The sequence below is a fragment of the Mastigoproctus giganteus genome, chromosome 6 (assembly GCF_048544385.1).
Source record: "Mastigoproctus giganteus isolate SK-2022 chromosome 6, ASM4854438v1, whole genome shotgun sequence".
Classification (NCBI taxonomy): domain Eukaryota; kingdom Metazoa; phylum Arthropoda; class Arachnida; order Uropygi; family Thelyphonidae; genus Mastigoproctus; species Mastigoproctus giganteus.
The window spans coordinates 213,297,997-214,412,149 of NC_143580.1; the positions used below are offsets into that span (position 1 = coordinate 213,297,997).

At 37.2% G+C, this 1,114,153-nt stretch overlaps 4 protein-coding genes across 12 annotated transcripts; 3 read left to right on the top strand and 1 right to left on the bottom strand.

Moving 5' to 3' along the window:
* The first annotated feature begins 11,228 nt into the window (after positions 1–11,228).
* On the top strand, positions 11,229–740,703 carry Ufd4 (ubiquitin fusion-degradation 4-like). Of its 8 annotated transcripts, none has more exons than XM_090376711.1 (45): positions 11,229–12,003; positions 73,550–73,784; positions 82,930–83,157; positions 97,288–97,557; positions 105,189–105,247; positions 109,286–109,500; positions 162,387–162,562; positions 167,638–167,761; positions 171,111–171,279; positions 203,893–204,034; positions 213,105–213,302; positions 262,536–262,764; positions 286,870–287,060; positions 295,519–295,686; positions 310,001–310,141; positions 315,854–315,991; positions 317,102–317,205; positions 323,012–323,123; positions 355,131–355,265; positions 358,389–358,531; positions 362,922–363,065; positions 381,691–381,771; positions 409,029–409,291; positions 409,866–410,039; positions 436,836–437,103; positions 457,810–457,930; positions 463,045–463,567; positions 494,002–494,085; positions 531,345–531,652; positions 541,521–541,677; positions 551,274–551,362; positions 554,818–554,948; positions 559,456–559,498; positions 561,611–561,812; positions 568,558–568,640; positions 573,236–573,363; positions 590,745–590,943; positions 599,578–599,718; positions 610,412–610,650; positions 644,587–644,761; positions 660,437–660,618; positions 688,905–688,983; positions 714,093–714,186; positions 716,377–716,527; positions 739,680–740,703. In XM_090376711.1, exons 1-45 carry the CDS (start codon positions 11,864–11,866, stop codon positions 739,960–739,962), a joined length of 7,659 nt encoding a protein of 2,552 aa, XP_090232837.1. In that variant the 5' UTR covers positions 11,229–11,863; the 3' UTR covers positions 739,963–740,703. The 8 variants fall into 8 exon arrangements, with proteins under 8 accessions (XP_090232837.1, XP_090232840.1, XP_090232838.1 ...); XM_090376714.1 differs by having other exon boundaries at positions 409,866–410,012; XM_090376712.1 differs by having other exon boundaries at positions 286,885–287,060.
* A 189-nt stretch (positions 740,704–740,892) lies between these two features.
* On the bottom strand, positions 740,893–910,516 carry tw (Protein O-mannosyl-transferase 2). Its single transcript, XM_090376720.1, has 20 exons — positions 910,093–910,516; positions 894,045–894,129; positions 882,856–882,960; positions 877,152–877,260; positions 871,991–872,099; positions 860,557–860,622; positions 857,659–857,752; positions 846,324–846,430; positions 837,527–837,609; positions 829,621–829,730; positions 827,098–827,234; positions 825,863–825,941; positions 823,168–823,319; positions 820,953–821,041; positions 790,073–790,149; positions 789,642–789,713; positions 775,595–775,751; positions 767,473–767,613; positions 754,979–755,090; positions 740,893–741,037 (listed from the first exon to the last, which is right to left on the bottom strand). The coding sequence occupies exons 1-20, from the start codon at positions 910,329–910,331 to the stop codon at positions 740,932–740,934; spliced, it is 2,229 nt and encodes a 742-aa protein (XP_090232846.1). The 5' UTR covers positions 910,332–910,516; the 3' UTR covers positions 740,893–740,931.
* A 217-nt stretch (positions 910,517–910,733) lies between these two features.
* On the top strand, positions 910,734–968,190 carry LOC150084936 (maleylacetoacetate isomerase-like). 2 transcript variants are annotated; one of them, XM_090376722.1, is made up of 7 exons: positions 910,734–910,947; positions 926,393–926,444; positions 930,420–930,487; positions 937,753–937,833; positions 942,377–942,454; positions 945,723–945,855; positions 968,081–968,190. In XM_090376722.1, exons 1-7 carry the CDS (start codon positions 910,855–910,857, stop codon positions 968,152–968,154), a joined length of 579 nt encoding a protein of 192 aa, XP_090232848.1. In that variant the 5' UTR covers positions 910,734–910,854; the 3' UTR covers positions 968,155–968,190. The 2 variants fall into 2 exon arrangements, with proteins under 2 accessions (XP_090232848.1, XP_090232847.1); XM_090376721.1 differs by lacking the exon at positions 968,081–968,190 and adding an exon at positions 954,663–954,896.
* A 79,744-nt stretch (positions 968,191–1,047,934) lies between these two features.
* On the top strand, positions 1,047,935–1,101,430 carry LOC150084937 (uncharacterized). The gene is made up of 8 exons (XM_090375658.1): positions 1,047,935–1,048,011; positions 1,068,592–1,068,636; positions 1,068,983–1,069,126; positions 1,084,561–1,084,657; positions 1,087,295–1,087,386; positions 1,091,201–1,091,268; positions 1,097,178–1,097,267; positions 1,101,330–1,101,430. The coding sequence occupies exons 1-8, from the start codon at positions 1,047,984–1,047,986 to the stop codon at positions 1,101,399–1,101,401; spliced, it is 636 nt and encodes a 211-aa protein (XP_090231784.1). The 5' UTR covers positions 1,047,935–1,047,983; the 3' UTR covers positions 1,101,402–1,101,430.
* Positions 1,101,431–1,114,153: the final 12,723 nt, after the last annotated feature.

Sequence of the window (1,114,153 nt, forward strand, 5' to 3'; positions counted from 1 at the left end):
GGCAGAGTGGAGGTAGCAAGATTATACACTAGCTGATCCAGAAGCCTCCTAGAGTGTTACCAATATGTTCGGTCCTGTGTACTAACTAGCGGCCGGCCTGCGAACATCGACTACTGGCTCGTTGGAGTCGTTCCCATGTTCCTCCGTTTTCGTGCAAAAGCTTTTTTGGCAAAGGTCTGGAGTTCCTTGAAGTTGTCCAAATTTGATACAAACATTGGAGGTTGTTTTCAACTAGTTGTCTGCTGTTGACCAGGTTGGTCCTGAAGTCTGTGTGGATCGCGCAGTCCAGGAGAACGTGTTTCCACTCTCTAGCACCGCAAAAGCACCGTTCTGTATGATGGGGCCCAAGTTGGTGCAGCTTATTGTTAAGGGACCCGTGGCCAGTCAGTATAAAGGTTGTTTGCAGTGCAGGGGAAAACCATTGCTCTTGCCGCCATGTAGGTTACATCCGGTAGGAACTGTTTGGTAGCTTCCCCGAGGGAGATCTCATCCCAGCCTGTCTTCCACTGCTTTATCAGCTCATTATAGCAGCAGGTAGTTTCTGTTTTATTGTCGATAATCGGGTTTTTTGTGACGCTGAGAAATGTAGTTGGAATGCTTTTCTTATCCGGAATTTCAAGCCTCGATAGGCAACATGAAGGGCGAGTGGCAGCGCACCGGACCTGCAAGTGCTTGAGCCGAGCTTGTTCCTCATCTTTACCAGTCCCACACGGTGAAACCAGCCAGCCGCATAATCACGGATTGGAAGGAAAACTGCTTTATAATAAAGTGATAGCGATCGTCTGGATAATCCCCATTCATTTAATAATGATGCCCAGGCCCTTAGTCTGGGTGACGATCGGCAGCTGCGTACTTGCAATTTTTACCTGTGGTGGGCGCCTGAGTTCCAGTTTACCTTTGACCTTGGTCTTCTTTGGGTTTATGAGTTTTTTTGTGACTGCCCTGGACTAAATGTCAGCTAGGACCTAGTTAGCTCTCACTTCAAGGACTTTTCGGAAGTGGCCGGAAAAAACAATTATAACATCGTCGGCAAAGGCTATAACTTTTGTATTTGGGAAGGTGCGAGAGAGCCAGTTCTGTATAACCATATTCCATACAAGGGGCTCCAGTACAGAGCCCTGTGGGTACCCTCGACTCATACTTCTCTTGACCTGTTGGAACTTGGATTGCCGGAGTAAATTTCAAATTATTATTTTAGGGCCACCCGTAATCTCTTACATATACCCATATATGTATTATGACTGTAAATTACGTGTGTCCTCTGGTCGAGTTGCTCGTTTCGCTGGACGAAAAAACCCCAGTTTCTGGGAGAAAAAACCTTGCTATCTACGCCTGAGACCGACTAATTCAGCCACAGAGTGAAAAAAGCCCATTAAAGGTCCTCGCATCATCGACAGGATTCGAACCCGGGCCTTTTCCACCCGGTATGGAGAGGATGGTGACGGTATCACTGTGCTACCAGCGGAGACCACACGCCTCCCTACCAAAACTTCTCTACGCACTATGTCTATACACGACCGCACTTTTCCATACCGCACACGAGTCCATCAAACCTCTAAAAGCCCCATACCAAAATCGCCAAGTTCTAACCGAAAAAAACGCCAAATATCTGGCCATTCACTCTTTACATGCCAAATTACGCTCCCATTTCTCCTCCCCTTATTTTTCTCTAGTCGCTGTTAATCTATCTAAAAGCCCTTGACTATCTATTAGCCTTCCTGTCCGCTTCGCATTATAATTCCCCTGGCTCGAAATTTTCGAGGAAATTTGTCTTGACCTTCTCTAGCAACTAAGGCCATATTGCTTCGGGATATGCGGTGGTCATTCCCTGACCTTTCCGCATCAGCCGTATTTGGTGGTGACGGGCTCGAACCCCGGTCTAATCAAGAAGCGTGTGCTACGCACTGCTGCTCCTTCCCACCTGGCTACGGAGGCGCCTATGTCCAGAATAGAAGAAGGTCCTGGAAGAATTCAAGGGCATGGACTCCACAAAGACAAAGGTAGGAACATGATCACAGCTATAAAAACTTATCAGATATACCAGAATAATGATGACGAAGAGTTGTCACCACCACCCGAAGTAGGCTATAGAGAGAGAGAGAGAGAGAGAGAGACTGACCATAGCCTGGAAAGAAGGAGAACGCGGAGACAAGGTCAAGGTGTGTTTGTTGAGGTCTCCTGGATTTGCCCTATGTGCCGCTGTAGGCTCTGAAAAGGCATAATGCCAAAGCCGGCATTGTATTTATATAGGTGTGTAAGTATATGTATTGTTATATTGAGAGAGGGAAGACTGACTGACCACATTAAACAAGAGAAGAAGAAGGAAATTACTTAACTGCAGGATTACTTCTAGGAAACCACAAAACCACAGCATCAATCTACTAAGCCATAAGAAAGATAGCCAAACGGCACACAACACTCAATCTTAACAAGCAGAGCCTACTCACACTGAAAGAAGAAACAAAGGCAGAAATATGGGCACAATTACAATGGAGCACCACCAGCAAGATTATATAGGTAAGATGGCTTCCAACGCATGGCTCACGAGTGGGACGCTCTTTACCCAGACCGAAGGATTCATGGTCGCATCCAGACGAGGTAATCAACACCAGGAACTAGTACAAGGACCCCGTAGTGACAGATGATAGCTGTCGACGATGCTACCAGGCCCAGAAGCAATCCGGCACATCACCGCAGGATGCAGTGTCGTTACCCAAACGCAGTACATTCAGAGGCGGATTTCACGGCGGGTACCCCGGGCGCGCGCCCTGGGCCCCGACTTCAGAAGGGCCCCTCAAAACCCCAACTTTACACTTTTTTCTAATGACACCAAGTTTGGTTTCATATGTGCAATTTTAATTACGTACAAGTTTACAATCGGCGGTAAAACCTGATAGTATGTTTATATTCGCTTATTTTCATTATTCCATTACTATGCTGCATAGGCCCCGCGCGGCTGCCCTACTCATCGGAGCAATAGAATCGTATTTGCTCCTTTGTACTTACAAAGGTCCTCCTGCAGTGCGGACTTACGATATACTCAAATATCGTATATTGTTTAAATTATATTAAGATAAAATTAATTCCTGTTGTTACATCAGCTCCTGGATTTTCGTAGTTTATGAATAATTTTTGAATTTTAATTAATCATTAATTTATTGCACTATAACGAAAAATCTTTTCTGTAGTATTCTAATCATTCAGACTATTAAATTTTATATTTTTCTTTTCATTGGTAGGCTAACAATGGTAGCTAGAAAAATGAAACGACATCTATCAGGGGCTGAAAAAAGACAAATTAAAAAAAAGACCCGAATATAATATAATACATATACGGTATTATATTCAAATTTTATTGGAAATAAAACATTAATAGTACATAATATTTTTTATTTATTTAAAAAAATGGTTAACATGTATTTTTATTTTCCCAGTCTCTCACTTTTTTTTAAGGGGCCCAATATTTTCTTCTGCGCCCGGGGCCTCAACCGACCTTAATCCGCTTCTGAGTACATTTATAGACACAAACAGATCTCTACATTAGAAGCTAGCGCAAAAATGCCAATTGATTAAAGAAAGCGTACCGTAATACAAGTATGAACCATAGGCTGTACTAGAGACCCTACTCACAAACTATAAAGGGACTGTATCGTAAGTATGATCAAGATCATCCCGCACGACAGACGAGACAGAACCGTAATCGACAAGAAGGAAAGGGGAACCTACCTGATCGACATAGCGACGTCCGACAACAGCAACCTCTAACAAATCTACGAGTGAAGATCAGGAAGTATACAGAACTAGGATAGGACAAAAAGTGAAAGAAATATGGCATATGGAAGAAGTAATGACCATCTCGATCACTGTGATAACCACCGGCACAATGTCAAAGAGTCTTCATAAGAACCTAACAGAAATAGGCCTCCCAAACAACACTTACATGGAACTCCAAAAGATGCAATTCTGAACATCTATGGGACAATAAAAGAGTTCCTCGAGCGACAGTAATAACAACAATAATATTAACTGGACACAGCCAACTACCCCATGCAACTTGGTACCAGTACCAGTCATGGGGTAGAAACAATCCCATAAACGAAAAAAAATAATAATATGCATTTTAGTATGTATCTGTGTGTACTTACTACAGCATAGACTCATGCAGTATCATACCGCCTCATAAGTATAAACTACTTTGCTATCAAGTTACTAAGGGAATTAAGCATGCTATCAGATTATCTGATGTCTTCGGATAAGAATGTGAAGAAAAGTAGAAATAAAATCTTTGCACATGTTAATCCTAGAAGAAAAGGGATGTCCATTTGATATGGCTAGTAGAAAGCTATATTCTCTCTTTTATGTTCTTCGGTACGTTTGCTGTGAATTAGACGAAAGACTCAAATTTGCTGGTTTTTTACAGCAAATCAAACAAACAAACAAACAAACAAACAAAAAAAAAAAAATCCTGCAACTGTCGGCTGCTCCCGAATAATATCAAGTGGACATCCCTTTTCTTCTAGGATTAACACGTGCAAAGATTTTGTTTCTACTTTTCTTCACATTCTTATCCGAAGACATCAGATAATCTGACAGCACGCTTAATTCCCTTAGTAACTTGATCGCAAAGTAGTTTATACTTATGAGGCGGTATGATACTGCATGAGTCTGTGCTGCAGTAAGTATACACAGTTTAGTCATGAAAAAAGCCCGTAAAAGACGGGAGTAAAATTCAGGCCTTTTCCCCATTTGGGAGGAGAGTGATTTAACCACTATGTTTCTCTGATCCTGGATGAAGTGGTTAAGCAGGTTTTAAATGGATTAAGTAGGATTAAAAATGCGAAAGATTAAAGATAGCATCAGAATTTAATATTGTTCTAATGTTATCTTTAATCTTTATAGGACGATGTACACAAGGTCACATAGTTGCAAGCCAGATGCATGAAAATTTGCCTTTAGCCAGAAAGTAATTTATTTGGAGCATCCTTTCATCTGGTATTTTTTAAGTGGGCAGTTTAGATAAATTTAAAGAATTAGAAATTTATTAGAAAAAATAGACACTAGTATTATCATCGTTCCTCCCGACACCGCGTGGAAAATTCCCGGGTTCGAATCCCGTCAATGACGCGAAGTACTTTCATGAGCTTTTTCTCACTCCATGCCTAGTCAGGTATTACTCAAAACATCAAAGGCAGATATTGTTGGGATATCAGAGACGTGGTGTCACACAGATATAAGTAATGCGGAACTGGAATTTGGGGAATACAATGTGTATAGAAAGGATAGACAGGACAGGAGGGGAGGAGGGGTTATGCTATTAATTAAGAAACACATAAAGTCCAAGGAAGGGAAGCCAGTCGACATCGATGGACAGGGCAGTGTCGAGTCAGTTTGGTGTGACATAAGCATAGGGAAATCAAAATTGAGAGTAGGAGTGTGCTATAGGCCTAATGACTCTGATGAGTATAATAAGATATTGTACAGGGAAATAGAGTGGGCCAGTAAACAGAGAGTCTTATAATGGGGGACTTTAATTTCCCAGATATTGACTGGAATTTGTGGGTTGGTCACTCACACACTAGCAAGGCTTTTGTGGATTTATTGGATGATTGTTTTCTACATCAGCATGTTCGTGAGGCAACAAGAGGGAGCAATACTCTTGATCTGATTATCAGTAGTGATTCTTCATGCATTAAGAACCTGCAGATAAATGAACCACTAGGTGGCAGTGATCACAGTGTGTTGAAGTGGGATTTACTCAAGGAGGTAACTACCATCAGAGGTAAAGGGAAGGGTTTTTGTTTTCGTAAAGGCGACTATGATGGTCTCAGACAGTATTTAAATTCTATACAGTGGGACCAACTGATGATGTTACCAACAGCAAACTCAAAATGGGAAGCATTCAAGGAACTAATCTTGGAGGGTACCAGGCTTTACATACCAACTAAGAAATATTGTTCAAGGTTTAGGCCTAAATGGTTGTCAGATGAACTAATGAGACATGTGGCAGAGAAGAAAAATGCATGGGATACATACAAATTAATGGGTGACATGGAAGCCTATGATAGATATAAGTTGGTCTGTAACCAAGTCACAAAGGAGATTAGGCAGGCAAAGGCAGACTATGAAAAATCCTTGGCAAAGGATGCAAAGAAAAACAGAAAAGAGTTTTTACATACTTGAACTCGAAAAGGAAAGGGATGAATCAGATTGGTCCACTGGATATTGATGGTTCAACAGTTGAGGATCCTGCTCAGGTGGCTAACAATCTAAACGAGTATTTTGCATCTACATTCACGCATGAGGAGTTATTCAGGAAGGAGAATGATGTAGGTAAAGTAAACATTGGCAGTGAGCTGGATGATTTTGTAATAACTGAGAGGAAAGTGGAGGAGAGATTGTTGAGGATAAACATAAAAAAGGCACCTGGGGTGGATGGGATCTATCCAGTTATATTAAAGGAGGCAGCAAAGGAAGTATGCAAACCCCTAGCCATAATTATGAGAGCTTCTTTGGACTCAGGGGAGGTACCCATAGACTGGAGATGTGCAAATGTAACCCCAATTCACAAAGGAGGATCAAAGGCTGACACAAGTAATTATAGACCTGTTAGTTTAACTTCTGTTCCAGGTAAATTAAAAATTAATGGAGGCACTGGTTAAAGAAGCACTGCAGGATCATCTAGACAAGAATTCAGTTATAGCTCAGACGCAGCATGGTTTTGTTAAGGGCAGGTCTTGCCTGACCAATTTGATTGGATACTATGATGTAGTCACAAAAGAACTGGATGCAGGGAATAACTTTGATATTATATATTTGGATCTTAGAAAGGCTTTTGATACTGTTGCACATGGAAGACTGCTGCACAAATTGGAGCAGTGTGGCATTGGAGGCAAATTGCTGCTATGGATAAGGGGATGGTTGAGTGGCAGAAGACAGAGAGTGGTAATCAATGGACACTGCTCAACGTGGACTAATGTTATTAGTGGAGTTCCTCAAGGTTCAGTGTTGGGTCCGTTGTTGTTTTCGGTGTTTATGAATGATATTGATGATGGGATATCAAGTTTAATGTCCAAGTTTGCAGATGATACAAAGGTTGGCAGGGTCGTTAAGGACAATACTGACGCTATGCTGCTGCAACAGGATCTGGAAAGGTTGAACAGATGGGCTGAGAGGTGGCAAATGAGGTTTAACATCGACAAATGTAAAGTGCTGCATATGGGAAACAGTAACCCCAGAGCAACGTATCAACTCTGCGGTACTACACTGACAGTGGTGGAGAATGAAAAGGACCTGGGGGTAATTGTGCAGGCAGATATGAAGTTCTCTGAGCAGTGCAGACGAGCTGCAAGAGTAGCTCATGGTGTCTTGTCAATGATATACAGGAATTTTTCTAGCAGGGATAAGGAGGTGATTATTCCCTTGTATAAGGCAATGGTAAGGCCACATCTTGAGTACTGTATACAGGTCTGGAGGCCTCATTTCAAGAAGGATGTAGAGCTGCTGGAACGGGTACAGAGAAGGGCAACAAGATTAGTAAATGGAACAAAGGGTTGCTCTTACGAAGAAAGGCTTAAGTTTTGCAAATTACAGAGTTTGGAGACTAGGCACCGGCGAGGTGATCTGATAGAGGTGTATAAGGCTTTGAATGGTTTGAGCATGCTCAATGCCAATGGGATTCTTCATCTTTCTCAGAATAATCACCTCAGAGGGCATAAATTCAAATTGAGGAAGGACGGATGTCGGATAGATGTGCGGAAATTTGCCTTTGGCCAGCGGGTGGTTGGTTGGTGGAACCGACTTCCATCACTTGTTGTTGAAGTTGATAGCCTAAACAAATTTAAAGCTCAACTGGACAGGTATTTCGAACGAACGGAGGGGTGAAATGGGAGTGGGTTTTTTTTTTTTTTTTTGGCTGATGCTGAATAGGCTTGCTTTCTTGCATCATATGCCTCTGCTAATGCTAATGCTAATGCTAATGCTAGTCAGGGCAATTTCTTATTTTGGAAAGAATTTGCGGAACATTGATGTTCTGTTCCATGTTGGTCTTCCATGGTTGAATTATATTCATCATTTTCTGAAGGAGAAAGACGTTTTATTCAGCGAAGTATAATTTTCACTATAGTATCTTTAATGAGTCTGGGAGAGAGCAAAGAGTGGGGATAAGGAATAAAGAGATCAAAGAGTGCAGTTAAGGAATTCTTCACATATATAAATGCAAAGAACAGAGGGACAAATCAGATCGGACACATATGTAATTGTGTGGGATAGTATTAGATACCCCAACTGATATTGCAGATGAACTCAACAGTTACTTTGCATCTATATTTACAGAAGAAAAACCTTTTGTGTCAATGAGAAATTATGGGAGTGAAGTTGAAAAAATTGTAATTAATGATGTTGAAATTTCGTTGATTTAATGAGAAAACTTTCGACCACCGGCGAGTAAGGCTCCTGTGGTTGATGCATATACCCTATAATCTTAAAGGAGGCGGCAAGTGAGTGCATTGAACCATTAAGGTTAGTTATGGGAGAATCACTGGACTCAGGAGAGATTCCGTTGGATTGGTGTAAATTGGAACATAAAGGCGGTTCTAAGAGTGTAACGGGAAATTACCGACCGGCCTGTCTAACTTCAGTACTAAGGAAAATCGTGGAGGCAATGATCAAGGGTGGAATTCAGGATCATTTAGATGGAAATGGTATTCTGTAGGGTACACAGCATGGTTTTGTAAAGGAAAAATCATGTTTAATTAATCTGGTTAGCTATTTTGACAGAGTCACCCAAACTGGACTTTGGGAATAATTTCGACATTGTTTATTTGGATTTCAGCAAAGCATTGGACTCAGTCCCACATGACCGGTTACTTTATAAGTTGGAGCAAGCTGTAATCATTGGGAAAATTCTTAGATGGATAGCACGATGGCCTGAGGGCACCAGGAAGAGGGTTGTGATAAATGGTTATTCCTCAGATTGAGTTAATGTAAGAAGCGGGATTCCCCAAGGATCAGTATTGGGACCACTGTTGTTTTTGATTATCTTAAATGACAACTATGAAGGGATGGAGGGCGTGAGCTCTTGCGACTTGCAGATGATGTAAAGATCAGTAGAGTAGTTAATGATCGCCGCAGCAGAGCTTCTCCAGAGTGATCTAGATAGGCTTCCGGGGTGGTCAGAAAAGTGGCAGCTATGCTTTAATTCAGCAAAATGCAAGGTCTTACACCTGGGGAATAGCAACCCCAAAATTACTTGTACTTGTGGAGTTGAACTAAAGTCAGTAGTGGATAAAAGGGACTTTGGAATTACGATACGGTCAGACTTGAAGTTGTCCGAGAATTGTGGACAGGTTGCAATGTTGCACGGTGTCCTATCGATGATTTATCGAACATTTGCTATTAGAGATAACGACGTCATAATCACATAAAGGTGATTTTATAACCTTTATGTGAGACTATGTATAAGTATAGTGGAAAAGCATCAATAATACATAGCCAAATCTGAATGTACAGAATATTAGCAAAGCGGCATCGTTTTAAGTTATATCTCATATTGTGAATACCTTCACACGAGTTGCCATGATATTGCACTACTTCGAATAAGTAACGCTTCACCTGAGGAGGAGACTAATGTTACTAATTCTCAGATGGATACCACCACCCAGACGGCACCGTTTCAGGACTATTTTGTATTTATGTGGGATAATAACTCGACTGTCCAGTTGTCCCTATTAGACTTAGAAAAGCAAAAATTAGAGGGAAAGTAATAGTAGGAGTGGAAGAGGAAAAGAAACGGTGTAGAACAATGAAAGGGACAGTAACTCCTTCAACTCGCACCACTCAAAAACTCATCGAATAGGCAACGCTTCCCCAGTGGAGAAGGCTGTTGTTACCTATTCTTGGAAACTCCAGACATCATCAGGCCCCCCCCTGTGCAGTTTCAGGGCTATTTTGTATTTGTGTGGGATAATAACGCGACTATCCACTTGTCCCTATTAGACTTAGAAAAGCAAAAATGTGGAGGGAAAGTAATAGTAGGAGTGGTAGAGAAAAAGAAACGGTGTAGAAGAATGAAAGGAACAGTAACTCCTTCAACTCACACCACTCAAAAACTCAAACTCCTCGAATAGGCAACGCTTCCCCATTGGAGAAGGCTGTTACTACCTATTCTTGGAAACTCCGGACATCATCAGGCTCCCCTGGTGCCGTTTCAGGGCTATTTGGCCCTTCTTCGGTAGGTAGGTAGGTAGGTAGGTACCCAAGTGAGCTATTTGGCGGTTATGTTTTCCCATCATTGGGTGGGCAATGATGGGAAAACAGTTATGAAGTATAACTCCATGATGTGAGAGATGCCTAATGGTGTATGATGTATTTAGACTATAAAGCGTTTAGGACCAAAGCCTCAAGCTATGGAAAAGTCTAGACTATGTATAAGTATAGTGCAAAAGCATCAATAATACATAGCCAAATCTGAATGAACAGAATATTAGCAAAGCGGCATCGTTGTATAACCTTTATGTGATTAAATTATAAGCAATTATTTTTTTTAATTAGTACCGAAAAACCGGTATTTTTTGTATCAATACCGATATTTCAATACCGGAAAAAATGACCGGGATCCCGGTATTGCAAGCCCTACTCATCCAGAATTGTTCGTCTAGAAAAGGGAGAGAAAAATAACGAAAAGGTTCAAGGTATAGGGCCACTGATTATCAGAGAAATTAAACGACTATGATAATTGGTGATAAAAGTAATGAAGAGAAAGGAGAAACAGAAGAATAAGAGAGATAGAAGAGGAATAAAAGAGTAAAGAAATGAAATAAATCAACATATGAAAATATTCAAAGTATGCAAAAAAAAACCAAACAATAAATATATATATTTATTGTATGAAGCAATTAATGATTTTTCATTACGATACTTGTATATTAGGGGAAAAACAAATTTCCCTCTTCCCCGATACAGTTGCTGTTTCCGCATTATGATTTATTTTGATTCATCATGTGATACAGTATTACAATTTTGATTAGTTTTGAGAAATACAGTGTATTTATTCATTCATGAATAATGCGAATTGTAAAATTTGCTTCCATTCCTTTTGTTATGGAAGGTTCTTGGCTTATTTCTTAGAGTAAATATATTTCAGAAATGGTCACCATGATGTTCCATTTAGCTTCGACATTGCATATAAGAAAGCGAGAAGCCATTTAATACACTCTCGTTATCATATGGCTATTTGGTAGGATACCCTCACTTGGTTGAGTTTAGGCTTACGTATTGAAAGAGGGGGTCTTATGCAGCTGTAGAGGAGGAGGATTGTAGAAAACTGTGATTTTTTGTTAATCATCACGAGATTCATTGTCATATTTATGAGAAATTAATCATTTTCATGTTGTCTATAGAAGTTTACCTCATTTTTTGTATATTTTCGTAATGGTGAAAGTCTAAACAAATATTACGAGAGATGTGATACGTACTATGTGATCTAGTAATGAAGTTGTTGGAGTGTAACAAGTAAAAGCTTTATTTTCCGTAAAAGTGATGTATACGTGTTTGTGTAGTACCTCGTCGATGACATTTTTTAACTTATTTAAGATAACAATTTACAGTATGACTTTTATATATTCTGAATGTGAGAATTATTGCTGATTACTGCTTTTATGCCAAGTAGTTTTCGGGCTGGCATACACTTGGATGCTATAAATGCATCAGTTTTCTAAGTATGACGGATATGTAATTTTTGCAGCAATTTGTGAATTACCTCTAGTTCCAAGCCAGCGAACAGCTATATAATGCAAGCTACTTTAGTGGTCTAATTTCTAATGTGACGAACTTTTTCTATCTTCGATTTCTGTAATCATTAATAAATATGGCGGAAGTTGACCCTGAGACTCTTTTAGAATGGTTAAACATGGGTCAAGGAGATGAGAGAGATATGCAGTTGATTGCTTTGGAACAACTTTGCATGCTACTTTTAATGTCTGATAATGTAGATAGATGTTTTGAAAGGTAAGTTTACATGCTTTTATTTTTCGATAGTGTAGTCATAGACAACCCAGTTTGTGTTTCTGTTTTGGTTATAAATAAAATTTTCCCCATTTGAATGATATTTTGAGGTGTTTTAGATGGTAATGGCATTCCGCAATTTTTTAATCCATGTGCTGTTACTAATCTTGTGCCTTCGTGTTCTTCGATATCTGACGCTACTTTTTTTTTTTTTTTTTTGGTTTCCCTAAACCTAGTTGGCATGATGACAATCTGGAATACCCGATTTCGTCAACACCTGATGCTAATTCTGAATTAAGGAAAATTTGTGACTGTTAGTGGTCCATTAATGATACAATTTAGCACTTGAATTAAGCACATGCTCTTAAGCATGCAAATATTTAAGATTTAATGAGTGTAATGACTATTTCAGGAAGCTCATGCTTCCTGAAATAGTCATCACACTATTTCATGCCATATATATCTTGAATGGCCACAGTTGTGAAAATCATTTATTCCAGATTATAGGAAACTAAACTTATTTATTTACCAAAGTTATACATGATAATGACATAGTTATTAATACTGAATCCATCTTCACTGGTAACTACTCATCCAAAAACTAACTACAGGAATCTCTCATTAATTATGAAATCTATATATTGTGCGTGAATTTTATACTCTAGTAAGGTTAAATTGATGCAGTTAATAATTCTGATAACCTTATCATATAGGTACGATCAGTTATACATAATCTATGGGATATACATTTAGGTTATGAATACCACATGTAAACAAAAGGGCAGTTGATATTTTTAATTTCAGATGTGTAATTGTTTTCAAATGTCAAAATGTAAATCTTCATGTTTTGTCAATTTCTGCATTCTCCCTCTGTCTTTTCATCCCTTTTAAAGATGACAAAATTTTGCCTGCTGTCTGGTTCCGCTATTGATTTCTGGTCAGGCTGTATTCTTTGCATTATGGTATTTCAGCAACATCCATCGATCTGTATCTAATTTTATTATTTTTTAAGCTTGGAAGGAAAAACAGGTAATCTCAGCTCTGTTAAAATTGTTGAAGACTTAATTTTATGTCAGTGGTCAGTTGTTTTGGTTACTATCCTTTTTATTATTGGAGAGAACTTTTAGTTTTTCATTTCACTTATGAATTAAAATAATATTACTATATGGTTTACTTCAGGGTAGTTCCTTGTCTGCATTTATATTTTTTGTGATTTTATTTCCTTTCTTTCAGTCAAACCAAAAGTTTTTTTCTTGTGGCAATGAAATCTGTTTTTATTTGACTTCATTGAGCAAAAAAAGGAATTCAAAATGAAATCAAATTTTACTGGATACGTCATGTTTGTTAATTACTTTTCACCTCTGTATATTTTTGCCGTCTAATTATTATTATTTTTCTACTTTACAAGTTATTAGATTACTGAAGGGTAATACTATTTTTATACTTATATATCTTGCCCTTTTTTTTTTTTTTTTTTTTTTGCTTTATTGGCTTTTACATTCCACCCTGTTTGCAGAATCAGCTATTGGAATATCAATGCAAAATACACAAACACATGTATAAAAAGCATTAATGTGTATTATTGATGAACTAATGACATTATTCTTATTTCATGCTTTTAATTTCAGTAGTCTACACTCTGATATTTTATGCTTTTATACAAATTCTAATTCATATTTATCTATGAGAGCCCAGATGATATGGAGTATTAAGCCAGCTCTCTTGCAAAAATATGAATATTCAGCTACCAATACTAATATAAAATGTTTTTATTCATTCATATGAACATTACTCCTTAGAGACTTTGAATGGATTAATGTTTAACCTTGTATATTCGTATGTATATATATTTAAGTATATATACATTTCTGTTAACCTTATTCAGTTTTAGTCAGTTATTTAATACAGCTTCAGTGTATACATACACACAGGGTGTTTCATAACATGGTCAAGATTTATTCACTTGCAAATTCACCAAATTTCTGTGAAATTTGACAATATGTATGTTTTGAGGGCGCCTCCGTAGCCGGGTGGGAAGGAGCAGCAGTGCGTAGAACACGCTTCTTGATTAGACCGGGGTTCGAATCCGTCACCACCAAATACGGAGGATGCGGAAAGGTCAGGGAATGACCACCGCATATTCCCAGAGCAATATGGCCTTAGTTGCTAATGCTCCTAAAAACCAAATAACAAAACAAACAAAAAACATGTATATTTTGTAATAGCATTACCATATTGCATCATACATCACTAATAAGCACTTGTGTGGCTCTCATTATGTCATGTGACATCATAAACTTTACTATAAATACAGTGAATATGCCATGAGCCCAGTATTCTGCTGTTGCAATGGCTTAGTTTTCACAATTAACACCATGTAGGAAAATTATTGCTGCTGCATTGAATGCAGAGGTATATTCTATGCATGATATAGCTAAAAGGATTTACTGTAATCAGTCAGAGTACAATGTTTATTATGAAAATTATCAAAAACTGGCACTCTAAACAGAAAGAAAGGAAGTGGACATCCACAAATATCTTCTGCAGTGCAGGACATATTTCTGGTCTGTCTGTGTGCTGTCTGAAACAGAAGATCCCTGTCAACAAATCTCAAATCAACATGGAAGGAGGATACAGGAGTAAAGGCAAGTACTGCTACAGTATGTAGACTTCTCTTTTCTCATCGGGATTATTAGCATGTCACCCAATGGAAAAAACCACTTTTGATGCAAAAAAAGAAAGCCCATCATCTGAAGTGGGCAAAAAGAGCATGCTAATTGGTCTGACGATCAGCGGAAATGTTTTATTTTCTATGATGAATTAGAACTCAACATGAATGGTTCGGATAGCCAGCAGACTGTTAGACAAAGGAGAGTGAATTTCATCCCAACTGTATTGTCTCCGCAGTGAAGCATTCTGCATCTCAAATGATACAAGGTTTTGTTTCAGAGGAGTTAGTTGTCTTGAATTCGTCAAGGAATGCTGAGGTGTACAAGGACCTTCTTGAGACAAAATCACTTCCCACAATTAAAGATCACCATGGGGATGTTGCCAGTTGCATTTTTCAGGATGTCTCTGCTCATGTCATAGAGCGAAAACCATAAGTATAACTTTGCAACAGTGTAACGTTTCATAAAAGTACAATGACATGGCCTGGGAATAGTCCAGACCTCAATCTAGTTGAAAATCGTTGGAACAAAATGGGTGTTTCAGTAATGCAAAATAAACCAGAACAATTGGTACCATTAGATTTCCCAGGAATACATTCAGAACCATATCCAGTTGATGCCATGACGATGCACAGCAGTCATCAAAGCATGGCAATGAAATATTAGTGTACATTTTGTTGTTTTTTTTTTTGTTATAAAACTACTTATCATCCTAGTAGGAGCAAAGTAATAAAAAAAAAAAATCAGTTTTCAAAGTATTTTTGTTATTATATGAACCATAAGTAACATGCTGTTGTTTTGGAGAAAAGTACTTATTGCATTGTATAAGGCATAAAAGTAAATTTTTTGGCTTTATAATTAATTAATAGTTTAATATGTGTATTGTTATTACATATGTTCTTTCAGCTATTTCTAAAAGATTAGCTACCATTATAAGGACAAACAACCTGAAAAATGAGATGATGCAGTTTTTTTGAGCACCACTGTATGACGTCAATTATTTTTTTCATCCATTTCCTTTGTTACTGCATCATGGATTTTAGAAACAGATGTAATGTACATAATGTTTCTTTATTTTGAAAAACTTTTTCTTCAAAAACGACATGCCTGCCTGAGAAAAATAGTATAAAAATTTACTTCAGCAGAATGATGAACAAATTTGTTCCAAATCTAAATGCTACCTATGAAATTTTGTTCAAGTTCAAGATCATTATGTTCATATTATCAAGGAAGAAATGACTTCAAGTTGGCCTAATGATGATAAAGCTTGCTTGAATCATTTTTTTAGACAGTTATAAATTACATATGACTATCGAAAAACTTACTTTAGTATTTGAAGCAGTTTTTCCAACATTAGTTAAGAGTTTAAGTGGAATGGGTCACTTTTCCTTGCATTCAAACTGTGTATCAGGTGATATATGATGATAAAGCTTGCTTGAATCATTTTTTTAGACAGTTATAAATTACATATGACTATCGAAAAACTTACTTTAGTATTTGAAGCAGTTTTTCCAACATTAGTTAAGAGTTTAAGTGGAATGGGTCACTTTTCCTTGCATTCAAACTGTGTATCAGGTTTAGTGCTTTTGAAGTGACTTTTGCTATAGATTTAATATGGTTTCAAAAAGTATGAATCTGAAGGAAAATTTGATTTTTTTTTCATATAAAGATTATAATTGTCAAAGATTCAAACTGATGCATCGAGCCATTTATAGTACTTGTAAATATCAAACAAACATAAATGAATTTCTTCAAAAAAAGGTTTTATCTGCCATATTTAATAAGTTTCTGAAAGCTTTATCAGCAATGTGCAAGCCGCATTGCTGGGGTTGGAGGAATTCATTACAACTCTGGCGTATAATATATACTCTTAATAGCAAATAACAGTTTTTAGTAAACCTTTGCATGATCATGTGTGAGGTATCACTTTGCCCTATTAACAAAGTCTGCTAAATGCTGCATGGGAAATTATGATCAGTGGCCCAAGAGGATATCCTGCATACAGACTTGCTCACTATTTAGGATTTTTTTTTTTTTTTTTTTATTTAATGTAACTATATTTCACTTACAGGTTTAGTATTTTTTATGCCCCAATCCTGGTGACAGTGTTTCTTAGTTTAATTACTTTGCCAAGTTTTGTGTGCCAGACTGTTGGATAGTTTTATTGCCATCGGGAAATATGCTGCTCTGGCGAGTTCCCCATTCCAGTTTTTTTACAACCCCCCAGTGTAATTTCAACTCTTCAGAAGCACTGGTTATTTATTTATTTAGCATATGGTACAATACAACACATCACAATCAGTAAAAAAGGATCACAACTGTATGTCTACATTATCAATATATTCAATTAAGGCTGGTGTCAGTAGAAAGAAATCTCTTGAGAAATCTCTGTAGGCCCTCAAGACACATTCTGCTTAGGGTAGCAGAGGTGAGTTTGAAGGACTTCAAAGAATGGATGTTTATTCATATTTTGAGAATGACATTTTGGAAAATTACTATCATTATTTAGATGCACATTGAAGGTAAAAAATTAAAGTATTATGATCATTCTTTTTTTGAAGAGCTCTTTTATTTTTTAAATAAAAGTAAGAATAAAAGTAATTTGAAATAAAGGCAGTTGTCTACTTTGTAATGCTATTCTTTATTTTATTGTTCATCATCATCATTCTACTCTTCTGTTTAGCATGGGTTGAGACCCTGTTTGGATACTGAGACACTGACAACCTCCATTGTTGTCAGTGTCTTGAATCTCGTTTGTTGATAGCTCTGAAAGCCTGTGTTCTCCTTTAGTCATTGGAGTCATTCTCTTTTGGGTCTTCCTGGTGGTTTTATCTCCAATTCTTCCTGTCAATACTACATTTGGGAGCTGTTGTTTCATCTGATTCATATGTCCACCTTCACTGAAGTTGTTTTTTGTAGATTAGTTCTATTATGCTGCATTCAAAATTTAGATCTTTTCTTTCTTGTTCATTAGTTTTGTGTTCTTTCCAATTTGTTTTATTAATTTTCCTTAGGCATTTCATTTCAAATGCCATTATCTTTTGCCTTTCTTTCTTATTTATTCTCCATGCCTCTGATCCATAAGTTGCTATGGATATAATGACCATTTCATATAGTTTGATTTTTAGACTATTTGAGATTTTGTGCCTCTTCCATAAGTTTTTGAGTCTGTTCATATTTGTCCATTCGATGTTCAGTCTGTGATTAATTTGGTCAATATTACTTAAGTTTCCAGTTAAAGAGTCCAGGTATACAAATTTTTGTACTTGTTATATGTGTTGGTTTTGGATGTTTATATCTTCTGTGGTCCTTGCGATTTGCATTACTTTGGTTTTATTTATATTGATATTTATTCCATAATTGTTGCTTATGTTAAAATTCCTTTGAGTTGTTCTTTGGTTTCTGTTAATATCACAACATCATCTGCATATTTTATGTGGTTTATATTTTTACCATTTATTATTGTTCCTCTTTTTTTCTTCAGTTGATTTCTTTAGTTCATCTAGGTAGATATTAAATAGATATGGGGATAAAGGGCCTCCCTGCATAACTCCTTTCTCTATTTCAAATTTCTCTGTTTTAAGTTTTTGAATTTTATAATTGCTTTTGTATTTTTGTATTAATTATTTACAAACGTGAATATTTCTTGATCCAGTAGCATTTTTTGTAGTTGTTTCATTAAATATTCTCTGTTTACAGAATCAAATGCCTGCTTAAAATCAATGAAGCACAGATGAAGCGGTTTCTTCCGATTCCAATATTTTTCTGCAGTAATGTTTAGCAGGAATATTTGTTCTATTGTTGATCTGTCTTTTCTAAATCCTGCTTGTTCTTCCCCTATTGTTTCTTCATATATTTTAAGTATCCTGTTTTGTAAGATCCTTATGAATATTTTATGTATATGGTTTAAAAGGGTAATGGGTCTATAATTTTCTATATCTTTTTTTATGTATAGGTAATATTATTCCACTTTTCCAGTATTCTGGTATATCCTCTGTAAATAGAATTAAATTAAATTTCATCAATGTCTATCTGGTAATGGTTGAGATCCATAGGATTTAAGGCAAATAATGGAGTTGGCTTGCCATTCCTCTGCTGCATATTCCACAATTTAAATGGAACCAGTATTTTGGAAGATTGGCAGACTTCCACTGTGGCTGAAGACAGATCCTCCATCTTTGCCTGTAACCCAGTCAGGGGCCCATCCCAGTTTAAAAAACACTGGGCTTGGCTGGCCCTGGCTGACAGTACCTGTCAGCCAGGGCCAGCCGAGCCCAGTGTTTTTTAAATGAGGTATGCTCCTCCTCCTTTCTCATCAGGCTTGGGACCGGTAATGGCAGAGTTTTTATTGTTAGTTTCTTAAAAATATTTTTTTCACAAGCCAGCATATTCAAATATTTTATGTTATAAGAAAAAAAAAAAAAAAAAAACTTTTCCACCTGATCTGTCTTTCCTTTCTAATAATTTGTCTAATTCTTCCTTAAATTTATTCAAAATTCCTGACTTCCACAAGTCAAGAATTTGAATAAATTTGACACTCTTTGTCTGAAAACCAATTTTCACAGATCTGTCCCACAACTATTCTTTTTATCAGTTTTGTCTCTTTATGTATGTTGTCTGCGAAAGAGTATAGATGCCATCAGCATTTAGTTTATGCAATTCATTTAAAGTCTTAAACACTACAATAAAATGTCTTCACAGGTTCCTAGTTTCCAGTTGTCGCAGTTTGCAGAATTGAAGTCTTTCATGTTAAACGTACCCTTCTGTGTCTTTGATTAACTGTTTTGCTCTTTTCTACACCCATTACATTAGATGTACATACTTCTCAACATGTTTGCTGCTTCCAGCTATATTTGCGAGGGTGTTTTCAATGTGCTGTAATTTTCAGAATGTTGAAAATCAACTCTGAAAAGTAAAAGTCTGGAAAATTATAGTTAAAAGCAAACTTTTACTTTTGGTTGTGCTGTTAATCAGGACACCCCAAAATTTTATAAAAGTTTATTCCATGTACAAACTAACCTTAGCATAATAAAAGAACAAATATTGCTACAAAAAGTACTGTGTTCAAACACCACATTGATATTGAGCAGTTGTCAATTTCCTGTGCTTCATAAAAAAAATACCCTGTTTTATAGGTGCCTATGAAAAGAGGGAAATAATTCATCTATAATTCTTCACCCATAGTTTAAATTAGAGGTGCCACCTTTTCAAAATCTGCCAACCCAGAGATGGTTTAGGGTGGGTGGGGGTATAGTGAAAAGCAATCGTGGAATTTTTTCACGTAAAATAATCTAAATTTTTTTTGTAATAACTGAAAAATTAATTTATTAAATGTTATTAGAAAAAAATCCATAGTTTAAAAAATTAGTGATACCTGATACAAGTATTAAATAGTTCATGAGTAGGGAATCACCTAGGGCTGGCTGAAGGGCTAATGTCAGGGAATAGTATAACATTTAATTAAAAAATACAATTTATTCACATTTTTTATATTGGTGTGTGTTTGTGTGGTCGGACCTCTATATAATGAAATCAATCATTCACTTGAAAAAATTCATTAAACAAATTTCATTATAAAATGTTTTCAACAGTGAAAAATATGGCAGTATTTTTCATTGTTGAAAAGGTTATTTTATAATGAAATAATTAAAATGAAATGAAAGGTGGGAATGAAGCAATTTTATGACATTTTAAAACAATTAATTTATTAATATATACATATTAAGAAATAACTACTTACACGGTGCACACAATATATTAATACACTTTTAAGCATTATTTCGTAAAATATTTCGTTATTTTTTGTTTGACACTGGATTTTACTGTACATTGTTCATAAAAATGTTTGCATTTGTTTAAACAGTCAAATATATTTTCTTCACACTGAATGCCTCAACCCAAAATTTCAAATGCTGCCAGTGTTTCATGCTTGGAAGATTTAATATTGCCCTCTTTTTCATCCAATTCATTATTGATATTGTCACTAGTTTGAATACTTTCCAAAATGTTGGAGTCACTCAGATATTCAGGTACTATGACATCATTATTAACTCCTAAAAATTCGTCAAGAACAGTTTCTCCCCTAATCAAACCTCTCACTTGGAGTTCTTCCCAAGATTACTCGATATCTTGTAGTAGTTCATCCCTTTCATTGCTGTTAATTGGCATTTTAGCAAAACCTGCTTTTGTGAAACAATTCTTATGTTGTTTCCTTCACATCTTGATTCCACACTTTTGCAAACTCTGATATGCACATCTGCAAATCTATAACAGAATCTATAGGTTGGTTGGTTGGTTTCTGTGCTCAGTATAATTTTTTTCGGATGTGCCTTTGGTGGTGCATTTTCAAATTCTTGATAATATTTTGGTCCATTGGCTGCAGTTTAGATGAGGTATTCAAAGGGAAGAAAACAAGCTTCACACTTGTAAGTTTCGAAATTACCAAGTTAAAGTGGGTAGGGCAGTTGCCGACAGTCATCATGATTTTTCTGTTTTCTTCCATCATCTTTCTATCGAAATTTAAAATCCTTTATTCAAAAATTTCACTTGTTATCCAAGATTTTTTTTGTTGTAGTTGCATAATGACTTTACTCCTTTGAAACATTGGGGTTGTTTTTTTTTTGCCTATTAAAAGCTTCAGTTTTTCATTACCAGCCATAAATGCACCAACCAAGACTAATTCTCTCCTTATTATTTTTACCACTTAAACATTTATCACCTTTGAAAGTCAGTGTCGTGTTCTGCACACATTTAGACCTGTTTCGTTATGTCTTTGGCTTTGTCCTCCATAATTTTTTTTTTTTTTTTAAAACCCTTTTACTCCACTTTCACCAGAAATACTTTGTCGAGTAAGCCAGGCACTTTTTAAATTTTTCCAGCAAACCAGAATTGGCTTGGAATGTTTTATGCCAGAAAAGATGCATACTCCATAGCCTTTTTTTTTTTTTTTTTTATTAATGGCCCTGATACAGGCATGTTTTGCTCTCGAATCAACTTCACCCACTTAAAAACAGCTTCGCCTGCATCTTCATACAGGCATAATTTCACATGCTTCTGACTGGGTCCTGTTTCCTCAATCGAAACACGGTTTTTCAGAATGGTTGTCACACTAATGGCAGGGATACCAAACTTTAAAGCAATTTCTTTACGGCCCAATCTACACTATTAAGCACTTGCATTTTTTCCATTACACTCGAGGATTTCCTCTTAGACATTGTGAGGTTATTTGCACTACAGCTAAAACAAAACTGATTTAAGGACTACTTGTACCCACCATATAAACAGAGACAGGTGAAATTTAGTCAGAGTATGGATGACTCATTTCTGCGAAACAACAGATGAATTTCCCAGGTAAAGGAAAATCAATCTCCTAATTCTCTAATAGGGTGCTTACAGTAGCATTAGCATTAGTAGAGGCATTTGATGCAAGAAAGCAAGCTTATGCAGCATCAGCCAAAAAAAAAAAAAAAAAAAAAAAAGTAACATAAATAAATAAAAATAACCATTTCCACTTCACCCCTCTGTTCGTTCGAAATACCTGTCCAGCTGAGCCTTAAACTTATTTAGGCTATCAACTTCCACGACAAGGGATGGAAGTCTGTTCCACCCACCAACCACCCGCTGGCTAAAGGCAAATTTCCGCAAATCTATCCTACATCTGTCTTTCCTCAATTTGAATTTATGCCCTCTCAGGTGATTTTTCTGAGCTAGAGGAAGAATCCCATCAGCATTGAGCATGCTCAAACCATTCAAGGCTTTGTACACCTCTATCAGATCACCCCGCTGGTGCCTAGTTTCCAGACACTGTAATTTGCAAAACTTAAGCCTTTCTTCGTAAGAGAACCCCTTTGTCCCATTCACCAATCTAGTTGCCCTTCTCTGTACTCGTTCCAGCAGCTCTACATCCTTCCTGAAATGAGGCCTCCAGGCCTGTATACAGTACTCTAGGTGTGGCCTGACCATTGCCTTATACAAGGGAATAATCACCTCCTTATCCCTGCTAGAAAAATTCCTATATATCATTGACAATACACCATGAGCTACTCTTGCAGCTCGTCTGCACTGCTCAGAGAACTTCATATCTGCCTGCACCACCACCCCCAGGTCCCTTTCATTCTCTACCACTGTCAGTGTAGTACCACAGAGTTGATACGTTGCTCTGGGGTTGCTGTTTCCCATATGTAGTACTTTACATTTGTCAATGTTAAACTTCATTTGCCACCTCGAAGCCCATCTGCTCAACCTTTCCAAATCCTGTTGCAGCAGCATAGTGTCAGTAGTGTCCTTGACAACCCTGCCAACCTTCGTATCGTCTGCAAACTTGGACATTAAGCCTGATATACCATCATCAATATCATTTATAAATACAGAAAACAATAAAGGCCCCAATACTGAACCCTGAGGGACTCCACTAATAACATTAGTCCACGATGAGCAGTGTCCATTGATTACCACTCTCTGTCTTCTCCCCCTCAACCACCCCTTTATCCATAGCAGCAACTTGCCTCCAATGCCACACTGCTCCAATTTGTGCAGCAGTCTTCCATGTGCAACAGTATCAAAAGCCTTTCTAAGATCCAAGTATATAATATCAAAGTTATTCCCTGCATCCAGTTCTTTTGTGACTGCATCATAGTATCCAATCAAATTGGTCAGGCAAGACTTCCCCTTAACAAAACCATGCTGTGTCCTAGCTATAACTGAAGTCTTGTCTAGATGATCCTGCAGTGCTTCTTTCACCAGTGCCTCCATTAATTTTCCGGGAACAGAAGTTAAACTCACAGGTCTATAATTACTTGTGTCAGCCTTTGATCCCCCTTTGTGAATTGGGGTCACATTTGCACATCTCCAGTCAATGGGTACCTCCCCTGAGTCCAAGGAAGCTCTCATAATTATGGCTAAGGGTTTGCTTACCTCCTTTGCTGCCTCCTTTAATATAACTGGATAGATCCCATCCACCCCAGGTGCCTTTCTTGTGTTTATCTTCAACAATTTCTCCTCCACTTTGCTCTCAGTTATTACAAGATTCTCTAGCTTACTGCTAGAGTTGAATACACCTCTGGCATTCCCCTCGCTGAATAACTCCTCATGTGTGAATGTCGATGCAAAATATTCATTTAGTTTGTTAGCTACCCGAGCAGGGTCATCAACAGTGGACCAATCTGATTCATCCCCTTCCTTCTAGAGTTTACATAAGTAAAGAACTCTTTGCTGTTTTTCTTCGCATCCCTTGCCAAGGATCTCTCGTAATCTGCCTTCGCCTGCCTAACCTCCTTTGTAACTTGGTTACAGATCAACTTGTATCTATCATAGGCGTCCGTGTCACGTGTTAATTTGTATGTATCCCATGCATTTTTCTTCTCTGCCATATGCCTCATTAGTTCATCTGACAACCATTTAGGCCTAAACCTTGAACAATATTTCTTAGTTGGTATGTAAAGCCTAGTAGCTTCCACGATAAGTTCTTTGAATGCTTCCCATTTTGAATTTGCTGTTGGCAATATCATCAGTTGATCCCACTGTATAGAATTTAAATACTGTCTCAGTCCATTGTAGTCGCCTTTACGAAAGCAATACCCCTTCCCTTTACCCCTAATGGTAGTTACCTCTTTGAGTAACTCCCACTTCAGCACACTGTGATCACTACCACCAAGTGGTTCATTTATCTGCAGATTCTTAATGCATGAAGAATCACTACTGATAATCAAATCAAGAGTATTACTCCCTCTAGTTGCCTCCCGAACATGCTGATGTAGAAAACAATCATCCAATAAATCCACAAAAGCCTTGCTACTGTGTGAGTGACCAGCCCCCAAATTCCAGTCAATATCTGGGAAATTAAAATCCCCCATTATAAGACTCTCTGATTTACTGGCCCACTCTATTTCTCCGAACAGTTTCTTATTATACTCATCAGAGTCATTAGGCCTATAGCACACTCCTACTCTCAATTTTGATCTCCCAATGCTTATGTCACACCAAACTGACTCGACACTGCACTGTCCAGCGATGTCGACTGGCTTCACTTCCTTGGATTTTATGTGTTTTTTAACTAATAGCATAACCCCTCCTCCCTTCCTATCCTGTCTATCCTTTCTGTAGACATTGTACTCCCCAAATTCCAGTTCTGCATTTCTTATATCTGTGTGACACCACGTCTCTGAAATCCCCACAATATCTGCCTTTGATGTTTTGAGCAATACCTCAAATTCATCAAATTTATTTACTAAACTCCTAGCATTGGTGTACACACAAGTATACATGCACCTGTTCTTTTTCTTAGCTACCCTAACACAACCCATGTGTTTACTTGTACCCCAATGATTCCCAGCAGTCTCTGAAATATCCTGCATCTTATTTTCCAGGCTGCGGCTCATTCCAATAGAAGCAGTGCAAGAATCACTTTCACCTCTGCCAGTGGCTACTGTTAATCTATTAGTTCTTGTATCCCCCCAATCTAGCAGTTTTTCGACCCACCTAACATTGCCTCGATAGCATCAGCAAACATTCTTGCACCCTTTCTATTTAAGTGTATCCCATCCCTGTAGAAGCAGTCTCTCCTGTTAACAAGTACAGACCAGGCTGAAAAAAATTCTACCCCTTGAGCCCTGCACAATCTTTCCAGGGCCGAATTGATTGACAGGGCTCTCATCATATACTCCCTCCTATCGTGTCTGGGCAGAATTGCAGACACTTTCAATTTCAACCCTAATTCACGGCTTTTTTTCATCAGTGACCTGTACTTGTCAAGTAATTCCGCCGGTCTCCTACTCTTAATGTCATTAGTGCCAACGTGTACAACTATATCACCTTTTGTGCCCTTAAAAGATGATATCCGCTCTACAACGTCATCAACTTTTGCCCCTGGCAGACACAGTAGAAAACAAGTTGACCAGAACCAATGTCCATGTTGGGAATATGCCTTAATCTTTGCCAATGGCTGTGAACACATAGATAGTATTTGACCAGTGTGACCTCTCAGTATAGTAGTGGCAGTTGTATAGGTTTTATGGGCACTGCTAAATTATGGAATGTTTTAGCTCTTAATCCATGCTTTCTACCGCATCAACTCTATTGCCTAAAGGCCAGAGGTGTGAACAATGCATAACCAGGTCTCTCGAAATCAGTTTGTTATATGGAAATTTTTTTTAATATAAGGAAACTATTTTCAATGTAATGACCAATGGAAATAAAAAAAAATTCACTATATAGAAGTTTGTTAAAGAGAGGTCTGATTGTATATATGTGTTTGTTTAGGGATTTATTAGGCACATCGGCAACTATGGCCAGTGTGTGTGTGTGTGTGTGTGTGTGTGTGTGTGTGTGTGTGTGTGTGTGTGTGTGTGTGTGTGTGTGTGTGTGTGTGTATTTCATCAATTACATAAAGAAATTTCTTAAAGAAATTATTAATTTTCTATATCACATTTGTATGTATAGTACTATATACTCACTTAGCATTAGCAGAAGCATATGCTGCAAGAAAGCAAGATTATAAAGCATCAGCCGGAAAAAAAAAAAAAAAAACCTTCCCATTTCACCTATCCATTCACTCCAAGTTTGAAGTTTGTCCACTTCTTCCTTTAATTTATTTAAGCTATCAACTTTCACAGCGACAGATGGAAGTCTGGTCCAGCAATCAACTACCCGCTCAACAAAGGCAAATTTCTGCACATCTATTCTACAACTTTCTTTTCTCAATTTGAGTTGATGTCCACTCAGGTTTGTAATCTGAGCAAGTGGACGTATCCCATCATCATTGAGCCTGCTCAATCCATTCAAGGCCTTATACACCTCAATCAGATCAGATCACCTTGCAGGTACCTAGTCTCCAGATGCTGCAAATTGCAGAGCTTAAGTCTTTCTTGGTTCCCCTCACCAGTCTTGTTGGCCATCTCTGTACTCGTTCCAGCAACTCTACGCCCTTTCTAAAATGAGACGCCAGACCTGTATGCTGTACTCAAGGTGTGGCCTGACCATTGCACTTACCTATAAAAGAAATTTATTGATATACATTCCTGCCAAAAAGTTTGGAATCACAGTGTATGACAACAGTTTTTGTTAATTTTTTTTGAAATTAGCTATGAAAATTAAGGTTTAATATAAAAAAAAAAAAAGCAACACACTGTGAATAGGGCTTACAATACTGAGATTCCTGGATCTCAAATACTGGGATCCCGGTCATTTTTTTTGGTATTCAAATCCCCGTATTGATACAAAAATACCGGTTTTTCAGTACTAATTTAAAAAATAATTATCCATGATTTATTCACATAAAGGTTATAAAATTGACAACAGTAAATCATTAATACTGCTGAATTTGCAAATGAGGGATTGTTATACACATTACAAATGCAACAGAAACCTGAAAACGTCACGAAACTGTAAGACAAAATCTTACAAATATATTTTTCTTAGTAAGTATAGTGTGTGTGGAAGTAAAGCACTTAAGCAATAACAAAAACATCATTACGGAAATATTTCCATTAGTGGGAGTAAGCCTGGTAGTGCAATTAAGGAATATGGTGAACAATGGTATGGCAGGTACAGAAGGGTTAAAATTAAAAGCTTCTGAACAATAGTTTAATCCCCCTCTTACACCGCTACTTGAGGATGTGACACTTAGTGCATTTCGGGAAAGAGTGTCGGTATGGAGCAGTTCAAAGGTATTGTGAACAGGTGATCTCGAGGTAAAAGATGAAAGTGTTTCATTGTGTGGGAAAAATATTCTGTTTTTCCCACCAAAGGAAGAAGAGTGAGTTTAAAGAATAACACTGTGATTGGGTCAGGTTTAAATTAGATAGGGGAGATAGGTAAATGGGTGCAAACCCCTCTGGGTTTGCACATAAGCTTGCTTATAAAAAAGTAGTACAAGGTGCGATTGTAACTTGCATTCAATAAATAAATAAATGAGAAGGAAATAAATAAGGTGCTCGCACCAAAAGAGGGGTTTGTAGTTGTTCAGAGGGTTTGCAGACTTCAGTTTGGGTCCAGTTCTGGGAGTGTCCAGCTATATAGTGAAGGGTTCAGCCGAGCATGTTCCTGTGCTAGAAGTTAATCCGGAAGTTGAATAACAAGCCAGTCAAATAGTGTCTTGGCTTCTACTACTGCTGTGGTAATTTCCTTCAGTATTAACAGAGAACTGTTCTCGAAATCCCGAAATAAGACAGTACTGGAAGGGCTATACAGCAGAGATGCAGAGTTCAACTAAGGAGAGAGAGAGAGAGAGAGAGAGAGAATTACTGCACTCCGTGGAAGGAACCCGAACAAAGGAATCCTACCGTGAAAGAGAAGGAAGGCAAGTCCTCCGAACTTTGTTATATTGAAAAGGGTGCTTAGCTAAAACTGTACTTATTTTAAAGTAATGATGGAGTTGAAGAAATTAGGAGAAATTTATAGAAATGCTTTGTATTGAGTTGGTTTATTGATTGAAGTTGTAACGAAAATTGATATTGCTAAATTAAGAGAGATTACATGGAATTGTTAGCATTAAATTAGTGACTTATGGATTGCTGTTGTGAAGATAATTGATATTGGTGATTAAGAGAAATATGAGGAAGTGATTAAGATTGAATTAGTTTAGTGTTTGAAGCTGTAGAGAGAGAGTTGAGATTGTTAATTGAGAGAAATTTTATGGAAATGATAGCATGTACAGTAAACCCCCGCTATTCGCAGTATCTGTATTCGCGGTTTCGCGTATTCGCGAAATGAAACCTAAAGAAATGTGAATTTTAAAGCGCCATGAATATTTTCCGCAATAAAAAAACATGGGCGTGGCTAAAATTATCTTTCCCGGTCAAAACAGCGCTCAGTGGGTGGGGGGGAGAGGGGTGACAAAATCACGAGCGTGGATGTTTCTCGCTAATCCTTGTTCAGTATGTGTTATGCATTTGTCATGGAAGGTTTCGTCGTTTGCTTTTAATTTATATGCTTATAAATCGAATAAATTTATAAATTGATATGCTTACAAAAATGATAAATCTACCGTTTTGCAGTGTAAAATAGACTTTTTCGAGTGTGTTAACAGAAGAAAGTGACTTTATTGTGGACAAGTTCTTTCTAACCCGTACAAAAATATGGCTACGAATAACAAGAGAAATGTGAAAATATCAAAGAAGGTGATGACATTAGCGAATAAAATTGAGTTATTAGATAAAATTTCTAATGGTGAAAGTGTCTCCTCAGTGGCAAAACATTATAAAATCAATGAGTCAATGGTACGATCAATCAAAAAATCGGAAGAAAAAATCTGCCGTAGTGTCCGTGAAAACGCGCTAATTGCTTCAAACATTTGCTCTGTAACTCGTGATGTTCAATTTGAAAAAATGGAAAAAGCTTTAAATCTGTGGATAGAAGACCGAACTCAAAATAAGATTCCTTTAAGTTCACTCATTATTCGTGAAAAGGCAAAACTCCTTTATCAACACTTTAGCGAAACTCGTGATAGCACTGGCGGGATAAGTTTTTTGTTAGCAAAGGCGCTGGTTTGAAAGATTTGTTTGAAATTTCTAATAAATATTACATTTAATATTAAATTGTTTCTTATTTTCATTTCGATGCCATATGCTTGCATTTCACTATGTAGACAAAATTTTAGACTAGTTTTTCTTATATATTTCATACTGTGGAACGGAACCCCTTATTACTATGGGAGCCATAACTCAGTATTCGCATTTTTGGTATTCGCGACATTTCTCAGGCACGTAACCCCGCTAAACCCCCGCTATTTGCGGGTTTACTGTATTAACAGATTAAATGAGAAAAATGAATAGATTAGATGTAAATGAACACCAGTTATGTATTGTAAATAGATTTCCTAATGATAAATAACTTGTTTTATATTTGTGTCATTGCTCTTGAGAAACCGACAGCTCACATATAATATATATATGATATATAATATATATACTCATGTGTAGGGGTTGGGAATATCCCTCAGCTCCTGTAAAGTCTAATTTTTTAACGCAGTCAGGTAGCTCGTGGGGCTCAGTACTTGAGGGGAGGCTCCTCCATAGCCAGGTGGGAAGGAGCAGTAGTGCGTAGCACACGCTTCTTGATTAGACCGAGGTTCGAGCCCGTCACCACCAAATATGGATGATGCGGAAAGGTCAGGGAATGACCACCGCATATCCTGGAGCAATATGGCCTTAGTTGCTAATGCTCCTAAAAACCAAACAACAACTTGAGGGGAACTGCTCTACAAAAATCATAACAATGGTGCTGATACTAAGGTACAGGGAAATAAAAATTAACAAATAAATACACCCCCCCCCACAACTTAGATTTGGTTTCCTCACGAAGCTTAACAGTCAGTCCCTTTCATTAATACAGATAGAGCCATAAAATGACAAAAAGGAAATATTTTTTTATTTTTGATAAAAAAGTAAATAATATTTTTTGAAGATGAGGGAATAGGGGGGGTTAAACTGCAACTCGTCTACAACTTTCAGTACAAAGCACCAACGAGCACAGAATACATAAGGATGTTTTCTGCCACTAGTTAAATATGTACCAAAATTAGATCCAGTTTAAATCATAACACTGTCAAGTTTCTTAAGAGCTCACTTTATTCGGAGAGGTAGTGTGGATGCGTACTTTTTTATTTTTAGAATAACTGTATGTTTAATAATTTTTGCTAGAATATTTATTATTGTAATAAAAGTTTCATTTAAAACATGAATTCAAGTAATTGTTTTTTCCTTTCTTTATTGCATCTAATTGTCATCAAAATTTATTGCGAAAAATGTTTTTTTTTGGAATAGCGGTATCCTGGTTTCATAAATTAAAAATACTGAAATACCGGTATTAAGATTTTGACTGGTATTGTGAGCCCTAACTGTGAAGTATTTTAAGATTTTTTTTTTTTTTTTTTTTTATTAAGCATTGAAAACATGACAGCAAAAAGTATTGAAATGATTAATATTAACAACTCTAATGATTTTTCATCAAATTATTTTCCACAAGATTTTATCACTGCCTTACAGAGATGTGATATTCTGGTAATTAATTTTATAATAGTGTCTTGACTAATATTATTTCCCATAAATTATTATTTCCCACATTTTCCCATAAATTTTGTGAAGATGGCAGACTTCATGGACTTGAAGGTCTCTCTCTAATCCCATAAAAGCTCTATGGGTTTAAGTCAGGCAGTTGGGTTGGCCACATCATAAATTGCAATACCACTTCCTGTTTAGTTGCTAGAAAGTCTATAGGAAATTGTGATCAGTGGGATCAGTCCCTGCACAGCTTAGAGCTGTGCTTTGAGCCCACAAAGTCGAAGTCCAGAGGATGATATTGCGTTATGTTTAAGAATGTTTTTATAGCCTTTTTTTTCTTAAAATTCCTTCAATTCTGATGATGTCATCCACTTTAGATAAATAGAAGCAACCCCAGATCATGATGGACTCACCACTATGCTTGACTAGGCACTAAACAATGTGGCACCATATTTTCTACATTTCATCGTCTCACATAAACTCTACATGTGAATCCAAAATTTTTAAATTTTTATTTAATTCATCAGTCCACAGTACATTTTTCCACCCTTCAATTGTCCAATTTTGATAGCTGTTAGTACTAGCCAACTGTTTATTTTGATTTTCCTGTTTTAATAAGGGTTTTGTACTGCTGCATGACCATGAAGTAATGGTTCTTTAAGATGAAGTTTTATATTAAACGTAGACATGAGAGTTTCTCTGTTCTGATTGAACTCTGCTCTGATTTCAGTGCAGTAAGTCATAGTTGCATTTAGAAATCAGTGTTACGGTCTTAGTGTGCTTCTGTTTTTGCATGTAGTTGTTCCGATCTTGGTTTGTTCTTTAAACTGCCAGTTTTCTTGAATCGTTGAATGGTAGTTTGTACTCCTTTAAATGAAAGACAGTTTTTTGCCAATACTTCTCATGGAATAACTTCCTTTATACAGGGTTTTAATTACTACTTTCTTTTTTTTTTTCATCACTCCTTGTTTCTAGCCATGTTTATCATAAACCACACAAAGCGTACATCATATATTCTTTCTAAATGATGGGTGTTCAATTTTATAAGTTACAGCTCTTACTCAATTTATATGCCTCAAAATACTCTAGAATCATCTACAATCTTCTATAATCGCAGAGAGTTTTTAAATTCTATACAGCGGGATCAACTGATGATGTTACCAATGTTGAATTCTAAATGGAAAGGCTTCACGGACTTAATCTTGGAAGGTACTAGGCTTTTCATACTAACTAAGAAGTACTGTTCAAGATTTAGGCCTAAATGGATATCAGATGAATTAATGCCTTTAACAAGTACAGGTCAATGTTGAAAAAAAGCCATGATTATGATTGAATTTGAAAGTGGCTGCAATTCTCCCAGACACGATAGAAGGGAGTATACGATGAGAGCCTTGTTGATCAATTTGGCCCTGGAGAGATTGTGAAAGGCTCAAGGGGTAGAATTTTTTTCAGCCTGGTCTGTACTTGTTAACAGGAGAGACTGCTTCTACAGGGATGGGATACACTTAAATAGAAAGGGTGCAAGAATATTTGCTGATGCTATCAAGGCAGTGTTAGGTGGGTTGGAAAACTGCTAGCTTGGGGGGATACAAGGACTGATAGATTAACAGTAGCCACTGGCAGAGGTGAAAGTGATTCTTGCACTGCTATTGGAATGAGCAGCAGCCTGGAAAACAAGATGCAGGATATTTCAGAGACTGCTGGGAGTCATTGCATTACAAGTGTATTAGGGTAGCTAAGAATAGGAACAGGTGCATGTATACTTGCGTGTACACCAATGCTAGGAGTTTGGTAAATAAATTTGATGAATATGAGGTACTGCTCAGAACATCAAAGGCAGATATTGTTGGGATATCAGAGACGTTGTGTCACATAGATATAAGGAATGTCATTGCGTTACAAGTGTGTTAGGGTAGCTAAGAATAGGAACAGGTGCATGTATACTTGCGTGTACACCAATGTAGGAGTTTGGTAAATAAATTTGATAAATTTGAGGTACTGCTCAGAACATCAAAGGCTGATATTGTTGGGCTATCAGAGACGTTGTGTCACACAGATATAAGGGCACCTCCGTAGCCAGGTGGGAAGGAGCAGCAGTGCGTAGCACACACTTCTTGATTAGACCGGGATTCGAGCCCGTCACCACCAAATACCGAGGATGTGGAAAGGTCAGGGAATGACCACCGCATATCCCGGAGCAATATGGCCTTAGTTGCTAATGCTCCTAAAAAACAACAACAACAGATATAAGGAATGCAGAACTGGAATTTGGGGAGTACAATGTGTACAGGAAGGCTAGATAAGATAGGAAGGGAGGAGGGGTTATATTATTAGTTAAGAAACACACAAAATCGAAGGAAGGGAAGCCAATCAACATCGCTGGACAGTGCAGTGTCGGGTCAGTTTGTTGTGACATAAGCATTGGAGATCAAAATTAAGAGTAGGAGTGTATTATAGGCCTGATGACTCTGAGTATAGTAAGCAACTGTACAGGGAAATAGTGGGCCAGTGAATCAGAGAATCTTATAATGGGGGATTTTAATTTCCCAGACATTGACTGGAATTTGTGAGTTGGTCAGTCACACACTAGCAAGGCTTTTGTGGATTTATTGGATGATTGTTTTCTATATCAGCATGTTCAGGAGGCAGCTAGAGGAAGTAATACTCTTGATCTGAATATCAGTAGTGAATCTTCATGAATTAAGAATCTGCAGTAAAGGAACCACTAGTTGGCAGTAATCACAGTGTGCTGAAGTGGGACTTACTCAAAAAGGTATCTACCATCAGGGGTAAAGGGAAAGGTTTTTGCTTTCGTAAAGGTGACTACGGTGGTCTGAGACAGTATTTAAATTCTATATGGTGGGACAAAAAGCAAATTCAAAATGGGAAGCATTCAAAGAATTTATCTTGAAAGCTACTAGGCTCTACATACCAACTAAGAAATATTGTTCAAGGTTTAGGCCTAAATGGATGTCAGATGAACTAATGAGACATGTGGCAGAGAAGAAATATGCATGGGATACATATAAATTAATGGGTGGCATGGAAGCCCTTGATAGATATAAGCTGGTCTGTAAACAAGTCACAAAGGAGATTAGGCTGGCAAAAGCAGATTATGAGAAATCCTTGGCAAAGGATGCAAAGAAAAACAACAAAGAGTTCTTTACCTATGTAAACTCTAGAAGGAAAGGGATGAATCAGATTAGTCCACTGGACGTTGTTGTTTCAACAGTTGAGGATCCTGCTCAGGTGGCTAACAAACTAAACGAGTATTTCGCATCTGCATTCACACATGAGTAGTTATTCAGGAAGGGGAATGCCAGAGGTGAAGTAAACTCTGGCAGTGAGTTAGATGATTTTGTAATAACTGAGCGGAAAGTGGAGTAGAAATTGTTGAGGATAAACATAAAAAAGGCACCCGGGGTGGATGGATCTATCCAGTTATATTAAAGGAGGCAGCAAAGGAAGTAAGCAAACCCCTAGCCATAATTATGAGAGCTTCTTTGGACTCAGGGGAGGTACCCATAGACTGGAGATGTGCAAATGTGACCCCAATTCACAAAGGAGGATCAAAGGCTGACATAATTATAGACCTGTGAGTTTAACTTCTGTTCCAGTAAAATTAATGAAGGCCCTGGTTAAAGAGGCACTGCAGGATTATCTAGACAAGACTTGAGTTATAGCTCTGACACAACATGGTTTTGTTAAGGGAAAGTCTTGCCTGACCAATTTGATTGGATACTGTGATGCTGTCACAAAAGAACTGGATGCAGGGAATAACTTTGATATTATATATTTGGATCTTAGAAAGGCTTTTGATACTGCTGCACATGGAAGACTGCTGCAGAAATTGGAACAGTGTGGCATTGGAGGCAAATTGCTGCTATGGATAAAGGGATGGTTGAGGGGGAGAAGACAGAGTGGTAATCAATGGACACTGCTCATCGTGGACTAATGTTATTAGTGGAGTCCCTCTGGGTTCAGTGTTGGGTCCATTATTGTTTTCTGTATTTATAAATGATATTGATGATTGATATCAAGCTTAATATCCAAGTTTACAGATGATACAAAGGTTGGCAGGATTGTTAAGGACCCTACTGATGCTATGCTGCTGCAACAGGATCTGGAAAGGTTGAGCAGATGGGCTGAGAGGTGGCAAATGAACTTTAACATTGACAAATGTAAAGTACTACATATGGAAACAGTAACCCCAGAGCAACGTATCAACTCTGTGGTACCACACTGACAATGGTAGAGAATGAAAAGGACCTGGTGGTAATTGTGCAGGCAGATATGAAATTCTCTGAGTAGTGCAAACGGGCTGCAAGAGTAGCTCATGGTGTCTTGTCAATAATATACAGGAATTTTTCCAGCAGGGATAAGGTGGTGATAAGGCAATGGTCAGGTCACACCTTGAGGTACTGTATACAGGCTTCTAGGCCTCATTTCAAGAATTATGTAGAGCTGCTGGAACGGGTACAGAGAAGGACAATATTAGTGAATGGAACAAAAGGTTGCTCTTAACGAAGAAAGGCTTAAATTTTGCAAATTACAGTGTCTGGAGACTAGGCACCGGCGAGGTGATCTGATAGAGGTGTATAAAGCCTTGAATGGTTTTAGCATGCGCAATGCCGATGGGATTCTTTCTTTTGCTCAGAATAATCACTTGAGAGGGCATAAATTCAGATTGAGGAAAGACAGATGTAGGGTAGATGTGCAGAAATTTGCCTTTAGCCAGCGTGTGGTTGGTTGGTGGAACAGACTTCCATCCCTTGTTGTGGAAGTTGATTGCCTAAATAAATATAAGGCTCAGCTGGACAGATATTTCGAATGAACGGTGTGAAATGGGAGTGTTTTTTTTTTTTTTTGGCTGACGCAGCATAAGCTTGCTTTCTTGTATCATATGCCTCTACTATTACTAATGCTAATTTGGATCTTAGAAAGGCTTTAGATTCTGTTGCACATGGAAGACTACTGCACAAATTGGTGCAGTGTAGCACTGGAGGAAAATTACTGCTATGGATAAAGGGATGGTTGAGTGGGAGAAGACAGAGTAGTAATTAATTTACACTGCTCTTCGTGGACTAATGTTATTAGTGAGTTCCCCAGTGTTCGGCCCATTGTTGTTTTCTGTATTAATTAATGATATTGATGATGGTATATCAGGTTTAATGTCCAAGTTTGCAGACGATAAGAAGGTCGGCAGGGTTGTGAATGACACTAGTGACAGTACGGTACAACAGGATCTGGAAAAGTTGAGTTGATGGGTAGTGACAGTACGCTACAACAGGATCTGGAAAAGTTGAGTTGATGGGTTGAGAGGTAGGAACTGAAGTTTAACATGTTAAGTACTGCATATGGGTAGCAGTAATCTCAGAGTAACGTATCAACTGGGTGGTACTACACTGAGGGTAGTGGAGAATGAAAAGAATCTGAGTGTAATTTTGTAGTCAGATATGAAGTTTTTTGAGCAATGAAAAACGGCTGTAACAGTAGCTCAAGATGTCTTGTCAATGTTATTCAGGAATTTTGCTAGCAGGGATAAGGACGTGATTGACCCCTTGTATAAGGAATTGGTCGTGCCACACCTTGAGTTCTGTATACAGGTCTGGATACCTCATTTTAGGAAACATGTAGAGCTGCTGGAACGAGATTGGTGAGTAGAAAAAAGGGTTGGCCTTACCAACCCTTACCAAGAAAGGCTTAAGTTCTACAAATTTCAGCTTCTGGAGACTACGCACCTGCCAGGTGATCTAATTGAGGTTTGTAAGGCATTGATTGGATTGAGCAAGCTCAGTGCTAATGGTATTCTTCCTCTTGCTCAGATTACTCACCCGAGGTGGCATAGATTCAATTTGAGGAAAGGCAATTGTAGAAAAGATGTGCGGAAATTCACCTTTATCAAGCGGGTGGTTGATAATTGGAACAAACTTCTATCCATTGTAGTGGAGGGCAGCAACTTAAATAAGTTCAAGGCAGAACTAGACAAACATTTGGAGTGATTGGATGGGAAGGGTGGTTTTTTTTTTTTTTTTTGGCTGATGCTATATAAGCTTGCTTTCTTACATCATATGCACTACTAATGCTAATAATATTGGAATAACATCAGAATATTCTAGAATCAACTACAGTTTTCTACCACTTTCAGGATTCTTCCACATCTTTCTGTAATATTCTAAAATTTTATTAAATATTTCTTAAATATTATTTGAGTTTCTTTGATTTTTATACATAATCGAAAATTGGTAAACAAGTTGGTTGTATAAAAATAACTCTGAAAATTAATAAAAATGAAATGTGATTCCAAACTTTTAGGCAGGAGTGTATGTAACTTAATTTTACAGTTTTTAAAACAAGAAGAGAAGTTATGGCACCTCCGTAGCCAGGTGGGCAGGAGCAGTAGTGCATAGCACATGCTTCTTGATTAGACCGGGGTTCGAGCCTGAACCCACCAAATACGGAGGATGCGGCAGGTCAGGGAATGACCACCACATATTCCCAGCCCGCATAGAGGGTGAGGGTTGGCGTCAGGAAGGGCATCCGGCCGTAAAAAAAATTGCATGCCAAAACAATGAAAACATTGACCCCCATATAATAATGGGAAAAAGGCGAGGATAAAAAAAAAAAAAAAAAAAAAAACAAGAAGAGAAGTTAAAATTAACTTACTTTAAATAAGTAGTATTAGTCTATGGTACAAGGAAGCCAGATGCTTTTGCTGTATCAGCCTAAAAAATAAATAAATAAAATAAACTATTTAACTCTTGCGCCTCTTGTAGGTATCTATCCACTGACCTTTGAATCTCTCCAAGCTGTCAGCCTAAACTTATATCAGTAACGAATGACTCGCTGGCTAAAATAAAACTTTCTGCAGTCCTATCTCAACCTCTTCCCACTTAATTTGAATATATGAACCCTAGTTCTGGAATCATTTATTACAGTGAAAATTTCACTCTCATACATTTTGCTTTCTTTCTCTTTTCAGAGCCTTACATGTCTCAATTAGGTCTCCTTTAATGTGTCTAGTTACCAAGCTGCATAGCCCATATATTTGAAGTCTTTCCTCATATGGACATCCTTTTGTCAATCCCACAAGGCTTATCCTTGAACTCTTTCAAGAAGCCCCCCCCCCTTTATTTACATTTCCATACTAGAACAGAGTATTACAAGTGTAGTCTTACAATTGCCTTATACAGTGGGGATATGACTGCCTTATCCCTTTGAGGAAACATTTGATAAATGATCAATAGGATGTCATGGCCTTCATTACTGCCTCTGTACACTGCTTGGAAAACTTTGAAACTTTGCATTGAGTAATATGGTATTCCTTTATATTTTGGTGTTGTAACTGTTTTCAAATATACTGGTTCTGATTTTTTATAAATATAAATTGACACATTTACATTTAGCTGACATTTTATAATGAAAAAAAACAACAAATTATATAGTAAGAAACACCTTAACACTTTATTGCAGTTTCAACAAAAATAATTGCTTGATTATTTTTTTTATTTTATTTAATTTTCATTCATTCATGGGCTCTCCTTTCAGCATCTCTGAACTGTAAGCTAGCCATGCTTTGTGGATCCATGGTATATTTAATTTATAAATATAATAATCTCTATTATTTTGTCCTCTACAGAAAGAACAAACAGTCAACTATTTTCTAGCTTATAAGAAAATAATAACAAAATAAATAATGACACTGTCAAGGCAAAAAAAATGTAATGTATTTAATATATATTAAAAAAGGGTGGGTGCATAGATAATCAAATGCACTGTTGATCAAGATATGGGTAATCACTTTTCCACTATATTACATAGTTTCAAAAGTTACATTTAAAATAAGCATATAATAACATACAGTCATATCATATTTGTCTCAAAATGGAATGAATTTTTTTTTTTTATGTTCCTTGGGTCTAGTACCAATTAATACCTTGAAAATTTCACCTTCAATTTTACCTTGCCCTTATCAGAGTCCTATTAAGCTAAATCAGTTACCTTCTGAATTATAGAGCTCATTAACCAGGTTCTGCATTTCAGATATTTGAATATTTGAACCTCACCAGACATGTTAATCTTGTTTGGACCCTTTCTGGGCTGACCAGGCTAGCCAGGTGGGTAAAGTGCCTGCCCGGCAACCCAAAGGTCGCGGGTTCAAATCCCGCCTCGGGCTTGGATCAAAGGCCTGACGTAGCCCAGTGGTCAGGAGTGTGAGTGCATAGCATGCATTCCTTGAGTAGACCGGGGTTCAAGCCCGTGACTACTAAATTACGATAAATATTTGTATTGACGATTTACTGTAAACTCTACTGACTTGGTTGTCATGCCGGAGTATAAACAGAAAATTTACTGCAAAAACCTTGGTAGGTGCATTATGGCCATAGAAGCCGATGTGCCAACAACTACTGAAAAAAAAAAAAAAAAAACCCCTTTCTGGAAGCTCAATGTCTTTTTTTAATTTTTTTTAGGTGTGATCTCCATAGCTAGCAAAACACAGTTTTCCACTGCTGTGTCACAATTATCTTATATGATAGAATTATAAATTCTCTATCACTATGAAAAGTTGTTTGATAAATCATTAATGAGACCTTTGCTTGATATTTATCAACAGGACCATGCAGACTTCTTGCAGTTTGCAAGAAGTCTGCATGGTCCTGTTGCTGTAATTGCATAGTGAATTTCATGCCTGCCTGCCTGTCTGTATTGTGACGCCCCCCACTCCTCCAATTCCTTTTCATCTCTGTTGTTTTTAATTAAATTCCTTCAATTTATAAGTTATTTCTGGTTGTTAATTCCCTAGTGTAAATCTTTACATTTTGCAGCATTAAAAAAAATCGTTGCCACTAGGCCTAATGTAGCTCAGTGGTCAGGTGCAAGAGTGCATGGCACAGGCATTCGAGTGGACTAGATTCAAGTACAATTTGAAGTCCTGCTAAATATTAAATTATTGTATTGAAATGATTAATTTTAAACGCTTCGGTCCAAGTGATTGTGCTAGAGCAGTGGTCCCCAAACGTTTTGGAGTCTCAGATATATAACAGTATTTTAAAGACTGTTTCTGAGTTTAACCACAGTGAAGAGGATGTGTTTTTTTAATTTATATCGAAAAATGCAGGAAACATTTAATGAAGTTCTAAATGGGGATCTGATTTGATGTATATATAATTTAAAATTAAAATATTTCAAATATTTTTTATTTATTTTAATGTAAAAATCTGTTTTTGAACAGATTTTTACATTAAAAATCTGTTCAAAAACTTGTTTTTTTTTCTGAATTCCTCTGTAAAAATAAAACATTAAAAATAAATTAACTTATTCTTTATTGAATTTCATATATTACATTAAATATTATATTTATTGAACATCATTAATGCGAAGGATATGGTTGGTCATTTTTAATAAGCTCTTTAATATTTGGTTTGAGATTTGTGAGTTTTAATCTTAACTCACCACACTCTTCCAAGTTTAGTCAGTTCCTCTGTTTTGTTAAAATGTCATGATATATGATTAAATCTGGCTTCGACCATGCTTGGAAACGCAAGTAAAAATGGCTCAATGACTGCATAAAGTTTGGGATATTTTGTTGTAATGTTTATATTCTTCCATTAATTGCTGATACTTTTGTTATTAAATAAAGATTTAGCTTTTGTGTCAACATACATATCAATAAATTCATTGTTAAAGAACCTGGTTCAACTCCATTTTCGATATTTATGTCAAATGGCTTAATGATCCAATCAGGTACATTCATTTCCTCCAGGTCCTTGAAACGTATTTTAAAGCTTCGCTTAATTTTTCAAGATGCTCTATGTATATCTCCAAATGATCATCTGAAAGTGTTTTACCTTCTCCTAATTGTTTTAAGTTTGAGAAATACTGAAAATCTCTGCATGCCAGTGAATATCTATATAGGCCTATCTTGACCTGGAACCCTAATAGAATTGTGCAGGCTTGAATGGTGGTAACATCTTTACCTTGGAATTGGTTCTGTACTTCATTAAATTTTGAATGCAGGTCTGCCAAATAGAACAGTGGGTCTTACACTTTTTCAACTCATCAATAGTGATGGATCTGTTCTCTTAAGAAGCTCCACATTTGAGTCATACAAATTGACAAGTCTTTGCGAACTATCACCTCTTGATAGCCACCTTAATTCGTTATGCAAAAGTAATTGGTTGAACGTTTTATCATTTTTTTCACATAACATGGTAAAAAGAATGAATTAGCATTAGTAGAGGCACATGATGCAAGAAAGCAAGCTTATATAGCATAAGCCAAAAGAAAAAAAAAAAACCATTTCACTCTGCCTTGAATTTATTTAAGCTAACTTCCACAAAAACAGATGGAAGTTTGTTCCAGCAATCACAGCAAATTAAGTGGATGCGCTTTGATTTTATTGATTAATCTGATACACACTTTTAGAGCATCATGCAGCTTACTACTGTGTTTCTTTGCTACAAGATGGTGTTACACACAATGAACAGAGCGTACATTCCAGAACCTTTTCTTTCAGAAGGGCGGTAAATCCTCTGTAACGGCCAACCATAGCTGGTGCACCATCAGTAGCCTCTTCAGTTATATTGCTGAGGGAAACATTGTTTTTCTTAAAGTACTCTTCCAAACATTATAAAATTCTCTCACCTTTTCTATCTGCTTTCATATACCTGACAAATAAAAACTCAACAATACAGCTTTGGCTATTATAACTCATAAGACATTTTAGAATATTTGAACTGCTGAACATTACTCTCAGAGTTGGATGGAGAATTTGCAATTTTGAAGCTCAGACATGGTTTTCTCCACATCATTTGCCATCATGGGTAGCAGTAACCCCAGAGAAATGTACCAACTGGGTGGTGTTACATTCAGAGTAGTGGGGAATGAAAGAGAACTGGGGGTAATTGTGCAGTCAGATATGAAGTTTTCTGAGCAGTGCAGACAGGCTGCCATAGTAAGTGACGGGGTCTTGTCAATGATATACAGGAATTTTGTGAGCAGGGATAAGGAGGTGATTATCCTCTTGTATAAGGCAATGGTCGTGCGACACCTTGAGTACTGCGTACAGGTCTGGAAGCCTCATTTTAGGAAGGTGGTTGTTATTGTTATTTGGTTTTTAGGAGCATTAGCAACTAAGGCCATATTGCTCCGGGATATGTGGTGGTCATTCCCTGACCTTTCCGCATCCTCCGTATTTGGTGGTGACAGGCTCGAACCCCGGTCTAATCAAGAAGTGTGTGCTACGCACTGCTGTTCCTTCCCACCTGGCTACAGAGGTGCCTATTTTAGGAAGGATGTAGAGTTGCTAGAATGAGTGCAGAGAAGGGCAACAAGACTGGTGAAGGTAAGAAAGGGGTGCTCTCAGTGGTGTATTTGGGCCAGAACAACGTTCCGGTACTTTTTACTAAATGTCATAATAGAAAATCATTAAATTTATACACCTAATATTATGAAACAATGGCATAATCAAAGGGGAGGGAGAAATATCTATTTTACCCATTGCTACTAAAAATATATATTATAGTAATCTTTAAAATTAGTAGATTTCTTTAAAAATTTATTTAAAAACAAAAATATAAATTTTGCAATGAAACTTTAGGAAGGATGTAGAGTACAGAGAACTTCATATCAGACTGCACAATTACCCCCAGGTCTTTTTCATTTTCCACTACCCTTAGTGTAGAACCACTGTTGATATGCTAGTCTGGGATTATTACTGCTTCCAATATGTATTTGTCAATGTTAAACTTCAATTACCATTTCTCAGTCCATCTGTCAAATTTTTCAGCAGCATACCTTCCTTACTCTCATTAACCATCTTGTCATCATCCTTTGTATCATCTGCAAACTTAGACAATAAGCATGATATACCTTCATCAATATCATTGATAAATACAAAAAACAACAATGGGCCCAGTACTAAACCCTGTGGGACTCCACTAATAGCAGTAGTCCTCAAAGAGCAGGGTCCATTAATAACCCCTCTGTCTTCTCCCACTCTACCATCCCTTTATCCATAGTAGTAACCTGCTCTTAATACCACACTGCTAAAATTTATACAGCAATCTTTTATGTGCAATAGTATCAAAAACTTTCTTGAAATACTAGAATTATGATATCAAGATTATTTTTGCATTCAGTTCTGTTGTTACTACTTCTTGGTATCCAATTAGATTGGTCAGACAAGATTGTCCCTTAACACATTCATGCTGGAACTGCAATATAATCGCATTACTGATTGCAGAAACGGTTCTTCTGGCAAATAGTTCCTGTGTGAATCTGGTTAGATTCTTATATTCTTTGCTTGTGTCCAAGAGATGATGCTCCTGGCCCTGCGGAAAGTTGGTCAATCTTGTTATTAGGTTTCCACGTAGGTCCTCATAGTTTGTACATTCGTGCTTAAGGTGGGTCCAGTTTTCCAGTTTGCCACACGAACAGTTGGGGTCTTGGAGGAGTCCCACAGATGTTAGTTTCTCGTTAAAGGGGCCCATGACCTGTCAATAAATAGGTGGCATATAGGCCTGGGTGGAACCATTCAGGTAGTTTCGGGAAAACCCTGTCTACATCAGGTATGAAGCATAGTGTTTCTTCCTCTTTGGTTGGGTCTGTGCACCTGTTTTGCCATTCCTGTTTTGGGTGTGTCAAGAGCTGAGCCTTTTCCATTTTTATAGTGTTTGTGGATTCAATCGTGAAACCTGAGTAGGTCACAGAAATTCCTTTTTGACAGATAGTATAGTAGTCCTCATATGACCACTTCTAGATCTAGTGGTAAGGATCCAGTAAGAATCTGGATCGCCTCTGTGCTCACAGTATTACGGGCTTGGGAGATTTTGAGCAATATTGCTCATTGTGTCGAGTCCAGTATTCTTTTATTGGTGGCCAGTTTGGTTCTATGGTACCATATTGGTGTGGCATATGTGATCGCCGGGAGAAGAGTGGTCTTGTAGTACAGGGACATGGTTCATTTATTCAGTCCCCCAGTCCTTGTGTTGAGACTCACGCAGTCAGGGCCGAGTAGTTCCTAATCTTGGTCCTGAGTTGCCTGAGATGTGGTGGGAATGTCAGCTTGCTGTCGAAAACGGTCCTGAGGTATTTCATTTGTTGGGCGAATTTGATTGCAGTGCAATTTATTTTAATTTGCAGCGGCCTTCTTATGTCCAAAACAATTCCATTTCCCTTATGCAAGATGGAAGTTGTTTTGGCAGGTGAGATCTGTAGAAAGTGCTCTGTAGAGTATGTAGTGCTTGATTTTCTCGAGTCTCAAGTTGCGCCCTATTATCTGCCATCACAGTGAGAATTAAATTGTCTGCAAAGGCCTGGGTTGCCTCCTCCCCAAGGCCGGTGTTCAGAAAGTCATCAAATGCTATATTCCACAGCAGTGGTCCGAGCACAGAATCCTGGGGGCATCCCCTGTGGATGTTCCTGCTGATTTGTTGGTATGGTACTTTCACTTCTATTTTTTGGTGTGAGAGGTAGGTTTTGATATTATTATAAAGGTTGCTTGGGACCTGTGCCATTCTGAGCCTGCCCAGGACACTCGGCCACCAAAGTGAGTCGAACGCCCCGGCAAATTCCACTGCAATAGTGAGAAAGTACTTCTGTTGGCAATCATTCACTGATATGAGTATGTTTCTCATCGCATTGACAGTCGAGTTGACCCAGCTTCAATCCGAATTGGTTTTTTTCCTCAAGGTTGGCAGTGGAGTAGTAGTGTTGGAAGAAGCCGAAGGAGCTGTTCATATAGTGTACTCAAAACTGTTATGAGTGCTATGGGTCGATATGATTCTGGGAAAGCCAGATTTTTGCTTAGGGCTTTGAGAATTAATTTGACATTTGCCGTTCTCCATTCCATATGGAAGTAGCCAACCTCCAGGCAGCAATTGTAAAATCTTAGGAAACGTTGGGGTGCTAGCTCAGCAACCTTCTTTGTTATTCAGGTTCAAGCATCTCTCTTCTGGGGCATCTTTTGGACCTTATCCGGGAAGCTGTTTCTTGGAGTTCCTCCATTGTAAATGGTTGTTCCCTCTGTTCTGTGAGGTATTCCTTGTTTTCTTTGCATAGCTTGAGTTGTTTACTGGTGGGCTGTGCTGGTTCCTTCAGTATTGCGCTTAGGAGGTTGTTGACTGATTCCTTCCACATTGTTGTTAGAGTGCGTTGTGCCTTTCAGGTTGTGAGGACTCCTCCTCTGGGGAGTTTGTTCGTGGTTACTTTGTATACAAACCGAATTCCACGTTTCCGGCAGTGGAGACAAGCAGCTCCCAGGATTTTCTTTTACTCTTTTGGATTTTCTGTTTATAAGTTTCTTACCTCCCTATAGCACTGTCTTAAGGCCTCCACCTCAGCCTGTGGCCAAGACCTGCAGGCTCTTTGAAATTGTTTCCTTCTATTTGCAACCTCCTTCCTAAGGGTCTGCAGCTCCCAGCTCCACCACAGGACCATTCCCGGGGAGGGTCTCTTCTTCTTTATGGTTGCAGTGCTGGACTCTGTGATTATGTTAGTCACTGTTCTTTGCAGGACATCTGGATCAGTTTCCTCTATTTGGTGTTGATAGCTGTGGCTAGGTGGTCAGTGAACTGATTCCAGTCCACTCTGTGGATTTCAAATCTGTTGGTAATTGGGGTTCTGCCGACCGGGCTAGCCGGGTGGGTAAAGTGCCTGCCTCGCAACCCAAAGGTCATGGGTTCGTATCCCGCCTCAGGCTTGGATCAAAGTGCTGCAAAAACCTTGGGAGGTGCACTATGGCCACAGAAGCCGATGCGCCAACAACTACAAAAAAAAAAAAAAAGATTAATCAATGTTCTTGAGATTTGGTAGGTGATCACCCGGTGATTGGATGTTGTCCAGGAGTTTTCTACCATCCATCCATTGATGTGTGCGGTCATATTGGCTATCGTATTGTCTAATTTTGCTTCCCAAAGCAGGTTGCAGAAGGTGGGCAGATTGTGTGGCTGGTTAAGGATCACGAACAACGAGGGGTGGCTAGGAAGTCTTCAAGTAGCTGACCATTGTGCTGTGCCGTGCGGGCAACTGACAGTTCACATCTGTCCCCACAATGATCCCCTGGTTTGGTAGGACATCGAGTAGTTGTTGCAAGTAATTAATGGCAGTTGTGACATACTGTTCCGGTCTAGAGTAGAGGGATATGGCGTAGAAGGCTCCTATTGGTGTGATGACATGGATGCAGGCTGCCCAGGGTGTGCACATGCTGTGCGATCTTCATTGCCGTGATATCTGGGTTTCGGACCAGGACCGCAGCCCAAGGAGTGTCCTCATCACATTGGATTAGTTTATAGGCAAGTGGGTAACCCCTAACTTGTTTGGAATGTGCATATGGTTCTTGAAGTAGCAGGATATCAGCGCTCTCTTGGTCAGCCTTAAGGCGTAGCTGGTCAGCCACGACCCTCTGTGTGTGTGTGTTATGCTGGAATATTTTCATCTCTGTGGTATTGAATTTCTTATTTATGGTCCCCATAATCAGTTCTAGTTTGGTACATACTCTTGGCTTTGATGTATGAGGGACAGTTGGGGTCCTTTATCGAGTGTTTGTAATCCATTTTTACTGACTTGCAATTAGCACAGATAGGGTCTTTGTCCTTATTTGGACAGTTTTTAAACTCTTGTCCCTGCTTCATGCAATGGCCGCAGGTGGGCTGAGTCTGAGCACAGGTGTGGGTAGTGTGCCTGAATTTACAACACCGGAAGCATTTTGCGACAGGCACGTACTCCCTGAAGCGGTGGCTGCCCCAGTTGATAAAGTCTCTGTTTTGCTGGCATATAGTCTTCCAGGCCGCTGGTGAGAGCTCTACCGCCCTGTTGGTGGTATTTCTTGCTCTAGCTTTAGTCTGAAATCTCGGAGTCACGATGGTTGATGGTTCCTCCTCTGGATGGTCTTGCTGTAGGTTTCTTATGCACAACTCTGTTTGGATCTCAGTCAGGGTTATGTCCTTATTCAAGTCGTATATAATTACACTAGGTTCCTTTCTTTTTGGTGGTAGGGCCTCTAATCCAAGTGTCTGGATTCCTTGTGTTTTCAGGTTTGCATCCTCCTTTGTCTGAGTTTCAATGGTAACACCCACATTTCGGGTTTTGTAGACCGATTTGATTTTTGCTGCTCTTAGCTCTTCGGTAAGGTTGTTTACTACTATGCTCTTTACCTGTTCGCTGGTGTGGGTTTCATCCTTGGAGGTCGATCTTACAATGACTAGGTGTGGGGTTGGCAAGAGGGTCTTGCATTTAGTGTTAGGTTCCTTAGTTGCTGCTTGGTTGCTGTGTCCTCAGCGCTTAAGCAAAAGTGGGGACACACTGTTGCATTTTGTTTGCCCCACTTTCAAGGTAAACATCAAGCCTGGCAGTTATTTTTTTCATTTTCCAGGTGCGTTTGGTCCAAGATTGTTTCCAATTTGGTCCACAGGGAAACTGTTTCAGCTCTTAGTCCCTGTAGTCATTCTGCTGCTCTGCTTCTTGAATAAGTTTTCAAGGGCGGTTCGCAGGATCAGTTTCTGTTCAGGAATGGGTGCCCTCGGGGAAGGTTGGATCCAGTGGTGGATCCTTTTGTTTCTCTTTGGTAGAATTCTGTTGGGAGGCACGGGTCTCTTGTGATTCTCTCATGTCGGTTTGTGAGCGGGTTTCCTGCTCTGACTTGAGAATAGCTGGCTCAGTAGTTTTCCTTTTAGCGGAGGGGGCTCCAGCGCGTGGGTCCACCAGCCCTTCAGGATGTTCGATGACTGTAATGTCATCCTTGTTGGTCTGCTGTGACGCAGTTTGGGCTTTATTGGTTTTTCCCTCCATGTTGCGATAAATTTAAATAATTGAAGTAGCTTCAGATTTCAGAGTCGGTAGGATGTTGATTCAGTAGGGCTTGGTTCTTGGTGCAGGAACCACTACCGGTTCGTAGCACAATTCGGTGAATTTCTGTGCGCTAGAGAAGATTTGGGCTGTCCTCCACAAAAATGTGAGGGGGCGGGGAAACAGCTATTCACAAAAATACCCCTAAAGGACTGGAACAACTTTCTTCTTGGCATTTTTAGGGGTGGTGAGCTCAAAGGTGATATTTATTTTTTCTATAGGAGTAGTATTTGTGGAGTTCATCTTCCATCATAGAATATTTATGGAAGTGGGGGGGAGAAACACAAAAGTCATGTTCTCTTTGTTGTATCCACACAGAATCTTTGGGAATTGTGGAACACAGTCTTTGCCCAAAATTACACTGTTTTAGATCACCTCCCCAGTCAAGAGCTGAATCCAAGCCAGAAATAATTGACGCACTCTCTATTTCCCTGTTGCCAGCGGCATGGTCCTCAGTGGGCAAACTGTTTGCAGCCTCTATCAGTGAAGCACATTCTGATTGAATGTACCTTGTTCAACACTGCCCGACAGTACTTTCAGCTCAATCTAAAACCCCTTATCACTCAACTGCATCATAGGTAATGACGCAAAACTCTCTGAATTTTTCGCCTACTTAAAAAAAAATTAAAATGTACGATCAACTCTAATTGCTCCCAGAGCAGTTATCGCATGTATACTTACTTAATTTGATAAGCGCAATATGGCCTATGTAGCCCTTGCGCCAGAAATCCAACAACAACAGTGGCATGGTGACCAGTACCGTCTGGCAAACAAAGGAAACAGATAAAAATGCTTGTATTCAACTCTTAGCCCAGTCAAACACAAAAGTTTCTCACCTGGAGAATCCACTGGAGTTTAAAAAATTCATTTATATACTTTGCCTGAAAGGAAACACACTTAATCCACACATGTTATTAACTAAAATTGAGGAGCGATGAACAAAGTGTCCGACATGGTTGCATGGCAGCCATATTGGCGATGTGTGTGTAAAGTGTGTTTAGGGTCAAGCAGTACCAGGGCTTCTCATTATCTCCACATTGTTTACATTGTGGGTGTACCAGTTGACTGGAAATGCCAGAGATTTAAAAGTGTATGACCATTGTATGTGTTGTCATGTACCATTGTTCTTCTGGTCCTTTAGCTGCTGGACCACTGCCGAGGCTCCACTTTCACCCCGTGGAGGCAGACCAGGTACCCAGTAGTCAATAGTTCACTCTGGCAGGTCCTGCCACCTAATTTCCTGAGATTTCAGTGGCTAGGACCTGAAAAGGGGGGAGGCATGTAGATACATACAAACATGCATATGCATACATGTACGTGCGTGTGTGTTTGTGTCAGAGCCAACAGAAAATTTGGGTTATTGACTAATAGTTTGACATAAATGATTCAAAGGGAGCCAATATTGTTGGGAGCCACCACTATCCCTCCCTATATATGGCTGATCTGGAAAAAAGAGAGGTTGATGTTTCTGCATCAAAGACACAGAGAATGAATGAATCTTATCACTGCAGCTGTGTTCTTATTCATCCATTACATCATTGAACAATCTTTTAGAAATTGCCATTCTTCTTTATTCAGAAAAGTCAGAAAATAACAAGCACCAAAAATGCTCGAAAGCAGGATACATAATAGTTGAAATAATAAATGTACAACATTCAGAATGGCTGCTGGAAGCAACCACCTTTAGAGGGATTCTAATAAAAATAACCTACACATTACATTGAATACATACTATTATAGAGTGGGAACTAATCAGTAACACAGAAAAAGAAATATAAAATGAGATGCAATAATAAGGCATTATAGGAGTAAGAATAATTACAATTTTAAAATAAGGGATAATCACATCAACTCTTATCCTAATTTTAACCTTCAAAACCAAGATCAGTAAAAGTAGGTGCCTGATCTGTCATACCAAACTGTACATCTTCCCACTCTTAGTTGCTTTAGATGTCAAGCGTATGGATATTAAACATTATACCAAAGAACAGTACTGCATTAAACTCACTAGGACTGTACAGTTTAGAAAATGAAATTTTTTACTGTCAAGATGATTACTTTGCATACTCGAGAGACTGCAACCACTGGAGGGGTCGGAAATGAAGAAAGATATATAAAGTGGAATGTGGTGGCCTGCAGAGAAGCTAGGAGGTGAACCTGTATTATCCCAGGGGCTCACATCTGGTGAGTATGGGCTTGGCACACCCAGGGTCCTGAGCTGGATATCATCATTCTTCTCTTTCTTGGTGATTCCCTTCTCTCTCTCTCTCTCTCTCTTAGGGTAACTCGGGAATTTTTTTATTTTTTGGGCTGGTGCAGCATAAGCCTCAGGCTTCCTTGCACCATATAGCGAATAATAATAATAACTAGCTCACCTCCTCGTACTCCTCCTCATCACGAGGAGGTGGGCCAGTTAATACAGGCCCACCTCATGTTGAGGATGAGTACTGCTTTGCTGCTGCCTGGTTAAGATGGCACATACAAACTACATGTGATCTACATTTAGTCAAACTGCAGTACTCTGTAAACAATACGATGTTAACTGGCGGAGTTCAACTGTGTTCCAGGTGCTTTTTGCTACACTGAACAGTTGCATCTATATACAGTAAACCCCCGCTATTTGCGGGCGGGGGGGGGGGGTACGTTCCTGAGAAATGCTGCGAATACTGAGTTATGGCTCCCGTAGTAATAAAGGGGTTCCGTTCCAAAGTATGAAATATATAAGAAAAACTAGTCTAAAATTTTGTCTATGTATGTATTATATATACCTTCATAATGACTATGTACATAGACAGTACATAGTGAAATGCAAGCATATGGCATTGAAAAGAAAATAAGAAACAATTTAATATTAAATGTAATATTTATTAGAAATTTCAAACAAATCTTTCAAACCAGCGCCTTTGCTAACTAAAAAAACTTATCCCGCCAGTGCTATCACCAGTTTTGCTAGTGTTGATAAAGGAGTTTTGTCTTTTCACGAATGATGAGTGAACTTAACGGAATTTTATTTGAGTTCGGTCTTCTATCTACAGATTTAAAGCTCTTTCCATTTTTTCTAATTTAACATCACGAGTTACAGAGCGAATTTTTGAAGCAATTAGCATGTTTTCATGGACCCTACGGCGGATTTTTTCTTCCGATTTTTGGATTGATCGTACTGTTGACTCAGCGATTTTATAATGTTTTGCCACTTTCACCATTAGAAATTTTTTCTAATAACTCAATTTTATTCGCTAATGTCATCACCTTCTTTGATATTTTCACATTTCCCTTGTTATTCGTACGGGTTAGAAAGACCTTGTTCACAATAAAGTCACTTTCTTCCGTTAACACGCTCGAAAACGGTAGATTTATCATTTTTGTAAGCATATCAATTTATAAATTTATTCAATTTATAAGCATATAAATTAAAAGCAAACGACAAAACCTTCCATGACAAGCGCATAACACATACTGAACAAGGATTAGCGAGAAACATTCACGCTCGCGATTTTGTCACCCCTCTCCCTCCACCTACTGAGCGCTGTTTTGATCGGGAAAGATAATTTTAGCCACACCCATGTTTTTTTATGGCGGAAAATGTTCACGGCACTTTAAAATTCACATTTTTTAAGGTTTCATTTTATATTAAATCAGCTACCGCGAATACAGATACCGCAAATAGCGGTGGTTTACTGTATTTGTATATATGTAAATAAAAAAATTGAAAATTGAAATTGGTCACCCAATAATAGAAACCATCCTTTTTGTCTAATAGTTCTGAAACAGCACACTATGGAAACACAAACAGAGATAACATTACCACTGAAAAAAAAATTTCACACACTGATTCTGCAGTTGGGGTTTCCCTTATGGTCTCTGCCTTAAAAGTAGAAATATCTTAGGCTCTTCTGATGTGGCCAGAAGTTTTCCAATAACCAGTCTTGCCCTCTGGTTTTCCAATAAGCATAATTTTCTTTCAGTTTTTTGTCTAGTTTGTTTTTTTCAGATAAATACAAGTTACTTTTTTCACTTATGGATCCACCAAATTTAGTGATATGTACCTAAAAACTGATGTTAGGCATGCTTAATACCTCCAGGTATGTCATCCACGTGTTTACAACATTAGGTGGGAGGAAAAAACAAAGCAACCCTTTACTTGATTTTCAATAGTTTCATTTTTATTGATTGTTTTCTTGAAGAAATAGTGGACAGTCAAATTGTTGAAAAAAAGCCGTGAGTTAGAGATTAGCATTAGTAGAGGCATTTGATGCAAGAAAGCAAGCTTATGCAGCATCAGCCAAAAAAAAAAAAAAAAAAATAAATAAATAAAAAATAACCACTTCCACTTCACCCCTCTGTTCATTCGAAATACCTGTCCAGCTGAGCCTTAAACTTATTTAGGCTATCAACTTCCATGACAAGGGATGGAAGTCTGTTCCACCAATCAACCACCCGCTGGCTAAAGGCAAATTTCCGCACGTCTGTCCTACATCTGTCTTTCCTCAATATGAATTTATGCTCTCTCAGCTGATTATTCTGAGCAAGAGGAAAGTTTATTTGAAAGTGTCTGCAATTCTGCCCAGACACGATAAGAGCGAGTATATGATTAGAACCTTTTCGATCAATTCGGCCCTGGAGAGATTGTGCAAGGTTCAAGGGGCAGAATTTTTCTCAGCCTGGTCTGTGCTTGTTAACAGGAGAGACTGCTTCTACAGAGATGAGATACAGTTAAATAGAAAGCGTGCAAGAATATTTGCTGATGCTATCGTGGCAGAGTTAGGTGGGTCGGAAAACTGCTATCTTGGGGGGGGGATACATGGGCTAATATATCAACAGTAGCCGCTAGCAGAGGTGAAAGTGATTCTTGCACTGCTTGAAATGCAATTGAGCAGCAGCCTGGTAAGTAAGGCAGTGGGGATTTCCAAGACTGTTGGCAGTCATAGTGGAAAAGTAAATACATGGGATCTGTTAGGGTAACTAAGAGTAGTAACAGGTGTATGTATACTTGCATGCACACCAATGCTAGGAGTATAATTAATAAATTCGATGAGCTTGAAGTGCTAGTCAAAACGTCAAATGCAGATATTGTTAGGATATCAGAGACGTGGTGTCACACAGACATAAGCAGTGCAGAGTACAATGTGTGCAGGGAGGATAGACAGGACAAGAAGGGAGGAGGGGTTATGCTGTTAGTTAAGAAACACAAAATCTAAGGAAGTGCATCCAATTGATGTTGGTGGACAATGCAATGTTGAGTCTGTTTGGTGTGACATAAGCACTAGGAAAGGAAAAATGAGAGCAGGTGAATCTGATGTGTACAATGAGCAATTGTGCAGAGAACTAGAGTGGGCCAGTAAATCAGACTGTCTTATAATGGAGGATTTTAATTTCCCAGAGATTGGCTGAAATTTGTAGGTTGGTCACTCGAACACTAGCAAGGCTTTTGTGGATTTATTGGATGATTGTTTTCTACTGCAGCATGTTCGGGAGCCAACTAGAGGAAGTAATACTCTTGATCTGATTATCAGTAGTGATTCTTCATGCATTAAGAATCTGCAGATAAAGGAACCACTAGGTGGCAGTGATCACAGTGTGCTGAAGTGGGATTTACTCAAAGAGGTAACTACCATCAAAGGTAAAGGGAAGGGGTTTTGTTTTCGTAAAGGTGACTACGGTGCTCTGAGACAGTATTTAAATTCTATACGGTGGGACCAACTGATAATGTTACCAACAGCAAATTCAAAATGGGAAGCATTCAAAGAATTAATCTTAGAAGCTACTAGGCTTTTCATACCAATTAAGAAATATTGTTCAAGATTTAGGCCTAAATGGATGTCAGATGAATTAATTAAACATGTGACAGAAAAAAAATGCATGGGATACATATACAATAATAGGTGACACAGATTCCTATGATAGATATAAGCTGTAACCAAGTCACAAAGGAGGTTAGGCAGGAGAAGGCAGATTACGAGAAATCTTTGGCAAAGGATGCAAAGAAAAACAGCAAAGAGTTCTTTACTTATATAAACTCTAAAAGGAAGAGGAGGAATCAGATTGGTCCACTTGATATCGATGGTTGAACTGTTGACGATCCTGCTCAGGTAGCTAACAAACTAAATGTGAATATTCTGCATCTACATTCACACACGAGGAGTTATTCAGCGAGGGGAATGCCAGAGGTGTATTAAACTCTGGCAGTAAACTAGATGATTTTGTAATAACTGAGAGTAAAGTGGAGGAGAAATTGTTGAAGATAAGCATAAGAAAGGCACCTGGGGTGGATGGAATCTATCCAGATATATTAAAGGAGGTGGCAAAGGAAGTAAGTAAACCCTTAGCCATAATCATGAGAGCTTTCTTGGACTCAGGATAGGTACCCATGGACTGGAGATGTGCAATTGGGACCCCAATCCACAAAGGAGGATCAAAAGGAGACACAGGTAATTACAGACCTGTTAGTTTAACTTCTGTTCCAGGGAAATTAATGGAGGCACTGGTTAAAGAAGCATTGCAGGATGATTTAGACAAGATTTCAGTTATAGTTCGGACACAGCATTGCTTTGCTAAGGGGAAGTCTTGTCTGACCAATTTGATTGGATACTATGATTTAGCCACAAAGGAACTGGATGCAAAGATTAATTTTGATATCATATATTTGGATCTTAGAAAGGCCTTTGATACTGTTGCACATGGAAGTCTTCTGCAGAAATTTGAGCAGTGTGGCATTGGAGGGAAATTGCTGATATGGATAAAGGGATGGTTGAGTGGGAGAAGACTTTCGTGAACCAATGTTATTAGTGGAGTCCCTCAAGGTTCATTGCTGGGTCCATTGTTGTTTTCTGTTTTTTCTAGAAAAGTTGAGCAGATGGGCTGGGAGGTGGCAAATGAAGTTTAACATTGACAAATGTAAAGTACAGTCAGTCCTTGTACAGCACGATAGTTGTGTTCCCAGAAACTCTCGTGCAATATAAACAACAGGCCCTATGGGGAAAAATAGGGTTAGGTGCCGGCCACCCAAGATTGAACATACATTTGTAACCAAAACATTATAATCGTAATAAAATACGTATTTTATTACGACTATTACGTAATAAAATATTGCTAATGCTTTTGCTTCTATCGTAAGCAAACTTGTTTTTTGTTTGATTTTCTATCCAAACAGATGACAGCCGTTCCATCTCTTCCAATTCTTTGTGTCTTAATCTAATGGATTTTAATTACACATTGAGTTGTTCCTGCTATGAAAGTTGTTTTTATTTTCTCTGCATTCTTTGTAATTCTCGGCATTGCCTCATTTAGGTCTGTAGCACATGCAATATCACATGGTCTTTCATTTCGCTCAAAGCGTTTCACAATTTCATATTTTTTCTCTATCGACAGAGGCCAACTGGCCATGAGCCTTACCGGGGAAACCCCGGTGGGCCAGAGGCCGGTGTGATTTTGGCCATAAACCATAGTATGAGGCCGCTATAAATTTTCTTGGGTAAGAATTTTTGATCAGTCTGCCTCTGTTTATCGATATTGCTTTTCTTTTTCTCTCTGAATCTGCAGTGTCTTCACCAGGACGCTTCCTTTTCACACCTTTTAAGTAAAAATTATTTTACTCATTTTTAGGGAATAAAGCACAATTACAAAACGAGGAGGCATGCTTGATACACATAAACAAAGCTGTGGGCATGTAGCAACTGAATAAACAACACTGTAAAGGCAAAGATACACTATTAACACCTCACATTTTACTAAATCACATTTTTAGGGGTTACTACCATAAAACAATTTCCAGTTGCCTTTCTGCTAGTGGAATCTGTTATAGTAAACTCGATCTAATTGCATTTGCGATTATACCGATAGCTGGAATTGTGTTGGTTTTTACGTTATTATGGTGAAATGTGTTTCCCCTTCACTGATATAAAAAACATAAAATACACCTTCAGAATCTTCTCTTCATTCCTATCGGGTTGCGTTCAGTTGGGGTGATTCTGCGTTCTACTGCCATTTCTTGTAAACACAAAGGTGAATCGTGCATAAGCGAATTCGGTTTGTGTTATATAAGATATCGTTTTCCCTATTTATAAATCGTGTATGGTCAAATTCATGTAGTGTAAACACGTGTTATATGAGGACTGACTGTACTACATATGGGAAGCAGTAACCTTAGAGTAACGTATCAATTTTGGGGTACTACACTGACAGTGGTAGAGAATGAAAGGGACCTGGGTGTAATTGTGCAGGCAGATATAAAGTTTTCTGAGCAGTTTAGACGGTCTGCAAGTGTAGCTCATGGTGTTTTGTCAATGATATATAGGAATTACCCACAGGGACCTGGGGGTAATTCCTGTATATCATTATTAAAGGCTTAAGTTTTGCAAATTACAATGTTTGGAGACTAGGCACCTGCGAGGTGATCTGATTGAGGTGTATAAAGCCTTGAATGGTTTGAGCATGCTCAGTGCCGATGGGATCCTTCCTCTTGCTCAGAATAATCACCTGAGAGGGCATAAATTCAAATTGAGGAAAGACAGATGTAGGATAGATGTGTGTAAGTTTGCCTTTAGCCAGCGGGTAGTTGGTCAATGGAACAGATTTCCATCCTTTGTTGTGGAAGTTGATAGCCTAAATAAATTTAAGGCTGAGCTGTACAGGTATTTGGAACGAATGAACAGAGAGGTGAAATGGGAGCGTTTTTTTTTTTTTTTGGCTGATGCTGCATAAGCTTGCTTTCTTCCATCATATGCCTCTAATAATGCTAATGCTACCAGTGGCTCCATTATTTTCCATTGAACAGAAGTTAAACTAACAGGTCTCTACCTATTTGTGTCACCCTTTGAACCCCCTTTCTGAATTGGGAATACATTTGCATATCTCCAGTTCATGAAAACCTCCTCTGAATCTAAGGATGCTCTCATAATTATGGCTATGAGTTTGCTAACCTCCCTCGCTACCTCCTTTAATATAACTGGATAGATTCCATCCACCCCAGGTGACATTTTTTGTTTAACTTCAACAATTTCTCCTCCACTTTGCTCTCCATTATTACAAAATCATTTCATTCTCTGTTAAAGTTTCTTAAACTTCTGTCCTACCCTTCCTTACAGAATTCTTCATGAGTGAATGTAGATGCAAAATACTCATTCAGTTTGTCAGCTATCTGAGCAGTTTCATCAACAGTCGAACCACCAACATTAAGTGGACCAATTTGATTTCTCCCCTTCCTTCCAGAGTTTACACAAGTAAAGAAATCTTTGTTGTTTTTCTTTTCAGTCTTTGCCAAGGATTTCTCGTAATCAGCCTTCCCTTGCCTAACTTCCCTTGTGACTTGATTACAGGCTAGTTTATATCTGCTATAGGCTTCTGTTGATACCTGTTAATTTATATGCATCCTACACATTTTTTCTTCTCTGCCACGAGCTTAATTAGTTCATCTGACATCCATTTAGATCTAAATCTTGAACAGTATTTCTTATTGGTATGAAAAGCCTAGTAGTTTCCAAGGTTAATTCCTTGAAGGCTTCCCATTTAGAATTCACCTTTGGTAACATTATCAGTTGATCCCACTGTATAGAATTTAAAAACTGTCTGATACTACTGTAGTCACCTTTATGAAAACAAAAATCATTCCCTTTACCCTTGATGGTAGTTACATCTTTTAAGTTAATCCCACATCAGTACACTGTGATCACTGTCACGTAGTGGTTCCTTTTTCTGCAAATTCTTAATGCATGAAGAATAACTGCTGATAATCAGATCAAGGGTATTACTCCCTCTGATTTCCCCTTGAACATGTTGCTGTAGAAAACAATCCTCCAATAAATCCACAAAAGTCTTGCTAGCATGCGAGTGACCAACTCACAAGTTCCAGTCAATATCTGGAAAGTTAAAATCTCCCATTACAAGACATTCTGATTTACTGGCCCACTCTATTTCTCTGCACAATTGTTCGTTGTAATCATCAGAGTCATTTCGCCTATAACACACTTCTACTGTCATTTTCACTTTCCCAGTGCTTATGTCACACTAGACTGACTCAACATTGCACTGTCCACTCATATCAACTGGATGCACTTCCTTAGATTTTATTTCTTAACTAACATCATAACCCCTCCTCACTTCCTACCCTGTCTATCTTTTCTGTACACATTGTTCCAAAATTCCAATTCTGCACTGTTTATATCTGCTTATATCTCTGATATCCCAAAAATATCTCATTTGATGTCTTGATCAGCACTTTAAATTCATCAAATTTATTTACTATACTTCTTGCATTGGTGTACTGCAAGTATATATGCACCTGTTCTTACTCTTAGTTACCCTAACACAGCCTATGTATTCACTTTTTCCACGATGACTCTCAGCAGCTCTTGAAATCCCCAGCAACTTGCTCTCAAGGCTACTGCTGATTACAGTAGAAGCAGTGCAAGGATCAATTTTGCCTCTGCCTGCTGTTACTGTTAATTTTTTAGTCTGTGTATCCCCTCAAGATAGCAGTTTTCCAACCCACCTAATACTGCCTCGATTGCATCAGCAAATATTCTTGTACTCTTTCTATTTAAATGTATCCCATCCCTGTAGAAGCAGTTTCTCCTGTTAGCATGCATAGGCCACACTGAAAAAAATTCTACCCCACGAGCCTTGCACAATCTTTCCAGGGCCGAATCGATTGACAAGTCTCTCATCATATATTTCCTCCTATCGTGTCTGGGCAGAATTGCAGACACTTTCAAATTTAACCCTAACTCGTGACTTTTTTTCCGCAGTGACTTGTACTTACTCTAAAAAGTCATTAGTGCCTATGTGTACAACATGATCACCTTTTATGCTGTTAAAAGATATTTGTTCTACATCATCAACTTTTGCCCCTGGCAAACATACCCTGATCCTGGTCCACCTATCCTTTTGGATAATATATTCACCCTCTCCCTGACAATAAAGAATAACTAATTCCTGTGGGACCAGTGCATTCTGCCTTGGAGATTTCTTCTGTGTTGCCCGATGCACAGGAGTGAGCTCTGGCGTTGAGTTGGACAGCTGAGAGCTTGATGGGTCCTCAACTTTAATACCTTCGAGGCCATCTACCGTACTCTTAAAACTCTCATAGACTGCCATCAGAACGCTGAGTTGGCACCTAATTTCTTCACAGTCTTTGCACCTAGCCCACACAAAGATGTCCTACTTGGCTATATCATGTCCTGTTCTCGATAGGTCTGCAAACATTTCACATTTCGCACATTTTTTTAGACTGTGACAATGTGTTGGAAAATTGCACCCTTTGGTTCTCTCCCAAGCCACAGTACTACAGCCACTTTGTGCTCATTGCTTTTCTGCTTTAGTCATGAATCCGTTTAAGTAAAATTTAATTAACAGTGATTTTTGTTTTTTTTAATAAGATTAATACATTTTTAATTTCTAAATTGTTAATACTAAACTAAGCTAACAGATTTTTAGTACAATGCTATGTATTTTGCTATCTAGTTTTACGTTAAACCTTACACTATCAAGTTCAGGATATACGTTACACTATTCCTTATCGTATAACAATGGTGGCAAGTTATGAACCGTAAAGCTACAGACACTAAGTATTAACTTTCAAAATCGCTATCTAAATTCAAAATAAACCAGGGAGTTTGATTAGTATTATAAAGCGTGACTTGGACTATATGGGAAATAATTATTTTCTAAATTATTTTAAATTTAATAATTTAAAATAATTTGGGCTAAATATAAATAAAAACTTAAGCATTTGCTGGAACTGCAAAATCTTGTCCAACTCTTGGATACCCTCATTCATGGATGCAGTTTTTGAGAGATATAAGACAGAACCGAGTTTTAGAAGATTTGAAATCAACTAAGTTATCTTTACACCACTGAAGAATTATCTGGAGATTAGCGTTTAAGGAATTGGTAGTGGATATTCCATTCGAGAAGTTGAAGCTGTTTGGGCAGGGCAAGGTTTCTCAAAACTGGAAAGTTTTTTTTTTTTTTTTTTTTTTTTTAGGAGCATTAGCAACTAAGGCCATATTGCTCCGGGGATATGCAGTGGTCATTCTCTGACCTTTCTGCATCCTCCGTATTTGGTGGGCACTGGCTCGAACCCCAGTCTACATCAAGAAGCGTGTGCTACGCACTGCTGCTCTTGCCCACCTGGCTACGGAGGCACCTAACTGGAAAGTGGAATGCAATGTGCTATCATTGGAAAAACTATGGATAGGATTTCCAGTCAGTATAAGGTCATTAATATACAAGAGGAAAAGAGTGGGAGAAAGAACTGAACCTTGGGGAACACCAACATTAGTGGAGAATTTAGAAGACAGAGCCATCTACCATTTCCTCAATGAGCTGTCAGAGAGAAAATTGGATCATCATCAGTTGTTTTCTGCAGAATGAAGGCCTCTCCAGCAACTGGATACTGAAAATTTGGCAAACCATAAGGTGAAAGCTTGTTTAGAAGACATTTATGCCAAACACGATCAAAAGTCTTTGAAATATCAAGAGCAACTGTTTGAGTTTCACCAAACATTTCCATTGAATTTGTTGATAGATGGGTGACATAAGCCAGAATATCAACATTGGATTGACACTGATGAAATCCATTCTGGCAATTGTTGATCAGATGGAAGGTTTCTAGACAGTTTAAGAGTTAATTGATTCCTCTATTACTTTAGGAAGGGTAAAAGTAAGTGCAATGGGACAATAATTGGATGGTAGTGATTTGTCATCCTTTTTTTTTAAGAACTGGCCGGATATGTGCACATTTCCAAGCAGGAGGGAAAACATCTTTGGAATAAGAAAGTGAAAAAAGGTGACACAGAACAGGAGTAAGTTCAGGAACACAGGATTTGAGAAAGAGTGCAGAAATACCATCAGAATCTGGAGTTATCGTGGCATGAAGATGTTCAAAATCCTTCTGACATCCTTTTGAGAGAAGACCACAGGAGAAATTGAATGCAGTTTACTGGGAATGGTAGGAAGTGGTTCACCACGATCATCAGAGGTGGCAACAGAAAGGGGCAAAAGTTGTGGTTAATAGCTATGGGGGGGGGAGAGAGAGAGAGAGAGAGAGAGAGAGAGAGAGAGAGAGAGAGAGAGAGAGAGAGAGAGAGAGAGAGAGAGAGAGAGTGAGTGAGTGTTTCTACTCTTAGCCTGTTCGGACTAGTGTGAACTGTTTGGAGGCTTTTCCAGTTACTAGTGATCTTGCACAGATTGTTCATTTATCTTTCATAGTGGCGCACTTTGCCGATGCGCCTAATAAATCCCGAAACAAGCAAACAAACAAACAATATCTTTCATAATACCTGACAATCCTGATGATGAAGCCAACACGCTTGATCTTTTTCTCCCAAACAACCTTCTAAACACATGATCGAGGTGATTGGTTCTCTAGGCCAGCGATGCCCAAACTGTGTTGCAGGATAATTTAAATTTTCGATGGAAACGCAGATACTTGACATCTGTCAAACGCCGTGTGAACTATTAGCTCGAGGTAGTTCACAGTTTCAACATTACTTAAGTTGTTTGGACCTAACTACTTAATATACGGAACTGTTAGATATTTATTTTGACTTAGGGGCACCATGAAAAAATGACTGAGACACTGAGGGTGCCGTGAACCAGGAAAGTTTGGGCACCTGTGCTCTAGGCACCTGAAATCAGAACTTGCATGGTCTCATTTAAAACAGAACCTCATGGCCATTCTCAATCTTGTGTTGCTGTGTGGATCCTGTTGATTAAAACACCACATGGGTCTTCATAAAGCCGGCAGTCGTACATGAGGTGCTGCCAGCTTTTCAGCCCTCCGCAAGTGCAAGTCGGATCGTCCTGGAACCCAAGTAGAGATAGTTTGGTATTAATCACTCTATGTCCAGTTAAGAGGTAAGTTACTTATAGGCCTGGGAAGAACCAGTTTCGCGAGGTTGGGTAGTTTCGTTCAATATTGGGTTGAAACTTCTTTGTGATGTCTCCCTTTTGAGAGATACTCCACCTTTCTGCCATGCGCCTGCTGTAGGTGAGTTTGTATCCTCTTTTCCACATTTCTGTTGCTGATTAGGTCAATAGCAAACTCTAGAAAAGTCTTGGGGGGGTACCTTTGTCTAGGTAGTACAGTAGGCTGCGTTGTATGATTTCTAAGTCCAACGGGAGAGTGAGCACCTGCAGAGCATGGGTGCTCACCATGCAGCAGGTGTGGGAGATGGTTAGGAGGATGCATCTATGAATTTGGTCTGCGATACATGCCAGACCAAATTCATAGATGCCAGATGCATAGGTGACGATTGGAGTAAAGGTAGTTTTATAGAACAGTTGGAGGATTCGCTTTTTCAAGCCCCATTCTTTATGTGTGACCCTGGCGACCATGGCTGCATAGTGTCTTATTTTTTCACAGAGATATTTCAGATGGTCCTGAAATTACAGGTTTTGGTCCAATATCATGCCTAGGTATTTCAGTTGGTTAGAGAATTTGATTCCTGCTCAATTTTTATTTGCAGAGGCCATCTAAGATCAAGGTGCCCCTTTAGTAGGATGGAGTTTTTTTTTTTTTTTTTTTTGTGGGGTATATTTTCAGTTGGTTTCGGTTTACCCATTCTTGGAGAGTGGTTAGGGCCCGATTTGCGAGGACCTCCAATGCGGCTCTTGAGTTTGCCTGTATCGTCAGAATGAAATTGTCTGCGAATTGTCTGAGGGCAGCCCCAATGGACATGCCTGGAGAGTGTGCTTTAGGGGGCGGTGAATTTGATGGTTCTGCTGGTTAGGTAACTTTTTATGGTGTTATAAAGGTTTTCTGGCATGTTTGTTTCATGCAGCCTCACCAGGATTCTCAGCCACCAAAGTGAGTCGAATGCCCCAGCGAAGTCCATGGCTACCACTAGAAAGTACTTGGTATTACAGTTAGTTCTTCTATAATGCGATACATGTGTTCCTAAAATTCTCTGCGTTATGGTATTTTGCACATTAAAAACAACAGGGCTTATGGGGAAAATTCGGGGCAGATCACTCAAAAAAGAAAAAAAAAAGTTCAGTCTGGTAAGTAAAACACTAAAAAAAGTTAGAAACCCAATAAAATTGCTAACACAGGTTTAAGCATCTTCAATTTTTAATAAATAAATATTACAGCAAAATAGCACTTTACCTTGACAAGATATGAAGTTTGTTTGATTGATATTTCTGTTCACTGACTTTTTTTTTTTTCCCATTGCAAAATTTAAAACAGTAAAAAAGATGATCAATCAGTAATGACAAAAATGGCACGCACGAAAGACAAGATCTGAAAATTTATTTATGTTTTTTTATATGATTGAAGAAGAAGGGGGGAACACGTCTCACCACAACATAAAAACCCACAGAATTCCAGCTGTCAGTATTATTGCAAATGCAGTAAGATTGAGTTTACTACCATTTATAATTAGACTGCACTGACAGAAAACCCAATAAACCGGGAACTGCAAATTGTTTTATGGTAGTGGCCTCCAGAAACGTGCTCCTCTGCTCGCGCTATCATGCCTCACGAAATTTCTGTTTGAACAGAAAACCTTGCGAATACAGCGAATGACAAGTTTGATAACAGTGTCTCCGACCAATACAATTGCAGTAAATGGGAAATATAGCTCTCACACTTATGACGTTTGATATTTTTTAAGCTTCATAAACTTGAATGTATTGCTGCATAGGTCGCTATGTTCAGCTTGGTGCTGGGTTTTGCACTCACCTGGTGTTACTTGCAGACGAAATCGCGCATGAGCCAACATGAAAATTGTGTTATAGTCACATTGTTCCTTAATATTTCAATCACATTGGGGCAAATTTGCATTGCGAAAATGCGCATTATAGCAGAACTGACTGTACATCTGTCGACCTTGGTCAGGTGGTGAGTTAGGGCGTCCACAGCAGAGGTGATCCCGCCCGAAGCCAAACTGGTTTGCTGAGGCCATGTAAGCCTCATCATAGTAATGTTGGATTCGTGTGTAGAGTAGTTCAAATAGCTTACTGATGACTGTCAAAAGTGCAATGGGCCGGTAGGAGTCCGGAAGATGTGGTGGCTTTGTTGGATTCTTTACAATGAGTTTAATGTGTGCCATCTTCCAGGAAGTTGGGAAGATGCCTTTACTGAGACAGTTTATATAGGTTTAATAGTAAGTTCGGGGCGTACTCTACTTTTTTTTGATAATTTCGGGTTCCAGAGCATCTGTTCCCCTTTATTAGGGGTGCTGCACTGCTGAGCTCTTCCACGGTGAAAGGGTGCTCTTTTGTTGCCGTTTGGTGAGTCTCGTTGGCCTGGCAAACTCGCGTCTGTTCTGTCATTGTTTGTATCTCTGGATGAAAGGCATCAAGGACATTGTTGATAGTTTGTTCCCAAGTCATAGTCATGTATCCTTGGGGTGTTTTAGTGGCTTCAACTACTTCCTTTCTGTCGACTTTGTTGGTGACAAGCTTGTATACAAGTCCCCAAGGGTCCTTGTTTCCAGTTGTGGAGATCAAGCGGTTCCAGGATTGGGTTTTTTTCTTTCTCTAATTTGTGTTGTATAGGCATTTCTTGCCTCTTTGTAGCTCTGACATAGGGTTTCAATTTCTGCCGCCGGCCTGGAGCGTCAGGCTTGCTGGAAGGCCTTTCTTCTTTCCTGCACCTCCTTCCTGAGTCGCTGGAGGTTTTGATTCCACCAGGGCACTGCCCTCGGTGTCAGAGGATTTTTCTTCCTGATGGCAGTGTCGCTGGTTTGTTTTATGATTTCCATCATTTTAATTTGGAGGATTCTTGAGTCCTTGATACGTTGGAGTTCACTCTGTCATTGCTATATACTATTCCATAGGGTGGTTTGGATGAGTTCCCAGTCTGCCTTTGCTATGGTATATCAATGGGCAGTTTGTCTGTTCACAGGTGCTGTGGCCAGTGATTTGTTTAGACTGGATGTAATGGCACGATGATCAGACGTTGTCCAGGCTTTACGGACAAGGAGTGCAGCCAACAGCATTTCCAATTGGAAATGCTGTTGGCTGCACTCCTCGTTGCCATGGTGATGTCTATGGTGGCTTCCCATAATGTGTTGCAGAATGTAGGCAGATTGTTGGGTAAGTTTAGTACAGCTAATTATTATTATTAGCCATATGGTGCAAGGAAGCCTGAGGCTTATGTTGCACCAGCCGAAAAAATTTCTGAATTACCCTGAGAGAGAGAAGTAGAAGGGAATCGCCAAGAAAGAGACGAATGATGATATCCAGCTCAGGACCCTGGGTGTGACAAGCCCGTACTCACCAGATGTTGAGCCCCTGGAGTTAATGTTGAGGTTGTCAGGAACTCCTTTTTTGGTACCCTGTCTATCTGGGGTATGGCTGTGCCACATTGGGGACCGGCAGTTAGCATCTGCTTCCACAGTGATTTTTTTTTTTGCATTTGGGAGCATATTAACCTCAGGGGCTCACATCTGGTGAGTATGGGCTTGGTACACCTAGAGTCTTGAGCTGGATATCATCATTCTTCTTTTTCTTGGTGATTCCCTTTTACTTCTCTCTCTCTCTCTCTCTCTCTCTCTCTCTCTCTCTCTCTCTCTCTCTCTCTCTCTCTCTCTCTCTCTACAGCATAAGCCTCAGGCTTCCTTGTACCTATATGGCTAATAATATCACAAGCCAGGGTACCTTACTGCAAAGTTAATATCCTCACCCAGATGGCAGTAAAGGGCTATGAACTACTGCAAAGTTAATATCCTCACCCAGATGGCAGTAAAGGGCTATGACATAAAACGCTCCCAAGGCCATGGTGAGCTGGGCACATGCAGCCCAGGATGTGCATAGCTGAGCGATTTTTGTCACCATTTATTTCGGGTTTCTTACCAAGATTGCTGCCTATGGGGTGTTGTCTCCCATTTGGACACACTTTGTATGTTTTGGGATAGCCCCTGACAGCATTCATATGTACGTATGGTTCTTGTAGTATTACTACGTCAATGTTTTCTTCTTCCACCTTCTTGCGGATTTGGTCGGTGACTGCCTTGACTCTGTGCATTATCTGTGTGAATTTAACTTCTGTGATGTTATTTTTTAGGACATGTTCCCATTGGCCATCTGTATAGGTCATTGACCATCTCTGATTGAGTGTGTGCCATCTAACTTTAAACTCTTGCAGTTTGGGTAGGCACGGAAGGCGTGACCTTTTGCCGAACAATGCCCACATGTGGGAATTGTCTGGGTGCATGCGTGGGTTGTATGCCCAAATTTGCAGCACCTGTAATATTTGGGCAAGTCCCATGCTCCCAAAAGCAGTGGCTGCCCCAGTTAACATAGATTCTGTTCTAGGTACTTAAAGCCCTCCACACCTTGGCCATGAACTCAACAACCCTGTTTTGGTGGCTTCCGTCCCTTGACTTGGTTACATACTTGGACGTCATTAGTTCCTGTCCGGAAATATGGCCTGTAGATTTCTTTGGAATAGCTCCTCTGATAGTTGGTCTTGGGTAAGGTCTTTGGCCAGGTTGCATGTTACGATCGAAGGGCCTTGTTTTTTGGGTGCAGCAGGGGTTAGTCCTAGTTCAGGTATTTTCGGATTTTCTATTATTCTTTGTGCTGCTTTCTCTCTTGTTTTCATTTCTATCAGTACTGCGACATCCCTTGTTTTCCTTATGGCTTTTATTCTTGCTGTCTTAAATTCTTCGTTTAAGTTAGTCATTATTTGAGTTGTTCACTGGACTGGTTGTCATCAGGTTTTGTTGGTCATAGGACCACTAAGTGTGGTGGCTTAGGTAGGGTCTTTCTTTCGGGTTTGGGTGTTTTGCCCGCCACTATCGAGTTGCTTTGCTGGTGTCCTAAGCGCTTGTGTATACAATGGAGTGCACTGTAGTATTTGTTTGTCTCCATCCACATTTCATACTTCCAATATTACCTCTGCTTTCTGTAGCTGGCCGAATGTGTTCATTAAGATGGCTTCAAGTTTATTCCATTGGTGTATGATTTCTGCTCATAGTAGGGATTAGGGCTTGCATAAAACCAAGTTTAACCGAAGTTTACCAGTTTTAAAACCGATTTTCTCAGACTTACGGAAAATAATTAAAAGCTTATAACACAGGTATTTATTTTATCTTGGGTAGATTGTACAAATCGTAATCAAATCTTTTAAACAAAATCTATCACCTCTTATAGTTAAAAAAATTAAAATGCTCCAAAAAATAACCAGCTTGAGATTATACAAAATTACAAATTGTATTCAAATCCTTTGAATAAAACTATCTTCTCGTATAGTAAACAAAAAAATAATAAGCCCTATAATAATAATAATAAATAAATAAATAAAAATAATGTGAAATAAAAACAGCTTGGGGAAATTACTTTACTATTTATTGCTCAACTTTTTTCTGAAAATGATCCTTTAAAAAACACAGTATATTAAACATTTTTCCTGATAGACTTGACCTTATTTTTGTGTTAAAGAGACCAGTGATCGAAAGCACTCTGAGAGAGTGTTTTCGACCAGTGATTGAAAACACTCTCTCAGATTGGACACTTGTTGGTTTAATGGTCAGCAGTGGTCTATAAACTTTCTACTGCTAGTTGCCTCCAAAATTTTAAATTCTTTGCTGATTTCCAATTCACTCGGATATTTTGAAGGCCTTTCAGATAATCTCTTTATTACACTATCATACTCTCGCATGATATCTCCAACATCGGAACTAGGCGAGTCTTTGTTTTCTTCTAAAAGAATAGTTCGTTTATTTTCAGTTTCTTCATTCAACGCTAAGATTCCTTCTGAATGTTTTGCAAATAATCTCTGAAAAATCTCTTCAGCATGCTTTTTCAAAACTTGCTTACTTGGAAAATCAAAAGTTCTTGAACCTGAATCTTCTTTCCTAAACTTTTTGGGGTTTTGTAGATACCTCAACAAAGCCACAGTTTGGCAATTTCTTGCATTGTCTTGCATTGTAACGCTGCAAAAGGCTTTGGTGAAACTTTAAAGCAAATGGGTTTTCTGCTGTATCAAGCTTAGCAAGTAGAAATTCTTTCGAAGACTCTGCTTTAAATAAGTCTGTATCTTCTGAGGTTATAGCCTTCAGAATCATTTCAACTGGTCGCAAAGTTTCACATAGCAATTCAAGTGTTTTCCAGTCATCGTCAGACACAGCTTCAGTTGACAGTACTGCACATAGAGCATTTGGAATGCAATTTTTCAATTTCAAAAATCCCTCAATCATATAGAATGTTCTATCCCATCTAGTCTTGCAATCTAATATAAGTTTATATTCTTTCCCATTAAATTTTGCCTTAACAAAATTTTGTAATATGTCATTTTTGGTAGGCGTTTTTCGAAAAAGCTTGCAAATTTTTCTGACTTTGTTAATAGTTTGTGCAATATTGTACCATTGGTTTGAAGAAATAAAAGACCTCATCAGTAAAGTCGGTTTGATAAAGCATGCTTTGCTGTCTTTCTTCAACTTCATCATCACTACTTTCTTCATTATTTTCATTTTCTTCATTGTCTTTGCGAGACTCAGAGATTGTGGCACCATAATTGATTGCTTTTTCATAAAGTACATCTATAACTGACAGATGTATACAATGGGCTATACATTGTTGATGATTAGGCGTAATTTGCTTGCCAAATTTAATCATCATTGCTGCTCCATCGGTGGTGCAGGCAACAATATCCTCATCCAAGTTCAAACCAGATTCCTTCAAGTGTCCATTCACAATTTGCTCAGCTCTTCTGCTATCAAGTGAACCATTAATCTCAATAAGACCTAACGACCAGTGATTGTCTTTTGAATGCACATTTATATTCATATACCTTTTTATTTTGTATAGACGTATATTCGTCTAGAGTCAATGAATACCATACACCCAAAACCAATGAATTTTTGAAATGCTGAATGAGCTCTTCTTTCTTAGTTTTATAATAATTCAGAACCATATTTTTAATTCCATTCACCGAGGCTGGTGGTAATTTATCGTATTTATTTATCTGAAGGTGAAGGCTTGATTGTATAAACTCACTCTTGGCAATTGAATTAAAAGAAAATCCATCTAAAGCAGTTAATTTCGAAATCTCTTCTTGCATAGATTTTTTAACGATAAAGTTTTCTAGTGTTCTTACCATTTTTATGGGAGGTTCACTGTTATCTTGTTTAATGTCAATGTGATGCATTTTCTTTAAATGCAACATCAAAGATGATGTAGATCCTCCAGACGACTTCATTATCTTCTGACATTTCGAACATTGTGCTTCATCTTTGCTTTTTCAAGCAAAATAATTCCGTACATTCGATTTCATCTTAGACATATTAAGAGTAATAAATATTAATTAGTAGGAATTTATATCACTGACAATTTAAATAAAAATATTGAAGATAACAAAGGCACAATACTATGCATCACTCCCGCAAGCACTGAATGAAGAGTCTAAACGAGGCAAGTTTCAAAATTTTCACGTAAGAAATTTTTTATTTATTTACTTGCATTTTTTTTCCCCCAGTTAAATCTATTGTATTTTCAAAATTACATAAAAGCTAAATTTGGTGAAGCTGATTTTTGGAGAACATTTGATCGCAAATTTAATAGGAATAAAGAAGTAAAAAACTTTCTATGATTTAAATTTGATGCAATATTCAGCAAATCTGTTTCTAGTGGGTAATCATCAATAAGGCGCATTCCATAACTTGCTTGGCGAACAAGATAGATGGAACGGAGAAATGTTGAGCATTTTCTTTTACGCTATCGCTGCAACTCACTCGGTCGTAAATGAGTACACCTGCATCATGCCCTGATACATTCAGGGGTTAATGGGATACAAACCACTGATTTCCTTGCGTAGTGACCACTTGAACTGAGCCTTCTTAACACAGTTGGGTTGGAAATGTCTTCACCTGTAGCCGCAGAAACTTCAAGAGATGGTTGATGACAGGATATTTTTAAAGATAAAAGGTACCCCTCCTAGATTTGGGCCACTTGCCCATGAGATTCGTACCTTAAAATAAAATAAAATAAAAAAACATGTTTAATACATAAAGCAGTTGAACGATCCAAACAAACGAACGAAAAACTATATTCGAGGGCTAACTAAGAAAATATTCAAATCCGGTTTTAGAAGCTCTGTTTCGGTTTTAACAACTCAATATGGGAACTGATTTAACCGGTTTTATTAAACTGGCTTGCAAGCCCTAGTAGGGATGTTATTCTGCTGCTGTTTTCCTTCATCAGATTTTCTAAGGCCGTTCGCAGCAGTAATGTCTGCCTTGGAACGGTTCTCTTTGGTAATGTTGAGTTCATGCTGATCCTTTATTTCACTGGCACTCCAGGTTTCCTGGTCAATTTTGGTACCGTTTATTTTTTATTTTGGCAATTGATCAGTGATCCTTGGCCTCTTCCTGTCTCCCTTCGGTTTTTTTTTTTTTAAATTTATTGTCAAGTTTGTTTGTGTGTTGCCTACGTGATGTTTGATTGATGTTCTACTTTTAATATTGCTGTTGATTTTTTAATTTTTATTTTTAGGACCTCCTGGGTTGGGCCACTAGAAGGTGGGGGAAGATGACGCCCATTGGAATTGACTACATCCAATGGGTGTGGAGAAGGTACTTATACTGATAGAGCTGATCCAGGTTTGGCTACAGGTGCCAAGGGATGGGCACCAGGGGCATTCACGCTTCTGTGTATACCTCCTGTTGGCGATGAGGCCTTTTTTTTTAACATTATTTTACACAAACAATACTACACTTGCACTATTGGTGTATTAGTGGTGGTTCTTTTTGACACAATGATATTGGGTGAAGATGGGCACTTGCCCAGGTGTCACCATATATACATTAACATATGATGATGTCTCTCTCTTCAGTTTGGCTGAGGATGCTGATCTCAATGACTTCTGTATCGTTTTCATGCATTTTATTTATTTTTTCCGGATAATTGGAGTTGTCCAGATTATTGAGCTGCTGAGTGTTTTCCTACACAGGTCTCCTCGGGAGTCACTGAATGATGCCTCACACGAGTCCGTATGCTAATTTGGAGAGGTACACTACTGTCTGTGTTTTTCCTTCCCCCACCGACACATGGGGGGGACAGCTGAAGGTAGAAATTCCCCTAGAACGATGGGGCAACTTTCCTTAGCGATTTCTGGGGATGCTAAAGGCGATGGTCACACCAAAAAAGTTGGGAAATGCGCAAGAGAGAAGTTCCACTTCACCCCCAAAAGTTTATGGCAGAGAGGGGGGGAGGAAAGGTCACTGAACACAGTTTGCAATTAAGGTTAACTTAGTCACAAGAAAGTTGGGGCTCTTGTTCAGCCCAAGGTACACACTAGCGGGAGATGGGTGTCCTTCCCCAGTCAAGAGCCAGATCCTGGCGCGGCAGTCGCGTTATACTGGAGCACTTCTCTATATTTTCCATCTGCGAGCTGCATGGTGACGATACAGTCTTGCAAACAAAGGAAAACAGAGAATAACTCTAGTATCTGGTGTAAATCCCAATAGAATAGCAAAAGTTTCTCACCAAGGCACTCCAATAAGGTTAGTCTTCTTGTGGGAATACATTGTAGCACTTAAACTGTTGATTAAACACATTTTTTAAACAAATTTCTACAGAGCGTTGAAAAACACGTCTGCACTAAACGGCAGCCATATTGGCATCTGGAGGTGAGATATTAAGATCAGTGAGCAGTACCACGAGAATCTTAAATTTTAGCTGGGCGGTCAGTTAAATTCACCAGGCATTGCGCCCATTCCATAGATCCTGGGAAGAACACTGAAGCCAGTTGCAATATGCAGCATTCTTATTTTGAGCATCCTTAGTGCATTTATTGGAAAACTAAAGTTTAAATTAAGGGTGAGATGTTAAGGTGGACTGTGGAATAAAAGATTTCATCCCTACAAAATTAATTCCATTGACTTGATCTGAGCAAATGTCACGGAAGAATTGAAACAGTAATCCAACCAAAGAAAAGAAATCTCACAGATCATCCCATTTTGCATTCCTCGGTACGAGAGAAAGGTTCCATTTTAGATGATACTATCACCAACTTGTGATCTGAGATGTCTAGAGGGCCACTCACCTCGATCGTGTGCATAGAAAGGCTGTTTTGGAGAAAAATATCAAGTATGTTGGCTGCATGGTTAAGGTTGTCTGGTATTGTGATAGATAAATGAACAATCTGTGCGAGGTTATTAGTAGTTGCAAAAGCCTCACCATCTCAAACAGCTGGGTGTGTGTGACTAGAAAACGGAAGCCAGTTGGAGTTGTGAACATTAAAATCACCAAGGAAAATTATCTCACTGTTAGGAAAGATGGACTGCAGAAAGTCAAAGAGATCCAAGTGGTTAGTGAAGTTGGAAGAATGTTAGAGGCAACAGATGAATTTGAGAGAATGTGGTAGAGAGATTTTAAGCCAGAGAAGATTGAAAGTAGATTGAAGATTGAAAAGAGGAGATTCCAAATTTCTAAGTGTGACAGGGAATATCAGTGCCGACAAATGCACAAGCACCATCTTTGAAGTGAGAGAAATCATACAGGGAATAATTCGGACAACTGACATGGGCAGTAGTTGACTCAATTGATAACTTGGATTCTGTCAGAAAAAATACATGGGGTTTGGCAGATTGCAAGTGAAAATGGACATCATTGAGATTAGAAATAACGTATATATTTGAAATGGAGGAAGTGTTTGGGGTGGTTTTCATCTTTCACAGATAACTGTTTTATCAGTTTGGCAATTCATGATGTATTCAGTAGTAAGTAAAGATGGAGAGGACATGCTATATGAAGTAATGAAAATTTTGAATGTAGCATACAAGAATATTATAGGCAAGAATATATATCCAGCTCCTTGACATGACATTGCCTCGACAGTGCACCATGTTATGAATGAATATTAGCTACTTGCAAACCAAGTTACTGAGGTTGTTAAAGAGAAATACCAAGAGGAGTTCAGTGTTATTGAAAAAAAATTGAAAGTATTTACTTTATATGTAGTGGAGCATACATATGAAGAAGAGCAAAAACTTCTTTTTTGGAACAAGTAATGGCATAGTAAGGCAACACATGGAAGTGTTATTGAACCCGGGATTAGAATTTTTTTGTTTAGCAGTGCTGTAATAAAACTGCAGCCATTATCAACCCACTGTAGAATGGAGGCCTCCTCAACAATTCATGTTGAGGGAAATGGACCATAATCTGCAACACTGATCCAGTGTGGGTTGGCAGATTGACCGTATTTAGCAGTCAGGGGCTTGAATCCCGGTCTATTCAAAGAGCTATACTATACTCCCGCTCCTGACCACTCGGCTATGGAGGCACTACTACTGAAAAAAATATAAGCCAGAAAAACATACTTTTCTTTGGCTTGTAGTAGGTTTACCTCAGTAGAAAACTACAACTTTTACTCCTTACAAAAAAAGAAAAAAAAAAAAAAGTAAAATTGACCTCCAGAGTACATGCTGTTCACATAGTCAATTTTCTTGATTAATTGAGTTGGAATTGAAGTAATTTGGCCATAAAAAAAAAAAAATTAAAAAAAAAAGTTGAATTTCATATTCAGGATGCATGCAGATGCATACAAGGCAGGAATCTGCTTGTGTAACACTGATTTTCTTGTAAATAACTTGTGAATGTATTTGCAGTTTTCAGAATTCATAGAGAACATTATCTGTTTGTGTGCAACTTTTTATTTGAAATGTGGAATGAGATTTCACTCATTCACAAATGTATTCCATTTTGTAAATATGCATGTTTATATATAAAGTCATGCCAATTAGTGTTTATCTGTTTAGGTTAAAAAATGGCATAATTTTTACAAGGATGTGTCTGCTTGCAGTTATAAAATTGGCCTGCTCATCAATGGGTTAACAATGAACTGTGCATGTTTTGTGGCAGCATAAAACTTGCTCGTATTGATAAATGGCAACCCTTTATTTTGTATATGATACAAGGACATCTCATTAAAAAAAAAAATGGAACTGAAGTAATGCAAACTTTATATCTTAAGAATTACTGGTTAAGTAGGAGGTTCAGGTTTTTTTTTTTTTTTTGTTATAGTATAATTCTGAAATATTTTATAGAGTGGTTTTTAATCTTTGTGTAAATTGCATTTTTATTTCTTTGCAGTTGTCCACCTCGCACATTTTTACCTGCACTTTGTCGAATATTTCTTGATGAGTGTGCCCCTGATAATGTGTTAGAAGTTACTGCACGTGCCATTACGTACTACTTAGATGTGTCAGCTGAATGCACCCGCCGTATTGTGGCTGTAGATGGTGCAATCAAGGCTATGTGCAATAGATTAGTTGTAGCTGATGTATCTTCACGAACTAGCAAAGATCTTGCAGAACAGTGCATCAAAGTAGGTTTTTTTGTAATAATATTTTTTTAATGATTTTCTAATTAAGTTTTTAAGTGTTAATTGTAGCACATTGATGTTGGTAGATGATTAATGCAGAGCAATAAAAGAATATACAAGGGCTGAAATAAACCTAATGAATGTTATACTTTTCATTTTTGTTTTAAAAAGATTATGCTGTTAAAAGATTTTTTTTTCTCTTCCACCTTTAAAATTTACAAATTTGGAAAATTTTTGTTTTTTATCCAGGGATCAAAGCAAGTTACTTAAATTTTGAGTAACCTTGTCTCTTTATTGAAAGCACCAACACATTAAATTAGTGGCATAGTAATGCCATAGTGAAGGGATTTATGATTGTGAAAACACATTTTGAGCTTTTTTAGAAGTACAAAGTACACATGGGTGGGCAGTACAAATCATGACGATGCCAAGTAAATGCCTATTTCTGTCATAGGTTACCTATTTGAAGTTTGTTTGCTGTGATTTTGCTAAGTGGTTTTATATGAAAAACATTTTAATTCAGTTTGTGTGTGTGAGAGAGAGAATACAAATTACAAAACCTAGGAGTAGTGTATGGAATTATCTGTGAAGACAAATGATAAGTCATCTGTTGGTGATGTAAATATTGTGAGGTAGATTATATTAGAAATGTTACGATGATAAAGAACCATTTTTAAAAAAGAAAGTCTCAGAACTCCTACTTTTGTAGAAAAACAGATGGATTTTGTTCCAGCTTTATTTTCATCCAAAAGTATGTGGGCTGTATCAAGATCAACTTTGTTGTGTGATGGCTCTGACTGCTCTTATAGAACAAAAAATAAACTGCTGCAAAAACGAGCACCACTACTGGCTAAGCTAGCAGTGGACTCCACAGAGGAGCTGTGTCCTCTTATTCTCTGATGGCTGTTGACAGCCTTTGCAAGAAATGTACAAAATCAGCAGACTTTTTATTTTATTATTATTATTTTTTTTATTTACTTTTTGAATAAATTTAAAAGTGAAGCTCTGGATGAACTTTCATTCAGAGCTAAATCTCTTCAGGAACTTCTCTCTGCCTTTAGTTGAAAACAGTGATGGTATTACATTATTCCAAAGAATTAGACTAGGCTGTAAAATGCACTCTAGCTTTTTACTTTAAAACAAATTGCTGGATGATGAATATAAGCTTGTTGTGAAGATGAAACTGGCTGAAACAACTTATCTTGAATTGCAGTGTATTGCTCAGAGTAATTAAAGAAATGAGTTATGTTATTAAGATATCTCAACCAGTACTTTATAAGACCTTGGCCACAAAGTCCAACATTCATGTGGCAGAATATATAGCTTACATGATGGAAAGGCCATGACTTAAATAGATATTTCAAAATTTCATGCAATTGTAAAAGCAACGTCATTATTTCGAGAGAAATATCGGCACTTCACTGTACGTGACACATCTGCCCTGAATTTATCGATTGGTAACATTGTTTAAAGACCACAGAAGATTTACAACAACTTAGAGCCGAGCCATTTGTTAAGGAAATTATCAACACATCAGTATTATAGGCCATTCACTGTGATCCATATGAAAAAAAGAAGCAACATTCACTTTTCAGTTACCAGGAAATACCAGGTGAGGTTCAAACTCTTTTTTATAAAGAGCTTATTGGGTTTGACACAAGATCTTAAACTTTTTTTGCTGTGAAAGAGGATTTAGATTTCCTTAATTCTCCATTAGGCTAGTGGGGATTGAGCTGATTCCCACTGTTAAAACACACCAATTTAAAATGTAAACATTTTTTTGGCCAGTTCAGCTGAAATCCCAAGTGCCTTCAATGAAGTTCTAAACTTTGTGCTGGCAGCAGTGACATCTGGCTTTCAGTCACATGGGTGGTAGTGAATTTCAAATTCTTGGTGGCTTCGTATTTCAAGGTGATCTCTCTCTCTCTTCTGCGTTTGCTCTGTAGGGAAGCTAAGTGGGAATGAAGAGTGCACATCACTTTATAGCTGGTAAATGGCAACAAAATGATGTTGTAAACTGTTGGCATAAAAATGTTTATTTATCTTTATCCTTCACCACTGAATGCATTAGGTAAATTTATTTTTGTGGCAAAGATAATATTTTTTTCCCTTGTTCATTGCAGGCGTCAATTTTTGCTAGGTTGTAATCTGCAGTTTTCATATTGCACAATAGCTCATCATGGCTCTAGGGGGTGGGGTGTTGGCTTTGATGGATTACTGTGTAAGAGTTAGACAGATACAAAGGGAGTTGTTTGGAATGAAACGTTTGCATGTGTTGACAAACTGTTCTGGGAGCTCTTCTATTATGATGGTGGGGAGAAAGGAGTTGCTGCATGACACTTACTGGTGAAACCCATTATAATGCGATGCTCGGGGTCCAAAGAATCACATCGCAATATAAGTGGGATCTCATTAGAAAATTCTAGCCATGCAAACTTCATATGTACTATCAATTTTAGTTGCCTTTTTTTTTTTTTTTTTTTTTTGCGCGATAATTGCAATACTGCATCTAAGAAAAATCACGCAAAGAATAATAAGAAAATAATATGCAATTGCATTGTTTCAGTCTTTTATTGATGCACTGTGCAATAAAGTATTTAAAAAACTAATATTCATGTTGTTAAATATACATAAGCACATACCTTTTGTCACAAAAACAAATCAGTACTCACAAAAACTGCTTTTCCATGTGGTTGTTTTGAAATTAATGAATGGTCTTAAATTTGGGAGAAAAAGGAAAATATAATGCACTCTGTGTTCTTTACTAAGTAGACATTAGCGAACAAATTCCTGCTCTGCACATTTTAGTTTTTACTTTCAAGGCGTTCATATTTTAAAAAAACTGTATCAAGGGTTGACTGTTTCATTGCATCTCTTTGTTTCTTTTTAACAATTTCAATAACACATTTTAACTGTAAAATTGAAAGGGAATCTACCTTTTCTGTTTCAAGAAATTTAAGCCCAGTTTGTAAACCAGCAAGTGCCTCTGCAATACAAGTCAACAAGTAAAGATAAAAGTCGTTTATTATTGTTCTTATGGAAATCAAAGGATAATGCAAAACGTGGATTCGCAATACACTGAAAATATCGGCATTTGTTCACTAGGAATCCAAAATGTTGATCTTCAGCAACTAAAAACACATTTCAACTGATGAAAAATGGGAGCCATGCTTTCATTGTGTTATAAGAGGAATCACGTTTTAATGGGTTTTAGCTGTAATTGTTCTTAGGTAGGAGCACTCCTTCTGAGGTTCATCTTTATGTTCACTGGGGAAGAGCGATGGGAATAATTTCTCTGTAACATATTGCATCTGTTGACTTTGATTGTTTTCCTTTGCAACTTAGCAATGTTTTTAAGCAGCAAAATGCAAGGTTCTGTTCACTTGGGGTTACTATTCACTTCGGGAATAGTAACCCCAAAATAACTTGCCCGTTTGGTGGAGTTGAATTGAAAACAGTAGAGGAAGAAAGGGATCTGGGAGTTACAATATGGGCAGATATGAAGTTTTCTGAGCAAAGAAATGACACCTGTAGAGTTTTCACATGGTTTCAGTGAGATCTTGCTTGTAGAGTTCCCCTTCATGGATGATCACTTGTAGTGATGCTAATTGGGAAGAAATAATAACACTTCTTTATTTTATTTCTGGCAAGCCTTAGAACTTTCTACATTGAAAAGAAATTTTTATATTTATCTTTTGCTTTCACCACCAAAAGCAGTTGCCTTTACGAATCTCACCCTTATATTGCTGCCAAATGCTGGGGGGGGGAGGAGGTCTCACCAGTAAATCAATTTTAAAGTGAGCCATTGAAAAGGAAGTAATAGGGAAGGGTGGAGGAGATCTCACCAGTAAATCAATTTTAAAGTGAGCCATTGAAAAGGAAGTAATAGCTGTTTATATGTGTTGACATAAGATACACAAAGCTTTCCATCTCTGCACCAGGGTGAGGAGGTAGTAAATGCTGTTTGATAGTATAGCAACCTGGAAAGGTGTTCTTATAAGTTATCTCAAAGTAACGACACCTGTACAGTTTTCATGTCTTAATGAGATTACACATGTCTTTCTTCCTCATCGTGCTTCCTTAAAAATTCTTGATTAAAATGCTCCCCTTGATTGCATTACAAAAGTTGTTGCACCCTCTGACCGGTAGTTAAAGGTAAAGGCACAGGTTTTAATTTCAGAAAAGGGACTATGACAGTTTTAGATGCTACATGGCATCTTTCAGTTGTACAGATTCCAGAGGGAGGCAAATACATTAAAATTATGGAATACCTTTAAAGCAATAATCACAGAAGCCATGAACAACATAAAAAAAAAAAAAAATAGCATGAGGATGATGCTACAATGGATGAATACATATCAGTAGGGAAAGATAGAGTGATCAAAGTATTGAAGCCTACAGCAGCTACAAGTTGATCTGTAATAGTACCATGGAAAAGGTTACTCATGACCATGGCTGAGTATGAGAAAACACTAAGAGAGCAAAGAATGGGTTAAAGAAGTTTTTCATTTATATGAAAAAGAAAACAGATCAGATTGGACCATTGCACTAGTTGTGGGAAAGTCTTTAACCATTAAGAAATATAAATTTTTCTTATTTATAATGTTTGCTTATATGTAAACTTTTCTTTCTGATGAATTGAATAGGTACTTCACATCAATCTTTACTGATGAAAGACCCTTCATGGTGAGGAGAGGCTGTGTGAGTAAGGCTGAGATATGGAATTAGTGATTTCAAAATTACATGACTGTATATTAAAAAACTTTGAGTTTAAAGGAAAGTAAGGACTTCTGGAGTTGTTAGCATACATATATATATACCTAGAAATTTTGAGGAATGTGGCAAATTGCCAGAGCATGCATTGAACCATTGTGGTTAATTATGAGGGCATCATTGTATGCCATAGTGATTCCTTTGGATTGGAGAATTGCCAACTATCACCAGTATATAAAGTTGGTTCTGAAAGTAAGTAACTACAGACTGGTTCACTGGTAGGGAAAATCTTGAGGGCAGTGATTAAGAGTGCAATCCAGGGACATTTAGATAGAAATGACCTTCTTCTGAAGGATGCACAACATGATTTTGTTTAAAATCATGTTGTGCATCTTTACATACAGTTACTTTGACAGTTTATTTAGATTTTAGCAAAGCATTTGACTCAGTCCTTTCATAAGAGTTTACTGTATAAGCTGGAACATGCTGGGATTACCAGATGGATTGCAGGGTGGCTGTGGGGCAGAAGGTTGTGATTAATGGATATTTTTCAGAATGGTGTAATGTCAGAAGTGGAGGTTCTTCAAGGATTGGTTCTTGGACCACTGTTCAGGATGACTTGAACAGGCTTCAAGAATGCCGAAAAGTGGCAGCAATGTTTTTATGCAGCCAAATGCAAGGTCTTACACTTCAGGAATAGCAACCCCAAAATAACACCCATTATCCCAGATCCCTTTCTTCCAGTAGAGGAAGAAAGGAATCTGGGAGTTACAATATGGGCAGATATGAAGTTTTCTGAGCAGTGCATCCAGAAAAGCCCATGGTGTCCTACCAATAATTTATTGAACAATATCCTATAGAGATAGGGAAGTCATAATCCTATTGGATAAGGCAGTTGTAAGACTGCATTTGGAATACTGTATCCAAGTATGGAGTCTTCTAAGAAAAGATATTGAGCTTCTTGAAAGGGTTCGAAGATAGATTCAAATTAGAAACACTGAAGTTCAATACACTACATTTCAACATTTTATTTTTTGATTTTAATAATTTTCCATATTTTATGTATTTTTTTTTAACAGAGTAGTTGTTTTAAATAATTCTCAAGATTTTCTTCCTCCATTATTCTTTTTTTTTTTTTTTTGTCATATTCATAGATCTTCTTTCACCTTCCCTATTCTGCATATGAAAGATTTTAAATGTATCGAGATGCATTAAGGGGGAACATGTTTGAGGCATATCTTTGAATATGATTACAATTTGTAGACAAATAAATCTATTAGTGGGGAATAAAACATCTAAAGCAACCTCCATGTGTTACTGTGGAAATCATTATTTAAAGAATAAAAAATCCATGAAATAGTATTTGTAGCCTGTTTCATTATATAAATTAGCTATTAAATTATCAGTGTTGTGAATATCCTCAACAGAATTATTCACTAGAATTTTATATTGCTACTGTCTCAGTAGTGCAGTCCATATGTAGAAGTTTATTGTTTTGGAGTATTAGAGTGAAAATAATGGCTCTCTCCCAGAGCATCTAACATCTTCTTAGATGTTAGGCTCCACCACAACCCATACAACATCATATGTACTACAGTCTACCACAAATCCACAGACACCAGTATCCTATTGAAGTTTAGATGCCACCATCCACGTAACACAAAAGCAGCCATACTAAAAAGCTTAACCTGCAAGAGTTTGGCTTTTTATAAAGTCTGGACCTTTGCAAGTCCTCACAGTCCATTCAGGCTCTGAGGACTTTTCAAGGATCAGACTTAGAACAGGAAAATTGGCTATGTTCAAGAGCATATTTCCACAGAATGATTATTCTAGGTATTTCATCGGCCCACAAAACCAAGCAAAATACATCAAAATGTTATTCATACCAGATATCAGCAAGTCTTTAGTCAATGCTGCCAGAAGATACAACATTAACACTTAGTTCACAGACAAAAAGAAGACCCTAAAACAGCTTTTCATATACCACAATAAGGATACAGACATGGTCAGGACGTATATCACATGGATTGCTAGTGTGGGGTGCCATCCATTGAGCTCAATTAGAAGATGGAGGAAAAGAAAAGCACACCACCAAAAGAGCATCTGACCTTAGATAGCCAACTGTTATGTATAGGATTGTGGAGAAATTTAATGCCAAACTTAAATAAACAAACATAGGCAGATGCTAAATGCATTACTGCATTAGCCAGTTGCAGGGTATGTTCTGATCCCACAAAGGATCATTTAAGCTTGATCTTATTATCCATAGTTCATCCTAAGTTGCCAACATCTTTTTAAATCACATGGCATAGTGATTCTCAGACATTGTAGGGATATCTGAGATGTGTCACTCAAACATGCGAGTGTGGAATTTGAAAAAGGTGAATAGTGTGTAACCCCCCCCCAAAAAAAAACCTGTTATAATATTAGTGTTGCATAAGAATTGCCTCATCTACCCCCATATGTTATGTGTGTTAAATTTATGTTCTCTGATCAGTTTGCCCATTTTGCTGGATGGAAAATCCAAGTTTGTGGAAGGGTGGGGAGAACTTTGATGTCCTTGTCTGAGACCAACTAATTCAGCCACAGAGTGAAAAAAAAAAACAAAAAAACCCATAAGTTCCTTACTTCATTAACTGAATTCCATCTGCTGTGGGAAGGGTGGTAATGTGCTACATTCAAAGGCTGCATAGAAAATGAGAGTAGAATGTGTTAAAGGACAAATGACTGTTATGAGCATATTGAACAAGTATACAGACAAATAGGAGGGGGGAAAGAAAATTACAATATCATATAATGGGGGATTTAAACTTTCCAGATATTGACTGGAATTGTGGGTTGGTCACTCATGTAGTAGCAAGGCTTTTCTGTATTTACTGAATGACTGTTTGCTACACTAGTATATTACAGAGGCAATGAGAGAAAGCAATACAGGAACTCCCCGGCTTATGTAAGGGTTGTGTTCCACAGAATGCTATATAAGTCGGAATTTCCCCTATGCTTGTGCAGCATTCGCAACTGTGCTCGTTGAATTGATTGAATCAAAAAAGAAATGTTCGACGAACATGTAAATAGAATTATTTATTATATTTATTCAATTTTTTATCTCATGTGCAGGAAAAATTATAAAAAATTATAAAAAGCGCACAATTTAAATAAAAAAATTTCAAAATTATAAAATTACAAAAAAAGAGAGTGGACAGACATAACATCAGTAAGATTATGGCAACGATGCTCGATACCTCTCGAGCATCGTTGCCATAATCGACGTCTTCAGCTCATAACTATGCCTCTGTGGAGGTTGAGGGCTGTGGAGATTTACAAGGGGTCAGCCGCTGAACATTATGAAAGAACATATTAATGGATGACTGGACGGTGGCTTTTTATTTTCGTCGTAGATTTCTTTGTAGCAAGCAAGATTTCTTTGTAGCAAGCAAGCAAGCAAGCATATATCATTCACCCCTCTGTAAACTTTTAAGAATTGTTCGCTGTCAGGATCCATCTTCTCAAACCTCGGCATTTGCTGATGCAATTTTACGAAATGCCATTGCCATCTCTCTGGTGATGAAATGTCTCGGCTCCTCATTTGGTTCATCCTGAGCTTTGTCAGCATTTTCTTCTTTCACTATCACTGCCTACAAGTCAGTAAGTTCTTCGTTAGATAATTCTTCTTCTTCCTCTGTTAACTCCTCCATGTCTTTGGCATCAACCTCCAATTGAAGTAGCTCTGCAACCTTTACAATCCTATCTGTAACCTCTTCATATGATTTGTCTTTTTCAAATCCTTCAAAGCCTTTTATGTGTTATGGGCATATTTTCTTCCATGTGCCATTTCAACATAGTCTCTGTTTTTAAATTCTGTTCAGTGAACCAACTGATGTTACCAACTGCAAATTCCTGAATTGAAGCATTCAGGGAAGTAATTATAGAAGCTAGTAGGATTTTTATACTAACTAAGAGATACTGTTTAAGGCTTAGTCCTAAGTAGATGTTGGATGAACTGATGAAACAAGTGGCAGAGAAGAAATATATGTGGGATACTTATAAATCATCATGAGATACAGAAACCTACAATAAGTGTAAACTAATCTGTAATCAAGTCATGAAGCGGGGAGGGGTTAGGCAAGCTAAGACTGATTACAGGAAGTCTCTGACTAGGAATGCAAAGAAAAGTATATTTCATTATTATTTTTTTACCATTCAAAACTGACTCCATAGTCAGTTTTTAAAATTCAAACAGCCATAGCCCCACAAGTATTCAGAATTGGGCATATTTATGGGAACTTTTTTTTACTTGTTTTGGCATTATAGAACTATACCTATAATTTTGGTGATGTAATTTAGAAATGCTACATATATGAACATTTAGATAGATAAATTTTAATATATGGTCTTTGAAGTCACAAAATGTTTATAGGCTATTTTCTGTTTTTAGGTTCTTGAATTAATCTGCACTCGAGAAGCTGGAGCAGTATTTGAAGCTGGTGGATTAAACTGTGTTTTATCATTCATTCGTGATAATGGTTCCTTAGTTCATAAAGACACACTTCATTCTGCAATGGCTGTTGTATCAAGGCTCTGTGGAAAGATGGAACCACAGGATGCTTCTTTGCCAAGTTGTGTGGAAGCACTTTCGCTCTTGCTGAAACATGAAGATAATCATGTAACTATTTACTTAATTCTGTTGAAAAGTAATGAATTTATTTTGTGCATTGATTTAGAGATTTGCAGATTAACCCTTTTGCAAGTGGATTTCTAGACATTATGCATGCAACCTGGAGTAAATTTTTTTAGAGGAATTTGGAAGTTTGTAAAAATCGAAAAATTGTGTGTACATAAATGCTTTTAAATATTTTTTTTTCCATTTTGACTTGAACCAAATGGTGGAGCAGGATTACTGTCAAAAATAAAATCCAATTTCTTTAAAAATTGGAGAAAAAAAAAAAGTGGTGGGGACAACAATTCTTTCCCCCCCCCGCAGTTTCATATGATTTAGCTTGTATAAGCCTATGTCTTGCGCGTATTTTTATTGTCATACATTTCAACAGAGTGAACTAATTAGTTAGGTCACCGAAAATTTAACTGTTCTTTTTATATGACTTGGTTTTGGCACATTATAGCCCTAGTTTCTGATGTGCCAATAAAACCCAAAACAACAACAACCCTGTAATTGTGTATAGTAGTCATCCCTAATGCATTATAATACAATTAAACATTATAAGCATTGTGATTAATATACATATTTTAATGTAAATGCATAATTACATTATGAAGCCTGTAGTTATCATCGAGAAATCGGAATAGCACCTGCTAGTTTATAGTAATTTGGTGGTGGTTGATATTTGATAATAATATTCATATTTCTTGAAATATAAAACAAGAACATGCAATGCAGAAATCTATATGGACTGAATAAGCTAGGATAACACAACTTTTTTTTTTTAAATAACTTTAAAACCAGTTTTAAAATTAATGCTAATTGCTGCCTTCATATATTGTCAAAACCCAATGACAGAATCATTGATAAATAGTAAGTAATTAGTATTAGGTAGAAAATTATCAAGAAAGCAAGTTTATAGAGCATCAGCCAAATCCCCTCCAAGAATTTTAGTTCGCTTTGAATTAATTCAAGGAAGAACTAAATATTTTTTTTCTTGCTGGGGATATTTTTTTACTCAGCATTCAACTACCCATTGGCTGAAGGCAAACCTTTGCACATCTATTCTGCAACCATCCTTCCTCAGTTTGAATCTATGCCCCCCTCATGTGCATAATCTGAGCATGAGAAAGAATCCCATCAGCATTAAGCTTGCTCAATCCATTCAAAGCCTTAAACACCTCAATTAGATTTCCTTGCAGGTGATTAGTGTCCAGATACTGCAATTTGCAGAACTGAAGCCTTTCTTGGTTATAGCATCCTTTTGTTCCCTTCACCATTCTCATTGCCCTTTTCTACACCCATTCCAGCAATCTACATACTTCCTAAAATGAGGCTTCCAAACCTGTATGCAGTACTCAAGATGTTGCCTAACAATCATGGCTTTGTACAAAGAGATAGTCACCTACTTTAGCATTAGTAGATATATATGATGCAAGAAAGCAAGCTTATGCAGCATCAGCCAAAAAAAAAACGCACTTCCACTTCAACCTCCGTTTGTTCGAAATACCTGTCCAGCTGAGCCTTAAATTTATTTAGGCTATCAACTTCCACAACAAGGGATGGAAGTCTTTTCCACCAACCAACTACCTGCTGGCTAAAGGCAAATTTCTGCACATCTATCATACATCTGTCTTTCCTCAATCTGAATTTATGCCCTCTCAGATGATTATTCTGAGCAAGAGAAAGAATCCCATCGGCATTGAGCATGCTCAAGCCATTCAAGGCTTTATACACCTCTATCAGATCACCTCGCCGGTGCCTAGACTCTAGACACTGTAATTTGCAAAACTTAAGCCTTTCTTCGTAAGAGCAACCCTTTGTTCCATTCACTAATCTTGTTGCCCTTCTCTGTACTCGTTCCAGCAGCTCTACATCCTTCTTGAAATGTGGCCTCCAGACCTGTATACAGTACTCAAGGTGTGGCCTGACCATTGCCTTATACAAGGGAATAATCACCTCCTTATCCCTGCTAGTAAATTCCTGTATATCATTGACAAGACACCGTGAGCTACTCTTGCAGCCCGCCTGCACTGATCAGAAAACTTCATATCTGCCTGCACAATTACCCCCAGGTCCTTTTCATTCTCTACCACTGTCAGTGTAACCCCAGAGCAATGTATCAACCACAGAGTTGATACATTGCTCTGGGGTTACTGTTTCCCATATGTAGTACTTTCCATTTGTCAAAGTTAAACTTCATTTGCTGCCTCTCAGCCTATCTGCTCAACCTTTCCAGATCCTGTTGCATCAACGTAGTGTCAGTAGTGTCCTTAACAACCCTTCCAACTTTTGTATCATCAGCAAACTTGGACATTAAGCTTGATATACCATCATCAATATTATTTATAAATACAGAAAACAATAATGGACCCAACACTGAACCCTGAGGGACTCCACTAATAACATTAGTCCACGATGAGCAGTGTTCGTTGATTACCATTCTCTGTCTTCTCCCCCACCCCCCTCAACCACCCCCTTTATCCATAGCAGCAATTTGCCTCCAATGCCACACTGCTCCAATATGTGCAGCAGTTTTCCATGTGCAACAGTATCCAAAGCCTTTCTTAAGATCCAAGTATATAATATCAAAGTCATTCCCTGCATCCAGTTCTTTTGTGACTGCATCATAGTATCCAATCAAATTGGTCAGGCAAGACTTTCCCTTAACAAAACCGTGCTGTGTCCGAGCTATAACTGAAGCCTTGTCTAGATGATCCTGCAGTGCCCCTTTAACCAGTGCCTCCATTAATTTTCCTGGAATGGAAGTTAAACTCACAGGTCTATAAATACTTGTCATGAATTTATAGACGTTTGATCCTCCTTTGTGAATCGGGGTCACATTTGCACATCTCCAGTCTATGGGTACCTCCCCTGAGTCCAAGGAAGCTCTCATAATTATGGTTAAGGGTTTGCTTACTTCCTTTGCTGCTTCCTTTAATATAATTGGATAGATCCCATCCACCCCAGGTGCCTTTCTTGTGCTTATCTTCAACAGTTTCTCCTCCACTTTACTCTCAATTATTACAAGATTATCTAGCTTACTGCCAGAGTTGAATACACCTCTGGCATTCCCCTCGCTGAATAACTCCTCATGTGTGAATGTCGATGCAAAATATTCATTTAGTTTGTTAGCTACCTGAGCAGGATCATCAACAGTTGAACCATCGATATATCAAGTGGACCCATCTGATTCATCCCCTTCCTTCTGGAGTTTACATAAGTAAAGAAATCTTTGCTGTTTTTCTTTGCATCCTTTGACAAAGATTTCTTATAATCTCCCTTCGCCTGCCTAACCTCCTTTGTAACTTTGTTACAGATCAACTTATATCTGTCATAGGCTTCTGTGTTACATGTTAATTTATGTATCCCATGCATTTTTCTTCTCTGCCATATGTCTCATTAGTTCATCTGACATCCATCCATTCCTAAACCTTGAACAATATTTCTTAGTTGGTATGTAGAGCCTAGTAGCTTCCAAGATAAGTTCTTTGAATGCTTCTCATTTTGAATTTGCTGTTGGTAACATCATCAGTTGGTCCCACTGTATAGAATTTAAATACTGTCTCAGACCATCGTAGTCACCTTTACGAAAGCAGAAACCCTTCCCTTTACCCCTGATGGTAGTTATTTCTTTGAGTAAATCCCACTTCAGCACACTGTGATCACTGCCACCTAGTGGTTCCTTTATCTGCAGATTCTTAATGCATGAAGAATCACTACTGATAATCAAATCAAGAGTATTACTCCCTTTAGTTGCCTCCCGAATATGCTGATGTAGAGAACAATCATCCAATAAATCCACAAAAGCCTTGCTAGTGTGTGAGTGACCAACCCATAAATTCCACTCAATATCTGGGTAATTAAAATTCCCCATTATAAGACTCTCTGATTTACTGGCCCACTCTATTTCCCTGTACAGTTTCTTATTATACTCATCAGAGTCATTAGGCCTATAACACACTCCTACTCTCAGTTTTGATCTCCTTATGTCACACCAAACTGACTCGACACTGCACTGTCCAGTGATGTCGACTGGCTTCACTTCCTTGGATTTTATGTGTTTCTTAACTAATAGCATAACCCCTCCTCCCTCCCTATCCTATCTATCCTTTCTGTACACATTGTACTCCCAAAATTCCAGTTCTGCATTCCTTATATCTGTGTGACACCACGTCTCTGATATCCCAACAATATCTGCCTTTGATGTTCTGAGCAATACCTCAAATTCATCAAATTTATTTATGAAACTACTAGCATTGGTGTGCATGCAAGTATACATGCACCTGTTCCTATTCCTAGCTACCCTAACACAAACTGTGTGTTTACTTGTACAACAATGACTCGCAGCAGTCTTTGAAATATCCTGCATCTTGTTTTCCAGGCTTCTGCTCATTCCAATAGAAGCAGTGCAAGAATCACTTTCACCTCTGCCAGTGTTAGAGGTGAAATCTGTTAGAGGTTAATATATTAGTCCCTACTTATACCTGTGAGAAAAGTTCCTGTATATTATTGACAAAACCCAATGAGCTGCTCTGACAGCAGCCTGTCTGCACTCTCAGAGAACTTCATATCTGACTGCACAATTACTCCAATTTTTCACTACAATGAATGTAGTACCACACAGTTGATATGTTAATCTGGAATTACTGCTACCCATATGCAGTGCAAGAGTTGCTCATAATGTGTTGTCAGTGATATACAGGAATTTTTCTAGCAGGGATAAGGAGAAGATTATCCCCTTGTATAAGACAATAGTCAGGCCACACCTTGAGTACTGTATACAAGTCTGGGGGCCTCATTTCAAGAAGGATGTAGAGCTGCTGGAACGAGTACAGAGAAGGGCAAAAAGATTAGTGAATGGAACACAGGGTAGCTCTTACGAAGAAAGGCTTAAGTTTTACAAATTACAGTGTCTGGAGACTAGGCACCGGCGAGGTGATTTGATAGAGATGTCTAAAGCCTTGAGTGGTTTGAGCATGCTCAATGCCGATGGGATTCTTTCTTTTGCTCAGAATAATCACCTGAGAGGGCATAAATTCAAATTGAGGAAAGACAGATGTAGGGTAGATGTGCGGAAATTTGCCTTTAGCCAGCAGGTAGTTGGTTGGTGGAACAGACTTCCATCCCTTGTTGTGGAAGTTGATAGCCTAAATAAATTTAAGGCTCAGCTGGACAGGTATTTCGAACGAACAGAGGGATAAAGTTGAAGTGTTGGTTTTTTTTGGCTGATGCTGCATAAGCTTGCTTTCTTGCATCACATGCCTCTACTAATGCTAATACTGATCGTTGGGGAACTGTCATTCTTAACTGTCAGTTTAAGTGAGGAAGGTTGACAAAACAACTGAAAGCTTTTTGTTTGTATGTATCTAATCTAATATATGTATATTTCCTATTATTAAACTTGTCACAATCTATTATTGTATCCGTTTTCACTCCGTGTTACAGTAATTTTAGTTTTGATAATAATGAATCCTGAGCGCACAGACCTCTTTAATCATGATTCTTGCACTGCTTCTATTGAAATGCAGTTGAGCAGCAGCCTGGAAAGCAAGGCAATGGAGATTTCCAGGACTGCTGGGAGTAATAGTGGAACAAGTAAATACATGGACTGTGTTACGGTAACTAAGAGTAGAAACTGGTGCATGTATACTTGCATGTACACCATTGCTAGGAGTATAGTTAATAAATTTGATGAGCTTGAAGTGCTAGTCAAGACATCAAAGGCAAATATTGTTGGGATATCAGAGACGTGGTGTCATACAGACATAACCAGTGCAGAATTGGAATTTGGGAAGTACAGTGTGTACAGGAAGAATAGACAGGACAGGAAGGAGGAGGGGTTATGCTGTTAGTTAAGAAACACAAAATCTAAGGAAGTGCATCCAATTCATGTTGATGGACAATGCAGCGTTGGGTCTGTTTGGTGTTACATAAGCACTGGGAAAGAAAAAATGAGAGTAGGTGTGTGTTATAAGCCTAATGAGCAGTTGTGCAGAGAAATAGTGGACCATTAAATCAGAGTGTCTTATAATGGGGGATTTTAATTTCCCAGAGATTGACTGGAATTTGTGGGTTGGTCACTCAAACAATAGCGTGGCTTTTTTGGATTTATTGGATGATTGTTTTCTACAGCAGCATGTTCGGGAGGCAGCTAGAGGGAATAACATTCTTGATCTGTACACAAGGTTGTGGACAAGTCCCACCATTACCTAAGGCGCACCTGGTTGGAATCGTTAAGTATAAAATGCTCGGATACCTCGTTGAACAGGAACAGTGGTTGTCAACTTAACCCCATCACAGAAGCAGTAATTCTGTCCATAGACAAACGCTGGCCACGTCAAAACCATACGTCACAGCCACAAACATCAACAAACAATTAGCCACGTGCCTCACGCACCATCCTGGCAGTGCATCTCTATTCCGACTGCCATTCAAAGTATTTTAATCTGATGAAGGCTGCCACCCAGCCGAAAGCTAATTCATTTATCGTAGTTTTAATGCTCTGTGTAACAAAATAAAAATAAATTTTCGCATTCTTGATCTGATTATCAGTTGTGATTCTTCATGCATTAAGAATCTGCAGGAACAACTAAGTGGCAGTGAACACAGTGTGCTGAAGTGGGATTTACTCAAAGGGATAACTACCATCAGGGGTAAAGGGAAGGGTTTTTGCTTTCGTAAAGGTGACTTCAATGGTCTGAGACAGTATTTAAATTCTATATGGTGGGACCAACTGATGTTACCAATAGGAAATTCAAAATGGAAAGCATTCAAAGAATTAATCTTGGAAGCTACTAGGCTTTTCATACCAACTAAGAAATATTGTTCAAGATTTAGCCTAAATAGATGTCAGATGAACTAATTAGACATGTGGCAGAGAAGAAAAATGCATGGGATACATATAAATTAACAGGTGACACAGAAGCCTATGATAGATATTAACTGGTCTGTATCCCAGTCGCAAAGGAGATTAGGCAGGCAAAGGCAGATTACGAGAAATCTTTAGCAAAGGATGCAAAGAAAAACAGCAAAGAGTTCTTTACTTATGTAAACTCTATAAAGAAAGGGATGAATCAGATTGGTCTTGATATCGATGGTTTAAATGTTTATGATCCTGCCCAGGTAGCTAACAAATTAAATTAATATTTTGCATCTACATTCACACATGAGGAGTTGTTCAGAGAGGTGAATGTCAGAGGTGAATTAAACTCTGGCAGTGAGCTAGATGATTTTGTAATACTAAGAGGAATGTGGAGGAGAAATTGTTGAAGATAAACATAAAAAAGTCACCTGGGGTGGATGCGATGTATCCAGTTATATTAAAGGAGGCAGCAGAGGAAGTAAGCAAACCCTTAGTCATAATTATGAGAGCTTCCTTGGACTCAGCGAGGTACCCATGGACTGGAGATGTGCAAATGTGACCCCAATTCACAAAGAAGGATCACAGGGAGACACAGGTAATTACAGATCTGTTAGTTTAGCTTCTGTTCCAGGGAATATAATGGAGGCACTGGTTAAAGAAGCATTGCAGGATCACCTAGACAATACTTCAGTTATAGCTTGGGCACAGCATGGTTTTGTTAAGGGAAAGTCTTGCCTGACCAATTTGATTGGATACTATGATGCAGTCATAAAATAACTGGATGCAAAGAATAATTTTGATATCATATATTTGGATCTTAGAATGGCTTTTGATACTGTTGCACTAGGAAGACTGCTGCACAAAATTGGAGCAGTGTGGCATTGGAGCCAAATTGCTGCTATGGATAAAGGGATGGTTGAGTGGGAGAAGACAGAGAGTGGTAATGAATGGACACTGCTCTTTTTGGACTAATGTTAGTGTTGGGTTCAGTGTTGGATCCATTGTTGTTTTCTGTATTGATCAATGATATTGATGATGGTATATCAGGCTTAATGTCCAAGTTTGCAAAAGATACAAAGGTCGGCAGAGTTGTGAATGACACTAATGACAGTATGGTGCTGCAACGGGATCTAGAAAAGTTGAGCAGATGGGCTGAGAGGTGGCACCTGAAGTTTAACATTGACAAATGTAAAGTACTGCATATGGGAAGCAGTAACCTCAGAGTAACGTATCAACTGTGTGTAACTACACTGACAGTGCTAGAGAGTGAAAAGGACCTGGGGGCAATTGTGCAGGCAGATATGAAGTTTTCTGAGCAGTGCAGCCAGTCTGCAAGAGTAGCCCATGGTGTCTTGTCAATGATACACATGAATATTTCTAGCAGGGATAAGGAGGTGATTATACCTCTTGTATAAGGCAATGGTCAGGCCACACATTGAGTACTGTATACAGATCTGGAGGCCTTATTTTAAGAAGGATGTAGAGCTGTTGGAATGAGTACAGAGAAGGTCAACAAGATTAGTGAAGGGAACAAAGGGGTTGCTCTTACGAAGAGAGACTTAAGTTTTGCAAATTACAGTGTGTGGAGACTAGGCACCTGCTAGCTGATTTGATTGAGATGTATAAAAGCTTGAATGGTTTGAGCATGCTCAATGCGGATGGGATTCTTCCTCTTGCTCAGAATAATCGCCTGAGAGGGCATAAATTCAAATTGAGGAAAGACAGTTGTAGGATAGCTGTGCGGAAGTTTGCCTTTAGCCAGTGTGAGGTTGATTGCTTCCATCTTTCATTGTAGAAGTTGATAGCTTCGGAGCAAGTGGATGGGTGAAATGAGAAGGGTGTTTTTTTTTTTTTTTTGGCTGATGATATATAAGCTTGCTTTCTTGCATCATGTGCCCTTGCTAATGCTAATACAAATAGCAATCATCTAGTTGATTTAAAAATGTAGTTCTCCCGTGTGGAGTTTCCTTTCCATTTGTCCAATTAATTAGAGACAAATTAAAATCGCCCACATTAAGACATTCACGCCTACTTGCCTATTCCATTTGCACACAGAGGCCCCTTAAAGGGGTGGTTGAGGGGGAGAAGACAGAGTGGTAATCAATGGACACTGCTCATCGTGGACTAATGTTATTAGTGGAGTCCCTCAGGGCTCAGTGTTGGGTCCATTATTGTTTTCTGTATTTATAAATGATATTGATGATGGTATATCAAGCTTAATGTCCAAGTTTGAAGATGATACAAAGGTTGGCAGGGTTGTCAAGGACACTACGCTGCTGCAACAGGATCTGGAAAGGTTGAGCAGATGGGCTGAGAGGTGGCAAATGAAGTTTAACATTGACAAATGTAAAGTACTACACATGGGAAACAGCAACCCCAGAGCAACGTATCAACTCTGTGGTACTACACTGACAGTGGTAGAGAATGAAAGGGACCGGGGGTGGTTGTGCAGGCAGATATGAAGTTCTCTGACAGTGCAGACGGGCTGCAAGAGTAGCTCATGGAGTATTGTCAATGATATACAGGAATTTTTCCAGCAGGGATAAGGAGGTGATTATTCCCTTGTATAAGGCAATGGTCAGGCCACACCTAGAGTACTGTATACAGGTCTGGAGGCCTCATTTCAAGAAGGATGTAGAGCTGCTGGAACGAGTACAGAGAAGGGCAACAAGATTAGTGAATGGAACAAAGGGGTGTTCTTACGAAGAAAGGCTTAAGTTTTGCAAATTACAGTGTCTGGAGACTAGGCACCCGGCGAGGTGATCTGATAGAGGCGTATAAAGCCTTGAATGGTTTGAGCATGCTCAATGCTGATGGGATTCTTCCTCTTGCTCAGAATAATCACCTGAGAGGGCATAAATTCAGATTGAGGAAAGACAGATGTAGGATAGACGTGCGGAAATTTGCCTTTAGCCAGCAGGTGGTTGGTTGGTGGAACAGACTTCCATCCCTTGTCGTGGAGGTTGATAGCCTAAATAAGTTTAAGGCTCAGCTGGACAGGTATCTTGAACGAACAGAGGGGGGAAGTGGAAGTGGGTTTTTTTTTTTTTTTTTTTGGCTGATGCTGCATAAGCTTGCTTTCTTGCATCAAATGCCTCTACTAATGCTAATCTTTACAATCGCCTGTCTTGTAGATTACTCCGACTCTCATTGTACATTTGCTTCTAGTTATCTCACACCATACAGATTCTATACTAACATGTGCAACGTTTGAATCTAGGAAAGCTTTTTTGTGCTTGGCCATCCATCTCTTCCCTTCTCTATCTGCCCTATCCTTCCTAAATACATTGCACATATAGTACTGAAACTCATCACCCCGCCCCATTTGCAAGTGGCATCACGTTCCCGTAAGCCCTGTTACGTCGGTGTTACTTGTCCTAACCAACAGTTCGAATTCACTCATTTTATTGATAACACTTCTGTCATTGCTGTATAAACAATTAAGACTTAATGTTCTTGTAAAGTTAACTACCCTGATACACCCCTTAAAGTTATTTCAGCTTGCTTCCCTGGCATTAGCTGCCCTCTCATTTGAAACGTTTCTGCCCTCAGAACATCTTGCTAATATGTTCTGTTGTGGTAACAAACAAGAACTGTTGAGGTATGTGCAAGTGTTACTTTGACCAATATAATAAGTAATAGCTCAAAGAGATACAGAGAAAGAGCAAGAAAAATGCAAACTGAGCAATGCAATGCTTGTATCCTCCCATGTATATATTCCCTTTTGGCCTCAACCTCATAAATTTATTAAATTCACTCTGAATTATTTTCTTTTTTTAATGCTTTGTTTTACCTTAATTTCTTGGCCTGTGCTTTGCATCAGAAATAGACTTTATATTGCCATCTTTTCATGCATTCTTGGTAGTTGAATCTTAATAATGACACCAGAGTTGTGCGTTATATGACAATATACTTTTCTATTTTTATTTGTCTGTGTGTGTGTGTGTGTGTGTGTGTGTGTGTGTGTGTGTGTGTGTGTGTGTGTGTGTGTGTGTGTGTGTGTGTGTGTGTGTGTGTGTGTGTGTGTGTCGTGATTTCTTTCTTTCCTTTTCTTTTTTTGTTTACATTTCTTTGCTCTCTCTGTATCTCTTCACTCTATTATTTATATTTCTTACCTTATATTTATAATGACCATTGGGTTCTCTCTGTCTTTGTGGCCGTGGTTCACGAAACATTTATCTTTGTTACTTTTTTCCTTTTATATACTATATATTTTCTATATACTGTATATAGGAGATGCGGATGTATTCACACTTATATGTATAAATATTCTGTACTTTATATGTAAAGTACTGATATGTGCACCCCTATATATATATATATTTAACCCCGGGGGCTCACATCTGGTGAGTATGGGCTTGGCACACCCAGGGTCCTGAGCTGGATATCATCATTCTTCTCTTTCTTGGTGATTCCCTTCTAATTTTGACACACACACACACACTCTCTCTCTCTCTCTCTCTCTCTCTCTCTCTCTCTCTCTCTCTCTCTCTCTCTCTCTCAGGGTTACTCGGGAACTGTTTTTTTTTTTTTTTTTTTCCTGGTGCAGCATAAGCCTCAGGCTTCCTTGCATCATATGGATATTAATAATAATAATAATAATAATAATAATATATATATATATATATGGGGCTTGGACATATACACATCAGGCATTACACATGCGCGCGCGCGCACACACACACGCACACAAATATTTGCATTATGAATATGGAAGAAAGAAAGCTTATCACTGGGAATAATGCTTAAAGGATTAAACTGATAAGAAAAATTAAGTTAAACAGATAATAAAAGCAATAATAATGAAGAAAAATAACAGTAAATAAAAAAGAAGATAGTAAGGCAAATATCAGTAGCTGCAAAGCTTTGCCTACAGCATGCTGCTGAAACTGAATTAGAATATGTAAATTAAGAATATACCTGCAGTCCATAGCCGAGTAGTCATGAGCAGGAGTGCAGTTGCACACGCTCTTTGAGTAGACCAGGATTCAAGCCCCTGACTGCTAAATACCGTTGATCTACCAACCTGCACTGGACCAGCGTGACAGATTATGGTCTATTTCCCTCAACATGAATCGTTGAGAAGGCTTCCATCCTTCAGTAGGATGATAGTGGTTGCAGTTTATGGCAAGCCAAGCAAGAAACAGTATATTAACTACAGTAAAAAATAGAATGGGGGCGAATAAGTTAAACACATCGGTGTTGTAGAAGGAGTTCATTATGAACTTGGTCCGGCTTAGGTCTTTTAAGACCTGTTCCATTGTAGCTCTTGGAGGTGGTCTTATTCTCGCCATCGTTGTCTTGGTCGACCAACATCTCTCTTGCCTGTAGGTTTGTAGTTAAAGGCTAATTTTGGGTTCATTCTTTCTACATGGCTGATCCATTTTTCCCGATACCGTTTTATGTCATTTACTATGTTATCTACTTTTAATTTCTCGTGGATATCTATATTTCTTTGGTGGTCTAGTCTTGTAAAGCCTAATAATGGTCTTAAAAATTTCATTTGTGCTGCTTCTAGTTTGTGTGCATCTTTCTTATTTATGACCCAAGTCTCACAGCTGTAGAAGAGGGCTGGTTTTGAAGTGATGTTGTGCAGTCGTAATTTTGTTTCAGTTGTCATTTGTTTTCCGAAGTGGCGTTTAATTGTTCCATTCATTTTATTATATTTTTGTAGTTTAATGTGAATGTCTTTCCCTTCATTTGATATTAAATTTCCCAAATAGGTGAAGTCATATATTTGTTCTATTATTTTATCATCAATAACAATTTTGACTCTTTGTATGTTTTTTCCACATAATCCCATTGATTTTGTTTTTGAGGTGGAGAGTTTCATCTCGTACTTTTTATCTATTTTATTAAGTTCATTTGCTGCTATCTGTAGTTCATCTTTGGATTTTGCCATTATAACTTGATCATCAGCATATAATATAGTTTGGATTTTATTCCTGTTGTTCAACTGTATTCCATTGTTAATTGTTTGTTTCCATTCTTTAAGAATTTTATTGATGTAGATATTAAATAAATTTGACATCCTTGTTTCACTCCTTTATTGGTGTTAATTGGGTCTGATAGTTGGCCATTAGAATATTTTATACAGACTTTTGAGTTTTTATATAGGCTTTGGATCGCTTTCCGGAGTTGAGTTGGAATATTTTCTTCACGTAGAATCTGCCAAAGTCCCCCACCCATTGAGGGGGGAATTGAGGGGGATAATATAGTTGAAATTAAGTTTTTTTTTTTTTCTTAGCGTTTTTATTATAATTTCATACTGCATAAGGGTTTTTCACTTCAAGTAAGATAATAAGTAATTAGCTAATTAGTTATTATTTTACTTGGATTACCATACTGCTAGCATATTTTTAATTTGCATATTCTAATTATTGTGCATGTATATATCTATCTATAGAGGATGCTGATGTATCCTTACTACTCGTGCACAGGAGGTGCCGACATATCCACATAATGGACATTTTGAATTTAACATGGCATTTATTTGGCATACTCCAATTGCTAAGCACATATTATGATCTTTGTTTAAATTCTACTTACCTTATCAATGCTTACTGCCTGCTTCTCGCTCACATGGATATAAGATTTCTTTATGGGTATTGGATTTTGTAAAACACCCTATTCTACTCGAAGGGGTATAGTTTTTAGAATTAGCAGAGAAGATTTTCTATATATTGATCATTTTATTTGTGTTTACTGTCTGTTGGGCCAACCATCTCTTTATACAAGAGTGCATCAAAATCAATCCCTACCTAATGCTAAAAAAAATTTAGATAATTATTTAGTAAATCATATTCTGAGTATTTCCATGCCAAATAAAATGATTATTTAAAGTTTTCAAAATCAGGCCTAACTGATACTGCTATAATGCCTATAATACACAGAAATGGATGCTAATTACTTATTATTTTCATCGATAGGTATTAGCCCAAGATCAAGTGCAAATCAATGTGTAAAGATGGTAATTAACATTAGTTTGGTAATTAGTTTTAAATTTATTTAAAATAACAGTTTTATTCTAGCGTATTTAGTGCACATTGTTTTACATTTCAGTTTTAGGTATTATTGTCAAATATCAACTATCTTTGTTTTTCTGTAAAACTAACTACTGGTATTCTGATTTATGGGTGATAAATATAGGCTTTATAACATAATTTTGCATTTACATTAGTGTGTATGTGTGTTTATATAGATAGATAATCCTCTGTTAGTTTTAATTTCTTAAAGCTATTGATAAAGTTAGTCTCTCTTCTGTTTTGCAGGTAGCAGATGGTGCTCTTCGTTGTTTTGCATCACTTGCAGACCGGTTTACAAGGCGTGGTATTGATCCTGCCCCTCTAGCAGAGCATGGTCTTGTAAATCAGCTTTTAGCCAGGTTAAACAGTGTAGCCTCTCCAAACTATAATGTTTCAGTCACAAGTACACCTGGAGCCGGGGCTGCAGCAACTCCTGAGACTAAAACCTCTCCAAGTATATCAACTACTATAAGTTTACTTTCAACTCTGTGTAGGGGTTCTCCTAGTATTACTCATGTAAGTGTTATAGAATATGACTTTTAAGCTTAACATTAAAAAGTATTATTCCAAGACAACAATTAATGTGGGAACTATTTATTTATTTATTTTTTCGTTTATAATGGTAACTGAAAATGTTAAAGGTATTAGGACCCATAGCACTATAGTATTTTTTGTGGGTTGATATTATTATTTCAGTCTGCAGTAAATGCTTAAAAGGCATTAAAATAAGGAAGAGGAAATGTTTCATTGGTAAGGTTTGTAGTTGAATTGTGAATGGATGTTGGTTAGTTGATGCATGTGTTTGTTAGTAATATATGATGGTTTGTATGACATCATGTAAGTAGTAGTAATGGAGGCATGTGATTTAGGAAAGCAAGCATATGAGCTTATGTAGCATCAGCCAAAAAAAAAAAAAAAAACCACAATTTCACACATCCATTCCCTCTAAAATTTTATCCAATTCCTCATTGAATTTATTTAAGCTATCAACTTCCACAACAACAGATGGAAGTTTGTTCCAGCAATTAACCACCTGCTGGCTATTGGCAAATTTCCGCATATCTATTCTACAACTATCCTTCCTCAATTTGAATTTATGCCTCCTCAGGTTCGTAATCTGAGCAAATGGAAGAATCTCATCAAAATTCAGTGTGCTCAACCCATTCAAAGCTTTATACACCTCAATCAGATCAACGCGCAGGTGCCTAGTCTGCAGCCGCTGCAATTTGCAGAACTTAAACATTTCTTGGTAAGAGGACCCTTCGTTCCCCTCACCAATCTTTTTGTCCTTCTGTACACACTCAAGCAACTCTACATCCTTCCTAAAATGAGGCCTCCAGACTTGTACACAGTACTCAAGGTGTGGCCTGACCATTGCCTTATACAAAGGGATAATCACCTCCTTTACCCTGCTAGCAAAATTGCTGTATATCATTGACAATACCTCATGACCTGCTCTGGCAGCTTGTCTGCATTGCTCAGAAAACTTCATATCTGACTGCACAATTACTCCCAGATCTTTTTCATTTTCTACCACCTAAGTATAGCACCAGTTGGTATGTTTCACTGGGGTTACTTCTACCCATATGCAGTACTTTGCATTTGTAAATGTTAAACTTCAGTTGCCAATTTTCAGCCCATCTGCCCAAATTTTCTAAATCCTGTTGCAGTACCAGATGCTCTGATTTTGAAGGACTTGGGTCTTCTTTCCAATCTCATTGCTCTGCACCTGTTACAACAGATTAACATCCTTCCTAAAGGATAACGGGCATGGAGGGATGATCACTTCCTTATCCTTGCTGGAAAAATTCCTGTATATTATTGACAAAATGAGCTGTCCTAGAAGCCCGTTTGCACCACTCAGAGGTTGTCACTATTGCACCAGGTACCTACCCACCCACCCACCCATGGAAGAGAGGCCTGAAATCCTTGAAACTGTGCCATTTGGGGGGTGGTGGGTATCCGCCAAGAATAAGCAACAATAATCTTCTCAATATGTGAAGCATTATTTATTTGAAGTAGTGTAGTGGAACTTGTTTGGAAGGTATTCACAATGTGAGATATAATTAAAACGATGCATTAAAACTACCTTGGTAGTATAAATGTGTGTGCATTAACCCATGCATAAGTAAACTCTTCATTACTCTGAGGCTTTAGCCAAGAAATGTCTTTTACAGAGAACTTCATATCTGAGTGCACTATTACCCCCAAGTCTTTTTTATTCTCCAACCCCTGAAGTGTGGTGCCACACAGTTGATATTCTGGGATTACTGCTACCCATTTGGGGAGTACCTTGCATCTTCTCAGCCCACCTGCCTAATTTTTCTAGATTTTGTTGCAGTAGCATACCTGATTACTATCATTAACTTACCTTGCCAATTTTTGTATCATCTACACACTTTGAACTGCTTGTTTACTATAATTTAAAAGTGCAAATACTACTACTACAATATACTAAACTACTGGTTATGAGGTACCAAAATCATTGATAACAAGTCTCTATAAATATCAAGTTGTAACTTGTTAAATCCTTAGTTAATTCAAAAATAAAATAACATACATGATTAGAACAATTAAAAATAATTATTAAACACAATTTAATATTTTAATTAAGTAAAAATAAAGTCAAATTATTTCCAAAATCTTGTCTGTTTTTCAGGAGCACAATTTTCAGCCATCACACATTGCATCCTTGAATCAAATCCAATTCCAGATATAGAATGTTTGAACCTTTAGTGTAATATGAGGCTCTGTTTTATTTTTTCAGTGCAATAGCTAAATATAAAGAAACAAATAAATGGATGCTAACAGGATATGGTATGATTAGTTGGAAACAATCTCTATGTATATTTGTTTATTCTTTAAGGAGGCCTAATTTTCAGGTCTTGTAGTGTGGTAAAAAATTTTGTTACAGCTAAACATTGCATATTGAAACTAATAAAGGTGGTATTTTACAGCAGTTGTTTTGAATGAATTTAAAAGATTTGTTTCTATCATCATTAACTGTTTTAAGCAGTGAGGTTTATCTTAAATTCAGAAATTTATTTGATAATGTTTGACTTCCATCCCTCAGGCCATAGCCGAGTGGTCAGGAGTGGGAGTGCAGTAGTACACGCTCTTTGAGTAGACCGGGGTTCAAGCCCCTGATTGCTAAATACGGTCGATCTGCCAACCCGCACTGGACCAGCATGGTAGATTATAGTCCATGTCCCTCAGCATGAATTGTTGAGGAGGCTTCCATCCTGCAGTGGGTTGATCATGGCTGTAGTTTACTTTTTTTTTTTACCCTCAGGCCATCCTATTGACTTTTCCTATGTCGAGATATGAGAATATGAAGTAATTTATATTAGAGGTATCATTCTTGATTTGCACTTATTTGTTTCAAGTGACATTGCTGAAAATAAGTTATAGCTTGTTTGAAGAATTAACATTAGATGCTGTCTTTGTCTTGTTTTGCTATAATACATGGTTATACAATGTTCAATGCATGACAGATTAACATAGTATCTAAACTCTTTTGCAGTAGTCTGTTTAAATTTGCACGTTGCTACATGATACTAACTTTGATTTGATCTTTGACCTGAATCAGTTCATCATTAAGAAAGGAGATGCATGGTATTTCAGAGACTGCTGGGAGCCATTGCAGTACAAGTAAACACATGGGTTGTGTTAGGGTAGCTAAGAATAGAAACAGGTGCAGGTATACTTGCGTGTACACCAATGCTAGGAGTTTAGTAAATAAATTTGATGAATTTGAGGTATTGCTCAAAACATCAAAGGCAGATATTGTTGGGATATCAGAGACGTGGTGTCACACAGATATAAGGGATGCAGAACTGCAATTTGGGGAGCACAACGTCTACAGAAAGGATAGGAAGGGGGGAGGGGTTATGCTATTAGTTAAGAAACACATAAAAACCAAGGAAGTGAAGCCAGTCGACATCGCCGGACAGTGCAGTGTTGAGTCAGTTTGGTGTGACATAAGCATTGGGAGATCAAAATTGAGAGTAGGAGTGTGCTATAGGCCTAATGACTCTGATGAGTATAATAAGGAACTGTACAGGGAAATAGAGTGGGCCAGTAAATCAGAGAGTCTTATAATGGGAGATTTTAATTTCCCAGATATTGACTGGAATTTGGGGGCTGGTTACTCACACACTAGCAGGGCTTTTGTGGATTTATTGGATGATTGTTTTCTACATCAGCATGTTCGGGAGGCAACTAGAGGGAGTAATACTCTTGATTTGATTATCAGCAGTGATTCTTCATGCATTAAGAATCTGCAGATAAATGAACCACTAGGTGGCAGTGATCACAGTGTGCTGAAGTGGGATTTACTCAAAGAGGTAACTACCATTAGGGGTAAAGGGAAGGGTTATTGCTTCCGTAAAGGCGACTACGATGGACTGAGACAGTATTTAAATTCTATACAGTGGGACCAACTGATGATGTTACCAACAGCAAATTCAAAATGGGAAGCATTCAAAGAACTTATCTTGGAAGCTACTAGGCTCTACATACCAACTAAGAAATATTGTTCAAGGTTTAGGCCAAAATGGATGTCAGATGAACTAATGAGGCATATGGCAGAGAAGAAAAATGCATGGGATACTTACAAATTAACACATGACACAGAAGCCTATGATAGATACAAGTTGATATGCAACCAAGTTACAAAGGAGGTTAGGCAGGCGAAGGCAGATTACGAGAAATCCTTGGCAAGGGATGCAAAGAAAAACAGCAAAGAGTTCTTTACTTATGTAAACTCTAGAAGGAAGGGGATGAATCAGATTGGTCCACTTGATATTGATGGGTCAACTGTTGATGATCCTGCTCAGGTAGCTAACAAACTAAATGAATATTTTGCATCGACATTCACACATGAGGAGTTATTCAGCAAGGGGAATGCCAGAGGTGTATTCAACTCTAGCAGTAAGCTACAGAATCTTGAAATAACTGGGAGTAAAGTGGAGGAGAAACTCTTGAAGATAAACACAAGAAAGGCACCCGGGGTGGATGGGATCTAGCCAGTTATATTAAGGAGGCAGCAAAGGAAGTAAGCAAACCACCCTTAGCCATAATTATGAGAGCTTCCTTGGACTCAGGGGGAGGTACCCATAGACTGGAAATGTGCAAATGTGACCCCAATTCACAAAGGAGGATCAAAGGCTGAGACAAGTAATTATAGACCTGTGAGCTTAACTTCTGTTCCAGGAAAATTAATGGAGGCACTGGTTAAAGAAGCACTGCAGGATCATTTAGACAAGACTTCAGTTATAGCTCAGACACAGCATGGTTTTGTTAAGGGGAAGTCTTGCCTGACCAACTTGATTGGATACTATGATGCAGTCACAAAAGAACTGGATGCAGGGTAACTTTGATATTATATACTTGGATCTTAGAAAGGCTTTTGATACTGTTGCACATGGAAGACTGCTACACAAATTGGAGCAGTGTGACATTGGAGGCAAATTGCTGCTAATGGATAAAGGGGTGGTTGAGGGGGAGAAGACAGAGTGGTAATCAATGGACACTGCTCATCGTAGACTAATGTTATTAGTGGAGTCCCTCAGGGCTCAGTGTTGGGTCCATTATTGTTTTCTGTATTTATAAATGATATTGATGATGGTATATCAAGCTTAATGTCCAAGTTTGCAGATGATACAAAGGTTGGCAGGGTTGTCAAGGACACTACTGACACTATGCTGCTGCAACAGGATCTGGAAAGGTTGAGCAGATGGGCTGAGAGGTGGCAAATGAAGTTTAACATTGACAAATGTAAAGTACTACACATGGGAAACAGCAACCCCAGAGCAACGTATCAACTCTGTGGTACTACACTGACAGTGGTAGAGAATGAAAGGGACTTGGGGGTGGTTGTGCAGGCAGATATGAAGTTCTCTGAGCAGTGCAGACGGGCTGCAAGAGTAGCTCATGGAGTATTGTCAATGATATACAGGAATTTTTCCAGCAGGGATAAGGAGGTGATTATTCCATTCTATAAGGCAATGGTCAGGCCACACCTAGAGTACTGTATACAGGTCTGGAGGCCTCATTTCAAGAAGGATGTAGAGCTGCTGGAACAAGTACAGAGAAGGGCAACAAGATTAGTGAATGGAACAAAGGGGTGCTCTTACGAAGAAAGGCTTAAGTTTTGCAAATTACAGTGTCTGGAGACTAGGCACCAGCGAGGTGATCTGATAGAGGTGTACAAAGCGTTGAATGGTTTAAGCATGCTGAATGCTGATGGGATTCTTCCTCTAGCTCAGAAAAATCACCTGAGAGGGCATAAATTCAAATTGAGGAAAGACAGATGTAGGATAGACGTGCGGAAATTTGCCTTTAGCCAGTGGGTGGTTGGTTGGTGGAACAGACTTCCATCCCTTGTGGTGGAGGTTGATAGCCTAAATAAGTTTAAGGCTCAGCTGGACAGGTATTTTGAACGAACAGAGGGGTGAAGTGGAAGTGGTTTTTTTTTTTTTTGGCTGATGCTGCATAAGCTTGCTTTCTTGCATCAAATGCCTCTACTAATGCTAATGTTATACAATGTTCAATGCATGACAGATTAACATAGTATCTAAACTCTTTTGCAGTAATCTGTTTAAATTTGCATGTTGCTACATGATACTAACTTTGATTTGATCTTTGACCTGAATCAGTTCATCATTAAGAAAGGAGAAACCCAACCAATATCAATTTATGGACTTAGGTCATTTGCTAACACACACACACACACACACACACACACACACACACACACACACACACACACACTCACTCACTCACTCACTCACTCACTCACTCACTCACTCACTCACTCACTCACTCACTCACTCACTCACTCACTCACTCACTCACTCACTCACTCACTCACTCACTCACTCACTCACTCACTCACTCACTCACTCACTCACTCACTCACTCACTCACTCACTCACTCACTCACTCACTCACTCACTCACTCACTCACTCACTCACTCACTCACTCACTCACTCACTCACTCACTCACTCACTCACTCACTCACTCACTCACTCACTCACTCACTCACTCACTCACTCACTCACTCACTCACTCACTCACTCACTCACTCACTCACTCACTCACTCACTCACTCACTCACTCACTCACTCACTCACTCACTCACTCACTCACTCACTCACTCACTCACTCACTCACTCACTCACTCACTCACTCACTCACTCACTCACTCACTCACTCACTCACTCACTCACTCACTCACTCACTCACTCACTCACTCACTCACTCACTCACTCACTCACTCACTCACTCACTCACTCACTCACTCACTCACTCACTCACTCACTCACTCACTCACTCACTCACTCACTCACTCACTCACTCACTCACTCACTCACTCACTCACTCACTCACTCACTCACTCACTCACTCACTCACTCACTCACTCACTCACTCACTCACTCACTCACTCACTCACTCACTCACTCACTCACTCACTCACTCACTCACTCACTCACTCACTCACTCACTCACTCACTCACTCACTCACTCACTCACTCACTCACTCACTCACTCACTCACTCACTCACTCACTCACTCACTCACTCACTCACTCACTCACTCACTCACTCACTCACTCACTCACTCACTCACTCACTCACTCACTCACTCACTCACTCACTCACTCACTCACTCACTCACTCACTCACTCACTCACTCACTCACTCACTCACTCACTCACTCACTCACTCACTCACTCACTCACTCACTCACTCACTCACTCACTCACTCACTCACTCACTCACTCACTCACTCACTCACTCACTCACTCACTCACTCACTCACTCACTCACTCACTCACTCACTCACTCACTCACTCACTCACTCACTCACTCACTCACTCACTCACTCACTCACTCACTCACTCACTCACTCACTCACTCACTCACTCACTCACTCACTCACAGCATATGTGAGATAAGGGAATTTCACATGAAGTAAACAGTACAAATTGAGAATGAATGTTTTTCAATGACCTTGCATGTATCTTATTTTCCAAAAATATAGGATGACCCAAATATTTTTGCAATTTGTGTTATTGTAAACTAGAAGCTCTTCATCAATTCAAACCGCTATGCTGAATTTTATGTATATATTTATTTTTAGGAATTATTAAGATCAGAACTTCCTGAGGCTATTGAAGCTGCTTTGCAAGGTGATGAAAGGTATGTATAGATTTTGTAAAGTTTTACCAGCTGTTTTGATTAGTATAACTGAATGGAATAAATGTTTTCATCTGTTGTTACTGTTTATGTATGTATTTGAGGAGCTTATATTAGGCTGAAACTTATTTTCCATCACTTTCTACTAAGGATACAAAAAAGTAGATTTCCATACAAAAAAAAAGCTGCCTGCTGTTAATAGTTGTATATAAACATCAGTTTGGTTTCTAAGATTGTTTATATCAACTATAAAAGGATGGATGGCAGTATAATAATTGCATCAACACAGCAGAAAAACAACTGTCATAATCAGAAATGCTGACAGCTGCAACATCTGTGACTTTGGACTAGAAGAGGGCTGGGAAAAAAAAAAAAAAAACAATGCTGCCTCTCACTAATAATTTAATACAAACATCAGTAAGCTTCAATTTAGTTTTTCAGATTGTTTATAAGAAGTATCTCCTAAAGGGGTATAGGATTTCTATATATATATATATATATATAGAAATCCTATATATAGAGTTTATGTAGAAATCCTATACCCATTTAAGGGAGTCGGTATGTTAGTTTAAAGTGCTTAGAGGAGCTTTAAATCAATTAAGAGCACTAGAGTTGGCTGATTATGGGGAAATCTGTTCTGGCTGAGCACTTTTGGCTGGAAAAATCACCAAATTTTTCTGGGATATGCAATTGTCATTAATCGTTTGCACTGGAAAAGGCATGAGCACTTAGAGCTTGACAGAGGAGGTGACCACTTTTGAAAATTTCAGGGTATTTATTTTATCTCTTTTTAGCTTCATTATTTTAATTTTATCAGTGTATTGTATTTTATATTAAATATACACTTTTATTCTATATTTAGTTTTATATTTTATAGACATTTTTGCCTTGTCTTATCCTTTCTACATGCTTATACCATTTAAGTTTGCTTTGTTTACCTTTGATTCAATATTTGTTATGTCACGATTTTTCTTATTTTCTCGTTACAGCTCTCAATTTTGAAAAATCTAATTTTTGATCAGTTTCTTTTTTGTCATTGCTACCAGCTCTCCAGCTTTTTGACAAATTATGTCTTTTTGACTTGATTTGATCCCTTCTTCATCACACTGTGCTTGAGTTGGTACCATAGTTTTTCCATCTCTGTTTTTCAAAAACTATTTTTCTTCATCTTTTACTTTCCAAAAAAGTAAAACTTTTGTAAAAAACTTTTTTGTAAACATTTTTTTAAAAAAAAATTTACAAAAAACTTTATAAAAAAGTAAAAACTTTACAATAATAAAGGACCAGTGAGAAACAAATGCAGAGTCAATATGTGTTGAATAAAATAGACTGGTGCAGTAAGAACTTTAACATAAGGTGTTTTTATATATATGGTAAAAAAAAAGGAAAAAACGTTTACCCATTGTATCAAGGTAATTGATATGCTGATATAATCCACTGAAAATAAAGAAATAGATATTTTGAAGATCCACCTGTCATTTTCAGTTTTTGAGAATACCAGACTATTATGAATGATGAAAGAATTGATATACAGTAATACCTCGACTTACGCTACCCCGACTTATGCGAACTCTGAGTTACGCGGTTCTTGATTTTTTTCGTTTGGCAACGCTGCTGCCCACTATCTTCAAGGTCATTTTTCATATGTTATCGATATACGGTGCGACGGCGGAGAATGAGAGCGAAAGATGAACAAAATTCAACTTTGCTGCTTTTATGTTTTTTATATCAGTGAAGGGGAAACACATTTCACCATAATAACGTAAAAACCAACACAATTCCAGCTATTGGTATGCAATGAGATCGAGTTTACTACCAGTTTATAACAGATTCCACTAGCAGAAACACAACTGGATTTTTATTGTTTTATGGTAGTAACCCATAGAAATGTGAGGTGTTAATAGTGTATCTCTGCCTTTATGGTGTTGTTTATTCAGTTGCTACATGCGCGCAGCTTTGTTTATGCGTATCAAGCGTGCCTCCTCATTTTGTAATTGTGCTTTATTCCCTAAAAATGAGTAAAATACTTAAAAGGTGTGAAAAGGAAGCGTACTGATGAAGATACTGCAGATTCAGAGAGAAAAAGAAAAGCAATTATCGATAAACAGAAGCGGACTGGATCAAAAATTCTTACCCGGGAAAATTTAAAGTGGCCTCATACTATGGTTTATGGCCAAAATCACACCGGCCCACCGGGGTTTCCCCAGTAAGGCTTATGGCCAGTCCGCCTCTGTCGATAGAGAAAAAATATGAAATTGTGAAACGCTTTGAGGGAAATGAAAGACCATGTGATATTGCACATGCTACAGGCCTAAATGAAGCAATGGCGAAAAGCACATGACAATTGCAAACTTGACAGGTTGAAAATTGAAAAGGGCTCAATTGTAAATGGCTTAAAATTTTTAGAAAACAGACTCCAACGAAGAACGCGTTATAGCTACAAAGCAAGGAATAAAAAAATTATTAGCTTGCTACGAAGAAATTCTGCGTGAAAAAAAGAAGGCGCTGTGTCGTCACACGAATTTGTTAGATTTTATGAAGCCATCGACATCGAAATAACTTTTTTACGTAAGTCATTTGTTTTTTAATACATATTTTGTATTAATATGTATAAAGAACTGCAATTTTATTAATATTTTTCTTCTAAACTAGTGTTTTTGTTAGTCCTTGGTCCCAATTAAGCAAAATTTATATGTATTTATATGCAAAGTTGTACCCCGACTTACGCGATTTTCGTCGGACCCACCTATCGCGTAACTTCGGGGTATTACTGTACAATGGTCCTTGGTCGGGTACTGACAAGTACACAAGGAAGCATCATTAAGGTTGTAACAGTCTATCCCAAGTCATTTTTGGCATTTTAATTATTTCTCATAGTGATGCTGAGTGTCAGAGAATATTCAACTAGCTGGAAAAAAATTAATTCAGATCTTCTCTTTCTGCTGCAGTTTTGGAAATGCTCTTGACAGCCAAGTCTTGAACAGCAATACCATTGTTATAAATGAAATATTCCCTCAACATTTCTGAAGAGGTAGATAGAAAGTCTGTTATAGTATCTTTCTTGAAGCAGCGATAATCAGTTGATGTCTAAAAGACAATCCAAACAAAAATCTACGGACAGAAAAGGATTGGGTAAGCCAATGTTTAAAAGCATATTGTGGCTGCATTTTACCAATAAAAACTTTTGCTTTTTTTCAGAAACCTATTTGTTTTGCTTGGTTTGGTTAAAAAAAAAAAAAAAAAAAAAAAAAAACAACCCTGTTTCCTCCTTACAAAAGCTTTTTGAAAGTCAAAAATGTTCATTTCTCACCAACAAACTGAGATCTGTATGTTAAAGTAAGCTGGAAAAATGGTATAAATAAAACTGGAAAATATTATAAAAGACAAAATTTATAATATTATAAATATTATAAATTTTGTCTTTTGTTCATTGCTAATTTATTTTTTTGTTCTAAAAATTTGTTTAACATCTTGAACTTCTTACTTTACTTATTCAATTGTTATTTACAGCTAATCTTCCATTTTCATTAAAACTTGTACCTAACATTATACAGTTATTAAACTGTTCCAGTTTTTGTCTGTTTTAGTTACACTTATTTTTATTACATTTTAAATTTTCCTTTGTTTTTTCAGCTTTCATAACTTTTGTTTCTGTGTAATTAATTTTCATTCCAAATTGTCTACAACTTTTCTCTAATTTATTCAGATTTCTGAAGTCAAATGTCACCATTCTTTCTAGCCTGCCCATGCAACTTGGTGATAACAGTAAGATGCAAAACCTCCTATTCCAAGTGATAATATATGATATCTGTCAGCCAGCCAAAAGCCTAACTCATCACAAGAGACTTCTTTCATTTTTCAATTTTAACTTTTGGCAGCATAATTTTCTATATCTGTTAATGCTGCTTCTTTCTGATCTGTCTCTCAGCATTCTCAGTTTTAATCATAAATATTTGCTAAGCCAGCTTATTTATTAAATTTTTAGGTGTAAAATTTTTCTTTTGAACTAATCGCTTTTTTATGTATATATTTTCATTATAGATGTGTTCTTGACACAATGAGATTAGTAGATCTCTTGTTAGTATTATTGTTTGAAGGAAGAAAGGCACTTCCAAAATCTGGAGTTACATCTGTATCTACTAGGCTCCCTTCCCTTAGACGTGTAGATAGTGCAGGAGAACGTACCCATCGGCAACTTATAGATTGCATTCGTAGTAAAGATACTGATGCTCTGATAGATGCCATTGATTCAGGAGGTAAATATTATTTCAGTATGTTTTATATGTTAGATTGTATTAGAGACTAGGTTATAACTTTGCAAATAATTAGGATGTATACATTGCTGTTGAAGATAATTGAAAAAATAAATACTCCTAAAAAATATTAGCTGATTATCTTTAAAAGGTAAAATAAAGTATCTTTCACCTATTAGAGCATTCTGTATAAGCTTTCAGTGCTAAAGTAGTAGCATCTTATTCAGGCATGGCCACTATGCTGTTGCAGGTTTATAGGCAATATTATGGCAGTTTGTATTTTCAGAATAAGCCATTCTTCTCCATATAGCAAATCCAATTAACCACTTGCCTGGCATTGGGTTAAACCTGCAGATTGCCAAGGCAAGTGGGTGATTAAGTTTTCTTTTGTCATTTTATTATTGCCAAATACAGTAAAATCCTGTTATAACAAACTTCTTGGAGGCACATATCATTTCATTGTACCAAAACTTCATTCTAATATCTCTGAAAATTATTTCGAGAGAATCATGGTTTGCATAAAAAAATTCTGCATACTTTTATGGTATGCAATATAGAAGTTATAATTTATGGTTTATTTATTTAAATATCAACTTTAAAATCAATAATAAATAAAATGACTAAATAAATTACTCTACATGAGTAAAATGAAAGCGTATTTTATTTATAGTTTTATTTACAGTATTCAGAAATTGTTTGGTAAATATAATTTATTGTTAATTTTCACATGTTAATATATCTAGTCATTTTATTGATTTGTTATTATTAGTCGTTTTATTGATTTAATTGTTATACTAAATTATTTTCTATAGGTAGCTTTATAGTCCTAGTCAAGCTCCTTGGTTTATTTGAATTGAGATAGTGATTTTGAAATTTAATATTTAGTGTCTGCAGATCTTGCTCTTCGTAACTTGCTGCCATTGTTATACCCTATGGAATAGCGTAAGGTTTAACGTAAAACTAAATAGCGAAATACGTAGCACTGTATTAAAAATCTGTTAGATTAGTATAGTATTATCAATTAATCAGTAAAATTTATTAATCTTATTAAATTTCATTGTTAATTAAATTATTTTTCAATGGAATCATGACCCAGAGTAGAGCAGCAAAGCAGCAAGCACAAAGTAGTACTGTGGCTCGCGGGAGAACCAACGGGGACGATTTTCCAGCACATCAGATTCTAAAAAAATGTGCGAAATATGAAATGTTTGCAGACCTGTCTAGAATATGACATGATTTAGCCACGTAGGACGTCTTTGTGTGTGTGTGTGTGTGTGCAGGTGAAGAAATTAGGTGCCAACTCTGCATTCTGATGGGCGTCTATGAGAGTTTGAAGTGTAAGGTATATGCCTCTGAAGAAATTAATATGAAGGGCCCCATCAAGCTTTCAGCTGCCCAACTCAACACCAGAGCTCACTCCTGTGCATCAGGAAACACAGTGGCAATCTCCAAGGCAGAATGCACTGGTCCCACAGGAACTAGTTATTGTGGTGACTCTATTTTCAGGGAGACGGGAATATATTATGCAAAAAGGATAGGTGGAACAGGACCAGGGTATGTCTGCCAGGGGTGAAAGTTGATGACATTGTAGGGCAGATATTATCTTTTAAGGGAAACAAAATGTGATATTGTTGTACACGTTGGCACTAGTAAGAGATCTGCAGAGTTACTTAACAAGTACAGGTGGCCCCGGGTGCCAAGCGAATCTTGAGGCCAAGTGATCTTCCCTGCGAATTCTACTGCGATTATATTAGAGAGATAAGCTTTTCACTTTGAGTTCACACGTTTTTCCTTCCGTTATTCAAATATATAATAAGAACTCTCTTTCTTAAAGCATAAGGAAGAAGTTTCAGAAAGGAAAATAACCTTTCTTAATTTTTTTGTGTACTAACCTTCTATTTTACTTGCTTGGTCACTTGGTGGCACTACTCCTGCCTCCCCATGGCGGGGCTGGACCTGGGTGAAAAGACATCACCCAGGACTAAAAGGAGTTGAAAATGGACCAAAAAACTAACACAAGATTGGAGAAAGTTAACTCCAATAAATGTGTGATGACTTACAGCTGAACATGTCTCAGGCTAAGAGAATGAAAATAAACAGCTCTCAGCCTACTGTCCCTTTTTTTTTGGTGATACATTCGTTATCATCACAACCCGTTGGGAAATTATCCCCTTTCTTAGTTCAGAAGACTATAGAGTCCATGGTTAGATCACCAAAAATGATAAAACGATTACAATCAGGTGATCTCTTAGTAGAAACTTCATTAAGTCCCCACATAATTCCCTGGATACATCAAAAGGTATTATTACCGAATGGGATCTTTTGACTGTTTCAGAGGAAGAACTACTGAGCGAGCTAACAGAACAACAAGTGATACATGTTAGGAGGATAATGATGAAGAAAGACGGAATTCTCATTCCAACCTGATCAGTAATTCTCACCTTTAACAATCCTTCTCTTCCCCATTCAGTTAAAGCAGGATATTTAAATTGCAAAATCCGACCATATATACCAAATCCAACAAGGTGTTACAACTGTCAGCGATATGGACACTCTCAGGCGACATGTCGCAGTGATCCCATCTGTCCACTCTGTGGATCAAAAGACCACAATTGAGCAAACTGCACATCCGCTACACCACTCTGTCCCAATTGTCACGAAAATCATCCTGCTTTTTCGAAGACATGCGAAATGTGGGTATTGGGAAAGCAAATTCAAAAAAACAAAGTAGAAAATAAAGTGGCTTATCCGGAAGCAAGGAAACAGATACTTGCAACCAAACCTTCACATTCCTATACTTCAGCAGTGAAACAACAGAAAACTATAGCCACTCAAACGGAGGTAGCAATACCTCTAAATCAAATTATAGACTGGAGTAAAGTAATATTGATGACAAAAACAGTTTCACAAGAAACATCCAGTACTAAAGAGCAGGATACTTCCGTGCCTAGAAAGCAGAAATCAGAAGTAACATCTTCAAAAACAAAGCAAACATTATCTAGTAAACTGTGTGAACAGAAACAAACAAACAAACAGACCAAATGGATACTGATGAACAGAGAGAGAACTTACTAGAACTACACCCTGCAGAAGATATTGATACACCTTGTCCTAATTTTCCGAAGAAAGATAGACCCAAATATGATAAATGGAAAAACTCAAAAGTGCAGTCAGATTCAGCAAATCGTCCCGAGACCTAAATAATGCAACATATTATTATACAATGGAACTGTTGTGGTTTATGTGGAAAATTGGATGAAATAAAAGATATTATTCAGCAGTATAAACCGGCCTGCATTTGCCTTCAGGAGACCCATCTAACACCTCAATCTTCACCCACATTTCAAAATTATACACTTTTCTGGAGAGACAGGAATGATAACAGAACTGCCAAAGGAGGAGTGGCAGTTTTGGTGAATACTCATATACCAGCTAAGCAAACAACATTAAGAACCAACTTAGAAGCAGTAGCAGTAAGAATAGCCAGTGGAATTTCTATCACAATCTCGTCCATTTATCTTCCACCAAATATCCCTCTCTCCAGATCGGAATTAAACAATCTTACTATGCAGCTCCAACCTCCCTACTGCCTTATGGGAGATATGAATGCCCATCATCATTTGTGGGGATCTACTCACACAGACAGTAGAGGTAATATAATCGAAACTTTCATAGATGATCAACAACTGAATTTACTGAATACCGGATCTCACACTTATATCAGTTTGGGTACAGGTATCACCTCTGCAATAGACTTAACAGTATGTTCTCCATTAATTTATCCTAGTTTAGAATGGTTCGTCTTGAATGATCCTTAAACAGTGAACATTTTCCAATAGTATGTTCCATACAGACACAATCAACTCTTACAGAAGGAACCAGAACAGTATTAAAAAGCTAATTGGAATTTTAAAAAAGCTAATTGGAGTAAATATATGCAATTAATCAAACTGGATAAGCAATTAATAGAAACCCTGCCAATAGATGATGCTGTCTTATATATCAACGATCAACTGCTAGAAGCTTCCAAAGCTACAATACCTCAAATAAGTAAGGCAAGGCAGGCACAGTACAACTCTTGGTGGAATGCAGAATGTGCAACAGCAAAAACAAAACAAAATCGTGCATGGAATAGATTCCGTCAATATCCAACTACTGCCAATTTAATTGCATATAAAAAAGCCAAAGCTGAAGTGAGGAGAATTCAGAAAAAAGCAAAGAAAAAGTCTTGGATCATGTGTTCGCTTCCTCACTTACTAAGAACTCGAATCCGAAAAAAATTTGGATTTTAAGCGGAAGATATCCAATCATACAATCTCCAATCTTCCATTGGAAAGGGCAGGAAGTTTTTCAAACAGACCAGATATCAGAAATTTTGGCTGACTCTTTTGCTTCCATATCAGCAGTTACAAGCTACAGCACTGACTTTCAAAAATATAAAGAGCAAGCTGAATGGAGTAAATTGAATTTCTCTACCAAGATATCTCATTCCTATAATCTACCATTTCTAAAAGAGGAATTACTTACAACCATTACAAAATTACCTAATAGCGCACCAGGTCCCGATGGCATTTATTATACTATGATACAACACCTAAACTCTGATTGTCTGGACATCCTGCTAGCTCTATATAATAGAATTTTTCTGAACAACCTGTATCCATCCATATGGCGGCATGCAATTGTCCTTGCATTTCCCAAACCCGGAAAAGATCCTTCCTATACATATAATTATCGTCCGATTTCACTGACCAGCTGCTTAGGAAAAATCCTTGAACGAATGGTGCATAATAGACTTACGTGGTTGCTGGAAAAAGAGAATGTTTTATTACCCCACCAATTTGGATTTAGGAAAAATAGATCAACACTTGACCTACATGTCAAAGTGGAATCAAATATTAGAAACTAATTTATAAGAAAGCAGCATATGGTGATGGTAAATCTAGATCTTGAAAAATCCTTTGACACAACATGTAGATTCGGAATTCTACGAGATCTATTTCAATTAGGATACAGAGGACAACTTCCACAATTTATAGAAAAATTTCTTGCCGACAGAACATTTCAGGTATGATATAAAGGCTGTTTATCTACAATCTATATACAACAGGAAGTGGTTCTCCAGGGCTCAGTATTAAGTGCAACCCTGTTTACACTGCGGGTGAACAATATCACAAAGGTTATACCCCCACCATTGGAAATATATATGTATGCAGATGATCTTTCCATTTCATTTCAATCACAAAGCATGAACACAATTGAACGACAGCTGCAATTATCCATAAACAAAATAGAAGTATGGACTCAAAATAATGGATATAGAATATCTGAGAAAAAAATCAGTTGTTATACACTTCTGTAAAATGCGTGGTCTTCATCCTGAACCAGTCTTATACTTAAATAAAATTGCTCTACCTATTGTTCAAAATTTCTCCTTTTTGGGCTTAACAATAGATAGAAAACTAAACTTTCATGAACATATACTAAGATTTCGAACTAGTTGCCTCTTAAAACTTAACATCTTGCGCACAGTATCTTCAATGGCCTGGGGAGCCGACAGGTCCACATTATTACTATTATATAAAACTTTGATTAGATCTCGTTTAGATTATGGATCTGCTGTATACGCTTCAGCAAGAAGGAGCATCTTATGTCACCTAGATACCATTCATCATAATGCTCTCCGCATAGCTCTAGGAGCATTTAGAACTTCACCAATTAAGCCTGTATGTAGATGCTTCGGAACCCCTGCTGCATCTTCGACGAGATTATCTACTGTGCATGTATGCGGCAAAAATATACAGTCAACCATCACATCCAAATTGGCCCATTATTTACAATCCACCATGGATGAGTAATTATGATTGCAAGCCAAATGAAAATAAACCAGTAGGACTGCGCCTCAAACACTTAGCTCAAGTTTGGGAAATACATTTCCAGCACATTTCTGCAGTAGATATAAACTCAGAACCTCCTTGGATTCTGACTGTGCCTTTATCCATATCACATCTTACAAACAGGAATAAAAAAGAGATCTCTCCAATCGTTATACAGAAGCTTCATGCACTGCACAGTTTCGAAAATAGAAACAGTCATCAGATTTACACGGATGGTTCAAAATCGAACAACTCAGTAGGTGCCACAGTAGTCTTACCGGAATATATTATATCTGTCTCCTTGCCTCATGTTTGCAGTATTTTCACAGCAGAATTATATGCTATTAAACTAGCACTGGATGATATCACCCAGCATCAACTTCTACCTGCTCTAATCTATACTGACTCCCTTAGTGCAATAGCAGCTTTACAGAACAGCAAACATTCCTCAAATTCCTTGATTCAGCATATCAAAAAAACAACTCGGAGTTTTGCATAAAGCAAGAAAACAAGTGTCTATCTGTTGGATTCCCAGCCATGCTGGAATTCTAGGAAATAATCATGCAGACCAAGCCGCAAAAAATCCAGATCTTAATATACAAGATAACTTTCAGTTCGTACCATTTTACAGATTATAGGGATGTATTTCGTACCAAATATACTTCCATCTAGAAACAACTTTGGAGGGACCAATCGTGCAATAAACTTCGCAGAATAAAAAAAGACCTATGTTTGTGGCGATCTAGCCCATGTACAAATAGACAGGAGGAAGTTATATTAACAAGACTGCGCATTGGACATACCTTCCTCACTCACAAACATTTACTTTTAAGAGAAGATCCACCGCTCTGCTCTGTCTGTCAGATACAACTTGCGGTAAGGCACATCCTGATTGATTGTCCATCCTATTCAGCCGTTCGAACCATATCCTTCCAATCATTAGCAAACTTGCAAGCTCCTCTAACCCTCACTCATGTACTAGGTGACAAAGCAAACCTAAGTGAGCTCTTTATATATATTAAACATCTAGGAATAATAAATACACTGATATATCCATCCTAAATCATTAAAATGAACGTAATGACGCTGACAGACACATATTGGCCACAGTTGCCCTTGTGTCGTGAAACTTTCATGCTAACAACAACAACAAATACAGGTCAATGCTGAAAGGTCTATGCTTGCTAACAGGAGAGACTGCTTCTATAGAGATGGAATACATTTAAATAGAAAGGGTGCAAGAATATTTGCTGATACTATTGAGGCAGTGTTAGGTGGGCCGCAAACTACTAGCTTGGGGGGGATTCACAAACTAAAAGATTAACAGTAGCTGCAGGCAAAGGCAAAAGTGATTCTTGCAATGCTTCTATTATAATGAGCAGCAGCCTAGAGAGCAAGTTGCTGGGGATTCCAAGAGCTGCTGGGAGTCATCATGGAACAAGTAAATACATGGGCTGTGTTAGGGTAATTAACAGTAAGAACAGGTGTATGTATACTTGCATGTACACCAATGCTAGAAGTATAGTAAATAAATTTGATGAATTTATTCATCAATATGAAGATATTGTTGAATGAAAGATATTATCAACAATATGAAGATATTGTTGGGATATATGAGACATGGTGTGACACAGATATAAGAAGTGCAGAATTGGAATTTGGGGAGTACAATGTGTACAGAAAAGATAGACAGGCTAGGAAGGGTTATTCTGTTAATTAAGAAACACAAAATATAAGGAAGTGCATCCAGTTGACATGGGTGGACAGTGCAATGTTGAGTCTGTTTGGTGTGACATAAATGCTGGGAAAGGGAAAATGAGAGTACGAATGTGTTATAGGCTTAATGACTGATGAGTGCAATGAACAGTTGTGCAGAGAAATAGAATGGGCCAGTAAATCAGAATGACTTGTAATGGGGGATTTTAACTTTCCATATATTGACTGGAACTTGTGGATTGGTCACTCGCATGCTAGCAAAACTTTTTGGATTTATTGGAGGATTGTTTTCTACAGCAACATGTTCAAGGGTAAACCAGAGGGAGTAATACTCTTAATCTGATCATTGGCAGTGATTTTTCATATAAAATGAACCACTATGTGACAGTGATCACAATGTACTCATGTGAGAGTTACATCTTTAAGTAAATCCCACATCGAACCAATAAAGTTTGTTCGATGTAGAACACGTAAATACAAGCAAAACGAGTACAGGGAAGGGTTTTTGCTTTCATAAAGGTGACAACAGTGGTCTCAAAGAATTCTTAAATTCTATACAATGGGATCAACTGATGATGTTACCAACGGCGAATTCTAAATAGGAAGCCTTCGGGGATTTAATCTTGGAGGCTACTTAGCTTTTCATACTAACTAAGAAACATTGTTCAAGGTTCAGGCCTAAATGGATGTCAGATGAATTAATGAGGCTCATGGCAGAGAAGAAAAATGTATGGGATGCATATAAATTATCAGACTACACTGAAGCCTACGGCAGATATAAGCTAGTCTCTAATCAAGTCAAAAAGGAGGTGAGGCAGGCAAAGGCAGATTATGAGAAATCTTTGGCAAGGGAGGCAAAGAAAAACAGCAAAGTGTTCTTTACTTATTTAAACTCTAGAAGGAAGGGGATGAATCAGATTGGTCCACTTAACATAGATGGTTCGACTATTGATGATCCTGCTCAAGTAGCTGATAAACTCAATGAATGTTTTGCATCTACATTCACATATGAGGAGGTATTCAAGGAGGGGGAATGAAATTTATCAAACTCTAACAGGGAACTAAGTGATTTTGTAATAACTGAGTGTAAAGTGGAGGAGAAATTGTCGAAGTTAAACATAAAAAAGACATCTGGGGTAGATGTAATCTATCCAGTTATATTGAAGGAGGCAGCGAGGGATGTTAGTATACCGTTAGCCATAATTATGAGAGTATCCATAGATTCATGGGAGGTTCCCATTGACTGGAGATGTGCAAATGTATCCCCAATTCACAAAGGGGGTGCAAAGGGTGACAGAAATAATTATAGACCTGTTAATTTAACTTCTGTTCCTAGGAATATAATGGAGTTGCTGGTTAAAGAAGCATTGCAGGATCATCTAGACATCTAGACACTGCAGTAATAGTTCAGACACAGCATGGGTCTTGTCTGACAAATTTGATTGGATACCAGGATGTGGTCACAAAGGAACTGGATGCAAAATATTATTTTGATATCATATACTTGGATTTCAGTTAAACTTTTGATACACTTGCACATGGAATACCGCTGTACGAACTGGAGCGGTATGGCATCAAGGACTGCAGTGGATAAAGGGATGGTTGAGTGCGAAATGGCAGAGAGTGGCAATAAATGGACACTACATGGACTAATGTTATTAGTGAAGTCCTCCAGGGTTCGGTGCTGGGTCCATTGTTGTTTGTGTATTTATCAATGATATCGATGAAGGTATATCAAGCTTAATGTCCAAGTTTGCAGATGATACAAAGGTTGGCAGGGTTGTTAATGACAGTAAAGACAATATGCCACTGCAACAGGATTAGGCAGCTGGGCTGAGAAGTGGCAACTGAAGTTTAACATTGACAAATGCAGAGTACTGCATATGGGTAGCAGTAACCCAAGAGAAATGTACCATGTGGCTCTATACCCAGGGAGGTGGAGAATGAAAAAGACCTTGGGGATAATTGTGAAGTCAGATATGCAGTTCTCTGAACAGTGCAGACGGGCTGCCAGAGCAGGGCATGGAGTTTTGTCAATGATATATGGGAATTTTGCTAGCAGAGACAAGGAGGTGATTATCCCTTTGTATAAGGCAATGGTCAGGCCACACCTTGAGTACTGTGTACAGGTCTGGATGCCTAATTTTAGGAAGGATGTTGAGTTGCTAAAACAAGTACAGACAAGGGCAACAAGATTGGTGAGAGGAATAAAGGGTTGTGCTTATGAAGATAGGCTTAAATTCTGCAAGTTGCAGCATCTGGAGACTAAGCATCTGCAAGGTGATCTGATTTTGAGGTGTATAAGATCTTGAATGTTTTGAGTAGGCTCAATGCTGATGGGATACTTCTGCTTGCTCAGATATTGGGGGCATAGATTCAAATCGAGGAAAAACAGTTGTAGAATGGATGTGCGGAAGTTTGCCTTTAGCCAGCGGGTAGTTGATTGCTGGAACAGACTTCCTTTCCATCTGTTGTTGTGGAAGTTGATAGCTTAAAGCCGACCGAGCTAGTCGGGTGGGTAAAGTGCCTGCCTGGCAACCCGAAGGTCGCGGGTTCAAATTCTGCCTCGGGCTTGGATCAGAGTAGAAAATGCAAAAACTTTGGGAGGTGCATTATGGCCACAGAAGCCAATGCACCAACAACTAACACACACACACACACACACACACACACACACACACACACACACACACACACACACACACACACACACACACACACAAAAAAAAAGATAGCTTAAATAAGTTTAAGGTTGAACTAGACAAACATTTGGAATGACCAGATGGGCGAAATGGGAAGGTTTTTTTTTTTTTTTTTTTTTTTTCTGATGCTGTAAAAGATTGCTTTCTTGCATCATATGCCTCAACTAATTGTTTTTGATGTTTAACTTCCCCTCCCCTACCCATTAATAAGAAAATTCAAATTTTGTGCAGTCAAAAATACATGGGTTTAGATTGCATTAGTTTAAATTTGATTACAAATTATGACACTTTTTATGCTGATTGAGTGTGACCTAGCTTATGGGAATATTTCTAGAACAAAATATATGAAGACTTAGGTCTCGTTTGTTATGGTGTTATGTCTGCTTTTGGGAGATTCACGATGTCAAATTTGACATCATGCATCTTGTGTATAATGATGTGATAATGAATTATTTTGATGCATCTTTAAAACTTTCATTTTTTTTTTCACATTCTTCAAGTGAATGCTCTCCTAGTTGTACTCATAACAAGGGCTATGCAGTGCCATTCATAATTTTCACATATAAAGTTTTTCTTTTGCTGTAAACTGATACATTTTCTGCCCAGGTGGGATTTGAAAATAATTCATTCCATTGAATTTTTTTCCAAAACCATTTTGTTAAAATTAGACTGGTAAAGAACTGATAATGAGGGTAGATTAGCCAGAACCTTTGCTGTTTCAACATAAGATGGCACCACAAAAACACCTATTTTAACCAGTTTACAACTGTTTTTTTATGATTATGACATGCAAAAAATTGTTCGATAATCTGTAGTTTCTTTATGGAAGAACTACCACAATAAACAGTAGACTTTTTTTTTTTTTTCTGTTAATTTCATTTTATATATGCACATATATAAAAGTGACATCACTCCAATGATCAGTATTTTTCTCTTCAATCCCTTGGGACAAAATGTCAGATTCACTGCCAGCATTGAAATCTGAAAAGTGTGTGAGAAATCTTGAAGGGTAGTGTTAGGCAAAATATTATGAATGTATATTAAAAACTTTGAGAATAAATGCTCAAGTCCACCATTAATTCCATTTCTAATAAAATTAACAAAATTTCATACTGGTCAAAAATTACAATTACACATACACGGTGTTCGTTTTAAAATGCAACCAAATTTTCATTTTATAATATTTATTTTAATAACAACCAAATATCTAAAATACAGTGAAATAATTACAGTGGAACTTCTCTATTATGAACTTCTATTGAACAAATTTCTCTACGTTATGAATTTTTTTTGCAAAACATTGCACCTTGAAACAAAAATTACATGTAAAATTATCCTCATATAATGCAAAGTGTTAGTCTCTCTCTCTATAACGAATTTTTAAAAAAATGAGTAAAAGCATTTTTGAAGATTTTCAAGCATTTACTGCTAAACAGCCACTCAAATATATGGCCCCATTCCCTCCGAATTGCGCATTAGCATGTGGAGTTAATCATCCTTTTAGCGAATACTTGTGGCCATTGATGCCCGTAGGACGGTCTTTGTTTCATTTTTGTTACAGTTATAAAACCAAATGGGTTTATTAAAAGTGGTCATAAACTTTACAATAAATAGGGTAGATTTGTAAATTGATGTTGGCTCAGGGGAAAATGAAATTCTCTGTGGCAATACACAGAATGTTACCATAGTCTGATTTTAGTAACGCCTACTGAGTGACATTCACTTCTCACCTCAACCGTACCACGTGACCTTCCTGTCAATCATTATATGATATGTCCGTTCTCATCTAACTGGACTTCCAGTAAATGGTTTTCATGAATTTTTTTTAATTTCGTTCTTTTAGAACAATTTGTCATCAATCACATAGGCTATATGCTCTTGTATTTTTTTTTTTTTTTTTTTCTTTCTGAAAAGTAACATACAGCATACATTAACCATAAATTTTCTTTCGTGTATATATGAATGAAAGAAGAATAAAAGAAATTCAAAGTCGTATGTTTCTTCAAAGTGATTGGTAGGAAAGGTTACGTGATACTTTTGAATTGGCAAGTTGAACGTCATTGAGTAGGCGGTACTAACAATTCACTATATGGCCAGTGCACGAAGTTTGTGGTGTGTGTATCAGCAAGAGCTGCAGTCGAGTAATTTTTACAATTGCGGAAACAATGTCGAAGAGAAAGTGTTTAAGTATTAATGATAAAGTAAAGATTCTTCATGATATTGACCAGGGTTTTAAGAAAAAAGATGTTGCGGAGAAATATGACATACCTGCAAGCAGCTTATCTACGATTTTAAAAAATCGAGAATCAATTTTAAATGCAATTGAAGGAGGAGCAGACAAGAAGCGAATTAAATTGTGTATACCCGAAGATGTTGATAAAGCTGTTATAAAATGGGTGCAAATGATACATGGAAAGAATATACCACTATCGGGGCCAATAATTAAGCAAAAAGCTCTGAAATTTGCACAGTCCCTTGGACATACAGAATTTAATGTGAGCACTGGGTGGCTAGATAAATTTAAGAAGCGCCACAGAATTGCACCACAGTTTTTTGAAAATGTTCCTGATAATGTTTTTAATGCTCTGAACAAATGTGAGATTTCTTTGAGAATCAGACATTTTTTAATTGTACTGTGCAAACGAAAATTACAGATTTTTTTTAAAATTTGTGATACTGGCGAAAATTGTATAAACATAATTTAAATAAGTGTTTTTGAAATAAAATACATTAAAAATAAATGTAGATTCATTTTCTAATTAAATAACAATTTTTAAAAAAAGATATTCTCTGTATAACGAAATTTCTCTAACGAATTTTTTCACTGGATTTATCAAATTCTTTATAGGGAAGTTCGTCTGTACTTAAATATAGTTAAATACAAAAGATGCTTGAAGTGCTCACATTCTGCTGAATACAGGAATTCATGTGTTTCGCCATATTCTGTGCCACTTTATGAAGAGTTTGATTTATTCTTGCATGTAGAATGGGCCAGTAAATCAGAATGTCTTATAATAGGGGATTTTAACTTCCCAATTGACTGAAACTTGTGGATTGGTCACTTGCACAGTAGCAAGACTTTTGTGGATTTATTGGATGATTGTGTTCTACAGCAGCATGTTTGAGAGGCAACCAGAGGGAGTAATTCTCTTGATCTGATTATCTGCAGTGATTATTTGTGCATTTAGAATTCTAAATGGAAAGCATTCAAAAAATTAACTTTGAAAGCTACTAGGCTTTTCATACCATCTAAGAAATGCTGTTCAAGGTTTAGGCCTAAATGGAAGCCAGATGAATTAATGAAACTTGTGGCAGAGAAGAAAAATGCATGGGATGCATATCAATTATCAAGAACCACAGAAGCCAATGGTAGATATAAGCTAGTCTGACATCAAGTCACAAAGGAGGTTAGGCAAGTGATGGCAGATTACGAAAATTCTTTGGCAAAGGATGCAAAGAAAAATAGCAAAGACTTCATTATTTGTATAAACTCTAGAAGGAAGGGATGAATCAGGTTGCTCCATTTGATATCAATGATTTGATTACAATTAAAGACGTTTTTGCTGTTTTTCTTTGCATCCTTTGCCAAAGATTTCTCATAATCTGCCTTTGCTTGCCTAACCTCCTTTGTGACTTGATGTCAGACTAGCTTATATCTTCCATTGGCTTCAGTTTTGCCTGATAATTTATATGCATCCCATGCATTTTTCTTCTCTGCCACGAGTCTTATTAGTTCATCTGACATCCATTTAGGCCTAGTAGCTTCCAAGATTAATTCCTTGAATGCTTCCCAATTAGAATTTGCTCTTGATAATGTCATCGGTTGTCCCAATGTATAGAATTTAAAAAATCTCTGAGACCACCGTAGTCATCTTTATGAAAGCAAAAACCCTCCCCTTTACCCCTGATGGTGGTTAAATCTTAAAGTAAATCCCACATCAGTATGATCACTGCCACCTAGTGTTCCTTTATCTCTAAATTCTTAATTATAATAAATATGAGAGTTACCTCAATATCCAAATAGATCTCCTATTTGGATATCCAAGTGTAAATTCTTAATGCATCAATACTTACTGCTGATAACCAGATTATACTCTCTGGTTGCCTCTCTAACGTGTTGCTGTTGGTAACAATCATCCAGTAATTGCACAAAAGTCTTGCTGGTGTGTGAGTGACCAACCCACAAATTCCACTCAATATCTGGGAAGTTAAAATCCCCCATTATAAGGCATTCTGATTTACTGGCCCATTCTATTTCTCTATATATAATTGTATAATTGTTCATTATACTCATCAGAGTCATTAGGCCTATAACAAACTCCTACTCTCATTTTTGCTTTCCTAGTGCTTATGTCACATCAAACTGACTCAACACTGCACTCTCCATCTATGTCAACTGGATGCACTTCCTTAGATTCTATGTTTCTTAGCTAACAGCATAACCCCCTCCTCCCTTCCTATCCTGTCCATCTTTTCTGTGCACATTGTAATCCTCAAATTCCAATTCTGCATTCCTTATATCTGTGTGACACCACATCTCTGATATCCCAATAGTACCTGGCTTTGATGTCTTGACCAGCACTTCAAATTCATTAAATTTATTTACTATTCATCTAGCATGCAAGTATACATGCACCTGTTCTTACTCTTAGTTACTCTATCTAACGGCCCATGTATTTACTTGTTTCGTGACTCCCTGCAGTTCCTGAAATCCACAGTAAATTGCTTTCCAGGCTTTTGCACATTCCAGTAGAAGCAGTGCAAGAATCTTTTCCACCTCTGCCCGCAGCTATTGGTAATCTGTTCGTCTGTTAATCCCCCCCCCAAGCTAGCAGTTTTCTGACCCACCTAACATTGTGTTGATTGCATCAGCAATTCTTGCACCTTTTCTATTTGTGTATTGCATCCCTGTAGAAGCAGTCTCTCCTGTTAACAGGCACAGACCACTCTGAGAAAAATTCCACCCCATGAACCTTTGACAGTCACTCTAGGGCCGAATTGATGACAAGGCTCTCATCATATACTTCCTCCTATCGTGTCTGAGCAGAATTGCAGACACTTTCAAAATTAACCCTAACTTTTTTTTTTTTTTTTCCAGCATTGATCTGTACTTAAGTAAATACAGGTCAATACTAAGTAAATCTGCAGATTTGCTACACTTAATGTCATTAGTGCCAACATGTACAATGATGTCACCTTTTGTGCCCTTAAAAGATGATATCTGCTCTACAGCTTGTTTGCCAGGGGCATCAACTTTTGACTTTGGCAAACATATCCTGGTCCTATTCCACCTATCCTTTTTGTACAATATATTTCCCATTTTCTTGACAGTAGAGTCACCGACAATACCTAGCCCCTGTGTGACCAACGCATTCTACCCTGAAGATTGATGCTGTGTTGCCTGGTGCACAAGAGTGAGCTCTGGCATTGAGTTGACATTGAGACATTTCTACTGTTCCAGAAATGGCTGCAAACATTTCACATTTTTTTGGACTGTAATGCATTGGACAATTGCCCCCTTCGGTTCTCCTCCGAGCCACAGCACTTCTACTATTTTTGGTGCATTGTTTTACTGCTCTAGCCTGGAGCATGATTTCCATTTAAATACAATATAATTAACAATAAAAATTAATAAGATTTATAAAATTAATTGATTAATTGACAATACTATACCAAGCTAACAGATTTCTAATACAGTGCTATGTATTACGCTATCTAGTTTTATGTTTTACTATTCCGTATTGATCTAATTTACTGCACCAATGGCGGCAAGTTTTGAATGGTACAAGGTTCTACTGATACTGAGTAATAACCTACAAAATCTATCTAAATTCAAAATTAACTAAGTAGTATAACTAGGAATATAAAGCTGTTTCTAGAAAATAAAGTAATATACCAATTAGGTTAATAAAACGGCAAAAATTTAAGAAAAACTTTTCTGTTAGCTAGAGTCATAAAATCTTCACCCACATGTAGATACTCTCATTCCCTCATTCATTTTTGCAGTATGGCAAGTGGCTTCATCCTGTTGAAACTTGAAATACCACTCATTGTCCTCAAGCAAGGTGATAAATTGTATTAAAATGTTTTGATAATGTTCTGATGTCAGTTTTTCTCAAAGAATATTGGACTGATAATCCCACTGTGAGAGCACAGTCCAAATGCCAGTTTTAATCAAATGCAGTGGACGTTCATGATATGCATAGAAATTGTCCAAAACTTCATGATTCTGACTATTAACATAGCCACTCAGATGAAACCATGCTTCATTGGGGGGGAAAAAAAAAATTTTGCATAACACTCGAGCGTTATGAACAAAGGCTTTAAACCAATTACAATAACGAAGCTTAGCAACATGATCGGTAGGCCCCAATTCATGCATGGCATGGATGCAGTATGCTTTCAAACACAACAGATGTGTAACTTTATGTGCACTGCCTAAAGACATATTCTTCTGTATTTCTATTCAGCAAAAGAATACAGTTCTGAAGAACTGTATTCTCCTGTTAGGCAAGTTTTGTAATGATTTAGAGGAGGGACTGCAAAAATTGAGCCTCACATCTTCCAGCACTTTGTTGTTAGGACTGTTTGCATGTGATTATGCTTTTGATTCAAACACTGGCCATCTCTTCAAACTTTCTAAGTCTGCAAATTGTGTTTTTTTTTTTTTTTTTTTTGGCTCCTCCACTTCTGGGAACTTTGTGGAAAGCTTCTTGGTACAGTACAGCACATACGATTTCTTACCAAAATAATGCTTTACTATGAAAATGCTTTGTTGGAGAATCAGAGCCATCTTTCTTGATCAAAAATTCACATTTTTCTTTGGCACAGTACACCAACATGTCAGTTTTCTGCTTTCCTAACAGCTCATTTGTTTAAAGTTATATCTCAGTAGTAGTTAAACTCAATTAGCTCCTCTATCCAACAGCAATAAAATTCTGTCAAACAACGTGTGGAAACTGACAGTTATGGGTTGTTTTTAACGTTCTTGTGTTTACTTTCAAAATATGTCAATACATATTTTTATATATTTTGTTATGGTAAAAAGAAAAAGACTGATATGCTATGGATGGGAGCGAGATACTAATACATTATGCCATTTGCTGTGTGAGGAGACTCTGTGCCATTCACATTGGTCTCAACTTGGTCGAAACAGAAATGGAAATATTTTCATTAAAGTAATGAGATCTTAACATATAATGGGGAAAAAAAAAAAAAAACAGTTTTGTTCTGTTGAAGTTTTGTTCACTAGTGTTGGTGTTTTCTGAGGAGGTGGTGACTTTTGGTTCTCTGGCTTGATTTTAAATTTTATTTATTGTCGAAGTGGCACTCTTCTTTTGGTGAATGTAAGTGCACCTCTTTAGGCAGTGAGTCATACATTTGCACTGCTGGGGGTGAGTCTCCAAGAAGTTTGTAACTTTGTTTCTCTCTTATTTTTATGATTTTATTTTATACTGAATGTTAAGAGTATCTTGGTACTCAATTTTCTGCAGTAGTCTTGGAGATAACCACATTTTCTTTGTAAGAAGGTTATTTTTATATTATATTTATTTTTCTAATGAAAACTTGAATAACAGGAGTTCAGGAATTGAATTTCTTCTAGTAAATCAAGTTTTGGGTCACAGATAATATTAGTTATATTATTAGATAATACTAGTTCAAAAGATATTTGTGATGATGAAGATGGTTTTAATGCAACTAATTTTGTATTGTACATCAGTTATTGTAAATTTTGTTTAACTCAGACTGTACGTACACCCATGTGACTTATGATTTTTAACCACAAATAAATATATTCACCTTATAAACTTTTTACCTAACTGACATTTAAACTTATGCTTTGAAATAAATTGTACTGAAAGGAAAAAGAAAAGATTTGTAGAAATATGCTGAAGAATATCTGAATATGAAATATCACTTCTTAATATATGTATATACATAGTACATACATTCAGAAAGTCCTCAGAATTGCATGCTAGTATTTAAATGGTTTGCACTACAGCTGTAAGGTTTTGCAGGCCCTTGGTATGCATGCATGCTAAGTGGCTTGTGTGTGTCACAGCTGATTGATTGCAGAATGTCACAGTTTGAATAATGTTCTAACATCAGATCCTTCTTTAAACTTGGAAAAAGTGCTACAGAGATGCTGCAAGCATTACAGAAAATTTATGGAGATGATTGAAGAAAACAGTGGTTTATGAGTGGTTTAATTGGTTTAAAAACAGACAGGAAACACTGGAAGATGAACCTCAGAGTGGATGCTCTCTGACTTCATGGAATTACAAAAATATCATGAAAGAGAAGGAACCTGCATAAGTGGTAATAGTTTTGCCATATAATGCAAGGAAGCCACAGGCTTATGTTCCATTGGCAAAAAAAACCAAATAGATAAAAAAAAATTCAAATGATATGCTTCCCTCTTCACATAGGTAACCATCCAGTTAACCTTTGAATTCATTCAGATTGTCAGCCTCAACTGCCTGCAAGGACAACATGTTCCAGCAACCAGTGACTTGCCTCTTATGAATTGTAAGCAAGTTTTAAGAAAGGAAATCCACATTTCTTTTTTTTTTCCCTTTAAACTAACATATTATCCCTTATACCGCTTGGTCACTCTAGCGACATTGCTCCTGCCTCCCCGTGGTGGGGCTGGTAACCTGGGAGAAGAAATCCACTCTCCTGGGGCTGAAAGGAGCAAAGATGGAAAACAGTTCATTTCCACCTTTAGAGCCATAGAGCTCAAGAACAATGACAAAGGACAATGAAAATGACTTTTCCCAACCTAAGAGGTTGAAAACAACCCCTCAAGAGCAGATACCAGCTTTCCTCATCTTACATTCACTCTCTGAACAGCCTCTGAGCAAATTATCACCTTTTCTTGTGCAGAAATGCATTGAGACTGCTCCAAGCCCACCTAAATCAGTAAGGCAACTCCAATCCGGTGATCTTCTGGTTGAGATTACACAACCTCAACATTCTACAAAGCTATTAAAGCTCACAACATTTGGAGGACACCCAATAAAAGTCACTTCCCATGCCACACTGAACTCTTCTAAGGGAGTAATAACAGAATGGGATTTATTATCAGTAACATAGGAGGAAATTGTCAAAGAGCTACACAAACAACGTCATCCAAGCAAGGAGAATTATGACTCGAAAAGATGGCATTCTTGTTCCAACAAGGAGCATAATTCTCACTTTTAGCACTCCTAGCTTACCATCATCTGTGAAAGCAAGCTATCTGCATTGCTGTGTCCGACCGTACATCCCAAATCCCATTAGGTGCTATAAATGTGAAAAATACGGACACTCCCAGACTGCATGTCGAGGTGAGGCAATATGTCCAAATTGTGGATCAAAAGAGCATAATCAATCTGGTTGCGAATTACCACTCCGCATTGCCCAAATTGTAAGGGTAACCATCCCGCTTTCTCAAAAATATGTGAACTATGGAAGCAAAGGAAAAAAATTCAAAAATATAAAGTAGAAAACAAAGTGATGTACTCAGAGGCAAGAAGAGAAATAATGAAAACAGAAACAAAGCATACTTAAGCCACAGCCACTTAACATTTCCAATCAGTCGGGATTCAAACTGACATATCAGTTCCAAGTATATCCATTGCTGATTGGGCACATTCTTTGCTCTCTACCTCGAAACAGTCTCCTTCTCAATAAACAACTGAACAAGCCAGTAACACCCCAATTACCATACCAACCGATGTTTCCTCAACAAAAGCAAAAGTGTCAGAAACCATGAAATCACAATCATCACTCTCCACCGGAATGGACATTGATGAACGCCATGACTCAGATGATGGAATCCTAGAATTACAATGCAACCAATGAGATGGATGTCACCCGCCCTTTCTTTTCTAAGAAAGACAAAACAAAAATAGATAGATACAAGCAAACTACAACTAAAAGTCAGAACCAAAAACATGCCATGAAACCACATAATGGAAAGAATCCTTCAATGGAATTGTAGAGGCTTTCGGAATACAAAAGATGATTTGCAGGATCTTATCGATTGGTACAAGCCAGCTGCCATAGCTTTACAGGAAACTCTTAAATTCTCGAGTGTGTCCTACCATTAAGAACTATGCTATCTTTAGACACGGCAGCTCATGGAGGAGTGAAGATTGTCAGAAACAACATTCCATCCAAACAGGTTTCTCTTCAGACTCCTTTTGAGGTAGTGGCGGTGTGCATTGTAATTTTTATTACTCTCACAATAGCTTCTATATATCTCCCTCCTAATTTCTCTTTCTCCTTGGACGACTTAGAAAACTTAATAGATCAGCTGCCATCTCCCTTCTGCTTATTCGGAGACTTCAGTGCTCATCATCTGCTATGGGGATCTCCAAAAGTTGACAAAAGAGGTAAACTAATAGAAGCCCTGCTGGATAGTCATCATCTTACCCTATTAAACACTGATGAGCCCACATATATCCATTTTTCTACGGGATCCATGGCTACAATAGACCTTACAATCTGTTTTCCATCCATATATGCCAATATGGAGTGGTCAGTTCTAGATAACCCACTAAACAGTGATCATCTACTGATCCTCTGCAAGATACAAACACGAGTAAACTTATCCCCATCGCAGTGCTCCAACTGGAAATTCCATAGGGCACGTTGGCATGAATACTCCTGTCTAATTCAGTTTGATGATGATATGATCCAGTCCCAGCCCATAGATAATGTCACCGATCATATAACCAACCAGATATTACATGCTGCTACTTCTTCATACCTAAATCTCAACCTGGGAAACATAAAAACAGCAGTTAATTGGTGGAATCAGGAATGCACACATATGCTAAACAAGAAAAAAATAGAGCTTGGAATTTGTTTCGAAAATTTCCTATATCTGGTAATCTTATTAACTTTAAAAGACTCAAGGCAAAATTCTGCCAAATAAGAAGAAAAGCCAAGAAAGATGCCTGAATAAGTTTTACTTCCACTATTTAAAAGGACACGGAAAACAGACTCATCTGGAAGAAAACCCAAGCACTTAACAGTAAATACAAGCAATACCCATCCTCAATCCTAAACTGGAAAGGACAGGAGTTGTCTGCACCATCAGAAATAGCTAATGCATTAGCATTAGCATTAATAGAGGCATTTGATGCAAGAAAGCAAGCTTATGCAACATCAGCCAAAAAAAAAATAAAAAATAAAAAAAATAAAAAATAACCACTTCCACTTCACCCCTCTGTTTGTTCGAAATACCTGTCCAGCTGAGCCTTAAACTTATTTAGGCTATCAACTTCCACGACAAGGGATGGAAGTCTGTTCCACCAACCAACCACCCGCTGGCTAAAGGCAAATTTCCCCACGTCTCTCCTACATCTGTCTTTCCTCAGTTTGAATTTATGCCCTCTCAGGGGATTATTCTGAGCAAGAGGAAGAATCCCATCAGCATTGAGCATGCTCAAACCATTCAAGGCTTTATACACCTCTGTCAGATCACCTCGCTGGTACCTAGTCCCCAGACACTGTAATTTGCAAAACTTAAGCCTTTCTTCGTAAGAGCACCCCTTTGTTCCATTCACTAATCTTGTTGCCCTTCTCTGTACTCGTTCCAGCATCTCTACATCCTTCTTGAAATGAGGCCTCCAGACCTGTATACAGTACTCTAGGTGTGACCTGACCATTGCCTTATACAAGGGAATAATCACCTCCTTATCCCTGCTAGAAAAATTCCTATATATCATCGACAATACACCATGAGCTACTAGGCGAATCATTTGCCAGTATATCAGCAGTGTCTACATACATACATACAACCAAACCTTTCAAAAAATTAAGGCATCTGCAGAAAAACAAAAGATAAATTTCTCTACTAAGGTATCACATCTGTACAGTCAGCCGTACTAAACTAAACTCTAAAGGAACTTTTGGAGTCTTTCAATAAAACATCCAGTACTGCTGCTTGTCCAGATAGTCTGCTATATAATGTTAAAAAAACTAAATAACAATGCACTAAGCTCCCTGTTGAAATTCTACAATAGAATATTTTTAGAAAATATTTACCCGCAATCCTGACGTCACTCAATTGTCTTTCTTTTCTGAAACCAGGGAAAGATCACACCATCCTGCACAAATACAGGCCGATTTCACTGACTAGCTGTTTAGGAAAAGTCTTAGAAAAAATGGTACACAAGTGGCTAACGTGGTTTCTGGAAACCAACAATCATCTAAACAGAAATCAGTATGGGTTTCGAAGAATCGCTCAACCTTAGATGTGATGATCAAAGCAGAAGCAAACATCCACAATCCTTTCATAAGGAGACAGCATCTGGTCATAGTTAATGTAGATATTGAGAAAGCTTTTGACAGTACGTGGCGATATGGTGTCCTTCAGGAACTTCATTATTTTGGATTGAAGGGGCAGTTACCCCAATTTATATAGAACTTTCTACACCACAGAACATTTCAGGTCAGATATATGAACAGTTTATCCAAACCATTTGAATAAGAAGAAGGTGTACCACAAGGTTCCATCTTAAGTGCAACATTATTCACAATAAGAATTACTAATATGACACAAAACATACCAAAAACAGTTGAATCATACATGTTTGCCGATGACCTGATTATTTCTTGTCAGTCAGAAACTATGAACGCCATTGAAAGGCAACTTCAAATATCCATAACCAGAATAGAATCGTGGGTGCAACGGAATGGCTATTCCTTAGCAGATAATAAATCAACAGCAGTGCATTTCTGCAAAATACGCAAACTACATCCAGATCCTGAAATATATTTAAAAAATAACCTAATCCTCTTACCAATAACTTTCATTTATTGGGTTTGTATCTAGACAATAAACTTAATTTTTCCTATCATATGAAGCTCCGCTAACTCCTGGGGTGCTGATAGACACTCACTATCACATCTCTGTAGAACTTTAATTCGGTCCCGCTTAGATTATGGATCACCTGTGTAAGACTCCGCAAGGAACAGTTCCTTGTTGCAGCTAAATACAATTCAGCATAGTGCCCTAAGGATAGCCATGGGAGCCTTTAGAACATCTACAGTACACAGCCTATATATTGAGGCAAATGAACCCCCATTGCACCTCAGGCGAAAAACCTTACTTTGTAATTATGCTGCAAAAATTAAAAGTATTCTATCTCACCCCAGCTGGGAATACCTGTTTGATCCTCAAAATGTAATATATGCCGTAATAAACCTAATGAAAACCGTCCTGCGGGTCTTCGATTGCAAGAGATCATGAGCAGTTGGAACATTAACTTGCAGCATACCCTTGATGACTGTACTTCTCCTGAACTTCCCTGGATTCAATTTTAATCTCGTTGTGATATTTTCTTTCTGAGATGGGGAAAACACTACCTGCAAAACAACAACCTACAGCAGTTACGTGAAGTCCACACCTTAGAAAACTCAGAAAAACTACTATCTACACTGATGGCTCCAAAACAGATGAAGCCGTAGGTGCTGCAGCAATTTCTTCTACCTTCTCAATATCTGTATCTCTTTCTACCGAATGCAATATCTATACCGCAGAATTATATGCAATAAAACTGGCCCTAGATAATGTAAGTAAGCAGCATTTCAAGCAAGCATTGATATACACCAACTCCTTAAATGCAGTCACCGCCATTCAGTCTGCTACTTCTTCCCACCATCCCATTCTGAAACAGATCCGATACAGATTATATCAATATCAAACCAGATGGTTACCTTCTGCTGGATCCCTGGTCATTTCGTCATCCCAGGTAATGAACATGCAGATCATGCTGCTAAACATCCTGACAGTACATCATTCTGCCATCTGAAAGTCCCATACACTGATTATAAATCCACTATTAAAACAGCATGTAGGACTCAATGGTCAGAACTGTGGCAAACACAAGTCAATAATAAACTATTCTAGATTAAAAAAGAACCTCAGCTGTGGATTTCTAGTTTCACGAGAAGCAGGCGAGAAGAAACCATTTTGGCAAGACTTCGAATTGGTCATTCTTATACAACGCATCTGTTTTTGCTTATGGGAGAGAATCCTCCTCAGTGTCTCATCTGTCAGACCCAGCTAACAATTAAACATATTCTAATAGAATGCCCTCAGTACGCAACTATCCGAAAATACAGTTTCTATTCTCTATCTAATTTGCAGGAACCTTTAACTTTATTACACATACTTGGCAAAAATGCAAATTTTGAAGAACTATTTCAATACTTGAAACGCATAAAGTTATATAACCATCTCTGAGAGACATAATATACAATTTTTGGTCATAAGAAATTCATGAACAGGCACAATATGCTCCAGGAGGCCCTTGTGCCAAAAATCCTCAATTACAACAACAACAACAATGACTCGCCAGCTAAAAGAGAAATTTCTACATTCTAATCTAAACCTCTTCCCCTGTAATTTGAATTTATGGCTCTTAGTTCTGGAATTCTTATATAACAGTGAAAATTCCACCTTCATTTATTTTACTAACCCCTCTCAGAGCCTTATAAATCTCAGTTGGGTCACCTCTGAGGTGTGTGGTTGCCAAGCTTTCTACCTCACATAATTGGAGTCTTTCCTTTGTATGATCATCCTTTTGCTGATCTCACAATGTGAGTTGCTCATCTTTGTACCCTTTCAAGAAGTTCAATGTGTTTTTTTTTTCTTTTTTTTTCCAGATGAAGTTTCCATACTTGAACACAGTATTCCAAAATGTGGTCTTACAATTGTCTTATTACAATTACAATATCAGTGGAGGAAGAAAGGGATCCTTCTTCCTCCATGCTTTTAATTCAACCCTACAAACTGTCGAAATTATTTTGGGGTTGTTATTCCCCAAGTGTAATATCTTGCATTTTGCTGCATTAAAAATACCCACTACTTCTGACCATTTTTGAAGTCTGTTCAAGTTATCCTGAAGGAGTGCTGCTTTGCACTGATCATTAAAGACTCTTTGTCTTCTCAAAGTTTTGGCATAAAGCCTTCTATTCTCTTGTCGATGTCATTTATGAAAATCAAAAACAAGAGTGGTCCAAGAACTGATCCTGGAGGGACCCACTCCTGACACTTCACCCCAGCAATCCATCTTAGAATTTTTCCGGTAATCCCAAACTGTTCCAGCTTATACAGTAACCTCTCATGAGGGACTGAGTCAAATGCTTTGCTAAAATCCAAATAAATTATGTCAGGATTGTTCTCTACATCCAGCTCATCTGTAACTGCATCAAAAGAGCCTACTAAGTCAGTTAAACATGATTTACCCTTAACAAAACCATGTTATATATTCTTCAGAATGCCATATCTATCTAAATGTCCCTGGATTGCACTCTTAATCATTGCCTTTAAGATTTTCCCTATCTCTAAAGTCAGACTAACTGTGATATGTAGTTACCAACTTCACTCTTAGAACCACCTTTTTGTATTGGCGATATGTTGGCATTCCAATCCAAAGGAATCATCCTTGAGTTCAAAGATACCCCCATAATTAACCTCAGTCGTTTAATACATCCCCTGGTGGTCTCCCTCAAAATTACTAGTTAGATAGATGCCATCAACTCCGGGAGCCTTACTTGCCTTTGTGCAGGAAAGTATTTATAATCAACAGTCATCTGTAATTTCAAAATCACTAATTTCATATGACTCAGCCTTGCTGGCACAGCCTCTTCTCAGCAGAAAAGTCTTTCTTCAGTAAAGAAATGCAATGTATCTGTTCAGTTCATCTGCAACAACAGCTGGGTTGTCTAAGACTTTCCCACACCCAGTGCACAAGGATCCTGTCTGATTAGCTTTCTTCTTCATTGTGTTCACATACACAAAAAAATTCCTTGTCTCCATTTCTTTTTCTCTTAGCCAATGCTTTCCCATATGCAGCCTTGGGTTCCCTAACCTTATTTGTTGTATTACTATTACAAATCAACTTGTAGCTGTTGTAGGCTTCAGTACTACTTTTTATCACTCTGTAACTATCTCAAGCTATCTTTTCTGCTCTATTTAACTGGCCAGATCTGCAGTCATCTATTTTGGCATCCTCCTACTGATATAGTTACTTAATGGTATGTATGCATTCATGGCTTCTGTGGGGTTTGCTTTAAAAGTATCCCATAATTCAAATGTATTTGCCCTCACTCTGCTATCCACCTAATTAGATGCCATATACCACCTTAAACTCTGAGTGCCCTCTTCTGGAGTTAAAGCTCATGCTTTACCTTTAGCTACTGCAGCATCTTTCTTCATCTTCCAACTGACAATTGTGTGATCACTACTTGACAATGTTCCTGTATTTTAAGCTCTGTGATGCCATCTGATTCGTGAGTAAGGATGAAGTCAAGAATATTCTTGCCCCTAGTACTTTCTCTAACATGCTGTTACGAATAATAATCATCTAGTTTATTTAAATTTTTTTTTTTTACCCTTGGTTTGTTTCTGTACCACTTATTCCAGTCAATGTGGGCAGATTGAAGTCATCCACAATAAGACATTCCTCCTTGCTTGCCAATTCCATCTGCCTGCAGAGACTTTCATCATACTTTTCACAATATTCTGGTCTGTAAATTACCACCACTCTCATTATACCTTTGCTTCTGGCTAACTCACACTACACAGATTCTATGTTAGCAGACATAACTTCAGACTCACCAAAAGCTCTTTTTGCACTCAGGCTGCTTTTGATAAGAAGCCTGACCCTTCCACCCCTTCTGTCTTCCCTATCTTTCCTAAATACATTATACGTACCATAGTGGAACTAGTCATCCCCTAATTTCTAGGTGGCACTGCGATTCTGTTTGCCCTGTTATGCCAAAATTAGTTGTCCTAACCAGGAGTTCAAATTCAGCCATTTTATTGACAACATTCCTGACATTACTGTACACACAGTAATGTCAGGAGTGTATCAGACTAAGTAATCTTCTATAGTTTACTACTCTGACACATCCCTTGAAATTATTTAGATTTGTTTCCCTAGCTTTATCTTCCCCTTATTTTAAATGTTGCCACCCTCAGAGCATTTTACCAACATCGGCTGTTGTGGCAAACAAACAAGGATTCACAAAGTGAGTGAAAGCATTACTTTGACCCATAACATTAAATAAACACAGATCTAAATTACCCCCCCCCAACTAGCAGTTTCCCTGAACTCTTCAGGTATCTTCAATGATACTGGCAAAAATCCTTGCACAACCTTTGTTCATTGAATATCATCTATACAAATAGATTCCTTCCACCTACAAAAGCAGGCCATGGTGATAAAAATTTCCCCGCCCCGGAGCTTTAGTTGCCCTAATCAAATTCAATTCAAAGTTTCAAGTTCAGCCAAATGACAGATGGTGTGGTCGCATATGTTTAACATCGTTAGTCCCTACAGGAATAATAATGCTCTCTTTACCTCCCTTAAAATCTGATGATCTGTTGGCAATGTCATTAGTTGTTGCTCTTGGAAAGCACACTCTTGTTCTGGTCCACCTATCTTTATTACAAAAGATTTTACCCATTTTCCTGACAATAGAGTCTCCCAATAAAACTAGATCACCTTTGACCAGAGTGGTATGCACTTGACTGAATAGTCAAGTGTATACTACACTAGTTGAAGGTGATCTAGCTTTATTTATCTAGGACCTGCATTGGGGATGCATTACTTGGCTGGTCACAAGTTACTTGAGTCCCTCGTTAGTCCCTACAGGAATAATAATGCTCTCTTTACCTCCCTTAAAATCTGATGATCTGTTGGCAATGTCATTAGTTGTTGCTCTTGGAAAGCACACTCTTGTTCTGGTCCACCTATCTTTATTACAAAAGATTTTACCCATTTTCCTGACAATAGAGTCTCCCAATAAAACTAGATCACCTTTGACCAGAGTGGTATGCACTTGACTGAATAGTCAAGTGTATACTACACTAGTTGAAGGTGATCTAGCTTTATTTATCTAGGACCTGCATTGGGGATGCATTACTTGGCTGGTCACAAGTTACTTGAGTCCCTGACAAGCTCCCATTTACATTTGTTTCTAGGACAAGCGCTCATTTCTTTAGTGATTCAAATTCTTGTAACTCACAAAGTTCTAATTTGATATCAGTACACTCGTTACATTGAGTGTAATGAAAAAAAAAAAAAAATCATTTTAGCTAGGTCTGTCTACTAGACCAGCTTTAGAATACGTGCCACAGGCTGTACAAATGACTAAGTCGCAATGCACACCAGAAATGCTCCTAGCATTTCCATCTGAGTCATGATGTCCCTGGACTTTGTAATGTAAGTGGATCCTCATAGATCCTTATTTAAGTTAAATCTGAACTTTAGAAATATTGTTAAATTTAAATTTACAATATATTACAGAATTTAAATTAACAAAATATTACAGAAATTAAACTATTGACAAACTTTAACCACTAGAGAAGTTAAATTTAAGCTTCCAAATGAATGTTACGAAGTTCTCTTCAAAACATCAATAACAAAGGCCATCTAAATATTAAGCTGTAGCTTTCCAAATACTTATCTAAATACAAAAATAAACTAACCTATGAGACTAGGAATTCAAACTATATATTAACTACTGTTTAATATATTAAATTGGAAAAAAAATATATATATATTTCAAAAACTAACCTACTATGAAGGGCTTCAGAAATCATCAAAATGGCACACAAAAATGTTCCCCACAGCCCAGGAAGTCTTGTGCAACAAAATCCAATGTTAAAGTGATTTTGATAATTATATATATATATATATATTTTTTTTTTTTTTTTTTTTTTGACAATGTGGGCATAGTACACCATGGATTTGTGACTAGGGGGAAGAAGTATTACTGCTGTTTACTACATTGAAGTTTTGACATGTTTATCTGAGAATGTGAGGTGAGGATGATATCAGAAATAGAAGGATGGCTTGATCCTGCACCATGTGACTGGGGGTATTGTCATAGTGCAGGATCCAGCCATCCTTCCATTTCTGAGATCATCCTCACCTCACATTCTCAGATAAACATGTCAAAACTTCAATGTAGTAAGCACGTTTGTTGACTTCTGATTTAGTTGGAAGTTCCCCATTAATTGGGTGTGGCTTCTGATTTTCTGATAAGTTTAGTTTTTTCCAATTTTTGGCTTTGAAAAATTGCAGTCATGCAGGAGCCTCCCTACTCCTACCTTGCACTGTCTTCTGACTGTTCCCTAAACTGAAAATGGGGTTTCAGGGCCATTGTTTTGTTGCAGTGGATAGCATCAAAGAAAACAGCAAAGTTGTCTTACATATGCTAAAAAAAAAAAACTGATTTTAAAGAATGTTTAAAAAACATTGGGAAGCTTGGGAAGACCGATGGAGCGTGTGTGCTTGCAGAAGCAAGGTACTTTGAAGGTAATAATCAGGTTAGTAATTATTAGTAAGTAAGCCCAACTGTTTACTCAAACTTTTATAGTAAAATTCGGGAAACTTTTTGAATGCACCTCATATATATAGCTGTAATTTTTTGAAATGATGATAACATACCATTTACACTATACTCACAATAATATCTCTTCAGCCTATATTGGAACAGTTGATCAAATCCATGTGTCTGGATGGAATTCTGTTATTTGCTATCTGTGAACTAATGGGAGTTTGTTTCATATGCATTGTGTGATCCATCTTTAATGACATATTTTTTCAGATAACCTTGAAACTTATGCACGTGTGTTGACTTCTGATTTAGTTGGAATTTCCCCATTAATTGGGCGTGGCTTCTGATTTTCTGATAAGCTTAGTTTTTTCCAATTTTTGGTCAAACTTGTGTTAGATTTTTTAAACAATCAGATGTGTTTTCCCCCTCCTCCCCCAATTATGGACCTATGACACTTAATATTAAAAGATGACATTAGGTGGCTCTGCTCATGTTTAGCTTTTCAGTTTCATGTTTTGGATTGTTTTACACCAATATTCAGTTGTTCTGAGGAATTAAAAAAAAAAAAAATCATTTTAATATGTGCAAAGTGTTCTTTATTTTTCATTTCAAGATTCATTTCATTTGGATTATTCAGTCATTGACCTGGCAATAAAATAATCTTTATTTTAACGTGTAGAGATGTTTTTGTAAGTAGTATTAATGACCCAGGTGGAGATTAGTGCACTATAGTTGTTATTGATTGTCAGGTAATATCGTCTGCACTGTAGTTGTTAGTGATTGTCAAGTAATATTGTCTGCACTGTAGTTGTTTGCTCTCAAAATATAGTTAGGTTATTCTAAATATGGAGGCATTTCAGTTTTTTTTTATTTGTTTGTGAAAGAAGATTAGGTTATTTTGTATTTGAGTGTTGTATGACAGCATCTTTGGTTGTTAATTTGTGTTAGTTAGCATGGTGAGCTTGTAGCCATCGCAAAACTAGGTCGTGGAACTTAGAAAGATTTTGAATAGATAATACTATGTAACTGAACAAAATTGTTGGAAGGAGAGAACTGTCTTTTAATTACATAAATACATAATTCACATAAGTTAATTACATAATTTACCCACTGTAACATATTACATGCATTAATTAGTTAATTTGGAAGAAAAGTATGGTAATACTGTTTGAAACATGCTGGAATGCAGATCTGCAGCTGAAATCAGATTTAAAGGGGGGGGGGGGGGGGAAGTACACTGATTTCTAAATGTTGGCAGATATTGCTGCCTTGGCTTCCCATGAAGACCTGAATAATTACCATAAACAAGGAAAAAACTTTTTATTTATTTATTTATTTACAAATGTAGTCCAGCATACAAAAGAATTTCTGTGGGATTCTGATAAATGTGTTTTTCTAAAAAAATAAAAATTTGATTTTATGAAAAGAAATTCTTAATTTCTCTTGTGCTCAGAACTGGACATTTTATATTTGTAAAGCTGATGATACTGGGGATTTCTCAGGGGGGGGGGGGAAATTATGAAAAGCATTAATAATGCAGCTGTGTCATAAATGTTTGAAAAGTTGCATGTTTGAAGATTTATTTAAAAAAAAAAACTACTATAATTATGAATAAAACCTTTTATTTCCAGTAAGGCAGGTTATTAACAAAAAAAAAAAAAAAAAAAAATCCAGGTTATTAAAAAAAAAAAAAAAACACACACTAGAGTTAATAATTTTGGCATTGCTTATAACATGTTAAGTTTTGATTAAAGCTATACCTAAGTTCATGAATTATTTTTAAAAAAATAATTACTAATGGTATGAATATCTTATTCATTTTTATATAATGTTATTGACTACTAGAGTTGAAAAACATTTGTGAAATTTGTTAATTGGTGGTTGGCACTATTACTTTTAAAAGGTTTTGATATGAAAATGACTGGGTAAAATAACTGGGTTAACTTTTTTTATATAAAATTTTTATATAAAAAAAGTTAAAAAGAATTATGAATGCAAAATTTTATTTTTATGGCAAATTATTAACTAAGAAAAAAAAGTGAATGAAAATGAAACGTTACTTCCATTTTCACTGTTTGGTATATGCTTTTCTAAATTTTTTTCACCCAGATTCAGCTTTAAGTTGGGAAAAATATCTTCAATGCGGATAGTGTTCTTTAATTAATTGCATGCAGGATGATTCAAAATTATTTACAAACACTTTAAATTGCTGTACATAGGTATTGTAATTATTCTTTATAAAAATGCATATCTGCTGTCGTCTCCGTAGCCAGTTGGGCAGGAGCAGCAGTGCGTAGCACATGCTTCTTGATTAGACCGGGGTTTGAGCCCATGACCACCAAATACAGAGGATGCAGAAAGGTCAGGGAATGACCACCGCATATCCCCGGAGCAATATGGCCTTAGTTGCTAATGCTCCTAAAACCAAATAACATTTATAGTTAAAGCAGATACGTTACCTCAGACACTTGAAAGTGTGAGTTAATCAAATTACTGATTGATGTGGAGAATAAACAACTGACATTTTGAACAGCAAAAAATTATTTTAAAGTGGTTCTGGAAGTATGAAAATGTTAGAGAAGTCCAGCATGAATGGAAACATACACTGATTTGGCTTTGCATTAGCAACACCTACTTAATACTGTGTGGGGCACCTTTTGCCCATAATACAGCCCATGCATGTCTTGACATGGACTCCACAAGGTATTGAAGGGTGTCCTGTGCTGGTGCCCTTGTATTACATGTGTCCAGTAATGCCTGCACATTGTTGAGTGGATGGTCATAGAATCAAATGTCCTTTTCCAGTAGGATATTCAATTGAGAAATACTTTTCCAGTATTTTTAATTGGATTAAGATCATGTGAGTTGGGTGTCCATGAGAGGGCAGAGAATTCCTTGTCATGTTCCTGAAACCAGTTAGCAACCCGTCGGGCCTTGTGGCATGGCATTGTCTGGAAACACTGTCATCCGGAATATTTGTACTTGGTAGGCAACGATAGAAAGGTGTATCCATTGAGCCATTGATTACCAGTGATTAGAGGACTTAAGGCATACCACAAAAACACTCCCCAAACCATAACACCACTAATCCCAGCCTGCCAAGCATTACACTGTATCTAGGTGCCATGTCCTCGTGTTGCATTTCCCCAAATGTGGATATGTCCATCAGCATGATCGAGTGCAAGCTGTAGTATCTTGCAGTCAGCATGGGTACTCATGATAGTCTATACAAACAAATGTCCAGCACATAGTCTATCGGGATATTGGTCTTGCTGGTCCTGTGTTGTACTGGATGGTTAGCTAGGCCACTGTGCTGCATTGCTGCTGGGTTACATGATGAGACATGATGCTCGCGACAGATGTCAACTGCATGAGGCTGTCCCACTTGTAACATTTGGCTGGTTGTTCAGTCACTTGTGAGCCAGTCATGACAGACTCAAGATACTGACAACACCTGCACAATCATTCACATTTGAAGTCAGAAAGATCTCAATGCTAATCCATTCTTCCTTGCAAACACTCAACAACTGATTGGCACACATGTGCCAATCAGTAATATAATCTTACATCAGCCATTTCCAATTTTGAGCTTTCACCAGACCAGTCCATTCCTACAGAATGGGGGGGGGGGTGCTAATGCAAACTGACTCAGTGTATGTATGTGTGTATCATCTTATCTAATGCAAACTGACTCAGTGTATGTATGTGTGTATCATCTTATGTATGGTGGCTCCTGAACTCAAGTTCATCTTTACCATATGCATGCATAAGAATGCTAATGTGGGTGAGAGAGAGGTGCTGACATCTGTAAATACATGAAAGAAAGAGGATGTCAGGAAGTGACAATGATGTCTAAGCCATCAGTGATGCTTATGAATAGTCACCTGAAGAAAAGTCAACAGGTGAGTGTTATTGAGAATTGTACACAAGTCAAAATGATCTTAGAATTTTAAAGGATGGCTAAATGGTGCAAGAAGAAAGCAGACATTTTTCTGCATCTACCAAAAAAAAAAAAAAAAAAAAAAATATTCTCTGACTACATACCTTCCTCTTCGTCAAAAAGTGGCTATCCAATTCCATTTTTAATTGAATTGCCACTTTTGAAATATAAATTGGGAGTCCTTCATACACTAGTTGTTGCATGTACTTCAGAAAGATGACTCAGGTCAGTGTGTGCAATTTGGCAAATGATACTGTCAAAGATTTTCAGAATGTAATTTCGAGTCTAAAGAAACACTTCTCTTCAGAAAGCTGTTAAACTGCCAGAGATAATCATTTATTATTATTTATTTATATTTTATCATTTATATTTTATTTATATTTTATTTATTTTTTTTTTTCAAGTTTCGATAATCAGACCTCTTTTTGATCATCTTTTGAAATTTGAATGAATAATGCAATTCCTACAATTAAGAGGCATGTTTCTGGATATAGAGGTATATTTTCATCAGATTGGTGCACCTGCACACATTTCATGTGAATGTCCATGCCTGTTGGAATACTAAATGGTGAGAATGTCATTGGGAAAGTGTTTTTGAATACCCTCAAGATCTCTAGACCTAGTACATCTGGACTTTTTCTTGTGGGAGATATCATAAAGATAAATTGTATAGTTATATACAGAATAAAACACTTCCAGATTTGTGGGAAAAGACATAACAGGAATTATCTAAAATTATGTTGAACTGTTGAGAAACAGTCTTGTTTGTGTATACTTATAAATGACAGACATTTTCATCTGCCCTAACCTCATGTATCACATGTCCACATTATGTGGAAAATTTTAGTTTATGTTCATGTAATAAACCTTTAGAGATGTACCTCCTCTAAGTGTTTATACATAATTTTAAATCATGGTTTATGAACTGTGCACTTGGATCATGTCTTATTGTTTCTTTTTTCTTCTTTTTTTTTATTTGGATGGATTTTCTAAGAGTTACTATTTTGGATCCCTTCCCTTTTACCTGCTTGTTTATCTTGTATTGTTAATTATTAAAATTTTTGTGAACAAATTTTGCATTTGAATTTACCCATGCATTGTTGGACTATTTTTTTCACAGCTAATTGATGCTAGAAATAGTCTGATATTAGTAGTAATTTTGAATGATTGATAGAGAAATTTGGTCTGTATTGCTTGTCATTTTCTGATTCATGTGCCTTTATAGTTATAATTTAAAATTCAAACTTATTTCAGCAAGTGATTTTTGTGAGCTTGTTAATTTAGCAGAATTTCTTTTTATTCCTTTGGAAATGAAAATAATCTGATTTTTTGCAAGGTATTCCCTAAATTATTTGTTTTGCTTGTTTTACTCTTAATCCTATTCAGAAATATTTTAGAAACAAGACAATTTTTTTTTGCTGTTGGAATGGATACATAATTTACAGCAAGTCCCCGACTTATGCAGGAATGAGGTCGTGGAAAACATTTTATAAGTAGGACTGTTGTAAGCTGGAGCATGAGTTTCTATTCCCACGATGTTATAAATTAGGATTATGTAACAGAGGTTCAGAAAATTTATATATCCACTTCAGTGTAACATTTGGCAGAAGTTGAATGGAAATGTCATTGCATTTGATGTAATATTTTACTTTATCCATGCTGTTAAAAAAGGTATTATTTCATTGCATACTTTCATAATTGTTCTTATACCTGGAAATAAACTACAGTAGGCATTTGGTGCCCCGTATAGCAGCCATGTTATTGTAAAAAGTAAGCAAAAAAATATTAAAAACATCTATTAAAGTGATATCAGTATAAATTTTATTGTGATTCCATATGGTTTTGACCTGCTTCATTAATATGTTAAAATGAGAGACATCTGGTAATATAAAAATTTTTTAACTATTTTTTTATCACTGGCTCTGCACTGAATATCTGCTGCTTGTATAACATTTTTTGGTGTGTCTACTCAAGTGTACAATGCCCATTATCTGCCAGTAAACACATTTTGTGTGCTATTATTCTCATCAAAAAGTTTTTTTTTTTTTTTTTTTGACAGAAAGATATAGCTTACCAATATATCAATGCTAGATATGGTATGATAGAAATAGTTTCTGAACTGGTAATTTTAGACTTTTAGAAGAACAGAAAGGAAACCTGTTGATTTAAGTAAACTGTTTCCAAAAAGCTTTAGAGATTATCAGACATTGTGGAGGCAGAGAAAGTTCTCAGTTAACTTGATTAATAGGGTAAAAAAGTTCTTCGCTAACTTGAACTTTTTCAGTGAGTCGCAGTTTTGTTTCTAGGAGAGATGACAAATTGTTGCAGTCAAGTTACTTGCAGTCATTTTTGAAATATGATTTACTCTTAATGATCATTAATAAAAAAGTATTTTAGCTAAAATGGCAAATTATTTATTATGTTGATTAAAAATTAATTCAAGTGAAGAAAGTTACTCAGGCTGTTCAAACTTTTTTTTTTTTTGAACTAACTCCAAATTTCCAGTCACTGTGTTTTTTAAACACAATGTATGCAGTTGTAGACTGGTCTCCTGGTTATCTAGTCTTAGTTATCCACAAGAGTGAGTGGGATAAAGCTAGGTCATGCTTTTACTCCTCTCCTAAATTTATGGTTAGTGACCCTCATGCTGGGATCAAAAAGGCATTCCTAGAGGAACGTGCCAGAAGGGAACTTTAATATGGCCTACATTCTTAAATACATCTCAGAAACACAATGAAAGTGCACTTCACTTTGCCCATATACTCACTTCACTTCATTGAAACATTGCAGCCATATTTAAATTAGACAAATACTTTTTAGATTGGCTGGTGTATCATATTTTTGGCTTGGAAACCACAAGATGATATAAAGTTGGCTATTTTCAAGAATAGCATTAAGGAATTAGAACCTGCATTGGTCGAGGCAATTCAAAATTTGAAGATATTTTTTAAATTCCAAAATAGTTAATGTCTCAATAGGGGATCTGGACTTGGTTCATTTAATATGGATCTGTTAGGCAATTAGAGATCTAATTGCCTAACACTGTTTGCCTAACCTCTTTTTGCAAGCAGGCTCATCTGCAGTGAAATGACAGAATTACTGTTTACTTAAAATATCTCCAGAACATGGAACAGATACTATTAATGACTTTGTTGCAGCAACAACTAATTATTCAATGCTATACAGCAACTGCTATCTCAGTGAATACAACCTCTTTTTGCAACTGTGCTACCTGGAAAGGAAATTCTGTTGAGAAATCAACCTTCTAAGCTTAGGCCAATAACTTGTTTTAACTGCTGTCAGTGTTTAATTTTTTTACTCTTGTCATATATCAGAAATTTATTCTCTTGTATGTAACATACAAGACCAGGCTCAGATTGGTTCAAGAGCTTACTGGTTTGTAAGGCAAAGCTCAACCCATTGCAGTGTCTGTTGTAGCTTGGATAAGGATTGATGAGCGATAATAAGAACTCCAGTTAGTTTATAATTTATAGATACCGTGGTGACACTACTGCATCAGACATGGCTACCCAATAGTATTGTCAAACAGGTTGATGGAAATATTATAGTATTGTCAAACAGGTTGATGGAAATATTTCCATTTTCCCTATAGATCTATATCAGTTATGATCAGTTTAACAGCACTTCAGGTAGAAGTGATATTTAAGTATTGGCTATTGGCCATAGTTGATGCTTTTATAGGTTATAAAGACAGCTGTTCAAAACTGTTGTGGCCATGGCATACTATAGCTGAGTTGCTTTTGTGCCAGAAAAACAGAAACCAACCAACCAACCAATCAATCAAAACTGTCTTGGGTAGCCTCATTACTGAAACTGAATTTGCTTGTAAAATCTCAACTCTCTGGACTTGCATAATAGTTCCTTCTAATTTTTTTCCTTCTGTGTACAGAATGAATATCACTTTGTATGCCTACCTTATGCTGTTGTGTGGCTAGTTGCCTTACAGAAATAATTAATGATCATAAACAATTCGAAAATTGTAGATCTCTTAAAGTACCATTTATAACTGACACAATATAATAGCGTAGCTTAATTTAATTTATTAAATTATCCAGATAAATGACGAATTATACACCAAAGTAATTCAATTCTTAACTCCAGATTGAAACCCCAACCCAACATAAACAAACAACAGTTAATTAACTTACAAAAAATACGTAACAATGCAAATATTATAGTCCAGAAAGCTGACAAAGGTGATTCCACAGTAATTATAAACAAAAGCACATATATAGAAAAAATGGAATCTATACTCTGATTCAGATACATACAAACGGGATAACACATACTATTTCCAAACATAAAAATAAGCTTGACATTATTTTAAAGAAATCAAGATCGAACAATGAAATTAATTTATACACCCTTCAATAGATTGGCATCTGAAACAATATTCTACCGCATATGTTTGATATTACCAAACTCCATAAACCCAACCACCCACTAAGACCCATAATATCAGCTTCCAGCAAATCAGCTTTCACTAATTTATCTTCCTTCCTGGTCAAAATTATCTCCCCCCCCACCAGATTTTTGAAATTTAAAGTAAACAATACCTCCCAAACCTTTGAAAAAATAAATTCTATCACAATAACCAATGATGACATCCTAGCATCTTTTGATGTAGTCTCATTGTACACTAACGTACATTTGCCGCCAACATTACAAACCTTACGTAATTTCTTAACAGACGACAAAACCTTATCCAATCGCACTTCCCTCTCAATTAATAGCACACTAGAGCTCACAACCTTTCTGTTAGATGCCAGATACTTCTGATTTCTTAATCATATTTACCAGCAAACCTATGGCCTACCTATGGGATTAGGGATCTCAGCCCCCCATCTGAAATTTACATAGCCTTCGTAGAAAATCATATATTACAACCATACCCCCCTCCCCCCCCAGATATCAAATTATTTATACAATACGCTGATGATATCCTCTTAATAGGGCACAAATCCACAATAAATGATCTTTTCATTAAATTTAATTCCATGCATAATAGATTAAAATATACCCTGGAATTAGAAGAAAATGGACAAATTAATTTTCTAAACCTGACAGAAGCGATACAAAACTAGGAAAAAGAATTTTCAGAAAAAATACTCACACGGGCAAATACTTACACTTTGAATCGCATCACTCCCTTAACACAAAAAAAGCAGTCCTTTATAATCAAATTTACAATGCTATAAAATACAGTTCCACACATTACGACCTTAATAATGAACTACAATATCTTACAAGCATATTCATATCTAGGAAATATCCTATTCAATTAATCAAACAAACTATTATCACAGTCCAAAATAATATTAACAACCCACCCAAACACATTTCCAATAATAATTCACATATTATCCTCCCTTACCATAGTAATTTTGCCAACCAATTCCTCCGTTTATTCAAAGGTACTGATATCACCCTTACATTCTCATCTTATAATAAACTAGGTTCATTATTCAACTCATATAAAGATACACAAAATTACCACATTAGTGACATGAATAATACATCTACTTAATAAAATGTCAAGATAACTGTAATTCTTGCTACATTGGTAGTACCACCACAAAATACGGATCTACCAAAACATCAAACACACGTGCGTACTACCACTACAATAGCTTTAGGACGAGACAGTCCAATACCGAATTAGCAACACATGTTCAATCCCACAACCAACACCCCCTTAGTAGATTCAGCCATTCCTATTATCAAATTAAAATCCAGTTTTAAAATTTTCCAATATGAAGCCCTAGTTATAGAATGGTTTCGCTGCCATTCCACTCTCCAAGTATTAAATTCCAAACTACCCTATAACATAGTACTGGTCTGGAATCTCACACACCTGAGATTCCCACGTGTATCCAGGAGCATCACGGGAACTTAGTCTTCTTAAATACACACGTTTACTCTCATTCTACCAGTGCTAATGAAAGCCACTTGTTATGGCTGTTGGCCTTCTGTTTCCAACTATATAACTTCAATTGTTTTAAATTTCAACATTGACAACCAAGGACGAAGATGTGCACTTCTACTTCCTTGCACATATTTTAAATCCTAACTTATTCACGCTAACTTAAATTTAAAATTATCATCCATTTTATTCCAACATCAACACAGATTATAAAAAGGTGAGTACCATAATAAATTAAATTAAGCTATGCTATTATATTGTGATCATAAACATTAATTATAATAATTGTGTGATTTTTACATGTGAATGTTTCTAAAGTGAGCACATGCTCAAGCCATTCACTGGAGGGAACAGTGCTTTCCCATGGCAGCAAGAAATATAGCACAGTTTTTTTTTTTTTTTTTTTAAATTTATAACATGCCTTTGAATTTTGGACAGAGATATTGAAGTCTTAATAATTCCAGCATTTTATTTCTGGAGCAGTGTCTGTAGTCTGCCCTTATAAATTAGAGTCTTAATAGTGTTTTGGTGAAAACTTATCTTTGACTGTTGATATCTACCCTGCATACTACTCCAGTGGCTTCTTTCAATGTCACAGTCCCTTTATAAAATGTCCCCCCCCCCCATATAATTCCAGCTGAAATCTTTTAAGATTTTAAGATAAATGGACTTATTGAGTTGGTTAAATCCAACTAAATAAGTCCACTCTCTAAGGTGTTATCTAACTCAGGTTCATATCGTCAACTGTTCTCTGTAAGGAAGCTTCAAACAAGTTTGACACTTCATTTGCTGAAATCCCATCTATTATCAGTTCCTTGACCTGTAAAATCAACCTTCAAAAGAAAAGCTTGTACACACTTTTTCCTCTAAGGTGCCATAGATAGTCAGGTAAGCCAGGATTCCCTCTCTAAGCTGCATATCCATGCAATGGTTTTGGAAGTGCTGGGCACTAAACTTTTTGAGTCTGCACTATATTCTGGAGTGTAGCTAAACATGGCTGTGTCTGACAGGAACTCCTTATGAAAGTTCACTTATTTCTCTTATCAGTATACAAATTGTGCTTTATGTCTATTAGGAACCATATGTGCAAGAGAACTGACAATAACCACAACATATGCAATTAAATTTTTCAGGGAAAATGTATGTTCTAACCCTCATAAATAACAGATTGCATTAGCATTAGTAGAGGGATATGATGCAAGAAAGTGAGCTTATGCAGCATCAGCAAAATTAAAAAAAAGGGGAAAAAAACTCCCACTTCACCCTTCCATTTGTTCCAAATGCCTGTCCAGCTCAGCCTTAAATTTATTTAGGCTATTAGCTTCCACAACAAAAGATGGAAGCCTGTTCCACAATCAACTACCCGCTGGCTAAAGGCAAATTTTCGCACATCTATTCTACAACTATCTTTCCTCAGTTTGAAACTTTGCCCCCCCTCAGGTTCTAGGCCTTATACACCTCAATCAGATTGCAGTGCCTGGAGAGTAGACACCTCGCAGGTGCCTACTCTCCAGGCACTGCAATTTGCAGAACTTAGCCTTTCTTGGTAAGAGCACCCCTTTGTTCCCCTCACCAATCTTGTTGCCCTTCTTTGTACTCATTCTAGCAACTCTACATTCTTCCTAAAATGAGGCCTCCAGACCTGTACACAGTACTCTAGGTGTGGCCTGACCATTGCCTTGTATAATGGGATAATCACCTCCCTGTCCCTGCTAGCAAAATTCCTATATATCATTGACAAGACTCCATGATCTGCCCTGGCAGCCCATCTGCACTGCTCAGCGAACTTCATATTTGACTGCATAATTACCCTCAGGTATTTTTCACCTTCCACTTCCCTGAGTGTAGTACCACACAGTTGGTACATTTCTCTTCGGTTATTGCTACCCTTATGCAGTACTTTGCATTTGTCAATGTTAAACTTCAGTTGCCACTTCTCAGCCCGTCTGTCCAACTTATCTACATCCAGTTGGAGTAGCATACTGTCTTTACTGTGGTTAACAACCCTGCCAACCTTTGTATCATCTACAGACTTGGACATTAAACCTGATATACCTTCATCAATATCATTGATAAATGCTGAAAACAACGATGGGCCCAACACCGAACCCTGGGGCCACTAATAACATTTGTCCATGAAAAGCAGTGACCATTGATTACCACTCTCTGTTGTCTCCCACTCAACCATCCCTTTATCCATTGTAACAACTTACCCTTAATGCAATACCTCTTCGATTTGTACAGCAGTCTTCCTTGTGCAACAGTATAAAAAGCTTTCCTGAAATCCAAATATATGATATCAAAATTATTTTTGGCATTCAGTTCCTTTGTGACCACATCACAAAGTATCCAATCAAATTGGTCAGACAAGACCACCCTTTAGCAAACCCATGCTGTGTCTTAACTATTACTGCAGTCTTGTCTAGATGATCCTGCAATGCTTCTTTAACCAGTGATTCCATTATTTTTCCCGGAACACAAGTTAAACTAACAGGTCTGTAGTTACTTGTGTCATCTTTTAAACCCCCTTTGTGAAATGGTGATACATTTGCACACCTCCAGTAAATGGGGACCTCCCCTGAGTCCAAGGAAGCTCTCATAAGGGTTTGCTTACTTCCTTTGCTGCCTCCTTTAATATAACTGGATAGATCCCATCCACCTCCAGATGCCTTCCTTATGTTTAACTTCAACAGTTTCTCCTCCACTTTGCTCTCAGTTATTACAAAATCACTTAGCTCCCTGTTAGCGTTTGATAAACTTCTGGCACTCCCCTCATTGAATAACTCCTCATGTGTGAATGTAGATGCAAAATACTCATTCAGTTTATCAGCTACCTGAGCATGATCATCAATAGTCAACCCATCTATGTTAAGTGGTCCAATCTGATTCATCCCTTTCCTTCTAGAGTTTACATAAGTAAAGAACTCTCTGCTGTTTTTCTTTGCATCCTTTGCCAAATATTTCTCGTAATCTGCCTTTGCCTGCCTAACCTCCTTTGACTTGATTACAGACTAGTTTATACCTGCCATAGGCTTCTGTATCACCTGATACTTTATATGCATCCCATACATTCTTCTCTGTCACGAGCCTCATTAGTTCATCTGACATCCATTTAGGCCTAAACCTTTGAACCAGTGGTTTTCAACTGGGGTGTCGCAACAACGTTCTTGGGGTGCCGTGTAATTTCGGTTTAAGTTATTTAAAGTTATTATATATATATATATATATATTTTTTTTTTTTTTTTTTTGAAATTTATACATTTATTTCATTATAAAAAGGTGTACGGTATCCATTGTACCGGATCTTTTTAATTTTGTGGTGATCTATAATTGATCTTTATTTAGTACCTCTATATAAAGAATAAAATTTTTATATAGGTATATATTTAAAGGTCGAAAACCACTGTGTTAGGTATTTGTTTTGGCCTAGGGGTGCCGTGAAAAAATTACTGAGACATTAAGGGTGCCGTGAACTGAGAAAGTTTGGGACACTCTGCCTTGAACAGTATTTCTTAATTGGAATGAAAAGCCTAGTAGCCTCCAAAATTATAAGTCCCTGAAGGCTTCCCATTTAGAATTCAATGTTGGTAACATCATCAGTTGATGCCACTGTACAGAATTTAAAAACTTTCTGAGACCTCTGTAGTCACCTTTACGAAAGCAAAAGCCCCTTCCTTTAGCCTTGATGGTAGTTACAGCTTTAAGTAATTCCCACCTCAGTACATTGTGATCACTGTCACCCAGTGGTTCCTTTATCTGCATTCTCTTACTGTCAATAAAGGATATATGGGAAGCGCATAAGGATTATTTTCTGAAGTTTACTGTGTAGTTTATAAAATTTGTTAACTGTCAAGAATGGTTTCATAAAGCTAATTTTATCTTTCTATACATTAAAATAATTTTCCTCCTAGTGATATTTATTCAGCCAATGGGAGAATAGAGAGATGTGAGTTAAGTGGTAATATGTAACTGTTTGTGTGGTCACGCGCTATGTTTATCTAATGTGACCATGAGGTACCATTCTTGATTTCCATATGTAACGTATTTATGTATTCATAGTAGAGGAAGAGAGACAGTGTCAAAATCTTCTGTAAGTATTTTATTTTACTTTATCAAAAGAAGCGAGCAGGGGGTGAAGCCCCCTAGTATTTGCAAATTACAGAGTCTGGAGACTAGGCACCGGCGAGGTGATCTGATAGAGGTGTATAAGGCTTTGAATGGTTTGAGCATGCTCAATGCCAATGGGATTCTTCATCTTGCTCAGAATAATCACCTCAGAGGGCATAAATTCAAATTGAGGAAGGACAGATGTCGGATAGATGTGCGGAAATTTGCCTTTGGCCAGCAGGTGGTTGGTTGGTGGAACTGACTTCCATCACTTGTTGTTGAAGTTGATAGCCTAAACAAATTTAAGGCTCAACTGGACAGGTATTTCGAACGAACGGAGGGGTGAGATGGGAGTGGGGTTTTTTTTTTTTTTTTTGGCTGATGCTGAATAAGCTTGCTTTCTTGCATCATATGCCTCTACTAATGCTAATGCTAAAGAGTTTAATATGAGATAATTATAACTATTAAATTAAAGAGATTTCACAAATATCAAAAAATCAAAAGCGGCTTTCTCTCTGTGCCAGAATCGGAAGTTGAGTCTAGAGGGTACAACATTGGACAACTTCTGAACAACCTGAAAGCATATATGGAATTCATTCAAACTGTCTGGCACTTAGTGTTGATAATATGCATGTTATGGTAGGCCTAAAAACTGGAGTAGCAAGGATATTAAGAAGAGATTGAGCACTTGGTAGTAATAGGCCATCCTTGTTATCTTATTAATTTGTGAGTTGAAAAGGGAGCTATATTTCTGTGAAATACTTGATAGACATTTACTACTATCCAGAGAGAAGTGCTAAAAGTAAGGATTTAAACAATTTCAACTGATACATGCTAATGGGGGGGGAAGCGTGTGTACATGTGCTTCAAAATTTTTGGTTAAGTGTATAAAATATGTAAATAGACTGATAGAACAGTAGCAGATGTTGACAAGTCTATTTTAAGGGCCATGTGAGCACTTTCAGAGTTACTAAATTAATGTACAAGAGATTATCAGAGAGTGCCACTGAGTCCTATATAAACCCAATTTATGATCTATCTGAAAGAAGAGAAATTAATGAATTCCGAAGAAATAGAATGTTTCTCTCTTCTGGCTTGAATAAATAAAGCAATTTGCTTGTTTATTTTAATTGTTACTTTATGCCAATATTTGAAAATCTGAACATAGCATTTTCAATGCACCGTACCTTATATCCATATACTTAGATCATTACTCCTGGATATGTTATTTGCAAATATATTTTACCAACAGTTTTTAAATCACTTCCATTTTGGAAGTTGATTACCATAGCAGACTTAAACCAGAAGGATGATTCCGATTTAATCATAAGCATTTCTACTGCCAATGTTATGGAGTGTCTAAAACAAAAGGGAGAAGATGATTCTTTTGCTCAGTGAAGAAGTATTTTTTTGTTGCAAGTGACTGTGGTGCTGAAATTCTCATTGAAAAATTATCTTTTTATAAATGCTGAGGTAGCATAAATTTCATCACTTGGCAGTGCATCACTTTTAAGTTTGAAATTTTTTGTGAACATGTTTCCAGTATTTCATGATGCCATTAAAGATAAAGAAATAGATGAATCAAGAGATACTTTGTACTATCAATTCCTGTCAGTTTCAGTGATAACTTACCAGACACTTATGAAAGAGGAAATGTAATGTACAGTGATCTTTTCATTGGGGAACTGAAAAATGCACAAGGAATCATGAAATATAACAAATTATTCTGCCATTCTTGGAATTTTAATAATTCCTCATTGGAGTTCTTAGTGTCATAATATTTAACCAATTAACGGGGGGGGGGGGGGATGAATTTAGAAATTCTTTCTAGTGAAGCTTTGGAAATTCTTTTGATAGCCAAGTGTTGAATGGCAGTGTCATTGTTATATAAACATTTACTCAGAATTTCTAAAGAGGTGCAAATTCTGCATCAGTATCTTTCTTGAAGCAATTAAGTCAGTTGATGACTAGTAGTAGTAGACAGAAAAACTCATAGTTAAGATGTTAAGAAAAATCATAGTTATTTGAAAGCATGCTCTACTAATATTTATTTAGTCAGTGAAATTTAATTTCTGGCGCAGTGTGTACTTTACATAAACCTAAGGTGCACAAGACAGTGAGATGGATATTGATATACATTGTTAAACAGCATTTGCTTTATATTTGTGACAGCTAAAAATTGGCTTATTACTCCACAATAGAGATATACAACTTCAGGAGCAGTGTTCAGTTAAGAGGAGATGGTGTTATTGTGAGCTGTAGGTTAAGTTTGCATGTCTTGAAATTCAGTTATAATTCTGATGCTTATAGTAATATTTATGATAACTGTTTGCTTGTTTGTATTGCTTGTATCAAGTTTATATGCTAAGTGTATTTGCAAGTTTGTTTTCTTATATTTGAGGGGGGAAAAAAGTGGAATTTTTTGTGATAGAACTAGTATCTGAATTGGCAGTTTGCATAACTTTCAAAAAATCTGAAAGGAAACTGATAATTAAGATAGACTGCTGTGAAAATAAATTTCAGAGACTTCTGAGAAATCAGTTTGTTCTTAAGCATTGTACTAAGCTCTAACTGCTCTAGTCCTACCTGTATATATTCTCTACTTTCAGTGAAATTCAGAAATTTGTTATAATAGTGAAAACAGTTTCTTTGGTCATACGCATAGTTATTTAATACAATACAGACAAATGCTTCAGGATACAAGTTAAAATGTTGACAATTAGACTTGAACTGATTTGGAAAGAAAAACTAGCTAAATTTTCAAACCAGGAGAGGAATCGCTTGGTCAAGGAGAGAGCACAGGGAAATGCTCTATTTGTAAAACTTGGTTTCATTGTGTGTGTGTGTGTGTGTGTGAGAGAGAGAGAGAGAGAGAGAGAGAGAGAGAGAGAGAGAGAGAGAGAGAGAGAGAGAGAGAGAGAGAGAGAGAGGTATACATTTAAAAATAATTATGGTGAAGTATGTATTACCTGTTGTTTTCAGCAGGGTGCAAATGTTATTTATGCAAGTAAAAGTTTGTATTTAAAGTGTCATAAAGGCTCAATTTGATTTGTAGAAAGAATCTCCAAGGAGAGAATTCTGAAATGGAATTTACAAATATAACAGTATAAAAAAAGTATAAAATATTCATTAAGGGGAGACCTATTATTGATGGCTGGTAATATTAAAGATAATCAATTCCAATTTTCCATTTTTTTGGAAATGGGAAAATAAGAAAATTGAAAGTTGTAAATGATGGAGGCAGATCAATCAAAAACTGGTTTGCCAGTGCCAGGAATTTCATTTAGCTTGAGTGACTGATTACAGTTTGGAATAACCATCTCTAATTACAGTCGTCTCTGCTATTACACATTTCGTCAGTGTGAATTAGCTGTAACGTAATTGATGAATACATCAACACTGTAAAACGCGAACTTTTGCATACACATGTTGAATTTTATGCAATTTCATCCACAACACGAAGTTCCATGGTACACAGAGGAATACAAATTTATGCCACTCTCTGCATTGACACCACATTCTTGCTTCACTCGTATGCTTTGTTGAGAGGGAGCTGTGTTACGCATATATATGAGAGGACAAATTGGTTGTGAATATCAAAGAAAGGCTATAACACTTGAAGAAAAGCTAGATGTTATAAAGCATTTTGAACATAGTGAAAAGATATGTGACAGGAATAAAGGAGTTTGTTATTCAACATTAGAGACAATGCCAAAATAATTAAAGCAAGCTTTATTTCTGGAACAAGTCTGAGTGCTGGCAAATCTGTGAAATCACAGCCAAAGGAAGCTGAGTAGATGTGGAGTGGCTTCTAATTGTGTGTATAGAAGATCAAATGAAAAAGCAATGTGGGACAAGGTTTTTCTCCATAAAAGAGAAAGCCTTATTAATTTATGAAGGCCTTAAGAAAAAAGCTGAAAATAATGCAATGTGCCTTCCTTTAGTGCTAGTAGTGTGATTTTCTGGTTTTAAGAATCACTATGTTTTCAATAATGCAAAGTTATGTGGCAAAGCTGCTAGTGCAAATGTGAAGTCATTTTCCTCTATAGTAAAAAAAGATTCAGGAAGAAGGCTACGCTTTAGATAAAATTTTCAGTTTTGATGAAATAGGTTTTTACTAGAAGCAAATGCCATCAAGAACCTACATTTCTAAGAATGAAGCATCAGCTCCATGCTTTAAGGCTGCAAAGGATTATATGACTGTGATTTTAGATGACAATCAGTGGAGACTTAAAGCTTAAGCCTGTGGCGGTGTACCACTCTGCTTACCCACAAGCCTTGAAAGGATATCTTAAGACTTTCCTAGGTGTCTACTTTAGGTCAAGCAAAAGAGGTTGAATGGCAGGGCAAATATTTTCTGACCTTATTGATTGTTGATGTTTTCAAAGGTATTTTTAAAAATTATTGTAAGAAAAAAAAAAAAATTGCATTTCAAGATTCTCCTCATTTTGGATAATGCACCAAGCCATCCTTGTACCATTGCTGAGCTTTCTGAAAACATCCAAGTCCTATTTCTACCTCCAAATGCAACCTCTCTCCTTCACCCCCCATGGACCAAAGCATGATAGCAGCTTTTAAAGCTTATTATTTAAGGTGCACATTTAAGAAGTTGATTGCAGATACTGAGGGAGATAATAAAGAAAGTATTCTTGAATTTTGGAAGAGATTTAACATCAAGAATGCTATTGACATCATTGTGGAGGCCTGGGGTGATGCCAGTAATGACTGCTTGCGTGCAGTTCAGCGAAGCTTCTCCCAGATTTTATCCTTGATTTCAAAGGCTTAAAACTGTCAAAGGAGCTCTCAAGAATCAAGGAACATTGTGCTGCTCTTTCAAAGCAAGTTGGATTTGAAGAAGTGGAGAATGAAAATACTGAAGAACTGTTTGAGCCCTATTGTGAAGACCTCTCTATAGCTGATTTATAACAGTTTGTTGCTGAGGAGGAAATGTAAGTTGGAGATGAAGATGATTAAGTCCAGGATGCAGCATCATTAAAGCTTTCACTTCTCCTCTTTTTGTCTTCTATCCTGAGGAAAGTTGAGAAGCATTTGCAGCTCTTAGAAGGCAATGATTACAATGTTGAATGCAGTAGGAGAGCTGTTCATAGAATAAGGTCTTATTTGGCATCCTATGAGCAATTTTTTTTTATGAAAGAAGAAAAATGGCAAAGCAGCAAGAACTAATGTTTTTTTTTTTTTTCAAGCCAACCCCCCCCCCCTCGCAAATACAGTCAGAAGACAATGAACCGCAGCCATCCACTCCTTGATTAACTGTTTTTTGTCCTAAACCTGCAAACATCTACACCTTAAAGTGATGATAACCCCCTGCCCCTGTATTCATAACTCAGAAACCTCAAAACCTTCCTCCTTCCCCATTGTTATCTTTAAATATTTTCAAGGTAAGTATTAAATTTACTATATTATTTCATTATTAAAAATTAATTTAACATGAATTTAAACTTTATTATCCTTTGTTATTAGACAAACTACTAAATTTGTTTAGATTTTGAGTAATATTTTTTTGTGATCTGCCCCTAACCCTATTTTTTCCAAATCTCTGTTATTTTTATTGCACGATTTTCCATGGCACGAGCTCTCATAAGAATGCAATTATTGCGTTATAGCAGAAACGACTGTAGAAGCCTATTGTAAAAACTGATTGTTCTAACTGCAAGTACTAAATTATATCTCCTCAAATAGGCCTCTGAGGTTGGGTATATTCATATTACGTTCTTAGCGTTTTTTCACCAACCTTTCATGGAGTAAAATAAAATTAAAATAAAATAAAACAAAACAAATCTTGATAACTATATTTACAATAACCTGTATTTACAAAATTAATATACGTATTACAATATTAAAAGTATTAAAACACAAGATTAAAATGCATTAAAATATACTAAGTTAAAAGCGATAAAATCCCGTAGCTTTCAAAGGCTCCAGCCTTCTTCTTCAGCAGTACTCTCTATTATTCAGTACACCTTTAAATATCAGCAGGGTAATGGTAGGCATCACATGTTTCCATTCTCACGTGTTCCGCTCTCTTGCATTGTGGAACCGGAAGTGGCTCGAACGGAAGTCGTACGGAACCGTTCATCCTTTTTTAGGATAATAGTCTCTAAAAGGGGGTGAATCCGTACACCCCTATCCCTATTAATGTTGGTTGTAGAGCTGATCCGCAAACTCTCGAGCCACTTACGGTCCCAGAACCTATGCGCCCGATCGGTGATAGTGGCATCGGACACGCTGTGTGCAGCTTCCGGGACGAAGACTGCGCACAGTTGTGTCCCAAGTTAAGGACCCCATTCAAAAAGAGGATGCTAGTGGGGTCGTATATAATATTAGATGCCCGGATTGTGGGGAATGTTATGTAGGGGAGACAAAACGTCGTCTCAAAGATCGTCTGGGGGAACACAAAAAAGCAATAAAAAAAAGCAATAAAAAAAAAAAAAAAAAGCAATAAGAAATGCAGAATATGACAAGTCCGCCGTGGCCGAACATTTTTGGGAGAAGCAGCACCAGATCTCCCCAGACGATGCCACTATCATCGATCGGGCGCATAGGTTCTGGGACCGTAAGTGGCTCGAGAGTTTGCGGATCAGCTCTACAACCAACATTAATAGGGATAGGGGTGTACGGATTCACCCCCTTTTAGAGACTATTATCCTAAAAAAGGATGAACGGTTCCGTACGACTTCCGTTCGAGCCACTTCCGGTTCCACAATGCAAGAGAGCGGAACACGTGAGAATGGAAACATGTGATGCCTACCATTACCCTGCTGATATTTAAAGGTGTACTGAATAATAGAGAGTACTGCTGAAGAAGGCTGGAGCCTTTGAAAGCTACGGGATTTTATCGCTTTTAACTTAGTATATTTTAATGCATTTTAATCTTGTGTTTTAATACTTTTAATATTGTAATACGTATATTAATTTTGTAAATACAGGTTATTGTAAATATAGTTATCAAGATTTGTTTTGTTTTATTTTAATTTTATTTTACTCCATGAAAGGTTGGTGAAAAAAACGCTAAGAACGTAATACATAAATTATATGTTGAATTACACACACACACACACACACACACACACACACACACACACACACACACACACACACACACACACACACACACACACACAGGGTAAGTCAAAAGTAATTTCTCAACTTTTAAAACTTTGTAAATGTGTTCACTAAATGTCGTCTTGTGCCGACAGTAGTAAGCACAGTTAGTTCAGATTATAGTTTTTATGTTTATTTGTTATTGATTGCTGAAACAGCCACCTATGGGTGCTCTATTAGTAGACAGAAATGCCAGCATGTAGGTACAGAAAGAGTATATTGCATTATTTGTGCATAAGAAACAGTCTATAATGTAAGCTAAGTGTAAATTTTGTACAAGATTATAGATTTGAATGCATACCAAGCAGACAATGTGCGGAAATTTGCCTTTAGCCAGTGGGTGGTTGATTGCCGGAACAAATTTCCATCTGTTGTAGAAGTTGATAGCTTGAATAAATTTAAGGAAGAACTGGATAAACTTTTGGAGTGAATAGATGGGTGAAATGGGAAGCATTTTTTTTGCTAATGCTGTATAAGCTCGCCTTCTTGCATCATATGCCTCTGCTGGTGCTAAAATGCTCTAACATTATTTTGGCTTTGAAGCTGATAAGGAACTTTCGATATCCTTAAAATTTTCGCATTCTTTTTTTAATTGAGATATTTTATTGTTTACTTTTGACTATGTTATAATCTGATGTTGCAAGATCTGGTAAATGCAGCAGATGTGTAATACTCCCCCAGCCATGCTCCTTGATTTTGTCACATGATCCAATTAGTGTGGATGTGCTTTAACCTGATGAAACATAATACTCTTTTGACTGGTGAAAGGAGGTTATTTTTCATGTAGTATGAAACTTTGAAATAGCTATAGCAAAATTTGGTTGTTTCATTGTTATTGAGTTGTTTTGTTCAAAATAAACCATGCCTGAATATCCCATCCAGTATGAAACAAAACTTTCCTGAGGTTCTACCTTCTCTGTGGCATAGAAGATTCTTTGGCACTTAGAATGAAGTACCCATGAAGTTCATGAGAACATATAAAAATGCAGATATTTGTCTGATTTCATATGGGTGCTAACGACAATATGCAAATTACGTTTTGACATTTTTGCAAGTGATGATGAATGGGTGAATTGGTCAAATTGACTTTCTTGATAAGTTCAGCAGTTACATAGGGTCTTCAAGTATTGCTGTTATCAGATTGTCAGCTAACTGAACAGGCTTGCTTGAATGTGCTTCATTGGATAGGCTATAATTGCTAGTTCTGAACTTCTGAAACTACTTTTTTGCATGTATTTCCATTTAGACCTTTCTCACTATGTGCATCATGAATGTTTTTCATAGCTGTAGTTTCATTATGCCATTTCCTTAATTTTTAAAGTATCATGCTCTAATATCTGAGGCCTCTATTTTGTTTTTTTATCATCTGCAAAAAAAAAAAAAAAAAACTAACAGCTACCTAAGTTAGCACAAAAATATTCTGTGATATACACAGATGTATGCATAAATGATACACAAATTGGTAATTCAAAAAAAAAAAAAAAAAAACCAACAACATTACTTATGGGATGATTTGTTAATACGACAAATACAGTCAGACTGTGCATGGTAAAAATTAGAAATTCTGAGCTTAAATAAATGAAGAAAAACATTAGTGTCATCTCAATACTTTGTTTACAGTTTCATCAGTACTCAGTACTTTTCACTCCCATATTTGTTTAATGCTGATACTATAGGAATTAATTCTCACTTACCTTAATAATGAACATTATTGTCATTTATGGGACCTCCAAAGTGATGATGAATGAAGTGAGCATATCTGATAGAAGTGCATTCACTTGAGTTAGAATATTTTGTTAAATCCAATTTTAGATCTAGTGTATTGGTTCTGCATTTTTTAAAACCAGAAATTTTGCTGACTTTTTTTTTTCCCTAATCACATTGGTAAAGGATGGTTACAACATAAATGCAAAAATAAAATACTTCACACACAATTTTGGCAACCAAAATAGTGATGGAAAGTAAATTGACCCTTGCTGGAGCAGCATCAGCACTAGTTGGTGTCTTAAGTCGGGGACTTACTGTACTCTAATATTAAATTTGATTTCACACGCACTATACATAAGACACGTGTGCGCACACACCCACACACATATAATATGTATAAGATTTAAAACTTGTATACATTTCAGGAATTGAAGTTAATTTCATGGATGATGTAGGACAAACTCTTTTAAATTGGGCTTCAGCTTTTGGTACCCAAGAAATGGTTGAATTCCTTTGTGATCGTGGAGCAGATGTGAACAAAGGTCAGAGATCTTCTTCCCTACATTATGCTGCTTGTTTTGGTAGACCTGGTGTTGCCAAGGTAGGAAGAATATATCTTTTTTCTCTTTAATTTATTTTTTCAATCATTACTTACATATAAATAAACTCAGTTGATATTTTGTAGACTGTTACTAATTACAATTAGATTTTGTGAAATTTAATTGTCTGAGCAAGCATAGTTAGGATAATTGAATTTAATAACATCCTAACTTCTCATAAATACCACGTTGTTAAACAAATGCCATAATTATTGTAATGGTTATTGGGCATGACAGAACTTCCTCCACTGTGCAGACTTTAACAGTGGATCCTGCGTAACAACCATGTATATGAAATCAGATGTTTGGTTCCATACAATGTACAGCCGACCAGGCTAGCCGAGTGGGTAAAGTACCTGCCCGGCAACCCAAGGTCGCGGGTTCGATTCCCGCCTCGGGCTTGGATCAAAGTACTGCAAAAACCTTGGGAGGTGCAATATGGCCATAGAAGCCGATGCGCCAACAACTACCAAAAAAAAAAAAAAAAAAAAATACAATGTACAGCCGCCCATAGGCCCCATGTGTTTGTATGACAACAACCTTGCATAGTGACTGACAAGTAGACACACAGCTGCCAATTTTGGTTGGTTGTAGCAGTTAAAAGTGGTCTTAAGGGCCACCAGCCAATCAGTGAATTTGTTTTCGTTGTTTATTGCATTTTGATAGTGATCAAGCTCTCTGCCAGACATTGTTATTATCATAACTTCTTAAATGCTTTCAGACTATTACAGTGGCCCCTAAAAGTGAAAAGAAAGTAGAAAAAGGAATTATAGAATTGAAAACTAAGTTAGAAATTATCAAAAAGCCTGACAAGGGCAGTAAAGCAAATGAACTTGTGGAGTATTGCTTGGCCCATTCCATTATGTCTACTCTATTGCAGAATAAGACCAAACTCAAAGGCCTGCAAGTAACAGATCCTCCAAGATTGGAAGGATTGACAGACAGCATTTTTTCTTGATTCAGTGAGAAGGCAAGCATGGCCATCCTTATTCAGTGGAGAAATTTGTCTGTTTAATTCTAATAATGTTCTACCTTTTAAATATTCTCAGGAAACAACTACCAATTGAGAGGAGGAAACATAGCACCAGGAATGCTAAGTTACACAAAGCTGTGCAATGATAACTTTCTGAAGCAATCTATTGTAGTATAGTATCCTGCTTGCATACCAAGAGATTACACAGAACTTTTAAGAAATCTATGGAAAATCTATATATACAAGAAGACTTACATTACACTCCAGTTATCCTTGCAGTACAAAAAAAAAAAAAGTATTCTGAAACCTCACACTAATGGACTGTATTGGGTAAAGACCTGTCTACTAATTCCAACAATGCATATAGTTGCCAGAACATCATTGAAAAGTGCCTATACTGTACTCAGAAATGCAAAACCTCAAAACCCTGGAGTGGCAGCACTACCTGAAGTAACTAAGATTAAACTTTTTGGAAAAAAATTTTGTGTTTTTTTTTTGAATTCTGCTTCAAGTATGCCAATATGTTCTCTTTCTTAATGGATTGCAATACTTATTGTGTGTAATTTTTAGTTTTTAATATAAAAATTAAATATTTAAAAAATATTGGTTTCTACAGGTTTTATTAAAAAAAAAAATATCAAAAAAATTAATTCTGCTGTAAATTAAAAATTTATAGGCATTAAATATAAAAATGGAACTATTTAATGGTTTACAAAACTATTAAATGCACTAAATTTAAAATATGTGCATGTGCTTATATTTCTTATGTTTATAAATTATTTCAAAAAAAAATTTAAAAATGTATTATTATTAACTTCTGTGTTCCAAATTTTTTTCAAAATTTATTTCAAATTTGGCATGCTGTGATGAAGTTCATATAATTTGAATATTATGCATATTGCTAACTCTCTTATTGCCTTCGTATTTTTGTGTTCATTATTCATAAAGATGATTTAACCTGTTAATATCTGTAGATTACATGGGAGAGTTTTATAAATAACTACAATCTAGAAACAAACATAATTCCAAGCTTTATAGCATCGGTACTAGTTAGGTTCTCATGCTAGTGTTATATGAACAAACATGGCGGCATATGATTAAATTGGTTCTCATATGAAATACCACCACTTTGCTTATTGGAGGCTTGAAGTGTAAAACCCATGTTTAGTCTCTAGAGCAAAGTTTCCGGCACCCCCCTTCCCCCCATACTTCTCCTTCAACCAATGCACAGTATTAAGTGTACTATAGGTTTTGATACCTTTTCGTGTTTGGGGGTTTCATAAAAAAAAAAAAAAAAAAAAAAAAAAATGCAATAAATCTGAGAAAATGATAAAAAAAAAAAAAAAAAAACATATAAAGTAAAAATTTGCCTATACTGTATTTAGGAAGGTACATTTTTTTTTTAAATATTTTATCTTCAATCAACAGTTAATGTGGTCTTGTTATTTTTGAGAGGAATCTTGCACATTACTCTGCAGAGCTACTGCTAGAGAGTTCAAAAACATTTACTGACAAATATTTATGCAGCAAAAGCCTAGGGTTTCCTTGCACTATATGGCTGATAGATAAAAAAAATGTTTTTAGGTAAATCAAGCTGATCTAAAATGAGTGAAATTTACTGGATTTTCCCTAGCTGCAAGGCATCTACCTAGGCTCTCTTCATAGTTTATTGATCCCTCATACTATTGCTCAGATGTAAATCTTTTTGAAGAAGTTGGCATTGATTATAATCCTGCATTATTGTTTCTGTTCATGAATGAACGATGCCGATGAACCAGCGAAAAATACAATAAATTGAAAGTTACTTGCTAAGCTGGAGCAGACCTTCCCAGACCCAATCAGATTGCACCCAACCTAACTTAACTATGTTATCTGTGTCTTTTATATAATCTGCAACCTTATATGCATATTTGGAGTAGAGATTTTCCTAGTATATACTTGTATAATTATGGAAATATGAGGCCTGTTGAAGATTACACTGGATAAGGATTACATTATCCTTATCTTTTCTTGTTATGGAAGAGTGTAGAGGCCAGCAGTATCACAGAGAATGTTTTTCAGAGAGGAATTAAAACTTAAAACACAATGTAATTAACAGTGTGCTGATTCTGAAGAATCAGAGCATTCTTGCTATTGCTAGTTTTCTGCACATCTATTCTGCAACTATTGTTTTTTTTTTTTTTTTTTATAATTTAAATTAATGTTCCATTTTGTGTGTTTGTCATTGGAAAGAGTAAAGTTGCCATCAACATTTAATTTACTTAGCCTTTTAAAGCCTTTTATACTATAATTAAATTACCACACAAATGCACAGTTTCCAGATGCTCAAAATTTACAGAACCCTTTGGGACTTATAAAAAGCAATTTGTTTTATAGAAAAAAATTTACCTGTCTTATTCTCAAAATGAATAAAAATAAATATAATAAAAAAAATAATAAAAAAACACTTGGTTGGCTTAGTAATTCAGCTGCTCAGTAATATTTTTGATGACCATATTATTTCCTGTCACTTTAGGAATATTTAGCTACATTCTGCTTCTTGTTGAGGAATATTTGGGCACATTCTTGCTTCCCATCGAGGAATATTTGGATCCTGATCTCAGGGCCTGACACCTTTTGACTTTTGGTTATGGAGATATTTCAAGGACAGTCTAATTTCTGCTAATTAGATGGAAAGCATCACAAGACAGCTCATGGGGAATGTTAGTGACATTGTGTTTCCATGTAGTGAACAAGATTGTCATTGTGTTGAGCATTTTATTCTTCCTAACTAGCATTTCATCCAAACAGTACTTTATCAATTGCTCCTTGGTGGCAGTTTTGGAATTTTATATTTCTGCCATTAACAGTTTCCCACCTACAGCCATCTGAAGTGATGCACTTTAATTATAATCTCCCTGTATATTCAAGACCAAAATTACAGAGGAATGAATGATGCCAATGAACCAGTAAAAAATACAGTAAATTGAAAGTTACTTGCTAATCTGGGGCAGTGACCTTCCCAGACCCAATCAGATTGCACCCTACCTAACTTAACTATGTTATCTGTGCTTTTATATAACTGCAACCTTATATGCATATTTAGAGTAGAGATTTTCCTAGTATATACTTGTATAATGAAATTCAAGAATTATTTCAAGCATTTTGTTCTTTGAGTGATGACTGTGAAGTTGCAATAGTAAAGGCAGCAAGTCAGTAGTTATACAATATTTTTCAATATTTTAACTTTGGATTAATTCAAAATTATCTTTAATATTATAATTTTGGAATGTTTCAAAAATTATTTTCATTCAATTTATCTTTGGGAAAAGTAACTATTTGCTGTCATTATATGAAGGACAGAAGAAAGTTCTGTGAATGTGTGTATGAGGTCAATGGTGTTTTATTAAAAACACCAAAAATAGATTACTGATTGACCACGTACTGCTGAACTGTTTTTTTTTTTTTTTTTCTTTTCTTTTTCTTTTTTTTAGTTATTAAGAATTTCTTGAACCCATACATCATGCAGTAGAAAGATTTCATTTGACCAACTGTGCACCTACATCTTATATTTAAGTACAGATAATTTTTTAACTCCCTTTGCTGTTTCCTATATTTTCTTTTGTTGAAACAGTTTGCTGATTGACACAGTGTAAGATTTGACAGTCATTATCCTATTAGGGCTCAGTTTATTTCCAATGTGGCTATTTCATAATAACTTCGGTGACGTGGTTACTTAGAGGACTAGTGACATCATTCACAGAACCTTTTATACTAGAGAAGCTAATCCCATTCAGTCATTCTGTTGATGAGAATTTGATTTTTAATTCTTGAAATATCAGTGCATTAAATTTTATTTATGTTTGGCTTGGTGGGTAGTATGTTGATTGTCAAGTTTAGTTCTTTTATTTTGTGTTCTGCTACATCTGAAAAATGCCAAAAATATAGTAACATTATTTAGAAATGAATACTTTTACTATATTTTTCATTAACTTATGATTTTTTGAAGTTGCATTTGTAATCCAAAATAAATTTAGTAGAGAAATTGTAAAGTTATTTTTAATCAGCATTATTAAATTAATAATATGATTACCAAATCAGTTATAATTATTGAATTTTCTCAAGGTATTATTAAGGCATGGAGCCAATCCTGACTTAAGAGATGAAGATGGAAAAACACCTCTTGACAAAGCAAGAGAAAGAAATGATGAAGGTCATCGAGAAGTTGCAGCTATCCTCCAGTCACCAGGTATAAGATTTTTCACCTTTGGCTGTTAAGATTTGATTTAAATGATTAATTACTTTTCTGCACAAGGGATTTAAGAGAGCTTTGATTTATTTTCAAAAGCAAGTTCATTAATTTTGTTTTTTATATAATTTTGTGCTTTCAAGGTTGATATGCTGGAATGTACTGTAAACTGAAGTAAATTTAGGATAAAACCCTTGTACTGTGAAAGCTATAAAACATTGTACAAGTCAGGCATAGCATTAGCAAAGGCAATGATGCAAGAAAGCAAGCTTATATAGCATCAGACAAAAAAAAACAAAAAAACAAACCACTCCTCATTTCACCCATCCACTTGCTCCAAATGTTGTCTAGTTCTGCCTTGAATCTATTTAAGCTATCAACTTCTACAATGACAGATGGAAGTTTGTTCCAGCTGCTAGCTAAAGGCAAACTTCTGCACATCTGTCCTACAACTGTCTTTCCTCAATTTGAATTTATGCCCTCTCAGGCGATTATTCTGAGAAAGAGGAAGAATACCATCAGATTTTAGCATGCTCAAACCATTCAAGGCTTTATGCACCTCAGACAGATCACCTTGCAGGTGCCTAGTCTGCAGACACTGTAATTTGCAAAACTTAAAGCCTTTCTTCGTAAGAGAAACCTTTTGTTCCATTCACTAATTTTGTTGCCCTTCTCTGTACTCATTCCAGCAGCTCTATATCCTTCTTAAAATGAAGCCTCCAGTACTACAGTACTCAAGGTGTGGCCTGACCATTGCCTTATACAAAGGGATAATCACCTCCTTATCCCTGCTAGAAAAGTTCCTGTATATCATTGACAAGACACCATGAGCTACTCTTACAGACTGTTTGCACTACTCAGAAAACTTTATATCTGCCTACCAATTACCCCCAGGTCCTTTTCATTCTCTGCCACTGTCAGTGTAGTGCCACACAGTTGATACGTTACTCTGGGGTTACTGCTTCCCATATGCAGTACTTTACATTTGTCAATGTTAAACTTCATTTGCCACCTCTCAGACCATCTGCTCAACTTTTCTAGATCCTGTTGCAGCAGTGTACTGTCATTAGTGTCATTAACAACCCTGCCGACCGTCGTATCATCTGTAAACTTGGACATTAAGTCTGATATACTATCATCACTATCATTAATGAATACAGAAAACAACAATGGACACAACACTGAACCCTTAGCGACTCCACTAATAACATTAGTCCATGAGGAGTAAGAATAATGTCATTTGATTTACCACTCTCTGTCTTCTCCCACTCAACCATCCCTTTATCCATAGCAACAGTTTGCCTCCCATGCCACTCTGCTCCAATTTGTGCAGCAGTCTTCCATGTTCAACAGTATCAAAAGACTTTCTAAGATCTAAATATATGATATCAAAGTTATTCTTTGCATCCAGTTCCATTGTGACCACATCATAGTATCCAATTGGTCAGACAAGACTTCAACTTAACAAAGCCATGCTGTGTCTGAGCTATAACTGAAGTCTTGTCTAGATGATCCTGCAGTGCTTCTTTAACCAGTGCCTCCTTTAATTTCCTTGGAACAGAAGTTAAACTGACAGGTCTGTAATTACTTGTCTCCCTTTGATCCTCCTTTGTGAGTTGGGGTCACATTTGCACATCTCCAGTCCATGGGTACCTCCCCTGAGTCCAAGGAAGCTCTCATAATTATGGCTAAGGGTTTCCTTACTTCCATAGCGTCATTCATAACAATATACCTCTCCATTTGATCAGTGCTTTTTGTTTGGAATCTACTACTTAAGCAACTTATGGTGAGAGATTGAAGCACTAAGTAGCAAACCCAGTTTGTTCATTATTATGTAGAGCAGCGTTTCCCAAACTGGGGTCTGTGGACCAGTTCCAGGGGATCTGTGAAAAGAACCTTCTACAACTGATCAAATTATTCATTCTATGTATAGCAAATTGATGATAAATAAAGTTATTATATATTTATGTAAAAATAAGAATTCATAAAACTTTGTATTTTCTTTTCAGAAAACCCTATTCATAAAACTTTGTATTTTCTTTTCAGAAAACCCTAATGTGGATCCCTATATATCCGGTCTAATAATATATATGGGGGTCCGCAAACTTTTTTTGATTTTTGAAAGGGTCCATAGATCTCAGTAGTTTGGGAACCACTGATGTAGAGAATAAGGCTATGTTCTACTTATGTAATGTTTGAGTGGTTTTTCACACAGGTTGTCTTGATCTAAATACTTGGGGGTTCGTGTATAATTTAACAATCATAGGTTTTCTCCTCTGTTTCTTCAGTGATTGTGATCTTGATGTGTCTGTAACAATGTAACTGCAATTCACAATCAGTGAAGAAGAGGAGAAACAACTATGAAACATATAATTGTTAATTTTATTAGTAATAAATAGATCTAAACACATTACATGTGAATTCTTTTATTTCAAGTATTTATGCTTTACTTTTTTAATAAAGTACATTTCTAGTTTAATTACATGCCATTGAGGTGTGCCAGTTCTAAATTGATGCGTTGCAAAAGCTGAGTGGGCTGCTGAAAATTTCTAATAGTTTTATAATCATTGGATAATCATTTATTGTTGTTATGATGATGTATGTAATTTACAATAAACATCAGGAAAAGAATTTTTTTATACTAGATTAACAAGAAAGAAAATAATAAAATACTGTAGTATACAAGTAGATAAAATATTTATTTTATCATAGTAGCAATATAATTTGCAAACAACAACAAAAAAAAAAAAGAAGAAAAAGTGGAGTTTATGTTAAATACATAAATACTGAGTGTATTTTTTTTTTCTCATTCAGTTTCTTGCAGTGTTTCTAAAGTTGAGAAAAAACTTCTAAGATTGAGATTTGAGTTCATAAATTTTGAGGTTCAAAAATTCTTTTTCATGAATTGAAAAATTACTCTATTTAAATTGGAGTGTCTGAACTGTTTTAAAGACTGTATTGTACTTTTATTTGTTATTTTTTTTTTTTTTTTTTTTTTTTTAGGAGCACTAGCAACTAAGGCTATATTACTCTGGGGATATGCGGTGGTCATTCCCTGACCTTTCTGCATCCTCCATATTCGGTGGGCACGGGCTCGAACTCCGGTCTAATCAAGAAGTGTGTGTGCTACACACTGCTGCTCCTGCCCACCTGGCTATGGAGGCACAGACTTTTATTTCTATGGTGTCTTAGAATTTCTGTTTCGTGTGAACCAGTAATGTTAAATCCAACATGCTAATCCTTTTATTTTAAACTGATATGTTCCATGTTAAGATTAGTCTTTTTATATACGTGTATATATATATATATTTAAAAGCTTGTATATATATTAAAATTCCATTTCTTTAAGGAGAATGGATGTGCCCTGTTGAAAGTTCCAGAGCTGGTGAAAAAAAAGTTCAAGAAGTAGATGATGATAGTGAACCCAAGGGTGATCCTGAAATGGCTCCTTTATATCTCCAAAGACTCTTGCCAGTGTTTTGTCAAACATTTCAGCATACCATGATTCGTTCAGTCAGGTAAAAGTTGGTTGCATGTTGAATCATTCAGTGTCTTATTTCTCACAAATAGTGGTAGATTTAGATGGATTATTTTCCGAATACAACATATTAATGTTGGGACACCCCACTGGTTGGCTGTTTTGAAATATTAGCACATTGGAGTAGCACTTATAGGTGAACTAGCATGCAGGCCTGGAGGAAGGGCAGGTATATTTTGTTTACTAGTGCCAGAGCAGAAACTTATTTATTATATATCATGCATATGCAGTGAATTCTTATAAGGTAAAGACATTTAAAACATTTACCAGTTAGGCTTATTTATATTTTGCATAGATTTTTTAATTGGAAATGGCTCATGAACTTCAAAAATTTTTTTAAGATGATCCAAAGTGAAAAAAAAGCACTGGTTGAGAGTGTGGAAGTAGACATCCTTTGATGATGTAAGGCATGAAAGGCCACAATTAATGTGAGCAGAAAAGAAAGGCAATTATATTCTGATCTGTCAGGATGCCATTTGGAGGAACATTTATCCGTGACCTTAGTGCAAATGGAACCTCAAGGTTTCCATGACTGAGTTTCAAAGCTTCACCTTGGAAGTGCAACGTTATATGCATCCCTTGCAATACTTTATTTTTAGCAAGCTAAGGAAACAGTTGCTTGATGCTCACACTATAAGTTTTCATTCGTGGAAAGAAAGTTTGCCTGCTGCTGAGATATCCTGTGCTTTTCCAGTGCTATTATATTGCAGATTGCATCCATTATAACCATGGTTGAGACTTACAAGAATATTTTATCAAAGAATGCTGTTTACATGATCTGAATTGTGGGTTTTGTCCTGTTTGCAACATGGGCACCTGTACATGGTGAGGAGACCTTCTAGTGATGCTGCTGGCCTTCCAGAATAGCATCACAGAGATTCAACGCCCACAGCTTAGGTTTCAGGCTAACATCATTGGACTCTGGCATGTTAACTGTGTGCTGCGACCCGTGGAATTCAGAAAGGGGATCCTCTTGGTTGAGGACCCCTGCTTCAACGAAAGGGGTGGCTCTGGAAGGCTTGGCCAGGATCAGTCGGCTAGTGAGTTTGCCTGTGATCAACCATGTCAATCCCATCCCCCTACCCCCATGGTCCGAGGGACAGGATTCAGGTTGGCAGCGGTGCAGGTATAGCATCTGGGTAGCTGTTGTTCCACTCTCGAGCACATGTATTGCTTGCTGGGTAGTGTCCATCCCTTTGGGCCCTGTTGTGGGTGGGAAGCCCAGTGCTGAACAAAAATAAAACATTTATGAATCCTGATAAAGTTATTTCTTCTGGAGCCCCAACCCAGTCTGTCTGAAAATAGGGACGGGTTGGGGCCCCAGTCCCTATTTTCCCAGATAATGTTACTTCTGCTAAAAGACAGAAAACGAAAGTTATATCAGGCCCAACATTGTTGATACCTGATAATTCACTTCTCTAGTGAGAAGCCCTTAGGAAAAATGTCACCCTTCTTTATCCAGAAGGGTTGGCAGGCTCTCCTAAATCTGTCAAACAGCTTTGTTCAGACAACATACTTGTACAGACCAGAAGTGGTGTAAACATTTAAAACAGCTCCTCCGATCTACATCTATGGGGGGAATGCCTATTACAGTTTTTTTTTTTTTTTTTTTTTTTAATTATGAAAACCCCAAACACGAGAGGTATTAGAACCTATAGTACTTAGTACCATGCTTGGGTTGGAAGTTGAGAAGACGAAAGAAGATATTTGTTGACATTAGACTTGAACTTCTGTAGGCTGAAATTTTCAGGAAATATTTATGAAGGAAGGTTGTTCCAGAAAATGGCAGTTGAATGAATAAATGAGGAAGATGAAAAGTTGGTTCTGTGAGTTTGAAGTTGGATAGAAAATGGATATTGGCTGGTGGCGGCACATGTTTGGACTGTTTTGAAAGAGAGAGTAGGAATTATAGAAGCCAATTCAGAAGAACAGTGCCCATGGAAGTATCTGTAAAAAAGGCATGCAGCAGAAACAGTATGTCTATGGAGAGACTCTGTTAAAGGTGAGTCATTAATTAACCTAACTGCCCTCTTCTGAATGGAAATCTCTAGAAGCCTGTATTAGATGCAGAGGAAGCAATACTTTTAATGTGCTTGTGCCAAGACATTAGAAGTCAGGGTAATCCCCAAAAGAGATATATCACCTTGCTTAGAAATTGGAGTATCACCAAAGATAAGCATAGGAGCAGAAGAATCCTTTTTGTGAGATATAAGACAAGACTGAGTTTTAGAAGTACTGAAATCAACTAAGTTTTCTTTACCCCATTGGAGAATTACGTGGAGATCAGCATTTAAAGAACTGGTAGTGGATATTTGAGAAGTTGAAGCTGATTGAGCAGGGCAAGGTTTCTCAAAATGGAAAGAGGAATGCAATGTGCTATCATCGGCATAACTATGGATAGGATTTCCAGTCACTGGAAGAAGGTCATTAATATACAAGAGTAAAAGAGTGGGGGGGGGAACTGAACCTTGGGGGACACCAGCATTAACGGAGAAGTTAGAAGACAGAGAGCCATCTGTCATCACCCTCAGTGAGCAGTCAGAGAGAAAACTGGATAACCAATTACAAAAAACAGTTGGCAAACCATAAGATGGAAGCTTGTTTAGAAGACTTTTATGCCAAACACGATCGAAAGCTTTCGAGATGTTGAGAGCAACTGCTTGTGTTTCACTAAACTTTTCCATTGAATTTGTCCATAAATGGGTAACATAAGCCAGAATATCTCCAGTGGATCGACACTGATAGAATCCATACTGGCAATCATGGTCAGATTGAAGGTTTCTGGTAGTTTAAGAGTTAGCAGTTAATTGATTTCTCCATTATTTTAGAAAGAGTGTAATGGGACGATAATTGGATGGGAGGGATTTGTCACCCTTTTTAGGAATTGGCTGGATATGAGCAAATTTCCAAGCAGAAGGAAAAACACCTTTGGAATAAGAAAGTGAAAAAAGGTGACAAAGAACAGGAGTAAGTTCAGGAGCACAGGTTTTGAGAACAAGTGGAGAAATATTATCAGGACCTGGAGCTTTCTTAGCATCAAGATTTGTCAAAATCCTTCTGACATCCTTTTGACGGAAGACCACAGCAGGCATTCAGCGAGCATGCTGAGAATGGTGGGAGGTGTTTTACCGAGATCATTAATACATGTGTGAAGAAAAATGGGATGCTAGCAGGTCGGCTTTATCCTTGGCTTTTGTGACAACAGAACCATCTGGTTTTGAGAGAAGTTGGAGCAGAGATGGGCAAAAGTTGCAGCCAATAGCTTTGGCAAGAGACCTGAATGCTCGGCTACCTTTAGGGCAAGAAGCAAGTTTTCTACTCTTAGTCTGTTCAAAATCTAGTTTGGACTGATTAATAACTGCTTTACAATTGTTGTGAGCTTTGGTGTAGGCAGAAAATGAAAATGAAGAATTAGAAACAAGCCAATTACAATATGCAACATTCTTCTCTTGAACAGCCTTAGCACATTTATTGGAAAACCAAGGTTTAGATAAAGGATGAGATTTTAAAGTGGAGTGTGGGATAAAGAATTCCATTCCTACAAGAATAATTTCACTCACATGATCTGAGCAAAGGTTGGCATCAGAAATTTTGAAACAGTGACATGAACCAAGGAAAAGAAATCTCACAGATCATCCCATTTTGTATTCTTGTAATGCCAAACAACACGAGGTTGGGAATAGCCACGAGATAAAGGCTCCATTGGAGAAGAGGCAATCACTAAGTTGTGATCTGAGGTGCCTAAAGGACCATTCATTTCGACCGTGCACTTAGAAGGGTTGTTTGTGAGAAAAAGATCAAGCATATGTTGGCTGTTTGATTAGGATTATCCGGTATTCTTGTAGGTAAACAAATAATCTGTGCAAGGTCATTAGTAATTGCAAAAGCCTCAGCATCTCGACCAGCTGTGTCGGTGTGACTAGAAAACGGAAGCCAACTGTAGTTGTGAATATCAAAATCACTGAGGAAAATTACCTCACTGTTAGGAAAGTTGGACTGGAGAAAGTCAAGTTGCAAAGAGAGGAAGTCAAAGAGCTCCAAGTGATTAGTGGAGTTGGGAGAACGGTAGAGACAACAGATGAATTTTACACAATGAGGTAAAGAGATTTTAAGCCAGAGAAGATCAAAGAGAGGAGATTCCAATTTGCCAAGTCTCTGACAGGGAATATCAGAACGGACATATACACAAGTACCACCTTTGAGACGAAAGGAATCATACAGTGAATAATTTGGGCATCTGAGATGAGCAGTAGTTGAATCAACCGATAACTGAGAACTGTCAGGAAAAAGTACATGGGGTTTGGCATACTGCAAGTGGAAATGGACATCGTTGAGATTAGAATTGAGACCACGTATATTTGTGAAATGAAATAGGAAGTGCTTGGGAGGATTAGATCTTTTCGCAGATAAGCTTGCTCTATTAGTTTGACAATTCATGGTGACAATTTCTTGCGTTCCATTCAATAGTAAGAAAAAGTGGGTGGGACATGTCTGTATGAAGTGATGAAATTTTGGATATGGCATACATATGGTAAGAATATACCCAGATTCTTGACATAACGTGGCCTCGACAATGCTCCCCGCATACACACTACTCGAACTCCCTCCAGTCACTATCTGGCAGAGTAGAGGTAGCAAGATTATACACTAGCTGATTTGGAAGCCTCCTAGAGAGTTACCAATAGATTTGGTCCGGTGTACTAACTAGTGGCCAGCCTGCGAACACTGTTTTAGAGCTATACCCTCAAAATGTAAGAAGATTGGATCTCGCCATGATGTCCATCATAACCTCAAAAGTCATCAGTCATACTGCGTGATGGAAGAGATGGGGAAGGGTTGACCAGAACTTAGCTCTGGAGACTAAACATGGGTTCCACCACTTCAAGCCTCCAATAAGCAAAGTGGTGGTATTTCACCAATTGATGAGAGTCATCTACCACCTAGTAACATAGAAGGACAGCATTCCTCCATGTGGTGTGGGTGCCACACCTCGACCCCTGCTTACGCTGTTTCACACCTGGATGGTCACCCACAGTGTGCTTGTGCATGGGGGTTATACCCAGGATTACTAACAGTCCCACCATCGTGAAGATGCAAGCAGAGGATTTGGCTGACACAGACTATCCGGACTTCGCCGAAATTGGCGTGAGTGTTACCTGAATATCAGTTCCATCAACGTTTGATTCCTAGGTAGCAAGTACAGCTTGTCTGGCCTATCTGAGAGAATGTCTCTGACAACCTCAAGGATCAAAGTTATCCCCACACGACACTGAACTCATCCCACGGTGCCATCGCTGAATGGGATCGCATGGAAGTGCCTGAAGAGGAAATGTGTTCTGAATTAAATAAGTCGTTGATAGCTGTGAAACCAATATCCATGCATAGGGATGGAAAACTTGTTCCAGCCAGAAACATCCTCACATTTAATTCACCAACAATGTCTTCTAATGAAATCTAAGTTCATCATCATGAACTTGGTCCGGCTTAGGTCTTTTAAGACCTGTTCCATTGTAGCTCTTGGAGGTGGTCTTGATCTCGCCATCGTTGTCATGGTCGACCAACATCTCTCTTGCCTGTAGGTTTGTAGTTAAAGGCTAATTTTGGGATCCGGTCTGGGTTCATTCTTTCTACGTGGCTGATCCATTTTTCCTGATACCGTTTTATGTCATTTACTATGTTATCTACTTTTAATTTCTTGCGGATATCTATATTTCTTTGGTGGTCTAGTCTTGTAAAGCCTAATAATGGTCTTAAAAATTTCATTTGTGCTGCCTTCTAGTGTGTGTGCATCTTTCTTATTTATGACCCAAGTCTCACAGCTGTAGAAGAGGGCTGGTTTTGAAGTGATGTTGTGCAGTCGTAATTTTGTTTCAGTTGTCATTTGTTTTCCGAAGTGGCGCTTAATCGTTCCATTCATTTTATTATATTTTTGTAGTTTAATGTGGATGTCTTTCCCTTCATTTGATATTAAACTTCATTATTAAACTTCATTTAAATAAGTGAAGTCAGATATTTGTTCTATTATTTTATCATCAATAACAATTTTGACTCTTTGTATGTATTTTCCACATAATCCCATTGATTTTATTTTTGAGGTGGAGATTTTCATCTCCTACTTTTTACCTATTTTATTAAGTTCATGTGCTGCTATCTGTAGTTCATCTTCGGATTTTGCCATTATAACTTGATCATCAGCATATAATATAGTTTGGATTTTATTCCTGTTGTTCAACTGTATTCCATTGTTAATTGTTTGTTTCCATTCTTTAAGAATTTTATTGATGTATTAGCATTAGCATTAGTAGAGGCATATGATGCAAGAAAGCAAGCTTATTCAGCATCAGCCAAAAAAAAAAAAAAAAAAACCCTCTCCCATTTCACTCCTCCGTTCGTTCGAAATACCTGTCCAGTTGAGCTTTAAATTTGTTTAGGCTATCAACTTCAACAACAAGTGATGGAAGTCGGTTCCACCAACCAACCACCCGCTGGCCAAAGGCAAATTTCCGCACATCTATCCGACATCCGTCCTTCCTCAATTTGAATTTATGCCCTCTGAGGTGATTATTCTGAGAAAGATGAAGAATCCCATTGGCATTGAGCATGCTCAAACCATTCAAAGCCTTATACACCTCTATCAGATCACCTCGCCGGTGCCTAGTCTCCAGACTCTGTAATTTGCAAAATTTAAGCCTTTCTTCGTAAGAGCAACCCTTTGTTCCATTTACTAATCTTGTTGCCCTTCTCTGTACCCGTTCCAGCAGCTCTACATCCTTCTTGAAATGAGGCCTCCAGACCTGTATACAGTACTCAAGATGTGGCCTAACCATTGCCTTATACAAGGGAATAATCACCTCCTTATCCCTGCTAGAAAAATTCCTGTATATCATTGACAAGACACCATGAGCTACTCTTGTAGCTCGTCTGCACTGCTCAGAGAACTTCATATCTGCCTGCACAATTACCCCCAGGTCCTTTTCATTCTCCACCACTGTCAGTGTAGTACCGCAGAGTTGATACATTGCTCTGGGGTTACTGTTTCCCATATGTAGTACTTTACATTTGTCAATGTTAAACTTCATTTGCCACCTCTCAGCCCATCTGTTCAACCTTTCCAGATCCTGTTGCAGCAGCATAGCGTCAGTAGTGTCCTTAACGACCCTGCCAACCTTTGTATCATCTGCAAACTTAGACATTAAACTTGATATCCCATCATCAATATCATTCATAAACACCGAAAACAACAATGGACCCAACACTGAACCTTGAGGAACTCCACTAATAACATTAGTCCACGTTGAGCAGTGTCCATTGATTACCACTCTCTGTCTTCTGCCACTCAACCATCCCCTTATCCATAGCAGCAATTTGCCTCCAATGCCACACTGCTCCAATTTGTGCAGCAGTCTTCCATGTGCAACAGTATCAAAAGCCTTTCTAAGATCCAAATATATAATATCAAAGTTATTCCCTGCATCCAGTTCTTTTGTGACTACATCATAGTATCCAATCAAATTGGTCAGTCAAGACCTACCCTTAACAAAACCATGCTGCGTCTGAGCTATAACTGAATTCTTGTCTAGATGATCCTGCAGTGCTTCTTTAACCAGTGCCTCCATTAATTTACCTGGAACAGAAGTTAAACTAACAGGTCTATAATTACTTCTGTCAGCCTTTGATCCTCCTTTGTGAATTGGGGTTACATTTGCACATCTCCAGTCTATGGGTACCTCCCCCGAGTCCAAAGAAGCTCTCATAATTATGGCTAGGGGTTTGCATACTTCCTTTGCTGCCTCCTTTAATATAACTGGATAGATCCCATCCACCCCAGGTGCCTTTTTTATGTTTATCCTCAACAATCTCTCCTCCACTTTCCTCTCAGTTATTACAAAATCATCCAGCTCACTGCCAATGTTTACTTTACCTACATCATTCTCCTTCCTGAATAACTCCTCATGCGTGAATGTAGATGCAAAATACTCGTTTAGATTGTTAGCCACCTGAGCAGGATCCTCAACTGTTGAACCATCAATATCCAGTGGACCAATCTGATTCATCCCTTCTCGAGTTCAAGTATGTAAAGAACTCTTTTCTGTTTTTCTTTGCATCCTTTGCCAAGGATTTTTCGTAGTCTGCCTTTGCCTGCCTAATCTCCTTTGTGACTTGGTTACAGACCAACTTATATCTATCATAGGCTTCCATGTCACCCATTAATTTGTATGTATCCCATGCATTTTTCCTCTCTGCCACATGTCTCATTAGTTCATCTGACAACCATTTAGGCCTAAACCTTGAACAATATTTCTTAGTTGGTATGTAAAGCCTGGTAGCCTCCAAGATTAGTTCCTTGAATGCTTCCCATTTTGAGTTTGCTGTTGGTAACATCATCAGTTGGTCCCACTGTATAGAATTTAAATACTGTCTCAGACCATCGTAGTCGCCTTTACGAAAACAAAAACCCTTCCCTTTACCTCTGCTGGTAGTTACCTCCTTGAATAAATCCCACTTCAACACACTGTGATCACTGCCACCTAGTGGTTCATTTATCTGCAGGTTCTTAATGCATGAAGAATCACTACTGATAATCAGATCAAGAGTACTGCTCCCTCTTGTTGCCTCACGAACATGCTGATGTAGAAAACAATCATCCAATAAATCCACAAAAGCCTTGCTAGTGTGCGAGTGACCAACCCACAAATTCCAGTCAATATCTGGGAAATTAAAATCCCCCATTATAAGACTCTGATTTACTGGCCCACTCTATTTCCCTGTACAATATATTATTATACTCATCAGAGTCATTAGGCCTATAGCACACTCCTACTCTCAATTTTGATTTCCCTATGCTTATGTCACACCATACTGACTCGACACTGCCCTGTCCATCGATGTCGACTGGCTTCACTTCCTTGGACTTTATGTGTTTCTTAATTAATAGCATAACCCCTCCTCCCCTGCTGTCCTGTCTATCCTTTCTATACACATTGTATTCCCCAAATTCCAGTTCCGCATTACTTATATCTGTGTGACACCACGTCTCTGATATCCCAACAATATCTGCCTTTGATGTTTTGAGCAATACCTCAAATTCATCAAATTTATTTACCAAACTCCTAGCATTGGTGTACACGCAGGTATACATGCACCTGTTTCTATTCTTAGCTACCCTAACACAACCCATGTGTTTACTTGTAACGCAATGACTACCAGCAGTCTCTGAAATATCCTGCATCTTGTTTTTCAGACTTCTGCTCATTTGAATAGAAGCAGTGCAAGAATCACTTCCACCTCTGCCAGTGGCTACTGTTAATCTATTAGACCTTGTACCCCCCCAACTAGCAGTTTTCCGACCCACCTAACACTGCCTCGACAGCATCAGCAAAAATTCTTGCACCCTTTCTATTTAAGTGTATCCCATCCCTGTAGAAGCAATCTCTCGTGTTAACAAGTACAGTCCAGGCTGAAAAAAATTCTACCCCTTGAGCCTTGCACAATCCCTCCAGGGCCGAATTGATCGACAATGCTCTCATCATATACTCCCTCCTATCGTGTCTGGGCAGAATTGCAGACACTTTCAAGTTCAACCCTAATTCACGGCTTTTTTTCAACAGTGACCTGTACTTGCTAAGTAATTCCGCCGGTCTCCTACTCTTAATATCATTAGTGCCAACGTGTACAACTATATCACCTTTTGTGCCCTTAAAAGATGATATCCGCTCTACAACGTCATCAACCTTTGCCCCTGGCAGACATACCCTGGTCCTATTCCACCTATCCTTTTTACAAAGCATGTTACCCGTTTCCCTGACAATAGAGTCACCAACAACTACTAGTTCCTGTGGGACCAGCGCATTCTGCCTAGGGGGCTGCTTCTGTGTTGCCTGATGACCAAGTGCAAGCTCTGGCGTTGATGTGGGCAGCTGAGAGCTTGATGGACCCCTCAATTTATTTCCTTCGAGGGCATCCACCCTGTCTTTCAAGGTCTCATAAAGGCCCATAACAACGCTGAGTTGTCGCCTGATTTCCTTGCACTCCTTACATCGTGCACACACAAAGACATCCCCCTTGGCAGTATCATGTCCCGTACCCGACTGCTCCGCAAACATCAAGCAAACAGTGCATTTTAATAGACTGTGATTCAGAGGGCAACTGCCCCCCTCAGTTCTCCCCTGAACCACAGCACTCCCATTAGCTTGAGCCTTTTGCTTTGCTGCTCTGGTCAGAGTCATGATTCCAATTTAATTCAATAAAATTTAAAACAAAAATTAAATCCTTAAGTTATATCCCAAACAGTTATGTTATATATATATTATGTAGATATTAAATAAATTTGGTGATAGTCCACATCCTTGTTTCACTCCTTTATTGGTGTTAATTGGGTCTGATAGTTGGCCATTAGAATATTTTATACAGACTTTTGAGTTTTTATATAGGCTTTGGATTGCTTTCCGGAGTTGGGTTGGGATATTTTCTTCACGTAGAATCTGCCAAAGTTTTTCCTGGTTTACATTGTCATATGCTTTTTCATAATCAATGAAGAGCAGAAATGTTGGTAGATTGAATTCTCTTTTCTCCAAAATTTTCTGTAGTGAGAAAATGGCATCTATTGTTCTTCTCCCTTTTCTGAACCCACATTGTTCTTCTTCTAAGAATTGTTCACTGTATTTATTAAGTTTATTCTTTAGTATATTAGAGTATAGCTTTGCAGCAGTTGACAGCAGTGTTATCCCTCTGTAGTTGTTAGTTTTATTTCTGGAGCCTTTTTTGTGTAAATTGATTACTATTCCTGTTTCCCAATCTTTGGGTATCTGTTGCTTATGCCATATGATGTTAAATAATTTTAGTAGTGCCTTTTTTAGTAAGGTGCCCCCATATTTAAATAGTTCTACATTCAAATGGTCTATGCCTGGGCCTTTTCAGTTTTTTGATTTTTGTAATATTAATTCTAGTTCTTCCATTGTTATATTTTCGTCATCTTTGGTTATCACAGATTCATCTTCCAATTCCCTAGTGCCTGGGTTATACCATAGTTTGGAATAGTGTTGCTTCCATTCTGCTTGGGAGATGGAGTTGGTTTTTATTTGATCATTTGTGTCTAGTTGTAATTTCTTAAATTTTAAAACCTCTTCTCTGTGGGCCCGTGATATCACGCTCTAAAGATTTAACATATTTATCCCAGTCATCTCGTCGGATTCTTCTCGTTAGTTTTCTGACTTCTGCCCGAAGCTTTTTATATTTTGTGTGTAGATTTAGGTCTTTAGTTTGTAGGAACAGTTTATAGATCTTTTTTTCCCTCATTGATTGTTTGTTTCAATTCTTCGTTCAAAGTTCTTAGCCAGTTTTTATTTTTTACAAGTTTATATCCAAGAATTTCTTCAGCAGCTCCCAGAATTGATTTTTTCATGTTTGACCAGATTTCCTCAACATTATCACTTTCATCTGATTTGAGTTTATCTTTCAATCGACTTTCATACAGGAATTTAGTGCTTTCGTCTTCCAACAAATGTATTTTTAATTTCTTAGTAGTTTTTGTTGGTATTTTCTTCTTTTTATTAAGATAATTTTTTTTTTTTTTTTTTTTAATGAGAACCCCAAACACGAGAGGTATTAGAACCTATAGTACTTAGTACCGTGCTTGGGTTGGAGGTTGAGAAGACAAAAGAAGATATTTGTTGATATTGGACTTGAACTTCTGTAGATTGTAATTTTCAGGAAATACGTATGAAGGAAGGTTTTTCCAGAAAACGGCAGTTGAATGAATAAATGAGGAAGATGAAAAGTTGGTTCTGTGGGTTTGAAGTTGGACAGTAAATGGATGTTGGCTGGTGGCGGCACGTGTTCGGACTGTTTTGAAAGAGAGAGGGGGAATTATAGAAGCCAATTCAGAAGAATAGTGCCCATGGAAGTATATGTAGAAGAGGCATGCAGCAGAAACAGTGTGTCTATGAGAAAGCGAGTGGAGAGACTCTGTTAGAGATGAATCATTAATTAACCTAACTGCCCTCTTCTGAATGGAATCAAGAAGCCTGAGAGAGGTTTTGGGGGCACCAACCCAGATGTGGGAACAATATTCCATGGCAGGGCGGATTTGCGATTTATACAGAGTGAGCAGCTCTTTGGAAGAAAAGTAACGCCGAGAGCGAAAGAGAAAACCAAGTTTTTTAGATGCAGAGGAAGCAATATTTGTAATGTGCTTGTGCCAAGAGAGATTAAAAGTCAGGGTAATTCCCAAAAGAGATATATCATTTTGCCTAGAAATCGGAGTGTCACTAAAGATAAGCATAGGAGCAGAAGAATCCTTTTTGCGAGATATAAGACAAGATTGAGTTTTAGAAGGGTTGAAATCAACTAAGTTGTCTTTGCCCCACTGGAGAATTACCTGAGGATCGGCATTTAAGGAATTGGCAGCAGATTTTCGAGAACTTGAAGCTGATTGAGCTGGACAAGGTTTCTCAAAATGGAAAGTTGAATGCAATGTGCTATCATCGGCAAAACTATGGATAGGATTTCCAGTCAATGGAAGAAAATCATTGATATTCAAGAGGAAAAGAGTGGGGGAAAGAACTGAACCTTGGGGACACCGGCATTAGTGGAGAAGTTAGAAGACAGAGAGCCATCTACCATCACCCTCAGTGAGCGAACAGAGAGAAAACTGGAAATCAGAGAGAAAACTGGATAACCAGTTACTAAAAACAGTTGGCAAACCATAAGATGGAAGATTGTTTAGAAGACCTTTATGCCAAACACGATCAAAAGCCTTTGAGATGATGTCAAGAGCAACTACTTGTGTTTCACCGAACCTTTCCATTGAATTAGTCCATAAATGGGTAACATATGCCAGAATATCACCAGTGGATCGACACTGACGGAATCCATACTGGCGATTGTTGATCAGACGGAAGGTTTCTAAGAGTTGGCGGTTAATTGATTTCTCCATTACTTTAGAAAGAGTAGAAGTAATTGCAATGGGACGATAATTGGATGGGAGGGATTTGTCACCCTTTTTAGGAATTGGCTGGATATGAGCAAATTTCCAAGCAGAAGGAAAAACACCTTTGGAATAAGAAAGTGAAAAAAGGTGGCAAAGAATAGGAGTAAGTTCAGGAGCACAGGTTTTGAGAACAAGTGGAGAAATACCATCAGGACCTGGAGCTTTCTTAGCACCAAGATTCATCAAAATCCTTCTGATATCCTTTTGACGGAAGACCACAGGAGGCATTGAATGGAGCGTGTTAGGAATGGTGGGAGGTGTTTTACCAAGATCATTAATACATGAGCTCGAAGAAAAATGGGATGCTAGCAGGTCAGCTTTATCCTTGGCTGAAGTGACAACAGAACCATCTGGTTTGGACAGAGGTGGGAGCAGAGATGGACAAAAGTTGCGGCCAATAGCTTTGGCAAGAGACCAGAATGCTCGGCTACCATTAGGGCAAGAAGCAAGTTTTCTAATCTTAGCCTGTTCAAACTCTAGTTTGGACTGATTAATAACTGCTTTACAATTGTTGCGAGCTTTAGTGTAGGCAGAAAATGAAACTGAAGAATTAGAAACAAGCCAATTACGATATGCAACATTCTTCTCTTGGACAGCCTTAGCACATTTATTGGAAAACCAAGGTTTAGATAAAGGACGAGATTTTAAAGTGGAGTGTGGGATAAAGGATTCCATTCCTGCAAGAATAATTTTACTGACACGATCTGAGCAAACGTTGACATCAGAAGTTTTGAAACAGTAATCAGACCAAGGAAAAGAAGAAAAGAAGTCTCGCAGGTCATCCCATTTTGCATTCTTGTAATGCCAAACAGCACGAGGTTGGGAATAGCCATGAGATAAAGGTTCCATTGGAGAAGAGACAATCACCAAGTTGTGATCTGAAGTGCCTAAAGGACCTCTCACTTCAACCTTGTACTTAGAAGGGTTGTTTGTGAGAAAAAGATCAAACGTATTGGCCGTATGATTAGGATTGTCTGGTATTGTTGTAGGTAAATGAACAATCTGTGCTAGGTCATTAGTAATTGCAAAAGCCTCAGCATCTCGACCTGCTGGGTCGGTGTGACTAGAAAACGGAAGCCAGCTGGAGTTGTGAACATTAAAATCACCAAGGAAAATTACCTCACTGTTAGAAAAGCTGGACTGGAGAAAGTCAAGTTGCAAAGAGAGGAAGTCAAAGAGCTCCAAGTGATTAGTGGAGTTGGGAGAACGGTAGAGACAACAGATGAATTTTACACAGTGAGGTAAAGAGATTTTAAGCCAGAGAAGATCAAAGAGAGGAGATTCCAAATTGCCAAGTCTCTGACAGGGAATATCAGAACGGACATATGCACAAGTACCACCTTTGAGGCGAAAGGAATCATACAGCAAATAATTGTAAATCTGAGATGAGCAGTAGTTGAATCAACTGATAACTGAGATTCAGTCAGAAAAAGTACATGGTGTTTGGAAGACTGCAAGTGGAAATGGACATTGTTGAGATTGGAATTGAGACCACGTATATTTGTGAAATGAATTAGGAAGTCCTTGGGAGGTTTAGATCTTTTCGCAGATAAGCTTGCTCTATTATTTTGACAATTCATGGTGTATTCAATAGTAAGAAAAAGTGGGTGGGACATGCTGTATGAAGTAATGAAATTTTTGGATATGGCGTACATGTGGTAAGAATATACCCAGATTCTTGACATAACGTGTCCTCGACAATTCTCCCTGCATACACACTACTCGGACTCCCTCCAGTCACTATCTGGCAGATTAGAGGTAGCAAGATTATACACTAGCTGATCCGGAAGTCTCCTAGAGAGTTACCAATAGGTTTGGTCCGGTGTACTATCTAGTGGCCGTCCTGCGAACACCGTTTTAAAGCTGTACCCTCGAAATGTAAGGAATATTGGATCTCGCCACGACATTCATCATAACCTCAAAAATCATCAATCATACTGCGTGATGGAAGAGATAGGAAAGGGTTGGCCGGAACTTAGCTCTAGAGACTAAACATGGGTTCCACCACTTCAAGCCTCCAATAAGCAAAGTGGTGGTATTTCACCGGTTGATGAGAGTCATCTACCACCTAGTACTGCCTGGTAACATAGAGGGGCGGCGTTCCTCCATGTGGTGTGGGCGCCACACCTCGATCCATGCTTACGTTGGTTCACACCTGGGTGGTCACCCACCATGTACTTGTGCATGAAGGTTATACCCAGGATTACTAACAGTCCCACCATCGTGAAGGTGCAAGCAGAGGATTTGGCTGTCATAGACCGGACTTCGCCGAAATTGGGTCCACTTGACTTGAGTGTCACCCGAATATCAGTTCCTTCAGCGTTTTAGACTCCCAGGTAGCAAGAACAGCTTGTCTGGCATATCTGAGAGAATGTCTGTGACAACCTCAAGGACCAAGCTTTCTACTAGGTAGTGATCACTGTCAATTTCACTGCCTCTGAATACTCTAGTGTCTCTAATTTTGTCATTTAAATTTTCATTAATGATAATATAATCTATTATAGACCTTGTGTTTCTTGCTTCCCATGTGAATTTATGGATATTCTTGTGTCTGAAAAAAGTATTTGTAATTTTAAGTTTATTAAAAATTCCAAAGTCTATCAGGCATCTTCCATTTTTGTTGACCATGGGTTCACCTTCTGATCTTATACATTTGTCTGCTGATTGAGCACCAACCCTTGCATTATAATCTCCTGCTAGTATGAGATACTCGTTTTTGTTAGTTTGGTCTATGATCTGTTGTAATTTGTCATAAAATTCTGTGGTTTCATCAATGTTGGTGCGTAGATGCCAATGATTGTTATTGTATAAGATAGAATTTTTAGTCTTAATTTCAATATTCTGGGTGATAACCAAGAGTAGTCTAGTATTTTGTTTTCCCATTCTTTATTATAACAGCAACTCTTGACGATGCCCACCTTTCACTTGGTACGCCGGAGTATATCATTATGAAGTTACCTATTTCTTTGGATCCTTTGTTCTTCTTTTTTGTTTTGGTAATGACTGCTATGTCAATATTTCTATTTTTTAGTTCCACGGTCACTTCATCTAATTTGTGATTTATTCCCCTAACGTTCTAAGTTGCTACTTTAAATTCCTTAATTGTATTGCTATATCCATTGCCTAGGTCGTTACCCTTGAGCTCCGTCCAGTTTTTTCCCTTGAGCTTATTTCGAGTATTTAGAACGTCCCCCGGATAGGTTACAAGCTTTTCGCGGGCTAAGTCTAGTGGTGGGGCTGCCACCTTATAGCCTCTAGACAGACTTCAGGTACAGCATTTCCTCTGTATGTGATGGGACAGTTATACCGCTGTGACTCGGTTTTACTGAGTCACAGCGGTATAATTTCAGTTATACCGCTGAAATCAAAGTTGGCTATATTAATTGTCCAACACGTCCTTATATTCCAAATATTCTAAGCTGCTTTAAGTGCCAGAAATATGGACACTCACAAATGGCATGTTGTGTAGCCCTTGCATGCGCTTGGTATAGTGCAAAGGATAATAAGCATCATGTTCAGCTGCAAAACGCACCTGCATTAACTGGCAAAGAGAACACCCAGCTTACTCACGAGCATGCTAGAGGTGGAAAGGGGGAAAAAAAAAAAAATCAGACTGAAGGCAGAGCTGAACATATCCTATCAGGAGGCAAGAAAAACAGTGTAACTTATAAACATATACAAACCCACCTATGCCCAGAAGGTAAACAGAAATGACTATACCACCAAAAGAGTCATTCACTCCCATCGCATGTTACCTCTTAAGCTCAAAATAACCATGCACAGAAAAATCAATCAGCTGCCACTCCCATATTGATACCTCCTAATGCTCCACCAGTAAAAAAAAAAAAGTATAGAATAAGAAGCCAGAAGTAGAAAAGAACAAGAAGCCTGAAGTATTCCCTAGTGCCCAATAAAATATGGAGGTTGAGGAGGAAGTATCAGATGATTCACTTTTGGAACTCTTTGCAAAGGAGGAAATGGACACAGGACAGTCAGTTTACCTTCATTGGATCGAAGACTTGAATTTTGGGACCCCATCTAAAGAAAAAACTAATAAAGAACATTTTCAATTTCATTTTATTGTGAAACAAAACAAACAAATTATATGACATAAGAACTAAATATAAAATTTCACCAAAATTGGTAAAACCATTTTCTTAAAAAAAAAAAAAAAACTTTTCAAATTAATCTTCAAGTAAAGTTCATTGACCTTGGCAGGTAGAAAGTTCAGTTTCCGATAAAAATCGCTTAAAAATATTAATAAAACAGCAATGAGTTTTTGAAAGAGTGATTTTGCTCCCCCTCTTATCGTGGCCTTAGGTAGATGTATTTTTTGCCTATAGGATAACATCCCACTAAGGACATCCTCCATAATCCCCAAAAAGAGACGAATCCAAGACTGACAAAAGTAAGTCCTCAGAAATTTGGAAGCCAGCAGCCAACATAATGACTAATATCTTACAATGGAACTGTCAAGGATTCTGACAAAACTACAATGATATCAAGCCCCTCCTGTAAAAGCCTGAGTCAGTTTTCTTTTGCTTACAGGAGACATACTTGAAGGCAAACGAAAACCCTTTCTTCCATAATACTACTATTGCTTGTAATGACAGAACTGGTGATGGACCTGCTCATCCTGTTGTTATCCTTGTGGGCAACCACACCCCATTTCAATCTATTCCGTTCTCCACCAACATAGAATCGGTAGCAGTTCTTCTTATGGTAGGGTTTTTACTAAGTCTGTTTGGTTTATTTACCACCTGGGGCTGACATCTCCCAGAAAGATCTTGATGATCTTATTGTGCAGCTGCCTACTCCTGGGTGACTTTAATGGACATAACTACCTTGTGTGGTTACTGCTGATGTTAATGGAAGGGGATGTGTCATAGAGTATATACTCACTGACCATGACCTTTTCCTTTTAAATGTGGGAACTAATACCTATTTCTAACATCCCAGATCTCATTCGTACATTTTCTACCATTGATCTTCCTATCTGCTCCCCTTCTCTACTCCCTTCACTCACTTGGGAAGTGGCGGAGAACCCATACGTAATTGATCACTTCCCCATGGTAACCTGCAGTAGCTTACACATTGGGAACCCGTGGTAACTTACACAGTGGGAGATCGCATCTTCCTTTTAGGTTACCACAGTGGAAGATTGATCAGGCTGACTGGAATGCCCTTCAGCATCTTGCAGACTTTAACATCAGTACAGTCAGTCTGTCAGGAGCCTATCAGTGATGCAGTGGCATACACCACAGAAAAGATCGTTGATGCAGCTGCAATTACAATTCTGAAGACATCTACATGGTTTCCACCATTTACAAAACCTTGGTGGAATGCTGAATGCACAGCAGCAAAAAGGCACAAACAAAGCTTGGGGGATATTCCAACAATCCTACCACAGCCAGTTTTTTAACCTTAAAATGTGCACGCTACATTCGCCATCAGAGCCAAAAGGAATTGTGGATGCACTTTACTTCCACTATTACTAGGCTTACCAGCACTAAAGTTGTTTGAGACAAAATCAAGAAAATGAAAGGGAAATATACATTGCACCTTTGTCAGTCCTGGAATATAATGGATGTGTCATTGCAGACATAACTGCAATAGTTAATGCTCTTGGGGAGATTTTTGCTACCATCTCTTCAACATCTTCCTATTCCCTAGAGCTCCTGGTCCAGAAAGACAAACATGAAAAGCAGCTTATTGACTTCAGATGTAAGGATTCTCATCCTTATAATTTGCCCTTCACTATAGAAGAGTTAAAAACAGCTCTAACTCTTACCAAGATAAGTGCTGCTGACCAAATCTCATCCATTGTGAAATGATCAAACACCTGTCAGATAAATCCATGGACCATTTGCTCTTTCTGTACAATAGGATCTTTCTAGAAGAACAGTTTCTGGATTCCTGGTATAATGCAATCATGCTTGCCTTTCCCAAGGCAGGAAAATATCCAAAAATCACAACAAACTACTGGCCTAGCTCTGACTAGCTGTCTGTGTAAAATCATGTAGAGCATGGTCAATGCCTGTCTTATATGGTATTTGGAGGTAAATGGTTGTTGTTGTTATTTGGTTTTTAGGAGCATTAGCAACTAAGGCCATATTGCTCCGGGAATATGCGGTGGTCATTCCCTGACTTTTCCGCATCCTCCGTATTTGGTGGGCACGGGCTCGAACCCCGGTCTAATCAAGAAGCGTGTGCTACGCACTGCTGCTCATGCCCACCTGGCTACGGAGGCGCCGCAAGGTAAATGGACTCCTCTCTAGAGTGCATTGTGGCTTCTGAAGGAATAGGTCCACTTTAGACCCTTTAATTAGGTCGAAACATCCATTTGAGATGCCTTTTTAAAACGAGAACTCTTGGTGTCCATGTTCTTCGATATGGAAAAAATGTAGGACACAACTTGGACATTTGGAATTTTAAAAGACCTTTATAGCATCGGACTTAGAGGTCATCTCCCAGTTTTTTTGAAAAACTTTTTATTCAATTGTTCCTTTCAAGTTCGTGTAGGTCTACTCTCACTTGGCCTTTTAGCCCAGAGGAGGGAGTATGTCAAGGATTAGTTTTAAGTGTTAAGCTTTTTTGCCATCAAAGTTAATTCCATCACAGAACAATTTTCTCCAGCTGTAAACTGCGCTCTCTATTTATGATTTTAATATATTCTCTGTCTTGCAACATGAAGGTAATGGAGAGACAGCTGCAACATGCGATTGACCCCCTGAGCTCATGGGCAATGAATAATGCCCCCCCCCCCAAAGACCATTAGCTTCCACTTTTTCCGCAAGTGTAATCTTTACCCTGAACCTGAACTGAGATTAGGGAAAAACACTGTTCCAGTAGTATTTGAGACTAGATTTTTAGGGATCGTATTTGATAGAGGCTTGAATATCCTCTGTGCAATCTCAAACTCTTGGCACTGACTGGTCCACTGTATTGTGCCTCTTTCGTGCACTTGTGCGATCTAAGTTAGACTATGGGTCCCAGGTATACCCCATCCACCATCAGGTGATTCATATTGCATACTGGACATGTTCGAAATGGAGCATTTCGAACATGTCCAGTCCAAAGTCTATGTCAAAGCATATGAGTCATCGTTATCAGTTCACAGGAAACATTTGTCTCTGCAGTATGCTTTCAAACTAAAATTCCTGCCAGACCATCCCATATGGACATCCATTTTTGAGTCATAATGGGAAAATTTTTATAACACCCATCAGACTGCCAACCATCCCTTTGGTATTTGTGTCCAAGAGCTTAACATAACCATAGATAATGTTGCCCTACCAACGAGGTAATCAGTTCCACCTTGGCATACTCTAACACTACTGTGTAATTTTTACTCTATTAATAAGTAGGATAAAACCACCACTCTGAACTCTATCTACCAACAACACCATACTGCCCATTGAGCCAAATACTCTTGACTTCTTGTCTGTCTTCTAATGGTTTGAGGTCAAAGTTATCTGTTGGGTCTGATTATATTCCTGAAGATACTTGACGAATGCAGCATATCATATACACAGCAGAGTTGTATGCTATTGAATTATCCTTGGGCCACATTAAAACCCACAATTACCAAAGATATATGGTGTATACAGGCTCTTTAAGTATACTCCAGGCTTTATCAGTGATGAGATATAATCCTCATCCATTCCTTACCTGGGTCCAGCAGATGTTACATTCTCTTTTTGAGTATTCCTTTGACATCCATTTCTGCTGGATCCCAATCCACACTGGGATCAAGGGTAATGAACTGGCTGATGTCAGGTCTCCATAATCACAGAGCAACTGTAGTCTGTTAGTCCCCTATACAGACTACAGGCAATTAATACACAGACTACTGCACCAGTGGCAACAATCTTTGCATGGGTGGGTCATGAACAAGCTCTATCAGATAAAGCCTGTTATTAAACTGGCAGTCGAGTGTGAGGAACTGCAGAGAGGAGGTTGTTCTCTGCATAGGACACAGTCATCTTACTCATTCATTTCTGCTGAGGGCAAATGACTCTCCTATGTGTGAGAACTGATACCTTTTTAACCTTAAGACATTTTATCCGAGTGTTGACTTTATAGGCACGAACATTGTTTATATTTTCTGCTTTTAGCCATCTGACTGAACCTTATACATGCAGTCAGATTTTATCTGATGATGTTAATTTATCAGCTGTTTGTAGTTATTTAAAATGTTTAAATATTTTTACACATATTTCAAAGTTACTGTTTTATAAACCTTTTACATACTTTTAATACTATTGATCTTGATGTAGTGACCTAATTCCTTAGGTCACTGAAATATTAATTTGCTTTTTTGTATAACCTGGTTTTGGCACATTATAGCCTTAGTCGCTGATGTGCCAATAAAACCCAAAACAATCGTGGATGCTACTAAAAGTTTCATTTCTATTAAGAAATATTGTTCAAGGTTTAGGCCTAAATGGTTATCAAACCATTGAGACTCGTAACAGAAGAAAAATGCATGGGATGCATATAAATTATCAAGCGACTTAGAAGCCTATAGCAGATATAAGCTAGTCTGTAATCAGGTCACAAAGGAGGTTAGGCAGGCGAAGGCAGATTACGAGAAACCTTTGGCAAAAGATGCTAAGAAAAACAGCAAGAATTTCTTTACTTATATAAACTCTAAAAGGAAGGGGTTGAATCTGATTGGTCCACTTGACATCGATGGTTTGACTGTTGATGATCCTGCTCAGATAGCAAACAAACTGAATGAGTATTTTGCATCTACATTCACATGTGAGGAATTATTAAGGTTTGAAAATGGCAGAAGGTTATCAAATTGTAGCAGGGTGCTTAATGATTTTGTAATAACTGAGAGCAAAGTAGAGGAGAAATTGTTGAAGTTAAACATAAGAAAAGCACCTGAGGTGGACGGGATCTATCCAATTATATTAAAGGAGGTGGCAAAGCAACTAAGAAAACCCTTAGCCATAATTATGAGAGCATCCTTGGACTCGGGAGGTTCCCACGGACTGGAGATGTGCAAATGTATCCCCAATTCACAAAGGGGGATCGAAGGGTGACACGAGTAATTACAGACCAGTTAGTAATTTTACACAGGACTTCTGTTCCGGGTAAAATAATGGAGTCACTGCTTAAAGATGCATTTCAGGATTCTAGACAAGACTGCAGCAATAATTCAGACACAGCACAGGTTTGTTAAGGGAAAGTCTTTTCTGACAAATTTTATTGGTTATTATGATGTGGTTACAAAGGAACTGGATGCAAAAAATAATTTTGATATCATATATTTGGATTTCAGGAAAGCTTTTGACACTGTTGCACATGGAAGACTATTGTACAAATTGGAGCAGAATGGTACTAAGGGTAAGTTGCTACAATGGATAAAAAGGATGGTTGAGTGGAAGAAGACAGAGGGTGGTAATTAATGGGTGCTGCTCTTCGTGGACTAATGTTATTAGTGGAGTCCCACAGGGTTCGGCGTTGGGTCCACTGTTGTTTTGTATATTTATCAATGATATTGATGAAGGTATATCAGGCTTAGTGTTGAAGTTTGCAGATGATACAAATATTGGCAGTGTTGTTAATCACAGTAATGGCAGTGTGCTTCTGCAACAGGATCTAGATAATTTGGGCAGATGGGCTAAGAAGTGGCAACTGAAGTTTAACCTTGACAAATGCAAAGTACTGCATATGGGTAGAAGTAACCCGAGAGAAAAGTACCAACTGTGTGGTACTACACTTAAGGTGGTAGAAAATGAAAAGACCTGGGAGTAATTGTGCAGTCAGATATGAAGTTTTCTGAGCAATGCAGACAGGCTGCCACAGCAGGTCATGGGGTTTTGTCAGTGATATATAGGAATTTTGCTAGCAGGAAAAAGGAGGTAATTGTCCCTCTGTATAAGGTAATGGTCAGGCCATGCCTTGAGTACTGTGTACAGGTCTGGAGGCCTCATTTTAGGAAGGATGTCGATTTGCTTGAACGTGTGCAGAGAAGGGCAACAAGATTGGTGAGGGGAATGAAGGGATCCTCTTACCAAGAGAGGCTTAAGTTCTGCAAATTGCAGTGGCTGGAGACTAGGCACCTGCACGGTGATCTGATTGAGGTGTATAAGGCCTTGAATGGGTTGAGCACACTGAATTCTGATGGGATCCTTCTACTTGTTCAGATTACGAACCTAAGGGGGCATAAATTCAAATTAAGAAAAGACAGATGTAGAATAGATGTGCAGAAATTTGCCTTTAGCCAGCGGGTGGTTAATTGCTGGAACAAACTTCCATCTGTCGTTGAAGTTGATAGGATGAATGAATTTAAGGGGGAACTGGACAGGCATTTGGAGGGAATGGTGTGATTTTTTTTTTTTTTTTTTTTTTGGCTGATGCTGCATAAGCTCATACACTTGCTTTCTTGCATCACATGCCACTACTACTACAACAACAACAACCTGTTTGTAACAGTGTTCCTCTCTACCCTAAACTGCAGTCACAATGAGTTCCATTGAGCGGAATTCTGATGTTTGTGGCTGATTTACAGTGCACTGATTTATGGTTGATACAAAAAATCGTGATGTCTTCTAAATGATGGAAGATTACCCAAGAAAGGTATACATCTTCATAGTATATATGCCTTTCTTGAGTTTGGTGCTTGTGAGGCATGGATGGGAGTAATGGATATCTCGTTTCTTAAGAAATCTGTTGTCATTTCTAGGATATCCTTGGTTTAATTATTAAAATTTCAGTTAATGTTTTAACTGAAATTTTAGTTAACTGAAATCTATACTTTGAATGGATCAGTCTCATTTGCCAAAGAAATAATGAAAAGCAACCATTAAATGTCTTCCCCTTCAGTGGAAACAGGGAGCACCTTTTCTGTTGACCTCTCCATTTAAGTAGTGCTTTTTATTTGGAGGTGTATACTACTTAAGTAATTAGTGGTGAGCAATTGAAGCACTAAGTAGCAAACCCAGTTTGTTCATTGTTACATAGAGAATAAGGCCATGTCCCACTTATGTAATGTTTGAGTGGCATGTTGCACAGGTTATCTTGATCTAAATACTTGAACTAAAAGCACTTTACATCTGTAAAGTTAAGAATATATTTTTTACTAATCAAATTTAACAATCATGTTTTCTCCTCTACTTCTTCAGTGGAAACATGGAACACCTTTTCTGCTGATCTCTCCACTGGGGCACTGTTTTTTATTTAAAGTAGTAGCTTCTTAAGCAACTTACGTTGAGAGACCTGTTATAATTGGTAACACAAGTTACCTATTTGGTTATGATGGCATTCATAATATCAGATATGTAATACTTCATTATAATAACTTCAATTAATTACTGCATGTAGACATGATGCATATTTGTGATTTTTTTTTTTTTTTTTTTTGGCTGATGCTGCATAAGCTCATACACTTGCTTTCTTGCATCGCATGCCGCTGCTGCTGCTACCACTGCTACTGCTACTGCTACTATATGAACTAACTTATATGTCTGCAAATTTTTTTGCAGTCTGAAGATTTTGCCCTATTTTATTAAAGTATTAAACTGATAAATACCATCTCCGTAGCCGAGTGGGCAGGAGCGGGAGTGCAGTAGCACACGCTCTTTGAGTAGACCGGGGTTCAAGCCCCTGACTGCTGAATACGGTTGATCTGCCAACCCACACTGGACGAGCGTGGCAGATTATGGTCCATTTCCCTCAACATGAATTGTTGAGGAGACTTCCATCCTGCAGTGGGTTGATAATAGCTGCACTTTACTTTTTTACTTTTACTTATTGTGATGATGAGATTTCACAACTGGATTGTCAGCTGTTTACCATCACAGTACTTACCGACCCACCCACTGATGAAGGGCCAAATAGTCCTGAACGATAATCTTCCCTATTGGAGAATCATTATGTCATTGAAGTATAACTGAATAGGTTATACTTCACTTTCATTGTGAAGGCATTCACAATATGAGATGCAAAAAAAAAAAGCCATTATAATAACTTTAGTTAATTTACTGCATATAGACATGATGTATTTGTGCTAACTTATGTCTCTAAATTTTTCTGCAGTCTGAGGCTTTTGTTCTGAATATTTATGACAGCAGTTTAATAAAAACTATCATGAATAGGCATAATTTGACCTAGGAGATCCCTGTATCAGTATACTTCTAAAATGGTAATAGCAACTGGTGCTAAAGAAATGGTAATCTCTTCAGTACTGAATGGGGTAAGCCATTCTGCACCAACAGGATCACTATTCTTCAAGTTATCTTGAAACTGACTTCCTTAAAATAAACATACCTTTCCCTTTACACGAAAAAGTAGTATTTTTTGTAATTGAGTTGCATTGGCATTTTACTGCTAAAGATATTCAGCACTTCTCTGTTGAGATGGAGAAGCTATAAAGGCTTTTCCTGAATCAGATTAAAAAAAAAAAAGTCCATCCACTGTAATAATTTGTCCAACCTTCACTTCTTCCACTATCCACTTCCAAAACACTTTCTCTGGCTGAAGGCAAATTTTTGCATGCCTTTCTTACAACCTTCCTTTTTCAATTTAAGTTTGTCATCTTGTGTATAAGATGAAAAAGAGTAAAGATGCTGTCAGCATCCTTACTCTTTCTTTCATTTATATTTTAGCATTTTTAGCATTAGCATTAGTAGAGGCATTTGATGCAAGAAAGCAAGCTTATGCAGCATCAGCCAAAAAAAAAAAAAAAAAAACCCACTTCCACTTCACCCCTCTGTTCGTTCAAAATACCTGTCCAGCTGAGCCTTAAACTTATTTAGGCTATCAACCTCCACCACAAGGGATGGCAGTCTGTTCCACCAACCAACCACCCGCTGGCTAAAGGCAAATTTCCGCACGTCTATCCTACATCTGTCTTTCCTCAATTTGAATTTATGCCCTCTCAGGTGATTTTTCTGAGCTAGAGGAAGAATCCCATCAGCATTGAGCATGCTCAAACCATTCAAGGCTTTATACACCTCTATCAGATCACCTCGCTGGTGCCTAGTCTCCAGACACTGTAATTTGCAAAACTTAAGCCTTTCCTCGTAAGAGCACCCCTTTGTTCCATTCACTAATCTTGTTGCCCTTCTCTGTACTCGTTCCAGCAGCTCTACATCCTTCTTGAAATGAGGCCTCCAGACCTGTATACAGTACTCTAGGTGTGGCCTGACCATTGCCTTGTACAATGGAATAATCACCTCCTTATCCCTGCTGGAAAAATTCCTGTATATCATTGACAATACTCCATGAGCTACTCTTGCAGCCCGTCTGCACTGCTCAGAGAACTTCATATCTGCCTGCACAATCACCCCCAAGTCCCTTTCATTCTCTACCACTGTCAGTGTAGTACCACAGAGTTGATACGTTGCCCTGGGGTTGCTGTTTCCCATGTGTAGTACTTTACATATGTCAATGTTAAACTTCATTTGCCACCTCTCAGCCCATCTGCTCAACCTTTCCAGATCCTGTTGCAGCAGTGTAGTGTCAGTAGTGTCCTTGACAACCCTGCCAACCTTTGTATCATCTGCAAACTTGGACATTAAGCTTGATATACCATCATCAATATCATTTATAAATACAGAAAACAATCATGGACCCAACACTGAGCCCTGAGGGACTCCACTAATAACATTAGTCCACGATGAGCAGTGTCCATTGATTACCACTCTCTGTCTTCTCCCACTCAACCACCCCTTTATCCATAGCAGCAATTTGCCTCCAATGTCACACTGCTCCAATTTGTGTAGCAGTCTTCCATGTGCAACAGTATCAAAAGCCTTTCTAAGATCCAAGTATATAATATCAAAGTTATTCCCTGCATCCAGTTCTTTTGTGACTGCATCATAGTATCCAATCAAGTTGGTCAGGCAAGACTTCCCCTTAACAAAACCATGCTGTGTCTGAGCTATAACTGAAGTCTTGTCTAAATGATCCTGCAGTGCTTCTTTAACCAGTGCCTTTTAGTTTAGTTTTTGATTTAGTTTACTCAATCTATTTAATGCCTTAAATGCTTTAATCAGGTCTGTTCACAGGTGGCCCTGGTTTCCAGATGTGATTGGCAGAACTGAAATATTCCTTGATAACAGTATCCTTTTGTGCCTCTGACTAATCTTTTTGCTTTTCTCTACGCCTGTTCCAAACAGATTTGCATCCCTCCTAAAATGAGGCTAATAGACCTGTATACAGACTCAAGGTGTAGCTTAACTATTACCTTATACAATGGAATAATTACTTCCTTGTCCCTTCTGGCAAAATTCCTGTATATCATTGACAGGGCCCTATATGCTGTCTTAGCAGCCTGTGTGCACTACTCAAGAACTCAATGTTTGACTGCAATTACCCCTATGTTTCTTTTGTTTTCCGCCACCTTGAGTGTGGTACCACACAATTTTATGTTAATGTGGTATTACTGCTGCCCTTCAGTGATGATAGGCAGCACCCTGTATTTATCATTGTTAAATTTCAATTGCCACATCTCAGTCCATCAGCTTAATTTTTCTAGGTCTTGTTGTTGCAATAGTATACAATAGTGATTCCTGTCATTAACCACCCTGCCATCCTTTGTATCATCTGCACATTTAGACAAGTGTGATATACCTTCATTAGTATCATTAATAAATATTGAAAATAAGGGTGCAAAGCAAGGTGAATCTTAAACAGAATTAACAGAATTGGACTGCCCAGGAAGACAAGTTTATTAGCATTAGTAGAGGCATATGATCATATGATGCAAGAAAGCAAGCTTATGCAGCATCAGCCAGGAAAAAAAAAAAAAAAAAAAAACTTCCACTTCACCCCTCCGTTCGTTCGAAATACCTGTCCAGCTGAGCCTTAAATTTATTTAGGCTATCAACTTCCACAACAAGGGATGGAAGTCTGTTCCACCAACTACCTGCTGGCTAAAGAAAAATTTCTGGACATCTAGCCTACATCTGGCTTTCCTCAATTTGAATTTATGCCTTCTCAGGTGATTATTCTGAGCAAGAGGCAGAATCCCATCAGCATTAAACATGCTCAAACCATTCAAGGCTTTATACACCTATATCAGATCACCTCGCTGGTGCCTAGTTTCTAGACACTGTAATTTGCAAAACTTAAGCCTTTCTTCGTAAGAGCAACCCTTTGTTCCATTCACTAATCTTGTTGCCTTCTCTGTACTTTCCAGCAGTTCTACATCCTTCTTAAAATGAGGCCTCCAGACCTGTATGCAGTACTCAAGGTGTGGCCTGACCATCGCCTTATTAGCATTAGTAGAGGCATTTGATGCAAGAAAGCAAGCTTATGCAGCATCAGCCAAAAAAAAAAAAAAAAAAACCCCACTTCCACTTCACCCCACTGTTCGTTCAAAATACCTGTCCAGCTGAGCCTTAAAGTTATTTAGGCTATCAACCTCCACGACAAGGGATGGAAGTCTGTTCCACCAACCAACCACCTGCTGGCTAAAGGCAAATTTCCGCACGTCTATCCTACATCTGTCTTTCCTCAGTTTGAATTTATGCCCTCTCAGGTGATTATTCTGAGCTAGAGGAAGAATCCCATCAGCATTGAGCATGCTCAAACCATTCAAGGCTTTATACACCTCTATCAGATCACCTCGCTGGTGCCTAGTCTCCAGACACTGTAATTAGCAAAACTTAAGCCTTTCTTCGTAAGAACACCCCTTTGTTCCATTCACTAATCTTGTTGCCCTTCTCTGTACTCGTTCCAGCCGCTCTACATCCTTCTTGAAATGAGGCCTCCAGACCTGTATACAGTACTCTAGGTGTGGCCTGACCATTGCCTTATACAAGGGAATAATCACCTCCTTATCCCTGCTGGAAAAATTCCTGTATATCATTGACAATACTCCATGAGCTACTCTTGCAGCCCGTCTGCACTGCTCAGAGAACTTCATATCTGCCTGCACATATCTGCCTGTGAATTGGGGTCACATTTGCACATTTCCAGTCTATGCGTACCGCCCCTGAGTCCAAGGAAGCTCTCATAATTATGGCTAAGGGTTTGCTTACTTCCTTTGCTGCCTCCTTTAATATAACTGGATAGATCCCATCCACCCCGGGTGCCTTTCTTGTGTTTATCTTCAACAATTTCTCCTCCACTTTACTCCCAGTTATTTCAAGATTCTGTAGCTTACTGCTAGGGTTGAATACACCTATGGCATTCCCCTCGCTGAATAACTCCTCATGTGTGAATATCGATGCAAAATATTCATTTAGTTTGTTAGCTACCTGAGCAGGATCATCAACAGTTGACCCATCAATATCAAGTGGACCAATCTGATTCATCCCCTTCCTTCTAGAGTTTTCATTAGTAAAGAACTCTTTGCTGTTTTGCTTTGCATCCCTTGCCAAGGATATCTTGTAATCTGTCTTCGCCTGCCTAACCTCCTTTGTAACTTGGTTGCATATCAACTTGTATCTATCATAGGCTTCTGTGTCATGTGTTAACTTGTAAGTATCCCATGCATTTTTCTTCTCTGCCATATGCCTCATTAATTCATCTGACATCCATTTTGGCCTAAACCTTGGTAGTTGGTATGTAAAGCCTAGTAGCTTCCAAGATAAGTTCTTTGAATGCTTCCCATTTTGAATTTGCTGTTGGTAACATCATCAATTGGTCCCACTGTATAGAATTTAAATACTGTCTCAGTCCATCGTAGTCGCCTTTACGGAAGCAATAACCCTTCCCTTTACCCCTAATGGTAGTTACCTCTTTGAGTAAATCCCACTTCAGCACACTGTGATCACTGCCACCTAGTGGTTCATTTATATGCAGATTCTTAATGCATGAAGAATCACTGCTGATAATCAAATCAAGAGTATTACTCCCTCTAGTTGCCTCCCGAACGTGCTGATGTAGAAAACAGTCATCCAATAAATCCACAAAAGCCCTGCTAGTGTGTGAGTGACCAGCCCCCAAATTCCAGTCAATATCTGGGAAATTAAAATCTCCCATTATAAGACTCTCTGATTTACTGGCCCACTCTATTTCCCTGTACAGTTTCTTATTATACTCATCAGAGTCATTAGGCCTATAGCACACTCCTACTCTCAATTTTGGTCTCCCAATGCTTATGTCACACCAAATTGACTCAACACTGCACTGCACAGCGATGTCGACTGGCTTCACTTCCTTGGTTTTTATGTGTTTCTTAACTAATAGCATAACCCCTCCCCCCTTCCTATCCTGTCTATCCTTTCTGTAGACGTTGTACTCCCCAAATTCCAGTTCTGCATCCCTTTTATCTGTGTGACACCACGTCTCTGATATCTCAACAGTATCTGCCTTTGATGTTTTGAGCAATACCTCAAATTCATCAAATTTATTTACTAAACTCCTAGCATTGGTATACACGCAAGTATACCTGCACCTGTTTCTATTCTTAGTTACCCTAACACAACCCATGTGTTTACTTGTACCGCAATGGCTCCCAGCAGTCTCTGAAATATGTCATGCATCTTGTTTTTCAGGCTTCTGCTCATTCTAATAGAAGCAGTGCAAGAATCTCTTTCACCTCTGCCAGTGGCTACTGTCAATCTATTGGTCTTTGTCTCTCCCCCCAAGCTAGCAGTTTTCCGACCCACCTAACACTGCCTCGATAGCATCAGCAAATATTCTTGCACCCTTTCTATTTAAGTGTATCCCATCCCTGTAGAAGCAATCTCTCCTGTTAACAAGTACAGTCCAGGCTGAAAAAAATTCTACCCCTTGAGCCTTGCACAATCTTTCCAGGGCCGAATTGATCGACAAGGCTCTCATCATATACTCCCTCCTATCGTGTCTGGGCAGAATTGCAGACACTTTCAAATTCAACCCTAATTCTCGGCTTTTGTTCAACAGTGACCTGTAATCACCTCCTTATCCCTGCTAGAAAAATTCCTGTATATCATTGATAAGACACCATGACCTACTCTTGCAGCCTGTCTGCACTGCTCAGAGAACTTCATATCTGCCTGCAGAACCACCCCCAGGTCCCTTTCATTCTCTACCACTGTCAGTGTAGTACCACAGATTTGATACGTTGCTCTGGGGTTGCTGTTTCCCATGTGTAGTACTTTACATATGTCAATGTTAAACTTCATTTGCCGCCTCTCAGCCCATCGGCTCAACCTTTCCAGATCCTGTTGCAACAGCATAGTGTCAGTAGTGTCCTTGACAATCCTGCCTACCTTTGTATCGTCTGCAAACTTCGACATTAAGCTTGATATACCATCATCAATATCATTTATGAATACAGAAAACAATAATGTACCCAACACTGAGCCCTGAGGGACTCCACTAATAACATTAGTCCACAATGAGCAGTGTCCATTGATTACCACTCTCTGTCTTCTCTCCCTCAGCCACCCCTTTATCCATAGCAGCAATTTGCCTCCAGTGCCACATTGCTCCGATTTGTGCAGCAGTCTTCCATGTGCAACAGTATCAAAAGCCGTTCTAAGATCCAAGTATATAATATCAGTTATTCCCTGTATCCAGTTCTTTTGTGACTGCATCATAGTATCCAATCAAATTGGTCAGGCAAGACTTCCCCTTAACAAAACCATGCTGTGTCCGAGCTGTAACTGAAGTCTTGTCCAGATGATCCTGCAGTGCTTCCTTAACCAGTGCCTCCATTAATTTTCCTGGAACAGAAGTTAAACTCACAGGTCTATAATTACTTGTCAGCCTTTGATCCTCCTTTGTGAATTGGGGTCACATTTGCACATCTCCAGTCTATGGGTACCTCCCCTGAGTCCAAAAGCTCTCATAATTATGGCTAAGGGTTTGCTTACTTCCTTTGCTACTTCCTTTAATATAACTGGATAGATCCCATCCACCCCGGGTGTCTTTTTTATGTTTATCCTCGACAATTTCTCCTCCACTTTCCTCTCAGTTATTACAAAATCATCTAGCTCACTGCCAGAGTTTACTTCACCTGTGGCATTCCCCTTCCTGAATAACTCCTCATATGTGAATGTAGATGCAAAATACTTGTTTAGTTTGTTAGCCACCTGAGCAGGATCCTCAACTGTTGAACCATCAATATCCAGTGGACCAATCTGGTTCATCCATTTCCTTCTAGAGTTTACATAAGTAAAGAACTCTTTTCTGTTTTTCTTTGCATCCTTTGCCAAGGATTTCTCATAATCTGCCTTTTGTTTAAGGCTGTACAGTGAAACTTATTTATCATGTTTTGTTGTATATAGATTAATATGCTTATGCCAAAATATTTACACATTTTTGCATTGTTACTTTGACTACTTTGTTTAAAAACATTGGTAATTTCCATCATAAATTTGAACCACATTGTGTACCTGCTGATCAAATGGAGAAAATTTTGGATAATAAATGTACTACTTTATGTTGTTTAAACATTTTTGATGAGATATAATGATAAAAAATAAAATTGATCTGCTTCTGGAACATACATGGTATGCCCATAATCTGTACAAAAGTAAAATGCATTTCATATTTTGCTATATGTTATTATTTTGAAATTCTTTATTTTTTTTGTGTTTTAGTTGCAAAGTTAATCTTGCTGTGGCTATTCTATAATAAATTGTAAAAGTCAAGTATTTTTGTTTATATAAAATTAAATAGTTTTGTAACTGTACTTTTTATATTTTATAGGAAGTCTAGTCTGAGTTTAATTAGAAAAATGACACATTATATCCAGTCTTCACATTTAGCAGATTTGAGTAGTACTGACATTGGTGTGCCAAATTTTGCATCACAGTTAGTTGAAGTAACAGCAAGTGTTCTAGACAGTGAGGTAAGCATTGAATTTATTATGAGTAGTTATTGCTTCATAGTTTGGATGCTGTTTTTTGCTGAGCGAAAGCTTTTATTTTTGCCACTTTTCTTACAGTAGTTTCTTATGGTTGATGATAAAAGCTATGTTCTTATTTCTGTGATATTACGCATAGACTCCCCACCAATGAAAGTTGTTACATAACATATTGTTATCATGAATGGCAAATTTCTTTTTCATTCATTGCCAAAGCTGTTATAAAATTTAATAAATCCATTTTAGTTCAAACAAGTAAAGACCAAGTAATCATATTTAGACAGTTAGTTTTCTGTTGCTCTATAACCACCCCATGATATCTCCCCCCCCCCTCTGTTAAACTAGCCAGTTCCTTATTTTTTCAACTCAGTGTCCACCTTATGCATTGGCTGTATTAACCAAAAAAAGCACAGTAGATACACTGCCTGGGGCCTACAAATTTTGATCATGTTTATTTCTTGTAAAAACTAACAATCACTTGAATAAATTTTTACAAGGATTATCTGAAAAGTAATGCTCACTGTGTATGTGCTCACCACTCCACATGCCTGTGTGACACATTTATCAGGACAGTAATTTGAAGTTTAACCTCAATGTTAGTGAGCTTGAAGCAGAGCTCTTGCACTGAAAGTTTGTGTAGAGGCTTTTAAAAATGGATACTGATATTGCTCAAGGTCAGTTATGGTTTGTGATCAAAGATCTTTTATTGAAATCGAAACTTTACTTAGTAAAACACTGACACAAATTTATGAATTGTTGAGGGCGGTGCATGTGGAGAGTCAGCAGTAGGTCATAGGACAAGAAATGCCCAGGTAGATTGAGAACATCTACAGACAACATATCTGCAGTAATTATTACCACCCCTTTGGAGAAAGAAAGATGTGACTTGTAAAGAAAAGCCAACAAATCTGGAATACCGAAATCATTCATTCACCAAATTTTTACTGAGTTGTTACAAAAATGAATGGTTGCAGTCCAATGGAACCTACGTTTGGTGTCAGATGAACAACAAGCAAAGTTTAAAGAAATTGCAATGCAGGTACTTGCATTTTACTGTCAAGGTAGAAAGTTTTTAAAACATTATTCCCATTGATGAGAAAAGAACATGTGACTGGATTTTAATCGAAATCACAGTCAGCTCGGTGTTCACCACATGTGGTGAACACTGATCCATAATAAATGTAAGTGGTGAATCCATATGTTCACCACACTCTTCTAAATGTCATCGGCAACAATAATCTAAGGTAAAAAAAAAAAAAGTCATTGTTGCCTACAGTTATTAGGGCATTACTGCTGCTGATCATTTGCCACTTGGAATATCAGTAAATGATGACTGCTATGCAACATTTCTTCATCAGAAATTATGCACAAAAAATTTTAGAAAAAAAATGCTCTTGTACCCCATGATTTTTCAAGGCCCCATATCACAGTTTATACAACTTGTTTTCACTGATTACAAATGGGAAGTATTTTGAACCTCTCAGATTATTCAGTAACAAGTTAGATGATGTACAGGTGATGTTTGGCTAATTTTAGAAAATTATCCAAACATTGTAGTTAAGAAAATTGATTTACTGGGCTTTAATCCAGTTTGAAAGTGAACAGTGCTGTGGTAAAGGTACTGCAACATAACAAACCGTCAGCTTTCTTAACACAATGATGTGAAATTTCAGTTTTGACACACTAAATATTTCATTCACACACATCTAATATATCTAATTCATCACAAGACGAATTAGATATAGTTATATTAGATGAAAATATTTTCCCTTTCCAAGAATGGATATGTGCCATTTATTTTATGATAACATAAAAATTATTTAGCGCATGAGGCTTCAAACTACAGAAAAAAGTTTGTGCTTGTGCATCACCTCATGTAATGTAACCCAGCTGATCAGAACCTATTGTTGCATTTCATGACCTGTCAGAAAATAACAAGTCACCTATAGATATTAATAAATCTGAATAATTTAGGCCAACAGGTGTTGCAAGTCTTCAGGAAATGGAATTCTCAAATGAAGTAACAATTAATTTACAACTCCCCCAGAGGAATATTTTGAAGACATTTTTGTAATTATGGAGGTAAAAGTGCATTAAAAAAACTATAACTTTAATAAAAAAAAAGTTGTTTAATAGTGCTATCATTTAAATAATAAGTGCAGAAAAATATTTTTGTAAATTTTAAGAGATATCAGTAAATCATAATAAAATGTCATCATACATGTCACCATATGAATGTCAGAAATTTTCCCATTATCAAGTCAGTTTCAAATTACTGAGGAGTTTAATTCCATGTTTTCTTCAAAACTTTGACCATATGGAATATGATAGCTGTACTGTGACCTTGTTTGAAGATAGTTTCACAGAAAATTTATGTAACATGAGATTTGCAAGTAAAATTGTACAGAATGTATAGTATTAATATTAAATGTGCCTGTTTTAATTCATAAATGTAACATTACTATGCAGTATTTCATTATATTTAATAATAAGATATTATTATTAATGAAATATAATGGGGGGGGGAATGAGCCATTTGATTGCTACAGATGGCAGTAATGAAAGTGATTCTAAGTTGTATCTTATTATGATGACTTTTATAGCCGAATGGGTAAAGTACCTGCCCGGCAACCCAAAGGTCGCAGGTTCGATTCCCGCCTCGGGCTTGGATCAAAGTACTGCAAAAACCTTGGGAGGTGCAATATGGCCACAGAAGCCGATGCGCCAACAACTACCAAAATCAATCAATCAATGATGACTTTTATAATAATAATAATAAATCATCAAATTGAACAGCTGCTCTCATTGCTGGCATTGGAAGGTGAAAGTGTATCACTGGACATCTCTGAATAAGCTGAAAACTTGCAGGTCCTTCCAAAATAACTCTCTGTCATGTAATGCTGATAATGTGCCTGTTATGGTAGGACTGGAAACTGAAGTGGCAAGGGTATTAAAAAAGAAGATAGAGCACTTGGTGGTAATAGGTTATCCTTGTCATCTTATTAGTTTGTATGCTGAAAAGGTTGCTCCATGCTTTCCTGTGAAAATGGATGAACACTTGATAAACATTTATTATATTTAGGAAGATGTTCTAAAAGGAAAGATCAATTTAAACAATTTCAATTGATATATACCACTGAAGTAAAGAAGGTTTTGAAGCATGTGTGTATACCCTGGTTGTCTTTTGTTGAATGGATATCTGAGTAGGACATTGTAAATAGACTGGTAGAACAATGGCAACCCTTTGACAAGGTCTGAGTAAAGAAGAGGTAAGAAAAAAAAAAAGCCATGTACTTTTCAGAGTTACTCAATTGAAAAGTACATATGAATCAGTGCCACTCACCGGTGAGTGGCACTGATTCATATGTAAATCCGGTGTATGAACCAAAAGAAGTTTTGAAAGAAGACATTTTGCTTTTATATTTTAAATGTTATGCCAACATTTGAAATCTGAACATAGCCCTTCAAGCCAGCAGACCTCACATTGGAATATTTAGGTCATTACTCTTAGATACGTTGAAGAATGATGTGTGCAAATTTATTTTACCAACAGTTTTTAAATCTTTCACTTCTACGTCAGAAGTTGACCCTAGCAGACTAAACCAGAAGAATGATTCTGACTTAATATTAGGCATTTCTTCTGCCAAGGTCATGGACAGTAAAACAGGAAGAAAAGATTCTGTTTTTTTCTTCAATGAGGAAGTAATTATTGCATCATGCAACTACATAGTACATGAGATCCCATTGAAAAATGTTCTTTTAAATTCCAAGGTAGCAAAAATTTCATCAGTTGGGAGTAGTATATTTACAAATTTGAAGATTTTTTGTGGACAAGTTTCCAGTACTTCTTGGCCTTACTAAAGAATGGATGAAACAATAGATGTTTTTCAGCATCTGTTACAGTATGGGAACCTACCAGATGCTATTATGAAAGAAGAAAGAATTGATGTACAGTGGTTCTTGGTACTGACAACTAACTTGAAATATAACAAATTATCCCAAGTTATGTCTAGCATTTTAATAGTCCTTTTAGCACTGTTGAGTGATTGAGAATATTTTGCCAAGTTAGAAAAACAAAAACTAAATTCAGATCTCCTTCTCGTGAAGTGTTGAAAATGCTCTTTGCAGCCATTTCTAGACAGCAGTGTCATTGTTATAAACAAAACTTTGACTCAACATTTCTGAAGATATGCAAAGTCTACTACAGGAATTTTCTTGAAGCAGTCATTTTCAGTTCATTTCTTATAGAATATCCAAACGGAAATTCAGGGACAGAAAAATGTTAGGTAAGTTAATTTTTAAGCACATACTGTACTGGTAAACAATAATATGGCTGTATTTTAATATAAAATGTGATTCCCCCCCCCCCCCCCCAGTGAAATTCGATTTCTAGTGCAGAATAGACTTAACAAAAACTTGCTTTTTTTTTTTTTCTTATTATATACCTATTTTTCTTCAGCTTTCCTCCAAAAATGTCTTGTTTTCCTCCTGCTCGCAAATAACTGATCTCCAGCTGCTTGAAAATCAAAAAGTTGCAGATCAGGCATTTGTGAGAAGGGACTATATACAAGGGGAGATTGAAAAGTTTCTAGCCTCTCATGGAAGGCATGTTGGAAAGATGTGAAACCCATTTATTTTGCAATATAGTCATCTGCACCTAGTCAGTGCACTTTCTGGCGTGATCCATTATCTTTCATAACCTTCTCAAATAAAATTCAGAAGATTTTGACTCATATCAGTTGTTGGCTGCATCCATTGGCATTGTTGCTGTTGAATTTTTGTCCTTTCAAGTCCTTTTTGAGATTTGGAAATGGAAAATAGTTTGATGGAGACAAATCTGGTGAGTAGGGTTGTCTTGAGGAGAATTGTCTTGATGCAAAATGACTTTGGCCAATTTCCCACACCTTTTGAGCTTCATTTTCTTGCAGAAATATTCAGCATTCAGTATGCTTAGAATAATACTTGGCATTGATATTGGCATCTCATTCCAGGAAATCAACTATGATCACTCTTGCATCCCAGATGATGGATGCCATGACTTTCCCAGCCAACTTCTGTGCTGGGTACACCAGTTCGACTGATCTTTTGTTCCAGGGTCGAACTGGTGTACCCACATTTTGTCCGTAGTGACACATCATCCCCCAATACTGAGCTTCGTTAGCTTCAAAATGCTGCACAATCTCATGACACCTCACTCTTTCCTGCTTCTGATCTGCATTCAGTGCTTTAGGGACCTACCTCGAAGAAACCTTCATTCCTAAAACATTCACCACAGTATCATGAGCTCACCCATTGAATGTTATCTCAGTGTGCTTCAATGTTATTCTGTGGTCTTGCATGATTAAGTCATGAATGGCATCCACATATACAGGTGATGACGTGGTAACAGGCCTCCTATTGCAGGGTGCATCTTCAACACTGTCTTATCCTCGCTTAAATTCTGCAACCCAGTTTTGTGGCGTATGAAGGACAAGATTCCCCTAATGTTTGCTGCATGTCTTCATGAATTTCTTTCAGCAACATTCCATTTAAATGAAGGTTCAGTAATATCCCGAAGTTACGCGATAGGTGGGTCCGACGAAAATCTCTTAAGTCTGATTCGCGTAAGTCTGGGGTACAACTTTGCATATAAATACATATAAATTTTGTTTAATTGGGACCAAGGAGTAACAAAAACACTAGTTTAGAAGAAAAATATTTAATAAAATTGCAGTTCTTTATACATATTAATACAAAATATGTATTAAAAAAATAAATGAGTTATGTAAAAAAGTTATTTCGATGTCGATGGCTTCATAAAATCTAACAAATTCGTCTGACGACACTGTGCCTTCTTTTTTTCATGCAGAATTTCTTCGTAGCAAGCTAATAATTTTTATTATTCCTTGCTTTGTAGCTATAACGTGTTCTTTGTTGGAGTCTGTTTTCTAAAAATTTTTAAGCCCTTTTCAATTGAGCTGAGACCTTCTGTCAAGCTTGCAATTGTCATGTGCTTTTCTGGTGGAACTGGGTCTGAAGTGTCGGATACTTCAGTGATGTTTTGCTCACGCATATCTATGAACTCATTCGTTGTCAGCTCCTGACTATGTGAATCCAACAGCTCGTTGACAACATCACCATTGACTTCCAAATCTAATTACCTGGCAAGATTAACAACTTCTTCTATCACATGAGCGACATGATCAGTTTCTGGCGTTGTTTTCGTCTCGTTTTTGAACAAAAAAAATGGACAAAGTTTCTTCCAGACACCATTCAATGTTTTTTTGTGAATTTCATTCCAAGATTCTTCAGTGATTCTTACGGCATCTAAAACATTGAATTGTTTCCAAAAGTCTTTAACAGATATCTCACTATTTTGTTTCGTGGCTTCATTCAGACGGGCAAACGAACGCCTTGTGTAGTAAGCCTTGAATGTTTTGATGATTCCCTGGTCTATCGGTTGTTGTTGTTTGTTATTTGGTTTTTAGGATCATTAGCACTAGGCCATATTGCTCTGGGGATATGCGGTGATCATTCCCTGACCTTTCCACAACCTCTGTATTTGGTGGGCACGGTCTCGAACCCCGGTCTAATCAAGAAGCGTGTGCTACGCACTGCTGCTGCTCCTGCCCACCTGGCTATGGAGGCACCGGTCCATCGTTTGAAGCAAGCTGGTTGTGTTTGGAGGCAAAAACACAACTTTCACATGTGGGTCGAAATTAGTTAGGGTGGCAGAAGGGTGACTGGGTGCATTGTCAGTAAGAAGCGTCACTTTAAATGGAATCTGTTTAGACTTGCAATAACGTTCGACTTCGGGTATGAAGTGCTGACCAAACCAGTCCTCAAAAACGGAAACTGTCACCCAAGCTTTATGATTTGACTTCCAAATCACTGGTAAGCTAATTTTAGATATACACCAAACGAAAAAATCAAGAACCGCGTAACTTCGAGTTTGCGCAAGTCATCATCATCATCATCATCATCAGCCATTTTCAATCCACTGCAGGATGAAGGCCTCTCCAGCAACTTTCCAGTTGCTTCTGTTTTGAGCACTGGACATCCATTTATTACCCACAAACTCATGAATTTCATCTATCCATCTCCGCCTTTGTCTTCCAGGTTTTCTTCTAGCTCCTCTTGGATACCATTCTGTTATTTTCTTAGTCCATCTGTCATCATGTCTTCGAGCTATGTGTCCTGCCCAAGACCATTTTAGTTCTTTAGTTTTGATAAGAATGTCCTTTACTTGAGTTTGTTGCCTAATCCATGTGTTTCTCTTCTTATCTAACAGTCTTATTCCCAATATGATTCGTTCCATTCTTCGCTGTGTGGTTCTCAGCTTCTCTTCCATTCTTTTGGTGAGTGCCCAAGTTTCACTTCCATAAGTCATGGTGGGGAGTATACATTGGTCCATTATTTTACGTTTCAGACAAACTGGGATATTGCTCTTCAGTATGTGACTATATTTCCTGAATACTATCCATCCAAAATTTATTCTTCTCTTGACTTCCAGCCATTTATCATTATTACAGCTAATAACTTGTCCCAGATAAGTATATGACTCCACCTTTTCAATTACTGCTCCTTCAATCATTATGTCTCTTTCTGTGGCATACTTGTTCATCATTACTTTTGTTTTAGCCATATTCATCTTTAGTCCAAAATCCTTACTAGCTGTGCATAACTGATTAAGATTTTCCTCTAATTCTTTGGGATCATGGCTTATGACCACAATGTCATCTGCAAATCGCAAATGGTTTAGGTACTCTCCGTTCACATTGACTCCTTTCTGCGACCAGTCTAATCTTCTGAAAGCTTCCTCAAGGGCAGCAGTAAACAGCTTAGGAGATATTGTGTCTCCTTGTCGAACTCCTTTCTCAATTTTAAATTTCCAACTGTCTTTGTCTAGTCTAATAAAGGAGGTAGCACTCTCGTATATTTTCTTCAAAATCATAATATATGGGGTATCAATGCCTTGTCTTTCCAGTGCCCGAAACATTGCCTTATGCTGTATGGAGTCAAATGCCTTTTCATAATCCACAAATGCCAGGCATAATGGTGTTTTATATTCATTTACTTTCTCCATTAGCTGTGATATTACATGAAGGTGATCCTTAGTTGAGAATCCTGTCCTAAAGCCAGCTTGCTCTTTCGGTTGATTCTCATCCAGTATTCTTTCTAATCTGTTAGTAATGACCCTTGTGAACAACTTGTAGATGTGGGATAACAAGCTAATTGGTCTATATGCGCAAGTCAGGGTAGTGTAAGTCGGGGTATTATTGTACTCAGTGACTGCATGGTGCTTGATTCTCATAACGTTTACCATCTTCATTCACCTTTCACACTTCAATGCCCTCTGAAAAGGAGACGAATATAATTACATACCTGAAATTTTCTGTGAATACACAAGAAGAGTTCCAACACTGATTGACAATATTGACTTTCACAAAAACTTTTGCAATCTATATTGGGCTAAACTCTTTTCAGTAGTCATTGATATCTGAATCTATTTCAGAGAGTCCTTATAGTGTTGTCTGTTATTTTGTAATGTGTTTTAAATCTCCATGTCCCTGATGAATATGTGATAATGAAGCATTGGATTTTTGTTCCCTTTTGTGTTATGCAGTATTTCATACGTATTTAGTTTTTCTGCAGATACATTTTTCTTGGTTATATTAACCATAATGTTTAGAAAAGTTATTATGATTTAGTTGTCTTTCTGTGTATATTCTTTTTTAAAGTTCATGAATCACTACTGTTATATCCTATTTTTAATTTTAGAATTAAAACATTCTGCTGACTTTACAGCACTTGCTAGCAGTATGATTATTATAATTCTAATTATTTCTTTAACTTAATATAGGTTTTGAATCCAATTTAATTCTAGCTGCTGCTTAGTTAATCTGTGTAATGCCCCATATAAGCAATATACATTCAGTGCAATATATATATATATATATATATTTTTTTTTTTATTAAGAATTTTGCTTGTTTATTTTTAAACATCATGCTTTTTCCTTTTTTATAGTGTATATTTACAGAAATAACTTCATATTTATGTGTTTATATATTTCAGGAAGATGATGATGGCTATTTGGTAGCTTTAAATATGATCCAGGATTTAATGACAAAAGGAGCTGATATATTTTTAGAACATTTTGCCAGATTAGGCGTATTTAGTAAAGTATTAGCTCTGGCTGGACCACCAGAAAGCAATGAAGAAAAGGCAAAGAATAAAGAAGAAGGGGTGAGAAGCTCTGCAAATAAACTAATAGTAATAAAAATATTTTAACTATTTTTCTTAATTCAAAATGAATTTTTAGTTTTAATATCTTTTAAATTGAATTTTTTAAATTTTAGTTTTATATCATTATTTTATTGTATTTGTATTTCAATGACACTTTTACAAAAAGAATAGGTTGAACAACTTTAATATTCAAGCATTTCAACAATTTTTCATTTAAAACCTGCTTCTAAAATATAGCTTACATGTGCAGCCTCATGATATGGAGATTTCTAATTTTTTTGGATTTTTTTTCAGTTTTTGGACAATAAATCTAACAAAGCATGAAAAATCAAAATTCAGGCATGGATAAAGAGAGGATGCATCAGCAATGTGGCTGTCTACTTTTTTATAATTTTTATATAACGTGGAACAACTTTAGATCCCAGTGACAAAATTCTTTGCCGGTGCAGCATGACTGAAGTAAGGTTGTGCATTGTTATTTTGATGTAACGTTCCTGTATTGTTAGGCCTTACTTTTTTGTTTATCTCAGTGGACTGGACTGAATTGGTTTAACCCCCTTTTCCAAAAATTCAGTGTAGAAAACACTCGCAGAGTCCCTCAAAAGAATTGTCCTAATCATTTTACTGGCTTGATTCATGCGCTGTCTCTTGTTTTCCAGTTCATAGTGGTAAATCGTGAACCCTAATTAAATAAAGGATTCATTCAAGAGTCAACAGTTCTAACATTTTCAGCAGTCAGAAACTAATGTTGTTTGAACTGCATGTTCAAAGATGCTTTCATTTCAAATGCTCTAACTTATAAATGAAGAACTACACCAAAATGCCATCATGCATGAGCTAACTAGAAATTTTAGTTACCTGGAGAACCTAGAACCTTGTTTGAACTTGCTGCACTGCCTATGCTTTTCTGTTTGCCCTCATACTAATGCTACATGTTCTGAGCTGCATCAACACTCATTCTGAAAAACCACACAGATACTGTGGAAAAAACATAGCAAACATAGCATTTATTCTTCAGTGAATTGTTAATAACTGGACAAATGCTTTAAAAAAACATTTTAAAGGTGTTGTTCTTGTAAAAAATGTGGATTTTAGAGGTGTGGTTTTTGTATTCACTTTACATGTCTTTTTTGTTGCATAAAGAGTTGGATCCTTTATCTGTGGATGACCAACTTTCATATAAGTTATTTTTAATTCTGTTTTATTCCACTCAAAGTTTCCATGTTGGTGCTTTGTAACTTACTTATGTGTGTATAGGAATTTGTCGCTATTTTCTCAGTTGATGCTCCTCGTGATTTTAAGATTAGATTATGATTTTTGCTCAATTTCAAATTACATGGAAGACTGAAAAGCGGCCTGTTGTAGTTTAGTAATATGTTAGTAGTTCTGAGAGCTTGATAATCGGAAATGATAATACAAAGGTCAATCAAATTAAAATCTCAAACCAACATAAATGCCTATTATGTAAAAGTTGATGATAATCTTGTCTAAGATTATTAACCGAATTCTGTTGGCAATACTGAGCACCCATATAACATCATCTGTGGATGTTATTTGAAGACAGTTTTCAAGATGGTAGCACACTTAGTCATGCACCAAGGTAGAGATTTGATCTTTAATTTGATTTTTGAATGCAGAGGGAATAAAACCTAAAACTTATTGCAGAATGTTGGCTTAGTATGGGAAGTGTTCATGAGTCACTAGTAGGTTTGCATATGGGTGAATAAGTTTAAGAATGGTATTGCAAGTGTTGAGGATTCTGCTTGACCTGGGCATGTACTTTTGTTGTGACACCAGAAGTAATAGCAATGGCTAAGGAGCTCATACAAGGAAACAGTTACATTGGTTATTGAAAAAATTGCCACAGTGCGCAAGATTAGCATTGATTCAATGTATACTATCATTAGTGAGGAGTTGTACATTTTGAAATGTATGTGCTCTTTGGATTTATTCCTCATCATTTAACACCAGAACTGAAGGAAAATGATTTAATATGTGTTCATGCTTCCAGTGAACAAAACCCCATCTTTTACCCTTGAAAGTTATTTCTTTGAATAAAATAATACCTTAAGCCTTGGAAAACTAGTTTGCACATCTAAGAGACAAGAGGCTGAAATGATATAGGATAATTTATGTGAACTTGGAAGGTTATTCCAACAGTTGGCTAACCTTTGGTTGTTTGGTTCAACTGAGAAAAGGTAAAAATGTCATCAGCATTTAGTTTGTGTAACCTTTTTAAAGTCTTATACATTTCAGTTAGGTCACCACGCAGATGCCTAGTTTCTAGAGACTATAATTTACAATGCTCCAGTCTTCCCTGGTAAGAATAGCCTCCCCACACAATTAATCGCATTGCTCTTCTCTGCATCCTTTCCAACAGGTCTGTGTCCTTCTTGAAATGAGGTTTCTAAACCTATGTGCTGTTTTCAAGATGTGGCATAACCATTGTCTTATCCGATGGATTTATCATCTCTTGGGTCCTGCTGGCAAAGTTTTCCTGTATATCATTGACAGAAGCTTGTGAGCTGTTCTATCAGCCCATTTCCACAGAGGATTTCATATCAGACTATATAATTACTCCCGGGTCTCATTCCTTATCAACTGCCTTCATTGTGGTGCTACCCAAATGGTATTCTGTTCATATATTACTGCTACCCTAATGCATTTATCACTTTTTAACCTCAGTTTCCATTTTCCAGCCCATTGGCTTACTTTATCTACAACCTCTTGTAGTAGCCTCTCTTGATACTGTCATCAATCCCTGTGCTCACCTTTGTGTCATCCACAAACTTAGACATTAAACTTGAAAGAAACATGTACATCAATATCGTTAATAAATGTTAAAAACAGTGAGGGGCCCCAATACCAATCCTTGTGGAACTCCACTCATCACATTAGTCTATTAGCAGTGGCTGTTTATAATCACTCCTTGTCTCCTATCACTTAACCTTCCCTTTAGTCATAGTAATAACTTGCTCCTAATCAAAGTATACAATGTCAGAATTATTCTTTGCATCTGGTTTCCTTCTGATAACTTCATAGTAGCTAATCACATTGGTGGGGCATGCTCTCCCTTTAACAAACCCATGCTGTTTTCTTTATGGCTATACTCGTATCAAAATGATCTTGCATTACTTCTTTAACTAGTGACTTTTTTATTTTCCCTGTCACAGAGGTTAAACTTAATGGTTTGTATTGTCCACTTCACTCTTTGAATCAATCTTGTGAATAGGAGACACATCTCCAATCAGCAGGTACTTCTGAATCTGAGGATGCTGTCATTATTATGGCTAAAGGTTTAGCCACCTCTTTTGTGGCTTCTTAATTGGATAGATTCCATCAGCTCTAGGTGCTTTGTTCGCTTTTAGCTGTAGCAGTTTATCTTCCAGTTTACTTTCTGTTATAAAATCATTTAATTACCAGTTAGCATTAGTTTTGCTAACCCCATCTCTAAAACCTTTTTCTTGTATGAAATTTGGTGCAAAATATTTATTCAGTTTATCAGCAATCTGTACAGGGTCACCAATAGTTACACTATTCATATCCATTGGACACTCTTGACCAAAGACCTCTCATAATCACTGAGAGCCTCTCTAACCCTTGAGTAACTTGATTACACGCTAGATTGTACTTATTATAATACTGTATATCCCACTAAAAAATGAATAGCAAATGCTTAAAAAACTTTCTGTTATAAAATTCCCACAGCTAAAGTTCCCATGTGTCAAAAAGAGCATCACGAGAGTATAAATAAACTTTAAATACAACACGCGCTCACTTCTCTCCCATTTGCCAACTGATGACGGTTTATTCAACGAAAGTCCCTCGTAACGACTATTGGCACCACCAGTCTTCTTTTTTTTTTTTTTTTTTTCATTTTTTCATTCGCGTCCTTTAACCTCTTTATGACAACCAAGGATTGGAGATCTGCACTTCTACTTCCTTGCGCTCATTTTAAAATCTGTTTAAAATATTTTCACCTCATTCTCCGCCTTAGTTCTTTTAATGCTTCTTCCAACCTAAATTTAGCCACCATCTACCAATAAATTTATTGCAGATTTATACAAGGTGAGTACCGTGTTTTAAGCATTCGCTATTCATTTTTTAGTCAGATTTATCACGGTATTATAAGATTACTATAATTTCACTATTGTCAATACTGTATCCCTTGATAAATTATAATCATTCCATGCATTTTTCTTTTGTCACTAAGCTCATCACTTCATCTAACATCCATTTTGGTCTATATCTTGAGCAATACCTCTTAGTTTGTGAAGCACTTAGTGGCCTCCATGATTACCTCTTTGAACACTCACCATTTGGCATTTATATTTTTTAACACCAGTTGGTCCAAGTGAAAAGAGTTTGCAGAATGTTTCAGCCCATCATAATGACCTTATGCAAAACAAAACCCCATCTTTTACCCTTGAAAGTTATTTCTTTGAATAAAATAATACCTTAAGCCTTGGAAAACTAGTTTGCACATCTAAGAGACAAGAGGCTGAAATGATATAGGATAATTTATGTGAACTTGCTTCCTCACAGTTTCTGATCCATCTCAATTCCTTAGTTGCTGCACCCACCCAACATTATTTCAGATGTCCTTTGTATAATAGGACATGACAGATGATCCTATTATCTAGATTGAAGGCTATAGTTCTTGATACTCTACAACAACTATTAGCATACAAACCAGAAGTCATTTGAATTAACCCTCATCTTAGTTGCCTCCTGGGCTTTCTCAGACTGTGAATTGATTCTTAACCCTTCAAAGATTAGTATATCACTTAACAAAACACAAACATCAACTCAAATAACAATAACAGTTTTGACAGAAATGACCATTTGACCTCGTGGCAGGGAGCTCTCCACCACCACCACCATAGGGTGTTGGTCGCCCTATCCAGCGATCTGTACTCTTTTTTTTTTTTCTAAAAATAATTTTACTAAACTTGACAAACATGCCAAAGTTTTCTCTGGTGTTACGGAGGTCCGCCAATGTGGAGTGGTTGAGAGCAAGCGCCCCTTGCTTGGAGGTCCAGATATTATGGACATTTTCAGCACAATGTGAAGGCCAGTTTCTGGCTTTCCACAAGAGCAGAGATCTAAGATCACAAACCAGAAGTGGCAGAAATTTTTACTTACTTAAAACAGTCTTACAATAAAATTGTAAGCATGGTAAGTAAATTGACTGTGAATAACTTCATTGCCAGCCAAATGCTCGTTTCAACGTAGCATTTACACTCTTCACCACAAAATAACAACAGCATATATACAGTGGGACCTATTACCAACATCCAATGGTAATTTGTTCCACAAAACCCATTGTATGTTGAAAATATTGTAAGTTGAAACCAATAATACATTGATTTCCTGTAATTTGTTCCCATAACACATGAAATAGGTATTTCTTACATGTTATACTTCACATTAAAATTTGTGCTTTATAAAGATTATTTAATAAATGGTCACAAAATATTTAAAAAAAAAAAAATAAAATAAAAATAAATTAGCATTTAACTTAGACTTGAAGTGCAGAGCTGATGAAATCAGTGGTGGTGGGACTATATCAAGTGTCAGGTGTCTTTTCAGTCTTTTGTTGCTACTGGCAAAGAAACTGTCCAAAGTGGACTGTTTTTCATGACCTTTTTGTAGCTTCCTGAAGTAAGAAATGACTTTTTCCTTTTTATACATCATGAGTTCAGTGTTTTCAATGTCGGGGTGTTTTTTTTTACCACTTTGCTTAAACGCTCCCAACAAGAAATAACAGTCTTCAGCTGACGCTTTTTGGGTGTCTTTTTCTTCCTCTCCAGTTTCACTCTCCGTAATTTTCTCCAACGCTTGTAGCTGCTTTGTTGTTAGCTCATGCCCATGAGCATCAATAAGGTCCGCCACAACTTCTTTGCTAACCTCCAGACCCATTGATTTACCAAGAGTGACAATATCATTTGTAAAAGCACCATCACTTTCAAATCCATCAATGTTATGGGTAATTAACGGCCAGATATTTTTTTAAGGCTGAATTTAAGCACCTGGTGGAAATGTCATTCCAAGAACTTATAGCCTCTCACAATCCAGAATGTTGAACTTTGACCTCCAAAAATCTTTGAGGGCGACAGCATTTTCACCAGCGGTCACTGCAAAGCAACTTGCGAATATTTTCATGGTGTAGATTTTCTTGAAATCTACACCACGAAAATATTGGGTGGCAAAAATTTGACTTGAACAAAGTCAAATTGTGCCTTGAGGGATTGAACAAGGTTGGGATCATGACCTGGCACATCCAGCAGGAGCAGTGCCTTCATAGGAAGCTTATTTTTCTCAAGATAACTCTTCACTGAAGGACAGAAAACTTAAAGCTCCCATTCATTGAAGACATATCCTGTAACCCAGGCCTTCTTGTTACTGCAACAAAACACTCCCAGCATGCTTTTGTCGACCTTTTGTTGTTTAAATATTCTGGGGGTGTTAAAGTGATATACAAGCAAAGCTTAAAATCTCAAGAGGCATTGGCACCCAACAGAGAGTGAGCCTACCTTTCATAGGCTTATGCCCAGGTAAACTAGCCTCATCCTTAGTGATGCCCCAGGGGCTATTCTGGGGTGCTTAGCAAAGCGAGTTATCCAAGAGATATAAAATTTGATTGTGAGTTTTGAGTTAAAATTTTGCTTTCTTGTTTTTTGCTTTGTTATAATTAATTGGTGCCAGAACCAGTTTAGCTAGCCCTACTTCCTCGTAGTCTGGTGTGGGCAGGCAGGGAGATTTCCCCAGCTGGCTAGATGGGCTATACTGTTTGATTCTGGGTTAGAGAGAAAATTGTTAAGAGTATTTCCATGCCCTTGAGTTTTGCTCCTGGGACCACAACCCATTAAACTTGGGTCGTGGACAGTTTTTATTGACTGCTGATAGATTTCAGTCTTTTTGTATTTCGTTCAAAAAAGATGTGAGCCAGGACTCTTGAGCCTTGTATATAGTGTAAATAGTTGTTACTTCTCTAAATTGAGATTTAACTTTTAATTGTACATAATTTGGTTTTATTGTATACATGGCGAGTGCTCTTGAATCAGATGAGGCCTTAAGTGAAGAAGAATTGGTTGCTGAAACATTGGAGGTGATGGATGATGAAAGAGAGGAAATAACAGGAGAAATCTTGTCGCAAGTTCAACAGTTAACAGAGATGGAAGTGTTTTCTGGGTGGACCCTGACAAGGACTCCTCCTAGTCTTAGGTCCCCCCCCCCCCCCCTCTCTCTCTCTCTCGTCTTCAGCGTAATTCGCAAGGTCCAAGTGATACAAAGAAGAGAAAAACCAGAGCAGGCAGTAGTGCTGAGAAGAAGGATCAAAATAGTGCAAAGAAAACAGGTTCTTATAAGAAAAGGAAAACTGATGCAAGTAAAGATCTAATTATGAAGGGTTTGAGCACATCAAAGAAATTAGAGGCAGGTTGAGAGCTTATTAAGATATCCACAGTAAAGTTCCAACTGCTGCTATGAGAACAATTTTAGATCTATGGGATGTTCTTGAAACAAAAGCTTTGGATGTCCATGGAAAACTTGTTATTAAAAGGAAAATTAGAAAGCAAGAAAAAGGGAAAAAAAAGTTATGCTAGTGCAGTTCAAGAACCATTGAAGAAAACCAAGAAGCCATCAAAAGTTGTGCTGATTAAAGCTGCTAGTGAGAGATTCAAGACAAGTGAGGACATTAAACAAGAAGTCTTGAAAGAATTAAGACCTGCTCTGAAAGAAGTAAAAGTTAAGAATATAAGAACAATCAGGGACTGTGGAATTTTGCTGGAGGCAGAGGGGGAGGATGATATTAAGAAAATTAGAGGGTGTCCACGGATTCAGGAAATTGGTTTGAAGTACGTGATTCCAAAGATTGTTCACCCTAGAATAGTACTGTTTGACATTGAGAAGGATATGTAGAAGGAAAAGCTTTTAGAACAGATTTGTATAAAGAATTGTAGACTGTGGGGTGTCCCGGAATGAGTTCTATGAAAATGTTGACGTTGTTTCGATAAATAATACTAAAAATGGAAATGTGTCTAATTGGATTTTGGAAGTCAGATTGAGACTTTGGAATCTAAGTTGGAAAGAGGATATATGTCAATTGGATGGCATATAAATATAAAGAAATATTCTCCGTGGCTCATTGCTACAAATGCCTAGGATTTGGTCATGTATCTAAATACTGTAGAAGAGATGCAGTACGTGGACATTGTGCCCAGATGGGGCATGCATATAAGGACTGCAGTAAAAAGGCTGAGAGACCGATCTGCTGTAATTGTAAGAATAGAAGCAGGAAGTGTGATCACACTGCTATTGATAAGGATTGTACTGAGTACAACAGAGCTTTGGAACTATATAAAAATAAAATAAGTTATGGCTGAGAATCTAAGCATATTACAGATGAATGCACAAAGAGTGAAAGCTGTGGCTGCACAGGTACATTTGGAAATGGAAAAGAAAAGCATTGATGCAAGTCTATTGCAGGAACCATATGAAGTAAGGGGCAATGTACATGGCTATCCAAGGAATTATAGAGTTCTGTCAGATGGTGATAGCCGAAAGTTACAATAGTGGTGAGGAGGCATGATTTGGTGATTACCAAGATTTCTAGTGTATCCATGAAAACATAATTTGTGCTGAAGTTATTGGTGCTATTGGTAGAATATATCTTGTTTCCCTCTACTGTCGGCACTCTGACAGTATAATTCCATATATTAATTACTTGAAGAAAGTACAAGATGTACTTCAAGGTTCAATTAATTGCGATGGACTCCAAATCTGTTCTGTGGGGCATTGAGCAATCTGATGATAGAGGCGAGATTTTTGAGTCAGGAATGGTTGTTAATATACAGACCATTGTCCAACATATAGCTCAGTACATGGGCAGTCCTATATTGATGTTACAGTGTGTACTGTGTCTATGCTGGATAAGATACATTACTGGAAGGTTGTGAATCAACTAACCACAAGTGATCATAATGGTATTTTGTTTGGGCTGAGCTGCATTGAGAGAATAAGAGAAGTAAAAGAGGCAGATATATTCTCTGTTGGGACTGCTAATTGGGAATGTTTTGATCTGATTTTCAGTTCAATAGTGAATGAAATTAATTGGGATTCACTTAGTGTTGAAGATTATGTAAATAATTTCCAGGACGCTGTCTATAAGGCTTCAAATTCTAGTATGTGAGAAAGAAAAAGATGAGAACAAGACCTGTGAAAAGGCTCAAGAGATCCCTGGAATTCTATTTTTAAGTTAATAACTGAAAAATATGTTTTCAATTCTATAAATTTTACTGTGAGAAATAGGAATTTTGAAACTTTAAGTTGGAGCGAGTCCATGGGCATTATCCTGGATGAATTGTTCCCTGATATAGATAATCAGGAATTGGGTCAAGAACAAAATAATATGGTCCAGGGCAATGCTGCATATTGTTCAAATATACATGAGCAAAATTTTGCTATGGAAGAAATATGATGCTGTTGCATGGGCGGTGGATGGCCAGTCGCCTGGTCCTGATATAATCAAGGTGAAGATAATAAAGCGAGTATTCCAGATAAGGTCTGATTTGATAATGAAAATGTTTGGAGTCTGGTTCCGTCCCTGAAGCGTGGAGAGTGGCTGTTTTGAAATTAATAATGAAAAGTCATGATAGACTTACTAGTGAACTAGGTTCATATTGTCCCATAACCTTAATATCTGTGATAGCTAAGACTTGTGAATGGCTATGTATTAGTCGGTTTATGATTAAATATGATGAGAATCATATGTCCTCTTGTAATCAGTTTGGTTACAAAAAAGGAAAGTCAACAGAGGACACTATCTATCAGATGGTAACTTATGTGCATGGCTATGAGGGGCGTTATGTCCTTGGAATATTTGTTGATTTCCACGGTGCATTTCATATGCTTTGGTGGGAGGGAATCCTCCATAGGATAAGAAGTACTGGCTGTTCAGATAATTTGTATTCAGTTTTTAGAGAGTATTTCTCTAAGCGAAAGATTATTGTGAGAACTGGATTTACGGAAATAAGGCAATGTAATTCGAGGTTGTTCTCAGGGCTCGGTGGTTGGCCCCCATGCCTGGGCGATTGTGATGGATGATTTTTTGAATAGAAATCACCTTGGTGTGAACATAGTGGCATATGCCGACGACGTGTTAATACTGGTGTATGGTAATGCAAGATCCCAACTAGAGATGCGTGCATCCCAAGTTATGGAAGAATTGATAGAATAGTCCAATCTATATAAGTTACAGATCTCAAGGACAAAGACTGTACAACTGCTGCTTAATGGATGATTAAGTAGGAATAGACATCCAGTTGTGAGGTCGTTTGATATATCTATATGGTATGTTACTGTCATTAAGTACCTTGGGCTGTGTGGGGGGGAGAATGAGCCTTGTTGAACTTATGAAGTATTTGAAAAACAAAATATGTGTTCTTTATGCTAAGTTTTTTTTTTTTTTTTTTTTTAGGAGCATTAGCAACTAAGGCCATATTGCTCCGGTTATGCTAAGCTAAAAAGGATGATAAGAACTGATTGGGGGATAAAGGGAAGGGCTTTGAACCTTCTCTACGAATGTTTATTTGTTCCCATTATTACTTATTCCTCAGTGGCTTGGCTGCATAGAATAACGAATTCTGCAATAAAGAAATACTTGCTCCAAGTGCAGAGGTTCGCTCTCCTGTGCACAACTCGTGCTTGTAGAACAGTATCGACAGATGCCTTACAGGTTATATAGGGTCGCTTACTGGCTAATTTGCAGACTGTTTTGTCAGCATTATTATACTGCACCAAGAATAATATTAGAAAATCAGTGTTGGACTTACATGGTTTCTTGTCCAGACCCTGAAAGGATATATATGAGGTCTAATGTGAAGGATGAAAAGATTAGGTAAAAGGTGAGTTAATGGCTGTATGGCAACAAAGATGGGATTCGAGTGAGAAAGGCCGAGTTACCCATATGTATCTGCTACGAGTAGACATACTGAATGTACAAAAAAATTCTTGGCAGCAGTTTGGACTCTGTGCTACATTTTTAATCACAGGACACAAATTAGCAAGAAGGTTGCACGAGTTGGGGCTTGCAGTAAGTGATTTATGTTCCTGTGGACAGCAAGAAACCAGTGTACATATCATGTTGCACTTTAATTGTTATCTTGATCTTAGGAATGAGTTGGAGATCTGCTTGGGCGGACTTGAGCAAAGAAATCTATGGATCATGTTCATGGATAGAAGCTTTTTTGGAAGTTTTAATACATTTGTGAGTGGTTTTTAAATGGAGAGCAAGATTACGATAGTAGTACCCACCTCCCCGTGGCTGGGGACGGTAACATAGTTCATTAGGATAAGTGGTACTGAGGTAGCCAATACTATATTCTTCTTAGCTATGGCTAAGAGGTATAGTGCTCTCTTTAAGTTGAATTTAGTTTTGTATTTTTAAGAGTTGATGTTTATAAAATAATAACATTTTAATTACGGCAATAGAATAATACTGAAGTAACATTATCCACATATAAGCTATGGCTTAGGAGGTGGATGTCCTGAAGGTGTTTCTGAATATCATCCTTAGTGATGTACTTTCTCCTGGGCACTAACACTGACAAAACCGGCCAGAAGAGGCCGGTTTTGTCAGTGTTAAAAACCTGCTGGGGAAGATAACCCTCCTGATCAACAAACTCTTGGAATTCAATTTTAAAGGTCTCAGCTGCTTTTTTTTTATCACTGGATGCCTCCCCAAGACTTTCAACACTTGATATTAGCCCATTCTTTTTGAAGCACTTGAACCAGCCTGTCTTTTAAGTCTTCAAAGTGCACAGTACCTTCACTGGTTGATGGAGCTTTTAAGTTTCAGATCATCATAGATCTGAAACAATCATACAAGAGATGTTTCATGTGGCTTGTGTTGAACAATAAAAAAGACACTAATTGGTTGAGAATAATTGTACAAGTGATGTTCCGCATCTGAAAATTTCCACCCGTGTATCGTTCCAGCTATATCGGAAAGCCATCGGTACCTGCAAATATCATTGGTCCTTAAAATAAACGATCGTATGGAAGGTATATTGCTTCCTGAGAATATCAGATGTCGATGTCATCGTAAGTTGAGGACACACTGTATTTAATTTATCACTTCTGCAGTTTACTAGCATCTGGTTTTGATCACTTAAAATAAGTTTCAACTGTATTACCTATATTGTTTAGCCTTCTGAATCAATAATGCCAAATGCTGTTTCTGTACAGCTTTGTCTGATTTCCAAGGGTACAAACGATGTAGGTCACTGTTTATGATATTGGTTTTTGCCCCCCCCCCCCTGCACTGGCCAAAAATTCGCTTCTTTTCAGTTTATAAGCTTATTATTTTTTTAAAAAATCTGCTGTATCAGTTACATAGAACTAAATAGAGAATAAATTTTTCTTTCTAATGGGCTCTTTACTGTTACCACATATGCTTAAAACAGAAACACTTAGAAATTTAAATGTGATGAACCCTTTGTTTTTTTTTTTTTTTTTTGATTTGGTAGTTGTTGGCGCATCGGCTTCTATGGCCATATTGCACCTCCCAAGGTTTTTGCAGTACTTTGATCCAAGCCCGAGGCGGGAATCGAACCCGCGACCTTGGGTTGCCGGGCAGGTACTTTACCCACTCGGCTAGCCCGGTCGGCTGAACCCTTTGTTAACTGCTTCCTTAAAAGTGCAGCAGAAAAGGAAATGGTGGATACAGAAAATAATGTGCATGCTATAATGATAATAGGTTCTGGGAAGACAAACTTGAGCACTAAACTATCATTTTGTGTGATAAATAAATACAAATACAATTAGTTTAAGGATAATTTCATTGATTTAAACATGCAATGTACATATCCGTTTACCTCTTGAAGAGTGACCCTTTATCTACTTACTAGAACTTGAAATCCAGAAATTGAGGGATGTGCATTCCTGGAAGAGTAATCCACTTCCTTTTATAAAAGGGATTTAGAGAGCGAGTCTTCATAGCAACAAGAAAGATTGCTTTTTGTATTCAGGAACTCATCTGAAAGATCCTTCACTGCTATTCAGTGCTTGAAGAAATTCATCAGTGTTGAAGTTCTTAGTTTCATATTCTCCACTTCTACCAGATAATTCAGTTTTACTCAATGGAACCAGATTTTGAGAGTGTGCTACCAACCAGACTTTCCCATCTCAACAATTCTTTCTTGCATTTTTTTAGGTCTCTTCTCCTTAAAATTCAGGGAAATGAGCAACACATTCAGCCATAATTTCCTTCATTCATTCATGAAATTCATGCAATAGAAACTGACTTCATCAGAAGCAGTGTTGTGTACATAGTGCATTATCGACAATGAGGCTTTTCCAAAATTCCCTTAAAGAGCTTTTTTTACATCAGTTGCTTCCAAGCACTTAGTGATGTAATCATATGGTAGTATCCTTTGATATTAGCAATTATGTTCTGGTTCATGGGTTGTATGATCAATTTCAAATTGCAGGAAAAAAGATGGTCTTCATCATTACATTTTCACCATCCCATCACTGATTCATCTCAAGTTTGCTTGGTGACCCAGAGTATTGTTGACAACATGCTGTCTGTGCAATGTCGTTCTTGATGAGGGAAATGATGACAGGATAACTCTTGGATCAAGACCCTGCTAACCCAAGCTTCTTTGTTTAACTTGCAAACTACAGGAAGCCAAAGTTTTTCAGAATTCTGGAGTTCTTGTAGTGGTAAACAAGTGTTGGATTGAACTTCAAATCCCGTACAGCATTCTCTTAGAATACATGAGTTGATTCTTAGCTGACTTATGATCTAGAAAACATTGATGAAGCAATGTGCATCCTTCCAGACCAGATGCACAACTAAATTAATTAGTATTTATAAAAAAAACAAAAAAATAAAAAAAAAAAAACGCCCCTACTTTGTCTATATGTCCTATATTCAACTTATCATACCATCTCACCTTCAGAAGGTGTATATCTGGCTGCTGCTGAAATTTCACCAGACTTTCAACCTTGATCACTCAGGGATGCACTTTATTTCATGTTTAACAAATTGGCCTAAATATAAACTTTCTGACATTCATTATAGTTTCCCCTCAAAAGATTGTATTTATGTCATTCTTGGTAGACTGATGTTGCTGGGCGATTGGAATTTACATATGTGAATGCGTGATAAGCAGCATAATGATATGGATAAGAAAATCAATGATGGATAGAGAATGACATGTTAAATCTTGGGACTTGGGAACGACAGTAGCTTTGTGCAGGCGAAGTTTTTACGGCTCCGGAAAATAAAGAAGTTTTTCTGCTTTATTAACTTAAATTGCCATATTAACTTATTTTCTAGAGTAGCTTTATATTCCTAGTTACGATACTTAGTTTAAATTTTAACTTAGATAGAGATTTTGTAGGTTATTACTTGGTATCGGTAAGGGTATCCAATCCACGTGTTTTACAAGTGTTGCAGCTCCAGCGAACAGAAAGTTTTTTAGCTATATTTAGCCACTTTATTGACTAATTGTTATATTAAATTATTTTCTATAAGTAGCTTATAGACCTAGTCAAGATCCTTAGTTTATTCCAAATTGAGACAGCGAAATTTTGGAAGTTAATTAATAATCAAGTGTCCGTAGATTTAGCGTTCGTAACTTGCCGCCATTGTTATACGATACAACATTATAGTAGTAGTAGTAGTAGTAGTAGCAGCATGAGATGCAAGAAAGCATAAGTGCTGATGCTTATGCGGCATCAGCCAAAAAAAAAAAAAAATCACACCATTCCCTCCAAATGCCTGTCCAGTTCCTCCAGGTTAGGTGGGTCGGAAAACTGCTAGCTTGAGGGGGGGGGGATACAAGGACTAATAGATTAACAGTAGTCACTAGCAGAGGTGAAAGTGATTCTTGCACTGCTTCTATTGGGATGAGCAGCAACCTGGAATACAAGATGTAGGGTATTTCAGAGACTGCTGGGAGTCATTGTGGTACAAGTAAACACATGGGTTGTGTTAGGGTAGCTAAGAATAGGAACAGATGCATATACACTTGCGTACACACACCAATGCTAGGAGTTTGGTAAACAAATTTGATGAATTTGAGGTATTGCTGAAAACGTCAAAGGCAGATATTGTTGGCATATCAGAGACATGGTGTTACAAAGATATAAAGAATGCAGAACTGGAATTTGGGGAGTACAATGTGTACAGAAAGGATAGACAGATAGGAAGGGAGGAGGGGCTATGCTATTAGTTAAGACTGTTGCGCAGGCCTTTTCTCCGTTGTAGTATAACTTGCTAGGGTTCCAGCAATTCTCAGTTATGGTGTGATGTGTCAGTTAGGTATCAAATGTTCTTTGCGAGAGTTACACTAATATTTATATCCGGAGAAACCTGGCTTTCATGTAATCGTCTAGTAGTTAGTTAGGACAAATCCCGTGTTCTAAAAACTTACTCAGATGGACGTTGAGCAAATCTGCAACATCAAGATCGCGTTGTGATTATTCACCTTTGACTCCTTTCTATTTGATCAGAATCAAAAGCGCCGCCTTAACAGTTCTTTATCAGTAATCATTCAAAGAAATCATGTGTCATCAGAGAGTAATCAATAGGCAAAGGTTGTTAAACAAAACATGGTTTATTACACAAGACAAATAAGATGTACACTCAGTAAACAAGTACGGTTTTTTAGAATAGGGCATGTAACATTTGGCTTACTCCTCGTTACGTTAATATATAATTAGCTTCTTAGTGTAAATTACTAGCTGAATGGTAGTGGTAGTGTTGTTCTTCGTGTAGTTTCGTGCTTGCTATCTGTTATAGAAAAACTCCAAGTACATCCCGTCGAGGTAATAACATTTTAGTGGTTCATGTAAGACACTAATGACATTTGTAGCATAACAATTATAAAGAGATCATAATGTTAAACTTATAATGTGATGTGTGTTCCTTAAGTTCAAAATATCGCTTATTCTCTATACTTAACAAGATAAGTTATTATGAGGAGAGAAGTCTATGTAAGGGTAAATAGGATCGCCCTTTTACGCTATCTAGTTCAGTTGTTTAATGGGACATGGAAAGTTGACTTACCAGACTCAATCTGCATATCTTCAGGAGTTGATACTCTGGGAAGATCGTCAATCTCGGTCATTTCTGTTACTCTTTTATCCGTGGTTGGATCTGCTTTCTCTCGAACAGGATTCTGTATTTTCTCTCGTTCACCCGTTCTCTCCTACTTTCAGACTTCGCTTCAACAAAACCAAACTCAGAACTCCGAACTGTTAACTCCCAACTGCCAACTCTAAACTCGTCACGACCTGAACTCCCTGTGCTTTTCCCTAGGTTCGTATATATATCTCCCCCTTATCTTTTGCTTTCCCCTGCGTATTTGTTCTGGTTAATTTCAACGGTTCAACAACAACTTTGGGACTGTCGATTTTGGAGCTCTGCTCCCATAAAATATTGGATTTATGGAGGTGGTGTGGAGGAGACTTTATTTTGGTAGGGTTTGTGCCTTCAGACTGGACAAAGGCCTGATGGCCACAAATTCGTTCACTTCCTCACACCAGACTTTCAAAAACACAAACCTCCAGTGGATGTCTTATTCTGTTTATCTCAAAAGTGTCATTTGGAAGATGTAGCCTCGCATCTCCACACGAGAATCACGTTCCTTTGCTGTTTTGTCAACAAATGCGCCCGGACGCCTGTCCACTCCGCTCGGACAAATGACCTCCGGCTGTTAGATAACAGGCGACCGGCAGAGGGCTGACGCTCCACGGGGTGACTTTCACTGCACGTGCGGGGACCAGAAATATTTCCGCCTTCTCCCCGCGAGCAGGTGTTGCTCTAAATATACAGCATAGTCACAAAAGTATGGGGCGCTTGTTCTCTTCATAAACGTCCCGTCATAAGTGAAAATGGTTGCATTTTCACAAGACCCACATAAAATCCGAGGAAGTGAAGCCAGTCGACATGGCTGGACAGTGCAATGTTGAGTCAGTTTGGTGTGACATAAGCAGTGGGAAAGAAAAATTGAGAGTAGGAGTGTGTTATATGCCTGATGAGTATGATAAACAACTGTACAGAGAAATAGTGGGCCAGTAAATCAGTGTTTTATAATGGGGGATTTTAATTTCCCAGATATTGACTGGAATTTGTGGGTTGGTCATTCACACACTAGCAAGGCTTTTGTGGATTTATTGGATGATTGTTTTCTGCAGCAGCATGTTCGGGTGGCAACTAGAGGGAGTAATACTCTTGATTTGGTTATCAGTAGTGATTCTTCATGCATTAAGAATCTGCAGATAAAGGAACCACTAGGTGGCAGTGATCACAGTGTGCTGAAGTGGGATTTACTCAAAGAGGTAACTACCATCAGGGGTAAAGGGAAGGGTTTATGATTTCCTAAAGGTGACTATGGAGGTCTGAGACAGACAGTATTTTAATTCTATATGGTGGGACCAACTGATGATGGTACCAACAGCAAATTCAAAATGGGAAACATTCAAATCTTGGAAGCTACTAGGCTTTACATACGAACTAAGAAATATTTTCAAGGTTTAGGTCTAAATGGATGTCAGATGAACTAATGAGACATATGGCAGAGAAGAAAAATGCATGGGATACATATAAATTAATGGGTGATATGAAAGCCTATGATAAAAATGTATATATAAACCCCACACACGAAAAGTGTCAGCACCTATAGTACTTAGTACTGTTCATGGGTTAGCATTAGTACAGGCATATGATGCAAGGAAGCAAGCTTTGTACAGCATCAGAAAAAAAAAAAAAAAATATATATATATATATCCCATTTCACACATCCATTCACTCTAAAAGTTTGTCCAGTTCTTCCTTAGAGCGCCTCCTTAGCCAGGTGGGCAGGAGCAGCAGTGCATAACACACGCTTCTTGATTATACCGGGGTTCGAGCCCGTGACCACCAAATATGGAGGATGCGGAAAGGTCAGTGGCGCCTCCATAGCCAGGTGGGAAGGAGCAGCGGTGCGTTAGCACACGCTTCTTGATTAGACCGGGGTGCGAGCCCGTCACCACCAAATATGGAGTATGCAGAAAGGTCAGGGAATGACCACCGCATATCCCCGAGCAATATGTCCTTAGTTGCTAATGTTCTTAAAAACCAAATAACAACAACAACAGTTCTTCCTTGAATTTATTTAAGCTATCAACTTCCACAATTAAAGGTGGAAGTTTGTTCCAGTAATCAACTACCTGCTGCCTAAAGGAAAATTTCTATGCATCTATTCTACAACTGACTTTCCTCAATTTGGTCTTATGGCCCCTTAGGTTCATTATCTGAGCAAGAGGAAGAATTTCATCAGCATTGAGCATGCTCAACCCATTCAAGGCCTTATATACCTCAATCAGATCACCTCGCAGGTGCCTAGTCTCCAGATGCTGCAATTTGCAAAACTTAGCCTTTCTTGGCAAGAGGACTCCTTTGTTCCCCTCACCAATCTTATTACCCTTCTCTGTACTCATTCTTGCAACTCCACATCCTTCCTGAAATGAGACCTCCAGACCTGTATGCAGTATTCAAGGCAGCATGGCCTTACCATTGCCTTATACACAGGGATAATCACTCTTTATCCCTACTAGCAAAATTCCTGTATATCATTGACAATACCCCATGACCTGCTCTGTCAGCATGTCTGCACTGCTTAGAAAACTTCATACCCAACTGCACAATTAACCCCCCCCAGGTCTTTTTCATTTCCACCTCCCTGAGTGTAGTACCACACAGTTGGTACATTTCTCTCGGGTTACTTCTACCCATATGCAGTACTTTGCATTTGTTAATGTTAAACTTCATTTGCCACTTCTCAGTCCTTCTGCCCAACTTTTCTAGATCCTGTCGCAGTTGAATACTGTCATAAACAACCCTGCCAACCTTTGTATCATTTGCAAACTTGGATATTAAGTCTAATATACCTTCATCAATATCATTGATAAATATAGAAAACAACAATGGGCCCAACACCGAACCCTCAGGGCACTCCAATAATAACATTAGTCTGTGAAGGGCAGTGTCTATTGATTACTGGGGCCTCCGTAGCCAGGTGGGAAGGAGCAGTAGTGTGTAGCACACGCTTCTTGATTAGACCGGGGTTCGAGCCTGTGCCCACCAAATACGGAGGATGCGGAAAGGTCAGGCAATGACCACCGCATATTCCCGGAGCAATATGGCCTTAGTTGCTAATGCTCCTAAAAACCAAACAATAACCACTCTGTCTTCTTCCACTCAACCACTCTTTTATCCATCGTAGCTACTTGTCCTTAATGCCATACTGCTCCAGTTGGTACAGTAGTCTTCTGTGTACAATGGTATCAAAAGCTTTCCTGAAATCCAAGTATATGATATCAAAATTATTTTTTTTTGCATCCAGTTCCTTTGTGACCACATTGTAGTATCCAATCAAATTGGTCAGACAAGACTTCCCCTCAACAAACTCATTCTGTGTCTTAATTATTACTACAGTCTTGTCTAGGTGATCCTGCATCATTCTCTAACCAGTGACTCCAATATTTTCCATGGAACAGAAGTTCAGCTACCGTTAAATCTTTTACTCTGTGAATCCCACCAGCTGGCAGTTTTCCAACCCACCTAACACTACCTCAATAGCATCAACAAATATTCTTGTACCCGTTCTATTTAAGTGTATCCCATTCCTGTAGAAGCAGCCTCTCTCATTAACAAGGTCACTCCTATTGATAATTGAGAAGACAGAAGATATATATGGAGATTAGATATGAATTTCTGTAGATGGTAATTTTTGGAAAATACAGCTGAAGGAAGTTTATTTCAAAGAACAGAAGTAGAAGGAATAAACAAAGAAAGTTAGTTCTGTGAGTTTAGAGTTGGACAGTGAATGGATGTTGACTGTTTGATGCATACATTTGGACTGGTTTATAAGAGAGCAGTGGAATTATTGATGCCAGTTCACAAGAAAGGGATAGAAAGGGATCCAGCAGTGTGTGTGAGAGAGAGAGAGAGAGAGAGAGAGAGAGAGAGAGAGAGAGAGAGGGAGAGAGGGAGGTTGGAAGAGTTGGATCATTAATTAACCAGACTGCCCTTTGAATAGAGTCTAGAAGTTGAGAGATTCTGTACAAATCCTGAAACCTTTGGAGTTTTTTCCGTCAGTAACACTTTAGAAGGAAACATGAATATTTGTGAAGTTTATGGTACAGTGCTGTTTCATCACAGTTGTATAGCTGTTCATCTGTGAATTCCCCATCTTCAATACATTATGCAGAAATTAAGGAAATGTTTCTGCTGCTGTTGTGATACCACGAAATGCAGATGTGTCCACGAGATATCTCATGATGAGTCTCCCATCTCCCTGTACTTTCAAAATTGTGCCATTTATCGGTACACCTTCACTAATCCATTTGTATAACCATTGGCCCACATCACTGCTTTCAGAAAGTCTAGTTTTCTTTCTTTGAAGGCCTAATTCATCTTCTTTTGAGTCTGAACATATGCAATTTTTCTTCCTCTCTCACCAACTGCAGAAACTGGAATTCTACACTCGTAAAGTATACCTCATTTTCTTTTGCCACTCTCAACTCTTTCAATAATCTTTTAACATTTATTCAACTATATAGTTTTTTTCTTTTGGTGGCCATTACGTCAGTCCTACTGATTTACTAATTTTGCCATGCATTTATTTCTGATTCCGTCGAATTTACTGTATTTTGAGAAAACAGATAAAACCAAACTGTCCGGCCTATCATAATGCTGGAGTGAAATTACCTGATTTCTCCATAAATCAGTTGCCAGTTCATGTATTTTTTTGTGTAGCCCTCTGCAGTTTTTGCTATCATAAGTGTAACTTCTAGTCAAAGATAGTAGAATATACAATAGATATGAGTCAACAGCACATGATCAAATGTCATGTGCGGTTGTTTGCAAAAATTTACTTTGTAACTAATGTAATGCTCTTGACAAATGAAAGCTGTATTACCCTCCAGAGGTAGCTGTTTGTAATTAGTGTTCCAGTAATATACTCTTTTATTGCATCTCTAGCTGAGAGGAAAAATTGAGTGTCTACAGTAATTAGCCTCTGATGAGTCCATTGTTTACAAAAATTACTTTGCAACTGAATACTGAATATTTCAGTGCGAATATACATCCAATTTTAGTTAATTTTCCCCTCTTGGAAATACGATAGTAGGATGTACAATAGATATGAGTAGCACAGTTGAATACTGTAAATATGAAAACTGTAATTTCATAATTGCAGTTTTCATATTTACAGTATTCACGTTTTCCAGTTTTCAGTATGAAATTGCTAGTTCTTTGAACACACTTTTTTTTTTTTTTTTTTTGTTTTGTTTTGTTTTGTTTTGCAGGACATGATCATACCTGTGGTATATTTGAAAGCACAGTATGAAGAGGCACGTTATATCAAGGTTGTACTGTAACCGTTTTTGATTAAAAATAAATTTCATCTGACATAAATTTTTGCACAACGAACCGTTAGAAGGTAGTGGCCATAACATTAATGTGGAATATATCTAAAAAGATAACTGTTGTCAACGGTAAAGGGAAGTGTTTTAATTTTTGCATTTTGAGTTCTGTTCATTGATAAGAGCAAATCTCACAAGTACTAAGTGAGAAGTACTGAAAAAGTAATTAAAAACCACTCAATTTTCTGTCCTTAGTCTTATTTAGGCCTAGACCAAAGTGTATTACCACTGAACTGTTGAAATTACTAACAAGAAATTTGCCTGGGATGAATATAAATTAATGTGTATATAAAGTTACTCAGAGTCAAAAAGTGCTAAAGCAGACTTTGAGAAGGCATTAACGAAGAGAGTATAAGGGCAATAATGAAGAATTATTTTTCTTATGTGGCCAGTAGAAGAAAAGGATTGAACTGTACTGGTGTACTCTATGGACAAGATAGTTTTAGCAACATCAGTGATGACCCTAAATTAAATTTTTTACCATCAATATTTACATGGAAGCATTCTTTTAGGCTTGATAATGCACTATTGGCCCACATAATAGATATTGGGAACTAGACAATTGTGCATTCACTGAAAGTGGAATGTTAGAGAAATTCCATGTAAAAGGCATGATTAGCTGATGGAATTTATTCACTGATATTAAGAGGACCTGTATTATTATAATGCATGTATCTCGGGACCTCCAGTAGATTGGAGATGTGTAAATCTCTAGTTTGCAGAGACAATTCAAAGGGTAAAGTGGATAATTGCAAGCATATAAATTTATACTCTGTGCAGGGAAAATTATGGAATTAGATGAAACTTTTTTTTTTTTTTTTTTTGTTAAATGAAAATTGCATCTAACTAATCTGATAAGCCATTATGATATCACAAAAGAAATCCATATAAAGAATAATTTTTACACACATATTGGGCTTTATTAAGGCTTTTGATGACTTCCTTTTGCGTAAATTGGAGTATTGTGTGCCATTGGCGGAAGGTATTCAGTGATGAGAAGTTGCTTGAATAATAGGAATCAGGATGATTTTATAAATGGCTTTAAGCGGACCAGGGTCTAGGGTGCAATTTTGGATGGTTCTGCATACTGGATTCTGGTTGTTGTTCTGCAACAACAACCAATGATGTTGGTTTGTTAATGACATAACAGGTTTGATATCAAATTTTGTTGCTGATACAAAGGTTAGGAAGACAGTAAATAATAGTAAGCAAGGTATGCTATGTCAACAAGATCAGCATATTTGGTTACTATCATCTAACCGAGGTAAAGGAAAGGGTTTTTGCTTCCGTAAAGGTGAGTACAGTGGTCTCAGACACTTTTTAAATTCTGTACAGTGGGATCAACTGACGATGTTACCAACAGTAAATTCTAAGTGGGAAGCATTTAAGGAATTAATCGTGGAAGCTACTAAAAGTTTCATACCTATTAAGAAATATTGTTCAAGGTTTAGGCCTAAATGATTATCAAATGAACTAATGAGACTCATGACAGAGAAGAAAAATGCATGGGATGCATATAAATTATCAAGCGACTCAGAAGCCTATGGCAGATATAAGCTAGTCTGTAATCAGGTCACAAAGGAGGTTAGGCAGGCGAAGGCAGATTACGAGAAATCTTTGGCAAAGGATGCTAAGAAAAACAGCAAGGATTTCTTTACTTATATAAACTCTAAAAGGAAGGGGATGAATCTGATGGTCCACTTGATATCGATGGTTCGACTGTTGATGATCCTGCTCAGATAGCAAACAAACTGAATGAGTATTTTGCATCTACATTCACACGTGAGGAATTATTAAGGTTTGAAAATGGCAGAAGGTTATCAAATTGTAGCAAGGTGCTTAATGATTTTGTAATAACTGAGAGCAAAGTGGAGGAGAAATTGTTGAAGTTAAACATAAGAAAGGCACCCGGGGTGGATGGGATCTATCCAGTTATATTAAAGGAGAAAACTTAAAAAAGTTGCAAGAGCTACAAAACTTATAAAACTTGCAAAATTAGATTTGCAAAGCAACTAAGCAAACCCTTAGCCATAATTATGAGAGCATCCTTGGACTCAGGGGAGGTCCCCACAGACTGGAGATGTGCAAATGTATCCCCAATTCACAAAGGGGGATTGAAGGGGGGGACACGAGTAATTACAGACCAGTTAGTTTAACTTCTGTTCCAGGTAAAATAATGGACTCACTGGTTAAAGATGCACTGCAGGATCATCTACACAAGACTGCATCAATAATTCAGACACAGCATGGATTTTTTAAGGGAAAGTCTTGTCTGACAAATTTGATAGGATATTATGATGTTGATTACAAAGGAACTGGATGTAAAAAGTAATTTTGATATCATATATTTGGATTTCAGGAATGCTTTTGACACTGTTGTGCATGGAAGACTATTGTACAAATTGGAGCAGAATAGTATTAAGGGTAACTTAAGTTGCTACAATGGATAAAAGGATGGCTGAGTGGTAGAAGACAGAGGGTGGTAATCAATGGGTGCTGCTCTTTGTGGCCCAATGTTATTAGTGGGGTCCCACAGGTTTCGGTGTTGGGTCCACTGTTGTTTTGTATATTTATCAATGATATCGATGAGTATATCAGGCTTAGTGTCGAAGTTTGCAGATGACACAAAGTTTGGCTGGGTTGTTAATGACAGTAATGGCAGTGTGCTACTGCAACAGGATCTAGAAAATTTGGGAAGATGGGCTGAGAAGTCTCAACTGAAGTTTAACATTGACAAATGCAAAGTACTGCATATGGGTAGAAGTAACTCCAGAGGAATGTACCAACTGTATGGTACTACACCTAGGGTGGTAGAAAATTAAAAAGACCTGGGAGTAATTGTGCAGTCAGATATGAAGTTTTCAGAACAATGAAGACAGGCTGCAAGAGCAGTTCATGGGGTTTTGTCAATAATATACAGGAATTTTGCTAGCAGGGAAAAGCAGGTGATTGTCCCTCTGTATAAGGCAATGGTCAGGCCATGCCTTGAGTACTGCGTACAGGTCTGGAGGCCTCATTTTAGGACGGATGTAGATTTGCTTGAGTGTGTACAGAGAAGAGCAACAAGATTGGTGAGGTGAATGAAGGGATCTTCTTACCAAGAGAGGCTTAAGTTCTGCAAATTGCAGTGGCTGGAGACTAGGCACCTGCACGGTGATCTGATTGAGGTGTATAAGGCCTTGAATGGTCGAGCACGCTGAATTCTGATGGGATCCTTCCACTTGTTCAGATTACGAACCTAAGGGGGCATAAATTCAAATTAAGAAAAGACAGATGTAGAATAGATGTGCAAAAATTTGCCTTTAGCCAGCGGGTGGTTATTTGTTGGAACAAACTTCCATCTGTTGTTGAAGTTGATAGGTTAAATAAATTTATGGAGGAACTGGACAGGCATTTGGAGGGAATGGTGTGGTTTTTTTTTTTTTGGCTGATGCTGCATAAGCTCATACACTTGCTTTCTTGTATCACATGCCACTACTAGTACCTTGGTTTGGACCAAGATAAATTCAGTTGGTCTCAAAAGTGGTAATTGAAGTAGTGCTGGAAAATCTGAATTTTTTAAAAGAAGAATGAACATCACATGATTGTAGTACAAATGAACGGCATAGGTTGGAAAAATTACTTCTAGTGAGATGTAGATTGCTAACATTATTTTCGATTACAAATCTTACATATCACTGTTTCAGTTTGAATTGAGTTAATTGTATTGTAATTTTATGATGGATAACATAATTTGGATTACTGAATATTATCAACTGCCTTCTGTATAGCTGATTGTGTAAGTGGAATTCTTAGTTTAATTTTTATAACTTTTCTTACCATATTTTTAGTACTAGTGTTCATTGCTAGCAAAGCTTGGCATGCCAAATACAGTAATCACTAGTAGGCTGATATGACACGAAATTTCTGACTGCATCAGCACTTCAAATACCCATGTGGCCATTGTTATTGTCCACATTACTAAAAAAAAAATAGTAATCTTTTATAATTACCTCAGCATACAATGTTATTGATTTCATTTATGAATTTATCGTTGACTTTTTGTGTGATCTGTTTCACATATATTATGTAATTGGTTTCCAGAAATTCAGTCAAAAGGGGGAAAGTGGCAGAAACAAATCTGGCTGGTTCTCAAATTTTTTAAAATATATTTTTAAAACAAAGTGCACATTGAAAAACCTAAGACTTTTATTTAAAAGTTTTTTTTCTTTTACTTTTAAAACTTAAAAATACATATTTTTGCCATATATATATCCAATATTTTAAATTAAATAAAATAAAACATAAGCCAGTAGTATGGCAAAAACTGTAGAGCGAAAATTAACATAAAAATAACCCAAATAAACAAAAGAACGAAAAAAAAGAATAGACATAATAGTAGCCCGATAACCCTTGTATAGTTTCGAGTTTTAAATCCGATTAATAAAAACTATACAAATTTTATGGTAATGCCAATTATATAATAATTTAGCGGTATCCCCCCCGAGAGGTACCAGTTCCAAAAGACGTGAAATATCACCAAAAGAGGGTTAAAGGAACTACCAAACGATAACAAAATCAAAATAAATTAAAATAAATATAGACTGACCATCATTAGCATTAGTAGAGGCATTTGATGCAAGAAAGCAAGCTTATGCAGCATCAGCCAAAAAAAAAAAAAACCCACTTCCACTTCACCCCTCTGTTCGTTCAAAATACCTGTCCAGCTGAGCCTTAAACTTATTTAGGCTATCAACCTCCACCACAAGGGATGGCAGTCTGTTCCACCAACCAACCACCCGCTGGCTAAAGGCAAATTTCCGCACGTCTATCCTACATCTGTCTTTCCTCAATTTGAATTTATGCCCTCTCAGGTGATTTTTCTGAGCTAGAGGAAGAATCCCATCAGCATTGAGCATGCTTAAACCATTCAAGGCTTTATACACCTCTATCAGATCACCTCGCTGGTGCCTAGTCTCCAGACACTGTAATTTGCAAAACTTAAGCCTTTCTTCGTAAGAGCACCTTTTTGTTCCATTCACTAATCTTGTTGCCCTTCTCTGTACTCGTTCCAGCAGCTCTACATCCTTCTTGAAATGAGGCCTCCAGACCTGTATACAGTACTCTAGGTGTGGCCTGACCATTGCCTTATACAATGGAATAATCACCTCCTTATCCCTGCTGGAAAAATTCCTGTATATCATTGACAATACTCCATGAGCTACTCTTGCAGCCCGTCTGCACTGCTCAGAGAACTTCATATCTGCCTGCACAATCACCCCCAAGTCCCTTTCATTCTCTACCACTGTCAGTGTAGTACCACAGAGTTGATACGTTGCTCTGGGGTTGCTTTTTCCCATGTGTAGTACTTTACATTTGTCAATGTTAAACTTCATTTGCCACCTCTCAGCCCATCTGCTCAACCTTTCCAGATCCTGTTGCAGCAGCATAGTGTCAGTAGTGTCCTTGACAACCCTGCCAACCTTTGTATCATCTGCAAACTTGGACATTAAGCTTGATATACCATCATCAATATCATTTATAAATACAGAAAACAATAATGGACCCAACACTGAGCCCTGAGGGACTCCACTAATAACATTAGTCCACGATGAGCAGTGTCCATTGATTACCACTCTCTGGCTTCTCCCCCTCAACCACCCCTTTATCCATAGCAGCAATTTGCCTCCAATGTCACACTGCTCCAATTTGTGTAGCAGTCTTCCATGTGCAACAGTATCAAAAGCCTTTCTAAGATCCAAGTATATAATATCAAAGTTATTCCCTGCATCCAGTTCTTTTGTGACTGCATCATAGTATCCAGTCAAGTTGGTCAGGCAAGACTTCCCCTTAACAAAACCATGCTGTGTCTGAGCTATAACTGAAGTCTTGTCTAAATGATCCTGCAGTGCTTCTTTAACCAGTGCCTCCATTAATTTTCCTGGAACAGAAGTTAAGCTCACAGGTCTATAATTACTTGTCTCAGCCTTTGATCCTCCTTTGTGAATTGGGGTCACATTTGCACATTTCCAGTCTATGGGTACCTCCCCTGAGTCCAAGGAAGCTCTCATAATTATGGCTAAGGGTTTGCTTACTTCCTTTGCTGCCTCCTTTAATATAACTGGATAGATCCCATCCACCCCGGGTGCCTTGCTTGTGTTTATCTTCAACAGTTTCTCCTCCACTTTACTCGCAGTTATTTCAAGATTCTGTAGCTTACTGCTAGAGTTGAATACACCTCTGGCATTCCCCTTGCTGAATAACTCCTCATGTGTGAATGTCGATGCAAAATATTCATTTAGTTTGTTAGCTACCTGAGCAGGATCATCAACAGTTGACCCATCAATATCAAGTGGACCAATCTGATTCATCCCCTTCCTTCTAGAGTTTACATAAGTAAAGAACTCTTTGCTGTTTTTATTTGCATCCCTTGCCAAGGATTTCTCGTAATCTGCCTTCGCCTGCCTAACCTCCTTTGTAACTTGGTTGCATATCAACTTGTATCTATCATAGGCTTCTGTGTCATGTGTTAATTTGTAAGTATCCCATGCATTTTTCTTCTCTGCCATATGCCTCATTAGTTCATCTGACATCCATTTTGGCCTAAACCTTGAACAATATTTCTTAGTTGGTATGTAAAGCCTAGTAGCTTCCAAGATAAGTTCTTTGAATGCTTCCCATTTTGAATTTGCTGTTGGTAACATCATCAGTTGGTCCCACTGTATAGAATTTAAATACTGTCTCAGTCCATCGTAGTCGCCTTTACGGAAGCAATAACCCTTCCCTTTACCCCTAATGGTAGTTACCTCTTTGAGTAAATCCCACTTCAGCACACTGTGATCACTGCCACCTAGTGGTTCATTTATCTGCAGATTCTTAATGCATGAAGAATCACTGCTGATAATCAAATCAAGAGTATTACTCCCTCTAGTTGCCTCCCGAACATGCTGATGTAGAAAACAATCATCCAATAAATCCACAAAAGCCCTGCTAGTGTGTGAGTAACCAGCCCCCAAATTCCAGTCAATATCTGGGAAATTAAAATCTCCCATTATAAGACTCTCTGATTTACTGGCCCACTCTATTTCCCTGTACAGTTCCTTATTATACTCATCAGAGTCATTAGGCCTATAGCACACTCCTACTCTCAATTTTGATCTCCCAATGCTTATGTCACACAAAACTGACTCAACACTGCACTGTCCGGCGATGTCGACTTTCTTCACTTCCTTGGTTTTTATGTGTTTCTTAACTAATAGCATAACCCCTCCCCCCTTCCTATCCTGTCTATCCTTTCTATAGACGTTGTACTCCCCAAATTGCATTTCTGCATCCCTTATATCTGTGTGACACCACGTCTCTGATATCCCAACAATATCTGCCTTTGATGTTTTCAGCAATACCTCAAATTCATCAAATTTATTTACTAAACTCCTAGCATTGGTGTACACGCAAGTATACCTGCACCTGTTTCTATTCTTAGCTACCCTAACACAACCCATGTGTTTACTTGTACTGCAATGGCTCCCAGCAGTCTCTGAAATACCATGCATCTTGTTTTTCAGGCTTCTGCTCATTCTAATAGAAGCAGTGCAAGAATCTCTTTCACCTCTGCCAGTGGCTACTGTCAATCTATTGGTCTTTGTCTCCCCCCAAGCTAGCAGTTTTCCGACCCACCTAACACTGCCTCGATAGCATCAGCAAATATTCTTGCACCCTTTCTATTTAAGTGTATCCCATCCCTGTAGAAGCAATCTCTCCTGTTAACAAGTACAGTCCAGGCTGAAAAAAATTCTACCCCTTGAGCCTTGCACAATCTTTCCAGGGCCGAATTGATCGACAAGGCTCTCATCATATACTTCCTCCTATCGTGTCTGGGCAGAATTGCAGACACTTTCAAATTCAACCCTAATTCTCGGCTTTTGTTCAACAGTGACCTGTACTTGTTAAGTAATTCTGCTGGTCTCCTACTCTTAATATTATTAGTGCCAACCCATATCGACAGAGGACCACGAGGTCCTAAAATTTGTATAGTTTTTATTAATCGGATTTAAAACTCGAAATTATACAAGGGTTATCGGGCTACTATTATGTCTATTCTTTTTTTTTTCGTTCGTTTGTTTATTTAGGTTATTTTTATGTTAATTTTCGCTCTACAGTTTTTGCCATACTACTGGCTTATGTTTTATTTTATTTAATTTAAAATATTGGATATATTTCAGCTTCATATGGAGGAATTGCATGTCGCTGCCTCTAATGAATGCCTAATCATTTATTTATTCACTTTATTATAATTTAATTAATGTTAATATTTAATAAAATTCAATGATAGTATATATATATATATATATATATATATGCATGCATGCATACATACATACACACACACTGGTGTTCAAAGAAAGTGCATCACTCCTTAATTGCTGTCTGAATAACGTAAGTATATGGCAATATTTCTTACAGATTGCATCAGCTGTTACTTTCAGCTATATAAGCACGCTCTGCAAGAGTTGGAGTCTCCTTGCTTATGTCAGAATGGCTAATTACGTGCAGTTGATGCCACGAAGAAAGAGTGCGGAAGGATGTTCTTCCTGTTATATTGCTTATAGAGTGTCTTGTAATCAGTCGACAGTGAGTAGATTTCTTTCCAAACTCAAGAATACTGATTCTGCTGATAGGAAAAAATGAACTGGATGCAAATGAGTCTCTATGCCAAAACAAGACCAGGTTTTGAAGTGCTTATGCCTTAAAAACCGTAATTCGTGTGAGCTGTAAAGAGAATGGGAAGAACATACAGGAGTGGTAGCAAGTGCAGTAACAGTCAGAAGATGCCTCTTCAAAAATGGACTTGTAGCCCGTCGTCCTAAGAAGCCCCTCCTCACGCAAAAAATGAAAAAGGCTTAATTAATTTTGTGTAAGGAGCATGTCAAATGGACCCCCGAGCAGTGGAAGTCAGTTATTTTCTCGGATGAGATGAAATTCAACTGCATGGCTCTAATGGGAGACAAATGATTTGCCATAGACGTGGTGAAGAATACCATCCAGACTGTATAGTATCTACAGTGAAATTCCCTACCAGCCAAATGATATGGGGGTGCATTTTGTATTGCGGAGTAAGTCACCTGCAGTTTATAAAAGGTTCTGTAAATGCCAATGGATACCTGGCTATATTGGAAGGCAAATTGCTGCCAACCATTAGAGACCATTTCGACCTACCATGTAACTGCATCTTTCAGGATGACTCTTTTCCTTGTCATCTGGGGAAAGTGTAAGTAGGTACTTCTGTAGTTACTTTAGCTTCATTTCTGCATTTAGAGGATCAACAATAATGTGTTTACATTTGCTATAGGTGAAAAAATGGTTGGAAGAATGGTCCATTACGACTCGTAGCTGGCCAGGAAACAGCCCGAACCTGAATTCTATAGAGAACTGTTTGCATCGCATGGAATCTCCAGTTGCCAGAAAGAAACCAAAGACCCTTCATTGAACTTTTCAGGAAGCCATAATTTGTGTTTGGAACCACCAACTATCAGTTGATTATCTTCAGAACTTGATCTTGTCAATGCCTCGACAGTATGCCGCTGCTGTCATCGGGGGCCAGAGACAGTTCAATTAAATATTAATTTGCACCTCAAAACTGAAGCAAATTGAGGGCTTCTTTAACATTTCAGCCATAAATGTCGTGTTTACCAAAACTGTCGAATAAAGGTTGAAATGCTCATTTTGGAATATTTTTAGAGCACTTGTGAAATATTACTTAGTTTTGCCTTAACTATTAATAAATATCTTTTGTTTATATTTCTATTTGTGATGCTAGTCATTAATGTAACATACCATCATGAAAAAGGGATAAAAATGTGAAATTCTTAGGTGATGCACTTTCCTTGAACACCAGTGTGTGTCTATATATATATATATATATATATATATATATATATATATATATATAGACACACACACTGGTGTTCAAGGCATATATATATATATATATATATATATATATGCTTAAAAGGTGTGCTTTAAAATGTGTGCTTAAAAGATATTCCACCAGCTATGTGGCTGTTGTGATGATTTTTAATTCTAGTTTAATGTTAATTCATAAATAAAGAAATTAATTAAAATTATATTTAAAGTATATATTCTGCCTGGCAACCCAAAGGTCGCGGGTTCGAATCCCACCTCGGGCTTGGATCAGAGTAAAATGAAAAAACTTTGGGAGGTGCATTATGGCCACAGAAGCCAAAAAAAGATAATGAATAGATTAAGAAGTACCCAATTTTAAATTATTAATTACCTTTATTCCAGGTATCATGGAGGACTCAGTTGCCAGGTAGTGTTAGGGATGCATGGACTCCTTGCATTAAAAAAATTTTTAATGTTATGCAGCGTCATTAGGAAAACATGCAACTGTTTCTGAGCATGTTCTAGCATTAGCATTAGTAGAGGATATGATGCAAGAAAGTAAGCTTATTCAGCATCAGCCAAAAAAAAAAAAAAAAAAAAAAAAAAAAACACACCACTCCCATTTCACCCCTCCGTTCGCTCCGAATACCTTTCCAGTTGAGCCTGAAATTTGTTTAGGCTATTAACTTCAACAACAAGTGATGGAAGTCGGTTCCACCAACCAACCACCCGCTGGCCAAAGGCAAATTTCCGCACATTTATCCGACATCCGTCCTTCCTCAATTTGAATTTATGCCCTCTGAGCTGATTATTCTGAGCAAGATGAAGAATCCCATTGGCATTGAGCATGCTCAAACCATTCAAAGCCTTATACACCTCTATCAGATCACCTCGCCGGTGCCTAGTCCCTAGACTCTGTAATTTGCAAAACTTAAGCCTTTCTTCGTAAGAGCAACCCTTTGTTCCATTTACTAATCTTGTTGCCCTTCTCTGTACCCGTTCCAGCAGCTCTACATCCTTCTTGAAATGAGGCTTCCAGACACAAGATGTGGCCTAACCATTGCCTTATACAAGGAAATAATCACCTCCTTATCCCAGCTAAAAAATTCCTGTATATCATTGACAAGACACCATGAGCTACTCTTGCAGCTCGTCTGCACTGCTCAGAGAACTTCATATCTGCCTGCACAATTACCCCCAGGTCCTTTTCATTCTCCACCACTGTCAGTGTAGTACCGCAGAGTTGATACGTTGCTCTGGGGTTACTGTTTCCCATATGTAGTACTTTACATTTGTCAATGTTAAACTTCATTTGCCACCTCTCAGCCCATCTGTTCAACCTTTCCAGATCCTGTTGCAGCAGCATAGCGTCAGTGGTGTCCTTAATAACCCTGCCAACCTTTGTATCATCTGCAAACTTGGACATTAAACTTGATATCCCATCATCAATATCATTCATAAACACCGAAAACAACAACGGACCCAACATTGAACCCTGAGGAACTCCACTAATAACATTAGTCCACGTTGAGCAGTGTCCATTGATTACCACTGCTTCTTCTGCCACTCAACCATCCCCTTATCCATAGCAGCAATTTGCCTCCAATGCCACACTGCTCCATTTTGTGCGGCAGTCTTCCATGTGCAACAGTATCAAAAGCCTTTCTAAGATCCAAATATATAATATCAAAGTTATTCCCTGCATCTTTTGTGACTACATCATAGTATCCAATCAAATTGGTCAGGCAAGACCTGCCCTTAACAAAACCATGCTGCGTCTGAGCTATAACTGAATTCTTGTCTAGATGATCCTGCAGTGCTTCTTTAACCAGTGCCTCCATTAATTTACCTGGAACAGAAGTTAAACTAACAGGTCTATAATTACTTCTGTCAGCCTTTGATCCTCCTTTGTGAATTTGGGTTACATTTGCACATCTCCAGTCTATGGGTACCTCCCCTGAGTCCAAAGAAGCTCTCATAATTATGGCTAGGGGTTTGCTTACTTCCTTTGCTGCCTCCTTTAATATAACTGGATAGATCCCATCCACCCCAGGTGTCTTTTTTATGTTTATCCTCAACAATCTCTCCTCCACTTTCCTCTCAGTTATTACAAAATCATCCAGCTCACTGCCAATGTTTACTTTACCTACATCATTCTCCTTCCTGAATAACTCCTCACGAGTCAATCTAGATGCAAAATACTCGTTTAGATTGTTAGCCACCTGAGCAGGATCCTCAACTGTTGAACCATCAATATCCAGTGGACCAGTCTGATTCATCCCTTTCCTTCTTGAGTTTAAATATGTAAAGAACTCTTTTCTGTTTTTCTTTGCATCCTTTGCCAAGGATTTTTCGTAGTCTGCCTTTGCCTGCCTAATCTCCTTTGTGACTTGGTTACAGACCAACTTATATCTATCATAGGCTTCCATGTCACCCATTAATTTGTATGTCATCTACCACCCATTACTAGGTGGTAGATGACTCTCATCAACCGGTGAAAAACCACCACTTTGCTTATTGGAGGCTTGAAGTGGTGGAACCCATGTTTAGTCTCTAGAGCTAAGTTCCGGCCAACCCTTCCCTATCTCTTCCATCATGCAGTATGATTGATGATTTTTGAGGTTATGATGAATGTCGTGGCGAGATCCAATATTCCTTACATTTCGAGGGTACAGCTCTAAAACGGTGTTCGCAGGCCGGCCGCTAGTTAGTACACCGGACTGAACCTATTGGTAACTCTCTAGGAAGCTTCCGGATCAGCTAGTGTATAATCTTGCTACCTCTGCTCTGCCAGATAGTGACTGGAGGGAGTCCGAGTAGTGTGTATGCGGGGAGCATTGTCGAGGCCACGTTATGTCAAAGATCTGGGTATATTCTTACCACATGTACGCCATATCCAAAAATTTCATTACATCATACAGCATGTCCCACCCACTTTTTCTTACTATTGAATACACCATGAATTGTCAAAATAATAGAGCAAGCTTATCTGCGAAAAGATCTAAACCTCCCAAGGACTTCCTAATTCATCTCACAAATATACGTGGTCTCAATTCTAATCTCAACGATGTCCATTTCCACTTGCAGTCTTCCAAACCCCATGTACTTTTTCTGACTGAATCTCAGTTATCAGTTGATTCAACTACTGCTCATCTCAGATGTCCAAATTATTTGCTGTATGATTCCTTTCGCCTCAAAGGTGGTACTTGTGCATATGTCCGTTCTGATATTCCCTGTCAGAGACTTGGCAATTTGGAATCTCCTCTCTTTGATCTTCTCTGGCTCAAAATCTCTCTGCCTCATTGTGTAAAATTCATCTGTTGTCTCTACCGTTCTCCCAACTCCACTAATCACTTGGAGCTCTTTGACTTCCTCTCTTTGCAACTTGACTTTCTCCAGTCCAACTTTCCTAACAGTGAGGTAATTTTCCTTGGTGATTTTAACGTTCACAACTCCAGCTGGCTTCCGTTTTCTAGTCACACCGACCCAGCAGGTCGAGATGCTGAGGCTTTTGCAATTACTAATGACCTAGCACAGATTGTTCATTTACCTACAAGATTACCGGACAATCCTAATCATACAGCCAATACGCTTGATCTTTTTCTCACAAACAACCCTTCTAAGTACAAGGTTGAAGTGAGAGGTCCTTTAGGCAATTCAGATCACAACTTGGTGATTGCCTCTTCTCCAATGGAACCTCTATCTCATGGCTATTCCCAACCTCGTATTGTTTGGCATTACAAGAATGCAAAATGGGATGACCTGCGAGACTTCTTTTCTTCTTTTCCTTGGTCTGATTACTGTTTCCAAACTTCTGATGTCAACGTTTGCTCAGATCGTGTCAGTGAAATTATTCTTGCAGGAATGGAATCCTTTATCCCACACTCCACTTTAAAATCTCGTCCTTTATCTAAACCTTGGTTTTCCAATAAATGTGCTAAGGCTGTCCAAGAGAAGAACGTTGCATATCGTAATTGGCTTGTTTCTAATTCTTCAGTTTCATTTTCTGCCTACACCAAAGCTCGCAACAATTGTAAAGCAGTTATTAATCAATCCAAACTAGAGTTTGAACAGGCTAAGAGTAGAAAACTTGCTTCTTGCCCTAATGGCAGCCGAGCATTCTGGTCTCTTGCCAAAGCTATTGGCCGCAACTTTTGCCCATCTCTGCTCCCACCTCTGTCCAAACCAGATGGTTCAGTTGTCACTTCAGCCAAGGATAAAGCTGACCTGCTAGCATCCCATTTTTCTTCGAGCTCATGTATTAATGATCTTGGTAAAACACCTCCCACCATTCCTAACACGCTCCATTCAATGCCTCCTGTGGTCTTCCTTCAAAAGGATATCAGAAGGATTTTGATGAATCTTGATGCTAAGAAAGCTCCAGGTCCTGATGGTATTTCTCCACTTGTTCTCAAAACCTGTGCTCCTGAACTTACTCCTATTCTTTGCCGCTTTTTTTCACTTTCTTATTCCAAAGGTGTTTTTCCTTCTGCTTGGAAATTTGCTCATATCCAGCCAATTCCTAAAAAGGGTGACAAATCCCTCCCATCCAATTATCGTCCCATTGCAATTACTTCTACTCTTTCTAAAGTAATGGAGAAATCAATTAACCGCCAACTCTTAAACTACCTAGAAACCTTCCGTCTGATCAACGATCGCCAGTATGGATTCCGTCAGTGTCGATCCACTGGTGATATTCTGGCTTATGTTACCCATTTATGGACTAATTCAATGGAAAGGTTCGGTGAAACACAAGTAGTTGCTCTTGACATCTCAAAGGCTTTTGATCGTGTTTGGCATAAAGGTCTTCTAAACAAGCTTCCATCTTATGGTTTGCCAACTGTTTTTAGTAATTGGTTATCCAGTTTTCTCTCTGATCGCTCACTGAGGGTGATGGTAGATGGCTCTCTGTCTTCTAACTTCTCCACTAATGCCGGTGTCCCCCAAGGTTCAGTTCTTTCCCCCACTCTTCTCCTCTTGTATATCAATGACCTTCTTCCATTGACTGGAAATCCTATCCATAGTTTTGCCGATGATAGCACATTGCATTCAACTTTCCATTTTGAGAAACCTTGTCCAGCTCAATCAGCTTCAAGTTTTCGAAAATCTGCTGCCAATTCCTTAAATGCCGATCTTCAGGTAATTCTCCAGTGGGGCAAAGACAACTTAGTTGATTTCAACCCTTCTAAAACTCAATCTTGTCTTATATCTCGCAAAAAGGATTCTTCTGCTCCTATGCTTATCTTTAGTGACACTCCAATTTCTAGGCAAAATGATATATCTCTTTTGGGGGTTACCCTGACTCTCTTGGCACAAGCACATTACAAATATTGCTTCCTCTGCATCTAAAAAACTTGGTTTTCTCTTTCGCTCTCGGCGTTACTTTTCTTCCAAACAGCTGCTCACTCTGTATAAATCGCAAATCCGCCCTGCCATGGAATATTGTTCCCACATCTGGGGTGGTGCCCCCAAAACCTCTCTCAGGCTTCTTGATTCCATTCAGAAGAGGGCAGTTAGGTTAATTAATGATTCATCTCTAACAGAGTCTCTCCACTCGCTGTCTCATAGATGCACTGTTTCTGCTGCATGCCTCTTCTACAGATACTTCCATGGGCACTGTTCTTCTGAATTGGCTTCTATAATTCCCGCTCTCTCTTTCAAAACAGTCCGAACACGTGCCGCCACCAGCCAACATCCATTTACTGTCCAACTTCAAACCCACAGAACCAACTTTTCATCTTCCTCATTTATTCATTCAACTGCCGTTTTCTGGAACAACCTTCCTTCATACGTATTTCCTGAAAATTACAATCTACAGAAGTTCAAGTCCAATATCAACAAATATCTTCTTTCGTCTTCTCAACCTCCAACCCAAGCACGGTACTAAGTACTATAGGTTATAATACCTCTCGTGTTTGGGGTTCTCATAAAAAAAAAAAAAAAAAAAAAAAAAATGTATCCCATGCATTTTTCTTCTCTGCCACATGTCTCATTAGTTCATCTGACAACCATTTAGGCCTAAACCTTGAACACTATTTCTTAGTTGGTATGTAAAGCCTGGTAGCCTCCAAGATTAGTTCCTTGAATGCTACCCATTTTGAGTTTGCTGTTGGTAACATCATCAGTTGGTCCCAATGTATAGAATTTAAATACTGTCTCAGACCATCCTAGTCGCCTTTACGAAAACAAAAACCCTTCCCTTTACCTCTGATGGTAGTTACCTCCTTGAGTAAATCCCACTTCAACACAGTGATCACTGCCACATAGTGGTTCATTTATCTGCAGATTCTTAATGCATGAAGAATCACTACTGATAATCAGATCAAGAGTATTGCTCCCTCTTGTTGCCTCACGAACATGCTGATGTAGAAAACAATCATCCAATAAATCCACAAAAGCCTTGCTAGTGTGCGAGTGACCAACCCACAAATTTCAGTCAATATCTGGGAAATTAAAATCCCCCATTATAAGACTCTGATTTACTGGCCCACTCTATTTCCCTGTACAATATCTTATTATACTCATCAGAGTCATTAGGCCTATAGCACACTCCTACTCTCAATTTTGATTTCCCTATGCTTATGTCACACCAAACTGACTCGACACTGCCCTGTCCATCGATGTCGACTGGCTTCACTTCCTTGGACTTTGTGTTTCTTAACTAATAGCATAACCCCTCCTCCCCTCCCCTCCCCTCCTGTCCTGTCTGTCCTTTCTATACACATTGTGTTCCCCAAATTCCAGTTCCGCATTCCTTATATCTGTGTGACACCACGTCTCTGATATCCCAACAATATCTGCCTTTGATGTTTTGAGCAATACCTCAAATTCATCAAATTTATTTACCAAACTCCTGGCATTGGTGTACACGCAGGTATACATGCACCTGGCTACCCTAACACAATTCTTGGCTACCCTAACACAACCCATGTGTTTACTTGTACCGCAATGACTTCCACCTCTGCCAGTGGCTACTGTTAATCTATTAGTCCTTGTATCCCCCCAACTAGCAGTTTTCCGACCCACCTAACTCTGCGGCAACAGCATCAGCAAAAATTCTTGCACCCAATACATGTTCTTTTGATGTATTGGGCTTTCGTTGGTGAGTTGCACCAGTAAAATAACTGCCTTGTCTTGCATTAAAGATGTAAGATGTGGGAGGCTCTGTTGGTTAGTAAGCTCTGTTGGTGCTTCATGGGAAAATTCTGTAAGCAGGATAAAGTATATTGCTAAGCAGCATGTTTTTGTTGTGAATAGTTTTTATTCAACTGCAAGTTTTTATTGAAGCATAGTGTTAAAGTAAGATTTTCTTGCCGAACAGGTCCGGATAGACTGGTTCTGTGATAAGAAATGATAAGAAGAATGTTGTTGGTGCAATTCAAATTGGCGTCTCCATAGCCAGGTGGGCAGGAGCAACAGTGCGTAGCACATGCTTCTTGATTAGACCAGGGGTTTGAGCCTGTGACCACCAAATACGGAGGATGCGGAAAGGTCAGGGAATGACCACGGCATATCCCCGGAGCAATATGGCCTTAGTTGCTAATACTCCTAAAAACCAAATAACAAACAAACAAGCAATTCAAATTCAGCATTGATCTTTAACATTGCTTCATAATCTTACTATTTTGCTATTTTGCTTCATAATCTTACTGTATCCGTCTATCTGGCACACAAATCACACTGTTGCCTTAGCAACAATCATACTCTCTCTGAATTTAACTTGGTGCCAAAAAACAATTTCATTGGGAATTATTGTTACAATGAGAGCATATTTTTTTTTTTACAGTAAGTGTGTATTTTTGAAGGTTAAAAACTATATTGAAAAGGGATTAAGCATATCTCTCTAAGCATGTGTACAGAGGGTGATTATTTGTAGCCAGGGAAATTTGAAATGACCATTGAACCAGCTGGGTTTAAAACAAATCCCTAAAAGCATTGTTTGATAAGATTTAAAGCTGTTTTCTTACAAAATGCAGATGTATCAATTTCTGATCAGTGTTGAAAATGAAAGGCTATTCATTAATTCCATCAATATTTGGAAAACAACACAACAATTATCCACTGCATATGGTTCACTAATAAAGTGAACTTCCACCTTAGTGTCTACATCAGTAAATAGAATATAAAGTGTAAAGTGTGTTTGGTGTCAACCGGTACCAGGGGTTTCCCCCATCTCCGCATTGCTTGCATTGTGATGGGTGTGCCAGTTTACTGGAAATGCCAGAGATTCAAAAGTGTATTACATGTGTAGTGTCGTGTACCGTTGTTCATCTGGTCATTTAGCCGCTGGACCCCTACTGAGGCCTAACGTTGCCCCACTTTAGCCCCGTGGAGGCAGACCAGGAAACACTAGTCGACTAAGATTTACTCTGGCAGGTCCTGCCACCTAATTTCCTGAGATTTCAGTGGCTAGGACCTTAAAAAAAAAAAAAAAAAAAAAAAAAAATATGTATATATACACAAATATATATATATATACATACATAATACACGCAAGTGTGTGTGTATATATATATATATATACACACATGCTACACGCAAATATATATACACATATATACACCCTCTATGCGCTTGCGTGGCAGGGAGGCGCTAGGAATGAGAGGCCGAAAGTAGTGGGCGAAGGTGATTTTAGATTGTGTGGGGCATTGCGTGCAGGTAGAGTGGGGGAGTAGATTGAAGACTGGGGAGGAAGGCAGAGACATGGAGCCGATAGAGAAGACAGCTCCAGTTTACAGTGGGGCAAGCCGATGCCCCACCAGAGAGTAAGAATGGGGGTGTGCGTGGGGGGATACGGTGGAACCGTCACTTCCCCCACCCGCCGGGGAGGGGTGGAATAGTTGAGCCAGGCAAGGGAGCTGGCTCGGGTCGCCAATACGGCGTGCATGCAGAGACTGCGATTTGTTCATGTGGCATTTGGTATAGACTAGTAGAATTGAGCTGCTTGTAGGATTTAACTCCTCTTCTCTGATGTCCGTGTGAGCGAAGTTTGGCCGCTTATTTGGAGGTCGCTCATTGGAAATGGGACCCGTCCAGTTAAATCAGATTTTAGCATCCATAGGATAATAGATTTTAGCGTCCACACGTAGAGGAATTCTCGCCGCTTTTGGTGTATACTCCGTCTGTAGGTCAAGTTGGAGTATTCAAGAAGCAAATCCTGGCCCATTTGATGCTGGAGATGTAGGATCAATAAGTTGAAGTCAATTCAGTACAGTTAATGCAGCATTTGTTGAGTAGTCGCTCGTGGGCCCATGTCCCGTCCATGGATATTTGGAAGAGTAGAATTTATTGTCCATTAGGGCGGATTCCGTTGTTGTTTGGGAGAATGGATCTGTCAACAAGGATGCAAGTCCGGGTCATATATTGTGCACAGAGGCTGTGTTTGCTCTTTTGTTTGGAGGTTGCCCTTGGGAGCTATGTCCTGTCGGTGAGTCAATTTGCAGAGAAAAGGAAGTGAGTATGGTTGAGGTGAGTTTCAGTTCTGCCATGATGTCCAGTGTTATCCACTGGGGTAGAATTGGGAGGTTCTCCCCCCCATACTCCTCCTGTGATACATGTTCGTTTGGTTATAGTTGGTGATGAGTTGGGATATTTAATGGTCCTACCCCAATAATCTGGTATGGATGGAGTTATAAAAGTTTCCACTTGATCATAGAGCTTTCAGATTTGGGGTGCATGGAGTTACTAAATTTGTCCTTGTTGTTCGTGATTTGGAGGCAGTGGAAGGGTTAGTCGTCTAGTGTATAGGCTCTGAGCAAATTCAGTTAAGGCTTTGTAGGTTGTCCCATCCTCTAGCAGGTGGTGCTCCTGGTCTTTAGGGTTGCAGCGCACTTGTGTGATCAGCTGGGCACGTAGATCATCATACAGTTCACACTCATGCATCTGGTGATCCCAGGTCTCGAGGGAGCCACAGGCACATGCAAGATTGTTTGTGATTCCAAGGAGATGAAACGTGTGACTGATCGCTCTGTGTCCTGTAAGGGGGTAGGTGACATGCAGTCCGGGGCAAAACCATGTCGGAAATATAGGGTACACTTGCTCCAGATTTGGAAGGAACTTTCGTGTGACTTCTCCCTTATCAGAGTCTATCCAGCGCTGTTGCCAGATTGATCGGAGGTAGATTTGAAGCTTGTTCATCTGGGCTTTCCAATTGCTTGTCAGATCTGTTGTATGGTCCAGATATGTTGTAACCTTTCCCCGTCCAAGCTGCTACAGCATGCCTGTTCGGGCAGCCTTGAGGTCGAGGGCAGAGCCCCTGTAATCACTTGCAGTGCGTGGGTCGACACTGTTTTGCATGCACGGGTGAGGGTCAATAAGATTGGTCTATGTATAATTTCAAGCCGTCGGCGATTTATCACGGTTGAGGCCTTGTGGTACCATGTGCCAGAGGCATATGGGATTGCCGGGATGATTGCTGCTTTATAGAGGGTCGCCAGAGTACGCCTTTTCAGCCCCCAGTCTCGGCGTGTAACTCTGGCGAGCATGGCTGCATAATTTTTTATCTTATTCTGCACGTACTTTAGGTGTGGAGTGAACTACCGGTTCCTATCCAGGATAACTCCCAAGTATTTCAGTTCAGTAACTAGCTTGATAGTTCTGTCTTGTATTCTAATCTGTGGTGGTCTGGTTGGGGTTAGGTAACCCTTCAGTAGGATGGATTGAGTTTTGGTGGGCGAGATTGTGAGACGGTGCCTTTCCGTCCATTCTTGGAGTTTGGTTAGCGCTGTGTTTGCAAGAATTTCCATTTGGGCTCTTGAGTCTGCGGCTAGCACCAGGGAAAGGTCATCGGCATACGCCAGTGCTTGTACGTCTCCTAGGTCGAGGTGGAGAAATTCGTCCAAGACAAAGTTCCACAGGAGGGGACCCAATACAGAGCCCTGCGGGCATCCCTGGTGTACTTGGCGCTCGACCCTGCAGTATGGCGCCTGAACCAAGACCCTTCTTCCGCTCAGGTAGCTTTTTATGCAGCTGTACAGATTTGTCGGCAGATGAGCTGCCCTGAGTCTTGCTAGGACGCTCGGCCACCAAAGGGCATCGAATGCCCCTGCAAAGTCGATAGAGATGAGAAGTAGATATTTCTGTGAACAGTTTTCTGCCGTGTTCAGGATGTGCTCCAGTGGGTCCAGGATGGATTTTCCTGACTTGAAGCCATATTGTCCGTTTGCAGGGAGATTTGCTGTAGAGTAGTGTATTTCAATTCTCTGAGCAGTTGTTTTAGCACTTTACTGAGCACAGAGAGGAGTGCAATTGATCGGTAGGATTCTGGTAAATGTGGCTGTTTAGTTGGATTTTTGAGAATTAGTTTCATGCTAGCAACTTTCGAATCTGATGGGAATGCGCCAGAGTGAAGACAGTGGTTGTACAGTTCCAAGAGCAGGTCCGGAGTAAATTCGGCCACCTTCTTGACCAGTTCTGGCTTAAGCATGTCGAGTCCAGGGGTTCTTTTGTTTCTAATTTTGTTTACGGCAATTTGGAGTTCTAGGTGAGTAAAGGGATCCTCTACCTGGGGCGACTGGTAGGCCTCATTGGCCTGGCATATCTGTTGTTGTTCATGGGTGTTGTCTCCTTCTACAGGTTTGAAATTGGCATTTTATATATTATTGATGGTGTCCTGCCAGTTGTTGGTCATGGTGCCTTGGGGGTGATGGTGGAGGGTATCACCTCTCCCCTGGGCAGCTTATTTGTAGTTATTCGGTAAATGATGCTCCATGGGCTCGAGTTGCCCACAGTGGAGACTAGATGCTCCCAGGAGTGCTTTTTCCGTTGCCTGATCATTGCAGTGTATGTGTTTCTGGCCTCCCTGTACTGTTGCCTGAAGAACTCTACCTCATGGGGGGGGCCATGTTCGTCTGGCTCTTTGGAAGGCGTGCCTCTTCTGATTCGTGGGTCTCCTGAGCAGGTCGAGTTCCCGCGACCACCATGGGACAGCGCCGGGCATCGGGATCCTCTTCTTGATTGTTTGATTAGCTGCACTCACAATGGCATTGGTGACCGCACGTTGGTGTTGATCCAGGGTTTGGTTGTAGTTGGTCGGTTGTCAGATTGTATACATTGTTGATGATGGCAACTTTGAACGCATCCCAGTTGGCTTTGTTAACTGTGTACCTGTTCTGTTTGAAGCTGTTTATTGGAGCTCGGTAGAGTGATCTTTGCATGGTGAAGGTGATGGCCCTGTGGTCTGAGCTGGTCCAGTCCTCCTGCACCGTCCAGTCTGTCAAGTGGCCGGCAAGGGTTCTGGTAGTCATGGTGGCATTGATAGTGGCCTCCCATAGGGTTGAGGTGAATGTGGGAAGGTTGTTAGGACGATTAATAACAACAAGCTGCTGTTTGCCAGGAACTCCTTCATATGCTGGCCGTTTCTAGAGCCTCTGCGCTCCGGAGTCTCGCTATGCCACAGGGGCGAGCGGCAGTTGAGGTCAGCAGAGACAAGAATTTTTGCTCCTGAGAGTTCAGTTTGGACTTGTAAGTACTGAATTGCTGGAAGCATATCCTCCCCTGGATGGCAGTATAGTGAGATCGCATAGAATTCCCCTAGGGAGGAGACGATGTGTGCACAGGAGGCCCACTCAGAGCACAGGTGCAAGATCTTAGTGACCGTTATATCCGGATTCCTGACCACCACTGCAACCCAGGGGGTTGCGCCATCCACCTGGACGATCTTGTCGTTAGGTGCATATCCCCGGACAGTGCCCGCACAGGTGTAGGGTTCCTGTAGCAGGAGGATGTTGAGGTTTTCCTCCTCAGCCTTCTGTCTGATATGTCCAGCTACAGCCATTGCTCGCTGTGCGTTAAGTTGGAGGAATTTCAGGCAACTGGTTATGTCTTTTAGGCAGAGTCCCCATAATGGATTTTTAGTTGTTGGGCACTTCTTGCTTTAATATAGACAGGGCATTTGTTATCTCAGGTTGAATGTGCGTCGGGAAGCTTTTGCCACTTGCAATTTGCACAGACTGGATCATTTTCTCTGTTGGGCCGATTTCCAAAGTTGTGCCCTTTCTCAGCACAGTGTCCACAGGTTGCCTCCCGTAGAGCACATGTGTGAGTGGTGTGGCCGAACTGGCAACACCAGAAGCACTTTGGCACGGCAATGTGCTCCCTGAAGCGATGTGAGCTCCATTTGATGTATAGTCTCTTGTTTTGTTATGAGTTTCCATGCATCAGGGGCCAGCCTGACCACCCAGTTTGTCCGGTTATCATTCCTACTCTTGGTTTGGTGCTTGGGCATTAGTAGGGTAGTATGGTTTCTATCGGGTAAGTCTTGCTGGAGATTGTGTATATATATCTCCTCACATAAGGCAGTAGGAGTCAGGTCTTTGTCGATATCAAATATGACAATGGAGGGGCCTTTTTCTCTGGGCAGCTCAGCAGAGTCCAAGCGTCAGAATCTTTGAGTTATTGATAATGAGATCTGCATCAATTTTGGTTTCAGTCTCAATTATCACCCCTGTGTTTCGGGTCTTCCTAATGGCTCTGATTTTAGCCGTTCTAAACTCTTGAGTTAGGGAGTCAATGACCTTTTTCTTGACTTCTTCGCTAGTTTTAAGAGTGTCTGTGGTTGTAGGTTTGAGAATCACGAGGTGTGGAGTAGGGAGCAATGTCTTCCTGGGTGCAGGTTTGGTGGTGTTGACAATAGTAGTGGCAGGTTTGGTCCTCAGCGCTTCAGAATATGTCGGGCCGCGCTGTGGCATTTGTCTTGCCCTGCATTCGATGTAGACGTGTAACCGTGTGATGGCTCTCTCATTTTCTACATGTGTGTCATGCAGAATTGTCTCCATCTTGTGAAAGATGGTGACAATCTGTGATCTCAGGCCAGACGATATCCTAATGGGATTCTCCTTAAAAATGGTTTCGAGGGCCGTTTTCAGAAAGAGAGTTTTCTCGTATACGGAGCCCTCTGGTATGGTATGGTCCAGACATAGTTCTTGTTGTTTTTCATCATTTCTTTCTTTTTGTGATGCATTGGCTTCTGGCTGTTCCTTTGTTTCAACCCGAAATCATGTTTCGCATTCCGGTTCGGGAACCACTCGCTTGCAGGTTTTCCCCTTGGTTGGGGGTCCCAGGTCGAGTGTCCTCTATATCCTCCAGTTGATCAATAATGACGGGGTCATCATTTTGTGTCTCTCTGTCAGGGAGTGTTTGTGCTTGTCTTTCCCCTCCATATCCGTGGATTCCCATTACCGGGACTGTTTGGTTAATTGGGTTCACAATGTTGGGGTTAGATGGTTTGTTAAAAATTATGGCGATTGATGCCAACCACAAGTTCGTGGGTGTATTTGAAGGCACACACTGGACTGTGAAAGTTTTGAAGCCTCCCCACAGCGCTTGGAGTGGGGAAGGGGGGGGGGGTGCCAGATATAGAAATGCTCCTAAAAGGATGGGACTACTTTCCCAGCGGGATATCTAGTAGCGACGAAGACGTTCATGGCATTCAGATTTCTGGTAGAAGCACAGGTGCGAAGATAGCCTCTCTCTCTCTCTCTCTCTCTCTCTCTCTCTCTCTCTCTCTCTCCATGGAGAGTTTATTTGGGGGGGGGGGAACATTAAAGTCATATTTCTTTGGTGATATTATTCGGTAAAGGCACAGATTGATAGAGCACAACAACTGCTCAGTTTGCACTAGTTGGGGGCACCTCCCCAGTCAAGGTGTCAGGTGGAAACGCGGCCGCCGTGTTATATCGGCAGCCTCTCTATAGCCCTATTGTCATCGACATGGTGACCATGCGGTCTGGCAACAAAGGATACAGATAAATAACGCTTCAACCTGACCAAATTCCCAATATATAGGCAAAAGTTTCTCACCAGTGGAATCCAGTCCAGTTTGTCTTCAAGTGAGGATACATTTCATGGCACTGACGGAAGTAAAACACATTTTTTAAACTGAAATTTCACGGAGCGATGAAACACACGTCTGTTCACAACGGCAGCCATATTGGCGATCAGTAAATAGAATATAAAGTGTAAAGTGTGTTTAGGGTCAAGCGGCACCAGGGGTTCCCCCCATCTCTGCGTAGTTTACATTGTGGGTGAACCAGTTGACTGGAAAAGCCAGAGATCCAAAGTGTATGGACTTTGTATATGTGTGATGCCTTGTACCGTTGTTCATCTGGTCATTTAGCTGCCAGACCCCTACTGAGGCCCGTTGTCCCACTTTCACCCCATGGAGGCAGACCAGGTACTCACTAGTATATAATTCACTCTGGCAGGTCCTGCCACCTAATTTCCTGAGATTTCAGTGGCTAGGACCTTAAAAAAAAAAAAAAATTGCGTACACATTGCGGGGAGCGCTAGAAGTCCAAAATGTTGGGCAAAATTAATTTAGATTGGTGATTTTAGATTGTCTGGGGCATGTTCACGTTGCTGTCAGATAGAGTGGGGTGAAGGCTGAAGACTGGGGGGGGGGGCAGATAGACAGAAATATGGAGCCGAAAGGAAGGCAACTCCAGTTTACAGTGGGGCATGTCCATGCCCCACCAGAGGGAAGAAATAGGGTGGCAGGGGGGAAGGGGACAGCAAACTGTCCCCTCCCCACTTTGCCAGGAATAGGTAAGACAGTGAGCCAAACAGGGGAGCTGGCTCAAGTTGCCAATGTGGCATGTGTGCATGAGTGGGAGCAAACCAGACCGTAGGGTCAGGTCCACACCATCCAGGAAAACTTGAGGCCAAGTTTTTCTGGATGGCGGTCCAATGTTGGTTTGGCTGAATAGGTTGTGCAAAATGTCACAGTTGGGAGTTCATGGGACTGTTGTCCCGTCCGGTAGGCAATGTTCTGGGTGGGACCCCCCCCCCCCCAATGCAGACATGAGGAGATGCCTTTGCCTGCTGAAAAAGGTATAGTGCAGTGCACAGTTTCATTAGCCAAAATCATTGAATCAATTTACCTTGGTGACAGAGTTAATACAGAAAGCTACCTGAAACTCTTCAGCTGTGGGAGTGAACATGGAAGAAACATTTTTCCAACAAGAAGAGCAAGGCCACATGTGATAAATGTAGTTAATTTCCTGTAAGAAAATTTTAACAATAGGATCATCCCTGAGCAATTGTGGTTAGTGTTGGCTACTGTGCTCATCAAAGCAGAATTTCTGTTATTTCTTTTGTGTATAACATAAGAAGGACAGTGCATAACATAATAACTGCATAACATTGAAGAATTGAAAGGCGAAATCATAGCTGCTATGGGACACATCTGTGAAGAACCACTGGTTGCAGGTAGTTCTCGACTTTACGAGTTAATTTGTTCCTAGCGAGTGCTCGTAAAGCAAACTCCTAAAGTGGGAATTTATTTCCCATAGACATAAGGTTAAAAATAGGGGTTACATTCTCAACAATGAAATTAGTTAGCTAATTAGTTTGTTTAAACAAAGATTGATTTATCGAAAGAAATGAAAACGTATCCTGTAAAATCAAGCAAATTATAATAATAGAGAAATTATTTACGACTTAAAAATATTAAAGAATATTTATTCTTCATCATCATCGACTAAATGCACACTCGTTGATCACTCATTATTGGCTCAGCACTCGTTGGTTTGTTGCACAAGGAGTTGTCTTCAGAAATTTTCAAGGGGCATTTGTTTCCAAGATAATCTTCTCTTTTAATTTTGCATGCATACGCATTTTTAACGGCACACACAAATTGCAAATAACACAATTCGCGTGGAGTAACAAGTTTACAAAGCTTAAAAAAAAAAAAAAAAAAAAATGAAGAGAAGATTCTGAAAATTTATTTTTGTTCTTTATACGATTGAAGTAGAGGGGAAACACATTTCACCATAATAACCTAAAAAAACCACACAATTCCCGCTATTGGTATTTTCGAAATGCAATAACATTGAGTTTACTATAATTGCTTTATAATTGCTTGCAGTAACAGAAAAGCCCAATAAACTGGAAAGTGCAAATTGTTTTTATTGTTTTATGGTCGTGGCCTCCAGAAATGTGCTTTAGAAAAATATCACAAAGGCATTTAAAATTGATTCTTATAAGGGAACATGTGATAACGATAAAAGCGTAGTGCATTTTAATGATTTGAATTGGGAACTAATACAATTTACAAACCACGCTCATGACCTTTTATATGGCCTTAAGGTCACACTCGTGACCTTAAAAATGACATTTTAGAGAGATAAATAGCTTAGTTATACAGTGAAATTTTCAACTTCCGAGATCTTGAAACAAATTACCAAAAAACAGTGTGTTATTGGGTTCACATTACGATATTTTAACGATACGATGGTGTCTCTGGAACTGATTAATATCATAAAGCAGGGTACACTGTATTGTATAGCTATGCATGTGGTTTGTAATGCGGTATTTATGAATGTTTAACATTCATTTTTTTGCAATTAATGTTCATATTTTCGATTTTGTGGAAACTTGATACTTGGCAGGAAAAAACCCTGTAAACCCGGGAACTCGTAAAGCAAGAACTGCCTGTATAAGGTTCACAAATTGAATGAATATATTGTTGTTTGAATAATAAATAATTCCCACATCTTACCTGTTTAATGATACCAAACTCTGATGTCATTACGTAAAAAAAAAAACAAAAAAAAAACCCCACATTCAAAATTGTTGTCTTTCCTTAATGACCTTGTGTGAGTGTACTAATCACTTTCATTATGAAATTTTAGAAAAGTTAAGTAACTTAAGTTGGAAAACAATTCTGACCCATTTCTCTGAAAATCACTATTGCAATATAAATTATGAAATCCATTGATTACTCTAGAAACATGAGTGGCAACCTATTTTTAAGTATGCCCCATTGTATTGTAGCATTCTGGAATCACAGTTTTGATTGTCTGTTATTTTTAATCTCAGCAATGTGTTTAGCAGAAACCAGGTATATTGAATGAATTTTATAAACATGATTTTTTTCCCATTTTTTTAATTTTTAAGGAGGAAGAAGAAATTGCAATGGAAGATGCCAAAGAAATTCTACCTGGACGGCCTTATCACTGGAGAGATTGGAGTATAGTTAGAGGACGTGATTGTCTCTATTTATGGAGTGATGCTGCTGCTTTAGAACTTTCTAATGGGAGTAATGGATGGTTCCGGTTCATTTTAGATGGTAAATTAGCTACTATGTATTCAAGTGGTAGTCCAGAAGGAGGATCTGATAGTTCAGGTAGTTTTTTTTTGTTTTTTTTAAATTAATTTTTCAGTCTTTCAAGGATTAAGCAGATATTTAATATTATATACTAGGAATTTAATGACAATGTAGGGCTTTGTAATGATTCAATAGTCAATTCTCCAAAGTCCACTTTTCCACCCACTTTTTTCCTAATAGTGTTGCACAATTGCCATAGAACTACTTTGTAATATTCTTGTTTCTTTGTTTGATCATGAATCATATACTTCGATTTTAGGAAAGCTTTTGATACTGTTGCACATGGAAGACTGCTGTACAAATTGGAGCAGTATGGCATTAAGGGCAAATTGCCACTATGGATAAAGAGATGCTTGAGCAGGAGAAGACAGAGTGGTAATCAATGGACACTGCTCTTCATGGACTAATGTTATTAATCCAACACTTCATGGACTAATAACATTAGTCCATGAAGTGTTGGACCCATTGTTGTTTTCTGTATTTATTAATGATATTGATGAAGGTATATCAGGTTTCATGTCCAATTTTGCAGACGATATGAAGATTGGCAGGATTGTTAATGACACTAATGACAGTACACTGCTGCAACAGGAGCTAGAAAAATTGACCATATAGGCTGAGAGGTGGCAAATGAAGTTTAACATTGACAAATGTAAAGTACTGAATATGGGTAGCAATAACCCCAGAGTAACATATCAACTGTGATACGCTCAGGATAGTAGAGAATGAAAAAGACGTGGGGTAATTGTGCAGTCAAATATGAAGTTTTCTAAGCAGAGCAGACAGTTTTCAAGAGTAGCTCATGGTGACTTGTCAATAATATACAGGAATTTTTCTGGCAGGGATAAGGAAGTGATTATCTCCTTGTATAAGGCAATGGTCAGGCCTCACCTTGAGTACTGTATACAGGTCTGGAGGCCTAATTTCAGGAAGGATGTAGAGCTGCTGGAACGAGTACAGAGAAGGGCAACGAGATTGGTGAATGGAACAAAGGGTTGCCCTTATGGAGAAAGGCTTAAGTTCTGCAATTTGCAGTGTCTGGAGACTTAGGCACTTGCGAGGGGATCTGATTGAAGTGTATAAGATCTTGAATGGTAAGATCTTGAAGCTCAATGCTGATGGGATTGCCCTTCCTCTTGCCCAGATTAATCACCTGAGGGGACAAATTCAAATTGAGGAAAGGCAGTTGTTAAATAGATGTGCAGGAATTTGCCTTTAGCCAGCGTGTGGTTTATTGCTGGAACAAACTTCCAACTGTTGTTGTGGAAGTTGACAGCTTAAATAAATTTTAGGCAGAACTAGACAAACATTTGGAGTGAATGGATGGGTGAAATGGAAAATTTTTTTTTTTTTTTTTTGGCTGATGCTGTATAAGCTTATTTTCTAGCATCATATTCCTCTGAGCAATTGCTACTAGTGCTAATGAAGAATAAATTCATAACGAACAATACCTTGTGATTCAAAAAATACAATAAGTGTGGTCTTCACATTTGATCAAGATTAGCTTTCGTTTTTGGGCCTTGGAGAAGATGGAGTGATCCCTTGAGAGAATTAAGCCTTTGTTTCTGGGTCAATAGCCATATATCGATGATGAAAGAAACAAAATACAGGTCAGCAGCACTTTGAAGAAGATCCTGACATGTGAGAACTCCCCTCTTTCTGTGATCATCAGTGAGGATGTGAGACACAAACTTTGCCAAAACACATGACATTCCTAAATTTTGTGTTAAAATTGATTGACGTGTGGCATAAAAAATACCAATTTTGTTGGAAATTTTTCCCTGATCAGGTTACAAATGTGGGCAAATAAAGTGCCAAGGAACTCACTCACAAAATGTGAGTACCATCTTCTAAAAACAGATGTTTTTAGAAGATGGTAGGAATCTGTTTGCTTCAGCAAAGGTGAATCATTCACAAACGTCCAGACTTTGTAAGCATGCCTTAATAAGGACTGCCAAATCATCTGACTGTTTTTCTTGTTTCTGGAAATGTTCAGCATCTAAAAAATGTATTTTGTGAGTTCCTTGGCACTTTTTAAAAGCACAACTAGTGATAAGTAGAAACTTGCTATAACACTAAAATTTCAAGATACACCCTTCAGTTTCTGAACTTTTTGAACACATCTTGTATGGGTTGTAATTCCCATACCCTCTGGAACTGTAAATTTTTTGGCATATTATTTGTTTAGTATTTAATTTAAAATAATAAGTTATAAGTTTCCTCTGTTCCTATAAACAGTACCTTGCTGTTACTGATTGCCATCATTAACACAAAATATTATCTTTCCTTCTTTGATTTAAGAGGTAGGTAATGAATTCATTGAATATCTAAAAAGAAATACTGACATTGATTTTAGGAAAAATATTTCAGCATAAACCATATATAAAATAGAACTGTAGTTTTATGCATTTCATGTAAAAAGATAACACAAAAATGTTCAATTAAAACAAAGGTTAAATGCGATGGCTGATCTCGTAATATGAGACTCAGGAGTCACAGTGTGAGTCTCCTGACCTGCTTCATTATTGACTAATTTAATGAACTGTTGCTTGTTTTGTTTATGAATTTTTGATGTGAAAACATCTTTGGCAGCACCTACTAAAACTTTTTGGACTGAAGTAAAACCGAATGGTAACAAAAATGTGAGATGGAAATGATGCATATGATGTCACTTCCAAAATTACCCTAATGATGCTAACTCAGTCACTACTGTTGATTTGGTAGAGTAAGTAGCAGGCGTGAGCATAAAATGTTACATTGTTCATAATAAATATTTTGAATTGAAGTAAAATCAATTGGTAACGAAAATGCAAGATGGAAATGACTCAAATGACATCACTTCCTAAGTAACGCTAACTCGGTCACTAATGTTGATTCAGTAGAGTAAGTAGCAGACACGAGCATAAAACGTTACATCATTCATAACTTCTGTTCTAGCTGTTTGATTTTAAAAATTTAAACGGTTTTGACTTTTGTCAAAGATGTTTTCACAAAATAAAACCGCTTTCATGTGTACAGGGTACACACACGGCGTTTTTTTAAGATGAAATGATCAAAATGCAAATATACAGGTATGTTAAATTAGGGACCTACAACCTTTTCTACCATGCAACATGTTTTAAAAACTGCCTTAAATAAAATGTGCTGTTTATAATTAATAATTAATTATATCAATGATTATTTATTATTATAAGTAATTAATTATTAAACTTTATTATTAATTAATTTTTTATGAATCACTGTAAAGTAATTAATAACATTTCTCACATTGAAATATTTGGTTGTAAATGTTTTACAAACAAAAAATATTAAGTACTTAACTTTTAAGAATGCAATTTATTATAATGCTAATTAGCATTTTTTAAAATGCATGTGACACCATATCACAACTAGCCTGCGAAACATACATTTGAGATGTTTCGCATTAGTTGGCTCTCTGGCCAATCTAATGCATGAATTGTCAATAAAATTAGTAATTCACAAATTGTTTCCAAAGTTAGGTGTTAATGATGGTGCATGATCATCAACATGTGCATGATATTTAGTATTAATATTACAATGTAAGTTTGTAATACTTATAATAAAAATACATTAATACTTTGATATTAATTTTTTGTGGAATGTTTGACTTTTTTTTTTTTTTTTTTTTTAAATGTATAGGTATATTTTTTATTTCTGTGTACTGTAAATGATTGTTATATGCTTTGCAATCAAACAGTCGATCATGATTGGCCTTTTTTTGGTCCCCAGTTTAAATAATACATAAAAATCTGTTCATAATGCATATTGGATTATTAGCATTTTGTTCAATGTTATGGAAGCTGAGTAAAATAGCAAAAATTTATATTAAATCATGAATGACAAATTTTTGCTTTGGCACCAACCCAATTCAACGGAAAGGCTTATGGGCTACCATTGACATTACTCTCAATGAGTTCTCGTTGTTCCTGACTAGAAAAGGTCCCAACTAATGAACTTGTTGTTCATTAGTTGGGAATCATCCTATGTTTTAATATAAGAATCACAACTTACACAAAGTGGCAAGTCTTCATCTGTGACAAATCTGCAATGAGTATTGCAGAAGCAATGGAAAATAGCTATCTCACTTAGTGAGGTAGGACTACACCTTATTGCCAATAATTAATCACTAATTTTCATGGACGATTTAATAAATAATGTAAGTCACTGACAAGGTTTAGTGCAGAAGATATCAAAATTATATTATTTGATGATAATACAATATCATATTATATAAATAAATTATAGTAGTATTGTAAGATAATTAAGAATCGCTAAATAAATTATAGACATACATTACAGAGAATTTTGCCATGAAAATTAGTTACAAAAAAACAAAAATTAGGAGAGACAAGGAAAATTTAGTGTATATAGCCTAAATCTTCAGAAATTGAAACAACATTAGACTTGACGTAGCCAAGTGGTCAGGAGCGTGAGTGCAGTAGTATGCACTCTTTGAGTGGACTGGGGTTTAAGCCCATGACCGCTAAATATGATTAACGATTTGTATCGATGATTTATTGTAAACTCTACTGACTGAGTGGTCGTGCCAGAGTATAAACAAGAACATTTTTAATTTTGTATATCTGGGGACAGTTTTAATGAAGATGAATGATTATACATCTAAATAAATAATAGAATAAATAAAGAAATCAATGGAATAAATAAATAGAATAAATAAAGAAATCAATGGATCTTTTGTTCCAAAATTTATTTGGAACAAAAGAGAAATTAGCCAAAAGACAAGATTAGCTGTTTATAATACTGTTTTAAACCTATTTTAACCTATGTTTGAATGCTGGGTAGAAATAAAAGCATTGATAAAATTATTCAGAAATGAGAATTTTAAGGAAAATAAATGGAACTGATAGATGGAAGCAGAAAAAAATCTTTGGTAGCAAAATTTGTGTCCCAAAGTAGCTGATGTGTGAAAGTGCAGCTGCACATGTTTGAGTGGACTAGGTTCAAGCTCATGTATCAGACAAGTGTTATTATTTTTGCAGCACCAACATCTTAACCAGTGTGTACAGAAAATGAAAGTTTCCACTCACATTGCATCCTACCTTTTGAAACTAGTAAATAGGTTTTTGACAATCTTTTTAAGCATTTATACTCAATGGCAGAAGTCCTTTGAGTTATAAATACTTTGAAAGTTTCTCACAACAATCTTGAATGCCAGCTATACCTACATTCCTTTCTGATACATGCAATTTGTGAAATTATCCTCTTTTAACAGCTTTCCAATTTGTAGTCATCAAAAACACTAGCCTGGGATTTAGCATCACTTATTTCAGAAATTTTGAAACTGTGTATTGAAAACGGTCCACCTCTTTATTTAATGGCCTTGGCAAACTGTTCCATTAGTTGCAATTTTATATATAGTGGTGGCAGAAGCACTTTGCTTAAATTGACAAATGGGTTTTTTTTTTGCTTCCAGGTGAGATCTTTGACACTTCTTTCTAAACAAATGATCAGATTGAGTTCTGCTGTTTCATTTGCACAGAAAGAAGGGGAATTTTTTGTAACCTGACTGTTGTTCAAGAAATATAGTTAACATTTTCAAATCACCATAGTATTTTATATTTTATAACAATTTCAAAATGTTGTAAGTTTTCTTTGTATAGAATAAGTGACAGAAATTGAGAGCTATACTATAATAGCAGAACTCCTACATGTCATAGAGCTCAGTGAAAAATCTCTATTCTAATGGATCATGTGTAATACCCAGTGCGTTGATTATTCATCTTGATAATATGCATCTATATTTATGTTTTGTGCCTGGGTTCGAGAGAGAGAGAGAGAGAGAGAGAGAGAGAGATTCAAGGTCATTTCAATAATGTAGCTGTCAGCATGTGAATAGTATTAATCTTCTAGTACTCAATGCCATTTTTTATCTTATCTTATTAGAGATTTGATCTTTGCCATTTTTGTCTGATATAAACAGAAAAATTTAAGAAATTCTCTTGAGCTCAGATCCAGAAATTCAGTCAAGTGCTAAATGAATAGCTGTAGAGAATATTATTGAATGAAAAAGTAGATTTTTAAATGATTTTTTATTTTGTTTGCTTTTTTTTTAACTTCTGATCTGATATTTGACAGTTTCTTCTGTAATATTGAGCAGTCAAGTCAAAAGATCATTTATGTTCAAAGTTTTCCTTTTTAAAAATAAAATTATAAATTCCATGACAAAATCACTTCACAGCCTACTGCTAGCAGTAAACTCAATGCAATGAGGACACAGTTTATCACACTCATGGCTGAAAGATTGAACTGTTTATGTCAATATAGAACATAAGAAATCCCTCCTTGGAGTAGAAGGAAATTGATTTTCCTCCCTTCCGTACCTATATCAAATGAAGTGCCAGATTATTTTTTCTGGAGCTTAATGCTTCTTTAGAAGTTCCTGTCCCACATCAAATCATTCAGTTTAGTTTTTGTATACTGTTGTCTTCTTTGATATGGCATGAACTTCACCAGTATCATTAAATGCACTATACTTGTAAGAGAAAAAGAGAATGAATTAATGAATATCTTATTGCAATGTAGATAAATGGTATACAGCAAACTGCCGTTGCAGCTGCCCATTATGGCACATTGGCCCCAGTTTAGCATTAAAAAAAAAAAAATATATATATATATATATATATATACACCACTCCTGCATAATGTTTTCAAAGGGACTGACACTATAGAGCATTATAAATGGGAAATTGTTATAAGCAAGAATCCCATATTTTTCAATTTTAATCAATATTTGATAAATAACTTTTTTTTTTTTTTTTTTTTTTTTAGTTTTTAGTTTTTTGCTGTGTTTACGAAGCAGTGGTTTATATGTAAATTGAAATCCTGTATGCTTAATGTAATGCACTTGCTTTTTTTTTTATTTTTTTGGCACTTCTAACCTTTTTCTCCCTCCCCTAAAAAGAAAAATTTTTCAAAAATTTCATTAAATTAAATTAAATATAGTAGTAATAGGTATTTTGTGGAATAGGGTATTCAATGAAATGACTAACCAAAAACCCAGCCACCAAAACTCCTGAGCCATTTCAGACCAATTTGCAGCCACTCTACTTAAGCCATCAGAGAGACTGTTACTCCCAGTTCTAAGAAACCAACTTCTCCCACATAAGCTTGCAAATTTCACACTCCAGAACTATTCACTCCTCAACTTTTCAGCATTTACAAACCTGCTGTTAGTAACCAATTCTATTGTGAAAATTTAAATAACTGCAAAAATAACAAAATGTTGAACTGGGGGCAGGTATTTGATAGTATCGGTGTTCCATCACTTGTCTTGGCGTGATGAGTGCTGAAATACTTCTGTGACATTGAGGGAGATATGTTGAGATATTTGCAACACTGAAGGAGATATGCCAAGATTCCTCACTTCATATCTGATAGGATCATTCAGCTCAGGACAGGCACATACACATATGCCAAATTGTGCAGAGGTGCCACATTGCCTTTCCTGTGTGACACCTCTCAGGTTTCCTTCTTGCCATCATTATGCCCATAGCTAATAACCAATGAACTGATAATATCTGGAGCAACTACGCTGTCTGCAAGTCTTCTATTTATGTTGCTCCAGTCATGCAAGGCGCCTCCGTAGCCAGGTGGGAAGAAGCAGCAGTGCGTAGCACACGCTTCTTGATTAGACCGGGGTTCGAGCCCGTCACCACCAAATACAGAGGATGCGGAAAGGTCAGGGAATGACCACCGCATATCCCGGAGCAATATGGCCTTAGTTGCTAATGCTCCTAAAAACCAAATAACAAACAAACCAGTCGTGCATCACACCAACATCATCATCTACATAGAATAAGCTCTCGTTCAAGTATAGCCTGTATGTATGGATCTTCTTCCTTCTGGCTGTCACCTGTATTTGCATATTTCAAGAAGCTAAATTTTCACTGAGATGGGTGCAATGCTAGTCGCCTTTTCAAAACACTTAGTTTTTAGTATGTCATGGCCACATGAATGCTGTGAGGCTATTCTAAGATCAGGGATATCATTTCTTATGATTATTGAAAATCAATCAGATATGTTTAACTTGTCATTAAAAATTGAGATGAACTTTTCCTTAAAGTCCCGATCTATGGAGAAATTTTCTAGGATGTCCTTGCTCAGAATCAAATCAAAACAAACTTGAACAGGTGCAATATTGCAATATAGCCGAAGCAGCTTTTGCGCCACAAAACTACAAACAACAATGTATCATAACCAGTAGAAGAGGTCTCGTTAGTTATCTTGAGAGTCATATCGAACCCAATTTTTTTTAGTTTGATGGACTTGTATATCACTGTAGTAAATCCACATGACTAATAACTTCCACAGAATTATGCGAAGTCCTTCTATAGCTACTAACAAAATCTTTTTTTTGCCTAGAGAGAAAATGTTCTGTTTGAATGAGACATATGAACCAGAGTCGAAGAGGGCTATGCCTTCTCTACCTTCAACTAAGATCTTTGAAGGTGTCAAAGCAGAGGTAACACTTTTGCCATCTGAAATCGAGGAGGCTTACTTAAGAATAGCAGCAAGATGTACTGTTTCACTGGATTTGGAATCAACACTTTTCTCATGGTAATAGTAGGCTTCTCTTTCAACTCAACTGCCTTTAAAATTATCGACCTTTCAAGTTTGCTGACTTCCCTAGCATTCTTAGTTCGTACTCACTACTCTGATTATAGTGTCTATATTTCCCATAAGAGTAATAGAGAACTTGCTTGTCTCCTCCTGATCGAACCTTTTAAGATGAATTTTGTGCTGACTTGGTCTCCTGAATGTATGTCAGAATTTCCATCTGATTTTGAACCTTCATTTTCCATATAGAGTGCCATAAGTGTCTCCTGTACTCTTATGACCCTAAAATAAACTGATAAAACAATAATTGTTGAATAAATTTCTCATCTCTCTCTGTATAACATCCAAGCAGTACTTTTCAGCAAGCAAATGCTTGTAAAAATTCTCTCCAGTTTTACCGTGTCTCTGTAATTCCCAAAATGTTTTGAAAGTGAGTTATTACTCTTAATTTTTTAAAGAATGTTTCATTACAGATGTTTTTGGAAGATGGTAGGAATCTGTTTGCTTCAGCAAAGGTGAATCATTCACAAACGTCCAGACTTTGTAAGCATGCCTTAATAAGGACTGCCAAATCATCTGACTCTGTTTCTTGTTTCTGGAAATGTTCAGCATCTAAAAAATGTATTTGATATGTATTCTTTCCTATGAATGAGTTCAACAAGGACTCAGGATTAAACAGAAGCATGTGTTACATCGTTTTAGAGGACATCATCTCTGAACTATCTCCTGTAGATTCATTATTAGTCATTTTTCAGTAAAAGTGGAACAGTTTCAAAAGAAATCTGACATGCCATATAACAGAAATTTTGTCTAGACTTATGCAGCAAAACAAAACAAAGCTCATCAACTTTAACAATAAGATAAAATGCCAAAATAGAGTTGTGTCCTGTTCACTTAGGCACCAAAGTAATGTAGGCTCTTACCTTAAGAATTAAATGTCTTTTAGGCAAAAATTCTTATCTGTAGTAGCTTATTGATAAAACTATTGTTGTTCTTTGTTCCTGAAATAAATCTACCACATTAGAAGAGAACTGTTAAGAAAGACAAACAGGTTCTGTGTAATGACTGCCTTAAATTCCAATTTAAAAATTTAAATCTATTTAAATGAGGAACACAACTGTTCTGGTGACTATACGTGCTTTCTGCAAACACAAATTTGAAATGTTTTGGTTTCAAAGGAAGATATTGCAAAATCTAATTGAGAAATTACTAACAGTAAAATAATGAGACAGATGCATTGTCACTTTTTTTTTTTTTTTTTTTTAAAGCTAGGTTCAGCATAATTATTTTACAATTTAGATATCTGAACAAATATTCGGTAATTTTCATTCCTGTGATCACGACATACGGTCGAAAAGCGTTTTCAGCTTCAGGAAGGAAAATCGTTTTGAATATTTTCGTTAGATTCTTTTAATTGCGTTAATTTGATTTTCAATTGTTTTAAATTTATTTGAATTGTGTTAAATTGATTTTTTTTTTAATTACTTATATTTTACTCTAATGTACCGGTAAGTTGTCGATTTTTCGTTTTTTCCGTTTTAATTTCTGGGGGGGGTATCATACGGAAGTGTTCTACGCACTATATTGAGGTAAACTCCTTATTATTTTACTAATATTATTATCAACGTAGAACATTGAGTAGTACAGCTCTGATTCATACTATCTAATTATTGTGCCATATATTAATGGCAATAAAAGTTGCTTTGTGAAGATGTTTAACGATAAAGTTAGCTGGAAATCCATTATTAATAAACTTAGACCTCAAGTCTATAAGCAATTTTATGATATTATTAGCATTATTACATATTTTTATCAGTCTAAAGTTTTGCGGAACAATGATATTTCTGTGAATTCTCTTTGAAACATTAGAATGCCAGTGTGTTAGGCTAATTGATTTAAATCAAAATTCTTTGTGCTTGTCATATACTTTAGTGTATAATATTTTATCTTCTATGTAAATTTCTATATCTAGATAGGTAGCTGTACTGTTACTGTGCTTATTAGTACATTCTAGCTCTAATTCAGGTGGGTAGTGCTTAGCTATATCTTTAAGAAAGTTGGGTTCATTTATTACTATTAGATCATCTATGTAGCGGTAAAGTATTAAGTTTATATTTAAGTTTCTTTCAAAATTATGCAAATAAAGGTTAGCAACTAAGCATGTGCTGCAGGTCCCCATTGCTATACCTGTATGTTGTTTCTGTGTACTGTCATTATTAAATATGTATCTATCGAATAAACATAAGTTAATTAAACAGTCCCAATAATTCTGTTGGTATGGTAATATATTTTGATACTCCTTGTAATAATTACTAAATTCAGATTTTAAGTTATGGGAAATACTAGTAAATAATTTTTAAAACCGAATGTACTTATATGTTCTATAGTATTGTAGTTGTTATTTAAACATTCTAATATTGGAATGTTATTAAGAATTATTCTAGATACACCTATATTACTTAATATGATGTTTAGTAGAAATTCCAGTTTTTGATGTAGGAGCTTGGCATAGCTGTTCCTACATGATGTGATAAATCCGGATCCTATCGGGAATTTGTGGAACTTAGGTATCCAATGTACATAAGGAAATTTGGTGTTTGGATTACTTAATTTTAACCTTTTGTGCATGGCCAGTAATTTCTTAATGATGATGTTAGTGTTAGACGTTACCATTTTGTGAGTTGTGCTATTATTGAGCTCATTTAATAATGTGAAGGTATAGAATTTTTTACATATACTTTTTATTTTCGTCTTTGCTTTTTACTTCTTTGCTTTTCACTTTCTTCTGTCTAACTCTAAATTTTATACCTCTTAGAGAAATTCAAGGGAAATTGAAGTACTGTTACTCTACTTATTCTTACCTCCTTTCACCTTATTTCAGCATAAGCTTTGTTTTCCACATGTATAAAATAAATAAAAAAACACTACAACTGAAGTGAAAATTATGGTTGGCACTCTTTTTTTGTATTGTATTCTGTATATTCATTTCAAAGCTATCTGTCGGGCTAGCTGTTTGCTGTTTGCTGTTAAATTTAAAGTTTAGCATAGATTGCCTTTATATTTATTATTTGGACTTAGTTGAACAGGCAGATAACAATCAGAAACAGATAGCCTTGCTAATTATTGGTAGGATATATTAGCCCTAGAAAAAGTGCCATTTAATGCATCCAATTATCAATAATTTTTATTTTATTGCTAATTATATGTTTAATTCTAGGGTATAGAAATGTACATGAACACAGGCTATCTTAGTCTTTATAGGTTCTTTTGGCCTTATGGCCCGCTGAGTACTTTTATGCCAATGTTTTAATATACTTTCAGTACGTATATAGTACCATCATTTTAACGTAGCCATCTACCAAAGTAGTTAAATTAATTAATTAAATTGGCATCGTTTTGGTTATATCTCATTGTGAATGCCTTCACAATGAGTTACCATGGTATTGTACTACCTCGAATAAGTAACACTTCACCAGTGGAGAAGACTACTGTTGCTTTTTCTCAGCGGATACCACCACCCAGAGGGCACCGTTTCAAAGCTTGTTGGCTTCTCCTCAGTTTGGGTAGGTACCCTGGTGTTGCAGACAACCCAGTTATGAAGTATAACTTCATATGAGAGATGTCTGATGGTGTGCATTGATATAGACTATAAAATATTTAAGGGCAAAGCCTCATGCTACGAGGTAGAATGACTAATATATAGATTAGTGCAAAAGCATCATTTTGACATAGCCATCTACCAAAGTAGTTAAATTAATTAATTAAATTGGCATCATTTTGGTTATATCTCATATTGTGAATGCCTTCACTGCAGTCTGTATCACTTCACACCATCAGACATCTCTCATATTGTGAAGTTATACTTCCTAACTGGGTTGTCACTATTGCAACACCAGGGTATCTGCCCACCCACTGAGGCGAAACAAACAAGCTTTGAAATGGTGCCGTCTGGGCGGTGGTATCCGCTGAGAATAAGTAACAGTCTTCTCCACTAGTGAAGTGTTACTTATTCGAGGTAGTACAATACCATGGCAACTCATTGTGGAGGCATTCACAATATGAGGTATAACCAAAATGTTTCCAATTTAATTAATTAATTTAACTACTTTAGTAGATGGTTACGTTAAAATGATGCTTTTGCACTAACCTATATGTTAGTAATTCTACCTCATAGCACGAGGCCTTTGCTCTTAAATATTTTATAGTCTGTATTACATACTGATGTAAAATCTACAATTGATGGCATTAATATGATCTGACATTTATATATATAAATGGGTTTTTCAATGTAACTCTTTAAAAGAAAAGTTGAGAGTCACATAGAAAGGTGGTAAACAGTATATGAAATGGTTTTGGCGAAAGCAAGCTTAATAAATTAGGTATGACAGATGCACCTAAAAGTGCATGGCAGCATTAAAATTTAATTTACTATTAATAACTAATTTAATTTAATATTAATACAAATTATATATATATATACTATCATTGAATTATATTAAATATTAACATAAATTAAATTATAATAAAGTGAATAAATAAATAAATAATTAGGCGTTCATTAGAGGCAGCAACATGCAATTCCTCCATATGAAGCTGAAATACATCCAATATTATAAATTAAATAAAATACAACATAAGCCAGTAGTATGGCAAAAACTGTAGAGCGAAAATTAACATAAAAATAACCCAAATAAACAAACAAACGAAAAAAAGAATAGACATAATAGTAGCCCGATAACCTTTGTATAATTTCGAGTTTTAAATCTGATTAATAAAAACTATACAAATTTTAGGATAATGCCAATTATATAATAATTTAGCTGTATCTCCCCCCCCCCCCCGAGAGGTACCAGTTCCGAAAGACGTGAAATATCACCAAAAGAGGGTTAAAGGAACTACTAAACGATAACAAAATCAAAATAAATTAAAATAAATATAGACTTGACCATCATGCCCCATATCGACAGAGGACCACGAGGCCAATAATGGTCATGGAATCGTCGCATTTCAATCGCTATACAAATCGTCGCCATGGTGAAAAGATCGAAGTACCAATTCACCCTCCCTCCTCCGATCTATCCACCAGTGCAGAGGATTTGCACGGCGGTGGTCCTTATGCAGCGAAAAATAAACTATAGAACAGACAGCACTCTAGAGCAGAGCCACACCACTGACATACTGTAAACTGAATCAGCTTATATAGAAGAAAAAAGGAAAATAGATGGCGACACAGGCGTTGCTAAATTAGCATATCGACCCATTACTATTGAATTATATTAAATGTTGACGAAAGTTAAATTATAATAAAATAAATAAATATATTTTTTAGGTAAATTAGAGAGGGGGATGCTTCTCATTACACTGTAATTAAATAAGAAAGAAACATTAAATATATTACTTAATAAAAAAATTAAAAAGTGGGAAAGCTTAAAATAAGAAAATACAATAAAATAGTAAGTAAAGAAAAGAAAAAAAAGTTAATGACAACTGTCATGGTTGACAAGTGCTCAGTTATTTGTGCATATCGGACCTCAATTTATCAGGCCTACAGAAACTATCCAGTCAAACTTAAATCCAAGTATAAGATGGATTTTTCAGCTGCACTGCAATGAAACCAGGTATTTAGATCATTGGGTTATGAGTGATAACTGTGGTAGCCTCAGCTAACAGTCATGGAGTATCCTTTTTCTGTATTTTTTCTGTGTACTTGTTCTTGGTTATACTTCACGAGGTCAACATTCATATTTTGGACACATGTAGCATTGTTGAACAGGTGAAAGGAATGCTTGATGAGGGATCCTTCTGGCAATGCTGGACAGTCTTGGGGAACAATTATAATTAGCGTGTGCGCCAGAAGTATCAGTGTTCTGAGATTTAGCTAGAACTTGTACATTTTCACCATGGGGAACAGGATGAATAATTGATAGAGATTTGGATATTATACTCTTCTTGGTTCTTGATCCTGTATCCTGAAATGTTGCTCGTGCAAAACTAACAGTCCATATGTGGTCTCTGGTTTCATGCCACACCAAGGTTACACTGAATGTGCAAGGAATTTTAGTCTTTCTTTAACTCATTGTCTCACATTTTTAACAAATGGGTTGTAGATGTAATGTTGGGACCCACAATTGGGTCAACAACCATAGTGCATGAACACATGCACTATGGAAACTGTTTTTATGCAGTTTTCTGAAACTAACATAGGAAAAAACTGACAATGGTTTTTAGCAATTCTATCAAGTTGTGAATAAAATTAGCTTATAGTTTTCAGTCAGCAATGATGAATACCAGCATTACCTTTGTTATGTTTATTGGCTGCTACTTGACACCATTACCGTTTTAGCACAAATTATTTTTCTAGTGTCCTATCATTATTGTATTCACTAATGCACAGTCATAAAGGCCAAATTAAATTGTGAATTAACCATTAATAATGAATATATGAAGCTACAGGTGTTTTAATTTCATAGCAGTCATATTTGCCATTATGTTCCTTTATTCACCTATTAAAAGTTTTTCTACTTTTACACATCTGTCACTTCATTTATTCTGATGTGGAACTATTTGTGATGATGAGATTTTCCTTGCAAACAGTACATGAAAGTTCTTTTCTGTACCTGCTAAGTAAATATAGAATCTCTTAAATTAGTGGCTTTTGTATGTTAAGGAGGACAGTTTTAATAAATACACTTAAATTGTTATATAGTAAAACCAGGTTAATTCGAAGTTTAAGGAATCAAAATAAGTGTTTCAATTTGAGCAGGTTCTAAGTAGGTTCTAAGTATTGAATGAGTTCAGAAAACATTGATGTTAATTAACCTCACAGATAACTAAATTTTTTTCACAAAGCAGTCACGCTTGGAAAAAGAGATTCCCTTTTATAATCTTTAAAATCTACAAGAAATAATTCAAGATTGTTCAATTTTTTGATGCCACCTTTATTTTCAATGTATCATGAACATCTGTTTGTGAAAATTATTTTTTATATTAAAAACATATTTTTAATTATTTTTTTAAAAACTTCCCTATACATACCTATATCTCCCCAGCAATGTTTACGTGCTCTCTCCGTGGTATATATCCTGCCTGCATTTGAGCAGTAACTTCAATGTGTTTGTTTGGAGAAGGGTGTGTTGCTAACTGTAAGAGTAATTTGTTGAAACAAAAAAACCAATGCACGTAAACAGTTGGAGATAGCTATAGAACACGAAGGCAGGCATTTCATTAGTGGGATACAACAGTTGCTAGTAATTTAAAATTTTTGTTTTACACTAATTAACAAAAATAGGCTTAAGAAAGCACATTATTTTATTTTTTTTTTATGGAAAAACCTCTTCAATTAGCTCAAAAGTCAAACTAATAATGAAGGAAAACTAAAACTTACACTGACATCACTTTAATAGATATGTATAAGAAGCACTCTTTTTCTAAAAAATTGGTGTTTAAAAACTGGGTGCGTCTTATACAGTGGTTGTAGATTTTTTTTTACTTGCATTTCCCGCTTTTTCGCGCTTGTTGTCTTTGCGCTCATTGTTTCACACTTGTTACCGGTATATTAGGTTACGTTTTGCCACGTTCTGTCCAGAAATGGCTCAGAAAAGATTTTCGTGCAGTGCTGAATTCAAGTTAAAAGTGATCCAGTTTGCAAAAGTGAATGGAAATCGTGCTGCTGAATGTAAGTTTGGTCCTCCTCCAACTGAGAAAACAATCAGAGATTGGCTACGGGAAGAAGAAACCCTACTAAAAACGCCACGGCAGAAGAAGGCCACGAGAGGCAAGTCAGCAAAATGGCCTGATTTAGAGAGGGAATTGAAGATATGGATTGAAGAGTAAAGGGCAATTGGAATTCCTATGTCCACAAAGATGGTTCAGCATGAGGCAAGAAGAATTGCTGATGAAAAAGAAGTTACTGATTTCAAAGGAGGACATAATTGGTGCTTCAGATTCATGAAACGGAATGGACTAAGTATGTGTACATGCACCAGACTTGCCCAAAAGATGCCTGAAAGCTATGAGCAGAAGGTCCTTCAATTTCATCGTTTTGTCATTCAATGACGGAAGACGCATCAGTTTGAGTTGGGACAGATTGCAAATATGGACGAAGTCCCCCTTCCATTTGAGTCCCAAGTAACAGAACTGTTGATAAGAAGAGGGATAATTGTGAAGAAAGTGGACATGAAAAGAGTCATTACAGGAGACCCCCGCTTAATGCTGATAATTCGTTCTGGAAAAACAGAGCGATAAGTGAATCCGCGCTAAGTGAGCGCCGCATTCTCATAAGGTAACACGTATTTGTGAGTTGCTGTCGGTGCCATAGGATATTTCCTAATCAATAATAAACGGTAGTGAAAAGATGTACAAATGTCGGTCAAAATATTTAATATTCAAATATTTGTATATATAAAATATTCTGCATTACATACGTATATGATTATGTGGTAACTACTTACATATCAAAATTAAACTTAAAATTCCAATTAAAATCATGAATTTAATTGATCTAAATTGATTTTATTTAATTGATGAATTTAATCATGAAAAATGTGTCGATTTTGGATTGAACTTTGGCCCTCTTCCAAATAAATGAAAAGGGATATTAATTTTAAATCCCCCGCAGCGTTACCACCCAACAATAAAGTCACCCAATCCTTCGCCGCTTTGAAACCTGGCATGTTTTTTTTCTTCTTTCAATATGAAACTTCTTTTAGGCATTCGTTTCCACAAAAGTCCTGCTTCATCTATGTTAAAAACTTGTTGAGAAGTATAACATAATATCTCTCTTCAATAATTTTAACAAGTTCTTTTTTGAAAGTTTCTGCTCCTTGATCTGCACTTGCGGCTTCTTCCTAGATTTTAAATCTATTCAACTAGCCCTTACCAGTTTTAAATGGTTCCACTTTTTTTTCTTTTTTTGTAGGTGAGTTTTCTTCACATAATCATATTGGCTAATCTCTCTCTCTCTCTCTCTCTCTCTCTCTTTTTTTTATAATATTTAACTTAACTGAATTCTGCATTGGATATTATCTTCAATAAAATTAGTTAAAAGTCTTTCCATTTCAATCCTAATAGCCCGTTGCTCGCAGTGGTGGAACAGCTATCTTTCCCGCTGCTAAAATTAATTCTTTATTTTTTTATAATTGTCCTTACGGTTAAAGTTGCAAGTCCTAAATTATGGCACACGTCCGCTTGTCGTTGACCGGAATCGATTCGCTTCAAAACGTCTAATTTAATTTTCAAATTCAGTAGTATTTTCTCACATTTATAGTCTTCGTACTGCACCCAGACGTTGTTGCTTTTTCATTCTTCAAAAATGTAACTGCGTTGGTTGTATTAATTACGATACAGTGTTCAAGTAAACTGTCCATTACGCCATGATGTCTAATACTGTACTGAGTGATGACTAGACTTTGGATAAATGCATATAACGCAAATATTACAAGCAATATACTTGATCATTTTTTAAAATGTTGATCTCGGAACTACGTAACAAGTCACTGTACTACAATTAAATTAGCTTGCGAGAAAATTTCACTGAGCATGGGAAACGTTTTAATGCTGTTTTGCTATTCATTTTCAAGATATCGATTCCATCAAATGAAACAATTTCGTTAAATATGCCAAAAATTCAATCTGTAAAAGAGCGTTATAGTGATCTGTGACAGCGTTATAGTCAGATACGGGTTATAATATAAGAACAGCGTTATAGCGAATCAGCGTAAACCGAACCATGTTATAACGGGGTCCTGCTATATATAGTTGTTCTAGCTTGTTGTGCCGACGGAACCAAGCTGCCTCCTATGCTGATTTTCAAAAGCAAAACAATGCCAAAAGAAGACATTCCTCGAGGAGTGATTATCCACGTTTATGACAAGGGTTGGATGGATCAGGATGGGATGAAGATCTGGTTTGAGAAAGTTTGGAGCAGGAGACCAGGTGAGCTCTTACGCGGACCTGCCCTATTGGTGCTTGATCAGTTCAGGGCACACATAACAAAAAACACAAAGATTGCTGTAGAACAAAAAACAAAACTTGCTGTCATACCTGGAGGCTTGACATTCCAGCTCCAACCACAATGTCAGCATTAACAAACCTTTCAAAGCTGCCATGAGAGATGAATGGAACCAGTGGATGAAGTCTTCTAGGGACAATTTGACACCGGCAGGAAGAGTGAAGAAACCAACTATAGGAGAAGTTTGTACCTGGGTGAAAAGATTCTGGGATAATATCAAGATTGAGATCGTTGTCAAGTCATTTAAGAAATGTGGCATTTCAAATGCCATAGATGGAACTGAGGATGAGGCAATATATGAAGACAGTGATTTGTCATCAGACAGATGAGGACAAGCTAATGGATGGGAGTTTTGACAGTGATGAAGAGTTGTATATGAATTTTATGATGAATAAAACTTGTTCAATAACTTTATGTAATACATTTTTTTTCAAATTTCGGGCCCCAAAATTAAGGTGCGTCTTATACATGGGGAAATACGGTAATTGAATAGACTGTGCAGTTGTGCTGCATAGTCTATTCAATAAAGTTTCTCACATGGTAACAAGATTTAGTTTTGTTTTTGCTGCAGATTATGTTGAAAAAAGCATTATGTTGTTTATTATGTATAATCATACATACCTGTAATGCTTGTAATCCATGCAATATTAGGCGGCATTTTGAAGTGAAACTTCTCTCTGTCTTGGGATATTATTTGTTGTTTAATGCTTGTAATCCAAGCAATATTAGGTGGCATTTTGAAGTGAAACTTCTTTAGGTGCACTCCAGGCAGTTTTCAAATAGGGGTAACTTGCATTTGTGGATTGACAAAAAAGCACATTGAAAATGCAACACAGCAAACTAAGCCATAAGTAAATGCATTGCAGGTGCTTCCACAGCCAATTATCATACTAAGCTAGGCTAAATACACTGGTTCTTGTCTGATCACTGAAGTTAAGCAGTGTTAGGTGCGGTTAGTAATTGGGAAGGTGATCACCTGGGAATACCCGGTGTAGTTGAGTTTTTGTCTTCCTTTCTGTTTTTTTTTTCCTTTTGTGGAAAATATTCTCTCAATTTTCACATGTCATTTAATTTTGTTAATTGGTAAGGTAAAAAAAAAAGTAAAGTGCAGCCACTATCAGCCCACTGCAGGATGGAAGCCTCCTCAACAATTCATGCTGAGGGAAATGTACCATAATCTGCCATGCTGGTCTAGTGTGGGTTGGCAGATCGACCGTATTCAGCAGTCAGGGGCCTGAACCCCGGTCTACCCAAAGAGCGTGTGCTACTGCACTCCCGCTCCTGCCCACTCGGCTACAGATTGGTAAGGTAATAAAGTGTAAATCTGTGCTTTATATCTTTACTTTTATAGCCTGTGGATAATATATCTCCTATTTTTGCTTATTAGAATCGCCATTAATAGAATTAAAATTCAATTTGTAAATGTGATGACAACGATTGGCACTTACTACATATTGTATAGTGCCAATAACGGTATTTTGTTATGGAGTGTCCATAACAAAATATGGAGTGTCCAAAACAAAATACCATAATGGTATTTTGTTATGGAGTGTCCATTGTAAAGTGATTTGATCATGCAGTAAACCAATCATAAAAAATCGTGGATCCACTGTAGAGAGCATTGTAAAGCATATAGAGCACATATACATGCAATGTGTCGGTGTATTGACAAAAATTGCCAAGAAATTGTGACACGAAATGATCCCCCCCCCCCAGCATTGTACCACTCTGTACCAGGCACGAGCGATACATGACGCAATCAGTACTCCTACCGAGTGCATCATGCTGTTTATTTCGTCATTCTCCACTGTATTTAATAAAAAATTGACTGAAAAGAATTTATAATTCAACATGCTGAAGACTAATGAGTGTTGTAAGGTTTATAGAGCACGTATATGTGCAATGCAACCACCAAAATCACCTCCATTGAGTACAAAGGCGAGATCTAAGCTATTTTGACAGTGGAATAAATTACAGCGTGCAATGGAGTTGAACAAAGAAGCCAGAGAAAGCCCATCCACATCTTCAGAGCTTTACATCTCCCCAAAAATGTTAGAAGCGAATTTGGAAGCAGTTATGGAAGTTGATACTACAAATGAAAATGATAAAGAGCCCTCGAAGCTCAGTCGTAAATGAAAAGCGAAGAAGCCAAAACAAACTGCCAGAAGTACTCTATAAAATCGTTCAACACAGCCAGAGCAGCAACAGGATTTTAAGAAACACCGAACCATCCATGCACAGTTTAACCTACATTCCTGGATAATGATTTCGGTTCAGTCTTTTCCACATGTGTTCAGCTTTGGTTCAAGAACAATGTGAAGTTGTAGCAGCTCGAGGTCATGCTCTTCTTCAAACAGCATTTCCAAATGTGATTCAAGGACAAAGTGATTCTGGCTCTATCAAAGTCAAATGGTTTTAAATATCATCTGATGCCACAGCACTTGCTGAAACTAGATTTGGTAATGGAACGTCTCATATCTTCGAGGCTACCATTCATGCAGATTCATCACCTTCAGCATTCATATGGTCACTATGGGATCCTTGGTCAAGTGATAAATGTTTGCCTAAAGAAGTTTCACTTAACTTCCACTATGCATGCTTGACACACACACACAATTTTTTCCCCTCTGTTTTGCATTATTGATTTCAGTAAACTTTGTAGTAAGTGCTAACTGCTTATGCTAATTAAAATGTGTTGGTGACCAGCTTAACCTCAATTTAAAAGAGCTGAGTTGGTAGACAAAATGTCCAGTGTGGGGTCTAGCATATCTGAAAAAAATATGTTTAATTACATTTGAAAAATTTTAACTTGGTTGTGTGGAATAATTATTATTTTGCTTGTGTGTCTATCTATGCAAATAACTTCGTATTTATGGGAACAGTGGAAGCTACTTATTGAAAATATTACACACATCTGTATACTAAAATTAATAATGATTAAAAAAAAAGAATAAATTTCAAGATGTAAAATCTATTCAGTTTGAATATGTATCTGTTTTTTAAATTATGATTTATTTACATATACAAAAAAAAAAAAAATAAAAATAAAAAAAATCCAATTCCTCATAACCAAAAAAAATTGTCCCACAAATGTAATCAAACATTTTTCCTGTAGTATTCATACACCAGGCTCTCTCTTTCACACACCCATATGCACATGCGCGCACACACACACCCAGCTGCTCTAAAGTAATATCAAACTGGTCACCAATTCACATAATTGCTCTATGATCAGCTTATGTAGCTGTAATTAGCAACAGTATGTGCTGCATTAGGAACTTTACTGATTGGGTGCAGTCTTCTGGGAGAAATATCACTTTTCCCCTTCCCCACTCAAGTATTTAACAGCAAATAATAATATATTCCTAAAATAATAATATTTTATTATATTATTATATTTTATTATTTATTATATAATAATAATAAATATATTCAAATACTCAAATAATATTCCTAAAATCAGGATACTTTCTTTTTAGAATATCTACAATTATACTTAATAAACACCACTGCTTGTTTTAATGCATAGCCTGTATACACTGAAAGGACAGAATTCATGGGATATCTGATTCCTGGGCAATGTGACGCTGTCACTCCTCTCACTAGTGGACAAACCCACCGCTTGGCACATATATAGGTACACTGCATTCATTTAGAAGGTAATTCGATGTCAGTATGGAAAAATGTCATGAGTTAATCAACTTTGAAAGAGGTATGATAATCGGTGCCCGATGCATGGGTCACTCTGTCATGGAGGTGATACAGAAATTGCACTATCCCCATTTAACAGTATCAAGAGTGTATTAGGAATATGCTGTTTCAGTGGACAATACTGTGGGCAGAGAAAGGTGGTGGATGGATGTGGCTGTTGCAGTCTGTCTCACATTGTTTCAGCCATCTGGAGAGCTACAGTGACACAAATCACCGCCGACTTGATCAAGGGAGGTGCCAGAAACATTTCCACCAAGCCCATCAGGCAGTCATTAGCCTTAATAGGTTATGGGAGCTCCCGACCCACCAGAGTTCCTAGAATTGCCAACACCATGACACAGGACACTACCCCTCAGCTGAGCGAAAGAACATCAGCACTGGACCGTGGATGATTGAAGACTGGTCTCCTGGTCTGATGAGTCCCATTTCCAGTTATTTCAAGCAGACAGGAGGGTGCATATCTGGCGGAAATCGTGCGAAGCTATTCACTAGTCTTGTCAACAAGGAACTGTTCAGGCAGGTGGATGGTTGGTAATGGCCTGGGACGTGTTCAACTGGCACACATTGGGACCTCTAGTTCAGTTAGATGTATCTCAGAACAGTCCAGGTTACGTGTCCATTGTTGCAGACTGTCTACATTCCTTTATGGTCATCATGCCCTCACGGCAATGGACTCTTCCAGCAGGACAATGCGCCTTCCCACAGAGCCATTGTGATGAAGCACATTCTGCATCCTCCACCCAGGAATGTGATGGAATTATGGACAGAATTAGGGACATACTGCAAGCGTGGATGGAAATACCTGTGGAACGCTTTTGTGAACTAGTGGACTCAATGCCTCACCGTGTAACTGCCCTTATCCGGGCGAAAGTTGGGCCTACCTGTTACTAGGTAGGCATCCCATGATTTCTGGCCACTCAGTGTGCATTAAGCTTGCATAGCTATTGTGGTGGCAATAACAAAACTTTGAGATCTTTGTTATTACAGATGAGAAATTTAAAAAAAAAAAAAAAAATCATGTACCTTGTGTAAATTCCTTAAGAAGAATAGGTAATTTTTTAAAATCTAATTCAAAGATTACTTTTTTCTCTGAAGCACATTCTTGTTATTGTCTCTCAAATGAAGAGACTTGAAGAGACGTGATTTCCCAATGTAAATCACATGTTTTGTATTATTAATTATCTATTCCTCAACAAAATAGATTGTGTGCACCCATAATTTGATTTGCAGTTACATGAATTGTCCATAATTGTCTACACATTTCTTGAGTAAGTGAACATAAATGTAAAATTTAGATTGCCATACACAGTATAACAGTATTTTATAGTACACTAGCAAAGTTACATTATAATAATGCTTACCTCTAGTTGGTGTTGGCAGTCTTTGCAAATTAGACAAGCTGTTCACAAGTCACGGGATTCAATTCAGACTCCAAGCTTTATTGTAGCAGTATTTTAAATAATTCATATAAAACCCTATATTGTTGGGAGAAAACAGCAGTGATTATGAAATCCATTGCATTTTGAATAACTTGATATTGTATTAACAAGGATATACTGTATTTATTCAGTTTTAAATTCTTTGTTTTTTGTCACTGAAATTATCCATACTAAAAACAAATTTTCTCTGGATATTTGTTTTATTCCTGATTTTGCATTTTGTATACTTGTATGACTTTACATTTATGTGCTTTATATTTTTCTTTAATTGTATATGAAATTTAAAATACAAAAAGGTATGAATTATTTTACTATATATTTCTAAGCTGGACATGGTGAATAAAACACTTTTTGTATTTAATATAGTCCAAATTGTTTCAGAAAACCGCGGTGAGTTTTTAGAGAAACTGCAGAGAGCAAGAAGTCAAGTTAAACCAGGCACACCAAGTCAGCCTATTTTATCTTCTCCTGGACCTATAAGACTTGTTGTTGGAAATTGGTCATTATCATGTCGGCGGGAAGGTGAAATTTGTATTCATAATTCTGATGGACAGCAGGTATGTTATTAAATCTATATTCAGATTAACTGTAGGTTGTGTTAATCATACAAAACAAGATTTATTGTTTTGAAGTTCGTTTTTCTTTGCTGTAATTGCTACTTTTCCACATCTCTCATTTCAGATATTCTGTTGTGGAACTGCAGGAATTCCTGCAGTTCCACAAAATACATGCAAGAATCTCTTTCAGAATCTGTGATAATTGCATGCTGTTCAGGTACAACCTTTGCCTATTGAATCTTTTTACCTGAATGGTAATTCATGATAGGAGCAGTATTGTGTGGTCATCTGCAGCTCATGTAAAACAAAGCTTTGACGACAGATAAAAAAAAAAAAATCCCCCCCCCCCCCGCCTTTTTCCCATTATATATACAGTGAAACTTCCCTTTAACGGACAGCCATGGGGAACGAAAATGTGTCCGTTAACAAGAAGTCTGAGGGAGAAAAAAAAAAGAAAGAAAGAAAAATCGTTAAACGTTTAATGTAAAATTAAATTAAAATATATACAGATTTTGAACAATATTTTTGTAAATAATATACAATTACATACACAAGAGATAAAGAAAAATTGTTAAACGTTTAATGTAAAATTAAATTATATACAGATTTTGCACAATATTTTTGTTAATAATATACATACAATTGTGCTATGCATATTATGACTTTATCTTAAGAAAAATACATACAGTAATCACTTATTTTCTTCTGCACCTTCTTCCGGCTGATAATTTTGTTTTCAACATTTGTTTGGAGTGAAGAAACCATCGAAAGTCCTTCAGTATCTTCTTCAGCTGCGAAAAACATTTTTAAACGATTGATTTGTATGAGCGCTTCTTCTGTTTTCATCGGCGGTTCGTCGTTAATATGTTCTTCGACATAATGACCTCCTTCCATTTCTTCATCCTCATGAGGAACTTCTTGAAAAATATCGATGATAATGTCGTTGATATCTAGAGCACCATCTTCTGTAGTGAGGTTCGAGTCTATATCTTTGTAGCCAGGGTCACTTGTAGCTGAAGTATTGTACATTATCAATAGATGAAGTTCTTGTTCTTCTTGTTGCTCCACATTGCTGTTCACAACTTCAATTTTTGCGTTTGAGAAGCCAGACTTTACAAAACAGTTTGTTCACAACAGTTTGTTTTCTTATTGCGTTTACTGAAGAGGAAGTCCATTGAATCCCATCTAGGATGCTGATTTTCTTTGCAAGGTCACTCGCACATGTTACATCATTCATGTTTGCAATGAGATGTCTTAAAACACGTTTTCTGTAGTGAAGTTTAAAATTTTTTATTATCCCTTGATCCAAAGGCTTTTATTATCGCTTGACACTCTGCAGATGTGTTTGGTGGAAGAAAAACGACTTGAATGTTGGACAATTCAATGTGTGGGTGAGATGCAGCATTATCCATGAAAAGAATAATTTTTCTGTTTTGACGAATCATGTTTTGGTTAAAGTGACTTATCCATTCGCTCATGATATCTCGTGTCATCCACGCTTTTTTATTAGACTTCCAGTCAACATTCAAAAGATTCAACTTTATGCCATTGAAACAACGAGGATTTTGTGGTTTTCCTATAACAAGAGGTTGTTCAAAGTCTCCCAGCATATTTGTACACAATAGTACAGTCAAGCGTTCCTTAGAAATTTTTCCGCCCTGGCACTTTTCGTTTTTTAGATTCATTGTTTTTTCAGGAAGAGCTTTAAAAAACGACCCTGTTTCGTCACAGTTGTAAATATCCTTAGCTTCAAAATCACGACATAAATCTTCCAGTTTGACGGTCCACTCTGTTACAACCCCAGTATCAACAGATCCACCTTCACCACTTACAGTTTTCCAAGAAATTTTATGCCGCGTTTTGAACTTGTCTAGCCATCCCACAGAAGCTTCGAACTCATTTACTCCCATAGATTTCGCAACCTCCAAAGCCTTTTCCCTAATAATAGGCCCATTAATGGGAATTTTTTTTAGCACGTGCACGACAAAACCACTCATACGTAACATTGTCAATTTGAAGTCAAACAGTTTTCGGGAATGATTTTTGAACGTAATCATTTCTGTGTTGCCAAAATTGTTCGAGCAGTTCATTTTTTTCCTTTAGGATGTCGCTTACCTGCGTCTTCCCGATTTTGAATTTTGCAGCGAGATTGCGAACACTATTTTTTTGCCGATCATACGCATTAATGAGTTCGACTTTATCTTTTAAAGTTAAATGTTTACGAGAAGACATTGTGCACTTCACACGACACTGAACGAAACTGGAAACTGAAAAGACGAAAGGCCGACCAAATTCACCCCGCCCCCCCCTGCACACAACGAATTCATCAGAAGTTTTACACGTGCCTTAAAAATTCTTGAAAAAGGGTTTACAACCACGACGTAAACCTTGATAAAATTCAGAGAATCGGAAATAGATTGAGGCAATATGGGGAAGAAACGTTCCTAGAAAAAGGGCCTTGAGCTCTCCTGCAGTCCGTTATGGGGAGATCAAATTAAGTGCTAATCTAAGCGAAACAGTGCAGATTGCCTGTCCGCGTCCGTTACAGAGAATGTCCGCTAGACAGAAGCTGCAAACACATTAAAACCAATGGAGGTGAGTTGGGGAATTTGAAAATGTCCGTTGTAGAGAGATGTCCGTTAACGAGAGGTGTCTGTTAGGAGAAGTTTCACTGTATATGAGGTCAGCGTTTTTACTTTTTTGGCATGAAATTTTTACGGCCGGATGCCCTTCCTGATACCAACCCTCACCCTTTTTCCAGCCTGGGGATATGCAGTGGTCATTCCTTGACCTTCCGCATCCTCCGTATTTGGTGGTCACGGTCTCGAACCCCCGTCTAATCAGGAAGCGTGTGCTACGCACTGCTGCTCCTGGCTACGGAGGTGCCGTGACAGATAATTTAGTATATTTTATTAATTTATACATTCCAGTAGTAGTAGTAGTAGTTCATCCATTGGTCAAATGCATTGAGGTGTATAGCTTTAAATCTTTTTTCACATATTGTAATATCTAATAAATTATCATCCAGCTGATTAATTGATGTGATGGTTCATGCCAGTGAGCTTGCACATTGTCAGTAGTTTCTCTTCCTTAACCTTTGCCAAACTGATTAACAGTTTAAAATTTATATGGACTTATTGAACACCAAGGTGCAGCACTATCTGGGATCAACCATACTAATATACCTATCTGCTGCTCTTTAAAAAAAAAAAAAAAACCAAGGCACTGGGGCCAAACTTTGTTATAGAGAGATATCATTTTATTATTATCAGGAATTATATTTCACAGAAGTTTCACCAGAAAATTTAACTAGAGAGGAAGAGAGAGAGATGAGAGAGAGAGAGAGAGAGAGAGAGAGAGAGAGAGAGAGAGAGAGAGAGAGAGAGAGAGAGAGAATTTTAATATCAGTATGTTTTTTAATAAAAGGATTGAACAGGAAAATTACACAAATATTTTTTATTTTATCAGCAGTATTAGAACCTATGTCTTTAGGGGGGAAAAAAAAAAAAGGTTTAATTAACATGTTGATGTTACTGTTTTTTTTTTTTTTTTTGTTTGCGGCTATAATTGTTATAGTTTCTGTGCAGAACCTGTCAGTACATTGGGATAAAGTGAAAAATTAGTGAATGTTGATGCTTATCATGTTGTGTATTAGAAAACAATCTTAAGCACTCCTTTAAGATTGTTTTCTAATTATAAAATTTGAATTTGTGTGGACAGCATTAGTCATAAGTTTATACTAGTGGTCAGGCACGTGGGTGCATAAGTACACGTGCCTTGAGTGACCGGGGTTCAAGCCTGTGACTGCTGAATACGGTGCTGTTTCTTGTATTCTATCTTGTGAACTCCTCTGACTGTTTGGTCGTCCCGGAGTATAAGCAGAAAATTTATTTATTTTATGTAGGTTTTAATAATTTAACAATATGTGCCATTTTTTTTCACATATTCAAAACAAAATGGAGGCATCAGAAGGATACATTTGGCATACGATGCTTTCTGAATTTAAGCAAAGGAATAACAAGACTACTCTCATAAACATTCAAGCTGTATGATGAGGAAGCTCTAAATGTGATGAAATGGCAGTGGTGATTACATAAATTAAGGTCTTGTGACTACAGCTAAACCAGTGAAATGTTTAGGCCAACCTATTCATTTCCATGCTGAACAGATTGAATAATCCTTCAAGTCACACTTGAAGGACATCTTACTATAATCTGTTGAAGAATTTTCCCAGAAACTCAGTTGGATCTATTTCACATTCATCAACACATGAAATGGCCGAGTTAAGTGTAAGAATACTAAGTGGTTCTGCACGATACCACAGAGTCTTAGGGACAGGATAAGCATTTGTGTTTCACTATATTCTTGTAAGTGTATTGGGTATTTTTCACCTCAGAAACATTTTGTTTAGCATTTGCTAGGATATTCAGGGCATGGTTTATTTTGAACTGTTTATAGCTCCATAAAATCATCACAGCTAAAATCAACTACCAGACATTCTGAAATTTGAGGGCTGCATTGAAAGAAAAGTGATCTGTCAAGGATATTATGGTCCTACAGTTTAGATCATATGTTGAAAAATTGAGGAAAACATTACACGTAACTTGTATTTGCCAGGCCTTGCATCATCAGGCTGCTACCTCTTTCATTGGCCTACAACACTATTTTGATGGAAAAGAACTAAAGGGTTTTGAAAATTCCTCATTCACTTTTTGCTTCAGGTAAAAGGAATTGTATAAAATTGGTATTGAGATGCTTTTAGGAAAGTAACATAAAGTCTAAAGAAGGAAGGAAAACACAATGATTTTTTTTTATTCATCACGCAATTTCAATTGTGGTAGAGCGTCGAAAATCTGAACATCAGTAATTCAAAACATCAATAATCTGAATGAGTCAGCATTTATTTTATTTTTTTTCTCTTAAATGCTGGTGCCATAAAATAATTACAGTAAGTGCCAGTTATTGTGATCACGTTTGCAAATTGAATTTTGATTCTGTTAAAAGGCAATTTTAATAGACAAAAATAGAGGAATATTATCCACAGGCTATAAAAATGAAGATATGAAGCCCAAATTTACACTTTCCCCCCCTTATCAATTTACAAAATTAATTGATACATAAAAATCGGATATGCGTAACATTTTGTAATCTGATTTTTCTATTCACTGACTTTTTTTTTTTTTTTTTGTTGTAAAATCTAAAACAGTAAAACAAGATAAGCATCAGTGAATAACAAAGAACACGGCATGCAGAAATTGCAACTAACATGATGCACGCGAGTGAGATACGGAGTAAAAAGATTCTGAACAGAGTTTTTACAGTTTTATTTTACCTTACTGTAGTTTTCTTTGTCTTTTAAAAGGAAGCAGAAATTTTTAACAGTTGAATCAGATTCAAAGGGAGAAAGCGAGTCTTCATTAGCAAAATTTTACTAGATTGGACAAGTCAACCATAACAGACATCAAAAACAACAAGGAAAAATTTTTGAAATTCGCATTGTAAACTTGATTCAGATGGTGAAAAAAAAAAAAGGAAAGAAAAGAAAAACTATGAGAACAGCTAATGACCCATTCCTCGAAGATGCTGTGTATTTGTGGTTCACACATACAGTGGCGGATCCAAAAAAAAATGACAGGAGGGGCACCATTTATGACAAGGGGGACACCATTTTGTGCCTTGTTTGTACACAGACAAGGCACAGAACAAAACAAATATGACTCAAACATAATGTGACAGAGGCACACAGCTAAAGTCTGAGTTACTTTGAAGAAACATTATACATGACCAAACTGTGTGATGCCTCGAACTAGAATGGCGATCAGCATCAGTGTTGCCAACTGTAGTCAGTTGAAAATAGCTGCAATGCAAAAACAGATAAAATCATATGTTTAACAATGAAAAAAAAATTTTTTTTGCAGCTAAAGGGAATGTAAACAATTGATGTATATTTTCCGAAAAACAATCTGCCACTGCACACAGAGATGAAGTGTAGAACCCATCTGGACCTTTGTGTGAAAAGGCACTGGATTTTAACAAAAAATTAGGTGGTCCTTCAGATTTTAAAGCCAGTGTTTTTATTTCTAAACTTACTAAACTTTTTTTTTTGTCTGCAGAACAGTATTTTTGATAAGTTCGAAAATTCAAACAAATTGGAAATCTGAACTATCCCCGGTCCCAATTAGTTTGGATTATCGATGCTATACTGTACTTGAAATGATGACATCATCATATACCGTGTTAGTTATTTAAAGTTATTGTATACATAAGAGAGTTCTCAAAGCAAAACACATTCAGAGTATCCCTCATCTTTGTTCATTTTTCTTTGCATTCCCTCATGGAATGATGTGTCAGAGGCTAATGAGATTCTGCCATACAGCTTGCAAACTTTCTGTGGAGATTGAAAACAGCTCTTGCTGTATTTCCTTTTTAAAATAAACTGTGCAAGGATTGGTTTTGAACACTTAATCTTTGAAATATCATTATATTCAGCATGTTTTAGTAAGGTGACAGATGGCTAAGTTACAGTCTCCTCCACAAGCATCAGGAAATGTTTAGAAACACTTCAGGAAGCATTCCTGATAGGCAATTTCTTTTGGAATCGCGAATAGTTTGTCTTGTGTTCTAAATACTTTTCTCAGCCATTTCAAATTGGTGAAACAATGCATGCACACACGCACACACCCACACACCAACTGAATCTGGATAGTGTGGCAGATGGGAACCACAGTGATGGGATGCTTTGCCAGTGTTCTCCCCAAAAATTTTTTCCAGTCGGGTGGCATTATGAAGTAGCCAGGTGGGGAAGTGTAATAGTTCACATAGTATGTTCAAATTAATATTGATCGAGATCAGTGAGCAATACCATATGGCACCATGAGAATCGCTTAAATTTTAGCTGGGCTATCAGTTAAATTCACTGGGCGGTGCACCCATTCAGTAGGTCCTGGGGAGAACAATGTTTGCAATAAATGGAAAGCAGAGTGGTAGGGGCATTATATGCAAGCATCAATTCTACAAAGCCCACTTTTACAGCTGCTTTCTCTGAACAGCATTGTGCAATTGCTGTAGAACTGCTTTTTGGTATTCACTGTTTGACTATACGGGACAAGTTCATCATGAGTGTAAGTTAAAAAAAAAAAAAAAAAAAGTGATAAGGAGTGATCATTGCTTGAGATTGTCTTGTTTCTCAGTCTTTAGAGAAGATGGAGTCTTCCACTGAAGGACTAAACCTCCTGTTTTTCGAGTCATAGATATACAATTTGTCTCCACATCAGCAGAAACATTGTGGGGGTCAACATTGACAAAGATCCTGACTTGTGAAAACTTGCTGCATTCTGTGATTATCAGCATTATACTTAATATGCTGAAACATGTCACATTCCCAAATCTTGTGTTAATATCATATGTCCCATAAGAAATATTCACTTGAAAATTTGTAGATAGTTAAACATTGGTCACTCCTGATCATATCACAAACACAAGCAATCGAATCATTGGTTTTTTGAAGTTCAAGAATCTTTGATGGACAAGTGCCCCTCTTTAAACTTTGTGAACCACTAAAAGGCCTTTTAATAATGCATAGCATCCTCTCTGAAAGCTGTTTTATCTTTTAACAATTTTTTTTTTTTTTTACACTTTTGCAAATATGTTAAATTTAGTTAAAATTTAATGCAGATTTGCTGCTCGGTAAAGTTACTAATTTAAAAAAAAACAGTGAAACACACAAAGCTCTTGATGTACCTTTGTGCTTTTATCTTGTCAGTTGTTGGAGGAATTTCATGCAATTCATTTTTTAATATATACTGCTTGCCCACTTTATTAGGACCATGGATGCCTAGGCTTTTTACTTTTTAATAATCTCAGTTTATTAAACATCAGGTAACAAGAACCACAATGAGGGATCAAACCATGCATATACCATAATATACCTCTTTTCCATAATGTACCTCTAAATGTGAACGTTAACTGACTGCAACTAATATGTCATTTCTAATAAGTGTCTTATCCAACATAGAATTGTTTCTTTGTTAGTTACTTTGAAAAATAATACCCTTTAAGAACACATTGACAGTTTATTACGTTTCCTAATGATATACATAATTTTTTTTTTTTTTTTTTTTTTTTTTTTATTGTTGCACTAGAAAACATACTGTTAATGTATTATTCATATTATTAGTATTATTAATTTGGAAGAAAGGGGGAACTGTGTTGAAAATTTTACTAATTTGGGTTTCAAAAGTTGGCAGGTGTGAAGTAATAATTTGTCCTCTTTTTCTATGCGTGCTCATACTGCTCTCTCTATTTCTAATTATCAGTATTATATTTAATATGTATGAGAATATCTTTATAATCATGTATAATTCATTAAACCAGTTTAGCAGATATTTATTGTATTAAACAAATTTTGATTTTAGATGGGTATTATAATCTGTTTAGATATCATAATTTTGTTTTGTAGCAAGCTACTATTTTAAGGGAGGAGCTTCCAGGATTCATTTTTGAATCAAACAGGGGTACAAAGCATTCATTTACAGCTGAAACATCCCTTGGATCTGAATTTGTAGCTGGATGGACTGGGCGAAGAGGAAGAAGATTACGTTCAAAAATAGAGGCATTGAAACAAAAAGTAACTAAATTAATATTCATGTCGATTTATTTAAAATATTAGGAGAGCTGTCTGAAGAGATACAGATTTCATTAACTGAGATTATTTTTTTACCATCAGAACTTCAAAAGAGTCACATTTCGAAGTCAGAAAAATTTGAAAATATTTATTTTTCGGTTAAATAATTAATTGATAAACTTACCTGTAGAAAATATTAGAAAAAATGCAACTTATCACAGTCCTCATCTGTTTTCAGAATAAAATTAAACATCAAGTAAATATTATAGTGTTATTTTTATATTCTTTTATTACAGAGCATTTACTTATTACAGAACGTGAAAAAAAGGTGCTTTCACTATAATATGTGATCCATTTTTTGATTGTCATAAGTCTAGTTAAAGGAACTTGCAAAATAGCAAAATTAAAATTGCTTTATGGATATGTATAAATTATTCATTAAGCTGTGGTCACTCATGGTCTCTGTGAAAATATTTGTTGGCAGTCCAAATTTAGATTGCTATCCCAATTTGTGATTCTACTATATATGTATATATAGCATGTCCCTATATAACGTGAAAAAAGGTGCTTTCACTATAATATGTGATCCATTTTTTGATTGTCATAAGTCTAGTTAAAGGAACTTGCAAAATTAAAATTGCTTTATGGATATGTATAAATTATTCATTAAGCTGTGGTCACTCATGGTCTCTGTGAAAATATTTGTTGGCAGTCCAAATTTAGATTGCTATCCCAATTTGTGATTCTACTATATATGTATATATAGCATGTCCAAAAAGTTAATTCATTCAAGAAATACTAAATGTTTATAATGAAATGATAGTTAACTAAACAGCAATCTAAAAAATAGAGGAACTGCATCGTGGAATTCAAAAGACCTGACAGAGAGAAAAGGGTGGAGATTTCAAGAGCTTCTACAGATAGGCTGAAAATTGTAAAGACAGAGCACCTCTTCTACTTCGGTAGCAGAATTGATGTTTGTATTCAGATTGCATCCTGTGCATATCATGCCAAAGCGGGATATTGTGTGTAGCGATCAGTGTCGCATACACAATGTTTTTTTTTCTTAACAATCTTTACGAACATTTTTTTTTTGCAGATATGAGTAAATCTATCAGTTGTGGACATGTATTTAAGCATTCATTTCAGGTGACCTGCTTTGAATGAAATGTAACGCCTAGGTATTTCAAGATAAACTTATAAAGATAATATAAAGTTGCTAGCCCAAATTAACTATTGCATTAGGATATGCATAGATGCGTGTTGGCCTGATATGGGCTCTAATAAAGAGAGTATATGTGAATCTACGTTTTATCAAGATTTTTCAAGTACATTTCTTAAAATTTTTCTAGTACATATTAGCATTAGTAGTGAACTATGATGCAATAGAGAAAGCTTATACAGCCTCACAAAAAAAAAAAAAAAAAAAAAACCCCACCCTTCCCATTTTACTTATACATTCACTCTAAAAGTTTGTCCACTTATTCCTTGTTTATTTACACTATCAACTTCCACAATCACAGATGGAAGTTTGTTCCAAAAATCAATCACTCGCTGACTGCAGGCAAATTTCCGCACATCTACTCTGCAACAGGCCTTACTCAATTTAAATTTATGCCCCCCAAGTGTGCAATCTGAGCAAGAGGAACAATCCCATCAGTATTGAGCTTGCTCAAATCATTCAGAGCCCTATAAACCTCAGTCAAGTCATCTCGCAGGTACCTAGCCTCCAGACACTGCAATTAGCAGAACTTAAGTCTTACTTGATAAGAGCAACCCTTTGTTCCCATCACCGGTCTCATTGTCCTTCTCTGTACTCATTCCAACAGCTCTGCATCCTTCATGGAACGAGGCCTTCAGACCTGTACACAGTACTCAAGCCATGACCTGACCATTGCCTTATACAAAGGGATAATTGCCTCCTTATCCCCGGTATCTAAGTTCCTGTATATACAGGGTGTCTCAGAAATATTGGTACAAACGTTTAAGGGAGGTAGGTAACATCTAAAGGAATGTGAAACCCATAATCAGAAACGTCACGGTGAAAGTAGTAGCAGAGGCACAAGAAGCAGAAATGACACAAGACAGTAATTAGTGGCAAACATTTATTTGACATAATATTAACATCGGAGTACGAGATGGATGCATTTCATGATGTTACAACAGATGCTCGAAGGTTCCACCATGGGACGCGATGCATGTGTGACACCGACGCAGCATGGGTTGCCGGACATGGTTGAACACACCTGGAGTTTGTTTGGCAGTAGCAGCAGCAGCGCAGACGAGTCTCGCCACGAGATCCATTTCCGTCTCCACAGGCGATTCATACACGATAGATTTGAGGGCCCCCCACAGAAAGAAATCAAGGCTCGATAAATCAGGTGAGCGTGGAGGCCAGGCAACGGGTCCACCACGGCCAATCCATCGGTGCTCAAAACGCCTGTTCAAATGGCCATAAACACACCTTCCATAATGGGCAGGCGCCCCATCAAGTTGAAACCAAATGTTGCATCTCACATTTGCTAGAACATCGTCAAGTAACCCTGGTAGAACTTGTTCAAGAAAGATCCGATATTTAGCGGAGTTCCTGCGGGATGGTAACAGGTATGGGCCGACTAAGCAGTTACCAACAATACCTGCCCACACATTTATTGCGAAGCGATGTTGTGCCGAATGGGGGCGCACACCGTATGGGTTGTTGTGAGCCCACACATGAGCATTGTGCTGATTGAATAAGCCTTCCTGAGTGAAATAAGCCTCATCCGTGACCAAAACATAGGCTGGAAAATTCAAGTCTTGAACACTTTCTTGGAAAAACCACTGCGCAAAAGCCACACATGCAGGATGATCTTGGGGGAGCAGTAACTGAACCCTTTGGAGATTATTATTATTAGCTATATGGTGCAAGGAAGCCTGAAGCTTATGCTGCACCAGCCAAAAAAAAAAATCCGCATTACCCTGAGAGAGAGAGAGAGAGAGAGAGAGAGAGAGAGAGAAGTAGAAGGGAATCAGCAAGAAAGAGAAGAATGATGATATCCAGCTTAGGACCCTGGGTTTGTCAAGCCCATACTCACCAGATGTTGAGTCCTTGGGGTTAAATTACATGTTGGTTTGTTTATTGAATGGTTTTAGGCGCATCACCGACTAAGGCAGTATTGATCCATATATATTGTCTGTAAATTTCGTGTGTTCTGTGATTGATTTGCTGTTTGCTGAACGAAAAAACCGATTTTCCAGCGGGAAACCATTCTACCCTCGCCTGAAACCGCTCAACTTGGCAAGGTTGAAGAAAAAGTCCTTTAAAAATTCCTCACGTCATCAAGGGGATTCGAACTCAGTTTTTTCACTCGGTGTGGGGATGACGGTGATTCTAACAACTTTGCTACGCATGAGGGTGTGAGGTTACATAGGGTCATGTTGCGCCCCTTACTGATGTTATTGTTTTTTATATTTATTAATGACACTATGCAACTGTTGCTAGGTGGTTGGCACAATTCAAGAGGAAGAGAGTCAGTGGAGGATGATCCAAGGTCCGGTTGGCCATCTGAAACAATCATTTGTGAAACAATTGCCATCGTCGAAGAAAAAATTTTTTAAAACAAAAGTAAAGTGTCTGAACTTGAAAAGTACTTTATTTCCCATGGATACATTTTAATATTAATACATGAGCAATTGGACATGTATAAAATTCCTGGAAAACTTTTCATTCGCTACAAACATTTGCAATCACGACAAACAGAGGGTTGAGTCATCAAAAGTGAATTTAAAATTAAAACCTGCTAATCCATATAGATTTTTTCCCGTTTGGTGTCTGCAATAAAAAATTGTTACATTTTATGATCCTGAATCCAAATTAGAAAGCGTGGGGTAGAAGCACGAACAATCTCCAACTCCCGAAAACAGTGTATGGAATCGTCGTGCTAGACACGCTGTACACTGCAACGAGACACGCCTAAGGCAGAGGCAACCACATGTGCTGGTAGTAGGATTATTATGGATGGCATTCAACACACTTTCTTCCATGGCGGGAGTTCGAGTCGAACGTGGTCTGCCCATACTACTCCTGTTACCTCTAAATGACCCATAATCGCACAAATTTTGATGCACACACGCACGTAAACAAACAGTGGTCCGGTACATGTCTGTCTGGGAAGAGTTCTCCGTAAATTCGTTGAGCGGCTCGTCCATTGCCCTCTGCTAATCCATACACTAGGTGCATGTCTGCCAGCTCACAGTTCGTATAGCGATGCATCCTCTTCATGTGGCAACTACTGCTTGAATGAGTAAACCAGAAATTTTCCTTCTCGCGAACTGATGAACAGCGCCGTGTACCGACTTACGGTGATGTTTCCGGTTATGGGTTCCTATGCGATTCACATTCCTTTAGATGTTACCTACCTACCTACCCTAAATGTTTGTACCAATATTTTTGAGATACCCTGTATATTTGAAAAGACCCCATGAGCTGCTCTGATATCCTGTCTGCACTACTCAGAAAACTTCATATCTGATTGCACAATTACTGTCAGATCTTTTTCATTCTCCCCTAACCTGAGTGTAGTACCATGGAGTGGGTGCATTACTCTGAGGTTACTGCTACCCATATGCAGTACTTTGCATATGTCAATGTTAAACTTCAGTTGCCACCTCTTAGCCCATCTGCCCAACTTTTCTAGATCCTGTTGCAGCAGCATACTCTTATTACTGTCATTAACAACCCTGCCACCCTTTGTATCATCTGCAAACTTGAACATTAAGCCTGATATACCTTCATCAATTTTGTTGAATAATATATGAAACAATGGGGCCAACAGCGAACCTAGGAAAACTTATAACATGAGACTCGTGGCAGGGAAGAAAAATGCATGGGGTGCATATATAAATTATCAAGCGACACAGAAGCCTATGGCAGATATAAGCTGGTATGTAATTGAGTCACATGTGAAGGCAGATTATGAGAAATCTTTGGCAAAGAATACCAAGAAAAACAGCAAGAATTTCTTTAGTTATATAAACTCTAGAAGGATTCTGCTCAGATAGCTGACAATCTGAACGATTATTTTGCATCTACATTCACACATGAGGAGTTATTAAGGAAGGAGAATGCCAGAAGTTTATCAAACCGTATCAGGCTGCTTAATGATTTTCTAATAACTGAGAGCAAATTGGCAAATTTAGGGCAAATGTGTACAATGGATGAATGGATGGTTGAGTTGAGTGGGAGTTGTAATCAGTGGAGAATATTCTTCATGGACTAATGTTATTAGAGATGTTCCCCAGAAGTCCGTGTTGGGCCCATTGTTGTTGTTTTGTATATTTATCAATGAAGATATACCAGGCTTAATGTGGAAGCTTGCAGACGATATGAAGGTTGGTAGGCTTGTTACAACACTAAGGACGGTATGCTACTGCACACATATCCTTTCCCTCTAAAAGTTTGACCAGTTCCTTTTTGAATTTATTTAAGCTATCAACTTCCACAATGACCAACGGAATTTTTATTCCAGCAGTCACCTACTTGCTGGCTGTAGGCAAATTTCTGCACATCTGTTCTACAACTTTCTTTCCTCAATTTGAATTTATGCCCCTCAGGTTTGTAATCTGAGCAAGCTGAAGAATCCCATCAGATTTGATCCTGCTCAACCCATTCAAGGCCTTATATACTTAAATCCGATCACCTCACAGCTGCCTAGTCGACAGATGCTGCAATTTGCAGAACTTGGTAAGAGGACCCCTTCATTCCCCTCACCAGTCTTGTTGCTCTTCTCTGTACTTGCCAAAGGAACTCTGCAAATTTCTTAAAATGAGGCTTCCAGACCTGTATAACCAGTACTCAAGGCATTGCCTGACAATTGTCTTATACAAAGGGATAATCATCTCGTTTTCCCTATTAGCAAACTTCCTGCATATCGTTGACAATTCCCCTTGACCTGCTATGGCAGCCTATCTGCACTGCTCAGAAAAGTTCATATCTGACTGCACACCCACCAGGTCTTTTTCATTTTCTACACCCTAAGTGTAGCACCACACAGTTGGTATGTTTCTCTAGGGTTACTTCTATCAATGTGCAGTACTTTGTGTTTGTCAGTGTTAATCTCTGTTGCCACTTCTCAACCCATTTGCCTAACTTTTCTAGATCCTGTGCAGTAGCGTACTGCCATTACCGTCATTAACAAACCTGCCAACCTTTTCTAGATCCTGTGCAGTAGTGTACTGCCATTACTGTCATTAACAAACCTGCCAACCTTTGTATCCTCTACATGCTTGGACTTTAAGCCTGATATACCTACATCAATATTATTGATATACAAAACAACAGTGGGCCCAACACTGAACCCTGGGGAACTCCAGTAATAATATTAGTCCACCAAGAGCAGTGTCCATTGATTACCACTCTCTGTCTTCTCCCACCGTTTTATTCATTGTAGCAACTTGCCCTTAATACCACACTACTCCAATTTGTACAGTAATCTTTAATTTGAAACAGTATTAAAAGCTTTCCTGAAATCCAAGTACAATTAGTCCCCGAGTTACGTAACTTCGGACATTGTAATTTTTTGGGAAAATCACAAAGATACTTTCTGTATAAGAGTGAAATTGAATGAAGGAACAATAAGTATAAGTTTTTATTTTTGTTCCCATAGAAACCATGTTGGATAATAACCTGTGGTGTAACTAGAATCTAGGTAAATAACTAAAGTTAACATTTCATTTTCTGCTTTAAAAATTCAAAAGAAATATTCTACAACATGCGTTTGAGACAGGTGATACGTCGAAGCAGTTCAGAGAAATCCCCACAACATTCAAGCTACATGGACTATTTCTTAGAAGAATTACACTCTAGCACTTCATCTATACATCCTTTCCTTCTTTTCTTTCTGGATTGTAGAGTCAGTTCAGTTTTGTTTGAGAGCAAAGTGGAAGCTTTTGATAGCATTTTGTATGTAATTTTTGTTACACATCAGGTTATTGCGTTGAAGTTGAAATTCACGTTGTTCAACCATTTTCATCTATCACCTTGTAGTGCATGCTTCATTCACATTATTTGGCATAACCTTGATATGCCAAAATTCCCATTTTGGCGTATCAAGGTTATAGTAACAATATTTTATTAGGTATTCTCGAGTTACGTAAAACTCTACTTATGTCAGAAATCCTGGAATGTACCTCTTATGTTGTATATAATATCAAAATAATTTTTTGCATCCAGTTCCTTTGTAACCACATAGTATCCAATCAAATTTGTCAGACAAGACTTTCCCTTAACAAACCTATGCTGTGTCTGAATTATTATTATTATTAGCCATATGGTGCAAGGAAGCCTGAGGCTTATGCTGCACCAGCCAAAAAAAAATTCCCGCATTACCTTGAGAGAGAGAGAGAGAGAGAGAGAGAGAGAGAGAGAGAGAGAAGAGAAGAATGATGATATCCAGCCCAGGACCCTGGGTTTGCCAATGCATATAAATGGGATGCATATAAATTATCAAGTGACACAGAAGCCTATGGCAGATATAAGCTAGTCTCTAGTTGAGCTCACATATGGTAAGTATGGACTCACCATATGTGAGCCCCTGGGCTTGAATTTATTACTGCAGTCTTGTCTAGATGATCCTGCAACGCTTCTTTAACCAGTGACTCCATTGTTTTTCCCAGAACAGAAGTTAAACTAAGAGGTCTGTAATTAGTCGTGTCACCCTTTGATCCACTTTGTGAATTGGGGATACTTTTGCACATCTCTATGGGGACTTTCCCTGAATGCTCTCATAATTACGGCTAAGGGTTTGCTTACTTCCTTTGCTGTCTCCTTTGATATAACTGGATAGCTCCCATTGATACCAAGTGCATTTCTTATGTTTAACTTCAACAATTTTTCCTCCACTTTGCTCTCAGTTATTACAAAATAAGTAATCTACCTGTTAGAGTTTAATAAGCTTTTGTCATCCACTTCCCTAAAGAATTCCTCATGTGTGGACATAGATGCAAAATACTTATTCAGTCTGTAAGCTCATGTGTGAACGTAGACGCAAAATACTCATTCAGTCTGTAAGCTGTCTGAGCAGGATCGTCAACAGTCGAACCATCAATATTAAGTGGACCAATCTGATTCATCCTCTTTCATCTAGAGTTTATATTAGTAAAGAAGTCCTTGCTGTTTTTCTTAGCATCCTTTGTCAAGGACATGTCTTCACTTGCCTAACCTTTGTCACTTGATTACAGACTAGTTTATGCCTACCATAGGCTTCTGTGTCTCCTGATAATTTATATGCATCCCATTCGTTTTTATTCTCTGTCACAAGTCTCATTAGTTCATCTGATGACCATTTAGGCCTAAACCTTGAACAGTATTTCTTGGTTAGTATGAAAAGCTTAGTATCTTCCACAATTACTTCCTTGAGTGATTTCCATTTAGAATTTTCTGTTGGTAACATCATTAGTTGGTCTCACTGTATAAAATTTAAAAACTGTCTGAGACCACTGTAGTCACCTTTACGAAAGCAAAAACCCTTCCTTTCTTTCCTGATGGTAATTATATCTTTAAGTAAATCCCACCTCAGTACACTGTGATCATTGTCACTTAGTGATTGCTTTATTTGCACATTCTTAATGACAAATAATCACTGCTGACAACCAGATCAAGAGTATTACTCTCTGGTTGCCTCTCGAATATGCTGCTACAGAAAACAATCATCCAATAAATCCATAAGAGTTTTGCTAGTGTGTGAGTGACCAAGCCACAAGTTCCAGTCTGTATCTAGAATTTAAAATCCTCCATTATTAGACATTCTGATTTGCTGACCCACTCAATTAAATTGGCCCCTTCAGTTAAAAATTTGAATTCCCTACCACTCACCCTATAATATAACAATGGCAGCAAGATTTGGATGAAACAATGGTTTTACCTATATTAAGTAGTAACCTACAAAATCTCTATCTAAATTAAAAATGGAAATAATGAACGTAATTAGGACTATAAAGCTACTTATAAAGTAATATTTAATACGACAATTAAGTAAATAAAATGGCAAAAAACTTATGATTTTTTGGAGCTTGTAATTCACTGCTTGCACTTGCAATGACACTCAGTGCTCTCTATGAAGAGCTAGAAAAATTGAGCAGATGGACTGAGAGATGACAACTGAAGTTTAACATTGACAAATGCATAGTACTGTATATGGGTAGCAGTAACCCCAGAGTAATATACCAACTGTGCAGTACTACATTCAGAGTAGTGGAGAATGAAAAAAATCTGGGGTAATTATGCAGTCAGATATGAAGTTTTCTGATAATATAGTCTGAGCAGTGCAGACTGGCTGCAAGAATAGTTCATTGGGTCTTGTCAGCGATATATAGGAATTTTGCTAGCAGAGATAAGGAGGTGATGGGTAAGCCACACCTTGAGTACAGCGTACAGGTTGAGCTACTAGAACGAGTACAGAGCAGGACAACAAGATTAGTGAGTGGAACAAAGGGTTGCTGTTACCAAGATAGGCTTAAATTCTCCAAATTGAAGCATCTGGAGACTAGACACCTGTGAAGTGATCTGATTGAGCTGTATAAGGCCATGAATGGTTTCAGCAAGCTCAATGCTGATGGGATTGTTTTTCTTGTTCAGATTCCGCACCTGAGGGGGCATAAATTCAAATCGGGGAAAGACAGTTGTAGAATAGATGTTCAGAAATTTGACTTTAGCCAGGTGGTTGATTGGTGGAACAAACTTCCATCTGTCATTGTGGAAGTTGATATCTTAAATAAATTCAAGGCTGAACTAGACAAACTTTTGGAGTGAATGGGAAGGGTTTTTTGTTTTTTTTTTTTTTTTTTGCTGATGCTATATAAGCTTGTTTTCTTGCATCACGTGCTTCTGCTAATGCTAATGTTAAGTCTCAGTAGTTCATCTAACATCCATTTCAGCCTAAAACCTGAACAGTAATTCTGGTAATTTGTTAACAGTAATTTGGTATGAAAAGTTAAGTAGCTTCCAAGGTTAATTCCTTGAATGTTTCCTATTTAGAATTTTGCTGTTGGTAACATCAGTTAGTCCCACTGTATAGAATTTAAACACTATATGAGACCACCATAGTCACCTGTATAAAAGCAAAAGCCCTTCCCTTACTCATGATAGTAGTTACATCTTTAAGTAAATCCCACATCAGTACACTGTGATCAATGCCACCTAGTTTTGGCAGTGATCACAGTGAACTGATGCAGATCCTTAATAAGTCTGCAGATTCTTAATGCATTAATAATTACTGCTGATAATCAGATCAAGAGTACTACTCCTCTGGTTGCCTCTTGAACATGCTGCTCTAGAAAACAGTAATCGAATAAATCCACATAAATCTTGATAGTGTGTGAATGACCAGCCCACAAGTTCCTGTCAATATTTAGAAAGTTAAAATCTCCTCCCATTATAAGACATTCTGATTTACTGGCCCATTTCTTTGCACCATTGTTGTTTGTACTTATCAAAGCCATTAAGCATGTAACACACTCCTACTCTCATTTTTGCTTTCCCAATGCTTATGTCACATCAGACTGACTCAACATTGCACTGGCCACCTATGTCAACTGGATGCACTGCCTTAGATTTTGTGTTTCCTAACTAACAGCATAACTGTTCCTCCTTTTTTGTTCTTTCTGTATGCATCGTACTCTCTAACTTCAAATTCTGCATTCATTTGTTACACTACGTCTGTGATATCCCAACATCTGCTTTTGATATCTTGACCAGCACTTCAAATTCATCAAATTTATTTACTATACTCTTAGCATTGGCGTATGTGTAAGTATACATGTATCTATTCTCTCTCTTTAGTTACCCTAACAGCCCATGTATTTACTTGTTCCATGATGACTTCTAGCAGTTCTTGAAATCCTCAGCACCTTGCTTTCCAGGCTGCTGCTCATTCCAGTAGAAGCAGTACAAGAATCACTTTCACCTCTGCCTGCCGCTGTTTTTAATCTATTAGTCTTTGTATCCCACCAAGATAGTAGTTTTCTGATCCACCTAATGCTGCCTCAATAGTATCAGCAAATATTCTTGCACCCCTTCTGTTTAAGTATATCCCATCCCTGTGGAAGCAATCGCTCCTGTTAACAAGTACAGATAACACTGAGAAAAATTTTATCCCTTGAGCCTTGCACAATCTGTTTTTTTTTTACATTTCCAATTAATACTAGACAGCATCTAAATAGATATGACAGCATGCAAATGACTAAATATTTGAAGATTACATTATGCCTATTGTGCACTTTTTTCTGATTTTGGTTTACAAGTGCTGAACATGATGAATTTCTCCAAAATTCAGAAGTTAATGCAATTGAATTAAGTGATATAAAAATAGATATAGAGAATAGTATTGCTTCAAAAAAAAAAAGAGAATTAGTTCTTTTTTTTTTACAATTTTTTAACATTTATAAATTTTTTGAAGACAACTTTTTTTTTTTTTTTTTTAAATTTATTTTGGTTTTGATTTTTGACAATTAATTTGACTCTAATTCTAGTTACAAATAAAGTGATGTTTAAAAGCATTTATGTGCAAAATGTTCTTATTACTGAAATTCAAAATTTCACAAATTGTCTTCAGAGAGTCTTTATGAAAACTAACTATAGAGAATACATCCATGTTTGGGAAACTCACTTGAGGTGATGTCCTTTCGATTTCATTCAGATGAGGTCACTTCAAGTGATGTTTTATGATATATGAGGTACATTCAAATAGTTCCAAGAACTTTACAATAAAAGTTTATTGAGTGAACAATTGGGCATATTAAGCTAATCAGCTTCAAAGTACCTTCTTCTGTATATACACTTGCTCCATCAGTCTTCCAAAGCTTTGAAACATTTTTAAAAATTGTTTTTTTTTAGCACATGTAGGGCACTTTGTTTTCTTTGATATCATTGACTGTAGCAAAGTGATGATCTCGAAGCCTCATTTTCAGTTTAAGGAATAGCCAGAAGTCAGATGATTCAAGGTCAGGGGAGTAGGAAGGTTGGTGCACGATTGTGGTTTTTTCCCCCCAGCCAGTGACTGCTGAACTGCCATCGCCAGTTGTCTGGGTGCATTGTTGTGGTGCAGGACCCAGCCATTCCTTCCATTTTTGAGGTAATCTTCACCTCACATTCTCACCCAAACATCTCAAAACCTCAATGTTATAAGCAGCATTAATGCTTCTCCCCCCCTAGTTATAAATATGTGGCGAACTATGCCTTCATCATTGGGAAAAAAATATATATATATATATATATATATATTATCAGCACACCTTTGACATTGGATTTTGTTGCCTGAGACTTGTGGGGACATTTTTATGTGCCATTCGATGATTCCATTTGGGTATCAGGGTCATGGGCAAACACCTAACTCTCATCTGCAGTGACCACTTTTCTTAGGAAGCTTGGATCCGGATCCTCCATAGATTTTTCGAATAAATCACCTGTGATGGCTTTCCTGCAGTCCACATGGTTGGCCGAAAACAAGTGTGGTGTAAACCTTACACACATGCAACATACCCTAAATCTTGCATCAGGATTGTGTCTACTGAGCCTATAGACAGTCCAGCTTCATGAGCAATCACAAATCGATTAAACTACTCCTAAACTCTGGTTTTCTTCAAAGAATCACGTCAATAAACTTTCTGTAATGCTTCCAGCATCTCTGTATCACTTTTCCCGAGTTTAAAGAACTTGTGTTAGAATGCTGTTCAGGCTGTGACTTTCCGCAATCAGTCAACTGTGACACATGAGTGAAGTGGTTTAGCCAGTTTCCATTTGGCATGCATGTATACCAAGGTCAACGTCAACACCCATGAAACCTTATGGCCTTAGCACAAACCATTTAAATACTAGTGCGCGATTCTGGAAACTTTTTGAATTTACTATGTGTATGTCGTATATATTTAATTTTATGTATTTATTCTTGTGTTCAGTTTCCTAAGTGCCATAATTTAAATTTCATTCTGAATTGATCCTAATTTGTTTTTATTTATGGCATTTAGTGTCCATAGTTTTTCACCTTAACGCTTAAGAGTTCAACCTCCACTAAAGTTTTCCATTTTTAGAGTATTGTTATCTGCATCTTTTATTTATAGTTGTGTCAAAAAAAATTGTGTGCATGTGTGGGAATATGTATGCAATTGCTAATTGTGAAGAATTATACATAAGCATCCAATAGGGAAGTAAGCTCTTATATGAACAAATCTGCAACCAGGTATGTGTGTGCCATGAACCAAAAAAAATAAATAATTAAATAAATAAGCTCAAAAACCATACATGAAAAAAGTATATTTAGAATAAAATAAAAATAAATAAATTATATACACATAAAAGCCAATTATTAATACAATACATTGATTGGTATGTTATTAAGAGCTAGCACTATTTATTATGCTTAATTGCTAAATAGCATGTAAGGTTTTAGCTCATGGAATACCTCCATGGCTATTTATTTGCTCATATCAGAGCGTATTTCTCTCTCTCTCTCTCTCTCTCTCTCTCTCTCTCTCTCTCTCTCTCCATATTAGTTAATAGAAAAGTTAGCTTTGATATAAGCAAATGAGCAGCCAGGTATGTGTGCCACAAGCCAAAACACTGCACTGAAATCCTACACATGGGGGGGGGGAACATATGTATATAATATAAATAAAAATAATAGGATGTATATTAAAATGATAATAGTAATGTCTAAAAAAGAATGAAAAAATATTAATTTATTAAACTGGATTATGGAACTGGGGCACTACTAGTTATAGCAGAAATACCCAGCAACCAATGAAATATAGCCAAATGTAGTTAATTAATGTATTGGGTAGGGGTGCTGACCTATCAAGTGTAATTACAATGGAATAAATTGAAAATGCCTGCAGAGTTAAAGGCAGATTACTTGAAATTTATTAATTTCAGGTAATCTACTTTTACTTTGCAGGCATTCTCAATTTATTCCATTGTAATTACACTTGACAGGTCAGTACCTCTACCCAATGCACTGATCAAATAAATGTGTGTGCACATGCGTGCGTGCGTGTTTATAATAAAATAAAAGTGAGAAATAAATAATTCTTCTCTATTACTTACATTCATGGTCATTTCTATGCTACTGGCAGATCTAATGTTCAGTCATTTTGATGGCATTAATCTTGTATGATACACCACTTTACATTACTTTTCATTATTTTATTGTTTATGTATTGTATCAAAATAGACAACACACACACAAAATGTATGTTTTGTCTCTGCTGTCTTCATTTTTTTTTGTACAGTTTTTTTTTTTTTTTTTTTTTAAATGAATTTCAGTTTTTTACCCTTTTTTTTTTCTAGGTTAAATCTCAAGCTCGGGAAATTTATGATACTCATTTTAAATCAGCCCAAGCACAGCCAAGAGGAATGGTAGCTAAATTATGCAGCATTGTTGTACAGATAGATAGAGCATGTCAAAAGCAAGTTTCAAATATACAAGATGTAAGTTATGAAAATATGTTGTTTTCTGTCTTGTAAATTTCCTTGAATTTGTTTGTTGTTATAGATTTTGCAATCCACTGTGAATGTATGCAGGGCAACATCACTTTAAACCCCACTGTTGATTTATCCAGTTTGTTTCTCTCTCTTCTTTGCTTTCATTCCCGTATACCTGATTATGAGGGTGTTTGAAAAGTTTGTGTCCAAAATATGAAGAATATATTTTGAGGAGTCTGGTAACATATTACTTTTCAACATAGTCCCCCCTTTGGAGTTAATACAATTTTGTCACTTTTGTAATGCTTTGATTCCAGCTGCCAAGAAAATTTTCTTTTGAGCCTCCAGGAATGCCTCCATGTGGCAATGACATCACTGTGGTGGGAAAATGGACACTAGTCAGGTATTTTTTTCAAATTAGGAAATAGGTGAAAGTCCGATGGTGCTAGATCTGATTAAATGGGGGATGGTCTAACATTTCAAACTACACTAATGCAGTGGAGCTATGGCAGTGACAGACTTGTGATTTGGTGCATTGTCCTAGTGGAACAAGATTCCTTTTCTGAGTTTTCCTTGGCATTTGTCTTTAATGTTTTCATGCAAATGCCTTATAAGGTCTGTGTAATATGCCCCTGTGACTGTCTGACCTTTCTGAAGATAATTCACTAGCACTACTCCATCAGCATCCCATTCACTGATGTCATCAGCTTGCCAGAAGAAGGAATAAACTTGGCTTTCTTTGGTGGGAATAGAAGAGCTGTGTTTCCACTGTTTGGACTGCTCCTTTGTCACTGGCTGGAAGTGATAGCTCCAAATTTTACCCATGGATGAGATTTGGAGCCATCACTCATCACTTTGGATCCATCACAAACCTTGCAAGGAAATTTGCTGCATCTGCTTGAAAACAATACAAATGTTCACTTGACATGACAACTCTTGTGCATTTTTAGCCTACTGTCAACTTTGACACTCATTGAGTTGACATCTTTTTTTCGTAGTGAGAACCTCTGTGTTTATGTGGTGCACGCACATACACACACACACATGTTCAAATGAGATGCCTAAGATGCTGGAAGTGTACTGAACTGTCATCCATCATCATCAGATCATGCTCATCACTGTCAACAACTTCTGGGATGATGGATGTTTAAGGTCTTCCACAGCATTGGTCATCTTCCACTCGCCCTCCCTTGTTTAAATTCTGCTGTCCTCTTCTTAACTATGGAATAGGAAGGGGGCATCCACCCCCAATATTTTTACCATATCCTCATGAATTTCCTTTGGCATTAGTCCCTTTTTTCCAAATATTGGATGACTGTGCTGGTGACTGAAAATATCATTCTCATTTAAGTTTGTTGCCTTCATGACCTGTGTGTGGCGCCTCCGTAGCCAGGTGGGAAGGAGCAGCAGTGCGTAGCACACGCTTCTTGATTAGACCGGGGTTCGAGCCCGTCACCACCAAATACGGAGCATGCGGAGAGGTCAGGGAATGACCACCGCACCGGAGCAATATGGCCTTAGTTGCTAATGCTCCTAAAAACCAAATAACAACAACAACAACATTCATGACCTGTAATTAACAAAAGACATTGAAACTACTCAAAACTTTGTAGGTTACTATTTGAAGTGCTATACATTAAGTATAGGCATTTTTAACACTGTGCCACTACCATGAACTTCCAACAGCCCCTGTACTTGCATAATTATGTTTAACTCATCTTTAATTTTAGTTTACAGTGTCTCCCTATCACATTTTTTCAACAGTGTTTCCAATCATGACCATGTTGCACATCAAGTTTTCTATATACTAATGGCATTTATGTGTGGTCCTCATTTTCATTACCATTGGGCAATATGACTATGACAGTAAGCATACTATATTTCTTTATTTCAGTTTCACCTAACTTACTCCAGTGCATTCTCAGACCTTTAGGATGATTGTTTGAACTGTTGGAGTGATTTTTCCAAATGGTGCAACCAACTCTTCAGAGATGTATTGTTAAAATGTGCAGTCTCTCTCTGGTTGGTACTCATCTCTAGCACAGGCCTTCCATGTGGTATGGAGTTCCTTTCAGAATGTTGAGAATCTGTGGAATCTGTTCTGTGCAAAAATCCTGTCCTTTGGTATTCTACCAGCAGGTCATGTTCATATTTATCCCCCCCCCCATACACACAGCATGTCATCATAAATGACACTTTTACTTTCTTGTAGGTATATTTGTAATTCTATGTTACTGCACTACCCCCTACAGTATTTCAATAACAAACAAAATTTGTTAATGCCTTATTTATTTTCATGTACTTTATATGGGGTGCTATCCAAAAGTTGAGAACATGACCATTCTCAAAAATTTGGGTAACACTTCATGCGCATTACACACTATCAGTAAAATCATTCAGCAGAATTTTAAAGAACTAGGTGGTGATAAATATGAGGCGTGACTTGAAAGTTCCAGAAATGACTTTATAAGTAAGTTAAAGTTAACTCTGCCAATTACTTGTTTTATTTCCTTCAAAACTACAAGTAATCCCTGCATAATACAAGAAATAGGTTCCTAAAAAAGTTATGTAATGAGAACACCATAATTCCATGGAAAACCATATAAAAGGCGACAAATGTACATAAAATAAGAGAGATGAATTATAACTACTGTACAGGATCACTTACTTTCTTATGTTAAATTCAAATGCATATGTATATGTATAAATATACAGTATGTATATGAATATGTATACCAATGGTTTCAACCTTTTTTTAATAACGGCACCCCTAAGTCATTTATTTTATTTTGTGGCACCCCTACTCAGTTTTCTGTCTGTTAGATCTGATTCTCTCTCTGTATGTATATATATATAATATTAAAAATATATATGTTATATGATATTTATTACAATAATATAATTATAAAAATTACATTTAATAATACAAATTTTATATATATACACACACAGTATATAATTTTATTCTTTATATAGAGGTACTAAGTAAACATCAATTATAGATCACCACAAAATAAAAAAGATACTGTACACCTTTTTATAATGAAATAAACATAAATTAAAAAATAATAAGTTTAAGTAACTTAAACCCAAATTATGTGGCATCCCTAATCAAGAGATTGCTGCTCTGATCAGTTACATTTTTCTGGTGCTAATTACTGTTGCCACTACTACCTGCAATTGTAGGTGCTGACAGAATAGCCACTGACATTTCCTTATGGTGAAATCAGTCATCTTTTTTGAATTCTTATATGACCAAAAGTATTTGGATATATAGTCATATTATATCCAAATAATTTATGAACATAATACGACTATGCTTCTAACTCAAAAACCTGATAAATTGTAAGGCCTGTACGATAATTTCAACCTTCCTTGGCATACTTTCCACCAACTTTCCTTAGGTCTTGGTCAGAATTTCCCTCCATTCCTCTTACAAGGCTTAGATTCAGCTAGGAAGGTCGTTTTTTGTCTGCAGCCTAAATTATGCTCCAATTTGTTCCAGAAAATTCATTGTGAGAAGAACTGAAGCAGCAAAACCAGTTTTCTATGACATGGAATAGCGTCATACAGTGTGACTCTACTATCTATACTGTAGTACTGCCACAGTGCAAGTAGTGCATAATTGTACAAACATCCAAATAGAGAATGGTCTTCATGATTTCGGGCACATCATCAACAGACTAATCCAAACTAGCTGAAATAGTCCCATATCACAGACTTCGTGGGCCAAACTTCATGATTGAGGTAGTAAACTCTGACAGGAAGTGTCTTCCGGACAATCTCGATAACTAGACCACATCCACTGAATGAAGCATTGTGTTTTTTTAGTAAGATTCATTACTCTGTAGCTTTTTCTACCACTGTTTTACAGTTGTTCATGAACATGGGAATGAGACACCGCTACAAACATTTCACATTGGTGATTGATATTGGACTTGAATCACAGCTGTCCACCCATCGAATCCAAAACAGTGTAGTTCCATATTGATGGATGTTGTGTCTTCTTGAATTTGGTCCATAATGTTTTGTGCAGAGATATGCATGAAACACAAACTATCATCTTTATGGTTTGTAGAACATGTTCTGTGAATTTATGAGGCTGCCCAGACTTTTTTTTTTTTTTTTTTTTCCATTGAAGTATTATCTAAATTCTTTCATCTTTGAATAACATCTTCTACAAAGAAGAATTTTGGGAGGAACAAATGAGTTGCAGCAGAGAAAGGTTATTGATATGGTGTCCAACCACCACCTCATGTTAAAAGTATGCAAGTTCCAATCTACAGCCTATATTGACTTCTAATGTGTTGCTACTGAACAGGCAGGTTTACAAGATTTATTGGTATATCTGAGCCAATTTGCACGTGGGAGGGTGTTCAGAACAGTCCACAATATTTACGAAGGAATGTGGCCAAATACTTTTGGACATATACACTGAAAGGACAGAATTCGTGGGATACCTGGTTCCCAGGCAACCCAATGCTGTCATCCACTTTCGCTAGTGGACGAACCCGCCACTTGGCAGGTATATAGGTTCACTGCATCCATGTAGATAGTAATTCGATGTCAGTATGGATAAACATTTTGAGTTAACCGACTTTGAAAAAGGGGTGGTAGTAGGTGCCTGGCACATGGGTTACTCTATTACAGAAGTGGTATAGAAATTGCACTATCCCCGTTCAACAGTATTAAGAGTGGATCGGGAATACGGCATTTCCTGAATGACATCTCATCGTGGACAGTGCTGTGGGCGGAGAAAGGTGGTGGATGAATGTGGCTGTCGACGTCTGTCTTGCATTGTTTCAGCCAACCAGAGATTGACAGTGACACAAATCACCACCCATTTCAATGAGGGAGGTGCCAGAAACATCTCCACCAAGCCATCAGGTGATCATTAGCCACAGTAGGCTATGGGAGCCGCCAACCCATCAGAGTCCCATTGCTAACACCACGACACAGGACTCTACGCCTCAACTGGGCGAAAGAACATCGGCGCTGGACCTTGGATGATTGGAGACTGGTCTCCTGGTCCAATGAGTCCTGTTTACAGTTATTTTGAGCGGACAGGAGGGTGCATATCTGGCGGAAACTGCAACAAGCTATGCACCCGTCATGTCAACAAGGAACTGTTCAAGCAGGTGGACGGTCGGTAATGGTCTGGGGCGTGTTCAACTGGCACATGCTGGGACTTCTGATATGTCTAGATACATCTCTGAATGGTCCAGGTTACGTGTCCATCCTTGCAGGCCATCTGCATCCCTTCGTGATCATCGTGCACCCATTGGGCAGTGGACTCTTTGACAATTCCAGTAGGACAATGTTCCTTCCCCCACAAAGTCATGGCGACTAGAACATGGTTCGAAGAGCATTCTGCAGAATTTACCACCATGGAATGGCCTCTCTGTTCACTGGATATGAACCCCGTGGAGCATCTTTTGGATGTAGTGGAAAGGTTCATTCAAGCTTTGGATCCTCCGCCCAGGAATGCGACAGAATTATAGACAGCGGTGTAGTAAGCATTGATGAAAATACCTGTGAAACGCTTTTGTGAACTAGTGGACTCAGTGCCTTGCTGTGTGATTGTCCACTCAGCATATTGTATACTGTTGTGCAAGTATGTCAAGGTATATACAAAACCCACATTTTTATTATATTCTGGATTTTCTTATTTTATGTTTTATTGATTAAAAAAAAATAAAATATATATTTAATTTTCAGCCTGCTGAGTGGCGAAAAATGCTTCACGATTCTCTTGAAGAACTTGCATCATTACTTCAAGATGAACGAGCTATCTCTGCATATGAACTTCATAGCAGTGGACTTGTTCAAGCATTGTCAACCTTACTTGGAAGGAATGTAGGTTTTTTTTGAATAGCAAAACTTGATGTTCTAGTTGTAAGGAAATTAAATATTACTTTGTATTCCTCTAATTAATTTATATATTTATTTTTAATGGGCAGGTATATTGTATCCTTTACTCCTTTAATCTAAGGAATAAAGCATACAATTCATATAAGTCATGCATTTAAATTGATAGCCAAAAATGGTAATAAATTAGCTGCTTGACATTTTTACAACCATCTTTGGATACCAGAATCTGAACTGAATAAAAAAAAAAAAATTATGTTATAATTTTTATATTTTTGCATTTTAATCCAAAAAAAGTTATTGGTATATATCTAAAAACTACTATTTTTGTTTTCTTGTTAGAATAACAAGAATTTTTATATTCTTGTTATTCTAATTCATAAGAATTTTTTTTTATATCTATATAAATTTTTAAATATCAGTATAACTTAGAAGTTCTAGAGGAAAAGTAAAAACAGATTTGCAATCAATATCTAATGATTTACTAGTGCACTTTTTTTTTTTTTTTTTTTTTTTTTTTTTTCACACACTGTGGAAAATGCTTGTTCACCTGTGTAACCAGCACTGACAAGTTCTGATATGCACTGATTGCATTGCCATTAACTTGTGTCATTAAGTCACTTATTATTGTTGGTTGCCATAAGCAGGCACCCCGATTTCTGTTGATGTTTATATCCTTATAATTCATATGATCTAAGGATATGAACAATAGTTTGAGTTGCCTTAATTGTCATTTTCCAGAGATACTCAGTCCAATTTAATCTAGGCACCTTCGTAGCCAGGTGGGAAGGAGCTGCAGTGCGTAGCACATTCTTCTTGATTAGACTGGGGTTCGAACCTGTCACCACCAAATACGGAGGATGCTGAAAGGTCAGGGAATGACCACCACATATTCCCGGAGCAATATGGCCTTAGTTGCTATTGCTCCTAAATAACAAACAACTTCAGCCAATATAATCTTGCTTTTTTCTTAATCAGTAATAATTATTTTGTTTCCTATATAAATTAGTTGTCTTAATTTTAGGTCATAGAAGTATTGTGTTATTATGGCCTTTAATTTATGGAATGCAGGAGATACTTTTTTAATTTTCTTTGTAGAGTTATGAAGAAGGAAGTGTACTTATTCCTAATTGCAATAAGCTTCAGAAAGACAGAGTTAACTTATTTAAATCCTGTTTTCGAAGTAAAATGCAGCTTGATGGGTAAGTTGCAATTTGTTTTCAGAAGTATATTTATAGAATGTGTAAACATATGTGAAGTCCAATGTTTTACTGCATTTAATTTATTTATACATAGTTTTAGTATTAGCTAGAGATACTTTCATTTTCTGTAAAGTGTGATTCAGTGCAAAAATTGTTTTTACTGGGAAGGACTAAAGACATTTTAATTAAATGTGTTGATCTTCCATTGCCGCCAAAAATTTAGCATACATGAAGTAGACTGAAAAGTTGTAACGTTTTTGTAACAGGTAGTTCTGACTTTACGAGTTAATTTGTTCCTAGCGCGCGCTCGTAAAGTGGGAATTTATTTCCCATAGACATAATGTTAAAAACAGGGATTACTTTCTCGCCAATGAAATTAGTTAGCTAATTTGTTTGTTTAAACAATGATTAATTTATCCAAAGAAATGAAAACGTAGCTTGTAAAATCAAGCACATTATAATGATAAAGAAATTATTTACGACTTACAAATGTTAAAGAATATTTATTCTTCATCATCATCGACTAAATGCACACTCGTTGATCACTCATTATTAGTTTGGCACCCATTGGTTTGTTGCACAAGGAGTCGTCTTCTTCAGAAATGCTTCAAGAGGTGTTTGTTTCCAAGATAATCATCTCTTTTATTTATAAATGTCACGATTGCATGCATAAGCATTTTTTAATGGCACACACAAATTGCAACTAACAATTTGCATGGAGTAACAAGTTACTGAAACTTAAAAAAAAAATGAAGAGAAGATTCTGAAAATTTATTTGTGTGTTTTATATGATTGAATATTTCATGGAAGGGGAAACACATTTCACCACAATAACGTAAAAATCCACACAATTCCAGATATCGGTATTTTCGCAAATGCAATAACATTGAGTTTACTACCCGATTATAATTGTTTGCACTAACAGAAAAGCCCAATAACCCAGAGATTGCAATTGTTTTTGTTTTTTGGTCGTGACCTCCAGAAATGTACTTTAGAAAAATATCACAAGGGCATTCAAAATTGATTCTTATAACGGAACGTATGATAACAATGAAAGTGTAGTGCATTTTAATGATTTGAATTGGTAACTAATAAAATTTACAAACCATGCTCGTGACCTTAATGACATTTTAGAGAGATAAATAGCTTAGTTATACAGTGAAAATTTCAACTTCCAAGGTCTTGTAACGAATTACCAAAAAATAGTGTTATTGGGTTTACATTATAATATCTTCACGATACAATGTTGTCTCTGGAACTGATTAATATCGTAAAGTGGGGTACACTGTATTGTATAGCTATGCACGTGGTTTGGAATGCAGTATTTATGAATGTTTAACATTCATTTTTTGCAATTAATGTTCATATTTCATATTTTGTTGATACTTGATACTTGGGGAAAAAAAACTCGTAAAGCAGGAACTGCCTTGTAATTTATCATAAGCTGGAAGAACTAATGAAGGGAATGTACACCACTGAAAACTCCCCCCCCCCCCCCAAAAAAAATAGTTTGTTTGGATAATTCCATTTGGTAAAAAAAATGTTAAAATTATACCTCCTCAACTAATTGCTAAATTATGTGTCAATTGCTTTACAAACAACTGGCATGATTTAGCATGCTGTGCTCAAATTTTTATATCCTGTAGATAAGGCAGCTACTTTTGGATAATCTGACTGTTTTGAATTAATATTATTAAAAATGCTAATCAGTGACATTAATTTCTGTTTTCAAGAAACTGATATAAGTGTAGCACTTTTTGGATCATTTCTGCTGTTGTTAATTTCTTTTTCCTTTTTTTTTTTTTTTTTTTTTAATGAAATTTGTGCAGCATGTCTGAATGTGAAATCTTTGGTAGAAGGACATATAAGCATAATATGAGCACGGTATTAGGAATCTGTTAGCTTAGTATAGTTTTATCAATAAAATTTATTAATCGTATTAAATGCCATTGTTAATTAATCTGACCCAGACTAGCTGCAAAGCAAAAATCAGAGTAGCAGGAGTGCTGTGGCTCGGGGGAGAAACAAAGGGGGCGATTCTCCAATGCATCAGTCTCAAAAAATGTGCGAAATCTGAAATGTTTGTGGATATTTTGGGAACAGGACATGATCTAACTAAAGAGTGAGTGAGTGAGAAATTTGGCACCAACTCAGCAGTCTTTCTGGCATCTGAGAGTTTGAGGTGCAGGGTAGATGTCCTCGAAGAAATTAATATAATGATGAGAGCTTTTACAATCAATTTGGCCCAGGAGAGATTGTGCAGGCTCAATCAGGCTCATGGGGTAGAATTTTTTTTTCAGCATGGTCTGTGCTTGTAAACTGGAGAGACTGCGTCTACAGGAATGGGGTACACTTAAATAGAAAGGGTGCAAGAATATTTGCTGATGCTATTAAGACAGTGTTAGATGGGGCGGAAAACTGCTGGCTTGGGGGATACACAGACTAAAAGATTAACAGTAGCCGCAGGCAGAAGCAAAAATGATTCTTGCATTGCTTCTATTGGAATGAGCAGCAGCCTGGAAAACAATTTGCTTGGAATTTCCAGTACTGCTGGGAGTCATAATGAAACAAATAAAAATACATGGGCTTTGTTAGGATAACTAAGAGTAAGAACAGCTGCATGTATATTTGCATGTACACCACTGCTAGATAGAAATATAGTTAATAAGTTTGATGAGTTTGAAGTTCTGGTCAAGATTTCAAAGGCAGATATTGTTGTGATATCAGAGAAATGTTGTCACACAGATATAAGCAGTGCAGAATTGGAATTTGGAGAGTACAATGTGTACAGAAAGGATAGACAGGGCAGGAAGGGAGGAGGGATTATGCCAAGAACCACATAAAATCTAAGGAAGTGCATCCCATTGACATTGGTGGACAATGCAATGTTGAGTCAGTGTGGTGTAACATTAGCTCTGGGAAAGGGAAAACGAGAGTAGGTGTGTTTTATAGGCCTAATGACTCTGATGAGTACAACGAACAGTTGTGCAGAGAAATAGAGTGGGCCATTAAATTAAATTTCTTATAATGGAGGATTTTAACTTTCCAGATATTGACTAAACTTGTAGGTTGGTCACTTGCACACTAGCAAGACTTTTGTGGATTTATTGGATAACTGTTTTCTACAGCAACATATTAAAGAGGCAAACAGATCCGATTATCCGATTATTCATGCATTAAGAATTTGCAGATAAAAGAACCACTGTGTGACAGTGATCACAGCGTACTGATGTGGGATTTACTTAAAAGATGTAACTACCATTAAGGGTAAAGGGAAGGGCTTTTACCTTAGGAAAGGAGATTACAGTGGTCAGAGACAGTTTTTAAATTCTATACAGTGGGATCAACTGATGATGTTTCCAATGGTGAATTCTAAATGGAAAGTCTGCAGGGACTTAATCTGGAGACTACTAGGCTTTTCATACCAACTAAGAAATACTGTTCAAGTTTTAGGCCTAAATGGATGTCAGATAAATTAATCAGGCTTGTGTCAGAGAAGAAAAATGCATGGGATGCATATAAATTATCAGGCAACACAGAAATCTATGGTAGATATAAGCTAGTCTGTAATTAAGTCACACAGGAGGTTAGGCAGGTGAAGGTAGATTACAAGAAATCTTTGGCAAAGGATGCAAAGAGTGTTCTTTACTTATGTAAACTCAAGAATTAAAGGGATGAATCAGATTGGTCCACTTAACATAGATGGTTTGACTATTGATAATCATGCTCAGTAGCTGAAAAACTGAATGCGTATTTTGCATTTACATTCGCACATGAGGAATTATTCAAGGAGGGGAATGCCAGAAGCTTATCAAACTCTAACAGGGAGCTCAGTGATTTTCTAATAACTGAAAGCAAAGTGGAGGACAAATTGTTGAAGTTAAATATAAAGAAGGCACCCGGGGTGGTTGGGATCTATCTAGTTATATTAAGGGAGGCAACAAATGAAGTAAGCAAACCCTTAGCCATAATTTTGACAGCTTTCTTAGATTTAGGGGAGGTTCCCATGGACTGGAGGTGTCCTCAATTCACAAAGAGATCTCAAAAGGTGACACAAGTAACTGTAGACCTATTAGTTCAACTTTTTCTGTGGAAAATAATGGAGCCACTGGTTAAAGAAGCATTGCAGGATCATCTACAGAAGACTGCAGTAATAGTTAAGACACAGCATGGATTTGTTAAAGGGAGGTCTTGTCTGACCAATTTATTTGGATTCTATCATGTGGTCAGAATGGAACTGAATGCAAAAAATAATTTTGATATTATATATTTGGATTTCAGGAAAGCTTTTGATACTGATGCACATGGAAGACTGTTGTACAAATTGGAGCAGTATGGCATTAAGGGCAAGTTGCTACAATGAATAAAAGGATGGTTGAGTGGTAATCAGTGGACTCTGTTCTTCATGGACAAATGTGATTAGTGGAGTTCCTCAGGGTTCGGAGTTGGGCCCACTGTTGTTTTGTGTGTTCATCAACGATACTGATGAGGGTACACCAGGCTTAATGTCCAAGTTTGCAGATGATAAAAAGGTTGGCAGGGTTGTTAATGACAGTAAGAACAGTATGCCACTGCAAATGGACCGAGAAGTAGCAACCGAAGTTTAACATTGACAAATGCAAAGTACTGCATATGGGTAGCAGTAACCCAAGAGAAACGTACGAACTGTGCGGTACTACACTCAGGGAGGTGGAGAATGAAAAATACCTGGGGGTAATTGTGCAGTCAGATATGAAGTTCTCTAAGCAGTGCAGACAGGCTGCCAGAGCAGCTCATGGAGTTTTGTCAATGATATATAGGAATTTTGCTATGATTATCCCATTGTTACTAGGCAATGGTCAGCCACACCTTGAATACTGTGTACACGTCTGTAGGCCCCATTTTAGGAAGGATGTAGATTTGCTAGAACGAGTACAAAGATGGGCAACAAGATTGGTGAATGGAACAATGGGGTGCTCTTACGAAGATAGGGTTAATCCTGGAAATTGCAGTGCCTAGAGACTAGGCACATGCGAGGTGATCTGATTGAGGTATATATAGCCTTAAACAGGTTGATCTAGCTGGGATTCTTCTTCTTGCTCAGATTAAGAACCTGAGGGGGAATAGATTGAAACTGAGGAAAGACAGTTGTAGTATTGATGTGCGGCAGCTTTCCTTTTCCCAGCTGGTTGTTGATTGCTGGAACAGATTTCCATCTGTTGTGAAAGTTGATAACTTAAATAAATTTAAGTCTGAGCTGGATAAGCATTTGGAGTGAATAGATGAGTTAAATGGAAGAGTTTGTTTTTTTTTTTGCTGATGCTGCATAAGCTTGCTTTCTTGCATTGTATTTTTTTTTTTTTTTTTTTAATGAAAACCCCAAACACGAAAGATATCAAAACCTATAGTATTTAGTACCGTGCATGGGTTGAAGGTGAAGTATGGGGGGAGGGGGGGATGCCGGAAACTTTTCTCTAGAGACTAAACATGGGTTTCACCACTTCAAGCCTGCCTCTGTTAATATTGTATGGTTGTTTGTAATGTGAATAAAACTAATTAAATTACATCGATTGTTATTATCAGGTGAATTTTACTGTGTAAAATATATTGCATTAAGTTAAATTCCTACACAATAGAACTAAATAATTTGTAATGTTTCAGAATTTTTAAATTCTTCAATAGGCCTGATTAGTAAACTTCTACCCTGTATAGTAATAGTTGTCAAAGTTTTTTTTATTTTTTTATTATACTTGATGACAGGATGGAATACAGTATTTCTTAACTAGTAATTTGACATTTCTTAATATCTTTTTTTCCATTTATACAGGGCAATGATATCATCAGTTGCACTTGTGAGGAAGCTTGTAGCAGTACTCGAATCAATTGAAAAACTTCCAGTTTATTTGTATGACACACCAGGTTCAGGATTTGGTCTGCAAGTATGATATGTTTTTACTTTATTTATATCTGTGAAACATTACATTATATTTAAGTAAATGTTAATTAGTCTGCCTTGTTATCTCAACATGGACCGACATGTGATTCACAACAGCCTGACATAGGCTTCCTTTTTCTATGAGCTATTCATAGTTTTCCACTCTGCACAACATGTAAATTGGCCCATGAGTGCATTCTTGTACACGCATAATGCACAATAAAAAATTGCATCTGGTATTCTAAGGCCAAAGTAGTAACTTCGCCAAGAAAATTCCAAAGAACCCATCAACCATCTGTGTATTCATCAGCTCGAAGGACAATATTATAACACTCTTGATTGAAAATAACAAGATAAAACTTTTATGTTTATCTTTAGGAATAACTTCAACATACATTCTCCAGTGAGAATGTGTCTGTTTTTAAACAAATGGCAAATTCATTTTTAGGTGATACTCTTTGCTTAAAAGATATTAGCATCACTAATTGGAGATGACACCATTACTGTGGGTAATCTCCAATCAGCGAATACAATGCCCAACCTTAATGATGAGCTTTGGTGTGTTGTTACTAAAAGGACAAAGCATCCCCCAAAGGTGGAAATACACACATTTTTTGCCATCATTATATGATAGGTTATACACTAGTTATATTATATTATCCATCCACTGCAAAAGCTATGTGTACCACATGGAGCTCCTCTGCCTCGACCTTATGTTCGTCAGCTCTTGGGCTTGTCTATGCAGCTGCTGAGTACTGTGCTCCAGTTTGGCTTAACAGTAACCACATAAAAAAGGTGGATGTACAGCTAAATAACACCATATGCATCATAACCGGAACGGTCAGGTCCACCCCTACCTTTTGGCTGCCTGTCTTGAGCCACATCCCACCAACAGACTTCCGAAGAAAATGTGCCCTCATCAGAGAATACAGAAAAATAATAGACAGTCCTGAACTATCAACAAACTCCAACATTCGAGACTTAGGAATAAATAGGCTCTGTTCCAGACATCCACCAATTTCAACAAGCCAATTTCAATCTTCTGGATACCTGAATGAAGAGTAGCTACAAAACTCCCCTCGATGTCATTCCATGCCTTGTATCTGAAACACCACCTGGGTTTGACCAGCCTCGTAGGATATGGCTAGCATTAAACAGGGCACGAATGCACCACAGCAGATGTGCAGACCTTCTATAAGTGGGGCAAAATTCCTTCCCCAACATGTGACTGCGCAGCCAACAGTCAGACCATCCAACACATAATAGAGGACTGTGCCTTGCTCTCGGTCTTGTCTATGCAGCTGCTGAGTACTGTGCTCCAGTTTGGTTTAACAGTAACCACATAAAAAAGCTGGATGGACAGCCAAATAACACCATGTGCATCATAACCGGAACAGTCAGGTCCATGCCTACCTTTTGGCTACCTGTCTTGAGCCATATCCCACCAATAGACCTCCAAAGAAAATGTGCTCTCATCAGAGAATACAGAAAAATAATAGACAATCCTGAACTACCAACAAACTCTGACATTCAAGACCTAGGAATAAATAGTGGTTTATTCCTAGGTCTTGTGGTTTATTCCTAGGTCTCGAATGGTTTGTCATTTACCACTCATATTGGAAGAAGTAGGTTAAAAATGCCATCAGTGACTCAGGTACTTTTTAGTCTTTTCCAGGTTAGATCAAATTAGTCGGTCCTAAATTATGGTGTAACATTCTTTGGGGTTTTCTACATGCTTTCCATTCTGCAGACAGATAAATCAGCCTTATGGTATGTGACTTATGTGTTACTTGTAACTGACATTCAAATGGCCTGAGAGTGGGCTTTAGGTGTTAATGTTTTGATGCACAAAAGTTTGGTAATTGCCATTGTGTTGTTGACCATTATTATATAATTTAAGGTTGGCATATTAGATCAAGACTTCAGATGTATATAGCAGAAATTTGATAACCTTAAAACTCCAAGCCTTTAACTGTGGCAGAATATTCAGGGAATTAAGGTGCTGGAGAGTTTTCAGTATGACATCTGATACTGTGTGACGTAGGATCAGGGAGGGTGTTGTACTTTGTTCTGTAAGTGGACCTACTTGAATCAGCATAGTAGTCATTTTGTTGTTGGTATTCATGATTATGAATATTCTTTTTAAAAGATTTGATCGAGGAGAGTTCAGTATTGATGGTTGAATCTGGGGGTGATTTTTGATTTTCCTTTCTCCCTGTCTAGTCTATATGTTTACTCTGATATGTTTTTGGCCTCCATAAAAGTTTTTTAATTGTTCATGCATCCATCCCTAAACTATACCAATCAAAAAACTTGTTTTATTGCAGTGGTGTCCAACTAATTGCCTGTGGGCCGAATGCAGCCCGCTAATAATTTTTGTATGGCCCATGCAGCTATGAAAATGGCTACTTTGTTCTGATCAACGTATGTTTGCAAATAAATTTTTTCATGAATGAAATCAAATATTTAAAAAGAAACAGAATAACAGATATGTATCTTCGTTCCGTATTGAGAATTGCAAATTTTCAACCAAATTTTGAACAATTATCTAAAAATATCCAGCCTCAATTATATCATTAAATGTTATTGTGTTATAAACGTTACTTAAAAAATTTTTTTTTGGATATATTCAATTTTAGGTGTATCATTTATGTTTATTTATTTACCTTAATATTGAAAAGCAGTGAGCATTTAAAAGCAAAAGTAAAGTAATTTAAAAAACAAAACAAAAGTAAGTCATATTTTTATAATTTTAATAAAATCTGAAAAATAAATCACTGAAAGATTTGTTGCACATAAGTGTTGGGAATTTGCATTTTTGATGTATAGCCTGAAAATAAAAATGGTGACATGAGAATAGAAACTTTCTTTTTTACATGTAACAAGATGTGGAAAATGAATCGAATCACTCAGTGTGCCTCGCAAAACAAATCTAACTTTGAATATGGCCTCTGTTTGGGAAAAGGTTGGCCACCACTGTTTTATTGCATAAACCTAGTAACAGCATATTACATGTGCCTCAAAAAAAAAAAAAAAATTAAAATGGCCATCAGTGTGATATAAATATGAATGTTAATATTCCTTCAGTATCTTTACTTCTGACCTACCTACTTGATTTTGTTGGAATTTGAGAAGTATGTTGAAGAAGAAAAAAAGTCATTCTCCATATGCCTATGTGCTGGATCATGTAGCAAGAGGCTGAAGTATTTATTGAGAAAGAAGTAATAAAAATGATTATTTGTCAGTAAAATTTCTTTTAGAAGGACAGAGATGTCTGACAACTTACTTTTGATTTTCATTTCATATTTTACATTTTATTGTTTCAGTTTGTAGTATGTCAGTTGTATTATAATTTTATGGTGGATAATGTAATTTGGATTACAAGTTTCTGTCCGATCATAACTGTTGTTTAATGGACTTTACATTTTGTGCAACTGAACATGAATGCAGAATTCTTGTTTTAATTTGTATGTTAGTGTTCAGCTGGCACAACCTGACATGCAAAATACAGCATTTGCTAATGGGATTTTGATATGATAATTTCTGAACATGTCAACTATTTGTTTCTGCATGCACCTGTCATTATTGTCACAATACTAAAAATTAAAATAGCAAACCTTTTTTATCACATCCATCTACAGTATTATCAATTTCATTTGCAGATTTGTCTGCTTTTATTTGCAGTCTAATTCAGATATATTATTGACTGCACTTAATTGCAGTGCAGTGAAGGAAAGTGGCAGGAGCAAATATGGCTTTCAAATTCTTTAAATATTTTAAAATCATTTTTAAAACAAATAATATAACAAAAAACTTATAAAACTTATTTGAGAGATTTTATTCTTAAAATATTTTAAAATTTATTTTAAAACTTAATTTTTTTGTTATCATAGCTTGAAGCATATTGCTGTGCATTTGTATATGCTTAGTAAAATGTTTGCTAGTTGTTGCCATCATTTTTTAAAACTCAGTTTGATGTTAATTTATAAAAAAAAAACAATAATTAAAAATATATTATTCTTTTAATATCCAGTATAAAAATATACCATTATGGTATATTTTTATAGTGGATGCTGAATGCTGATGGGATTCAGGAGAGGTTTCTATAGATTGGAGGTGTGCAAATGTGTCTCCTATTCACAAAGGTGGATCAAGGAGTGAAATGAATGAGTATAGACTTATAAACTTGACTTCCGCTCCAGGGAAAAAATGTGATCTGTGGTTAATGATATATTACAGGATCATCTTAACAGGAATGGAATTATATGGAAATAACAGCATGGGTTTGTTTGGGGGAAGTTCTGTCTGACCAGTCTGATTAGCTAATGTGACTCAATATCAGGATCTTGATGCAAACAATAATTTTCACATCATATATATATAGATTTCTATATAGAAAGCTCTAAGTGATGGCTGAGGCAGAGAGTAGCACCATCCACATGCTGCATCGAAATGATGTTGCCCCCAGGAACTGCCACTCACCACTGCAATGAAAAAGCCAAATCTAAAATAGGTTCACCTCTACAGCTAGATGAAGATAACAAACTAGAAGTATTAAACATACTGCATCAAGTGTGTCACAGGATAAAGTCACTCATGTTCAGTATTTAGGTAGAGATGTCAGTCCAAAAAATAGATTTTCTTCTGAGGCAGGAAGTGGCACTGTCTCCCATATGACTATCACAAGGGAAAGGCAAAACCATCCAACCCAACGAAATGTGCTTCCTGCACAAAAGCTAGCACATGAAGTTGAGCAACAAAATGAATAGGTTCATCATTAGCATCAGTAGAGGCATATGATGCAAGAAAGCAAGCTTATACAGCATCAGCCAAAAAAAATAAAACTCCTTCCCGTTTCACCCACTCATTTGCTCCAAATGTTTGTCTAGTTCTGCCTTGAATTTATTTAAGCTGTCAACTTGGTCGACAGATGGAAGTTTGTTCCAGCAATCAACCACACGCTGGCTAAAGGCAAATTTCCGCACATATATTCTACAATTGTCCTTCCTCAATTTGAATTTGTCCCCTCAGGCAATTAATCTGGGCAAGAGGAAGAATCCCATCAGTATTGATCATGCTAAAACCATTCTAGGCTTTATACAGCTCAATAAGATCACATCGCAGGTGCCTAGCCTCCAGACACTGTAATTTGCAAAACTTGAGCCTTTCTTCATAAGAGCAACCTTTGTTCCATTCACTAAACTTGTTGCCTTCTCTGTACTTGTTCCAGCAGCTCTACATCCTTCCTAAAATGAGGCCTCCAGACCTGTATACAGTACTCAAGGTGTGTGGCCTGACTATTGCCTTATACAAGGGGATAATCACATCCTTATCCCTGCTTGAAAATTCCTGTATATCATTGAAAAGACAACATGAACTACTCTTGCAGACCGTCTGTACTGCTTGGAAAACTTCATATCTGCCTGCTCAATTTACCGCCTCCCCATTGTTTTTCATTCTCTACCACCCTGTGTTTATTACCACACAGTTGATATGTTACTCTGGGGTTACTGCTACCTATATGCACTACTTTACATTTGTCAATGTTAAACTTCAGTTGCTGCCTCTCAGCCATTCAGCTCAACGTTTCTGGATCCTGTTGCAGTAGCATACTGTCATTAGTGTCATTAACAACCCCGCCAACCTTCGTATTGTCTGCAAACTTAGACATTAAGCCTGATATACCTTCATCAATATCATTAATAAATACAGAAAACAACAATGGGCCAACACTGAACCCTGGGGGGCTATACTAATAACATTAGTCCATGAAGAGCAGTGTCTATTGATTACCACTCTCTCCTCTCTTCTCTCACTCAACCTTCCCTTTATCCAAAGCAGGATTTTACCCTTAATACCATACTGCTCCAATTTGTATAGTAGTCTTCCATGTGCAACAATATCAAAAGCTTTCCTAAGATCTAAGTATATGATATCAAAATTATTTTTTGCATCCAGTTCTTTTGTGACCACATCATTGTATCCAATCAAATTGGTCAGACAAAACTTCCTCTTAACAAACCCATGCTGTGTCCAAACTATAACCGAAGTATTGTCTAGATGATCCTGCAGTGCTTCTTTAACCAGCGCCTTCATTAATTTCCCCAGAAGTTAAATTGACAGGTCTGTAATTACTTGTGTCACCGTTTGATCCTCCTTTGTGAATTGAGGTCACATTTGCACATCTCCAGTTCATGGGTACCTCCCCTAAGTCCAAGGAAGCTCTCATAATTATGGGGCAGGAATCACAAATTACCAATAAAAAAAATGTCTAATCCACCAAAATTATGATCTACACAAGCCTGTAATTTGTTGCAAGTGAGCATCTATCTGAGATAAAAGTTCAGCTCCAATCGTACTAACTTTATCGATAATTAAAACACATACATATAGGTTTGTGCTATAGCATCATGTTTATACTTAGCCAACTACTAAGTAGTTACAATATTGGCATTATTAAATATATCTCATATTGTGATTGCCTTCACAATGAGTTGCCTTGCTATTACACTACCTTGAATACTTCTCTAATAGAGAAGACTACTGTTACTTATTCTCGGTGATACCACCACCCAGACAGCACCATTTCAGAGGTTATTGGCTCTTCATCGGTGGGTGGGCAGGTACCCTGGTGTTGCAATGATGACAACCCAGTTGCGAAGTATAACTCCACAATATGAGAGATGCCCTATGGTGTACAGTAATTGAAAATTACATAATTTGTTTAGGGAAATAGCCTTGGGTTAGAAAGAAGTTAACTAACATATAGGTTTGTGCTATAGCATCATGTTTATACGCAGCTTACTACTAAGTTAGTTACAAAATTGGCATCATTTGAGTATATCTCGTATTGCGAATGCCTTAACAACAAGTTGCCATGGTATTGCACTACCTTGAATAAGTAACACTTCTCTAATAGAGAAGACCACTGTTACTTATTCTTTCTGGATACCACCACCCAGACAGCACCGTTTTAGAGCTTATTGGTTCTTCATTGGTTTTACTCTAGTGCTGCCATAGATGTTTTCACATCAAAAACACTAGGAATTTCCACCACTAACTCCTTAACTACTGATCTTCAGGTAATTCTCTAATCATGTAAAAATCATTATGGGAATCCTATAATAGTTTTGATTACTTTTACTTTCTGAAATGACTGAAGTAAAGTTAAAATACAATCCACAAGTTTATTAAAATGAATCACACACGTTACCGCATCATCGTTAACTAATGTCACCTTTTCCATAAAACGAAGAGCTTCTGCTTGCTCGTCAGGGATATCCATACCGTTGTGTTTTAATGTGTATATAACTTTTAGCAATATAGGCCAACCGATTTCGTTTGCATCATAAAGTTAAGGACAAAGGTTTACCCAATTGTCTGATCATCACAAACAGATCTCTTTTACGTTGTGTCCAGTAATAAGTTGAATTAGGAATATATCTCAAAAATGCTAAATTGTTTTCAGTGCAGTCATTGACGTATTCTCGAGATTGGATTTGTTTTTCGGTGAGCTTAGTGTCTTTTCCAACATATTTAAAAACAACTGTAACAAATCTCGAGTTCCTAGTCTCATTATTTTCATGGCCATATAAAGAAGATGATTTTCATGGCCGTATAAAGATGATGATAAGGCATCATGCCACGCCGATCTGAACGACAAAGTCCTCTCAATGCCATCATAAACGGTGTAACTTTTAAATTATCTATAAACTCTCGATAATGACCAAGGTAAATGCTAGGAAAGGAAAATTCTTCAGCATGTTTGTCAAAAAGTAAACTTTGTGGAACATTTTGTTCACTAGGAGTTATTCGTAAGTTTGTTGAGCGACTAAACTTTCTTCAATAGGTATAGCTTCACTCATTTCATCACGTGTAGGAGCACATCATGTTTCATGTCTTCATTGAAGAATGCTTCGTCAATCTCGATATCATACATACGATGAAAAGGAGTTGTAAGTAGATACTTTAACCAAACCCTTATATCTCGTTTACTAACCAAGCCCATTAAATAACTCGATTTGTGTATTTTTTGTATACCTTATATTAAGTCACTGGCTCTGTCATCAAATCTGCCGATTGTTTTATCAGTCACTTTTAATAGAGATAGAAGGCTGAAATTTTGTACATATTGCTAATCCTTGTGACAATGCATTCTCTCAAAATTTGAGCTAAATCTATCAAACAGTGCACCGTGCAACCATTGCATGTCATATATGGGTCCGAAACCTGACCCAGATTTCGGACATTTTCCCTACTTCTTTAAATGATCAGGAGGGTGTAATTTTGTAAACAGTCTCTTTTGACATAATCATACTTTGTTTATAAAAAAATGTATGACAATTTCTATTCATAAAAAATAAGAAAATAATATAAAAATTTTTTTTAAAAAATATACCTTAATTCTGATAAAATATCAGGTGTGGCCTTTACCCCTGCAACATAAAATGCCTCATTTTAAAAAACGGTAAAGGCCACACCTTATATTTTATCAGAATTAAGGTATATTTTTGAAAAACTTGTTTATATTATTTTTTTTAAAAAACGTTAATGCAATAATTGTCATCCATTCTCAGAGGCAAATAATTAACCACTGAATTAACATTTACAGGAACATTTACAATTTGGCCCAAAATTCCGTATTGGCCGAAACCATGTCTTAGTCTTCTAATATGAGGAGAAATGAGTTTCTTTGTTGCTAAATCCGATCAAGGCAGATGAGGTGGAATAACAGGATAAATGAAACCATTGCTCTTCGAAAATGTTGGAATGAAATCATTTTTGAGAGATGCTCGAAAATGATGACCCTGGGTTCCAAGCGAATTTTGATCAGGAAATTATCTGTGCAATCTTTCATAAAGTGACTAGTAGTTCTTTTTAAGTTCCAGCATTTTCAACAAATTTTTTTATTTCATAGAAGCTCTCTACAAAAAGTTTTTGTAGAGAGTAGGGAAGGAAATCCACCTTTATTTTATATTTTTCTTTCCTAAGTACTAATCCTTACTAACCTCTGCTTGGTCACACCAGGCACTGCTCCCACCTCCCTGTGGTGGGGCTGGAAACCTTGGCAGGAAAGTTGAACTGCCAAGGGCTAAAAGGAGCAAATATGGAGCAAAATGTGTTTCCATCTTTAGAGCCTACAAGCTCTCCGCCACAAACTGAATCTGATTATGACATATCACAACCCAAAAGGTTGAAAACAAATTCTCCAACAACAGTGTCCTGCATTTCTTATTTTGCATTCACTTTCAGAACAACCTCTCGTTAAATTTTCTCCTTTCCTCATCCAGAAACACCTGGAGAGTATTGCAGGATCTCCTAAGACTTTGAAGTGGCTGCAATCTAGAGACCTACTATTAGAAACAGCAAACTGTAGACATTTTGAGAAACTCTTACTAATTTCAAATTTTGCTGGGATACCAGTTAAAGTATCTCCCCATGCTACCCTAAATACATCTATGGGTGTTATATCCAGCTGAGATCTGTTGAACGTGACGGAGGCAGAAATAACTCAAGAGCTCCAAGCTAAAAATGTTATTGCAGCAAAAAGAATGATTAAAAAATACAATGTTGCGAATGCTTGAGATGTTACAAGTGCCAAAAGAATGGCCACTCTCATACGACATGCAGAGAAAATCCAGTAAGTCCCAACTGTGGATCTTCTGGTCATACTCAATCTGAATGTTTTCTCAATCAGAGAAAACTTGTCTCAACTGCAAGGGCAACCATCCTGCCTATTCCAAAATGTGTGACAGATGGAAAATTGAGAAAAAAATTGTTAAATGTAAGGTTGAGAACAAGGTAAGCTATCAAGAAGCCAGGAAAATAATTGCTCCTATTATGCCCAAACGTACCTATGCCAGTATTACACAAAAACAACAGTGTCCACCCAAACTGATGTTACCGTCCCCTCAAACATATCAGTCTCCTCCTGGCTACCTCCGTAGCCAGGTGGGAAGGAGCAGCAGTGCGTAGCACGCACTTCTTGATTAGACCGGGGGTCGAGCCCATCACCACCAAATACGGAGGATGCGGAAAAGTCAGGGAATGACCACTGCATATCCCGGAGCAATATGGCCTTAGTTGCTAATGCTCCTTAAAAAAAAAAAAAAAAAAAAACCCAAACCATATCAGTCTCTGATTGGGCTCGAGCTATCCTCTCTAAGCAACAGTCCAATATCCCTAAGCACTCAGAAGAGGCACGTAACACTCCTCTTACAATACCAGTGACATCTCCTTCCCCACCAGTGATTGTTACTGCATCACATAGTAAAAGTTCCAATTAAAAAAAAAAAAAAAAAAAAATATCCAAAACACCTCCATGGATACTAATTAATCATCCAACCAGGAAGACCCGATTTTAGAAATATATGTGGAGGAAGAAGTGGACACTAGTTGGCCTATATTTCCAAAAAAAGACAAACCAAAGTCTGACCGACATAAAACTGCCATACTGAAAAGCAGTCAGACACAGCTCCTTGTACTCATCTCAAGTAATGCCTTATATTTTCTAGTGGAATTGTAGAGGACTTCACAGCAATATCGACGATATCCATGACCTTATTCATCGCTACTCTCCAGTGAGTTTCTGTTTGCAAGAAACCTATTTAACTTCCCAAATTTCCACCCCCATGAAGAACTACTATATATATCTAAAAGATCGCAATACATCGAATTCTGCCCGTGGTGTGTGGCCATCTTGATCAACGCACAGATCCCAGTGAAGCAAATTGTTCTTCAAACAGAAATTGAAGCTGTTGCTGTACGTTTCATTACTCAGATTGTGATAACACTAGTTTCAATCTATCTTCCACCAAATCATACCTTCTCTTATCAAGATCTGGAAAACCTACTGCAGTTAACTTCCCCTGTCTGTCTATTGGGGGATTTCAATGGTCACCACCCTTTATGGGGATCTTCTAAATTAGATACACATGGCCGACTGATTGAAACCTTTCTGGATAGTCAAAATCTTACCATTCTCAATACAGGTGAACCTACGCACATACAATTGCCAACTGGACAAACTTCTTCAATTGACCTCTCAATATGCTCCCCAGTACTGTTTTCAGTCATGGAATGGTCTGTTATGAAAGATCCCATGGGCAGCGATCATTTCCCAATTATTTGTAACATGCTCACTTCACAACTGCCATTAGCCAAACCCTGCTGGAATTGGAAATTCTCTCGTGCCAATTGGGTCAAATTTCAGTCAGCTATCACCCAGGATTTGGAAATTATACGGTTATAGCCCATTGATGAAGTAACGGAATATATCACATCCCACTTGTTATCAGCAGCTAAAAACTCTATGCCATTAACAAATCCTATGCCCCTGCGCCATTTTAACTACTGGTGGAATGAAGAATGCACGAAAGCAAAGAGGGAAAAAAATAAAGCGTGGAATTTATTTTGACGATCACCAACAACAGTTAATCTCATTAACTATAAGAAACTAAGGGCAAGAGCATGTCTCATTCAAAAACAAACCAAGAAGGATTCCTGGACTCAGTTTGTGTCCACTGTAAATAGAAACATTGACTGCAAATTAATATGGAAGACAATTAGACAGCTTTCTGCAAAGTTTCTGACCATCCCTTCTACAATCCTTTCCTGGAATGGACAAGAACTCTCTGCTCCATTGACTATAGCAAATGCTTTGGGCAAAACCTTTGCTCAAATGTCAGCGGCATCAAGCTATTCCCTGGAATTCCAGAAAATCAAGAACATCACTGTACAACGATACACAAACTTTCGCACCTCTCTAGTCTTACCATATAACCACCCTCTTCAGTATTTGGAACTTCTACAAGCCATTAGAACAGGACGCAACAGTGCAGCAGGGTCCGATGGAATATATTACATGTTACAGCACCTTGTGACAAACAATTGCAGCTGCTGCTGCTGTTATTTTATAATCGAATATTTCTGGAAAACATCTATCCTACGTCTTGGCACCATGCCAGTTTTGGCCTTTTTAATACCCGGTAAAGATCCCTCCAGTCCTTTGAGTTAGCGACCAATTTCCCTTTCCACTTGCCTCGGTAAAATCTTTGAGAAAATGACCCATAGACAACTCGTTTGGATGATTGAAGACCAAAATCTAATGAGTAATAGTCAACATGGCTTTCGCCAAAACAGGTCTGCCTTGGATCTCATGATCACGGCCGAGTCCGCAGTTTGCAATGCCTTTGTGAGAAATGAACACCTTATTATGGTCTCCATCGACATAGAGAAGGCATTTGATACTACCTGGCGTCACGGCATTCTTAGAGACCTGCATGCCCCTGGTCTACGAGGCAACCTGCCTATATTCATTAAGAACTTTTTATGGAGTCGTTCTTATCAAGTACGATATTTTAACTCCCTTTCTATGACATTCTTGCAGAAGGAGTTCCACAAGGGTCTGTACTGAGTGCAACTCTTTTTGCCCTTAGAATTGACTCCATTACTAAAGAGCTTCCAAGTACAGTAATACCCCGAAGTTACGCGATAGGTGGGTCCGACGAAAATCGCGTAAGTCGGGGTACAACTTTGCATATAAATACGTATAAATTTTGCTTAATTGGGTCCAAGGACTAACAAAAACACTAGTTTAGAAGAAAAATATTAATAAAATTGCAGTTCTTTATACATATTAATACAAAATATGTATTAAAAAAAACAAATGACTTACGTAAAAAAGTTATTTCGATGTCGATGGCTTCATAAAATCTAACAAATTCGTCTGACGACACAGCGCGTTCTTTTTTTCACGCAGAATTTCTTCGTAGCAAGCTAATATTTTTTTTTATTCCTTGCTTTGTAGCTATAACGCGTTCTTCGTTGGAGTCTATGTTTTCTAAAATTTTTAAGCCCTTTACAATTGAGTCCTTTTCAATTTTCAACCTGTCAAGTTTGCAATTGTCGTGTGCTTTTCGCCGTTGCTTCATTTAGGCCTGTAGCACGTGCAATATCACATGGTCTTTCATTTCGCTCAAAGCGTTTCACAATTTCATATTTTTTCTCTATCGACAGAGGTGGACTGGCCATAAGCCTTACCGGGGAAACCCCGGTGGGCCAGTGTGATTTTGGCCATAAACCATAGTATGAGGCCACTATAAATTTTCCTGGGTAAGAATTTTTGACCCAGTCCGCCTCTGTTTATCGATAATTGCTTTTCTTTTTCTCTCTGAATCTGCAGTGTCTTCACCAGGACGCTTCCTTTTCACACCTTTTAATTAAGTATTTTACTCAATTTTAGGGAATAAAGCACAATTACAAAACGAGGAGGCACGCTTGATACACATAAACAAAGCTGCGCGCATGTAGCAACTGAATAAACAACACCATAAAGGCAGAGATACACTATTAACACCTCACATTTCTAGGGGTTACTACCATAAAACAATGAAAATCCAGTTGCGTTTCTGCTAGTGAAATCTGTTATAAACTGGTAGTAAACTCGATCTAATTGCATTTGCGATTATACCGATCTGGAATTGTGTTGGTTTTTACGTTATTATGGTTTAATGTGTTTCCCCTTCACTGATATAAAAAACATAAAAGCAGCAAAGTTGAATTTTGTTCATCTTTCGCTCTCATTCTCCGTCGTCACACCGTATATCGATAACATATGAAAAACGACCTTGAAGATAGTGGGCGGCAGCGTTGCCAAACGAAAAAAATCAAGAACCGCGTAACTCCGAGTTCGCGTAAGTCGGGGTATTACTGTACTGTTGAGGCTTAAATTTATGCTGACGATCTCTCTCTTTCTTGCCATTCTCAAAACACGATATCTGTTGACGTCAATTGCAGATATCACTAAATAAAATACAAAAGTGGGTAGTGCTCAATGGTTATCATCTCTCACAACAGAAAACTGTCACTATACATTTTTGCAATCAATGCAAATTACATTCAGATCCCGAACTTCACATATTAGACTTTACCATTCTGATTGGCAACAACATTAGATTCTTGGGATTAACCCTTGACAAGAAGTTAAACTTCCTTGAACATATTAAATTCGTATATAATACCTGTCTCAAAAAGCTCAACATACTAAGAGCTTTATCCACCCTGTCTTGGTGAGCAGATTGTACCTCGTTGCTTCAACTGTATAGATCATTGATTAGATCACGTTTGGATTATGGTGCTCCAGTCTACGATTCTGCCCAAAAGAGTGTACTATGCTGGCTGGATCCTATACAACACAGTGCATTACGGATTGCACTTGGAGCCTTCAGGACATCTCCAACTCACAGTCTATACATCGAAGCTCACGAACCCCCTTTCACCTCTGCAGAAAAATGTTACTACTGAAGTATGCAGCCAAAATAAAAAGTTGCTGTTTGCATCCTATTCACTCATACCTCTTAAATCATCAACTAACTAATCTCTACAGAAATAAACCTAATAAAATAAGGCCAGCAGGCCTACGGCTTTTGAAATGTCACAGGCTTGGAAAGTTCCTCTTCACAATAGTCAATAAGTAGTGAATTACTTTTATCCACCTTGGACTCCTCCTCAACTGAAATTTGATGCTTATTTTCTTCAATAGGGTAAGAATCTTCTACCGACTTTCAACCCGAAACAACTTCATGCAAGTCATATTCAGAGCTATATTGATTTCCTGCCAATATATACCGATGGATCCAAATCTCAATCAGCTATTGGAGCAGCAGCAGTGTTTCCCTCTGCTATTATTTCAGCATCCCTTCCACCTGAGTATAGCAACTTTTCCGCAAAACTACATGGAATAAAATTAGCTCTAGAAAATTCGAATCTTTACAAATCTTCAAAATATATAATTTATACAGACTCTCTCAGCTCAATTAGAGCAATGCAAAATCCATCCTATATGAATCATCCTGTTTTAAATAAAATCAGGAAGTTGCTCTTGAAAATTGAACATCGTCAACAATTAGTGAACTTTTGTTGGATTCTTGCACATTCAGAGATAAAGGGAAATGAACTAGCGGATATATCGGCAAAAAATCCCTTCACATTAGATTTGACCTCTGCCCATATTCCAGCCTCTGACCATGATAACATCATAAAAGCAGCATGCCTTGAACAGTGGAAAGAGCTATGGCACACCCAGACTAATAACAGACTTTTCCAGTTGAAACAGGAACCAAAATTTTGGCACTCAAGCATCCAAACAACTAGAAGGGAAGAAGTGGTACTTGCATGGGCAAAAATAGGACATACTCATCTGACCCACCACCATCTACTCACAGGTGATGATTCTCCTCAGTGTCGGTGCCTCTGTAGCCAGGTGGGAAGGAGCAGCAGTGAGTAGCACACGCTTCTTGATTAAACCGGGGTTCGAGCCCGTCACCACCAAATATGGAGGATGCGGAAAGGTCGGAATGACCACCGCATTATCCCGGAGCAATATGGCCTTAGTTGCTAATGCTCCTAAAAACCAAATAACTAACTAACTCTCCTCAGTGTCCCCACTGCTCAGTACATCTAACAGTCGAGCATATTCTTGTTGACTGTCCTCAATATCACCAGGACAGAACATCAGTCCTGCTTTCTCTGAATAAATTGCAAGAACCAATATTACTAGAGTATATTATTGGTGACCAGGCAAACATTAATGAACTTTTCTGTTTTCTGAAAAAAATTGGAATATATCATCGCTTTTGAATAGTTTCTAAAATGAAATTGAAATGCCTTCAATTCTGAATTATTTCCTAACACATCTCTATGGACAGGTGCACTATAGCCAGTGCGCCATTAAACACGCGCGCGCACTCTCGAAAATGGAATAATTTTTGGAGAGATATTATATTCATAGTGATTACGTTTGCAGTTGGAAATTCTAGAAGTAACAGAACTTCCTGGAGTGCAGAATTTTACATAATTTTCATACCATAATCGATTGCAGATATCACAAACAGCTCTAAATGTATTTTTCAGAAATTGTCGTTCAAATTCTTTATAGGAGTTACGGTAACATTCAGTGTTCTTATTAGCATTAGTAGTAGAGGCATATGATGCAAAAAAGCCAGCTAATGCAGCATCAGCCAAAAAAAAAAAAAAAAAAAAAAGCTCCCATTTCACCTCTCCGTTCGTTCCAAGTACCTGTCCAGCTCAGCCTTAAATTTATTTAGGCTATCAACTTCCACAACAAAAGATGGAAGTCTTCCACCAATGAACTACCCACTGGCCAAAGGCAAACTTCCGCACATCTATCCTACAACTGTCTTTCCTCAAATTGAATTTATGCCCTCTCAGGTGATTATTCTGAGCAAGAGGAAGAATCCCATCAGCATTGAGCATGCTCGAACCATTCAAGGCTTTATATCACCTCGCAGGTGCCTAGTCTCCACACTGTAATCTGTAAAACTTAAGCCTTTCTTCGTAAGAGCAACCCTTCATTCCATTCACTAATCTTGTTGCCCTTCTCTGTTCTCATTCCAACAGCTCTGTATCCTTCCTAAAATGAGGCCTCCAGACCTGTATACAGTACTCAAGGTGTGGCCTGACCATTGCCTTATACAAGGGGATAACACCTCCTTATCCCTGCTAGAAAAATTCCTGTAAATCATTGACAAGACACCATGAGCTACTCTTGCAGACTGTCTGCACTGCTCAGAAAATTTCATATCTGCCTGCATTACCCCCAGGTCCTTTTCATTTTTTACCACTGTGAATGATTTCATGCTCAACTACTGTTGAAACCTGTGGAGGATCTATGACAGGTGATTCAGCTGAAATATGATTTTGTTTCTTTTTGGATGATGCAATCGAAGCTGGTTGTTGCAGTATACTCTGTCTAGCCGGTTCAGGTATCAATTGAAAATCCTCAGGTAATTCATTTGAACTCAAATCTTCTGGATTGAAATCTTGAGGAAGTTCTTGAATATAATTTCATGATATTGACAGTCCGGCTTCTTGATGAGAATTTGATGCTGATCAAAATCTTGAGAAGCAGTATTGATTAAACTCTTCATTTTTTTAGTTCTCTATGTTTTTGAACTCATTCTTTTGTCAACATGGGAGGCTTCTTTGGTGGCTTTGAAGCACTGTCTTGCATACTTTTCACGGTTTTGTTCAGCTGGATTTTTAGTCATCTTTGAAATACTCTTATAGGTTGTTAACTGGAATTAGAATTGGTATTTTTATAATTCAGTAGTTAGTGAAATCCATTTGTAGACTAGTATAACGTAATAACCAAAAACTACTGCAAGAAGTGATCGTCTTATTGTGTTCTTGAATCAAAACCATTTAAATTTTTTTAAAACTATTTAATTGAAACTTACTTATGCCACTCGAATGTGACTCTGAACAGTATTACAATGTCAAAAGTCCATCTATATGGCCAAGTGGAACCATTATATACCACTTTTATAGGAGAGCAATACACCATAATGACACACTGGGAATTCAAAGGCCCTCAGAAGGAAAGACAGCTGACTCGTCTATAGCTTCAGTAGTGATCAATCCATCCAAAAGATAAGAGACTCCAGTACATGCTCACCTGCCACCTTAATACCCAAGCTACCTCCCTGTAGGTCGTCTTGAGTGATAACATCAAAGCATAATCCACAAAACTGAGATGCCTATCACTACCAGAATCATGTTAAGGGAAACAGCTTGCCCTTGAAAGAACCAAATGACGAGAGTCCGGACAATTAAGAGTCCTTTTGATCCCCGTGGTCACACTACTTTATGAGAACGTCCGCAGTTTAAGGAATAAAGTTGAAACCATCGACAAAATTTTGTTATCTAAAGAGTTTGATATACTTTGCCTCACTTAGATCTGGCTAGAACCCAGTGAACATTACATTCTAGTTGTGACTCCAAGTGGTTATGGCTTTGTACTGACATCCAGGAATAAAAGGAACACTATTCTACAATCAATCAATCCATCCTCACCCTTGAGGCTCCAAGTGCCAAGCGATCTCTCTAATGCATTTTCTAGCATGTTTCCTAGGGCAAATACCAGTGCTTTAATAAATCCTCCACTGCTTGCAATGTCACTGCTTCCCTTGCTGAGCAACGTCACTGCTAACCCCACTTGCAGTGTTACTGCTGTCGCTAGCAACATACTACTCTCCTCTTCTGCTGATCGCTTGGTTACTGGTTGGCACTGCTCCTGCTTCCACGTGGTGGGGCCGGTAACCTGGGAGAAGGAATACCCTCTTCCAGGGCTAAAAGGAGCAAAGATGGATTGTAATGAATATCCATCACTAGAGCCCATAGGCGGCAAAGTTGTTAACTCTGTCTCAGAACATGAGTCAAATCGTCCTAAGAGCTTCGGACAGAAAAACAGATTTCAGATATGCCTGCATTCCTTATAATGCACTCACTCTCCACACAACCTGTTGACAAGCTATTGCCTTTTCTGATTCAGAAATGTTTAGAATTGATTGTTGGATCCCTAAAATGGTGAAGTGACTCAAATCTGGAGACCAGATAATTGAGACTTAAAAAACATCTCATTCAGAAAAATTGTTAAAATTAACAACATTTAACAATATTCCAGTGTCAGTTAAGCCCCATAACACTCTGAATACGTCTTAAGGTGTTATTAGTGAATGGGACTTACTAACTGTCTGCGAAGAAGAAATAGTACAAGAACTTAGTGAACAAAAGGTGACACGTGCTTGGAGATTGACCAAAAATGATGGCAACCTACTACCAGCCAGGTCCATTATTTTGATGTTCATCACTCCAAACCTTCCGTCTTCTGTTAAAGCAGGTTACTTAAACTGCAAGATTCGACCTTACATCCCAAATCCCATCCGCTGCTTTGCTTTAAGTGTCAGAAGTATGGCCGTGCATAGATGCTGTACTGAGACGATGCTGTGTGTCCTATTTGTGGCTCCACGGAGCATTCCCAAGAAGACTGTACCACTTCTTCTCCTACTTGCTCAAACTGTAAAAGAAGCCATCCTGCATTTTCTAAAGCCTGTGACCTTTGGAAAACGAAAAAAAAAATCCAGAAATATAAAGTGGAGCATAAAGTCACATACCCTGAAGTAAGAAAGCAAGTATTGTTAACCATGCCTAGCCGATCATATTCATCGGTCACAAGAAGTAGCTGCTTAGTTGCAACAAAAACAGATGTTTCCATAGAACCGAGCAGCTCTTTTTCCCCCTCGGACAAAACTATGCTAACATCCAAAAAGAAACTTAGTCAATGAAATCAGTATCCCAAGGCATTGCTATTTCAATATTGCTTGAAACAGCAAAATCAGTAATTGTTGAAAACCAGGAAAAAGTGAAACCCGGAAATTGATGTTTAACGAGAGGATGATGACTCAGTATTAGAATTACATGCTAGTGATACCATAGAAACAGGACACCCAACCTTTTCCAGGAATGAAAAATTAAAACAAAGCAGACTGAAGCCTTCTCAGAAAACGCAGTCAGATTAATCTTCTTCGATCAAACCCAAACAATGAATAAATTCCTACAATGGAACTGTAGAGGATTCAGCTGTATTTTTGATGACCTGAGTGATTTACTTATTCAAACTAATGCAGTGGAGGCAAGCTTACAGGAAACCTATCACCACAAGTCTGTCTGAAATTCAAAAATTACTCCATATTTAGGTGAGACAGGGATTCTGATGGTCCTGCTTAGGGAAGAGTAGATATTCTTTGCAAATCTACTATATTGTCAAGTCATCTCCAGATACAGACCTTTTTAGAAGTTGTAGCAGTTCGATATCATTAACCCTTGCATCCATTTATATTTCATTATCCTTGCTCCCAGACTGAACTTGACAACAACTTCTACCTCCTGTCTGTTTACTCAGTGATATTAATGGTCATCATCCAGCATGGGGATCTTTCACCATGGATAGGAGAGTACAGTTAATTGAAACATTCACGGATAACTGTAATCTGACTCTGTTAAATTCTGGCTCTCCAACTCATGTTCAACTACATACAGGTACTACATCAGCCATAGACTTCTCCATCTGTTCAGCATCTCTTTTACCAAGCATGGAATGGTTAGTGCTGAATGATCCATTCCATAGTGACCACTTTCCTATTATCAGTTCAATTCAAACACAGGTCATGTCATGTCCTAAAGGCTGTACTTGGAATTTTCAAAAAGCAGACTGGAAAAACTACTCCACTTGTGTCCTATTCAACACCCAATATGTTCAACAACATCTTGACGATGTAACTGATCACGTTACCACCCATATATTATCTGTAGCAGAAATTTCCATTCCAATATCTGACCAGTGCAAACGTATACACCAAAATCAGTGGTGGAATGCAGATTGTTCCAAAGCGAAAGTAGAAAAAAACCATGCTTGGAACCAGTTTTGCAAATTCCCAACTACTGCCAACCTAATTGTTTACAAAAAAACTCAGAGCCAAAGCCAGACAAATTAGAAAAAAAGCAAAACGTGACTCCTGGATTAAATTCGCCTCAACTATTAACAAAAATACCGACGCTTGAATTATCTGGAAAAAAATTCAATCTCTCAATGGGAAATTTCTACTGCTGCAATCTCCACTAATACAATGGAATGGGCAGGACCTATCCTCCCCTACTGATATTGAAAATGCTTTAACAGAGTCATTTTGTAATAGTTCCACCTCTTCTTCTTATGTGACCTCCTTTCAATGCATTAAAACTAATGAAGAATGTCAAGAATTAAATTTTCAAACTAGACTCTCATTTCCTTATAATCAGCCTTTTACTCTAGTTGAACTCAAGGAATTAGCATTAGCATTAGTAGAGGCATTTGATGCAAGAAAGCAAGCTTATGCAGCATCAGCCAAAAAAAAAAAAAAAAAAAAAAAAGAAAAGAAACCACTTCCACTTCACCCCTCTGTTCATTCAAAATACCTGTCGAGCTGAGCCTTAAACTTATTTAGGCTATCAACTTCCACGACAAGTGATGGAAGTCTGTTCCACCAACCAACCACCCGCTGGCTAAAGGCAAATTTCCACACGTCTATCCTACATCTGTCTTTCCTCAATTTGAATTTATGCCCTCTCAGGTGATTATTCTGAGCGAGAGGAAGAATCCCATCAGCATTGAGCATGCTCAAACCATTCAAGGCTTTATACACTTCTATCAGATCACCTTGCTGGTGCCTAGTCTCCAGACACTGTAATTTGCAAAACTTAAGCCTTTCTTCGTAAGAGCACCCCTTTGTTCCATTCACTAATCTTGTTGCCCTTCTCTGTACTCGTTCCAGCAGCTCTACATCCTTCTTGAAATGAGGCCTCCAGACCTGTATACAGTACTCTAGGTGTGGCCTGACCATTGCCTTATACAAGGGAATAACCACCTCCTTATCCCTGCTAGAAAAATTCCTATATATCATCGACAATACACCATGAGCTACTCTTGCAGCCCATCTGCACTGCTCAGAGAACTTCATATCTGCCTGCACAACCACCCCGAAGTCCCTTTCATTCTCTACCACTGTCAGTGTAGTACCACAGAGTTGATACGTTGCTCTGGGATTGCTGTTTCCCATGTGTAGTACTTTACATTTGTCAATGTTAAACTTCATTTGCCACCTCTCAGCCCATCTGCTCAACCTTTCCAGATCCTGTTGCAGCAGCATAGTGTCAGTAGTATCCTTGACAACCCTGCCTACCTTTGTATCGTCTGCAAACTTCGACATTAAGCTTGATATACCATCATCAATATCATTTATGAATACAGAAAACAATAATGGACCCAACACTGAGCCCTGAGGGACTCCACTAATAACATTAGTCTACGACGAGCAGTGTCCATTGATTACCACACTCTGTCTTCTCCCCCTCAGCCACCCCTTTATCCACAGCAGCAATTTGCCTCCAATGTCACACTGCTCCAATTTGTGCAGAAGTCTTCCATGTGCAACAGTATCAAAAGCCTTTCTAAGGTCCAAGTATATAATATCAAAGTTATTCCCTGCATCCAGTTCCTTTGTAACTGCATCATAGTATCCAATCAAATTGGTCAGGCAAGACTTCCCCTTAACAAAACCATGCTGTGTCCGAGCTATAACTGAAGTCTTGTCTAAATGATCCTGCAGTGCTTCTTTAACTAGTGCCTCTATTAATTTTCCTGGAACAGAAGTTAAACTTCATCATCATCAGCCATTTTCAATCCACTGCAGGATGAAGGCCTCTCCAGCAACTTTCCAGTTCCTTCTGTTTTGAGCACTGGCCATCCATTTACTACCCAAAAACTCATGAATTTCATCTATCCATCTCCGCCTTTGTCTTCCAGGTTTTCTTCTAGCTCCTCTTGGGTACCATTCTGTTATTTTCTTAGTCCATCTGTCATCATATCTTCGAGCTATGTGTCCTGCCCAAGACCATTTTAGTTCTTTAGTTTTGATAAGAATGTCCTTTACTTGAGTTTGCTGCCTAATCCATGTGTTTCTCTTCTTATCTAACAGTCTGATTCCCAATATAATTCGTTCCAGTCTTCGCTGTGTAGTTCTTAGCTTCTCTTCCATTCTTTTGGTGAGTGCCCAAGTTTCACTTCCATAAGTCATGGTGGGGAGTATACATTGATTCATTATTTTACGTTTCAGACAAACTGGGATATTGCTCTTCAGTATGTGACTATATTTCCTGAATGCTATCCATCCAAAATTTATTCTTCTCTTGACCTCCAGCCATTTATCATTATTACAGCTAATAACTTGTCCCAGATAAGTATATGACTCCACCTTTTCAATTACTGCTCCTTCAATCATTATTTCCCTTTCTGTGGCATACTTGTTCATCATTACTTTTGTTTTAGCCATATTCATCTTTAGTCCAAAATCCTTACTAACTGTGCATAACTGATTAAGATTTTCCTCTAATTCTTTGGGATCGTGTCTTATGACCACAATGTCATCTGCAAATCGTAAATGGTTTAGGTACTCTCCGTTCACATTGACTCCTTTCTGCGACCAGTCTAATCTTCTGAAAGCTTCCTCAAGGGCAGCAGTAAACAGCTTCGGAGATATTGTGTCTCCTTGTCGAACTCCTTTCTCGATTTTAAATTTGCTACTGTCTTGATATTATCTTGCTACTGTCTTGATATTTGATACCTGTTCCCCTCTAAGCCCCTGGGGCTTAGAGGGGAACAGGAATCCTGTGTGTTATCAGACAGTAATTATAGACCTGTAAGTTAAACTTACAGGTCTATAATTACTTGTGTCAGCCTTTGATCCTCCTTTGTGAATTGGGGTCACATTTGCAAATTGAGTAAACTGAATCCTTGAGTAAATCTCCAAATAGTGCAGCAGGACTGGACAGCATTCACTACAGTATGCCAAAGCATCTATGTGAAGCTGAGCTAGGCATATTATTACTCTTATATAACCATATCTTTTCAGAAAATACATATCCTCTGTCATGGCGTCACTCCTATTTTGCAATACCAAAACCAGGCAAAGATTCTTCTCTAGTTCAGAATTACAGACCAATATCTTTGACAGGGGCAGAAAACTCAATTGAAGGACATTCTTATCAAAACTAAAGAACTAAAATGGTATTGGGCAGGACACATAGCTCGAAGTCATGATGACAGATGGACTAAGAAAATAACAGAATGGTACCCAAGAGGAGCTAGAAGAAAACCTGGAAGACAAAGGCGGAGATGGATAGATGAAATTCATGAGTTTTTGGGTAGTAAATGGATGGCCAGTGCTCAAAACAGAAGGAACTGGAAAGGTGCTGGAGAGGCCTTCATCCTGCAGTGGATTTAAAATGGCTGATGATGATGATCTTTGACAAGTTGTTTGGGCAAGAACTTTGAAAGGATGTTGTATTAGAGGCCCACCTGTATTCTAGATTCCCATAATCTTCTTTCTGATTACTATTATGGCTTCCACAAAAACAGGTCTACCCTAGATTTACGTGTAAAAATTGAATCCAACATACACACAATGCCTTCGCCATGAGACAGCATCTAGTGATGGTCAATTTAGATATTCAAAAAGCATTTGATACCACTTGGCATCATGGCATTATTAAAGATATGCAGTCGTTGGGGCTGAGTGGCTGTATTCCTCAAATTCAGAACTTTTTAAGATTACACACTTTTCAAGTCCAATTTCGCAACATGCTGTCAGCATCTCATATTCAAGAAAAGGGTGTACCTCAGGGTTCAATACTGAGTGCTGTCCTATTTGCAATTTGGGTCACCAACATATTGGAAGATCTTCCAAAAACCATTCAAATATACATATATGCAGATGACCTTGCTATATCCTGCCAGTCAGAGTATGAATACTATTGAAAGACAGTTGCAAATTGCTCTAGCCAGAATAGAAGCCTGGACCTTACACAATGGTAATTGTCCTGCTGAGCAAAAATCCACCATTACTCACTTCTGCAAATTACAGTCACTTCATCCTGATCCTGAGCTAAAGATTAATAACATGCCAATACCTCTTGCTCACACTGTCCATTTTCTTGGCCTGGTACTAGATAGGAAACTGAACTTTCAAGCACACGTGACCTACCTTCGTATCATCTGCTTGAAGAAATTGAATATAGTCTGGTGTGTGTGTCATCCATGTCATGGGGCACTGACTGACATACCTTGATCCATCTTTATAGAGCTCTCATCAGGTCTTGCTTGGATTTATGGCTCTGCAGTGTGACGTGAGAAAAACTACTTATAGAGCGACTGAATCCATGATCCAGCACAGTGCTCTGAGAGTTTTTCTAGGGGCTTTCAGAACCTTCACAGTTCAGAGCCTTTACATCGAAGCTCATAAACCTCCCTTACATCTTAGGAGGAAAGCATTACTTTTGATGTATGCCGAAAAAATCCGCAGCCTTCCCTTTCACCCTAGTTGGAGATGTCTGTATGGGAGTCATTTTAGAATAGTAAACCAAATGAAAACCGACCTGCTCCACTTAGACTTAAAGAACTGACTCAAACATGGAATATTGAAATCAGCAGTATATTTCAGGACATGACACCTGATCCACCTTGGAGAAATATTCCTGCAATTTACGATGACTATTTTCAACAGTGGGGGAAAGAACACATTGTCCTCCCCCAATATTGCACAGTTACATGAAAATCTTTCTGCTTCTATCTCACAGGCCTGTAAAATCTATACAGATTGATCAAAAACTGAGAGCCAAGTAGGTCCTGCAGCAATCTTCCCTTCATTCACCATCTCTGTTTCATTACCAATAGAAAGCAGTATCTTTACTGCTGAGCTTTATGCTTTAAACTTAGCTCTTGATCCGATTGCTGAACTTTTAATTACACCTGTTTTAATATACGACTCACTCAATGCTGTCACTATAATTAGTAGTAACAACTCCTCTCACCCTATAATAAAACAAATACATTCCAAGTTACTTGCTTGTAATGAGTCGAACCAAACTGTGACATTCTGCTGCATCCCAGGACATTCAGGAATAGACGGTAATGAAAGAGCAGATCTTGCGGCCAAACAACTAGAAACTGCTATTTCAGACTTTTCTAGTTCTATATACAAATTACAAACACATTATCCATAAAGCATGTTATAATATCTGGTCTCTAATCTGGAAAAGTTATCCAGAAAACGAACTCTACCAAATAAAAGCAGAACCAAAGCTGTGGCTCTCCAGCTTCCAAAAAAATAGGCAAAATGAAATAATTTTAGGAAGGCTAAGGATTGGGCATACTCACCTGTATCTTTTATTGAATAACAGCACACCCCAGTGCTCATGTCATGTACAACCGACTGTTCATCAGAGAGAGGCCGCTGACTCTCTTTAAAAATTACAGCTGTGAATTACAGGCTCCAAAAAAGCGATGTGTTTGCTGTTTTATTTACATAATTGTTATTTTATATTGTACTTTATAAGTAGCCTTTTTATGCTGGTTATTTTTATTTTTAATTTAGATGAGAGTTTTTGTTGATTACTACGTAATATACGTAAAACCGTTATTTTGTTCGAATCTTGTAAATTCAAATTTTTAATTGTGGTAACTAGGTAGCTCTAAAGTAAAATTGTATAACATAATACACATCACTGCATTTAGGATTCTGTTAGATAGTGTAGTATTGACAATTAATTAATTAAATTTATTGATCTTAGATCAACATTAAAATAAGATTTATTGATTTTGTTAATTTAAAATATCATACCCCAGACGAGAGCAGCAAAGCAACGGGCACAAAGTGGCAGGAGTGCTGTGACTTGGGGGAGAACTGAGGGGGGACGATTCTTCAATGCATCACAGCCTAAAAAAATGTGCAACTAGTGAAATGTTGTTTTTTTGGCTGGTGCAGCATAAGCCATAGGCTTTCTTGCACCATGCAGCCATTACTAATACTAATATTAATGTTTGCCGAACTCTCTGGAACAGAACATGATCTAGCCAAGGAGGATGTCTTTGTGTGTGCCAGGTTCAGAGAGTGTCTAGAAATTAGGCGTCAACTCAGCGTTCTACTGGGCATCTATGAGAGCTTGAGGTGTAGGGTAGCCCTCAAAGAGATTAATATGAGGGGCCATCAAGCTCTCAGCTGCCCAACTCAATGCCAGGGCTCACTATTGTGTATCAGGCAAACACAGCAGCAATCTCCAAGGCAGAATGCGCTGGTTCCAATTGTATGAGTGATGTTCCGTGTCTGAAAATTTCCACTCTGTATCGTTCCAGCTATATCAGAATGCCATCGGTACCTGCAAATATCATTGGTCCTTAAAATAAGGGAGCATATGGACTTATATTGGATGTCAGTGTCATCATAAGTTGAGGCCCCACTGTACAGGAATTTTGCTAGCAGGGATAATGAGATTATTATCCCATTGTATAAGGCATAATGGTCAGGCCATATCTTGAATACTGCATACAGGTCTGGAGGCTTCATTTTAGGAGGGATGTTGAGCTGCTGGAAGAAGTACAGAGAAGGGCAGTGAGATTAGTGAGTGGGAACAAAGGCATGCTCTTATCAAGAAAGGCTTCAGTTTTGCAAATCTACAATTTGCAAAACTGAAGATTTGGTGACTAGGAAAATTTGGAGACTATGCACTTGCTGTCGACATGATCTGATTGAGATGTTTAAGGCTTTGAATGGGTTGAGCAAGCTCAGTGCTGATGGGATTTTTTTTTTTTTTTTTTTTTGCTCAGATTACACAAATGAGGGCATATAAATTCAAATTGAGGAGCGACAGTTGCAGAGTAGATGTGCAGAACTTTGGCCAGTGGGTAGTTGATTGCTGGAACAAACATCCATCTGTTCTTGTGGAAATTAATAGCTTAAATTTAATGAAGAGGGAATGGATGAGTGAGATGGGGTTTTTTTTTTTTTTTTTGCTGATGCTGTTATAAGCTTGCTTTCTTGTATTATTTGCCAATGTTAATGCTAATGAAATAAGGGTCAAAAATTTGGCTTTAGGTTTATACGTTTGGGGATTTTTTTGCCTTTCTCCAGGTGCAGTTGCACTTATCCTCTGTGAGTCTTTGCCGTTGTGCTTCCTGTGATGTAACAGCTTTCAATTTTATTGTGCTATTTTTTATTCTTCTTTATTTTAAATCTTAATCTTCTCCCTTTTTTAGCCTCCTCTCCCTTTTTTTTTAAAGGTTTTTTAATTACAGCTTGCCATGCTAGCAGTTAGCTGTAACACTTACTAGTATTATCCTTCTGCTGTTTGTGGTAAAAAATTTCCACATGGTTTGGGTTAGAATCTTTTGGAGATTGAATGATTTCTTAAAGGTCTCGTTAGTCAGAGTAGTTAGCTCCCTTAACAGGAGTAGCCTTCCCAGTCCTATGATTTCATTGCTAATTTCATGGTGAATATGACAGCAAAGTTAATATTGCTATTAGCCATATAGTGCAAGGAAGCCACAGGTTTTACCTTCACTAGCCAGAAATAAATAAAACAAGTAACTAAATAAGAATAAAATATAAATACATATAAAAAAATGAAAATAAATGCCACCATGTGTTTCCCCCCCCCACACACACATAGGTAACTATCCAGTAACCTTTGAATATAGATAATGTATTTCAGCAATTAACAACTCAATAGCTAAAAAAAAAAAAAAAAAAAAAAAAAACTACTACAATCCAGTATACATATTGTAATTTGAATTTGAATTCTAGTTCTGGAATTATTTAACAATGAAAAGTTTGCTTTCATTCATTTTACTATCTCCTCTAGTAGCATTATAGACCCTAATGAGGTCAACTCTAAGGTGGTAGGTTGCCAAGCTCTGTAGCAACCTACCTGTATAGGTGCCCCTTTTTTAGGTGCATCCTCTGTACACAGTATTCCAAGTGCAGTCTTGCAGTTGCCATATACATTGGCAACTGCAAGACAAGTCAGAATCCAATGTATATTGCAGTTGCCATATACATTGGATTTTGACTTCTTTGAGCCATAAGATGAACATTGAGTAGCTGCTACTCATCTTATGGCTATCTCCATAAATGGAAATTTCCTTTTTTAATCCATCCATTAATCCATTTAAGGAATCAAGGCTCTTATGACTATCTTGTATTATATCTCTTTCAGGATATTTCCCCAACTTCACTGGAAGTATTAGTATTGGCAAAACAATGCAAAGAAGCAAGCTTATATATGCACCAAACAACAACAAAAAAAAAAAAAAAATTTACATTACAGTAAGAAATAATTAAAAATCAAATGAACACAATGAAAAATCAATTTAACGCAATTAAAAATTAAGTAAAAAATAAAATTTAATGAAAAAATTGCAAAATGATTTTCCTTCCTGAAACTGACAATGCTTTTTGACCGTATGTTGTGATCACAGGAATGAAAATTACCCAATGAGTGTCCTGTGATTACAACATACGGTCAAAAAGCATTGTAAGCCTTTGACTAAAGGAAAATTTTCACGCATATGGTATACAATTTATCCTCTCAGTTTAATTTTATGATTCCCCTTGTACATGTCATTTAACTAAGTGTAAAACTTTCCTCAGCATTTAGTTAACTCAAGCCTTTCAAGGCCTTGAACACCATGATCATCAGGTCACTCTACAAATGCCTAGTTTCCAAACACTGTGGCCTACAAATTCAGGTCACTCTTGATTAGAATACCTGTTTGTTTCCGTAACTAATCTAGTTGCCCCTCTGTACCATGTCAAACAACAAACAAGTCCACATCTTTGATAGAGTGGGTTCTCCAAGCCTGTATATTGAAGTAGCATACCCTAATTATTGTCATTAATCTTTGTCCACCTTTGTATTATTAGCAAACTTACACATTAAACTTGGAAGACCTGCATCAGTATCATTAATGAATATTAGGAAGGTAAAGGGCAAGAACCAAACCTTGTGGGTTTTGCTCATAACATGAGTCCATGAAGAGCAGTGGCCATTTACAATTACTCTGTCTCTAACACTTAGACATCTCTTTATCTAAACTAGTAACATGTTCTTAATACCATGATGCTCCATTTTATGCAACAGTGGTTCATACAGAACTCTATCAGAAGAAGTTCTTTTCTGACAACCTCATAGTAGCTAATTAGTTTAGTCAGACATGATCTGCTCTTAATGAAGCTATGCTGTGATTCCCTTATTCTGGAGATGTCCAGATAATGTTATATTGCACCCTTAGCTAAGAATTCCTTAACCTTTCCTCTCACAGATGTTAAACTGACAGGTCTGCAGTTGTTCATTTCATCCACTGAGCCACCACCTCTTGTGAATCTTCACAATTCAGGGATTTTGCTGAAATCTAAGCATATTCTGGTCCCTTGTTTACATAATAATTTCACTTCTGGTCATTTCTCAGTTATAAAATTGTTCAACTCCCAGTTAGTATTAGCTAGATCCTGAACAATATAAAGTTGTTATTCTTTGAAAAAAAATTCTTTGCTTTAAAAAAAAAAAAAATTCTGATGTTAGCTTCCAGCTAACATCTGTTTTTTTTTTTTTTTTTTATTAGGGTCTCTAGAACAAAGTAATAGTACTGCCTTATTACTTTAGCATGTTTGTGCATTCCTTCACTCCATTCATTCTTTGCTATTAAAAAAATTATTTGGAAAAAAAAAAAAAAAAAACCCTGAGATATTAGCTCCCAGCTAACATCACATAGTTTTTTTTTTTTTTAAACTAGGGTCTCTAGAATAAAGTAATAGTACTGCCCTATTATTTTTGTTTGTTTGTATGTTCCTTCACTCCATTAACTTATACTATACAAAGAGAATGATAAGCATCTGTTTGCCACTGATTTCATAGTTGAAGCTTTCTTGTGTCTAGGACAGTGGTTTTCAACCTTTTTTTAATAACAGCACCCCTAAGTAATTTATTTTATTTTGCGACACCCCTACACAATTTTCTGCCTGTTAGATCTGATTCTCTCTCTGTGTATAACACACACACACACACACACACACACACACACACACACACACACACACACACACACACACACACACACACACACACACACACACAATATTAAAAAATATATATGTTATATGATGTTTATTACAATAATATAATTATAAAAATTACATTTCATAATACAAATAATATATATACAGTATATAATTTTATTCTTTATATAGAGGTACTAAGTAAAGATCAATTATAGATCACCACAAAATTAAAAAGATGCCGGACACCTTTTTATAATGAAATAAACATATAAATTAAAAAATAATAATAAGTTTAAGTAATTTAACTCAAATTACGTGGCACCCCTGGAATGTTGCTGTGGCACCCTAAGCACCCCGGTTGAAAACCACTGGTCTAGGAGTTCCCTTTCAGCTCACTGCATGCTTCATTGTTTACTGTCAGGATTATAAAGATACAACCACATTTCATATGTAGTAATATGTTCTGCAGGCATTTCATATCCACTTGCATGAACTGTTGCTTTCCAATCTTGATACACATTATGCACAGCCTTTTGCTCAAGAGTAATAAGATGACAAATCCATCTAGCACAAACAAGACATGTTGAGGTGTTCTTTCAGAATCATATGAGTACTTCTAGCCAAAATTCTCAATATAATCATAATCTCTTGAACAGTTGCATGATGATTATCCTCACAAATAACTGCCATCTTTATTGTTTCTTTGGTTAGTGCAATCATTGGTGCAGTGGCACCTCTTGATTTTCTACAATTCTTTACTCTATTTAAACCAGCAGAAAGCAGTAGCTTTGTGTTGATCACTTCTCCCTTAGCTTTTAGAAGTGTATTCTATATGAAGCAAAAAATAACAGTACTGACTAAACACATGGACTGAAGCATGTCACTCACTAACATTAGCACAAGGTATGCGTACTGTGTACCACCACTACTCCCAACCACAAATGCTGACAGATCATCCACAGTCTTTCTTGAGTACTTTTATATAAACTGAAAAGCAAAATATTTGCTGTATCAAGGGTTCTATTATTGAGACTGTCCTACTTGGTTTTAATTACTTCAAGGTTGTGCCAATGAATTAGAAATGTGACATCCCAGTTGCATTTGCTTGTTGCCACTAAGTACATTTGCTAGGGTATTTAATCCCTCTCCATGAGGGATTAAATACCCTGGTTTTATTTTAGTGAATAAAATAAAATAAAACCTTGAGGTTTTATTTTATTCACTTTTTCCCTTAGAATATAATCACTGCCCTCTTGTGCATTACTTGCATTTAGTCAATACTTGCTAATATGAACTGTAATTGCATGTTGATTGTAATAACATGCATGTGCCAATTAAATTGTGGTGATGCAATAAATTTTGTTTGTACTTTGATGGCCATAAGGGCAGGAGCAGTTTACAGTTTTAGTGATTTGTGGCTGTCTAGTGCTTTACTTGCTGTTAATAATAATAGCACTTTTTTTGAACTGCAGGTTTAAACATAGAATGTGAGTAGTTTTGTGTCTTCATGCTAATTACTCAACCACAACCAACTGCTAGATACGTTAATGCAGAGTGTTGAATAAATAAAGTTTGGATAGCTGCAATTCTGGCATGACATAAAAACTATTATGCCTTAAACACCATGTTACTTTCAAAGACTTTAATTTATATGCAGTTATCTGAATTTAGAGTAATATAAAGAAATGCATATTAACAATCTAATATACAAAATTTGTGTTGGACAGATTTTAACAAGAAGGCTCCGTTTTCGTTTGGAACGTGCAGCAGGTGAGGTTGGCTTGATAGATAGGACAGGACGAGGTTTAAAGATGGAGCCACTTACTACAGTGGGACAACTAGAAAAGTACTTAGTCAAGATGGTAAGTGAAAATTTTTATTTTTCGTAGTATGCAGTAATGCCTAAAGCTCATTTTATCATTTTTTTAGATAGAAACCACCTATAATGGTCATTTCATTGTAATCTCTCTCTCTCTCTCCAATGGTTATTTCATTTCCTTTGACCTATTGTCCTGCACACTGCCCTAATTATAATTTTTCTTGGTCATTTTCAAAAAAGAAAAAATGTAAAACTCTGGATTTGCTTTTGCGGAATATGTGGAATATGTGGGAAATGAAATGTTAATTATATTATAACATTTAATTATTTAACTAAAGATTCTTTCTGAGTGTTTTGTGCAAAACTAAATTTAATTTTATAATGTCCTTCAGTAAGATGTTAAAGAAATATGGAGAGTTTAATTGGGCATGTTTCATGTATTATAAAATATGGAAAAGGTAGCGCAATTGTATTGCATACTATGTATTTTTCAGTTTAAAGTGATGTAAATAGGAAATTATCAGATGTTTATGAACAAATGAAATAAGAACAATTGCATTGCTTACAAAGAAATGTGAAAATAAATGTAGCATTTCAAAGGAAAGCAGATATTGTCATATGTGCTGAAAGTTATGCATATTGTTCACATTCATATGCAACTGCATTATTTAGAAATATGTTCTCCAATAAAGAAATAGCCAAAACATACATGTGGAAGAACAAAAACATAGCAATTATTACTGAAATTGCACAGTGAAGGAAAGAAGTGGTAGCGATGGCTTTGAAAAAATGCCATTTTTTTTTCTCCAAAGACAAATGTGGTTATGTCTCTAAGACTTGTAGATAAATGAACATTAAATATACCATGAAACTAATGTGCCAAATTGTGAATTTAACTTAACACCTTTAGATAAGTTATTAGATTCATTGATCTGGAATGAACATCTTTCTGTATAAACACCATGTTATCTACAGACCTTCATGGTTTTCTCCTTGAGGGTTTGGTGCTTACAAATGTGGTTTCCTTTTGGCAATTTTTGACTTCTCAGATAGGAGGAGGAAACTGGGTTGATATTATTTACATTGACCTGTCCAGGGCAATGTAAATAATATCATTTATACCGTGCCCCTTTTAGGTCACAACCTGTTAAAAATCAAACTACAAAAACAGTTAGGGTTGTATTTAGCAAGTATAATACCTTAATATTCAGGTAGCATTTCTGCTACCTGAATATTAAGATATCAGAATTATGAAATAAATCTAATTAATAAAATAAAATGAAAAATAAGATAGAAACAAAACAACAACCTCAGTAGGGCAATTGCACAACTCCTTGGCCAAGGAGATGCATCCTCACACCCACCAAAGTATGTGGCACTTTATCAACAGGTGGGAACTCCACAAAGAGTTGTATTTCGATTTCTGATGCCTATTCAAATGTCCCTGTATGATCTGAATGCAGATTGAAAATAGCAGCAAAATTGTAACATGTCATGGCCACCACCCTTTATAGTTTAAATAAAACAAACATCACAAACAGAATACAAATTTTTAATGCCAATGGATCTACACCAAGGTTTATTTGTATTTGGCTTAGGCTATAGTAGAGTTTATTTTTTAAAAAAAGTGGTGCAGTCAGGGTTGTAATAAAATGAATGTAAGATGCATAGGAATCTTTTTTTTTATTATTTATTTTATTTTTTTTGTGCCAAGGACTGAAAACCATAGTGCCACATTGTGTGTGACCTTGTGTTATCACGATTGCCCGCATCTCTGAGATGCATCGTATTTTTTCTTTCCTAATGTGCTTAATAGGGTTGCTAGAATGGAGTGATATACTGCCTTATACTGGTTGGATGAGTCAACACTCAAATTTGAATTTTGTTATTACATTTGCTTATTTAAGCTATACAGGGTTGTGGTGGCCATAAAACAAGTTAAAATTTGGAGTTTGGCTTGTTATTTTTATTCTGTATTCAGATTGTGTAGGGGCTTCTGTTACCATTTGGTTGGCCAGCAGTCAACAACTGAAATATGAACGTTTTTGGAGTTTGCAAGTGCATTTTTTTTTTTTTTTTTTTTACATTTCCCTGAAGAACTGATGCTTGTGAGTTCCCTATCTTTATTTTAAGAGAGGGAACTCTCAAGCATTTTAACAAATTGGCTATCAGATGTGTTACATAAAGTACATAAAATGTGTGTGAAATGAAGTGTAGATATATAGTGCATGTAGGGATGGGAAGTTAGTATAAACCCTACGTGCACTAGTACTGTCATACTTTGATGGTTGTGAGGGTGAATTCTCCCTTGGTGGAGAATTGTGGTTTTGCTCTGATGGAGCGTGTTACATTGTTTTTTTTCTTCTTATTTTTCCACTTTATTTTATTTTGATTAGTGGAATGTCTTGGTATTCAGATAGCAGAATTATACCTTGTCTGGTATAACCCTAATTGCAATATTAATTTGTTGCATTAGTTTTGTGGTATATGTAATTTCCCTTTTCTGCAGTAGGCCTTTTAACCAAAGTGATTCCAAGTAATTAAGTGCTGTCTTCTAATCAACATCAAAACATGCAGGTTTCCTTTAAAAACCTATTGATAAATGGTGTGCATAATGTTACAGCCTAAAAATTGGAGTAAATAAATGTAGTTATTGTAGTGCATTAAATTCCTTAATTAGCAGCTAACTCTTAGCTTGCTCCTCGACGTGGGCAGCTGTACATGGTGAAGGACCTCCCAGTGATGCTGCTGGTTCTCCAGATTAGCATCACTGGGAATAAATGTCAAAAATTTTCAAAAAGTGCTAGATTTTGCATGTTGAACTTCAGGTTTTTCTAATTAAATTTGAATTACAGATTTTACCATAATACAACTCAGTTTGAAAAATATCAAATATTTTTATAGCTCAAGTGATCTGAAGATTTTTTTTCCTTCCTTTGCCACTGGAATTATTTTTCAGTTTACAATTTGCTTTTTTTTTTTTAGAAACATTTTTTGTAGAATTAATCAAAGCAATTAATGAACATAGTTTTCCCCTCTATGTTTAGAAGCCTTGGAAAAATTCTTGTTCTTTTACTGAATACAATGTTAAAAAATAAACATTTGTAACATGATTATTTCAAATGGTAATTCACCCCCCCCCCCCCCTTTTTTTTTTCTCCCATAGGTTGCTAAACAGTGGTATGATTATGATCGTTCAACTTTTACCTTTGTAAAGAAATTAAAAGAACCAGGGATCAAACTAAACTTCTCTCATCAGAGGGATTTCGATGAGAATGGTATAATTTATTGGATTGGAACTAATGGAAAGTAAGAATAAAAGAATATATATAATAATATTGCAATGTATGTGCATTGAAACCCTCGCTAACTACACTTGCTTAAAGTTCGTAATAGTACAGTTTAACCTGAGAGTAAGTGTTGGGTCATTTCACATTTGCTTCTCCAAAATAATGATCCTGCATTAACTGTTAATCATTAAAGATCTGAAATTTTTTCTACTTCCTAAAACATACACAGTTTTACTTCAATAGCTCTTAGTTTTTGTAGTAAGTTCAACTACACACGAGAAACCTGTCAATTTCTCGTGTGCAGTTGTACTCATGTCAGGTATGGCACTCATTTTTGCAACTATTCTTTTTTCTGAAGGGCGACATGGAATCTGTGAGCTGCTGATGCTATGATATGCCGAGGTATTTAGCAGTATGCATAATTTTAAAATTTCCCATGTTACACAGTGCCCCAAATTTGAAAGAAAAGAAATTAAAAAATTAAATGATGTATTATTTATTATATTCAGTGTGGTTTGACTTGCAGGACATTGTTTATTGCAAATTTGTTCTGTTATGGTCAAACAGGGAACAAGTAATACTACAAAACTTTTTTTTTTTTTTTTTTTCTTTATGAAAACCCCAAGCACGAGAGGTAATAGAACCTATAGCACTTAGTACCATGCTTTGGGTTGGAGGTGGAGAAGACGAAAGAAGATATTTGTTGACATTAGACTTGAACTTCTGTAGATGTATAATTTTCAGGAAATACGTATAAAGGAAGGTTGTTCCAGAAAATGGTAGTTGAATGAATAAACAAGGAAGATGAAAAATTGGTTCTGTGAGTTTGAAGTTGGACAGTAAATGGATATTGGCTTGTGACGGCACGTGATCGGACTGTTTTAAAAGAGAGAGAGAGAGAGAGAGAGAGAGAGAGAGAGAGAGAGTAGGAATGATAGAAGCCAGTTCAGAAGAACAGTGCCCATGGAAGTATCTGTAAATAAGGCATGCAGCAGAAACAGTATGTCTATGGAGAGACTCTGTTAAAGGTGAGTCATTAATTAACCTAACTGCCCTCTTCTTAATGGAATCTCTAGAAGCCTGAGAGAGGTTTGGGGGCACCGCCCCAGATGTGGGAACAATACTCCATGGTAGGGTGGATTTGCGATTTGTACAGAGTGAACAGCTGTTTGGAAGAAAAGTAATGTCGAGGTAGAAAGAGAGAACCAAGTTTTTTAGATGCAAGGGGAGCAATATTTATAATATGCTTGTGCCAAGAGAGAGATTAGAAGTCAGGGTAATCCCCAAAAGAGATATATCATCTTGCCTAGAAATCGGAGTGCCACCAAGGATAAGCATAGGGGCAGAATAATCCTTCTTGCGAGATATAAGACAGGACTGGGTTTTAGAAAGATTGGAATCAACTAAGTTGTCTTTATCCCACTGGAGAATTACCTGTCTTTATCCCACTGGAGACCGGCATTTAAGGAATTTGTAGCGCATATTTGAGAAGTTGAAGCTGATAGAGCAGGGCAAGGTTTCTCAAAATGGAAAGTGGAATGCAATGTGCTATCATCAGCAAAACTATGGCTAGGATTTCTGGTCAATGGAAGAAGGTCATTAATATACAATAGGAAAAGAGTGGGGGAGAGAACTGAACTTAAGGGGGAAACCAGCATTGGTGGAGAAGTTAGAAGACAGAGAGCCATCTACCGTAACCCTCAGTGAGGGGTCAAAGAGAAAAATGGATAACCAATTACAAAAAACAGTTGGCAAACCATAAAATGGAAGCTTGTTTAGAAGACCTTTATGCCAAACACGATCGAAAGCCTTTGAGATGTCAAGAACAACTGCTTGTGTTTCACCGCACTTTTCCGTTGAATTTGTCCATAAATGAGTAACATAAGCCAGAACATCACCAATGGATCGACAATGAAGGAATTCATACGAGTGATCGTTGATCAGATGGGAGGTTTCTAGGTAGTTTAAGAGTTGGCGGTTAATTGATTTCTCCATTACTTTAGAAAGAATAGAAGTAATTGCAATGGGAAGATAATTGGATTGGAGGGATTTGTCTCCATTTATATGCTCATATCCAGCCAGTTCCATTTTTAGGAACTGGCTGGATATGAGCAAATTTCCAAGCAGAAAGAAAAACACCTTTGGAATGAGAAAGTGAAAAAAGGCAGCAAAGAACAGGAGTAAGTTCAGGAGCACAGGTTTTGAGAACAAGTGGAGAAATACCATCAGGGCCTGGAGCTTTCTGAGCATCAAGTTTTGTCAAAATTATTCTGACATCCTTTGATGGAAGCCCACAGGAGGCATTGAATGGATCACATTGGAAGGTGTTTTACCAATATCATTAATATATGAGTTGGAAGAAAAACGGGATGCTAAAGTCAGCTTTATCCTTGGCTGAAGTGACAACAGAACCATCTGATGTTGACAAAGGTGAGAGCAGAGATGGGCAAAAGTTGCATGCGACCAATAGCTTTGGCAAGATACCAGAATGCTCGGCTACCATTAGGGCAAGAAGCAAGTTTTCTACTCTTAGCCTGTTCCATTAATAACTGCTTTGCAATTGTTACAAGCTTTGGTGTAGGCAGAAAATGAAACTGAAGAATTGGAAACAAGCCAATTACAATATGCAACATTCTTCTCTTGTGAACAGCCTTAGCATATTTGTTGGGAAAGCAAGGTTTAGATAAAGGACGAGATTTTAAAGTGGAGCGTGGAATTAAGGATTCCATTCCTACAAGAATAATTTCACTGACAAAATCTGAGCAAATGTTGACATCAGAAGTTTTGAAACAGTAATCCAACCAAGGAAAAGAAGAAAGAAATCTCACAGGTCATCCAATTTTGCACTCTTTTAAAGTCAAACAACACTTTACCTCATGGCTATTCACTTGTGAATAGCCATGAGATAAAAGCTCCATTGGAGAAGAAACAATCACCAAATTGTGATCAGAGGTGCCTAAAGGACCACTCACTTCGACCATGTACTTCAAAGGGTTGTTTGTGAGAAAAATTTCAAGTGTGTTGGCTGTATGGTTAGGATTGTCCAGTATTCTGGTAGGTAAATGAACAATCTCTGCGAGGTCATTAGTAATTGCAAAAGCCTCAGCATCTCGACCAGCTGGATCTATGTGACTAGAGAAAGGAAGCCAGCTGGAGTTGTGAACATTAAAATCACCAAGGAAAATTATCTCACTGTTAGGAAAATTGGACTGAAGAAAGTCAAGTTGCAAAGTGAGGAAGTCAAAGAGCTCCAAGTGATTAGGGAAGTTGGGAGAATGATAGAGACAACAGGTGAATTTGATAGAATGAGGTAGAGAGATTTTAAGCTAGAGAAAATCGAAAAGAGGACATTCCAAATTACCAAGTCTCTTATAGGGAATATCAGAACGGACATATGCACAAATACCACCTTTGAGGCAAAAGGAATCATACAGCGAATAATTTGGGCAACTGAGACGAGCAGTAGTCGAATCAACCGATAGCTGAGATTTTGTCAGGAAAAAGTCCATGGGGTTTGGCAGACTGGAAGTGGAAATGGACATCTTTAAGATTAGAGCTGAGACCACGTATATTTGTGAAATGAACTAGGAAGTGTTTGGGAGGTTAATCTTTTTGCAGATAAGTTGGTTGTATTAGTTTGGCTATTCATGGTGTATTCAATAGTAAGAAAAGGTGGGAGGGGGGGGGACATGCTGTATGAAGTAATGATATTTTTGTATATGGCATATGCATGAATATATCCATGCATACGCCATATATCCAGATCCTTGACATAACATGGCCTGAACAATGCTGGACGGAGGCACAAAATCACAAATTGACATCAGTAGGATGAATAAAGCAACTAACATTTTCACAGGGTATGAATGAGTGAAGGATTCATGTTAGCAAAACATAAGAGAGAGTTGATATCTTTCAAGAAATATGAATCAGCAATGCCTTTGATCATATGAAAATTTTACACATGGAGAAAACAAAAGTTCAGGCTATACCAATTGAAATTATGGATGCAACAGCAGTAACAATGAGTTTTACATTCTTGAGAAGTAAAAGTTTCATTCTGTGTTAACATTTTTGTAGTAAGCACTTGGGAATCAATCTGTTTCTAATATATCCAATAAAATTAGTTTTCCTAAAATTTATATTCTAAAACTTGGGTACATTTTATCATCTAGGAAATACAGCAATTTTTAAACAGTGTATGGTGATATTTTTTGCATTGTAGCATTATGACCTTTCTAAGAAAATGATCACCCAAATAATAAAATAAAATCAAATCAATATAGGTGTATCTCAATTTGAGTTTATTCCAAAAATAAATCAAAAATAAAACAAAAGTAATAAAAATGTTCATTTTTCAGTACATATTTAACACATTTACAGATAGATGTTTCTCTTTCTTTTCTAAGGACTGTATCTGAATGGGTGAATCCAGCTCAGGTGGGATTAGTTGTTGTAACATCATCTGAAGGAAGAAATCTGCCTTATGGGCGATTGGAAGATATACTTAGTCGAGATTCATCAGCCCTTAATTGTCATACAAACGATGATAAGTAAGACAATATTTCTGACTATATGCTTATGTAATATATTTATAAATGTCAGGTACTTTGAATTTGTGTTCTTTTCTAAATTTGTTGTTTCACCCCAATTTGTAGTCTCCCCACCAATTATATATAATATATATACATTTGTATTTGTAAAAGAATAAGAGAAGTTTACCTCAATATGATACGTAGAACACTTCCATATGATATTCTCCAGAAATTAAAACGAAAATAATTAAAAAATCGAAAATCTTACATTACAGTAAGAAATAATTAACAATAATTAAAAATCAAATGAACACAATTAGAAATCAATTTAATGCAATTAAAAATTAAGTAAAAAATTAATTTGATGAAAAAAATAGCAAAACGATTTTCCTTCCTCAAACCAAAAATTTGTTTGTATACTTTGTCTCGAAAGGTGATATAGTTGGCTTCAACTAAGAGTTTAAGTGAAAAATTTTCTTAATAGGAAGCTTTGTATAATTAATCGGTATTGGGTTATTATTTAACATATCCCAAAGAATATCTAATGTGTATTCGATGTTTATATTCATATATAACGAGATAACATCTAGTGAGAATAAATTATCATTACCGTCAAGTCTACAGTCCTTAAGGTTATCAAATAGTGTATTGTAGTTCTTAATCCCAAATTGTATCGCCTGTCTAAAGGGTTTTATAATGCTATATATACATGTGCGGCCAAGAATGGAAATGCTGAGTTTCTGTAGGAAACAATAGGCTGAATAGGAAATCCGGTCTTATGTAATTTTACCTGACTGAAAAATGCAGGAATATTGTATGTTCTGGCCTTCATTTCCTTTAACTGAGCCATAGTAATGTAGTCATTTTTTTCAATATGTGGTTAACGTTTTATTGTATTGATTGACCAAATTGGTAAATAGTGCCGGGTCTACTTCAAGGTAAGTAGAAGTATCTGATACAACTGACTCTAACTTATTGATATAATCAGGTTTATTGAGTATTACCACTGTATCTCCTTTATCAGCTCTCTGAAAACTACCAAAGTTTGCCACCTCGAAAACTACCGAAGTTCACGTAAAGCTGAACTGTCGTGTATTCAATTTAGGAAGTCGCGTTTCTTTTATGTTATTCACCACCTGGTTAACTTGTTGAATAAATAAATCTTTTTGTGGAATAGTACAAAGTCCAAATTCAATATCAGTTACGCACTGTTTTTTCGGTAGTTTTCGAAGTGGTAAATTGTAATTTAATCCTTTGGATAAAAGTGAAATCTGGTCCTGCGATTTCATATACGAGGAAATATTTGTAACTTGTTGATATGCCAGTTCATTGAATGTTGGGTGAGGGGATGTTTGTGAACTAGCTGAAGTATTCTGCAGTAGACAGTTGTGCGTGAGTGGTGGTGTGTGGGGGGGAGGGGCATCACACAACTCGTATTCATTTGGTCGCAAGCTTGCGACAATGTGTTAGAACTTGTATGAATGTGTCTTGACCCTCCCAATAGTGTATTCAATTTGTTAACGTGTCTATTTTTTTTATTTCTGAGGCCAGTGATTCACGTCACAAATCTATGGAGGTCTTCAATACAGACCAATCATTAGGATGTAGATAATTTTTTAATTTGTTGCGAAGTTTCCTAACTTGGGAAAGGTGTTTTTGTTTATTAGAATACCAAGATCTTAAGGCAAGCTTAACTATATTATGTGATATGGCAAACTTCAGAACGATGTTGTTTTGAAGGCAATACTTTAGAAAAGAAATATGGTAACTTTGGGCCCGAGTATCTTAGTGTTAATCTAATATAAGTTTGCACCAAGGTATTCAAAAAATCCCCCATAATTGTGTGTATCGATAGGTTCTACCTGGAGAGAAAGGAAATGAATGAACTAGTCAATAAGAGATTAAAAATGAATTTGAACCAGAATAATTTTTTACTTAATTTTTAATTGCGTTAAATTGATTTCTAATTGTGTTCATTTGATTTTTAATTATTTCTTACTGTAATATAAGATTTTCGATTTTTTTAATTATTTTCGTTTTAATTTCTGGAGTGTATCATATGGAAGTATTCTACATATCATATTGAGGTAAACTTATCTTATTCTTTTACGTATACTGATATCAATGTAGAATGTATTGAGCATTATCGCTCTGGTTCATGCTATATATATATATATATATATATATATATAATAAAAGAATAATTGTATTAAGAAGCTAATTAATCATGGAGGGTGGAATGTAACAGTACGAAAAAGAAAGATAACATTGATTGTGGATTAGGAACACTGCATTAGCAAAACATACCCCACAGCCATAATGTGTGTGTGTGTGTATATATATATATATATATATATATATATATATATATATATATATATATATATAAAAAAAGATTTTATAGTATGTAGAAAATGTGAAGAAGAAGATTTGTTTTAAGCCTATTGAACCTACAGTATACACCAGAAATGAACTCGACTAAATGGAAAAGGAATGTAGCAATATATGATATGAAAAAGAAAGAGACGGGAAATTTAAAAATAAAAAGTGAAAAGGCGACCAAAATACACTGCAATGTAATCTTATTTTGGTCGCCTTTTCACCTTTTATTTCTAAATTTCCTGTCTCTTTTTTTTTTTTTTTTTTTTATATCATATATCGCTACATTCCTTTTCCACTTAGTTGAGTTCACTTCTGGTGTATCCCGTAGATTCAGTAGGCTTAAAACAAATCTTCTTCTTCACACTTTCTACATACTATAAAATCTTTTTATATATATATATATATATATATATATAATTTTAAGTTTAAGAGAGGGGGTAATGAGTATGAAAGCTATAAAAGAGTATGAAAAGTATATGGGATTATAGTTCTAGATTACAGTAATACCCCGACTTACGCTACCCCGACTTACGCGAACTCGGAGTTACGCGGTTCTTGATTTTTTTCGTTTGGCAACGCTGCCGCCCACTATCTTCAAGGTCGTTTTTCATATGTTATCGATATACGGTGCGACGGCGGAGAATGAGAGCGAAAGATGAACAAAATTCAACTTTGCTGCTTTTATGTTTTTTATATCAGTGAAGGGGAAACACATTTCACCATAATAACGTAAAAACCAACACAATTCCAGCTATCGGTATAATCGCAAATGCAATTAGATCGAGTTTACTACCAGTTTATAACAGATTCCACTAGCAGAAACGCAACTGGATTTTTATTGTTTTATGGTAGTAACCCCTAGAAATGTGAGGTGTTAATAGTGTATCTCTGCCTTTATGGTGTTGTTTATTCAGTTGCTACATGCGCGCAGCTTTGTTTATGTGTATCAAGAGTGCCACCTCGTTTTGTAATTGTGCTTTATTCCCTAAAAATGAGTAAAATACTTAATTAAAAGGTGAAGACACTGCAGATTCAGAGAGAAAAAGAAAAGCAATTATCGATAAACAGAGGCGGACTGGGTCAAAAATTCTTACCCGGGAAAATTTATAGTGGCGTCATACTATGGTTTATGGCCAAAATCACACTGGCCCACCGGGGTTTCCCCGGTAAGGCTTATGGCCAGTCCACCTCTGTCGATAGAGAAAAAATATGAAATTGTGAAACGCTTTGAGCGAAATGAAAGACCATGTGATATTGCACGTGCTACAGGCCTAAATGAAGCAACGGCGAAAAGCACACGACAATTGCAAACTTGACAGGTTGAAAATTGAAAAGGACTCAATTGTAAAGGGCTTAAAAATTTTAGAAAACATAGACTCCAACGAAGAACGCGTTATAGCTACAAAGCAAGGAATAAAAAAAAATATTAGCTTGCTACGAAGAAATTCTGCGTGAAAAAAAGAACGCGCTGTGTCGTCAGACGAATTTGTTAGATTTTATGAAGCCATCGACATCGAAATAACTTTTTTACGTAAGTCATTTGTTTTTTTTAATACATATTTTGTATTAATATGTATAAAGAACTGCAATTTTATTAATATTTTTCTTCTAAACTAGTGTTTTTGTTAGTCCTTGGACCCAATTAAGCAAAATTTATACGTATTTATATGCAAAGTTGTACCCCGACTTACGCGATTTCGACTTACGCGATTTTCGTCGGACCCACCTATCGCGTAACTTCGGGGTATTACTGTACTACATTAATATTAGAAGAAACTAGCAACTATAAGGAATATAGATAAAATATATAGAGCCTGTAGGTATAGGATGCAGAGTAGTCTAAAGAACTCTGTTGAATACAATAACAAGAAAGTACCTGGGGATGCATAACAAGCAAAGGGGTGGAGTGAATTAAGTTTATTAACGGAACAGTGAATGCAGATGCATGTTTATTACAGGTACTTTCTTGTAATTTTACTATGGATTCAATAGATAGTTCTTTAGACTACTCTGCACCCTATACCTATAGGCTCTATATATTTATATATATATATATATATTAGCATAGAATTAGTTAAAAAATAAAAATGGTACAAAATATAATACGAAAATTAAGAAAATAAATATAGAGCTATCATTAGAGGCAGCAAAAATACACATTCCTCCACATGATGCCCAGTGTGTGTGTGTGTGTGTGTGTGTGTGTGTTTTATTATTGTATCTCTAAGTAAGCGTTTAGTTTAAACAGCATTTGATGGCATCATGTTCAGATTGTATTTTAATCAGACAAGTTATTTGCAATTAAATTAACATGCACATACTGAATGAAATATAAAGGGATATTTGTCAATGAATGCCTCATTTGAAGGTTGGGTAATAGAAATTACTCACTATCTAGCTATTCCACTTATTGAGTTTATCACTGATGAATCTTTTTAACATGATCACTGTCTTTACACATGTATGCATATCTACATTCAAAATGCACCCAAGTGCTGTGCGATAATACGTATGAGCAGTCATTCTTAAGCGTTCAACCAACGGGTGCTGTAAATGTAAAGGTGCATGAAATTTGCTGTAATGCTTGCCTTTTGTTTATAGATCTGACACACTTTTATATGTTCTTTGCTTGTGTTGATGTTAGTTTATGTGCATGAATAAACCTTTTATAAAATTAAGATTTGATTTTTTTGATTTATATCCCAGCACAAAAATAAGTCTGCTTTTAATGGTGAATTCCAAACTTTTAATTTTCAACATTATGTATGAGTTTTTCAAATGCTGAGGAAGTTGGAATGTTGATTTTTTTTTTTCAGTATTCCAAAAATTACATATTAAACAGATTCTCTCACATTAAGGAGGGGGTGAATGCATTAAATCCCAGTTATTCTGAGTAGGCTTCCATTTGTAGCAGTTATAAGGAAAAGTGCATAATCTATGTAAATTTTGTTCAAAAATGGTGGAATATCTGTTTGTTATTGAAAGATAAACCTATCTTTTTGATGGTCATGATATTCATTATTATGTGATTTAGTAGTAATCAAGGCATGTGATACAAGAAAGCAGGCTTATGTAGCATCAGCCCAAAAAAAAAAAAAAAAAAAAAAAAAAAAAACACACCATTTCACATATCCATTACTTCTAAATGATTGTCCGGTTCTTCCTTGAATTTATTTAAGCTATCAACTTCCACAGTGACAGATAGAAGTTTGTTCTAGCAATCAAATACTTGCTGGCTAAAGGCAAATTTCTGCATGTCTATTCAACAACTGTCTTTCCTCAATTTGATTTTGTGCCCCCTCAGGTTTGTAATCTGAGCAAGAGGAAGAATCCTATCAGAATTGAGCAGCCCAACCCATTCAAGGCCTTCTACACCTTAATCAGATCACTTCACAGGTGCCTAGTCTCCAGATGCTGCAATTTGCAGAACTTATGCCTTTCTTGGTAAGACCACTCTTTTGTTCTCCCCTTCCTAAAATGAGGCATCCAGACTTGTATGCAGTACTCAGTGTGGCCTGACTATTGCCTTATACAAAAGGATAATCGCCTCCTTTTCCCTACTTGCAGAATTTCTGTATATCATTGACAATACCCCATGACCTGCTCTGGCAGCCTGTCTGCACTGTCAGAAAATTTCATATCTGACTGCACAATTACTCCCAGGTCTTTTTCATTTTCTATTATCCTAAGTGTAGTACGACACAGTTGGTACATTTCTCTTGGGTTACTTCTACCCATATGCAGTACTTTGCATTTGTCAATGTTAAACTTCATTACCACTTCTCAGCCCATCTGCCCAAATTTTCTCGGGCGCCTCCGTAGCCAGGTGGGAAGGAGCAGCAGTGCGTAGCACACGCTTCTTGATTAGACCGGGGTTCGAGCCCGTCACCACCAAATACGGAGGATGCGGAAAGGTCAGGGAATGACTACCGCATATTCCCGGAGCAATATGGCCTTAGTTGCTAATGCTCCTAAAAACCAAATAACTAACAAACTAACAAGCCCAAATTTTCTAGATCCTGTTGCAGTAGTATACTGTCATTGCTGTTATGATATACGTTCATCAATATCATTGATAAATATACAAAACTACAGTGGGCCCAACACCGAACCCTGGGGAACTCCACTAATAACATTAGTCCATGAAGAACAGCGTCCATTGATTACCACTCTGTCTTCTCCCATTCAACCACCTTTTATCCATTGTAGCAACTTTCCCTTAATACCATATTGCTCCAATTTGTACAGTGTTTCCATGTGCAACAGTGTCAAAAGTTTTCCTGAAACCTAAATATATAATATCAAAATTATTTTTTGCATCCAGTTCCTTTGTAACCTCATCATAGTATCCAATCAAATTTGTCAGATAAGACTTTCCCTTAACAAACCCATGATGTGTCTGAATTATTGCTGCAGTCTTGTCTAGATGATCCTGCAATGCATCTTTAACCAGTGACTCTATTATTTTCCCCGGAACAGAAGTTAAACAGTTTCGTGATTGCTTGTGTCACCCTTCGATCCCCCTTTGTGAATTGGGGACATTTGCACATCTTCAGTCCATGGGGACTTCTCCTGGGACCAAGGATGTTCTCATAATTATGGTTAAGGGTTTGCTTACTTTGCTGCCTCCTTTAATATAACTGGATAGATCCCATCCACCCCAGGTGCCTTTTATGTGTTTAACTTCAATAATTTCTCCTCCACTTTGCTCTCAGTTATTACAAAATCATTAAGCACCCTGTTACAGTTGGATAAACTTCTGGCATTTCCTTCCCTTAATAACTCATGTATGAATGTAGATTCATCTGATTCACCCCCTTCTTTCTAGTTTTTATATAACTAAAGAAGTCTTTTCTGTTTTTCTTAGCATCCTGTGATGAAGATTTCTCGTAATCTGCCTTCGATTGCTTAACTTCCTTTGTGACTTGATTACAGACTAGCTTATACTATCATAGGCTTCTGATAATCTATATGCATCCCGTGCATTTTTCTTCCCTGCCATGAGTCTCATTAGTTCATCTGACATGCATTTAGGCCTAAACCTTGAACAGTATTTCTTAATCAGTATGAAAAGCTTAGTAGCATCCACGATTACTTCCCTGAATGCTTCCCATTTAGAATTTGCTGCCGGTAACATCATCAGTTGGTCCCATTGTATACAATTTAAAAACTATATAATATTGGTGTAAACACCATAGACAACTCTTAAACAAAAAAACTATGTTAGTAGTTTGAAGCACATCATTTTATCTCTATCTCATATTGTGCTTTTCCTTCACAACGAGTTGCCATGTATTGCACTACCTCGAATAAGTAATGCTTCACTAAAAGAGAAGACTATTGTTACTTATTCTCAGTAGGCACCACCACCACTGTTTCTTTCTTTCTTTTTTTTTTTTTTTTTTTTGTTTAAGAGTTGTCTATGGTGTTTACACCAATATTGTATAGATTATTATACTCTTAAAGATATTGATGCCTTGTTGCATTTAATTTTATTTACAATTTAAAAACTGTCTGGTCTCAGACAGTTTTTAAATTGTAAATAAAGTTCCCACTGTAAACAATTTAAAAACTGTCTGAGACAATTGTAGTCACCTTTACGGAAGTAAAAACCCTTCCGTTTACCTCTGATGGTAGTAATATCTTTAAGTAAATCTCACATCAGCACACTTTGATCACTGCCACCCAGTGGGTCCTTTATCTGCAAATTCTTAATGCACGAATAATCACTGCTGATAACCAGATCAGGATTATTACTCTCTTTGGTTGCCTCTCTAACGTGTAAAAATTTAGTGATGTAACTGAGTACAAGGGTTTTTTTTCAATTTTTTATTTTTGATTATCTTATCTGGGTACTTTAATATTATTTCCACCAGCAAAAAAGGAGTGAGGAAGGAACGATTTGTTTGTGTGCTCTGTGTGCTAATGAAGGATGATAGTTTTTATTGGGATAGTCACTGAGGATATCAAAAAAACAAGGAAATAAGAAAATGCATAAGAAAAAGAAATCAACCAACAATAAGTAATCAATATCTAGTTAGAGTATTAGTAGATATTGATTAATTATTATTGATTGATTCCTTTTTCTTACGAAAGCATCTAGCATAACTGTATTAGACTGCACTAGCCTTTGCAGGATTAAACCTCTGGTTGGCAATGCTGGTGTCTTTCAAAAACAGTAAAATTTATGAATTTACGATCTATTAGAATTACATAATTGTGTGATGTTCACATTCAATTTCCACTGTTAAGTATTTTTTAATTGCAAGACTTTAGCTGTAAAAAAAAAAAATTACCATTTAGGGCACTGTGTATGGCAAAACACTGTTTCTGTGGAAAATGATACACTGTTGTGATACAAAACACTGTTTCTATGGAAAATGATACACTGTTGTGATACAAAACACTGTTTCTATGGAAAATGATACACTGTTGTGATACAAAACACTGTTGCTATGGAAAATAGTCTTGTTTATTTGATAACAAGACTATTGTCTCTAATAATGTTTTTTGATCTTATTATGCAGTATACAGATAGATTTAAGAATAAAATTTTTAGAAGTTTTCCCCATTATCTAATTTAATAGAATCTATTAAATCCTATTTTTTGCCTTTTATTTTAATTTTTTACTTTTTTTTTTTATCTATATTTTGCTCTTTTTCCTCCCCAAAAACCTGACTGAAGTAAAGACAATCAATACCCACTGCTACTATGGTTTTTTGTGCACTTGCCTGAAGGTTAAACCAGTAAAAGCAGTATGTAAGTGATGCAGTCTGCATTTGAGAAGAAAAGTAACAAAAACAAACACATACAGGGTGTATCGACTTGGTGCATTATGCCTTAGGTGCCAGTGTACCATAAAACGACCAAAGACATACAGGGTGTCTATAAATTATTCACCTGATTATGGGCGTCTCCGTAGCCAGGTGGGAAGGAGCAGCAGTGCATATCACACGCTTCTTGATTAGACCGGGGTTCGAGCCCGTCACCACCAAATATGGAGGATGCGGGAAGGTCAGGGAATGACCACCGCATATTCCGGAGCAATATGGCCTTAGTTGCTAATGCTCCTAAAAAACCAAACAACAACAACAACAACAACAACAACACCTGATTATGAAGCTCGATTAAAAATTTATTGTAATAGGTATTGTAAAAAATATGCTGCACTTAATAAAGCAATTCAAAGAATTTCTTATCACACAACTGCACTTTAGTAAACTTCCACATGGGCACCTTTGGTAGCACATAGAATTGTCAAGATGGTAGCTGATTTCATTGCAATTGTTTTAAAGCTTAACTTTCGAAATCAAAGTCACTACTTGTTCAATCTGGTCTTTTCATTCTGTGACGTTGGTAACTTTTTTTCATACATCTTGTCCTTCACATAGAAATCCAATGTGTGATGTCCGGGGAACAAGGAGCCCAGAGAATGCAACCATCCCGCCTGATCTGTCAGTTAGCGGGTTGGTGCACATGCAAGCCTCAGTGTGGTGGTGCCCCATCTTGCTGATAGAACTGCGACTGCATATCTTCCAGCTGAGTTGCAGCATATAATTTGAGCATATCTAGGTAATTTGCAAGTTTACAGCATTTTTGTGGAAGAAAAATGGCCTGATCACCTGGCTGAAGGACAGTGTGGACCAGAAGTTTACCTTGGGGCCTATCATGCTTGTGTTCATGACCCTGTGGGGAATCTTCAGATCCACATATGCAACAACCGTATCTGTTAACATTTACTAGACCGGTGAAATGTCACTTAATCACTGAAAACGACATTTTCTGGAAAGTGCTAATTTTCATCTATACCAGTGGTGTCCGACCTGCAGCCCGTGAATAAATTTTATATGGCCCGTGCAGAAAGTGAACTAAAACGGCATTTTAGAGTCACACCACTGTGTGTACATGCATGTGTCGAGCTCAACATGTTTTAAACATGTACATGTAGTCCAGTGCAGTCGTATGTTTGCTAAATATAGTTATGTACGTATCAATTTTTTCACATTGTGAAATTCTTCTATTTTGATATAACTTTCATTGTATTGAACTATTGTTAATTTGGATTGAATTAAAAAATCATCCTTAAAAATGTTCTGAAAGAGGAAAGTCTATTTGGAGTGTCGTTTTTAAACAAAGGTGGACTAAAGCCTATTTCTTTGTTGAGTACAGCAAAAAAGCAGTGTGTTTGGTGTGAAAAGAGACTATCATTCACCTTAATATTGAAAAGCAGTGATTCTTTTCAGGTTGTAAATTTCCTGAAGTGAGCATTTAAAAGCAAAAAGTAAGTCATATTTTTTATAATTTTAATAAAATAATGAAAAGAAATTGCTGACATAGATTTGTTGCACATAAAAGTGTTGGGAATTTGCATTTTTATATATAGCCTGAAAATAAAAAAAAAAAAAAAAACACGGTAACGTGAAAATAGAAATTTCCTTTTACGTGTAACAAGATATGGAAAATGTAACGCACTAATTTTTCTTGAATCACTCAGTGTGGTCCACAAAACAAGTTTAACTTTGAATATGGCTCCTGTAAGGGTAAAGGTTGGGCACCACTGATCTATACAGCTGAGAATGTGAAAAGCAAATTCCTCTCATTGTGGCTTGTCATGAGGCTTAATTTCCTGTACACTTTGTAAGCATAAAGTTTCAATCTCGAGAACTGCCCGGTGTAGTGTTGCTCTTGGCATTTGCAGCTACAGACTTGCCCAGTTGGATAGGTTAATTGGTTAATTGCAACTGACTTTAATCCCATGGAGAGCGAAGGAGCATATGTAAAGAACTTAGAAAAACTGTTTTTATTTCTTTTGTAAATTTAACAGCTCATCCTTCACAGTGATGTTTTTCAGAGTGCACTTATGTTGTAGCTACCATAAACTGGTTTTGTTTACACAAAAGTAAATTCTAAGGCAGTGCCATCCTTCAGGAAGCAGGGAATTGAGTGACCAGAGGCAATAATCAAACAGCTCTGCCAAGATTTGTATTAAACATACAAAATAACAATGTTTATTTCTCACATGGTGAAAACAAACTTTGAAATACATATTAACCGAATTTTGTAATAATTCGGTTAATTATTACAAAATTTTAATTATATATTAACAAAGAAATGTCTATCCTTTTGCAATGGAATGGTATGTGCTTCATATAAATGAGTACTTTGTATAAACAGTTTGTATTAATGAGATTTTACTGTATATGTTATTTACAGTAATAGCTTTTGATACTGTTAATTTTTAGACTACTCAAAACCAGTAAATTTTGTGTAAATCTATCATGCTCCTGAGTATAGTTGTTGTGGTTTTTTTTTTTTTTTTTTTTTTTTTGTGGATGTCCAATTTTACTTTGCAATCGCAAGTTTTTTTTGATAGCTCTTCACTGCCTTCGCATTTTAGAACTAGTCAACTTGCTTGTTCTCTGAGGCCTTTAAAAGAAGAAAATAAAAAAAAAGGACGGGGGAGAGTTGAAACTACTCACACAGTAAACTAGATTCAATCATGCAGAGAAAAAATGCATATAACCAATTGATTAAACCATAACCAACTGAAACAAAATTGATAAGTCATGCTCCACAAAAGCAACTTCCACTCAGGAAATGACAGTTTACTGAAGAAAGGTTTTATAAACAACACTTCAGTAAAATTCAGTTAATTAGACCACTGAGTGGGTGCTTTCTTTCCCATATGGATGTAAAGTGTATATTTTTGTAATATGCAAGAAATGGTGCATGTGATCATAGTGTTTTACAGTCATGGAAACAGGAAACATAATCAGCTACCGAAGATTAATACAAAGGTATAAATTCCTCACGGGCACAGAAAATAACATCTGGTACAATAAACAGACACTTTCAAAGTTTCTCCTTGTCATTAAATGGAAATGCCTTGCAGCATTTCCCCTTTGGCTGGCAGTTCAGCCAGTGTCTTGCTAATTACTGTATTGGTTAAACGTTAATTTTTAATAGCAAAATCATGTAACACCTTTGAAGTCATGGACTGTGAATTGCAGTTGATTGGACATCGAAGAGTATTAAAAAGTTTCTTTTGACTAGGCTTCTAAGGCAACCAAGCACCTGATAATGGGTAACTACTCCCAAGGTGTTTGGGAAACAGAGTGCAACTCTGGGGAAGGGTATCAAAGTATACAGGGCATTATAGTGAACAAGAACTGAGTGAACTGTGCTATAATGGGGAACAGTGGTTCATTCGTACCATATATTTAATTCAAAATTTCAGCCTTGCATTCTGTAGAATGGAAAATACTAGGAAATATATGAGGGTAAATCAAAAAATGAAGTTAATTTTCTTGTGGAACTAACATTCTGTATCAGAATATGCACCAAAACTGCACCACTGGTGAGCAGTGTACTGTGATCAAATTTTTGTGGTGAAAACAGGTCAAACCTTCCCACATTCATAGAAGAATGTTAGAACAGTATGGAGAAAAGTGTATTAGTGGAAGAATGGTGTACAATTGGATGGAAAGGTTTAGAAGTGAAGAACAAATGTGGTTTGTGAAGGCCATTCAGTCTGTTGAACACACAGCAGTGGTAAACAGAACAAGTTAATGTACTTATTCAAGAAAACAGATGGATTGCTGTTTCTGCTGGTGCTGGAAAGTCATCCATTAGCTACAGGTCTGCATATTTGATCATACACAGCATTAAACTATTGAAAACTTTGTGCAAGATGGGTCCCGAAACTTCTCACAAATGAACATAAAAGAAGCAGTGCACAAGCAGCTTCACAAATGGCTGAAAACATTTTTCTTAGATAATATTAAGAAGCTTGCAGACTGATATAAGATGTTTGGAGAAACATGGAAAAGATGCTTCTTCAGACATCTCTTATATACCAAACTTTTTGCATATTTTCTTGATTTAATAACAAAATAAATTGCTTTTACTTTTTGATTTACCCTTGTATAATGATGTCATGAGTTTGACCTCTCATTGCCTTTCATAAATTTCAACATAATAATATGTAGTTTCATAATCAAAATCGCATAACAGAACAGTATAATAGGTCTAATTATTGTCTGCAGTTGAACTTAACTTGGATACCACTAAAAATAAACTATCAACCAAGTCCATGCATGATTATGGATCTGCAAAGGCTGCTGTTAAACTCTCCAGTTGCAGCTGCTATAGTTTATGGTTTAAGCATTTTTAGCCAGGAATATTTTTGTGATGTTTAGTAGAATGTATATGAAAATTAGTGATCACCTGTAAAACTACTGAGTAATGAGATGGTGTAGTAACACAGGTCTAAAATAGATAATTATATCCTTTAGTAGTTTGTATATGCTGTGTTCAAGAATACCTGTTATTCTTCATCACAAACAAATATTTTGCAAAATTTTATTTTATTTTTTTTTCATGTTTTTGAATAAAATACACAAATTATATGGCATAGCTTATATCATGCTGTTGGTTGACCACTGGTTTCTGATATTGTTATATGTGTTCCCGAAAAGATAACCTTCCAGGAGTTGTTAATGGAATGGACAGGTTATATGGGATGTGTGTGTGTGCACTTGTTTACTTTTGACTGATGCTGTATGGGTTTTCTTTGTTGCATCATTTGTCACTATTACTACTAAATCATACTTGTAAAGTGGCTTAATTATATAAACGAATAGTAGACACTGCTAGAAACACTACTTGTACTATGTTTTAGTTTACAAAACAGTCCAATTTAAATCCTGTTTCTGTCTGTGTTTGTAAGTTTTATAGTGCAATGTTATTATTACTGCAAATATGCAAGGAGGCAATCTCATTGAAAAATCAACAAAAAAAAAAAAAAAGGAAAAAGAAAAAAAAAAAGCTACCTATCTCATTTGTCCATATCCTCTTAATATGTCTGTCTAATTTTTCCTTTCAAACTATCCAGTTCCACAACAGACAGGAGCTTATTCCAACAACAAGTTCCACTCTGGCTGAAAGAGGATAGCTGCTTTTCTGCATCTATCTTCTTTCAGTTTAAATTTGTGTCCTTTTGTGTGTGTGTGTTTGTTGTCTGAGAAAGGGTTAAAATACCATCTTCATTGAGTTTATCTAATCTGTTTAATGTCTCAAACACTAGTTTCCAAGTGCTGCAATTTGCAAAGTTTTTTGTGGTAAGGATATCCCTTTGCATTCTTGACTAATCTGGTTGCTATTCTCCACTCTCAACACTTCCAAGAGATCCACATCTTTTTTAAAATGAGTCTTTGTGACTTATATCTAGTACTCAAGGTGTGGTCTAGCCATTGCCTTGTATAATAGGATAGTCACCTCTTTGTCCCTGCTGGATAAGTTCCTGTATATCATTGACAGAACCCAATAAGCTGTTCTGGCAGCTTGTCTGTGCTGCTCAGAGAACTTCATGTCAGACTGTACAATTTCTAGGTCTCTTTCCTTCTCATATGCAGTACTTTGGAATTTACCAGTGTTAAACCTTGATTGCCATTTCTCAGCCAATCTGCCTAAGTTTTCTACATCTTGCTGCAGTAGTTTGCCTTGATTTCCATATTAATCACCCTGCCAACCTTTTTATCATCAGCAGTCTTTGACAAAAAGCTTGATATGCCTTTATCAGTATCATTAATAAATATTATTAATTAGTAATTAATCCAAAACTCTAAACCCTAAAGGACTCTACTAATAACATTAGTCCAAGAAAAGCAGTGTCCATTTATGATCAAACTGTCTTCTGCTACTCAACTATCTCTTTATCCATAGCAGTAGCTTGCCCCTAATGTCACACTGCTCCAATTTCTATAGCAGTATTTTGTGTGGAACAGTGTCAAAATTATTATTTGCATCAAGTGCCTTTGTTACTGTATCATAGTAGCCAAACAGATTGGTCAGCTGGAATTTTCCCTGAACAAACTCATGCTGTTATTTCCATATAATTCCATTCCTGTTAAGATGATCCTGCAAGAAATTTTAACTACTTGCACTTGTATTCTTTCTATTTTAGTAGTCATGTGGGCCTGAACAATTGTCAACTCAGATGTATTCCCTACTGTATCATCACTAAAACAATACCCGCACATTTGACAACTTGCCTACAGTGGCCTTAAATTATTAACTTTTACATATTACTTAAGGTTTACAGTTTTAAAAACTTGTAATATTTTGTTATTTGATTTGAACTTTTTGTATAAGGTTTTGTTTTGATTATAAATATTTTCATAAAATTCTCTTGCTTTTCCATCATATTTGTGCTGTCTCGATTAGCATTTGTTGTTGAATTGCAAAATAAAGAAGTTTGCTTTCTTATGAATTATAACTTGAAAATATTTACACATTATTATATTCCGTAATTCAGACTTTTTGCAAATTTTCTCCTCCAAACCCAATCCAAATTCATTTGAATTGCTGAGCCATTTCTGTAGAATTTCATCATTATGTTTTGAATGTAATGCATATAATGAATCATTGGTATAGGCAAGAAAAGTATGTGACCTGCAGTTGTCCTGGAATCAATCTAATTGTCTGTTAAATCAACCGTAGTTCCTTAATGCATAGAGGGTGTAAGTAAAATAATCTGTTGTTAATGAATGCCAGATGCCATGTTAAGCTTACTGCCAACATAAGAATTTTCATTCTGCATGAGATTACTAATCATAATTTCATTAGTGAAATTCATTTCAAGCATTCTTTACTGAATTCTCATATACAACTATTATTCCTAAACAGCATTCTTACTGATAGCCAGTTTTAATCTTTTTTTTTTTTTTTTTTTTATCATAGACCTAAATTTAATGTGCACAGTGCCTTTGTATAATTTCCACCAGGACTTCAAACTTTATTCTACACTCCACTCTAAAATCTCGTCCCTTATCTAAACCTTGGTTTTCCAATAAATATGCTAAGGCTGTTAAAGAGAAGAATGTTGCATATCGTAATTGGCTTGTTTCCAATTCTTCAGTTTCATTTTCTGCCTACACCAAGGCGCCTCCGTAGCCAGGTGGGCAGGAGCAGCAGTGCATAGCACACGCTTCTTGATTAGACCGGGGTTCAAGCCCGTGACCATCATATACGGAGGATGCAGAAAGGTCAGGGAATGACCACCGCATATCCCCGGAGCAATATGGCCTTAGTTGCTAATGCTCCTGAAAACCAAATAACAAACAACAAGCCTACACCAAAGCTCGCAACAATTGTAAGGCAGTCATTAATCAGTCTAAACTAGAGTTTGAACAGGCTAACAGTAGAAAACTTGCTTCTTGCCCTAATGGTAGCCGAGCATTCTGGTCCCTTGCCAAAGCTATTGGCCGCAAACTTTGCCCATCTCTGCTCCCACCTCTGTCAAAACCAGATGGTTCTGTTGCCACTTCAGCCAAGGATAAAGCTGACCTGCTAGCATCCCATTTCTCTTCCAACTCATGTATTAATGATCTTGGTAAAACACCTCCCACCATTCCCAACACGCTCCATTCAATGCCTCCTGTGGTCTTTTGTCAAAAGGATGTCAGAAGGATTTTGGTGAATCTTGATGCTAAGAAAGATCCAGGTCCGATGGTATTTCTCCACTTGTTCTCAAAATGATGGTCCTGATGGTATTTCTCCACTTGTTCTCTCCTGTACTTTCCCACCTTTTTTCACTTTCTTATTCCAAAGGTGTTTTTCCTTCTGCTTGGAAATTTGCTCATATCCAGCCAGTTCCTAAAAATGGTGGCAAGTCCCTTCCATCCAATTATCATCCTATTGCAATTACTTCTACTCTTTCTAAAGTAATGGAGAAATCAATTAACCGCCAACTCTTAAACTACCTAGAATCTTTCCATCTGATCAACGATCGCCAGTATGGATTCCGCCAGTGTCGATCCAGTGGTCATATTCTGGCTTATGTTACCCATTTAAGGACAAATTCAATGGAAAAGTTCAGTGAAACACAAGCAGTTGCTTTCGATCATGTTTGGCATAAAGGTCTTCTAAACAAGCTTCCATCTTACAGTTTGCCAACTGTTTTTTGCAATTGGTTATCCAGTTTTTTCTCTGATTGCTCACTGAGGGTGATGGTACATGGCTTCTAACTCTGTCTTCTAACTTCTCCACTAATGCTGGTGTCCCCCAAGATTCAGTTCTCTCCCACACTCTTTTCCTCTTGTATATTAATAACCTTTTCCCATTGACTGGAAATCCTATCCATAGTTTTGTCGATAATAGCACATTGCATTCCACTTTCCATTTTGAAAAACCTTGCCCTGCTCAATCAGCTTCAACTTCTTGAATATCCGCTACCAATTCCTTAAATGCCGGTTTCCAGTGGGGCAAAGACAACTAGTTGATTTCAATTCTTTTATAACTCAGTCTTGTCTTATATCTCACAAAAAGAATTCTTCTGCTCCTATGCTTATCTTTGGTGACACTCCGATTTCTAGACAAAATGATATATCTCTTTTGGCGATTACTCTGACTTCTAATCTCTCTTGGCACAAGCACATTACAAATATTGCTTCCTCTGCATCTAAAAAACTTGGTTTTCTCTTTCGCTCTCGGCGTTACACTGTACAAATCGCAAATCCGCCCTACCATGGAATATCTGGGGCGGTGTCCCCAAAACCTCTCTCAGGCTTCTAGTTCCATTCAGAAGAGGGCAGTTAGGTTAATTAATGATTCCTCTCTGACAGTCTCTCCACTCTGTCTCATAGATGTACTGTTTCTGCTGCATGCTTTTTCTACAGATACTTCCATGGGCACTGTTCTTCTGAATTGACTTCTGTAATTCCTGCTCTCTCCTTCAAAACAGTCTGAAACACTCTTCAAAACGCGTGCCGCCACCAGCCTACATCCATTTACTGTCCGACTTCAAACTCACAGAACCAACTTTTCATCTTCCTCGTTTATTCATTTAATTGCTGTTTTCTGGAACAACCTTCCTTCGTACGAATTTCCTAAAAATTACAGTCTACAGAAGGTCAAGTCTAATGTTAACAAATATCTTCTTTCTTCTTCTCAATCTCCAACCCAAGCACGGTAGTAAGTACTATAGGTTCTAATACCTCTTGTGTTTGATGTTTTCATAAAAAAAAAAACTTATTAATTTGCCCCTAATTAAAGACATATCCATAGACTAGCAGTCCATGGATATGTCTTTAATTCAGATATTCTCAAAAGATGTATACATGTACAGTAATTTCTTTGATGTTTATTATAGTTATAGAAAAATTATAGAAATTAAGTTTTTTTAATGCATATTAAAAAAAGTCCTTTCCTTCAGTTTTTTCAATTTATTTAAAATATTAATTCCCTTATTCTTTGTCATAGACGAGCATGGTTTGCTATAGACCTTGGTTTATGGGTGATTCCTAATTGTTATACCTTACGTCATGCAAGAGGATATGGCAGGTAAAGACTGGAACTTTATTGCATTATAAAATTTGAATCATTTTAGGTATTGCTGAATTTATATAAAAATGCTCTTGAGTATTAAGTTATAATTGGATGCAAGTTCTGAATTGCTTTAAGATTTCAGTCCATTCATTTCAGTGATTGCAAGTCACTTCTGACATTTGTATTTAATTAGTTTCGGGTTCTTCATTTTACTTTCATAAAATGTCAGTAAAGTGAAAGATTTGGGCATCTGATTATATGAATGTTTTGTGTAAATAAACTTTTTCTGTAGCTTTTAACATTGTATTTTTAAAACAACTTGTGAAAGATTTTAGTGGTATTACACTAAAATATAAATAAGAGACAAATGGTGATTAATACAAGAAATATAAATGTTCATTTGCACGTTACAATATATTATAGCGTACAAATGAACTTGTAAGGTGACAGAATAATGTATATCATGAAGAACAGTTGAACATTTTTGTCAAGATCAGTGATATCAATCTTAATTACACTTGGGACTGAAGGTTGAAAAGATGGAATATAAGATGGATACTTTTGATATTAAATTTAAATTTTCACAGATTGTAATTTTCAGGAAATAGATATTAAGAAAAGTTCATCCAAATAACAGAAGTAGAGGAACAAAGAGAGAAATGTTATTTTGATAGGTTATGAGTTGAACTATGAATGAAGATTGACTAATGCATGAGTTACTGGCTTGAAAGAGAGATGAAATTACATGTTATTGCAGAAGAATAATGAAATGAACATTTGTGTGGTAGAAAGTGTAGAGTATCTGCAATAGCCAAGTCAGTAATTAATGTGATCACCCTCTTTTGGATAGAGTCCAGGAATCTGGGATGTTTTAGGGGTGCCAGCCTAGACACAGAACAATATTCCATGGGAAAGAAAATTTGCAATTTGAACAGAGTCAGTAGCTGTTTAGAAGAAAAGTAATGCTGAGAGTGAAAGGGGGAGAGGAAGAAAACCTAGTGCACGTGTGTGTTTTTGGTTTCCCCCCTGATGAAGAGGAATTAGTATTTGTGATATGCTTATGCCAAGAAAGGTTAGGTTTTCAGTGACCAATAAAGATGTGTGAAAGGTGAGCACTCTTTTTTGTGAGAAATAAGACAAGCTTGGGTTGTAGAAGGATGATTGAAGTGTTTCCCCCCCCCATTGGATAATTGCCTGGAGAGAAATCAGCATTCAGCCATTTTCACAAATGAGCAAACATGTTTTTTTCATGTGAGGAACTGAAGGAGTATGCATGCTTATATATGTTTTGCAGTATTGACAAATTATGTCTGTATGTACAAGTTCTCTTGAAACTATAAAAACATGCTCCCATCAAATTTTCCATTAATTATGTTTAATAAGAAAACAGTTATGATAGTTTTGAAAGTCAGTGTTGAACAACTTATCCTTTCAACAAGATTCAATGAGAAATTGAATATTCAAGTTGATGTGAATTTAAACAAAGAGAAATTGAAGATTCAAGATGATGATGTGAATTTACATAACCAGAAATTGAAGATTCTCTGGAATTCGGAACAAGAAGTTGGTGGAACTCAATGAAATAATACATATACAGGAAACGCTCGGTTTATGAACATTTGATTTACAACATTCGCTATAACGAACATCACAATTCATTCAAAATTTCTTAAAGTCGCCAATAGATAGATAGAATTCCTTATGAAACAAAATGCCAAATGTATAGTGAACATAATTGTAAGATTTAAATAAATAAACTTTTAAAAAATGTATTTATTACAATAATCATCGGAAAATTATTATATGATAATTATACTGAAATGTTCTTGGTTAATAAACCTAAGGCATGCAACATTTACAATGCATCGCAAAACATTGCTGGTGCCTGGGGGGGGGGGGATGTGAAGGAAACAAACTTAAGTGGTGTGTGGAAAAACTTGTGTTCACAATTTGTGAATAATTTAAGTGATTTTGAGGAGCCAGTAGAACCCGTGCCTGAAGAAATTGTTGAACTGGGCAATAAAATGGACCTCAACCTTGATGTGACTTATGTGAGAGAGCTTTTGGATTTACATTTTGAGGAATTAACAATCATTGAAATAATTGAAAAAGAGACTCATCTAAATTCTGAAGTAACAGAAGAACCTGATATTCCACAGAACATTTACAAGGCAGAAAATGGCTGCAGCTTTCAAATCAATTTCTAAAGGGGTTGGCAATCTTTGAAGAAGAAGAAGAAGACACAAATATAGAAAGAATTGCAAAAGTGAAAAGATGCATTTATGACTGTCTAGCATACTACAGTCAGATTTTTGAAGAAAAAAAGAAACTAACTGTGCAATCTTCTATAAAAATATATTTTAAAAAAGTGGAAAACCCAGCTGTTTCTTCATTATCAGATGCCCTTCCATTTACCTCATCTGCACCTATTGTCACTTATGCGGATAATATTGAACTCTGATGAAGATGTTGATGAATAAAAATTGAATACATATATATGTACAGTACATATGTTAGTACTCATTTTCTTTATTTCTATTTTGTAATTCTTTGTTTTTAATTAAAATTAACAAGTACAATATCTTGTTTTTTTTTTTTTTTTTTTTTTTATTATTTTCTTGTTTTATTTTATGTTACGTAAACCATAATGCATACATACATTATAATAAAATGTATTGTATAAACCAGGAATGGGCAACTTAATTTGTGATGTGATCTACTTTTTTTCTTCAAAATGTACTGTGATCTACCCACTCAAGAATTTCATTGCACATGGTTAATAAAAGTTAATCAGAACATTGAAAAATGCTGTTTATAAATTTTAAAATTAAATAAATTCAAAATTCTTATTTTAAATTCATACGAATTTAAATTTTTAATTATGTGAAAGTTTGTGTGTTCATGTCATCTGCCAAGCTTTTCAAAATTGGGAATATACTGTGATAAGGCCAACTGTAAAGAAACTTCTGTATACAAGTCTGTAAGAGCAGAGTGATTCTTCGTCTTTGTTTGTTTCAAATACAGAAAGGCTGATTCACATAAATATGTGGAGCCAAAACAGGAATTTAAAAGTTCACTGCATTTTTTTTTTTTTTTTTTTTTTACATTTGGGTACTTTTCTCGGCAAACATATTTTTCCAAAAGTCTTTTTCTGATGATCTGGCTTTTAGGAAAATATCGCTTCGAAATGTAATTTTTTTTTTTTTTTTTTTGAAATACGTATGAAGGAAGGTTGTTCCAGAAAACGGCAGTTGAATGAATAAATGAGGAAGATGAAAAGTTGGTTCTGTGAGTTTGAAGTTGGACAGTAAATGGATGTTGGCTGGTGGTGGCACATGTTCGGACTGTTTTGAAAGAGAGAGCGGGAATTATAGAAGCCAATTCAGAAGAACAGTGCCTATGTAAGTGTCTGTAGAAGAGGCATGCAGCAGAAACAGTACGTCTATGAGAAAGCGAGTGGAGAGACTCTGTTAGAGATGAATCGTTAATTAACCTAACTGCCCTCTTCGGAATGGAATCGAGAAGCCTGAGATAGGTTTTGGGGGCACCACCCCAGATGTGGGAACAATATTCCATGGCAGGGCAGATTTGTGATTTATACAGAGTGAGCAGCTGTTTGGAAGAAAAGTAATGCTGAGAGCGAAAGAGAAAACCAAGTTTTTTAGATGCAGAGGAAGCAATATTTTTAATCTGCTTGTGCCAAGAGAGATTAGAAGTCAGGGTAATCCCCAAAAGAGATATATCATTTTGCCTAGAAATCGGAGTGTCACTAAAGATAAGCATAGGAGCAGAAGAATCCTTTTTGCGAGATATAAGACAAGACTGAGTTTTAGAATGGTTGAAATCAACTAAATTGTCTTTGCCCCACTGGAGACTTACCTGAAGATCGGCATTTAAGGAATTGGCAGCAGATTTTAGAGAAGTTGAAGCTGATTGAGCAGGACAAGGTTTCTCAAGTTGGAAAGCGGAATGCAATGTGCTATCATCGGCAAAACTGTGGATAGGATTTTCAGTCAATGGAAGAAGGTCATTAATATACAAGAGGAAAAGAGTGGGGGAAAGAACTGAACCTTGGGGGACACCGCCGGCATTAGTGGAGAAGTTAGAAGACAGAGAGCCATCTACCATCACCCTCAGTGAGCGATCAGAGAGAAAACTGGATAACTAATTACTAAAAACAGTTGGAAAACCATAAGATGGAAGCTTGTTTAGAAGACCTTTATGCTAAACATAATCGAAAGCCTTTGAGATGTCAAGAGCAACTACTTGTGTTTCACCGAACCTTTCCATTGAATTAGTCCATAAATGGGTAATGTAAGCCAGAATATCACCAGTGGTTCGACAATTTTGGCGATCGTTAATCAGATGGAAGGTTTCTAGGTAGTTTAAGAGTTGGCAGTTAATTGATTTCTCCATTACTTTAGAAAGAGTAGAAGTAATTGCAATGGGACGATAATTGGATGGGAGGGATTTGTCACCCTTTTTAGGAACTGGCTGGATCTGAGCAAATTTACAAGCAGAAGGAAAAACACCTTTGGAATAAGAAAGTGAGAAAAGGCGGCAAAGAATAGGATTAAGTTCAGGAGCACAGGTTTAGAGAACAAGTGGAGATATATCATCGGGACCTGGAGCTTTCTTAGCATCAAGATTCACCAAAATCCTTCTGATATCCTTTTGACGGAAAACCACAGGAGGCATTGAATGGAGCGTGTTGGGAATGGTGGGAAGTGTTTTTCCAAGATCATTAATACTTGAGCTGGAAAAAAAATGGGATGCTAGTAGGTCAGCTTTATCCTTGGCTGAAGTGACAACAGAGCCATCTGGTTTGGACAGAGGTGGGAGCAGAGATGGGCCAAAGTTGTGGCCAATAGCTTTGGCAAGAGACCAGAATGCTCGGCTACCATTAGGGCAAGAAGCAAGTTTTCTACTCTTAGCCTGTTCAAACTCTAGTTTGGACTGATTAATAACTGCTTTACAATTGTTGCGAGCTTTGGTGTATGCAGAAAATGATACTGAAGAATTAGAAACAAGCCAATTACGATATGCAACATTCTTCTCTTGAACAGCCTTAGCACATTTATTGCAAAACCAAGGTTTAGATAAAGGACAAGATTTTAAAGTAGAGTGGGGATAAAGGATTCCATTCCAACAAGAATAATTTTACTGACACGATCTGAGCAAACGTTGACATCAGAAGTTTTGAAACAGTAATCCGACCAAGGAAAAGAAGAAAAGAAGTCTCGCAGGTCATTCCATTTTACATTCTTGTAATGCCAAACAACACGAGGTTCGGAATAGCCATGAGATAAAAGTTCCATTGGAGAAGAGACAATCACCAAGTTGTGATCTGAAGTGCCTAAAGGACCTCTCACTTCAACCTTGTACTTAGAAGGGTTGTTTGTGAGAAAAAGATCAAGCGTATTGGCTGTATGATTAGGATTGTCCAGTATTCTTGTAGATAAATGAACAATCTGTGATAAGTCATTAGTAATTGCAAAAGCATCAGCATCTTGACCTGCTGGTTTGGTGTGACTAGAAAACGGAAGCCAGCTGGAGTTTTGGACATTAAAATCACCAAGGAAAATTACCTCACTGTTAGGAAAGTTGGACTGGAGAAAGTCAAGTTGCAAAGAGAGGAAGTCAAAGAGCTCCAAGTGATTAGTGGAGTTGGGAGAATAGTAAAGACAACAGATGAATTTGACACAATGAGGTAGAGAGATTTTAATCCAGAGAAGATCAAAGAGAGGAGATTCCAAATTGCCAAGTCTCTGACAGGTAATAATTTAATTTTCAAGTAATATTTTCTCCATGTGAAAAATCTCAGCTTTTTTTCCCCCTTTTTTCCCCATGCAATTTGTTTTGTATCTAAGTTGACATTAAATGGATAAGAAATATATTGAACAGTGTCTTTAATTGTTTTAAAAATCACTGAATCTGGTTTGAAAATCATCCACAACTTCCTCAATTTCAGAAACTTATTTCTCACTATTAAATTCAAAAACAGGATATTTTTGCAAATGATCTTGCATATTTGCAAAATGATTGATTTTTTTTTTTTTCTCTCTCTCTCTCTCTCTCTCTCTCTCTCTCTCTCTCTCTCTGAGATCCTTAGCCATTGCCAAAAATTTATATTTATATGCAGAAGTACTAAGAATCATGTCACCCATATTTTTATTTTTTCCTTGAAATTCAAAATTCAGATCACTTAATTTACTGGTAAAATCTGCCAAAAAAAAAGCCAGCATTTTGAAAGCTATGTCCATAACACTTTTAGTATTTAATCTTTTGCTGGCTAACACTTGTTGGTGGATGATACAGTGGTAAATCAAAAATCTGGGAATTCATCATCCTTTTGGCACAATGCGATGAGTCCATTAAGATGCTGCATCATTGCTTTAGCTCCATCTGTTTTTATTGATACGAACCTAAATAGTGGTAATTTAATTTTTTCAATAAATTTTTTGAATGCGTTAAACGCATCAAGACCTGTAGTTCTTTCTTTAAATGAAACCATACCCAATTCTTCTCTAGTGGCAGAATCATTGAAAACCATACGAATAAAAACAAGCAATTGAGCTGTATCACTGACATCTGTAGATTCATCCAGTTGTAAAAAAAGGACACAGAATTTGCAATATGAGCACACAATTATTTGTTCACATTTTTACTAATTTTTTCGATGCGTTGCATCACAGTATTTCGAGATAATTGCAGATCTTGAAGAGCACTTTTAATTTCATTTTTCTTAAAATTTTCAAAAAGAGAATCTTATTTCGAAAAATGCGTCTTTGATGAATCATGCGTTTTTGATGACTATCTGAAAATGGTTCACAATTTTTTGCAAGAAGATGTCTCACTTTAAATGATGCTACATTACTGCTTTAGATTGTAAATTTCATGAAGAAATTTTGTTGTGCAAATAATCTGTATTTAAGTTCTTTTAATTTATTTTTCTAAAGCCACTATTAGGCTGAAAATCCGATTGGTGTTTACCATGGAATGCGTTGAAGTGCTTATCTAAATTTCCCTTTTTGGGTATAGTCACGGAAGCATTGCAGATCAAACAACAACATTTTCTTTCATCATTACAAAAAAATATTCTAGTTCCCACTCTTGATGAAAATGATACGTTTTACTCTTTTTTTGTAGTATTATTTTAAATTAGGCATTAAATTAGCATAAAAGTACTGTCCAATAATTAATATTAAGTAAACTAAATAAGAATTCAACACATACTATGCTCTCCACAACATAACTGCGTGAATTTTCACTAGACAATCCTAACGGCTGTGCGGTGACAAGAGTAGTCATGTGGTTCAATGGATTTGTAATAAGTGTATGCAGTGTGGTGTAAAAATAATAATAACATTTAGATTTTGACTAATCTATTTTTATATATATTAAAATTCGCCGTGATCGACTTGTTGGCCACCCCCTTGTATAGACCATTCAATGTTTAGTACATGGTTTTAATGCTTTAAAATGGCTGCTAATGTATACGATACAACAATACTTATCGTAAAAGCTCAGTAATGCAAGATACACATAACGAACAATGTCATGGAACGGAACTCGTTCATAAACCAAGAGTTGCTTGTATAAACATAGAAGATATTACTGTAAATTAAACATTAGTTTTTATTTGTTTTTTTTATAGAAATTATTTTGTTAAATAAAAAGGATTTTATTTTTGACAATTCTGTTCTAATGCTTCGCTATAAAGTCAAAATAGGAAAAAAATAGCAATTAAAAGCATTTATGTACATAGTTTTTCAAAACTTCCAAATTCCTGAAAAAAAATTCACTCCAAGTTGTGCATATGGTACAGAAACCCATGTGCAAAGGGGGTTAAGGAACTAGTGGATATTCAAAGAATTATCTTTTCATGCAAACTGGTTTGTCAAATTGGATGGTGGAGTGCCATGTACTATCATTAGCACAACCATGGATGGGATTCTAGTATACGGGAGGAAAAGAGTGGGTGAAAGGACAGCGTATTGGGGAACTTGAGTGTTATTTGTTGAAGTTAAAAGACAGCAAGTTATCACACAGTGTAAGCAGTAATTGAAAACAACTAAGCAGTAGCAAAAAAATCGTGAACCTGAATATATTCATATTCAGGTTCATATTCATATTCAGGAACCTGAATAAGATCTCAGCTTGCTTAGAAAGCATTTATGCCAAACCTGATTAAAAAACTTAAAAATGCCTCTAGTAACCACTTTTTTCAAGTTTCTCCAACCTTTTCCGTATACTTTATTCATGAATGATTAACTGAAGTAAATATATCACCAGTGGTTTGGAATCCATATTAAAAAAAAAAAAAAAAAAACTTTATTCTATCCTTTTGTGTTTTTGCAGCCAGCAGATTTTAAACCACAGTGGATATTGCAATGATCTTATAGTAACCACATGTTTTCTGTAATTCGAGTACTCATCATCATCAGCCATTTTCAATCCACTGCAGGATAAATGAAGGCCTCTCCAGGCAACTTTCCAGTTCCTTCTGTTTTGTGCAATAGCCATCCATTTACTACCCACAAACTCATGAATTTCATCTGTCCATCTCCGTTCGTTGTCTTCCAGGTTTTCTTCTAGCTCCTCTTGGATACCATTCTGTTATTTTCTTAGTCCATCTGTCATCATATCTTCGAGCTATGTGTCCTGCCCAAGACCATTTTAGTTCTTTAGTTTTGATAACAATGTCCTTTACTTGAGTTTGCTGCCTAATCCATGTGTTTCTCGTCTTATCTAACAGTCTGATTCCCAATATAATTCGTTCCATCACTGTGTAGTTCTCAGCTTCTCTTCCATTCTTTTGGTGAGTGCCCAAGTTTCACTTCCATAAGTCATGGTGGGGAGTATACATCGGTTCATTATTTTGCGTTTCAGACAAACTGGGATATTGCTCTTCAGTATGTGACTATATTTCCTGAATGCTATCCATCCAAAATTTACTCTTCTCTTGACTTCCAGCCATTTATCATTATTACAGGTAATAACTTGTCCCAGATAAGTATATGATTCCGCCTTTTCAATTACTGCACCTTCAATCATTGTCCCTTTCTGTGGCAGGTGCCTCCGTGGGCTGGAGCAGCAGTACATAGCACGCGCTTCTTGATTAGACCGGGATTTGAGCCTGTGACTACCAAATACGGAGGGTGTGGAAAGGTCAGGGAATGACCACCGCATATCCCCGGAGCAGTATGGTCTTAGTTGCTAATGCCCTAATAACAAAAAAAAAAAAAAAATTTCTGTGGCATACTTGTTCATCATTACTTTTGTTTTAGCCATATTCATCTTTAGTCCAAAATCCTTATTAACTGTGCCTAACTGATAATAAGATTTTCCTCTAATTCTCTGGGATCATGGTTTATGACCACAATGTCATCTGTAAATGGTTTAGGTACTCTCCATTCACATTGACTCCTTTCTGCAACCAGTCTAATCTTCTGACAGCTTCGGAGATATTGTGTCTCCTTGTTAAACTCCTTTCTCAATTTTAAATATGCTACTCTCTTTGTCTAGTCTAATAAAGGAGGTACCGTTCTCATATATTTTTTTTTCAAAATCATAATATATGGGGTATCTATGCCTTGTCTTTCCAGTGCCCGAAACATTACCTTATGCTGTATGGAGTCAAATGCCAGCCATAATGGTGTTTCATATTCATTTGCTTTCTCCATTAGCTATGATATTACATGAAGGTGATCCATAGTTGAGAATCCTGTCCTAAAGCCAGCTTGCTCTATCAGTTGATTCTCATCAAGTATTCTTTCTAATCTGTTAGTAATGACCCTTGTGAATATCTTGTAGATGTGGGATAACAAGCTAATTGGTCTATGATTTCCAATTTCTGACTTATCTCCTTTCTTATGCACAAAACTATGATTGCATTATTCCATTCCTTAGGCGTCACACCTTTTCTAATGCACTTTGTGAAGAGCCTTGCCAGTTTTTGTGTTATGTCTCTTCCTCCCAATTTTAACAACTCTACAGTAACTTCATCTTCCCCTGGGGCTTTCTCATTCTTCATTTTCTAGAACGCATGTTCTACCTCATGAGGAAGAATATTGGGTATGTCGTATGTGTTACTGATTTGCGATCCATCTTCCCCACTGCTGCATCAATCCCTCGCTCCTTGTATAATCCTTTATAGTAGTCTTCTGCTATTTGAATCATGCCTTCTCTGCTATTTATAAGTACACCATCACTATTCTTCAGTTTCAGTATCATTTGTCTTTCTGTGTTACTGCTCATGGCTGCTGATTTAAGTCCTTTGTTTTCCCTTAATGCTTGTTCTACTTTTCTTGTGTTAAAACTTTCTTATGTTGTCTCTGAGTCTCTTTCTAATGGCTTTGCATAACTCAGTATACTCAATTTTCTCCTTGTCAGTGTTTATCTTGCTCTTCATTTGTCGCCTTCGGTTCATCATAACAAGTGTTTCTTGACTAATTTTTTCTTCTTTGGATTTCCTTTTCCTTGTAGGTTTCTTGGGCTTTATCACTTTCAGAAAGTTGTAATATTCCTCGTCGATATCTTGGTTCTGAGCAGTCTGCAGGAGCTCAAACTTGTTCTTAAGTTCCAGTACATACTGCTTTTTCTCCTCTTCTGTTATCTCAAAGACCTTCGTATTATTTAGTGAGTCAGTTTTTTTCCTTTCTTTTCCTACATCTATATCAAGTGTTCATCTTACTATTCTGTGATCACTTCCAACATTTACCTTATTCAGGATGGTAACATCATTCACGATAAATCTTCTGTTAGTGAGGATGAAGTCAATTTCATTAGTTGTTAATCCATTTGGACTTTTCCATGTCCACTTTCTGTTCACCCCTTTTCTTGAAAAAAAGTGTTCATTACTGACAATCCTTGAGATTCCACAAATTCCACAATTCTTTCACCTCTTTCATTTCATTCACCAATTCCAAAATTTCCTATAGTTCCCCTTTCTGTGCTGTTTTGTCTTTTTCCAACCTTAGCATTGAAGTCCCCTATAATAATAGTGTAGTGGATTTCTGCTCAACTAGAAGACTCAGTTTCGGTATACATTTCTTCAACCTCTTCATCGTCATGTACCTCTTAGAAATCTTGAGTATTGTTCTTGACGCCCTTGGTGATGTACTTTTAAATTCCAAAATGTTGTTTTTTATATCTTTATGGACCAGAAAGCCAAGTCCACCTTCGCTCCTTTCACTGGTTCAATTGGTGTACAGCAGATTTCCACTTGATAAACTTAAGTGATTCATTTCTTCTTGTTTCAGCCAAACCGATGATATTCCAATCACATTTTCTAATTTCTTTTCCAGCTCTAATATCCTGTCTTCACCAATGGGCAACCTTAGCATTGTAACAGGCCAAGTTCAGTTTCTGTGCATGACAGCTTGGTTGTACCCAGAGATTCTTAGCACCCTCTGCTTCCACTCTGATCCTCTCGCTACCATAAGAGGGGGAGCGAAAGCCGCTGGGGACTGAGGGTCATTTTTTTCATTGTGCTGTCATGTTGTGCTGGAGGGTTTGGTCTTTTCCTCTTCGGGTTGACCAGGCATCTTGAAGACAACCATTCTACACGTTCATTTCCACCTAAGTGACGTAACAGGGCTTACCATCGAGACGGTGTGCATGAGCTGATTTTAGGGAGTAAGGCCAACCGGACTTCTCCTAAATCTTCTGTAATAGAAAGATATTGGATCCATCAATGTTTTTGATTGAGTGTCTGATAACACACAGAATACCTGTTCCCCTCTAAGCCCCTATTGCGATTACTATGACTATTGTATTGTAATATTCACTGTAATTAAAAACTCTCTCTCTCTCTCTCTCTCTCTCTCATTATGCCATATAACTTTTGTTTATTAAATATCAAGGAAGATATTTAATATTGGCACCTCCGTAGCCAGGTGGGAAGGAGCAGCAGTGCTAGCACTCGCTTCTTGATTAGACCGGGGTTCAAGCCCCTCACCACCAAATACGGAGGATGCGGAAAGGTAAGGGAATGACCACCGCATATTCCCGGATCAATATGGCCTTAGTTGCTAATGCTCCTAAAAACCAAATAACAACAACATATTTAATATCAGAATACCATATTCTTCTGTAGTGTAGGAGTTGGAAGTTGATGTATTTCTCTGTTCTTTGAGAAAGAGTTGAGGTGAGCAGAACACTGTAGTATCAAGTTGGAGATTATTCCAAATGGCCTTAGTGTTTTAGTTTGAAAAACCAAGGTCTAGAGAGTGGGTAACAATCAAAGTATAGTTGAAAAGTCAAGAATTTCTGTGAGAATAGTTATATGTTAGGATAAAGAGATTTAAAATAATGTCAAACAAGACATGGCTGAGAAAGTTTTAGAAAAGAGACCATTTACTGTGTTATGGTGACATAATTTACTAGTGAATGGTTAACATAGTCTGTGGACTTAGAATTGGACTGGCTCAGTGCATTCATTGAATGACAATTCAGATTTTTTTGGTATTCTAATTGATAAATGAGCTGTTTCTTTTTAGACATATCTAATAATGGGTATGTTCTTTTCTTGCCCCCAGTACATCTACCACATGATGAAGCATGGACTTTGTAAAGCCTCTGAATGTTGGGTGATATGTTTTCCATGTTGCCATCTTGTGTTCTGTGAATTTGCAATAATTCGCAGTGCAGGACCCAAAGAGTGGATCTGCCAATCCACATAATTTCATATATGTTTGATCGGATTCATATCCACTGAATTTTGCCACCAAGGTTGCAGCCAAGGCCTGGAAGTTGCCGTCATGTTCAGCGAACTATTCTGAAACAAAACTGGCAATATGGAATGGTGCATTATCCCCCCTATATACCTGTGCCATCTAGGAAGACAGTTACCATGAAAGAGTGTACCTGAGCAGCCACAATGGATATGTAGTATTCAGTGTAGTCTTTGGGATATGAAGGCTCTAAGACATTCCCAGAAAAACATACCCCATATCAGAACACTGCAGCTTCCTGCCTGTTTCTTTTGGACCATGGCATTGGAGTGACTTCTCTTTGCAGTTTGCCATCATACCTTCCACATAGCAGGAAACATGATTCATCAGAAAAGGAAAATATTTGGTGCCTATACCAGAAGTCCATAGGGAGGAGGATTTGTTGACTCATCTTGGAAACACTGCTGTAGTCCCTTGGTTCAAATCTGTTAGTGTATAAAGTAAAATGCATAATCATTTTACATTAATGTATTAAAGAAAGCTGTCATATTAGGATCACCCAAGAACAAACTCATCTGCCCACATGTAATATGTCCATTAATTGTGCACATTATCTGGTTGATTTGCCAGTTTTGCTGTACAAAAAATCCCAAGTTTCTTGGGGGGGATCCTTGCCACCCACACCTGAGGCCAACTAACTCAGCGGTGGAGTGAAAAAAAAAAAAGCCTATAAAATTCCTCACATTGTTAACGGGATTTGAACTCTGGCCTTTTCCACACAGTGGAAAACCATAAGGTCTATAACCATAAGGGCTCCCTATAAGCAGCATCGACTATTTTCATCAATCAACTCTCACAAGGTGAGATAGCCTACTTTCACCACTACCATCAGATGATGTGTGAACAGCTACCATTGGCCTGGCAACTGCTGCTCTGTCCACTATCTATCCACTCTTGGAACACCTTAATTAGAGCATTCACAAACAGCCTGTAATATTTGCAATTTCCCTAATAATGCTGTCCTTCAACTGGTACCCGACAATCATCCCTTTTTCGAAGTCCATCACATCATGTCCCTTTCCCATGTCGATCAAATTTTTCATATGCCATGAACCCGCAGAGTCACATTTACTGGTTTTCACCATGAACATGTTTGCCACCACATAAGGAGGAATAAACTATTGCTAAAACACTGGGTGGTCAAAATGTTTTGACTGGGTGTATATCAGCTGAGTCTGTTTAATTGGAAAACAACAGGTATTATTTATAAACATTAAATATCTTTTCTATAAGGGTATAAATCAGATTGGAACAAGTTAAAATTCAATGTAGTCAGACTTTTTTAATCTCAGAAGAATATTTGAAGATAGGGTGAATTTGAGTGTGCAGTGAAGAGATTTAAATCCAGAAAAGGCCAGAAAGATGAAATTTTTGCATGTAGGTAAAATGAGTGATATTCAATTGAAATAGAATAAGTGAGGTTATATGTGTGCTTGGAAATGAAATGAACTTCATTGTGATTAGAATTAAATCTATTAAGAAAATTATTAAATTACTGTATTTCCTGCCATATAAGAAATACCCATAATTTAGCAAATGTTATTTAGGGAAAAAAAAAAAATCTTTTTTTGAGGAACTGATTTATTTTATTGTTTATATCACATTACTTCTAATTCTTTTTAAACAAAAGAATTTTATTACACATATGACTATTTATATAATACCATACATACTAAGTTTAAATATTTTAATCATATCAGAATTCATATGCAGATATTATTCTAACTCATCTTTAAGATCATTAAAAAAGTGGAGTAATAAAAGAAAACACCAAGTTTTTATTCATTTTCAAAACCTGGAAATCAATCGCTGCTGTTTTCCTCATAATGATGATCATCATACTTCTCATTCTGTCATCTTCTGTTCCCTCAAAGGCATTACCATACTGCTTAAATTACTTCACAACTGTCTTGGTCTTTACTGCATCCCAAGAATTTTTTTTTCATTGGCATACTTGAGAAATTGTCATTTTCATCCATTTAGTCCAGTGGTTTCAACATTTTTTTAATAACGGCACCCTAAGTATTTTATTTTGTGGCACCCCCTACTCAATTTTCTGCCTGTTAGATCCGATTTTCTCTCTGTATATATCCGCGCGCGCGTGTGTGTGTGTACATACAGTGTATGTTATGTATTTATTACAATAATATAATTATAAAAATTACATTTCATAATACAAATTATATATATACAGTATATAATTTTATTATTTATATAGAAGTACTAAATAAACATCAATTATAGATCACCACAAAATTAAAAAGATACTGTACACCTTTTTATAATGAAATAAACATATAAATTAAAAAATAATAAGTTTAAGTAACTTAAACCCAAATTACGTGGCACCCCTAGAATGTTGCTGTGCCGCAGCACCCCTGTTGAAAACCACTGATTTGGTCCTTTCTTCTTTCATGAAAGTTTTAAAAGGATTGTTATAGAAACATCCAGTAGTTGTAGTTGGCCAGTAAATTTACTTGAAATTACAGCAAGTTCTCAAGTTCTGTTTTTAACTTTTCCACCCTTTTTTTTTTATGTGCACAACATTGATCCCATAGGGCTCGTTTCTTGAGAAGGCCACCAGGGTGCTGTGACCACATTTTTTTGGGAGCCGTAGTTTGACTCCATCTTCAATCATCCACCCCTTGGGAGGAACATGGACAAAAATGCCTGGTGGAATTTTTTCCTTTGGCAAAGTGTTTATCTTGAATATGAGGAGAGGTGGAAGTTTCATTCAATCAGCATAACAAGCTAGAACAGGCCCAGGCACACTATGGCCCACGGGCCGCATGCGGCCAGCTGTGCATTTTTATGCGGCCTGCGAGCTTTAATTGTATTTTCGAAAAAAAGTTTACTTATTTTTGTGCCTTTTGCGATGCCTTTTTGAAAAATTAATTTGTATATGTAATACATTATAGAATTTGTCGACTTGTAAATTGTTTTATCATCTCTCTATTGTTCAAATTGAGATAGAATTTGAAATTGTGCCCGAACCAGAGGGAGCCAATGGGCGCTTTTATAACGGTATAATTTGCGATTATAAACTAACCGCGTGAAACTACGGTTAACAGACAACCGGTGATGACGACAACGGCTTTGCTGCGGTGGCGGAGTAATAGGATAGGACTGCTGACCGGCCGCAGTTCCAATCTGTTTTCTCTGACGGTCATCCCGCAGTTAGTTTTTTTGCGTTATCTTCGGTTATCATCTTGGTGCCAGTAGTGATAAAAATAATATTTATGCCCTTTTAAAAATGAATAAAAAACGAACAATTGAACAAGAGCACCGTGTCTTCAATGAAGAGTGGAACACAAAATATTTTTTTGCTAACATAAATAACGAGACTTTGTCTCATCTGCCGAGAGAGTTTCTCAGTGTTGAAAGAGTACAATATTAAAAGACAATATTATGGTGACAATATTAAAAGACAATATTATGGTGACAATATTAAAAGACAATATTAACTCCGGAAGCGAGAAAAAAAACTGCTAATTTTTAAAAAATTTTTTTTTATGTGAACCCCAAACACGAGAGGTATTAGAACCTATAGTGCTTAGTACCGTGCTTGGGTTTGGGGTTAAGAAGACGAAAGAAGATATTTGTTGACATTGGACTTGAACTTCTGTAGATTGTAATTTTCAGGAAATACGTATGAAGGAAGGTTGTTCCAGAAAACGGCAGTTGAATGAATAAATGAGGAAGATGAAAAGTTGGTTCTGTGGGTTTGAAGTTGGACAGTAAATGGATGTTGGCTAGTGGCAGCACGTGTTTGGACTGTTTTGAAAGAGAGAGCGGGAATTATAGAAGCCAATTCAGAAGAACAGTGCCCATGGAAGTGTCTCTAGAAGAGGCATGCAGCAGAAACAGTGCGTCTATGAGAAAGCGAGTGGAGAGACTCTGTTAGAGATGAATCTTTAATTAACCTAACTGCCCTCTTCTGAATGGAATCAAGAAGCCTGAGAGAGGTTTTGGGGGCACCACCCCAGATGTGGGAACAATATTCCATGGCAGGGCGGATTTGCAATTTATACAGAGTGAGCAGCTGTTTGGAAGAAAAGTAACGCTGAGAGTGAAAGAGAAAACCAAGTTTTTTAGATGCAGAGGAAGCAATATTTGTAATGTGCTTGTGCCAAGAGAGATTAGAAGTCAGGGTAATCCCCAAAAGAGAGATATCATTTTGCCTAGAAATCGGAGTGTCACTAAAGATAAGCATAGGAGCAGAAGAATCCTTTTTGCGAGATATAAGACAAGACTGAGTTTTAGAAGGGTTGAAATCAACTAAATTGTCTTTGCCCCACTGGAGACTTACCTGAAGATCGGCATTTAAGGATTTGGTAGCAGATTTTTGAGAAGTTGAAGCTGATTGAGCAGGACAAGGTTTCTCAAAATGGAAAGTTGAATGCAATTTGCAATCATCAGCAAAACTCTGGATAGGATTTCCAGTCAATGAAAGAAGGTCATTGATATACAAGAGGAAAAGAGTGGGGGAAAGAACTGAACCTTGGGGGACACCGGCATTAGTGGAGAAGTTAGAAGACAGAGAACCATCACCCTCAGTGAGCGATCAGAGAGAAAACTGGATAACCAATTACTAAAAACAGTTGGCAAACCATAAGATGGAAGCTTGTTTAGAAGACCTTTATGCCAAACACGATCAAAAGCCTTTGAGATGTCAAGAGCAACTACTTGTGTTTCACCGAACCTTTCCATTGAATTAGTCCATAAATGGGTAACATAAGCCAGAATATCTCCAGTGGATCGACACTGATAATGGATTGATTCAAAATTTATCTAGACAACAAAATGTGTTTACACGGCTAACTAAGGAACAAGAAGCTACTGTAGAGGCAAGTTTTGTTATTTCTCATATAATTGCAAAAAGCAACGAGCCTTTTTCTGATGGAGACTATATTAAAGAATGTATGACTGAAGCTTGTGGAATTATATGTCCCAACATTAAACACAAATTTGAGAATATAAGTTTATCTCAGTGAACCGTAGTAAGAAGAATTGAATGTATCGATAAAAATTTGAACGAGCAATTATTATCAGTATTAGAATCCATAACATGGTACTCGATAGCTCTCGACGAAAGTAACAATCAAAAGAATACCCCGCAGTTATTAATTTTCATGCGTGGATGTACCTCTAATTTTGAAATTATTGAAGAGCTTTCTTTCAATGGAATCTCTTAAAGACCAAACAATGGGAGCTGATATATTTAAAAAGGTTGAAAAATGCTTAACAAGATATAATTTACAATTGAACAAACTGTTAAGCGTAACAACTGACGGAGCACCAAGTTTGACAGGTAAAAATGTTGGAGCATTAAAGAAAATTCAGGATAAAATTTGTGAAAATTATCCTGATTATAATTTAATTACAGTTCATTGTATTATACATCGACAAGTATTATGTAAAAATGTGTTAAAAGTTGAACGTCACATTTTGTATTATTAAATTAGTAAATTTAATACGATCAAGGGGCCTGAAACACAGACAATTCGTTAATTTTCTTCAAGATATTGAATCCGAGTACACAGATATTCCTTATCATAGCCAAATTGGATGGCTTAGCTTAGGAAACGTTCTTCGGCGAGTACGGGATCTTAAAGATGACATCGTTCTATTTTTAAAACCGAAAAATATTATGGACTTTCCCGAATTAACTGATAATAACTGGATTTGTGAATTTGCGTTTACGTTGAACATCGTGACACACTTAAATACTTTCAACACCGTGTTACAAGTAAAAATTTTATACGCCCATGATATGGTAAAAAGTTTGAATGGATTTCGATTAAAACTCCAGTTGTTCCTTCGACATTTATTGATTAACAAGGAAGACCACTTTCCAACCATGAAGTTGCTGAATATTCCAGAAAATAAATTTGAAAAATATTTTGAAATTATCAACTCTTTGAATGACTACTTTTCACGAACGTTTGGCGACTTCTGAAAAATTGAGACCAGTTTGGAAATAGTGTGCGACACATTTTCAATAGAAATTGATAGTGCACCGAGTGAACTACAGCTTCAGATTATAAATCTGCAGTGTGATACCAATTTAAGGGAATTTCACCATCGTGAGGAAATCTGTAAATTTTACAATACTCTTAATTTGGACAAATTCGACAAACTTAAAGATTTTGCCCGAAAAATGTTGGTTATTTTTGGATCAACCTACATATGTGAACAAACATTTTCCGTCGTGAATCTAAATTTCAGGTGATGACTTTCATCAACCGGTGAAATACCCCCACTTTGCTTATTGGAGGCGTGAAGTGGTGAAACTCATGTTTAGTCTCTAGAGCAAAGTTTCTGGCAACCCCCTCCCCCTCCCCCCATACTTCTCCTTCAACCCATGCACGGTACTAAGTACTATAGGTTTTGATACCTTTCGTGTTTGGGGTTTTCATAAAAAAAAAATAAATAAATAAAAATTCTTTATGATCAAACATCACCAATGAACATTTACATGCAGTTTTAAGAATCTCAACTACAAAATCAACACCCGAAATTAAAAAAATGTTAAAAGATGTAAAACAGTTCCATTCATCTCATTAAACTCTTGGTTGTTAGAGAATAATTTTTTTTTTATGTTATATTTCTTCTTCATGATGAAAAATAGTATTTTACGTGCGGCCCGCCTTCTTGTTGAATTCCTAATGTCGCCCTTCAGCCAAAAAGTTTGCCCAGGCCTGAGCTAGAACAACACTATAGTGTGTGTTCTAGTATGTTGTGCTGAATGAATGGAAAAAAAAAAAAAAAAAACTTGTGGCCTAATGTCCTCAGAGTTACTAATTTTTACCTTTAACATCCACACTTATATTTGAGGATACATCAAATGTTAATTATACATAATACCAATTTGGCCATACTTCTAGTTTGTATTGCTTTTAGCATTAAATATAAATCTATGAAATTCCAGGATTTGGTTTTCATATTTTTCTGGCATTTTTTGGCCTATTTTTGTTCATATCCTCAGAGCTAAGCCATTTAGTTTAGGTTATGCTTGTTTTTGATTGCCATATTGCAGGGCTCGGCAACCTTTTTTGAGGGAAGAGCAATTTTTGATCAAATTAAAAAAATATATAAATAATAATAATAATAATAAAAAAATAATAATAATAAACCTCTGCTCAAGCTTGGGGGGGGGGGTTAAGAAGTGAAATAGAGTGGGAAGATGTTTTATTTAAAAAAAACATATATATATTTAAATAATTAGTATGAATGATGTGACTTTTGCTTCTGAACTTCTTGAGCGAGTCTCATCATTAGGCAAGTATGGCATAATTTTCATCTTTAAACATGTTGTGAGACTCGCATTGTTCAGATGGTTTTTTGATTTATTTTTAATACAGTTCATGTTTGAAAATATTTGCTCGCAGAAATATGTCAAACCAAAAACTTAGAGAAGTCCAAATGCAAACATTTTCAAATTATACAGAGTGTCTCAAAAATACACACATAACTTCAGGAATGAGTTCCTCATATGTAGACAATAAAAATATTTTATATCAACATAGTTCCGGAAATGCTTGGTTCCCGAGTTATTAACCGGAATGCATTATCTCCCACAGGTGATTTCCTTCATCACAAGGTACTGACAGAATCTGGTGGTTTTCCATTCCGACCATGTACTCAAATCAGGAGCAAGCAGATATGCACTTTATGTACGGTTTGGCGGACGGCAATGCTCTGGAGGCTCGTCGTTTGTACCATGAAAGGTTCCCAGAACAAAGATGTCCATACAGGAAAACATTTGAAGGTATCCATCGCCGCGATTGTGAACATGGGACCTTTACACCTCGTGCTGCCGACAGAGGACAATAAAGATCTACAACTCCTGAAGTAGAGGAGATTTTGATGTTGTGCATGCCACTCCTGGAATCAGCACACGCAGAATAGCAATACAACTGGCTGTTCAACATTTGACTATTTGAAGAGTGTTGCGAGAACACCAACTGTAGTTGATGTGGAAACTCTCTACAATCGAATTGTGGCAGGTTGTGAGACAATACGAAACATGCCAGGAATTTGGCATCGTCTTCACGAGTCCATGAGACGTCGATGTGAGGCCTGTAAGGTGGACATTTTGAACAATTACTATAAGGTGATGTGAACAGTTAAGTGCCATAGACAGACCTTCAAAACTCGGAAAGCAAACATTTCCGGAACTATGTTGATATAAAATATTTTTATTGTCTACATATGAGGAACTCATTCCTGAAGTTATGCCGTGTATTTTCGAGACACCCTGTATATACATGTCCGGTAAGCTACTCCACGCATCAAACAATTTTTCTTGCTTTTTCAAATTATCTATTGCCATCCATTTGTGTAGAATTGCAAGGGCACCTTTTGTCTCTCCAAAGTCCCGTAGAATTTGCCACAAATAAATGCATGACTCTATAGATTCCCGGTTTTCTTGCTCAATCTTTCTCTTTTGAGTTGATATTTTAAAAATGATAGCAATTTTAATGTCTTCTTATTTCACTTGTTTAATAACAGCACATCACTTATTTAAAAATTCAAGTGATTTAAAATATGAATTCACATACCTATCACAAACACTGCGTACATATTTATATTATTTTGTTCATGTTTTAACTATTTTATACTCGCCACTGCCACAACGATTAACCTTTGACACCTTGCGGTATGTGTGCTCTGCTCGGGCAAACTAAACTGAGAAGTGTTTGCGGCATGCACAAAACTAATACTATATTCACGTCGCTGCACGTGTGTGTTTGTCATACATATGGGCTAAAAGTTAAAGAGCCGCAGTTACATGTTCAAAGAGCCACAGGTTGCCAACCCCTGCCATGCTGACTTTATCCTCTTGTTTCTGCCACTCCTGAATTACCTCCTCTCTGTTTGGTGGTGGCTGAAAATATCTTTCTGCAGCTCTGTTTGTAGTCAGTTTTGTAAGCAAACCTGTTTTTTTGTTCATGACATTGTACTGTTAACCTAAAATTTATGTTAAAGTTGATGTTTGCATGTGCTGTGGTTATGGTTGCACCATGAAAATATTCATTACAGCTCCACTATAAAAATATTTATTACTATACACCTTAACAGATCCAGCAAGGTTTTACCTGCAATTTATTTGGTTGTTTTTAACATTTTAGCAAGTTTCATAAAATTAATGTTATATTGTTAAAATCCCTAAAATAATTGGGAAGATAAGATAAGACATAACAGCATGCTTGTTTATGAAAGCGGTGACCATCACCTTAAAAGATGCAAGTTGATTTTTTTTTTTTTTTTATATAGATTTGGGGGGGGGGTGTCTTATATGGTGTGAAATTCAGGTTTACAGCTGCAGTGGGTATTGCAAATGAATTACTAATTACTTAGATTAAATTTTAACATTGAATGTAAATAATAGTAAATGCAATTTTAATGGTAATGTAAGAACTGAAATTTACCATGCAGGAAATTAAATAGTTAAAATAAGAACATTCTCTGCATTTCACACATTGTTAGTATCTTATAATCCTCAAAGCCTTTCCCCTTATAGCTAAATTAAATGATTTAAGAAAGTCAGTGAAGAAGTTAATTTTTGGCATCTGGTTATATGAATATTCATGTAAATAAGATTTCTCGGCAGCTTTTAAAATTGGATTTTTAAAAACATTTTTGAAAGAATATACTAAAATATAAACAAGAGAAAAAGAATAATTAATGCAGGGAATATAAATGTTTATTTGCACACTATAATATATTGTAGTGTAAAAAGTCATTTCTTTTTCTTGCCTTAAACTATTTGTTTGGATTTTATTGTATCTCCTAGGAAAATCTAATTTTAAAATTGCAAGAATTTATTGAATTTATTATTAGAAAATTGAAAATTTATTATGTTAATAATTATTATTATTTATCGTATTACTTGTGCACTACACATGGAATCAAATTAGATGATTTAAGGATGATAGATATAAAATTACATTAAATAGAACAAGAATCACAGATGAACATTTAATTTCTTTAAATAGTCAATTTCCCCATCAGTTGCTATGAGGAAGTTTCAAGGGTTTAGTTCGTAGGCTCGCGAGGCCTAGTACTCTGTTACGTGTTGGGTTAATGCTAGCCATATCCTATGAGTCTGGTCAAACCCAGGCGGTGTTTCAGAGATACAAGGCATGGTATGACATTAAGGAGGAGAGTTTTGTAGCCACTCTTGCATCCAGGTATACAGAAAGTTGAAATTGGCCTGTTGCAATGTTTTAGCCATTAGGATTGGTGGATGTCTGGAACGGAGCCTGTTTATTCCTAAGTCTCGAATGTCAGAGTTTGTTGATAGTTCAGAATTGTCTATTATTTTTCTGTATTCTCTGATCTCTTGGTGGGATGTGGCTCAAGACAGGTAGCCAAAAGGTAGGGGTGGACCTGACTGTTCCGGTTATGATGCACATGGTGTTATTTTGTTGTACACTCCCTTTAAATAACTAGGATGTTCTTTTTTATGTGGTTACTGTTAAGTCAAACTGGAGCACAGTGCTCAGCAGCTGCATAGACAAGACCAAGAGCTGACGAACATGAGGTCAAGGCAGAGGAGCCCCATGTGGTACCACATAGCTTTTGCAGAATGTTATTCCTTGTTTTCAGTTTTTCTGCAGTCCTTGTCAAATGTTCAATGAAAGATAATGTTCTGTCTAGTGTAACACCCAAGTATTTCGTATTTCGGATATTTGTTGTGGTTGAGATGAGCATACTCGAAGTGTATGTTCAGCTCTCTAGTCTTCATCTTATTATTGAGATGGAAGCGAGATGCCTCAGTTTTGGCTGCACTAGGTTGGAGCCTCCGCTGGTGAAAGAATTTTCCCAAGGTGGATAGGTTAGTTGTTAAAATCCTTTGTTTTTTTTTTGACTGATTTGTGTCTCATTGCTATTGCCCAATCATCCCTGTAGCCAAACTTTCTGGAGCAAGTCTCAGGCATGTCTGCAATGTAAAGGCTGAAAAGTATAAGCTATTAACAATAGCTTATATATGTGCTTAAATTTCAGTCAAGAGATTAAATTTTAATCACTTAATGATATATTGATATAATGATCAAAGTAGTCCAGATATTGATTAATAAGCAGCTAAAGAAATTGATGGTATACTCCTAGTCTTGTTGGAAAATTTCTGTATGGCTCTATAGCTGTGATATTTTAGTAAACTTTACCAGTTTCTTAACATTTTCCCCTCTCTGTCAGCTTTGAAAGAAAACTTAAAAAAAAAAAAAAAAAATCACACATTTCTCTTAATTTTTCTTACATTAGATTATTTGTAGAAATGGGGAACTTTTTTTGTATGCAGTTTGCAGCATGATAATTCTTAAATTATACCTAGATGATATGGGGGTGGGGGAAAGCACAAATGAAGATTTTGTTTTGTTACTAGGATGTTCTTTTCTATCAACCTGTTTAGTTTTGAATCATATATATCTGTTAGTTGACAGTGCTTTTTTGGGCACCAACTAATATGTTCCAAATATAGTTTACACTAGGCTACTGATGTAAATAATTGGTGTAGCATTAGCATTAGCATTTAGCATTAGTAGAGGCATTTGATGCAAGAAAGCAAGCTTATGCAGCATCAGCCAAAAAAAAAAAAAAAAAAAAAAAAAAAAAAGTAACATAAATAAATAAAAATAACCACTTCCACTTCACCCCTCTGTTCGTTCGAAATACCTGTCCAGCTGAGCCTTAAACTTATTTAGGCTATCAACTTCCACGACAAGGGATGGAAGTCTGTTCCACCCACCAACCACCCGCTGGCTAAAGGCAAATTTCCGCACATCTATCCTACATCTGTCTTTCCTCAATTTGAATTTATGCCCTCTCAGGTGATTTTTCTGAGCTAGAGGAAGAATCCCATCAGCATTGAGCATGCTCAAACCATTCAAGGCTTTGTACACCTCTATCAGATCACCCCGCTGGTGCCTAGTTTCCAGACACTGTAATTTGCAAAACTTAAGCCTTTCTTCGTAAGAGAACCCCTTTGTCCCATTCACCAATCTAGTTGCCCTTCTCTGTACTCGTTCCAGCAGCTCTACATCCTTCCTGAAATGAGGCCTCCAGGCCTGTATACAGTACTCTAGGTGTGGCCTGACCATTGCCTTATACAAGGGAATAATCACCTCCTTATCCCTGCTAGAAAAATTTCTATATATCATTGACAATACACCATGAGCTACTCTTGCAGCTCGTCTGCACTGCTCAGAGAACTTCATATCTGCCTGCACCACCACCCCCAGGTCCCTTTCATTCTCTACCACTGTCAGTGTAGTACCACAGAGTTGATACGTTGCTCTGGGGTTGCTGTTTCCCATATGTAGTACTTTACATTTGTCAATGTTAAACTTCATTTGCCACCTCGAAGCCCATCTGCTCAACCTTTCCAAATCCTGTTGCAGCAGCATAGTGTCAGTAGTGTCCTTGACAACCCTGCCAACCTTTGTATCGTCTGCAAACTTGGACATTAAGCCTGATATACCATCATCAATATCATTTATAAATACAGAAAACAATAAAGGCCCCAATACTGAACCCTGAGGGACTCCACTAATAACATTAGTCCACGATGAGCAGTGTCCATTGATTACCACTCTCTGTCTTCTCCCCCTCAACCACCCCTTTATCCATAGCAGCAACTTGCCTCCAATGCCACACTGCTCCAATTTGTGCAGCAGTCTTCCATGTGCAACAGTATCAAAAGCCTTTCTAAGATCCAAGTATATAATATCAAAGTTATTCCCTGCATCCAGTTCTTTTGTGACTGCATCATAGTATCCAATCAAATTGGTCAGGCAAGACTTCCCCTTAACAAAACCATGCTGTGTCCTAGCTATAACTGAAGTCTTGTCTAGATGATCCTGCAGTGCTTCTTTCACCAGTGCCTCCATTAATTTTCCGGGAACAGAAGTTAAACTCACAGGTCTATAATTACTTGTGTCAGCCTTTGATCCCCCTTTGTGAATTGGGGTCACATTTGCACATCTCCAGTCAATGGGTACCTCCCCTGAGTCCAAGGAAGCTCTCATAATTATGGCTAAGGGTTTGCTTACCTCCTTTGCTGCCTCCTTTAATATAACTGGATAGATCCCATCCACCCCAGGTGCCTTTCTTGTGTTTATCTTCAACAATTTCTCCTCCACTTTGCTCTCAGTTATTACAAGATTCTCTAGCTTACTGCTAGAGTTGAATACACCTCTGGCATTCCCCTCGCTGAATAACTCCTCATGTGTGAATGTCGATGCAAAATATTCATTTAGTTTGTTAGCTACCCGAGCAGGGTCATCAACAGTTGACCCATCGATCTCAAGTGGACCAATCTGATTCATCCCCTTCCTTCTAGAGTTTACATAAGTAAAGAACTCTTTGCTGTTTTTCTTCGCATCCCTTGCCAAGGATCTCTCGTAATCTGCCTTCGCCTGCCTAACCTCCTTTGTAACTTGGTTACAGATCAACTTGTATCTATCATAGGCATCCGTGTCACGTGTTAATTTGTATGTATCCCATGCATTTTTCTTCTCTGCCATATGCCTCATTAGTTCATCTGACAACCATTTAGGCCTAAACCTTGAACAATATTTCTTAGTTGGTATGTAAAGCCTAGTAGCTTCCACGATAAGTTCTTTGAATGCTTCCCATTTTGAATTTGCTGTTGGCAATATCATCAGTTGATCCCACTGTATAGAATTTAAATACTGTCTCAGTCCATTGTAGTCGCCTTTACGAAAGCAATACCCCTTCCCTTTACCCCTAATGGTAGTTACCTCTTTGAGTAACTCCCACTTCAGCACACTGTGATCACTGCCACCAAGTGGTTCATTTATCTGCAGATTCTGAATGCATGAAGAATCACTACTGATAATCAAATCAAGAGTATTACTCCCTCTAGTTGCCTCCCGAACATGCTGATGTAGAAAACAATCATCCAATAAATCCACAAAAGCCTTGCTACTGTGTGAGTGACCAGCCCCCAAATTCCAGTCAATATCTGGGAAATTAAAATCCCCCATTATAAGACTCTCTGATTTACTGGCCCACTCTATTTCTCCGAACAGTTTCTTATTATACTCATCAGAGTCATTAGGCCTATAGCACACTCCTACTCTCAATTTTGATCTCCCAATGCTTATGTCACACCAAACTGACTCGACACTGCACTGTCCAGCGATGTCGACTGGCTTCACTTCCTTGGATTTTATGTGTTTCTTAATTAATAGCATAACCCCTCCTCCCTTCCTATCCTGTCTATCCTTTCTGTACACATTGTACTCCCCAAATTCCAGTTCTGCATTTCTTATATCTGTGTGACACCACGTCTCTGAAATCCCCACAATATCTGCCTGTCATTATGACTAAGAAACCTAGTTAGTGCAGAATACAGAAATCGCTAACTATATATTAGTTTATTTCTTTCTCTTTTTTATTTTATTATTATTTTTTAACAGCTCATCATATTTGACATTAATTGTGCATAAAATCTTTTGAATTTTTTCAAATATCTGCTAAGCACTGTTTATTTTCTGTTGTTAGGTCTGCTCTTAGAAATTGGCTGTTTCAAGTATCAAAAGATGGTCTTAATTGGGTAACATTATATACACACACTGATGACTGCTCCTTAAATGAACCAGGATCCACTGCTTCATGGCCTCTCGAAGTGCCACCTGAGGAATCCCAAGGTTGGCGTCATATTAGGCTTCAGCAAACAGGAAAAAATGCCAGTGGGCAAACACATTATTTATCATTATCTGGTTTTGAGATTTATGGCACTGTGACAGGTGTTTGTGATGATTTAGGTATGGTCTATTATTCATGTTAAGTTATTATTAAAAATTGTAAATGTATTGCATTATTCTTAAAGGTAGAAAGGATATAGATTGTATTATTTAGACACTTGTTCTTGCATTTTCTTTCTTATTTGAGGGCTGATCATTTGATTCAGACCAAATGATTAGCCCTCTTATAAAATGAAACTTACATGGGACATCAACTTGGTAGAAATATTTTTGAGTCATTTTTATAATGAGGGAGAAAAAGTGCATTAAAAATGTCTTTTTAATCAGAATAGCTGATCGCTTACACTAGTTGTTAAATTGCAGTAAACTTTTTTAATGAAGATGAAACTGTAAGTCAGCCTTCATAACAGTAGCATGTGGCTATAGTAGGAATGGACTCTTTTTACTTTCTGATCAGTAACACTTCTTTTTGTAATTGATAATACATAGGGGTGAAACATGCTATAATAAAATTAAATCACAAACGAAAAGTAGATAGAAATGTAAAAAATAAAGTTGCAAATATATTTACACTTAATTTTCAGTTTTATGTGCTCTTAAAATATTCTTAATGCGAGACTATACTACTATTTAGGTAAAGCAGCAAAGGAAGCAGAGGCTAATTTGCGCCGTCAGCGAAGAACAATTAGGCAGCATTTGAAATACATGGTGGTTGGTGCTAGAGTTGTTAGAGGACCTGACTGGAAGTGGAGAGACCAAGATGGAAATCCACCTGGAGAGGGTACGATAACAGCAGAACTACATAATGGTAATATTGGATAGGTTATTTATTTTAGTATCATCAGTTGATAGCAGTGCTTAATTGTATCGGGTTTATACCATTGAAAATAAATGAAGAGTATAGGAAATCTATATTAGAATGCTAAATGACAAATGGAAATTTCTCTTTCATCCTATGCTATCCTATCCTTTGGTGGTGACGAGAGTATCAAAGTGCAAGCAGTGAATTTCCAGCTCCAAGAAATTGATAAGTTTTTGAAGACTTTGCTGTTTTATTGACTTAACTGTCATTAAATCGTTCTCTATAAGTAGCTTTATAGTCCTAGTCACGCTCGATATTTCATTTTTAATTTAGCTAGAGATTTTGTAGGTTACTACTTAACATATGAAGAATCGTTATTTCGTTTGAATCTTGCCACCATTGTTATAATATAGAGTGAGTGGTAGGGGAGTTCAAATTCTTAATTGTGGTAAATAGGTAGCTCTAAAGTTTGAATCAATTAGTTGGATTTAGTTGGATAATTTTGTTATGTATTATAATTAACTTATAACGCCAATTCACTTGTTGGGCATATAAATTTGGCTAAGGATATAACTAATTTAACATTTTGAGCATTGCGGTATAGCATAACATTCATTCTGAACTTATTAGCGCAAGGTATAACGTAAAACTAGATAGCATAATACGTATCACTGCATTTAGGAATCTATCAGATTAGTGTCATATTGACTTAATTAAATTTATAAATCTTATCAATTTTCATTGTTAATCAATTGTATTCAAACAGAAATCATGCACCAGACTAGAGCAGAAAAGAACACATAGTAGCAGGAGTGGTAGATGACTTTCATCAACCGGTGAAATACCACCACTTTGCTTATTGGAGGCTTGAAGTGGTGAAACCCATGTTTAGTCTCTATTGCAAAGTTTCTGGCATACCCCTCCCTCCATACTTCTCCTTCAACCCATGCATGGTACTAAGTACTATAGGTTTAATACCTTCGTGTTTGGGGTTTTCATAAAAAAAAAAAAAAAAAAAAGTGCTGTGGCTCGGAGGAGACCCGAGGGGGACGATTCTCCAATGCATCCACAGCCTTAAAAAAATGTGCAAGAAAAAGCCTATGGCTTATGCTGCAGCAGCCAAAAAAAAAATAATAATAATAATTAATAAAAGAAAAGGAAATTAAACCTATCATCCTATGCGCTTCCCTGACCCGAAGGTATTATCCAGATGACCTTTGAATTTCCCCAAACTGTCAGCCTCTACCACCCACGTAGGCAACTTATTCCAGTAATTTATAACTCGCTGGCTAAAATAAAACTTCCTGCAGTCCAATCTAAACATTTCCCCCCCGTAACTTGAATTTATGTCTCCTAGTTCTAGCATCATTTATAATCTTGAAAATTTCGTCCTCATTCATTTTACTGATGCCTTTAATAGCCGTAAACACCTCAATCAAATCTTCTCTCAAGTGTCTAGTTTCCAAACTCTGCAACCCACATATTCGAAGTCTTTCTTCATAAGGACGCCCTTTTGCCGATCTCACCAGGCGAGTTACCCGTCTTTGCACCCTTTCAAGAAGCTCAATGTCTTTCTTTAGGTGCGGTCTCCATACTTGAACACAGTATTCCAAATGTGGTCTAACAAAAGCCTTATATAATGGGATTATCACGTCCCTATCTCTACTTGCAAAAGTTCAATAGATCATTGATAGAACACCATGGGCCTTCCTTGCAACCTGTTTACAATGCTCAGAGAATTTCATGTCTGACCATATCATAACACCCAAGTCCCTTTCCTCCAGTACTGGGTTTAGTTGAACTCCACCAAGTGAATAAGTAATTTTGGGATTACTGTTTCCCAGGTGTAATACCTTACACTTTGTTGGATTAAAGCATAGCTGCCATTTTTCTGACCATTCCTGAAGTCTATCTAGGTCTCTCTGAAGAAGCTCAGCTTGACAGTGATCATTAACTACTCTACCAATTTTAACATCATCTGCAAATTTAGATATCACGCCCTCTATCCCTTCATCGATGTCATTTATGAAAATTAAAAACAACAGTGGTCCTAATATTGATCCTCGGGGAACCCCACTTCTTAGAGGAATAGCCATTTATCTCAACCCTCTGCCTCCTGCCCTGAAGCCATCCTGCTATCCATCGAAGGATTTTCTCAGTGATTCCAACCTGTTCCAGCTTATAAAGCAACCGCTCATGTGGGACTGAGTCAAAGGCTTTGCTGAAATCTAAATAAACAATGTCAAAATTATTCCCTAAATCCAGCTCGTCTGTGAACCTTTCAAAATAGTGAACCAGATTTAAACATGATTTTCCCTTTACAAAACCATGATGAGTATCCTTGAGAATTTCAATTCGATCCAAATGATCCTGAATTCCACCCTTGATCATTGCCTCCATGATTTTCCCTACCACTGAAGTCAGACTGACAGGTCGATAATTTCCCACTTCACTCTTAGAGCCACCCTTATGTATGGGAGATACATTGGCACTTTTCCAGTCCAACGGAAGTCTGCTTGCATAATTAGCCTCAATGGTTCACTGCACTCACTTTCCGCCTCCCTTAAGATTATAGGGTATATTCCATCAACTCCAGGAGCCTTACTGACCTGTAGGTTTGAAAGTTTTTTCATTAAATAATCTTGCGAAATTTCAATATCATTAATTACATATTTTTCAACTTCGCTCCCATAATTTCCCATTGCCACAAAAGGTTTTTCATTTGTAAATATCGATGCAAAATAACTGTTGAGTTCATCTGCAACGGCAGCTGGTGTATTTAATACTATCCCATTTCCCTTACGTAAAGGTCCGATCTGGTTTGTCCTGCTCTTCTTGGCATTTATATATGTGAAGAATTCCTTATCCCCCTCTTTGCTCTGTTTGCTAGTGATTTCTCATAAACTGCCTTTGCCTGTCGAACCTTTTCTGTGGCTCTATCACAGATCATCTTGTAGCTGTTATAGGCTTCAGTACTTTTTATTGCTCTGTAACCTTTCCATGCCATCTTTTTCTGCTCAAGTAATGTGGCAACTTCACTATTCATCCAACTTGGAACCCTACTCATGGAGTATTTTTTTTTTTTTTTTTTTTTTTTTTAATGGTAAATATGCATTCAAGGCATCTGTGACTAATGTTTTAAAAGCATACCACAGTTCATGTTTTCATTCTCTGTGCAATATCTAACCAGTTAATTAGAGGCCATGTAGTACCTTAAGGCATCGTAATTTCCTTTTCTGATATTAAAACCCATTCCTTTGCCTTTTACTGCTGCTACCTCTCTCATCATCATCCACCGTAGAACTCCGTGATCACTTCCTGCTACTGGTTCCTCTACTGTCGGCCCTGTTATGTCATTTGATTCTTGGGTGATGATGATGAGGTCTAGGATATTCTTTTCTCTAGTACTTTCCCTGACAAGTTGATACAAATAACAGTCATCTGGTTGATTTAAAAATTTTGTTCTCCATGTCGAGTTTCCTTCCCATTTACTCCAATCAATTAGAGGCAAATTGAAATCACCCATAATAAGACATTGATGCTTACTTGCCCATTCCATTTGCATGTAGAGGCTTTCGTCATAATCTTCACAATCACCTGGTCTGTAGGTTACTCCTACTCACATTATACCTTTGTTTCCAACTATCTCACACCATACAGATTCTATACTAGCATGTGAAACATCTAAATCCGGGAAAGCTATCATCACACTCAGGCTGCTTCTGATAAGAAGCATTACCCCACCACCCCTTCTATCTACCCTATCCTTCCTAAATACATTATACAAGCCATACTGAAGCTCATCATCCCCAATTTCTGGGTGGCACCATGTCTCTGTAAGCCCTATTATGTCTGCGTTACTTGTTTTAACCAGTAGTTCAAATTCGCTCATTTTATTGACCAGACTTTTAACATTACTATATAAAAAATTAAGACTTACTGTTCTTGTATATTTAACAACCCTAACACAACCCTTGAAGTTTTTTAGGCTCCCTTCCCTGGCATTAGCTACCCGCTCACTTGAAACGTTTCTGCCCCCAGAACATCTAGATAATATGTCAAGTTGGGGTAACAGATAAGAACTCTTGAGGTCTGTGCAAGAGTTACTTTGACCAGTATTATCAGATAAACGTATGTCAGTATTACCCACACCCCCCCTAACTAACTGTGACCCTGAACCTTTAAGATATCCTCAATAATACTGGCAAAAACTTTTGCACCACCTTTGTTTAAGTGTATCCCGTCTCTACAAAACAAATTCCTTCTACCTACAAGTGTGGGCCATGCTGATAGAAATTTGCCCGCTAAAGCCTTGTAGAGTCCTTCAAGTCTTGAGTTAATCCACAAGGCTTTTAAGATATAATCCCTCCTATCGTGTCTGGGCAGAATTGCAGACACATAGACAATGTGGCCTAGCTCAAGGCATTTCCTCAGCACGGGCCTGTATTTTTCCAACAGATCATCAGATCGTGTACGTTTAATGTCATTAGTCCACACATGAATAATAATATTATCTTTACCCCCCCCCCCCCTTAAAATCTGACAATCTGTTGGTGACATCATTAATAGTTGCTCCCGGCAGACATACCCTGGTTCTACTCCACCTATCCTTATTAAAATATTCCCCGCTTCCCTGACAATGGAGTCTCCTAATAAAACAATGTCCTTTTTAACCAGAGTAGTTTGCACTTGGTTTTTCTGTTTTGAGGCTCGAATCAGGTGTGCATCCCTTGGTTGTTGTTGTTGTTGTTGTTTGTTATTTGGTTTTTAGGAGCATTAGCAACTAAGGCCATATTGCTCTGGGGATATGCGGTGGTCATTCCCTGACCTTTCCGCATCCTCCATATTTGGTGGGCACAGGCTTGAATCCCGGTCTATTCAAGAAGCGTGTGCTCCGCACTACTGCTCCTGCTCACCTGGCTACTGAGGCGCCGCATCCCTTGGTAGATTGCTGGAGTCGAGCTGCCAGATGCATTATTCTCGAGGGCAAGCACCCGTTTTTTCAGGGACTCAAATTGTTCCATCAATGCACCAAATTGTAATTTAAGATCAGTGCACTCCTTACATCCATCACAAAAAAAAAAAAAACCCCAGGTGAGCTATGATTAGTCACCAAGTTTACCTTGGAAAACATTCCACAGGTTCCGCAACGGATTAAATCCTGACTCACCCGTAAATCGCCATCAGCTATTTCCGTGTGAGTCACGATACCCTGTGACATGTTTAAGGCAGATCTCATAACTACCATTATAAAATTAGCTAAATATTAATGAAAATTAACTTTAAAAAATTATATCTATAATATTATTAAAATCAAACTGTTACAGGAAAACCTATAACAAAATAATCCAACAATATCTGAATAAATCAAATATTTAAAAGCACTAATCAACAGTAATCCAATCCACTTAACTGAGGAGCCCTGACGAAGAGCATCCGTTCACCACAGTTGTATAGAAGCCCTCAAAGGAATTAAAATGTGGGACTCATCATGCATCTCAGCTGCCCAACTCAACACCAGAGCTCGCTCTTGTGCATCAGGCAACACAGCAGCATCCCCCAAGGCAGAATGCGCTGGTCCCACATGAGCTAGTTATTGTTGGTGACTTTGTTATCAAGGAGACGGGTAATATATTGTGCAAAAAGATAGGTGGAACAGGATCAGGGTGGTCTGCCAGGGGCAAAAGTTGATGTCGTTGTAGAGCAGATGTCATCTTTTATGGGCACAAAAGGTGATATTGTTTTACTCCTTGGCACTAATGACATTAGGAGTAGGAGATCTGCAGATTTACTCAACAAGTACAGGTCAATTTTGAAAAATAGTCTCGAGTTAGGATTAAATTTGAAAGTGTCTGCAATTCGACTGAAAAGGAGGGAGTATATGATGAGAGCCTTGTCAGTCAGTTCGGCCCTGGAGAGATTGTGCAGACCTCATGGGGTAGAATTTTTTTTAGTGTGATCTGTGCTTGTTAATAGGATAGATTGCTTCTACAGGAATGAGATACATTTAAAAAGAAAGAGTGCAAGAAAATTGGCTGATGCTATTGAGGCGGTGTTAGGTGGGTCGGAAAACTGCTAGCTTGTGTGTGTGGGGGGGTTAACAGTAGCCAAGGCATAGGTGAAAGTCATTCTTGCGCTGCTTCAATTAAAATGAACAGCAGCCTGTAAAGCAAGGTGTTGGGATTTCAGGAACTGTGGGGGGGGGAGATAATCATGGAACAAGTAAATACATAGGCTGTGTTAGGGTAACAAATCGTAAGAACAGGTGCATGTATATTGCATGTACACCAATGCTAAGAGTTTAGTAAATAAATTTGAAGTGCTGGTCAAGACATCAAAAGCAGATGTTGTTCGGATATCAGAAACGTGGGGGGGCGTCACCACGTCTCTGATATCCAAAATATAAGTTAAAACTGATGAAAACTGATATACATAAAAGCATGGTGTCCGAAGAAGGGACACCTCGCCCCTGAAAGCTGCTACTATTATATTTTTTAGTATTTTTTTATATTAATGCTTTTATGTATATTTATTTTAATAAAGTTATTTTAAATCTGTTTATCGGTCATTAATAGGAAAATTCATATTAAAAAAAACTGTTGTTAATATTAATAAAGAATCCTGTTTCTTTTTAAAGAGTAACACACATTTCTGATGCTGATCATTTCGAATTATGAAGCGATAACATTCTTATTAGTTCATGATATATTTTGAATAGTGATATTTCCAAACTGAACTAGGGATACATGGTTATTCTTAATACAGTATTTTCTAAATTATAGGAACTAATTGGGGAAATAAATCTCAATAATAAATCCTGATAACTTTATCCCCCAACTGCTGGTTAATCAAAAGGAGAATTTAAACAATGGAAAACCTGACTATCTCTCAACTGTGCTGCATTTCTCCCTGAAAATTGCCTAAATAATAATTTCAAAAGTTACCTCTAATTACCGATGCTTGGCTCCAATGTTCTTGATGTTATACTAAATTGAATGGCCAAATTTTCTGGACTTCAGAGTAGGGCAGCTCATTATTGAACTATGCAATATAATATTATAATTATATAATAACATATCTGTGCTATAAGGAAGTTTGTACGTAATCTTTGAATGTCCCATAGTATTAATACTTAAAATAATGAAGTAAATAAAAGCATGTTCTACTGCATGCTAAAGTTCTTTATTTTCTCTAGACAGAGCATGGTTGTGGAAAAACTAACATATATCACAGCTGCAAATAATGGAGTATATCATATGGGAATATCATTGCTAAGAATACATTAATTTTGACACCACAGTGTCTAAAACTGAAATCAATTTTCATTCCTTGTGGGATCTCGTAAGGAATTCGAGTCATGTGTTAGCAAAGCTTTCAGGAGAGTTTAAACCTCTTGCTTGAGGAATAAGAATAAATTGCAGTTATTTATTCTGATTATGGGAGTGAGTGGGGCAAAGATTGGAATATTCCAATACGGTTAAAAAATTACTATTACAAAAAAAAAAAAAAAAAAAAAAAGAAAGAAAGAAAGCAAATGTTATAATTTTGAATGTTCAGTCGAAACTCAACTCTATATAACAAAATCGATCATTCACTTGAAAAAATTCGTTAAACAGAAATTTCGTTATAAAGAAATGTGACCTTTTTCAACAATGAAAAATACTGTAATTCATCATTGAGAAATACAGTAAAAGATGAGAAATAAGTGGGGATGAATAAATTTTCTAACATTTTAAAACAATTAATTTATTAATACATACATATTAAGAAATGACTACTTACATGATTTGAAAAATATATTAATACACTTTTAAGAATTTTGTTATTTTTTGTTGTACACTGGATTTTACTGTACATCATTCATAAAACGTTTGAATTTATTTAAACACTCAAATATATTTTCTGGATAATTTTCTTCACACTGAAAGCCTCGGCACAAAGTTTCAAATGCTGTCAACATTTCGTGTTTGGAACGTTTAATATTACTCCATTGCCTTTGTTGCCCTCATTTTCATCCAACTCACTGTTGGTATTCTCACTAGTTCTTTGAATACTCTTCCAAAATGTTGATGTCATGCGGATATCTAGCTACTATGACATCAGTATCAACTACTAAAAATTCTTCAAGAACAATTTCTCCACTGATCAAACCTTTCGCTTGGAGTGCTCCCCAAGATTGCTCAATATCTTGTAGTAGTTCATTCCTCTCATCGCTATTGTCATCAATCACATCTTGATTCCACACTTTCACCAACTCTGATATGCACATCTGCAAATCTTTTCAGTATGCACCTTCAGTAGTGCATTTTCAAATTCTTTATAATGCTTTGGTCCATTGGTTGCAGTTTAGATGAGGTATTCCGAGGGAAGAAAACAAGCTTCACACTTGTAAGTCTAAAAATTACTCAGCGATGGTGGACAGAGCACTTAGCGACAATCAATGCGATTTTTCTGTTTTATTTTGTCATATTTCTATCGAAATTTAAAATCCACTGTTCAAAAACTAGAACAAAAAATCATCCAAGATTTTTTTTTGTTGTATTATAACAACTTCACTCCTTTGTAACATCAGGGTTGTTTACTTTTTCCTGTTACCAAAAGCTTCAGTTTTTCATTCCCATCCGTGTTTGCCCCAACCAAACTGTAATTCTCTCCTTACTATTTTTACCACCTAAACATTTATTAACTTTAAAAGTCAGTGTCTCGCTCGACAAACATTTAAAAAATAGTACTGTTTCATCAACATTAGCATTAGTAGAGGCATTTGATGCAAGAAAGCAAGCTTATGCAGCATCAGCCAAAAAAAAAAAAAAAAAAACCCACTTCCACTTCACCCCTCTGTTCGTTCAAAATACCTGTCCAGCTGAGCCTTAAACTTATTTAGGCTATCAACCTCCACCACAAGGGATGGAAGTCTGTTCCACCAACCAACCACCCGCTGGCTAAAGGCAAATTTCCGCCCGTCTATCCTACATCTGTCTTTCCTCAATTTGAATTTATGCCCTCTCAGGTGATTTTTCTGAGCTAGAGGAAGAATCCCATCAGCATTGAGCATGCTTAAACCATTCAAGGCTTTATACACCTCTATCAGATCACCTAGCTGGTGCCTAGTCTCCAGACACTGCAATTTGCAAAACTTAAGCCTTTCTTCGTAAGAGCACCCCTTTGTTCCATTCACTAATCTTGTTGCCCTTCTCTGTACTCTCTCCAGCAGCTCCACATGTCTCCTGAAATGAGGCCTCCAGACCTGTATACAGTACTCTAGGTGTGGCCTGACCATTGCCTTATGCAATGGAATAATCACCTCCTTATCCCTGCTGGAAAAATTCCTGTATATCATTGACAATACTCCATGAGCTACTCTTGCAGCCCGTCTGCACGCTCAGAGAACTTCATATCTGCCTGCACAATCTCCCCCAAGTCCCTTTCATTCTCTACCACTGTCAGTGTAGTACCACAGAGTTGATACGTTGCTCTGGGGTTGCTGTTTCCCATGTGTAGTACTTTACATTTGTCAATGTTAAACTTCATTTGCCACCTCTCAGCCCATCTGCTCAACCTTTCCAGATCCTGTTGCAGCAGCATAGTGTCAGTAGTGTCCTTGACAACCCTGCCAACCTTTGTATCATCTGCAAACTTGGACATTAAGCTTGATATACCATCATCAATATCATTTATAAATACAGAAAACAATAATGGACCCAACACTGAGCCCTGAGGGACTCCACTAATAACATTAGTCCACGATGAGCAGTGTCCATTGATTACCACTCTCTGTCTTCTCCCCCTCAACCACCCCTTTATCCATAGCAGCAATTTGCCTCCAATGTCACACTGCTCCAATTTGTGTAGCAGTCTTCCATGTGCAACAGTATCAAAAGCCTTTCTAAGATCCAAGTATATAATATCAAAGTTATTCCCTGCATCCAGTTCTTTTGTGACTGCATCATAGTATCCAATCAAGTTGGTCAGGCAAGACTTCCCCTTAACAAAACCATGCTGTGTCTGAGCTATAACTGAAGTCTTGTCTAAATGATCCTACAGTGCTTCTTTAACCAGTGCCTCCATTAGTTTTCCTGGAACAGAAGTTAAGCTCACAGGTGTATAATTACTTGTGTCAGCCTTTGATCCTCCTTTGTGAATTGGGGTCACATTTGCACATTTCCAGTCTATGGGTACCTCCCCTGAGTCCAAGGAAGCTCTCATAATTATGGCTAAGGGTTTGCTTACTTCCTTTGCTGCCTCCTTTAATATAACTGGATAGATCCCATCCACCCCGGGTGCCTTTCTTGTGTTTATCTTCAACAGTTTCTCCTCCACTTTACTCCCAGTTATTTCAAGATTCTGTAGCTTACTGCTAGAGTTGAATACACCTCTGGCATTCCCCTTGCTGAATAACTCCTCATGTGTGAATGTCGATGCAAAATATTCATTTAGTTTGTTCATTAACAGTTGACCCATCAATATCAAGTGGACCAATCTGATTCATCCCCTTCCTTCTAGAGTTTACATAAGTAAAAAACTCTTTGCTGTTTTTCTTTGCATCCCTTGCCAAGGATTTCTCGTAATCTGCCTTCGCCTGCCTAACCTCCTTTGTAACTTGGTTGCATGTCAACTTGTATCTATCATAGGCTTCTGTGTCATGTGTTAATTTGTAAGTATCCCATGCATTTTTCTTCTCTGCCATATGCCTCATTAGTTCATCTGACATCCATTTTGGCCTAAACCCTGAACAATATTTCTTAGTTGGTATGTAAAGCCTAGTAGCTTCCAAGATAAGTTCTTTGAATGCTTCCCATTTTGAATTTGCTGTTGGTAACATCATCAGTTGGTCCCACTGTATAGAATTTAAATACTGTCTCAGTCCATCGTAGTCGCCTTTACGGAAGCAATAACCCTTCCCTTTACCCCTAATGGTAGTTACCTCTTTCAGTAAATCCCACTTCAGCACACTGTGATCACTGCCACCTAGTGGTTCATTTATCTGCAGATTCTTAATGCATGAAGAATCACTGCTGATAATCAAATCAAGAGTATTACTCCCTCTAGTTGCCTCCCGAACATGCTGCTTATGTAGAAAACAATCATCCAATATTGAATATGTCTTTGGGCTTATTATCCTCTATAATTTTTTCAAAACTTTCTTTCCAATGGGTATAGTCTTCTTCGATTACAACTTCACTTTCACCAGAAATAACTTTTTCGAGCAAACCATGGTGCTTTTTAAATTTGTTCAGCCAACCAGAACTGGCTTGGAATTTTTTATGCCCAGAAAAGATGTGTACTCCATAGCCCTTTCTTTTATTTATGCCCTGATATTGGCATATTTTGTTCTTGGGTCAACTTTACCTACTTAAAAATGGCTTCATCAACATATTCATACAGGCATAATTTCACATGCTGGCAAATGGGTCCCGTTTCCTCAAACAATTTAAGAATCGAAACATGGTTTTTCAGAATGGTTGACACACTACTGGCAGGGATACCAAATTTTAAAGAGATTTAGTTTGTTTGTTTTTTTTTTTTTTTTTTTTTTAACGCCAATATTCATTATTAAGCACTTCCACTTTTTAACTACACTCAAGGATTTCCTCTTAGACATTGTAAGGTTACTTGCACAGCACCTAAAACAAAACTTATTTAGGGACCACTTGTACCTACCATGTAAACAGAGACAAGTGTAATTTAGTGAGGGTGTGGATGACTAATTTCTGCGAAACAACACATGAATTTCTGGGATAGAGGAAAATCACTCCCTCCTAATTCTCTAATAGGATGTTTACAGCAAAAAACAGATAGACCAGATCCAATGTCTGTGTTGGAAATGTGCCGTAATCTTTGCCAACGGCTGTAGCAATTCATAGATAGTTGACCAGTGGGACTTTTCAATACAGTAGAAGAGGCAGTTATATAGGCTTTATGGGCACCACTGAATTGTGGAATGTTTTAGCTTTTAATTCTTGATCCTTTTAGCTCCTAATTCATGCTTTCTACAGCACAAGCTCTATTGACTAAAGGCCAGAGGATTTATTTTTTTCATTGTAATAACCAAGGGGGAAATAAAAAAAAATTCACTATATGGGAGTTTGTTAAGAAGTGGTCCGACTCTATTTAAAAAAAATAAATAATAATAAATAAAATAACACTGATTTGTATAAGCAATTATCTTTCTTTTCAAATATTTAACGACTGGTAAAGGGCTATCCCCTTTGCTAGAATTTTCATTATTTGAAATTATATGAAGCTTCTGTTATTCAGGGTGGCCACACACCTCCTTTACAAAACTAAACTGTTATTGTGTGAATAGAGTACATAATTCAGACCTGAAACCACTTCTGGATTATAGAGATTATTTTCAAGTTTTTTTCACCAACTGAAAAATATATGCTGCAGTAGATGGTAGTATAATTGCAAAACTGGAATCATTGGCATAGTTTATCAACCCTGAGAATAGACCTACAATTCTCCAATATTATGGAAAATTAAAATAGGACACTTGTTTGTGCAGTTATCCCACCCAAGGTGGTCGATGAACAAGTTAGTGAGGGCAAAGTGGAGCTGGTTTCAGCTCCACTTTGAGAAGCTGAAACCAGTAATCATGAAGCCACAGGAATGTTCTAGTTTATATGGAAGATGAAGACAATTTCCTGGAAAGAATCTTTTTTAAGGAAAAATTAAACATTTTGCTTGTTTCCTTCTTGTGAAAGAAACAAGCAAAATGTGAGAATATTGGACACAGAAAAGCTGCAGGAAATTTTGGAATACCATTGTGAGACAGTTCTAATATCACTGCCTTTTGCACAGCATGCTTTCACATTGTATATTAGCATTAGCATTAGTAGAGGCATTTGATGCAAGAAAGCAAGCTTATGCAGCATCAGCCAAAAAAAAAAAAAAAAAAACCCACTTCCACTTCACCCCTCTGTTCGTTCAAAATACCTGTCCAGCTGAGCCTTAAACTTATTTAGGCTATCAACCTCCACCACAAGGGATGGAAGTCTGTTCCACCACCAACCACCCGCTGGCTAAAGGCAAATTTCCGCATGTCTATCCTACATCTGTCTTTCCTCAATTTGAATTTATGCCCTCTCAGGTGATTTTTCTGAGCTAGAGGAAGAATCCCATCAGCATTGAGCATGCTTAAACCATTCAAGGCTTTATACACCTCTATCAGATCACCTAGCTGGTGCCTAGTCTCCAGACACTGCAATTTGCAAAACTTAAGCCTTTCTTCGTAAGAGCACCCCTTTGTTCCATTCACTAATCTTGTTGCCCTTCTCTGTACTCGCTCCAGCAGCTCCACATGTCTCCTGAAATGAGGCCTCCAGACCTGTATACAGTAGTCTAGGTGTGGCCTGACCATTGCCTTATGCAATGGAATAATCACCTCCTTATCCCTGCTGGAAAAATTCCTGTATATCATTGACAATACTCCATGAGCTACTCTTGCCGCCTGTCTGCACTGGTCAGAGAACTTCATATCTGCCTGCACAACCACCCCCAAGTTCCTTTCATTCTCTACCACTGTCAGTGTAGTACCACAGAGTTGATACGTTGCTCTGGGGTTGCTGTTTCCCATGTGTAGTACTTTACATTTGTCAATGTTAAACTTCATTTGCCACCTCTCAGCCCATCTGCTCAACCTTTCCAGATCCTGTTGCAGCAGCAGCATAGTGTCAGTAGTGTCCTTTGACAACCCTGCCAACCTTTGTATCGTCTGCAAACTTGATCATTAAACTTGATATACCATCATCAATATCATTTATAAATACAGAAAACAATAATGGACCCAACACTGAGCCCTGAGGGACTCCACTAATAACATTAGTCCACGATGAGCAGTGTCCATTGATTACCACTCTCTGTCTTCTCCCCCTCAACCACCCCTTTATCCATAGCAGCAATTTGCCTCCAATGTCACACTGCTCCAATTTGTGTAGCAGTCTTCCATGTGCAACAGTATCAAAAGCCTTTCTAAGATCCAAGTATATAATATCAAAGTTATTCCCTGCATCCAGTTCTTTTGTAACTGCATCATAGTATCCAATCAAGTTGGTCAGGCAAGACTTCCCCTTAACAAAACCATGCTGTGTCTGAGCTATAACTGAAGTCTTGTCTAAATGATCCTGCAGTGCTTCTTTAACCAGTGCCTCCATTAATTTTCCTGGAACAGAAGTTAAGCTCACAGGTGTATAATTACTTGTGTCAGCCTTTGCTCCTCCTTTGTGAATTGGGGTCACATTTGCACATTTCCAGTCTATGGGTACCTCCCCTGAGTCCAAGGAAGCTCTCATAATTATGGCTAAGGGTTTGCTTACTTCCTTTGCTGCCTCCTTTAATATAACTGGATAGATCCCATCCACCCCGGGTGCCTTTCTTGTGTTTATCTTCAACAGTTTCTCCTCCACTTTACTCCCAGTTATTTCAAGATTCTGTAGCTTACTGCTAGAGCTGAATACACCTCTGGCATTCCCCTTGCTGAATAACTCCGTATGTGTGAATGTCGATGCAAAATATTCATTTAGTTTGTTAGCTACCTGAGCAGGATCATCAACAGTTGACCCATCAATATCAAGTGGACCAATCTGATTCATCCCCTTCCTTCTAGAGTTTACATAAGTAAAGAACTCTTTGCTGTTTTTCTTTGCATCCCTTGCCAAGGATTTCTCGTAATCTGCCTTCGCCTGCCTAACCTCCTTTGTAACTTGGTTGCTTATCAACTTGTATCTATCATAGGCTTCTGTGTCATGTGTTAATTTGTAAGTATCCCATGCATTTTTCTTCTCTGCCATATGTCTCATTAGTTCATCTGACATCCATTTTGGCCTAAACCTTGAACAATATTTCTTAGTTGGTATGTAAAGCCTAGTAGCTTCCAAGATAAGTTCTTTGAATGCTTCCCATTTTGAATTTGCTGTTGGTAACATCATCAGTTGGTCCCACTGTATAGAATTTAAATACTGTCTCAGTCCATCGTAGTCGCCTTTACGGAAGCGATAACCCTTCCCTTTACCCCTAATGGTAGTCACCTCTTTGAGTAAATCCCACTTCAGCACACTGTGATCACTGCCACCTAGTGGTTCATTTATCTGCAGATTCTTAATGCATGAAGAATCACTGCTGATAATCAAATCAAGAGTATTACTCCCTCTAGTTGCCTCCCGAACATGCTTATGTAGAAAACAGTCATCCAATAAATCCACAAAAGCCTTGCTGGTGTGTGAGTGACCAGCCCCCAATTTCCAGTCAATATCTGGGATATTAAAATCCCCCATTATAAGACTCTCTGATTTACTGGCCCACTCTATTTCCCCGTACAGTTTCTCATTATACTCATCAGAGTCATTAGGCCTATAGCACACTCCTACTCTCAATTTTGATTTCCCAATGCTTATGTCACACCAAACTGACTCAACACTGCACTGTCCAGCGATGTCGACTGGCTTCACTTCCTTGGTTTTTATGTGTTTCTTAACTAATAGCATAACCCCTCCCCCTTTCCTATCCTGTCTATCCTTTCTGTAGACGTTGTACTCCCCAAATTGCAGTTTTGCATCCCTTATATCTGTGTGACACCACGTCTCTGATATCCCAACAATATCTACCTTTGATGTTTTGAGCAATACCTCAAATTCATCAAATTTATTTACTAAACTCCTAGCATTGGTGTACACGCAAGTATACCTGCACTTGTTTCTATTCTTAGCTACCCTAACACAACCCATGTGTTTACTTGTACCGCAATGGCTCCCAGCACTCTCTGAAATACCACGCATCTTGTTTTTCAGGCTTCTGCTCATTCTAATAGAAGCAGTGCAAGAATCTCTTTCACCTCTGCCAGTGGCTACTGTCAATCTATTGGTCTTTGTCTCCCCCCAAGCTAGCAGTTTTCCGACCCACCTAACACTGCCTGAATAGCATCAGCAAATATTCTTGCACCCTTTCTATTTAAGTGTATCCCATCCCTGTAGAAGCAATCTCTCCTGTTAACAAGTACAGTCTAGGCTGAAAAAAATTCTACCCCTTGAGCCTTGCACAATCTTTCCAGGGCCGAATTGATCGATAAGGCTCTCATCCTATACTTCCTCCTATCGTGTCTGGGCAGAATTGCAGACACTTTCAAAATCAACCCTAATTCTCGGCTTTTGTTCAACAGTGACGTGTACTTGTTAAGTAATTCTGCCGGTCTCCTACTCTTAATATTCTGGACCTTTCTTCTCTGAATTAGTTATTTTAACAGGCATCATATTTCTGGACATGTTAGAGACTTTCTTTATGCCCTAACTGCTGAATTACAATGTTATTGACTTTGATTTTGCAATAAGACCGAGATTTGCCACATTAGCACAAAAAAGTTTGTGCATACCTGAACACGATGTTTTCTGGGAAGTCGATTGGAAGAGGAGAATTGATTTTGCAGCCCTATTATCCTTAATTTGGTTCCCTTAGATTTTACTCTTTGGAGATTCATGCAAAACCAGATATATGTTCCATCTATGCCAGGAACTATTATGGAAATACACTCAGTGATCACTGAATTATGACCACTCCCATCTGTTAATGGACTATGCCATATAGCTCACAGTATAAAAACCCAAACAGTTTCTTATGCTTGAGCAGTGGCAGTTTGCATCTGGTTGTTCAATTCAACGGTCCACTGTGGTTAAGATGTGCAAAGAATGGTGCTGAATGGGTCAAACCACCTTACACCAATAGAACTGTAAAGGGTTACAGTGGTTGGACACTGGAGGACTGGAAATAAGTGTGCTGATCGGATGAGTCTGAATACTTGGTGCAACGTGAGTTCATGGACCCATCGTGCATGGTTCCTACTATCCAGGCAGGTGGCAGTGGTTGCTTAATATGGGGCATGTTTTGCTGTCAAGAACTAGGACCCCTTGTGCACATGGACTGAGGTTTCACTGGTGAGGTCTACTGACAGCTCTTAGGTGACCACATGCACCCTGCCATGTTGAATTTTTTCCCAAACAGAAATGGGATCTTCCACGATGATAATGCTCCATGTCATCAGGCCCACACTGTGCATGAGTTCAAGGAACATAGTGAGGATATCAGCCATCTTGATTACCTTCTAAATTCACCTGACCTGAATTGAACACCTTCTAGGCATTTTCGAGTGGGAAGTTGAGGCATATGGACATGCAGCCATCATCTATTCCAACACTTGGAGATAGTCTTGCAGGCAGCATGGCTGCAGACATTTGGGGAGTCATTGCCTAGGCAAATAGCAGCTGTTATCCATGCAAACGGTGGCCCAACATGGTATTAGGTGTTATAATAGTGATCACTTAGTGTAAGCAATGCATTTGTGAAGCACTCAGCAATGTTGACAGGGACATGTTGTGCTGAATATCGAATGAATTGGATTATAGGTAGAATATATGCAGAATAACAAATGGTGCCCACATTTGAACACCTCTAATTGAGGATATCTTCTTTCATCTGGACATGTTTCAAGGTTTTATGATGTACTCTTTTTCACACGTAATGCCTTGTAAAGTTTTGGAAACGAGGGTTGTGGGCACCCTGTATATATATATATTTGTCATATGTAATTAAACTAGAGATATTTTGGTAAAATATAATAGTATAAGTTATATGCAATAGTACATTTTTTAAATCAATTGAAGAATAATTTAGTTTCAACTTGAGCACTGTTATAACAACAGAGTTTAAAGTGTACATTCCTGAATATGTAAATTTTTGAGATAGTTAGCTGCTGCTGTAATGTAGCACTAAAGTGTTATGACATTTATCTGTGTTGTAGATTTAACTTTCCAGACTTTTAATGTTTTAGATTCCTAAGCAAAGGCACTCTCATTACAGCCCCCTTTTCTTCTCCTCCCACCACTGCCTCCACTACTTTGTTCATGCTCAGTGATGATGAGATTCTTCCTCTTGCCCAGATTAATTGCCTGAGGAGACATAAATTCAAGTTGAAGAAAGACAGTTGTAGAATAGATGTGTGGAAATTTGCCTTTAGCCAGTGGGTGATTGAATGCTCGAACAAACATTTGGAGTGAATGGATGGGTGAAATGGGAAGTTTTTTTTTTATGGCTGATGCTGTATAAGCTTGCTTTGTTGCATCATATGCCTCTTCTAATGCTAATGCAATTAGATCACCTTGCAGGTGCCTATTCTGCAAACACTGCAATTTGCAGACCTTAGGCCTTTCTTGGTAACAGTTAATTGAGGAGTGGAACCTGTGTTCCACTCACCAATCTCATTGCCCTCCTCTGTAGTAGTTCCAGCAGCTCTACATACTTTCTAAATTGAGGCCTCCAGACCTGTATGCAGTACTCAAGGTGTGGCCTGATCATTGCATTATAAAAGGCAACAATCACCTCCTTATTCCTGCTTGAAAAATTTCTGTATATCATTGATAAGACACATGAGCTACTCTAGCAGCCTGTCACCCTGCTCAGAAATCTTCATATTTGACTGCATAATTACACCAAAGTCTTTTTCATTCTCCACTGCATTGAGAATAGTACTGCACAATTGGTACTTTACTCTGGGGATTACTGCTACCCATATGCAGTACTTTACAGTTACCAGTGTTAAACTTCAGTTGCGACCTCTCAGTCGATGTGGTCAACTTTTCTAGATCCTGTTCCAGTAGTACACTATCAGCATCATCCACAAATGTAGCCATTAACCCTGATATACCTTCATCAATATCATTGATAAATATAGAAAACAAAACTGGGCTCAACACCAAACCCTGGTGGACTCCACTAATAACAATAGTCCACAAAAAGGAGTATCCATTTATTATCACTCTGTCTTCTTCTCCCACTCAACCATCCTTTTATTCATTCTGCCAACTTGCCCTTAATGCCATACTACTCCAAATTGTTCAATAGTCTTCCATGTGCAACAGTATCAAAAGCTTTATATTAGCATTAGGATTACTTGAGGCATACAATGCAAGAAAGCAAGCTTATACAGCATCAGCCAAAAAAAAAAAAAAAAAAAAACCTTCCCATTTCATCCATCCGGTCACTCGAAATGTTTGTCTAAATTCAGCTTTAAATTTATTTGAGTTATCAAATTCCACAGCAACAGATGGAAGTCTGTTCCAACAATCATCAACCCATTGCCAAAAACCAAACTTCTGCACATCTATTCTACAACTGTCCGTCCTCAATTTGAATCTATGACCCCTCAGGTTCTTAATCTCAGCAAGTGGAACTATCCCATCAGCATTGAGCCTGCTCAAACCATTCAAGTCCTTGTACACCTCAATTAGATCACCTTGCAGGTGCCTAGTCTCCAGATGCTGCAACTGACCGAATTTAAGCCTCTCCTGGTAAGTGAATCCCTTTGTTTCTCTCACCAGTCTTGTTGCCCTTCTCTGTACTCATTCTAGCGACTCTACATCCTTCCAAAGATGAGGCCTCCAGACCTGTACTCAGTACTCAATTGCCTTATAGAAAGATATAATCACCTCATTGTCTCTGCTAGCAAAATTCCTATATATCATTGACAAAACTCCATGACCTGCTCTGGCAGCCCATCTGAACTGCTCAGAGAACTTCATATCCGACTACACAATTACCCCCAGGTCTTTTTCATTCTCCACCTCCCTTAGTGTAGTACCATACAGTTGGTACGTTTCCCTTGAGTTACTGCTACCCATAGGTAGTACTTTGCATTTGTCAATATTAAACTTCAGTTCCACTTCTCAGCCCATCTACCTAACTTTTCTAGATTCTGTTGCAGTAGCATACTGTCTTTACTATTGTTAACAACCCTGCCAACCTTTGTATCATTTGCAAACTTAGGCATTAAGCCTGATATACCTTTATCAATATCATTGCTAAATACACAAAACAACAATGGGCCCAGCACCGAACCCTGGGAGACTATGGTAATAACAGTCCACGTAGAGCAGTGTCCATTTATTACCACTCTCTGCCTTCTCCCACTCAACCATCCCTTTATCCATTGCAGTAACTTGCCCTTGGCGCTTCCGTAGCCAGGTGGGAAGGAGCAGCAGTGAGTACCACACGCTTCTTGATTAGACCGAGGTTCGAGCCTGTCACCACCAAATATGGAGGATGCGGAAAATTCAGGGAATGACCACCGCATATTCCGGAGCAATATGGCCTTAGTTACTAATGCTCCTAAAAACCAAACAACAACAACAATAACTTGCCCTTAATGCCATACCGCTCCAATTTGTACTGCAGTATTCCATGTGCAACAGTATTAAAAGCTTTCCTGAAATCCAAGTACATGATATCAGAATTATTTTTTGCATAGTTCCTTTGTGACCACATCATAGCATCCAATAAAATTTGTCAGTCAAGACTTCCCCTTAACAAATCCATGCTATTTCTGAACTATAACTGCAGTCGTCTAGATGATCCTGCAGTGCTTCTTTAACCAGTGATTCCATCATTTTCCCTTGAACAGAAATTAAACTAACAGATCTGTAATTACTCTTGTCACCCTTTGATCCCCCTTTGTGAATTGGGGACATATTTGCAGGTCTTCAGTCCATGAGGACTTCCTCTGAGTCCAAGGAAGCTTTCATAATTATGGTTTAGTGTTTGCTTACTTCTTTTGCTGCCTCCTTTAATATAACTGGATAGATCCCATCCACCCAACAACAACCTTTTTATGATGAGAGCCTTGTCGATCAATCCGGCCCTGGAAACATTGTGCAAGGCTCAAGGGGTAGAATTTTTTTCACCCTGGTCTGTACTTGTTAACAGGAGAGACTGTTTCTACAGGGATGGGATACACTTAAATACAAAGGGTGCAAGAATATTTGCCGATGCTATCGAGGCAGTGTTATGTGGGTCGGAAAACTGCTAGCTTGGGGGGATACACGGACTAATAGTTTAACAGTAGCCGGAGGCAGAAGTGTAGGTGATTCTTGCACAACTTCTATTAGAATAAGTAGCAACCTGGAGCGAGGGTGTTGGGGGATTTCAGAGACGAATATCAGTCATCGTGAAATAGGTGGGTATATGGGATATGTTAGGGTAACTAGGAATAGAAATAGGTGCATGTATATCAATGCTAGAAGTATAGTAAATAAATTTGATAAATTTGAAATGTTGGTGAAGACATCAAAGGCAAATATTGTTGGGATAGCAGAGACGTGGTGTCACACAGATATAAGGAACGGAGAACTGGAATTTGGGGAGTACAGTGTGTACAGAAAGGACAGACAGAATAGGAAGGGAGGAGGTGTTATGCTGTTAATTAAGAAAAACATAAAATCAAAAGAAGTGCACCCAGTTGATATAGAGAACAGTGCACTGTTGAGTCAGTTTTGTGTGACATAAGCACTGCGAAACAAAAATAAGAGTAGGAGTGTGTTATAGGCCTAATGACTCGAATTTTTTTTTTTTTTTTTTTATGAACCCCCAAACACGAAAGGTATCAAAACCTATAGTACTTAGTATCGTGCATGGGTTGAAGGAGAAGTATAGGGGAGGGGGGCGCCGGAAACTTTGAATGAGTACAATGAACAATTGTACAGAGAAATAGAGTTGGCTAGTAAATCAGAATGTCCTATAATAGGGGATTTTAACTTCCCAGATATTAACTGGAACTTGTCAGTTGGTCACTCACACACTAGTCAGACTTTTGTGGATTTATTGGATGATTGTTTTCTACAGCAGCATGTTAGAGAGGCAACCAGAGAGAGAGAGAGAGAGAGAGAGAGAGAGAGAGAGAGTAATGCTCTTGATCTGGTTATCAGCAGTGATCATTCGTGTATTAAGAATTTGCAGATAAGGGAACCTTTAGGTGATAGCGATCACAGTGTACTGATGTGGGATTTACTTAAAGATATAATTACCATCAGGGGTAAAGTAAGGGGTTTTTGCTTCCGTAAAGCTTCCGGTAACTATAGTGGTCTTAGACAATTTTTAAATTCTGTACAGTGGGACCAACTGATGATGTTACCAACAGCAAATTCTAAGTGGGAAGCATTCAAGGAATTAATAGTGGAAGCTGCTAAATGTTTCATACCTATTAAGAAATATTATTCAAGGTTTAGGCCTAAATGGTTATCAAATGAACTAATGAGACTCGTAATAGAGAAGAAAAATGCATGGGATGCATATAAATTATCAAGCGACTCAGAAGCCTATGGCAGATATAAGCTAGTCTGTAATCAGGTCACAAAGGAGGTTAGGCAGACGAAGGCAGATTACGAGAAATCTTTGGCAAAAGATACTAAGAAAAACAGCAAGGATTTCTTTACATATATAAACTCTAAAAGGAAGGGGATGAATCTGATTGGTCCACTTGACATCGATGGTTCGACTGTTGATGATCCTGCTCAGATAGCAAACAAACTGAATGAGTATTTTGCATCTACATTCACACACGAGGAATTATTAAGGTTTGAAAATGGCAGAAGGTTGTCAAATTGTAGCAGGGTACTTAATGATTTTTGTAATAACTGAGAGCAAAGTGGAGGAGAAATTTTTGAAGTTAAACATAAGAAAAGCACCTGGGGTGGGTAGGATCTATCCAGTTATATTATAGGAGGTGGCAAAGCAACTGAGCAAACCCTTAGCCATAATTAAGAGAGCATCCTTGGACTCTGGGGAGGTTCCCACAGACTGGAGATGTGCAAATGTATCCCCTATTCACAAAGGAGGATCGAAGGGTGACACGAGTAATAACAGACCAGTTAGTTTAACTTCCGTTCCGGGTAAAATAATGGAGTCACTGGTTAAAGATGCATTTCAGGGTCATCTAGACAAGACTGCAGCAATAATTCAGACACAGCATGGGTTTTTGTCTGACAAATTTGATTGGTTATTATGATGTGGTTACACATCCGGAAAGCTTTTGACACTGTTACGCATGGAAGACTTTGTACAAATTGGAGCAGAATGGTATTAAGGGTAAGTTGCTACAATGGATAAAAGGATGGTTAAGTGGGAGAAGACAGAGGGTGGTAATCAATGGGTGCTGTTCTTCATGGACTAATGTTATTAGTGGAGTCCCACATGGTTTGGTGTTAGGCCCACTGTTGTTTTGTATATTTATCAATGATATTGATGAAGGTATATCAGGCTTAGTGTCGAAGTTTGCAGATGATACAAAGGTTGGCAGGGTTGTTAATGACAGTAATGGCAGTGTGCTACTACAACAGAATCTAGATAATTTGGGCAGATGGGCTAAGAAGTGGCAACTGAAGTTTAACTTTGACAAATACAAACTGTATATGGGTAGAAGTAGCCCGAGAGAAAATACCAACTGTGTCTACACTTAAGGTGGTAGAAAATGAAAAAGACCTTGGAGTAATTGTGCAGTCAGATATGAAGTTTTCTGTGCAATGCAGACAGGCTGCCAGGGCAGGTCATTGGGTTTTGTCAATGATATATAGGAATTTTGCTAGCAGGGAAAAGGAGGTGATTGTCCCTCTGTATAAGGCAATGGTCAAGCCACACCTTGAGTACTGCATACAGGTCTGGAGGCCTCATTTTAGGAAGGATGTAGATTTGTTTGAGCGTGCACAGAGGAGGGCAACAAGATTGGTGAGGGGAATGAAGGGATCTTCTTACCAAGAGAGGGGCTTAAGTTCTGCAAATTGCAGTGGCTGGATACTAGGCACCTGCACGGTGATCTGATTGAGGTGTATAAGGCCTTGAATGAGTTGAGAATGCTAAATTCTGATGGGATCCTTCCACTTGTTCAGATTACGAACCTAAGGGGGCATAAATTCAAATTAAGAAAAGACAGCTGTAGAATAGATGTGCGGAAATTTGCCTTTAGCCAGCGGGTGGTTAATTGTTGGAACAAACTTTCATCTGTCGTTGTGGAAGTTGATAGTTTGAATAAATTTAAGGAGGAACTGGACAGGCATTTGTTGGGAAATGTGTGATTTTTTTTTTTCCCTTTTTTTTGGCTGATGCTGCATAAGCTCATATATTTGCTTTCTTGCATCACATACCACCACTACTACTACTACTACCACCCCAGGTGCCTCTTTTTATGTTCAATTTCAGCAATTTTTCCTCCACTTTGCTCTCAGTTATTACAAAATCATTTAGCTCCTTGCTAGAGTTTGATAAGCTTCTGGACTCCACTTTCCTACAGACATTCCTCGTGTGAATGTAGATGCAAAATACTCATTCAGTTTGTCACCTACCTGAGCAGATTCATCGACAATCGAACCATCAATATCAAGTGGACCAATCTGATTCATTCTCTTCCTTTTAGCATTGCCAGGTGGGTAGGAGCAGCAGTGTGTATCACACGCTTTTTGATTATACTGTGGTTTGAGCCCGTCACCACCAAATATGGAGGCGGAAAGGTCAAGGAATGACCACCGCATATCCCCGGAGCTATATGGCTTTAGTTGATAATGCTCCTAAAAACCAAATAACAAACAAACCTTCTAGAGTTTACTTAAGTAAAGAAGTCTTTACTTATATAAACTCTAGAAGGAATGGGACTTAACTCAAGAAGGTCTTATTTAAAAGAGATTGACTTGATGAGCAAGCATAATATCTTGAAAGAGGCTGTAATAACATTATCCATCTTTTAAATAAATGGTGGATTATCCCTTTGTTTGAAAGTAGTGCAATGCTAGGCCAACTCTTTGGAAAGATGTTTTTAGATGCATCCACAACTTACTATGGTATACATTGTGCTTTTGCGTGTTATGTCTGTACAAATGTATGTTTAGATCCATCTGCATGTACTTGCCAAGAAACCACTCATGGGAGGTTGGGGGGCTTCGAGAGTGCATAGCATGTGTTCTTTGAGTGGGCCGGGGTTCAAGCCCGTGACTACTAAATACGATAAATATTTGTATTGACGATTTATTGTAAACTCTACTGACTTGGTTGTCGTGCCAGAGTATAAACAGAAAATTTAATTTTTAATTAATTGATGAGGCCTTTAGAAATTCCTTCAGTCTGTGATGCGCTTCAACTCCAGACCTCTCAAAATGAGTGACAAGTGACAAAGCCAGTACTGTACATTGTCATGGAAGACATATTGAGCAGTTTGTATACTAATGCCTATGGCAAGTTCAGCAAATACATATACTGCTCTGTGGCCATGTCAAGGAATAGTTTGTTGGTTTTCATGTTTAATGCATTCTAGGAAGGTCAGTTTATGATCTCCACTTTCAATTTGGATTTGGTTACTGTGGGCTATTAAACCATCACAATAAGTAAGCACAATGTTCTACTGGCCAAAAAATAAAAAATAACACATGCACAGATAGACACGGCAGTCCTCCCAGCTTCGTTTAATTTCAAAAATCAAATAACATATAGCTAATTTGTAATTTTGAAGCTCTAACTGTATAATTAAATTTAAAAAATTGGACCATACTTTTACAGTTTCACATATTTTTATTTTGTTTCTTAAAATAATTTCCATATGAAATACAAAATAAGTGCCATATAGAAAAACAATAAAAAGAAGTTTTCGGGTTACTTAATAAATTTTTCATCATCAAACATAGCAACTAGTTGATACAGCAGCACTCTACTGCCCAGTTGAGAAAGCGTGTTGACCAATCATCTAGTCTCAAAAATGTATCAGTATGTGGGTTGGGTGTCTTGTGCAGCATTCTACCTGTGTATGCTGAAATGAATGCCATCCAATACCATGTTTAAAAGCTTTGCTAGACTGCTGTATAGAAATTCATACATTGGTTATATTCCAGCATGTAAGATGCTATGTGTTACCCAGCATTTTACATACATAACTTTCTGCCACATCTAAGAGCAGCAGAAAGTTATGTTTCTTCCTGCTAGTAATGCTCAGCTACCAATGATTGAGTGAAATCAGTTGTTTTTATAGTACCATCATGATCTTTTGGTTAGTCCTGCATGTAATGAATGGCTTCACCAATGTAGCTCACATTACATTCCCTGCAAGGATTACAATAAACAATCTCTGTCCCTTTTCAGCTTTGATGTAGACAGTTGGTTCCATCTAATTACTCTCACTTCCATGAAACAGAGTTGATTTCACATGAAAGCCATTATGTCATCTCCAAACTACCAGTATGCCATATATAAACTTGACTATAGCCAGGTTTATGTATACTGCATGTTGGTAGACTGGAGATAAGTTTTCCAAGTTGGTCAGTGTTTGTACAAATTTATATTTATGAGTGAATGAAAAATGGATGAGTGAAACTCATCCATTTTTCTGATTGATACAGGAATTTCATTAGCCTTATTATGTCAGTGTTAATTATCCTATTAGTAGTTCAAATTCACTCATATTATTCACAGCATTCCTGCCTCTTTATAAGATAAACACATATTTGCATTAAGTAAACAGAATTAAGCCTAAGGATTTTTGTATAGTTTACTTACTGACACATTTCACCATGTTTCTCTATATCTCATTTGTCAAAAACATTGCTACCCTCAGTACATCTTTCAATATCAGTATGGCCAACAAGCAAAAAAAAAAAAAAAAAAAAAACAACAGTTTTTTTTTTTTTTTTTTTTTTTGTAACTCACATTAACATGTACCCTTTGCCATTACTAATACTGTTCCTCTGGTCTGTGTGTGTGTGTGTGTGTTATGTAGGCTAAACACTTGCTATAATATTTTCCCAGATATTTGCATTTGTCTCAGAAAAATTTGGTTTTCATTCTGAAAACCAAATCTATGTTAATAAAAGCTCTGCTTCATCTTGATGAATAATTTATAAGAATTAAAATGATTTTTAGATATATCATGCAAATGTTTTTCTTTTATTATTATTATTATTATAGGAAAGGAGTTATGAAATATATAAAAGTTGTTATAACATGTATTTTTAGGCTGGATAGATGTTACTTGGGATCATGGAGGTTCCAACTCGTACAGGATGGGAGCAGAAGGAAAATACGATTTAAAATTGGCTCCTGGATATGATCCAGAGACACATGGTGTATCTAGTACTTCCGCAATTACAACTGCGTGTCAGAAAGCATCTGTAACTTCTTCAGCTACATCTGCTGTAATTGCAGTTGGTAGTGGTGGTGGAGTAAAGGTAGCAAAAACTATTACTACCGATAGTGCTTCGGCAAAGGGGAGTGTGTCGAGCAGGTATAAATTAATATTTCATGTTTAGCATAACTGTGGTAATCAGTTAAAATTTACAAATTTTATTCTCTTTGATTAAATTTTTTTTAATTCTGGTATTACTATTTTTTTGCAGATTCTCTTTAATTTGATTAGTCTTATCATGAGAAATCAGAAAGGATAAAAAAGTAGAAGCTACAGCATAGTACAGTACGGCATACTAAATTGTATTATTCTACTGTATAAAAAAAAAAAAAAAAAAAAATCAACTACATTTTTTACGATAAGCAGTTGCTATCTCTCAAATGACAAAATCAAATGCAGAAAGAGACATGGATCACAAACTCTTTACAACTAGAATGTGTTCTGAATAAGAAAAGTACTAATATTCATAGAGGGAAAAAAAAAAAAAAAAACAGTTAAAATGGAGCACAGAATAAAATTGAAATTAAAAAAAAAAAACTATTTATTTAAATTTTTATTTCATTTTAGAGCCCTTTTCTGATGGGCAGGCTGAAAGTTTCCCATTTGGTGAATACCATATAGGATAATTTCTCGGATCACTGCTCCAAATTTTTACTTACCTTGCGTTGATTGCATTACTTGAAATCATTCCCATGAAAATCTCTATTCTCCACATGACTTAACTCATTCCTGATTTATACCTTGAAGTTGTCCTCGAGGCACCTACATTCTCTCAAGTTTGCCAAGCTGGGCTTTGCTACCTGGGAGTTTAAAACACTGATGGAATAGATATTCAAGTGACACTCAAGTCAAATGAACCTAATTTCAGCAAAAACAATTGATCTTTAATAGCCAAATCCTCTGCTTGCACCTTTATAATGTGCAGCTGTTAGTGACCCCTGGCTATAACACCCTATGTGCAAGTTCTGAAATATGGCATCTAGCATATTGACCACCCATGTGTAAACTAACATAAGCAGCGGTCAGGGTGTGGTACCCACACCACATTGAGGAATGCTGCACCTCTGTATTACCAGACAATACCAGGTGGTGGATGACTCTCATCAACCACCACTTTGCTAATAGGAGGCTTGAAGTAGTGGAACCCATGGTTTCCAGAGCAACGTTCTGGCAACCCCCCCCCCTTCCCCCCAACATTCAATATGATTGATGTCTTTTAAGTTTATAATGTACATCATGGTGAGATCCAATCTTTCTTACATTTCGAGAGTACAGCTCTAAAACGGTGTTTGCAGGACAGCTACTAGATAGTCCACTGAACTGAACCTATTGGTAACTCTCTAGGAGGCTTCTAGATCAGCTATGTGTAATCTTTCTCCCTCTGTTTTCCCAGATAATGACTGGAGGGAGTCTGAGTACTCTGTATATGTGGGCATTATCAAGCCACTTTATTTCAAGGAGCTGGGTATATTGTTACCATGTGTACACAATATCCAAAAATTTCATTACTTCATACAGCATGGCCTCCCCACCTTTTCTTAGTACTGAATATGTCACAAATTTTCAAACTAATAGAACAGACTTATCTGTGAAAAAAATCTAAACCTCCAAAACACTTACTCACTCATTTCACAAACATCTGTGGTCTCAGTTGCAACCCCAGTAATGTCCACATCCACTTACAGTCTGCCAAACCCCATGTACATTTTCTGAATAAGAATCCCAGATATCTGGAATTCTTATTCTGAACTAATCAGGGTTAAATTTGAAAGTGTCTGCAATTCTGCCCAGACACTATAGGAGGGAGTACATGGTGAGAGCCTTGTCAATCAATTCGGCCCTGGAGGGAATGTGCAAGGCCCAAGGGGTAGAATTTTTTTCAGCGTAGTCTGTAGTTGTTAACAGGAAAGACTGCTTCTACAGGGATGGGATACTTAAATAGAAAGGGTGCAAGAATATTTGCTGATACTATCGAGGCAGTGTTAGGTGGGTCGGAAAACTGCTAGCTTGGGGGGTGGGGGACTAAAAGGTTAAAAGTAGCCGCAGGCAGAGGTGAAGGTGATTCTTGCACAACTTCTATTAGAATAAGTAGCGACCTGGCGCGAGGGGTGCTAGGGGGTTTCAGGGACTGATGGCAGTCATCGTGAAACAGGTATACAGAATGTGTCAGGGTAACTAGGAATAGATGCATGTATGCTTGCATGTATACCAATGCTAGAAGTATAGTAGATAAATTTGATCGATTTGAAGTGTTGGTCAAGACATCAAAGGCAGATATTGTTGGGATATCAGAGGCGTGGTGTCACACTGATATTAGGAATGAAGAATTGGAATTTTGGGAGTACAATGTGTACAGAAAGGATAGACAGGATAGGAAGGGAGGAGGTATCATGCTGTTAATTAAGAAAAACAAAATCAAAAGAAGTACATCCAGTTGATATAGATGAAACTGCACTGTTGAGTCAGTTTGGTGTGACGTAAGCACTGCGAAAGAAAAGAATAGGAGTGTGTTATAGGCCTAATGACTTGAATGAGTACAATGAACAATTGTACAGAGAAATAGAGTGAACTAGTAAATCAGAATGTCTTATAATGGGGGGATTTTAACTTCCCAGATATTGACTGGAATTTGTGGATTGGTCACTCACACACCAGTAAGACTTTTGTGGATTTATTGGTTGATTGTCTTCTGAAGCAGCATGTTCGAGAGGCAACCAGAGGGGATAATACTCTTCATCTGATTATCAGCAGTGATCATTCGTGTATTAAGAATTTTCAGATAAAGGAACCACAGGGGTCAGTGATCACAGTGTACTGATGTGAGATTTACTTAAAGAAATAATTAACATCAGGGGTAAAGGAAGGGGTTTTTGCTTCCATAAAGGTGAGTACAGTGATCTCAGACAGTTTTTAAATTCTGTACAGTGGGATCAACTGACAATGTTACCAACAGTATATTCTAAGTGGGAAGCATTCAAGGAATTAATACCTATTAAGAAATATTGTTCAAGCTTTAGGCCTAAATGGTTATCAAATGAACTAATGAGACTCGTGACAGAGAAGAAAAATGCATGGAATACAAATAAATTATCAAACGACTCAGAAGCCTATGGCAGATATAAGCTAGTCATGTCACAAAGGAGGTTAGGCAGGCGAAGGCAGATTACGAGAAATATTTGGCAAAGGATGCTAAGAAAAACAGCAAGGATTTCTTTACTTATATAAACTCTAAAAGGAAGGGGATGAATCTGATTGGTCCACTTGATGTTGATGGTTCGACTGTTGATGATCCTGCTCAGATAGCAAACAAACTGAATGAGTAATTTGCATCTATATTCACAATTGAGGAGTTAAGGATTGAAAATGCCAGAAGGTTATCAAATTGTAGCAGGGTGCTTAATGATTTTGTAAGAGAGCAAAGTGGAGGAGAAATTGTCGAAGGTAAACATAAGAAAGGCACCTGGGGTGGATGGGATCTATCCAGTTATATTAAAGGAGGTGGCAAAGCAACTAAGCAAACCCTTAGCCATAATTATGAGAGCATCCTTGGACTCAGGGGAGGTCCCCACGGACTGGAGATGTGCAAATGTATCCTCAATTCACAAAGGGAGATCGAAGGGTGACACGAATAATTACAGACCAGTTAGTTTAACTTCTGTTCTGGGTAAAATAATGAAGTCACTGGTTAAAGATGCATTTCAGGATCATCTAGACAGGACTGCAGCAATAATTCAGGCACAGCATGGGTTTGTTAAGGGAAAAAAGTCTTGTCTGACAAATTTGATAGGATATTATGATGTGATTACAAAGGAACTGGATGCAAAAATAATTTTGATATATATTTGCATATCAGGAAAGCTTTTTACACTGTAGCACATGGAAGACTACTGTACAAATTGGAGCAGAATGGTATTAAGGGTAAGTTGCTACAATGGATAAAAGGATGGTTGAGTGGGAGAAGACAGAGGGTGGTAATCAATGGGTGCTGTTCTTCGTGGACTAATGTTATTAGTGGAGTCCCACAGGGTTCGTTGTTGGGTCCACTGTTGTTTTGTATATTTATCAATGATATTGATGAAGGTATATCAGGCTTAGTGTCGAAGTTTGCAGATGATACAAAGGTTGGCAGGGTTGTTAATGGCAGTAATGGCAGTGTGCTACTGCAACAGGATCTAGATAATTTGGGCAGATGGACTAAGAAGTGGCACCTTAAGTGTAGTACCACAACTGTGTTGTACTACACTTAAGGTGGTAAGAGTAGAAAATGAAAAAGTCCTGGGAGTAATTGTGCAGTCAGATATGAAGTTTTCTGAGCAATGCAGACAGGCCACCAGGGCAGGTGGCCTGTCTGCATTGCCTGCATTGCTTGAACGTGTACAGAGAAGGGCAACAAGATTGGTGAGGGGGTAATGAAGGGATCCTCTTACCAAGAGAGGCTTAAGTTCTGCAAATTGCAGTGGCTGGAGACCACGCACCTGCGTGGTGATCTGATTGAGGTGTATAAGGCCTTGAATGGTTGAGCCTGCTGAATTCCGATGGGATCTTTCCACCTGTTCAGATTATGAACCTAAGGGGGCATAAATTCAAATTAAGAAAAGACAGATGTAGAATAGATGTGCGGAAATTTGCCTTTAGCCAGCAGGTGGTTAATTGTTGGAACAAACTTCCATCTGTTGTGGAAGTTGATAGGTTAAATAAATTTAAGGAGGAACTGGACAGGCATTTGGAGGGAATGGTGTGGTGTTTTTTTTTTTTTTTTTGGCTGGTGCTGCATAAGCTCATACACTTGCTTTCTTGCATCACATTCCACTACTACTACTATCGGTTCATTCAAGCCCTGCTCATTTCAGTTTTCCAAATTAGTTGCCGTTTCCTTTCGCTTCAAAGGTCGTATTTGTGCATATGACCTTTTGCTTCAAAGCTATTGACCGCAACTTTTGCCTATCTATATTTCCACCTCTGTCAAAACCAGATGGTTCTATTGCCACTTCAGCCAATGATAAAGCTGACCTGCTGGCATCCTATTTTCTTTCAGCTCGTGTATTAATGAGCTTGGTAAACCACCTCCCACCATTCCTCATCTGCTCCATTCACTGCCTCCTAGGGTCTTCCTTCAAAAGGACATCAGAAGAATTTTGAACAATCGTAATGCTAAGAACGCTCCAGGACCTGATGGTATTTCTCCACTTGCTCTCAAAACCTGTGTTTCTGCTTCCAAACTTACTCCTGTTCTGTGTCAGGCACCTCCGTAGCCAGGTGGGAAGGAGCAGCAGTGTGTAGCACATGCTTCTTGATTAAACCAGGGTTCTAGCCCATCACCACCAAATACGGAGGATGCCGAAAGGTCAGGGAATGATCACTGCATATTCCCGGAGCAATATGGCCTTAGTTGCTAATGCTCCTAAAAACCAAATAACAAACAAACAAACAAACTGTTCCGTGTCTCCTTTTTTTCACTTTCTTATTCCAAAGGTGTTTTTCCTTCTGTTTGAAAATTTGCTCATATCCAGCCAGTTACTAAAACGTGACAAATCCCTCCTATCCAATTATGTTCCCATTACACTTCTATTTATTCTAAAGTAATGGTGAAATCAATTAACTGCCAAACCTTAAACTATCTAGAAACATTCCATCTGATCAACGATTGGCAGTATGGATTCCATCAGTGTCAATCCACTGGTTGATATGCTGACTTATGTTACCTGTCTATGGAAAAATTCATTGGAAGAGTTTGGTGAAACTCGAGCAGTTCCTATTTTGATTGTGTTTGGCATAACGGTCTTCTAAACAAGCTTCCATCTTAGTGTTTGCCAACTGTTTTTTATAATTGGGAGTCTAGTTTTCTCTCTGACTGCTCAATGCAGGTGATGATAGATGGCTCTCTGTCTTATAACTTCTCCACTAATGGTGGTGTTCCCCAAGGTTCAGTTCTTTCTCCCACTCTCTTCCTCTTGTATATTAATGACCTTCTACCCTTCACTGGAAGTCCTATCCATAATTTTGCTGATGATAGCACATTGCATTCTACCTTCCAGTTTGAGAAACCTTGCCATGCACAAACAGCTTAAACTTCTCAAATATCCACTACCAGTTCCTTAAATGCTGATCTTCAGGTAATTCTCTAGTGGGACAAAGATAACTTAGGTCATTTTAATTGTTCTAAAACTATCCCCTTTTTTATATCTCCCAAAAAGGATTCTTCTGCTCCTATGTTTGTCTTCAGTGACACTCTGATTCCTAGGCAAGATCGTATATCTCTATTGGGGATTTCCCTGGCTTTTAATCTCTCTTGGCATAAACACATTACAAATATTGCTTCCTCCTCATCTAAAAAACTGGTATTTCTTTTTCACTTTTGGTATTATTTTATTCCAAACAGCTGTTCACTCTGTACAGATTGCAGATTCACAGCTCACACATACAATTGGGGACACAGCCTTCTATATTACATTCAAAAGAGGACAGTTAGATTAATTAATGATTCATCTCTAACAGTCTCTCTTTCTGATAGACGTCCTGTTTCTACTGAATACCTTTTCTATAGGTTCTTCTGAATTGGTTTCTATAATCCCCCCCCCCCCTTCTAAAGCAGTCTGAACACTACTGCAACCAGTCAACATCCTTTTACTGTCCAACTTCAAACTCACAGAACCAACTTTTATTCTTCCTCATTTATTCATTCAACTTCCATTTACTGAAACAACCTTTCTTATACATATTTCTTGAAAATTATGATCTGCAGAAATTCTAGTCTAATATCAACAAGTATCTTTTTTCATCTTCTCAACCTTCAGCCTATGTCTGGTACCCTGGTACAGTAAGTGCTGTAAGTTCAATTTCCTCTTGTGTTTGCGGTTTTTGTTTAAAAAAAAAAAAAAAAACGAAATAAAGAAACTGAGTTTTCAACATGTGTTAAAGCTCCTCATGGTAAGAATAAACATATCACAAGTTGCTTACATTGGGATTACCAGCATTCTTTTCTGCTTAAAGCACACAGTAATTATAAACAGTTAATACTAAATGTAAAACTATTGTGACAAATGTGTTTTATTACTTTTTGGAAAATGTCATCCTGACTTGCTTTATTTTTCATGGATTTTATAGATCAGTGTGTAATCCACCCCTCTGGTAGGTAAAAGCAGTATTCCTTCCGGCCTGTTGTACAAGTCACTTTCAACCCCCCTCCCCCCGATCAAGGTATAGTAGTTTGATGTATGAACTAAAATTGCAGAAAAAGACTTGTGCAAAAGAGGCTAGTTTTTGTACACAATGTGCAGAAGAAAATTTCGATATCAGGTGCAGTGATGGACTTTGTAAAATCTGTGTTGGTGGATTGTGTTGATACAACCACTTAGCTGCATACCCCAAATTATACCGTGACAAAGGAGTTGAAAGTAATTCATACAATTGGCCAGGAGGAATACCACTTTTACCTACCACAGATAGGATATCTGTTGGATGGGCCACACACTGATCTGCCGAGAGTAAAATTTTCCACCTCTGGCTCAATTTTGGCATCTAGTGCTTGTAAAAAAAATGGTAATAATAAAATAAAACAGGGCAATGTCATTGTCATTTGTGACAATGACATTGCCCTGTCATTTGTGCAGCTTTCCTTGCATAAATGCAAGGAAAGGTGCACAAATTCTTAAACTATCAGAGTTGTTTTGCTTTCCATATCACTAATGATGCATGCAAGTTTTTCCATTCCATTTTCATTAAAGTATAACCTTACTGTAAGCCTTTCCTTTCTTAATTTAATCCTACCACTTCTCATCTTTGAACTGCAGGACTTTTATCAGGTGAAAGGTGGTAAAACAGGCAGACTCTTCCTTGTTGGCACTGAAAACATTTTCAGGGTTGTATTTTTCTAGGATACAGATTGTTTTTCAACTTGATAGTATAAACTAGAGCTATGTTGCTCAATACATTCTATGTTGATTTCAATATTTGTAGAAGAATAAGAGAAATTTACCCCAATGTGATATGTAGAACACTTCTGTATGATACTCTTCAGAAATTAAAATGAATATAACATTAATGCAAAATGATTACAGTAAAAAATAAATTGAATACAGTTAAAAATTTTTTTTTTTAATGTTTCACATAAATATTGAAAAACGATTTTTCTTCCTGAAGCTGACAGAGCATTTTGACTGTGTGTCGTGATCACAGGAATGGAAATTACGGCGTATGTGTGAGCATGTGAAAGAATAGAAGAAATATACCTCAGTATGATACATAGAAGAGTTCCATATGATACTCTCCCAGAATTATGCTCACACATACTCCGTAATTTCCATTCCTGTGATCACAATGTATGGTCGAAAAGCTCTGTCAGGTTCAGGAAGGAAAATTGTTTTTCAATATTTATGTTAAACTTTTTAAAATTAATTTTTAATTGTTTTTTAATTGTGTTCAAATTATTTTGCATTAATTTTATATTCGTTTTAATTTCTGGAGAGTATCATACAGAAGTGTTCTACGTATCACATTGAGGTAAATTTCTCTTATTCTTCTACAGAAATTGTTTTTCAACATATCCACCCTCTCTACACTCATACTAGCACATTACCCATGCACACAATGGTATACAAGGTTGTATACACTACTGAAACCTTTCTATCCAGCCACTTGATCCCTTAGAATCAGCTAGCTCCATCTTTTTTGCTAAATTGGATACCTTTAACTGAACCACACTTTTGTCTGCTGGTATGTTTGATGCACGTGTCTGCTTGTACCACTTCCGCAACATTTCCCCAAGCTCTGGTTGTTGTCCATGCAACTTTCCATATCACAATAGCATCTGCACAATATTTATGCACTTCATACAGTCCACTTCTTATATGATTTTTTTCAATATTTCAGCATTTGTAATTTGTCTTCCTTCTTCATTATGAAAATACAGCTGAATAGGAACAATCACTTATCCATGCACTTGACAGAGAACCACAAGGAACAATTAATTCTGGAAACTGGCTTAGATCAAACAGTTGAGATCACAGGCCATGGTTTCTTCCTTTAGTGCATTCATTTGAAAAAGAAACCTTAAAATGCGATACTTATACTAATGATTGCCTGGTAAGCAATAGCTGGTTGCTCAGCGCCAACTGGATGTTGGTGCAACTGCTAAGAATCATTTCTCACAGGCTTTAGCAAGATGGCATTATTAATCCTATAGCCAACGTGGTTGGTTACTATGAAACCCATGCCTGGAGGCAATTTAAGCACTCTAAACGGGAATCATAAAAGTGATAAAATGTATCTCTGTACATGTAATTAATGAGAATGGGACCAAAATTTCCGAAAATTATTATACTACGTGGGAAAATGTGCTAAAGCATGTACTAATGTGATTCCGCGTATAATTATTATTATTATTTTTTTTTATGTAAGAAAATGTTGCAAACTTTTACAAGTATATTTTACTTTTATATGGTTCTGTTATTATTTACCAGAAAGCGAGTCCATATAGTACCATTGGCCAGGAATATATATAACCAATAATTCTTAAAAAATAAAACATAAGCAAGTAGTATGGCAAAAAACAGTAGAGCAAAAGTTAAAAATAAAAGTAAATCAACAGGGAGGGGGAAGTAAAGGTAAAAAGACAGAAGCCGTAGCCGAAAGTCCCCAAATAATTTAGAGCTCTAAATCCAATTAATAACAATAAATCCAATTTAAAATAATGCCAATTATATAATAATTTAGTGGTACCCCCCCAAAAGGTACCAATTCCAAAAAAGGCGAAATATCACTAAAAAGAACTACTAAAAGAAAACAAAATATAAACTGACCATTAGGCCCCATGTTGACAGAGAACCACGCGGCCAATAATGGTCATGGAATCACTGCATTTCAATCACTATACAGTCGGTCCTCGTATAACACGTGTTTACATTACACGAATTCGATCATACACGATTTATAAATAGGGGAACGTTATCTTATATAACACGAACCGAATTCACGATTCGCCTTTGTGTTTACAAGAAATGGCAGTCGAACGCGGAATCACCCCAACTGAACGCAACATGATAGGAATGAAGAAGATTCTGAAAATGTATTTATGTGTTTTATATCAGTGAAGGGGAAACATATTTCACCATAATAACGTAAAAACCAACACAATTCCAGTTATCGATATAATAGCAAATGCAATTAGATGGAGTTTACTACCAGTTTATAACAGATTTCACTAGCAGAAACGCAACTGTAAATTGTTTTTATTGTTTTATGGTAGTAACCCCCAGAAATGTGCTTTAGTAAAATGTGAGGTGTTAATAGTGTATCTCGGCCTTTACGGTGTTGTTTATTCAGTTGCTACACGCGCGCAGCTTTGTTTATGTGTATCAAGCGTGCCTCCTCGTTTTGTAATTGTGCTTTATTCCCTAAAAATTAGTAAAATACTTAAAAGGTGTGAAAAGGAAGCGTTCTGGCTAAGACACTGCAGATTCAGAGAAAAAAAAAAAAAAAGCAATATCGATAAAGAGAGGCGGACTGGATCAAAAATTCTTAACCGGGAAAATTTATAGTGGCCTCATACTACGGTTTATGGTCAAACTCACACTGGCCTCTGGCCCACCGTGGTTTCCCCCTTAAGGCTTCTGTCCGCCTCTGTCGATAGAGAAAAAATATGAAATTTTGAAACGCTTTGAGCGAAATGAAAGGCCATGTGATATTGCACGTGCTATAGACCTAAATCAGGCAACGCCGAGAATTACAAAGAATGCAGAGAAAATAAAAACAACTTTCATAGCAGGAACAACTCAGTGTAATTAAAATCCATTAGATTAAGACACAATAATTGGAAGAGATGGAACGGCTGTCATCTGTTTGGATAGAAAATCAAACAAAAAGCAAGTTTGCTTACGATAGAAGCAAAAGCATTAGCAATATTTTATTACGACTTACGTATTATAATTTATACTTACGTATTATAAAATACGCAAGTATTTTATTACCACTATTTTATTTAATATAATAAATTTTTTACGATTCATAAAATCAATATGTAGCGTATTTTATTCGTAAAAAATACTTTTTTAGTATTAAAAAATACTAAAAATACTTTATTATAATATTTTTATTACGTATTTTAATCGTTATAAAATACGTTAAGTATTTTATAACGATTAAAATTACCCGATTATTTATTGTTTGGTAATGTTTTGGTTCCAAATGTGTGTTCAATCTTGGGTGGTCGGCACCTAACCCTACTTTTCCCATAGGGCCTGTTGTTTATATTGCACGATTTTGCATTGCACGAGGGTTTCTAGGAACGCAACTATCATGCTATACGAGTACAGACTGTACAAATCGTCGCAAAGGCGAGCAGATCGAAGGACCAAACCACCCCTTCTTCCTCCGATTGATCCACAAATGCAGAGGATTTGCATAGCGGTGGTCCTTATGCAGCGAGAAATAAACTATAGAGCAGAGCCACACCACTGATGTAATGTAAGCTTAGCCAGCTTATATAAACAGAAAAATTTATCTTCTTATTTTATTGTCTTAATTATTTTCTTATTTTATTGCATTCTAACTTTTAAGTCATTATTTAAATATATTCAGTGGTAGTAATGGGTTGATATGCAAAAAAGCAGCGCCTGTGCTGCCATCTATTCTCCTTTTTCTGTTTATATAAGCTGGCTAAGCTCACATTATGTCAGTGGTGTGGCTCTGCTGTATAGTGCTGTCTGTTCTATAGTTTATTTCTCGCTGCATAAGGACCACTGCTATGCAAATCCTCTGCATTTGTGAATCGATCAGGAAAAAGGGGTGGTTTGGTCCTTTGATCTGTTCGCCTTTGTGGCGATTTGTATAGTGATTTAAATGCAGCAATTCCATGACCATTATTGGCCTTGTGGTCCTCTGTCGATATGGGGCATAATGATCGGTCTATATTTTGTTTTTTTTTTAGTCCCTTTTTGGTGATATTTCACCTTTTTTGGAACTGGTACATTTCGGGGGAGGGGGGTGCCGCTAAATTATTCGGCTACGGCTTCTGTCTTTTTACCTTTACTTCCCCCTCCCTGTTGTGATTTACTTTTATTTTTAACTTTCGCTCTTCTCTTTTTTTTGCCATACTACTGGCTTATGTTTTATTTTTATAAGAATTATCGGTTATATTTGTGCATCATATGGAGGATGTGCATTTTGCTGCCTCTAATGATAGCTTAATATTTTCTTAATTATTTTCTTATTTTATTACATTCTAACTTTAAGTCATTATTTAAATATATATATATATATATATATATATATATATATCAAACAAACAAACAAACGCATAAGTGGCCACGTTATATGTCAGCCACATATAAAAATTTATGTGACTGTTTTTGATACATTGACTTCTAATGGATCACATGTTTGGAGGAACTGCTAGCTTCTGCTTTGGGAGACTGGCTGACAGAGCCAGCGACCATCTGGCTCTGTCAGCCAGATGGTCGCTGATTATTTTAAATAAGAGTACAATGTATCTCATAACTTTAACAATGGGCTTGTAATATTAGCTAGGAATAAATGTCGAAGACAATAGAGCATTAGAGTTAAAAACATTTCAAGTTGGAAGCTTATTCCATATTAGAGCTTTAGAGCATATGAAAATGTAATCAATATGTAGTTAGTGCAAAGCATCAATTTATATGTAACCCATAAATTAAAACAAACAGTTTTTTTTTTTTTTTTTTTATATACAACAGCAGACCATAAAACTATCTCTTTTCCTACCGGCTGCTACCCATAATGTGTTTTTCAGAGATTTCAGGTAAATATGTATTTTATTAAATTATACCAAAGTACTTTATGCTGATGCATACCCTTCGGGCTTTGGGTAAGTACCAATTCCGTAGCCGAGTGGTCAGAAGCGGGAGTGCAGTAGCACATGCTCCTTGAGTAGACCGGGGGTTCAAGCCCCTGACTGCTAAAAACAGTCGATCTGCCAACCTGCACTGGATCAACGTGACAGATTATGGTCCATTTCCCTCAACATGAATTGTTGAGGAGGCTTCCATCCTGCTGTGGGTTGATAATGGCTGCAGTTTACCTTTACCTTTAAGTACCAAGCATAGGTTAAAATTGACATTCGGTCGCAAATGATCAAAATTTATTTTGAGTATACTAAAAATTAAGATATGTAAATAAAAGTAGATCATAAGTATAGCATAGCTTAATTTTCAGCACTCACCTCATAATAATCTGCTTAGTTTGATGAAACTTATAACAGGTACATAGTAATTATAAAATGCCGAAAGCTTGAATCCCGATAAGTGGCTGTTTGAAACTTAGTGCACTTTTAAATTTTAAAAAAACTAAAAAATTACTAAATTATGAGCTTAAAATGTGTTAAAATTTGCCTAAGAAAAGGAAAGTGCTCATTTCATTCTATGGTTGTCTTATTAAATTCAAGTATTAAAAATTAAAATGGGATAGAAGCTAATAGTCGTGCACGAGCTACTTTCGAAACCATCCTCAGTTAGCTTATAAAGATAATTTGGAAAGTGAAGAACATGCGAAGTATGTTATATACTAGTTAAATTCCCGAAATGCATCTCAGTATACATGGAAACTTTATACGTGCTAAATTCCAAATAGGGGAGAGGTTGATTGGAACCTTTATGTTTAATATGTTGAACGAGGTGTGGCGCTTAAACTATTCAATAACGAAAGTTCTTCAAAATTCTTCAAAATTTTGAAGAATTTTATAGCTAGAATTTAGTTTAATTATTGAAATAGCCGAATCAATGCATGGATTATGATTGAACATGTGTTAATTCTGTGCCCGATAAATTAGATTTGAAGCTATTAAAGTGTTAGTAGGCATGTGTGTTAGAAATTTTTGAAATGCCAAATTTAGCTATTGTACTACCAGTGTAACATGCTTGACAATCTGATTGACACCTAATTAAATATATAATGTTATTGTAATCCTGTGACATATACTAATATATGGTGTCCCGTCTAAATTAAATTTCGAACCTAATTTATTATAAGATGTAAATATTAACTTAATATCTGTATTCTTAAAAATCTGTCAAAGCCGTCTAGCATATTGTTTATGGCATGGAAGAACGATAAGGGTTCTGCGTGTCTTATTCAGATGGTTATTAATATTATCAGGGCTATTAATACTATTATGGACTATAGTAATAGTGTCTTTTATTAGCTGTAATGGATATTTCCCGTTGATAAATTTTTTTAGTGAGGTAATGTAATTCTGTGAATAAATCTACTTGTGTGTGAATATATTTAATAGCATTATATAACTGGTTATAAAGAACTGCTTTTTTAATATATATAGGATGGTGTGAGTAGTAATGTAGGAACTTTCCTGTATGTGTATTCTTTCTGTATGTTTTAGTGCCTAAAATTGTACCGATTTTATATACAGCAATATCGCTTCAAACAGCACGGGTTTCAATTAAATATCAGTTGAAAATTTACTGTACATATTAAAACCCATTCAATAGCCTAGACGTGCACTCTACATATATGCTGTTTTGTTGTAGCGTAGGTACGGGTACATATATGCTGTGATGCTAACTATATATGCTGCACATGTGACATTAGTCCCCCTCAGGCAGTCAGTAGCAACAGTGTACACTTTTTCTTAATTCCATCCTGACGAGACGACATGACAGCTTTTCAAACTTTTCATTTCACAATTTATTTTTTACCCTTCTAAACACAATCGAAAATATATCTGCATCTTGGTTAGAAATCATTGCCAACAACATGCATTATGTTTGGCAGCATGTTTTGCCCCATTTGGCATTGGTTTTGGATTTCATTGGTTTTGAATCGCAAGTTCAGACAATTGCCGAAGACATTGTGAAGATCAGAAAAGACTTGGGATTTGAAACTTTGGACACTGCCAATGTACATGACTGCATTGACTCACATGCAAATAACTTAGATGATGCAACTCTCCTTGAAATTGATAAGAAAATTGCATATGAAGAAGAGGAAAACAATTCTGAAGTGGATAACACCAAAGTGGCACCAAAAGAATTTTCAACAAAAGAATTGAAGAAAGTTTTTCGATGCTTTACATTGCCTGCAACACAATTATAAATGGAGATCCAAATATTGGATGTAGCATCCAGATACAGCAAATTTTATAAGATGGGATTCAATGCTATAAAGACTTGTATACCGAGAAAAAGAAGAGATGACTTCACCAAACTTCATTTTTGAAATACCCAAATAAACAATAAAGCTTTTTTCTCAACTCTCATGATGTTACCTTTTCATTAATAAAATTTTTGCAGTATTTTTTATTTCAAATCCATTTAATTGGCTATCAAGCACAAATTGTTTATAGATTTATTATAATTTGTTTATAGACTGTTTCTCTGGTACGCATTCATTTAAAACCCATTATAATTATACCTCAATCAGCACGGTTTCACGGCACCTCCATAGCCAGGTGGGCAGGAGCAGCAGTGCGTAGCAAACGCTTCTTAATTAGATCAAGGTTCGAGCCTGTGACAACCAAATATGGAGGATGCGGAGAAATCAGGGAATGACCACCGCATATCCCCAGAGCAATATGGCCTTAGTTGCTAATGCTCCTAAAAACCAAATAACAAAAAGCATGGTTTCACATACCATGGAACAGTTTCAAGGTATTGCTTATAGTGAGATTTAGAAAATTAATTTTATTATCTTCTTTGAGGGTAAATTTGAGTCTTTCATTGTTGTGTTAAATGTATTTAATAAGGTGTCAATAGTTGTTTTGATACCTATTAAAAGTACATTGTCTGCATATCTCATATACAATTTGATACTTAAAGGAAAAGGTTGAAATACTTTTTCCTAAATAGAAGCGAGATAGATTTCGGATAAAGGGGCCGAAATATCGAGGCCCCCAGAACCAGGTATCTCATGTATTCTGTCCTTTCAGTGTACGTCCATGTGTTTAAAAAGTAATTGTCAAAGTAATTCTAGAAGTGATAAATATTTTTATATCATTAATAAGTTATTTAATAATCAGGGCCATTAACACATTGACTGTCAAGTTAGTTTAAGAAAAAACTTACCCCAGGGCAAAAAAATGTTTAGTAAATAATTTGAATAGTAATTTTAAAATAAATATTGTAATGTCAGTGTTATGTCGTTTTTTTGCTTAAAATATCAAAAAAAAAAAGTATTTTTTTGTGTCATGTATTATATATAACCGATGTGGCCCCATAGGTTATTTTATTTCTTGAGAAGCCATGTGTGACGCTATTACAGCACACATATGAAGGTCGTTTGTGATTAGTAATTGCCCGCACATACGTACAATATTGTTGTTATTTGGTTTTTAGGAGCATTAGCAACTAAGGCCATATTGCTCCGGGATATGCGGTGGTCATTCCCTGACCTTTCCGCATCCTCCGTATTTGGTGGTGACGGGCTCGAACCCCGGTCTAATCAAGAAGCGTGTTCTACGCACTGCCGCTCCTTCCCACCTGGCTACGGAGGCGCCTACGTACAATAAACTAATTGCAATAAAATAAACACACAAACATTGCAATCAGTTTGTCAGTATTGTTAAAGATTTTGTCAAAACAAGTTCGTTAGTGCATTGTATTATCCATATTGTGTTGTGTGTTTTTCAACAAGTTTACAAGTGTATTGTAAAAAGATGGCTAAAAGAAGAGGAACTGAGAGAAATTGCTGAAAATCTTAGTAGTAGTTCTGAAGGTGAAAAAGATGATTTTGACTCTGATGAGTCAATAAAAGATCCTGACTGGAATATTTCATCAAATGAAAAAGGAGATACTGAAATACCGGAAATATTGAAGAAGTACTTCAAGACAGGATGGTAGAAGAAAACACTGATGAGCAATTTGGAAAGACCGAAGAACCTGAGATTGAAGCGATTAAAAAAAAATGAACTTATTGAATGGACTGAATACGACGGATGCCAAAAAAGATTTGATTTTACAGGCAAATCGGAATCAGGACTACAAATAGATGTATCAAGAAATATTACTCATCTTGAGGCATTTTCATTATTTTTTGATGAAGAAGTCATAAATCTTATTGTATCAGATATGCCAAACAGAAAATTCAGAGTACCCACGCTTCACGGCAGAGTCGTCTGAAAAAGTGGGTTCCAACAACTGCTCGTGAGATAAGAAAGTTTATTGGGCTGCTTATGTGGACGAACTAGTAAGATTGGGCAGTATTGCATCTTACTGGTCAACCAAACCTATCTATAAAAATAACTTAGTAACAAAAATTGTCTCACAACAGTTTTCAATTGTTATGCCTTTTAAATTAAACAATTAAGCTGCCATTCCAGGGGAAAGACTCAGTAAGATACAACACCTGATAGCTGTTTTGCAGCTCAAATATCAGAAAATATTTTTCCCCAGCCAAGATTACGTCATTGACAAAACTCTTATTCCTTGGAGGGGCAGGCTGATATTCTGACAATATATACTAAATAAAGCTCACAGATATGAAATCAACTATTCAAGTTATTTTCCACTGAAGGATATACCAGGTCAAATAAGATTTTCAGATAAATCTGAAAATTATAGAAAATCCGTAGGTTTAACTGCAAAGAATTATCGCAAGACTTCTAAATGAAGGTCGCACCTTGTACATAGATAATTTTTATATGAGCTACAATCTGCCATTGTCGTTTATTTATCAAAAAACTAACGTTGGTATGTTACAAGCCAGTAAAAAATTTAAATTTATGCCTAAAGAAGTCGTACTGAAAGCAAAATAAAGGGGAGATGATTGCCAAGGAAGAAAAGAATGGAATTATTGTTCTAAAGTGGCGAAATGCTCAAGATGTGAGACTACTGACAACAAAGCATGCCCCAGAAATGGTTGATGGACCCTCCACCAGTAAAGGAAGATGAAAAGAAGCCAAACAAAAACCACTTCCTATTCTAGCATATAATAAAGGAAAAGCAGGCATTGATCTGTCAGACCAAATGGGTTCATATGCCACAAAGTTAAGAAAGGGAATAAAGTGGTACCACAAATTAGTGATAGAATATATACTTGCTATATCGCTTGTCAATGCCAGCATGGTGTACATGAGTACTACTTGAAAAAATAAAGATAAGCTTTCGGGAAGAGATAGTTACAGATTTACTAATTAATGTAATTAGTAAATCAATGAGAAACAAGAACATAACGGGCTGATGTAGGGTAGCATAGGTGCCACCTGGATCATTTTAATGATCCAGGTGGCAGATGTGCTTGAGGGTTGTGCTTGGGAGTGTGGCTCAGGCGAAAAGTGTAAACAGCTTTCTAGTTTACAGTGCTGGTTTTAAGGGGGAAACCTTTAACTTTTAAAATTCGATTTCTGGTTCAGAGAAAATATGGCTTCAATAATGAGCAATTAGAAGATAATATAGAATCTCAACTAGAAGGGAAATACAGTCAGGCCCCGACTTACTTAAATTTTTTTTTCACTCAAATTTTTTTTTTTTTTTTAGAATTGTAAAGTTTAAAACAGTAAAAAAATAATAATAAATAAATAAAAATAAGCAATCAATAACGACGAACATGGCAGGCGCAAATTGCATAAGTGAGATAAGGAGCAACAAGCTTAAAAAATAGAAATGAAGGGATTTTCTGAAAATGTTTTTTTTTTTTTTTTTAAATTTATATACAGGGTGTCTCAAAAATATTGGTACAAACGTTTAGTAGAGGTAGGAAACATCTAAAGGAATGTGGATCGCATAGGAACCCATAACCGGAAATGTCACGGAAAAGTAGTAGCAGAGGCACAAGAAACAGAAATGACACAAGACAGTAATTAGTGGCAAACATTTATTTGACATAATATTAACAATGGAGTACGAGATAGATACATTTCATGATGTTACAACAGATACTTGTAGGTTCCACCATGAGACGCAATGCATGCGTGACACTAATGCAGCATGAATTGGCGGACATGGTCAAACACACCTGGAGTTACACGATACATTTGAGGCCCCCCCCCCACAGAAAGAAATCAAGGGTCGATAAATCAGGTGAGCGTGGGGGCTAGGCAACGGGTCCACCATTGCCAATACATCGACGCCCAAAACGCCTGTTCAAATGGTCATGAAGACATCTTCCGTAATGGGTAGGCTCCCCATCATGTTGAAACCAAATGATGCATCTCACATTTGCTGGAACATCGTCAAGTAACCCTGGTAGAACTTGTTCAAGAAAGATCCGATATTTAGCGGAGTTCATGCGGGATGGCAACAGGTGTGGGCTGACTAAGCGATGTTGTGCCGTATGGGGCGCACAACATGTGGGACCTCTGCTAATCCATACACTAGGTGCATGTCTGCCAGCTCACAGTTCGTATATCGATACATGCTCTTCGTGCGGCGACTACTGCTTGAATGAGTAAACCAGAAATTTTCCCTCTTGCAAACTGATGAACAGTGCCATGTACCGACTTACAGTGACGTTTCCGGTTATGGGTTCCTATGCGATTCACATTCCTTTAGATGTTACCTACCTCCCATAAACGTTTGTACCAATATTTTTGGGACACCCTATATATGACTGAAGATTTCAGTGAAGGGGACACACGTTTCACCATAATAATGTAAAAACCCACAATTCCATCTATCGGTATTATCGCAAATGCAATAAGATCAAGTTTACTACCTGTTTGTAATAGATTGCACTAACAGACAAGCCCAATAAACTGGAAACTGCAAATTATTTTTATTATTTTATGGTAGTGACCCCCCCCCCCCAAAATGTGTAAAATGTGAGCTCACATGAGAGATAGTGTTTCTGTAAAGTTCTTTACAGAAATTGACCATTACATGGTGCCGCCTAAGAGAATAAGTGACAGTGGTACTAGTAAATCTAACAAGAAAAGGAAAGTGATCAATTTGGATCAGAAAATTAAAATAATAAACATATGAAAATGGTCAAACATTAACAGGTATTGCACGGAATTTAGATTTGTCAACAGCGAACACAATAATAAAGGACAATAACAGAATGCGAGAAGCGGTGAGGGGATCAGCACCAAGGCTACAAAATACATATCAGTTTTTACAGTACAATAATGTGCATTTTTCTTCCTTTTATGTTTTCTCTTCTTATGTGCCACTCTGGCTAGCTCATCTCTATCCCCAGATAAAGTTTTTAATTGAACTAATTAAAAATATACTGCTATTTTTCTGTATATTACTAATTAATTGATAAATATATAACTATTTTTCTTCATTCTTCTGTGGATATTGTGTTTTTTGTAACTTTGGCATATCAGTGATTAGTAGCAATATTTTATTATTCATTCCCGAGTTATGCAAAACTCGACTTACATAAGAAATCCTGAAATGTATCTCTTATGTATGTCGGGGACTGACTGTAATTTATAACAAATCTGATAAGTTAATATAAGGCTGTCAACAAAATAGGATGCAGAAAATATTGATATAAATTTATTTAGATTTTATAAGCCTTGTGAATATCTGTCTCTCTCTCTCTCTGCAATGTAATATGCCATTGAGGTTCTTTATTACAATGAATGAAAAGGGGTTTAAATTATAGAAAACAAAAAGTGGTTATAAACAGCCATTGCATTGCTTGAATCATTTTTATTTGGCAACTCATTCCTTTGTTGGACCTTGATTTTTCTGGCATCACACAAACTTGCAGGTCAACTACTATAGCAGTGCTACCACATTGTTGTTTTTGTTGTCCTGTAATTGTTGATAAGCTTGTTTACAAAAGAATAAACTTCATTCTAGTAGTAAATATATATATTTTTTTGTGTGTGTGTATATCCACATTTAATATTTATTTGTGTGTTTATTATTATAGTGTATTAACAAGTCGAAAAAGTAGTTCAACATCTAGTCTTTTAGAAGCTACTTCAGAACGTTCAAAAACTTCACTTGCTAGTATGGAGCAAGCTGCCTCAGCTGAAAATCTTACAGTAAAGGTATAATTTTTTATCTTTCTTCAAATTTTTATAAATGACTTTTTTAATATTAGTGTTTTGTACTTGTAGTGCCAGAATCTTACAGCATGTTCAAAAAGGATTCACTACTTTTTACGTGCGAATGACAGGGAAATTTCTGTTTTTCTGTTTAGACCTGTCCTAAGTGGAATTTGTTATAGTTCTAGCAAATTTTTACAAATGGTTTATTTATGATAGAGTAGATTTATTTAGAATTTCAATAGAAACACTTTATCCTGTTTGGCCAGGTTTGTCTCGTAAATGTATGTGAATTGTAAGTCCCTATAAATTATCAAGTGTTTCTGGTCTCCAGGCCTGTTAGAATCCCCCCCCCCCAGGTTGATTGAAATGGACTGAAAATTACTGGAAGTAAGAAAAATAATTAGGAAAAGAAAAGAGTTTAGTATTGCTAACCCTTGGTTGAAGAAATAATGAAGTGTTTATGTGAGCTTTCTTTATAGGCTGTGCATATCAGTAACAAAAGCACATTGAGAGATAATGTTCATTAGCAGACTACGTGGAAGATCTTAAAGAAACTGGGTGTTGTGCCAAAAGTAATGCACAAAAGCAGTTAATTTAAAAGCAATTTATTATATAAAATAATTTACATTAAACCTTTCAGTGAAGTCTCTTTTATCCCTTATGATTGCTTCCCAACATTCAGGTAATTTTTGAATGCCGTTGAACACATTTTCATTGCCGCCATAATTTTCAGAATATTGACAGAAAAAGGTCAGTAAATCAGAATGTCGTATAATGGAGGATTTTAACTTTTCAGATATTGACTGAAACTTGTGGTTTGGTCACTCAAACACTAGCATGGTGTTTGTAGATTTATTGGATCACTGTTTTCTATTGCAGCTTCTTAGAGAGACAAGAGAGAGCAATATTCTTGATTTGATTATCAGATGTGATTCTTCATGCATTAAAAATCTGCAGATAAGAACCATCAGGTGTCAGTGATCATTGTGTATTGATGTTGGATTTACTTAAAGATGTAACTGACATCAAGAGTAAAGGGAAGGGATTTTGCTTTCATAAAGGTCTGCATTGGTCTCTGACAGTTTTTAAATTCTATATAGTGGGACCAACTAATGATGTTACCAACAACAAATTCTAAATGGGAAGCATTAAGAGAAATAATCATAGAAGCTACTAAGCTTTTAATACCAACTAAGAAATACAGTTTGAGGTTTAAATCTAAATGGATGTTAGATGAATTGATGAAACTTGTTGAAGAAGAAAAATGCATGCGATGCATATAAATTATCAAGTGGCAATTAAAAGGTAACACAAGTAATTTCAAACCTGTTAGTTTAACTTTTGTTCCGGGGAAAATAATGGCATCACTGGTTAAAAAAGCACTGCAGGATCATATAGATAAGACCACAGTTACAGTTCAGACACAGCATGGGTTTGTTAAGTGGAAGTCTTGTCTGACCAATTTGATTGCATACTGTGATGTGGTCACAAAGGAAATGGATTAAAAAATAATTTTGATATCATATACTTGGATTTTAGAAAAGCTTTACTGTACAAATTTGAGCAGTATGGCATTAAGGTCAAGTTGCTGCTATGGATAAAGGGATGGTTGAGTGTGAGAAGACAGGGTGGTAATCAATGGACACTGCTCTTCATGGACTAATGTTATTAATGGAGTCCCCCCGCCCCAGAGTTTGGTGTCAGACCAATTGTGTTTTCTGTATTTATCAATGATATTGATGAAGGTATATCAGGATGAATGGCTAAGTTTGCAGATGATATGAAAGTTGACAGGGTTGTTAATGTAAGTAATGACAGTACGCTACTGCAACAGGATCTAGAAAAGTTGAGCAGATGGGCTGAGAGGTGATTACTGAGGGGTTTAACATTGACATATGCAAAGTACTGCATACTGCATATGGGTAGCAGTAACCCTAGATTATTGTACCAACTGTGTGGTACTACACTCAGGGTAGTACCACACAGTTAGAGAATGAAAGTTACTACCACACACGTAGTAGAGAATGAAAAGGCCTGGGGGTAATTGTACAGTCAAATAGAAAATTTTCTGTGCAGTGCAGACAGGCTGCCAGAGCAGCTCATGGGGTATTGTCATGATATACAGGAATTTTGATAGCAGGGATAAGAAGGTGATTATCCCTTTGTATAAGGCAATGATCAGGCCACACCTTGAGTACTGCATACAAATCTGGTGGCCTCCCTCATTTTAGGAATGATGTAGAGCTGCTGGAACAAATACAGTGAAGGGCAATGAGATTGGTAAGGGGAACAAAGGTTCTCTTACCAAGTAAGATTTAGTTCTGCAAATTACATCATCTGGAGACTAGGCACCTGTGAGGTGATTTAACTGAGGTGTATAAGGCCTTGAATGGTTTGAGCAAGCTCAATGCTGATTCAATTCTTCTGCTTGTGCAGATTATGCACCTGAGGGGGACATAGTTCAAATCGAAGAAAGACAGGTGTGTGGAAATTTGCCTTTGATCATTATATTTGATAATTTAGAATATCAACTATAGTTGATATTTAGAAGAAACTTCCATCTGCCGTTGTGGAAGTTTATAGCTTAAATAAATTCAGTGAATAATATGACAAACGTTTTGAGCAAATGGATGAGTGAAATGGCATTTTTTTTTTTTTTTTTTTTTTTTTTGCTGATGCTATATAAGCTTGCTTTCTTCCCTCATATGCCTCGCTATTGCCAAAGCCCGTGGCTTCCTTGCACTATGTGGTTATACTAATTCTTTGCTGTGATATTATCAGTTTGTCCCAGTGAATAGAATTTAAAAACAGATCATTACGTTACCTTTACAAAAGCAAAAGCAAAAGCCCTTCCCTTTGCCCGATATGGGATTTATGAAAGATGCAACTACTTAACAATACTTATCTTTCATAAATCCCACATCGATACGCTGCAATTACTGTTGCCTAGTGGTTCTTTTATCTGCAGAAATTTAATGCATAATTAGTGGTCTCAAATTATGAATGAATCAAGCTTTTATATATTTAAAAAAAAAAAAAAAAAAACCTCATTTGTCTATCTTTTCTAATAATTTTTATAATCCTTAATTTATTTAAGCTACCCACTTCAACAACAGCTGATGAATGTTTCTTTCAACGGTCAATTACTGAAAGCAAAATTTTTGCATATCTGTCGTGTAACTATACTTTTTCAATTAATATTTGTTCTCTTGTGTGTATCCATGAAAGAATAAGGATGCCATCAAAATTTAGTTTACTCAATTCATTCAAAACCTTAAACACTTCAATCAGGTTCAAACTCTCCTCCAGGTAAATAGTTTCAAGTGCTGGGAATTGAAGGATAAGAATGCTCTTTTTATGTCCTTCATAAACCTTGTTGCTGTTCACTGCATCTGTTCCAACAGATCCACATGCTTTCTAAATGAAACTTTCAGACTTGTATGCGATACTCAAGATGCACCCTAACCATTGCCTTTTACTGTGGGATAATCACCTGCTTGTCCTTGTGGAAAAATCCCTGTATATTATTGACAGAACCCCATGAGCTGTTTTAGCAGACTGTCTACACTGCTTAGCAACTTTTGTAAAATAAATAATCAAAATTTTCTAAGTTTGAAGAAGCACTACAGAATAAATTCATATACAGTTAATTCTTTACTTGGCATAACCCCAGCAAAAATTTTTATAAAAAATTGGTTGGAGGTATGATAAATCCATGTTGTAATGCAGTTTATGTTTAATAAAATTAAGAGCAAAATTTTTTGCATAAAAATATGTTGGGGAACTGTAGATCGGTGGTATGGGGTGGGGTGATCCCACTGAGCTAGGTGCATGCGTGTGCCCTTGTTTTGTGTAGATTCACCATTACTCCTAGAGGTGTAGTATTGAATCTGAACTGGAAGGGAAATAGAGTTGTTGAGTTTGTGTCAGCAGGTTGTTTCTTGTAATATCTCAGTTATTTGGTATTCATAATTTCATTAAAACAACAGATGGTCAAGATTGACAAAGTTAATGACCAGTGGAAAAATTTCCACATAATGAAGCAATCCATAACATTGAAGTCTCCCCATATTGTATGAAGCATGTCTTGTGCCAGTTGTACTCAGAAGCCATACAGGGACTCTTGGTTTTTGAAGATGAGCTACCCAATGCTCTTGAAGTCATTAGCCAAAATGGTAACCATTTCAGGCACATTATATTTTTTCACAAAAATTAACTGATTTTCTTTTTCTGTGATTAACCAAAGTGGAAAGTAAATATGGTTATCTTCTTATCAGTTAATTAATAAGATTATAACTTTATACAGCACTTTATAAAAATCTAGAATTATGCATTCTCTAAATTTAGCTCTGCAATTTAGTTACAATTCTATAATAGTTATTTTTCTCTTCGTGCGTGCGTGCGTGTTTAGTTTCTTTTCTCTCTGTATATGTATTTTATTGTTCACAAGCAAAATCACGTTCATGTGTCTTGCATGGAATGTTTGAAGCTAACAATACTATATTAAAACTACATTTAAACTATGAATTTCTTTTTCACATAAATTGTATGGAAAATAGAAATAATGATTGCTGGATTTCTGTTTGTCCTATTTTAATGAAATTTGGGAAGGTGTTAAAAATCTTTCTGTGTGAACGAAATATAAAATTTCATGAACATCCATCCACTGGGAGAAGAATTGTTACATGCAGACACAGATGGATGGGTGGATATGGTGAAAACAACAGGCAGTTACGCATATATGCTAATGCACCTAAAAAGGTTTGTGAAGATTATTGAAAGTCTGAAAAAGTGGTCCATAAGACAGGAGGGGAAATTGAACCATTGCACTAGAACTGTCAAACAGACCTAAAGTAACCTCTAGACAAATTCAACCTTCAATACACTAGCCATACCATTTTTAGATTTTCATATTGTACTAGACTTTAGAGTTTGTTATATGTGATCATTAACTGTGAGTAAATATCAAGTTGGATATTATTTTTCAAGTATGTAAATTTAAGCCAACCTTTTAGTTTTAAAATATGAAAAAAAAAATAAATAAATAAATAACTCCTTTCCAAAATAAATATTGTATGTGTAATTAAAACTGGTATGTGATTTTTACTTTGTAGCAGGCAGCAGAAGCAGTTGCAGAAAGTGTTCTGACTAGAGCAAGTGCTGAAGCTACAATAGCAGCTGCTACAACAGGACAAACAGTAACAGTTCATGCCTTGGATGTTCCATCTTTGGGCATAGGAGTTGGGTTATCTCCAACCCGTGAAGAGGCTGAAGAAGGAACTGGACAAATTGAGCAGGAACAAAGCAACATGGATATACAGAGTTTAGCCGAGATACCACACCGTTCAACAAATTCCTTAAAAAGTGTTACTTTGGTTGAAAATCAAACTCAGAATGCCCGAACAGCAACCACAAGTGGGAATTCAATGAGTGTTAGTGTACCAAACTTGTCGGTGAGCCCTAATGTCAGTGATTCTACTGTTAGTCTCCTAGAAACATTAGAAACATTTGCTGCTGCTGCTCGTCGCAGAGCTAGTACAAATGCATCAAACTCAAACAGCAATTCTTCCATTATTTATAGAGCTTCTAATCATGTGGGAAGTTTAGTAAGATTGGCATTAACATCAAATTTTCCTGGTAAGTATTACTACTTTTACCATTTAATTCATGGAATGTATACATGCTTGCTATAATAATAATGGCCATATGGCCACAAATTAAAATGTATTTTTCGGCCTTCTCCATTTAAACAGTTAATGCTAATTACTTTTGTAGTTGGTTTTGTTATGAGTGGTGCCCTTTCCATAAAAATTATCTTTTTTAAATTAATCTTTTACCATCTGAGGAGAGCGATTTTAACACATTGTCATATGGCATCTCTCAAGATTATTACTTGCCTTTGCTCAAAATAGATATTTAAATGAACTCAAAATCGATTGCTGTGGATACATTCCAGTGCACAATTTATATGGAACACCATTTCCCTGCAAAGAAATTAGGCATATTGCTGCATACCATTGTACGTATGTCTACAGTGTGAGGATGCTATAGACATATTCTGACAAAAGACATTTCTGATATCTGTTTACAGAACATCTGTGATGGTAAAATGGGAAAGTGAAGTAATTTAACAGGTCATATCACTTGATCATTCTTCACGGAGGAACATTTCAAGCTCCTTGAGTGATGAAGATGAAGGAAATATGCATCTCACTCTCCTCTCCAAATATACCCATATTGGCTCAATAATATTTAAGCTTGGTGATTGTGCAGGTCATGTGAAATGCTTAGCCTCAGTTTTTTTCTCCTCAAACCAAGATTGGACATATCTAGTTGTGTGTATTGGAACATTATTATCTTGAAACTTGTCATCATTTGTGGGAAACATTGTTTACATCATGGGATGAACTTAGACACTCAAAAATATCAAGGTAATCATTGGCTGTAATTCGCCCATTCACAGTGATAATGGGACATAAAGAATAACAAGGTATTGCTGCCCAAACTATTGTCAATCCTCTTCCATGTTTGATAGTTCATACAAGACAGTAAGGATGATGTGCTTCTTTTGGGATTTAGCAAACAGATACTCACCCTAATTTTGAGAGAGGTGTGAATGATGATTTGTATGAAAATATAACATTTTTTCCAGTCATCAAGTGTCTAGTCTTTGTACTCCTTACTCTACTGTATCAGTAATGAGTGGTTTGGTAATAGTGGCTCTGCCATAAATTTCAGCTTTATGAAGTTCTTGCTGAACTGTTTTGCTAGAAACTGTTTGCTTAGACTCGCATTAAATTCTGCACTTATTTTTGGGCTACAATCCTTTTCAGTGTCTATTGGTTTCTTTCAGTGAGCTTTGATTTTCTGTCACAATTCATCCTATCATTTGTTTTTCCATACTTGGTGAATGCAGCCACCAATTTTTCAGGCGCCTCCATAGCCAGGTGGGAAGGAGCAGCAGTGAGTAACACACGCTTCTTGATTAGACCAGGGTTCGAGCCTGTCACCACCAAACACGGAGGATGCGGAAAGGTCAGGGAATGACCACCGCATATCCCGGAGCAATGTGGCCTTAGTTGCTAATGCTCCTAAAAACCAAATAAACACACAAACAAACCACCAATTTTCCTGCTAAATGTGCATCAACAATTTGACTTCTTTGGAACTCAGTCAGGTCTGTCACTTTCTTCGTGTAGCTTTTTATATCACCTCTATATAAACATTAGCCTTTTTCATCTTTCCTTCACAGTACAACCTACAAGGGGATATATATATATATATATCTCATCACTGCATATTCATAAATACATCATGCAAACATTTCAAAAACTATTACTTCCATATCAGGTGTTTCCATTATTTTTTTTTTCCACCCCTGTGTATGGATTATATTGATACATACACAAATGAAACATGCAAGCACACAACACTTACTACACTTGCTATTGTATACAGCAATCTATTTTTTGTGCCATTTTATCTGAGCTGATGTCTTTTTCAGAACTTGTTTTTAAATTAATTTAAAATTTGTTTATGTTAATCTTATCCAGCAGTGTTATGGCGACAAAATGTAGACGGACAGAATTAAGCAAAACAGACACTGCAAAGGAATACATCCCTTTACCTACTTTATCTACAATACTGAAAAACCGAAAAAGACTTGAAGTGCATGACACTGGAGTAGCGATGAAAAACAGGAAACGAATTCGTGGTGCAAAGCACGAGGAACAAAACTTTTTGAGTGGTACCAAAAAATGTGTGCATCTAATTTGCCAATATCAGTGCATCTAATTTGCCAATATCCGATTTTGCAAGAAAAGGCAAATTATCTATCTCAGCAACATGGGATTGGTGACTTCAAATGCAGCAGTGGCTGGCTCCAAAGATTTAAAGACAGGAATAACTTGGTTTCGTAAAATGTTTGCGATGAGTCTGTATTAGTCAACAAAGAAAAGGCTACAGACTGATTGTGTTCTGTATAGTCTATCCTTGAAAAATATGAGGAAAAGGATATTTTTAATCTTGATGAGACAGGTTTATTTTATAATTTGCTGCCAAACAAAACATTTGCTGTTCGAGGAGTCTTGTCATGGTGGAAAATTTAGTAAACAAAGATTCACTGTTCTGTTATGCTGCAGTTCAGATGGCAGTACAAAACTACACCCACTTGTGATTGGTAAGTTTCCCAAGCCAAAATGTTTTAAAGCAGTTAACCAACTTCTTTGTGATTATGAGGCCAATAGAATGCTTGGCTTATGGTCAAAATTTTTTAGTCTTGGTTATCAAAATTGGACAGAAGAATGGCTTCAGAAAAAAGGAACATTTTGATGATTCTAGACCATTGTACAGCACATTCTGCCAAGACACTTAAGTTGACAAATATACAGCTGTTGTCTTTACCCCCCCCCCCTCCAATACCACCAGTTTAATGCAACCACTGGATCAAGGCATTATTTATAACTTCAAGAGAACATATAGAGCCTGCCTGATAAGGTACTTTATTCCGCAACATAGAAGGGAACAATTTGCAGGATATACAGGATGATTCAAAAAGAATTGAAGACTTTCAAAAATTTACTACTCAGTAACTAGGTTATATATGAACATGTAGTCAAAACCAATTTGCAAAGGAATTATCACAGTTATCCCAATAATCTTACAAATGCTTTTTGAATTGGGGTAATAATTGCAACTGACCTTATTTCCGTGTAGAGCGAGGGAGTGCATGTAAACAACTTAGAAAAACTTTTTATTCTTTTGTTAATTTAACAACTCATTCTTCAAAAAGATGTTTTTGAGAGTACACTTGACATTGTAGCTACCATAAACTGCTTTTGTTTACACAAAACTAATTTCTAACAAGAAGTCAGTGCTATCCTTCGGGAAGTAGGGAGCCAGGTGGCCAGGAGCAATAATCGGATCACTCTGCCAAGATTTGTATTAATCATAGAAAATGACAATATTTATTTCTCACGGGGTGAAAAAAAAACTTTGTAATACACATTAACCGAATTTTGTAATAAACAAATATATTTACATAGAAAAGCCTATCCTTTTGCAAGGGAATGGTATGTGCTTCATATAAACGAGTACTTTGTATAAACCGAGTTTGTTAATGAAATTTTACTATAGTTTATAAAATTTGGTTGAGGTACAATTATAAATCTTCACTATAGTCTACCTGCTTGTCAATAAGTTTTCCATTTTTGGGGAAGATAGCTAAAACTGTCACATGCTCCTACATAGTGCATGAGTACCCACTCAGTGTTGTCCACAGCTTTCTAGGTTGAATATCTCCCCCAAGAGCTACTTCCATATTGGAAATGAAATGAAAAATTTGGTGGGGCTTGAGACCTGGACTGAATTAATATTAATAGAGGCAGAATGATGCAAGGAGGCAAGTTTATACAGTATCATCTCACCTACCTCCCAATAAACACTACTCACTTAATTTCTATCCTTCTAATTAATTGTATAATTCCTTAAATTTATTTTGACTACACATTTTCATAACAGCAAATGTGTAAAATCCAGTTGTATTTTTGCAGTAACTGTGACAAGCCTTGTAACAGGATTTATTGTAGTGCAGAATCACTGTACATTGTTTTAGCAGATATGGTACCATGGCTGTAACATCATAAGTCAGTTTTTGATTTTACTGCAACAGTTATTGGATTTTTTTCATTGAATCCGACTTCGTTTTCTGAGGTATGAGAGCCAATTTGAGGGGGGGGGTTTCTTCGTGAGTTATTCTTTGTCTTTTAGCTTGCACAATATTCAAAATGACCTGTGGACACACACACTTCTACTATACTGTCAAGGAGGACCACAATAGGTATGTGGTCCTCCTTGACAGTATAGTAGTTTTCCTGCTTGTCACTCGTTTGGAGATGTCTGAGTTCGATTCCCATCTATGACTATAGGAATTTCTAAAGTCCTCTTCAGTTGAGTCTGTAGTTAGTCAATCTCAGGCAGAGGGAGTAGGATTTTTGCTGTGAGTTCTTCCTCATTTTTTTATCTCACACAACATGCAAATTGACCTTGAACACAAACTTGTGCAAACACAATATACAATGGCGCAATATGGTCTAAGTTGCTGATACGCCTACAATAACCATACATACAGATGTGAGCAGCAAGCTCTGGGGCCATTATTTTTTATTTTATTTTATTTATTATTATTTTTTTTTTGTGGAATGCCAAAGCTTTTTAGATTGCAAAACTAGTGGAATTTGTGTTCAAGTTTACCCTGTGCTGTTTCAGTTTTTACAAATGTTTTCTACTCCTCCTCCTCATCCAACTCTATTCATGTAGCCATTGTGTCGCATAAGTTTCACATCAATCAGTCATGCTCTGTGAGAGAGAGAGAGAGAAAGTGATATCAGTGAGTTTGTTAGCATACATTTACAGTGTTCAGAAAACAAATTGCTTTGTAAACACAGTTTGCACTATGCATATGTCACAAAATATTGAAGGTTGTACAAAATTTTACTGACCCTTCTGTTGATTAAAAGGTATTAGTGGATTGCTGCAAAATGAGCAGAAAATACTGCCCAGAGCCTATACAATGGTGCAATATGGTCTAAGTTGGTTAAATAACCAGTTTTTTCACATTCCCTCTTAGGGGAACATTAGACACTTTCACATGTTCTTCATCATTCTCAGCACCAAAACATTACTCTTACATTTCATGCTGGAACGTAAAAGGCTCCGTCTCCTTCCCAAAGAACACTTAACCGAGCAGTTGATTAAAACTTGAAAATATGGAGTGTTTTTCATAAAATTAGGTTTATACAACCAGTATAGAAACCTTGGTAGGAAGGGTAAGTCACTCCCCCCTCCTTCCCCCGTCCTATCTAGTTCAACCATTTAAGCAAACCATCATGGGACTCTGAGTTCCTCCCATTTGAGAGGCAACCCCCACTAATGACCAGTAGTGGGGAGAATGGAGAAATTGTTAACGATCTCCATATTCTGGCTGTATTTAGCTGATCTCAGGATGAAAGAATAAGGTTACAGCCTACCAACATATACCAACTTCACAAATAAACATATGAATCTAATACAGTCGGTCCTCGTATAACACGTGTTTACATTACACGAATTCGATCATACACGATTTATAAATAGGGGAACGTTATCTTATATAACACGAACCGAATTCGCTTATGCACGATTCGCCTTTGTGTTTACAAGAAATGGCAGTCGAACGCGGAATCACCCCAACTGAACGCAACACGATAGGAATGAAGAAGAAGATTCTGAAAATGTATTTATGTGTTTTATATCAGCGAAGGGGAAACACATTTCACCATAATAACGTAAAAACCAACACAATTCCAGTTATCGATATATTAATGCAATTAGATGGAGTTTACTACCAGTTTATAACAGATTTCACTAGCAGAAACGCAACTGTAAATTGTTTTTATTGTTTTATGGTAGTAACCCCCAGAAATGTGCTTTAGTAAAATGTGAGGTGTTAATAGTGTATCTCGGCCTTTACGGTGTTGTTTATTCAGTTGCTACACGCGCGCAGCTTTGTTTATGTGTATCAAGTGTGCCTCCTCGTTTTGTAATTGTGCTTTATTCCCTAAAAATTAGTAAAATACTTAAAAGGTGTGAAAAGGAAGCGTTCTGGCTAAGACACTGCAGATTCAGAGAAAAAAAAAAAGCAATATCGATAAACAGAGGCGGACTGGATCAAAAATTCTTAACCGGGAAAATTTATAGTGGCCTCATACTGCGATTTATGGCCAAACTCACACTGGCCTCTGGCCCACCGTGGTTTCCCCCGTAAGGCTTCTGTCCGCCTCTGTCGATAGAGAAAAAATATGAAATTGTGAAACGCTTTGAGCGAAATGAAAGGCCATGTGACATTGCACGTGCTATAGACCTAAATCAGGCAACGCCGAGAATTACAAAGAATGCAGAGAAAATAAAAACAACTTTCATAGCAGGATCAACTCAGTGTAATTAAAATCCATTAGATTAAGACACAAGAATTGGAAGAGATGGAACGGCTGTCATCTGTTTGGATAGAAAATCAAACAAAAAGCAAGTTTGCTTACGATAGAAGCAAAAGCATTAGCAATATTTTATTACGACTTACGTATTATAATTTATACTTACGTATTATAAAATACGTATGTATTTTATTACGACTATTTTATTTAATATAATAAATTTTTTACGAATAAAATACGTATTTTATTTGTAAAAAATACTTTTTTAGTATTAAAAAATACTAAAAATACTTTATTATAATATTTTTATTACTTATTTTAATCGTTATAAAATACGTTAAGTATTTATAACGATTAAAATTACCCGATTATTTATTGTTTGGTAGTGTTTTGGTTCCAAATGTGTGTTCAATCTTGGGTGGTCGGCACCTAACCCTACTTTTCCCATAGGGCCTGTTGTTTATATTGCACGATTTCGCATTGCACGAGGGTTTCTAGGAACGCAACTATCGTGCTATACGAGGACAGACTGTACGCGGTAGTCACAATGTAAGTAGACATAATAGGAGAAATAGGGCCTACTCCCCCCCCCAAACCCGAGGGGGGAGTTGGTGAGAGACTAAATTGTTAACAGAAGAGACTGCTTCTACAGGGATGGGATGCACTTAAATAGAAAGGGTTCAAGAATATTTGCTGATGCTATCGAGGCAGTGTTAGGTGGGTTGGAAAACTGCTAGCTTGGGGGAATTCACAGACTAAAAGGTTAAAAGTAGTCGCAGGCAGAGGTGAAGGTGATTCTTGCACAACTTCTATTAGAATAAGTAGTGACCTGGAGCGAGGGGTGCTGGGGGTTTCAGGGACTGATGGCAGCCATCATGAAACAGGTGGGTATATAGGATGTGTTAGGGTAGCTAATAATAAGGATAGGTACATGTATACTTTCATATATACCAATTTGCTAGAAGTATAGTAAATAAATTTGATGAATTTGAAGTGTTGGTAAAGACATCAAAGGCGGATATTGTTGGGATAGCAAAGACGTGGTGTCACACAGATATAAGGAACGGAGAACTGGAATTTGGGGAGTACAGTGTGTACAGAAAGGACAGACAGGATAGGAAGGGAGGAGGTGTTATGCTGTTAATTAAGAAAAACATAAAATCAAAAGAAGTGCATCTAGTTGATATAGATGAACAGTGCACTGTTGAGTCAGTTTTGTGTGACATAAGCACTGTGAAAGCAAAAATAAGAGTAGGAGTGTGTTATAGGCCTAATGACTCGAATGAGTACAATGAACAATTGTACAGAGAAATAGAGTGGGCTAGTAAATCAGAATGTCTTATAATGGGGGATTTTAACTTCCCAGATATTGACTGGAACTTGTGGGTTGGTCACTCACACACTAGTAAGACTTTTGTGGATTTATTGGATGATTGTTTTCTGCAGCAGCATGTTAGAGAGGCAACCAGAGAGGGTAATACTCTTGATCTGGTTATCAGCAGTGATTATTCGTGTATTAAGAATTTGCAGATAAAGGAACCACTAGGTGGCAGTGATCACAGTGTACTGATGTGGGATTTATTTAAAGATATAATTTCCATCAGGGATAAAGGAAAGGATTTTTGCTTCTGTACAGTGGGATCAGCTGAGGATGTTACCAAGAGTAAATTCTAAGTGGGAAGCATTCAAGGAATTAATTGTGGATGCTACTAAAAGTTTCATACCTATTAAGAAATATTGTTCAAGGTTTAGCCCTAAATGGTTATCAAATGAACTAATGAGACTTGTGACAGAGAAGAAAAATGCATGGGATGCATATAAATTATCAAGCGACTCAGAAGCCTATGGCAGATATAAGCTAGTCTGTAATCAGGTCACAAAGGAGGTTAGACAGGCGAAGTCAGATTACGAGAAATCTTTGGCAAAAGATGCTAAGAAAAACAGCAAGGATTTCTTTACTTATATAAACTCTAAAAGGAAGGGGATGAATCTGATTGGTCCACTTGATATCGATGGTTCGACTGTTGATGATCCTGCTCAGATAGCAAACAAACTGAATGAGTATTTTGCATCTACAGTCACACAGGAGAAGTTATTAACGTTTGAAAATGGCAGAAGGTTATCAAATTGTAGCAGGGTGCTTAATGATTTTGTAATAACTAAGAGCAAAGTGGAGGAGAAATGTTGAAGTTACACATAAGAAAGGCACCTGTGGTGGATGGGATCTATCCAGTTATATTAAAGGAGGTGGCAAAGCAACTAAGCAAACCCTTAGCCATAATTATGAGAGCATCCTTGGACTCAGGGGAGGTCTCCATGGACTGGAGATGTGCAAATGTATCCTTAATTCACAAAGGGGGATCGAAGGGGGACGCGAGTAATTACAGACCAGTTAGTTTTTCTGTTTCGGGTAAAATAATGGAGTGACTGGTTAAAGATGCGTTTCAGGATCATCTAGACAAGACTGCAGCAATAATTCAGACACAGCATTGGTTTGTTAAGGGAGAGTCTTGTCTGACAAATTTAATAGGATATTATGATGTGGTTATAAAGGAACTGGATACAAAAAATAATTTTGATATCATATATTTGGATTTCAGAAAAGCCTTTGACACTGTCGCACATGGAAGACTATTGTACAAATTGGAGCAGAATGGTATTAACAGTAAGTTGCTACAATGGATAAAAGGATGGTTGAGTGGGAGAAGGCAGGAGTGGTAATCAATGAGTGCTGCTCTTCGTGGACTAATGTTATTAGTTGAGTCCCACAGGGTTTGGTGTTGGGTCCACTGTTGTTTTGTGTATTTATCAATGATATTGATGAAGGTATATATCAGGCTTAGTGTTGAAGTTTGCAGATGATACAAAGGTTGGCGGGGTTGTTAATGACAGCAATGGCGGTGTGCTACTGCAACAGGATCTAGATAATTTGGGCAGTTGGGTTAAGAAGTGGCAACTGAAGTTAACCTTGACAAATGCAAAGTACTGCATATGGGTAGAACTAACTCCAGAAAAACATACCAACTGTGTGGTAGTACACTTAAGGTGGTAGAAAATGAAAAAAACTTGGGAGTAATTGTGCAGTCAGATATGAAGTTTTCTGAGCAATGAAGACAAGCTGCCAAGGCAGTTTATGGGGTTTTGTCAATGAGATATAGGAATTTTGCTAGCAGGGAAAAGGAAGTGATTGTCCCTCTGTATAAGGCAATGGTAATGCCACGCCTTGAGTACTGCATACATGTCTGGAGGCCTTATTTTAGGAAGGATGTAGATTTGCTTGAGCGTGTACAGAGAAGAGCAACACGATTGATGAGGGGAATGAAGGGATCCTCTTACCAAGAGAGGCTTAAGTTCTGCAAATTGCAGTGGCTGGAGACTAGGCACCTGCCCGGTGATCTGTTTGAGGTGTATAAGGCCTTGAATGGTTGAGCCCGCTGAATTCTCATGGGATCCTTCCACCTGTTCAGATTACGAACCTAAGAAATGACAGATGCAGAATAGATGTGCGGAAATTTGCCTTTAGTCAGCGGGTGGTTAATTGCTGGAACAAACTTCCATCTGTCGTTCTCGAAGTTGATAGGTTAAATAAATTTAATGAAGAACTGGACATACATTTGGAGGGAAAGATGTGATATTTTTTTTTGGCTGGTGCTGCTTAAGCTCATACACTTGCTTCTTGCGTCACATGCCACTACTACTACTACCACCTCATCTCCAGATTCTAACATCTGACAAAAAATCCCGGTGTGCCAGTCATCCATTAGTAACCTTTTCTTCTTCCTGGGTTCTATGTATATAATAACCCCCAGTCAGGCATTTCTCCTTTGTTTGCTCATTTGTCTTTCACATACAAAAATGTTGATGTTATTTTCAGTTATTTATACCATGTAACCTCAAGTGTTTGTATTGTTTATACCCTGTAGGCATTCCCTTTCCCTTAAAGGCTGTGCCAGAATATTGCTTTATTGAATTAGCTTTCTTACACAGTAAAGAGCCAACTTCGTTGTTATGTATTGCCAGTTTACAATATTACATGAATTTTATTATTTGATATTTGACACTTCTGGTTTGTGTAGTTTTTATTTGTTTTGCAATATGGTCTAAGGCAGTGCTACTCAAAGTGTGGTCTGCGGACCAGTGCCAGTCTGCAAACTGTTTGTTACCGGTCCATGATGGATTGTAAATTAAAGAAACTGGTTCTTCACCACAGATAATTTGAGAAGCAATGATCTAGATACTGATGAATACAGTCGGTCCTCGTATAACACGTGTTTACAGTATACGAATTCGATCATACACGATTTATAAATAGGGGAACGATATCTTGTATAACACGAACCGAATTCACTTATGCACGATTCGCCTTTGTGTTTACAAGAAATGGCAATCACCCCAACCGAACGCAACACGATAGGAATGAAGAGAAGATTCTGAAAATGTATTTGTTTTTTATATCAGTGAAGGGGAAACACATTTCACCATAATAATGTAAAAACCAACACAATTCCAGCTTTCGATATAATCGCAAATGCAATTAGATGGAGTTTACTACCAGTTTATAACAGATTCCACTAGCAGAAACGAAACTGGAAATTGTTTTATGGTAGTAACCCCCAGAAATGTGCTTTAGTAAAATGTGAGTTGTTAATAGTGTATCTCGGCCTTTACGGTGTTGTTTATTCAGTTGCTACACAGGCGCAGCTTTGTTTATGTGTATCAAGCGTGCCTCCTCGTTTTGTAATTGTGCTTTATTCCCTAAAAATTAGTAAAATACTTAAAAGGTGTGAAAAGGAAGCGTCCTGGCGAAGACACTGCAGATTCAGAGAGGAAAAAAAAAAAGAAGCAATATCGATAAACAGAGGCGGACTGTGTCAAAAATTCTTACCCGGGAAAATTTATAGTGGCCTCATACTACGGTTTATGGCCAAAATCACACCGGCCTTCGGCCCACCCGGATTTCCCGGGTAAGGCTTATGGCCAGTCCGCCTCTGTCGATAGAGAAAAAAAATATGAAATTGTGAAACGCTTTGAGCGAAATGAAAGACCATGTGATATTGCACGTGCTACAGACCGAAATGCGGCAACGCCGAGAATTAGAAAGAATGCAGAGAAAATAAAAACAACTTTCATAGCAGGAACAAAACAAAGTGTAATTAAAATCCATTAGCATTAGCATTAGTAGAGGCATATGATGCAAGAAAGCAAGCTTATTCAGCATCAGCCAAAAAAAAAAAAAAAAAACACACACACCACTCCCATTTCACCCCTCCGTTCGTTCGAAATACCTGTCCAGTTGAGCTTTAAATTTGTTTAGGCTATCAACTTCAACAACAAGTGATGAAATTCGGTTCCACCAACCAATCACCCGCTGGCCAAAGGCAAATTTCCGCACGTCTATCCGACATCCGTCCTTCCTCAATTTGAATTTATGCCCTCTGAGGTGATTATTCCGAGCAAGATGAAGAATCCCATTGGCATTGAGCATGCTCAAACCATTCAAAGCCTTATACACCTCTATCAGATCACCTCGCCGGTGCCTAGTCTCCAGACTCTGTAATTTGCAAAACTTAAGCCTTTCTTCATAAGAGCAACCCTTTGTTCCATTCACTAACCTTGTTGCCCTTCTCTGTACCCATTCCAGCAGCTCTACATCCTTCTTGAAATGAGGCCTCCAGACCTGTATACAGTACTCAAGATGTGGCCTAACCATTGCCTTATACAAGGGAATAATCACCTCCTTATCCCTGCTAGAAAAATTCCTGTATATCATTGACAAGACACCATAAGCTACTCTTGCAGCTCGTCTGCACTGCTCAGAAAACTTCATATCTGCCTGCACAATTACCCCCAGGTTCTTTTCATTCTCCACCACTATCAACCGCAGAGTTGATACGTTGCTCTGGGGTTACTGTTTCCCATATGTAGTACTTTACATTTGTGAATGTTAAACTTCATTTGCCACCTCTCAGCCCATCTGTTCAACCTTTCCAGATCCTGTTGCAGCAGCATAGCGTCAGTAGTGTCCTTAACAACCCTTCCAACCTTTGTATCATCTGCAAACTTGGACATTAAACTTGATATCCCATCATCAGTATCATTCATAAACACCGAAAACAACAACGGACCCAACACTGAACCCTGAGGAACTCCACTAATAACATTAGTCCACGTTGAGCAGGTCCATTGATTACCACTCTCTGTCTTCTGCCACTCAACCATCCCCTTATCCATAGCAGCAATTTGCCTCCAATGCCACACTGCTCCAATTTGTGCAGCAGTCTTCCATGTGGAACAGTATCAAAAGCCTTTCTAAGATCCAAATATATAATATCAAAGTTATTCCCTGCATCCAGTTCTTTTGTGACTACATCATAGTATCCAATCAAATTGGACCTGCCCTTAACAAAACCATGCTGTGTCCGAGCTATAACTGAAGTCTTGTCTAAATGACCCTGCAGTGCTTCTTTAACCAGTGCCTCCATTAATTTACCTGGAACAGAAGTTAAACTAACAGGTCTATAATTACTTGTGTCAGCCTTTGATCCTCCTTTGTGAATTGGGGTTACATTTGCACATCTCAAGTCAATGGGTACCTCCCCATTAGATTAAGACACAGAATTGGAAGAGATGGAATGGCTGTCATCTGGATAGAAAATCAAACAAAAAACAAGTTTGCTTTCGATAGAAGCAAAAGCATTAGCAATATTTTATAACGTAATAGTCGTAATAAAATACGTAAGCATTTTATTACGACTTACGTATTATAATTTATACTTATATAAATTATTGTATTATAATAAGTATTTTATTATGACTATTTTATTTAATATAATAATTTCTTTTTTACTATTTTATTAATAAATCTTTATTATTTAAATAAATAATAAAAAATAACTTTTTTATTATTTATTATATTATAATATTATTTTTTATTACTTGTTTTAATCGTTATAAAATACTTACATATTTTATAACGATTAAAATTACCCGATTATTTATTGTGTTTGGTAATGTTTTGGTTCCAAATGTGTGTTCAATCTTGGGTGGTCGGCACCTAACCCCACTTTTCTCATAGGGCCTGTTGTTTATATTGCACGAGGGTTTCTGGGAACACAACTATCGTGCTATACGAGGACAGACTGTACAACCAAATCAAATTTAAGGATGAGTTTTGGGGGAAGAAAATCTATCCTTTTCTTAAAATTAACTTATCTCTCATCTTCATCAATAGAAGATTTGCCCATCTCATAAAATAATAATCAACATTAACTATTAAAAATGTAATAAAGTTGATTTTTCAAGAAACTAGGCTGGATAGTCAGGATCAAAATTCATTATAGAAGAATTTTATGAGATCTATAAAAGAATTAATAAAATGAAATAAAATATACAGAAAGTTAAAAATTATAAAAAATGTATACAATCAATAGTTACTTTCACAATTTTACATTATTTTGTTATAGGAAACATTCTATAAAACCAGAAGGCATTTAATATGAATAAGCCCAAAGTCTGCACCTAGATGTGTATTCCATCATCGCCTAAGCTATTTCTTGTACATAATCTCATTATTCAGCCCTGCAGAAACCAAGGCAACCATTCGTGCAGCTTAATCAGAAATGTTTTACAGAGAGACCCTGACTTACGTATTGGGATTTAACCTATCACACCCTATTCCTTATGGATTTACAGTATGTGTACATTAAGATGTTTTGAAGGTTATTTCCTCTTAGTTTCATTCACAGGCTGCATACAAAAACTGGATTTCAATATGTAATTATTAATGCAAATTAATTATTTGATATAGTATAAATAGTATGAGAAAACAGGGAAAAAAAATGTTTAATTTGGTCATTTGGTCATCCTTGTGAAATTATCAAGAGAAGACTGAACAGTGGCTTCTTCTTTCTTCTCTTCATGAATCTCTCAATAACAGGCTAAAGTATTATCTATTTCTCTTTGAAACTTTAAGAACTGTGAGGCATTAGGATTCATCTTCTCCAGTTGTGCCATTCCTGCTGAAATCTTACAGAACGTAATTGTCATCTCTTTTGTCATGAAACGTTTCAGTTCTTCTTCTGGTTCTGAAGCCTCAGCTTCATCAACTTTTGCTGCTTCTAATTCATTGTTCTTCATTTGATAATTCACCCGCATGTGAGTTGATCAATTCTTCAATATCATGTTCATCAACTTCTAATTTTAGTTGTTCAGAAAGCTTCACTATTTTTTCAATCAAGTCTTCAAATGTTTCATCCTTACCGAAACTATGCACAAACTGTGACATTTCCCCACCCCCCCCAAACAAATTCATACAGTTTTGTATAACCTCTTCCCATACTTGTGCGATGTTTTGTATAGCTTGATAAATATTATAGGACTTACAAAAATCTCAGACTGTTAAATCAGGATCTCTGTCTATAGCTGCCAATGCCTGCACAAAAGCTTTGTGCAAATAGTAAGTTCTGAAGTTGATGATTGCCCCCTGGTGCATCTGCTGAATGAATGAAGTGATTTGATAAGGATGGGTTCAAGGTAGAATACTTTTATATTTGAAGAAAAAATCATCGAAATGTGCAGGATGACCAGGAGCATTACCAACAATAAGCAAAACCTTTAATGGACTGTCAGTTTTTTTTATCAATATTTCTCAGCTTCAGGCATGAAACAATTAATAAACCAATCTTCAAAAAGAACAACAGTAACCCATACTTCTATATTTGAACAATGATATATTCTAAGAGTTGCCTTACTGATACCTTTCAAACTGCATAGGTTTTGAATGATAGACTGGCAGCAGCTTAAGCTTACAGCAACCAGGAGCCTTACCACCGAGCAGAAGTTAGTATATATTTTGAATTTTTGTGTCCTGGTATTGTTTTTTCCTCTTTAGAAATATATGTGTGATGTTGCATTTTTTCCCAAAACAGTCCATTCTTGTCTATATTAAACACTTGTGGCAAGTAAGGACCCTCATTGATTATTTGTTTGAACCATTCAGAATATTTTTTAGCAGCTTCTCCAGCCACTTTAATAATATGAAAACCGACATGGTTCTTAAATCTAGTAAACCAACTAATACTTACCAGAAAAGACAAACTCTCTGGATATTTTGATTTTGTCTTCAAAAAGACATCTTGCTTTCATCTGAATCATCATTACGCTTGGTGGAACACACTTTTGTATTTGGTCTTCCATCCACATAGTTAACAATTTTTTCCATGTCTTAAATGGCACCAGAATGCTTTTTTGTTATTGTTGACTTTAAAGTATCAGATCGTTCGTGTGTTCTTTTATACAGGTAGCATCCTTCACAATTGTATTCAATGTTGATGATGCAAGAACAAGATTGCCCTATGGCCATTAAGCTTTTTCTACCTTCATATTTCTTTATAATTTTTATTTTCATCACTAAAAGAACATCTGTACTGGTGTTTTTACACATGGATTCACCTCTTCTACTTTTTTTTCATTTTCCCAGTCATGATTGTAGTCTACCACAGTGATGCAAACAGTAAACATTATTAAAGTGTATGATTACAAATACACAGCATGTCCCATGTTCAATAATAAACAAAACGAGACTGAGGGAGGTACACACATACAGTGTGGGCATTCTGCCTTGCAAAAGACTGCTGTTAGGTGGTGTTTGAGTAATGTAGGCACATTACGTAAAATTTTTGTAACTCAAAATTTTTCCATAGGGCTTTCAGGTTAATTTGCTTAAGCCCGATTGCACATAAGTCAGGGTCCATTTGTACTGGTAATAGTATTCACCATATAGTGCAAAGAAGCCACAGGCTTTGGCTGCACATGCCAAAAAAAAAAAAAAACCCAAGTAGATAAGAAAATAAAAATTGTGCTTTCCTCCTCATATAGGTAACTATCCAGTTGACCTTTGAATTTATTCAAACTGCCTCAACTACCTGTGAAAGCAACTTGTTCTAACAATCAACAACTCACTAGCTAAAAGAAAACTTCCTACAATCTATCTAGTCTAAACTTCTTCCCTCTGATTTGAAATTATAGCCCCTAGTTCTGGAATTCTTTATAACAGTGAAAATTCCACCTTCATCCATTTAAATAACCTCTCCCAGAGCCTTATAGCCCACATATTTGGAGTCTTTCCTCATACAGTTGCCCTTTTGGTGATTTCGCCATGCGAGTTACCCATCTTTTCACCCCTCAAGGAGATCAATGTCTTTTTTTCAGATGAGGTCTCTATACTTGAACGCAGTATTTCAAATGTGGTACAATTGCCATATATGATAGGATTATGACCTCCCTATCTGTACAGGATAATTTTTGATAAATCATTGATAAGACACCATGGACATTCCTGGCTGCCTATTTACATTGTTCAGAAGAGACTTTATATCTACCTGTGTCATAACTCTCAGATCCTTTTCTTCATCAACTGTTTTTAGTTTCAGCCCCACCAAGTGTATTAAGTTATTTTGGGGTTGCTATTCCATAAGTGTAAGAGTTTTGCTACATTAAAACATAGCTGTCACTTGGCTGATCATTCTTGAAGCCTGTTCAAGTCATCCTGAAGGAGTGCTGCTTGCTACTGATCTTTGACAACTCTACCAATCTTTTTGTCGTGTGTAAATTTTGACATCATGCTTTCTATCCCTTTGTCTATGTAGTTTGTGAAAATCAGAAATAACAACAATGGTTCAAGAACCAATCCTTGGGGACCCCACTCCTGATGTTACACCTATCCAAAGAATATCCTTTAATCACAACCACCCTCTGCATTCTGCCCTACAACCACTGAGCATTCCATCTTAATATCTTTCCGGTAATGCCAACATGTTCCAGCTTATATAGTACCTCTCATGAGTTACTGAGTCAAATGCTTTGTTGATTTCCAAATAAATTATATTGAAATTGTTCCCTACATCCAGCTCATGAATAACTGTCAAATTAGCCTGCTAAGTTAGTTAAACATGATTTTCCATTAACAAAACATTGTGTGTGTGTGTGTCCTTCAGAATGCCATATCTATCTAAATGTCCCTGAATTACAACCTTAATCATTGCCTCTAAAATTTTCCTTACAACTAAAGTCAGACCAATTGGTCTGTAGACAGACTTCATTCTTAGAACAGCCTTTATGTATTGGCGATACAGTGACACTTCTCCAATCAATAGGAATCTCTAGAGAGTTCAGGATGCCCTCATAATTAAACTCAGTGGTTCAATATACTCTCTGGCTGTCTCCCTCAAAATTACTATGTATATGCCATCAACTCTGGGAGGTTTTCTTGCCTTTAGGCTCAAACGTTTTTCCAATCAACAGTCATCTGTCATTTCGAAATCTAATTTTATATGGTTCAGCTCACTCACACAGCCTCTTCTCAGTATGAAGGGCTTTCATCATAAAGATAGATGCAAAGTATCTATTCAGTTCATCTGCAACATCATCTATGAAATATAAGACTTTCCCACACTCAGTGTACAAGGGTCCAATCTCATCATTTTCTTCTTTGTTGTATTCACATACATAAAAAAATTCCTTGTCCCTATTCTTTACCCTTAGCCAGTGCTTTCTCATATGAAGCCTTGGCCTCCTTAACCTTATTTATATTACTATTACAGATCAACTTGTCGCTATTGTAGGCCTCAATACTTTTCGTCACTCTAACTCTCCGATGCTGTCTTTCACTGCTCTGTTTGATTGGCCAGCTCTTCATTTATCCATTTCGGCATCCTCCTCCTGCAATATTTTATTAATTTATTGCATGCATTTGTGGCGTCTGTGATTCTGCTCTAAAGGTATTCCATAATTCAAATATATCTCCTACGATCTGTCCATTTAATACATGCCATATAATGCATTAAACTGTCATTATCCCCCTCTTCTGAAATTAAAACAAATGCCTTTACCTTTTAACTATTGCAACATTACCTTTTAACTATTGCAACATCTTTTTTCATCTACTAACTGATGATTGCATGATCATTACCTACAATGGTTCCTGTACTTTAAGCCCTGTGATGTCATCTGCTTCTTGAGTAATGATGAGGTCAAGAAGGGGCACCTCCGTAGCCAGGTGGGAAGGAGCAGTAGTGCATATCACATGCTTCTTGATTAGACCGGGATTCGAGCCCGTCACCACCAAATACGGAAGATGCGGAAAAAGTCAGGGAATGACCACCGCATTCCGGAGCAATATGGCTTTAGTTGCTAATGCTCCTAAAAACCAAAAACAACAACGCAGGTCAAGAATATTCCTACCCCCCCCCCCCCCCCCCAATATCTTCTCTAACATGCTGGCACAAAAAATATTCATTGCTTATTTAAAAAAAAAAATTTCCCCATGGTGTGTTTACCTCCCACTTATTGCAGTCAATCTGGGACAGATTGAACATACCCATAATAAGACATTCATGCTTGCTTGCCCATTCCATCAGTATGTAAAGGCCCTTATCATACTCTTCACGATCTTGGGGTCTGTAGATTATTGCTATTGTCATTATATCTTTGCTGCCAACTAATTCACACCACACTGACTGGCAGACGTAACTTCAGACAGCAGAAGCTCTTTTTGTGCTCAGGCTGCTTTTGATAAAAAGCATGACCCTGCCATCCCTTCTATCTTCCCTATTTTTCCTAAATACATTATACATACCATAGTGGAACTTGTCATCCCAGTTTCTGGTGGGTAGCACCACATTTCTATTCAAATTCAGCCGTTTTATTGACAACATTCCTGACATTACTGTAGACACAGTTAAGACTAAGTATTCTCCTATAGTTTACTATCCTGATGCACCGCTTGACATTTTTCCCTTAGCTTTATCTTCTTGCTCATTTGAAATGTCGCCACCCTCAGATCAGCTTGGCAACATCAGCTGTTGCATTAGCATTAGTAGAGGCATTTGATGCAAGAAAGCAAGCTTATGCAGCATCAGCCAAAAAAAAAAAAATAAAGTAAAATAAATAAATAAAAAATAACCACTTCCACTTCACCCCTCTGTTCGTTCGAAATACCTGTCCAGCTGAGCCTTAAACTTATTTAGGCTATCAACTTCCACGACAAGGGATGGAAGTCTGTTCCACCTACCAACCACCTGCTGGCTAAAGGCAAATTTCTGCACATCTATCCTACATCTGTCTTTCCTCAATTTGAACTTATGCCCTCTCAGGTGATTATTCTGAGCAAGAGGAAGAATCCCATCAGCATTGAGCATGCTCAAACCATTCAAGGCTTTGTACACCTCTATCAGATCACCTCGCTGGTTCCTAGTCTCCAGACACTGTAATTTGCAAAACTTAAGCCTTTCTTCGTAAGAGCACCCCTTTGTTCCATTTACTAATCTTGTTGCTCTTCTCTATACTCGTTCCAGCAGCTCTACATCCTTCTTGAAATGAGGTCTCCAGGCCTGTATACAGTACTCTAGGTGTGGCCTGACCATTGCCTTATACAAGGGAATAATCACCTTATGCCTGCTAGAAAAGTTCCTATATATCATTGACAATACACCATGAGCTACTCTTGCAGCCCGTCTGCACTGCTCAGAGAACTTCATATCTGCCTGCACAACCACCCCCAGGTCCAATATCCTGAAAGAGGCCTCTGAGGTCGGGAAAACTCATATCTAGGAAATTAACTCATACACCAACCATTGAACAAAATTTACTGTAACTAAAATTTTTACAAATAGTATAAAAATATAAAACAAATTATTTACAATAAACTAATGACTGTTCATTACGGAATACTAAAAACTGTAATAAAAGATCGTTTACAATAAAATAAGCTAAAATATTAAATTAAAAGCGCTAAAAACCTGTAGCTTTCGAGAGCGTCAGCTCTCTTCTTCAACAGTAATATAACTTTCTGCAACATCTCCTTAAATAGCAGGTTCACGGTACTTCCACACGTGGTATTTCTCCACGTGGTTTAGGCCTAAATGGTTATCAAATGAACTAATGAGACTCGTGACAGAGAAGAAAAATGCATGGGATGCATATAAATTATCAGGTGATGCAGAAGCCTGTGGCAGATATAAGCTAGTCTGTAATCAGGTCACAAAGGAGGTTCGGCAGGTGAAGGCGGATTACGAGAAATCTTTGGCAAAAGATGCTAAGAAAAACAGCAAGGATTTCTTTACTTATATAAACTCTAAAAGGAAGGGGATGAATATGATTGGTCCACTTGACATCGATGGTTCGACTGTTGATGATCCTGCTCAGATAGCAAACAAACTGAATGAGTATTTTGCATCTACATTCACACGTGAGGAATTATTACAATTTGAAAATGGAGGAAGGTTATCAAATTGTAGCAGTGTGCTTAATGATTTTGTAATAACTGAGAGCAAAGTGGAGGAGAAATTGTTGAAGTTATACATAAGAAAGGCACCTGGGGTGGATGGGATCTATCCAGTTATTTTAAAGGAGGTGGCAAAGCAACTAAGCAAACCCTTAGCCATAATTATGAGAGCATCCTTGGACTCGGGAGGTTCCCACGGACTGGAGATGTGCAAATGTGTCCCCAATTCACAAAGGTGGATCGAAGGGTGACACGAGTAATTACAGACGAGTTAGTTTAACTTCTGTTCTGGGTAAAATAATGGAGTCGCTGGTTAAAGATGCATTGCAGGATCATCTAGACAAGACTGCAGCAATAATTCAAACACAGCATGGGTTTGTTAAGGGAAAGTCTTGTCTGACAAATTTGATTGGTTATTATGATGTGGTCACAAAGGAACTGGATGCAAAAAATAATTTTGATATCATATACTTGGATTTCAGGAAAGCTTTTGACACTGTTGTGCATGGAAGACTACTGTACAAATTGGAGCAGAATGGTATTAAGGGTAAGTTGCTACAATGGATAAAAGGATGGTTAAGTGGGAGAAGACAGAGGGTGGTAATCAATGGGTGCTGCTCTTCGTGGACTAATGTTATTAGTGGAGTCCCACAGGGTTCGGTGTTGGGTCCACTGTTGTTTTGTGTATTTATCAATGATATTGATGAAGGTATATCAGGCTTAATGTCGAAGTTTGCAGATGACACAAAGGTTGGCAGGGTTGTTAATGACAGTAATGGCAGTGTGCTACTGCAACAGGATCTAGATAATTTGGGCAGATGGGCTAGGAAGTGGCAACTGAAGTTCAACCTTCACAAATGCAAAGTACTGCATATGGGTAGAAGTAACCCCAGAGAAACGTGCCAACTGTGTGGTAGTACACTTAAGGTGGTAGAAAATGAAAAAGACCTGGGAGTAATTGTGCAGTCAGATATGAAGTTTTCTGAGCATTGCAGACAGGCTGCTAGGGCGGGTCATGGGGTTTTGTCAATGATATATAGGAATTTTGCTAGCAGGGAAAAGGAGGTGATTGTCCCTCTGTATAAGGCAATGGTCAGGCCACGCCTTGAGTACTGCGTACAGGTCTGGAGGCCTCATTTTAGGAAGGATGTAGATTTGCTTGAGCGTGTACAGAGAAGAGCAACACGATTGGTGAGGGGAATGAAGGGATTCTCTTACCAAGAGAGGCTTAAGTTCTGCAAATTGCAGTGGCTGGAGACTAGGCACCTGCGCGGTGATCTGATTGAGGTCTATAAGGCCTTGAATGGGTTGAGCACGCTGAATTCTGATGGGATCCTTCCACTTGTTCAGATTACCAACCTACGGGGACATAAGTTCAAATTAAGAAAGGACAGATGTAGAATAGATGTGCGGAAATTTGCCTTTAGCCAGCGGGTGGTTAATTGCTGGAACAAACTTCCATCTGTCGTTGTGGAAGTTGATAGGTTAAATAAATTTAAGGAGGAACTGGACAGGCATTTGGAGGGAATGGTGTGATTTTTTTTTTTTTTTTTTTTTTTTTTTGGCTGATGCTGCATAAGCTCCTACACTTGCTTTCTTGCATCATGTGCCACTACTACTACTACGTGGTTCAATCGGCACATGGTCAGAACCGGAAGCGGAAATGTCTCGGGTACGTGGCAAAGAGTTTGTGAATTTTGTGGGGAATTTGACTATAAATGATGATGAGAGCATGATCTCTTTTAATGTTGTATCTTTATTTACATATATTCCTATTAATCATGCAGTATATTGTGTAAAAATGGCATTGACCAGGATGCCTCACTTGGTAATAGATCACTGCTCGGTGTGGAAGATATTTGTACCGGGGTAGAATTATGTCTAGCTAGCACTACCATGTTATATCAAGGAACTATGTATAAGCAGGTTCGCGGTACGGCCATGGGTTCACCTATTAGTGCCACTGTGGCCAACTTGGCCATGGAGGAGTTGGAAAGTAGGGTTTTGAGTGGGTGTTCGTTTCCTATCAGGAATTAGAGAAGATACGTTGACGATACTTTTGCCCTGGTCCAGAAGTGGGGGAGGATGATGCCGTTTGCTGGCTTAATAGCTTCTTCCAATTTATACAATTCACCTCAGAGGTGGAAACGGGCGGTACTCTGTCGTTTTTGGATGTATTGGTCTCTAGGGTGGGTTCTAGGCTTAAGACGTCAGTTTTTAAAAAACCCATGTGTAGAGGTCAATACACCCACTATAATTCAGCACAAGCTGGACAATACAAGAATAGTGTAGCAAAAGCTTTATTTGACAGAGTAAGATCACACTGTACCACTTCTGAGGATAAAGAGAAAGAAATTAATCGTGTCACGGCAGAACTTAGAAAGTGCGGATACCCCCAGAGGATCCTGGATAGATATAGTAGAGGGGTGTCCGAGGGATGGGAGTCGTTCGTCCCGGTAGCCACCGCATACATCCCCTACTATCCGGGCCTTACTGAGCATCTGGCAAGAATTTTACGGGGTTATAAGACACGCTGTGTACAGCTTCCTGGGCAGAGGTTGTGCACAGCTGTGTCTCAGGTCAAGGACCGTATACCAAGAGATCTCAGTAGTGGAGTTATTTATAGAATAGAATGCCCGGATTGTGGGGAGTGTTATGTGGGGGGAAGCAAAACGACGGCTTAGGGATCGCCTGGGGGAACATTTAAATGCCATAAGAACCGCTGACTACAGTAAGTCTGCCGTGGCCGAACATTTTTGGGAGAAGCAGCATCAAATCTTCCTGGAGGACGCTATTATTTTGGATCATGCACACGGATACTGGGAGCGTAAAGGGCTCGAGGGTTTACGGATTGGTTCATCCAGTAAGAATACCGTGAATAGAGATAGAGGCATGCGTATTCATCCTATTTTTGAAACAATTGTATTAAATTCGGATGAACGATTTTCTTTGCCACGTACCCGAGACATTTCTGCTTCCGGTTCTGACCATGTGCCGATTGAACCACATGGAGAAATACCACATATGGAAGTACCTTGAACCTGCTATTTAAGGAGATGTTGCAAAAAGTTATATTACTGTTGAAGAAGAGAGCTGACGCTCTCGAAAGCTCCAGGTTTTTAGCGCTTTTAATTTTTATTTTAGCTTATTTTATTGTAAACAATCTTTTATTACAGTTTTTAGTATTCCGTAATGTACAGTCATTAGTTTATTGTAAATAATTTGTTTTATATTTTTATACTATTTGTAAAAATTTTAGTTACAGTAAATTTTGTTCAATGGTCGGTGTATGAGTTAATTTCCTAGATACCCCCAGGTCCCTTTCATTCTCTACCACTGTCAGTGTAGTACCACAGAGTTGATATGTTGCTCTGGGGTTGCTGTTTCCCATATGTAGTACTTTACATTTGTCAATGTTAAACTTCATTTGCCACTTCTCAGCCTATCTGCTCAACCTTTCCAGGTCCTGTTGCAGCAGCATAGTGTCAGTAGTGTCCTTGACAACCCTGCCAACCTTCGTATCGTCTGCAAACTTGGACATCAAGCTTGATATACCATCATCAATATCATTTATAAATACAGAGAACAATAAAGGACCCAATACTGAACCCTGAGGGACTCCACTAATAACATTAGTCCACGAAGCACAGTGTCCATTGATTACCACTCTATCTTCTCCCACTTAACCATCCCTTTATCCATAGCAGCAATTTGCCTCCAATCCCACACTGCTCCAATTTGTTCAGCAGTCTTCCATGTGCAACAGTATCAAAAGCCTTTCTAAAATCCAGATATCTGATATCAAAGTTATTCCCTGCATCCAGTTCCTTCGTGACCATATCATAGTATCTAATCAAATTGGTCAGGCAAGACTTCCCCTTAACAAAACCATGCTGTGTCCGAGCTATAACTGAAGTCTTGTCTAGATGATCCTGCAGTGCTTCTTTAACCTGTGCCTCCATTAATTTTCCGGGAACAGAATTTAAACTCACAGGTCTATAATTACTTGTGTCAGCCTTTGATGCTCCCTCGTGAATTGGGATCACATTTGCACATCTCCAGTCCATGGGTACCTCCCCTGAGTCCAAGGAAGCTCTCATAATTATGGCTAAGGGTTTGCTTACTTCCTTTGCTGCCTCCTTTAATATAACTGGATAGATCCCATCCACCCCAGGTGCCTTTCTTGTGTTTATCTTCAACAATTTCTCCTCCACTTTACTCTCAGTTATTACAAGATTCTCTAGCTTACTGCTAGAGTTGAATACACCTCTGGCATTCCCCTCGCTGAATAACTCCTCATGTGTGAATGTCGATGCAAAATATTCATTTAGTTTGTTAGCTACCTGAGCAGGGTCATCAACAGTTGACCCATCGATATCAAGTGGACCAATCTAATTCATCCCCTTCCTTCTAGAGTTTACATAAGTAAAGAACTGTTTGCTGTTTTTCTTCGCATCCCTTGCCAAGGATCTCTCGTAATCTGCCTTCGCCTGCCTAATCTCCTTTGTAACTTGGTTACAGATCAACTTGTATCTATCATAGGCTTCTGTGTCACGTGTTAATTTGTATGTATCCCATGCATTTTTCTTCTCTGCCATATGCCTCATTAGTTCATCTGACATCCATTTAGGCCTGAACCTTGAACAATATTTCTTAGTTGGTATGTAAAGCCTAGTAGCTTGCAAGATAAGTTCTTTGAATGCTTCCCATTTTGAATTTGCTGTTGGTAACGTCATCAGTTGATCCCACTGTATAGAATTTAAATACTGTCTCAGTCCATCGTAGTCGCCTTTATGAAAGCAATACCCCTTCCCTTTACCCCTAATGGTAGTTACCTCTTTGAGTAACTCCCACTTCATAACACCGTGATCACTGCCACCTAGTGGTTCATTTATCTGCAGATTCTTAATGCATGAAGAATCACTACTGATAATCAAATCAAGAGTATTACTCCCTCTAGTTGCCTCCCGAACATGCTGATGTAGAAAAGAATCATCCAATAAATCCACAAAAGCCTTGCTAGTGAGTGAGTGACCAGCCCCCAAATTCCAGTCAATATATGGGAAATTAAAATCCCCCATTATAAGACTCTCTGATTTACTGGCCCACTCTATTTCTCTGTACAGTTTCTTATTATACTCATCAGAGTCATTAGGCCTATAGCACACTCCTACTCTCAATTGCAGCCACAAACAAGAATTCTTGAGGTAAGTGCAAGCATTACTTTGTTCCATATCATTAGATAAACACAGATCAGTATTACCCTTCTACCCCCTAACTAGAAGTTTCTCTGAACCCTTAAGTTATCCTCAATGGTACTGGAAAAAATCCTTACCCCACCTTTTTTCAAATGAGTACTATCTCTACAAAATAGATTCCTTCTATTATCTGCAAATTATTTAGTAATTTAGATATTTGGTCTCACTCAATATGACAGTGTTCACTCATGCCAGTGTGAAAATTTTTATATGGATATTTTAGAAAAGGATAATGCAGAAATAAAGTAAGATATGATGGCACTCATTTAAGAAATGAATACAAAAATTAAGTTGTAAAATACCAGAATGGGTGTACGAAAATTGCACACAATAAATGTTAGTGTGAATGGGAAGTACTGACTTTTCAAGCTGATGTGTCATAGCAGCAGTTTGGAAGCTGATACAGTAGAAGCCCTCTTAACTGACACTGAGGGCTGGTGACCCCCCACCCCTATGCGTTTGTTAGTTCTGTGACTCCATTTTATCTGTTAGAAATTAATTGAATGTACATATATTAGTGATACTGATTTTACCCCCTTTTCTAAGCCTGATACACTCATTCAGATTTTATCTGACAATGAGTGTCAGCCGTTTTTAAATTCTTACAATATTAATTTGTATAGATATATATATAAAATACTGCATTTATTTTTGCTTCATGTAGCCATTTCAGAGGTTACCAGTATTTATTTTTAATATTTTATGTCTTGATGCATTAATTGTCTATGTCACTGATGTGTCAATAAAACTGTAAGCTGCTAAACTGCCCCCCCCCCCCAAATATACTCTCTGATGCCCATGACATGCTTCAGTGTTCTTTGGTCACTGGTCTAGCATGCTTGCAGCCAGTGTAGTATACCACACTTGCCAGTTGAGTTGTATGCTTCCTGAGAAATCAGCTCTCTGTTTGTTTCAGACAGTTTTTGAATCTCTAGAATTATTTGTTATTGCAAGAGTTGTTACGTTATCGCTCCACTTTAAAGAAATCAAAAACAGTGGACAATGCATCGTGACTATGGTTTATACAAGAATGACAATAGTGAATTACAGTTAGTGAATCCATAAGAGGACAAAGTAAAGGCCTTGTTCTTCCATCAAAATACTGATGGTTCAAAAAATTCTATAGCAAGTAATGGTAGACTTGGAGAAAATAAAAACTCAGTTAGAAAAAATTTGTGGTATTCATGTATTTGAGTATTAGCAGGGAGGGTTATCTGCTGGGCAGCCTTCTGCTCAAAAATATTCAGAAAATTTGAGGTATTTATCATCAGAGGAAAACTGATTGGAAAACAAGTCTACAATGGCAAAAAAAAAAAAGAAAAAGAAACTTGCTGCACCAGGATGCAAAAAATTTAAAGAGAGTCATATAGCTGCCTGCAGCAGTACAGCTGAACTCACAAATCACTGCTTTTTTTTTTTTTTTTTGTAGTAAATCAACTGATTCTATAGCTTTTAAAAAAAATAATAAATTGTTCACCTTTACTAATTCAGTGCCATTCACAAAAATCAGCATGAATGCACTCTGATATTCAGAGAATGGTTTTTCATAAATTTCTACCTTTTGTAAAGAAGCACTCAAAGATAATAAATGTACCTCACAAGGCTATATTCTTCTGGATAATACTCCTTTACATCCCAATTCAGAGGAACTCAAAAAGAAGAGAACATAAGACAATCTTGTTTTTACCAAATTTTTTTTTTTTTTTTATTTAATATAAGACATTATTGTAGGTATTATTGAATCATTAAAAATCATCAGCATCAAAGATATGTTTACAACATGGCACTAGCATGGAACAAAATTCCAAGTTAAATATTTACTAAATCTTGAAGACAATTTTGGTTGACAGTGCTAACAATAAGTGATGATTTGTTAGCAAATTAAATTATGGATGTTGCAGAAATCATACACACTGAGATGGAAACAGAAGATCTAAATGTGAAGAAGAGATTTAATCAAAACCAGGGCAAAAAATTTCTTATGCAGCTGCCCAAAAATTGCCCTATATACAGCTTTACATTATACTGAACAATTGGGGAGGGGGAACTGTGCTGCAGAACATCATTTCATCATCTAAACATGTGAAAATTACTCATTTTATGTAAATGAATATATATGCATATGTTTTAAGTGAAAGTAAAATTCTCAAGGTATGTTTGTACCTTTTATGGTTCTCTACTTTAATCAGCTGACTACTGGTCCCAATCACATTGGGCAAGAGAGTTCCTACTGTACTAAGAAACATTGTGGGTAGGCATGGAAGAATTCCAAACATTTGATTTTGCCAGTAAACCAGTTGGTAGCAGAATAAATGTTCCATTGAACCAAATTCATGTGCATATGTGATGGATAAGTCAGACTGAAATATTGCAGCAGCTGGCAGTCATATGGAAACCCATTAGAAAACAGTGTTGGAAACAGGTGGAGGAGAGAATCATGAATGAAAATATAAGGGTGATTTTTGTGTAGGTATTACATTTCACTTGTGATGTAGAGATCATATATTCTAACCCAAATACTTGAAAAGCACTCCACCCTCAGGTGGAGTGCTTTTGCAGTACATTTCATAGATTTTTTTTAGTAATTGTTATCTATCACAAAAACAGTAAGTTAACAAATGATCAAGCTAACCAAATTTGTCAGGTTGGTCTTTTGGTGTGTTTTTTAAGGGAATAAATAAATAAAAATCTGTGAAACTTACTCTGTTAAGATTAAATAGATACTTAAAAATTTATGCTGGTGAAGGGTTTATTTATTTATTTAAAGTATTTTGGAGAAAAAATGTGTGCAACATGACATTCAAAAATTATATCATATATGATATAATTTTTACCCTCTTAAATATTTTCCACCTACTTCACAACAACTTATAAGGAATATATATGAAGAAAAATGCATCTTGGCAAGTAAATAATAAAACTGTATTATTCTATATTTTTATACCTTATTTTATACTTTTTGTCAGACTGTATGAACTTTATTTCATAATTCATACATGGTTAGGTAGGCAGTTTACAGGTCTAGAGGTTGCCTCTTCATACTGTTTAGTTAAATAGTAAACTAAAAAAAAAAGTTAAAAACTGAAACAATAAATGTAAAATTTTACATCCTCACAGTAATGAAGGAATGTTAAATGAAAATTAATAATACTAAACAAATATTTTAACTTGGAAATCAGCCATGCTTGGATTGATGTCCATGTATTTCAGTTAACTTTGTTATTGAAAGTATTAAATTTAGATCATATTTAGTAAAAGAATCAGCAAATGACATTAGGAATTATGTAATCAGAGAGGGATATTTTCTCTGAATATATATCTTTTTATGTAGAAGACTACTTTCTCTGTAAAAGTATAAAAGATGACAAGTTGTCTAAGGTTATTTGCATGACTTTTTTATGATATTAATCCCTCTGCATGCTGTGTGCTTTGGGCATGTTAATGAAAATAATACAGTCCATTCCGGTTATTTGGGACACATCGGGACTAGTGCATTTTGGCCCGATTAAGCAGCTACCCCAATTATCCGAAGGTTCACGTAAATAGTTAAAAATACAATGTATCCCCCCCCCCCCATTTTTTACAATTGGTTCGCTGTATAATCAAATCATGTTATGACGAACTCAACATAGTATAGTACCGTTCACTATACGATGTGCAGTAAGCGGCAGTCATTGTGATCATGTTGTGAATTGAATTTTAATTCTGTTAAAGAGCGATTCTAATTAGGAAAAATAGGAGGAATATTATCTACAGGCTATAAAAGCAAAGATATATTAAGCAGAAATTTACCCTTTATTACCTTACCAATTAAAAAATACGTGAAAATCGGAATAATTAATACATACTGTAATATGTACATACAAACTAGTTGATATTTCTGTTCACTGGCATTTGTGGGTGGGGGTTAAAATTTAAAACAGTAAAAAGATAAGCAAACAATAACAAAGAACACGGCACACACAAATTGCAAATAACACAATACGCGCAAGTGAGAACCAAATAACGAGTTACGAAGCTTGAAGAGAAGATCTGAAAATTAATTTTTTTATATGATTGAAGATTTCACGGCAGTGTAAACATATTTCACCATAATAACCCACAGAATTCCAGCTGTCGGTATTATCTCAAATCAGTAAGATCGAGTTTACTGTCCGTTTCACTAACAGACAAGCCCAATAAACAGGTGACTGCTAATTGTTTTATGGTTGTGACCTCCAGAATTTCGACTGAACCACGTGGTACCGTCGGAGACAATCGTAGGGTAATCTCCAGTGCTGTGGTCTCCTGCCCGATTAAACGGCATGCTGTCCCAATTAAGCGAAGTAAATCCTGGCTGTTTTCTTGATTGGTTTCTGTTTTTTAAAATTTTCCCCAAATAAATGGCTGCCCCAATTAACCGGTGGCCCAAATAACCGGAATGCACTGTTCTATGAATGCCTAGCTGAGAATTTAATGTGATTAAATAGTTATTTTTAATACTGTTGATCCTTTGTCCAATATGTGTGCATACTGACAGTCTTCAAATTCCTCCCTAACCATGTGGCCATTTCTTATCCTTAGAAATACTTGCTGATCTCCTAGGAGAATTGCCTGTTAGTGACTCACCATCAGATTCTGCTACCCTTGTCAACCTCTCAGCCCCAGGTATGCTTTACTATCCCTCTGTAGTGAAGTTTGCCTTCCCTCTTTGCATAAAAGTTTTCTATAACATAAAAAAACCATATAATCCACTCAACAAAATAGACTGTGAACCAGCTTAGTATCTTATAAAGTTTACTGATCATCATAATTATGAGCTCTAGAGAATTTTTAAAAATAAAAATTTATCATCTTCATATATTTCATAGGCTGCAAAATCATTTAAACCTGTGGTGTCCAGTAAAACCCATGGGCTGATCTGACATGCAAAATATCTGAATATTTTATCTGATAATCAAGACATTTTGTTTAAATATTAAATTGTGTAGAGTAACTTGATCACCTTGGGGTGTTGCACCCAGATAAATAAAAGTGACCCATTTTCAAAAAAAATCCTTTCTTTAATCATAGTTGTTTAGTTATTCTGTCAGTTTGCTAATATAGGATGAAGAAGGCATGAGAATCTATTTCCTGATGACCCTTGAATGATATAGCACATGAAATAAAAATAGCCACTCTGTACCTCTGTATTTGTGAACAAGCTTTTTCACAAATAAAGGATGAACAAATCAGTGGCTAGATCTGAACTACTTTCATTCTTTATTGATATTCACAATTATCAGAATTTACTGAAAATAAGCTGCTTGAGTTTCACATTAATTTGAGCAGTAAGACTGATATAAAATATATATATTATTTACATGCACACATGCGTGCACACAAAATACATATACTAAGGGCAGAAGGAATGTTTAAAAGCACACCTGAAAGTATAACAAACCTTTCCTGAGAAATCTTTTCCTGAGATTTCTAAAATTAAATAAAGTAGAAGAGGATAAAAATTAGAATGCAAAATTACATAGCATAAAGAAGTATTTTGTTTGTTAGGGTCTCATTTCATTAGGAACCACATGGCACTGGGTCTGAAAAATCCGAGGGACATATTTAAATAAACAAAAATTCTGCCATAGGGCTGGATACAAAGTATTTCGGATTAATCTAGGCAAATTATACAAGGAAACGAACTTATTCCACCTCATGAGAAGAAGGGGGGGGTAAATTTTACTTGGTTACCATTTCTAAAATGCAATTACATTCCACCTTGAACTTGGTTCAAGGAAAGGCTGAGGCCTATTGATATGAAAATCACAATTGCACGAAGTGCTTATTAAGTTGAGATTGAAGAATAAGAAAAATCACAGAAGAATTTTGTTAATAAAAATCCCTCAGATAATGTTCTTGAGAAAAATTTATCTGAATTTTGGAACAAACAAACCTTTTCAGGTGAACAATTTATGGAATGGGAACGGAAAAATAAATGAAGACCAAGAAAACTATTATAAAAGAAAACCTGAATATTATATTCATCAGCTTAACTAGAGAATTAGAATTAACAGAAAAAAATTATTTGGGAGGGATTAGTAATAAAATAATTAAAAAATAAAATTTGAATGAAATACATGAATTTACAATAAAAAATGAATTTAGATATTCATAAGAATGATGGTAGAATATAGAACTGAAATTATCAAGTCAGAGAGGAAGGGAGAAGGGTTGTGGGGGTGGAGTAAACTCTGGCATGGGAAAGCAAACAAGTGGCCGACCGGGCTAGCCGAGTGGGTAAAGTACCTGCCCGGCAACCCAAAGGTCGCTGGTTCGATTCCCGCCTCGGGCTTGGATCAAAGTACTGCAAAAACCTTGGGAGGTGCAATATGGCCACAGAAGCCGATGCGCCAACAACTACCAAATCAATCGCAAACAAGTGCTGAACCATAAAGCTACTGGCTTAGACCTGCAACATGCAGAATAATTGTACTAATGATATTCTCTAAATTTAATTTTCCCTGAAATATATTAAAAGGAAACATTTCAAAGCACACCAGTGTTAATAAATCAGTTTTGTCTATACTGTTTTGTCTTGCAATGACCATATGAAATGTGTAACTTATAATAGAATGGATTGAAAAACTTTATGCACCTGTTGAATCATTTTTGTTTCTTTTTCCAGTGCTCAGGGAATACTTAAGTTTAAAATGAAATGAAAGGCTATAAAGGAAAGGTAGTAAATAGACATTTCAATAGATTTGTTCCAGCTACAAATAAATATCTGTAACATATTGAGAAGTTCCATCCTCTGTTAGTAGCTCAGGAACTTAGAAATTCACATAAATGATAAAATGCCGATATGAGATGACAGAAAATTAAGTTGGTAGGTGGACAACTACTTATTAGTCGTTCCACTTGTGCAGTTCTGGGCTTGTTTGATTTGTTGTTGCTCAGCTTCACTGGTGGTATATAGAATGTGTGAGAAGCATTCAGTTTACATTATACTGTATTGAGATTAGAAAGAAATTTTTAGTACATTTAAGCTCCTTATAGTAACCCTCTTTTTAATATCCCAACACATTTATAATGTCCTATTTGGTGTTGGTCCCGGCCAATTTCTCATTAACCTAATGCTATTATACATTCAGTATAACGACCATAAATTTGCATCTCTTAATCTGAATTTTTACTTTTTATATTACAATATTCACATTTAAAAATGATGGAAAGCTTCAAATATATTGAAGTAATTGCAGCCTGAGTGTAAGAAATCATTTGTTAAGGTTTCCCATGCCCTTTTCTCACAGTGCAGTAATGAAATAAAGGTCAGCTTAAAGTTCATTACAAAGAATGTATGTTTGTTGGTATGGCTGCAAGAAAGCGGAGAGCTTTGCCAATCGCAAATAAAATTAGGATTTTGCAAGCTGTAGATAATGGTTTGCATTCTAAGCCTGACATCGCCAAACAGTTTGGCATTCCTAAGAGTACTCTGTTCACTATTCTAAAAGATCAGAAAAAGATTGAAAGTTTAGAGAAATCTGCTGCATTGGTTGGATTCGAGCATGAAAGGCAAAGTATCCGGATCTTGAAAAAGTACTTTTGAAAAGGCTAATGATGATGCACGCAGAAAACATTCCCATATGTGGTAATCTTTTAAAAGCTAAGGCTGAATTGTTTGTGCATTGAATGGATATTGAAGAATTTAAACGTTCAGATGGTTGATTCTGGAAATTTAAGACTCTTTATGGCCTGTCTTTCAAAAAAGTGTAGAGAAAATGCAGCCATGGACATTGACACTACAAACAAATGGAAGGAAAATTGTGCTGTGCTGTGTCTTGAAAGTAAAAATCAATGTGAAATCGATATCCTGCAGGCGATGTATTTATGTGTTTCGTCGTGGGATGAAGTTGATGAAAAAGTGATTGCCAACTGCTTCAGACATGCTGGATTTACCGCTTTGAATGATGTAACGTGTGAAGGTTCAACATTCTTCTTCCTTTATTAATTGCGAAGAACTGTCCAATAATAGGGAAGAAATATTTGAGCGTGTGCGTCATTACCTAAACTTACAGGAAAACTTAAACTTCAAAGATTACGCGCAGAAGTGGATGCGGACATTGAATATTTCCAATGAAAACATTGAAAAAGTTCCAGTGAAAGATGCTCGTTGAGGATTAGAGCATGTACGTCAATTTTTTTTTTTTTTTTCCCCCAAGCACAGCCTAACTGCGAAAGTGAAATAACTGCTGTCATGCACCATAATGCCCTACCATTGAAACAGAGTGTATTGACAGATAATTTTAAAGTATGAAACAATTCTTTTGTTAGGTATATAGTAAAATTTACAATTTAATTGTAACCTTACTGCATTCTACAATCATAATTTTCTTGTTTAATACTGTAGTACATATTATAAATAAGATTATACTATATTGTTATTAGTAGCATTACATTAAATTTTCAAGCTTGTTTTGTTGCTGATTTTATGAACAATCGATATAATGTCCTTCTGATATAATGACCATTTTTCTCATTCCCTTATTGGGGTCATTATATAGAGCTTCAACTGTGGTAACATGTGAAAGTACGTCAAGTATCCACTGCAGTTGGTGCTATCAAAAGTTGCTAGACATATGAATTAAAATAAAATGAAAATACAAAAGGGTAAAAATTAGAACACAAAGTTAAAGAAAATAAAAGGAATTTCTATCCAAGCCTCATCTACACTCCATGGAGAACCTTAAGGCCCTAGTTTCCAAAAAAAAAAATCACAGTACACAGTATACCAATAAAAAGAAGAATAGAATAAATGTAGTTTCATAAATCCTTCTGAATTCTTTTTATAATGTCAGCATACTATGTAAATTGAATACATAACCAAAATTTCTTACAATATTTTTATTCTGTTATTGCAAAAATCTGGAAATAAATGTTTCACTTTGCATTTGCTTCTTAATAGTTATATGAATCAACTTCTATTCAACATATCATCACTAAGGACTACATACTTGATGCAATATTCCCTTTTCCTTTCTAGATCTTTTAGACCCCAGTGTATTGGTATTAGCCATATGGTGCAAGGAAGTCACAGGCTTTTGTATCCAAGTATCCCTCTTCCTTTCTGGATCTTTTAGAACCTGGTGTATTGGTATTAGGGTGGCGCCTCCGTAGCCAGGTGGGAAGGAGCAGCAGTGCGTAGCACACGCTTCTTGATTGACCGGGGTTCGAGTCCGTCACCACCAAATACGGAGGATGCGGAAAGGTCAGGGAATGACCACCGCATATTCCCGGAGCAATATGGCCTTAGTTGCTAATGTTCCTAAAAACCAAAGTATTGGTATTAGCCAAATGGTGAAAGGAAGCCATGGGCTTTTGATGCACCGGGGAGGGGGGGGGGACACTTACCTCCTCATGAAGGCAACCAGGGGCACTTCTGAGGTGCCTGGTTGCTAAGCTCTTTAGTCCACATTATCAGAGTCATCCCTCATATGGTCATCCTTTTGCCAATCTCACCATTCAAGTTGCCCATTTTTAGATGGCCCTTTCAAGAAGCTCAGTATCTTTTTTTTTCAGATGAGATCTCCATACTTGGATACAGTATTTCAAATTCAGTCTTACAACTTCCTTATCCAATCAATAAATTATTGATCAGACACCATAAGCTTTTCTGGCTGCACTGTTTACACTGCTCAGAAAACTTCATATCTGCCTGTCAGTCAAGTCTGTGCAGGAACCATATAGAGGAAGTTGTTCTAGCTCGCCTCTGCATAGGGCATAGTCATCTTATGCATGCATTCTTGCTGAGGGCAGATAACTCTCCTATGTGTGAGGATTGTGACACCTTTTTAACCATTTGTCATATTTTAACCGAATGTCCATGCTATAGGCAGCAACATTTTACGTATTTTAAAGTTTTTAACCTTCTGACCGAACCTTATACACTCAGTCAGATTTTATCTGACAATGATATAGGTTTTTAAAATCAATAAACATTTTTGCTTGTATGTAAATATATCTTTATATTAGTTTACTTCATACATATTTATATTTTTATACATACTGACATAAGCGTCACTACAATTTTTACTGTTATCTAGTATGGGACGTGGTTTTGGTGCTTTATAACCCCAGTTGCTGATGCACCATTAAAACCGAAACAACCAACCGATCATATCTGCCCGTATCGTAACTCCCAGCTCCCTTTCTTCTTCTACTATTTTAATTGAACCCCACCAAGCAGGTAAGTTATTTTGGGGTTGCTATTCCTGACCTTGCATTTTGCTGCATTAAAACATAGCTGCCACTTTTCTGACCATTCTTGAAGCCTGTTCAAGTCATCCTAAAGGAGCACTGCTTGGCCGAACTTAATTAATAACTCTCCCAATCTTTACATCATCTGCAAATTTTGACATCACAACCTTTATCCCTTTGTCAATGCTGTTTATGAAAATCGGAAACAACAGGGTCCAAGAACAGATCATTGGGGACCCCAATGATCTGTCAAAGCACCTTTGACTTTACACCAGTTACATGTGAGAGTAAAACTCAAGCATGCTTGTTTGCCCATTCCATCTGCCTATAGAGACTCTCATCCTACTCTTCACAATCTGGTCTGTAGGTTACTCCCATTCTCATTATACCTTTGCTTCCAGCTGACTCATACCACACAGATTCTTTGCTGGCAGATGTAACTTTTGACAACTCAGCAAAAGCTCTTTTCACACTCAGACTTCTTTTGATAAGAAGCATGACCCCACCACCCTTTCTATCTTTACTCATTTTCCTAAGTATATTATACATACCATACTGGAACTTGTCATTCCTAATTTCCCTGCTGCATCGTTTCTGTTAGTCCTGTTATGTCAGCATAGCTCTTATAAATAAGAGTTCAAATTGAGCCATTTTAATGACAACACTCCTGACATTACAGTAGGCACAGTTAAGACTATTATATAGTTTACTACCCTGACACACCCCTTGACACTATTTAGGCTTGTTACTATAGCTTTATCTTCCCACTCATTTGAAACATTGCTACCCTGAGAACATTTTGCCAACAGTTGTTGCAGCAAGAAACAGGAATTCTTGAGGTGAATGCAAGTATTAGTTTGATCCATATCACCAGATAAACATGTATCTGTATTACCCTTCTCCCTGTTTATTAGCAGTTTTTTTGAACCATTAAGGTATCCTCAACGTTACTCTCAAAAATCCATGCACTGCCTTTGTTCAGATGAGTACCATCTCTACCTACAAGTGCAGGCCACACTAATAAACATTTTCCTCTAGAGCCTTGCAGTTTTCCTCAAGTCTTGGTGCCGACCGGGCTAGCCGAGTGGGTAAAGTACCTGCCCGGCAACCCAAGGTCGCAGGTTCGATTCCCGCCTCGGGCTTGGATCAAAGTACTGCAAAAACCTTGGGAGGTGCAATATGGCCATAGAAGCCGATGCGCCAACAACTACCAAATCAAAAAAAAAAAAAAAAAAAAAAATCAAGTCTTGGTTAATTCACAAGGCTTCCAGCATATCTCTCCTATTGTGTCTATTGTGGCAGAATTGCAGACACTTACACTTTCTGACCTAACTCATGGAATTTTTTGGTCCTATATTTATCCAACAAATGGTGAGGTTGTGTTTGCTTAATATCGTTAGTCTCCACTTGAATAATAATGCTCTCTTTATACCCCTTAAAATCTGGCCACAGAAACCTATGTGCCAACAACTGCCAAAAAAAAAAAAAAAAAAAAAAATCTAGACAAGACTGCAGCAATAATTCAGACACAGCATGGGTAACTCTTGTCTGACAAATTTGATAGGATATTATGATGTGGTTACAAAGGAACCGGATGCAAAAAATAATTTTGATATCATATTTGGATTTCAGGAAAGCTTTCGACACTGTTGCGCATGGAAGACTATTGTACAAATTGGAGCAGAATGGTATTAAGGGTAAGTTACTACAATGGATAAAAGGATATAAAAGGATAGTTAAGTGGGAGAAGGCAGGAGTGGTAATCAATGGGTGCTGCTCTTCGTGAACTAATGTTATTAAGGGAGTCCCACGGGTTTCGGTGTTGGGTCCTCTGTTGTTTTGTATATTTATCGATGATATTGATGAAGGTATATCAGGCTTAGTGTCGAAGTTTGCAGATGATACAAAGGTTGGCAGGGTTGTTAATGACAGTAATGGCAGTGTGCTAATTTAACAGGATCTAGATAATTTGGGCAGATGGGCTAAGAAGTGGAAACTGAAGTTTAACCTTGACAAATGCAAAGTACTGCATATGGGTAGAAGTAACCCCAGAGAAACGTATTAACTGTGTGGTACTACACTTAAGGTGGTAGAAAATGAAAAAGACTTGGCTGGGAGTAATTGCGCAGTCAGATGTACAGTTTTCTGAGCAATGCAGACAGGCTGCCAGGCCAGGTCATGGAGTTTTGTCAATGATATATAGGAATTTTGCTAGCAGGGAAAAGGAGATGATTGTCCCTCTGTATAAGGCAATGGTCAGGCCATGCCTTGAGTACTGCATACAGGTCTGGAGGCCTCATTTTAGGATGTATGTAGATTTGCTTGAGTATGTACAGAGAAGGGCAACAAGATTGGTGATGGGAATGAAGGGATCCTCTTATCAAGAGAGGCTTAAGTTCTGCAAATTGCAGTGGCTGGAGACAATAGGTTAAATAAATTTAAGGAGGAACTGGACAGGCATTTGGACGGAATGGTGTGATTTTTTTTTTTCCCTTTTTTTTTTTGGCTGATGCTGCATAAGCCTTGAATGGATTGAGCACGCTGAATTCTGATGGGATCCTTCCACTTGTTCAGATTACGAACCTAAGAGGGTATAAATTCTAATTAAGAAAAGACAGATGTAGAATAGATGTGCAGAAATTTACCTTTAGCCAGTGGGTGGCTAATTGCTGGAACCAACTTCCATCTGTTGTTGTGGAAGTTGATACGTTAAATAAATTTAAGGAGTAACTGGACAGGCATTTGGACAGAATGGTGTGTTTTTTTTTTTTTTTTTTTTTTTTGGCTGATGCTGCATAAGCTCATACACTTGCTTTCTTGCATCACATGCCACTACTACTACTGCTAGTACAAAATTTAAATTGAATATATTACTTTGATAGTACAGGGTGATCCAAAAATCAGTAAACAATTAAACTTGGTATTTCAGTGAATTTTTGACGTATGGTAATGAAATTAGTGCAGAAATGCATAGAATTAAGTGTTTTTTTCAGAAAGAATGTCAAGATTAGTTCCAAATATGTCCACTAGATGGCGCTGTACCACAAAAGCCGTTATGCAAGTGTCTGCTATAAAGGCACTGCAAGAACAACAGCTAAGCAGTTTAGTGAACGTTTGGGAAAGAAAAAGAAAAGAAGCTAAGCGATCATGTTATCATTACCGGATAAAGCACTGTTGGTGAAATGTTATTACCTTAACACTGAATCTGCAACTCAGCTTTGCATCAGCTGAAGTGTATGCACGTGGTAAAGGACCAATAACTATTGCAGGACTAACGATGGTGATTAAGAAATTTGAGACAACTGGTTCGTTACAAGATCGTCCACGAAGTGGAAGACCATCAACATGTACTACAACTGCAGCTGCATATGGGAGTGTGTGGAGAGCACTAAGAGTGGTCCTCCGTAGATATCCGTACAAAATTCAACACTTTCAAGAACTTAAGCGTCCCAATTTTGCAAAGCGGGAAGCATTTGCGTTATGCTTCTTTCAGTGAATTGAAGAACATGACAACTGGCTGTCAAATGTTTTGTGAATGGATGAAGTCCATTTCACTCTCAGTGCCACTGTAAATACACACAGTTGCAGAATTTGGGCGACAAAATACCCTTCAGCTTACACAGAAACACCATTGCATCAGTCAAAAGTAACAGTGTGATGTGGATTCACCTCTTTTGTTATAGGGCCATTTTTCTTTCAGAAAATCGGTGGCTCTGGTTTTGAAACTCACTGTCACAGGTCAGCATTATGCTGACCTGTTACGAAACTGCATTATCCCTAGCCTGGGGGAAAGGCAAGCTTTGGATGTTGTGACATTCATGCAGGATGGAGCACAACCCCATATTGCTTCTCCCATGAAACAACTGTTACTCTCATCGTTTGGAGAGAATCGAGTGATAAGCCATCACTTTCAGCATTAATGTCCACCAGATCTGATGCCCTGCAATTTTTGATTAAATGGTCTACCTGAAGTCACAGGTTTACAGAGATCATCGGCAATGCTAAAAGACTTTATACGACGGCAGGTATCAATGATACCTCCAGAAATGCTCCAGAAGTGGACATATTTAGAAATAATTTTGACATTCTTTCGGGGGGAAAACCCATGTAATTCCATGCATTACTGCACTAATCTCGTTACCATGCATCAAAAATTCACTGAAATACCGATTCTTTAATTGTTTACTGACTTTTGGATCACCCTGTATATAATAGAGCTATGGTGCTACATATGGGGAGCAGTAACCCCAGAGTAACATATCAACTCTGTGGTACTGCACTGACAGTGGTAGAGAACGAAAAGGACCTGGGGGTTATTGTGCAGACATATGAAGTTTTCTGAGCAGTGCAGACAGTCTGCAAGAGTAGCTCATGGTGTCTTGTCAATGATATACAGGAATTTTTCTAGCAGGGATAAGGAGGTGATTATCCCCTTGTATAAGTCAATGGTGAGGCCACACCATGAGTACTGTATACAGGTCTGGAGGCCTCATTTTAAGAAGGATGTAGAGCTGTTGGAACGAGTACAGAGAAGGGAAACAAGATTAGTGAATGGAACAAAGGGATGCTCTTACGAAGAAAGGCTTAAGTTTTGCAAATTACAGTATCTGGAGACTAGGCACTTGTGAGGTGATTTGATTCAGGTGTATAAAGCCTTGAATGGTTTAAGCGTGCTCAATGCTAATGGGATTCTTCCTCTTGCTCAGAAGAATCACCTGAGAGGGCAAAATTCAAATTGAGGAAAGACAGATGTAGGATAGATGTGCGGAAGCTTGTCTTTAGCCATAGGGTAGTTGGTTGGTGGAACAGACTTCCATCCTTTGTTGTGGAAGTTGATAGCCTAAACAAATTTAAGGCTCAGCTGGACAGGTATTTTGAACGAACGGAGGGGTGAAAAGGGAGCATTTTTTTTTTGGCTGATGCTGTATAAGCTTTCTTTCTTGCATCATATGCCTCTACCAATGCTAATGCTAAAATTCCCCATCAGGCAGCACATAAAACCAAAACCTCTGTTTAAAGTTGAATATTTGCTCTTGCACTGGGTGAAGCACAACCTTCTCACAGTTCGCACCACAACTGCTCTGGTTATAGCTCTAGCCCTTCGTAGGCTTTTTTCTAGAATTATGAGATCAAGTTGATTGCAACCATTAGGATGCTATCTGGCATCTCATGTCCTAATGTTTGGGAAACTTGCATTGTCTCTGAACACACAGACACACACACACTGAGTTTACTACTTTCACTTTGCCTGATTTGTTCAAAACTACATCTGAATAGATTCATACCTGTCAACAACTTAATACTGTACTTTTCACAGATTCAGATTTCTTGAGGTTTTCACCTGATAAGACTTGTCCAAGAGAAGTTCTCAAAAAACCAAATAAATAAGTAATACAGTAAAGTGCCTCCTGATGAACATTTAGCCTTTGTTATATAGAATATGTAATGACACTAAGTAGTTGGTTTTGTAACTTGCTGTTCAAAAAATTAAGACACCTTTATGCATTATCATGATCTCCTTTTGCCCAATTACAGCTTGTACCGATTGTGGCTTGGTTTTCACTAGCTGCCTGAGGGAATCTGGCTTCAGGTTTGAGAATTCTTCCATCAGGATATTTGTCAGCTACTGTATTGGGGTTGGCAACGAACTGCAAAGCTAACCTGCCCTTTCCAAATATATATACCAGACATTCTCCATTGGATTCAGGTTTGGAGCATTAGGTGGACAGAGTAGATGTTTGAAATCTTTGGTATGTTCTCCCTACATTTCAGATACAATATTTGCATGGTGTCTAGTTGCATTGTCATCTTGAAAGAATCCATTTCAGTCTAGGTAAAAATGAAGCATTGCAGAGTGAAGTTCGTCCGATACAACAAAAAGGCGAATTTGTTGAGGGTAACATGACCTTCTAATGGTATGAGTGGACCCACTCTGTGCTAACAGAACATAACCTGTATTATGATATTCCACTTGCATGGTGAGCGGTGGACACAAGATAGTCTGGATGCAAGGCTTCATGAGGTTCATACCACACTTTCACCCTGCCATTGGTGTAGATGTGTAAATCAAGGCTCATCAAATCACATAGCCTTTTCCCCCACTTCCACACTCTAGTCTTGGCATTAGTGGTGACATTCCAGTCGAATCTTTTGATATTTTTACAGAAAGAAGTGGCGTTTGTGTAGGTATATAACTATCAAATCCCAGTTCCTTCAACTCCTGCTGCATAGTTCAGCACTGCAAGTGGGTATTTCTTTACCTAAACTGAATTTTTCAGTCATTTTCTGCATAGTGTTTATGGTCATTTGGCACCAGTGATTTTCCCACAACTGTCTGACACATACACATTTACTGCACACTGGACCTTTTATTCTGATGTACAATTTGCTTTAAATTCTTGAAGTTGCATTTATGGAGTGCCAGCTGCATTTTTCTTCTTTTTTTTTTTTTTTTTTACTTTCCTTTTTTTTCTGCTCATTCTATATATTTGTGATGATTGCTTTTAACATGCCAGTGATTTCCTTTGATTTTGCATTTGTGGCTCATGCCAAACAGGCCCCAACGCTAACACCTTTCTGAAAATCAGAAAGGTCACCCATCATCCCCCTTGACTGGATTGACTAAGAAGCCCCTATCCAACTAAATAAGTTCCTACCACAGCTAAATACATACAGTATTTAGCCGTGGTAGGAACCTATGATTATACGATAACTTACACCTGTATAACGTACATTTAATTATCTACTGAAGCCAGTTTGTAAAAGGTTTCTGACTCTCTGGCCGGTGAATGTATATTTTTATTAATTTTTACTATGTACATTATTTATTATAGATCTTTATTTACTACATTACATATTCACAAGTTTATAGCTTTATGCCTGTTTTATGTCTAATAAAAGTAAATAAATAACTGCCACTGAATCTAATGTCCACAAAAACTGAAGCAAAAAAAAAAAAAAGTTTTTGTTTCAAAATATCAACCTTCAAACAAATTAACAACCGTAACAACACCTACCAGTGATATTTCTGGTAGCTGGCAGCCAGGACTGACCACAAGCATGTTCAACCAGTTCTGTCAAACAGGGCTTCACAATCAAATGGTCTAAATAATAATAATATCATCCATGTCTTTTACGCATTTCTATCAACGAGACTACCACCGTCTTACCCACAATCGTCACTCCAAGAGTGCTTGCGCAGGTCAACTTGAAAATTGCTAGAAGTAGAGTGTATACTTCATTCTCAATGTGTATGTTTCATTTGATATCAAACATAAGACATTATTTAAAAATGTAATTTTTATGTTATACTCATCACTTTCAATAATATCTGTATCGTTTGTGTGATTGTTGGTTCTTATTATTATTTATTCATGTTCCTATTTTTATGAAATGACTGCAGTTGTTAAACAATATTGTTGATTAATGTATTGATTCAATTTTTTGTTCAGTCTAATATAAAATTATTTATTTCTTAGTTACTGTAAAATTTGAAAAAAAAAATAAATAAAAAATTAAAATATCACTATTAAAAAACATCCCGTATAAGTTTTGCACAGGACCCCAGGGTCTGCAAGTAATTCTTCAACAGGACCCCACAAATATTTGGGCCTGCCCTGCTAGCAACACATACTTGTACCCACAACAGATATAGAGATCTTAAACAATACAGTCAACACACAGTATTTGTTTTGAGTAAACAGTGATTAGTAGCAGATACTTTTCACAGCTATTGTTTACTATGTCAGTGACAGAGTAACAGACATATCATTTTTGACCCATCTCTAACCAAAAGGTGCATTTAAAATAAAATCATAAAAATGACAAAACAACACTCCACAGCAGTACAAATGCATAGCTCCTTGCCAAAAGAGGTATGCCCATATCATAGCTGTTCAAAATGAGCTCTTCAAAAAAGCAATGGCTTTCATGTGTTCACAGTGGTTAAATCAAAAATATTTTTCTAAACATCTTATCATTGTTTGTTCATGCTTCTAATCAGTGCACAGCAATAAACACAATATCCTGTGCTTCAGCTGCTGTACAGTATATGTAATATAGTACTGAACTCCTTATCCAGAAAGCTTGGGACCAGAGATTTTCTGAATTGTGAGAATTTCTAGTTTTCAGTCCTTACTAGAAGTAAAAACATGTGCAAAATAAATCATTAAAAGTCTAAATAAATACAAAGTTTAAAACCACTATAATCAAATAAGCCAACAAAACAGCTTATTTTTTGTAGCAAAAATAAAACAGTTTAATAAAAATAATTACAGTACATATAAAACCATTAAAATTAATATTATATAAACATTAAAAAGTATATAATAAAAGATACTAGAACCTCTATAAGGAAAATATAATTAAAATATATTAGAACCAAAGTATAGGAGGGTTGAAATTTTACCCTCTCAAATATCTACTTTTTACAATAAATATTAAGGATTTCAATATATATTAATATATACAGCAATGCAACCTGTATAACTCAATACCAGGGATATAGTTTTTAAGCTGATAAACTGAATGAGTATTTTGCATCATTAACACGAGGAGTTATTCACGGAGGGGAACACCGGAAGTTTATCTAAGTGATTTTGTAATAACTGAGAGCAAAGTGGAGGAGAAATTGTTGAAGTTAAACATACGAAAGGAACCTGGGGTGGATGGGATCTATCCAGTTGTATTGAAGGAGGCAGTAAAGGAAGTAAGCAAACTTTTAACCATAAATATGAGAACTTCCTTGGACTAGAGGTGTGCAATTGTATTACCAATTCACAAAGGGGGTCCAAAAGGTGACACAAGTAACTATAGACCTGTTAGTTTAACTTGTGTTCTGGGGAAAATAATGGAGTCACTGGTTAAAGAATCATTGCAGAATCATCTAGACAAGACTGAAGTAATAGTTAACAGGCAGCATGGGTTTGTTAAAGAGAGGTCTTGTCTAACCAATTTGATAGGATACTATGGTCACAAAGGAACTGGATCAAAAAATAATTTTGATATCATATACTTGGATTTCAGGAAAGCTTTTAATACTGTTGCTTATGGAAGACTGCTATACAAATTGGAGCAGTATGGCATTAAAGGCAAGTTACTACAATGGACAAAAGGATGGTTGAGTGGGAGGCGACATAGAGTGAAAATCAATGCACATTGCTCTTTATGTACTAATGTTATTAGTGGAGCTTCCTGTTTCAATTCCCCAGGGTTCAGTGCTGGGTGCATTGTTGTTTTGTGTATTCATCAGTGATATTGAGAAAGGTATATCAAGCTTAATGTACAAGCTTGCAGATAATACAAAGGTTGGCAGGGTTGTTAACGACATTAAAGACAGTATGCAACTACAATTGGATCTAGATAAGTTGGGCAAATGGGCTGAGAAGTGGCAACTGGAGTTTAACATTGAGAAATGCAAAGTACTGCATATGGGTAGCAGTAACTCAAGAGAAATGTACCAACTATGTGGTACTGCACTTTTTTTTTAATGTAAACCCCAAACACGAGAGGTATTAGAACCTATAGTACTTAGTACTGTGCTTGGAAGTTGAGAACACGAAAGAAGATATTTGTTGACATTGGACTTGAACTTCTGTAGACTGTAATTTTCAGGAAATACGTATGAAGGAAGGTTGTTCCAGAAAATGGCAGTTGAATGAATAAATGAGGAAGATGAAAAGTTGGTTCTGTGAGTTTGGAGTTGGACAGTAAATGGATGTTCGCTGGTGGCGGCACGTGTTCGGAATGTTTTGAAAGAGAGAGAGTGGGAATTATAGAAGCCAATTCAGAAGAACTGTGCCCATGGAAGTATCTGTAGAAGAGGCATGCAGCAGTATCAGTACGTCTATGAGACAGCGAGTGGAGAGACTTTGTTAAAGATGAATCATTAATTAACCTAACTGCCCTCTTCGGAATGGAATCGAGAATCCTGAGAGAGGTTTTGGGGACACTACCTCAGATGTGAGAACAATATTCCATGGCAGGGTGGATTTGCGACTTATACAGAGTGAGCAGCTGTTTGAAGAAAGGTAACGCCGAGATCAAAAGAGAAAGCCAAGTTGTTTTAGATGCAGAGGAAGCAATATTTGTAATGGGCTTGTGCCAAGAGAGATTAGAAGTCAGGGTAATTCCCAAAACAGATATATCATTTTGCCTAGAAATCGGAGTGTCATTAAAGATAAGCATAGGAGCAGAAGAATCCTTTTTGCGAGATATAAGACAAGATTGAGTTTTAGAAGGGTTGAAATCAACTAAGTTGTCTTTGCTACACTGGAGAATTACATGAAGATCGGCATTTAAGGAATTGGTAGCAGATTTTCGAGAAGTTGAAGCTGATTGAGCAGGGCAAGGTTTCTCAAAATGGAAAGAGGAATGCAATGTGCTATCATCAGCAAAACTATGGATAGGATTTCCAGTCAATGGAAGAAGGTCATTAATATACAAGGAAAAGAGTGGGGGGAAAGAACTGAACCTTGGGGGACTAGTGGAACCTTGCGGCATTAGTGGAGAAGTTGGAAGACAGAGAGCCATCTACCATCACCCTCAGTGATCGATCAGAGAGAAAACTGGATAACCAATTAGTTGGCAAACCATAAGATGGAAGCTTGTTTAGAAGACCTTTATGCCAAACACGATCGGAAGCCTTTGGGATGTCAAGAGCAACTACTTGTGTTTCACAAAACCTTTCCATTGAATTAGTCTATAAATGGATAACATAAGCCAGAATATCACAGTGGATCGACACCGATGGAATCCATACTGGCGATCATTGATCAGACGGAAGGTAACTAGGTACCTTCCGTCTGAAGGTAGTTTAAGAGTTGGCGGTTAATTGATTTCTCCATTACTTTAGAAAGAGTAGAAGTAATTGCAATGGGACGATAATTGGATGGGAGGGATTTGTCACCCTTTTTAGGAACTGACTGGATATGAGCAAATTTCCAAGCAGAAGGAAAAACACATTTGGAATTAGAAAGTGAAAAAAGGCGGCAAAAATAGGAGTAAGCACAGGTTTTGAAAACAAGTGGAGAAATACCATCGGGACCTGGAGCTTTCTAAGCATCAAGATTCGTCAAAATCCTTCTGACATCCTTTTGACGGAAGACCACAGGGTGCATTGAATGGGGCGTGTTGGGAATGGTGGGAATTGTTTTACCAAGATCATTAACACAATTTGGAAGAAAAATGGGATGCTAGCAGGTCAGCTTTATCCTCGGCTGAAGTGACAACAGAACCATCTGGTTTGGACAGAGGTGGGAGCAGAGATGGGCAAAAGTTGTGGTCAATAGCTTTGGCAAGAGAACAGAATGCTCGGCTACCATTAAGGCAAGAAGCAAGTTTTCTACTCTTAGCCTGTTCTAACTCTAGTTTTTATTGATAAATAACTGCTTTACAATTGTTGTGAGCTTTGCTGTATGCAGAAAATGAAACTGGAGAATTAGAAACAAGCCAATTACGATATGCAACATTCTTCTCTTGAACAGCCTTAGCACATTTATTGGAAAACCAAGGTTTAGCTAAAGGACGAGATTTTACAGTTGAGTGTGAGATAAAGGATTCCATTCCTGCAAGAATAATTTCACTGACACGATCTGAGCAAACGTTGACATCAAAAGTTTTGAAACAGTAATCTGACCAAGGAAAAGAAGAAAATAAATCTCGCAGGTCATCCCATTTTACATTCTTGTAATGCCAAACAACACGAGGTTCGGAATAGCCATGAGCTAAAGGTTCCATTGGAGAAGAGACAATCACCAAGTTGTGATCTGAAGTGCCTCAAGGACCTGTCACTTCAACCGCGTACTTAGAAGGGTTGTTTGTGAGAAAAAGATCAAGCGTATTGGCTGTATGATTAGGATTGTCCCGTATTCTTGTAGGTAAATGAACAATCTCTGCTAGGTCATTAGTAATTGCAAAAGCCTCAACATCTCGATCAGCTGGTTCGGTGTGACTAGAAAACGGAAGCCAGCTGGAGTTGTGAACATTAAAACCACCAAGGAAAATTACCTCACTGTTAAGAAAGTTGGACTGGAGAAAGTCAAGTTGCAAAGAGAGGAAGTCAAAGAGCTCCAAGTGATTAGTGGAGTTGGAAGAACGGTAGAGACAACAGATGAATTTGACACAGTGAGGTAGAGAGATTTTAAGCCAGAGAAGATCAAAGAGAGGAGATTCCAAATTGCCGAGTCTCTGACAGGGAATATCAGAACGGACATGCACAAGTACCACCTTTGAGGCGAGAGGAATCATACAGCGAATAATTTGGACATCTGAGATGAGCAGTAGTTGAATCAACCATTAACTGAGATTCTGTCAGAAAAAGTACATGGGGTTTGGCAGACTGCAAGTGGAAATGGACATCATTGAGATTAGAATTGAGACCATGTATATTTGTGAAATGAATTAAGAAGTGCTTGGGAGGTTTAGATCTTGTCGCAGATAAGCTTGCTCTATTAGTTTGACAATTCAAGGTGTATTCAGTAGTAAAAAAAGTGGATGGGACATGCTGTATAAAGTAATAAAATTTTTGGATATGGCATACACATGGTAAGAATATACCCAGATCCTTGACATAACGTGGCCTCGACAATGCTCCCTGCATTCACACTACTTGGACTCCCTCCAGTCACTATCTGGCAGGCAGAGTAAAGGTAGCAAGATTATACACTAACTGATCCGGAAGCCTCCTAGAGATTTACCAATAGGTTCAGTCCGGTGTACTAACGAGGCCTGCCTGCAGACACCGTTTTATAGCTGTACCCTCGAAATGTAAGGAATATTGGATCTTGCCACGATGTTCATCATAACCTCAAAAGGCATCTATCATACTGCATGATGGAAGAGATAGGGAAGGGAAGGGTCGACCGGAACTTAGCTCTAGAGACTAAACATGGGTTCTACCACTTCAAGCCTCCAATAAGCAAAGTGGTGGTATTTCACTCGACCCCTGCTTACGTTGGTTCACACCTGGGTGGTCACCCACGATGTACTTGTGCATGGAGGGTATACCCAGGATTACTAACAGTCCCACCATCGTGAAGGTGCAAGCAGAGGATTAGGCTGCCACAGACCGTCCGGACTTCGCCGAAATTGGGTCCACTTGACTTGAGTGTCACCCGAATATAAGTTCCATTAGCGTTTTAGACTCCCAGATAGCAAGTACAACTTGTCTGGCATAACTGAGAGAGAATATCTATGACAACCCCAAGGACCAAGGGAAGTGGAGAGTGAAAAAGACCTGGGGTAATTGTGCAGTCATATATGAAGTTTTCTGAGCAGTGCAGACAGGCTGCCAGAGAAGGTCATGGAGTCTTGTCAATGATATATAGGAATTTTGCTGGCAGGGACAAAGAGGTGATTATGCTGTTGTTGTCAGGCCACCTTGAATACTGTGTTCCAGTCTGGATGCTCATTTTAGGAAAGATGTAGAGTTGCTAGTATGAGTACAAAGAAGGGCAACAAGATTGGTGAGGGAAACAAAGTGGTGCTCTTACTAAGATAGGATTAAATTTGGCAAATTGCAGCGCCTGGAGACTAGGCACATGCAAGGTGATCTGATTGATGTATAAGGCCTTGAATGGGTTGAGCAAGCTCAATGCTGATGGAATTCTTCCTCTTGCTCAGATTAAGAACCTGAGGGGGCATAGATTCATATTGAGGAAAGACAGTTGTAGAATAGATCTGCAGAAATTTGCCTTTGGCCAGTGTGTAGTTGATTACTAGAACAGACTTTCATCTCTTGTTGTGGAAGTTGATAGGTTAAATAAATTTAAGTCTGAGCTGGATAAGTATTTGGAGTGAATAGATTGGTGAAATGGTAGGGGTTGTTTGTTTTTTTTTTTTTTTTCCTGATCCTACATAAGCTTGCTTTCTCGCATTGTATGCCTCAACTAATGCTAATACTGTCTTTTAGCACCCATCTTATAGCCTGAAATAAATTTTACCTAGTTTCTAATTTTCAGTATGAATAGGCAAAAACTTAAGCATTTTTATTGCAAACTGTTTCATCTGGCATGTGTGTTGATTATGTGTCATATTCGAATGCTGCCATAAGCTGCATTATATTTTTTTATATTCCTCTTCTAGGACTTTATCACACTGGCATTACATCTGAAACTATGGTAGAAGTAGTTGCAGTATATCAGGGTTGTACTGTGTTATTTGTCATAAAATTTCTCTCTCTCTCTCATTTTTTGCTTTATTTTTAACTATTTCATCAAGGAATAGAAATGCATGGATTATCCAATAAATTCTGTTATTTTTTGTGTGTGTTTGTTTGCTTGCTTTTCACTTTCTCTTTAATCTTAATTATTTTATTTATTTATTTTTAATAGCCTGGTATGCTCTTGAGTCATTGATCAAAATTCATTGCTGATACAATATGGTATCAGCCACAGAAAGCACAGCTGACTCTTTTTACATAAAATAGCCCCAATTGAAATTAATTAAGCAGTCATATACTGGTTTGGAAAATTTTTAAACAGTCAAAGCAGTTGATATGCTGCTTAGAGAAACAGAAGTTGAAAGCTGCTTCTTCAGTTAATAATAAAACTTGGACACATCACTTTTCACTTGGACACACAAGTAGTACATGTTAAGTTTTTTTTTTCGTTTTTTTTTTCCATGATTAACCGCGGATAACTGAATCAGCGGATACAAGGGCACAACTTTATTTGGATTGAAATTTTTGAATTTGATGTTAAAATTGAACCATGTTACCATTTAGATTTTATGATTTCTAAATTTAAATTTTGCATAATCAACCAACGGCAATTTAAAAAAAGCAGTTGATTGCACAAAATCTTATTTCTGAAATGACTGTAAACTGATTATATCTAAAGGAAACAAAATAATAATGCAATAGCATGATGAGTTGCAGCACAACTGCAGCTGTACAGCTGGTGCAACCGAACATGCATACTGAAGAGCAAATATCCCATGCAACCATTGTGTTTCTTTGCCCTTTTTCTTCAAATAACATTGGATTATGTTCAATTCAGAAATATAATGATGTTTTTGGACTAAACTGATGATTTTTTTCAATAAAAATATAAATTAAGTTTTCATGAATGAGTGAAAGCATTCTTGTTTTTGTTTTTAAATGGAAAAGTATAAATATTTATACATAAATAAAAATAAATAATCTGTATTGTAGTGATATGCTAATTAGCTATGTCATATTATCTAATCAGGTTAGTCATGCAAGATGTAATTGCAACATTAGCATTAGTAGAGCACATGATGCAAGAAAGCAAGCTTATGCAGCATCAGCCAAAAAAAAGAAAACTCTCCCATTTCACCCCTCCGTTCGTTCCAAATACCTGTCCAGCCCAGCCTTAAATTTCTTTAGGCTATCAACTTCCACAACAAAGGATGGCAGTATGTTTTACCAACCAACTACCCGCTGGCTAAAGGCAAACTTACGCACATTTAATCCTACATCTGTCTTTCCTCAATTTGAATTTATGCCCTCTCAGGTAATTATTCTGAGCAAGAGGAATAATCCCATCAGCATTGAGCATGCTCAAATGATTCAAGACTTTATACACCTCAATCAGATCATCTCGCAGATGCCTAGTCTCCAGACACTGTAATTTGCAAAACTTAAGCCTTTCTTCGAAAGAGCAACCCTTTGTTCCATTCACTAATCTTGTTGCCCTTCTCTGTACTCGTTCCATCAGCTCTAAATCCTTCTTAAAATGAGGCCTCCAGACCTGTATACAGTGCTCAAGGTGTGGCTTGACCATTGCTTTATACAAGGGGATAATCACCTCCTTATCCCTGCTAGAAAAACTCCTGTATATAGTTGACAAGACACCATCAGCTACTCTTGCAGAGCATCTGCACTGCTCGGAAAACTTCATATCTGCCTGAACAATTACCCCCAGGTCCTTTTCGTAGTCTAGTCTACCACTGTCAGTGTAGTACCACAGAGTTTATACGTTACTCTGGGGTTACTGCTTTCCATATGTAGTAATTTACATTTGTGAATGTTAATCTTCATTTGCCACCTCTCAGCCCATCTGCTCAACTTTTCTAGATCCTGTTGCAGCAGCGTATTGTCATTAGTGTCCTTAACAGCCCTGCCAACCTTCATATTGTCTGCAAACTTGGACATTAAGGTTGATATGCCATCATCAATATCGAGTAATTACAGACCAGTTAGTTTAACTTCTGTTCCGGGTAAAATAATGGAGTCGCTGGTTAAAGATGCATTGCAGGATCATCTAGACAAGACTGCATCAATAATTCAAACACAGCGTGGGTTTGTTAAGGGAAAGTCTTGTCTGACAAATTTGATTGGTTATTATGATGTGGTCACAAAGGAACTGGATGCAAAAAATAATTTTGATATCATATACTTGGATTTCAGGAAAGCTTTTGACACTGTTGCGCATGGAAGACTACTGTACAAATTGGAGCAGAATGGTATTAAGGGTAAGTTGCTACAATGGATAAAAGGATGGTTAAGTGGGAGAAGACAGAGGGTGGTAATCAATGGGTGCTGCTCTTCGTGGACTAATGTTATTAGTGGAGTCCCACAGGGTTCGGTGTTGGGTCCACTGTTGTTTTGTGTATTTATCAATGATATTGATGAAGGTATATCAGGCTTAATGTCGAAGTTTGCAGATGACACAAAGGTTGGCAGGGTTGTTAATGACAGTAATGGCAGTGTGCTACTGCAACAGGATCTAGATAATTTGGGCAGATGGGCTAAGAAGTGGCAACTGAAGTTCAACCTTGACAAATGCAAAGTACTGCATATGGGTAGAAGTAACCCCAGAGAAACGTACCAACTGTGTGGTACTACACTTAAGGTGGTAGAAAATGAAAAAGACCTGGGAGTAATTGTGCAGTCAGATATGAAGTTTTCTGAGCAGTGCAGACAGGCTGCTAGGGCGGGTCATGGGGTTTTGTCAATGATATATAGGAATTTTGCTAGCAGGGAAAAGGAGGTGATTGTCCCTCTGTATAAGGCAATGGTCAGACCACGCCTTGAGTACTGCGTACAGGTCTGGAGGCCTCATTTTAGGAAGGATGTAGATTTGCTTGAGCGTGTACAGAGAAGAGCAACACGATTGGTGAGGGGAATGAAGGGATTCTCTTACCAAGAGAGGCTTAAGTTCTGCAAATTGCAGTGGCTGGAGACTAGGCACCTGCGCGGTGATCCGATTGAGGTCTATAAGGCCTTGAATGGGTTGAGCACGCTGAATTCTGATGGGATTCTTCCACTTGTTCAGATTACCAACCTACGGGGACATAAGTTCAAATTAAGAAAGGACAGATGTAGAATAGATGTGCGGAAATTTGCCTTTAGCCAGCGGGTGGTTAATTGCTGGAACAAACTTCCATCTGTCGTTGTAGAAGTTGATAGGTTAAATAAATTTAAGGAGGAACTGGACAGGCATTTGGAGGGAATGGTGTGTTTTTTTTTTTTTTTTTTTTTTTTTGGCTGATGCTGCATAAGCTCCTACACTTGCTTTCTTGCATCATGTGCCACTACTACTACTATTTATACATACAGAAAACAACAATGGACCCAACACTGAACTCCGAGGGACTCCACTAATAACATTAATCCATGATGAGCAGTGTCCATTGATTACCACTCTCTGTCTTCTCCCCCTCAACCGCCCCTTTATCCATAGCAGCAATTTGCCTCCAATGCCACACTGCTCCAATTTGTTCAGCAGTCTTCCTTGTGCAACAGTATCAAAAGCCTTTCTAAAATCCAGATATCTGATATCAAAGTTATTCCCTGCATCCAGTTCCTTTGTGACCATATCATAGTATCTAATCAAATTGGTCAGGCAAGACTTTCCCTTAACAAAACCATGCTGTGTCTGAGCTATGACTGAAGTCTTGACTAGATGATCCTGCAGTGCTTCTTTAACCAGTGCCTCCATTAATTTTCCTGGAACAAAAGTTAAACTAATAGGTCTATAATTACTTTTGTTGCCATTTGATTCTTCTTTGTGAATTGGGGTCACATTTGCACATCTCCAGTCCATGGGTACCTCCCCTGAGTCCAAAGAAGCCCTCATAATTATGGCTTAGGGTTTGCTTTCTTCCTTTGCTGCCTCCTTTAATAGAACTGGATAGATCTATTAGATCTATTAAAAGACATCTGTTCACCCCGGATGCCTTTTTTATGTTTATCTTCAACAATTTCTCCTCCACTTTCCTCTCAGTTATTACAAAATCATCTAGCTCACTGCCAGAGTTTAACTCACCTCTGGCATTCCCTTCATTTAGTTTGTTAGCCACCTGAGCAGGATCATCAACATTTGAACCATCAATGTCCAGTGGACCAATCTGATTCATCCCTTTCCTGCTAGAGTTTACATAGGTAAAGAACTTTTTGTTGTTTTTCTTTGCATCCTTTGCTAAGGATTTCTCATAATCTGCCTTTGCCTACCTAATCTCCTTTGTTACTTGGTTACAGACCAGCTTATATCTGTCATAGGCTTCTATGTCACCCATTAATTAATATGTATCGCATGCATTTTTTTTTCTCTTTCATATGTCTCATTAGTTCATCTGACATCCATTTAGGCCTAAACCTTGAACAATATTTCTTAGTTGGTATGTAAAGCCTAGTAGCTTCCAAGATAAATTCTTTGAATGCATCCCATTTTGAATTTGCTGTTGGTAACATCATCAGTTGGTCCAAACATATAGAATTTAAATACTGTCTCAGACCACTGTAGTTACCTTTACGAAATCAAAAACCCTTCCCTTTACCCCGATGGTAGTTACCTCTTTAAGTAAATCCCCCTTTAGCATACTGTGATTACTGCCACCTAGTGGTTCCTTTATCTGCAGATTCTTAGTGCATGAAGAATCACTACTGATAATCAGATCAAGAGTATTACTCCCTCTATTTGCCTCCCGGACATGCTGATGTAGAAAACAATCATCCAATAAATCCACAAAAGCCTTGCTATTGTGTAAGTGACCAACCCACAAATTCCAGTCAATATCTTGGAAATACAAATCCCCCATTATAAGACTCTGATTTACTGGCCCACTCTCTGTACAGTTTCTTATTATACTCATCAGAATCATTAGGCCAATAGCACACACCTCTTCTCAATTTTGATCTCCCAATGCTTATGTCACACCAAACTGACTCGACACAGCACTGTCCAGCGATGTCGACTGGCTTCACTTCTTTGGATTTTGTGTTTCTTAACTAATAGCATAACCCCTCCTCCCTTTCTGTACACACTGTACTCCACAAATTCCAGTTCTGCATTCCTTATATCTGTGTGACACCACGTCTCTGATATTCCAACAATATCTGCCTTTGATCTTTTGAGCAATACCTCAAATTCATCAAATTTATTTACTAAACTCCTAGCATTGGTGTACCCGCAAGTATACATGCACCTGTTCCTATTCTTAGCTACCGTTGCACAATCCATGTGTTTACTTGAACTGCAATGACTCCCAGCAGTCTCTGAAATACCCTGCATCTTGTTTTCCAGGCTGCTGCTCATTCCAATAGAAGAATCACTTTTACCCCTGCCAGTGGCTACTGTTAATCCATTAGTCCTTGTATCCCTCCCAAGCTAGCAGTTTTTCAACCCACCTAGCACTGCCTCGAGAGCATCAGCAAATCGCGCTTCTTGATTAGACCGGGGTTCGAGCCCTTCACCACCAAATACAGAGGATGCCGAAAGGTCAAGGGAATGACCACTGCATATTCCCTGAGCAATATGGCCTTAGTTGCTAATGCTCTTAAAAACCAAATAACAAGCATCAGCAAATATTCTTGCCCTCTTTCTATTTAAATGTATCCCATCCCTGTAGAAGCAGTCTCTCCTGTTAGCAAGTACAGAGCAGGCTGAAAAAAATTCTACCCCTTGGCCTTGCACAATCTTTCCTGGGCCAAATTGATTGACAAGGCTCTCATCATATACTCCTTCCTATCGTGTCTGGGCAGAATTGCAGACACTTTTAAATTCGACCCTAATCCACGGCTTTTTTTCAACATTGACCTGTACTTGTTAAGTAATTCTGCTGGTCTCTTACTCTTAATATCATTAGTGCCAACTTGTGCAACAATATCACATTTTGTGCTCTTAAAAAATGGTATCTGCCCTACAGCGTCATCAACCTTTGCTCCAGCAGACATACCCTGGTCCTGTTCCACCTATCCTTTTTACATACCATGTTCCCCGTTTCCCCTGACAATAGAGTCACCAACAACTACTAGTTCCTGTGTGACCAGTGTATTCTGCTTTGGGGGTTACTGCTGTGTTGCGTAATAATCAAGTACAAGCTCTGATGTTGATGTGGGCAGCTGAGAGCTTGATGGGCCCTCAATTTAGATCATTTGAGGGCATCTACCCTGTCCTTCTAGCTCTCATGTAGGCCCATAACAACGCTGAGTTGTCGCCTCATTTCCTCACACTCCTTACATCGTGCACACACAAAGACATCTTCCTTGGCAATATAATAGTAGTAGTAGTAGTAGTAGTGGCATGTGATGCAAGAAAGCAAGTGTATGAGCTTATGCAGCATCAGCCAAAAAAAAAAAAGAAAAAATCACACCATTCCCTCCAAATGCCTTTCCAGTTCCTCCTTAAATTTATTCAACCTATCAACTTCCACAATGACGGATGGAAGTTTGTTCCAGCAAATTTCCGCACATCTATTCTACATCTGTAATTTCTTAATTTGAATTTATGCACCCTTAGGTTCGTAATCTGAACAAGTGGAAGGTTCCCATCAGAATTCCGCATGCTCAACCCATTCAAGGCCTTATACACCTCAATCAGATCACCGCGCAGGTGCCTACCCCTGCAATTTGCAGAACTTAAGCCTCTCTTGGTAAGAGGATCCCTTCATTCCCCTCACCAATCTTGTTGCCCTTCTCCGTACACGCTCAAGTAAATCTACATCCTTCCTAAAATGAGGCCTCCAGACCTGTACGCAGTACTCAAGGCATGGCCTGACCATTATCTTATACAGAGGGACACTCACCGCCTTCTCCCTTCTAGCAAAATTCCTATATATCATTGACAAAACCCCATGACCTGCCCTGGCAGCCTGTCTGCATTGCTCAGAAAACTTCATATCTGACTGCACAATTACTCCCAGGTCTTTTTCGTTTTCTACCACCTTAAGTGTAGTACCACACAGTACATTTCTCGGGGGTTACTACTACCCATATGCAGTACTTTGCATTTGTCAAGGTTAAACTTCAGTTGCCACTTCTTAGCCGATCTGCCCAAATTATCTAGATCCTGTTGCAGTAGCACACTGCCATTACTGTCGTTAACAACCCTGCCAACCTTTGTGTCATCTGCAAACTTTGACATTAAGCCTGATATACCTTCATCAATATCATTGATAAATATACAAAACAACAGTGGACCTAACACCGAACCCTGTGGGTCTCCACTAATAATATTAGTCCACGAAAAGCAGCACCCATCGATTACCACCCTCTGTCTTCTCCCACTTAACCATCCTTTTATCCATTGTAGCAACTTACCCTTAATACCATTCTGCTCCAGTTTGTACAATAGTCTTCCTTGCGCAACAGTGTTGAAAGCTTTCCTGAAATCCAAATATATGATATCAAAATTATTTTTTGCATCCAGTTCCTTTGTAACCACCTCATAATATCCTATCAAATTTGTCAGACAAGACTTTCCCTTAACAAACCCATGCTGTGTCTGAATTATTGCTGCAGTCTTGTCTAGATGATCCTGCAATGCATCTTTAACCAGTGACTCCATTATTTTATCCAGAACAGAAGTTAAACTAACTGGTCTGTAATAACTCGTGTCACCCTTTGATCCACCTTTGTGAATTGGGGATACATTTGCATATCTCCAGTCCTTTGGAACTCCCCCTGAGTCCAATGATGGCTCATAATTATGGCTATGGGTTTGCTTAGTTGCATTGCCGTCTCCTGTAATATAACTGAATAGATTCCATCCACCCCAGGTGCTTTTCTTATGTTTAACTTCAACAATTTCTCCTCCACTTTGCTCTCAGTTATTACAAAATCATTAAGTATCCTGCTACAATTTGATAACCTTCTGCCATTTTCAAACCTTAATAATTCCTCATGTGTGAATGTAGATGCAAAATACTCATTCAGTTTGTTTGCTATCTGAGCACGATCATCAACAGTCGAACCATCGATGTCAAGTGGACCAATCAGATTCCATCCTCTTCCTTTTAGAGTTTATATAAGTAAAGAAATCCTTGCTGTTTTTCTTAGCATCTTTTGCCAAGGATTTCTTGTAATCTGCCTTCCCCTGCCTAACCTCTTTTGTGACCTGATTACAGACTAGCTTATATCTGCCATAGGCTTCTGAGTCGCTTGATAATTTATATGCATCCCATGCATTTTTCATAATGTCCTATACCTGATTGCTCCACAAACATCAAGCAAGTAGTTCATTTTAAAAGGCTGTGATTCAGAGGGCAACTGTCCTCCTCAGTTCTCCCCTGGGCCACAGCACTCCATTTAGCTTGAACCTTTTGCTTTGCTGCTCTGGTCTGAGTCATGATTTCGATTCAATTTCAATAAAATTTCTATTTCAGTACAAAATTATAACCGTAAATTTGTATCCCAACACAGTTATAACACTATATATCTATATATATTTTTTTAGTATCAAATATTATCGAGTTTCTTTTTATAACTTCCGTATCAAATTATGTATTAATTAATTATGTTACGTTTGTAAAATCTAAGTCGTTATATGTATTTAGTTAAAAAGTACAATTTAATTGACAATGAAGTTCAACAAGATTAATAAATTTTACTGATTCATTGATAATATTATATACTATACTATACTGAGCTAATGCTATCTAGTTCGGGATATAACATATCGTATAACAATGGTGTAAAGTTACGAACGTTAAATCTATGGACACTTAAGTATTAATTAACTTCCAAAATCTCACTGTTTCAATTCATAAGAAATATAGGATCTTGACTAGGTCTATAAACTACTTATAGAAAATAATTTAATATAACAAAAAAAAAAAAAAAAAAAAGTAAAGTGCAGCCATTATCAACCCAGTGCAGGATGGAAGCCTCCTCAACAATTCATGTTGAGGGAAACGGACCATAATCTGCCACGCTGGTCCAGTGCAGGTTGCCAGATCGACCGTATTCAGCAGTCAGGGGCTTGAACCCCCGGTCTACTCAAAGAGCGTGTGCTACTGCACTCCCGCTCCTGACCACTTGGCTACGGAGGCCTCTAACAATTAGTCAATAAATTTATTGTCTAATTGTTATATTTTAGCCACTACAATAAAGGGGCTAAATATAGCTAAAAAACTTCATGTTCGCCGGCTCTGCAAAATTTGTAAAACATGTGGATTGGATACCCTTACCGATATTAAGTAATAACCTACAAAATCTAATTTAAAATTTAAACTAAGTGTTGTGACTAGGAATATAAAGCTACTCTAGAAAATAAGTTAGTATGCCAATTTAAGTTAATAAAACAGAAAAAACTTCTCTGTTTTCCTGACCCGTAAAAACTTTGACTGCACTAGCTACACTCGTTCCCAATAACTGTATTCCCTTCAAGGAGAGACTCTGCATTACTTCTTTAACCACAGACTCCATTATTTATTATTTTCTTTGAATCAGAAGTCAGGCTTACAAGTTTGTAATTACTCACTTTGCCCTTTTATCATCCCTTTGTGAATAGGAGAGCCAGTTTGCACCTCCCCTTTAGGGATGTACAAATTGGCTCTCCAGTTGTATGTATCTTTAGGGACCTCTCCTGAACCCAAGTATGCTTGTAATCTAAATGTTTGCTTTATTCACTAAAGGTACATTATTCACTTTTATCTTCAGTTTCTCATCCACTTTTTTCTGTCATAAGAAATAGCTGCTGATTATAGTCTTTTATACTTCTGGTATTCTCATCCATAAAAACTTCTTCGTGCATGAGTTTAGACTCAATATTTATGCAATTTGTCAGCAGAAAGAAGTGGATCATCAATAGTTATGCCATTCACATCTAATGCTAGTGTGATTCATTGCTTTCCTTCTAGTATTAACATACTCAAAGAATTCTTTGCTATTTTCGTTTTCATTCTTAGCCAAAGGTTCTCATAATTGACCTTAGCTTGCCTTAACCCCCTTAGTAACTTGATTGTATGCTAGTTTTTACTTACTGTAGGTACTGTGTCCCACAATAATTTATAATCATTCCATGCATTTTTCCCATTTAGAATTTGCTTTACCCCTTAGTAACTTGATTGTATGCTAGTTTTTACTTACTGTAGGTACTGTGTCCCACAATAATTTATAATCATTCCATGCATTTTTCCCATTTAGAATTTGCTTTAAACCTCTGAAAATTTTAAAACTATCTATGGCAATTGTAGTCACCTTTCCAAAACTAAAATCCTGTTACTTTTTTAGTAATTAAATCTTTAATTAAATCCCACATTAATACAGTATGAACATTGTTGTTTAGTGGTTCCTTTATCTGCAGATACTTGATTCTTAATGGATGAAGATTAACTGCTGATAATCAAATCAGCAATATTGCCTTTCTCTCTCTGCCTCTCTTGCTGATAGGTTGAATAAATTTAAGGAGAAACTGGACAGGCATTTGGAGGGAATGGTGTGATTTTTTTTTTTGGCTGATGCTGCATAAGCCCATACTCTTGCTTTCTTGCAGCACATGCCACTACTACTACTAACATTCTGATATAGCAAAAAAAAAAAAAAAATCATCCAATAAATCCGAAAAAAGTCTTACTAGTGTGTAAGTGACCAACACACAAGTTCCATTCAGTGCTTGCAAAGTTAAAATTCCCTGTTATAAGATATTCTGTTTTACTGGCCTACTCTATTTGTCTGTATAATTATTCATTATTGTTTATTACACTCATAAGGCCTATAACATACTCCTACTCTCATTTTTATCTTCCCAGTGTTTGTTATACCAAACTAACTCAGCATTCCACTGACCATTCACGTCAGCTGTATGCACTGTCTTAGAATCTGTGCACTTCTTAACCAAAAACATAACTCCCTACGTCCCCATGTCTAAGTGACACAATGTTTCCAATACCCCTACAATGTCCACGTGTACATTCATGTATATGTGCTCCTGTTTTTTTTTTTTTTTTTTTATTCTCTTAGTAACCCTAACACAGTCCATGTATTTACTTTTTCCACATGGAGAGCTCCCATTAGTCCCCAATTCTTGTTTTTCTAACTGCTTTATCACCCAATAGAAGCAGAGAGAATCAGTTATGCCACTGCTTGTAGTTGCCATTAAACTATTAGTTTGTGTGCCCTCCTTCTCTAAAACTTACTTCTTGGGGGGGGGTTACAAATAAATTTTCATGGTTTACGAAGTTTGTGAAATTCAACCATTTACTATAGTTTACTCCTGAATTCTGAAATTCTTGACTATGCACGGAACACTTAAGAAATCCCTGTACTGGTCACTCAGCACTGCCATTGGGTATGTGCAGCATGATTTACTATTGCAGGTTTCAACTTTCATCTACACATACATAGAAGTTTTGTTAATCATGCAATATCTCTTTTGCAAGGATCCATTTATTTTATCAGGATTTCTGAGTGTTTAAAATCTCAGGTTTGGAACATTGAACAAACATCAAATTTTGCCAACTCTTATAGTAATCTGCTGCTGAAACATTGGAAAGGATGCTTGCAGTTATGGAGATGAGAGGATTTGCTGTCTTCTACCAAGTTTGAATGCCATTGTAAAATCAGACGTAAGAAAAAGCTCAACAGATGAAGCATACAAGCAGATGGAAGTTCAGTAAATGAAATTCCATCTGCTTGGTGAAGACAAAGCACACAGAAGAAAAAGGTCAACAGATAAAACATTTCGGGCATACAAGCAGCTAAAGACAGCCACGCTGGAAGTCTTTAGCTGCTCGTATGCCTGAAAAAATTGAAACAGCCAGACAATTTGTGCATCTGAACCCTGCCATGCCCTGTGTTCATAACCTTGCAGAAGCTTTAGACATTTCATAGGGAAGTTATAAATTTTTGGACATGCATCAGGTTTGTCAGCATGTGGTGCATTGGGTACTTTCCAATGATCAACACACTGAGCAGATGACAACTTGTGATCTCATAATGGCATTTGATAATCATCTGTTGTGTTTTTTTTTTTAGTCCATCACAGGATAAGACTTGGTGTTTTCTCTGTGACCCACAATGTGCTGGTCATAAACTTGGAAATTGCTTAATTTGCCATTGTCAAAAAATTTCAGCAGGATAGGCTGAAAAAAAAAAGTGATGTTTCAGTTTTCTTTGACCATATTGGTACTGTGCACTATGAATTCATTCATTAAGGTGCCACTATGAATAAGTAAAAATATGCACAAGTTTTACACTGGCTGCAAGAGGCATTTCAGCAAAGGCATCTGGAACAATGGATAGTGAAAAGATGGAAGTTGTTTCACCTCATTTCTTATGTAGCAAGAGCACAGTAAAGAAAATATTGTAATGTTACTACATTCCCTTCTCCTCCTTGGCTGACCTCTCACTATGCATGATAGCATACTCACATCTTGCCATGTTTACGAGGTGAGATTTGAGTATATTAAATCTCACCTCATAAACATGCTTCTGCAGAAAGCAAGACGTTATTGATTGAATGAATTAATGATACTGTCTGTCTATATCTATCCAGCCAGAACAGTTCTAGAACTGCAGCCAGCAGTTGCACCAGTGGTGGCTGAAGTGCATTACTGTCCAAGAACAGTGATTTGAATGTGGGTCTGTCTAGGTTTAGTTTAATTTAATATGCAACTCTGGGAAGTTTTTTGATGTATCATGTATGTTCCAAAACCAGAGCCTTCCTTTGTGTTTTCATGCATTTTTTAAATGCTTGAGGTATGATCATCATCAGCCATTTTCAATCCACTGCAGGATGAAGGCCTCTCCAGCACCTTTCCAGTTCCTTCTGTTTTGAGCACTAGCCATCCATTTACTACCCAGAAACTCATGAATTTCATCTATCCACCTCCGCCTTTGTCTTCCAGGTTTTCTTCTAGCTCCTCTTGGGTACCATTCTGTTATTTTCTTAGTCCATCTGTCATCGTGTCTTCGAGCTATGTGTCCTGCCCAAGACCATTTTAGTTCTTTAGTTTTGATAAGAATGTCCTTTACTTGAGTTTGCTGCCTAATCCATGTGTTTCTCTTCTTATCTAACAGTCTGATTCCCAATATAATTTGTTCCATTCTTCGCTGTGTAGTTCTCAGCTTCTCTTCCATTCTTTTGGTGAATGCTCAAGTTTCACTTCCATAAGTCATGGTGGGGAGTATACATTGGTTCATTATTTTACGTTTCAGACAAACTGGGATATTGCTCTTCAGTATGTGACTATATTTCCTGAATGCTATCCATCCAAAATTTATTCTTCTCTTGACTTCCAGCCATTTATCATTATTACAGGTAATAACTTGTCCCAGATAAGTATATGACTCCGCCTTTTCAATTACTGCTCCTTCAATCATTATTTCCCTTTCTGTGGCATACTTGTTCATCATTACTTTGTTTTAGCCATATTCATCTTTAGTCCAAAATCCTTACTAACTGTGCATAACTGATTAAGATTTTCCTCTAATTCTTTGGGATCGTGGCTTATGACCACAATGTCATCTGCAAATCGTAAATGGTTTAGGTACTCTCCGTTCACATTGACTCCTTTCTGCGACCAGTCTAATCTGAAAGCTTCCTCAAGGGCAACAGTAAACAGCTTCGAAGATATTGTGTTTCCTTATCGAACTCCTTTCTCGATTTTAAATTTCCTACTGTCTTTATCTAGTCTAATAAAGGAGGTAGCACTCTCATATATTTTCTTCAAAATTATAATATATGCGGTATCAATGCCTTGTCTTTCCAGTGCCTGAAACATTGTTTTATGCTGTATGGAGTCAAATGCCTTTTCATAATCCACAAATGCCAGGCATAATGATGTTTTATATTCATTTGCTTTCTCCATTAGCTGTGATATTACATGAAGGTGATCCATAGTTGAGAATCCTGTCCTAAAGCCAGCTTGCTCTTTCGGTTGATTCTCATCAAGTATTCTTTCTAATCTGTTAGTAATGACCCTTGTGAACAACTTGTAGATGTGGGATAACAAGCTAATTGGTGTATAATTTTCAATTTCTGATTTATCTCCTTTCTTATGCAGCAAAACTATGATTGCATTATTCCACTGCTTAGGCGTCACACCTTTACTAATGCACTTTGTGAAGAGCCTTGCCAGTTTTTGTATTATGTCTCTTCCTCCCAATTTTAACAACTCTACAGTAACTTCATCTTCCCCCGGGGCTTTCTGATTCTTCATTTTCTTCAATGCATGTTCTACCTCATCAGGAAGAATATTGGGTATGTCATATGTGTTGCTACTTTGCAATCGCTCTTCCCCACTGCTGGCATCATTCCCTCGCTCCTTGTATAATTCTCTATAGTAGTCTTCTGCTATTTGAATTATGCCTTCTCTGCTGTTTATAAGTACACCATCGCTATTCTTCAGTTTCAGTATCATTTGTCTTTCTGTATTACTGCTCGTGTCTGCTGATTTAAATCCTTTGTTTTCCCTTAATGCTTGTTCTACTTTTCTTGTGTTAAATCTTCTTATGTCCTCTCTGAGTCTCTTTCTAATTGCTTTGCATAACTCAGTATACTCAATTTTCTCCCTGTCAGTGTTTTTCTTGCTCTTCATTTGTCGTCTTCGATTCATGATGACAAGTGTTTCTTGACTAATTTTTTCTTCTTCCTTTTCCCTATAGGTTTCTTGGGCTTATCACTTTCAGATAGTTGTAATATTCCTCATCGATATCTTGGTCCTGAGCAGTCTGCAGAAGCTCAAACTTGTTCTTAAGTTCCAGTACATACTGCTTTTTCTCCTCCTCTGTTATCTCAAAGACCTTTGTATTATTTACTCGAGTCAGTTTTTTCCTTTCCTATATCTTACCATTCTGTGATCACTTCCAACATTTACCTTATTCAGGACAGTAACATCATTCACAATATATCTTCTGTTAGTGAGGATGAAGTCGATTTCATTAGTTGTTAATCCATTTGGACTCTTCCATGTCCACTTTCTGTTCACCCTTATGATCATAGTAAACACTAAAAGATGATATAAAACCTAACAGTTGACTAAGTCTGGAATACCCAGTATGGCCATGTGTAGAGGTAAGTTTTGGTGCTGTTTTAAGAACTCTCGGGCCCCCGGCAAATTTCCAAATGTGGCCCCTATTCAGTTTAAAGTGTAATAATTTTTTTCTGAGTCTCTCTTAGTCGCATTCCTAACTCTATGTATTAAGAGCTACTGGAAACTATGCTCCATCACCACGTCAAGGTGGAAACCTGTCGATACAATTTTATTTTTATTTTTAAATTTTTTTTTCCCTTTTTTTAAATTTTAAATTTATTTTTGTATTTTTTGAAATCTTTAATTCATGTGAGATTTCTTCGAAATATGAAGAAAATACCTATGAACAACATTAAGAAAAGGTTTTTTTACAAAAATTATAAAAGTGGTTTTCGACATTTCAAAGCGGCAAACTTCTGGATGACATTATTAAAATAGATGCTTTGTAAAAGTTCATTATTTATGAACTTTAACTTTGATGAAAATGAATGTTCACTGCCTGTGTTTGTCACCATCATGCTCAAAAAAATTCTCATTGTAATTTCTATATTTGGAAATACATTGAAAATGTCTTCTCGTTGCATATGAGTGTACAATTTTTGAATACTTTCCTCTTTCTCAATTTTATCTCCAGAGTTGTTTTTTGTGTCAATCAAATCTAAAGTTATGTAAGATTTGAAATTAATACATTCAGAACTCACTTCTTCCCCATTTAAATCTACATGATAAAAAGCAGCTGACTTATGAGATTTCTTTTTAATTTCATTCTCACCAAGTAAATGCAGGTGTTCTAAAAAAACCAAAGTTGTCATACACTTCTTCATATGCTTTACCAGGTTTTTCTAAATTATATATTAGAGAATCTATTATTGGTAAATATATTTCTATTTTAAATTTTCGACCACTCTGCAGAACTTTGCCTTCACCACCCTCCATGAAAATGTTAAAATGGCTATGCTTTTTTACACGCTTATAAGAATTGCAATAGTCCTTAATACAAGATTTATCTTTTACTCTCTTTTCATAATCTTCAAATAAATCTCTTTTCCCATTTATGTATTAATGTCAATGATTTAATTAATTTAACAGCCACTGATAGGTTGATATTCTCTTTTTGTAAATTTATATTTGTTTTGTTAATACAGCTTAAAATATCATTCCAGAAAATTGTTAAAAAGTTTGTTTCTAACTCATCCATTTTATAACGTAAATGTTCAGCAATAAGACAGGTTTCAGACATTTGAGTTTTATCATTTAAAAATTCATCCAGAGCTTTCTTTATATTTTCGTATCCATCATGAAAGGCAGTGACAGCATCTGCACGTGCAGTCAAGCGAGTTTTTGATAATCTTTTCACAACTTTTAGGTGAGAGTCTAAATTTGAAATCAATATTTCCCAATGATGTGTGGATGATGAAAAAAATTGTATTTCAGCTACAATCGTAGCCAACAGTTTTGCATATTCTTCGCAGACAAATACGACAGGTTTCCCTTTCCGGCATTAGCATATTTTTTAATATGGTTACACAAAACTGGATCAAATTGGCTAAGTAGCTCCATAATTCCCAAATAATTTCCTTTTCTTACAGAACCAATATTCTGGTTATCACCTCTCAAAAGATAATTTTTAAATGTCAGCTACGGAGTGTAGCAGACACTTAAAAATTATAATTATATTATATAATATTAATTACATAATAAATATATATATATTATTCATTTATAATCAGAAACAAGAATTAAATTTGTTAATTATTTTTCTAAATATTAATATTTTCGGCACTTTAAATTATTTAAAGAAAGCCAAAAACATTATTTGTATATCATTATTTCGTGTTTGCGGTGCTTTCGACCACAACTTAACATATGGGACAGAAGGTCTTTTAAAAAATTATTTAAGATCAACAAGTGAGGCCCCTGGTGTCTGCCGGGTGTGCCCATGCATTAAAACGGCCCAGGTAGTCTTTACAGAACAGGTTTATTATGTACAAATATGTAATAACCTAAGTAAGCATAAATGTTGTGAACTATCAATATGCAATATGGTTCACACACACACACACACACACACACACACACACACACACACACACACACAGAGAGAGAGAGCGTTTTAAATTTTGGTGTGCTGATAAATTCATGTTATTTATTTGTTTTTGTTCAAATACTTATAGTAATTATGTTATAAAAGTCAATTTTAAAATTTATGAAATTAGTAATTATGTTGTAAAAGTCAATTTTAAAATTTATGAAATTAATAATTATGTTATAAAAGTCAATTTTAAAATTTATGAAATTAGTATAGTATGATTACATCATTTAAAAACTGCATTCTAAATAATGTTAAAAAAGTTTTCATTATTTAAAAAATAATTTTAGTGCATCTGCATTTTGTTAATCATGTTTGAATTAACTAGCCTTTTCTTCAGGTTTTTGTGATAAATTTGAAGAAAATTAAAACTTAGTAATTTAATTTATATTCAGGTTTTTTTTTTTTTTTTTTCCCCTGATATTAACATTAAATCTTTTAGGGGGACCTCTTAGCACTGCCCAAAGCTATCCTAGTTTAACTGCAACTACCACCTCTTCATCCCTGTCAGGAAGCCAGTCTGTGAGTACTACTGCTACAGCAGCTGCCAGTGGGGTGGCTTTTGGCCAAGGTCTTACAATGAGCTTAACATCTACATCTAGTGAGAGTGAGCAAGATTTTTTAGAAAGTTGTCGGGCTACTACATTGCTGGCAGATTTAGAGGACGAAGAGGAGTTGCCAGATCCAGATGATGATGAAAATGAAGATGATGACGAAAACGAAGATGACGATGACTATGAAGATGTTATGGTAATTAACAGTAAAATCTGCACATCTATACAGTTGTATATGAAATTTATTTAAATTATCTTTTCTACAAAAATATATAATCTAATATTCTCAGTGTATTTTATTATTAGTAGTAGCAGTGGTGTTTCTAACGTAAATTGGTTCAAGGAAGCAAACTTATACAGCATCACCAAAAACTACCCACCTCATGTGTCTATCCCGTCTAATAATCTCTAATTCTTCATTAAATTTATTTAAACTACCCACTTCCACAATCAAGTAGAAGTTTATTTCAACATTTAATTCTTCTTCTTTGTGTGAAAGCAAATTTGTGTATATCTATCCTGCAGCCATCCTTTTCCAATTTAAGTTTTTTTGCTTTAGTGTATTGTTCAGGAAAGAGTAAGTATGCCACTATCATTATGCACTGATTTAAACATGAAATTTGGCATATAAACTATATTAGTGGCTAAAAATGTAAGATGGAAAGGGGGGTGACAATGTAGTAGAAAATAATTAAACAAAAACAATGAAATTTCATTTGAAAACTAAGAGGAACACATTAATTCTTTGATTATGCAGCATATTAGGGTGCTAAGTAAAAAGACACCTTTTTCATATCACATTTTAATACAGTAATCTCACAATTTTCGAAATCCTTTCTTATGAACAAGAATTTTTGACAATATAAATTCATTTTACGAACTCAGAACTCAATCTTGTAAACTTTTGCTCATCTTCAACTGTATGTTATATGATATTTGTAAAATGAATAAGAATAAAATACTTTCATCTTTATGTGTTTACCCTATATTGTACAGTCCTGTAAAATATCGAACAAAAATTTTGTTTTGTAAAAATTAGTGTTACTTGCTACTTATCTTATTAGATTATCTTTATATATATAGACATTCTTTGGCAATGGATGTTAAGAAAAACAGCAAGGACTTCTTTACTTACATAAATAAACTCTAGAAGGAGGGGATGAATCAGATTGTTCCACTTTATATCGATGGTTCGACTGTTGATGATCCTGCTGAGATAGCTGATAATCTGAATGTGTATTTTGCATCTACATTCACACATGAGGAGTTATTAAGGGAGGAAAATACCAGAAGTTTATTAAACTGTAACAGGGTGCTTAATGATTTTGTAATAACTGAGAGCAAAGTGGAGGAGAAATTTTTGAAGTTAAACTTAAGAAAGGCACCTGGGGTGTATGGAATCTATCCAGTTATATTAAAGGAGGCAGCAAAGGAAGTAAGCAAACCCTTAGCCATAATTATGAGAGCATCCTTAGACTCAGGGGAAGTCCCCACATACTGGAGATGTGTAAATGTATCCCCAGTTCACAAAGGGGGGGTCTAAGGGTGACATGAATAATTACAGACCATTTAGTTTAACTTCTGTTCTGGGGAAAATAATGGAGTCACTTGTTAAAGATGCATTGCAGGATCACTAGACAAGGCCGCAGTAATAATTCAGACACAACATGGGTTTGTTAAGGGGAAGTCTTGTCTGACAAAGTTGATTGAATACTATGACATGGTCACAAAGGAACTGGATGTCAAAAATGATTTTGATTGGAGCAGTGTGGTATTAACGGTAAGTTGTTACAATGGATAAAAGGGTGGTTGAGTGGGATAATACAGAGAGTAGTAATCAATGGACACTGCTCTACGTGGACTAATATTACTAACGGAGTCTCCCAGGGTTCAGTGCTGGGCCCATTGTTGTTTTGTGTATTTATAAATGATATTGATGAAGGTATATCAGGGTTAATGTCCAAGTTTACAGATGATACAAAGGTTGGCAAGGTTGTTAATGACAGTAAAGACAGTATGCTACTCCAGTTGGATCTAGATAAGTTGGCAAATGGGCCAACAAGTGGCAACTGAAGTTTAATATTGACAAATGCAAAGTACTGCATATGGGTAGCAATAACCCAAGAGAAACGTACCACACACAGGGAAGTGGAAAGTGAAAAAGACCTGGAGGTAATTATGTAGTCAAATATGAAGTTTGCTGAGCAATGCAGATGCACTGCCAGTGCAAGTCATGGAGTTTTGTCAATGGTATATAGGAATTTTACTAGCAGGGACAGGGACGTGATTATTCTGTTGTACAGGGCAATGGTCAGGCCACACCCAGAGTACTGTGTACAGGTCTGGAGGCCTCATTTTAGGAAGGCCTCTTTGTACTCATTCTAGAGTTTCTAGAATGAGTACAAAGAAGGGCAACAAGATTGGTGAGGGGAACAAAGGGGGTGCTCTTACCAAGAAAGGTTTAAGTTCTGCAAATTGCAGCGCCTAGAGAGTAGGCACCTGCAAGATGATTTGATTGAGGTGTATAAGGCCTTGAATGGGTTGAGCAAGCTGAATGCTGATGTGATTTTTCCTCTTTCTGAGATTATCACCTGAGGGGGTATAGATTCAAACTGAGGAAAGACAGTTGTAGAATGGATATGCGGAAGTTTGCCTTTAGCCAGTGGGTGGTTGATCGGTGTAACAGACTTTTTCATCTTTTGTTGTGGAAGTTGATAGCGTAAATAAATTTAAGGCTGTGCTGGGCAGGCATTTGGATTGAATGGAGGGGTGAAATGGGAGGTGGTTTTTTTTTTTTTTTTTTTTTTGCTGATGCTGCATAAGCTTTCTTTATTGCATCATATGCCTCTACTAATGCTACTAATGCTAATTTTGTTTTTTATTTTATTAAAAAATTACTGTATGTTACAAGCCAGTCTTGGCAGTCAAATGATTTCCTATTGTTCATATTCATTGATTTGCTTTTTTAGGACCCATAGTCTAACGAAGCTTTTTTAGGACCCATATTCTAACGGTGTATATCTTGTTTTACAGCATTACACTAACAATCAATTAAATAAGCTTCAGTAAAGAAATCACTTTACTTGAACAGGAGGAAAAGTAACCTTCTTTCTTTTTTTCTTTTACTTTGCATTATTACTAACCCACTACCGCTTGGTCACAAAGGTGGCACTGCTCCTGCCTCCACGTGGCGGGGCCGGTAACCTGGAGGGGAAAAGGTCTCCCTTCCAGGGCGAAATGGAGCAAGAAGTCCGTAAAACCCAGAAAAACACTGGGTGCATAGAAGAAACCTTGACAAGGCAAGAACAAGAGGAGTCTGGTTCTGTCGCAGCAAAACGTCAAGAGACTGATGTAGGCAGAATCCGAACTCCAACCTTCTTGATTATCCATTCAACTGAAGAACCAGTTGGAAAGCTCTCTCCATTTCTAGTGCAGAAATGCCTAGAAAGCACAATAGGAACTCCAAAGGCAGTTCGTCGTCTAAGATCAGGTGACCTACTAGTTGAAGTTGCCACTGCTCGACAGGCTGAGCAACTACAAAAACTGAAAACTTTTGGTGGAACTTCTATCACCGTTTCACCCCACATTTCCCTGAACACGTCAAGAGGTGTCATCACCGAATGGGACCTCATGAACGTGTCAGACGAAGAACTAAAACAAGAATTACACGACCAAGGAATCATTAATGTCAGACGAATTATGACAAAGAAAGATGGCATACTAGTTCCTACACGGAACATAATACTTACTTTTGACAATCCCAAGCCACCAACAGTGATAAAAGCAGGCTACCTTAACTGCCGAGTTAAACCGTACATCCCATTACGCTGCTATAAATGCCAAAAATTTGGGCACTCACAGACAGTCTGCAGAGGAGTAGCTGCCTGTGCCACGTGTGGATCCATTGAACACATTAGTACTGACTGCACAGCCACAAGACCAATCTGTCTGAACTGTAAAGAGGCACACCCAGCATATTCCAAAGAGTGTTCCCTTTGGCAGCGTGAAAAAAAGATACAGCGGTACAAAACCGAACATAACGTAACCTACCAAGAGGCCAAAAAATCCCTACCGGTTCCAAATACTAATAAGCCCACTTATGCACAAATAACCACAAAACACATATCAATTTCTACCCAAACGGAAGTAACTATACCACGAAGTAAATCATTAGCTGAATGGGCAAGGTCATTGTTGTCCCCAGTACCAACGCCTCAAACGAAAAACAAACAAACCAAAGCCATAAATACGCCAATTTCAGTACAACCTGATGCCATTCAACAGAATACCACAGTATCTACTACTCCTGACTCAAACCAAACAGAATACATGGACTCAGAAGACAATTTGAATCACGACGAACAGGTTCTAGAACTGTTCTCCAATGAGGACATGGATACAGGGAAACCTTATTTCCCAAAGAAGGGGAAAGTTAAACTTGACCGAGGCAAATCTTCTGTCCCTCGAAAAGAAGTCGAGGGTTCCACTAAACCCAAATAATGCTTACTTTCTTACAGTGGAACTGCAGAGGTTATCGCAGTAACTTGTCCGACATCAAAGATCTTCTTTCACAATATGACCCTATTGCTGTTTCCCTTCGGAAATACATAATACATCGTCAAGATCGTGTTGCACAAAATTCGAACAATCCTGCCCATGGAGGAGTAGCACTGATCATCAACGCCCAGATACCCTCAAAGCCACTCCCGCTAAAAACAAACCTTGAGGCAGTTGCTGCACGAGTCAATATCAACTTTGATTTAACCATAGTCTCACTATACTTGCCACCTAACCAAAATATAAGCTATGCCGATTTAGAAGAATTAGTAATACAACTTCCCAAATCCTACTGTATCTTAGGAGACCTCAGCAGTCACCATCCGCTGTGAGGAAACCACAATCTGGACAAGCGTGGACAAATCATTGAAAAATTACTCGATCAACAGAATCTGATAACTCTCAATAATGGAGCTCGCACCTATACACATCTTCCGACAGGATCTACATCAGCTATTGATGTCTCTCTGTGCACAGCAACCATATATCCTCTATTTGGATGAACTATTCACAGCAATCCGCTGGGCAGTGATCATTATCCTGTGATATGTTGCATTAACACAAGCATTCCCCACCTTTCTTATCAGATCCCCAAATGGAACTTTTCAAAAGCTGAATGGGATGTGTACAAGCAGCTAGCAATACTAGAAGAAAACCAGATCCAACAAACATCCATAAACCTGGCAGTAGAATACATATCTAATCAAATACTGCAGGCAGCAGACAAAGCAATTCCAAAACAATCCACAAAAATATCGGCCAAATCAAAAGTGTGGTGGAATGATGAATGTAATGCAGCTAAAAAACAGAAGAACAAAGCATGGAACGTCTTCAGGAAGTTCCCAACAACAGAAAACCTCATCCGCTTTAAACAGGCAAGAGCAAGGGCAAAACGAGTCAGGCAGACTGGCAGAAGGGAAGCATGGAGACGCTTCGCATCCACAATTGCAAGCACGACAAAAACTCAAACAGTATGGGCAAAAATACAGCGGATGTACGCAAAACACCCACGTGTCAACTGTCCCATGCTCACTGTCAATGGCCATGATATCACAAAACCTGAGGATATCGCAAACACCCTGGGTAAAACTTTCATGAATATATCAGCCGCAACATCATACTCGCAATATTTTCAGGCACACAAAGCACAAGCTGAAAAAAAACGTATCAATTTTGAATCAGCATCAATTTCTGCGTACAATCTCCCCTTCACAATGTCAGAGGTGCAGCAGGGCCAGATGGATTCCACTAAATCATGATAGCAAAACTCACCGAACCGGCTCTCAAGACTCTGTTACTCCTCTATAACAGAATATTCAAAGAAAACACGTTCCCCGACAAATGGCACCATGCGTACATTCTGGCTTTTCCAAAACCAGGCAAAGACCCTACAAATCCGCAACATTATCGACCTATTGCACTCACTAGCTGTATGAGCAAGGTCATGGAAAAAATGGTTAACACCCGACTAACCTGGTTTCTAGCTCAAAATGATCTCCTAAATCCTCTGCAATGTAGTTTCCGGGAAGGTAGATCCACTCTTGACCTTTTGATCAAGACAGAAATAAACATCCGGGATGCCTTCGTCCGAAAAGAACATCTTGCAATGGTCTTCTTTGACATCAAAAAAGCCTTTGACACTTCTTGGAGATATGGTATTATGCGAACCCTATACGATCTGGGATTTCACGGACACCTACCACAGTTTATCAGAAACTTCCTGCATTGCCGCTCATTTCAAGTAGAGTTCACAACCATTTATCTTCAAAATTCATCCAGGAAGAAGGAGTACCACAAGGGTCAGTGCTAAGTGCTACTCTCTTTAGTATAATAATGAATTCAATAACACACGACCTACCACAAACGATATCCACTATGCTGTACGCTGATGACTTCAGTATCGCCTGCCATTCGCCTAACATGCAAATGATAGGAAGGCAGTTGCAATGTGCTATCAACAAAATAGCTAAATGGTCCCAAAACAATGGTTTTCATCTCTCACACCAAAAAACAGTTGGGATACACTTCTGTAGAAAACGTAACCTACACCAATATCCGGAATTTAGACTAGAAAATCAGGTCATACCAGTGGTCCCTAGTGTTCGCTTTCTGGGTGTGATATTCGACCAAAAACTCACTTTCCTTGATCATATAAAAATGCTCCGGACTAACTGTCTTAAAAAGCTTAACATTTTAAGAGTTCTATTGGGCACAACGTGGGGAGCTGACCGTTACACGCTGCTAAATCTCTACCGTGCACTAATACGGTCACGTCTGGATTATGGTTCTGTTGTATATAGCTCTACTAGACCAAGCGCTTTACGTTGGCTTGATCCTGTACACCACAGCGCTCTTCGTCTTGCACTGGGGACGTACCGTACATCACCGGTTCAGAGCCTATATACCGAAGCGCATGAAACACCCTTTCAGCTACGGAGACAAATGCTTTTATTAAATTATGCCGCAAAACTCAAAGGGCATCCAAACCACCCCACTTGGAATGGTGTTTGCTATCCTAAATGGGAAAAACCTTTATAGAGCCTACCCATCAATAAACCCACCAACAGGGATACGTCTTCGCTCACTACAAGTTGACTGGCAAATTGACCTGAGTAAGATACAGCCTACTGCCTCTCATGCAGTCCCGCCATGGATGTATCATATACCGCCGTGTGACTTTTCATTCACAACCTGGGGAAAACACACCATGTCCCAACAGAACTTGCTACAAATACATGTCACACTGAGAACCCAGCACGGCCAGTACACACCAATCTACACAGATGGATCTAAAACTGAAAAGCATGTTGGTGCAGCAGCAGTATTTCCTAACATCACTTTGTCCAAAAAACTCCCCACTGAATGTAGCAGCTATACTGCAGAACTCTGTGCTATCCACATGGCCTTAAACTACACACTCTCAAGAACTATACTCCACAGCGTTATTTATACCGACTCCATTAGTGCTATCCAAACTATACAACACAATACAAAAAATGATAACCCTTTACTTAGACAGATCTGGAATACTCTGACCAAGTTAAACCAGAAGAAACAACAGGTTCTGTTATGTTGGATCCCTGGTCACGCTGGCATTTCTGGAAATGAACAGGCCGACCTAGCTGCCAAAACCGCTACCGATCCTATAGACCAATCCTTCACTACACCTGTATCTGACTATAAGTACATTATAAATAAGCGATGCCTTGAACTATGGCAACATATCTGGCAGAATCAAGCCAACGATAAGCTACTTGGCATAAAAAAATATCTAAAACCATGGAGATCTAGTATCCGTGAGAACCGACATGAAGAAGTTGTATTAGCCCGATTAAGGATAGGCCACACACACCTGACACATCTTTATTTGCTGGCAGCCACTGGCCCACCACTGTGTACAAACTGCAACACTCAGCTCACTGTCCACCATCTACTTATTGATTGTCCCAAGTACAGTATTCAGCAACAAGCTATGTTTATCTCATTTCCCACGACGAACACCTCTCTCAGCATTTCTGATCTACTAGGAGACACACCACATGTGTCCAAAATTTTTGATTTCCTCAAACATATAAAACTATACAACACAATATAAATTTGAATAGCATCTATACAGACGCAATTCAAGATTTAACATCACCATAGTTAAGCGCATTATGGCCTTTGCTGTCCTTGCGCCGTAAAGCCCCCAAAACAACAACAACAACAGTATAGCTTGTTATACACCATTGGAAAGAGCTCAACGAATATGTTTAAAATAAAATTAAATATTTTTAAAATTAAAATTGGCAGTGCCAGACATTATAAGTACCCTTATAATGTCACTTGGTTGGTTGTCTGCCCATCTGTCACACCATTGTATCTCTGGAACCACTCAACCTATTGACTTCAAATTTTGCATGGGTTTGTACATCATGTGGGCCAACATAATTGATTGTTGATTGTTGTTGACAAAAATTTGTCTGAGAAATAGAGGGGACAAAAAATGTTGCCGACAATCTGTAGCTTGTTATACACCGTTGAAAAGAGCTCAACAAATATGTTTAAAACAAAATTAAATATTTTTAAAATTAAAATTGGCAGTGCCAGATAGGAAAACGTGAGTAATTTTTGTGACCCTCCCCCCTATTTCCATTGCTAATGGAGCTAAAAATTTAAAAATCACATTAGCTATTTGTTATTCGATGCTATCTGATATCAAGGGAAAACTATTTCAATTGAAATCTATCATTTACTTTTTGTGTTAAAATTAAAAAAACAATTTTTTATTGCACTTCTTTATACTAAGTAACTCCTTTTGGTGACAAAAAGATTGCTAAATAGTTAGTTAATAATTCTATAAAGGTCATTTATAAATTTTGCAATGAGAAGTACTTTTTAAAAATTTTTAAAGCTGGAGTTGTCCCGGCAAGGAGATACTCAGAGCCAGTGTTGTGGTGGGGAAGCACCTGTTCTTAGTCTTGCATGGCCCTCACCTGCCAGTCGCTTCTCCTACCCTTGTCATTCACAACAAATGGAAAGCCTTAAATAGACAACATTTTCGTTAGTTCCTCAGTTTTCGGCCAAGCCGGGGTACTAGAAACGTTTTTCAGTTACTATAAAGCATTCTGTTTGAGATACTACTAACAACCATTCACGACTACGGACCCTTCATCCTGAGTGCCCGGCACCCGTTAGTTGACCGATTTATGTAGGAATTCGATTCTTGATAGTAATTGTTCCAGCAGCTTCTATCCATGAATCAGACAAAACTCGCAGCCTAAAACCATTGAGATCACTTTTCATTTCTTCTGCTAACTTTGAAAAGCTAGTATCATAGGTGGGAAAGATCCAGTTTTGCTACTGGTGTGCTCTCCATTCTTCTCCCTCCCCCCCCATCTACATGATAGTCATCCTTACATTTGAGTTATTTCACACAGGATTGTTTAATTTCTTTCTTTTTCAGTTACAGATGTCTCTTATTGCTGGCTTGAACCTTTCACCATTTTTTAAAAATTAAAATCAATATATTAAAATTACAATTTATTAAAAAACTTTAAATATTCCTTACATCCATATTACTCATACTCCAACACTCCATCCTTCCACCTTTTACATGGCCTAACTGCACCACTACCACCTCCCTTCTTCCATCTTAGTTCAAAAGCTATTTTTGTTGGGATTCCTGTCTCATCCAACACACGGTCAACTCCCAACTCCTTTCTGATCTCTCTCTCTCAGTGATATTCTTGCAGCCCATTTCATCATTCTCATCTGAGTTCTCACTTACATAATCTCCTCACTCTTTCTCAATGTCCAAGTTTCTTCCCTGTATAATAGAATATTGTAGAATTATGCTTTGATATTATATATTAAAATATAATTCTGTTAATTTTACATCATTAAAAAACAAAAAAAAAAAAAAAAAAAAAAACAACACAAGGAGCATCTAAATTTGATAAATCACAGTAATTATGCCATTTGGCTGTTGATTGTAGTTTTTCTTTTACCTTTTATTTTACAAAAAGGAGGAAGATGGTTATGAAGTTAGAAATGGTAAGCGTCGTAGTTGGGATGATGAATTTGTGTTAAAGAGGCAGTTTTCTGCACTTATTCCTGCATTTGATCCTCGTCCAGGACGTACCAATGTTAATCAAACTACAGATCTGGAAATTCCTGCACCAGGTATTACTTCAAAATTTTATTCTTACAAGTTTAATTAGTGATTTGGCATGAGTTTTTTAAATAACTTATTAATGGAGGTAAATTTTTTTTGTTAGGTGTATTCAGAAATTTTTATAATTTTTGTGAAGCACGTTCTCTGTTAGAGAATTATCTCTAATATTTGAAGAAAGGTGTAGAAAACCAAATTGAGTATATACAGATTCATTTCCTTAAATTCTCTTGATAGATTACTATAGTTGATATGAAATTAAATAAAATTACACTAACCATTTCAGAACTAAAAGTTTACCAAAGCAATAACTTTCATTAATGATATTGTACTGAAACAATTCAAAACAAATTACATCATGATGCACTGACTTGAAAGAATAGTTTCCAGCCACTGAAGTGACTTTCTACATAAACTAATGCAGCCTGATACTGCTTAAATATCATTCCTCTATTCTACTCTGGTCTGTATAGTGTCCATCCATTGCACAATCCCTCCTCCCTGCCACCCCCATCTATCAACTCTTCTAAAGTCCTGCTATAAATGGTAGTGTTGTAGTATTACATTCTCCCATCTGTAGTGTGTGGAAGCCTCTTCTACTCATGTTCTATGCATAGTATATTCTGTCTTCTTAATTTGCAAAATTGCTACTTCTTTATCTTTTCCCTAAAATCTGAGCATCAAATGATGCAACTCCTCAGAATAATGTGCTACAACTGTTATACAGTTGTAGCATACACAGACTGTATGTGACTTTATAACACAGACATAGGATTATAATCCTATATTTTGTGCTCCCAGCATCTCCATGACTCATCAATGATTGTGAATCATGACATGATTCACAATCTGAACACTGAATGGATACTCTGTTCCACTTTGTTTAAATACAGGAAGGGGATGACTTTGCCTTTCTGAGAATATTTTCTAATTTCCTACCTGCAATCTGTATGCATTTCATTTAGTACAACTTATGAATTCTAGCAACCCTTTCAAATAAGCTGGAATGCAATATATACTTATTTTTCTGTTCAGTGTTGAAACTGGATAGATGAAAGACAATCAGGCACCCTGTTTTATTTAATGTGTTATAAGACTCTTCGAATAATGTTAATCATCAGCTGTATTAAAATTTTTAGGATATGAGGACCAGCACTGTAGTATGCTGGTGGTGGGGGGAGGGGAGGGTTGAGATTAGGCTGTTTTCTTTCTTGTTTCTTCAAATCTTTCTCTATTGTCTTTTTAAATATGTTAAAGTATTGTTGGTTAAACAATACCATAAGCAATACAATACTTCATAGTATTGTTGGTTAAACGATAGTTAAACGATAGTATTGTTGGTTTAAGCTGAAGAAACAAGAAAGAAATCCAGAAGAACAGCCTACCCCCACGTTATTAACAGTTTGTCATGTTTTATCCATTCCTCATTTTACCAATAGACACCATATATCTGTTACTGTTTTTGTCCACCTGACTGAATCCTATACATTCAGATTTTAACCAGCAGTGACTAAGCAGTGACTATGGATCATCTGTGTTTAGCTATTTAAAATTATTAAACTTGTTTATAACTACTTAAAATATGTTTTTAACACTAATATATTTATCTCTCTTCATACTTTTTTTGACCTATTTTTTATTTTTACATATTTCATTAATATCTTTTGATATAATGTAGGTCACTGAAATGCTTTTTTCTGTCCTTTTGAGCTTTTATTTTTTATGACTTGGTTTTGGCACATTGTAGCCTATCTTGTGCCAATAAAATCTGATGCACCCTCCAATCCCTATAGATGCCAGATAGCTGTACTTCTGTTGTATTAAGTTTATGAAAGAGATAACTGTTTTCCTTTCCTCAATATATTGGTAAAGAGAGAGTAGTCTATAGTTGCTACAGTGATGTATTGAAAACCAGTACAGTTCACGAAATTCTAATACAGCCCATACTTCTGAATGTAAAATTAAGTACAGTTCAGGCTCTTGTAGATAGGGCATTTATGCATTATTCAAACATTCAGAAAAGGAATTAACCTAGGTTCCTTATTAAACATATAAAACAGGATACGAGTGTAACACTGAACAGCAAAATGAAGTACACATTCCATTCTGTTCTGGCATGTTTGAAAGGGTTGCTAAAATTCTTAAGTCATACCAAATTAAATGAAGATGCCAGGTAGGAAATTAGAAAATATTCTTGGAAAAATAAAGTTGTCTCTCTATATTTAAACAAAGTGGAAGGAGTTACTTCATTCAGTGTTCAAACTGTGAATCTCGTTATAGTGGTGAGTGTGGGAGATATCTGCAGGATAGAGTACAAGAGCATAAATAGGGCAGGCTGTATGTGACCATTCTGCAGTTGCAGTACATCATTAGCATTAGCATTAGTAGAGGCATATGATGCAAGAAAGCAAGCTTATTCAGCATCAGCCAAAAAAAAAAAAAAAAAAAAACACACCACTCCCATTTCACCCCTCCGTTCGCTCGAAATACCTGTCCAGTTGAGCCTTAAATTTGTTTAGGCTATCAACTTCAACAACAAGTGATGGAAGTCGGTTCCACCAACCAACTACCTGCTGGCCAAAGGCAAATTTCTGAACATCTATCCAACATCCGTCCTTCCTCAATTTGAATTTATTCCCTCTGAGCTGATTATTCTGGCAAGATGAAGAATCCCATTGGCATTGAGCATGCTCAAACCATTCTAAGCCTTATACACCTCTATCAGATCACCTCGCCGGTGCCTAGTCTCCAGACTGTAATTTGCAAAACTTAAGCCTTTCTTCATAAGAGCAACCCTTTGTTCCATTCACTAATCTTGTTGCCCTTCTTTGTACCTGTTCCAGCAGCTCTACATCCTTCTTGAAATGAGGCCTCCAGACCTGTATACAGTACTCAAGATGTGGCCTAACCATTGCCTTATACAAGGGAATAATCACCTCCTTATCCCTGCTAGAAAAATTCCTGTATATCATTGACAAGACACCATGAGCTACTCTTGCAGCTTGTCTGCACTGCTCAGAGAACTTCATATCTGCCTGCACAATTACCCCCAGGTCCTTTTCATTCTCCACCACTGTCAGTGTAGTACCGCAGAGTTGATACGTTGCTCTGGGGTTACAGTTTCCCATATGTAGTACTTTACATATGTCAATGTTAAACTTAATTTGCCACCTCTCAGCCCATCTGTTCAACCTTTCCAGATCCTGTTGCAGCAGCATAGCGTCAGTGGTGTCCTTAACAACCCTGCCAACCTTTGTATCATCTGCAAACTTGGACATTAAACTTGATATCCCATCATCAATATCATTCATAAACACCGAAAACAACGGACCCAACACTGAACCCTGAGGAACTCCACTAATAACATTAGTCCACGTTGAGCAGTGTCCATTGATTACCACTCTCTGTCTTCTGCCACTTATCCATAGCAGCAATTTGCCTCCAATGCCACACTGCTCCAATTTGTGCAGCAGTCTTCCATGTGCAACAGTATCAAAAGCCTTTCTAAGATCCAAATATATAATATCAAAGTTATTCCCTGCATCCAGTTCTTTTGTGACTACATCATAGTATCCAATCAAATTGATCAGGCAAGACCTGCCCTTAACAAAACCATGCTGCGTCTGAGCTATAACTGAATTCTTGTCTAGATGATCCTGCAGTGGGGTCTTTAACCAGTGCCTCCATTAATTTACCTGGAACAGAAGTTAAACTAACAGGTCTATAATTACTTGTGTCAGCCTTTGATCCTCCTTTGTGAATTGGGGTTACATTTGCACATCTTCAGTCTATGGGTACCTCCCCTGAGTCCAAAGAAGCTCTCATAATTATGGCTAGGGGTTTGCTTACTTCCTTTGCTGCCTCCTTTAATATAACTGGATAGATCCCATCCACCCCAGGTGCCTTTTTTATGTTTATCCTCAACAATCTCTCCTCCACTTTCCTCTCAGTTATTACAAAATCATCCAGCTCACTGCCAATGTTTACTTTACCTACATCATTCTCCTTCCTGAATAATTCCTCATGCGTGAATGTAGATGCAAAATACTCGTTTAGATTGTTGCCACCTGAGCAGGATCCTCAACTGTTGAACCATCAATATCCAGTGGACCAATCTGATTCGTCCCTTTCCTTCTTGAGTTTAAATAGGTAAAGAACTCTTTTCTGTTTTTCTTTGCATCCTTTGCCAAGGATTTTTCGTAGTCTGCTTTTGCCTGCCTAATCTCCTTTGTGACTTGGTTACAGACCAACTTATATCTATCATAGGCTTCCATGTCACCCATTAATTTGTATGTATCCCATGCATTTTTCTTCTCTGCCACATGTCTCATTAGTTCATCTGACAACCATTTAGGCCTAAACCTTGAACAATATTTCTTAGTTGGTATGTAAAGCCTGGTAGCCTCCAAGATTAGTTCCTTGAATGCTTCCCATTTTGAGTTTGCTGTTGGTAACATCATCAGTTGGTCCCACTGTATAGAATTTAAAGACTGTCTCAGACCACTATAGTCGCCTTTACGAAAACAAAAACCCTTCCCTTTACTTCTGATGGTAGTTACCTCCTTGAGTAAATCCCACTTCAACACACTGTGATCACTGCCACCTAGTGGTTCATTTATCTGCAGATTCCTAATGCATGAAGAATCACTACTGATAATCAGATCAAGAGTATTGCTCCCTCTTGTTGCCTCACGAACATGGTGATGTAGAAAACAATCATCCAATAAATCCACAAAAGCCTTGCTAGTGTGCGAGTGACCAAACCACAAATTCCAGTCAATATCTGGGAAATTAAAATCCCCCATTATAAGACTCTAATTTACTGGCCCACTCTATTTCCCTGTACAATATCTTATTATACTCATCAGAGTCATTAGGCCTATAGCACACTCCTACTCTCAATTTTGATTTCCCTATGCTTATGTCACACCAGACTGACTCGACACTGCCCTGTCCATCGATGTCGACTGGCTTCACTTCCTTGGACTTTGTGTTTCTTAACTAATAGCATAACCCCTCCTCCCCTGTCTATCCTTTCTATACACATTGTATTCCCCAAATTCCAGTTCCGCATTCCTTATATCTGTGTGACACCACGTCTCTGATATCCCAACAATATCTGTCTTTGATGTTTTGAGCAATACCTCAAATTCATAAAATTTATTTACCAAACTCCTAGCATTGGTGTACACGCAGGTATACATGCACCTGTTTGTCTTCTTGGCAACCTAACACAACCCATGTGTTTACTTGTACCGCAATGACTCCCAGCAGTCTCTGAAATATCCTGCATCTTGTTTTTCAGGCTTCTGCTCATTTCAGTAGAAGCAGTGCAAGAATCACTTCCACCTCTGCCAGTGGCTACTGTTAATCTATTAGTCCTTGTATCCCCCCCCTCAAGCTAGCAGTTTTCCGACCCACCTAACACTGCGTCAATAGCATCAGCAAATATTCTTGCACCCTTTCTATTTAAGTGTATCCCATCCCTGTAGAAGCAATCTCTCCTGTTAACAAGTACAGTCCAGGCTGAAAAAAATTGTACCCCTTGAGCCTTGCACAATCCCTCCAGGGCCGAATTGATCGACAAGGCTCTCATCATATACTCCCTCCTATCGTGTCTGGGCAGAATTGCAGACACTTTCAAATTCAACCCTAATTCACGGCTTTTTTTCAACAGTGACCTGTACTTGCTAAGTAATTCCGCCGGTCTCCTACTCTTAATATCATCAGTACCAACATGTACAACTATATCACCTTTTGAGCCCTTAAAAGATGATATCCGCTCTACAACGTCATCAACCTTTGCCCCTGGTAGACATACCCTGGTCCTATTCCACCTATCCTTTTTACAAAGCATGTTCCCCACTTCCCTGACAATAGAGTCACCAACAACTACTAGTTCCTGTGGGACCAGCGCATTCTGCCTAGGGGACTGCCTGTGTGTTGCCTGATGACCAAGTGCAAGCTCTGGCGTTGATGTGGGCGGCTGAGAGCTTGATGGGCCCATCAATTTATTTCCTTCGAGGGAAATAAATTGATGGCTGAGTTGTCGCCTGATTTCCTTGCACTCCTTACATCTTGCACACACAAAGACATTCCCCTTGGCAGTATCATGTCCCGTACCCGACTGCTCCGCAAACATCAAGCAAACAGTGCATTTTAAAAGACTGTGATTCAGAGGGCAACTGTCCCCCTCAGTTCTCCCCTGAACCACAGCACTCTCATTAGCTTGAGCCTTTTGCTTTGCTGCTCTGGTCTGAGTCATGATTCCGATTTAATTCAATAAAATTTCAAAACAAAATTAAGTCCTTAAGTTATATCCCAAAACAGTTATAACGCTATATTTATTTTTTCGTTATCTAGTGTTTTCTACGAGTTCCCTTTATATAACTTCCGTGCCACGTGTACCACTATAGTTATGTATTAATTATTTGTTACGATTAAGTCGTTATATATATATATATATATATAGAGTTAAAAGTACAATTTAATTGACAATATTATATTATGCACTATACTACACTAAGCTTATGCTATCGTGTAAAAATGGCGGGAATTCACGAACTGTACTTCTACGGACTCGCAAGTATTGATTAGCTTCCAAATCTCGCTATCTCAATTTAGAATAAACTAAGGATCCTGACTAGGTCTATAATCTACATATAGAAGATAATTTAATATAACAATTGGTTAATAAATCGACTAAATTTGGTTAAAAAAAAAAAGACCTCTCGTTCAATTTGTAACACGTGGAATCATTGGGAAGAGTTCCATCATTTAACAAATGGTTAGAGGGTATGCTAATTAAGAACACAGGATGCCTTTCATACACCCTTGATGGGAAATGTAATACAGGTCGACCATCATTAATCTTGTTCCACCGCTAATTCGGACATAATTTTCGCAACATAATTTGAAATTATGTTCAAATATAATGATATAACGTAGGTCATTATAAAATTATGCCACCAAAACAGTAGTGGCAGGTAGGCACACCGACCTGCCGCTACTGTTTTGGTGGCATTGGTTGCAGCATCAGCTGTTGGTGCAAACTCGTGAACTCTGGCAAGCCATCCCACTTGTTTTTTTGCATTTATTCTTATTATAACCTGCTCACATTTAGCTCCAGCCATGGTTCCAATGCATAAAGGAAGTGCCTCTCGTGTTGTAAAGCGCAAACACCATACATTGTCCAGAACAGATAAAGTTGAACTTCTGTAAAAACTCGACAGCGGTGTGTCTGTGAAAAGTTTAACTCTGCTTAATTGTAAATTCCAAAAATTTCTCTCAGTTCCTCTTATCTTAGTAATTTTCTTTTAGCCATTCCTTTTTAGATTTTTTTTTTTTTTGTACAACACACTTATACAAACTTGCGGAAAAACACAACACAATATGATGGATAATACAGCATGCTAATGAACTTGTTTTCACAAAATCTCTAACAATATTGACAAACTTATTGCGATGTTTGAGAGTTTATTTTATCGTAATTAGTTTTATTGCAGCGCTTGCAATAAACTAATCACAAACGACCTTCATGTGTATGCCGTAATAGCATCACATATGTGGCCATGTTGGCCACATATATGCGACATAAAAAAAAATGACTTTTTTTGTTTTTTATATATTTTAAGCGGAGAAACGACAACACTGACATTACAATATTTATTTTAGAATTACTAATCAAATTATTTCCTAAATATTTTTTGGCCCCTGGGGAATTTTTTTCTTAAACTAGCTTGGCAGTCAACGTGTTAAAGGTAGAAGGGGGTGGCTAGCTGTTGTGTAAAATGTATGTGCTAAAATAACCACAGGTGATCCAGCAAACTCGCTAGTCTAACACCCCACAGGTCCCAACGCTGCCGGATTAGTGGTCGACCTGTACTACAAAACTGCCATTTATGGCAGAATGTTAGGAGTAGAGTTGATAGATAGTCAGGGAAGGGAAGTTGTTATGCAGATCGTTAGGTGGCACAGGTTGGAGTAGAGGAATAATTTTCAAGTGGCATTAGGCTGTATTAGATGCTTTTAAAGAAGGCCACTCTTGGGTGGTTGAAAGTTATAGCATGAAGTGCTTTATATCAGTTCATTATGTTGTATTTTATTTGTATTATTTCTCTACAAAGTTGTTAGTGAAAGTTATGGTTTCGGTAAACTTTTAGTTTTGAAATGGTTGGTGTCATTTTATTTCATTTCATATCAGTTACAATAAGCTAACCAGAGAATACAACGAAATGAATCTGTATGATATTACTAAATCAACAGTGTAAATTGAGTGAATGCATAACCACTTGCCTTAAAAATTAAAGAAAATGTTTAGTTTATACCCAAACTGAACTTCTGGGTTGCTTTGGAGAAGAATGACTGTCACCACTAATGTAAAAGGTTCTGGAAATCATGGCTAGTTTAAACGTTAATGTCACATACAAATTATAAAGTTAATGTGGTCAAACCCAACAATTATTATTACAGAAACAGAGAGCCAATTTAGCAAAGAATAACTCCCCAAGAATCATTGCAACCAACTGTTTACAATATCTGAAAATTAATTTTATATGAATTTATATACAGGATGAATAAAAGAAACTTTACCGTGATTGATAGTTTTATAAGTTTCTGAATTTCTATAGATTGGTTACTATAATCATGTATTTATTCAGGAATTTTCATGTTTTACTGTAGGTGTTCAAACTGAGTGTTATATTTGTACTTTAACACTGTGAATTGCAGTCTTGTCACGACTGCAATTCACACTGTGTTACAAGGTCATTTTACTTAGTGCTCAGTAGTTCCTTCATCCCCCATCGTACATGCATTCAGTATTTGATTGAAATTGCAGATGGACATGGATATCTCTTTGATCTCTGGATATTTCTGCATATATAAATTTTTAGATAGTCCCTGCTCTAGAGAAATTAGAAAATCTAGAAATTCTACAATCTGTTGTAAAATGTTGGTAATCATGTATTCTGAAAATGCTCTTCACAACTGCCTTCACCTCTTTTTCAGTTCATGCACACTGCTACCAACATTTGGTAGCAGTGTGCATGAGGCAACAGTGTTGGGAGCCATGAGTGTTCAGTTATACTGGTGGTGCTCAACATGTGGTACAGTTACTTCAGTTCTTCTCTTCATAACAAAGTAATAGAAACAGAAAAGTCTGTGGCTCATTTGTGGAACCAAAAGTTGCATGGTGTTTCTTTCTGCTTCAGGTCCGAAAATTTGCTGAACCAGAAGATAAATGAGTAGAAGATAATTTAGTGTAATTTAACTTATTAGGATTGAATGTAGCTTATGCCCAATAATTTATCTTTTTGTTAACTGTAATCCTACTAAATACTTATTTCAAATGTATACTTCACTAGGTAAAATATACATTTGAAATATGCAAGTGTAATTAGTAGCTCTGGGTGGCATGTTTTACATCAGCCTTAGAGAGTAGAGTACCTTACTGTTTTTGTTAGAAAATATATACATTTTTAATTAGTATTCATCATATTGGCATTTCAAAATAATTGCATTTAACTTTTTTTTTTTTTTTTCTTTCTCCCCTCTCTTCTCCATATTAAATTATTTATTATTCTGAATTATGTCAAATTGACCTCAGGGGCAGAAGAGTCTGGTTCTGAAGAAATAAGGGAGGTGACACCACAGCCAAGGTTGTCATTAGTGCTTAGAGGACCCAATCTTCCAGGTGTAAGTCATATAAACCTTCTAAACACTAAATTTGTTGTTTTGAATTGTAGCTTGTCTGACAGAATGAATCTGACATTTAATTAGTATGTTTCATGTAATAAACACTTGAAAGTTAATTATATATTCACTGTTATTAAAAAATTGTTAATCAGAATGGATTAGTTACAATTTTAGCTGATAATAATAATGCTCTCATAAATATGGGTGAAATCTAATTATGCATGCCTCTAATGATGATGCATTTTTTAAAAATTTACTTGCTGTTAATTAATTTTGTATTTGCTTTACATTTATTCATTAGAAATAGTTAAATGAACTAAATTTAGCCAGTATAACTCATTTTTTTGATGAGACTATTTGCTCTTGTTTATTTTTGTGATATTTCAAAGCTGTATATGATGTATATATGTTTATTTTTGTGATATTTCAAAGCTGTATATGATCACTATATATTTCATTTAAAAAAAAAAAAATTACAAATTTAAAAACTCCACAGCTGGAAAAAGATGAACAATAACTCCAAGAATTTCATAAAACTCCAATCCTAAAAATGACAAAAAGAAACAGTGAAGTATGATGTCTAATGCTTTCATAAATATAGGTGAAATCTAATTATATCACTGCATGCCTGTAATGATGATTCTTTTTTTTATATATATAATATACTTAGCATTAATTAATTTTGTATTTGCTTTTCATTTATTCATTAGAAATAGAACTAAATTTAGCCAATATAACTCATTTTCTTTATATTTCTATAACTCAGTTAATTGAAAGAATTAGAATGCTTATAAGCCAAACTGACCCAATTATACTTACACAAGAAGGGGAATGTATATCACTGGTTAGAAACATTTCTAACCAGTAATGTAACCATCAAACTGAACATCTGATGATGTTCAGTTTGATGTTTATGCCACTCAACATTGACAAAATATTTATGCCACTCAACATTGACAACCTCTGCACCACACAGTATACAAAAACTTGTATACTAGGTGTGATGATTTATGGCCACAAATGTTACACGAGTGGAAGTTTTTTCCCCTGCACATCACTTTATTTACCACCCAACACAGTTGTTAATTGAGGCTACCTGGTTTCTGGTGAGTGATCTAGTTAGGTCCAAAATTGCGTACAACAGTGCCTTCAACTTTTTAATGAATAATAGATTCACCTTCTATATTAGTTGCTTTAGGTTGACTCATGGCTAAAACAGTAATTTCTAAAGAGATTACGGCCAAGCTCTATCACTAGAGGGACAAAAGTGTTCCCCCAGACAGTCATAACAGAAATTATAACACAGTATTGCATTATTTTCTCAAACTACTTATTTAATTTCTTTAAAATGATCTATTATTGAACAAAAGAATAGATATGAAAACCCTGTTGGTAAATGGAGAGAAAATATTTATATGCTGATCTGCTGAAAGCACGTTCAGCAGATCAGCTTATAATTACTATAACATACAGCATTTATGATTCTAATATAATATTACTTATGACTGGAGCATGACAGCTTAATGTGGTGTCAGGTACACTTAAACAATTTACTAAAGAATTAAACCAGGGTATATTAAAAAAAAGCAATTCTTCAGATCGTTTATTGTCTTGAAACTAACAGTATTCTATACACTATTTCGGTTATATTAAAAATTACATTACAACACAATACAAAATGATAAACATAGAAGCAAAATGAAATTTAGTTCTTGATCACATTATGTTTTGCTGGGAAGATGATTCAGGTTGTGACCCAATATACTGAAGCTGCAAGGTTCGTGTATTCTTCTCTTTAAGAGCTATATCATTTAATCATCATAATTATACAAGGTATGGCAGTAAAGTTCCCAGGCTGGTGTAATAAAAATAACACAAAATGAAGGGGCTCAAAAATGGTTTTATTTTTATTCAAAGTTATTACCACACGATTGAATGCGCACATTATACTGTTCTAAAATCTGTAAAGGATCAGTGAAGGCATCCAAAGAGATGATGTTCAGTTTGATGGTTACATTTTTCTTTATGTCCTCAACATCCTGAAATCTCTTTCCTTTGAGGGCAGTTTTCACCTTGCAAAAGAGTAAGAAGTCCACTGGTGCTAGAGTAATGTGGATGGATTAATCTGTATAGTGGCATGTTTTGTCAGAAATGTTTTCACAAAAATTGTGAAATGGGTGAGGGCATTGTCTGCAACATGAGCCTTTCTCTTGAAATGTGACCTCACCTGGGAAATGTTCTTCAGAAGCTTTTGAAGAACCTGTACATAGAATGCAGCATTGACTCTTCTCCCTTCAGGTACAAATTCCTTGTGGATCATACCCTGTTTGTCGATTAAACATGATCAGCATCGTCTTGATCCTGGACTTTTGTAAATGAAACTGTTTGGGACTCTGTTATGATTTTGAAGTCGACTGTATGCTGTGATGCTTTGTCTCTGGGTCATACCAAAATATACAACACCCATCTCCAGTGACAGTACAATCAGGAAAATTAGGATCGTCTTGACATGTCTGGATGAAGTGTTTTCATGATGACACCCTTTGTTGCACTACTCATCTGTGAGGCTGTGCGAAGCACAAATTTTGCACAGACCGTCCTTTTCCCTAAATCTTCATGTAAAATTTGATGACTCATCTAATTCATATCTAACATAATTCTGAGGATCAAAACAACAATCTCTTTCCACAATTTCCTGAACTTTTGCAACTCTGTCCTTATTTCAAGAGATCAACGAACACCTACTTCTTGGGTCATCATAAATATCCTCATGTCCATCTTTGAACAGATTTTTTCAGTTTAAAGCAAATTTGATGTTCTTTCGTTGCTCCATTGCGAAATTGTAACACAGAACATTAATGCTACTAACGAAACTTGTTATTTGCAGTCTGTCAGCCTACTGAACAATCTCTGTAATACTAGAAGTTCAAACTACAACATGCAAATTCTGTTTATTTTCAAACTCATCAAACATGACTAAAGCACTAATCTGGGAACTCTATTGCTACACCTTGTAAGTTAAAAATTTTCATTTCATGATTATTACATGGTGATTAGTTAATATCAGTATACAAAATTTGATTCTGATCTCTCCCCACACATCATTCATATATAAAACTCATTAGTAACTTCTTATATGTTGCATGAGTTATAATCTAATTATGATATATCTACTGTTTTTAACAGTAGCTAAAACTTTACATTACATAAATTTAATTAAAATTTAGTGGGTAACAGTAATACAGTAGAGTGACTTTATTGCGAGGGCTGTTTGACTTAGATGTTATGTGAGTAAATGCACACCAGAATTATTTCTTGCGATGTCTTAGATTTTATGGTTGTAGCTTTTGAACACCAGTGTAATTTGTTATTTTCCTAGACAAATCTTTCTATAAGCTCTGTTAAATCAATCATATCTGTTGTTAAATTCTATTCTTATTGCTCCTCCTTTTCAGGTGCCTGATTTAGAGCTAGAATTGCTTAATCCAGATTGGACCATTTTTCACGCTGTACAACAACTAATTCAGTCATCAGAACTTGGAACAAGACAGGACAAGATAAGACGCCTTTGGGAACCAACATATGTGTAAGTTAAATTTGTCATTTAACATTGATCTTGGCAAATTTATCCACTAACCTTGTTGTGTTGCTGCTATTGAGCTTTCTTGAAGTGCTATATCGAAATGGTCCATATATTGCCTGAGATATAGTAGAATCTCAATTTACTGTCACTCTTATCTCTTACATTTTGTTCACTGCCATCTTAGTTTTAAGAACATGTCACTGAAATCTATGTCTATGGTTATAAAATAATTTCTGGAAAATTATGCTTACTAATTGCAAATAGCATTATTACAACCACTCTTGAAAAAAAATTCATGTAGAGGCAATCAGTTCTTAGAATCAGTATTACAGATTCCCCTCCCCCAAACACATGTGCTCTACTTCCATTTGACACTTAAATTTGCAGTCAGTTTTGAAAAATCAACCTAAAATAGTGGAAAAGCTGATATGTAAGTGCTCCCATTTCAGCACAAATTTAATGTTCCAAGAGGCATTGAAAGCATTGGAAATAGTGAAAAGGACTTGTAAGCAGAATAGGGCTGATCACTAGAAATGTGACTTGAAGGTAAGGATAAAATGTGTGCTAGATGCTACTAACTAATATTGCAGTGTATCAATGGTTTGTTTAATATTGGAGTCAGGAAATTCCTTTAACTCATTAAGTTCCTAAGAAAAAATTCTTCAGAAAAATTCTCAATCTCAAAAATTCTTGAAAACTTTCAAGAGCAGGCTTCCTTAAAGGATTTCCTTAATTGAATAGGGTTCTTTCAGGGAGCCTACAATGGGTATGAATCATTGGATGTCCCTGTCTTTAATGGAAAGTGTGTATTATTATTATTGGTGATGGGCATAATTGAATGAAAAATAATTGATTATGAAATCGAAATAAAAAGGATGGTGGGATTCATACTGATGTTATTAAAATTAAAGTCCATTGTCTTATGCCACTCAACCAATCTATCCCCCCAAATACTCCAAGTTTTATCCATAGTCATTATGCAGTTCAAACAGTCATTTCTTCTGTCTTCATGCCAAGCATGCAGACGATTTCATTTGTTTCTATTTGCCATTGACATAATCGAAAACACACATCATGCAGACCTTCCTGTATTGCAATCTAATGTGAATGATGGTGTAAGCAGACTCATAACTCCTATCAAGTTTCCAGGTCACATTAACTGTTGTAACTGAGCAACTCTGGTGATTTTGTTTAAAAAGACATTTTCTTCTGTGACAGTTCAGTTCATCCTGTGCCAGGGTCATCCTCCATTATGTACCACCACCATCACGGGCAATAGTAATGCCTAATGAAGGATGACAGTTTTAAATAGTTGAAATTCTATTTTTGTTTGGCTCATCAATCTAGTCAAGATAGTAGTAATGGAGGCATGTAATGCAAGAAAGCAAGCTCATGAGCTTGTGTAGCATCAGCCAAAAAAAAAAAAAAAATTCATACATCCATTCCCTGTAAAGTTTGTCCAGTCCCTCCTTTAATTTACTTAAGCTATCAACTTTCACAATGACAGATGAAAGTTTGTTGCAACAATTAATTTTCTGCACTTGCTGGCTAAAGACAAATTTCCATACATCTATTTTACAACCATCTTTCCTCAATGTGAATTTATGTCCCCCTCAGGTTCGTAATCTGAACAAGCTGGAGAATCCCATTAGAATTCAGCGTGCTCAACCCATTCAAGGCCTTATACACCTCAATCAGATCACTTTGCAGGTGCCTAGTCTCCAGCTATTGCAATTTGCAGAACTTAAGCATTTCTTGGTAAGCCCTTCGTTCTCCTCACCAATCTTGTTGCCCTTTCTCTGTACGTGCCCAAGCAACTCTACATCCTTCCTAAAATGAGGCTTCCAGACCTGTACACAGTACTTGAGATGTGGCCTGACCATTGCCTACAAAGTGATAATCTCCTTTTCCCTACTAGAAAAATTCCTGAATATCATTGACCTTCTCTGGCACTGACCCCATGACGTTCTCTGGCAGCCTGTCTGCATTGCTCAGAAAACTTCATATCTGACTACAAAATTACTCCCAGATCTTTTTCATTTTCTACCACCCTAAGTGTAGTGCCATGCAGTTGGTACGTTTCTCTGGGGTTACTTCTACCCATATGCAGTACTTTGCATTTGTCAATGTTAAACTTCAGTTGCCACTTCTCAGCCCATCTGCCCAAATTTTCTTGATCCTGTTGCAGTAGCACACTGCCATTACTGTCATTAACAACCCTGCCAACCTTTGTATCATCTGCAAACTTCGACATTAAGTCTGATATACCTTCATTAATATCATTGATAAATATACAAAACAACAGTGGGCCCAAAACGGAACCCTGGGGGACTCCACTAATAACATTAGCCCTTGACGAGCAGCGTCCATTGATTACCACTCAACTACCATTTTATCCATTGTAACAATTTACCCTTAATACCACACTGCTCCAGTTTGTACTCAATTATTTAGTCTTCCATACGCAACAGAATCAAAAGCTTTTCTGAAATCCAAGTATATGGTATCAAAATTATTTTTGGCATCCATTTCCTTTGTAACCACATTATAGTATCCAATCAAATATGTCAGACAAGACATTCCCTTAACAAACTCATGCTGTGTCTGGATTATTACTACAATCTTCTCTAGGTGATCATGCAATGCATATTTAACCAGTGACTCCATTATTTTTTCCCTGGAACAGAAGTTAAACTAACTGGTCTGTAATTACTCGTGTTACCCTGAGATCTCCCTTTGTCAATTGGGAATATATTTGCACATCTCCAGTCTGTGAGGACTTCCCCTGAGTCCAAGGATGCTCCCATAATTATGGCTAAGGGTCTGCTTGCTTCTTTTGCCGCCTCCTTTAATATAACTGGAAAGGTCCCATCCACTTCAGGTGCCTTTCTTATGTTTAACTATAACAATTTATCCTGCACTTTGCTCTCAGTTATTGCAAAATCATTAAGCACCCTGTTACAGTTTGATAAACATCTTGCATTTTCCTCCCTTAATAACTCCATGTGTGTTTGTAGATGCAAAATACGCATTCAGCTATCCGAGCAGGATCATCAACAGTCGAACCATCGATATCAAGTGGACCAATCTGATTCATCCCCTTCCTTTTAGAGTTTATATAAGTAAAGAAGTTCTTGCTGTTTTTCTTAGCATCCTTTACCAAAGATTTCTCGTAATCTGCCTTCGCTTGCCTAACATCCTTTGTAATTTTATTACAGACTAGCTTATATCTGCCATAGGCTTCTGTGTCACCTGATAATTTATAAGCATCCCATGCATTTTTCTTCTCTGCAATGAGTCTCATTAGTTCATCTGACATCGATTTAGGCACCTTGAACAATATTTCTTAATCAGTATGAAAAGCCTAGTTCCTTGAATGCTTCCCACTTAGAATTTGCTGTTAGTGACATCATCAGTTGGTCTCACTGTACAGAATTTATAAACGGTCTGAGACAACTCTAGTCACCTTTACGGAAGCAAAAACTCTTCCTTTTACTCCTGATGATAATTGTATCTTCAAATACATCGCACAGCAGTACACTGTGATCACTGCCACCTTGTGGGTTCCTTTATCTGCAAATTCTTTATACACGAATAATCACTCTTGATAACGAAATCAAGAGTATTACCCTCTCTGGTTCCCTCTGAAAAATGCTGCTGCAAGATGATTTGTCATTCTAATTACAAATTTTGTAAATGGTAAATAAATGTTTTTTGTAAGTGGTAAATAAACGGTCATTCATTTATCCATTTATTTTTTTTTATTATTTTATTTAGTTTTGGCTTCTGTTTTTTACAAAAAAAAGACAATGAAATACAAAATCAGTTTCTTCTCAAGAGATAATGCTAACAGTCTCTTGACAAGAAACCTTAGTATCCATCTTTAAATGAATTTTACTGACAAGAAGAGAAGAAAAATATCATAGAATCTTAGACTTTTTGCATAGGTACAATTTTATTTATCCTGATTTCTGTAAGTGGTCAGTACTTCAGTTTGAAAGTACTGACTACTTCATACATTGGTACCATCAGCAGTTTCTAGCAGAAAAGAAAATGCCTCGACTCTGTTGTCGTTAAGCAATACTAATTACTTTGAAGGAAATAAATGCAGAAATACTAATTTTTACATTTTATAAATCAGAAAATTTTCTGATTTTTGCTGATAAATCACATTATTATTATTTTAATCCACACTTTGGCCTTAAAACTCTCATTAGTATTGCTTAACATCAACAGAGTCGAGGCATTTTCTTTTCAGCTAGAAACTGTTGATGGTACCAATGTATGAAGTAGTCAGTACTTTCAAACTGAAGTTATAATATGTTTTGGTACATTATCATGTAGGAGGAACCATTTTCTTGCTGCATATCAAAGAAAGGAAGTATAATGAAATAATTTTTTTCTTAAAATCGATACTTGTATTTTATTGTTCAATAATCAGATTTAATTTTGGTAATAAAAAAAAGTTCATTTGTATATTATTATTATTATTTTTTTTTTTTTTACTTAGAATTGTTTATAGAGAAGCCAAAGAAGAGAAAAAAACAAAAAAAGTAAGTTTATGCTTGAATATCATCTGCATTTTAATATTTGAAAATTTAAACAAAAATTATCTTTATTAGCTAATACACTTTGTTGTGTTTCACTAAATTCTCATAATAGCATAAGCATTTTAATTAGAGATTAATAACACATGCAATTTGATACTGAAATATCGTAGTCACCGATATTTTATTATTATAAAAAATTGGTAATGACACTGCCTCTTTTGTGCACTTGCTTGTGAACTGTAATAAACAGCCAACTGTCATCTTCTAAACATGAATTTGCATTCTGCTTCCAGATATGCCTATTGAACAATATTTTTTACTGTCTCATCTCTAAGATTTGTTATTATATAAATCCAAACACTTTTTAAATATTCTTTATATATCTGATGAAATATAAAGTTATAAGCTAGTTTACACGGCATACTTTATATATAAGTATTATTATATTATATTATATTATATTATATTATATTATATTATATTATATTATCCTTCTCTCACATATTTATTTCAAATATATTGCGAACTCTTGGTTATCTTGTTTGTAACCCTCTTCTCTTCCCTCACTCATATTCAATTTTAGTCAGGCATATGGCTGTCCTTTATTTCTATTAATACTATGTCCAAACTGTGCCTTTTCCTCCTAGAACAGTACTGTACTTTGTTTAAAAGAGAACTAGTCTTGTTTATAATTTAATTATATTTCCTCAAATTTGTCTGTATATAGAAACAGTTCATTGAATTCGACCACTTTGCTAATTGAAGGGGATTATATTTAAGAATTATCGTTTTCTGTAACTTCAGTTAGTTCCTTCACCTATTTACACTGAACTTCAAAAAATTATTAACAAAGTGTAAAATTTTCCACATACATAAACAACTTAAGGGCTCACCCATTGATTTTTCGCTTGACTGCCACAGCTGATTCCTGCTGGGATTCTTTCTGTTACAATTGAATATGCTAGCTTTATCAGTACAACTCTTTTGGTGCCTCTGTAGCCAGGTGGGAAGGAGCAGCAGTGCGTAGCTCATGCTTCTTGATTAGACTGGGGTTGAGCCCGTCACCACCAAATACGGAGGATGCGGAAAGGTCAGGGAATGACCTCCGCATATTCCTGGAGCAGTATGGCCTTAGTTGCTAATGCTCCTAAAAAAAAAAAATAACAAATAATAAAACTCTTTTGCAGTGAGATGGCCTTCATCATATGAAGAGTGTTTCAATATTTTCCTCCTTCCTAAACTCTATTGTTACCTGTATGATTTCTTGTACTCACTATATCACTAGGCTGTTCACTTCCATATTTCTGATTCATTGATTTGAATATTTTTTTAACTGATACTGCACTTGAGAAAGCATTATACAGCTGTTAATTTTGTAGGAAAACAAAGATCTCTGTGGACAATTTGGGTGCTGTGCTTGGAATCCAGTCACTACTAAGTGACTCCCACTGCATTTTGTACATTTCCACACAGGTTTCACTCTTCTCACATTTCCTGGAACAAAAGCAAAATCCATATTTATGATTTAAAATTTAAAACTCCTCCTACCATCCAAAATCCACTGAAGTTTCAGAATTTTTAAATACTTCCTGTTCTTTTTTTCCAAATTAACAACACTACGTATACCAAACTGTTTTCTTTCTTTTATATCAAATGATAAATATTGTTTGGTTTCAGGCTGTTATTTGAGTTTAGTTCCATGTTCTCTTTGTTCTAGAAACACTGTTCTCAAGAGACTGACTGCAGCTAGTCTTATTTATTTGTTTGAAGTATTATTCCCTTCTTTCATCAGATTTCCCTAACCTTAATAACTAAAGTGGGTGTTGAAACTGCTTGAGTCAGAGATGGTTTTATTTTGTCTTAAATAAATCTCAGGGTATCCATTGACAATTTAATGGCCCTGCCCCAAGTCCTCTTAGTGATATGCTATTTCCTGAAAGTAAATCCTTCTATTTAAATACATATGTTTGCATCTGATTTCTCCACCCCACCTCATGTTACAATTGTTGGACAAAGGTTTAATGTATAAAAAAATGGGGTAAAGGTTTTTAATTTTTTTGATGCTGTACTTAACTTTTATTCTCTCTTTTTTTTTTTTTTTTTTTTTTTTTTTAGGACTCACTTAAACCAATTGTGAAGCCTGTAACTCCTAGAGATGTAATAAAAAATTGGGAACAGTCTCCAACAAGCAGTGGTTCATGTTTATTGCCATCAATTTCTTTGGACTCCACTGGGTGTACCGTTGAAGAAGTTCTTCAAGTTTTAAGGCTTTTATATGTACTTTCTAGAGAACTAGGACAAGCTATATTACATCCAGGTACTTCAAGTTCTGCTACATCAGTTCTGCTTTTTTTAAATTAAATTTTGAAATGACAATGAATTATGACATTTACTTCAAGTTTTTTGCACTTGAATATACTTAACACATTTTGTTGCCACCTAAATGTGAGTGAACTGTTCACTGTGCCATAATTTTTGAAATGTTGTAAAAAATTATAATTCTGACATCTGCAGCATTCAAAAAATTCGTACATAATGGATGAAAATTGAAAGTTTGGAATTCATTGCTAAAAGTGAACACTTTTCTGCTAATATGTCAATCTGAACAAATTTTAAAATTTTATAAAAAGTTTATTCATGTATGTAAACTAACATCAATGCAAACAAAATAAAACTGTGTGCCAGGTCTATAAACAAACTGCAAACATTACTGTAAAGTGTTCAGTGTGACAATACTGAGTAGTTGTGAATTTCGTGTGCCTTTACATTTACCGCACTCTTTAGTCGACTGCTTAAGAATGACCACCTGTATATGTTTGTGCATTGCAGCACAGTGCAGAGTACCATTTTATGCATATATGTGTTGCAACAGCAAATGTGTTATTAATCAATTTCCTCACAATGAAATCTTTTTTTTCCCTTTATTGAAACAAGTATATTGGTACTTAATTTCAGTAGGTTTTAATTTACTTTCAGAATTTATAATATTCCAAAAATGAAAATAGTGAAAGTTGTATCAGTGAAAAATATTAACTTGAATTGATAATGGATTGATTTCATTTCTCGTACATTTTAATAGGTTTAAAGAAGGTTGGAGGAATTATAAATGCTAGTTCAGACGAATAATCATTCTGTGTAGAATGCATAGAGCCGAAATAGAATGTTTGTGTGATAAGGAGCAAAGTGTTCCTCTGAAAGAAGATCATTAATTAATTCTTACAAATCTCATAATTTTTAAGCATTTCTGTATATAGTAGTTATTTTGGTACATTTTGATCTATTTTTCAGTTTCTTTGGCATTTAGTTAAGTTGATCACCTTAAGATGTCTCTTCTGTTTCCTCCTCCACCCCCACTACCACAGATAGAAATCATGAGGCATAGTTCCCTAGGCAATAACAGAATAAACATACATGGAATTATTGTAAGAAGAACTGCCAATATAGAAGGGCATCAGCCAAGAGATACTCTGTCAGCACCTAGCTGGAAGAATTTTTGCTATTATTGCTGGCATAGTTATGTGACTATTCTTGGTTTTTTTGGTAGAACCTGGTGTATGGATTTATATACACAGCCGCACCTTGGCTTAAGTAATACTCTACTTACGGGAATTCGACTTTACGTAAGTTTTTGCTGGCCAGTGCAAACTGGCCAATACACTTCCACAATTAAAAAAATTGTGGAAGTGTATTTTGCATCCCTTAGGAATAAATGGAGGTATCGTGAAAATATAATGTGAACCGAATAACACATTGTTTTTTGTAGTAATTCGTTCCGAGGCCTCGGAAGTTGAAATTTTCGCTATATAACTAGGCTATTTATCTCTCTAAAAGGTCATTTTTATAATGGAGCATTACCCTTTCATCATTATCATAAGTTCTATTATAAGAATCAGTTTTGAATCCCTTTGTTGATATTTTTCTAAAACACATTTCTGGAGGTCATTACTATAAAACAATAAAAACAATTTGCACTTTCCAGTTTATTGGACTTTTCTGTTAGTGCAATCTAATTATAAACAGGTAGTAAACTTGATCTTATTGCATTTGCAATCAGAGCCGGTCGCAAACTTTGCAGGGCCCTGTGCAGGGTGAGACAAACAGTCTAGGAAGTTCGGACAAAAGGGGGGGGTAACCAGTGTTTCAGATTTTCATACTAATTACATATTTATTTCATGTTGGAAGAATATAAGAAAATAATGTAATATTATGATCAATATTTAATATACTGATAAATAATAAACAATTGACTAGAAATAACACATGCATTTCCATTACAAAAATAAAGAAAAACAATCAGTAATGATCCAAAGAAACAATTATCCAAAAAGATCAATGAATTAGTTTTTTCTACACCCGAAATAAACAGTACCTTATATTTAATTCATATGCGTGTTTAAAGTAGTGGCTTTTCTAACAGTTAAAAAAAAAAAAAAAAAAAAGTAAGGAAGAGTGCGATAAAAGTCCATTACGTGTCATTATTTCACTCTTACACACTGAGTAGTATGGTTATGAGTCATTTAACCAATAATCTTCAACTTTGGGAAATAGTAATGTCAAATGGTAGAATTCAATTTATACAGTTTTGTTATGTTATGTCATGCCATTACAAATGTCAAATATTTCTTTCAAACTGTTTTAATTATGGGCGTAGGAAAAATATTATATGCAACTCAAGTAAAAAGTGTTTTATTAACTCATACGAATTCGTGAAATTATACACCACTTTTTACTCTTGTTGCATAAATAACTACAGAGTTATCAAAAATTATTGAAATGTGCTGCTTCATAGAAATATGACATGTGCCGCTAACTTGATATTAATTCATTATTAATTCAGAATTATAGTCATAAAAATGACTGATAATCGTTTCAGAAATAAATAATTTAGTGATGTTCCCTTAATTAAATTTAGTTCCCTTTTGATTAAACTATTCATACATTTGCAATAAACTGGTGACCGTTCATGTTCTGGAGTTCTTGGATTTAGGTAAGACCATTCGTTAAATTATTTGCTACAAAAAGCGATTTCTGAATAGGAAAAGTTTACAGGCAAAACACCATATGCTGTCTGAACTTGATGAATATATTAACCACTGTTGTCGTTGAATTTCACCATTTGGTAACTGCTTTGTATAATAGTACTTGGACAAGCATCTTCCATTGCTATTTTGTGGAAAATTATCAGATTTTATTTGAACTGGTCCTTTTTTAATTATTAATGTTCTCATTTGGTCGGATATTATATATTTTGGCCAAGTTGCTGGATCTTCAATAGCAAAATTTTCATTGACACCAACACCGTAATGGGCTTCAGAAGCTTCATTTTTGCCTTGTGCTTCATTGTGTTCTTTTATTTCTTGATCTCCTATTTCTTCTTCTTCCATGTGTTCTTTTATTTCTTGATTTCCTATTTCTTCTTCTTCTGTGTGCTTTTATTTCTTGACCTCCTATTTATTTTTCTCTTGCATGTTGTTTTATTTCTTGACCTCCTATTTCTTTTTCTCTCGTGTGTTCTTTTATTTCTTGATCTCCTATTTCTTCTTCAGTAGTAACTGATACCATTGCAGTCATTGGCATAGTCTTGACACTGAGCTTTTCATCATTGCGCTGTGTTTCCAAATTTGATACAGTAACAAATTTCAATATTGCATTTTGCAATTTAGATGCTTCTTGTTTCTTGCCAATTTTTTTCTTTTTTCAGATCCACTAAGATATTTACAATTCTGGTCTCTATCTCGCTTGCCCATTTTACTGTAAATGCAAAAAACTTTTTAAATTTTCATATAACATATGAAATAATATTATCTTGCTTGCCCATTTTACTGTAAATGCAAAAAACTTTTCTTCATATAACATATGCAATAATATTGTTAAATTTCGTACAAATGCGTTTTCGATTGTCACACTTGTATAGTTATTCGCAGATTAAATAATTTATTAAACATAAAATAACACTATAACTTAGCAAATATGACAGTCTATATATGGAATATAGGTGGAACAAGGCAACCGTCATAAGAGGAGCCACACTAGTACAAGAGAAAATTTAAATAAGCACTATGAATAAATAACGAAAGACAGATATTTAGTAAACCAAGTGCAAAATCTTAAGCCTCTTTGGAGGAGTTGCTTAAGACAAAATATTCTTCAAAAGACACCATCAGCTGAGCTGACACATGACAAGTATAGGCCAATCAGGGCACTGGTCACGTGTCAGTAAACACCAATTAACAATTGCCATATAGCTGATGCACCAACCAATCAGAGACCACCACATCAAACAAGAACAATTGTTTTATTTCTTGTTGATTTTGTGCAAAACCGTATAATTTATAATACAGTCGATTCCGGTTATTTGGCACACATCGGGACTAGTGCATTTTGGCCCGATTAAGCGGCTGCCCCAATTATCCGAAGTTTCACGTAAATAGTTAAAAATACAATGTGCACCCCCCCCCCCCCCTTTACAATTGGTTCACTGTACAATCAAATCACGTTATGATGAATTCACCACAGTAAAGTTCCGTTCACTATACGATGTGTAGTAAGCACCGGTCATTGTGATCACGCTTGTGAATTGAATTTTAATTCTATTAAACAGCAATTCTAATTAGCGAAAATAGGAGGAATATTATCCACAGGCTATAAAAGTAAAGATATATTAAGCACAAATTTACTCTTTATTATCTTACCAATTAACAAAATTAAATGATACGTGAAAATTAGAAGAATATACGTGATAATTGGAAGAATTAATACGTACTGTAATAATGTGTACATACTAACTAAACTAGTTGACATTTCTGTTCACGGCGCCTCCGTAGCCAGGTGGGAAGGAGCAGCAGTGCATAGCACACGCTTCTTGATTAGACCGGGGTTCGAGCCCGTCACCACCAAATACGGAGAATGCGGAAAGGTCAGGGAATGACCACCGCATATCCCGGAGCAATATGGCCTTAGTTGCTAATGCTCCTAAAAACCAAATAACAAACAACAAACATTTCTGTTCACTGACATTTGTGGGTGGGGGTTAAAATTTAAAACAGTAAAAAGATAAGCAATCAATAACAAAGAACACGGCACACACAAATTGCAAGTAACACAACACGCGCAAGTGAGAACGGAGTAACAAATTACGAAGCTTTAAAAATAGGAGTGAAGAGAAGATCTGAAAATTAATTTTTTTATTTGATTGAAGATTTCATGGAAGTGTAAACACATTTTACTATAATAACCCACAGAATTCCAGCTGTCGGTATTACCGCAAATTCAATAAGATTGAGTTTACTGTCCGTTTATGATAGATTTGACTAACAGAAAAGCCCAATTAACAGGTGACTGCTAATTGGGCTTGTGACCTCCAGAAATCCGACCGAACTACGTGGTACGGTCGGAGACAATCGTAGGGTAATCTCCAGTGCTGAGGTCTCCTGCCCCAATTAAACGGCATTTTGTCCCAATTAAGCGAAGTAAACCCTGGCTATTTTCTTGATTGGTTTTTGTTTTTTAAGATTTTCCCCAAATAAACGGCTGCCCCGATTAACCGGTGGCCCAAATAACCAGAATCCACTGTAATTACTTTATTAACCATTTTGTATTGTGTGAGTGCAGGGGCCCTGGGTGATTGCCTTGGTTGCCCATGCCTCGGGCTAGCTCTGTTTGCAATAATACGAACAGCTGGAATTCTGTGGGATTTTATGTTATTATGGTGAATTGTGTTTCTCCTTCAATGAAATCTTCAATCATGTAAAAAACATAAATAAATTTTCAAAATCTGCTCTTCATTCCTATTTTTTAAGCTTCATAAACAAAAATTTTGCAGTTAGCAAAACTTGCTGCATAATAATGAAACTGCGCAAATTGTGGGATGACTGTATTCGTGTAATTCTTTTCTTTGATTCCATGCTATTTTCCAAATTTTTCTTCTTTGTCTGTAGAAATCTATATTCTAATTCTTTTGAAAACCTATTTCAGTAGTCTTTTATTTTTCTTATCTCCTCATTGATTCTGTTTTGAATCTCTTTATATTCTTGATATATCTGTGCATTTGTTTTATTTGATAAATGTTTCTGAAATAATTTTGCTCTGACCTTTTACTTCTAAGGCTTTTACTTCTGTATATTATGGTGTCCATTTTTCTTCTGTTGACTGATTTTCATATTCCATTTCTTTTAGTTCTAAATATTTGCTTGATCTGTTTCTGTGTATATTCCTAATACTTTCATGTTGTAATCAGTTTCCAATTTTTTTCCTTTGTTTACTTTTTACTTTTTCTTAAAGAATTCTCTAAATTTAAATGTTCTCATTACTAATTTGTATTTTTGCTTCCAGTATCTAAAGATGGCATTGCTTTTACATCCTTTGTTTTCCAGTTTTATATCTCTATTAGTGATTATATAATTGATTACCACTGATTTACTGCCCCTGTTATTTGGCCATGTTATTTTGTTGTTCTTTGTTTCCAAAAAAAAGTATTGTTAAATCTATATTCACAGTCTGTACAAAACTATAATCATTTATTTCCATTTTGGTTCATTGTGTGTTCATTAAAGTATTGACAGATTCCTAGTATTATTTTATTTCCTCTTTGGACATTTAAGTCTCCTGCTATTATTACTAATTCATTCTTATTATCTGTCTTATTAGTTAAATCTTGTAGTTGATTATAGAATTTCTCAATTTCTTCTGGTTTTCCTTTTGGGTCATATATGCTTAATGTGTTTAGTGTTTTCTTTTGCAATTTCATTTTACACCTAATATTCTTTCCAATTCTAGGTTATGTTGTTCTATGTTTTATTTCGATGATTCATGTATTAAAATTGCTATGCCTTTAGCAGCTCTTTCAGAAAAAATTTGAACATGTAAAATGTCTTACTATTATGAAAAAGTAAATGCTACATTTAGCATTTTGTACAATACAATTAAAAAAATATTTTGCAAGAACGTAGCATTTACTTGTTTTGTTGTAAAGAGTTTCTTTTTCATGATAGTCTTGAAGGTATAACCATATTTGTCTAATTGTAATGAAGTGTAAAATATCTTTTTTATTATGCATGATTCAGGCTGGGAAGACACTGCATTTGCAGTTCCTTCGGATGATTTCATAAGTAAGAAAATCACCAACAAATTGGTTCAACAAATTCAGGTAATTATCATCTGCTATAAGAAATACTTTTTTTTCTTCTCTCCCCCTTCCCTTCAATTACTTGTTTCGAAATATACTCGGTGTCAGAAAACTTTCCCCATTCCAAAAGAATGAAACGTAACTGTAAAATTTTGCATTTCATGTCATGATATATACTGTACAGTCAATACATTATAACCATCCCTGTGCTTTAGCAGTCAGCCATTCCCGCCTGGTGGCACGTGTGTTGTGGTGAAGATAGTAAATATGATACTGCAGGCTCATGGCATGTAGTCCATATGAAGTACTTGATTGACATGGACAAGGTACATTATCTGACAAGACTTAAAAAAAAAAAAAGGATGATTGTCAGGTGCCGATTGAATTGTGCTAGTATTGTACAAACTAATTCTTATGGACTGTTTGCAATGTGCTGTAGTGAAGGTGCTCTGAGAGTGGATGGATATTGGACAGAGCAGCAGTCGCTGGACAATTAGAAGGTGCCTATGCTTCATCAGTGGTTGTGGTGAATGTGGGCTGTCTTGCCTTGTGTGAGCTGATAGATGGAAAACAGTGGAATTGGAAGCACAGTGGTCATCATCATCATCTTTCTGTTCCATAAAAAATTTCCAGGGTTCAATTCCATCAGTAACAAGAGGAACTTTTATGGGCCTTTTTTGCACCCTGGCTGAGTTGGTCTTGGCATGGACAGCATGGTTTTTTTTTTATCCTGGATCCCAGGTTTTTTCATCCACCACACAAACAAGCAAACTGACCAGAGAACACATGCAATTTACAGACACAGTGCATTACAGTTCTCACAAGTAGAACCTTGGTTGTAATCACCAACCATCTGCCCCACACCGTATGGAAAAGGTCTGGATTTCAGTCCCGTGAATGATGTGAGGAACTTTTAAGGACTTTTCTTACAACATGGCTTGAGTTACTTGGTCTGAGGGAAAGACAGAAGAGTTCTTTCTCCCAGAAACTTGTTTTTTTTTTTTTTTTCTTTTTTTTCATTAAGCAAACCAACTGGAGAGCACATGCAACTTAGATGTATAACACATTTGGGTGGATGAGATTCTGTATGCTAAAAACTACTTATCCATTGTGCCTGATCAGGTATACCATTTCATGTTGATTGTCTTCCCAGATGGCACAAGTGTGTTCTAGCAGGATAATGCACATATATTAGGTGGTTGGCCACCTGCACATGGCCAACCACCTCATGCACTCACCTATAACTGTTCATACCATGTTTATGAGAAACACATAGGCCTCATGCTGCTAATGTTATCGCACAGTTTCTGTGCAATGTAAACGCGATTCCAAGGTCTGCTAAATCCTCGGGTTTTATCTCCTGTTAAGCAAGTCTGAGACAGTGGGATGGAAACCTAGAATGAAGTCTCAACCATCCCAAATTAAACCAGTTTCGTGAGTACAGTAAACCAGGTCGTGGAAGAATATTCCTGATGAAATATTGGGAATTTTTTTTGATTCAAGGTCAAGACACATAACAGTTTTCATCACTTACTGGTAGGGGGTCTGCTTGACATATATTAGTTTTCCAAATGAAATAAACAACTTTCATTTTCATTATTTCTTTTGTTTATCCTTACCTGTCTGTATACCAAAGCTCCAATACAATTTTTATGACACTGGGTGTATATTACTTTATAATTTTTTTTTTATTCATGAATATGCTTGGTTTAACTGGGCAAATTCTGTTTTGTAATAAACACGATTTCAAGGTCTGCTAAATCGTCAGATTTTATCTTCTGTTATGTCTGAGACATAATGGGATGGAAACTTAGAATGAAGTCTCAACAATCCCAAACTAAATCAGTTTTGGGGGCCAAAACCTTTGGAGTGCACCAAGTGCTGCACCCTTGATGCAGTCTAAAGGCTTGTTTTTAGAAGCTTTCAACTCAGGGATTTGAGTATTTCTTCTGATTATTAATTTTACTTTATAATTAATTATAAATTAAATTAATTTTATTAATTTAATTTATTAATTTTAGTAATTGACTGATATTTAGTCAATTAATAATAAATCAGTCAATTATCAATATAAAATGAGATATGCAAGGCTAGCAGAACAAGTAAATCTGTAGAGTGAAGAACAAAGATGAGGCCTTCACAACATCTCAAAGTTATAAGGCAGCTTTACAAGATTTTTTTTTATTTTTTTTCATTAAAATTTATCCTTATAAATAAATGTCCATTTATATTCTGGACAGCCAAGGCCAGAAGAGTTCATAACTTCATTCTAAATGTTTTTGTTGCAGCCAGCATAATGCAACAGCCATTGGGCTGTGCAGTTTTTGTGGCAGTATGTGGGCTCAATCTCTGTGTGCAAATTTGTGTCTGTGAATTATACCACAGAACCACAGCCAAATTAAAAAAAAAAAAAAAAGTCCAATGGTACTGTAACAAATAAATAATAATTTTAAATAATTATTTTTGTTCTTTGTTTACAGTACACAGTCTAGGTCTAGTGGAGTGTGATGTTTTATTCTGAATCCTAATAAAATTATTTAGATAGGTACTTTCTTGTGAGAAATATATGCAATAAGTAAGTTTATTTGCAGCACTAAGACATGCTTTTCCCCGGCCATTAATTGTATAGAATAAGAAACCAGTTGTTTCAATAATGATATATAAGTTGGTGCATTTTGGAACCAAGGCTCCCACCCCACACAAGGGCACTTCTAGAATCAACTTTTATTTATCATAGTCACCTGTATATGCTTGAGCTAGGCAGCATGCACTGAAGTGGCTTTATCCTGTATGTCACAGTGCCCTCTGAATTGCATTGACCTAGTGTTTTTAAGTGCCCAGTAGCCTGTAAATCTCCACTACATCAGCATAACCAATTTCTGCTACTAAATTATGCAACTAAATAGCTCCATAGCAGTAATATCTTCTAGATTGTCTTCCCACCTAAGTGGGATAACCTTTATCGAAATAAACCACAACAAAATGAACCATCCGGCTTTCAGCTATGAGATCTACTAGGAACTAACTCTTTCATCAAATAAATGATGCGTTAATGTTACTTTTTTGTTTTTCAATGCAGTAATATCTTCTGCATACATGATTCAGTTTCATTCAACTTAAAGATCAGAATTCCAGAGAATTTATTCAATTTCAGCTTTTGCGTGCCTTTATGACAACTTCCACTAACAGGTACAGGTTTTTTTTTTTTCCAATTTTCATATACTATAAATCGTGTCTTCAATTATTTGGAAGCACAGCTAACATACCACAACACTTATTTGAAGATTTATAGACAATTTATGCATAAATGGGCACATAAGGTCAAATATCTTTAAAGGATATATATACATGCATGCTCCACAGAACCCATATTTGGAAAATGTGTATACATACATTAGCAAATGTGTATGCATATATACATACTAAAAAAAGTGCTAAATATAAACAAAACACTTTAAAATACTAGTTTGAAACTCTGCTGTTATAGATGCCTCAGTATACAGTGTTAATTGTTTTCAGCAGTGAGGAGGGAATTTCTTCCCAAGTACCATCATCAGTCAGTTATGTGTAACTCACTCTCTTCAGTTTAATAGTTTCCTCTAAGTGTACACAGATTGTTTTGAGATGAAACTCAAAGTTTGTGCAACTGTAGTTATGCCAAATATTACTCTCTCTCTCTCTCAACAGCTCCTTTGAAATTTTCTCCCTCTTACTGTGGAATTAAATGCCAATCTAGCCTTGGGGAATATTAAACAGCTATTATGTCCTCAAACTGTTATATATATTGATTCTGTAAGTGCTATAGTGTCTTCAGTGTAAATTATTTTCCAGCCATCCTTTGTTACAACAAATCCAACTGTGGTTAGTTCCCCCTCACCCAGCATGCTGGAATTCTGGAAAATGAACAGGCAAATGCTGCCAAAATTACCTCTAAACCTGATCTGATCCTCCCCATTGGTCATCCCTATAGAAAGAGTGCACAGACAATAAACTATTTGAAATTAAAAAGGAAGAATCATACTTTACCAGATTACACATTTCTTGTACTCGCCCAACTCATGGCACCTCCATAGCCAGGTAGGCAAGAGCAGCAGTGCATAGCACACACTTCTTGATTGGACCGGGCTTCGAGTCCGTGACCACCAAATACGGAGGATGCGGAAAGGTCGGGGAATGACCACCGCATATCCCCTAGAGCAATATGGCCTTAGTTGCTAATGATCCTAAAAATCAAATAACAAACAAACAAACAAAAACACCCAACTCATAGTTAATTGCTCACCAAAGATGACTCTTTGGTGAGCAATCAAATCTACAAACTGTCGATCCTTGCTGATGGTAAAGAGAGCAGCATATAACCTCCTCTTGTCATGATCAGCTGATATTACAGCATGTCTGTGAGATATTGATTTTTTTTTATTTTTATAAAGCTGATCAGCAAATATGTTTAATTAATTACAGCCATGTACCATCTAAGACTGTAATTGACGCATTATAGCCTTAGCTGCAGATCAAACAACATCCAATGAATGTATACTGGTTTTATATGACTCTCTTGATAGCAGTCTTAATGAACCAAGATTGATAACTTAAAACAATCTAACAATATTTTATAGGATCCATTGGTATTGTCTTCGGGAGCACAGCCTGAATGGTGTGAGTACTTAACTTATTCCTGTCCAATGCTATTTCCTTTTGAAACAAGACAGTTATATTTCACCTGTACAGCTTTTGGTGCATCGAGGTAAGTTTATAACAATTTTAAAAACTTTATTTTAAAGTATTCAGCTGATTGATCAAATATAATTGATTCTATCTTGAGTTTTTAATTGCATTTTTTTTTTTTTTGCCTTTTTTTTAGAAGGGGTTTATAAAAAAAGGGTAAAAGCATTAAATTCTTCCACAAAAATAGGGAGGGTAGTCCTAATGCAGTGTTTTTGAAATTAAGACAATTAAGTAAGTAATAAAAAAAGTGTGTGTGTAAACATAGTAGAATCTGAAGGAAAAGTAGCTTAAAGAATTAGAATTAATTTTGTATGTTGACATTATTACTTTCCTTCGCCTCATTTTATTCATCACTTTTCTTCTTTACATATCTAATTTCTACATACAAAATTAATTCTAATTCTTCAAGCTACTTTTCCTTCAGATTCTATTGTTTACACACACACACATTGATTTATATTTTTTTATTTTAATTTTACTACTTACTTAATTGGCTTAATTTCATAAACACTGCGTTGGAACAATCCTCCCTATTTTTGTGGAAGAATTTACTACTTTTACCCTCCTTTTTATAAATTTTTTTTCCCTTCCATAATGTGTGCTCATAGAAACGTAGTTTATTGATACATATTCAGGCGTTGTCACCTGATGAAATACCTGCATTATGTATAAGTCTCTAATAGCATGCATCAAAATATTTTTCCACCTTATATTTGATGCTTGCTGTGTCTTTATAGTCATTTTAATAATTTATTTTTCCTTTATTAGCTTCATTCCCTCTAATTGGCTTTCTAATGCAGCCTTTAATTACTTAGAATTCAGTGCATCATTAAGTTTTTTCCACATTCTTTCCCTGTCATCCACCTTTAATACTTCTTTCTTTCTTTCTTTCTTTCTCTACTAGTTTTGATATCTTGGATTCGTTTCACTTCTATCTGTTAGCTCTTTCTCTCGCTAATTCACTTTAACTTAATAATTATATATATATATATATATATATAACAAAGTTATAATAATTAAGTAAGAGAAAGAGCTGGCAGATGAAGTGAAGATTGAGGTGCCGAACTAATAGTGAAAGAAAGCGAAGTATTAAGGGTGGATGAGGGAAAGAAAGCGAAAAACCTAAGTGATACATTGAATTATATAACAAATTAAAGGCTGAATTAGAAAGCCAATTAGATGGAATGAAGCTACAAAGGAAAAGTAAAAGTAAATGATTAATATTAATGATTACAATAAAACAGCATGTGTCAAGTAAGGGGTGGAAAAAATTTTAATGAAGAGAAATCTAAAGATGTGAGAAAGCAATGACCAGAAAAATAATAATTTTTTTTTTTATTCATGCATGTTATAAATATTTAAGAATTTTCTGCTTTTACCCTCCTTATTATATAAAAAAAATTTAAATATTTTAACACTTTTTTTGCATATTTTCATCTCATCAGATTATCCTTTTTTAATATTTTTTTCTTCTGTAGCTATACTTAAGCATAGAAATGCAGTTCATTGATGCTAATGCATTAAGGGCTTAAGCCTCAAGCTCCGAAAGAGATTAGACTATGTGTAGTTTAGTGCAATTGCATCATTTATACACAGCTAATTATAGATTAGCAAATTTGCAATAGCGGCATCGTTTAAGTTACATCTCATATTGTGAATACCTTCACGACGAGTTGCCATGACATTGCACTACTTTGAATAAGTAACGCTTCATCCAAAGGAGAAGACTGTTGTTACTTATTCTCAGTGGATACCACCACCACCACCACCATCCACCACCATTCGAAGTAGTGCAATGTCATGACAACTCGTCATGAAGGTATTCACAATATGAGATGTAACTTAAACGATGCTGCTATTGCAAATTTGCTAATCTATAATTAGCTGTGTATAAATGATGCAATTGCACTAAAATACACATAGTTCGTTGATGCATAATCAGCTGTAGTCCCCCGAAGAATTATCTGCTTTATGTATCAATTATTTGTAGCATGCATCAAATAATTTTTCCACCCTCTTATTTGATGCATGCTATTTTATTGTAATCATTAATATTAATGATTTATTTTTGCTTTTCCATTGTAGCTTCATTCCATCTAATTGGCTTTCTAATTCAGAGTTTAATTTCTTATAATTCAATGTATCACTTAGGTTTTTTTTTGCCTTCTGTCCTTGTCATCCACACTTAATATTTCTCTTTCTTTCTATCCTTTCCCTATTGGGTGTCTATAGGGGAGTGAATGAATTTTCTTGAACGAGCCAAATATTTGAAGGGTAAAATAAGAGTGTTGGAGACTGACTGGGGGGAGATAAAGGGATGAGCATTAAATCCGTTATATGATTTCCTTTTCATCCCAGTCATGACATGATTCTGTAGCTTGTCTACATAGAATTACTCAATCACATGTAAAAAGGCATATATTATTACAAGCACAAAGGTTTGCTCTCCTGTCCATCACCAGTGCCTGTCGCATGGTCTCTTCTGACGCACTCCAGGTTATAGCTGGAAAATTACCTGTGGATCTTCAGATAATATTAGCTGCCTTAATGTATACTGTACACGAAAAAAATTTAAGGCCTACAGTTCTGGATATCACATCATGTCCCAAGGAGGGTAGGCAGTACTCTAGAAATGATGTTGAAGAAGAAAATTACAGCCCAGTTGTTGCTGATATGGCAACAACGATGGGAAAATTCTGAGAAAGGGGGTACAACTTATAAATTTTTATCAAATTCAGACTGTTTAGAGATATTTAGAGATATTTAATGCCCTGGCTACAATTTGGATTGAGTGCTGCCTTCTTGGTCACAGGGCATGGACTTGCAAAGAGATTGTTTGAGCTAGGCCTAACAGCCAGTAGATTGTGTACATGTGGAAAAGAGGAGCCTTCTGAGCATATGACATTGAGTTGTGTGAAATACCTAGACTTGAGAATGCAATTAGAGATCTTAATAGGAGATTTGGAGCCATGTTTGTGGACAAGAATATTTTTGCTCATTTTAATAATTTTGTGGTCATCATCATCAGCCGTTTTCCCACTGCAGGATGGAGGCCTCTCCAGCAACTTTCCAGTTCCTTCTGTTTTGAGCACTGGCCATTCATTTACTACCCACAAACTCATGAATTTCATCTATCCATCTGCGCCTTTGTCTTCCAGGTTTTCTTCTAGCTCCTCTTGGGTACCATTCTATTTTCTTAGTCCATCTGCCATCTTGTCTTTGAGCTAGGTGTCCTGCCCAAGACCATTTCTTTAGTTTTGATAACAATGTCCTTTTCTTGAGTTTGCTGCCTAATCCATGTGTTTCTCTTCTTATCTAACAGTCTGATTCCCAATATAATTCGTTCCAGTGTGTAGTTCTCAGCTTCTCTTCCATTCCTTTGGTGAGTGCCCAAGTTTCACTTAAATAAGTCATGGTGGGGAGTATACATTGGTTCATTATTTTACAGTTTCAGACAAACTGGGATATTGCTCTTCAGTATGTGACTATATTTCCTGAATGCTATCCTCCAAAATTTATTCTTCTCTTGACTTCCAGCCATTTATCATTATTACAGCTAATAACTTGTCCCAGATAAGTATATGAGTCCACCTTTTCAATTACTGCTCCTTCAGTCATTATTTCCCTTTCTGTGGCATACTTGTTCATCATTACTTTTGTTTTAGCCATATTCATCTTTAGTCCAAAATCCTTACTAACTGTGCATAACTGATTAAGATTTTCCTCTAATTCTTTGGGATCGTGGCTTATGACCACAATGTCATCTGGGAATCGTAAATGGTTTAGGTACTCTCCGTTCACATTGACTCCTTTCTGCGACCAGTCTAGTCTTCTGAAAGCTTCCTCAAGGGCAGCAATAAACAGCTTCTGAGATATTGTGTCTCCTTGTCGAACTCCTTTCTCGATTTTAATTTCCTACTGTCTTTGTCTAGTCTAATAAAGGAGGTAGCACTCTCATATATTTTCTTCAAATTTTGTGGTAACAATGTTTAAAAGGAGAGCACAATTGCATCTAAGATAGTGGACACCTGCCTTCCAGTGGTAAGATGGTAACCTCGGCAATTGGGTTAGATGGGATGACGAGATGAAAATCTAATGTTCTGTCTCTCTTGACTGGGGCTAGTGGTGATATGCTCTCCTTAGTTTGCATTTGAGTTGAGTTTACTTAGTCAAGATCCTTATAAACTTTGGTTTGTGGGGGGGGGGGTCGGGCGGATGGTATTTTGAATGTATGTATCCTTTACTTATTAGTTTGGCACCTTGTGCTCTTTACATTTCCTTCTATCAGCTCTTTTTCCCTCTTAATTATATAACTTTGCTTATATACTGTTGCATCCTTTGTTGCTGCTTTACATACTTAGGTACATTTTCCCATGTAGCCCTTATACTATAACTAAATACATATAGCCCCCACCTTTTCCATGTTATATGGTGTTACTTTAAACTCCAAAAATCTAAATTTTATATATGTGTAATCTAAACTTTATGTGTATATATAAATGAGTTTTTCAATGTAACTCTTTAAAGGAAAAGTTTAAAGAGTTACACAGACAAGAGGTATGCAGTAGATGAAATGGTTTCAGTGAAAGCAAGTTTAATAAATTAGATATGACAGATGCACCTAAAAGTACAAAGCAGCATTAAAGGATGCAAGAGTGTATGCAAGTTGTAATAATATTAATTTAATTAAGTATGCATCAATGGATGTGAAAGTTACACAAGGTGACTGTAAGGGTGAGGAAAGTATAAAAAGAAGAGTAGTAGATTACTGAAAGGTGAAAGAATGTTGAGAGGTGGCGCTAAGGTCGTGGAAGAGAACAGTCAGTGGATTTTTGGCTGCTCTAAAGGGATGAGTATTTTAAAGTTTTTACCGTATTCTTTGTTAATTAACATAGTATATTGTATTTTACACAGATATTAAATAGGTTTAGTAGCGTTCGTTAACTTCTTATTTTGAATTTAACCAGCTATTTTTGGAAGTTACGACTCCCGTAAGCCAATATTGTTGAACTAGCCGCCATATTGTAATTGATAAGAAATAGCTTAACGCATATATATATCTCGAACTGATAGCGTAAGGTATAAAATAAAACTAGATAGAGTAATACTGGCTCCTCCGTAGCCAGGTGGGCAGGAGCAGCACTGCGATGTACGCGCTTCTTGATTAGACCGTGGTTCGAGCCCATGACCACCAAATACGGAGGATGGTGGTCATGGGCTCGAACGCTCCAGGGATATGTGGAAAGGTCAGAGAATGACTACCGCATATCCCCAGAGCAATATGGCCTTAGTTGCTAATGCTCCTAAAAACCAAATAAACATAGAGTGATACAAAGCACTGTATTAGGAATCTGTTAGCTTATTATAGTATTATCAATGAATCAAAAATAATGTTAATTAAATTGTATTTAAACGGAAATCATGACCCAGACTAGAGCTGCGAAGCAAATATCACAGGCTAGTGAGAGTCCTGTGACTCGAGGAAGAAACTGAGAGGGCGATTCTCCAACGCATCACAGTCTCAAAAAAGGGGCGAAGTGTGAAATGTTTGCCGACCTTTCTAAAACAGGACATGATCTAGCCAAGGAGGATGCCTTTCTGCGTGGCTAGGTGTCTAGAGTGTCAAGAAATTAGGTGTCAACTCAGCGTTCTGATGGGTATTTATGAGAGCTTTAGGTGTAGGGTAAATGCCCTCGAAGAAATTAATATGAGGGGCCCATCAAGCTCTCAGCTGCGCAGCTCAAAAACAGAGCTCACTCCTGTGGATCAGGAAAAGCAGAGGCAATCTGCAAGGCAGAATGCGCTGGTCCCAAAGAAACTAGTTATTGTTGATTAATCTATTGTCAGGGAGACGGGAATATACTAGGCAAGAAGGATAGGTGAACAGGACCAGGGTATGTCTGCCAGGGGCAAAAGTTGATGATGTTGTAGAGCAGATATCATCTTTTAAGGGCACAAAAAGGTAATGTTGTTGTACACGTTGGAACAAAAGACATTAAGAGTAAGAGATTGCCCAGACAGGATAGGAGGGAGTATATGATGAGAGCCTTTTGATCAATTTGGCTCAAGAGGTAGAATTTTTTTCAGCCTGGTCTGTGCTTGTTGACAGGAGAGACTGTTTCTACAGGGATGGGGTACACTTAAATAGAAAGGGTGCAAGAATATTTGCTGATGCTATCGAGGCAGTGTTAGGTGGGTCAGAAAACTGCTAGCTTTGGGGGGGACTACAAAGACTAATAGATTAACAGTAGCCACTGGCAGAGGTGAAAGTGATTCTTGCACTGCTTCTATTGGAATGAGCAGAAGCCTGAAAAACAAGATGCAGGATATTTCAGAGACTGCTGGAAGTCATTGCAGTACAAGTAAACACATGAGTTGTGTTAGGGTAGCTAAGTATAGAAACAGGTGCATGTATACTTGCATGTACACCAATGCCAGGAGTTTGGTAAATAAATTTGATGAATTTGAGGTATTGCTCAAAGCATCAAAGGTGGATATTGTTGGGATATCAGAGACATAGTCACACAGATATAAGAAATGCAGAACTTGAATTTGGGGAGTACAACGTCTACAGAAGGGATAGACAGGATAGGAAGGGAGGAGGGGTTATGCTATTAGTTAAGAAACACATAAAATTCAAGGAAGTGAAACCAGTCAACATCGCTGGACAGTATAGTGTTGAGTCAGTTTAGTGTGATATAAGCATTGGGAGATCAGAATTGAGAGTACGCGTGTGCTATAGGCCTAATGACTCTAATGAGTATAATATGAAACTGTACAGGGAAATAGAGTGGACCAGTACATCAGAGAGTCTTATAATGGGGGATTTTAATTTCCCAGATATTGACTGGAATTTGTGGGTTGGTTACTCACACACTAGCAAGGCTTTTCTGGATTTATTGGATGATTGTTTTCTACATCAGCATGTTCGGGAGGCAACTAGAGAGTAATACTCTTGATTTGATTATCAGTAGTAATTCTTCATGCATTAAGAATCTGCAGATAAAGGAACCACTAGGTGGCAGTGATCACAGTGTGCTGAAGTGGGATTTACTCAAAGAGGTAACTACCATCAGGGATAAAGGGAAAGGTTATTGCTTTCGGAAAGGCGACTACGATGAGACAGTATTTAAATTCTATGCAGTGGGACCAACTGAAGATGTTACCAACAGCAAATTAAAAATGGGAAGCATTCAAAGAACTTATCTTGGAAGCTACTATGCTTTACATACCAACTAAGAAATATTGTTCAAAGTTTAGGCCTAAATGGATGTCAGATGAACTAATGAGACATATGGCAGAGAAGAAAAATGCATGGGATACATATAAATTAACACGTGACACAGAAGCCTATGATAGATACAAGTCGATCTGTAACCAAGTTACAAAGGAGGTTAGGCAGGCAGAGGCAGATTACGAGAAATCTTTGGCAAAGGATGCAAAGAAAAACAGCAAACTGTTATTTACTTATGTTAACTCGAGAAGGAAGGGGATGAATCAGATTGGTCCACTTGATATCGATGGGTCAACTGTTGATGATCCTGCTCAGGTAGCTAACAAACTAAATGAATATTTTGCATCGACATTCACACATGAGGAGTTATTCAGCGAGGGGAATGCCAGAGGTGTATTCAAATCTGGCAGTAAGATAGAGAATCTTGTAATAATTGAGAGTCAAGTGGATGAGAAATTGTTGAAGATAAACACAAGAAAGGCACCTGGGGTGGATTGGATCTATCCAGTTATATTAAAAAGAGGCAGCAAAGGAAGTAAGCAAACCCTTAGCCATAATTATGAGAGCTTCCTTGGACTTCAAGGACTACCCACAGACTGGAGATGTGCAAATGTGACCCCAATTCACAAAGGATGACACAACTGATTATAGACCTGTGAGTTTAACTTCTGTTCCAGGAAAATTAATTGAGGCACTGGTTAAAGAAGCACTGCAGGATCATCTAGACAAGTCTTCAGTTATAGCTTGAGCACAGCATGGTTTTGTTAAGGGGAAGTCTTGCCTGACCAATTTGATTGGATACTATGATGCAGTCACAAAAGAACTGGATGCAGGGAATAACTTTGATATTATATACTTGGATCTTAGAAATGCTTTTGATACTGTTGCACATGGAAGACTGCTGCACAAATTGGAGCAAATTTGCTCCAATTTGTGCAATTTGCTCCATTATCAAGGATGTATAGCTGCTGGCACGGGTACAGAGAAGGGCAACAAGATTAGTGAATGGAACAAAGGGATGCCCTTACAAAGAAAGGCTTCAGTTTTGCAAATTAGTGTCTGGAGACTAGGCACCAGCGAGGTGATCTGATAGAGGTGTATAAAGCCTTGAATGGTTTGAGCATGCTCAATGCTGATGGGATTCTTCCTCTTGCTCAGAAGAATCACCTGAGAGGGCATAAATTTAAATTGAGGAAAGACAAATGTAGGATAGACGTGCGGAAATTTGCCTTTAGCTAGCGGCTGGTTGGTTGGTGGAACAGACTTCCATCCGTTGTCGTGGAAGTTGATAGCCTATATAAATTTAAGGCTCAGCTGGACAGGGATTTCGAATGAACGGGGGGGGGGGGAAGTGGAAGTGGGTTTTTTTTTTTTTTTTTGCTGATTCTGCATAAGCTTGCTTTCTTGCATCATATGCCTCTACTAATGCTAATTGCAAGCAATAACGGCAATGTAATGTCTCTATTTGTCACTTAAAATACATGCCAATAATGGTACAGACAAAGCATAAGTAAAAAATAAAATTTGGTTAAAAATTTTGATTAAAATTAATAGAAAACTAAAACAAAAGTAGAAGGAGGGGGGGGATGATTTATGTGGATGGTGTGTAATTTACAGTTGACACCACAGAGACTAAATACATATATGAGAGGTGAACAAGAACAGAACTTGCCAAAATCGAAAAGGCCAAAGAATAAATAAAATCTAGAAACTTCCAAAATATGAAGTGTAAACTAGTGACATCAAATGGTGTGGTGGGGGTGGAGGTTTAGAAACTTTGAAATATTAAACATAAACTAGTGACTTCTAATGGGGAAAAAAATGCATACATTGTATAGAAAACATCACATGATAATTAGTAGCCATACGCATATACAGTAAACCCCCGCTATTCGCAGTTTCGCGTATTCGCGATCGCTGATTTAATATAAAATGAAACCTAAAAAATGTGAATTTTAAAGCGCCGTGAATATTTTCCGCCATAAAAAAACATGGGTGTGGCTAAATTATCTTTCCCGGTCAAAACAGCGCTCAGTGGGTGAGGGGAGAGGGGTGACAAAATCGCCAGCGTGGATGTTTCTCGCTAATCCTTGTTCAGTATGTGTTATGCGTTTGTCATGGAAGGTTTCGTCGTTTGCTTTTAATTTATATGTTTATAAATTGAATAGATTTATCAATTTATAAATTGATGTGCTTACAAAAATGATAAATCTACCGTTTTGCAGTGTAAAACAGACTTTTTCGAGTGTATTAACAGAAGAAAGTGCCTTTATTGTGGACAAGTTCTTTTTTACCCGTACAAAAATATGGCTACGAATAACAAGGGAAATGTGAAAATATCAAAGAAGGTGATGACATTAGCGAATAAAATTGAGTTATTAGACAAAATTTCTAATGGTGAAAGTGTCTCCTCAGTGGCAAAACATTATAAAATCAATGAGTCAACGGTACGATCAATCAAAAAATCGGAAGAAAAAATCCGCCGTAGTGTCCGTGAAAACGCGCTAATTGCTTCAAAAATTTGCTCTGTAACTCGTGATGTTAAATTATAAAAAATGGAAAAAGCTTTAAATCTGTGGATAGAAGACCGAACTCAAAATAAAATTCCGTTAAGTTCACTCATCATTCGCGAAAAGGCAAAACTCCTTTATCAACACTTTAGCGAAACTAGTGATAGCACTGGCGTGATGTTTTTTTTTTTGCTAGCAAGCAAAGGCGCTGGTTTGAAAGATTTGTTTGAAATTTCTAATAAATATTACATAATATTAAATTGTTTCTTATTTTCATTTCGATGCCATATGCTTGCATTTCACTATGTACTGTCTATGTACATAGTCATATTATGAAGGTACATATAACACATACATAGACAAAATTTTAGACTAGTTTTTCTTATATATTTCATACTTTGGAACGGAACCCTTTATTACTATGGAAGCCATAACTCAGTATTCGCGTTTTCGGTATTCGCGACATTTCTCAGGAACGTAACCCCCGCGAATAGCGGGGGTTTACTGTATATTATTATGTGATGCTATTGCTATTTACATAATACACAAATCTAGATGAGAGGTGAGGAATGAAATTAGTAGAAATTTGCCTAAGTTGGACAAAATTATAAAGGAGATTTAGAAATAAATCAGAAGATGAAGTATATTTGGGGGGGGGGGGGAAGAGAATAAATAAACAGTTACGGTGGATAAAGATAAAAGAAAAAGGGGTGGGTGGTTGTGGAAGGATTACGTATAAACATTTATATGTATATATATATATATTTTTTTTTTTTTTTTTTTTTTAATATATTAAATATAACCAAGATTTTGACTGGTGCCCAGTGCAAAAATGTGTGAAATGTCACATTAGATGCAATAAGGCAACCACATACAAAAGGTAAAAAAATTAGTAACAAATTTGCTGTAGAAATATATTTTGCAAAAAAAATTTTTAAATTAGCAGTATTGAGAGCTTTTATGAAAATTATACTTCAAATAAGGTAAGGGAAAAAGAGTTGCCAGTGAGTTTAAGGAAGAATTTTTTAACATTTGAAATGGCAATCTCATAATCATTGCAAATAGTGACAATCCTGGTACACTGGGAAATGATATTAAAAGTGAACACTCCTGGAGATATTTGGTAAACAATGAGAAAAATAAGTACAGGAATACCTCGCATCGCGCGGTTTATTCATGCCAAAAAAATACCGTGCTATGCGAAACCGCGCTGATCGAGGTATTATTAGTATGTATTTTAATGTAATGCGCTCCTACAATTTGTTTGTATGGGTCGAGTTGCAAAAATATATAGGTGTTTGTTTACTGTAAATCGATGCACACAAAGTTCTTGCAAAAAAAGAAACTAAAATATATAATAAGATATTGTACAAGGAAATAGAGTGGGCCAGTAAATCAGAGAGTCTTATAATGGGGGATTTTAATTTCCCAGATATTGACTGGAATTTGTCGGTTGGTCACTGGTCACTCGCACACTAGCAAGGCTTTTGTGGATTTATTGGATGATTGTTTTCTACATCAGCATGTTCGTGAGGCGTTCTTGATCTGATTATCAGTAGTGATTCTTCATGCATTAAGAATCTGCAGATAAATGAACCACTAGGTGGCAGTGATCACAGTGTGTTGAAGTGGGATTTACTCAAGGAGGTAACTACCATCAGAGGTAAAAGGAAGGGTTTTTGTTTTCGTAAAGACGACTATGATGGTCTGAGACAGTATTTAAATTCTATACAGTGGGACCAACTGATGATGTTACTAACAGCAAACGCAAAATGGGAAGCATTCAAGGAACTAATCTTGGAGGCTACCAGGCTTTACATACCAACTAAGAAATATTGTTCAAGGTTTAGGCCTAAATGGTTGTCAGATGAACTAATGAGACATGTGGCAGAGAAGAAAAATGCATGGGATACATACAAATTAATGGGTGACATGGAAGCCTATGATAGATATAAGTTGGTCTGTAACCAAGTCACAAAGGAGATTAGGCAGGCAAAGGCAGACTACGAAAAATCCTTGGCAAAGGATGCAAAGAAAAACAGAAAAGAGTTCTTTACATATTTAAACTCAAGAAGGAAAGGGATGAATCAGATTGGTCCACTGGATATTGATGGTTCAACAGTTGAGGATCCTGCTCAGGTGGCTAACAATCTAAACGAGTATTTTGCATCTAAATTCACGCATGAGGAGTTATTCAGGAAGGAGAATGATGTAGGTAAAGTAAACATGGGCAGTGAGCTGGATGATTTTGTAATAACCGAGAGGAAAGTGAAGGAGAGATTGTTGAGGATAAACATAAAAAAGGCACCTGGGGTGGATGGGATCTATCCAGTTATATTAAAGGAGGCAGCAAAGGAAGTAAGCAAACCCCTAGCCATAATTATGAGAGCTTCTTTGGACTCAGGGGAGGTACCCATAGACTGAAGATGTGCAAATGTAACCCCAATTCACAAAGGAGGATCAAAGGCTGACACAAGTAATTATAGACCTATTAGTTTAACTTCTGTTCCAGGTAAATTAATGGAGGCACTGGTTAAAGACGCACTGCAGGATCATCTAGACAAGAATTCAGTTATAGCTCAGACGCAGCATGGTTTTGTTAAGGGCAGGTCTTGTCTGACCAATTTGATTGGATACTATGATAGTCACAAAAGAACTGGATGCAGGGAATAACTTTGATATTATATATTTGGATCTTAGAAAGGCTTTTGATACTGTTGCACATGGAAGACTGCTGCACAAATTGGAGGCAAATTGCTGCTATGGATAAGGGGATGGTTGAGTGGCAGAAGACAGAGAGTGGTAATCAATGGACACTGCTCAACGTGGACTAATGTTATTAGTGGAGTTCCTCAGGGTTCAGTGTTGGGTCCGTTGTTGTTTTCGGTGTTTATGAATGATATTGATGATGGGATATCAAGTTTAATGTCCAAGTTTGCAGATGATACAAAGGTTGGCAGGGTTGTTAAGGACACTACTGACGCTATCCTGCTGCAACAGGATCTGGAAAGGTTGAACAGATGGGCTGAGAGGTGGCAAATTAAGTTTAACATTGACAAATGTAAAGTACTACATATGGGAAACAGTAACCCCAGAGCAACGTATCAACTCTGCGGTACTACACTGACAGTGGTGGAGAATGAAAAGGACCTGGGGGTAATTGTGCAGGCAGATATGAAGTTCTCTGAGCAGTGCAGACGAGCTGCAAGAGTAGCTCATGGTGTCTTGTCAATGATATACAGGAATTTTTCTAGCAGGGATAAGGAGGTGATTATTCCCTTGTATAAGGCAATGGTTAGGCCACATCTTGAGTACTGTATACAGGTCTGGAGGCCTCATTTCAAGAAGGATGTAGAGCTGCTGGAACGGGTACAGAGAATGGCAACAAGATTAGTGAATGGAACAAAGGGTTGCTCTTACGAAGAAAGGCTTAAGTTTTGAAAATACAGAGTCTGGAGACTAGGCACCGGCGAGGTGATCTGATAGAGGTGTATAAGGCTTTGAATGGTTTGAGCATGCTCAATGCCAATGGGATTCTTCATCTTGCTCAGAATAATCACCTCAGAGGGCATAAATTCAAATTGAGGAAGGACGGATGTCGGATAGATGTGCGGAAATTTTCCTTTGGCCAGCGGGTGGTTGGTTGGTGGAACCGACTTCCATCACTTGTTGTTGAAGTTGATAGCCTAAACAAATTTAAAGCTCAACTGGACAGGTATTTTGAATGAACGGAGGGGTGAAATGGGAGTGGTGTGTGTGTTTTTTTTTTTTTTTTGGCTGATGCTGAATAAGCTTGCTTTCTTGCATCATATACATCTACTAATGCTAATGCTAAAATGATAAAAATAAAAAATACTAGTAAGTACGGTACAAATGATTTTTTTTTTTAGGCACCTCAGTAGCCAAGTGGGAAGGAGCAGCAGTGCGTAGCATACGCTTCTTGATTAGACTAGGATTCGAGCCCATCGCCACCAAATATGGATGATGCAGAAAGGTCAGGGAATGACCACCGCATATCCCAGAGCAATATGGCCTTAGTTGCTAATGCTCCTAAAAACGTAAAACAAAACAACAAAACAAATGATTTTTATTGCAATATGTGCATACCAAAAGAATATAAGTGAAGTATGTGCTGTATTTTTATTTTGAAAAATAACTGATCAGCTTAGTTTGCACAGTTCTTTTCTTCTTTTTATCTGCATACATCTCTTTATAACATCGAATGTCATTTTGCAACGCCTGCCTTACTTTCATACCTCGTTCGATGTTTGGATTTAGAAGAACCCTGAGCACCATTACATTTCTTCTTTCCACTCATATTTGCATATAAAGGTGTAATATTTTTAAAAAATAATCTTTAATAAAAACATACAGTGAAAAATATTTGTACAGCTTATGCACAATGAACGACCTCACCACTCGGAATCTAGACTGTTTACTAATATATAAATGCTAGCAGAGTCTGTATATAATGGGAGTTGCAACAACAGCTAGCGTGGCTTTGAATCCATAACGCATTGGCCTACGTGCTGGCATTATAATACATATCAAATGTATATTGATGTGTAATGTAGTTAATTTTTTTTTTTTTTTTTTTTTCAATTTGTAAACTGCGCTAAAGCGAAACCCGTGCTATTCGAAACCATGCTATGCGAGGTATTCCTGTACTTCAAAGTTGGAGGAATCGTGTTTATTATAAAGATTAATACTGGTTTCTTCATTCTCAATGTTAATCATCATCAACATCATCAGCCATTTTCAATCCACTGCAGGATGAAGGCCTCTCCAGCAACTTTCCAGTTCCTTCTGTTTTGAGCACTGGCCATCCATTTACTACTCACAAACTCATGAATTTCATCTATCCATCTCCACCTCAATGTTAATATTAAGGTCCAAGTAATTGGCAGTGTGGTTACAGAATTAGTCTTTTCCAAAACAAATTCCTGAGAATATAGATGGCCAAAATCAAGAAAATTTGGACAGTTAAGCACACAAAAACCATCAACATATCTAAATAGTAGAATGTCTTGTGGGAGAGAGATTTCAGACCGGTCAAGGTATAAATTATCAATGATACAAGAAGCTGGACTTCCCATAGGTTCCTTTAATTTGCTCATAAGCCAAATTACCATCAAAGACGAAATTATTAAAGATACAAAGACTAACCAAATTATTTCAATAAGTTACATTACACTTAATTCTATCTTTCTACTTCCGATACACTTCTCGAAGCACTAATTTTAAATTAGGCAGGTTGATACTGGTGAAAAGACTATGAAAGTCAACGGTTCGAACATCTTCACTTTACTGGTGTGTGTTTAAGGCTCGAAAACAGGAAAATGGTTAAGAATAATTTTATTGTTAGGCAAAATATCCATAACAAGTTTAAACAATTGTTCCAGAGTTTTTCCAGGTAAGAGGGCATAGCTGTTTTTAAAGAGGTAATGAAGCTAACAGGTGTGTTAAATTTTGGAATAAAATATACAAAAGGAAATTTATAATTGTTAATATTCAATTTTAATTTCCTATTTATGGCTAATAAATATCGAAAAGTAGTTCTTGTATTTGAACTTTAATTTTAGTAAGATTATAATGCTTAACCAGTTTATGATACGTATATTTAGAATAATGATTTAAAATATTCGAGAAGATGATATTAATCCACATAAGGAGGGTGTCAATGGGAGTGTTGGTTTTATAAAATGATACAGAAAATAAGAGAGTAATAAGAAATAATAAAGGGGGAGAAAGGAAAGATAAACAGAGTACAAATAGTTAATAGATAGAAGGGGGAAATTAGATTTAATATAATACATATAAATTTAATCAAGAAAGGACATTGCCGTACAACTCGCAACTCTTTCCACAACCCCCCTCAACTTTTCTTTTTCCTTTTTATCTTTATTTATTTACTGTCATCATTTATTTATTTATTTTCAAATATACTTAATCTTCTGATTTATTTCTAAATCTCCTTTATATTTTTGTTCAACTTTGGCATGAATTTTTGCTGATTTTATTCCTCACTTCTCATTCTAGGTTTGTGTATTATGCAAATAGCATGCTTTGGATGGTGTATGTCTACATATTGCTATGTGATGTTTTCTATACAATGTATGCTTTTTTTCCATGTTGGATGCCACTAGTTTACATTGCATATTTCGAAATTTCTAGATCCCCCACCCTTAGATGTCACTAGTTTATGCTAGACGTCACTAGTTTACGCTAGATGTCACTAGTTTACGCTATATATATGTTTTTAGTTATTCTTCGGCCTTTTTGATTTTGTTAAGTTCTGTTCTTGTCCTCTTTCCATATATATATTTTCTGTTTTGATAGTGTCAACTGTAAACTACATGACATCCATATAAATCATCTCCCTCCCTTCTACTTCTGTTTATTTTAGTTTTCTATTAATTTTTTTCAAAATTTTAACTAAATTTTATTTTTTTACTTTATGCTTTGTCTCTACCTTTATTTGGCATGTATTTTTGGCTGATCCTTTTTAAGCTTGCTTTCTTTCATCATTTTCCGCTACTAATACTAATGATGGAACATACACATATCACATATGTGCATCTCTCATATTAGCACAGCCATGATCTTTTCATTTGTTTGCTGACTCCATTCCCCACAAAAGGATGGTATCTGACAATCCTATAAACAAATCACTAAGCCTCAATAAATTCATTCAAGATGTAGATACCACTGCCAAAAGTTAGTTTGCCCGCTGGGAGAATGAGAATTGCAATGAAGAGGGTAGTATACAAGGAAAAGAAAGGTCTGCTGAACAATCATTACACATTAAACTTCTGACATGATGAAATTGAAAATACTGATATTTAATACTCGACATTACGTTAAATTTTTATAATGCCAGCTTGCCAAAGCATTTGATATTAGTCACCCCATATTGTGATATTGGATGGTCTTTTGATAATTAAATGCTTCTTATGTGATTAACTTTAATCTATATGTTAAATTAATTATAAATGATACTTTCACTATTGCTAGCACACTGGAGCAGCATAAATCATTTAAGCACAAGAGATGATAAATTACTGGATCACTCCCCAGTAATTTATCCTAGTAATTTTTCTCCTTAATCAATTATAAAATGATAAAGTTTAATATTGATTTTATTGAATGAGAAACTGATTGTGATATGCACTTCAGATAACATTCATTTTGTGCTAGTAAAAGCCAGATATTAATAATTAGGTTATCATTCTTTGTCACATTTCTTCAACCAATAAGATTCGTTCTATAAAATTACTTCCTATAAATACTGTTTTTTTTTTGTTTTTTTTGTTTTTAGTTTTTTTATTTAGTAATAATGTTTAAGAATGATACTAATGTTTTACTCCTTATATCCTACTTTTCTGGATTTAGATCTGGAAACCAGGTGAGTATTGTGAGTACTTACAGAATAAAGTAAATGCAATAAAAACTAGATGCTGTTTTATGTAACAATTCTAAAACACTTTTTATCTCAAACAGTAGACCTCTGGCAAGAATAAAAATTAAACATGCTAATTATTAATAATTGTGGATTGTCACTACTACTACTACTGTCTGGTTTTTAAAATATAATGTGTTAAACTGATATTTAATTAATGTTTTGGCACTTTATTAATTTTAGAAACTTAATTTCAGATCAATAGTATGGTTGCAAAATCAAAGGGATGCAACTGTTGAGAGAAACAGGGGACCATCACCAAGACGAGATGATCCTCATGAATTCAGAGTTGGAAGGCTGAAGCATGAGCGTGTGAAGGTACCTAGAGGCCAACGTCTGTTGGACTGGGCTATGCAAGTAATGAAGGTGCATGCAGAGAGAAAAAGCATATTAGAGGTATATGTAAATGAATATTATTATTATTATGTAGTAAAGAGTTATTCAACGTGACTGTGAACACAAATTACTTAACATAGCATTGATTGAAAGATATATTGTACACTTGGAGTAAAAAATTTATTGTAAAATTGGTGGTGTGAAAAGTAATTTAATGCTGATATGCAATTGTATAATTAGTAAAAAGTGCAAGACCTGATTTTCATTTTCCCATCTGTTAACACTTCTCTGTATGCATATACAGAAAAGTGTTAGGGGGAAAATCTACTGAATGTTAAGAGGTCTCGCCACGAAGCTTCAAGAATTATGTAAAAGAGGGAAAAAAAAAAAAAAAAAAAAAAATCCCAACCACATTGGAAGAAATTGTAAGCCCCTGGTATGGATGCAGTAAGTTTTTATGAAATCTTCCCATGACATTTGGAATGTAAAAGAGAAACTTCTTCAGCTTCAAGTAGCCCTTATAACAGCAGTTTTTAATTGTCCAGCACAGAAGTTCCCAAGCTTTTATACCTTGTGCCCCCCCACCTTAAATTATTTCATAAATTTCATGTGCTTCCCCGTGCTCAGAACAAATGCAAATAAACAGATTTGACACAATAACTATGAGTATATATGTACTTATATAAATTAATATATACTTCAATCCATATAATCTCAAAGATTGAAATGAAACACTTCATAACTGAGTTAGTGGGATAGTGTGTCCATATTTCAATTAGAAAAAGTGCTTCATAAAAAAATGTTCCCCACCAAAAAAATGAGTATCCTCTTGTGGAACTTAATTTTTTTTTTTTTTTTTTTTTTTTTGGTCTTGGTTCCCAGGGGGGGGGGGGGGGGTAGGGGTACATCCAGCCTTTGGCAACCTCTGTTATAGCACAAATATACTAAAAATAACTATTGTAAGTTATTCTTAAGATCTAAGCTAATAGCTGCTAATCGGAAAGCTTAATGTTTTTGCTTTGGAAATCAGCCATGTAATTCTGTCTTTAAAAGTGTGTGAAAAAGATTCCTTTTATAAAAGTTGATCTTTTATGAAGAACATTAAATAATATATTTCACAGTCATATCATAAGAAGAATATGAGTAAAGAATATTCTATGTATGTTGTTCTCTGAAAGGTATCAATAATTAAATTTCAAAGGGTAAAAACTCAGACCACATATATATGCAAATTAAATGGATTACTGAATTGTTATCCAGAGGTGGAAAAGATTTCCTACACAAAGGCACATTTGTTTAGCAATAAAATTGCAGTTTATTGCTTTCAGATATGTTTTGGAATTCCATTCTCAAAACAAGTTTCTGTGCTGTAGAAGTTTGTTGTTGTTATTTGGTTTTTAGGAGCATTAGCAACTAAGGCCATATTGCTCCGGGGATATGCGATGGTCATTCCTTGACCTTTCCGTATCCTCCGTATTTGGTGGCTCACAGGCTCGAACCCCGGTCTAATCAAGAAGCATGTGCTATGCACTGCTGCTCCTGGCTACGGAGGCACCCGCTATAGAAGGCTAAACCCTTCTGAGACAGATTGTTTACTGGACTCAAGAATCCAGTCCACAATTGCAATTTAATTTAGTTAATTGAAATATGCCTTTGTGTAGAAAATCCTCTTTTCTGCCTCTGATAACAGTTCAACAAACTATATTTAATTGCAGATAGATATGTGATCTGTATTATGACCTTCTGAAATTTAAAGATTATTCTTTTTCAGCATAGAATTTTTATTCCTTTCCAAAGGCAAATGGATTGAAGGCCAGATGTGAAATGAAACCATGATTATGTTCATAAAATCCTTCCACGTTTCAATATGCGATTATCATATTTGATTTAGACTTACTTAGAGGAGAGAATGAAACACAGCTGTATTTCATTTTTATTTATTTATTTTTACTGCAATTCTATACAGTTATGGTCAATTCTCACACTTGATTCATTGAAGAGAGAGTGATGTTCTGAAACCTCTAGGTGTCATTTAATGTGTTTTTTTTTTTTTTTTTTATGAAAACCCCAAACACGAGAGGTATTAGAACCTCTCGTGTTTGGGGTTAACCTCCAACCTCCAACCCAAGCACTACTTAGTACCGTGCTTGGGTTGGAGGTTGAGAAGATGAAAGAAGATATTTGTTGACATTAGACTTGAACTTCTGTAGACTGCAATTTTCAGGAAATACATATGAAGGAGGGTTGTTCCAGAAAATGTCAGTTGAAGTAATAGTAATCGTGGCAAGTGTGTGAGCTTATGTAGGTAGCATCAGCCAAAAAAAAAAAAAAAAAACTTCACACAACCATTCCCTCTAAATGTTTGTCCAGTTCCTCCTTAAATTTATTTAACCTATCAACTTCCACAACGACAGATGGAAAGGCAAATTTCCGCACATCGGAAAGTCAGAGTAGTAGTAGTAGTGTCATGTGGTGCAAGAAAGCAATTGTACGAGCTTATGCAGCATCAGCCAAAAAAAAAATAAATAAATAAATCACACCATTCCCTCCAAATGTCTGTCCAGTTCCTCCTTAAATTTATTTAACCTATCAACTTCCACAACGACAGATGGAAGTTTGTTCCAGCAATTAATCACCCGCTGGCTAAAGGCAAATTTCCACACATATGTTCTACATCTGTCTTTTCTTAATTTGAATTTATGCCCCCTAAGGTTAGTAATCTGAACAAGTGGAAGGATCCCATCAAAATTCAGCGTGCTCAACCCATTCAAGACCTTATACATCTCAATCAGATCACCTCACAGGTGCCGTCTCCAACTGCTGCAATTTGCACAATTTAATCCTATCTTGGTAAGAGGATCCCTTCATTCCCCCTCACCAATCTTGTTGCCCTTCCTGTACACGCTCAAGCAAATCTACATCTTTCCTAAAATGAAGCCCCTACGCCTTGAGTACTGCGTACTGGACAATCACCTCCTTTTCCCTTGCCAGCAAAATTCCTGTATATCATTGACAAAACCCCATAACCTGCTCTTGTAGCCTGTCTGCATTGTTCAGAAAACTTCATATCTGATTGCACAATTATTCCCAGATCTTTTTCATTTTCTGCCGCCCTAAGTGTAGTACCAAACAGTTGGAACATTTCTCTGGGGTTACTTCTACCCATATGCAGTACTTTGCATTTCTCAATGTTAAACTTCAGTTGCCACTTCTCAGCTCATCTTCTCAAATTTTCTAGATCTTGTTGCAGTAGCACACTGTCATTACTCTCATTAACAACCTTGCCAACCTTTGTGTCATCTGCAAACTTCGACACTAAACCTGCTATACCTTCATCAATGTCATTGATAAATATACAAAACAACAGTGGACCCAAGACCGAACCCTGTGGGATTCCACGAAGAGCAGTGCCCATTGATTATCACCCTCTGTCTTCTCCCGCTCAACCATCCTTTTATCCATTGTAGCAACTAAGCTTTAATACCATTCTGCTACAATTTATACAGTAGTCTTCCATGCGCAACAATGTCAAAGGTTTTCCTGAAATACAAGTATATATCAAAATTATTTTTTGCATCCAGTTCCTTTGTAACCACATCATAATATCCACTCAAATTTGTCAGACAAGACTTTCCTTTAACAAACCCATGCTGTGTCTGAATTATTACTGCAGTCTTGTCTAGATGATCCTGCAATGCATCTTTTAACCAGTGACTCCATTATTTTACCCGGAACAGAAGTTAAACTAACTGGTCTGTAATTACCTTTCGATCTCCCTTTGTGAATTGGGGATACATTTGCACATCTTCAGTCCATGGGGACCTCCCCTGAATTTAAGGATTTTCTCATAATTATGGCTAAGGGTTTGCTTAGTTCCTTTGCCGCCTCCTTTAATATAACTGGATAGATCCCATCCATCCCAGGTGCCTTTCTTATGGTTAACTTCAACAATATCTCCTCCACTTTGCTCTCAGTTATTACAAAATCATTAAGCACCTTGCTACAATTTGATAACCTTCTGGCATTTTCAATCCTTAATAACTCTTCATGTGTGAATGTAGATGCAAAATACTCGTTCACTTTGTTTGCTATCTGAGCAGGATCATCAACATTCGAACCATCGATATCAAGTGGACCCAATCTGATTCATCCCCTTCCTTTTAGAGTTTATATAAATAAAGAAATCCTTGCTGTTTTTCTTAGCATCCTTTTCCGAAGATTTCTTTTAATCTGCCTTCGCCTGCTTAACCTCCTTTGTGACTCGATTACAGTCTAGCTTATATCTGCCATAGGCTTCTGTGTCGCCTGATAATTTATATGCATCCCATACATTTTTCTTCTCTGCCACGAGTCTCATTAATGAGGAAGATGAAAAGTTGGTTCTGTGAGTTTGAAGTTGGACAGTAAATGGACGTTGGCTGGTGGCGGCACATGTTCGGACTGTTTTGAAAGAGAGAGCAGGAATTATAGAAGCCAAATCAGGAGAACAGTGCCCATGGAAGTATCTGTAGATAAGACATGCAGCAGGAACAGTACGTCTATGAGACAGCGAGACTGTTACAGAGGAGTCATTAATTAACCTAACTGCCCTCTTCTGAATGGAATCTAGAAGCCTGAGAGAGGTTTTAGGGGCACTGCCCCAGATGTGGGAACAATATTCCAATGGTACTGCAAATTTGTGATTTGTACAGAGTGAACAGCTGTTTGGAAGAAAAGAAATGCCGAACGTGAAAGAGAAAATCAAGTTTTTTTGATGAAGAGGAAGCAATATTTGTAATGTGCTTGTGCCAAGAGAGATTAGAAGTCAAGGTAATCCCCAAAAGAGATATATCATTTTGCCTAGAAATCGGAGTGTCACTAAAGATAAGCATAGGAGCAGAAGAATCCTTTTTGCGAGATATAAGACAAGACTGAGTTTTAGAAGAATCGAAATAAACTAAGTTTTCTTTGCCTCCACTGGAATATTATCTGGAGATTGGCATTTAAGGAATTGGTGACGGATATTCGAGAAGTTGAGGCTGATTGTGCAGAGCAAGGTTTCTCAAAATGGAAAGTAGAATGCAATGTGCTATCATCAGCAAAACTATGGATAGGATTTCCAGTCAATGGAAGAAGGTAATTAATATACAAGAGGAAAAGAGTGGGGGAAAGAAAAACTTTAGGGGACACCAGCATTACTGGAGAAGTTGGAAGACAGAGCTCCATCTAACATCACCCTCAGTGAGCAATCAGAGAGAAGCCTCGATCATGTTTGGATAACCAATTACAAAAACAGGTTTTTTGGTAATTGGTTATCCAAACATGATCGAAAACTGCTTATGTTTCACTCAACTTTTCCATTGAATTTGTGCATGAATGGGTAACATAAGCCAGAATATCACCAGTGGATCGACATTGACAGAATCCATACTGGCGATCGTTGATCAGACGGAAGGTTTCGAGGTAATTTGAGTTGGCAGTTAATTGATTTCTCCATTACTTTAGAAGGAGTAGAAGTAATTGCAATGGACGATAATTGGATAGGAGTGATTTGTCACGCTTTTTAGGAACTGGCTGGATATGAGCAAATTTCCAAGCAGAAGGAAAAACACCTTTGGAATAAGAAAGTGAAAAAAGGTGGCAAAGAACAGGAGTAAGTTCAGGAGCACAGGTTTTGAGAACAAGTGTAGAAATACCATCAGGATCTTGAGCTTGCTTAGCATCAAGATTCATTAAAATCCTTCTGACATCGTTTTGACAGAAGACCACAGGAGGCATTGAATGGAGCGTGTTGGGAGGTGTTTTACCAAGATCATTAATACATGAGTTGGAAGAAAAATGGGATGCTAGCAGGTCAGCTTTATCCTTGGCTGAAGTGACAACAGAACCATCTGGTTTTGACAGAGGTGGAAGTGGAGATGGGCACAAGTTGCATGTGGCCAATTGCTTTGGCAAGAAAACAGAATTCTCGGCTACCATTAGGGTAAGAAGCAAGTTTTCTACTCTTAGCATGTTTGAAATCTAGTTTGGACTGATTAACTTTGTAGACACAGTTTGATTGAATTTTGTGTGATAAGCACATATGATTGATACATAATACTGGTAGTTTTATGCCTGCAAAGTTTTCCTTTGCATTATGCCAATTTTTAATATTTTGTTTCCTTCGAAACTATTGAAAAAAGGTCAATAAATAAAGACAGATTGATAAGACAGAAAGAGAGGCTTATTCATCATCAGTCCTTTGAAAAACTATAATAGCAGTGGGTTTGTCTTTACTTCACCACTCAGATTTTTTGGGGGGAGGAAACTAAAAAAATTATATTGTATAATAAGATTTTTAAAAAAAATTTCAGCGAACTATAAATACAGAAATGTGGCTACAAGCCAAGCAGTCAAAAAAGAAGGCAACCAAAACTCCATGTTTAGATTCTATAGCAGCAGCATTGCTTAAAAACAAGAACTATCACTGTTGGTATACATTTTTAAATTCGTTTTACTGTTTTTTTTTTTTTTTTTTTTTTTTTTGGGACAGGCAACTTAAAAAAAAAAAAAAACAAGCAAACCATTGTATCTGTTGCTGTTGGTATACTGCAACTTTTTATATTTGTTTTATTATTGTTTTAGGACAGACAATTTTTAAAAAATTAAAATAATAAAATGAAGAATTGCTTGCTTTAATTTTAGTTACTTAATTATTAATTTTTTCAGAAAAATTTCAAATGATGTACACTACATGCTTGCTCATGTAATATTGTTTGTCAACAAGAACAGCTGACATTTTTATAAATATTCTTTATTAATGTTAAAATTGTTAATATTTGCTGTCATTGCAATCTTTACAGTTTTAAATTATTTCTATCCATTAATTATCCCCCCCCCCCCCAATACTGACGTGTTTGAGGAGTGGTCAATAAATACTGAGGCACCTCTCTTACTCCAGTAATTATTGTGTAGCCAATACCTCACCTAAAAATATTTCAATTAGTGATTTAATATTGTGTGTATATGTTGTTGTTGTTGTTTGTTTGTTTGTTTGGTTTTTAGGAGCATTAGCAACTAAGGCCATATTGCTCCGGGAATATGCGGTGGTCATTCCCTTGACCTTTCTGCATCCTCCGTATTTGGTGGTGACGGGCTCGAACCCCGGTCTAATCAAGAAGCGTGTGCTACGCACTGCTGCTCCTTCCCACCTGGCTACGGAGACGCCATGTGTGTATATGTATACTATTGCATCATAAGTTAGTGGGCATTTGTTTTTCTAAATCTGTCGTGAATAAAGTGAGTGGTGGTACATTGCAGAAGGATGATCTGTTATAAAATTTCTTCATTTGCAAGGCAAAGAAGCAAAACAAATCCTTGAGTGTTTGGAGCGGGGAGGAGGGGGGATTGGCCATCATATGAGGCTGAAAAATTGAAAAAAAAAAAAAAAACAGTTCAAATGTAGGGGAAGCAGTGTGCATGATGACCCAAGAGAATACCTGTCCCAACCACAGACCCTGTCGTTGTGGCTAAAGTGAAACAGCTTTTTTTCAAGACAGACACATGACTATAAATTTTATAGCAAATGAAATGAAGATTAGCAATTGGTCTGTTTACACCATAATGCATGAGTTCATGCACATGTCTAAGGTGGCAGCTCAGTGGGTTCCTAGATTGTTGACACCTCCTCTTTTGAGGTGTCAAGGATCATAGGAAAGGGTGTTTTGTACAGTTGTTGGAGTGTTGTAGAGAGAATGTTGATAATTATTTTGACGAAACTGTGATTATAAGCAAATGCTGGGTACATTACTATGACCGAAAAAACAAAGCATATGAGCAAACAGTGGAAATGTTCATCTTCGCCAATCCCAAATTGAACCAAGGTTCAATTGTCTGCCAACAGGGTCATGTTATCAGTCTTCTGGTACTCCAAAGGTATCATCCTTACAGATTACCTGCCAGAAGGCTACAGCAACCTGGGCAAGTTAAGAGAAGCTATCCAAAGGTGTCCTCCTCTTCCTCCTAGCCAAAAATACTATTGCTCAAAAGTAGCTCTCACAGTGGACTTTGCAATCAGGTGTGACTTTGAAAATCTGCATAACCTACCTTATTCTCCCGACCTCTCACATTCAGACTTCTTCCTCTTCCCTAAAATGAAGAACCCATTATGAGGATGCAGATTTCAAACTGATGAGGAGGCAATTAATGAAGTGAAAGCCTGGTTTTCTGCTTGAAGAGTTCTGTTCAAAAGGCCCTGAAAGAACTTATTCCCAGGTGAGAAAAATACGTAGCTCTAGTAGAAGATGGCTGCATAGAGGAGGATGAAATTGTCTGCCAAGTTTCAAATCCTTAACTCGGATATTTCTAGGCGAGGATAAATACTTAATGGTCACCCCCTTATATGATATATGCCAATGGCTATATATTATACAAGGTACGATCTGTATGTTATACATTTGGCCATAATCCTAAAAAGTAAGAGGGCCTAACCCCCCACCCCACCCCACCCCCCTGTGAATGAGATCATAATACAGGCTAGAAATCCAATATCTTTGCTTTGCAAGACAAATATGACTTTATTATAGTAAAGCATGTTACTTTATGAGGGGCAAAATCACAGAAATTTCTGTTCTGTAGTCAACATGAATAAAATCTTTGCTTAGTTATGGATCATATTTAACGAAAGATAATTAAACGATTATAATTTATTACTTTTTGAATTAACTTTATTTTCAGGTTGAATTTATTGATGAAGAAGGTACTGGTTTAGGTCCAACATTAGAATTCTATGCTCTGGTAGCTGCAGAGCTTCAAAGAAGAGATCTTGGTTTATGGCTCTGTGATGATGAGGCTGTTCATCATGCAACTGTTCAGTTGGTGAGAATAATTAATTGTCTTCTTCAGTTTGATTTAATTTGAATTTCATTGATATCATTTTCAAGCATGTCATTTGCTATCTAAAAAAATGATTAAGGGATATCTTCAACAATGGATTACTGATCACATTACACAATTATGACACTATTGATATTTCAATAATTATAATAATGATTTATTTAAATTTAATATTTTTAACAAAGTACTCGGTTGTAAGTAATGAAATAATTTACTTACTTTGTTTACGTGACTTGCACCATGAAGTCAAGCTCTTTGATTGGTTCCTTGAATATTGATTGTATGCTCACAATCAGTATTCAAGGTATACAATCAATATTGATTGTATGCTCACAAAGATTGTTTTAAGGTATGTCTTATTTATTGCAATTATGTTTCTCATATTCTTACTACTCTATAATGGGGGGGGTAAGTTCTAGGCAGAAATGCAGAGTTCATACTGCAGTTATCAGTAACTATGCCATATATCAGAGGTATATTAAACAAACTTTATACTTTTATCTTAATAAATGGTAATACAGTAGCTAGAAGCATTCCTGGCTGTAATCCTAAAAATAAGAGACCCCCTTCCCTAGTGAATGAGGTTATACAGACTAGAAATTCAACACCTTTACCTTACAAGAAAAATTTGCTCCAGAATTAAAGAACAGTAGTATCTGTGCCAAGTTGTAGTTTGTTAGTGAACAAAATTAAGGATATATTTTGAAATATATCCCTAAATTAGTTTTTTTCTCATATAAAAGAAAGCCATCTCCCCAAAATTGACTCTTCAAAAATCATAGCAAAATCACCTAAGAAATATGACATAAATTATATAGTTTCCTTGATAAATTGGAAAAGGAAATTGCCTGCAAAACGCATCAGTTCTATACACACCAGATATGACTGCTCTGATATTTCCAGTATGCACATCTATTATCATAATTACAGTGTGAAAACAATATTGACCAAATGGAGTTATCAGTTCATATACATCATTCCTTTCACAAAACTGAGCAGGACACTTCAAAAATCACTAATTAAATTAAATTATGAATTTTAATTACATGTTGCGGAAGCTCTGGCAGTCTAAGTTTAAATTAGAAGACAGCCACATGTTAAATACCAGAACCCCTGTGGAATTCTCAAGCATCTGGAACTTAGGCCAAGTAAGACTGCTTCCAAACCAGAATTGGAAGAATCACAAGAGCTCACTCCTGTGATTCTTCCAAATCATAACTAGCTCTGGCATCTTATACCTACACATATAGTAGTTGAAAATGAAATGTGACGTTGATGAAAAGTATAGTTCATTTCTTCTCTCTCTCTCTCTCTCTCTCTCTCTGTTTTAAGTTTCTGATGTTTTAATAATGATGCCCTATTTGGAATGAGGGAAAAAAAGCAATACTTACTTACTTTAATGTCTTTTTAATAGTCTCCCAATTCTTTTTATACTTTTTAATTCTACTTAAATCATTTTCATAATGAGAATTTAGCTGTGCAATTACCAGTGGTGAGTTACTTATATCCAAGAAGCTTTGTTGTTTGATCTTAATTGTTTACTTTCTATATCATTGAATATCAATATTCAATAAATAAATTTCTGCTTATACTTGGCACTCACCACAGCCAGAGCCGAAGGTGCTTTCAGCTTCATTGTAAATATTTTTTTACTGCAACAGTTAGCATGCAGTGAGTCATATAACAATTATATGCTACTTCCAATTTCCAAAATGTACTGCTTGACAAACTTAACAGAACAAAATGTTTTTCATGAATATTTTATTGTGAACAGTGTTGCCGAAGGCAAATATTTGATATTATAGCCATCCCAGTATGCAAATTTCGAGTATCTAATAGAAATCAGTCTACCTCTTTCAGTACTGCACATTATGCAAATTATTCATGCCTGTAAAAACTAGGGTTGCAACCATATCACTTCATTCCCGTTTTTTGGCTTGCTCGTCGGGATAGCCACATCTCCAGTAATCAGGATGGGAAGTCATCATAATTTAGATGTCTTTATGATAGTGGGCTGTTTGGACGATTTTAACCCAGGCAGTTGCAGGCAGAGGTGGCAACGTGTCATGCATTGTCATCTCAGCACTATGGAAGTAGTGTCAGGAGACAGGAACCATTACAAGAAGAATTGGGCAAAGTCGCTTGAGGGACTTTGCTAAATCAACCAGAACAGAGCACTATCTGGCTCTAACAGCAAGAAAGAACCCTACAATGGCCTGTAAACTGTGGCCAAAGGTGAAAACATTCCAAACTGGACTGTGTCGTACGGCTCAATTCAAGTGGACTCTATGGTTTGTATCACATTAAACCACCACAGAGCCCGTCCAAACTGGTGCCATGAACATATGAATTGGAGCCCTGACAAATGGGGTATACTTCTGTTCCCTGATGAGTTCCATTTTGGCCTAAAAACTGATTCTAGTTTTTAGGCCAAAAAAGTTATTTCATCTGGAGACAACAAGGAATGTGGTGCCATCCCTTCAACATCAGAGAAAAGGACACTTAGGGTGGAAGTGGTGTTTTTGTTAGGGATACCATAACTGCACAGAGGTACCGAGAATGGATTCTCGAACCCTACATGTGACTTTTTAGGGGTGTGGTTGGCCCAGATTTTCTTTTCATGCATGACATTATACCTCTTCACATAGAGCTCAAGTGTTGGAGGAGTATCTTGAAACTGAAGGTAATCAACAACTGCCATGGTTAGCACGATCTCCAGACTTAAATCCAATCGCATGCCTTTGGGCATCACATTTCTAGCCGACAGCCAACTCCTTGGTCACTTTGAGCTAAGGTTTGTGCTGGTGGAAGAATGGGATTTCTTGCCACAGAATCTTATAAACACACTTATGTCAAGCATGGTTCACCACTGTCTTGCCTGTTTAGCCGTTAGAGGAGATCATATGCTGTACTGATGTCATGGCCATATTTTCAAGCATCTTGTATAAATTTCTGTAATGCTACTTTTTTTTTTTTTTTTATTCTTATACAACCCCTATATTTTCCCTGATACCTGTTTGAACAGTGAAATGAGGTGACAGCGAGAACTGTCCGAAGACTCTCGCTGTCTCCTCGTTTCACTGTTATTCTATGGCACACCACCATACCAAATTTTGTCCTGCTTCCTTGCAAGCTGTACCCTTTCTGTGTGTTCTCTTAATTTTGTCAAGCAGTGTTTGGAGTCAACTACAATTTTGTCAGTGTAGTTGATTCCAAAACTGATTACAGGTGACCCCCGCTTAACGCTGATAATTCGTTCCGTAAAAACAGAGCGCTAAGTGAATCCGCACTAAGCGAGTGCTGCATTCCTATAAGGTAACATATGTATTTGTGAGTTGCGGTCAGTGCCATAGGATATTTCCTAATCAATAATAAACGGTAGTGAAAAGATGCACAAATGTTGGTCAAAATATTTAATATTCAAATATTTGTACATGTAAAATATTTTGCATTACATACGTATATAATTATGTGGTAGCTACTTACGTATCAAAATTAAACTTAATTCCAATTAAAATCATGAATTTAATTGATCTAAATTGATTTAATTAATGAATTTAATCATGAAAAATGTGTCGATTTTGGGTTGAACTTTGGCCCTCTTCCAAATAAACTAAAAGGGGTATTAATTTTAAATCCCCCGCAGTGTTACCACCCTACAGTAAAGTCAACCGATCCTTCACCGCTTTGTGAAACCTGGCATGTTTTTTTTTTTTTTCTTTCAATATGTAACTTCTTTTAGGCATTCGTTTCCACAAAAGTCCTGCTTCATCTGTGTTAAAAACTTGTTGAGAAGTATAACACATAATATCCCTCTTCAATAATTTTAACAAGTTCTTTTTTGAAAGTTTCAGCTCCTTGATCTGCACTTGGGGCTTCTCCCTGGATTTTAAATCTATTCAACCAGCCCTTACTAGTTTTAAATGGTTCCACATTTTTTTTTTTTTTTTAGGCGAGTTTTCTTCAGATCATCATATTGGCTAATCTCTCTCTCTCTCTCCTTTTTTTTTTTTTCTTAATAATATTTAACTTAACTGAATTCTGCATTAGATATTATCTTCAATAAAATTAGTTAAGGTCTTTCCATTTCAATCCTAATAGCCGGCCTAGCCCTAGTTGCTTGCAGTGGAACAGCTATCTTTCCCGCTGCTAAAATTAATTCTTTATATTTTTTTATAATTGTTCTTACAGTTAAACTTGCAAGTCCTAAATTATGGCACGGTTCCACTTGTCTTTGACCAGAATCGATTCGCTTCAAAACGTCTAATTTTCAAATTCAGTCTTTTTCTTACATTTATAGTCTTCATATTGCACTCAGACGCTGTTGCTTTTTTATTGTTATCGGCCATTATTAACTCTTCGAAAATGTAACTGCGTTGGTTGCATTAATTATGATACAATGTTCAAGTTGCATTAATTATGATGCAATGTTCAAACGGACAGTAAACTGTCCGTTTCGCACGATGTCTAATATGGTACTGAGTGATGACTAGACTTCGGATAAATGCATATAACGCAAATATTACAAGCAATATACTTGATCATTTTTTAAAATGTTGATCTCTGAATTACATAACAAGTCACTGTACTGCATTTAAATTAATGTGCGAGAAAATTTCACTGAGTGTGGGAAAATTTCTCAAGTCGGCACGGGAAACATTTTAATTCTGTTTTGCTATTCATTTTCAAGCTATTGACAACATCAAATTAAACAATTTCGTTAAATATGCCAAAAATGCAATCTGTAAAAGATCATTATAGCCAGATACGGATTATAATATAAGAACAGCGTTATAGCGAATCAGTGTAAATCACGTTATAAGGGGGTCTGCTGTACTATGTGAGATTGGGAGTGATTTTGCCTATAGTAAGAATATCATGTTATGACCTTGTGAAACAGTGGTATGTTCACGGCACAGTTGTTAGCGATAGAATTTGTTTTTAAAAATATTAATGTAACATAAGAAATACTGACTTTTTGAGTACCTTCCAAGACATTAAAATTATTTTTCTCATTCAGTTATCTGTTGAATGCAAAACATTTTATACTTTTTAATAGGAAAACAATTTTATTTGATTTTATTAAGTAACAAATCACATTAGAATTAAAGGAGATGAATTAGCCAACACTGTCAAAATCAATAACAACCTCAAAAACCTATAACTTCCAATTCCATACATAGATTACCGACGAAAAATAGTTATATTTCCTCTTATTGACAAGAATCCTTGCATGAACAAGACCCTAACAAATATCATTACCCCTATTATTGTACCATGGGCGTCGTTTCTAAGAGATGTGAAAAGAAGTAGCAGTATTATTTACAGCTTCAGACAGATCACAGTAATCTGTTAAATTCACTCCTATTAGTTGTTGAAAATCCTCCATATAGTATAACGTCTCTAAAGTAATATTAGTTAATATTGGTAATTGTGGCAAATCATGCATGATAGAAAGCGTAAGCTGTGAAGAGAAACTTCAAATCAGCTATCCAATGTGATAATTCAATTTGTCTAATTCTTCCTTACATTTGTTTAAACTCTCCACTTCCACAACACCTGCTGGCTGTTGCAGTAAATTTCCATACATATATCTGATTAGATATTTTCTATTAGATAGCATAGTATTGACATTTAATTAATTTAATTTATTGATTTTATTAATTTAAAGTATCATGCCCCAAACTAGAGCAGCAAAGCAACGGGCACAAAGTGGCAGGAGTGCTGTGACTCGGGGGAGAACTGAGGGTGGCGATTCTCCAACGCATCAGAGCCTAAAAAAATGTGCGACTTGTGAAATGTTTGCCGAACTCTCTGAAACGGAATGTGATATTGCCATGGGGGATATCTTTGTGTGTGTGCAATGTAAGGAGTGTAAGGAAATCAGGCGACAACTCAGTGTTGTTATGGGCCTATTTAGGCGTCTTCGTAGCCAGGTGGGAAGGAGCAGCAGTGCATAGCACACGCTTCTAGATTAGACCGGGGTTGGAGCCCGTCACCACCAAATACGGAGCATGCGGAAAGGTCAGGGAATGACCACCAAATACGGAGCAATATGGCCTTAGTTGCTAATGCTCCTAAAAACCAAATAACAACAACAACAACAACAACATATGGGCCTATTTGAGAGTTTGAAGGACAGGGTGGATGCCCTCGAACGATCTAAATTGAGGGGCCCATCAGGCTCTCAGCTGCCCACATCAACGCCAGAGCTTGCACTTGGTCATCACGCAACACAGCGGCAACCCCCAAGGTAGAATGCGCTGGTCCCACAGGAACTAGTAGTTATTGGTGACTCTGTTGTCAGGGAAACGTGCTTTGTAAAAAGGATAGGTGGAACAGGACCAGGGTATGTCTGCCAGGGGCAAAGGTTGATGATGTAGAGCGGATATCATCTTTTAAGGGCACAAAAGGTGATATAGTTGTGCACGTTGGCACTAATGATATTAGGAGTAGGAGCAGAATTATTTAACAAGTACAGGTCACTGTTGAACAAAAGCTGACAATTAGGGTTGAATTTGAAAGTGTCTGTAATTCTGCCCAGACACGATAGAAGGGAGTATATGATGAGAGCCTTGTCGATCAATTCGGCCCTGGAAAGATTGTGCAAGGCTCAAGGGGTAGAATTTTTTTCAGCCTGGACTGTACTTGTTAACAGGAGAGACTGCTCTATAGGGATGGGATGGGATACACTTAAATAGAAAGGGTGCAAGAATATTTGCTGATGCTATCGAGGCAGTGTTAGGTGGGTCGGAAAACTGATAGCTTGGGGGGGGGGTACAAGGACTAATATTTTAACAGTAGCCGTAGGCAGAGGTGAAGGTGATTCTTGCCAAATTCTATTAGAATAAGTAGCGACCTGGAGTTTGGGGTGTTGGGGGTTTCAGGGACGGATGGCAGTCATCCTGAAATAGGTGGGTGTATGGGATGTGTTAGGGTAACTAGGAATAGGAGTAGGAGCATGTATACCAATGCTAGAAGTATAGGAAATAAATTTGATGAATTTAAAGTGTTGGTCAAGACATCAAAGGTGGATATTGTTGGGATACCAGAGACGTGGTGTCACACAGATATAAGGAATGCTGAACTGGAATTTGGGGAATACAATGTGTACAGAAAGGATAGGAAGGGAGGAGGTGTCATGCTGTTAATTAAGAAAAACATAAAATCAAAAGAAGTGTATCCAGTTGATATAGATGAACAGTGCACTGTTGAATCAGTTTGGTGTCACTGTTGAATCAGTTTGGTCTGCGAAAGCAAAAATAAGAGTAGGAGTGTGTTATAGGCCTAATGACTTGAATGAGTAAAATGAACAATTGTACAGAGAAATAGAGTTGGCTAGTAAATCAGAATGTCTTATAATGGGGGATTTTAACTTCCCAGATATTGACTGGAACTTGTGGGTTGGTCACTCGCACACTAGTCAGACTTTTGTGGATTTATTGGATGATTGTTTTCTGCAGCAGCATGTTCGAGAGGCAACCAGAGAAAGTAATACTCTTGATCTGGTTATCAGCAGTGATCATCCTTGTATTAAGAGTTTGCAGATAAAGGAACCACTAGGTGGCAGTGATCACAGTGTACTGATGTGGGATTTACTTAAAGATTTAATTACCATCAGGGGTAAAGGAAAGGGTTTTTGCTTCCGTAAAGGTGAGTACAGTGGTCTCCGACATTTTTTAAATTCTGTACAGTGGGATTAACTGACGATGTTACCAACAGTAAATTCTAAGGGAAGCATTCAAGGAATTAATCGTGGATGCTACTAAAAGTTTCATACCCATTAAGAAATATTTTTCAAGGTTTAGGCCTAAATGGTTATTTAATGAGACTCGTAACAGAGAAGAAAAATGCATGGGATGCATATAAATTTTCAAGCGACTCAGAAGCCTATGGCAGATATATGCTAGTCTGTAATCAGGTCACAAAGGAGGTTAGGCAGGCGAAGGCAGATTACGAGAAATCCTTGGCAAAAGATGCTAAGAAAAACAGCAAGGATTTACAGATTAGCCACGCTCGTTATTGGCAAGTCAAAAAAACTGAGAGCATTTAAAAATCTTTCCAATTTTCCTGTTTTGTATAAAAATCAGAGAAAATGCCTGTAAAAATCGGAAAAATGGATGTTTCTGTTTTCCAAGACTGGTTTATAATTTTTTTTTATTCCTGAAGTTAAAAGAAAAGACAGAAAACCACAAAAAAAAAAATTGCAAGGTTTTACTTCTAGTGTATTAGATAATGTACCTTCCCATCCTTGTGAGAATGACATTAACAGCATTGATCCAAATTTTCAAGTTTTATTTTTCCCACCAAATGTGACTTCTCTCATTCAGCCTTTAGACCAAGGCATTATTGAGACTTTTAAAAGATTTTACATGAAAAGGTTATTACAACATTTGCTTTTTTCTGACGAAGATTCAGAAGTCAGCCTTTTGTTTTATAGAAATTTTAACATTTTGGAATCAGTTTTTGATTGCTGAGGCATGGAACGATGTTTCTGAACTAACGCTTGCCCGTGGATGGCTGAAACTCTGGCCAGAGGCTGATTCAGGAACAATATGTAGCAAGAATATTCAACTGAACTCACTCCCAAAAGAAGAATTTGTTAAAATTCTTTCTGTCATTCCTGATTGCGAGGATTGTGGCGAAAAAGACATAGACCAATGGCTTTTATCGGTAGAAAATCAGAAAGAATACGATATAACCAAAACGATATTAAGGAACTCCAGAGATTTATCTCTCAAGTTCCTTAACATAAATCTTTAGCAGCAAAAAAAAAAAGTCAGAACAAATGAAACAAAAAGCAATCAAACATTATTTTAAAAAATTACTCTTTATTTTTTTTTTATTAATATATTATTAGTATTATTTTTAAATTAAATAAATTAGTATTTTTACACTATTTAAAGTCTTTTTCTTTTACTTTAATACATTATAACAGAATTTATTTAATCTTACCTTATGTTCAGTTGTCCGGAAGAGGTCTGACATTAATTATTCTGGATAACTGATGCTCTACTGAAATATTATACAGTTGTAATTAAACTGAACGGCTAAGTTTGGAAAGCATAAAACTGTAGAGTTTTATTAAGTGTTCTTTAAAGATATAATCTTAGAAAATAATTGAGAAGACAATAATTGTGTATGCACTTCTGTTAATCACAGAAAAATAATTAAAAAAATTAAATTAGTAAAAAAAAAAAAAATGAAATGTGCTTAAAGTGTAATGTACTGTGTATATTTAAATAACTTATTTATGTTTGGCTTCAGTTTCTCTTCCACTTTTCTTCTCATTTAGCTCAATTTAATTTGATAAACTTCTGGCATCTCCATCCCTAAACAGTTTCTCATATGTGAACGCAGTTGCAGGATCATCGACAGTTAAACCACTCATATCAAGTAGACCAATGAAATTCAGCTTCATACTACTTACATAAGTGAAGTCTGCTAATTTTCTTTGCCAGAAATTTCTCATAATCTGCCTTAGCTTGCCTCACCAGTTTGTGACCTGATTCACACTAGTTCATACCTATTATAGATAGATTTCTGTCTCTTCTGATAATTTATAAGCACCCTATGTATTTTTCTCCTCTTCCACTAGTTCAAGTCTAAAGGTTTATATCATCAGGTCTAAAGGTTTTTAGGTCTGAACCTTGGAGTATCTCTTTGTTGGTATAAAAAGCCTAGTAGTTTTTATGAGTACTTTCCCAAAGGCTTCCATTTAGATTTTGCTGTTGGTAACATCAGTTGGGCCACTGAATAGATTTTAAAAACTGTCTGAGACCATTGTAGTCACATCTATGAAAGCAAAGCTCTTCCCTTTTGTACATATTCATATTTATAATAGCGCATGTAAATTTTTCTACACAGTTCTTACCCAGTACCCGAACCTTATTCATTCAGGAAACAAAGATAAAGTATAACATATTTTCCAATTTTTGTGAATTTTAATGGTTTTTAAGAATTTTAATAGTTAAGAGTACATAACTTCTTACTATTAAAATTCACTCTTTGAAGCTTTTATTTGCAATCTATTATGAAAACATATTTTTAACTTTTTATAATATCCCCCCTCCCTAATATATCTTACACACGCACTTTAAACCATGTTTTAATATTTTGCTTTTTAAAGTCCACATGTGGGCATTATTTTCACTATCAGTGAAAGAAACCTGAAAGAAATAAAAATCGAAAACCTGTGAACTTTTGCCATTGGATTATGGTAATAAACAAACATAACAAGTGAGGGATGTACATTGTGAGATACCACAATCAAACATGAGCCAACACACTATTGCAATGAGTGGATGGTAAAAATGCCACTAATCTTAAATTCTTGTTTTAGAAAGCTAGATACTAATATGCAAGGAGAGGCTTAACAAAGCCTAAAAAAAATAATAATTTTCTGTTATATCTTTGCCAAAAAATATTGAGCAGAGAAGATCAAAAGTAAAATGTGTGTACATCTACTTGTAAACTGAGGAGAAGTCATTGTGTAAATGCTTTAAAATCAGTTACATGCAGATGTACCCACACTTTAATTTTACAGTTATTACAGTTTACTTTTTTTGTTACTTTTGCAGTTTTATTTTAATTATTATTTTTTTATTTATTTTATAGTTATTTAATTGCATTACAATTATTATTATTATACTTTTTTTTTTTTTTTTTTTTCCAGCCTGATAAAAACGACACTCTGAAGCCTCCTGGTTTTTATATTTCTACTACTTGTGGTCTTTTTCCTGCACCACTTCCTCAAGACAATGAAGATATGGAGAGAGTTGTGCAATATTTCCACTTTTTAGGTGTGTTCCTAGCGAAAGCTTTGCAAGACAATCGCTTGGTTGACCTTCCACTTTCCAGGCCTTTTCTCAAGTTAATGTGTCACGGAGAGGTTTCTAGCAAAATTGGTGATAAGTATGTTTAATCTTTAACTTGCTCTTAGCTTTGTTAATTCTCTAGGCTTGCATCTATCATATGTTTACAGCCTCCTGACTTTTTATCTGTGAAAACTTGAAAAAAAAGCCACTGATTTGCTCTCAGCTGTTTAACCAAAAATCAAAAATAGCATTGATATATTTCTGTTCTCTGGGAATTTTACTTGAAATTCAGTTGTAATGGTGTTTTAAATATAGTGTATTTATAAATTATTTTTTCTTAAGAGGCTTTTGCAAGAACAAGTACTTTCTTGAATTGCAAGAACAAAATCGATTATCTTTATTTCAATTTTGGATATATTTTGTAGGCTATAAGTTGATCTAACCCACAACTCACTAAGATTTAAAGTACTATCTTGCATGTTGATTTAAATTATATATGATTTATCTATATATATTGGTTGGGATATACAGGTAGTTCTCGACTTTACGAGTTAATTCGTTCCTAGCGCACGCTCGTAAAGCGGGAATTTATTTCCCATAGACATAATGTTAAAAATAGGGGTAACGTTATCAACAATAAAATTAGTTAGCTAATTAGTTTATCTTTAATTAGTTTGTTTAAACAACGATTGATTTATCCAAAGAAATGAAAACATAGCCTCTAAAATCAAGCAAATTATAATAATAGAGAAATTATTTATGACTTAAAAATGTTAAAGAATGTTTATTCTTTATCATCATCATCGACTAAGTGCACACTTGTTGATCGCTCATTATTGGCTCGGCACTCGTTGGTCTGTTGCACAAGGAGTCGTCTTTTTAAGAGACATTTGTTTCCAAGATAACCTTCTCTTTTCTTTATAAATTTCAATAGCATGCATAAGCATTTCTTAACGGAATGCACAAATTGCAACTAACATGATTTGCACAGAGTAACAAGTTTACGAAGCTTTAAAAAAAAAGGAATGAAGAGAAGATTCTGAAAATGTATTTATGTTTTTTATATGATTGAAGATTTCAGTAAAGGGCAAACACATTTCACCATAATAATGTAAAAACCCACACAATTCCAGCTATCGGTATTTTCGCAAATGCAATAACATTGAGTTTACTACCTGTTTATAATTGCTTGCAGTAACAGAAAAGCCCAATAAACTGGAAAGTGCAAATTGTTTTATGGTCATGACTTCCAGAAATGTGCTTTATAAAAATGTCACAAAACCATTCAAAATTGGTTCTTATAACATACGATGAAAGTTTAGAGCAACGATGCAAGGAATTCCTTGCAAATATAACACTGATGAAAGTGTGGAGCATTTAATGATTTGAATTGGTAACTAATACACTTTACACTATAAAAATGACCTATTAGGGAGTTATATGGGGAAAATTTGAACTTCCGAGGTCACGGAATGAATTACCAAAAAAAAAATGTTATTGGGTTCACATTACGATATTTTTGCGATACGATGGTAACAGATTAGTATCATAAAGCGGGGTGCACTGTATTGTATAGCTACACGTGTGGAATTAATGTTCATATTTTCGATTTTGTTGATACTTAATATTTGGGGGGGGGGGGACTCGTAAAGCGAGAACTGCCTGTATATTGGTTATGGAATGGGGGGTTTGTTGGAAAGTAAAATTATGTTGTAGTGTTTTAGACAGATTAAATAAGTGTAAAAAACCGTTTAATGCTACTTCCACAACATTGTTATGCAGTTAGTAATAAAACCTTTGTGATTTAATGGGCTGGAACAGAATGCCATCTATGGCATCTCAAACTTCAGTAAGATGACAGTGTATCTCAAACTTCAGTAAGATGAGAACATCCCCCCCCCCCCCACCACCACCACCAAAAAAAAATCATACCACCAAATGTGCAATGGTTTCATTTCTAGGTTGAGGAGTTGCCATTTTTATGGGAAATCATATCCCCCTTCCGTCAACTTACCACTAACATTAGATGCAGCGAAAATTTGTCTCACAGTAGGGTTCCTCCTAATTATTTTCCATTTGGGAATTTCATCCCCCAAGCAGATCTTCTTGACCTCATATAGAATTTTTTCCCCTGTCCAATTATGAGGATTTAAATGTAAATAATACTCTGTGGGGTAGTGCAGATGGCTATGGAATGGGTCAAATTTTAGAGAATATTCTCAAATAACGAACTATTCTAAATTTGGGGTTCAGTACCTTTTTCCATATGCCATATATTTATACCCATATATTCACCTGTATTTTTACTGCCATTGATCTTTCTGTTTAATCCCCTTCTCTCCTCTCTGTGTGTATGTTGAGCGGTCAAAAAGAAAGGAGGTGATCCTTCCCCATGATATCCAGAGCCAATCAATATTAGCATTAGCATTAGTAGAGGCATTTGATGCAAGAAAGCAAGCTTATGCAGCATCAGCCAAAAAAAAAAAAAAAAAAAAACCACTTCCGCTTCACCCCTCTGTTCATTCAAAATACCTGTCCAGCTGAGCCTTAAATTTATTTAGGCTATCAACTTCCACGACAAGGGATGGAAGTCTGTTCCACCAACCAACCACCCGCTGGCTAAAGGCAAATTTCCGCACGTTTATCCTACATCTGTCTTTCCTCAATTTGAATTTATGCCCTCTCAGGTGATTATTCTGCGCGAGAGGAAGAATCCCCTCAGCATTGAGCATGCTCAATCCATTCAAGGCTTTATACACCTCTATCAGATCACCTCGCTGGTGCCTAGTCTCCAGACACTGTAATTTGCAAAACTTAAGCCTTTCTTTGTAAGAGCACCCCTTTGTTCCATCCACTAATCTTGTTGCCCTTCTCTGTACTCGTTCCAGCAGCTCTACATCCTTCCTGAAATGAGGCCTCCAGACCTGTATACAGCACTCTAGGTGTGGCCTAACCATTGCCTTATACAAGGGAATAATCACCTCCTTATCCTTGCTAGAAAAATTCCTATATATCATTGACAATACACCATGAGCTACTCTTGCAGCCCGTCTGCACTGCTGAGAGAACTTCATATCTGCCTGCACAACCACCCCCAGGTCCCTTTCATTCTCTACCACTGTCAGGGTAGTACAACAGAGTTGATACGTTGCTCTGGGGTTGCTGTTTCCCATATGTAATACTTTACATTTGTCAATGTTCATTTGCCACCTCTCAGCCCATTTCCTCAACCTTTCCAAATCCTGTTGCAGCAGCATATTACCACTCTCTGTCTTCTCCCCCTCAGCCACCCCTTTATCCACAGCAGCAATTTGCCTCCAATGTCACACTGCTCCAATTTGTGCAGCAGTCTTCCATGTGCAACAGTATCAAAAGCCTTTCTAAGATCCAAGTATATAATATCAAAGTTATTCCCTGCATCCAGTTCCTTTGTGACTGCATCATAGTATCCAATAAAATTGGTCAGGCAAGACTTCCCTTTAACAAAACCATGCTGTGTCCGAGCTATAACTGAAGTCTTGTCTAAATGACCCTGCAGTGCTTCTTTAACTAGTGCCTCCATTAATTTTCCTGGAACAGAAGTTAAACTCACAGGTCTATAATTACTTGTGTCAGCCTTCGATCCTCCTTTGTGAATTGGGGTCACATTTGCACATCTCCAGTCTGTGGGTACCTCCCCTGAGTCCAAGGAAGCTCTCATAATTATGGCTAAGGGTTTGCTTACTTCCTTTGCTGCCTCCTTTAATATAACTGGATAGATCCCATCCACCCCGGGTGTCTTTTTTATGTTTATCCTCAACAATTTCTCCTCCACTTTCCCCTCAGTTATTACAAGATTATCTAGCTCACTGCCAGAGTTCCACTCACCTCTGGCATTCCCCTCCCTGAATAACTCCTCATGTGTGAATGTCAATGCAAAATATTCATTTAGTTTGTTAGCTACCCGAGCAGGATCATCAACAGTTGACCCATCGATATCAAGTGGACCAATCTGATTCATCCCCTTCCTTCTAGAGTTTACATAAGTAAAGAACTCTTTGCTGTTTTTCTTTGCATCCCTTGTCAAAGATTTCTCATAATCTGCCTTCGCCTGCCTAACCTCCTTTGTAACTTGGTTACAGATCAACTTGTATCTATCATAGGCTTCTGTGTCATGTGTTAATTTGTATGTATCCCATGCATGTTTCTTCTCTGCCATATGCCTCATCAGTTCATCTGACATCCATTTAGGCCTAAACCTTGAACAATATTTCTTAGTTGGTATGTAAAGCATAGTAGCTTCCAAGATAAGTTCTTTGAATGCTTCCCATTTTGCATTTGCTGTTGGTAACATCATCAGTTGGTCCCACTGTATAGAATTTAAATACTGTCTCAGTCCATCGTAGTTGCCTTTACGAAAGCAATAACCGTCCCCTTTACCCCTAATGGTAGTTACCTCTTTGAGTAAATCCCACTTCAGCACACTGTGATCACTGCCACCTAGTGGTTCATTTATCTGCAGGTTCTTAATGCATGAAGAATCACTGCTGATAATCAAATCAAGAGTATTCCTCCCTCTAGTTGCCTCCCGAACATGCTGATGTAGAAAACAATCATCCAATAAATCCACAAAAGCCTTGCTAGTGTGTGAGTGACCAGCGCCAAAATTCCAATCAATATCTGGGAAATTAAAATCTCCCATTATAAGACTCTCTGATTTACTGGCCCACTATTTCCCTGTACAGTTTGTTATTATACTCATCAGAGTCATTAGGCCTATAGCACACTCCTACTCTCAATTTTGATCTCCCAATGCTTATGTCACACCAAACTGACTCGAAACTGCACTGTCCAGCGATGTCCACTGGCTTCACTTCCTTGGATTTTATGTATTTCTTAACTAATAGCATAACCCCTCCTCCCTTCCTATCCAGTCTATCCTTTCTGTAGACGTACTCCCTAAATTCCAGTTCTGCATTCCTTATATCTGTGTGACCCCGCGTCTCTGATATCCCAACAATATCTGCCTTTGATGTTTTGAGCAATACCTCAATTTCATCAAATTTATTTACCAAGCATTGGTGTACATGCAGGTATACATGCACCTGTTTCTCTTCTTGGCAAACTAACACAACGCATGTGTTTACTTGTACCGCAATGTCTCCCAACAGTCTCTGAAATATCCTGCATCTTGTTTTTCAGGCTTCTGCTCATTCCAATAGAAGCAGTGCAAGAATCTCTATCACCTCTGCCAGTGGCTACTGTTAATCTATTCGTCTTTGTCTCCCCCCAAGCTAGCAGTTTTCCGGCCCACCTAACACTGCCTTGATAGCATCAGCAAATATTCTTGCACCCTTTCTATATGTCACAGAAGTATTGTCCAAACAGCAGCAAGTAACAGCAACAATTCCAAAAACATTCACATGATTTCCACAACTATGGTAGGATGCACAGCAGCAGCAAGAAACGCACAGAATACGAGTTGTACACCGCATATCCCCGGAGCAATATGGCTTTAGTTGCGAATGCTCCTAAAAAACCAAAAACAACAACCACCACCACCACCACCAGGCCAGGTTAAGACATCTTTCATCAGAATATGTAGACTCCAGCTCTAAATATAATTTATCTTGAAAAGCAGTTTCAATATTCCTGGTAGTCATATTTCCCTTCTCCAAACTAGGTAAGAATACAAAATTCCTGTGCATCCTATTGCTCTCACCAGCTGCAAAATCCTGGGGGAGGGAACCTTGTGGGATTAGAGGACAGGGCATTTTTGACATGTTACGTCAAGGTGCTCGGTATATTCTTACCATGTGAACGTCATATTCAAAAATTTCATTACTTCATACATATAATCCCTACAATTTCTCACTACTGAACATATGAATAGTCAAACTAATTAAACAAACTTAGCTACAAAAAGTTCTGAACCTCACAAGCACTTCCTCGTTCTCTTCACAAATATACTTATTATTATTATTATTTATTATTATTATTATTATTTAGCATAAGGTGCAAGGAAGCTTATGCTGCACCAGCCCAAGTTACAGAGAGAGAGAGAGAGAGAGAGAGAGAGAGAGAGAGAGAGAATAATGATGATATCCAGCTCAGGACCTTGGGTGTGCCAAGCCCATACCCACCAGAGCCCCTGGGGTTAAACTTAGTCTCAGTTTCAATCGAAGCAATGTCCATTTCCACTTATAGTCAACTAAGCTCCCCTTACTTCTAACAGAATCCTAATTATCAACTGATTCAACCACTGCTCATTTCAGTTGTCCTAATTATTTTTATTTGCTGTATGATTCCTTTTGCTTCAAAGGTGGTACTTGTGCATATGTCTGCTCTGGTATTCCCTGTTAGAGACTTAATTTGGATTCTCCTCTTTTTGATCTTCTCTGGCTTAAAATCTCTCTACTCAGTTGTATCAAATTAATTTGTTGCCTCTGTCATTCTCTTAACTTTACTAACCACTTGGAACTGTTTGGCTTTCTTTCTTTGAAACTTGGCTTTCTCCAGTCCGATTTTCCTATCAGTGAGTTAAATTTCCTTGGCAATTTTAATCTTCAAAACTCCAACTAGCTTCTGTTTTCTAGTCACATGGACTCAGCTGGTCGAGATTGAGGTGTTTGCAATTACTAATGACTTGCACAGGTTGTTCATTTGCCTACCAGAATAGTGAACAACCCTAACCACATAGTCAAGATGAGTGTTCCTATGGGCACCTCAGATCACAACTTAGTGGTGGTCTCTTCTCCATTGGAGCCATTCTCGGCTTTGTGTTGTTTAGCTTTACAAGGATGCAAAATGGGTTAACCTGCAAGATTTCTATTTTTCTTTTTCTTGGTTGGATTGCTGCTGCTTCTGATCTCAATATTTGCCCAGATCAAGTCAAGGAAATTATTCTTGTACATATGAAATCCTTTATTTCACACTTCACTTTAAAATCTCATCCTTTATCTAAAGCTTGGTTTCCTAATAAGGCTGTCTGATCAAGATAAAAATGTATATTGCAATTGTCCTTCATCCAGATCTCCAGATTCATTTCCTGCATACACCAGAGCTCACAATAATTGCAAAGCAGTTATTAATCAGTCCAAACTGGACTGATTAATAACTGCTTTGCACTTACTTTGCACGTTGAACTTACTTCTTGTCCAATCAGTTGTCTAGCATTCTGATCACTTGCCAAAGCTATTGGCTGCTGGTTTTGTCTCTCTGTACTCCTACCTGATGATTCTCTTGCCACCCTAGCTAAAGATAAAGTTGATCTATTTGCATTAGGCCCAAATGGATGTCAGATGAACTAATGAGACTTGAGGCTGAGGAGAAAAATGCATGGGATAAACATAAATTGTCAGGTAGTAGTGGCATGTGATGCAAGAAAGCAAGTGTATGAGCTTATGCAGCATCAGCCAAAAAAAAAAAAAAAAAATCACACCATTCCCTCCAAATGCGTGTCCAGTTCTTCCTTAAATTTATTCAACCTATCAACTTCCACAATGACAGATGGAAGTTTGTTCCAGCAATTAACTACCCGTTGGCTAAAGGCAGATTTCCGCACATCTATTCTACATCTGTCTTTTCTTAATTTGAATTTATGCCCCCTTAGGTTCGTAATCTGAACAAGTGGAAGGATCCCATCAGAATTCAGCATGCTCAACCCATTCAAGGCCTTATACACCTCAATCAGATCACCATGCAGGTGCCTAGTCTCCAGCTACTGCAATTTGCAGAATTTAAGCCTCTCTTGGTAAGAGGATCCCTTCATTCCCCTCATCAATCTTGTTGCCCTTCTCGTACACGTTCAAGTAAATCTACATCCTTCCTAAAATGAGGCCTCCAGACCTGTACGCAGTACTCAAGGCGTGGCCTGACCATTGCCTTATACAGAGGGACAATCACCTCCTTCTCCCTGCTAGCAAAATTCCTATATATCATTGACAAAACCCCATGATCTGCCCTGGCAGCCTGTCTGCATTGCTCGGAAAACTTCATATCTGATTGCACAGTTACTCCCAGGTCTTTTTCATTTTCTACCACCTTAAGTGTAGTACCACACAGTTGGTACGTTTCTCTGGGGTTACTTCTACCCATATGCAGTACTTTGCATTTGTCAAGGTTAAACTTCAGCAGTAGCACACTGCCATTACTGTCATTAACAACCTTGCCAACCTTTGTATCATCTGCAAACTTCGACATTAAGCCTGATATACCTTCATCAATATCATTGATAAATATACAAAACAACAGTGGACCTAACAGCGAACCCTGTGGGACACCACTAATAACATTAGCCCATGAAGAGCAGCACCCATTGATTACCACCCTCTGTCTTCTCCCACTTAACCATCTTTTTATCCATTGTAGCAACTTACCCTTAATACCATTCTGCTCCAATTTGTACAATAGTCTTCCATGCTCAATAGTGTCAAAAGCTTTCCTGAAATCCAAATATATGATATCAAAATTATTTTTTGCATCCAGTTCCTTTGTAATGACATCATGTTATCCTATCAAATTTGTCAGACAAGACTTTCCCTTAACAAACCCATGCTGTGTCTGAATTATTGCTGCAGTCTTGTCTAGATGATCCTGCAATGCATCTTTAACCAGTGACTCCATTATTTTATACGGAACACAAGTTAAACTAACTGGTCTGTAATTACTCGTGTCACCCTTCGATCCCCCTTTGTGAATTGGGGATACATTTGCACATCTCCAGTCCGTGGGAACCTCCCCTGAGTCCAAGGATGCTCGCATAATTATGGCTAAGGGTTTGCTTAGGTGCTTTGCCGCCTCCTTTAATATAACTGGATAGATCCCATTCACCCCAGGTGCTTTTCTTACATTTAACTTCAACAGTTTCTCTTCCACTTTGCTCTCAGTTATTACAAAATCATTAAGTGTCCTGCTACAATTTGATAACCTTCTGCCATTTTTAAACCTTAATAATTCCTCATGTGTGAATATAGATGCAAAATACTCATTCAGTTTGTTTGCATATGAGCAGGATCATCAACAGTTGAACCATCAATGTCAAGTGGACCAATCAGATTCATCCCCTTCCTTTTAGAGTTTATATAAGTAAAGAAATCCTTTACTGTTTTTCTTAGCATCTTTTCCCAAGGATTTCTCGTAATCTGCCTTTGCCTGCCTAACCTCCTTTGTGACCTGATTACAGACTAGCTTATATCTGCCATAGGCTTCTGAGTCGCTTGATAATTTATATGCATCCCATGCATTTTTCTTCTCTGTTAAGAGTCTCATTAGTTCATTAGATAACAATTTAGGCCTAAACCTTGAACAATATTTCTTAATAGGCATGAAACGTTTAGTAGCATCCACGATTAATTCCTTGAATGCTTCCCACTTAGAATTTACTGTTGGTAACATCGTCAGTTTATCCTACTGTACAGAATTTAAAAACTGTCGGGGACCACTGTACTCACCTTTACGCAAGCAAAAACCCTTTCCTTTACCCCTGATGGTAATTAAATCTTTAAGTAAATCCCACATCAGTACACTGTGATCACTGCCACCTAGTGGTTCCTTTATCTGCAAATTCTTAATACAAGGATGGTCGCTGCTGATAACCAGATCAGGAGTATTACTCTCTCTGGTTGCCTCACGAATATGCTGCTGCAGAAAACAATCATCCAATAAATCCACAAAAGTCTGATTAGTGTGTGAGTGACCAATCCACAAGTTCCAGTCAATATCTGGGAAGTTAAAATCCCCCATTATAAGACATTCTGATTTACTAGCCCACTCTATTTCTCTGTACAATTGTTCATTGTACTCATTCGAGTCATTAGGCCTATAACACACTCCTACTCTTATTTTTGCTTTTGCTGTGCTTATCTCACACCAAACTGACTCAACAGTGCACTGTTCATCTATATCAACTGGATGCACTTCTTTTGATTTTATGTTTAGGTGATACAGAAGTCTGTGATAGTTACAAGCTAGTCTGTAATCAAGTCACAAAGGAGATTAGGGAAGTGAAGGCAAATTATAAAAAATCTTTGGTAAAGGATGAAAAGAAAAATGGCAAAGACTTTTTTACTTATATCAACTCTAAAAGGAAGGGGATGAATCAGATTGGTCCACTTGATATCAATGGTTTGACTCTAGATGATCATTCTCAGATAGCTATCGAAGTAAATGAGTATTTTGCATCTACATTCACGTACGAGGAGTTATTCAAGGACGAGAAGGCCAGATGTTAATCAAATTCTAACAGGGAGTTAAATGATTTTGTAATAACTGAGCGCAAAGTGGAGGAGCAACCGTTGAAGTTAAACATAAAGCACTTGGGGTAAATGGGATCTATCCAGTTATATTAAAGGAGGTGGCAAAGGAAGTAAGCAAACCCTTAGCCATAATTATGAGATGTGTAAATGTATCCCCAATTCACAAAGGGGGATCTAAGAGTGACATAAATAATTACAGACCAGTTAGTTTAACTTCTGTTCCTGGTAAAATAATGGAGTCACTTGTTAAAGATGCACTGCAGGATCATCTAGACAACACTGCAGTAATAATTCAGACACAGCATGGGTTTGTCAAGGGTAAGTCTTGTCTGACCAATTTGAGTGTACACTATGATGTGGTCACAAAGGAACTGGATGCAAAAAAATAATTTTGATATCATATACTTGGATTTCAGGAAATCTTTTGATACTGTTGCACATGGAAGTCTGCTGTACAAATTGGAGCAGCATGGCATTGAGGGCAAGTTGCTGCAATGGATCACAGGATGGTTGAGTGGGAGAAGGCAGAATGGTAATCAATGGATACTGTTCTACTTGGACTAATGTTATTAGTGGTGTCACTCAGGGTTTGGTATTGGGCCCATTGTTGTTTTGTATATTTATCAGTGATATTGATGAAGGTATATCAAGCTCAATGTCAAAGTTTGCAGATGATACAAAGGTTGGCAGGGTTGTTAATAACAGTAATGACAGTATGCTGCTGCAACAGGATTTGGAAAAGTTGGGTAGATGGGCTGAGAAGTGGCAACTGAAGTTTAACATTGACAAATGCAAAGTACTGCAAATGGGGGAGAAGTAACCCCAGAGAAATGTACCAACTGGGTGGCGTTACACTCAGGGTAGTGGAAAGTGAAAGAGAACTGGGGGTAAATGTGCAGTAAAATATGACATTTTCTTTCAGTGCAGACGGGCTGCCAGAGTAGGTCATATGGTCTTGTCAATGATATACAGGAATTTTGCGAGCAGGGATAACGAGGTGATTATCCCCTTCTATAAGGCAATGGTTAGGCCACACCTTGAGTATGGCATACATGTCTGGAAGCCGTATTTTAAGAAGGATGTAGATTTGCTAGAACAAGTATAGAGAAGGGCAACAAGACTGATGAAGGGAAAAAGGGGTGCTTTTATGAAGAAAGGCTTAATTTCTTCAAATTGCAGCTTCTGGAGACTAGGCACCTGCGTGGCAATCTGATTGAGGTTAATATGGCCTTGAATGGAATTCTTCCTCTTGCTCAAATTACAAACCTGAAGGGGCATAGATTCAAACTGAGGAAAGATAGTTATAGAATAGATGTGCGGAAGTTTGCCTTTAGCCAGCAGGTAGTTGATTCTGGAACAAACTTCCATCTCTTGCTGTGGAAGTTGATACTTAAATAAATTCAAGGCAGAAATAGACTAACATTTGGAATGAATGGATCAGTGAAGTGGGAAAGGGTTTTTTTTTTTTTTTTTTTGTCTGATTCTGTATAAGCTTGTTTTCTTTCATCATGTGCCTGTACTAATGCTAATGCATCCCACTTCTTTTTAACTCTTGCATTCACAGTCTTGGTAAATCACTTCCTACCATTCCCAGTACATCCCATTCAGTGCCTCCTGTCGTCTTCCATCAAAAGGGATGGTAGAAGAATTTTGAACAGTCTTGATGCCAAGAAGGCTCCAAGTCCTGATTGTGTTTCTCCACTTGTTCTCGATACCTATGTTCCTGAGCTTACTCTTTCTACACTTGCCTTTCTACACTTGCCTATTGCACTATTGTTTTTTATTCTGCTTGGAAATTTGCTCATATCCAGCCGGTTCTGAAAAAAAGATGAAAAATCCCTCCTATCTAATTATTGTCCCTTCTACTCTTTCTTAAGTAACGAAGTAATCCGTTAACTTCCTAGAAACCTTCCATCTGACCAATGATTGCCAATATGGATTCCATCAGTGTTAATCCACTGGTGAACTTGCTTGTGTTACCTATTTGTGGAAATTCATGATGAAACTATGGTGAAACTCAAGCAGTTGCTTTTGGCCATGTTTGCTATAAGGGTCTTTTAAATAAGCTTCTGTCTTAAGGATTGCCAACTTTTTTTTTTTTTTTTTTTTTGTAATTGAATATCCAGTTTTCTCTCTGACTGTGCACTGTGAGTGATGGTAAACAGCTCTCACTCTTCTGACTTCTCCATTAATGCTGGCATTTTTTTTTTTTTTTTAATGAAACTCTAAACACAAGCGGTATTAGACAGCTATATTACTGTGCATGGGTTGTTTTGGAAAAAAAAACATAAGTTGAGGGAATAAATGAAGAAGAAGAGGTGATTCTGTAAGTTTAAAGTTGGACAGATAAAGGATTCTGATTGGTTTCCGTGCGCTTTGACCGGTTTAGATGAGGCAAATTATAGAAGCCGATTTAGAACAGTAGCCATGGAAGCCATGCAGAAAGGTTCAGTTCTTTCTCTCACTCATTTCTTCTTGTATATTAATGTTTGTTTGTTTTGTTATTTGGTTTTCAGGAGCATTAGCAACTAAGGCCATATTGCGCTGGGGATATGCAGTGGTCATTCCCTGACCTTTCCGCATCCTCCGTATTTGGTCATCACGGGCTCGAACCCCAGTCTAACCAAGAAGCCTGTGCTACGCACTGCTGCTCCTGCCCACCTGGCTACGGAGGCGCCTGTATATTAATGACCTTGTTCTATTGACCGAAAATCTTATCCGTAGTTTTGTTGATGATAGCACACTGCATTCCACCTTCTAGTTTAAGACAAATTATAGCCATAGTTGCTAATGCGCCAATAAAATCCAAATCTAGTTTAAGAAACCTTGCCCTGCACAAACAGTTTCAACTTCTCAAATTTCTGCAACCAGTTCCTTAAATGCTGATCTCCAGTGGGACAAAAAAAACTTAGTTAATTTGAATCCTTCTAAAACTCAGTCCTGTCTTATATCTTGCAAAAAGGATTCTTCTGCTCTTTTGCTTATCTTCGAGAACACTCAGATTTCCAGACAAGATCACATATATCTCTATTAGGGATTACTCTGACTTTTAATCTGTCTTGGCAAACACATCACTAATGTTTCACAAATCGAGAGTTTAGTGTCAAACAACACTGACTACAAAATGCAGTGCAATGCCCAAGGGTGTCACACACATGTTCAATCACATTTAAGTCTGGTGATTATGCTGGCCATGGCAGTCGTTAGATATCTTCATTTTCAAGATTTTCTTCCACCACTTGAGCTGTATGTGCAATGGCATTATTGTGCATGAAAAGAAAATCTGGGCCAACCACACCTCTAAAAGTTGCACATAAAGTTTAAGGATGTGTTCTGGGTACCTCTATGTATTTGGTACCCCTATCAAAAACATGAAGAGGGGAGCGGCTGATGATCATTATTCCATCCCACACAAGAATACCGCCTCCACTGTAAGTTTCCCTTTACCTGATGTTGGAGGGATGATAATGCATTCCTCGTTGTCTCCAGATGAAATAACATCTAGAATCTGTTTTTAGGCTAAAACAGGACTCATCAGAGAACAGAACTGTTACCTCATTTGCCAGGGCTCCAAGTCACACATTCGTGGCACTAGTTTCAGTGAGCTGTGCAGTGGTTCAGGATACAAAGTATGGTGGTAACTGGGGTTTTCCCCTATACACCTCTTGTGCATCTGTAAGGGCATAGTGCCAAGGCAGGCAAGTGTGTATATGTGGATGTGTTAGAGTGTGTATATGTGTGTGTGTGTTCTGTTGAGTGTTGTGTGCAGGCTCCTGGCATTTTGCAACCAGGGATCACCCAGTTTCCTGCCCCCGACTCCCATCCCAATCCTTGTTGAGGCAAGCAGGCTCTACTACCCAAAAACTCTTACTGAGGTGTCCAGGCAAGCTGGAAACCTCAAGGTAAAAAAGGAAAGGAAAAGTTTATAGAAGTATGGGAACTGGCAGGGAAGGAAAGAGGATAGAAAGAAAGGGGATGAAGAAAGAGATATCCCCCGAAACATGAAGGGTTTAAACAGGTTAATGGGATACAAACTAGCTTGCTTGCATAGAGTCCACCTGATTTGAGCCTTCGTAATGCAGTCTGGAAATGTTTTCACCTGTATCCATAGCAACCTCAAAAGACAGTTGATGACAGGACATCATAGGGTTCCATCGTGGTGGTAGAGCTAGATAGCTGTCTGTTCTGGTTGATGTGGCTCGGATGACATTGGCCAGCTCTTCTTGTAATGGTTCCTGTCTCCTGAAACTGCTTCCATAGTGCCAGGACAACACTTCATGACACATTAAGCCAATGTACCGCCTGCAATTGTCCGGTTTCAAGTCATCCAACAGCCCACCATCTCAAAGAATCATCTAAACAGTGATGACTTGCCAATCTGAGTACTAGTGATGTGGCTGTCCCATTGAGCAAGCCAAAAAAAAATGGGAATGAAGCAACATGGTTGCAACCCAAGTTTTTACAGGCATGAATAATTTGCATAATGTGCAGCTCTGTAAGGTGGTAGGTCAATTTATATTGGATACTGAGAATTTTCATGGCAGGATGCGTATTATATAAAATATTTGCCTTCGGTGACACTGTTCACAATAAAATATTCATGAAAAATATTTTGTTCTGTTAATTTTGTCAAGTAGTATACTTTTTCCTTCTGAATGAAATATTGATGTAGCCAGTTCCTAAAAACTTGACAAATCCTCCCTTCTAATTATTGTCCCATTGCACTTATCTCTACTCTTTTCAAAGCAATGGGGAAATCCATCAATTACCAAATCTTAAACTGCCTCAAAATTTTCCCTCTGATCAGTGATCTGTTTGTGCCGATCCATTAGTGATATATTGGTTTTTGTTGTTTGTGTTTGGACAACTTCAATGGTGAAACTTATGGAGTTCCTTTTTAATAAGCTCTCAGCTTATATATTGCTATCTGTTTTTGTAATGGGGTTGCCAATTTTCTCTTTCACTGCTCGCTGTGGGTGATGGTAGATGCTCTCGGTCATCTAGCTTCTCCACTAATGCCAGTGTCCTCCAAGGATCAGTGGTTTCTCCTATTCTTTTCCCTCTTGTATATTGAACTTCTTTCCCTGACTGGAAATGCAGTCTGTAGTTTTGCTGATGATAGCAGACTACATGCTACCTTCCTGTTTGAGAACCCAAGCTTTGCCCAGCACAAACAGCTTCAATTTCTTGAATATACACCACCACCAATTCCTTAAATGGTGTTTGCTGGGAAATTTTCTAATGGAGTAAAGAAACTGAGTTACTCTCCGTTGTGCCGACCAGGCTAGCCGGGTGGGTAAAGTACCTGCCTGGCAACCCAAAGGTCGCAGGTTCGAATCCTGCCTCGGGCTTGGATCAGAGTAGCACAAAAACTTTGGGAGGTGCATTATAGCCACAGAAGCCGATCCGCCAAAAACTAACAAAAAAAAAAAAAAAAAAAAAAAACCTCAGTCCTTTCTTATTTCTCTTATAAAAGAGTCTACTTCTACTACTGATCTTCACAGTGATACATCTGTAGGCAATATAACATATCTCTATTGGGGATCTCCCTTACTTCTAGTGTTTCCCTTGGCATATCATGTCAGAAATATTGTTTATTCTGCATCAAGAAAAAAATAAGTTCGCTTTTTTTTTTTGATGGGGTGGTGCTCCCACAACCTTGCTCAAGCTCCTTGACTCTTTTCAGATGGGGACAGTCAGTCTAATTAATAACCTATATCTTATAAAGTCTCTTCACTTTGTCTCATAAATGTTCAGTTTCTGCTGCACGTCTTTTGTATAGACATTTCTTCTGTCCTCAGCCATGTCGAGAGTAAATGAAAATCCATTCGTTTATTTATTTATTTAATATTACTTCCCTGGACTGTCATTCTCTTCCAAACCAGTTTGGACACTTGCTTTAGTCAGTCAATATCCATTCACTGTCCAGCTCAGAGAACCAGCTTTTTCTGTTCCTCATTTATCCATTCTACTTTTCTCTAGAACAACCTTCCTTCATGTGTATTTCTTGAAAATTACAAGCCACACATATTCAAATTTAATACCAACAAGTATCTTCTACTGAGTCCCCTCCAACCCCAACCAACGCACAATAATGTGTATGATGGCTTCTCATACCGTTTATGATATGGAGTTTTGATGTGTGACATGGAAGCCTATGGTAGATTTAAGCTGGTCTGTAACCAAGTCACAAAGGAGGTTAGGCAGGCAAAGGCAAATTACAAGAAATTTTTGGCAAAGGATGCAAAGAAAAACAGCCAAGAGTTCTTTACATATGTAAAGAACTCTTGGCTGTTTAAAAAACTCTTGAAGGAAGGGGATGAATCAGATTTCTCCACTGGATATCGATGGTTCAACTGTTGATGATCCTGCTCAGGTAGCTAACAAACTAAATGCGTATTTTGCATTTACATTCACACATGCGTAGTTATTCAGGGAGGGGAATGCCAGAGGTGAATTCAACTCTGGCAGTGAGCTAGATGATTTTGTAATAACTGACAGCAAAGTGGAGGAGAATTTGTTGAAGATGAACATAAGAAAGGCACCTTGGGTTAATGGGATTTATCCAATTATATTAAAGGAGGCAGGAAAGGAAGTAAGCAAACCCTTAGCCATAATTATGAGAACTTCCTTGGACTCGGGGGAGGACTGGAGATGTGCAAATGTGACCCCAATTCACAAAGGAGGATCAAAGTGCGACACGAGTAATTACAGACCTGTTAGTTTATTTATTTATACTCTTGAACATATGATGCCTTGCTGTATTTAGTTTGACTTAAACATTATCATGTACACCTTTTGGCATCTCTCATATTGTGGGATTATCTTCACAATTGAATTGTCTTGTCTGCAATACCAGAGTTTCTGCCCATCCACCAATGAGAGGCCAACTAGCCTTGAAATGGTGTTGTCTGGGTGGTGGTGGTGCCCACTGAGAATAACTAACAGTAGTCGTCTCTTTGAGTGAAGCGCTACTTATTTGAAGTAGTGCAATACATGGCAACTTGTTGTGAAGGAGGTGTACAATATAAGATAAAGATAAAATGATGCCCTTTTTTACACTACTATTGTAGTTTTTTTCATTTAAGAGTTATCTGTGGTGTATTTACAGCGATATTATATAGACCTGTTAGTTTAACTTCTGTTCCAGGGAAGTTAATGGGGCCACTGATTAAAGAACCACTGCAAGATAATCTAGACAAGACTTCAGTTATAGCTCAGACACAGCATGGTTTTGTTAAGGGTGAAGTCTTCTCTTACCAATATGATTGGATACTATGATGTTGGTCAGAGAGGAACTGAATGCAAAAAATAATTTTGATTCACATATTTGGATCTTAGAAAGGCTTTTGATACTGTTGCACATGGAAGATTGTAGCAGTATGGCATTGGAAGCAAATTGCTGCTATGGATAAAGGAATGGTTGAGGAAGAGAAGACAGATTCGTAATTAATGGACACTGCTCGTCGTGCACAATATTGAACAATATTTCTTAGTTGGTATGTAAAACCTAGTAGCTTCCAAGATTAATTCTTTGAATGCTTCCCATTTTGAATTTGCTACTGGTAACATCATCAGTTGGTCCCAGTGTATAGAATTCATTGTTGTTTTCTGTATTTATTAATGATATAGACGATGGTATATCAGGCTTAATGTCCAAGTTTGCAGATGATATGAAGGTCGGCAGGGTTATTAATGACACTAATAACAGTACGCTGCTGGTGCTGCGACAGGATCTAGAAAAGTTGAGCAGGTGGGCCGAGAGGTGGCAACTGAAGTTTAACATTAACAAATGTAAAGTACTGCTTATGGGAAGCAGTAACCCCAAAGTAATGTATGAACTGTTGTGGTACTACACTGACAGTGGTATTGAATGAAAAGGACCTATGGGTAATTGTGCAGACAGATATGAAGTTTTCTGAGCAGAGCAGACAGTCTGCAAAGAGTAGTCATGGTGTCTTGTCAATGGTGTACAGGAATTTTTCTAGCAGGGATAAGGAGGTGATTATCCCCTTGTATAAGGCAATGGTCAGACCACACCTTGAGTACTGTATACAGGTCTGAAGGCCTCATTTTGGGAAGGATGTAGAGCTGCTGGAGCGAGTGCAGAGAAGCGCAACAAGTTTAGTGAATGGAACAAAGGGTTGCTCTTACAAAGAAAGGCTTAAGTTTTGCAAATTACAGTGTCTAGAGACTAGGCACATGTGAGGTGATCTAATTGAGTTGTATAAAGCTTTGAATGGTTTGAGCATGCTCGATGCTGATGGAATTCTTCCTATTGCTCAGAATAATCGCATGAGAGGGCATAAATCAAAATTGAGGAAAGATAGTTGCAGGATAGACGTGCGGCAGTTTGCCTTTAGCCAGTATGTGGTTGATTACTGGAACAAAAATTTCCATCTGTTGTAGAAGTTGATAGCTTAAATAGATTCAAGGCAGAACATTTGGAGTGAGTGGATGGGTGAAATTAGAAAGTTTTTTTTTTTTTTTTTTTTTTTTTGGTTGATGCTATATAAGCTTGCTTCTTTCTTGCATCACGTGCTACTAATGCTAATGTGTGCTGAGTCAGTGGTTCTACGTTGTTTATGTTACTTTTTGCAGTTTTATTATTTATAATAAAAATGGTTAATATAAATTTTTCGTACTTATATTTTGTATTTATAAAGTTATATATTTGTATATAAAATTTTATTTATATAAAATTAAAATACTAAAAATTCTTGATTATTGTGCAAAACGCATTGGACAACATAACTTGCAAATTGCAAATATTACAGCATGACATAATATTTTTATGATAGTTCGAAAAGTCAAGATTATCCCAGCTATACCAGTTCTAACTAACTCCCTTGTGAGTCCCCAAGGAAGCTAGTTTGAAAAGGCCAGCTAGCTAAATGTGAATCTCACCATTCTTAACATTAGCATTAGTTGAGGCATATAATGCAAGAAAACAAGCTTATAGAGCATCAGCCAAAAAGAAAAAAAAAAAAAAAAAAACCTTCCCATTTTACCCTTCTGGTCACTCCAAATGTTTGTCTAGTTCAGCCTTAAATTTATTTAAGCTATCAAATTCCACAACAGATGGAAGTCTGTTCCAACAATCAGCTACCCGCTGGCTAAAGGCAAACTTCTGCACATCTATTCTACAACAGTTTGTCCTCAGTTTGAATCTATACCACCTAAGGTTCTTAATCTAGGGGGGGGGGGCATAGATTTAAAGCAGAGGCCTTGCTCAGATTAAGGACCTGATTGAGATTGATCTGATTGAAGTGTACAAGGCTATTCAAAGCCTTGTACACTTCAGTCAAATCACCTTGCACATGCCTAGTCTCCAGATGCTGCGACTTGCAGAATTTAAGCCTCTCCTGGTAAGAGAACCCCATTTCTTCCTCTCAGCAATCTTGTTGCCCTTCTCTCTCCTCGTTCTAGCAACTCTACATCCTTCCTAAAATCAGGCATCCAGACCTGTACACAGTGCTCAAGGTGTGGACTGACCATTGCCTTATACAAAGATATAATTACCTCCTTGGCTCTGCTAGCAAAATTCCTATATATCATTGACAAAACTCCATGACCTGCTCTGTCTGCACTGCTTAGAGAACATCATATCCGACTGCACAATTATCCCCAGGTGGAGAATGCTCCACCTCCCTAAATGTAGTACCACACAGTTGACACGTTTCTCTTGGGCTACCCATATGCAGCACTTTACTTTTGTCAATATTAAACTTCAGCTGCCACTTCTCAGCCCATCAACCTAACTTTTCTAGATTCTGTTGCAGTAGCATACTGTCTTTACTATTATTAACAACCCCACCAACCTTTGTATCATCTGCAAACTTGGACATTAAGCCTGATATAGCTTCATCGATATAATTAATAAATACACAAAACAACAATAGGCCCAGCACCGAACCCTGGGGCACTCCACGTAGAGCCATGTCCATTTATTACCACACTCTACCATCTCCCACTCAATCATCCCTTTATCCATTGCACCAACTTGCCCAACAGTATCAAAAGCTTTCCTGAAATCCAAGTATATGATATCAAAATTATTTTTTGCATCCAGTTCCTTTGTGACCACATCGTAGCAATCCAATCAAATTGGTCAGACATGACTTCCCCTTAGCTAACCCATGCTGTGTCTGAATTATTACTGCAGTCTTGTCTAGGTGATCCTGCATCACTTCTTTAACCAGTGACTCCACTGGTTAAAGAAGTGATGCAGGTTTCCCCCGGAACAGAAGTTAAACTAACAAGTCTATAATTATTTGCATCACACTTTGAACCCCCTTTGTGAATTGGGGATACATTTGCACAACTCTAGTCCATGGGGACCTCCCTTGAATTTAAGGATGCTCTCATAATTATGGCTAAGGGTTTGCTTACTTCCCATGCTGCCTCCTTCAATATAATTGGATAGATCCCATTGGCCCCAGTGCCTTTTTTTTTATGTTTAACTTCATCAGTTTCTCCTCCACTTTGCTCTCCAGTTGAATTCCTCATGTAGGAATGTAGATGCAAAATACTCATTCAGTTTGTCAGCTATCTGAGCAGGATCATCAACAGTCGAACGACCAACATCAAGTGGATAAATAAGAAGTCCTTGTTTTTATTAGCATCCTTTTACAAGGATTTCTCGTAATCAGCCTTCACTTGCCTGACCTTTCTGACTTGATTACAGACTAGCTTATATCTTCCATAGGCATCTGTATCACCTGATAATTTATATGCATCCCACACATTTTTCTTCTCTGCCACAAGCCTCATTTGTTCATCTGACATCCATTTATATCTAAATCTTGAATAGTTTTTCTTTGTTGGTATGAAAAATCTAGGCTTCCAAGATTAATTCGTTGAAGGGTTAACATTTAGAAATCACTTTTTTTAATATCATCAATTGATCTCACTGTATAGAATTTAACAACTGCCTGAGACCACTGTAGCCACCTTTACAAAAACCCTTCCCTTTACCCTTGATGGTAGTTACATCTTTAAGTAAATCTCACATCAGTAGACTGTGATCAGTGTCACCTATTGGTTCCATTAGCATTAGTAGAGGCATACTATGCAAGAAAGCAAGCTCATGTAGCAACAGCCAAAAAAAAAAAAAAAAAAAAACTCCCCTTTCACCCCTCCATTTGTCCCAAATGCCTGTCCAGCTCAGCCTTGAATTTATTTAGGCTATTAGCTTTCACGAGAAAAAAAATGGAAGACTGTCCCACCAATCAACTACCCGCTGGCTAAAGGCAAATTTCCATACATCTATTCTGCAACTATCTTTCCTCAATTTGAAACTATGGCCCCTCAGGTTCTTATTCTGAGCAAGAGGAAGAATCCCATCAGCAGTCAGCTTGCTCAACCCATTCAAGGCCTTGTAAGCCTCAATCAGATCACCTCACAGGTGCCTACTCTTCAGGCACTGCAATTTGCAGAACTTTCTTGGTAAGAGCACCCCTTTGTTTTCCTCAAATCTTGTTGCCCTACTTTGTACTCGTTCTAGCAACTCTATATCCTTCCTAAAATGAGGTCTCCTGACCTGTACACAGTACTCTAGGTGTGGCCTGACCATTGCCTTGTACAACGGGATAATCACCTCCCTGTCCCCTGCTAGCAAGATTCCTATATATCGTTGGCAAGACTCCATGACCTGCCTGGCAGCCTGTCTGCACTGCTCAATTGAACTTCATATTTGACTGCATAATTACCCCCGGGTTTTTTCAATTTCCACTTCCAAGTGTAGTACCATGCAGTTGGTACTTTTCTCTTCGGTTATTGCTTCCCATATGCAGTACTTTGCATTTGTAGATGTTAAACTTCCATTGCCACTTCTCAGCCCATTTTCTCAACTTATCTAGATCCAGTTGGAGTAGCATACTGTCATTAACAACCCTTCCAAACTTTGTATAATCTGCAAACTTGGATATTAAACCCGATATATCTTCTTCAATATCATTGATAAATATGCAAAACAATGGGTCCAACACCAAACCCTGGGAAACTCCACTAATAACATTTGTCCACGAAGAGCAGTGCCATTGATTACCACTCATCTCCCACTCAACCATCCCTTTATCCATTGTAGCACCTTACCCTTAATGCCATACCTCTCCAATTTGTACAGCAGTCTTCCATGTGCAACAGTATCAAAAGCTTTCAAATTGGTCAGACAAGATCTTTCTTTAACAAACCCATGCTGTGTCTTAACTATTACTGCAGTCTTGTCCAAATTATCCTGCAGTGCTTCTTTAACCAGTGATTCCATTATTTTCTCTGGAACACAAGTTAAACTAACAGGTCTGTAGTTACTTACGTCACCTTTTGAACCCCCTTTGTGAAATGGTGATACATTTGTACACCTGCAGTCCATAGGGACCTCCCTTGAGTCCAAGGAAGCTCTCATAATTATGGCTAAGGGTTTTTTTACTTCCTTTGCTGCCTCCTTTAGTATAATTGGATAGATCCTGTCGACCCCAGGTGCCTTATGTTTAACTTCAACAATTTCTCCTCCACTTTGCTCTCAGTTATTACAAAATCACTTAGCTCCCTGTTAGCGTTTGATAAACTTCTGGCACTCCCCTCATTGAATGACTCCTCATGTGTGAATGTAGATGCAAAATACTCGTTCACTTTGTTTGCTATCTGAGCAGGATCATCAACATTCGAACCATCGATATGTTAAGTGGTCAAATCTGATTCATCCTTTTCCTTCTAGAGTTTACATAAGTAAAGAACTCTTTGCTGTTTTTCTTTGCATTCTTTGCCAAAGATTTCTCGTAATCTGCCTTCGCCTGCCTAACCTCCTTTGTGACTTGATTACAGACTAGTTTATACCTGCCATAAGCTTCTGTGTCACCTGATATTTTATATGCATCCAATACATTTTTCTTCTCTGCCACAAGCCTCATTAATTCATTGGACATCCATTTAGGCCTGAACTTTTAACAGTATTTCTTAGTTGCAATGAAAAGCCCAGTAGACTCGAAAATTAAGTCCCTGAATACTTCCCATTAAGAATTCAATGTTAGTAGCATTATCAGTTGATCCCACTATACAGAATTTAAAAACTTGGTCTCTAGGCTGCTGCTCATTACAGTAGAAGCAGTGCAAGAATCACTTTCACCTCTGTCTACGGCTACTGTTAATCTTGTAGTCTGTGAATCCCCCCCCCCAAACTAGCAGTTTTCTGACCCACCTAATACTGTCTCGATAGCATCAGCAGATATTCTTGCACCCTTTCTATTTAAGTGTATCCCATCCCTGTAGAAGCAGTCTCTCCTGCTAGCTAGCACAGACTATGCTGAAAATATTCTATCCCATGAGCCTAGCACAATGTCTCCTCGACCAAATTGATTGACAAGGCTCTTATCATATGCTCCCTCCTATCGTGTCTTGGCATCATTGCAGACACTTTCAAATTCAACTCTAGCTCTCGACTTTTTTTTCAACATTGACCTGTACTTGTTAATTGTATCTGGAGATCTGTTACTCTTAAGGTCATTAGTGCCAATGTGTATAACAATATCACCTTTTGTGCCCTTAAACAATGATATCTGCTCCACAGAGTCATCAACTTTTGCCCCTGACAGACATACCATGGTCTTGTTCGAAATATCCTTTTTGCTTAATATATTCATCATCTCCATGACAATAGAGTCACCAACAATAACTAGTTTCTGTGGGACAAACGCATTCTGCCTTGGAGATTGCTGCTGTGTTGCCTAATGCACAGGGGTGAGCTATGGCATTGACTTTGGCAGCTGCAAGCTTGATGATCCTCTCATTAATTTTCTCGAGGCCATCTACCCTACACTTCAGACTCTCAGAGGCACCCATCAGAATGCTGAGTTTCCATCTAATTTCCTCACAGTCTCTTCACCTAGCATGCACAAAAGACATCCTCCTTGGCTAGATCGTGTCCTGTTCTTGACAGGTCTGCGAACGTCACTTTTCATGCATTTTTTTAGACTGTGATGCGTTGGAGTATCACTCCCTTCGGTTCTACACTGAACCACAGCACTTTGGCTAATCTGTGAGCGTTACTTTGCTGCTCTAGTCTGGGTCATGATTATGTTTAAATACAATTTAACAATGAAATTTAATTAGATTAATAAATTTTACTGATTAATTGACTGTGCTATGCTACACTACGTATTTCGCTATCTAGTTTTACGTTAAGCCTTACGATATCTAGTTCAGGATATATATTACACTATTCCGTATCATATAACAATGGTGGCAAGTTACGAATGGTAAAATCTTTGGACATTAAGTATTAACTTTCAGAATCGCTATCTAAATTCAAAATAGACCAAAGAGCTTAACTAGGACTATAAGCTACTTATAGAAAATAATTTAGTATAACAATTAATTCAATAAAATGGCTAAATATAATTAAAAACTTAGCATTCGCCAGAGCTACAAAATCTTGTCCAACCCGTGGATACCCTCGTACCCCTAAGTACATTCTGTGTTCAGCCCAACTGTGTTCCCTTCAACCCTTATACACAAGAGCTCATTTGAATTGATGCTGACATGTCAGTTGGAGCCAGAAGCAGTGGGCCATAGTGAACTGCACTGGTTAGTAGTCTTAAGTCAGTTTCTTACACCCCTTTTGTCTAGTGGGAACAGGGAATCAGATTCTATTCTGCCAGTGTTATGGTGGGTTAATAGTGTGGGCTGGACTCACTTTCAGTGACTCTACAGAACTTCTTGTAAATTATGAGGAATTTGTAGTTTGTACATGGTATTTGTACATTACATTGTAGTTATGAGGAATTCTCACAGTTGCAATATATCAAGATAAAATTCTTAATGCTCATGGTTGCCTTTTGCATGCCCTCACAGAGCTCCTTTAATGAACCAGAATAGGGAGAGTATAGCCTGTATAGAATGGGCAGCCAGATCTCCAGACTCCGGTCCAATGCAGCATATCTGGAATGCTCTAGGCAGGAAGGTTTATTTATGTCTTAGTTTGTTCCTTAGCGTTTGAGAACCAGTGTAATGTGGCATAAGGTTTATCTTCCACTAGTTAATTAGTGTTGGATATGGATGGTAAAGGATCCTAATCATCAAAAACTTAGATTCTTTGAGCAAGTGTTATGCATGTGATCAAAAAATTTGCAAAAGTTCTTAAATGTTCTATGTGTTCTAGTAACAAAATAAACAGCTCATAATTTATATGTTGTGGTGTATAGCACTTTTATCTTGATAGTGATTAGTGTTAAATCCATGAGTTATTACTCCATATAAAGAAACCTAACTGAAGCTGAAAATATACATAAATCCAATATCATGATTAACAAATTTCTTTAGTCTTCTTAATCCATACCTACATACTACTGCTTACTATGTGTTTCTGTAACCTTTTCTGTTTGAGATTGTAGCAGGGTGGAAAAAATTTAAATCAATTAAGATTAAACTTATTAAAAGCAAATATTTACATCAATATAGACTCTTAAACAACTCTCTATTCTCATATCAGAAGGGCAAGAGCACACAGACATTATTAGAGAACTTAGTAGACTCTCTAAACTTACATTTAAACAACAATAACTTCATATTGATTTTATTTATAGATTTGACCAAAGCATATGACCTAATTGATATCCCAAGATTGCAACAGAAATTACTGAAATATGGTATAAGGGGAAGACTCAATCAACTCCTAGCAAATTATTTAACCAAGAGAAAAATAACAGTAGAAATAGAAAATACAAAGGGAAAATCTTATAATGTGAAGAGAGGAGTACCTCAGGGCACACATGCTGGGCCAATCATGTTCAACATCTATATAAATTACATATTCAAAGTAATTAAGAACTCCTTTATAAAAATTTATGCAGATGATATAATCTTACATACAATAGGAAAGAACCTAACAAAAATGGAGAATGATTTACAACAGGATGCAATACATTTACAAACTTGGTTGCACATTAATAAATTAACACTCAGCTTTGAAAAAACAAAATTTTTGGTAATAAGACCTCCTCATCAAACCTTGGACATTCAACCCTCTATCAAATTGCACAAACATGATTGCCTACATGATCAGAATTTCAAGAATTGCAAATGTCTAACTGTGGAAGAAGTTTCAAATCATTGTTACCTTGGGTCATGGATTGAGTACAGTCTAAGTTGGGTAATGCATATAACAAGCTTGTACAAAAAAATGAGATTTTATGTGTACTTTTTCTACTACATTAAGAATAAGTTAAATCTTAGAACAAAAGTTACCTTATTTTATGCATTAGTGGACTCCCAACTCAATTAGGATATATGGGCACGAGCAAATAAAACAGAAATAAGGGCAATAAACAACTTAATGAATAGGATTCTGAAACTTTTAATGGGGACAAACTCTTGGAATGACCTGAACAAGAGAAGGCAATTTTTATTGAAACATAAAATACTGTATCCAGTTCAGAAACTGAAGTTAAATCTTTTCTTAAAAAATCTTAACACTATTTTTGAAGAGGCGAATCTGCAAAGAAATGTCTCACAAAATTTAAGGAAGCCAAAATAAATTAGAATTGAATAGAATAGAATCTTTAATTGCAGCATGATAGACATACAATTAGTCCCGTCACGGCATGGTGGTGCCAGGGGTTTACAAGATATATTTACAAAAGAGATATACATGAGAAAAACATAAGTTACATCAGATTATTGGAAGGCAACAAAGCAAACAATTACTTTGCCTCACCCTAGGATACTAAATAGATTTGGAGATAGGCACACAATGAATATAATAAACAACTTGTTGGCTAGCATTGATTTCAGGCACAGGAGAAGTTACCCCATCTCCAAATTAAAATTCCTAATAAGAAAATTCTTGATACTCAATGACACTGTAGATTAGAATTGATATGCAGATAAACTACTACCTCTGTTTACAGTGTGGAATATACTATGTGTAGTGACTTCATAGTCTTTTCTGTAAGATAACAAATTTGTACAAAACTGTTGTAAAGGAAGAATTACAACTTGTTGTCAAGAAATTTACTTTTCTTAACAAGTTCATTTATTGTAAATGAATTCTCTTGATAAATAAAATTGTATTGTATTGTATTGTAATAATAATATCATCATTCAACTTGGGATAAAACTGCATAAAAAATTATTCTGAACCATGATAATTTTAAGACCGTTATTCTTCCCCCCTTTTTTTAATCCTTACTGTTGTAATAACTTTATTCTTTAACTGGTAAGCCAGGAAGGTTTATAAAAAAAATAAATAAATAAATAAAATAAAGTATGATTTACTATTTCTATCTCATGCCTCCACTTATTTCAATATTTTAATACTATTGTGGGCCCCAAGTGCCAAGCGATAGGGACCAAGCGATTTTCTTAAGCGAATTCTAAAGTGATCCTTCCAAGTGATTTTGTTCTCTTTCATTTCTAGCCGCTCTTATTCTCAGTTCATTGTAAGTGGTTCTTCACTTAGCAGATTTTAAGTAGAACCCAGAAGGAAAATCACCTTTCTTTTTTAGGATATTTATCCATTTTTTCACTAACAAACTAATCCGCCAGCCGCTTGGTCACTAGGTGGCACTGCTCCTGCCTCCCCGTGGTGGGGCCGGAAACCTGAAAGGAAAAATAATCCTTTCAGGGCTAAAAGGAGCAACAATGGACTTGACAAACCAGGCTTCTCCTGGAATTATGGATCAAACTGATCACAATCGGCAGCAAGATGATCCTAATCCATCTACTGCCAAAAGACAAAAGAAAGATGTGACCCACACCATCTCGCCACTCTTTCTAATTGTTCATTCACTATCAGACCAACCAGTTTGTAAACTTTCTCCCTTTGTTATACAGAGGTGTCTAGAACATATAGCTGGTCCACCGAAAATGGTTCGCCGCTTGAAATCAGGCGACCTTCTGATAGAAACGTCAAATCATCGACATTCTGAGCTTCTTCTTGAAACCAAAACTTTTGGAGGGATTCCCATCAAAGTCACTCCACATGCCACTTTAAATTCATCTAAAGGGGTTATCGTGGAATGGGACCTCCTAAATAGCTCTGAAGAAGAAATCGTGCAAGAGCTACAAAACCAGAATGTCACACATGCCAAAAGAATCCTTATTAAAAAGGATGGAAACCTCGTTCCAACCCGCTCCATCATACTTACTTTCAGTACTCCAACTCTACCATCATCAGTCAAAGCCGGGTACCTGAATTGCCAGGTAAAGCCATATATCCCCAATCCGATAAGATGCTTCAAGTGTCAAAAATATGGCCATTCCCAAACAGTATGCAGAGGACAAGCTATTTGTGCCACTTGTGGCTCAAAAGAACATACCTGTAAAGAATGCAATACACAGTCTCCTTGCTGCCCAAACTGCAAAGGAGACCACCCTGCCTATTCCAGAGACTGTAATATATGGAAAAGAGAAAAGCAAGTTCAAAAATATAAAACTGAACATAAGGTAACATATCAAGAAGCCAAAAAGCAGATACCACTATTTCCAGCAGTGAGATCATATGCAGCAGCAGCAGCAACAGCAGCAACTACAGTACAGAAAACAAAGGTAATTGCAATACAGACTGACATCACAATCCCGCCTAACATCTCAATAGCAGATTGGGCACGTAACATTCTTATACAAACAAAACAAAAAGTAGATCAGGCAATTAATACACCCATTGTAATCCCACCAGATGCTGAAGATCCAACACCAACAAGCAGTACAAATTCCACCAAATCTGTTGAAAAAACACAAAAAAATACTGACACTATGGAAATTGATGAAAAGGAGAAAGAAGATGAACCAGTTCTGGAACTTTACGCAAATGATGACATGGACAGTGGTTGCCGACCCAGCTTCCCCAGAAAAGAAAAAATCAAAACAGATCGATTAAAACAAGCAACTCATCGTAAGTCATCTGAATCAAGTACTAAACCCAAATAATGCGTACACTTCTACAATGGAATTGTCGTGGCATTCGAAGTAATTTAAGCGATATCAAAGATCTAATTTCCGTATATGCTCCTGCAAGTATCTGTTTGCAAGAAACAAACCTAACTCAGCACATAAGTATTTCAATCAAGAACTACAATGTATATAGGCAAGATCGAAAAACCAATACAGGTCATGGAGGAGTCGCCATTCTTGTTGACTCTAATGTTCCATCCAAGCATATTCAGCTACAAACACCCCTTGAAGCAGTCGCGGTACGCATCGTGACTGGAATTACCTTGACTATGATTTCGCTCTACCTTCCACCTAATCATGCGTATTCACTGCAAGAATTTGAGGATCTAATTGAACAATTACCATCTCCTTTTTGTTTGATGGGGGACCTTAATGGGCATCATATCATCTGGGGATCACTTCATACAGACAAAAGAGGACAGATGATTGAAAAACTTATAAATAATAGGAACCTAACACTCTTAAACACAGGTACTCACACCCATGTCCACTTACCAACAGGGACTACCTCTGCAATTGATCTCACCATCTGTTCCCCAGCTCTCTTTCCTCTCCTTGACTGGTCTGTTTCCGATGATCCTTATAGCAGTGATCATTACCCAGTTGTTTGTCACCTACTAGCAAATGATGTACAGCAACCTATAAAAGGTATAAAATGGAAATTTTGCAAAGCAAACTGGGAAAAATACCAATATGCTGCTTCTCTAGATGAGAAAATCATAAGACATACTGATATCAATAATGCTGTTACTCACATCACAAATCAAATAATTTCTGCAGCAAACATTGCAATACCAAAGACAGCTAACCAGTCTCATAAACATTATAAGCCGTGGTGGAATGAAGAATGCTTGGAAGCAAAGAAAGAAAAAAATAAGGCTTGGAATCAATTCAGAAAGTATCCCACCACCACCAATCTCATAAAATATAAGAAAGCCAGAGCAAAAGCACGCTATATACGCCGGAAATCTCAGAAAGAATCCTGGATATCCTTTGCAAGCAAAATTAATAGAAATACGGACAGCAGAATAATATGGAATAAAATTAGACAAATTTCAGGCAAATATACAACCGTCCCTAAACCGATCATAAGCTGGAAAGGTCATGACATAACTGAACCAGAAAAAATTGCAAATCTACTAGGAGAAACGTTTGAGGAATTGTCAGCAACAACGTCATACAGACCAATCTTTCAAACATATAAAGCTCAAATCGAAAAATACAAAATCAATTTCCATGCAGCTCATGAGATTTCATACAATCAATCCTTCACTATAAATGAATTACATAAAGCCCTAGCCAAATCTAAAGAAAGCGCAGCAGGTCCGGATGGAATCCACTATCAAATGATCAAACACCTCCCTAAAAACTCTTTATGCATGCTGTTACTGCTGTATAATAGGATATACCTTGAGGATACATATCCAGACTCTTGGCGACATTCGTTTGTACTGGCCTTTCCAAAACCTGGGAAGGACCATTCAAATCCATATAATTATCGTCCCATCGCGCTCACTAGCTGTCTAGGTAAAATTTTAGAAAAAATGGTGAATGATCGGTTAACATGGTTTCTTGACTTCCATAACCTCCTGAGTCCTAGTCAGTATGGGTTCCGGAAAAATAGATCAACAATAGACATAATGACAAAAGCTGAATCAAATATTCGCAATGCCTTTCTCCGAAACGAACACCTTGTAATGATATGCCTTGATATTGAAAAGGCGTTCGATACTGCGTGGAGATATGGTATCCTTCATGAATTGTACAAATTAGGTCTTCGAGGCCATCTACCAAAGTTCCTTCAGAATTTCATGACTAAAAGAACTTTTCAAGTCCGTTATCATCATATTCTGTCTCTAATATACAATCAAGAACAGGGGGTCCCCCAAGGCTCAGTCCTCAGTGCAACCCTTTTCGCTATCAAAATAAACCCTGTAACAGAAGTTATTCCAGCAACAGTTGAAACCTACCTATATGCCGACGACCTCACAATATCATGTCACTCACAGAATATGCGGACAATCGAGAGGCAGCTCCAATGTGCTATTAACAAAATAGAATCCTGGTCCATCTATAATGGATATCGAATCTCAGTACAAAAGACAGCGGCAATACACTTCTGCAGAAAACGAAAGATGCATCCTGATCCAGAACTCAGGATAAGCAATCAACAAATTCCACTGAAACAGAGTATCCGGCTACTAGGACTAATCATGGATCAAAAATTAAATTTCCTAGAACACATAAAATATCTACGTACAATGTGCTTAAAGAAATTAAACATTCTACGAGCTGTATCAGCCATGACATGGGGAGCTGATCGTTATTCACTTTTGCATGTTTATCGTGCAATGATAAGATCTAAATTAGATTATGGTTCTCCCATTTACTCCTCAGCTAGGAAAAGTGTGTTAAACTGGTTAGATCCAATTCATCACAATGCATTACGTGTTATTTCAGGAGCCTTCCGTACCTCACCTGTGTATAGCCTATACACAGAGATCCATGAACTCCCACTCAGTCTTCGTAGACAAGTTCTTCTTATGAACTATGCTGCGAAAGTTCAAAGCCTTCCTGGACATCCAACATGGCAATACTTGTATAAACCGAAATGGGAAAATTTATATACGAACAAACCTCATATCTGCAAACCTGCAGGTATCCGACTAAAAGAAATACTCTCACAATTGAACTTAAGTATGGATAAAATCTACCAAGATACCCCCACAGCCGTTCCACCGTGGAAAATCAGTTCAATTGACTGTGACATGTTCCTCATAAAATGGAAACAGAGCAATATCCCAAGTCAACATATAAAACAGCTTCATTCTTCTTATGTAACGCAATTCTCTGACTATTCTCATCTGTATACTGATGGATCCAAGACGGCCACACACGTTGGTGCTGCTGTTGCATTGCCAAACAACATAATCTCACAGTCTCTTCCAATAGAGTGCAGTATCTTTAGTGCCGAATTGTTTGCAATAAGTCTCGCCCTAGATCACATTGCCAAAACTTCCCTCGTAAAAAGTATTATTTTCACAGACTCATTAAGTGCAATATATGCTTTACAGACAGAGGATCATCCATCTCATCCGTATGTAAGAAAAATTCTTTCCTCCCTATTACACCTTCGGGAAAACAAACAAAGAGTCAGATTCACTTGGATTCCTGGACATTCTGGAATACCCGGCAATGAACGTGCGGATGATGCTGCAAAACATCCTTCTAACAAAAATTCTCACTTGCATAAAATACCGCTCAATGACTTTAAAAACATCAATCGAAAAGCCTCTGAAAATATATGGACGCAGACCTGGAAATCTCAAACAAACAATAAATTATACCAAATTAAACAAGAGCAGAAATCCTGGAAATCAAGTTTTCGGTCAAACAGACATGAAGAGGTTATCCTCGCCCGGCTTCGCATCGGGCACACATATTTAACACACTCTTACCTCCTAATGAAAGACGATCCTCCACAATGCTCTCAGTGTCTGACCACACTAACAGTGAAGCACATCATCATAGAATGTCCACGATACCAAATTGCCCGCCAATCAGCATTCAAATCGCATTCAAATGAGCCATTAAGCCTTGAACTCATTATGGGAGAAAACTCAAACGTCAGTGAACTCTTATCATACCTCAGCTTAATAAACTTAACTAATCATATCTAATATGTTAAAGCAGTAACAATGTAACAGGAAATAACAAAACTTGAACAGGCGCAATATAGCCGAAGTTGCTCTTGCGCCGTTAAACCCCAAACAACAAACAAACAAACAAACAAACAATACTATTGTGTGAGATTATATTAAAGGAATTTCATCTAATGTTATGTGCTCTTCATCTGTTTTATCCACACAGCTGAAATTCCCAGTACCTTTCAAAAAAATAAAGTAAAAAAAAAATTATTTCTTTGATTTTACTATTGAAAATTTTAGAAATCTCAGTTATTATGCAAACAGGGAAAAAAAAAAAAAAAAAAAAATGCAGGATCAAGTATGAAATGCTACTAAGGTTTTTTTTTTAATTTTTTTTTTATTATCAGGACTATAAAAGAAATAGACTATAACTGTTTCTTTGCATGCAAAGGGAAAGTGATCTCTTAACAATGAATTCTATTTTAAAAAGAAAATTATATACTCCTTCAGTATGTTTTGAAACTATTAACAAAATTTCAAGAAAACTCATGATGGCAGCTGCATTATAAAATTGCAAAAATCAACATCACATTGTGCACTGGATAAAAAGAAATTTTCTATTGGAGGCTATGTCATAAACTTCCAAAACTAGCATAAAATTGAAAATGAATTGGAATAAATGAGTTATTTTATTTTATTTTTTTTATTATTATTGTTATTTATTTATTTATTTATTATTTTTATTATTATTTTTTTTTTTATTTTTTTTTATTTTTTTTTTTTTTTGAAAAAAAAAAATACTGTGATTATTAACAAGATATTTTAGGTTTTACAAACTAGATAGTATTACTAACCAATGGGGGAAGGAAAAAAAATTAAATTTTCATAAATGCCAGTGTGTTATTGAGTTTTTAAAATGTTGGATGCACAGGGTCTAGAAGATCCTGTGCATGCATCCACAATACACAGTTTCTTGTGTTTCAGGGGTCAATAGCCCCCTTCCCTTCAAAGAAAAAAAAAATTATGTAAATATTTTGTGTATTTACATAATTTTTTTGTGTTTTCAATATTTCATCTATTAGATTGAGCAATCTTTTAAAAAAGCATTTTCAGGGCACAGCTTAATGTTGTGTTTAAAAAGTTTTAATATCTGTTATTAACTAACGTTTTTTTTTTTTTTTTTTTTTTTCTTAATTATTTTAGAGAACCAGTTGCCAGTCAGTCTGTTAGTGCTATGGTATCTTCCTTTACAGAAGATGACCTATATGCAGTTCTCAGTGAAGAACAGTCAAAAAAAACAAGGAAGTGCAAAAAATCTCCACCTGAAATTGCTCCTGGTTGGTTTTATGGTATTCTGGACCATGATGATTTCATAGAGGTAAAATGTTTGGTCATTCAATATTTAGAATTGCCAAGAAAAAAAAAGATAGTCTGGTTTGAAATTCTGTATTTGCTCAAGTATTTAATAATGTTAATTTGGTTCCACAATGCAACCAGTAGTAGAAAAACTGTATCAGTAGATGCATATTAGTGGGCACTGCTCTTCTTGGTCTAATGTTATTAGTGGTGTCCCTCCAAATTCAGTGCTGGTCCCCCCTTGTTTTCAATATTTATTAATGATATTGATTAAGGTACATCAAGCTCATTTTCTAAGTTTATGGGTGATGAGTAGGATAGTTAATGGTAGGAATCAAAGAATACTACTGCAACCTGATCTTGAAAAATTATACTGTTAAATGCAAGGTACTGCTTATGGGCAATAGTAATTTTAGGATAACATACCAATTTGGTGGTGCTGTACTCAAGATGGGAGAATGAAACAGACTTAGGATAATTCTATCCTTCAACATGAAGTTCTCTAGGCAGTGTTGATAAGCTACTAGGCTCTTGGGATCTGTCAGTGATACACAGAAATTTTGCCAGCAGGGATGGGTAGTGATAGGATAGTGCTTTTGAGTACTGCAAACAGGTCTGAAAGCCTCATTTTAGAAAGGATGTGGCTCTGTTGGAACCAGTACAGAGAGGAGCAATAAGATTAGTCAAGGACACAAAAGGGTATTCCTTACAAGATGAGTTGATTGAACTTTTTTCTTTTTTTTTTTTTTTTAAGGCTTTGAATTGATTCAGGAAACTAAATGCTGATGGCATCTTTACTCTTCTGAGACATCATATAAGGGGACATAAACTGAAAAAGAATGGCTGCAGGATAGATGTGCAAAACTGTTTTTAGTCAGGGAGTATTTGATTGTTGGAATAAACTTCCAACTGGTAATAAACTTCATAGCTGGTGTGGAAGTGGATAGTTTTGCAACTATTAATACTAGCATTTTCTGAAAATTCCCTTCTAATTGTTATGCACAGATAAAGTCTCAACTTTTGTTTGTACCTATCCTGATATCAGATCATTCAAACCTTAGTAATTCCTCTGATTACCATTCTGATTAAAAAAATTTTCTGACAGAAACACATAAGACCTCTCAATAAGTAAGTAGTTTTATTTACATCTAAAAGCTGTTGTAAACAAAATTACTACTCAACCATTCCGTTATCCGCATCAGTAATCCCCCCATACCACATCTCCAGTTTGCATCAGCCTTTCATGGGGAATAATGTCAAAAGCTTTGCTGAAATTTGTGTATGACGTCACTATTTTCTTGCACCTAATCCCTCTGTGACTGTGCCATAATAGCTAATTAGATTGGTAAGACAAGATCTCCCAACAAATCCATGCTGTGATTTCCACATAGCCATTCTGATCAAGATGATTCTACTATACTTTAACTACTGACTCCATTTTCCCTGGAATAGAAGTCAAGCTGATATATCTGTAATTTTTCCCTTTGATTTATCACTGCCGAAAGTTGTCTGCAATTCTCATAACCACTTTATTCCAAACCTTCAAGTTACGGGAGTTAATATGCAAGAAAAATTTTTCTAAAAAGATGAGGTAAGTTAAGATCAGGTCTGATTATAATCCTGATCGATATTTATTAATGAGTGTCTAAAATATCTGTTTGAGTGTTCAAAATCTCTAATGTTAATATTTATTCAGATACTAACAAATCGTTGGGTTTTTGAAATTAAACCTGGAACCTCTAATAAATTAATTAAATTTATGTAATTTAAAGGCTCCAGATGCCAAGCGATTCTGTGATCAAGTGTCTTTGCCAGTAAATTAGTGTTCTTTCTTGGTGAAATAAAATAGTTTCTTGTTTTCAGCCTTACATTAACACTTAATTAATTCAGTAAAGAAAGCACATTACTAGATTAGAAGGAAAAGTAACCTTTCTATCTTCTCTTAGTTTTTCCTTTTTATTACTAACCCACTACTGCTTGGTCACAAAGGTGGCACTGCTCATGCCTCCACATGGCAGGGCTGGAGGCTTTCCCTCCAGGGGGGAAAGCCTCCCTTCCAGGGTGAAATGGAGCAAACAGTTCCCAAAACCCAGAAATCCACTGGATCCATAGATGAGACCCTTACAGGGCGAAAACAGTCAGAGCCTGATTTTGTTGCAGCTAAACATCAAAAGACTGACATAGCCAGAATCAGAATTCCAACCTTCGTTATTATTCACTCAACCAAAGAGCAACCTATCGGCAAACTCTCACCATTTCTAGTGCAGAAATGCCTAGAAAACATAAAGGTACCCCCAAGACAGTTTATCACTTAAAATTGGGAGACTTAATGATTGAGGTTGACAGTCTGAGCAACTACTAAAACTAAAAACTTTGGTGGAACTTTCATTACTGTTTAACCACGCATTTCTTTGAACACGTCAAGAGCTGTCATCACTGAATGGGACCTCATGAACATGTCATATGAAGAGCTAAAACAAGAACTACAAGATCAAGGAGTCATCAACGTCAGAAGAATAATGACAAAGAAGGATGGTATACTAGTTCCTACTCAGAACATAATAGTTTCAATAACCCTAAACCATTAACAGCGATCAAAGCAGGTTATCTTAATTTCCATGTTAAAGCATACATTCTAAACCCCCTTACGCTGCTACAAGTGCCAGAAATCCATTGCACATACAAATATTGATTGCACAGCTACAACATGCAGTTGTTTGTACATCCAATGTGCATAACTGCAGAAAGGCTCATCTGGCATTTTCCAAGGAGTGTCCCTTTTGGAAATTCAAAAAACATATACAGTGATACAAAATTGAACACAATGTTACCTGTCAAGAGGCCACAAAATCTTTACCAGCCCTAAATTGCAACCCAAATGGTAATAACCATACCACCAAGCGAATCGATATCTGAATGGGCAACATCACCATTCCACTAGACCAAACAGCAAGCAAAAGAAAAAAAAAATGTAAAGCTATAAATACACAGATTACTGTACAGAAAGATGAGCTGGTACTAGAGTTTGAGTAGCCAATGAATATCTGAATATGCTATTGCTTGTACACAGAGCAACTGTAAGGTCTCATGAAACAATGAAGTATACTTCATGCCTTTATGCATACTGAATATGCTATTGCTTGTTTGACAGAATTGATGGGGAACCAGAGTTTTGCTCTTAGACTAGGTATAGGTTTCAACTTCAAGCATCCAATGTGCATAACTTACAAAAGGGTTGAAGAGAAAGAAATGAGAGCAGAATATAATTTTAATGTATATAAATTCAGAAGGGGTCAGATATTGAGGAAAGCCTCAATGAAAGTGCAAGGCTTCACTGTTTGTACATACTTAATGTCACCCACCCTTGCATGTGCGGTTTTTTTGTACAGTGCTGTACTCTTTAACCAATAGAAAATTTGGGTGAATGTTGACAAAAAACAGTCCAAATCAACTTAACCCATAGCTTCCCAAAGTGCATATCAAGACACTCCAAGTTGTCTTGTCTCAAAGGGTATTACCAAAATTTAGCATAATTCCTTTCATTGTATTTATGTAATTGTTTGATTATAATAAAATTATTAGTAAAATATTAAGAGGAGTTTACCTCAATATAGTGCGAAGAACACTTCCGTATGATACCCTCCAGAAATAAAAACGGAAAAAATCGACAACTTACCGGTACATTAGAGTAAAATATAAATAATTAAATAAACAATTAAAAATCAAATTAACGCAATTAAAAGAATCAAACGAAAATATTCAAAACGATTTTCCTTCCTGAAGCTGACAATGCTTTTCGACCGTATGTCGTGATCACAGGAATGAAAATTACCGAATCGGGTTAAACCTGATACTTAAATAGAGATTATTTGTCTTCGCGCATGCGCGTAAAGGTCCACGCATCGGAGATCAAATATGGCCACAGAACATTAACCGAATTCTCGTGTAATTTAATTTCAATGGTTTCCGCAATTAATAGTCGCGTATAATTACGTTGAACGTTAAGTATTTTGGCCTCGTTAAATAAAAAAGTATGTTTTTCGTTAATGGCATGAAAGGCTAATTCTGACGCTGCTGAACGAGAAGCACGAACTGAGGCTTCATGTTGATTTACACAAATATTAAGAGAAAATCGGGTCGAACCCTGATAAGACGAGTCGCAATCACCGCAAGAAATGTTGTATACCAGATCATTAATTTGTGTTGCGAACGCTGAAAGAACCGAGCGATTGTTCAGTATAGTGTGTAACTTTCGTATTGGCCTAGCTACAATTTTAAATTCGGTATCTTTAAAGAATCTGTTAAGCTGTTTGTGCCACTGTTCAACATATGGGACAGAAATAAAGTATTTTTTGATATTACTATTGTTGATTGGTTTAGTATTTTGTATCCTATCCTTAGCTTGTACCCCAATTTGGTTTATTGTGGTAATGGAATAACCCCTGTTTAAGAATCTGCTAGTTAATATTTGTATTTCTGAGTCCTAAGCAGAATCCGTCGTTGAATATTTATAGGCATTAAGAAATTGATTAAAGATAATCGATCTTTTGTAGGTGAACACGTGATAGCTATTATAATGTAGTAGCATACCGGTGTTTGTAGGTTTTCGATAGATGCTAAATTGTATTATGTTCGAGTCCCGGGTAAGCGTGAAATTCAGAAAGTTTAATGACTTTGTATCCGTATCTACCCTTTCCAATGTAAATTTGAGTTTAGAATGAATATTATTAAATGAATGTAAAATGTCTTGGATAGTATTACTATCTGTAATAACTAGAACATCGTCTAAATACCTCCCATAGTATGTGATACAGGTTCGAAACAGTGTCAAATGTATCTGCTCAATCGTTGAGAGATAGATCTCTAACATTAAGCCACTCAGGCTCAAACCCATTGGTAATCCAAAAATTTGTTTGTACACCTTGTCTCGAAAGGTAATGTAGTTAGCCTCAACTAACAGTTTAATTAAGTGAAAAATTTCCTTAATAGGTAGCTTCGTATAATTAATCGGTGTCGAGTTTTTATTTAACATATCCCAAATAATATCTAATGTGCATTCAATGTTTACATTCGTGTATAATGAGGTAACATCTAGTGAGAATAAATTGTCATTGTCGCCGAGTCTACAGTCTTTAAACTTATTAAATAATGTATCGTAGTTCTTAATCCCAAATTGTATTACCTGTCTAAAGGGTTTTATAATGTTATATACATGTGTGGCTAAGGATGAAAATGCCAAGTTCCTGTAGGAAACAATAGGTCGAATAGGAAACCCAATCTTGTGTAATATTACCTGACCGAAAAGTGCAGGAATATTGTATGTTCTGGCCTTCAATTCCTTTAACTGAACCATAGTAATGTAGTCGTTTTTTCGATAATACAGACCAACGTTAACGTTTTATTGTATTGATTGACCAAATTGGTAAACAGTGCCAGGTCTACTTCACGATAAGTGGAGGTATCTGACACAACTGAATCTAACTTATTAATATAATCATGTTTATCTAGTACTACCACTGTATCTCCTTTATCTGCCCTCTGTATAATAATGTCCTTATTTCCCCGAAGTTCTCGTAAAGCTGAACTGTCATGCGTATTCAATTTAGTAAGTCGAGTTTCTTTTATGTTATTCACTACTTGGTTAACTTGTTGAATGAATACATCTTTTTGTGGAACATTACGAAGTCCAAATTCAATATCAATTATGCATTGTTTTTTAGGCAGTTTTCGCGGTGGTAAATTATAATCTAGTCCTTTGGATAAAAGCGAAATCTGGTCCTGCGACAATGTACACGATGAAAGATTTGTAACCTGTTGATATGTCGGTTCGTTGGATACTGGGTGAGGGGGTGTTCGTGAACTAGCTGACATATTCTGTGGTGGCACGTTGTGTGTCTGTGGGGGGGGATGTCACCCAACTCGTGTAAACTTGGTCGCAAGCCCGCGACAATGTGTTAGAATTCGCATGAACGTGTCTTGACCTATCCGATAATGTTTGTAACTTATTAACGTGTCTGTTTTTTATTTCTGACGCCTGTGCTTCCCTTCGCAAATCTATGGAGGTCTTCAATACAGACCAATCGTTCGGATGTAGATAATTTTTTAATTTATCGCGAAGTTTCCTAACCTGAGAAAGGTATTTTTGTTTATTCGAATATCGAGATTTTAAGGCAAGCTTAACAATATTACGCGTGTCGCCAGTGTTAGTTGTTTTATGCCTGAAATATATTGAGGTAAACTCCTCTTAATATTTTACTAATATTATTATCAACGTAGAACATATCGAGTAGTACAGCTCTGATTCATACTATCTAATTAATTTTTAAACTCTTTTTGACTATTTCATTCACTTCCTGTCTCTCCAGCAGTAAACAATCAATACACACAACTATGGGAGATTTTTTGAATAGCTTGGTACAAAATTACATTAAATCTACACTAAGGTACTCGGCCCAAAGTTACCATATTTCTTTTCTAAAATATTGCCTTCAAAACAATATCGTTCCGAGGTTTGCCAGAGTGAATTTAAATCAAAAAATTTCAGGCATAAAACAACTAACACTGGCGACATCGCGTAATATTGTTAAGCTTGCCTTAAAATCTCGATATTCGAATAAACAAAAATACCTTTCTCAGGTTAGGAAACTTTGCGATAAATTAAAAAATTATCTATATCCGAACGATTGGTCTGTATTGAAGACCTCCATAGATTTGCAAAGGGAAGCACAGGCCTCAGAAATAAAAAAAAACAGACACGTTCATGCGAATTCTAACACATTGTCGCGGGCTTGCAACCAAGTTTATACGAGTTGGTAACATCCCCCCCACAGACACACAACGTGCCACCAAAGAATGTCAGCTAGTTCACGAACACCCCCTCACCCAGTATCCAACGAACAGACATATCAACAGGTTACAAATCTTTCCTCGTGTACACTATCGCAGGACCAGATTTCGCTTTTATCCAAAGGACTAAATTATAATTTACCACCGCGAAAACTGCTTAAAAAACAATGCATAATTGATATTGAATTTGGACTTCGTAATGTTCCACAAAAAGATATATTCATTCAACAAGTTAACCAAGTAGTGAATAACATAAAAGAAACGCGACTTCCTAAATTGAATACGTATGACAGTTCAGCTTTACGAGAACTTCGGGGAAATAAGGACATTATTATACAGAGGGCAGATAAAGGAGATACAGTGGTAGTACTAGATAAACATGATTATATTAATAAGTTAGATTCAGTTGTGTCAGATACCTCCACTTATCTTGAAGTGGAGGTACACTGTTTACCAATTTGGTCAATCAATACAATAAAACGTTAACGTTGGTCTGTATTATCGAAAAAACGACTACATTACTATGGTTCAGTTAAAGGAATTGAAGGCCAGAACATACAATATTCCTGCACTTTTCGGTCAGGTAAAATTACACAAGATTGGGTTTCCTATTCGATCTATTGTTTCCTACAGGAACTCTTCATTTTCATCCTTAGCCACACATGTATATAACATTATAAAACCATTTAGACAGGTAATACAATTTGGGATTAAGAACTACGATACATTATTTAATAAGCTTAAAGACTGTAGACTCGGCGACAATGTACAATTTATTCTCACTAGATGTTACCTCATTATACACAAATGTAAACGTTGAATACACATTAGATATTATTTGGGATATGTTAAATAAAAACACGACACCGATTAATTATACGAAGCTACCTATTAAGGAAATTTTTCACTTAATTAAACTGTTAGTTGAGGCTAACTACATTACCTTTCGAGACAAGGTGTACAAACAAATTTTTGGATTACCAATGGGTTTGAGCCTGAGTGGCTTAATGTCAGAGATCTATCTCTCAACGATTGAGCAGATGCATTTCACACCGTTTCGAACCCGTATCACATACTGTGGGAGGTATTTAGACGATGTTCTAGTTATTACAGATAGTAATACTATCCAAGACATTTTACATTCGTTTAATAATATTCATTCTAGACTCGATTTTACATTGGAAAGGGAAGATACGGATACAAAGTCATTAAACTTTCTAAATTTCACGCTTACCTTGGACTCGAACATAATACAATTTAGCATCTATCGAAAACCTGCAAACACTGGTATGCTTGTACATTATAACAGCTGTCACCTGTTCACCTACAAAAGATCGATTATCTTTAATCAATTTCTTAATGCCTATAAATATTCAACAACGGATTCTGCTTTGGACTCAGAAATACAAATATTAACTAGCAGATTCTTAAACAGGGGTTATTCCATTACCACAAGAAACCATATTAGGGTACAAGCTAAGGATAGGATACAAAATACTAAACCAATCAACAATAGTAATATCAAAAAATACTTTATTTCTATCCCATATGTTGAACAGTGGCACAAACAGCTTAACAGATTCTTTAAAGATACCGAATTTAAAATTGTAGCTTGGCCAATATGGAAGTTACACAAATTAATGATCTGGTATAGAACATTTCTTGCGGTGATTGCGACTCATCTTATCAGGGTTCGACCCGATTTTCTCTTAATATTCGTGTAAATTAACATGAAGCCTCAGTTCGTGCTTCTCGTTCAGCAGCGTCAGAATTAGCCTTTCGTGCCATTAACGAAAAACATACTTTTTTATTTAACGAGGCCAAAATTCTTAGCGTTCAACGTAATTATACGCGACTATTAATTGCGGAAACCATTGAAATTAAATTACACGAGAATTCGGTTAATGTTCGGCGGCCATATTTGATCTCCGATGCGTGGACCTTTACGCGCATGCGCGAAGACAAATAATCTCTATTTAAGTATCAGGTTTAACCCGATTCAGTAATTTTCATTCCTGTGATCACGACATACGGTTGAAAAGCATTGTCAGCTTCAGGAAGGAAAATCGTTTTGAATATTTTCGTTTGATTCTTTTAATTGCGTTAATTTGATTTTTAATTGTTTTATATTGATTTGAATTGTGTTAAATTGTTTATTTAATTATTTATATTTTACTCTAATGTACCGGTAAGTTGTCGATTTTTTTCGTTTTTTCCGTTTTAATTTCTGGAGGGTATCATACAGAAGTGTTCTACACACTATATTGAGGTAAACTCCTCTTAATATTTTACTAATATTATTATCAATGTAGAACATATTGAGTAGTACAGCTCTGATTCATACTATCTAATAAAATTATTAATAAATAAATAAAAATTTACATTTATTTCTGCACATACTGTATACTCTGCAGCTAGTGAACTATAGCCCTCTCTCTCAACCCCATACAATTCATTAAATTGAGATTTTCCAGTCATACAGTAGGACTTTGTAAATTTGGCATGTTTGGAATTCAGCACTTGCTGATTCAGTTTCAGTTTTCCAGTTTTTTTTTAGGTTATACTTACCGTAAGTATTCAGGGGGAAATGTGTTATTTTTATTAGATAGTACAGTAGCTCTGATTCCCTGTAATTTCCACAGAACAGTGGTTGCCAGCATAATGTCAAAATGTTAACTCGTATTGCCAGATTGATCCATTGGGCGGGGGGGGGGGGGTAACATACTTCACTAAGAAATTAACATGATGGGTTTGAATTTCACCTCTGGTATGGGTGTTGCAATTGTCCACTTTTTTTAATATGAGATATAACATCTGATTGAGATGTATAAGGCCTTGAATGGTTTGAGCAGGCCCAATGCTTATGGGATTCTTCCACTTACTCATATTAAGAACCTGATGGGGTATAGATTCAAATTGAGGAAAGACAGTTGTAGAATAGATGTGTGGAAGTTTGCCTTTAGCCAGGTGGTAGTTGAGCTGGAACAGACTTCCATCTGTTGTTGTGGAAGTTGATAGCTTAAATTAATTTAAGGCTGAACTAGACAAACATTTCCAATGACCAGATAGCTGAAATGGAAACTTTTTTTTTTTTTTTTTTTGGCTGAAGCTGTATAAACTTGTTTTCTTGCATCATATGCCTCAATTAATGCTATTCACTGATGAGGGTACGGACACAGAAAAACCATACTTTCCAAAGAAGGAAAAGGGAAAACCTGACCGAAACAAATCAAGGGTTCTACTAAACCCAAATAATGCTTACATTTCTGCAGTGGAACTGTAGAGGATATCACAGTAATTTAAATGGCATCCAAGATCTCCTCACACAATATGATCCTATCGCCTTCTGCCTACAAAAATCAATGTAATCCCACATATTACTGTTTCTCTCTGGAACTATATAATTCGTCGGCAAAATCATGTTGTACATAACCCTAACAATCTGGCACATGGTGGTGTAGGGTTGATAATCAACACTCAATACCCTCCAAACTACTCCCATTAAAAACAAACCTTGAGACAGTTGCAGTATGAGTCTACATTAATTTTGACTTGACTATCGTCTCACTATACGTACCTCCTAATAAAAATATAAGCTATGCCAACCTAGAAGAATTAGTGCTACAACTTCCTCAACCCTACTTCATCCTAGGGGACCTCAATAGTCACCATCCATTATGGGGAAATCAAAACATGGACAAACGTGGACAAATTATAGAAAATTACTTGACCGGCACAATCTGATTACTTTCAATAATGGTGTGCACACTTATACATTTACCTACAGGATCTACTTCAGCTATTGATGTCTCTCTATGCTCAGCATCCATATATCCTCTATTTAGATGGACTATTGATAGCAACCTGCTGGGTAGTGACCATTATCCAGTGATATGTCAGATTGATGCAAGCATTCCCAATCATTCTAACTGAACTGCCAAATGGAACATTTTTCAAAGCAAACTGGAATATATACAAGCAGTTAGCGATACTAGAAGAAACGCAAGGCCAACAAACATCCACAAACTTGGCCACAAAATATATATCTAACCAAATACTATAGGCTGCAAACCAAGCAATTCAACAAAATATCAGCATGCTCAAAATTGTGGTGGAATAATGAATGCAGCATGGATAAGAAAAGAAAGAGGGAATATCTTCAGAAAGTTTCCACCAACTGTAAATCTCATCCACTTTAAACAGGCTCGGTCAATAGCAAAACATATTAGGCAGACTACTGCAAAAGGAAAGCATGGAGACGTTTTTAACCTGCACATTACAAGAACTTCAAAAATGCAAACAATATCGGCCAAAATACAACGTATGTACTCAAAACATCCATGCATCAACCTTCCCATACTCACTGTGAACAGTTGTGATGTTACAAAACCAGTGGAGATTGCGAATACATTGGGAAAATTGTTCATCGAAATCTGATCCGCTGCCTCATAGAGGGGCCAGGCAAGCTCTCAGGCAGCTCACTTCTGGGCATCAGGCAACATAGCGGAAATTTCCAAGGCAGAATGCACTGGTCCCAAAGGAACTAATTATTGTTGGTGACTCTAATGTCAGGGAGACGGGAAATATATTGTGTAAAAAGGATAGATGGAATAGGACCAGGGCATGTCTGCCAGGGGCAAAAGTTGATGATGTTGTAAAGCATATATCATCTTTTAAGGGCACAAAAGGTGATATTGTTGTACACGTTGGCACCAATGACATTAACAGTAGGAGATCTGCAGATTTACTTAACAAGCACAGGTCGATGTTGCAATAAAGTCATGAGTTAGGGTTAAATTTGAAAGTGTCTGCAATTCTGCCCAGACATGATAGGAGGGAATACATGATGAGAACCTTGTCAATCAGTTTGGCCCTGGAGGGAATGCGCAAGGCTCAAGGGGTAAAATTTTTTTCAGCATGGCCTGTGCTTGTTAACAGGAGAGACTGCTTCTACAGGGATGGGATACACTTAAATAGAAAGAGTGCAAGAATATTTGCTGATGCTATCGAGGCAATGTTAGGTGGGTCGGAAAACTGCTAGCTTGGGGGGGGATTCACAGACTAAAAGGTTAAAAGTAGCTGCAGGCAGAGGTGAAGATGATTCTTGCACTACAAAGGGTACTAGGAAAGTTTTGCAATACAGCTTTGTTTATTTAATTTTTTCAAAGTAATTTCCTCTACATTCAGTACACCTCTCCATCCTCCGAAACCAATCTTTAAACCAGTTCTGCCAAGTTTCACTGGAGAGTTAAAGCACATTCGTTGTCCCAAGCCCGTAGAAGGTCCTCATCACTGGAAAACCGCCTCCCTTTTAGCTTCATTTTCACATGCGGGAACAGTGCAAAGTCGCAGGGAGCAAGGTCTGGACTGTAGGGAGGGTGCTCGAGAAGTTTCAGTCCTGTCATGGTCAAATATTCGGTGCAGGCTTTGGCGCGGTGAGCTGGAGCATTTTCGTGATGGAGGTACCAGGTGTCCATTCTTGACTTTAGCCGCAGGTTCTTCATAGATCCAATGACTTTAGGCAGGCATTGTTCAGTATACCACTTAGCTGTGACTGTCTTCTGCGTGTCCGCCCCAGATGTGGGAACAATATTCCATTACATAGTAGGAATTCTGGGGGTACCGCCCCAGATGTGGGAACAATATTCCATTACATAGTAGGGCGGATTTGCGATTTGTACAGAGTGAACAGCTGTTTGGAATAAAAGTAACGCCGAGAGCAAAAGAGAAAACCAAGTTTTTTAGATGCAGAGGAAGCAATATTTGTAATGTGCTTGTGCCAAGAAATATATCTCTTTTAGAGATTGTGCCAATTCCTAAAAGAGATGTATCATTTTGCCTAAAAATCGGAGTTTCACCAAAGATAAGCATAGGAGCAGAAGGATCCTTTTCGCGAGACATAAGACAAGACTGAGTTGTAGAAGGATTGAAATCAACTAAGTTGTCTTTGCCCCACTGGAGAATTTAAGTTCCTTAATCGTAGTCCTATATCCATTACCTCTGTCCAGTTTTTATCCTTGAACTTATTTTGAGTATTTAGAATGTCTCCCGGATAGGTTACTAGCCTTTGCGGGATAAGTCTAGTGGTGGGGCTGCCACCTTATAGCTTCTAGACAGGCTTCAGGTACAGCATTTCTTCTTTGTTGACACATCACCACCACCCCCTTGAACACCAATATCATTACAATATAACATAATTTTTGATGACAGTTCCATGTACGTAATGTGCCTTCGATCAAAACAGTCAAGTTTAGATAGCCAGTTTTAATTCTACTGGCACTGTAAGAGGTGTAAAGATGTATTATAGGATTGAAAAGATGTATTTAAATGCAATAGTTGAATTCAAACAAAATTCATATACATTACTACATTTGACTAGGCTGTTCACTTGGACAAAAGACATTATTCATAGTTCATCTTATGTTCATTAATAGAGGCCATTCACCAGTTGATGAGAAGTCAGTAATATTTGAAACAACTGTACTGGCAGTGTCCTGGTTTTTTAAATGTATAACTGATTTGCCTCTTCGAGAGATGCTGAATGATCTAAAAAGATAAGTTTACTTCAGCAGAACTGTAGGTAATGATATTTTTCTGAAAGTTTGAACATAAGCTTATGCCTTAAGGTTGAATACTTGGACTTCAGTCTTCAGTGTTGAGCAGGAAGATCACCATGACTAAAATTGAATACAGTAAAATGTGTGAATTTTGTTAGATATGAATTCACCGGAAGCTCCACACAACTATGAACAGTCTGTTATAATCCTTTCAGCATATCCTTTTTTTTTACGAAAACCCCAAACACAAAAGATATCAAAACCAATAGTACTTAGTACCATACATAGGTTGAAGGAGATGTCTCCAGAGAAAAATTTCTCTGGAGAAAATGTGGGTTTCACCACTTCAAGCCTCCAATAAGCAAAGTGATATTGCACTGGTTGATGAGAATCATTTACCACCTAATACTAACACTAGAATCCTAGTGTTAGTATTAGTATGTTTTATTTAGTGTAATAAGAGCTGTTCTGTGCTCAATATCTCCTATATTCTTTTAATTATTAGTTAATTATACAGGGATTACCTTGATTTCTTTATAGGCAGCCTTCTTATCCTAATCCTGTGAAATAAATAAATTATAAAAAATTCATAAACTTCATCTTAATGTGTTCTATACCATCGAGGCCCCAACCTGACCCCAAAACCATCAACCACGACACATCTATCGGCACAGGAAAACATCTCAATCATCCAGTATTCGAGACTATATCACGATATATTCTTGAACATTGAAAAGAGGCACATTCATTACATTCAATATTTTCAAGATAAAACTCCCAAATGTATAAAGCAGGTGTGTATATATATATATATATATATATATATACACACACACACACACAAAGGGTACTAGGAAAGTTTTGCAATATGACGCAACAATGAATCACAGGAAGCTGCTTGTTGCTGCATGTTGAGACATGTTCATACGTGCATAGTAGCCGCCGCGCCAAGTCGATGGGCTCAGTTATTCGTTAGTAGTGAGAGTGTAAAGTGCTTGCGATGGCATCGTGGTCACGAAATGAGATAAGGACAGTTTTGCAGTACAATTTCGTGCGTGGTTTAACCATAGACCAGTGCTTAGAAGAAATGACTCTTGCACTAGATGATGATTGTCCACATCGTACAACGATATTCAGGTGGTATAGAGAATTCCAAAGGGGAAATTTCACTCTGGAGGATTCTGAGAGGCCGGGAAGGCCACGAACGTCAGTTACGGAGGAAAACGTTACTGCTGTGAGGAAAATGCTTGACGAAAACAGGAGAGTGACCTACCAACAGATAGAGGATACTTTGTGCCTAAATGCACCAGCAATTCGTTCGATTCTGCAAGATCATTTGTACGTGAAGAAACTTTGTTCTCTCTGGGTGCCGCATCAACTGACTGAAGAGCAGATGACACGACGTGTGACTTGGTGCCGGGAGATGTTAAAAAAGTTTGATAAGGGACAATCTCGGTATGTGAACAACATCGTGACAGGTGACGAGACTTGGCTGTACTATTACGATCTGCCGACCAAGGCTCAAAACAAAGTTTGGTTCTTTGATGATGACGACACACCCGTAATTGTCAGAAAATCCCAATCTGTAAAGAAGAAAATGATAGCTGTATTTTTCAAATCGAGTGGAATTGTGGAACGTGTCGTTTTGGACACGCAGAAGACAGTCACAGCTAAGTGGTATACTGAACAATGCCTGCCTAAAGTCATTGAATCTATGAAGAACCTGCGGCCAAAGTCAAGAATGGACACCTGGTACCTCCATCACGATAATGCTGCAGCTCACCGCGCCAAAGCCTGCACCGAATATTTGACCATGACAGGACTGAAACTTCTCGAGCACCCTCCCTACAGTCCAGACCTTGCTCCCTGCGACTTTGCACTGTTCCCGCATGTGAAAATGAAGCTAAAAGGGAGGCGGTTTTCCAGTGATGAGGACCTTCTACGGGCTTGGGACAACGAGTGTGCTTTACTCCCTAGTGAAACTTGGCAGAACTGGTTTAAAGATTGGTTTCGGAGGATGGAGAGGTGTATTGAATGTAGAGGAAATTACTTTGAAAAAATTAAATAAACAAAGCTGTATTGCAAAACTTTCCTAGTACCCTTTGTATATATAAGTGAGTTTGTTCAGCATTTTTGCAATAAAATAATTGTTTGCTATCAGAATGTGTTAGTTGTTTCTGATAGACTTTGTAGAAGTATATTTAATGTATGCTTTTAAAAAATATGCATTTTGTCTTCACATCTCTGAAAGAAAATTTATAAAGTAATAATTAGTGTACTTTCCTGTTTATAAGGTAAATCACCACCAGGCTCGGTTTTTAAAGCAGTTGGAAGAATTGGCTAGTCAGAAGCATCGAATTTTAGCAGATAGGACCTTAAGTAAGGATGATCGTACTAATCAGCTTCGCAATCTTACTATTCCTTTCACAGATGATCATGGACATCCAGGATTGCCTGTTCGGGTAGAAGATCTTGAGTATGTACACATTTCTGTGAAGTTTTCTATTACTTTTATTACAATGTATAACATTTATTTTTGTCTTAATATAATTGTAAGGTGATTCTCATGTATTTATGTACGCCATTTACAAAACTCCTATGTACATTATTTCTTCACACCATTTTTTTGTAAGCAATGTCTCTTAAAGCATTCTTTATATTCATCTATAACATAATTCTACTGTTATTTTTGTTTTCCCAAAGCATAGGAAAACTTTCTAGGATGTCCTTCTTTCGAATCTGTTATGATTTGCAATTTAAAATGTATTCCCCCCCCCCCAAGTGTCATGGAGGGAGAGTACATTTTTAATTGTCAAGAGAGAGTATCCTTTCTGTACACACATTGTATTTACCATATTCAAATTTGCATTTTGTATACATGAATGAAACTGTTTTTGATATTACTGTTGTGTGTACGTTAGTTGACTTACCCACTGCCATGAATTTATTAGATTTATTAATCACTGCTAGCATTACTCTGTGAACATTGTATGTCCTTTTTATGTTTGTTACAACTTTAACACATCTTGTGTAGTTGATTGTCACAATACAATCTCCAGGAACCTTCCAGCTGGATATTAGTTTAGTTTTTGCTCTCTCGACCTACCATTGTTGTTTGATTCCCAGTTACATTCCCCATTACTTTTCAGTGGTGCAGAGAGGGTTAAAACTAATCTAAATACAATGTTTGGAAAAAAATAGATATGACAGGGATATTAAGCTTTGCATTGCCAGGTATATATGTTCAAGACAGGCACATCCAGAAAACTGCATATATTGAATCAGTCTGGTAGTGGTAGTAGAGTAGAGGCATGTGATGCAAAAAAGCAAGCTTATGTAGCATCAGCAAAAAAAAAAAAAAAAACCGATTTCACGCATCCATTCCCTCTAAACATTTGTCCAGCTCCTCAAATTTATTTGTTATCAAATTCCACAAAGACAGATGGAAGAGGCACATTTGTTCCAGCAATCAACTACCCGCTGGCTAAAGGTAAATTTCCACACATCTATGCTACAACCATCTTTCCTCAATTTGAATTTATGCTCCCTCAGCTTCGTAACATGAGCAAGAGGAAGAATCTCATCAGAATTGAACATGTTCAACCCATTCAAGGCCTTTATACACCTCAACCAAACCATCTCGCAGGTGCTTGTTCTCCAAACGCTACAATTTGCAGGATTTAAGCCTTTCTTTGTATGAGGACCCCTTCGTTCCCCTGAACAATCTTGCTGCCCTTCTCTGTACTTACTTGGGCAACTTTATATCCTTCCTAAAATGAGGCGTCCAGACCTGTATGCCTGACCATTACATTATACAAAGGGATAATCACATCCTTTTTCCTACTAGCAAAGTTCCTGTATATCATTAACAATACCCCATAAACTGTCTGCACTGCTCAGAAAACTTCACATCTGACTGCATAATTACTCCCAGGGACATTTTTCATTTTCTACCAACCTAAGCATAGTACCACACAGTTGGTACATTTCTCTGAAGTTACTTCTGCCCATATGCTGTAGTTTGCATTTGTCAATGTTACATTTCAGTTGCCACTTCTCAAACCCATCTGCCCAACTTTTCTAGATCCTGTTGCAGTAGCACACTGCCATTACTGTCATTAACAACCCTGCCAACCTTTGTATCATCTGCAAACTTCGACATTAAGTCTGATATACCTTCATCATTGATAAATATACAAAATAAGAGTGGGCCCGACACCAAACCCTACAGGGCTTTACTAATAACATTAGTCCACGAAGAGCAGCATCCATTGATTACCACTCTGTCTTCTCATACTCAACCACCCTTTTATCCATTTTAGCAACTTGCCCTTAATATTATACTGCTCCAATTTCTACAGTAGTCTTCCAAGTGCAACAGTGTCAAAAACTTTCCTGAAATCCAAGTATAGGATATCAGAATTATTTTTTGCATCCAGTTCCTTTGTAATCACATCGTGGTATCCAATCAAATTTGTCAGACAAGACTTTCCCTTAACCTATGCTGTGTCTGAATTATTACTGCAGTCTTGTTTAGATGATCCTGCAATGGTTCTTTAACTAGTGACTCTATTATTATTTTCCCTGGAATAGAAGCTAAACTAGCAGGTCTGTAATTGTTAATGTCATCCTTTGATCCCCCTTTGTGAATTGGGAACACATTTCCACATCTCTAGTCCATGGGAATCTCCTCTGAGTTCAAGGAAGCTTTTATGATTATAGCTATGGGTTTACTTACTTCCTTTGCTGGCCCCGGCTGCCAAGCATTATAGTGATCAAGCGATTCTCTGAGTGATTTCTAGAGTGTTTTTTCAAAGCTAAAGTTATATTCATTTGTAAAAGTTTTCTTACGTTCCCATTAATTATTTGTTAACTTAGTATTACGAATTATAACTAAGTTACAGGAAGGAAATCCACCTTTTAAGAAAAACATAAAATCAAAGGAAGTGCACCCAGTTAATATAGATGAACAGTGCTCTGTTGAGTCAGTTTGGTGTGAGATAAGCACTGCGAAAGGAAAAATAAGAGTAGGAGTGTGTTATAGGCCTAATGACTTGAATGAGTACAATGAACAATTGTACAGAGAAATAGAGTGGGCCAGTAAATCAGAATGTCTTATAATGGGGGATTTTAACTTCCCAGATATTGACTGGAACTTGTGGGTTGGGCACTCACACACTAGTCAGACTTTTGTGGAGTTATTGGATGATTGTTTTCTGCAGCAGCATGTTCGAGAGGCAACCAGAGAAAGTAACACTCTTGATCTGGTTATCAGCAGTGATCATTCGTGTATTAAGAATTTGCAGATAAAGGAACCACTAGGTGGCAGTGATCACAGTGTGCTGAAGTGGGATTTACTCAAAGAGGTAACTACCGTCAGGGGTAAAGGAAAGGGTTTTTGCTTCCGTAAAGGGGAGTACAGTGGTCTCAGACAGTTTTTAAATTCTGTACAGTGGGATCAACTGACGATGTTACAAACAGTAAATTCTAAGTGGGAAGCATTCAAAGAATTAATCGTGGAAGCTACTAGACTTTATATACCGATTAAGAAATATCGTTCAAGGTTTAGGCCTAAATGGTTATCAAATGAACTAATGAGACTCGTGACAGAGAAGAAAAATGCATGGGATGCATATAAATTATCAGGCGACGCAGAAGCCTGTAGCAGATATAAGCTAGTCTGTAATCAGGTCACAAAGGAGGTTCGGCAGGCAAAGGCGGATTACGAGAAATCTTTGGCAAAAGATGCTAAGAAAAACAGCAAGGATTTCTTTACTTATATAAACTCTAAAAGGAAGGGGATGAATATGATTGGACCACTTGACATCGATGGTTCGACTGTTGATGATCCTGCTCAGATAGCAAACAAACTGAATGAGTATTTTGCATCTACATTCACACGTGAGGAATTATTACAATTTGAAAATGGAAGAAGGTTATCAAATTGTAGCAGTGTGCTTAATGATTTTGTAATAACTGAGAGCAAAGTGGAGGAGAAATTGTTGAAGTTAAACATAAGAAAGGCACCTGGGGTGGATGGGATCTATCCAGTTATTTTAAAGGAGGCGGCAAAGCAACTAAGCAAACCCTTAGCCATAATTATGAGAGCATCCTTGGACTCAGGGGAGGTTCCCACGGACTGGAGATGTGCAAATGTGTCCCCAATTCACAAAGGTGGATCGAAGGGTGACACGAGTAATTACAGACCAGTTAGTTTAACTTCTGTTCTGGGTAAAATAATGGAGTCGCTGGTTAAAGATGCACTGCAGGATCATCTAGACAAGACTGCAGCGATAACTCAAACACAGCATGGGTTTGTTAAGGGAAAGTCTTGTCTGACAAATTTGATTGGTTATTATGATGTGGTCACAAAGGAACTGGATGCAAAAAATAATTTTGATATCATATACTTGGATTTCAGGAAAGCTTTTGACACTGTTGCGCATGGAAGACTACTGTACAAATTGGAGCAGAATGGTATTAAGGGTAAGTTGCTACAATGGATAAAAGGATGGTTAAGTGGGAGAAGACAGAGGGTGGTAATCAATGGGTGCTGCTCTTCGTGGACTAATGTTATTAGTGGAGTCCCACAGGGTTCGGTGTTGGGTCCACTGTTGTTTTGTGTATTTTTCAATGATATTGATGAAGGTATATCAGGCTTAATGTCGAAGTTTGCAGATGACACAAAGGTTGGCAGGGTTGTTAATGACAGTAATGGCAGTGTGCTACTGTAACAGGATCTAGATAATTTGGGCAGATGGGCTAAGAAGTGGCAACTGAAGTTCAACCTTGACAAATGCAAAGTACTGCATATGGGTAGAAATAACCCCAGAGAAACGTACCAACTGTGTGGTACTACACTTAAGGTGGTAGAAAATGAAAAAGACCTGGGAGTAATTGTGCAGTCAGAGATGAAGTTTTCTGAGCAGTGCAGACAGGCTGCTAGGGCGGGTCATGGGGTTTTGTCAATGATATATAGGAATTTTGCTAGCAGGGAAAAGGAGGTGATTGTCCCTCTGTATAAGGCAATGGTCAGGCCACGCCTTGAGTACTGCGTACAGGTCTGGAGGCCTCATTTTAGGAAGGATGTAGATTTGCTTGAGCGTGTACAGAGAAGAGCAACACGATTGGTGAGGGGAATGAAGGGATTCTCTTACCAAGAGAGGCTTAAGTTCTGCAAATTGCAGTGGCTGGAGACTAGGCACCTGCGCGGTGATCTGATTGAGGTCTATAAGGCCTTGAATGGGTTGAGCACGCTGAATTCTGATGGGATCCTTCCACTTGTTCAGATTACCAACCTACGGGGATATAAGTTCAAATTAAGAAAGGACAGATGTAGAATAGATGTGCGGAAATTTGCCTTTAGCCAGCGGGTGGTTAATTGCTGGAACAAACTTCCATCTGTCGTTGTAGAAGTTGATAGGTTAAATAAATTTAAGGAGGAACTGGACAGGCATTTGGAGGGAATGGTGTGATTTTTTTTTTTTTTTTTTTGGCTGATGCTGCATAAGCTCCTACACTTGCTTTCTTGCATCATGTGCCACTACTACTACTACTACTACTACTTTCTTTTTTTTTCTCTTTAAACTAACGCATTAACCTTTATACCGCTTGGTCATTCTAGCGGCACTGCTCCTGCCTCCCCGTGGCAGGGCCTGTAACCTGGGAGAAGAAATCCACTCTCCCGGGGCTGAAAGGAGCAAAGATGGAAAACAGTTCTTTTCCACCTTTAGAGCCATCGAGCTCAAGACTAGAAAATGATACCGAAAATGACTACTCTCAAACAGAGAGGTTGAAAACAACCCCACAAGAGGAAATACCAGCATTCCTCATACTACACTCTATCAGAGCTGCCTCTGAGTAAAGTGGCTCCAGCCTGGGGATCTTCTTGTAAAGACCATGAAATCCCAGCATTCCGAAAAATTATTAAACATGACTACTTTTGGCGGACCACCAATAAAAGTTACTCCCCATGCCACTTTAAACTCCTCAAAGGGAGTAATCGCAGAATGGGACTTGTTAGCTGTATCAGTGGAGGAGAGTTCAAGAGCTAAGTAAACAAAAAGTCATACAAGCAAGGAGAATTATGACTCGGAAAGATGGTGTTCTTGTTCCCACTAGGAGCATAATTCTTACTTTCAGCTCTCCCATCCTACCATCATCTGTTAAAGCAGGCTATCTCCATTGCCGTGTCCGTCCTTACATCCCAAACCCAGTCAGGTGTTACAAGTGCCAAAAATATGGACACTCCCAAACTGCATGTCGAGGTGAATCAGTATGTCCAATTTGCGGATCGAAGGAGCACAATCAAACTGAATGCGCTGCTATGGCTTCTGTTTGCCCAAACTGTAAGGGTGATCATCCAGCTTTTTCCAAAAGTTGCAAACTTTGGAAGCAAGGGAAAAAAAAAATCCAGAAATATAAAATTGAGAATAAAGTGACATATCCAGAGGCGAGAAGGCAAATACTAAAAACAGATCCAAAACGTACATATGCAACGGCTGCTAAACAATTTCAGTCAACAGGTACACAAACAGATGTTGCCGTTCCCCCAAATATGTCTATCGCTAATTGGACACACTCCATGCTCTCTGCCCCCAAACAGTGCCCTTCGCAACAAAAAACTGAACAAGCCAGTAATACCCCAATTACCATTCCAGCTAATGTAAACCCAACAGCAAAACAAAAAGTGACAGAAACCATGGTACCGAAGCCACCAAATTCAACTAGAATGGATATTGACCAGCACAATGACTCAGAAGATGCCATATTAGAACTTCGTGCGACTGATGAGATGGACCTAACACGTCCCTACTTTCCAAAGAAAGACAAAGGAAAATCAGATCGATGCAAACAAGTCAGAAACAAAAAGCAGCCAGAAACAAAAACAACCAAAAAAACCGCCTAATGGAATTGTAGAGGGTTTCGCAGTATAAAAGATGATCTCATCCACCGTTATGATCCAGCAGGTGTATCCCTACAGGAAACTTATTTAAATTCATAAGTGTGTCCTACTATAAAAGGTTACTCTATCTTTAGAATAGGTAGAAATATCGACTCTCCAGCCCGTGGAGGAGTGGCAGTTCTTATAAGAAACAACGTACCCTCCAAACATATTGCTCTTCAGACTCCTTTTGAAGTAGTGGCAATGCACATTGAAATTGGCATCACTCTTACAATAGCATCTATATATATATTCCTCCTAATTTCTCATTTTCTTCAGATGACCTAGAAAATCTAATAGAACAGCTACCGTCTCCTTTCTGCTTACTTGGAGACTTTAATGCTCATCATCCGATGTGGGGATCTCCAACAATTGACAAGAGAAGCAAGTTAATAGAATCCCTTCTAGACTCTTATCAACTTACCCTTCTGAACACTGGTGAACCTACCTATATTCATTTTTCGACAGGATCCACGAGTGCAATAGACCTGTCAATCTGTTCTCCTTCCGTATATACAGTAATACCCCGACTTACGCAAACTCGGAGTTACACGGTTCTTGATTTTTTCGTTTGGCAACACTGCCGCCCACTATCTTCAAGGTCGTTTTTCATATGTTATCGATATACGGTACGACGACGGAGAGTGAGAGCGAAAGATGAACAAAATTCAACTTTGCTACGCATGAGCTGCACACATATACAAGAATTTGTATTCCAACTGTCATATTTATATGTGTGCATTCGAATTCGTGCTTAACGTTTGTCGGAAATTACATCGTTTTCACGAGAGAAATGGATCGCGTCGGTCGAGCCGTATACAGTCAGTCCTCGTATAACACGTGTTTACACTACACAAATTCGATCATACACTATTTATAAATATGGTAACGATTTGCCTTTGTGTTTACAAGAAATGGCAATCGAACGCAAAATCACCCCAACTGAACACAACACGATAGGAATGAAGAGGAGATTCTGAAAATGTATTTGTTTTAGGGGAAACACATTTCACCATAATAACGTAAAAACCAACACAATTCCAGCTATCGGTATGCAATTAGATCAAGTTTACTACCAGTTTATAACAGATTCCACTAGAAGAAACGCAACTGGATTTTTATTGTTTTATGGTAGTAACCCCTAGAAATGTGAGGTGTTAATAGTGTATCTCTGCCTTTATGGTGTTGTTTATTCAGTTGCTACATGCGCGCAGCTTTGTTTATGCGTATCAAGCGTGCCTTCTCGTTTTGTAATTGTGCTTTATTCCCTAAAAATGAGTAAAATACTTAAAAGGTGTGAAAAGGAAGCGTACTGGTGAAGACACTGCAGATTCAGAGAGAAAAAGAAAAGCAATTATCGATAAACAGAGGCGGACTGGGTCAAAAATTTATAGTGGCCTCATACTATGGTTTATGGCCAAAATCACACAGGCCCACCGGGGTTTCCCGGCTAAGGCTTATGGCCAGTCCACCTCTGTCAATAGAAAAAAAATATGAAATTGTGAAACGCTTTGAGCGAAATGAAAGACCGTGTGATATTGCACGTGCTACAGGCCTAAATGAGGCAACGGCGAAAAGCACATGACAATTGCAAACTTGACAGAAGGTCTCAGCTCAATTGAAAAGGGCTTAAAAATTTTTGAAAACATAGACTACAACGAAGAACACGTTATACCTACAAAGCAAGGAATAAAAAAATTATTAGCTTGCTACGAAGAAATTCTGCGTGAAAAAAAGAAGTCTCTGTCTCGTCAGACGAATTTGTTAGATTTTATGAAGCTATCGACATCGAAATAACTTTTTTACGTAAGTCATTTATTTTCTTAATACATATTTTGTATTAATATGTTTAAACAACTGCAATTTTATTAACAGTTTTCTTCTAAACTAGTGTTTGTTAGTCCTTGGTCCCAATTAAGCAAAATTTATATGTATTTATATGCAAAGTTGTACCCCGACTTAAACGAATTCGACTTACGCGATTTTCGGCGGACCCACCTATCGCGTAACTTCGGGGTATTACTGTAGTATTATGGAGTGGTCAGTTCTTGAAAATCCACTAAACAGTGATCACCTTCCAATTCTCTGCAAGCTGCAAACACAGGTAAACTCTCCTTCACTACTAGAAAGGTGGAGCATGTAGTTCTTAAAGATCTACATGCTCCACTTGGAAATTTCGTAGGGCACGCTTGTATGAATATGCAACTCATGTGCACTTAGACAATAAAATAATCCAATCTCAACCCACAGACAATGTCACAGAACATGTAACTAATCAAATATTACAAGCTGCTACCTCTGCAATACCAAAATCTTTCCCGGGGAAACGGAAACATAGTAATTGCTGGTGGAATCAAGATTGCACACATGCCAAACAGTACAAAAATAGAGCTTGGAATTTATTTCGTAAATTTCCCACAACTACCAATCTAATTAACTTCAAAAGACTGAAAGCTCAGTTCTGCCAAATAAGACGAAAAGCAAAGAAAGATGCCTGGATTAGCTTTTCCTCGAGCATAAACAAGGATACAGACAGCAGAATTATCTGGAGGAAAATATAAACGCTTAATGGCAAATACATTCAGTCCCCAGCTACAATGCTAAACTGGGAAGGGAAAGAGTTGTCATCCCCGGGAGAAATGGCAAATGCCTTAGCGGAATCATTCGCCAGTATATCAGCAATAGCCTCCTACAAACTAACCTTTCAGCGAATTAAAAAAACTGCAGAGCAGCATAAGATTAATTTTTCCACGAGAGTTTCACATCCATATAACCAGCCATTCACATTAACAGAACTTTTTGGAGCGCTCAATAAAACATCAAATAGCGCTGCTGGTCCAGATGGGATCTACTATATAATGTTAAAACAACTGAATGACAGAGCAAAAAGATCATTGTTAAACTATTACAACCGAATATTCTTAGAAAATGCTTACCCAATCTCCTGGTGTCACTCAATAGTTCTAGCCTTCCCAAAGCCCGGAAAGGATCGTACCTTTCCACATAACTATAGGCCTATTTCACTGACCAATTGTTTAGGCAAAGTCCTGGAAAAAATGATTCACAGGCGGTTAATATGGTTCCTGAAAACTAACAACTTGCTAAATAGTAATCAGTACGGGTTTCGAAAAAACCGTTCCACCTTAGACGTAATGATAAAAGCAGATTCAAATATACGTAATGCCTTCATAAGGGGACAGCATCTGGTCATGATTAATCTAGATATTCAGAAAGCCTTCGATACCACCTGGCAATATGGCGATCTTAAAGATCTACATTCTTTCGGCTTGAGAGGTCATCTACCCCAATTTATACAAAGCTTCCTAAGCCATAGAACTTTTCAGGTCAGATACATGAATAATTTATCCAAAACATTTGAACAAAAGGAAGGTGTACCACAGGGTTCCATTCTGAGTCCAACATTATTTGCAGTAAGAATCACCAACATGACAAGGAATGTACCAAATAAAGTACAATCGTACATGTTTGCCGATGACCTCATTTTCTCTACTCAATCCCAGACTATGAACACCATCAAAAGGCAACTTCAAATTGCTATAGCTAGAATAGAATCATGGGAATTGCGGAATGGTTATTCCCTACAGAAAAGAAGTCTACTGCTATTCATTTCTGTAAAAAACGGAAACTACATCTGGATCCAGAAATATTTTTAAATAACAGCCTGATTCCTGTCACTAACAATTTCTGTCTGTTGGGGTTAAATTTAGATAATAAACTTAATTTTGCTTCCCATATAGCGTGCCTTCGGAATACTTGTCTTAAAAAACTGAATATCCTAAGAGTTGTCTCTGCTATGTCCTGGGGTGCTGACAGAAGCTCTATCCTACATCTCTATAGAGCTTTAATAAGGTCGCACTTGGATTATGGAGCACCTGTCTACGACTCTGCCAGGAAAAGTTCTCTATTACGTCTGAACACCATCCAGCATAGTGCCCTTAGAATAGCTATTGGAACCTTCAGAAAATCTCCGGTTCACAGCCTGTATATTGAGGCAAACGAATCCCCTCTGCATCTCAGGAGAAAAATGTTATTGTTAAATTACGCAGCAAAGATTGGAAGTACTCCAGCCCACCCCAGCTGGCAGTATTTGTTTGATCCTCAACACACCCTGCTATATCACAATAAACCCAATGAAAACCGCCCCATGGGGATTCGACTGCAAGAACTGATGATCAGTTGGAAAATTAACTTTAAGAATATATTCCAAGACCTTGCTACTCCTGAACCTCCCTGGACTGAATTCATACCTCTCTGTGACAATTTCTTTTCAAGATAGGGAAAATCCTCCCTGGCAAATACCAACTTTCAACAGCTACATAAACTGCATTCTTTGGAAAACTCAGAGAAAGTTCATATCTATACCGACGGCTCCAAAACAGATACGGCTGTTGGTGCAGCAGCAGTAGTTTCCGCCACTTTCTTAACAGCTGCCTCTCTTCCCACTGAATGCAGTATCTATACTGCAGAATTATTTGCAATAAAACTGGCTCTAGATAACATAAACAAATATCATATCAAACAATCTCTGATATATACAGACTCTTTAAGTGCAATCAGTGCCTTTCAATCTACCTTTCCTCCCTCTCATCCCATTCTTAAAGAGATCTGGTCTAAATTATTTTACCATCAAACAGCCAACTACAAGGTTATCTTCTGCTGGGATTCCTGGTCATGTCGGCATCCAAGGTAATGATCGTGCGGATGAGGCTGCTAAACATCCCGACTCTGGATCTTACAGTCAACTGAAAGTTCCATACACAGACTACAAATCCATTATTAAAAAAACATGTTGGAAACAATGGTATCACCTCTGGCAATCTCAAACCAATAATAAACTGTTCCAGATAAAAAAAAAAAAAAGAGCCTCAACTGTGGACATCTAGTTTTAGAAGAAACAGGCGACAAGAAGTAAATCTGTCAAGGCTTCACATCGGTCATTCACATCCAACTCATCTGCATTTGCTTTTGGGAGAGACTCCTCCTCAGTGCTTTATTTGCCAGTCGCACCTAACAGTAAAACATATTCTAATTGAATGTCCCCACCTTTCATCTGTCCAAAATTCCAGCTTCAGCTCCCTCTCCAACTTGCAGGAACCCTTAATGTTATCACATATTCTTGGTAATGAAGCAAATTTTGAGGATCTGTTTAAGTATTTAAAACGCATAAATTTATATAACAGCATCTAATCATAATGTGAAACCAGTGATACCCAAACCAATATGGTACAAGAGTCCCTTGTGCCAAAAACTTCAAATACAACAACAACTTCCTTTGCTGACTCCTTTAATATAACTGGATAGATGCCATCCACCTCGGGTGCCTTTCTTCTGTTCAATTTCAACGATTTCTACTCCACTTTGTTCTCATTAAAAAATCATTTAGCTCCCTACTAGAGTTTGATTAGCTTCTTGCTTCCTCTTCCCTACAAACATTCCTCATGTGTGAACGTAGATGCAAAATGTAGACTGTCAATGATCCTGCTCAGATGAGCAGGATCATCAACAGTCGAATCACCAACATCAAGTGGACCAATCTGATTCATCCCCTTCCTTCTAGAGTTTACATAAGTAAAGAAGTCCTTAAAGAGATAAATACTGTATAATCCAGTGAAAAACTTTTAATAACAAATGGCATGAAACTTTTCCACCTCCGTAGCCAGGTGGGCAGGAGAAGCAGTGCATAGCACATGCTTCTAGATTAGACTGGGGTTTGAGCCCTTGACCACCAAATACAGAAGATGCGAAAAGGTCAAGGAATGACCACCGCATAATCCCAGAGCAATATGGCCTTAGTTGCTAATGCTCCTAAAAACCCAATAACAACAATATGAAGCTTTCAGGGTTAAACGGGCCCCTAACAGATACGGAGTTGTGCGCACAGTGATGCGTGCATGGGCAAGAGTTAAACATTCATATGCTAGATTGTTGCTCATTTTTTTTGCAAGGACGTGTGGATTTGCTGCCAGTGTTTATCCAGTTTCAAGATAGGGTGTAGCCTCATGCTCTTGCAGTGATTCATAGTTCTTGAATTGCATGATATCTTAAGCGACTCTAGCAAGAGCCAGTAGCAAAAGTGTTGGGGTTGGTCAATCACTTCGCAATCGTGCTTGGGGTTAAGGTCATGGTGGGTCGACCAGAAATGTTCCGCGATTGTGGATTGGTCAGTTTCACTAAGGCAAATTGACCTGTCGTGCTCTGCATGGCAGTCTTGAAGGTGTCTTGAGCTTTCTCCTGTGTAGCACTGCCAAAATATTTGCAAGTTAGGTGGTATACCACACACTGCTGCGCAAAAGAGGGGCGACCGAAGTCTTCGCATTAGAAACCAGAGAACGCAAGCTCCTACCGGGTAGTCGCATGCATTTTATGCAGTATTCCCGGAGGATTTTCTTAATTTGTTCCAACATGCCCGGTTAGTAGGGAATGTAGGCAGTAGGCATATTATCATGCATTGATGAGGGTCTCGGGTGGATCGTGAGCTCTTGTATTTGCAATAATCACTTGTCTGATATGTGGGTTGGATGGCCACAATTGACCAGATCTGTTCTCACTCTGGAAATCTCGGTGCGCCTAGCTTCATCTGAGCTGGAATGGCTCCAAGCATGGGCAAATAGGATGCAGGCGGTGCTGTTGAGATGACTAGGGGCATGGCCCGATCTGTAGTTGGAAAACTGCTCGCACCACATTGACTTATGGTATACTGCGATTTCCAGGTGTGGGCCACACATTCTACCAGGACCTCTAAGAATGGATAGACCCATCCACTTCTAGCTCTAAAGTGAACTGGACGAACTCTGACAATGAATTGAGGTGCTCCAGTAATGTTACTTCAGAACCACGTGGGATGACGGTGCAGATGTCATCGACGTATCTGAGGCATGTTGTAATAGGTACAGGTGGGCCCCGGAATAACTACAACAAACCTAGACTCTTACAAGAACTAAGAGGAAGGATCGCACCAACAGTATTTCCTAACCTTATTCATATTATTTGTCACCAAGCTAACTGTACCTCTGATGCTTACCGTTCGCGGCAGCAACGAAAGTTTGTGAATTTAATCTGAGAAGCTCACTCCTCAAGGATGAGCACCACCCATTGAACTAATAATGCTTCCTTCGTTTTGAATTTGAGCAGCTCAACGTTTTGACTGCCAGAATGAATTTTGCTGTCTTGCCGTCGAAGCCACCAATCACACAACTTGCTGTGGGAGTGGAAGCAAGCATTACCAACCTCCCTGAAGAAGCTGCTAATGAAATCTGCTTCAAAGTGGTCTCTGTCCTCCGTTGCACACAGCCCGTCTGCTCCAACCTTAACCACCAATAGCACGCTGCTCTTTCCTCCATAAGAAAAGACAGCATCATCGTCGTCGTGCTTCGCGCAGACAAGGGACGTCATATTAGACCAATCCGATTATATTGGACCAGTCCGATTATCACTGTCATATTAGACCAGTCCGATTATCTAGAGAAAGTCCCCGAGACCCAAAGACCCAAATGTCTATGAACCTGTGACAGATCTGCCTATCAAAGTCTTAGGATGCCTGGATTCAGATGTTAACAAACTAGGCTATACATGGTTTTAATTAGGGAAAATTTCTGCTTTGACTCTGTGGCTTCTGCATGCCAAGGGTTGCCAACTGCCTCAATTTTGTGGCCTACCTAAGATTCATAAGCCAGGCATTCCCCTCCAGCCCATTGTATCCTACTTCAATGCACCTACATATGAGCTATCTAAGTATATTGCACGACTCCTTCCACCCTTGTGGGAAATACTGCCCACGCTGTCACTAACAGCAGCAAGTTCATTCACCTCACTAAAGAGCTCTCAACCTCTAACAGTGAGATCATGGCATTATTCAATGTAGTGTCCCTGTTTACATTGATTCCGGTCCAACAGGTCGTATACTGCACCAAGAGGCTTTTGGAGAATGACTCAAATCTACCGTGCAAAACATCACTATCCACAGAACATCTGTACCGCCCTCAACCTATGCTTATCAAGCAGCGTCATTACCTTCGAGGATTCCTTATACAAGCAGGTACATGGTACTGCCATGGGCACGCCTCCGTAGCCAGGTGGGAAGGAGCAGCAGTGCGTAGCACACGCTTCTTGATTAGACCGAGGTTCGAGCCCGTCACCACCAAATACGGAGCATGCGGAAAGGTCAGGAAATGACCACCGCACCGGAGCAATATGGCCTTAGTTGCTAATGCTCCTAAAAACCAAATAACAACAACTGCCATGGGCACTCCTGTTAGCTCTGTCATGGCCAACATCGCCATGGAGGAATTGGAAGAACAGATATTCCTAGACCCGCCTGTACCTATTACAACATGGTTCAGATACGTCGATGACATCTTCACCGTCTTCCCACGTGGTTCTGAAGCAACATTACTGGAGTACCTCAATTTGTTGTCAGTTTTCATCCAGTTCACTTTAGAGTTAGAATTGGATGGGTCCCTTCCATTCTTAGATGTCCTGGTAAAACGTGTGGGCCCACGCCTGGAAACCTCAGTATACCGCAAGCCAATGTGGTGCAGGCAGTTTACCAACTATAGATCAGCCCACATCCCTAGCCATCTCAACAGCACCGCCCGCACCCTATTTTCCATGCTTGGAGCCATTCCAGCTCAGATGAAACTAGGCGACCGAGATTTCCAGAGTGAGAATGGGCCTGGTCAATTGTGGCTATCCAACGCGCATATTAGACAAGTGCGTGTTGCAAACGCAAGAGCTCATGATCCACCCGAGACCGTCATCAATGCATGATAATATGCCTACTGCCTGTGTTCCCTACTATCCAGGCATGCTGGGAAAATTTAGAAAATTCTCCAGGAATACTGCATAAAATGTGTGCAACTACCCAGTTGGAGCTTGCATTCTCTGGTTTCTAATGTGAAGACTTCGGTTGTCCCTCTTTTGCGCAGTGGTGTGGTATACCACGTAACTTGCAAAGATTATGGCAGCTGCTACATAGGGGGGGAGCTCGAGGCGCCTTCAAAACCACCTTGCAGAGACTGATCAATCCACAATCGCATAACACTTCTGGTCGACCCACCATGACCTTAACCCCAAGCACAATTACAAAGTGATTGACCACTCCTGACACTTTCGCCACCGCCTCTGGCTAGAATCGCTGCAATGGCACAAGGCTACACTATCTTGGAGGCAACTATCCTGAAACTGGATAAACGCTGTCTGCAAATCCACACACTTCCGTGCAGCAACAATGAGCAGCAATCTAATAGTTGAATGTTTAATCTCGTGACCATGCACACATCACTGTGTTCACAACTCTGTATAGGTGCCTCCGTAGCCAGGTGAGCAGGAGCAGCAGTGCAAAGCACATGCTTTTTGATTAGACCGAGGTTCGAGCCCGTGACCACCAAATTCGGAGGATGCAGAAAGGTCAGAGAATGACCACCGCATATCCCCGGAGCAATATGGCCTTGGTTGCTAATGCTCCTAAAAACCAAATAACAACATCAACCCTGTATCTGTTAAATTTTGTCTTTATCCCATTAGAATTTGCTGATGAAGGGCCCCATTTAACCTGAAAGCTTCATGCCATTTGTTATTAAATGTTTTTCACTGGTTTATACAGTATTTATCTCTTTATGCAATGGAATCCAGTACAACAGGTCCATTTATTTTCAAAGAAGTCCTTATTGTTTTTCGTTGAATCTTTTGCCAAATATTTCTCCTAATCTGCCTTCGCTTGCTAACTTCTTTTGTGACTTGATTACAGACTAGCTTATATCTACCATAGCCTTCCATGTCTCCTGATAATTGATATGCCTCTCATGCATTTTCCTTCTCTGCCACAAGTCTCATTAGTTCATCTGACATCCATTTAGGTGAACTGTATTTTTTAATTGGTATGAAAAGCCCAGTAGCTTCCATGATTAATTCCTTCAATCGGTTGGTCCCACTGTATAGAATTTAAGAACTGTTTGAGATGTAGTCACCTTTACAAAAGGAAAAACCCTTCCAGTTACCCATGATGGTAGTTATATCTTTTAAATAAATCCCACATCAGTACACTGTGATCACTGCCACCTAGTGGTTCCTTTTTCTGTAAATACTTCATGCACGAATTATCACTGCTGATAACCAGATCAAGAGTATTACTCTTTCCGGTTGCCTATTGAACATGCTGCTGCAGAAAACAGTCATCCAATAAATCCACAAAAGTGTGTGTGTGTGTGTGTGTGTGTGTGTGTGTGTGTGTGTGTGTGTGTGTGTCCCCGACCAATGTACAAGTTCCAGTCAATATCTGGGAAGCTAAAATCCCCCATTATAAGACAATCGGATTTACTGGCCCACTCAATTTCTCTGTACAACTTTGTACTCATTACAGTCATTATGCCTATAACACGCTCCTACTCTCTTTTTTTCTTTTTTTTTTTCCTTGTGCTTACGTCACACCAATCTGACTCAACATTGCCCTGGCCATCTATGTCAACTGGATGCACTTCCATAGATTTTGTTTCTTAACTAACAGCATAACCCCTCCTCCCTTCCGATCCTTTCTGACACATTGTTCTCCCTAAATTCCAATTCTGCACTCTTTATATCTGTGTGAGACCATGTCTCTGAAATCCCAACAGTATCTGCCTTCAATGTCTTCACCAGCACTTCAAATTCATCAAATTTATTTACTTTACTCCTAGCATTGTTGTACATGCATCTGTTCTTACTCTTAGTTACCCTAACATGGCCCATGTATTTATTTGTTCCATGATAACTCCCACCAGTTCTTGAAACCCCGGCACTCCAACCTCCAGGTTGCTGCTCATAGAAGTAGTGCAAGAATCACTTATACCCCTGTTTGCGGCTACTGTTAATCTTTTAATCTGTGAAACCCCCCCCCCCCACAAGCTAGCAGTTTTCTGACCCACCTAACACTGCCTTGATAGCATCAGCAAGCACTCTTGCACCCCTTCTATTTAAGTGTATCCCATCCCCGTAAAAGCAGTCTCTCCTGTTAACAAGCTCAGACCACGCTGAGAAAAATTCTACTCCATGAACCTTGCACAATCTCTCCGGGGCCAAATTGATTGACAAGGTTCTCATCATGTACTCCCTCCTATCGTGTCTGGGCAGAATTGCAGACACAAATTTAAACCTAACTCATTACTTTTTTTTTCAACATTGGCCTGTACTTGTTAAGTAAATATGCAGATCTCCTACTTAATGTCAATGTGTACAACAATATCACCCTTTGTGCCCTTAAAAGTTATTTTCTCTACAACGTCAATAACTTTTGCTCCTGGCAAACACACGCTGTCCTATTCCACCTATCCTTTTTACAAAAAATATTACCCGTCTTCCTGACAGTGGAGTCACCGACAATAACTAACTCCTGTGGGATCAACACATTCTGCCTTGGAGGTTGCTGCTGTGTTGCCTGATGCACAGAGTGAGTTCTGTCATTGAGTTGGGCAGCTGAAAGCTTGATGGGTCCCCCCACTTCACCTTCGAGGGCATCTACTCGACTCTTCAAACTCTCCTAGTCATCCATCAGAACATTAAGTTGGCACCTAATTTCTTGACACTCTGCACCTAGCACACACAAAGACATCCTCCTTGGCTAGATTATGTTCTGTTCCAGAAATCTGCAAACAATTCACAAGTGGCACAATTTTTTTAGTGCTGTGATGCAGTGGAGAATCTCCCCCTCGGGTCTCCCCTGAGTCACAGCACTCCTGCTACTTTGTGCCCATTGTTTTTCTGCTCTAGTCTGGGGCATGATATCTGAGTGAATACTATTGATTAACAATGATTAATAAATTTAATATTTAATAATTAATAAGATTAATAAATTTAATTAATTAATTATCAATACTACACTATCTGATAGATTCCTAAATGTAATGATACATATAATCTATCTAGTTTTACTTTAGAGCTACCTATTTGCCAGAATTAAAAATTTGAATTCTCTGCCACTCACTCACTCTATACTATAGCAATGGTGGCAAGATTTGAACAAAACAATGGTTTTATGTATATTAAGTAGTAACCTAAAAAATCTCTATCTAAAATAAAAATAGCAAGAGTAACTAGGACTATAAAGCTGTTTATGAAGTATGATGTAATATCAAAATTAAGTAAATAAAATGGCAAAAATCTTCAAAAAAACATAATTTCTTGGAGCTTGAAATTCACTGCTTGCGCTTGTAATGACACTCAACACCCTCTGTTATTGCATGAACACTGGGAACACTAAAATAAGATTAGTGTAATGAACACAGATAAACAGAGTGGGCAGGCAAATCAGAATGACTTATTATGGATAGGGAGACAATTTTACAAAGATTTTTCTTTAGGTCTTATTATGTTAGCATTATAAGACCCCTTTCCCCCCAGTAGTCCCTGTACTGATTTTCAGTTCACTGTCTGTCCAAATAGGACAGCTTGAAACAGTGAGAATCTAAATTACCTATGCTTAACGATCATTAATGTGTAATTCATTCTAACAGTTTTCTGAAATGTCTAACTTTTCTTCAGTAGCATTAGCAAATATTCTTGAACTTACTCTGCTGAATTTCCCATCTTTAAGAAAGCAGTCCCTTCTGTTAACAATTGCAGGTACCATGCTAAGAAAAATTTTTCTCTATTAGCCCTTTGTGATTTCTACATGCTAAAATTGATTGACAAGGTGCAAGCCATAAAGTCCCTTCTGTTATGCCTGAATGAAATTCTATATATGCTCACATTAAGTCCTGACTCATGGCTTTTTCTCAGCATTGCTTCATAAGTTAAAACTAAAATCCAAGATTGCTTATACAGTCAGTCCTCATATAACACGTGTTTACACTACACGAATTCAATCATACACGATTTATAAATAGGGGAACGATATTGTATATAACATGAACCAAATTCACTTATGCACAATTCGCCTTTGTGTTTACAAGAAATGGCAATCGAATGCGGAATCGCCCCCAACTGAACGCAACACACTAGGAATGAAGAGAAGATTCTGAAAATGTATTTGTTTTTTATATCAGTGAAGGGTAAGCACATTTCACCATAATAACGTAAAAACCCACACAATTCCAGCTATCGGTATTATCACAAATGCAATTAGATCGAGTTTACTACCAGTTTATAACAGATTCCACTAGCAGAAACGCAACTGAAATTGTTTTTATTGTTTTATGGTAGTAACCCCCAGAAATGTGCTTTAGTAAAATGTGAGCTAGTGAGGTGTTAATAGTGTCTCTCTGCCTTTACAGTGTTGTTTATTCAATTGCTACATGCATGTAGTTTTGTTTATGTGTATCAAGCATGCCTCCTCATTTTGTAATTGCTTTTATTCCCTAAAAATGAGTAAAATACTTAAAAAGTGTGAAAACGAATCGTTCTGGTGAAGACACTACAGATTCAGAGAGAAAAAGAAAAGCAATATCGATAAACAGGGGTGGACTGGGTTAAAAATTCTTACCTGGGAAAATTTGTAGTGGCACTAGTGTTTATGGCCAAAATCACACTGGTCTCCGGCCCACCGGGGTTTCCCCAGTAAGGCTTATGGCAGTCGGCCTCCGTCGATAGAGGAAAAAATATGAAATTGTGAAAGCTTTGAGCAAAATGAAAGACCATGTGATATTGCACGTGCTACAGACCTAAATGAGGCAACGCCGAGAATTACAAAGAATGCAGAGAAAATAACAATTTTCATAGCAGGAACAACTCAAAGTGTAATTAAAATCCATTGGAAAGACACAAAGAATTGGAAGAAATGGAACGGCTGTCATCTGTTTGGATAGAAAATCAAACAAAAAACAAGTTTGCTTATGATAGAAGCAAAAGCATTAGCAATATTTTATTACGTAATAGTTGTAATAAAATACTTACGTATTTTATTATGATTATAATGTTTTGGTTACAAATGTGTGTTCAATCTTGGGTGGTCGGCACCTAACCCTATTTTTCTCATAGGGCCTGTTGTTTATATTGCACGATTTTGCATTGCACGAGGGTTTCTAGGAACACAACTATCGTTCTATACTGACTATACTTAATATCTTTATTAACTACATAAGGGTGTATAAAAATATTGCCTTTTTTTGCCTTCAAAGATGATGTGTTCTCTGAAATCATTAACTTTAGCCTCTATCAGACATACCCTTCTATTTCACCTATCCTTATTACACGGTATATCCCCTATTTCTCTGGTAGAGTCACCCAGAATTACTACTTCTGAGCATAGAAGTAGTAATGATGATGCTTGAGAGAAGGCTCGAGCATTAAGTTTAATGCCCAAATGTCTTATGAGTTCTCTGATTTAATTTATTTAATTTCTTCCAGACTTTAATGCTGAGTTCATACATAATTCTTCACTCTCCCTGCACCTAGGGCACACAAAGGAATAATGTGGGCCACTCTGTGATAGCTTGGAGATAGCTTAAAATACATGCTACAGTCTATCTGGCATCCAAATGGAAGGGAATCCCCATAGATGTAGTTTTCGCTATAATTATGGATACATTTCTTATTAAATATTACAAGAAAAATTATGTTCAATTAGTGGTTTTGTTGCTCCACTGGTTTAAAAATTTGGATGATCTTTCTGCTGCCCTTTTTTCATAATATTAGTAACTTGTTTTGTGTCTGGCTATCTGATACTGTGCACGGAAGCTTCATATTGACTGGTATGCCAAAATGACTCCTTGTGTGACAACAACGTTGCCAATATCAGATTCCTTGAAGCTGAGATTTTGCTTCTTAGCAGGATTGTGTTCATCCTTGCTAAGAATTAACAGATGACATTGCTAATAGGTAAATTTATGTACTGTCTAGGAAATTCCATAGAATGTCCTCAAAGGTAGTAACTTTAGTTCTGCACATAGAATATTTTCATACCAGAGGAGTGCTTCCAACTACCCATATGTATCTTTTGCTAGTTTGAGAGAAGCATATTATGACTAATTCTATTTTTTATATTTAGTTTCAGAAAATGCAGAATATTGTAATTATATTCTAATAAATGGTCCTCTGATAAAACAGACGGTATAGTGGTTTATCATTTGCCACTTGTTTTGAGAGATCTGGGTTTAGGTTCCATCATATACTGGAAGTATTTTTAAGTTCTTCTGAATTAAGGCTGTAGTTAGCTGATCTCAGGCAGGTAGAGCAAGGTTTTTCCTGTAAGTTACTCCAGATTTTTTTCAGCCCACACAATATACAAATTGATCTCTGAATGAACGCACACACACACACACACACACACACACACACACTTGTACTGGCAATACACAATGGCTAAATATGGTCCCAGTTTCGGATGTGCCTAAAACCCAGCACCCTCGTAATTTTTTTTTTTTTTTAAGTTTAAAAGTTAATGGGTGAAATTTTGATGACCTTTTTTAACTACAAAAAATTTACTGCTCTGTATTTGTGGTTTTTGAAAATCAGTTAACTTGTTCTGAGAAATTGAAATTTTTTTCCAGAAATAGTGATTCTCAAATCTTTGCTCAAACATGTATCAGTGTTTGACCGCATATCAGAAAATGCTTTTGTGGTGTACTTAACACTTAAAAACCAAAAAAATACTAGTACCATATGATATTCTCAGAATTTTTACTATTATACTTTCAGTGTAATATAATTATTTTTCTTCAGCTTCAGAAAGAGAAAAAAAAAACTTATATTATATTAGGAATTCATCTGATTATTTTATTGGCTTGCCCTTTCTTCTGATATGAAAGAAAGTAATACAGTCATCATCTGCAGCCATTTTCAATTCACTGCAGGATGAAGGCCTTTCCAGCAACTTTCGAGTTCCTTCTGTTTTGTATAATGGCCATCCATTTACTGCCCACAAACTCTTGAATTTCATCTGTCCATTTCCATTGTTGTCTTCCAGGTTTCCTTTTAGCTCTTCTTGGGTACCATTCTGTTATTTCCTCAGTCCATCTGTTATGTCCTCGAGCTGTGTTTCCTGCCCAAGTCCATTTCAATTCTTTAGTTTTGATAAGAATGTACTCCCTAATCCATGCTCTTCTCTTCTTATCCAACTATGATTCTTAATATAATTCATTCCATTCTTCACTGTGTAGTTTTCAGCCTCTCTTCCATCCTTTTGGTGAGTGCCCAAGTCTCACTTCCATAAGCCATGGTGGGTAGTATATATTGGTTCATTATTTTATATTTCAGACAAATTGAGATATTGCTCCTCAGTATGTGACTATATTTCTTGAATGCTATCCATCCGAAATTTATTCTTCTCCTGTCTTCCAGCCATTTATCATTATTGCAGCTAATGAGTTGTCCAAAATAAGTATATGAATCCACCTTTTCAATTACTGCTCCTTCAATCATTATATCCCTTTCTGTGGCATATCAGAGACGTGGTGTCACACAGATATAAGGAATGCCGAACTGGAATTTGGGGAGTACAACGTGTACAGAAAGGATAGACAGGATAGGAAGGGAGGAGGTGTTATGCTGTTAATTAAGAAAAACATAAAATCAAAAGAAGTGCATCCAGTTGATATAGATGAACAGTGCACTGTTAAGTCAGTTTGGTGTGACATAAGCACTGTGAAAGCAAAAATAAGAGTAGGAGTGTGTTATAGGCCTAATGACTCGAATGAGTACAATGAACAATTGTACAGAGAAATAGAGTGGGCTAGTAAATCGGAATGTCTTATAATGGGGGATTTTAACTTCCCAGATATTGACTAGAACTTGTGGGTTGGGCACTCACACACTAGTCAGACTTTTGTGGATTTATTGGACGATTGTTTTCTGCAGCAGCATGTTCGAGAGGCAACCAGAGAAAGTAATACTCTTGATCTGGTTATCAGCAGTGATCATTTGTGTATTAGGAATTTGCAGATAAAAGAACCATTAGGTGGCAGTGATCACAGTGTACTGACGTGGGATTTACTTAAAGATTTAATTACCATCAGGGGTAAAGGAAAGGGTTTTTGCTTCCATAAAGGAGAGTACAGTGGTCTCCGACAGTTTTTAAATTCTGTACAGTGGGATCAACTGACGATGTTACCAACAGTAAATTCTAAGTGGGAAGCATTCAAGGAATTAATTGTGGATGCTACTAAAAGTTTCATACCTATTAAGAAATATTGTTCAAGGTTTAGGCCTAAATGGTTATCTAATGAACTAGTGAGACTCGTAACAGAGAAGAAAAATGCATGGGATGCATATAAATTATCAAACGATTCAGAAGCCTATGGCAGATATAAGTTAATCTGTAATCAGATCATAAAGGAGGTTCGGCAGGCGAAAGCAGATTACGAGAAATCCTTGGCAAAAGATGCTAAGAAAAACAGCAAGGATTTCTTTACTTATATAAACTCTAAAAGGAAGGGGATGAATATGATTGGACCACTTGACATCGATGGTTCGACTGTTGATGATCCTGCTCAGATAGCAAACAAACTGAATGAATATTTTGCATCAACATTCACACGTGAGGAATTATTAAGGTTTGAAAATGGCAGAAGGTTATCAAATTGTAGCAGGATACTTAATGATTTTGTAATAACTGAGAGCAAAGTGGAAGAGAAACTGTTGAAGTTAAACGTAAGAAAAGCACCTGGGGTGGATGGGATCTATCCAGTTATATTAAAGGAGGCGGCAAAGCAACTAAGCAAACCCTTATCCATAATTATGAGAGCATCCTTGGACTCAGGGGAGGTTCCCACGGACTGGAGATGTGCAAATGTATCCCCAATTCACAAAGGAGGATCAAAGGGTGATACGAGTAATTACAGACCAGTTAGTTTAACTTCTGTTCCGGGTAAATAATGGAGTCGCTGGTTAAAGATGCATTGCAGGATCATCTAGACAAGACTGCAGCAATAATTCAGACACAGCATGGGTTTGTTAAGGGAAAGTCTTGTCTGACAAATTTGATAGGATATTATGATGTGGTTACAAAGGAACTGGACGCAAAAAATAATATTGATATCATATATTTGGATTTCAGGAAAGCTTTTGACACTGTTGCGCATGGAAGACTATTATACAAATTGGAGCAGAATGGTATTAAGGGTAAGTTGCTACAATGGATAAAAGGATGGTTAAGTGGGAGAAGACAGAGGGTGGTAATCGATGGGTGCTGCTTTTCGTGGACTAATATTATTAGTGGAGACCCACAGGGTTCGGTGTTGGGTCCACTGTTGTTTTGTATGTTTATCAATGATATTGATGAAGGTATATCAGGCTTAATGTCAAAGTTTGCAGATGACACAAAGGTTGGCAGGGTTGTTAATGACAGTGTGCTACTGCAACAGGATCTAGATAATTTGGGCAGATGGGCTAAGAAGTGGCAACTGAAGTTTAACCTTGACAAATGCAAAGTACTGCATATAGGTAGAAGTAACCCCAGAGAAACGTACCAACTGTGTGGTACTACACTTAAGGTGGTAGAAAATGAAAAAGATCTGGGAGTAATTGTGCAGGTAGATATGAAGTTTTCTGAGCAATGCAGACAGGCTGCCAGGGCAGATCATGGGGTTTTGTCAATGATATATAGGAATTTTGCTAGCAGGGAAAAGGAGGTGATTATCCCTCTGTATGAGGCAGTGGTCAGGCCATGCCTTGAGTACTGCGTTACAGGTCTGGAGGCCTCATTTAAGAAGGATGTAGATTTACTTGAGCGTGTACAGAGAAGGGCAACACGATTGGTGAGGGGAATGAAGGGATCCTCTTATCAAGAGAGGCTTAAGTTCTGCAAATTGCAGTGGCTGGAGACTAGGCACCTGCGCGGTGATCTGATTGAGGTGTATAAGGCCTTGAATGGGTTCAGCACGCTGAATTCTGATGGGATCCTTCCACTTGTTCAGATTACGTACCTAATTGGGCATAAATTCAAATTAAGAAAGGACAGATGTAGAATAGATGTGCGGAAATTTGCCTTTAGCCAGTGGGTGGTTAATTGCTGGAACAAACTTCCATCTGTCGTGCAAGTTGATAGGTTGAATAAATTTAAGGAGGAACTGGACAGGCATTTGGAGGGAATGGTGTGATTTTTTTTTTTTTTTCTTTTTTTCTTTTTGGCTGATGCTGCATAAACTCATACATTTGCTTTCTTGCATCACATGCCACTACTACTACTACTTGTTCATCATTTCTTTTGTTTTAGCCATATACATCTTTAGTCCAAAATCCTTATTAATGCTGCATAACTAATTAAGGTTTTTCTCTTAATTCTTTGGGATCATGGCTTATAATCATAATGCCTTATGCTGTATGGACAATATCATCTGAAAATCGTAAATGGTTTAGGTACTCTCCATTTACATTTACTCCTTTCTGTGACTAGTCTCCAATTTTCTGGAAGCTTCTTCAAGGGCAGCAGTAAACTTCAGAGATAGTAGTAGCAGTGGCATGTGATGCAAGAAAGCAAGTGTATGAGCTTATGCACCATCAGCCAAAAAAAAAAAATCACACCATTCCCTCCAAATGCCTGTCCAGTTCCTCCTTAAATTTATTCAACCTATCAACTTCCACAATGACAGATGGAAGTTTGTTGAAGCAATTAACCACCCGCTGGCAAAAGGCAGATTTCCGCACATTTTTCTACATCTGTCTTTTCTTAATTTGAGTTTATGCCCCCTTAGGTTCGTAATCTGAACAAGTGGAACAATCCCATCAGAATTCAGCGTGCTCAACCCATTCAAGGCCTTATATACCTCAATCAGATCGCCGCAGGTGCCTAGTCTCCAGCCACTGCAATTTGCAGAACTTAAGCCTCTCTTGGTAAGAGGATCCCTTCATTCTTCTCACCAATCTTGTTGCCCTTCTCTGTACACGCTCAAGTAAATCTACATCCTTCCTAAAATGAGGCCTCCAGACCTGTACGCAGTACTCAAGGCGTGGCCTGACCATTGCCTTATACAGAGGGACAATCACCTCCTTTTCCCTGCTAGCAAAATTCCTATATATCATTGACAAAACCTCATGACCTGCCCTGGCAGCCTGTCTGCATTGCTCAGAAAACTTCATATCTGACTGCACAATTACTCCCAGGTCTTTTTCATTTTCTACCACCTTAAGTGTAGTACCACACAGTTGTTACGTTTCTCTGGGGGTTACTTCTACCCATATGCAATACTTTGCATTTGTCAAGGTTAAACTTTAGTTGCCACTTCTTAGCCCATCTGCCCAAATTATCTAGATCCTGTTGCAGTAGCAAACTGTCATTAACAACCCTGTCAACCTTTGTATCATCTGTAAACTTCGACGTTAAGTCTGATATACCTTCATCAATATCATTGATGAATTAAATATACAAAACAACAGTGTACACCACACCGAACCCTGTGGGACTCCACTAATAACATTAGTCCAAGAAGAGCAGCACCCATTGATTACCACCCTCTGTCTTCTCCCACTTAACCATCCTTTTATCCATTGTAGCAACTTACCCTTAATACCATTCTGCTCCAATTTGTACAATAGTCTTCCATGTGCAACAGTGTCAAAAGCTTTCCTGAAATCCAAATATATGATATCAAAATTATTTTTTGCATCCAGTTCCTTTGTAACCACATCATAATATCCTATCAAATTTGTCAGACAAGACTTTCCTTTAACAAACCCATGCTGTGTCTGAATTATTGCTGCAGTCTTGTCTAGATGATCCTGCAATGCATCTTTAACCAGTGACTCCATTATTTTACCCGGAATAGAAGTTAAACTAACTGGTATGTAATTACTTGCATCAAATGCCTCTACTAATGCTAATGTATTGGGACATGATCAGAGTCAAATGACATTTCTGCAATGTACTCAAGGGTGCAAGGGATAGAGGCTAGAACTAGATCTAAGAGGTTATTCCCCCTGGTTGGAGCTTCATTAATAAGCTGTAGATCAGCACATCTCAAGTGTGCCAGAAGATCCTTTTTCAGATTAGATAGCTGAGGAGGTAAATTGAAATCACCACAAACTAAGTGTGAGAAGCCGTGGGATGCAGCTGATTGATTATCCAGTTGGAAACTTCAAGGATGATTTGCTGGGAAGGCGTTGGAGGTGTGTGCACCACACAGATGTCAAACGTCACGAAGTTGTATCCTAACGTAACGAGGATTGCTTCAGAGTTAGGGGAGTTACTGGATTTATTATCCAATAGCTTGAAAGTGGATTTCTTGTAAAATATTTTGCGACGCCTCCACCCTTGCGTGCAATCCGAGATGTGAATACGACCCATAATCAGCTGGGGCAGCTACCGCTAGGAATTCTTCATCATCATTGAGCCAGGTTTTGGTGATAGTGAGCAGGTCAAAATATCCGGGGAGCAGAATTTGCTCCATAGTGTCAAGCTTGTTCCTAAGACTACGCACATTCTGATAAAAGATGGTGCAGGCAGGTACTTTGATACGGACGTGTGGTCTCTGACAAGGCACTACTCGATTCAGCGGGGTGTATCTAGGACTGATGAGCACAGGGATCGGCATATTTGTGTTCTACGTCTGTGGTTCTGGTTGTGGTAACGAGATCTGGGATTGCTATGAATCAGGGTACCATTGGTGGGAGTCCTTTCCATTCATTTATCCAACTTCATTTTTATTAGGAGAATAGTATTTTACCTGTACTGTTTAAAATAGTCATTTGTTTTTTCCTTTGCTGTTTTGTCCTTCATAGTGGAAAATAAATTTTAAAAATTTGCTTTTGTTTACAAAGTTTATTATACTGGTAAATATTGTAGCATGGAATTCCTCTGAACATGCTGCTTTTTATAAAGTTATATAATTATAGTAGTAAAACAGAACAAGATTATATGTGACCTTTATCATTAAATGTGAAAACAATATTTATTTCAGGCTGACATTTCAATTCTGTCCTTCCTCCAAGGTTTATGGATTTGCAGCTGTTGATCTGAAGTATAATGGAGAACACCAGGTGAGATATTACACAATTAAGTGCATAATGGCTTAAGAAACAGGGTAGTAAGAAATACAATTTAATCATCTCTAAATGTGTTTTTTATATATATGTATACACCGATGAGCCAAGGCATTATGACCAGTGAGTCATTATGCAAATTGAAGCAACTGCAAGTGAACTGTGGCACATGCGTGGGTCAGGACACAGTATAAAAAACACCTGATACTGAGCTCCATTAATCAGTGTTACTCTTGTTCTTCAGATGGAAAAGGCAGCGGACTTAAGCGAGTTTCACAAAGGCCAAATTGTAATGACCAAACGACTGGGTCAGAGCATATCCGAAACAGCACGGCTAGTGGGGTGCTCACAGTCAACAGTGGTTAGTACCTACCAAAAATGGTCTGTGGAGGGGAAACCCACAAAGCACCGGCGAAGTGTTGGATGACTTTGGCACAACTCGCCGGTAATTGGAATGCTGGTGACGGGAATAATGTGTCACGACACACGGTACATCAAACCCTGCTGAAAATGGGGCTGCATAGCCGCAGGACACTCAAATGCCCACGTTAACCATGGTTCACCAGCGACAGTGCCTACAATGGGCACGCGAGCATCGAAACAGGGCCTTGACTGATTGGAAGAAGGTCGTCTGGTCTGATGAATAACGTTTTCTGTTGCACCGTATGGACGGCCAGGTACGTGTGCATCAGTTACCTGGGGAAGTGATGACACCTGGATGCACTGTGGGACGAAACCAAGCCAGTGGCGGTGGTTTCATGATTTGGGCAATGTTCTGCTGGGATACCTTGAGTCCCGTCATCCATATGCCGGGCACTCTGACATCTATCACCCACCTAAACATCATTGCTGACCAGGTACACCCTTTCATGGCAACAGTCTTCCCCTCTGGCGGTACTGTCTTTCAGCAGGATAATGCGCAATGCCACACCTCCCGGATTGTTCGAGACTGGTTCGCAGAACGTGAGGAAGACTTCCAGGTATTGCCCTGGCCTCCAAATTCCCCAGACATCAATTCCATCGAGCATCTGTGGTTTGTGTTGGAACAGCAACTCCAATCTGCGGCGTCTCGACCACAGACCTTACAGGAGTTAAAGGATCTGCTTGTTACGTGTTGGTACCAGATACCACAAGGCACATTTAGAAATCTTGTCGCGTCCATGCCTTGTCGGGTACGAGCTGTTTTGGCTGCATGTGGAGGACCAACATCATATTAGGTAGGTGGTCATAATTTTTTGGCTCATTGGTGTTATATTGCATTCCATAAATGACTGACAAGCTTGTATTAAGAAAAAAAATTAATGCCAATACCAATTATCTAATTCATTTAGTGTAATCTTAGAACAATAAGAAGAGATGAATCAGTTGCCATGTATTAAGATACATGAAAGTCATATAAGTCTCATTCATCGAATTTATGTAATAGATAACTGTGTTTAAATTAAACTTAGGAAACATTTGAACTATGAATTAATTCTATTAATATTATTAATATTAATAGCATTAATTCATATCATATTAATATCAAATTAATATTATTAAGTTGATAATAAAATAACCATATTTTCATTTCCCATGATAAACTGTGTTTAATTTTTAACATAGTGTAAAATTCACTTCAACCAGCTCTGTACAAGTAAAGAAACCACTAACGGTAGATAACATTAAATATGGGTTGTGTTACCAATAATGTAGGTACACGGGGAGAAAAAACAACAGGTTACGGATCAGATTTTAGATTCTCCTTTGGTCCATAATAATGCATTAGCATTAGCATTAGCATTAGTAGAGGCATATGATGCAAGAAAGCAAGCTTATTCAGCATCAGCCAAAAAAAAAGAAAAAAAAAAAAAAAAAAACAACCACTACTCCCATTTCACCCCTCAATTCGTTCGAAATACCTGTCCAGCTGAGCCTTAAATTTGTTTAGGCTATCAACTTCAACAACAAGCGATGGAAGTCTATTCCACAAACCAACTGCCCGCTGGCTAAAGGCGAATTTCCGCACATCTATCCGACATCCGTCCTTCCTCAATTTGAATTTATGCCCTCTCAGGTGATTATTCTGAGCAAGAGGAAGAATTCCATCGGCATTGAGCATGCTAAAGCCATTCAAAGCCTTGTACACCTCTATCAGATCACCTCGGCGATGCCTAGTCTCCAGGCTCTGTAATTTGCAAAACTTAAGCCTTTCTTCGTAAGAGCAACCCTTTGTTCCATTCACTAATCTTGTTGCCCTTCTCTGTACTCGTTCCAGCAGCTCTACATCCTTCTTGAACTGAGGCCTCCAGACCTGTATACAGTACTCAAGGTGTGGCCTGACCAATGCCTTATACAAGGGAATAATCACATCCCTGTCCCTGCTAGAAAAATTCCTGTATATCATTGACAAGACACCATGAGCCACTCTTGCAGCTCGTCTGCACTGCTCAGAGAACTTCATATCTGCCTGCACAATTACCCCCAGGTCCTTTTCATTCTCTACCACTGTCAGCGTAGTACCACAGAGTTGATACGTTGATCTGGGGTTACTGTTTCCCATATGTAGTCTTCATGCATATAGTCTTCATGGAACACTTTTTACCAATTTGTTTTATGTGAAAGGAAATACAATGGGAGCATTAATTGTCCTGTGATCAAGCGTTTTTCTCTCTCTCTCTCTCTCTCTCTCTCTCTCTCTCTCGATTTTCTGCCAATCAGTTGTGAGAAGAAACCTGGCTGTATCCTGTATTCCTTAAAGCATGTGTGATACACCTGGCTTTTGGAATTTTATTTCAATTTACAAATAATATAATATAATGTGTGTGCACGCACACACACACAAAATGAAACCGGCTTAAGATATTTTTGACAATTACAGACATCCTAGAGAGTGGCTGTTTTTTTTTTTTTTTTTAAGCATATAAATCATTTTATATGCTTTGATATTAGTCAAGCTGAGCAAGTACAGTTAACAGATTTGACACCAGGGCCACTTTAAGATACACGCGATACTGCAAAATATGGCAGTGTTCTTGTGCACTCCTCTGACTCTATAATATGGCTAGAGTATAAACAGAACATTTATTTTATGTGTTAAGATACTTTTCATGTAGTGGTGGGGGGGAAATTTCTTGTAGTAGTAGCAGTGGCATGTGATGCAAGAAAGCAAGTGTATGAGCTTATGCAGCATCAGCCAAAAAAAAAAAAAAAAAAATCACACCATTCCCTCCAAATGCCTGTCCAGTTCCTCCTTAAATTTATTTAACCTATCAACTTCACAACGACAGATGGAAGTTTGTTCCAGCAATTAACCACCTGCTGGCTAAAGGCAAATTTCTGCACATCGATTCTACATCTATCTTTTCTTAATTTGAATTTATGCCCCCTTAGGTTCGTAATCTGAACAAGTGGAAGGATACCATCAGAATTCAGCATGCTCAACCCATTCAAGGCCTTATACACCTCAATCAGATCACCGCGCAGGTGCCTAGTCTCCAGCCACTGCAATTTGCAGAACTTAAGCCTCTCTTGGTAAGAGGATCCCTTCATTCGCTTACCAATCTTGTTGCCCTTCTCTGTACACGTTCAAGCAAATCTATATCCTTCCTAAAACTACGCAGTACTCAAGGCATGACCTGACCATTGCCTTATACAGAGGGACAGTCACCTCCTTTGTCTACATTGGTACTTTTTTAAAAGTTAGGATATAGCCAACTAGTTAACACAGTGAGTTAGCTGGACAGTTAAGACAATCAGAAGTATCCAGAACTGAAAAGAAATGCTTGTACAAAAAATGTTTTAAAAATTTAAGTGAGCTTCCCAAACCACAAACAAGATAGACAAATGAAATAAATTTAAAAATGAAAGAGCTTAAGAGTTTGTACTTCATCCTTCATCATTTTTATTAGGAAGAAAGAGGCTGTTATGCGCAAATGACAAAGATTTATAACATTTTCTAACAAAGCTTCAGTTATAAAACAAACAAAAAAAATCTTTCTTTCTGTAAATAGTTGTACTCATTTTTATTTTATTGTGAATGGAATTATTGACCTGGATACTGCCACTAATATTCTGTGCCCTAATCTGACAAAATGCATGTGTTGTGTAATATGTGTAAATTGCATGTTCATGGGTTCATTTGCATGTTGTTTGAAAAGTTCAGAAATAATTTACGGGTGGGCTTCCCCTTTCTCCTGAGATTGCTAACTACAGACCTAATTGCAGAGCCCTTTAGAAATTCCCCAGTCCGTAACTTGTCTCCAACCCACACATTCTCCAAACAATGGCTGGTATTACCTTGAGCAAAAAAGCTTCCATTTCAAGAACAAACTGTTTTAAGAAGAAATAGAAGCTTTTTCACTCAATATCCTACCAGGTTTTGTAAGTTTACGAGACAACAGAAGTTACTGTTTCTGTAGGTCTAATATATTCTCCAAATAAATGACAAGTGATTGGCAAAACCACTGTACTATCTAAGAAGGTATCTTTCAAAACACTATTACCTTAACAACAAGTTGCCCTTGGTATTTCAGTACTTCAACAGCTGTCTGTAGTTCGATATTGAGACAACTTACCATGCAAGTAGAAATACTCAGTACACAGGTAAACAGTACCTCTCCGTATAGAAGGAAAATGCTGTTGATTTAAAGTAGTGCAGTACCAAGGCAACTATTTGTGCTATTGCAGAGAATTCTTCCCTGCATCCTCTCTTCACTTATGTAGTTCAAGTGTAGATAAGATAATGGTTATATTGGCCATACATCTTTATCTATATATGATATTTCTGTGCTACCATACTTCCCTCTGATAATGACATGTTACGTGGATAAAATGTCAGTTTGTAATGGCCAAAATGTACTTCTCAGGCAGGAAATTTGTAGGATATTTTTCATGACCAGAAACTTTGGTCTTATTAGGTGGGAAAACATTTTAAACTTGGTCCTCTTAAACAAGTTCCACTGTATTTTAATGTAAAAATATAAAAACAAAATATCTTTTAGGTAATGCAACTAAAACACCAAACTGAAAGCAAATATAGGGTGATGCAACTCTGGCCTTGAACATGGGATTTCCTATTCGAAACGTGCTGTGCAATCATAGTAAGGAGGACATTGTTGCTCGTTCCCTATCTGCACACTAGCTATTGGATCATGGTGCAACTGTTCATTTGGTTTATTATTGGTCTGTGTAAATGCAGAGAATGCTGCATTGCAGGTAACTGTATAAAAATACAGTTACCTGCAACTGTATTTTTATTTTTGGTTGTTAGCTTAACAATCATCATTATATATAACTTAATGATTGGGAAATGCTATATGCCAAAATTAATTATTCACCCCTTTCCACTATCTGCTGTATTTCTTCATTCTTTCAGCAGAACAGTTAATTGAACAAGTGATGTTGGCCTTCACTGACAAGTCCTTGCATTGTCTTTCCTGGCACACTGTGGCCCCAACTGCCCATGCAACATAAAACTCCAAATCAACCAACCAGCCAAGATCTTTCCTCTGTCCCATAATTCTAGCTTGGAACTCTGAGTGGGCCAGTCTGTTGATGTCACTTACTAAGCTTTGTGGCAAAGGACATTAGTTTCTTGTTAAACTAGAGCTCCTGCACCATGAAATTTCATCAGTAGAGGAATGATGTTGTCAAAGATATATCACCATATTGCTACTTTAACATGTGTTCACAAAAGCTGTTAATCCAATACCATACTGTGAAAAGCAGAACCAAATCATCAGATTACTAAGATAGGAAGAATTATGTGCTTTTTCACAGACTGGAAAAGTTAGTCTGTCTGTCTCTGGTGAGCATTGTGTGATATTTTCCATGGAAACTAGGGTTTTTTTTGGGGGGGGGGGTTGCCGTAGGGGCAAGGTGAGCCTAGACTATGATTAAGTTTAAGCAAAGTATGCTGATAGCTCTCAACCTTAGTTGTGAAAAAAGATTACCACCACAGTGTTTCTCAATTGTGACCGTACAGTCCTTTTTAAAAATATTCTCCTAGTTGGCAATACAGTCAAGCTCTTCTACTTGATGAAAACAGCATCTATAAATATTCATCACACAATGTGCTAAAATTGTACTTCCAATTCCTGTAAGAATTCATTAAGTTACAATGCTGTTTTAATCATAAATTATGTATTGATCATATTGTGTGTCATGTTTGGTAAGTGAGAAGCCATTTTGGTTTTGTTCACATAACTGATACAGATGACGTTTTATATGCTGTGTTGAGTTTCTTGTGAATTGACACATTACTTTACTAGTGCATTAATAGTGTTCAGTTATAGCTGTTTGCCATCCGACCTATGCTAGTCTTGGTGGACTGCCGTAGAAAGATCAAGGTCTTCATGAACCAGTATAGTGGGAACTCCAGGCTTCCTGGAGTTCCCACTATACTGGTTCATGAAGGCTATGTTCTTACTGTGCCTAATTTGATGTGATATTCCCAGTGCTATTGTTTGTGACTCTATGTACTGCATGGTAAAGATAAATACAATATAGAAGGTTGAAAGAACTGGTGGAAACTGCAAACTGTTTTCGGGATAGAAAACCTATTTATTTCCACATTAAATCAGTTTAAATACTCAGTTGTATTTCTGCGTACCTGTACTGCTGTGCTTATAATTCACTCTGTTTATTGTTAGCTTATACATACTGTATATGCATTTTATTTCTTTTATCTTCTTCATATAATTTTTTAATTCTCTTGTGTATTATTTCTAGCAGTCTCTCATACTAATAGATATATTATTTAGATTTAGCCAGATCTCACTAAGTACACTATTTTATCATTTTATATTTTTATATTGAGGTAAACTCCTCTTATTATTTTACAAATATTAATATCAACGTAGAACGTATTGAGTATTACAGCTCTGATTCATACTAACTATTTTATTAGTAATGTCTTCTCAATGTAATACTAGCAATCATCTGTGGTGTGGTGTCTGGAAAGTTAACATAGAATAGGAGGAGGTAGAGGAAGAAAGGGATCTGGGAGTTACAATATGTGTAGATATGATGTTTTCTGAGCATGTAAGCAGGTAGCCACAAAAGCCTGTGTTCTTTTGATGATTTATTGAACATTATCCTGTAGAGCAGCCATTTTCAATTGAATCCATATGGCCCCATTTAGGGCCACAGACTGAAAACCATAATTAAGGGAGGACAAGGTTTATAGGCAAAGTATGCTGATAGCCATGGAAACTGAATAGATTAAACATTTTTAGAGGAAGGGAAAGGTCTTTTCTTTTAGGATAATTTTTTCCTTCTCCCAAAAATGTTATACCTTCAGCCTTTACTATTCATTGCGTCATTCATCATTAGTACCTAGTAGCTAAAACCTTAGGTTTTAGTATTATCATAAAGACTAAAATTTATCAAATCGCATGTCCTTCAAGATGGTCTTTTCTGGCATCTGTATGAAGAAAATGAGGATTTCCAGATGCTGCTGCTGCATACCAAAGTGAGTTAGCTGCCCAAGGAAATTGTCTTTGTCATTTTGTTGCACTCTGGGACACCATCGCTTCCTTTCTTTCTCATAACAAGCATGGAAAAAAACTTATTGGTGCTAAGATGGACATTTTATCTGGCAAATATGTTTGACAAACAGGGTAAGCACAGTAACCTCATAGATAGTAAGGAAGGCATTGTTTCTTTCCTTAAAAAGCTTGAAGTCTATTGGAACAATATCAGACGTTGAGAATTTTTACAATTTCCAAACCTGAACACAATCGCAGAGGCACTGAAGGACGATGACATTACTGTTTATGTGAAACATCTAAAACAAATACACACAGATCTGCAGGAAAGATTTAATGACCTGTTAAACCTCAGTATCCCATATTGGATTTTAGATCCATTTGAGGAAACAACCCACCAATGTTGAGGCAGAAATTCAGGAGAGTTTAATTGATCTTCAGAGTGATATAATTGCATGCTGTAAGTTCAATCAATTTAAAATCGATTTTTGGGTCAAGGGTGATCTGCTGAATAGATTCCAAAAACTATGGGAAAAGGCCCAAATATTTTTCTTTGCCTTTCCCTCAATACATTTGGTTGAATGCGGATTCAGCAAAGTAGTTTGACAAAATCCAGGAACAGGCTTGATATCACAACAAGAAGTGACCTTTGACTGTCACTATCCAATTTGAAGCTGGACAGCAAAAAACTTGCATAAGAACATCAAGCTCAAGGATATCGTTGAAATTTTTGTTTAATAAAAATCTTTTTTAATTTTTTGTAATATGTATGTTCATGTTTTCTTCTTTTCTACATGTTCAATAAAAATGATTTCCTATTTGTCTGTCTGTTCTGGAATCACAAGTCACAGTGCACATATCCATTAAATTTTCCGTAAAAATCCAATATTCATGGGTAATATTAATGACTTCTTGCTTCTTATCAGTTAACTTTCAAATAGTCTTAATAATAATAATAGCAATATGAGCTTAATTGAGGGTACTCACCTCAATTGATCCGCTTTACATGGTAGTGAAGTGGAAATGAATTAAATGAAATTTAAAATAAGTTAAAATAAATTAAGACAGAATTGTTAAAAACCTGTAATTAAAATTTTCTCAAGGAAGAAGTGTCCCTACCTTGTCCCTGGTTGTCATTTATAAAATATTAATATGAGAACTAGATGAAGCCAATATAGTCACAATGAGCTACTTTTGTGAAAAACGTCTTCTGTTGGCAATGACAGGAGAAAAGGAACTATGTATTTAAAGAATTCCTATGGTGCCGGCTTGATTAGTTCTGAAGCTATTATGGTAGTAATAGCTTCAGAATAACTAATCAAGCCGGCACCGAACTTACACAACACGTACACCCTCACGACCACAATCCACTAATCGATTCAGCCATTGCAATTATTAAATTAGGATCTAGTTACAAAATCTTCCAGCACGAGGCGCTTGTCATAGAATGGTGTCGCCATAACACTAAATTTAACGTTCTAAGCATGAAACTTCCAACCTACCTTTCACGGGTCTGGAACCTTACACACGTAACGTTCCCACGTGTCTCAAAATGCATTATGGAATTCTTCAAATACACAATTCCTTTCCTTCTATCATTGCCAACCAAAGACTGTTTTCACGAAAGTCGCTTGTTGTGACTATTGGCTTCATCTAGTTCTCATATTAATATTATATGAATGACAACCGGGGATGAGTTAGTGCACTTCTTCTTCCTTGAGCAAATATTAATTACAGGTTTTTAACAGTTCAGTCTTTATTTATTTTAACTTATTTTAAACTTCATTTAATTCATTTCCACTTCACTACCATGTAACTAAGCAGATCAATTGAGGTGAGTACCATCAATTAAGCTCTTATTGCTATTATTATTATTATTATTATTAAGTTGATTACATAATGGTACATTAAGAAGTGCTATAAATCAGCTAAACGTTTCAATAGTCTTGAACAGAACTTCCTTGATTTTTATGCAAAACTTGTTTCAACAAAAACCTTAATACTTTCACAAAGTAATTACATCAATATACTTTTTTTGAACAACTGGAACGTATTGTAGTCAATAGGAAAGAAGTACGGAAGAAACTTGCCAACCAAACTTGCTTGCTTCACAGGGAGGCCACAGAATTTGAGAAGACCCCTGAGGGGGCTATGGCCAAAAAAAAGGCTGAGAATGGCTGCTGTAGAGGTAAGGTGGTCATAATCCCACTGTATAAGGAAATTATAAGACTACATTTGGAATACTATGTTCAAGTATGGAGACCTGATCTGAAAATGGACATTGAGCTTCTTGAAAGGGTCCAAAGATGGGCAACTTGCATGGTAAGATCAGTAAAAGGGCAACTGTACAAGGAAAAACTATGTGGGCTACAAAGCTTAGCAACCAAAGCACTAAGTGAAATTTTTACTGTTATAAAGAATTCCAGAACTAGGGGTCATTAAGTTTAAATGACAAGAGAAGAGATTAAGACTAGGTTGTAGGAAATTTTCTTTTTTAGCCAGCAAGTTATTGATTAATGGGACAAGTTGCCTACACAGGTAGTTGAGGCTTGACAGTTTGAAGATATTCAAGGGTGAATAACTGAATAGAGGTGGGAAGCACATAATTTGTATTTTCTTATCTTTTTTTTTTTTTTTTTTGTCTGTCCAGCAAAAGCCTGTGGCTGCCTTGCACTATGTGGTTAATACCAATATCCCCAATCAGTGGTTCAGCACCTAGCAAGTAGGTTAGACCACATGTAATCTGTTGCAGGGTGACAGACAGCCAGCCTTCACTAAAAACTGATGACAAAAATTAAAAATAAATGCACTCACATTTTGAACTTCAACAGTTGCTACTTCTGAAATCAATATGGTAGATAATCCACTATCCTTGTTTTTGCAAAATCACTTTCCTTTGGCAGTCGTGGCACATAATGCTATCAGCGAATTAGTATTGAATTGTTGCAGTAACTCTATTTCAGATATTTTATGGTGAGCCTACCAATGTGTGATCATCTACTGAAAATGCTACTGTCCCATTAAAAGACATAAGTGATTGTACTACAGCAGCCCTAGTCTATCTCACACACACACACACAACTTAATTTTTATTTTATTAAAAATTAACACAGTAATGAAATAATATTGTACCAACCAGCAAATTTTTTAAAAATAAATAACTGAGAGTTGTATAAATAAAAGTGATAAAAACTGTATACACTGAATGAAAATAAAATACAAAAAACTAATATATAACCTTATGAGAAGCTTTCAAGGTATTGTGCCTCTTTGCCAACTGAAAATAAGAAACACTATGTTATATGGTGGGTCTGTTTCCTATTCTGGTCGGGATGATGGACACATTTGCTACAGCCTGTACCCTCCCACTATCTAGGCATGTCAGGATGATGGACACATTTGCTACAGCCTGTAACCTCCCACTATCTAGGCATGTCAGAATGGCTTGCCAGGATATCGCACCAGTACTGTAATGGTTATGTGCAACTCCCTGGCAGAAAATTGCATTTGATGCTTTAAAAAGTTAAGCAAACGATTCCTATATTGCATTATGGCAACGTGGTTTATTGTATTATGTGCTCAGAGTGTAGAATGTGTTACATTGGGAAAACTAAACATAGCCTTTGTGATTTTATCTCAGAGTATGAGGAGCTATGAGGGGGGGACAATATTAGTAGCTCAGGCATTGCAAAGCACTTTTGGAATGACATCTTAATTATAATCCACATTCCAATGTTGAGGTGTTCAACTGTGTTCACGACTCCCACCATCTCGTGGATGGAAGCCTTCCGTGTAGCTGCAGCAGGTTCCATCATTAATCATAGTGGTTGTATAAATAAAAGCGATAAAAACTGTATACACTGAATGGAAATAAAATACAAAAAACTAATATATAACCTTATGAGAAGCTTTCTAGGTATTGTGCCTCTTTATCAACTCAAAATAAAAAAGACTATGTTATATGGTGGGTATGTTTCCTATTTCCATGTATCCCATTATGGATTTTACAGTGTGATGAGAGATGGCAGCCTAATCAAATCGCTAATTCCCACTGTTTCACACAATGGATTTACAGGGTCTAGTGAGTAATGTCCTCCTTGCCTTTCACATCCCACCACTCCCTCCCATTTCCCAGTGTTCTTTTTTTTTTTTACTTATCTATTGTCATGTTTCTTGTTTTGAGTTGACACAAGCCTTGAAAGCTTCTCAAAGTTTTATTGGTTTTGCATATTTTATTTTAGTTCTTGTATACAGTTTTTAGAACTTATGCAATTCTCAGATTGCAGTTATTTATTTTTAAACAGTTTGCTGGTTAGTATAATAATATTATTTCATTATGAATATATCCTGCGCTCAAGGCTTTTTTTCTGGTATTAGTAAGGTAGTCAAAAAGGAACTGAATTTCTCTGTCAGTGCTGCAACTTAGAACCAAGATGCCAAATTACTCATCATTTAAACTGGACTGTACTCGTGACCAGTTCTGTCTACTCCAACAGCCTTCCTTATGACCTTGTTACTTTGATCATAACATTCCCTTACAGTAATCCCTTACTCCTCCAGGTATCCCAAACCAAACCAGCTCAGCCAGATGACTAATTAATATGCTTGGATTTTGCTCTCAGCTCTTGATTTTCTATTGCAACTTCAGTTAGTGGGGGAAACATCATCTATACATGTAAGCACAGCTTAATGAAGAAGTCTTAACTGTCCCTGTGCTCATCTTGTGTCAGACCTCTGCCCACCCTAAAAAACCAAGACCATTGTTCATTCCGATTCTGAACATTAATGAACCTTCGGTTCACCGACACACTGAGGATTCTCTATCAAAATGCAAGTAGCATATGAAACAAATTGGAAACAGCAAGAGTAAACCTTAGACCAGATTTACTCTTGCTGCCTTGTGGGGGGGGGGGGGTTGAGAGACAGAAGCAACTTAATCCTGCTGAAGAATCTATTGTGGCTGCTCATGCTGCTGCTGGGTTCAACACCCTCTTCACCTCATATGAATCTAGGATGGGAGGTGGTGGGACCACATTCTTCAAGGACAATGTTCTTTCCCTAAAACATTCATCAAGCCAGTCTCAGCATTTTGAGGCTCTATAAATACCTTGGTACAAAATAACCATAGTTTACTTGAAATAACTACTCTGTACATTCTGCCAGTCCTAGATTAGGCCATTATCCAGGAAATTGCACTTTGGATAATTAATAATATGCACACCTTTGCTGAGCAATTATTGTTGGAGACTTCAGTCTATCACCCTATCTCTTGAACCTATAGAAAATGCTTCTCTAGGCACTTCATCCATTAAAGGTTGACCTTACTGCCTTGACCTCATTCTTTCTTTGCAGCCCACACTACTGGATTATGAAACCAGAAACATGCTTCAATTCTGATCATAGGCCTATTTTGCTAGTCAAAACAGCCTCCTGTCCCAAGGAAAGACATTTTTGAACTCTCTGCCATGTTAGCACGGGTGTTTCACAAGACCCTGTGGTTCATGGGAGAGAAGATATAATTTGTTATTCGGATGGTATCAAGCTAATTACACATTAGCTCTACTGATGACATAAATTTTATCACAGCTAGTTTGTCTGACAAACTAAATGACTTTTCAGCATATTTATGCCAATTTGGGCTATGACTCAGCCCTACCACATCAGCCCAAATGACCTCCCTCAAACCAGCATCATCTGTGATTCTGTTACTGTAAGGTGCCACTTGGATCCCTAATGTGTTCACTTGCACTGATCTTGGAGTTGTTTTTGACCCCAAGTTGACCTTTCATAATCATCTAGATGCTCTTTGCCTGAAAATGTGATGGAAAAACTAAACAGCACCTCCTCTATGTCAGGAATATTAGCACTACAAGGAGGTACATCACAACAGTTGTCCGCATGCAGCAGAAAGATCAAGGCCCCCACAACACTCAAACCCTTGAATGCTTCAGAATACTGGCTGCTCGGGTGGAGAGCTCATAAACATGGTATGCTCAGCCTTTGAAAGAAGACTCACTGCCACTAAATATGCTCATAAGATGTATTTCAGCTCCTGATATGTGGGATAGTGTTCACTTGGATCCCACTCCGTAACTTTTGGGTGACTCCTTCCCTAGCCACCAGGCTGCACATGGCTGATAAGATTTCTCCCTGGGCAAATACTCTAGGTTGCACACTCACTTGGTGTGGTTTGGTTAGCTAAACTTTATAAATTTGCTACCAATAAGAAGTATTGCCAGAAAATCAAAGAACACAAAGCTATTCTTATGCTTTAATAGAGGTAGCACTATACTACAAATTCAGTCAAATTCTAAATATTTTAACTAAAGGGTACATTGAAGGGTATATATTGTTTAATTGCACATATTGTCTAAAGGGGGTGCCTCCGTAGCCAGGTGGGCAGGAGCAGCAGTGCATAGCACATGCTTCCTGATTGGATCAGGGTTCGAGCCTGTGACCACCAAATACAGAGGATGCAGAAAGGTCAGGGAATGACCACTGCATATCCCCGGAGCAATATGGCCTTAGTTGCTAATACTCCTAAAAACCAAATAACAACAACAACATTGTCTACATTGAAGGGTATATATTGTTTCTATTTTCATAACTAACTCTATACTAATCCTATTAACTCCTGACATGGAAGATACTGAATATTTCAGTGTCAGCCACTTAAATCCTCCTTGCCAGTCAATTTATCTATTATGTCAATCCCCTGGCCATTTTTCCAACTGCAGAAGAAACTCTGCCTTCATATATGTACTTCTCTGTTAATATATACATCTTTGGCAATGAAGATTTATTTAATAATCCTTTTCCATTCCTCCAAAGAATGGTTCCCTGGGCATGATGCCATTGCATCCATTACTGTGTATTAACTCAAAAGGTTTGTGAGTTACAACTTCTGTGCAGAACCCCAATCAGTGCAGTGCAGTGCTCTGTACATGTATTGACAAGCTGAAATTACTATCCACTGTATGATGTTTGAGATGGAAGTTTCAGAAAGTAAAGAAGCTCCAAAATCCATTCTATGCTAAGTCCTGTTCTGTGGTTATCCACATTCAAATTCACTGAACTTGCAGTATATTGATGACACATCGCACCTCTGTTTTCTGCTTTGTTTATATATCTTTACAATAATTGCATAGTAAACGATTTGTATAAAATGTGCTAATTATATTTAGCAAATGAGCACATACCATTGCTGCTACTTTTGGTAATGGTATGTTATCACCGCAGTGATAACTGTTTATTTCTACCAATTGTTTGTGCTTTAGTCTCTGAGGATTTTACCTGAATTCAAGGATGCTCTCATTATAATAGCTAACCTCTTTTGCTGTTTCCTTGAATAAAAGTGAATAGATTCTGGCAGCACCTTGTTCACTTTTATAGCACATGGAAAGGAATGAAGCAACTTGCTTCATTCCTTTCCATTTACAGTAGAGCATCAGTTATCCGGAATAATTGATGTAAAACCTCTTCCAGATAGCCAAATTTTCTGGTAAGATTAAATAAATTTAATCATAAGGTAAGAGTAAATAAATTTAATCTTACCTTATGATTAAATAAATAAGATTAATGAAATAAAAAAAAATTATAACTAATCTCGGAAAACAGAAACATCCATCCAGGCATTTTTATGATTTTTTTTACAAAATAGGAAAATTAGAAATATTTTTAAATGTTCTCTGTTTTTTTGACTTACCAATAACACACACACAGACAATCTGTGCATCCCAATAGCTGGCTGGCTGGTTGGTTGGATGGGGATTTATTTGGCGCATCAGCATCTATGACCATAGTGCACCATCCCAGTAGCATTTGCACACATAGCAATTGTAACTCACTCTTTTCTCATCTTAAAACTTGGTGTAGGCATTTCTCTTTTAGTGGCTAGAGTTTTTCTCAATGATGCTTTCCATAATAAGCCCTTCTCATCAACATTATAAACATTTTCTTTCTCATAATTTGCTATAACTGAAGCAAACTTACTTTTCAAAGGACACTACTGCCAATTCGTCTGCAGAAAGTTTCTCACTTTGAATGTCTAGTTCATATATATCGTGACTCGGTTTAAAGTTTTTCAGCCAACCTGTGCTTGCCTTAAAATCTTCATTATCTATTAATTTTCATTAAAATCCAATGCTTTTTCACACATTAGGCCAGACGCTGATTCACCTAAACTCACTATAACGAAAACAAAAAAATAAATTGAGTGCACTCTCTAAGGCAGCATTTTCGGGTTTCGACATTTTTTTCCTTCTAGATCCTCCTTCACTATCCATAATCAACACAAATTCTGTTATAGCATTGGAATTTTTCTTGATGTCATAAATTGTTGAACTCCCCACATTAAACTCTTTGGAGAGATTTCCTAAATGTTCACCTTTTCTAATTCTATTAATAATTTCCGTTTTTTGTTGCAGTGTTAAAACTACATGTTTTCTTTTTGTTCACATTTTACCGTACAAAAATGAGAAAAATAATAAATCACAGTTTCGGGCCAATATTATTCTTACTGAATCTGGAGCTAAACAAATCTGAAATTGACTCATGGTTTCCGAGAAAACTCAGAAATCTCTGTGATATTTTTCTAAAGCACATTTCTGAAGGTCACAGCCATAAAACAGTAAAAACAATTTGCAGTTTTTGGTTTATTGGGCTTTTTGTTTGTACAATCTGTTATAAATGGGTAGTAAATTTGATCTTTCACTTATTATAATCAAAATTCAATTTGCAAACATGATTGATCACTATAACCGGAGCTTACTATACTACTGTTAATAAAAAAAAGAAGAAAGATCAGCCTTTCAAATTATTCTGGATAACTGATGTTTCGGATAACTGACTTCTGGATAACAGATGTTCTACTGTACTAATATTTAAGCAAAGAATTCTCTACTGTTGTTCTTTGCATTCTTAGCTAAAGACATCATAATCTTAGTATACCTAATCTCCTGAGTAATAATTAAAATGCATCAATTTGACCACTTGTAAGTGGGAACCAATGAATTGCTCAAAGTTAAAATTAGAAAAAACATTGTCTAAACCAGCAGTTCCCAACCGGTGGTTTGTGAACCCCCAGGGGTTTGCACTAAAAATTCTGTACTGGCGTCTGCTTAGATTTACATAGGTACATTATTGTAAGATGCCTCCGTAGCCAGGTGGGAAGGAGCAGCAGTACGTAACACACACTTCTTGATTAGACTGGGGTTCGAGCCCATCACCACCAAATACGGAGGATGCAGAAAGGTCAGGGAATGACCACCGCATATCCCGGAGCAATATGGCCTTAGTTGCTAATGCTCCTAAAAACCAAATAACAAACAAACATATTATTGTAAACCACAAAATATAACTAATAATAAACAAAGTAAAATAAAAAATAAATAATTGCCAAAGAAAGAAACCACATCTTATAGTATATCATGTTAAATAAATATGTTTTACATACTAATTTTTTTTTTCAATCTCAAGGATCATTGTTACGTATAAGTACTTTTTTTTTTTTTTTTTTTCATAGAACCTATAATACTTAATACTGTGCATGGGTTGAATATTGAAAAGATGAAAGAAGACACTTGTTGACATTAGACTTGAACTTTTATAGATTGTAATTTTCAGGAAATACGTATGAAGGAAGGTTGTTCCAGAAAACAGAAGTTGAATGAATAAATGAGGAAGAAGAAAAGTTGGTTCTGTGAGTTTGAACTTGGACAGTAAAAGGATGTTGACTGGTTGTGGCACGTGTTCGGACTGCTTTGAAAGAGAGTGGAATTATAGAAGCTAATTCAGAAGAACAGTGATCATACAAGTATTTATAGAAAAGGCATGTAACAGAAAGTTTGAGAGTGGAGAGACTCTGTTAGTGATGAGACATTAATTAACCTAAATGTCCTCTTTTAAATGGAATCTAGACAACTGACAGAGTTTTGGGGGGCACTGCCTCAGATGTGGGAAAAATATTCAGTGGTAGGGTGGATTTGCAATTTCTACAGAGTCAACAACTGTTGTTTGGAAGAAAATAATGCTGAGAGTGAAAGAGAAAAACCCAGTTTTTTAGATGCAGAGGAAGCAATATTTGTAATGTGCTTTATGCCAAAAGAGATTAGAAATCGGGATGATACCCAAGATCTTGCCTTGAAATCGAAGCATCATCAAAGATAAGCATAGAAGCAGAAGAATCCTTTTTTGCAAGATATAAGACAGGACAGAGTTTTAGAAGGATTGAAATTAAGTTGTCTTTGCCCTACTGGAAAATTACCTGGCGATCAGCATTTAAGAAATTGGTAGCAGATTTTCGAGAAGTTGAAGCTGTTTGAGCAGGGCAAGGTTTCTGAAACTGGAAGGTGGAATGAAATGTGATATCATCGGCAATACTGTGGATAGGATTTCTGGTCAATGGAAAAAGGTCATTAATATACAAGAGGGAAAGAATGGGAGAAAGAACTGAACCTTGAGAAACACCAGCATTAGTTTAGAATTTAGAACACAGAGAACCATCTACCATCACCTGCAGTGAGCAGTCAGAGAGAAAACTGGATACCCAATTACAAAAAACAGTTGGCAAATCATAGGATGAAAGCTTACTTAGAAGACCTTTATGCCAAACATGATCAAAAGCTTTTGAAATGTCAAGAGCAACGGCTTGAGTTTCACCAAACTTTTCCATTGAATTTGTCCATAGATGGGTAACATAAGCCAAAATATTACCAGTGGAACGACACTGACGGAATACATACTGGTGATCGTTGATCAGATGAAAGATTTCCAGATAGTTTAAGAGTTGGCAGTTAATTGATTTCTCCATTACTTTGGAAAGAGTATAAGTAATCGCAATGGGACGATAATTGGATGGAAGAGATTTGCCACACTTTTTAAGAACTGGCTGGATATGAGCAAATTTCCAAGCAGAAGAGAAAACACCTTTGGAATAAGAAAGTGAAAAAAGACAGCACAAAATGGGAGCAAGCACAGGTTTAGAGAACAAGTGAAAAAATACCATCAGGACATGGAGTTTTCTTAGCATCAGATTAGTCGAAATCCTTCTGACAGCCTTTTGATGGAAGACCACAGAAGGCATTGAGTGGAGTGTACATTTACTGCAACCCATATGCAGTACTTTGTATTTGTCAATTTTAAATTTTAATTGCTACTTCTCTGTCCATCTGCCTAACTTTTCTAGAACCTGTTGCAGTAGCATACTGTTGTACTGTCATTAACAATCCTGCCAACCTTTGTATCATCTGCAAACTTGGACGTTAAGCCTGATATACCGTCATCAATATCATTGATAAATACACAAAACAACAATGGGCCCAGCACCAAACCCTGGGGGGGGGACTCAACTAATAACATTAGTTTATGTAGAGCAGTGTACATTTATTACCACTCTCTGCTGTCTCCCACTCAACCATTCCTTTATCTATTGCAGTGACTTGCCCTTAATGCCATACTGCTCCAATTTTAAAGCAGCCTTCCATGTGCAACAGTATAAAAACTTTCCTGAAATCCAAGTATATGATATCAAAATTATTTTTTGATATCATATACTTGATATAGGACCCTAGATTACATATCTAGGGTCCTCTTTAACCAGTGACTCCATTATTTTCCCTGGAACAGAAGTTAAACTAACAGGTGTATAAATATTTGTGACCCTTTGTGAATTGGAGATACATTTGCACATCTCCAGTCCATGGGGACCTTCCCTGAAATTAAGGTGCTCTCATAATTATGGCTGAGGGTTTGCTAACTTCCCTCGCTGCCTTCTTCTTTATAACTGGATAGTGTCTGGAGTTGCCTTGTTCCATCCATCACAGGTGCCTTTTTTATGTTTAACTCAACACTTTCTCCTCAACTTTGCTCTCCGTTATTACATAATCATTTAGCTCCCTGTTAGAGTTTACTTAACTTCTGTCCTCCCCTTCTTTACATAATTCCTCATGTGTGAATGTAGATGCAAAATACTCATTCAGTTTCTCAGCTGTCTGAGCAGAATCATCAACAGTCGAACCATCAGTATCAAGTGGATCAATCTGATCAATCACATTCCTTCTAGAGTTTACATAAATAAAGAAGTCTTTGTTGTTTTTCTTTGCATCCTTTGCCAAGGATTTCCCATAATCAGTCTTTGCTTGCCAAACCTCCTTTGTGACTTGTTTACAGACTAGCTTATATCTGCCATAGGCTTCTGTCACCTGATAATTTATATGCATCCCACACATTTTTCTTCTCTGCCACGAGCCTCATTAGTTCATCTGACATCCATTTAGGTCTAAATCTTGAACAGTATTTCTTAGTTGATATGGAAAGCCTAGTAGCTTCCAAGATTAATTCCTTGAACGCTACCCATTTAGAATTTGCTGTTTTAAACATTAAGTAAATTCCACATCAGGACACTGTGATCAATGTCACCTAGTGGTTCCTTATCTGCAAATTCTTAATGCATGAATAATCACTTTTAATAATCAGATCAAGAGTATTATTCACTCTGGTTGTTGCCCCTCGAACATGTTGCTGTAGAAAACAATCCTCCAATAAATCCAGAAAACTTGCTAGCGTGCGAATGACCAATCCACAAGTTCCAGTCAATATCTGGAAAGTTTAAATCCCCCATTACAAGACATTCTGACTTACTTGCTCACTCTATTTTTCTGTACAATTGTTCATTGTATTCATCAGAGTCATTAGGCCTATAACAACTCCTACTCTCAACTCTCGTTTTCCCTTTCCCAGTGCTTATGTTACACCAAACTGACTCAGTCTTGCACTATCCACCCATATCAACTGGATGCACTTCCTTAGATTTTGTTTGTTTCTTAACTAACATCATAACCCCTCCTCCCTTCCTGCCTTGTCTGTCCTTTCTGTACACATTGTTCTCCCCAAATTTCAATTCTATGATATAATAACAACTGTGCAGACAAATTGTAGAGTTGGCCAATAAACCAAAATATAAAGAAATCAGTAAATCATTGAGTATTTTACACTTTCCAGATATTGACAGGAACTTATATTTCCTCGGGGGCTCACATCTGGTGAGTATGGGCTTGGCACACCTAGGGTCCTGAGCTGGATATCATCATTCTTCTCTTTCTTGATGATTCCTTTTTACTTCTGTCTCTCTCAGAGTAACTCGGGAATTTTTTTTTTTTTTTGCTGTTGCAGCATAAGCCTCAGGCTTCCTTGCACCATATGGCTAATAATAATAATAATATGGGTTGGGCACTTGTACAGTAGCAGAACATTTTTGGATTTACTGGATTCTATACTAGCATGTTAGAGAGGCAAGATATGCTCTTGATCTGTATCAGCATTGAGCATAGTAAATTCATTTGGGATTTATTTAAATTTAACTGACTCCATTACTTAAAGAAATGCATAAATAATAAACAAACTCCATTAAAAAAAGAAAAAAAAAAACAAAAAATAAATCAAGCATTACATATAACCTTAAATTCATGAACTTGAAATAAAATGGCTGTATGAGGAATAGCAGTAGGTTTTTGTGTTTTGGCCCAATTGTCATCAATTTATAAACTGGTTATTTGGTATGCCCAATTTCATATTTGTTAGGAGATCTTGATTTCTAGGCTTTATCCAATGTGCATTTAGTTTTTGAGACAACAGCACATTATGCATTTTTTTTCATAGCCTTTTTAGCCTTTGAATATATCAATTTTGGCATAATTTTTTCCACTAATGTAACACCATCTCTAATACATTTACTATACAAGTGTTTATTTGAATTTTACAAATTTGAGGAATTATCTACTTAATTTCTTTTTTTTTTATGCTTTTGTTTATGTTTTGTTTTATTTTTAGTGGAGTTTGGTTATTATTTTTGCTTTTCTTTCTTTAAGTAATAGTTAGTAGTTTGTTTTATTTGATATGCAGATTTATTAGTCATTTGATTCCCATATTTTTTACTCCTCTATCCATCTGCATTGTAATTTACAATTCATCCAAAGCATTTACAAAAAAGGTGAAAGAATATCTGTTTATACAAAAGAAACATTTGTATAAATTTGGAATGGCAGCTTCAGTATATTTAGTGAAGACTATTTTGAAATGTATTTAGAGACAAATTAGTACACAATTTAGTTGGCGATGTTTGGCTTAGGATAGTGCAGATTTCATTTTGATGGGTTAACTTTTCCATGCTTACGAACACATTCTGCAGGCTGATTCAAAATTCACACAACTGATATTGAAAGAGATAAATTTCTCATTTTGGTAACGGTATGCAATTCTTGCATTTTTGTCTTCACTGCCACACTTCAATAGCCTTTCATTCCCTCTGTAAATTCCACCCTGCTGGGTAGACTCTCCATATGAACAGTAGACTGGAGCAGGTATAGTCCTCCATTTCTCCCCCGCAAAACAAGGGCTGTTTTAGTTACTGATGTGGGGATGCATTGGTCTGGCCCTCACCTAGCATTCCGGTTCACCCTAGAGGTGTTCCATAGGATTCAAATCGGGACTCTGTCAGCCATTACAAATTTTGTATATTCATGTCCATGAACCGTCATCAAACAGCATCAATGATATAATGATATGGTATGGGACATTATTTTAGCATTAGTACAGGCATATGATGCAAGAAAGCAAGCTTATTCAGCATCAGCCAAAAAAAAAAAAAAAAAAAAAACACAACCACTACTCCCATTTCACCCCTCCGTTCATTCGAAATACCTGTCCAGCCGAGCCTTAAATTTCTTTAGGCTATCAACTTCAACAACGAGTGATGGAAGTCTATTCCACAAACCAACTGCCCACTGGCTAAAGGCAAATTTCCGCACATCTATCCGACATCCGTCCTTCCTCAATTTGAATTTATGCCCTCTCAGGTGATTATTCTGAGCAAGAGGAAGAATCCCATCGGCATTGAGCATGCTCAAGCCATTCAAAGCCTTATACACCTCTATCAGATCACCTCGCCGATGCCTAGTCTCCAGACTCTGTAATTTGCAAAACTTAAGCCTTTCTTCGTAAGAGCAACCCTTTGTTCCATTCACAAATCTTGTTGCCCTTCTCTGTACTCGTTCCAGCAGCTCTACATCCTTCTTGAAATGAGGCCTCCAGACCTGTATACAGTACTCAAGGTGTGGCCTGACCAATGCCTTATACAAGGGAATAATCACATCCCTATCCCTGCTAGAAAAATTCCTGTATATCATTGACAAGACACCATGAGCTACTCTTGCAGCTCGTCTGCACTGCTCAGAGAACTTCATATCTGCCTGCACAATTACCCCCAGGTCCTTTTCATTCTCTACCACTGTCAGCGTAGTACCACAGAGTTGATACGTTGATCTGGGGTTACTGTTTCCCATATGTAGTACTTTACATTTGTCAATGTTAAACTTCATTTGCCACCTCTCAGCCCATCTGCTCAACCTATCCAGATCCTGTTGCAGCAGCATAGCATCAGTAGTGTCCTTAACAACCCTGCCAACCTTTGTATCATCTGCAAACTTGGACATTAAGCTTGATATACCATCATCAATATCATTTATAAATACAGAAAACAACAATGGACCCAACACTGAACCCTGAGGAACTCTTTTGTTGAAACAAATACCAGAAAACTGCCACAATGTAAGAATTATTAAGGTCCAAAAATATTAAGGTCGGTGTTCATGGTTCTCTGCATAACCACCAAAGTTCCTAGGCCATACTATGAGAAACATTTCCAAACCATAATCTCCAAATTATCTCCATAATTTGGAGATTATGGTGTTACTGTTATTACAATGTACCCTAGCAGAAGACATTCTCCAAGCATCCTCCATACCCACACTACTCTGTGGACCAACAGTTGTGGTATGGACCATTTGTGCCATGGGTTCAGACCAGCTCCATAAATAGTGTGTTATTTTACAGATTTTAATCTCTGTTGATGGGTTGGTGCTTGATGGTATTTTGCAAATATGGCTAATGAGATTTTTTGCCTTTTGAATGCCCTCTGGTAAGCTTCTGTGGTCTTGTGCATAACTGGATGGCATTAGTACTGGGTAGCGTTTTTCTTTCATTTGTGCTATCACTAACAATCAACTTTGGATAGTGTGGAATCTTAGCAATTTCTTGAATCACCAAGCTCCCCCCCCCCCCTCTTGAAATCAGTGAGTTCTGCTTTACATCCATGACAAGGACAAGCTAGCTATCTGGCTCTTGTGCCTTCCTTATATACTGCTCTAAGTCGCTTGTTTTATCTGGGCAGGTTCAATGCACTGTAAACAGGAGTGTCCAGGTACTTTTTGGAGGGCAGTGTAAATATTAATTTACTAAGGATAGTGCTAATTCTGATCAGAGCCTCATTCTAGAAATCACTATAATGTGAGTTGCATAGAGGGGAAAAAAAATCCTTATTTTTCAATAAGGCAATCTAAGAGGTATACTTAAGTATCAGATAGCAAATAATTACAATAATGGGGAACCCAGATGAGCTAAGAGTTTCCCTTTTTAAATAATCACTTTTTTTTTTCTATTTTTTTTTTTTTTTTTTCTTTTTTTATCATCAGCTATGGACAAAGAATTTTGCCTTGCATAATCAATATTATATTCATCCACATCTGATTTAGTCTTCATTCATGGTGAAATATATACAGGGTGTTTCAAAAATGATTGTCAATAATTCAATGGTGAAAAGTACAAACTAAAATAAGCAAAAAAGTCCTAGTGAACATCAGGCCACAATTGAACGGTTTTTGAGATAATGCACATTTTCTGTTAACATCTGCCACTGACTGGGAGCACTGGTTTAGCAAAAAGCTGTGAATCCTTTGCTAAGGGTGGTTTTATTAAACATAAGATAATACATTTTTAATTTTTGGTTTCGACACCACAGAATTTTACAGATGTTACATGTTACAGGATGTTCCCTCTAACGCTTTTCCTCAACATCAGGTGTTATGTTTCTGGGCCTACTTGCTTGTACTCCATGCGTGAAGCGCCCATGTTCTCTAAGGCATTGATGTACCCTGATGAATGTGTGCCTGTTGGGCTGCCTTCGGTATTGAAATGCTTCTTGGTACAAATGTGCAGCCTTGAGTGCACTGCCATTGACTTTACCATACATGAAATGCATGTCTGCATACTCTTCATTGCTGTAACCTCTTTCCATGTTGACTATCCTTTGACAAGTACTAGTATGCCTGCTATGTCTCAGAGCATTGAGAGAGGGGAAATGGAAAGAATGAGTATAACCTAGCCTAAACAAACAAGTCAGCGGTGGATCCCAACTCTGTACAGTTCACCTTGTCAGTGGTAGATTCCAACTAGAAATGTACAATATCTTGAAAACAATTCACTAAAGGACCCATGTTTACTAGACTTTTTTTGCTTATTGTAGTCTGTACAGTTCATCTTTAAATTATTGACCATCACTTTTGAAAATCCCTGTATATTAAACTTGCTAGCACCAATTTTCGTATGAAATAAAGAACAAGGCAGAATAAAGCAAGTTTTGTATTCATTTTTTTATACATATGAGTATAATTAAATTCAGCTACCATTTTGTTAATTCTTGAATATATTACTGAAATTATTAGTTTAAAATATCTAAAATATATAATTTTTTTTCTTATTTGTATAGATTTAATATTTAAATATTTTATTTTCATGATATATTAGGAAGTGACTCTTGACAATGTAGAAGAATATATAGAATTAATGACTGACTTTTGTCTGCATACTGGAATTAGAAAGCAAATGGAAGTATTTAGAGGTATGGTTCCTTTTTATTTCAATCAGTATTATCATCTTACTATTTGCATTTTTCAGAGTTAAAATGATAATAATTAATAAAAAAATTTCACCTTATGTGATTGATATTGAAAACAGATCAATGTAGATAGAGTGAAATGCTTTCAGCATTCCTAAGCAAAATTACTTCCCACCTCATCCACACAATGTGAGATTGCTATAATGTAGGGACAGAGCAAAAAAAATGGAAGAGTATCAGAGTGACTTGTGGGAGTTATACACTCCCACCTAAAAGTTTGGAATCACTGCATTTGACAACAGTTTTTGTTAATTTTTTGACAATGTAAGGTTTAATATAAAAACAACACCCTACATTTTAAAATTTTCTATTAAACATTGGAAATTTTTCAGCAAACAAATATTGAAATGATCAATATTAACAACTATACTGATATTTCATCAAAAATATCCCCACCAGATTTTATCACTGCCTTACAGTCGTAACATTCTGGTGATTAATTTTATAATAGTGTCTTGACTAACATTATTCCAAGTGATCTGTAAGGCCATCCACACCATAATTTGCAATACCCTCCTCCTGTTGTTTAGTTGTTAGAAAGTCACTGCACAGCTTAGAGCTGTTCTTCAGGTCATTGTCTTGTTATAATATAAAATTTCTTCCACAAAGTTGAAGTTCAGAGAATATTACATTATGCTCAAGAATGTTTTTTTATAGCATTCTTTTCTTAAAATTCCTTCAATTCTGACAATGTCCACCAACTAAAAAAAAAACCAAAAAACCCATAATATAATGCAACCACCACTGTGCTTAACTGTAGGTACCAAACAATGTAGCACCATTTTTTTCTTCCATTCATCATCACACACAACCTCTACACTTGGATCCAAAAATTTCAACTTTGGATTCATTCATCCACCATACATTTTTCCTCTTTTCAGTTGTTGAATTGTTGATGGCTCTTAGCTAGCCCAAGCCAACTGTTTCTTTCAATTTTCTGGTTTTAAAAAGGGTTTTGAAAATAGCATTATGGTCTTATCTTATGCTTCTGTTGTTACTTGTGGTCATCCTGATCATGGTTTGTCCTTTAAACTGTCAGTTTCCTTGAATTGTTGAATAGTAGTTTTTACTCCTTTAAATGAAACACCTAGTTTTTTGCCAATACTTCTTTTGGAATAACTTTCTTTATACAAAGTTATAATAGCACTTCTTTTTTTCAACACTCAGTTCCTTATTTCTTGCCATGCCTACCACAAAACTAACTAACACTCAACACTCTCTCTGATGACAGGTGTTCAATTTTGAATTACAGCTCAATTTATATTATTGCAAACCATTTTAGAATCAGCTACAATGTTCTACCACATTCGGAATGTTCTCTACCTTTCTGAAGTATTGTTGAATATTCTAGAAATTTCTTATATTATTTCAGTTTTTTTATTTTTATACAAAATAGAAAATATTTTAATAAAAATTGGTAAGTAAATCAGTTGTTGCTATTTTAATAAAAGCTTTGAACATTAAGAAAAATGAAAAGCGATTCCAAACTTTTAGTGTAAGTACAAAAGATACACCGGCGCCTCCGTAGCCAGGTGGGAAGGAGCAGCAGTGCGTAGCACACGCTTCTTGATTAGACCGGGGTTCGAGCCCGTCACCACCAAATACGGAGGATGCGGAAAGGTCATTCAGGGAATGACCACCGCATATCCCGGAGCAATATGGCCTTAGTTGCTAATGCTCCTAAAAACCAAATAACAACATAACAACAACAACAAAAGATACATTTAATATCATCGTCATCCATTTTCAATCCACTGCAGGATGAAGGCCTCTCCAGCAATTTTCCAGTTCCTTCTGTTTTGTGCAATAGCCATCCATTTACTAACAAACTCATGAATTTCATCTGTCCATCTCTGTCATTGTCTTCCAAGTTTTCTTCTAGCTCCTCTTAGATACCATTCTGTTATTTTCTTAGTCCATCTGTAATCATGCTTTCGAGCTACGTGTCCTGCCCAGCTGGCAGATATGTAAATGCCTGATGACAATAAACAAATTTTTGATATCTATTTTTGTCTTCAGTCGTCAGATTAAGTATATGAATACCACAGAATATTACTACTAGAATAGCTCTTGAAACTGAAAAATATATAGATTTTATAGCTCTCTATATGTTATTTGGTTTTCCTATTATAGAGGGATTTAATCGTGTGTTTCCCATGGAAAAATTGGGTGCTTTCAGTCCAGAAGAAGTGCGGTTAATGCTTTGTGGTGATCAAAGTCCAACCTGGACAAGGGATGATATATTAGCTTACACAGAACCAAAATTAGGTTATACAAAGGACAGGTAAGTGTTTAATTTTAACTCTCCCATACTGAGGCAAAAAATTTTATTCAGTGCTTCTAGTGACATAAAATGCTGCATATCTAATTTATTTTAAAATGGAATGAAAATTAAAATGAATAAGATCCACTCTGGGAAAAGTGCACACCTTTTGCTTGGGATCTTCAATTTTTGAGATATTAAAAGTGTAAAAAGTTAATATAGCAGCATTTGTAATTCTGTTCATTAATTATTATTCATGAGACTTAAATAATAGTTAAAAACGCTTATTTTATTCATTTATCCTTAGGTGTTGATTTTGTCTTCCTACAACTTTTTTTTTTTTTTTTTTTGGAAAACCCCAAACACGAGAGGTAACAGAACCTATAGTACTCAGTACCATGCTTGGGTTGGAGGTTGAGAAGATATTTGTTGACATTAGACTTGAACCTCTGTAGACTGTAATTTTCAGGAAATACATATGAAGAAAGGTTGTTCCAGGCAGTTCAATGAATAAACGAGGAACGTGAAAAGTTGGTTCTGTGAGTTTGAAGTTGGACAGTAAATGGATGTTGGCTGGTGGCGGCATGTGTTTGGACTGTTTTGAAAGAGAGCAGGAATTATAGAAGCCAATTCAGAAGAACAGTGCCCATGGAAGTATCTATATAAAAGGCATGCAGCAGAAACAGTACATCTATGAGACAGCAAGTGGAGAGACTATGTTAGAGATGAGTCATTAATAAATCTAACTGTCCTCTTCTGAATAGAATCTAGAAGCCTGAGAGTTTTTGGGGCACCACCCCAGATGTGAGAACAATATTCCATGGTAGGGCGGATTTGCGATTTGTACAGAGTAAACAGCTGTTTGGAAGAAAAGTAACGCCGAGAGCAAAAGAGAAAACCAAGTTTTTTAGATGCAGAGGAAGCAATATTTGTAATGTGATTGTGCCAAAGAGATTAGAAGTCAGGGTAATCACCAAAGGAGATATCAACTTGCCTACAAATCAGAGTGTCACCAAAAATAAGCATAGGAGCAGAAGAATCCTTTTTGCGAGATATAAGACAAGACTGAGTTTTAGAAGGACTGAAATCAACTAAGTTGTCTTTGCCCCACTGGAGAATTACTGGAGATCAGCATTAAAGGAATTGGTAGCTGATATTCGAGAAGTTGAAGCTGATTGAGCAGGGCAGGGTTTCTCAAAATGCAAAGTGGAATGCAATGTGCTATCATTGGTAAAACTATGGAAAGGATTTCCAGTTAATGGAAGAAGGTCATTAATATATAAGAGGAAAAGAGTAGGGGAAAGAACTGAACCTTGGGGGACACCGGCATTAGTGCAGAAGTTAGAAGACAGAGAGCCATCTACCATCACCCTCAGTGAGTGATCAGAGAGAAAACGGGATAACCAAATACAGAAAACAGTTGGCAAACCATAGGATGGAAGCTTGTTTAGAAGACCTTTATGCCAAATACAATCAAAAGCCTTTGAGATGTCAAGGGCAATTGCTTGTGTTTCACCGAACTTCTCCATTGAATTTGTCCATAAATGGGTAACATAAGCCAGAATATCACCAGTGGATCAACACTCACGGAATCCATACTGGCGATCGTTGATCAGACAGAAGGTTTCTAGGTAGTTTAAGCGTTGGTGGTTAATTGATTTCTCATTACTTTAGAAAGAGTAGAAGTAATTGGATGGGAGGAAATTGTAACCCTTTTTAGGAATTGGCTGGATATGAGCAAATTTCCAAGCAGAAGGAAAAACACCTTTGGAATAAAAAAGTGAAAAAAGGCGGCAAAGAACAGAAGAAGTTCAGGAGCACAGGTTTTGAGAACAAGTGGAGAAATACCATCACAACCTGGAGCTTTCTTAGCATCAAGATTCGTCAAAATCCTTCTGACATCCTTTTGACAGAAGACCACAGGAGGCATTGAATGGAGTGTGTTGGGAATGGTGGGAGGTGTTTTACCAATATCATTAATACATGAGTTGGAAGAAAAATGGGATGCTAACAGGTCAGCTTTATCCTTGGCTGAAGTGACAACAGAACTATCTGGTTTTGACAGAGGTGGGAGCAGAGATGGGCAAAAGTTGTGGCCAATAGCTTTGGCAAGAAACCAGAATGCTCCGCTACCATTACGGCAAGAAGCAAGTTTTCTACTCTTAGCCTGTTTGAAACTTTCTGATTCCCACACCCTTTATACCATTTACATCGCCCAGTAGATACATTGTGTCACAAAGTATTCACACACACACACACACACACACACACACACACACACACACACACACACACACACACACACACACACACACACACACACCTACCTCTGATATTTTTGTCGTGCAGAAATAACAATCATCAGTATGGTTGTGTGGTTCTTGCCACACCACAAAAACAGCAAAAGGCATATTTTTAATTTTCCCAGTTAGCCATATCCTCAGATTTTTGGTGCAGATAATACAACACATATGGGATTCTCAGTTTTGTCCTGATCACCAATCTTGCAACCAAAGTACAAAGAATAAGCATGTTTAGTAATACTGTAGATTTTCTTACTCTGAGTTTTGTTGTAAACTATACACACACACACACACACACAGAGGCGCTTCTGTAGCCAGGTGGGAAGGAGCAGCAGTGCGTAGCACACGCTTCTTGATTAGACCGGAGTTCGAGCCCGTCACCACCAAATACGGAGAATGCGGAAAGGTCAGGGAATGACCACCGCATATCCTGGAGCAATATGGCCTTAGTTGCTAATGCTCCTAAAAAAACCAAATAACACACATCAAAAAGGCGCATTTAGGGCTAGAGCCTCAAGCTGCGAACAAATTTAGACTATGTATATAAAGTGCTTAGCATCATAATACACAGCCATTTCTGAATAAACAGAAAATTTTTAAGGTGGCATCGTTTTAGGTTATATCTCATATTGTGAATACCTTCACAACGAGTTGCCATGATATTGCACTACTTCGAATAAGTAACGCTTCACCTAAGGAGAAGACTAGTGTTACTTATTCTCAGATAGGTACCACCACCCAGACAGCACTGTTTCAGGGCTATTTGGCCCTTCGTCAGTGAGTGGGTAGGTACCCAAGTGATGCAATGATGGCAAAAACAGTTATGAAGTATAACTCCACAATATGAGAGATGCCTGATGGTGTATGATGTATTTAGACTAAGGCGCATTTAGGGCTAGAGCCTCAAGCTGCGAACAAATTTAGACTATGTATATAAAGTGCTTAGCATCATAATACACAGCCATTTCTGAATAAACAGAAAATTTTTAAGGTGGCATCGTTTTAGGTTATATCTCATATTGTGAATACCTTCACAACGAGTTGCCATGATATTGCACTACTTCGAATAAGTAACGCTTCACCTAAGGAGAAGACTAGTGTTACTTATTCTCAGATAGGTACCACCACCCAGACAGCACTGTTTCAGGGCTATTTGGCCCTTCGTCAGTGAGTGGATAGGTACCCAAGTGATGCAATGATGGCAAAAACAGTTATGAAGTATAACTCCACAATATGAGAGATGCCTGATGGTGTATGATGTATTTAGACTAAGGCGCATTTAGGGCTAGAGCCTCAAGCTGCGAACAAATTTAGACTATGTATATAAAGTGCTTAGCATCATAATACACAGCCATTTCTGAATAAACAGAAAATTTTTAAGGTGGCATCGTTTTAGGTTATATCTCATATTGTGAATACCTTCACAACGAGTTGCCATGATATTGCACTACTTCGAATAAGTAACGCTTCACCTAAGGAGAAGACTAGTGTTACTTATTCTCAGATAGGTACCACCACCCAGACAGCACTGTTTCAGGGCTATTTGGCCCTTCGTCAGTGAGTGGGTAGGTACCCAAGTGATGCAATGATGGCAAAAACAGTTATGAAGTATAACTCCACAATATGAGAGATGCCTGATGGTGTATGATGTATTTAGACTAAGGCGCATTTAGGGCTAGAGCCTCAAGCTGCGAACAAATTTAGACTATGTATATAAAGTGCTTAGCATCATAATACACAGCCATTTCTGAATAAACAGAAAATTTTTAAGGTTTTCTGTTTATTCAGAAATGGCTGTGTATTATGATGCTAAGCACTTTATATACATAGTCTAAATTTGTTCGCAGCTTGAGGCTCTAGCCCTAAATGCGCCTTAGTCTAAATACATCATACACCATCAGGCATCTCTCATATTGTGGAGTTATACTTCATAACTGTTTTTGCCATCATTGCATCACTTGGGTACCTACCCACTCACTGACGAAGGGCCAAATAGCCCTGAAACAGTGCTGTCTGGGTGGTGGTACCTATCTGAGAATAAGTAACACTAGTCTTCTCCTTAGGTGAAGCGTTACTTATTCGAAGTAGTGCAATATCATGGCAACTCGTTGTGAAGGTATTCACAATATGAGATATAACCTAAAACGATGCCACCTTAAAAATTTTCTGTTTATTCAGAAATGGCTGTGTATTATGATGCTAAGCACTTTATATACATAGTCACACATCAAAAATTATCAGGACAGGTCAGATACTTCCTTTGCTTTTATTTAAACATTTTAACAATACATTGCTAAGAAAAACACAGAAGAAACAAAGAGCATGCAGTCAATACACGGATAAACTGTATTTGTACTCACTGCACCTGTCACCAACAAGACAGAACTTTGACTCTGCAATCCATAGTTAACCTCCAAGAACGATGACAATACAGCATCTTATTGGTGAAGATTCAATATTACTGAATTTTTCAACTTCCTAAAGTGAGTTGGAGTATTTCATCAATTGTGAATCAGATTTTGCTGAGATAAAGCGATATTAAGAGATATAATAATTTTCTATGATAAATGAGTAGGCACATTATAGCCAAGTAGCTTATACACCATTAAATCCTTAAAACACAACTGTCCTTCCATTACTGAAAGAGAGATGGGGGGCAGACAATATTGCTCATGTTAATCCTCCCCAACATTACTGCCATCTATGAGCATGCGCATATATTATTATTTGCAGATAGTACAACACATAAATGTCATATCTACTTCCTTGAATTAGTAAGATCTATATATCGCGGGTAAATACAAATCTGTATATGTATACATATACAGACATGATGTGAAATTAAAAATTGTTTTCAAAATCTACACATAAAAATCAACTGTCAGCAACTGATTGCGGAGGTGGGAAAAATAATGGAAACACCTGTAATAAGAATTACAGATATGGTGTTAGGCCACCCTTTTCTTTTAAAACAGCTTGTATTCTATGTGGAATAAATTCAAATAAATATTGAGTTGTCTTAAGAGGGATATTAGACCATTCTTCATGTAGGAACATTTCAAGCTCCTTGAGTGATGAAGGTGAAATCTGTATGCCTACAGCGACTCAATAATGTTTAAGTCTGGTGATTGCAGGCCATGCTAACTTCAAGCCAAGGTTAGACACATCTGGCTGTGTGGGTATAGGAGCATTATCAATTTGACACATTAGTGGGAAACAATGTTTGCATCATGAGATGAACCTGAACACTCAGAATATCAAGTAATCATTGGCAGTAATTGCCTGTTTGGGGTTGATGATAGGACCTAAAGAATACCAAGATATTGCTGCCCAAACCATTGCTGATCCTCCTGATGGTTGGCACAAGACAGTGGGGATGATGCACTTCCTTTGGCATTTGGCAAAAGTAATTCTCCCTAGTATTGACTAAAGTGTGACTGATGTGATTTGTATGAAAATATGTTTTTTTCACAATCAAGTGTTCGTTTTTGTGCTCCTTTCACTACTGCATCCACTTTCTAGAATTACCATCAGTAATGATGAGTGGCTTGGCAGTATAAACTCTCCATAAATTTCAACCTTATGGAGTTCTGCCAAACCAGTTTTGCTAAAAACTGGGTTACTGGGACACATTAAGTTCCGCAGTTATTTTTGAGGCAGTAGTTTTATAATTTTGGGCTACAGTCCTTTTCACTGTCCACTGGTCTCTCAATCAGCTTTGATTTTATGCCACAGTTTCTCCTAGAATTTTGTTTTTCCATACATGATGAATGTAGACATCACTTACAATACAGTTGCTCTGGATATATTAAAAAAATCAGCAGTTTTAGTCACCGATGCCCCTGCAACGTGCACCAACAATTTGACTTCTTTAGAATTCAAATGGGTTGATCATTTTCTTTGTGTACTTTTTTTTTTTTTATCATCTCTAAATGAACATTAGCTTTTATCATCTTTCCTTCACAGTACTACCTGCAAGAAAGTAAAAAAAAAAAAAAAAAAAAATCACTACATTTTCATAAATACATCATACAGCCATTACAAAAACTACTACTTTCATCTCGGGTGTTTCCATTATTTTTTTCCACCCCTTATATATTAGCAGTGGTAAAAATCATATTGGGAAGCTACAGCAAAATATCCCATAGTGATAATATAGTTTACACCTTTTTTCTTTTCTTTTTTTTTTTTGGCAGAATGCCCATCAAAGGCATGGCCATTATCTGTATTTATACAGGGTGTCTCAAAAATATTGGTACAAACGTTTAGGGGAGGTAGGTAACATCTAAAGGAATGTGAATTGCATAGGAATCCATAACCGGAAACGTCACCGTAAGTCAGTACACAGCGCTGTTCAACAGTTTGTGAGAGGGAAAATTTCTGGTTTACTCATTCAAGCAGTAGTCGCCGCACAAAGAGCATGCATCGATATACGAACTGTGAGCTGGCAGACCTGCACCTAGTGTATGAATTAGCAGCAAGAGGGCCCACACGGTGTGTGCCCCATGCGGCACAACATCGCTTCGCAATAAATGTGTGGGCAGGTATGGTCGGTGACTGCTTAGTCGGCCCATACCTGTTACCATCCTGCTTGAACTCCGCTAAATATCGGATCTTTCTTGGACTCCGCTAAATATCGGATCTTTCTTGAACAGGTTCCACCAGGGTTACTTGATGATGTTCCAGCAAATGTGAGATGCAACATTTGGTTTCAACATGACGGGGCACCTGCCCATTATGGAAGGTGTGTTCATGACCATTTGAACAGGCGTCGATGGATTGGCCGTGGGAGGCCCTCAAATCTATCGTGTATGAATCGCCTGTGGAGAAGGAAATAGATCTCATGGCGAGACTCGTCTGCACAGCTGCTACTGTCAAAGAAACTCCAGGTGTGTTCGACCGAGTCCGCCAATCCATGCTGCATCAGTGTCACGCATGCATCGCATCTCATGGTGGAACCTTCAAGCATCTGTTGTAACATCATGTAACATTTATGCATCCATCTCGTACTCCATTGAATATTGTGTCAAATAAATGTTTGCCACTAATTACTGTCTTGTGTCATTTCTGCTTCTTGTACCTCTGCTACTACTTTCCCGTGACGTTTTCGGTTATGGGTTCCTATGCGATTCACATTCCTTTAGATGTTACCTACCTCCTCTAAACATTTGTACCAATATTTTTGAGACACCCTGTATACAGTACAAAGTAAATGTATACAGATCATGCTGCTTTATGGTCACTATTGGTAAATTATTGGAGCACTCTGAAGCAGGCATAAGGGTTCAGGATCCTCAAGCAGCTTCAAGGTGAGTTGTATGATTTCCATAGTTGCCACTAACAATAATCAGTGTTTGCTGTCAAAACACTGTATAACCTTTCTGCAGTTATGCATTTTGCTACCAGCAGCTCCCTGCAATGTTAAGGTTTGCAAATTCAGAAAAGGCTAAACCTCGGTGTTGGATTTATAAAGTTCTTCTGCTCCAAGGTCACAGATGAAGGTATTAAGTCATACGATGGTTGAAGTTCTCTGGAATTCAGTTCCAAAAATTGAATCAAGTAATAAATAGAGGTGGAGAATGTATTGCAAAGATATATTGGGTGTAAAAAGAATGACTTTTTTTTTTTTAATTGATATATTTTTTTTAAATTCCAATATAATTTTTATAATAATTTTGCTCCATTGTTCAAAATAGGAAAAAATAATATTTAAAAGCACTTATGTATAAAGTAATTTTTAAAATACTGCAAGCTAATTCCCATGGTGCCATACATTTTTCACAGACTCACTTGTGAGAGTTAATCAAACTAATGATGGATATTTAAAGAATGTGTGCAGCATAATCCTTTTTGTAAATATATTTCAAGAAAGGCATTTTACATGTTTTGCCGGCAAATAAATAACTAAAATGAGAACTCAGAACTATGTAGATAAACATGAATAGGGTTTTTTTTTTTTTTTTTATGTGAAATTAGGCCATTACATATAAGGAATTTGGGGAGTGGGAATTGGCTAGATTTTTCAGGCAAATATTACAAGATATACAAAACTTTACTTAAAATAAAGCTCTTACACCACGAATTTAATTCTGTTATGTTAATAGGGAGAAGGGGAGGGGAACAAGGATGACAATTTATGTAACGTATAAAACAAATTTGTGTCAGATTTTCAAAATTTACAGAGATTATGTTTGAATAACATCTGTCACATGGGAATATAGACAAACAGTTCTCAGAAGCAAGTGCCCTTCCAAAAATTTCTTTATGTGCCTGGAATAAGGTGCCTGTTTTACAAGTAATTTATAAAGTTGATCTTGCTATCCTTTCAACTTCTCCCTTCTAAGGATTAATGCAGCTGTTGCGGCACCCCAGTTGTAACGAACTCAGTGGAAGGATGTGTTACAGGTGACCAACTTTCTTTTTAAATTTCTGGAAGAAGTTTTGAATGTTTTTGAATTCTTCTTCAACATTACCAATATTCCATCCTTTCTTAATACCTATTGTATATATATTTTTAATTAAATATTTTAAAATGCTGTATTTTATTTTTTAAAATAAATTAAGGCATAGTGAACAGTGAGATAAGTTGAACATGTATGAGATTAACCCAGATACAGGAACTCCCCTACTTGCATAATACTAGACTTACACAAATTTGACTTTGCATAAGTTTTTGCCGGCTGGGAAACGTATTTTGCATCTGTAGGGATGAATGGAGGTATCGTAATGTGAACCCAATAACGCTTTTTTTTTTTTTTTTTTTTTTTTTTTTGTAATTCATTCCAGGTCCTTGGAAGTTGAAAATTTCACTATATTACCAATTTTATCTCTCTAAAAGGTCATGTTTATAATGGAAATCGTACTACACTTTCTTCGTTATCATATGTTCCCTTTATAAGAATCAATTTTGAACACCTTTGTGATATTTCTCTAAAACACTTTTCTGTTAGTGCATCTAATTATAAATGGGTAGTAAACTCAATCTTATTGCATTTGCGATAATACCAATAACTGCAATTGTGTAGGTTTTTACGCTATTATGGTGAAATGTGTTCCCCTTCACTGAAATCTTCAATCATATAAAAAAACAAATTTTCAGAAACTTCTTCATTCCTATTTACATATTACAATGATGAAGGGACCAACAGAAAGTGCAAGTGCTGGCAGTGCCAGGAAACAAAACAAAATTGATTTAGAAATGAGATGAAAATGATTAAGAAGTACGAAGCAGGACAAAGTTTGTCATCTATTGCAAGAGAATTAGGTCTCGCTGCTTCAACAGTGAATACTATTTTAAAGGACTGTGTGTATAAAAGAACATGTCAAAGGATCAACACGCTTAAGATCCAACAGTGATCACAAAACAGCATTCAAGTGCTATATCGAAGCTGGAACAGCTATTAATAATATGGATGGAAAATCAGATTCGGAAGCAAGTGCCCCTGAGTCCATTCAAGCAAAAGCAAGGAATATTTATGAAGATATTAAGTATAAGTATTGCAAACCCCAAGCCAAGTTCGTGGCAAGCAACGGGTGGTTTAATAGGTTCCAGCATCATGCTGGTTTCCAAAACATTAAAGTATGCAGTGAAATTGCCAATGCCGATTCTGCAGCTGCAGAGAAATTTTGTGATGTGTTGGAAAAAATTATTGATGAAGGCGGCTATTCAATGCAGTAAATTTTTAACATTGACAAGACTGCTCTGTAGCGCATTATAGCCTTAGTCGCTGATGCGCCAATAAAACTAAACTAAACTGCTCTGTATTGGAAAAAAATGCCGCATCGAACATACATTGCCAAAGAGGAAAAGACAATGCCAGGTTTTAAGGCTTCAAAAGATACGGCCATGCTCTTGCTTGGGGCTAAAGCAGCAGGAGATTATAGGTTAATACCACTGCCTTCCCATGCATTTCCGATCGAACCAGAGAACATGAATAACAATATCTCTCTTTGAGGATTGGTTTAAATGCCGCTTCATTCCCAAGGTTGAAAAATATTGTAAAGGCAGCGACGTTCCTTTCAAGATTTTGCTTCTATTAAATAATGCTCCTGGAAATCCTACATTTAGATGATTTCAATTCGAATGCGAGAGTCATATTTCTACCAACAAACATGACTTCCACCCATCCAACATCCAACCTATGGATTAGGGTGTTATTTCAAATTTAAAAGCATACTATTTTACACACAACATTTGCTCAGGCATTGTCTGGAGTAGACGGTTAGAAAAATTTTACATTAAGAGACTTTTGGAAATCTTATCATATTTACCATGCCATATTAAACATTAATAAGGCCTGGGTGGAAATTGCTAAAAGTTGTTTAAATGGTGCATAGAAAAAATATGCCCACGGCACGTAAAAGGCTTTGAAGGGTTGAAAAAGACGAATCATATGAGGAGGTTACAGATAAGATTGTAAAGGTTGGAGGTTGTTACCGAAGACATGGAGGAGTTAATAGAGGAAGAAGAGAAGGAATTATCTAATGAAGAACTTATTGACTTTCAGGCAGCGATAGTGAAAGAAGAAAATGCTGCTGAAGCTCAAGATGAACCAAATGAGGAGCTGAGACACTTCATCACCAGAGAGATGGCAGTGGCATTTCGTGAAATTGCATCAGCAATGGCGAGGTTTGAGAAGATGGATCCTGACAGCGAACAATTCTTAAAAGTTAACAGAGGGGTGAATGATATGCTTGCTTGCTACAAAGAAATCTACGATGAAAAGAAAAAAACCACCATCCAGTTCATCCATTAATATGTTCTTTCGTAAGGTTGAGCAGCCAACCCCTTCTAAATCTCCTCAGCCCTCAACCTCAGCAGCGGTTTACTTATCACTGAAGATGTCAATTCTGGCAACAGTGCTCGATGGGTAAAACTTACTGACATTATGCCTGTCTCCTCTCTTTTTTTGTAATTTTATAATTTTTTAATTTTTTAAATTGCACGCTTTTGTAATTTTTCCTACACATGAGATAAATTGAATAAATACAATAAATAATTCTATTAACATGTCCGTCGAACATTTTTTTTTGATTCAATCAATTCAGCCAGCACAGTTGTGAGTGCTGCAGAAGCATGGGGGAAATTCCGACTTACGTAGAGTTCTGCAAAACGCAACCCTTACATTAATCGGGGAGTGGCTGTACTGTGCAACTGGTTCCTGCTTAATATTGCTTAATCCATTAGAAGTTGTATATTTTTTTATCATAACATTGCATCCTTCATTATTATGCCCAACTTCGACTACTGAGTCTCGAAGAAAAAATTCTGTACCAGGTACATAATGTGTCCTGCCACTAGCATATTTAATGTGTTTTACATTTAAGTCATCGGCAGGCATTAAAAACGTTTTTATTTTATTAATAATATCGGTTACTGAAAATATTGGTCTGTGATGACTAAAGTAGGATATATAATTTTTACATTGAAGAGATTTTAGTTCATGACTAAATACACCATCTATAGTTGTTCCATTATGTGTAGTATTTATCGAAAGATCTGATGATATGTTTTCATAAATGTGTAGAACTCTTTTCCAGCCTCAGAGTTTAATTGTAAAGAAAAAAATTACATTCAATCTGAAAACACCAGGTGAGTTGAAACCAGATGCATTTTCGTATTGACGCATTTCCCAGTTTCTGAAAGTTTTTTTGTATCTTAAAACCTTAATATTTCTGTTTCTAAATTCCTTAGCTTTCAATTGATATGCTATATGTCCACATTATCCCGTTTATTATATGAGAAAATTTCCTTGATCACATGTTCATATTTTCCATTATCCTGGAAAAACTACTGCAATTTTCAGCGGTTTGAAAGTTTTTCCTCTAGTATAGAGCTAAGATGAAGCTCTGTGCAAAATATCATTAAATTGGTCCAGTAGAAGATAAATTATTGTTGCCCATCATACAAATATGATTGCAACAATACAAGTTACAATAATTCGCTTCTGGCAGAAGCTGAAGATGATGTCACTTCTGTAATTCTTTTCGTATGATTGTTTTTCGTTACAAAATTTTTGGAATGATAGTAAAAACGTTTTTAACGTCAAAACTTTTGAGCCGCAGGTTTTGAGATTTGTGATGTAAGCAAAAAGAAAAACTGCTATTTTGTTCAGTAAGGAAATGCACCACTGCTATATGTGGCTGTATTAAGTGCATGTTTATTCATCATTTCGGTTACACAAATCTGATCAGTTCATGCCCAATTTCAAGTTGGAGACTTTTTTTGAACAAGTTTCCTATTCAAATAAATTCCATTTGTAATGAGAATTACTGGCCGCTGTTCATCTTCAATTGAGTATTAGGCATTTAAGGCACTGGCCAATAGTGATCTACTAGACTTTGTTCATATTGAAAAACTTTGCTTTCTAATTTTTTTTTTTTTTTTTTTTTTTAAATCCTGTATATACAGTAATTTATATATTTGATGCCTCTACTTTTCATATTCCATAGTAACTAGAAGAAAGTATAAACTTATTGTTAGCTGGTTATACAAATGATAAAGGGATCTGTAACATGAATTATCAAATCCATTTCTGCATTGCACAGTTTTTATATAATTTTTTTTAACTGTATATTGTCAAATATTGTCCATACCAAATTGGACGTAATCAAGATAATTAGTCTTACCAATCAACACGCTGTCTGCATAAGTGGGTCTACTCCTCATTGCTCTTACTTTCTAGTTTCACTATACTGCCCACCAACATTCGACATTACACTTCATCTTGCCTATCTCAGTCAAGTTATTTCTTTGGTAGGTACTGCCAAACTCATAATGTCAGACGTTAATGCCAAATCCATTCTATGGCACTCCGACCATACTGATAACAGGGGTTCACTCATAGAAGACTTTCTCCTTTCAGATGAGCTGACGGTTCTAAATAAACCCGGCTCACCTTATACCTTCAGCTCTCTAAATGGCGAATCAAATATATGCATCACTGCTACTTCTTACACAGTTTCTTCAAACATCGACTGGACAGTAAATACTAACATTTGCTCAAGTGACCATCGTGTGATCACCTTCTCTGTGACTTGCTCTGCACAATCATATAATCCTCCACTACAGGATCTTCTTTTCTTTGTGATGCATCATGTGGAACCGGTTTAATGACTCAATCAACACCGATCTCCCAATTGAAACCATAAACTTCATCCATCACTTTACAGCTTCTGAATTAGCTTCCTATGTTAGTGATGCTCTCCGCCATGCCTGTTATAAAGCAGCCAAAAAGAAAATTCAGCCTTCCCACCCCACTCCATGGTGGAACCGAGAACTTACTTTGCTTCATCAGCAAGTGCATTGGGCTAGGCGTACCTACCAACGACATCATGGGAGCTGGCCACCTCCTGGCTTCGAAAGTCTTAAAACAGACTATCGGGTTCTCAAAAGACAATACGTGAAAACCATCACCACCTGTAAGGCACCTCCGTAGCCAGGTGGGCAGGAGCAGCAGTGCGTAGCACACGCTTCTTGATTAGACCGGGGTTCGAGCCCGTGGCTACCAAATACGGAGGATGCGGAAAGGTCAGGGAATGACCACCGCATATCCCCGGAGCAATATGGCCTTAGTTGCTAATGCTCCTAAAAACCAAATAACTAACCACCTGTAAAATGAAATCTTTGCAGAACTTGGTTACTTCTACTGGCAATCGGGACCAATGGGGCCTTATTGCCCTACCAGGAACTAATCCTATTCCCCTGCTGTTTATTGGTCGGTACCCGCAAACAGCACCGAAACACTCACCTGGAAGGACACCATCAACGCTATCTTGGACAATCTGCTTCCTTCTGATTGCCCAGGGGATGACTTGACTACTCATCAACAAATAAGACAGCTCAATAACTCCTACACTACTACTTCTGAATCTCAGCCATTTATGCAGCTGGAGGTGGACACAGCTGTCCTAAAAATTAACAACTCTGGTTGTCCAGGCCTCGACCTTCACGAGGGCATCTTTATCAAACAATTCCACAAGCTACGTCCAACGGTTCTTCCGACTCTATTCAACAAATGTCTGAATGAAAGCACTTTCCCTGTTATCTGGAAGACAGCTCTTAAACTAATTCCTAAACCTTCAAACACCCCGAGTGGCAAGTCCTTCCGTCCTATTGCTCTGTTATTGCATTTGGCCAAAACACTTGAAAGATTGATTGCTATAAGACTCGCTTCTCTTTTCACTAACACCTCTCTTGTATCAGATGATTAATATGGTTTCCAAACTGGACGAGGAACTGAAGAAGCAGTCATTGAATTCCTTTCTCAAGTTAACTCTGCAAGCTCTAAATACGTTCTTGCTATTTTTGTTGATTTCTCTGCGGTGTTTGATCTGTTATGGTGGTCTAGTTTGTTTGCTTGCTTACGTGCTGCCGATTGTCCTCTTCCTCTCTATAACCTTTTAAGAAGTTATTTTGAAAATCGTAGTTTCTGTTATTTCTGGATCTAACTCTGTCTCCCGGTCTGTCACTAGGGGGCTCTGTTCCTGGACCACTCGTCTGGAATATCGTTCTTGACGAATGGCTCCTTAAAACTATTCCTTATACTTCCAAATTGGCTTATGCAGATGATCTCACCCTACTGATCCAGGGCAATTCCCGTGCCTCTCTTGAAAATACTGCCAATTTAGTCATGTCGGATCTCTCTCAATGGTCCACCATAAATAAATGGATATATAAATTATCCATATCCTCCATGAAAACTAAAATGATGCTGGTTAAGGGTTCGCTTAATATTTCACAGCCACCTGGTATAAAAACTTCAAAACAAATCACTTTACGTGGTTTCTTCTATAAAATTTCTTGGTCTGATCATTGATAGTAAACTTACGTTTACTAAACACTTGGAAGATCTCTCAGAGAAAGTCAAAAAACTTACCTTCTCACTTCTGCGTCTCTCTAAACAATCTTGGGGACTTAATTCTCACTCTCTACAGTTATATTACAAAGCTGTGTTTCTACCAATTTGTTCCTATGGAGCGGCCGCCTGATTCTGGCATGTTAAGAAGGTTTCAGTACAGACTAAACTTCATAGCATTCAACGTAAAATGCTTTTAGCAATGTGCAGGGCCTGTAGGGCTGTGTCTACTCCTGCTTTGCAGGTCCTTAACAGCTGTCTGCCCCCTCGATCTCTTTCTTCTGTACCGAGGCCTGTGCTTCTACATTAGGCACGCTGTCCCTGTTACCTTCCTTGGTATTACTATCAGTGTCATTGTGGATCCTAAGGCAGAGCAAAGACACTGTTGGAATATTTTGATGCAGAGTTGACAAGATAGATGGTCCACCACCTCTAAGGGTCTTGTTACTTTAAAGTTCATCCCTAACGCCACCTTTGCCACGTTAGAGTCCACTCAGAAATGGTTTCACCCTGGTCTGTACACTCTCTACTTACTCTCTGGTCATGGCTCCCTTACTGCCAAACTAGCAACTTTCAACCTTGCTGTTCTTGTGGCACCGCAGAAGACTGGGAACATATTTTATACCACTGCCATCAATACCTAGATCTTCGACAGAACCTTCTTCCCTCCGGTCTCTGCAAGAAAAAGCACGACTCTGCAAGTCGTGCTTTTGATCACCGGAGATGCCTTCTCACTCAACTACGGAATACCTCCTAGCTTTCCTAGTGGAGACTCCTGCTGGCACTGGCCTTTGGCCAGTGCAAGATCAGATATATATATATATTTTTTTTTTTTTCACTATTTATTTACTTATTTATTTTGGCTGGTACCCTGGGTTTGGGCTGCCTGAGGGATGGGATTTTATTATTTAGTTTTCATTATTTACTTACATTTTTTTTTTTTTTTTTTTTTTTAATTTTTGTTTTATTTTTTATATATGTATATATATACTTTTTTTTTTTCTTTCTTTTTTTTGCTCTGATATTAGGGCAGTAAGAGCTGGTAAACCAGAGGGTTCGGAGGGCGGCCGTGTTACATGTGTAGTTTTGGCCTTCCTCCCCGTGGTGTAGACGGACACTGGGCAGGCTTTCCAGGTGATCGTCTGCCTGATGACAAAACGGCCAGAAACAACAACAACACATACGCACACACTGCACTAACATAATATTACACACATTTCTGGCCTTTTACAGTGCTTTCTGTAGTCATCAGAGTGTAAAGGCGGAGATGAACTGACATTCAGGTGCCGTCCTACATAAGATACTATACATACATACATGTATATTGTCAAAAAATTTTAATGCTATTTCATCATATCACACTGAAGTGCATTTCAGAAAGTTTCCTATGGCAGCATCAGTGTGTACAGTTTGTGCAAATGAATTCCCATTATATTTGGCACTAGTTTCAACTATCCATTGTATATAAACAGCACAAAGAAATGATGTGTTCATTCACTTCTCAACTAAGAATTAGAAAAAGTGCAGTTGAATTTCACCAAAAGTCAGTGTATATTCTTAGTTTTCCAGATTTGTATATTTAAGTTTTAACAAAAACTAAACTTTCATCATTTAACAAATCCAAAAAAAAAAAGTTATGTAGAAAGGTATGGTATCCTTTTAGCATGCATGTTCATTTTGGCATATGTAAACTTTCAAACATAGCACCTCATAAGTTTTGGCAAATTCAATTATCACTATTTTTAAGTTCTTTACTGTACAAGGTTTCCTAGAATAGACAGGCTTTTAAAATAGCCCTACAGAAAAAAAATTCCACAAAATCTGTTGACTTGGGGGGCCACTTGATATGTTCACAACACCCACTCCACTTGTGGTTATGGTAATTTTTTATTATTTTTTTTATTTCTCCCCCCCCCCCCCCCCCATTTAGGAATTTTCAAATTTCAATGTGCAGGAGCACCAGCCTGCATAAAAAAAAAATATATCTGTCCTTCATTTTTAGGATAAGCAGAACCTTTTAACAATGATAAACAGCTGTAATATAAAACAGCTATTATTTTTTCCAGCATTACTATTGGGGAGGGGGAGGTGAAAATGGTTTAACAATCCCCCTCAGAGCAAATTCTGGGGCAAAACAAACAGATAGTAGGTTTAATTCTTCCTTTCAGTTTGTATGACTCAGTAAATTTAAACCTTTAAATTTGTTTAAGAAAAAATGCAAATATCATTACCCAAATGATCTAAACAAAGCATAACCACTTGTCTAATGAAGCAGACATTTGGCTCATGCTTGCTGCCCCTCAACGTGGGCACCTGTACGTGGTGAGGGGACCTCCCAGTGATGCTGCTGGTTTTCCAGATTAGCATCACTGGGATCCAACGCCCATACCTTGGTTCCAGGGTTACAACATTGGAATCCGGCGTGTGCAGCCGTGCGCCGCGACCCGTGGAAGCGGAAAGGGGGATCCTGGTGGTTGAGGGGCCCAGCCTTAATACACCACTTTGGCCCCTGCTTCGACGAGACGGGTGGTCCCGGACCGGCTCGACTGGGATCAATCGGCGGGTGGTATTATACTGCTAGGGTCAACTGCGTTCCAATAAGTCTCCCTCCCTATGGTCCTGGGACGGGATAAAGACTTATTGGTAACGTGGGTATGGTGCTCTAAGCGAACTCGGCGTCCCATTCGTGTACGCAGTACCTGCTAGTTCACGAGTGGGCGTCCCCTCGTAGGGCTCCGTGGTGGGTGAGGTACTTAGGCATCAGACATTTTCTCTTTACTCATATGAGTAATTTAAATCCCCTTTCTTCTGGGGCCCCAACAAGGCCCCTACCTAATCGAAATGAAGACGCAGAAAACACCTCTGCAAAAAGAGCCAGGACTGAGGATACACCATCATCATCAGTAACACCGCTTTTCCTCATTCTCCATTCCACCGGAGAGCAGTCCATTGGGAAGATGTCACCCTTCTTTATCCAGAAAGGATTAGAAGGGTTGGCAGGTTCACCTAAAACTGTAAAAAGACTGCGTTCTGGCGACCTTTTGGTCGAAGCTTCTACCACCAAGCAAGCGGAAAAAATCATAAAATCTACATCCATAGGGGGAATACCTATCATCGTAACCCCTCACAAAACTCTAAATTCTTCACGTGGTGTCATATCAGAGTGGGACCTTCTTCATGTTTCTGAAGAAGAGATCTGCTCTGAATTAAAAGAACAAGGAGTGACAGCTGTCAAAAGGATATCAATGAGAAAGGATGGGAATCTCGTCCCTACCCGAGTTCTCATCCTAACGTTTAACACCCCACGGCCTCCAAGTTCCATCAAGGCAGGCTATCTAAACTGCCCAGTGAGGATTTATATCCCAAACCCACTGCGGTGCTTTAGATGCCAAAAATACGGCCACTCACAAACATCTTGTCGTGGTAACCCTGCCTGTGCTCGATGTGGTGCGAAAGACCACGAGAGCAAGGAATGCTCAGCTCCAAAACCTATCTGTGTCAATTGCCAAGAAGAACATCCCGCCTACTCTAGAGCATGCCAGCGGTGGTAGGATGAAAAAGAAATACAAAAACTGAAAACAGAGCTGAATATCTCCTACCCAGAGGCCAGAAAACGTATCCAACCAGTAAATAGCGGGAAACCTTCATATGCCCAGAAGGTTTCTGCTAAGTGCACTATCGGGACACAAACTGAGATGACTATACCACCAAAAGAGTCATTCACCCCAATTGCACGCTATTTATTGAGTTCTCAAAAGCCCACCAAAAAAACACAGTCAGTTGCCACTCCTATATCCGTACCTCCTAGTGCTCCACCACTACCAAAACCAAGTGGTAAAGAGCCTCAAGTAACAACAGAAAGAATGGATGTAGAGAACAAGGAGGTACAGGATGAATCAGTATTGGAACTCTTTGCGGAGGAAGAAATGGACACGGGACAGCGTCCATTCTTCCCCAAAAAAGATAAAGCCAAGACTGATAAAAGTAAGCCCTCAGCACCTCGGAAGCCGCCTGATGGACCCACCAAGCCAAAATAATGGCTAAATTCCTACAATGGAATTGTCGTGGATTCCGGCGAAATACAGATGACATCAAGGCCCTCCTGCAAAAGCACGAGCCAGTTTGCTTTTGCTTGCAGGAGACTTATCTAAAGGCAAATGATGATCCCACCATGCGTAACATCACAATCTTTCGTAAGGATAGAATTGCGGATGGTCCTGCTCATGGAGGAGTGGCTATCCTTGTGAATAATCAGACCCCAGTGCAGCCCTTGCTAATTACAACCAGCATAGAGGCTGTTGCAATTCGCCTTACAGTGGGATTTCTATTAACAGTCTGCTCTATTTATTTGCCACCTGGGACTGACATCTCCCAGGAAGACCTTGATGATCTTGTAACGCAGTTGCCTCCCCCTTTCTTACTACTTGGGGATTTTAATGGACATAACACCCTGTGGGGTAGTGCTAACATCACTGGAAGGGGACGGGTCATAGAGCGTTTGCTCAATGACAATGCCCTTTCCCTTTTAAATACTGGAACAAACACCTTCTTCCACATGCCTACCCGTACTTTTTCTGCCATTGATCTCTCTATCTGCTCCCCTTCTCTACTCCCTTCACTCACTTGGGAAGTGGAGGAGAATCCATACGGAAGTGATCACTTCCCTGTGATAACCTTGTTACACAGTGGGAGACCATGTCTTCCTTTCAGGTTACCACGGTGGAAGTTTGATCAGGCTGACTGGAATGCCTTCCAACATCAGGCAAATTTTGACCTGAGTACAGTCAGTCAGGAGCCTATCAATGACGCAGTAATGTACATCACAGAAATCATTGTCCAAGCAGCTGGGAATGCTGTTCCAAAAACATCTGCCCGGTTTCCACCATTTCCCAAACCTTGGTGGAATTCACAATGCACAGCAGCAAAAAAGGCTCAAAACAAAGCGTGGGGGATATTCCGTCGATATCCTACCACTGTTAATCTAATAGCCTTCAAGCGTGCACGAGCCAAAGCACGCTACATTCGCCGTCAGAGTCAAAAGGAATCATGGATCCGTTTTACATCATCTGTTAACCAGGCTACCAATTCTAAGGTAGTCTGGGATAAAATCCGGAAAATGAAGGGAAAATATACATCCCACCCTTCTTCAATCCTAGATTATAATGGATGCGCTATTGCTGATCCAACTGCAATAGCCAATGCTCTTGGGGAAACATTCTCTAACATCTCCGCAACATCTTCGTATTCCCCAGAGTTTCTGGTCCTGAAACATAAAATCGAAAAGCAGGCACTTAATTTCAAGTCCAAGGGCCTCTATCCCTACAACGGGGCATTCACTATGCAGGAATTGAAGAGAGCCCTCACTCTTTCTAATGCAAGTGCTGTTGGACCAGATGGCATCCATTATGAAATGATTAAACGTCTTTCTCCAAAATCTATGGATTATCTGCTCCTTCTATATAACAGAATCTTTATTGAAGGGCAGTTTCCGGACTCCTGGCGGAAGGCAATCGTCCTTGCTTTTCCTAAGCCAGGAAAGGATCCAAAAGTCACCACCAATTATCGTCCTATTGCTCTGACTAGCTGTCTGTGCAAAATCCTGGAGAGAATGGTTAATTCTCGTTTAATATGGTACTTAGAATCAAATGACCTTCTCTCCAACATCCAGTGCGGCTTCCGAAGGAACCGGTCCACTTTGGACCATCTTATTAGATTGGAAACATCCATCCGGGATGCTTTCCTAAAACGCGAACACTTGGTGTCGGTGTTCTTTGATATGGAGAAAGCGTATGACACAACTTGGAGATTTGGCATTTTAAAAGATCTGCATAGCCTTGGTCTTAGGGGGCAACTCCCCATTTTTATTAAACACTTTTTAGCCAATCGATCTTTCCAAGTTCGTGTGGGATCCTTACTCTCTCGTTCCTTCAGCCAAGAGGAGGGAGTACCACAAGGATCAGTATTAAGTGTCACGCTTTTCGCCATCAAAATAAATTCCATCATAGAACAACTTCCTCCAACTGTAAACAGTGCCCTCTATGTTGATGACTTTAGCATATTTTGTCAGTCATGCAACATGAGGGTTATTGAAAGACAACTGCAGAAAGCCATTGATCGTCTCAATTCCTGGGCACTTGTTAATGGCTTCAGGTTCTCGCCGGAGAAGACCGTTTGCGTACATTTTTGTCGCAAGCGTAATCTTCATCCTGAACCTGAATTAAGGCTCGGACAAAATGCTATTCCAGTAGCACCGGACACAAAATTCTTGGGACTCATATTTGACAAAAAGTTGACCTTTCTGGATCATATCCGTCAACTCCGCACAAAGTGCACAAGAGGGATGAATATTCTCCGCTTGCTCTCCTCTACATCTTGGGGAGCAGACCGATGTACCCTTCTTCGCATTTACCGTGCACTTGTGCGATCCAGACTAGATTATGGGTCCCTGGTTTACAATTCAGCCAGAGACAGTGTACTTCGTTGGCTTGATCCTGTCCATCATCTGGCTCTCCGTACCGCTATTGGAGCATATCGAACATCTCCAGTCCAGAGCTTATATGTCGAAGCAAACGAACCGCCGTTATCGCTTCGACGTAAGCAGTTGTCTCTAAACTACGCTTTAAAATTGAAATCCCTGCCAGACCATCCTACGTGGCTATCCGTTTTTGAGCCACGATGGGAAAATTTGTACAACACCCGTAAGACTGCCAACCGACCTTTTGGTATTCGTCTCCAAGAGCTACTCAAAGAACTTAATATCAAGGTAGACAAGGTTGCCCAAACACCGAAGCAACCCCTTCCACCCTGGCATGCTCATTTCCCGGCATGTGACTTGTCCCTTAGGTATTGGGCAAAGTCGGACACTCCATCGTCTGTCTACCTGCAGCTTCATTCTGCACACCGAGCTGAACATTCTGACTTCGCGCCAGTTTACACAGACGGTTCGAAGTCGGAATTATATGTGGGATCTGCTGCTGTCTTTACAGACAGCACTACATCGGAGCAGATTCCCTCTGAATGCAGTATCTTTACTGCAGAGCTGCACGCTATAGAGTTAGCCTTGGAACACATTAGTGAATGCCAACACCAACGGTTCATTTTATATTCTGACTCTCTCAGTGTGTTACAGGCTTTAACATCTGTGAGGTATAATCCTCATCCGGTTCTGTCTTGCATTCAGCAGAAGATTCACTTCCTCCGGGAACGTGAATATGATATCCGCTTCTGCTGGATTCCGAGCCACGTTGGGATTAAGGGAAATGATTTGGCTGACACCGCAGCCAAATCAGCAATCCCCAATAACAATCGCTGCCTGTCAGTCCCCTATACAGACTACAGGCAAACAATACAGCAGAAGATACACTCCCAATGGCAGGACTCGTGGAATAGACAGACTGGAAATAAACTATATCGTATAAAGCCTGTAATTGAACCGTGGCAGTCTAGTCTGCGCAGGAATCGTAAGGAGGAAGTTGTTCTTGCCCGGACCCGCATAGGACATAGTCATTTGACACATTCATTTTTGCTGAGGGCTGATGACCCTCCTATGTGTGTGTCCTGTGGCACAATTGTATCGATCAGACACCTTTTAATTGAATGTCCAGATTTTAGCAATATCCGTTTTACCGCTTTTAATCATCTGACTGAGCCGTATACACTCAGTCAGATTTTATCTGACAATGACCATGTGTCTGCTGTTTTTACCTTTTTAAAGTCAATAAACATTTTTGATCTTATATAAAATTTACATTTTTCTTTTATACATATGTTATACATCTTGACATAGTGACCTAACTATGTAGGTCACTGAAAGTTAAAAAATTTTTTTATATACGACCTGGTCTTGGCGCATTATAGCCTCCGCAGCTAATGCGCCAATAAAAACAAAACAAAACAAACAAACAAACAATCATGCTTGCTGTATTAATATATAACTTGTCTGTGTACAGTTAAGTTTATTAATTTTCTTATATTTTAATTAATTTTTTTCATTAACTTTATTTTCTTTTTTAGCTCTGGTTTTCAATGCTTTGTAAGTGTTTTAGTGAATATGAATGGAGAAGAACGAAAGGCCTTCCTTCAGTTTGCAACAGGCTGCTCTTCATTGCCACCTGGGGGACTTGCTAATCTTCATCCGCATTTAACTGTAGTGCGAAAGGTAGATGCAACAGATGGCAGTTATCCTTCAGTGAACACTTGTGCACATTACTTAAAGTTACCAGACTACTCTTCAGAAGAAATAATGAGAGAAAGGCTATTAGCAGCTACTAAGGAAAAGGGATTTCATTTGAACTGATAAAAATACCACTTAGTTTATTGTGTTCAAAGCATACTTCTTGGTAAACTGTACCAGTGTTTCTATACCTGACAACAACAACAACAACAAAAAGAGCTTTTGGCTATACAGCCAAAGTTATTTGCCCATGAAGGTACAGAAACAGTATGTCTCAGGGAGAGACTGGTGCTGGCATCTGTGGAACTTAAGTGGCTCTATGAACTGAACAGCTGTAAGAGAACTGTTTACTCACACAGTCCATTGCACACAAAAAGAAATGCCTTCTAAAGAGCAAATTAAATTTTACCCACTTTTTGTTAGCCCTCCCCCCTTTATGGATGTCTTAGGTAATTGTTGAATATTTAAATTAGACTGAATTGTGTTCATAAAAATGAAAGGCACTTTGGTTCACTGCAGCATTGGGGAGTTTTCTATCATGGGATTAATAAGGACTTTTCCCCCATAAAGTGCCTCCTAAGAATGCAGCTAGCCAGTGTGATATATAACAATTGAGGGCACCTACAAATCATGTTTAGTATGCTACTTTGCACACTAACCTCTTAAAAGTTTATGTAAATATGTGAATTACCCCTCCTCTTCAGCCTAGTGTGATAATTCATAATGTATATTTGGTAAGCCAAGGATGAATGTATTTGCATGGTCACAGCTATGTACACACAGTTTTCTTGTGTGTAATAATTCCAGTACATAGGATGCAACTGATAAAAATATTGGAGCACAGTAGTTATCATTTTCAGGAAAAAAAAAAAAATCTGTATGTAAGTAATTTCTTATGTTTGTTTTGTGAAACTAAGTTACCATAGTTCTAAGTTATAAAAAAAAAGTAATAATAAACTTGGGGCATGTTGTTTGTGATCCAACAAACTGTAAAAAGGGTTAAAAGAAACATGCAGAATAAAAACAGTATGAGTATTTTTTATTTTTTTTTATTTTAATAATTTTTATACAAAAATAAAGATGGCACATCACTCAGAATTCCCAAGATTCCAACCACTTTAACCCATGCATCGTACTGTTTGGACTGCTGCTGACAGGACCCTCCATGCCATAACTCAGAGGATGAAACAGGTAAAAGCTGGGGAGAAAATATTTTTTTTTTTTTTTTAAATTCCTACATAAAATTATACAGTTTATGTTCCACTATCACAGCAGAAAGGCAGACTTATGCTAGTGTACATGTGTATATATATAAATGAAATTAAGAAGGATCTTAAAGTTATCATCACACCAGAAATTTTCTAGTAACTGCTAAGTTTTTGTTATGCAGAAACTTTGGTTGATGAATCAGAGTGATTTTAAAATTTATTATTAGTGGCAAATGATGTGTGAGAGCAAGCTTCTATAGCACTATCAAAAAAAAAAAAAAAAAAAAACACCCCTTTCCCCATATTTTTTCTAGTTATTCAAATTTATTCAAACCACTCACTTCCATAGCACTAAAAGCAAGTTTGTTCCAGCATTCAACTACACACTGGCTGAAAAAAAATTTCCATCCTTGATTTAAATTTTGGCTCCCTCATATGTGGTGTCTGAGAAAGAATAAGAGTAAGGATGCCATCAGCACTAGCTTACCCAATTCATTCAAAGTTTTAAACACATCTATTAGATCTATTTGCAGGTACCTAGTGTTGCAGTTTTCAGAATTTGGGCCTTTCTTTGTAAGAATACCCTTTTGTTCTCCTCATTAATCTCCTTGCTCTTCTCTACACCTGTTCAACAGATCATCATCATTCTCCTAAAATGAGGCTACCAGAAATAGATACAGTACTCAAGTATAAGGCAATGGTCTAACCCAGTGGTTTTCAACCTTTTTTTTAATAACAGCACCCCTAAGTAATTTATTTTATTTTGTGACACCCCTACTCAATTTTCTCGATATATATAATATTAAAAAATAATGTTATTTATTACAATAATATAATTATAAAAATTACATTTCATAATACAAATTATATATATACAGTATATAATTTTATTCTTTATATAGAGGTACTAAGTAAACATCAATTATAGATCACCACAAAATTAAAAAGATACAGTACACCTTTTTATAATGAAATAAACATATAAATTAAAAAAATAATAAGCTTAAGTAACTTAAAACAAAATTACGCGGCACCCCATTTGAAAACCACTAGTCTAACCCTTCCCTTTTCCCTGCTGGCAAAATTTGCATATATCATCGATGAAACCTCATGAGCTATCCTAGCAGCCTGTTTACGCTGCACAATTGCCTCCAAGGTTATCTATTGAAATTTGTGATAGTAATAACTGTACCATGATGCCTTTAGTAATACTAATCTGGATTAGTATTACTAAATACTAATAGAGATAATACAAGAACATTGCCATATTTAGCATTCATATACGATTGATGAACCACAGCCACTCAGCCATGTGTATTTCCATGTCCTTACACTTAACTACTCAGATTGATTGGCATCGTGAAGGTTGATGCCTAGTATAGTGTGGCACTGAACCTATCAAGTTAGTATTACTAAAGGCATATTGTTGCAAGGCTTATTCATCATTGGCCTTAATCATGCATGCTGTCACTAGAACCCCTTAAAATTTAAATATTAAAATATCTGTTCAAATTGTCAATGCAAATATGGCAAACAATCTTTTCACTTTTTTGATCATCACCATTGATTATTTTTTAAATTGGAAAATTGCATCAAAAAAAGAAAGAAAAAATCATTTTGGTGTAAAAAATGTGGTAGGCCCCTATGTGAAATTTTCCTAGAGAGTTGTGGTTCTTCATTTTTAATTATTGCGATGATGTGCATTGGAATTAAGGTATTCAGAATTTTTTTTTTTTTTTTTGATAAGACTCAAAAGATATTTTGTTATCCAATATAAGGAATGTAATTTTAGACACCATTTCAAACTTTTTTTTGCAATGCAATGCAGCAGTTATTTTTCTCATGTGACCTGCTGTAGGGTTAAACCAAATGGCAACTTGTTTTTATTCAGGTAACTTCTAGCCCATCTTTAAATCCACATGTATTCCCTAGTTCCACAGAATTAGATTGTAATTTGATCTGAGAATTAATAACCCTTTGGCTGAAAGAATTTTCTTGTATCCAAACTATGGATGACCCAAATGTTTTAACTGGACCCAGAAATATCTTAATTGACCAGAGATAACCAAAAAAGATTTTTTACTGTTTTTAAGTGTTCATTACACAAGGACTGATTATTATTCTTTAATATGTAATGTATATACAATGGTGGATTCAGGGTAGGGGCACGTGCCCCCTTCCTCTGTCATTTTTCAGAAAATATACACCAATCATTTAAATTTCCTTTAGCTACAAATTTTTTTATTTTATTTATTTATTATTTATTTTATTATTTTTTTTTTCATTGTTAACAAGATTTTATCTATTTTTTAATGTGACTGCCATTCTAATGCACAAAATGGTGCCCCTCCTGTCCTTTTTTCTGTATTTGCCACTGTATATATAAGACTGTAATTTTGTTTCAATAAAAAGAAGTGAAAGTATGCCAGTAAAGTGGCAAACCAGTAGAGTGAAGAAGAATTTAACATGAAAAATTAAGAATAGAGTATAAAGGAAAATTTAGCGGTGCACCCATTTGCTAAGCACCAGTTTCCGAATTGTGTGAAATATCACTATATGTAAATGTAACCAGCCAAAAAACAGAAAAAATTAAAAGTAAAACATACCATAATTTCAAATTGAATAGAAAAGACTGACCATTATGCCCCATCTCGAGATAATGGTCATAATTTATATTGATGAATTATGACATTGATGAATTATGACAGAAATAAAGAGAAATTTACCTCACTGCTTTTTTGTAAAATGCTTTACTACAATACCTTCCTAAATTCAATCAGATGTAAAATTATTACTAAATGGCTTCCTTCTCTCATAGACATATGAATGGTCTGACGTATCAGAGATTGATAGTCAAGATCTCCCAACCCGGTGGTGGTTTGATGTATTGGTGGTCAGGTTGGGAGATCTTGACTATCGATCACGGATACGTCAGACCATTCACATGTGGCACACTATGGCCATAGATGCTGATATGCCAAATAAATCCCCAACCAACCATTCATATGTCTATGAGGGAAGGAAGCCACTGAATAGTAATTTTACGTCTGATTGAATTTAGGAGGGTATTGTAGTGAAGCATTGAGGTAAATTCCTCTTTTTCTGTATATTACAGAAGGACTAATTATTATTCTTCAGTATGTAAATATATATATATTTTGCCATCTCTTCCATGGGAAAATGTCCAAATGGGCATTTGTCTCTTTGTATAGTAACAAAGACCTCAGTACACACCCAGCAAACACCTGCAAAACAACAGTTGAAACTGTTCTACAAACTCACATGTAGTAAGCAACATTGTTCACTATATAGAGTTCAACTTGGCTTGAAGCCGTATAATTGTAGCATGCTGAAACCAGACTCCTGCTGCATACATGGTTATAGGAAGGAAAACCGCTCGATAATACAACTTCAAAGTTTTCAATGATAGGCCCAGTCGGATTTTCATATATTCTAATAACAGATCCAGAAAACTTCCTGACTTTTTCACTAAAATGATTCAGGTGTGAATAGAATAATAATCTGTGATCAATAAGTACTCCCAAATATTTTGTCTCAGCCACTAACGGTATTTGACGTCCTTGTAGCTTTATTTGTGGGGGAAGATTTAAATCCAATTTAGTTTTAAAAATCATCATTTCAGTTTTCCGAGAACTTATAGTAAGTTTGTTAGTTTGAGACCAGGAATATAAATCATTAAATGTGTTAGCTTTCTGTTCTAGCATCGCCCTGGACCTTCCATCAATCGCTATAGTAAGATCATCTGCAAAAGCAAGCAAACATTTTACAATCTGAATAGGTCCACTTCAACCAGTCATGCAACACCAAATTCCAGATGAGAGGCCCCAGCACAGAGCCCTGGGGGCACCCATGTGTCACATGTCTTTTAACATAAAAGTACTTAGATTTCACTATAACACACCTCAGAGAAATAACTTTTGAAGAGATTATAGATCTCAAATGAGCATGCTGCAACTGAGCCAGGGCAGCCTTCCACCAGACTGAATCAAATGCCCCTTCAAAATATATGTATGTAGCTAATTCATATTTAGCTTCAGAGTTCTCAATGTGTGCTATGAAATCAACCAAAGCATCTTCACAAGATTTTCCAGGCATGAAGCCATACTGTCTAGAGGGTATCAAGTTTTTAGATGTCAACAGTTCAGAGACTCATAATGCCATAAGCCGTTCAAGTATGGGGCAAAAAAAAAAAAAAAAAAAAGTAAACTGCAGCCATTATCAACCCACTGCAGGATGGAAGCCTCCTCAACAATTCATGCTGAGGGAAATGGACCATAATCTGCTATGCTGGTCCAGTGCAGATTGACCGAATTTAGCAGTCAGGGGCTTGAACCCCGGTCTACCCAAAGAGCGTGTACTACTGCACTCCCGCTCCTGACCACTCAGCTACGGAGGCCTGGGAAAGACATCTTCAACTAAACATTTATTATACATCAGATTTAGCACATTTGGAAACAGCTCATGAAACCTCACAATGAAAGCATTTTCCAATAAATCCAGTCCAGAGCTCTAAAGAAAGTTAAGATTAAGATCAACTTTCTTTATTATTATTAGCTATATGGTTGCAATGACCTGAGGCTTATGCTACACCAGCCAAAAAAAAAAAATTCCCTTTTACCCTGAGAGAGAGAAAGGAATCACCAAGAAAGAGAGAAGAATGATGATATCCAGGACCCTGGGTGTGCCAAGCCCATACTCACCAGATGTGAGCCCCTGGGGGTAAATATAACTGCCAACACTTCCAATTTCAGGTAAAAATGGATCTGTAGCCATATTTGTTCCATATTCACGATTTCCAGATCTAATATCCAATTGTAATTGAGTGTCATGTGTGGAATCATCCTTTGGCAATGATTTAATATAACTTCAATGGAATCTTTCCACCCAACGGTCTCATGATCACCTTCCGTAACTGTTCCAAAAATCTCTCTAGTTCACAGTTTACCTCTAGTTATTTTATAGAGTAACCCCCATAGGTTAGCATTCCCAGATTCCTGAACAAATAGTCACCAGGTGTCACACTTCCTATCTGCAGTTTCCTTCCTGTATGTATTTTTTAACTGAATGTAGACTTCATGCAGCAGATTCACCTCACTAAGAGACCAATTCCAATGACGTTGACGCCTAGCTTGGTTTACAGATTTACATAAAACAGTTCCCTTGACCACCATGGACAAAATCTTGAATTGATAACTTTCTTTTTAGCAGATTTATAAACATGCCCGTAAAGCTGCTTTTTTCGTCACTTTATTAGTCTCACCAAAAGAAAACCCGTAATGTCTTTATGTGTTTTTGATATTTTATTGTAAATTAAAGACACATCTTGCACCATCTCAATGTCATCAGTCATTGTACCCACCTAATTAGCAGGTATAACATTCTCATTGGTAGGAATAGCCTCCTCACTCATTTTTATTAACATGATCACTACCTTGCCCATTATCACCTGCCTGATCATGTAATACTTGAACCAGTATACCTCCATGCAGTCTCATTGAGCCATGACTATACCCACTAGAGTATACAAATTCACCTAATTTAGCTCAACTTGCGACTGTGGTATCTTGGGTGGAAGTAGTGGTGAACTACCTCCCCCCCCCCTCAGTTCCTGCTGAAGATTTGCTAACCCTGGAATTCGTGCTATCCATGCCACATCTAACAAATTCCAATTATATCATATCACAGGTACAGAAGCTAATATTTCCAGTAATTTAAACAGAGATCAAAACAGTAACCAGATTAGTATTCTGCAATGTAAACACCAACAAAATTAGTATCATTCAGTATCAATTCAACAACAAAGATAATGATGATCTCAATATAATACACCTTTCAATCTAATCCCAAAGTTCAAGGGATATATCCTAGACAATCTGTAACCACAAACCGCTATGTTAATATAACAATCGTTCTCAAGCTGCCATAATTAGCATTACTTAAATCTTTCCTCAACTGATCAATATATGTACTTATCTAACTAAACAGGTACCTGACAACTTACAAAAGACACCAGTAGCCTTCCAAGAAAACAGTAGATCACTAAATATCACCTTCGATGATCAATCTTCAAGAGAGTGCTCACCCATATGCAGTACTTTGCATTTGTCAATGTTAAACTTCAGCTTTTCTGGATCCTGTTGCAGCAACATACCGCCATTAACAACCCTGCCAACATTCTATTATCTACTTGAAACCAAGTTATAATGTGAGCTGGGAAGCCAGGTTAAGTGCAGCGGCTAATATATGGATTGTTGATGTGTATACAGGGTGTTTCAAAAATGATGGTCAATAATTTAAAAGTGAAAAGGACATGTGCTGTCTTGCACAAGGTGGCCCCTAAACGTTAGTTTATCTCTGCCATGGTTCTCTCTGATGATATACAAGGGTCTATACAATGGCCAGAAATGAGTAGTGTTATGTTTGCGTAGTGTGTGTGTTGTTTAGCTGTTTCTGAGCTCTTTGCTACTAGGAAGTAGCGATCACCAGGAAGGGTGCTTCCCAGTATCTGTCCACGCCACGAGGAGGCAGGCCCAACTATACACATACTAAACGAAATGTAATATTGCAAGCACCCATAGGAATGAGCAAATCTTATGGGTGCAGCATTCTCCTTTAATCACATATGGTGGTGAATACCACAAAGAATCCACTGCAGAAAGTGTAATAGCAATGGATGCCAGCAGTTCCTGTACCCAGGAAGCCCAAATCTGGGAACAAGCAGTTTAAAATCCCATCTCTAATAAACTGGAGACCAGCAAATCCTGCCCCTCTAAGGGGCTAGCAAAAAAAAATAATTTAATGGACAAAATAACAATAAATAAAAGATAATAATAAATTAATTAGATAAAATGTTAAAATAATTATTATTATTAAAAGGGGGGGGGGGAGAAAAGTAGCTTCGTTGAGTATAGATGAAAACCTGTGTTGAAACACGTCTGTTGAAAACCTGTGTGGCAAATTCCTGTAGAGCTGAGAAGGCATCTTTCATTTCCAGGAGAGAAATTATGCACTGTACTAGATGATGTTTGTCTTAAATCTTGGTAAACTGGGCAGAAGAATAAGACATGACTCCAGTCTTCAGAGGTGCCGCAGAAACAGATATCTGTCGTAGATAGATTGAATTGAAGATGAGCATTCAAAGAATCATGACCAGTTAGAATGTATGATGTAACAAGGCTTGGGTAGAACCAAAGCTGATTACTTTGAGGTAGTAAATTTAACATCAGGTATAAAACATCTGGTCACTGCTCCTTTGGTCGAGGAATTCCATCTTTTATGAAACTCAGTCCAACATTTCGCTTTTTCATTCTTTGGATCAATAGTGGGATCATAGGTCAAATCAGAAAAAGTTAAGAGGATGTCCTTTACGAATATAGTAAACAAAGCCTTTGTACGTAAGATACAGATATAGGTAACAAGATATATAGGATACAGGTAACAAGCCTGTTGATGGCTTGCAAAGATGCAGTTGAAACTGTTCTACAAGTTTTCAGGAGAGCTAGCAAAAAAGGTCCATTGGACACTGTCTAGTTTGGTTTGAACTGTAATAAGTTTGATTCTGTGAAACCATATGCTGGCTGCATATGTAATGACTGGAATAAACACTGTGTAGTATAGAATTCTGAGGGTCCTTTTTTAAACCAGTCCTGCTGAGAGATTTTGAATACCGTGGCCGTAAAAGTTTTCACTTTTTTGGAAAGATTCTGGATGTGTGGTAAGAATGACAATTTTTCATCAAAAATAATACCAAGATGCTTATGAGTGGTAACAAGTGGCAGAGATACTCCATTAAACTTGACAACTGGAGGTCTATTATGGTCTAGTTTTCCAGGAAATATCATCTTGGTTTTAGATGATGACACTCTTAATTTATTTTTCAGAATCCAATCCAGCAAGTTATTAAGTACAGAGTTAGCCCGTTGTTTCAAATGGGACCTGGAGAGATCGTCAGCAAAGGCAATCATTTGCACATCGGCCGTGTTGGAAGGAGTAGACAGCCAATCATCAAGGACAAGGTTCCACACAAGAGGGCCAAGAATGGAACCCTGGGGGACACCCTCGAGAAACAGCTTTGGATACCGACTGATGTTTGGTTTGGATGTAGACAGTACGTTCAGCAAAGTAACTTCTGAACAAAGGGAAGAGATGTCTAGAACGAGCGATTCTAAGGCGCCGTAAGACACTCTCCCACCAAACATTGGCGAAGGCGCCTTCAAAATCAATAAAAACTGCCAGTGCATATTTGTAAATAGAGCTATCAATTAACTTTTTCAATTTAAAAAGCGCATCTTCACAACTACAACCAGGCTTAAATCCATACTGAAGAGAGGAAGATAGATTACTTTCCAAAAGAAGTTGATTACATCTGTATGCCATGAGCTTTTCTAGTAACTTGCCTAAGTGGGATAATAAACCGATAGGCCTGTATGATTTAGGATCACTTGGTGGTTTACCTGGTTTTGGGATTATTATAATGAGAGCAGACTTCCAAATAACAGAAATTCCCAGCTACAAGACACTTGTTGAAGAGTTTCAAAAGACGGTTTGGTCTAATAGAAAAGAATCTTTTTATGAAAATGGATTCCAGTAGATCAGTTCCTGGGCATTTGTTATTACTCATAGAAGAAACTGCATTTTTAAGCTCTTCCACAGTAAATAAAGGAGTAGAAATGGGAGAATCATGTTGCTCATTTTCTTTCCTAACTCCAGAAATAGGCAGAATCAAGAGTTCTATCATCATTGGGAAAAAGCTGCTCAAGTATTTGATTGGCAGTTTGCATCCAGTTCAGAGTTTCAGTATTATTTGAGATTATTGTATTAAAGATATCACCAGGAGTTAATTTATTTCTACTGATTTTATATATAACACCCCACGGATCTTGGTTTCCATTTGTATGTACAAAATTCTGCCAAGATTCGACCTTACTATTATATATCCTCTTCTCATTTTTATAATTTAAATGTAACCTATTGACCTCAAGTAAAGGCTGTCTACTTTGTTTTGCTCTTTGATAAAGGTGCCTAGCGTGATGAACCTTGTAGCATTAAATTGTTAGCTCATTTGTCCACAGGGTATATTTCGTACAGAAAGCTTTCTTTTTGGTAGATTTTGTGATAGCTGTAAAGATAGTGTTTTTAACAAAATTTGCCAATTGATTATCATCAAGATGGTCCACAGAGTCTGTAGAATCAGACGGAAGATTTTTAAAGATTGATTTGTCAAAGTTTTCCCAAATTATATTTCATAGGGAAAATCTGATCAGATAATTAGGTGGAGCTGTAGTAGTTTTAGAAGAACATAGGTCAAAAGATATGTTGATTGGAAACTGTCAAATCTGTGTGTACATCCCACTCAAAAATTAGAGAAGAGATACTGCTTGTTGCCAGAGTGATGTCAATGTTAGACTGCCCCAGGGTGCTACAAAAGATAGAAGGCTTATTTGGAAGATTAAGAACATGCAATTGATGATCAAAAATTCTTAATAACCGACCTCTGTGATTGGTAGTTGCACTATGTCACAGTGAAGATTTGGAATTTGCATGCATTAGGATTATAACAGGTTCTGGTAAAAGTTTAAGAAGAGCAGTTTCTAGGTACTTCAGGTGAAAAGTACAACCGTTTTCGAGATAATGCATGTTTTTTGTTAAGACCCGCCACTGAATATGGGAGCACTAGTTTAGCAAAAAGCTGTGAATCCTTTGCTAAGGGTGGTTTTATTAAACATAAGATGTTCTTTCTAACACCCTTTCCTCAACATCAGGTGTTATGCTTCTGGGCCTACCTGTTCGTACTCCATGTGCAAAGCATCCACATTCTCTAAGGCGATGATGTACCCTGATGAATGTGCACCTGTTGTGCTGTCTTCAGCAGGGAAATGCTTCTTGGCACAAACATGCAGCCTCGAGTGCACTACCATTGGCTTTACCGTACATGAAACGCATGTCCACATACACTTTGTTGCTGTAACCTCTTTCCATGTTGACTATCCTTTGACAAGTACTAGTGTGCCTGCTATGTCTCAGAGCATTGAGAGAAGGGAAATGGTGAGAATGAGCATAACCTAAACAAATAAGCCTGGTGGATCCCAACTAGAAATGTGCAATATCTGAAACAATTCACTTAAGGACCCGTGTTTACTGCATATTGTAGTCTGTACAGTTCACCTTTGAATTATTGACCATCACTTTTGAACACCCTGTATATACACTGTGCTGCTACTTTATTAGGTACACCCCTGCTGTGCACACAAATGGTTTGTCCCACAACGTGGCAAGTCACGTGACCACGGTTGTGGATATAAGTGCAGCAGAACCTTTCCAGTATCAGTAGGAGCCAGAATGGACTTCGAACATGGCACAGTAGTAAGTACAAGATGTGCTGGACAAAATCACTGAAACGGCAGTTCTGAACTTTTCACACACATGGTTTCAAGGGTGTATCAAGAATGGTGCGACTAACAGAAAACATCCTCTCTACAGCACTGTGGAAGAAAATTGCTTGTTGATGAGAGAGGAGGATGGCTAGAATTTTGAAAACAGATGGGCCACAATGTCACACATCACGTCAGAATACAACCTTGGTGTGTAGAACAAAATATCGCAATGGACCACTAGTTGCACTTTGTCGCAAATGGGCTACAACAGCCGATGGCCACATCGCATACCTTTGTTATCAATGAAGAACAAGAGAGCATGCCTCCTGTGGGCAAAGCAACACCAGCACTGGACTATCGAGGATTGGAAAACAGTTGCTTGGTCTGACGAGTCAAAGTTCCTGGTGCATCATGTTGATGGAAGGCTCAGAATTTGGTGAAAACAACATGAATCCATGGACCCATCATGCCTGATGACTGCTGTGCAAGATGATGGGGGCAGTGTTATGGTGTGGGGAATGTTTTCTTGGCACACGTTGGGTCCATTGATACTTATAGATTTACGTCTGAATGCCACATCATAATTAACATCGTTGCTGACCAAGTGCATCCGTTCATGTTGACAGTTTATCCTCAGTCAGATGGTTACTTCCAGCAGGATAATGTGCCAATGAACAAAGCCCAAATCACTAAGAAATGGTTCCAGGAACATGACAATGACTTTTCTTTGCTGCAGTGGCCCACTCAGTCCCGATATCAATCCTATTGAACATCTTTGGAATGAGCTGTTCGCTGCAGGCCTACACCTCTGTTGAATCTCAAGGAGCTGTGTGGTACTCCATTCCTGCACAACATTTTGAGCATCTTGTTCAATCCAGACTGTTTTGAAGGCTAAAGGAGGCTCAACACACTACTAGGTAGGTACCTAATAAAGTGGCAGCACTGTGTGTGTGTGTGTGTGTGTGCATAGAATTTTAAGTTGTTTTACAATGACAGTTAAAGTGTAACACTTCTATCATAATTTCTATAAAAATATGTGTACTGTTCTTTCTTTTAAGTATCATTATCACTGTAATGCGTTTAGGGCTCAAGCTGCGAAAAAGTCTAGACTATGTATAAGTTAAGTGCGAATGCATCATTAATACACAGCCAATTCTAAATTAGCAAAATATTGGTGAAGGTGGCATCGTTTTAAGTTATATCTCATATCGTGAATACCTTCACAAAGATTGCCATGATATTGCACTATTTCGAATAATTAACGCTTCACCTAAAGAAGACTTACTTATTCTCAGTGGATACCACCACCCAGACGGCACCATTTCAGGGCTATTTTGTATATGTGTGGGATAATAACTCGACTATCCACTTGTCCCTATTAGACTTAGAAAAGCAAAAAGGTAGAGGGAAACTAATAGTAGGAGTGGAAAAGGAAAAGAAATTGTGTAGAAGAATGAAAGGGACAGTAACTCCTTCAATTCACGCCACTCAAAAACTCAAAACTCCTCGAATAGGCAACGCTTCCCCAGTGGAGAAGGCTGTTGTTACCTATTCTTGGAAACTCTGGACATCATCGGGCTCCCCCTGGTGCCGTTTCAGGGCTATTTGGCCCTTCTTCGGTGGGTGGGTAGGTACCCAAGTGATGCAATGATGGCAAAACAGTTGTAAAGTATAACCCCACAATATGAGAGGTGCCTGATGTATTAAGACTGTAATGCGTTTAGGGCTTATGCCTCAGGCTGCGAGAAAGTCTGGACTATGTATAAGTTAAGTGCGAATGCATCATTAATACACAGCCAATTCTAAATTAGCAAAATATTTGTGAAGGCGGCATCGTTTTAAGTTATATCTCATATTGTGAATACTTTCACGAGTTGCCATGATATTGCACTACTTCAAATAAGTAACGCTTCACCTAAAGGAGAAGACTAATGTTACTTATTCTCAGTGGATACCACCACCCAGACGGCACCGTTTCAGGGCTATTTGGCCCTTCTTCGGTGGGTACCCAAGTGATGCAAAGATGGCAAGACAGTTGTCAAGTATAACTCAACAATATGAGAGATGCCTGATGGTGTATGATGTATTAAGACTGTAATGCATTTAGGGCTTGACAAAGTCATCAACTGTATTTAACAGTCCTGCAGGACTGAACCACACACGTGCTACTAAATTCCTATGTCAACTACTGGCCTAACCAAAGCCAGTGTGTTATTGATAATGGTATAGAAACTATCATCTTTTGAAACATGGCAAGAGACTAGCCCTTTGTATGAAGACCTCTTGTAGATTCAGCACTGCTATCAGATTTTGATGCCAATTTAGTTTCTGCTTTATCTGTACGCTCTGTGTTTAAGCTACAATAAATTCCTCAATGAATCCAGAGCGCGTAGGCCTGTTTCGTTATATACTGATTTCGTGCTTTACTAACAAGAATTTTCATACTCAATTTTATGAGTATGTAAAGAGTTCTCCCTAGTTAGAGTTACTGTATGCAAATAAGAGCTTTTAGCAAGTGTTTAGATTGTATATACATAACTTTGAAGAAATCTATGGTTATTATGAATGAATTATTCATTCGCTGAATCTACCAGAGATATGTATCAAATGTTCTCTACACAGTTATATGCAGTTACAACTTGGGGGGAGCTATTGTATTTGGATCATACACTGCCCATTCAAAACATTGACTCTCCTGTGTTTAAACAATCGGCCATTCCTCCCCACCTGGTGGCACATGTTGCGATGAGAACCAGTAAATGTGATAATGCAGGTTTGTAGCATGCAGTCTATATGCAATACTTGATTGAAATGGGCAAGGGACACAATCTACTAAAAAAGGGACAATTATAGGTTGAAGGATGGTAGTATTACGGAAACTGCATCTTGATGGCTGTTCACAGAATGCTCATATTGTGGAGATCCCTGTAGTAAAGGTGATTCAAGGATGGACAGAGCAGCATTTGGCTGGCATCCATGCCTCATCAATGGTCGTGGTGAATGTAGATTGTCCTGCTTGTGTGAGCCAATAGATGGTAAACAGTGGACTGTCTGACCAGGGTACAAATGGCAGTGTTTCCAGGATCACAATACAACAAGTTCACCTCCTAAGCAATTCTTTTGGTCTTATAATCTAGGTGGTTTAATTAGTTTAAAACATCTCAGCTTGAAAAATTGTCCTCATAAGTGGATGCAATTTTATACTACCCCAGGTATATTGCAGAAAAACAATGCCCTTCATGTTATTGCTCGGGATGATTCTGAATCAAGTGTGATAATCAATCATTTCACAAAGAGCTCCACTTTTTGTGAAGTTTCAGAAAGAATATCATTTAAAAGCATGGTAATAGAAATGTTGAGGGATTGGGACACTTTGCAGGAGCATGCAAATGCACTATGACATCAGATGATGGTTCACCAACCTCATGAGCATGATCAAGACAACAATGAAAGAGAGTACTTACTATGATTTATAAACAATTTCAGTATTTTAAAATGAATCTAAACTAATAATAAGGGAGAAAGGTAAACTCATACCTATAGGTAATTCCAGCCAATAAAGATCCCAGTAAACAGTGGTACAGAGAATGCCTGTACTGAACAGGTAAAATCATTGGCAATGTTTCCAGAAAATAATCAATAATTACAGCTGAAAAAGAACAAAAAACAGCCTTACTGCAAAGAAAATGCCATTTTTATTTCTGTCAGTGATTATAATAAAATAAAATTTCAGGTTTTGCAGCATCATCCCTGCCTTCCACTACCTTACCCTATAAGTTAACTATGTATAACACTACAATCTTTGTTTCTAGGTCCAAAATCTTAATTGCATGAGTTTTTTTTGTGAAAATTTCACTAAACTTGTATTCATTTACATAAAGGCAATAAAAAACCACAATCTCTTTTTTTTTTTTAATTAATTTTATTTATTCCTTAATTTTATAAGTTGGATGATAGAGTGTTGCTCCAGAAAACAGAAGGGATAAAAGAAGAGAAGTTGGTTCTGTGAGTTTGTAGTTGGACAGTGAATGGATGCTGATTGTTTGCAGCACCTATAGAAGTGTGGGAATTGCAGGTGCCAATTCAGAAGAACAGTGCCCATAAGTATCTATAGGAAAGGCATACAGCAGAAACTGAACACAGGTTTTGAGACAGAATGTAGGGACTTTTTATTTAAGAGATGAGTCATTAACTAACTTAACATCCCTCTTTTGAACAGAGTCAAGAACTTGAGAAAGGTTTGAGGACACAACCCAGATGGGAAAAAATATTCCATGGTAGAGACTTTAAATTTTTACAGAGAGTATTTGTTTAGAAGAAAAAAAAAACCTTATTTTTTGATGCAAAGGAAGCAATATTTGTATTCGGCTTATACCAAGAAATATTAAAAGTCAGGATAATCCCCAACAGATATATGGAATCTTGTCTATAAATCTGAGTACAGCAGACTTTGGATTAACCGATCCCAGACTCCAAATTCACATTTCAAGACTCCAAATTAAAAAAAAAAAAAAAAAATCAACCAATAACCAGAATAAGCGACAAGAAGCAGCATTATAAGTTGTCACTGGGAGATTAGTGTTTCCTATTACCTTGCAACCCCCGCTGTCTTCATACCTGCGCCCACCACCACCACCAAAAAAAGCCCAAATATTTAGTTTGATTTAGTGTATTGCAAAAGGACAAATTTCATTTCATTATTTATGTCAGGGAAGTCGGAATTTTTTTTTTATAGCAACTTTTTTTTTTTTGTTTAGAAATTGCAAAATGATAGGCAAATGCAAGAGTTTTGCTTTCAATTAAACAAAGACGAAATTATTCAAAAGTTTGAAAACAGTGCATCCCTTAAATCTCTAATGAACCATTATAATGTTGGTGACCAAACCACACGCAACACTAAAAAATAGAGGGAAGCATCATATTGGACAAGCGAGTAGTACGTGGTAAGGTTTTTTTTTTTTTTTAATCTATCGCCATACTTTCTACATAATTTGTTGAACATTTTTTCAATACAGTAGGTCCCCGACTTACGTTGCGTTATTTATATTTTTTTTGTATGACTAAAGATTTCAGTGAAGGAGGCACACATTTCACTATAACAACTTAAAAACCCACAGAATTCCAGCTATTGGTTGATTGATTGATTTGGTAGTTGTTGGCGCATCGGCTTCTGTGGCCATATTGCACCTCCCAAGGTTTTTGCAGTACTTTGATCCAAGCCCGAGGCGGGAATCGAACCCGCGACCTTTGGGCTGCCAGGCAGGTACTTTACCCACTCGGCTAGCTCGGTTGGCCCAGCTATTGGTATTATGGCAAGTGCAACAAGATCGAGTTTACTACCTGTTTATAATGAATTGCACTAACAGAAAAGCCCAGTAACCCAAAGCAATAAAAACAAATTGTTTTTATTGTTTTATGGCAGTAACCTCCAAAAATGTGCTTTAGTAAAATGCGAGCTCGTGTGGGGTGATAATAGTGAGTTTTCGCCTTAACCCTGTGAAGTTCTTTTCAGAAAATTTAATTTTGACTGTTATCATGGTGCCAACTAAGAATAAGTGACGGCAGTACTAGTAAATCTATCAAGAAAAGGAAAGCAATAGAGTTGGATCAGAAAATTAAAATAATAAGGATGTATGAAAATGGCCAAACATTAACAAGTATCATACGGAATTCAGATTTGACAGTGGCAATGGTGAACACAGTAAAGGAGAAAGAATACAAGAAGCGGTGAAGCGATCAGCACCAATGAAATCAACCAAATAATAACCAAGGTTACGAAATACATATCAGTTTTTACTGTACAATAACATGCATGTTTTCTTCCTTTTTATGTTTTCTTTTCTTATGTGCCACTCCAGCTCTTCACTGCCAGCCCCAGATAAAGTTTTTTAATTGAACTCATTAAAAATATATAACTACTTTTCTTCATTCTTCTGAGGATATGTGTTTTTTGTAATTTTGGCCTATCAGGAATATAGTAGCAGTATTTTATTAGTCATTCCCAAATTATGTAAGAAGTCCTGGAACGTATCTCTTACGTATGCCTTGAACTTAACTGTATTTTGGATTAACCGGGAATTTTTTTTTTTTTTTTTTACCATCTATCCCGGAAAATCGAGAGTCTACTGTGTCTTTGAAACTGAGCAAGGAACAGTAGACTCTTTCTTGCAAAATATAAGATAGAACTAAGTTTTCTTTGTCCCATTGGAAAAATATCTGGAGATTCCACTTTCACAAACTGTAAGGTAGAATGTAGTGTATTATCATCGACAAAACAACTATGGTTGGGATTTCTGGTCATTAATCTACAAAAGGAAAAGAGCAGGAGAAAGAAATGAATATTGGGGGATGACACACTATCAGTAGTGGAGAAGTTAAAAAAAAAATAGTGTCATCTACCATTACCTGCAGTGACCATTCAGAGAGAAAACTGGATATCCAATAGCATAACAGAGTCAGCAAGCCATAAGATGGGAGCTTCGTATGGCCTTCATGCCAAACACAATCAAAACCCTTAAAAAATCAAGAGCAACTGCTTAAGTTTCACAAAATTTTTCCATCAATAACTAATATATCACCACTGCACCAACACTCAAAAATCCATGTGGCAATCATTGATCAGATGGAAGTATGAAATATTTTAAGAGTTGGGTGGTACTTTGTAAAGTATAGAGGTAAATGCGATAAGACAATAAATGGAAAGGGGGGGGATGTCACCCTTATTTTTTTAGGAATTGGTGCTGTATATGAGCAAACTTCCTAGCCAAAAGAACTGCCGTGGAATATGAAAGCGTAAAAAGGTGACATAGAACAGGCACGTAGGTTTTGAGAACAAGTGGAGAAATTCCATTAGGTCCTGGAGCTTTCTTGGCATCAAGATTGTTGAAAATTTTTCTGTTATCCTTCTGTCAGAAGACCACAAGAGGCATTCAGTGGAGTGTACTGAATACAACAGGTGGTGGTTTACTAATGTTGTCAATACAAGAGTAAGAAGAAAAATATAATGCTAATAAGTCTTAAATAAAGATGTAATACAACCATCAGGTTGTAATAGAGGTGCGAGTATTAATGGATAGAAGTTGCAGCCAATGGCTTTGGCAAGAGACCAGAATAGAGTGCTTCTTGTCCAATTCCAAAGAAGGTTATCAAATTGTAGCAGGGTACTTAATGATTTTGTAATAACTGAGAGCAAAGCGGAGGAGAAATTGTTGAAGTTAAACATAAGAAAAGCACCTGGGGTGGATGGGATCTATCCAGTTATATTAAAGGAGTCAGCAAAGCAACTAAGCAAACCCTTAGCCATAATTATGAGAGCGTCCTTGGACTCATGGAAGGTTCCCGCTGACTGGAGATGCGCAAATGTATCCCCAATTCACAAAGGGGGATCGAAGGGTGACCCAAGTAATTACAGACCAGTTAGTTTAACTTCTGTTCCGGGTAAGATAATGGAGTCACTGGTTAAAGATGCACTGCAGGATCATCTAGACAAGACAGCAGCAATAATTCGGACACAGCATGGGTTTGTTAAGGGAAAGTCTTGTCTGACAAATTTGATAGGATATTATGATGTGGTTACAAAGGAACTGGATGCAAAAAAAATTTGATATCATATATTTGGATTTCAGGAAAGCTTTTGACACTGTTGCGCATGGAAGACTATTGTACAAATTGGAGCAGAATGGTATTAACGGTAAGTTGCTACAATGGATGGTTAAGTGGGAGAAGACAGAGGGTGGTAATCAATGGGTGCTGCTCTTCGTGGACTAATGTTATTAGTGGAGTCCCACAGGGTTCGGTGTTGGGTCCAGTGTTGTTTTGTATATTTATCAAGGTATATCAGGCTTAGTGTCGAAGTTTACAGTGATACAAAGGTTGGCAGGGTTGTTAATGACAGTAATAGCAGTGTGCTACTGCAACAGGATCTAGATAATTTGGGCAGATGGGCTAAGAACTGGCAACTGAAGTTTAACCTTGACAAATGCAAAGTACTGCATATGGGTAGAAGTAACCCGAGAGAAAAGTACCAACTGTGTGGTACTACACTTAAGGTGGTAGAAAATGAAAAAAGATCTGGGAGTAATTGTGCAGTCAGATATGAATTTTTCTGAGCAATGCAGACAGGTTGCCAGGGCAGGGTCATGGGCAGGTCAGGCAATTGTCCCTCTGTATAAGGCAATGGTCAGGCCATGCCTTGAGTACTGCGTACAGGTCTGGAGGCCTCATTTTAGGAAGGATGTCGATTTGCTTGAGCGTGTACAGAGAAGGGCAACAAGATTGGTGAGGGGAATGAAGGGATCCTCTTACCAAGAGAGGCTAAAGTTCTGCAAATTGCAGTGGCTGGAGACTAGGCACCTGTGCGGTGATCTGATTGAGCAAGCTGAATTCTGATGGGATCCTTCCACTTGTTCAGATTACGAACCTAAGGGGGCATAAATTCAAATTAAGAAAAGACAGATGTAGAACAGATGTGCAGAAATTTGCCTTTAGCCAGCGGGTGGTTAACTGCTGGAACAAACTTCCATCTGTCATGTGCAAGTTGATAGGTTGAATAAATTTAAGGAGGAACTGGTGTGATATATATATATATTTTTTTGTGATGCTGCATAAGCTCATACACTTGCTTTCTTGCATCACATGCCACTACTACTAATTCCATTTGGACAAGAAGCAAGTGCTCAACTATTGGGCTGTTCAAGGTCAAGTTTGGACTGAATAATAGCCATTTTACAATTGTTTGCAAGCTTTAGTGTAAGTAGCAAGTAATCTGGAGATTTGGATACAAGCCAATTGCAATGCACATCAGTCTTATCTTGAACAGCCTTAGCACATTTATTAGAAAACCAAGGTTTAGCTAGAGGACAAGATTTTATGATGGAATGAAGAATAAAAGATTTCACGGAAGAGGGTCACTGACAGGATCTGATATAAAACAATAATTCAACCACGGAAAACAAGAATAGAAATCATGCAGGTCATCTCATTTGCGTTCCTACAATACCAAACATGAGGGTGAGAATGGCCAGGTTGTGATCTAAAGTGCATAGAAGACCATTAACATTGACTATGTTAATGAGAAAAAGGTCAAGGGTGTTGGGTGTGTGGTTAGGATCATCTGGTAGGTAAATGTAATTGCTAAAACATTTGCATCTTCACCAGTTCAGTCCATGTAACTATAAAGCAAGTGCACTGGTATTGTGAACATTGAAATCACCAAGGAAAATTACCTCACTGTTAGGAAAGCTGAAGTCATGTTTCAAAGGAAGAATGATGGGTGCTATAGAAGATGTAACACATTGCTATTGTGTTCCTTAAGCCATTATGAATAAATATATGGTTTATAAATAAATATATGAACAGGGTAGCCTTGTGCAGGCAAAGTTTTTACTGCTCCTGGAATAGAGAAGTTTCTTCTGTTTTATTAGCTTAAATTGGCATATTAACTTATTTTCTAGAGTAGCTTTATATTCCTAGTTACAATACTTAAGTTTAAAATTTAACTTAGACATTTTGTAGGTATTACTTAGTATCGGTAAGGGTATCAAATCCACGTGTTACAAGTTTCAGCTCCGCTGAACGGGAAGTTTTTTAGCCATATTTAGCCGCTTTATTGACCAATTGTTATATTAAAATATTTCTATAAGTAGCTTATTGACCTAGTCAGGATCCTTAGTTTATTCTGAATTGAGACAGCAAGATTTGGAACTTAATTAATACTTAAGTATCCGTAGATTTACCGTTTGTAACTTGCCGCCATTGTTATACGATACGTTATATCCCAAACTAGATAGCATAAGCTTAGCTTAGCTTAGTATATAATATAATAATATCAATTAATCAGTAAAATCTATTAATTTGTTAAACTTCATTGTCAATTAAATTGTAATTTTTAACTAAATACATATAACGACTTAGATTACAAACGTAACATAATTAATTAATATTTACTTGATACGGAAGTTATAAACGGAACTCAGATAATACTCGATACTGAAAAATATAACTGTGTTGGGATACAAGTTTAGGATTATAATTTTGTACTGAAATTAAATCGAAATCATGACTCAGACCAGGGCAGCAAAGCAAAAGGCTCAAGCTAATGAGAGTGCTGTGGTTCAGGGGAGAACTGAGGGGAGCAGTTGCCCTCTGAATCACAGCCTTTTAAAATGCACTACTTGCTTGATGTTTGTGAAACAATCAGGTACAGGACATGATATTGCCATGGGGGATGTCTTTGTGTGTGCGCAATGTAAGGAAATCAGACGACAACTCAGCATTCTTATGGGCCTATATGGGAGCTTGAAGGACAGGGTGGATGCCCTCGAAGGATCTAAATTGTGGGGCCCATCAAGCTCTCAGCTGCCCACATCAAAGCCAGAGCTTGCACTTGATCATCACGCAACACAGCGGCATCCCACAAGAACTAGTAGTTGTTGGTAACTCTATTGTCAGGGAAATGGGGAACATGGTATGTAAAAAGAATAGGTGGAACAGGACCAGGGTATGTCTGCCAGGGGCAAAGGTTGAAGACATAGAGCGGATATCATCTTTTAAGGGGACAAAAGGTGATATAATTGTATACGTTGGCACAAATGATATTAAGAGTAGAAGACCGGCGGAATTACTTAACAAGTACAGGTCACTGTTGAAAAAAAACTGTGAATTAGAGTTGAATTTGAAAGTGTCTGCAATTCTGCCCAGACACGATAGAAGGGAGTATATGATGAGAACCTTGTCGATCAATTTGGCCATGGAAAGATTGTGCGAGGCTCAAGGGGTAGAATTTTTTCAGCCTGGTCTGTAGTTGTTAACAGGAGAGACTGCTTTTACAGGGCTGGGATACACTTAAATAGAAAGGGTGCAAGAATATTTGCTGATGCTATTGACGCAGTGTTAGGTGGGTCAGAAAACTGCTAGCTTGGGGGGGGGGAATACAAGGACTAATAGATTAACAGTAGCCACTGGTAGAAGTGAAAGTGATTCTTGCACTGCTTCTATTGGAATGAGCAGCAGCCTGGAAAACAAGATGCAGGGTGTTTCAGAGACTGCTGGGAGTCATTGCGGTACAAGTAAACACATGGTTGTGTTAGGGTAGCTAAGAATAGGAACAGGTGCATGTATACTTGTGTGTACACCAATGCTTGGAGTTTGGTAAATAAATTTGATGTATTTGAGGTATTGCTCAAAACATCAAAGACAGATATTGTTGGGATATCAGAGACATGGTGTCACACAGTTATAAGGATTGCATAACTGGAATTTGGGGAGTACAATGTTTACAGGAAGGAGGGGTTATGCTATTAGTTAAGAAACACAAAATCCAAGGAAATGAAGCCAGTCGACAGTGCAGTGTTGAGTCAGTTTGGTGTGACATAAACATTGGGAGATCAAAATTGAGAGTAGGAGTGTGCTATAGGCCTAATGACTCTGATGAGTATAATAACAAACAGTATAGGGAAATAGTGGGCCAGTAAATCAGATAGTCTTATAATGGGGGATTTTAATTTCCCAGATATTGACTGGAACTTGTGTGTTGGTCACTCACGCACTAGCAAGGCTTTTGTGGATTTATTGGATGATTGTTTTCTACATCAGCATGTTCGGGGGGGGCAACTAGAGGGAGTAATACTCTTGATCCGATTACCAGTAATGATTCTTCATGCATTAAGAATCTGCAGATAAAGGAACCACTACAGTGGCAGTGATCACAGTGTGCTGAAGTGGGGTTTACTCAAAGAGGTAACTACCATCAGTGGTAAAGGGAAGGGTTTTTGCTTTCGTAAAGGCAACTACGATGGTCTGAGACTATTTAAATTTTATACAGTGGGACCAACTGATGATTTTACCAACAGCAAATTCAAAATGGAAAGATTCAAAGAACTTATCTTGGAAGCTACTAGGCTTTACATACCAACTAAGAAATATCGTTCAAAGTTTAGGCCTAAATGGATGTCAGATAAACGAATGAGACATATTGTAGAGAAAACAAATGCATGTGATACATATAAATTAATGGGTGACATGAAAGCCTATGATAGATATAAGCTGGTCTGTAACCAAGTCACAAAAGAGGTTAGGCAGGCAAAGGCAGATTATGAGAAATCTTTGGCAAAGGATGCAAAGAAAAACAGCAAAGATTTCTTTACCTATGTAAACTCTAGAAGGAAAGGGATGAATCAGATTGGTCCACTGAATATTGATGGTTCAGCAGTTCATGATCCTGCTCAGGTGGCTAACAAACTAAACGAGTATTTTGCATCTACATTCACACATGAGGAGTTATTCAGGAACGGGAATGCCACAGGTGAAGTAAACTCTGGCAGTGAGCTAGATGATTTTGTAATAACTGAGAGGAAAGTGGAGGAGAAATTGTTGAGGATAAACATAAAAAAGGCACCTGGGCTGGATTGGATCTATCCAGTTATATTAAAGGAGGCAGCAAAGGAAGTAAGCAAACCCTTAGCCATAATTATGAGAGCTTCTTTGGACTCAGGGAAGGTACCCATAGACTAGAGATGTGCAAATGTGACCCCAATTCACAAAGGACGATCAAAGACTGACAAGAAATTATAGACCTGTGAGTTTAACTCCTGTTCCAGGAAAATTAATGGAGGCACTGGTTAAAGAAGCACTGCAGGATCATCTGGACAAGACTTCAGTTATAGCTTGGACACAGCATGGTTTTGTTAAGGGAAAGTCTTGCCTGACCAATTTGATTGGATACTATGATGCAGAGAATAACTTTGATATTATATATTTGGATCTTAGAAAGGCTTGTGATACGGTTGCACAGAGAAGACTGCTGCAAAAATTGGAGCAGTGTGACATTGGAAGGAAATTGCTGCTATGGATAAAGGGATGGTTGAGGGGGAGAAGACAGAGAGTGGTAATCAATGGACACTGCTCATTGTGGACTAATGTTATTATTGGAGTCCCTCAGAGTTCAGTGTTGAATCCATTGTTGTTTTCGGTATTTTTAAATGATATTGATGATGGTATATCAAGCTTAATATCCAAGTTTGCACACGATACAAAAGTTGGCAGGGTTGTTAAGGACACTACTGACAGTATGCTGCTGCAACAGGATCTGGAAAGGTTGAGCAGATGGGCTGAGAGGTGGCAAATGAAGTTTAACATTGACAAATGTAAAGTACTACATATGGGAAACAGTAACCCCAGAGCAACGTATCAACTCTGTAGTACTACACTGACAGTGGTGGAGAGTGAAAAGGACCTGGGGGTAATTGTGCAGGCAGATATGAAGTTTTCTTAGCAGTGCACATGGGCTGCAAGAGTAGCTCATGGTGTATTGTCAATGATATACAGGAATTTTTCTAGCAGGGATAAGGAGGTGATTATTCCCCTGTATAAGGCAATGGTCAGGACACACCTTGAGTATATACAGGTCTGGAGGCCTCATTTCAAGAAGAATGTAGAGCTGGGCAATAAGATTAGTGAAAGAAACAAAGGGGTGCTCTTACGAAGAAAGGCTTAAGTTTTGCAAATTACAGTGTCTACAGACTAGGCACCGGTGAGGTGATCTGATAAAGCCTTGAATGGTTTGAGCATGCTCAATGCCGATGGGATTCTTCGTCTTGCTCAGAATAATCACCTGAGAGGGCATAAATTCAAACTGAGGAAAGACAGATGTGCGGAAATTTTGCCTTTAGCCAGTAGGTAGTTGGTTGGTGGAACAGACTTCCATCCCTTGTTGTGGAAGTTGATAGCCTAAATAAATTTAAGGCTCAGCTGGACAGGTATTTCGAACGAAGAGAGGGGTGAAATGGGAATATTTTTTTTTGGCTGATGCTGCATAAGCTTGCTTTCTTGCATCATATGCCTCTACTAATGCTAAATATGATGCAGTGGATAGTTTCATTATAGACTTGAAAGTAGCCCCTATCCAATTGTTGTTGTTATTTGGTTTTTAGGAGCATTTGCAACTAAGGCCATATTGCTCCCGGATATGCGGTGGTCATTCCCTGACCTTCCCGCATCCTCTGTATTTGGTGGTGAAGGGCTCGAACCCCGGTCTACGCACTGCTGCTGCTTCCCACCTGGCTACGGAGACACCTCCTTATCCAATTCCAAGTTGCAGTGTTTGTTAATGCTAAGATACTATATGAAAGTTACCGTGGTTTAAAAAGTACACCAGTAATTTTAAGCAATGAATTGAAATAAAGAATGATAGGCCCTGCATGTAGTACACCCTGCATGAATGTAGAGCTGGGCAATAAGATTAGTGAATGGAACAAAGGGGTGCTCTTACGAAGAAAGGCTTAAGTTTTGCAAATTACAGTGTCTACAGACTAGGCACCGGTGAGGTGATCTGATAAAGCCTTGAATGGTTTGAGCATGCTCAATGCCGATGGGATTCTTCCTCTTGCTCAGAACAATCACCTGAGAGGGCATAAATTCAAACTAAGGAAAGACAGATGTGTGGAAATTTTGCCTTTAGCCAGTAGGTAGTTGGTTGGTGGAACAGACTTCCATCCCTTGTAGTGGAGGTTGATAGCCTAAATAAGTTTAAGGCTCAGCTGGACAGGTATTTTGAATGAACACAGGGGTGAAGTGGAAGTGGGTTTTTTTTTTTGGCTGATGCTGCATAAGCTTTCTTTCTTGCATCATATGCCTCTACTAATGCTAAATATGATGCAATGGATAGTTGCATTATAGACTTGAAAGTAGCCCTTATCCAATTCCAAGTTGTAGTGTTTGTTAATGCTAAGATACTATATGAAAGATAGTTACCTTGGTTTAAAAAGTACACCAGTAATTGTAAGCAATGAATTGAAATAAAGAATGATAGGCCCTGCATGTAAGGACCTTGGATTTCATAATTTCCGGTTAATCCAATATAGACAATTTAACACAGTTGACAGTATATCAACTGTAGAGTTATTTCATTTAATGGTAACTGCACAATCACGATGTATCGAATTATGAATTGATTTTACTATTATCAAATGCGAAATAACTTGGCAAACATTTTCTCCCATTTCCACTTTTATCCTCACTGTAGAACCCAGAATTTTAATAATAATCCTTTTATAAATATATAATAGCAATATACTATATTTTTGATAAAAAAATATTATTTTGTTTGATATATGAATTTTGGACAAACTATCTGCAAACATCCAGTTCTGCTTAATTTCAATTTTATTTCACCAAGGGTGATCGAGAAAATACAGGGTGATTCACTACCAGTGTGACAAACTTGCAGGAGGTGTGCGACGAAGCATTGCAGGGTCTGAAATGCTTCGTCATGTTGTAGAGGACGTTGAACGGGAGGTCGCATGAACAGCGATTCCGCTGAAAGTCAGCATTTGCGAACCGGTTCCCGAGGCAGTAGGATGGACGAGTATTCAAACGTTGAACTGGCCGACATGCACCTCGCGTATGGAGCTGTGGACTGTAACGGTCGCGCCACTCTGCGCTTGTACCAGGAACGTTTCCCGCACAGGCATGCTCCTCATCATACGATTTTCGCATGTGTGCACAGAAGGTTACGTGAGACTAGTTGTTTCACGAGAGGTACTATGAATCGAGAGCAAACGACAAGGGCGCCAGACAATGAGGAGAATGTCCTACGTCTTACAGAAGGCAATCCGAGTACGGGTACTCGAGCGATAGGCCAACGATTGGGTATTTCCCAATCCACTGTATGGAGGATACTGTCAACAAACCAAATGAGTTCATACCATCTGCAACGCGTCCAATCATTAGAGCCTGCAGATTATCCACTCCGGGGGACTTTTGCTACTTGGTTTCTTCAACAGAAACGGTTCGCAAATGCTGACTTCCAGCGGGATCACTATTCACGCGACCTCCCATTCAACATCCTCTACCGCATGACGAAGGCATTTCGAACCCTGCGATGCTACGTGATTCCGATTCGTCTTTGTGCCCCCTACACCTCCTGCAAGTTTGTCGCACTGGTAGTGAATCACCCTTTATATAAAGTAATTCGATAATTACATTTCATAAATCTCAAAAATAAAAAGGTATCAAAAAAGAAAGAAACAGCTTACCTGAAAGCATGGAACTAAAGAGCAATGCTGGGAAATAATGATGGAAATATAAGACTCGCCCCATCCCATAAAATGGCAAGTAATGAAGACCCCAACCAAGAAACAACCACAAGGCAGCCTGCATTGTTTTGGTATTTTTAGCTGTAAAAATTAATTAGTATTAACACCTGGACCACTGGCTATGTGATTATTTTTTTATAAGAGAAATGTAGCACTGATTTCCAACTTTTAATATAAAAGTATATACCATAAAATATAAAATACTTGTATTTATAAAGTCATTTTCAACACAAGAGCATATAAGTTATGGAAATATATCAATCACACCTAGTATGTTACAAAAGTTTTTCATATGTATACTGAAACCAGTGATGGGTGGTTGAGCCAAATGCACAATTAAAGCATATTTCTTCCTCTGGATGTTCGTAAATTGCATAATTCCTATGCAGTAACAAAGGAAGTGGATTCCGAGTTATGCAGTAACAAAGGATTTTATTTTGCAAAAATAATTTTGAAGACATATACGTAGATAAACTTTTGACATTGTTCCAAAAATTAGAGTGGCATTATGGGAAAGTTACTGCTATGGATAAAAGGTTTGTTTGTTTGTTATTTGGCTTTTAGGAGCATTAGCAACTAAGGCCATATTGCTCCGGGATATGCGGTGGTCATTCCCTGACCTTTCCGCATCCTCCGTATTTGGTGGTGACGGGCTCGAACCCCGGTCTAATCAAGAAGCGTGTGCTACACACTGCTGCTCCTGCCCACCTGGCTACGGAGGCACCATGGATAAAAGGACTGAGTGGCAGAAGACAAAGGGTGATTATAAATGAGCTCTCCTCTTCTTAGATTCAATGTTCCCACAATTCCTATGTTCGTTTATAAACTACATCTCTTTGCAGATAACTCCTCCATAAGATTGTGTGGCAGGAAAACCATCTAATTCAGCCCAAAAGAGTTCATCCAGGTGACCCACTGTCTCTGCAACTGTTTAATGTGGTGGTTGCAGAGTTGCCTAGTTACATGGGTTATGAACTGTGTAGCCAAAGAGTCAACACAATGGCCTTTGCCAACGATCTTATGTTGATTCCCATTACTAAAACTGGTCTGCAAAGGTTATTAGATCGTTCCAGTGCTTTCTTTCAGAAGAGAGGTCTTATGATTAATCAAAATAAATCATGGACCCTTTCATTAGTGCCGTTCTGCATGTGACAAGAAGAGTAAGGTGAAAAAGTTAAGTTATTTGTAGAACAAATCAATGAAATGCCATAATTTTTGAAGACTATTTCTAATTGTAATCCACTTTTATTAAAAAAACACTTTGATAATACAGTCATTCCAGTTAAGGCTGATGGAGCCAGAGCAAGACTAGAACGAGGATCTTCCTATTATCAGAAATAAAGTAAATGTTGTTTCAGTGTTTAGGATAGGGGCTCCCATCAAAACCAGATCTTATAAATAGTATTACCCCTAGCTTCACATAATTCATACTAAATAAGGAACTTTAAAACAACAAATGCTGATAATGATGGCTAGCAGAGCGATGGACAAGAATGCAGCTCAACTTCTCTCACTGGTTGTGGTGTTCATTGATAAAAAATGTAACAGATCAGTTACTACAATGTTTTTAATAGAATGTGCTGCTTCACAGATTCACTTATTATTAGAAACACTTTGATAAAGAAAAACAAATTCTAGGAAATGTATTAAAATTTCACTACATATTTTCCTCATATTCTTGGATATTTTGATCAAAAATTTCACTTAAATAAATGGGTTCTTTGATGAATTTCACTTTTGGGTAAAACTTCTCACACATAAAACAATAACTCAAATTTCTAGGGAGACAAGAAACTATTTGTATCATATACAAATAATATGAGTGCTTGAATTTATAGGACCAGATGCAAGTGGAACAGTAATGAGAAATAAGAAGGAAGAAAATTACATTGCTATTAAACAATAACACAGCCCATCCAAACTTATATTTGTGGAACATATAAATTAATTCTCTATCTCCACCCAGTGGACAGTGATTCAATCCCTCAATCAAGGAATTATAAAATTCATATTTTACAGATCAGAAATAAAATCTACCATGCTACAGAAATTGCTCCCCAAAAATACCAATTTTAGATGCTCCTCATACAGTGACTGAAATCACAAGGAGCTAGTAATTGGAGATGATAATGTTACCTGATGAGATAATTGAGCTAGTGGGGATTGGGTGGACATAGCCAAAGACCAGTACACATACAAACTTAACTCATCAAGTCATTATTGAGTCAGTTTAACAAAGTTATTCACAGACCGAGGAAGAAAGGAACTGGAAGCAAATTATAGTTGCCAAGCTGCAGACAACAATCCATTCTTGACACAATGAACACTTACCAAACTAAGACTTTCACCAAAAATTAAATGAAAATACAGTTGCCAAGCTGCAGACAACAATCCATTCTTGACACAATGAACACTTACCAAACTAAGACTTTCACCAAAAATTAAATGAAAATACAGGCATACCTCGGTTAACGTTACCTCTGATAACGAAGCTTCGATATAACAAAGTCGGCAATTTCAAGCCACATTTAACATAAAAAAATATATATTCCAGTTTAATCACCTGAAATCTAAACAAACTGAAGAAATTACGGAAACCTTTGGGGCTTCTCGTGGTTGGTTCGAGAAATTTAAAAAACGGGCCAGGATTCATAGTGTAAAATTAACAGGAGAAGCTGCAAATAAGTTTCTAGAAAAACTAAAGGAAATAATTGAACGTGAAAATTTCCCAAATTTGGTGTTCAATGTTGACGAAAGCGGTTTGTTCTGGAAACGGCTACCAACAAAAAGCTTCATTTCTATTGAAGAAAAATCAGCTGCTGGGTTCAAAGCAGCCAAAGACCGTTTAACGTTACTCTTTGGATCAAATGCCTCTGGCGATTATAAATTAAAATTGTTATTAGTTTACCATTCAGAAAATCCGAGGGCGTTAAAAGGTAACATAAAAATGAATTTACCTGTAATATGGAAAGCAAATAGAAAAGCGTGGGTTATCAAGGAGTTATTTACTGATCGGTTTGTTAACCACTTTTGTCCTGAAGTAAAACGGTATTGTCAAAAAAAACAAATTTGAAGAAAAAGCTCTTTGGTTGTTAGACAATGCTCCGGGACATCCTACTGATCTTAACACGTTAGACACATGCATTCCTGTCAAAGTTGTGTTTCTTCCAGCAAACACAACTTCCCTGATTCAACCATTGGTTCAGGGAGTAATAGCATCATTTAAAGCTTATTATCTGCGTCGAACATTAAGCAGTTTAACTGAACTAGAGGATAAAGAGGAAATGACAGTTAAAACGTTTTGGATAAACTACACCATTAAAAACGCAATTGAAAACATTGATAGTTCTTGGAAAGAAGTCACTAAGAAATGCTTAAATGGAGTTTGGCGCAAAATATGGCCAGAAGTTGTACTAGAAGAAGAAAATAACATCCAAGAAATTAGAAATGAAGTTATACAGATGGCTCAATCAATAGGTTTCGAAAATGTCGATGAAGAGGATGTTAGAAATTTATTGAATGCAGAAGATGGTTTTTCAGTGGAAGATTTAGAAAACATTGTTAGCAACGAAGACAAAGATAATGAAGACGAAGTTAAAGAAGTTCCTGCCGAAAAAGTGTTAACAACCAAAGATTTAAAAAGGTGCTTAAATGACATTGAAAACGTTTTAAATTTTTTTTAGTGAAAATGATCCTGATTTAGGAAGAAGTGTTATTGTTAAGCGATCAGTGTTAAATGCAATAACTCCGTATAGGCAATTGTTAAATGAAAGAGAAAAAGAGCATAAACAACAACTTTAGACTCGTATTTTAAAAGGTGATTTCACTTTGTATGTAAGTTGACTGTTTATTTAATAAAACTTTTCTTTGTTCGAAAAAAAAGCTTTTCATTTTCTTTACGTAGGAACGTATCCCTATTCTGGCCATAGTATTTTTACCTCTGAAAACGAAGTTTCGCTTAACGAAGTAATTTCGTGGAACGCATCCTATTCGTTATTCGAGGTATGCCTGTAATTGGAATTTTAATGAAGTGGAGATTCATTTGGATTGTGTAAACAGTATTACAAAAATATTATGTACAATAATGTATGATATAAAGAAATTTGTATTAGACAAATTTTGCTTACACTTACAAGGTGCTACCCAAATGTTCCCAAAATATAAATGTTGCACAGGAACCACATCTAGTATGGACTTGTGATACTAGGTAACATTGCATACATCCTCTGTGAATCAGCATTCTACGTGGCTGAATAGAGTCATTGAATATTTAAGTGCAGTTCTTTGGTGGTGTGTTTCGCAATTGTTGCACAATGGCTGATGTGCGAGAGCAATGTGCTTGCATCAAGTTTTGTTTCCTTCTTAACAATACAGCAGCAGAAACCCATAAGAAGTAGAAACAAGCTTTTGGTGACGATGCTTTAGGCCAGATACAGACCTACTACTGGTTTAACCGTTTTAAAAACGGTCAAATGTCAGTTGATGACGACGATCGCTGTGGGCATCCATCATCGAGCACCATCCCAGAAAATGTCTCAGAAGTTCAGGCGGCAATCCGTGAAGACCCCATTGCAGAACTATTGTACAGTACGTGACAGCAGATTTTGTGAGACGAGTTGAACGTGAGAAGGATTGCAGCCAAGTTTGTGCCACGGTTACTGAGTGAAGACCAAAAACAACATCGCATGGAAGTTAGCAGAGATCTTCAAGAATGGGCCAGGTACTGGTGCATCACTTAGCCTGTTTCTCTATGGTTGTCACTGGTGACGAGATTTGGATATATGGGTATGATCTAGAAATCAAGCAACAATCATCGCAGTGGAAGAGAATTTATCTTCACCCCCAACCAAAGAAAGCCTGACAAGTGAAGAGCAATGTGAGGACCATACTGATCTGTTTTTTGGACATTGATGGGACTATCCGTAGAAATTGGTTCCTCCTGGCTAGACCATTAATGCAAAGTTCTACCGTAACATCCTGAGCCGGTTAAGGGAAGCCCCTCAGGAGGAAACGTCCAGTGAAGTGGTGCACAAAGAACCAGATCCTTTATCATGAAAGCACACGGTCCACACACCTCTCTCACTATGGCACAGTTTTTGGCATCCAGCAACTTGACAATTGTCCCCCACCCCCCCTTATTTGCCAGACTTAGGTCCCTGTGACTTCTTCCTCTTCCCAAGAATGAAAATCAAGATGAAGGGTCGAAGATTTGACAGCTTAGAGGATATCCAAGCCGAATCACAGCAGTGATGAACACTATGGTGAAGAAGGACTTTCAGGACACATGGGAGAAGTGTTGGGATCAGTGTTTATGCTCTAAAGGGGACTACTTCGACAGTGACAAATAAGATCCAGGGCAAGTCTAATTTATTTTATAAATATATTTCGGGAACTTTTGGGTAGCACCTTATACATCTGAATATAAAAATTTTAATCCTCCACATAACAATTTCATACTTTGGTTATATACACACACACACACACTAGTATGTAGTAGTAGTAATGGCACATGATGCAAGAAAGCAAGTGTAGGAGCTTATGCAGCATCAGCCAAAAAAAAAAAAAAAAAAATCACACCATTCCCTCCAAATGCCTGTCCAGTTCCTCCTTAAATTTATTTAACCTATCAACTTCCACAACGACAGATGGAAGTTTGTTCCAGCAATTAACCACCCGCTGGCTAAAGGCAAATTTCCGCACATCTATTCTACATCTGTCCTTTCTTAATTTGAACTTATGTCCCCGTAGGTTCGTAATCTGAACAAGTGGAAGGATCCCATCAGAATTCAGCGTGCTCAACCCATTCAAGGCCTTATAGACCTCAATCAGATCACTGCGCAGGTGGCTAGTCTCCAGCCACTGCAATTTGCAGAACTTAAGCCTCTCTTGGTAAGAGAATCCCTTCATTCCCCTCACCAATCGTGTTGCTCTTCTCTGTACACGCTCAAGCAAATCTACATCCTTCCTAAAATGAGGCCTCCAGACCTGTACGCAGTACTCAAGGCGTGGCCTGACCATTGCCTTATACAGAGGGACAATCACCTCCTTTTCCCTGCTAGCAAAATTCCTATATATCATTGACAAAACCCCATGACCTGCCCTAGCAGCCTGTCTACATTGCTCAGAAAACTTCATATCTGACTGCACAATTACTCCCAGGTCTTTTTCATTTTCTACCACCTTAAGTGTAGTACCACACAGTTGGTACGTTTCTCTGAGGTTACTTCTACCCATATGCAGTACTTTGCATTTGTCAAGGTTGAACTTCAGTTGCCACTTCTTAGCCCATCTGCCCAAATTATCTAGATCCTGTTGCAGTAGCACACTGCCATTACTGTCATTAACAACCCTGCCAACCTTTGTGTCATCTGCAAACTTCGACATTAAGCCTGATATACCTTCATCAATATCATTGATAAATACACAAAACAACAGTGGACCCAACACCGAACCCTGTGGGACTCCACTAATAACATTAGTCCACGAAGAGCAGCACCCATTGATTACCACCCTCTGCCTTCTCCCACTTAACCATCCTTTTATCCATTGTAGCAACTTACCCTTAATACCATTCTGCTCCAATTTGTACAGCAGTCTTCCATGCGCAACAGTGTCAAAAGCTTTCCTGAAATCCAAGTATATGATATCAAAATTATTTTTTGCATCCAGTTCCTTTGTGACCACATCATAATAACCAATCAAATTTGTCAGACAAGACTTTCCCTTAACAAACCCATGCTGTGTTTGAATTATTGCTGCAGTCTTGTCTAGATGATCCTGCAATGCATCTTTAACCAGTGACTCCATTATTTTACCAGGAACAGAAGTTAAACTAACTGGTCTGTAATTACTCGTGTCACCCTTCGATCCACCTTTGTGAATTGGGGACACATTTGCACATCTCCAGTCCATGGGAACCTCCCCTGAAACCAAGGATGCTCTCATAATTATGGCTAAGGGTTTGCTTAGTTGCTTTGCCGCCTCCTTTAAAATAACTGGATAGATCCCATCCACCCCAGGTGCCTTTCTTATGTTTAACTTCAACAATTTCTCCTCCACTTTGCTCTCAGTTATTACAAAATCATTAAGCACTCTGTTGATGTATAAGGACTCTGTTGATTTCTGCCTCCTAAGGTGTGTTGTTTACTATTACTGTTGCAAAGTTTTTTCAAGGTTAAGGGAATAGACCTCCTTGACAGCAAGAAATGCTGCCTCACTGGAGGTTATGAAGATTACACAAATGAACTTAGATTAAATTGTGTAATCTGATAGAAATGACTGAAGTTAAGACAGTGGAAAGAAAAAAGTTTGTTAGCCTTGGCTTCCCTTGGAAGCCAAGGCTAACAAACCAAAAGCCAGGTTACCTTTACGGTGTCTTTTCAATTTATCTCCTATATCTGGGAAGTAAGATAATACTATATTAGTGACTTATGTTTTGGGGTCAATAATTAGTAACAAATTAGGTTGTTGTTTTTTTTATCAGTTTGGGGACAATATAATATAATTAGGAGGAGAGTCACTAGTGGCTCTCCTCCTAAAAATATTATATTGTCCTTAAACTGATAAATGTTTCAGTTTGTATTAAAGAGAAAAACATTACTATACTATTGAAGTTGTTCTTGGATTAAAGAATTGCCTACTAGTTAAAAGAATAAAATGATTCTTTGTAAAAATAAACTAAGGGTTATTGGGGCATTAGTGTATTCTGTCCCTAAATTGCACAGTTAGATTGCCTTTTGCCTAGGTATAAAAAAAAACCTGAGTTTTCAGGAAGAAAAACCATCCACCCTTGCTCTAGACTAGCTAACTCTGTCACGGTGAGGGAAAAAAAAAAAAAAAAAACATAAAAATTCCACCAGTGTCAACACATTTGAACCCAGATCTTTCCTACAAGGTGGGGAAGATGCTCATCAAATTATAATGAAAACAGAAGTCAAAACATATAGGAGTAAATTATTTTTACTTATTTTTCCTCAAAAGCATGCTACCCCCCATAGGTTTTGATCTAGAATTCACAAGAGTGACCTTATCATGTAGTAGATATTGGACCTGATATTTTTACCTTCTGTTTCTACATCTTTTAAGTATCCTCTTTGGCTTCGAACTGCAATGAATCCATAAACTACCAAAAAAATTCCCATTAACACCAAATTCCCCCACCAAATGATGGGATTTCCTAAAAGGTAGATACGGTACTGATGACCTGAGAAAAACTGACCCTGGAAGGAAAAAAAAAAAAAAAAGGTTCACACATGAATTTAGCTAATATAGCAAAGTAACAGGCCTGCAATAATAAAATTATTATAGGATATGATTTGATATAATTAGTAATTACTTGATAAAATCTAAAATTTGATTACAGAATGTTAGCTATTTAGAAATATTATGTACTTATATATGGAACAAAATTTTGCTGTAAAGAATAATTCTTAACTATTTGTCAGTAACAGTTCAGCCAGACAGACTAAGATACAAATAAAAAATTTAAAAAAAAAAAAGAGTATATTCCCTTATATTGGATGTAATGTTTAATTACTAACATCATTTAATTGTAATGTTTAATTAAACCAAATGTACTTTTTGTCAGTCAGAGTTGAATTCAAAAACATTACACATCCCACTGGATGTTGGGCATTCATGAATTCTAACTACTTCCCTTTTTGTAATTGACATAACTAGCTCAAAAAGAATAATTTACCATCAGATTTTTCTCTTTGTTTAAACATATGCCCTTCTGATATTTAGTTTAACATAATGGGTAGAAGTGAAGACATCATTGGTGAAGACAGGATATTAGAGCTGGAAAAGGAATTAGAAAATGTGAATTGGAATATCATCGGTTTGGCTGAAACAAGAAGAAGAAATGAATAACTTATAAGTTTATCAAGTGGAAATCTGCTGTACACCAATGGAAACAGTGAAAGGAGTGAAGGTGGAGTTGGGTTTCTGGTCCATAAAGATTTTAAAAACAACATTTTGGAATTCAAAAGTACATCACCAAGGGTGTCAAGACTAATACTCAACATTTCTAAGAGGTACAAGCTAAAGGTTGTAATGATTTATGCACCAACATCAAGCCATGATGATGAAGAGGTTGAAGAAATGTACACCGAAATTGAGAGTCTTCTAGATGAGCAGAAAACCCACTACACTATTATTATGGGGGACTTCAATGCTAAGGTTGGAAAAAGACAAAACAGCGCAGAAAGGGGAACTATAGGAAATATTGGAATTGATGAAAGAAATGAGAGAGGTGAAAGACTCGTGGAATTTGCAGAATCTCAAGGACTGTCAGTAATGAACACTTTTTTCAAGAAAAGGGTGAACAGAAAGTGGACATGGAAGAGTCCAAATGGATTAACTACTAATGAAATCGATTAACTACTAATGAAATCGACTTCATCCTCACTAACAGAAGATATATTGTGAATGATGTTACTGTCCTGAATAAGGTAAATGTTGGAAGTGATCACAGAATGGTAAGATGCACACTTGATATAGATGTAGGAAAGGAAAGGAAAAAACTGACTCAAGTAAATAATACAAAAGTCTTTGAGATAACAGAAGAGGAGAAAAAGCAGTATGTGCTGGAACTTAAGAACAAGTTTGAGCTTCTGCAGACTGCTCAGGACCAAGATATCGACGAGGAATATTACAACTTTCTGAAAGTGATAAAGCCCAAAAAACCTATAGGGAAAAAGAAATCCAAAGAAGAAAAAATTAGTCAAGAAACACTTGTCATGATGAACCGAAGACAAATGAAGAGCAAGAAAAGCACTGACAGGGAGAAAATTGAGTATATTGAGTTATGCAAATCCATTAGAAAGAGACTCACAGAGGACATAAGAAGATTTAACACAAGAAAAGTAGAACAAGCATTAAGGGAAAATAAAGGATTTAAATCAGCAGCCATGAGCAGTAATACAGAAAGACAAATGATACTGAAACTGAAGAATAGCGATGGTGTTATTATTATTATTATTTTATTATTATTAGCTATATGGTGCAAGGAAGCCTGAGGCTTATGCTGCACCAGCCAAAAAAAAATTCCCAAGTTACCCTGAGAGAGAGGGAGGGAGAGAAGTAGAAGGGAATCACCAAGAAAAAGAAGAACGATGACATCCAGCTCAGGACCCTGGGCGCGCCGTCCACACTCACCAGATGTGAGCTCCTGGCATATTAGCTGGCCTCTAAGTAAATAAGCCATATCACACAGGCATCACTCACCAACATAACTCAGTGATGATGAAGCAATCATGACAAACTCATAAGACAATTTTATGCTATATAACTCTACTACAAGTATTTAAATATGGTTTGTTATTATATTAGAACAACAAAAGATCCTGTTTCAACTTATGGATTTTTAGAGCGCTATTATGAAAGACTTGTGGGATGCATTAACATCTCTTAGAGACTTGTAGGCTTACACTAGTATGCACACAGTGCATACAAGTGTACAAAGAAAGTCATTATCAGCCTCTAATTAGAATACTTGAAAAGTACATTGAACATTTTTGCTATGGCATTTTCTGAATTTAGATTTTTACACATATTGGCATCTCTTGTCCTGTGACTGATGTTTTTTTTACTGAGTTGGCAAGTGCTTATCTATCCTTCATCAAAGAGATGGCAATATCTATAGAAACTTCTCTTTGAGTGGTAGCAGTACAACTAATATGCAGTGGAATACCTCTCTTTTGAGATGTGTTGTTTATTAGAGTTCAGCACTTGGATAATTTTTAGTGATAATATTGCAACATGCATAAAAACTTATTGTGCCCATATTTTTTATTTTTTTATGTGGAACAAGCCCTTTTATAATGCATTTACAATAGATTTGCTTTACTAGAAGTCCCATATTAAATAATTTAGGCTGAGACTTTAAAATGTAAGCTTCTTATGTAACAAGAAAGTGAAATTAACACTGTCACTTGCTAATACATTATCAACATTTTCAAATTTCTTATGCTATTAACTCAAATAGCATAATTCAAATAGCAGAAGACTACTATAGAGAATTATACAAGGAGCAGGGGAATGATGCCAGCAGTGGGGAAGATGGATTGCAAAGTAGCAACACATACGACATAGCCGATATTCTTCCTGATGAGGTAGAACATGCATTGAAGAATCAGAAAGCCCCGGGGCAAGATGAAGTTACTGTACAGTTGTTAAAATTGGGAGGGAGAGACATAACACAAAAACTGGCAAGGCTCTTCACAAAGTGCCTTAGAAAAGGTGTGATGCCTAAGCAGTGGAATAATGCAATCATAGTTTTGCTGCATAAGAAAGGAGATAAATCAGAAATTGGAAATTATAGATTGTTATCCCACATCTACAAGTTGTTCACAAGGGTCATTACTAACAGATTAGAAAGAATACTTGATGAGAATCAACCGAAAGAGCAAGCTGGCTTTAGGACAGGATTCTCAACTATGGATCACCTTTACGTAATATCACAGCTAATGGAGAAAGCAAATGAATATAAAACACCATTATGCCTGGCATTTGTGGATTATGAAAAGGCATTTGACTCCATACAGCATAAGGCAATGTTTTGGGCATTAGAAAGACAAGGCATAGATACCCCATATATTATGATTGTGAAGAAAATATATGAGAGTGCTACCTCCTTTATTAGACTAGACAAAGACATTAGGAAATTTAAAATCGAGAAAGGAGTTCGACAAGGAGACACAATATCTCCAAAGCTGTTTACTGGTGCCCTTGAGGAAGCTTTCAGAAGATTAAACTGGTCGCAGAAAGGAGTCAATGTGACGGAGAGTACCTAAACCATTTACGATTTGCAGCTGACATTGTGGTCTTAAGCCACGATCCCAAAGAATTAGAGGAAAATCTTAATCAGTTATGCACAGTTAGTAAGGATTTTGGACTTAAGATGAATATGGCTAAAACAAAAGTAATGATGAACAAGTATGCCACAGAAAGGGACATAATGATTGGAGGAGCAGTAATTGAAAAGGTGGAGTCATATACTTATCTGGGACAAGTTATTAGCTGTAATAATGATAAGTGGCTAGAAGTCACGAGAAGAATAAATTTTGGATGGATAGCATTCAGGAAATATAGTCACATACTGAAGAGAAATATACCAGTTTGTCTGAAACGTAAAATAATGAACCAATGTATACTCCCCACCATGACTTATGGAAGTGAAACTTGTGCACTCACCAAAAGAATGGAAGAGAAGCTGAGAACTACACAGTGAAGAATGGAACAAATTAAATTGGGAATCAGACTGTTAGATAAGAAGAGAAATACATGGATTAGGCAGCAAACTCAAGTAAAGGACATTCTTATCAGAATGTCCTTTACTTGGGCAGGACACATAGCTCGAAGACATGATGACAGATGGACTAAGAAAATAACAGAATGGTACCCAAGAGGAGCTAGAAGAAAACCTGGAAGACAGAGGCGGAGATGGATAGATGAAAGTTTGTGGGTAGTAAATGGATGGCCAGTGCTCAAAACAGAAGGAACTGGAAAGTTGCTGGAGAGGCCTTCATCCTGCAGTGGATTGAAAATGGCTGGTGATGATGAATGGGTAGAAGATGAGTAACAGAACCTAAGTTTTAGCAGAGGTCCTAATTGTTTACACTTTAAGGATGCCGTTTATAATTGGTATTGGTATTTCTGATGCAAGGGCTACTAGGGCCATATTGCACCTGCCATTTATAATCTGGTGCTTCAAGGACAATTGTGCCTTTTTCTAATTACAGCAGACGCCTTCTTAACTGACCTCCACTTAACAGTTGTGTCAGTTCCATGTTTGCACCAGTAAAATGATTCATTATTATAATTATATTTTATAAATTTAATTAAACATTATGTAAATTAATGAAATAAAGTTGCTTCTGTGGAAACTACATTAGATGTTATGAAAAGATTTGGTAAAGGATAGTTTCTAAAAAAAAATGCTGTTGAATTAGGGGAGGGAGAGAATTGTAAAAGATTTCGAAGAAAAATCATAAAATGTACTAGGCAAAGCATTATGGCTCATGCACCTTTTGATTGGAATTCAACACAGAATTCCAATCAGCAAACCCATAAAAGCAGAATCAAATAGCTAAAGCTATTCTTACATCAAAAGATTGATGTTGCAGAAAGTTTCACATGTTAGAAAAACAATGTCAGAGAATTCGCATAATGAGCTGGGAGAGATTATCCAGTATCAGCTGGCTGCTTAAAAATTTATATAAGATTTAAGCTAATTTATCAACGGAGGATAACTGCAATATGGAAGAAACAGTTCTAAATTATAAAATGTTACCTACAAAAAAAAAAAAAAAAAAAAAAAAACAGAATTAAAAAATGGAGCTTGCAGCAATGCAAGTGAAATTTACAAATTGTCACTTTTTGTTGTTGATAAATGAACTAAATCTAGAGCTTTTAAAAATATTTTTTGTTCATCTTTACCAATTTACTATCTCACACAAAAATTAGCATGGATGGACTCCACAGTATAAATTTATGCACAAAGAGTGCATAAATTTATAATGTCTCTAAAGGAATGCTTAAAGTAAATAAATTTACCTGAAAAGACCCTTTCACATCCCAATTGCGAGGAACTTAAAGGCCATATTTTTTAACACCAAATGTAACATTCTTGATCCTGTGGATCAAGGGGATTCTAGAATGTCTAAAGATACATCATAAGTGAAAGTTTTTGGGTTCAATTTTGGGAAAAATAGAAACCACAAATATAAGCCTTATAGAATTGCTAAAAATCATCAGCATCAAAAATGTATTTACAATATAGTACTATCATGAATGAAATTCCAAGTTTGGAATTTACTAAATCTTGGAAAAAACTTTGACCCAAGGTTGACAACTAGCAAAAATTACTGAGATGATGAAGAATATAGTTTATTAACTGATTGAGCCATTGAGTCCACTAGTTCAGAAAGTATTCCACAGGTATTTCCATCCATACTTGTTGCACCATCATCATCAGCCATTTTCAATCCACTGCAGGATGAAGGCCTCTCCAGCAACTTTCCAGTTCCTTCTGTTTTGTGCAATGGCCATCCATTTACTACCCACAAACTCGTGAATTTCATCTATCCATCTCTGCCGTTGTCTTCCAGGTTTTCTTCTAGTTCCTCTTAGGTACCATTCTGTTATTTTCTTAGTCCATCTGCCATCATGTATTTGAGCTAGGTGTCCTGCCCAAGACCATTTCTTTAATTTTGATAACAATGTATGTATTTATGTATGTATTTATTTGTCTTGGGCGGCACCTGGAACGTTAGTTCATCTCCGCCTCGTTAACTTATACAACTATACAAAGATTAAATACTGTACAAAAGAAAACCTCAACAGATTGAGGTACACACAGATAATTTCAAAGTAAACAATGAAAGTAATCTTATGCATATTAACATAAAAAAAAAAAAAAAACAAGCTCAAAGAAAATAATTAAGGATAACAGTACCATTCAACCGACAAAACTTTGCACAAGCCCAGAAGCAGGCACAAACCTTAAAAACAGTTGAGGTTAAATCCAGTAAGTCCTGCAGTCATTAGTAGCAAAGTCACAGTCAATCACCAATAACAAAGTCACAGTCAGTTAACAGCCATCCGAGCAAAGGAGCACAGAAATTTTCATCGCCAAATTGAGTTGCAGTTGTAGGCCACTTGTAGAGTTTCAAAAAAAAAAAAAAAAAAAACACAACACACACACACAGAGCACAAGTCCAGAGTTGTAGATCTTGTTGAGAAAATGGGCGTCATTGCAGTGAAGGTGAAGAGTCTTGAGCTGAATTTGAAACATTCGCATGTGTAGTCATTGCAGAAAGGATTGCGAGCCTTTTATTGAAGGTTGCCTTAGCAAAATACTGAAGAGCACGGTAACTCGTGGCATTTGATACAAAATTAAGTTCCAATCCTGATGAAAAGTTGGGAATTGCATTCTGCAGAATTACTCGAAATTCATTGTATGAGGGACAAGAGTACAACACGTGCTGCCAATCTTCCACACCGCCACAATGGCAGAGTTCCGTAGGAGACAAGCGAAATTTAAACAATTTCTTATTTAATGATCCGTTTCCTGATATCAAATAGGAGGTAAACAAGTCAAGGCTAAACCAGACTGTAGATTTTTTATCCGTAAGAGAGTCAACTTCAGGAAAAAACTTACGCGTTACACTGCCCGGTGTTGTGTCATCCCACCCACCCTGCCATAAGTTGATCAACTCTTGCCAAATTCTTTGTCGTTCGGCTTTAACATCGACTCGAGTGTTAATAGAAATACCAAGGATCTGAGTGAGAATCTGACGTTTCAGGCGATAACATAAGCCTCTGAAAATTACGTAGAGATTGAGTGGTAACATCCCGGCTAAAACCTGTAAAGCAGGTGTTGAAACTGTTCGACAAATCTTCGAAATACAAAGTAACATTGTACGCTGGATTGACATCAATTTTGATTGAAATTGTACAGTCCGCACCCTATGGAACCAAACGCCAGCAGCATAGGTAACCATAGGGAGAAACACAGAGTTATAGTAGATTTTTAAACATCTTCTAGAAAGACCCCACTCAGTTCTAGAAACTCTGACAAGAGCGCCGGTGAAATTTCTGATCTTAATTCGCAGATTGGATAAATGAGGGAGAAAGTTTAACTTGCTGTCAATAGTTATTCCCAAAAGTTTAATTTCCGTTATTAGAGGTATTTGTCTGTTGTTCATTTTAACTCTTGGTGGTCGACGAACATCCAATTCAGAGCCAAGGATCATAATTTTTGTCTTGGTAGAACTAATTTTTAACTTATTTTCAACTGTCCATTGTTGAAGATCAGATAGAACTTTCTCAGCAGATATTTCAATAGAAGACCTTGAATTTCCACCAACAAGGACTGTCAAATCATCCGCATATGCCATGATCTTCACGTTGTCAAAAGTTCGGGTAATCCAACCTTGCAGGACAAAGTTCCAGAAAAGTGGTCCCAAAATGGAGCCTTGAGGACACCCTCGAAAGCTCTGATGCAAAATTTGTCTGTACTTAGATCTGGCGGTGATAAATCTGTTAGAGAAATAGCTCTTAATTAGAAGAATTTAGAAGCAAATTTATACTTCTAATTGGCATGACGTAAACGTTCAAGGGCACTTTCCCACCAAAGGAAATCAAAAGCACCCTCGAAGTCAATAAAGATAGCAAGAGTATACTTGAAACTGGAGTGTTCAACAGAAGAAATGAAGTCTACAAGGGCGTCCTCGCAGAACCTTCCAGGAGTGAATCCATATTGATTAGGCGCAATTAATCCCCGTTCCAATAACAAGTTGTTTAATCGCAGGGCAATTAAACGTTCTAATAGCTTACCAAGGTTGGCCAATAAAGCTATAGGCCGATAAGACCTCGGTTCCTGGGGGGGGGGGGCTTGTCAGGTTTCCTAATCAGCTTGATAAGGGCTGTCTTCCACAGATCTGGGAAAGTCCCAGCATCTAAACATTTATTGAAAAGTTGTAGAAGTATACTGGGCTTAATCTTGGCGAGCCGTACTATAAAGGTACTCTCCAGCATGTCCATCCCTGGGCATTTCTTAACTTTCACTTGTTTGACCACTGTGTCCAACTCAATAGCACTAAAAGGCTCAGTCTTAATTGAAGAATCGTACAGAGAATTGGCAGAACGAATATTAGTGTGAAAATCAGAGTCGGAGCTCACATTGTCCTGTAGAAAAAGATTATCTAGAATAATATTTACAGAATCCGTCCAGTTAGTGATCTCCAGACCATTGTGTATGATCGATCCATACACTCCTTGTGTAAATAATTTATTTCTTACAATTTTATAAAGTAGCCCCCACGGGTCTGCATTACCAGAGTTGTGCACAAATTCTGTCCAAGTTTCCTTCTTCCTGGTAGCAACTGCCTTCACATAACATTTCTTGAGATCAACGTAATTATTATAAAAGATGCGAAAATCAGCCTGAGACAAATGACGATTGCGCTGATAGGTGCGTCGAGCGTGGTGGTCCTGTTTCCGAAGCAAAGATAATTCTGACGACCGCCAAGAACAAGTTCTGGAATTGACACATTTTTTCCTTGATGATTTATATTATGCATTATTCAAAATTTTTTGAATCTGTGTCGCAGCTTCAGACACAGACATGGCGTCAAAATGAGAGTTAGTCAGTTTGGAGAAATCAGCATTTACAGAGTATTCAAATATGTCCCAATTAATGTTATTAATTGAGAAGCGAACGTACTCAGGCACACAGATACTCGAATCTGAGGGACGAGAAGGTATGGAGACCGAGAAAGAAATTGCCCGATGGTCACTTGTTGTCCAGTTAGGCTGTACAGTCCAATCGTTGATAGCTAGATTACAGAAGGAATTTGAAAAAGTGATATCAATATTTGATTCTCCGGAGAAGCTGGAGAACGTAGTGAACTGTTGAGGTCTGTTAAAGATCTTCATATTATTATTAATAATAAATTCTTCCAGTAATTGCCCTCGAGCATCAGAGCGTGCACTAAACCAAAACTTAGACTTGGCGTTTACATCCGCTGAAATAAGGACATTATGAGGACCCAGAAAATTCAATGTGGATTCTAAATAATTTAATGAGTTATTTAAGTCTTCAGATGGAGGGCAGTATATTGAGATGATATAAAAGGTCATGGTAGAATATGTGACAAGGATACAAGTTGCAGTTTGGTGACAGAGACCATTAATGACAGTTACATCAATTTTGTCGTTTAATACAACAATACAAGTCTTCGGTTGCTGGTGAGCAGGTTGGATTACTTGGGTGGAAAGAGAATAACCTGTGATCTTTGAACAATCTCCCATTCGCCCTTTAGCAAAATATGGCTCTTGAATAGTGATGATGTCGATTGAGTTTTGTTCTGCTGTTAATCTAATCTCGTCCGAAACAACTCGAGAATGATGCCCGTTGATCTGCATAAATTTCAGATTAATAGACTGAACACTAGGCAAGTTCGTACTATTAACATCACCAGTAGGGTTGTTATTTGGTTTTTAGGAGCATTAGCAACTAAGGCCATATTGCACCGGGATATGCGGTGGTCATTCCCTGACCTTTCCTCATCCGCCGTATTTGGTGGTGACGGGCTCACCAGTAGGGGAATTATTTACACTATATACACTGGAATTGGGTGTGTTACTCATCGGCAATCCTCAGTCGTGCTGTTTCCAAGGCCTTTTTGTAGACAGGACAGTTGCTATCTCTCACCGAATGGTGAAAGTCACGTTTTCCTCTCTTACAACTGATACACGATGGCTCTTCGTTTTTATTGGGACACTCGTTAAACACATGACCACCCTGCGCACAGTGACTGCAAGACGGGGACTCACGCGTGCAGTACTGAGCGGTGTGACCATATCCCAAGCAGTGAAAGCATTTCGTCACAACAGTATAAGGTCTGTGTCTATGGGAACTCCAGGCAAGAAATATGCGCTCCAGAGTAATTATATGTTTGTAAATCTTGGGAGAAAAACTAACAGCCCAGTTTACAGATAAATTTGACCTTGCTTTAGTTGAGAAACGAAAGAAAGTTCCATTCTTAACTTCCTCAAATGTAAAATCCGAATCGCCAAGATTTTTGTTATATAAATTTTCAAGTATCTCGCCACGTGTCAATTCCTTTGGGACATCCTAAATCAGTACAGTGGGGTTTCCCTTTCGAGGAACACCTCAGCTGATACCTGCAGATGTAAAAGACTCCGAGGAGGACAAACACTCCAGATCTGCTTTAGAGCCCGTTTCCAGCAAGACTCCTTTGTTCCTCACTAGCCTAAGAGACTTGATCTTAACATTTTTTAAATCCGATTTAAGAGTTTTAGCCACCAATGTCTTAATGTCAGCACTTGACTTACAATCACTGTTTCCAGAAGCTCTGAGAATTAAGACATTGTCAGGTTTCACTTTAGGAACATTTGCAGCGGAACGGACAGCATCAGCAAAGGTCCTGATAATAGAAGTGTCAGTAGCAGTGTCTTCCTGCAAAGTTGAATCATCCATGACAATCGGGGAAGGTGACGCATTGTGTCTTAATGTAGGTTTGTCCGTAGAGGAACTGTCACTAACAGATTGTTTGGTCAAACAAGCCTTAATTGTTGTTGTTATACCGGAAAATGTATTTATAACTCTTTCCATAGTTTTGATAACAATGTGTTTTACTTGAATTTGCTGCCTAATCCATGTGTTTCTCTTCTTATCTAACAGTCTGATTCCCAATATAATTCATTCCATTCTTCGCTGTGTAGTTCTCAGCTTTTCTTCCATTCTTTTGGTGAGTGCCCAAGTTCCACTTCCATAAGTCATGGTGGGGAGTATACATTGGTTCATTATTTTACGTTTCAGACAAACTGGGATATTGCTCCTCAGTATGTGACTATATTTCCTGAATGCTATCCATCCAAAATTTATTCTTCTCTTGATTTCTAGCCATTTATCATTATTACAGCTAATAACTTGTCCCAGATAAGTATATGACTCCACCTTTTCAATTACTGCTCCTCCAATCATTATGTCCCTTTCTGTGGCATACTTGTTCATCATTACTTTTGTTTTAGCCATATTCATCTTTAGTCCAAAATCCTTACTAACTGTGCATAACTGATTAAGATTTTCCTCTAATTCTTTGGGATCGTGGCTTATGACCACAATGTCATCTGTAAATGGATTAGGTACTCTTCATTCACATTGACTCCTTTCTACAACCAGTCTAATCTTCTGTTAATGAGGATGAAGTCTATTTCATTAGTTGTTAATCCATTTGGATTCTTCCATGTCCACTTTCTGTTCACCCTTTCCTTGAAAAAAGTGTTCATTACTGACAATCCTTGAGATTCTGCAAATTCCGCAAGTCTTTCGCCTCTTTCACCAATTCCAAAATTTCCTATAGTTCCCCTTTCTTTCTTTTTCCAACCTTAGCATTGAAGTCCCCCATAATAATAGTGTAGTGGGTTTTCTGCTCATCTGGAAGACTCTCACTTGCTGCACCATTGTCCATAATTCTGTTACATTCCTGGGTGGAGGATCCAAAGCTCGAACTGACTTTTCCACAACATCCCAAAGATGCTCCACAGGGTTCATATCCGATGAATAGAAGGCCATTTAATGGCGTTAAAATCTGAGGAATGTTCTCTTCAAACCGTGTTATAATCACCACAGCTCTGTGGGGAGGTGCATTGTTCTGCTGGAAGAGTCCATTGCCCTGTGGGTGCACAATGACAATGAAGTAATGCAGATGGTCTGCAACGATGGACCCGTAACCCGGACTGTTCAGAGATGCATCTAGATGTACCAGTGGCCAGTAAACATGTGCCAGTAAACATGTCCCAGACCATTAGCGACCATCCACCTGCCTGAACAGTTTCTTGTTGACATGACAGGTGCATAGCTTCATGTGGTTCCACCAGATACACACCCTCCCATCCCTCGAAATAACTAGAAATGGTACTCATCTCTAATCCATATAGACCCATCTCTAATCATCCAAGGTCCAGTGCCAATGTTCTTGCGCCAGTTAAGGCATAGAGTCCTGTGTCGTGGTGTTAGCAATGGGACTCTGGTGGGTTGGCACCTCTCATAACCTATTGTGGCTAATCATCACCTGATGGTCTTGGTGGAGACGTTTCTAGCACCTCTCTTATTGAAGTCAGTGGCGATATGTGCCTGTCGCCCTCCGGTTGGCTGATACAATGCGTGAAAGACGTTGATTGCCCCATTCATCCACCACCTTTCTCTGCCCACGATGAGATGTTATTCCGGAAATGGCGTATTCCCGATACACTCTAGATACTGTCAAACGGGGATAGTGCAATTTCTGTACCACCTCCATAATAGAGTGACCCATGCGTTGGGCACTCACTATCATCCCTCTTTCAAAGTCTGTTAACTCACAACATTTATCCGTGCTGATATCGAATTACCGTCTACGTGAATGCAGTGTACCTGTATACCTGCCAAGCAGTAGGTTCCTCCACTAGTAAGACGGGTGACAGCATCATGTTGCCAAGGAACCACATATCCCACGAATTCTGTCTTTTCAGTGTATATGTGTCTGATGAATGGTGGCACCTGGAATGTCAGTTCAACTTTGCCGTGTTTCTCTGTGGTGATACAGGACATGCTTGTAGATAGGAAAACAAGAAAATATGAAAGAAACCATTTCACGTTAAATTAGGAATTAAATTTAAAGGAATTATGGAAGATAAAGAAATTGTGTACCACGGAAACAGATGGATTTAAACATGAAGAGATTAATCTAATCCGACCAAAGAATTTCTAACGCAGCCACCAAAACGCCCTAGATCCAGCTGATTCAAAAGTCAACAATGTGATTTTATAAAGAACAGTGTAGGGACTATACTGCAAAATGTAACAGTTCATCTAAATTCCCAATTGGTCCACCCTAGCACATTGGTCTGCTGTAACCCTTTTCAAGTGTGCTGCAGGATTAGGAAAAACTCCATTGACATCAGTGGCAATCACTATTTAGGTGTGCCATGATATTCACATTTTAATTTCAACTGTGACTTGAGTGATAAAAAGATTGAGAACCACTGATCTAACCAGATGAAAATTAATGATTTTATGTAAATGAATGTACATATATACATTTTAAGTGAAAATAAAATTCTTAAGGTAATCTATATATATTTTTTTGATTCTTTGCTTTAACAGACTTTTTCGATTAACTGATCAACTACTAGTCATTATCTAGTCAGCTAAGAGAGCTTCTGTTGACATAAGATATAAGCAAGCTAATGTCTGATTATAAAAGCAAATTGCAAGCTGGTCTAGTAATGGTATAGCTTAAACAAATAAGGACAGTCAATAAAATTGGGAATTGAAAGCAAGATCACTGAAAAGTGCTACCATTATAAAAAGTTGTCAAAACCTAAAAAGGGGAAAAAAAAAAAAAAAAAAACCACTGTGCTTCCAAACACTGAGTGAAAAGTGAGGTTGCATAAAATAGGCAAAGAATAAAACAGTAGAAATCTCAAAATGTAGTAAGGAAGTAAAAGCAACGTTAATAACTATAAATGAAAATTTCGCAATAATAAAAAATAGCGAATGAAATTTTTTAAAATAAGAAAAATTGCATTTTTACCCTATAGTTCACAGGCCACTGCCACGGTCTTGATGTGACTTCCCCTTCTTTTGGTTTTAATCCTGAATTTCCCTAGAGAAAAAACAAACATATTAAATACAAAAAAAAAAAAAAAAAAAAAAATCTGTATAGCCAAATTTCTATCACGTAACATGCATTACCTTTTTTAAAAAGCAGAACACAAATTCTTGATTTTTTGAATATGTAAAATAAAGTCATGTTTTATAAGGATTCTATTATACTATTAGCAATCAGCCTTTTTTTAAGTCTTGCAAGTGTAAATTTCTGACCAAATGTGCAAACAAACTAAAACAAAAACTTAGGAGGATGAGAAAAGAAAAGTAATTATTTAATCCTTTATACATATGATATTAAACAATAAAAACAAATATTAATTCTTCGTTAATAAAAAAAAAAATACAAAGACATACCTGAAACATAACTGCATGAGATTCAGCAAATCTTTCAAAAAAACTTGGAGCATAAACTTCAAAACTCACATTAGGTACTAAAGAAATAAATCAATTTAAATGAAGCATCTACATATTTATTAATTTATATATATTATACTGCTCATCACTGAAATTACCTACCCAGGAGTTCATATATTTAGCTAAAACTGCACACAAATATTCCTTTGAGAAAGAAACGATGTGATTTGCAAGACAGAATACTCATTTACTCTCAGATATACGAGCAACATCATTATACATGGCCCCAACAGGCAGTAATATTTTTTATTTTACTTTTTTTTTTTTGGGTGATGCTTTATACACTTGCTCTCTTATATCATTTGCCACTACTAACACAGGACAAAGTAACACAATAGTCGAAAAATATGGCAAATATCATCCTGTAGGATGACATTTGCAACACAAATTTGTAACAGGAGAAAATTTAATGTAAAAATACAAATATACACTAAAAGGCAGTAGCTTTCAAGACTGGCATGTCTCTTCATCAACTGAAATTCAAATACAAAAATACAACGGATAAGTGCAATGAGCTGAGTGAGGCACGTTAATCATGTGCCATTGTTGTTGCACGGACGTGCGCTGCTTTTAACTCCACTGATCATCTAGCATTAAAACGGTTGTCTCTAGGATGGGGTGTAGACGTATGCCTTTGTGGCGGTTTATTGCCTTTGGATTGTTTAATATGTTAAGTGACTCTAGCCATAGACGGTGGTGAAAGTGTCGTGAGTGGTCTACTACTTCAAAGTCACGTTTCGGATCAAGATCGTGGTTGGTGGCCCAAAAATGTTCCGCGACTACGGACTGGTCAGTTTCGATAAGCCGGATTGCTCTGTCATCTTCCGTAAGGCGATCTCGGAGACACCTTGATGTTTCTCCTTTCTAGCAACTGTCACAGTCTCTACAGGTGATGCAATATACTACATTGCTGCGTAAGACAGGTGTGACAGGGGTCTTCACAAGTTAACGTAGGTTCCTGCAGGGTAACTGCACGCATTTGATGTTGTAATTTCTAAGGACCTTCGAGATCCGTCCTGACACACCTGGATAATAGGAAATGTAGGCAGACGATATACTGTCTTGGTTCGGTGGTCTTGGGTGGGATGTGAGTTCTTGTGCCTGTAATAGGCACCAGCCTAGCACATGGGATGGATAACCACATTTGGCTAGGTCCGCCTTCACACAGGAGATCTCGTTATGCCTAATTGTATCAGTGCTGGAATGGCTCCAAGCCCTGGAGAATAGGGTGCGGGCAGTGCTATTGAGATGACTTGGTGCATGGCCGGATCTGTAGTTAGTGAACTGGCCACACCACATAGGTTTGGGGTATAGTGAAGTCTCTAGATGTGGGCCTACGCGATGCACTAGGACATCCAGGAACAGGAGCGCATCATTGACCTCTAACTCTACAGTGAACTTGATGAAATTAGATAGGGAGTTCAGGTATTCCAGTAGTGCTGTTTCAGAGCCACATGGTATTACAGTAAAAATATCGTCAACGTATCTACACCATGTTGTAATAGGTGTAGGTGGGTTCTGGCGTATCTGCTCCTCCAGATCTTCCATGGTGATGTTGGCTACTACGGAACTAACAGGGGCACCCACAGCAGTACCATGTACCTGCTGATAGACTGAATCCTCAAAAATGAAGATACTGCTTGATAAGCATATGTTGAGGGCGGTATAGATGTCATCAGTGGATAGCGATGTCCTGGATTGGAGGCTTAAGTCGTTCTCGAGGAGCCTTCTGGGGCAGTACACTGCCTGTTGGATGGGAATTGAAGTGAATAAAAAAATCACATCAAATGATGCCATGACAGTGTTGTAAGGGATTGAAAGTTCCTTAATAAGGTGGATGAATTCACTGCTATTTTTAACAATGTGTGAGGTATTTCCTACAAGAGGTGAGAGGAGGTGCACGATATGCTTTGACAGTTCATACGTTGGGGCACTGCAGCACGGCACTATTGGTCTGAGGGGAATACCCGGTTTGTGGATCTTTGGTAATCCATAGAATTGGGGTAGTTGGCAGCCAGTAGCACGTAGAAGACGCTGAGTTGTAGTCGAGATCTTCTTATCTTTAAACCATGTGTAGACAAGGTTTAAAGACGTTTCAAGACCTTAATGGGTGGATAAGATAGAGGTTCATATACGTTTGGGTCTAGTAGTAGGGTCAGGGCTTTCTCTCGGTAGGTTAATCGGTCTAATACAACGGTCCGGCGCCCTTTATCAGCAGGAAGTACGACGGAGTTGTTTTTTCTGATAGATGATAGGGCGGCATGTTGACGATGGTTTAGGTTTGAGTAAGTTTTTCGAGTGCTGCGGAGAATTGCGGCAGTCCTGAAACGGATCTCGATGGCAGTTTCTTCGGGAAGGTTGGTAATACTGGCTTCTAACACCCATAGCGAGCTGTGTGAATGGAGGTTTGGATGGTATGACGGCGAATTTCATGCCGTTGGATAAGGCATTCAGCTATTCAATGGATACTTGTTTGCTGCTTAGGTTCAAGACGAAGGAAGTTGTATCACTTGACATGTGCTCGCCTTTAAGGAGTTAGCTTCTACACTTAAGTTTATGATTTTGCGCTGTTGGCGTAAACGGTAGGTATCAGAGATCTGATTAGTATTAGTATTAGTAACGGCCGCATGGTGCAAGAAAGCCTATGGCTTATGTGCACCAGCCAAAAAAAAAAAAAAAATCCGAACAAAACAATGATAAAAACAAAAAATAAATAAATAAATAGATAAATAAAATAAATAACTAATTAATAATAATCAATGAATAAAAAAAATAAAATAAAAAATAAATAAAAAGGAAATTAAACCTATCATCCTAAGCGCTTCCCTTACCCGAAAGTACTATCCAGATGACCTTTGAATTTCCCCAAACTGTCGGCCTCTACCACCCATGAAGGCAACTTATTCCAGTAATTTATAACTCGCTGGCTAAAATAAAACTTCCTGCAGTCCAATCTAAACATTTCCCCCGTAACTTGAATTTATGTCCCCTAGTTCTAGCATCATTTATAATCTTGAAAATTTTGTCCTCATTCATTTTACTGATGCCTCTCAGAGCCTTAAACACCTCAATCAAATCTCCTCTAAGGTGTCTAGTTTCCAAACTCTGCAACCCACATATTCGAAGTCTTTCATCATAAGGATGCCCTTTTGCCGATCTCACCAGGCGAGTTACCCTTCTTTGCACCCTTTCAAGAAGCTCGATGTCTTTCTTTAGGTGCGGTCTCCATACCTGAACACAGTACTCCAAGTGTGGTCTAACATAAGCCTTATATAATGGGATTATCACGTCCCTATCTCTACTTGCAAAAGTTCGATAGATCATCGATAGGACACCATGGGCCTTCCTTGCAACCTGTTTACAATGATCAGAGAATTTCATGTCTGACCGTATCTTAACACCCAAGTCCCTTTCCTCCAGTTGAACTCCACCAAGTGAATACGTTATTTTGGGATTACTGTTTCCCAGGTGTAATACCTTACACTTTGTTGGATTAAAGCACAGCTGCCATTTTTCTGACCATTCCTGAAGTCTATCTAGGTCTCTCTGAAGAAGCTCAGCTTGACAGTGATCATTAACTACTCTACCAATTTTAACATCATCTGCAAATTTAGACATCACGCCCTCTATCCCTTCATCAATGTCGTTTATGAAAATTAAAAACAACAGTGGTCCTAATACTGATCCTTGGGGAACCCCACTTCTTACATCAACCCAATCTGAGGAATAGCCATTTATCACAACCCTCTGCCTCCTGCCCTGAAGCCATCCTTCTATCCATCTAAGGATTTTCCCAGTGATTCCAACCTGTTCCAGCTTATAAAGCAACCGCTCATGTGGGACTGAGTCAAAAGCTTTGCTGAAATTTAAATAAACAATGTCGAAATTATTCCCTAAATCCAGCTCGTGAATGACCCTTTTGAAATAGCGAACCAGATTTGTTAAACATGATTTTCCCTTTACAAAACCATGCTGAGTATCCTTGGGAATTTCAATTCGATCCAAATGATCCTGAATTCCAGCCTTGATCATTGCCTCCATGATTTTCCCTACTATTGAAGTCAGACTGACAGGTCGATAATTTCCAACTTCACTTTTAGAGCCACCCTTATGTATGTGAGATACATTTGCACTTTTCCAATCCAAGGGAATCTCCCCAGAGTCTAGTGATGCTCGCATAATTAGCCTCAATGGTTCAATGCACTCGCTTGCTGCCTCTCTTAATATTATAGGGTATATTCCATCAACTCCAGGAGCCTTACTGGTCTGTAGGCTCAAAAGTTTTTTCATTAAATAATCTTGCAAAATTTCAATATCATTAATTTCATATTTTTTCACTTCGCTCCCACAATTTCCCATTGCCACAAAAGGCTTTTCATTTGTAAATATCGATGCAAAATAACTGTTGAGTTCATCTGCAACGGCAGCTGGTGTATTTATTACTATCCCATTTCCCTTACGTAAAGGTCCGATCTGGTTTGTCCTGCTCTTCTTGGCATTTATATATGTGAAGAATTCTTTATCCCCCCTCTTTGCTCTGTTTGCTAGTGATTTCTCATAAACTGCCTTTGCCTGTCGAACCTTTTCTGTGGCTCTATTACACATTACCTTGTAGCTGTTATAGGCTTCAGTACTTTTTATTGCTCTGTAACCTTTCCATGCCACCTTTTTCTGCTCAAGTAATGCGGCAACTTCACTATTCATCCAACTTGGAACCCTTCTCGTGGAGTATTTTTTTAATGGTATATACGCATTCAAGGCATCTGTGATTAATGTTTTAAAAGTGTACCACAGTTCAATTGTATTCATTCTCTGTGTGATATCTACCCAGTTAATAGAGGCCATGTAGTACCTTAAGGCATCGTAATTTCCTTTTCTGAAATTAAAACCCATTCCTTTGCCTTTAACTACTGCTACCTCTCTCGTCATCATCCACCATAGAACTCCGTGATCACTTCCTGCTACTGGTCCCTCTACTGTCAGCCCTGTTATGTCATCTGATTCATGTGTGATGATGAGGTCTAGGATATTCTTTTCTCTAGTACTTTCCCTGACATGTTGATACAAATAACAGTCATCTAGTTGATTTAAAAATTTTGTTCCCCATGTCGAGTTTCCTTCCCATTTACTCCAATCAATTAGAGGCAAATTCAAATCACCCATAATAAGGCATTGACGCTTACTTGCCCATTCCATTTGCACGTAGAGGCTTTCGTCATAATCTTCACAATCACCTGGTCTGTAGGTTACTCCTACTCGCATTATACCTTTGTTTCCAACTATCTCACACCATACAGACTCTATACTAGCATGTGAAATGTCTAAATCCGGGAAAGCTATCGTCGAACTCAGGCTGCTTCTGATAAGAAGCATTATCCCACCATCCCTTCTATCTAACCTATCCTTCCTAAATACATTATACAAGCCGTACGGAAACTCATCATCCCCAATTTCCGGGTGGCACCACGTCTCTGTAAGCCCTATTATGTCCGCGTTACTTGTTTTAACCAGCAGTTCGAATTCGCTCATTTTCTTGACAACACTTCTAACATTACTGTATAAACAATTAAGATTTACTGTTCTTGTATATTTAACAACCCTAACACAACCCTTGAAGTTTTTTAGGCTCTCTTCCCTGATATTAGCTACCCGCTCACGTGAAACGTCTTTGCCCCCAGAACATCTAGATAATACGTCCAGTTGGGGTAACAGATAAGAACTCTTAAGGTATGTGCAAGAGTTACATTGACCAATATTATCAGATAAACACATGTCAGTATTACCCACATCCCCCCTAACTAGCAGTTTCCCTGAACCTTTAAGGTATCCTCAATAATACTGGCAAAAACTTTTGCACCACCTTTGTTTAAGTGTATCCCGTCTCTACAAAACAAATCCCTTCTACCTACAAGTGTGGGCCATGCTGATAGAAATTTACCCCCTAAAGCCTTGCAGATTTCTTCAAGTCGTGAGTTAATCCACAAGGCTCTTAACATATAATCCCTCCTATCGTGTCTGGGCAGAATTGCAGACACAGACATTATGGCCTAGCTCGCGACATTTCCTCAGCATGGTTCTGTATTTTTCCAACAAATCGTCAGATCGTGTACATTTAATATCATTTGTCCCCACATGAATTATAATAATTTCTTTACCCCCTTTAAAATCTGACAATCTGTTGGTGACATCATCAATAGTTGCTCCCGGCAGACATACCCTGGTTCTGCTCCACCTATCTTTATTACAAAAAATATTCCCCGTTTCCCTGACAATGGAGTCTCCTAATAAAACAATGTCCTTTTTAACCAGAGTATTTTGCACTTGGTTTTTCTGTTTTGAGGCTTGAATCGGGTGTGCATCACTTGGTAGATTGCTGGAGTTTTGAGTTCCTGTCGAGCTGCCAGATGCATTATTTTCGAGGGCAAGCACTCGTTTTTCAGGGACTCAAATTGTTCCATTAGTGCACTAAATTGTAATTTATGATCGGTGCACTCCTTACATCGATCACAAAGAAAAGAATCCCCAGGTGAGGTAGGATTAGTCACCAGGTCGACCTTGGAAAACATTCCACAGGTTCCACAACGGATTAAATCATGACTCACCCGTAAATAAATCGCCATCTGCTATTTCCGCGTGAGTCACGATACCCTGTGACGTGTTTAAGGCACATCTTGTAACTACCATTATAAAATTAAATAAATATCAATGAAAGTAACTTTAAAAAATTATATCTATAATATTATTAAAATCAAACAGTTACAGGAAAACCTATAACAAAATAATCCAACAATATCTAAATAAATCAAATATTTAAAAGCACTATCCAAAAGTAAACCACTTAACTGAGGAGCCCTGTCTAAGCGCGTCCGCTCACCTCGAATGCCAACGTGATATGACAAATGGTATGTATAAGGTTCGTAAATATGATAGGCGAGACCTTACCTTGTAGATGTTGTAACAGTCTGGACTTGTAGTCAGCACTCTTGATTTCACAGTGGAGATGGGTTATCCACAATTTTAATGTGCGTAGACTGAAGTTAAAACAGGCACGATCCATGTGAGAGTTGTGGAACGGGGCTTTGTAGCGGAACCCTTTAGGTATGATTCGATTGCTTTTGCATCTATGTGCAAAGTGTAGATGTTGTCTGCTGCGGGCTATTGAAAGGAAGGACTTTTGTAACTGCACACAATCGTTGTAAACATTATGGCCATAAAGGGAACGAATAGTAGAGAATGGGCCTGGTGTACTGGGGTCCATGGTTAAAATAACATACACGTATAAATTATAAAATATAATTATAAATTATAAATTGTAACAGTCCAGACTGTTACAACATCTACAAGGTAAGGTCTCGCCTATCATATTTACGAACCTTATACATACCATCTGTCATCGGGCTAATCAGATCTCTGATACCTACCGTTTACGCCAACAGCACAAATTCATAAACTTAAGCATAGAAGCTAACTCCTTAAAGGCAAGCACACGTTCAAGTGATACAACTTCCTTCGTCTTGAACCTAAGCAGCAAATAACTATCCATTGAACAGCTGAATGTCTTATCCAACGGCATGAAATTCGCCGTCATACCATCCAAACCTCCATTCACACAGCTCGCTATGGGTATAGAAGCCAGTATTACCAACCTTCCCGAAGAAACTGCCAATGAGATCCGTTTCAGGACTGCCACAATCCTCTGCAGCACTCGAAAAATTTACTCAAACCTTAACCATCGTCAACATGCCGCCCTATCATCTATCAGAAAAAACAACTCCATCGTCCTACTTCCTGCTGATAAAGGGCGCCGGACCATTGTATTAGACCGATCAACCTACCGAGAGAAAGCCCTGACCCTACTACTAGACCCAAACATATATGAACCTCTATCTGATCCACCCATTAAGGTCTTGAAACGTCTAGAGACACATGTCAATAAACTCGTCCACACATGGTCTAAAGATAAGAAGATGTCGACTACAACTCAGCATCATCTACGTGCTACTGGCTGCCAACTACCGCAATTCTATGGATTACCAAAGATCCACAAACCGGGTATTCCCCTCAGACCAATAGTGCCGTGCTGAAGTGCCCCAACGTATGAACTGTCAAAGCATATCGCACGCCTCCTCTCACCTCTTGTAGGAAATACCTCACACACCGTTAAAAATAGCAGTGAATTCATCCACCTCATTAAGGACCTTTCAATCCCTGACAACACCGTCATGGCATCATTTGATGTGATTTCTTTATTCACTTCAATTTCCGTCCAACAGGCTGTGCACTGCGCCAGAAGGCTCCTCGAGAATGACTTAAGCCTTCAATCCAGGACATCGCTATCCACTGATGACATCTGTACCGCCCTCAACATATGCTTATCAAGCAGCATCTTCAGTTTTGAGGATTCACTCTATCAGCAGGTACATGGCACTGCTATGGGTGCCCCTGTTAGTTCAGTAGTAGCCAAAATCGCCATTGAAGATATGGAGGAGCAGATACACCAGAACCCATTTACACCTATTACAACATGGTGTAGATACGTTGACGATATTTTTACTGTAATACCATGTGGCTCTGAAACAGAACTACTGGAATACCTCAACTCCCTATCTAATTTCATCAAGTTCACTGTAGAGTTAGAGGTCAACGATGCGCTCCCGTTCCTGGATGTCCTAGTGCATCGCGTAGGCCCACATCTAGAGACTTCAGTATACCGCAAACCTATGTGGTGTGGTCAATTCACTAACTACAGATCTGGCCACGCACCAAGTCATCTCAATAGCACTGCCCACACCCTATTCTCCAGGGCTTGAAGCCATTCCAGCATTGATACAATTAGGCGTAATGAGATCTCCCGTGTAAAGGCGGACCTAACCAAATGTGGTTATCCATCCCATGTGCTAGGCAGGTGCCTATTACAGGTGCAAGAACTCACATCCCACCCAAGACCACCGAACCAAGACGGTAATATCGTCCGCTTACATTCCCTATTATCCAGATGTGTCAGGACGGATCTCGAAGGTCCTTAGAAATTACAAGATCAAATGCGTGCAGCTATCCTGCAGGAACCTACGTTCACTTGTCTCCAGTGTGAAGACCCCTGTCACACCTGTCTTACACAGCAATGTACTTTATATCACATCACCTGTAGAGACTGTGACAGTTGCTACATAGGAGAAACATCAAGGCATCTCCAAGATCGCCTTACGGAACATGGCAGAGCAATCTGGCTTGCCAAAACTGACCAGTCTGCAGTCGCAGAACATTTTTGGGCCACCAACCACGATCTTGATCCCAAATGTGACTTTGAAGTAATAGACCACTCACGACACTTGCGCCACCGCCTATGGCTAGAGTCACTTAACATATTAAACAATCCAAAGGTAATAAACCGCCACAAAGGCATACGTCTACACCAAATCCTAGAGTTGATTGATTGATTGATTGGTTGAGTTTTATTGGCGCATCAGCAACTAAGGCTATAATGCACCAAAACCTTATCATAAAAAGATAAAACTTTCAGTGACAAGATCAAATGCGTGCAGCTATCCTGCAGGAACCTACGTTCACTTGTCTCCAGTGTGAAGACCCCTGTCACACCTGTCTTACGCAGCAATGTACCTTTATATCACATCACCTGTAGAGACTGTGACAGTTGCTACATAGGAGAAACATCAAGGCATCTCCAAGATCGCCTTACGGAACATGGCAGAGCAATCTGGCTTGCCAAAACTGACCAGTCTGCAGTCGCAGAACATTTTTGGGCCACCAACCACGATCTTGATCCCAAATGTGACTTTGAAGTAATAGACCACTCACGACACTTGCGCCACCGCCTATGGCTAGAGTCACTTAACATATTAAACAATCCAAAGGTAATAAACCGCCACAAAGGCATACGTCTACACCAAATCCTAGAGTTGATTGATTGATTGATTGGTTGAGTTTTATTGGCGCATCAGCAACTAAGGCTATAATGCACCAAAACCTTATCATAAAAAGATAAAACTTTCAGTGACCTAATGAATTAGGTCACTAAGTCAGGGTATAAAAACAAGTATAAACTGTAAAAGATCAGTAAACAAGTAACTAGTAAATCTTAGAATAGTAAGATTATTTTTTTTTTTAAATATGAGTAAAAAGGTTTACTGTTTTTAGGAAACTAAAAATAGCAGACACATGGTCATTGTCGGATAAAATCTGACTGAGTGTATACGGCTCAGCCAGATGGTTAAAAGCAGTAACACGAGCATTTCTAAAATTGGTACAGTCACATAAAATATGTTTAACCGATAAAATGGTGTCGCACTGCTCACACATAGGAGGGTCATCAGCCCTCAGCAAAAAGGAGTGTGTAACATGACAGTGTCCTATGCGGAGCCGAGCAAGAACAACTTCCTCTTTGCGATCCCTGCGTAAGCTGGACCGCCAAGGATGGATCACACGCTTAATTCGACATAGTTTGTTTGTAGTAATCAGTCGATGCCACGAATCTGGCCACCGAGATTGTAGGTTACTACGGATCACTTGCCTGTAGTCTGTATAGGGGACTAACAGGTCAAGATTGTCCGTCAGGGCTGCCGATTTGGCTGCAGTGTCAGCCAAATCATTTCCTTTAATCCCGATATGACTGGGGATCCAGCAGAATCAGATATCGAATCCACTTACATAGAGGCTGTATATTATCTGCTGGATTCGGGACAGGGTTGGATGATTAGTGTGTGACATCGCTGATAAAGCCTGTAGTGCACTCATTGAATCGGCATATATAATACACCATTGGTAACGATGTTTTCTTATATGATCTAGAGCTAACTCTATGGCATGCAGCTCTGCAGTGTAAATGCTGCAGTCAACGGGTATCTGCTCTGATATGGTATTATTTGGAAAGACAGCAGCAGATCCCACATACGATTCTGACTTCGAGCCGTCTGTGTAAACTGGCAAGAAGTCAGAATGTTCTGCACGGTGTTGTGAATAGAGCTGAAGGTAGACAGAAATTGGAGTATTCGACTTCGTCGCAATCTTGAGCAAGAAGTCACATGCTGGTGTTTGTGCATGCCAGGGTGGAAGGTGCTCCTTTGGTGATCGAGCGACCTTGTCTACCAAGATGTTAAGCTCATTGAGTAGTTCTTGAACACGAATGCCGAATGGGCGATTGGCGGTCCGTCGTGTGTTGTAGAGATTTTCCCATCGTGGCTCGAAAACGGATGTTCACGTGGGATGGTCTGGTAGGGACTTCAGCTTGAAGGCATATTGTAGAGATAACTGCATTCGTCGAAGCGACAAGGATGGTTCGTTTGCTTCGACATACAGACTTTGGACAGGTGATGTTCTGAATGCACCAGTAGCAATACGAATGGCTTGATGATGGATGGGGTCAAGCCAACGAACAGCACTATTTCTGGCAGATGCATATACCTGAGACCCATAATCTAATTTTGAGCGTACAAGTGCACGGTACAGACGTAGAAGAGTGCACCAGTCTGCACCCCAAGAGGTACAAGAGAGAGAGCGGAGGATGTTAAGCCCTCTCGTGCACTTTGTGCGAAGCTGACGAATGTGTTGGACAAATGTCAGCTTTTTGTCAAAAATGAGTCCCAGGAATTTCGCCTCTGATACAATTGGAATGGTGCTTTGTCCAAGTCGTAATTCAGGCTCAGGGTGGAGGTTACGTTTGCGACAAAAATGTACGCAAACGGTCTTCTCCGGTGAGAACCTGAAACCATTGGCCGTGGCCCAGGAGTTAAGACGGTCAATAGCTTGTTGTAGTTGTCTCTCAATAACCCTCATATTGCATGATTGAGAGAATATGCTGAAGTCATCGACGTAGAGTGCACTGTTTATAGTTGGAGGAAGTTGTTCAGAAATAGAATTTATTTTAATGGCAAAAAGCGTGACACTTAAGACAGATCCTTGTGGTACCCCCTCCTCTTGGCAAAAGGGCCGCGAAAGGGAGGATCCTACACGAACTTGGAAATAACGGCAGGATAAAAAATTTTTAATAAAAATTGGAAGGTGGCCTCTTAGCCCAAGGTTGTAAAGGTCTTTTAAAATACCAAATCTCCAAGTTGTGTCGTACACTTTTTCCATGTCAAAGAAGATGGACACCAAATGTTCTCTTTTTAGGAAAGCATCTCGGATAGATGTTTCCAGTCTAATTAAGTGGTCCAGTGTGGACCTGTTTCTTCGGAAGCCGCACTGAAAGCGGGAGAGAAGGTCGTTCGATTCTAAATACCATAAGAGACGGGCATTGACCATTCTCTCCAATATTTTGCATAGACAGCTGGTCAGAGCAATGGGACGATAGTTTTTTGGACATATAGGATCCTTTCCTGGCTTAGCAAAAGCAAGAATAGTTGCCTTGCGCCAGGTATCCGGAAAATGCTCTTCAAGGAAGATTCTGTTGTACAGGAAGAGCAGACGGTCCATGGATTCTGGTGAAAGATGGTTGATCATTTCATAATGGATGTTGTCTGGTCCAGCAGCTGTAGCCTTTGTACGGGCGAGTGCTGTTTTCAGCTCATTGATATTAAACGGCCCATTGTATGGGTGGGAACCCTTCGATGTGAATTTAAGGGCCTGTTTTTCAATGTTGTGCTTTAAGACCAGAAACTCTGGGGAGTAAGATGATGTTGCAGAGATGTTAGAAAAAGTTTCCCCAAGAGCATTGGCTATTGCAGTAGAGTCTGCAATAGTACATCCATTATATTCAAGGACCGATGAGGGGTGTGCTGTGTATTTTCCCTTCATTTTCCGGATTTTTTCCCAGACCACCTTAGTACTGGTCGTCTGGGTAATGGATGATGTGAAACGGATCCACGATTCCCTTTGACTCTGACGGCGGATGTAGCGTGCTTTGGCTCGGGCACGTTTAAAGGCTAATAGATCGACTGTGGTAGGATATCTTCGAAATATCCCCCAAGCCTTGTTTTGAGCCTTTTTAGCTGCTGTGCATTCTGGATTCCACCATGGCTTTGGAAATGGAGGAAACCGGGTAGATGTTTTTGGAATTGTAGTTGCAGCTGCATGGACAATATTTTCTGTTATGTACGTAACTGCATCACTGATAGGCTCCTGACTGACTGTAGAGTTGACAAATTTTGCCAGGTGCTGAAAGGCACTCCAGTCAGCTTGATCAAACTTCCACCGCGGTAACCTGACAGGAAGACAAGGTCTCCCAGTAATTAAGGTGGTTATCACGGGGAAGTGATCACTTCCATACAGGTTCCCTTCTACCTCCCACCAGGTAAGTGAAGAGAGAAGAGAAGGCGAGCTGATAGAGAGATCAATGGCAGAAAACGTACGGGTAGGCATGTGGAAAAAGGTGTTTGTTCCCACATTAAGAAGGCAGAGGTCATTGCCAATGAGCATACGCTCTATGACTCGTCCCCTTCTATTAATGCTAGCACTACCCCACAGGGTGTTATGTCCATTAAAGTCCCCAAGAAGTAAGAAAGGGGGTGGCAACTGCATTACGAGATCATCAAGGTCTTTCTGGCAGATGTCAGTACCAGGTGGCAAATATATAGAGCAAACGGTTAGTAAAAACCCCACTGTTATTCGAATTGCTACTGCCTCTATGCTGGTGGTAAGTTGCAGATGCTGAAAAGGGGTATGGTTGCCCACAAGGATTGCGACTCCTCCATGAGCGGGGCCATCCCCAGTTCTATCCTTGCGAATGACAGTAACGTTGTGCATCCTGGGGTCATCATTTGCCCTTAGGTAAGTCTCCTGTATGCAAAAGCAAGATGGTTTGTGCTTTTGCAGGAGTGCCTTGATGTCTTCTGCATTTTGCCGGAATCCACGGCAATTCCATTGTAGGAATTTAGCCATTATTTTGGCTTGGTGGGTCCATCAGGCGGCTTCCGAGGTGCTGAGGGCTTACTTTTATCAGTCTTGGGTTTATCTTTTTTGGGGAAGAATGGACGCTGTCCCGTGTCCATTTCCTCCTCCGCAAAGAGTTCCAAGACTGAATCTTCGGGTACCTCCTTCTGCTCGACATCCATCTTTTCTTGGGTACTAGGGGGGACTTCCCCTTTCTTATTCTTTTCTTTCATAAGTACCTTTGTTACTTGTGGAGCATTAGGAGGTACCGATATAGGAGTGGCAGCTGATTGGTCCTTCTGTGCAGGTTTCTGCGAACTTAGGAGATAACGCGCGATGGGAGTGAAAGACTCCTTTGGAGGAATGGTCATGTCCGTCTGAGTTCCGACGGAACATCTCCCTGCTACCTTCTGGGCATAGGTAGGTTTGTTGATATTCAGGGGTTTGACCGATTTCCTTGCCTCCTGGTATGATATATTTAGCTCTGCCTTCAGCCATTGAATTTCTTTTTCTTCTTTCCACCTCTGGCATGCTCGTGAGTAGGCCGGGTGTTCGCCTTCACAGTTAATACAGGTGGGTTTTGCGGCTGAACATGCTGTTGTTTCGTGGTCCTTTGCACCGCATCGAGCACATGCAAGGACTCCACGGCAGGACATTTGAGAATGTCCATACTTCTGGCATTTAAAACACCGTAAAGGGTTAGGAACGTATGGACGCACTGAACGGTTGATGTATCCAGCTTTAATCTCGTCAGGAGGTTTAGGAGAGTTAAAAGTCAGGATAACGCTCCTGGTTTTAACAATTTTTCCATCCCTTCGCGCAGTAATTCTCTTAACGGCAGTAACTCCTTGTGGTTTCAATTCTAAGCAGATTTCCTCCTCGGTTACATCGAGAAGGTCCCATTCCGAAATGACACCTCTCGATGAATTGAGTGTTCTGTGTGGTGACACTGTTATGGGTATTCCTCCGATTGATGTTGCACGGCGTAGCTGCTCAGACTGCCTGTCAGTTTTGGTTTCAATTAAGAGGTCTCCAGAACGGAGCCTCTTAACCGATTTGGGTGACCCTGCTAACCCATCTAACCCTTTCTGTATGAAGAAGGGTGACATTTTACCAATTGGTTTTTCTCCGGTGGAGTGTATAATTAGGAACCTTGGAACAGGCCCTGATGGTAATTCCGTTCGCTGCCTCTTTTTAGCAATAATGCTATCTGTATCTGTGTCTAAATTTTCAGATAGGGACCGGGTTGGGGCCCCTGAAGGAGTAAGTTTCTCAGGATTCATATAGTTTTTTAAATTGTTCAGTGCCCGGGCTCCCCACCCACCACGGAGCCCAAAGGGACGCCCACTACCCGGCATGCAATAAATGCGCTCGGGAGTGGAACGCCAGGGCTACCCAGACACTATACCCGCACCGCAGCCAGCCTGAATCCTGTCCCTCGGACCATGAGGGTAGGGGCGTGGCATTGACACGGTTGACCCTCGCAGGCGAGCCTACTAGCCGATTGATCCTAGCCGGGCCTTCCAGGACCACCCGTCTTGTCGAAGCAGGGGCAAAAGTGGTGTATTGAAGCTGGGCCCCTCAACCACCAGGATCCCCCTTTCCGAATTTCCACAGGTCGCAGCGCACGGCAAACACGCCGGATTCCATTGATGTAAGCCTGGAACCTGGGCTGTGGGCGTTGGATCCCAGTGATGCTAGTCTGGAAGTCCAGCAGCGTCACTGGGAGGTCCCCTCACCACGTACAGGTGCCCACGTCGAGGGGCCAAATCCTAGAGACAACCATTTTAATGCTAGATGATCAGTGGAGTAAAAGCAGCGAACGTCCGTGCAACAACAATGGCACATGATTAACGTGCCTCATTCGGCTCAATGCACTTATCCGTTCTATTTTTGTATTTAAATTTCAGTTGATGAAGAGACACGCCAGTCTCGAAAGCTACTGCTTGTTAGTATATATTTGGATTTTTACATTAAACTGGATTTATAATTTATACGTGTATGTTATTTCAACCATGGACCCCAGTACACCAGGCCCATTCGTTACTAACAGGAGAAAGGTCATGTAACCTTGAAGACCATAGAAGCATGTCAATATCATAAAAAGACTGCAGAATATTTGTACAATATTTTTGTCCAGGAAAAAATGTACAAACAGCAGAAGCACATGGTCTTGGGAAGTATCAACACAAAATGAACTACCAAAACACTTCAATGATTACCATAAATAATAAGGGCAGAAGACCGGCAGAATTACTTAACAAGTACACGTCACTGTTTAAAAAAAGCCATGAATTAGGGTTGAATTTGAAAGTGTCTGCAATTCTGTCCAGACATGATAGGAGGGAGTATATGATGAGAGCCTTGTCGATCAATTCAGCTCTGGAAAGATTGTGCAAGGCTCAAGGGGTAGAATTTTTTTCAGCCTGGTCTGTACTTGTTAACAGGAGAGAGTGCTTCTACAGGGATGGGATACTCTTAAATAGAAAGGGTGCAAGAATATTTGCTGATGCTATCGAGACAGTGTTGGGTGGGTCGGAAAACTGCTAGCTTGGGGGGATACAAGGACTAACAGATTAACAATAGCCACTGGCAGAGGTGAAAGTGATTCTTGCACTACTTCTATTGGAATGAGCAGCAGCCTGGAAAACAAAATGCAGGATATTTCAGAGACTGCTGGGAGTCATTGTGGTACAAATAAACACATGGGTTGTGTTAGGTAAGGTAGGGTAGCTAAGAATAGGAACAGGTGCGTGTATACTTGCATGTACACCTAAGGTAGCTAAGAATAGGAACAGGTGCGTGTATACTTGCAGGTACATCAATGCTAGGAGTTTGGTAAATAAATTTGATGAATTTGAGGTATTGCTCAAAACATCAAAGGCAGATATTGTTGGGATATCAGAGACGTGGTGTCACACAGATATAAGGAATGCAGAACTGGAATTTGGGGAGCACAATGTGTACAGAAAGGATAGGAAGGGAGGAGGGGGGGTTATGCTATTAGTTAAGAAACACATAAAATCCAAGGAAGTGAAGCCAGTCGACATCGCTGGACAGTGCAGTGTCTAGTCAGTTTGGTGTGACATAAGCATTGGGAGATCAAAATTGAGAGTAGGAGTGTGTTGTATGCCTAATGCCTCTGAAGAGTATAATAAGAAACTGTACAGGGAAATAGAGTGGGCCAGTAAATCAGGGAGTATTATAATGGGGGATTTTAATTTCCCAGATATTGACTGGAATTTGTGGGTTGGTCACTCACACACTAGGAAGGCTTTGGTGGATTTATTGGATGATTGTTTTCTATATAAGCACGTTCGGGAGGCAACTAGAGGGAGTAATACTCTTGATCTGATTATCCGTAGTGATTCTTCATGAATTAGTAATCTGCAGATAAAGGAACCACTAGGTGGCAGTGTTCATAGTGTGCTGAAGTGTGATTTACTCAAAGAGGTAACTACCACCAGGGGTAAAGGGAGGGGTCTTGCTTTCGTAAAGGTGACTACAGTGGTCTGAGACAGTATTAAAATTCTAAACGGTGGAACCAACTGATGATGTTACCAACAGTAAATTCAAAATGGGAAGCATTCAAAGAATTAATCTTGGAAGCTACTAGGCTTTACATACCAACTAAGAAATATTGTTCAAGGTTTAGGCCTAAATGGATGCCAGATGAACTAATGAGACAAAAGCATGAGATAAAAAATGGGATAAAAAATGCATGGGATACATATAAATTAATGGGTGACATGGAAGTTTATGATAGATATAAGCTGGTGTGTAACCAAGTCACAAAGGAGATTAAGCAGGCAAAGGCAGATTATGAGAAATCCTTGGCAAAGGATGCAAAGAAAAACAACAAAGAGTTCTTTACCTATGTAAACTCTAGAAGGAAAGGGATGAATCCGATTGGTCCACTGGATATTGATGGTTCAACTGTTGATGATCCTGCTCAAGTGGCTAACAAACTAAATGAGTATTTTGCATCTACATTCACCCATGAGGGATTATTCAGGAAGGGGAATGCCAGAGGTGAGTGAAACTCTGGCAATGAGCTAGATGATTTTGTAATAACTGAGAGGAAGGTGGAGGAGATATTGTTGAAGATAAACATAAAAAAGAGACCTGAGGTGGATGGGACCTATCCACCAGTTATATTAAAGGAGGCAGCAAAGGAAGTAAGCAAACCCTTAGCTATAATTATGACAGCTTCTTTGGACTTAGGGGAGGTATCCATGGACTGGAGATGTGCAAATGTGACCCCAATTTACAAGAGGATCAAAGGGGTGACAAGTAATTATGGACCTGTTAGTTTAACTTCTGTCGCAGGAAAATTAATGGAGGCACTGGTTAAAGAAGCACTGCAGGACCATCTAGACAAGACGTCAGTTATAGCTCGGACACAGCATGGTTTTGTTAAGGGAAAGTCTTGATGGAAGACTGTTGAACAAATTGGAGCAGGTGGCATTGGAGGCAAATTGCTGCTATGGATAAAGGGATGGCTGAGTGGTAGAAGACAGAGTGGTAATCAATGGACACTGCTCATTGTGGACTAATGTTAGTGGAGCCCCTCAGGGTTCAGTGTTGGGTCCATTGTTGTTTTCTGTATTTATAAATGATATTGATGATAGTATATCAAGCTTAATGTCCAAGTTTACAGATGATATGAAGGTTGGCAGGGTTGTTAAGGACACTAATGACAGTACGCTGCTGCAACAGGTTCTAGAAAAGTTGAGCAGAAAAGTTGAGAGGTGGCAAATGAAGTTTAATATTGACAAATCTAAAGTACTACATATGGGAAGCAGTAACCCCAGAATGACGTATCAACTCTGTGGTACTACATTGACAGTGGTAGAAAACGAAAAGGACCTGGAAGTAATTGTGCGGGCAGATATAAAGTTTTCTGAGCAGTGCAGACTGTCTGCAAGAGTAGCTCATAGTGTCTTGTCAATGATATACAGGACTTTTTCTAGCAGGGATAAGGAGGTGATTATCTCCTTGTATAAGGCAATGGTCAGGCTACACCTTGAGTACTGTAAAGAGGTCTGGAGGCCTCATTTTAAGAAGGAAGTAGAGCTGTTGGAACGAGTACAAAGGGCAACAAGATTAGTGAATGAAACAAAGGGTTGCTCTTACAAAGAAAGGCTTAAATTTTTCAAATTACAGTGTTTGGAGACTAGGCACCTGCGAGGTGATCTGATTGAGGTGTATAAAGCCTTGAATGGTTTGAGCATGCTCAATGCTGATGGGATTCTTCCTCTTGCTCAGAATAATCACCTGAGAGGGCATAAATTCAAATTGAGGAAAGACAGTTGTAGGATAGATATGCCTTTAGCCAGCGGGTAGTTGGTTGGTGGAACAGACTTCCATCCTTTGTTGTGGAGGTTGATAGACTAAATAAATTTAAGGCTGAGTTGGAGAGGTATTTGAAACGAATGGAGGGGTGAAATGGGAGGGTGTGTTTTTTTTGGCTGATGCTGCATAAGCTTTCTTGCATCATATGCCTCTACTAATGCTAATTACCATACCATAAATCCTACCACTGAAACAATACAGGGTGAATGACTCATCTACACACACACATCCATAATTAGCTCCAAAAGAGAATTATTATTGAAGGTTGTATAACACCACAACAAATGCTAACAATGACAATTGGCAGAGAAACATGGAGCAATAGCAAGAATGCACAGTGTGGTATCCATTGATACAAATGATAATAGGTCAATCCAGATCACAATATTTTATGTCTGACAGCTACCTGTGGATCTCTGCTGTAGTAGATCCCTGTCATGCTACTGTACAAATGCAATTCCAGTGCTAATACACCAAATGCCTAAAAAATAAAAAAATAAAAAGTTTCCTCAACATATGCATTTAAATTTTAAAACAGATTTGTCTACTCCTAGATGAAACAATTTCCATGCCAAGCAATTTGTGATTTTTTTTACATACAAAATATTTTAAGTACACAAAAAAAGATAAATCTTATGTAAACTAGTGAATCATAATTTCTTTAAAATCTCAAAGTCAAAATATGCCTTCAGTAATCCAGTAAGGAGAAATTTACTTATTCACCGTTTTCATTAGTAGGGAGGAAATTACCATATTGTTTTTATTTTTTTTTTGTAGGACCTGCTGCTACAAAAAAGAATTTTTAAGAGCTATTTCCACTCGATAAAAATTTATTAGGTATTAATGGTACTTGGCAAAAATTTAAATGGCTTAGGTAACCAATTCATTCTATTCTTCTAATTCAATCCATGATTCTGAGGTTGCCAGAGCTAATTTCAACTGATGATTTTGGCCCTGAAGCATTTAACATAACATAACATTAAGAAACTCAGACAAGTTATAATGGATCTATTTTATTGTTGCGTAGTGGAGAGCAGGAATTTTCCCAATGTCCATTTTTCAAGTTAGAAAAGAGGATTTATTTTTCTAAAGTCTTTAGGAAGCCTGGAAGTAATTCAGCCACATGTTCAATAACAGAGTAATAGTTTTGCATTTGGAAATAAGAAGAACTTTATGTGTGTACTGAAAGGATGAGGAAAAATGTCTATTTAATATTCTGCCAAAAGCATCCATAATCTAGAAGCTAGAAATTCAGAAGACAAACCGAGCAATACCATCCACTCCCAGTTTGGGTTTTAAAAGAAATTAATTATATCCTTAATCAAATTTTTTTTTTGCCAAATTTCACAAAGACTATATTATAAGCAGGAGCAGAATCTTTTGACATCTGAATTATCAAATGTTTGTTACAATTAAGTTTGAAATTCCAAGTGAAAATTCTTTCACATTTTTATGTATTTAAGGAAAAAGAAAGACGGTGTATGTCTCTGTTTTTATCCTTGAATTCTTGACATAAATTTGTATGGCTTATTATTATTAATAAGGCTCATGACAGAAAAGAAGAATGTATGGGATGCACACAAAGTATCAGGTGACACAGAAGCCTATGGCAGGTATAAACTAGTCTGTAATCAAGTCAGAAAGAAGGTTAGCCAGGCAAAGGCAGATTACGAGGAATCTTTGGAAAAGGATGCAAAGGAAAACAGCAAAGAGTTCTTTACTTATGTCAATTCTAGAAGGAGAGGGATGAATCAGATTGGACCACTTAACACAGATGGGTTGACTATTGATGATCATGTTCAGGTAGCTGATAAACTGAATAAGTATTTTGCATCTACATTCACACGAGGAGTCATTCAATGAGTGGAGTGCCAGAAGTTTATCAAACGCTAACAGAGAGCTAAGTGTTTTGTAATAACTGAGAGCAAAGTGGAGGAGAAATTGTTGAAGTTAAACATAAGGCACCTGGGGTCGACAGGATCTATCCAATTATATTAAAGGAGGCAGCAAAGGAAGTAAAAAAACCCTTAGCCATAATTATGAGAGCTTCCTTGGACTCAAGGTGTACAAATGCATCACCAATTCACAAAGGGGGTTCAAAAAAGGTGACACAAGTAACTACAGACCTGTTAGTTTAACTTGTATTCTGGGGAAAATAATGGAATCACTGGTTAAAGAAGCATTGCAGGATCATCTAGACAAGACTGCAGTAATAGTTAAGACACAGTATGGGTTTGCTAAAGGGAGGTCTTGTCTGACCAATTGGATTGGATACTATGATGTGGTCACAAAGGAACTAAATGCCAAAAATAATTTTGTTATCATATACTTGGATTTCAGGAAAGCTTTTGATACTGTTGCAAATGGAAGTCTGCTGTACAAACTGGAGAGGTATGGCATTAAGGGTAAGTTGCTACAATGGAAAAAGGGATGGTTGAGTGGGAGACAACAGAGAATGGTAATCAATGGATACTGCTCTTCATGGACAAATGTTATTAGTGGAGTTCCCCAGGGTTTGGTGTTGGGCCCATTGTTGTTTTGTATATTTATCAATGATATTGATAAAGGTATATCAGATTTAATGTCCAAGTTTGCAGATGATACAAAGGTTGGCAGGGTTGTTAATGACAGTGAAGACAGTATGCTACTCCAACTGGATCTAGATAAGTTGGAAAAATGGGCTGAGAAGTTTAACATTTACAAATGCAAAGTACTGCATATGGGTAGCAATAACTGAAGAGAAACGTACCAACTGTGTGGTATTACACTCAGGGAAGTGGAAAGTGAAAAAGACCTGGGGGTAATTGTGCAGTCAAATATGAAGTTTGCTGAGCAGTGCAGACGGGCTGCCAAGGCAGGTCATGAAGTTTTGTCAATGATATATAGGAATTTTTCTAGCAGGGACAAGGAGGTGATTATCCCGTTATAAAAGGCAATGGTCAGGCCACACCTAGAGTACTGTGTATTGGTCTGGAGGCCTCATTTTAGGAAGAATGTAGAGTTGCTAGAATGAGTACAAAGAAGGACAACAAGATTAGTGAGGGGGACAAAGGGGTGCTCTTACCAAGAAAGGCTTAAGTTCTGCAAACTGGAGCGCCTGGACTCCAAGTCATAGGCACCTGCGAGGTGATCTGATTGAGGTGTATAAGGCCTTGAATGGGTTGAGCAAGCTGATGGGATTCTTCCTCTTGCTCAGATTAAGACAGTTGTAGAATAGATGTGCGGAAATTTGCCTTTAGCCAGCAGGTGGTTGATTGGTGGAACAGGCTTCCATCTTTTGTTGTGGAAGCCAATAGCCTAAATAAATTTAAGGCTGAGCTGGACAGGCATTTGGAACGGATGGAGGGGTGAAATGGGAGGGGTATTTTTTTTGGTTTTTTTTGGCTGATGCTGCATAAGCTTGCTTTCTTGCATCGTATGCCTCTACTAATGCTAATGCTTCAGTGATGAGTTCTTTGTAAAATTTTTGTATACATGATTTTTCTTTTCAATTTCTTGAAATAAAGTGGTGCCCACCAAGGCAGTTTCTTGATTTGTTAGAATCTCAGAAAAAATAATTTCAGCCAATGCTTTAAAACTGTTCACAGCAGTTAACACAAAGTTGAAATCTTTTATGTTGTTGTTGTTTTTAGAAGCAACAGAATGTGTGCATTTGTAGGCCAATTTGCATGCTATGTGTGCTTAAAAAACCAAGAATAACTCACTGGAGAAAATCCCTTCTCCCTCTGCCTGAGATTGGTTAACTCAGGTCCAGATTGTGGAGAACTTTAGGAATTCCTCAAGTCAGTAATGGGATTTCAACCCAGTCCTCTCCAAATGGGTGATAAGTGGTGAAATCACTATACAGTCGCAGACAACAAAGTCCCTTATGATTGATAGGAAACTGACAAAGGCAAACATGACTAGTCAAGCTATGAAGTATCTCATAAGAAAACAGAGGAAGGTAGTTAGATAGGTTAACAAACTGCAAATGAAATACTGGGTTAAATTCCAGTTTTAAACTATAATTTAAAGCTTCAAAACATATTACTGGAAAGTACGGCTCCTCAAATTGAAGCATATTTTGTGAACTCCATTTCACCTTCTCTCTCTCTCTTACACAATCTTGCACATTAGAACAGAACTTACAGTTGCTGAATTCTGGAATGGCGTGCTGTTCCTATGCTTCACTTTTTGATAACCAGGTTACCAACCAAAACTACATCAAAAACTTATTCAGAAAAAATGACATTAAAATAATGCAACTTGTTGACTTGATTTTAATGACATGTTTAAAATATATCATTAATCATTAAAAAAATGATTTATAATTCTGGTAATAAAATGTGATGTCATTAAAAAAAAAAAAAAAAACAGAGGGCACACTTTGCTTAAATCAAAATATTGATTTAAGCAAATCAATGGCTTGATCAAAATGTTATGTGAATATTGAAAAAAAAAATTAATTTTATTCAATGAAAAACATTTACATTGTTAACATTCAATATAACATCCTTCCAATCACATTATCTTCTCATGCCTGCCTGCCTGCCCCAGATCAAAAAATTTTTGGAAATCTGATGTGAATCATTTTAGGTGTCTCATTGTGTCTGATTAGATTTCTTGAGTCAACTCTGCTCATTTTAATTTTGGGAATAGCCAAGTCACATGACAGCAAATCAAGAAAACTGGGTGTGGCACATGAAGGGAATGTTTTCAACAGTCAAAAATTGCTGGACAGCATGTAACAGTGTGTCATGGTGAAACAGCTAGCCATATTACAGCAGATTGCATCTCTCAACTATTTTAAAACCTCTTAGCAGGAGGCTGTATTAAGAGTGACATCTCACAGAACAAATTCTGATGACTCCATTCTCTTATTATCAAAAAATGCAATCAGCATGACCTTCAATGTGAATTTGATTGCTGTATCTCTTTTGCCTTGATTATGATATTGAAATTTTGTCTCTGGATCATATCCATACACTCAAGACTTGTTACCTGCTATATTTTTGTTAAAATATGCAAGATCTCACACAGCTTACAACAAACAGCTGATAAAATGCATACCAGGTGCCATGTTTAATCTTAAGTGAGAATAGGAGGAATAAACTTGGTGCTCACTAGCCTCTTGCCCAAATCCTCAATCAAAATTAGTATTAGTAATGGCCACATGGTGCAAGGAAGCCTATGGCTTATGCTGCACCAGCCAAAAAAAATAATAATAAAAAAATAAAATAACAAAAAATATATAAAATAAAATAATAAGAATAAAAATAAATTAATAATAATAAAATTTAAAAAAATAATAATAATAAAAATTAATAAGAGAAAAGGAAATGGACAACGTATGCATTAACCTCCTCCCTTAGGTAATTATCTAGCTGACCTTTGAATTTCCCCAGACTGTCAGCCTCTACCACCCATGTAGGTTTTTTTTTTTTTTTTTTTTTTTTTTTGGTTTTTAGGAGCATTAGCAACTAAGGCCATATTGCTCCGGGATATGCGGTGGTCATTCTCTGAACCTTCCCGCATCCTCCGTATTTGGTGGTGACAGGCTCAAACCCCGGTCTAATCAAGAAGCGTGTGCTACGCACTGCTGCTGCTCCTTCCCACCTAGCTACTGAGGCACCTCCCATGTAGGTAACTTATTCAGTAATTTATAACTCGCTGGCTAAAATAAAACTTCCTGCAATTCAGTCGAAACAACTCCCCCGTAACTTGAAATTATGGCCCCTTGTTCTAGAATCATTTATAACTGTGAAATTTTCATCCTTATTCATTTTGCTTATGCCTCTCAGAGCCTTACACACCTCAATGAAGTCCCCTCTACGGTGCCTAGTTTCCAAGCTCTGCAACCTACATATTCAAACTTTTTTTTTTGCAACCTACAAATTGACTGAAACAAATCAAATGTAGGTGAAATATGACCAAAGTTGCTGTTATGCCAAAAATACCCTTAATCAAACAAAAACAAACCAAATGAGAAAAATGTCTCCACAACAATTTCACAAGTTAGTCATCAATCTGAGTAAATGATGGTGCAGACTTCATTGATGTTTTAATCATTTCAGGATGTTGACAGACAACCACTCCTGCTTGAGCATAGCAGTCAGGTCTTCCAATTATATGGCCTGATTTAATGCTGTAGAATGAAAGAGTTTAACAACTCATCAAACATGAGTTATTAAACTTTCATCTTGGGAACTCCTCAAAATTTCCATCTTGGGAAATCCTCAGTCTTCCCAGTCAGATACCAACTCTTGGCCATGAAGACTGGATTTATGTTCACATTAGAGTCAACACTGTTATCCATTAGTCAAGTTAAATTGCTCATATTATTTTATATAAACAGCATTACCAAAAAAGAGAATCCATTATTTGTCTAAAATCCAGGGAATATCGTGATACGCATAAAACTAAGATTATATGTACCTTTAATCCCTAATAGTGAATCACGTTTACTCTACACAGCGTATAAGGTTTTGAAGTTATATTTTGTTGCAAGTATTGAGATAATTTTGTGTAAGGTACTTCATATGGATAGCAATAATCCCAAATTAATGTACCATGTGGTACATTATTACTGATAGTAACCTGGTAGCCTGTCTGAGCAGGCAGGCAGACAGGCTACCAGGACAGCACACAAGGTTTTGTCAATGATATACAAGAAATTTGACAGCAGGGATAAGGAGGGGATTATACCATTGTAAAAGGCAATGATTAGGCCACATCTTGAGTACTGCATACAAGTCTGGAAGCTTCATTTCAGGAAGGACATGGATCTGTTGCAATGGGTGCAGAGAAGAGCAACAAGATTAGTGAGGAGAGCAAAAGGGTACTCTTCAGCCAACTGGTAGTTGATTATTGGAAAAAAATTCCCATCTAGTATTGTAGAGGTGGATAGTCTGAATATATTCAAGAAAAAACTAGACAAACTATTAGAGGAATAAATCGGCAACATGGAAAGTGTTGACTTTTTTTTTTTTTTTTTTTTTTTTTACTGATGCTGCTCACATCATTTGCCACTGCTAATACTAAAATACTAATATTAACAATTTAGGCTGACCCGTGGATAATGGTACCATCTCTAATGTGAGTAAGCCAATTTTTGGCTGCTCGATGGCCAAATGTCAGTCTCTGACTCTGGAGAAAAAAATCATCCTGAAAAATCGTACCTGAACATATAATTTTAAATAATATAACCTAGCAACCTTTACACTGAAAGAGATGACAGCTTTAGTCCTTGCTGAATTATAAAAAAAAAAATATATATATATATATATATATACACATAAGTGTCATCAATAAAAGAAAAATAAAATAAAAATAAAAATAAATATAGATGGAGAAGTTATTAAACACAAAATGCCGAGCCTAGTTGAAGAAAAAAGAAAAAAAGAATGTTAAGAACCTATATAAAAAAATTAAGTAGAATTAAATCTGAATTAATGCCGAATTAACAGGCCAATCATATGTACAAAAGCTGAAAGAAAAAGAGGGGAGGGTAATAGAGATAAAAATTATAAAATAAAACTTATAAAATAAAAATTAAAATTATAAAATAAAAATTATAAAATAAAAAAAAAATTGAAGAATTAAAAATTAAAAATTGGTACATAGATCAGGTATTTCATCAGGGGGCTACACCTGATCATGTACCAAACACTGTGTTTCTATGCAAACTCATGCTGATGGAGACGCTATAGAAATGAAATGGATATAAAAAAATGAAATGGATATAAAAATTATTTTTTAAAAAAAATTTTTTAAATCTCCAGAAACATGAGTGAGGTAGCCCCAACGCAGTGTATTTAGATTAATAAATTAAGTAACGTAGTGTATTTAGAAATAAATTGAGTCGATAGTATGTAAGAACGCAAACGCAGTGTATTTAATTTAATAAATTAAGTAGAAAGTGTGTAAGAATGTAAGTTTAAATCAAAAGTATGTAAGTTAAATAATAATGAATAACAAGGTAGCGGTATAGAAAAAGGAAGCAATGCAAGGTAGGGGAGGGAAAAGAAGTTAAAAATATAGAGGCGAAGATAGTGAGAATAAGAAAAGTGAGAATGTCCGAATCACCCTCGTATTACACTAATAGTTCAACGGACGGAAAAACGAAGATCAGAAAGTAGAAAGATGTAAAGAGAAGGAAAAGAGTTAAGGATACTAGGCAAGCTGGGTGTGTAAGTACCCAACCTCATAGAGAGGGCCTTGGCTGTGAGAGTGTTAGTAGAAGTGGAAATTAATACCGCTAGCTTGTAGTGTATATTTTGAGTGAAAGACATGAAATATAATAAAAAATATGAAGAGGAGAAAAATTAAATACCTATGATATTTGGCAGAAATAAGTTGAGTGAAATATAATCAAGAAATGAAGATACAAATTTGCGATCATGATTAATAAGATACAATTATGCGAATATGATTAATAAGAATGGAATGTAAACAGAGGGAAAACTATGACAACGATGGTGGAGTTGCTCAGAAGAGAAGAACTATGGGAGCCCTCTGTGGTTAAAATAAAATAGAGAAAATAAGATTGGACATAAATAAATACTGATATTAAATTACGAAAAATGAAAAGAAAAACTTAGGAAGCGAAAGAACACGAACATCATTCTAATAGAAGTCATTATGTGTGATCACTTTCCAAGCAGTGGAAATACCACCATTCAAATATACAACTATACAGGTATCGAATTAACCCTAATCAAGGTGGAACATGGTGAAACCGAACTTTTCTTTAATGAAATCAGAGAGATTTTTTATAATAAAATTTAAGAAATTAATAGGAATGTCATTATTGCGAAGTTTGGTATAGAGATCATTTAAAGCACCAGCGAAAAGTGATTGATTGCTACTAATATTAGCTAAACGGATAATTTGTGTGTAGATTATATTTTTGTGAACCTTAATCGAAATGTTCGAGTTCCAATTTGTTAAATAGATAATATTAAAATTAAATTCGCTTCTTTTGTCGAATAGTTCCAAATTATGACGAAGAGGAGGACTATTTAGAGTAATACTTAAATCTAGAAAATTTGCATGTCGGTTGCCAAGGTTTTCTTTATTGAGAGTGAGTTCAGTTGGATATATGGATTTCTCTTTTTCTCTTTAATATCAAAAAGTCTATACTAAAAGTAACTCTCAATAAAGAAAACCTTGGCAACCGACATGCAAATTTTCTAGATTTAAGTATTACTTTAAATAGTCCTCCTCTTCGTCATAATTTGGAACTATTCGACAAAAGAAGCGAATTTAATTTTAATATTATCTATTTAACAAATTGGAACTCGAACATTTCAATTAAGGTTCATAAAAATATAATCTACACACAAATTATCCGTTTAGCTAATATTAGTAGCAATCAATCACTTTTCGCTGGTGCTTTAAATGATCTCTATATCAAACTTCGCAATAATGACATTCCTATTAATTTCTTAAATTTTATTATAAAAAAATCTCTCTGATTTCATTAAAGAAAAATTCGGTTTCACCATGTTCCACCTTGATTAGGGTTAATTCGATACCTGTATAGTTGTATATTTGAATGGTGGTATTTCCACTGCTTGGAAAGTGATCACACATAATGACTTCTATTAGAACGATGTTCGTGTTCTTTCGCTTCCTAAGTTTTTCTTTTCATTTTTCGTAATTTAATATCAGTATTTATTTATGTCCAATCTTATTTTCTCTATTTTATTTTAACCACAGAGGGCTCCCATAGTTCTTCTCTTCTGAGCAACTCCACCATCGTTGTCATAGTTTTCCCTCTGTTTACATTCCATTCTTATTAATCATATTCGCATAATTGTACCTTATTAATCATGATCGCATATTTTATTGTCATTTCTTAATTATATTTCACTCAACTTGTTTCTGCCAATTATCGTAGGTATTTAAATTTTCCTCCTTTTCATATTTTTATTTTATTTTATTTCGTAAAATATACAATACAAGCTAGCGGTATTAATTTCCACTTCTACTAACACTCTCACAGCCAAGGCCCTCTCTATGAGGTTGGGTACTTACACACCCAGCTTGCCTAGTATCCTTTAAACTCTTTTCCTTCTCTTTACATCTTTCTAATTTCTGATCTTCGTTTTTCCGTCCGTTGAACTATTAGTGTAATACGAGGGTGATTCGGACATTCTCACTTTTCTTATTCTCACTATCTTCGCCTCTATATTTTTAACTTCTTTTCCCTCCCCTACCTTGCATTGCTTCCTTTTTCTATACCGCTACCTTGTTATCCATTATTATTTAACTTACATACTTTTGATTTAAACTTACGTTCTTACACACTTTCTACTTAATTTATTAAATTAAATACACTGTGTTTGCGTTCTTGCATACTATCGACTCAATTTATTTCTAAATACACTACGTTACTTAATTTATTAATCTAAATACACTGCGTTGGGGCTACCTCACTCATGTTTCTGGAGATTTAAAAAATTTAAAAATTTTTTTTTAAAAAATAATTTTTATATCCATTTCATTTTTTTATATCCATTTCATTTCTATAGCGTCTCCATCAGCATGAGTTTGCATAGAAACACAGTGTTTGGTACATGATCAGGTGTAGCCCCCTGATGAAATACCTGATCTATGTACCAATTTTTAATTTTTTAATTTTTAATTCTTTAATTTTTAATTCTTTAATTTTTATTTTTATTTTATAATTTTTATCTCTATTACCCTCCCCTCTTTTTCTTTCAGCTTTTGTACATATGATTGGCCTGTTAATTCGGCATTAATTTAGATTTAATTCTACTTAAATTTTTTATATAGGTTCTTAACATTCTTTTTCTCTTTTTTCTTCAACTAGGCTCGGCATTTTGTGTTTAATAACTTCTCCATCTATATTTATTTTTATTTTATTTTACTTTTATTGATGACATTTATTTATATACATGTATCCTGTTTTGCTGCTTTGCGCATTCAGGTACACGTACTGTTTTTCCTTCCACTTCTTCGTTTTCATATTTCATATATATATATATATATATATATATATATATATATATATATATATATATTATATATCAATCTCCTTGTATCCAATTTCTTCACAATGTGGAACTCTATCAGATATTAAATATATTGCCATTCAATTAGTATTTAAGCTTTAAAAAACCATCCAATCAGAATAGGAAAGTAACAAAATGCACACAAGGGGAAAAAACCTGAGTCAGATTTAGACATAAGGCAATTATGATTACATTTTTGCACTATGGAGAATACTTTCAAGCTGAAAGCTAGCACAGATGCACATTGATAGAATTAGACTTAGCATATCAGCAAATTACAAGAAAATTAAATAATTCTATATACTCTGAAAAATAAAACGTATTACTTGTATTTTGAAGAGAAAATCTGTTTCAACTTTGATTAGCATATTAATATCTTCAGGTGAACAATGAGTGACACATACATTTCAAAAAAACTACAAATTAGAATTTAGGCAGCCATTGAAATCTAGCACCACAATGCCCACTCCAGATAACGTTTCTATAATATCTCACAAAATATCTAAAAGTTTCTTGATTGATTAAAAATATTGATTAAAAATAACACAATGCACAAAAATAACACAATGCACACACTTCTATTGATTAAAAATAACACAATGCACATAAAGAAATACACTTACACCGAGGAAAAATATTGTCTTCCACATTCCAAACATTATTCTTGTCTCTAATATTGGGATTACAAGTGACTTCCATCTGTTCATAACCCCTATGACAGAATAATAATTCAAATAAATAAAATTTTTATGATTACTCTCAATTTAATGAATTTTAATACTTTTAAGTTCTACTTATGAAAACTGTACAACTTGTACAAGTCTTATAAAATGTATCATGAAATTTTTAAAAATTAACAAGTGGTATCAAGAAAGTTAATATTCTAATCATGTTTCTAACCATTCTGAAAAGTACTGGTTAGAGAATGACAATAATATGATATATTTCACTTACAATGGCTTTCTTTGAAATCACTCTATGTTTTACATAAGTGATTTCAAAGAAAGAAAAGAAACGAGTTCTGAAACAGAAATAGTGGAGGGCATTCTCACCTTCTTTTAAAATTGTAAATAACAGAGTCTATATCAAGCCTGTCAGGAGGTTCCTAGTACTTGCTCTCTTGACCTGCAAATCTGGTTTGAACTGTACTGTAAGCAACATCATGTCTGGACAAAATGGACTCTAAGCCTATTGTATCTAGGAAGAATAGCAGACACTTCCAAATTAAATCCTAACATACGACTTTTTCTCGACAATGCCCCTTGGCAAGTACAGGGCAACTCTGAGAAACAGTCACAAGTTTGGATTAAAAATGAAAAAACCTGACAAATTAAAATTGTCTGTAATTCTGCCCAGTCATGAAACAAAAATGACAGTAAGAACATGTTATATAACCAATGATTGCAATGAGTATAATGAACACCTACACAGATAGGTACAGTGGGCCAGCAGATTGGAATGTCCTATAATAGGAGACTAACTTTCCAGATACTGACTGAAACTTGTGGGTTGGTGTTCAGAAATTAGAAGAAATTTTCTGAGTTTAGTGTGTGTGTTTTGGCTGATGCTGTATGTATAAGCTTGCTTTCTTACATTATTTGCCACTACAAATACTAACCATTCTAAGAGGTAGTGCTTATAATATGATCAGCTGTTTTATTTCAACCTGAAATCTTGAATTAAGATGACAGATTGAAATAAAAACATCCCTGTCAATGTAATTAGGATTCCCTGCACCCTTAATTCAGTCTGGAATTCCCTGCACCCTTAATTCAGTCTTAATTCTAGAATTCAGTCTGGTGTAAATCTGAACATGAAAGTTATTGGACATCACACATGATGACCTCATAAACCCATAAACTATTTTTGGAAATAAGATAAAAACCACTTTTATTGATAGAACAACTGCTCATAGCATGACAATGATAGAGAAATTTAAAATTTGCTAAAGTAATTTGGTTTGCCTATATTAAAGTAAAAAATAGCTGTAATTTATACTCTAGTTCCCTGAACAGTGATAAAAAAAAAAAAAAAACAGGATAAGGTTTCAAAAAAAGTGATAAATAAAATAATCTTATTCTGTGACAATTCCTCTTATCTCTATTGAATACACATTTTTTTTTTTTTGGCAAACTTTAAAAAAGAAAAGAGAGAGAAAGCAAAAAAAAACCTCTCTCAGTGCAGATAATGTACATTATTATTTAAGAAAATATCAGGAATCTCTTTAAACTATGGCAACATGCAGAAACAGCTTACAGTGCTTCCAGAGGTAGGGGGGGTCACACCTCATAGTGCGATACCATACTATGAAGTGTGACCCCCCACATCAGTTTCCCAAATAAATATATTCAATTCTGATAATTTCTTGCCTTTATCCTTACCTATTTGTGTACTAAAACTCATATAAATCAATCTACACTTTTGGAGTTGGGTAATTTTTTCTGACACTGAACATATAATAAAGAATAAAAGAACTGTGAAAATAAAAATTTAATCTAAGCCATAATTTAGTTTTTTAACACAATTGCCTTAATTTATTCTCTAAGAGAGCACGAAGAGTGGATAACGCACACAAGATTCTCTACCCACAAAAGTTCAGTGTGCAAATATGAAGGTCTTACTTTATAGAATTTTAACACTAAGATGCATATGAAGAAAATAACATGGCTTGTAGAAATCTTTAATTTTATGAAAATGTAAAATAATATTAAAGATTTACTTTTAGTTTATACGAAATAACATGCATAATTAGAAGTTATCAATCATGTATCCAATTCACAATAATAAAAACTCAAGAAGCTTATTCTAAACCTTTATAGTTCATCAAAAATGACTTACCATTTAGGTAGCTGCTTTGAGTGAGAATGTAGTGCACAACCAGTAAGGTAATGAATAAAGTGTAATTTGCTTGTGACTGTTTTAACCAGTTCCCTTTCAGACCCACCCAGGATTTCAATCCTCCAAACATCATTTGCATCTCCAGTCCCATTCTGTAAAAAAAATAAAATAAAATATTTTTTTTTATAAAGTATATTAGTAAAAATGAAAGAACTGGCTTACAATTAATTAAAGCCACTACAATCACAAGAAATTTAAATATGACAAACAAGGAACAAATGTGAGGGCTATCTCAAACATAATGTAAAAGTATATAAAAATAAAATTCCCCAAATGTTTTCAAATTTCCAAGCAGAAGAGAAAATACCAGTGGAATAGGAAAGTGTAAAAAGGCAACACAGAATAAGAATAAGCTCAGAACCACTGGTTTTGAGAAAAAGTGGAGAAATACCAACAGGACCTGCCACTTTCTTGGCATCAAGACTATTCATCTTCTGACATCCTTTTAATGGAAGGCCATAGGAAGCATTGATTCAACGAAACATTGAATACTGGGAATGGTAGGCATATTATTCTACCATTTGGACAAGAAATAAGTTTACTACGCTTAGCCTGTTCAAAATCTAGTGTGGATTAATTAATAACTACTTTGCCGAGTGGTCAGGGGCGGGAGTTGTTTGTTGTTTGTTTGTTATTTGGTTTTTAGGAGCATTAGCAACTAAGGCCATATTGCTCCAAGGGGCGGGAGTGCAGTAGCACACGCTCTTTGAGTAGACCGGGGTTCAAGACCCTGATTGCTGAATACGGTTGATCTGCCAACCCGCACTAGACCAGCGCGGCAGATTATGGTCCATTTCCCTCAGCATGAATTGTTGAGGAGGCTTCCATCCTGCAGTGGGTTGATAATGGCTGCACTTTTTTTTTTTTTTTTTTTTTTACAATTGTTGCAAGCTGTGGTGTACGTTAGGCAGTAAATGAAGAATATCCATGATAAAAAAGCTCCGCTGGAGAAGAGAAGAGACCATCACCAAGTTGTGATCTGAGGTGCCTAGAGGACCACTCTCATCCACCATGTATTTGGAATGGTTCTTTGTGAGAAAAATATAAAAAGTGTTGGTTGTGTGGTTAGGATTGTCGAGTTATTGCAAAAGCCTCAGCATCTTGGCCAGCTGGATCAGTGTGAATAGAAAACTGAAACCAGCTGGAATCATGAACATTAAAATCACCACGGAAATTACCTAACTGTTAGGAAAGTTAGATTACAGAAAATCAAGTTTCAAAGAAAAGAAGTCAAAGAGTTCCAAGTGATTAGTGAAGTTGAGAGAACAATAAAGGCAACAGATGAAACTGACAGAATGGGTCAGAGAGAGATTTTAAGCCAGAGGAGATTCCAAATTACTAAGTCTCTGAGGGAATATCAGAGCAAACATATGCACAAGTACCACCTTCGAAGCAAAAAAAAAAACCCAGTGAATTAGGACAATTGAGATATGCAGTGGTTTAATCAACCAATAATTGGGGTTCTGTTAGAAAAGATAAGTGGGGCTTGGCACAGTGTAAATGGAAATGGACATCGCCAAGATTGGAACTGAGACTACGTATATTTGCAAAATGAATGAGGAAGTGTATCAAACACAGCTGCAATCTTTTTGCAGATATGTTTGTTCCTAGTTTAATTAAAAAACAATTTTTAATGCAATGTTAATATGCATTTCTTTAATATGATTTAATTCATGATGTGTTACAAAGAATATGTAATTAATCATCAGACTATGTATGCAATTAATTCCTCATTCTTGCAATTATCACAAACCTCTTTACAAAAGACCATGATCCACAAAGTAAAAATTTATGCATTGGAAGCATTGAATTTGAGATGTAAGGATATGGCCTTACCATATCCCTACATCTCAAATGTCAGTATCAAATATCTTAAGATTTCTCTTTTTGCATAAAACAGCTAATAACAATGATCATGAAAAGCTGATGAAGCCTTTTAGTTACTCTATTAAACAGCAGCTATATTAAAAGGAGAATAACTGGTCACAAATATTGTCCTTTTTTGGATATAATACGGATATAATATTTTTTGGATAGACGTGCGGAAATTTGCCTTTAGCCAGCGGGTGGTTGGTTAGTGGAACAGACTTCCATCCCTTGTCGTGGAAGTTGATAGCCTAAATAAGTTTAAGGCTCAGCTGGACAGGTATTTTGAACGAACAGAAAGGTGAAGTGGAAGTGGTTATTTTTTATTTATTTATTTATTTATTTTATTATTTTTTTTTTGGCTGATGCTGCATAAGCTTGCTTTCTTGCATCAAATGCCTCTACTAATGCTAATACAGCTTTCGCTGCACTGTATTAAAATAAAATAAAAAAAGACAATCTGCATACTTTCTAAAGGAATCTAGAAAAATTCCACTGAGTTTTGGATTGCGATAGTAAACATAGAGCAGCCTATTAATTAACTTTGTGATTGGTTAATAGGCTTACTACTTCTGACTTTAAAAAGTACTTCTCTTTTGAGGTTAGAACTAATATGTGCACTGTGCTCTTAGAACACAGTGCACATATTTTCTGGAGTAAGAGGACTTTATTGTATATCTAATATTAAACTAAGTGAAGATGTACTTTCCTAATAGTTTCAATCAATATAACTGCAATAAGAGAGAAAAAAAAATTGTCAAATTCTCACCTCTCCATAACACGTAACCTGCTGGTGTCGTTTAGTAACCGGAGCCAATTCTTTATGACTGTGAAGATTTCTACTAGTCCTATTGAAATTTAAAATCAGTTCTGTTAGTAACTTTTTATATATGAATCATTTATTATAAATGAAATTGTATTATAAGCCTGCAAAACAATATAACTTCTTTGTAAATCAGCTTAAAAATTAAATCTTAAAAAAAACAACAGAATATTTAAGTGATAGAAAAACAATGGAATATTTATGTGACATAAAAACAACACTTAAAAAAAATATGGCAGTTCATATTTCAAACAGAAATCATTTTTAAGTTTATCATTGTGTTTGATGTCATATTACATTTCATTTATTAATTTAAATGAAATATGTGTATATGTATTATACCTAACATACTGTTGTGAACATATCCTCAAAATATAAGTACCAAGAGGAAAGTAATGATCAAAGATATAAAAGAGAAGCTATAGAACCACCAAAAAGAAAAATTTAAGGCAAAGGGAAGCTGGATGCTTTAATATCAAAATTAAGAAAAAGAAAATAGTTTGAGATTTATTTTTCACATCAAAAAATCCTAAAGTGTTTAGAAAGGGTTTTCTGCCTCTGTTAGAAAGAAAACCAAATATCCTCTTCTTTAATCCAGTGATAGAATCCCATATAAGAATTCAAAAATGTCACTACTCAATTTGGTAAATGGGACTGTTTAAGACAAAATATAAACTGATATCTCAACTGACAAATAAACCAATTTCTCTCACATGAAAGTGTTTTCTCCAACTTATTAAAGATATAAAAATTAAAATAGTAATTGAATCCAAATAACTGCATCAATGTTAAAAATACCAAGATAAATAACACAGAGCAATGGCTAATAACTCAGAAGGAATATACCAAGTATATTATCTCAACAGAATTCCATTGTGGAAGTAGGCGCAACCGTTGTTCACTATCATCTCAAAGAATAAGTGGCAAATCGGCAGGATCTCACCTTGCATTTTGTAGCCATTCTTTAATCTTATTCAAGGAAAATAGTAACACATGGCTCAAAATCTTTTGATTATATTCTGTATTGATGGACTGAATAATGTAATGCTTTTTATCTTAAATGCAGTCTCTAGAACAATTTCATAAACTTTTTGAGTAAATATGGTATGCATATGGATAATACCCCATATTTGTATTTATTACTTATAGTAAGTAATCATTTTAATGCTTTGTATACTTACACTAAATGTTCTAGCCTTACTAAATCACCACTGTGAACTAATTCAACTGGTTCTTTTTCATTGGTAGGGTTAGGCTGTGTATCGAATCGTTTTATCATCCATTTATTATTATCATCTTTGTGAGAATATGCTGTCACCTGAAACAATTAAGAATTACTATTCTTCAAGAGCACTCAATATAAACAACTGAAAACATTTAAAATATAAAAGTAAATTTTTACATTAACATATTGAATTTACATTAAAATATAAAAGTAAATTTTTACATTAACATATTGACAATCATATTTAGAAAAGCAAGATCATATAGAGATTCAGTTTTTTTGTTATAAGAATTTTAATTGAGAAAAGAAGAGAACTTAATTTAGATATACACATATCAATTAGCTGTTTATGCAGATTTAATAGTCAATACAAAATATGGTATATTTGAAGAATAAAAAATGATTTGATTCCAGATTATTCTCAAAAAATTTAATAATCAATATGTAGATGACCAAATGAGGAGCTATATCACAAGAGGACTTTCCAAAGTCAATTTCAGATTGAAACAATACTGCAAAAACAGTTTGACAGTGATAAAAGGAATTCTTAAAGGGGATGATCACATTAGCAGTAAACAACAAAATAAATATACTTTTTTTTATATATACTCCTAGGTGGTTTATAAGGTCAGAGGGAAAATAAATAAGTTTAGCAGTTGGGATTTATACTATTATATATATAGTTGAACTGGACACCCATGAAAAAAATTCACAACATATACAGTCTACAATGATAATCAGCTTCTTTGCACTGAATGAATCTTTACAATAATATAGTAGCTTTTCCACATTTGGAGAGGTATGGATTCAAATCCATCTGAGACTGGAAGAGTTTAAAAAAAAAAAAAAAAAAGCCTACTGGAACTATAGTTAGCCAATCTCAGCCAGAGAGGAACAGAACAATGAGTTAGTCCAGATTTTTCAGCTTGCATGATGTACATACCAGCTGGCAAAAACACTTATACAAATGTAACAAACCACACGAACTGATTCATCATGGCCAAAACAATCCACAACCAAATAAACATATGCAGAAAACTTAGCTTATTATACAACAATAAGATATAAATTTTAAAAATGTTGTAAAGTGTTTTGTTGTTTAAAAAAAGTATAAAAAAAAACATGGAATATGAAGTGAAGATGTGAAATTTATAAGTAAAACCATGATATTCAAAGCTGAATGAAAAACAGAAAAATTGGCATGTGAAGAAAGAAGAGACTCACTGGACTTAAATTTCTATAGATTCCAATTTTTAGGAAATACATGAAGGTTGCTCTTAAAGCTGGAGGTGGATGGACATGAATGAAGAAGAAATAAGTTAGGTTATTATCTTTGGCACTGAATTGTGAATAGAGCAGCTGACTGCCATATGTGCTCCTATTAGTTTAGAAGAAAGTGGTGGAATTATAAATGCAAAATGAGAGAGGCACCAGTAATTAATCAGATCTCTCCTCTAAATGGAACTATATTTAGAGGATTTCAGAGACACAAGCCAAAATGTGGTAAGAGTATTCTACAGTAGAGTGGATTTTGGATTTTAATTTTACAAGTAGCAAGTAATTATCCTTGAGAAAAACTTGGACTCTTTTTTCTTTCCAAGGAAAACAACCATTTAATGTTTCACAAAAAAAAATTAGATAATAAAGTTATTCTAAGTAGGATAATTGGATCCTATCTAGAGATCTGAATATTATCAAAAGTGAGCAGAACTAAAAATATAAATTCTTCTTTGTGAGAAGTAAGAATTTAGTTTCACTAGCACTAAGATTAACAAAAATATAACAAATACATATTATATTTAAGGAGAATATCGATTTCTACTGATATCCAGCACTTAAAAAAGATGGGTATTTAAAAAGGCAGTCAGTGAAAGAAGACCTTTGATATATAGAAGAACCAGAGCCTTTGTCTGAAATTTTTCAGGATAAATTGCCATTCATGCACTGAATGAACAGTGGTTAGAGAGAAAACTAGCTGAGATATCAAAATATTTGCATGCAGTATTCTGACAAATGAACCTTTTTTTGCTGCTTAAGCAAAAAAAAAAAAATAATTCAAAGATTATTTTCAATTTCTTTTTTTTGGGGGGGGGGGATTTATCTAAAATTATTGCTAAATGCATGAGAAAAAGAGAGATTGAAAATGTTATTAACTTCTTTTTGAATGGAGAAGCTTTTGACACTCTTCTTTCCATATCCTGGCATATGGGGGAAAAAAAAAAAAAAAAAAAAAAAAAGAGGGGGAAGAGGCAAATCACCAGATTATTCTAAAAGGTTAAGGAACAGTTTCTAAAGATTACATATAGAAGCTTAAATTAACACAAATTTCAAAACACCGTGAAATAAAAAAAAAAAAATTTTTTTTTTTAAATGGATAAAAATGAAATATGATTAAATATCATGCACCTAAATTAAGCTATTATCTTGCTTATTAAATTATGTTATTCCCTCACTGAGAAAACAACATTTATCAACCTACTTGTTGCTGCCTTGCTCCAACTCCTTCTGGGTAAAGATGCCAGTGAGAATGAAGATAACCACCTCCTGTTCGATGATTTTTTAAAGTTATCACAGCTCCATAAGCTACATCTAAAGAATGAACAAAATAATAATAGTTTAACTAAGTGGAAAATTTACTTTTCTTTATGTGGGTTCTGGACCTCTTATCTGGCATCTAGAAATCTGTATTTTTGAATTGGCAGATGAATGACTGAGTAGATTCCCAGATAACTGCTTTACTTGAATGACACATAGCTCTCCTCAGTTCAAGTTTACTCTTTTGTGTATGCACTTGTTTCTCCATGATTACTTTAGTTATTTACTCCTTGAGATATATATATATATATATATACAGGTGACTTAACGCTGATCATTCGTTCCGGAAAAACAGAGCGCTAAGTAAATCCGCGCTAAGGTAGCACCGCTTTTCCATAAGGTAACATGTATTTGTGAGTTGCGGTCAGTGCCATAGGATATTTCCTAATCACTAATAAACGGTAGTGAAAAGATGCACAAATGTTGGTCAAAATATTTAATATTCAAAAATTTGTACATATAAAATATTCTGCATTACATACGTATATAATTATGTGGTAACTACTTACGTATCAAAAGTAAACTTAAAATTCCAATTAAAATAATGAATTTAATTAATTGATTTAATTTAATTGATGAATTTAATCTGAAAAATAAATTTTCTGCTTATACTCTGGGACGACCAAACGGTTAGAGGAGTTTACAATATACACAGAATACAAGAAACAGCACCGTATTCAGCAGTCACGGGCTTGAACCCCGGTCACTCAAGGCACATGTACTTATGCACCCACGCGCCTGACCACTAGGCTACGGCGGCCTCTTTATGTGTGGATTTTCAGTTGAACTTTGGCCCTCTACCAAATAAACCAAAAGGGGTATTAATTTTAAATCCCCTGCAGCGTTACCACCCAACAATAAAGTCAACTGATCCTTCGCCGCTTTGAAATCTGGCATGTTTTTTTCTTCTTTCAATATGAAACTTCTTTTAGGCATTCGTTTCCACAAAAGTCCTGCTTCATCTGTGTTAAAAACTTGTTGAGAAGTATAACACATAATATTCCTCTTCAATAATTTTAACAAGTTCTTTTTTGAAAGTTTCGGCTCCTTGATCTGCACTAGCGGCTTCTCCCTGGATTTTAAATCTATTCTACCAGCCCTTACCAGTTTTAAATGGTTCCACATTTTTTTTTTTTTAGGCGAGTTTTCTTCAGATCATCATATTGGCTAATCTCTTTCTCTCTCTCTCTCTCTCTTTTTTTTTTTTTTTTTTTAATATTTAACTTAACTGAATTCTGCATTGGAATATTATCTTCAATAAAATTAAAGTCTTTCCATTTCAATCATAATAATAGCCGGCCTAGTCCTAGTTGCTTACAGTGGAACAGCTATCTTTTCCGCTGCTAAAATTAATTCTTTATTTTTTTATAATTGTTCTTACAGTTAAAGTTGCAAGTCCTAAATTATGGCACATATCCGTTTGTCGTTGATCGGAATCGATTCGCTTCAAAACGTCTAATTTAATTTTCAAATTCAGTCTTTTTATTACATTTATAGTCTTCGTACTGCGCCCAGACATTGTTGCTTTTTCATTCCTATCGGTCATTATTAACTCTTCGAAAATGTAACTGCGTTGGTTGCATTAATTATGATACAATGTTCAAGTAAACTGTCCGTTACGCACGATGTCTAATACTGTACTGAGTGATGACTAGACTTCGGATAAATGCATATAACGCAAATATTACAAGCAATATACTTGATCATTTTTTAAAATGTTGATCTCAGAACTACGTAACAAGTCACTGTACTGCAATTAAATTAGCATGCGAGAAAATTTCACCAAGCGTGGGAAAATTTCGCAAATCAGCGTGGAAAACATTTTAATGCTATTTTGCTATTCATTGTAAAGCTATCGACTCCATCAAATGAAACGATTTCGTTAAATATGCCAAAAATGCAATCTGTAAAAGAGCGTTATAGTGATCTATGACGACAGCGTTATAGTCAGATAAGGGTTATAATATAAGAACAACGTTATAGCGAATCAGCATAAAGTAAACCGCATTATAACGGGGGCCTGCTGTATATATATATATATACAGGCAACCCCCTTTTAACACGGTACTTCTACAACACGGTTTGGCTCTAACACAAATGATAAATTGTGGCAATCCTCGCACAACACAGTACTTATATAACATGGAATTAATTCTTTATTTTTTTTTATATGAGGTTTTTATTTATTTTTTTATATGAGGTTTACTGAAATTCTCACGGTAACATGGTTTCACTCTAACACTGTTAGAGTAAAACCATGTTACCGTGAGAATTTCAGTAAACCTCATATAACAGAGTATTTTTGAGCAATAGAATGTCTTTTGTGCAGGGAAACCCTGCTATTATGTTGAATGTAATTTTTCAACATTTCCACCCTAGTTTTCAAAGTTTTATTACTGTTGGATAGAGCACCAGGCCATCCAAAAGATTTAAATCATTCAAATATTGAAGTTATATTCCTACCACCACAGTTGTACTAGGTTAATACAACTTTCATTCAACCATAAAATCAAGGCATTATATCCACCTTTAAAACTCATTACATCAGAAAATCGTTACAATGGATTTTGGAAAAAAATTGATTCCAAATCTATAGAAATAATGGAGACATGGAAACATTTCTCAATTGTGGACTGTATCCAAATATGGTCTATATCAGTAGGAGGGGAAAGTTTTGATGATATGACTATTAAAACCCTCGTGGGTAGCACAGCTGATAGAATCGCCCGCCACTCCACTCAAGACCTGAGTTTGAATCTCGATGATGGGAGGAATTTTTTTGGGTCTTTTTCACGTCTGGTCAGCTGGCTGAGTTATTCGGGCTCGGGTAGCATGGTTTTTCCCCCTCAAAAATTCGGGTTTTTTGTCCATCAAAACAGAAAATCGACCTCAGGACACATGCAATTTATAGACAATAAACACAGAGTAGTTTAGTCAGAGTAGTTTTGCTTTAGTCACCAATGTGCCTAAAAAAATAAAAAAAGATATGATTACTGATGGCCTTCAAGAATTACTGGTAGAAAAAGAGGCTGGCAAACGGATTTGGTGGAAATGGCATCAGAGGTAAACCAACCAAATCAATTCAGAAAATGATAGCGCAGATGAAAATTCTAAACTTCCAAATTTTACACTAAAAAGCATATAGGAAGGCATAAAGTTAGCTGAGCAATTAGTATCTTATTTTTTGAATGCAGATTCTTGAATTAAAGGAGCCCAAAGTTCAAAAGGGAGCTTCAAAAATGCTTAGTTCCATACGATGAAATTCACAAAGATTTATCAAACAAAAGCAAACAAACCGGATTACTGATTTTTTAAAGAGAGCAGAAGATACATGAAATCCAGAATGGTGTATTTTTGTTAGTTTTGTTACCATTCTGTTAAAGAAATAGTGTATTTTTGTTAGCTTTTGGAACGTAACCCCCATTTTTGTACTTTTGCTTAGTCCCGTATAACACGGTTTCGCACAACACGACATTTTATAGGAACCTAACTACCATGTTATACGAGGGTTACTTGTGCACACACACACACACACACACACACACAGGTGTTCAAAGATAGTGCATCACACTTTAAAATTGTAATTGTTGTCCGAATAATGTAAGTATATGGCAATATTTCTTACAGATTGCCTCAGATAAAATTGACACATGTAGGCAATGATGTAATATTGCATAAACTATTACTTTCAGCTGTATAAGCACGCTCTGCAAGAGTTGCAGTCATTCCTTGCTTGTGTCAGGATGGCGAGTTACGTGCAGTTGACGCCATGAAGAAAGAGTGCTATTGTTGCTTTATGTGAGGAAGGATGTTCTTCCCATCATATTGCTTATATGAATGTCTTGTAATCAGTCAATAGTGAATAGATTTCTTTCCAAACTCAAGAATACTGGTTGTGCTGATAGGAAAAAGCAACCAGATGCAAATGAGTCTCTATGCCCAAACAGGACCGTGTTTTGAAGTGCTTATGCCTTAGAAACAGTAAAGCTTCTTCATCCGAGCTGAAAAGAGAATGGGAAGAACATGCAGGAGTGGTAGCAAGTGCAGTAACAGTCAGAAGACGACTCTTCAAAAATAATATTATCTTTAATAATATGTCTTTCAAGATGACTCTGCTCCTTGTCATTGGGCAAAAAGTGTAAGTAGGCACTTCTGTAGTTACTTTAGCTTCATTTCTGCATTAGAGGTTCAACAGTAATGTGTTTACATTTGTTACAGATTAAAAAATGGTTGGAAGAACGGTTCATTACAACTCTTAGCTGGCCAGGAAACAGCCTGGACATGAAGCATTGTGTGGAATCTGCAGTTACCAGAAAGAAACCAAAGACCCTTCATAAACTTCAGGAAGCCATAATTCTTGTTTGGAACCACAAACTATCAGCTGATTATCTTCAGAAATTGAACTTGTCAATGCCTCAATGGTGTGCTGCTGTCATCAGGGCCAGAGGCAGTTCAACTAAATATTAGTTTGCACCTGGTGAACTTTTAATTTTGTTTTCCATTTAAAAGGATAAACTGAAGTAAATTGAGGGCTTCTGATAACATTTCAGCCATAATTGTCATGTTTATCAAAACTGTCGTAGGTTGCAAATGCTCATTTTGGAATATTTTGAGAGCACCTGTCAAATATTACTTAGTTTTGCCTTAACTATTAATATATATCTTTTGTTTATATTTCTATTTGTGATGCTAGTCATTATGAAAAATGGTTAGAAATGCGAAATTTCCTAGGTGATGTACTTTCTTTGAATACCAGTGTATATATAAAATATAATACCAGTGAGTTAAAACCAGGAGAAAGAGTGGAAAAATAAAAATAATTTGGATATAACAAATGCACCAGAGTGCACAAAGCAGCAGCAAATGATGCAGATGTATATATACATATAAATGTGAAGCTGGAAGTGTAAGTTACACAAAAGACGAGAGGAAAAAGATAACAGAAATATGAGAAAATGAATACTAAATTTAAGACTAAAATGTATGTATTTTTCCTGGTTTTAACCCTCTGGTATTATATTTTCTCAAATGGGATTTGAATGCAACTTTTTCAAAATGAGTGATAAGTGGTGAAACTACTATACTTTTACAAAAGACAATGACTTAACAAGTAATAAAAATTATTTAGTGCTTTGATTTTTATACTTTATCTTGTATTTTAAGTATGTGGTAATTATGTAAAATCAAAGTTAAGTATGTACTTAATTTTAAGTAAATATGCATAAGACTAGAAATCCAACTCGGCTCAGTTTAGGCCCCAAGATACCTGGATAAGAGGCCCAGTACTGTCACAATTTAGAGAACTTGTTCTCACATACAGTTAACTTATACTCAAAGTTTAAGCATCAAATACTAAAAGAAAATCTTAATTCTCACAAAAGCAAATTTTCATCTTGTCAAGTTAACACAAAATATCATATTAAAATGATATTGAAGATTAAATCAAATTAAGTAATTCAATCAGCTGTATATTTTCTGTCACAAAATCTCTGTTTATTGGTATTACACATGCCTGAACTTAGAAGTATTGAAAGTTTTTTTTGTTTTTTTGGTTTTTTTTTAACCAGTTCTCCTGTGCAAAATTTGTTTCCTGATTAAATTTTGTGGTGTTTTGATCTATTAGTCTTTTAAATCAACATAAAATATAGTTTTTATCATTCTAATATACATTAATATGTTTTCAAAGTGGCAATCAGATTTTCCATTAGTTACTAGAAAGTGTTTTTCTTCTTAACAGGTGACATGAGATACATGGATGGCAATAATGAACTTTTCTTTCTATGTTGAAGGATTACTTTTGCTCTGAAAATATTAAACTTGTGGATCACCTTGCATTTGTGGTGATTCAAAATCAAAATATAATCAACAATACTGGCATGACTTTCATATAAATAATTCTATAAGTGAAAAAAACAATTAACATCTATATATATAATTTTAATAAAGTGTAAAAATAAAAGAAAATAAAAAGTATGCCAGTAGCGTGACAAACCAAAGAGTGAAGATGAATTTAACCCATAAAATGAAGAATAGGGTACTGTTGGAGAAACAACAACAGTAAAGACAGTATGCTACTCCAACTGGATCTAGATAAGTTGGGCAAATGGGCTGAAAAGTGGCAACTGAAGTTTAACATTGACAAATGCAAAGTACTGCATATGGGTAGCAATAACCAAAGAGAAACGTACAAACTGTGTGGTACTACACTCAGGAAAGTGGAAAGTGAAAAAGACCTGGGAGTAATTGTGCAGTCACCCCTGGAGGTAATTGTGAAGTAAAATATGAAGTTCGCTGAGTAGTGCAGACAGGCTGCCAGGGCAGATCATGGAGTTTTGTCAATGATAAATAGGAATTTTGCTAGCAGGAACAGGGAGGTGATTATCCCATTATACAAGGCAATGGTCAGGCCTCACCTAGAGTACTGTGTACAGGTCTGGAGGCCTCATTTTAGGAAGGATGTAAAGTTGCTAGAACGAATAGAAAGAAGGGCAACAGGATTGGTGAGGGAAACGAAGGGGTGCTCTTATCAAGAAAGACTTAAATTCTGCAAATTGGAGTGCCTAGAGAGTAGGCACCTGCGAGGTGATCTGATTGAGGTGTATAAGGCCTTGAATGGGTTGAGCAAGCTGAATGCTGATGGGATTCTTTCTCAGATTAAGAACCTCAGGGGACACAGTTTCAAATTGAGGAAAGATAGTTGTAGAATAGATGTGCAGAAATTTGCCTTTAACCAGCAGGTAGTTGATTGGTGGAACAGACTTCCATCTTTTGTTGTGGAAGTTGGTAGCCAAAATAAATTTAAGGCTGAGCTGGACAGGCATTTGGAACGAATGGAGGGGTAGTAAATGGGAGGGTTTTTTTTTTTTTTTTTTGACTGATGCTGCATAAGCTTTCTTTCTTGAATCATATTCCTCTACTAATGCTAACATTATTAAATAATTTAGAAAATAGAGTCCAAATTAAAGGAAATTTAACAGTCCCCCCCGTGCCGTTAAATTTCATAATTCACATAATTCGGAAACAAATGAACTATTCGTTTCCGAATTATGTGAAATATCACTATATGTAAATATACTGCCAACAATACAGACATAAGTAAAAATAAAACGAGAAATAGTAGAACATACCATAATATCGAATCAAATAGAAAAGACTGACCATTATGCCCCATCTCATCAGTGGACCACGAGGCCATAATAGTCAGGGAACCACTGCATTTCGAGCGCTAAACAAATCTATCCCACAACAGAATGATAAATGGCGCCTCCGTAGCCAGGTGGGAAGGAGCAGCAGTGCATAGCACACACTTCTTGATTAGACCGGGGTTCGAACCCGTCACCACCAAATACGGAGGAATGCTGAAAGGTCAGGGAATGACCACCGCATATCCCGGAGCAATATGGCCTTAGTTGCTAATGCTCCTAAAAACCAAATAACTAACTAACAGAATGATACTAAGATCAAACTGCCGATGCAATAGATGAGCATAACGGTGGTCAAGCACAAAGATGTGCATGCCAATGCAATAGATGTGCATAACGGCAGAATCCATATGCAGTGTTGAAATTATAGGACAGAAAAAGTTATACTCACATGGAAACAACCACACTACTGAACAGACAAAGCAACCACTAAACTGGGCTATAGAAGGCAGCTCAGACGCAGCGTCAGGAATTCATCACACTACTACCATGTAAATATAATTCAAATTAAATCCAAATGAATCGAATATTAGACAGTGAAAATAAGTGCAAAATTAAATATATATATATATATATTTTTTTTCTTACCTCTAGGCATGCTTGCATTATATAAAGAATTGCCTTCTAGTTGAGACTGGAAAGCAGAACTAAAGAAACCATCTCCTGTGCCGCTAAAATGAAAAAGGAACTGTTTTAAGTTCAGCATCTATTGAACAAATTAATAATAAATAAATAATAATAATTCAACATGAAGCGTAACGTGACACACTAATTAAATTTTAATATGCATTTTAAAATAAAAACAAATAAAAATTTACTATTTATACTGTGGAATCAAAAGTGATTAAAATAAAAAAAGATGAAAGACATTAAAAATAAACACAGAGATAAAATGATATAAAATAATTGTAGAACTTGAGACCGTGGTCTTTTTCCTCTGTATCACTAATTTTAAATGTGTTATCCATTTGATTTAGCTGAAAAGCAGTGAAATCATGCCTTTCCTGTAAGAGTAGCCTTTTGCTTCCCCCACCAAATTTGTTGGTCTCCTCTGCACCCATTCATGAATATCTCTTGGGAGAAATCCACATCCCTCCTAAAATGAGGCTTCCAGACATGTATACAGTACTCAAGATGTGGCCTTACCATTGCCTTATACAATAAGATAATCACCTCCTTATCCCTGCTGTCAAAATTCATGTACATCACTGACAAAGCCGAGCAAGCTGTGTTAGCAGCCTATCTGCTCTACTCAGAGAACTTCATATCTGACTGCACAATTACCCCTAGGTTTTTTTCATTTTCCTCTACCCTGAGTGTAATACTACATAGTTGGTACATTACTCTGCTACCCATATGCAGTACTTTGCATTTATCAATGTCAAACTTCAATTTCTACTTCTCAGCCCATTTGTCTAGATCTTATTGCAGTGGTATACCCTGATTACTGGGACTACTGCCAACCTTCACGTCATTTGTAAATGTACACATTACACCTGATATGTCTTCATCAATATCATTAAAAATACGTTTTTTGTGACCAGAGTCTGGAAAAGCTAAAGAAACATAAAAAATTTTCCTTTCTGCCCTTTTGCAGGTCAGTAGCCAATATTTATGGATGTTTCCTGCCGACTAAACTGTATACCCCTGTAAAAGGGCAAATAGAAAAGAGAGTTTTTATGTTTCTGGCTAAAGGCAAACTTCCGCACATCTATCCTACAATTGTCTTTCCTCAATTTGAATTTATGCCCTCTCAGGTGATTATTCTGCAAAAGAGGAAGAATACCATCAGCATTTAGCAAGCTCAAACCATTCAAGGCTTTATACACCTCAATCAGATCACTTCGCAGATGCCTAGTCTCCACACACTATAATTTGCAAAACTTAAGCCTTTCTTTGTAAGAGCAACCCCTTGTTCCATTCACTAATCTTGTTGCCCTTCTCTGTACTCATTCGAACAGCTCTAAATCCTTCTTAAAATGAGGCCTCCAGATTTGTATACAGTACTCAAGGAGTGACCTGACCATTGCTTTTATACAAGGGGATAATCACCTCCTTATCCCTGCTAGAAATATTCCTGTATATCATTGACAAGATGCCATCAGCTACTCTTGCAGACCGTCTGCACTGCTCAGAAAACTTCATATCTGCCTGCACAATTACCCCCAGTTCCTTTTCACTCCCTACCACTGTCAGTGTAATACCACACACCTATTACGCAGTACTTTACATTTGTCAATGTTAAACTTTAGTTGCCACCTCTCAGCCCATCTGCTAGACTTCTCCAGATCCTGTTGCAGCAGTGTACTGTCATTAACAACCCTGCCAACATTCATATCTTCTGCAAACTTGGACATTAAGCCTGATATACCATCATCAATATCATTAATGAATACAGTAAACAACAATAGACACAACACTGAACCCTGAGGGACTCCAATAATAACATTAATCCACAAAGAACAGTGTCTGTTGATTACCACTCTCTGTCTTCTACACTCAACCATCCCTTTATCCATAGCAGCAATTTACCTCCAATGCCACCATGCTCCAATTTGTTCAGTAGTCTTCCATGTACAACAGTATCAAAAGCCTTTCTAAGATCCAAATATATGATATCAAAGTTATTCCCTGCATTCAGTTCTTTTGTGACCACATCATAGTATTCAATCAAATTGGTCAGGCAAGACTTCCCTTTAACAAACCCATGCTGTGTCCGAGCTATAACTGAAGTCTCATCTAAATAATCCTGCAATGCTTCTTTAACCAGTGCCTCCATTAATTTCCATGGAACAGAAGTTAAGCTAACAGGTCTGTAATTACCTGTGTCTCCCTTTGATCCTTCTTTGTGGATTGTGGTCACATTTGCACATTTCCAGTCCATGGGAATGGACTGGAAATGTGCAAATGTGCAAATTCCTTGCAGCTCTCATAATTATGGCTAAGGGTTTGCTTACTTCTTTTGCTGCCTCCTTTAATATAACTGGATAGATTCCATCCACCCCCAGGTGCCTTTCTTGTGTTTATGTTCAACAATTCTGCTGAAACAATTAGTTTGTTAGCTACCTGATCCTGCTCAGGTAGCTAACAAACTAAATGAATATTTTGCATCGACATTCACACATGAGGAGTTATTTAGCGAGGGGAAAGCCAGAGGTGTATTCAACTCTACCAGTAAGCTAGAGAATCTTGTAATAACTGAGAGTAAAGTGGAGGAGAAATTGTTGAAGATAAACACAAGAAAGGCACCCCGGGGTGGATGGGATCTATCCAGTTATATTAAAGGAGGCAGCAGAGGAAGTAAGCAAACACTTAGCCATAATTATGAGAGCTTCCTTGGACTCAGGGGAGGTACCCACCGACTGGAGATGTGCAAATGTGACCCCAATTCACAAAGGAGGATCAAAGGCTGACAAGTAATTATAGACCTGTGAGTTTAACTTCTGTTCCAGGAAAATTAATGGAGGCACTAGTTAAAGAAGCACTGCAGGATCATTTAGACAAGACTTCAGTTATAGCTCGGACACAGCATGGTTTTGTTAAGGGGAAGTCTTGCCTGATCAATTTGATTGGATACTATGATGCAGTCACAAAGGAACTGGATGCAGGGAATAACTTTGATATTATATACTTGGATCTTAGAAAGGCTTTTGATACTGTTGCACATGGGAGACTGCACAACAAATTGGAGCAGTGTGACATTGGAGGCAAATTGCTGCTGTGGATAAAGGGGTGGCTGAGGGAGAGAAGACAGAGAGTGGTAATCAATGGACACTGCTCGTCGTGGACTAATGTTATTAGTGGAGTCCCTCAGGGCTCAGTGTTGGGTCCATTATTGTTTTCTGTATTCATAAATGATATTGATGATGGTATATCAAGCTTAATGTCGAAGTTTGCAGACGATACAAAGGTAGGCAGGGTTGTCAAGGACACTACTGACACTATGCTGCTGCAACAGGATCTGGAAAGGTTGAGCAGATGGGCTGAGAGGTGGCAAATGAAGTTTAACATTGACAAATGTAAAGTACTACACATGGAAAACAGCAACTCCAGAGCAACATATCAACTCTGTGGTACTACACTGACAATGGTAGAGAATGAAAGGGACCTGGGGGTGGTTGTACAGGCAGATATGAAGTTCTCTGAGCAGTGCAGACGGGCTGCAAGAGTAGCTCATGGTGTATTGTCAATGATGCAATGTCCAAAACTTGCATCCTAAGTCCCCACTCAAAGTCATGGTGGAATGACTTCCTGACCAAGGCCTTTAGGGAAAAACAGGCAGCCCATGCCTCTTTCAAGAAGTCGCCTTCACAAGAGTCATACACCAAATTTTCCAAAGCAAGGATGGATTTCCAGAAGAGGAAACAATTTTCTATTGACAATTTCATGAATGGCCGGCTATCCAGGGGAAAACATGTGTGGTCCACTAGTCATACTTGCACCCCTCTATCTTTTGATGTCCAGGAATGGTGTGAGCATGTGCTCCGTATTAAGCGAGATCACTGTGAGTCCGAAGCATATCCTTGGAATGAAGCGTTTAACATTTCTTCACCTACTAGTAATACAGAAATTTCCGAAGAACAACTAATAAAAATAATAAATTCTCTACCTGACAAGTCCACCATAGGAATTGACACAGTACCTCTTTTTAGTCTAAAAATTGCTTCTTATTTCATCAGCAAAGAGCTCACTCAACTCTACAACAAAGTTCTCAAATTTGCACAGGTACCTTCAAGCTGGTTATCATACAGAGTCGTGGCAGTTCCGAAAAAGCCTCATGCGAAAAGACCGGCTGACTTCAGGCCAATATCAATTGCCTCTCCCTTCCTGAAATGCCTCGAGAAGTGCATCTATAATGATGTAGCACTCGCAATCTTTGCGCATAGGCCAGAACATACCCATTATGCCATGCCTAATAGATCTACTGTAACCTGCCTACAGTCATTATCACAGAAAATACTTCAGGCCTGGAATGACAACGAAGATCTTCACACCATTTTTCTGGACATGAAAGCTGCTCTCGACTCAGTCCAGATAACACCCCTTCTTGCCTTACTTGAAAGATTCTACGGGATATCCGGATATATGCTCGAGATCCTTAATAATTTGCTATCTAGGAGAATGCTTCACTTCAAAGGTGATGGCATTACAGTCACTAAAAGCGTCGAAATCGGGATCCCACAAGGTGGTTGTCTCTCAGCCTTGTTATTTGCAGCAATATTCGTTCCACTAATGGATCAAATTCCAGCCTTCCTATCGTATGCTGATGATATTGTTTGCTACTTGCCATGCAAACGCCATGTTGGTGATGCACAAGAAAGACAAACCGCCTGTGAATCTGTAAACAGCTACCTAAATACATTCTATAAGTATGCTAAATTTTTTGGCCTGTCAGTCAATCCAGAGAAGTCAAACTATCTCATCTTTACGCCAAGTCGAATGACTTCTACTGATACTGCATCTTCTCTACTTCCGGAATTGGCAGGAAAGGTCCTGACTCCCACAGACAGCGTCAAATTCCTAGGAGTAATCCTTGATGCCAACCTCACATATAAAAAACAAATCCAAGCACAGTATTCCAAAGCCCTAAGAGCGTTCTGGGGAATGAAAATTGATCTGTGCAAAATGCACAATAAGAAAATAATCAAGAAGTACCTTGCAACTTACTTCTGTAGTGTGCTCTCCTATGCCGTGGAGGTTTGGTCAGCGGCACCACCCACCAGACTCAGGAAACTATGGGGCCTCGAATTCTGGGTGCTGAAGTGGGCCAACTTGTGGTCGCACCAGAACTACACAAAAATAAAGTCATTCCTTCATCTGTGCTCAGCTAAGCAGGATCACATCAACATCTGGAACACGGTTGGTTGGCGTTTGCCAGGCAGACATCTTTGTAGTACTCCCTCCCTGTGCTCAAGGTTCCAGCGGTTACAGAATTTCAGGAGACACTTCCCCAATGTGACTCTGGACACTCTCAACTCGCTCAACATCGACATCGACCTGTGGACTATAGACAAGGCATATCGCGATGGCATCTTGTCCCATCTTGCTGTTTGTAAAGGACATTTGTGTAAGTGCCGATCTTAGCTAGCCGATGTCATTTCATGTTCTGCTCAACTTGTAGTCCGTTTTCGCTGTAATTACTACTTAATTCTTTTACATTCTGATTATCATCTTTGCTTTGATCTATTAATTATTATATAGTTATTATTATTATTATTATTATATATACATATATATATATATATATTTTTTTTTTTTTTTATATAAAACAAAATCACTTGTATAAACAACAAATTGTAAGATTCCTCTGGATTTCTGTGTACGGAATCATTATTGTATAAAATTTATGTTAATAAAGAATCTTATTATTATTATTATATATAGGAATTTTTCTAGCAGGGATAAGGAGGTGATTATTCCCTTGTGTAAGGCAATGGTCAGGCCACACCTAGAGTACTGTATACAGATCTGGAGGCCTCATTTCAAGAAGGATGTAGAGCTGCTGGAACGAGTACAGAGAAAGGGCAACAAGATTAGTGAATGGAACAAAGGGGTGCTCTTACAAAGAAAGGCTTAAGTTTTGCAAATTACAGTGTCTGGAGACTGGGCACCAGCGAGGTGATCTGATGGGAGGTGTATAAAGCCTTGAATGGTTTGAGCATGCTCAATGCTGGTGGGATTCTTCCTCTCACTCAGAATAATCACCTGAGAGGGCATAAATTCAAATTGAGGAAAGACAGATGTAGGATAGATGTGCGGAAATTTGCCCTTAGCCAGTGGGTGGTTGGTTGGTGGAACAGACTTCCATCCCTTGTCGTGGAAGTTGATAGCCTAAATAAGTTTTTTTTGGCTGATGCTGCATAAGCTTGCTTTCTTGCATCAAATGCTTCTGCTAATGCTAATGCTAATTTCTCCCCCACTTTACTCTCTATTAATACTAGACTATCTAGCTTACTGCCAGAGTTTAATACACCTCTGGCATTCCACTCCCTGAATAACCCCTCATGTGTGAATGTAGATGCAAAATATTCATTTAGTTTGTTAGCTACCTGAGCAAGATCATCAACAGTTGAACTATCGATATCAAGTGGACCAATCTGATTGATCCCCTTCGTTCTAGAGTTTACATAACTAAAGAACTCTTTGTTGTTTTTCTTTGCATCCTTTGCCAAAGATTTCTCATAATCTGCCTTTGCCTGCCTAACCTCCTTTGTGACTTGGTTACAGACCAGCTTATGTCTGTTAAGTTATATTAATATATTATGTTAATTAATTCACCTGTTAATTTATATGTATCCCATGCATTTTTTTTTCTCTGCCACATGTCCAATTAGTTCATCTGACATCCATTTAGGCCTAAATCTTGAATAATATTTCTTAGTTGGTATGAAAAGCCTAGTAGCTTCCAAGATTATTTCTTTGAATGCTTCCCATTTTGAATATTCTGTTGGTAACATCATCAGTTGGTCCCACCGTATAGAATTTAAATACTATCTCAGACCACCATAGTCACCTTTACGAAAGCAAAAACCCTTCCCTTTACCCCTAATTTTGATTACCTCTCTGAATAAATCCCACTTCAGCACACTGTGATCACTGCCACCTAGTGGTTCCTTTATCTGCAGATTCTTAATGCATGAAGAATCACTACTGATAATCAGATCAAGAGTATTACTCCGTCTAGTTGCCTCCCGAACATGCTGCTGTAGAAAATAATCATCCAATAAATCCACAAAAGCCTTGCTAGTGTGTAAGTGACCAACCCACATATCCCAGTCAATCTCTGGGAAATTAAAATCCCCCATTATAAGACACTCTAATTTACTGGCCCTTTATTTCTCTGCACAATTGCTCATTATACTAATTGATTCATTAGGCCTATAGAACACACCTACTCTGATTTTTCCTTTCCCAGTGCTTATGTCACACCAAACAGACTCAATATTGCATTGTCCATCAACATCAATTGGATGCACTTCCTTAGATTTTGTGTTTCTTAATTAACAGTATAACCCCTCCTCAGTTTCTGTACACATTTTACTCCCCAAATTCCAATTCTGCACTCCTTATGTCTGTGTGACACCACGTCTCTGATATCCCAACAATATCTGCCTTTGATGTCTTGACTAGCACTTCCAGCTCATCAAATTTATGTAGCATTGGTGTACATGCAAGTATACATGCACCTGTTTCTACTTTTAGTTACCCTAACACAGCCCATGTATTTACTTGTTCCACTATGGCTGTCAGCTGTCCTGGAAATCCCCATTGCCTTGCTTTCCAGAATGATGCTCAATTGCTTTTCAATAGAAGTAGTGTAAGAATCACTTTCACCTCTGCCAGCGGCTACTGTTAATCTATTAGTCCATGTATCCCCCCTATTAGTCCATGTATCCTAACCCTGCCTCGATAGCACCAGCAAATATTCTTGCACCCTTTCTATTTAAGTGTATTCCATCCCTGTAGAAGCAGTCTCTCCTGTTAACAAGCACAGATCAGGATGAGAAAAATTCTACCCCTTGAGCCATGCACAATCTCTCCAGGGCCGAACTGATCAACAAGGCTCTCATCATATACTTCCTCCTATCGTGTCTGGGCAGAATTGTAGACGCTTTAAAATTCAAACCTAACTCACGCCTTTTTTTTCAACATTGACCTGTACTTGTTAAGTAATTCTGCCGGTCTCCTACTCTTAATATCATTAGTGCAAACATGTACAAAAATATCGCCCTTTGTGCCCTTAAAAAATTATATCTGCTCTACAACCTCAACCTTTGCCCCTGGCAGACACTCTGGTCCTGTTCCACCTATCCTTTTTTGCACAATATGTTCCCAGTTTCCCTGACAATAGTCACCAACAACAACAACTAGTTCCTTTGGGACCAGCACATTCTGCCTTGGGGGGGTTGCCACTGTGTTGTTAGCTTGCACTTGAACATGTGATGTTCAAGTGCAAGCTCTGCCATTGATGTGGGCAGCTGAGAGCTTGATGGGCCCCTCAATTTATATCCTTCCAGGGCATCCACCCTATCCTTCAAGCTCTCATACAGGCCTATAACAATGCTGAGTTGGTGCAAGGAACAGATACAGCTAGTTAATTGTGGAATCTTCATATATGGATACCCATATTAATTTTATTACCATATTCTACAATTTTGAGAAAGATTATTGATATAGTGGAGGCAATTAGAGATTGTTTTCTTTCTCTCTCTCTCTCTCTCTCTCTCTCTCTCTCTCTCTCTCTCTCAAGATTTTCTCAACTTCTGTTTGCTTCAGCATGAGGATGCATTATAATTTAATATTTTTCTAATTTTCTAAGTTCTTGTTAAAGCAGACTTTCACTGCATATTCCAAAAATAAATAAATAATGAAAAATCATTTTTACCTTTTATAGAGTGTTAACAAATGAACGTAGAAAAACACTGTATATAAAATTGCAGGGATTACAATAAGACATAATGCTCTTGCTGAGAAATGCTTTACAATCCAGCTCTAGAAGAAAACCAATTTGAAATAAATTACATAACTCACATTCATAAACTTACAGTTACAAATAAACTCAAATGTTGCATTAATTTTATGACTCATTAAAAAAGCAGCACAAATATTTGGTGAATTTTATATAACATTCAATACATTTGGAATAAAGACAAGAAATAGTTTAAATTTTCATCAAAATTAAAATAAAACATCAAAATTTTAAATTTTGACATTTTATTAGATAAAGAATGCAGTTAACTAATGACAGGCATGGGCAGATGGTCATTTTAGAAAGAAACAAATTTTAAAATGATTATTAATTCATTAAATGCTCTAAGGCACCACTATTATAGACTGTTTTGAGTCTTACTGGACTCCCATTACATGTTGGCCTCAATTTAGCAACTCTGTTGAATGATGAATATTGAATTGAGTCACTGTCACTGGAGGAATATAGCATTCTCAAGACAGCTAGGCAGAAAAACAGAATGAAGAGGTGTTTATTATTTAATAATTTCAAGTTCTGCATTGTTTTTTGCTATTTTGGCAAAAGTAAAAATTGGTGGGAGGTAGGGATTACCTTATGCAGACCAGTATTAGGGGTTATATTCATAAGCAACGTTCACTGCATGTTTAATCAAAAATTTTTCTTCTACATACTGCTTAGTTGGTGGTTTAGACTCCAATACATAGAGTCCTCATTTTATAAAAGGGGTGTATTCCTTCAAAGTCATTCAAGGAATACACCTATTCAAGGACCCATTAACTGAATGAATTCATTTTATAAAGCTCCCTAAAGCAATAAAGGATTTTTCAGCTTTTCTGCTTATCTTGAGACTGCATTCCATATTCAAATTATCTTTGAAAAATCTAATTCAAAAGGGGTGAGGAGGTCATGTAAGGGAAAGTGGGCACTTAAATTCTCCCTCATCAATATAAGAGCATTCTTCAGCAAGAACAATAATGCTTTTATATGTCACTATTGGCAGTAACACTATCTTATTAACCTTGCTATCCTTTGCTTCTTTGACATGTATAGCATGCATGAGGATTCAGGATATTGACTACAAGCAGGGCCAATCAGTATATGCACTGCTTGATATGTTTTCATCATAGTTAAAAATTTCACTGCATATACTGAAAAAGGGGCACTCATTTTTAAAATGAGTTAACATGAGTTAACTCAGTCCTTGAGACTGTCATAGACATTCTCTCAGGTATGACAAGCTGGGCTTGCTACCAGGGAGTCTAAAATGCTGATAGAACTGATATTAAGGTGACACTTGAGTCAAGTGAACCAAATTTTGGCAAAGTCCAGTGGTTCTGCAACAACCAAACCCTCTGCTTGCACCTTCACAATGGTGGTACCATAAACAACCCTGGGTATAACCCAGATGCAAGTCCTGAAATATGGCACCTAAATATACTGGAGTTCACCACGCATATTTGACCAACGAAAGAAGGGGCCAAGGTGTGGTGTCCGTCCACGCCACACAGAGAAATGCTGACCCTTTGTGTTACCAGGCGTAACACGAGGGACAGCAATAAGAGAGAGAGAGAACCAAATCTTCCTTATATTGGGGATACAGGTCTAAAATTATGTTCACAGGCCGGCCACTAGATAGTCCACTGGAACAAACCTGTTGGTAACTCTCAGGAGGCATCCAGATCAACTAGTGTATTCTTGCTGCAGTATGCCATTTCCAAAAATTTCATTACTTCACACATGGAGGCCTCCCGCAATTTCTTATTGCTGAATATATCATGACCAGTCAAACAAACATATCTAAGAAAAGAACTAGACCTCCCAGACACTTTGTTTTTCATCTCACAAATAAATGTGGTCTCAGTTCCAATCTTAGTAATTTCCATCTCCACTTACAGTCTGCCAAGCATCAGTTACTTCTTCTGGCAGAATCCCAATTATTGGCTGATTCAACTACGGGCAACCCACGTATAACACGGTACTTCTAGAACACGGTTTCGCTCTAACATGGTTAGAGAATTTCGGTAAACCTCACATAACAGGGTATTTTTGAGCTTTTGTGCAGGGAAAACCCTGCTATTATGTTGGATGTAATTTTTCAACATTTCCACTCTTTTTAAATCCCCACTTTTGACTCACTAGTCAAAACAAAAATTATTGAGAAATCCCTACATTTTATTTTGTTGGGAAATCCCCATGTTACATTCTGTGCTATTGAACTTGTGGAAAAATCTAGATTTCAAAGTTTTATTACTATTGGATAGAACACCAGGCCATCCAAAAGATTTAAGTCATTCAAACATTGAAGTTATGTTCCTACCACCACAGTTGTACTAGGTTAATACAACTTCTTTCATTAAACCATAAGATCAAGGCATTATATCCACCTTTAAAACTCATTACATCAGAAAATCGTTACAATGGATTTTGGAAAAATATTGATTCCGAATCTGTAGAAGTAATGGAGGCATGGAAAAATTTCAAAATTGTGGACTGTATCCAAATCATAGCTTTATCGCTGAAAGAAGTAAAACCGTCAACATTAAATGTGTGTGGAAAAATGTATTGTCAGAGTCAGTTCATTCAGGAAATATGGTCGAAAGGGCAGAAAACGGAATCGGTGCGATAGTGGAACTTGCTATATCGGTAGGAGGGGAAGGTTTTGATGATATGACTATTAAAACCCTCGTGGGTAGTAGAGTTGAGAGAATCGCCTGCCACTCCACTCAAGACCTGAGTTCGAATCCTGTCAATGACGGGAGGAATTTTTATGGGTCTTTTTCACAACGTGACAGAGTTAGTCAGGCTCAGGCGAAGGTAGCATGGTATTTTTTTCCGGAAACTCCGGTTTTAATCCAGCAAAACAGAAAATCAACCTCAGAACACACGCAATTTATAGACAACATACACAGAGTAAAATGGCCTTAGTTGTCAATGCTCCTAAAATAATAAAAAAAAGATATGATTACTGAAGACGTTCAAGAATTACTGGCAGAAAAAGAGGCTGGCAAAGCGGATTTGGTGGAAATGGCATTGGAGGTAAAACCAAATCAATTCAAAGGATGATAGCACAGATGAAAATTCTAAACTTTCAAATTTTACACTAAAAAGCAGACGGGAAGGCATAAAGTTAGCCGAGCAATTAGAATCTCATTTTTTTTAATGAAAGAAAGGAGTCCAAAGTTCAAAAGGGCACTTCAAAAATGCTTAGTTCCTTATGATGAAATTCACAAAGATTTATCAAGCAAAAGCAAACAAACCCAGATTACTGATTTTTTTTTAAAGAGAGCAGAAGATACACGAAATCTAGAATGGTATTTTTTGTTAGTTTTGTTAACGAAATAGTGTATTTTTCTTAGCTTTTGGAACGTAACCCCCCTTTCTGTACTTTTTCTTAGTCCCGTATAACAATGTTTTGCACAACATGACATTTTATAGGAACCTAACTACCATGTTATACAAGGGTTACCTCTACTACAATGGGTGTAAAGGAAAGGGTTCGTAGATATAAGCTAGTCTGAAATCAAGTCACAAAGGAGCTTAGGCAAGCAAAGGCAGATTGCAAGAAATCTTTGGCAAAGGATGCCAAAGGAAAACAGCAAGAACTTCTTTACTTATGTTAACTCTAGAAGGAAGAGGATGAATCAGATTAATCCACTTGACAATGATGCTTCGAATGTTGATGATCCTGCTCATGGTAGCTGACAAACCAAATGAGTATTTTGCATCTACATTCACACATGTGGGATTCTGTAAGGAAAGGGAGAACAGAAGTTTACTAAACTCTAACAGGGAGCTAAATGATTTTGTAATAACGGGGAACAAAATGGAGGAGAAATTGTTGAAGTTAAACATAAAAAAGGCACCTGGGGCAGATGGAATCTATCCAGTTATATTGAAGGAGGCAGCAAAGGAAGTAAGCAAACCCTTAGCCATAATGATGAGAGCATCCTTGAATTCGTTGTAGAGCGAATATCATCTTTTAAGGGCACAAAAGGTGATATAGTTGTACACGTTGGCACTAATAATATTAAGAGTAGGAGACCGGCAGAATTACTTAACAAGTACAGGTCACTGTTGAACAAAAGCCGAGAATTAGGGTTGAATTTGAAAGTGTCTGCAATTCTGCCCAGACACGATAGGAGGGAGTATATGATGAGAGCCTTGTCGATCAATTCGGCCCTGGAAAGATTGTGCAAGGCTCAAGGGGTAGAATTTTTTTCAGCCTGGACTGTACTTGTTAACAGGAGAGATTGCTTCTACAGGGATGGGATACACTTAAATAGAAAGGGTGCAAGAATATTTGCTGATGCTATCGAGGCAGTGTTAGGTGGGTCGGAAAACTGCTAGCTTGGGGGGACACAAAGACCAATAGATTGACAGTAGCCACTGGCAGAGGTGAAAGAGATTCTTGCACTGCTTCTATTAGAATGAGCAGAAGCCTGAAAAACAAGATGCATGGTATTTCAGAGACTGCTGGGAGCCATTGCGGTACAAGCAAACACATGGGTTGTGTTAGGGTAGCTAAGAATAGAAACAGGTGCAGGTATACTTGCGTGTACACCAATGCTAGGAGTTTAGTAAATAAATTTGATGAATTTGAGGTATTGCTCAAAACATCAAAGGCAGATATTGTTGGGATATCAGAGACGTGGTGTCACACAGATATAAGGGATGCAGAAATGCAATTTGGGGATTACAACGTCTACAGAAAGGATAGACAGGATAGGAAGGGGGGAGGGGTTATGCTATTAGTTAAGAAACACATAAAAACCAAGGAAGTGAAGCCAGTCGACATCGCTGGACAGTGCAGTGTTGAGTCAGTTTGGTGTGACATAAGCATTGGGAGATCAAAATTGAGAGTAGGAGTGTGCTATGCGCCTAATGACTCTGATGAGTATAATAAGGAACTGTACAGGGAAATAGAGTGGGCCAGTAAATCAGAGAGTCTTATAATGGGAGATTTTAATTTCCCAGATATTGACTGGAATTTGGGGGCTGGTTACTCACACACTAGCAGGGCTTTTGTGGATTTATTGGATGATTGTTTTCTACATCAGCATGTTCGGGAGGCAACTAGAGGGAGTAATACTCTTGATTTGATTATCAGCAGTGATTCTTCATGCATTAAGAATCTGCAGATAAATGAACCACTAGGTGGCAGTGATCACAGTGTGCTGAAGTGGGATTTACTCAAAGAGGTAACTACCATTAGGGGTAAAGGGAAGGGTTATTGCTTCCGTAAAGGCGACTACGATGGACTGAGACAGTATTTAAATTCTATACAGTGGGACCAACTGATGATGTTACCAACAGCAAATTCAAAATGGGAAGCATTCAAAGAACTTATCTTGGAAGCTACTAGGCTTTACATACCAACTAAGAAATATTGTTCAAGGTTTAGGCCAAAATGGATGTCAGATGAACTAATGAGGCATATGGCAGAGAAGAAAAATGCATGGGATACTTACAAATTAACACATGACACAGAAGCCTATGATAGATACAAGTTGATATGCAACCAAGTTACAAAGGAGGTTAGGCAGGCGAAGGCAGATTACGAGAAATCCTTGGCAAGGGATGCAAAGAAAAACAGCAAAGAGTTCTTTACTTATGTAAACTCTAGAAGGAAGGGGATGAATCAGATTGGTCCACTTGATATTGATGGGTCAACTGTTGATGATCCTGCTCAGGTAGCTAACAAACTAAATGAATATTTTGCATCGACATTCACACATGAGGAGTTATTCAGCAAGGGGAATGCCAGAGGTGTATTCAACTCTAGCAGTAAGCTACAGAATCTTGAAATAACTGGGAGTAAAGTGGAGGAGAAACTGTTGAAGATAAACACAAGAAAGGCACCCGGGGTGGATGGGATCTATCCAGTTATATTAAAGGAGGCAGCAAAGGAAGTAAGCAAACCCTTAGCCATAATTATGAGAGCTTCCTTGGACTCAGGGGAGGTACCCATAGACTGGAAATGTGCAAATGTGACCCCAATTCACAAAGGAGGATCAAAGGCTGACACAAGTAATTATAGACCTGTGAGCTTAACTTCTGTTCCAGGAAAATTAATGGAGGCACTGGTTAAAGAAGCACTGCAGGATCATTTAGACAAGACTTCAGTTATAGCTCAGACACAGCATGGTTTTGTTAAGGGGAAGTCTTGCCTGACCAACTTGATTGGATACTATGATGCAGTCACAAAAGAACTGGATGCAGGGAATAACTTTGATATTATATACTTGGATCTTAGAAAGGCTTTTGATACTGTTGCACATGGAAGACTGCTACACAAATTGGAGCAGTGTGACATTGGAGGCAAATTGCTGCTATGGATAAAGGGGTGGTTGAGGGGGAGAAGACAGAGAGTGGTAATCAATGGACACTGCTCATCGTGGACTGATGTTATTAGTGGAGTCCCTCAGGGCTCAGTGTTGGGTCCATTATTGTTTTCTGTATTTATAAATGATATTGATGATGGTATATCGGGCTTAATGTCCAAGTTTGCAGACGATACAAAGGTTGGCAGGGTTGTCAAGGACACTACTGACACTATGCTGCTGCAACAGGATCTGGAAAGGTTGAGCAGATGGGCTGAGAGGTGGCAAATGAAGTTTAACATTGACAAATGTAAAGTACTACATATGGGAAACAGCAACCCCAGTGCAACGTATCAACTCTGTGGTACTACACTGACAGTGGTAGAGAATGAAAGGGACTTGGGGGTGGTTGTGCAGGCAGATATGAAGTTCTCTGAGCAGTGCAGACGGGCTGCAAGAGTAGCTCATGGAGTATTGTCAATGATATACAGGAATTTTTCCAGCAGGGATAAGGAGGTGATTATTCCATTGTATAAGGCGATGGTCAGGCTACACCTAGAGTACTGTATACAGGTCTGGAGGCCTCATTTCAAGAAGGATGTAGAGCTGCTGGAACGAGTACAGAGAAGGGCAACAAGATTAGTGAATGGAACAAAGGGGTGCTCCTACGAAGAAAGGCTTAAGTTTTGCAAATTACAGTGTCTGGAGACTAGGCACCAGCGAGGTGATCTGATAGAGGTGTATAAAGCCTTGAATGGTTTAAGCATGCTCAATGCTGATGGGATTCTTCCTCTAGCTCAGAAAAATCACCTGAGAGGGCATAAATTCAAATTGAGGAAAGACAGATGTAGGATAGACGTGCGGAAATTTGCCTTTAGCCAGAGGGTGGTTGGTTGGTTGGTGGAACAGACTTCCATCCCTTGTGGTGGAGGTTGATAGCCTAAATAAGTTTAAGGCTCAGCTGGACAGGTATTTTGAACGAACAGAGGGGTGAAGTGGAAGTGGGTTTTTTTTTTTTTTTTTGGCTGATGCTGCATAAGCTTGCTTTCTTGCATCAAATGCCTCTACTAATGCTAATGCTAATGCTAATTCAGGAGAGGTCCTCATTGACTAGAGATGCACAAATGTATCCCCAATTCACAAAGGAGGATCAGAGGGTGACAAAAGTAATTACAGACCTGTTAGTTTAACTTCTGTTCTGGGGAAAATAATGGAGTAACTGGTTAAAGAAGCAATGCAGGATCATCAAGACAAGACTGCAGTAATAATTCAGACACATCATGGGTTTGTCGAGGGGAAGTCTTGTCTGACCAATTTAATTGGATACTATGATGTGGTCACAAAGGAACTGGATGCAAAAAATAATTTTGATTTCATATACTTGTATTTCAGGAAAAGCTTTTGGTACTCTTGCACATAAAAGACTACTGCACAAATTAGAGCCGTGTGACATTAAGGGCAAGTCGTTGCTATGGATAAATGAATGGTTGAATAGAAGAAGACAGAGTGATAATCAATGGGCACTGCTCTTCATGGACTAATGTTATTAGTAGAGTCCCCCAGGGTTCAGTGTTAGGCCCATTGTTATTTTCCATATTTTTTTTTTTTATGAAAACCCCAAACACAAAAGGTATCAAAACCTATAGTACTTAGTACCGTGCATGAGTTGAAGGAGAAGTATGGGGGGAGGGAGGGGGATGCCGGAAACTTTGCTCTAGAGACTAAACATGGGTTTCACCAATAAGCAAAGTGGTGGTATTTCACCGGTTGATGAAAGTCATCTACCACCTAACTATCAATGATATTGATGAAGGTATATGAGGCTTGATGTCAAAGTTTGCAGATGATACAAAGGTTGGCAGGATTGTTAACGACAATAATGACAATATGCTACTGCAACAGGATCTAGAAAAGTTAGGCAGATGAGAAGTGGCAACTGAAGTTTAACATTAACAAATGCAAAGTACTGCATATGGGTAACAGTATCCCCAGAGTAACATATAAACTGTGTGGTACTATGCTCAGGGTATTGGATAATGAAAAAGACGTGATGGTAATTGTGCAGTCAGATGTGAAGTTCTCTGAGCCATGCAGACAGGCTTCCAGGACAGCTAATAGAGTTTTTGTCAATGATACACAGGAATTTTGCTAGCAGGGATAAGGAGATAATTATCCCTTTATATAAGACAATGGTCAGGTGACACCTTGAGTACTGCATTTAGGTCTGGAAGCCTCATTTTAGGAAGGTTTGGTTTTTTTTTTTTTTTTAGGGGCATTAGCAACTAAGGCCATATTGCTCTGGGGATATGCGGTGGTCATTCCCTGACCTTTCCGCACCCTCCGTATTTGGTGGTCACGGGCTCGAACCCCAATCTAATCAAGAAGCGTGTGCTACGCACTGCTGTTCCTGCCCACCTGGCTACAGAGGCACCCCATTTTAGGAAGGATGTAGAGCTACTGGAATGAGAAAAGAGAAGGGCAACAAGCTTTGTGAGGGGGAACAAAGTTTGACTCTTACCAAGAAAGGCTTCAGTTCTGCAAATTGCAGTGTCTGGAGACCAGGCACCTGTGAGGTGATCTGATTGACATGTTTAAGGCTTTGAATGGTTTGAGAAAGCTCAATGCTGATGGAATTCTTCCTCAGATTACACTTGAGGGGGCATAAATGTGTGAAATTTGCCTTTAGCCACCGCTTGAAACTTTGACTTGCTTTCTTTGAAAACTGATTTTTTCCAGTCCAACTTTCCTAACAGGAAGGTTTGTTTGTTATTTGGTTTTTAGGAGCATTAGCAACTAAGGCCATATTGCTCCGTGAATATGTAGTGGTCATTCCTGACCTTTCCACATCCTCCGTTATTGGTGGTGACGGGCTCGAACCCCGGTCTAATCAAAAAGCGTGTGCTACGCACTGCTGCTCCTTCCCACCTGGCTACGGAGGCGCCAACAGGAAGGTAATTTGTTGTGGTGATTTTAATGTTCACAACAACTGGCTCCAGTTTTCCAGTCACATGGACCCAGCTGGCCAAGATTCTAATGCTTTTTACTGTCTTCACAGATTGTTCATTTACCAACCATAATTCCAGACAATCCCAACTACACAGTCAACACTTTTTATCTTTTACTCAGAAAAACCCCTTCCAGATACACAGCTGAGGTGAATGGTATTTCAATCACCTAAGATCATAAATTGGCAAGCTTTCTCCCATGGCCATTCTCAGCCTTGCATTGTTTATCATTACAAAAATGTAAAACATGATGACCTGCAAGATTTCTATCCTTCTTTTTTCTTGGTTGGATTACTGTTTTAGATCTTCTGATGTCAATGTTTGCTCAGATCATGCCAGGGAAATTATTCCTCTAGGGATGAAATTCTTTATTCCACACTCCACTCCACCTTAAAATTTCATCTTTTTATCTAAACCTTGATTCTCAAATGCACTAAATCTGTTCAAGATAAGAATGTTGCAAATTGGCTTGCATCCAAATCTCCAGTTTCATTTTCTGCCAGATCATGTCAAACAGCTCACAACAATTGTAAAGCAGTTATTAATCAATCCAAACTAGATTTTTTTCAAACTAGGAGTAGTAAACTTGCTTCTTGTCCAAATGGTAGTCGAGCATCCTGGTCTCTTGCCAAAGTTATTGGTCACAACTTTTGCCCATCTCTATTCCCACTTCTGTTAAAACCCAATGGTTCTAATGCCACCTCAGCTAAAGATAAAGCTGACCTGCTAGCATCCTACTTTTCTTCTAATTCTTGTATTGATAATCATGATAAACCACCTTCTACCATTCACAGTACACTCCATTCAATGTCTCTTGTGAACAAAGGAATGTCAGAAGAATTTTGAACAACCTTGATGTCAAGGAAGTGCCGGGTTCTGATGGTATGTCTCCACTTGTTCTCAAAATGCTTCTAAGCTTATTGCTGGCTGTTCTGTACCACTTTTTTTACACTTTCTTATTCTGCTAGTGTTTTTCCTTCTACTAGGATATTTACTCATATCCAGCCAGTTCCTAAAAAAAGAGTGAAAAACTCTTCCATCCAATTATTATCCCATTGCACTTCTACTCTTTCTAAAGTAATGGCAAAATTCATTAACTACCATCTACTAAACTATAAAAACTTTCCATCTGAACAATGATTGCCAATATGGATTCTGCCCATGTCGATCCACTGGTGATATGCTTGCTTATGTTATCCATTTAAGGACAAATTCAATGGAAAAGTTTGGTGAAACTCAAGCAATTGCTCTTGACATTTCAAAGGCTTTTTTTTTTTTTATATAAGGTTTGCTATAAAGATCTTCTAAATAAGCTTCTATCTTATGGTTTACCAACTGTTTTTTGTAATTTTCTAAGCCAGTTTTCTTTCTGACCACTCACTACATGTGATACTAGATGGCTCTTTCACTCTTAACTTCTCCACAAATGCTGGTGTTTTTTAATAAAACCCCAAACGTGGAAGGTATCAACACCCTAAATTACTTAGTACTGTCATGGGTTGAAGGTTGAGAAAACAAAAGATGATACTTGTTGATATTAGACTTGAATTTCTATAGATTATATATTTTTAAGAAATACATATAAAGGGAGGCTGTTCCAGAAAATGGAAGTTGAAGGAATAAATGAGGAAGAAGAAAAGGTTCTGTGAGTTTGAAGTTGGACAGTAAAAAGATGCTGATTGGTTGTGGCACATATTTGGAGTGGTTTGGAAGAGAGAGAGGGGAAATTATAGAAGCCAATTCAGAAAAACCAAGTTTAGAGAGCTGAAAATTTGAATAAATTGGTTCACTGTTATATTTGGGATTGCTGACCAAGAATTTATCTACAAAGAGAAATATAAATTTATCATACATGGTATTATCTATCATATGTGAAATATCCATATTATTATTAACTAATATTTTTAAAGGGAATAAATTTCTTACAATTGGAACATCCAAGTTGCCCAGCAATTCCCAGAGATCTGCTACTGTATATATCCCAATGAGCAAAACAACAAACAAACCAACAAACTTGACACTGCATTAAATAAATAAAAAAATAAAAATAAAATTAATTTGGAAGTTAGAAATACATCATTTTAGAAACAAAAAAAAAAAAAAAAGAAAAAAGATAATACCAAAAAATAACATGACTGGTAATTGCATTAGAAATAGTTATGAGTAGTGTATATGAAACATCAAATTTGCATCTTCACTATGCTGCAGCTGTTTTCTGAGCATTAAGGGTATCACAATATATTTTTGAATGGTAGAAAATTATACACCTTAATATCATATGTTATAAGCTTTACAATATTATAAAGTTAATTCTGAGATTCGACTTAAAAGATTTGATTATTTGGGATTGAAAACTTCCATGTACTTTTGTTTGATATAAACTTGATATTTCTGAGGGCAAACTTTAGCATAAACATAGTTTCATTTTCTGTCAGTAGACATAAACACTAGAAAATTTATATCAATAAATCTTCAGTGATGAGATGGCCAATGTTCATCACAGCATAAGCTTAATATATCCAATACCAATGTTCACAACACACAGCTGATTAGAGAACCAACACAGCATCTTGGATGAGATTGGAACTTCCAAGTGATTACAGATAGTACAGATCTAGAATTGATAGGCATAAGTGAGAAGTGATCACCTCAGAGTGCCACTACAAAATATGCTGAATATCTTAGCTAAACATAAATAACACAATTTATCACGTTGCATTTTAGGGCAAAATGCCTCCAGTTGTGTAGTGAGTTAACATGCTTACAAGTTAGTGCATATGCATCAGATCTGTTCACAGCTAACTACTAAATAGTTATAAAATTGGCATCATTATGTATATCTCATATTGTGAATACCTTCACAATGAGTTGCCATGATAATGCACTACCTCAAAAAAGTAACTCTTCACCATAGGAGAAGACTATTGTTACTTATTCTCAGCAGATGCCACCATCCAGACAGCACCGTTTCGGAGCTGACTGGCTCCTCTTCAGTGGGTGGGCAGGCACCCTGGTGTTGCAATGATGGCAAGGCAGTTGCGAAGTACAACTCCACAATATGAGAGATGCCTAATGGTGTGTAATGAGTTAACATGCAAGTCAGTGCAAATGCATCAGATCTGTTTGCAGCTAACTACCAAATAGTTATTTGGTAGTTAAATTGGCATCAAAATTTAGATCATGGTGGCTGACTTTCGTGCAATTCATATACAAAGTCAGTAATACAAATAATGCATAGTAAACTATATATTACTTGTACATACAATAATAACAGATATATAACAAATATATTGAAAAAATAACACATATCATGGATTGGCACTTCTTGCATTTTATATATAATATATATAATGTGCACCAAAAGTTTGGGTACATTTGAATTTTAAGTTCTCTGGAAAAATATAGAAACATTAATAATATAAACTAAACTTTTATCATTTAGCAAACCAAAAAAAATTTTATGGCCACGTAGAAAGGTATGCTGAACTTCAGATTAGCATTCTTTACCCTCAACATATGAAAGCATTCTTTTTTTAACACATTTTTGCAAACTTTCAAAAATACACATGACAAATTCTTCGATTATCATTGTTTTTGCATTCTCTATATAAAAGGTTCCTTAGAATAGACACATTCTTTTAAATATCCCCAAATAAAAAGTGAGGTGGTTAAATCTGGTGACCTAAATGACAAGTTGATAGGACCACAACATGCAATCTATTTGTTTGGCAAATTTTCATTTAGAAATTTCCTAACTTCAAAGAAATAATGCAAGAGCACTATCCTTTATGGAAAAGAGATTTTTCCCAGCCACCATAACTTAGTGGTCAAGCACAAGGGTACAGATGTGACACACGAGTGAGGCGCCTCCGTAGCCAGGTGGGAAGGAGCAGCAGTGCGTAGCACACGCTTCTTGATTAGACCGGGGTTCGAGCCCGTCACCACCAAATACGGAGGATGCGGAAAGGTCATTCAGGGAATGACCACCGCATATCCCGGAGCAATATGGCCTTAGTTGCTAATGCTCCTAAAAACCAAATAACAACATAACAACAACAACGACACACGAGTGACTGTGGTTCAAGCTCATTTGACTACTAAATACAATGATGTCCTTGTATTCTCCCTGTATTGTAAACTTCTCTGAAATTATGTGGTCACACTGGAGTATAAACAGCCACTTTAATAATAAAAAAAAATCATGTAATATTGATAAATAACTGTGTGAGGTCATAATACCATAAAAAAATGGTCCAACAACTCCTAAGAGAAAATTCCAGCAGAGAAAATTATGCAAACTTGGAGATTTGAATTTATAAATTTGGATATGTGCTTCTTAGTGATACAATAAACATAATCAGTTAACATGTCTAATGACCTTGCATACTGCCTCATCACACCAGAATATTTCATTATTTTGCACACTTGGAGAATTTTTTCTGCAAATTCAATTCTCTTCAGTTTTGAATAAAAGATTTCAGGGCCGAACCCTGAAATCTTCAGTTCAAGCTGAATATGGTCTTCTGCTTCCAGGGAGATTAACATTTCTGTCTACTCAAAATGTTTAATTATTTAATAATATTTTTAAGGTAGTGGTGGAACAAACTTACTGCAACAAACAAAAAAAAAAAAAAGCTTTCTAAATATAATATTAAATTTTTTTTTTACATGATGGATATAAATCAATGACTAGGAGACAATGCCAGTGCATGTCTGCACACTTCACACCTCAAAAGGGCATGTTTTGTATTAACCTTTTAATGCATATCAATTACTGGTATTAAATTTTATTCCAATACATCTCTAATTAGTTTTTCTCCTTACCTTATGGCACAAGAAATAAAAACACCTGTCCATATTAACCAAAACCACCAAAGGAAGCTGAATGGCCTATGAAAAGAAATGAAAGTTCTTTATTCCCATTACAGAAAGCACAGGTTTACACATTAAATAATAAAAAATAAAGTTATTTCATAAAAATATTAAATAAGAGACAGAATTGGAATTCTTGATGCTCCTTTGTTTTATCATATATACCTTATTTCTTATAATACATTGATATTAATTTGTACAATGAATGTTAAATGGTACCCAACATTTCCATCATCTCAACTTTTAGAACAGTGGGCTCCAAACTTTTTTGGTTGTGCACCCTTATTTTACTTAAAAGGACTAACGTGCACCCCGGAATAAAAAATTAAATATATAAGTTTAATATTTTTTTTATTTATAAATCATTCACATGGAAAGCATTATACCTAAAATCACATATAATTTTAAAAGATGACGAAGAAAAAAATACAAAACAAAATTAAATTGAAGTTAAAGTACAAAATCCATGTACTGCACTTGAACATGCATGATCAATGGCATGATCAAATAAAGCTGCGCAATCAAACAAAGCTGCATACTGAAGTATTAAAAAAACATTTATTTTCAATTATGTTTCGAAAAACTAAACATTTCATAATTAATAAATATTGATTTATTGCAGATTACCATGTAATAGTTTGATTTTTATAATATTATCGATATCATTTTTTAAAGTTAATTTTCATTGATATTTAGCTAATTTTATAATGGTAATTACAAGATCTGCCTTAAACATGTCACAGGGTATCGTGACTCACGTGGAAATACCCGATGGCAATTTATGGGCGAGTCATGATTTAATCCGTTGCGGAACCTGTGGAATGTTTTCCAAGGTCGACCTGGTGACTAATCCTACCTCACCTGGGGATTCTTTTCTTTGTGATTGATGTAAGGAGTGCACTCATCTTAAATTACAATTTGGTGCACTGATGGAACAATTTGAGTCACTAAAAAAACGGGTGCTTGCCCTTTAGAATAGTGCATCTGGGAGCTCGTCAGGGACTCAAGACTCCAGCAATCTACCAAGTGATGCACGCTGGATTCAGGCCTTAAAACAGAAAAAACAAGTGCAAACTACTCTGGTTCAAAAGGACTGTTTTATTAGGAGACACTCATTGTCAGGGAAACGGGGAATATTTTTTGTAATAAGGATAGGTGGAATAGAATCAGGGTATGTCTGCCAGGAGCAACTATTAATGAAGTCACCAACAGATTGTCGGATTTTAAGGGGGGTAAAGAGGATATTATTATTCATGTGGGGACTAATGGCATTAAACGTACATGATCTGACAATTTGTTGGAAAAATACAGGACCATGCTGAGGAAATGCCGCGAGCTAGGCCACAATGTCTATGTATCTGCAATTCTGCCCAGACACGATAAGAGGGATTATATGTTAAAAGCCTTGTGGATTAACTCAAGACTTGAAGGACTCTGCAAGTCTTTAGCGGGGAAATTTCTATCAGCATGGCCCACACTTGTAGGTAGAAGGAATTTGTTTTGTAGAGACGGGATACACTTAAACAAAGGTGGTGCAAAAGTTTTTGCCAGTATTATTGAAGATACCTTAAAGGTTCAGGGAAACTGCTAGTTAGGGGGAGGGGGATGTGGTAAAACACGCGTTTATCTGATATTGGTCAAAGTAACTCTTACACATACCTCAAGAGATCTTATCTGTTACCCCAACTGGACATATTATCTAGATGTTCTGGGGGCAGAAACGTTTCAAGTGAGTGGGTAGCTAATGCCAGGGAAGTTAGCTAAAAAGCTTCAAGGGTTGTGTTAGGGTTGTTAAATATACAAGAACAGTAAGTCTTAATTGTTTATATAGTAATGTTAGAAGTGTCGTCAATAAAATGAGCAAATTCAAACTGCTGGTTAAAACAAGTAACGCAGACATAATAGGGCTTACGGAGACATGGTGCCACCCGGAAAATGGAGATGATGAGTTTCAGTATGGCTTGTATAATGTATTTAGGAAGGATAGGGTAGATAGAAAGGGTGGTGGGGTAATGCTTCTTATCAGAAGCAGCCTGAGTGTGATGATAGCTTTCCCGGATTCAGACGTTTCACATGCTAGTATAGAATCTGTATGGTGTGAGATAGTTGGAAACAAAGGTATAATGCGAGTAGGAGTAATCTCAAGACCAGGTGATTGTGAAGATTATGATGAAAGCCTCTACATGCAAATGGAATGGGAAAGTAAGCGTCACTGTCTTATTATGGGTGATTTCAATTTGCCTCTAATTGATTGGAGTAAATGGGAAGGAAACTCGACATTGGGAACAAAATTTTTAAATCAACTAGATGATTGTTATTTGTATCAACATGTCAGGGAAAGTACTAGAGAAAAGAATATCTTAGACCTCATCATCACCCGTGATGATGAGGTCTAGGATGACATAACAGGGCTGACAGTAGATGATGATGAGAGAGGTAGCAGTAGTAAAAGGCAAAGGAATGGGTTTTAATTTTAGAAAAGGAAATTACGATGCCTTAAGGTACTACATGGCCTCTATTAACTGGATAGATATCGCACAGAGAATGAATACAATTGAACTGTGGGATGCTTTTAAAACATTAATCACAGATGCCTTGAATGCATATTTACCATTAAAAAAATACTCCACGAGGAGGTTTCCAAGTTGGATGAATAGTGAAGTGGCACATTACTTGAGCAGAAAAAGGTGGCATGGAAAGGTTACAGAGCAATAAAAAGTACTGAAGCCTATAACAGCTACAAAATTATCTGTAATAGAGCCACAGAAAAGGTTCGATAGGCAAAGGCAGTTTATGAGAAATCACTAGCAAACAGAGCAAAGAGGGGGATAAGGAATTCTTCACATATATAAATGCCAAGAAGAGCAGGACAAATCAGATCAGACCTTTATATAAGGGAAAGGGGATAGTATTAAATACACCAGCTGCCATTTCAGATGAACTCAACAGTTATTTTGCATCGATATTTACAAATTAAAAACCTTTTGTGGCAATGGGAAATTGTGGGAGCGAAGTTGAAAAATATGTAATTAATGATAGTGAAATTTCGCAAGATTATTTAATGAAAAAACTTTCGAGCCTACAGGCCAGTAAGGCTCCCGGAGTTGATGGAATATACCCTATAATCTTAAGGAAGGCAGTAAGTGAGTGCATTGAACCATTAAGGCTAATTATGCGAGCATCACTAGACTCTGGGGAGATTCCGTTGGATTGGAAAAGTGCCAATGTATCTCCCATACATAAGGGTGGCTCTAAAAGTGAAGTGGGAAATTATCGACCTGTCAGTCTGACTTCAGTGGTAGGGAAAATCATGGAGGCGATGATCGAGGGTGGAATTCAGGATCATTTGGATAGAATTGAAATTCTCAAGGATACTCTGCATGGTTTTGTAAAGGGAAAATCATGTTTAGAAAATCTGGTTCGCTATTTTGAAAGGGTCACACACAAGCTGGATTTAGGGAATAATTTTGACATTGTTTATTTAGATTTCAGCAAAGCTTTTGACTCAGTCCCACATGACCGGTTGCTTTATAAGCTGGAACAGGTTGGAGTCACTGGGAAAATCCTTAGATGGATAGCAGGATGGCTTCAGGGCAGGAGGCAGAGGGTTGTTATAAATGGCTATTCCTCAGATTGGGTTGATGTAAGAAGTGGGGTTCCCCAAGGATCAGTATTAGGACCACTGTTGTTTTTAATTTTCATAAACGACATCGATGAAGGGATAGAGGGTATGATGTCTAAATTTGCAGATGATGTTAAAATTGGAAGAGTAGTTAATGATCACTGTCATGCTAAGCTTCTTCAGAGAGACCTAGATAGACTTTAGGAATGGTCAGAAAAATGGCAGCTATGCTTTAATCCAACAAAGTGTAAGGTATTACACCTGGGAAACAGTAATCCCAAAATAACTTATTCACTTGGTGGAGTTCAACTAAACCCAGTACTGGAGGAAAGGGACTTGGGTGTTACGATACGGTCAGACATGAAATTCTCTGGGCATTGTAAACAGGTTGCAAGGAAGGCCCATGGTGTCCTATCGATGATCTATCGAACTTTTGCAAGTAGAGATAAGGACGTGATAATCCCATTATATAAGGCTTTTGTTAGACCACACTTGGAATACTGTGTTCAAGTATGGAGACCGCACCTAAAGAAAAACATCAAGCTTCTCGAAAGGGTGCAAAGATGGGTAACTCGCCTGGTGAGATCTGAAAAAGGGAGTCCTTATGAAGAAAGACTTCGAATATGTGGGTTGCAGAGTTTGGAAACTAGACACCTTAGAGGAGATTTGATTGAGGTGTTTAAGGCTGTGAGAGGCATCAGTAAAATGAATGAGGACGAAATTTTCAAGATTATAAATGATGCTAGAACTAGGGGATATAAATTCAAGTTATGGGGGGAAATGTTTAGACTGGACTGCAGGAAGTTTTATTTTAGCCATCGAGTTATAAATTACTGGAATACGTTGCCTACATGGGTGGCAGAGGCTGACAGTTTGGGGAAATTCAAAGGTCATCTGGATAGTACCTTCGGATGAGGGAAACATATAGGATGATAGGTTTAATTTCCTTTTCTTCTATTAATTATTATTATTATTTTTTTATATATCATTGTTTTATTCGGGGTTTTTTTTTTTTTTTTGGCTGGTGCAACATAAGCCATAGGCTTTCTTGCACCATGCGGCCATTACTAATACTAATCTCCCAACATGCACTAAACACACATCCAACTTAGGAGACTACTATTTTAGGAAACAGTCCTAAAAAAAAAATAAACAATTCTAAAAGTAACTGTTTCGTATCATTTAATTAGTACCTTAATTAATTATAAAAAATAATTCATAATTTTTTTGTGAAAAATGTTTAAATCAAACGTCTGACAAGTAACATTGCCTGCTTTCCTAAATATTAACTGACCCTGAATAACTTTTCCCAACTTATAATAATCTATACAATGGACAGACTTATTTATAAGCTAGGCTGTAAATTAGCCATCTCAACAGCAAAACTGAACATTACTGAACTATTGAATTTATTCATTTTTATTTTATCATCAGAAATATAAAATAAAAATGAATAAATTGATTATCTTTAAATTATACACACTAATTTTTTTCCTATTATTTACTTTTCAGAATAGCAGTAGCTAATTTTAAAAAAATAATAATAATAAATAAGCAGCTCCTTAAATTACATAAATAAATAATACAAGTTCATTTGCACTCTTTAATTAAGCATTTTTCAGGAAGATGTGCAAAAGAATATACACATTACCACAGCTAATGTAACTACATCGTAGGGTCCAATCATTCTAAGGGACAACAGCAGCAAAGAGAAACAAAAAAATGAAAGAGCATTTAATGTTAAAAGGCTAGTATTGTAGTCTAATAATATTAGTTTACATTTATTTTTATGTCATTATGTCAACAAGACTTTTTTTTTTATTATTATTATTTCAGGTGAACTGGTGACCACCCCCCCCCAAGAAAAATATGGGAAGGACTTGCTAAACTTACTAAAGCTAAAAAATAAATAAATAAACACAAGCTCAATAACAGAACAATTTAAAACTTTATGAATAGAAGAATCAATTACTTTATTTCAAAACTAGTTTTGGCCCTCAGTTCACTTTTCCACACTATCCATACTTTTAGATCATACTTTTAAAAGTTTCTTTGGTAAGTAACTTCTAAAAGCCTGACCACACAGTTTCTAAAAGAAATGAAACTGAAGTTTCAGTTAGCTACCTTTTTCACACTAACACCATCCCTACTTCACAAATTGCTTGGGCATTGTACTACAAAGGTTAGATATCAGTTTTCAAAATAAATAACTAAAAACATCTTTCTGAAAGTGAGAAGCTAATAATAATACAACCAGTTTTCAAGAGAACTCTTTTAGGATAGGATATTCAGAAAAAATAAAATAAAGCACTTTATATATAAAATAAAAAGAAATATATACTTTATTCCTCAAATTTATAACTTATACACTGATGAGCCAAAACATTATGACCAGCAAGTCATTATGCAAATTGAAGCAACTGCAGGAGAACTATGGCGCGTGCGCGGAATGGAACACAGTATAAAAAACACCTGATACTGAGCTCCATTAATCAGCGTTACTCTTGTTCTTCATATGGGAAAGGCAGTGGACTTAAGCGAGTTTGACCAAGACCAAATTGTAAATGGCCAGACGACTGGGTCAGAGCATATCAGAAATGGCACAGCCTGTGGGTGCTCATGGTCAGCTGTGGTTAACACCTACCAAAAGTGGTCCGAGGAGAGAAAATCCACGAACTGCTGGCGAGGTGTTGGGCAACCACAGCTCATCAATGCTCGAGGTGAGTGAAAGCTCTCCTGGATAGTACGTGGCAACAGAAGGGTGACTGTGGTGCAACTCGCTGGTAATTGGAATGCTGGTGACGAGAGTAATGTGTCACAACATGTCACAACACACAGTACACCAAACCCTGCTGAAAATGGGGCTGCGTAGCCACAGACAGCTCCGAGTGCCCATGCTAGCCATGGTTCACCAGCGACAGTGCCTACAATGGGCACGGGCGCATTGAAACTGGACCTTGAGTGATTGGAAGAAGGTTGTCTGATCCGATGAATCACGTTTCCTGTTGTACCATGTGGACAGCCGGGTACTTGTGCGTCATTTACTTGGGGAAGTGATGGCGCCTGAATGCACCGTGGGAAGAAAACAAGCCTGTGGCGGCGGTGTCATGCTTTGGGCGATGTTCTGTTGGGATACTCTGGGTCCAGTCATCCATGTGCCAGGCACTCTGACGTCTACCACCTACCTAAACATCATTGCTGACAGGTACACCCTTTCATGGCAATGGTCTTCCCCTCTGGCGGTGCCGTCTTTCAGCAGGATAATGCACCATGCCACACAGCCTGGATTGTTCGAGACTAGCTTGCAGAACATGAGGAATACTTCCAGGTATCGTCCTGGCCTCCAAATTACCCAGACATCAATCCCATTGAGCATTTGTGGTTTGTGTTGGAACAGCAACTCTGACCTGTGGCATCTCAACCACGGACCTTACAGGAGTTAAAGGACCTGCTGGTTACATGTTGGTACCAGATACCACAAGACTCATTTAGAAATATTGTAGCGTCCATGCCTCACCAGGTACGAGCTGTTTTGGCTGCACGTGGAGGACCAACATCATATTAGGTAGGTGGTCATAATGTTTTGGCTCATCAGTGTATGTGTTATACCTTACTCCTCTAAACTACTATTGTCTAAGATTTTAAAGAGCAAAAATGGCATACACATTCAAGGAGTTGATGTGTATCTGATCCTTGGACAACATCATGGCAATGAAACGATATTAGCTATGTATATTTTTTGTAAGAATTATACTACAGTTTCTAGTTATGTTAGGATCCTAAACTGCATGAACGGCAATCCAAATACCTTCACAGGCAAACAAGCAGCACACACAGCAATGTCCTAATTTTCTGTAGCAGAACTATAAGAATCACATACCTATATGAAGTTCTCTGAGCAGTGCAGATGAGCTGCAGAGCAGGTCATGGAGTTTTGTCAATGATACACAGGAATTTTGATAGCAGAAAGAAGGGGGTGATTATCCCTTTGTATAAGGCAGTACTCAAGGTCAGGCCACACCTTGAGTACTGTGTACAGGTCTGGAGGCCTATTTTAAGGAAGGCTGTAGAGTTGCTAGTACAGAGAAGGACAACAAGATTGGTGAGAGGAACAAAGCGGTGCACTTAAAAAGAAAGGCTTAAGTTGTGCAAGTTGCAGCATCTGGAGACTAGGCACCTGTGAGGTGATCTGATTGAGGTGTATAAGGCTTTGAATGGTTTCAGCAAGCTCAATGCTGACAGGATACTTCAGCTTGCTCAGATTATGAGGGGGCATAGATTCAAATTGAGGAAAGACAGCTGTAGAATAGATGGGCAGAAGTTTGCCTTTAGCCAGCGGGTAGTTGATTGCTGGAACAGACTTCCCTTTGTCATCGTGAAAGTTGATAGCTAAAATAAATCTAAGGCTGAACTAGACAAACATTTGGAATGACCGGATGGGCAAAATGGGAAGAGTTTTCTTTTGGCTGATGCTGTATAAGCTTGCTTTCTTGCATTATATGCCTCAACTAATGCTAATGCTATCATGTCAAAGAGTCGGTGGATTTTTGGCTGCTGTAAAAGGATAAGTATTTTTAAATTTTTACCGTATTCTTCGTTAATTAACATAGTACTTTGTGTTTTACAGAGATATTAAATAGGTTTAGTAGTGTTCATTAGCTTCTTATTTTGAATTTAACCAGCGATTTTTGGAAGTTACAACTCCCGGTGTTGGCACCTATATTGTTGACCTAGCCACCACATTGTAGTCGATAAGAAATAGCTTAACGTATATATATTTCGAAATGATAGCATAAGGTATAAAGTAAAACTAGATAGCATAATACTAATACAGTGGTATTAGGAATCTGTTAGCTTATTACAGTATTATCAATTAATCAAAAATAATATTAATCTTATTAAAATTCATTGTTAATTAAATTGTATTTAAATGGAAATCATGACCCAGACTAGAGCTGCGAAGCAAAGATCACAGACTAGTGAGAGTGCTGTGATTTGGGGGAGAAACGAAGGGGACGGTTCTCCAACACATCAGAGTCTCAAAATGTGCAAAATGTGATATGCTTGCCAACCTTTCTAAAACAGGACATGATCTAGCCAAGGAAGATGCTTTTGTGTGTGCTAGGTGTCTAGAGTGTCAAGAAATTAGGCTCCAACTCAGCGTTCTGATGGGCATCTACGAGAGCTTGAGATGTAGGGTAAATGCCCTCAAAGAAATTAATATGAAGGCCCCATTAAGCTCTCAGCTGCTGAGCTCAACGACAGAACTCACTCCTGTGCATCAGGCAAAACAGAGGCAATCTCCAAGGCAGAACGTGCTGGTCCCAAAGGAACTAGTTATTGTTGGTGACTCTATTGTCAGGGAGACGAGGAATATACTGCAAGAAGGATAGGTGGAACAGGAACAGGGGTATGTCTGCCAGGGGCAAAAGTTGACGATGTTGTAGAGCAGATATCTTTTTTTAAAGGCACAAAAGGTGATCCCGTTATACGTTAGGCAATAGTCAGGCCACACCTAGAGTACTGTGTACAGGTCTGGAGACCTCATTTTAGGAAGGATGTATAGTTGCTAAACGAGTACAAAGAAGGGCAACAAGATTGGTGAGGGGAACAAAGGGGTACTCTTACCAAGAAAGGCTTAAGTTCTGCAAACTGCAGCGCCTGGAGAGTAGGCACCTGCGGGGGTGATCTGATTGAGGTGTATAAGGCCTTGAATGGATTGAACAAGCTGAATGCTGATGGGATTCTTCCTCTTGCTCAGACTAACAACCTGAGGGGTCACAGTTTCAAACTGAGGAAAGATAGTTGTAGAATAGAGGTGCAGAAATTTGCCTTTAGCCAGCAGGTAGTTGATTGGTGAAACAGGCTTCCATCTTTTGTTGGAAGTTAACAGTCTAAATAAATTTAAGACTGAGCTGGACAAGTATTTAGAATGAATGGAGGGTTTTTTTTTTTTTTTTTTTTTTTTGGCTGATGCTACATAAGCTTGCTTTCTTGCATCATATGCCTCTACTAATGCTAATGCTAAAGGATGTAGACATAGCCATACCCACCACAGCTTTCTGATTAGGAATCCAATTCGTGATAAAAAAGCATGGTTCACTTAAGGAATCCTAAGACTTTAATAATCAACAAGCTTGATTACGGAAGGAACTAACAAAAGATATGTGCTATGAGATTCCAATGGCAATTCCCAATAAATTGTGTGGTTGGTCATCCTGATCAAGTATCTGCATGCTGTCTACCTGCTTTTGCAGGTGATACATACAGTTCCTCCTCACAATACTAACCATCTCCTAAGATAGGTTCCACTAACCACATGAAATTTGTACATAATAGGGCACTGCCAACTTCAGTCAAGCATGTGTATAAACCAGCACGTCCTGCAATGACAGACTGGATGCAAAGTAAAAATATATATATATATGTGTATATATACACATTCACACACATACATATTCTTGTTCATACTCTGGCACAACCAAATAGCTCCAGGAGTTTACAATTATTTTGACAATGAATATAATCATTAACAGCAATTAGCAGTCACATCGGCTTGAACCACGGTCCACTCAAGCATATGTGCAATACTGCACTTTTACACTTGACTTGACCACTCTTCTATGTGTCAGGCCAACATCTACTGCTAGCATATAAATCAGACAAGAACCTTTAGGACTTCTAGTTATGGAACTGGGGGAACATTTTGTATGGCATAAAAGTGCATAATAAGGTGGATTTGAAACAATGAGTATAATGAACCAATGCAGCATTGTCAGCTAACAAAGAACTGGGAAGATGAGAAATGACCCATTTCTTATCTCTGGAATGGAGAGACTAACACACAAACTAGCTGCTTTTGACTTATTCTGTATTATTTTCAGAAACTTTTCACATTGTGGCTAGCATGTTTCCCAAATGCTAATTCTTTGTTATATTGACTATAGGTCACTGAAATTGAAGACCTGCCACAAGTCCTACAGGTCAAGAGTCTACTTGACCTGTAGGATAACATCGTGTCACCTTTATAGGCATTCTACTAGAACAATACAATTATGGACTTAATGTATACAAAATGCTTCCATAAGGGGGGGTGTTGTTTTGGGGGAGGGGATTCTTAATGCATAAGTAATTTCATCATTTATTATCATATTATTTTCATCATATTATTGTGTCACATAATATTATCTGTGATCTTTTTTTTTTTTTATCATGTATTATGATTGTATAAGTGTATTTGCAGTCCAATTTGTATTACACAGCCTAAAAATTCCTTCAACTGATATCAGTTAACTGCCATCTCACTTGAAGAAGCTTTTAAGAATTTCTCTATCTCCAAAAGGATTTGAACACAGGCTTCTTCACACAAGTGGGAGTGTATTGCAGAGATGGGTGATGTTCACCATGGCTTTTCTGAACTGTCAGCTGTTCTCTTCAACAGGGGGCACTTAGCAACTTCAGAATTTTAAGAAATTCTTCTCAGATCAATGTATTTCCACTTGAAATATTTTAAAAAACTCTGAATGTCATTTCAATGAATCTAAAACTAGTAGGACACTGTAATACCAGTTTGATGTTAGTCTCTCTCTCTCTCTCTCTCTCTCTCTCTCTCTCTCTCTCTCTCTCTCTCTCTCTCTCTCTCTCTCTCTCTCTCTCCCCCTCTCTCTCCCTCTCCCCCCCAGGTGTGTTTAAATCTTGATCTGATCTACTTAAGTGAGAAGGTCAAAATACATACAGAAATCATTAAACAGTCAATTAACTTACCTGGAAGACTGGGAACAAAATTTGACTATACCAAGTACAGAACCAATAATGAAGAACATGAGCATTGGATCCAGAAGAATGTACTGAGATAATGTTAGTATCCCAACATCTGTAAAAAAATATAATCAGGCAGTTTTCAAAAAAAAAAACCTATTGTAAAAATATCATAACATTATAATTACTATAATATTCAGTTATATTAACTGAAAACCTGCCAACTTCCAAGTTTTTAAAATTTGGAGGTTGGTAGGTAATAGAATAAGTTTCCAAATTTTTAGTGTGAGAACTTAAGATTTTTAAATCCAGACTTTTCTCTTGAAACTAACATATTATACTACTTTCATATAAAATTTGAAATTTTTACTGCATTAACATAGAAATCATAAAACTTTAAAAAAATAAAAATAATAAGTATTTTATATCCTTCTTTGAGTATGCATGTATATACATACATTTTTTCACAATAAGAGACCAAAGGAGTATTACTGTGTGTGTGTATATATATACACACACACAGTAATACTCCTTTGGTCTCTTATATATATATATGTTTAAGGTAATTTCAATGCAGAATCAGCAAACTGCTTGAATATATATATATATGTATAGATTATTTTGAAATTCTGCAGAGATAAACTGTCATCTATCAACTGTGTTTAACAAGTAATAGTAGCTATTTTCAAATTAATAATAACTGACATAGAAGGGTGTATCCTTTCAACAAGATTCAAGACAATGTAGGCATACAAGAGTGGACATTATAGAAATTGAAGAAATTCTCTGGAATTCAGAATCCAGAAGTTGATGAAACTGAATCAAATAATACTGTTATAAATGTAGAGGATATTATTGCAAAAAAATAATAATAATAATAAATGAAGACAAGTTTTTAATTTTTTTTTTTCCATTTTTTAATTAAATTTTGATTTTCATTTTATTTTTGACAAAAGTTCCGCTTTAAAGACAAAATAAAACAATTAATATATATTTAAAGGCAATTATGTACATAGTTTCTTAATTTTACAAACTTACAAATTCCTCAATAAAATTCACTCCAGTAACAGGCACATGATAAAAAAAAAGGGTTAATATGATTATAACAAATCTCATTGGTATTATTAACTTAGCATCATCTGGATGATGATAGAAACTTTTATTAATAACTGCACAAATACAAGGGTTAACAGAAATTAAGGAAATTAACAGAAATCATCATATTGTTGTAAAGTATTAAAAATTAATATTGTTATAATTACAGTCAGAGAGCCTTCTAGTTACTATCATAAATAAAATAAATAGCACTTTTTAAACATTAATATTTAAATGTTATAGTTTTATGTTTGCTCTCTGATATAACCTCCAAGTTGATACAACAGAGGGCATGTGTCATCCTTATTAGCAGTTTAAAATGGAAATCAGCTTATAAAGTTGATCCCTGGATGGAAATCTGTGGACTTATTTGATTTTTTTATAGAAACTTATTCCAGCAGAAGAAATTCATCGCCAAATTATCCAAATTTAGGCGCCTCCGTAGCCAGGTGGGAAGGAGCAGCAGTGCGTAGCACATGCTTCTTGATTAGACCGGGGTTCGAGCCCGTCACCATCAAATATGGAGGATGCGAAAAGGTCAGGGAACGACCACCGCATATCCCGGAGCAATATGGCCTTAGTTGCTAATGCTCCTAAAAACCAAATAACAACAACAATAACAATCCAAATTTATACTGAAGCAGCGATAAAATCTCAATATATGAATAAGTGGTATAGACAATACAATCAATAAATTACTAATGCTAAATTCAGCAGCTGACCAAGCACACCAACATCTGAAACACATACAGTATGAATTGATGAAGTCAACAGAATAACAGATTAACCACACTGTATGCGGCAATGATACTAGACATATCATATGGAGTCATGTTTTGTTCGTGATATTCTTGGCAAGGTGATGCCACATCTCTGTGGTGGAAAAGTTTGGCACCCCATTTCCACCACAAAAATGCTGAAATAAATAAAAAAAGAGAAAACTATTCAAATTCAGTTTTCCTCTATATTTTGCTTGTTGGGATCAATTTGTCATTTGAAGAAGTCCATTCAGTACAGTGCTTGCTATAAGGGAACTGGATGCAAAAAATAATTTTGACATCATAAACTTAGGTTTCAGAAAAGCTTTTGATATGGTTACACATAAAGGACTGCTACACAAATTAGAGTGTTGTGGCATTGAGGGAAAGTTACAGCTTTGAATAAAACAGTTGAGTGGGAGAAAACAGAGTGTTATCACTGGCACTGCAATTCTTGTACTAATCTCATAACTGAACTATCACTCTTATAACATAAAAATATATCTTATAACATAAAAAAGGCACCCGGGGTGGATGTGATCTATCCAGTTATATTAAAGGAGGCAGCAAAGGAAGTAAGCAAACCCCTAGCCATAATTATGAGAGCTTCTTTGGACTCAGGGGAGGTACCCATGGACTGGAGATGCGCAAATGTAACCCCAATTCACAAAGGAGGATGGAAGGGTGACACGAGTAATTACAGACCAGTTAGTTTAACTTCTGTTCCAGGAAAATTAATGGAGGCACTGGTTAAAGAAGCACTGCAGGATCATCTGGACAAGAATTCAGTTATAGCTCAGACACAGCATGGTTTTGTTAAGGGCAGGTCTTGTCTGACCAATTTGATTGGATACTATGATGTAGTCACAAAAGAACTGGATGCAGGGAATAACTTTGATATTATATATTTGGATCTTAGAAAGGCTTTTGATACTGTTGCGCATGGAAGACTGCTGCACAAATTGGAGAAGTGTGGCATTGGAGGCAAATTGCTGCTATGGATAAAGGGATGGTTGAGTGGCAGAAGACAGAGAGTGGTAATCAATGGACACTGCTCAACGTGGACTAATGTTATTAGTGGAGTTCCTCAGGGTTCAGTGTTGGGTCCATTGTTGTTTTCTGTATTTATAAATGATATTGATGATGGTGTATCAGGCTTAATGTCCAAGTTTGCAGACGATACCAAGGTTGGCAGGGTTGTTAAGGACACTACTGATACTATGCTGCTGCAACAGGATCTGGAAAGGTTGAGCAGATGGGCTGAGAGGTGGCAAATGAAGTTTAACATTGACAAATGTAAAGTACTACATATGGGAAACAGTAACCCCAGATCAACGTATCAACTCTGTGGTACTACGCTGACAGTGGCAGAGAATGAAAAGGACCTGGGGGTAATTGTGCAGGCAGATATGAAGTTCTCTGAGCAGTGCAGACGAGCTGCAAGAGTAGCTCATGGTGTCTTGTCAATGATATACAGGAATTTTTCTAGCAGGGACAGGGATGTGATTATTCCCTTGTATAAGGCATTGGTCAGGCCACACCTTGAGTACTGTATACAGGTCTGGAGGCCTCATTTCAAGAAGGATGTAGAGCTGCTGGAACGAGTACAGAGAAGGGCAACAAGATTAGTGAATAGAACAAAGGGTTGCTCTTACGAAGAAAGGCTTAAGTTTTGCAAATTACAGAGCCTGGAGACTAGGCATCGGTGAGGTGATCTGATAGAGGTGTATAAGGCTTTGAATGGCTTGAGCATGCTCAATGCCGATGGGATTCTTCCTCTTGCTCAGAATAATCACCTGAGAGGGCATAAATTCAAATTGAGGAAGGACGGATGTCGGATAGATATGTGGAAATTTGCCTTTAGCCAGCAGGCAGTGGTTTGTGGAACAGACTCCCATCGCTTGTTGTTGAAGTTGATTGATAGCCTAAACAAATTTAAGGCTCAGCTGGACAGGTGTTTCGAACGAACGGAGGGGTGAAATGGGAGTAGTGGTTGTTTTTTTTTTTTTTTTGGCTGATGCTGAATAAGCTTGCTTTCTTGCATCATATGCCTCTACTAATGCTAATGCTATAACCGGCACTGAATCCTGGAGTTCCCCAAGGTTCAGTATAGCCATGTTGTTATTTTCAATATTTAAAGATATCGATAAAGGCATAATGTCTAAGTTTGCATATGATATAAAGCATGGCAGGGTTGTAAATGACAATAACAGTATATGCTACTAAAAAAGATCTAGAAAAATTTGGCAGATGGGCTAAGAAGTAGCAATTGAAGCTTAACATTGACAAATGCAAGGTACTTCATATGTCTAGAAGTAATTCCAGATTGATATACCCACTCTATGTATCCAACTCAGGGTAGCAGAGAATGAAAAAGACCTAGGGATAATTGTACAGTCGGATATGAAGGTCTCTGAGCAGTACAGACAGGTTTCTAGGACAGCTCATAAGGTTTTGTTAATGGTATACTGGAATTTTGACAGTAGGGATAAGGAGATGATTATCCTGTTGTATAAGGCAATGGTTAATCCAAGTCTTGAGTATGGCATACAGGTCTGGAAGCCTCATTTGGGAAGGATGTGGATCTACTGGAATGGGTGCAGAGAAGAGTAACAAGATTGGTAAGGGGAACAAAATGACACTCTTAAAAGGAAAGGCATCAGTTCTGCAAATTTCAGTACCAAGAGACTAGACACCTACAAGGAGATTTAACTGAGGAGGTTAAAGCTTTAAATGGATTGAGTAAACTCAATTGCTGATGGATTCCTTCCTCTTGCTCAGATTATACATATGAGGGGGCATAAATTTAAACTGAAAAAGGCTGGTTGCAGGATAGATATATAGAAGTTTGTATTCAACCAGTGGTTAATTGAAACAAACTTCCATCTGGTTTTGTTTAGGTAGTTTGAAGAATTGAATAAATTCAAGGAAGAAATAGACAAAATTTGGTGGACAGGTGATATGGTAAGTTGGGTTTTTTTTTGTTTTTTTTTTTTGCTGATGCTGTATAAGCTTGCTTTCTTGCATCATTTGTCACTATTATAAAGCACAGCTTTAAAGAGCAGCTCTGTACACCAAAGTACAAATTATTTTATAAGATGCACACCAGAGTGCTTAGAGTAAATATTTTAGTAAAAAAAGTGTACATGATAATGAAATAAATTTGAAATGAATTAAAAATATTGTAATTATTTAAAAAAGCAAGTATGTTTCTCCTGTCTCTGAAATATGTGAAATTAGCAATCAAACAAAATAGAATAAATAAGTGCTAGATTACACTAGACTATTTTTTTAAATAAGTTTTTCTCACTTACCAAATATGATTAGAAAACCACTAATAACAGCAGCTGTCAAAGAGTGAGTCATCTCCCACACAATAATGAAACAGAATGGAATAATTAAAATCCCCAGGATAACACAAAACTGAAAAATATAAACATGACATCAAAATTATTATTATAACATGAAAAAAAAACTCTTATTCAACGTGTTTCCAGATTAAATACAGTGTATATTTCACATATGGTGTTTAGAGTTAGATGTGGTTTTATATCCCAGTTTTACACACATCAATATTTATATAGTATGAATCAGAGCTGTAATGCTCAATACATTCTATGTTGATATTAATATTTGTAAAATAATAAGAGGAGATTATCTCAATATAGTACATAGAACACTTCCATATGATACTCTCCATAAATTAAAACGAAAAAAATCGAAAAACTTACATAGAGTAACAAATAATTAAAAACCAATTTAACACAATTAAAAATATTAAAAAGAATCTAACGAAAATATTCAAAACAATTTTCCTTCCTGAAGCTGACAACACTTTTCAACCATATGTCGTGATCACAGGAATGAAAATTACCGAATAGGGTTGATCATGAAACTTAAATAGTGATCATTTGTCTTCGCGCATAAAGGTCCACGCATCGGAGATCAAATATGGCTGACGAACATTAACAGAATTCTCGTGTAATTTAATTTCTATGGTCTAAAAAATATATAAATTCATACACCGACCATTGAATAAAATTTAAAATTTTAATATGACTACAATAATTAAATTGTAGTCATATTAAAATTTTAAATTTTATTCAATGGTCGGTGTATGAATTTATATATTTTTTAGACATGAGTTTTCCCGACCTCAGAGGCCTCTTTCAGGAAATTTCTATGGTTTCTGCAATTAATAGTCACATATAATTACATTGGACATTAAGTATTTTGGCCTCGTTAAATAAAAAAGTATGTTTTTTGTTAATGGCATGAAAGGCTAATTCTGACACTGAAAGAGAAGCACGAACTGAGGCTTCATGTTGATTTACAAGAATATTCAGAGAAAAACACGTTGAGCCTTGGTAAGACGAGTCGCAATCACCGCAAGAAATGTTGTATACCAGGTCATTAATTTGTGTTGCGAACGCGGAAAGAACCAAGCGATTGTTCAGTATAATGTGTAATTTCCGTATGGCCTGGCCACAATTTTAAATTCGGTATCTTTAAAGAATCTATTAAGCTGTTTGTGCCACTGTTCAACATATGGGGCAGAAATAAAGTATTTTTTTATATTACTATTGTTGGTTGGTGTAGTATTTTGTATCCTATCCTTAGCCTGTACCCTAATTTGGTTTATTGTAGCAAGGGGATAACCCCTGTTTAAGAACCTGCTAGTTAATATTTGCATTAACTAGCAGGTCTTAATATTTGTATATAAATATTATATATTTGTATGTATATAAATAACTGTATATTTATATACAGTTATACATCAGTGTAACTGTATAATTATTGCAAGAGTAAAATGCTGCAATAATTAATGATGATTGTGGAAGCTCTTAATTTTATGTACAAAAACATTATTAAGAACTTTCAAATAGTTAAATAAATATTGTTATCTGGTTTTTAGGAGCATTAGCACATATTGCTCCAGGGATATGCGGTGGTCATTCCCTGACCTTTCTGCATCCTCCGTATTTGGAGGTCACAGGCTCGAACCCCGGTCTGATCAAGAAGCATGTGCTATGCACTGCTGCTCCTGCCCACCTGGCTATGGAGGCGCCGTTAAATAAAGAGGGGAATATATTGACAGTTAATATGAATATTATGAGAAAGTGCATTATCTAGATAACTTTAGAAAGAACATTATATCCTTTTTTTGAGCCATCAAATGTTCATAAAAATTTAAATAATAATAAAAGACATAATAAGAGATATTAGATAATATCATAATTCTAATCTTTGTAGAACTGTTTGGCATACTAGCATTCATAACATTAAACAAAATAACCTTAAACAAAATAAAGAACTGTATTTAATTTTTAGTTATTTAATTCCATTTAGGTCATGAGTCTTTCAAGAAAAAGTCCTATTTGGGAATTCTTCGCATCTTGTGGGGATGAATTAAAAGCAGAATATCAACTTTCCCACCTCAAAATTTCACAAGGAGGAAAAACTCCAAAATCATGTACAATATCCATGATAAATCATCTTCAATCCAGACATAAAGAATATAAAGAATGTGAAGAAAGTGTTAGAGAAAGATGAGGTACTCAAAACACATTCTGTTCCCACTAATCAAACTTTGAAGCAACAGACAACAGGAATGCTTTAAGAAGACAATTTCTTATAGTTTTGAGTCTGTTGAAGCTAAAAATTTAGATAAGAAACTTGTCAAAATGATTGCTATAGACTGCCAACCATTTTTAGTTGAAGACAAAGGATTTTTGAGATTTTCCTAAGCTAATAATCCTAGATACAAAGTTCCTTCTATAAAACATGTTATTGAAAAACTTTTTCCTGAATTATATTCTGCTGTGCACAAAAAAGTTAGTGATATTATTAAATATACTACTTCTGTATCTTGTACATCAGATATTTGGACATGCAGAAACAACCAAAAGTCTTTTTTTAAGCTTGACAGCATGGTGGATTAATGATGAATTCAACTATGCTTCTACTTTACTTGCTTGTTGAGAGATTTCTGGGTATCATACAGCTAACATAGCAAACCTATTTGAAGAAAAATTTATAGAATGGAAAAACAGTAAAGAACAGTATCATGCAAGTGTCATTGACAAGGGAACAAACATGGTAAAGAATATGAGTGAGCCAAAAATCACAGCATACAATGTTTTGTTCACACCCTTCAGTTGTGTGTGTTCAGAAAGTAATTAGAGCACAATGTAATAACAGAATTAATGGCTGCAAGCAGAAAGACAGTGGGCCACTTTCTACATAACATACAAGAGATTTTGGAACTGCCTTGTCACAATACAAGACGTTCAAACAAGATGGAATAGTGAATATTACATGTTAAAAAGGCTGCTTGAGCAAAAGAAAGCCTTAATACTGAACTCTGCAGATAACAATACCAACACAGCTGAACTTGCTAACAACTAATGGTTTCTTTCAGAGAAAGCAGTTTGTTTGCTGGAACCCACTGAAAAAGTAACCAAACTGATGGCTACCTTGAGAGGGCAAGTATTTCTTACATGAGACCTGTTGTAAAGTTCCTCCTATCATTCTACTCCACAGAAGATGTTGAAATTGGTGTGCATGCAATGAAAGCTGAGAGGCAGAATTCAGAGACAATTTTATCTTGAAAGTCAATTACATTGCTCCATTGCCACATTTCTAGATCCATGGTTTAAGGACAAATTTTTCTCAAGTGATTGTGTAAAGCAGCAAGTGCATGCAAAAATATTAGAAATAAAAAATATAAGTGAGGGCAATAAGCTTAAGTCTGCTTTTGAAAATATTCAGAAAGCATCTTCTTCAAGCAGTACACAAAGATCCGGTTGTAGGATTGCTTCAATAAAATTGCATCATCACCATCAACCAAATATTTAAGTCCAGGAGTGGAAGTCTTTACCTTAGTCAGTTACTATAAAATTTGGCTACTAAGATTTTTAATAATAAACTTGTAATAATAATTAATTTTTATTCATAAAATTTCAGATTTATTCTATGATGGTGACATTTGGCTTTGGCTGAATATTGCTTTTAACACTTGGACATTCAGCAAAATATATATATTCATATATTTTGCCAAAATATGGCCAAAATATGTATTCAGTGTACCTCTTATCCCCCAGCCCAAGTCTAGTTTGACGAACTGGACTTGGGCTGGGGGATTACATGGCTCATGTATTCTAACACCTAAATTTTGTGAACTTGTTTCTTTTTAGGCCAGTGGAACTGTAAAAGACACTTACTGTAAAAGACATATTAACAATGTTAGTTATCGTAAAATAAATACTTGGCACAGATGCATCTGTGAGATGCAACAATGGAACTTTGTTCAATGTAAAATCCTTGAATGTAGGATTCTATGAGAACTGTGAATATAATTTCCAATGCCAATTTTATGTTTAAAATCATTATTAAAAATTCATGTTTCCTAACCAGATTTTTTGTTTTATTTAGTATCCCAACAGATGTTGGAGGATAGTACAGGCCAGGTTCAAATCTGAATGCACATGTCAGTAAATGAATAGAATCTACATCTATAAATATAAACATTTATATTTTTATAAATCCAAACATCCCCCCCTCCCATGGCAGTATCTCATTAGTGGTGCATGTTATCACTGAATAAAAAGTTATTTGGGTAACACTGAATAAGCCCATAACAAGATCTCTGATAGTGATTTTCCCTTATATCTCAAGTTTGTGCTGCTCTTTCTTTATTTGAAAGTGGAGATAAGCAATGGTCAACAAACATCTGAACTAATAAATTATATTTCACCCTGTCCAAAGACATAAAATCTGAAATTATATCATTTCTTTGGCAAAATGAAGTCTCTACTCTGAAATTGCTTTATCCCTTCATGATGAGAAAGACAGTGTAATGTGATTTTACAGCCAACATGATTCTCAGACCTCATTTTTTTTTAAAGAAGAAATGCTAAATAAGTTGTAACATACACTACCATGATAGAATTATATATACCCGTACTAGTCAGACATCAAACTGGTGCTTGACAAAAACCTTTTTACACAATGATACTCCAAGTCCAACTCCTGGCTTGCAGCTATAAGGGGAGTTGTATACAGGCATGTTGTTGTTGCTGTTGTTATTTGGTTTTTAAGAGCATTAGCAACTAAGGCCATATTGCTCCAAGGATATGCGGTGGTCATTCCGTGACCTTTCCGCATCCTCCATATTTGGTGGTCACGAGCTTGAACCCCCGTCTAATCAAGAAGCATGTGCTACGCACTGCTGCTCCTGCCCACCTGGCTACGGAGGCGCCATACAGGCAGGTGCTTATGTATTTAATAGAAAGATGATTATCATATAAGAGGTTGCAATCTCAATCAAGATGTAGGTAGTTTTTACACCTGTAATCAACAAGTAAACCACTGCAGGCATCAACACATTCATACTGAACTAGGCTCTAATAGACTTTGTTCATTTCATCAAAAAAGAGAAAAAAAGAGCTATCCAAAGATTCCTATCACATTCCTAAATTCACATTTTCTGCCAAACCTGATGGCAGAAAATGTGAATTTATTAAAACTTGGGCACATCCAACAGACAAATGATTGCAAATGTTCAGGCATGTTGCTCTCTACAGCTCTCTACAACAAACAGCAGTAGAAATTAATTGCCATGAATCCAAAAAAAATTAGTGATCAAACATCTGACTTCCTAGATTTTCTGCCAATCAGTCAAGAGAAGACAACCAAGTTGCAATACCTCCAAGTTGCAAACCCAAGTTTTAGAGTTATAGAGGGGAGAGATGTTCAAAAAGTAAAAAAAAAAAAAAAAATCACATTATTTAATTTGTGACTAGTCTCTTGGTAATTAAATGAACAGCTAAAATTCATTAACAGTGTCTTTCACCACAATGGAAAACTTTCCTGTAACTTATTGGTTATGATGACTTAACAAATATTCATCTTTGATTTGGTAAATTGATTATTCACAGACTCTTCCCTCTATATAGAGTAAATATTTGATGATCTATTGTATATATAAAATACAGAACAAAAAAATATATTACTCACCACCCTCATTCCAACATATTTATGGTCACCATATTTGTCACCTGGTTTATTAAAGGCAAAAGTGCCATTGTAACCGGTTAATTTGCCTGCCAATCCAACCAGCATCTATAAAAAAAAAAAAAAAAAAAAAGTTTGTTTCAATAAATTATTCTATTCATTATAAAAATAAAGAGTGGGCAACTATAAATATATTTGTGTTAATGATACAAAAAAATTTCACAATTTTTTTTTTCAAAACATCTTCACAAACTTGGAGTCTTCTCATTCTTTGATTTCCATTCAAAATTTTGGGCACCATCTTCTAAAAATCTTTAATTCCATTTAAACGTGGAAGCTTCTGACATAGTACCTTCCCCATAAACTTGACGTAACAACTCAACTTTCAGTTGGTGTTTTCTTAGTTTTGTTAAAAATTTGAAGTTTATTTGTTGTCTGATTCTTTTGTTTGTCATTTTTCTGGCAAACTGCAAAAACACACTACAAAGTGAATAAGTGTGTTGGAACGTGGTGCTTGGTGTGTAGTAGATGCAAGTGTAATCTCATTATTTATATAAGCTTTTTACAAAGCATTTCTATCTATATAAAACTAATATCCAAGGACAATCATTAAATTATCTCTTTCAGATATTACAAACTGGATTTCAACTCTGGCAAATACATTTATTTCCATGACAGAGGAGATACATCGATATTACAGCTATCCCCAAATTTCCATTGGCCATTCTCATAGTTGATTTTTATTTTCTCCTGAGAAATGATGCTATACATACTCTAAATATAAAATAAAATTAATATTCACAACACCAATTATTTGAGAGCTGTTAACATAATACGAGAACCAGTACAAAAGTAATGCTTCCTAATTTTTTGCTTTCAAACGTGTGCCATAGATCATTTTGCATCTCACTGAGTGGTCACAAGAGTCTCTAGTTTCACCATACTGAATAGCTCTATGATCAGTCTCGTGAGTGCAGCACACAGATAGTTCAAAATGGTGGATGTTACAGATATATGTATCACACAAAGAGTGGTGATTGAATTTCTTACCAAGGAAAAAGTGATGCCTATTGAAAACCATACAGGTCTCAAAAATGTTTATGGTGGCAATACTGTAGATGTGAGTACAGTTAGACGTTGGGTAAGACATTTTAAGAGTAGGGAAAGTGGCATTGTTGATAAGAAGTTCAAAAGACAGCCTTCTGTCAGTAAAGTCATGGTGACAGTGTTTTGAGAAATAGATAGGGTCTTGCTTGTGAACTTCTTGGAGCGTGACACCACAATTGAGATCAATATGTGGAAACATTGAAAAAGTTGAAAGCCCACATCAACAGAGTTTGACCGGACAAAAAACTTAATGAGGTTCTTCTTCTCCATGAAAACACACAACCCAACATCAGCGCAAGATGGAGGCCACTACAAAACTGGAGTGCACTCTTCTTCCTCACCCCTCTCATATTCTAGATCTTGCACCTTCCAACTATCACCTCTTTGGCACACTGAAAGATGAGCTCCATGGAACCCATTTTGCAGCCAGCAACCAGCTCAAGCACAGTGTTCACAAAGCCCTCTGGAGAAAGAGCAAGTACTTTTACAGGATTGGAATATAGCATCTGACTCAGAGGTGGTGGAAATGCATAGAAAATTATGGTGACTTTATGGAAAAATAACCAAGCGTTTATTAATGATTGAGGATTAATTGATGAAAAGGCATAATTGTAGGAATTAAAATTTCTGAGGAAAAAAACAGGAGGCATTACTTTCGTACTGCTCTTCATAATTATTATTATTCAGGGCACTAATAGTGATTTTTAAAGAACTTTCATAATCTGTGATTGAATAGCTACTTGTAATGACTGATTTTTTAACAACTCAACTTTCAAAAGCTTACAACACAGGCACGAAACTTGTTTTCTGGTCAGATATGCCTAATCTAAGGGACTGCAAAATTGTAATATATTTATAACAGTAATAGATAAAAAGAAAAAAAAAAACACCCTGTTTTCATCAACTACTTTTATTAACAAATATTTTTTTAACTTTTTTTCTTGGTCAAATGGTACCATATTCACTTTAAAAATAAAATAAATTATAACACTAATATAATTTTTTTTTTTATGTCAAGCACATGATTTTCATGTTCCCACATTTATAAGGTTACAGTAAGATTAATTTTTTTTTTATTGGTTAGCAATACACAAGGACTGAAAATAGGATCATATAAACAACAGAAGTAGATTTTCAAAAATGAAGTAAGAAATGCCTTAAGCCTCTCTATAAACATTACTTTAGCTATGGTAGGATTTACATCCTTATTTTATAGCATGCAGAAAAAATATTAATGTATTTTGGTAAGCAAGTCTTACCAAAATACATTAATAAGTGATAGTACTGCTTGGCAATGATGAAGTACCAACAAGCACCTCATCAGTTGGGAGGGGGGAACCACATCACTAATAAGAAACATTATGCTACCCTTTCTAGAGAATTGTTACTTTGTAAGCATAGGACTTCGTGAAAATAGCCTTAAAATCTGAAAAAGCAATGCCCTAAGGCAGTGGTTACTAAACTACTGAGACCTAAAGGCCATTTCAAAAATCAAAAAAAAAGTTTACGGATCCCTTTAAAAGTCAAAAAAAAAAAGTTTGTGGACTTTTCTATAGAAATATATATATATATATATATATATATAAATATATATATATATATATATATATATATATTTCTCTCTGTGTGTATATATGTATGAACACTTGGTTTTCTGAAAAGAAAATTCAAAGTTTTATGTTTAAATACAACTCAACTTTATTCTTATTTTCACAAATATATAATAATAACTTTATCTTATCTTCCTTCACGGATTAGGTGATCCACCTGTTCCGATCTCGAAGATCTGCCTATCTTTTCTTTGGTCTTCCTCTGTCTCTTTTTCCTTTTGCTCTATATGTGTAAGCTAATTTAGGGAATCTATTATCTTCCATTCTTTCTACATGTTCTTTCCATCTTTGTCTATATTCTATAATTTTTTTCATTAATTGAGTAAATCTTTAATTCCTTTCTAATATTTACATTTGGTATTTTATCTAATTTTGTACATCCTTTAACATATCTTAAAAATTTCATTTCTGCAGCTTATATTCTATTAATGTCTCTTTGTTTCAGTATCCATGTTTCAGAACCATAAAGAAGTGTTGGTATTGCCATTACTTTGTAAAATTTCAATTGTGTTTCTTTCCTTGTTTTCTTAGCCACAGTTCTTTTTATTGTTCCACATATATTTTGAAATTTCACCAATTTCTGGTTCATATCTTCTTCGACATCATATGTTATATCACATCCTAGATTATTTAAAATGTTTTACTTGTTCTAATATTTTATTGTCTATAACTATTTTTGTTCTCACCATATTTTTCCCCTGAAAAGCCATTGTTCTAATTTTCATTACTGATATTTTAACTTTATATTCTTCTGTTATTTCGTTTAATTTAAATACTACTCTTTGTAAATTATCTTCACTATCTTGAATAATTACTTGATCATCTGCAAATAGCAGTGTATTAATCCTATTCTTTGTATTTAAATATATATCTGTATTCATTTCTTCTTTCCATTTACATATCATATCTTCGATATATATGTTAAACAACGTTGGTGACAAGCTACATCCCTGTCTAACTCCTTGATTTATTATACTTTCTTCTGTTAATTTATTACCTGTATCTATTACTATTTTTGTTCCTTGATATAAACTCTGTATTATTTTTGTAAGATGCTTTGGGTACCCTTTATTACTCAATATGTCCCATAGTTTTTATCTGTTTACGCAATCAAATGCTTTTTCATAATCTATAAATGCTAAATGTGTTTCTAAATCACACTCTTTTTGTTTTTCTATTATTTATTTTAATATAAATATATTATCTGTACGTGATCTTCCTTTTCTGAATCCTGCCTGTTCTTCTATTAATATTTCATCAGAGATCATTTTAATTCTTTTATTTATTATTTTGCTATACATTTTATATACTGTATTTAGTATGCTAATCCCTCTATAATTCTTTGTATAATTTCTATTTCCTTTTTTAAATATTGAAATAATTTTTGCTATCTTCCATTCTTCTAGTATTTTATATTGTTCCCAACATTTATTAAATAAATTTAGTATCCTGTCTTTTAAAAAACTTCCATCATACTTGATCAGTTCTGCATTTATACCATACATTCCTACTGCTTTCCTATTTTTTGTATCTTTCAATGCCTTTTCCAATTCTGCATTATTGGATCTATGTCACTAACTGGGTCTAACTGTGTCTCTTCTATTTCATATGTTGGATCGTTCCACAATTCTTCATAATGTTTTTTCCATTGTTCTTCCTTTATTATATTTATTCTTGAAGTGTCTTTCTCTGTGCTATTCAAGTGTTTCATCATTTTATATGCCAAATTTTGTCTTCCATCAACATCATGTTCTATTGTGCTTACAAATCTATCCCATGACTCTGCTTTAGCCTTCCTTATTATACAGGGTGATTCACTACCAGTGCGACAAACTTGCAGGAGGTGTAGGGGGCACAAAGACGAATCGGAATCACATAGCATTGTAGGGTCCGAAATGCCTTCGTCATGCGGTAGAGGACGTTGAACGGGAGGTCGCATGAGCAGCGATCCCACTGGAAGTCAGCATTTGCGAACCGGTTCCCGAGGCAGTAGGATGGACGAGTATTCAAACGTTGAACTGGCCAACATGCACCTCGCGTATGGAGCTGCGGACTGTAGCTGCACGCTGCTCTGCGCTTGTACCAGGAATGTTTCCCGCATGGGCATGCTCCTCATCACATGATTTTAATCGTATGATGAGAAGGTTACGTGAGACTGGTTGTTTCACGAGAGGTACCATGAATCGAGAGTGAACAACGAGGATGCCAGACAATGAGGAGAATGTCCTACGTCTTGCAGAAGGCAATCCGAGTATGAGTACTCGAGCGATAGGCCAACAATTGGGTATTTCCGAATCTACTGTATGGAGGATACTGTCAACAAACCAAAATACCATCTGCAATGCATCCAATCATTGGAGCCTGCGGATTATCCACTCCGGAGGACTTTTGCTACTTGGTTTCTTCAACAGAAACGGTTCGCAAATGCTGACTTCCAGCGGGATCGCTGTTCACGCGACCTCCCGTTCAACGTCCTCTACCGCATGATGAAGGCATTTCGGACCCTGCAATGCTATGTGATTCCGATTCGTCTTTGTGCCCCCTACACCTTCTGCAAGTTTGTCGCACTGGTAGTGAATCACCCTATATCTTTAGTTTTGTTGCGTTCTTGTTTATATATTTCTTCATTCTCACTTGTCCTGTTTTGTACATATTTAAGATATTTATCTTGTACTGCTTTAGCTATTTCTTCATTCCATATCTTTACCCCCCTCTTCTTATAGTTTTTCCTGAATTGTCCTAGTGTCTCTTTTGCTATCTTTTGAATTATCTTTCGTATATTATTCCATTCTTCATATCATCAATTTGCAATACACAGAATGAATAATTTGACCAGTTCCAGAGGTTCCATTTCGTGGACCCCCTGGAACTGGTCTACAGACCGCCAGGGGTACATGGACTCGAGTTTTGAAAATGCTGCCCTAAGGTTGATAAGAAGCATGATGAATAGAGATAAAATGTGTTGTTTGAAGATAATATAGCACTCAAAACCTAAATTAGTATTATAATTTTTGAATTGGAAATATGTACGTGTTGGAAGTCAAACATTTAACAGGAGAGACTGCTTCTACAGGGATGGGATACACTTAAATAGAAAGGGTGCAAGAATATTTGCTGATGCTACTGAGGCAATGTTAGGTGGGTCAGAAAACTGCTAGCTTGGGGAGATACAAGGACTAATAGATTAACAGTAGCCACTGACAGAGGTGAAAGTGATTCTTGTACTGCTTCTACAGGAATGAGCAGAAGCCCGGAAAACAAGATGCAGGATATTTCAGAGACTGCTGGGAGTCATTGCGGTACAAGTAAACACATGGGTTGTGTTAGGGTAGCTAAGAATAGGAACAGGTGCGTGTATACTTGCGTGTACACCAATGCTAGGAGTTTGGTAAATAAATTTGACAAATTTGAGGTATTGCTCAAAACATCAAAGGCAGATATTGTTAGGATATCAGAGACGTGGTGTCACACAGATATAAGGAATGCAGAACTGGAATTTGGGGAGTGCGACATGTACAGAAAGAACAGACAGCATAGGAAGGGAGGAGGGATTATGCTATTAGCTAAGAAACACATAAAACCCAAGGAAGTGAAGCCAGTCGACATCACTGGACAGTGCAGTGTCGAGTCAGTTTGGTGTGACATAAGCATTGGGAGATCAAAATTGAGAGTAGGAGTGTGCTATAGGAATAATGACTCTGATGAGTATAATAAGACACTGTACAGGGAAATAGAGTGGGCCAGTAAATCAGACAGTCTTATAATGGGGGATTTTAATTTCCCAGATATTGACTGGAATTTGTGGGTAATACTCTTGATTTGATTATCAGTAGTGATTCTTCATGCATTAAGAATCTGCAGATAAAGGAACCACTAGGTGGCAGTGATCACAGTGTGCTGAAGTGGGATTTACTCAAAGAGGTAACTACCATCAGGGGTAAAGGGAAGGGTTTTTGCTTCCGTAAAGGCGACTATGATGGACTGAGACAGTATTTAAATTCTATACAGTGGGGCCAACTGATGATGTTATCAACAGCAAATTCAAAATGGGAAGCATTCAAAGAACTTATCTTGGAAGCTACTAGGCTTTACATACCAACTAAGAAATATTGTTCAAGGTTCAGGCCTAAATAGATGTCAGATGAAATAATGAGACATGGCAGAGAAGAAGAAAAATGCATGGGATACATATAAATTAACATGTGACACAGAAGCCTATGACAGACATAAGTTGATCTGTAACCAAGTTACAAAGAAGGTTAGGCAGCCGAAGGCAGATTACGAGAAATCTTTGGCAAGGGATGCAAAGAAAAATAGCAAAGAGTTCTTTACTTATGTAAACTCTAAAAGCAAGGGGATGAATCAGATTGGTCCACTTGATATCAATGGTTCAACTTTTGATGATCCTGCTCAGGTAGCTAACAAACTACATGAATATTTTTTTTCACCGACATTCACACATGAGGAGTTATTCAGGGAAGGAAATGCCAGAGGTGTATTCAACTCTGGCAGTAAGCTAGAGAATCTTGTAATAACTGAGAGTAAAGTGGAGGAGAAATTGTTGAAGATAAACACAAGAAAGGCACCTGGGGCGGATGGGATCTATCCAGTTATATTAAAGGAGGCAGCAAAGGAAGTAAGCAAACCCTTAGCCATAATTATGAGAGCTTCCTTGGACTCAGGGGAGGTACACATAGACTGGAGATGTGCAAATTTGACCCCAATTCACAAAGGAGGATCAAAGGCTGACACAAGTAATTATAGACCTGTGAGTTTAACTTCTGTTCCAGGAAAATTAATGGAGGCACTGGTTAAAGAAGCACTGCAGGATCATCTCGACAAGACTTCAATTATAGCTCGGACACACATGGTTTTGTTAAGGGAAAGTCTTTCCTGACCAATTTGATTGAATACTATGATGCAGTCACAAAAGAACTGGATGCAGGGAATAACTTTGATATTATATACTTGGATTTTAGAAAGGCTTTTGATACTGCTGCACATGGAAGACTGCTGCACAAATTTTAGCAGTGTGGCATTGGAGGCAAATTGCCGCTATGGATAAAGGGGTGGTTGAGGGAGAGAAGACAGAGAGTGGTAATCAATGGACACTGCTCATCTTGGACTAATGTTATTAGTAGAGTTCCTCAGGGTTCAGTGTTGGGTCCATTACTGTTTTCTGTATTTATAATAATATTGATGATGGTATATCAAGCTTAATGTCCAAGTTTCCAGACGATACAAAGGTTGGCAGGGTTGTTAAGGACACTAGTGACGCTATGCTGCTGCAACTGGATCTGGAAAGGTTGAGCAGATGGGCTGAGAGGTGGCAAATGAAGTTTAACATTGACAAATGTAAAGTACTATATATGGGAAACAGCAACCCCAGAGCAACGTATCAACTCTGTGGTACTACACTGATAGTGGTAGAGAATGAAAAGGACCTGGGGTTAATTGTGGAGGCAGATATGAAGTTCTCTGAGCAGTGCAGACAAGCTGCAAGAGTAGCTCATGGTGTCTTGTCAATGATATACAGGAATTTTTCTAGCAGGGATAAGGAAGTGATTATTGCCTTGTATAAGGCAATGGTCAGGCCACACCTTGAGTACTGTATACAGGTCTGGAGGCCTCATTTTAAGAAGGATGTAGAGCTGCTGGAACAAGTACAGAGAAGGGCAACAAGATTAGTGAATGGAACAAAGGGTTGCTATTACAAAGAAAGGCTTAAGTTTTGCAAATTACAGTGTCTGGAGACCAGGCACCAGCGAGGTGATCTGATAGAGGTGTATAAAGCCTTGAATGGTTTGAGCATGCTCAATGCCAATGGGATTCTTCCTCTTGCTCAGAATAATAACCTGAGAGGGCATAAATTCAGATTGAGGAAAGACAGATGTAGGATAGATGTGCGGAAATTTGCCTTTAGCCAGCGGGTGGTTGGTTGGTGGAACAGACTTCCATCCCTTGTTGTGGAAGTTGATAGCCTAATAAATTTAAGGCTCAGCTGGACACGTATTTCGAACAAACAGAAGGGTGAAGTGGAAGTGTTTTTTTTCTTTTGGCTGATGCTGCATATGCTTGCTTTCTTGCATCATATGCCTCTACCAATGCTAATGTTAATTTCACAATATTTTCTTACCATTTCTCCAGTGACAGCTGTCGTTGCGATATCACCGTCACAAAAGATCACTTTGAAAGAAAATACAGTGAAACATTTGACACCATTATGTACATATTTCCAATTCAGAAATAAATATAATAATACTAATGTAGGATTTGAATGCTTTATTTCTTCAAGATCAATGCCCTCCAAAAGGTTTAAATGTATTTTTTCTGACTGAACTATTTTGCTTATCAGTATTATAAACTGCATCTACAATTACTTGTAAACACAAATACACATTTCCTTATCTGTGTTTCCAGATATTAGTAACTGTTTTAAAATAAGGATGTAAATTTTACCATAGCTAAATTATAATAGCATCATATGCAACTTTCAACATCATATGCATAAAAAGCAACTTTAATAACACAATTTATAAAGCAGTTTTACGCAATGACAAATTTTTTTTTGCTTTGTTTTTAACTAGGAAATGAACTTATATTTAATCTAAAATTAAAGTATTATAATCATAATGCAGCAGAATGTTTTATTTTATTTCATAACTTAAGTAGATGTGTAAGGCAATTTTCACAGCCCAACTTTTTTTGAAATTTATAATGTGCTACAAACAGAGCCTTTATCTTTTTTTTTTTTTTTCTGGTAAAAAATATTGTTGATACTGCATAAATAAAATACCATATTAATAATGGCGACAGTTATTTAAAAAAAAAAAAACTTTTACAACATAATTTGTGGTGCATATAACAATTCTTCAAACAAGGAAAAGAATAGAAACCATGCAAATTATCCATTTCACACTATTTTAATATCAAATGGCATGAGGCTGATAATGGCAATGGAATAGAGATGCCATTAAAGAGAAACATCAAGTTGTGATCTTAGGTACCTAAAGACCAACTGATATGAACTGTATACCTTAAAAGGTTATTAGTGAAAAAAAAGGTTAGCTGTGGTTATGGATGTCTGGTATTCTTGTAAGTAAACGAACAAGTAGTGTATAGTCATTAGTATGGGAAAATGCCTCAGCATCTCTACCAGCTGTGAATGTTAGAATTACTTCACAATTAGGATAGACTGGAAAAGTCAAAATTTCAAAGAAAAAGTTAAGAGTTTAAATGGATTTGTTGAGTTCCAAGAGTGGCAAATACAAAAAATAAATTTATCAAAATCGGATAAAAGTTTCAGCCAAAGAGAGAAGATTCCAGATTAGATCTCTGACAAGAAATATCAGTGTGTGGACACATGCATCTTTAAAGCAGAAGTAATCATAGAGCAAATGATTGGTATCAATAAGTCGTCACTGAAGTTTGTTTGTTATTTGGTTTTTAGGAGCATTAGCAACTAAGGCCATATTGCTCCGGGATATGCGGTGGTCATTCCCCGACCTTTCCGCATCCTCCGTATTTGGTGGTGACGGGCTCGAACCCCGGTCTAATCAAGAAGCGTGTGCTACGCACTGCTGCTCCTTCCCACCTGACTACGGAGGCACCATCACTGAACTATTTAAGACTGTAAATGGATTGAATAAACTAAATGCTGATGGCATCCTTACTCTTTCTCAGAAAACACACACACAAAAGAAACAAAAATAACTCAAATAAAAAAGGATGGCTGTGGGATATATGTGAAAAAATTTGCTTCCAGCGAGAGAATAATTAATTGTTGAAACACACATCCAATCTGGAATTGTACAAGTGGATAGTTTAAATAAATTTACAGAAGCATTACACAAATTATTAGAGGGAATAGATAGATTTAGGTGTATAGCTTTTTTTTTTTTTTCCTTTTTTTTTTTGGCTGATACTGCATAAACTTGCATCATTTGCCACTACTAATGCTAATTAGGCCAAATGAATGACTAGTTGCAAGCAATGATTGACATACTGTCAAAACAACTTATGAGGAAAAAAAAAAACAACGAATGTGATGTGGCAAGCAATAACCTCTTGTAATCTATAGTATATCAAAACCCAAAGAGAAAATGCTGCATGATGATGATCATCAACATTTAGAGAAATTTGATGCGAAGAGTACTGGAAGGATGTGATTCCACTTTCAAATTCAGAAAAAGAAAGTGCATTTGTTAGTACTTTTATTAACCTTCCATGCCACATGATGCCATGGAAGGCTAATAAAATGAAATGATCAAGATTAAAAATCTATATCAATAACCCATAGATTATGAAAGCAAGATGAGTAATTAAAGAAGCTATAAAATAAGTAATTTGAAAGAGCAAAAATAGGGACAAACAGCCAATCTATGAGGCCTAAAAGGGAAACTAAAATTCAATTTACTTACCAGGATGAAAGAAATAATCTTTTTGTGTTTAAAATCAAGACAAATGAAAACTCACCTTACCCAGAGGAGGATGTACGTCAAAGAAAAATGTATGGTTTATATACCAACTTCCCATTTTTCCAAAATGTGTTTCATCCCAACTGTAAATAAAAATATGTAATTTTATTTTAATAAGATAAAAATCCATAAAATTGCTATAAAATTTTCTCATTTAATTTCATTAATTAAGAAACTGAAGCATCTCTACCCGCACTGTTGAAGAGATTAGTAGACTCTTCAAAATACATACACACAAACATATTGTACAAAAAGGATACATGGAATAGGACCAGAGTATGTCTGCCAGGGGAAAGGTAGGTGACATTGTAGAGTAAATATCATCTATTAAAAGGTGATAATCGTCCAACAAAAAGTGATATTGTTGAACATATTGGCACTAATGATAAGTGCCATGTGTTCCGAGTAGGATATCTGAGGACTTGCTTAACATGTACAGGGCAACATTATGAAAAATTCACAAGATAGGATTGTTTGAAAGTGTCTGCAATTCTGCCCAGATATGATAGAACAGAGTATATGTTGAGAGTCTTGCCAATTAATTCAGCCCTGGAGAGTATGCAAGTTTCGTGGGGTACAATTTTTCACAGTGTGGTCTGTGCTTCTTAATAAAAGAGAATATTTTTACAGGAATGGAATACACTTGACTAGAAAAGGTACAAGAATATTTGCTGATGCTATAGAGGCAGTGTTAGGTGAGTCAGAAAAGTGCTATTCAGGGGGATATACAGACTAACAGATTAACTAGAGCTGCAGCAGAGGTGAAAGTGTTGTACTGCTTCTATTGGAACATGCAGCTGCCTGGAAAGGAAGGTGTCAGGGATTTCAAGCACTGCTGTGGGTCAACACAGAACAAGTATATACATGGGCTGTGTTAGGGTAACTAAGAGTAAGCACAAATGCATATACAGTATACCTGCATGTACACTTATGCTAGGAGCATGGTAATTAAATTTGAAGTATGCAGACATATTACAGATATCAGCGACATGGTGTCATTCAGACATAATGGATGCAGATTTTTGAACTATGGGGGAGTACACAATATGCACAGAAAGAAGAGGTGGGAGGGGTTGTGCTTTTAGTTAAAAAGCATATTAAATCTAAGACAGTGCATCCAGTTGACATGGGTAGACAGTGCAATGTTCAGTCAGTTTGGTGTGACGTAAACACTGAGAAAACAAAATTGAGAGCTATACACAGAAATAGAATAGAGAGAAATAGAGAAATAGTGGGTCAGTAAATCAGAATGTCTTATAATGGGAAATTTTAACTTTCCAGGTATTGACTGAAACTGGTGGGTTGGTCACCAGCAAGACTTTTATGGATATATCGAATGACTGTTTTTACAGCAGCAGGTTAGAGAGGAAACATGAGGAAGCAATATTCTTGATCTGGTTATCAACAGCAATTCTTCAAGCATAAGAATCTGAAGGTAAAAGACCAACGGACTGGCAATTATCAGAGTGTACTGACTGGAATTTACTTAAAGACATAACTACTGTCAAGGGTAAAGGGAAAGGCATTAGCTTCCATAAGGGTGACTACAGTGGTCTCAGACAGTTTTTAAATTCTATGCAATGGAATCAACTGATGATGTTACCAACAACAAATTCTAAATGAAAGCATTCTGAGAAATAATCATAGAAGCTACTAGCCTTTTTATACCAACTAAGGAATATAGTTCAGGGCTTAGATCTAAATGATCTCAGATGAACTGATGAGACTTGTGGTAGAGAAAAAAATACATGGGATGCATATAAATTTTCAAGTGATACAAAAGCTTGTGGTAGACAAACTAATCTGTAATCAGGTCACACAGGAAGTTAGGCAAGATAAGGCAAATTACAAATAGTTTGTGGAACAGATGTGGCATTGTTGTGGGTAGCTGAGAGCCCATCCAGCTCTCAGCGGCCCACATCAATGCCAGAGCTTGCACTTGAACATCACGCAACACAGTGCCAACCCCCAAGGCAGAATGCGCTGGTCCCAAAGGAACTAGTTGTTGTAGGTGGCTCTATTCTCAGGGAAACGGGGAATATACTGTGCAAAAAAGGATAGATGGAACAGGACCAGGGTATATCTGCCAGGGGCAAAGGTTGATGACGTTGCAGGGCAGATATCATCTTTTAAAGGCACAAAGGATGATATTGTTGTACACGTTGGCACTAATAATATTAAGAGTACAGAGACCAGCAGAATTACTTAACAAGTACAAGACAATTCTGAAAAAGAACCATGAGTTAGGGTTCAATTTGAAAGTGTCTGCAATTCTGCCCAGACAGGATTGGAGGGAGTATATGATGAGAGCCTTGTCGATCAATTCGGCCCTGGAGAGATTGTGCAAGGCTCAAGAGGTAGAATTTTCTCAGCCTGGTCTGTGCATGTTAACAAGAGAGACTGCTTCTACAGGGATGGGATACACTTAAAGAGAAAGGGTGCAAGAATATTTACTGATGCTATCAAGGCAGGGTTAGGTGGGTCGGAAAACTGCTAGCTTCAGGGGATAAACGGACTAATAGATAAACAGTAGCCGCTGGCAGGGATAAAAGTGATTCTTGCACTACTTCTATTGAAATGCAATTGAACAGCAGTAGCAGCCTGGAAAGTAGGGCAATGGGAATTTCCAGGACTGCTGGCAGTCATAGTGGAACAAGTAAATACATGAGCTGTGTTAGGGTAACTAAGAGTAGAAACAGGTGCATGTATACTTGCATGTACACCAATGGTAGGAGTACAGTTAATAAATTCGATGAGCTTGAAGTGCTAGTCATGACATCAAAAGCAGATATTGTTGGGATATCAGAGACATGGTGTCACACAGACATAAGTACTGCAGAACTGGAATTTGAGGAGTGCAATGTGTACAGAAAGGATAGAGAGGACAGGAAGGGAGGAGGGGTCATGCTGTTAGTAAGAAACACAAAATCTAAGGAAGTGCATCCAGTTGATGTGGGTGGGCAATGCAATGTTGAGTCTGTTTCGGGTGACATAAGCACTGGGAAAGGAAAAATAAGAGTAGGTGTGTGCTATAGGCCTAATGAATCTAATGAGTATAATGAGCAATTGTGCAGAGAAATAGAGGGCCAGTAAATTAGTGTCTTATAATTGGGGATTTTAATTTCCCGGATACTGACTGGAATTTGTGGGTTGGTCACTCACACACTAGCAAGGCTTTTGCGGATTTATTGCATGATATTGTTTTCTACAGCAGCATGTTCAGGAGGCAACTAGAGGGAGTAATACTCTTGATCTGATTATCAGTAGTGATTCTTCATGCAACAAGAATCTGCAGATAAAGGAACCACTAGGTGGCAGTGATAACAGTGTGCTGAAGTGGGATTTACTCAAAGAGGTTAACTACCATCATGGGTAAAGGGAAGGGTTTTTGCTTTTGTAAAGGTGACTTTTTTTTTTTTTTTTTATGAAAACCCCAAACACGAAAGGTATCAAAACCTATAGTACTTAGTACCGTGCATGGGTTGAAGGAGAAGTATGGGGGGAGGGGGATGACGGAAACTTTGCTCAAGAGACTAAATATGGGTTTCACCACTTCAAGCCTCCAATAAGCAAAGTGGTGGTATTTCACCGGTTGATGAAAGTCATCTACCACCTACGATGGTCTGAGACAATATTTAAATTCTATATGGTGGAACCAACTGATGATGTTACCAACAGCAAATTCAAAATGGGAAGCATTCAAAAAATTAATCTTGGAAGCTACTAGGCTTTTCATACCAAGAAAGAAATATTGTTCAAGATTTAGGCCCAAATGGATGTCAGATGAACTAATTAGACATGTGACAGAGAAGAAAAATGCATGGGATACACATAAATTAACATGTGACACAGAAGCCTATGATAGATATAAGCTGGTCTGTAACCAAGTTACAAAGGAGGTTAGGCAGGCAAAGGCAGATTACGAGAAATCTTTGGCAAAGAATGCAAAGAAAAACAGCAAAGAGTTCTTTACTTATGTAAACTCTAAAAGCAAGGGGATGAATCAGATTGGTCCACTTGATATCAATGGTTCAACTTTTGATGATCCTGCTCAGGTAGCTAACAAACTAAATGAATATTTTTTTTCACCGACATTCACACATGAGGAGTTATTCAGGAAGGGAAATGCCAGAGGTGTATTCAACTCTGGCAGTAAGCTAGATAATCTTGTATTAACTGAGAGTAAAGTGGGGGAGAAATTGTTGAACATAAACATAAGAAAGGCACCTGGGGTGGATGGAATCTATCCAGTTATATTAAAGGAGGTGGAAAAAGGAAGTAAGCAAACCCTTAGCCATAATTATGAGAGCTTCCCTGGAATCAGGGGAGGTACCCACGGACATGAGATGTGCAAATGTGACCCCAATCCACAAAGGAGGATCAAAGGAAAATACAGGTAATTACAGACCTGTTTGTTAACTTCTGTTCCAGGGAAATTAATGGAGGCACTGGTTAAAGAAGCACTGCAGGATCATCTAGACAAGATTTCAGTTATAGCTCGGACACAGCATGGGTTTGTTAAGGGTAAGTCTTGTCTGACTAATTTGATAGGATACTATGATGTAGTGATAAAGGAACAGCATTAGCATTAGTAGAGATATATGATGCAAGAAAGCAAATTTATGCAGAATAAGCCAAAAAAAAAAAAAAAAACCACTCCCATTTTACCCTTCCGTTCATTCGAAATACCTCTCCAGCTGAGCATTAAATTTATTTAGGAAATCAACTTCCACAACAAGGGATGGAAATCTGTTCTACCAGCCAACTACCCGCTGGCTAAAGGCAAATTGCCACACATCTATCCTACATCTGTCTTTCCTCAATTTGAATTTACGCCCTCTCAGGTGATGATTCTGAGCAAGACGAAGAATCCCATCAGCATTGAGCATGCTCACACCATTCAAGGCTTTATACACCTCTATCAGATCACCTCGCCGGTGCCTAGTCTCCAGACACTGTAATTTGCAAAACTTACAGTGTTGCAAATTACAGTGTCTGGAGACACTGTAATTTGCAACACAGAAAACAACAATGGATCAACCACTGAACCCTGATGGACTCCACTAATAACGTTAATCCACGATCAGCAGTGTCCATTGATTACCACTCTCTGTCTTCTCCCCCTCAACCATCGCTTTACGATAGCAGCAATTTACCTCCAATGCCACACTGCTCCAATTTGTGCAGCAGTCTTCCATTTGAAACCGTATCAAAAGCCTTTCTAAGATCCAAATATATGATATCAAAGTTATTCCCTGCATCCAGTTCCTTTGTGACCACATCACAGTATCCAAATTGGTCAGGCAAGACTTTCCCTTAACAAAACCATGCTGTGTCCGAGCTATAACTGAAGTCTTGTCTAGATGATCCTGCAGTGTTTCTTTAGCATTAGCATTAGTAGAGGCATTTGATGCAAGAAAGCAAGCTTATGCAGCATCAGCCCAAAAAAATAAATAAAAAATAACCACTTCCACTTCACCCCTCTTTTCGTTCGAAATACCTGTCCAGCTCAGCCTTAAACTTATTTAGGCTATCAACTTCCACGACAAGGGATGAAAGTCTGTTCCACCAACCAGCCACCCGTTGGCTAAAGACAAATTTCCTCACGTCCATCCTACATTCTTTAACCAGTGCCTCCATTAATTTTCCTGGAACAGAAGTTAAACTCACAGGTCTATAATTACTTGTGTCAGCTTTTGATCCTCCTTTGTGAATTGGGGTCACATTTTCACATCTCCAGTCTATGGGTATCTCCCCTGAGTCCAAAGAAGCTCTCATAAGTAAGGCTAAGGATTTGCTTACTTCCTTTGCTGCCTTCTTTAATATAACTGGATAGATCCCATCCACCCCAGGTGCCTTTTTTATGTTTATCCTCAACAATTTCTCCTCCACTTTCCTCTCAGTTATTACAAAATCATCCAGCTCACTGCCAGAGTTTACACTTCACCTCTGGAATTCCCCTCCTTGAATAACTCCTCATGTGTGAATATAGATGCAAAATACTCATTTAATTTGTTAGCCACCTGAGCAGGATCATCAACAGTTGAACTATCAATATCCAGTGGACCAATCTGATTCATCCCTTTCCTTCTAGAGTTTATATAGGTAAAGAACTTGTTTTTGTTTGCATCCTTTGCCAAGGATTTCTCATAATCTGCCCTTGCTTGCCTAATCTCCTTTGTGACTTTGTTACAGACCAGCTTATATCTATCATAGGCTTCCATGTCACCCATCAATTTATATGTATCCCATGCATTTTTCTTCTCTGCCATATGTCTCATTAGTTCATCTGACATCCATTTAGGCCTAAACCTTGAACAATATTTCTTATTTTGGCATGTAAAGCCTAGTAGCTTCCAAGATTAATTCTTTGAATGCTTCCCATTTTGAATTTGCTGTTGGTAACATCATCAGTTGATTCCACTGTATAGAATTTAAATACTGTCTCAGGCCATCGTAGTCGCCTTTACGAAAGCAAAAACCCTTCCCTTTACCCCTGATGGTAGTTACCTCTTTGAGTAAATCCCACTTCAGCACACTGTGATCACTGCCACCTAGTGGTTCCTTTATCTGCAGATTTTTAATGCATGAAAAATCACTACTGATAATCAAATCAAGAGTATTACTCCCTCTATTTGCCACACGAACATGCTGATGTAGAAAACAATTATCCAGTAAATCCACAAAAGCTTTGCTAGTGTGCAAGTGATCAACCCACAAATTCCAGTTAATATCTGGGAAATTAAAATCCCCCATTATAAGACTCTCTGATTTACTGGCCCACTCTATTTCCCTGTACAGTGTCTTATTATATTCATCAGAGTCATTATGCCTATAGCACACTCCTACTCTCAATTTTGATCTCCCAATGCTTATTTCACACCAAACTGACTCGACACTGCACTGTCCAGCAATGTCAACTGGCTTCACTTCCTTGGATTTTATGTGATTCTTAACTAATAGCATAACCCCTCCTTCCTTCCTATCCTGTCTATCTTTTCTGTACACATTGTACTCACCAAATTCCAGTTCTGCTTTCCTTATATCCGTGTGACACCACGTCTCTGATATCTGAACAATATCTGCCTTTGAGGTTTGGAGCAATACTTCAAATTCATCAAATTTATTTACCAAACTCCTAGCATTGGTATACACGCAAGTATACATGCACCTGTTCCTATTCTTAGCTACCCTAACACAACCCATGTGTTTACTTGTACCACAATGACTCCCAACAGTCTCTGAAATACCCTGCATCTTGTTTTCCAGGCTGCTGCTCATTCCAATAGAAGCAGTACAAGAATCGCTTTCACCTCTGCCAGTGGCTACTGTTAATCTTTTAGTCTTTGTATCCCCCCCCCAGGCTAGCAGTTTTCCAACCCACCTAACACTGCCTCGATAGCATCAGCAAATATTCTTGCACCCTTTCTATTTAAGTGTATCCCAGCCCTGTAAAAGCAGTCTCTCCTGTTAACAAACACAGACCAGGCTGAAAAAAATTCTACCCCTTGAGTCTTGCACAATCTTTCCAGGGCCAAATTGATCGACAAGGCTCTCATCATATACTCCCTCCTATCGTATCTGGGCAGAATTGCAGACACTTTCAAATTCAACCCTAATTCGTGGCTTTTTTTCAACAATGACCTGTACTTTTTAAGTACAGAATGAAATGCAGGATGCAAAGAATAACTTTGATATCATACATTTGGGTCCGATAAAAGCCTTTGATACTGTTTCACATGGAAGACTGCTGCACAAATTGGAGCAGTGTGGCATTGGAGGCAAATTGCTGCTATGGATAAAGGGATGGTTAAGTGGGAGAAGATAGAGGGGTAATCAATGGACACTGTGCTTCGTGGGCTAATGTTATTAGTGGAGTCCCTTAGGGTTCAGTTTTGGGTCCATTGTTTTCTGTATTTATAAATAATATCGATGATGATATATCAGGTTTAATGTCCAAGTTTGCAGACGATATGAAGGTTGGCAGAGTTGTTAATGACACTACTGACACTATGCTGCTGCAACAGGATCTGGAAAGGTTGAGCAGATGGGCTGAGAGGTGGCAAATGAAGTTTAACATTGACAAATGTAAAGTACTACACATGGGAAACAGCAACCCCAGAGCAACGTATCAACTCTGTGGTACTACACTGACAGTGGTAGAGAATGAAAAGGAACGGGGGGGGGGGGGGGGTAATTGTGCAGGCAGATATGAAGTTTTCTGAGCAGTGCAGATGGTCTGCAAGAGTAGCTCATGGTGTCTTGTCAATGATATACAGGAATTTTTCTAGCAGGGGTTAAGGAGGTGATTATCTCCTTGTAAGGCAATGGTCAGGCACACCTTGAGTACTGTATACAGGTGTGGAGACCTCATTTTAAGGATGTAGAGCTGTTGGAAGGGCAACAAGATTAGTGAATGGAACAATGGGTTGCTCTTACGAAGAAAGGCTTAAGTTTTGCAAATTACAGTGTCTGGAGACTAGGCACCTGCAAGGTGATCTGATTGAGGTGTATAAATCCTTGAATGGTTTGAGCATGTTCAATGCGGATGGGATTCTTCCTCTTGCTCGAAATAATTGCCTGAGAGGGTATAAAATTCAAATTGAGGAAAGACAGTTGTAGGATAGATGTGCAGAAGTTTGCCTTTAGCCAGCGGGTGGTTGATTGCTGGAACGAACTTCCATTTGTCGTTGTAGAAGTTGATAGCTTAAATAGATTCAAGGCAGAACTTGACAAACACTTGGAGCGAGTGGATGGGTGAAATAAGGGTTTTTTTTGTTTTTTTTTTTGGCTGATGCTATATAAGCTTGCTTTCTTGCATGATGTGCCTTTGCTAATGCAAATCTGTAATCAGGTCACAAAGGAGGTTAGGCAAGATAAGGCAAATTACAAGTAATCTGTTGAGAAAAAAAGAAGCAGTAAAGATTTCTTAGGAAAAGAAAAAAAGGGGGTTGAATCACATTGGCTCACTTGATGAGTGTACCAATGTGATGATCTAACTGTTGATGATCCTGCTCAAGTTGCTGACAAGCTGAATAGGTAAAAAATTCTCTAAAAAATACTTTGGATCTATATTCACACATGAAGTTTTCTTTAAAGAAGGGGATTCCAGATGTTTATCAAACCATAACAGGAAAGTAAATGATTTTGTGATAACTAGGAAAGTGGGAGAGAAAATGTTCAAGTTAAATATAAAAAAGGTGCCTGGGAACTATCCAATTAAATAAAGGGAGGCAGCAAAAGGAGGTTAGCAAACCCTTAGCCATAATTATGAGAACATCTTTGGATTCAGGGGAGGTCTCTATGGACTGGAGATACATGAATGTAACCCCACATCACAAAGGGGGATCAAAAGGGGACATAAGTAATTACAGAGCAGTTCACTTAACTTCTGTTCAAAGGAAAATAATGGAGTCACTAGTTAAAGAAGTAATGCAGGAACATCTAGACAGGAGCACAATTATACTGCAGTCACAGCATCAATTTGTTAAGCGGGCAATCTTGTCTGACCAATCTGATTGGATACTACAATGCAGCAACAGAGAAACTTAAAGCAAAAAATAATTTTGATATCATAAAATTTTATTTCAGGAAAGCTTTTGATACTATTTCACATAAAAGAATGCTGTGTAAGTTGGAGAATTGTGGCATTAATGGCAAGTTACTGCTATGGATAAAGGGATGTTTGAGTGGGAGAAGACAAAGAGTGGTTATCAAAGGACACACCTCTTCATGGAATGATGTTATTAGTAGAGGATCTCCAGGTTTCAGAGCCAAGCCCATTGTTATTTTCTGTATTTATTAATGATACCAATGAAGGCATATCTGACTTAATGTCTAAGTTTGCAGATGATACAAAAGTTGAAAGGGTGGTTAATGATAACAATCAAGTATGATACTGCAACAGGATCTAGAAAAATGAAGCAGATGGGCTGAGAAATGGCAGTTGAAGTTTAACAAAGACAAATGCAAGATACTGCATATGGACAGCAGTAATCCCAAATTAACATAACAGTTGTGTGACTCTACACTCAGGGTAGTGGAAATTGAAGATCTAGGGTTAATTGTACAGTTAGATATGAAGTTCACTGAACAGTGTAGACACGAGGCTATGACAACTCTTGGGTTTTTTCAATGGCACAGGAATTTTGCTAGCAAGGATAAAGTTGGTTGGTTATTGGAAGTTTAATGGTGCATCAGCATCTAAGGCTATCGTGTGCCAAAGCAAGGACAAGGAGGTGATTATACCATTGTATAAGGAAATGGTTAGGTCACATATCTTGAGTACTGCAAACTGGGTTGGAGGCATCATTTTAGGAAGGATATCAATGTGCTTGAATAGGTGCTAATAAAGGAAATGAGATTTGTGAAGGGAACAAATGGGTGGTTTACCAAAAGGGGCTTCAGTTCTACAAATTTCAGCATCTGATGACTAGCCTTTACTAATGCTAATGGTAAGCCAATGTTATTCATAATTATAGTTAACTATAATTTTAAATTATATAATTAACTATAATTATTCATAATTATAATTATTTTCTTCTAGTGTTAACATAAATTGAGGAAAGACAGTTACAGGATAGATGTGTGGAAGTTTGCCATTAGCCAGTGGGTGGTTGATTGCTGGAACAAACTTCCATCTGTCGTAGAAGTTGATAGCTTAAATAGATTCAAGGCAGAACTAGACAAACATTTGGAGCGAGTGGATGGATGAAATGGGAAGGGGTGTTTTTTTTTTTTTTTGTTTTTTGGCTGATGCTATGTATATGAAATAATAAGCTTACTTTCTTGCATCATGTGCCTTTGCTAATGCTAATAAGCAAAGAATTCTTTGCATTCCCAAAGACTTCTCATAATCTGCCTTAGTTTGTCTAATCCCTTTTAGTGACTTGACTGCAGATAGTCTGAACAGACATGCACGTACAAACACACAAAAGACACTATTATACCAACAACAACAAGCAGATTAGCAATGTTGAATTAAAAAAAAGGCTGAGGAGATTGCAAAATGCACCACTCAATGGAAAGAGACAGAGCGGCCTTTCTATTTCAAAGCTTTGGGATAAATGTGAAATAAGTAAATTTCCTGCAGTGGAAACAATTTCTGAAGTAAACAAACTGCATAAATAAACAATTCCTAGAATCTAGTCTCCATTGTTACTTTCCCAAAACTGAAAAGCAAGGATTACATCCAGATTTATTTCTTCCTGGAACCTTCTAAAAAGGTGACATAAGTGATGTCATGCTGTTCACTACTCAGTCCACACTGAAATTCCCAATAAATGTTAACAAAAGTGTTTTCTTTGATTTCTTCACCGAAAATTTCAGAAAAAAATCTGTTTATCATGCAAACAGAAAAAAAAAAAAAAAAAAAAAACAGGATCAAATTTGGCTTAATTATATGTGCATGTTGAGTGGCATCTGTCATCCCCAATTATTGAATCATGTTGATTTTATGATAAAATGACAACACCTCCAATAGTTATGGTCTCTGGCTTAGTAACATTACAGCTTCTGGATGGTGTACAATGATGAAGCATGCACAGTAGTTTTAACTGTTACAACCTCTGGAAGTTCGGTGTTATTGACTGGTGGGTGTTGAAGAGTATGGGTTTATTAATTTACATTTCACTCACCAAAAAGCCTAAGAAGTGCAGCAGGAGTTTTATTTTCAAAAAAAAAATTAAAAATATACTTTCTTAATTATTTTGAAACAGATTATCTGCAGTTGTGTTCATAATATATTGAAAATAAAGGTGGCATCAAAAAAGTAAACAATTTTGAATTACTTCTTGCTAATTTTAAAAACTGTACATGCATTGGGTCATTTAGACAAATGCCCTACAGTTACAAGTTAATAAATATTTGTCTTATTTAAGAAAAAGTATTATTAACTATATGATAAAAACTAATTTTTTAGTTTCAGAGAATCTTAATTCTCTGAAACATCTTTTTAAAACTTGCCTTTTTAAACTAAAACTGTAATAAATGTCTTATTTAAGAATAGCTATTAATTATATGCTAAAAATAGAGCACTTGCTTTTTATTAGTAATAAAAAGCAAGTACTCTAATTTTAGCTGTTCTGTTTATCTGTTTATTTGGAAGAGGTACTCTTCCAAATAAACAGAGAAACTATAAATTAATGGGTATCTGAAATGCACACATCTGAAACACATTGGTGTTGAAATAAAATTAAAATTTACTTTTAAATTTTAAAAGTGAAAAAAAATTAAATTGTAAAAGTAAAATGGCATGTTATAAGACCCATTCTCAAGAAGCACATGAAACCACTATGATATAAATGACATGATCAAATGAATAAGGCTTTGAATGGTTTGAGCAGGCTTAATGCTGATGAGATTCTTCCTCTTGCTCAGATTATACAACAGAGGGGGCATAAATTCAAATTGAGGAAAGACAGTTGTAGAATAGATGTGCAGAAATTAGCCTTTAGCTAGCGGGTAGTTGATTATTGGAACAAACTTTTATTGGTCATTGTGGAAGTTGATAGCTTACATAAATTCCAGGAAGAACAAGACAAACTTTTAGAGCGAATGGATGGGTGAAATGGGAATTTTTTTTTTTTTTGGCTGATGCTTTATAAACTTGCTTTCTTGCATCACATGCCTTTACTGATGCTAACTATTGATATCAGTGACACTAAAATATGGTTTAATGATTTTCAATGCAAATAAATTACAGAAACAATGTCTGTAAACAAAAGCTGTGAAAAATTAAAACTTTTTTATAGAAGTTTTAATTTCATATACATTATTTTCATAGTTTATTACTATCATCAAATTATTTTTGTTCAACTGCATTTTAGTTTAATTGATACTTGCAATTGCTTTGTGACCAAATCACTTGTATGCAGTTGGTTCCAATATTTACCTTTAAACTTGAAAAAATAAAATCTGTACCGAGACATGTTATTTAAGTATTGGAATCAACTTCGAGGGACTCACATCTGATGAGTAGGGGCTTGGCACACCCAGAGTCCTGAGCTGGATATCATCATTCTTCTCTTTCTTGGTGATTTCCTTCTACTTTTGACTCTCTCTCTCTCTCTCTCTCTCTCTCTCTCTCTCTCTCTCTCTCTCTCTCTCTCTCTCCCCCCCCCCCAGGGTAACTCAGGAATTTTTTTTTTTTGACTGGTGTAGCATAAACCTCAGACTTCCTTGCACCCATTGCTAATAATAACTTCATACAAGTGACATGATCACAAAGGAATTGCTAGCATTTTATATCAATTTAACTATCCATTTGAAGTGGCCACTGATTTATAGTTTTTTGTCTCCCACTATCAAAAGAGGTACTGTCTATCAGTAATAAAAGCATATTAGCATTAGTAGAGGCATACAATGCAAGAAAGCTAGCTTATGCAGCATCAGCCAAAAAAAAAAAAAAAACGCTCCCATTTCACCCCTCCATTCGTTCCAAATGCCTGTCCAGCTCAGCCTTAAATTTATTTAGGCTATTAGCTTCCACAACAAAAGATGGAAGCCTGTTCCACCAATCAACTACCTGCTGGCTAAAGGAAAATTTCCACACAATCTATTCTACAATCTTTCCTCAATTTGAAACTGTGCCCCCTAAGGTTCTTAGTCTGAGCAAGAGGAAGAATCCCATCAGCATTCACCTTGCTTAACCCATTCAAGGCCTTATACAACTCAATCAGATCACCTTGCAGGTGCCTACTCTCCAGGTGCTGCAATTTGCAGAACTTAAGCATTTCGTGATAAGAGCACCCCTTTGTTCCCCTCACCAATCTTGTTGTCCTTCTTTGTACATGTTCTAGCAACTCTACATACTTCCTAAAATGAGGCCTACAGACCTGTACACGGTACTCTAGGTGGTGTGGCCTTGTATAACGGGATAATCACCTCCCTGTCCCTGCTAGCAAAATTCCTATATATCATCGACAAGACTCCATGACCTCCACTGGCAGCCTGTCTGCACTACTCAGCGAACTTCATATTTGACTGCATAATTACTCCCAGGTCTTTTTCACTTTCCACTTCCCTGAGTGTAGTACCACACAGTTGTTACGTTTCTCTTCAGTTATCACTACCCACATGCAGTACTTTGCATTTGTCAATATTAAACTTCAGTTGCCACTTCTCAGCTCATTTTCCCAACTTATCTAGATCCAGTTGGAGTAGCATAATGTCATTAACATCCCTGCCAACCTTTGTATCATCTGCAAACTTGGACATTAAACCTAATATACCTTCATCAATATCATTGATAAATATACAAAACAACAATGGGCCCAACACCGAACCCTGGGGAACTCCACTAACAGCATTTGTCCACGAAGAGTAGTGTCCATTGATTACCACTCTCTGTCATCTCCCTTTCAACCATCCCTTTTATCCATTGTAGAAACTTACCATCAATGCCATACCTCTCCAATTTGTACAGCAGTCTCCACGTGCAACAGTATCAAAAGCTTTCCTGATATCCAAGTATGTGATATCGAATTTATTTTTAGCATTCAGTTCCTTTGTAACCACATCATAGTATACAATCAAATTGGTCAGACAAGACCTCCTTTTAATAAACCCATGCTGTCTTAACTATTACTGCAGTCCTGTCTAAATGATCCTGCAATGCTTCTTGAACCAGTGATTCCATTATTTTCCACGGAACATAAGTTAAACTAACAGGTCTGTAGTTATTTGTGTCACCTTTTGAACCCCTTCATCATAATGCAGCAGATCAAATTTGGATTCATCACAATTATATTATAAAAGCATTACAAATTAATATTTAAACAAATATATAATTATAATGCTAAAGTTCTTAATATTAAAAATTGAATATATCATAAACAGGGGTCAAAATGGAAGTTTATGAAATTTATTGCTCATTAATAAAATATCATATTTTTAATAATAATCAAGCATATATATGATATTGCCAATGTGTGTGATGAACCATAACAGCATTCCAGTGCACTCTGGTAAATTCCGAGACATGATCACAGGCCACCTGAATGTACCAATCTGTCCAACTGAAAAATAACTGAGGACTTTAACCTATTCAGGAAAAGGTGCTTTGGTTTCTTCAATTATAATTCAAATTAATGTGCACATTAATTCATTTAAAGAACAAGTAATATTTAACTTAATGTGCTGAAAATAGCACAGGGAAAATTTCAAATACTGTATAATTTTTTCAATTAAATTCTAAGCAGATAACAGAAGCAGATTTTTAAAATTTCTTTAACTCACCCTTTGACACACCAGAGCCTGAGGCAGGTGCCTTGGTTGCAACACATCCTTCATGCAATAAAAATTAAAATTTACTCATTAGAAAGACTGATAAATGGACCCACTGTGCTCTTTAACAACTAATCCAAACCAATTGTCCAGGCCCTCTAATCTTTGGTGAAACTTCCATACCACCAGGGCAGCCACCACAGGCTGACCTGGTGGTATGGTAGTTTCGTCACACTTACAGAGGTGCATTAGTTAAGGAATTTAATGGTAAGTCATACAATATAGTTACTTGGGTGAAAGAGGGGTTATTTCAGGATAACTTCTTGGGGTACAGAAATACCTCACCCTGGTCATGTGGCCCATCATTGATCCCTAGAGCCTAATGACATAGTTGGGGCCAGCTCTGTGGTTTATGCACCTAGCCTCTCACAAAATAACTGTGAGAAGTTAGGTGCAAAATAACTTCATGGAAAAGGTGATTAGTAGTTGTTGAAGTTTTTTTTTTTTTTTTCTTTTTTGTTATAAACAACTTAATCGGTCAGCAGACATATGTTTAAACTATAAAGATCTGAAATACGTTCTTGCTGCTTGTTTGATTTTCAGCTTTTTTTTTTTTTTTTTTTAATACGAGCTCTAGACATGTCAACAGCTGTCACTCTCATCTGCATAGAAATACTTTTACTAGTAAATGAAAAGCTTAAACCCATTCTATTTGACATACTAAACATTTTCGTGTATGAAACTTCGTTTTCCTTTTGCTCCCTTACCTGAGAGTAAATTATAAAAAAAAAAAAAAAAAATAAGTAATGTATGCAACTTACCACACATGATCTGGTTCCTCAATTTTATACAATCTTGTGCTAACTGACAACGTGACAATAACAAGAAAAGCTATCCACCACTGCATTCTGTTATCCCCTGACAATTTCCATGTTGTATCCTTAAAACCTTTAATTGTATTCTTTACACCACTAATTTCACTACTGGCTTTTAACTTAACGGTTTGCTTCTTTTTACTTTTCTTAGTCTGCTGTCGTGAACTGTCATTCCTCGCATGCATCTTTAATAAATAACAAAATGCTATATACAACTAGTTTCAGAGTTACTAAAATTAGATTATCGAAAGCAGCTTTTAAACGCTAAGAAAACAGTTTTAAGCATCACCAATACACAATCCCACCTGAAATAAATCGCGCATCGCGAAGCGGTGCGGCTGTACCCTGAGGGCTGCCATGTGTACAGTTTCTGCAGTTACCGCCAATGTGATGTTGTAAGAAACGAACCTTCTTTCTTGGAAAAGCCTATTTTGGAAGTTTTTTATTTACATGTTCTAATGGCATAATACGAAAGATCTGGGTTTATTATTATTATTGTTGTTAAACCCGGAAAGTTTTTATCTGTTCAAACCATTCTATTTTCATTAGAGTTGCCGTTCGTTGTTTTTTTTTTTTTTTTTTTTGGATTTCAGCTGAGTATTGCCCAAAAAAAATTTCCAAGACAAATTTTCCGAAGAATTCGATTATAGCATTGTAATATGAAGAAGCGACGAACAGCCTATTAACCTTGAGTGGTGTAAGTGTAAGATGTTTCAAAAGATAATGATTGTGAAACCGTCTATCCTATTAACTTTTCACAGACTAAACCTCTGCATACGAAGGATGTCTTCCAAATCAAAGGTATGCATACTATTAAAATAACTTTCTAAAAAATAGTTGTCACATCTTGTATGACCGCAGTTATTTTCCCTACAGTTACTTTTTTTTTATTGTTATTAACTGAATATAACTAAACTAAACCACGACTAGATTTATAGCATCGTGCCTAACTGGCACGGCCGAAAATGAGAGAGAGGCAGGTTCGGGTAGACGCCGTTTCTTCGACCCCCTCCACAGACCTGTAGCTGGTATGACCACGTATACTTCCTAGAACTACATAAACAAAGTGGCCATCTAGTTATGACGTCCACTTCCACCCATACTAAGTGGATCATTTATAAGGGTTAAGATAGAGATCGAAACCCAAATGTGTATTCAATGCCACAAGCTCTGGCAAGCCTGTTTTATATTCAGGTTTGTAAGTCCATTGTGTTTGCAGTTGGTCTCAATAAACGCATTGTTAGTGATAAGAGCACACATCTGAATAAATTTGTACCATGGCTTAAACTACCCATGCACCAAAAAAAAAAAAATCCAAATCCTGAAAAATCATGGTATTAATTGCTATGCTTGTTGTAAATATTGCTTGAATGTTTTTGAGGAATTCTTTGTGGTGACACTGGTAATTAGTATTGGCCACGCTGTAAAAAAGTCCGAGGGCCAGGGAGAAAAAAGCTGCCTATGTGTTTCCATCCCTCTTCTCATAGGTACCTATCCAGCAAGCCTTTGAATTTCTTTCTTCAAGTTGTTGGCCTCAACTGCCCATGAAGGCTAAAGGAAAATTTACAGCATTCTAGCCTATAAATCTACCAACTGAATTTCAGTTTATATCTCCTGATTCTATTGTAGCTAATCATGAAAATTTTTACCTTCATTCATTTTACTATTGTTAGTTAACCTTGAAACTTTTACCTTTATTCATTTCCCCAATCATATCCCCCCTCCAGGTTATTACCAAACTCTTTGGTGACTTAATGATTTTATAATAACTGAAAGCAAAGTGGAGGAGAAATTGTTGAAATTAAACATAAGAAAAGCACCTGGGGTGGATGGGATCTATCCAGTTATATTAAAGGAGGTGGCAAAGCAACTAGGCAAACCCTTAGCCATAATTATGAGAGCATCCTTGGACTTGGGAGGTTCCCACGGACTGGAGATGTGCAAATGTATCCCCAATTCACAAAGGGGGATCGAAGGGTGACACGAGTAATTACAGACCAGTTAGTTTAACTTCTGTTCCGGGTAAAATAATGGAGTCACTGGTTAAAGATGCATTGCAGGATCATCTAGACAAGACTGCATGGGTTTGTTAAGGGAAAGTCTTGTCTGACAAATTTGATAAGATATTATGATGTGGTTACAAAGGAACTGGATGCAAAAAATAATTTTGATATCATATATTTGGATTTCAGGAAAGCTTTTGACACTGTTGCGCATGGAAGACTATTGTACAAATTGGAGCAGAATGGTATTAAGGGTAAGTTGCTACAATGGATAAAAGGATGGTTAAGTGGGAGAAGACAGAGGGTGGTAATCAATGGGTGTTGCTCTTCGTGGACTAATGTTATTAGTGGAGTCCCACAGGGTTCGGTGTTGGGTCCACTGTTGTTTTGTATATTTATCAATGATATTGATGAAGGTATATCAGGCTTAATGTTGAAGTTTGCAGATGATACAAAAGTTGGCAGGGTTGTTAATGACATAATGGCAGTGTGCTACTGCAACAGGATCTAGATAATTTGGGCAGATGGGCTAAGAAGTGGCAACTGAAGTTTAACCTTGACAAATGCAAAGTACTGCATATGGGTAGAAGTAACCCCAGAGAAACGTACCAACTGTGTGGTACTACGCTTAATGTGGTAGAAAATGAAAAAGACCTGGGAGTAATTGTGCAGTCAGATATGAAGTTTTCTGAGCAATGCAGACAGGCTGCCAGGGCAGATCATGGTGTTTTGTCGATGATATATAGGAATTTTGCTAGCAGGGAGAAGGAGGTAATTGTCCCTCTGTATAAGGCAATGGTCAGGCCACGCCTTGAGTACTGCGTACAGGTCTGGAGGCCTCATTTTAGGAAGGATGTAAATTTACTTGAGCATTTACAGAGAAGAGCAACAAGATTGGTGAGGGGAATGAAGGGATCCTCTTACCAAGAGAGGCTTAAGTTCTGCAAATTGCAGTGGCTGGAGACTAGGCACCTGAGCGGTGATCTGATTGAGGTGTATAAGGCCTTGAATAGGTTGAGCAAACTGAATTCTGATGGGATCCTTCCACTTGTTCAGATTACGAGCCTAAGGGGGCATAAATTCAAATTAAGAAAAGACAGATGTAGAATAAACGTGCAGAAATTTGCCTTTAGCCAGCAGGTGATTAATTGCTGGAACAAACTTCCATCTGTCGTTGTGGAAGTTGATAGGTTGAATAAATTTAAGGTGGAACTGGACAGGCATTTGGAGGGAATGGTGTGATTTTTTTTTTTTTGGCTGATGCTGCATAAGCTCATACACTTGCTTTCTTGCATCACATACCACTACTACTACCACTACATGTTCAGTCTCTCCTCGGATGCACCTTAGTCAATCTTACTAGGCATGTTGCCCACCTTTGGACTGTTTCAAGAGCCTCTCTCTCTTTTTTTCATTATTACTACTTACTACTTAGCCACATGGTGCAATGAAGCCTGAGGCTTATGCTGCACCAGCCAAAAAAAAAATTCCCGAGTTACCCTGAGAGAGAGAGAGAGAAGTAGAAGGAAATCACCAATAAAGAGAAGAATAATGATATCCAGCTCAGAACCCTGGGTGTGCCAAGCCCATACTCACCAGATGTGAGCCCCGGAGTAAAAAGGGTGAAAGTAGCAAATATGGCTTTCATACTTGGGCAGTCTCACAATTGCATTAATGCAGTGATTTGTAACCTATTTCTACCAAAAATTATTCTATAAATTACCTATATAACACCATGGCCCTTTCCTGCCACTACCTGCATACACTGCAGAGAATTTCATGTATGCCTGTGTTGTAACCTCAAAAATCCCTTTATTTCTCTACCATTTTTAATTCAACCTCTCTAAGTGTACAAGTTATTTTAGAGTTATTTTACAAGAAATTTTGTAGCAGACAACATAGTTGCCACATGTGATCATTCCTTAGTCTGACTAATTAACGACCTAAGTCAGTGGTTCCCAAACTACTAAGATCTATGGATCCCTTCAAATATCAAAAACAGTTTGCAGACCCTATAAACACCGATGAGCCAAAACATTATGACCAAAAGAGCCTCTCTCTCTTTTTTTCATTAGTACTACTTACTACTTAGCCACATGGTGCAATGAAGCCTGAGGCTTATGCTGCACCAGCCAAAAAAAAAATTCTCGAGTTACCCTGAGAGAGAGAGAGAGAGAAGTAGAAGGAAATCACCAATAAAGAGAAGAATAATGATATCCAGCTCAGAACCCTGGGTGTGCCAAGCCCATACTCACCAGATGTGAGCCCCGGAGTAAAAAGGGTGAAAGTAGCAAATATGGCTTTCATACTTGGACAGTCTCACAATTGCATTAATGCAGTGATTTGTAACCTATTTCTACCAAAAATTATTCTATAAATTACCTATATAACACCATGGCCCTTTCCTGCCACTACCTGCATACACTGCAGAGAATTTCATGTATGCCTGTGTTGTAACCTCAAAAATCCCTTTATTTCTCTACCATTTTTAATTCAACCTCTCTAAGTGTACAAGTTATTTTAGAGTTATTTTACAAGAAATTTTGTAGCAGACAACATAGTTGCCACATGTGATCATTCCTTAGTCTGACTAATTAACGACCTAAGTCAGTGGTTCCCAAACTACTAAGATCTATGGATCCCTTCAAATATCAAAAAAAGTTTGCAGACCCTATATACACCGATGAGCCAAAACATTATGACCAGCGAGTCATTATGCAAATCGAAGCAACTGCAGGTGAACTACGGCACGGGTCAGGACATGGTATAAAAACCACCTGTACTGAGCTCCGTTAATCAGTGTTACTTTTGTTCTTCAGATGGGAAAGGCAGCAGATTTAAGCGAGTTTGACAAAGGCCAAATTGTAATGGCCAGATAGCTGGGTCAGAGCATATCTGAAATGGCACGGCTGGTGGGTGCTCACAGTCAGCCATGGTTAGTACCTACTGAAAGTGGTCCGAGGAGGGGTAACCCATGAACCGCGAGGTGTTGTACAAGCACGGCTCATCGATGCTCGAGATGAGCGAAGGCTCTCCCGGATGGCACTTGGGCGACTGTGGTGCAACTCATCGGCAATTGGAATGCTGGTGATGGGAGTAATGTGTCACAATACACAGTATATCAAACCCTGCTGAAAATGGGACTGCGTAGCCGCAGGCTGCTCAGAGTGCCCATGCTAACCATGGTTCACCGGCGACAGCGCCTACAATGGGCACGTGAGCATTGAAACTGGACCTTGAGCAATTGGAAGAAGGTCACTGGTCCGATGAATCATATTTTCTGTTGCACCATGTGGACGGCCAGGTACATGTGTGTCATTTACCTGGGGAAGTGATGCAGCCTGGATGCACTATGGGACAAAAACAAGCCGGTGGCGGTGGTGTCATGCTTTGGGTGATGTTCTGCTGGGATACCCTCGGGTCCAGTCATCCATGTGCCGGGCACTCTGATGTCTACCACCTACCTAAACAGTGAAATGAGTATATACATGTGCATATACATACATATTATGATTTTTTTTTTTTTTTTTTTTTTAAAGGTCCTAGCCGCCGAAATCTCAGGAAACTAAGCGGCAGGACCTGCCAGAGTAACTAAGTCTACTGGGTTCCTGGTCTGCCTCCACGGGGCGAAGGTGGGGCAACGTTGGGCTCCAACAGGGGCCCAGCGGCTAAATGACCAGATGAACAACGGTACACGACATTACACATGTACAATACCCACACACTTTTAAATCTCTGGCATTCCCAGCAAGCTGGTACACCCACAATGAAAGCAACGCGGAGATGGGGGAAACCCCTGGTGCCGCATGACATCAATATACCTTACACCTTACCTTACACCTTACCTAAACATCATTGCTGACCAGGTACACCCTTTCGTTGCAACGGTCGTCGCCCTCTGGTGGTGGCATCTTTCAGCAGGATAATGTGCCATGCCACACCGCCCAGATTGTTCAAGACTGGTTCACGGAACATGAGGAAGACTTCCAGGTATTACCATAACTTCCAAAATTTTAACAGCCAAATCACGCATCAATTCCAAAATTTAACCTCATTAGCGAACCAACCCTTAAAATCACGTTATTATTATTATTTTTTTTTTAAGGCTCTAGCCACAGAAATCTCAGGAAATTAGGTGGCAGGGCCTGCCAGAGTAAACTATAATACTGGTGTACCTGGTCTGCCTCCATGGGGCTGAGTGTGGGCAACATTGGGCCCCAGCAGGATTCTAGCAGCTAAATAGCCAGAGGAACAATGATTCACAACACAATACTTCCAAATCCATACACTTTTAAATCTCTGGCCTTAACAGTGATCTGTTACACCCACAACGAAAACCACGTGGAGATGGGGGAAACCCCTGATGCGTTTGACACGAATACACTTTACACTTATTGCCCTGGCCTCCAAATTCCTCAGACATCAATCCCATCAAGCATCTGTGGTTTGTGTTTGAACAGCAACTCCAATCTGTGGCGTGACCTTACAGGAGTTAAAAGGATCTGCTGGTTACATGTTGGTACCAGATACCACAAGACACATTTAGAAATCTTGAAGTGTCCATGCCTCGCCAGGTACAAGCTGTTTTGGCTGCACGTGGAGGACCAACATCTTATTAGGTAGGTGGTCATAATGTTTTGGCTCATCGGTGTATAACATATGCATATGTTATGTGCATGTATGTATCTATATATAAGTTGTATTAATATTGAATTAAATGAAGTATGCATAAATGGATGTAAAAATTGCATTCTGCAGAATAACCATTAACTTTTACATCCATTTATTCATACTTAATTTAATTTAATATTAATATAACTTATATATACTCTTGCATTCTTTAATGCTGCTTTGCACTTTTAGGTGCATCTGTCATACCTAATTTATTAATCTTGCATTCACTGAAACCATTTCATCAACTGTATACCTCTTTTCTATGTAACCCTTTAAAGAGTTACATTGAATACCCATTTATATATATATATATATATATATGCGGTCGAACCACTGTTTCACGGACTCCCCCTGGAACTGGTATATGGACCCGCTGCTTGGAAAACGCTGCCCTACGTGATTAATGACCTTATGTGCCCTATCCCTTATTAATGCTGTTTAAGAAAATCAGAAATGGGAGCAGTCCAAGCATTCTGCAGAATAACCATTAGTTACAACCCCTTTGCTTCCTTTGATGTTGCCATTCCTAAAGACCTTACCTGTGAACCCCCTACCAACAATCTATGTGGAACTGAGGCAAATGCTTTGTAGAAGTCCAAAGAACATATTTGAAATGTCAAAATTATTTTCTGCATCCAACTCATGAGTTACTCTCATAATAGGTTATCAAGTTACTTAACCCTCCATTACTTGGGCTCTAAATGTGGCATCTGTGAGGTACCATACTTTGTTTAATTATAAAAAAAAAAAAGGTTTTTAATTGTGAATTCAAACAAAAATAAATTAGAAATGTTTTTACCATATTTTTTAGAATTTTCAAATTCACTCATCCCCCGAATTGAAGCTCAGATGCTATGTGAACAGCTGTGTTTTTGTCAGAAGTTTGCATTTAGCCAACATAACCAAAGCTGTACGATGAGATTAACAGGATCGGATCTTGCTGCTGTCTTACAGACAGTATGTGGGAATAGGAGTTGCCCATAAGAAAGATAATTTTGTTCACCTGACACTATTAAATGCCAAACAATAAAATAATGTATTGTAATTCATAGTATATTGAACTTAAAACAGAAAATACTCTGTAATCAGAGAATATTGGTGGGCAAAGGTACGCAGGAAGATTTGATTTTATTTCCAAATTAAAAAAAAAAAAAAAACATTATAAACAGTGGCATCTCTCAGACATCACATCAGCAGCAGATTAAACAAGTTTCCATTGAGAAAAACATTTTTATCTAGACATCTCTGTACTGTATTTATAATCATTTACTCTGCATTTCTCCACCACTGAAATTATACCAATTGTCTGTAGTTACCCATTTCATTCTTGAAACTGCCTTTGTGGATTAGTGACTTCATGAACTTTATGAATTGGCATTTCCCCTCTAACAATATTTTCTGATGTATACCTGTTGATTTGGATGACAATTTTTTCCTTTATTTTAATTATCCATCCAAGTCAGATTAAGCGTGGTGGAGGGAGTAAGTTGCTCATAGCATATACTAGGTAGGGATGGCAAATACAACTTTAGAAGGTTCAAATAATGCCATGTTTCAAGGGTTGAAGTCTTTGGTAAGTCCATGTTTCAAGTCTTTGGTAAGCATGCAGCTTACATTATTTCTCTTTATTTCAGACTATTAAAAGCGTAGCTGAACATTTGAACTAGGAGAAGTCAAGCCTGATGGTCCAAAAATAAACTCACGAAACTATAACACAATATCACAAGTCATTTATAGTGTTTCTGTAGATGACACAAAAATTTCACACTGACATAATTGAAATACCATGAACTTCAAGTTTTACCATTGTATAATGATTTTAGTTTGTGCCTGCCAGTTTTTGGTACAACAGTGAAGTCACTCTTGTTATTGTTTATTTTTATTCTGGATCTATTTGCTACGTATGAGGGGTGATCATTTAATTCGCAGACTGGTGCAAGATTTTATGTTTACCGCACGAACTTTCCATAACTGCCGCTGGAAGCACTCTCCCTGATCACTACTGAGCAGACCTTGTGTGTGCTTGTCAGACTAGTTTCATGAAGAGAGTTTTTTTAGCTGCGTATCACTGTGTTCGTTTTGAAGTATCATGTTGGACATATTTTGACAGATTGAACAGGGATATGCGATTCATTATTGTGTCAGGTGGGGCTTAAATGCATCGGAAACAGTTAAAGAGATGAATGAAATGTATGTTAATGAGTTTCTTTGTAGGACAGCCATATTCCAGTGTGACCAAACTTTCCAGTGTGAAGTGGTTCCTCCATCAAGACAATGCCAGGCTCCATACAGCTAATATTTTGCAGGCAATGATCACTGCCATAGGTGCCAAGATTCTGCCCATCCCCACTTATTCACCAGACTTAGCCCCATGTGATTTATTCCTGTTTCCAGATCTGAAGAAAGCTCTGAAAAGCAAGAATTTCGCATCCAGCACAACAATGTTTGCAGAGCCACAATGGAAGCACTTCGCAGTCTTTCGAAAAATGGCTTGCAAGAAGCATTTAATGTGTGGGTACAACAGTGGCAAAAGTGTGTAAAGTTCAAGGGTGTGTAAATTTCGAGAAGGAGAAATCCACAGAAGATTCAGATAATGGCAATTAAGATAAGATCATGCACCAGTTTGCAAATTAAATGATCACCCCTTGTATTTACAGATCCAACAGTATGTTTGGACATGTTTTGTAGTAAAGTACTGTTTCTTTACAACTGTCTATCGTTTGCACCCTTGTGGGGAAAAACTGAGTTTGAATCCTGTCTTAATGGGCAAAACTAGTATACACATTTCTCACACTCTGACTGAGTAGTCAATCTCAGACAAGAGTTGCACTGTATTTTTCTCCTGGAAATTCTTAACCTGTGAAACAAACTAACCAACCATTATTGTCAAGTTAAAGTTTGAGGGTGTAAATAAGGCCATGATGCCTTGTGTTGGCAGTAATTGTGAAACCGCTGGAGCCAATTGTGCCAGAGCTGTTTAGCTAATTTCACCAGAACAAGATTCACAAAAAATACTAATTTGAGTTATCCCACTATCTTCCATCTTGAAAGCCACCCATTTAATGCTTTAACCCATAACTGTTTTCCTGTTCCTGACATTCAGGGTTTAGTGTCAAACAACATTAACTACAAAATCATTTTGTAGTTGATGTTTTTGTGATTAACCAAAAAAAAAGTCATTTGACATTTTCTTGGTTTACCGGAAATGTACTTGCAGTCTAAGCTAACTTGTAAAGTACTAGAGAGATACAGTTCTATAACGTGATATGCATTGTTAGCATTAGCATTAGTAGAGGCATATGATGCAAGAAAGCAAGCTTATTCAGCATCAGCCAAAAAAAAAAAAAAAAAAAAAACCCAATCCCATTTCACCCATCTGTTCGTTCGAAATACCTGTCCAGTTGAGCTTTAAATTTGTTTAGGCTATCAACTTCTACAACAAGTGATGGAAGTCGGTTCCACCAACCAACCACCCGCTGGCCAAAGGCAAATTTCCGCACATCTATCCGACATCCGTCCTTCCTCAATTTGAATTTATGCCCTCTGAGGTGATTATTCTGAGCAAGATGAAGAATCCCATTGGCATTGAGTATGCTCAAACCATTCAAAGCTATTTGTATAAAGTAAAACTAAAGTTATTGCAAAAAGAAAATGTAATTTTGTAGTTAATGTTGTTTGACACTAAACCCTCGACACATGCATGTTCTTAATGGGGTAAAAAGTTACCCCATTTTTAACCTTAAAAATTGGCAAGAAATAATCCAAATTTGTTCACTTTTTTGATGCTGCCTTTATTATCAATCTATTATGAAACCAACTGTGAAAAATCCATTGTTTATATTAACAACACATATTTTTAATTATTTATCACTTTGTGACACAAAGCCAAAGAGCATAATGACTGGATGTGCTACCATAAAACATTAAGAGCACATTCTTCAATAATTGGACACAAGAAAACATGTGTCCAATTATTGAAAACAAGAAAATCAAAGAAAATGCTTTTCTTGAAAGGTATTGAGAGTTGCTGTGTGGGTTGAGCAGACAAAGAGCACATCACTTAAGGTCATGGGGTCTTTAAGTCCCCACACACCTGGATACAGGTTAATATGAGGGAGTATCAAAATGTTCATACCCTTATCTAGAAATAATAGCCCTAGAAAGGCGAAACTTCACAGGAACTTTAATCCTTTTCTCTGTACCCTCCATGTATAGTAACACATTTCTCCCATCTATGGATCAGTTGTTTATTGTTCTTGTTTATACTCCTGCACAACCACCAGGTCAGTGGAGTTCACAATAAATCAATATCAATCAATACAAACGTTAATTGTATTTAGTAGTCACAGGCCTGAACCCCAGTACACTCAAAGAGCGTGTGCTACTGCATTCATGCTCCTGACCACTCAGAATGCCTTGGTCACAAAAGGAAGTCTGCATTTTTTGCCTGAAACTTGTCATTTGTCACCAGATCACAAAAAGTTCTCAACATCCACATTACACAAATCCAACAGTTGGCAAGAACATTGCATTCGACATTGCTTCTGCAAAGGCATCAGCAGCCTTAGAACCCATCTTGTGGAGACCTTAGACATGTGCAGATGGTCATGTGAAATGCTGTGGGCAGACCCATAATTAATTCCCACTGCATTTGTGATGAAATGAATTGTCACACGTCTTTCACTCAGCACCAACTGCTCAATCTTTGCAAACATCTCACTGTCTGTAGATGTTGATGGCATTCCTTCTCTTGGCTCGTCAAAGATACTTGTATGACCGCACTGGAACTCCCGTTTCCACTTTTTTACAGTGTCATAGGATAGACAATTCTGCCCATACACAGCTTTCATTTTTTCGTCAATTTCCTGAGCTTTCTTGCCGTTCAAATGCAGGAAATTGATCATTGCTTGATACGCCTTTGTCAACCATAGCATCCTTCCTCAGATTCCGAGCTCCACTTCTGGTGTATGATCATCTATGGGAATGAAATTTCACATGTTAGTTATTGAAAATGTAGACAATTTATATTAAAAACGGCATCTTCCTACCGATGTTTTATCTAGGTCAGGGTACGAACTTTTAGATACCCCCCTCGTACATAACATAATATACCATTAATGTGAGTAGTGATTTTATGTCAAAAGGCTGCACTGGGGATTTTCTGAGACTTCACAGGCCAGGTAAGAAAGGGTTGATTTAGTGTTACTGTTTTCCTCTGTAAAAGCCAATGAAAATGCATGGTGTCTTTCTCAAAAAAAAAAAAAAAAAAAAACACTCCAACATTTAAGCTTAAGATAATATTTTTAATATGAATTTAATTAATATTAATAAAAGAAAAAAGAACTTTTGCTATTTAAAATTCTACAAATGATATTGAAGCACTTGTAGATAGTCATATGTATACAGTATATCAAAACATTAGGATGCATGCTTTTATATGAACAGCCTTGAAGCTGACTGATGTCATGCAAAGCAATAGTTCCATATCTCTAGGATGTCTAATTTGAATAGTGATAGCTTTAAAAAAATTTCTGTGGGCCAGGTAAAATCTTGTCAAAGGCCAGACCCAACTTGCAGGCTATACTTCAAGCACATTTGGTTTAAATGGTTCTTTTGCAAACAACACTTTAACATTCAACCATGTTAGTTTTATCACTGAGTCAGGCCTTTTTCTTGTCAAGGCATACTTTTTCTTCAATGTGATTAATAAATAATTGTGATTTGCCTTTTATCCACATACTGTTCCTTCTAGAATTACATTCCTGAAGGGAATGTGATTCCAGAAGGAACCGTATCCAGTATCAATCCAATATTATTCCAATATCACATTTCTGAAATTATATATCCAGCTTTACTTTAAACATATCTTATTTTATGCAAATTTTAAATTTAGCAAAATTTGGATTGCACTGAGGAATATTCTGTCATTGTGGCTAAGTTTGTTACCAGGAGAGGCCATGGTGTCATTAGTCCTGTGACATGTTTAAGAGTATATGATACTACAATCCAAACAGTGCCAATGTGGTATCATTTTTTTGGGTCAGAGGATTGTCACAGGACAGAGGTGATATATAGCGATTCATGTATTTCCAAAACAGCCACAGTGAAAGAGTTTTACTGGATTCAACAGTCAGCTTTTGATCTGCACTGAGCAAGCATGCCCCCCTTACAGAGTTCCTACTTGTGATACCCAAGATGAGCCAACCAAGAATTTTTGAGCCTAAGTTTGGAACCCCTTTCCCCCAATGAAAGTTTGGTTATTAGGGTTTTTTTTTTTTAATCGTAACATTTTTTATATCAAACTGGTCCTAGAAACTTCCCCCATTCCCTCCCTGTGTTAAAAAAAAAAAAGTTTGGGATGTCACTGTGTATGCTGATGAAAACAGCTGTAGATAGCTTGCTGCACTTTATCTTCTTGGAATTGGTAACTCTTTAGTAACTTTCAGAAGTCTGAAGATATGGAAATTGTGTGGGGGACAGATCTGGAATAGTATTAGTAATGGCCGCATGGTGCAAGAAAGCCTATGGCTTATGCTGCACCAGCCAAAAAAAAAAAAAAAAAAACTAATAATTAATAAAAGAAAAAGGAAATTAAACCTATCATCCTATGTGCTCCCCTGACCCGAAGGTACTATTCAGATGACCTTTGAATTTCCCCAAACTGTCAGCCTCTACCACCCATGTAGGCAACGTATTCCAGTAATTTATAACTCACTGGCTAAAATAAAACTTCCTGCAGTCCAATCTAAACATTTCCCCCCATAACTTGAATTTATGTCCCCTAGTTCTAGCATCATTTATAATCATGAAATTTTCGTCCTCATTCATTTTACTGATGCCTCTCACAGCCTTAAACACCTCAATCAAATCTCCTCTAAGGTGTCTAGTTTCCAAACTCTGCAACCCACATATTCGAAGTCTTTCGTCATAAGGACGCCCTTTTGCCGATCTCACCAGGCGAGTTACCCATCTTTGCACCCTTTCAAGAAGCTCGATGTCTTTCTTTAGGTGTGGTCTCCGTACTTGAACACAGTATTCCAAATGTGGTCTAACAAAAGCCTTATATAATGGGATTATCAAGTCCCTATCTCTACTTGCAAAAGATCATCGATAGGACACCATGGGCCTTCTTTGCAACCTGTTTACAATGCTCAGAGAATTTCATGTCTGACCGTATCGTAACACCCAAGTCCCTTTCCTCCAGTACTGGGTTTAGTTGAACTCCACCAAGTGAATAAGTTATTTTGGGATTACTGTTTCCCAGGTGTAATACCTTACACTTTGTTGGATTAAAGCATAGCTGCCATTTTTCTGACCATTCCTGAAGTCTATCTAGGTCTCTCTCTGAAGAAGCTCAGCTTGACAGTGATCATTAACTACTCTACTGATTTTAACATCATCTGCAAATTTAGACATCACGCCCTCTATCCCTTCATCGATGTTGTTTATGAAAATTAAAAACAACAGTGGTCCTAATATTGATCCTTGGGGAACCCCACTTCTTACATCAAACGAATCTGAGGAATAGCCATTTATCACAACCCTCTGCCTCCTGCCCTGAAGCCATCCTGCTATCTATTTAAGGATTTTCCCAGTGATTCCAACCTGTTCCAGCTTATAAAGCAACCACTCATGTGGGACTGAGTCAAAAGCTTTGCTGAAATCTAAATAAACAATGTCGAAATTATTCCCTAAATCCAGCTTGTGACCCTCTCAAAATAGCGAACCAGATTTGTTAAACATGATTTTCCCTTTACAAAACCATGCTGAGTATCCTTGAGAATTTCAGTTCTATCCAAATGATCCTGAATTCCACCCTCGATCATTGCCTCCATGATTTTCCCTGCCACTGAAGTCAGACTGAGAGGTCAATAATTTCCCACTTCACTCTTAGAGCCACCCTTATGTATGGGAGATCCATTGGCACTTTTCCAATCCAACGGAATCTCCCCAGAGTCTTGTGATGCTCGCATAATTAGCCTGAATGGGTCAATGCACTCACTTGCCACTTCCCTTAAGATTATAGGGTATATTCCATCAACTCCAGGAGTCTTACTGGCCTGTAGGCTCGAAAGTTTTTTATTAAATAATCTTGCGAAATTTCAATATCATTAATTACATATTTTTCAACTTTCTCCCACAATTTCCCATTGCCACAAAAGGTTTTTCTTTTGTAAATATCGATGCAAAATAACTGTTTAGTTCATTTGCAATGGCAGCTGGTGTATTTAATACTGTCCCCTTTCCCTTACGTAAAGGTCTGATCTGGTTTGTCCTGTTCTTCTTAGCATTTATATATGTGAAGAATTCCTTCTCCCCCCCCCCTCTTTGCTAGCGATTTCTCATAAACTGCCTTTGCCTATCGAACCTTTTCTGTGGCTCTATTACAGATAATTTTGTAGCTGTTATAGGCTTCAGTACTTTTTATTGCTCTGTAACTTTTCCATGCCACCTTTTTCTGCTCAAGTAATGTGGCAATATAAACACTTCCATTGTATTCCACGTAAAAACCTAAATCTAGTCAGGATTATGTTATGTAGAATGTATGTGGTCTTGAAAAAAGCACAGAAGGGCTATCAATTCCAGTCAGACACAAAAGTTCAGCAAGATATCTGCAACTAGTTTTATTATTATTATTAGCCATATGGTGCAAGGAAGCCTGAGGCTTATGCTGCACCAGCCAAAAAAAAAAAAAAAAAATTCCCAAGTTACCCTGAGAGAGAGAGAGAGAGAGTCAAAAGTAGAAGGGAATCACTAAGAAAGAGAAGAATGATGATATCCAGCTCAGGACCCTGAGTGTGCCAAGCCCATACTAACCAGATGTGAGCCCCTGGTTTTTATCATCCAAAACAATACTCCTACCTTTTAAATATTACTCATTCATTTCTTTGTTCTCAAGCTCTGTTAGCAGTCTTATTATCTCTGATGATAGCATAGTGGTTTCACTAATTGTTACTCATTTGGAAAAGTCCGGTTCAAATCATGTCAGACTTCAGGAATTCTTAAAGCACTCTTCAATCAGTGTTAGCTGTAGTTAGCTGATCTCAGTGGAATGAGAAGTATTTTCCCTGATTTATTCTGAGTTTTTCAGCCTGTGCAACATGCAGGTTAGTCTGTTAATATTCACTTATATAGACATAATACACAGTTCAAGTGATCTTAGATGCACTAATGTACCTATATAAATAATATTAACAACAGTGGTTATATTAAAGCCCAGTTTTATTTCTTTTTGAAAGATAATCAGAAATTCTAAAAATAGTTATCACTTGATTAAGACATACTGTTGAAAAAATAGTGCAGTGTTTGTTTCTGATATGATGGGTTTTTTGCTGCCATCACTTGGGTCTGGAATGAGTCACAGAGAATAAGATGAGGATACCTAATCAAAAGCTTAATGCTATTAATTTTCAATTCTTTCATATAACATCCATCATGTTAAAACTGATTAACATGATGGATGTCATTTCTTGTATGCTTCAAATTTATAATTTACATATTAAATAATGACGACAGTGACTGTTCACTAAATGATATATCTTTTTTTTTATTATTATTATTTTCTATAGGCAGTTCTTTATTCCTACTTCAGGAGTTCATGTTCTTGGCGAGTCAGAATAGGTAATTTTTTTAAATATTCATTTCAAGATTTTATAACACAAATTAAAACTGATTAACATGATGGACATTATTAAAATTTAAGGGCACTAATAATATTTAGAACACTAACAGTATTTTACAATTAGTGGTTTCTAAATCTCAGAATTATCTAGTAAATATTCAGAGAATCTTAACAAGTGTAATTTCACCATTTCTGACCTGGAGGGGACCTGCATAGTTCCCCCCCCCCTTTTTTTTTTTACATTAACATATGAGAATAACTCATCCCAGTTCATAGTCCATTTTTGCCAGTGATTTCTTATACCGAGGTTTTGTTTTTTGTATTCCCATCTTTAGTATTGTTACATATCTGCTTATAGTCCTCATGTGTAGCAGCATCATGCAATAATCTGTTTCCCTCCTGTGCCTCATTTGTCAATTACATTTGATAATAATATTAATTAACCCGACAGTGGTGGCACAGCACCTGACACGTGCCTTTCAAAAATTATGTTCCCACCTTACCCTTTACTTAATGATGGAAAATCTGAAATTATTTTTGCTTCCTCAGCACAGTGAAACCTTTACTGCAATAGTTCCTGAAATTTTTTCTTGCAATTTCCACAAAGTAATTAAATGCCAGCATGTCAGGTGCTGTGCCACCATTGCACAAATGGAAAAGTATTACACTTTTTCCATTAGCATTAAAAGTACAGTGGGAACTGACTTTGTTATGAAGTTTCGAAGTCCATGTTTGTTTAACATTCAAGATTAATTGCGGCGCCTCCGTAGCCAGGTGGGAAGGAGCAGCAGTGCGTAGCACATGCTTCTTGATCAGACCGGGGTTCGAGCCCATCACCACCAAATACGGAGGATGCGGAAAGGTCAGGGAATGACCACCGCATATCCCGGAGCAATATGGCCTTAGTTGCTAATGCTCCTAAAAAAAACCAAAAAAAAAAAAAAAAAAAAAAAAAGATTAATTGCTTTTCCACACTCACAAGTTAAATAAACATCTACAGTCACACAAGAGTTCTTTGTGAAAGATTTTGTTGTTTTCGTGCAGTAAAGATGCAGAAATGCAACAGAATATTCACTGAAGATGGATGCCACTCTACAGGAAGCAAGGGTATCAACTGTCACACATTGTGAAGCACACTAAAACTGAAATAAAATTTTGACAAAATATAAAAATTTAAGTGTAAGATATATATATTTTTAAATTTTTTAGGAGTATTTTTTACATATAATAAGCAGAAATATACATATGTATGTGTGTGCACATTTAAGATTTTGTATGCTTAATGGTTTCTTCAACTGGATAATTGATCAAAATAATAGATTCGTGTCTGTATTTTTTTTTTTTTTTTTGACTGATACGATTTTTTAAATTTTCTGAAGAATTAATTTTTTTTGAAATAACAAGTGATTAAAAAATAAAAAGATCCATGCATTTCAGAAACATCCAAAAGTTTTTTGTAGAAATTCAAAAAAAAAGAAAAAAAAAAAGGCATCTCAGGTGCTTCGCCACAGTTTATGCCACCACTGCCAGGTTAAGAACGTCAAGAAATGACAATACATACTTAATGTCCATCAAGAAAAAAAATATGCGAATACAGGTTTTTTATTCTGCTGGGGTGCAGCAGAATGCCATTCCAGAAATTGTAAACTTAGAAAAATAATAATTTACACATTTAAAATAGAAAAATATATATATTGTTTTGTTATATAAAAACAATTACTAATTCATAAATGACACAGACAGTCACAATATTGGCTATACTTTTTCAATATGAAAATATTCTTAAATATGCATATTTGGCACCATTATTTTAAAAAATCCCCTAGGGAGAGCGCCCCCCCCCAAGTGGAAATATTCCATACATACTGATCTCCACCACCAGCGTGTGTGTGTGAATTAAGATGCTCTTATACCATGTGGACTGAAAAAAAACTTGTTTTTATTGATACTTATATCATTTACAAGCACACTATCAACATTAAATTATTACTGAGTGATGTTTCAAGGTTCTTTATGAATTCCATCATCAGACCTAAATATTTTAATATATAAAATATTTTATTATGAATCAACAGGGCTTACCTTTATTTTTTGATATAGGAAGCTTCTTTTCCAACTCTCCTTGTCCAACTCGCTAATAATTCATGGGGAAGGCGATATCAATTTTGCAAAACATTGTCATAAAGTTAGATTTTGGGGTTATTCTCTACATTCCTTAGAGAATAACCCCCAACCCCTACCCCCGCCCCTTACCCAATTATTAGACCCCTAAATTTAACTCAAAATTCCAGCCACAGGACCAAAAAGAAAAATCGATCCTTAATTATTAGCCTGTTTAGACCCCCAAAATCTAACTTTATGACAATGTTTTGCAAAATTGATATTGCCTTCCCCATGAATTATTAGCGAGTTGGACAAGGAGAGTTGGAAAAGAAGCTTCCTATATCAAAAAATAAAGGTAAGCCCTGTTGATTCATAATATAATAGAATATAGGAATTATCGAGCACGTAATAGCTCTCTAGTATCAAATCTATAAAATATTTTATTAGCAGTTTGTAATTTGCCATTTATCAAATTTAGCTTTTGTTTCTTAACTTACAGCCCCCACTTAGGTCTGATGATAGAATTCAGAATCGTAAAATTTCACTGGCTAACAGTTTAGTTTTAATATTGTGCATGTAAGTGATGTACATGTAATTATCAATAGAAACCTATTTTGTTGTTTGTGGTATAAGTGTCTTAATAAATGCTATCATTGGAAGTTTTAAGGCACAGTGGCAACTAAAGGCCATTATGTGCCACTGTGCCTTAAAACTTCCATAATTTTTATCTTAATGTCAAGAAGGTTAATATTTCAGTGCATTTTAAAATTATATGCATAAGTATATTCAAAGGAAAATAAAGTAACTAAACCATGATAATTTCTGAAATGAATGTGTTAATATGAATGGATTATTGAATGGAAATGAATAGATTATAATAGTTTGAAATGAAAAATAAAATTATTCTTTTTCATAAAATGTGTGTTTATATAATCTGTGCCACTAGCTGTGTATAGAAATAGTGAAAAATATTTGCAGGGACATGTTTGTTGTTTGTTTGATTTATTCGTGCAATGACAATTAAGGCCATAATGCATCTATTACAGTCTTATTGATACAAGTTTGTATAGGGATACTGTTATTTCTCTGTGATGGTTAACTTTGACAGGATAATATTGAAATAGTTCAAGTAAATAGTATTGGTGCTTGCCCTTCGCTGTCCACCCTTGGGTTTTAGAACTGTTTTTCATTCATTCTGACAAAGTTTTCCATTGCATTCTATTAACTGTGATCCATACTACCTGCTCTAGTGATCTGCACCATGCACAGCCAGTGATACAAATTAGTACAGCATTAAAACAATTAAAAAATTTGTAGGTAAAACATTCATTTTGCATGCAAATACTGTATAGTAAACACGAAATCTTTCACACCGAAATTGATTAATTTCTTTAAATGTTCTATGGATCACACATACAATGTTCAACCTAATATCGAGGGTTCAGTGTCAAACAACATAAACTACAAAATCATTTTGTAGTAAACGTTTTTGTAATTAACCAAGAAAAAGGTCATTTGACATTTTCTTGGTTTACTGGAAGTGTGCTTATAGCCTAAGCTAATTTGTAAAGTACTAAACAGATGTAGTTCTATGACATAATAAGCATTGTTATTTGTATAAAGTAAAACTAAAGTTGTCTCAATACAAAAATGCAATTTTGTAATTAATGTTGTTTGATACTAAACCCTTGAATTATGTACTTGTTAAATCTGCCATATCTTAAAATGATATGAGGCAGACACCATTTTTAATATGATCACCTAAAAAGATAACCACTGGAAATTAAAACAGTTATTGTTTTAAAAATCAAATGTCAAATTTATTTTTAAAGAGATAGACAACACTACAAGGTATAGAAATTTTTTTTCAGCATTGGCTTTGAAGAAGATTGACTATGAATATAGACCTGTGAACTTAATTAAAGAAGGGGGAGAACAGGTATGCAGTAAAAATATAGTCAGATATTATATATTATATTGTAAATTTTAATAGTAATAGTAGTAGTGGCATGTGATGCAAGAAAGCAAGTGTATGAGCTTATGCAGCATCAGCCAAAAAAAAAAAAAAATTCACACAACCATTCCCTCTAAATGTTTGTCCAGTTCCTCCTTAAATTTATTTAACCTACCAACTTCCATAACGACAATTAACCACCTGCTGGCTAAAGGCAAATTTCCATACATCTATTCTACATCTGTCTTTCCTTAATTTGAATTTATCCCCCCTTAGGTTCGTAATCTGAACAAGTGGGAGCATCCCATCATAATGCAGCTCAACCCATTCAAGGCCTTATACACCTCAATCGGATCATCGTGCAGGTGCCTAGTCTCCAGCCAATGCAATTTGCAGAACTTAAGTCTCTCTTGGTAAGAGAATCCCTTCATTCCCCCCACCAGTCTTGTTGCCCCTTCTCTATACATGCTCAAGAAAATCTACATCCTTCCTAAAATGAGGCCTCCAGACCTGTATGCAGTACTCAAGGCGTGGCCTGATCATTGCCTTATACAGAGGGACAATCACCTCCTTTTCCCTGCTAGCAAAATTTCTATATATCATTGACAAAACCCTATGACCTGCTCTGGCACCTGTCTGCATTGCTCAAAATGCAGACAGGTGCCAGGGCAGGTCTCAAAATGGCACCTGTCTGACTGCACAATTACTTCCATGTCTATTTCATTTTCTACCACCTTAAGTGTAGTACCACACAGTTGGTGCATTTCTCTGGGGTTACTTCTACCCATATGCAGTACTTTGCATTTGTCAAGGTTAAACTGCAGTTGCCACTTCTCAGCCCATCTGCCCAAATTTTCTAGATCCTGTTGCAGTAGCACACTGCCATTATGTCATTAACAACCCTGCCAACTTTGTATCACTGCAAACTTCGACACTAAGCCTGATATACCTTCATCAATATCATTGATAAATACTGTATACAAAACAACAGTGGACCCAACACCGAACCCTGTGGGACTCCACTAATAACATTAGTTCACGAAGAGCAGCGCCCATTGATTACCACCCTCTGTCTTCTCCCACTCAACCATCCTTTTATCCATTGTAGCAACTTACCCTTAATACCATTCTGCTCCAATTTGTACAATAGTCTTCCATGCGCAACAGTGTCAAGAGCTTTCCTGAAATCCAAATATATGATATCAATATTATTTTTTGCATCCAGTTCCTTTGTAACCACATCATAATATCCTATCAAATTTGTCAGACAAGACTTTCCCTTAACAAACCCATGCTGTGTCTGAATTATTGCTGCAGCCTTGTCTAGATGATCCTGCAATGCATCTTTAACAGTGACTCCATTATTTTACCCGCAACAGAAGTTAAATAATAATAATCATTATTAACTGCTTTAAGATCCTTTTCCCAGCCATTTGAAATGAATCCTTCAAAGTCCTCTTCTCTTTCTTGCTAAGAGCCATTTCCTCTATAATATCATCCCCCCCTCCCTTATTATTACATGAAATATGTAATAATAGGGGCTTGCATGACTGGTCAAATGTGGGACATGACAGGTCATGCCAATTACCATGCAGATTCTGAACATGAGTGGAGAATTTCAAAAAAAGTTTGAGTCAGTGAGCAACCTTGAATATACATGCATGTATCCAGTTACTGTGATTGAATCAAAGATTACATTAGACACATTCAATAGATAGCCATGATTAATCATCATAACACTGATGTGATATCAGTGTTGGTTTTGTTGAGAATATCATCCCATCTGAAGTTCTGGCTGCTAAAGCCCTTTCATTCAAATCAAACGAAAATATACTACCCTCCAAAAAAAAGTATATGGACACACAGTCTCCTGGGTAGGCTTTCCACCAATGAATGATAAACTGCAGCAGGTATGTACCATATGGTTCTTCATTCTCCCCTTCAAAACAGCAACCAGTTGAACTACTGATGTACATTTTGATCTGACCCTTATCCATTATTCCAGTTCATTCCATAAGTGTTCCACAGGATTCAAATCATCCAGTGCACTGGCCATCCAAACTTTTGTACATTTGTGTCTGTTGTTATTGTTATTTGGTTTTTAGGATCATTAGCAACTAAGGCTAAGGATACACATAAATAGAAAGGGTGCAAGAATATTTGCTGATGCTATCGAGGCAGTGTTGAGTGGGTCAGAAAACTGCTAGCTTGGGGGGAGACAAAGACCAATAGATTGACAGTAGCCACTGGCAGAGGTGAAAGAGATTCTTGCACTGCTTCTATTAGAATGAGCAGAAGCCTGAAAAACAAGATGCATGATATTTCAGAGACTGCTGGGAGCCATTGCGGTACAAGTAAACACATGGGTTGTGTTAGGGTAGCTAAGAACAGGAACAGGTGCATGTATACTTGCATGTACACCAATGCTAGGAATTTTGGTAAATAAATTTGATGAATTTGAGGTATTGCTCAAAGCATCAAAGGTGGATATTGTTGGGATATCAGAGACATGGTGTCACACAGATATAAGGAATGCAGAACTGGAATTTGGGGAGTACAATATGTACAGACAGGATAGGAAGGGAGGAGGGGTTATGCTATTAGTTAAGAAACACATAAAAACCAAGGAAGTGAAGCCAGTCGACATCGCTGGACAGTGCAGTGTTGAGTCAGTTTGGTGTGACATAAACACTGGGAGATCAAAATTGAGAGTAGGAGTGTGCTATAGGCCTAATGACTCTGATGAGTATAATAAGAAACTGTACAGGGAAATAGAGTGGGCCAGTAAATCAGAGAGTCTTATAATGGGAGATTTTAATTTCCCAGATATTGACTGGAATTTGGGGGCTGGTCATATCACACACTAGCAGGGCTTTTGTGGATTTATTGGATGATTGTCTTCTACATCAGCATGTTCGGGAGGCAACTAGAGGGAGTAATACTCTTGATTTGATTATCAGCAGTGATTCTTCATGCATTAAGAATCTGCAGATAAATGAACCACTAGGTGGCAGTGATCACAGTGTGCTGAAGTGGGATTTAATCAAAGAGGTAACTACCAGGGGTAAAGGGAAGGGTTATTGCTTCCGTAAAGGCGACTATGATGGACTGAGACAGTATTTAAATTCTATACAGTGGGACCAACTGATGATGTTACCAACAGCAAATTCAAAATGGGAAGCATTCAAAGAATTAATCTTGGAAGCTACTAGGCTTTACATACCAACTAAGAAATATTGTTCAAGGTTTAGGCCAAAATGGATGTCAGATGAACTAATGAGGCATATGGCAGAGAAGAAAAATGCATGGGATACTTACAAATTAACACATGACACAGAAGCCTATGATAGATACAAGTAGATATGCAACCAAGTTACAAAGGAGGTAAGGCAGGTGAAGGCAGATTACGAGAAATCCTTGGCAAGGGATGCAAAGAAAAACAGCAAAGAGTTCTTTACTTATGTAAACTCTAGAAGGAAGGGGATGAATCAGATTGGTCCACTTGATATTGATGGGTCAACTGTTGATGATCCTGCTCAGGTAGCTAACAAACTAAACGAATATTTTGCATCGGAGTTATTCAGCGAGGGGGAATGCCAGAGGTGTATTCAACTCTAGCAGTAAGCTATAGAATCTTGAAATAACTGGGAGTAAAGTGGAGGAGAAACTGTTGAAGATAAACACAAAAAAGGCACCCGGGGTGGATGGGATTTATCCAGTTATATTAAAGGAGGCAGCAAAGGAAGTAAGCAAACCCTTAGCCATAATTATGAGAGCTTCCTTGGACTCAGGGGAGGTACCCATAGACTGGAAATGTGCAAATGTGACCCCAATTCACAAAGGAGGATCAAAGGCTGACACAAGTAATTATAGACCTATGAGCTTAACTTCTGTTCCAGGAAAGTTAATGGAGGCACTGGTTAAAGAAGCACTGCAGGATCACTTAGACAAGATTTCAGTTATAGCTCGGACACAGCATGGTTTTGTTAAGGGGAAGTCTTGCCTGACCAATTTGATTGGATATTATGATGCAGTCACAAAAGAACTGGATGCAGGGAATAACTTTGATATTATATACTTGGATCTTAGAAAGGCTTTTGATACTGTTGCACATGGAAGACTGCTACACAAATTGGAGCACTGTGACATTGGAGGCAAATTGCTGCTATGGATAAAGGGGTGGTTGAGGGGGAGAAGACAGAGAGTGGTAATCAATGGACACTGCTCTTCGTGGACTAATGTTATTAGTGGAGTCCCTCAGGGCTCAGTGTTGGGTCCATTATTGTTTTCTGTATTTATAAATGATATTGATGATGGTATATCAAGCTTAATGTCCAAGTTTACAGATGATACAAAGGTTGGCAGGGTTGTCAAGGACATTACTGACACTATGCTGCTGCAACAGGATCTGGAAAGGTTGAGCAGATGGGCTGAGAGGTGGCAAATGAAGTTTAACATTGACAAATGTAAAGTACTACACATGGGAACATGCAACCCCAGAGCAACGTATCAACTCTGTGGTACTACACTGACAGTGGTAGAGAATGAAAGGAACTTGGGGGTGGTTGTGCAGGCAGATATGAAGTTCTCTGAGCAGTGCAGACGGGCTGCAAGAGTAGCTCATGGAGTATTGTCAATGATATACAGGAATTTTTCCAGCAGGGATAAAGAGGTGATTATTCCATTGTATAAGGCAATGGTCAGGCCACACCTAGAGTACTGTATACAGGTCTGGAGGCCTCATTTCAAGAAGGATGTAGAGCTGCTGGAACGAGTACAGAGAAGGGCAACAAGATTAGTGAATGGAACAAAGGGGTGCTCTTACGAAAAAAAGGCTTAAGTTTTGCAAATTACAGTGTCTGGAGACTAGGCACCAGCGAGGTGATCTGATAGAGGTGTATAAAGCCTTGAATGGTTTAAGCATGCTCAATGCTGATGGGATTCTTCCTCTAGCTCAGAAAAATCACCTGAGAGGGCATAAATTCAAATTGAGGAAAGACAGATGTATGATAGACGTGCGGAAATTTGCCTTTAGCCAGCGGGTCATTGGTTGGTGGAACAGACTTCCATCCCTTGTGGTGGAGGTTGATAGCCTAAATAAGTTTAAGGCTCAGCTGGACAGGTATTTTGAACGAACAGAGGGGTGAAGTGGAAGTGGTTTTTTTTTTTTTTTTTCCGGCTGATGCTGCATAAGCTTGCTTTCTTGCATCAAATGCCTCTGCTAATGCTAATGGCCATATTGCTCCCGGGATATGCGGTGGTCATTCTCTGACCTTTCCGCATCCTCCGGTATTTGGTGGGCACGGGCTCGAACCCTGGTCCTACTGAGAAGCGTGTGCTATGCACTACTGCTCCTGGCTACAGAGGCACCGTTTGTGTCTGTGAACCATTCTCAATCAGCACCTGCAGTATGGCAATGCACACTGGTCTGTACCAAAAAACAACCACATCATAGGAAGCATGGAATTGTCCAAAATATTAAGATAGGTGTTTTTAATTACCTGCAGAATCAAAAAAGGTGATAAGCCATAGAAACAAGAAACAGTACACACCATAACCTCACCTCCTTCAAACTTCATTGCTAGAAAAGTGCACTTGTGCATCTTCCATACCCACCTCTCTGATTGGAACCGCACAGTGAGATTTGTCACTATCAATGAGATTTGTCGGTACCAATTTCCACTGCTCTATGGAAATTTTCTTCCTAATTTCTTGTTTCACAAGAAATTAGAAAGAAAATAATAAAGACATATATCTGGTCAGTGGCACTATATACAGCAGAGACATGGATTCTAACAAAGAGAGAGAGACTTGAGGCCTTCGAGATGTGGTGCTAGTGCAGGATGGAAAAATTAAATGGACTGAAAAAGTTGTTGTTATTTGGTTTTTAGAAGCATTAGCAACTAAGGCCATATTGCTCCAGGGATATGCAGTGGTCATTCCCTGACCTTTCTGCATCTTCCGCATTTGGTGGTCGCGGGCTCGAACCCCGGTCTAATCAAGAAGCGTGTGCTACGCACTGCTGCTCCTCCTCACCTGGCTACAGAGGTGTCAACTGATTGAAAAAGTGTCAAATGTGGAAGTATTAAGATGTGTCCAAGAATAAAGGAAAATTTTTAGGTAGAATAAGATTAACTAGACTAAAATGGGTGGGCCATGTGATTTCACATGGTGGACTGCTTCTGGATGCAATGGAGGGGACTATGGAGGGAAAACACCCTAGGGGTAGACCAAAAAAGACCTTCATCGGGACGCTGCTGGATGAAGCAGGGCTTCAAAACTTTGAGGAACTAAAACAAATGGCACAGGAGAAACAAAGATGGCAACAGCTCATCAGAGGAACTGACCAGTCACAAGACTGAATTACTGATGATGATAAGATAAAACTGCTGATTGCAGTTGATATTTGTTATGTGCACTGCCAAGTGCATTATAGCCAAGTAGTTTATGTACCATTAAACCCCCATGACACACACATGCCAAATGCACTGCCAGTCTCCCATAAAAACAGCCATGGAGCTCCATAGTAGTGTTCTTATAGGCCTTAACCCCTATTGACACCTTAAACCTGGTTGATTTGCAGGCATGTCTGATGAGATTATTGTATTACCCTTTCCAATTACCCTCTGATCATTTAGATTAGGGCTTTCTGGCTTTCCTGTGCATTGTTGGATAGTGATAATACTGTCATGTCTCAGTTCACGATGACATCACTGACAGCTTGACTTTGGATGGGTAGGCTGTCAACAATTGCACCTATCAACAAGTCAATTGATAAACATGTGACACCCAATAATAATATCCCTCTCTCAAAATCAGTCAGCCCAGCTCTACAGAATATTGTTTTGTCCATCCTAACTTGTGTGGCTCAATATGCCTTCCTTATATATACCAGTCTGGGTCACTTGTTTATCCAATGGACTATTAAAACAAGGTATTCAGATACTTTTTACTGAACAGATGAAAGCACCCACACATCAAGAGATAATTGTCTCTAATTAGCAGGAAGTACATTGAGGACCATACTATTCTTCATCATCTATTGCAAATTTTTTTAGTAAAAAGAATGGCTGAATAGGTAATTATTTAGTAACTTTCTGAATTAAATTTTTGTTTCTACACAAATGAGATTATTTGCAATCTGCATTTCCTATGTTCTTCAGAATTGAAATATCCATAAAGGAAAAACAAAAGACTATATTTGTTCTTATCTCAAAACTGTTAATACATAAATATTCTATTTGTTTTAGTATACTAAAGAATTTGAGAAAGTAAATCCCATGAAAACAGTTCCAGCTCTAGTTATAGATGGACATACCCTCATTCAGTCTGTAAGTAGATATTTAAATATTTATTTTTCTGTTTAAAATCATGAAATATTATATGCAACAAGAAAGAGTGGCAATTAAATACAAGTGAACTCCAATTATAGTGCTTTCTAGGGAACAAGCAAATGCAGTGATAAATGGGTAGAGTTGTACTGAGTTGTAAAGGGTAGAATTTCCACCTTAGCTTTGAGTTACTGTATGAAATAAACTTACATGACCTTCACCAGAAATGATTTCTAGAATTTAGTTTCTACCATCACTTTCTCAAAATTAATAAAAAGAGGAAGGAGAGTTATATTTGGGCTTATTTCTTCTTGGAACCTTAAAAAAGGCAATATACACAGAGTTGGCTTTGCATTAGTAACACCACCTTGCATAGGAATGGACTGTGATGATGACTCAAAGTTGGGAATGGCCAGTATAAGACTAATTTGCACATGTGGCGATCAATTTCTGTGTGATTATTACACAATAATAATTTAGATTATTACTGTCTAATGAAATATAGCTTTTAAAAGATGGTACGGGTAATTTCAGCCCCAAGGAGCCTAACAATTAGAAATAGATATTGTATCAGAAAAATCAAGAATAAAATAATTTGATATTGAAGGAAATTTACTGAGTTGTCAAAATTTAGGTTAAAAAGGTATTTTCAGATATGATTTATGCACACAGAGAAAGTATGCAAACTACATCACCATATAATTTCCCAGAAATAAAGTTCATTGAAAAGTATGGATTATCTAGTCATTAATATTAAGACCAACATTAAGATACTGATCACATATTCAAAATTAATGGATGTGTTTGTTTTACAAACATGCTAATTAATGACTAAAAAAAAAAGCTGTAAAAAGTGAAAACTTGGTATTGTGGGGATAAAAAAACTTGTTTCATTTATTTTTATAAAGCTAATATTGATTTTTTTAATTATTACAAAACAAATAGATTTTTTTTTAATTATTAGAAAACAATATTTGCCAACTTTTATAAATTTTTCAAAACATTTACAGAAAATGTCGATCTCTTAGTATAAATCTACTGAATACTTAAAAAAAAAAAAAAAGTGCAGCCATTATCAACCCACTGCAGGATGGAAGCCTCCTCAACAATTCATGCTGAGGGAAATGGACCATAATCTGCCATGCTGGTCCAGTGCGGGTTGGCAGATCAACCGTATTCAGCAGTCAGGGCCTTGAACCCCGGTCTACTCAAAGAGTGTGTGCTACTGCACTCCCGCTCCTCACCGCTCGACTACGGAGGCACTGAATACTTAAGTTGTTATTAATATACAGGAACTCCTTGAGTTCCTGTATATTAATAACAACGCTTCAAATTCTTTGAGAAAGCAAAAAAAAAAAGAAGCTAAATCATTCAAGGTATTTTAACAGCAACTGACTACATGCTGATTTATTTGAAAGTGTTTCAGCATGTAAGCCAGAACATTTATGAGCGACAAATCTCTCCGGAAACTTTAAAAAATCGTGGAAAGTTATTTTGCATCCCATAGGAATAAATGGAGGTATTGTGAAAATATCGTAATGTGAACCCAATACACATTTTTTTTTTTTTTTTTTTTGTTAATTCGTTCCAAGACCTTGGAAGTTGAAATTTTCGCTATATAACTAAGCTATTTATCTCTTCAGTTATAAGAATTAATTTTTGAATGACTGTGATATTTTTCTAAAGCACATTTCTGGAGGTAACTACCATAAAACAATTTGCACTTTCCAGTTTATTGGGCTTTTCTGTAAGCACAATCTGTTATATATCTGTTATGAGATAATCCCGATAACTGGAATTGTGTGGGTTTTTACGTTATTATGGTGAAATGTGTTCCCCTTCACTGAAATTTCAATCATATAAAAAAAAAATAATAAATTTTCAGAATCTTCTCTTCATTCCTATTTTTACAATGGTGAAGGGAAAGGGACCAACGGAAAGTGCAAGTGCTGGCAGTGCTAGGAAATGAAACAAAATTGATTTAGAAATGAAGATGATTAATTAAGAAGTACAAAGCAGGACAAAGTTTGTCATCTATTGCATGGAATTAGGTCTCGCTGCTTCAACGGTGAATACTATTTTAAGGGACAGTGTTCATATAAAAGAACATGATAAAGGATCAACGTATTTAAGCAGAGGCAGACTGGGTCAAAAATGCTTACTGGGGAAAACAAAAGGAATGTATCAGAGGTCAGTGTATAATATTGAAAATCACTCTGGCCTCCGGCCAGTGGGGTTTCCCCGGTAAGTCTTATAAGCCAGTCTGCCCCTGCATTTAAGATCAACAGTGATCACAAAACAGTGTTCAGGTGCTATATCGAAGATGAAAAAGCTATTAATAATATGGATGGAAAATCAGATTCAGAAGCAAGTGCCCCTGAATCTAATGACTATTCAAGCAAAAAGTATTTATGAAGATATTAAGGATAAGTACGGCAAACCCCAAGCCAAATTCATGTCAAGCAATGGGTGGTTTAATAGGTTCAAGCATCACACTGGTTTCCAAAACATTAAAGTATGCAGTAAGTCACCAGTGCTGATTCTGCAGCTGCAGAGAAATTTTGTGATGTGTTGGAAAAAACCCCTTCTAAATCTCCATAGCCCTCAACTTCCATGGCAGCGTGCTTATCAGCTGGAGAGTTAATTCTGGAAACGATGCTCGAAAGGCAAAACTTGCTGACAGTTGTAGTTATGCTTGTCTCCTCTCTCTCTTTTTGTAATTTTATAATTTTTGTATACTTCTGTAATTTTCCTGCACATGAGAAAAAAATTGAATAAATAATTCTATTTACATGTTTGTTGAACATTTCTTTTTTGCTTCAATCAGATTCAGTGCACATAGTTGAGTGCAGAATTTCCCTAAATGCTTATTTAGGGAAATTCCGACTTACATAGCGATCTGCAGAACGCAACCCTTATGTTAGCTGGGGAGTGGCTGTAGTTATGTTTATGGATCAGGGGCATATTCAGAGGGGACATATGTGCCCCTTAACCATGCGTACAAGTGATCCTAGGTCTATCTAAAAAAAAAAAAACACACTCAAACCTGGTTGTCATGCCCCCGCCCTTACAATGATACGATGCAGTTATGGATAACACTCAGAATAAAACAGACAGGTCAGCTGCTGTTCTTGATATCTTTCACATTATCTTTTTCAATGGTAGAAAGTTTGAAGAAAACCAGATAACATATTACTTATCAAATCAATTCAAAACCACAATGGGGTTACCTGCCCAATTGGTTTTGGTTGTTTTTCTGCTCTATGTAAATAAATAGTTTCTCTAAACATGTGGAAAAAGTATGCATTCTAATTCTTCCATTTTGTATGTGAATTTCAAAAGCAATTTGCAACTCTCTTGGTGGATGATATTTCAGCTGTTATCACAATAGATGATAATACTGATGCAAAAAGGGCGAGCTGGTTATTCAGTTTCTGGAGGGGATGTAATTTTAAAGTATGATGGAATGTCAAAAATTGTTTTGTCCATCATCATCACTGTTACTCATAGCAATACAGAATATGAACTTGTTTTCAGTCTTGTCAAAAAGAATTGAAAGCAATTAGATAATCCATGGTAAATAAAACCTTTGAGTCCATTTGTTTTAAAATGCAGAAAATTAGGTCTTGGATGTAAATAGATGTTTATTGTGTATTTCCTGAAAAAAGTGTAGGCTACTAATATTTCTTTGAAGTGTCTACATCAAGTCACTAGGTGAAGAAACTTCTCACATTTTGACAAAATTGTATAATTGTTTATATTGTAAAAATTTCAATATAAAGATTTCTTTTTTAATATCCTGTAATTTCAAGGTTGCAACTGTCTGATTTTTGTAAGCAGCAGTAATTAAAAATTAGAGTACGTCTAGAATTGAAGCAAATAACTTTAATATGTGGTTATTAATTTGGTAGAAATGTTATGGAATGCTCTTTTGATATATTCCCATAGAAAGGCATATCTATATTAAAAATTTCATAAATTCAGATTTCTTAAGGTGTGCAGTTCCACTTTGATTATTATATCAACATGATGATAATAAAACATATAAACAGAGTTCGGTAAATATAAGAGGAAATGCTGAAAAAGGTGGGGGTGACAAAAAATTTTGCACCTGGGCAACACATACCTTTGACATACTCCACAGCCCTCATCTGTATTTTGTTTCACAGGATTTTCAGGTTATTTAATTTTGTCTGATCAGAAAGGTCCACTGTGGAATGCCCAATTTTGCCATTGGACACTGCAGTAACTGCCATATCCATGAACTTATTTTAAAAATAAGTTGCACATCAACAATTAATAACTAATCTTTTCTGGAGCATCATTAAATTCTTCTTTCCCTCCCATCCTGGAAATTTGTGCATCTGAAGATGGAGCCATTAGGCTCATCTGCAAGTGTATGCAACATCATCCTTTGCTCCTGTTTTGTGCTCAACGTGTTGCAACATTTTATCCTTTTCCTGTTTTGCTAATTTCATAATATTTAATAATTATTTCTGCCACTAACAAAATACTTCAATTGATTTTATATTATTTTTGTTAGTTACCTATTCTGGAATATTTAGAAGAGACAAGACCTCATCCTCCACTTTTACCCACAGATCCAATAGAAAGAGCAAAGGTAACAAAAGTTTTCATTTTGTTTTCATAAATATAGAGGTTTTTTAATGTAAAGACAAAAGTACATATGATTAAACATTATTAATAGTTATGATAGAAATATATATGCAGGATCATTATAAAGTTCTTGTGCAGTTTTAAATTTTCATAACTTCTGTTCTATACATGATAGAATCAATCTGTAAAAAGGGTTAGGGAAAGAATTTATTACAGTTTTACATACATTTATTCTTGGGATTGTTAATTCTCAACATGTCCACTGTCATTACGTATACAAACTGAGATACGATTCTGAAGTTCTACAAATACATGTTACAGTTGATTTTCATTAGTTATCACATTAGTTATCCTAGATCATCTAAAAATCAAGGTTTTGTTGAATAAACAATAGTCTTAACATGTCCCCATAGAAAAAAATCCAATGGGCTCAAATCTGATGAACGTGATAGCCAAAAGATTGGTCCACCTTTTCCAATTCATCTGTTAGGAAAATTTTCATTCAGAAACTGCCTGATACTGAGAGCAAATTGACAAGGTGCACCAGCTTGCTGAAACACTATCACCTATAAGTCCTAAACATGTTAATTTAGGAATAAATATTCTGCAGCATTTCCAAATAACTCACTATTAACAACCCATCCTTGGCCTTCCAGATCGTGGTTTATCCTTGACAGAACCTGTCTCTTTAAACTTTTTCATCCAGTTAGTTATGGAATTCCTGTGTGGTGCATCTTTGTTGTAATGGGTTCCAAATCTTTTTTGTACTGTGATTACAGACTAACTCTGCCAACTACAGCACACAATTTACTTTCTCTTCTATTGAAGCAATTTGGTCAAACCTAATTCTGCAAAAAAAAAAAAAAATAATAATAAAATTTTTGCTAAACCACAATAAAATAAATGAATCACTCTTAGGAAATACTACACTTCACTAAATTACATTTCTAACGTTTTTTACAGATTGATTTTATGATGTATAGAACAAAAGTTATGAAAATTTAAAACTGCACAAGGACTTTATAATGACTGTGAGTGTGTGTGCGTACACACACACACACACAAGGAAAAGAACAGAGGAAGTAAATTTTAAGATTTACTGTGCCTTTCCCTGGAATAATCTGCACACAACATATATACCAAATCTTAAGATTTACATCCCTGCAGCCCTCCTCCTCCCTAAATAATTTTTTTCCATCATCATGTGCTGTTAATCATATTTAATTAAATTTTCATAGAGACCACTTTTGTGCACGAGGAGAATATGCATTTAATCCTTCTTATTTATATTATTTTAGCAAGAATGCTTAGCAAAACATTTACATAAAAATATGTAACTGTTTTGATGTAAACATGATTAATATACATACATGAAAACATTATAACAAAAGTTTTATTGTGGTGCCCCAGTTTACAGGCTACAAATGTTGCTCAAAATATTATTCCTCTGAATCAATAAAAGCTCAGATTTTAGTAATGAAATTATGAACAGAAAAAGGAAAGCTGTTCATAGAACACATCTATTGTCTCTCTTTGTATCATCCTCTTTAGTTATGTAACATCTTTTGATTTGTGATGTTGTCTGTGTGGGTGTAGCCTTTTTGACAACACCACAACCAGTAACCAGCAGGTTCAAATCTGGACTACTACTGATGTTTCTTCATTCAAATCTACTGATGTTTCTTCCATCATTCAAATTTTCTTTAATATTCTCTTGCACTACACTCTCCTAAGGGAGAAGTTCAGAATAATTTATTTACAGCTTGGCTATTCTTGGCAATGTTTTCAACCTGTATTAAGGGACAGCCCTCATTTTTTTTCTCAATAATGCCCTCAGTCCGTTCAAACATCAATATAAAAAAATATATACGTTGCTATTAACAGCTTCCATGTATGTGCTCATAACCATAACTCTATTAAGTCTGTAGAAATAAGTGTTCATGAGTAAATTTACATGTTGAGTGAACTAAAAAACCTGGAATTAATACCATTCTTTTTCTCATTCTTTGTTCTCTTCCACAGGCTTTAAAGGCAACACAAGAGTGGACAAGAGAAATGTACTCTTCCAAAGAGAGAGAGAGAGAGAGAACATCACTTTACTAATTATGAATTTCCGCTGCTTTACTTTCCTTTCGTTGCATGTGAATCATGCATACAGTGTTTACCTTGACAAAGTATTTCTAGCAATATATTTACAATGTAATTTGCATAACACTGATTAACATTTTTCTAATTTGCATATTTTCCTTTTTAAATTTCAAGTGCCCACAATAAAACTTGTGTGTTGTTTTCTTGTACATAGATAATAACAAAAATAAATACATTGCATAAAGGACATTATGCAGATTGTTCATTTTCTTACAGTTATCAAGTATATAATATTCCACATCGTTACTCATTGCATTTCTGGATCATCTGCATGATCCTGTCATCAGATCAAATGCAAAAATTCATTTCATTTAATTTCTGACTTAGTGAAAAGAGAATGCACATAGCCTGTAACCACTGGTTCAGCAAATAACTGAACTAGATTTTTTGTTCTTGATCATACAAAAAAAACTTTTTTTTTCACATGGAAACTAGTGTCCTCTTTTCATCTTTATATTTAATTAGAAAAAAGTTAACTTTTTAAACTTTTTTTGCCTTCCTTAATATGGAAGGCCCATAAAGTTTAATGGGAGCTGAATAATAATGTTTTAAATTTTAAGAAGAGTGACGGGGGAATTCAGAATAGAAGCTAATAGAAATGGGGGAGGGAGGAGATGAACAGAATTAGGTGACTAATCTTACCCATTAGAAGGAGAGCAGATGCATAGGAAAAAAATCTGCCATATTAGTCACTGGTCATTCATGTTAAGCCTACTTTGTAACTGTTGACTTTTAATTTATGATTTTTGTATTTTATTTTCTCCTTATCATGATCTCTCTCTCATTTTTAACACAAAAATAAAGATGACTATTTTTAGTTAAGATTTATTTAAAAAGGTATGCATATTAACTTTTGATGCAAAAAAAAAAAAAAAGTCTGTTAAATGAAGTAAATACTATCAGATATTAGTCACAAAACAAAAAACTTTATCTAAATATTAATTTCTGACTCTAATCTAAATATCATATTACAGTAAACCTTGGAAATATGAGAATGCTTTGTTTTTAATCTTGTGTTGTTTTTTTTTTACATGAATAACAAAAATGGTAATATTTAGCCAATTGCTAAATTTTCAGTTATCCATCTAATATCCACATAATTAAGAATTTTACTGTATTTTTAGGTTCGTGCAATTTGTGAATGTATTGCTGCAGATATTCAACCAATTCAAAATTTAAGAGTGTTACAGAAAGTGAGTAATGATAATGATAAAAAAATAGAATGGGCTCACCACTGGATTGCTACTGGTTTCAATGGTAAGTAACTCCTTTCAAATCCAATATCTGATTTCATATTACCCATTCCCATCCTCAAAAAAAACTTGACTGTTCTGTTGTTTAAAAAGTTAGATATTAAATTTAGCCTTAACTAGTATGGTAATTTGGTAATATGGTAATACTAGTAATAGCTAATATGGTATCCATAACTCCCTCAATCCACAAGAAATTTAAATTTCCCGTTTGTGACAGTTTTACTTGACTCACAGTAATGCACATTTCGATACCTTAGTATTATGGCTAAATGATGCAAGGAAATAGGCTTTTTTCTGCATTTGCCAAAAAAAAAAAAAAAAATAATAATAATTTTCTATCATTCATATATTCCTCACTGCCAAAAAGTGGCTATCCCATTCTGCTTTGAACCTTACCAAACTATCAACCTCAACCACTGTAGAAGGCAATTCATTCCAATGATCTACAATACCTAAACTAAACTTTGTGAGATCTAGCCTTAGCCTTCTGCAACCCCAGAATTTTGTAGTTGTATCCCCTAGATGTTCTCTCTTTTGTGAAAATATACCTCCCTTATTCATTTTACCGATTTTCTTCAGGGCCTTGTATACTTCTATTAGGTCCCCCCCATATGATGTCTAGTTGCCAAACTTTCTGGTCTGCAGTTTTCTAAGCCATTCTTCTTATGAACATTGATAAGTAACCCCTTACCAATAGTGAGAAAATGCAGTCTCACTATCATCTTATACAAAGGGATAATAACATATTTTTCCCTACTTGTGAAGGTCTTAAATAATATAGACAGGAAACCACATGCCTTCCTAGCCCCTGTCTACACTGCATGCATAATTTCACATCTGACTTAATCATAACCCATACATATTTTTTGTCCTGGATGACTTTTAACTCCACTACTCCCATTTTATAATTCCTAGATTTCTATTCCCTAGATGTAAAACCTTACATTTATAAACATTAAACTTCAGTCTTCTAAGTCATAATGGAAACTACTGCAGTAGCTGGTTCTCTTTCTGAAAAGTATACAGTTTGCTCTTGCCACTATTTATTGAGAATTCTGCCATAAATTGCAATTTTTATACACACACAAGCGCGCGCGGTGTTTCAAAAGTGATGGTCAATAATTTAAAGGTGAACTGTACAGACTACAATATGCAAAGAAAACCTAGTCAACATGGGTCCTTAAATGAATCGTTTTCGAGATATTGCACATTTCTAGTTGGAATCCACCACTGACAAGGTGAATTGTACAGAGTTGAGATCCACCACCACTGACTTGTTTATTTAGGTTAGGTTATGCTCATTCTCTCCGTTTCCCCTCTCTCAGTGCTCTGAGACGTAGCAGGCATACTAGTACTTATCAAAGGATAGTCAACATGGAAAGAGGTTACAGCGACGAAGAGTATCTGGACATGCATTTCCCCGCCGAAGGCAGCCCGACAGGCACCCATTCATCAGGGTACATCAATGCCTTAGAAACAGGCATTTTACACATGGAGTACGAGCAGGCGGGCCCAGAAGCATACTACCCGATGTTGACGAAAGAGTGTTAGAAAGAATAGAACAAAATCCAGGAATTTCTACCTACAAGGAGGGGTTGCTCTGCAAGAGTGTGTACTGAGTCATAGCAGTGCGTGGCGAATTTTACATCGCCAATTACTGTATCCCTACCATATCCAGCATGTATAAGGGCTCAGCAATACAGACTACCCTCTTAGAGTGAACTTCTGCCAGTGGATGCAACAACAGTGTCCTGAACCCCCAATTTTTAAACAACATTTTGTTCACTGGCGAAGCTGGGTTTGCTCATGATGGTATTTTTAACTTTCATAACTGTCACATTTGGTCCAACGAAAATCCTAATGCAATTCACGAGTCACGACATCAGCAACGTTTCTCATTGAATGTCTGGTCAGGACTACTAGGAGACAGTCTAATTGGACCACACTTTCTGCCAAACAGGCTAACAGGAGTACCTTCAGTTCCTGCAGAATGTTCTTCTAGACCTCCTTGATGATGATAATGTTCCACTTTAGCAATGCCAGAACATGTGGTTTATGCATGATGTTGCACCAGCACATTTTGTGTGACTCGTGTTGTGACTCGGTATCTAACTAGAAAGTATGGTCAACTGTGGATAGGTAGAGGTAGGCACTTAATGTGGCCTCCCAGATCACCAGACTTAAATCCTATGGATTTTTGTATCTGGGGTCATGTAAAAAGCTTGGTGTACACTTCTGACATTAACACAGTTGAGGAATTGCAGCATCGGGTTGAAGGAGCCTTTCAGCAGCCTTTCAAATTGGGAATAACCCAGAAATGCCTGAGAGGATTCACAACTCAATACAGAGAGGAGTACAAAGCTGTGTACGGATGCAAGGACACCATTTTTAACACCTTTTGTAACATCTTATAACCTGTAACATCTGTAAAATCTTGTGGTGTTGAAACCAAAAATTAAAAATGTATTATCTTATGTTTAATAAAACCACCTTTAGCAAAGGATTCACTGCTTTTTGCTAAACTAGTGCTCCCATAGTCAGTGGCGGATCTTAACAGAAAATGTGCATTATCTCAAAAATGGTTCATTTGCGGCCTGATGTTCACTGGGACTTTTTTGCTTATTTTAGTTTGTACTTTTCACCTTTAAATTATGGACCATCATTTTTGAAATACCCTGTATATCCCACTTAAAGTACACTTGTGTTATATCCTAAATCACGGTATAACAAGGCACAGTATATCTAGGTTACGCTGTATGTAAACATACATGCCATAATTTATGATAAAAGATTCCAGAAAACAGAAATACAAACTTTTATATTCTTTGTTGTTTACTTCTCGAAACTTGATGGAATACGTTTTATACACTTAATGAGTGATATCACCGTAGCCAAGTGGGAGTGCTGTAGCACACGCTCTTTGAGTAGACCGGGGTTCAAGTCCCTGACTGCTAAATATGGTCGATCTGCCAACCTGCACTGGACCAGGGTGGCAGATTATGGTCCATTTCTCTCAGCATGAATTGTTGAGGAGGCTTCCATCCTGCAGTGGGTTGATAATGGCTGCAGTTTACCTTTTTTTTTTATCACATTTTCTGCAATGTGAAATATTAAATTGTCATATCAAAGCTAAATAATGCAAGATAGCAACAGCCAAAAAAAAAAAAAAAAAAAAACTACACACTTCTCCACCCTCCAAGAATTTGTCTAGTTCTTCCTTGAATTTATTCAAACCATCCACCTCCACAGCATAGATGTAAGCCTGTTCCAACAGTCAACCACGTGCTGTCTGAAGGCAAACTTCTGCACATCTATCCTGCAACCATCCTTCCTCAACTTAAATTTATGCTCCCTCTCTCATGTGTGTAGTCTCAGAAAGAGGAATAATTCCATTCACAGTCAGATCACTCCACAGGTGCCTAGTCTCCAGAAGCTGCAATTTGCAGAACTGAAGGCTTTCTAGGTAAGAGCACCCTTTCCTTCCCTTCACCAATCTGGTTGCCCTTCTCTGCAACTGTTCCAGCAGATCTACATTTCCTAAAGTGAGGCCTCCAGACCTATATACAATACTCAAGTTGTGGTCTAACCATGGCCTTGTACAAAGGGACAATCACCTCCTTATCCTGCAAAGTTTCTGCATGTCAGTGACAAAACCCCATGAGCTGTTCTGGCAGCATGTCTGCATAGCTCAGGGAATTTCATATCTGATTGCACAATATTGTTGCCTTTGGATAATTATTACTCCTATATAACACAGAAAATAATCTATTGCTGGCATCTATAGCAATTAGCATGTTGATTTAAAATCAAAGAAAGTAAAGGGATTACGGAATACATGTTGAGAATTACCCAGTCAGTATTTATTGTTTAATATTCATTTGCTGGTATTTTAAATTTGTATTTTTTCTTTACGAATGCTTTCACCCTCTATATCATTCTCAATGATTCTTTTATATACAATAACCTTCGTTTTTTTATTAGTTTTAATTTCTGCATTGTGTTAACAAGTTGAATCTTGAGTGAAATTAAATTGGTATCATTATTATTAGTGTGCTTTTTTTGCAAGAGGAAAAGGTGGGGGAGATATTCCTCAAAGCTTCCTATAAACCTCTGTAAAAGTACCTATTATTTGTCAAGAAACAACTACACATAGTACCAGTGTAATAAAATTGGATTTTGAACATAGTTACTAAGGTTATCTGCATTGAATGACACAATGTCAAAACAATGCTTAAAGTTGGAGGAATCAGCATGTTTTCTTTCAGCTTATCCAGAAATTGAACTGGTGAAGCATTTGAGTCCTCTCCTAGTTCACTTTCCAGGAAACACACACCACACAAATTGTGACAAACAATTAGATATCCAGTGTGGCTGGCCACCTTATACAGGGTGTCTCAAAAATATTGGTACAAACGTTTAGGGGAGGTAGGTAACATCTAAAGGAACGTGAATCGCATAGGAACCCATAATCGGAAACATCACGGGAAAGTAGTAGCAGAGGCACAGGAAGCAGAAATGACACAAGACAGTAATTAGTGGCAAACATAAATGGCCTCCGTAGCTGAGTGGTCGGGAGCGGGAGTGCAGTAGCACACACTCTTTGAGTAGACCGGGGTTCAAGCCCCTGACTGCTGAATACAGTCAATCTGCCAACCCACATTGGACCAGCATGGCAGATTATGGGTCCATTTCCCTCAGCATGAATTGTTGAGGAGACTTCCATCCTGCAGTGGGTTGATAATGGCTGCACTTTACTTTTTTTACTTTATTTATTTGACATAATATTAACAATGGAGTACGAGATGGATGCATTTCATGATGTTACAACAGATGCTCGAAGGTTCCACCATGAGACGTGATGCATGCGTGACACCAACGCAGCATCGATTGTCGGACACAGTCAAACACACCTGCAGTTTCTTTGACAGTAGCAGCAGCAGCAGCGCAGACGAGTCTCACCACGAGATCCATTTCCGTCTCCATAGGAGATTCATACACGATAGATTTGAGGGCCCCCCACAGAAAGAAATCAAGGCTCGATAAATCAGGTGAGCGTGGGGGATAGGCAACGGGTCTACCATGGCCAATCCATCGACGCCCAAAATGCCTGTTCAAATGGTCACAAATACACATCCATAATGGGCAGGCACCCCGTCATGTTGAAACCAAATGTTGCATCTCACATTTGCTCGAACACCGTCAAGTAACCCTGGTGGAACTTGTTCAAGAAAGAGCCGATATTTAGTGGAGTTCATGTGGGATGGTAACTGGTATGAGCCGATTAAGCAGTCACCGACCATACCAGCCCACACATTTATTGCAAAGCGATGTTGTGCCGCATGGGGACGCACACCGTGTGGGTTGTCGTGAGCCCACACATGAGCATTGTGCTGATTGAATAAGCTTTTCCGAGTGAAATTGTTTGGTAGTTGTTGTCGCATCGGCTTCTGTGGCCATAATGCACCTCCCAAGGTTTTTGCAGTATTTTGATCCAAGCCCGAGGCGGGATTCGAACCCGCGACCTTTGGGTTGCTAGGCAGGCACTTTACCCACCCCGCTAGCCCGGTCAGCCCGAGTGAAATAAGCCTCATCCATGAACAAAACATAGGCTGGAAAATTCAAGTCTTGAACACTTTCTTGGAGAAACCACTGCACAAAAGCCACACGTGCAGGATGATCTTGGGGGAGCAATAACTGAACCCTTTGTAGATGAAAGGGGGTGTAAGGAATTGTCGTGCCAGATATGCTGCACACTGCAACGAAACACTCCTGAGGCATCGGCACATGTACTGGTAGTAGGATTATTCTGGGCGGCATTCAACACACTTTCTTTCATGGCGGGAGTTTGCATCAAACATGGTCTGCCCGCACTGCACTACTCCTGTTACCTCTAAATGACCCATAATCGCATAAATTTTGATGCACACGCGCAAACAAACGGTGGTCCGGTACATGTCTGTCTGAGAAGCATTCTCCACAAATTCGTTGAGTGGCTCGTCCATTGCCCTCTGCTAATCCATACACTAGGTGCATGGATGCCAACTCACAGTTCATATATCGATGCATACTATTCATGCAGCGACTACTGCTTGAATGAGTAAACCAGAAATTTTCCCTCTCACGAACTGATGAACAGCGCCGTGTACCGACTTACGGTTACGGGTTCCTATGTGATTCACATTCCTTTAGATGTTACCTATCTCCCCTAAAGGTTTGTACCAATATTTTTGAGACACCCTGTAGATAAATAATCTGCATCTACATTCACATATGAGGAGTTATTAAAGGAAAAAAATTCCAGAAGTTTATCAAACTGTAACAGGCTGCGTAATGATTTTGTAATAACTGAGAGCAAATTGAAGGAGAAATTGTTGAAGTTAAACATAAGAAAGGCACCTGGGGTGGATGGGATCTATCCAGTTATATTAAAGGAGACGGAAAAGTAAGTAAGCAAACCCTTAGCCATAATTATGAGAGCATCCTTGGACTCAGGGGAAAGTCCCTACGGACGAGAGATGTGCAAATGTATCCCCAATTCACAAAGGGGGGATCAAAGGGCAACATCAGTAATTACAGACCAGTTAGTTTAACTTCTGTTCCGGGGAAAATAATGGAGTCACTGGTTAAAGATGCATTGCAGGATCATCTAGACAAGGCTGCAATAATAATTCAGACACAGCATGGGTTTGTTAAGGGAAAGTCTTGTCTGACAAAGTTGATTGGATACTATGTGGTTACAAAGGAACTGGATGAAAAAATAATTTTGATATCATATACTTGGTTTTCAGGAATGCTTTTGACACTGTTGTGCATGGAAGACTACTGTACAAATTGGAGCAGTATGGTATTAAGGGTAAGTTGCTACATTGGATAAAAGGATAGTTGAGTGAGAGAAGACAGAGTGGTAATCAATGGACACTGCTCTTCGTGGACTAATGTTATTAGTAGAGTCCCCAGGGTTCGGTGTTGAGCCCACTATTGTTTTGTATATTTATCAATGGTATTGATAAAGGTATATCAGGCTTAATGCCAAAGTTTGCAGATGATACAAAGGTTGGCAGGGTTATTAATGGCAGTGTGCTACTGCAACAGTATCTAGAAAATTTGAGCAGATGCGCTGAGAAGTGGCAACTGAAGTTTAACATTGACAAATGGAAAGTATTGCATATAGGCAGAAGTAACCCCAGAGAAACGTACCAACAGTATGGTACTACACTTAGGGTGGTAGAAAATGAAAAAGATTTGGGAGTGATTGTTGCAGTCAGATGTGAAGTTTTCTGAGCAATGCAGACAGGCTGCTAGAGCAGGTCATGGGGTATTGCCAATGATGTACAGGAATTTTGTTAGTAGGGAAAAGGAGGTGATTATCCATTTGTATAAGGCATTGGCCACATCTTCAGTACTGTGTACAGGTCTGGAGGCCTCATTTGAGGAAGGATATAGAGTTACTTGAGCATGTACAAAGAAGGATAACAAGATTGGTGAGGGAAACTAATGGGTCCTCTTACCAAGAAAGGCTTTAGTTCTGCAAATTGCAGTAGCTGGAGATTAGGCACCTGCGAGGTGACCTGCTTAAGGTGTATAAGGCCTTGAATGGGTTGAGCAAGCTGAATTCTGATGAGATTTTTCCATTTGTTCAGATTATAAACCTGAGGGGGCATAAATTTAAATTGAGGAAAGACAGATGTAGAATAGATATGTGGAAATTTGCCTTTAGCCAGCGGGTGGTTAATTGCTGGAACAAACTTCCATCTGTTGTTGTGGAAGTTGATAGCTTAAATAAATTCAAGGAGAAACTGGACAAACTATTAGAGAGAATGGATGTGTGAAATTGGGGTTTTTTGTTTTTTTTTTTTTTGGTTGATGCTACATAAGCTCATACTCTCGCTTTCTTGCATCACATGCCTCCATTACTACTACTAATCTGTGGCTAAACTTTGTTTTCTATTCTATCTTCCTTTTATTTTCTCTGCAGCTTTTTTTTTTTTTACCTTTGTTTTCTATTCTATCTTCCTTTTATTTTCTCTGCAGCTTTTTTTTTTTTTACCTTTGTTTTCTATTCTATCTTCCTTTTATTTTCTCTGCAGCTATTACTTATTTACATATTATACTATTATGGTCATTGGGTGCTTTTTGTCTATCAATGGCCCTTGTCCATAAATAATTTTTTTCTTTTTTCCTACTCTTTCCCTCTTTTCATATAATCTTTATAGTTATATATATATATATATATATATATATATATATATATATATATATATATAAAATCATGTTCCTTCTTCGTAATTCATTAATCACAAAATAACTATGTATCATCCTTCTTTCAACAAATTGGCGCATTATAGCCTTAGTTGCTAATGTGCCAATAAAACCTAAGCAACAACAACACATCATCCTTCTTTCAACAAATAATAGATGTTTTTTTCCATCATATTAGTTTTGCTGAGGTCACATAGAATAAAATTCTGTGCGAGGTCAGCAAAACTATGGAATTCTATTCCATCATATTTTCACTGCTGAACTCAGAGTTTTGTATCTTTATTTTATATCACTAATCTACATCATGTCATTTTCCAATAGAATTAATTTATAATATGACTGCTTATAAATTTTATCTGTTAGGTAGGAATGTGGGTGAGCTGATAAAATATTTCTGTATATATATTACCGATAAATGATTTTTAAAATATGAAAAATACCTTTACTGCTATTAATAATTTTTTAATGGATATGACTCATGAAATACAAAGAAACCATCTCATATATATATTTTTTCCTAACAAAAAAAAAATTCTTTAAATCTTATTACAGCTTTAGAGAAGATTCTAGCCAAAACTGCTGGAAAATACTGTTTTGGGAATAATATCACAATGGCAGATCTCTGTTTGGTACCCCAAGTATATAATGCTACTAAAAGATTCAATATGGACCTGACCTATTATCCAAATATTTTTCGTATTAATGAGGAACTACTAAAACAGAAAGAATTTCAAGATTCTTCTCCATCATCACAACCAGATAATGCATCTTAGTATTTCATATAAATATTCCAAAAAAAAAAAAAAACACCATACCTAAAATAGATAACTGAACAGATTTTTTAAAAATTATTTCTTCCATTTGAAACAAAATAATTGTTACTGTTCATATATTTTATAATGAATATTTTTCAGCTATATATGGAGAATTTATTGTACTATGTCTTTAATTAAATAAATGGCAAAATTATTTTACAAATAGTTCTCAAGATTTTTTTTTTTTTTTTTTTTTTTTACCATTTTACTTTGCATGTTTAATACAAATAAGTTTAAGTTAAACAATCTAAGTTCAGATGGGTTGGGTTGTTTAAGGTAAGTAGCAAAGGAAATTAAGACCATGAGCCATCGGTATAACAGAGCTATACGCTGGATATATTCTAGACTGATTCTCAGAATGGTAGGAATTAAAATCAAAAACTTTCTGGAAGAAAATATTCTATACTGCCATCTCAAATGGGCTAACCACCACACCACGCCTTTGTGGAGAAGGCCTATAATTTTCCACAAGAATCAAACCTCAGACTTTCAAAATTTTCAAATCGGTGGCAGGACACCATAGAGGCAAAATGTCAGGGAGAATGCAATAAAATAAAAAATAAATATTCAGACTAAGCTTAAAGAAATTTAATGACAATCAATTTTCGATCCGAAAAGCCCTCTGTGACAGTATAATGGTTTGTCACTTGTTTTGATACTGAAGGAATCTTAAAAGTGCCTTCAAATAAGGGCTGTGGTTAGCCAATATGAGGCACAATAAGCAGAGTTATTTAAGACTTTTCAGGCTGCCTAGCTTGCAAACTGGCTCATGCACACACACTCATACACCTGCACAGACAAAATAGACATAACCAGCTACTAGTACCATAACAACTTTCACACTATAATCATTGTGGTCATGGTGCCAAAAAACCTTTAGCCAACCATTTAAAAAAAAAAAAAAAAAAAAAAAAAAAATTGCTTTTTATTAAATATATAGTTATCTATAATTTTCACAATATTAGCATTAGCTAATATATATTGGAACTGCAAACCATATGAGTGATATACTGTTAGCATTAGCATTAGTAGAGGCATTATCAGATCACCTCGCTGGTGCCTAGTCTCCAGACACTAATTTGCAAAACTTAAGCCTTTCTTCATAAGAGCAACCCTTTGTTCCATTCACTAATCTTGTTGCCCTTCTCTGTACTCGTTCCAGCAGCTCTACATCCTTCTTGAAATGAGGCCTCCAGACCTGTATACAGTACTGTAGGTGTGGCCTGACCATTGCCTTATACAATGGAATAATCACCTCCTTATCCCTGCTGGAAAAATTCCTGTATATCATTGACAATACTCCATGAGCTACTCTTGCAGCCCGTCTGCACTGCTCAGAGAACTTCATATCTGCCTGAACAACCACCCCCAAGTCCCTTTCATTCTCTACCACTGTCAGTGTAGTACCACAGAGTTGATACGTTGCTCTGGGGTTGCTGTTTCCCATGTGTAGTACTTTACATTTGTCAATGTTAAACTTCATTTGCCACCTCTCAGCCCATCTGCTCAACCTTTCCAAATCCTGTTGCAGCAGCATAGTGTCAGTAGTGTCCTTGACAACCCTGCCAACCTTTGTATCGTCTGCAAACTTGGACATTAAGCTTGATATACCATCATCAATATCATTTATAAATACAGAAAACAATAATGGACCCAACACTGAGCCCTGAGGGACTCCACTAATAACATTAGTCCACGATGAGCAGTGTCCATTGATTACCACTCTCTGTCTTCTCCCCCTCAACCACCCCTTTATCCATAGCAGCAATTTGCCTCCAATGTCACACTGCTCCAATTTGTGTAGCAGTCTTCCATGTGCAACCGTATCAAAAGCCTTTCTAAGATCCAAGTAAAAGTAAAGTGCAGCCATTATCAACCCACTGCAGGGTGGAAGCCTCCTCAACAATTCATGCTGAGGGAAATGGACCATAATCTGCCACGCTGGTCCAGTGCGGGTTGGCAGATCGACCATATTCAGCAGTCAGGGGCTTGAACCCCGGTCTACTCAAAGAGCGTGTGCTACTGCACTCCCGCTCCTGCCCACTCGGCTACGGAGGCCTCTTATATAATATCAAAGCTATTCCCTCCCTGCATCCAGTTCTTTTGTGACTGCATCATAATATCCAATCAAATTGGTCAGGCAAGACTTCCCCTTAACAAAACCATGCTGTGTCCGAGCTATAACTGAAGTCTTGTCTAAATGATCCTGCAGTGCTTCTTTAACCAATGCCTCCATTAATTTTCCTGGAATAGAAGTTAAGCTCACAGGTCTATAATCACTTGTGTCAGCCTTTTGATCCTCCTTTGTGAATTGGGGTCACATTTGCACATTTCCAGTCTATGGGTACCTCCCCTGAGTCCAAGGAAACTCTCATAATTATGGCTAAGGGTTTGCTTACTTCCTTTGCTGCCTCCTTTAATATAACTGGATAGATCCCATCCACCCCGGGTACCTTTCTTGTGTTTATCTTCAACAGTTTCTCCTCCACTTTACTCCCAGTTATTTCAAGATTCTGTAGCTTACTGCTAGAGTTGAATACACCTCTGGTATTCCCCTCGCTGAATAACTCCTCATGTGTGAATGTCGATGCAAAATATTCATTTAGTTTGTTAGCTACCTGAGCAGGGTCATCAACAGTTGACCCATCAATATCAAGTGGACCAATCTGATTCATCCCCTTCCTTCTAGAGTTTACATAAGTAAAGAACTCTTTGCTGTTTTTCTTTGCATCCCTTGCCAAGGATTTCTCGTAATCTGCCTTCGCCTGCCTAACCTCCTTTGTAACTTGGTTGCATATCAACTTGTATCTATCATAGGCTTCTGTGTCATGTGTTAATTTGTAAGTATCCCATGCATTTTTCTTCTCTGCCATATGCCTCATTAGTTCATCTGACACCCATTTTGGCCTAAACCTTGAACAATATTTCTTAGTTGGTATGTAAAGCCTAGTAGCTTCCAAGATTAATTCTTTGAATGCTTCCCATTTTGAATTTGCTGTTGGTAACATCATCAGGTGGTCCCACTGTATAGAATTTAAATACTGTCTCAGTCCATCGTAGTCGCCTTCACGGAAGCAATAACCCTTCCATTTACCCCTAATGGTAGTTACCTCTTTGAGTAAATCCCACTTCAGCACACTGTGATCACTGCCACCTAGTGGTTCATTTATCTGCAGATTCTTAATGCATGAAGAATCACTGCTGATAATCAAATCAAGAGTATTACTTCCTCTAGTTGCCTCCCGAACATGCTGATGTAGAAAACAATCATCCAATAAATCCACAAAAGCCCTGCTAGTGTGTGAGTGACCAGCCCCCAAATTCCAGTCAATATCTGGGAAATTAAAATCCCCCATTATAAGACTCTCTGATTTACTGGCCCACTCTATTTCCCTGTACAGTTTCTTATTATACTCATCAGAGTCATTAGGCCTATAGCACACTCCTACTCTCAATTTTGATCTCCCAATGCTTATGTCACAAACTGATTGTTCTATTCTCTAAGCTAGGCTTCTCTTAATGTCGGATTTCTTCTACCCAGGTGGAAGATCTTAGTATTAGTAGTGGCAAATGATGCAAAATGGCAAGTTTATACAGCATTAGCCAAAAAAAAAAAAACAATTTCCATATCATCTGTCTATCTCTTGTAACAGTTTATCTAGTTATTCCTTGAATTTATTCAAATTACCATTTTTACTTCACCACATAGAAGTTTGTTTCAAGAATCAAGTATCCACAGGGCTGAAGACAGTTGAAGGGTAGCTTTCCACACATCTATCCTTCAACCATGTACCTCGGTAGCAGAAATCCTATTTTAAAAGAATAGGTAACAATGATCCTTGAATAACATACACTTGGGTAGCACCAGCCTTCCTTCTAGTAGCAGTAATCCTTGAAGCTTTGAATAATATATTACGTGGGTAGCACTAACTCAAGAGTCAACAATGAAATGGACTCGGGACTAACTTCTGATATGACATTCTCAAACAACATACAAAAGCTGCTGCTATGGTAGTTTAAGGAGTTCTGACAAGAATAAGACCTTTTTCTGTAGTGAAAAAGAGATGATCGTTCCATTGTTGTTGTTGTTGTTGTTATTTGGTGTTTTAGGAGCATTAGCAACTAAGGCCATATTGCTCCGGGATATGCGGTGGTCATTCCCTGACCTTTCCGTATCTTCCGTATTTGGTGGTGATGGGCTCGAACCCCGGTCTAATCAAGAAGCGTGTGCTACGCACTGCTGCTCCTTCCCACCTGGCTACGGAGGCGCCATTGTTCCATTACATAAAACAATGGTTAGGCCACATCTTGAATACTATATACAGGGCACACCTTGAATATTGAAGAAATATAGAAATCATTTGGAATGGGTGCAGAGAAGAGTGATCAGGTCACACAGAGGGAGTATTCTTATCAAGAGAGAGAGAAATGAGTTCTATAATTTAGTGCTTGGAAATCAGGAATCTGAACATGTGACCTGATAAGACTTTAAAAGAGATGACCACTTGAAGAGATAACACTTGAAGTAAAACTTAAACATGAAAGAATGTCTTTACAATAGACCAATATATTCCCTAAAAACACCTTGATAGAAACTACAAAAAGAATCTGAATGCAAATGCAAAACTGAATATATAAAAAATAATAAAATTAATAATAAGAAGAAATGAATCTTATTTTATTTCTTATTATTATAATAATCTCTCTATACATTAAAAACATTTTCCTCCTATTGATATTTATTCGAGCCAATGGGAGAAGAGAGTGAGGCAATTAAGTCACTACAAATGCAATTAATTATTGACAACTGCCTCCATAACGTTCACCAACCTCATATACGTGCTTCGCTGTCTAAAATTTGATGTTCCATTGTAACATTTTTTGTATATTAATGAATATTGATATTTGTAAATAGTTTAGTCATTTGTAAATATTTTAAATATTTACATAGTTTGTAAGTGTTTTAGTTAAATATTTTAGTCCTGCCCTTTCGGATGCAACAATATTCCTGAAATAACATACACGTATAAATTATAAATCCAGTTTAATGTAAAAATACAAATATATACTAACAGGCAGTAGCTTTCGAGACTGGCGTGTCTCTTCATCAACTGAAATTCAAATACAAAAATACAACGGATAAGTGCAATGAGCTGAGTGAGGCACGTTAATCATGTGCCATTGTTGTTGCACGGACGTGCGCTGCTTTTAACTCCACTGATCATCTAGCATTAAAACGGTTGTCTCTAGGATGGGGTGTAGACGTATGCCTTTGTGGTGGTTTATTGCCTTTGGATTGTTTAATATGTTAAGTGACTCTAGCCATAGGCGGTGGCGAAAGTGTCGTGAGTGGTCTACTACTTCAAAGTCACGTTTGGGATCAAGATCGTGGTTGGTGGCCAAAAAATGTTCCGCGACTGCGGAACATTTTTGGGCCACCAACCAGGAGTCTCCCCCCAACTCCATGTTTTTACTCTGTGTAGAATACAATACTCTGCATAAGGCCAGGATGTGTATTTTGTGAAGTATTAATGTGGGCTGGTTGTGTTGTTCCTCTGGTCACTTAGCCTGGGAGGCTGTGGAGAGCCACTAACAACCCCAGTTTCCATCACCACCACAGGGAGGTGGGCCAAGACACATTAGGAGAGTTCTGGCGGGGTGAACCCTGGGGTAGCCTAGGCATCCAAGGAGAGCCAAAAAAAAAAATTTTTTATTGGAAAGGAGATAGTGGGGAGAGGGTGGGATAAAAGGGGTAGAGAACAGAGGGGGGCAGTGTTGAGGCACTTGCCTGATTTAAAAGGGGGGACTGGGAAAAGGGGGTGGGGGAAGGAGACTCAACCACTCCAGGTGGCAGGAATAAAAGAAAATAGGGAAAGAGATTCCTATGGCAGAGCCTGCTTTTGCAGCTCTGTCCCACACTGGCCTGGGGGGGGGGTTACCCTAATGGCCAGTGTCAGCATCCCGAACCATGCCAGCTAGGAAAGGCTACAGCATGGTGTCAAAGACTGATGGCTATGCAGACCTGAGGATCTGCATAGCCATCAGTCTGTCCGGTGAAGAGGCTAAGATAGAACATGCAATTAATAACTTTCATTCACTCAACATTTACTTTTTATAATTTATATATTATATATATTAGATATTTTCTTTTATATATTAGATATCGATCAGTGCATTTTGACAGGCATGTCTTTTACGTAGGAAAGATTTGATTTACTCTCATACCTCTACATATTACGTAGAAAAGCGTGCACAGGGGTTGGCAAGCAAAGAGAGCAGGGGCGGAGCCCCCTAGTATAATATTAATATAATATTATAATAATCTTATTATTATAAATAATAATAAAATCTGACTATTACCTGATGACTAACCTAAGTAGCACCCATTTGATAGAAACTAAAACGACATCTGCACCCAGGGGAGCCTGGATGTAGATGTGGACTCTGGACTAACTATACATTCTGATGTGTTCTCTGAACAGTGTAAAAACAAGCTGCTAGGATAGTTCAAAGAGTTCTGATAATAATGTACAAGATCCTTTTCCGTAGGGACAAAGAGGTGATTATTACTTTATATAAAACAATGGTTAGGCCACATCTTGAATATTGAAGAAAGATGCAAAATAATAATAATAATCTGGCTATTACCTGATGACTAACCAAAATAGCACCCATTTGATGGAAACTAAAACGAAATCTGACCCAGGGATGCCTGGATGCAGATTTGGTTTTAGTTTTATATCGTGAAATGCACTCAGGTTTTGATATGTTTTAGTTGCATATCATGAAATGCACCCAGGCTTCCCTGGGTGTATTTCGCACATTACAGTAGTTAATTTGATGATGTCAAAGAACATGTAAATCTTGGGAGTTTATTACTCATCTGTGGTGTCCCTAGCAGAAAATTCCATAAACATGAACTGAATGTAAAAGTATAAGAACAGAATGTAACACATTACTGAGGGTTGTGAAAATGTTTTATCAGGCCTGTTAGGGAGGTGTAGCATGAGTTTTGAATTAAGATTTGACAGTGGTGCATTGACCTTTATTGATCTATCAGGCCTGTTAAAGTGCAAGTTCATGAACCAGTTTATATGTGTATGTGGGCTAAATAAGACAAATAGCCCATAAGAAAAACCCTCCATCTACTTGAGATAGGCTAACCAGCCCTGATTGAAGAGGCTTTTAAAAATCTCTCCAGTCTTTAACAAGATCTGAAACCAGGGGTCTCCAAACTGATGACAATTGGTAAAACTACTATACTGTCACAGAAGTTCATGACTGTTCAAGTACATAAACAATTAACAGGTTAGTTTAAAAGTTGGGACGAAAAAAAAAGGTTATTGAAAGAAGTGTGTAAGAATGCCTGAAAACATTCCAAGTGCACAGGAAGCAATTAGCTTTCATAGTCCTAAAAAAGTCGTAATAATAATACTCTCAGCAGTTTAGTGTACAAAATTCAAATACCATAATGCCTAGCCAGTGGTGACAGAGGTGTGGCACTCAGCTCTTTTGGTTCTGCAAAGATACCTGAGAAGTGTTTAAGCTCTAAATGAGTTAAGTAATCTAAATATATTTTTGTGTCATAAAAATCAAAACCAACCAACCAACTAATCTAAATGTTGATGACATCTTTAGACTTTTTCAGATGACATAATACAGCAGGACATAAATTTAAATTAGAAAAGGGTGCTTATAGGATGGATGTAGAAAATTTGCTCTCAGAGGGGTTTTTTTTTTTTTTTTCTTTTTTTTGGCTGATGCTGTGTAAGCTTGTTTCCTTACATCATTTTCATTTCAAGTGAATATTCTGGGCACCACATTTAACAGATTTGAATCCATGTAAATATTTTTTAAGATTTCTTAGGAGCAATATGTATAAAAATAGTCCAAACTGGATAGAAGTGAAAGCTGAAAGAAGTAGAAAGCACCACTTAAGAACATTAGATGCACATCATATGTGCATCTAATGTTCTTCAGTGGTCACATATCAAAAATGGTTTTGCATGAATAAAACATCCTGTTTCACAAGTACAGTGATATTAGAAAAAATATGAAGTGAAATATTTCATTATATTACAGAAATGGTACCAGTAAAATTACCTTTACATCTGGATACACATGTAAAAACTAATCAAAACTAATTCGGCATAAACCCTTCAACCTGTGTAAATGTATAAAGTAGAATAGTAGTAGTGGCATGTGATGCAAGAAAGCAAGTGTATGAGCTTATGCAGCTTCAGCAAAAAAAAAAAAAAAAACACACCATTCCCTCCAAATGACTGTCCAGTTCCTCCTTAAATTTTTTCAACCTATCAACTTCCACAACGTCTGATGGAAGTTTGTTCCAGCAATTAACCACCCTGCTGCCTAAAGGCAAATTTCTGCACATCTATTCTACATCTGTCCTTTCTTAATTTGAATTTATGCCCCCTTAGGTTCAAAATCTGAACAAGTGGAAGGATCCCATCAGAATTCAGCATGCTTAACCCATTCAAGGCCTTATACACCTCAATCAGATCACCATGCAGGTGCCTGGTCTCCAGCCACTGCAATTTGCAGAACTTAAGCCTCTCTTGGTACGAGGATCCCTTCATTCCCCTCACCAATCTTGTTGCCCTTCTCTTGACATGCTCAAGCAAATCTACATCCTTCCTAAAATTAGGCCTCCAGACCTGTACGCAGTATTCAAGGCGTGGCCTGACCATTGCTTTATACAGAGGGACAATCACCTCCTTTTCCCTGCTAGCAAAATTCCTATATATCATTGACAAAACCCCATGACCTGCCATGGCAGCCTGTCTGCATTGCTCAGAAAACTTCATATCTGACTGCACAATTACTCCCATGTTTTTTTCATTTTCTACCACCTTAAGTGTAGTACCACACAATTGGTACATTTCTCTGGAGTTACTTTTACCCATATGCAGTACTTTGCATTTTTCAAAGTTAAACATCAGTTGCCAGTTCTTAGCCCATCTGCCCAAATTATCTAGATCCTGTTGTAGTAGCACACTGCCATTACTGTCATTAACAACCCTGCCAACCTTTGTATCATCTGCAAACTTCGACATTAAACCTGATATACCTTCATCAATATCATTAATAAATATACAAAACAACAGTGGACCCAACACCGAACCCTGTGGGACTCCACTAATAACATTAGTCCACGAAGAGCAGCACCCATTGATTACCACCCTCTGTCTTCTCCTACTTAACCATCCTTTTATCCATTGTAGCAACTTACCCTTAATACCATTCTGCTCCAATTTGTACAATAGTCTTCCATGCACAACAGTGTCAAAAGCTTTCCTGAAATCCAAATATATGATATAAAAATTATTTTTTGCATCCAGTTCCTTTGTAACCACATCATAATAATCCTATCAAATTTGTCAGAAAAGACTTTCCCTTAACAAACTCATGCTGTGTCTGAATTATTGCTGCAGTCTTGTCTAGATGATGCTGCAGTGCATCTTTAACCAGCGACTCCATTATTTTACCGGAACAGAAGTTAAACTAACTGGTCTGTAATTACTCGTGTCACCCTTCGATCCCCCTTTGTGAATTGGGGATACATTTGCACATCTCCAGTCCGTGGGAACCTCCCCTGAGTCCAAGGATGCTCTCATAATTATGGCTAAGGGTTTGCTTAGTTGCTTTGCTGTCTCCTTTAATATAACTGGATAGATCCCATCCATCCCAGGTGCTTTTCTTATGTTTAACTTCAACAATTTCTCCTCCACTTTGCTCTCAGTTATTACAAAATCATTACGTATCCTGCTATAATTTGATAACCTTCTGCCATTTTCAAACCTTAATAATTCCTCATGTGTGAATGTAGATGCAAAATACTCATTCAGTTTGTTTGCTATCTGAGCAGGATCATCAACAGTCGAACCATCAATGTCAAGTGGACCAATCAGATTCATCCCCTTCCTTTTAGAGTTTATATAAGTAAAGAAATCCTTGCTGTTTTTCTTAGCATCTTTTGCCAAGGATTTCTCATAATCTGCCTTCGCCTGCCTAACCTCCTTTGTGACCTGATAGACAAGCTTATATCTGCCATAGGCTTCTGAGTCGCTTGATAATTTATATGCATCCCATGTATTTTTCTTTTGTTACGAGTCTCATTAGATAACCATTTAGGTCTAAACCTTTAACAATATTTCTTAATAGGTATGAAACTTTTAGTAGTATCCACGATTAATTCCTTGAATGCTTCCCACTTAGAATTTACTGTTGGTAACATCGTCAGTTGATCCCACTGTACAGAATTTAAAAACTTTCTGAGACCTCTGTACTCACCTTTACAGAAGCAAAAACCCTTTACACCTAATGGTAATTAAATCTTTATGTAAATCCCACATCAGTACACTGTGATCACTGCCACCTAGTGGTTCCTTTAACTGCAAATTCTTAATACACAAATTTCAGACAAATCACCACATACAAAATGTATCGAAAAATTTCACCCCAAAAAAACATCTTGTACAATATGTGTGAACTGGTATATTGTGATTTGTTAATTTACACCCATCTTATACAAGTTCTGATACATGTATTCAGATGTAAACATAGCTAAGATGTTGTTTAAGCATTCAGCTGCAATACCATTTAGAAATATTGTAGTCTGACAGTTAAACTATTATTTAAGCACAATTTCTTTGAAACTAATAAAGGATATAATAAAAAGCTTAGCTTATTTCTTTCTTCTTCTTTTTTTTTTTTTTTTTTTTGTAATGTTGCAAACAACTCTGTTTGCCACATAAAAGCATTTGTTCTAAATGCAACATATCATCATCAGCCATTTTCAATCCACTGCAGGATGAAGGCCTCTCCAGCAACTTTCCAGTTCCTTCTGTTTTGTGCAATGGCCATCCATTTACTACCCACAAACTCATGAATTTCATCTGTCCATCTATGTTGTCTTCCAGGTTTTCTCTTAGCTCCTCTTTGGTACCATTCTGTTATTTTCTTAGTCCATCTGTCATCATGTCTTAGAGGATCCTTGTCCTGCCCAAAACCATTTTTGTTCTTTAGTTTTGATAAGAATGTCCTTTTACTTGAGTTTGCTGCCTAATCCATGTGTTTCTCTTCTTATCTAACAGTCTGATTTCCAATATAATTCGTTCCATTCTTTGCTGTGTAGTTCTCAGCTTCTCTTCCATTCTTTTGGTGAGTGCCCAAGTTTCACTTCCATAAGTCATGGTGGGGAGTATACATTGGTTCGTTATTTTACGTTTCAGACAAACTGGGATATTGCTCCTCAGTATGTGACTATATTTCCTGACTGCTATCCATCCAAAATTATTCTTCTCTTGACTTCCAGCCATTTATCATTATTACAGCTAATAACTTGTCCCAGATAAGTATATGAATCGACCTTTTCAATTACTGCTCCTTCAATCATTATATCCCTTTCTGTGGCATACTTGTTCATCATTACTTTTGTTTCAGCCATATTCATCTTTAGTCCAAAATCCTTACTAACTCTGCATAAAGGATTCAGATTTTCCTCTAATTCTTTGGGATCATGGCTTATGACCACAATGTCATCTGCAAATCGTAAATGATTTAGGTATTCTCCATTCACATTGACTCCTTTCTGCGAGCAATCTAATCTTCTGAAAGCTTCCTCAAGGGCAGCAGTAAGCAACTTCGGAAATATTGTGTCTCCTTGTCGAACTCCTTTCTCAACTTTAAATTTACTACTGTCTTTGTCTAGTCTAATAAAGGAGGTAGCATTATCATATATTTTCTTCAAAATCATAATATATGGGGTATCTATGCCTTGTCTTTCCAGTGCCCGAAACATTGCTTTATGCTGTATGGAGTCAAATGCCTTTTCATAATCCACAAATGCCGGGCATAATGGTGTTTTATATTCATTTGCTTTCTACATTAGCTGTGACATTACGTGAAGGTGATCCATAGTTGAAAATCCTGTCCTAAAGCCAGCTTGCTTTTTCGGTTGATTCTCATCAAGTATTCTTTCTAACCTGTTAGTAATGACCCTTGTGAACAACTTGTAGATGTGGGATAACAAGCTAATTGGTCTATAATTTTCAATTTCTGATTTATCTCCTTTCTTATGCAGCAAAACTATGATTGCATTATTCCACTCCTTAGGCATCACACTTTTTCTAATGCATTTTGTGAAGAGTCTTGCCAGTTTTTGTGTCATGTGTCTTCCTCCCAATTTTAACAACTCTACAGTAACTTCATCTTCCCCCTAGGCTTTCTGATTCTTCAACGCATGTTCTACCTCATCAGGCATGCTGTATGTGTTACTAATTTGCGATCCATCTTCTCCACTGCTGGCATCATTCCCTCGCTCCTTGTATAACTCTTTATAATAGTCTTCTGCTATTTGAATTATGCTTTCTCTGCTATTTATAAGCACACCATCACTATTCTTCACTTTCATTTGTCTTTCTGTATTACTACTCATGGCTACTGATTTAAATCCTTTGTTTTCTCTTAATGCTTGTTCTACTTTTCTTGTGTTAAATTTTCTTATATCCTCTCTGAGTCTCTTTCTAATGGCTTTGCATAACTCAGTATACTCAATTTTCTCCCTGTCAGTGTTTTTCTTCCTCTTCATTTGTCGTCTTCGGTTCATCATAACAAGTGTTTCTTGACTGATTTTTTCTTCTTTGGATTTCTTTTTCCCTATAGGTTTTTTGGGCTTTATCACTTTCAGAAAGTTGTAATATTCCTTGTCGATATCTTGGTCCTGAGCAGTCTGCAGAAGCTCAAACTTGTTCTTAAGTTCTAGTACATACTGCTTTTTCTCCTCTTCTGCTATCTCAAACACCTTTGTATTATTTACTCGAGTCAGTTTTTTCCTTTCTTTTCTTACATCTATATCAAGTGTGCATCTTACCATTCTGTGATGACTTCCAACATTTACCTTGTTCAGGACAGTAACATCATTCATGATATATCTTCTGTTAGTGAGGATGAAGAGGATGATGCAATATGTAATACTTATTAAATTTAGTACCAGATTTGCCTAACAAAAACTACCAAAGCATAATTACAAAATTAATTTAATAAAATAAAAGGAAATAAGTTTATCATTGCTTACATAGTAATACTGCAAGTTGAAAATTCAAATCTCTCTCTCTCTCTCTCTCTCTCTCTCAGTAATCGGTGGTTGGAAAAAACAGAGGCCAACAAGAGGATACAGTCAGTTGCCTTCTATTCCTTGCACAAGTTAAATAACAATGAACTAAAACAGTGTTAACTAAAGAGGCATTTCAGAATGCACAACTTGTACCTGATGAGCAGATTATCAAAATAATCTGTTCGTTATTTGATAATCTGTTCGATGTCAATAATCTGTTCGTTTGAACAGATTATAAAAATACTTGAAATTAGAACACTTTTCTCAGAGTCTAAAAATCACATGTTTTGCAGATGCAAAATATGATTTTTATATTTAAAATGGAGTAGTTAAAATGCCTTTTTGGCTTTTTTTTTTTTTTTTTTTCTCTTTTCTTCCACTTCTTCAGTAATTATAACCTTGCTGTTAGACTCACAAAAACATTATTAAACTGACAAATTGACTTTAGTTTTGTCTTCAGCTTTCTGCTGATCAAGTTTGTCGGGTCCCTATTAATTTTCTAATGTGTGCTTTTGTCCTTTGAAAGTTCTAAAAACTTTTATTATAATTAATGGTATTACTTACCACTATTGCGTTACCTTTGTTACCTTTATCTGCTTCATGATGTGTATTTCTTTGTGATTTTTTTTAGTGGTGCGTGTTTTTCTGTGTGCTGACAAAAAGTCATTCTGTTTTTTGTATGTCTGTTAATAATTGGTTCTATGTTTGTTATTTGGTTTTTAGAAGCATTAGCAACTAAGGCCATACTGCTCAGAGGATATGCGGTGGTCATTCCCTGACCTTTCCGCATTCTCCATATTTGGTGGTCACGGGCTTGAACCCCGGTCTAATCAAGATGTGTGTGCTACGCACTGCTGCTCCTGCTGACCTGGCTACAGAGGTGCCTGGTTCTATGTGTTCCTTGCATCATTTCAAAGTTAATCATGCTATGTATATTTAGATCCTTTATATTATGGATACTGTTGTTCACCTCAGCTAGGAAATAAAGTATGGAATTGTTCGAGGCATAGATGCAAAATTTAGGCCTAGGTTAAACAGATTATTTAGAGGTTATGATTCTAGCTGAATTAAATTTCTGTTACTTAGGTTAGGCTAATAATTAGTTTTTAGTATTAGTGTTAGCCATACAGTGCAAAGAAGCCATAGGTTTCTGCTGCACCGAGCAAATAAATAAATAAAATAAAATAAAAAATTTTCAAGGGATGAGAGGCCATATTTGCTATTGATAATGGAAACTGGAGGTTTACTTGTGAGTAGTTCTCTTCCCTTCCATGGAGATTATCCCATCTGCTTGATAATTCTGTATGAATGGGTCCTCTACAGTTGGTGGAAATCTTTCTGTTGCAGTGGTGGCTTGACTCTCCATGTAACAACAAATCTGGACTATTCTGGAGGGCTAAATGGGAAACCTACTCACCTATTATGTAGATATACCTAATAAAGTGGCCACTCAGTTAGGCATATATAGGATAATAAATACTGAATAAAATGAAGTTTTACAAACTTTAATTTTTTCTATTTATTATTTAAACAGGTCTTCCATATTTTTTTGTGGTTCCATCTTTTTTTTTATATGCTTTGAATTTTACCAAGGTTCTAATAGCACAAAATGATTTTAAATTTTATTTGTATATATGTTTTTAAAAATAATAGTATAAATATTCCTTTATAGAGTCAAGGAATCAATTAAATATCAAGTTACATATAAATTTATATTAAGGGCACATAGACAAGTGTTATATTAAATTACATATGATTCTTATGTGGAATAATACATCCATAATTTAGAACTGTAGGTAGGAAAAAAAAAAAAAACACTTCCACATTATAGTTTGGGAAGTACATTACATCCACATTATTTAATGGCTTAACTAGCCACAAAAATTTCATAGCCAGATACTATCAAATAAGACATATAATGAAGAACAAATTGATAAAACAACAAATTTTCACAAAGTTATGTGATAATTAAAAACTCAAAGCACAAAGAATTTTTTTATCATATAAAATATAGGAAACCATCATCAGACAGAATTTCATTTGTTTTCTTTGGATTTAAAATTAAATTCTTTCGTTGTGACTGAATTATAGCTCTGGAATGTGTACAGGTTGAAAGAGCATTCTTTACCCCTAGTTTCTGTGGTTTAGACTGAACATTTATTTTTAAATTTCTGCACACCTCACCAGATAATTCTGGACATACTTCACTCTGCATTTGCATTGCATTATTTGTATCTATTTCACAGCTGTATCTTTTGTTCTTACTGGTTTGGGGAATGAACTGCTGGCAGCTACTTGTACTTTGATTTGAGGAAAAAATTGGAAATGTCTCATTTTTTTCCAGCATTCTGTTTACTGAAACATCTGATATATTATGATTACTTTCAATAATCTTTCTTTTACTAAAATAATTATTTGCTGAATGAAATAACATGGTTGTATTCTCACCTAAAAGACTGCCAGCCTTCACTGAGCTTCTAAAATTCTTCTGTTTCTTTAAATCACTGTCTGAAATTACTGATGTGATAGACAGGTTTTTCATGGCTTTTGTTTCTTCACTTTGCAGCTCTTCCTTTGAAAATCCCAAATCTTGATTTACTTCAGCTTGCCTTTTACTAATAGCAGACAATGGAGTAGTTGGAACTATTTGATCACCTGTAAAAAATAGTTATCTTTATACACCATAATGTACTAGACACATTTACCATAATTTTATTGGAAATACAAGCATATAATTATAGTACATTATTTTATTTTATTTTTTATGAAAGTTAAAAATTAATTTGTCTGAATTTTTTAATAAGTGTACGAGATGTTTCCGGCTTCCCCTTTGTTGCTGTTTATTTAAATATGATTTTTATTAATTGAATTCCTTAATTTATTATAGACGGTGTTTCAATTATAAGGTACCAGGCTCTATTTCATTTATTTTTAGGTTTAGGCTATTTGTCATATGACCATTTTCATCAAAATTTTGAATCTGATGTTCAAACTGGACTAAGCATTACGGTTTAGATTTTACAATTTCTAAATTTGCCTAATCAACTGCTTTTTCTCAATGGGAAAGTTGTTTCCCATCCTCAGTAAACATCATTTGTATACCTGTGAAATGAATATAAACTTATTTTATCTGAAAAAAATAATAATAATAATAATTCAATGGTTGTAGAGGACACACTGCACAACTGCAACTATACAGACAGCACAGCCAAACATGCATGCTGAAGAGAATCCCATACAACTGGGTTTTTTCCCCTTCAAAATAAAATTAACTTACATTCATTTCAGAAGTATATTGATTATGTTTTTAGACTAAACCATTGATTAGGAACAACATTCCCACTGAGAAAGGAAAAATTTACACTTAAAATTTGTAAAATCTAAACAGAATATTCAGCCCAAATATGACAAAAAAAGAAATCCAGATGGCAAATGGCCTAAATTTAAAAAAAGGGATATAAAACCTGGTGCATTTTAATTGAAATAAATTGCTTTAATTTTTTATTTCAATTAATTGCTTTTTTCTCAATATGAAAGTTCTCCACCATAGTTCAGCCTAAAAAAGATCATCATCGTATACTTTTGAAACTAATTTTATTTGAAGAAATAAACAAAGCAACCACAACAGTTGTAGCACGAGTAGAACTAACGTAAACTGCTCTCATATAACCAGCAGTTCTACACAGCTAAATGTACATACTGAATATGTGTACATCACATAAAACCATTATTTGTAGTAGTAGTAGTAATGGCAAATAATGCAAGAAAGGAAGCTTATATAGCATCAGCCAAAAAAAAAGTTCACCCATCCATACACTCCAAGAATTTGTCTAGTTCTCCCTTGAATCCTTCCTGAACTTGAATTTATGCCCCCTTCATGTGTGTAATCTCAGTAAGTGGAAGAATACCATTAATTGAATTACAATCCATTCAAGGCTTTCAACACCCCATTCACATCTTCTCACAGGTGCCTAGTCTCAAGATGCTGCAATTTGCAGAACTGAATCCTTTCTAGATACTCTTGTTTCCCTTCACCAATCTGGTTGCCCTTCTCTGCACCCATTCCAGCAGATCTACATTCCTAAAGTGAGGCCTCCAGCCCTGTATACAGTACCAAGATGCAGCCTAACCATTCAAGAAGGATGTAGAACTGCTGGAACGGGTACAGAGAAGGGCAACAAGATTAGTGAATGGAACAAAGGGTTGCTCTTACGAAGAAAGGCTTAAGTTTTGCAAATTACAGAGTCTGGAGACTAGGCACCGGCGAGGTGATCTGATAGAGGTGTATAAGGCTTTGAATGGTTTGAGCATGCTCAATGCCAATGGGATTCTTCATCTTGCTCAGAATAATCACCTCAGAGGGCATAAATTCAAATTGAGGAAGGACGGATGTCGGATAGATGTGCGGAAATTTGCCTTTGGCCAGCGGGTGGTTGGTTGGTGGAACCGACTTCCATCACTTGTTGTAGAAGTTGATAGCCTAAACAAATTTAAAGCCCAACTGGACAGGTATTTCGAACGAACAGATGGGTGAAATGGGAGTGGGGTTTTTTTTTTTTTTTTTTTGGCTGATGCTGAATAAGCTTGCTTTCTTGCATCATATGCCTCTACTAATGCTAATGACCTTATACAAAGAGATAAATCACTTCCTTATCCCTGCTAGCAAAGTTTTTCCTGTATATCAATGACAAAACCCCATGAGCTGTCCTGGCAGCATGTCTGCACTGTCAGAGAATTTCATGTCTGACTGCACAATTATTCCCAGATCTTTTTCATTCTCCATTACCCTGCGTGTAGTACAACACAGTTGTTAAGTTACTCTGAGGTTACTGCTACCCATGTGCAGTACCTTGCATTTGTCAATTTTAAACTTCAACTGCCATTTCTCGGCCCATTGACCAATTTTCTTACTTATTATAGTAAAAAAAAAAGTAAAGTGCAGCCATTATCAACCCACTGCAGGATGGAAGCCTCCTCAACAATTCATGCTGAGGGAAATGGACCATAATCTGCCATGCTGGTCCAGTGCAGGTTGGCAGATCGACCGTATTCAGCAGTCAGGGGCTTGAACCCCGGTCTACTCAAAGAGCGTGTGCTACTGCACTCCCGCTCCTGCCCACTCGGCTACGGACGCCACTTATTATAGTGGCTCACCCTAACTGTCATCAACCACCCTCCAACCTTTGTGTCATCTGCAAATTTAGAATGGATCCACCACTGAACTCTGGCGGAGCTCCACTAATAACATTAGTCCACAAAGAGCAGTACCCATTGATAACCACTCTCTGTCTTCTTCCACTTAACCATTCCTTTATCCATAGCAGTAACCTTCCCTTAATGCCACATTGCTCCAGTTTGTACAGCAGCCTTTTATGTACAACAGAATCAAAATCCTTCCTGAAATCCAAGTATATGATGGCAAAATTATTTTTTGCATCCAGTTCCTTAGTCATCATAGTAACTTATAGGATTGGTTTGATGAGACTGCTTCCTTGATAAATCCATGCTTTGATTGCAGTGTAGGTCTAATCAGTGATTCCATTACAGTATTTTCCCTGGAACAGATGTTAAGCTAACAGGTCTGTAACTACTCATGTTGCTTTTTGATTCCGCTTTATGTATTGGGGATATATTTTCACTTCTCCAGTTTGTAGGGATCTCCCCTGAATCTAAGGATGCTCTATAATTATAGCTAAGGGTTTGCTTACCTCCTTTGCTGCCTCCCTTAATATAATTGGATAGATTCCATCTGCCCCAGGTGCCTTTTTTATGTCCATCCTCAACAATTTCTTCTCCACTTTCCTTTCAGTTATCACAAAGTCATTTAGCTCCTTGTTAGAGTTTGATAAACATTTGGCATCCCTTACCCTAAAGAATTCCTCATGTGTGAATATAGATGCAAAATACCTATTCAATTTGTTTGCAACCTAAGCAGGGTCATCAACATTTAACCCATACACATCGAGGCCCAATGTAATTCAACTCCTCTACCGTTAATATAAGCATAGTAGTCTTTGCTATTCTTCTTTTCATTCTTTGCCAGAGACTTCTCATAAGCTGCCTTAGCTCCTTTGTGACTTGATTACAGAATAATTTCTATCTACCATAGGCTTCTGTAACACCTGAAAATTTATATGCATCCCATGCACTTTTCCTTCTGTGCCACATCTGCCCCAGTTGTTCATCTGACATCCATTTAGGCCTAAGCCTTGAACAGTATTTCTTTGTTGATATGAAAAACCTAGTAGCTTCTTTGATTACTTACTATTTAAAATTTGCTGTTGGTAACATCATCAGTTGGTCCAGTTATGTTTTACTTCAAATAAAATTGGTTTATATATGTTTTAGAAGTATGCTGATGACATTTTAAGGCTAAACTGAAGGCAGGGTAAGACTTTCCCAATGCAAAAAAGAGCAGTTGATTAGGCTAAATTTAAATTTAGAAATCATAAAATCAAAATGGTAATACCTAGTCCAATTTTAACATCAAATTCAAAAATTTCAGCTAAAACACAACAAAAAGGTCAGATAACAAATAGTCTAAATTTTGGGGACTTAGTACATTGTTATATCACATGAATGTATTTACTGAAGTGTTAGTATATCAATTTAGGCTATGCAAAAGAGGTGAATATCTCCCTCTGCTAAAGAGGACTGAAGAACCTTGAAACATTGCCAATATTTTAAGTGTAGATATGGAACACTTCAATAAATACATTTTAAAATATATTCACATAGTATAATGACATACTTAGTTGCCATTTAATCAATAAATAATCTAAACTTAAAAACAGTGAGAGAGGCCACAAATGCCTTTTAGTATAAACACCTTTGTAAGTCATTTCTTTTAATGCTATTCCTATAGGATCAATTAAGTTACACAAACAAACTGCCTGCATATAGGAGTGGGTTTTCTAGTTAGAGAATGGAGCACTTTTTTTTTTAGCTGAAATCTAATAAAGAGAACGTGTTCTTTTCTTATTTTCTCAGATCTTTTTGTCCCCCCCTAGAATTTTTTTTGTCTGTAGATATGCACATTAATAGTGGCATATTCTTGTATTATACAAAATATTGTTTTTTCGGAGGAGCCTATATTTTGTCTTATTTTTCAAATAAATCCCCATAGTACTATGGCTTGTAGGGTTTTAAAGGAATATATATATACACACACACACTAGAACACCCGTGGTGAATATTTCAGCAAAACTGTTTCAAAGAAGAAGTAAAGATTAATGTTGAAATAATTACAAAAACCTCCATTAGCTACCTTTGCTGCTAGTTAGCTAAGGTGTCAGTGAGGTGGACTCAAGTAAAAGTGCACTTTGATAATTTTTATATGTATAACTATATCATCCTTTAAAAAATTTATAATTATTACACAAAAATTATCTGGACCTGGAAACTGCTACATCCATGAGAAAATATGACAACTTTGTTGAAAGTCTGACCCTGAGATTTGTTGAGTGTAATAAAAAAAAAAAAAACTAAGAAACTGTCTTCTCTTCAAGGTAAATGGAAAGTTAGTTTCACTGGGAGTTAAATCAATTCTCTGGATTTGAAAATTGGTCAGAAAATTTTTGGATTTTTTTTTTTTTTTTTCCTTACTGCTAAATACAACCTATTGCAAAAGGAATCAGATCAAAGGCGTGTTTAAGTCTGAGTTACTGAAATTAAAAGAGCATTCTGGACAGGAGGACATAAGCAAATTATTACATAGATTTTTTGATTTTGTGCACAAAAAACATTACTGGACAAGCTATAAAATGATAGAACAAAAATTGACAAGTTAAAAAAATGTTACCCATTTCTTCACATCCAGTCACATTGAGTTAAAAAATTTTGTTTTCTAAACTTTTGCTTTATTTCAGAATTTACATTTTACGTATATTTCTGTATAATAAAAAATAAAGTGCTGCAATGTTGCCTTTTGTAATTGTTGTACATAATAGACATCTCAATCAGATCAAATTTTCTTGTTATTCTGATAGAGGTGTCACTATACACAAACAGCTATGAAGACAGCCATCTGTGCCCCTAAATGTAACAGCAGCTCCTGTGGTGCCTAAAAAAAGCTGTTTTTATATATATAAAATTTTTATTTTTTTTGTTGAATTGAAACTGGTGTTTTATAAGATTTACATAATTGAACTCCACAATTGTTTGAAATTTCAGCTGTATGTGTTTTATCACTTATCTTCTGTTAGACACCACGTTGCTCAATTTTTGGCTTTTCGTCCAGAATATTCCTCCTTAATAAAAAAAAAAAAACAATGATTTGCAGAAAAATTTTCACAATGGATAAAAAGACAAATTATAATATGCCATTGGTGCAGATATTCATACTCCATGCATCCTTAACAGAGCATGGGAGAACAAATTACACTTGCTGGATGAAACAATGTTTATACACTCCTGTTAAATCCAAAACCAAAACTAAAATCAGTTGTGTGGTGCCTGTCGGAGGCTACATGATATGTTTACCACGTAACTCTAGTAAATTGAAAATACTGTATCATCTAGAGAATACCAGTGGGAAAAGGATCAAATACTGGAGGATCTGATTTTACGACCAAAATTTTAAAAAAAATTAAAAAGTGGCATCTGTTAAATACTGCATGAATGCCCTATGATTTAATGCAAGAATGCAAATGGGAAAATGGCATTTTCTTATTGACATCCAGGAATATAAATTAGGCAATACCACATTCATTTTTACTGCCACTCTACTCTGTGAAAAAATTCCATTAGTACTATTGATTTTGCTACCCCTGAGAGATGGCACCTGGATTCAGTTACCTACAGCAGGGATCCCCAAACTTTTAGAGATGTGGGCCATATATGAATTTTTGGAATATTTGGCAGGCCGGAAAAAATTCCTAATTAGTGAAAACTACATTTTCTGCATAACTTTAATGTTATGCAGAGAAACAAATTTTATACTTATCTGTATCTACAGATTCAAAAATAAATCGATGGATATGTAATATAAAATATACCAAATTTTAATTATTACTTATTTATTGTACTAATCACAAAAATACAGCTAGTAATACAAAATTAATTATTTATTTATTGTACTAATCACAAAAATACAGTTAGTAATACAATAAATTTATAATTAATGCAATGAATGTGGTTGTAGAGTGCAACTAAGTTTCGTAATATCGGGTTTTTATGGGGAAAAATAAAAAAACGATTGCAATAATGTGAGTTGCTAGGCCATTTCACAGAAACAAGGCCGGCCTTTAATATTCATAGGCCTTAGATACCTGTATTCAAGGCTCATAGATCCTAGGTATGCCTAATGGAAAAGACAGCCATGGCAATAAATCCTTCTCAGAGCAACAGGCCCTTGCCATTATTTTCCCCTCCACTAGCCATTTAAAGGTGAAAGCAAGTAGGTATAATCTTTTCCTAGTCAGCCAAAAAAAAAAATAAATAAATAAATGAAATACAGAATGCAGTTTATAAAAGTCTTCCCCTTTTGTTTTAATTTGTGTCCTTCCTCGTTATAGCATATTTAATCCGATAAAATTTCACTTTTGTTCACTTTAAATTCCATTCATTTTATTGTTCCCTCATAGCGTCTTATAAAAGTCAATATTCTGTGGTAACTGGTCATCAAGTTCTACAGCTCACATATCCAAAAGTCTGTCCTAGGGCACCTATTTGCCAGTATCACTTGACCTGTTGCCAGTCATGCCATGTTTAAGTATCTGATGATAAAAAGGCTGTCAGAGTAGTTCATGACATTAGTCACTGTTATTACACCTTTTCTCAATGTCTTTTTATAGGTATAGTTTCCATACTTGGACACAGTGTTTCAAGTGCAGGCACACAGTTCCTTATTTAGTTTAGTATAATTATAATTGCCATCTCTTCAAGCAAGTAAAATAAAACATACTTCAATAAAATAAAACATATTTTGAAAAAATAATGAAAAATAAAGCATATTTTGATGTATCATGGGCCCTTCTTGCAGCCTGTCTGTACTCAATGAAGAATATCATGTCTGCTCAGATTAATGCCCCCCCCCACCCCCAAGATTCTTTCCTCCGTGGAAAAACCGGATTTTTCTAGAAGAACAGGCAAACCGATGAGAGAACATGTGCAATATGTGGACACAATACAGATAGGTGGATGAGGTTGTACTCTAGTAACTTCTAGTATAACATTTTATTTATCTATTTATTATTTTTTTTTTCAGTCTATCCAGCAATCCTCTGCGGCAGAGAATTCTAGTCTTCCACAACTCCTACGAATGTACAAAAAAAAAAAAAAAACTGCTTCCCCATTTAAGAATCCATTCTGGAGATATTTAAACAGGAACTGGCAAAACTTCTCATTCCCCTAACAGCGCACTACGCTTATGGCTCGACACCTTTACCTGACTATATTGTCCACTATTCAGAACAGAACAGAAGAATCCTCTTCAAATTTTATATTACAACAAGACAATGACCCAAAGTACAGCTCTAAGTTGTGCAGGGACTTTCTAGTAATTAAATAACAGGAGGGGGTATTGCAAATTATGTATGTCTGCCCCAGTTGCCTGGCTTAAACCCGATAGAGCTTTTATGGTATCACCTAGACCAGGGGCCCCCAAACTTTTAGAGAAGTAGGCCACATAGGAAATTTTGAAATATCTGGCAGGCCAAAGAAAATTCTAATTTCTGAAAACCATATTCTCTGCATAGCTTTAATGTTATACAGAGAAACAAAATTTATACCTACCTATATCTACAGATTCAAAAGTAAATCGATGGATATGTAATAAAAAATAACACCAGTTTGTTTATATAAAATTTTAATTGTTACTTATTTATTGTACTAATCACAAAAATACAGTTAATAATACAACAAAATTATAATTAACACAATGAATGTGGTTGCAGAGTTTTAAAATACTAGTTCCAGTTCTTAAAGTCATGTAAATGCAGGTCATTTAGACACAAGAGTATTTTTGATTTTACGTATTTCATTTTTGAAAATATCTGCTCACATATACGTGTACTTCAGAAAATTTATGTAACCTTTCTTGCAAAATTTTTAATTTTTGGATAATCTGACTTATATAATGTTGAATAAAATTGAATTAGATTCATTTTTAAATATTGTCTTTGCATCATTAAATTAAAGATCTACCAACTCTAATTGTAAATTCTCATCAACATCATTGATGGGTATGTCAACAGATTTTGAAAAAGTTCAAACACCTTTGAATTATTTTTAAAATTTTCCTGCAACAAACGTTTTGAACAAAATTTTCAGTGGAAAAATACAACTAGGCATATTTTTAGATAAATTTATTGCAATATGGAAAATGTGAAAAATTATTCCGAAGTAGTGGAGTTTAAATAACTCCACTTTTGTTTCAAATGCTTTGACATTATAATCAATTCATTGACAAGTTTGTCTCGTCCTTGTAGTTTCATATCAAGAAAATTGAGGTGTTCACATATATCTGTTAAAAAAAAGCAAGGTTCCACAACCATTTGAGATCTGACAGTTCCGGAACAGGTTTCAATTTTTCGTTCATAAATAGATCTGTTTCGATCCTAAGTTCAAAAAATCGTTTCAACAGTTACCACGACTCAACCATTGTACTTCAGTGTGGTACAACAAATCACCGTATTCAGCCTCAATTGTTTCAAGAAAATTTTTGAATTGCCAACGATTCAGCCCAGTCTTGCGAATAAAATTTACTGTTGATATTACAGTTGACACGACTGAATCTACGCCCAAAAATTTTCTGCACAAAGACTGCTCGTGAATTATACAATGAAATTGCATTGGTTTTTTAATATTTTTATTCTCAAGATATTTATGAAGCTAACCCATGAACCCAATTTTAGTACCAACCATATTTTTAGCACCATCCATTATAACTGCTGATAATAAATCCCAATTGAATTTGAGGCCATCAATTGCTTCTGACACACTCAAAAATATTTTTTCACCTGTTGTTATATCTTTCAAGCTTTTTAATGCAATTAGCTCTTCAGTTACTGCAAAATTTTGATTTACACCTCAGATATAAATTAGTAATTGAACTGTATGGCTTGTATCTTCACTCTCATCAACTGCCATTGAAAAATGTGTGAATTCACTAACTTTTAGAAAATTGGTGATTTTGAGCATCGGCTACTAAATCTTCAATTCTTCTCGCTACAGATGATGAACAAACTCACAGACACAAAATTCTTTACTTTCTCAGGACATACTTCTGAAATTGCCAAACAAATTCATTTTACAAATTTTCCATCCATAAAGGCCCTTCCTTCTTCGGCAATGATTTGGAAGGCTCTAAAACTAGCTCTAATTGTAGATAAATTTTGATGAGTAAATGTTCTAATCTTCTGTTGTTGACTTTGAAAAGCTTGGGTTAGTTCTTGGAGTTTTTTCTGCCGCAAAGCTCCTTGAAATTTATCGTAATTTGAGGCATGTTTTGTGGTGTAGTGACATTTCACATTATATTCCTTGAACACCAACAAGGCTTAACTGCAAATAAGACATATGCAAGTATCATTGAGCAGTGCAAAAAAAAAAAAGTAATTAATTAGCCACCACTCATTAAAAACACAATACTCAGTATCAACTTCGGCATGATTTTTATGGGATCACTGAAATAAAAAAAATACTTGTGAATACTGAAATTATATTCATATCACTTATATCATGTGAAATTAATAATATAGTTTATTAGGCTGTTTGCCTAATAAACTACATTATAATAATATAAAACTATATTAATTATAATGTAAAACTATATTATTAATTATAATATAGCTTAATAAGGTGATGTTTCAGGTATCTTACTGTTGCCTATGCTGTGGGGAGAACAAAGGGCTACAAATTTGAATATTTTAGGATATTACAGTTACAATTACCAATAACACAACTGCAATATTACAATTTGCAAATTACGATTCTAAAGTATTAAGTTTTGAATTGTTATTACAATAGAAAACAGGAAATATAAGTTAAGATTTCCTGTTTATCAAAGAGATTAAATTCATACCTGCCAACATCCTCCTCTTGCTGATGCTACCTGAAATTTTATGTGCATACAGGCTGCCAGCAGTTAATTTATAGCAGAGGGATTATGCTACCAGAAACTTTATATGCATATGGGCTGCCAGCAGTTAATTTATAGCAGAAGGATTAACTCCATTAACCAATAGGATAGTGTCATGTTTTTATCCTGGATCCAGGGTTTTTGCATAGTAGAAGCCAGGGGGGGGTGACCTTTGCTCCCATACTCTGGCCATCAGGGTTCATGTGCAGGCTGGTTCAGGATCTTACCGATACCAATCATCAGACCATGCTGCTGGTGCCAGGTTTTATCCGGGATCTGGGATTCTTGTGTAGTAGAAGCCTAGGATGACCTTTGCTCCCATACTCTGGACATGAGGGTTGTTGTGCAGGCTGGCAAGGGAGTAGGAAATCCCTAATTACTGTTTCTAACGCCTGTTGCTATTTAATGACAGGATCAAGTTTAATGGATTATTTTAACAATGTTTCAAAGAATAGCCTTGAGTGGAAATAACAGAATTAATATCTAATAAGACTAAGCTGATAACACAGAAGCATCAACAATATTAATCAACTGATGAATATTAAAATAATCTGTAAAATGTGTTTTTCATAAATTTTATTGTGATCTAATATAAACATTAAATTTTATGATCTAATTGATATATCTGTGGGCCGTATAAAATTTTTTTGTGGGCCATAGTTTGGGGACCCCTGACCTACAGGTTCCATCTTAATACAGTCCCATATGAAGGTTATGCGATATCTACATGTAACCATTTTTAAACATGGATGTTTTAAATTATAATAACAAAAATAAGTAATAATTTTGTTATTTTAAATTTAGAGATATTGAAGCAAGAGGTAATCAGTTTTTTTAACTTTTACTTAAAAAAACAACTTTGCCAATACAACATATATCCAAGAACCAACTTACACATTTTTATTAACTAAAACTGGCTCTGTACTAGAGCAAAACATGAAAAGGAGGTATACAAATGATGCTGAAAAAAAAAAAAAAAAGAAAGAAAGGGCATTTAAGACTGGAAATTTTATCAAATTTCATGACTCATCAATTCTGAAATTGAATATTTCAGAACTGGCATGTCACTATTATTCTGAATTCCATGGTTATTACTGTGAAATATTCATTGAAGAATAATAAAATTACATAATTTTATTATTTTTAAATTAGTTAATAAAAGTATATAATTAAAAATTTGCTATGTTTTTTAAAGTGGGTTATTATTCTGAAGTATTTATTTCAATACAACACTTGCCCAAGACTAATGAACAAATTAGGCCATGATATGAAAAAAAGCCATAAAAATAAGTTTTTATTTTCACATGCTCCTGTCTTGATGGTATTTGAAATAAGACCTTTTCTGCATGGTGTGGAAGGGCACTAACTGCTACCCATGTAGGCATAAATGACAGATTTACTTTTTGTTGATGCTATTTGTTTAACCCTATGATGTTCCTGCAGTATCTGACATATACTGCTTTTTAAAATTTAACACCAATATAATAAAGTATTTTCTGCTTTCATTTTGAAGCCATAAGCTATGAAGTTATAAGTGGCTAACTACTTGTCTATCATATGAAAGACACCACATGGGAAATTTTTTTTTTTTTCAGAATTAATTAGTGGGACTTCAACACTAATTGTTTGTTTGTAAAAATAAACAAAATTTAGATGCCATCCGTTCTGAAGGATGGATGAGGTGTGATTTACAGATAATATACTGAGTGACTACTTTATTAGGTATACCCCTCCCTAATAGCAAGTATCCCTCCCCCTTAAGCTCTCAGAAGAGTCTGGATTTGTAGTGGCATGGACTGAATGAATGAAATGCTAGAAGCATGCCACAGGGATGCTGAGCCATGTTGACTCAACTGCTTCCTCACCAGAGTTTCTGCAAATTGGATTATTTACCGATCCCTACTTTGAAGAGCTCATTCTACCCCATCCACATGCAAAAGTGGATTAAGATCTAGTGGCTGGAGAGACCACTGCAGGAGGCTGAATTAACTCTCATATTCCTGGAAGCAGATGAGTACAAGTCTGGCCTTGGTGGCACGGCATGCTGGTTAGACACACCATAGCCAAGTGATCAAATGCAAAGGTATACTGACTGTGTTGAACTATAGTCAACTCCTGGACTTGTCACATCATATACCTTAAGTTGTCTATGCACCATAAAAAATGAAATCAAATCAAACCATGGTCAATTCAAATGCCCAAAACATGGTTTAAACTCAAATGACTGTTAAATATGGTGCGGTTCTTGCATCTTATGAACTCTGCTAACTCATGGTGGCTGTTACAGAGTATAAACAGAAAATTTAATTTTATTTATAACCTGTGGCATACAAACGTTGCTCCACTTGTATCAAGCAATCCAATGTGCACCATGAAGACACTCCCCATAACATTACACTACCACCAGCCTGTATTGATGATGCATGGGTTTATGGACTTGTGCTGTTTTATGGAAGGACCATATTCTGGTCCTCCCATCAGTGTGAAACAGCAGGAACCAAGATTCATAAGACTAGGCAACATTTTTCCAATCATCCCTGTCCAGTTTTCCTGGGCCCACCTTAACCACTTTGCCAATCAACCTTAACTGTACCATTTTGTTTTTTGTTGACAAGATGGAACTCAGTTCAGTTGCTGATTGTAATACCCACCCATAATAAGGTGTGATGAGTTGTGCATTCTAAAATGCCCCTTTTTGGGTTATTTTAATGACCATAGCCTTTCTATACCTGGCATGAGTCTTGTTCTTGTTAACCTTCCTCATGAATTAATGAACTGTTTCTGACCACAGGATCACTGTTGGTGATTACTGGACTGATCTCAATACACTCAAAACAGATTCATACGTGAAAACCCCGGAATGGCTGGGGTTTCCAAGATACTCATACCAGCACATCTGGCACTCATTACCATGTCACATTCAAATTCACTTAACTCTTTCATCTTGCCCATTCTTGAGCTGGATTGCACATGTACAGCATCTGTACATATTTGTCCAGTAACCTATATATCACATGGTACAAACAAACAAGTGATGGCGTTACTAAAGAAGTGCTCTATTCTATGATATGGATAAGTGTACCAAATGAAGTGGCCACTCAGCGTAATCATCAATAGTATATTATAATTTGTCTTTTAACCTATCATGCATTTCTCTGAAAATTCCACTTTTTTTCAATGAAGTGGGGGGAGGGTTGCCAGATGAAAAGCCAGAAATTGTGGAAGGGGGAGAAATATAACAGAAGATGAATGAAAAAAAAAATACATAAAGCCCAAGAAATTTCAAATGAAAACTGCACTAAATTATATAAATCCTAATTGATAATACACTTTTTTTTTTTTAAAAAAGCTATAAATAAATAGTTATTAAAAAAAATAACAGCATCTGGCAGATGCCATGTGATGGGACTTGTTCAATTTTTTGGTACGATAGAGAGGTTAAAATCAATACAATACTATGCAATTCTTGGTAAAGGCAGTGTTTATTTTTACCATGAGCATTAAGACAAATGCATTCACTATATGGTCTTGCTTGACCTAAAATCATGAGAGGTCAAGAAAGTTCTAATTTTCAAAATTCTGAAAAGGCCAATAACATCTAAATAACTTCCTTTATTTTTCCACAGATTACTTCAGATTATATGGGTCGGATTTTTGTTTGCATGTGTGTGTGCAATACCCACCCACACAAAAATGTGAAGGTCCAAACAAGGCAGTGGCAAGCATTGTGTGTTTGTGAAGGTACTGTACCCAGCAAAGCCAATCAATGTAGTGATGTTTGTGTGACATAATGTAGGTTATGTTAGTATTAATAGTGGCAACTGATACAATAAAGCAAGCTTGCATAGCATAAGCCAGGGGAGAGGGAAAAAACACTTCCCATATCACCTGTCTATCCCTTCATGTATGATCAACCTTTTAGCCCAGCAGGGTGCGGATGCGTCCTTTCCTACAAAGGCAAGCCATCTATATCACCGTATTAATTCCATGACTTTTACAGAAAAAGCCAATAATTTCTAAATAAAATAAAAAATTAACTGTCTTTTTTAACTATAAATTTAAAAATAATAATAAAATTTAAGAGGTCTTTCCCATCCAAAAACTTTCCAAGCCTCCTTGTAACTACCAATCTGATTCAACTTATAAATATTCACAACAGTTATGACAACATACGAGCTCTACTTTGCAGCATGTCTGCCAGTTCTCATACTTCGGCCCAAGCAACGTGCAATCCCATTAAAGTAGAAATAAAAACTTATTTTTTAAATATAAATCTGTTTATAAACATAAACCTTGGAGTTTTTGTATCGTGTGTGCACACACGCGCGCGCGCACACACACACACACACAAAGTTCTGAACATAACTTGAGCCGGAGCACAGTGGCAGACTGCTCTTTAAAGCAAAATATTTTTTGGCATACCTGTTAGTTTTTCATTTTTAGCAGAAAATGTACCCTCTAATATTGAATTTTCTTGTGAATTCCCTATACTTCTAGATGTATTCGTTTCCAAAGTTTGAAGAGTTGGAGTACTTGGCACTTCATGATTCTCAGAAAGATTCCACTTTATATCCATGATAAATGAATTATTCACAGCTGCTGAAATATTTTACAAAATGGAGAGTTCATAATAAATGCATATATATAACTTACTAGCAATTACTTTGGCTTTCTTGAACAGCTACGCACTAACGCTAGATAAGAAATATGCTTTATTCCAGCTCATGCTCAACTTAATAAATATGCAGTGTTTTGTCGTCTGCTCAATACTGATAAAGTAAAGTGAAATAACGTCATCGCTGGTGACGTTTTTTCCGAGTTCCAACGATTGCAACGCCAAAAACCGAGTGAGGAAATGAAAATTAATGAAAAGACTAAGGGCTATATAGATGGGGGCTTGAAGCGCGAGCTTAAGCTGGCATCGAACCCCAGGGGCTCACATCTGGTGAGTATGGGTTTGGCGTCCAGGGTCCTGAGCTGGATATCATCATTCTTCTCTTTTTTGGTGATTCCCTTCTACTTTTGATTCTCTCTCTCTCTCAGGGTAACTTGGAATTTTTTTTTTTTTTTTTTTTTGGCTGGTGTAGTATAAGCCTCAAGCTTCCTTGCACCATGTAGATGGTAATAATAATAATCATGAACGCCTCCAAAACAGCTAACTACACGTAGCGCTCCTAACGTCAGATCGTTTCAAACTAGACGGGGCGCTTCTAACATTTCATTAGATATCACCAGCGACTCACTTTTTCTATTCCCAATTTCAAGATGGATGTTGTTCAAGTTGAATGACGCCACGATGATGTCGTCATCCAGAAAATTCAGATTGATTAAAAAGAGGACAGTTTCATATCACGTAAAGTCTCCAGAGAAGCTTTGTTTTTGTTTTTTTATTTTACAGAATGTGGATAGAGTTTTGATGAACTTCTAATGTTTGTTCGACGTTTGCATCTATGCTTTATGTGCTGTACCGACAGGCCAACTCCCACTAATTCAAATATTTCTGAAAAACGTTGTTTTTTTTTTTTTTTTTTTTGTTTCTAAAATTATTTTATTTCTACCCGTTATTCTTATTCAGAGATTACGGTATTCTAAGACTCGATGTCTTACAGGATTACTTTCGCTAACATAAAGGGTAACTTCCTGTTTGATTTTACCGCACCGCACTTCTCAGAATAAAACACCTATGTTTCTGTCTTTCCACCACTGGACATTATTTCCAGATGGAACATTGACGAGTACTTTCCATCCTTTTGAATCAAAAAACGTTTTCTACTACTCACACTGTAACGGAGTACTTTTCGTGCAATAAAGGATTGTCTGATTTTACGAATGTTCATGAGAAGTCACCAGTTTTCGAAGTTTGTAACGCAGCTATCAACAGAAATATTTTCTTGAAATTTCATTAGATGATCAAATATACATCCAGAAAAGGTGCTGTACCGATATTGTCCCTAAAAACAATTACAATAAAGCAAACTTTTTTTTCTTTCTTTTTTTTTTTTTTTTTTTTTTTTATCAAATGCACATTGCAATGTAGCTTCCAATAGATGGATTTCCTCGATTTTGTGTTAGTAGATACAATACACATTGAAGATACGAAGAACAATCCGTTGCAATGCTTTCGGTCATGTTTTTAATGCCAAGAAACAGTTGCGTGCATTATTAAAATAATAAATAATTTTATTATTATTTATTATTTTCCTGTATCAGGCTGGCAACGACTCTACTTTGTCGCTTATTGCGTGCTTTGCATTGCTTTAATAATACTTTTAAAAAAATAATTGTAAAATACTTTTCTTTTTGAAAAGTATTTCACAATACAAAAATAAAACGAAAGGTTTTCAAAATTCGTTTTGGAAGAAGACAGAGGCCGCGCGTGATTCTCATTTGTTAACCCCGACATTTGTTGTACTGTTACAGTGGATATTCTTCAGCAGTTTTCCAATTACTGTTTTCATCTTATTTAATAATAATAAGGTTCTTTATAGACTTAAATTATATACCTTCGTGATTCCGTACACAGATAACCCAGAATCTACCAATAAATTGTCTCTGCAAGCAGAGGCGGATTTAACGGCGGGCGCCCTGGGTCCCGACTTCTGAAGGGCCCACACAAAACCCCAACAAATTAGTTGAACATATTAGCTCAAAACTTTGTGATTATTATTATGCTATTATTAATTATATTATACATATATTATATTCAAATTTTATTGGAAATAAAACATTAATAGTACATAATATTTTTTATTTATTTAAAAAAACATGGTTAACATGTATTTTTATTTTCCCTGTCTCTCTCTTTTTTTTTAAGGGGCCCAATATTTTCTTCTGCTCTCGGGGCCTCAATCGACCTGAATCCGCTCCTGTCTGCAAGTGAACAAACTTGTATTTTGTTAACTAATGAAACAGTACTAAAATAGAAGTAATATTTATAATAAATACAGTATAAGTTTCAGAACTGAGCTTTCTGATTCTTTTCATCATTACATAGTTCATCTCAGTTCGGAAACATTTCTTTTCCAATTTCAATACAACACTTTGCTTTTATTTCTTTGTTGGAGTAGTCTTTTAATAACGTGTTGTACAGAGTGTAGAGTGTGTTTAGTGTCAAACGGCACCAGGGGTTTCCCCCATCTCTGCGTAGTATACATTGTGGGTGTGAAACAGAACACTGTCAAAGCCAGAGGTTTAAAGTGTATGGATTTTGTATATGTGTAATGTCGTGTACCGTTGTTCCTCTAGTCATTTAGCCGCTGGGCCCCTAAAGCGTTCCAACGTTGTCCACACTCTGCCTGGAGGCAGACTAGGTACACTAGTATTATAGTTATTTACTCTGGCAGGTCCTGCCACCTAATTTCCTGAGATTTCAGTGGCTAGGACCTAAAAAAAAAAAAAAAAAAAAAAACCGCTACAAATAGGGGTCAGCCAAAAGAATTATGCAATTGATGTTTTTAAGTTTTTGGGTGTAGGGCTCAGGCAATTTAGAGATGATTCAGAAGCTGGTTATAAGTTAGAGAAGGGGAGGGAGACTGAAGATTGGGGGGAAAAGACAGAGATAAGGGGTCCATAGGGAAGATGACCCCAGAAACAGTGGAGCAGGCCCATGGCTCACCAGAGGAAAAGAGGGGTGGTGAGGTGGCAGGCGACCAGGGGTAACCTCCCCCCCACCTGGCTGGTGGAGGAAAAGAACCATGCAAGGGAGTGTGGCAAGGAAAGCTTAATGGCAGCTGCTTCAGGGCTTCTGTCCATTTGGTCACTGCATAATATCATAGTTTGTGAAGAGTCTAAATCAAGAAGATCCAAAGCAGTATTGTCATCCATGGGACAGAGGTCCCATTCCCATTAGCGATGGTAGTCGTTGACAGTCCAGCTTGAATTTGGGCAAGACGAGTTGATCAGGTGTATATTCATTCCAGCGGTAGGGATCTTCTTCTTGTGAAGAGCTCCTGACAGTATTGCGAGAAGGCCTTGTACTCTCTGTCGCTGTCCAACAAGTAATGCTCCTGGAATTTAACGTGTGTACAAGGGAGGCCTCCTTTCCACCTCACAAATAAATTCCTCTGTGTGAAACATCGTCTTCCCCAAAGTATTATTATTATTATTTTTACCCATATGGTGCAAGGAAGACTGAGGCTTATCTGCACCAGCCAAAAAAAAAAAAAAAAAAAAAATTTTTTTTGAATTACCCAGAGAGAGAGAGAGAGAGAGAGAGAGAGAGAGAGAGAGAGAGAGAGAGAGAGAGAGAGAGAGAGAAGTAGAAGGGAATCACCAAGAAAAAGAAGAACGATGATATCCAGCTCAGGACCCTGGGTGTGCCAAGCTCATACTCACCAGATGTAAGCCCCTGGGGTTGTATAATAAACAAACCAATTAAGGCCAACCACCCCATGCACGGGGAGAATGTCTCCCCGTGCATGGGGTGAAATATGCAAACACCAAGGCGTACGCGCTTATAACGCGTCCGAAGGTGTTGGCAGGCGTTTTAAGCCAGCTTTTAGCTAGACTAGCGCTCGAAGCGCGGCGTCAGCTTCCAACGTCCAGTTTTACAGGAAGCAGAGAGTAAAGGCATCCAAACTAGACGAGCACTTCGAACCCCGGTAGGACAATGTAAGCTAGCGTAAAACGTCTGCCAATGCCTTCGGACGCGTTACAAGCGCGTACGGCGTTTGCATAGCCTGAGGAGACATTCTTCCCGTGCATGGGATGGTTGGCCTTAACTGGTCTATTTATTATACTTTGGGGAAGACGATGTTTCTCACAGAGGAGTTTATATGTGAGGTGGAAAGGAGGCCTCCCTTGTACAACACGTCATTAAAACACTACTCCAACAAAGAAATAAAGGCAAAGTGATGTATTGAAATTGGAAAAGAAATGTTTCCGAACCGGGTGAACTATGTAATGATGAGAAGAATCAGAAAGCTCAGTTCCGAACCTTTTACTGTATTTATTGTAAATATTACTTCTATTTTTAGTACTGTTTCATTAGTTAACGAAATACAGGTTTATTCATTTGCAGAGATAATTGATTGGTAGGTCGGCGTGAACAAATGAGAATCACGTGCGGTCTCTGTCTTCTTCCAAAACGAATTTTGAACCTTTTTATTTCAAACATAACTTCGGTGTCTTTCTTTTTTGAAAAGTACTGTGAAAGCAATGAAAGTACGCAGTAAGACGCAAAATACAGAGTCATTGCCAGCGTGATACAGGGAAAAAAATAAATAAAAATAATGCACGCGTCTGTTTCTTGGCATGAAAAACATGACCGAAAGAATTGAAACGGATTATTTTTGAAAAATACACTGGACACGGGAAAACTGGCGTAAAACTGATACCACTGCAATGCGCATTTGATAAAAAAAAAAAAAAAAAAAAAAAAGTTTGCTTTATTATAGTTGTTTTTAGGGATCGATATCGGTACAGCACCTTTTCTGGATGTATATTTGATCTACTAACGAAATTTCAAGAAAATATTTCTATTGACAACTGCGTTACAAACTTCGAAAACTGTTCTCATGAACATTCGTAAAATCAAACAATACTTTATTGCACGAAAAGTACTCCGTTACAGTCAGTGTGGGTAGTAGAAAACGTTTTCTGATTCAAAAGGATGGAAAGTACTCGTCAATATTCCATCTGGAAATAATGTCCAGTGGTGGAAAGACAGAAACATAGGTGTTTTGTTCTGAGAAGTCCGGTGCGGTAAAATGAAACAGGAAGTAACCCTTTATGTTAGCGAAAGTAATTCTGTAAGACACCGAGTCTTACAAATACCTTAATCGCTGGATAAGAATAGCGGGTAGAAATAAAATAATTTTACAAACAATGAAAACAACATTTCAGAAATATTTCAATTAGCGTGAATTGGCCTGTCGGTACAACACATAAAGCCGACCGGACTAGCCGAGTGGGTAAAGTACCTGCCCGGCAACCCAAAGGTCGCGGGTTCGATTTCCGCCTCGGGCTTGGATCAAAGTACTGCAAAAACCTTCGGAGGTGCAATATGGCCACAGAAGCCGATGCGCCAACAACTACCAAATCAAAAAAAAAAAAAAAAAAAAAACACATAAAGCATAGATGTAAACGTCGATATTGAAACGGTATAAAAAAACGTCCGTCTTTCAATTTTTCACTAATTGACATTACAAGTTCATCAAAACTCTGTATCGACTGTAAAATAAAAATTTAAAAAAAAAAAAAAAAAAAAATTCTCGGGAGACTTCCTGTGTGTGTCAAACATAATATAAAACTTTTTTTCTTTTCTTTTTTTTTTAACCTATTTGAATCTGCTGGACCAATCCACCGTCGTCGTTTTCTCTTTCTGCTCGCAATCAACACGACATAAATATGCAATACATTCAACTTGAACAACGTCCATCTTGAAACTAGGAATAGAAAAAGTGAGTCGCTGGTAATATACAGTATAATGAAATGTTAGAAGCGCCCCGTCTAGTTTGAAACGATCTGACGTTAGGAGCGCTACGTGCAGTTTGTTGTTTTGGAGGCGTTCACAACGCCAGCATACGCTCGTGCTAAGGGAAATGGACCATAATCTGCCACGCTGGTCCAGTGCGGGTTGGCAGATCGACCCTGTTCAGCAGTCAGGGGCTTGAAGCCCGGTCTACTCAAAGAGCGTGTGCTACTGCACTCCTGCTCCTGACCACTCGGCTACGGAGGGATGTTATTATTTTATTTACTTATTTATTTTATTTTATTTTTTTGTTCTGGAGAACTAGAATTCTCTGCCGCTGAGGATTTCTAGATAGACTGACAAAAAACAGATAAATAAATAAAATGTTATATTATAAGTTACTAGAGCACAACCTCATCCACCTATTTGTATTATGTCCACATATTGCATATGTTCTGTCATCGGTTTGCCTGTTCTTCTGGAAAAACTCAGGTTTTTCCATGGAGGAAAGAATCTTGGGGCTTTAAAACGAGCAGACGATATTCTTCATTGAGTACAGACAGTCTGCAAGAAGGGCGGTCCATGATACATCAAAATATGCTTTATTTTTATCGAAATACATTTTATTTTATTGCTTGAAGAGATGACGATTATAATTATACTAAACTGAATAAAGCAACTGTGTGCCTGCACTTGGAAACTACACCTATAAAAAGACATTGAGAAAAGGTGTAATAACAATGATTAATGTCATGAATTACTCTGACAGTCTTTGTATCACCAGTATACTGCCGGCAAATAGGCGCCCATAGGACAGACTTTTGTAGTGAGCTGTAGAGCTTGCTGACCAGTTACCACAGAATATTGAGGTTTATAAGATTTTAAGAGGGAATAATAAAATTAATGGAATTTAAAGCGAATGAAAGTGAAATTTTATCAGATTAAATATGGCACAAATTCAAACAAAAGGGGGAAGACTTCGTTCTATATTTTTTTTATATTTATTTTTTTATTTATTGATTTTTTTTTTTTTGGCTGGCAAAGATTATACCTACCACACAGCAGTAAGAAATTATTACTCTGATACCTACTTACTTTCATCTTAAAATAATGGCTGGGGGAGAAGAAAATAATGGCAAGGGCCTGTTGCTATGGTTGTCTTTTCCATTAGGCATACTTAGGATCTATGAGCCTTGAATGAAGGTATCTAGGGCTACAAATACCTACAAATACCAAAAACAGGTACCTACAAATACCAAAAGACAGCCTTGTTTATTATTGCTGCTATAATTTATTATTATTATTATTAGCCATATGGTGCAAAGAAGCCTGAGGCTTATGCTGCACCAGCCAAAAAAAATTCCCAAGTTACCCTGAGAGAGAGAGAGAGAGAGAGAGCAAGTAGAAAGGAATCACCAAGAAAGAGAAGAATGATGATATTCAGCTCAGGATCCTGGGTGTGTCAAGCCCATACTCACCAGATGTGAGCCCCCGGGATGTTTCTGTGAAATGGCCTAGCAACTCAGATTATCGCAATTTTTTTTTTCTTTTTTTCTTGAATTAGCCATTAGGAGTTACGGAAATAACAGTAGCATATCATGTGGTCTGAATATATATTTTTACCTTATATTAAACAATTGTTTCATGCTTTAAGAATTCAGTCGTGAATAATGAAACTGCATAACTATAGGAAAAATGAAAAACATTCCATCACAGAGTAGTACTACTCTGTGTGCTTCACAGTGTAGCATTCTGTGCATCTCTTGCCATGTGATGTTTACACAAATATTTTTTCAACTGTTAAGTTTCTAATACATTTTTAGAGCGGTCTATTTAGCTCAAGTTGGCCTGTGATCGCTGATCAAATAAAATGTTCTAATAGAACAATGATATACTCTACATTATAAAGTAAACTTTTATTTTAAGTACACATTTTAAAAGTTTAAAGGGTAAGTACGTTCGCGGTTGAAACTTCAATTGCGATGTACTGGTGTGCAAGAATTTTTTTGGTTGTTTTACGTATTCGAAGATATTTGAAATCTAGATCATAAATTTTTGTAGAAAGATGCAAAATCGCTGTCACTGAAATGGAAGCTTCGAATATCAGTTTTATAGGAGCCTGATTTGTTGATAATTAATTAAATCTCTTAATATAATTTATATAAGTTAAAAGCTGCATTTGGTAATAATGGAACTGTGTTATAGCCTCTTCGGAATTAACAGCTGTTCTATTGTATTACTTGCGTAGAATGATGTGAATCTCTATCGAATTATAATGAATTAATTGCGAATGTTCGTTATCAGGAAATTTCTTGATATTGTATTTAATACTTCACTTATATAACAGTTAAATAAGTGAATCACAGCTTCCAACTTTTATATAAGGCTATATGAGGATAATACTGCGTGCTCCATAAAATATTCAGCCTGATATGGGAGGAGTACCCTTTGTATAAAAGTCGGGAACTGTTATTCACTTACATGAACGATACTATTGTGTAAGAAAGTTATAGTTCCCGGCTTTTATACAAGGGCAAAAAGGGAGGATTAGTAACCGGTATGTCGCTTTTAAAATGTGAGGGGAAGTATGTCTCCCATATGCCATTGTGTAAAAGCCGAGAACGATAATCCATAATACTAATAAGTCGAGAACTGTTATTGGCATGCATAACTGTTATGTAAGTGAAATATATCAGACGAGTCCCAGATAATTGACATTTCGGCGAACTAATACCTGATAGTATTTTCATTAATTAATTAATGAAGCTTGCATAGGCACTCCTTCATTTTACAGAAATATTGTTGGAGTGGGTTGTTTTCAGGAGCACTAATATATTATTATTATTTGCTATATGGTGCAAGGAAGCCTGAAGCTTATGCTGCACCAGCCAAAAAAAATTTTTCTGAATTATCCTGAGAGAGAAAGAGAAGTAGAAGGGAATCATCAAGAAAGAGAAGAATGATGATATTCAACTCAGGACCCTGGGTGTGCCAAGCCCATACTCACCAGATATGAGCCCCTGGGTTTAAATATGCATAAAGTGCTTATTGTCTTCACTTATTTCTACCTCCGATTCCATTCAATTCCTTAGCCATACCAAATTTCATAAAAAAAATCTGATCGAATGAAATTTGGCAGTTATTTTTTTTGTCTGCTCACCTGCATGTAATAACTTTCAGTGAATGGATTTTCATGAATTTTATATTTAGCTCTTTCAGAACGATTTGTGAAGCCTACTCAAATATCATTAAATAGGACTATAGAAATCCAGTAATTATTCTTTTTATCATATATACATATCCATTCATATATCATGTATTGTAGCTGAAGCACTGGATATTATGTTTGTTGGCATGCTCACATTAATTAAAGGAATGAAAGGGTAAGTATGACAGATACATAGAAATGAAATGCCCTTGGTTTGCCCATAAAAGTTGCATTTTGATTTTTCTTTTAATCATGTATCATTATTATTTGCTAATGTGCCTTCAAGGGGCAGTATTGTCTAACCAATCTGATAGGTTACTATAATGCTGTAACCAAGGCAGGGGCATTCCTAGGGTATGTGGTACATATTGAAATTTAGTGCCCCCTACACAGGCTTTGTAAGGAAGGGGGGAAAGAAGCACAAAGGGTGTCAAAATAAGTGAACCCCCAGCTGAATTTTCTGTGTCACCATATACAAGCTTATTGCCCAAATGCCACTAGCCATTGTGGTTTAAAATGTGTGCTGCTCTACAGTTTATAGCTATTGTCGGTTTAACAACCAACTTGCAAAATTCTTGAAAATTTGACAATTAGCTCATGCAAGCTGGCTCCAGTACACTGTTGCCCCAGAGTAACTTATCCACTGTGTAGTACTACACTTAGGGTAGTGGAGAATGAAAAAGACCTGGGGTTAATTGTGCAGTCAGACATGAAGTTCTCTGAGTGGCGCAGACATGAGGACAGCTCATGGGTCTTGTCAATGAAATATAGGAATTTTGCTAGCAGGGATAAGGTGATTATCCCTTTGTGTAAGGCCATGGTTAGGCCGCATCTTGAGTAATGAAAGGTCTGGAGGCTTCACTTTAGGAAGGATATAGGTCTGCTGTAACAGGTGCAGAGAAGGGCAAACAGATTGGTGAAGGCAACGAAAGGGTGCTTTTACCTAGAACGGCTTCAGTTCTGCAAATTGTGGTGTCTCAAGACTAGGCACCTACGGGGCGATCTGATTGAGGTTGTGGGGGGATTTTCTTTACTATCTAGTTTATATATTTATTATATTATATTATTCTCACTGAAGATTTTCCTTATTTATATTTATTTAGATTTTTCTTAGCTCCCCTCACACCTATCAAGGCCCCACCTTTTGCCACCCGACTGCTATACTCTGTATATATCACAGAAGATTCTCACGATCTTGAGGGTAATTTCTTTTGTTTCCCCTTAATCAGTTTCCAGGATTCTCTCGTCAAATTGTGGGAGAGCAAATTCTTAACTAGGCAAGCAAGGCGTGTGTTACTTAGAATAACAGGACTCAAAGTGAAAAAAAAACATGAAATTTATTACATACACACATACAACATAATATACAATTGAATTAGAAAGCATACAGTCCTAATATACAAAGTCGACTCAGAGATACCTTGCATATATTATTCTAATTACAGTTTCCATTCACTAGCTAATCTGAGTTGATCATTACATGAAAACACCTGATTCATTCTTCTTGCCCTAACTAACTCCTAACACTTGTACATTCACTATACTTATTTCATTTACTCCTGGATACAATTCTGTTTCATATATTAACAATCAAATATGCTACATTCATCATTCAGCTCTGTGTTCTCACCACTCTGTTACTTGTAGACCAATCTTCAGTTTCCTAAAGTCCCCACTTGTTATTAGTCATTCAGATAAACCAACAAATCTTCATCAATAAAAACACTATATTCAGAGTTGCTCATATAACTTAATTATCAATCAGTTTAATACATATTCAGAATCCTTCTTTATACACTTTACTACCCTCCTAACACATTATAGCTATTTGTACATCAATTTCATCTATTACTCATCCCTTAGTTTCCCTTGCATTATACACTAACCCTTTTTAACATAAACTCTGTTAGTATATCTACCTCAGAGATAATTTATCTTTCACATTACTCTCTAGTGTCCTTCTTGTTAACTTAATCTACTTAATATATCACTCGCTCACTTCTATCTTTTTCTTTTCTTTTCCAGCGAGGTTTCAGGCTTCCATCATAGTTTCTCCAGGCTATCTTCTAAGGCTTTCCTTCATTTGCTTTCTCCCGAATCTGCTTCAGATAATTTTCCGGAATTCTTGACTGCTTAGGTCTGGCATCCTTTCTCCTGCTTTGAATACACAACTCCTCCTTTACTACGGATCATTCAGATGTACCTTTCTCCAAGGGGTCGTTACCTTTCCTGGTTCACTTAACTGTCTTTCATAACCCTTTTGCTTATCATCCTTAGCCTTCCAGTTACTTTTCTACTCTTAACTATTTTCCCCCTTACTGTCTAGGGCCCGTTTTGCACTCCCTACATTTCTGCACTGCCTGACTTACTTATCTCACTCTGTGTTTTCACGATCACCCCTTTAGCCACACTCCTCCTCACACTTGCCACTTCTGTCCCTTTTCCCACACTGACGACCCCAACTTTTTCTCCGTCGTTTGAACCTCCTTCCCCAGGACTCTCTACCAATCCCAGGAATTCACCTAAACGTCCCCTCTTTTCTATTTGTTAAAAAAATTTACCATAACTATTTGCGCCGTGTGCAAACCAAGCCTTTTTCCATAATTTTCTTGTTTAGTTCTCAGGGTAGCACAATCCTTTCATGTCTGCCGTTGTCTCCCAGGATAGCCATTTTCATCTTTTCCCATTTGCGAAAATGTTGACAACTTACCAAAAAGCCGCCACAGTGACCTGGTCTTTTTTGATCTAAACGCTAGCCCATCGGGACTTATGTCCAGCTGCCGCATAGATCAAATGTTTCCTAATCACCTGCATTTCACTGACCCGTTGTTCTGTTTCCAGTAACCCTTTTCCACTCGTTCACTAATGACCACTCCTTCCCTAGTATCGGTGGCTGTTCTTTGTTTACTCACAGTTCACCCCTTTTTCTCTCACGGATCTACATTTATATGTTACTTTCTCTTCCATTTGACTGCTATTCAGTTTGCACATCTGTAATCGCTTATTTTCTAAATCTAGTATTTCTCCCATATATGCTTCTCTTAAATGTCAATTTCCTTTCCATATCAAAGATTAAATTATTCCCAAATTACAAATTTTCCCATAACCTCTAATCTCCATATTTGTAAGACTGACATCTTACAAGGTGTTTAAAGCCCTGAATGGATTGAGTAAGCTGAATGTTAATGGTATTCTTCCACTTGCTAAGACTAATTTTCTTGGTGCAGTATAACCGTAGTTGTTTTTGCGCCAATAAAATCAAAATCAATCAATCAAGCTGAGACTACACATGAGGGGACATAAATTCAAATTGAGGAAGCATGGTTGGAGAATAGATCTGTGGAAGTTTGCCTTCAGCCTGCAGATGGTTGATTATTGAAACAGGTGTCTATTTGTTGTGGAAGTGGATGTGTTTGTGTTGGTTAACTCAGAGCATATGTGCATGTAGCTCTTGTTAGTAGCAGTCTTGTAATGAGAAGAAAATGTAAAATTTAAAAAATGATAAAACTGATTTGAAAAATTAACTATGAAGCTAACACATAGTGTAATTTTCCAGTTTTATCACCAGATATTATGACCTGATTTTTAAAATGGTGGGAACATATTTACTGCTTTTAGCATAGGTAAATAGAGCTGTTAGTGAGCAGCTCACGACATTGATTCTGCAAGGACAAACATTTATTCGTTAACCTATATTAAATTTATATTATAAACATAATTTTTTTTTTATTACAGGCACTTAGTGTAAAATGCCTTTATGTGTAGTTAGCAACGTTTAGCAGCAGCAAGTATGGATCAGTGAAGGGGAGTACTTTATTACAATTGACCCATTTTCAAGCATATGTGGAACACTGGAGAAAAAGGTTGTCCACCCCTGTTCTAGACTGCTCTACAACCATCACTATCACCTGCCTCTTGCATATCAGATAGATATATATATATAAATCAAACCTCCTAGACAAGTCAATCAGTCACAGTATGTGAGTTAACATTATTACATATTAGTAAACTCTTGCTCTTTTTATAGTTTTTGGTGTCAGTTCAGAGGCATAGGTACTGCAATGCATGAATTTGCATAGCATTATAAGGGCCTGTGAAGGGGAGGGGGGGTCTACAGGTCTGTCCCAATAAAAATTTTTATAAATATTACAGAAAGAAAATTATAACAAATAATAATAATGTTATTATTATTATTTACTTATTTGGAGTTTACTTATGCATGGGTAATGTACACACACACACACATCATTTCTACTACCAAGGCCAAGGTAGTTTTATTGCATCATTTTAATTATATCGCATATTGTGAATACCTTCACAATGAGTTTCCATGGTATTGCACTACCTCGAATAAGTTATGCTTCACCTATTTTGCTGACTAATGTTACTTATTCTCGGCAGATACCACCACCCAGACAGTACCAGTTTGAAGCTTATTGGCTTCTCATTGGTGTATTGGTGGGTACCCTGTTGTTGCAATAGTGACAACTCAGTTATGAAGTATAACTCCACAGTATTTGGAGGGAATGGTGTGATTTTTTTTTTTTTTTTTTTGGCTGATGCTGCATAAGCTCATACACTTGCTTTCTTGCATCACATGCTGCTGCTACTACTACTACTACTAATATGAGAGATGCCCGGTGGTGTGCGTGGTTTAATCTAAAAGATATTTCTTGGCTAAATGCTTAAGAGTATGAAGGAGCTTGCTTATGCATGGGTAATGCACACACGCATCATTTCTACTACCAAGGTAGTTTTAATTCATCATTTTAATTATATCTCATATTTAATTATAATTATATTTAGTTTTAATTATATCCCAACGAGTTTCCATAGTATTGCACTACCTAGAAACTAACGCTTCACCTATGGAGAAGACCAATGTTACTTATTCTCGGCAGATACTACTACCCAGATGGCATAGTTTTGAAACTTATTGGCTTCTCATCTGTGGATGGACAGGTACCCTGTTGTTGCAATAGTGTACCTACCAACACAACAGGGTACCTGCCCACCCACCAATGAGAAGCCAATAAGCTTCGAAACGATGCCCTCTGGGTGGTGGTGGTGGTATTCACTGAGAATAAGTAACATTAGTCTTCTCCATAGGTGAAGCGTTACTTATCTTATTTGAGGTAGTGCAATACCATAGCAACTCGATGTGACGGTATTCACAATATGAGATATAATTAAAATGATGCATTAAAACTACCTTGGTAGTAGAAATGATGTGTGTGCATTACCCATGCATAAGTAAACTCCTTCATACTCTTAGGCATTTAGTCAAGAAATATCTTTTAGAATATTATTATTTGTTATAATTTTGTTATTTCTAACATTTCTGGAATGGTGGCTAATGTTGAAAGGTCATTAAAAATAATAAAAAAACCTACAAAAAATTCTGTAAAGCAATCTTAAAGAATTACTTAGTGATTCTCCGTAGCCGAGTGGGCAGGAGCGGGAGTGCAGTAGCATACGCTCTTTGAGTAGACCGGGGTTCAAGCCCCTGACTGCTGAATGCGGTCGATCTGCCAACCCGCACTGGACCAGCGTGGCAGATTATGGTCCATTTCCCTCAACATGAATTGTTGAGGAGGCTTCCATCCTGCAGTGGGTTGATAATGGCTGCACTTTACTTTTTTTTTTTTTTTTTGCAAAGTAAAGGCAAGGAAGATGAATTTTTTTAAGAACCAAATTTTAAAATTAACTTAGTTATAGTAATAATGTTGTAGATTATTAAATTGCTTATTTTAATGTACCAACTTTAAAAAGGTTGGTACATCAGTTTTTATAGTTTAGATTTGTTGAATATTACTTAAAATGTACATTATAAATAATATTTTTATGAGTAAGGCATCAGCATTTTGTGTTAATAAAAATAGAAGGGAGGAAGCCAGTGGTCTTTGCATAAGGGTCCAAAAATTCCAGCTGTGCTACTGTGTCAGTTTCATTGAACATTCTTTTCAAATGTCACAGTGCATTAATTTGCCAGATAGCTTTTTTTGTGCTGTAATCTCACAGACAGTCTTGTAATGCCCCTATTAAAGAAAGCTTATGAACTTTATTGTGGCTGAAAATTAGATGATCAGGACAAGAAGTAGATCCTCTGTAAGGACCCATCCTTACAAATATTATTAATAGTGGCTTTGTTAAGTATTGGAAATTATTTGTATTTTTAAACAGTCAGCCTTCAGCAAAAATACCGGGTTTTAGAAAACAATAGACTGAAAATTGTAGTTCAGACACTCCCAGCCTTAATTATATCTCTTGTTCGGCCAAAAATCTTTAAGTAAGTCTTTGATTGAAATAGCAACGGGTGGGAAATGGTTTCGAACATGCAGAACAATGCATTCACTGATCTGGAAAATATTCATAGTGAAAGTATTCTGAGCGAAGGCAGAACCCCACCCTTAATCAAACAATAGACCGCTACGAAACCCATTGGGGAAAGAGACAGCACACGATAGTGGAGGATATTCAAAAATGGGAGTAAGTACTTAAAAATTTCATGGGGGATTAAGGGCATGTGAGGTCACAAGAAGACCCGGAACTTCCGGCCATCCTTCTAGAAGGATCACGAAAATTCTGGATGTCGGAAGTTCAGGCAACAAAGGACAATAGGAATGAAATGAGCGAATGAGATAGGAGATGAGAGGGGCGAAGTAGCGAATGATTGGTTAGAAATGAGAGGTAGTGGAGATACAAAAGGGGATGTGAGGCGAGGAATAGGTGTTCCCGAAAGTTTTCCTGATAGGGTGTGTTCCCGAAAGTTTCCTGAGAGCGAAGGTTCCCGAGAGGTTGTTCCAGTGTTTGTTATGAGGATGGTCCCTAAAGAGGTGGTTCCTGAAGAGTAGGTTCTGATAAAGTTTAGGTCTGTCTGTTAGAGTTAAGAAAGTTTGGCAAAGTTTTAAGATGGAGTAGTCAGTTGTGAAAGGTTAGATAAGTTTTAAGAATAGGAGTGAACGGTTAAGTAGTTGTTTTATAAGGCTAGTGATGGAAGCGACAGTAGAGCAGTGTGTGGACAAGTGTGCCAAAAGGAGAAATAGAGCCTTGAGCAAATAAGTGAAGTCTAAGGAGAAATAAAGCCTAGTCCATCATCAGAAGGCAGTGACATTGGCCAGTGTGCAGATAAAGAGAGCCGTGAAGGTAAAGTTGCAGACCGAAACCGAGTAGCAGTATCAAGGACCATATGATAAATTCCTAGAAGATGTAGATGATGCCCTATTCAGACGAGAACAGCAGCCCCAATAAAGAACGGAAAGCCCCAGCGGAGGGATCATGTCCATTATTAGCAGTAAGTGTCTGATTAGTATTCCCATGTATTTTAAAAAAACTCTAGAGAGAGGATAACAAATACAGAAAGAGCAAATTGTAACAGATTTATATTTAATAAGAGACATGTACATAAAAATGAGTAATTATGATAAGGAAAGGGGTTTCATAGAGGTAGTAAAATACCCTGATTAACGGAAAGTAAGATAACAGTTTTGGAGGGGAGCAATTAAGGGAGATTATATAGAGAGTGTTATATAAATATATATGATGTCTAAAATGTGGTAGAATGACAAGTCAGAAGTAAAGTTGTTAGCATAAACTTAGGCAATGAGATGAATATTGATTTAAAGGATGAATGCAAATGTATTAAGATAAAAATCTAAATAAGAGAGATTTATCATAAATATTGCTAACAGAGGAATAGCCTTGTATAAAGGAAGAGTGAAAGATAAGTCTGACCTATTAGAATATAAGGGTGATTTACTTAGAGAATATTTGTATTAAGTAAATTATGGAAGTATTATTATCCATGTGATGTAGTGAAAGACAATGTAAAAGAGTATAGCTTAACCTAGCCAAACATTTTATATTTGTACGGTGAAGATAATATTATCAACTGTTATATGTACTTAATCATTCACCAATTTATTTCATGTAAATAATCTTAATAAACAAATTGTATATAATGCATATGAGTTGTGTCAGTCATTTTGAACACAGAGCCTAGAGTCCGGGTGAGGAATATAACCACTGGAAACCCCCCCCCCGAAATCTAGAATCTTCTGCGAGATTAACAAGTTAGGTGTTAATTGTGCAGCATAATACGAGGAACCAAAAGCTTGGAACGTCTTCCAGAAAGGTATGGGATACACTTAAATCTACAGGGATGGGATACACTTAAATCTACAGGGATGGGATACACTTAAATAGAAAGGGTGCAAGAATTTTTGCTGATGCTGTCGAGGCAGTGTTAGGTGGGTCGGAAAACTGCTAGTTGGGGGGGATACAAGGACTAATAGATTAACAGTAGCCACTGGCAGAGGTGGAAGTGATTCTTGCACTGCTTCTATTCAAATGAGCAGAAGTCTGAAAAACAAGATGCAGGATATTTCAGAGACTGCTGGTAGTCATTGCGTTACAAGTAAACACATGGGTTGTGTTAGGGTAGCTAAGAATAGAAACAGGTGCATGTATACCTGCGTGTACACCAATGCTAGGAGTTTGGTAAATAAATTTGATGAATTTGAGGTATTGCTCAAAACATCAAAGGCAGATATTGTTGGGATATCAGAGACGTGGTGTCACACAGATATAAGTAATGCGGAACTGGAATTTGGGGAATACAATGTATATAGAAAGGATAGACAGGACAGGAGGGGAGGAGGGGTTATGCTATTAATTAAGAAACACATAAAGTCAAAGGAAGTGAAGCCAGTTGACATCGATGGACAGAGCAGTGTCGAGTCAGTTTGGTGTGACATAAGCATAGGGAAATCAAAATTGAGAGTAGGAGTGTGCTATAGGCCTAATGACTCTGATGAGTATAATAATATATTGTACAGGGAAATAGAGTGGGCCAGTAAATCAGAGAGTCTTATAATAGGGGATTTTAATTTCCCAGATATTGACTGGAATTTGTGGGTTGGTCACTCGCACACTAGCAAGGCTTTTGTGGATTTATTGGATGATTGTTTTCTACATCAGCATGTTCGTGAGGCAACAAGAGGGAGCAATACTCTTGATCTGATTATCAGTAGTGATTCTTCATGCATTAAGAACCTGCAGATAAATGAACCACTAGGTGGCAGTGATCACAGTGTGTTGAAGTGGGATTTACTCAAGGAGGTAACTACCATCAGAGGTAAAGGGAAGGGTTTTTGTTTTCGTAAAGGCGACTATGATGGTCTGAGACAGTATTTAAATTCTATACAGTGGGACCAACTGATGATGTTACCAACAGCAAACTCAAAATGGGAAGCATTCAAGGAACTAATCTTGGTGGCTACCAGGCTTTACATACCAACTAAGAAATATTGTTCAAGGTTTAGGCCTAAATGGTTGTCAGATGGACTAATGAGACATGTGGCAGAGAAGAAAAATGCATGGGATACATACAAATTAATTGGTGACATGGAAGCCTATGATAGATATAAGTTGGTCTGTAACCAAGTCACAAAGGAGATTAGGCAGGCAAAGGCAGACTACGAAAAATCCTTGGCAAAGGATGCAAAGAAAAACAGAAAGGAGTTCTTTACATACTTGAACTCGAGAAGGAAAGGGATGAATCACATTGGTCCACTGGATATTGATGGTTCAACAATTGAGGATCCTGCTCAGGTGGCTAACAATCTAAACGAGTATTTTGCATCTACATTCACGCATGAGGAGTTATTCAGGAAGGAGAATGATGTAGGTAAAGTAAACATTGGCAGTGAGCTGGATGATTTTGTAATAACTGAGAGGAAAGTGGAGGAGAGATTGTTGAGGATAAACATAAAAAAGGCACCTGGGGTGGATGGGATCTATCCAGTTATATTAAAGGAGGCAGCAAAGGAAGTATGCAAACCCCTAGCCATAATTATGAGAGCTTCTTTGGACTCAGGGGAGGTACCCATAGACTGGAGATGTGCAAATGTAACCCCAATTCACAAAGGAGGATCAAAGGCTGACACAAGTAATTATAGACCTGTTAGTTTAACTTCTGTTCCAGGTAAATTAATGGAGGCACTGGTTAAAGAAGCACTGCAGGATCATCTAGACAAGAATTCAGTTATAGCTCAGATGCAGCATGGTTTTGTTAAGGGCAGGTCTTGCCTGACCAATTTGATTGGATACTATGATGTAGTCACAAAAGAACTGGATGTAGGGAATAACTTTGATATTATATATTTGGATCTTAGAAAGGCTTTTGATACTGTTGCACATAGTAGACTGCTGCACAAATTGGAGCAGTGTGGCATTGGAGGCAAATTGCTGCTATGGATAAGGGGATGGTTGAGTGGCAGAAGACAGAGAGTGGTAATCAATGGACACTGCTCAACGTGGACTAATGTTATTAGTGGAGTTCCTCAAGGTTCAGTGTTGGGTCCATTGTTGTTTTCGGTGTTTATGAATGATATTGATGATGGGATATCAAGTTTAATGTCTAAGTTTGCAGATGATACAAAGGTTGGCAGGGTCGTTCAGGACACTACTGACGCTATGCTGCTGCAACAGGATCTGGAAAGGTTGAACAGATGGGCTGAGAGGTGGCAAATGAAGTTTAACATTGACAAATGTAAAGTACTACATATGGGTAACAGTAACCCCAGAGCAATGTATCAACTCTGCGGTACTACACTGACAGTGGTGGAGAATGAAAAGGACCTGGGGGTAATTGTGCAGGCAGATATGAAGTTCTCTGAGCAGTGCAGACGAGCTGCAAGAGTAGCTCATGGTGTCTTGTCAATGATATACAGGAATTTTTCTAGCAGGGATAAGGAGGTGATTATTCCCTTGTATAAGGCAATGGTTAGGCCACATCTTGAGTACTGTATACAGGTCTGGAGGCCTCATTTCAAGAAGGATGTAGAGCTGCTGGAACGGGTACAGAGAAGGGCAACAAGATTAGTAAATGGAACAAAGGGTTGCTCTTACGAAGAAAGGCTTATGCAAATTACAGAGTCTGGAGACTAGGCACCGGCGAGGTGATCTGATAGAGGTGTATAAGGCTTTGAATGGTTTGAGCATGCTCAATGCCAATGGGATTCTTCATCTTTCTCAGAATAATCACCTCAGAGGGCATAAATTCAAATTGAGGAAGGACGGATGTCGGATAGATGTGCGGAAATTTGCCTTTGGCCAGCGGGTGGTTGGTTTGTGGAACCGACTTCCATCACTTGTTGTTGAAGTTGATAGCCTAAACAAATTTAAAGCTCAACTGGACAGGTATTTCGAACGAACGGAGGGGTGAAACGGGAGAGGGTTTTTTTTTTTTTTTTTTGGCTGATGCTGAATAAGCTTGCTTTCTTGCATCATATGCCTCTACTAATGCTAATGCTAAGGTTGTGGACATTTTTTGGCCACAACAGTATGGAGAATTATAAAATCTTGACTGAGAATTTATTACAAACCTACCCAAGTTGCAACATGTCTCTAAAAGTGCACTTTCTCCTGTGTTAGACTTTTTTTTCTGTTCATTAGCACATCATTAGATTGCTCATGAACAGTGAATGGTTTCACCAAGATACTGTATTGCTGTTAAGGAGAAATATTACCAAGGAAGGTGAAAGTCCCGTATTCTGGAAGACTATTGCTACACATTAATCAAAGGGGCTATTGATCATTACCAAAGAAAAAGATAATGAAAAAAAAAAACTGATTATATTTTTATGCCTTTATTGTAATACTTGTTAAAAGTTCATTAATATTTTAACAAGTATTACAATAACAAACATAAGCAGTTTTCTGTGGATGCTAGGCAGTATCTGAATGAATTCAAATTTTAATTTAGCTTATCAAATTTCAAGAGGTGCACCATATTTTGGGAGGGAAAAAATCTAAAGCTTAAAATTTGTTGTTCAGTGTGATGTTTTCCATTAGACTAAGACAGAAAATTCTGTTACTGTCCTGGTAAGCCTGTTTCACTGCAACAGTCGCACACATTACAGGGAAGCATACACAGCTTTTGGCAACAAAGTTTTCTTCATTAATGAAATCAACAGAGTCTCTTTCTCATAGATTTTCTGTTTCTGCTGCATGCCTTTTCTACAGATACTTCCATGGGCACAGTTCTTCTGAATTGGCTTCTATAATTCCTGCTCTCTCTTTCAAAACAGTTTGAACACGTGCCATCTTCAGCCAACATCCATTTTACTGTCTAACTTCAAACTCACAGAACAAACTTTTCATTTTCCTCGTTTATTCATTCAACTGCTGTTTTCTGGAACAACCTTCATACGTATTTCCTGAAAATTACAGTCTATAGAAGTTCAAGTTTAATGTCGAAAAATATCTTCTTTTGTCTTCTCAACCTCGAACCCATGCATGGTACTAAGTACTATAGGTTCTAATACCTCTCGTGTTTGGGGTTTTTATAAAAAAAAAAAAAAAAAACAGAGGTCACTTTATGGAAGCTAACAACAAATGTCGAGGATGCAATTTAAGCCTATTTACAAAAAAATCCTGTATATGTGGTGTGGGATCTCAAATTATCCCAAAGTCATCTTGATCATGACTGTGTCAACAGTCTAGTCAACCAAAATGAATTTTATTACCACTGATTCAGCCTTCACAATGTCTCTGAAAGGCACTGAGGATTACAGTATAATTAGAAGTTATGGTTATATAAAAAGTTATGGTTATATGGTTATATTATATGTATGAAAACCACTTCCACCTCTGGAGGAAGTGGCTTTTTGTTGCTTGAATCCATTGTGAATTGCTGGTGTAAACTAACATAACCTTTTTTATTAGCCAAAAATGAAAGTCTATTAAAAAAAACCCACACTTTTGCTTGAATCCATCCCGAATTTGGCCATGCTCACAACACAGTGACAAGGTGTACCTATAATCTGGAGTTCAGCCGAAGTTACTTTTCACTTGAAGTTCATCCCCCTCAATATGGTATTATTATTGTGTATTCTGTGGGCAGTGCACCCCACTGCCCATGAATTAATACTTGTTATAATCAAGAATTTATTTTGCTGAAATATATAACAGCTTACTGTTTCAGGAGATATTCCTTTCCCTTTATGTTATGTTACATTCAGATTCTGATAATAATGTATATGCTAACATTCAAATTTGCAAACTGCAGCAGTTCACACAAAACAAGTTAAATTATTTGACAAGTGATTTGTGTCTCTTAGAATCTTCTCTAGCAATCCTGGTAGCTGATTGAGGTGTATATGGCCTTGAATGGGTAAAGGCACACTGAATTCTGATGGGATTCTTCTGCTTGTGCTGATTACAAACCTGAGGGGGCATAAATTCAAATTGAGGAAAGACAGTTGTAGAATAGATGTGTGGAAATTTGCCTTTAGCCAGCAGGTGGTCAATTGCTGGAACAAACTTCCATCTGTTTTTGTGGAAGTTGATAGCTTAAATAAATTCATGTAGGAACTGAACAAACTTTTAGAGGGAATGGTTGTGTGAAATTTTTTTTTTTTTTTTGGCTGATGCTACATAAGCTCATATGCTTGCTTTATTACATCACATGCCTCTATTACTACTACTCCTCTAAGCTAAAAATGTAATACTTCTGGAACATACAATTTTTTTTACACAAACAGCATAAAGAGTTCATTCCATGCTTTTCTCAGGAAGATTCACTTGTCTGCTGCAGCATTATTTCCAGGTTAATGACCTCCAGTTGTACATTCAATTCAATTAAAGTAGATGTATGAAAACCACAAACTTCTTAATAAAGTTAAATATGAAGGGCATAATTCAAGCTTTGTATATATAGAACTTCCAGCCTCAGCTACTTTGTTGGAGGCATGAAGGTTTGGTATATGTTATTAAATCAGCAGATCAGTTATGCTAAAATTCCATTTTTCATATGTGGATAGAACAGTAGAACAAAAAATAAGCATTGAACAAGGAAGCAGTGGGCATCCAGAGACAGCCCTTAGGTTCAAAAAGTATCAAATGCAAAAATGCAAAAACGTTGGGCCCAATGACATTAGCAAAGCTATAATAACAAAGGCCTTTGTGCAAATAATTCTAGTAGGGTGACAATAAATTTTTGAATATTTTATTTAAGAAAAAATAAACTGGTATGATAATATTTATCCTTGATCTGTTTTGTTTAACAAAAATGAATGGATTCCATTCATTTTTGTTAAACAGAAGTTTTATACAGAAGTATATCTACATAAAATCAAATATATCTACATAAAATATGTAGATATATCTACATATATCTACATATTATACAGAAGTATATCTACATAAAATCAAATTACAGAAATGGTAATATGAATTTTTACTCTGATATCAAGTATGAATTCCTTTATGATAGAATATATTATTTTTTTAAAATTAATTTCTTTTGCTTGGAGTCCCTTGAGCTCAAGGCCTCCTTAGCTTAGAGGCTTGTGTGTATTGCATGCATTGCACACTGCTAATTATGCCACTGCCCAACAAAAGTTCTACTGCTTCCATGTATCAAATTAGGGTCAGTGAAGCAATTTATCCTTCTATCACTCACACTGACAGTTTAACATAGGTGGATCACGTGGCATCTGTGAGACACCACTCTGTTTTAATTTTAAAAAATTAGTTTGAAAAAGGTGATCTATTAATTGTGATCTGCTAAAATCAATTTAAAAATATCAAAAAACTTAATGAGAGAAACCAGAGATAATAATAAAAAACTTTTTATCATAATTTTTAGAATTTTAAAGATTATTTATCCCCTGGATTGAAACACAAATGCTTGCACGGCATCCAGCAGATGCAACATAAACATCTGTATTTTTGTCAGCTGTTCACATTTAGCCAGTGAAATCAAAGCTCTATGGGAAGATTAGACACTTGTCCCTGTCATCTCACAGATACCACATCAGAATGGGAGTTGCCTAGATGGAAGAAAGATGCCTTTGCTCACCTGGCATCTGTTAAACATAAAACAAAATTTTAATGTCTCATAATTCATAGTACAGTATATTGAAAAGAAAGCAGAAAATACTGTATAAGCCTTTAGAGAATGCTGGTGGGAAAAGGCACATGGGAGGGTTTGATTTCATTTACAAATTTATTTAAAAAAAAAAATTTTTTTTTAAATGGCAATCGTCAGAAGCCATACATACTAGCAGGCAGTTAAAGGTTTTAGACAAGGATGTCAATTGCATTAAATATCTTTGCAATCAATTTAAGTTTATTTGATGTAAGATAAACTTAGAAAATTCAGAGAAGGCATTTTTGTGGCTATAGATAAAGTTAACTTAGGATAGACAAGCAGTTAAAAGAACAGTAACCATAGTTGAAGTGTGGACTGGTATTAATTGCTCACCCTTTGTCTCTGTCATTGAACTAAAGGGAAAGCAGTTCCACTGTGATATAAAATAGATGGAAAGAAGATACTGGGGAAAGTGGGACAAAAATGATGAATTATTCTTATCTTGAAAAGGGAAACATTTGGGACAAAGAAAAACCACAAAAATGTTCATTTGAGACTAAAAAGACCTGCAATTTATCCGAAGAAATCTAGTGAATCTTCATGCATGTTCATTTTTGTATTAATATTCTTTTATATTCTTCACTTTAATATACTTTTGTCCATTTTATTATTAAAATATGAACAAATAATTATTTAGATAAATAGAATAAGGAAAATTGAATAAAATGAACAAAATGAATGCAAAATGTGCTTTATTTTATTTTTTGTTCTTTCTGTAGAATCTGGATGTGATATAAAAAATAGATGCCCATTTTGAAATTGATATAACAAATGTAGAGATTGTAACATATTAGAATAAAATCCCCATTATACAAGGTGTATCGGAAGTATGGACTATAGGGGAAATGAAACAATATACTCTTGACTCATTTATCATTCAAATCATTGCCATATTAATATTTGTACATTATATTAATTCTTATACAAAAAAAACATTTTCCTGAATGTTACTTAAGACAGAAACACTGATCTGAGAGTATGTATTCCCAATGGTTTCTTTAATTGCTGCAATACTCTTTAGGTGTTCCCATAGGAAAAAGTGGAAAACCATATACAAAGCCATCAAGGCATTTTAGTTCCTGAAATATGTAAAAAAATACTATTAGAAACATGTTTTTGTAACTTTAAGGAAACACCACATATGGGTTCATATGGTTTCTTAGGGCTTCTGATACACCCTGTACAAGTTTTTGTTTGCAGGCCTGTTTTATAACCCCAGGGGGTTCACATTTGGTGAGTATGGGCTTGGCACACCCAGGGTCCTGAGCTGGATATCATCATTCTTCTCTTTCTTGGTGATTCCCTTCTACTTCTTACTCTTGTTCTCTCTGTCTCTCTCACAGGGTAATTCAGAAATTTTTTTTGGCTGGTGCAGCATAAGCCCCAGGCTTCCTTGAACCGAATGGCAAATAATAATAATAATAATAATAATTTATATTGTATAATATAGAAAATAATGATAAAATAAAAATTTTCAGTGTCTGAAAGTCATGTAAAGGATGAAATATGCAGAAGACTAAAGGTATGTAGTAAACAAATTCTGATATATATTATCTTTAATTTATAGTAAGATTTGCCTCATCCTCATTAGGTTATAAATAAGTTGTAAAAACATGATATTTAAATTGCAGACATTCAGTTTTTACCTGTTAATTGTAATTTCTATAAGATTGTTGCATGATGTTGTTTTCAGGTTTTCAGTGTTAAGATTGTGATTTTTGAGGGTTTTTTTAGCGAAAATTTTAAAGGAATATGATCCAACCAAAAATTCACATTCATAATAGAGTAATTGCACACAAATTGATAGATTATATTAAATTAAGTCCATCTATGCAACAGCAGAAATGTGGAAAAAGGGCATATATTGATTGGTTTTATTAACATCTATATTTAGTATTATTAGTATTAGCTAAGTGCAAAGACGCCAACTTTTATTGTCAGTCAAAAAAAAAAAAAAAAAGAAGAAGAAAATCACAATTCATATGTTTTCCTCCTTCTGTAGGTATTGATCCAAACTAGCCTTTCATTTCCCCAAGTTGTTGGAGGCAATACTTATTTCAAGGATTAACAACTCACCAGCCAAAGCAGAACTTCCTATAATGTACCGCTTCCCCCTTAATTTGAATTCGTGCCTTCTTGATTCAAGCATCGTTAATACACAAAATTTTTTCCTCTCATTCATTTTGCTGTTCCAATTTAAAGCCTTATAAATATCAGTCATATTCCCTGTAATATATCTGGTTATCAACTTCTGTAGCCCAGCCTTTTTATAGTGTAACTAAACTGTTTAAAAAAAATTCTGGAATGCATCATTTTATAAGTTGTATTTGCACATAGAAAAATTCATCCTTTCTGTGCTCTCAGTTTTTTTTATATTCAAAGTATATAATTATACACTGACTTATATAAAGACTTGCGATAATTGTATAGTCCAATATGAAGTTCCCTGAGCAGTGCAGATAGGCTGCTAGGGCAGCTCATGTGGTTCTCTCAATGATATACAGGAATTTTGCTAGCAGGAACATAGGAAGTGATTATCTCATTGTATAAGCTTTCGATCGTGTTTGGCATAAAGGTCTTCTAAATAAGCTTCCATCTTATGGTTTGCCAACTGTTTTTTGTAATTGGTTACCCAGTTTTCTCTCTGATCGCTCACTCAGGGTAATGGTAGATGGCTCTCTGTCTTCTAACTTCTCCACTAATGCTGGTGTCCCCCAAGGTTCAGTTCCTCCCCCCACTCTTTTCCTCTTGTATATTAATGACTTTCTTTCATTGACTGGAAATCCTATCCATAGTTTTGCCGATGATAGCACATTGCATTCCATTTTCCATTTTGAGAAACCTTGCCCTGCTCAATTAGCTTTAACTTCTCAAATATCCACTACCAATTCTTTAAATGCTGATCTGCAAGTAATTCTCTAGTGGGGCAAAGACAACTTAGTTGATTTCAATCCTTCCAAAACTCAGTCTTTTCTTATATCTCACAAAAAGGATTCTTCTGCTCCTATGTTTACCTTTGGTAACACTCAGATTTCTAGGAAAGTTGATATAACCCTTTTGGGGATTACCCTGACTTCTAATCTTTCTCGGCACAAGCACAATACAAATATTGCTTTCTCTGCATCTAAAAAACATGGTTTTCTCTTTCGCTCTCGGCGTTACTTTTCTTCCAAACAGCTGTTCACTCTGTACAAATCACATATCCGTCCTACCATGGAATATTGTTCCCACATTTTGGGGGCACTGCCCCGAAAACCTCTCTCAGGCTTCTAGATTCCATTCAGAAGAGGGCACTGTTCTTCTGAATTGGTTTCTATAAATGGATGTTGGCTGGTGGCGGCACGTGTCTCTTCACTTGCTGTCTCATAGTCGTACTATTTCTGCTGCATGCCTTTTCTACAGATACTTCCATGGGCATTGTTCTTCTGAATTGGCTTCTATAATTCGTGCTCTCTCTTTCAAAACAGTCCGAACATGTGCTGCCACCAGCCAGCATCCATTTACTGTCCCACTTTAAACTCACAGAACCAACTTTTCATTTTCCTTGTTTATTCATTCAACTGCTGTTTTCTGGAACAACCTTCTTTCATATGTATTTCCTGAAAATTACAATCTACAGAAGTTCAAGTCTAATGTCAACAAATATCTTCTCTCATCTTCTCAACCTCCAACCCAAGCACGGTGCTAAGTACTACAGGTTCTAATACCTCTTGTGTTTGGGGTTTTCATAAAAAAAAAAAAAAAAAAAAAGCATCAGTTAGGACACACCTTGAATACTGCATATAGGTCTGAAAGCCTAATTTTAGGAGCGATGTGGATCTGTTGGAACGAGTGCAGAGGTGAGTGACTAAATTAGTGAATAACACAAAGGGGTGCACTTACCACAAAGGGATTTGAGTTCTGTAAGTTACAGTGCCTGGAAACTGGACACTGATGGAATGTTTTTATTTTTTTTCCTTAACTGATACTGTATGAGCTTGCTTCCTTGCATCATGTGCACTACTAATAAACAAAAATAAGTACTTATCCATCGATGCATGTTATGTTTTATTTAATTATTCAGTTTTCCATATTCAGGTTATAAATATAATTTACAAAAAAGTACTTATTTGCAATTATTATTACATGCTATATTACATTTTATTTTTACATTGAATTAAAGTGCAAGGATCATATCGATATGACCCTTGAGCTTTAATTCAGTTTACATTTTATTCTGTTATATTAAGAACAAAGATAAACAATAGATGTTTCTGTTAACAAATAAAAAAAAAATTAAGCTTCTACAGGGATGGGATACACTTAAATAGAAAGGGTGAAAGAATATTTGCTGATGCTATCGAGGCAGTGTTAGGTGGGTCGGAAAACTGCTAGCTTGGGGGGGATACAAGGACTAATAGATTAACAGTAGTCACTGGCAGAGGTGAAAGTGATTCTTGCACTGCTTCTATTGGAATAAGCAGAAACCTGGAAAACAATATGCAGGATATTTCAGAGACTGCTGGGAGTCATTGCAGTACAAGTAAACACATGGGTTGTGTTAGGGTAGCTAAGAACAGGAAAAGGTGCATGTATACTTGCATGTACACCAATGCTAGGAATTTTGGTAAATAAATTTGATGAATTTGAGGTATTGCTCAAAGCATAAAAGGTGGATATTGTGGGGATTTCAGAGACATGGTGTCACACAGATATAAGGAATGCAGAACTGGAATTTGGGGAGTACAATGTCTACAGAAAGGATAGACAGGGTAGGAAGGGAGGAGGGGTGCTATTAGTATGCTATTAGTTCAGAAATACATAAAATCCAAGGAAGTGAAGCCAGTCGACATTGCTGGACAGTGCAGTGTTGAGTCAGTTTGGTGTGACATAAGCATTGGGAGATCAAAATTGAGAGTAGGAGTGTGCTATAGGCCTAATGACTCTGATGAGTATAATAAGAAACTGTACAGGGAAATAGAGTGGGCCAGTAAATCAGAGAGTCTTATAATGGGGGATTTTAATATCCCAGATATTGACTGGAAATTGGGGGCTGGTCACTCACACACTAGCAAGGCTTTTGTGGATTTATTGGATGATTGTTTTCTACATCAGCATGTTCGGGAGGCAACTAGAGGGAGTAATACTCTTGATTTGATTATCAGTAGTGATTCTTCATGCATTAAGAATCTGCAAGTAAATGAACCACTAGGTGGCAGTGATCACAGTGTGCTGAAGTGGGATTTACTCAAAGAGGTAACTACCATTAGGGGTAAAGGGAAGGGTTATTGCTTTCGTAAAGGCGACTACGATGGACTGAGACAGTATTTAAATTCTATACAGTGGGACCAACTGATGATGTTACCAACAGCAAATTCAAAATGGGAAGCATTCAAAGAACTTATCTTGGAAGCTACTAGGCTTTATATACCAACTAAGAAATACTGTTCAAGGTTTAGGCCTAAGTGGATGTCAGATGAACTAATGAGACATATGGCAGAGAAGAAAAATGCATGGGATACATACAAATTAACATGTGACACAGAAGCCTATGGTAGATATAAGCTGGTCTGTAACCAAGTAACAAAGGAGGTTAGGCAGGCGAAGGCAGATTACGAGAAATCTTTGGCAAGGGATGCAAAGAAAAACAGCAAAGAGTTCTTTACTTATGTAAACTCTAGAAGGAAGGGGATGAATCAGATTGGTCCACTTGATATCGATGGTACAACTGTTGATAATCCTGCTCAGATAGCTAACAAACTAAATGAATATTTTGCATCGACATTCACACATGAGGAGTTATTCAGCGAGGGGAATGTCAGAGGTGCATTCAAGTATGGCAGTAAGCTAGAGAATCTTGTAATAACTGAGAGTAAAGTGGAGGAGAAATTGTTGAAGATAAACACAAGAAAGGCACCTGGGGTGGATGGGATCTATCCAGTTATATTAAAGGAGGCAGCAAAGGAAGTAAGCAAACCCTTACCCATAATTATGAGAACTTCCTTGGACTCAGGGGAGGTTCCCACGGACTGGAGATGTGCAAATGTGACCCCAATTCACAAAGGAGGATGGAAGGGTGACACGAGTAATTACAGACCAGTTAGTTTAACTTCTGTTCCAGGAAAATTAATGGAGGCACTGGTTAAAGAAGCACTGCAGGATCATCTCGACAAGACTTCAATTATAGCTCAGACACAGCATGGTTTTGTTAAAGGAAAGTCTTGCCTGACCAATTTGATTGGATACTATGATGCAGTCACAAAAGAACTGGATGCAGGGAATAATTTTGATATTATATACTTGGATTTCAGGAAACCTTTTGATACTGTTGCACAGGTAAGACTGCCGCACAAATTGGAGCAGTGTGGCATTGAAGGCAAATTGCTGCTATGGATAAAGGGATGGTTGAGTGGGAGAAGACAGAGTGGTAATCAATGGACACTGCTCATTGTGGACTAATGTTATTAGTGGAGTCCCTCAGGGTTCGATGTTGGGTCCATTATTGTTTTCTGTATTTATAAATAATATTGACGATGGTATATCAAACTTAATGTCCAAGTTTGCAGACGATACAAAAGTTGGCAGGGTTGTTAAGGACACTATTGATGCTATGCTGCTGCAGCAGGATCTGGAAAGGTTGAGCAGATGGGCTGAGAGGTGGCAAATGAAGTTTAACATTGATAAATGTAAAGTACTACATATGGGAAACAGCAACCCCGGAGCAACATATCAACTCTGTGGTACTACACTGACAGTGGTAGAGAATGAAAAGGACCTGGGGGTAATTGTGCAGGCAGATATGAAGTTCTCTGAGCAGTGCAGACGGGCTGCGAGAGTAGCTCATGGTGTCTTGTCAATGATATACAGGAATTTATCTAGCAGGGATAAGGAGGTGATTATACCCTTGTATAAGGCAATGGTCAGGCCGCACCTTGAGTACTGTATACAGGTCTGGAGGCCTCATTTCAAGAAGGATGTAGAGCTGTTGAAACGAGTACAGAGAAGGGCAACAAGATTAGTGAATGGAACAAAGGGTTGCTCTTACGAAGAAAAGCTTAAGTTTTGCAAATTACAGTGTCTGGAGACTAGGCACCTGGAGACGAGGTGATCTGATAGAGGTGTATAAAGCCTTGAATGGTTTGAGCATGCTCAATGCTGATGGGAGTCTTCCTCTTGCTCAGAATAATCACCTGAGAGGGCATAAATTCAAATTGAGGAAACACATATGTAGGATAGATGTGCGGAAATTTGCCTTTAGCCAGCGGGTAGTTGGTTGGTGGAACAGACTTCAATCCCTTGTTGTGGAAGTTGATAACCTAAATAAATTTAAGCATCAGCTGGACAGGTATTTCGAACGAACGGAGGGATGAAATGGATGTGGTTTTTTTTTTTTTTTTTGGCTGATGCTTCATAAGCTTGCTTTCTTGCATCGTATGCCTCTACTAATGCTAAGGATCTCATAAACCAGATTCCGTTTAAAAAGTTATATTGTATGATATGTAGCACTATTCTTCTAAGGGTTGTGCATAATTTGTTCTTCAAGGATATGTCATTGCTAGTTAAAACAGTGATATGCAGCAATTTTGCCACAGCTTACTAAGCATGCTCTAAAGTATGCTTAGTAAGCTGTAGCTGCTTATTGTATTTCACACACATGCACAAAAAATAATAATAAATTAAAATAAAAAATAATAATTTTAATGCACTAAAAATACTGGAGATATGATTATAAAATTTCTTTCTAATAGGCTACTTTGCTACCCAATTTACTTGTTTAGGAATTTTTCAATATTTAAGTAGTAAAATTCCTTTATGTATTATAAGGTTCTTTTAATCATGTTATGCTGTTTGCATAATAAAATGTACACTGCACTACATATTCCATTATATTATCTGATAATGTACTTTATTGGCAAATAATTTATAAATTAATATACGAGGAAGGATAAAAAAAATTCTAGCACTGAATTTTTATTTAAGCAAATATAATATTCATAGATAATTGCATAGAATTAACTTTAAAATATATTACGTGTAATTGTGTCAAGATTGTAAGCGCTTTCCATAGTGCTATAAATGTAGTAACATAGGAGTCTCTAAATTCTGAGGCCCTCAGTAGCTCACCTAGACTTCTTCACGTTATGCTTAAATATTCCGCTGCTGTTAACCAGCTGCTAAATGCATCATGCATTTTCTTTCTGACACTAAATCTGCAAATCTGTTAGTTTTTTTCACCCACTTGAGCTGCCTCTATGACTGAAAGAATTTGCCACTTCAGTACTTCTGGGAAAAGTTCAGATTCAAATCCTGTTGATGATGCATCTTCAATACAGCTTTCAGAACACAATACACTGCCATATCATGGTCTGAGTTGCCTTGGATTTAACCCATAACAATTCACCTCATCCACTTTTGACAGTTTACATTTTTATGGAATTTGATTAGTCTCTTTATTTGATATTGTGGAGAATGAGTGAAATTTATTAAAAATGTATCAGTACAAAAATCATTTTATTGTTATTGGATGCACTGCCTAAAAGAAAATTTGTTAATTACTAGCATCACACACCATTCCAAATTTTTTTCTTAGATTTAAAACCAAAAATTGTTTACCATATAAAAGTCACAAATATTCTCATGTCATTATTGGATATAAGAGCCTCTACTAATTTTGCCCATTGAACAATTATAGCATATCCTGGACACCAAACATGTTTTGAGAATTTGCTGCTCCACTTAACTATTGTTTTATCAAATTTTTCTTTGGATAAAATGATGATTAAAAAGTCATCATTTTAATTAGCTATATAAATATAATTTTTTTTGTTTATTTGTTTTAAGCTAAATTTTCTACATTGGAAAAATTGAAAGCACAAAAGAAAAGTGATATATGGAGTGCAAAGTAAGTACTGTGCATGCCTTCATTTTCATTTGTATTAGATAAATCTTAGTATGACTTCTTTGGTATTCAGTTTTATATAATGTTAACATCATGTTTTCTTTCATTTTCTTATTTTTGCTTATAACAGTAAGTTGCTTTAAACAGTTCTTATATATGCATATAGCAGTTATATTCTCAGTCAGCTTTTTTTTTACAATGCTTCAGAAACAGTGACACGCATATCAAGTAATGTGTGTTTATATATATATATAAGCTAAATTAAAATAGGATATTCACCATTAGCATGGCAAACCAGTAGAGTGAAAATGAACTGAACCAAATAAAATAACAAAAATAACAGTAACTGAAAAATATAAGGGGAGGGTAAAGAAGGAAAGCATAGTGTTGAAGCAGCATTCTTAAAATAATTTAGAAAATTAAGCCAATTAAAAGAAATTTAGCAGCGTCCCCTAGTAGGCACCTGTTTCCGAATTATATGAAATCTCACTAAGGTGGAAACGTGGACTAACAACATTACATGACCAAATAAACTGAAAATGATAATTAATAAAATGAAATAAAATAGACTGACCAGAATGCAGTGATTTCGTGACTATTATTGGCCTCGTGGTCCTCTGTCGAGATGGGGCATAATGGTCAGTCTATTTTAGTAATTTTTGCATTAATTAGTATTAGCATTAGTAGAGGCATTTGATGCAAGAAAGCAAGCTTATGCAGCATCAGCCAAAAATAAAAAATAATAAAATAAATAAATAAATAAAAAATAACCACTTCCACATCACCCCTCTATTCGTTCGAAATACCTGTCCAGCTGAGCCTTAAACTTATTTAGGTTATCAACCTCCACGACAAGGGATGGAAGTCTATTAAACGAACCAACCACCCGCTGGCTAAAGGCAAATTTCCTCACGTATCCTACATTTGTCCTTTCTCAATTTGAATTTATGCCCTCTCAGGTGATTATTCTGAGCAAGAGGAAGAATCCCATCAGCATTGAGCATGCTCAAACCATTCAAGGCTTTATACACCTCTATCAGATCACCTCATCTCCAGGTGCCTAGTCTCCAGACACTGTAATTTGCAAAACTTAAGCCTTTCTTCCTAAGAGCACCCCTTTGTTCCATTCACTAATCTTGTTGCCCTTCTCTGTACTCGTTCCAGCATCTCTACATCCTTCTTGATATGAGGCCTCCAGACCTGTATACAGTACTCTAGGTGTGGTCTGACCATTGCCTTATACAAGGGAATAATCACCTCCTTATCCCTGCTAGATAAATTCCTGTATATCATTGACAAGACACCATGAGCTACTCTCGCAGCCCTTCTGCACTGCTCAGAAAACTTCACATCTGCCTGCACAACCACCCCTAGGTCCCTTTCATTCTCTACCACTGTCAGTGTAGTACCACAGAGTTGATATGTTGCTCTGGGGGTTGCTGTTTCCCATATGTAGTACTTTATATTTGTCAATGTTAAACTTCATTTGCCACCTCTCAGGCCATCTGCTCAACCTTTACAGATCCTGTTGCAGTAGCATAGTGTCAGTAGTGTCCTTGACAACCCTGCTAACCTTCGTTTCATCTGCAAACTTGGACATTAAGCTTGATATACCATCATCAATATCATTTATAAATACAGAAAACAATAATGGACCCAATACTTGAACCCTGAGGGGCTCCACTAATAACATTAGTCCATGATGAGCAGTGTCCACTGATTACCACTCTCTGTCTTCTCCCCCTCAACCACCCCTTTATCCATAGCAGCAATTTGCCTCCAATGCCACACTGCTCCAATTTGTACAGCAGTCTTCCATGTGCAACAGTATCAAAAGCCTTTCTAAGATCCAAGTATATAATATCAAAGTTATTCCCTGCATCCAGTTCTTTTGTGACTGCATCATAGTATCCAGTCAAATTGGTCAGGCAAGACTTTCCCTTAATAAAACCATGCTGTGTCTGAGCTATAACTGAAGTCTTGTCTAGATGATCCTGCAGTGCTTCTTTAACCAGTGCCTCCATTAATTTTCCAAGAACAGAATTTAAACTAACAGGTCTATAATTACTTGTGTCGCCCTTTGATCCTCCTTTGTGAATTGGGGTCACATTTGCACATCTCCAGTCCATGTGTACTTCCCCCTGAGTCCAAGGAAGCTCTCATAATTATGGCTAAGGGTTTGCTTACTTCCTTTGTTGCCTCCTTTAATATAACTGGATAGATCCCATCCACCCCATGTGCCTTTCTTGTATTTATCTTCAACAATTTCTCCTCCACTTTACTCTCAGTTATTACAAGATTCTCTAGCTTACTGCCAGAGTTGAATACACCTCTGGCATTCCCCTCGCTGAATAACTCCTCATGTGTGAATGTCGATGCAGAATATTCATTCAGTTTGTTAGCTACCTGGGCAGGATCATCGACAGCTGACCCATCGATATCAAGTGGACCAATCTGATTCATCCCCTTCCTTCTAGAGTTTACATAAGTAAAGAACTCTTTGCTATTTTTCTTTGCATCCCTTGCCAAAGATTTCTCGTAATCTGCCTTTGCCTGCCTAATCTCCTTTGTTACTTGGTTACAGACCAGCTTATATCTACCATAGGCTTCTGTGTCACGTGTTAATTTGTATGTATCCCATGCATTTTTCTTCTCTGCCATATGTCTCATTAGTTCATCTGACATCCACTTAGGCCTAAACCTTGAACAGTATTTCTTAGTTGGTATATAAAGCCTAGTAGCTTCCAAGATATGTTCTTTGAATGCTTCCCATTTTGAATTTGCTGTTGGTAACATCATCAGTTGGTCCCACTGTATAGAATTTAAATACTGTCTCAGTCCATCGTAGTCGCCTTTACGAAAGCAATAACCCTTCCCTTTACCCCTAATGGTAGTTACCTCTTTGAGTAAATCCCACTTCAGCACACTGTGATCACTGCCACCTAGTGGTTCATTTACTTGCAGATTCTTAATGCATGAAGAATCACTACTGATAATCAAATCAAGAGTATTACTCCCTCTAGTTGCCTCCCGAACATGCTGATGTAGAAAACAATCATCCAATAAATCCACAAAAGCCTTGCTAGTGTGTGAGTGACCAGCCCCCAATTTCCAGTCAATATCTGGGATATTAAAATCCCCCATTATAAGACTCTCTGATTTACTGGCCCACTCTATTTCCCCGTACAGTTTCTTATTATACTCATCAGAGTCATTAGGCCTAGGGCTCCCACTCCTGGGTTTTTCCACCCAGATCTGGGTTTTTTGATTGTCATCTGGGTTGATTGGTTTTTTTCACAAAAATATCTCATTATCTGGGTTTTTTCGGTAATTTTTAATTTTAAGTCAAAATTTATTTTTATTTCTTGTAAATACAATAAAATTTAATACATTTAATAACAGTTTACAATTTTCTTAATTTTATATTCTAACAATACCGATCATAATTTGTAATATCTCAAGTGCTTGTACAAAATACTACAAATGTAAAAGGATTTCAAAGTTTTTGCAGGGTTCTACACTATGAAATTACGCTTACATGTTCATACATGTAAGCATACATGTTCGTGTTACTAACATGTATGCACAACCTATTGAGCAGGTGGAAGGCGGTCTTTACTGCACAGTCTTTCGTGATCGTTCATGGTATTATTGCATTATTTGGTGTGATTTTTACATTTATGCGTGTACTACATACAGTGATATAATAAATTTAAATTGTAGTGACTATTTCTATTTTATGTTAATGGATTAGTGATTTATTTTTTATTTTATAGAACATTTTAAATAAGATAATTGCTAATTAGCCATACCCACAAATTGCCCACAATGTCTGAAACTTGTTCCCCACAGAGAAAGATGAGTAAACGGTGGTATACTCAAAATTTTAGAAATGAATGGTTAGAAGATCTGGAATTAAAGATTGGTTGAAAGAAGACAGTAATGAAAAAGGTGCGTCTTACTGTATTTGTTGTGAAATGAAATTAAAGAATGCCAATAAATCGATGTTACTAGTGCATAAAAATACAGTTAAAAAAAAAAAAGTGCAGATATTGCTAAGACAAGTTCAACATTAGACACATTCTTCACAAAACGTAAACCTACGGAGAATGAAGAAGTAGCAAAGGCAGAGTTAACAATTGCTGCACTCATTTCTGAGCATAATGTTCCATTTGCGCAATGTGATCACCTTATAGAAGCATGTAAGAAAGCATTTCATGATAGCAATATTGCAAAACAAGTTCAGATGAAGGCGACTAAAGTCTCTTATCTTATACAAGATGGCATAGCCTATTATGAAAATATATACATTTCTAACATATGCAGAAACAACAAGTTTTCAATGATAATAGATGAAAGTACAGATTTATCTTTATCGCAAGTTCTAGCTGTTGTTTGTTAGATATTTTGATATTCAAAAACTTGATGTTGTAGATGTGTTACTTGACACTGTTTGTGTTGAAAATGGTACTTCAGAAGGGCTTTATCAAGCTGTAAAAGATCTTTTCATAGAAAAAAACATTCAAATAAGTAATCTCGTTGGCTCTGGAAGTGATAATTGTGCCACTATGATGGGTACTAAGAGTGGGTTCCAGTCATTGCTAAAAAAGTATGTACCATCAGTATTTATAATGGCATGTGTTTGCCATTCTTTTGCATTATGTGCTAGTCATTCAGTCAAGGTACTGCCATCATATCTAGAAATATTTATAAAAGATATCTCTTGTTATTTTTCCCGTAGTAGTAAAAGATTAAACGAGTTCAAAATGATTCAAGATGTTGTAGATACTGCTAAGCATAAAATCCCCAAATTAGCACAAACACGTTGGTTATCCCATGGCAACGTAATAAAAATTATTATTGAGCAGTGGGATGCGTTAGTTCTTTATTTTCAGTCTCAATCAAAAATTGACAAAATCGATGGTGCAGGAAATATTTACAATACTATGATCACCAAAGGAACTAAGCATATGTTGTTGTTTTTAGGATATGTACTGGAGAAAATAAACTGCCTGAATATTGAATTTCAATCTGAGCATTTCAGATTGCACTTACTTCATTCGGTGGTTTCAATTGAGTATAAAAATATTCTTAGTTTTTTCATAAAAGAAGTCATTACTTCGTGCAAGCTGGTTGAAATTTATCCAAGCAATACAATAAATCATAAGCCTCTGAATAAAATATATTTGGGAGGCTGTTGTATGGCCTTATTAAATTCAACACCACTTGGTGACAGTGAAAGCAGGTTTAAAAATGATTGCTTAAAATTTCTTGTTGAACTTTGTATGGAAATCAGAAAAAGATTTCCTCTAAATGATGATGGAATTATCGCCAGTCTCAATGTTCTTGACCCAGCAGTGATACATGATCGTGCCAATTCGCCATCCTCCATTTTCCATTTAGCAATGCAGTTCCCTCACCTTGTTTCTGAAGACAAACTAGATCTTCTAGATGATGAATGGAGATCATTTCGTTTAAATCAAGATTTAGATTTCTCTTACAAAACCATCCCTGAGTTATGGTATCTGTTACGTAATGTAAAAGATGCCTTTAATAATTCTAAATATGAGATTTTATCTTACTTTATGAACAGTCTAGCTATTTTACCTCACTCTTCGGCAAGAGTAGAAAGAATCTTCTCCCAAGTAAACCATATAAAAACAAAAGCCACAAACTCCCTTAAACCAGAAACTGTGAAAAATCGACTAATGGCAAAACAGGTGATAAATAGATGTAATCAAAATTGCTATACATGGAAACCTAAATCAGAATTGGTAAAAGAAGTCATACAAGGAACTTGTCATAAAAGATACGAAGAATGTTTGAAAAAAATGAAAGAACTTCAAAAAATAAATGTGGAGGGAACTGAATGGGATGAAAATTCTGATTACAATTAAATAAAAGATATTTTTGCATGGTAAGTTTTATCTTATTTGTGTTGCTATACTATATGATGAAAACTAGGTTTTTTTTGGGTTTATTTAAGTTGCAATCTAAGTTTTTTTTAAATTTGTGAGTGGGAGCCCTGATTAGGCCTATAGCACACTCCTACTCTCAATTTTGATCTCCCAATACTTATGTCACACCAAACTGACTCAACACTGCACTGTCCAGCAATGTCGACTGGCTTCACTTCCTTGGATTTTATGTATTTCTGAAATAATAGCATACTAATAGCACCCCTCCTCCCTTCCTACCCTGTCTATCCTTTCTGTAAACATTGTACTCCCCAAATTCCAGTTCTGCATTCCTTATATCTGTGTGACACCATGTCTCTGAAATCCCCACAATATCTGCCTTTGATATTTTGAGCAATACCTCAAATTCATCAAATTTATTTACTAAACTCCTAGCATTGGTGTACACGCAAGTATACATGCACCTGTTCTTTTTCTTAGCTACCCTAACACGACCTATGTGTTTATTTGTACCCCAATGATTCCCAGCAGTCTCTGAAATATCCTGCATCTTATTTTCCAGGCTGCGGCTCATTCCAATAGAAGCAGTGCAAGAATCACTTTCACCTCTGCCTTGTATCCCCCCAATCTTGCAGTTTTCCGACCCACCTAACACTGCCTTGATAGCATCAGCAAACATTCTTGCACCCTTTCTATTTAAGTGTATCCCATCCCTGTAGAAGCAGTCTCTCCTGTTAACAAATACAGACCAGGCTGAAAAAAATTCTACCCCTCGAGCCTTGCACAATCCTTCCAGGGCCAATTGATCGACAGTGCTGTCATCATATACTCCCTCCTATCGTGTCTGGGCAGAATTGCAGACACTTTCAAATTCAACCCTAATTCACGGCTTTTTTTCAACAGTGACCTGTACTTGTTAAGTAATTCCGCTAGTCTCCTACTCTTAATATCATTAGTGCCAACGTGTACAACTATATCACCACAACAATATAATTGGGTTATATATATATATGTATATGTAGGGGTCCATAGATCTCAGTAGTTTGAGAGCCACTGCTCCAATTAGTAATGATCTCTGGGTTTGTGGATGCATTGTCCAAAATCAAACTGTTGATGTGCACACTTCACATTTCATGCAGCAAGCACTCCTGTTATTGACAGCTGGCATCTCACTGAAGCATGTGGTTTTTAAATTTGTATTTGCTTGCCCACAGGTCTAAAGGAAGTTTTAATTTTCAAAAATGAATTAAAAATATATGTTTTTAAAATTAGAACATGGATTTTGCACAGTTGTATTAAAAAAAATTGTAAACATCAGTGGTATCAAAAAAATGAACAATTTTGATTTATTTCTTTTGCTAATATTTCAAATTTTCTCACACACACCCACAGTGGAATTTAAATTTTTTTGTGCCTGACTCAGGGTTAAGTGATTACATTTTATAAATAATCTAAGTAGCAGATGTAAACTTAGAATCAGAATGATATAGAGGAATTATCTTTATTATTAATTGAGAGAAAAGTTAAAAAGTCATCAAACTGAATTCAAGTGCAGTCAAAGTTAGATCAGAGAGTGGGAGGGGGTTAGATTTTAGTATAATTTAATTTCTACTAAAATGTAATTTCTAACATGTAATTTCTCCAGTACATATTCCCACAATGTGGTAATCTGCACTAGGGAAATCAACATACTTATACGAAAAATAAAGTTTGGTTTCATGATTGAAAAATTCCCACTAAAATATCATTTTCTGCCAAATAAAATTATATATTTTTAAATCATATGTAAACAGATTAAATGTGATACATAAATTAATATTATATAGTAACCGAGTGGTTAGGAGCGATAGTGTAGTAGCACACACTCTTTGAGTAGACCGGGGTTCAAGCCCCTGACTGCTAAATATAAATCGATCTGCTAACCATGCACTGGACCTGCGTGGCAGATTTTGGTCCATTTCCCTCAACCTGAAATGTTGAGGAGTCTTCCATCCTGCAGTGGTTGTAGTTTACTATATTAACATTTAATTAACATTTAACAGTGTAACATTTAAACAATAGCATAATAATAGCTTTTCTTTATAAACCTATATGCTCCACTCACTTAACTATTATTATTTTATGAAATTTTGCACAAAAAAAACAAAGTCCCCATGTCCTCATGGTCAGAAATCTGAAACTCGCTTGGTGATGGGAAATTCCTAGCATTTGCATTACTATGTCGTTACATCATTATCTTTCATCGACATTTTTGGTGATTTACTGTATAATTTATGCACATTTGAATGTTTTATTTTGCATTTATTATTTTAAATGTTATGAAATAAAGTGATACATATTTGGGGTGGATGGTATCTATCCAGTTATATTAAAGGAGGTGTAAACGAAGTAACCAAACCTTTAGCCATAATTATGAGAGCATCCTTGGAGTCAGGGGAAGTCCCCACATACTGGAGATGTGTAAATGTATCCTCAATTCACAAAGGGGGATTAAGTGTGACATGAATAAGTACAGACCAGTTAGTTTAACTTCTGTTCTGGGGAAAATACCAGAGTCACTTATTAAAGATGCATTGCAGGCTCATCTAGACAAGACTGCACTAATAATTCAGACACAGCATGAGTTTGTCAAGAGAAAGTTTTGTCTGACCAATTTGATTGGACACTATGATGTGGTCACAAAGGAACTGAATGCAAAAAAAATAATTTTGATATTATATACTTGGATTTCAGGAAATCTTTTGACACTGTTGTGCATGGAGGACTACTGTACATATTGGAGCAGTATGATATTAAGGGTAGGTTGCTACAATGGATAAACAGGTGGTTGAGTGAGAGAAGACGGAGAGGGTTAATAAATGGATGCTGCTCTTCGTGGACTAATGTTATTAGTGGAGTTCCCAGGGTTTGGTGTTGGGCCCACTGTTGTTTTGTATATTTATCAATGATAAATATACAAAATACAAAGTTTGCAGATGATACAAAGGTTGGCAATATTGTTAATGACAGTATTGGCAGTGTGCTACTGCACCACGATCTAGAAAATATGGGCAGATGAGCTGAGAAGTGGCAACTGAAGTTTAACATTGACAAATGCAAAGTACAGCATACAGATAGAAGTAACCCCAGAGAAACATACCAACTGTGTGTTACTACACATAGGGTGGTAGAAAATGAAAAAGATCTGGGAGTAATTGTGCAGTCAGATATGAAGTTTTCTGAGCAGTTCAGACAGGTTGCCAGAGCAGGTCATGGGATATTGTCAGTGGTATACAGGAATTTTGCTAATAGGGAAAAGGAGGTGATTATCCTTTTGTATAAGGTAATGGTCAGGCCATTCCTTGAGTACTGCGTACAGGTCTGGAGGCCTCATTTTAGGAAGGATTTAGAGTTGCTTGATTCAGTACAGAGAAGGCAACAAGATTGGTGAGGGGAATGAAGGGATCCTCTTACCAAGAAAGGCTTAAGTTTTGCAAATTGCAGCGACTGGAGAATTGTTACCTGTGAGGTATCTGATTAAGGTGTATGAGACCTTGAATGGGTTGAGCATGCTGAATTCTGATGGGATTCTTCTGCTTGCTTAGATTATGAATCTGAGGGGGCATAAATTCAAATTGAGGAAAGACAGTTGTAGAACAGATGTGTGGAAATTTGCCTTTAGCCAGCAGGTGGTTAATTAAACTTCCATCTGTTGTTGTGGAAGTTGATAGCTGAAATAAATTCAAGAAGGAACTGGACATACTTTTAGAAGGAATGGATGTGTGAATTTTTTTTTTTTGGGCTGATGCTACTACACATCAGTTTTCTTTTGCTTGTTTTCTTGCATCACATACCTCCATTACTACTACTACTACTATATGTAGTAGTTTAGTAAACAAGATGCTAACACTAAACAAGTGATCCAAAAAAATGGCAAATATCAATAAATATTTACATCTGATGTAATTTAGTATTAGTAGTAGCAGTGAAAAAAAGTAAAAAACTGATGCAAGAAAACGAGCTTATACAGCATCAGCGAAGAAAAAGGAAAAACTTCCCATTTCACCTATCCATCCCCTCCAACAGTTTGTGTAGTTCTTTATTGAATTTATTCAAGCTATCCACTTACACAACATCAGACAAATGTTTATTCCAGCAGCCAACAGCCACCTGTTGGCTAAAGGCAAACTTCTGCACATCTCTTCTGCAACCATCCTTTCTCAATTTGAATTTGTCCCCTTGTGTGTGTAATCTGAGCATTGAGCTTGCTCAATCCATTCAAAGCCTTAAATACCTCAATATGATTGCCTTGCAGGTTCCCAGTCTCCAGATGGTGCAATTTGCAGAACTGAAGCCTTTCTTGGTATTAGCATTAGCACTAGTAGAGGCACACGATGCAAGAAAGCAAGCTTATGCAGCATCAGCCAAAAAAAAAACAAAAACCTCCCATTTCACCCCTCTGTTCATTCCAAATACCTGTCCAATTCAGCCTTAAATTTATTTAGGCTGTCAACTTCCACAACAAAAGATGGAAGTCTGTTCCACCAATCAACCAGCTTACTAAAGGCAAATTTCTGCACATCTATTCTACAACTGTCTTTCCTCAATTTGAATTAATGCCCCTCAGTTTCTTAATCTGAGCAAGAGGAAGAATCCAATCAGCATTCATCTTGCTCAACCCATTCAAGGGTTGAGCAAGATGAATGCCTTATACACCTCAATCAGATCACCTCACAGGTGCCTACTCTCCAGGTGCTGCAATTTGTAGAACTTAAGCCTTTCTTCGTAAGAGCAACCCTTTGTTCCATTCGCTAATCTTGTTGCCCTTCTCTGTACTCCTTCCAGCAGCTTTACATCCTTCCTAAAATGAGGCCTCCAGACCTGCACATAGTACTCTAGGTGTGGCCTGACCATTGCCTTGTATAACAAGATAATCACCTCCCTGTCCCTGCTAGCAAAATTCCTATATATCATTGACAAGACTCCATGACCTGCCCTGGCAGCCTATCTGCACTGCTCAGTGAACTTCATATTTGACTGCACAATTACCCCTAGGTCTTTTTTGCTTTCCATTTCCTTGAGAGTAGTACCACACAGTTCGTACATTTCTCTTGGGTTATCCCTACTAATATGCAGTACTTTGCATTTGTCAATGTTAAACTCCAGTTGCCACTTCTCAGCCCATTTGCCCAACTTATCTAGTCCAGTTGGAGTAGCATACTGTCTTTACTGTTGTTAAAAACCCTGCCAACCTTTGTATCATCTGCAAACTTGGACATTAAACCTGATATACCTTCATCAATATCATTTATAAATACAGAAAACAGCAATGGACCCAAAACTGAACCCTGAGGGACTCCACTAATAACATTAATCCATGATGAGCAGTGTTCATTGATTACCACTCTCTGTCTTCTCCCCCCTCAACCATCCGTTTATCGATAGCAGCAATTTGCCTCCAATGTTACACTGCTCCAATTTGTGTGGCAGTCTTCCCTGTGCAACAGTATCAAAAGCTTTCCTGAAATCCAAGTATATAATATCAAAATTATTTTTTGCATTCAGTTCCTTTGTGATCACATCATAGTGTCCAATCAAATTGGTCAGACAAGACTTCCCCTTGACAAGCCCATGCTGTGTCTGAATTATTACTAGTCTTGTCTAGATGATCCTGCAATTCTTCTTTAACCAGTGATTCCATTATTTTCTCCGAAACACAAATTAAACTAATTGGTCTATAGTTACTTTTGTCACCTTTTGAACCCCCTTTGTGAATTGGTGATACATTTTCACACCTCCAGTCCATGGGGACCTCCCCTGAGTCCAAGGAAGCTCTCATAATTATGGCTAAAGATTTGCTTACTTCCTGTGCTGCCTCCTTTAATATAACTGGATAGATCCTGTCCACCCCAGGTACCTTCCTTATGTTTAACTTCAACAGTTTCTCCTCCACCCACTTTTCTCTCAGTTATTACAAAATCACTTAGCTTTCTGTTAGAGTTTGATAAACTTCTGGCATTCCCCTAATTGAATAACTCCTCATGCTTGAATGTAGATGCAAATACTCATTCAATTAATCAGCTACCTGAGCATGATCATCAATAGTCAACCCATCTATGTTAAGTGGTCCAATCTGATTCATCCCTTTCCTTCTAGAGTTTACATAAGTAAAGATCTCTTTGCTGTTTTTCTTTGCATCCTTTGCCAAAGATTTCTCGTAATCTGCCTTGCCTGCCTAACCTCCTTTGTGACTTGATTACAGACTAGTTTATATCTGCCATAGGTTTCTGTGTCACCTGTTTATATGCATCCGATACATTTTCTTCTCTGCCACAAGTCTCATTAATTCATCTGACATCCATTTAGGCCTAAACCTCGAACAGTATTTCTTAGTTGGAATGAAAAGCCTCGTAGTCTCCGAAGGCTTCCCATTTAGAACTCAATGTTGGTTACATCATCAGTTGATCCCACTGTACAGAATTTAAATACTGTCTGAGACCCCTGTAGTCACCTTTACGAAAGCAAAAGCCCTTCCCTTTAGCCTTGATGGTAGTTACATCTTTAAGTAATTTTCACATCAGTACATTGTGATCACTGTCACCCAGTGTTCCTTTATCTGCAAATTCTTAATGCATGAATAATCACTGCTGATAATCAGATCAAGAGTATTACTCCCTCTGGTAGTCTCCTGAACATGTTGCTTTAGAAAAAAGTCATCCAAAAATCCACAAAGTCTTGCTAGTATGCAAGTGACCAACCCACAAGTTCCAGTCTATATCTGGAAAGTTAATCCCCCATTATAAGACATTCTGATTTACTGGCCCACTCTATTTCTTTGCACAATTGCTCATTATACTCATTAGGCCTATAACACACACCTACTCTCATTTTTCCTTTCCCAGTGCTTGTGTCACTCCAAACAGATTCAACATTGCATTGTCCACCAACATCAATTGGATGCACTTCCTTAGATTTTGTGTTTCTTAACTAACAGCATAACCCCTCCTCCCTGCGCCTCCGTAGCCAGGTGGGAAGGAGCAGCAGTGCGTAGCACACGCTTCTTGATTAGACCGGGGTTCGAGCCCGTCACCACCAAATACGGAAGATGCGGAAAGGTCAGGGAATGACCACCGCATATCCCGGAGCAATATGGCCTTAGTTGCTAATGCTTCTAAAAAAAAAAAACCCTCCTCCCTTCCTGTCCTGTCTATCCTTTCTGTACACATTGTACTTCCCAAATTCCAATTCTGCACTGCTTGTGTTTGTGTGACACTACGTCTCTGGATATTCCAACAGTATCTGCCTTTGATGTCTTGACTAGCACTTCAAGCTCATCAAGTTTATTAACTACACTCCTAGCATTGGTGTACATGCAAGTATACATGCACCTGTTTCTACTCTTAGTTACCTTAATACAGCCGATGTATTTACTTGTTCCACTATGACTCCCAGCAATCCTGGAAATCTCCATTGCCTTACTTTCCAGGCTGCTGTTTATTCAGCATTAGCATTAGTAGAGGCATATGATGCAAGAAAGCGAGCTTATGCAGCATCAGCAAAAAAAAAAAAAAAAACACTTCCATTTCACCCCTTCATTCGTTCAAAATACCTGTCCAGCTGAGCCTTAAATTTGTTTAGGCTATCAACTTCCACAACAAGGGATGGAAGTCTGTTCCATCAACCAACTACCCGCTGGCTAAAGGCAAATTTCCGCACATCTATCCTTCATCTGTCTTTCCTCAATTTGAATTTATGCCCTCTCAGTTGATTATTCTGAGCAAGAGGAAGAATCCCATTGGCATTGAGCATGCTCAAACCATTCAAGGCTTTATACACCTCTATCAGATCACCTCGATGGTGCCTAGTCTCCAGACACTGTAATTTGCAAAACTTAAGCCTTTCTTTGTAAGAGCAACCCTTTGTTCCATTCACTAATCTTGTTGCCCTTCTCTGTACTCATTCCAGAAGCAGTGCAAGAATCACTTTTGCCTTTGTCTTGGACCACTTTAACCTTTTAGTCTGTGTATCCTCCCCAAGCTATCAGTTTTCCGATCCATCTAACACTGCCTCGATAGCATCAGTAAATATTCTTGCATCCTTTCTATAACAAAGGGGTAAGAACATCCCTTGTTTTCTTCACTAATCTCATTGCCCTTCTCTGTACCCACTCCAGCAGCTCTACATCCTTCGTAAAATGAGGCTTCCGGACCTGTATGCAATACTCAAGATGTGTACTGAACATTGCTTTGTACAAAGGAATAATCATCTCCTGATCCCTGCTAGAAAAATTCCTGTATATCATTGACAAAAACTCCATGTGCTGTCCTGGCAGCCTTCTGCATATTAGCATATTAATATACCCACACAGTGGGTATATTAATATGAGATTACTGCTACCCATATTTAATACTTTGCATTGTCAATGTTAAACCTCAGTTGTCATTTCTTAGCCCAACTGCCTAATTTTTCTAGATCTTGTTGTAGTAGCATGCTGTCATTAACCATCCTGGAAATTTCTGTATCATCTACAAATTTAGACATTTAGCCTGATATGCAGGGGTGTTTCTAGGGTATGTGGTGCCCAGGTGCCAATCACAATTTGGCACGTGGGTGTCAATTGAAGTCTCCACCCCCCCCCCCTTTTAAAATTTTCTTCATATGTATATGTAAGTTTCAGGTTTTCAGGTGTCCCTTGAATGTTGGTGTCCAGGTACAGTGCACCCCTCCCACCCTTCAGACAGCCCATTCCTGCTAATGTGCCTTCATCAGTATCATTAATAAATACAGAAAACAATGAGTCCCCAGCATCAAACCCTAGGGAATTCCACTGATAACATTAGTCCATGAAGAGCAGTGCCCATTGATAACAACTCTGTCTTGTTCCATTCAACCAACCTTTTATCCGTAGCAGCAACTTGTCCTTAATGCTACACTGTTACAAATTGTACAGCATTCTTTTATGTGTAACAGTATCAAAAGCTATCCTGAAATCCAAGTATATGATATATGGTATCCAAATTATTTTTTGCATCCATTTCCTTTGTTACTGCATCATAGTATCCAATCAGATTGGTCAGACAAGTTCACCCTTTGACAAACCCATGCTGTGACTGAAGTATAACTGCATTCCTGTCTAGATGGTTCTGCATTACTTCTTTAACCAGTGACTCCATTATTTTCCCTGGAATAGTAGTTAAGCTAACAGGTCTGTAATTACTTGTCACTATTTAAAAGTCAAATAGTCATCATTATCCACTAACATGACAGAATGTTACCCAGTAATTAATGTAGTTAATTAAATGTAATAAAGAAAACTCTGAAAATCTAGTTGAAGGGAAAGATTAGCTTTTTTAATTTTTTGAGCTGTTATCATATTCATATTTCCTTACATAAATTTGCATTGCCAATACTGTTATCTTGCACTTTTTAAAAATTCGCTCCGTGCTTTATAGATCTGATTAAATGAATTTAGTTTTAAATAAATAATTTTTTTTGCTGTAAATTTTAAAATAAATTTGGGATATATTTGTAATGCAAATAATTTTATAATGTTATAAGAAACAACGATATATTTAGTGTGATACTGGCAACTTTTAAATTATCATGTATAATAGGACACCAGTCAGTAAATCCCCTTCAATTCCTGTTGCTAAAACTCCCAAAAAAAAGAAAAAGAAGAAACCTAAAGTATTATTAAAAAAAGTAAGCAATTATTTTTCTTGTAATTAATCTAATAGCATTAGCATTAGTAGAGGCATATGATGCAAGAAAGCAAGCTTATGTAGCATCAGCCAAAAAAAAAAAAAAAAAAAAATTTCAAACATCCATTCCCTCTAAACGTTTGTCCAGTTCCCCCTTGAATTTATTTTTTATCAAATTCCACAACGACAGACTTAAGTTTGTTCCAGCAATCAACAACCCATTGGCTAAAGGCAAATTTCCGCACATCTGTTCTATAACTGTCTTTCCTCAATTTGAATTTATGCCCCCTCAGGTTAATAATCTGAACAAGAGGAAGAATCCCATCAGAATTGAGCCTGCTTAACCCATTCAAGGCCTTATACACCTCAGTCAGATCACCTCACAGATACCTAGTCTCCAGACCCTGCAATTTGCAGAACTTAAGCCTTTCTTGGTAAGATCAACCCCTTCGTTCCCCTCAACAATCTTGTTGCCCTTCTCTGTACTCGCTCAAGCAACTCTACATCCTTCCTAAAATGAGACCTCCAGACCTGTATGCAATACTCAAGGTGTGGCATAACCATTGCCTTATACAAAGGGATAATCACCTCCTTTTCCCTACTAGAAAAATTCCTGTACATCATTGACAACACCCTATGACCCACTCTGGCAACCTGTCTGCACTGCTCAGGAAACTTCATATCTGACTGCACAATTACTCTCAGATCTTTTTCATTTTCTACCACCCTAAGTGTAGCACCACACAGTTGGTACGTTTCTCTGGGGTTACTTCTATTCATGTGCAGTACTTTGCATTTGTCAATGTTAAGCTTCATTTGCCACTTCTTAGCCCATCTGCCCAACTTTTTTAGATCCTGTTGCAGTAGCACACTGCCATTACTGTCATTAATAACTTTGACAACCTTTGTATCATCTGCAAACTTTGACATTAAGCTTTATTTGAGGTGTAATAATCTATTTAAACCTCAAATAAGATGCCAAAGCAATTCAGAAACCAGGGAGGGTGATGGGATATAATTGAGATGAAAGTGTCTCCTTTTGGAATGTGAATGGGGGGAAGCTTTTGAAAGATGTAATTACCACTTTTAAATTATGTTCTGATTTACACTGAATCCGTGATGTGGGAAGTAACTGCGGAAATTATGGTTTTTCTGTCCATTTGGAATATACAAGGATGTATATAACACACAGTACTACCCGAAAGACATTTATTAGTTTTAGTTCTTTTACAAAGTGTAACAGAGGTTCATTTTCACAGAATTAAACAGGATTTTTTTTTATATTTTCTGTTTTCAGATTGTGATAAGTTTGTATGTATTCATGTGGCTGCTCTGAAAAAAAAAAAAAAAAAAAAAAAAAAAAAAACTAAGGCATATCAGATATGGCAACATTGATGGGCAAGTAATTGAACCCTCATTTCCCATACAACTGCCAGGGAGTTTTTCATCCCAAAAAGATTGCACTTCATCAAGGTAATGAGGCAGAACATCATCTTATTGATGACAGGTCACACACCCAAAATTCTTGATATTTTCCTCACCAACAACCAAAGCACATGGTCAATGTTAGTATTCCTCTAGTCACATCATCACAACTTGGTGATGGTCCCTGCTATGGAACCTCTGTCATGGTCATTCTGAGCCTCATGTTGTTTGATATTACAAGAATGTGTCAGATTGCCTGTATGATATTTATCCTTCTTTTTCCTTGGTTGGAATACTATTTTAAATCTGATCCCAGTGATTGCTCACATTTTGTCAGTGAAATTATTCTTATAGGAATGAAATCCTTTATTCTGCATTCCACCCTAAAATCTCATTTTTTTAACCAACCCATGGTGTTTCAATAAATATACTAAGTCTGTTCAAGATAAGAATGTAGCATTTTGCAATTGGCTTGTATCCAGATCTCCAGCTTCATTTATGTCTACACTAAAGTTCACAATAGTTGTTAATAAATACAAACTCAATTTTGAATAAGCTTGGAATGTGGTTATTATGGGTATAAAAAATGTCTGTGTGATAAAAGTGGGGAAAAAAAAAAAAAAAAAAAAAGTAAAAAATCAGCCTAAGATACTATTATGGCATTTGAGCAGCCAGAAAAGTCACTGAGATGGTTGTCTGGCAGAAGATACTGTACTCATTTAAAATTATACAGGTGAAGGGCTGCATGGTGTTCAGATGCAGATCCATCAGGCTTACAATTTTCTGAGTGTTGTGGGAGAATCCATTGTCTACAGACCATTGAGTGTTGATGCTTCCTACCTCACACATATATTTGGGACTATGTGGTGCCTAGTTGGGTAATGACAAGCATACTCTCTAGTAGCAACAACTGCTCTTCTGTGAGATTTTCAAAGTAGAGGGTACATATTGCAATATTACTTAAAAAGAGCAATCCATTGAAATTAATACAGAACTATTAGCTTCTGCCTTTTGTACAGAACTAATAGAATATAAATAATCTATTGTAATCCAGGGTTAACTAACTGTCTTAAATAACAGCCACTGCACACATTAGTTAAGTGTCCAGTGGCTACAATTGAGCTTTCTCATGTCAGTGGTCACAATAATTGTTTATGCCAACATTGTAATAAAAATAATAAAAATTGCCTATATGAGCATTTCCATTATGTTATTTTTTTTCCATATCCCTCCTACACCTGGCTTCTGAAACCTAACAGCTGGATGTGAAATCACTGACACTTATACTCATTTGTTTGATAACTATGCCTACGATTAAAAAACTGTCCATAACACTTTTGCCTTATTATTCCTTGATGAGGGGAATTCTGGAGTCCATATGTGGGTGAATTTTCATTATTAAGGTATGCTTCAATTTTCCAGTGATGAAATGAATATCAGAGGGCTTCAGAAATATTTCTTTTATATATAATAATAATTTTGTACATATACCCATATTAAAAAGAACAAAATTTTGGGGTATGTGACTTAGTTAAAATTTATGCCTCTAGAGTAATTCACAAGGGGAGGGGGGATATGCTCTCTCTGTCACCCTTTTTGCTATGGCAATGGAACCATTCCATTAAATTTTTATCACAACCTTAAATTTTAATCACAAACTGCAATGAAAATTAAAAGAAATAAAATAAAGTCCACCTAATCAAATACTGGTACACCCACCAGTATTGCTCTACCTGTGGCTGGTGCAAGATTTTCGGTGGTAATTAAACCTCCACAGGATGACAGTTGGTCCTGTGCTAGGGATGGGCACGAAGCAGCAGCATGTGTTGGCTGCACCCTGGTGGCAAAGTGGCCTGATATGAATATATGATAATGTGTATAAAACTGTGTGGCGCCTCCATAGCCAGGTGGGCAGGAGCAGCAGTGCATAGCACACGCTTCTTGGTTAGACCGGGGTTCGAGCCCGTGCCCACCAAATAAGGAGGATGCGGAAAGGTCAGGGATTGACCACCGCATATCCCCGGAGCAATATGGCCTTAGTTGCTAATGCTACTAAAAACCAAATAACAAACAACAACAGTATAAAACTGTCTTGTATATAAATTAATGTATATATATCATGAAAATGTAGATAAAATTGTGTGTGTAAATAAATGGAATGGGAATAATCAAATACTGGTGGAAGTTGTGCACTGTATATAAAATAATGTGGAAAACCTGGATAGAGATCAAATGGAAAATTCAATTGCCAATGCCCCATTTTTGCAGGGAAATGGAGCATCAGCCAAAGAATAATAAAAGACCAAGTATGCAGTATTTCTCTAGCCCCCTCAATCCAGCAATGGATAATTTGAATCCTTATAGTGCTTTTAACCCCTGCATGACAACAATCACTAAGCAAACACATTCCACCCAGACTAGCAAAGTATCCATAGCTGTGTAAAATGCACGGACACAAATATTGTTAGTTTTATTAATTTTATATTTGTTTGTCTGTTTTGGTTAATTAGTTAGAATGCCTTTTAATGTTTGTTGTGATATGTGTTTTAGGCTATTTGTTTTAGGTTACATTTGTAACAAATGTTCTGTTTTTTTATGGTTTTTAATGCACCCCTCTGGCATTCCCTGCTGTTCCAGGGCAATCTGTATTTGGTTTAAATTGAATAAATAAATAATGTTCACAGTATTTATCTTAATAAAGATTATTATGCTTACTTTTAATATCTAGGGATTTTATTAATGTATGGCAACTTAATTTTGCAGAAATATCTTTTCTGTTCTCGAATGCAACGAAAAACAGAGAGAAGGAAAATATGTTATAGCCGTACAGTACAAGGTATAAAATTTTCTTTTATTTTATGTCATCCAGATAAAAGGCACTGGTAAAAGTTAATTAAATTAATTATTAATTAAATATTATTATTAATGCAGTTTGCAAGAAATAAATAAGGATATATTTTTTAAAAAATAGCTAGAGTATTAATTTATCAGCTATGACATACCTTAAAGGGTTAAAAACACAAAACTGAAATGAAGATTCAGTGACAATATAGTAGGTTTGTTGCTTATCACTCATTTGGGTTCAGATCCCATCAGAGACTGGAGCAATTAGCTAATATCAAAGGTGGTGGGAGTAGAGTTCCCTGTGAACTGTTCTGGGTTTTTCAGCTCCCACAACCAATGCAAACTGTCAACTGAGTACACATTTGTAGAAACATCAAGTAATTTGAAGATCACACCTAATATTATGTAAACTGCTGTAGTATGACCGCAGTAGTTGATATTTTAAGAAAACCCCTTCTCCCAAAACAACAAACTGTCCATCTCAGATGGAGAGTATTATTAACCCTATTAACTAGTCATAAGTTAAAAACACAAAATTTTGTAATAGTCACAGATGGTTTTCTCAAAATGGAGTCATCAGTATAGAAGACTGAAAAATATAGATTCAAAATATGCATTAAAATTTTTATTAAAATACTAAATTTTAAATTAAATGCACTAAAGTATACTTTGCTATAACAGAATTTCTAAATGCTATCACATATGTAAAGAAATTGCTATCCCAGACAAATTTCCTTCATCTTAAGTAAGGTGATTCTTTGATGACCTTACAATGTCTTATTCATATAATCATGATCAGAGGAACACAGTTTTAAATAAGGATGAAGTAAATTAACCCTTAAGAATTATAAAGAGAAACTAAAAACTCTGAGTTTAAGGAACATTTCAGAAACAATTAAAATCAGGAATTAGAAAAGTGACACTAATTCTCAAAAATAAAGCCTATCTACTGGGTGGATTTATGCCATGCAGCTCAAACTACACTTTTTTTAAGCTATTATAAGTCACAAAACATATTATATATAATATTAAATGTTAGAGTTTATGCTTCCCATCATCTGATAATGTCCCCCTCAGTCCCTGACTTACCCTTATCTGACTTCTTTCTCTAGGGCTTTGTGAAGAAAGGTTTCTTTGGAAACAGCTGCCACATGGTAGAACTGCAGTGAAATACTGAACTGTTCCTTTACAACATAATAGCCACAGATCATCATGTTTCAGTAAACATAATGTGTAAATTTGTGCTAACAACAAATTAGTGATTCTTTAGAACATCTTTTGTGATTGCATAAAGTATTGTGAATATTACCAGCAGAAGATTGGCATATAATTTGAAATAATAATATTATATGAGGTGCGAGAATAATAAACTTTCCGGACTGGTGCAATAAAACTAACAAAATTGAAGTAGCTCAAAAAATATATTTTTTATTCAAAGTAATCACCATCTGATTGAATGCACATATTACACCACTCTAAAAGTTTCTGAAAAGGGTCTGCAAAGGCATCTAAAGAAATGGTGTTTTCAGTTCAGCAGGTGCATTTTTATTTATATCCTCAACATCCTGAAATATTTTTCCTTTTGAGGGCAGTTTTCACCTTGGGAAAGAGGAAGTCTGCTGGTGCTAGACTGGAAGAGTATGGGGGCGGGGTGATCAGTACAATCTTATATTTTGTCAGAAATGCCTTCACAACAAGTGCAGAATGGGCAGGAGCATTGTTGTTCAACAAGAACCAGCTGCCTTTCTCTGGAAATTGCAGCCTCATCCAGGAAATGCATTTCAATAGCTGTTAAAGCACTTGTACATAGAACACAGAATTGACTTTCTCCCATTCAGGTACAGATTCCTTGTGAATCACATCCTGTTTGTTAAAAAAACATGATCGACATTGTCTTGGACTTCTGTAAATGAAACTTTTTGGGCCTTGGTGATTATTTTGATGTTCCCCTCTAATGCCTGTTCCCTTCTAAGGGGGTTTAGAGAAGAACAGACATTATGTGTGTTATCAAATGCCCAGTCTAAAACACTGACAGATCCAATATCTTTCTATTTTAGAAGATTTCGGAGAAGTCTGGCTGGTCTGCCTCCCTAAAATCCACTCATGCACACCTTCTTGATGGTAAGCCCTGTTATGTCACTTTGGTGGCATTGAATGTGTAGAGTGGTTCTCTTCAAGATTCCTGGTCAGTGTGAAGAGGAAAAGACTAAACCCTCCAACACAATGCACCAAATGGCCCTCAGTCTCCAGCGGCTTTCACTTCCCCTCTTACGGCAGCAAGAGGATCGGAGTGGAAGCAGAGGGTGTTAAGAATCTCTGGGTATGACTAGGCTGCCATGCACGGAAACTGAGCTTGACCTGTTACAACATAAGATCACTTATCAGTGAAGATAGGATATTAGAACTGGAAAAGAAACTAGAAAATGTGAATTGGAATATCATTGGCTTGGCTGAAACAAGAAGAAGAAATGAATCGCTTATAAGTTTATCAAGTGGAAATCTGTTGTACACCAATGGAAACAGTGAAAAGAGTGAAGGTGGAGTTTGCTTTCTGGTCCATAAAGATATAAAAAACATTTTTGAATTCAAAAGTATATCACAAAGGGTGTCAAGACTACTACTACTCAGGATTTCTAAGAGGTACAAACTAAAGGTTATAATGATAACTGCACCAACATTCAGCCATGGTGATGGTTGAAGAATTGTACACCAAAATTGTGAGACTTTTAGATGAACAGAAAACCACCATTATTATGGGTGACTTCAATGCTAAGGTCGGAAAGAGACAAAACAGCACAGAAAGGGAAACTGTAGGAAATTTTGGAATTGGTGAAAGACTTGTGGAATTTGCAGAATCTCAAGGAATGTCAGTAATGAACACTTTTTTTCAAGAAAAGGGTGAACAGAAAGTGGACATGGAAGAGCCCAAATGAATTAATAACTAATGAAATAGACTTCATCCTCACTAACAGAAGATATATTGTGAACAATGTTACCAACCTGAACAAGGTAAATGTTGGAAGTGATCACAGAATGATAAGATGCACACTTGATATAGATATAAGAAAAGAAAGGAAAAAAAAAACTGACTTGAATAAAGAATACAAAGGTTCTTGCATTCTTTATTTAAGGTTTTTGAGATAACAGAAGAGGAGAAAAAGCAGTATGTACTGGAACTTAAGAACAAATTTGAGCATCTGAAGACCTTTCAGGACCAAGATATTGACAAGGAATACAACAATTTTCTGAAAGTGATAAAGCCCGAGAAACCTATAGGTAAAAAGAAATCCAAAGAAGAAAACATTAGTCAAGAAACACTTGTCATGATGAACCGAAGATGACAAATGAAGAGCAAGATAAACACTGACAAGGACAAAATTGAGTATACTGAGTTATGCAAGGACATTAGAAAGAGATTCAGAGAGAACATAAGATTTAACACAAGAAAAGTAGAAAAAGCATTAAGGGAAGACAAAGGACTTAAATCAGTAGTCATGAGCAGTAATACAGAAAGGCGACAAATGATACTGAAACTGAAGAATAGTGATGGTGTACTTATAAATATCAGAGAAGGCATAATTCAAATAGCAGAAGACTACTATAAAGAATTATATAAGGAGTGAGGAATGATGGAAGCAGTGGGGAAGATGAATCACAAATTAGCAACACATACAATATTCAACACATACAATATCCAATATTCTTCCTAATGAGGTAGAACATGCGTTGAAGAAAATGAAGAATCAGAAAGCCCCTGGTGAAGATGAAGTTACTGTAGAGTTGTTAAAATTGGGGGAAGAGACTCTTCACAAAATATGTTAGGAAAGAGGTGATGCCTAAGGAGTGGATTAATGCAATCATAATTTAGCTGCATAAGAAAGGAGATAAATTGGAAATTATAGACCAATTAGCTTGTTGTCCCACATCTACAAGTTGTTTAGAGGTCATTACTAACAGAAAGAATACTTGATGAGAATCAACTGAAAGTGCAAGCTGACTTTAGAACAGGATTCTCAACTATGGATCAACTTCACATAATATCACAGCTAATGGAGAAAGAAAATGAATATAAAACTCCATTATGCCTGGCATTTGACTCCATACAGCATAAGACAATGTTTCGGGCACTGGAAAGACAAGGCATAGACATCCCATACATTATGATTTTGAAGAAAATATATGAAAATGCTACCTCCTTTATTAGACTAGACAAAGAAAGTAGCAAATTTAAAATTGAGAAAAGAGTTCGGCAAGGAGACTGCTCTTGAAGAAGCTTTCAGAAGATTTGACTGGTCACAGAAAGGAGTCAATGTGAATGGAGAGTACCTAAACCATTTACGATTTGCAGATGAAGTGATCATAAACCATGATCCCGAAAAATTAGAGGAAAATCTTAATCAGTTATGTAGAGTTAATAAAGATTTCAGACTAAAGATGAATATGGCTAAAAAAAAAGTAATGATGAACAAGTATGCCACAGAAAGGGATATAATGATTGAAGGAGCAGTAATTGAAAAGGTGGATTCATATACTTATCTGGGACAAGTTATTAGCTGTAATAATGATAAATGGCTGGAAGTCAAGAGAAGAATAAATTTCGGATGGATAGCATTCAGGAAATATAGTCACATACTGAGGAGCAATATCCCAATTTGTCTGAAACATAAAATAATGAACCAATGTATTCTCCCCACCATGACGTATGCAAATGAAACTTGGGCACTCACCAAAAGAATGGAAAAGAAGCTGAGAACTACACAGTGAAGAATGGAAAAGAAGCTGAGAACTACACAGTGAAGAATGGAACAAATTATATTGGGAATCAGACTGTTAGATAAGAAGAGAAACACATGGATTAGGCAGCAAACTCAAGTAAAGAACATTCTTATCAAAGCTAAAGAACTAAAATGGTCTTGGGCAGGACACATAGCTCGAAGACATGATGACAGATGTACTAAGAAACTAACAGAATGATACCCAAGAGGAGCTAAAAGAAAACCTGGAAGACAACAATGGAGTACAGATGAAATTCATAAGTTTGTGGGTAGTAAATGGATGGCCATTGCACAAATCAGAAGGAACTGGAAAGTTTCTGGAGAGACCTTCATCCTGCAGTGGGTTGAAAATGGCTGATGATGATTTCGAAGTCTACTGCAGGTTCTGACACTTCATCTCTGGGTCATACCAAAACACCCAACACTCATATCCAGGGACAATACAGTCAAGGAAATTTGGATTGTCTTGAAAAGTCTGAATGATGTCTTTGCATGATGGAACTCCTTGTTGCTTCAGCTAATCCATGAGACTGTGGTACAGATTTTGCAGAGACCTTTTTCCCTAAATCATCATGTTGAATTTTATGAAACATCTTATTCATATCCAACTCATCAGCCATTACTCTGAGAGTCAAACAACAGTCTCTTGCCACAATTTTAAAAACCTTTGCAACTCTGTCCTCATTTTGTGAAGTTGATGGATGCCACTTCTTGGGTCATTGTGAACATTTTCACATCCATTTTTGAACCACTTTATACCATTCAAACACACTTGTACAACTTAACGTTACATCATCATAAACAGTTTTTAACATTTCATATATTTCCGTTGCAGATTTTTATAGTTTAAAGCAAAATTTGATATTCGTTCATTGCTCCATTGTAAAATCGTGACATGGAACATTAACACTACTATTGAAACTGGTTGTTACTTGCAACTGGACAATCTCTATACCACTATCTGTTGGAGGAAGTTTGAACCAACATACCACTTCTGTTTATTTTCAAACTCATTGGACATGACTGCAACAGCACCAGTCCAGAAACTTTATTGCCACACAGTATAATATGGTTCATGGAAAACCATAGATAAATAATAAATATTTTCTGTGTGAGTTGCATGATTTTACATTACCCCTGTATTATTCTATAGAACATTGAAAAACATTTCAATGTTCTAAGGTCCTCAAAACCAAGATGAAAGATAATCCTTTTGGAAGAGTTTTGAGATACACTTTCTGTAATTGATGAAATTTTCTTTTCAATCAGCTGAGGTTGACTAATTCCATTTAATAGCATTCGTGATCCTTTAGTAAACCTTGAATTAGGCAGCAGATTAGGAAAGGAGCAAGGCATTATTTTCACACAGGTATTGAAATAATTTGAGAAAACTTCTCTGCATTATGGTTTACAGGCTTCACTGTCTGAGTTCACTCTTGTCCCTCCAGTGACAGTGCTTTGGCATACATCCGCCACAGAGCTCATTGAAACTTGGAGCTGTGGCAAACAGGGTACAGTTCTGTTCTCTAATGAGTTGCAATTTAGCCTACAAACAGATTCTAGATGTTTTTTCATCTGTAGAAATGAGGAATGCGATACATACCATCCCTCCAATGTCAGAGAAAGGGACACTTATGGTAGAGATAGTGTTCTCATGTGGGGCGAAATGATGATCAACGGCTGCATCTCCTTCCTGTTTTTGATAGGGGTACTATAACTGTGCGGAGGTACCAAGAACAGCTCCGTAAATCCTATGTGTGACTTTTTAGGAATCCAGTTGACCCAGATTTTCTGTTCATGCTTGACAATGCACATACAGCTAAAGTGGTGGAGGAATATCTTGAAACTGAAGATATCCAACAACTACCATGACCAGCATGATCAGCAGACTTAAATCTGATCTAATGTGTGGGATGCCTTTGGCATTGCATTGCTTTGCACGCTGGCAGCCAACTCCTCATCATTTGGTCTGCACTGGTGGAAGAATGATATTTGTTGCCACAGAATCTTATAGACACCCTCATATCGAGCATGGTGAACCATGCTCGATATGAGGTGTCTATTGGGCCTGTTTAGCCATTCGAGGGTATCATACTGTACTGATGTCATGTGACCACATTTTCAAACATCTTGTATCAACTTCTGTAATGTCAACTTTTTGGTAATTATTATACAACTCTTATACAAATGTCCCTTATACCTGTCTGAAGTTTCTCACTGTCTCCTCATTTCATCATTGTTCTACAGCACACCATCGTACAAAATTTTGTCCCGCTTCATCGCAAGCTGCACAAGTTACACCATGTTTTCTACATGTTCTGTGAAATTTGTCAAGCAGTGTAGTTTCAAAACCAGTCACAATAAGTCTTTAAGCTTTTAATCAATAATGACTTCACACATTGATGTTATTTTATTAAAAATATTAGTACCTTTAGGTTGACTCGCAGATAAACATATCATATCTAATAAGCTGAAGCACTGTCACAGGAGGGACAAGAGTGTCGTGAGACATTGAAGACAGAAAATCGTAATGCAGAGTAGCATTATTTCATCAAACTAAAGGATGACGCATGTGAACGAAATTTAATTTTTTTATTTCTATTTTTTTTATTATGTACATTACTAAATGCTCTATCTTGAATAGAGTTATACTTACATGTATCATATATTATCAGATATCCATGATGTCTCTGATTAGGAAACTGGTATACAGTACCTAATGAGAAGATATCTATATGTTAAGGATATTCTAGCAAGGATCAGGAGGTGATTATCCCATTGTATAAGGCAGAAGTTGGCAACCTTTTTTGAGTGAAGAGCCATTTTTGATCTAAAAAAAAAAAAAGAATCCAAAGAGCTGCACCTCAGTTCAAGCTGGGAGGGGGGGGGGATGTTTTTTTAAGAAATGGAGTGGAATAGAGTGGGAAGATGTTTTATTAAAAATATATATTTTTTAAAATATTATTTATTAATACTGAAAAAAACAATAAACATCCAATTAGGCACGAATTAATGTGGCTTTTGCTGCTGAACTTCTTGAACGAGTCTCAACATCAGGCAAGTATGTCATAATTTTCATCTTTAAACATGCTGTGAGACTAGACTGGCATTGTTCAGATGGTTTCTTTATTTATTTTTAATATAGTTCATGTTTGAAAATATTTTCTCGCAGAAATACGTTGAACGAAAAACTGAGAGAAGTCCAAATACAGATATTTTTAAATTTATATACGTGTCCGGTAAGCTAATTCACAAAATTTGCTATTGCTTTTTCAACTCGTCTATCACTGTCCATTTGTGTAGGATTGCAAGGACAGCCTTTTGGCTCTCCAAAGTCTTGTAGAATTTGCCAGAAATGCATACAACTCAGTCCATTCCTTTTTAAATTCCTGGTTTTCTTGCTCAATCTTTCTCTGAGTTGACATTTTAAAAATGATAGAAATTTTGTCCTCTTATTTCACTTGTTTAATAATACTACGTCACTATTTAAAAATTCAAGTGATTTATAATATGAATTCATGTTCGTATATCACAAACAATATGTACATAATTATATTATTTTGCTCCTGTTTTAACTATTTTATACTCGCCATCGCTGTAACAATTAACCTTTGACACCTGCTTGCAATGTGCAGGCAAACTAAACTGAGAAGGGTTTTTTTCCAGCTTGTGCTAAAACTAATGCTATTTCACATCGCTGCATGCCACGCTTGTTGTACATGTGGGCTAAAAGTTAAAGAGATGAATGTGGCTTGCGAGCCACAGGTTGCCGGCCCCTGGTATAAGGCAATGGTCGGACCACATATTGAGTACTGCATACAGGTTTGGAGGCCTCATTTTAGGAAGAATGTGGAGCTGCCTGAACAAGTACAGAGGAGGGCAATGAGATTGGTGAGTGGAACAAAGGGGTGTTCTTATCAAGAAAGGCTTCAGTTCTGCAAATTGCAGCATCTGGAGATTAGGGTGATCTGATTGAAGTGTTTAAGGCTTTGAATGGATTGAGCAAGCTCAACACTGATGGGATTCTTCTTCTTGCTCAGGCGCCTCCGTAGCCAGGTGGGCCAGAGCAGCAGTGTGTAGCACACGCTTTTTGATTAGACCGAGTTCGAGCCCGTGACTACCAAATACAGAGGATGCAGAAAGGTCAGAGAATGACGACCGCATATCCCCAGAGCAATATGGCCTTAGTTGCTAATGCTCCTAAAAACCAAATAACAAAAAAACATCCTCTTGCTCATTGACACACACACACACACACACACACACACACACACACACACACACACACACACACACACACACACACACACACACACACACACACACACACACGAGGGAGCACAAATTCAAATTGAGGAAGGACTGTTGCAAATTAGATTTGCCGAAGTTTACCTTTAGCCAGCGGATAGTTGATTGATGGAACAAACTTCCATCTATTGTTGGGGAAGTTGATAGCTTAAATAAATTCAAGGAAGAACTAGACAAACTATTGGAGGGAATAAATAGGTGAGATGGGAGATTTTTTTGTTTTGTGTGTGTGTGTGTGTGTGTGATGCTGTATAAGTTTGCTTTATTAATGCTATTTAGATCACAGTACTTGTGATTATAGTTTTAAAAGCTAATAGCAAAATTATAACTTTAAACAGATTTGCTTTGGTTTTGGAATGTAAAGTATCATTTTTTATTTAATATATTTATTTATTTTTGATAAGTAGAATTCGAGGAACACCTTGAGGGGGAGGAAGATGAAGACTCCTGTTCCATTGAGATGTTCCGGTCTGCTCCAGAAAGTCCAGGTTTGACTACATTATATTTCTTGCTGTTACAGTACAACCTTGATAAAATGCTGGTGTGAGGGGACAACTTTGACACCCACATTATAAGCAGAGTATTTTATAACGAAAAATAAAATTTAGCCAGTTTTTTTTTTTCTTGTTTTTAACATGAATACATCGCAACCAGAAGATAACCTAGTAAAAAACTGATTTTATGCAAGCAAATTTTCATTTTGCAAGTGGTTTTTTTTTTTCCCTCTATAATTAAAAGGCGACTTTTAGTTTTACTATTTTGCCATCAGGGACAAAATAGGAAATGAAGAACAACTCAGCCCCATATTATTATTATTATTATTAGCCATATGGAGACACAAAATCATAACAACACGTTCTGATACGCCCGGATAATAGGCTATGTAGGCTGTAAAGATAAATTCATTGACGCGAGGAGGGATAGACTTTGTAACAAATTCGTGAGCTTGAAGCTCACATCTATCTAGAACATGAGGTGGATAGCTGCAATTTGAAAGCTCTGCCCTAATTTTAGAAATCTTCAATTGCCTGTCACCAGTCGAACTAGCGTGCATCCAAGCACAAGAAAATCAATGCAAACAGTGCTAAGCAAATGACCAGGGGCATGCGCAGACCCATAATTGGTAAATTGGCCTGTGCACATTGGCTTCCTAAAAACGGAAGTTACTAAATGCGAATCCACGCGTTGGACTAACACATCCAAAAAAGGAAGAGTATTATCAACCTCTAGTTCAAATCGTAAACTGAATGATGGCGACAGGGAATTGAGATATTGCAGCAGTCGAGATTCCGATCCCCGGTGGACATTTGCGAAGATATCGTCAACATAACGATACCAGAGAGTGATAGGAATAGGTAAGTTCAAGAACATCTTACCCTCAAGTTGCCTGTTCCTGTACAACAGGCAATAGCCTATTGTACAGGAACAGAAGTGAACAGAAAAACCACATACCCAAATGTGTAATAGGAGGCTTACAAGGAAGGAACGCAAACTTCATGCTGAGGGTCAAGAGATCATGTTGCTCCTTAGATAATTGCTTGCTACTCAAGTTCAAAACAAACTGAGTTATCTCATGTGTGTTCCTAGCAGCGTATTCTTCTCATAATAAAGCGTTAAATTTATTCTGCTGATGTTCCCAAGCCACGAGTGTGAAGAGTATTGTGGATGTCAGCAGAAAAAATTTTACACTTTATCACAAGAAGCATACACTGCTAGGAACACACATATGAGAGAGAACTGGCAGTTTGTTTTGAACTTGTTTCATGCAACAGGTTGTCACATAAAGCTTCCAGTTTTATGGACTTCCAAAGATCCACAAACCTGATATTCCTTTACAGCCCATTGTTTCTTGTTGTCATACACCTACGTATGAACTTTCTAAACATGTTGCCAAGTTATTAGCACCCCTTGTTGAGAAAACTGTTTACACTGTTTCCAATAGTACCCATTTTCTGCATATTATTAAGGATTTTACTATTTCTGAGAGCAAGGTTATGGTCTCCTTTGATGTGGTTTCTCTGTTCACTTCTGTTCCTGTATAACAGGCTATTGCCTGTGCAAGACGTCTTTTGAGCAGGGCTACCACGTTGGGAGACAGAACCTTGCTCTCTACAGATGATATTTGTACCGCTCTCAATCTGTGTTTAACAGGGGGGGGGTGATCATGTTCAATGACTTTCTGTTTCACCAAATACAGGGCACAGCTACGGGTACCCCTGTTAGTCCTATTGTGGCCAATATCACCATGGAGGAACTTGAGAGTAAGATGTTCTTGAACTTACCTATTCCTATCACTCTCTGGTATCGTTATGTTGACAATATCTTCGCAATTGTCCACTGCTGCAATCTCGACTGCTGCAATATCTCAATTCCCTGTTGCCCGTCATTCAGTTTAAGATTTGAACTAGAGGTTGATAATACTCTTCCTTTTTTGGATGTGTTAGTCCAATGCATGGATTTGTATTTAGTAACGTCTGTTTTTAGGAAGCCAATATGTGCAGGCCAATTTACCAATTATGGGTCTGCTCATGCCCCTGGTCATTTGCATAGGAAGATTTCTAAAATTAGGGCAGAGGTTTCAAATTGCAGCTATCCACCTCGTATTCTACATAGATGCGAGCTTCAAGCTCACGAATTTGTTACACAATCTAACCATCCTCGTGTCAATGAATTTATCTCTATCACCTACAACCCCTATTATCTAGGCGTATCGGAACGTGTTGTTAGGATTTTGCATCTCCATCATATATGATGTGTGCAACTTCCGGGGAGGAAATTACAATCTATTATTTCTAAGGTGAAAACACCTGTTCCTCCTTTCCTGCAGAGTGGTTCCATATACCGCATTACATGTCTGAATTGTGGGGGGGTGTAATGTAGGTGAGTCTGGTAGAAGATTCAAAGACCGGGTTTCTGAGCATGAGGTGGCTCTGCAAACTGCTAATTTTGAATGCTCCGCAGTCACCGAGCATTATTGGGTTGAGCAGCACAATCATGATCTCCGACGGGATATTGAAATTGTCAACTATTCACATGATTACCGCCAGCGCTTATGGCTTGAAGCACTGCACATAGCTACCAATAATAGTACTATGAATCGCACAGAGAAAGTTCACTTACACCCTATTATAGATTGTACTGTATTGTAGTGTGATGAGCGCTGGCAGTCATCACGTGTATGTAATTCTGTTCTACCAACACCAGACTCATGATACGTGATCATGCCCAGCTGACTTTCGCTAATGTAACCATCAATATGTGCTGAAGTACACCATTCACCGACTAACTGATGAAGAGACACTTCGCTTCGAAAGCTTCTATATATTTTGACCTTTTATTATATTATATTTTAATGCTTTTATCTTATTTTACTTCTGTTTTATCTTATGTATATATCATTTATTTATTTTAATAAATTTATTTTAACCAGTTAGTCGGTTGTCACAAGAAACTTGAATGGTAAATATTTAGTTTTGCAGCTGTCCCATGTGCAGTTAACATTTCATTGATGTATTCTTTAAATGCATCTTTAATTGACAAAGGTCGGGTGTGTTCAAGGGGTGGTGATGTGCATTCCATAACCTCTACTACCCAAATGTCAACCTCACCTTCTCGGGGTGAACTGACCGTTTCCACAGATGAGGCTCTGGTGACCGAGTCACAGAGGTATAACTGTCCCATCATATACAGAGGAAATGCTGTACCTGAAGCCTGTCTAGAGGCTATAAGGTGACAGCCCCACCACTAGACTTACCCCGCGAAAGGCTGGTAACCTATCCGGGGGACATTCTAAATACTCAAAATAAGCTCAAGGGAAAAAACTGGACGGATCTCAAGGGTAATGACCTAGGCAATGAATATAGGACTATGATTAAGGAACTTAAAGCCGACCGGGCTAGCCAGGTGGGTAAAGTGCCTGCTTGGCAACCCAAAGGTCGCAGGTTTGAATCCCGCCTCAGGCTTGGATCAGAGTAAAATGCAATAACTTTGAGAGGTGCATTATGACCACAAAAGTCGTTTTTTTTTTTTTTTTTTTGTAGTTGTTGGTGCATCGGCTTCTGTGGCCATAATGCACTGCCCAAGGTTTTTGCAGTACTTTGATCCAAGCCCGAGGCGGGATTCCAACCCGCGACCTTTGGGTTGCCAGGTAGGCACTTTACCCACCCGGCTAGCCCGGTCGGCCAGAAGCCAATGCGCCAACAACTAACAAAAAATAAATAAATAATAAAATAAGGAACTTAAAGTAGCAACTTGGAACATTAGGGGAATAAATCACAAATTAGATGAATTGACCAAGGAACTGTAAAATAGAAATATTGACATAGCAGTTATTACCGAAACAAAAAAGAAGAGCAAAGGATCCAAAGAAATAGCATTAGCATTAGTAGAGGCATTTGATGCAAGAAAGCAAGCTTATGCAGCATCAGCCAAAAAAAAAAAAAAAAAAAAAACCACTTCCACTTCACCCCTCTGTTCGTTCAAAATACCTGTCCAGCTGAGCCTTAAACTTATTTAGGCTATCAACCTCCACCACAAGGGATGGAAGTCTGTTTCACCAACCAACCACCCGCTGGCTAAAGACAAATTTCCGCACGTCTATCCTACATCTGTCTTTCCTCAATTTGAATTTATGCCCTCTCAGGTGATTATTCTGAGCTAGAGGAAGAATCCCATCAGCATTGAGCATGCTTAAACCATTCAAGGCTTTATACACCTCTATCAGATCACCTCGCTGGTGCCTAGTCTCCAGACACTGTAATTTGCAAAACTTAAGCCTTTCTTCGTAAGAGCACCCCTTTGTTCCATTCACTAATCTTGTTGCCCTTCTCTGTACTCGTTCCAGCAGCTCTACATCCTTCTTGAAATGAGGCCTCCAGACCTGTATACAGTACTCTAGGTGTGGCCTGACCATCGCCTTATACAATGGAATAATCACCTCCTTATCCCTGCTGGAAAAATTCCTGTATATCATTGACAATACTCCATGAGCTACTCTTGCAGCCCGTCTGCACTGCTCAGAGAACTTCATATCTGCCTGCACAACCACCCCCAAGTCCCTTTCATTCTCTACCACTGTCAGTGCTGTACCACAGAGTTGATACGTTGCTCTGGGGTTGCTGTTTCCCATGTGTAGTACTTTACATTTGTCAATGTTAAACTTCATTTGCCACCTCTCAGCCCATCTGCTCAACCTTTCCAGATCCTGTTGCAGCAGCATAGTGTCAGTAGTGTCCTTGACAACCCTGCCAACCTTTGTATCGTCTGCAAACTTGGACATTAATCCCGATATACCATCATCAATATCATTTATAAATACAGAAAACAATAATGGACCCAACACTGAGCCCTGAGGGACTCCACTAATAACATCAGTCCACGATGAGCAGTGTCCATTGATTACCACTCTCTGTCTTCTCCCCCTCAACCACCCCTTTATCCATAGCAGCAATTTGCCTCCAATGTCACACTGCTCCAATTTGTGTAGCAGTCTTCCATGTGCAACAGTATCAAAAGCCTTTCTAAGATCCAAGTATATAATATCAAAGTTATTCCCTGCATCCAGTTCTTTTGTGACTGCATCATAGTATCCAATCAAGTTGGTCAGGCAAGACTTCCCCTTAACAAAACCATGCTGTGTCTGAGCTATAACTGAAGTCTTGTCTAAATGATCCTGCAGTGCGTCTTTAACCAGTGCCTCCATTAATTTTCCTGGAACAGAAGTTAAGCTCACAGGTCTATAATTACTTGTGTCAGCCTTTGATCCTCCTTTGTGAATTGGGGTCACATTTGCACATTTCCAGTCTATGGGTACCTCCCCTGAGTCCAAGGAAGCTCTCATAATTATGGCTAAGGGTTTGCTTACTTCCTTTGCTGCCTCCTTTAATATAACTGGATAGATCCCATCCACCCCGGGTGCCTTTCTTGTGTTTATCTTCAACAGTTTCTCCTCCACTTTACTCCCAGTTATTTCAAGATTCTGTAACTTACTGCTAGAGTTGAATACACCTCTGGCATTCCCCTCGCTGAATAACTCCTCATGTGTGAATGTCGATGCAAAATATTCATTTAGTTTGTTAGCCACCTGAGCAGGATCATCAACACTTGACCCATCAATATCAAGTGGACCAATCTGATTCATCCCTTTCCTTCTAGAGTTTACATAAGTAAAGAACTCTTTGCTGTTTTTCTTTGCATCCCTTGCCAAGGATTTCTCGTAATCTGCCTTCGCCTGCCTAACCTCCTTTGTAACTTGGTTGCATATCAACTTGTATCTATCATAGGCTTCTGTGTCATGTGTTAATTTGTAAGTATCCCATGCATTTTTCTTCTCTGCCATATGCCTCATTAGTTCATCTGACATCCATTTTGGCCTAAACCTTGAACAATATTTCTTAGTTGGTATGTAAAGCCTAGTAGCTTCCAAGATAAGTTCTTTGAATGCTTCCCATTTTGAATTTGCTGTTGGTAACATCATCAGTTGGTCCCACTGTATGGAATTTAAATACTGTCTCAGTCCATCGTAGTCGCCTTTACGGAAGCAATAACCCTTCCCTTTACCCCTAATGGTAGTTACCTCTTTGAGTAAAATCCCACTTCAGCACACTGTGATCACTGCCACCTAGTGGTTCATTTATCTGCAGATTCTTAATGCATGAAGAATCACTGCTGATAATCAAATCAAGAGTATTACTCCCTCTAGTTGCCTCCCGAACATGCTGATGTAGAAAACAATCATCCAATAAATCCACAAAAGCCCTGCTAGTGTGTGAGTATCCAGCCCCCAAATTCCAGTCAATATCTGGGAAATTAAAATCTCCCATTATAAGACACTCTGATTTACTGGCCCACTCTATTTCCCTGTACAGTTCCTTATTATACTCATCAGAGTCATTAGGCCTATAGCACACTCCTACTCTCAATTTTGATCTCCCAATGTTTATGTCACACCAAACTGACTCCACACTGCACTGTCCAGCGATGTCGACTGGCTTCACTTCCTTGGTTTTTATGTGTTTCTTAACTAATAGCATAACACCTCCCCCCTTCCTATCCTGTCTATCCTTTCTGTAGACGTTGTACTCCCCAAATTGCAGTTCCGCATCCCTTATATCTGTGTGACACCACGTCTCTGATATCCCAACAATATCTGCCTTCGATGTTTTGAGCAATACCTCAAATTCATCAAATTTATTTACTAAACTCCTAGCATTGGTGTACACGCAAGTATACCTGCACCTGTTTCTATTCTTAGCTACCCTAACACAACCCATGTGTTTACTTGTACCACAATGGCTCCCAGCAGTCTCTGAAATACCATGCATCTTGTTTTTCAGGCTTCTGCTCATTCTAATAGAAGCAGTGCAAGAATCTCTTTCACCTCTGCCAGTGGCTACTGTCAATCTATTGGTCTTTGTCTCCCCCCAAGCTAGCAGTTTTCCGACCCACCTAACACTGCCTCGATAGCATCAGCAAATATTTTTGCACCCTTTCTATTTAAGTGTATCCCATCCCTGTAGAAGCAATCTCTCCTGTTAACAAGTACAGTCCAGGCTGAAAAAAATTCTACCCCTTGAGCCTTGCACAATCTTTCCAGGGCCGAATTGATCGACAAGGCTCTCATCATATACTCCCTCCTATCGTGTCTGGTCAGAATTGCAGACACTTTCAAATTCAACCCTAATTCTCGGCTTTTGTTCAACAGTGACCTGTACTTGTTAAGTAATTCTGCCGGTCTCCTACTCTTAATATTATTAGTGCCAACGTGTACAACTATATCACCTTTTGTGCCCTTAAAAGATGATATTCGCTCTACAACGTCATCAACCTTTGCCCCTGGCAGACATACCCTGGTCCTGTTCCACCTATCTTTTTTTACAAAGCATGTTCCCCGTTTCCCTGACAATAGAGTCACCAACAACTACTAGTTCCTTCGGGACCAGCGCATTCTGCCTTGGGGGTTGTCTCTGTGTCACGCGATGCCCAAGTGCAAGCTCTGGCGTTGATGTGGGCAGCTGAGAGCTTGATGGGCCCCTCAATTTAGTTTCTTCGAGGGCATCCACCCTGTCCTTCAAGCTCTCATATAGGCCCAAAAGAACGCCGAGTTGTTGCCTGATATCGATACACAAATAGGTAACTTTATAATGATATACTCCGGCGTACCAAGTGAAATGTGGGCATCATCGGTAATTGCTGTTATAATAAAGAAAGAATGGGAAAACAAAATACTAGACTACTCTTGGATATCACCCAGAATATTTAAATTAAGACTAAAAATTCTATCTTATACAACAATCATTGGCATCTATGCACCGGTAGAAAGCAAAATTGATGAAACTGCAGAATTTTATGACGAATTACAACAGATCATAGACCAAACTAACAAAAACGAGTATCTCATACTAGATAATGCAAGGGTTGGTGCTCAATCAGTAGACAAATGTATAGGATCATAAGACGAACCCGTGGTTAACAATAATGGAAGATGCCTGATAGACTTCTGCATTTTAATAAACTTAAAATTACAAATACTTTTTTCAGACACAAGAATATCCATAAATTCACATGGGAAGCAAGAAAAAAAAGTCTATAATAGATTATATTATCATTAATGAAAATTTAAATGACAAAACTAGAGACACTAGAGTATTCAGAGGCAGTGAAATTGACAGTGATCATTATCTAGTAGAAAGCACTTTCAAAATAAAAAGAAATTATCTTAATAAAAAGAAGAAAATACCAACAAAAACTACTAAGAAATTAAAAATACATTTTTTGGAAGACAAAAGCACTAAATTCCTGTATGAAAGTCGATTGAAAGATAAACTCAAATCAGATGAAAGTGATAATGTTGAGGAAATCTGGTCAAACATGAAAAAATCAATTCTGGGAGCTGCTGAAGAAAGTCTTGGATATAAACCTATAAAAAATAAAAACTGGCTAAGAACTTGGAATGAAGAATTGAAACAAACAATCAATGAAAAAAAAAAAAGACCTATAAACTGTTCCTGCAAACTAAAGACCTACATCTACGCATAAAATATAAAAGCTTCGAGCAGAAGTCAGAAAACTAACCAGAAGAATCCGACGAGATGACTGGGATAAATTTGTTAAATCTTTAGAACGTGATATCACGGGCCCACAGAGAAGAGATTTTAAAATTTTTAAGAAATTAAAGATAATAAATAAAAACCAACTCCATCTCCCAAGCAGAATGAAGCAACACTATTCCAAACTATGGTGTAACCTAGGCACTAGGGAATTGAAATATGAATCTGTGATAACCAAAGATGAAGAAAAAAATATAACAGTGGAAGAACTGGAGTTAATATTACAAAAACCGAAAAAGCCCAGGCACAGACAATTTGAGTGTAGAACTATTTAAATATGGGGCACCTTACTAAAAAATGCACTACTAAAATTATTTAACATCATATGCCATAAGCAACAGATACCCAAAGATTGGGAAACAGGAATAGTAATCAATTTACACAAAAAAAGGCTCCAGAAATAACCCTAACAACTACAGAGGGATAACACTGCTGTCAACTGCTACAAAGCTATACTCTAATATACTAAAGAATAAACTTAATAAATACAGTGAACAATTCTTAGAAGAAGAACAATGTGGGTTCAGAAAAGGGAGAAACACAATAGATGCCATTTTCTCACTACAACAAATTTTGGAGAAAAGAAGAGAATTCAATCCACCAACATTTCTGCTCTTTATTGATTATGAAAAAGCATATGACAATGTAAATCGGGAAAAACTTTGGCAGATTCTACGTGAATAAAATATCCCAACTCAACTCCGGAAAGCGATCCAAAGCCTATATAAAAACTCAAAAGTCTGTATAAAATATTTTAATAGCCAACTATCAGACCCAATTAACACCAATAAAGGAGTGAAACAAGGATGTGGACTATCACCAAATTTATTTAATATCTACATCAATAAAATTCTTAAAGAATGGAAACAAACAATTAACAATGGAATACAGTTGAACAACAGGAATAAAATCCAAACTATATTATATGCTGATGATCAAGTTATAATTGCAAAATCTGAAGATGAACTACAGATAGCAGGAAATGAATTTAATAAAATAGGTAAAAAGTATGAGACGAAAATCTCCACCTCAAAATCAATGGGATTATGGGGAAAAAACATACAAAGAGTTAAAATTGTTATTGATGATAAAATAATAGAACAAATATCTGGCTTCACCTATTTGGGAAATTTAATATCAAATGAAGGGAAAGACATCCACACTAAACTAAAAAAAAAGTATAATAAAATGAATGGAACTATTAAACGCCACTTTGGAAAACAAATGACAACTAAATCAAAATTAGGACTGCACAACATCACTTCAAAACCAGCCCTCTTCTACAGCTGTGAGACTTGGGTCATAAATAAGAAATATGCACACAAACTAGAAGGCCCCGAGTGCCAAGCGATAGTTCCCAAGCGATCTTTCTAGTGCGATTTTCTAGCGATTTTTCCTAGGGCGAGTACTAGTGCTTTAATAATCCCTCCACCGCTCGCAACGTTACTGCTGACCGCTCGCAACGTTACTGCTTCCCTCGCTGAGCAACGTCACTGCTTCACCGCTAGCAACGTTACTGCTAATCCCGCTTGCAACGTTACTGCTATCGCTAGCAACGTACTGCTCTCCTCTTCTGCTGATCGCTTGGTCACTGGTTGGCACCGCTCCTGCCTCCACGTGGCGGGGTCGGTAACCTGGGAGAAGGAATTCCCTCTTCCGGGGCTAAAAGGAGCAGCGATGGATTGCGATGCATATCCATCGCTAGAGCCCGCGGGCTCCAGACCCGTCAACTCTGATTCAGAGCATGACTTGAATCGTCCGAAGAGACTACGGACAGAAAAACAAACAGACATGCCAGCATTTCTGATAATGCATTCCCTATCCACACAACCTATTGGCAAGCTATCGCCTTTCCTAATACAGAAATGTTTAGAATCGGTTGTTGGATCTCCTAAAATGGTTAAACGTCTCCAATCCGGAGACCTTCTAATTGAAGCTTCTAAGCCAAATCACTCAGAAAAATTGTTAAAATTAACAACTTTTAACAATATTCCTGTGTCAGTAACAGCCCATAACACTCTGAACACCTCTAAAGGAGTTATCAGTGAATGGGACTTACTAAATGTGTCTGAGGAAGAAATCATTCAAGCGAACAAAAAGTGACTCATGCACGGAGAATTATGACGAAAAAAGATGGCAACCTATTACCAACCAGGTCCATTATTTTGACATTCAGTACTCTGAATCTCCCATCTTCTGTAAAAGCAGGTTACTTAAACTGCAAGATTCGACCCTACATCCCGAATCCCATTCGCTGCTTTAAGTGCCAGAAGTACGGCCATTCTCAGACAGCATGCCGAGGCGATGCTGTGTGCCCTATTTGCGGCTCCAAGGAGCATTCCCAAGGAGACTGTACAGCTTCCACTCCCACTTGCCCAAACTGTAAAGGAAGCCATCCTGCATTTTCTAAAGCGTGTGACCTTTGGAAAACAGGGAAAAAAATCCAAAAGTATAAAGTGGAACATAAAGTCACATACCCTGAAGCAAGAAAGCAAATAATGCTAACCATGCCTAGCCGATCATATGCATCGGTCACAAAAAATAGCCACTCAGCTGCAACCCAAACAGATGTCTCCATCGAACCGAATATTTCCTTTGCCACCTGGGCCAAAACTGCGCTAACTTATAATAAGAAAACTACAGTCAGTGAAACCAGCAACACCCCAATCAGCATCCCAACTGATGCTATCTCAACCTTGCCAGAAACAACGAAATCAGCTACTATTGAAAACCAGAAGAAATCGAAACCAAGGATTAGCAACATGGAAATGGAGGTTCAGTCAGAGGATGAAGAGACAGTACTTGAGTTACATGCGAATGATACCATGGACACAGGACGCCCAACATTTCCCAGAAATGAAAAATCGAAACTAAGCAGACAGAAACCTTCCCAAAAAAAACAGTCAGATCAATCTTCCTCCAATAAATCCAGCAAATGAATAAATTCCTTCAATGGAACTGTAGAGGATTACGCAGTAATATAGATGACTTGAATGATTTACTAATACAAACTAAAGCAATAGGTGTATGTTTACAGGAAACCTTTTTATCACCACAAGTTTCTCTGAAAATTAAAAATTATTCTATGTTTAGACGAGACAGGGATTCTGACACTCCTGCTCGTGGTGGGGTGGCTATTCTTATCAGAACTAACATACCGTCAAGACATCTCCAACTACAAACCTCTTTAGAAGTTGTAGCAGTTCGGATAGCAATGGGAATATCATTAACCCTTGCATCCATTTATATCCCACCAAATTATCCTTGCTCGCAGACTGAACTTGACAACCTTATCACGCAATTGCCACCTCCAGTCTGTTTGCTCGGCGATTTCAACGGTCACCATCCATTGTGGGGATCTCCCATCATGGATAGGAGAGGCCAATTAATAGAAATGTTCCTGGATAACCATAACCTGACTCTGTTAAATTCTGGCTCTCCAACTCACATCCAACTACCTACAGGTAGTACATCAGCCATAGACTTGTCAATATGTTCAGCATCTCTTTTTCCAAGCATGGAATGGTCAGTGCTAAATGATCCATTCCACAGTGACCATTTTCCTATCATCAATACAATTCAAACACAGACGGTATCATGTCCTAAAGGCAGTACTACTTGGAACTTTCATAAAGCAGACTGGAAAAACTATTCAACTTGTGTTTTACTTGACAAACTATATGTACAACAAAATCATATTGATGTTGTAACTGACCACATTACAAGTCATATATTATCTGCAGCAGAAATTTCCATTCCAAAATCCAACCAGAGCAAGCGGGTACACCAAAATCCATGGTGGAATGAAGAATGCTCCAAAGTGAAACGAGAAAAAAACCGTGCCTGGAACCAGTTTCGCAAATTTCCAACTACTGCCAACCTAATTATGTACAAAAAACTCAGAGCCAAAGCAAGACAAATTAGGAAGACAGCAAAACGTGACTCCTGGATTAAATTTGCCTCAGCTATTAACAAAAATACTGACACTCGAATCATCTGGAAAAAAATTCAAGCTCTCAATGGGAAATTTCTACCGCAGCAATCTCCGATAATACAATGCAATGGGCAGGACTTATCCTCTCCTACTGACATTGCAAATGCTTTAGCCGAATCGTTTTATAACATTTCTGCCTGTTCCTCTTATGTGATCTCCTTTCAACGCAATAAAACTGAATCAGAACGTCATAAGTTTAATTTCTCAACTAGACTTTCACTTCCATATAACCAGCTGTTTACTCTATCTGAACTGAGAGAATCTTTGAGCAAATCTCCGAACAGCGCAGCAGGACCAGACGGCATTCACTACAGTATGCTGAAGCATCTGTGTGAAGCCGATCTCGGCACACTGTTACTCTTTTATAACCGGATCTTCTCTGAAAATACATATCCTCTGTCATGGCGTCATTCCTATATTTGTGCTATTCCAAAACCAGGCAAAGATCCTTCTCTAGTTGAGAATTACAGACCGATATCGTTGACAAGCTGTCTGGGCAAAATCTTTGAAAGGATGGTACATAAGAGGCTCACCTGGATTCTAGACTCCGAAAATCTCCTTTCTGATCACCAATATGGCTTCCGTAAAAACAGGTCCACCCTAGATGTACTAGTAAAAATTGAATCCAACATTCGTAATGCCTTCGTGAGAAAACAACATCTAGTGATGGTCAACCTGGATATTCATAAAGCATTTGACACCACATGGCGTCATGGTATTATTAAAGATATGCATCAGTTGGGGCTGAGAGGACATCTCCCTTTAATAATTCAGAACTTTTTAAAATTGCGTACATTTCAGGTCCGATATAAAAACATGCTGTCAACATCTCACATTCAAGAAGAGGGTGTCCCACAGGGTTCCATATTGAGTCCAACCCTATTTGCAATTAGGATCAACAATATTTTGGAAGAACTTCCAAAAATGATTGAAGTATACATGTATGCTGACGATCTCACTATATCCTGCCAATCGCAAAGCATGAATACTATCGAAAGACAGCTACAAATTGCTTTAACGAAAATTCAATCCTGGACCTTACAAAATGGATATAATCTCGCTGAACAGAAAACCACTACCACTCATTTCTGCAAACTTCGGTCACTTCATCCTGATCCAGAGCTAAAGATAAATAACGTGCCAATTCCTCTTGCTCACAATATCCGTTTCCTCGGTCTGATACTAGACAGGAAACTGAACTTTCAAGCACATGTGGCCTATCTTCGTACCATCTGCTTGAAGAAATTAAACATCCTCCGGTGTGTGTCATCCATGTCATGGGGTGCTGATCGTCATACCCTCATCCATCTGTATAGAGCTCTCATCAGGTCTCGCTTGGACTATGCCTCTCCAGTATATGATTCAGCGAGGAAAAGTACTTTAGAACGGCTAAACACCATCCAGCACTGTGCTTTGAGAGTCGCTCTAGGTGCATTCAGAACTTCCCCGGTTCAGAGCCTGTACATCGAAGCTCATGAACCTCCCTTACATCTTCGCAGAAAATCATTACTTCTGATGTATTCCGCAAAAATCCGTAGTCTGCCCTCTCATCCTTGTTGGAGATGTCTCTACAATACTGAATGTGAGTCATTTTATATCAGTAAACCTAATGAAAACCGACCTGCTGCACTTAGATTTAAGGAACTGGCTCAATCATGGAACATAGATATCAGCAATATATTTCAGGACAAAACACCACCAGACCCACCCTGGGAAAATATCTGTGCAATATATGATGACTACTTTCAACAGTGGGGAAAGAACACGCTGTCTCCTTCCAATATCGCACAGTTACATGCAACTTACACTCTTTCTAATTCAAACGCATGTGAAATATATACAGATGGATCAAAAACCGAGACCCAAGTAGGTGCTGCTGCAATCTTCCCAACATTTAGCACTTCTGTCTCATTGCCAATTGAATGCAGTATCTTCACTGCTGAGCTCTATGCTATAAACTTAGCTCTGGATCACATTATTGAACAACTAATTCCGTCTGCTTTAATATTCACTGACTCACTCAGTGCTGTCTCTGCCATAAATACTAATACCAAATCCTCTCACCCTGTAGTAAAACAGATTCATTCTAAGTTACTTGCCTGTATGGAATTGAACCAAACTGTGACATTCTGCTGGATCCCAGGACATTCTGGAATATCCGGCAATGAAAGAGCAGATCATGCAGCCAAACAACCAGAAACCACTATTTCGCAGACTTTTCAAGTTCCATATACAGATTACAAACACATTATACGTAAAGCATGTTATAACAGCTGGTCATTAATCTGGAAAGGTTATCCAGGAAATAAACTCTACCAAATAAAACCGGAACCAAAGCTGTGGCCCTCCAGCTTCCAGAAAAGCAGACGAGAAGAAACAATCTTAGGAAGGCTCAGGATTGGGCATACTCATCTCACTCACCTGTATCTGTTAACTAATGAAAGCGCTCCACAATGTCCATCATGTCAAGTACAACTGACCATTCGTCATTTGTTAGTGGACTGTCCTCTCTTTCAAAACATCCGCTTAGACACTTTTAAATCGTTAACTAATATGCAGACATCAATAAATTTAACTCAGATTCTGGGAGATGATCCTAATAAAAAAGAACTGTTTACTTTCCTAAACCGGATAGGGATATATAATAAAATATAGTTATTTCATATTCACCATTAGGAAGACACAATATGGCCCAAGTAGCCTATGTGTCGTTAAACACAACAACAACAACAACAACAACAACACAAACTAGAAGCAGCACAAATGAGATTTTTAAGACAATTATTAGGCTTTACAAGACTAGACCACCAAAGAAATTTAGATATCTGCGAGAAATTAAAAGTAGATAACATAGAAAATGACATAAACGGTATCAGGAAAAATGGATTAGCCACATAGAAAGAATGAACCCAGACCGGATCCCAAAATTAGCCTTTAAATACAAACCTACAGGCAAGAGAGAGATGTTGGTCAACCAAGACAACGATGGTGCGATCAAGACCACCTCCAAGAGCTACAATGGAACAAGTCTTAAAAGACCTAAGCTGGACAAAATTCATGATGATGATTGACAAGAAAGAGGGAGAAACTGAAAATCTGCAATAATTACTCTTGAATAACTACTGTCGTGTATAAAACTTTAATCATCTAATTGAGGGAATATACCCCAGTAAAGAATATAATAGCCCACTGGCCCCTACTTTGGAAACCACTGTAGTGGTTGGTTCCCCTCTGTGAAGTATAGTTTACTTCCACCAGTGTGTAGTGTGAAATTCGTGTTTTGCAATAAAATGCATTTTTTATATCTCCCTTGGGGAATATGATTGCGAAACTAAGATGGAAAGAATAAAGATGTAAAATATAAATATAATACGAGCAGTTTTGAAATTTTATTTTGGGATATTGGCATATCTCTTAGATTTGTATAATCCAGGTTTGTTAATAACAGCTGACCCAAGTTGTTATAACCAGAAATAAGTTGTACATTTGAACAGTCTTATGTTCAGCAGCATTTTATGTTTTTGCCTCTCCTCATTTTATTTTATTTTATTGTCTCAGAAGGAAATTTTTGCACTACATCCCTGTACAGCATCTGTTAGTATTGTCTAGACAAAATAATGCAAGGACCTAGGTTTATGAACTTGATATGATAATAGCAAGAATCTTTGGACATCTTTATAATAAGTTATCATTACATTGACTCTCAAGAGACATTGGTAATGTCTCTTGAGAGTCTTGTCGATCAATTCGGCCCTGAAAAGATTGTGCAAGGCTCAAGGGGTAGAATTTTTTCAGCCTGGACTGTACTTGTTAACAGGAGAGATTGCTTCTACAGGGATGGGATACACTTAAATAGAAAGGGTGCAAGAATATTTGCTGATGCTATCGAGGCAGTGTTAGGTGGGTCGGAAAACTGTTAGCTTGGGGGGAGACAAAGACGAATAGATTAACAGTAGCCACTGACAGAGGTGAAAGAGATTCTTGCACTGCTTCTATTGGAATGAGCAGAAGCCTGAAAAACAATATGCAGGATATTTCAGAGACTGCTGGGAGTCATTGCGGTACAAGTAAACACATGGGTTGTGTTAGGGTAGCTAAGAATAGAAATAGGTGCATGTATAATGCTAGGAGTTTAGTAAATAAAATTGATGAATTTGAGGTATTGCTCAAACATCAAAGGCAGATATTGTTGGGATATCAGAGACGTGGTGTCACACAGATATAAGGAATGCAGAACTGGAATTTGGGGAGTACAACGTCTACAGAAAGGATAGACTGGATAGGAAGGGAGGAGGGGTTATGCTATTAGTTAAGAAACACATAAAATCCAAGGAAGTGAAGCCAGTGGACATCGCTGGACAGTGCAGTGTCGAGTCAGTTTGGTGTGACATAAGAATTGGGAGATCAAAATTGAGAGTAGGAGTGTGCTATAGGTCTGATGAGTACAATAAGAAACTGTACAGGGAAATAGTGGGCCAGTAAATCAGAGAGTCTTATAATGGGGGATTTTAATTTCCCAGATATTGACTGGAATTTGGGGGCTGGTCACTCACACACTAGCAAGGCTTTTGTGGATTTATTGGATGATTGTTTTCTACATCAGCATGTTTGGGACGCAGCTAGAGGGAGGAATACTCTTGATTTGATTATCAGCAGTGATTCTTCATGCATTAAGAATCTGCAGATAAAGGAACCACTAGGTGGCAGTGATCACAGTGTGCTGAAGTGGGATTTACTCAAAGAGGTAACTACCATTAGGGGTAAAGGGAAGGGTTATTGCTTTCGTAAAGGCGACTACGATGGACTGAGACAGTATTTAAATTCTATACATGGGATCAACTGATGATGTTACCAACAGCAAATGCAAAATGGGAAGCATTCAAAGAACTTATCTTGGAAGCTACTAGCCTTTATATACCAACTAAGAAATATCGTTCAAGGTTTAGGCCTAAATGGATGTCAAATGAACTGATGAGGCATATTGCAGAGAAGAAAAATGCATGGGATACATACAAATTAACACATAACAGAGAAGCCTATGATAGATACAAGTTGATCTGTAACCAAGTTACAAAGGAGGTTAGGCAGGCGAAGACAGATTACGAGAAATCTTTGGCAAGGGATGCAAAGAAAAACAGCAAAGAGTTCTTTACTTATGTAAACTCTAGAAGGAAGGGGATGAATCATATTGGTCCACTTGATATCGATGGGTCAACTGTTGATGATCCTGCTCAGGTAGCTAACAAACTAAATGAATATTTTGCATCGACATTCACACATGAGGAGTTATTTAGCAAGAGGAAAGCCAGAGGTGTATTCAACTCTGGCAGTAAGCTAGAGAATCTTGTAATAACTGAGAGTAAAGTGGAGGAGAAATTGTTGAAGATAAACACAAGAAAGGCACCTGGGATGGATGGGATCTATCCAGTTATATTAAAGGAGGCAGCAGAGGAAGTAAGCAAACCCTTAGCCATAACTATGAGAGCTTCCTTGGACTCAGGGGAGGTACCCATAGACTGGAGATGTGCAAATGTGACCCCAATCCACAAAGGAGGATCAAAGGCTGACACAAGTAATTATAGACCTGTGAGTTTAACTTCTGTTCCAGGAAAATTAATGGAGGCACTAGTTAAAGAAGCACTGCAGGATCATTTAGACAAGACTTCAGTTATAGCTCAGACACAGCATGGTTTTGTTAAGGGGAAGTCTTGCCTGACCAATTTGATTGGATGCTATGATGCAATCACAAAAGAACTGGTTGCAGGGAATAACTTTGATATTATATACTTGGATCTTAGAAAGGCTTTTGATACTGTTGCACATGGAAGACTGCTGCACAAATTGGAGCAGTGTGACATTGGAGGAAAATTGCTGCTGTGTATAAAGGGGTGGCTGAGGGGGAGAAGACAGAGAGTGTAATCAATGGACATTGCTTGTCGTGGACTAATGTTATTAGTGGAGTCCCTCAGGGCTCAGTGTTGGGTCCATTATTGTTTTCTGTATTCATAAATGATATTGATGATGGTATATCAAGCTTAATGTCGAAGTTTGCAGACGATACAAAGGTAGGCAGGGTTGTCAAGGACACTACTGACACTATGCTGCTGCAACAGGATCTGGAAAGGTTGAGCAAATGGGCTGAGAGGTGGCAAATGAAGTTTAACATTGACAAATGTAAAGTACTACACATGGGAAACAGCAACCCCAGAGCAACGTATCAACTCTGTGGTACTACACTGACAGTGGTAGAGAATGAAAGGGACCTGGGGGTGGTTGTGCAGGCAGATATGAAGTTCTCTAAGCAGTGCAGACGGGCTGCAAGAGTAGCTCATGGTGTATTGTCAATGATATATAGGAATTTTTCTAGCAGGGATAAGGAGGTGATTATTCCCTTGTATAAGGCAATGGTCAGGCCACACCTAGAGTACTGTATACAGGTCTGGAGGCCTCATTTCAAGAAGGATGTAGAGCTGCTGGAACGAGTACAGAGAAGGGCAACAAGATTAGTGAATGGAACAAAGGGGTACTCTTACAAAGAAAGGCTTAAGTTTTGCAAATTACAGTATCTGTAGACTAGGCACCAGCGAGGTGATCTGATAGAGGTGTATAAAGCCTTGAATGGTTTGAGCATGCTCAATGCTGATGGGATTCTTCCTCTAGCTCAGAATAATCACCTGAGAGGGCATAAATTCAAATTGAGGAAAGATAGATGTAGGATAGACGTGCGGAAATTTGCCTTTAGCCAGCGGGTGGTTGGTTGGTGGAACAGACTTCCATCCCTTGTCGTGGAAGTTGATAGCCTAAATAAGTTTAAGGCTCAGCTGGACAGGTATTTTGAACGAACAGAGGGGTGAAGTGGAAGTGGTTTTTTTTTTTTTTTGGCTGATGCTGCATAAGCTTGCTTTCTTGCATCAAATGCCTCTACTAATGCTAATGCTAAAAGAAAACAAGCTGTCATTAGGCAAGCAAATTGCTAAAAGTATAACTTTCATCCAATTGCCATCAGTATAGAACAATGGCTTTTCAAAAAAAAACAAACAAATGTCTCTGAGCCTCTTAATAAGTATTAGCTCTTATTCTCCTTACAGGAGAAATCATTCTGCATATTGTTTCACTTTACAAAATAAATCAATTTAACCTACCTTTACCCTAACAGTGCAGTATAAAAATGAGAATTTTATTCGGAATATTTTGTTTTCTAATGAATGTCATATGTGGCTGTCAGAATACATCAACAAGCAAACAGCATTTTTCCTAAGGTTCCAGCAACCAAATGAACTTGCTGTGAGGCTCCTCTCTCTTGGCAAGTTCACTTTCCTAGGAAGTAGGCAATATAGTGTGTGTGTCATTTTTTGGTTGTGGAATTATTGGTCTGCTTTACCAAGGATGGGTGTATGCTGCTGCTGATAACCAGGAGCATTTAACACAACATGTAATTATTTATCAATGAATTGAAGCCATTTTTTTTTTTTTTTTTTTTTTGCTCTGGGAACCAATGTTTCAAAAGGTAGTGATTTAAGTGGACTGCCACATTGTCCTATACTACAAGGATGAGCCTGGATTTATCTGTGGCAATACTTCAGGAACCTCATTTTGAGAGGAACTACTGTTGAATCCATTTCACTTGTCTCATTTAACATCTCTATATTTATGAGATTACAGAAAACCTCAAGTAGATTTTTTGTAATCTCATAACCAATAACACTGCAAGATCTGTCAGAAAATAAATATAATGCATGCTCTAAATGGCATACCTACAGAGAGACATTCAAAATATGTTCCCAAGCAAAAAAGACTAGGAAGCCCCCCTCCCACTTTGAACACGTCCTTATGATAAACATTAATAAAGATTTTTATTCTCTTTATTCTGGGCTGTACTGTGTTAATATTGTATTTTAGAAATGATATAAAAGCAAATATCATTTTCTCTTTTAATTTATTATTTTTCACTTTTCTTCCCCCTTTAGTATTTCAGTATGGAGTTCAGTCTTTTTTAGAAGAAAAACTATTAGGTAAATTGATTTTCTCTTTTATTTGATTTTATACAATTTTATATTTTTAATAATTTCTGGAAATGTTTGCCACTTTTGTTTCTCCCTTTCCATGTAGTTTTCAGAATTATAAAGAAGTTTTTGGTAACATAGCTGTTTTTGCTACATTATCAAAGGAGATTCCAGATTTGTATTTCCTTTTGTGGAATTTTGAAACACGCTGTATTTTTATGTCAAATTTACTTTTAAAAATATGTGTTTAGATGCAGATTTTATTTCAGAAAATTTAAAAGCAAAATAGAATAAGAAGCATAAATATTTCACTACTGCATAACTGATTTTTTTTTTTTTTTTTTTTTTATCTTAGGAAATGCTATTAACAAAGATAATTTTCAAGATGACAAACTTCCAATTAATACAGCTTTCATTAAAAATTCAACACTTTGTGAAGAAGAGTATGCAAAAAATATCAATGAAGTTCTGTTTCCCTTAGAGATGTCTGCTATAACAGGTATTATGACCCTCTCAATGAATACTTTTTTGGAAATGTTTATACAGAGTCTCATAAGTCCACTTCCATTTTTGTCAGATAACTTTCTCATAAGGAGAAAATTATCTGACCAAAATACCAGAAAGTGAAAGAGAAAAGTTGTTACAAATCATGAATTTTTACTCTCAAGTTGGAATTTTTTATCTAGGATGCCATCACAGCACTACTGTCTTGGTTTATCAATGCTGAAAATTGTGAGAATGTTGCTATTTTGATATGACCATGAAAGAGAAATGTGCTTTCAGTGTAGGGAGAAGTGCTCTGCAGGAAAGGTGAATAGGGAATGAAGCTACTAAATTTTAATGATAACTTATACAGATATAATGTTTCAGTATAGCTACAATAGTGCACAGCAACACTGAAATATTGAACATTGTACAAGCCTGTGCAATGTTCTACCTATATGCATGTAAGTACGGTTTATTGAATCAACATTTTGCCATTTTTGACCACACTGAACTATTGATATGCTTTAATAGTTCATTATCATTTAAAAATTTCATCACTTCAAATTGAATCCTTTATTTGCAACAACTTTTTTAACAATTCTTTCAATTTTGAACATTAGTATTAGTAATATGATGCAGGGAAGCAAGGCTTATACACCAGCCAAAAAAAAATGGGAAAATAAAATTCTCACTTTTGCTCATTCCTTCCAATAATTTGCCAAACCAAACCTTTAAATTTACTCAGGCTACCCCCTTCCCCAACACTAGGTTTTTTGTCAAATAACCAATTTCAGTGAAAGCTGCACTAACATGAATACAAGGTTTGGAATGGACTAGAACACACACAGTCCATTCTAATTACATTCTATATGAGTAATTACAGACCTGTTAGTTTAACTTCTGTTCCAAGTAAAATAATAGAGAAGCATTGCAGGATCATCTAGACAAGACTGCAGTAATGATTTAGGAATAACATCGGTTTGTTAAGGAAAAGTCTTGTCTGACAAATTTGATTGGATACTATGATGTGGTTACAAAGGAACTGGATGAAAAAAAATAATTTTGATATCATATACTTGAATTTCAGGAAAGCTTTTGACACTGTTGCACATGGAAGACTACTGTACAAATTGGAGTATTATGGTATTAAGGGTAAGTTGCTACAATGGATAAAAGGGTGGTTGAGTGGGAGAAGACAGAGAGTGGTAATCAATGGACTCTGCTCTTCATAGACTAATGTTATTAGTGGAGTGCCCCAGGGTTCAGTGTTGGGCTCAGTTTTTTTGTATTTTTATCAATGATAAAATTAGGCTTAATTTAATCAGGCTTAATATCCATGTTTCCAGATGATACTGAGGTTTGCATGGTTGTTAATGACAGTAATGGCAGTGTACTACTGCAACAGGATCTAGAAAAGTTGAGTAGATGGGCTGAGAAGTGGCAAATGAAGTTTAACATTGACAAATGCAAAGTACTGCATATGGATAGAAGTAACCCCAGAGAAATATACCAAATGTGTGGTCTACACTTAGGGTGGTAGAAAATGAAAAAGACCTGGGAGTAATTGTGCAGTCAGATATGAAGTTTTCTGAGCAGTGCAGACAAGCTGCCAGAGCAGGTCATTGGGTGTTGTCAATGATATACAGGAATTTTGCTAGTAGGGAAAAGGAGGTGATTATCCCTTTGTATAAGTCAGGCCACACCTTGAGTACTGCATACAGGTCTGGAGGCTTCATTTTAGGATGTAGAGTTGCTTGAGCAAGTACAGAGAAGATTGGTGAGGGGAACAAATTGGTCCTCTTACCAAGAAAGGCTTAAGTTCTGCAAATTGCAGCATCTGGAGACTAGGCATCTGTGAGGTGATCTGATTGAGGTGTATAAGACCTTGAATGGATTGAGCAGGCTCAGTTCTGATGGAATTCTTCCTCTTGCTCAGATTAAGAAACTGAGGGGGTACAGTTTCAAATTGAGGAAAGACAGTTGTTAAACAGATATGCAGAAATTTGCCTTTAGCCAGCAGGTAGTTGATTGCTGGAACAAACTTCCATCTGTCATTGTGGAAGTTAATAGCTTAAATAAATTCAAGGAGGAACTGGACAAACTTTTAGGCAAATGAATGTGTGAAATGTTTTTTTGGCTGATGCACATAAGCTTGCTTTCTTTCATCACATGTCTCTACTACTACACTGGAATGCTGCTCTGATTTTTTACATGCATCAGTAATGTCAGATACATACTTGATTATTTAAAATAAGTTATTTTATTAACTTATTTTAAATAATTTTGTAAAATTTTTCATTTTGACCCCTGCATGAATAGTACTGTTCCACTACATGAATCACATCAATTACTCAGTTGCAAATAACCGGTGTGGCAGAGTACATACTAGCAGCATCAATCTGTCTGTTAATTGAGATTCAGCTTCCATGATGACTACCCCATTGTTTACAGTATGGCTCTGTTCAACTGATGTGGGAGATACCACCAATCTGTTTACGTTTTCTGAGTTAACTGATATGATTTTAATGTTAGGTGAGATTCATAAGAATTCCATAGCTGTTGTTCACAGCTGCAAAATTCCACAAAAAATTTCCAACTTGATGAGACTGAATCATTAAATGTGTGCTACTATGGAGAGACAACTTAAAGAAACGGGTACTACTGAAACCATTATGAGTAAACATTGTCAGAGGGAAATTTTAATAGGCTGCAAATGCCAAAGCATAAATACTTAATGCAGTACAAATAGCTCCTATCACAAGTACCAGAAGGTCGAGTTGCATAAATGTTTCATCTGCAAGCATACAGAGGACATTACATAAACAGCATTTATATGCATTTCATAGTACACATACACAAGTTATGAATAAATGAAGAAACCTTTGTCAGTGACTTGTTATGCAATATACATATCCTCTATTTTTCAGCCATGTTCTGATCTGATTTCACACGAATCATGTTTTTCAAGAAATGGAACTCTCAACTTGTATCTGAGCTGAAGAACCCCCCCCCCCTTTAATTGTTAGTACTCATTATCAATATAGCTTTTCCTTTAATGTTTGATGTGGGCTTCATCAAAAATCTTATTGGTCCTTATTTTTTACCAGCTAGGCTTTCAGGAATGACATATCTGCATTTTCTATGGAACATTTTGTGGGAACTATTGAAAGAGCTACCCCCCCCCCCTTTAAAATTTCAATTAAACTATATACAGAGGATGGGTTTATGCATTATGGTGCATTATACTACTTTTCTTATGATGACTTTTTAATATCAAGTGCAGTAATCAATAGATTCATTGGAATGGCCCTGTACAGTGGTCACTACAACCACTTGACCTCACATCCTTAGATTACTTTGGGGATCACATGAAATCCATGGTTTATTCTGTGCTTATTACTGTTCAAGAAAAACTATGAAATCACATTGTGGAAGCTGCCAAAACCTTAAAGAATAGTCCTGGAATGATTAGACATGCTAGGAAATTGTGGATTCTTCATACTGAATGCTGCATTGAACAAAATGGATATCATTTCAAACATTTTGCTGTTTCTTTGTACGTTTTATAATTTATAATTAATATTTAATATTAATCTCAGAAATAGACTTTTGAAACATGTTTATAGGAACTTTTTTTTTCTTATTCTTAGCTGTAGAATGCACTTCTACATTTGTTCTGCACAATTTTGAAACACCTTGTATATTTATAAAGAGGAAATATGATTTTTTTTTTCTTTATGCTATCTAAATTCTGTGATTCAGTTCTGCATGTAGTATTAATATAGCAAAGAAAGTCACTTGGTTTCCTCCAGGTAACTATATATATAACCTGTCCTTCAATTTACCTATGTTCTTTAGTTCTACAAGGTTAGGAATTCATTCAGACAATTAATAACTTTGGCTAAAAGAGAATTTTCTTGTATTCAGTCTACAGCTATCCTTTGTCAATTTAAGTGCATGTTCTCTAGTTTTTGCTACTTGTATCTTATGTAATTTTTTTCATACCTTTCAAAGCCTCAGTCAAGTGTCTGAGAGAGAGAGATCTCAAGACATTACAACCCACAAAACTGAAATCTCTCTATATATATATATATATATTTGTGCTCTTCCCTGCCTCTTTTCTAGAAGATCACATCTTTCCTGAAATGGTGATTCCAAAACTGTACACAATTCTCAAGATATAGCCTTTAAGGCTTTATGAAATTAAATGATTTCTTGTCTTACCAGAAAAATTCCTGTACATTATAGATAAAACACCATTTGATGTCTTAGCAATCTGTCTGCACTGTTGAGTACTTCATGCTAGGTTGCACAATTGCACCTTAGATGCTTTTCATTATCTGAACTTTGTGCTTTTCCCTGCACTTTTTCTAGAAGATTCACATCTTTCCTGAAATGATGATTCCAAACCTGTATACAATACTGAAGATACGGCCTTTCAAGGTTTTATGAAATGGAATAATTTCTTTTGATGTCAAACCAGTTTTGCCTTACCAATGTGAATAATTTTTAAGAACAAGTAAGGGGCCTAATGCCAAATCCTATGGAAACCCCACTTGGTACCTTGGACAATTCAATGCAGTAGCCACTTATAACCATCCTCTGTCTCCTGTCATTCAACCAACCTTTTATCTACCTCCACCTTCTCACCAATGGCACATTGTTCCAATTTGTACAAGAGATATTCATTTGGAACAGTATAAAAAGCCATACCAAAGTCCAAATATACTTAATGTGGTAAAATTATTCTTTATATCCAGTTGTTATAAGCATCCCCATAATAGTATGAAGCTGTCATAAAAATGCATGCGTGAATTACATTCCACTCCAGATGACCCCGCAATACAACATTAATCATGGATTCCATAATTTTTCATAATATAGAAGTTATAGGTCTGTATAATTACCTACTTAACCCTTGGAATTGCCTCTGTGAATGGGAGAGACATTTACACATTCCAAATCTGCTGGTATTTCACCTGAGTTTAGTATGCATGCATTGTAATAATCAGGGGTTTGAAGACTATTTTGGACCTTGAAGAATAAACTAAACCACTGTTGTGCTCCATCTGAAGCTTCGGTAATCAATAGCTCACAAGGCAGATGGCTTTTCCCGACTTACTTTCAATGCGAATACACTTCGGACTTATTACCGAAGATGCAGTCTGGAACCCAACTTTGTAATATTGACAGATATGGCCAAATATAAATAATCTTACATTTACTTATAACCAAATTAATTATTTCATAAAAATAACCGAATAATAATTATATTACACTATTAATTAATAATTTCTAATTAATCATAATATTATTTAACTGATAATTAAATTACAAAAATAATTATTACATTATTATTGACGAGATGGTACTTTTTTATGAAAACGGGCTCATTCCCTTGAGAGGAATCGACTTTTGTTAATGGATCATAGCCAGACACCCACGATTTGTTGGCAACACTGATGGGGAAAAAATGTGGATCAGCAGCATGTTGATGAAAATACTGATGTGCAAGAACTTTCCATTCTATGATCATTGGTGTGGATCAGCTAAGATAGACAAGTGGAATGCTTTTCAGTATAACCACTGAAAAGTTTTTGAATTAACATTTAACATTTCGAAGGTTTCTGTTGCATTTTTCCTAATTTGAAGCAAATTCACTGCTCAGTAAAATCACTCATTTTAAAATGGGACAAAACACGTAAAACACCTATTTATCTTGTGCTAATTCAGAATGACTTCAGATAAATGGACAATTCATGCACTACTATGATTGGATAAGTCAGTAAATAGTACATGTTATGACAAGCTGAAACTCACTACAACTCCACAATTTCAAGGTAAATTGGCAGTCCCTGAACTTTTTTTTTTCTCACACCTCATAAGTTGTAATCATCTAATTCAGGGATTCTCAATGGGGTGATATTGCCCCCAAGGGAGTGAAAATTGGTTTTGGCAGGCAAAAAAATTGTATTACAATGGTTGTGATCCTCCAAAGTTCAACTCTACCCGACAACATCTTATTCCTTAATATTTAATTTCTCTCATTGGATTTTATTTTCTCCTGGGACAACTGATTTTTAACATATAGGTATATTATATCAGGAGTGAGTGAGAAAATTTGATAAAAGGAAGATAGTGGGCGTGATTTAATTCAATCGCCTTTGCTTTTCATAGGCATTAAATGCCTAAGTGATTTCAGACGTAATGTCTGTGCAATCCTAGACATTTGCGCCTTTCCTGACAGCTGTGTTTTCACAGTTGGAAGTGGCATGGTGGGTGCAGTTTATTTATTTATGCTGTTGTTTCATTGGTCAATGTATGAGGCATGGATGGGATGATGAAATGTTTCAGTCTACTTTCTAAACTTTGTTTTACTTTCTAAACAACAATTAGTATTGATTTATTGTTTCCATGTGGAAGTTATTTATTCTTGATCAACAGTGCTTTTGTGAGTGACATGGTCTGAGAGTTAAATAAAAATTCTTTGTAGTTATTCAACCCATCATCAGTCATGTCAAGTGCTGAAAAGAAAAAGTGTCGACATTATCTGGATGAATATCTAGCTTATGGTTTTATTGAAAACCCATTCGATTCAAGACAGCCTACGCATCTTATGTGTAATAGTTCATTTTCAAATGAGGCTGTGAAACCATCATGACTTTTAAATCACTTAAAAAGGAACATCCTGATAAAGTTGGTAAACATATTGAATATTTTTAAAATTTAAAACAGATTTTTGAGCAACATAACACTGTTACTTCCTTATTTAAGAAGAACATGCAGACAAATGATAATGGAAAGACTGCATCTTATAAAATTGCAGAAATCATTGCAAAAACTGGTAATACAGTTGCTGAGACTATGATACGACCTGCATTAGAGACTGTAATATCAACAGTGATGCATCAAAATCCTTCCAGTATTTTAAAAGCATTGCTATTGAGCAATGATTCAATTCGAAGATGAATTGATGAGATATCAGTTAACATTGAAGAACAGCTAATTGATAAATAAACTAAAAACGAGAAAATTTTCTATTCAGATTGATGGATCCACAGTTACTGACAATAAGGCCCTTCTAATGGCATACGTTTGTTATTTTGATGATGCTTGTAAATTGCAAGATGTTGTTTGGAAAATCTATAGAAACTGACTGTACTGAAGCATCCATGTTTGATGAAAATTAAGTGCCACCAGAAAATTTGGTATCCTATTCCACTGATATGGTGCTATCTCCATGGTTGGAAGACAAAGGTTTTATAGCCCACCTAAAGGAAGTATGTCCCAAAGTTCTTGCAATACACTGCATTGTGAGCCGACATTATCTGGTTGCAAAAAATGTTAGTTCCAGTTGTTTATCGATCTTTCGGTATAGTTATTATAGTTATTAAAACCATCAATAAAATAAAGTCACATGGCAAATATGATTGCCTTTTCAGAAAATTTTGTGTTGATAATGAAAAGTCTATTCGAGTCTTTTACATACAGAAGTCAGATGGTTTTCTAAAAGAAACTGTCTAACAAGATTTATAAACCTTTTTGATACGATAATTAGTTTTTTAGAAAGCGAAGAGACAAAGATTTAGCAAAGGAGATCAGCAAACACAAAAACAACATATACTATATATGGCTTGGATTTTTCAAAAACTTAATGAAGTATCACTTCAACTTCAAGGGAAATTAATTACGGTAATAGACTGCAAATGCGTATTAAAAGCCTTCACTGAAACTGAAAATATTTGAAAGCAGTTTAATGAGAAAACAATTTCGTGGTATGCAAGAGTTAGCTGAAATCAATGAATCTCTCACCGAGAATGATCTTAAGAATTATTCAGATCATTTGTGTTCTTTAAAAGGTGAAATGAAAAATAGATTTTCAGATTTATTTTCTTTTGAAGTGAAGCCATGGATGTTAGAACCAATTGGATGTGATGTCGGGTCTACTAGTGAAGAAATTCAAGAACTCATTGAATTAAAATGTAACAAAGAATGCAAATATAAATTCGAAAAAGGTGGAATGGCTGAGTTGTGGGGATCAAAAACAACCAAACTTCTTTATCCAACAATGTGGCCTGAAATGGCCAAAGTACTGCTTTGTTTTCCAGCATCTTATGTGGTTGAAAGTGGTTTTAGTTCAGTAAATAAAATATTAACAAAGGAAAGAAACTGAATTGATATATATGTTCAAGAGGAGACGTTAGAACTAAACTTACTAACATCATACTGAACATTGAACTTTTAGCTAAGAAGCATCAGGCTCAGGGATCTCATTGAATAAAAAGAATAAGTATAAAGTATTTTCTTGTTTAAAATTTCATGGGGGGGGGGGGCGAGATTAGGAAAAAAATTGTCTAAAAACACCCTTTTAGGGATCGAGGGAAAAAAAAAAAAGGTTGAGAAACACTAATCTAATTGATCACAAAATATATCTCTTCCGGACTGGTGACCCAGCCACCCCACAGTCTCAGTTTATCTCTGGAAAATTGAAGTACCCCATGATAACACATTCATATCTGCTTTTCCCACTCCATTTATCCATTAATTGTCATTTTAATCATCACACCAATTTGGGGTGTGTCAATTCCCAGCATTATATTTAATTCACTTTTGTCATTACTGACTCATTTATTGGGTATATACCCTTCTTGAATCAATATGCTTTTCACTTATGCTTGTGAAGTCATATTAAAAGCATGCCTCCTTCCCTTCTGTCTGTATTTACTGTATACACTGTATTTACCATATTAAAATTCTACACCCAGTATATAAGAATGACATATTCTTTCTAATATTCGTATTATATTAGAATTAGATTTTTTTTTATTTCATCAGATTTATTAATTGTGCTTCTAGCATCAATAGACATGTGTTTTTTCATGGTCTTATTTAAAATTTTAACCATAACATATTACAGTGATTTCTCCTCATTCTCTTTATGAGGAGCATTTGAAATGTTCATGGCCTGAGTATGAAGGTTTATTTGAGGAGTCTGGTAACATGGGAATGAGATTAGCTTGGTGCAGGTGAAGTTTTTAGGGCTCCAGCAAATAGAAAGTTTTTCTTAAATTTTTATCATTTTATTGACTAAATTGCCATATAAATTTATTTTCTAGAAGTAGCTTTATATTTCTAGTTACAATATTTAGTTTAATTTGAACTTAGATAGAGATTTTGTGGATTATTACTTAGTATCGGTAAAACTTGTACCATCCAAAACTTGCCACCATTGTTTAGTATCAATATGGAATAGCATTACGTATATCTCGAACTTGATAGCTTAAGGCATAGCGTAAAACTAGATAGCGTAATACATAGCACTGTTGTAGGAATCTGTTAGCTTAGTATAGTATTGGCAATTAATCAATTAAATTTATAAATCCTTTTTAATTTTTATTGTTAACTAATTTGTACTGAAACTGAAATCATGCTTCAGACTAGAGCAACAAAGCAACTTGCGCTAAGTAGCAAAAGTGCTGTGGTTCGTGGGAGAACCGTAGAAGACGATTCTCCAACACATCGCAGTCTAAAAAAATGTGCAAAATGCAACATGTTTGCGGATCTCTGTCAAACAGGACATGATCTAGCCACGGAGGATGTCTTTCTGTGTGCCAGGTGCAGAAAATGGGAAGAAATTAAGCGCTAACTCAGTGTTCTGATGGACATTTATAAGAGCTTGAAGAGTCGAGTGGATGCCCTCGAAGGAATTAAAATGGGGGTGCCCATCAAGTTCTCAGCTGCCCAAATCAACACCAGAGCAACTTAAGCATCAGGCAACACAGCGGCAACCTTCAGGCCAGAATGTGCTGGTCCCACAGGAGTTAGTTACTGTTGGTGACTCAATTATCAGGGAAACGGGAAATATATTGTGCAAAAAGGATAGATGGAATAGGACCAGGGTATGTCTTCCCCGGGCAAAAGTTGATTACGTTATAGAGCAGATATCATCTTTTAAGGGCACAAAAGGTGATATTGTTGTACATGTTGGCACTAATGACATTAAGTGTAGGAGATATGCCGATTTACTAAGCAAGTACAGGTCAGTGATGAAAAAAAAGTTGCGAGTTAGGGTTAAATTTGAAAGTGTCTGAAAATCCTGCCCAGACATGATAGGAGAGAGTATATGACGAGAGCTTTGCCATTCAGTTCGTCGCTGGAAAGATTGTGCAGGGCTCATGGGGTAGAATTTTTGTCAGCGTGATCTATACTTGTTAACAGGAGAGATTGCTTCTACAGGGATGGGATACACTTAAATAGAATGGGCGTAAGAATATTTGCTGATGCTATTGAGGCAATGTTAGGTGAGTCGGAAAACTGCTCAGACTAACAGGTTAACAGTAGTCACAGGCAGAAGTGGAAATGACTCTTGCACTGCTATTGGAATGAGCAGCAGCCCGAAAAGCCTGTTGCTGGGGATTTCAGGAACTGCTGGGGATCATGAAACAAGTAAATGTAAGTAGAGTAACTAAGGGTAAGAACAGGTGCGTGTATACTTGCATTTACTCTGATGCTAGGAGTATAGTAAATAAATTTGATGAATTTGAAGTGCTGGTTAAAACATCCTAGGCGGATATTGTTGGGATATCAGAGATGTGATGCCACTCATATATAAGGGATGCAGAATTGGAATTTGGGAGTGCAATGTGTACAGAAAGGATAGACAAGACAAGAAGTGAGGAGGGTTTATGCTGTTAGTGAAAAAAACACATAAAATCTAAGGAAGTGCATCCAGTTGACATAGATGGACAGTGCAATGTTGAGTCAGTTTGGTGTGACATAAGCACTGGGAAAGCAAAAATGAGGGTAGGAGTTTGTTATAGGCCTAATGACTATATATAGGCCTAAAGTACAATGAACAATTATACAGAGAAATAGTGGGCCAGTAAATCAGAGTGTCTTATAATGCTGGATTTTAACCTCCCAGATATAGACTGGAACTTGTGGATTGGTCACACGCACACTAGCAAGGCTTTAGTGGATTTATTGGATGATTGTTTTCTACAGCAGCATGTTAGAGAGGCAACAAGAGGGAGTAACACTCTTGATTTGATTATCAGCAGTGATTATTCATGCATTAAGAATTTACAGATAAAGGAACCACTAGGTGGCAGTGGCCACAGTGTACTGATGTGGGATTTACTTAAAGATGTAACTACCATCAGAGGTAAAGGAAAGGGTTTTTGCTTTCATAAGGTGACAACAGTGGTCTCCGAGATTTTTTAGGTTCTGTACAGTGGCACCAACTGATGATGTTACCACCAGCAAATGCTAAGTGAGAAGCATTCAAGGAAGTAATTTTGGAAGCTACTAGGTTTTTTTGTTCCAACTAGAAATACTGCTCTAGGTTCAGGTCCAAATGGATGTCAGATGAAGTAATGAAACTTGTGGCAGAGAAGAAAATTGCATGGGGTGCACATAAATTGTCAGGTGACAGAAGCCTATGGTAGATACAAGCAGGTCTGTAATCAAGTCACAAAGGAAGTTAGGCAAGCGAAGGCAGATCATGAAAAATCTTTGGCAAAGGATGCAAAGATTCTTTACTTATATAAACTCAAAAAGGAAGGGGATGAATCAGATTGGACCACTTGATATCAATGGTTTGACTGTAGATAATCATTCTCAGATAGCTGCTGAAATAAATGAGTATTTTGCATCTGCATTCACACATGGAGTTATTCAAGGAGGAGAGGGCCAGATGTTTATCAAACTCTAAAACAGGGAGTTAAATGATTTTGTAATAACTGAGAGCAAACTGGAGGAGAAATTGTTGAAGTTAAGCATAAGGAAGGCATCTGGGGTGGATGAGATCTATCCAGTTTGTATTAAAGGAGGCATCAAAGGAAGTAAGCAAACCCTTAGCCATAAGTATGAGAACGTCCTTGGACTCAGTGGAAGTTCCCACGGACTGGAGATGTGCAAATGTATCTCCAATTCACTAAGAGGGATCAAAGGGTGACATGAGTAATTACAGACCTGTTAGTTTAACTTCTGTTCCAGGGAAAATAATGGAGTCACTGGTTAAAGAAACACTGCAGGATCATCTAGACAAGACACAAATAATAATTCAGACAGCATGCATTTGTCAAGCGGAAGTCTTATCTGACCAATTTGATTGGATACTATGATATGGTCATAAAGATACTGGATGCAAAAATAATTTTGATATTATATACTTGGATTTCAGGAAAGCTTTTGATACTCTTGCACATGGAAGAGTACAGTACAAACTGGAGCATTATGGCATTAAGAGCAAGTTGTTACACTGGATAAAAGGATGGTTGAGTGGGAGAAGACAGAGAGACAGAGAGTGGTAATCAATGGGTACTGCTCTATGTGGGCTAATGTTATTAGTGGTATTCCTCAGGGTTCGGTATTGAGCCTATTGTTGTTTTGTATATTTATCAGTGATATTGATGAAGGTATATCAAGCTTAATGTCAAAGTTTGCAGATGATACAAAGGTTGGCAAGGTTGTTAATAATAGTAATGACAGTATGCTGCTGCAACAGGATCTGAAAAAGTTGGGTAAATGGGTTGAGAAGTGGCAACTGAAGTTTAACATTGACAAATGCAAAGTACTGCATATGGGTAGAAGTAACCCCAGAGAAATGTACCAACTATGTGGTATTACACTCAAGGTAGTGGAGAATGAAAGAGACCTGGGGGTAATTGTGCAGTCAGATATGAAGTTTTCTGAACAGTGCAGACAGGCTGCCCGAGTATGTCATGGGGTCTTGTCAATGATATACAGGAATTTTGTGAGCAGAGATAAGGAGGTGATTATCCACTTGTATAAGGCAATGGTCAGGCCACACCTTGAGTGCTGCATACAGGTCTGGAAGACTCATTTTAGGAAGGATTTAGAGTTGTTAGAATGAGTACAGAGAAGGGCAACAAGCCTGGTGAAGGGAACAAAGCAGTGCTCTTATGAAGAAAGGCTTAAGTTCTTCAAATTGCAGCTTCTGTAGACCAGTCACCTTAAACCATTCGAGGCAATCTGATTGCAGTGTATAAGGTGGCGCCTCCGTAGCCAGGTGGGAAGGAGCAGCGGTGCGTAGCACACGCTTCTTGATTAGACCGGGGTTCAAGCCCGTCACCACCAAATACAGAGGATGTGGAAAGGTCGGGAATGACCACCGCATATCCCCGAGCAATATGGCCTTAGTTGCTAATGCTCCAAAAAACAAAACAAACAAGTGTATAAGGCCTTGAATGGATTGAGCATGCTCAATGCTGATGAGATTCTTCCTTGTGCTCAGATTACAAACCTGAGCGGACATAGATTCAAACTGAGGAAAGACAGTTGTAGAATAGATGTGTGAAAGTTTGCATTTAGCCAGTGGGTGGTTGATTGCTGGAACAAACTTACATCTGTTGTTATGGAAGTTGATAGCTTAAATAAATTCAAGACAGAACTAGACAAACATTTGGAATAAATGGATCAGTGAAATGGGAAGAGGTTTTTTTTTTTGGCTGATGCTCTACAAGCTTGCTTGCTTTCTTGCATCATGTGCCTCTACTAATGCTAATGCTGTTACTTTTCAACGTGTATCCTGATTTAGTCCAACAGTCAGTCCCCTTTGGAGTCAATACACTTTTTCCACTGATGCTGCAATGCATTGATTCCGACTATGAAGAAATTTTTCTCTTGGGCCTCCATTGCAGCAATGATGTCAGTGGAAAAATGGATGATAGCCAGGTACTTTTTCAAATTAGAAAATAGCTGAAAGTCTCATCTAGTGAATATAGGGAATGGTCCAAGGTTTCAAAGCCATGTGAATTCAGCTCTTAAACCATTTGCCATAATCATTAGTGCCAGACTTGTGAACAGGTGCATTGTCCTTATGGAACAAGACTCCTTTGCTGAGTTTTCCTCAGCATTTGTCTTTTATGTTTTCACACAAACACCTCATAAATTCTGTGTAATATGCCCCTGTCATTTTCTGGCCTTCCTGAAAATAATCTACTAGAACACTCCATCAGCATCCCAAAAACTGATGCATCAACTTGACAGCAGAAGGAATCGACTAGGTTTCTTTGAAGGGGGAAAAAGAAGAGCTGTGTTTTCACTGTTTTGAATGCTCCTTTGTTTTTGGCTGAAAGTAGTGGACCCATATCTCATTCATGGTCACAAACCTTGCAAGAAAATTTGCCTGATCTGCTTGAAAGATGCAAATGTTCACTTGACAACACTTGTGTTTTTGATCTGCTATCAACAACTTTGGGACCCATCATGCAGACATCCTTTTCATAGCAATAACCAACTGTTATATGGTACCCACACAATCATTCAGATGAAATTCCCAAGATGCTGGCAGTGTACTGAACTGTCACTCTCATTCATCACCAGATCATGCACAATATCAACTTCTGGAGTGATGAACATTGCAGATCTTCCACTGTGTGGGTCCTCTCCACTGTTTCAATTCTGCTGCTCACTTCATAACCATGAAATATGAAGGGTCATCTTCCTCCTTGTTGTAACCATATCTTCGTTAATAACTTTTAGCATTAGTTCCTTCCCCCCCCCCCCCAGTATTGGATGACTGCACAGTGACTGATTTTGCCTATCTTTCCTCATTCACACAACTTTGTTGACTTTAGGACTTGCAATTGAATAAAAAAAAATTCATGAAACTTAGTGGATTACTATTTGAAGTGTTATACATTAAGTACAGAAATTTTTAACACTGTACTACTACTTACCCTTTCATACTCAATCCAAAACTTTTCAACTCCCCCCCCCCCCCGACTACAGGACAACTAATCCTCAAATTGTCTTCTTTTAATGCATTTTAAGGATTATTGTCTAATGAAAATTTCATCTGCAGGTGAACATGATCAGGAAGGACAAAATTCCTTGAGGTGCTACTAATGTCGTATGCAAGTCATTCAAGTTTTTTGAATAGTCTTACTTTCTGTTTTTGTTGATTTCTGGCTTGAGAATAAATTTGCTGTAATAAATACAGCAAATTATGGTTGCAGTTAAGGTTGAACTTGACAAGGTACAACAGCTCCTATGTACCAAGCCACTCAATTTTAAAATAAAAATATAAATAAGAAAAGACAAAGTAGCACCTTCAGCAGTACAAACGTATGAACCCTTCCCAAGGAGATATACACCCATCAAAGAATGAGAAAGTGGGCTGTTTCTGAAATAATTTTGTATTTCTATATAGCTTTAATGTCATTACTGTACTTGTGAAGAATTTCAATCTCGTGGTCTTATTAGACTTATATATGGTATCAAATTACACTGGTAGGGAAGAGAGAGCTACGAATTTGCTACCTTTATTTTTTTTGCTTTGTGAAATGTTGGGACAGATATCTAAATACCTATAGTGATTTTATATAATCTTTTGCAATGTAAAGTAAAATATGTGCATTTTCTGTTCTGTATAGAAAACTTATATTTATAAAAAAAATAAACTGACATTTTATTTTGCAGCACCAATCTGTATAGAAGAAGCAGCAGCAGCAGCAGCAAAACCATTAGTTCCAACCACCAAACAAAATTTTCAACAGTGTTCTATTTTATCAAAATGGTTAGTTTCCATAACATTTTTTTAAAGCAAATAGTAAAGATAATTTTACTGTAACACTAGCCACATAATAAATACAGCAAATTATGGTTGCAGTTAAGGTTGAGCTTGACAAGGTACAACAGCTCCTATGTACCAAGCCACTCAATTTTAAAATAAAAATATAAATAAGAAAAGACAAAGCAGCACCTTCAGCAGTACAAACATATGAACCCTTCCCAAGGAGATATACACCCGTGAAATAATGAGTATCACTTTTACAATAAATAGATAATTAGGAACCAGAAAAGCACTACCACTCCAAAGGGATCCCCTCTGCCCATCCCCTTGAGTGGGAGGGACATTTGCTCTGCTGAAGGTAAGTGCTGCTTTGTCTTATTTATATTTTATTTTATTCTGACTTGGTGCATAAGAACAGAATAGGATCATGTATGGTGTTATGGTGAAATTAGGTCTCCATTTCTTACAAGTTTTTTTTGTCCCCCATCAAACCAGATTGTTCAAAAAATATAAAATTTCCATATAAAATTAAAATGTAGCAGTCTCTTGCAACAGTGATAAAGACAAGCGAATCAACTTTTGCAGTCCATTGCTGGTTTTATCAATAATAATATATTGTTGTTCTGATAAGCATATAGTTTACATATGAAGTCTATTTCCATCTGAGTGATGTTAACAAACAGAATGGGTGTGATTTGGAGAGGGAAGCTTGCAAGAAGTAACGACCCAATTGCAACCTCCCCTTCCCCAATGCTAGAGACAGAGAAATTGCACAATGTAGTGTGGCATTTCATCTCATAGTATTGTTTAGATTCGTTTTTGTCAGCAGTGTGTGACTGCTGACCATTATCTCCATTTCCATGAAGAACAGTTTGTCTCATTCCCAAAAGGTGTGGGTGTCAGTTTTGACCAAAAATGTTTCAACAGGATGGAACTCAACTGCATATAAAATGTACTGGATGTTCTTAGTGAGCATCTTCACGTCATCATTAGATTCCAGGACAATCTGCCTGGACTGGAGAAGATATCATCTCCTCAATCTGCAAAAGGAGGTGCAGAAGATGTGATGGACAACTATAGACCAGTGAGTTTGATTTTAGTGGTTGGTAAGATAACACAATCTGTGATTAAGGATACAATACAGGATCGTCTTGATAGGAATGGCATCCTTAATGGATCACAGCATGAGTTTGTGAAGTGAAGTGTTGAGTCTAAAGCTTTTGGCATTGTTCCACACAGAAGACTGTTGTACAAATTGGAAGTGTGGAATTAGGGGCTAGTTAATGCTATGGGTAAAGAAATGGTTGAGTGTTCGAAGACAGAGAGTGGTATACATGGGCACTGATTTTCTCAGAATAATGTTATTAGTGGTATTCCTCTGCGTTCAGTGGTGGCTCCCTTATTATTTTCATTGTTTATTACCAATATTGAAGGCTTATCAAGCTTACTGTCTAAGTTTGCAGATGATATAAAGGTTGGCAGGGTGGTTAATGACAAGAATCAAGGTGTACTGCTGCAACAAGATCTAAAAGAATTAGGCAAGTGGGTCTAAAATTGGCAATTGAGGTTTAACATTGATAAATGCAAGGTACTGCATATGGGCAGCAATAATCCCAGAAAAAATGTACCAATTATGTAGTAGCTCCTTCATTATAAAATCTCTTTCATTCTCCTCACGGTGGAGGAGAACTAAAGAGATCTGGGGTAATTGTATAGTCTGACATGAAATTTTCTAAGCAGTGCAGATGGGCTGATAAGGCAGCTTATGGAGTTTTGTGAATGATATATACAGGAACTTTGCCAGTAGGGATAAGGAGGTGATTATCCTATTGTATAAGGCAATGGTTAGGCAACATCGTGAGTACTGCATGCTGGTCTTGGAAGCCTTACTTTAAGGATGTGGATCTCTTAGAATGAGTGTAGAGAAGAGTGATCAGATTAGTTAGGGACACAAAAGCCCTGCAGTTTTCAAGCACTACAATTTGCAACTCTGCAAATTGCAGTGCTTGAAAACTAAGCACCTGTGAGGAGACCTGATTGACATTCAGGGTTTTAAATCTGATTTCAGTAATCTAAATGCAGCTGGCATCCTTACACTTTGTCAGACAACACATATAAGGGGACATAAACTTAAAAATTGCAAAATATGGCTGTAGGATAGATATATGAAAATTTTCTTTGTCAGAAAGTAATTTATTGTTGGAACAAACTGCTATTTGGTGTCACGAAAATGGGTAATTTGAGTAAATTTAAGGAAGAATTATAAAAAAATTATTAGAGGCAATGGACAGATGAGTTAATAATCCCCCCATCGGTGCTATATGATATGAGCTTGCTTCCTTGCATCATTTGCTGCTACTAATATTAATATCAAGTTTAGTTCCCCTTCTTTGTTTTGGATTGTTTTGTATTTTTAATTTATGGTATATTGCAATGACCTGGCATGTCCTTTGAGACACTTTGGGGACATAATCCACCCTCAGTTGTAATTCATTGCTAAAACCCTTTCTCAACCCTTCAATTAATCCCTCTACTGATATAATACCTTTTTATATTAGACAGAAATAAATTTTATATATTTTGATATATTTTTGTATAGCAATTTGTGCTGTAATAATAGTTTTCTTTTATAAATTTCAGCTCAGTTGGTTCTCTTTCCCCAACTATAGAGGACACACATGTCAATTCTAAAATGAAAGAACATATTCAACGTACAGCAAGAATTGATAAAAGTATGTTATAATAAGGAATAAAATTTAAAATAGATTATTATTGTTGTTGTCATTTATCATCAAGGTTTATATATATTATATAAAAGTTAAAGAAACTGTGAATGTCAGTCATTAATTCCCCAGATTAACATTAGCATTAGTAGAGGCATATGATGCAAGAAAGCAAGCTTATACAGTATCAGCCAATAAATAAAAAAAATAAAAAAAAACCCTTCCCATTACACCCACCCATTCACTCCAAATGTTTGTCCAGTTCTTCCTTGAATTTAGCATTAGCATTAGTTGAGGCATATGATGCAAGAAAGCAAGCTTATACAGCATCAACCAAAAAAAAAAAAAAAAAATTCCATTTCACCCATCTGGTCACTCCAAATGTTTGTCTAGTTCAGCCTTAAATTTATTTAAGCTATCAACTTCCACAACAACAGATGGAAGCCTGTTCCAGCAATCGACCACCCACTGGCTAAAGGCAAACTTCCGCACATCTATTCTACAACTGTCTTTCCTCAATTTGAATCTATGCCCCCTCAGGTTCTTAATCTGAGCAAGCAGAATTATCCTGTCAGCATTGAGCCTGCTCAAACCATTCAAGATCTTATACACCTCGATCAGATCATCTCGCAAGTGCCTAGTCTCCAGATGCTGCAACTTGCAGATCTTAAGCCTTTCTTTGTAAGCGCACCTTGAGCAGGATTATCAATAGTCGAACCATCTATGTTAAGTGCACCAATCTGATTTGTCCCCTTGCTGCCTCCGTAGCCTAGTGGTCAGGAGCGGGAGTGCAGTGGCACACGCTCTTTGAGTAGACCGGGGTTCAAGCCCCTGGCTGCTGAATACGGTCGATCTGCCAACCCGCACTGGACCAGCGTGGCAGATTATGGTCCATTTCCCTCAGCATGAATTGTTGAGGAGGCTTCCATCCTGCAGTGGGTTGATAATGGCTGCAATTTACTTTTTTTTTTTTTTTTTCTAGAGTTTATGTAAGTAAAGAACTCTTTTCTGTTTTTCTTTGCATCCTTTGCCAAAATTTCTCGTAATCTGCCTTCATCTGCCTAACCTCCTTTGTGACTTGATTACAAACTACCTTATATCTCCCATAGGCTTCTGTGTTGCCTGATAATTTATATGCATCATGTGCATTTTAATTTTCTTGCCACAAGCCTCATTAATTCATCTGACATCCATTTAGGCCTTGAACAGTATTTCTTAGTTGGTATGAAAAGCCTAGTAGCCTCCAAGATTAAGTCCCTGAAGGCTTTCCATTTATAATCCACCATTGGTAACATCATCAGTTGATCCCACTATAGAATTAAAACTATCTGAGACCACTGACTGTGATCACTGTCACCTAGTGGTTCCTTTATCTGCAAATGCTTAATGCATGAATAATAACTAATGATAATCTGATCAAGGGTATTACTCCCTCTGGTTGCCCCTTGAACATGTTGCTGTAGAAAACAATCCTCCAATAAATCCACAAAAGTCTTTCTGGCGTGTGAGTGACCAACCCAAAAGTTTCAGTCAATATCTGGAAAGTTAAAATCCCCATCACAAGATATTCTGATTTACTGGCCATTCTGTTTCTCTGCACAACTGTACATTGTACTCATCAGAGTTTTTAGACCTATAACATACTCCTACTCTCATTTTCCCTTTCTCAGTGTTTTCACACCAAACAGACTCAACATTGCACTGTCCACCCGTGTCAACTGGATGCACTGCCTTAGATTTTGTGTTTCTTAACTAACAGCATAACCCTTCCTCCCTTCCTACCCTATCTGTCGTTTCTGTACACATTGTACTCCTCAAATTCCAATTCTGCACTGCTTATATCTGTGTGACACCACGTTTCTGATATCCCAACAATATCTGCCTTTGATGTCTTGATCAGCACTTCAAATTTATCAATTTTATTTACTATACTTCTAGCATTAGTGTACATGCAAGTATATATGCACTTGTTCTTACTCTTAGTTACCCTAACAGAACCCATGTATTTACTTGTTCCATGATGACTCCCAGCAGCTCTTGAAGTCCCTAGCAACTTTCTCTCTAGGCTGCTGCTCGTTACAGTAGAAACAGTGCAAGAATCGCTTTTGCCTCTGCCTGCGGCTACTGTTAATCTTTTAGTTTGTGAATCCCCCAAGCTGGACGTTTTCTGACTGATTGCAGTAAACAGTTCCAGAACTAGAGGCCATAAATTCAAATTAAGGGGGAAGAGTTTTAGACTGGACTCCAGGAAGTTGTCTTTTAACCAGTGAGTTGTTAATTACTATTACTGGAATAAAGTTGTCCCATGGGTGGTTAAGATTGATATTTTGGGGAAATTCAAAGGTCAGCTGAATAGATACCAATGTAATGAGGGAGTCAGATAGTTATTTTATTATTATTTTTTTTATTGTTTTTAATTAATTATTATTATTTTTTATTTTTTAGCTTGTGCAGCAAAAGTCTTGGAACCTAACACCACCAGAAGCACCTCAAATATCTGTTCCTTTTACCCTTTTGATATGAAGTTTGATAGAAATCTAAGTATAATTTTATTGAATGAAAAACAGAATTTTACTTTAGGTTCACAACTGGCTCTCAAAAAACGTGGCTTAACTGCAGTGTTTGTTTTCACAGAAATGTACAGCGGAGAGTGACTGGAACTTTTTCAAGTGGCTGCTTTGCTGTAAAAAGTGCTCAAAATATGAAATTGTCTGTTAGAGTAAAGTTAATGTGAAGTTTAGTATTCTGTGAATCTTTCAAGTTGCATAATTAATTCTTTGAGAATAAAAATATAGCTATATAAAAAGCATACAAGAAGTAGTCCCTTATTGTTGGTATATTCTATATATTCCATGCCTACATGCAAGATTTTTCAATGTATCTACTCAAAGCTTATACAGTATGGATATTTCGTGCACTTTTATTTCATTAAAGGTTAATTTTTTGAACAGAAACAGTTTATCATTCAGTATAAAAGCCAGAAAACATTGTCAAGTATGCAGAAATGTACAGTTTGTAAAATAAAATAAGAAAGATTGGGAATGAACAAATATCTCTCCATACACAGAGGTTACAAGGGTGATCTGGACAATTACAAACTTATAAGTTAGGAAACTTTATGGAATCTATGATTAAGGATGTAATGCAATATAATTTTTCAGTAGTAATGATATTATAAGAGAATCAGAACATACTGAGTGGCACCGTATCCCTGATATCCCTACAAAGTTCATGTGTGATTAATTAACCAGTACTTCAAATTTGTGAAATTTATTTACTATACTCCTAGCATTAGTATATGTGCAAGTCTATTCTATGCATCTGTTTTTACTCTTAAGCCTGACACAGCCCGTGTATTTGTCTGTTCTATGAGGTGGGCCATACTGGCCTTGTAATCCTCAACCTCTTTCTTTCTTTCCAGGCTGTTGCACATCCCAAGAGAAGCAGTGTAAGAATTACTTTCACTGCCTTCAGCTGCTGTTAACTGCTTAGGCTGTCTTCCCCCCCAATAGCTTTTTCCAGCTCACCTTTCTTAAGGGATATAAATTTAAATTCAAATAGAATTGCGGATAGAAATGTAAAAATTGGCTTTCAGCTAGAGAGTGTTGGAACAGCCATCCATTTGGTGTTGAGGAAATGAATTAATTTTAATAAATTTGAGGAAGAACTAGACAAATTATTAGAGGGGCAGACAAATGCTAGTAGTTTTTTTTTTCAACTGACATTGTATAGTATTTGTTTCCTTGCACCATTTGCCACTACAAATTACTTTCTTAAATATTTTCAAATTTAAAGAAATTTGTTCATTTCTGTTCATTTTTAGGACTTCAAAATGATCCACAAGATGATACAAATTATGTTTCCAAGAAAATTGTCCCCTTCAAAAAAGAGGTATAATTTTAAAATGAGCAACATTTTTAAATAAGATTAAATATATAATGTAAGCTTAAATTTATTTTAATTTCCCAGATATTAACTGGAATTTGTGGGTTGGTCTCAAACTAGCAAGGCTTTTAGGGATTTATTGGATGATTGTTTTCTACACCAGTATGTTTGGGAGGCAACTAGAGGGAGTAATACTCTTGATCTGATTATCAGTAGTGTTTCTTCATGCATTAAGAATCTGCAGATAAAGGAACTACTAGGTGGCATTGATCACAGTGTGCTGCAGTGGGATTTACTCAAAGAGGCAACTACTATCAGGGGTAAAGGGAAGGGTTTTTGCTTTCGTAAAAGTGACTACGGTGGTCTGAGACAGTATTTAAATTCTATACGGTGGGACCAACTGATGATGTGACCAACAGCAAATTCAAAATGTGAAGCATTCAGAGAATTAATCTTGAAAAGCTACTAGACTTTTCATACAAACTAAGAAATATTGTTCAAGATTTAGGCCTAAATGGATGTCAGATGAACTAATTAGACATATGGCAGAGAAGAAAAATGTATGGGATACATATAAATTAACAGGTGACACGGAAGCCTGTGATAGATATAAGCTGCTCTGTAACTAAGTCACAAAGGAGGTTAGGCAGGCAAAGGATGCAGAGAAAAACAGCAAAAGGTTCTTTACTTATGTAAACTCTAGTAGGAAGGGGGATGAATCAGATTGGTCCACTTGATATTGATGGTTCAACTGTTGATGATCCTGGTCAGGTAGCTAACAAACTAAATGAATATTTTGCATCTAAATTCACACATGAGGAGTTATTCAGGGAGGGAAATGCCAGAGGTGTATTAAACTCTGGCAGTAAGCTAGATAATCTTGTAATAACTGAGAGTAAAGTGAAGGAGAAATTGTTGAAGATAAACATAAGGCACCTGGGGTGGATAGAATCTATCCAGTTATATTAAAGGAGGCAGCAAAGGAAGTAAGCAAACCCTTAGCCATAATCATGAGAGCTTCCTTGGACTCGGGGGTGGTACCCATAGACTGGAGATGTGACCGCAATCCACAAAGGAAGATCAAAGGGAGACACGGGTAATTACAGACCTGTTAGTTTAACTTCTGTTCCAGGGAAATTAATGGAGGCTCTGGTTAAAGTAGCATTGCAGGATCATCTAGACAAGACTTCAGTTATAGCTCGGACACAGCATGGTTTGTTAAGTGGAAGTGTTGTCTGACCAATTTGATTTGAAACTATGATGTGGACACAAAGGAACTGGGTGCAGGGAATAACTTATATCATATATTTGGATCTTAGAAAGGCTTTTGTTACTGTTGCACATGGAAGACTGCTGCATAAATTAGAGCAGTGTGGCACTGGAGGCAAATTGCTGCTATGGATAAAGGGATGGTTGAGTGGGAGAAGACAGAGTGGTAATCAATGGACACTGCTCTTTGTGGACTAATGTTATTAGTATATTCCCAAAGGGTTCAGTGTTGGGTCCATTGTTTTCTGTATTTATTAATGATATTTATGATTATATATTAAGCTTAATGTCCAAGTTGCAGATGATACAAAGATCGGTATGGTTGTTAATGACACTAATGACAGTATGCTGCTGCAACAGAATCTAGAAAAGTTGTGCAGGTGGGCTGAGAGGTGGAAACTGAAGTTTAGCATTGACAAATGATGTAAAATACTGCATATTGGAAGCAGTAACCCCAGAGTAACATATGAACTGTGTGGTACTACACTGACAGTGGTAGAGAGTGAAAAGGACCTGAGGGTAATTGTGCAGTCAGATATGAAGTTTTCTGAGCAGTGCAGATGGTCTGCAAGAGTAGCTCATGGTGTCTTGTGAATGATATACAGGAATTTTTCTAGCAATGGTGTCTTGTGAATGATATACAGGAATTTTTCTAGCAGGGATAAGGAGGTGATTATTCCCTTGTATAAGGCAATGGTCAGGCCACACCTTGAGTACTGTATATAGGTCTGTAGTGTTCATTTTAAGAAGGATGTAGAGCTGTTGGAACGAATACAGAGAAGGGCCACAAGATTAGTGAATGGAACAAAGGGTTGCTCTTACAAAGAAAGGCTTAAGTTTTGCAAATTACAGTGTCTGGAGACTTAGACACCTGCGAGGTGAACTGATTGAGGTGTACAAAGCCTTGAATGGTTTGAGCATGTTGAATGCTGATGGGATTCTTCCTCTTGCTCAGAATAATCGCCTGAGAGGGCATAAATACAAATTGAGGAAAGACAATTGTAGAATAGATGTGCAGAAGTTTGCCTTTTGCCTGCGGGTGGTTAAGTGCTGGAACAAACTTCCATCTGTCGCTGTAGAAGTTGTTAGCTAAAATAGATTCAAGGCTGAACTAGACAAACATTTGGAGCGAGTGGATGGGTGAAATGAGAAGGGTGTATGTAAATTCAGTTATAGTACATCTTAAATAATTTGAAGTACATTTTCTTATATTTTGTACAGTTAAGTAAAAAATAACAAAAAACAAACTGAGAATCTCTACCAGATACCCAGAATTTCATTGTTGTAGGCTGCTCCAAATTTAAAATTGTTCTTTAGGCTACATTACTGAAATATGTCTTCAGTAAGCACCTCATATAGTTTAAGGTAATATGCAGATTACATGCTGAATGCATTATTTCATAATGTATTCAGCATATGCATAGCTTTTCTAAAATTTTTTTGCTTTTTAACCACTTTCCTGTATGCTGCAAAGTCAGCTGTTTCCCTGAATAGCCATTGGCTGTCAGTCCCCTATACATACAGGCTAATAATGCTCATTATGATCCCAGCAGCAAGATTCTTGTCATGGATGCGTCACAAATAAATTACACCTTATTAAGCTTGTAATCAAGCACTGGCAGTCCAGTCTACAGGTTCTGGAGAGAGGAAGTTGTTCTTACTTAGCTCTGCATAAGTTACAGTCATCTGACACATTCCTTTTTGCTGAGGGCAGATAAACCACCTACACCGATGAGCCAAAACATTATGACCACCTGCCTAACATGATGTTGGTCCTCCATGTGCAGCCAAAATAGATTGTGCCCAGTGAGGCATGGATGCTACAAAATTTCTAAATGTGGTTTGTGGCATCTGCTACCAACATGTACCTGCAGATCCTTTAACTCCTGTAAGGTTCATGGTTGAGATGCCGTAGATCGGAGTTGCTGTTCCAACACAAACCACAGATGCTCAGTGGGATTAATGTCTGGGAAATTTGGAGGGCAGTACCTGGAAGTGTTCTGCAAACCAGGCTTGAACAATCCGGACATTGTGGCATGGTGCATTATCCTGTTGAAAGATGGCACCCCTAGACTGGAAGATATGTTGCCATGAAAGGGTGTACCTGGTTAGCAATGATGTGTAAACAGGTGGTAGATGTCAGCGTGCACAGCACATGGATAACTGGACCCAGGGTATCCCAGCAGAACATCACCAAAAGCAAGACACTGCCGCCACCGGCTTGTTTTTTGTCCCATCATTTCCCCCGGTAAACGATGCACACGTACCCAGCCATCTACATGGCGCAACAGAGAAGGTAATTCATCGGACTAGACAGCCTTCTTCCAGTCGCTCAAGGTCCAGTTTCAATGCTCGAGTGCCCATTGTAGGCACTGTTGCCAGTGAACCATGGTTAGCATTAGCATTAGTACAGGCATATGATGTAAGAAAGCAAGCTTATGCAGAATCAACCAAAAAAAAAAAAAATGCTCCCATTTCACCCCACCATTCGTTCCAAATGCCTGTTCAGCTTAGCCTTAAATTTGTTTAGGCTATTAGCGTCCACAGAAAAGATGGAAGCCTGTTCCCCCAATCAACTACCTGCTGGCTAATGGCAAATTTCCGCACATCTATTCTATAATCTTTCCTTAGTTTGAAACTGTACCCCCGAGGTTCTTAGTCTGAGCAAGAGGAAGAATCCCATCAGCATTCAGCTTACTCAACCTATTCAAGGCCTTATACACCTCAATCAGATCACCTCGCAGGTGTCTACTCTCCAGGTGCTGCAATTTGCAGAACTTAAGCCTTTCTTGGTAAGAGCACCCCTTTGTTCCCCTCACCAATCTTGTCACCCTTTTTTATACTCGTTCTAGCAACTCTACATCCTTCCTAAAATGAGGCCTCCAGATCTGTACACAGTACTCTAGATGTGGCCTGACCATTGCCTTGTATAACGGGATAATCACCACCTCCCTGTTCCTACTAGCAAAATTCCTATATATCATTAACAAGTCTGCACTGCTCAGCAAACTTCATATTTGACTGCACAATTACCCCCAGGTCTTTTCCACTTCCCTGAGTGTAGTACCACAGAGTTGATACGTTTTTCTTGGTTTATTGCTACCCATATGCAGTACTTTGCATTTGTCAATGTTAAACTTCAGTTGCCACTTCTCAGCCCATTTTCCCAACTTATCTAGATCCAGTTGGAGTAGCATACTGTCTTTACTGTCATTAACAACCCTGCCAACCTTTGTATCATCTACAAACTTGGACATTAAACCTGATATACCTTCATCAATATCATTGATAAGTATACAAAACAACAATGGGCCCAACACCGAACCCTGGGAACTCCACTAACAACATTTGTCCAAGAAGAGCAGTGTCCATTGATTACCACTCTCTGTCGTCTCCCACTCAACCATCCCTTTATCCATTGTAGCAACATGAGCACTCGGAGTGGCCTGTGGCCACGCAGCCCCATTTTCAGCAGGGTTCGATGTACTGTGTGTTGTGGCACATTACTCCCACCACCAGCATTCCAATTACCAGTGAGTTGTGCCACAGTCTCCCTTCTGTTGCCATGTACCATCCAGGAGAGCCTTTGCTCACCTCGAACATTGATGAGCTGTGGTTGTCCAACACTTCACCAGTGGTTAATGAGTTTTCTCCTTCAGACAAGCCGACCGGGCTAGCCAGGTGGGTAAAGTGCCTGTCTGGCAACCCAAAGGTCACGGGTTCGAATCCCGCCTCGGGCTTGGATCAAAGTACTACAAAAACCTTGGGAGGTGCACTATGGCCACAGAAGCTGATGCGCCAACAACTACAAAAATAAAAAAATAATAAAAAAATCCTTCAGACAAATATTGGTAGGTACTAACCACAACTTACCGCGAGCATCCTACCAGCCATGTCATTTTGGATATGCTCCGACCCAGTTGTCTGGCCATGAAAATTTGGCCTTTGTCAAACTAATTTAGCTCTGCTGCCTTTCCCATCTGAAGAACAAGAGTAACACTGATTAATGGAGCTCAGTATTAGGTGTTTTTTATACTGTGTCCTGACCCGCACATGTGCCGTAGTTCACCTGTAGGTGCTTCGATTTGCATAACGACTTGTTGATCATCATGTTTTGGCTCATCGGTGTAGGTGTGAGAATTGTGAAACTTTTTTAACTGTTTATCATGTTTTCATTGAATGTCCTGTGCTTAGGATGGACATTTTATGTTTTACTATTTTTAATGATCTGGCTTAACTGTTTACACAGTCAGATTTTAGATGACAGAGATTACATGTCTGACATTTTTAACTTTCTATGCTCTATTAATTTATACACAAATATTTGAATTTATGCTTTATATTTTGTTCGTTAACTACATTTTTTATCATTGTATTCTATCTATATTTTAGAACATCATATTTAACTTTTGACTTGGTAGCGTGTTTATAGGTTACCAAAATTTTGTACTCTTTTTATTTTTGACTTTAGCATTAGTAGAGACATATGATGCAAGAACTTGGTGCATTATGGCCTAAGCTGCCAATGTGCCACTAAAAATTAAACCAACCAACCAGAGTACAAATTAGAAACTGCTTTTTTTTTTTACTTAAAATAAAGAAATGGATGAAATCCCTAAGTCTTTTTTCTTTTTTTCATTTTGCAGGTCAAGAATTATGCAAAAAAAGATAGAATACAGAAAAGAATCTTAACTAGCACTTACTCAATAAGTGAAAAATTTCAGTATATGGATTCGGTATGTATTACATTTAATTACATTAATAACAGCATAGGGGTAGACTTTTTTTCAGCCTGGACTGTACTTGTTAACAGGAGAGACTGCTTCTACAGGAATGGGATACATTTAAATAGAAAGGATGCAAGAATATTTGCTGATGCTATCAAGGCAGTATTAGGTGGGTCGGAAAACTGCCATCTTGGGGGGATACAAAGACTAATAGATTAACAGTAGCCACTGGCAGAGGTGAAAGTGATTCTTGCACTGCTTCTATTGGAATGAGCAGAAGCCTGAAAAACAAGATGCAGGATATTTCAAAGACTGCTGGGAGTCATTGCGGTACAAGTAAACACACGGGTTGTGTTAGGGTAGCTAAGAATAGAAACAGGTGCATGTATACTTGCGTGTACACCAATGCTAGGTGTTTAGTAAATAAATTTGATGAATTTGAGGTATTGCTCAAAACATCAAAGGCAGATATTGTTGGGATATCAGAGACGTGGTGTCACACAGATATAAGGAATGCAGAACTGGAATTTGGGGAGAACAACGTCTACAGAAAGGATAGGCAGGATAGGAAGGGAGCAGGGGTTATGCTATTAGTTAAGAAACACATAAAATCCAAGGAAGTGAAGCCAGTTGACATCGCTGGATAGTGCAGTGTCGATACAGTTTGGTGTGACATAAGCACTGGGAGATCAAAATTGAGAGTAGGAGTGTGCTATAGGCCTAATGACTCTGATGAGTATAATAAGAAACTGTACAGGGAAATAGAGTGGACAAGTACATCAGAGAGTCTTATAATGTGGGATTTTAAATTCCCTGATATTGACTGGAATTTGTGGGTTGGTCACTCACACACTAGCAAGGCTTTTGTGAATTTATTGGATGATTGTTTTCTCTATCAGCATGTTTGGGAGGCAAATAGAGTGAGTAATACTCTTGATCTGATTATCAGTAGTGATTCTTCATGCATTAAGAATCTGCAGATAAATGAACCACTAGGTGGCAGTGATCACAGTGTGCTGAAGTGGGAATTACTCAAAGAGGTAACTACCATCAGGGGTAAAGAGAAGGAATGAATTTATATATATTTTTAGACAGGGTTATTACTTTCGTAAAGGCGACTAGGATGGTCTGAGACAGTATTTAAATTCTATACAGTGCGACCAACTGAAGATGTTGCCAACACCAAATTCCAAATGGGAAGCATTCAAAGAACTTATCCTGGAAGCTACTAGGCTTTACATACCAACTAAGAAATATTGTTCAAGGTTTAGGCCTAATTGAACTAATGAGACATATACCAGACAAGAAAAATGCATGGGATACATATAAATTAACATGTGACACAGACGCCTATGATAGATACAAGTTGATCTGTAACCAAGTTACAAAGGAGGTTAGGCAGGCAAAGGCAGATTACGAGAAATCTTTGGCAAGGGATGCAAAGAAAAACAGCAAAGAGTTCTTTACTTATGTAAACTCTAGAAGGAAGGAGATGAATCAGATTGGTCCACTTGATATTGATGGGTCCACTGTTGATGATCCTGCTCATGTAGCTAACCAACTAAATGAATATTTTGCATCGACATTCACACATGAGGAGTTGTTCAGCGAGGGGAATGCCAGAGGTGTATTCAACTCTGGCAGTAAGCTAGAGATCTTGTAATAACTGAGAGAAAAGTGGAGGAGAAATTGTTGAACATAAACACAAGAAAGGCACCCGGGGTGGATGGGATCTATCCAGTTATATTAAAGGAGGCAGCAAAGGAAGTAAGCAAACCCTTAGCCATAATTATGAGAGCTTCATTGGACCTCAGGGGAGTCCAAATTTCACCCACAGACTGGAGATGTGCAAATGTGACCCCAATTCACAAAGGAGAATCAAAGGCCAACACACGTAATTATAGACCTGTGAGTTTAACTTCTGTTCCAGGAAAATTAATGGAGGCACTGGTTAAAGAAGCACTGCAGGATCATCTAGACAAGACTTCATTTATAGCTCGGACACAGCATGGTATTGTTAAGGGGAAGTCTTGCTTGACCAATTTGATTGGATACTATGATGCAATCACAAAAGAACTGGATGCAGGAAATAACTTTGATATTATATACTTGGATCTTAGAAAGGCTTTTGATATTGTTGCACATGGAAGACTGCTGCACAAGTTGGAGCAGTGTGGCACTGGAGGCAAATTGCTGCTATGGATAAAGGGGTGGTTGAGGGGGAGAAGACAGAGTGGTAATCAATGGACACCGCTCATCGTGGACTAATGTTATTAGTGGAGTCCCTCAGGGTTCAGTGTTGGGTTCATTATTGTTTTCTGTATTTATAAATGATATTGATGATGGTATATCAAGCTTAATGTCCAAGTTTGCAGACGATACAAAGGTTGGCAGAGTTGTCAAGGTCACTACTGACACTATGCTGCTGCAATAGGATCTGGAAAGGTTGAGCAGATGGGTTGAGAGGTGGCAAATGAAGTTTAACATTGACAAATGTAAAGTACTACATATGGGAAACAGCAACCCCAGAGCAATGTATCAACTCTTTGGTACTACACTGACAGTGGTAGAGAATGAAAAGGACCTGGGGTAATTGTGCAGGCAGATATGAAGTTCTCTGAGCAGTGCAGATGGGCTGCAAGAGTAGCTCGTGGCGTCCTGTCAATGATATACAGGAATTTTTCTAGCAGGGATAAGGAGGTGATTATTCCCTTGTATAAGGCAATGGTCAGGCCACACCTTGGGTACTGTATACAGGTCTGGGGGCCTCATTTCAAGAAGGATGTAGAGCTGCTGGAACAAGATTAGTGAATGGAACAAAGGGGTACTCTTACGAAGAAAGGCTTAAGTTTTGCAAATTACAGTGTCTGGAGACTAGGCGCCAGCGAGGTGATCTGATAGAGGTGTATAAAGCCTTGAATGGTTCGAGCATGCTCAATGCTGATGGGATTCTTCCTCTTGCTCAGAATAATCACCTGAGAGGGCATAAATTCATAGACATGCGGAAATTTGCCTTTAGCCAGCGGGTAGTTGGTTGGTGGAACAGACTTCCATCCCTTGTCGTGGAAGTTGTGAGCCTAAATAAATTTATGGCTCAGATGGACAGGTATTTCTAACGAAAGGAGGGGTGAAGTGGGTTTTTTTTTTTTTGGCTGATGCTGCATAAGCTTTCTTTCTTGCATCATATGCCTCTACTAATGCTAACTTGCATCCTTTTCATATTTTTGGTATACCAAGCTTACAAACTGAATTTTGTATTGGAAAATATAATGGCATTGCTTTCTCATATGCAGTGCCTTTACAACAAGTTGCCTTGCTTTTTTACCCTACTGTTAAAAATAAACTTTACTTTCCTGTTAAGATGTATTATTGCCATTTGTAACACAGTGCCATCAATCACAGGGCATGCAGACACCAGCTCAGTGCAGACTTGGAAAAATGGTTATTAAACAAAACTGCAGTATAAAATATCACATAAAGTAATAGGAGAGTATAAATTCTGTGTTTGCATATAAAGTTAATTGATTATGATTATTATTAGCCATAAGGTGCAAGAAGCCTGAGGCTTATGCTGCACCAGCCAAAAAAAAAAAAATCCTGTGTTACCCTGAGAGAGAGAGAGAGAGAGAGAGAGAGAGAGAGAGAGAGAGAGAGAGAGTGTGTGAGTGAGTGAGTGAGTGAGAGAGAGAGAGAGAGAGAGAGAGAGAGAGAGAGAGAGAGAGAGAGAGAGAGAGAGTGTGTGAGTGAGTGAGTGAGTGAGTGAGAGAGAGAGAGTGTCAGAAGTAGAAGGGAATCACCAAGAAAGTGAGGAATGATGATATCCAGCTCAGGACCCTGGGTTTGCCAAGCCCCATCTCACCAGATGTGAGCTCCTGGGGTAAAATTATATTATATTTTATTATTCTTTTCATAAAATATGATAACACTACAACTGGAAGAGATTAACTGTATCAAAAAATTAATTTTTATTATATTAATGTAACTGTGACACCTTTTATCTAATTGTACTCTTAGTTTCATTAATAGTTATTTTATAGAAATTTCACCTTATAGAAATATCATTCACTTTAGCCAGATTTATCAGCAGTAACATCTGAAGTGAAGATAGTATGCTTCACCTACAAGTCAATCATGAGACAGTGACTTCGCTGTCATCTCCCTACACTTCTCAGGTACAGTCTTCTTTAATTTAGAAACTAATGTAAGGCGCCTTTCAGAATGACAGATAGTAACCTAATTAGCCAGATCTTTATTTTTTATTTATATTCATTTATATTTATTTTTGTTTATTTATATTATCTATGTAATTTGTATTATTTATATTTGTTAATTTTATATTATCTATGTAATTTGTGTTATTATATTTATTTATTATTATATATTGTCTATGTAAAAAATAAATCTGCAACCATTGCCACTCAACTGCAGGATGGAACCTCCTCAACAGGTCATGTTGTGGGAATGACCATAATCTGCCACACTGTGCAGTGCAGGTTGGCAGATTGATCATATTTAGCAGTCAGATGCTTGAACCTCAGTCTACTAAAAGAGTGTGTGCTATTGCATTCCCACTTCTGACCACTCGGCTATGGAGGCCTTATCACGGCCTCCGTAGTCATGTAGTCTATATTATTTGTGTAATTTGTAATGAAATGAAAATTTATAATCTGTGTAATTTATGTTATTAATATATTCATTTACATATATATTTGTATGTATATTTTACTATTGTTTGGTAGAAATATAACAATGTAGATAATGTAAGATAAGTAACCAAAAACAAAAACGGAATGGCTTACGTTGTTATAAAATGTAAGCCATTCCTTAGTTGTTGAACTCCATGTGATATCATAAAATAAATAATGTTCTTGTTTGTATCTTGTAAAATACTCCTTCGAAATATATTTTAGATAACATCCAACAACAGAGTTGCCAGACCTTGATTCAAAAGAACCTTGTCCTCATGATGTTATATCTTGTATAAGTTTAATTTCTGTTTAAAATTTGCCTTTCATGCTATTCTTTCATAAAAATGTAAGATTCAATTTTATTGTATTTTCAAACAGGAACGTAGGAAACTTACTATGTATCAAATTTTTATTCCTGCCTGGCTCATGCTATACTTTCATAAGAATGTAAGAAATTTTTGTCATATTTTCATGCAACACTGTAGAAACTTACTTTGTATCTAATTATTATGCCTGCTTGGTTAATGTATACTGATAGGACAGAATTCATGGAATACCTGGTTCTTGTGCATTTCCGCGTTCTCACCCCTCTCGCTAGTGGATGAACCCACCGCTTGGCAGGTATATATGTACACTGCATCGCTTCATTCATGTAGACAGTAATTCGACATCAGTATGAATAAACGTCGTGAGTTAACTGATTTTGAAAGAGGGATGATAGTGGGTGCCTGGGTCCACTCTATTGCGGAGGTGGTGCAGAAATTGCACTATCCCCATTTGACAGTATCAAGAATACTCCATTTCATTATGGACATCACTGTCCATGATGAGAATAACATCTCATCATGAACAGCACTGTGGGTGGAGAAAGGTGGTAGATGAACGTGGCCATTGACATCTGTATCAAATTGTTTCAGCCAACTGGAAGGGAAAAAAATCAAATTATTATATTAAGGTCTCCTGTAAATGATTACATATACCTGTTTATGTATTATGTCTCTAAATTGCTTGTGTTCTCTGGTCTATTTGCCTGTTTTGCTGTACGAAAAAACCCCAGTTTCTTTGGGGGGAAACCTTGCTATCTACGCATGAGACCAATTAACTCAGCCACGGAGTGAAAAAAGTCCGTTAAAGTTCCATGCGTCATCGACGGGATTCGAACCCAGACCTTTTCTACCCGGTGTGGGGAGGGTGGTGGCGATACCACTGTGCTACCCGCACAGAGCCAACTGGAGAGCGACAGTGACACAAATCACCACCGACTTCAACGAGGGAAACGTCTCCACCAAGACTATCAGGCGATCATTAGCCACAATAGGTTATGGGAGCTGCCGACCCAGCAGAGTCTCATTGCTAGCACCACGACATGGGACTTGATGCTTCAACTGGGTGAAAGAACATCATCACTGGACCTTGGAGACAGGTCTCCTGGTCAAATGAGTCCCATTTCCAGTTATTTTGAGTAGATGAGAGAGTGCATATATGGCAGAAACTGAACAAAACTATGCACCCATCATGTCAACAAGGAACTATTCAGGCAGGTGGACGGCCAGTAATGGTCTGGGGCGTGTTCAACTGGCACATTTTGGGACCTCTAGTACGTCTAAACCCATCTCTGAATGGTCCAGGTTACGTGTCCATCCTTGCAGACCATGTACATCCCTTCATGGTCATCATGTACCCTTAGGGCATTGGACTTTTCCAGCAGGACACTGGGCCTCCCCACAGAGCGGTGGTAACTAGAACATGGTTCGAAGAGCATTCTGCAAATTTTACCACCATGGAACGGCTTCCCCTTTCATTGGACATGAACCCTGTGGAGCAGCTTTGGGATGCTGTGGAAAGGTCCAGTCGAGCTTTGGATCCTCCACCCGGGAGTGCGACAGAATTGTGGACAGCGGTGCAGCAATCATGGAACGCTTCCGTGAACTAGTGGATCCAGTGCCTCGTCGTGTGACTGCCTATATCCGGGCAAAAAAAGATGGGCCTGCCCGTTACTAGGTAGGTATCCCATGATTTCTGTCCACTCAGTGTAGATCCAGCTGCATTGTTGTGCACTACACAATGTAGGCATGCTGTCACTAGCACTCCTTTCCATATTTAGCGATTGAATTTGAACTTATGACATTATTTACATTAAAACTTTATTTGAATTTTAAATAACATATAAAATAACAAAGTGTTCATTAAACAGTTATTTTTTTTTATTTTGTTAAATTGTAAATATTTGAAACTTATATTAATTGGGTCCAGAGTTCATGTTAATGATAGGTCCAGTGTCCAATTGTTAATAAAATAATTAATAACAAAAAAAGGAGATGCAGAATATTTCCAAACCTATTTTATTAATTGACAAAGGTCCATGAAAGGTTTAATGAATTAAATTATTAAAAAATAAAAACAAAAACATTTCAACTATTATTTTAAGGCTCCAAAATATTTATCAAGATCGTATTATTTTATCTACTAAATTTTTTAAAAACATTCCAAATTCTATGCACCACACCAGGAAGACCCAATATAGTGGGCCCCCTCAATTGAGGGGGCCCACTATATTGGGGCGTCCTGGTGTGGTGCATCCCATCATTTGCACAGCCCTGAGCTTGCCTTTTGAGGGATACAAAAAGTCAAAGAACTTGTATTTGTGCATGCTGTAATTTGTGTTTGTGATAAATGCTTGGGATCTTAACTGACAGTTACTCTTGATATCATATTATATTTGTTATATCATAATCAATGGCTGGAAGTTAACAGAATAATAAATTTCGGATGGATAGCATTCAGGAAATATAGTCACATACCGAGGAGCAATATCCCAATTTGTCTGAAACATAAAATAATGAACCAATGTATACTCCCCACCATGACTTTTAGAAGTGAAACTTGGGCATGCAGCAAATTATATTAGGAATCAGACTGTTAGATAAGAAGAGAAACACATGGATTAGGCAGCAAACTCAAGTAAAGGACATCCTTATCAAAACTAAAGAACTAAAATGGACTTGGGCAGGACACATAGCTTGAAGACATGATGACAGATGGACTAAGAAAATAACAGAATGGTACCCAAGAGGAGCTAGAAGAAAACCTGGAAGACAAAGGCGGAGATGGATAGATGAAATTCATGAGTTTGTGGGTAGTAAGTGGATGGCCATTGCACAAAACAGAAGGAACCGGAAAGTTGCTGGAGAGGCCTTCATCCTGCAGTGGATTGAAAATGGCTAATGATGATTATGATATAATCTGCAAGGTGGAAAGGAACACTAGTTTGCCATCTTCACAGCAGCTTGTGCATTTTTCCCAGCATTGTCATTGTTATTATTAGTAGTAGTGGTACAGGCAAATGATGCAAGAAAGCAAGCGTTACAGCATCAGCCAAAAAAAAAAAAAAAAAAAAAAACCACCCACCTCATCTGTCCATCCCTTCTAATAATAAGTCTAATTCTTCCTTAACTTTATTCAAACTACCTACTTCCACAACACCAGATGGTAATTTGTTCCAATAATCATTTACTCTCTGGCTTGAAGCAAACTTTTGCACATTGTCCTGCAGCCATTCTTTTTCAATTTAAGTTCATGTCCCTTGTGTGTGTGTTGTCCAAGAAAAGGCAGGAATACCATCATTAAGTTTATTCATTCTAGTTCAGAGCCTTAAACACCTCAATCAGGTCTCCTTGCAAGTGCCTAGTTTTCAAGTACTGCAGTTTACAGAACCAATGTCTTTTGTACTAAGCATTCCCCTTTGCATTCTTGATTAATCTAGTTTCTCTTTTCTGCACCCATTTCCAGGAGATCCATATCTTTCTTAAAATGATTCATTATAAAAATTCAAAATCCTCAATCAGAAAATTTTTGATTGTTTTGAGTAGTTAAAAAAAAAAAAAAATGGTGAAGTAGAATCAATTAAAACATTTGAATGATCGTGACTGTTCCTTGTTTTCATTATATTCAAACTTATTCTGTTATTTTTTGGTTTACCTTAATGACTATTGCAATTTGTTTGTTTATGTTAATTCTGTTTATTATCTCATAGTTATCTACTCACACGGGACAATCCTCAATGGGTCTTGTCAATGACATACAGGAATTTTGCTAGTAGGGATAAGAAGGTCATTAACCCCTTGTATAAAGCAGTGGTCAGACCACACCTTAAGTACTGCATACAAGTCTGGAGCCTCATTTTAGGACAGATGTAGAGCTGCTGGAACAAGTACAGAGAAGGGCAATGAGAGTGGTGAGTGGAAAAAAGGGTTGCCCTTACCAAGAAAGGCTTAAGTTTTGCAGATTACAGTGTCTGGAGACTAGGCACCAGCAAGGTAAACTAATTGAGGTGTATAAAGCCTTGAATAGGTTGACCAAGCTCAGTGGTGATGGGATTCTTCCTCCTGCTGAGATTATGCACCTGAGGGAGCATAAATTCAAATTCAGGAAAGACAGTTGTAGAATAGGTGTGCAGAAATTTGCCTTAGTTAGTCAGCGGGTGCTTGATTGCTGGAACAAACTTCCATCTGTCGTTGTGGAAGTTAATAGATCAAATAAATTCAAGGCAGAACTAGACAGACTTTTAGAGTGAATGGCTGGGTGAAATGGGAAAGTTTTTTTTTTGCTGATGCTGTATTTCTACTAATGCTATGCAGCAACTGTCAAACACAACTCATAGTAAACCACCTTATCCTCGAATGCCATTAAACTCAAGAGAACGACAAATAGTTTTATCTTCACATGTATGTTCCTCAAACTTGCTTTACAGCAAATTCTCAGAGACCAACTAGATATAAATGATATCTGTACCTTCCTGAGAACAATAAACAAATACCATCTGATCTGAACCCATCTGCTTAGTATATCAAGCCTGTATTAACTAATATTGTAATAGCACAGGTGTGTTATGGTCTTAGTAGCCCTTCCACCAATAAATCAAACAAACAACAATTCTGTTTATTATGATTTGGGTTGAAAATTTAATTTGTATATTTGAGTTTGGTTTAGATCTGTAGATTGTCTGGGTCAACATTTAAATTTGCATTTGTTTCTCACAGTTGTATATTTAATTAAACTGTAGAGGGCAGTGCAGTGGCCATGGCATATATTACATTTTTGAGTTGAGTTTTTATTTTCATTCTGTATTCAGATCATAACATTCACACCCTTCTGGCACAGAGCCGTCCCAGGGTGACCCAAGGTTTCTTGGGAAATAAACTGATTTAATAATAATAATATGGGGCATCGGTTGATCTTTGGATGGACCAGTGGTCAACAACCAAAATATGATCCTTTTGGAGTTCACACATATTGATATTCCCCTGAAGAAGTGGTGCTTATGAGTTTTGTGCTATTTAATTTTATTTCCTGTGGAAGTGGCACTCTTTCTTTAGCAGGTGTTGAAGATCTAAGTCTTCTCCAATGAGTGAAGAAGGGTGATAGTTGAGAATTTGCATTGCTGACAATGAGTGTGGCTTTAGTTTCTTATATTTATGGTTTTATTTTTATTTTTATGGTATCTTGGTATTTAGTAGCAAAGCCATACATAAAGTAAAAAAAAAGTAAAGTGCAGCCATTATCAACCCACTGCAGGATGGAAGCCTCCTCAACAATTCATGCTGACATAGCCAAGTATAACTCTAATTGAAGCATTAATTTGTAACATTAATTTTGTATATTTATTATTCGTTTTGCTACAATAGTCTCAGAGACAAAAACCACATGTTTTTATAGTAAAATTATATATTAACTTTCCATGCTGTATCTCATCATCTATTATTCATAAGAGTCAACAAAAACAGTTTTTCTTTTATATATAATTAGAATAACAATAGCAAAATTAGAACTGAAATACCAATTTTATATTTTAACAGAGAACAGAATATGATTGCAGGTCTGAAGAAGATTTAGATCATAAAGATCTGAAATCGAATTATCCATTCTGCTGCATTGATACAGTTAATAATTTTCCTGTTTACCCTTGCTTTATGTCAACAAGAATGCTGACTAAACTGCCTTCATTTTATGAGAATGCTGAAGGTAACAGTTTTCTTCCTTATTCGGATATTCATATAGATATTTAAATAAAATAAAATTTCCCATGTTTATATACTTGGAATTCCACTGAATACTAACTAGTTTGTTTTCAGTATTATTATAATTAGCTAATTCAAATATAATTGTGGTTCCAAACAACACAGTAGAGTAATGATGGCAATCTTTTATGTAACAAGGGCCAAAAGATAAGTTTGAAGTCTGTAGCCTTAATGAAGATAATGTAATAATAACCTGTTCTATGTATACACAAGTTATTATTGTATTATTTTTAATTTTACTACATTTTATTCTGATCATTATAATTTACTTACTGATGTTATTCAACAGTATTGCAAATATGTCAATAGATTTTAGAAAAGAAGTATTTTAAGTGATGTGTAACCCCATATTCCTCAAGGGCACAATAGTTAAATACATCTAACAATAGCCCAATAGGGCAATACAACTGCCTAGAAAGGATTAATGGACACGTTGAAAGAGTCAAAGGCTTACAGGTTGGTGAATGAATTGAGGTGGAGAGTCTGGTAAAGTTTCAAGCAGAATTAGATAAATAGTCACTTTTGGCAGTGGAAAAAAAAATTTTTTTTTTTGACAAATACAGAAGAAATCCACTTCTTTGCTGCTCATTTATCAATTTTAATACTGATTTGACAGGAAATAACAACAAGATACTAGGGAGAGTATGCATACACTGTGATCTAACAATAAATGGAACATGTGGTCTGAACTTATGTGGTCGTTCTAAAGTATAAACAGAAAAATTTATTTATTTGTCATCAGTATTAAAATTTGTTTATTGCATTAGCACAGAATTTGTTATTGCACTGCTGATTTTCTTGACTCCTATAACTCATTATTATCTTCTATTTAAACACTCTTAAGTAGCAATATTTTTGCTCATTAACATCCCAGTAAAGAATCAATTTTGTAAATTTATAATTCTGCAGGTTACACGTGGCCCAGTGTCTCATGCTGCAGCAGAGCAAGAAACTGTATCTGTACATTGTTTCTGCTATTTCACTTGAATGAAGACAAAACAGAGATTAAGAAAAACTGATTTCATTTTTTTTAATGCTATTTTCAGATTTTATAAAAGCTTTACTGAAAGAGAGAGCAAAATATCACTTTTAGATATACTACTGTTATCCCAAACCATCCATAACTATTCTTGTTTAATTTTGGAAAACAAAGAAATCTACAAATAACATATGCAAATCGAGTGCTTTCCAAATTTTTTCTGGGTTGTGAAACTTTTAAAAATCTAAATCTTTCATAGAACCCTACTATCTTTAAAAACACTAATACATGTGTACAAATTAAATATAAAATCTGTGGTATAAATTAACCACATTTGCAGAGCCCAGGTTTCCACAGAATACATTTTAAAACCACTGCTCTGGACAGTTCTAAACTTTAGATATGTCTTAATCTGTATTAAAATATTATATCTTAAAAACCCAGACTTGCATTATTTGCCCCTTTCATGTAAAAAAACAAAAACAAACAAACAATAATTATAAAAATCACCCTTTTCTCATTGAAAATCTCACCGAAAAAGAACCATAGGGTTCTGTGGAATCAGGTTGGAAACCTATGAATTGATCCACTCAATATGGATTTACACAGTCTGATCTCCATTGCAATTAGCAGATTTTTTTCTAAATGAAAATTTAGATAAATTAATGGACAAGCATTTCTATCTTTAGATATTCTGTTATTTTCTAAGTGCTTGAGTATTTTACTCAAATTTATATTGAAATGGTTCTATTCAAAGCCTGATCATTGTTTAAGTGTGCATTTATACAGGAGAAAATGCTACTCCCCATGCTTGAACTAAATGCAGTGCTAATTGAAAAGGCATTTAAAAATCCCAGAACATTCCAAGAACCCTCCCAGAACATTCCAAACAAGTGAAAAAACCATCACTATATTATCATGGTGGATTCCCCTTGCTGAAAGATAAATTTTCTTATGAGACCCACTACAGTTGACCTGCAAGTTCTAAGCCTAGTTGCCAATTAACAGAAAGTAACATTTTAAATAGATATATGTGTATATATATATATATATAAAATTATACATAGAAAAGTATACACTGAAGAATTCACAGTTTTTATCTCATGGTATACATACAATTTCAGATTAATTGCCTGTTTTAGTATTGGCTTAACAACCTTCAAATTTCCATCCATTTGAATGGATTTCTGTCCATTTTCAAGGATGGATGGATGGATAGAAATTTGTGTTTTTACATTTTTTTTTTTTTTTTTAAAGTATTGAGAATAAGTATGGTTTTCACATAAAATTTACTTTATTGTGTAATGCTTAAATTATTATTTATGGCATTTTGTTTTAATAAACTTTTTTAAAAATTGCATACACTGTCCATAAATCATTGCTGTTGCACATCTAATAAGATTTTAAAAAAAAAAAAATTTTTTTCTTATGTAGAAGAAAGCCTTTGAAACCTCCTAAGCAATTCTCTTGAGAAAAGATTTTGTCCTTGGCATTGTAGTCCTGTTTTATGGAATTCTGTTTTTGTTTAAGGAATCAAATATTTTTAATGTATATTTGATGTATATTTTGAATTTATTCACAAATATATATTTATGAATAAATTCAAATATTATTGTTTGATACAATATTATTATATTATTTATTTTTGTATATATGTATTTTATTTTGTACTACTAACCTGAATATTTTAATTTATTATAAATATTTAAAGAAAAATACCTCACAAGATTTGTCTCTTGGTTGTATTTTTATTTAACCATAATGAAATACATACACAATAAAAACTAAATTTTAATGTGTAATTCCACTAGTGGATAACTTACAAAGAAAAATATAAAATCTGTCCTAATGAAATTAGTTTGTATTATATAGTACACAGCATTTCCTCATAAACACACCCTGAACAAGCTATATATTGGTTCATAGTATATTATTTGTCACTTAAAATCTAAAAAAATCTTTTACAATATCATGAATTAATATTATGGAAAATTATTTTTACTATCACTTATGATGATTAAAACATTGATTTCTTGGTGCTCCTGTTTAACAAAAGTAATGGACTTTATCTATTACATTGCCAATTTGCAAAATAATCACTAATTTTGGTCTGAAGAGTCTGGTTTGTGGCAACCAACTTTTATTTATTTCTTTGTATTTCACTTCACTTCTTTTGGACATAATAAAAAGGCTCTGCTGAGCTAGTATGACTGTTTCTCACATTCCATATTAAGTGTTCAGCATCCACAGAACTTTACATATCTAGGTGGATTCACCTAGATATGTAAAGTTACATACCTAGGTATGAAGAACCTGCCAGTTCTTCCAGTTTAGTGGGAAGTTTTCCAATAATTTGGTGTGTATTTTAGTTTTCAGTAAGTTTAGTTCTCTTCTAGTTTTTAATCAAATCTGTGTTATTTTTCAAATAAACAAATAGATTTTTTCTTTTAATTATGGACCCACTACATTTAACAATATACACTTAAAAGATGATGTTAGAATACTCTGATGTTAAGCCTTAGTGACCATATTCTGATATGCATTTTTAAGAGGTGAAAAATAGATGTGGATTTCATATATGATGTTTTTTATATTTACATATATATTTACATATTTGATTTTTATAATATAGTTTTAACTTTTTTAAGATTGTAAGTGGTGTGAATGACTCAGGTGGAGTTTAGCACAACATTGCTGTAACTGGTAATGAGGTAGCTAATTTATGTTATGTATTCTATTTGTTCTTAAAAGAAAGTTAGTTCAAAAATGCATTTGTTTTGTATGCAGAAGAGTATTAAACTATATTGAATGTTTATTGATGTGACTCCACTATTATGCTAGTTAATTCATATAAGTTGGTCGGTGTCAATTATGTAAGAAATGTAAAGATTTTCGAATAGCTAATACAGTAATCAAACAGAATGGAAAAAAAAAATAAAGTAATAAACATAACTAATTGAAGTAAATTTATTGCATTTTATGAAGCCTCATTTTAGAAAGGATGTAGATCTGCTGGAAAAGGGTGCAAAGAAGGGCAATAAAATTGGTAAAGGGAACAAAAGGGGATGGTCCTACCAAGAAAGACTTCAATTCTACAAATTGCAGTGTCTGGAGACTGGTGAAATCTGATTTCATCATAGTGAAATCAGATTTCACTATGATGAAATCTGATTGAGGAGTTTTAAGGCCTTGAATGGATTGAGTAAGCTAAATGTTGATGGCATTCTTCCCCTTGAGCCATGACCCATGAGCATTCATTAATCCAAATGAAGAAGGATGGTTGTAGGATAGATACGTGGAAGTTTGCCTTCAGCCAGCAATTATTGATTGTTGAAACAAACTTCCATCTCTTGTTGTGGAAGTGGGGTAGTTTTAATAAATTCAAGAAAGAACTAGACAAATTATTGGAGGAGGGGACAGGTGATGTGGAATGTTGTTGTTTTTTTTTTTTTTTTTTGGTTAATACTCTATAAGCTTGCTTTCTTGCATCATTTGCTACTGCTAATATTAATGATTATGCGTATGCATGTCATTAGTTATCATTAATTCAGAAAAAAGTCTGGGAACACTATTCAGATAATGTCAGAGCATACTGGCTAAAGCTGGATCTAAATTAAAAATCTTCCATTTTTTGATTTCTGTAAGTTGGCAGGTATGCACACATTGGCAACACCACCATTCTCATTGCCATTATTTTGATCAGGTTCAGATCAGATTTCAATACTAGGTTGGTTGTTGCCAGATTGAGATTACATTGCATGCGTCACTCAGAAAATACTAAGGGATACATACAGTGTAAAATCACACCTGCTAATGTGACTCTCTTGCTGCACCTACTGCAGGGTTAATGAAGTATAGTGGATGCCATTTACTGTTATTACTTCAGGACTCAGCAAAACTGATAACAATAACCAAAGAGACAAGAATGTAGCTGTTGAGTGCTGTTTACTGATACAGAGTGGAAATGTGTACATAAAAAGGTGGAAGTCAACAGAAAGAAAACATTAAAATCAAGTAATATAGATTACTTTAATTTGACTGTGCACTATTTCTATAAGAAAATGAAACTGTCAATATTTTTGGAAATCCACGTGAATCATTAAAAACAAAATATTAAAATCAAGAATTAGAAAAGTGTTAATGCTCTACTACAAAAAGTCACATTGATAGGAATACATACAATATGTTCTTTTTTTATGGATTGATGACACCGACAATCATATGAACTGTATGGAATAAAATCAGTAACCACAAAACATGTCAGAGTTTAAGAACAAATTGGAATGTTATGTAATCACTTCCACTTCACATGTGTAAACCACGATAAGGCAAAAAAGAGCAGTCAAATCCATCATTATCCACTATTGAGCACCCTGTGAATTAGTGCAGGTTTTTCAGCTGTCACCAATATGCAAATCAGCCTATGAATACCTATTCTTCTACAGCCATAACATACAAAAAAAAAAAAAAAATCACATCTAGTGTCATATCAACTAGTACGCTATGAACAAAGTTGTTGATGCACTAAGAAAACCCCCATGTAACAAGCATCCTTAATCAAGAGAGTAAAATGACTTCTTTTGTTATAATCTTTATTGTCATAATGTATACTGCCACGGTCAGGCTGGGAAGTTTCAGTCCAGTGGCTCCCAACACTTTTGGTTGGATCTGAATCATGTCATGTTCGTTGATGGCACAAATTTCCTATTAGCCCTTGCAGGGATTGCTGCTTGGCTAGTTCATCCCTGTATATTGCTTTATACTGGACAGTATTGCACAGAGACTTCATAAAGTCCCAATCCATTTCTATGAAAACATCTTCATTTTACCACCAAAGTATAATATTCATTTCACATGTCCATGAATAAATTATCGTTGCTCCTCTTAAAGTGTCCACAACTGAAACGAGTATTTTCACTTGTAATTAATTTTGAAGGAATTCTAAGTTTTTTATCCAAATAGATTGCACTTTATGAACATCCAGTATTGGAAACTATATAATAATTATGTAATATTATTTCACGCATCTGATTTATAAAATGATTATAATGATTTTCACTAATGTTCAGTAAAAGACTGAAATATTCATTCTGATTTGAAGCTTATCAAAAACCTGATCGCTCGTTATACTTGTGCCAACTGTACACAAAA

What these genes read in the sequence shown, in the direction of transcription:
- Ufd4 (XM_090376711.1), top strand. Translation starts at nt 11,864, where the DNA reads ATGGCGGAAGTTGACCCTGAGACTCTTTTAGAATGGTTAAACATGGGT. An exon ending in ATTAACATCAAATTTTCCTG is followed by an intron (nt 463,568 to 494,001) that starts GTAAGTATTACT and finishes TCTTATCCTTAG; the next exon opens with AAATACTTGCTGATCTCCTA. An exon ending in TCTGGAAATTCCTGCACCAG is followed by an intron (nt 541,678 to 551,273) that starts GTATTACTTCAA and finishes AATTGACCTCAG; the next exon opens with GGGCAGAAGAGTCTGGTTCT.
- tw (XM_090376720.1), bottom strand. Translation starts at nt 910,331, where the DNA reads ATGCATGCGAGGAATGACAGTTCACGACAGCAGACTAAGAAAAGTAAA. An exon ending in TTTTGTTCCCAGTCTTCCAG is followed by an intron (nt 860,623 to 871,990) that starts GTAAGTTAATTG and finishes TTCTTTTCATAG; the next exon opens with GCCATTCAGCTTCCTTTGGT. An exon ending in TCAAAGCAGCTACCTAAATG is followed by an intron (nt 821,042 to 823,167) that starts GTAAGTCATTTT and finishes ATTCTGTCATAG; the next exon opens with GGGTTATGAACAGATGGAAG.
- LOC150084936 (XM_090376721.1), top strand. Translation starts at nt 910,855, where the DNA reads ATGTTTCAAAAGATAATGATTGTGAAACCGTCTATCCTATTAACTTTT. An exon ending in GGATGTCTTCCAAATCAAAG is followed by an intron (nt 910,948 to 926,392) that starts GTATGCATACTA and finishes TATTTTCTATAG; the next exon opens with GCAGTTCTTTATTCCTACTT. An exon ending in GACATACCCTCATTCAGTCT is followed by an intron (nt 937,834 to 942,376) that starts GTAAGTAGATAT and finishes TATTTTTGTTAG; the next exon opens with TTACCTATTCTGGAATATTT.
- LOC150084937 (XM_090375658.1), top strand. Translation starts at nt 1,047,984, where the DNA reads ATGTTCCGGTCTGCTCCAGAAAGTCCAG. An exon ending in TTTAGAAGAAAAACTATTAG is followed by an intron (nt 1,068,637 to 1,068,982) that starts GTAAATTGATTT and finishes TTTTTATCTTAG; the next exon opens with GAAATGCTATTAACAAAGAT. An exon ending in TTGTCCCCTTCAAAAAAGAG is followed by an intron (nt 1,091,269 to 1,097,177) that starts GTATAATTTTAA and finishes TTCATTTTGCAG; the next exon opens with GTCAAGAATTATGCAAAAAA.